Source organism: Scyliorhinus torazame, chromosome 3 (assembly GCF_047496885.1).
Source record: "Scyliorhinus torazame isolate Kashiwa2021f chromosome 3, sScyTor2.1, whole genome shotgun sequence".
Taxonomy (NCBI): domain Eukaryota; kingdom Metazoa; phylum Chordata; class Chondrichthyes; order Carcharhiniformes; family Scyliorhinidae; genus Scyliorhinus; species Scyliorhinus torazame.
Window position 1 is genome coordinate 348009100 of NC_092709.1, and position 1153433 is coordinate 349162532.

Sequence of the window (1153433 nt, forward strand, 5' to 3'; positions counted from 1 at the left end):
TTAGCCTTCAGTTTCTCTGCTTTAAATTACTCATATTCCCCTTTCTGTATTTTGTTTATGTCCTTATTTCCCCCTCCTCTGACTCCTTGCATCGGCTCCCGTTCCCCCTGCCATTTTAGTTTAAATCCTCCTCAACCGCTCTAGCAATGACTCCCCCTAGGATATCATCCCGGTCCTGCCCAGGTGTAACCCGTCCAGTTTATACTGGTCCCACCTCCCCCAGCACCGGTACCAATGCCCCAGGAATCTGAAACCCTCCCCCTGACACCATCTCTTCAGCCACATATTCATCTGATATATCCTGCTATTTCTACTCTGACTGGCACGTGGCACTAATAGTAATCCTGAAATCACTACCTTTGAAGTCCTCCTATTCAACTTTATTCCTCACTCCTTATATTTGGCTATTATCACCTCATCCTTGTTTTTACCGAAATCATTTGTACCAATGTTTCCACTGCTGCTGGCTGTTCACCCGCCCCCACTCCCCCCTCCCCTCGTCCCCCAACCCCCAGCCTCAGAAGGTCCTCTAGCTGCTCTGAGACATCCTTGACCCTGGCACCAGGGAGGCAACATACCATCCTGGAGGCTCGTTTGCGGCCACAAAAATGCCTATCCATTCTCCTTGCAATCAATTCCCCTATAACTATTGCATTCCTACATTTCTTATTGCTCCCATCTGCAGTCGAACCAACCCTGGTGCAACAAATTTGGCTGTTGCTACTTTCCCCTGAGAGGCCATTCCCCTCAACGATATCCAAAGCAGCATACCTGTTTTGCAGGGGAATGGCCACAGGACTGCCTGCCTCGTCCTCTTGCCCTGTCTGGTGGTCACCCATTCCCTTCCTGCCTGTGGAGTCTGAGCCTGCGGTGTGACCACCTCTCTATACGTGCTATCTACAATACACTCCGCCTCACCGATGCTCCACAGTGTCCCCAGCCGCTGCTGCAGCTCCGAAATGCGGGCTTCCAGGGGCCGCAGCTGGAGACGTTCCCAGCTTCCAACCAAGAAGTAAGCACAATACCGCTACATCACTGCCTCCACACTTCTAACCAAGAACCCAGCATTCTGGAAAAGCTCAGCAGGAATGCCAGCATCTATTAGGACGGAAACAGAGAGTGGTAGTACCAGGTATTGCGGTACCCAAGAGGTGGATGACCATTGGTTAGACCCAGGAGTCTACCATTGGCTGTTGTACATAGCTCCGCCCTGAGAGGCGGAGTATAACAACTGGTGCCGTCCCAGCAGCCTTCACTTTCTGTACCGAAGCTGCTGGGGAAGAGTTCTAGCAGATTAAAGCCTTCAGTTATGAATCACTTTGTCTTGCGAGTAATTGATTGCGCATCACAGAGTTAATGTTTCTTGCCTATAGACCCTTCTTCAGAACTGAAGAGAGGGAGAATGTAGAAACTGCAACAAAAGGTAGCAACTTTCAGAACAAAATGCAGACGGCCTGGTGTGAGAGGAGGAGGTGGGGTTTGCATTGAGACAATCCATGTATGGGGTGGGTCTCCTCTACGTAGGGAAGGCTAAACGCAGAGTGCGTGACTGCTTTGCGGAACATCTTCACTTTGTCCGCATGCACGGCCCAACCTCCCTGTTGCTCACCATTTGAACTCAGCATCTTGCTCTCATGCCCATATGTCTGTCCTTGGCCAGCTGCAATGCTCCAGTGAAATCTGTCGCAGGCTGGGGGTGCAAAATCTCATCTCCCCGTTGGACATGTTTGCAGCCCTTGGAACTCAATGTTTAGTACAGAAACTTTAGATTATGACCTTTCTCATCCAACTTGAACCCATCTTTTAAATCTCCCGCACACGTCCTGCCTCAATGAAACCCTTCCACCTCTCGCACCAGACCAGCTGTCTTTTGTTCTTAAAGTTGCTACATTCAGCTTCTACATTCTCCCTCCCTTTAATTCTGACGGACTTGAAAAGTTAACTCTGCTTCCCTCCTAGGCGATGATTATTTTTGAATTTAACCATCTTTCTTTAACATTCACTGGTATTGCCGCGGCTGAGTATCCCACTGTCAACATCCTGGGGATTACAAGGGACCAGAAACCAGAAATTGAATTGGACTAGCCACATAAACACTGTGGCTACAAAAGCAGGTCAGCAGCTGGACAGTCTGCGGTGAGTAACTCACTCCCTGAACCCCCCCCCCAAAGCCTGTCCCCCATCTACAAGGCACAAGTCAGGAGAGTGATGGAATACTCTCCACTTGCCTGGATGAGGGCAGCTCCAACAACACTCAAGAAGCTCAACACCATCCAGGACAAAGCAGCCCCGCTCTGCGGGCGGCCTCCGGGGTCCTCGGGGGGGACGGGGGGATCTGTCCCCGGGGGGGTGCCCCCATGGTGGCCTGGCCCACGATCGGGGCCCACCGATCCGCGGGCGGCCCGAAGCCGGAGTGGTTCACGCCACTCCTCGGTGCCGGGACCACCCGTCCCGTCGGGTAGGGGAGAATCCCGTTCAAAATCTGCCATCTCTACCTGGTCTGGTGTACATGTGACACCAGCTGAATGGGCAACAACTGCTGCCCTTGCGAGTGATGGTCAAGATCAAAGGAGAGGATGAAAAGGAAATAGAAATTCAGGGCAGAAAAGTAAAATTGAAGTCTAGGATCAGCCATGATCTCGTTAAATGGAAGAGCTGGTTCAATGCACCTGGGGGCGGCACAGTAGCACTGTTGTTTCAGAGCGCCAGGGACCCAGGTTCGATTCCCGGCTTGGGTCACTGTCTGTGCGGAGTCTGCACGTTCTCCCCGTGTGTGCGTGGGTTTCCTCCGGGTGCTCCGGTTTCCTCCCACAGTCCAAAGATGGGTGGGTTAGGTGGATTGGTCAAACTAAATTGCCCGTAGTGTCCAAAACACAGGTGGGGTTGCTGAGTTACGGAGATACGGTGGAGGTTTGGGCTCAGGTTGGATGCTCTTTTGGGGCCAAATGTAGACTCACTCGGCCAAATGGCCTTCTGCTGCCAGTAAATTCTATGATCAATGTTCTTTGAATTGAGAGGTTATATCCAGTAGGGAAGATTGAAAAGACTAGGGCTCTTCTCACTTTAATATTATGAAAAAGCTTCACAGGTTTAGGTGGAGTGAAAATCTTTCAACTTGTCGGGGGGACCAATACAGGGACCACAAATATAAGATCACAATTGAAAAATTCGATCAGGGGAAACATCTTTCACCAGAGAGTGCTGAAAATATGAAACTTACTACCACAGGGAGTAGTTGAGTATAGTGGCAAAGACATTTGAAAGGAGAAGCTCCCTAAACACATGAGGGATAAAGGAATTGAACGCTGTGTCGATGGGGTGACATGAGGAGGAGATGGGAGGAAACATGCCTGGAGGATCATCAAAGTATGTTTGAGAAGTACGGCTTTACTCTGTATTGAACACCGTGCTGTACTTGTCCTGGGAGTGTTTGATGGGGACAGTGTAGAGGGAGCTTTACTCTGTATCTAACCCCGTGCTGTACCTGTCCTGGGAGTGTTTGATGGGGACAGTGTAGAGGGAACTTTACTCTGTATCTAACCCCGTGCTGTACCTGTCCTGGGAGTGTTTGATGGGGACAGTGTAGAGGGAGCTTTACTCTGTATCTAACCCCGTGCTGCACCTGTCCTGGGAGTGTTTGATGGGGACAGTGTAGAGGGAGCTTTACTCTGTATCTAACCCCGTGCTGTACCTGTCCTGGGAGTGTTTGATGGGGACAGTGTAGAGGGAGCTTTACTCTGTATCTAACGCCGTGCTGCACCTGTCCTGGGAGTGTCTGATGGGGACAGTGTAGAGGGAGCTTTACTCTGTATCTAACCCCGTGCTGTGCCTGCCCTGGGAGTGTTTGATGGGACAGTGCGGAGAGCGAGTTACTCTGTATCTAACCCTGTGCTGTACCTGTCCTGGGAGTGTTTGATGGAGACAGTGTAGAGGGAGCTTTACTCTGTATCTAACCCCATGCTGTACCTGTCCTGGGAGTGTTTGGTGAGGACAGTGTAGAGGGAGATTTACTCTGTATCTAACCCCGTCCTGTACCTGTCCTGGGAGTGTTTGATGGGGACAGTGTAGAGGGAGCTTTACTCTGTATCTAACACTGAGCTGTGCCTGTCCTGGGAGTGTTTGATGGGGACAGTGTAGAGGGAGATTTACTCTGTATCTAACCCCGTGCTGTACCTGTCCTGGGAGTGTTTGATGGGGACAGTGTCGAGGGAGATTTACTCTGTATCTAACCCCGTGCTGTACCTGTCCTGGGAGTGTTTGATGGGGACAGTGTCGAGGGAGATTTACTCTGTATCTAACCCCATGCTGTACCTGTCCTGGGAGTGTTTGATGGAGCAGTGTAAAGGGAGCTTTACTCTGTGTCTAACCCCGTGCTGTACCTGTCCTGGGAGTGTTTGATGGGGGCAGTGTAGAGGGAGCTTTACTCTGTATCTAACCCTGTGCTGTACCTGTCCTGGGAGTGTTTAATGGGGACAGTGTAGAGGGAGATTTACTCTGTATCTAACCCCGTGCTGTATCTGTCCTGGGAGTGTTTGATGGGGACAGTGTAGAGAGAGCTTTACTCTGTATCTAACCCAGTGCTGTACCTGTCCTGGGAGTGTTTGATGCGGACAGTGTAGAGGGAGCTTTACTCTGTATCTAACCCGTGCTGTACCTGTCCTGGGAGTGTTTGATGGGGACAGTGTAGAGGGAGCTTTACTCTGTGTCTAACCCCGTGCTGTACCTGTTCTGGGAGTGTTTGATGGGGGCAGTGTAGAGGGAGCTTTACTCTGTATCTAACCCTGTGCTGTACCTGTCCTGGGAGTGTTTAATGGGGACAGTGTAGAGGGAGATTTACTCTGTATCTAACCCCGTGCTGTATCTGTCCTGGGAGTGTTTGATGGGGACAGTGTAGAGAGAGCTTTACTCTGTATCTAACCCAGTGCTGTACCTGTCCTGGGAGTGTTTGATGGGGACAGTGTAGAGGGAGCTTTACTCTGTAACTAACCTCGTGCTGTACCTGTCTGATGTGACCATCAATTCACTCGAAGACCCGTGGAGAAGTAAACCGTGGTTTTAATCAGCTTAGAACCGAGCCTGCCTGTGACCGGTACAACACTGAAGGCGGCCCCGCAGTTCAGCAGCTCTTATTCTTCCTGTAAAGGGGGTGGAGCCATGGGCGGAGCCCGTACATGCCCCAACATATCCCGTGGGTGAAGCCACATAATGGCTCATAGGTAGAGCCCACAGGGTTAATAACATAACACAGTGCACTGGTGAATTATCAGTAACTATACATTCACCACATTCACCCCCTGATTAAAAATGAAGTCCGGCGGGGGGTGACGGGCTCATAGATTCAGTCGGTCCGGTGCCCGGATCGTACGTTGCGACCGTCGAAGCGCTGGTGTTGCAGCCGCTTCGGGTGGCTGTGGAAGTGGGTCCGGAGCAGGCACAGGTGTGGACTCCGGGAGCGGCTCTTCCGGAGCTTCATTCCTGTGGACCAGTGCGGCGGGTGGGAGGGAGCGCGGGAACCATATAGGGGTGGGGGCACTGAACATGGGAGGTTGGACGGGACATAGTGTGGGGGATGCAGTAGTGGGAGTGGTGTTGGAGACTGCGGGCGGCAGGTCCCGGAGGGAGACGGTATCTTGCCGGCCATTGGGGTGTTCGACGTACGCATAGTGTGGGTTGGAGTGTAGGAGCTGGACCCTCTCTACCAGGGGGTCGGTCTTATGGCTCCGAACATGTTTTCGGAGGAGGACTGGTCCCGGTGTCATCAGCCAGGACGGAAGCGAGGCCCCTGAGGTAGCTCCCCTAGGGAAAACAAGTGGTCATGAGGGGTCTGGTTTGTGGCCGTGCAAAGGAGGGATCTAATAGAGTGGAGCGCATCGGGGAGGACCTCCTGCCAGTGAGAAACTGGGAGATTCCTGGACCGCAGGGTCAGTAGGACGGTCTTCCAGACCGTTGCGTTCTCCCTCTCCACCTGCCCGTTTCCCCTGGGGTTATAACTGGTCGTCCTGCTCGAGGCGATGCCCTTACTGAGCAGGTACTGATGCACTTCGTCACTCATGAACGACGAGCCCCTGTCGCTGTGGACATAACTGGGGAAACCAAACAGGGTGAAGACTCTATGCAGGGCTTTAATAACAGTGGGGGTGGTCATATCAGGGCAGGGGATGGCAAACGGGAAGCGGGAGAACTCATCTATGATGTTAAGGAAGTACGTGTTGCGGTTATTGGAGGGGAGGGGCCCTTTGAAATCGATACTGAGGCGCTCAAAGGGCCGGGATGCCTTTACCAGGTGGGCCTTATCCGGTCGATAGAAGTGCGGTTTACACTCCGCACAGATCGGGCAGTCCCTGGTCATGGCTCTGACCTCCTCAGTGGAGTAGGGCAGGTTGCGGGCCTTGATGTAATGGGAGAGCCGGGTGACCCCCGGCTGGCAGAGGTCATCGTGGATAGCCCGGAGTCAGTCATCATGCGCTCAGGCGCATGTGCCGCGGGACAGGGCATCTGGGGGCTCATTGAGCTTCCCAGATCGATAGACTATATCGTAGTTATAGGTGGAGAGTTCGATTCTCCACCTCAAGATCTTATCATTCTTGATGTTGCCCCGCAGCGTATTGTCAAACATGAAGGCAACCGATCATTGGTCGGTGACGAGGGTAAACCTCCTACCAGCGAGGTAGTGCCTCCAGTGCCGCACGGCTTCCACGATGGCTTGGGCTTCCTTTTCGACCGAGGCGTGTTGAATTTCGGAGGTGGTGAGGGTGCGTGAAAAAAACGCTATCGGTCTGCCTGTTTGGTTGAGGGTAGCAGCGAGAGTGACATCTGAGGCGTCGCTCTCCACCTGTAAGGGGATGGACTCGTCCACTGCGCACATCGCAGCTTTGGCGATGTCCGCCTTGATGCAGTTGAAGGCCTGGCGGGCCTCGGCTGCCAGTGGAAAGAGGGTGGCCTTAAATAGTGGGCGGGCTTTGTCCGCATACTGGGGGACCCACTGGGCGTAATAGGAGAAAAATCCAAGGCCCCTGTTCAGGGCCTTGGGGCAGTGGGGGAGAGGGAGTTGGAGGAGGGAGCACATACGGTCAGGATCGGGCCCTAGGACCCCGTTTTCCATGAAGTAGCCGAGGATGGCTAGCCTGGTTAGGTGGAAAACGCATTTCTCCTTGTTGTAGGTGAGGTTGAATTTTTGGGCGGTTTGGAGAAATCGGTGGAGGTTGGCGTCGTGGTCCTGCTGATCATGGCCGCAGATGGTGACATTGTCCAAGTCCGGAAACGTGGCCCGCAGCCCGTACTGGTTCACCATTCGGTCCATCGCTCGTTGGAACACCGAAACCCCGTTCGTGGCGCCAAAGGGGACCCGGAGGAAATGGAAAAGGCGGCTGTCTGCCTCAAACGGTGTGTAGTGGCGGTCCTCCGGGCGGATTGGGAGCTGGTGGTATGCAGACTTCAGATCCACCGTGCAGAACATGATCTGATTCACCATGTCTGCAATCCGGGGAAGGGGGTACGCATCAAGTTGCGTGTACCGGTTAATGATCTGGCTGTAATCAACCACCATCCGGAACTTTTCCTCGGTCTTGACGACCACCACCTGAGCTCTCCAGGGGCTATTGTTGGCCTCTATGACCCCCTCCCGCAAGAGACGCTGGACCTCAGACCTAATGAACGTCCTGTCCTGCATGCTATACCGCCTGCTTCTGATAGCTACTGGCTTGCAATCGACGGTGAGGTTTGCGAAGGGGGGGGGAGGCAATTTTTAGGGTTGCGAGGCTGCATATGGTGAGCGGGGGCAGGGGCCCCTCCGAATTTAAGAGTTAGGCTCCTGAGGTTGCACTGGAAATCGAGTCCCAGAAGGAGAGGAGCGCAGAGGTCTGGGAGCACATATAGTTGGAAACTAGCGTACTCAGCACCCTGTATCGCTAGGGTTGCAGACGTGCATCCTTGGATTTGCACCGAGTGCGACCCAGAGACGAGGGATACGGTTTGTTGCATCGGGAATATTGGGAGCGAGCAGCATCTTACCATGTCCGGGTGAATGAAGCTCTCTGTGCTCCCGGAGTCGAAAAGACAAGGTGTCTTGTACCCGTTAACCCGGACGGCCATCATGGAGCTCCAGAGGCGCCTAGGTCGTGACTGGTCCAGGGTGACCGCGCTGAGGTGTGGGTAGCCGGCGGCGTGATCGGAGGTGCTGGGGCGGCCCTGCGATGGCTATCCATGTAGGTCGTACGCGTCGAGCGGTGTATCAGATGGCGGCCAAGATGGCGGCCCCTGTTGGTCGAGCGTGGCGGGCAGTGAGGAAGATGACGTCCAAGATGGCGGCCCCCATGGATCGCATGTGGCCGGCCGCGTAGGGGAGGATGGCCAAGATGGCGGCCCCCATGAGCCGCACATGTTATGCGGAGGCGGAGGCGGCCACTTTGCGGGGTCTGCGGGCCTGTGAGTCTATGGATCGGGTCGTGAGTTCGAGTTCTTAGACCTGGCCAGGCATGAAGTGTTGGGTGCTCTGAGGTACAGACGAACCAACACGTTTGCGATTGGTACAACACAGTTTTATTCCATTTAACTATTTATACATCAGACTTGGTACTCAGCACGTTGTGACAGTGTGAGTGTCTTGCTATGAGGTCCTGGCCCTGTGCTGTCTCCAGATGGACTGCCCAGGAAGTGTCGTGTTTCTTGTCTTATACTGTGTCTGCTCTTGTCTGTGATTGGCTGTCGTGTTATGTGTGCTAATTGGTCCGTTGGTCTGTCCATCATTATGTATGTGTTATGATGTATGTTTGAATATCATGACATCCCTCCTTTTTTACAAGATTATGTGCCTACGTGGTTATAAATATAAATGTGTCCTGAGTGCAGCTAAAGGTGTGTGTGTGTGCGTAATATTTACATCATGTACATGGGGCTTAAGTATATACAAGGGGCGATGTCAGGTGTGACATGCTAACGAGGTTGTACCATAACAAAAGAAGAACAACGTGGAAATTTGGAACGATCAAACGAGGCCTGGAACGATAAAACAGAGACATGTTATAAAACAGTGGTTGCAAACGTTTGACGTGTGAACAGTCTCATAAGTCCAGTCTAGTAGGTGGGCGACGAATTCGGGTTGACCGCCTCAAGGGTGGGTCATAAGAACATAAGAATTAGGAACAGGTGTAGGCCATCTGGCCCCTCGAGCCTGCTCCGCCATTTAATGAGATCATGGCTGATCTTTGTGGACTCGGCTCCACTCTCCGGCCCGTACACCATATCCCCGAATCCCTTTATTCTTTAGAAAGGCATCTATCTTTTTCTTAAAAACGTTGAAAGAAGGAGCCTCAACTGCTTCACTGGGCAAGGAATTCCAGAGATTCACAACCCTTTGGGTGAAGAAGTTCCTCCTACACTCCGTCCTAAATCTACCTCCCCTTATTTTGAGGCTATGCCCCCTAGTTCTGCTTTCCCCGACCAGTGGAAACAACCTGCCCGCATCTATCCTATCTATTCCCTTCATAATTTTATATGTTTCAATAAGATCCCCCCGCATCCTTCTAAACTCCAATGAGTACAGTCCCAGTCTACTCAACCTCTCGTCATAATCTAATTCCCTCAACTCTGGGATTAACCTAGTGAATCTCCTCTGCACTCCCTCCAGTGCCAATATGTCCTTTCTCAGGTAAGGAGACCAAAACTGAACACAATACTCCAGATGCGGCCTCACCAACACCCTATACAATTGCAGCATAACCTCCCTAGTCTTGAACTCCATCCCTCTAGTAATGAAAGACAAAACTCGATTAGCCTTCTTAATCACCTGTTGCACCTGCACACCAACTTTTTGCGACTCGTGCACCAGCACACCCAGGTCCCTCTGCACAGCAGCATGTTTTAACATCTTACCGTTTAAATAATAATCCATTCTGCTGTTATTCCTCCCAAAATGGATAGTCTCACACTTGGCAACATTGAATTCCATCTGCCAGGTCCTAGCCCATTCACCTAACCTATCCAAATCCTTCTGCAGACTTCTGGTATCCTCTGCACTTTTTGCTTTACCACTCATCTTAGTGTCGTCTGCAAACTTTGACACATTGCACTTGGTCCCCAACTCCAAATCGTCTATGTAAATTGTGAACAACTGCGGGCCCAACACTGATCCTTGAGGGACCCCACTAGTTACAGGTTGCCAACCAGAGAAACACCCATTTATCCCCACTCTCTGCTTTCTGTTAGTTAACCAATCCTCTACCCATGCTACCACTTTACCCTCAATGCCATGCATCTTTAGTTTATGCAGCAACCTTTTGTGTGGCACCTTGTCAAAAGCTTTCTGGAAATCCAGATATATCCATTGGCTCCCCGTTATCTACTGCACTGGTAACGTCCTCAAAAAATTCTACCAAATTAGTCAGACACGACCTACCCTTTGTGAACCCATGCTGCGTCTGCCCAATGGGACAATTTCCCTCCAGGTGCCCCGCTATTTCCTCCTTAATGATAGATTCCAGCATTTTCCCTCCAACCGAAGTTAAGCTTACCGGCCTATAATTACCCGCTTTCTGCCGACCTCCTTTTTTAAACAGTGGTGTCACGTTTGCTACTTTCCAATCCTCTGGGACCACCCCAGAGTCTAGTGAATTTTGATAAATTATCACTAGTGCGTTTACAATTTCCCTAGCCATCTCTTTAACACTCTGGGATGCATCCCATCAGGGCCAGGAGACTTGTCTACCTTTAGCCCCATTACAAAGAACAAAGAACAAAGAAATGTACAGCACAGGAACAGGCCCTTCGGCCCTCCAAGCCCGTGCCGACCATACTGCCCGACTAAACTACAATCTTCTACACTTCCTGGGTCCGTATCCTTCTATTCCCATCCTATTCATATATTTGTCAAGATGCCCCTTAAATGTCCCTATCGTCCCTGCCTCCACTACCTCCTCCGGTAGTGAGTTCCAGGCACCCACTACCCTCTGCGTAAAAAACTTGCCTCGTACATCTACTCTAAACTTTGCCCCTCTCACCTTAAACCTATGCCCCCTAGTAATTGACCCCTCTACCCTGGGGAAAAGCCTCTGACTATCCACTCTGTCTATGCCCCTCATAATTTTGTATACCTCTATCAGGTCGCCCCTCAACCTCCTTCGTTCCAGTGAGAACAAACCGAGTTTATTCAATCGCTCCTCATAGCTTATGCCCTCCATACCAGGCAACATTCTGGTAAATCTCTTCTGCACCCTCTCTAAAGCCTCCACATCCTTCTGGTAGTGTGGCGACCAGAATTGAACACTATACTCCAAGTGTGGCCTAACTAAGGTTCTATACAGCTGCAACATGACTTGCCAATTCTTATACTCAATGCCCCGGCCAATGAAGGCAAGCATGCCGTATGCCTTCTTGACTACCTTCTCCACCTGTGTAGCCCCTTTCAGTGATCTGTGGACCTGTACTCCTAGATCTCTTTGACTAGCTTGCCCAATACTGCCTCCTTAGTGATTACAATCATCTCAAGGTCCTCACCTATCATATCTATTTCCATCAGTCACTGGCATGTTATTTGTGTCCTCCACTGTGAAGACTGACCCAAAAAACCCGTTCAGCTCCTCAGCCATTTCCCCGTCTCCTATTATTAAATCTCCCTTCTCATCTTCCAAAGGACCAATATTTACCTGAGCCACTCTTTTTTGTCTTATATATTTGTAGAAGCTTTTACTATCTGCTTTTATGTTCTGAGCCAGTTTACTTTCATAGTCTACCTTACTCTTCTTTATGGCTTTTTTAGTAGCTTTCTGTTGTCCCCTAAAGACTTCCCAGTCCTCTAGTCTCCCACTAATTTTTGCCACTTTGTATGTTTTTTCCTTCAATTTGATACCACCGGCTGAGGTGCGAGCCTGGCCACGGGCGGCGACAGAAGGGGCATGGTATATGGCTCCACAAAGTCGCTATCAGGAACCAGTGGAGGACACGGCGTCTGTGTAGGGTTCCGTTGCGAGCGTGGAAGTAAGTGAAGGGCTCGGCGATTACACCTACGCACGGATCCATCCGGCATGCGTACCAGGAACGAGCGGGGAGCCACGCGTCGGTGAACTTCGGCAGGTGCTGACCAGCCACCTTCTGGCAGGTGAATGCGGACATTGTCTCCAGGGGCCAGGGAGGGGAGATCAGTTGCCCGTGTGTCGTACGACCTCTCTTGGTGACCGCGCTGCAGTTGCATCCGATGCAGTACCGGAGCATGGTCTATTGTTGGTGCCAGGATGGAAGGCACAGTGGTTCTGAGGGTGCGACCCATCAGCAGCTGTGCTGGTGAGAGTCCAGTGGCTAGTGGGGCCGAGCGATAGGCCAGCAGGGCGAAGTAGAAGTCCGACCCGGCAGCAGCAGCCTTGCAGAGGAGCTGCTTGGCAATGTGAACGCCCTTCTCCGCCTTTCCATTGGACTGGGGATGCAGAGGGCTGGATGTCACGTGTGTGAAGCCATACGAAGCAGCAAAGGACGACCATTCCTGGCTGGCAAAACAGGGCCCATTGTCCGACATGACAGTAATCGGAATGCCGTGGCGAGCAAAGGTGTCTTTGCAGGCCCTGATGACAGCAGTCGAAACGTCAAATCGTGCAGGCGTATGACTTCTGGGTAGTTTGAGAAGTAGTCAACTATGATGACATAGTCCATGCCGAGCGCGTGAAATAGGTCGACACCCACCTTCGCCCAGGGGGACGTCACCAGCTCATGGGGCAGAAGCGTCTCAGGAGGTTGCGCCGGCTGAAACCTTTGGCAGGTTGTACAGTTGAGCACCATGTTGGCAATATCGTCACTGATGCCCGGCCAGTATACCGCCTCTCGAGCCCTCCGTCTGCACTTCTCGACCCCCAAGTGGCCTTCGTGTAGTTGGTCGAGAACCAGCTGGCGCATGCTGTGCGGAATCACAGTCCGGTCCAGCTTCAGAAGGACACCATCAATGATGGCTAGGTCGTCTCGTACATTGTAGAACTGTGGGCACTGCCCTTTGAGCCATCCTCCCGTCATGTGGCGCATCACTCGCTGTAAAAGGGGGTCGGCCGCTGTCTCTCGGCGGATGCGGGCCAGACTCGAGTCGTCAGCCGGCAGATTTGCCGCTGTAAAAGTCACCTGTGCCTCGACCTGACATACGAACCCCTCCACATCTGGCGGCGTGCTCACTGCTCTGGATAGGGCATCCGCCACGATGAGGTCCTTCCCTGGAGTGTAGACCAGTTGGAAGTCATACCTCCTGAGTTTAAGTAGGATGCGCTGGAGGCGAGGGGTCATCTCGTTCAGGTCCTTGTTTATTATGCTGACCAGGGGGCGGTGGTCAGTTTCGACCGTGAACCGTGGAAGACCATAGACGTAATCGTGGAACTTGTCTAAACCGGTTAGCAAGCCCAGGCATTCTTTTTCGATTTGCACGCAGCGTTGCTCTGTGGGGGTCATGGCCCGCGATGCATAGGCAACCGGGGCCCATGACGCCGTGTCATCCCTCTGCAGGAGCACTGCTCCAATGCCGGATTGGCTGGCATCAGTTGAGATTTTGGTGGGACGAGACGTGTCGAAGAACGCCAACACTGGTGCCGTAGTGAGTTTGCGTTTGAGCTCCTCCCATTCCAGCTGGTGCGTGTGTTGCCACTGGAACTCTGTGGATTTTCTGACGAGATGGCGCAGAGTCGTCGTGTGGGAGGCAAGGTTGGGAATGAACTTCCCCAGGAAGTTGACCATGCCAAGGAAGCGTAGGACAGCCTTCTTGTCGGCCGGTTGCGGCATGGCTGTGATGGCGCTCACCTTGTCTGCATCCGGACGGACCCCTGACCGGGAGATATGGTCCCCCAGGAACTTCAACTCGGTCTGGCCAAAGGAGCACTTGGCTCGGTTGAGGCGCAGGCCGTTTTCCCGTATGCGGGCAAAAACGCGTTGGAGACGATATATGGGCTCCTGTGGTGTGGTGGACCAGATGATGACGTCGTCCACATATATGCGCACCCCTTCGATGCCCTCCATCATCTGCTCCATGATTCTATGGAAGACCTCGGATGCCGAGATGATGCCAAATGGCATCCGGTTGTAGCAGAATCTGCCGAAAGGGGTGTTGAAGGTACATAGCTTTCGGCTGGACAGGTCCAGTTGGATCTGCCAAAATCCTTTAGAAGCATCCAGTTTCGTGAATATCTTCGCCTGGGCCATTTCACTGGTGATCTCCTCCCGTTTGAGTATGGGATAATGTTCCCTCATAATATTATTATTGAGGTCTTTGGGGTCAATACAGATGCGGAGCTCGCCAGAGGGCTTCTTGACACACACCATGGAGCTGACCCATGGCGTGGGCTCCATGACCCTGGATAGGATCCCTTGGTCCTGGAGATCCTGCAGCTGCTGCTTGAGGCGGTCTTTAAGTGGCGCAGGAAACCTGCGAGGTGCGTGAACGACCGGGATGGCGTCCGGTTTGAGGCGAATTTGGTAGGTGTATGGCAGTGTTCCCATGCCTTCGAATGCCTCCTGGTTGTGGGCGAGGAGCGATTGGAGCTGTGCGTTGAACTCTGCATCCGGGGAGTCAGACGTGCCGTCTGGAGAGAGAGAGAGGATTTGTTGCACAAGGTGGAGAGCCTTACATGCCTGTGTGCCCAGCAGGGAGTCCTTCGATGAGCCAACTATCTTGAACGAGAGTGTGGCCGTGTGTGTGTTGTGTGTCACCTGGAGCTGGCAGGATCCCATGGCCGGGATAACGTTCCCGTTGTAGTCGAACATTTTGCACCGGGACGGCCGGATTGGTGGTCTGACCTTCATGGCGTAGAAGGCTGACCATGCTATGAGGTTGGCGGAGGCGCCAATGTCCAGGCGGAAAGTGATCGCCGATCGGTTGACCGTTAGGGTGGCACTCAATTAATCGGCCGGATTGATGGTGTTGACCCGGTTCACGTCAATGACCGCAACCCGGAAGGCGTCTTGGTCATCTGTGTCGTCGGTTTGGATGTCGTGATGTGGAGGCTGAATGGTCCGCACGTTCCTGCGAGGTTGTCGGAGATGTGGAAGATCAACAGGTTGAGCCGCTCGACAGTAGGCAGCGTAGTGGCCCATCTTGCCGCAGCGTAGGCATTGTCGGGTTTTTGCAGGACATTGCCCTTTTAAATGTGCAGCTCCACAGTTGCCGCATGTCATGACGTCATGGCGTCCGTTACGCCACTGCGCATGCGCAGTTCGGTCTTGCGTCGGGTGCGCCTGCGCAGCACGTCCCTCAGTGTTGCCGTAGGTTTTGCCGCGCACCAACGCGGGAGGCCTTAAAAAGCGCGCGAAAGGGCCACCCTCGTCCGGGCCGCGGGCCGGGAGAAACTCGATTGCCTGGATGCGTTCGGCCTCGTGGTCGGCCTGGCTTGCCGATTCGATCGCGTGGGACCCCCTCCGTGCCGATTCGGTCGCCTGAAATTGGGCATAGCGGCTGGTCGCATTCTCATGCAGGACACAGGCTTCAACTGCAGATGCGAAGGTCAGGCCTTTAATTTTTAGAAGCTGCTGGCATAGGCCACTGGAGGCAACACCAAAAACGATCTGGTCCCGGATCATGGACACGATCGTAACCGCAGGACTGCGCGAGTATGCGGAGGTGCGTCAGGAAGGACTGAAAGAGCTCATCCTTACCTTGTAGGCGCTGCTGAAAGACATACCTCTCAAAGCTTTCGTTGACCTCAACGTTGAAGTGCTTGTCGAGCTTGAGGAGGACCGTGTCATACTTAGCTTTGTTCTCGCCTTCCGCGAACACCAAGGAGTTGTATACATCGATGGCGTGCTGACCTGCGGAAGTGAGGAGCATGACAATCTTTGTTTCGTCCGAGGCGCCCTGTTTTTCATTGGCTCGCATGAAGAGTTCGAAGCGCTGCTTGAAGAGCTTCCAATTTGTGCCCAGGTTCCCAGCGACTTGCAACGGCTGCGGTTTGTTGCGGGTGTCCATGGCTCAGGATGGCAGATTTGCCGGTAGGTATCGATTCACTCCTGGTATCATGAAGTGTTGGGTGCTCTGAGGTACAGACAAACCAACACGTTTGCGATTGGTACAACGCAGTTTTATTCCATTTAACTATTTATACATCAGACTTGGTACTCAGCACGTTGTGACGGTGTGAGTGTCTTGCTATGAGGTCCTGGCCCTGTGCTGTCTCCTGATGGACTGCCCAGGAAGTGTCGTGTTTCTTGTTTATGCTGTATCTGCTCTTGTCTGTGATTGGCTGTCGTGTTCTGTTTCCTAATTGGTCCGTTGATCTGTCTATTATTACGTATGTGTTATGTATGTTTGAATATCACGACAAGGCAGACTTGGCGAAGTGTCCTTTTCGCCCGCAGCTGCTGCAGTTCGCGTTGCGGGCCGGGCAGTGCAGTCGGGGGTGTTGGGACTGGCCGCAAAAGTAGCAGGGTAGCCCTCCATGATGGGCGGGTGGCCGCGCGGCACAGGCCTGGGGTAGTCTCGGGTCGGGGGCCCACGAGGGGGTCGCGTGATCGGCCAGGAACGCAGTAAGGCTCTGAAACGCGACCTCCAGAGAGGTAGCTAGTGTTACCGTGTCGTCCAGGTCCTGGGCCCCTTTTTCGAGCAGGCGCTGTCTCACATAGTTTGATCGGACCCCCGCCACGTAAACGTCTCGGACGGCGAGCTCCATGTGCTGAGTGGCCGTAATGGCCTGGTAGTTACAGTTGCGCGCGAGGGCTTTGAGGTCGCGTAGGTAGTCACCTAGTGACTCCCCGGGGCGCTGGCGGTGAGTGGTGAAGACGTGTCGCGCGTAGACCTCGTTCACAGGCCGCACGTAGAGGCGTTCGAGTAGTGCGAGGGCCTCTGTATAGGAAGCGGCTTCGTCGAGCTGGACAGAAATTCAATGGCACAGCCGTGTGTGGAGGAGGCTCAGCTTCTGTTTGTCCGTGACGGATGGCATAGACGGCGCGGCGAGATAGGCCTTGAAGCATCGAAGCCAATGTGAAAAAATGTATTTCGCGTCCGCGGCTTGTGGATCGAGTTCCAGTCTGTCAGGTTTGAGGGCTCATTCCATCGTAGTATTTGAAGTTGATTAAATTGATGCGACCATCAATTCACTCAACGACACGTGGAGAAGTAAACCTCGGCAGCTTAGAACCGAGCCTGCCTGTGACCGGTACAACACTGAAGGCGGCCCCGCAGGTCAGCAGCTCTTATACTTCCTGTAAAGGGGGTGGAGCCATGGGCGGAGCCCTTACATGCCCCAACATACTGTACCTGTCCTGGGAGTGTTTGATAGGACAGTGTAGAGGGAGCTTTACTCTGTATCTAACCCCGTGCTGTCCCTGTCCTGGGAGTGTTAGATGGGGACAGTGTAGAGGGAGTTTTACTCTGTATCTAATCCCGTGCTGTACCTGTCCTGGGAGTGTTTGATGGGACAGTGTAGAGGGAGCTTTACTCTGTATCAAACACCGTGCTGTACCTGTCCTGGGAGTGTTTGATGGGGACAGTGTAGAGGGAGTTTTACTCTGTATCTAACCCCATGCTGTACCTGTCCTGGGAGTGTTTGATGGGACAGTGTAGAGGGAGCTTTACTCTGTATCAAACACCGTGCTGTACCTGTCCTGGGAGTGTTTGATGGGGACAGTGTAGAGGGAGTTTTACTCTGTATCTAACCCCATGCTGTACCTGTCCTGGGAGTGTTTGATGGGGACAGTGAAGAAGGAGCTTTACTCTGTATCTAACCCCGTGCTGTACCTGTCCTGGGAGTGCTTGATGGGGACAGTGTAGAGGGAGCTTTACTCTGTATCTAACCCCGTGCTGTACCTGTCCTGGGAGTGTTTGATGGGGACAGTGTAGAGGGAGTTTTACTCTGTATCTAACCCCATGCTGTACCTGTCCTGGGAGTGTTTGATGGGGACAGTGTAGAGGGAGCTTTACTCTGTATCAAACACCGTGCTGTACCTGTCCTGGGAGTGTTTGATGGGGACAGTGTAGAGGGAGTTTTACTCTGTATCTAACCCCATGCTGTACCTGTCCTGGGAGTGTTTGATGGGGACAGTGAAGAAGGAGCTTTACTCTGTATCTAACCCCGTGCTGTACCTGTCCTGGGAGTGCTTGATGGGGACAGTGTAGAGGGAGTTTTACTCTGTATCTAACCCCATGCTGTACCTGTCCTGGGAGTGTTTGATGGGGACAGTGGAGAGGGAGCTTTACTCTGTATCTAACCCCATGCTGTACCTGTCCTGGGAGTGTTTGATGGGACAGTGCTGAGGGAGCTTTACTCTGTATCTAACCGCATGCTGTACCTGCCCTGGGAGTGTTTGATGGGGACAGTGTCGAGGGAGCTTTACTCTGTTTCTAACCCCGTGCTGTACCTGCCCTGGGGGTGTTTGATGGGGACAGTGTAGAGGTATTTTTACTCTGTATCTAACCCCGTGCTGTACCTGTCCTGGGAATGTTTGATGGTCACAGTGTAGAGGGAGCTTTACTCTGTATCTAACCGCATGCTGTACCTGCCCTGGGAGTGTTTGATGGGGACAGTGTAGAGGGAGCTTTACTCTGTATCTAACCCCGTGCTGTACCTGTCCTGGGAGTGTTTGATGGTCACAGTGTAGAGGGAGCTTTACTCTGTATCTAACCTCGTGCTGTACCTGACTTGGGAATGTTTGATGGGGACAGTGTAGGGGGAGATTTACTCTGTATCTAACCCCGTGCTGTACCTGTCCTGGGAATGTTTGATGGGGACAGTGTAGAGGGTGCTTTACTCTGTATCTAACCCCGTGCTGTACCTGTCCTGGGATTGTTTGATGGGGACAGCGTAGAGGGAGCTTTACTCTGTATCTAACCCTGTGCTGTACCTGTCCTGGGAAGGTTTGATGGGGACAGTGTAGAGGGAGTTTTACTCTGTATCTAACCATGTGCTGTACCTGTCCTGGGAATGTTTGATGGGGACAGTGTAGAGGGAGTTTTACTCTGAATCTCACCCCATGCTGTACCTGTCCTGGGAGTGTTTCAGAGGGACAGTGTAGAGGGAGCTTTACTCTGTATCTAACCCCGTGCTGTACCTGTCCTGGGAGTGTTGAATGGGACAGTGCAGAAGGACCTTTACTCTGTATCTAACCGCGTGCTGTACCTGCCCTGGGAGTGTTTGATGGGGACAGTGTCGAGGGAGCTTTATTCTGTATCTAACCCCGTGCTGTACCTGTCCTGGGAGTGCTTGATGGAGACAGTGTCGAGGGAGCTTTACTCTGTATCTAACCCCGTGCTGTACCTGCACTGGGAGTGTTTGATGGGGACAGTGTAGAGGGAGCTTTACTCTGTTTCTAACCCTGTGCTGTACCTGTCCTGGGAGTGTTTGATGGGGACAGTGTGAAGGGAGCTTTACTCTGTATCTAACACCGTGCTGTACCTGTCCTGGGGGTGTTTGATGGGACAGTGTAGAGGGAGCTTTACTCTGTATCTAACCCTGTGCTGTACCTGTCCTGGGAGTGATTGATGGGGACAGTGTGATGGGAGCTGTGAAGCAATTATGCTAACCACTGTGCTCCCGTGCTGCCCCAACTGGAGCTGTTCCTGGGAGGGTTCGATTCTGGAACAGTATTCCATTCCACAGCAGTGACATCCCTCAGTTCGATGAGAACATGTTAGCACTTCAGCTCCTTGAAATATATCCCACAAAAAGAGCAAAATGGATCATTGTGTGTGATAGTGGAATGCTCAATATCACATCTGGCCACTTGTACCCCTGTAACTCAAGCAGCACAGATTGAGTTACTAGCCTTTAGACACAAATGCACAATGATTGGTGTTTAGTAGCACACCACAGCCAATGACATCATTTAGCTGCCTCTTGCCTCCTCCTCACAGTGACATGTCTGTGAAAGACGAGCTTCGTTTCTGCCTGAGGCGCTTTTGTAATCATACACTAACTGACTTAATGATTAACTCACTGTTCCTCGGATTTGTTTTCACACAACTTACTTGAAACTGTTGTTCAGCAATTAGCGGAGGCTAAACAGACAATTGCAGCCAGAAATTGGCCTTCAGTGGTCCATTGAGGAGTTGAATTGCCAATTGGCATGTTTTATTGACACCAGCCTATGGACATCAGTGCTCTAAATCCAGGCCCTTTGTCAATCCAGCACGGTGGGCTATGATTCTGCCCACGCACACGGGTTGGGTTGGCTACCATCTTACCTGCCCGTGCTTGCAACTCTCAAAACTCTGTTCAAGTTGGCAAGATATTCCGGCCTCACTAATGGTACACCCCCGCCACGGATTTCCCGGTGGTGTGGGATGAATTCATTCGGAAATCTCATTGACAGCAGAAGGAACTGAAGGTCCTGCTGACAGCAAATGGCAGGCCGCTTCCTGCTGGCAATAAACACTCTGCTGAGAGGCTAGATAATCTTGTCCAACATTAGATGTGACTCTGTGATTGGGCTCCATTTACTAAATAATCCTCGGTGTTACGCTGAATTATGCTGTCAACCAATTTAAGATTGTCAGTCAGGCTCGCATTTGCATATATTAATACACAGGATCCTGTTCTTTGCAAACAGAAAGACCATGTACACACATTGCGCCTGTTTCAGCTGTACAAAATAAATGACAGCCATTTCCTGGTTCATTCCTCACAGCCTACCTTGACCAAACAGAGTCAAACTGCATGGCTCAAATTTCAAACAATGCTCGGCAGTTAACTGTCAGTCGCCATCAACTAATGCATCCTCCATGGCAATGCCTCTATGAATCACGACCCACTTGCCAACCAATCAGCACTCTCTTCTTGTGATTGTGCTCATGAATGCAAGATGAAAAGCTCTTAGCAATACTCTTATCCATATAGATATGAACATTCAGGCATATGTGGATAAACTGATTGAGATCATCTTCATCTTTGGTTGTTCCTCGATTCGAGGATAACATCCGATCAGGACCATGGGTTTCTGCCAAGGGTTTTCATGTGACTGAACAGGCAGATTTTCGACCCGCAGATCTTTGGTCAGGTGGAGCAGGATGCCTCATGAGGCAGTGGGATCCGGAGAGCAGGGTTTACATCCTTTTCTTTCATTCTCTGTGACCGCGCTGCCTCATCATGAAGACTCGGAGCTTTGATGCAGCGCAAGTGTCTCCATTTTGAACGATTGGTAGAAAGCTCCTCCCACTCATTAATGTCAATACTGTTGCATTTCAAAGACAGATTCAGAGTGTCTTTGAAGTGTTTTAGAACAAAGAACAAAGAAAAGTACAGCACAGCAACAGGCCCTTCGGCCCTCCAAGCCCGTGCCGACCATGCTGCCCGACTAAACTACAATCTTCTGCACTTCCTGGGTCCGTATCCCTCTATTCCCATCCTATTCATGTATTTGTCAAGATGCCCCTTAAACGTCACTATCGTCCCTGCTTCCGCCACCTCCTCCGGCAGCGAGTTCCAGGCACCCACTACCCTCTGCGTAAAAAACTTGCCTCGTACATCTCCTCTAAAGCTTGCCCCTCGCACTTTAAACCTATGCCCCCTAGTAATTGACCCCTCTACCCTGGGGAAAAGTCTCTGACTACCCACTCTGTCTATGCCCCTCATAATTTTGTAGACCTCTATCAGGTCTCCCCTCAACCTCTATTGTTCCAGTGAGAACAAACCGAGTTTATTCAATGTCTCCTCATAGCTAATGCCCTCCATACCGGGAAACATTCTGGTAAATCTCTTCTGCACCCTCTCTAAAGCCTCCACATCCTTCTGGTAGTGTGGCGACCAGAATTGAACACTATACTCCAAGTGTGGCCTAACGAATGCCGTACCAGCCTCCCCGAACAGGCGCCGGAATGTGGCGACTAGGGGCTTTTCACAGTAACTTCATTGAAGCCTACTTGTGACAATAAGCCATTTTCATATTCATTCATTCATTTCATTCATTCATTCATTCATTCAACGAATGTTCTATACTGCTGCAACCTGACTTAACAATTCTTATACTCAATACCCCGGCCAATGAAGGGTTTGTCTTCATCTGGACTTTTGGACAAATAAGAGTTGAGAGAAACGGGGCGCGATTTAGCAGCCTCGTCGCGTCGGACTTGTTGCTGGGACGAGACCAATGAATCTTGTGAGACGCCTCCCGCGAAATTTGCGACGCTCATAATGCCTCACAAGATTTAACAAAATATCACGAGAACTTGCGATCTGGATCACGCCCTCACTGGGCGAGACCCAGAGCTGCATATTCAAATTTGCCATTAGGCTAATTTAAATAGTCGTTTGCAGATTCTCCTGGCACCTGGTACTCAATGGCCGCAACAGTGACACCTCCCCAGGGCGCCGTTAATACTGGTCGACACAAACGTGGACCAGTCATGGCACCTCGGGAGTGGAGGGGTTCCCAGGCCATTAGAGACACCCGGGTGGTTGGGGACAGGGTGGCTGGCATTCTGAAACTTCCTTTGGCACCCAGGCAACTTGGCACTGCCCACCTGGCAATGCCAGCATGTCCAAGTGCCAGGTTGGCACTGCCAGTGATTGGGCCCGAGGGGGCTTTTCCAGGTAGAGCAAGGATGAGGGGGTGTTCCTGAGTGCATTGCGAGGTTGGGGGGGCGGAAGGGGGGGCAGAAACAATGGGGGGGTGAGAAGGGTGGCTGAGTGGGGCAGGCGGGCAGAAGATTGGGGCAGCCAGACAACGTGGTGCCCCGATCAGCGAGGAATCTTTCCTGCTGGGCCCGCCGGCAGGAAATGACTCAAAGTGTGGGCATGGCAAGGAGAATCTCCCCGAGGCAAAAAAAACGGCAAAGTGCCGGTGAATAGCGGTGATTTTTGTCCCTGAAGCTGCCATGATACACCCTCCTAAACATGCCCAAAACCAGAGGTAGGTTTGTTAATGTTGAATCCTGCCCAGAGACTTGGCGGGAGAGCTATTTTAACCATCCAGGCACAGGTCATTGATGAAATGAAATGAAATGCAAATCGCTTATTGTCACAAGTAGGCTTCAATGAAGTTACTGTGAAAAGCCCCTAGTCACTACATTCCGGCACCTGTTCGGGGAGTCTGGTAGGGGAATTGAACCGTGCTGCTGGCCTGCTTGGTCTGCTTTAAAAGCCGGCGATTTAGCCCAGTGTTTAGCCTGAAAGCTTCTTTAGCTGGCTTCAGGAAGGACACTGGCACTCAATCTTCAATAAACGGGCAGATCTCTGGCCCTGGGCCTCCAACTCATCCTGGGCCCTTCACTGGACTTTGTCGAAATTAGAAAAATTAACATTTCTAGCATAGTGGTGGAGCACGAGCTGTGGAGGAGCAAATAGATTCAGGCATTTAAATCCACAAGTAACTAAAAGCTGGTGTGCAGGTACAAACAGAAATTACAAGTCCATCACACGAACCTGCCTCCCATCCATTGACTCCATCTACACCTCCCGCTGCCTGGGGAAAGCGGGCAGCATAATCAAAGATCCCTCCCACCCGGCTTACTCACTCTTCCAACTTCTTCCATCGGGCAGGAGGTACAGAAGTCTGAGAACGCGGACAAACAGATTCAAAAACATTTTTTTCATGTATGGAATGATCTGTGTGGATTGTATGCAGAGCAATGCTTTTCACGGTACCTCAGTACACGTGACAATAAAACAAATCCAATCCAATCATATTGCAATGTTGGCCTTTATCACGAGGAAGGTGGAATATAAGGTCACATTGCAGTTGCATGAAGCACAGGTGAGGCCCCATCTGGAGAACCGTGAGTGGCTCTGGGCATGGCACTCCAGGACATAAACGCTGCCCTTGGAGAGTGTGCAGTGTAGGTTCACCAGAACTACACTGGGAACAAAAGGGTTAAATCATGAGGCCGCTATACATCAACTTGGATTGGATTGGATTGGATTTGTTTATTGTCACGTGTACCGAGGTACAGTGAAAAGTATTTTTCTGCGAGCAGCTCAACAGATCATTAAGTACATGAGAAGAAAAGGGAATAAAAGAAAATACATAATAGGGCAACACAACATATACAATGTAACTACATAAGCACCGGCATCGGATGAAGCATACAGGGTGTAGTGTTAATGAGGTCAGTCCATAAGAGGGTAATTTAGGAGTCTGGTGACAGTGGGGAAGAAGCTGTTTTTGAGTCTGTTCGTGCGTGTTCTCAGAATTCTGTATCTCCTGCCCGATGGAAGAAGTTGGAAGAGTGAGTAAGCTGGGTGGGAGGGGTCTTTGATTATGCTGCCCGCTTTCCCCAGGCAGCGGGAGGTGGAGATGGAGTCAAAGGATGGGAGGCAGGTTCGTGTGATGGACTGGGCGGTGTTCACGACTCTCTGAAGTTTCTTGCGGTCCTGGGTCGAGCAGTTGCCATACCAGGCTGTGATGCAGCCTGATAGGATGCTTTCTATGGTGCATCTGTAAAAGTTGGTAAGAGTCAATGTGGACATGCCGAATTTCCTTAGTTTCCTGAGGAAGTATAGGCGCTGTTGTGCTTTCTTGGTGGTAGCGTCGATGTGGGTGGACCAGGACAGATTTTTGGAGATGTGCACCCCTAGGAATTTGAAACTGCTAACCATCTCCACCTCGGCCCCGTTGATGCTGACAGGGGTGTGTACAGTACTTTGTTTCCTGAAGTCAAGGACCAGCTCTTTAGTTTTGCTGGCATTGAGGGAGAGATTGTTGTCCCTACACCACTCCACTAGGTTCTCTATCTCCCTCCTGTATTCGGACTCATCGTTATTCGTGATCCGGCCCACTATGGTCGTATCGTCAGCAAACTTGTAGATGGAGTTGTAACCAAGTTTTGCCACGCAGTTGTGTGTGTACAGGGAGTAGAGTAGGGGGCTAAGTACGCAGCCTTGCGGGGCCCTGGTGTTGAGGACTATTGTGGAGGAGGTGTTGTTGTTCATTCTTACTGATTGTAGTCTGTTGGTCAGAAAATCGAGGATCCAGTTGCAGAGTGGGGAGCCAAGTCCCAGGTTTTGGAGCTTTGATATGAGCTTGGCTGGAATTATGGTGTTGAAGGCGGAGCTGTAGTCAATAAATAGGAGTCTAATGTAGGAGTCCTTGTTTTCGAGATGCTCTAGGGATGAATGTAGGGCCAGGGAAATGGTGTCTGATGTGGACCGGTTGCAGCGGTATGCGAATTGCAGTGGATCGAGATGTTCTGGGAGTATGGAGGTGATGCGCTTCATGACCAACCTCTCAAAGCACTTCATTGCGACTTGGGGCGGAACTTTCCGGATTCCCCCGTGACATGGTTTCCGGCAGCGGAGATGGCTCGCCAATGGCTGGCGGCCGGATCTTCCCGCCGGAGTCTAAGGTGTATTGTGTGGCTCACCTGTCCAGCCGCTGATAAACACGCCGCGCGGGGGGGTGGGGGACACACACCTTCAGCCGGACTAGGAGATCTCACCGGCACGGCCACAATATCCCACCCACGGTTCGTGTTCCCTTGAGTTTGGTGATCGGACTGGGGTCCTTCGAATTCTAATGAAAGGGGATTAATTCCTGAGGTGGGGATAATCTTCAAATTTGAGCTGAGCCAATCTGGAGTGAACTCAGGAAACCCTTTCTGATGCGAAGGGAAATAAAACTTCGACTCCCTCTCCCGAAAGAGTGACATTGCTGGAATCAGTTGAAATTTGCGAAATATTTAGATCGTAAACAGATAATTATTCAGTAGAGTGTTGAATCACATTGTGTCAAAATGGAAACACAAATCAGCCAGAATCTAACAGGTGGAACAGGTGAGCTGAATAACTTATTCTCGCCCCAGTGTAACTAAAACTGCTACATTGTCCCAGTTTAATACATCTCTGTGGGACAGTGTGGAGGGAGATTTACTCTGTGTCTAACCCCGTGCTGTATCTGTCCTGGGAGTGTTTGATGGGGACAGTGTGGAGGGAGATTTACTCTGTGTCTAACCCCGTGCTGTATCTGTCCTGGGAGTGTTTGATGGGACAGTGTAGTGGGAGCTTTACTCTGTATCTAACCCCGCGCTGTACCTGTCCTGGGAGTGTTTGATGGGACAGTGTAGAGGGAGCTTTACTCTGTATCTAACCCCGCGCTGTACCTGTCCTGGGAGTGTTTGATGGGACAGTGTAGTGGGAGCTTTACTCTGTATCTAACCCCGTGCTGACCTGTCCTGGGAGTGTTTGATGGGGACAGTGTAGAGGGAGCTTTACTCTGTATCTAACTCCGTGCTGTACCTGTCCTGGGGGTGTTTGATGGGGACAGTGCAGAGGGAGCTTTACTCTGTATCTAACCACGTGCTTTACCTGTCCTGGGAGTGTTTGATGGGGACAGTGTAGAGGGAGCTTTACTCTGTATCTAACCCCATGCTGTACATGTCCTGGGAGTGTTTGATGGGGACAGTGTAGAGGGAGCTTTACCCTGTATCTAACCCCATGCTGTACATGTCCTGGGAGTGTTTGATGGGGACAGTGTAGAGGGAGCTTTACTCTGTATCTAACCCCATGCTGTACCTGTCCTGGGAGTGTTTGATGGGGACAGTGTAGAGGGAGCTTTACTCTGTATCTAACCCCGTGCTGTACCTGTCCTGGGAGTGTTTGATGGGGACAGTTTAGAGGGAGCTTTACTCTGTATCTAACGCCGTGCTGTACCTGTCCTGGGAGTGTTTGATGGGGACAGTGTTTAGGAAATATTACTCTTTATCTAACCTGTGGCATTCTCATTACTCGGAGTGTCAAAACAAGTGCATAGTGGTGGATTGTTTATGTCAAGCCCTTCAATTTGACGAGCCCAGAAATCAGTAAACAGGAAACAATGTTGAACTTTCTAATGAAGAGCGGCATAGAATGAGGAGGAGGGACAGGATTGAATGCACACAGCTCTGGGCCATGGGCCTGCTCCAGTTCTTGGGTCTTGCTCTGATTTTGTGTCTATTTGTTCTGCTCTCACTGTTTTGTAACACTTGGCTGGCATTGTTCACAGGCTTACTGCTCAATAAGCAAGTTGACACTCGATCTCCGCTGGCCAATTAAGCACTGACAAGTATCTCATTGACAGACAGCTCCTGAAAGTATAACCTTTCCCGAGCCCCTGTCATTGTGGGTGACTGTACATGAAGACATTGTGTGAAGTATGCCCCCCCCCCCACTTCGCCTCCCTTCCTATTGCCTGTGGGGTGAAGTGGGAGGTGGGGAGGGGGAGGGGGGGTTAAGGGCAGGGCGGGGGCAGAATCCAAATAATTGTTGCCTTTTTCATACCTGGTAATTCAAGCCAGATGAGAAAATTAAAACATAATGAATTCATTATATAGTTTTAGGAGATGCTTTAACAACCCGTGGTGAATAATAATGGGATTAGCAGCCTGTGTGAATCCATTCCAAGTTAGGCTGATGAAATCAGACAGTCTCAGAGGAAAAACATTTAATTCCTTTGACAAGTGTCAGTAAAGAGTTCCACGGGGACGCTAGGGTATGCAAGACCATTGTCCGCAGGGCTGTTAGGGGAACAAACGGTTAACAGCAACTTCATCCTCCGACCCAATTTAAGAGGAGACCAAGTTGCATTGCTGTAGCAGCTTTCACAATCTCAGGACATGCCGGGGCACTCTCTCCAGACAAGGGGTTGCTTTTCTGGAGCACAGCCACGGGTTTGATGTTGGAAATGCAGCAGCCAATTTGCACACAGCAAGATCCCACAAGCAGTCAAGTGATCATGGGCAGGGCATCACAGAGAAAACCGTTTCATTCTTTGAAGCAAGGGGATCCCTTGAGCGGGCATATGGGGCTTTGGTTTAGAGCCCCATCTGTTTGATGGTACTTCTGACAGTGTAGCATTCCCTCGGTACTGTTGAGAGAGTGGCAGCATTGATTATATGTGTCTAGAGTGCGAGTCATCCATGAACCATTCTCACCCAATAGTGAGCGCGCTTATCAATGAGCCAAGAATGAAGTCCCTTCAAGCAATCTAAACTCACCTGAAGAATAATGTCACTTTAAGGGGCGACTACCTAACGAGAGAGGGGCTGGCTGGAGAAATGTGCTGATCATAGGTCAGGTTAGCAAGCTTATGGGTGAGCACTGTGTGGGTTCATGATGCTCGATCAATTACACTCAAAGACGAGGTTGTATCATAACTGAAGGCTTTAATCGACTAGAACTCTTCCCCAGCAGCTTCGGTACAGAAAATGAGGGCTGCTGGGATGGCACCGGTTCTTATACCCCGCCTGTCAGGGCGGGTTTACGTACCAAACAGCCAATGGTAAACTCCTAGGTTTAACCAATGGTCTTCAGCCTCTCGGACTGTAATACCTGATAATACCACAGTTCACAATTCAGAGTTCCTGCCTTGGGAGTGCTGGAAAACAGGGTGAAGGGATATAGACACCAGGGAGTCTGAACTGGCATTCATAATTTGGAGAATGTTCAAATCCCAAACTAATCCCACTGTCCCATTCTCTCCCCCTAGCCCTGTACCAATCCCAAACTAATCCTACTGTCCCATTCTCTTCCCCCTAGCCCTGTACCAATCCCAAACTAATCCCACTGTCCCACTCTCTCCCCCTAGCCCTGTACCAATCCCAAACTAATCCCACTGTCCCATTCTCTCCCGCTAGCCCTGTACCAATCCCAAACCAATCCCACTGTCCCATTCTCTCCCCCTAGTCCTGTACCAATTCCAAACCAATCCCACTGTCCCATTCTCTCCCCCTAGCCCTGTATCAATCCCAAACTGATCCCATTCCCTTCTGCCACCCCCCCCCCCACCCAACCCCCATAGTCCTGCACACTGTCGGTCTGGAGTTTGCACTTTCTCCCCATGTCTGCGTGGGTTTTCTCCGGGTGCTCCGGTTTCCTCCCACAGTCAAAATATGTGCAGGTTAGGTGGGTTGGCTGTGATAAATTGCCCTTAGTGTCCACGGATAGGGTTACAAAGTTTCAGGGATTCGGGTGGGGACCTGGATTGGGTGCTCTTTCAGGAGGTCGGTCCAGATTCGATGGGCCGAATGGCCTCCTTCTGCATTGTAGGGATTCTATGATTTTCTATGATAATTCCATTGCCCCAATTTCTCCCTATAGCCCTGTATTAATCCCAAATTACTCCCACTGCCCAACTCTCACCCTATAGCCCTGTATCAATCCCAAACTATTTGATGCGACCATCAATTCACGCGAAACCAAGAGTAGAAGTAAACTGTGGCTTTAATCAACTAGAACAGTGCCTGCCTGCGACTGGTCTGCTGGTGAGAGCCGCCTACAGGGCGACTGCGCTTTATACCTCCCCTCAAGGGGTGGAGCCAGGGGCGGAGCCCACAAGGCACCAACATGATACATTACAGGTAATACCTTACAATGGTCCATAGGTGGAGCCCACATGGGCAACAGCGTGATACAGTTATATACATGGTGAATGGTTACTGCAAAACATTCACCACATTCACCCCCTGTTAAAAAAATGAAGTCCGGCGGGAGTGAAAGGTTCATAAGTTCAGCCTGTCCAGCGCACGGATCGTGCGCTGTGATCGCCGAAGCTCTGGTATCGCAGCTGGCCCGGGTGTCAAACTCAGCCGTGCTGGCATGGGTAGTGAAGTCGCCGGTGCGGGCACAGACGTGGACTCCGGGAGCGTGTCTTCTCGAGCTTCATTCCTGTGGGTCGGTGAAGGGAGAATGGAGGGCGGGAGGGGGTGCGGGTGCCATGTAGGGGCTGGGGCGCTGGTCAGCGTAGGTGGGTGGGGTAAGTTGGCGGTGGTAGTGGAACCTGCGGGTGCCAGGTCCCGGAGGCAGACCGTATCCTGTTGGCCGTCGGGGTGCTCGATGTATGCGTACTGGGTGTTGGAGTGTAGGAGCTGGATCCTCTCGACCAGAGGTTCGGACTTCTGGCTCCTGACGTGTTTGCGGAGCAGGACGAGCCCCGGTGTCTTCAGCCAGGACGGAAGCGAGGCCCCGTAGGTGGATTTCCTGGGGAAAACAAAGAGGCGGTCATGAGGGGTCTCATTTGTGGCAGTACAAAGGAGGGACCCTAATGGAGTGGAGCGCGTCGGGCAGGACCTCCTGCCAGTGGGGAACTGGGAGATTCCTAGACCGTAGGGCCAGGAGGCCGGTCTTCCAGACCATCGCGTTCTCCCTCTCCACCTGCCCGTTTCCCCGGGGGTTATAACTGGTAATCCTGCTCGAGGCGATGCCCTTACTGAGCAGGTACTGACGCTGTTTGTCGCTCATGAACGACGAGCCCCGGTCACTGTGGACGTACGTGGGGAAACCAAACAGGGTGAAGACACTATGTAGGGCTTTAATGATGGTGGATGTGGTCATGTCGGGGCAAGGAGTTGCAAAGGGGAAGCGGGAGAACCCGTTGATGATGTTGGGGAAATATGTGTTGCGGTTGGTGGAGGGGAGGGGTCCTTTGAAATCGATACTGAGGCGCTCAAAGGGCCGGGATGCCTTTACCAGGTGGGCCTTATCCGGTCGATAGAAGTGCGGCCTGCACTCCGCACAGATCGGGCAGTCCCTGGTCATGGCCCTGACCTCCTCAGTGGAGTAGGGCAGGTTGCGGGCCTTGATGTAGTGGGGGAGCCGGGTGACCCCCGGCTGGCAGAGGTCATCATGGATAGCCCGGAGTCGGTCATCTAGCGCGCTGGCACATGTGCCGCGGGACAGGTCATCTGGGGGCTCGTTGAGCTTCCCGGGACGATAGACTATATCGTAATTATAGGTGGAGAGTTCGATCCTCCACCTCAAGATCTTATCATTCTTGATCTTTCCCCGCTGCGTATTATCGAACATGAAGGCTACCGATTGTTGGTCGGTGACGAGGGTAAACCTCCTACCAGCGAGGTAGTGCCTCCAGTGCCGTACGGCTTCCACGATGGCTTGGGCTTCCTTTTCGACCGAGGAGTGTCGAATTTCGGGGAAGGTGAGGGTTCATGAAAAAAATGCTTCTGGCCTGCCTGCCTGATTGAGGGTAGCGGCAAGGGCGACCTCTGATGCATCGCTCTCCACCTGGAAGGGGACGGATCGCGGTTTTGGTGATATCTGCCTTGATGCAGCGGAAGGCCTGGCGGGTCTCAGCCGCCAGTGGGAAGATGGTGGCTTTGATCAGTGGGCGGGCTTTGTCCGCATTGTTGGGGACCCACTGGGCGTAATAGGAAAAGAACCCGAGGCATCTTTTCAGGGCCTTGGGGCAGTGGGGAAGGGGGAGTTGCAGGAGGGGGCGCATATGGTCAGGGTTGGGTCCTCGAACCCCGTTTTCCCCGACGTAGCCGAGGATGGCTAGTCTGGTCGTGCGGAAAACGCATTTCTCCTTGTTGTAAGTGTGGTTGAGGGTTCGGGCGGTTTGGAGAAATCGGTGGAGGTTGGCGTCGTGGTCCTGCTGATCATGGCCGCAGATGGTGACGTTGTCCAAGTACGGAAATGTGGCCCGCAGCCCATACTGGTCCACCATTCGGTCCATCGTTCTTTGGAAGACCGAGACCCCGTTTGTGACGCTGAAGGGGGACCCGGAGGAAGTGGAAGAGGCGGCCGTCTGCCTCAAAGGCCGTGTAGTGGGGGTCCCCTGGGCGGATTGGGAGCTGGTGGTCCGTAGACTTCAGATCCACCGTGGAGAACGCCCGGTAGTGCGCGATCTGATTAACCATGTCTGCGATCCGGGGAAGGGGGTACGCATCGAGGTGCGTGTACCGGTTTATAGTTTGGCTGTAATCTACAACCATCCAGTTCCTTTCCCCGGTCCTGACGACCACCACCTGAGCTCTCCAGGGGCTATTGCTGCCTCGATGACTCCGTCCCGCAAAAGTCACTGGACCTCGGACCTGATAAAAGTCCTGTCCTGGATGCTGTACCGCCTGCTTCTGGTGGCAACTGGCTTACAGTCGGCGGTGAGATTTGCGTAGAGCGGGGGAGGGTCGACCTTTAGGGTCGCGAGGCGGAATCCGGTGAGTGGGGGTTAGGGCCCGCCGAACTTCAGAGTTAGGCTCCTGAGATTACACTGGAATTCCAGTCCCAACAAGAGAGGAGCGCAGAGGTCGGGGGGTACATCTAACTTAAAATCGGCGTACTCGGCGCCCTGTATTGCGAGGGTTGCGGTAGTGCACCCCCGGATCTGCACCGAGTGCGACCCGGAGGCGAGGGAGATGGTTTGATGTGCCGGGAAGATTGGGAGCGAGCAGCGTATTACCATGTCTGGATGAATGAAGATCGCCGTGCTCCCGGAGTCGAACAGGCAGGGCGGTTCATGTCCATTTACCCGGACGGTCATCATGGAGCTCCGGAGGTGTTTGGGTCGCGACTGGTCAAGGGTGACTGTACTGGGTTGCGGGTAGCCGGCTTGGTCGGAGGTGCTGGGCTGGTCCCAAGATGGCTGCCCCCGTCAGTCACACGTGTCGGGCGGCATTGCAGATGGCGGCCAAGATGGCGGCCCCCGTCGATCGCATGTGTCGGGCGGTGAGGAAGATGCCGTCCAAGATGGCGGCCCCCATGAGTCGCACGTGGCGGGCCGCGTGGGCGAGAATGGCCAAGATGGCGACCCCCATGAGTTGCCTACGCTGTGCGGGCTGGAAGATGGCTGCCCCCCCACGGACAACACGAGGATGATGACGCGTCCGGGGGGGCGGGGGGGGGGGGGGCGGGGGGCGGCGAGCCGGCAGGCAAGCTGCCACACTGCGGGATCTGCGGGCCTTTGAATCTGAAGGTCGGGCCTGCAATTTTGAGGGTTTGGACCTGGCCAGGCAAACCTTAGCAAAATGTCGTTTTCTTCTGCAGTCGCTGCAGTTCGTGTTCCGGGCCGGGCAGCGCTGCCGGGGGTGTTGGGACTGGCCGCAGAAATAACGGGTAGCCCCCCATGGTGGGCGGGCAGCCCCCTGGGGTACTCTTTGGTCAGGGGTCCACGAGGGGGTCGCCTGATCAGATGGGAATGTGTTGAGGCTTTGGAACGCTACTTCTAGGGAGGAGGCTAATTTTACCGTCTCTTCCAGGTCTAGGGCACCTTTCTCGAGCAGGTGCTGTCTCACGTAGTTGGACCTGACTCCAGCCACGTAGGCGTCCCGGACGGTGAGGTCCATATGTTGAGAGGCCGTGACGGCCTGGTAGTTGCAACTTCGCGCAAGGACTTTGAGGTCGCGTAGGTACTCCTCCAGCGATTCCCCGGGACGTTGGCGGTGAGTGGTGAGGAGATGCCGCGCGTATACCTCGTTCACGGGCCTTACGTAGAGGCGCTCTAGCGTCATGAGGGCGTCTGCGTAGGTGGAGGCTTCCTCGAGTTGTACAGAGATTCGATGGCTCACCCGGGCGTGGAGGAGACTCAGCTTCTGATCGTCGGAGACGGAAGGCGATGAGGAGGTGGCGAGGTAGGCCTCGAAACAGCGGAGCCAGTGCGAAAAAATCCCTTTGGCCTCCGTGGCCTGCCGGTCGAGTTCCAGTCGGTCAGGTTTGAGGGCTGATTCCATTGTGGTGTTGTAGTCAATTAAATTGATGCGACCATCAATTCACGCGAGACAGAGAGTAGAAGTAAACTGTGGCTTTAATCAACTAGAACAGTGCCTGCCTGCGAATGGTCTGCTGGTGAGAGCCGCCTACAGGGCGACTGCTCTTTATACCTCCCCTCAAGGGGTGGAGCCAGGGGCGGAGCCCACACAGGCCCCAACATGATACATTACAGGTAATACCTTACAATGGTCCATAGGTGGAGACAACATGGGCAACAGCATGATACAGTTAAATACATGGTGAATGGTTACTGCAAAACGTTCACCAAACTACTCCCACTGCCCAATTCTCACCCCATAGCACTGATTCAACCCCAAACTAATCCCCAAGCTCCACACTTTTTTCACTAGCCCTGTATCAATCCCAAGCTAATCCCATTGCCCAACTCTCTTCCCATAGTCCTGTGTCAATCCCAAACTGATCCCAGTGTCCCGCTCTCACCCCATAGCTTGGACAAATCCCAAACTAATCCCACTGACCCACTCTCTCCCCACTGCCCTGTATCAATCCCAAACTAATCCCACTGCACCGCCCTCTCCCCTCAGCCCTGAGTCAATCCCAAACTAATCCCATTGACCCACTCACTCCCCATAGTCCTGTATCAATCCCAAACTAATTCCACTGCCCCACCTTCTCCCCATAGCCCTGTATCGATCCCAAACTAATCCCACTGCCCCACTCTCTCCCCATAGCCCTGTATCGATCCCAAACTAATCTCACTGCCCCATTCTCTCCCACAGCCCTGTATCAATCCCAAACTAACCCCACTGCCCCATTCTCTCCCCATTGCCCTGTGTCAATCCCAAACTAATCCCACTGCCCCACTCTCTCCCCATAGCCCTGTATCAATCCCAAACTAATCCCACTGTCCCACTCTCTCCCCATATCCCTGAATCAATCTCAAACTAATCCAACTGCCCCACTCTCTCCCCATAGCCCTGTATCAATCCCAAACTAATCCCACTGCCCCACTCTCTCCCCATAGCCCTGCAGCAATCCGAAACTAATTCCACTGTCCCACTCTCTCCACATAGCCCTGTATCAATCACAAACTAATTCCACTGCCCCACTCTCTCCCCATATCCCTGTATCAATCCCAAACTAATCCCACTGCCCCACTCTCACCCCACAGCCATGTAGCAATTACAAACTATTCCCACTGCCCCATTCTTTCCCCACAGCCCTGTAGCAATCACAATATAATCCCACTGCCCCACTCTCTCCCCATAGCCCTGTATCAATCCCAAACTAATCCCACTCACCCTCTCTCTCCCCATAGCCCTGTATCAATCCCAAACTAATCCCACTGACCCACTCTCTCCCCATAACCCTCTATGAATCCCAAACTAATCCCACTGCCCCACTCTCTCCCCATAGCCCTGGATCAATCCCAAACTAATCCCACTGCCCCACTCTCTCCCCATAGCCCTGTATCAATCCCAAACTAATCCCACTGCCCCGCTCTCTCCCCATATCCCTGTATCAATCCCAAACTAATCCCACTGCTCTGCTCTCTCCCCACAGCCCTGTAGCAATCTCAATATAATCCCACTGCCCCACTCTCTCCCCATAGTTTTATACCAATCACTAGGTATTTCCTCCCCGTTATATTATGGCCCTCCAGTTATATTGTCATGCCCCAGCAGTTTTTGTTCAAGGATTTATGGAAAATGGAAACTTTACTTTGAAAGGTGAAATGGAGAATTAGAAATCTGCTTTGAAACAAAATGGAACTGAGAGATCAGCTGGTCTCTTTTGATTTCTGCCAATATACAGAGAACTGTATATACAATATACAGGGGCAGCACGGTAGCATTGTGGATAGCACAATTGCTTCACAGCTCCAGGGTCCCAGGTTCGATTCTGGCTTGGGTCACTGTCTGTGCGGAGTCTGCACATCCTCCCCGTGTGTGCGTGGGTTTCCTCCGGGTGCTCCGGTTTCCTCCCAGTCCAAAGATGTACAGGTTAGGTGGATTGGCCACGATAAATTGCCCTTAGTGTCCAAAATCGCTCTTAGTGTTGGGTGGGGTTACTGGGTTATGGGATGCTTTTGTGGCAGGTATGTCTTCCCCCGACATCCGCCGAAGGCTCCTTAAATGGACACACTGGGACTCACTGAGGTACGGGCCCTGGCGGGGTCCATGGACGTTGCGTACAAAAACGCGCTGGCTTTTGCTCCCGGACGCGCGGCGCCCCCCTGGGCTGCGTGGCACCCCGTCGCGGCAGCCCCCCAGACTTTCCCGCTAACCCCGCAAGCCTGCGCGGCGAGAGGGCCCGCTATCGCCGCCGGCCAACGCTGTTTCTTCTGCGGGCAGGCAAATCATCCCCCCGCGCGCTGCCCGGCCCGCACCGCCACCTGTAAAGGGTGCGGCAAGAAAGGCCACTATGTCGGGGTCTGCCAGGCCCGCGCAGTGGCCGCGGTCTCCAGCGACTATCATCAGCCTTTGTTCCAGGTCCCGGCCGTCCAAGGCCCACCGCCGCCCTCCTATCCCCAGGCCGCGTGCGACCCACAGACGTGGCCATTTTGCCCCCCGGCCACCACGCTGGACGGGTGGGCGCCGCCATTTTGTCCCTCGCCGCCGCCATCTTCGGCATCCCCGGACTCCATGTGCGACCCGTGGCTGACGCCATCTTGGTTGGGGCCTCAGGCCCCCAGCACAGCCGACTACACACTGCCCGACCAGAACTCTCCTTTACTGCAGCTGGCCTCCGTTACCCTGGACCAGAGTCGGCCCCGGACGCTAGCGAAAGCCACTACAACGATCGCCATCAACGGCCACGTGACCTGATCGACTCTGGGAGCACGGAAAGCTTTGTCCACCCCGACACGGTAAGGCGCTGTTCTCTTGTCACCCATCCCGTAAACCAACGGATCTCCCTGGCCTCCGGGTCACACGCGGTGGAGATAAAGGGGTTCTGCCTAGCGAACCTCACTGTCCAAGGCAGGAAATTCCGCAATATCCGCCTGTACTTTCTGCCGCACCTCTGCGCAGCCACCCTTCTTGGGCTGGATTTCCAGTGCCACCTGCAAAGCCTGACCTTTAAATTTGGCGGCCCTACATCCCCCCTTACTGTCTGTGGCCTCGCGACCCTTAAGGTCGAACCGCCTACCCTGTTTGCGAACCTCACCCCGGATTGCAAACCCGTCGCCACCAGGAGCAGACGGTACAGTGCCCAGGACCGGACCTTCATCAGGTCAGAGGTCCAAAGGCTGCTGAGGGAAGGGGTCATCGAAGCGAGCAACAGCCCCTGGAGGGCTCAAGTAGTGGTGGTAAAGACCGGGGAGAAACATAGGATGGTCATTGACTACAGTCAGATCATCAACAGGTTTACGCAGCTGGACGCGTACCCTCTCCCCCGTATTGCCGACCTGGTAAACAGAATTGCGCAATACAAGGTTTTCTCCACAGGAGATCTCAAGTCTGCCTACCACCAGCTACCCCTCCGTAATGGTGATCGCAAATACACGGCTTTCGAAGCGGATGGGCGGCTCTATCACTTTTTAAGGGTTCCCTTCGGTGTCACAAACGGGGTCTCGGTCTTCCAACGAGAGATGGACCGAATGGTTGATCAGTATGGCTTACGCGCAACGTTCCCGTATCTTGATAACGTCACCATCTGCGGCCATGGCCAGCAGGATCACGACACCAACCTCCGAAAATTTCTCCAGACCGCGCACCTCCTTAATCTGACCTACAATAAGGAGAAATGCGTGTTTAGCACTGACCGTCTAGCCATCCTAGGCTACGTAGTGCGAAATGGAGTCGTAGGCCCCGACCCTGAATGCATGCGCCCCCTCATGGAGTTCCCCCTCCCTCACTGCCCCAAGGCCCTAAAGCGCTGCCTCGGGTTCTTTAGCTATTATGCACAATGGGTCCCTAATTACGCCGACATGGCTCGACCCCTGATCCAGTCCACTACCTTCCCCCTGTCGACGGAGGCCTGCCAGGCCTTCTGCCGCATCAAAGCGGACATCGCAAAAGCCACGATGCACACCATTGACAAGTCCCTCCCCTTCCAGGTCGAGAGCGACGCGTCCGACGTAGCTCTGGCGGCCACCCTCAACCAAGCAGGCAGGCCCATGGCTTTCTTCTCCCGCACTCTCCACGCTTCCGAAATTCGCCATTCCTCGGTCGAAAAGGAGGCCCAGGCCATAGTAGAAGCTGTGCGACACTGGAGGCATTACCTGGCCGGCAGGAGATTCACTCTCCTCACGGGTCAACGGTCGGTTGCCTTCATGTTCGATAACGCACAGCGGGGCAAGATTAAGAACGACAAGATCTTGCGGTGGAGGATTGAACTCTCCACCCACCTACAATTACGAGATCTTGTACCGTCCCGGGAAGCTGAACGAGACTCCTGATGCCCTGTCCCGCGGCACTTGTGCCACCGCCCAAGTGGACCGCCTCCGAGCCTCCATGAGAACCTCTGCCACCCGGGGGTCACTCGTTTCTTTCATTTCATCAAGACCCGCAACCTGCCCTACTCCATCGAGGAGGTCAGGACAGTCACCAGGAACTGCCAAATCTGGCGGAGTGCAAACCGCACTTCTACCGGCCAGAGAGGGCGCACCTGAGAAAGGCTTCCCATCCCTTTGAATGCCTCAGCATGGATTTCAAAGGCCCCCTCCCCTCCACCGACCGCAACACGTATTTCCTGAACGTGATTGACGAGTACTCCCGGTTCCCGTTCGCCATCCCCTGCCCGGACATGACCACGACCACCGTCATCAAGGCCCTCCAGGGTATCTTTACACTGTTCGGTTTCCCCGCATACATTCACAGTGATAGGGGGTCCTCCTTTATGAGCGACGAACTGCGTCAATTCCTGCTCAGCAAGGGCATCGCCTCGAGCAGGACGACAAGTTACAACCCCCGGGGAAACGGGCAGGTAGAAAGGGAGAACGGAACGGTCTGGAAGACCGTCCTACTGGCCCATGGTCCAGGAATCTCCCAGTCTCCCGCTAACAAGAAGTCCTCCCAGTGGCCCTTCACTCCATTCGGTCACTGCTCTGTACAACTACCAATCAGACACCTCATGAACGTCTCCTTGTCTTCCCCAGGAAGCTCTCCTCCGGGACCTTGCTCCCAACCTGGCTAGCGGCACCTGGACCCGTCCTGCTTCGGAGGCATGTGAGGGCGCACAAGTTGGACCCGTTGGTTGAGAGGGTCCACCTGCTGCACGCCAACCCCCAGTACGCCTACGTAGCGTTCCCTGATGGCCGCCAAGACACGTTCTCCCTTCGCGACCTGGCGCCCGCCGGAGCCCAACGCGCGCCCGCACCATTGCCCCCACCCCCACTCTCCCCGCATCACCTGACTGGAGGGTCAATACTGCCGCCGCCCCTACCCAGCGGCGAACCAGCACCGACACCCCCAACAGGCGCCCCTCCCCCCTGCCCAGTTTTCGCCCCAACAGCGCCGCCTAGGGGTGACGAAGCTGCCTGGGAGGAAGGCACCACGTTCCCAGAGTCGCAACCGCCGGGGCCCCCACCAGGATCATTGCCGAAGCTCAGACGCTCCAGAAGGACGACCAGGCCACCCAATCGACTGATTGCTGCACTATGAACATCGACATCACGGTACCTCCATAACCTGGTCCTATCGTGCGAAAGGCGACATTAACGCTGGCCATCACCCCGCCGGGTTCTTTTTAACAGGGGGTGAATGTGGTAATACCAGGTATTGCAGTACCTGGGAGGTGGATGACTATTGGCTAGACCTTGGAGTCTACCATTGGATAATGTACATAGCTCCGCCCTGAGAGGCGGGGTATAAGAACCAATGCCGTCCCAGCAGCCTTCACTTTCTGTATCGAAGCTGCTGGGTACAGTTCTAGCTGATTAAAGCCGATTAGTTATGACTCACCTTGTCTCGAGAGTAATTGATTGCGCATCACAAAATTCATCTGCTGAATTTATCACTGTCTCTTTGTAATTGTACACTGCCATTCAGCCTGCTAATTTTGCCACAAACCCAAGGGCGGCACACGGCACAGTGGTTAGCACTGCTGCCTCACGGCGCTGAGGGCCCGGCCTAAAAAAAAGTGATGTCAGAGAGTGGGTGGAGCTGAGGTCAGGTCAGCCATTTTGCAGTCTTTAGTCTTGCAGTTTGAAAAGAGCTTGGTGTATGTCTGTGTTTTGCAGTGAGCTGGATCTCTGCCATGAAAGACCATCTCTGGATCATTTGGGTGATTTAAACTCATAATAGTAAAGCCTTTAACCTGATGTGATTCTGTTTAAAGGTGTTAAGTCTCTTGGAAGTTTGAAGGAACATTTTGAGAAATTATTTACTGCTGCAATATTTTCTGAGTTATCTTTGAAGTAAGGGATGTTAAGAGATCCAATGTTTATTTAAGATGTTAAGTTGAGTTCATGGAATAAACAGTGTTTTGTGTTTAAAAACCCACGTGTCCATAATTGTAATCCCACACCTAGGGAACAAGCCGTGTGCTCGGAAAAGCAACAAATACATTAAAGGGAGAGGTTGGTTGAACTCCACGATACATTTTGGGGTTCTGAAAACGCCTCGCCCATCACACAATGAATGTCGAGTCCGCCCTGCCATTAAATACAATGATGGTAATCTTACACTTCAACTCCACTTTCCTGCCCACTCACCATATCCCCTGATTTCCTGAGATAAGCACAGGGCTGCACTGCAGCACAGTGGTTAGCACTGCTGCTTCACAGCTCCAGGGTCCCAGGTTCGATTCCCAGCTTGGGTTTGAGCGGAGTCTGCACGTTCCCCCCGTGTCTGCGTGGATTCTTTACAGGTGCTCCGGTTTCCTCCCACAAGTCTCGGAAGACGTGCTGATAGGTAATTTAGGCGTTTTGAATTCTCTCTCTGTGTACCCGAACAGGTGCCGGAATGTGGTGACTAGGGGCTTTTCACAGTAACTTCATTGCAGTGTTAATGTAAGCCTACGTGTGACACTAATAAAGATTATTATTACAAAGGCTGTCAATCCGAGCCTTAACTGTATGTTTCATCCACATCCCTCTCTCTCTCTATAAGGGACCATACCCTGAAATGGCATGAGCAAAATGGACATCTGTTTTTGCTCCATGCGGATGCTTGGCGAGGTATCCATAGAATCATAGAATCCCTACAGTGCAGAAGAAGACCATTCGGCCCATCGAGTCTGCACCAGCCCCCTGAAAGGGCACCAAACCGAGCCCCAAGCCACCACCCTATCCCCATAATCCCACTGAACCTTTTGGACGCTAAGGGGCAATTTTTCACGGCCGACCTACTGAACCTGCACATCGTTTGGACTGTGGGAGGAAACCGGAGCACCCGGAGGAAACCCATAAAGCCACGGAGAGAATGTACAAACTCCACACAGCCAGTCGCCCGAGGCTGGAATTGAACCCGGGTCCCTGCCGCTTTGAGGCAGCAGTGCTAACCACTGTGTCACTGTGCCACCGTGCCGTCATTTTCAATTGTCTTCTGCTTGGCTGACCAGGAAATTCTCCTGTGCTTCCCACCTGCTATAGGCACATTGGAAAGATTTGCGGGTTGATGTTCAAAACCAAGCAGCGTAAAGAGATATTTATGAACACGCTGGGAGTTACCATTAACCAGAAACTGAACTGGACTTGCCGTATTCATACTGTGGGCAGGTCAAAGGCTGGGAATCCTGCGGTGAGTAACTCACCTCCTGACTCCCCAAAGCCTGTCCTCCATCTCCAAGGCACAAGTCAGGAGTGTAATGGAATACTCTCCACTTGCCTGGATGAGTTCAGCTCCAACAACACTCAAGAAGCTCGACATCATCCAGGACAAAGCAGCCCCGCTCGATTGGCACCCCTCCCACAAACATTCAAACCCTTCAACATCGATCTTCAGTGGCAGCCGTGTGTACCATCTACAAGATGCACTGCAGGAACTCACCATGTGTCCTCAGACAGCACCTTCCAAACCCACAACCTCTACCAACTAGAAGGACAAGGGCAACAGATAGATGGGAACCCCATCACCTGGAAGTTCCCCTCAAAGCCATCCACCATCCTGACTTGGAAACATATCGCCGTTCCTTCACTGTCACTGTGTCAAAATCCTGGAGCTCCCTCTGTAACAGCACAGTGGGTGTACCTACACCACATGGGCCTCAGGGGTTCAAGAAGGCAGCTTACCATCACCTTGTCAAGGGCAATTAGGGATGGGTAATAAATGCTGGCATCCCATAAATGAATTTTTAAAATGTAACTTGGTCAAAGAGATTGGTCGTAAGGAGCACCTTAAGGGAAGGAATAAAGGTCGAGAGGCAGGGAAGTTTAAGGAGCACATTCCAGAGTTGAGTGCCCTCACAGCTGAAGACACAGTCGCCTGAACTGTCAGAACGCAGTGATCTTGGAGGGCTCCAGTTGCCGATGTTTGCAGGGAGAAAGGGGCGATGGCATGGAGAGATCTCAAAAAAATGGGTGAGAATTTAAAATGGAGGCTGCACTCGATCGGGAGGCGATGTACATCAGCGGGCACAGAGGGTGACGGCTGAAAGCGAGTTTGGAGCCGGGCAGCCGGAATTTGGACGCGCCCAAGTTTAAGAATGGCGTTAAAAAAAAACACGAGACGGCAATTCTCCTTTAAGGACTTTCCTTGAAGAGACTTGATCTGAAATACCATCAGTGCTACTTTATAATGAGGAACCTTATCCAGCAGCCACGTGGCCAATCTCCGAATGATTTCTCTATGTAAAATGCAAGCACTTAACACTTTGCCTATCTGTCAAAGGTGCCTCATTTTTACAATAACCTGGAGAAACAGAAAATGCAAGCCAACGGTTCAAATGTGAGGCGATTAAAATATAAATAGAGTCGTGCATAGATAAGGCCTTCTGCCTATTTAACATTCATTGAATCAAATAATCAGGCTTCATTATCTAACTGACAGAGGCTGCAACCGCGTATGTTAATCCCAGTTTGCTGGGAGCTGCCAGCAGAACTCGATTGACGATGGTATTATTTGTTTTCAATGTGGTGGCGTTGGCTAAAGGGCATTTAAGACCCATTGCATGCAGCGTCTCACTTGAAATGCCATTTAGCAAAACTAGTTTCTGATAATTGGCCTGTTTTGCGAGCGAAATAGTATTGCTTCCCGAACCATCTAAATTAAAGGCCTTATCAGTTTGGGGGAGTTTTTTTTTGTAAAGGGGGAAAAATAATGCACAATTTATCTGGAGCTGGTTCTCTATTTAGAAGAAAGAAATAACTGAGGGAATAATTTGTTACTCAGAGCTGGAAGGCAAGTCTTGTGTTTTCTGTGCAATTTCTCATTAATCGCTTTTGGCTTCAAGCTGCATCATGAAGTTTATTTTTGCTCATATTTTATATCGTGTATTGAAATGTTTTTGCTTATCCTTCCCTCCAAATAGGAATTAAAAGGGGCATCAGGGAAAATCAAGTCGGGACGGTGAGGGAAAATGGGAAAGCGGTGTTGCCAACTCTGGTCGGGCCTATTCCTGGAGGTTTCACCCGTGACCTTTCAACCGATTGACCTACCTTTTAAAAAAAATTATTTTCCAATAGTTTTACAGCTAATAAACAGAAACAATGACAGGTGCCTGTCGTGTTGGGTGTTCCGATACACAAACGAACCAACACGGTTGTAGATGGTACAACTCTGTTTTATTATTCTGTACAATAATAACTGTTAACTTCTGGCTGTGGTTCGTACTTCACCAGCTAACCTGTGGACCCAGCCCCTGCACTATCTTAGTGAGGCACTCAGCACATGGTCTCTGTCTGAGTGGCGCGCTGTGAGCTCTGTGCTCTGAGCTATCTCCTGGTAGAATGAGCGGGAACTGTGGTGTTCCCTGATTTATAGCGCGTGTGCTCTCACTGGTGATTGGCTGTGATGTTGTGTGTGTGTTGATTGGTCCATCTCTCTGTCCATCAGTGTGTGTGTGATTGCACCATGATTATGTTAATGTGGATATCATGACATCCCCCTCTTTTCACAAGGATATGTGCCTACATGGTAATAAATATTGGTGTGTACTGAGTGCAGCTGAGTATGTGTGTGCAATATTTACAACATGTACACGAGGCTAAACTATATACAGAGGAAGGTGTCAGGTGCAACATAGCAACGAGGTTGTACCATAAACAAAACAAGTGCAATCATCAAATATCGAAAGAGAACTCCTGGAACGACAAGAAAGAAACACGTTAACAGTATTGTAAAACAATTCAGTGAGTCCAATGTGCAAACAGGCTCATAAGTCCAGTCTATTAGGTGGGTGCCGAATTCGTGTTGACCGCCTCTAGGGTGGGTCAGGATCCACCGGCTGAGGAATGGGCCTGGCCACGGGCGATAGAGGAATAGGCAGAGTGGCGGGAAGCTCCACGAAGTCGACATCAGGGACAACAGGAGGGCGTGGCACCGGTGCATGATCATGTAGCGAGCGCGGAAGCAGCCGAAGGGCCCACCTATTACGCCGGCGAATGGAGCCATCAGGCATGCGAACCAGGAACGAGCGGGGAGCCACGCGTCGGAGAACTTCGGCAGTTGCCGACCAGCCACCCTCTGGTAGGTGTATGCAGACGTTGTCTCCAGGCGCCAGGGCAGGAAGATCAGTCGCCCGAGCGTCATGTGCCACCTTCTGCTGAGCACGCTGCTGCCGCATCCTTTGCAGTACTGGAGCATGGTCGCGTTTAGGAACATGACTGGACGGTACAGTGGTCCTGAGGGTGCGACCCATCAACAGCTGAGCTGCTGAGAGGCCAGTGGACAGTGGGGCCGAGCGATAGGCCAGCAGGGCTAAACAGAAGTCAGATCCGGCATCAGCAGCCTTGCAGAGGAGCCGCTTCACGATATGGACGCCCTTTTCCGCCTTGCCATTCGACTGGGGATGCAGAGGGCTGGACGTCACGTGTGTGAAGCCGTATGAAGCTGCAAAAGAGGACCATTCTTGGCTCACAAAACAGGGCCCGTTGTCCGACGGCAAGCGGAATGCCATGGCGAGCGAAGGTTTCCTTGCATGCTCTGATTACAGCTGATGATGTCAAGTCGTGCAGACGTATGACCTCCGGATAATTGGAAAAATAGTCAATTATAATGACGTAGTCCCTGCCGAGTGCATGAAAGAGGTCCACACCCACCTTCGCCCAGGGGGACGTTACTAACTCATGGGGCTGAAGCGTCTCAGGGGGTTGCGCCGGCTGAAACCTTTGGCAGGTGGGGCAGTTGAGCATCATGTTGGCAATGTCATCGCTGTTGCCCGGCCAGTATACCGCCTCTCGGGCCCTCCGCCTGCACTTTTCAACCCCGAGATGGCCTTCGTGCAGTTGTTCGAGGACAAGCCGGTGCATGCTGTGTGGGATCACAATCCGGTCCAACTTTAGGAGGACACCATCAATGACGGCCAAGTCGTCCCGGACATTGTAGAATTGTGGGCACTGCCCCTTGAGCCACCCTTCCGTCATGTGGCGCATCACACGTTGTAGAAGGGGGTCAGCCGCAGTCTCACGGTGAATGTGGGCCAGACGTGCATCAGTAGCCGGCAGATTGGCCGAGGTGAAGGCTACTTGTGCATCGACCTGACAAACGAACCCCTCCGAGTCGGGCGGTGTGTTGACCGCCCTGGACAGAGCATCTGCGATGATGAGGTCCTTTCCCGGGTGCAGACAAGTTGGAAGTCGTACCTCCGGAGCTTGAGCAGAATGCGCTGGAGGCGAGGGGTCATATCGCTGAGGTCCTTCTGAATGATGCCGACCAGGGGGCGATGGTCGGTCTCCACGGTGAACTGCGGAAGACCATACACATAATCGTGGAATCTATCTATGCCGGTTAACAAACCCAGGCACTCCTTTTCAATCTGCGCATAGCGCTGTTCTGTGGGGGTCATGGCCCGTGAGGCATAGGCGACCGGGGCCCATGATGCAGTGTCGTCCCGTTGCAGGAGCACCGCCCCAATACCGGACTGGCTGGCATCAGTCGAGATCTTCGTATCGCGAGAAGTGTCGAAGAACGCCAATACCGGGGCGGTGGTGAGCTTGATCTTGAGCTCCTCCCATTCCTTCTGGTGTGCGGGCAGCCACTGGAACTCCGTAGTCTTCTTGACCAGGTGGCGAAGAGCTGTTGTGTGCGAGGCAAGGTTGGGAATAAACTTCCCCAGGAAGTTGACCATCCCGAGGAAGCGTAACACTGCCTTCTTGTCTGCCGGCTGCGGCATGGCTGCAATAGCTGCCACTTTGTCGGCATCCGGACGCACCCCTGACCAGGATATGTGGTCCCCCAGAAACTTTAGCTCAGTTTGGCCAAAAGAACACTTGACTCAGTTGAGGCGCAGGCCCTGATCTCGTATCCATGCAAAGGCACGCTGGAGACGACTGATGTGCTCCTGTGGTGTGGTGGACCAGATGATGACGTCGTCAACATAGACGCGCACCCCTTCGATGCCCTCCATCATCTGTTCCATGATTCGATGGAACACCTCGGATGCCGAGATGATGCCAAACGGCATCCTATTGTAGCAGTACCTGCCAAAGGGAGTGTTGAAGGTGCACAGCTTCCTGCTGGACTGATCCAGCTGAATCTGCCAAAAACCCTTTGAGGCATCAAGCTTGGTAACATTTTTAGCCCGGGCCATTTCGCTCGTGATCTCTTCGCGTTTGGGTATGGGGTAGCGTTCCCTCATGATGTTATTGTTCAGGTCTTTCGGGTCGATGCAGATCCGGAGCACGCCGGAGGGCTTTTTTACGCACACCATGGAGCTGACCCATGGCGTTGGCTCCGTGACCCGGGAAAGCACTCCTTGGTCCTGCAGGTCCTGCAGCTGCTGCTTGAGGCGGTCCTTGAGTGGTGCTGGGACTCTACGAGGTGCGTGAATGACCGAGGTGGCGTCCGGTTTGAGCGGTATCCTGTAAGTGTAAGGCAGGGTGCCCATGCCCTCGAAAACCTCCTGGTTGTGGGCGAGGAGCGAGTGGAGCTGTGCCCTAAAGTCTGCATCCGGGAAATCGGACGTGCCTTCTGGAGACAAAGTGTGTACCCGCTGGACGAGGTGGAGAATCTTGCACGCCTGTGCGCCTAGCAGAGAGTCCTTCGAGGATCCAACTATCTCAAAAGACAGTGTGGCTGTGTATGAATTGTGTGCAACCTCGAGCTGGCAGGACCCCATGGCCGGGATAACATTACCGTTATAATCAACCAGCTGACAGTGGGATCGCCGAATCGGTGGTTTGACCTTCACGGTGTAGAAGGCTGACCATGCAATGAGATTGGCGGAGGCACCAGTGTCTAAATGGAATGTGATTGGTGATCGGTTGACCGTTAGGGTGGCACACCATTCATCGCCCGGATTAACGCTGTGCACTGGCATCGGCTGGTCGGTCCTACTTGAGGACATCCGATTTCAGTCTATTACCGCCACACGGAAGGGTTCCCGGTCGTCGGTATCACCGGTCTGTACGTCGTCAGGGTTTGACTCGGTGTATGGAGGCTGAATGGCCCGTACGTCCCTGCGAGGCTGGTGGAATTGGGGAGCGTTGGCAGGTTGAGTTGCTCGACAGCCGGCAGCGTAGTGGCCCATCCTGGACAGTGAAAGCCTTTTTCCTTGGATGGTGATGGCTAGCACGAGAGGACATAGCTTTAAATTGAGGGGAGATAGAGTATACCGCCTCTCGGGCCCTCCGCCTGCACTTTTCAACCCCGAGATGGCCTTCGTGCAGTTGTTCGAGGACAAGCCGGTGCATGCTGTGTGGGATCACAATCCGGTCCAACTTTAGGAGGACACCATCAATGACGGCCAAGTCGTCCCGGACATTGTAGAATTGTGGGCACTGCCCCTTGAGCCACCCTTCCGTCATGTGGCGCATCACACGTTGTAGAAGGGGGTCAGCCGCAGTCTCACGGTGAATGTGGGCCAGACGTGCATCAGTAGCCGGCAGATTGGCCGAGGTGAAGGCTACTTGTGCATCGACCTGACAAACGAACCCCTCCGAGTCGGGCGGTGACAGATGTCAGAGGTAGGTTCTTTACTCAGAGAGTAGTAAGGGTGTGGAATGCCCTGCCTGCAACAGTAGTGGACTCGCCAACATTAAGGGCATTTAAATGGTCATTGGATAGACATATGGACGATAAGGGAATAGTGTAGATGGGCTTTAGAGTGGTTTCACAGGTCGGCACAACACCGAGGGCCGAAGGGCCTGTACTGCGCTGGAATGTTCTATTGTCCATTGTCTCTCCAACCTCCCTTCCCTCTCCAAAGTTCTTGAAAGAGTTTGAGGCTCTCCAATTAAATTTGCTACCCTCTGACAGAACACTGAAATTTGGCATCACTGGCCCAGAGCAGGAAATTGGAAGAAGAAAAATAAAGACTTACATTCATATAGAGCAATCCTTCACTGCTTATTCATTGAGTAGAGGGGGAATCTGGGGCGCGTGAATCCCGCCCCTCCGTATCCCGAATTCTCCGCCACCGGAGATTCGGCGGGGGCGGGAATCGCGCCGCGCCGGTCGTCAGAAATCCCCCGGCGATTCTCCGGTCCGCGATGGGCCGAAGTCCCGCCGCTGTCAACCCACGCCAGCCGGCGTGGATTGAACCACCTTTCGAACGGCGGGACAAGGCGGCGCGGGTGGGCTCCGGGGTCCTGGGGGGTGCGTGGGGTGATCTGGCCCCGGGGGGTGTCCCCACGGTGGCCTGGCCCGTGATCGGGGCCCACCGATCCGTGGGCGGGCCTGTGCCGTGGGGGCACTCTTTTCCTTCCGCCTTCGCCATGGTCTCCACTATGGCGGAGGCGGAAGAGACCCCCTCCACTGCGCATGCGCGGGGATGCCGTGAGCGGCCGCTGACGCTCCCGCGCATGCGTCGCCCGGCAAAGTCATTTCTGCGTCAGCTGGCGGGGCACCAAAGGCCTTTCCCGCCAGCGGGCGGGGCGGAAATCAGTCCGGCGCCGGCCTAGCCCCTCAAGGTCAGGGCTCGGCTCCTCAAGATGTGGAGAATTCTGCACCTTTGGGGCGGCGCGATGCTGGACTGATTCGCGCCGTTTTTGGTGCCGGTCGACGGACATCGCGCCGATTGCGGAGAATCCCGCCCAGGAACCAGACTTTCCTTAACATTGGGCCCAGTTTATTGGCCTCATCAACTTGGTGACGAAACAAGGCCACTGAATCTTGCAAGGTGTCACGATCTGGATCACACTGGGCGAGATAAAGATTCACATATTCAAGTAAACCATTAGGATTTTCCCAGTGTCCGGGACCTAATGGCTATGCTGGGAGATTGGGCCAAAATTTGCAAGGTGGAGTTTAATGTGGGTAAGTGTGAGGTTATCCATTTTGGCCAAAAAAATAGTCGAGCAAATTATTATCTTAATGGAAAGCAGATTCAAAGTGCATCTGGGCAGAGGGATCTGGGTGTCTTTGTTCATGAATCACAGAAAATCGGTAAGCAGGTACAAAATGTAACAAGAAAGGCAAATGGAATGTTTATTGCAAAAGGGCTGGAGTATAAAAGTAGAGAAGAATTGTTGTACAGGGTGTTGGTGAGACTACATCTGGAGTATTGTGTCCAGTTTGGGTCTCCGTATTTGCGGAAGGATGTGGTGGCTTTGGAGGCAGTTCAGAGGGGGTTCACCAGATTGATCCCAGGGATGAAGGGGTTGACGTATGAGGAGAGATTAAACAGTTTGGGCTTATACTTGCTGGGGTTTAGAAGGATGAGAGGGGAGCTGATCGAGGTATATAAAATACGAAAAGGGATTGATAAATCCCTTGCCCCTTGTGGGGTAATCTTGAACAAGAGGTCACAGATATAGGTTGAGAGGCGGTAGATGTAGAACTGAGATGAGGAGGAACTACTTCTCGCAGAAGGTGGTGAATTTGTGGAACTCACTAGTGCGGTGGAATCCGAATCATTAAATGGTTTCAAGAGGGAGATGGATGTATTTCTGATAATAAAATATACATAGATACATAGAACATACAGTGCAGAAGGAGCCATTCGGCCCATCGAGTCTGCACCGACCCACTTTCACCCTATCCCCGTAACCCAATAACCCCTCCTAACCCTCATTCATTCATTTCATTATTCACCTTTTTTGGTCACTAAGGGCAATTTATCATGGCCAATCCACCTAACCTGCACGTCTTTGGACTGTGGGAGGAAACCGGAGCACCCGGAGGAAACCCACGCAGACACGGGGAGAACGTGCATACTCCGCACAGACAGTGACCCAAGCCGGGTATCGAACCTGGGACCCTGGCGCTGTGAAGCCACAGTTCTGATCACTTGTGCTACCGTGCTGCCTAATATGTTGAAGGAATATGGGGACCAGGTAGAGAGGTGGATTTGAGACCAGGAAGAGATCAGCCATGATCTGATTGAACGGTGGAACAGGCTCGAAGGGCTGAATTGCCAACTTCTGCTCCTAATTCCCATGTTCCGACGGCATTGCTGGGGTGCCTGGGTGGCAGTGCCAAGGTGCCAGGTTTCCCGTGCCAGGGTTCAGGTGCGGTAGGGTGAGGGGGGGGCAGTGGAAGGGTCCGTTGGCCACGGTGGGATGCTCATCAGTGTAGGAAATCATGTACATGAAGCTTCAATGGGCATCTCCCGCCAAGGCCAAACAAATGGCAATGCCATTGCGTAGCGACATCTTTCTCGGCGCTGCCTACTTAAATTAACATAAAAACTGCTGTTGCCCAGTCTTTGCCTCCTCCTGATTGGCTAAACACATCTGGCCTAGGAGAGGTTCTTGCTGAACATTTTTATTTTGAGCTCCATTTTATGTGTGCCTTACAGGCAAACTGTGAAGGAAGACTTATTTTCTTTCTCTCTCCCTCTCTCTCGCTCCCTGTATTGTCTTCTGTCCAAAGTGGAGTGTTTACCTTCAGCCAGGAACTTCGCATTTCAGCAGACACCTGCTGGCTCAGGCAGAGAAAGCACCACCTGTAAATTTTGAGAAAAGGAAGACCACATCATCTGTGTTTAAGCAACCTCAGATCGTTGATCTGGATTTGGATTTGTTTATTGTCACGTGTACTGAGGTACAGTGAAAAATATTTTCCTGCGAGTAGCTCAAACAGATCATTTAGTACATGAAAATAAAAGAAAAGAAAAAGAAAATACATAACAGGGCAACATAAGGTACACAATGTAAACACATAGACACCGGCATTGGGTGAAGCATACAGTGGTGTAGTGTTAATGAGGTCAGTCCACAAGAGGTACATTTAGGAGTCTGGTAACAGCGGGGAAGAAGCTGTTTTTGAGTCTGTTCGTGCGTGTTCTCAGGCCTTTGTATCTCCTGCCCGATGGAAGAAGTTGAAAGAGTGAGTAAGCCGGGTGAGAGGAGCCTTTGATTATGCTGCCCGCTTTCCCCAGGCAGCGGGAGGTGTTGATGGAGCCAATGGATGGGGGGCAGGTTCGTGTGATGGACTGGGCGGTGTTCACGACTCTCTGAAGTTTCTTGCAGTCTTGGGCCGAACAGTTGCCATACCAGGCTGTGATGCAGCCAGAAAGGATGCTTTCTATGGTGCAGCTGTAAAAGTTGGTAAAAGCTATTGTGGACATGCCGAATTTCATTAGTTTCCTGAGGAAGTATAGGCGCTGTTGTGCTTTTTTGGTGGTAGATCTGCAAGGATTTCATTCATATCAATGTGAAATTGATTTTGTTCGCCTGTTTTTGACAGCTTGCACATTCAGCCAGCTGTCTGGATTATTTAATTTCACTTCCCTTCACGCTTGAGTAGATTTCAAGTAGCCAGCTGTGAAACTAACCCTAATGATTATAAACATCTAGCTATGATTGATAGCTCCTGGACCACATCAATGGCAGTTAAGTGCTCTCTGCAGATAAAAAGTGGAAGTGAGAGCATGTAACTGTTTTGGGTGGTGCTTGTCTGGCTGAGCCAGCAGGTGTATTGCACAGGTGAGATTTAAAGCAGTGTTTTTTTTCACTGATTGGACTACTCTCTACCAAACAGGGATCTCGGTAATGGGGGATTTCCAGTCAGGGAGCCCTCTTATGGGGGGCTTTCATGCAGGGGTCTCTGTATTGGGGGCCTCCGGGCAGGTGGCTCTGTAATAGGGGGCCTCCAGGCAGGGGCTTCTCTAATGATGGGCTTCCAGACAAGGGCTCTCTTCTGGGGAGTCTATAGCGGAGTTACTATTGGGGTGGTTTCTTGTGGGGGTCTCTCTTATGGAGGTTTTCTGGTGGTGGGCAGCGGGGGGAGGTGCTGGTGGGGTTGGGGTGGGCAGGATTTGCATTGTCATGGTGAGGGTGGCCCTCCGGTGGACTTTGGGGTCAGCTCCCTAAAAGAGTTACCACGTGGCAAACCGTGCGGTCCACCACGCCAGGGGCAATCTGGGAGATACTTGCGCCAATTCTCACCAACGTGAATCCCGGCCCAGAGGACTGACGATTCACACAGGCTTGGAGAATCCGGTGCTCAACCCGTTAACAGTATGCAAATGGGCCAATTTGACCTATTTTCATCCTCCTCCAGCTGTTATTTTGGCTGATGCTGGATTCTCCATCGCATCAGGGTATCTGGTCCCAGCGGTGGGCGGCAGAGAATCCCGCCCATTGTCATTGTTACTCGTGTTGCTGGTGTTGATGTTGTTGTTATTATTGATACTCATGTTGCTGGTGTTATTGTTGATGTTGTTATTGTTACTCATGTTGCTGGTGTTATTGTTGATGTTGTTATTGTTACTCATGTTGCTGGTGTTATTGGCGATGTTGTTATTGCTACTCATGTTCCTGGTGTTATTGTTGATGTTGTTATTGTTACTCATGTTGCTGGTGTTATTGTTGATGTTGTTATTGTTACTCATGTTGCTGGTGTTATTGGCGATGTTGTTATTGTTACTCATGTTGCTGGTGTTATTGGCGATGTTGTTATTGTTACTCATGTTGCTGGTGTTATTGTTGATGTTGTTATTGTTACTCATGTTGCTGGTGTTATTGGCGATGTTGTTATTGCTACTCATGTTGCTGGTGTTATTGGCGATGTTGTTATTGTTACTCATGTTGCTGGTGTTATTGTTGATGTTGTTATTGTTACTCATGTTGCTGGTGTTATTGGCGAGGTTGTTATTGTTACTCATGTTGCTGGTGTTATTGTTGATGTTGTTATTGTTACTCATGTTGCTGGTGTTATTGGCGATGTTGTTATTGTTACTCATGTTGCTGGTGTTATTGGCGATGTTGTTATTGTTACTCATGTTGCTGGTGTTATTGTTGATGTTGTTATTGTTACTCATGATGCTGGTGTTATTGTTGGTGTTGTTATTGCTACTCATGTTCCTGGTGTTATTGTTGATGTTGTTATTGTTACTCATGTTGCTGGTGTTATTGTTGATGTTGTTATTGTTACTCATGTTGCTGGTGTTATTGGCGATGTTGTTATTGCTACTCATGTTGCTGGTGTTATTGGCGATGTTGTTATTGTTACTCATGTTGCTGGTGTTATTGTTGATGTTGTTATTGTTACTCATGTTGCTGGTGTTATTGGCGAGGTTGTTATTGTTACTCATGTTGCTGGTGTTATTGTTGATGTTGTTATTGTTACTCATGTTGCTGGTGTTATTGGCGATGTTGTTATTGTTACTCATGTTGCTGGTGTTATTGTTGATGTTGTTATTGTTACTCATGATGCTGGTGTTATTGTTGATGTTGTTATTGTTACTCATGTTGCTGGTGTTATTGTTGATGTTGTTATTGTTACTCATGTTGCCGATCTTATTGTTGGTGTTGTTATTGTTACTCATGTTGCTGGTGTTATTGTTGATGTTGTTATTGTTACTCATGTTGCTGGTGTTATTGGCAATGGTGTTATTGTTACTCATGTTGCTTGTGTTATTGTTGATGTTGTTATTGTTACTCATGTTGCTGGTGTTATTGTTGATGTTGTTATTGTTACTCATGTTGCTGGTGTTATTGTCGATGTTGTTATTGTTAGTCATGTTGCTGGTGTTATTGGCAATGTTGTTATTGTTACTCATGTTGCTGGTGTTATTGGCGATGTTGTTATTGTTACTCATGTTGCTGGTGTTATTGGCAATGTTGTTATTGTTACTCATGTTGCTGGTATTATTGTTGATGTTGTTATTGTTACTCATGTTGCTGGTGTTATTGTTGATGTTGTTATTGTTACTCATGTTGCTGGTGTTATTGTTGATGTTGTTATTGTTACTCATGTTGCCGATGTTATTGTTCATGTTGTTATTGTTACTCATGTTGCTGGTGTTATTGTTCATGTTGTTATTGTTACTCATGTTGCTGGAGTTATTGTCGATGTTGTTATTGTTACTCATGTTGCTGGTGTTATTGTTGATGTTGTTATTGTTACTCATGGTGCTGGTGTTATTGTTGATGTTGTTATTGTTACTCATGTTGCTGGTGGTATTGTTCATGTTGTTATTGTTACTCATGTTGCTGGAGTTATTGTCGATGTTGTTATTGTTACTCATGTTGCTGCTGTTATTGTTGATGTTGTTATTGTTACTCATGTTGCTGGTGTTATTGTTGATGATGTTATTGTTACTCATGTTGCTGGTGTTATTGTCGATGTTGTTATTGTTACTCCTGTTCCTGGTGTTATTGTTGATGATGTTATTGTTACTCATGTTACTGGTGTTATTGTTGATGTTGTTATTGTTGCTCATGTTGCTGGTGTTATTGTTGATGTTGTTATTGTTACTCATGTTGCTGGTGTTATTGGCAATGGTGTTATTGTTACTCATGTTGCTTGTGTTATTGTTGATGTTGTTATTGTTACTCATGTTGCTGGTGTTATTGTTGATGTTGTTATTGTTACTCATGTTGCTTGTGTTATTGTTGATGTTGTTATTGTTACTCATGTTGCTGGTGTTATTGTTGATGTTGTTATTGTTACTCATGTTGCTGGTGTTATTGTTGATGTTGTTATTGTTACTCATGTTGCTGGTGTTATTGTTGATGTTGTTATTGTTACTCATGTTGCTGTTGTTATTGTTGATGTTGTTATTGTTACTCATGTTGCTGTTGTTATTGGTCATGTTGTTATTGTTACTCATGTTGCTGTTGTTATTGGTCATGTTGTTATTGTTACTCCTGGTGCCATTATTCTTGCTGATGTTGTTATTGTTACTCATGTTGCCGATGTTATTGTTGATGTTGTTACTGTTACTCATGTTGCTGGTGTTATTGGCAATGGTGTTATTGTTACTCATGTTTCTGGTGTTATTGTTGATGTTGTTATTGTTACTCATGTTGCTGGTGTTATTGGCAATGGTGTTATTGTTACTCATGTTGCTGGTGTTATTGTTGATGTTGTTATTGTTACTCATGTTGCTGGTATTATTGTTGATGTTGTTACTGTTACTCATGTTGCTGGTGTTATTGTTGATGTTGTTATTGTTTCTCATGTTGCTGGTGTTATTGCTGATGTTGTTATTGTTACTTATGTTGCTGTTGTTATTGTTGATGTTGTTATTGTTACTCATGTTACTGGTGTTATTGTTGATGTTGTTATTGTTACTCATGTTACTGGTGTAATTGTTGATGTTGTTATTTTTACTCCTTTTGCTGGTGTTATTGTTGATGTTGTTATTGTTACTCATGTTGCCGATGTTATTGTTGGTGTTGTTATTGGTACTCATGGTGCTGGTGTTATTGTTGATGTTGTTATTGTTACTCATGTTGCCGATGGTATTGTTGATGTTGTTATTGTTACTCATGGTGCTGGTGTTATTGTTGATGTTTTTACTGTTACTCATGTTGATGGTGTTATTGCTGATGTTGTTATTGTTACTTATGTTGCTGTTGTTATTGTTGATGTTGTTATTGATACTCATGTTGCTGGTGTTATTGTTGATGTTGTTATTGTTACTCATGTTGCTGGTGTTATTGGCGATGTTGTTATTGTTACTCATGATGCTGGTGTTATTGTTGATGTTGTTATTGTTACTCATGTTGCCGATGTTATTGTTGGTGTTGTTATTGGTACTCATGTTGCTGGTGTTATTGTTGATGTTGTTATTGTTACTCATGTTGCCGATGTTATTGTTGATGTTGTTATTGTTACTCATGTTGCTGGTGTTATTGTTGATGTTGTTATTGTTACTCATGGTGCTGGTGTTATTGTTGATGTTGTTATTGTTACTCATGTTGCCGATGGTATTGTTGATGTTGTTATTGTTACTCATGGTGCTGGTGTTATTGTTGATGTTGTTAGTGTTACTCATGTTGCTGTTGTTATTGTTGATGTTGTTATTGTTACTCATGTTGCTGGTGTTATTGTTGATGTTGTTATTGTTACTCATGTTGCTGGTGTTATTGTTGATGTTGTTATTGTTACTCATGTTGCTGGTGTTATTGGCGATGTTGTTATTGTTACTCATGTTGCTGGTGTTATTGGCGATGTTGTTATTGTTACTCATGTTGCTGGTGTTATTGTTGATGTTTTTATTGTTACTCATGTTGCCGATGTTATTGTTGATGTTGTTATTGTTACTCATGTTACTGGTGTTATTGGCGATGTTGTTATTGTTACTCATGTTGCTGGTGTTATTGTTGATGTTGTTATTGTTACTCATGTTGCCGATCTTTTTGTTGATGTTGTTATTGTTACTCATGTTGCTGGTGTTATTGTTGATGTTGTTATTGTTACTCATGTTGCTGGTGTTATTGGCAATGGTGTTATTGTTACTCATGTTGCTTGTGTTATTGTTGATGTTGTTATTGTTACTCATGTTGCTGGTGTTATTGTTGATGTTGTTATTGTTAGTCATGTTGCTGGTCTTATTGGCGATGTTGTTCTTGTTACTCATGTTGCTGGTGTTATTGTTGATGTTGTTATTGTTACTCATGTTGCTGGTGTTATTGGCGATGTTGTTATTGTTACTCATGTTGCTGGTGTTATTGGCGATGTTGTTATTGTTACTCATGTTGCTGGTGTTATTGGCAATGTTGTTATTGTTACTCATGTTGCTGGTATTATTGTTGATGTTGTTATTGTTACTCATGTTGCTGGTGTTATTGTTGATGTTGTTATTGTTACTCCTGTTCCTGGTGTTATTGTTGATGTTGTTATTGTTACTCATGTTGCCGATGTTATTGTTGATGTTGTTATTGTTACTCATGTTGCTGGTGGTATTGTTCATGTTGTTATTGTTACTCATGTTGCTGGAGTTATTGTCGATGTTGTTATTGTTACTCATGTTGCTGCTGTTATTGTTGATGTTGTTATTGTTAGTCATGTTGCTGTTGTTGTTATTATTGTTGATGTTGTTATTGTTACTCATGTTGCTGGTGTTATTGTCGATGTTGTTATTGTTACTCCTGTTCCTGGTGTTATTGTTGATGATGTTATTGTTACTCATGTTACTGGTGTTATTGTTGGTGTTGTTATTGTTGCTCATGTTGCTGGTGTCATTGTCGATGTTGTTATTGTTACTCATGTTGCTGGTGTTATTGTCAATGTTGTTATTGTTACTCATGTTGCTGGTGTTTTTGTCGATGTTGTTATTGTTACTCATGTTGCTGCTGTCATTGTTGATTTTGTTATTGTTGCTCATGTTGCTGTTGTTATTGTTGATGTTGTTATTGTTACTCATGTTGCTGTTGTTATTGGTGATGTTGTTATTGTTACTCCTGGTGCCATTATTCTTGCTGATGTTGTTATTGTTACTCATGTTGCCGATGTTATTGTTGATGTTGTTATTGTTACTCATTTTACTGGTGTTATTGTTGATGTTCTTATTGTTACTCATGTTACTGGAGTAATTGTTGATGTTGTTATTTTTACTCCTGTTGCTGGTGTTATTGTTGATGTTGTTATTGTTACTCATGTTGCCGATGTTATTGTTGGTGTTGTTATTGTTACTCACGTTGCTGGTGTTATTGTTGACGTTGTTATTGTTACTCATGTTGCCGATGGTATTGTTGATGTTGTTATTCTTACTCATGTTGCTGGTGTTATTGGCGATGATGTTATTGTTACTCCTGTTGCTGGTGTTATTGTTGATGTTGTTATTGTTACTCATGTTGCCGATGTTATTGTTGGTGTTGTTATTGTTACTCATGTTGCTGGTGTTATTGTTGACGTTGTTATTGTTACTCATGTTGCCGATGGTATTGTTGATGTTGTTATTCTTACTCATGTTGCTGGTGTTATTGGTGATGTTGTTATTGTTACTCATGTTGCTGGTGTTATTGTTGATGTTGTTATTGTTACTCATGTTGCTGGTGTTATTGGCGATGTTGTTATTGTTACTCATGTTGCTGGTATTATTGTTGATGGTTGTTATTGTTACTCATGTTGCTGTTGTTATTGTTGCTGTTGTTATTGTTACTCCTGGTGCCATTATTCTTGCTGATGTTGTTATTGTTACTCATGTTGCCGATGTTATTGTTGATGTTGTTATTGTTACTCATTTTACTGGTGTTATTGTTGATGTTCTTATTGTTACTCATGTTACTGGAGTAATTGTTGATGTTGTTATTTTTACTCCTGTTGCTGGTGTTATTGTTGATGTTGTTATTGTTACTCATGTTGCCGATGTTATTGTTGGTGTTGTTATTGTTACTCACGTTGCTGGTGTTATTGGCGATGTTGTTATTGTTACTCATGTTGCTGGTGTTATTGTTGATGTTGTTATTGTTACTCATGTTGCTGGTGTTATTGGCGATGTTGTTATTGTTACTCATGTTGCTGGTGTTATTGGCGATGTTGTTATTGTTACTCATGTTGCTGGTGTTATTGTTGATGTTTTTATTGTTACTCATGTTGCCGATGTTATTGTTGATGTTGTTATTGTTACTCATGTTACTGGTGTTATTGGCGATGTTGTTATTGTTACTCATGTTGCTGGTGTTATTGTTGATGTTGTTATTGTTACTCATGTTGCCGATCTTTTTGTTGGTGTTGTTATTGTTACTCATGTTGCTGGTGTTATTGTTGATGTTGTTATTGTTACTCATGTTGCTGGTGTTATTGGCAATGGTGTTATTGTTACTCATGTTGCTTGTGTTATTGTTGATGTTGTTATTGTTACTCATGTTGCTGGTGTTATTGTTGATGTTGTTATTGTTAGTCATGTTGCTGGTGTTATTGGCGATGTTGTTATTGTTACTCATGTTGCTGGTGTTATTGGCGATGTTGTTATTGTTACTCATGTTGCTGGTGTTATTGGCAATGTTGTTATTGTTACTCATGTTGCTGGTATTATTGTTGATGTTGTTATTGTTACTCATGTTGCTGGTGTTATTGTTGATGTTGTTATTGTTACTCATGTTGCTGGTGTTATTGTTGATGTTGTTATTGTTACTCATGTTGCCGATGTTATTGTTGATGTTGTTATTGTTACTCATGTTGCTGGTGGTATTGTTCATGTTGTTATTGTTACTCATGTTGCTGGAGTTATTGTCGATGTTGTTATTGTTACTCATGTTGCTGCTGTTATTGTTGATGTTGTTATTGTTAGTCATGTTGCTGTTGTTGTTATTATTGTTGATGTTGTTATTGTTACTCATGTTGCTGGTGTTATTGTCGATGTTGTTATTGTTACTCCTGTTCCTGGTGTTATTGTTGATGATGTTATTGTTACTCATGTTACTGGTGTTATTGTTGATGTTGTTATTGTTGCTCATGTTGCTGGTGTCATTGTCGATGTTGTTATTGTTACTCATGTTGCTGGTGTTATTGTCAATGTTGTTATTGTTACTCATGTTGCTGGTGTTTTTGTCGATGTTGTTATTGTTACTTATGTTGCTGCTGTCATTGTTGATTTTGTTATTGTTGCTCATGTTGCTGTTGTTATTGTTGATGTTGTTATTGTTACTCATGTTGCTGTTGTTATTGGTGATGTTGTTATTGTTACTCCTGGTGCCATTATTCTTGCTGATGTTGTTATTGTTACTCATGTTGCCGATGTTATTGTTGATGTTGTTATTGTTACTCATTTTACTGGTGTTATTGTTGATGTTCTTATTGTTACTCATGTTACTGGAGTAATTGTTGATGTTGTTATTTTTACTCCTGTTGCTGGTGTTATTGTTGATGTTGTTATTGTTACTCATGTTGCCGATGTTATTGTTGGTGTTGTTATTGTTACTCACGTTGCTGGTGTTATTGTTGACGTTGTTATTGTTACTCATGTTGCCGATGGTATTGTTGATGTTGTTATTCTTACTCATGTTGCTGGTGTTATTGGCGATGATGTTATTGTTACTCCTGTTGCTGGTGTTATTGTTGATGTTGTTATTGTTACTCATGTTGCCGATGTTATTGTTGGTGTTGTTATTGTTACTCATGTTGCTGGTGTTATTGTTGACGTTGTTATTGTTACTCATGTTGCCGATGGTATTGTTGATGTTGTTATTCTTACTCATGTTGCTGGTGTTATTGTTGATGTTGTTATTGTTACTCATGTTGCTGGTGTTATTGGCAATGTTGTTATTGTTACTCATGTTGCTGGTATTATTGTTGATGTTGTTATTGTTACTCATGTTGCTGGTGTTATTGTTGATGTTGTTATTGTTACTCATGTTGCTGGTGTTATTGTTGATGTTGTTATTGTTACTCATGTTGCTGGTGTTATTGTTGATGTTGTTATTGTTACTCATGTTGCTGGTGTTATTGTTGATGTTGTTATTGTTACTCATGTTGCTGGTGTTATTGGCGATGTTGTTATTGTTACTCATGTTGCTGGTGTTATTGTTGATGGTTGTTATTGTTACTCATGTTGCTGTTGTTATTGTTGCTGTTGTTATTGTTACTCATGTTGCTGGTGTTATTGGCGATGTTGTTATTTTTACTCATGTTGCTCGTGTTATTGTCAATGTTGTTATTGTTACTCATGTTGCTGGTGTTATTGTTGATGTTGTTATTGTTACTCATGTTGCTGGTGTTATTGTTGATGTTGTTATTGTTTCTCATGTTGCTGGTGTTATTGTTGATGTTGTTATTGTTACTCATGTTGCTGGTGTTATTGTCGATGTTGTTATTGTTACTCATGTTGCTGCTGTTATTGTTGATGTTGTTATTGTTGCTCATGTTGCTGTTGTTATTGTTGATGTTGCTGTTGTTATTGTTGATGTTGTTATTGTTACTCATGTTGCTGTTGTTATTCGTGATGTTGTTATTGTTACTCCTGGTGCCATTATTCTTGCTGATGTTGTTATTGTTACTCATGTTGCTGTTGTTATTGGTGATGTTCTTATTGTTACTCATGTTACTGGAGTAATTTTTGATGTTGTTATTTTTACTCCTGTTGCTGGTGTTATTGTTGATGTTATTATTGTTACTCATGTTACTGGTGTTATTGTTGGTGTTGTTATTGTTACTCATGTTACTGGTGTAATTGTTGATGTTGTTATTTTTACTCCTGTTGCAGGTGTTATTGTTGATGTTCTTATTGTTACTCATGTTGCCGATGTTATTGTTGGTGTTGTTATTGTTACTCATGTTGCCGATGGTATTGTTGATGTTGTTATTGTTACTCATGTTGCTGGTGTTATTGGCGATGTTGTTATTGTTACTCATGTTGCTGGTGTTATTGTTGATGTTGTTATTGTTACTCATGTTGCTGGTATTATTGGCAATGTTGTTGTTGTTACTTATGTTGCTGGTGTTAGTGTTGATGTTGTTATTGTTACTCATGTTGCTGGTGTTATTGTTGATGTTGTTATTGTTACTCATGTTGCTGGTGTTATTGTTGATGTTGTTATTGTTACTCATGTTGCTGGTATTATTGGCAATGTTGTTATTGTTACTCATGTTGCTGGTGTTATTGTTGATGTTGTTATTGTTACTCATGTTGCTGGTGTTATTGTTGATGTTGTTATTGTTACTCATGTTGCTGGTGTTATTGGCGATGTTGTTATTGTTACTCATGTTGCTGGTGTTATTGTTGATGTTGTTATTGTTACTCATGTTGCTGGTGTTATTGTTGATGTTGTTATTGTTACTCATGTTGCTGGTGTTATTGGCGATGTTGTTATTGTTACTTATGTTGCTGGTGTTAGTGTTGATGTTGTTATTGTTACTCATGTTGCTGGTGTTATTGTTGATGTTGTTATTGTTACTCATGTTGCTGGTGTTATTGGCGATGTTGTTATTGTTACTCATGTTGCTGGTGTTATTGTTGATGTTGTTATTGTTACTCATGTTGCTGGTGTTATTGGCAATGTTGTTGTTGTTACTTATGTTGCTGGTGTTAGTGTTGATGTTGTTATTGTTACTCATGTTGCTGGTGTTATTGTTGATGTTGTTATTGTTACTCATGTTGCTGGTGTTATTGTTGATGTTGTTATTGTTACTCATGTTGCTGGTGTTATTGGCAATGTTGTTGTTGTTACTTATGTTGCTGGTGTTAGTGTTGATGTTGTTATTGTTACTCATGTTGCTGGTGTTATTGTTGATGTTGTTATTGTTTCTCATGTTGCTGGTGTTATTGTTGATGTTGTTATTGTTACTCATGTTGCTGGTGTTATTGTTGATGTTGTTATTGTTACTCATGTTACTGGTGTTATTGTTGATGTTGTTATTGTTACTCATGTTGCTGGTGTTATTGTTGATGTTGTTATTGTTACTCATGTTACTGGTGTTTTTGTTGATGTTGTTATTGTTACTCATGTTACTGGTGTTATTGTTGATGTTGTTATTGTTACTCATGTTTCTGGTGTTATTGTTGGTGTTGTTATTGTTACTCATGTTACTGGTGTTATTGTTGATGTTGTTATTGTTACTCATGTTGCTGGTGTTATTGTTGATGTTGTTATTGTTACTCATGTTGCTGGTGTTATTGTTGATGTTGTTATTGTTACTCATGTTGCTGGTGTTATTGTTGATGATGATATTGTTACTCATGTTACTGGTGTTATTGTTGGTGTTGTTATTGTTACTCATGTTACTGGTGTTATTGTTGATGTTGTTATTGTTACTCATGTTGCTGGTGTTATTGTTGATGTTGTTATTGTTACTCATGTTACTGGTGTTTTTGTTGATGTTGTTATTGTTACTCATGTTACTGGTGTTATTGTTGATGTTGTTATTGTTACTCATGTTTCTGGTGTTATTGTTGATGTTGTTATTGTTACTCCTGGTGCCATTGTTATTGTTGTTGATATTGTTACTCCTGGTGGCATTGGTATTGTTATTGTTATTCCTGTTGGTGTTGTTATTGTTGATGTTGTTATTATTACTCCTGATGCCACTGTTATTGTTGTTGCTGTTATTGTTACTCCTGGTGCTATTACTGCTGTTGATGCTGCTATTGTTTTACTCTTTGGTAATTAATTTACAGGATGTGTCACCTCACTGGATTGGCCAGCATTTATATCCCATCTGAAATTACTCTAAAGAATGTGATTGTCAGGTGCCTTCTTGGACCTCTATAGTCCTTGTGGTGTAGGAACAGCCACACTACTGTTAGGAAGTTAGATCAGGACTTTTAGCCAGCATCAGTGAAGGAATGGCAATATAATTCCAAGCCATGCTACCTAGTGGTTTGGCAAGGAACTTTGGTGTGGTGCTGTTCCCATGTGTCTGCTGCTGGTCCCTCTAGGTGGGCGAGCTTGTGGGGTTAGAAGACACTTGCGAAGGTGGTTTTGTGAATTCTTGCAGTGTATTACATCCATGGTACACACTGCTGCTACTGTGCATCGGGGATGGTTATGTTAATGTTTGTGGATGGAGGGCCGATCCAGTGGGTTGCTTTGTCCTCGATGGTGAATGTTGTGACTCTTATTGACACTGTGGTTACTGCTGATATTGCTGTTACTGTTACTGTTGCTGACACTGTTGTTACTGTTGCTGACATTGTTGTTAAAGTTGATGATATTGTTGTTACTGTTGATGATATTGTTGCTACTATTGCTGACACTGTTACCGTTGCTGCTACTGTTACTGACACTGTTGCTGACACTGTTGCTACTGTTACTGACAATGTTGCGACACTTTCAGACACCGTTGCTACTGTTACAGATACCGTTGCTACTCTTACTGACACTGTTGTTACTGTTGCTGATACAGTTACTGACAATGTTGTTGCAGTAACTGACACTGTTGTCACTGTTACTGACACTGTTGTTACTCTTACTGATACTTTTGTTGCTGTAACTGACATGTTGTTAGTGCTGCACTTACTCTTGTTCTTACTGTACCCACTGGTCCTGTTATTTTAGCTGCTATTGTTGCTGTTGGTCCTGATTCTCATGACCCTATCTCTGAGGCATACTCATAACGAGTCAGTGTTTATCCAGGCAATTGCTCCTTGACCCATAACTGCTTTGTGATTTGGAGGCTGGTAGTTCAGCAATACCCTCACTGCCTTATTACAGCAACAAGGTAATTGTTCCTTTTCTTACATTTGCACCGGATTGATCAAAGATTTAAATAAATGCCAAATCAAGATTCTTCACCCTCATTTCCTCAATTATGGGATAGAGGAACTGTACATTTGCTGCTAAGCTCCTGCTCACATGTTTTTAGCAGCTGAAGTTTAGCAAGTTGCCGCTTGTTGCATTCATGCTGGTTTATCTCGTTCCTGCCCTCAAAGATCCACCTTCCTGTTTCTCTGGAGGCAATGTCGAGTTTAATCTGTTAATTGGGAGATCAGCTGCTATTATCGGGCCAAGATCTTGCCGCCAAGTTTCAACAGAATTCTGCAATGGAAATCCATCAAAATTACCTTGAACATTTAGGACTAGATTTCCAACTCTCCCCAACAGCCCCCCCCCCCCCCCCCCCCCAGCTCCTGCCCACCAAACTCCAGACCTGTATCCCTGGGTCTGTGATCATTCACTATGCACAGACTGCCCTCGGTGGGATTTTCACCTATTACTGAAAACTCTGCAATCCCTATCTGAACTCTCACTAAATCCCTGTTCTCATTACGGGATCGACTCCAGGTGCGAAATTCTCCGGTATCGGCGCGATGTCCGCCGACCGGCGCCCAAAACGGTGCAAATCAGTCCGGCATCGCGCCGCCCCAAAGGTGCGGAATCCTCCGCATCTTGGTGGGCCGAGCCCTAACCTTGAGGGGTTAGGCCCGCGCCGGACTGATTTCCGCCCCACCAGCTGGCGGAAAGGTCCTTTGGTGCCCCGCCAGCTGTCGCGGAAATGACATTGCCGGGCGGCACATGCGCGAGAGTGTTAGCGACCGCTCACGGCATCCCCGCGCATGCGCTGTGGAGGGAGTCTCTTCCGCCTCCACCATGGTGGAGACCGTGGCGAAGGCGGAAGGAAAAGAGTGCCCCACGGCACAGGCCCGCCCGCGGATCGGTGGGCCCCGATCACGGGCCAGGTCACCGTGGGGGCACCCCCCGGGGTCAGATCGCCCCGCGCTCCCCCCCAGGACCCCGGAGCCCGCCCGCGCCGCCTTGTCCCGCCGGTAAGAGAGGTGGTTTAATCCACGCCGGCGGGACAGGCATTCTAGCAGCGGGACTTCGGCCCATCCGGGCCAGAGAATCGGGGGGGGGACCCGCCAACCGGCGCGGCGCGATTCCTGCCCCCGCCGAAACTCCGGTGCCGGAGAATTCGGCAACCGGCGGGGGCGGGATTCACGCCAGCCCCCGGCGATTCTCCGACCCGGCGGGGGGTCGGAGAATCCCGCCCCTGATCTGCATTTTGAAATTCCCAGTCTTGTTTTAAAATTCCTTCCTGAACTCACCCCCTCCCCCTATCTCTGTCACCTTCCCCAGCTCCACCACCCTCCAGGGTCTCAGCGTTGCTCCGGTTTGGGCCATGTGAGCATCCCCTGATTCCGCCATTCTGGCCCTGACTTCAGCTGCCATGGTCCCTGGAATGAAGGTCTTGTCGTACGAGGAACGGGTGAGGACTCTGGGTCTGTACTCGTTGGAGTTTAGAAGGATGAGGGGGGATCTTATTGAAACTTACAGGATACTGCGAGGCCTGGATAGAGTGACGAGAGTTTCCACGAGTAGGAGAAACTAGAACCTGAGGGCACAGCCTCAGACTGAAGGGATGATCCTTTACCACAGAGATGAGGAGGAATTTCTTCAGCCAGAGGGCGGTAAATCTGTGGAACTCTTTGCCGAAGAAGGCTGTGGAGGCCAAATCACTGAGTGTCTTTAAGATGGAGATAGGTTCTTGATTAATAAAGGGATCAGGGGTTATGGGGGGAAGGCAGGAGAATGGGGATGAGAAACAGATCAGCCATGAGCGAATGGCAGGGCAGACACGATGGGCCGAGTGGCCTAATTCTGCTCCTATGTCTTATGGCAATGAGGGATGGGCAATATTCCACTCCACACCTGGCTACAGGTAAATGCTGGCCTTGTTAGTGATGCCCACATCCCACAAATAAAATCAGGTGCCTTGTGACATTGCAACCACAGCTGGCATTTATAAAGTGCCCTTATGGCAATGAGGGATGGGCAATTCAATAGGGGCTGGTTTAGCTCACTGGGCTAAATCGCTGGCTTTGAAAGCAGACCAAGGCAGGCCAGCAGCACGGTTCGATTCCCATACCAGCCTCGCCGGAATGTGGCGACTAGGGGCTTTTCACAGTAACTTCATTGTAGCCTACTCGTGACAATAAGCCATTTTCATTTCATTTCATGAACACATGAGAACATCCCAGGACTTCATAAAGAACGAGATCAGACAAATGTTAACCAAGACATGTAACAATAAAAGAAGATGAACACCGCTGGAGGAAGTGGTGTTGTGGTATTGTCACTGGACTAATAATCCAGAGAGCTGGGTTAATGCTCTGTGTTCCCGGTTCAAATCCCATCAGGGCATATGGTGAAAATTTAATTCAGCATCTGGAATTAAAAGACAATGAAATGATTGATCCATCTGGTTCGCTCGCTAATGTCCTTTAGGGAAGGAAATCTGCCGTCCTTACCCAGTCTGGCCTACCTGTGTGACTCCAGACCCGCAGCAATGATTCTGAACCACTCCCTGAAGTGGCTGAGCTTACCATGCAGTTCAAGGGATTGCTCGCTACGTCCACATCTCATGAAATAAATTGTTTAGAGATGCTTGATCAAACAGATTAAGGAGCATCGGAACTCTCGGTGGAAAGGTTAAGGGAGGAAATTCCAGAGCTTGGCGTCTGGACACCGCCGGCGATGAAAATTGCAGATGTGCAGAGCTGGAATTGGAGGAGCGCAGAGATTTTAGAGAGTTGCAGGGCTGGAGGAGGTAAAAAAAAGATGTGGTACAAGCGTGAGTTTGCATTATCATCTTTCTATTTGTTTTAAAACTCATAGTGGATTCCAGATGCCCCATTGCCCCTGCCTCTAGCTTTCTGTCTCGCCAGCCCTCCCATTTACCTGTAGCCAGGTGTGGAGTGGAGAATTATTCATCAGCCAGTAGATGGCAGACATGCTCCATGTGTGTGGTCTGATGGCCCTGTTTACCTCTGTCGAGCATTTTCAAGATTTATTTTGTCCTAAAATTCATTCCCTGAAACAATAAGCCCAGGGAGGTCTTTCAGCCCATCCTGTCTCCTTGCTTCATCAACTCAGGACTAAAACCAAAGCTCCATGTTCTCGGCTGATCCCCAGCAATTCATAGAATGGTAGAATGATTCTGTGAAGTGCTGGGGCAAAGGATCATTCTATGATTCTGTGATCACAGTAGCTGACCACTTCACCCTGGAACGAAGCAGTGCTGTAACCCCAGATCCACAGCAATTCATGGAATTTCAAACTCTCCTCTGAAATCGCTGAGCAAGCCACTCAGTTTAAGGTCAATTTGGGATGGGTAACAAACGCCCCTCCCCCCACCCCCAAAGGCACCCACATCCCATGGAAATTTTTTTTAAAGTTTCACCCGTGATCAACTTGCTTCTGAAAGTCTCGGCCAAGCTCCACTCCGTGAGGAATGAGCTTGCAAAGGACACGGGCCCGCACCGGTCAGCCCACAACCCAACAAGAGCCGAAAGAGAGCGGAGATAGATGGTGGGGATGGGGAGAGAGTTGTCACAGTGTCCTCCTGTCTCACCTTACTCTGGAGACGGTGCAGAGGAGGGTCCGCAAGCTGATTCCCGGTGTCAAAGCGCGGTAGCACAAGTGGCTAGCACTGTGGCTTCACAGCGCCAGGGTCACTGACTGTGCGGGGTCTGCACATCCTCCCCGTGTCTGCGTGGGTTTCCTCCGGGTGCTCCGGTTTCCTCCCACAGTCCAAAGGTGTGCAGGTTAGGTGGATTGGCCATGCTAAATTGCCCATAGTAACCAAAAAGGGTAGGAGGGGTTACTGGGTTAAGGGATAGGGTGGAAGTGAGGGCTGAAGTGGGTCGGTGCAGACTTGATGGGCCGAATGGCCCCCTTCTGCTCTGTATGTTCTATGTTCTTTGTAAAGGCAGTGAGAAGTAAAGACTCGAGAGTCTTAATCTCTCTGCCTGAAAATTGATGGGATTGCGAAGTCCAGGTATTACTTAAAGATTAAAGAGTAAAGTGAGGACTGAGGAATTGAGAAATTACCAAAATTCACCCGGTGTTAAAGTCTGTTTGCTGAGGCGAGAAGAAATGTCTTCATCAAAGGGTTGTGAATCTTTGGGATTCCCTATCCCAGAGAGTTGTGGCTGCTCCATCATTGAGTATATTGTTAGGACACCCTGGGCGAGCGCACGGTAAATTCCAGCCCCATGTCCCCCAGAGACACAACACAAGTGGATTAACCAACAATTCTGATAGAAATTCCAGAAATGTTTGGCCCTTGGCTGCCCAGTAATCACAGTCACCAGGTTTGTGAATGTCAACAACATTACTGTTTATTTAGAACAAGAACTGGAATGAAATATGCAGTAAATCCAACTGGCTATTGTCGAGCTAATACGTAATACCCCCTTTAACTGTCCCACCCTCTCCTCACACATTCCAGACAGACAAACACAGAGGGGTGGAAAGAGGTTCAAATAATAAGGACGAAGGTCAAATAATAAGTCTTTGCTTCCGATGGTGGTTCTTTAGCACCCTTTCTCACAGCAAGCTCGCCGATTAAAGTCTCTGGTTGTCAGCTGGTAAAGGCCTTCTTTGCAGAGTCATTCATTCAGGGGCACCACAGATTAGGAAATACAGTCCTCACAGGTGGCAGGCTTTCTGGAGAGACGCCTCATTTCACATCAGACTGGGCCTTCAGCTCAAGGCTCACATTCAGGCCTCTATCTTTCCGGAGAGAGCCTTTATTTCCGATCTCTCTTTGCTTTCAGCTCGTGGTTTGTCCTCAGGCCTCTGCAATCTCAAGAGAACACCACCCTGAGACTTGCTGGAGAGAGAGAGAAAGAGTCAGCCCCCACAGTGGCCTTCTGGAGAGAATTAGCTGGATCTTTTTGGGAGGGAGTTTGTTGGATCTCTGCAGCGGAATGCCAGAATCAAAACTGAAACCAAAACGCAAGCCTTGGGACTCTGAAAAACTTATCAGTGGGATCACGTCTAATCACCACCTGTTACCGGGCAGAGCAAAGCCTTTTGGGCCAATTACAAAGAACAAAGAACAATACAGCAGAGGAGCAGGCCCTTCGGCCCTCCAGGCCTGTGCCAACCATGGTACCTGCCTAAACTAAAACCATATGCACTTACGGAGTCCGTATCCTTCCATTCCGACCATATTCATATATTTGTCTTAATGCCCCTTAAATGCCGCTATCGTACCTGCTCCCAATACCTCCCCAGGCAGCGCATTCCATATATTTACCACCCTCTGTGTAAAAAAACCTGCCTCGCACATCTGTTCTAAACTTTTCCCCGCCCACTTTAAACCTATGTCCCCGAGTACTTGACTCTCCTACCCGAGGAAAGAGCATCTGACTATCCACTCTGTCCATGCCACTCATAAACTTGTAGACCTCTATCTGGTCACCTCTCAACCTCCGTCATTCCAGTAAGAACAGACCGAGTTCATCTAACCTCTCCTCATAGCTAATGCCCTCTGTAGGAGCAGTTCCAAGGCCTGTGTATTGAGTCGGCTTCCACGTGGGCTTTTCTCCTGTGGCTCAACTCAGTACAAAGAGCAGCAGACACATCAACAATCTGAAGACGGTTTAATTTTCTACAAACTTGTTTTCATGTCCATGAGAGATAAGACCTGGAAAGCTGCCAAGGTCCTTCTACAGAGCAAAGACACAAACTCAGCACGTATACAACATTCAAAAATCAATAGCCCTCCCCAGTTGGATCGTATCCAATCCCTGAAGCTGCTATGTTTACACTCACCCAGTAGAATTGCAAGCAATGTTTAACCTTCACCCAATAGAATCACAAGCAATGTTCAAACTTCACCAAATAGAATCGTAAGCAATGTTTAACCTTCACCAATAGAATCACAAGCAACCCATGATTGATGCCAGGATCCTTATCCACACAGCTATGTACAATCTCAACATCCTGTGCTGTTTGTTTGTGAGAAACAGAACAACAGAACCAGCACCCTGGATTGTTTTACTATTACTTATTCCTGCTATGTCCTAGAAATACATGTTTAATGGTTAATAATGATTACTCGGTACTCTTCCTATAATTCATCTCAATCCTTAATAACGTAACTGATGTAAAACTACTCTAGAGGCATGCTAACTATTTAGTTTTAAGAGGTATCATCGCTGAACCCCCCCCTTCACCCTCCATACCAGGCAACATCCTAGTAAACAGCTTCTGTACCCTCTCCAAAGCATCCACTGGTAGTGTGGCGACCAGAATTGTACACAATATTCCAAATGAGGCCTAACTAAGATCCTGTACAGCTGCAACACGACTTGCCAATTTTTATACTCAATGCCCTGACCGATGAAGGCAAGCATGCCGTATGCCTTCTTGACTACCTTCTCCACCTGTGTTGCCAGTTTGTGATCGGTGGACATGGACGCCGAGCTCTCTCTGCCTGTCAATACTCTACCTGTGGCACTAGACAAGCAATCAAACTGAGGCCGGACAGTCTACAATCACTAGGCACAGCCTTCCGGATTCTTCTGTTTGAATTAAAGGTACAGACTATTTGTCTTAAAGTGGCAGGCCCATTAAACATCCAAGAATCAAAAATGCAACAGCAAAATAAAAGAAAGGGGAAATAAAGGAATAAACTGGAAGGAGGCTTACAATATTTAAGGATGGGATTGACATACTCCGGTCTCTCAGGGAATTAAGGGATATGGGGAGCAGGAAGTGAAGTGGAGTTGGAGGCGAAGATCATCTCCGATCGCACTAAATGGCGGAGCAGGCCCGATGAGCAGCTTGGTCGGCCGCTCCTCGGATTCCCTGGGCGCGATCCTCCCAGACCCACACCAGGCCGGGGAATCGCTGCAAACCGCACCACGCCGCCCCGACGTCGACGCCTGATTCTCCCAGGTGCGGAGAATCGGCGGCGGGCAGCCCCGGTCGCGGGCCGCTGGAACCGGCGAGCGGCCGATTCTCCGAGCGGCCGGGCGGAAAAAGCAGAGTACCGCCGGTGCCGTCCACGCCTGGTCACTGCGGGCGGGAAATCTTCGCGAAAGGTCGGGGGGGGGGGCGGCCTGTGGGGGAGGGGGTGGGGGGAGGGGGGCTCCGTCCCCGGGAGGGGCCCACGATGGGGTCTGGCCCGCGATCGGGGCCCACCGATCGGCGGGCCGGCCTCTCCCCCCCTCCCCCCCCCCCGGGCCTACTTTGTTGCGCGTCCGGCCCCAGAACCCCCGCACCATGTTGCGTCTGGAGCAGCGCGTTCCGTAAAGCCACCGCGCGGGTTGGCGCCGCCCGCAGTGCGCGGCAGGAAGTGAGGCTGGAGCGGCGTGAAGCACTCCAGCAATGTGCTGGCCCCCCATGGGGGCGCGGACACTCTGGTCCGGGATCGGAGAATCGCACCCCCTGTGTTCCAGTACAGCTTCTGATATAGCCACATGATGCAACGATAACAGAGTTACTGATTAATCAGTCCACGTAATCTATACATCAATGAGTCTGCAACAGTCTCAGGCAGGAAGTGAGGGAAAGCCGAGGGAGAGCTTAGGGAACCATAGGCCCAAAGTTACCTGGTCCTCCCAATCGGGGGACATTCACCTGGTCCTCCCAACCGGGGGACACTCACCTGGTCCTCCCAACCGGGGGACACTCACCTGGTCCTCCCAACCGGGGGACACTCACCTGGTTTTCCCAAACCGGGGGACACTCAACTGGTCCTCCCAATCGGTGGACACTCACCTGGTCCTCCCAATCGGGGGGCACTCACCTGGTCCGCCCAACCGGGGGACACTCACCTGGTCCTCCCAATCGGGGGACACTCACCTGGTACTCCCAATCGGGGGACACTCACCTGGTCCGCCCAACCGGGGGACACTCACCTGGTCCGCCCAACCAGGGGACACTCACCTGGTCCTCCCAATCAGGGGACACTCACCTGGTCCTCCCAATCGGGGGATACTCACCTGGTCCTCCCAATCGGGGGACACTCACCTGGTCCTCCCAACTGGGGGACACTCACCTGGTCCTCCCAATCGGTGGACACTCACCTGGTCCTCCCAACCAGGGGGACAGTCACCACACATCTTGTCCCAAATTGGTCAGACACTGTGCTGCAAAGTTTTATTTTCCAAATGAAAGCAATGAATGAAAGATCGATTTAACACACACAAGGCATGGCGAATGCATAGGATGAGCTCCTATGGCAGTAGCAAAAGCTCTGGAATGATTTAATTGCATCCTGTAATGGGAGGATTTCGGGATCACTCTCGATTAACTCCGATAGGCTGTGCAGCTCCACCAGAAGGTTGTGGGTTCAAGTCCCACTCCAGACACTTGAACACAAAATCCGACCTGACACAGCAGTGCAATGCTGTGGGAGGGCGCCACTGTCAGGGGAACCACCTTTCAGGTGGGATGTTAAACCACGGTCCTGTCCACCCTCTCTGGTAGATATAAAGATCCCAATGTTTGGGAGAAGATGAGGGGAGTTATCCCTGGTGTCCTGGTCAATAGTTATCCCTATCCTCTAAGCAACATCACTGAAAACAGATTATCTGCAGTGATTGTCACTTAAGGACGGACGGTAGCACAGTGGTTAGCACTGCTGCCTCGCAGAGCCAGGGTCCCAGGTTCGATTCCTGGCTTGGGTCACTGTCTGTGCGGAGTCTGCACTTTCCCCCGTGTCGGCATGGGTTTCCTCCGGGTGCTCCGGTTTCCTCCCACAGTCCAAAGACATGCGGGTTAGGTGGGTTGGCCGTGCTAAATTGCCCCTTAGTGTCCAAAGGGTTAGGTGGGGTTGCTGGGTTACGGGGATAAGGTGGGGGCCTGACCCTAGGTAGATTGTTCTTTCAGAGGGTCGATGTAGACTCGGCTGGCTGAATGGCCTCCTTCTACACTGTAGGGCTTCCATGCTGTTACTGGGATCTTGTTCTGCAAATATTGGCTGCCGCATGAGAATTCCTACAGGCCCACAGTCACTGCACTTCCAAAGTACTTTGTTGGTTGTAAAACTTGGTGGGATGTCCTGAAGATGTGTAAGGCGCTATAGAAATACAAGCCTCCTTTTCTTTGAAATGACTATTATAATCTTGCGAAAGGTCAGTCAGTCACTGTCCCTCTCCACCTGGGTCCTCCCTGCTTCACTTTATTCTTTCTTTCAATGGAGGGCGATTCAGCAACTCATGAACGAATTCGGTCTGCTCGTCTGCTCAGGCATCACAGTTACATGCAGCCATTAAAGAAACAAAACATCTCCATAAATGCTAATCAGGGGGTTTAATGAAATGGCTCTCATGTTCTGCATTGGCACTTGCTGTCTCTGCCTGAGGCAAGGTCAGACTTCAGAAAGTGGCTTAAAAGCTGTGTTTCCCAAGGTGAATGGGCTTTTCACCTCTCTTAAGCACAGAGAGCCGTGGACAAATTGAGGACTTAAACTTTTCTAATTATGCGCGACTTTCCTCATTCATTTCCCCTTTAAAAATGGCAAATTGGCTCCCATTAACGAGTCGATATGGGAGCCTGGAATGTTCCTCGGCATGTGTTGAGAGGGAGATGGGGGCCAAGATTAGGCCGCTCACCCCAGTGTGTAATGAGAGTGGATTGAGCGAACATGCCTTATCCACTTTATCAAAGCGAGAATCCCATTGCTTGTGAAAACACTGAGCTCTGGTAATTACCAGCTCACATTCCCCACTTCCTTTCTGATTGCTGCCATTTGTTCTGCCTGAGTGAGACGCGATAAATTGACAGATAATGAAAGAGTGACACAGCTGAGCGAGGTTGGTTGTTCAAAGTTACTGGGTGCAGGTGCCACAGTTTAGTTTGGTTACTGCACTCCATTCCTCAACAAGTAGCACAGGGGCTGGTTTAGCACACTGGGCTAAATCGCTGGCTTTTAAAGCAGACCAAGGCAGGCCAGCAGCACGGTTCAATTCCCGTACCAGCGTCCCCGAACAGGCGCCGGAATGTGGCAACTAGGGGCTTTTCACAGTAACTTCATTTGAACCCTACTTGTGACAATAAGCGATTTCATTTCACAAGTGGCTAGCACTGTGGCTTCACAGCTCCAGGGTCCCAGGTTCTATACTACGCTGCGTCACTGTCTGTGCAGAGTCTGCACGTTCTCCCCGTGTGTGTGTGGGTTTCCTCCGGGTGCTCCGGTTTCCTCCCACAGTTCAAAGACATGCAGGTTAGGTGGGTTGGCCGTGCTAAATTGCCCATAGTGACCAGAATTGGCAGGTATGGCAACTGCTCGGCCCAGGACCGCAAGAAACTTCAGAGAGTTGTGAACACCGCCCAGTCCATCACAGAAACCTGCCTCTCATCCATTGACTCCATCTACACCTCCCGCTGCCTGGGGAAAGCGGGCAGCATAATCAAAGATCCCTCCCACCCGGCTTACTCACTCTTCCAACTTCTTCCATCGGGCAGGAGATACAGAAGTCTGAGAACACGCACGAACAGACTCAAAAACAGCTTCTTCCCCACTGTTACCAGACTCCGGAATCACCCTCTTATGGACTGATTTCATTAACACTACACCCTGTATGCTTCATCCGATGCCAGTGCTTATGTAGTTACATTGTCTTTGTTGTGTTGCCCTATTATGTATTTTCTTTTATTCCCTTTTCTTCTCATGTACTTAATGATCTGTTGAGCTGCTCGCAGAAAAATACTTTTCACTGTACCTCGGTACACATGACAATAAACAAATCCAATCCAAAGGTTAAGAGGGGTTATTGGGTTACGGGGGTATGGTGGAAGTGAGGGCTGAAGTGGGTCAGTGCTGGCTCGATGGGCCGAATGGCCTCCTTCTGCACTGCATGTTCTGTCTGTATGTTCTAGGCCTCCTTTTGCTAACATAGGGCACACTGAATAAGGATGGCCCCCACCCTGTGCATTCTCACCTCTCCCAGTACACACTCTTCCCTGGTGTCCATCGACACTAAGATGAGAGGAAAAGCAAAAAGTGCAGAGGATACTGGAAGTCTGCAGAGGGATTTGGATAGGCTAAGTGAATGGGCTAGGGTCTGGCAGATGGAATACAATGTTGACAAATGTGAGGTTATCCATTTTGGTAGGAATAACAGCAAAAGGGATTATTATTTAAATGATAAAATATTAAAACATGCTGCTGTGCAGAGAGACCTGGGTGTGCTAGTGCATGAGTCGCAGAAAGTTGGTTCACAGGTGCAACAGGTGATTAAGAAGGCAAATGGAGTTTTGTTCTTCACTGCTAGAGGGATGGAGTTTAAGACTAGGGAGGTTATGCTGCAATTGTATAAGGTGTTAGTGAGGCCACACCTGGAGTATTGTGTTCAGTTTTGGTCTCCTTACTTGAGAAAGGACGTACTGGCACTGGAGGGTGTGCAGAGGAGATTCACTAGGTTAATCCCAGAGCTGAAGGGGTTGGATTACGAGGAGAGGTTGAGTAGACTGGGACTGTACTCGTTGGAATTTAGAAGGATGAGGGGGGATCTTATAGAAACATATAAAATTATGAAGGGAATAGATAGGATAGATGCGGGCAGGTTGTTTCCACTGACGTTGAAAGCAGAACTAGGGGGCATAGCCTCAAAATAAGGGGAAGTAGATTTAGGACTGAGTTTAGGAGGAACTTCTTCACCCAGAGGGTTGTGAATCTATGGAATTCTTTGCCCAGTGAAACAGTAGAGGCTCCTTCATTAAATGTTTTTAAGATAAAGATAGATAGTTTTTTGAAGAATAAAGGGATTAAGGGTTATGGTGTTCGGGCCGGAAAGTGGAGCTGAGTCCACAAAAGATCAGCCATGATCTCATTGAATGGCGGAGCAGGCTCGAGGGGCCAGATGGCCGACTCCTGCTCCTAGTTCTTATGTTCTTATGTTCCAAACTCCACTACCCCATCCCCTGGTATCTCCCAGAATCCTGTGCTAACCACACCTAGAATCCCCCAACACCCCAGCCTATCAGATACCTTCCAGTGCCTCCACCCAGCTAGCCCCCCTCCCAATACAGAACGGCTCGGGCGTTGTTGAGTGGACTCTCACAGAAACATTCAAGGGTAGACGGCACAACGTTCCAGTCCTTTTTTCACAGCGTTGTCCCAGGTGGGACACTGGCTTTCCCCACCAAATATTGAAAAGCTTGATAAAGAAAATGCTGGCAGTGGATCCCAGGTCCAGCAGCTCCTGTCAGCCTTCCAGAGATCCAGCCCTTTCAAATAAAATGACAAGTAAAGCCAAAGATCCCCCCCCCCCCACTGAAAAGGAGATCACATCAGCCCTCTCCCATACACACACAGCCCCCTCCCACACACACACACACACAGCCCCCTCCCACACACACAGGGAATCCCCTCCCACACACACAGGGAATCCCCTCCCACACACACACACAGAGCCCCCTCCCACACACACACACACAGCCCCCTCCCACACACACAGCGAGCCCCCTCCCACACACACACAGAGCCCCCTCTCACACACACAGGGAACCACCTCCAACACACACACAGAGCCCCCTCCCACACACACAGGGAACCACCTCCCACACACACAGGGAGCCCCCTCTCACACACACAGGGAACCCCCTCCCACACACACAGTGAGCCCCCTCCTACACACACAGGGAACCCCCTCTCACACACACAGGGAACCCCCTCCCACACACACAGCGAGCCCCCTCCCACACACACACAGAGCCCCCTCTCACACACACAGCGAGCCCCCTCCCACACACACAGCGAGCCCCCTCCCACACACACACAGAGCCCCCTCTCACACACACAGCGAGCCCCCTCCCACACAAACACAGAGCCCCCTCTCACACACACAGGGAACCACCTCCAACACACACACAGAGCCCCCTCCCACACACACAGGGAACCCTGTCCCACACACACAGGGAGCCCCCTCCCACGCACACAGGGAACCCTCTCCCACACACACAGGGAGCCCCCTCTCACACACACAGGGAACCCCCTCCCACACACACAGTGAGCCCCCTCCCACGCACACAGGGAACCCTCTACCACACACACAGGGGACCCCTCCCACACACACAGGGAACGCCTTCCCACACACACAGTGAGCCCCCTCCCACGCACACAGTGAGCCCCCTCCTACACACACAGCAAGCCCCCTCCCACACACAGAGCGAGCCCCCTCCCACGCACACAGTGAGCCCCATCCCACACACACAGCAAGCCCCCTCCCACACACACAGGGAACGCCCTCCCACACACACAGCGAGCCCCCTCCCACACACACAGCAAGCCCCCTTCCACACACACAGCGAGCCCCCTCCCACACACACACAGAGCCCCCTCACACACACACACACAGCGAGCCCCCTCCCACACACACAGCGAGCCCCCTCCCACACACACACAGAGCCCCCTCACACACACACAGGGAACGCCTTCCCACACACACAGCGAGCCCCCTCCCACACACACAGCGAGCCCCCTCCCACACACACAGCAAGCCCCCTTCCACACACACAGCGAGCCCCCTCCCACACACACAGGGAACCCCCTCCCACACACACAGCGAGCCCCCTCCCACACACAGTGAACCCCCTCCCACACACACGGAGCCTCCTCCCACACACACAGTGAGCCTCCTCCCACACACACAGTGAGCCTCCTCCCACACACAGCGAGCCCCCTGCTACACACATAGCGAGCCCCCTCCCACACACACAGGGAACTCCCTCCCACACACACAGCGAGCCCCCTCCCACACACACAGCAAGCCCCCTCCCACACACACAGCGAGCCCCCTCCCACACACACAGGGAACCCCCTCCCACACACACAGTGAGCCCACTCCCACACACACGGGGAACCTCGTCCCACACACAGAGTGAGCCCCCTCCCACACACACAGTGACCCCCTTCCCACACACAGGGAACTGCCTCCCACACACACAGTGAGCCCCCTCCCACACACACAGTGACCCCCTTCCCACACACAGGGAACTGCCTCCCACACACACAGTGAGCCCCCTCCCACACACACGGGGAACCCCGCCCCACACACAAAGTGAGCCCCCTCCCACACACACAGCGAGCCCCCTCCCACACACACAGTGAACCCCTTCCCACACACACAGGGAACTGCCTCCCACACACACAGCGAGCCCCCTCCCACACACACAGTGACCCCCTTCCCACACACACAGGGAACTGCCTCCCACACACACAGCGGGCCCCCTCCCACACACAGAGCGAGCCCCCTCCCACACACACAGTGACCCCCTTCCCACACACACAGGAAACTGCCTCCCACACACACAGCGAGCCCCCTCCCACACACACAGTGACCCCCTTCCCACACACACAGGGAACCCCTTCCCACACACACAGCGAGCCCCCTCCCACACACACAGCGAGCCCCCTCCCACACACACAGTGACCCCCTTCCCACACACACAGGGGACTGCCTCCCACACACAGCGAGCCCCTTCCCACACACACAGTGAGCCCCCTCCCACACACACAGCGAGCCCCATTCCACACACACAGTGAGCCCCCTCTCACACACACAGCGAGCCCCCTCCCACACACACAGCGAGCCCCCTCCCATACACACAGTGACCCCCTTCCCACACACACAGGGAACTGCCTCCCACACACACAGCGAACCCCCTCCCACACACACAGTGAGCCCCTTCCCACACACACAGTGAGCCCCCTCCCACACACACAGCGAGCCCCCTCCCACACACACAGCAAGCCCCCTCTCACACACACAGCGAGCCCCCTCCCATTCACACAGTGAGCCCCCTCTCACACACACAGCAAGCCCCCTCTCACACACACAGCGAGCCCACTCCCACACAAACAGTGACCCCCTTCCCACACACACAGGGAACTGCCTCGCACACACACAGCGAGCCCCCTCCCACACACAGTGAACCCCCTCCGACACACACAGTGAGCCCCCTTTCACACACACACAGGGAACCCCCTCCCACACACACAGCGAGCCCCCTCCCACACACACAGTGACCCCCTTCCCACATACACAGGGAACTGCCTCCCACACACACAGCGAGCCCCCTCCCACACACACAGTGAGCCCCCTCCCACACACACAGCGATCCCCCTCCCACACACACAGCGGGTCCCCTCTCACACACACAGCGAGCCCCCTCCCACACACACAGTGACCCCCTTCCCACACACACAGGGAACTGCCTCCCAAACACAGAGCAAGCCCCCTCTACACATACACACAGCGAGCCCCCTCCCACACACACAGGGAACTGCCTCCCACACACACACAGAGCCCCCCTCACACACACAGCGAACCCCCTCTCACACACACAGGGAACCTCATCCCACACACAGCGAGCCCCCTGCCACACACACAGCGAGCCCCCTCCCACACACACAGGGAACCCCCTCCCACACACACAGGGAACCCCCTCCCACACACACAGGGAACGCCCTCCCACACACACAGTGAGTCCCCTCCCACGCACACAGTGAGCCCCCTCCTACACACACAGCAAGCCCCCTCCCACACACAGAGCGAGCCACCTCCCACGCACACAGTGAGCCCCATCCCACACACACAGAGCCCCCTCCCACACACACAGCGAGCCCCCTCCCACACACACAGCAAGTCTCCTCCCACACACACAGCGAGCCCCCTCCCACACACACAGTGAACCCCCTCCCACACACACAGAGCCCCCTCCCACACACACAGTGAACCCCCTCCCACACACACAGGCAACCCCATCCCACACACACAGTGAGCCCCCTCCCACACACACAGCGAGACCCCTGATACACACATAGCGAGCCCCCTCCCAAACACACAGGGAACTCCCTCCCACACACACAGCGAGCCCCCTCCCACACACACAGCAAGCACCCTCCCACACACACAGCGAGCCCCCTCCCACACACACAGGGAACCCCCTCCCACACACACAGCGAGCCCACTCCCACACACACGGGGAACCCTGTCCCACACACAGAGTGAGCCCCCTCCCACACACACAGTGACCCCCTTCCCACACACAGGGAACGGCCTCCCACACACACAGTGAGCCCCCTCCCACACACACAGTGACCCCCTTCCCACACACAGGGAACTGCCTCCCACACACACAGTGAGCCCCCTCCCACACACACGGGGAACCCCGTCGCACACACAAAGTGAGCCCCCTCCCACACACACAGCGAGCCCACTCCCACACACACAGTGAACACTTTACCACACACACAGGGAACTGCCTCCCACACACACAGCGAGCCCCCTCCCACACACACAGCGAGCCCCCTCCCACACACACAGGGAACCCCCTCCCACACACACAGCGAGCCCACTCCCACACACACGGGGAACCCTGTCCCACACACAGAGTGAGCCCCCTCCCACACACACAGTGACCCCCTTCCCACACACAGGGAACTGCCTCCCACACACACAGTGAGCCCCCTCCCACACACACAGTGACCCCCTTCCCACACACAGGGAACTGCCTCCCACACACACAGCGAGCCCCCTCCCACACACACAGCAAGCCCCCTTCCACACACACAGCGAACCCCCTCCCACACACACAGGGAACTCCCTCCCACACACACAGTGAACCCCCTCCCACACACACAGTGAGCCCCCTCCCACACACACAGTGAGCCCCCTCCCACACACACAGCGAGTCCCCTCCCACACAGACAGCGATCCCCCTCCCACACACACAGTGACCCCCTTCCCACACACACAGGGAACTGCAGTGAACCCCCTCCCACACACACAGCGAGCCCCCTTCAACACACACAGTGACCCCCTTCCCACACACACAGGGAACTGCCTCCCACACACACAGTGAGCCCCCTCCCACACACACAGCAAGCCCCCTTCCACGCACACAGCGAACCCCCTCCCACACACACAGGGAACTCCCTCCCACACACACAGCGAGCCCCCTCCCACACACACAGTGAGCCCCCTCCCACACACACAGTGACCCCCTTCCCACACACAGGGAACTGCCTCCCACACACACAGCGAGCCCCCTCCCACACACACAGTGACCCCCTTCCCACACACACAGGGAACAGCCTCCCACACACACAGCGGGCCCCCTCCCACACACACAGCGAGCCCCCTCCCACACACACAGTGACCCCCTTCCCACACACACAGGGAACTGCCTCCCACACACACAGCGAGCCCCCTCCCACACACACAGGGAACTGCCTCCCACACACACAGCGAGCCCTCTCCCACACACACAGCGAGCCCCCTCCCACACACACAGTGAGCCCCCTCCCACACACACAGCGAGCCCCCATCCACACACACAGTGAGCCCCCTCTCACACACACAGCGAGCCCCCTCCCACACACACAGCGAGCCCCCTCCCATACACACAGTGACCCCCTTCCCACACACACAGGGAACTGCCTCCCACACACACAGTGAACCCCCTCCCACACACACAGTGAGCCCCCTCCCACACACACAGTGAGCCCCCTCCCACACACACAGCGAGTCCCCTCCCACACACACAGCAAGCCCCCTCTCACACACACAGTGAGCCCCCTCCCACACACACAGTGAGCCCCCTCTCACACACACAGCAAGCCCCCTCTCACACACACAGCGAGCCCCCTCCCACACACACAGTGACCCCCTTCCCACACACACAGGGAACTGCCTCCCACACACACCGCGAGCCCCCTCCCACACACACAGTGACCCCCTTCCCACACACACAGGGAACTGCCTCTCACACACACAGCGAGCCCCCTCCCACACAGACAGCGATCCCCCTCCCACACACACAGTGACCCCCTTCCCACACACACAGGGAACTGCAGTGAACCCCCTCCCACACACACAGTGAGCCCCCTCTCACACACACACAGGGAACCCCCTCCCACACACACAGCGAGCCCCCTCCCACACACACAGTGACCACCTTCCCACATACACAGGGAACTGCCTCCCACACACACAGCAAGCCCCCTCCCACACACGCAGCGAGCCCCCTCCCACACACACAGCGAGCCCCCTCCCACACACACAGCGGGTCGCCTCTCACACACAAAGCGAGCCCCCTCCCACACACACAGTGATCCCCTTCCCATACACACGGAACTGCCTCCCAAATAGAGAGCAAGCCCCCTCTACACATACACACAGCGAGCCCCCTCCCACACACACAGGGAACCGCCTCCCACACACACACAGAGCCCCCCCTCACACACACAGGGAACCCCCTCCCACACACACAGCGAGCCCCCTCCCACACACACAGTGACCCCCTTCCCACACACACAGGGAACTGCCTCCCACACACACAGTGACCCCCTTCCCACACACACAGCGAGCCACCTCCTACACACAAAGGGAACCCCCTCCCAAACACACAGGGAACACCCTCCCAAACACACAGGGAACCCCCTCCCACACACACACAGAGCCCCCTCTCACACACAGAGCCCCCTCCCACAAACAGGGAACCACCTCCAACACACACACACAGAGCCCCCTCCCACACATACAGGGTACCCCCTCCCACACACACACAGTGACCCCCTCCCACACACACACAGTGACCCCCTCTCACACACACAGGGAACCCCCTCCCACACACACAGCGAGCCCCCTCCCACACACACACAGAGCCCCCTCCCACACACACAGCGAGCCCCCTCCCACACACACACAGAGCCCCCTCCCACACACACAGGGAACCCCATCCCACACACAGGGAACCACCTCCCACACACACAGTGAGCCACCTCCCACACACACAGGGAACCCCCTCCCACAAACACAGTGAGCCCCCTCTCACACACACAGCGAGCCCCCTCCCACACACACAGCGAGCCCCCTTTCATACACACAGCGAGCCCCCTCTCACACACAGCGAGCCCACTCCCACATACACAGCGAGCCCCCTCCCACACACACAGGGAACCCCCTCCCACACACACAGGGAACCTCCACCCACACACACAGGGAATGCCCTCCCACACGCACAGCAAGCCCCCTCCCACACACACAGCAAGCTCCCTCCCTCACACACACGAGACCCCTCCCACACACACAGCAAGCCCCCTCCCACACACACAGGGAACTGCCTCCCACACACACAGCGAGCCCCCTCCCACACACACAGTGACCCCCTTCCCACACACACAGGGAACCCCTTCCCACACACACAGGGGACTGCCTCCCACACACAGCGAGCCCTCTCCCACACACACAGCGAGCCCCTTCCCACACACACAGTGAGCCCCCTCCCACACACACAGCGAGCCCCATTCCACACACACAGTGAGCCCCCTCTCACACACACAGCGAGCCCCCTCCCACACACACAGCGAGCCCCCTCCCATACACACAGTGACCCCCTTCCCACACACACAGGGAACTGCCTCCCACACACACAGCGAACCCCCTCCCACACACACAGTGAGCCCCCTCCCACACACACAGCGAGCCCCCTCCCACACACACAGCAAGCCCCCTCTCACACACACAGCGAGCCCCCTCCCATTCACACAGTGAGCCCCCTCTCACACACACAGCAAGCCCCCTCTCACACACACAGCGAGCCCACTCCCACACAAACAGTGACCCCCTTCCCACACACACAGGGAACTGCCTCGCACACACACAGCGAGCCCCCTCCCACACACAGTGAACCCCCTCCCACACACACTGCGAGCCCCTTCCCACACACACTGGGAACCCTCTCCCACAAACACAGCGAGGCCCCTCCCACACACACAGGGAACCCCCTCCCACACACACAGTGACCCCCTTTCCACACACACAGCGCGCCCCCTCACACACACACAGTGACCCCCTTCACACACACAGGGAACCCGTCCCACACACACAGCAAGCCCCCTCCCACACACACAGTGACCCCCTTCCCACACACACAGGGAACTGCCTCCCACACACACAGCGAGCCCCCTCCCACACACACAGCGAGCCCCCTCCCACACACACAGCGAACCCCCTCCCACACACACAGCGAGCCCCCTTCAACACACACAGTGACCCCCTTCCCACACACACAGGGAACTGCCTCCCACACACACAGTGAGCCCCCTCCCACACACACAGCAAGCCCCCTTCCACACACACAGCGAACCCCCTCCCACACACACAGGGAACTCCCTCCCACACACACAGCGAGCCCCCTCCCACACACACAGCGAGCCCCCTCCCACACACACTGGGGGCCTCCTCCCACACACACAGCGAGCCCCTTCCCACACACACAGGGAACCCCCTCCCACACACACAGTGACCCCCTTTCCACACACACAGCGCGCCCCCTCACACACACACAGTGACCCCCTTCACACACACAGGGAACCCGTCCCACACACACAGCGAGCCCCCTGCCACACACACAGCGAGCCCCCTCCCACACACACAGGGAACCCCCTCCCACACACACAGGGAACCCCCTCCCACACACACAGGGAACGCCCTCCCACACACACAGTGAGTCCCTTCCCACGCACACAGTGAGCCCCCTCCTACACACACAGCAAGCCCCCTCCCACACACAGAGCGAGCCACCTCCCACGCACACAGTGAGCCCCATCCCACACACACAGAGCCCCCTCCCACACACACAGCGAGCCCCCTCCCACACACACAGCAAGTCTCCTCCCACACACACAGCGAGCCCCCTCCCACACACACAGTGAACCCCCTCCCACACACACAGAGCCCCCTCCCACACACACAGTGAACCCCCTCCCACACACACAGGCAACCCCATCCCACACACACAGTGAGCCCCCTCCCACACACACAGCGAGACCCCTGATACACACATAGCGAGCCCCCTCCCAAACACACAGGGAACTCCCTCCCACACACACAGCGAGCCCCCTCCCACACACACAGCAAGCACCCTCCCACACACACAGCGAGCCCCCTCCCACACACACAGGGAACCCCCTCCCACACACACAGCGAGCCCACTCCCACACACACGGGGAACCCTGTCCCACATACAGAGTGAGCCCCCTCCCACACACACAGTGACCCCCTTCCCACACACAGGGAACGGCCTCCCACACACACAGTGAGCCCCCTCCCACACACACAGTGACCCCCTTCCCACACACAGGGAACTGCCTCCCACACACACAGTGAGCCCCCTCCCACACACACGGGGAACCCCGTCGCACACACAAAGTGAGCCCCCTCCCACACACACAGCGAGCCCACTCCCACACACACAGTGAACACTTTACCACACACACAGGGAACTGCCTCCCACACACACAGCGAGCCCCCTCCCACACACACAGCGAGCCCCCTCCCACACACACAGGGAACCCCCTCCCACACACACAGCGAGCCCACTCCCACACACACGGGGAACCCTGTCCCACACACAGAGTGAGCCCCCTCCCACACACACAGTGACCCCCTTCCCACACACAGGGAACTGCCTCCCACACACACAGTGAGCCCCCTCCCACACACACAGTGACCCCCTTCCCACACACAGGGAACTGCCTCCCACACACACAGCGAGCCCCCTCCCACACACACAGCAAGCCCCCTTCCACACACACAGCGAACCCCCTCCCACACACACAGGGAACTCCCTCCCACACACACAGTGAACCCCCTCCCACACACACAGTGAGCCCCCTCCCACACACACAGTGAGCCCCCTCCCACACACACAGCGAGTCCCCTCCCACACAGACAGCGATCCCCCTCCCACACACACAGTGACCCCCTTCCCACACACACAGGGAACTGCAGTGAACCCCCTCCCACACACACAGCGAGCCCCCTTCAACACACACAGTGACCCCCTTCCCACACACACAGGGAACTGCCTCCCACACACACAGTGAGCCCCCTCCCACACACACAGCAAGCCCCCTTCCACGCACACAGCGAACCCCCTCCCACACACACAGGGAACTCCCTCCCACACACACAGCGAGCCCCCTCCCACACACACAGTGAGCCCCCTCCCACACACACAGTGACCCCCTTCCCACACACAGGGAACTGCCTCCCACACACACAGCGAGCCCCCTCCCACACACACAGTGACCCCCTTCCCACACACACAGGGAACAGCCTCCCACACACACAGCGGGCCCCCTCCCACACACACAGCGAGCCCCCTCCCACACACACAGTGACCCCCTTCCCACACACACAGGGAACTGCCTCCCACACACACAGCGAGCCCCCTCCCACACACACAGGGAACTGCCTCCCACACACACAGCGAGCCCTCTCCCACACACACAGCGAGCCCCCTCCCACACACACAGTGAGCCCCCTCCCACACACACAGCGAGCCCCCATCCACACACACAGTGAGCCCCCTCTCACACACACAGCGAGCCCCCTCCCACACACACAGCGAGCCCCCTCCCATACACACAGTGACCCCCTTCCCACACACACAGGGAACTGCCTCCCACACACACAGTGAACCCCCTCCCACACACACAGTGAGCCCCCTCCCACACACACAGTGAGCCCCCTCCCACACACACAGCGAGTCCCCTCCCACACACACAGCAAGCCCCCTCTCACACACACAGTGAGCCCCCTCCCACACACACAGTGAGCCCCCTCTCACACACACAGCAAGCCCCCTCTCACACACACAGCGAGCCCCCTCCCACACACACAGTGACCCCCTTCCCACACACACAGGGAACTGCCTCCCACACACACCGCGAGCCCCCTCCCACACACACAGTGACCCCCTTCCCACACACACAGGGAACTGCCTCTCACACACACAGCGAGCCCCCTCCCACACAGACAGCGATCCCCCTCCCACACACACAGTGACCCCCTTCCCACACACACAGGGAACTGCAGTGAACCCCCTCCCACACACACAGTGAGCCCCCTCTCACACACACACAGGGAACCCCCTCCCACACACACAGCGAGCCCCCTCCCACACACACAGAGACCCCCTTCCCACATACACAGGGAACTGCCTCCCACACACACAGCGAGCCCCCTCCCACACACGCAGCGAGCCCCCTCCCACACACACAGCGAGCCCCCTCCCACACACACAGCGGGTCGCCTCTCACACACAAAGCGAGCCCCCTCCCACACACACAGTGATCCCCTTCCCATACACACGGAACTGCCTCCCAAATAGAGAGCAAGCCCCCTCTACACATACACACAGCGAGCCCCCTCCCACACACACAGGGAACCGCCTCCCACACACACACAGAGCCCCCCCTCACACACACAGGGAACCCCCTCCCACACACACAGCGAGCCCCCTCCCACACACACAGTGACCCCCTTCCCACACACACAGGGAACTGCCTCCCACACACACAGTGACCCCCTTCCCACACACACAGCGAGCCACCTCCTACACACAAAGGGAACCCCCTCCCAAACACACAGGGAACACCCTCCCAAACACACAGGGAACCCCCTCCCACACACACACAGAGCCCCCTCTCACACACACAGAGCCCCCTCCCACAAACAGGGAACCACCTCCAACACACACACACAGAGCCCCCTCCCACACATACAGGGTACCCCCTCCCACACACACACAGTGACCCCCTCCCACACACACACAGTGACCCCCTCTCACACACACAGGGAACCCCCTCCCACACACACAGAGAGCCCCCTCCCACACACACACAGAGCCCCCTCCCACACACACAGCGAGCCCCCTCCCACACACACACAGAGCCCCCTCCCACACACACAGGGAACCCCATCCCACACACAGGGAACCACCTCCCACACACACAGTGAGCCACCTCCCACACACACAGGGAACCCCCTCCCACAAACACAGTGAGCCCCCTCTCACACACACAGCGAGCCCCCTCCCACACACACAGCGAGCCCCCTTTCATACACACAGCGAGCCCCCTCTCACACACAGCGAGCCCACTCCCACATACACAGCGAGCCCCCTCCCACACACACAGGGAACCCCCTCCCACACACACAGGGAACCTCCACCCACACACACAGGGAATGCCCTCCCACACGCACAGCAAGCCCCCTCCCACACACACAGCAAGCTCCCTCCCTCACACACACGAGACCCCTCCCACACACACAGCAAGCCCCCTCCCACACACACAGGGAACTGCCTCCCACACACACAGCGAGCCCCCTCCCACACACACAGTGACCCCCTTCCCACACACACAGGGAACCCCTTCCCACACACACAGGGGACTGCCTCCCACACACAGCGAGCCCCCTCCCACACACACAGTGACCCCCTTCCCACACACACAGGGAACCCCTTCCCACACACACAGGGGACTGCCTCCCACACACAGCGAGCCCCTTCCCACACACACAGTGAGCCCCCTCCCACACACACAGCGAGCCCCATTCCACACACACAGTGAGCCCCCTCTCACACACACAGCGAGCCCCCTCCCACACACACAGCGAGCCCCCTCCCATACACACAGTGACCCCCTTCCCACACACACAGGGAACTGCCTCCCACACACACAGCGAACCCCCTCCCACACACACAGTGAGCCCCCTCCCACACACACAGCGAGCCCCCTCCCACACACACAGCAAGCCCCCTCTCACACACACAGCGAGCCCCCTCCCATTCACACAGTGAGCCCCCTCTCACACACACAGCAAGCCCCCTCTCACACACACAGCGAGCCCACTCCCACACAAACAGTGACCCCCTTCCCACACACACAGGGAACTGCCTCGCACACACACAGCGAGCCCCCTCCCACACACAGTGAACCCCCTCCCACACACACTGCGAGCCCCTTCCCACACACACTGGGAACCCTCTCCCACAAACACAGCGAGGCCCCTCCCACACACACAGGGAACCCCCTCCCACACACACAGGGACCCCCTTTCCACACACACAGCGCGCCCCCTCACACACACACAGTGACCCCCTTCACACACACAGGGAACCCGTCCCACACACACAGCAAGCCCCCTCCCACACACACAGTGACCCCCTTCCCACACACACAGGGAACTGCCTCCCACACACACAGCGAGCCCCCTCCCACACACACAGCGAGCCCCCTCCCACACACACAGCGAACCCCCTCCCACACACACAGCGAGCCCCCTTCAACACACACAGTGACCCCCTTCCCACACACACAGGGAACTGCCTCCCACACACACAGTGAGCCCCCTCCCACACACACAGCAAGCCCCCTTCCACACACACAGCGAACCCCCTCCCACACACACAGGGAACTCCCTCCCACACACACAGCGAGCCCCCTCCCACACACACAGCGAGCCCCCTCCCACACACACTGGGGGCCTCCTCCCACACACACAGCGAGCCCCTTCCCACACACACAGGGAACCCCCTCCCACACACAAAGCGAGCCCCCTCCCACACACACAGGGAACCCCCTACCACACACACAGCGAGCCCCCTCCCACACACACAGTGACCCCCTTCTCACACACAGGGAACTCCCTCCCACACACAGCGAGCCGCCTCCCACACACACAGTGACCCCATTCCCACACACACAGGGAACCCCCTCCCACACACACAGTGAACCCGCTCCCACACACACAGTGAGCTCCCTCTCATACACACACAGGGAACCCCCTCCCAAATACACAGTGAGCCCCCTCCCACACACAAAGTGACCCCCTTCCCACACACACAGGGAACCCCCTCCCACACACACAGCGTCCCCTCCCACACACACAGTGACCCCCTTCCCACACACACAGGGAACTGCCTCCCACACACACAGCGAGCCCCCACCCCACACACACAGTGAGCCCCCACCCACACACACAGCGGGTCCCCTCCCACACACACAGGGAACTGCCTCCCAAACACAGAGCATGCCCCCTCTACACGTACACACAGCGAGCCCCCTCCCACACACACAGCGAGCCCCCTCCCACACACACAGTGAGCCCCCTCCCACACACACAGCGATCCCCCTCCCGCACACACAGCGAGCCCCCTCCCACACACACAGCGAGCCCCCTCCCACACACACAGTGATCCCCCTCCCACACACACAGCAAGCCCCCTCACATACACACAGCGAGCCCCCTCCCACACACACAGCGAGCCCCCTCCCACACACACAGTGATCCCCCTCCCACACACACAGCAAGCCCCCTCACATACACACAGCTAGCCCCCTCCCACACATACAGGGAACCCCCTCCCACACACACAGCGAGCCCCCTCCCACACACACAGCGAGCCCCCTCCCACACACACTGGGAGCCCCCTCCCACACACACAGCGAGTCCCTTCCCACACACACAGGGAACCCCCTCCCACACACACAGTGTGCCCCCTCCCACACACACAGGGAACCCACTCCCACACACACAGCGAGCCCCCTCCCACACACACAGTGACCCCCTTCCCACACACAGGGAACCCCCTCCCACACAGGGAACTGCCTGCCACACACACAGCGAGCCCCCTCCCACACACACAGCGAGTCCCTTCTCACACACACAGTGACCCCCTTCCCTCACACACAGGGAACTGCCTCCCACACACACAGCGAGCCCCCTCCCACACACACAGCGAGCCCCCTCCCACACACACAGCGAGCCCCCTCCCACACACACACAGCGAGCCCCCTTCCACACACACAGTGAGCCCCCTCTCACACACACAGCGAGCCCCCTCCCACACACACAGCGAGCCCCCTCCCACACACACAGTGACCCCCTTCCCACACACACAGGGAACTGCCTCCCACACACACAGCAAGCCCCCTCCCACACACTCAGCGAGCCCCCTCCCACACACACAGTGAGCCCCCTCCCACACACACAGCGAGCCCCCTCCCACACACACAGTGACCCCCTTCCCACACACAGGGAACTGCCTCACACACACACAGTGTACCCCCTCCCACACACACAGTGACCCCCTTCCCACACACACAGGGAACCCCCTCCCACACACACAGCGAGGCCCCTCCCACACACACTGTGACCCCCTTCCCACACACACAGCGAACTGCCTCCCACACACACAGTGACCCCTTCCCACACACACAGGGAATTGCCTCCCACACACACAGCGAGCCCCCTCCCACACACACAGTGCGCTCCCTCCCACACACACAGCGGGTCCCCTCCCTCACACACAGCGAGCCCCCTCCCAAACACACAGAGACCCCCTTCCCACACACACAGGGTACTGCCTCCCACACACACAGCGAGCCCCCTCCCACACACACAGTGAGCCCCCTCCCTCACACACAGTGAGCCCCTTCTCACACAAACAGCGAGCCCCCTCCCATACACACAGCGAGCCCCCTCCCACACACACAGCGAGCCCCCTCCCACATACACAGTGAACCCCCTCCCACACACACAGTGACCCGCTTCCCACACACACAGGGAACCCCCTCCCACACGCACAGGGAACCCCCTCCCACACACACAGGGAACTGCCTCGCACACACACAGCGAGCCCCCTCCTACACACACAGGGAACTGCCTCCCACAAACACAGCGAGCCCCCTCCCACACACACAGTGATCCCCCTCCCACACACACAGTGAGCCCCCTCTCACACAAACAGCGAGCCCCCTCCCACACACACAGCGAGCCCCCTCCCACACACACAGCCAGCCCCCTCCCACATACACAGTGAACCCACTCCCACACATACAGTGACCCACTTCCCACACACACAGGGAACCCCCTCCCACACGCACAGGGAACCCCCTCCCACACACACAGCGAGCCCCCTCCCACACCCACAGCGAGCCCCCTCCCACACAAACAGTGAGCCCCCTCCCACACACACAGCGATCCCCCTCCCACACACACAGCGGGTCCCCTCCCACACACACAGCGAGCCCCCTCCTACACACACAGTAATCCCCTTCCCACACACACAGGGAACTGCCTCCCACACACACAGCGAGCCCCCTCCCACACACACAGTGAGCCCCCTCCCACACACACAGCGATCCCCCTCCCACACACACAGCGGGTCCCCTCCCACACACACAGCGAGCCCCCTCCCACACACACAGCGAGGCCCCTCCCACACACACAGTGACCCCCTTCCCACACACACAGCGAACTGCCTCCCACACACACAGCGAGCCCCCTCCCACACACACAGCGAGCCCCCTCCCACACACACAGTGAGCCCCCCCCACACACACAGCGAGCCCCTCCCACACACACAGCGAGCCCCATCCCACACACACAGCGAGCCCCCTCCCACACACACAGTGAGCCCCCTCTCACACACACACAGGGAACCCCCTCCCACACACACAGCGAGCCCCTTCCCACACACACAGTGAGCCCCCTCTCACACACACAGCGAGCCCCCTCCCACACACACAGTGACCCCCTTCCCACACACACAGTGAACTGCCTCCCACACACACAGTGAGCCCCCTCCCACACACACAGTGACCCCCTTCCCACACACACAGTGAACCCCCTCCCACACACACAGCGAGCCCCCTCCCACACACACAGTGACCCCCTTCCCACACACACAGGGAACTGCCTCCCACACACACAGGGAACCCCCTCCCACACACACAGTGAGCCCCCTCCCACACACACAGTGACCCCCTTCCCACACACACAGGGAACTGCCTCCCACACACACAGCGAGCCCCCTCCCACACACGCAGCCAGCCCCCTCCCACACACACCGTGAGCCGCCTCCCACACACACAGCGATTCCCCTCCCTCAGACACAGCGGGTCCCCTCCCACACACACAGCGAGCCCCCCCCCACACACACAGTGACCCCCTTCCCACACACACAGGGAACTGCCTCCCAAACACAGAGCAAGCCCCCTCTACACATACACACAGCGAGCCCCCTCCCACACACACAGCGAGCCCCCTCCCACACACACAGCGAGCCCCCTCTACACATACACACAGCGTGTCCCCTCCCACACACACAGCGAGCTCCCTCCCACACACGCTGGGAACCCCCTCCCACACACACAGAGTCCCCTCTCAAAGCCCTTCTCATGGGGCTGGTTTAGCACACTGGGCTAAAGCGCTGGCTTTTAAAGCAGACCTAGCAGGCCAGCAGCACGGTTCAATTCCCGTACCAGCCTCCCCGAACAGGCGCCGGAATGCGGCGACTAGGGGCTTTTCACAGTAACCTCATTGAAGCCTACTTGTGACAATAAGCGATTTTCGTTTTCATTTCATTGCACGGCGAGCCCCCTCCCACACACACAGCGAGCCCCCTCACCACACACACAGGGAATTCCCCCCCCCCACACACGGGGAACCCTTTCCCATTCACTCCACCTGTACAGAATCCCAATGAACCCAAACTCTTTCCCATTCAATCCTGTTGTACAAAATCCCAATGGACCCAAACCGCTTCCCAGTCACTCCAATGGTGCAGAATTTCAAACCTCTTGCCATTTATTGTTGTCATATATAAAATGTTATAAAATGTTCTCACGTTCATCATTACTTTAATGAAAACACAGACTTCTGCTCTTGGCTGAAGAGGAGGCTCCATTTAATCATCGCACAGCCCTACGCTGCACACAGTGTTCTTTCACATATCATTACTGATCAAACCTCCTGGAGAGCTGGGAGATTGCACACACATACACACACACAAACACACACACAGCGCCTGTCAGAGTACAGTGTGTTCCCATCGAGATTCCGCGCAGCTTTCCACCTGGTCCGCAAGCGGAACACCAGTCGTCTCCCATTCCATTTACCTGGCCTTGCATTGCTGACAACAGGAAGGATTTCTGAGTAATCCTCGGAATCATTCTTCGGATGTGTACTCCTCTCCTTTCCTCCAGTCGAGGCACCGACCCCTGCTGGGCACAAGCACGGATACCAGCTGTCTTCACGGCTCACTCACAATGGAGTGACTTCGCACATATTCCAGGCTGGAGTGCGTTACAATCGAGCGGATTGTCATCATTCCGGGAGGCTCGGGCTAAAAGGCAAAACAGGTTTATTCTCGAACACAAATAAAGCCGCACCTGTGAGGTACAAAACAAATGTCCCGGCGGGCCTGGGGTTGATGTTTAAGGTGAGTCCCGACTGGGTGGGCCTCAACCCACTCAACTCGGGAACTCATACCTCACGAAGACCATGGGATGATCAATCAGCAAAATCACCGTGGTCTTCGTGAGGGTTATAACACACATGATATTCATACTTTCTGTGGAGGTTTACCCTCAAGGTACTTCAACCGCACCCCCGTTTCCATATCTCCTCTGCATACCCCACCCAAAATACGCCTGACCTCAGTTCAGTACCTCCACCCTGTACCTCTACATCCATTGCACCATTCCAACTACAGTATCTCCTACCCATTACAATATCTCCAACCCTCACCATGCTAACCCTCATCTGCACCCCAGTAGTTCGTACCTAACTGCCATATATCCCCTCACCCTGTACCTTCCCCCACCCCATAAATCCCACCATAGCCCACTATCTTCCTTCCCCCTTATCTCGCCATCACAGCGTCTCACCCCACCGTTTATCTCTCCACACGCTGTATCTTCTCCTAGTAGTTTCCCCATCCCATATCTCCCCACCCCATATCTTCCCCATCCCATATCTCTCACACCCCATATCTTCCTCATATCTTCCCCAGCCCATATCTCCCCCACCCCATATCTTCCCCTTATCTTCCCCATCCCATATCTCCCCCACCCCATATCTTCCCCTTATCTTCCCCATCCCATATCTCTCCCACCCCATATCTTCCTCATATCTTCCCCATCCCATATCTCCCCACCCCATATCTTCCCCTTATCTTCCCCATCCCATACCTCCCCATCCCATATTTTCCTCATATATCCCCCACCCCATATCTTCCCCATCCCATATCTCCCCCACCCCTCATCTTCCTCATATCCCCAAGGCTGTTTAGCACAGGGCTAAATCGCTGGCTTTGAAAGCAGACCAAGGCAGGCCAGCAGCACGGTTCAATTCCCATAACAGCCTCCCCGAACAGACGCCAGAATGTGGTGACTAGGGGCTTTTCACAGTAACTTCATTTGAAGCCTACTTGTGACAATAAGCGATTTTCATTTTCATTTCATTTTTTCTCCCCCACCCCATATCTTCCCCTTATCTTCCCCATCCCATATCTCCCCCACCCCATATCTTCCCCTTATCTTCCCCATCCCATATCTCCCCCACCCCATATCTTCCTCATATCTCCCCACCCCATATCTTCCCCTTATCTTTCCCATCCCATATCTCCCCCACCCCATATCTTCCTCATATCTCCCCCACCCCATATTTTCCCCTTTTCTTTCCCATCCCATATCTCCCCCACCCCATATCTTCCCCTTATCTTTCCCATCCCATATCTTCCTCATATCTCCCCACCCCATATCTTCCCCTTATCTTTCCCATCCCACATCTCCCCCACCCCATACCTTCCTCATTTCTCCCCAACCCCATATCTTCCCCTTATCTTCCCCATCCCATATCTCCCCCACCCCATTTCTTCCCACTCCAGTATCTTTCCCCCACCCATTATCTTCCCCACCACAATATCTCTCCCCGCCTTGTGTCTTCCCTCAACCCAGTATCTTCCCCCCACCTGTATCTCCCCCCACTTTGAATCGTCCAACACCCTGTATCTCTCCACACTCTGTATCTTCTCCTTCTAGTAGTTTCCCCATCCCATATCTCCCCACCCCATATCTTCCTCATATCTTCCCCATCCCATATCTCTCCCACCCCATATCTTCCCAATCAGCCCAACCACATCTTGCCCAACTCCCACCCCCCACAACCATGGTGCCCCCCCCCCCCACTCCAGAATATCCAGTTGGCAATGTCAAGGTGCCAGGCTGGCTATGCTGCTGTGCCTGGGTAGCAGCAGGAGTGCCAGAGTGCCACCCTGCCAAGAGAACAACCACCCGGGGCCTCCGATGGTTGGGAGAACCCCCAGGTGTCATTATGCCTTCCATGTTTGTGTAGACCATTCCATATGGCACTATGGCGAGGTCTCCAAGGCGCAGTTATTTGTTACCGGTGTGCGGTTCGCGTTTCCATTGGGGGCGTTATTCAGTAAGCGAGTCAGGGCCAATGGGCCAGCACGCTGCCGGCACAAACTCCAAGCAATTCCCGGCCCAGCGGGCATTCTAACCCCTGGGGCCGGAGTTAGCGCTCAGGAGCCTGTCAGCTGGAGCTGTTTTTAAACTCTCCACTCACCATGTGGTAGTCTGCGTAGAGGTATTACGGTATCTAGTAATGCTGGAACACCATTGGTTGATATTGTACGTTTCCCATTGGTCAAGCTGGATGGTAGCTCCGCCCTGCAAGGTGGGGTATAAGAGCCCGTGCAGCCCCAGCAGCATTCTTTCTGTGCCTGAGCTGCTGGGGGAAACATCCAGCTTTTTAAAGCCTTCAGTTGGACTACAACCTCGCTTTAGTGGTCATTGATCGTGCATCAATTTAATAAGCTAGATTTAAAAGGATGGAGCTCCGAATCAAGCCGGAGTGTCTGCAACTCAGCCCCCACGCGGCAAACTCAGCGGCAATCTTCAAGCACTGGCTGGCGTGTTTTAAAGGATATCTCGGGACGGCCAAAAACACACCCACGGGAGAACAGAAATTGCAAGTCCTGCACTCGAGGGTGAGCCCAGAAATTTACACCCTCATCGAGGAAGCGGAAGACTTCGATGCAGCAATAGAGCTGCTAAAAGGACACTATATTCGCCCGGTAAACCAGGTCTACACCCGACATCTGCTAGCAACGAGGCGACAAATCCCTGGGGAATCGCTGGAAGAATTCTACCGTGCACTCCTGGTGTTGGGGAGAAACTGCAGCTGCCCGCAAGTTTCGGCGAGCGACCACACAGAACCTTTGAGCCGGTACACTTTCGTTGCAGGTATGCTGTCCTCCCAAATCCGCCAGCGATTGCTGGAGAAAAACACCCGAGGCGTCAAGGAGGCATGGGCTGTGGCCGGTTCCCTGGATGTGGCCTCCAGAAACGCCCACGCTTACGTACCCGACTGCGCGGCAGCCCCCTGGGCAGCGTGGAACCCCTCCGCAGCCGACCCCGAGATACCCCCCATCCCTCCACAAGCTTGTGCTGCAAGACGGCCTGGCAACCCCGGGGGGCCCCGCTGCTACTTTTTGCGGGCAGGCCAAGCAACCCCGGCAGCGCTGCCGGCCCGCGCATCCACCTGCAAGGGATGTGGTAAAAAGGGCCACTTTGTGGTGGTATGCCAGGCCTGGGCGGTCGCCGCGGTCTCCGGTGGCGAATGCGGACTGCCACGACAATCCTCTCCACGGTCCCCATGTGGCCAGCGGGTGCCGCCATCTTCCTCCTCCAGGGCCACGTGCGGCCTCCTATCTTGTCCCGCGGACGCCACATACGATGGATGGGTGCCGCCATTTTGAGCACCCCCAGCCATATGCGACCAATGGGCGCCGCCATCTTGGATGGACTCCCAGGACCCCAGCTCGGCTGACCGCACACCGCCCGAAGAGAACATTCAATTGCTGCCGCGATTAGCCTCGGTGACCCTGGACCAGTCCCGGCCTCGAACACTCTCAACTGCTACAACAACAGTACTAATCAAGGGGCATGAGACGTCCTGCTTAATCGACTCTGGGAGCACAGAGAGCTTTATACACCCCGACACGGTAAGGCGCTGTTCTTTCCCCGTCCACCCCGTTAATCAAAAAGTCTCCCTGGCCTCCGGTTCCCACTCAGTGGAGATAAAGGGGTTTTCGTGTAGCAAACCTCACGGTCCAGGGAACGGAGTTTAAAAATTACCGGCTCTACGTCCTTCCCCACCTCTGCGCGGCCACACTCCCAGGGTTAGACTTCCAGTGCAACCTCTAAAGTCTAACTTTCAAATTTGGCGGCCCTATAGACCCCCCTCACTGTCTGCAGCCTCGCGACCCTCAAGGTTGATCCACCTTCCCTGTTTGCGAACCTCACCCCGGATTGCAAACCCGTCGCCACCAGGAGCAGACGCTACAGTGCCCAGGATCAGATCTTTATTAGGTCAGAGGTCCAATGGCTACTACGGGAAGGAGTCATTGAAGCTAGCAACAGCCCCTGGAGAGCTCAAGTAGTGGTGGTAAAGACCAGGGAGAAGCATAGGATGGTCATTGACTACAGTCAGACCATCAACAGGTTTACGCAGCTGGATGCGTACCCTCTCCCCCGCATATCTGACCTGGTACACAGGATCGCGCATTATAAGGTCTTCTCCACGGTGGATCTCAAGTCCGCCTACCACCAGCTCCCCATCCGCACTAGTGACCGCAAATACACTGCCTTCGAGGCAGATGGGCGGCTCTACCACTTCTTAAGGGTTCCCTTCGGTGTCACTAACGGGGTCTCGGTCTTCCAGCGCGAGATGGACCGAATGGTTGACCGGTCCGGTTTACGGGCAACATTCCCGTATCTCGATAATGTCACCATCTGCGGCCACGACCAGCAGGACCACGACACCAACCTCCAAAAATTCCTCCAGACCGCAAAGATCCTTAACCTTACGTATAACAAGGATAAATGCGTGTTTAGCACCAATGCAAAATGGAGTTATAGGCCCCGACCCTGAACGCATGCGCCCCCTTATGGAGTTCCCCCTCCCTCACTGCTCCAAGGCCCTGAAACTTTGCCTCGGGTTTTTTAGCAACCACGCCCAGTGGGTCCCCAACTATGCGGACAAGGCCCGTCCCCCGACCCAATCCACAGCTTTTCCCCTGTCGGTAGAGGCCCGCCAGGCCTTCAGCCGCATCAAAGCAGACATTGCAAAGGCCACGATGCACGCCATCGACGAGTCCCCTTCCAGGTCGAGAGAAACGCGTCCGACGTAGCTCTGGCGGCCACCCTCAACCAAGCGAGCAGACCCGTGGCCTTCTTCTCCTGTACCCTCCATGCTTCCGAAATCCACCACTCCTCAGTCAAAATGGAGGCCCAGGCCATAGTAGAAGTTGTGCGACATTGGAGGCATTACCTGGCCGGCAGGAGATTCACTCTCCTCACTGACCAACGGTCGGTCGCCTTCATGTTCGATAATGCACAGCGGGGAAGATAAAAACGATAAGCTCTTACGGTGGAGGATCGAACTCTCCACCTATAACTACGAGATCTTGTATCGTCCCGGGAAGCTAAACGAGCCTCCTGATGCCCTGTCCCGCGGCACATGTGCCAACGCACAAGTGGACCGCCTCCAAGCCCTCCGCGAGGACCTCTGCCACCCGGGGGGTCACTCGCCTCTTCCACTTTATCAAGACCCGCAACCTGCCCTACTCCATTGAGGAGGTCAGGACCGCCACCAGGAATTGACAAATCTGCGCGGAGTGCAAACCGCACTTCTACCGACCAGAGAAAGCGCAACTGATAAAGGCTTCCTGTCCCTTTGAGCGCCTCAGTATGGACTTCAAAGGCCCCTGCCCCTCCACCGACCGCAACACGTACTTCCTGAACATGATTGACGAGTACTCCCGGTTCCCAGTCCCCATCCCCTGCCCCGACATGACCGCAACCACCGTCATCAAGGCCCTCCAGGGTATCTTTACACTGTTCGGTTTCCCTGCGTACATACATAGTTATAGGGGGTCCTCCTTTATGAGCGACGAACTGCGTCAATTCCTGCTCAGCAAGGGCACCGCCTCGAGCAGGATGACCAGTTACAACCCCCTGGGTAACGGACAGGTAGAGAGGGAGAACGGAACGGTCTGGAAGACCGTCCTAATGACCCTACGGTCCAGGAATCTCCCAGTCTCCCGCTGGCAGGAAGTCCTCCCGGATGCCCTCCACTCCATCCGGTCATTGCTTTGTACCTCGACCAACCAAACACCTCACGAACGTCTCCTTGTCTTCCCCAGGAAGTCCTCCTCTGGGACCTCGCTCCCGACCTGGCTGGCAGCTCCCGGACCCATCCTGCTCCGAAAACACGTGCGGGCGCACAAGTCTTACCCGTTGGTCGAGAGGGTCCACCTTCTCCATGCTAACCCCCAGTACGCCTACGTGGCGTACCCCGACGGCTGACAAGATACGGTCTCCCTACGGGACCTGGCGCCCGCCGGATCCTCACGCACACCCCAGCCACCAGTCCCACCCTCCCTCCCACCGGTGCACCTTACAGCCGCCCCCTTCCCAGGAGGATCGGTTCTTCTGCCGGTCCCGCCTCGACCCCCCCGCCCACCGACGCACCCCGCAGACTCTCCCTTCCCAGGTCAATCGGCTTCCCCACCAGCGCCGTCTAGGGGTGTTGAAGCTGCCACAGAGATCGAGGCCACGCTCCCGGAGTTACAGACGCCCGAGCCCCCACCGACGATCACAGAGGACGACCAGGGCCCCCGATCGACTGATTGCTTCATCTTAAAGTATATATAGTTGATTGTGAATCTGTAAATAGTTACGACAATAAGACAAAACGCTGTACGGAGGTATTACGGTACCTCCAGAACTATAACTTCTACCACGTTACCATGTTGTAATGCCAAGCCACCACTCCCGCCGGACTCTTTTTTAACATGGGGTGAATGTGGTAGTCTGTGTAGAGGTATTACGGTAACTAGTAATGCTGGAACACCATTGGTAGATATTGTATGTTTCCCATTGGTCAAGCTGTATGGTAGCTCCGCCCTGCAAGGCGGGGTATAAGAGCCTGTGCCGCCCCAGCAGCCTTCATTCTGTACCTGAGCTGCTGGGGGAAACATCTAGCTTATTAAAGCCTTCAGTTGGACTACAACCTCGCTTTAGTGGTCATTGATCGTGCATCACACCACACGCTCGCTGCAGCCACCAAGATGGCTCAGAGAAGACCTGCCCCCCAAGGCCGGGAGTCCGAGGCGGTCCCATAGCCCCGTGCCGGTGAGGAACGGAGGGACACCCTCTATCCTAGGGTGGGCCGCAGATTCAAGCCAAAGGTCTAACCTCCGAATCACATTTAAATAAATACAAATGCCGGTTTTACACCTCGTTATCAGCACCAGCGAAGGACCAGAGCACGGCGTCCGATTCGGCGCCGGACGCAGACTTTGATTTTGACCGGAGGCCTGATTCTCCACCCGATACCGGTTCACGTTCGCGGCGTCGCGAGGCAGAGAATTTTGCCCGTTGTGTCCCCATGTTTTAGATATCCCCAACCCCAGCGGAAACAGCCTGCCACGAATGATGGCCTTGAAGAAATTAAAATGAGCGGGGATCAGGGTTGGGCGATGAAATCTTCACTGTCAATTAGATTCACCAGGGTCAAACATGAACGGCCACTTGATCAGAACCAGTGGTGTTGTTCCCTTAGGATGGAGCAGTGTTGGGGGAGAAGTGAAAGAAACCCTTTGTGTAGAAGTTTCTAGATGAACATTGCCTCGATTGATCTGTCCAGAGGAACAAGCGCTTATTGAAAACGTACCAGAGCGATCTGGGCCTCAGCTGAGTAGCTGGTCTCTGACTATTGGATCGGTGAATGTGAACTAAAACCCACCACCTCGAAAAGGGATGGTGCGATTTGATTAAGTTCAATCCGATTCTAAGCTGTGACTGAAGAGGGCGTTGTTGATATACATTTCCCGAGACCTTCCAGTTCAGAAAGCAGCAGAGGAGGGATAAATATATTTTCTCTCCAACCATTCCCTCTCTCCTCGCCTGACGTTGTGTGTGTGTGTGTGTCTCTCTGTTTCATTGTCAGCGATTGCCTTAATTCCCTGTTCGGGGAGGCTGGAACGGGAATTGAACCCGCGCTGCTGGCTTTGTTCTGCATTACAAGCCAGCTGTTTAGCCCACTGTGCTAAACCAGCCCCTGCTAAGCCAGCCCCGAGAGCAGGATACTGCACTGAGCATGCTTACATAATCTGGTATTTCACTAGGTCTCACACACACACACACTGGCAGCACGGTAGCACAGTGGATAGCACTGTTGCTTCACAGCTCCAGGGTCCCCGGTTCGATTCCCGGCTGGGGGTCACTGTCTGTGCGGAGTCTGCGCGTTCTCCCCGTGTCTGCGCGGGTTTCCTCCGGGTGCTCCGGTTTCCTCCCACGGTCCAAAGAGGTGCAGGTTGGGTGGATTGGCCCTGCTAAATTGCCCCTTAGTGTCCAAGAAAAGGTGGGGTGGGGTTACAGGGATAGTGGGGAGGAGTGGGCTTGGGTAAGGTGCTCTTTCCAAGAGCCGGTGCAGACCCGATGGGCCGAATGGCCTCCTTCTGCACTGTAAAGTCTATGACTCTGGCACACTCTTACACATACATTACATTTGCACACTTGGACATGCACTCACATACACACACAGACTCAGATATATGTGCACACAACACAATACATTAGTACATTCGTGAAAACATACGTCCATATCCACACACACAGAACCAGAAACCTCCAGTCAGCCCAGTCTTCCTTAATTGCAGTTGGAATCAATGGCTTTGTTTGGTGTATTTAGTTGCAGATTTTATCTGATTCTTCACAGGTAACTTGCCAAAGGTAAGCCCTCCAAGCAAATTATCCACTTGAGCCTGAGATCTTTCTTTCCCTCCGACAGGTGGTGTGGTTTTGCTGGGAGCATTTGAACCATGGGGGCCTGACTCAAACAAGTGTCACTCATACTCTGCCAGGAATTAGGCTGAAGTTAAACACCATTCCCTAAATTAAGTTTCTTTCACTGTTGCTGAAGATGAAAGAGTTCAGAGGTCATTTTAAACACCCTTTGGTCAGGTAAAGACCACGCCCACTTCTGCTTTGCGGCAGCAGCATCAGCGAGGTGCAACCACAATTTCCCGAGGCCTCAGGCTCCGGCCTGCAATGGATCTGTCCACACTGGCCTTTGTAAGAAACTGCTTCAGGATTTACAAAGACCAAAGAACAAAGAAATGTACAGCACAAGAACAGGCCCTTCGGCCCTCCAAGCCCGTGCCGACCATGCTGCCCGACTAAACTACAATCTTCTACATTTCCTGGGTCCGTATCCCTCTATTCCCATCCTATTCATATATTTGTCAAGATGCCCCTTAAATGTCACTATCGTCCCTGCTTCCACCACCTCCTCCGGTAGCGAGTTCCAGGCACCCACTACCCTCTGTGTAAAGAAATTTGCCTCGTACATCTACTCTAAACTTTCCCCCTCTCACCTTAAACCTATGCCCCCTAGTAATTGACCCCTCTACCCTGGGGAAAAGCCTCTGACTATCCACTCTGTCTATGCCCCTCATAATTTTGTATACCTCTATCAGGTCGCCCCTCAACCTCCTTCGTTTCAGTGAGAACAAACCGAGTTTATTCAACCGCTCCTCATAGCTAATGCCCTCCATACCAGGCAACATTGTGGTAAATCTCTTCTGCACCCTCTCTAAAGCCTCCACATCCTTCTGGGAGTGTGGCGACTAGAATTGAACACTATACTCCAAGTGTGGCCTAACTAAGGTTCTATACAGCTGCAATATGACTTGCCAATTCTTATACTCAATGCCATGGCCAATGAAGGCAAGCATGTCGTATGCCTTCTTGACTACCTTCTCCACCTGTGTTGCCCCTTTCAGTGACCTGTGGACCTGTACACCTAGATCTCTCTGCTTTCAATACTCTTTAGAGGCGGGATTCTCCGACCCCCCCGCCGGGTGGGAGAATCGCCGGGGGTCGGGGTGAATCCCGCCCCCGCCTTCCTCCCAATTCCCCCACCACCCAAAAACCGGCGTGGCGTGAGTCTCGCCGTCCGCCACGGAGAATGGCGGGGTCCGGCGCGACTCAATGGGCCCCGGGACTGTCCGGATTCTCCGGCCGGCGATGGGCCGAAATCCTGCCCATTCAATGCCGGTCCAGCTGGTGTAAATTGGAGTTGGTCCCGACGGCGTGGGGCTGCCCCACAATGGGAAACCCCATTGACCAGCCGGCGTCGCGGAGAATCCCGCCGGCGCGCTGAGCCAGAAATGTGGCGCGGTGGGACGGAGAATCCAGCCCAAGGAATCTGCAAAGTCCCTCGCTGACTCTTTTAGTTGGTTAGCATTAGGCCAGGCGACCACATGGACGATGTGTATCTCACAGTATATTTCACCTGCCTTTAAAAAGCACACACACAAACAAATTCACAACTCTTCTCTTCACTCACACACACGCGCACAAAAACACACGCAAACACACCTCAAACTAATTCACACACCCTCAAACACACACACACACTCAAACCATTACACACACACTCAAACACACACACACACGCAAACCATTACACACACCCTCAAACACACACACACACTCAAACCATTACACACACACTCAAACACACACACACACTCAAACCATTACACACACCCTCAAACACACACTCACACTCAAACCATTACACACACACACTCAAACCATTACACACACACTCAAACACACACACACACTCAAACCATTACACACACACTCAAACACACACACACACTCAAACCATTACACACACACTCAAACACACACACACACTCAAACCATTACACACACCCTCAAACACACACACACACTCAAACCATTACACACACACTCAAACACACACACACACACTCAAACCATTACACACACACTCAAACACACACACACACTCAAACCATTACACACACACTCAAACACACACACACACTCAAACCATTACACACACCCTCAAACACACACACACACACTCAAACCATTACACACACACACTCAAACACACACTCACACTCAAACCATTACACACACACACTCAAACCATTACACACACACTCAAACCATTACACACACACTCAAACACACACACACACTCAAACCATTACACACACACTCAAACACCCACACACACTCAAATCATTACACACACACTCAAACCATTACACACACACACTCAAACCATTACACACACACACTCAAACACACACTCACACTCAAACCATTACACACACACACTCAAACCATTACACACACACTCAAACACACACACACACACTCAAACCATTACACACACACTCAAACACACACACACACTCAAACCATTACACACACCCTCAAACACACACACACACTCAAACCATTACACACACACTCAAACACACACACACACTCAAACACACACACTCACACTCAAACCATTACACACACACTCAAACCATAACACACATGCTCAAACACACACACACTCAAACCATTGCACACACACTCAAACACACACACACACTCAAACCATTACACACACTCAAACATACACACTCACACTCAAACCATTACACACACACACTCAAACCATAACACACATGCTCAAACACACACACACACTCAAACCATTGCACACACACTCAAACACACACACACACACTCAAACCATTACACACACACTCAAACACACACACTCAAACTCATACACACTCAAAAACTCACACAAACACTCAGAAACTCACACACACTTCAAAACTCACACTCAAAAGCTCACACACTCAAATTCATACACACACTCAAAACTCACACACACAAACTCACACATACACATTGAAAATTCATACACACACAAAATGCACAGCATACACTCGCACACTCAAACACACACACTCAAACTCATACACACTTAAAAACTCACACAAACACTCAGAAACTCACACACACTTCAAAACTCACATTCAAAAGCTCACACACTCAAACTCATACACACACTCAAACTCACGCACACACTCACATACACACTCAACCTCATACACACTCACTGAAAAACTCACACACACCCTCAAAACTCATACACACTCAAACTCACACACACACTCAAACTCATACACACACTCAGAAACTCACACACACTCAAACTCATACACACACTCAGAAACTCAGACACACTCAAAAACTCAGACACACTCAAAACTCATTCACACACACTCAAACTTATATGCACACATTCAAAACTCACACACACACTCAAAACGCATACACACACTCAAACCCATGCACATATACATTCAAAAACTCAACCACACTCAAAACACATTCAAGCACACTCAAACTTATATGCTCACACTCAAAACTCAGACACACACACTTCAAAATTCATACATGCACACACTCAAAACCCACACTCACAAAATTCACACACACTCTCAAAACTCACACAGACATGGAACATAGAACATTACAGCGCAATACAGGCCCTTCGGCCCTCGATGTTGCGCCGACCTGTGAAACCACTCAAAAGCCCATCTACACTATTCCCTTATCGTCCATATGTCTATCCAATGACCATTTAAATGTCCTTAGTGTTGGCGAGCCCACTACTGTTGCAGGCAGGGCATTCCACACCCTTACTACTCTCTGAGTAAAGAACCTACCTCTGACATCTGTCCTATATCTATCTCCCCTCAATTTAAAGCTATGTCCCCTGGTGCTAGACATCACCATCCGAGGAAGAAGGCTCTCACTGTCCACCCTATCCAATCCTCTGATCATCTTGTATGCCTCAATTAAGTCACCTCTTAACTTTCTTCCCTCTAACGAAAAGAGCCTCAAGTCCCTCAGCCTTCCCTCATAAGATCTTCCCACCATACCAGGCAACATTCTGGTAAATCTCCTCTGCACCCTTTCCAATGCTTCCACATCCTTCCTATAATGCGGCGACCAGAATTGCACGCAATACTCCAAATGCGGCCGCACCAGAGTTTTGTATAGCTGCAACATGACCTCATGGCTCCGAAACTCAATCCCTCTACCAATAAAAGCTAACACACCGTACGCCTTCTGAACAACCCTCTCAACCTGGGTGGCAACTTTCAGGGATCTATGTACATGGACACCGAGATCTCTCTGCTCATCCACAATACCAAGAATCTTACCATTAGCCCAGTACTCTGTCTTCCTGTTATTCCTTCCAAAATTAATCACCTCACACTTTTCTGCATTAAACTCCATTTGCCACCTCTCAGCCCAGCTCTGCAGCTTATCTATGTCCCTCTGTAACTTGTAACATCCTTCCACACTGTCCACAACTCCACCGACTTTAGTGTCATCTGCAAATTTACTCACCCATCCTTCTACGCCCTCCTCCAGGTCATTTATAAAAATGACAAACAGCAGTGGCCCCAAAACAGATCCTTGTGGTACATCACTAGTAACTGGACTCCAGGCTGAACATTTCCCACCCTTTGTCTTCTTCCAGCTAGCCAATTTCTGATCCAAACTGCTAACTCACCCTGAATCCGATGCCTCCGTATTTTCTGCAGTAGCCTACCATGGGGAACCTTATCAAATGCTTTGCTGAAATCCATACACACCACATCAACTGCTTTCCCCTCATCCACCTGTTTGGTCACCTTCTCAAAGAATTCAATAGGGTTTGTGAGGCACGACCTACCCTTCACAAAACCGTGTTGACTATCTCTAATCAAATTATTCCTTTCTCCTTCTTGAACAAGGGGACAACATTTGCTATCCTCCAGTCTTCTGGCACTATTCCTGTAGACAAAGGTGACTTAAAGATCAAAGCCAAAGGCTCAGCAATCTCCTCCCTAGCTTCCCAGAGAATCCTAGGATAAATCCCATCCAGCCCAGGGGACTTATCTATTTTCACACTTTCCAGAAATGCTAACACCTCTTCCTTATGAACCTCAAGCCCTTCTAGTCTAGTAGCCTGAATCTCAGTAATCTCCTCGACAACATTGTCTTTTTCCTGTGTGAATACTGACGAACAATATTCATTTAGCACCTCTCCTATCTCCTCAGACTCCACGCACAACTTCCCACTACTGTCCATGACTGGCCCTACTCTTACCCTAGTCATTCGTTTATTCCTGACATATCGATAGAAAGCTTTAGGGTTTTCCTTGATCCTACCTGCCAAAGACTTCTCATGTCCCCTCCTGGCTCTTCTTCGCTCTCACTTTAGGTCCTTCCTCGTTAACTTGTAACTCTCGAGCGCCCTAACTGAACCTTCATGCCTCATCTTTACATAAGCCTCCTTCTTCCTCTTGACAAATGTTTCGACTGATTTAGTAAACCACGGTTCCCTCGCTCGACCACTTCCTCCCTGCCTGACAGGTACATACTTATCAAGGACACGCAGTAGCTGTTCCTTGAACAAGCTCCACATTTCCATTGTGCCCATCCCCTGCAGTTTTCCTCTCCACCCGATGCATCCTAAGTCTTGCCTCATCGCATCATAATTGCCTTTCCCCCAGATATAACCCTTGCTCTGTGGTATATACCTATCCCTTTCCATCACTAAAGTAAACGTAATCGAATTGTGGTCACTATCACCAAAGTGCTCACCTACCTCCAAATCTAACACCTGTCCTGGTTCATTACCCAGTACCAAATCCAATATGGCCTCGCCTCTCGTTGGCCTATCTACATACTGTGTCAGGAAACCCTCCTGCACACATTGGACAAAAACGGACCCATCTAAAGTACTCAAACTATAGCGCTTCCAGTCAATATTTGGAAAGTTAAAGTCCCCCATAACAACTACCCTGTTGCTTTCGCTCCTACCCAGAATCATCTTTGCAATTCTTTCCTCTACATCTCTGGAACTTTTCGGAGGCCTATAGAAAACCCCTAACAGGGTGACCTCTCCTTTCCTGTTTCTAACCTCAGCCCATACTACCTCAGTAGACGAGTCCTCATCAAACATCCTTTCTGCCACCGTAATACTGTCCTTGACTAACAATGTCACCCCTCCCCCTCTTTTACCACCCTCCCTGAGCTCACTGAAATATCTAAACCCCGGCACCTGCAACAACCATTCCTGTCCCTGCTCTATCCATGTCTCCAAAATGGCCACAACATCGAAGTCCCAGGTACCAACCCATGCCGCAAGTTCACCCACCTTATTCCGAATGCTCCTGGCATTGAAGAAGACACACTTCAAACCACCTTCCTGCCTGCCGGTACACTCCTGCAACTTTGAAACCTTACTCATGACATTACTACTCTCAACCTCCTGTATACTGGAGCTACAATTCAGGTTCCCAATCCCCTGCTGACATAGTTTAAACCCTCCCGAAGAGCATTCGCAAATTTCCCCCCCAGGATATTGGTACCCCTCTGGTCCACGTGTAGACCATCCCGTTTGTAGAGGTCCCACCGACCACAGAATGAGCCCCAATTATCCAGGAATCTGAAACCCTCCCTCCTGCACCATCCCTGTAGCCACGTGTTCAACTCCTCTCTCTCCCTATTCCTCGTCTCGCTATCACGTGGCACGGGTAACAACCCAGAGATAATAACTCTGTTTGTCCTAGATCTAAGTTTCCACCCTAGCTCCCTGAATTCCTGCCTTACATCCCTATCCCTTTTCCTACCTATGTCGTTGGTACCTATGTGGACCACGGCTTGAGGCTGCTCCCCCTCCCCCTTAAGGATCCCGAAAACACGATCCGAGACACCACGCACCCTGGCACCTGGGAGGCAACACACCAACCGCGAGTCTCTCTCGTTCCCACAGAATCCCCTATCTATCCCCCTAACTATGGAATCTCCAATAACTATTGCTCTACTCCTCTCCCCCCTTCCCTTCTGAGCAACAGGGACAGACTCTGTGCCAGAGACCTGTACCCCATGGCTTACCCCTGGTAAGTCCCCCCCCCCCCCAACAGTATCCAAAGCAGTATACTTGTTACTAAGGGGAACGACCACAGGGGATCCCTGCACTGACTACTTCCTCCCAGCCCCTCTCACAGTCACCTATCTATCTTTATTCTTCGGAGTAACTACATCCCTGAAGCTTCTATCTATAACCACCTCGGCCTCCCGAATGATCCAAAGTTCATTCAGCTCCAGCTCCAGTTCCCTAACGTGGTTTCTGAGGAGTTGGAGATGGGTGCACTTCCCACAGATGAAATCAGCAGGGACACTAACGGCATCCCTCACCTCAAACATTCTGCAGGAGGAATATTGCACTGCCTTCCCTGCCATCCCCTCTGGATAAAAAAAGAAAAAGAAAGAAAGAGCTTACCTGTTATTCACTCTAAGTCACAACTCTCACACACACACACTCTGAAAACTCCCACATACTCACACTCTCAAAACTCTCTCTCAAACACATACGCACTCAGAAAGTTCACACATGCACACACTGAAAACACACACTCTCAAAACTCACACATACACATACTCAAAATTCACACACACACATCTCAAAACTCACACACACACACTCTCAAAATTCATATGTGCACACACTCAAAACCCACACACACATACCAAACACACACTCAAAAAATTTACACACACAAACACTCGCAAAATTCACAGATGCACAGACTCTCACACACAATCAAAAAACATGCACATTTGTAAACACAGTCATATTAAGATCATAAGACATAGGAGCAGAATTAGGCCACTCGGCCCATCGAGTCTGCTCCGTCATTCAATCATGGCTGATATTTTCTCATCCCCATTCTCCTGCCTTCTCCCCATAACCCCTGATCCCCTTATTGATCAAGAACCTATCTATCTCTGTCTTAAAGACACTCAGTGATTTGGCCTCCACAGCCTTCTGTGGCAAAGAGTTCCACAGATTCACCACCCTCTGGCTGAAGAAATTCCTCCTCATCTCTGTTTTAAAGGATCGTCCCTTTAGTCTGAGATTGTGTCCTCTGCTTCTAGTTTTTCCTATAAGTGGAAACATCCTCTCCACAGCCACTCTATCCAGGCCTCGCAGTATCCTGTAAGTTTCAATAAGATCCCCCCTCATCCTTCTAAACTCCAAAGAGTACAGACCCAGAGTCCTCAAACGTTCCTCACACGACAAGTTCTTCATTCCAGGGATCATTCTTGTGAACCTCCTCTGGACCCTTTCCAAGGCCGGCACATCCTTCCTTAGATACGGGGTCCAAAACTGCTCACAATACTCCAAATGGGGTCAGACCAGAGCCTTATCCAGCCTCAGAAGTACATCCCTGGTCTTGTATTCTAGCCCTCTCGACATGAATGCTAACATTGCATTTGCCTTCCTAACTGCCGACTGAACCTGCATATTAACCTTAAGAGAATTGGGAACAAGGACTCCCAAGTCTCTTTGTGCTCCTGATTTCTGAAGCATCTTCCCATTTAGAAAATAGTCTATGCCTCCATTTCTCCTTCCAAAGTGCAGAACTTCACACTTTTCCACATTGTGTTCCATCTGCCATTTCATTGCCCACTCTCCTAGCTTGTCCAAATCCTTCTGCAGCCCCCTTGCTTCCTCAATACTACCTGTCTCTACAGATCTTTGTATCATCTGCAAACTTAGCAACAGTGCCTTCAGTTCCTTCTTCCAGATCATTAATCATTATTCTCACAACCTCACACATGCACACGTATGTCTATACCCAAATGCATCCAACTCATTGTCATGCTACCCACATCAGCATATCATGGTGCAATCACACACACACCGATGGACAGGTAGTTGGACCAACCAGCACACACATAACATTGCAGCCAATCACCAGTGAGAGCACACGCACTATAAAACAGGGAACACCACAGTCCCCACTCATTCTACCAGGAGACAGCTCAGGGTACAGAGCTCACAACGTGCCACTCAGACATAGACCATGTGCTGAGTGCCTCACTAAGATAGTGATAGGGCTGGGTCCACAGGTTAGCTGGTGAAGCACGTACCCAAGCCAGTAGTTAGTAGTTGTCGTTGTTAAGACAATAAACCAGAGTTGTACCATCTACAGCCGTGTTGGATCATTTGTGCATCGGAACACCCAACACGACATGATACCAGTAGTGGTAGCTGACCAGCGACTGTGAGACCTACCTGCACCCTTTCAGAAATCCACCATCCTGCGCCATGGACACCATCAGCCCGCCGCAGCCGCTCCGAATCGCTGGAAATCTTGGCGTAAACTGGAAGCTGTTCAAACAGCGCTTCCAGCTCTTCCTCGAGGCCACAGACAGGGAGAATGCATCGGACACCAGGAAGATCGCCCTCCTCCTCTCCACGGCGCGGCAACACGCCATCCACATCTACAACTCCCTGGCATTCGCGGAAGGCGAGGACAAGACTAAATATAAGACGGTGCTTCTGAAGTTCGAGGAACACTTCAGTGTGGAAGTCAATGAGAGCTTCGAGAGGTACCTCTTCCAGCAGCGCCTGCAGGGTAAGGATGAGCCTTTCCAATCTTACTTGACACACCTCCGTATCCTCGCGCAGTCCTGCGGCTATGGGGCCACCTCCGACTCCATGATTCGGGATCAGATAGTTTTTGGGGTCATCTCAGACACCCTACGCCAGCAGCTCCTTAAAATAAATCGCCTCACCCTAGCGACTGCCATCGAGACCTGCGTCCTCCACGAAAACGCGACCAGCCGGTACTCCCAAATCCAGGCGGCTGAAACGGCACAGCAGGGCTCCTACGAGGCGGAGCGGGTCCAGTCGATCGAGTTCCTCCCGGTCCACGGCCCGGACGAGGGCGGCCATTTTGCGCGCTTTCCAAGGCCTCCTGCGCTTGTACGTGCCAAAAGAGGGGACGTTGACGCAGAGGGACATGATGCGCAGGCGCGCTCTACGCAGGACCACACTGCGCATGCGCGGTGGCGCAACGAACGCCATGACGTCACGATGTGCGGCAACAGTGGCTCCGCCCATATAAAGCGGCAATCTCCGGCCAAAGCGCGACAATGCCTCCGCTGTGGCAGGATGGGCCACTACGCTGCCTGCTGTCGAGCAGCTCAACCTGCCAACTCCCAACAATTCCGCCAGCCTCGCAGGGACGTGCGGGCGATTCAGCCCCCCTACACTGAGTCATATCCAGACAGTATGCAGACCAGCGATACCGAAGACAGGGAGCCCTTCCGCGTTCGGTAATCCACAAGAACCGGATGTCCCCAAGTCGGAACCACCAGCCACTGCCAGTGCACAGCATTAATTCGGGCGATGAGTGGTGTGCCACCCTAACTGTCAACCCAAATTCGTCGCCCACCTGAGAGACGTGACTTATGAGCCTGTTAGCACATTGGACTCACTGAATTGTTTTACAGTACTGTTAACGAGTTTCTTTTCTTGTCGTTCATTGTTCCAGAAGTTTTCTCTCGTCATTTGCTGATTGCATTTGTTTTGTTATTGGTACAACCTCGTTGCTCTGTTGCACCTGACACCTTCCTCTGAATATAGTTTAGCCTCACGTACATGTTGTAAATATTGCACACACATACTCAGATGCACTCAGTACATATTTCTATTTATTAGCTGGTGCTGGTTTAGCTCACTGGGCTAAATCGCTGGCTTTTAAAGCAGGCCAGCAGCACGGTTCAATTCCCGTACCAGCCTCCCCGAACAGGCGCCGGAATGTGGCGACTAGGGGCTTTTCACGGTAGCTTCATTGAAGCCGACTTGTGACAATAAGCGATTTTCATTTACATTTCATTTCAGCATGTAGGCACATATCCTTGTGAAAGGGGGGGATGTCATGATATCCAGATCAGCATATCATGGTGCAATCACACACACACTGATGGACAGGCAGTTGGACCAACCAACACACACGCAACATTGCAGTCAATCACCAGTGAGAGCACACGCACTATAAAACAGGGAACACCACAGTTCCCGCTCATTCTACCAGGAGGTAGCTCCGAGCACAGAGATCACAGCGTGCCACTCAGACATAGACCATGTGCTGAGTGCCTCACTAAGATAGTGATAGGGCTGGGTCCACAGGTTAGCTGGTGAAGCACGTACCCAAGCCAGTAGTTAGTAGTTGTCATTGTTAAGACAATAAAACAGAGTTGTACCATCTACAGCCGTGTTGGATCATTTGTGCATCGGAACACCCAACACGACACTCTTCTCGTTATTCATACACACACATTCAAAGTGCACATGCGCACACTCAAAATGCACACACGCACTCTCTAAGTGCAGATGCGTGCACACACACACTCAAAGCTCATATGCACACTGGGCACATGCATGGAAACGCATGCACATCAAACCGCATTCACTTGCGCGTACTCAAAGCACATGCTTGCACATTCAAACCACATACATGCATGCACACTCAAAATACATGCATACGCACACAAAGGTGTACAGATTCACATACGCAGACACACACACGCAGGCACACAATTCACTGACCAGAAATGCAAATACCCACAACCAGTTTCCCAATTAGCCAAGTATTGACCAAAATTGCTGTACATTAACGGGTAAAACCAGATATATGTGGACTGAGCAGGCCAGTGCAATGGAATGACACAGGCCAGGGGTGCATTAATTGTTATTATTCAGACATTCAATGCCATTGCTGCAGTGAGTCAGGGCGTCAGGTATGGGCAGTGTGGTGAGATTGAGAAAGAACTACTTCATGCCAGCTGCTCTGTGAACGCCCCCACAATGAGGACACACCTCCCTGCTCATTACCACCTTCCCGCTCGCCATGGGAGTGCCGTTAATGAGAGAGTCAGAAAACACAACGCAGATGTGATGTCAGGGACGGATTTCACAGGGACATCAAGCTGCTCACAGAATGTCGCTCAACATGGTGCTTCAGAACCAACAATTAGTCACGGTTCACAGACAATACTTTTCTTTTGTTATATCCGACCCTTCTTGCTCTCAGTTGGGACTGAGTGTCATTGGAATAGAGTCCACGCACCTAAAGGTCTGGGTGAACAGCAGAACTCTGTCCCAACCCCTCTTCCAAATCGCAGTCTCAATTAACAATGCAAACATCAAACCAGACTTTAATTCTGTTCCCAGCAACTCCACACACACCTACACATTTACCCACTCACACACACCGACACATTTACCCACTCCCTCACACACACCTACACATTTACCCACTCACACACACCGACACATTTACCCACTCCCTCACACACACCGACACATTTACCCACTCCCTCACACACACCTACACATTTACCCACTCCCTCACACACACCTACACATTTACCCACTCACACACACACCTACACATTTAACCACTCAAACACACACCTACACATTTACTCCCTCACACACACCTACACATTTACCCACTCACACACACACCTACACATTTACCCACTCACTCACACACACACCTACACATTTACCCACTCGCTCACACACACACACACACCTACACATTTACCCACTCACACACACACCTACACATTTACCCACTCACACACACACACCTACACATTTACTCACTCACACACACCTACACATTTACCCACTCACACACACACCTACACATTTACCCACTCACACACACTGACACATTTACCCACACACACACACACCTACACATTTACCCTCACACACACACCTACACATTTACCCACTCACACACACCAACACATTTACCCACACACACACACACACCTACACATTTACCCACTCACACACACACACCTACACATTTACCCACTCACACACACACACAACTACACATTTACCCACTCACACACACCTACACATTTACCCACTCACACACACACACACCTACACATTTACCCACTCACACACACACACCTACACATTTACCGACTCCCTCACACACACACACCTACACATTTACCCACTCCCTCACACACACACACACCTACACATTTACCCACTTACACACACACACCTACACATTTACCCACTCACACACACCTACACATTTACCCACTCCCTCACACACACACACCTACACATTTACCCACTCACACACACACACCTACACATTTACCCACTCACACACACACACCTACACATTTACTCACTCACACACACACACACCTACACATTAACCCACTCACACACACCTACACATTTACCCACTCCCTCACACACACCTCCACATTTACCCACTCACACACACACACCTACACATTTACTCACTCACACACACCTACATACACATTTACCCACTCACACACACATACCTACACATTTACCCACTCACACACACCTACACATTTACCCACTCACACACACACCTACACATTTACCCACTCACACACACACACCTACACATTTACCCACTCACACACACCTACACATTTACCCACTCACACACACACACCTACACATTTACCCACTCACACACACCTACACATTTACCCACTCACACACACACACCTACACATTTACCCACTCACACACACCTACACATTTACCCACTCACACACACACCTACACATTTACCCACTCACACACACACCTACACATTTACCCACTCCCTCACACACACCTACACATTTACCCACTCACACACACCTACACATTTACCCACTCACACACACACCTACACATTTACCCACTCCCTCACACACACCTACACATTTACCCACTCACACACACCTACACATTTACCCACTCACACACACACACCTACACATTTACCCACTCACACACACACCTACACATTTACCCACTCACACACACCTACACATTTACCCACTCACACACACACCTACACATTTACCCACTCACACACACACCTACACATTTACCCACTCCCTCACACACACCTACACATTTACCCACTCACACACACCTACACATTTACCCACTCACACACACACCTACACATTTACCCACTCACACACACACACCTACACATTTACACACTCACACACACACCTACACATTTACCCACTCACACACACTCCTACACATTTACCCACTCCCTCACACATACCTACACATTTACCCACTCACACACACCTACACAATTACCCACTCACACACACACACCTACACATTTACCCACTCCCTCACACATACCTACACATTTACCCACTCACACACACCTCCACAATTACCCACTCACACACACACACCTACACATTTACCCACTCACACACACACCTACACATTTACCCACTCCCTCACACACACCTACACATTTACCCACTCACACACACCTTCACATTTACCCACTCACACACACACCTACACATTTACCCACTCACACACACACACCTACACATTTACCCACTCACACACACACCTACACATTTACCCACTCCGTCACACATACCTACACATTTACCCACTCACACCTGCACATTTACCCACTCACACACACACACCTACACATTTACCCACTCACACACACACACCTACACATTTACCCACTCACACACACACCTACACATTTACCCACTCCCTCACACACACCTACACATTTACCCACTCACACACACACCTACACATTTACCCACTCACACACACACACCTACACATTTACCCACTCACACACACACCTACACATTTACCCACTCACACACACACACCTACACATTTACCCACTCACACACACACACCTACACATTTACCCACTCACACACACACACACCTACACATTTACCCACTCACTCACACACACCGACACATTTACCCACTCCCTCACACACACCTACACATTTACCCACTCACACACACCGACACATTTACCCACTCCCTCACACACACCGACACATTTACCCACTCCCTCACACACACCTACACATTTACCCACTCCCTCACACACACCTACACATTTACCCACTAACACACACACCTACACATTTAACCACTCAAACACACACCTACACATTTACTCCCTCACACACACCTACACATTTACCCACTCACACACACACCTACACATTTACCCACTCACTCACACACACACCTACACATTTACCCACTCGCTCACACACACACACACACCTACACATTTACCCACTCACACACACACCTACACATTTACCCACTCACACACACACACCTACACATTTACTCACTCACACACACCTACACATTTACCCACTCACACACACACCTACACATTTACCCACTCACACACACTGACACATTTACCCACACACACACACACACCTACACATTTACCCTCACACACACGCCTACACATTTACCCACTCACACACACCGACACATTTACCCACACACACACACACACCTACACATTTACCCACTCACACACACACACCTACACATTTACCCACTCACACACACACACCTACACATTTACCCACTCACACACACACCTACACATTTACCCACTCACACACACACACCTACACATTTACCCACTCACACACACACACCTACACATTTACCCACTCCCTCACACACACACACACACCTACACATTTACCCACTCCCTCACACACACACACACCTACACATTTACCCACTTACACACACACACCTACACATTTACCCAATCACACACACCTACACATTTACCCACTCCCTCACACACACACACACCTACACATTTACCCACTCACACACACACACCGACACATTTACCCACTCACACACACACACCTACACATTTACTCACTCACACACACACACACCTACACATTTACCCACTCACACACACACCTACACATTTACCCACTCCCTCACACACACCTCCACATTTACCCACTCACACACACACACCTACACATTTACTCACTCACACACACCTACACATTTACCCACTCACACACACATACCTACACATTTACCCACTCACACACACCTACACATTTACCCACTCACACACACACACCTACACATTTACCCACTCACACACACACACCTACACATTTACCCACTCACACACACCTACACATTTACCCACTCACACACACACACCTACACATTTACCCACTCACACACACCTACACATTTACCCACTCACACACACACACCTACACATTTACCCACTCACACACACCTACACATTTACCCACTCACACACACACCTACACATTTACCCACTCACACACACACCTACACATTTACCCACTCCCTCACACACACATACACATTTACCCACTCACACACACCTACACATTTACCCACTCACACACACACCTACACATTTACCCACTCCCTCACACACACCTACACATTTACCCACTCACACACACCTACACATTTACCCACTCACACACACACACCTACACATTTACCCACTCACACACACACCTACACATTTACCCACTCACACACACCTACACATTTACCCACTCACACACACACCTACACATTTACCCACTCACACACACACCTACACATTTACCCACTCCCTCACACACACCTACACATTTACCCACTCACACACACCTACACATTTACCCACTCACACACACCTACACATTTACCCTCTCACACACACACCTACACATTTACCCACTCACACACACACACCTACACATTTACACACTCACACACACACCTACACATTTACCCACTCACACACGCTCCTACACATTTACCCACTCCCTCACACATACCTACACATTTACCCACTCACACACACCTACACAATTACCCACTCACACACACACACCTACACATTTACCCACTCCCTCACACATACCTACACATTTACCCACTCACACACACCTACACAATTACCCACTCACACACACACACCTACACATTTACCCACTCACACACACACCTACACATTTACCCACTCCCTCACACACACCTACACATTTACCCACTCACACACACCTACACATTTACCCACTCACACACACACCTACACATTTACCCACTCACACACACACACCTACACATTTACCCACTCACACACACACCTACACATTTACCCACTCCGTCACACATACCTACACATTTACCCACTCACACCTACACATTTACCCACTCACACACACACACCTACACATTTACCCACTCACACACACACACCTACACATTTACCCACTCACACACACACCTACACATTTACCCACTCCCTCACACACACCTACACATTTACCCACTCACACACACCTACACTTTTACCCACTCACACACACACCTACACATTTACCCACTCACACACACACACCTACACATTTACCCACTCACACACACACCTACACATTTACCCACTCACACACACCTACACATTTACCCACTCACACACACACCTACACATTTACCCACTCACACACACACACCTACACATTTACACACTCACACACACACCTACACATTTACCCACTCACACACACTCCTACACATTTACCCACTCCCTCACACATACCTACACATTTACCCACTCACACACACCTACACAATTACCCACTCACACACACACACCTACACATTTACCCACTCCCTCACACATACCTACACATTTACCCACTCACACACACCTCCACAATTACCCACTCACACACACACACCTACACATTTACCCACTCACACACACACCTACACATTTACCCACTCCCTCACACACACCTACACATTTACCCACTCACACACACCTACACATTTACCCACTCACACACACACCTACACATTTACCCACTCACACACACACACCTACACATTTACCCACTCACACACACACCTACACATTTACCCACTCCGTCACACATACCTACACATTTACCCACTCACACCTGCACATTTACCCACTCACACACACACACCTACACATTTACCCACTCACACACACACACCTACACATTTACCCACTCACACACACACCTACGCATTTACCCACTCCCTCACACACACCTACACATTTACCCACTCACACACACACCTACACATTTACCCACTCACACACACACACCTACACATTTACCCACTCACACACACACCTACACATTTACCCACTCACACACACACACCTACACATTTACCCACTCACACACACACACCTACACATTTACCCACTCACACACACACCTACACATTTACCCACTCACACACACACACACCTACACATTTACCCACTCACTCACACACACCGACACATTTACCCACTCCCTCACACACACCTACACATTTACCCACTCACACACACCGACACATTTACCCACTCCCTCACACACACCGACACATTTACCCACTCCCTCACACACACCTACACATTTACCCACTCCCTCACACACACCTACACATTTACCCACTAACACACACACCTACACATTTAACCACTCAAACACACACCTACACATTTACTCCCTCACACACACCTACACATTTACCCACTCACACACACACCTACACATTTACCCACTCACTCACACACACACCTACACATTTACCCACTCGCTCACACACACACACACACCTACACATTTACCCACTCACACACACACCTACACATTTACCCACTCACACACACACACCTACACATTTACCCACTCACACACACACCTACACATTTACCCACTCCGTCACACATACCTACACATTTACCCACTCACACCTGCACATTTACCCACTCACACACACACACCTACACATTTACCCACTCACACACACACACCTACACATTTACCCACTCACACACACACCTACACATTTACCCACTCCCTCACACACACCTACACATTTACCCACTCACACACACACCTACACATTTACCCACTCACACACACACACCTACACATTTACCCACTCACACACACACCTACACATTTACCCACTCACACACACACACCTACACATTTACCCACTCACACACACACACCTACACATTTACCCACTCACACACACACCTACACATTTACCCACTCACACACACACACACCTACACATTTACCCACTCACTCACACACACCGACACATTTACCCACTCCCTCACACACACCTACACATTTACCCACTCACACACACCGACACATTTACCCACTCCCTCACACACACCGACACATTTACCCACTCCCTCACACACACCTACACATTTACCCACTCCCTCACACACACCTACACATTTACCCACTAACACACACACCTACACATTTAACCACTCAAACACACACCTACACATTTACTCCCTCACACACACCTACACATTTACCCACTCACACACACACCTACACATTTACCCACTCACTCACACACACACCTACACATTTACCCACTCGCTCACACACACACACACACCTACACATTTACCCACTCACACACACACCTACACATTTACCCACTCACACACACACACCTACACATTTACTCACTCACACACACCTACACATTTACCCACTCACACACACACCTACACATTTACCCACTCACACACACTGACACATTTACCCACACACACACACACACCTACACATTTACCCTCACACACACGCCTACACATTTACCCACTCACACACACCGACACATTTACCCACACACACACACACACCTACACATTTACCCACTCACACACACACACCTACACATTTACCCACTCACACACACACACCTACACATTTACCCACTCACACACACACCTACACATTTACCCACTCACACACACACACCTACACATTTACCCACTCACACACACACACCTACACATTTACCCACTCCCTCACACACACACACACACCTACACATTTACCCACTCCCTCACACACACACACACCTACACATTTACCCACTTACACACACACACCTACACATTTACCCAATCACACACACCTACACATTTACCCACTCCCTCACACACACACACACCTACACATTTACCCACTCACACACACACACCGACACATTTACCCACTCACACACACACACCTACACATTTACTCACTCACACACACACACACCTACACATTTACCCACTCACACACACACCTACACATTTACCCACTCCCTCACACACACCTCCACATTTACCCACTCACACACACACACCTACACATTTACTCACTCACACACACCTACACATTTACCCACTCACACACACATACCTACACATTTACCCACTCACACACACCTACACATTTACCCACTCACACACACACACCTACACATTTACCCACTCACACACACACACCTACACATTTACCCACTCACACACACCTACACATTTACCCACTCACACACACACACCTACACATTTACCCACTCACACACACCGACACATTTACCCACTCACACACACACACCTACACATTTACCCACTCACACACACCTACACATTTACCCACTCACACACACACCTACACATTTACCCACTCACACACACACCTACACATTTACCCACTCCCTCACACACACCTACACATTTACCCACTCACACACACCTACACATTTACCCACTCACACACACACCTACACATTTACCCACTCCCTCACACACACCTACACATTTACCCACTCACACACACCTACACATTTACCCACTCACACACACACACCTACACATTTACCCACTCACACACACACCTACACATTTACCCACTCACACACACCTACACATTTACCCACTCACACACACACCTACACATTTACCCACTCACACACACACCTACACATTTACCCACTCCCTCACACACACCTACACATTTACCCACTCACACACACCTACACATTTACCCACTCACACACACCTACACATTTACCCTCTCACACACACACCTACACATTTACCCACTCACACACACACACCTACACATTTACACACTCACACACACACCTACACATTTACCCACTCACACACGCTCCTACACATTTACCCACTCCCTCACACATACCTACACATTTACCCACTCACACACACCTACACAATTACCCACTCACACACACACACCTACACATTTACCCACTCCCTCACACATACCTACACATTTACCCACTCACACACACCTACACAATTACCCACTCACACACACACACCTACACATTTACCCACTCACACACACACCTACACATTTACCCACTCCCTCACACACACCTACACATTTACCCACTCACACACACCTACACATTTACCCACTCACACACACACCTACACATTTACCCACTCACACACACACACCTACACATTTACCCACTCACACACACACCTACACATTTACCCACTCCGTCACACATACCTACACATTTACCCACTCACACCTACACATTTACCCACTCACACACACACACCTACACATTTACCCACTCACACACACACACCTACACATTTACCCACTCACACACACACCTACACATTTACCCACTCCCTCACACACACCTACACATTTACCCACTCACACACACCTACACTTTTACCCACTCACACACACACCTACACATTTACCCACTCACACACACACACCTACACATTTACCCACTCACACACACACCTACACATTTACCCACTCACACACACCTACACATTTACCCACTCACACACACACCTACACATTTACCCACTCACACACACACACCTACACATTTACACACTCACACACACACCTACACATTTACCCACTCACACACACTCCTACACATTTACCCACTCCCTCACACATACCTACACATTTACCCACTCACACACACCTACACAATTACCCACTCACACACACACACCTACACATTTACCCACTCCCTCACACATACCTACACATTTACCCACTCACACACACCTCCACAATTACCCACTCACACACACACACCTACACATTTACCCACTCACACACACACCTACACATTTACCCACTCCCTCACACACACCTACACATTTACCCACTCACACACACCTACACATTTACCCACTCACACACACACCTACACATTTACCCACTCACACACACACACCTACACATTTACCCACTCACACACACACCTACACATTTACCCACTCCGTCACACATACCTACACATTTACCCACTCACACCTGCACATTTACCCACTCACACACACACACCTACACATTTACCCACTCACACACACACACCTACACATTTACCCACTCACACACACACCTACACATTTACCCACTCCCTCACACACACCTACACATTTACCCACTCACACACACACCTACACATTTACCCACTCACACACACACACCTACACATTTACCCACTCACACACACACCTACACATTTACCCACTCACACACACACACCTACACATTTACCCACTCACACACACACACCTACACATTTACCCACTCACACACACACCTACACATTTACCCACTCACACACACACACACCTACACATTTACCCACTCACTCACACACACCGACACATTTACCCACTCCCTCACACACACCTACACATTTACCCACTCACACACACCGACACATTTACCCACTCCCTCACACACACCGACACATTTACCCACTCCCTCACACACACCTACACATTTACCCACTCCCTCACACACACCTACACATTTACCCACTAACACACACACCTACACATTTAACCACTCAAACACACACCTACACATTTACTCCCTCACACACACCTACACATTTACCCACTCACACACACACCTACACATTTACCCACTCACTCACACACACACCTACACATTTACCCACTCGCTCACACACACACACACACCTACACATTTACCCACTCACACACACACCTACACATTTACCCACTCACACACACACACCTACACATTTACTCACTCACACACACCTACACATTTACCCACTCACACACACACCTACACATTTACCCACTCACACACACTGACACATTTACCCACACACACACACACACCTACACATTTACCCTCACACACACGCCTACACATTTACCCACTCACACACACCGACACATTTACCCACACACACACACACACCTACACATTTACCCACTCACACACACACACCTACACATTTACCCACTCACACACACACACCTACACATTTACCCACTCACACACACACCTACACATTTACCCACTCACACACACACACCTACACATTTACCCACTCACACACACACACCTACACATTTACCCACTCCCTCACACACACACACACACCTACACATTTACCCACTCCCTCACACACACACACACCTACACATTTACCCACTTACACACACACACCTACACATTTACCCAATCACACACACCTACACATTTACCCACTCCCTCACACACACACACACCTACACATTTACCCACTCACACACACACACCGACACATTTACCCACTCACACACACACACCTACACATTTACTCACTCACACACACACACACCTACACATTTACCCACTCACACACACACCTACACATTTACCCACTCCCTCACACACACCTCCACATTTACCCACTCACACACACACACCTACACATTTACTCACTCACACACACCTACACATTTACCCACTCACACACACATACCTACACATTTACCCACTCACACACACCTACACATTTACCCACTCACACACACACACCTACACATTTACCCACTCACACACACACACCTACACATTTACCCACTCACACACACCTACACATTTACCCACTCACACACACACACCTACACATTTACCCACTCACACACACCTACACATTTACCCACTCACACACACACACCTACACATTTACCCACTCACACACACCTACACATTTACCCACTCACACACACACCTACACATTTACCCACTCACACACACACCTACACATTTACCCACTCCCTCACACACACCTACACATTTACCCACTCACACACACCTACACATTTACCCACTCACACACACACCTACACATTTACCCACTCCCTCACACACACCTACACATTTACCCACTCACACACACCTACACATTTACCCACTCACACACACACACCTACACATTTACCCACTCACACACACACCTACACATTTACCCACTCACACACACCTACACATTTACCCACTCACACACACACCTACACATTTACCCACTCACACACACACCTACACATTTACCCACTCCCTCACACACACCTACACATTTACCCACTCACACACACCTACACATTTACCCACTCACACACACCTACACATTTACCCTCTCACACACACACCTACACATTTACCCACTCACACACACACACCTACACATTTACACACTCACACACACACCTACACATTTACCCACTCACACACACTCCTACACATTTACCCACTCCCTCACACATACCTACACATTTACCCACTCACACACACCTACACAATTACCCACTCACACACACACACCTACACATTTACCCACTCCCTCACACATACCTACACATTTACCCACTCACACACACCTACACAATTACCCACTCACACACACACACCTACACATTTACCCACTCACACACACACCTACACATTTACCCACTCCCTCACACACACCTACACATTTACCCACTCACACACACCTACACATTTACCCACTCACACACACACCTACACATTTACCCACTCACACACACACACCTACACATTTACCCACTCACACACACACCTACACATTTACCCACTCCGTCACACATACCTACACATTTACCCACTCACACCTACACATTTACCCACTCACACACACACACCTACACATTTACCCACTCACACACACACACCTACACATTTACCCACTCACACACACACCTACACATTTACCCACTCCCTCACACACACCTACACATTTACCCACTCACACACACCTACACTTTTACCCACTCACACACACACCTACACATTTACCCACTCACACACACACACCTACACATTTACCCACTCACACACACACCTACACATTTACCCACTCACACACACACACCTACACATTTACCCACTCACACACACACCTACACATTTACCCACTCCGTCACACATACGTACACATTTACCCACTCACACCTACACATTTACCCACTCACACACACACACCTACACATTTACCCACTCACACACACACACCTACACATTTACCCACTCACACACACACACCTACACATTTACCCACTCACACACACACCTACACATTTACCCACTCACACACACACACCTACACATTTACCCACTCATACACACACCTACACATTTACCCACTCACACACACACCTACACATTTACCCACTCACACACACACCTACACATTTACCCACTCACACACACACCTACACATTTACCCACTCACACACACACACCTACACATTTACCCACTCACACACACACACCTACACATTTACCCACTCACACACACCTACACATTTACCCACTCACACACCCACCCTACACATTTACCCACTCCCTCACACACACCTACACATTTACCCACTCCCTCACACACACACACACCTACACATTTACCCACTTACACACACACACCTACACATTTACCCACTCACACACACCTACACATTTACCCACTCCCTCACACACACACACACCTACACATTTACCCACTCACACACACACACCGACACATTTACCCACTCACACACACTCACCTACACATTTACTCACTCACACACACACACACCTACACATTTACCCACTCACACACACACCTACACATTTACCCACTCCCTCACACACACCTCCACATTTACCCACTCACACACACACACCTACACATTTACTCACTCACACACACCTACACATTTACCCACTCACACACACATACCTACACATTTACCCACTCACACACACCTACACATTTACCCACTCACACACACACACCTACACATTTACCCACTCACACACACACACCTACACATTTACCCACTCACACACACCTACACATTTACCCACTCACACACACACACCTACACATTTACCCACTCACACACACCTACACATTTACCCACTCACACACACACACCTACACATTTACCCACTCACACACACCTACACATTTACCCACTCACACACACACCTACACATTTACCCACTCACACACACACCTACACATTTACCCACTCCCTCACACACACCTACACATTTACCCACTCACACACACCTACACATTTACCCACTCACACACACACCTACACATTTACCCACTCCCTCACACACACCTACACATTTACCCACTCACACACACCTACACATTTACCCACTCACACACACACACCTACACATTTACCCACTCACACACACACCTACACATTTACCCACTCACACACACCTACACATTTACCCACTCACACACACACCTACACATTTACCCACTCACACACACACCTACACATTTACCCACTCCCTCACACACACCTACACATTTACCCACTCACACACACCTACACATTTACCCACTCACACACACCTACACATTTACCCTCTCACACACACACCTACACATTTACCCACTCACACACACACACCTACACATTTACACACTCACACACACACCTACACATTTACCCACTCACACACACTCCTACACATTTACCCACTCCCTCACACATACCTACACATTTACCCACTCACACACACCTACACAATTACCCACTCACACACACACACCTACACATTTACCCACTCCCTCACACATACCTACACATTTACCCACTCACACACACCTACACAATTACCCACTCACACACACACACCTACACATTTACCCACTCACACACACACCTACACATTTACCCACTCCCTCACACACACCTACACATTTACCCACTCACACACACCTACACATTTACCCACTCACACACACACCTACACATTTACCCACTCACACACACACACCTACACATTTACCCACTCACACACACACCTACACATTTACCCACTCCGTCACACATACCTACACATTTACCCACTCACACCTACACATTTACCCACTCACACACACACACCTACACATTTACCCACTCACACACACACACCTACACATTTACCCACTCACACACACACCTACACATTTACCCACTCCCTCACACACACCTACACATTTACCCACTCACACACACCTACACTTTTACCCACTCACACACACACCTACACATTTACCCACTCACACACACACACCTACACATTTACCCACTCACACACACACCTACACATTTACCCACTCACACACACACACCTACACATTTACCCACTCACACACACACCTACACATTTACCCACTCCGTCACACATACCTACACATTTACCCACTCACACCTACACATTTACCCACTCACACACACACACCTACACATTTACCCACTCACACACACACACCTACACATTTACCCACTCATACACACACCTACACATTTACCCACTCACACACACACCTACACATTTACCCACTCACACACACACCTACACATTTACCCACTCCCTCACACACACCTACACATTTACCCACTCACACACATAGAGCTACAAATTTATAAAAATAACAATCTTTATTAGTGTTGCACGTTGGCTTACATGAACACGGCAATGAAGTTACTGTGAAAAGCCCCTAGTCGTCACATTCCGGCGCCTGTTTGGGTACACCGAGGGAGAATTCAGAATGTCCAATCCACCTAACCTGCACGTCTTTGGACTGTGGGAGGAAACCCGAACATCCGGAGGAAACCCACGCAGACACAGGGAGAACGTGCAGACTCCGCACAGACAGTGACCCAAGCCGGGAATCGAACCCGGGACCCTGGCGCTGTGAAGCAACAGTGCTAACCACTGTGCTACTGTGCCGCCCATTCCCACACATATAGTTACACATTTCCCCGCTGTCACATATACATATTCCCAAACATACAGGCTCCCACACATACACTCTCGAACACATACAGACTCCGAGACATACATGCACCCACACATACACAAAGCTGTTTTAGCACACTGGGTTAAATCGCTGGCTTTGAAAGCAGACCAAGGCAGGCCAGCAGCACGGTTCAATTCCCGTACCAGCCTCCCTGAACAGGCGCCGGAATGTGGCGACTAGGGGCTTTTCACAGTAACTTCATTTGAAGCTTTGTGTGACAATAAGCGATTTTCATTTTTCCACATGCACAGACACACATGTACACCCACACATACGTGCACCTACACATACATGCACCTGCAATTTCATGCTCTCACGCACACATATGGCCAACCCTACTTCGAGAAAGGGACTGAGTGCTGCTTGTACTTTGAATGAGGGACTGAGGGTGGCTGTACTGTGATTGAGGACTGAGTGTTGCATGCACTGCCAGTGAGGGAGTGAGTGTTTCCTGTGCGGCGAGTGATTGATAGAGTGCTGCCTGTACTGTGACTGACTAACTGACTGTTGTCTGTGTTGCGAGTGATTGACAGAGTGCTGCCTGTACTGTAATTGAGGAACTGAGTGTTGCCTGTGTTGTGAGTGAGGGAGTCACCGTTATCTGTACTGTGAGTGATGGGCTGGAGATTTCCTGTACTATGACTCAGGAACTGAGTGTTGCCAGTATTGTGAGTAAATGACTGAGTGTTCCTTGTATTGTGAGTGAGGGTCAGAGTGCTGCTTGTATTACAACTGAGGGACTGTGTGTTGCCTATACTGTGAGTGGGAAGCTGAGTGTGATGAACATTTTGCAGTAACCATTCACCATGTATATAACTATCACGCTGTTGCCCATGTGGGGTCCACCTATGGGCCATTGTAAGGTATTACCTGTAATGTATCATGTTGGTGCCTTGTGGGCTCCGCCCCTGGCTCCACCCCTTGAGGGGAGGTATAAAGAGCAGTAGCCCTGTAGGCGGCTCTCGCCAGCAGACCAGTTGCAGGCAGGCACTGTTCTAGTTGATTAAAGCCACAGTTTACTTCTACTCTCTGTCTCACGTGAATTGATGGTCGCATCAATTTAATCGACTACAACACCACAATGGAATCGGCCCTCACACCTGACCGACTGGAACACGACCGGCAGGCCGCGGAAGCCAAAGGGATTTTTTCGCACTGGCTCCGCTGTTTCGAGGCCTACCTCGCCGTCTCTTCATCGCCTTCTGTCTCTGACGATCAGAAGCTGAGTCTCCTCCACTCCCGGGTGAGCCATCGAATCTCTGTACAACTCGAGGAAGCCTCCACTTAAACAGACGCCCTCGCGATGCTAGAGCGCCTCTACGTAAGGCCCGTGAACGAGGTATACACGCGGCATCTCCTCACCACTCGCCGCCAACGTCCCGGGGAATCACTGGAGGAGTACCTACGCGACCTCAAAGTCCTTGCGCGAAGTTGCAACTACCAGGCCGTCACGGCCTCTCAACATATGGACCTCACCGTCCGGGACGCCTACCTGGCTGGAGTCAGGTCCAACTACGTGAGACAGCGCCTACTCGAGAAAGGTGCCCTAGACCTGGAAGAGACGGTAAAACTAGCCAACTCCCTAGAAATAGCGTTCCAAAGCCTCAACGCGTTCCCGTCTGATCAGGCGACCCCCTTGTGGACCCCCGACCAAAGAGTACCCCAGCCCACCATGGGGGCTACCCTGCTATTTCTGCGGCCAGCATCAGCACCCCAGGCAGCGCTGTCCGGCCTGGAACGCGAACTGCAGCGACTGCGGGAGGAAAGGACATTTCGCTAAGGTTTGCCTGGCCAGGTCCAAACCCTCAAAATTGCAGGCCCGACCTTCAGACTCACAGGCCCGCAGATCCCACAGTGTAGCAGCTTGCCTTACGGCTCCGCCTCCCCCCCCCCCCCCCACCCCCGGACACATCATCGTCCTCGTGTTGTCCGTGGGGGCAGCCATCTTCCAGCCAGCACAGCGTGTGCGACTCACGGGGGCCGCCATCTTGGTCATCCTCGCCCACGCGGCCCGCCACGCGCGACTCATGGGGCCGCCATCTTGGACGCCATCTTCCTCACCGTTCACCACGTGCGACTGACGGGGACAGCCATCTTGGGACCATCCCAGCACCTCTGACCAAGCCGGCTACCCGCAACTCAGCGCGGTCACCCTTGACCAGTCGAAACCCAAACACCTCCGGAGCTCCATGATGACCGTCCGGGTAAACGGACACGAAACGCCCTGCCTGTTCGACTCCGGGAGCACGGAGAGCTTCATTCATCCAGACATGGTAATACGCTGCTCGCTCCCAATCTTCCCGGTGCATCAAACCATCTCCCTCGCCTCCGGGTCTCACTCGGTGCAGGTCCGGGGGTGCACTACCGCAACCCTCGCAATACAGGGCGCCGAGTACGCCAGTTTTAAGTTATATGTACTCCCCGATCTCTGCGCTCCTCTCTTGTTGGGACTGGACGTCCAGTGTAACCTCAGGAGCCTAACTCTGAAGTTCGGCGGGCCCCAACCCCCACTCACCGGATGCAGCCTCGCGACCCTAAAGGTCGACCCTCCCCCCCCCTCTTCGCAAACCTCACCGCTGACTGCAAACCAGTCGCCACCAGAAGCAGGCGGTACAGCATCCAGGACAGGACTTTTATCGGTCCGAGGTCCAGCGTCTCTTGTGGGAGGGAGTCATCGAGGCAGCAATAGCCCCTGGAGAGCCCAGGTGGTGGTCGTCAGGACCGGGGAAAGGAACCGGATGGTTGTAGACTACAGCCAAACCATAAACCGGTACACGCACCTCGATGCGCACCCCCTTCCCCGGATCGCAGACATGGTTAATCAGATCACGCACTACCGGGCGTTCTCCACGGTGGATCTGAAGTCTGCGTACCACCAGCTCCCAATCCGCCCGGGGGACCGCCACTACACGGCCTTTGAGGCAGACGGCCGCCTCTTCCACTTCCTCCAGGTCCCCTTCGGCGTCACAAATGGGGTCTTGGTCTTCCAAAGAACGATGGACTGAATGGTGGACCAGTACGGGCTGCGGGCTACATTTCCGTACTTGGACAACGTCACCATCTGCGGCCATGATCAGCAGGACCACGATGCCAACCTCCAGAGGTTTCTCCAAACCGCCTAAACCCTTAACCTCACTTACAACAAGGAGAAATGTGTTTTCCGCCCAACCCGACTGGCCATCCTCGGCTACGTCGTGGAGAACGGAGTTCTAGGACCTGACCCTGACCGTAAGTACCCCCTCCTGCACCTCCCCCTTCCCCACTGCCCCATGGCCCTGAAAAGATGCCTCGGGTTCTTTTCCTATTATACCCAGTGGGTCCCCAACAATGCGGACAAAGCCCGCCCACTGATCAAAGCCACCATCTTCCCACTGAAGGCTGAGGCCCGCCAGGCCTTCAGCTGCATCAAGGCGGACATCGCCAAACCCGCGATGCGCGCGGTGGTAAGTCCATCCCCTTCCAGGTGGAGAGCGACGCATCAGAGGTCGCCCTCGCCGCTACCCTCAATCAGGCGGGCAGGCCAGTAGCATTTTTTTCACGATCCCTCACCACCTCCGAAATTCGACACTCATCAGTCGAAAAAGAAATCCAAGCCATCATGGAAGCCGTGCGGCACTGGAAGCACTACCTCGCTGGTAGGAGGTTTATCCTCGTCACCGACCAATGGTCGGTAGCCTTCATGTTCAACAATACACAGCGGGGCCAGATCAAGAACGATAAGATCTTGAGATAGAGGATCGAACTCTCCACCTATAATTACGATATAGTCTATCGTCCTGGGAAGCTCAACGAGCCCCCAGATGTCCTGTCCCGGGGCACATGCCCCAGCGCACAAGATGACCGACTCCGGGCTATCCATGATGACCTCTGCCACCCGGGGGTCACCCGGCCTCTCCACTACATCAAGGCCCGCAACCTGACCTACTCCACCGAGGAGGCCAGAGCCATGACCAGGGACTGCCCGATCTGTGCGGAGTGCAGGCCGCACTTCTATCGACCGGATAAGGCCCACCTGGTAAAGGCATCCCGGCCCTTTGAGCGCCTCAGTATCGATTTCAAAGGGCCCCTCCCCTCTACCAACTGCAACACATATTTCCCCAACATCATCAACGGGTTCTCCCGCTTCCCCTTTGCAATCCCTTGCCCCGACATGACCGTGGCCACCGTCATCAAGGCCCTACATAGTGTCTTCACCCTGTTTGGTTTCCCCACGTACGTTCACAGTGACCGGGGCTCATTGTTCATGAGCGACGAACAGCGTCAGTACCTGCTCGGTAAGGGCATCGCCTCGAGCAGGACTACCAGTTATAACCCCCGGGGAAACGGGCAGGTGGAGAGGGAGGACGCGATGGTCTGGAAGACCGGCCTCCTGGCCCTGCGGTCTAGGAATCTCCCAGTTCCCCACTGGCAGGAGGTCCTGCCCGACGCGCTCCACTCCATTAGGGTCCCTCCTTTGCACGGCCACAAACGAGACCCCTCATGACCGACTCTTTGTTTTCCCCAGGAAATCGACCTCCGGGGTCTCGCTTCCGTCCTGGCTGAAGACATCGGGGTCCGTCCTATCCGCAAACACATCGGGAGCCATGAGCCCGACCCCCTGGTCGAGAGGGTCCAGCTCCTACACACCAACCCTAATATGTATAGAGCATAGAGCATTCCAGCGCAGTACAGGCCCTTCGGCCCTCGATGTTGCGCCGACCTGTGAAACCACTCTAAAGCCCATCCACACTATTCCCTTATCGCCCATATGTCTATCCAATGACCATTTGAATGTCCTTAGTGTTGGCGAGTCCACTACTGTTGCAGGCAGGGCATTCCACGCCCTGACTACCCTCTGAGTAAAGAACCTACCTCTGACATCTGTCTTATATCTATCTCCCCTCAATTTAAAGCTATGTCCCCTCGTGCTAGACATTACCATCCGAGGAAAAAGGCTCTCACTGTCCACCCTATCCAATCCTCTGATCATCTTGTATGCCTCAATTAAGTCACCTCTTAACCTTCTTCTCTCTAACGAAAACAGCCTCAAGTCCCTCAGCCTTTCCTCATAAGATCTTCCCTCCATACCAGGCAACATCCTGGTAAATCTCCTCTGCACCCTTTCCAATGCTTCCACATCCTTCCTATAATGCGGTTCTTTGAGTCTCCAATGACTAATGCTCTACTCCTCTCCCCCCTTCCCTTCTGAGCAACAGGGACAGACTGTGTCAGAGACCTGTACCCCATGGCTTACCCTTGGTGAGTCCCCCCCCCCCCAACAGTATCCAAAGCGGTATACTTGTTACGAAGGGGAACGACCTCAGGGGATCCCTGTACTGACTGCTTCCTCCCAGCCCCTCTCACCGTCACCCAGCTATCTTGATTCTTCGGAGTAACTACATCCCTGAAGCTTCAATCTATGACCACCTCTGCCTCCCGAATGATCCAAAGTTCATCCAGCTCCAGCTCCAGTTCCCCAACGCAGTTTCTGAGGAGCTGGAGGTGGCTGCACTTCCCACAGATGAAATCAGCAGGGACACTGACGGCGTCCCTCACCTCAAACATTCTGCAGGAGGAATATTGCACTGCCTTCCCTGCCATCCCCTCTAGATAAAAAAAGAAAAAGAAAGAAAGAGCTTACCTGTTATTCACTCCCCTCCTCAGCAAGCACTCACTCAGCAACCTCTGTGCCCCGCATGATAACACCTGAGGGAAATTTTTTTTTAAATTCTTACGAGTCACCAGCCAGTCCCTTGCCTTCCCTTCCCTTCCCTTGCCTTGCATACATCGAACACCCCGAAGGCCGACAGGATACGGTTTCCCTCCGGGACCTGGCACCCGCAGGTTCCACTACCACAGCCAACTTACCCCGCCCACCTACGCTGACAAGCGCCCCCACCCCTACATGGCACCCGCACCCCCTCCTGCTCTCCATTCCCCCTTCACCGACCCACAGGAATGAAGCTCGAGAAGACACTCTCCCGGAGTCCACGTCTGTGCCCCCACCGGCGACTTCACTACCCATGCCCGCACGGATGAGTTTGACACCCGGGCCAGCTGCGATACCAGAGCTTCGGCGATCACATCGCACGATCCATGCGCTGGACAGGCTGAACTTATGAACCCCCGCCGGACTTCATTTTTTTTAACAGGGGGTGAATGTGGTGAACGTTTTGCAGTAACCATTCACCATGTATATAACTGTATCATGCTGTTGCCCATGTGGGCTCCACCTATGGACCATTATAAGGTATTACCTGTAATGTATCATGTTGGTGCCTTGTGGGCTCCGCCCTGGCTCCACCCCTTGAGGGGAGGTATAAAGAGCAGTCGCCCTGTAGGCGGCTCTCACTAGCAGACCAGTCGCAGGCAGGCACTGTTCTAGTTGATTAAAGCCACAGTTTACTTCTACTCTTGGTTTTGTGTGAATTGATGATCGCATCAGTGAGTTTTGCCTGTACCACAAGTGAGGGACTGGGTGTCTCTTGTACCGCAAATGAGGGAATGTGTGTTGCCTGTGCTGCAAGTTGGGATTGAGTGTTGTCTGTGAGTGATGAAATGAATGTTGCCTGTATTGTGAGTGAGGGAGTGACAGTTGCCTGTACTGTTAGTGATGGGCTGCACCTTGCCTGTACTGTGCCTGAGGAACTGAGTGTTCCCTCTACTGTGAGTGATAGTCTGACTGCCGAGTTTTGCCTGTACTGCAAGTGAGGGACTGACCATCATCTGTCCTGTGAGTGGGAGCTGAGTGTTGTCTGTGCTGTGAGTGATGGACTGAGTGCTGCCTGTACTTCAAGTGCGGGATCATGTGTTGACTGTCCTGCAAACGATGGACTGATTGTTGCCTTTGCAGCTAGTGAAGGACTAGTGCTGACTACACTGTTAATGAGGGACTGCGTATGTACTGCACTGTGAGTGAAGGGCTGTATGATGCCTATACTGTGAATGTGGGGACAAGTGTTCATGGTACTATGAGTGAGGGCCTGGGTGTTGCCTGTACTCTGAGAAGGTGCAGAGTGTTGCCTGTACTCTGAGAAGGTGCAGAGTGTTGCCTGTACTCTGAGAAGGTTCAGAGTGTTGCCTGTACTCTGAGAAGGTGCAGAGTGTTGCCTGTACTCTGAGAAGGTGCAGAGTGTTGCCTGTGCTCTGAGAAGGAGCAGAGTGTTGCCTGTACTCTGAGAAGGTGCAGAGTATTGCCTGTACTCTGAGAAGGTGCAGAGTGTTGCCTGTGCTCTGAGAAGGCGCAGAGTGTTGCCTGTACTCTGAGAAGGTGCAGAGTGTTGCCTTTACTCTGAGAAGGTGCAGAGTGTTGCCTGTACTCTGAGAAGGTGCAGAGTATTGCCTGTACTCTGAGAAGGTGCAGAGTGTTGCCTGTGCTCTGAGAAGGCGCAGAGTGTTGCCTGTACTCTGAGAAGGTGCAGAGTGTTGCCTTTACTCTGAGAAGGTGCAGAGTGTTGCCTGTACTCTGAGAAGGTGCAGAGTGTTGCCTGTATTCTGAGAAGGCGCAGAGTGTTGCCTTTACTCTGAGACGGTGCAGAGTGTTGCCTGTACTCTGAGATGGTGCAGAGTGTTGCCTGTATTCTGAGAAGGTGCAGAGTATTGCCTGTACTCTGAGAAGGTGCAGAGTGTTGCCTGTACTCTGAGAAGGTGCAGAGTGTTGCCTGTATTCTGAGAAGGTGCAGAGTATTGCCTGTACTCTGAGAAGATGCAGAGTGTTGCCTGTACTCTGAGAAGGTACAGAGTGTCGCCTGTACTCTGAGAAGGTGCAGAGTATTGCCTGTACTCTGAGAAGGCGCAGAGTGTTGCCTGTACTCTGAGAAGGCGCAGAGTGTTGCCTGTATTCTGAGAAGGCGCAGAGTGTTGCCTTTACTCTGAGACGGTGCAGAGTGTTGCCTGTACTCTGAGAAGGTGCAGAGTGTTGCCTGTATTCTGAGAAGGTGCAGAGTATTGCCTGTACTCTGAGAAGGTGCAGAGTGTTGCCTGTATTCTGAGAAGGCGCAGAGTGTTGCCTTTACTCAGACGGTGCAGAGTGTTGCCTGTATTCTGAGAAGGTGCAGAGTATTGCCTGTACTCTGAGAAGGTGCAGAGTGTTGCCTGTACTCTGAGAAGGCGCAGAGTGTTGCCTTTACTCTGAGACGGTGCAGAGTGTTGCCTGTATTCTGAGAAGGCGCAGAGTGTTGCCTGTACTCTGAGAAGGTGCAGAGTGTTGCCTGTACTCTGAGAAGGTGCAGAGTGTTGCCTTTACTCTGAGACGGTGCAGAGTGTTGCCTGTATTCTGAGAAGGCGCAGAGTGTTGCCTTTACTCTGAGACGGTGCAGAGTGTTGCCTGTACTCTGAGAAGGCGCAGAGTGTTGCCTGTACTCTGAGAAGGCGCAGAGTGTTGCCTTTACTCTGAGACGGTGCAGAGTGTTGCCTGTATTCTGAGAAGGCGCAGAGTGTTGCCTGTACTCTGAGACGGTGCAGAGTGTTGCCTGTACTGCGAGTGAGGAATTAAGGGCCAGATTCACCGTTTTTGAGCCTAAGTACAGAGGATCTGTGGCGTTAACGTCAAAAGAATCAGGGCCGCCCCCCTCATTCATCCTGCGACCAGTGAGGGGCTAGCAGCCATGCCGCCTAAAACCCCCGGCTCCCACGGTAAAAACGGCTGGAGAATGGCTGGGTCCGTGGCCGTGCAGAGGCACGCTGGCAATCTGCAGCGGTCGTGCCCGGACTCCACCTGCCCCACAGGACAATCCCTCGCCGCCCCCCACCAGTACCCCCAGCCCTAGCGGAAACCTCCCCCCCCCCCCAGCCAGCAGCACGGCTCCCGCCCGACTGTAGCGGCGCTGGACAATGTCCGCAGCCGCCACGCCGGGTTCCCGACCACGGAGACCACACGTCACCCGCGCGGTCGAAAAACTCGGTCCATCGGGGGGGCGGAGCATCGCGGGAGGGCCTCGCGAAGGCCGTCCCAACGGCGTGCGGTGCGCGACGCGATGACACAGTTAGGGGGGTAGATAGGAGGGGGCGAGCAGACAAGATCTGTGTCAAAGACTCGCCGCCCCCCCCGATTTCTGCATCAGAAGGAATTTCCCGCCCAATCGCCGATTACAAAATTGGCGTTGGGGAACGGTGAATCCCGCCCAGAGTGTTTCCTGTACTCATATAGAATCATAGAATTTGCAGTGCAGAAGGAGGCCATTCGGTCCATTGAGTCTGCACCGGCCCTTCGAAAGGCCACCCTACTTAAGCCCACACCTCCCCCTATCCCCGTAACCCTGTAACCCCACCTAACCTTTTGAACACTAAGGGGCAATTTATCACGGCCAATCCACCTAACCCGCACATCTTTGGACTGTGGGGGGAAACCGGAGCACCCGGAGGAAACCCACGCACACACGGGGAGGATGTGCAGACTCCACACAGACACTCGAGGCCGGAATTGAACCCGGGTCACTGGAGCTGTGGGGCAGCAGTGCTAAGCACTGTGCTACCGTGCTGCCATGAGGGACTGAGGGCTGCCTGTACTGCAATTGAGAGACTGACTGTCTGCTGTACTTTCAATGATGAACTGAGTGTTGCCTGTACTGCAAGTGATAGACTGCTTGTGACAGTCATAAAGATTATTATTATTGTTGCCAGGACTGTGAGCGAGGGACTGAGTGCTGATGTTCTGTGAGTGAGGAAGTGTGTGTTGCCAGTACTGCGAGTGACGGGCTGACTGCAGCCTGTACAGGGGGGCACAGTAGCACAGTGGTTAGCACTGTGGCTTCACAGCTCCAGGGTCCCAGGTTCGATTCCCGGCTTTGGTCACTGTCTGTGCGGAGTCTGCACGTCCTCCCCGTGTCTGCGTGTGCCGCTGTGCGCCTGCGCGGCCACGGACCCGGCAATTGCCCGGGGCATATCGGCATCTGGAGCTGGGTGCTCTACGCTTCCCTCCTGCTAGCCTACAGCAAAACAGGGAATCGCTGGTCGCTCTGCGCCAGTTTTCCCACCGTTCCCACGCCGGCGGGGGGACATAGCCCCGGAATTGGAGAATCCAGCCCCATAACTTTGGACTGTGGGAGGAAACCGGAACACCCGGAGGGAACCCACGCAGACACGGGGAGAAGGTGCAGACTCCACACAGCCAGTCACCCAAAGCTGGAATTGAACCCAGGTCCCAGTGCGAACCACTGTGCCGCCCACATTCATAATGATCGACGTCAAGGCCACCGGATGGTAATCGTTGAGGCACGTTGCCTGGTTCTGCTTTGCTACCTGTCTTCTTTGCTGCCCCACTAGTGTCACCAATTGTTTGAATGGTTTTGTGTCCAGAGCTGCAGGATATGTGAAGCTTTTTATCACTCCATAGATATGAGCTCCACAGGCAGTCAGCAATATCACCGTCTGTTGATCAACATCTGTGATATTGTTCGCTCGGAAAAAGTAATGCATGGGTTCTCTGTACCGTGTCCAATCCTCTAAGCTTGCATCGAACGCGTCTAATCTTCCGAAAAAAGACAAATATGGAAGGAAAATTCTCCAACCTTAGTCCAGCAGTGAAAAGGAGGTGACAGTGTTGCAGCGTCGACAGTCACCCAGTTGCATCCTCGTCGCCAGCTTTGTAAGCTACAAACATGTCAGAACAGAGAAGGCCATAGAAAATTTTGTTTATTGTAAAGCAACTATATTTACAATATCCATCAGCTTCCAGCCGGGCCTGTGTGGTCAGTACCATGCTTGGCCAACTTTATGCAGAGCAGGGCAGCACGGTGGGGCAGTGGGTTAGCGCTGCTGCCTCACGGCGCCGAGGTCCTAGGTTCGATCCCGGCTCTGGGTCACTGTCCGTGTGGAGTTTGCACATTCTCCCCGTGTCTGCGTGGGTTTCGCCCCCACAACCCAAAGATGTGCAGGTTAGGTGGATTGACCACGCTAAATTGCCCCTTAATTGGAAAAAAATTAATTGGGAACACAAATTTTTTTTAAAAAACTTTATGCAGAACTCAATCAGTATTGTCCGTGGGCTCCCTGCCCCCTTAGCGGCGGAACTCATATTCGGCAAGACTCCGGGGAGACTGATTGTTCCAACCCCGTAGCTGAAATAGGATTCATAGAATTTCTCATAGAATTTACAGTGCAGAAGGAGGCCATTCAGCCCGTCGAGTCTGCCCCGGCCCTTGGAAAGAGCACCCCATTTAAGCCCTCACTTCCACCCCACCCCTGCAACCAAATAACCCCACTCAACCCTTTTGGTCACTAAGGGCAATTTATCATGGCCAATCTACCTAACCCGCACGTCTTTGGACTGTGGGAGGAAACCGGAGCACCCGGAGGAAACCAACGCACACACGGGGAGAACATGCAGACTCCACACAGAGAGTCCCCAAGCCAGGAATCGAACCTGGGACCCTGGCGCTGTGAAGCCGCAGTGCTAATCTCTGTGCTAACGTGCTGCCTGCTGTGCTACATGCTGCCCATTGCTGACTGTTTCTTTACTCCCTGTCCTGTGACTCGTGTTTGAAACTGTACTGAGTTCATCCAAGACTCCCCTCCAGTTTTTGAACCAGCGTTTACTAATTGGAAGTCCTTGTGCCCACTCTATTTATCCTTTCCTGGACTGTGAGTGAGGGACTGAGTGCTGCCTGTACTGTGAGTGAAGGACTGAATGCTGCCTGTACTGTGAGTGAGGGACTGAGTGCTGCCTGTACTGTGAGTGAATGACAGAGTGCTGCCTGTACTGTGAGTGATGGACTGAGTGCTGCCTGTACTGTGGGTGAAGGACTGAGTGCTGCCTGTACTGTGAGTGAAGGACTGAGTGATGCCTGTACTGTGAGTGAAGGACTGAGTGCTGCCTGTACTGTGAGTGAAGGACTGAGTGCTGCCTGTACTGTGAGTGAAGGACTGAGTGCTGCCTGTATTGTGAGTGAAGGACTGAGTGCTGCCTGTACTGTGAGTGAGGGACTGAGTGCTGCCTGTACTGTGAGTGAAGGACTGAGTGCTGCCTGTATTGTGAGTGAAGGACTGAGTGCTGCCTGTACTGTGAGTGAGGGACTGAGTGCTGCCTGTACTGTGAGTGATGGACTGAGTGCTGCCTGTACTGTGAGTGAGGGACTGAGTGCTGCCTGTACTGTGAGTGAATGACTGAGTGATGCCTGTACTGTGAGTGAAGGACTGAGTGCTGCCTGTACTCTGAGTGATGGACTGAGTGCTGCCTGTACTGTGGGTGAAGGACTGAGTGCTGCCTGTACTGTGAGTGAGGGACTGAGTGATGCCTGTACAGTGAGTGAGGGACTGAGTGATGCCTGTACAGTGAGTGAGGGACTGAGTGCTGCCTGTACTGTGAGTGAGGGACTGAGTGCTGCCTGTCCTGTGAGTGATGGACTGAGTGCTGCCTGTACTGTGAGTGATGGACTGAGTGCTGCCTGTACTGTGAGTGAATGACTGAGTGATGCCTGTACTGTGAGTGAAGGACTGAGTGCTGCCTGTACTGTGAGTGATGGACTGAGTGCTGCCTGTACTGTGAGTGAGGGACTGAGTGCTGCCTGTACTGTGAGTGAATGACTGAGTGATGCCTGTACTGTGAGTGAAGGACTGAGTGCTGCCTGTACTGTGAGTGATGGACTGAGTGCTGCCTGTACTGTGAGTGATGGACTGAGTGCTGCCTGTACTGTGGGTGAAGGACTGAGTGCTGCCTGTACTGTGAGTGAGGGACTGAGTGCTGCCTGTACTGTGAGTGATGGACTGAGTGCTGCCTGTACTGTGAGTGATGGACTGAGTGCTGCCTGTACTGTGAGTGAAGGACTGAGTGCTGCCTGTAATGTGAGTGATGGGCTTAGTGCTGCCTGTACTGTGAGTGAGGGACTGAGTGCTGCCTGTACTGTGAGTGAGGGACTGAGTGCTGCCTGTACTGTGAGTGAAGGACTGAATGCTGCCTGTACTGTGAGTGAGGGACTGCGTGCTGCCTGTACTGTGAGTGAGGGCTTGAGTGTTGCCTGTACTGTGAGTGAATGACTGAGTGATGCCTGTACTGTGAGTGAAGGACTGAGTGCTGCCTGTACTGTGAGTGAAGGACTGAGTGCTGCCTGTACTGTGAGTGAGGGATGGAGTGATGCCTGGTTACAGTGAGTGAGGGACTGAGTGCTGCCTGTACAGTGAGTGAGGGACTGAGTGCTGCTTGTACTGTGAGTGAGGGACTAGGTGCTGCCTGTACTGTGAGTGAGGGACTGAGTGCTGCCTGTACTGTGAGTGATGGACTGAGTGCTGCCTGTACTGTGAGTGATGGGCTGAGTGCTGCCTGTACTGTGAGTGAGGGACTGAGTGCTGCCTGTACTGTGAGTGATGGACTGAGTGCTGCCTGTACTGTGAGTGAAGGACTGAGTGCTGCCTGTACTGTGAGTGAGGGACTGGGTGCTGCCTGTACTGTGAGTGAAGGACTGAATGCTGCCTGTACTGTGAGTGAAGGACTGAGTGCTGCCTGTACTGTGAGTGATGGACTGAGTGCTGCCTGTACTGTGAGTGAGGGATGGAGTGATGCCTGGGTACAGTGAGTGAGGGACTGAGTGCTGCCTGTACAGTAGGTGAGGGACTGAGTGCTGCTTGTACTGTGAGTGAGGGACTGAGTGCTGCCTGTACTGTGAGTGATGGACTGAGTGCTGCCTGTACTGTGAGTGATGGACTGAGTGCTGCCTGTACTGTGAGTGAAGGACTGAGTGCTGCCTGTACTGTGAGTGAGGGATTGAGTGCTGCCTGTACTGTGAGTGAGGGACTGAGTGCTGCCTGTACTGTGAGTGAAGGACTGAGTGAAGCCTGTACTGTGAGTGAAGGACTGAGTGCTGCCTGTATTGTGAGTGAAGGACTGAGTGCTGCCTGTACTGTGAGTGAGGGACTGAGTGATGCCTGCACTGTGAGTGAGGGACTGAGTGCTGCCTGTACTGTGAGTGAATGACTGAGTTCTGCCTGTACTGTGAGTGAATCACTGAGTGCTGCCTGTACTGTGAGTGAAGGACTGAGTGCTGCCTGTACTGTGAGTGAAGGACTGAGTGCTGCCTGTACTGTGAGTGATGGACTGAGTGCTGCCTGTACTGTGAGTGAGGGACTGAGTGATGCCTGTACTGTGAGTGAAGGACTGAGTGCTGCCTGTACTGTGAGTGAAGGACTGAGTGCTGCCTGTACTGTGAGTGAAGGACTGAGTGCTGCCTGTACTGTGAGTGATACACTGAGTGATGCCTGTACTGTGAGTGAGGGACTGAGTGCTGCCTGTACTGTGAGTGATGGACTGAGTGCTGCCTGTACTGCGAGTGAAGGACTGAGTGCTGCCTGTACTGTGAGTGAGGGACTGAGTGATGCCTGTACTGTGAGTGAGGGACTGAGTGCTGCCTGTACTGTGAGTGAAGGACTGAGTGCTGCATGTACTGTGAGTGAAGGACTGAGTGCTGCCTGTACTGTGAGTGAAGGACTGAGTGCTGCCTGTACTGTGAGTGATGGACTGAGTGCTGCCTGTACTGTGAGTGAGGGACTGAGTGATGCCTGTACTGTGAGTGAGGGACTGAGTGCTGCCTGTACTGTGAGTGAATGACTGAGTGATGCCTGTACTGTGAGTGAAGGACTGAGTGCCGCCTGTACTGTGAGTGAAGAACTGAGTGCTGCCTGTACTGTGAGTGAGTGACTGAGTGCTGCCTGTACTGTGTGTGAGTGACTGAGTGCTGCCTGTACTGTGAGTGAGGAACTGAGTGCTGCCTGTACTGTGAGTGAGGGACTGAGTGTTGCCTGTACTGTGAGTGAAGGACTGAGTGCTGCCTGTACTGTGAGTGCGGGACTGAGTGCTGCCTGTACTGTGAGTGAGGGACTGAGTGTTGCCTGTACTGTGAGTGAGGAACTGAGTGCTGTCTGTACTGTGAGTGAGGGACTGAGTGTTGCCTGTACTGTGAGTGAGGGACTGAGTGCTGCCTGTACTGTGAGTGAGGGACTGAGTGCTGCCTGTACTGTGAGTGAGGGACTAAGTGCTGCCTGTACTGTGAGTGAAGGACTGAGTGCTGCCTGTACTGTGAGTGAGGGACTGAGTGCTGCCTGTACTGTGAGTGAAGGACTGAATGATGCCTGTACTGTGAGTGAAGGACTGAGTGATGCCTGTACTGTGAGTGACTGATTGAATGCTGCCTGTACTGCAAGTGAATGCTTCCTTTATGGTATGCGCGAGACTGAATTTTGCCTGTACTGTGAGTGCAAGACTGAGGTTTGCCTGTAGCGCGAGCAAGCGACCATGTCGTCTTTCAATAGCATCTCTGATTTGATACTCCACAGAATGAACTACATTAAAGGAGCAGTCACAGTTCTTACCTAAGCAAATGTCAGTTTGCGCAGAGCTAATTCACAGAAACATCAATAATGTGAATTCGGTTCATTGCTGGCCAGAACACAGGGGAGAACTCACGCTCCTCTCCAAAGATTGTCATTGGATCCTTTACATGTACGGTGCTGGCACGGTGTGTGTATGTGAGAAGGAAGTATTACAATGCTCTCTCGATATGACACTGTGCGAGAGTGAGGACTTGCACCAACAACCTATTGACTCAGAGAGAAGAATGATGACAACTGACCCACAATCAAATCAAATTGGAAAAGTTAAAAGCCACGAATAACAGCTTGGGCAAAACTTTTTTTCAACAGCTACTAAATCCTGAGGGAAAACTTATGGAACAGAATGGAAGTTTCAGGTGAAAAATGTGAGCTTTGTTTAATGGAATAATTAACCGCTTTTTGAAATGATAATGGGACTGTCCATTTAAAATGCCTGAGGCCCTGGCTTCAATCAGTACAAACTCACTCTGGGGAAATTATTCCAATTCAGCTCTCCTTTCACAATAAACCTGATAATTTCTTTTGAAATCTATAAATACTGTTCCTTCTTTTCTCATTCTGCCGCTAGCTGCAAGTCAGACAGTGGGTGACAGGTGAGCGACAGGTATTGGCGAGGGCTCTGAGGAATGTTAAACTCCCCCACAGCAGCCCAGGTGGAAAGAACTACTGTCTAAATAGCGCCTGTCACACCCTCCACACCTTCCATTAGCACCTCACGTCAAAGACGTGCTTTTGAAGCGAAGTCACTGCGGGAAATTCCAACGGTCAATTTGTGCAGAGCAGGATCCCACAAAGCCAGAGTGTGGATTGTCTCTGTTTTCCCTTATTGCATTTTCTCCTGGATTAGATTATGTGGAATGGTCGTATCGACGACGTTTGCATTCCCGGTGATCTAATAAAAGGTGTTCAGGATGATTAAAGGATTTAAGAAATTCGACAGCGAGAAATCACTTCCTCGGGCGGGGTGGAGGCGGGCGAGCGGGACGGCGGAATCAAGGAGAACAGGGGCAGAACCTTAAAAATGACAGCTCCGCCATTCGGGGAGTGAAATCAGGAGGCACTTTGGTCACACAAAGGTTAGGGAACATCTGGAACACTCTTCAGTGGATGCTGGGTTTGGGGGGGTGAGGGGGGGCATGAATCGAAATCTTGAACTGAGTAAACGCTGCACTTTACCAGCCGTGCTTACAAAACTAAACAAACTGCTGCGTGATGTGATTCTGTAATTGGGTAGCACTTGCTGAGAAACCCTGAGTGAGCTGAAAGCTACACCAACAATAAATTAAGATGATCAGTCAAGCTCGTAACTTGGTTCGTTGTGGCTAGAAGCGATAAACCTTCACACCCTGGGACCCGTTATCTGCAAATAAAAGGCATTTGTTCAAACCGTGCCCCTCTTTTAAATTACCCGGGAGCTTGGGGAAGCCTGCAGTACCCCACTGTTTGTCCATGGCAACACCTCAGCCAATCAGAGTCGACTTGCCAACCAATTGGCGCCTTTTTCTCCAAGAGGATAAATTGCTGCAATCATTTGAAATTTGGCATTCTTGTATTCAGCCCCCTGATAAGTACCAGCCGAAAAGCTTCAGCAACATGCCTCGCTGTTCAGCAATATTCAAGCAGCGGAATTCTCCGCCGGCGGAACCCTCTGCCCCGCCGGGAGTGCACTCACGTCCGCGCGTTTCCCGAGGGCGTGAGGTGGTCCACAGTGGGAAACCCCATTGGCCGGCCGTGGGAACGGAGAATCCTGCCCAAGATCTTTACTAACCAATCTTTAATTTAAATCTCTACTTGATCGGTTTTAGTTCGGTGCCGGTATCAGGGCATACAGAACGAAGGTCGATAAAAGAGGTTCAGCCACAATCCCATTGAATGGCAGGTCAGGCAGCTGAATGGCCACCTCCTGTGCCGATGTTCCTATTCCTATTTTCCCAGAAATGTTCTACTCCCCCTTCCTCAGGCTCTATGGATACCGACTACCCTCTGGCATCTAGGCAGATGGGAACACAGGAACGCAGCAGTACCACAGGAAGTGGGCCACTGTTTAAAAATAAGTGATCGCCCATTTAAGACAGAGATGAGACAGTGTGTTTCAATATGTTTTAGGCAAAAGTGCCAGGCAATGACCATCTCCAATGACAGAGAATCTAACCATCTTCCCTTGCCAATCAATGGCATCGCCATTACTGGATGCCCTACTATCAACATTCTGGGGGTTACCTTTGATCAGAAACTGAACTGGACTAGTCATATTAATACTGTGGCTACAAGTGGTGGCATGGTTGCACAATGGTTAGCACCGCTGCCTCACGGCACCAGTGGATTACCGGGATAGGGTGGGGGACTGGGCCTAGGTAGGATGGTCTTTCGGAGGGTTGGCTCAGACTCACTGGGCCATATGGGCTCCTTCTACATTGCAGGATTCTATGATTCTATGACTGTCTGTGTGACGTCTGCACATCCTCCCCGTGTCTGCCTGAGTTTCCTCCGGGTGCTCCGGTTTCCTTCCACAGTCCAAAGATATGCAGGTTAGGTGGATTGGCCACGTCAAATTGTCCGAAGATGAGGGGTTATGGGGATAAGGCGATGTGTTGGCCTAGTTAGGGTGCTCTTCCAGAGGATCGGTTTAGACCCGATGGGCCGAATTGCCTCCGACAGCACAGTATGGATTCTATGGTTCTTTGAGTTTAAGAGCAGGTCAGAGGCTGGGAATCCTGTGGCAAGCAATTCATCTCCTGACTCCCCAAAGCCTGGTCTGTCCACCTCCTACAAGGCACAAGTCAGGAGTGTGGTGGAATACCCTCCACGTGCCTCCATCAGTGTCGCACAGTGACAGCCGTGTGTACCATCTACAAGATGCAGTAACTCACCAAGGTTCCTCAGGCAGCACCTCCCAAACCCACGACCACTACCATCTAGAGCGACAAGGGCAGCAGATACCTGGGAACCCCACCGCCTGGAGGTTCCCCCTCCAAGTCACTCACCACCCTGACTTGGAAATATATCGCCGTTCCTGCACTGTCGCTGGGTCAAAATCCTGGAACTCCCTCCCTAACAGCACAGTGGGTGTACCTACACCACAGGGACTGCAACGGTTCAAGAAAGCAGCTCACCACTACCTTCTGAAGGGCAACTAGGGATTTGCAATAAATGCTGGGCCTAGCCAGCCACACCCACATCCCGTAAATTAAAAATTTAAGCAAGGGGAGAAAGGCTATCAGGATGGACAGGAACGTGAAGCTGAGGTAAAATGAGATGAGCCATGATGGGTCAGGTTCAAGGGGCCTCCACCTGCTCCGAATTTGAATTATCAAATAGGTTATTCAACCCTTCAAGTCTTCTCCACTATTTGATAAGATCATGGCTAATCTGTGCTCTCAATTCCACCTTCCTGCCTGCTCTCCCGATAACCCTGACTCCGTCATCGATCAAACGTCTGTCCTCCTCATCCTTGAATATAATCAATGACCCAGCCTCTGCGGAGCGGGCGGTGGGACCCTGGGCTGGGAGTGTTAGCCAGGTTATTCTCCGTGGTTTCCCCGTGGTTGCTTCACGAGCCGGGCTCTCCACCTCTGCCCCCGCCCCCCCCCCCCCCCCCCTCCCCCCTCCCCCTGCCCCCACCCAACATCAGCAGCTGCACAACCGGCACCTACTGACCATCCAATCCCACCGACCGCCGATGGGTAAGGTGGGCGAGGAGCCTCCAGGAGAGGCATACGGACCAGCGCCACAGGGGGAGAAAGAGGAGGGGTTGGCACTGGGGTGGGGAAAAGGCAGGAGGTTAATGGAAGTAGGCCTCTGGTCTGCGCACCGGCGGGTATTCACAGCATCCAAGATAGGTGGGAGGAAATTGGAGGAAGAAAGAGACATTCACACGGCAGTTAAAGCAAGGGAGTTGAACCACACGGAATGCTTGTATTCATTGGACGGAGCATCGAGTATAAAAACTGGCAAGTCATGCTGCAGTTGTATAGAACCTTGGTAAGGCCGCACTTGGAATATTGCGCACAATTCTGGTCGCCACACTACCGGAAGGATGTGGAGGCTTTGGAGAGGGTGCAGAGGAGGTTTACCAGGATGTTGCCTGGTCTGGAGGGTGTTGGCTATGCGGAGAGGCTGAATAGACTCGGACTGTTTACATTAGAAAGACGGAGGTTGAGGGGTGACCTGATAGAGGTCTGCAAGATTATGAGGGGCATGGATAGAGTGGATGGGCAGGCACTCTTTCCCAGGGTGGAGGGGTCAGTCACCAGGGGGCATAGGTTTAAGGTCCATGGGGCAATGTTCAGAGGAGATGTGCGAGGCAGGTTTTTGGCACAGAGGGTGGTGAGTGCCTGGAACGCGTTGCCAGGGGAGGCTGTGGAAGTAGATACATTAACGGCGTTCAAAAGGCATCCTGACAAATACATGGATAGGATGGGTATAGGGGGATACGGCACAAGGAAGTGCCGAGGGTTTTGGCCAAGGTTGATATCATGACCGGTACAGGCTTGGAGGGCCGAAGGGCCTGTTCCTGTGCTGTATTGTTCTTTGTTCTTTGAGGAAGTGGAGAAATAAACTAGTTGAATTTGTGGGGAATCAGCATTATTAAAACTGATGAAGGGTTTTGACAGAGTAAATAAGGATCTAATGTTTCCTCAGGAACCAAAGAAAAACACATTTAGGAAGCAGAGGGGAAGTTGAGAAGAATTTCTTCACGAATTGAGTTGTTGGGATTGGGAATGGATTGACCGATGGCAAAGCAGATGCAACAGTAACTTCTGATTGGATACAACCATGAAGGGGTAGGCTAACTGGGAGCTTTTTCAGAGAGCCGGGAGAAGCAGGAGGGGACGAATGGCCTCCTTTTGTGCATTCAGGTTCTTTGGCGGAGAATGTAGTCGTGTCAAGACACAATTCAGCACCTGGGTCTTTCATGGTAAGCGTCTGATCTGCATGTTATTTTTGTGGAAATGGAGGCAGATTTACAAGCAGAGAGCTTTAATCCTGTAATTGTACAGCAATAAAGTGATTAAGGAGTATAAACCTTCAAAATGCCCAGAGAAACATGTTCAAATTATACCATTAATACAGCAATTTACAGGTGGGAAAATAGAGAAAATGCTTCGAGCAAAGGATTATAGGTCATTTCTCTGCCGCCCATAATCCAAGGCAAAGAAATCTCTCAGCATGGAGAAAAACAAAACACCTTTGACTGTGTTTTATGTGACGTTTTCCCTGCAATCCTCTCTGTGCTGGTCCCGAGAGGTTGCTGACCTCTATCTGTGGTTCAACTCAACCAGTAGCACCTGCCCCCCCCCCCCCCCCCCCCGCTGGAGACCACTGCAGTGTGCAATAAAGTACTGCAGACTGGCCAATTACAACAGAGCTTTACAGAAACGTGCAAAATACAGAGGCAGCACGGTGGCACAAGTGGTTAGCACTATGGTTTCACAGCGCCAGGGTCTCAGGTTCGATTCCCCGCTGGGTCACTGTCTGTGCGGGGTCTGCACGTGGGTTTCCTCCGGGTTCTCCGGTTTCTTCCCACAATCCAAAGATGCGCAGGTTAGGTGGATTGGCCATGATAAATTGTCCTTAGTGACCAAAAAGGTTAGGAGGGGTTATTGGGTTACGGGGATAGGGTGGAGTGAGGGCTTAAAGTGGGTCGGTGCAGACTCGATGGGCTAAATGGCCTCCGTCTTCACTGTATGTTCTATGTTCTATGTTCACTCAGCCTGTCACATGTGTGCTATTTGTATATGTGTGCATTTGTGCATGTGCGCATGTGTATCTGTGTATGTGTGCATATGCATATGTATTTGCATGTGTTTGTAGGCATGCGTGTGTGTTTGCATGCATGTATGTGTCTGTGCATGTTTTCCTGTGCCTATGTGTGTGTGCTATCTCCCCCTCACCACTACCATCCGATATGGTAGGTTCATGTCTCAAAGAGACCTCGTGTAGATAGGTTTCTGACACGGACAAGCTCTTTCAAGGGCACAGCTATCCTCTCTGAGGTGAGTACATCCTCATCGCCAATAGATCAATCGGCTGATGACCTGGGGGAGAATTTGCTAAAGTGGTTGGGGAGGGTTTAAGCTGAAATGGCAATGGGATGGAAATCTATGCCAGGAGTCAGAAAGGGGGAACACAGACAAAGACAAAAGACAGAAAGGGGAATAAGAAAAGTGATGGACAGAGAACCCAAGGGCCAGATTCAAACAGGGCCAGAGTTATGGGATAATAATGGGAACAGGACAAGGAATGTTAAAAAGACAAGCCTTAAAGCTTTGTGCCTTGACACACGGAGCGTTCACAACAAAGTAGATGAATTAACCGCACAAATAAATGGGTATGATATACTTGGGATTACAGAGACATGGCTGCAGGGTGACCAGGGGTAGGAATTGAACATCCAGAGTATTCAGTATTCAGGAAGGATCTCGGTGGATTTAAGTAGGAGGTGGGGTCCTGAGTCACTCACTGCTGACCACGTCGCACCTGATGACCCTCAGCAGATAGAGGCAAGGACATCCCAGGGATGTGGTACTCAGAGGGATGCCAGAGTCCACGACACTGCTCAACCCCCGGCCTATGAAGTGTCGCTGGGTACGGTTGTACCTGAGCTGCTGGAACTGTGAAGGCAAAGTCGTGAGAACATAAGAACTAGGAGCAGGAGTAGGCCATCTGGCCCCTCGAGCCTGCTCCGCCATTCAATGAGATCATGGCTGATCTTTTGTGGACTCAGCTCCACTTTCCGGCCCGAACACCATAACCCTTAATCCCTTTATTCTTCAAAAAACTATCTATCTTTATCTTAAAAACATTTAATGAAGGAGCCTCAACTGCTTCACTGGGCAAGGAATTCCATAGATTCACAACCCTTTGGGTGAAGAAGTTCCTCCTAAACTCAGTCCTAAATCTACTTCCCCTTATTTTGAGGCTATGCCCCCTAGTTCTGCTTTCACCCGCCAGTGGAAACAACCTGCCCGCATCTATCCTATCTATTCCCTTCATAATCTTATATGTTTCTATAAGATCCTCCCGCATCCTTCTAAATTCCAACGAGTATAGTCCCAGTCTACTCAACCTCTCCTCGTAATCCAACCCCCACAGCTCTGGGATTAACCTAATCTGTAAGGCAGAGAAGCCATAGTCAAAAATCAAAAAGGGCGACAGTACAAGGTACAGTGACTGAGGGGAGCTCAGTGAATAGGCCCAGTAATACTAAAGGAATAAAACGGGAAGTAAAAACATTAATGGAAAGCGACGCCGCAGGTTGTTACATGAAGATATGGGTTCAATGACAAGGAAAATTAGGAGAAAAGTTGAGAGGAAATATAACTTAGGAGAGGTTACTGATCGAGGTGTTAAGATTCAGAACAGAGGTAAAAAAGCCAAGATAAGTGTACTTTACCTGAATGCTCGTAGTATTCGGAATAAGGTAAATGAGTTGATGGCGCAAATCATCGTGAATTACTATGATTTAGTGGCCATTACTGAAACATGGTTAAAGGATGGTCACGACTGGGAGTTAAATATCCAAGGGTATCAAACTATTCGGAAGGACAGAGTGGATGGTAAGGGAGGTGGTGTAGCTCTGTTATTTAAGGATGATATCTGGGCAATAGTAAGGGATGACATCAGTGCTATGGAGGATAAGGTTGAATCCATTTGGGTGGAAATCAGGAATAGTAAGGCAAAAAAGTCACTGATAGAGTAGTCCGTAGGCCACCAAATAGGAACATTATGGTGGGCAGGCAATAAACAAAGAAATAACGGATGCATGTAGAAATGGTACAGCAGTTATCATGGGGGATTTTAATCTACATGTCAATTGGTTTAACCAGATCGGTCAAGGCAGCCTTGAGGAGGAGTTTATAGAATGTATCCGCGATAGTTTCCTAGAACAGTATGTAATGGAACCTACAAGGGAACAAGCGGTCCTAGATCTGGTCCTGTGTAATGAGGCAGGATTGATTCATGATCTCATAGTTAGGGATCCTCTCAGAAGGAGCGATCACAATATGGTGGAATTGAAAATACAGATGGAGGGTGAGAAGGTAAAATCAAGCACTAGTGTTTTGTGCTTAAACAAAGGAGATTACAATGGGATGAGAGAAGAACTAGCTAAGGTAGACTGGGAGCAAAGACTTTATGGTGAAACAGTTGAGGAACAGTGGAGAATCTTCCAAGCGATTTTTCACAGTGCTCAGCAAAGGTTTATACCAACAAAAAGGACAGTAGAAAGAGGGAAAATCGACCGTGGATATCTAAGGAAATAAGGGAGAGTATCAAATTGAAGGAAAAACATACAAAGTGGCAAAGATTAGTAGGAGACTAGAGGACTGGGAAATCTTTAGGGGGCAACAGAAAGCTACTAAAAAAGCTATAAAGAAGAGTAAGATAGTTTATGAGAGTAAACGTGCTCAGAATATAAAAACAGATAGTAAAAGTAAAAATATAAAACAAAAAAGAGTGGCTAAGGTAAATATTGGTCCTTTAGAGGATGAGAAGGGAGATTTAATAATAGGAGATGAGGAAACGGCTGAGGAACTGAACAGGTTTTTTGGGTCGGTCTTCACAGTGGAAGGCACAAATAACATGCCAGTGACTGATGGAAATGAGGCTATGACAGGTGAGGACCTTGAGAGGATTGTTATCACTAAGGAGGTAGTGATGGGCAAGCTAATGGGGCTAAAGTGTAGCCATCTGGGATGGCCACGTCCCGATTACAAAATGGACACTTGCAAAGACTGCAGTGAAAATTGGACCATGCTAAGAAACAAGCAGGTGCAAGCTCTGTCTGTTGATTCGAACCTTAAACACTCAGACAGGACAGAAACTGCCAAGCAATCTACATACTAATGAGCCATCTCCGGGGACAAAAGGGAAACATTTAGATACACAATGTTAGGACAGACACCCCGGCGCCAGAAGAAGCGGAGACAAAGCTGACTGACAGTCACCAGGACACGCCTAGCGATCAGGGAACCACCCCTCTATTGGAGGAAGATCGATACGACTGATTGAGAAAGACCCAATTAGTTGAGGCCAAGTTCAAGGCCCGCCCAAAAGCGCGCGAAGCCCTTTTCAGTATAAAAGATATTCCCCAAGGGAGAATCTTCCTCCTTTGGCTTTGGCTCTAAACGAAGAGAGAGACCAGCCTAGCAGCTACAGCAGACCAAGTAAGTTCCAAGTCAACGCACGCTACGAGATAGACGCTCCTAGTTGCTACCCTGTAAACAGCTCAACCCAGCAGCCTCAGAACCGAGCAACGGCCATTGTTCCTCTGACTGAGTGGGCACCCGAAGCTAAGTATAGGCTTTAGTAATAGTGGTAGTTTAGTTTGTAGAGTTTATGCATGAGTAGATTTGACTGTGTGTCAATAAATGAGCATTGCTTTTGAACTTACTAACTGGTGTATCGAATCATTGATGAGTATTCGGTTCTGAACCTTGTGGCTGTGTCGAAAGATACCTGGCGACTCTTGAGCAAACGTAATTAAACAGAGCCAAATTAAGAACCAACCAAACATTAGCAACAAAAGGTAGACAAGTCTCCTGGCCCTGATGGAATGCATCCCAGAGTGCTCAAAGAGATGGCTTGGGAAATTGCAAATGCACTAGTGATAATTTACCAGAATTCACTAGACTCTGGGGTGGTCCCGGCGGATTGGAAATGAGCAAACGTGACACCACTGTTTAAAAAAGGAGGTAGGCAGAAAGCGGGTAATTATAGGCCAGTGAGCTTAACTTCGGTAGTAGGGAAGATGCTGGAATCTATCATCAAGGAAGAAATAGCGAGGCATCTGGATGGAAATTGTCCCAATGGGCAGACGCAGCATGGGTTCATAAAGGGCAGGTCATGCCTAACTAATTTAGTGGAATTTTTTGAGGACATTACCAGTGCGGTAGATAACGGGGAGCCAATGGATGTGGTATATCTGGATTTCCAGAAAGCCTTTGACAAGGTGCCACACAAAAGGTTGTTGCATAAGATAAAGATGCATGGCATTAAGGGGAAAGTAGTAGCATGGATAGAGGATTGGTTAATTAATAGAAAGCAAAGAGTGGGGATTAATGGGTGTCTCTCTGGTTGGCAATCAGTAGCTAGCGGTGTCCCTCAGGGATCAGTGTTGGGCCCACAATTGTTCACAATTTACATCGATGATTTGGAGTTGGGGACCAAGGGCAATGTGTCCAAGTTTGCAGACGACACTAAGATGAGTGGTAAAGCAAAAAGTGCAGAGGATACTGGAAGTCTGCAGAGGGATTTGGATAGGCTAAGTGAATGGGCTAGGGTCTGGCAGATGGAATACAATGTTGACATATGTGAGGTTATCCATTTTGGTAGGAATAACAGCAAAAGGGATTATTATTTAAATGATAAAATATTAAAACATGCTGCTGTGCAGAGAGACCTGGGTGTGCTAGTGCATGAGTCACAAAAAGTTGGTTTACAGGTGCAACAGGTAATTAAGAAGGCGAATGGAATTTTGTCCTTCATTGCTAGAGGGATGGAGTTTAAGACTAGGGAGGTTGTGCTGCATTTGTATAAGGTGTTAGTGAGGCTACACCTGGAGTATTGTGTTCAGTTTTGGTCTCCTTACTTGAGAAAGGACGTACTGGCGCTGGAGGGTGTGCAGAGATAAATGTTTTTAAGATAAAGATAGATAGTTTTTTGAAGAAAAAAGGGATTAAGGGCTATGGTGTTCGGGCCGGAAAGTGGAGCTGAGCCCACAAAAGATCAGCCATGATCTAATTGAATGGTGGAGCAGGCTCGAGGGGCCAGATGGCCTACTCCTGCTCCTAGTTCTTATGTTCTCATTATGTTCTTATGAATCTCCTCTGCACACCCTCCAGCGCCAGTGCGTCCTTTCTCAGGTAAGGAGACCAAAACTGAACACAATACTCCAGGTGTGGCCTCACTAACACCTTATACAATTGCAGCATAACCTCCCTCGTCTTAAACTCCATCCCTCTAGGAAAGAATGGCAAAACTCCATTTGCCTTCTTTGCATCAGGAAGGGATGATAACACCCCTCCTCAGACTACAAGGCCGACTGGAGGATTCCCATCGCCTTCTGTTCGTCATTCCACAACACATTGAGGCCAACACTGTGAGGATGGTGTCTGCAGTGGGGACCTTGGCGGAGGAGGTATCCTCCATGGCTGGTGATGTCCACCCCATGGTTCAGCACATGACCTCCATGGCTGAGGGGTTCAACTGCATGGTGCAGGCACTAATAGGAATCCACGAGTCAGTGCCAGAGGACGGTGGGCTTGATCTCACTCCAGCTGCCCCTCTATCCCATGGAATGGCCCAGGTGCCCTTGAACATCCAAATGGGAGATGATCGGCAGGAGCGCAGCAAAGGCCTTTCACACGGGAGAACCTGAGGGTGTCCAGCCCACCTCCCTGTGAGCAACACACCTCCAGTCCTGCACACCGAGGAGGGCAGCAGTGCAGCACCCGTGCTGCGCGAAAACAGGCCCGGAGCCTCAAAGTCCAGGCCCCTCAGGGGACGTCTGCCAAAGTCATCCCAGGCAACAGGACGTGGAAGTCACTTGGCCACCTCAGTATCAGCCGTGGAGCTACAACTAGACTTGGGGAGGGTGAGCAAGAGTAAGAACGGTACGGTAGCACAGTGGTTAGCACAGTCGTTTCACCAGCTCCAGGGTCCCAGGTTCGATTCCCGGCTTGGGTCACTGTCTGTGCGCAGTCTGCACGTTCTCCCCGTGTCCGCGTGGGTTTCCTCCGGGTGCTCCGGTTTCCGAGTCAGGCCGCGAATGATGGCTTTCACTGTACGTGCGGAGTGGAACACATTGACGCCGCTGTCGAGGCACCGGGGAATTGCGATTTGGCGTGAACCTGGCACCGGCCATGATTTTGGCGTCAAAACCGATTCGCCGCACAATCGCCTTTCCCAAGTGTCGGCCGATGGAGAATGCTGCCCTGTATGTTTTCAAGAAGCACTGAGGACAAAGGGGATCAAATTGATATTGGGGGAGAGGGAAACGGGAACAGGTATTGAGTTGGATGATCAGCCATGATCACAATGAAGGCTGCAAGGGGGGGTGGCTGAGCCATAGCAACACATGAATGTTACAATATGGATACTGGCCATTCGGCCCAAACAGTCCATGTTGGGATCCACCCTCCACATGACCTCGACTCATATTTACTCCATCTGTTCATGGCTAGCCCAGCATTTATTGACCATGTCTAACTGCCCCTGAGAAGGTGGTGGTGAGCTGCCTTCCTGAACCCGCTGCACCCCATGTGATGTAGGTACATCCACAGTGCTGTTAGGGAGGGGTCTCCAGGATTTTGCACCAGCGGCAGTGAAGGAACGGCGATGTGTTTCCCAGTCAGGATGGTGAATGACTTGGACGAAATTTCCAGGTGTTAATGTTCCCAGATATCTGCTGCCCTTGTCCTTCTAGGTGGTCGAGGTCGTGGGTTTGGAAGGTACAGCCTTAGGGAGTTCCTGCAGAGCATAGTGTAAATGTTGCACACAGCTGCTACTGTGCATTGGGGGTGGAGGGAGTGAATGTTTGTGGGAGGGGGCAAACAAGCGGGGCTGCTTTGTCCTGGATGGTGTCGAACTTCTTGAGTGTTGTTGGAGCTGCACTCATCCAGGCAAGTGGGGAGTACCCATCACGCTCCTGACTTGCGTCTTGAAGACGTTGGGGAATCAGAAAGTGAGTTCATCTTCTGATACTCTGCACCCTGTATTTTAGGATTTTTTAGAGGGTCATTATTACTTCTGGGGTTTTAAGTACTGTGTCACTTGTGAGAAAACCTCAAATCCTATTACATTTTCTTAAAGCCTTACCAACCTGAGGTAGTGTCTCGGCTGACTTGCAAATGAATGAGCTTGCAATTGTATACCACCAATCATGGCCTTGGAACATGTTCCCAAAGCACTTCACAGCCAATGAAGTACTTTTATTTGAAGTGTTGTCACTGTTATTGGCAGCTGCCACAAGCAGCAATCAGCCAATCAATTCCTTATTCTGCCATGGGACATGGGCAAGGGCAGCTTGCCTTGCCCGCCCTCAATTACCCCTCGGCTATTTCAAAAGGCAGTTAAAAGCTAACCACCTCACTGTGGATCCAGACCAGACAAGGACAGCAGACTTCCTTTCCCAGATGGATTTTTACAGCAATCAATGATAACTTCCTCATTTCATTAGGGCAGCACGGTGGCGCAGTGGTTAGCCCTGCTGCCTCACGGCGCCGAGGTCCCAGGTTCGATCCCGGCTCCAGGTCACTGTCCGTGTGGAGTTTGCACATTCTCCCCGTGTTTGTGTGGGTTTCCCCCCCACTACCCAAAGATGAGCAGTCTTGGTGGATTGGCCACGCTAAATTGTCCCTTAATCGGAAAAAAAAATGAATTGGGTACTCTAAATTAAAAAAAAATTGGGGTTTATTAATTGTAATTAAATTCCACCAGCTGCCGGGGTGAGAATTGAACCCATCTCCCAGACCATTAGCCTGGGCCGCTGGATTACGACTCCAGCAACATTGCCGCTACGCCACCCATCCCCACAAACCTGCCACATCACTGAGTCTACGTCCGTGCAAAATGTACTTGCTGCAGAGCGAGGCCAGCAGTGTGGGCTCAATTCGTGTACCGACTGAGGTTATTCTTAATCATGCCCCTCGCCTGAGGTGCGGTGACCCTCGGGTTAAATCACCACCAATCAGCTCTCCCCCCTCAAAGGAAAAAGCAGCCTGTGGTCATCTGGGACACGGAGACTTTACCTTTTCCGAATGACTGCTGTTAACTTTTCTTTACTCAACTGCATCATCTCAGACTTACAGATATTCAATTTAATTTCCACGTTTCGTCCAATCGCATTAATCATAGCCCACATCGAACGAGGAAGGAAGTGAGATATTCAGCAGGAACATGGGAACAAGAGCCTGCTCCACCACTAACCTTTACAGATGCACCATAGAGAGCATCCTATCGGGCTGCATCACTGCCTGGTATGGCAATTGCTCGGCCCAGGACCGCAAGAAACTTCAGAGAGTTGTGAGCACCGCCCAGTCCATCACACGAACCTGCCTCCCATCCATTGACTCCATCTACACCTCCCGCTGCCTGGGGAAAGCGGGCAGCATAATCAAAGACCTCTCCCACCCGGCTTACTCTCTCTTCCAACTTCTTCCATCGGGCAGGAGATACAGAAGTCTGAGAACACGCACGAACAGACTCAAAAACAGCTTCTTCCCCACAGTCACCAGACTCCTGGACCCTCTTATGGACTGACCTCATTAACACGACACCCTGTATGCTTCATCCGATGCCAGTGCTTATGTAGTTAAATTGTATATGTTGTGTTGCCCTATTATGTATTTTCTTTTCTTCCCTTTTCTTCTCATGTACTTAATGATCTGTTGAACTGCTCGCAGAAAAATACTTTTCACTGTACCTCGGTACACGTGACAATAAACAAATCCAAATCCAATCCAATATATTATGCCTCATCTGTGACCTGAGTGTGTTTGGTTAAGAAAAACCTATCAGAACTCACTGTCGAAATTAACTGTTGACATTTTCAGAAATGAGTTCCAACCTCTGACAGCCTTTATGTTAAAATGTTTCCCAATTCCACAGCTTCAAAGTCTGACCCCCCCTCCCCCCCCCCCCCCCCCCCCGCCCCCTGCAGTCCAATCCAGTGGGGAACGGAGACCAGCGTTACAAGAAGGAATTCTGTCTCCTCGACATGAGAAGAGGATGTCAATTGTTCTCTGCTGGTCATTGCCTGTGATTCCAGTTCACAAGGGTAGATGACAGAGGGCACTGTTGGTCTGTTCATGCTGTCACAGATGGAGCAATCAAATCATCTCTGATCTAGGCTTTGTTAAAGTTTCTTCAATACCTGATTGTCAATATTTCTACCCCATTTATCAGTACTGAGAGAGTGCTGCACTGTCAGGGTGTCAGTACTGAGGGAGTGCTGCACTGTCAGAGGGTCAATACTGAGGGAGTGCTGCACGGTCGGAGGGTCAATACTGAGGGAGTGCTGCACTGTCAGAGGGTCAGTACTGAGGGAGTGCTGCACTGTCAGAGGGTCAGTACTGAGGGAGTGCCGCTCTGTCAGAGGGTCAGTACTGAGGGAGTGCTGCGCTGTCAGAGGGTCAGTACTGAGGGAGTGCCGCACTGTCAGAGGGTCAGTACTGAGGGAGTGCCGCTCTGTCAGAGGATCAGTACTGAGGGAGTGCTGCACTGTCAGAGGGTCAGTACTGAGGGAGCGCTGCACTGTCAGAGGGTCAGTACTGAGGGAGTGCTGCACTGACAGAGTGTCAGTACTGAGGGAGTGCTGCACTGTCAGAGGGTCAGTACTGAGGGAGTGCTGCACTGTCAGAGGGTCAGTACTGAGGGAGTGCTGCATTGCCAGGGGGTCAGTACTGAGGGAGTGCTGCACTATCAGAGGGTCAGTACTGAGGGAGTGCTGCATTGCCAGAGGGTCAGTACTGAGGGAGTGCTGCATTGCCAGAGGGTCAGTACTGAGGGAGTGCTGCACTGTCAGAGAGTCAATCCTGAGGGAATGCTGCACTGTCAGGGTGTCAGTCCTGAGGGAGTGCCGCACTATTAGAGGGTCAGTACTGAGGGAGTGCCGCACTGTCAGAGGGTCAGTACTGAGGGAGTGCCGTACTGTCAGAGGGTCAGTACTGAGGGAGTGCTGCACTGTCAGAGGGTCAGTACTGAGGGAGTGCTGCACTGTCAGAGGGTCAGTACTGAGGGAGTGCTGCACTGTCAGAGGGTCAGTACTGAGGGAGTGCCGCACTGTCAGAGGCTCAGTACTGAGGGAGTGCTGCACTGTCGGAGAGTCAGTACTGAGGGAGTACTGCACTGTCAGAGGGTCAGTACTGTGGGAGTGCTGCACTGTCAGAGTCAGTACTGAGGGAGTGCTGCACTGTCAGAAAGTCAGTACTGAGGGAGTGCTGCACTGTCAGAGGGTCAGTACTGAGGGAGTGCTGCACTGTCAGAGGGTCAGTACTGAGGGAGTGCTGCACTGTCAGAGAGTCAATCCTGAGGGAGTGCTGCACTGTCAGAGGGTTAGTACTGAGGGAATGCTGCACTGTCAGAGGGTCAGTACTGAGGGACTGCTGCACTGTCAGAGGGTCAGTACTGAGGGAGTGCTGCACTGTCAGAGGGTCAGTACTGAGGGAATGCTGCCCTGTCAGAGAGTCAGTACTGAGGGAGTGCTGCACTGTCAGAGGGTCAGTACTGAGGGAATGCTGCCCTGTCAGAGGGTCAGTACTGAGGGAGTGCTGCACTGTCAGAGGGTCAGTACTGAGGGAATGCTGCACTGTCAGAGGGTCAGTACTGAGGGAGTGCTGCACTGTCAGAGGGTCAGTACTGAGGGAGTGCTGCACTGTCAGAGGGTCAGTACTGAGGGAGTGCTGCACTGTCAGAGGGTCAGTACTGAGGGAATGCTGCCCTGTCAGAGAGTCAGTACTGAGGGAGTGCTGCACTGTCAGAGGGTCAGTACTGAGGGAATGCTGCCCTGTCAGAGGGTCAGTACTGAGGGAGTGCTGCACTGTCAGAGGGTCAGTACTGAGGGAATGCTGCACTGTCAGAGGGTCAGTACTGAGGGAGTGCTGCACTGTCAGAGGGTCAGTACTGAGGGAGTGCTGCACTGTCAGAGGGTCAGTACTGAGGGAGTGCTGCACTGTCAGAGGGTCAGTACTGAGGGAATGCTGCCCTGTCAGAGAGTCAGTACTGAGGGAGTGCTGCGCTGTCAGAGGGTCAGTACTGAGGGAGTGCTGCACTGTCAGAGGGTCAGTACTGAGGGAGTGCCGCACTGTCAGAGGGTCAGTACTGAGGGAATGCTGCACTGTCAGAGGGTCAGTACTGAGGGAGTGCTGCCCTGTCAGAGGGTCAGTGCTGAGGGAGTGCTGCACTGTCAGAAGGTCAGTACTGAGGGAGTGCTGCCCTGTCAGAGGGTCAGTACTGAGGGAGTGCTGCCCTGTCAGAGGGTCAGTGCTGAGGGAGTGCTGCCCTGTCAGAGGGTCAGTGCTGAGGGAGTGCTGCACTGTCAGAGGGTCAGTACTGAGGGAGTGCTGCCCTGTCAGAGGGTCAGTACTGAGGGAGTGCTGCCCTGTCAGAGGGTCAGTGCTGAGGGATTTGAGGATGAATTCTACTTAGATCGCACATCGCCGTGGACCTTTAATTTTTAAATTAATTCATGTAATGTGGGCCTCGCTCATTTCCCCAGCATTTGTTGCCCATCCCTAATTGCCCTTGAGACGGCTGTGATGAGCTGCCTTCTTGAACCATGTGGTGTAGGTACATCCACTGTGCTATTAGCGAGTGTAGCCATGTAAAATGACTGCGTTCCGATTAATCGGGACAAAACCCAGTTTAAAACGGCTAACCCGAAAGACTGCTGGGAAAAGCAGCCAAGAAGACACAAGCAGGCAGCTGCAGAGAGTTTTGCATATTGGGCTCTGGGAAGGTAGCCCAGATCGATACTCAGGGCTATCAACAGCCCATCATCCCAGGTATCCGCAGTTTCATTCAGGACTGTTTGCAGCTAATCTACTCAGACATCCACAGTTTAATCGGCTATCCCCGGGAACAATTGCAACATATTAGCAATTGAATACCGGGCCAGACCTGTCGGCGCCTGCAGTGGCCGAAACAAAGACAGGTGAGCGACCACCCCCCGATCGAGGAATCGCCTCACCATTGGACACATCGACCCCAGAGATTGGGGACAGAATCCAATCACTTGGGACTCAGGGTCAAGGGCCGCCCCGGGAGGCGGGAAGCCCCTGGGCTCTATAAAAGTGAGGGTCCAAGTTCAGATCTCTCTCTCTCTCCTCTTCGCCTGCTCGATACCTTCGCAAGACCAGCCACCGTGTATAGTAAGTTTGAATCCAGCGATCGCTATCCGGTAGAGACACCTAGCCACCGACCTGTAGCAGCCTTTTGAATCCCGCGGGCCAGATCTGATTGGACAAGCCATTCGTTTCCCTGACCTGGTGGGCTCTTCCTAAGTTAAGTATTGGCCAGTAGTGATAGGTTTATTATATAAATAGCAGTATTAGGGTATTAATATTGCTTGTTGTATATAATAAATGACCGTTGTTTTAATCCTTACTAAGCGGTGTGCTGTGTTATTAATCATAACCTGAACTTGAACCACGTGGCGGTATCATAAAGATACCTGGCGACTCGTGAGCAAAGGTGACGTAAACAGAGCAAATAGACTAAAGCTAAAAAGAGCAACACGAGGAAGTTCCAGGATTTTGACACAGCGACATTGAAGGAACGGCGACACATTTCCAAGTCAGGTGGGTTGGATCTCAGGGGCGGGATTCTCCAATCCCGCGGCAGAGTGTCCACGCCATCGTATAAGTCGTCGCGTTTTACGTCGGCGTGAACGGGCTGCTCCCACGTCTAATTCTGGCCTCTACGGGGGGGCCGGCACGGTGCTGGAGCGGTTTGCGCTGCTCCAGCTGCAGATCCCGGCACGAACTGGGTGCTACGGGATCCGCGCATGCGCAGTTCCGCAGGCGTCAACGAGGACCTGCGCAGTGGCCACCTTCAACGCGCCGGCCCCGACGCAACCTGGCGCAGGGCTACAGGGGCCGGCGCGTAGGAAAGGAGGCCCCCAGCCAGAGAGGCCGGCCCGCCAATCGGTGCGCCCCGATCGCCGGCCAGGCCACATCGGAGGCGCCCCCCAGGGTCACCCCCCCCCCCCTTCCACCCCCACAGTCCGCCACCCGACCCTTACACGCCGAGGTCCCGCCGGCCCAGAGCAGGTTAGGACGGCGCCGACGGGACTCGGCTCCTTTCCTACGGCCGCTCGGCCCATCCGGGCCGGAGAATCGGCGTGCCGGCCTCGTAGAGCGGTTGGCAACCGGCGCCGCGCCGACCGCGCTGTTGCCGATGCCGCCGATTCTCCGGACTACGCAGAATCGCGTGCCGGTGTCGGGGCGGCGTGGCGCGGGTCGCGCGGCCTGCCGCCGATTCTCCGACCCGGCGCGGGGTCAGGGAGAATCCCGCTCCAGGTTTCTCCTGCTCTTGTCCCTCCAGATATGGCAGGTTTGGCTCAGTTAGCTGGGCGGCTGGTTCATGGTGCAGAGCAAGGCCAACAGCAGGCCTTTAATTCCCAGGCTGACTGAGGCTATTCATGGAGGCCCCGCCTTCTCCACCTTGCCTGAGGTGTGGTGACCCTCGGGTTAAATCACCACCAGTCAGCGCTCCCCCTCAAAGGGGAAAGCAGCAGAGAGCTTTCACATTGATTCCTGTTGACTCGGGATTTTAGAGTCATCGAGGCCGACAGCGCAGACAAGGCCCTTCGGTCCATTCTGTCTGTGCTGGTCAGGACAGCCGCCTAATTATCCTCACCCCATTGTCCATCTCTTCGCCCATAGCTTTGTGTGCGTTGCACGTGCACACATCTAAGTACTTCTTCAATGTTGTGCGGGTTCCCGCCTCCACCACCCTTTGAGGCAGCGAGTTCCAGACTCCCACCCCACCCTGGGTGAACATCCCCTCTGATCCTCCTGCCTCTTACCTTAAATCACTGCCCCCTTGTTTTAATTTGATTTGATTTGATTTGTTGTCACATGTTCCGGAGTACAGTGAAAAGTATTTTTCTGCAGCTGAGGAACATGCCCAGTACGTACATAGTAGACACAAGAATAATCAACAGGGAACATTGACAAATGGTACATCGACAAACAGTGATTGGTTACAGTGCGGAACACGAGGCCAAACAAAGCAAATACATGAGCAAGAGCAGCATAGGGCATCGTGAATAGTGTTCTTACAGGGAACAGATCAGTCCGAGGGGGAGTCGTTGAGGAGTCTTGTAGCTATGGGGAAAATGTTGTTCCTATGTCTGGATGTGCGAGACTTCTGTATCTTCTGCCTGATGGAAAGGTCTGGAAGAAGGCAATGCCTGGGTGGGAGGGGTTTCTGATAATGCTGTCTGCCTTCCTGAGGCAGCAGGAGGTGTAGACAGAATCAATGTGGGGGTGGCAAGCTTGTGTGATGCGTTGGGCTGAGTTCACCATACTCTGCAGTTTCTTGCGATCTTGGACCGAGCAGTTGCCAGACCAGGCTGTGATGCAGCCGGGTAGGATGCTTGTAATTGGTCCCTCCACCAAGGGGAAAGGTTTGTTCCTGTCTGCCCATAATTGTATATATCTCAATGATGTCTCCCATCTGTGTCCTCTGCTCCAAGGAAAACAACCCCAGTCTATCCAATCCCTCTTCACAGCAAAAACTTTCCAGCCTGAAAAGCTAGGCCAGATACAGAATTGGACAATTGTTGTACCCTCAATAACGATGCGAGAGTGTAGAATGGTAAATGAAGGCTTTAATAAGCAGAGAACGAGTCAGTGACCGAGACGTGTGCTTACTGAGTGCCACCTACAGGGCGTCACCTTATATACGGCTCCCTGGTGGGCGGAGCCAGAGGCGGAGTCCCCTGGGTTCCAAACCCGGTCTTAAAGAGGCATCACCTATATGGTGTTAAGGGTACAGTAACCATTCATCACATTCACCCCCTGTTTAAAAAAACGCAAAGTCCGTCGGGGGTGAAGTGGAATCACATGTCTAGTCTTTTCGGAGGCCGGATCGTCCTCGTCGACCTTCTCAGTTCGGGCGGTGGTGCGGCGGACACGGACTGTTTTGGTGAGGGTACATCCGGGAATATGGTGGTCAGAGCTTTGGTCCGGGTTGGGGTAGAGGGTTGGGGGGCAGGGGGAATAGCTGGGCGAATAGCTGGGGCTGGGGGTAGCTGTGCCGGCGCCGGCGGGGAGCGTGGGGGGGGGGGGGTGCTAGGGGGGCACGGTCAGTGTCTGTCAATGGGGCAGGGGTCCCGGGGGGGGCATCAGTGGGGGAACCAGCGGGTGCCAGGACCCGGGGGGAAACCGTGTCTGGCCTGCCGTCGGGGTACTCGATGTAGATGTAACTGGGGTTCACATGTAGCAGTCGGACCCTCGCGACTGTTTTATGACTGTTTTCTGACTTCTCGCGTGCCTCCGGAGAAGAACAGATCGCGGCGTCGTCAGCCAAGGTGGCAGCGAGACCCCGGAGGTGGACTTCCTGGGGAACACAAACAATCGGTTGTGAGGGGTCTCATTCGTGGCCGTGCAGAGGAGCGACCTAATGGAGTGTAGGGCATCGGGTAGGACCTCCTGGCAGCGCGTAGTTGGGAGACCTCTCGACCATAGGGCCAGAAGGACAGCCTTCCACACTGTCGCGTCCTCCCTCTCCACCTGCCCGTTTCCCCGCGGGTTATAACTGGTCGTTCTGCTCGAGGCGATGCCCTTGCTGAACATATACTGACGCAGCTCATCGCTCATGAACGATGTACCCCGGTCGCTGTGGATATAAGCGGGGAAACCAAACAGAGTGAAGATGCTGTGCAGTACCTTAATCACGATGGCCGAGGTCATGTCGGGGCAGGGAACGGCGAATGGGAAGCTGGAGAATTCATCGATGATGGTTAGGAAGTAGATATTGCCGTTGGTGGACGGGAGGGGGCCTTTGAAGTCCACGCTTAGTCGCTCAAAGGGCCCCGAGGCCTTTACAAGGTGAGCCTTGCCTGGCCGGTAGAAGTGCGGTTTGCACTCCGCACAGATCTGGCAGGCCCTGGTCATGGCCTTAACCTCCTTGGTTGAGTAAGGTAGGTTGCGAGACTTGATGAAATGGACGAGCCGGGTAACCCCCGGGTGGCAGAGGTCATTGTGGATGGCTTGCAGGCGGTCCTCCTGCGCGTTGGCGCATGTGCCGTGGGACAGGGCATCTGGGGGCTCGTTGAGCTCCCCTGGACGATACTTGATATCGTACGAGTAGGTGGAGAGTTCGATCCTCCACCTCAAGATTTTATCATTTAAAATTTTGCCCCGTTGTGCGTTATCAAACATATAGGCGACCGACCGTTAGTCGGTAATGAGGGTGAACCTCCTACCGGCTAGGTAGTGCCTCCAGTGCCGCACAGCCTCCACAATGGCTTGTGCCTCCTTTTTGACTACAGAGTGTTGAACCTCGGAGGTGGTGAGTGTCCGGGAGAAGAACGCTACTGGCCTGCCTGCCTGGTTGAGGGTAGCAGCCAGGGCGATGTCTGATGCATCGCTCTCCACCTGGAAAGCAATGGTTTGGTCCACCGCGTGCAGAGCGGCCTTGATGATGTCGGCCTTGATGCGACTGAAGGCCGACCAGGCCTCAGCCATCAGGGGAAATGTGGTGGTCATTATGAGTGGGTGGGCTTTGTCCGCATATCTGGAGACCAACTGGGCATAATAGGAGAAAAGTCCCAAGCACCGTTTGAGGGCCTTGAGGCTACGGGGGAGGGGGAGTTCCTTAAGGGGCGCATGCGGTCGGGGTCGGGACCTAGGACCCCGTTTCCATGACGTAGCCAAGGATGGCTAGCCGGGTGGTGTGGAAAACACATTTTTCCTCGTTGTAGGTCAGGTTGAGGGCCCGGGCGATCTGGAGGAACTTTTCGAGGTTAGCGTCATGGTCCTGCTGGTCATGGCCGCAGATAGTGACATTGTCCAAGTACGGGTATGTAGCCCGTAAGCCCGTACTGGTCCATCATTTGGTCCATCGCCCTCTAGAAGACGGAGACCCCATTTGTGACGCCGAAGGGGACCCTGAGGAAGTGGAAGAGCCGGCCGGCTGCTTCGAAAGCAGTATCGAGGCGGTCTTTCGGTCGGATAGGGAGCTGGTGGTAGGCGGATTTGAGGTCGACAGTGGAGAATACTCGGTATTGAGCGATCCGATTGACCATCTCTGCTATGCGGGGAAGGGGGTATGCATCGAGCTGCGTGAAGCGGTTTATGGTCTGGCTGTAGCCCACGACCATCTGTTTCTTTTCCCCGGACCGGACTACCACCACTTGTGCTCTCCAGGGGCTGTTGCTAGCCTCGATAACCACCTCTGCCAGTAAACGCTGGACCTCTGACTTGATAAAAGTCATATCTTAGGCACTGTAGCGCCGGCTCCTGGTGGCGACGGGTTTACAGTCGGGAGTGAGGTTAGCGAACAGTGAGTGGGTGCAACTTTCAGTGTTGCAAGGCTGCATACCGTGAGGGGGGGCAAGGGTCCGCCGAACTTCAGGGTCAGGCGTCGGTGGCTGCATTGGAAATCCAGACCGAGCAGCAGGGGGGCGCAGAGGTGAGGGAGGATATAGAGCTTGAAATGAGCGTATTCGGCGCCCTGGATCGCGAGATCCGCAATACAATACCCCTTGATTTGGATCGAGTGGGACCCGGAGGCGAGGGCTATGGTTTGGAAGGCAGGATAGGTGTGCAAGGAGTCGAACCCTTACCGTTTCTGGGTGGATAAAGCTCTCCGTGCTCCCGGAGTCGAAGAGGCAGGGGGTGTCGCGCCCATTGATCTGGACCTGCATCATGGAATTCTGCAGGTGCTTTGGCCGCGATTGGTCGAGGGTGATCGCTCCCAGTTGCGGGTAGGCCGGGTCCTCAGCCGAGTCAGATTCACAAAATGGCCGTCGGTCGCGCATGTCGGGTCTAGAAGATGGCCACCGCCAAGATGGCCTCCCCCATGACTCGCACGAGGCCGATGACGCCTCAGAAAGGGGCGTGTCCGGCCGGTGCACAGCCGCGTTGCGGGGCCTGTGAGCTTGATTTTCGGGCCTGGTGATCTTTTTGTTTCTGGGCCTTGGGCCTGGCCAGGCAGACCCTCGCGAAATGCCCCTTCCTCCCGCAGTCGCTGCAGATGACGGAGCGGGCTGGGCAGCGTGGACGTGGGTGCTGGCCCTGCCCACAGAAATAGCACGGTGTGCCCCCGGTCTGGGCGGGTCGCCGCGCTGCGCAGGCCCGTAGCGTGGTCGAGTCTGGGGAAGTCCAAGGGGGGGCTTGCAGAATCTGCGGGGTACATGCCTAGGTTGTGGGGGGTCACTTCCAGTGAGGTGGCCAGCGTTACCGTGTCCTGAAGGTCTTCTGCTCCATTTTCGAGGAGTCGCTGCCTGATATAGGTGGAACGGATGCCGGACACGAATGCGTCTCGGATGTGCAGGTTCATGTGGACTTCCGCCGTCACGTCCTGATGATTACGGTTCCTGGCGAGCGCGGTAAGCTTTTCCAGGTACTCGCCTAGATTTCCCCTGACGTAGAGAGCAGGTGCCGTGCATGTACCTGGTTTATGGGTTTGACGAAACGCTTTCGCAGGATCTCGATTGCCTCGACGTTAAGTGGTCGCTTTCTCGATCATGGCGGAGATTCTATGGCTCATCGGGCGTGGAGTAGGCGCAGCTTGCGAGGCCCTTCGACGGGAGCTGCCAAGGATCCTAGGTAGGCCTCGAAGCCGCGGAGCCAGTACTTAAAAATGTCTTTGGCCTCGGGTGTCCGTGTCCGTGCTTCCAGGTTGGGCTTTTCAGGCCTGAGACCGGCGTCCATCCTTATGTAATCTGCTTATTAAATTGTAGTACCCTCAATAACCACACGAGAGTGTAGAATGGCAAATGAAGGCTTTAATAAGCAGAGAACTAGTCAGTGACCGAGACGTGTGTCCTACAGGGCGTCACCTTATATACGGCTCCCTGGCCGGAAGCGGAGTCCCCCAGGGTTCCAAACCCGGTCTTAAAGGGGCATCACCTACATGGTGTTAAGGGTACAGTAACCATTCATCACAACAATCTAAATTAAAGAGCAGTTAACAACTTGAGCTGCCAGACCTGATGGAAATTCGGACAGGCCCAATAAAAACAGACCCTGGTCAGAGATGAGCAAAGGCAAGTCAGAGCTTGGCCTGCAAGGGGGGACCAGAGGTGCTCGTCCTTGATCAAATAAGGACTTTATTTTGTGTATTGACTCGTTTCAGCCAGCCGCGCAGGCATCTCAGTTTCAGTATCGGCCAGACTCAACGGTACGTCAACACCATATATGGAAAGGGCTACGTTTGCGTGAGAATGGGCCCCTAGGCGGCTTGTGGCGTCTCCACATGTAAAATCGGGAATCGCATGGGCTGCTGTGACCTCCCCCACCCCCCGGCCCCGTTAACCACATTGGTTGGAAGCCAGAGAACTATCCAGAAGGGCACGAAAGAGAGAAGGGAATGAAGGCTACACCCCGAGCGAAGACCCAGCCCGAGTGAAGACTACACCCCGAGCGAAGACCCACCCGAGTGAAGACTACACCCCGAGCGAAGACCCACCCGAGTGAAGACTACACCCCAAGTGAAGACTACACCCCAGTGACGGCTACACCCCGAGTGAGGACTCCACCCCGAGTGGAGACTACCCGACCGAAGACTACACCCCGAGTGAAGACTACACCCCAAGTGAAGTCTCCACACTGAGAGTGAAGACTCCACCCCGAGTGAAGACTACACCCCAAGTGAAGTCTCCACACCGAGAGTGAAGACTCCACCCCGAGTGAAGACTACACCCCGAGTGAAGACTTTACCCCAAGTGAGGACTACACCCCGAGCGAAGACCCACCCCGAGTGAAGACTCCACCCTGAGTGAAGACTGCACCCCGAGTGAAGACTCCACCCTGAGTGAAGACTACACCCCGAGTGAAGACTTTACCCCAAGTGAGGACTACACCCCGAGCGAAGACCCACCCCGAGTGAAGACTCCACCCCGAGTGAAGACTCCACCCCGAGTGAAGACTCCACCCTGAGTGAAGACTCCACCCCGAGTGAGGACTACACCCCGAGTGAAGACTACACCCCAAGTGAAGTCTCCACACTGAGAGTGAAGACTCCACCCCGAGTGAAGACTACACCCCAAGTGAAGTCTCCACACCGAGAGTGAAGACTCCACCCCGAGTGAAGACTACACCCCGAGTGAAGACTTTACCCCAAGTGAGGACTACACCCCGAGCGAAGACCCACCCCGAGTGAAGACTCCACCCTGAGTGAAGACTGCACCCCGAGTGAAGACTCCACCCTGAGTGAAGACTACACCCCGAGTGAAGACTTTACCCCAAGTGAGGACTACACCCCGAGCGAAGACCCACCCCGAGTGAAGACTCCACCCCGAGTGAAGACTCCACCCCGAGTGAAGACTCCACCCTGCGTGAAGACTCCACCCCGAGTGAGGACTACACCCCGAGTGAAGACTTTACCCCAAGTGAAGACTACACCCTGAGTGAAGTCTTCACGCCGAGTGAAAACTGCACCCCAAGCAAAGACTACAACCCGAGTGGAGTCTCCAACCCGAGAGTGAAGACTCTACCCCGAGGAAGGGCTACAGCCCGAGTGAAGACTACACCCCGAGTGAAGTCTCCATCCCGGGAGTGAAGACTCCACCCCGAGTGAAGACTACACCACGAGTGAAGACTCCACCCCGAGTGAAAATTACATCCGAGTGAAGACTCCACCCTGAGTGAGGACTCCACGCCGAGTGAAGACTACACCCCGAGTGAAGACTTTGCCCCAAGTGAAGACTACACCCCGAGTGAAGCCTCCAAGCCGACTGAAGACTACCCCGAGCGAGGACTACAACCCGAGTGAAGACATTACCCCAAGTGAGGACTACACCCCGAGCGAAGACCCACCCCGAGTGAAGACTCCACCCTGAGTGAAGACTACACCCCGAGTGAAGACTCCACCCTGAGTGAAGACTACACCCCGAGTGAAGACTCCACCCTGAGTGAAGACCCACCCTGAGTGAAGACTACACCCCGAGTGAAGACTCCACCCCGAGTGAGGACTACACCCCGAGTGAAGACTCCACCCTGAGTGAAGACTACACCCCGAGTGAAGACTCCACCCCGAGTGAAGACTCCACCCTGAGTGAAGACTACACCCCGAGTGAAGACTCCACCCCGAGTGAGGACTACACCCCGAGTGAAGACTTTACCCCAAGTGAAGACTACACCCTGAGTGAAGTCTTCACGCCGAGTGAAGACTACACCCCAAGCGAAGACTACAACCCGAGTGGAGTCTCCAACCCGAGAGTGAAGACTCTACCCCGAGGAAGGGCTACACCCCGAGTGAAGACTACACCCCGAGTGAAGTCTCCATCCCGGGAGTGAAGACTCCACCCCGAGTGAAGACTACACCACGAGTGAAGACTCCACCCCGAGTGAGGACTCCACCCCGAGTGAAAATTACATCCGAGTGAAGACTCCACCCTGAGTGAGGACTCTACGCCGAGTGAAGGCTACACCCCGAGTGAGGACTCCACCCCGAGTGAAAATTACATCTGAGTGAAGACTCCACCCTGAGTGAGGACTCCACGCCGAGTGAAGACTACACCCAGAGTGAAGACTCCACCCTGAGTGAAGACTCCACCCCGAGTGAGGACTACACCCCGAGTGAAGACTACACCCCAAGTGAAGTCTCCACACTGAGAGTGAAGACTCCACCCCGAGTGAAGACTACACCCCAAGTGAAGTCTCCACACCGAGAGTGAAGACTCCACCCCGAGTGAAGACTACACCCCGAGTGAAGACTTTACCCCAAGTGAGGACTACACCCCGAGCGAAGACCCACCCCGAGTGAAGACTCCACCCTGAGTGAAGACTGCACCCCGAGTGAAGACTCCACCCTGAGTGAAGACTACACCCCGAGTGAAGACTTTACCCCAAGTGAGGACTACACCCCGAGCGAAGACCCACCCCGAGTGAAGACTCCACCCCGAGTGAAGACTCCACCCCGAGTGAAGACTCCACCCTGCGTGAAGACTCCACCCCGAGTGAGGACTACACCCCGAGTGAAGACTTTACCCCAAGTGAAGACTACACCCTGAGTGAAGTCTTCACGCCGAGTGAAAACTGCACCCCAAGCAAAGACTACAACCCGAGTGGAGTCTCCAACCCGAGAGTGAAGACTCTACCCCGAGGAAGGGCTACAGCCCGAGTGAAGACTACACCCCGAGTGAAGTCTCCATCCCGGGAGTGAAGACTCCACCCCGAGTGAAGACTACACCACGAGTGAAGACTCCACCCCGAGTGAAAATTACATCCGAGTGAAGACTCCACCCTGAGTGAGGACTCCACGCCGAGTGAAGACTACACCCCGAGTGAAGACTTTGCCCCAAGTGAAGACTACACCCCGAGTGAAGCCTCCAAGCCGACTGAAGACTACCCCGAGCGAGGACTACAACCCGAGTGAAGACATTACCCCAAGTGAGGACTACACCCCGAGCGAAGACCCACCCCGAGTGAAGACTCCACCCTGAGTGAAGACTACACCCCGAGTGAAGACTCCACCCTGAGTGAAGACTACACCCCGAGTGAAGACTCCACCCTGAGTGAAGACCCACCCTGAGTGAAGACTACACCCCGAGTGAAGACTCCACCCTGAGTGAAGACCCACCCTGAGTGAAGACTACACCCCGAGTGAAGACTCCACCCCGAGTGAGGACTACACCCCGAGTGAAGACTCCACCCTGAGTGAAGACTACACCCCGAGTGAAGACTCCACCCCGAGTGAAGACTCCACCCTGAGTGAAGACTACACCCCGAGTGAAGACTCCACCCCGAGTGAGGACTACACCCCGAGTGAAGACTTTACCCCAAGTGAAGACTACACCCTGAGTGAAGTCTTCACGCCGAGTGAAGACTACACCCCAAGCGAAGACTACAACCCGAGTGGAGTCTCCAACCCGAGAGTGAAGACTCTACCCCGAGGAAGGGCTACACCCCGAGTGAAGACTACACCCCGAGTGAAGTCTCCATCCCGGGAGTGAAGACTCCACCCCGAGTGAAGACTACACCACGAGTGAAGACTCCACCCCGAGTGAGGACTCCACCCCGAGTGAAAATTACATCCGAGTGAAGACTCCACCCTGAGTGAGGACTCTACGCCGAGTGAAGGCTACACCCCGAGTGAGGACTCCACCCCGAGTGAAAATTACATCTGAGTGAAGACTCCACCCTGAGTGAGGACTCCACGCCGAGTGAAGACTACACCCAGAGTGAAGACTTTACCCCAAGTGAAGACTACACCCCGAGTGAAGCCTGCAAGCCGACTGAAGACTACCCCAAGCGAGGACTACAACCCGAGTGGAGTCGCCAACCCGAGAGTGAAGACTCTACCCCGAGTGAGGACTACACCCCGAGTGAAGACTACACCCCGAGTGAAGCCTGCAAGCCGACTGAAGACTACCCCGAGCGAGGACTACAACCCGAGAGTGAAGACTCTACCCCGAGTGAGGACTACACCCCGAGTGAAGACTACACCCCGAGTGAAGACTCCACCCCGAGTGAGGACTCCACCCCGAGTGAAGACTCCACCCTGAAGTCCCTTTGAAGCCAGAGAAGAGGAGAATTTAATCTCCTCTCAGCGGGCCATGACTCTGTGGAAATCTCTTCCACACACAGCAGTGGAGGCTGGGTCCTTGAATTTATTTAAGGCTGAGTTGGACAGATTTTTATTCGGCACGGGGGATGGGAGACAGACAGGAAGGTGGAGCTGAGACCATATATAAACCACGGTCGAGCAACCCCGCCCCCCCGCCCCACCCCACAGAAGGAGGTCTTCTGGCCCATCAAATCTACTCCACCGTGCTGCCGGTTTTCTTTTACCCAGTGTGTTGCGATCTGGAGTGCGCTCCTTAAAGGCCCTTAATTGGGCAGCTCTTTGAAAGAGCTGGCAAAACGCATGGTGGGTCGAATGGCCGCATGTGCTGCCAGGGGTCATTTAGAAGGACTCTGCGTGCCTGGTGGTCTGGTCAGTGGGGAGCGGAAATAACCGCAGTTCAATGAAGAAGAATGAAGATGCCAGAGGGTGGATTTGAGCAGATAGGTTTGATCTTGTTTGACAGAAGGTTGAAATGTGCGAGTGAGTGGTTGAGATTGGGGGGCAGATCGACAGTCCGGCAGGCGTAAAGGAAGTGACGGGAGGTGCTGGCGTCACTAAAGGAAGGCCATTCAGCCCATCTTAAATCATCCAAATGGCATATCTGTGCCCTCTTTGGGCCCATTATTACGCACCTCCTCTCTGGCGGGTTTGGCGGTGGGGAGCATGTTTAAGCAGGCAGGGGGGGTTTGGATCCCCAACACCTCCCCACCTCTACCCCGATTGAGCCAGTGGTCAGAAGGCCTTGGACAAGCCTTCCCACCCTGCCGCCAATTGAACCACGTAAGTAGGCGAAGCTGCTTGCGAGCTCCCAAGGGGGGGGGGGTCGCTCATTCAAAGGTACTCAGTCCCTGATTGAGGGTCCTGGCATTGGGAAGGTGAGAGCCGGAATGGGAGCCACCGCCATGTCCCTGCTGTTCACCCCCCTCCCAGCAACCCCTGCGATCCATAACCCTCTAATTGGTTGGCAGCTCTTGGTGGGGCAGACTCCCTCACATCTGAGTCCGAAGGTTGTGGGTTCAAGTCCCACTGCAGAAGTTTCCAACACATAGCTCCAAGTGCAGAAACGAGGGAATATTGCACTGCCAGAGTCACTTTCAGCTCAGACGCTAAGCCAAAGTGCCAACTGCCTCCTCAGGTTGAAGACAGCATGGCACTGGGGGGAGATGGTGGCAGGGTGGAAATGTTAGCGGGCTAATAATCCAGCGGCCCAGGGTTAAGGATCGGGGGGGCAAAGTTTTCAATCCCACCAAGGCAGACCTGCATGTGTCTCCAGACTGACAGGAACGTGATTGACTCTGAACTGCCCTCGAGCAATGACTGAGCAAACCATTGGGCAATTAGAAATGGGCAGCAAGACCTGGCCTTGCCCATGGCACCTACGAAAGTATGGAACAAATCCTCAGGGTATCAGCTCAACAGTGACCCTGGGACAATGGCCCGACATAAATGTGCATTATTGTCCAGCCTATCATTCCCTGTGCCTGCCTCCGCCTCTCTCACATGCCGAATGGGTGACCACCTGTGCTCAGAATGAACGTGCATTTCCGGCCATGAGCATTCACCTACACTGACCCTGAAACATTGAGTAGTTCATATGTTATTCTCTCAGTCTGAATAAAGATTGTAGTTTCCAGTTAACACAAATACTTTATTCAGTGGGTTTGTTCTGTTTCTAGAGCTTAACTAGATATAATACAGTCAAGAGGTATGACCAGTGAAGCTAAGGTAAGCTGCCTAGGCTGAGCTGTCTCTGTGTGCTGCTGCTCACTAGCCCTGTGCTTCTCAAAGAGGCGGATCCTCCCTTAGGCTGGACCCTTTATACCCGTCTCTGATGCTGCCCTCTAGTGGTGCTGTGACTGTTACATCTGTGCTGTAGTGCCTGGTGTATGTGCAGATGTATGTACAGATGTACAGATCACTACAGTTCAGTCCTCAAATCCCACTCCTTTACGCATCAAACACTGGCCTCGGACACTTATTGCCGTTCATGATGTTAGCGTCAGGGTTAGTGAGAAAAAACACCAGTGATGAAGAAACAGAAGTCACAGAGCCATTGAGGCCTACAGCACAGAAAGGGCCCTTCGGCCCGTCTCGTCTGTGCCAGAGGAAAGAGCAACAAAGAAGGAAGGAGAAACACAATGAGAAATTAAGAGGGGATTGGGTTGGATTGGATTGGTTTAGTGTCACATGTACCGAGGTACGGTGAAAAGTATTGTTCTGCGTGCAGCTCAGACAGATCATTCCGTACAGGAAAAGAAAATACATAATAGGGCAAACACAAAATACACAATGTAAATACACAGACATCGGGTGAAGCACACAGAGCTCCAAAATCGAGAGAGCCAGGAAGAAGAGAATGAGAAAGAGTGAGGAGAAAGACTTGCTCCAAAGGTGTGTAGATTAAGTGGGGTTGCAGGGATGGGGCTGGGAGTGGTCCGAGGTCGGGTGTTCCTTCGGAGAGTCGATGCAGACTCGATGGGCCGAATGGCCTCCTTCTGCACTGCAGGAATTCTATAAATTCTATGAGATGGAGATAGAGAAAAAGGGAGAGGAGGAAGACTGAGAAGAAAAAACAGAGGGAGAGAAATAGCAAAAGAGAATAACAAATGTACCAGGCACGAAATAGTGGGCATCTCTGCAGGAGTTCCTCAGGATAGTATCCTGGGTCCAACCATTTTCAGCTGCTTCATCGATTATCATCCCTGCAGGAATTCACCAAGGCACCTTTGACAACACCCTCCAAACCGACAACTTCCACTGTGAGGAGGATGTAGAGATGCTCAGCGGGATTTGGACAGGCTGAGTGAGTGGGCACATGCATGGCAGATGGAGTATAATGTGGATAAATGTGAGGTTATCCGCTTTGGTAACAAAAATAGGAAGGCAGATTATTATGTGAATGGGTGTAAATTGAGAGACGTGGATACTCAATGAGACCTTAGTGTCCTCGTGCATCAGTCGCTGAAAGTAAGCGCGCAGGTACAGCAGGCAGTAAAGAAGGCAAACGGCCTTCATAGCGAGAGGATTGGAGTATAGGAATAGAGATGTTTTACCGCAATTGTATCGGGCATTGGTGAGGCCACACCTGGAGTATTGTGTTCAGTTTTGGTGTTTATCAGAGGAAGGATGTTCTTGCTATGGAGGGTAGTGAAGCGAAGGTTCACCAGCCTGATTCCTGGGATGGCGGGACTGTCAGATGAGGAGAGACTAAGTCAGTTAGAGTTTAGAAGAGTGAGAGGGGATCTCGTGGAAACTCATAACATCCGAATAGGATTAGAAGGGTAACTTCAGAAAGAGTGTTCCCGATGGTCGGGGAGTCCAGAACCAGCGATCATAACTTGAGGATTTTGGGACTGAGGTGAGGAGAAATGTCTTCACCCAGGGAGCGGTGAATCTGTGGAATTCACTACCACAGAAAGTAGTTGAGGCTAAAACCTTGTGTAATTCCAAGAAGGAATTAGATATAGCTCTTGGGGCTAAAGGGATCAACAGATATGGGAGGAAGGCGGGATCAGGGTATTGAACTTGGTGATCAGCCATGATCATGATGAATGGCGGAGCAGGCTCGAAGGGCCGAATGGCCTCCTGCTTCTATCATCTGTGTATGTTTCTCTGTGTGTAGCTACAAGCATAAGGCCAGTAGTACATGGAAGCACAACCAACTGCAAGTTCTCCCCCAAGCTATTCACCGTCCTAGAAATATATCGCCGTTCCTTCACTGTCGCTGGGTCAAAATTGTGGACCTCCCTCCCTAACAGCACAGTGGGTGTACCTACACCACATGGACTGCAGCGGTTCAAAAAGGCAGCTCATCACCACCCTATCAAGGGCAATTAGGGCTGGGCAATAAATACTGGCCTAGCCAGCGATGCCGAGATACCGTGGACGAGCAACTCAAGAAAAAAACTTCCAAATTATCAGAATAAAATGTATAAATTATCTAAAAATCAGCACAGGTGGCTGATCAAGATGATAAATGCAGGACAGAAATAGGAACCTTTCAGAACAGTGGGCTGTATGTGATACAGCGAGCAGGTCACCTCTGATTACATAACTGATGTTCCAGCAGAATCGGATGAAGGATAATGTCCAACATGGTTTTGTATTTCTTGTAATGCTTGGTCCTAAATGTAGATCGCCTTCTTTAGTGTAACCTTTCACCCTAACCTCAACCTCTGTGACTCACTCCTGGTTATTCTATTTGTAAACCACCCACACACCCTCAGTTAGATTCTAGCCAATAAGTCACCTCCAGGTTGCTGTTATCCTATACATAAATTTCCTGAGCCCTGGATTAGATTCCAGCCTTTAACTCACTCCTGGCTACCTATTATTCTAGCCAGGGACGAAGTGGCGGTGGCATGAGCTCGGGGAGTGTGACCAGGAGGACTGGCCTCAAGTGTTGCAAGGAGGTGAACGATCTACACCGGGTGATAGCTCTGGTGAGTTGACACTAATGCCCCCCCCCCACTCCCAGATCCCCCCTCCCAAAATCTTTCCAACGCCACCTAAGCATCCACCCCCCCAACCCTCAATGCAGCCCCCAACTCTCCCTTCACCCCCCCCTCTCCCTCCAACCCCCACAACACGTCCTTAACACCCCCCTCCCACCCACCGCTGAGAGCCACGCGTGCGGCGAACGATGCCCACTCTGTGTCTCCCCGGGAGAAGCTCTCCCCCAATCTCCGGGAGAAGACCCAGACTGGCGCAGACATGCCGGGCATACTGATCGTCACTGCCTTTGAGGAGTGGTCCCTGGAGGTGACTGGGGTAGTCGAGGACAGAGCGGTCACCCATGCGGAGGCTGGCGGACGTCGCAGAGGTGCGGAACCACTGGGCCCCACTAGAGGACCTGTCAAGCGTGAGTAGTGATTGCCTTACTGACTGACCCATCCCTCCCACTGACCACATGTCCATTCTCCCGCAGGTCCTCCAGCCAACAGGGCCGTCCCATCCCGGGCGGCTGCCTTTCCTGAGTCCGAGGAGAACACTTCGGAGGAGAGCTCTGAGGAAGACATGTTCGCTGCGTCACGGTTCTCCTCACCACCCTCCACCAGCGCAGATACACGCACTTCGGTGGGAAATGTCAGTGGTCAGGCTTCTGGGGCACAATCTGGTGAGCACCACACAGCTGCTGATGCCCATCAGGGGGAGGCAGGAACCCCCCCCCCGGCGAGGCAGCAGTCGGAGGTCTGCTGGATCCCAGGACCCAGCTGGGTCCCAGCCTGATGCTGAGCCTCAGGTACAGGGTTACCCGGAGCTGCCGGGAGGTGTCACCGAAACTCCAGCAGGTCTCTAGCTGATTGGGGGAGGCCCAGAGGCTACGGGCACAGGAGGTGTTGCCGGCAACATGTGGCAACAAGGCCAACACTGCCAGGGTGTAGACCACAGTGGAGAGCCAGGTGCATGACATCAGCAGCATGAGTGTAGGTGTCCAAACGTCACACAGGCATAGAACATAGAACATAGAACATAGAACATAGAACATAACAGCGCAGTACAGGCCCTTCGGCCCTCGATGTTGCGCCGACCTGTGAAACCACTCAAAAGCCCATCTACACTATTCCCTTATCGTCCATATGTCTATCCAATGACCATTTGAATGTCCTTAGTGTTGGCGAGTCCACTACTGTTGCAGGCAGGGCATTCCACGCCCTGACTACTCTCTGAGTAAAGAACCTACCTCTGTCCTATATCTATCTCCCCTCAATTTAAAGCTATGCCCCTCGTGCTAGACATCACCGTCCGAGGAAAAAGGCTCTCACTGTCCACCCTATCCAATCCTATGATCATCTTGTATGCCTCAATTAAGTCACCTCTTAACCTTCTTCTCTCTAACGAAAACAGCCTCAAGTCCCTCAGCCTTTCCTCATAAGGTCTTCCCTCCATACCAGGCAACATTCTGGTAAATCTCCTCTGCACCCTTTCCAATGCTTCCACACCCTTCCTATAATGCGGCGACCAGAATTGCACGCAATACTCCAAATGAAATGAAAATGAAATGAAAATCGCTTATTGTCACAAGTAGGCTTCAAATGGAGTTACTGTGAAAAGCCCCTAGTCGCCACATTCCGGCGCCTGTTTGGGGAGGCCGGTACGGGAATTGAACCCCCGCTGCTGGCCTTGGTCTGCTTTCAAAGCCAACTGTTTAGCCCACTGTGCTAAACCAGCCCCTAAACCAGTCGGTGACGAACATGGCTGGGGCCCTTGGCAGAATGACTGATTCGCTGAGGGATGTGACCCAGTACCAGGTGCCTACCCGCCGAGGGTCCCCCACCCCCTGCCAAGCACTGGGGTGGCAGGCCCAGCAGCCCCGGGCTCTTTGCCTGTGAGCAACGCTGGCTTCTCTCCTGACTACCCTCATGGGGAGGCCGATGAATCATGGAAGGCTGTTCGATACGGGATCGCTCCCGTTAATTGTACGGAATTAGGGCTGAAGCGTTGATAATTGGTTTCTCGCCACGCTACAGCGAGATCCTGATTTCGCCAACAGGAGATGTCCGGTTGCATCGCAAACTGTTTGGTGCCTGGCGTGGTTCTCATTTTCGGCCACGCCCGCTATTCATTGGCCTGGTTTCGCTCGAGCTAGAGCGCAAAGAAGCCCGACAATCACGCCCCAAGCGTCTATTATTCTAAATATAAACCCTCCTGATCTCCGGAGTAAATTTCAGCCTGAAACTCATTCCCAAGTTTATTTTATTCGATGCTTAAAACCACAAGGTCTCCAGGGATTTGAGCTCCAGCCTGTAGCTCACCACAATGCCACCACCACTCTCACCACACTGCCAGCATTTATTGCCCAACTCTAATGACCCTTGGGAAAGTGGTGGGGAACTGTTGCAGTCCATATGGTGCGGAAACATCCACAGTGCTGTTAGGGATAGAGTTCCAGGATTTTGACCCTCCGCAATAGTTTCCCAAGTCAGGATGGTGTGTGGCTCTGAGGGGGTCTTGCACGTTGTCCTTCTCAATGGTAGAACTCAGGGGTTTGGAATGTCCAATCGAAGGATCTTGTAGATGGCACTGTTATGGGCCAGGGTTTAGAGAATCCCAAAGTTCACCTGACCCACAACGTTTAATAGGTTGTGGTATGGGGAGCACACGGCCCACTCTACAGGTGTGGTACAGCAGAAAATGGACCAGTGGAGAGGGGTCGAGAGGAGAGATGGTGAGAGAAAGAGGAGATGAGCTGTCAGGATGGATAGCTTCACTCGTGGACGGGGTGAGGGGGGGGGGGGGGGGGGGGAGGGGCCGTCAACCTAAGGTCTACTAGCTATCCACTAGGCCTAACTTTAGAGGCATGACAGGAATGAGCTCTCTGACTGAGCACTCTTAGCACTGCCTCTCCCTGATGGAGAAAACAATTGTGCCCTGGTGCATTCCTCAGACTCATGCTCGCGACACAAGTTGGCCCTCAAGAGTTAACCCTTAACAACATCAGCTCGCCACATTCTCAAACTCAGGGCTGGGAGTCACACTCGGGTGTCTGGGCTCTCAACTTGGTGGCCCGGGAATAAGAGGCAAAGGGTTCGCTGCTCTCCATGGTCCCCAAAGCCTGCCAGTCAGGATCCTTCAGCACCCCCGCCCCCGCCCCCCCCCCCCTCACTCCAAGGCGGGTCTTACTGTCCAGTTGTCCTCGGCCAGTCAAGAAGAGTGAACAGATTACCCCCGAAAGAACTCCATTGCGTGAGTTTGAAGGAGCAGTAACTGCACTATCAATTACCATAAAGACGAGAGTAGTGGAATAATCGAGGCTTTATTGAGCAAAGATGTTGTGCCTCCTGTAGCTGGAACCAGAATGGCTGCAGCTCGGTGAGCACACACACTTATACTCCACCTACTGGGCGGAGCCAGCAGGCAGGGATTTACCCATGTACCTCCAGTATATGTGTCTTACCGTAATACATGTAATACAGCTAGTGGTGACGACCACATTAACCCAGACTGATGCTGGATGTGAGTCGAGGTGGGAGAGGGAATATGTAAGGGCAGCCCTGTTCTGGACATCAGAAGGCTCCTGAGCTGTGAGTGTGGAGTCGCTATGGGCAATACTCTGGGACTGGTTGCTCCCAGCTCAGGACGGCCTATGGGTCAGGGGCGATAATGATGATCAGTAGCTGTGATACCAGCCTGACTCGCTGTCCCTCTCTGTCTCTCTCACCCCTCGCAGAATTCCAATAGAAATTGGGATGGAGCCAGTGGAACTGGCAGCCTCACTCGTCACAATGCTGGTGGCGCATGACCCCAGGAGCAACACGTGGCGGGCAGCTCTGAGGGGAGACCGTCAGGATCAAGACCAGCAGGCCGCAGGGCAGGGTCAGGGGCCAGAGGCTACACCAGCATTGAAGGGAGCACCAAGGAGCCAAAGACGCCCCAGTGTCTCCCAGAGTCATGTATCCTTCCTTGAGCCGTCTAACACCAGGTGTCGATGGAGACTCCGCCCTACAAGGGAGATGGTGCGGTACCTATGCCATGCTCTTGCCGACTTGGTACCACGTGGAGGTGGAGGACACCCACTCTCTATAGCTGCCAGGATCACGGAAGCCCTGAACCTCTGCACCACGGTGTCTTTCCAAGGCTCCAGTGAGGATCTCACAGTAGGCTGCAAGTGAAGTTACTGTGAAAAGCCCCTAGTCGCCACATTCCGGCGCCTGTTCGGGGAGGTGACGGTTGTACTGTATGCAAGGTCTGGTGATTACATCCACTTCAACCCGACAATTCCTTAGCCTTCCGTACCCTCCCACTGTGCCTAAGTGTGTCCCCAGGATGCACACCAGAGATGGAGGTGACCTGCTGACCTCCACATCCTGTAGCCCAGGAGAGGCTCTTGGCAGGTGTCCTCTGGGGGGTCAAGACCTAAACTGCCCTGGCCTATGTTCGGGTGGCACGGGTGGTGCTGTGCCACTCTGTCCTGCCCGCTGTGCCTGGGTTGCACCAGTCTCAGGGAGGAGAAGTCAGATTCGCTGGGCATTCCCAGGGTCTCCTGGGTGGAAGACCCCAGGCTGTGCTCAAGTGGGTCCTCCACCCTCGGGATGCTTGTGGACCCCTGGTTGATCTCCTGAGTGATGGCTGAATCGGCGATTGTGTCCCACTTTTGGTTGTTGCCGCTCTTGCTCGTTCCACATTCACTGCTCATAGAATCAGCGAATTTACAGTGCAGAAGGAGGCCATTCGGCCCATCGAAACCCACGCAGACACGGGGAGAACATGCAGACTCCGCGCAGCTGGGAATCGAACCTGGGACCCTGGAGCTGTGAAGCGGCTGTGCTAACCACTGTGCTGCCCCCTCCTGCGGATGCTTCTCTTACCGGTGGCTCGATTGGGTGGCCTGGGCCCTCCTCAAATGGTTTGGGTATTACGTACCAGCTCTTCTGCTGGACTCAACGCAAAAGGACATTGCACTCTCAATAGCACTCTTCAGTTTCTTCGCAAGACTGAACCCTCCTCGGTCAGAACCAGAAATGAGTGTGGATCCGCCTGTTGCAATATCTTTGCGAGCCGTGACCACCCATTTCCATTGTCATTCTCGGGCCTGGCGGTATCACCTGGACACAGAGGCTGGAGCTTCCTTGTGGATCTGCTGGAGAACCCTTTCTGCCTCCACTTTTGAAAAAGCAGTTTCCGCTCCAGTCCTTGATCCACAGGGTGAGGTGCAATGGAAGGCAGGGTCGGTCGCAGCTGTCTATTCATTAGCAGCTCATTGAGAAGTGGTAACGGACTACAGCTTAGAGAGCTTAGATAGATGTCTTCCTGGCTATCAATTGCCTTTCTTAGCAGCTTTTTTTTACAATGTACACACCCTTTTCTGCCTTCCCGTTTGACAGGTGTAAAAAAGGGCTTGAGGTGATGTGCCTAAAATCACAGTGACGGGCGAACTCAGTCCTCCTATCGTTTTTGAAGCAGGGACCATTGTCAGACATGACAAAGAACAAAGAACAAAGAAATGTACAGCACAGGAACAGGCCCTTCGGCCCTCCAAGCCCGTGCCGACCATACTGCCCGACTAAACTACAATCTTCTACACTTCCTGGGTCCGTATCCTTCTATTCCCATCCTATTCATATATTTGTCAAGATGCCCCTTAAATGTCCCTATCGTCCCTGCCTCCACTACCTCCTCCGGTAGTGAGTTCCAGGCACCCACTACCCTCTGCGTAAAAAACTTGCCTCGTACATCTACTCTAAACTTTGTCCCTCTCACCTTAAACCTATGCCCCCTAGTAATTGACCCCTCTACCCTGGGGAAAAGCCTCTGACAATGCTTGGTTTGCCATGCCGGGCACAAATTGCTTTGGCATTGCTTTGTATGACGCACCGAGCAGTCGAGTTCACCAACTGTGCAACTGTGCAACCTCCGGATAATTTGGGAAAGAGTCGATAACTAAAAGGTGGTCTTTCCAATTGAAGGGGAAAAGATCGATGCCCGCCTTCGGCCATGGATCTGCGATGCTTTCGCCCACGTGCATCGGCTCTTTGCTCTGCTTGCAGTGGACTTACTGACAGTGTCACAGTGGTCGACCGTGCCCGCAATCTCTTGGGTGATACCTGGCCAATACATTGAATCCCTGGCCCTGCTCTTGCCCTTCTCAATGACCAGACGCCCTTCATGCAGTTTCTGAGCATGAGTGGCCTCAAAGAATGCTATCACTTATTGAATCCTCTCTCCTGTCAGTTACTGAATCCTCTACCCTGTCAGTTACTGAATCCTCTGCCCTGTCAGTTACTGAATCCACTCCCCTGACAGTTACTGAATCCTCTCCCCTGTCAGTTACTGAATCCTCTCCCCAGTCAGTTACTGAATCCTCTACTCTGTCAGTTACTGAATCCTGTCCCCTGTCAGTTACTGAATCCGCGCTCCAGGCATTACTGAATCCTCTCCCCTGTCAGTTACTGAATCCGCGCTCCTGTCAGTTACTGAATCGTCTCTCCTGTCAGTTACTGAATCCTCCACCCAGTCAGTTACTGAATCCTCTCTCCTGTCAGTTACTGAATCCTCTGTCCTGTCAGTTACTGAAACCTCCACCCAGTCAGTTACTGAATCCTCTCCCCAGTCAGTTACTGAATCCTCTGCCCAGTCAGTTACTGAATCCTGTCCCCTGTCAGTTACTGAATCCTCTGTCCTGTCAGTTACTGAAACCTCCACCCAGTCAGTTACTGAATCCTCTGCCCTGTCAGTTACTGAATCCTCTGCCCAGGCAGTTACTGAATCCTCTCCCCAGTCAGTTACTGAATCCTCTCCCTGTCAGTTACTGAATCCACTACACTGTCAACTACTGAATCCTCTCCCTTATCAGTTACTGAATCCACTGTCCTGTCAGTTATTGAATCCTCTTTCCCAACAGTTACTGAATCCTCTCTCCTGTCAGTTACTGAATCCTCTGTCCTGTCAGTTGCTGAATCCGCTACACTGTCAGTTACTGAAACCGCTCCCCTGTCAGTTACTGAATCCTCTCTCCTGTCAGTTACTGAATCCTGTCCCCCAGTCAGTTACTGAATCCTGTCCCCTGTCAGTTACTGAATCCTCTCTCCTGTCAGTTACTGAATCCTCTCCCCTGTCAGTTACTGAATCCTCTGTCCTGTCAGTTACTGAATCCGCTCCCCTGTCAGTTACTGAATCCTCTACCCTGTCAGTTACTGAATCCTCTCCCCTGTCAGTTACTGAATCACATCCCCTGTCAGTTACTGAATCCTCTCTCCTGTCAGTTACTGAATCATATCCCCTGTCAGTTACTGAATCCTCTCTCCTGTCAGTTACTGAATCATATCCCCTGTCAGTTACTGAATCCGCTACACTGTCAGTTACTGAATCCTGTCCCCTGTCAGTTACTGAATCCTCTCTCCTGTCAGTTACTGAATCCGCTCCCCTGTCAGTTACTGAATCCTCTACCCTGTCAGTTACTGAATCCTCTCTCCTGCCAGTTACTGAATCCTCTACCCTGTCAGCTACTGAATCCTCTCACCTGTCAGTTACTGAATCCTCTCTCCTGTCAGTTACTGAATCCTCTACCCTGTCAGTTACTGAATCCTCTCACCTGTCAGTTACTGCATCCTCTCTCCTGTCAGTTACCGAATCCTCTCTCCTGTCAGTTACTGAATCCTCTCCCCTGTCAGTTACTGAATCCTCTCCCCTGTCAGTTACTGAATCCTCCTCCCTGTCAGTTACTGAATCCTCCCCCCTGTCAGTTACTGAATCCTCTGTCCTGTCAGTTACTGAATCCTCTGTCCTGTCAGTTACTGAATCCTCACCCCTGTCAGTTACTGAATCCTCTCCCCTGTCAGTTACTGAATCCTCTCCCCTGTCAGTTACTGAATCCTCTCCCCTGTCAGTTACTGAATCCTCTGCCCAGTCAGTTACTGAATCCTCTCCCCAGTCAGTTACTCAATCCTCTCCCCTGTCAGTTACTGAATCCTCTCCCCTGTCAGTTACTGAATCCGTTCCCCTGTCAGTTACTGAATCCTCTCCCCTGTCAGTTACTGAATCCTCTCCCCTGTCAGTTACTGAATCCTCTCCCCTGTCAGTTACTGAATCCTGTCCCCAGTCAGTTACTGAATCCTCTCCCCAGTCAGTTACTGAATCCTCTCCCCTGTCAGTTACTGAATCCCCTGCCCTGTCAGTTACTGAATCCTCTCCCCAGTCAGTTACTGAATCCTCTCCCCTGTCAGTTACTGAATCCTCTCCCCCGTCAGTTACTGAATCCTCTCCCCAGTCAGTTATTGAATCCTCTCCCCAGTCAGTTACCGAATCCTCTCCCCTGTCAGTTACTGAATCCTCTCCCCTGTCAGTTACTGAATCCTCTGTCCTGTCAGTTACTGAATCCTCTGTCCTGTCAGTTACTGAATCCTCACCCCTGTCAGTTACTGAATCCTCTCCCCCGTCAGTTACTGAATCCTCTCCCCTGTCAGTTACTGAATCCTCTGTCCTGTCAGTTACTGAATCCTCTCCCCAGTCTGTTACTGAATCCTCTCCCCTGTCAGTTACTGAATCCCCTCCCCCGTCAGTTACTGAATTCTCTCCCCTGTCAGTTACTGAATCATCTGTCCTGTCGGTTACTGAATCCTCTCCCCAGTCAGTTACTGAATCCTCTCCCCCGTCAGTTACTGAATCCTCTCTCCTGTCAGTTACTGAATCCTCTCCCCTGTCGGTTACTGAATCCTCTCCCCTGTCAGTTACCGAATCCTCTCCCCTGTCAGTTACCGAATCCTCTCCCCTGTCAGTTACTGAATCCTCTCCCCTGTCAGTTACTGAATCCTCTCCCCCGTCAGTTACTGAATCCTCTCCCCCGTCAGTTACTGAATCCTCTGCCCTGTCAGTTACTGAATCCTCTCCCCAGTCAGTTACTGAATCCTCTGTCCTGTCAGTTACTGAATCCTCTCCCCAGTCAGTAAACTGAATCCTCTCCCCCGTCAGTTACTGAATCCTCTCCCCTGTCAGATACTGAATCCTCTCCCCTGTCAGTTACTGAATCCTCTACCCTGTCAGTTACTGAATCCTCTCCCCTGTCAGTTACTGAATCCTCTCCCCTGTCAGTTACTGAATCCTCTCCCCTGTCAGTTACTGAATCCTCTGCCCTGTCAGTTACTGAATCCTCTCCCCTGTCAGTTACTGTATCCTCTCCCCTGTCAGTTACTGAATCCTCTCCCCTGTCAGTTACTGAATCCTCTCCCCCGTCAGTTACTGAATCCTCTCCCCAGTCAGTTACTGAATCCTCTGTCCTGTCAGTTACTGAATCCTCTCCCCTCTCAGTGACTGAATCCTCTCCCCTGTCAGTTACTGAATCCTCTCCCCCGTCAGTTACTGAATCCTCTCCCCTGTCAGTTACTGAATCCTCTTTCCTGTCAGTTACTGAATCCTCTCCCCAGTCTGTTACTGAATCCTCTCCCCTGTCAGTTACTGAATCCTCTCCCCCGTCAGTTACTGAATCCTCTCCCCTGTCAGTTACTGAATCCTCTGTCCTGTCGGTTACTGAATCCTCTCCCCTGTCACTTACTGAATCCTCTACCCTGTCGGTTACTGAATCCTCTCCCCTGTCAGTTACTGAATCCTCTCCCCTGTCAGTTACTGAATCCTCTCTCCTGTCAGTTACTGAATCCTCTCTCCTGTCAGTTACTGAATCCTCTCCCCTGTCAGTTACTGAATCCTCCCCCCTGTCAGTTACTGAATCCTCTCCCCCGTCATTTACTGAATCCTCTCCCCTGTCAGTTACTGAATCCTCTCCCCTGTCAGTTACTGAATCCTCTCCCCTGTCTGTTACTGAATCCTCTGCCCTGTCCGTTACTGAATCCTCTGCCCAGTCAGTTACTGAATCCTCTCCCCTGTCAGTTACTGAATCCGCTCCCCTGTCAGTTACTGAATCCTCTCTCCTGTCAGTTACTGAATCCTCTCCCCTGTCAGTTACTGAATCCTCTCCCCTGTAAGTTACTTAATCCTCTCTCCTGTCAGTTACTGAATCCTCTCCCCTGTCAGTTACTGAATCCTCTCCCCTGTCAGTTACCTAATCCTCTCCCCTGTCAGTTACCGAATCCTCTCCCCTGTCAGTTACTGAATCCTCTCTCCTGTCAGTTACTGAATCCTCTCCCCTGTCAGTTACTGAATCCTCACCCCTGTCAGTTACTGAATCCTCTCCCCTGTCAGTTACTGAATCCTCTCCCCTGTCAGTTACTGAATCCTTTCCCCTGTCAGTTACCGAATCCTCTCCCCTGTCAGTTACTGAATCCTCTCCCCTGTCAGTTACTGAATCCTCTCTCCTGTCAGTTACTGAATCCTCTGCCCAGTCAGTTACTGAATCCTCTGTCCTGTCAGTTACTGAATCCTCTACCCTGTCAGTTACTGAATCCTCTCCCCTGTCAGTTACTGAATCCTCTCCCCTGTCAGTTACTGAATCCTCTCCCCTGTCAGTTACTGAATCCTCTCCCCTGTCAGTTACTGAATCCTCTCCCCTGTCAGTTACTGAATCCTCTCCCCTGTCAGTTACTGAATCCTCTCCCCTGTCAGTTACTGAATCCTCTCCCCCGTCAGTTACTGAATCCTCTCCCCAGGCAGTTACTGAATCCACTGTCCTGTCAGTTACTGAATCCTCTCCCCAGTCAGTGACTGAATGCTCTCCCCTGTCAGTTACTGAATCCTCTCCCCCGTCAGTTACTGAATCCTCTCCCCTGTCAGTTACTGAATCCTCTGTCCTGTCAGTTACTGAATCCTCTCCCCAGTCTGTTACTGAATCCTCTCCCCTGTCAGTTACTGAATCCTCTCCCCCGTCAGTTACTGAATCCTCTCCCCTGTCAGTTACTGAATCCTCTGTCCTGTCGGTTACTGAATCCTCTCCCCAGTCAGTTACTGAATCTTCTCCCCTGTCAGTTACTGAATCCTCTCCCCTGTCAGTTACTGAATCCTCTCCCCTGTCAGTTACTGAATCCTCTCCCCTGTCAGTTACTGAATCCTCTCCCCTGTCAGTTACTGAATCCTCTCCCCTGTCAGTTACTGGATCCTCTCTCCCAACAGTTACTGAATCCTCTCCCCTGTCAGTTACTGAATCCTCTCCCCTGTCAGTTACTGAATCCGCTCCCCTGTCAGTTACTGAATCCTCTCCCCTGTCAGTTACTGAATCCTCTCTCCCAACAGTTACTGAATCCTCTCCCCCGTCAGTTACTGAATCCTCTCCCCTGTCAGTTACTCAATCCTCTCCCCTGTCAGTTACTGAATCCTCTCCCCTGTCAGTTACTGAATCCTCTCCCCTGTCAGTTACTGAATCCCCTCACCCGTCAGTTACTGAATTCTCTCCCCTGTCAGTTACTGAATCATCTGTCCTGTCGGTTACTGAATCCTCTCCCCAGTCAGTTACTGAATCCTCTCCCCCGTCAGTTACTGAATCCTCTCTCCTGTCAGTTACTGAATCCTCTCCCCTGTCGGTTACTGAATCCTCTCCCCTGTCAGTTACCGAATCCTCTCCCCTGTCAGTTACCGAATCCTCTCCCCTGTCAGTTACTGAATCCTCTCCCCTGTCAGTTACTGAATCCTCTCCCCCGTCAGTTACTGAATCCTCTCCCCCGTCAGTTACTGAATCCTCTGCCCTGTCAGTTACTGAATCCTCTCCCCAGTCAGTTACTGAATCCTCTGTCCTGTCAGTTACTGAATCCTCTCCCCAGTCAGTAAACTGAATCCTCTCCCCTGTCAGTTACTGAATCCTCTCCCCTGTCAGATACTGAATCCTCTCCCCTGTCAGTTACTGAATCCTCTACCCTGTCAGTTACTGAATCCTCTCCCCTGTCAGTTACTGAATCCTCTCCCCTGTCAGTTACTGAATCCTCTCCCCTGTCAGTTACTGAATCCTCTGCCCTGTCAGTTACTGAACCCTCTCCCCTGTCAGTTACTGTATCCTCTCCCCTGTCAGTTACTGAATCCTCTCCCCTGTCAGTTACTGAATCCTCTCCCCCGTCAGTTACTGAATCCTCTCCCCAGTCAGTTACTGAATCCTCTGTCCTGTCAGTTACTGAATCCTCTCCCCTCTCAGTGACTGAATCCTCTCCCCTGTCAGTTACTGAATCCTCTCCCCCGTCAGTTACTGAATCCTCTCCCCTGTCAGTTACTGAATCCTCTGTCCTGTCAGTTACTGAATCCTCTCCCCAGTCTGTTACTGAATCCTCTCCCCTGTCAGTTACTGAATCCTCTCCCCCGTCAGTTACTGAATCCTCTCCCCTGTCAGTTACTGAATCCTCTGTCCTGTCGGTTACTGAATCCTCTCCCCTGTCAGTTACTGAATCCTCTACCCTGTCGGTTATTGAATCCTCTCCCCTGTCAGTTACTGAATCCTCTCCCCTGTCAGTTACTGAATCCTCTCTCCTGTCAGTTACTGAATCCTCTCTCCTGTCAGTTACTGAATCCTCTCCCCTGTCAGTTACTGAATCCTCCCCCCTGTCAGTTACTGAATCCTCTCCCCCGTCATTTACTGAATCCTCTCCCCTGTCAGTTACTGAATCCTCTCCCCTGTCAGTTACTGAATCCTCTCCCCTGTCTGTTACTGAATCCTCTGCCCTGTCCGTTACTGAATCCTCTGCCCAGTCAGTTACTGAATCCTCTCCCCTGTCAGTTACTGAATCCGCACCCCTGTCAGTTACTGAATCCTCTCTCCTGTCAGTTACTGAATCCTCTCCCCTGTCAGTTACTGAATCCTCTCCCCTGTAAGTTACTTAATCCTCTCTCCTGTCAGTTACTGAATCCTCTCCCCTGTCAGTTACTGAATCCTCTCCCCTGTCAGTTACCTAATCCTCTCCCCTGTCAGTTACCGAATCCTCTCCCCTGTCAGTTACTGAATCCTCTCTCCTGTCAGTTACTGAATCCTCTCCCCTGTCAGTTACTGAATCCTCACCCCTGTCAGTTACTGAATCCTCTCCCCTGTCAGTTACTGAATCCTCTCCCCTGTCAGTTACTGAATCCTTTCCCCTGTCAGTTACCGAATCCTCTCCCCTGTCAGTTACTGAATCCTCTCCCGTGTCAGTTACTGAATCCTCTCTCCTGTCAGTTACTGAATCCTCTGCCCAGTCAGTTACTGAATCCTCTGTCCTGTCAGTTACTGAATCCTCTACCCTGTCAGTTACTGAATCCTCTCCCCTGTCAGTTACTGAATCCTCTCCCCTGTCAGTTACTGAATCCTCTCCCCTGTCAGTTACTGAATCCTCTCCCCTGTCAGTTACTGAATCCTCTCCCCAGTCAGTTACTGAATCCTCTCCCCTGTCAGTTACTGAATCCTCTCCCCTGTCAGTTACTGAATCCTCTCCCCCGTCAGTTACTGAATCCTCTCCCCAGTCAGTTACTGAATCCTCTGTCCTGTCAGTTACTGAATCCTCTCCCCAGTCAGTGACTGAATGCTCTCCCCTGTCAGTTACTGAATCCTCTCCCCCGTCAGTTACTGAATCCTCTCCCCTGTCAGTTACTGAATCCTCTGTCCTGTCAGTTACTGAATCCTCTCCCCAGTCTGTTACTGAATCCTCTCCCCTGTCAGTTACTGAATCCTCTCCCCCGTCAGTTACTGAATCCTCTCCCCTGTCAGTTACTGAATCCTCTGTCCTGTCGGTTACTGAATCCTCTCCCCAGTCAGTTACTGAATCTTCTCCCCTGTCAGTTACTGAATCCTCTCCCCTGTCAGTTACTGAATCCTCTCCCCTGTCAGTTACTGAATCCTCTCCCCTGTCAGTTACTGAATCCTCTCCCCTGTCAGTTACTGAATCCTCTCCCCTGTCAGTTACTGAATCCTCTCTCCCAACAGTTACTGAATCCTCTCCCCTGTCAGTTACTGAATCCTCTCCCCTGTCAGTTACTGAATCCGCTCCCCTGTCAGTTACTGAATCCTCTCCCCTGTCAGTTACTGAATCCTCTCTCCCAACAGTTACTGAATCCTCTCCCCCGTCAGTTACTGAATCCTCTCCCCTGTCAGTTACTGAATCCTCTCTCCCAACAGTTACTGAATCCTCTCCCCTGTCAGTTACTGAATCCTCTCTCCTGTCAGTTACTGAATCCTCTCCCCTGTCAGTTACTGAATCCTCCACCCAGTCAGTTACTGAATCCTCTGCCCTGTCAGTTACTGAATCCTCTCCCCTGTCAGTTATGAATCCTCTCTCCCAACAGTTACTGAATCCTCTCCCCTGTCAGTTACTGAATCCTCTCTCCTGTCAGTTACTGAATCCTCTCCCCTGTCAGTTACTGAATCCTCACCCCTGTCAGTTACTGAATCCTCTCCCCTGTCAGTTACTGAATCCTCTCTCCCAACAGTTACTGAATCCTCTCCCCTGTCAGTTACTGAATCCTCTCCCCAGTCAGTTACTGAATCCTCTGTCCTGTCAGTTACTGAATCCTCTCCCCAGTCAGTAAACTGAATCCTCTCCCCTGTCAGTTACTGAATCCTCTCCCCTGTCAGATACTGAATCCTCTCCCCTGTCAGTTACTGAATCCGCTACCCTGTCAGTTACTGAATCCTCTCCCCTGTCAGTTACTGAATCCTCTCCCCTGTCAGTTACTGAATCCTCTCCCCTGTCAGTTACTGAATCCTCTGCCCTGTCAGTTACTGAATCCTCTCCCCTGTCAGTTACTGTATCCTCTCCCCTGTCAGTTACTGAATCCTCTCCCCTGTCAGTTACTGAATCCTCTCCCCCGTCAGTTACTGAATCCTCTCCCCAGTCAGTTACTGAATCCTCTGTCCTGTCAGTTACTGAATCCTCTCCCCTCTCAGTGACTGAATCCTCTCCCCTGTCAGTTACTGAATCCTCTCCCCCGTCAGTTACTGAATCCTCTCCCCTGTCAGTTACTGAATCCTCTGTCCTGTCAGTTACTGAATCCTCTCCCCAGTCTGTTACTGAATCCTCTCCCCTGTCAGTTACTGAATCCTCTCCCCCGTCAGTTACTGAATCCTCTCCCCTGTCAGTTACTGAATCCTCTGTCCTGTCGGTTACTGAATCCTCTCCCCTGTCAGTTACTGAATCCTCTACCCTGTCGGTTACTGAATCCTCTCCCCTGTCAGTTACTGAATCCTCTCCCCTGTCAGTTACTGAATCCTCTCTCCTGTCAGTTACTGAATCCTCTCTCATGTCAGTTACTGAATCCTCTCCCCTGTCAGTTACTGAATCCTCCCCCTGTCAGTTACTGAATCCTCTCCCCCGTCAGTTACTGAATCCTCTCCCCTGTCAGTTACTGAATCCTCTCCCCTGTCAGTTACTGAATCCTCTCCCCTGTCTGTTACTGAATCCTCTGCCCTGTCCGTTACTGAATCCTCTGCCCAGTCAGTTACTGACTCCTCTCCCCTGTCAGTTACTGAATCCACTCCCCTGTCAGTTACTGAATCCTCGCTCCTGTCAGTTACTGAATCCACTCCCCTGTCAGTTACTGAATCCTCTCCCCTGTAAGTTACTTAATCCTCTCTCCTGTCAGTTACTGAATCCTCTCCCCTGTCAGTTACTGAATCCTCTACCCTGTCAGTTACCTAATCCTCTCCCCTGTCAGTTACCGAATCCTCTCCCCTGTCAGTTACTGAATCCTCTCTCCTGTCAGTTACTGAATCCTCTCCCCTGTCAGTTACTGAATCCTCACCCCTGTCAGTTACTGAATCCTCTCCCCTGTCAGTTACTGAATCCTCTCCCCTGTCAGTTACTGAATCCTTTCCCCTGTCAGTTACCGAATCCTCTCCCCTGTCAGTTACTGAATCCTCTCCCCTGTCAGTTACTGAATCCTCTCTCCTGTCAGTTACTAAATCCTCTGCCCAGTCAGTTACTGAATCCTCTGTCCTGTCAGTTACTGAATCCTCTACCCTGTCAGTTACTGAATCCTCTCCCCTGTCAGTTACTGAATCCTCTGCCCTGTCAGTTACTGAATCCTCTCCCCTGTCAGTTACTGAATCCTCTCCCCTGTCAGTTACTGAATCCTCTCCCCTGTCAGTTACTGAATCCTCTCCCCTGTCAGTTACTGAATCCTCTCCCCTGTCAGTTACTGAATCCTCTCCCCCGTCAGTTACTGAATCCTCTCCCCAGTCAGTTACTGAATCCTCTGTCCTGTCAGTTACTGAATCCTCTCCCCAGTCAGTGACTAAATGCTCTCCCCTGTCAGTTACTGAATCCTCTCCCCCGTCAGTTACTGAATCCTCTCCCCTGTCAGTTACTGAATCCTCTGTCCTGTCAGTTACTGAATCCTCTCCCCAGTCTGTTACTGAATCCTCTCCCCAATCAGTTACTGAATCCTCTCCCCCGTCAGTTACTGAATCCTCTCCCCTGTCAGTTACTGAATCCTCTGTCCTGTCGGTTACTGAATCCTCTCCCCAGTCAGTTACTGAATCTTCTCCCCTGTCAGTTACTGAATCCTCTCCCCTGTCAGTTACTGAATCCTCTCCCCTGTCAGTTACTGAATCCTCTCCCCTGTCAGTTACTGAATCCTCTCCCCTGTCAGTTACTGAATCCTCTCTCCTGTCAGTTACTGAATCCTCTCTCCCAACAGTTACTGAATCCTCTCCCCTGTCAGTTACTGAATCCTCTCCCCTGTCAGTTACTGAATCCGCTCCCCTGTCAGTTACTGAATCCTCTCCCCTGTCAGTTACTGAATCCTCTCTCCCAACAGTTACTGAATCCTCTCCCCCGTCAGTTACTGAATCCTCTCCCCTGTCAGTTACTGAATCCTCTCTCCCAACAGTTACTGAATCCTCTCCCCTGTCAGTTACTGAATCCTCTCTCCTGTCAGTTACTGAATCCTCCACCCAGTCAGTTACTGAATCCTCACCCCTGTCAGTTACTGAATCCTCTCCCCTGTCAGTTACTGAATCCTCTCTCCCAACAGTTACTGAATCCTCTCCCCTGTCAGTTACTGAATCCTCTCTCCTGTCAGTTACTGAATCCTCCACCCAGTCAGTTACTGAATCCTCTTCCCTGTCAGTTACTGAATCCTCTGCCCTGTAAGTTACTGAATCCTCTGCCCTGTCAGTTACTGAATCCTCTACCCTGTCAGTTACTGAATCCACTCCCCTGTCAGTTACTGAATCCTTTCCCCTGTCAGTTACTGAATCCTCTCTCCCAACAGTTACTGAATCCTCTCCCCCGTCAGTTACTGAATCCTCTCCCCTGTCAGTTACTGAATCCCCTCTCCCAACAGTTACTGAATCCTCTCCCCTGTCAGTTACTGAATCCTCTCTCCTGTCAGTTACTGAATCCTCCACCCAGTCAGTTACTGAATCCTCTGCCCTGTCAGTTACTGAATCCTCTCCCCTGTCAGTTATGAATCCTCTCTCCCAACAGTTACTGAATCCTCTCCCCTGTCAGTTACTGAATCCTCTCCCCTCTCAGTGACTGAATCCTCTCTCCCAACAGTTACTGAATCCTCTCCCCTGTCAGTTACTGAATCCTCTCTCCTGTCAGTTACTGAATCCTCCACCCTGTCAGTTACTGAATCCACTCCCCTGTCAGTTAATGAATCCACTCCCCTGTCAGTTACTGAATCCACTTACCTGTCAGTTACTGAATCCTCTCCCCTGTCAGTTACTGAATCCTCTCTCCTGTCAGTTACTGAATCCTCTCCCCTGTCAGTTACTGAATCCTCACCCCTGTCCGTTACTGAATCCTCTCCCCTGTCAGTTACTGAATCCTCTCCCCTGTCAGTTACTGAATCCTTTCCCCTGTCAGTTACCGAATCCTCTCCCCTGTCAGTTACTGAATCCTCTCCCCTGTCAGTTACTGAATCCTCTCTCCTGTCAGTTACTAAATCCTCTGCCCAGTCAGTTACTGAATCCTCTGTCCTGTCAGTTACTGAATCCTCTACCCTGTCAGTTACTGAATCCTCTCCCCTGTCAGTTACTGAATCCTCTCCCCTGTCAGTTACTGAATCCTCTCCCCTGTCAGTTACTGAATCCTCTCCCCTGTCAGTTACTGAATCCTCTCCCCTGTCAGTTACTGAATCCTCTCCCCTGTCAGTTACTGAATCCTCTCCCCTGTCAGTTACTGAATCCTCTCCCCCGTCAGTTACTGAATCCTCTCCCCAGTCAGTTACTGAATCCTCTGTCCTGTCAGTTACTGAATCCTCTCCCCAGTCAGTGACTGAATGCTCTCCCCTGTCAGTTACTGAATCCTCTCCCCCGTCAGTTACTGAATCCTCTCCCCTGTCAGTTACTGAATCCTCTGTCCTGTCAGTTACTGAATCCTCTCCCCAGTCTGTTACTGAATCCTCTCCCCTGTCAGTTACTGAATCCTCTCCCCCGTCAGTTACTGAATCCTCTCCCCTGTCAGTTACTGAATCCTCTGTCCTGTCGGTTACTGAATCCTCTCCCCAGTCAGTTACTGAATCTTCTCCCCTGTCAGTTACTGAATCCTCTCCCCTGTCAGTTACTGAATCCTCTCCCCTGTCAGTTACTGAATCCTCTCCCCTGTCAGTTACTGAATCCTCTCCCCTGTCAGTTACTGAATCCTCTCCCCTGTCAGTTACTGAATCCTCTCTCCCAACAGTTACTGAATCCTCTCCCCTGTCAGTTACTGAATCCTCTCCCCTGTCAGTTACTGAATCCGCTCCCCTGTCAGTTACTGAATCCTCTCCCCTGTCAGTTACTGAATCCTCTCTCCCAACAGTTACTGAATCCTCTCCCCCGTCAGTTACTGAATCCTCTCCCCTGTCAGTTACTGAAACCTCTCTCCCAACAGTTACTGAATCCTCTCCCCTGTCAGTTACTGAATCCTCTCTCCTGTCAGTTACTGAATCCTCCACCCAGTCAGTTACTGAATCCTCTGCCCTGTCAGTTACTGAATCCTCTCCCCTGTCAGTTATGAATCCTCTCTCCCAACAGTTACTGAATCCTCTCCCCTGTCAGTTACTGAATCCTCTCTCCTGTCAGTTACTGAATCCTCTCCCCTGTCAGTTACTGAATCCTCACCCCTGTCAGTTACTGAATCCTCTCCCCTGTCAGTTACTGAATCCTCTCTCCCAACAGTTACTGAATCCTCTCCCCTGTCAGTTACTGAATCCTCTCTCCTGTCAGTTACTGAATCCTCCACCCAGTCAGTTACTGAATCCTCTTCCCTGTCAGTTACTGAATCCTCTGCCCTGTAAGTTACTGAATCCTCTGCCCTGTCAGTTACTGAATCCTCTACCCTGTCAGTTACTGAATCCACTCCCCTGTCAGTTACTGAATCCTTTCCCCTGTCAGTTACTGAATCCTCTCTCCCAACAGTTACTGAATCCTCTCCCCCGTCAGTTACTGAATCCTCTCCCCTGTCAGTTACTGAATCCTCTCTCCCAACAGTTACTGAATCCTCTCCCGTGTCAGTTACTGAATCCTCTCTCCTGTCAGTTACTGAATCCTCCATCCAGTCAGTTACTGAATCCTCTGCCCTGTCAGTTACTGAATCCTCTCCCCTGTCAGTTATGAATCCTCTCTCCCATCAGTTACTGAATCCTCTCCCCTGTCAGTTACTGAATCCTCTCCCCTGTCAGTTACTGAATCCTCTCTCCCAACAGTTACTGAATCCTCTCCCCTGTCAGTTACTGAATCCTCTCTCCTGTCAGTTACTGAATCCTCCACCCAGTCAGTTACTGAATCCTCTTCCCTGTCAGTTACTGAATCCTCTGCCCTGTAAGTTACTGAATCCTCTGCCCTGTCAGTTACTGAATCCTCTACCCTGTCAGTTACTGAATCCACTCCCCTGTCAGTTAATGAATCCACTCCCCTGTCACTTACTGAATCCTCTCCCCAGTCAGTTATTGAATCCTCTACTCTGTCAGTTACTGAATCCTGTCCCCTGTCAGTTACTGAATCCGCGCTCCAGGCATTACTGAATCCTCTCCCCTGTCAGTTACTGAATCCTCTCTCCCAACAGTTACTGAATCCTCTCCCCTGTCAGTTACTAAATCCTCTCTCCTGTCAGTTACTGAATCCTCCACCCAGTCAGTTACTGAATCCTCTGCCCTGTCAGTTACTGAATCCTCTCCACTGTCAGTTACTTAATCCTCTCTCCTGTCAGTTACTGAATCATATCCCCTGTCAGTTACTGGATCCACTCTCCTGTCAGTTACTGAATCCGCGCTCCTGTCAGTTACTGAATCGTCTCTCCTGTCAGTTACTGAATCCTCCACCCAGTCAGTTACTGAATCCTCTCTCCTGTCAGTTACTGAGTCCTCTGTCCTGTCAGTTACTGAAACCTCCACCCAGTCAGTTACTGAATCCTCTCCCCAGTCAGTTACTGAATCCTCTGCCCAGTCAGTTACTGAATCCTGTCCCCTGTCAGTTACTGAATCCTCTGTCCTGTCAGTTACTGAAACCTCCACCCAGTCAGTTACTGAATCCTCTGCCCTGTCAGTTACTGAATCCTCTGCCCAGGCAGTTACTGAATCCTCTCCCCAGTCAGTTACTGAATCCTCTCCCTGTCAGTTACTGAATCCACTACACTGTCAACTACTGAATCCTCTCCCTTATCAGTTACTGAATCCACTGTCCTGTCAGTTACTGAATCCTCTTTCCCAACAGTTACTGAATCCTCTCTCCTGTCAGTTACTGAATCCTCTGTCCTGTCAGTTGCTGAATCCGCTACACTGTCAGTTACTGAAACCGCTCCCATGTCAGTTACTGAATCCTCTCTCCTGTCAGTTACTGAATCCTGTCCCCCAGTCAGTTACTGAATCCTGTCCCCTGTCAGTTACTGAATCCTCTCTCCTGTCAGTTACTGAATCCTCTCCCCTGTCAGTTACTGAATCCTCTGTCCTGTCAGTTACTGAATCCGCTCCCCTGTCAGTTACTGAATCCTCTACCCTGTCAGTTACTGAATCCTCTCCCCTGTCAGTTACTGAATCACATCCCCTGTCAGTTACTGAATCCTCTCTCCTGTCAGTTAATGAATCATATCCCCTGTCAGTTACTGAATCCTCTCTCCTGTCAGTTACTGAATCATATCCCCTGTCAGTTACTGAATCCGCTACACTGTCAGTTACTGAATCCTGTCCCCTGTCAGTTACTGAATCCTCTCTCCTGTCAGTTACTGAATCCGCTCCCCTGTCAGTTACTGAATCCTCTACCCTGTCAGTTACTGAATCCTCTCTCCTGCCAGTTACTGAATCCTCTACCCTGTCAGCTACTGAATCCTCTCACCTGTCAGTTACTGAATCCTCTCTCCTGTCAGTTACTGAATCCTCTACCCTGTCAGTTACTGAATCCTCTCACCTGTCAGTTACTGCATCCTCTCTCCTGTCAGTTACCGAATCCTCTCCCCTGTCAGTTACTGAATCCTCCTCCCTGTCAGTTACTGAATCCTCCCCCCTGTCAGTTACTGAATCCTCTGTCCTGTCAGTTACTGAATCCTCTGTCCTGTCAGTTACTGAATCCTCTCCCCTGTCAGTTACTGAATCCTCTGTCCTGTCAGTTACTGAATCCTCTCCCCTGTCAGTTACTGAATCCTCTCCCCTGTCAGTTACTGAATCCTCTGCCCAGTCAGTTACTGAATCCTCTCCCCAGTCAGTTACTCAATCCTCTCCCCTGTCAGTTACTGAATCCTCTCCCCTGTCAGTTACTGAATCCGTTCCCCTGTCAGTTACTGAATCCTCTCCCCTGTCAGTTACTGAATCCTCTCCCCTGTCAGTTACTGAATCCTCTCCCCTGTCAGTTACTGAATCCTGTCCCCAGTCAGTTACTGAATCCTCTCCCCAGTCAGTTACTGAATCCTCTCCCCTGTCAGTTACTGAATCCTCTACCCAGTCAGTTACTGAATCCTCTCCCCTGTCAGTTACTGAATCCTCTGCCCTGTCAGTTAATGAATCCTCTCCCCAGTCAGTTACTGAATCCTCTCCCCTGTCAGTTACTGAATCCTCTCGCCCGTCAGTTACTGAATCCTCTCCCCAGTCAGCTTTTGAATCCTCTCCCCAGTCAGTTACCGAATCCTCTCCCCTGTCAGTTACTGAATCCTCTCCCCTGTCAGTTACTGAATCCTCTCCCCTGTCAGTCACTGAATCCTCTCCCCTATCAGTTACTGAATCCTCTCCCCAGTCAGTTACTGAATCCTCTCCCCTGTCAGTTACTGAATCCTCTCCCCCGTCAGTTACTGAATCCTCTCCCCAGTCAGCTTTTGAATCCTCTCCCCAGTCAGTTACCGAATCCTCTCCCCTGTCAGTTACTGAATCCTCTCCCCTGTCAGTTACTGAATCCTCTCCCCTGTCAGTTACTGAATCCTCTCCCCTGTCAGTTACTGAATCCTCTCCCCCATCAGTTACTGAATCCTCTCCCCAGTCAGTTACTGAATCCTCTCTCCTGTCAGTTACTGAATCCTCTACCCTGTCAGTTACTGAATCCTGTCCCCTGTCAGTTACTGAATCCTCTCCACTGTCAGTTACTGAATCCTCTCTCCTGTCAGTTACTGAATCCTCTCCCCCGTCAGTTACTGAATCCTCTCCCGAGTCAGTTACTGAATTCTCTCCCCTGTCAGTTACTGAATCCTCTGTCCTGTCAGTTACTGAATCCTCTGTCCTGTCAGTTACCGAATCCTCTCCCCTGTCATTTACTGAATCCTCTCCCCTGTCAGTTACTGAATCCTCTCCTCTGTCAGTTACTGAATCCTCTCCCCTGTCAGTTACTGAATCCTCTCCCCTGTCAGTTACTTAATCCTCTCTCCTGTCAGTTACGGAATCCTCTCCCCTGTCAGTTACTGAATCCTCTCCCCTGTCAGTTACTTAATCCTCTCTCCTGTCAGTTACTGAATCCTCTCCCCTGTCAGTTACTGAATCCTCTGCCCAGTCAGTTACTGAATCCTCTCCCCTGTCAGTTACTGAATCCTCTCTCCTGTCAGTTACTGAATCCTCTCCCTAGTCAGTTACTGAATCCTCCCCCCTGTCCGTTACTGAATCCTCTCCCCTGTCAGTTACTGAATCCTCTGCCCTGTCAGTTACTGAATCCTCTCCCCTGTCAGTTACTGAATCCTCTGCCCAGTCAGTTACTGAATCCACTCCCCTGTCAGTTACTGAATCCTCTCCCCTGTCAGTTACTGAATCCTCTCCCCAGTCAGTTACTGAATCCTCTGCCCTGTCAGTTACTGAATCTTCTCCCCAGTCAGTTACTGAATCCTCTGTCCTGTCAGTTACTGAATCCTCTCCCCAGTCAGTTACTGAATCCTCTCCCCTGTCAGTTACTGAATCCTCTCCCCTGTCAGATACTGAATCCTCTCCCCTGTCAATTATTAAAATCTCTCCCCTGTCAGTTACTGAATCCTCTCCCCTGTCAGTTACTGAATCCTCTCCCCTGTCAGTTACTGAATCCTCTCCCCTGTCAGTTTCTGAATCCTCTCCCCTGTCAGTTACTGAATCCTCTCCCCTGTCATTTACTGAATCCTCTCCCCTGTCAGTTACTGAATCCTCTCCCCCGTCAGTAACTGAATCCTCTCCCCAGTCAGTTACTGAATCCTCTGTCCTGTCAGTTACTGAATCCTCTGTCCTGTCAGTTACTGAATCCTCTCCCCTGTCAGTTACTGAATCCTCTCCCCTGTCAGTTACTGAATCCTCTATCCTGTCAGTTACTGAATCCTCTCCCCAGTCTGTTACTGAATCCTCTCCCCTGTCAGTTACTGAATCCTCTCCCCCGTTAGTTACTGAATCCTCTCCCCTGTCAGTTACTGAATCCTCTGTCCAGTCAGTTACTGAATCCTCTCCCCAGTCAGTTACTGAATCCTCTCCCCAGTCAGTTACCGAATCCTCTCCCCTGTCAGTTACTGAATACTCTCCCCTGTCAGTTACTGAATTCTCTCCTCTGTCAGTTACTGAATCCTCTCCCCTGTCAGTTACTGAATCCTCCCCCCTGTTCGTTACTGAATCCTCTCCCCCGTCAGTTACTGAATCCTCTCCCCTGTCAGTTACTGAATCCTCCCCCCTGTCAGTTACTGAATCCTCTGTCCTGTCAGTTACTGAATCCTGTCCCCAGTCAGTTACTGAATCCTCTCCCCAGTCAGTTACTGAATCCTCTCCCCTGTCAGTTACTGAATCCTCTACCCAGTCAGTTACTGAATCCTCTCCCCTGTCAGTTACTGAATCCTCTGCCCTGTCAGTTAATGAATCCTCTCCCCAGTCAGTTACTGAATCCTCTCCCCTGTCAGTTACTGAATCCTCTCGCCCGTCAGTTACTGAATCCTCTCCCCAGTCAGCTTTTGAATCCTCTCCCCAGTCAGTTACCGAATCCTCTCCCCTGTCAGTTACTGAATCCTCTCCCCTGTCAGTTACTGAATCCTCTCCCCTGTAGTCACTGAATCCTCTCCCCTATCAGTTACTGAATCCTCTCCCCAGTCAGTTACTGAATCCTCTCCCCTGTCAGTTACTGAATCCTCTCCCCCGTCAGTTACTGAATCCTCTCCCCAGTCAGCTTTTGAATCCTCTCCCCAGTCAGTTACCAAATCCTCTCCCCTGTCAGTTACTGAATCCTCTCCCCTGTCAGTTACTGAATCCTCTCCCCTGTCAGTTACTGAATCCTCTCCCCTGTCAGTTACTGAATCCTCTCCCCCATCAGTTACTGAATCCTCTCCCCAGTCAGTTACTGAATCCTCTCTCCTGTCAGTTACTGAATCCTCTACCCTGTCAGTTACTGAATCCTGTCCCCTGTCAGTTACTGAATCCTCTCCACTGTCAGTTACTGAATCCTCTCTCCTGTCAGTTACTGAATCCTCTCCCCCGTCAGTTACTGAATCCTCTCCCGAGTCAGTTACTGAATTCTCTCCCCTGTCAGTTACTGAATCCTCTGTCCTGTCAGTTACTGAATCCTCTGTCCTGTCAGTTACCGAATCCTCTCCCCTGTCATTTACTGAATCCTCTCCCCTGTCAGTTACTGAATCCTCTCCTCTGTCAGTTACTGAATCCTCTCCCCTGTCAGTTACTGAATCCTCTCCCCTGTCAGTTACTTAATCCTCTCTCCTGTCAGTTACGGAATCCTCTCCCCTGTCAGTTACTGAATCCTCTCCCCTGTCAGTTACTTAATCCTCTCTCCTGTCAGTTACTGAATCCTCTCCCCTGTCAGTTACTGAATCCTCTGCCCAGTCAGTTACTGAATCCTCTCCCCTGTCAGTTACTGAATCCTCTCTCCTGTCAGTTACTGAATCCTCTCCCTAGTCAGTTACTGAATCCTCCCCCCTGTCCGTTACTGAATCCTCTCCCCTGTCAGTTACTGAATCCTCTGCCCTGTCAGTTACTGAATCCTCTCCCCTGTCAGTTACTGAATCCTCTGCCCAGTCAGTTACTGAATCCACTCCCCTGTCAGTTACTGAATCCTCTCCCCTGTCAGTTACTGAATCCTCTCCCCAGTCAGTTACTGAATCCTCTGCCCTGTCAGTTACTGAATCTTCTCCCCAGTCAGTTACTGAATCCTCTGTCCTGTCAGTTACTGAATCCTCTCCCCAGTCAGTTACTGAATCCTCTCCCCTGTCAGTTACTGAATCCTCTCCCCTGTCAGATACTGAATCCTCTCCCCTGTCAGTTACTGAATCCTCTCCCCTGTCAGTTACTGAATCCTCTCCCCTGTCAGTTACTGAATCCTCTCCCCTGTCAGTTACTGAATCCTCTCCCCTGTCAGTTTCTGAATCCTCTCCCCTGTCAGTTACTGAATCCTCTCCCCTGTCATTTACTGAATCCTCTCCCCTGTCAGTTACTGAATCCTCTCCCCCGTCAGTAACTGAATCCTCTCCCCAGTCAGTTACTGAATCCTCTGTCCTGTCAGTTACTGAATCCTCTGTCCTGTCAGTTACTGAATCCTCTCCCCTGTCAGTTACTGAATCCTCTCCCCTGTCAGTTACTGAATCCTCTATCCTGTCAGTTACTGAATCCTCTCCCCAGTCTGTTACTGAATCCTCTCCCCTGTCAGTTACTGAATCCTCTCCCCCGTTAGTTACTGAATCCTCTCCCCTGTCAGTTACTGAATCCTCTGTCCAGTCAGTTACTGAATCCTCTCCCCAGTCAGTTACTGAATCCTCTCCCCAGTCAGTTACCGAATCCTCTCCCCTGTCAGTTACTGAATACTCTCCCCTGTCAGTTACTGAATTCTCTCCTCTGTCAGTTACTGAATCCTCTCCCCTGTCAGTTACTGAATCCTCCCCCCTGTCAGTTACTGAATCCTCTGTCCTGTCAGTTACTGAATCCTCTGCCCTGTCAGTTACTGAATCCTCTGCCCAGTCAGTTACTGAATCCTCTCCCCAGTCAGTTACTGAATCCTCTCCCCTGTCAGTTACTGAATCCTCTCCCCTGTCAGATACTGAATCCTCTCCCCTGTCAGTTACTGAATGCTCTACCCTGTCAGTTACTGAATCCTCTCCCCTGTCAGTTACTGAATCCTCTCCCCTGTCAGTTACTGAATCCTCTCCCCTGTCAGTTACTGAATCCTCTCCCCTGTCAGTTACTGAATCCTCTCCCCTGTCAGTTACTGAATCCTCTCCCCTGTCAGTTACTGAATCCTCTCCCCCGTCAGTTACTGAATCCTCTCCCCAGTCAGTTACCGAATCCTCTGTCCTGTCAGTTACTGAAACCTCTCCCCAGTCAGTGACTGAATGCTCTCCCCTGTCAGTTACTGAATCCTCTCCCCCGTCAGTTACTGAATCCTCTCCCCTGTCAGTTACTGAATCCTCTGTCCTGTCAGTTACTGAATCCTCTCCCCAGTCTGTTACTGAATCCTCTCCCCTGTCAGTTACTGAATCCCCTCCCCCGTCAGTTACTGAATTCTCTCCCCTGTCAGTTACTGAATCCTCTGTCCTGTCGGTTACTGAATCCTCTCCCCAGTCAGTTACTGAATCCTCTCCCCTGTCAGTTACTGAATCCTCTCTCCTGTCAGTTACTGAATCCTCTCCCCTGTCGGTTACTGAATCCTCTCCCCTGTCAGTTACTGAATCCTCTCCCCTGTCAGTTACTGAAACCTCTCCCCTGTCATTTACTGAATCCTCTCCCCTGTCAGTTACTGAATCCTCTCCCCCGTCAGTTACTGAATCCTCTCCCCAGTCAGTTACTGAATCCTCTGTCCTGTCAGTTACTGAATCCTCTGTCCTGTCAGTTACTGAATCCTCTCCCCTGTCAGTTACTGAATCCTCTCCCCTGTCAGTTACTGAATCCTCTGTCCTGTCAGTTACTGAATCCTCTCCCCAGTCTGTTACTGAATCCTCTCCCCTGTCAGTTACTGAATCCTCTCCCCCGTTAGTTACTGAATCCTCTCCCCTGTCAGTTACTGAATCCTCTGTCCAGTCAGTTACTGAATCCTCTCCCCAGTCAGTTACTGAATCCTCTCCCCAGTCAGTTACCGAATCCTCTCCCCTGTCAGTTACTGAATCCTCTCCCCTGTCAGTTACTGAATTCTCTCCTCTGTCAGTTACTGAATCCTCTCCCCTGTCAGTTACTGAATCCTCCCCCCTGTTCGTTACTGAATCCTCTCCCCCGTCAGTTACTGAATCCTCTCCCCTGTCATTTACTGAATCCTCCCCCCTGTCAGTTACTGAATCCTCTGTCCTGTCAGTTACTGAATCCTCTGCCCTGTCAGTTACTGAATCCTCTGCCCAGTCAGTTACTGAATCCTCTCCCCTGTCAGTTACTGAATCCTCTGTCCTGTCAGTTACTGAATCCTCTCTCCTGTCAGTTACTGAATCCTATGTCCTGTCAGTTACTGAATCCTCTCTCCTGTCAGTTACTGAATCCTCTCCCCTGTCAGTTACCGAATCCTCTCCCCTGTCAGTTACCGAATCCTCTCCCCTGTCAGTTACTGAATCCTCTCCCCTGTCAGTTACTGAATCCTCTCCCCCGTCAGTTACTGAATCCTCTCCCCAGTCAGTTACTGAATCCTCTGCCCTGTCAGTTACTGAATCCTCTCCCCAGTCAGTTACTGAATCCTCTGTCCTGTCAGTTACTGAATCCTCTCCCCAGTCAGTGACTGAATCCTCTCCCCTGTCAGTTACTGAATCCTCTCCCCTGTCAGATACTGAATCCTCTCCCCTGTCAGTTACTAAATGCTCTACCCTGTCATTTACTGAATCCTCTCCCCTGTCAGTTACTGAATCCTCTCCCCTGTCAGTTACTGAATCCTCTCCCCTGTCAGTTACTGAATCCTCTCCCCTGTCAGTTACTGAATCCTCTCCCCTGTCAGTTACTGAATCCTCTCCCCCGTCAGTTACTGAATCCTCTCCCCAGTCAGTTACCGAATCCTCTGTCCTGTCAGTTACTGAATCCTCTCCCCAGTCAGTGACTGAATGCTCTCCCCTGTCAGTTACTGAATCCTCTCCCCCGTCAGTTACTGAATCCTCTCCCCTGTCAGTTACTGAATCCTCTGTCCTGTCAGTTACTGAATCCTCTCCCCAGTCTGTTACTGAATCCTCTCCCCTGTCAGTTACTGAATCCCCTCCCCCGTCAGTTACTGAATTCTCTCCCCTGTCAGTTACTGAATCCTCTGTCCTGTCGGTTACTGAATCCTCTCCCCAGTCAGTTACTGAATCCTCTCCCCTGTCAGTTACTGAATCCTCTCTCCTGTCAGTTACTGAATCCTCTCCCCTGTCGGTTACTGAATCCTCTCCTCTGTCAGTTACCGAATCCTCTCCCCTGTCAGTTACCGAATCCTCTCCCCTGTTAGTTACTGAATCCTCTCCCCTGTCAGTTACTGAATCCTCTCCCCCGTCAGTTACTGAATCCTCTCCCCAGTCAGTTACTGAATCCTCTGCCCTGTCAGTTACTGAATCCTCTCCCCAGTCAGTTACTGAATCCTCTGTCCTGTCAGTTACTGAATCCTCTCCCCAGTCAGTAAACTGAATCCTCTCCCCTGTCAGTTACTGAATCCTCTCCCCTGTCAGATACTGAATCCTCTCCCCTGTCAGTTACTGAATCCTCTACCCTGTCAGTTACTGAATCCTCTCCCCTGTCAGTTACTGAATCCTCTCCCCTGTCAGTTACTGAATCCTCTCCCCTGTCAGTTACTGAATCCTCTCCCCCGTCAGTTACTGAATCCTCTCCCCTGTCAGTTACTGAATCCTCTGTCCTGTCAGTTACTGAATCCTCTCCCCAGTCTGTTACTGAATCCTCTCCCCTGTCAGTTACTGAATCCCCTCCCCCGGCAGTTACTGAATTCTCTCCCCTGTCAGTTACTGAATCCTCTGTCCTGTCGGTTACTGAATCCTCTCCCCAGTCAGTTACTGAATCCTCTCCCCTGTCAGTTACTGAATCCTCTCTCCTGTCAGTTACTGAATCCTCTCCCCTGTCGGTTACTGAATCCTCTCCTCTGTCAGTTACCGAATCCTCTCCCCTGTCAGTTACCGAATCCTCTCCCCTGTTAGTTACTGAATCCTCTCCCCTGTCAGTTACTGAATCCTCTCCCCCGTCAGTTACTGAATCCTCTCCCCAGTCAGTTACTGAATCCTCTGCCCTGTCAGTTACTGAATCCTCTCCCCAGTCAGTTACTGAATCCTCTGTCCTGTCAGTTACTGAATCCTCTCCCCAGTCAGTAAACTGAATCCTCTCCCCTGTCAGTTACTGAATCCTCTCCCCTGTCAGATACTGAATCCTCTCCCCTGTCAGTTACTGAATCCTCTACCCTGTCAGTTACTGAATCCTCTCCCCTGTCAGTTACTGAATCCTCTCCCCTGTCAGTTACTGAATCCTCTGCCCTGTCAGTTACTGAATCCTCTCCCCTGTCAGTTACTGTATCCTCTCCCCTGTCAGTTACTGAATCCTCTCCCCTGTCAGTTACTGAATCCTCTCCCCCGTCAGTTACTGAATCCTCTCCCCAGTCAGTTACTGAATCCTCTGTCCTGTCAGTTACTGAATCCTCTCCCCTGTCAGTGACTGAATCCTCTCCCCTGTCAGTTACTGAATCCTCTCCCCCGTCAGTTACTGAATCCTCTCCCCTGTCAGTTACTGAATCCTCTGTCCTGTCAGTTACTGAATCCTCTCCCCAGTCTGTTACTGAATCCTCTCCCCTGTCAGTTACTGAATCCTCTCCCCCGTCAGTTACTGAATCCTCTCCCCTGTCAGTTACTGAATCCTCTGTCCTGTCGGTTACTGAATCCTCTCCCCTGTCAGTTACTGAATCCTCTATCCTGTCGGTTACTGAATCCTCTCCCCTGTCAGTTACTGAATCCTCTCCCCTGTCAGTTACTGAATCCTCTCTCCTGTCAGTTACTGAATCCTCTCTCCTGTCAGTTACTGAATCCTCTCCCCTGTCAGTTACTGAATCCTCCCCCCTGTCAGTTACTGAATCCTCTCCCCCGTCAGTTACTGAATCCTCTCCCCTGTCAGTTACTGAATCCTCTCCCCTGTCAGTTACTGAATCCTCTCCCCTGTCTGTTACTGAATCCTCTCCCCTGTCAGTTACTGAATCCTCTGCCCAGTCAGTTACTGAATCCTCTCTCCTGTCAGTTACTGAATCCTCTCCCCTGTCAGTTACTGAATCCTCTCCCCTGTAAGTTACTTAATCCTCTCTCCTGTCAGTTACTGAATCCTCTCCCCTGTCAGTTACTGAATCCTCTGCCCAGTCAGTTACTGAATCCTCTCCCCTGTCAGTTACCTAATCCTCTCCCCTGTCAGTTACCGAATCCTCTCCCCTGTCAGTTACTGAATCCTCTCTCCTGTCAGTTACTGAATCCTCTCCCCTGTCAGTTACTGAATCCTCACCCCTGTCAGTTACTGAATCCTCTCCCCTGTCAGTTACTGAATCCTCTCCCCTGTCAGTTACTGAATCCTTTCCCCTGTCAGTTACCGAATCCTCTCCCCTGTCAGTTACTGAATCCTCTGTCCTGTCAGTTACTGAATCCTCTCTCCTGTCAGTTACTGAATCCTCTGCCCAGTCAGTTACTGAATCCTCTGTCCTGTCAGTTACTGAATCCTCTACCCTGTCAGTTACTGAATCCTCTCCCCTGTCAGTTACTGAATCCTCTCCCCTGTCAGTTACTGAATCCTCTCCCCTGTCAGTTACTGAATCCTCTCCCCTGTCAGTTACTGAATCCTCTCCCCTGTCAGTTACTGAATCCTCTCCCCTGTCAGTTACTGAATCCTCTCCCCTGTCAGTTACTGAATCCTCTCTCCCAACAGTTACTGAATCCACTCCCCTGTCAGTTACTAAATCCTCTCTCCTGTCAGTTACTGAATCCTCCACCCAGTCAGTTACTGAATCCTCTGCCCTGTCAGTTACTGAATCCTCTCCACTGTCAGTTACTTAATCCTCTCTCCTGTCAGTTACTGAATCATATCCCCTCTCAGTTACTGGATCCACTCTCCTGTCAGTTATTGAATCCGCGCTCCTGTCAGTTACTGAATCGTCTCTCCTGTCAGTTACTGAATCCTCCACCCAGTCAGTTACTGAATCCTCTCTCCTGTCAGTTACTGAATCCTCTGTCCTGTCAGTTACTGAAACCTCCACCCAGTCAGTTACTGAATCCTCTCCCCAGTCAGTTACTGAATCCTCTGCCCAGTCAGTTACTGAATCCTGTCCCCTGTCAGTTACTGAATCCTCTGTCCTGTCAGTTACTGAAACCTCCACCCAGTCAGTTACTGAATCCTCTGCCCTGTCAGTTACTGAATCCTCTGCCCAGGCAGTTACTGAATCCTCTCCCCAGTCAGTTACTGAATCCTCTCCCTGTCAGTTACTGAATCCACTACACTGTCAACTACTGAATCCTCTCCCTTATCAGTTACTGAATCCACTGTCCTGTCAGTTACTGAATCCTCTTTCCCAACAGTTACTGAATCCTCTCTCCTGTCAGTTACTGAATCCTCTGTCCTGTCAGTTGCTGAATCCGCTGCACTGTCAGTTACTGAAACCGCTCCCATGTCAGTTACTGAATCCTCTCTCCTGTCAGTTACTGAATCCTGTCCCCCAGTCAGTTACTGAATCCTGTCCCCTGTCAGTTACTGAATCCTCTCTCCTGTCAGTTACTGAATCCTCTCCCCTGTCAGTTACTGAATCCTCTGTCCTGTCAGTTACTGAATCCGCTCCCCTGTCAGTTACTGAATCCTCTACCCTGTCAGTTACTGAATCCTCTCCCCTGTCAGTTACTGAATCACATCCCCTGTCAGTTACTGAATCCTCTCTCCTGTCAGTTAATGAATCATATCCCCTGTCAGTTACTGAATCCTCTCTCCTGTCAGTTACTGAATCATATCCCGTCAGTTACTGAATCCGCTACACTGTCAGTTACTGAATCCTGTCCCCTGTCAGTTACTGAATCCTCTCTCCTGTCAGTTACTGAATCCGCTCCCCTGTCAGTTACTGAATCCTCTACCCTGTCAGTTACTGAATCCTCTCTCCTGCCAGTTACTGAATCCTCTACCCTGTCAGCTACTGAATCCTCTCACCTGTCAGTTACTGAATCCTCTCTCCTGTCAGTTACTGAATCCTCTCTCCTGTCAGTTACTGAATCCTCTCACCTGTCAGTTACTGCATCCTCTCTCCTGTCAGTTACCGAATCCGCTCCCCTGTCAGTTACTGAATCCTCCTCCCTGTCAGTTACTGAATCCTCCCCCCTGTCAGTTACTGAATCCTCTGTCCTGTCAGTTACTGAATCCTCTGTCCTGTCAGTTACTGAATCCTCTCCCCTGTCAGTTACTGAATCCTCTGTCCTGTCAGTTACTGAATCCTCCCCCCTGTCAGTTACTGAATCCTCTCCCCTGTCAGTTACTGAATCCTCTGCCCAGTCAGTTACTGAATCCTCTCCCCAGTCAGTTACTCAATCCTCTCCCCTGTCAGTTACTGAATCCTCTCCCCTGTCAGTTACTGAATCCGTTCCCCTGTCAGTTACTGAATCCTCTCCCCTGTCAGTTACTGAATCCTCTCCCCTGTCAGTTACTGAATCCTCTCCCCTGTCAGTCACTGAATCCTGTCCCCAGTCAGTTACTGAATCCTTTCCCCAGTCAGTTACTGAATCCTCTCCCCTGTCAGTTACTGAATCCTCTACCCAGTCAGTTACTGAATCCTGTCCCCTGTCAGTTACTGAATCCTCTGCCCTGTCAGTTACTGAATCCTCTCCCCAGTCAGTTACTGAATCCTCTCCCCTGTCAGTTACTGAATCCTCTCCCCCGTCAGTTACTGAATCCTCTCCCCAGTCAGCTTTTGAATCCTCTCCCCAGTCAGTTACCGAATCCTCTCCCCTGTCAGTTACTGAATCCTCTCCCCTATCAGTTACTGAATCCTCTCCCCTGTCAGTTACTGAATCCTCTCCCCTGTCAGTTACTGAATCCTCTCCCCCATCAGTTACTGAATCCTCTCCCCAGTCAGTTACTGAATCCTCTCTCCTGTCAGTTACTGAATCCTCTACCCTGTCAGTTACTGAATCCTGTCCCCTGTCAGTTACTGAATCCTCTCCCCTGTCAGTTACTGAATCCTCTCTCCTGTCAGTTACTGAATCCTCTCCCCCGTCAGTTACTGAATCCTCTCCCGAGTCAGTTACTGAATTCTCTCCCCTGTCAGATACTGAATCCTCTGTCCTGTCAGTTACTGAATCCTCTGTCCTGTCAGTTACCGAAACCTCTCCCCTGTCATTTACTGAATCCTCTCCCCTGTCAGTTACTGAATCCTCTCCTCTGTCAGTTACTGAATCCTCTCCCCTGTCAGTTACTGAATCCTCTCCCCTGTCAGTTACTTAATCCTCTCTCCTGTCAGTTACGGAATCCTCTCCCCTGTCAGTTACTGAATCCTCTCCCCTGTCAGTTACTTAATCCTCTCTCCTGTCAGTTACTGAATCCTCTCCCCTGTCAGTTACTGAATCCTCTGCCCAGTCAGTTACTGAAACCTCTCCCCTGTCAGTTACCGAATCCTCTCCCCTGTCAGTTACTTAATCCTCTATCCTGTCAGTTACTGAATCCTCTCCCCTGTCAGTTACTGAATCCTCTGCCCAGTCAGTTACTGAATCCTCTCCCCTGTCAGTTACTGAATCCTCTCTCCTGTCAGTTACTGAATCCTCTCCCTAGTCAGTTACTGAATCCTCCCCCCTGTCAGTTACTGAATCCTCTCCCCTGTCAGTTACTGAATCCTCTGCCCTGTCAGTTACTGAATCCTCTCCCCTGTCAGTTACTGAATCCTCTGCCCAGTCAGTTACTGAATCCACTCCCCTGTCAGTTACTGAATACTCTCCCCTGTCAGTTACTGAATCCTCTCCCCAGTCAGTTACTGAATCCTCTGCCCTGTCAGTTACTGAATCTTCTCCCCAGTCAGTTACTGAATCCTCTGTCCTGTCAGTTACTGAATCCTCTCCCCAGTCAGTTACTGAATCCTCTCCCCTGTCAGTTACTGAATCCTCTCCCCTGTCAGATACTGAATCCTATCCCCTGTCAGTTACTGAATCCTCTCCCCTGTCAGTTACTGAATCCTCTCCCCTGTCAGTTACTGAATCCTCTCCCCTGTCAGTTACTGAATCCTCTCCCCTGTCAGTTACTGAATCCTCTCCCCTGTCATTTACTGAATCCTCTCCCCTGTCATTTACTGAATCCTCTCCCCTGTCAGTTACTGAATCCTCTCCCCCGTCAGTTACTGAATCCTCTCCCCAGTCAGTTACTGAATCCTCTGTCCTGTCAGTTACTGAATCCTCTGTCCTGTCAGTTACTGAATCCTCTCCCCTGTCAGTTACTGAATCCTCTCCCCTGTCAGTTACTGAATCCTCTGTCCTGTCAGTTACTGAATCCTCTCCCCAGTCTGTTACTGAATCCTCTCCCCTGTCAGTTACTGAATCCTCTCCCCCGTTAGTTACTGAATCCTCTCCCCTGTCAGTTACTGAATCCTCTGTCCAGTCAGTTACTGAATCCTCTCCCCAGTCAGTTACTGAATCCTCTCCCCAGTCAGTTACCGAATCCTCTCCCCTGTCAGTTACTGAATCCTCTCCCCTGTCAGTTACTGAATTCTCTCCTCTGTCAGTTACTGAATCCTCTCCCCTGTCAGTTACTGAATCCTCCCCCCTGTTCGTTACTGAATCCTCTCCCCCGTCAGTTACTGAATCCTCTCCCCTGTCAGTTACTGAATCCTCCCCCCTGTCAGTTACTGAATCCTCTGTCCTGTCAGTTACTGAATCCTCTGCCCTGTCAGTTACTGAATCCTCTGCCCAGTCAGTTACTGAATCCTCTCCCCTGTCAGTTACTGAATCCTCTGTCCTGTCAGTTACTGAATCCTCTCTCCTGTCAGTTACTGAATCCTATGTCCTGTCAGTTACTGAATCCTCTCTCCTGTCAGTTACTGAATCCTCTCCCCTGTCAGTTACCGAATCCTCTCCCCTGTCAGTTACCGAATCCTCTCCCCTGTCAGTTACTGAATCCTCTCCCCTGTCAGTTACTGAATCCTCTCCCCCGTCAGTTACTGAATCCTCTCCCCAGTCAGTTACTGAATCCTCTGCCCTGTCAGTTACTGAATCCTCTCCCCAGTCAGTTACTGAATCCTCTGTCCTGTCAGTTACTGAATCCTCTCCCCAGTCAGTGACTGAATCCTCTCCCCTGTCAGTTACTGAATCCTCTCCCCTGTCAGATACTGAATCCTCTCCCCTGTCAGTTACTGAATCCTCTACCCTGTCAGTTACTGAATCCTCTCCCCTGTCAGTTACTGAATCCTCTCCCCTGTCAGTTACTGAATCCTCTCCCCTGTCAGTTACTGAATCCTATCCCCTGTCAGTTACTGAATCCTCTCCCCTGTCAGTTACTGAATCCTCTCCCCTGTCAGTTACTGAATCCTCTCCCCCGTCAGTTACTGAATCCTCTCCCCAGTCAGTTACCGAATCCTCTGTCCTGTCAGTTACTGAATCCTCTCCCCAGTCAGTGACTGAATGCTCTCCCCTGTCAGTTACTGAATCCTCTCCCCCGTCAGTTACTGAATCCTCTCCCCTGTCAGTTACTGAATCCTCTGTCCTGTCAGTTACTGAATCCTCTCCCCAGTCTGTTACTGAATCCTCTCCCCTGTCAGTTACTGAATCCCCTCCCCCGTCAGTTACTGAATTCTCTCCCCTGTCAGTTACTGAATCCTCTGTCCTGTCGGTTACTGAATCCTCTCCCCAGTCAGTTACTGAATCCTCTCCCCTGTCAGTTACTGAATCCTCTCTCCTGTCAGTTACTGAATCCTCTCCCCTGTCGGTTACTGAATCCTCTCCTCTGTCAGTTACCGAATCCTCTCCCCTGTCAGTTACCGAATCCTCTCCCCTGTTAGTTACTGAATCCTCTCCCCTGTCAGTTACTGAATCCTCTCCCCCGTCAGTTACTGAATCCTCTCCCCAGTCAGTTACTGAATCCTCTGCCCTGTCAGTTACTGAATCCTCTCCCCAGTCAGTTACTGAATCCTCTGTCCTGTCAGTTACTGAATCCTCTCCCCAGTCAGTAAACTGAATCCTCTCCCCTGTCAGTTACTGAATCCTCTCCCCTGTCAGATACTGAATCCTCTCCCCTGTCAGTTACTGAATCCTCTACCCTGTCAGTTACTGAATCCTCTCCCCTGTCAGTTACTGAATCCTCTCCCCTGTCAGTTACTGAATCCTCTCCCCTGTCAGTTACTGAATCCTCTGCCCTGTCAGTTACTGAATCCTCTCCCCTGTCAGTTACTGAATCCTCTCCCCTGTCAGTTACTGAATCCTCTCCCCTGTCAGTTACTGAATCCTCTCCCCCGTCAGTTACTGAATCCTCTCCCCAGTCAGTTACTGAATCCTCTGTCCTGTCAGTTACTGAATCCTCTCCCCTGTCAGTGACTGAATCCTCTCCCCTGTCAGTTACTGAATCCTCTCCCCCGTCAGTTACTGAATCCTCTCCCCTGTCAGTTACTGAATCCTCTGTCCTTTCAGTTACTGAATCCTCTCCCCAGTCTGTTACTGAATCCTCTCCCCTGTCAGTTACTGAATCCTCTCCCCCGTCAGTTACTGAATCCTCTCCCCTGTCAGTTACTGAATCCTCTGTCCTGTCGGTTACTGAATCCTCTCCCCTGTCAGTTACTGAATCCTCTACCCTGTCGGTTACTGAATCCTCTGCCCTGTCAGTTACTGAATCCTCTGCCCAGTCAGTTACTGAATCCTCTCTCCTGTCAGTTACTGAATCCTCTCCCCTGTCAGTTACTGAATCCTCTCCCCTGTAAGTTACTTAATCCTCTCTCCTGTCAGTTACTGAATCCTCTCCCCTGTCAGTTACTGAATCCTCTGCCCAGTCAGTTACTGAATCCTCTCCCCTGTCAGTTACCTAATCCTCTCCCCTGTCAGTTACCGAATCCTCTCCCCTGTCAGTTACTGAATCCTCTCTCCTGTCAGTTACTGAATCCTCTCCCCTGTCAGTTACTGAATCCTCACCCCTGTCAGTTACTGAATCCTCTCCCCTGTCAGTTACTGAATCCTCTCCCCTGTCAGTTACTGAATCCTTTCCCCTGTCAGTTACCGAATCCTCTCCCCTGTCAGTTACTGAATCCTCTCCCCTGTCAGTTACTGATTCCTCTCTCCTGTCAGTTACTGAATCCTCTGCCCAGTCAGTTACTGAATCCTCTGTCCTGTCAGTTACTGAATCCTCTACCCTGTCAGTTACTGAATCCTCTCCCCTGTCAGTTACTGAATCCTCTCCCCTGTCAGTTACTGAATCCTCTCCCCTGTCAGTTACTGAATCCTCTCCCCTGTCAGTTACTGAATCCTCTCCCCTGTCAGTTATTGAATCCTCTCCCCTGTCAGTTACTGAATCCTCTCCCCTGTCAGTTACTGAATCCTCTCCCCCGTCAGTTACTGAATCCTCTCCCCAGTCAGTTACTGAATCCTCTGTCCTGTCAGTTACTGAATCCTCTCCCCAGTCAGTGACTGAATGCTCTCCCCTGTCAGTTACTGAATCCTCTCCCCCGTCAGTTACTGAATCCTCTCCCCTGTCAGTTACTGAATCCTCTGTCCTGTCAGTTACTGAATCCTCTCCCCAGTCTGTTACTGAATCCTCTCCCCTGTCAGTTACTGAATCCTCTCCCCCGTCAGTTACTGAATCCTCTCTCCTGTCAGTTACTGAATCCTCTGTCCTGTCGGTTACTGAATCCTCTCCCCAGTCAGTTACTGAATCTTCTCCCCCGTCAGTTACTGAATCCTCTCTCCTGTCAGTTACTGAATCCTCTCCCCTGTCAGTTACTGAATCCTCTACCCTGTCGGTTACTGAATCCTCTCCCCTGTCAGTTCCCGAATCCTCTCCCCTGTCAGTTACCGAATCCTCTCCCCTGTCAGTTACTGAATCCTCTCCCCTGTCAGTTACTGAATCCTCTCCCCCGTCAGTTACTGAATCCTCTCCCCCGTCAGTTACTGAATCCTCTGCCCTGTCAGTTACTGAATCCTCTCCCCAGTCAGTTACTGAATCCTCTGTCCTGTCAGTTACTGAATCCTCTCCCCAGTCAGTTACTGAATCCTCTCCCCTGTCAGTTACTGAATCCTCTCCCCTGTCAGATACTGAATCCTCTCCCCTGTCAGTTACTGAATCCTCTACCCTGTCAGTTACTGAATCCTCTCCCCTGTCAGTTACTGAATCCTCTCCCCTGTCAGTTACTGAATCCTCTCCCCTGTCAGTTACTGAATCCTCTCCCCTGTCAGTTACTGAATCCTCTCCCCTGTCAGTTACTGAATCCTCTCCCCTGTCAGTTACTGAATCCTCTCCCCTGTCAGTTACTGAATCCTCTCTCCCGTCAGTTACTGAATCCTCTCCCCAGTCAGTTACTGAATCCTCTGTCCTGTCAGTTACTGAATCCTCTCCCCAGTCAGTGACGGAATCCTCTCCCCTGTCAGTTACTGAATCCTCTCCCCCGTCAGTTACTGAATCCTCTCCCCTGTCAGTTACTGAATCCTCTGTCCTGTCAGTTACTGAATCCTCTCCCCAGTCTGTTACTGAATCCTCTCCCCTGTCAGTTACTGAATCCTCTTCCCAGTCAGTTACTGAATCCTCTGTCCTGTCAGTTACTGAATCCTCTCCCCAGTCAGTGACTGAATGCTCTCCCCTGTCAGTTACTGAATCCTCTCCCCCGTCAGTTACTGAATCCTCTCCCCTGTCAGTTACTGAATCCTCTGTCCTGTCAGTTACTGAATCCTCTCCCCAGTCTGTTACTGAATCCTCTCCCCTGTCAGTTACTGAATCCTCTCCCCCGTCAGTTACTGAATCCTCTCCCCTGTCAGTTACTGAATCCTCTGTCCTGTCGGTTACTGAATCCTCTCCCCAGTCAGTTACTGAATCCTCTACCCCGTCAGTTACTGAATCCTCTCTCCTGTCAGTTACTGAATCCTCTCTCCTGTCAGTTACTGAATCCTCTCCCCTGTCAGTTACTGAATCCTCTACCCTGTCGGTTACTGAATCCTCTCCCCTGTCAGTTACCGAATCCTCTCCCCTGTCAGTTACCGAATCCTCTCCCCTGTCAGTTCCCGAATCCTCTCCCCTGTCAGTTACTGAATCCTCTCCCCAGTCAGTTACTGAATCCTCTCCCCAGTCAGTTACTGAATCCTCTGCCCTGTCAGTTACTGAATCCTCTCCCCAGTCAGTTACTGAATCCTCTGTCCTGTCAGTTACTGTATCCTCTCCCCAGTCAGTTACTGAATCCTCTCCCCTGTCAGTTACTGAATCCTCTCCCCTGTCAGATACTGAATCCTCTCCCCTGTCAGTTACTGAATCCTCTACCCTGTCAGTTACTGAATCCTCTCCCCTGTCAGTTACTGAATCCTCTCCCCTGTCAGTTACTGAATCCTCTCCCCTGTCAGTTACTGAATCCTCTCCCCTGTCAGTTACAGAATCCTCTCCCCTGTCAGTTGCTGAATCCTCTCCCCTGTCAGTTACTGAATCCTCTCCCCTGTCAGTTACTGAATCCTCTCCCCCGTCAGTTACTGAATCCTCTCCCCAATCAGTTACTGAATCCTCTGTCCTGTCAGTTACTGAATCCTCTCCCCAGTCAGTGACTGAATCCTCTCCCCTGTCAGTTACTGAATCCTCTCCCCCGTCAGTTACTGAATCCTCTCCCCTGTCAGTTACTGAATCCTCTGCCCTGTCACTTACTGAATCCTCTCCCCAGTCTGTTACTGAATCCTCTCCCCTGTCAGTTACTGAATCCTCTCCCCCGTCAGTTACTGAATCCTCTCCCCTGTCAGTTACTGAATCCTCTGTCCTGTCGGTTACTGAATCCTCTCCCCAGTCAGTTACTGAATCCTCTCCCCCGTCAGTTACTGAATCCTCTCTCCTGTCAGTTACTGAATCCTCTCCCCTGTCAGTTACTGAATCCTCTACCCTGTCGGTTACTGAATCCTCTCCCCTGTCAGTTACTGAATCCTCTCCCCTGTCAGTTACTGAATCCTCTCTCCTGTCACTTACTGAATCCTCTCTCCTGTCAGTTACTGAATCCTCTCCCCTGTCAGTTACAAAATCCTCCCACCTGTCAGTTACTGAATCCTCTCCCCCGTCAGTTACTGAATCCTCTCCCCTGTCAGTTACTGAATCCTCTCCCCTGTCAGTTACTGAATCCTCTCTCCTGTCAGTTACTGAATCCTCTGCCCTGTCAGTTACTGAATCCTCTGCCCAGTCAGTTACTGAATCCTCTCCCCTGTCAGTTACTGAATCCTCTGTCCTGTCAGTTACTGAATCCTCTCCCCAGTCTGTTACTGAATCCTCTCCCCTGTCAGTTACTGAATCCTCTCCCCCGTTAGTTACTGAATCCTCTCCCCTGTCAGTTACTGAATCCTCTGTCCAGTCAGTTACTGAATCCTCTCCCCAGTCAGTTACTGAATCCTCTCCCCAGTCAGTTACCGAATCCTCTCCCCTGTCAGTTACTGAATCCTCTCCCCTGTCAGTTACTGAATTCTCTCCTCTGTCAGTTACTGAATCCTCTCCCCTGTCAGTTACTGAATCCTCCCCCCTGTTCGTTACTGAATCCTCTCCCCCGTCAGTTACTGAATCCTCTCCCCTGTCAGTTACTGAATCCTCCCCCCTGTCAGTTACTGAATCCTCTGTCCTGTCAGTTACTGAATCCTCTGCCCTGTCAGTTACTGAATCCTCTGCCCAGTCAGTTACTGAATCCTCTCCCCTGTCAGTTACTGAATCCTCTGTCCTGTCAGTTACTGAATCCTCTCTCCTGTCAGTTACTGAATCCTATGTCCTGTCAGTTACTGAATCCTCTCTCCTGTCAGTTACTGAATCCTCTCCCCTGTCAGTTACCGAATCCTCTCCCCTGTCAGTTACCGAATCCTCTCCCCTGTCAGTTACTGAATCCTCTCCCCTGTCAGTTACTGAATCCTCTCCCCCGTCAGTTACTGAATCCTCTCCCCAGTCAGTTACTGAATCCTCTGCCCTGTCAGTTACTGAATCCTCTCCCCAGTCAGTTACTGAATCCTCTGTCCTGTCAGTTACTGAATCCTCTCCCCAGTCAGTGACTGAATCCTCTCCCCTGTCAGTTACTGAATCCTCTCCCCTGTCAGATATTGAATCCTCTCCCCTGTCAGTTACTGAATCCTCTACCCTGTCAGTTACTGAATCCTCTCCCCTGTCAGTTACTGAATCCTCTCCCCTGTCAGTTACTGAATCCTCTCCCCTGTCAGTTACTGAATCCTCTCCCCTGTCAGTTACTGAATCCTCTCCCCTGTCAGTTACTGAATCCTCTCCCCTGTCAGTTACTGAATCCTCTCCCCCGTCAGTTACTGAATCCTCTCCCCAGTCAGTTACCGAATCCTCTGTCCTGTCAGTTACTGAATCCTCTCCCCAGTCAGTGACTGAATGCTCTCCCCTGTCAGTTACTGAATCCTCTCCCCCGTCAGTTACTGAATCCTCTCCCCTGTCAGTTACTGAATCCTCTGTCCTGTCAGTTACTGAATCCTCTCCCCAGTCTGTTACTGAATCCTCTCCCCTGTCAGTTACTGAATCCCCTCCCCCGTCAGTTACTGAATTCTCTCCCCTGTCAGTTACTGAATCCTCTGTCCTGTCGGTTACTGAATCCTCTCCCCAGTCAGTTACTGAATCCTCTCCCCTGTCAGTTACTGAATCCTCTCTCCTGTCAGTTACTGAATCCTCTCCCCTGTCGGTTACTGAATCCTCTCCTCTGTCAGTTACCGAATCCTCTCCCCTGTCAGTTACCGAATCCTCTCCCCTGTTAGTTACTGAATCCTCTCCCCTGTCAGTTACTGAATCCTCTCCCCCGTCAGTTACTGAATCCTCTCCCCAGTCAGTTACTGAATCCTCTGCCCTGTCAGTTCCTGAATCCTCTCCCCAGTCAGTTACTGAATCCTCTGTCCTGTCAGTTACTGAATCCTCTCCCCAGTCAGTAAACTGAATCCTCTCCCCTGTCAGTTACTGAATCCTCTCCCCTGTCAGATACTGAATCCTCTCCCCTGTCAGTTACTGAATCCTCTACCCTGTCAGTTACTGAATCCTCTCCCCTGTCAGTTACTGAATCCTCTCCCCTGTCAGTTACTGAATCCTCTCCCCTGTCAGTTACTGAATCCTCTGCCCTGTCAGTTACTGAATCCTCTCCCCTGTCAGTTACTGTATCCTCTCCCCTGTCAGTTACTGAATCCTCTCCCCTGTCAGTTACTGAATCCTCTCCCCCGTCAGTTACTGAATCCTCTCCCCAGTCAGTTACTGAATCCTCTGTCCTGTCAGTTACTGAATCCTCTCCCCTGTCAGTGACTGAATCCTCTCCCCTGTCAGTTACTGAATCCTCTCCCCCGTCAGTTACTGAATCCTCTCCCCTGTCAGTTACTGAATCCTCTGTCCTGTCAGTTACTGAATCCTCTCCCCAGTCTGTTACTGAATCCTCTCCCCTGTCAGTTACTGAATCCTCTCCCCCGTCAGTTACTGAATCCTCTCCCCTGTCAGTTACTGAATCCTCTGTCCTGTCGGTTACTGAATCCTCTCCCCTGTCAGTTACTGAATCCTCTACCCTGTCGGTTACTGAATCCTCTCCCCTGTCAGTTACTGAATCCTCTCCCCTGTCAGTTACTGAATCCTCTCTCCTGTCAGTTACTGAATCCTCTCTCCTGTCAGTTACTGAATCCTCTCCCCTGTCAGTTACTGAATCCTCCCCCCTGTCAGTTACTGAATCCTCTCCCCCGTCAGTTACTGAATCCTCTCCCCTGTCAGTTACTGAATCCTCTCCCCTGTCAGTTACTGAATCCTCTCCCCTGTCTGTTACGGAATCCTCTGCCCTGTCAGTTACTGAATCCTCTGCCCAGTCAGTTACTGAATCCTCTCTCCTGTCAGTTACTGAATCCTCTCCCCTGTCAGTTACTGAATCCTCTCCCCTGTAAGTTACTTAATCCTCTCTCCTGTCAGTTACTGAATCCTCTCCCCTGTCAGTTACTGAATCCTCTGCCCAGTCAGTTACTGAATCCTCTCTCCTGTCAGTTACTGAATCCTCTGCCCAGTCAGTTACTGAATCCTCTGTCCTGTCAGTTACTGAATCCTCTACCCTGTCAGTTACTGAATCCTCTCCCCTGTCAGTTACTGAATCCTCTCCCCTGTCAGTTACTGAATCCTCTCCCCTGTCAGTTACTGAATCCTCTCCCCTGTCAGTTACTGAATCCTCTCCCCTGTCAGTTACTGAATCCTCTCCCCTGTCAGTTACTGAATCCTCTCCCCTGTCAGTTACTGAATCCTCTCCCCCGTCAGTTACTGAATCCTCTCCCCAGTCAGTTACTGAATCCTCTGTCCTGTCAGTTACTGAATCCTCTCCCCAGTCAGTGACTGAATGCTCTCCCCTGTCAGTTACTGAATCCTCTCCCCCGTCAGTTACTGAATCCTCTCCCCTGTCAGTTACTGAATCCTCTGTCCTGTCAGTTACTGAATCCTCTCCCCAGTCTGTTACTGAATCCTCTCCCCTGTCAGTTACTGAATCCTCTCCCCCGTTAGTTACTGAATCCTCTCTCCTGTCAGTTACTGAATCCTCTGTCCTGTCGGTTACTGAATCCTCTCCCCAGTCAGTTACTGAATCTTCTCCCCCGTCAGTTACTGAATCCTCTCTCCTGTCAGTTACTGAATCCTCTCCCCTGTCAGTTACTGAATCCTCTACCCTGTCGGTTACTGAATCCTCTCCCCTGTCAGTTCCCGAATCCTCTCCCCTGTCAGTTACCGAATCCTCTCCCCTGTCAGTTACTGAATCCTCTCCCCTGTCAGTTACTGAATCCTCTCCCCCGTCAGTTACTGAATCCTCTCCCCAGTCAGTTACTGAATCCTCTGCCCTGTCAGTTACTGAATCCTCTCCCCAGTCAGTTACTGAATCCTCTGTCCTGTCAGTTACTGAATCCTCTCCCCAGTCAGTTACTGAATCCTCTCCCCTGTCAGTTACTGAATCCTCTCCCCTGTCAGATACTGAATCCTCTCCCCTGTCAGTTACTGAATCCTCTACCCTGTCAGTTACTGAATCCTCTCCCCTGTCAGTTACTGAATCCTCTCCCCTGTCAGTTACTGAATCCTCTCCCCTGTCAGTTACTGAATCCTCTCCCCTGTCAGTTACTGAATCCTCTCCCCTGTCAGTTACTGAATCCTCTCCCCTGTCAGTTACTGAATCCTCTCCCCTGTCAGTTACTGAATCCTCTCTCCCGTCAGTTACTGAATCCTCTCCCCAGTCAGTTACTGAATCCTCTGTCCTGTCAGTTACTGAATCCTCTCCCCAGTCAGTGACGGAATCCTCTCCCCTGTCAGTTACTGAATCCTCTCCCCCGTCAGTTACTGAATCCTCTCCCCTGTCAGTTACTGAATCCTCTGTCCTGTCAGTTACTGAATCCTCTCCCCAGTCTGTTACTGAATCCTCTCCCCTGTCAGTTACTGAATCCTCTCCCCAGTCAGTTACTGAATCCTCTGTCCTGTCAGTTACTGAATCCTCTCCCCAGTCAGTGACTGAATGCTCTCCCCTGTCAGTTACTGAATCCTCTCCCCCGTCAGTTACTGAATCCTCTCCCCTGTCAGTTACTGAATCCTCTGTCCTGTCAGTTACTGAATCCTCTCCCCAGTCTGTTACTGAATCCTCTCCCCTGTCAGTTACTGAATCCTCTCCCCCGTCAGTTACTGAATCCTCTCCCCTGTCAGTTACTGAATCCTCTGTCCTGTCGGTTACTGAATCCTCTCCCCAGTCAGTTACTGAATCCTCTACCCCGTCAGTTACTGAATCCTCTCTCCTGTCAGTTACTGAATCCTCTCTCCTGTCAGTTACTGAATCCTCTCCCCTGTCAGTTACTGAATCCTCTACCCTGTCGGTTACTGAATCCTCTCCCCTGTCAGTTACCGAATCCTCTCCCCTGTCAGTTACCGAATCCTCTCCCCTGTCAGTTCCCGAATCCTCTCCCCTGTCAGTTACTGAATCCTCTCCCCAGTCAGTTACTGAATCCTCTCCCCAGTCAGTTACTGAATCCTCTGCCCTGTCAGTTACTGAATCCTCTCCCCAGTCAGTTACTGAATCCTCTGTCCTGTCAGTTACTGAATCCTCTCCCCAGTCAGTTACTGAATCCTCTCCCCTGTCAGTTACTGAATCCTCTCCCCTGTCAGATACTGAATCCTCTCCCCTGTCAGTTACTGAATCCTCTACCCTGTCAGTTACTGAATCCTCTCCCCTGTCAGTTACTGAATCCTCTCCCCTGTCAGTTACTGAATCCTCTCCCCTGTCAGTTACTGAATCCTCTCCCATGTCAGTTACAGAATCCTCTCCCCTGTCAGTTGCTGAATCCTCTCCCCTGTCAGTTACTGAATCCTCTCCCCTGTCAGTTACTGAATCCTCTCCCCCGTCAGTTACTGAATCCTCTCCCCAGTCAGTTACTGAATCCTCTGTCCTGTCAGTTACTGAATCCTCTCCCCAGTCAGTGACTGAATCCTCTCCCCTGTCAGTTACTGAATCCTCTCCCCCGTCAGTTACTGAATCCTCTCCCCTGTCAGTTACTGAATCCTCTGCCCTGTCACTTACTGAATCCTCTCCGCAGTCTGTTACTGAATCCTCTCCCCTGTCAGTTACTGAATCCTCTCCCCCGTCAGTTACTGAATCCTCTCCCCTGTCAGTTACTGAATCCTCTGTGCTGTCGGTTACTGAATCCTCTCCCCAGTCAGTTACTGAATCCTCTCCCCCGTCAGTTACTGAATCCTCTCTCCTGTCAGTTACTGAATCCTCTCCCCTGTCAGTTACTGAATCCTCTACCCTGTCGGTTACTGAATCCTCTCCCCTGTCAGTTACTGAATCCTCTCCCCTGTCAGTTACTGAATCCTCTCTCCTGTCAGTTACTGAATCCTCTCTCCTGTCAGTTACTGAATCCTCTCCCCTGTCAGTTACAAAATCCTCCCACCTGTCAGTTACTGAATCCTCTCCCCCGTCAGTTACTGAATCCTCTCCCCTGTCAGTTACTGAATCCTCTCCCCTGTCAGTTACTGAATCCTCTCTCCTGTCAGTTACTGAATCCTCTGCCCTGTCAGTTACTGAATCCTCTGCCCAGTCAGTTACTGAATCCTCTCCCCTGTCAGTTAGTGAATCCGCTCCCCTGTCAGTTACTGAATCCTCTCCCCTGTCAGTTACTGAATCCTCTCCCCTGTCAGTTACTGAATCCTCTCCCCTGTCAGTTACTTAATCCTCTCTCCTGTCAGTTACTGAATCCTCTCCCCTGTCAGTTACTGAATCCTCTGCCCAGTCAGTTACTGAATCCTCTCCCCTGTCAGTTACCTAATCCTCTCCCCTGTCAGTTACCGTATCCTCTCCCCTGTCAGTTACTGAATCCTCTCTCCTGTCAGTTACTGAATCCTCTCCCCTGTCAGTTACTGAATCCTCACCCCTGTCAGTTACTGAATCATCTCCCCTGTCAGTTACTGAATCCTCTCCCCTGTCAATTACTGAATCCTTTCCCCTGTCAGTTACCGAATCCTCTCCCCTGTCAGTTACTGAATCCTCTCCCCTGTCAGTTACTGAATCCTCTCTCCTGTCAGTTACTGAATCCTCTGCCCAGTCAGTTACTGAATCCTCTGTCCTGTCAGTTACTGAATCCTCTCTCCTGTCAGTTACTGAATCCTCTCCCCTGTCAGTTACTGAATCCTCACCCCTGTCAGTTACTGAATCATCTCCCCTGTCAGTTACTGAATCCTCTCCCCTGTCAGTTACTGAATCCTCTGCCCAGTCAGTTACTGAATCCTCCCTCCTGTCAGTTACTGAATCCTCTCCCCTGTCAGTTACTGAATCCTCTCTCCTGTCAGTTACTGAATCCTCTCCCCTGTCAGTTACTGAATCCTCTGCCCTGTCAGTTACTGAATCCTCTGCCCAGTCAGTTACTGAATCCTCTCTCCTGTCAGTTACTGCATCCTCTCCCCTGTCAGTTACTGAATCCTCTCCCCTGTCAGTTACCAAATCCTCTCCCCTGTCAGTTACTTAATCCTCTCCCCTGTCAGTTACTGAATCCTCTCCCCTGTCAGTTACTGAATCCTCTCCCCTGTCAGTTACTGAATCCTCTCCCCTGTCAGTTACTGAATCCGCTACACTGTCAGTTACTGCATCCTCTCCCCTGTCAGTTACTGAATCCGCTCCCCTGTCAGTACTGAATCCTCTCCCCTGTCAGTTACTGAATCCTCTCCCCTGTCAGTTACTGAATCCGCTCCCCTGTCAGTACTGAATCCTCTCTCCTGTCGGTTACTGAATCCTCTCCCCTGTCAGTTACTGAATCCTGTCCCCTGTCAGTTACTGAATCCTCTCCCCTGTCAGTTACTGAATCCGCTCCCCTGTCAGTACTGAATTCTCTCTCCTGTCGGTTACTGAATCCTCTCCCCCGTCAGTTACTGAATCCTCTCCCCTGTCAGTTACTGAATCCTCTCCCCTGTCAGTTACTGTATCTTCTCCCCTGTCAGTTACTGAATCCTCTCCCCAGTCAGTTACTGAATCCTCTGTCCTGTCGGTTACTTAATCCTCTGTCCCATCGGTTACTGAATCCTCTCTCCTGTCAGTTACTGAATCCTCTCCCCTGTCAGTTACTGAATCCTCTCCCCTGTCGGTTACTGAATCCTCTCCCCTGTCAGTTACTGAATCCTCTCCCCTGTCAGTTACTGAATCCTCTCTCCTGTCAGTTACTGAATCCTCTCTCCTGTCAGTTACTGAATCCTCTCCCCTATCAGTTACTGAATCCTCCCCCCTGTCAGTTACTGAATCCTCTGCCCTGTCAGATACTGAATCCTCTCCCCTGTCAGTTACTGAATCCTCTGCCCAGTCAGTTACTGAATCCTCTCCCCTGTCAGTTACTGAATCCTCTCCCCCGTCAGTTACTGAATCCTCTCCCCTGTCAGTTACTGAATCCTCTCCCCTGTCAGTTACTGAATCCTCTCCCCTGTCAGTTACTGAATCCTCTGCCCTGTCAGTTACTGAATCCTCTGCCCAGTCAGTTACTGAATCCTCTCCCCTGTCAGTTACTGAATCCTCTCTCCTGTCAGTTACTGTATCCTCTGCCCTATCAGTTACTGAATCCTCTGTCCTGTCAGTTACTGAATCCTCTCTCCTGTCAGTTACTGAATCCTCTGTCCTGTCAGTTACTGAATCCTCTCTCCTGTCAGTTACTGAATCCTCTCCCCTGTCAGTTACCGAATCCTCTCCCCTCTTGAGTTACCGAATCCTCTCCCCTGTCAGTTACTGAATCCTCTCCCCTGTCAGTTACTGAATCCTCTGCCCTGTCAGTTACTGAATCCTCTGCCCTGTCAGTTTCTGAATCCTCTGCCCAGTCAGTTACTGAAACCTCTCCCCCGTCAGTTACTGAATCCTTTCCCTTGTCAGTTACTGAATCCTCTCCCCTGTCAGTTACTGAATCCTCTCCCCTGTCAGTTACTGAATCCTCTCCCATGTCAGTTACTGAATCCTCTGCCCTGTCAGTTACTGAATCCCCTGCCCAGTCAGTTACTGAATCCTCTCCCCTGTCAGTTACTGAATCCTCTCCCCTGTCAGTTACTGAATCCTCTCTCCTGTCAGTTACTGAATCCTCTCCCCTGTCAGTTACTGAATCCTCTCCCCTGTCAGTTACTGAATCCTCTCCCCTGTCAGTTACTGAATCCTCTCCCCTGTCAGTTACTGAATCCGCTCCCCAGTCAGTTACCGAATCCTCTCCCCTGTCAGTTAATGAATCCTCTGCCCTGTCAGTTACTGAATCCTCTGCCCAGTCAGTTTCTGAATCCTCTCCCCTGTCAGTTACTGAATCCTCTCTCCTGTCAGTTACTGAATCCTCTCCCCTGTCAGTTACTGAATCCTCTCCCCTGTCAGTTACTGTATCCTCTCTCCTGTCAGTTACTGAATCCTCTCCCCTGTCAGTTACTGAATCCTCTCTCCTGTCAGTTACTGAATCCTCTCCCCTGTCAGTTACTGAATCCTCTCTCCTGTCAGTTACTGAATCCTCTCCCCTGTCAGTTACTGAATCCTCTTCCCAGTCAGTTACTGAATCCTCTCCCCGTCAGTTACTGAATCCTCTTCCCAGTCAGTTACTGAATCCTCTGTCCTGTCAGTTACTGAATCCTCTTCCCAGTCAGTTACTGAATCCTCTCCCCTGTCAGTTACTGAATCCTCTTCCCAGTCAGTTACTGAATCCTCTACCCTGTCAGTTACTGAATCCTCTTCCCAGTCAGTTACTGAATCCTCTTCCCAGTCAGTTACTGAATCCTCTACCCTGTCAGTTACTGAATCCTCTCCCCAGTCAGTTACTGAATCCTCTACCCTGTCAGTTACTGAATCTTCTTCCCAGTCAGTTACTGAATCCTCTCTCCTGTCAGTTACTGAATCCTCTCCCCTGTCAGTTACTGAATCCTCTCTCCTGTCAGTTACTGAATCCTCTCCCCTGTCAGTTACTGAATCCTCTCTCCTGTCAGTTACTGAATCCTCTCCCCTGTCAGTTACTGAATCCTCTTCCCAGTCAGTTACTGAATCCTCTCCCCTGTCAGTTACTGAATCCTCTTCCCAGTCAGTTACTGAATCCTCTGTCCTGTCAGTTACTGAATCCTCTTCCCAGTCAGTTACTGAATCCTCTCCCCTGTCAGTTACTGAATCCTCTTCCCAGTCAGTTACTGAATCCTCTACCCTGTCAGTTACTGAATCCTCTTCCCAGTCAGTTACTGAATCCTCTTCCCAGTCAGTTACTGAATCCTCTACCCTGTCAGTTACTGAATCCTCTCCCCAGTCAGTTACTGAATCCTCTACCCTGTCAGTTACTGAATCCTCTTCCCAGTCAGTTACTGAATCCTCTTTCCTGTCAGTTACTGAATCCTCTCCCCTGTCAGTTACTGAATCCTCTCCCCAGTCAGTTACTGAATCCTCTACCCTGTCAGTTACTGAATCCTCTCCCCTGTCAGTTACTGAATCCTCTGTCCTGTCAGTTACTGAATCCTCTTCCCAGTCAGTTACTGAATCCTCTCTCCTGTCAGTTACTGAATCCTCTCTGCTGACTTTCACTAACAATCCTTGTACTATCTCCTCCCCCCCCCCCCTGTCCCAGTGGAGCCGGGGTCTCCTCCCCAGCCTGACGTCAGTGTCCCGGTGCAGCCGGGCGGGGTGGTGCAGTGGCGAGACGGAGTGTGAAAGAGAGTGAGAGAGAGAGAGAGAGAGGGCAATGGCCGGCAGTCTGGCCCTGCAGAGCCAGCACTGGTGCCCCAGCCACGTCCAGGTCACCGTGCTGCGGGCCAGGGGCTTGCGGGCCAAGGGCAAGCACAACAGCAGCGACGCCTTCGCCATCATCCAGCTGGGCAAGGAGAGATACTGCACCTCGGTGCTGGAGAAGAGCCGGGAGCCGGAGTGGAAGGAGGAATGCTCCTTCGAGGTGCTGCCCGACTGGCTGTCAGCGCCGCGGGAGGGTGCAGGGCAGGAGGCGGAGAAGGAGCTGCTCATCACCATCATGCACAGGTCCCTGCTGGGGCTGGACAAGTTCCTGGGACAGTTAAACCTGCCCCTGGCTGCAGCGTACCAGCAGAAAGGCAGCAGCAAAGCCGCGTGAGTTCCTCCCCCCCCCGCGCACTGAACAATGTTGCAGCTGCCAAAGTTTGCTAAACTTTCCTGGAGTATGTGTCAGCTCTCCCTCTGAGCAGCCCCCCCGCCCCCCACCCAATGTTTCTCTGCCGCCTTCTCCACCTTTGAGCTGTGCAGCTATTTTTTAAGAATATAAAGTTGGTATTGGGTGCAGCCCCTTCGGGGCTCGAACTCTCTCCCAGTGGATCACTGAGTCTCCGGGCTGACTCAGCACTGTGTCCGCAGGCTGGGACACTTTTTAGGTCTTCAGCCCCTCCCGGCATTGCCACTTTATTTGACTCCCCTGTTGCCAAAACCTTTTTTTTAAGTTAAGAGGGTATGTTTGTAAGGGGGGTGGGGGGGGGGTGATTTGTGCATGTTTTGTGCAGAGCCCCGCGCAGAATCGATGGGCTGAATGGCCTGTGACCATTCTCTGAATTCTCCCCAGGGCCTGGGCAAGAAAAAAACACCCGTTTCCCGTTAAAGGAGCCTTACAGTAGCACCTTTCACATCCCCCATTGGTCCCCAGAGCATCTAATAATAATGTCACGGGTCGGCTTCAATGGAGTTACTGTGAAGAGCCCCTAGTCGCCACATTCCGGCGCCTGTTCGGGGAGGCCGGTACGGGAATTGAACCCGCGCTGCTGGCCTTGTACAAGCCAGCTGTTTAGCCCACTGTGCTAAACCAGCCCCTGACAGTTAATTCGGTCACTGCTGCAACGTGGGGGAGGGGGGGAAATGTGGCAGCGCACAGCAAGATCCCACAACCAGCAATCCGACAGTGACCCAGTTGAGGGATTAAATATCAGCCAGGACGGTGAAACATGGAAAAGGCAGGCAGGGAGGTGGCGGGCCACAATTGGGCCCACCTCATCTTTCAAATAATGCCATTGTTTGTTTTCGCTACCCACCAGGGGTTTGAAATCTTGTCTTGTCAATGCCGTGCTGTTTTACTTAGTCATTCACAGGCGGCCCCCATCTCTAATTGCCCTCAAGAAGGTGCTGCTATCCTCAGTGCCGTCAACCTGGATCTTGTGACCAGTTATCCAGAGGCCCAGGGTATTGTTCAGGGTACCAGGGTTCAAATCCCCACCAGGGCATATGGCGAAAGTTGAATTTGATTAAAATCTGGAATTGAAAGTCTAATGATGACCATGAAACCATTGGCGATTGCTGTTAAAAACCCATCTGGTTCACTAATGCCCTGTAGGGAAGGAAATCTGCCGTCCTTACCCGGTCTGGCCTACACGTGACTCCAGAGCCACAGCCATGTGGTTGACTCCTGAATGCTCTCCGGGATGGGCAATGAGTGCATTGGCCCAGCCAGCGACTCCCACATCCCGTGAAAGGACTAAAGAAAATTCAGGAGGGGGATTTGAACCCGCAACTTTCTCACTGTGAAGCACTGGTGCTACCCACTGAGCCAGAGCTGACACCTTTCCGTACGTACCTTGAGGTTACTGTGACCTGTCAGAGAGGACTTTAAGAGTGCTTAAGGGCGAGTCCCGACCCGATCAAACGCGAGATCAATTGATGTAAGAAATCCAATGAGGAATTCAGGGGCACCCAATTCACCCAGCAAGTGTGGGATTGCGGAGGTAATGAGCACAGGGAGGTGAATATTGTGGATGTCTTGTGAGGGGGAAAGGGATGGAGCGATGAAAGGGTGTGATGGAGGTTGAGAGAGGAGGCCGTGTTTAACCCTGGCAAAGTTTAGTTAACCCAAGTTTCTGTGTAAACCTCGCTAGAAATGTGGGGTGGTTGTGGGTGAAATGGCTGTTCTGTGACATGGTGAGCCCATTCCCCAACAGCTGCATCTACCCTCTTATACACACTCGCTCCCCCCCCCCCCCCCCCCGGGGGAGGGGTTGGACAGAGAGTCTGCAAAGAGGTGCTGGATGAGTCGATGAGTGTTTGGGGGTGGGTGGGTGTTGGATGGGCAAGCTGAGGTCTGAGAGAGGGCTGGATGGGAGTTGGAGAGGTGGCAGATTTTTAAAACTCATTTATGGGCTGTGGGCGTGGCTGGCTAGTGTGGCATTTATTGCCCACCACTAAGTGCTCTTGAGGAGATGGTGGTGAGCTTCTTGAACCGCGGCAGTCCATGTTGTGCAGGTACAACCACTGTGCTGTTAGGGAGGGAGTTCCAGGATGTTGCCCCAGTGACAGTGAAGGAACGGCGATATATTTCCAAGTCAGGGTGGTGAGTGGCTTGGAGGGGAACCTCCAGTTGGTGGGGTTCCCAGGTATCTGCTGCTCTTGTCCTTCTAGATGGTAGTGGTCGTGAGTTTGGAAGGTGCTGTCTGAGGAACCTTGCTGAGTTACTGCAGTGCATCTTGTAGATGGTACACACGGCTGCCACTGTACGTCGGTGGTGGAGGTAGTGAATGTTTGTGGAAGGAGGAGCAATCAAGCGGGGCTGCTTTGTCCTGGGTAGTATCGAGCTTCTTGAGTGTTGTTGGAGCTGCACTCATCCAGGGAAGTGGAGAGTGTTCCATTACACTCCTGACCTGTGCCTTGTCGATGGTACACAGGCTTTGGGGGGGTCAGGAGGTGAGTTACTCGCCGTAGAATTCCTAACCTTTGACCTGCCTTTGTAGCCGTGGCACAGTGTTTAGCGCTGTTGCCTCACAGCGCCAGGGACCCGGGTTCAATTGTGACTTTGGGTGACTGTGTGGAGTTTGCACTTTCTCCCCGTGTCTGCGTGGGTTTCCTCCCAGAGCCCAAACATGTGCAGGTTAGGGGGATTGGCCACGCTAAATTGCTCCTTCGGGTTCACAGGTTAGTTGGGGATCTGAGAATTGGGTGGGGGATTGGGCCTAGGTTTTGTGCTCATTCAGAGGGTTGGTGCAGACTCGTTGGGTCGAATGGCCCCCTTCTGCACTGTAGGGATTCTATGAACATGGCTAGTCCAGTTCAGTTTCTGGTCAGTGGTAACCCCCAGGATTCAGTGATGGGAGTGTCATTGAATGTCAAGGGGGCATGATTAGATCCTCTCGTACAGGAGATGGCCATTGTCAGGCACTGATATGTTTTCCCTCTTGCTGGTTTCTGTTGCAGTGTTTGTCTAGGAGCTATATTCTTTCGGACCCGGCCAGCCTGATGTGTTCGGGTGCTGCTGAGCCCCTCTTGGTGATGGACAGTGAAGTCCTACCCAGCCTACATTCTGCACTCTTGCCACCCTCAGCGCTTCCTCCAAGGTGTTCAACATGGAGGAGAACTGATTCATCAGCTGATGGTGGACGATACTCAGAAGGAGGTTTCCTTGCCCATGTTTGACCTGCAGCCATTATTCTTCACGGGCTCCCAGGTCGATGTTGAGGAATCCCAGGGAAACTCCCTCCCGACTGTGTACCACTGTCCCGCCTCCTCTGCTGGTCAGCCAGCCCTGCCGGTGAGACAGGACATACCCAGGAATGGTGTCTGGGACATTATCTGCTCGGTACGATTGCATGAATGGGCAGCACGGTAGCACAGTGGTTAGCACTGTCACTTCACAGCTCCAGGGTCCCAGGTTCGATTCCCGGCTTGGGTCACTGTCTGTGCGGAGTCTGCACGTTCTCCCCGTGTCTGCGTGGGTTTCCTCCGGGTGCTCCGGTTTCCTCCCACAGTCCAAAGACGTGCAGGTTAGGTGGATTGGCTGTGATAAATTGTCCTTGGTGTGCAAAAAAAGGTTAGGTGGGGTTATGGGGGTCGGGTGGAAGCGTGGACTTGGGTGGGGTGCTCTTTCCAAGGGCCGGTGCAGACTCGATGGGCCGAATGGCCTCCTGCACTGTAAATTCTATGATTCTATGAATATGACTATGTCAGGCTGCTGGTTGACTATCCTGTGAGACAGCTCTCCCAATTTGATGGGGAGATTGGGGTTTGTCAGGTGGATTTGGGTGACACGAATGAAATGGAAATCGCCTATTGTCACAAATAGGCTTCAAACGAAGTTACTGTGAAAAGCCCCTAATCGCCCCTGGGGGTGACGGATTGGGGTCTGGGGGGTGACAGATTGAGGTCTGGGGGATGACGGATTGAGATCTGGGGGATGATGGATTGGGGTCTGGGGGGTGACGGATTGGGGTCTGGGGGGTGACGGATTGGGGTCTGGAGGGTGACGGATTGGGGTCTGGGGGGTGACGGATTGGGGTCTGGGGGTGATGGATTGGGGTCTGGGGGTTGATGGACTGGGTTCTGGGGGGTGACGGATTGGGGTCTGGGGGTGACAGATTGGGGTCTGGGGGGGTGATGGATGGACAGATTGGGGTCTGGGGGGTGACCGATTGGGATCTGGGGGGTGACAGATTGGGGTCTGGGGGGTTGATGGATGGACAGATTGGGGTCTTGGGGTTGACGGATTGGGGTCTTGGGGGTGACGGATTGGGGTCTGCGGGTGACAGATTGGGGTCTGGCGGGTGACGGACTGGGACCTGGGGGGTGATGGACTGGGACCTGGGGGGTGATGGACTGGGACCTGGGGGGTGATGGACTGGGACCTGGGGGGTGATGGACTGGGACCTGGGGGGTGATGGACTGGGACCTGGGGGGTGATGGACTGGGACCTGGGGGGTGATGGACTGGGACCTGGGGGGTGATGGACTGGGACCTGGGGGGTGATGGACTGGGACCTGGGGGGTGATGGACTGGGACCTGGGGGGTGATGGACTGGGACCTGGGGGGTGATGGACTGGGTTGTGGGGGGTGACGGACTGGGTTGTGGGGGGTGATGGACTGGGATCTGGGGGGTGATTGACTGGGATCTGGGGGGTGATGGACTGGGACCTGGGGGGTGATGGACTGAGACCTGGGGGGTGACGGACTGGGACCTGGGGGGTGACGGACTGGGACCTGGGGGGTGACGGACTGGGACCTGGGGGGTGACGGACTGGGACCTGGGGGGTGACGGACTGGGACCTGGGGGGTGACGGACTGGGACCTGGGGGGTGACGGACTGGGATCTGGGGGGTGACGGACTGGGATCTGGGGGGTGACGGACTGGGATCTGGGGGGTGACGGACTGGGATCTGGGGGGTGACGGACTGGGATCTGGGGGGTGACCGATTGGGGTGTGGAGGGATTGCGAATGGGGAAGTTGGGGTTGTGTGGGGGGAGGGTGTGCTGGGTGGGTGTTTGGATGGAGAGGGTCTTGGATAGTTCTGGGGGCTGGGATGTGTTGGATGGGCAGTCTTGGTTCCATTTTGCTCTGCTTTTTCCTGAAACTGCTCACCACGGCCCAAAATCACTGCAGCTTTCAGCTTCCTCTGGCCGTGAGCTGTGACAGTGAGTTCTGCTTTATCACAGAATTTTACAGTGCAGAAGGAGGCCATTCAGCCCATCGAGTCTGCACCGGCTCTTGGAAAGAGCACCCTACCCAAGGTCAACACCGCCACCCTATCCCCATAACCCAGTAACCCCACCCAACACTAAGGGCAATTTTGGACACTAAGGGCAAATTATCATGGCCAATCCACCTAGCCTGCACATCTTTGGACTGTGGGAGGAAACCGGAGCACCCGGAAGAAACCCACGCAGACACGGGGAGGATGTGCAGACTCCGCACAGACAGTGACCCAAGCCAGAATCGAACCTGGGACCCTGGAGCTGTGAAGCAATTGTGCTATCCACAAGGCTACCGTGCTGCCTTTAGTAACTGATGTGGAGCTGGGGAGACTGGCCGACTGACCGTCAGAGGCTCCACTTGACAACCCGTTGACCTAACCAGCATCGTTCGCTGGATAACGGTCAGGAGGTGGACCTCGTTACCCTTGCTCTCTCTGACCAGAGAACTCTCAATCATCGTGCAGCATTGCTCTGGGTGGCCAGACTGAGACCAGCTCACTGCTCACAGACGGTGCCGGGCTCTGGGCTGTGTGGCTCGGTTCCACCTGCGGAGCGATTGCAGTTGGACACTCTGCCGTTCACATCTCTGACTGGAGACGGCAGGGCTGCAATGCTGGAGCAGTCCAAGGAAAGGGTTCTCGCCTCGTCCCACCCATCCAGACTCATTTATTTTCTCCTTCCAAAGCTCCTTCAAACCGAGTTCGCAACTGAGTCTAAAATTGAAGATGGTCTTCGGTGCTGACTGGAATGTCTGAGTGAGTTTGTGGGTGTTGCAATCTCCGGGCAGTGTGCCCTACGTAGGAAATATTGCACACAGGCACTTTTGTAATCGTAATATTGTGTTTTAAAAATAGGCTGTGTGTGGTTGATACCGTTTTTAAAAAAAAATAAACTATGGGTGTGCATGGGATGTGCCTGCAACCAGTCAGTCTGATAGGAATTCCTCAGTAACCTCAGACTCCCAATGCCTCCCACCTGTGACACCACTCCCTTTTTTATTGATGTTCTTCGGTTCTCCCTGTGCACAGTCCTCTCTTTCTACACTCTCTTACACTCTCTCCCTGCTTCCTCAATTCAAGACCCATCGTAATCTCCCCTCCTGTGTCCCAGGACTCAAACTCCACCTCCTCCCTTCCTGTTAGTCTGCCTCCTTGATTACAAAAGTAGGAGGTTATCTTTCAGTTGTACGGGACATTTGTAAGGACAGATCTGTGGAATATTGTGTAAGGTATTGATCTCCTAATTTAAGGAGAGATATAAATGCATTAGAAGCAAAACAAAGAACAAAGAAATGTACAGCACAGGAACAGGCCCTTCGGCCCTCCAAGCCCGTGCCAACCATGCTGCCCGACTAAACTACCATCTTCTACACTTCCTGGGTCCGTATCCCTCTATTCCCATCCTATTCATGTATTTGTCAAGATGCCCCTTAAATGTCACTATCGTCCCTGCTTCCACCACCTCCTCCGGTAGTGAGTTCCAGGCACCCACTACCCTCTGTGTAAAAAAAACTTGCCTCGTACATCTCCTCTAAACCTTGCCCCTCTCACCTTAAACCTATGCCCCCTAGTAATTGACCCCTCTACCCTGGGGAAAAGCCTCTGACTACCCACTCTGTCTATGCCCCTCATAATTTTGTAGACCTCTATCAGGTCGCCCTTCAACCTCCGTCGTTCCAGTGAGAACAAACCGAGTTTATTCAACCGCTCCTCGTAGGTAATGCCCTCCATACCAGGCAACATTCTGGTAAATCTCTTCTGCACCCTCTCTAAAGCCTCCACATCCTTCTGGTAGTGTGGCGACCAGAATTGAACACTATACCCCAAATGTGGCCTAACTAAGGTTCTATACAGCTGCAACATGACTTGCCAATTCTTATACTCAATGCCCCGGCCAATGAAGGCAAGCATGCCGTATGCCTTCTTGACTACATTTTCCACCTGTGTTGCCCCTTTCAGTGACCTGTGGACCTGTACTCCTAGATCTCTCTGACTGTCAATACTCTTGAGGGTTCTACCATTCACTGTATATTCCCTACCTGCATTAGACCTTCCAAAATGCATTACCTCACATTTGCCGGATTAAACTCCATCTGCCATCTCTCCGCCCAAAGTCTCCAAACAATCTAAATCCTGCTGTATCCTCTGACAGTCCTCATCGCTATCCGCAATTCCACCAACCTTTGTGTCGTCTGCAAACTTACTAATCAGACCAGTTACATTTTCCTCCAAGCAGTTCAGAGAAGGTTGGAATGGGTGGGTTGCCTTTCGAGGAAAGGTTGGAGAGATTAGATTTGCAGCCACTGGAGTTTAGAAGAGTATAAAGTGACTTTATTGAAACCTTGAAGACTTTGAGGGTTATTGACAGGGTGGGTGTGGCGAGGATGTTTCCTCTTGTGGGAAAATCTAGAATGAGGGGCCACTGTTTAAAAATAATTTATGATAGAGATCAGGAGGAACATTTCTCTGAGGGTTGAATGTCGCTGGAACGCTCTTCCTCCGGTAGCATAGTGGTTAGCACTGTTGCTTCACAGCTCCAGTGTCCCAGGTTCGATCCCCGGCTTGGGTCACTGTCTGTGCGGAGTCTGCACGTTCTCCCCGTGTCTGCGTGGGTTTCCTCCGGGCGCTCCGGTTTCCTCCCACAAGTCCCGAAAGACGTGCTGTTAGGTGAATTGGACATTCTGAATTCTCCCTCTGCGTCGAACAGGCGCCGGGTTATGGCGACTAGGGGTTTTCCATAGTAACTTCATTGAAGTGTTCATGTAAGCCTACTTGTGACAATGAAGATTATTGAAAGGCAGTGGGAGCAGAGTCTTTGAATCTTTTTAAGGCAGAGTGAGATAGATTCTTGATTAACAAGGGGTGAAAGGTTATTGGGGGTCGGAGTGTGGGGTCGAGGTCACAATCAGATCAGCCGTGATCGTATTGGATGGCAGAGGAGACTCGAGGGGCCGAGTGGCCTCCCCCCGCTCCTAATCCATGTGTCGATACTAACTCAGCAGTTCAAGAGTTAATCACTGTGTAACTGGACAGAGTCGCTCATTTCACTGGTGTATTAATTGAAATTGCTTTGGGTATCTATGTAGGTGTCTCGCCTCTTGACGAATTCTCCAAAAGCCTTATTTGTTGTTTTCTGTTCAAGGAAGTCAGGAATGAGAATAAAAGTTGCGAAGCGACAGCCTTAAAGATAGACTAACGGTCTGGGTGTGTCCTTCAACAGCAACAAAGGTCCACACTAAACACACTAGTCAGTCACTTCTCTCTCCAGATGCTGACATTTATGTGCAGTGCAGTATGGGAGTGGGCACGGGAGCAATAGGTCAGAAGGTGAGAGCATTGAGGGAGAACTAGGGAATAGGGACAGTGTGGCTCTGAGGCAGAGCAGACGGGGAGAAGTTGCTGAACACAGCGGGTCTGGTGGCCTGAAGTGCATATGTTTTAATGCAAGGAGCATTACGGGTAAGGCAGATGAACTTAGAGCTTGGATTAGTACTTGGAACTATGATGTTGTTGCCATTACAGAGACCTGGTTGAGGGAAGGGCAGGATTGGCAGCTAAACATTCCAGGATTTAGATGTTTCAGGCGGGATAGAGGGGGATGTAAAAGGGGAGGCGGAGTTGCGCTACTTGTTCGGGAGAATATCACAGCTATACTGCGAGAGGACACCTCAGAGGGCAGTGAGGCTATATGGGTAGAGATCAGGAATAAGAAGGGTGCAGTCGCAATGTTGGGGGTATACTACAGGCCTCCCAACAGCCAGCGGGAGATAGAGGAGCAGATAGGTAGACAGATTTTGGAAAAGAGTAAAAACAACAGGGTTGTGGTGATGGGAGACTTCAACTTCCCCAATATTGACTGGGACTCACTTAGTGCCAGGGGCTTAGACGGGGCGGAGTTTGTAAGGAGCATCCAGGAGGGCTTCTTAAAACAATATGTAAACAGTCCAACTAGGGAAGGGGCGGTACTGGACCTGGTATTGGGGAATGAGCCGGGCCAGGTGGTAGATGTTTCAGTAGGGGAGCATTTCGGTAACAGTGACCACAATTCAGTAAGTTTTAAAGTACTGGTGGACAAGGATAAGAGTGGTCCGAGGATGAATGTGCTAAATTGGGGGAAGGCTAATTATAACAATATTAGGCGGGAACTGAAGAACATAGATTGGGGGCGGATGTTTGAGGGCAAATCAACATCTGACATGTGGGAGGCTTTCAAGTGTCAGTTGAAAGGAATACAGGACAGGCATGTTCCTGTGAGGAAGGAAGATAAATACGGCAATTTTCGGGAACCTTGGATGACGAGTGATATTGTAGGCCTCGTCATAAAGAAAAAGGAGGCATTTGTCAGGGCTAAAAGGCTGGGAACAGACAAAGCCTGTGTGGCATATAAGGAAAGTAGGAAGGAACTTAAGCAAGGAGTCAGGAGGGCTAGAAGGGTTCATGAAAAGTCATTGGCAAATAGGGTTAAGGAAAATCCCAAGGCTTTTTACACGTACATAAAAAGCAAGAGGGTAGCCAGGGAAAGGGTTGGCCCACTGAAGGATAGGCAAGGGAATCTATGTGTGGAGCCAGATGAAATGGGCGAGGTACTAAATGAATACTTTGCATCAGTATTCACCAAAGAGAAGGAATTGGTAGATGTTGAGTCTGGAGAAGGGGGTGTAGATAGCCTGGGTCACATTGTGATCCAAAAAGACGAGGTGTTGGGTGTCTTAAAAAATATTAAGGTAGATAAGTCCCCAGGGCCTGATGGGATCTACCCCAGAATACTGAAGGAGGCTGGAGAGGAAATTGCTGAGGCCTTGACACAAATATTTGGATCCTCGCTGTCTTCAGGGGATGTCCCGGAGGACTGGAGAATAGCCAATGTTGTTCCTCTGTTTAAGAAGGGTAGCAAGGATAATCCCGGGAACTACAGGCCAGTGAGCCTTACTTCAGTGGTAGGGAAATTACTGGATTGAATTCTTCGAGACAGGATCTACTCCCATTTGGAAGCAAATGGACGTATTAGTGAGAGGCAGCACGGTTTTGTGAAGGGGAGGTCATGTCTCACTAACTTGATAGAGTTTTTCGAGGAGGTCACTAAGATGATTGATGCAGGTAGGGCAGTAGATGTTGTCTATATGGACTTCAGTAAGGCCTTTGACAAGGTCCCTCATGGTAGACTAGTACAAAAGGTGAAGTCACACGGGATCAGGGGTGAACTGGCAAGGTGGATACAGAACTGGCTAGGCCATAGAAGGCAGAGGGTAGCAATGGAGGGATGCTTTTCTAATTGGAGGGCTGTGACCAGTGGTGTTCCACAGGGATCAGTGCTGGGACCTTTGCTCTTTGTAGTATATATAAATGATTTGGAGGAAAATGTAACTGGTCTGATTAGTAAGTTTGCAGACGACACAAAGGTTGGTGGAATTGCGGATAGCGATGAGGACTGTCTGAGGATACAGCAGGATTTAGATTGTCTGGAGACTTGGACGGAGAGATGGCAGATGGAGTTTAATCTGGACAAATGTGAGGTAATGCATTTTGGAAGGGCTAATGCAGGTAGGGAATATACAGTGAATGGTAGAACCCTCAAGAGTATTGAAAGTCAAAGAGATCTAGGAGTACAGGTCCACAGGTCATTGAAAGAGGCAACACAGGTGGAGAAGGTAGTCAAGAAGGCATACGGCATGCTTGCCTTCATTGGCCGGGGCATTGAGTATAAGAATTGGCAAGTCATGTTGCAGCTGTATAGAACCTTAGTTAGGCCACACTTGGAGTAGAGTGTTCAATTCTGGTCGCCACACTACCAGAAGGATGTGGAGGCTTTAGAGAGGGTGCAGAAGAGATTTACCAGAATGTTGCCTGGTATGGAGGGCATTAGCTATGAGGAGAGGTTGAATAAACTCGGTTTGTTCTCACTGGAACGAAGGAGGTTGAGGGGCGATCTGATAGAGGTATACAAAATTATGAGGGGCATAGACAGAGTGGATAGTCAGAGGCTTTTCCCCAGGGTAGAGGGGTCAATTACTCGGGGGCATAGGTTTAAGGTGAGAGGGGCAAGGTTTAGAGTAGATGTACGAGGCAAGTTTTTTACACAGAGGGTAGTGGGTGCCTGGAACTCACTACCGGAGGAGGTAGTGGAAGCAGGGACGATAGGGACATTTAAGGGGCATCTTGACAAATATATGAATAGGATGGGAATAGAAGGATACGGACCCAGGAAGCGTAGAAGATTGTAGTTTAGTCGGGCAGTATGGTCGGCGCGGGCTTGGAGGGCCGAAGGGCCTGTTCCTGTGCTGTACATTTCTTTGTTCTTTGTTCTTTGTCTTTGTTGGGCCAGCAGTGCCTGCCTGTAGCATTCCCTTAATAACCCTTAAAGGGGGCTGATATGATAGTGTCCTGCTTTGGAGTTCACAACTTTGAACATATTCTGGAAAGCTTCAGAACATTTTCTCCAACCGTCCTGCCTGATCCGATATTTAAATACAAAATCAAAAGAATTCAAAGAATTTTTTAAAAATCCAATTAGATTTTTCTGTTGGGAGCTGCTCACCTCTGCATCCTGGCCATTACACAGAGTTTGTTACACTAAGATCCAATGTGTGTTCTGAGATCGCTAGCCGGGGCAGTTACTTGGCTGAATTCTGTCTAAATCATCGAGTCCCTACAGTGCAGGAGACGGCCATATGGCCCATTGAGTCTGCACCGACCCTCCAAAGGAGCACCCGAACAAGGCCCACTCCCCGCCCATCCGGTAACCCCACCTAACTGTTTTGGACACCAAGGGCAATTTAGCACGGCCAATCCACCTAACCTGCCCGTCTTTGGACTGTGGGAGGAAACCGGAGCACCCGGAGGAAACCCACGCGCACACGGGGAGAAAGTGCAAACTCTACGCAGGCAGTCACCCGAGGCCGGAATTGAACCCGGGTCCTTGACGATGTGAGTCAGCAGCGCTAACCACCGTTCCGCCCAATTCCTGGCTGACTCAGCGCATGGAGACTGAACCTACGTCACTGAAAGTATCGATTTCAAATTCTCGTTTGAGGATCCCTCCATGTCCTTGCCCCTCCCTATCTTTCTAATCTTCTCTTGCACTTCAACTCTCCAAAGATATCTGTGCTCCGCAAATTCTGGCCTATTGAGCGTTGGCCTAAAACTCCTGTAATTCACAAAGGGTGGGGCAATGTAGGTCGAACAAGTCTGTTTCTGTTAGTTGAGGGACCAAGAACGAGGGGATGAGGCTCCAAAGGTAGATGATTAAATGCAAGACATTTAAAACAGAAGAAAACCCCTCCAAACAGAGAATTGTTCGATTATGCTATACACTGCTCGTGTTGTGATTGTGGCAGACGCTTTATTGGCCGGGAATTTCCCTCCCCCCCCCCCCCCCCCCCCCCCCCCCCCCTGCCCCAGGAAGATTTTCTTGCAACGGAGGGCGCTCCTCATTGGTCCCTGGTGGATCCTCCAGTCCTGCATTTGCGTTGCCAGCCCCGCCACTGGGGGAAACCGCCACTCAGGGTCACGTCCAGGGGGACTGGAGTATCCCTCCCTGTATGTCAACATTTCAGATTAGATTGGAGAATTGAACAAAGGGAAATGTAGCTGAAGTGGGGGGTTGTGAAGAGCCAGGTTCTGTAAATGTGATTGTGACGATAATCTTGTGTGTTCAGTAAATACCTAAAGGAGCTGGTTGGTCCGTTTCCACGCTGTAACTTGTGTGGAACAATTTCTTTTGCTAACTTTATACTGAAGACGGAATTATCAAACCGTATCTCGAACAGCATCGCTGGCCGTCCCACAGGGCTGCAGCCCATTGCTGCTTGGATGCTGACATAACAGGGACTTGCACGTATTTGGCATGTTTGATGTAGTAAAATATGTCCAGTTGTTCGACAGGAAAATCATCAGGCAACATTTGACAGGCAGCACAGTGGTTAGCACCGCTGCCTCACGGCCCTGAGGACCCGGGTTCGATCCTGGCCCCGGGTCACTGTCCGTGTGGAGTTTGTACATTCTCCCCGTGTCTGCGTGGGTCTCACCCCCACAATCCAAAAATGTGCAGGGTAGGTGGATTGGCCGCGCTAAATTGCCCCTTAATTGGAAAAAAAATAATTGGCCTCTCTAAATTAAAAAAAAAAAAGGCAATATTTGACATCAAATGGCAAAAGGAGATATTAGGACAGGTGACCATAGCTTGGTCAGCTTGGTATGTTTTCAGGGCTGTCAAAGGAAGAGAGAATGTTAGAGAGGCGGGGAGGCAATTCCGGAGATCCCTCCCCACCCAGGTGGGCAGCACCGTAGCACAGTGCCTAGCACAGTTGCTTCACAGCTCCAGGGTCCCAGGTTCGAGTCTGCACGTTCTCCCTGTGTCTGCGTGGGTTTCCTCCGGGTGCTCCGGTTTCCTTCCACAGTCCAAAGATGTGCAGGTTAGGTGGATTGGCCGTGATAAATTGCCCTTAGTGTCCAACAAGGTTAAGTGGGGTACGGAATAGGGTGGAGGTGTGGGCTTGGGTCGGGTGCTCTTTCCAAGGGCCGGTGCAGACCTGATGGGCTGAATGGCCTCCTTCAGCACTGTGAATTCTATGAATCTATGATCATTGCCTTTGTAAGTGAAGGCACAGCCATTGGGAGCAGGGCGAGGAAACTTGAGATGTATAAGAGGCCAGAGTTGGAGGGGTGCAGAGATCTGGGAGGGATGTCGGGCTAAAGGAGCTTGCAAGGATATGGAGGGGTGGAGAGATTGGAACACCAGGGATGAGAATTTTAAAATATGCTTGGTGCGGGATAGTGCTGCGCCCTGTCAATATTCCTTTGCCTTTCCTTGGTCACCAAGAGGAGCAGACAGCTGCCTGAAACATTAGCTCTGGCACCAGCTGTTATTCCAGGCCTTGGGCCTCAGTATTCCGCAGGTTCTTTCACATGGTAGATTCAGCAAGGTGATGCTCCGTGAACAGAGTCTTTCTCGACAGGAGTAGAGCAGAAATCGGACGGGGTGGGGGGGACAGGGGGGGACGGGGTGGGGGGACGGGACGGGGGGGACTGTGGAACCAGCGTGCGCTGTGGCGTTCAGGAGGGGAGCAGTAGGTGGAGGAAATAGTAACCACGTGCAGCAGCACTAGCTGTGACGTGACGGTTGTTGAAAGGCTATTTCGGGCCGTTGTTTCGCTAGGCTGTTAAGTGAAATGCTTTCCGCCTCTCACGACTGGTGCTCTTAATGGCCTGATTCATCGCTCACGTCTAGGCTCCGTCCCAGTGGGCACTTGGGGGTGGAACAGGTTGCCGACACGGCGAGTTTGTGCTGAGTGCTCTCTTTGAGCTGGATTCTGTCCAGCCTCTAGATGTTCGGGATGTTTAGCCCACCTGGGTCTTGTTTTCCTGAACTGCATGAGTGGGCCTTGCAGAGGCTGATTTGTTTGGGATTTTCAGGATGTTTAAAGTGGGAATGCTGCACGAATGATGATTTATCCAGTCTGTCCTCTACCGAGTTTCTCCTACCTTCTGGGCGGCGCGGTAGCACAGCGGTTAGCACTGTTGCCTCACAGCTCCAGGGTCCCGGGTTCGATTCCCGACTTGGGCCACTGTCTGTGCGGAGGCTGCACCTTCTCCCCGTGTCTGCGTGGGTTTCCTCCGGTTTCCTCCCACAAGTCCCGAAAGACGTGCTTGTTTGATAATTTGGACATTCTGAATTCTCCCTCTGTGTACACCGGAGTGTGGCGATTAGGGGCTTTTCACAGTAACTTCATTGCAGTGTTCATGTAAGCCTACTTGTGACAATAAGGGTCTTATTATCAAGTGTTTGCTTTTCAAGTATTGATCCAATTTCCTTTTGAAAGTCACTCCTTGATTGTGTTTCCACAGTCCTTTTAGGTAGCGCGTTCCACATCACTGCAACCGCTGTGAGTAAAATGAGTTCGACCCATTCCTGTTTCTTTTGCTAATTGCCTGCGACCTCTGGATACAAATCAGCCTGATCAGTTTCTCCTTCTTTATCAAAGTCCTTCATGATTTGAAAACCTCTCATCAGATTGATTGATTGATTGATATTTATTGTCACATGTATCGAATTACGGTGAAAAGTATTTTCCTGCGGCCAAGGGATCGTACACAGTCCGTACATAGTAGGCAAAAGAATAATCGACAGAGAACATTGACAAATGGTGCATTAACAAATAGTGATTGGTTGCAGTGCGAAGCAAGGGCCAAACAAGAGCAGCATAGGGTGTCGTGAATAGTGTTCTTACAGGGAACAGATCAGTCTGAGGGAGAGTCGTTGAGGAGTCTAATAGCTGTGGGGAAGAAGCTGTTCCCATGTCGGGATGTGTGGGTCTTCTGTTAATCTCCTTTTAACTGCCTCCGCACTAAGGAGAATAACTCAACAGCTCTGGTCAATCTCCTGTGCAAGGCCCTGACAGCCTTCCTGAATTGTGCTGTCTAGAAAGGTACACCATAGTTTAGTTGAGGCCTAACCAGTAATTTATAGAGCCTTGCTTTTGCACTCTTTTCCTCCATACAGCCCAGGGTTATACGGATGTTTCAACAGCCTTCTCACCTTCTCCTGCAACCTTCAAAAGGTTTTGTGCATACACACTCGGGGGATTCCAAACACCTTTCTATTCACTCCCACTTTGTAAAATCCCAATGGATCAAACCCCTCCCCATTCATTCCTACTGTGTAAAGTCCCAATGGATCAAACCCCTCCCCATTCATTCCTACTGTGTAAAGTCCCAATGGATCAAACCCCTCCCCATTCATTCCTACTGTGTAAAATCCCAATGGATCAAACCCCTCCCCATTCATTCCTACTGTGTAAAATCCCAATGGATCAAACCCCTCCCCATTCATTCCTTGTGTAAAATCCCAATGGATCAAACCCCTCCCCATTCATTCCTACTGTGTAAAATCCCAATGGATCAAACCCCTCCCCATTCATTCCTTGTGTAAAATCCCAATGGATCAAACCCCTCCCCATTCATTCCTATTGTATAAAATCCCAATGGATCAAACCCCTCCCCATTCATTCCCTGTGTAAAATCCCAATGTATCAAACAACTTTCCATTCATTCCTTGTGTAAAATCCCAATGTATCAAACCCCTCCCCATTCATTCCTACTGTGTAAAATCCCAATGGATCAAACAACTTTCCATTCATTCCTTGTGTAAAATCCCAATGTATCAAACAACTTTCCATTCTGAACCATTGCAGAACTCCAAGCACAAAATATTGCAGCGTCTTCTCCCTAACTCAGCACCTCAATATTCTGGATTGTCTCGCAGCCTCTGGTGAAATTGCCGACTCTGTAATGATAATTGATGAACTGTGCTACAAACATTACGGATTGGCTTTTTAACCCAGCCTGTCGAACTCCTAATGCAAGCACAACATATTTCTGGCCAGCAAGTGATTTATCCTGGTGAAACAGCCCTTCGTTTTGTGCTGTGTCATTGCTTCACAGTTACAATCACTGGGGCTTCTGCTGCATGCTCGACTTTACAAAGGTAACCTTAAAATCTTGCAGATAGTTGGCGGGGTGGCGGGGGTGCGAGTTGGTTGCGCTGTCTTTGAGAGTAGTAGGTCCAATATTTGAAGAAACCTTATATAGCACCTTCATGGAGAAGTGATTAGGAAATCAATGGTTTTCTAAAATTAAATATTGACTAAACATCGGATTATTCTCCTTGGAGGCAAACACCCCCAAGGACTTCAGCAAGGACAAGTGGTAGACACAAATAGGAATGTGACAGAATTAAATCATCCACCAGCATCAACATTCACTCCCTTTACAGTAGCAGCCGTGTGCATCATCTACAAGATGCACTGCATCAACTCCAGGGTCCTCCAACAGCACCTTCCAAACCATGAGCTCCACCACCAGAAGGACAAGTGCAGCAGATACATGGGGACCCCATCACCTGGAGGTTCCCCTCCAAGCCAGTCACCATCCTGACTTGGAAATGTATCACTGTTCCTTCCCTGTCAATGGGTCAACAACACTATCCAGTGACACTTACTCAGCAATAACCTGTTCACAGATGCTCAATTTGGGTTCCGCCAGCTCCTGACCTCAATTACAGCCTTGGTTCGAACATGGACAAAAGAGCTGAGTGCCCGAGGTGAGGTGGGAGTGACTGCCCTTTACATCAAGGTAACATTTGACCGAGTATGGCATCAAGGAGCCCTCGCTAAACTGGAGTCAATGGGAATCAGGGGGGGAAACTCTCCGCTGGTTGGAGTCATACCCGGCACAAAGGGAGATGGTTGTGACGGTTGGAGGTGAATCATCTCAGCTCCAGGACATCACTGCAGGAGTTCCTCAGGGTAGTGTCCTAGGACCATCTTCAGCTGCTTCATCAATGACCTTTGTTCCATCATAAGGTCAAAGTAGGGATGTTTGGCCATGACTGCACAATGTGTTCAGCACCATTCGCGACTCCTCAGATAATGAAGCAGTCCCTGTCCAAATGCAGCAAGACCTGGGCAATATCCAGGCTCGGGCTGACAAGTGATAAGTTACATTTCTGCCACACAAGTGCCAGGCAATGCCTGTCTCCGACAAGAGAGGATCCAAGCTTTGCCCCTTGACATTCAATGGCATTACCATCGATGAATCCCCCACAATCAACATCCTGGGGGTTACCATTGATCAGAAACTGAACTGGACTAGCCATATTAATACTGTGGCTACCAGGGCAGGTCAAAGGCTAGGAATCCTGGGGTGGCGAGTAACTTAGCGGCTGGTTTAGAACAGTGGGCTAAACAGTTGGCTTGTAATGCCAGCAGTGCGGGTTCAATTCCCGTACCGGCTTCCCCGAACAGGTGCCGGAATGTGGCGACTAGGGGCTTTTCACAGTAACTTCATTTGAAGCCTACTTGTGACAATAAGCGATTATTATTATCTCACTCCCTGAAACCCCCCAAACCCTCCAAAACCTGTCCACCATCTAAAAGGCACAATTCAGGAGTGTAATGGAACACTCTCCACTTGCCTGGGTGAGTGCAGCTCCAACAACGGTCAAGAAGCTCAACACCATCCAGGACAAAAGCTTGATTGGCACCCCATCCACAAACATTCACTCCAAAACCTACCACCAGTAGCAGCCGTGTGTACCATCTGCAAGATGCATTGGAGGAACTCGCCAAGGTTCCTTCGAGAACTAGAGACATTAACGTGCCTGGTTTCTGATGAAGACAGACCTTTCTGTCTTGATGTCTCTGGTGTGGACTGGGGTTGGGTGGGGTGGTGCTGGGGGAGCTAGTGGAGCAGTAGCAGGTGACAATACATTCTACCGCTGCCCATGGGTTTGTGCCTGTTGGGGAGATATTTCTGACAAAACGGTGGCTGCCCACACGTATTGCTTCAGTGTTAAGCTGCGAAAACTCTTCCTCCCCTTCAGAAAGTTGCTGTAATAATTATTAAAACTAAAGTGCCTGCTGAAGGCTCGTTTCCCATTGCCCAGGGGGAAGGGGAGGGGGGGGGGGGCAGTGGGGGGGTATCTAAACAGCTAAGTATCTTTTGTGTCTCACTCCAAAAGAACGTGGGGGAAATGAGCAGAGGAGAAGTCAAGCGACTCTTCCTTTTAGAAGTGACTTGTTTTTCTTTAGTAAGATACATCAGCGACTGCCTGCAGCTCGCTCCCTCTGTTCCTATGTTTGTTGATCCATTAGGCGGAGGACAACATTCTGGCTGTTTGCTGATTTTTTTTTAAGCGTTGGGGAAGTTTTTTGGATCTGAAAATCTGTGACTTTGTTCCACAACTAGCTGAGGAATACACTTCCGGCCCCTTTTCGTTCCTTTGTCACTGGCACTATCGTCAGAAACCCAATGCTTTGCCCATTCCCTCATCGCTCGAGCTAGCTACCGTCCTGTTGGCCCGGGAGGACCCCTGAGAGTGACGTTTTCACTCTCTTTCCTACCACCCTGCCCCATCCTCTGCCCTGCTAGAGGTCCAGTTTTCACTTTTGTTTATCCTTTACTCCGTCCTGGCATGCGGGTGTCACTGGCCGGGGCAGCTTGCATTGCCCATTCCGAATTGCCCTTGGACTCCGTGAGTTGCTCGGCCATTTCAGGCGGACAGTTCAGGGTCAACCACAGGGCTGTGGGTCTGAAGTCACATGTAGGCCAGACCAGGTAAGGACGGCAGATTTCCTCTCCTAAAGGGGCATTAGTGAACCGGATGGGTCTTTATAACAATCGATGATAGTCGTCATCATTACTGAGGCTAGCTTTACATTCCAGATTTATTAACAGAATTTACATTTCCCCAGCTGCTGTGCTGGGATTTGAACCCATGTCCACAGAGGCCAAAGCTGGGTCTCTGGATCCAGTGAAATTATAAATATGTCACTGCCACCTTATTGGGCCCTCGTTATATAGGTTCCAGTTCTCGGATCCCTTTTCTCTTTCCCCGCATGCATCCAGCCACTTGAAGATCAGATTGTCAGGTTGGGTTGTTTAAGAATATTCTTGCCTCTGAAATGCCCTCTTGTGGGGTCAAGCCCATGAGCCCATAATCAGTACTGAAACATCACTCAGTACCTTGCTCCTTACCTATCTCTGTATCCTCTACAGCAATCCAGGACACATGGCCTCCTGCTCATTACTCACTCCGGCATTCCATCATTGTCGCTCTGCCTCCAGATGTTAAGGCTCAGTGCTCTGCCGTTCTCTTCTTAAACCTCTTTGCCTCTCTCTCGCTCTGTCTCTCTCCTCCTTGCGACCTTTCTCAAATGCACCTATTTTATTCCGTCTTCCTGACATTGCTTCTACGAAACACCTTTGGGCATTTTTTTCCCCCCCCCTCATTTAAGGGGCAATTTAGTGCGGCCAATCCACCTACCCTGCTCATCTTTGGGTTGTAGGGGTGAGACACGGGGGGAGAATGTGCAAACTCCACCTGGACAGTGACCCGGGGCTGGGTCCTGAGCACTGTGAGGCAGCAGTGCTAACCATTGCGCCACCATGCTGCCCTACCTTTGGGTATTTTGACCAAGCTGTTGTAATATTTCTCGATGGGGCTCAAGGTCAAATTTCACCCAATCACAGCTGTTCTGACTGCATTGACTCTGATAAATCATTTTGCCGAGTGCCACTCCCTCGCCTTCTCACTGTAGCCTATATGACGATCCCACACCACACCCCAACAATGGCAAGTAACCCCAATCTTTTAGTTTATTTGTAAGACTGTGTGGAAAGAATGATTGGCTCCTGGAGTGATTTCATGGAGAAATAGGACTTGTTATGTTTAAAACAAAACTTTATTATGGGTACAATATTAACCTTATAACTGCACAGGGCAGCATGTGGCACAGTGGCTAGCACTGGGACTGCAGCACTGAGGACCCGGGTTTGAATCCTGGCCCTGGGTCACTGTTTGCACATTCTCCCTGTGTCTGTGTGGGTTTTGCCCCCACAACTCAAAGATGTGCAGGGCGGGTGGATTGTCTGCGCTAAATTGCCCCTAAAATTGGAAAAAGAATAATTGGGTACTCTAAATTTTAAAAAAAACTTTTTAACTTCACATCCCAAAAGAACACTTTACCTCTTAAACACTACTGTTCAATTCCCCATTAAACAATAAGAAAATAAACATCTAGCTGTCAATCTGTCTTGCTGTGGGAGAATTGTGGACTCAACGTCAGGCAGATCAGAATTCACTTCTCTCCAAAGCTTTCTCCGTTAACTGCCTCTCTCAAACTTTCAAAATGTCTCTCTGCATTCCTTGGCTCCACCCAGCAATGACCTCATCTGCCCAAGCTGAATCTGCAACCTGCAAAACATATCAACTCTCCAGCGACTTTCCCAGTCAAACCACAGTCTGTTAGTCCAGACTGAAAAACACATCCCTTTGTCAATTTCACCTTCTGGCTGCTAAAAGAACCCAGGCCCTGCAAAACAATTATTTGAAACAAAACATGACCACGGCAGTCAAACGCACTCTAACCCCGACTAAACCAGCTTGCACCACATTCCCAGGCAGCGCATTCCAGATCATAACCACATGCTGTGTGTTAAGTTGTTTCTTATGTCGCCAATGCTTCTTTTGCCAATTCCCCCAAGTTTGTGCCCCCTCATTCTCAATCCTTCTACCAATGTTTTCCCTCTCTACCCTGTCCAGAACCCTGGTGATTTTCTGTCAAATCTCATCTCTGAATCACAGAATATTTATCATGCGGAAGGGGGCCATTCGACCCATTGAGTCTGCTCTCTGAAAGCGCATACTACCTAGTATTACGATCCCGGACCAGCCCCCAACAGCTATTAGGATACAGGACAGAAACCCCAATATTTTATTTAATTTGTGAGACTATGACGAAAAGATACTTCGCTCCAGGAATGACTCCACACAAAAATGGGATATAGTATGTTAAAACAAACTTTATTACTAATACAGTATTACTAACATTAACATCATAAAGAAAATAGCTTGCAATTACCAGTGAAGCAATGTTTAACAATGACAATGAAACACTCATTCCTAACTGCTATATTTTAACTCCACCCAAGCAAAATCCATCTCCGGTCCAAATCCACTTTTAAATACAGTTAGCAGACCCAGGAATACTTGCTGTATAGAGATATCTTGGATAAACTGCTTGGAGAGAGATCCTTTAGGAAACCAGCTTGCAGATTCTTGCCTGTGTCAAACTACTGTTTAACCTGTTAGCCTTTTCAGAAACCTTTGTTCTGTTCACAGGTACAATCTTTTTAACTAAACTGCTTTGAGAGAAGAAGCTAGTCTGTCCGTAGACAGATCGCAACTCCACTTCAAAACTGAAAACTCAAAACCTGACATCATCAGCCCCTGTCTCCTCCCATTGACTACATCATCTTACTGAGCTGAACACAATGTCTCTAACTATCTACTCCCCAGGGAACCCTCTTTACACAAACAAAATTCCATTAGCCCAAACATTTACGATGCTTTAATTATCTCTTGTAGCCAAAGTGTCTGCCTTTTAAACCAGGACTTTAAAAAAAAACATGACTGCAGCAGTCATACACACACTAACCCAGGCTTTTAGCTCTTACTGCACCAAATATATATAATACAATAAACCTGAAATTCCTATATTTATCACACTAATCCCACTCTCCTGCCTTATTCCCATGACCTTGCACATTCTCTCCTTTCAGACATCAAACGAATTCCCTTTTGAATACCTCAATTGAACCAGCCTCCATTACGCTCTCGGAAGTTTGTTCCAGACTCCAACCACCCTCTGGGTAAAAACATTATTCCTCACATCACATCCATTCCTTTTTCCCATTATTTTCAATCAGTCCTCCAGTTCATGATGTATTCTTGAGAGGGAACAGTTTTGCACTATTTACCCCCTCAACCTTCTCTTCGTCAGGAAAAGATTCCCAACGTCTTCAGATCCTGGAATTCCCTCCCTAACAGCACTGTGGGTGTACCTACACCACATGAATTGCAGTGGTTCAAGGAGGTAGCTCACCATCTTCTCTCGGGAAATTAGGCCCAGCAAACTTCCCCTCCGCAAACACGTTCCTGACCCAAGTCTAACCTCACCTCCCTCCATCCCTATACATCCCAACCATTCCCCCCCCCCTCAGCGTAAGCCCATGATTCCCACACAGTGGAGTCATCACCAACAAGTAGATCATAGAACATGAAACATACAATGCAGAAGGAGGCCATTCGGCCCATCGAGTCTGCACCGATCCCCGTAACCCAATAACCCCTCCTAACCTTTTTGGTCACGAAGGGCAATTTATCATGGCCAATCCACCTAACCTGCACGTCTTTTGACTGTGGGAGGAAACCGGAGCACCCGGAGGAAACCCACGCAGACACGGGGAGAACTTGCAGACTCCCCACAGACAGTGACCCAGCGGGGAATTGAACCTGGGACCCTGGCGCTGTGAAGCAGCAGTGCTATCCATTTGTGCTACCGTGCTGCCCCAGTTTAAAGTGCCTCCTCAGCTGGTTCCAAATTTGTCCAACTCACTCCACCACCGGCCTCGTCATGTACTTCCTCAGTGCGAACAGCAGCAGGATTGTCACCAGTGCCCTCGGGCTCGTATCCTTTACAAGACCCCTCCTCTACCCTGACCCAATCTGCCCCATCCCCCTCCCACCATCGTTCACCTTCTCCACATTTCGCTGCCCAATAGAAATGCAACAGATTTGGGAGCGGCAGCTCCTCTTCCTGCCTCTGCCTTTGCAACAGAGCCCACTCCACCCTCGGCACCTTCCTTGCACACACCAAACTCCGAGATTAACGCATCTACCATCCGGGAAAAGGCCTGGGGCGGCGAGGGGGGGGGGGAAATCGGGAGGGAATGAAGCACAAACAGGAAACTTGGCAGTATGTTCCTCTGCACCCTCCTCGCCAATGTCAGGTCCTTTGTAACCCACCTTTTAAGGTCCTCCTTAACCTCCTCCCCCAACCTCATCGAATTTCACCTATACATAATAGCCCACTCATGTGCTACCTGTATCCCCCGTACTGGAATCGCATCCTTGCCACCTTAAATGGCAGAGCCCCCAGGTTTGCCCTCCACCCCCACCCCGCTGCATTCACCGGGCACACCTTGCTTTTCCCTATCATTCAATATATAGCCTGAAAATGTTATGTTTAATTTTTTTAAAATTTAGAGTACCCAATTGATTTTTTCCAATTAAGGGGCAATTTAGCGTGGCGAATTCACCTGACCTGCACATCTTTGGGCTGTGGAGAGAATGTGCAAACTCCACACGGACAGTAACCCAGAACCGGGATCGAACCTGGGACCTCGATGCCGTGAGGCAGCAGTGCTAACCACTGCGCCACCCTGCTGCCTATATAATTATGTTTAACTATCCCCTATTACTAGAGAGCTGCCTCCTCTTCACAAACCCGTTTGATCCTCTGAGATCACCTCCGGCACAAAACCCCTCCAACCTTCTCGCCAGTACCTTTGCCAGAACTTTCACATCCGTATTCAGCAGCGAGATGGGCCTGTGGGACCCGCACTCCGATGGATCCTTCTCCTTTTCCGGGATCAGCGAAATTGACACCTACTCCAGCATAGCCGGCAACTCGCCCTTCTCCACCATTTCATTAAACATGCCCGAACTTGGGAGGGGCCAACTCCACCGCAAACTGCTCGTATAACTCCGCCGGGAAGCCATCTGGCCCCGAAGACATACCCGACTGGATCATGCCAATGCACTCCTCCACCTTCTCTGTACACCCCTCATTAAACACCTTGAACATCTCACTTTGGATCCGACACCCCGTAAACCCTCCCTCCTCGTCCTTCTGGACCCGTCTGCAGGGTTGATCGCACCATCCTCCTCCAACACCTCACCCACTGTCGTCCAGCTGAGTGGGGCTGTTCTCACCGTCTGCCATTCTCATCTCTCTAATTACAGCCATTTGCAATGGCCTCTCTTCCTGCTCCCGCACCGTTTCCTCTGGTATCCCACAAGGATCTATCCTGGGTCCCCTCCTATTTATTATCTACAGCCTGCCCTTGGCCACATCATCCAGAAACACAATTTTGGCCTCCACATTTACCCTGACAGCAGCCAGCTCTCTCTACCCAGCACCTCTCTCAACTCTTCCACTTTTGTTAAAATTATCAGACTGTTTATCCAACATCCTGTTGGGCAGAAATTTCCTCCAGTTCAAAGACATTGAAAGCTCAAGCCATTATCTTTAATCTATGCTCCAAATTCCATTGCCGAGCTACCAACTCCATCACTGTCTCTGGCAACAGTCTGAGATCAAGCCTGTTGTCATGTAAGAGTATCTTTAAGAAATGGGTGTTTATAAATGGGTGTGTATATAAATATCTGTAGTGAGAGTACCTTTAAGAAATGGGTGTTTCCTACTGCAGTGATGTCAGAGAGTGGGTGGAACTGGGCTGTCTGTCAGGTTTTTACTTTCGTTTTAGGCTGTTTTCTGCAGGGTGTGTTTTAGTTTCATTTTCAGTGTTGGAGCTGAAGCCAGACAGAGCGGGTGTACTGTTGATCTCTTTGCCATGAAAAGACTATCTCTTGATCATTTGGTGAATTCAGAATTATAAATGTTCTCAGTCGTGAATGTAAACCTAATGTGCTTCTGTTAAAAGGTGTTTCTTCTGTCTTCTGGATGTTGTTTGGGAAGTTATTAAGAATTACTTAGTGTTGTATTCTTTGGGGGTTGTATTTGAATTGATGGTTGCTAAGATGTTCACTGTATGTTTTAAAAAGGTTAACTTCAGTTCATAGAATAAACATTGTTTTGCTTTTAAAAAATATTTTTCCATTTCTGCTGTACCACACCTGTAGAGTGGGCCGTGTGCTCCCCATACCACAATCTAGTAAAAGTTGTGGGTCTGGTGAACTCCATGATACACTTTGGGGTTCTCGAAACCCCTGGCCATAACACTGTCTCTTCACAAACTTGGTGTCACATTTGATCCCAAGATAAGTTTCCAACTTCATGTTCATACCATCACTAAAAACACTTATTTCTACCTCTGTAACATTGTCTAATTTGCCCCATCTCAGTTCATCTGCCGCTGAAACCCTCAGTCATCCCTTTGCGACCTCTAGATTTCCCTATTCTTTTGGCTGGTATCCCACATTCCACCCTCTAACCTTGAGGTCAGCAAAAACTCCTCTACCCATGTCTAACTCGTAGCAAGTCCCATTCCCCTTTTGGCCCACGCTTGCTTACTAACATTAGACCATAAGATAAAGGAGCAGAAGTAGGCCATTCGGCCCATCAGGTCTGCTCCGCCATTCAATGAGATCATGACTGATCTGATGTGATAATCCTCAACTCCGCTTTCCCGCCTTATCCCCTTAACCCGCGATTGCCTGACTGATTTTTAAAAAAAGTTGTCTATTTTTAGCGGCACAGTGGTTAGCACGGCTGCCTCACAGCGCCAGGGACCCGGGGTTTGATTCCCGGCTTACGTCACTGTCTGCACGTTCTCCCCTTGTCTGCGTGGGTTTCCTCCGGTTTCCCCCCACAGTCGAACAATATGCAGGTTAGGTAGATTGGCCATGCAAAATTGCCCCTTAGTGTCCAAAAAAGATTAGGTGGGGTAACTGGGTTACAGGGCTAGGGTGGAGGCGTGGGTTTAAGTGGGGTGCTCTTTCCAAGGGTCGGTGCAGACTCGATGGGCCGAATGGCCTCCTTCGGCACTCTAGAGATTCCATGATTGTGTGATTCTCAATCCCGATGTGTCGTTGGCTTCCCCTCCCTATCTCGGTAATCTCCTCCAGCCTTTGTGAGATATTTGCATTCGTCTGTTTCTGCTTTCGGGAGGTTTCCCGGTTTGAATCGCTCCGCCATTGGAGGCTGTGCCAGTCGCCTGGGTCCCAAGTTCTGGAACTTTAAAACCTGCCCCCTTGACCACGCTTTTGGTCACCTTCCCCAAGTCTCTTTATGTGACTCAGTTGTACTCTACCAGAAGCAGACAACAGTTAGGGTGCAGGGGGAGGCCATTCAGCCCACCTTGTTGGCGCTGCCCAAAAAGAGAAAAAAGAAACTAACCGCTCATTTGAATCCCATTTTCCGGCGCCTGGTCCTTCTCCTTGCAGGGTCCAGCACCTAGGGGCAGATCCAGGTACCTTTTTAAATGGGCTGAGCATTTCTGCCTCAACCACCAACTTCAGCAGTGAATCCCAGACACCCGCCACCCTCTCGGTGAAAAGGATTTTGCTCATGTTCCCTCTGATCCTTCTAGCAAACCCCTTCAATCTATGTCCTCTGAGAATTGGTCCCTCAGAGAGGAGAAACAAGTCTTTCCTGTCTGTCTTGCCCAGGACCCTCATAATTTTGCACACCTCAATTAGGTCACTCCTAAACCTCCTCTGTTCCAAGGGAACCAACCCTGGCCTATCCAATCTCCTTGTAGCTGCAATTTCCAAGCCGTGGCAACATTCTTGTAAATCTCTTCTGTACTCTCCCCAGATAAATTCTGTTCTTCCTGTGATGTGGTGACCAAAATTATACACGAAGCTCCGGCTGTGTCCTAACCAGGATTTTATACAGTCCCAGCATTGCATCCTTGCTTTTGGGTTCGATAACTCACCCAATAAAGGAAATAGTTCCATGAGCTGTCTTGAGTATCTTGTCCACCTTGAAGAACCTGTGGACATGCATTCTGAGGTCTCTCACTTCCTCAAACCCCCTCAATTATTGAGTGTTCCCTTGCTCTGTTTGCCCTCCCCAAATGCGTTTCATAGAATCATAGAATTTACAGTGCAGAAGGAGGCCATTCGGCCCATCGAGTCTGCACCGGCTCTTGGAAAGAGCACCCTACCCAAGGTCAACACCTCCACCCTATCCCCACAGCCCAGTAACCCCACCCAACACTAAGGGCAATTTTGGTCACTAAGGGCAATTTATCATGGCCAATCCACCTAACCCACACATCTTTGGACTGTGGGAGGAAACCGGAGCACCCGGAGGAAACCCACGCACACACGGGGAGGATGTGCATACTCCGCACAGACAGTGACCCAAGCCGGAATCGAACCTGGGACCCTGGCGCTGTGAAGCAATTGTGCTAACCACAATGCGACCGTGCTGCCCACACTTTTCCAGATTGAATTCCATTTGCCACTCTCTGCCCGCTCCGCCACACATGGACGTCTACTGGAGTCGACAGCTTTGCTCTTCACGGTCAACTGCACAACCAATTTTTGTGTCTTCTGCAAATCTCCCAATCGTGCCTCCCACATTTAAGTCTAAATCATTTTTATATATACAACAAACAGCAAGGGCCGCAACACTGCACCATGTGGAACACCACTGGAAACTGTTTTCCATTCGCAAAAACATCCGACGATCATTACATTCCTGTGAAGTGCTTTGTGGCATTTAGTGACATTAAATGTGTTATTGTTGAAACTTTATCGAGAGAGTGGTGACAATGTGGGACTTGTCACCACAGGGACGGGTTGAGGCAGATAGCAGAGATGCACTTAAGGGGAAACTAGAGAAAACCATGAAGGAGAGATGACTGAGAGCTCGGTAAGGATTGAGGACAGGCGCCTGGAATGAAGCCTGAGTATTTCATAGTGGCTGGTGGGCCGCAGAGATAGGGGCGTAGCTACTCTAGGAAGGTGAGATTGAATAGAGAGGTGCAGGTGTCATGGTAATGTTTTGACAAAGTGTCACCCAGACCCGAAACGTTTGCTCCTCTCTCTCGGCCTCCTTCTGCACTGTAAATTCAATGATAATCTATGATTAATCTAGGACAAAGGTTCGGCACAACATCGTGGGCCGAAGGGCCTGTTCTGTGCTGTATTTTCTATGTTCTATGTTCTCTCTCTCTCTCTCCACCGATGGTGTCAGCCCTGCTGAGATTGTCCAGTATTTTCTGTTTTTGTTTCGGGTTCCAGCATCCGCAGTAATTTGCTTTTATCTGTTATGGTAATGTGATTAGACAAATAATCCCGAGGCCCAGGCTAATGACCTGGGAACAGGAGTTCAAATCCCACCACAGCAATTTAAATTCAATTTTTAAAAAAATCATAATTCTGGAATATTAAAGCTAGTCTCGGCAATGGGGACCGTGAAGCGATTGTAGATTGTCGCAAAAACCCATCCGGTTCACTGATGTCGAGGGAAGGAAATCTGCCGCCCTTACTTGGCCTGGCCGACATGTGACTCCAGACCCCCGGCAATGTGGTTGACTCTTAACTTCCCTCTGAAATGGCCGAGCAAAGTCAGTTCAAGGGCAATTCGGGATGGGCAGCAAATGTAGGCCCAGCATCCCCATGAAAGAATAAAAGGGAAAAAATGGATTATAAGCCATTCTTGACTGGAACGAACCTTGCGATGTTCCGAGAATGATGTGATTGTGTGCCTTGAGGGAGAGTGTAACCCGACAAACTGGGGCGGGAATCTCCCAGTCGGCGGCAGAGTGCCCACGCCGTCGGAAAGGGCGTTGCGTTTCACGACGGCGCGAATGGGCCGCTGGGAGTACCGATTCTGGCCCCTACAGGGTGCCAGCCCGGCGCTGGAACGGTTCACGTCGCTCCAGCCTCCAATCCCAGCGTGAATTGTGCGCCGCGCTCCCTCAACACGCCAGCCTCCCTCAACACGCCAGCCTCCCTCAACACGCCAGCCTCCCTCAACACGCCGGCCCTGACGCAACATGGCGCGGGAGTTCAGGGGCCGGCGCGGAAGAAAATAGGCCCAGGGAGCGAGAGGCCAGCCCGCCAAGCAGTGGGGCCCCGATCGCGGGCCAGGCCTCATCGGACCCTGAGGTAGGAGCCCCCCTCTTTTTCCGCCCCCCCCCACAGGCCACACCCTGACCCTGTGCGCAGATTTCCCGCCGGCTGAGACCAGGTGTGGACGGCGCAGGTGGGTTTCTGCCTTTTTAGTGCGGCCTGGTGACGGAGAATCCCACCCCTGGTGTTCAGTTAAGCAGAATCTAATAATCTTTATTAGTGTCACAAGTAGGCTTACATTAACGCGGCAATGAGGTTACTGTGAAAATCCCCTCGTCGCCACATTCCGGCGCCTGTTCGCCTACACGGGGGGGAGAATTCAATGTCCAAAGTACCAAACACATCTTTCTGGACTTGTGGGAGGAAACCGGAGCACCCGGAGGAAACCCACGCAGACACTGGGAGAACGTTGGGGATAAAATTCGGGTTCCTGGCACTACGGAAGTAGTCAGCGGGAATTATATTACATTGCAGTGCACTGGCATTCTGAAATCTGGTTTGCGCGCACCATCAGTTTCTGCCAGTACTGCTCGCACTTACAGACTGGCAGAAACACCACTGCCAGACATCAGGTTGTGCTCCATGGAGGGTTATGTTTTTAATTTGTTCATGGGATTTGAAGTCACATGTAGGCCAGATTTCCTTCCCTCCAGGACATTCGTGAACAAGATGGGTTTGTATGGCAATGGTTTCATAGTCATCATTAGACTTCTGGGGCGTCATTCTCCGACCCCCCGCCGGGTCGGAGAATGGCCGTTAGCCGCCGTGAATCCCGCCCCCGCCCCCGCCGAAGTCTCCGCTCCCGGAGATTGGGCGGGGGCGGGAATCCGGCCGCGCCGGTTGGCGGGACCCCCCCGCTGGATTCTCCGGCCCGGATGGGCCGAAGTCCCGCCCAGGAATTGCCTGTCCCGCCGACGTAAATCAAACCTGGTATTTACCGGCGGGACCAGGCGGCGTGGGTGGGCTCCAGGGTCCTGGGGGGGGGGGGGCGCGGGGCGATCTGACCCCGGGGGGTGCCCCCACGGTGGCCTGGCCCGCGATCGGGGCCCACCGATCCGCGGGCGGGCCTGTGCCGTGGGGGCACTCTTTCCCTTCCGCCTCCGCCACGGCCTCCACCATGGCGGAGGCGGAAGAGACTCTCCCCACTGCGCATGCGTGGGAAACTGACAGCGGCCGCTGACGCTCCCGCGCATGCGCTGGGAAACTGACAGCGGCCGCTGATGCTCCCGCGCATGCGCTGGGAAACTGACAGCGGCCGCTGACGCTCCCGCGCATGCGCCGCATTTCCGCGCCAGCTGGCGGGGAAACAAACGCCATTTCCGCCAGCTGGCGGGGCGGAAATCCCTCCGGCGTCGGCCTAGCCCCTCAATGTTGGGGCTAGGCCGCCAAAGATGCGGAGCCTTCCGCACCTTTGGGCCGGCGCGATGCCCGTCTGATTGGCGCCGGCTTTGGCGCCAGTCGGCGGACATCCCGCCGTTGGGGGAGAATTTCGCCCCTTATTCCAGACTTTTTAAATTGAATTCAAATTCCACCATCTACCAGGGTGGGATTCGAACCCGCGTCCCCCGAGCATGACTCTGGGTCTCTGGATTACTAGACCAGTGACATTACCACTACCCCACAGCCTGTGAGTGGATTGCAATGTTATTCTCTCAGGAGCCACTTTGGGGTCACCTCTTTCTGCTCATTCCAGATCATGAACCCTCCCCGCCCGGCCAGGTTCCTCCCTTATGCCTTCCCACAGCAATTCAAAAGTGAAGTGGGCTTTTCACAGTAACTTCATTGCAGCCTACTTGTGAGAATAAGCGATTATTATTATTAGTAGTAGTAATTGGATAATTCTTGACTGTCGCAGGTTGAGGTGAATAATGTTAGGATAATAAAGGTCGTTTGAAGAGATTTATATCTGCATTGGTAAATATTGGAAATAATGTATAGTTTTAGTTGAGTTTAATGTTCCGTGCTTGGAAGGGACCTGTAGTTAGATTCATGCTGGACAAAGGTTTCTGTGTGTGGGGGTGGGGCGGGGGGGGGGGGGTGGAGAGCGCGCTGGGGGGTGGAGAGCGCGCTGGGGGGAGGTTTGGTTAAGTTCCAGCTGCGACAGAAGGAGCTACGGCGTGAATAGTAAATATAGCTGCTTGGCAACTAGAGGCCTTGTTTAAAAAATAACTTTCCTTTGTTCTTTTGTGTCAGGCAGAAGCTACAGCAGTTTGTAGATAGACAGCCAGAGCGGGATAGTCCCACAGCTCTGCTCGAAGCAGTGGCATTAGAAAGCTAAAGGGTAACATCTCTCTCAGCTTTCTATAAGAAAGACGTAGGGCGGGATTCACCGGTCCCCGACGCCGATTTCGGAATCGACGATGGGGCGGAGAATCCCTGTTGACGCTGAAATCGGGGGGCGCCGCCTGTTTGACACAAGCTTTGTAGGCTGCACCCCATCCGAAATGACGCCACCATGATGCGTGCCGCGTGCCATTGGGACGGCCTCAGCCCGTCACCTGAAGGCCCTCCTCCGATGGGCCGAGATCCCGACCGCGCGGTTGACGTGTGGCCTCCGCGGTCGGGAACCCGGCGTGGCGGCTGCGCACTGTGTCCAGAGCCGCCACAGTCGGGCAGGAGCCGTGCTGCAGGCCTGGGCGGGTGGGGGGGGGGGGCCTTGTGGGGGGTGGCCGGGGGGGGGGGGGGGGGCATTATCTAGCAGGTCAGGTCCGCACACCGCAGGTGATGTCCACGTCAGGTGGCTCAGAGGCCATGGAGCCCCTGGGTCGTAGCCAGCAGGGCAGGGCTAACCTCGAACCTGGGCTGTACCAACCTGAGCAGTGCCTACCTGGCACCACAGGAATACCAGGCTGCCGGTGGAAGCATCCGGGTGCCAAGCTGGCACTGCCAAGGTGTGGGGCCTGAGAGGGGGCCATGTCCATGAAAGGAGAATGAGGTGGGGTGGTGGAGGGGAGCCCTGAAAGGAGGGGGTGACTGAAAGGACAGAGCCCTAAAGGTGGAGGACCCTCCGTGACTCCATGGCGGGTAATACTTACTTAGCTTCAGATGTGCCGTGTCATCCGTGTTAATCATAAAATCTGTGCAGAATTGTTAAACTGAGGGTGGGGGGGGGGTGTTGTACAATAATCCATTTGTTCATGTTTAATAAATGTATTTTCTTGCTGTTCAACAGGCCTGTGACTCTGTCTCTCCACGTCTGATTTTAAAAAGTCAGTCTTTCGGGCCAGGGTATCCGGTCTGAGATCTTCCTGTCCTGCTTCAACATTGACTGGGGTTGTAACAATAATATAGATACATTTAAGGCGAGGCTAGCCTTTCTTCCCCAAATCTCGAACTCTAATAACAAATAGGCTGAAGTGTTCAAAGAAAACCCTCTTCCTGAAAAGGTGGAGGAAGCAGTCTTTGAATGCTTTGAAGGCAGAGGTGGATAGATTCTTGGTGAGCAAGCGGGTGGTAGGTTATCCTGGGGTAGGTGGGATGCAGATTTGAGATTACTGTCGGATCACCATGACCTTATTAAATGGCGGAGGAGGCTCGATGGGCTGAATGGCTCCTGCTCCTTGTATATTTGTTGTTTGTATGTAAAAGTACTCTGATTGAATGGTCCTCTGATTTTTCTCTCATTGTTTGCCCACTGGTGATTAAACTTCTGATTTCTGTGCCATCTTTGTGAGGGGGACGGGATGCGTTTAAGCCACCCTTGCCTTCGGCGACCAGTTTCCCTCAAAAGCTGTCTCTGCTGAGGCTAGTTTTAAACCAGAGTGAGGAAATCTCCGGCAGCATTCTTCAGCTGTTGTCACGGGAACCAGCGACTTAACAGCTTAGCCTTTAACCCCGCGGCTTGGCTTACAATTGCCATCTTGAGATGATTCCGTTCCTTTTCATCTGAGACCTTTTTTCTTTGATCTGTGCGTGAACTGGATCTTGAGGTGAGACCCTCCCAAACCTTTCCTCAGTAAGGGACGTGGAGATCCTGTAGAAAGGGGACAAAAAGATTACCACGGATCATACCAGAACGGAGAGCTTATTCGACTGGGTGTTTTTTTTTTCTGAAGGGATTGCAGGAAATTCCTCTTTGATAAGGTTGCCAACTGTGATTAAATACATTCTACAAGGGGCAGCATGGGGCGCAGCGGTTAGCACTGGGACTGCGGGGCTGAGGACCCGGGTTCGAATCCCGGCCCTGGGTCACTGTCCGTGTTGGAGTTTGCAAATTCTCCCCCTGTCTGCGTGGGTTTCGCCCCCACAACCCAAAGATGTGCTGGTTAGGTGGATTGGCCACGCTAAATTGCCCCTTAATTGGAAAAAGAAAAATAATTGGCTACTCTAAATTTAGATTAAAAAATACATATATTCTCCATGACCCCCAACCCCCCCACTCCAAAGTTCCAGCCATGGTAAGCAAAAGGACTTGTTGCCCAATTGGATGACCTTCCCCATTTTTCATATTTTTTATGTTTGGTAAAGAGATGTGATCAAAGAAAATTACAAAGCGAGTGACAATCTTTTTAATATTGCAAAGACCTTATCCCCAGGGCTGCACACAGCAGCGCTCTGGACATTGACCATCGACACCTGCAGACTACAGGCCCATTCTGGAGGGTTGGCAACCTGCTGCTTCGACCTTACCAGGGTTTTAAAACTGGTCTATGAGACCACTCCGGCCATGGTAACCCTGAGGTACACTCCTCACTTGAAGGATTATGTCAAGAATGTCCAGGCGTAGAAAACCAGGCGGGAAATAAATTTATGTCATAACAGGAAGTAAATTGATGTGGAGATGCCGGCGTTGGACTGGGGTGGGCACAGAAAGAAGTCTGACAACACCAGGTTAACGTCCAACAGGTTTGTTTCGAATCACTAGCTTTCGGAGCGCTGCTCCTTCCAGATTTCACCTGAGGAAGGAGCAGCGCTCCGAAAGCTAGTGATTCGAAACAACCTGTTCGACTTTAACCTGGTGTTGTAAGACTTCTCACCGAGGAAGTAAATTGACAGTCATGTTCACAAGTGCCAGGCAATGACCATCTCCTACAAGAGAGGATCTAACCACCGCCCCCTGACATTCAATGGCATTACCATAGCTGAATCGCCCACAATCAACATCCTGGGGGTTACCATTGGTCAGAAACTGAACTGGACTAGCCACGTTAATACTGTGGCTGCCAGAGCAGGTCAAAGGCTGGGATTCCTACGGTGAGTAACTAACCTCCTGACTCCCCCTCCTCCCCCCCTCCTCCTCCCAAGGCCTGTCCGCCATCTACACTGAGGAGTGTAATGGAATACTCTCCACTTCCCTGGATGAGTGCCGCTCCAGCAACGTTCAAGAAGCTCAACACCATCCAGGACAAAGCAGCCACTTGATTGCTCCCCTTTCCACAAACATTCAAACCCTCTGCCACAGATGAACAGTGGCAGCCGTGTGTACCATCTACAAGATGCACTGCAGTAAATTACCAATGTTTATTGGACAGCACCTTCCAAACCCACGCCCACTACCATCTAGAGCGACAAAGGCAGCAGATACCTGGGAACCCCACCACCTGGAGGTTCCACTCCAAGTCACTCACCACCCTGACTTGGAAATATATCGCCGTTCCTTCACTGTCGCTGGGGAAACATCCTGGAACTCAATCCCTAACAGCATAGTGGATGTACCTACACCTCAAGGACTGCAGCGGTTCAAGAAGGCAGCTCACCACCACCTTTTGAAGGGCAATTAGGGATGGGCAATAAATGCTGGTCTGACCAGCGACACCCACATCCCATAAATGAATTTTAAAAACAAACTTGAATTCAGGCGGGACAAAGTTCTACCTTTGCACAAACCTATTGGGAACCCACAAAATGTCCGTGCATCCCTGTCCCGTCCTGAGCTCCTTCAATAATTCCACAGTTTATGCAGCACCACTCTCTTGCATTCCTTAGAATGCTTGATGACCCTTGTCCATTAATTATCTTGATAATCCTTGATCCCAGTCAAATATTATTCTGTCTTTCATGGAATTCTGATTAAACCGTTGCTTGCTCTGTTTTCTGGGAGTTTGTTTCACGTGTTAATTAGTAGGGTAGGGTTGGAGTTTATATCTCATCTGGGTTCAACCCTGGTCATTTTGTGCTTCGGGCTCTGTGGTCACAGTGGGAATTAAGGTGTCCATTTCCATCTTTGTTTCAAACAAACCCTTTAGAAAAAGGTTAAGTGAGGGGCACGGGTCTATTGGTCCGACCAATCCATATTGTGGCCCTCCACCACATTTATCTGGGGCTGGTTTAGCACAGGGCTAAATTGCTGGCTTTCAAAGCAGGCCAGCAGCACGGTTCAATTCCCGTACCAGCCTCCCCGAACAGGCGCGGGAATGTGGCGACTAGGGGCTTTTCACGTAACTTCATTTGAAGCCTACTTGTGACAATAAGCGATTTTCATTTTCATTCATTTCATTTTTCATTTTCATTCATTCATTCATCTTCCCACCCTTCCAGTCCAATCTTCAATGTTGACGCAGTTTTGACTTCGATTGCAGACCACAAAGTGAATCCCACAGCTCGACAACACACTCTGTTTTGTCGCACTGTGGGTAAATGCCCCTGCCTGTGAGCCAGAAACCCTGGGTTCGAGTCCCGGCCCGGAATTGTGGCCGAGGGAGATTTGTCCGTAACATGGCCAAAAACAGATTGAGTATCAACCTGAAAATCCTCCAATGGCAGATGATGGGAGTGGGAGAGGTCAGCCATGTGACGGAGGGAAATTGGAGCCTCCATCATCACTGTCCAGAGCTCCAGACTACAGCATGCATGTTCTTGGTTCTAAAAATGTATGTTGCCACAGCAACTCGGCTCCCTGACTGAATTATAACACCCACAACACACAGTGGGTAAAGGCAGTGCGATACTCTACCCCCAGGGATGTTTTGCAGGGCAGAGCATGCACTGATCGGCAATAGGAGCTGGGAGAGGTTATTTGAATTCTAAAAGGGTTTGATGGGGTAGAGGTAGAGAAGGTTTCGTTCACTTTTTCCTTCATTTGTTCTTGAGTTTGAGAAGTGATCAAAAAGGTTGGGAGGGGTTACGGGGATAGGGTGGAAGTGAGGGTTTAAGTGGGTCGGTGCAGACTTGATGGGCTGAATGGCCTCCTGCACTGTATGTTCTATGTTCCTGGCGAGGTTGACATTTATTGCCCATCCCTAATTGCCCTTGAGAAGCTGGTGATGCAGCCCTGCCTTGAACCACTGCAGCCCATGTGGTGTCGGTAAACTTGCAGCCAAGGCCCAAAACTAGGAGGCATAAATATACGATAGACAGAAATTAAAATGCAGTAAGGAGAAACTGCTTTACTCGAGGAGTAGTTTGAATATGCAGCCAAAGAGAGTGGTTGAGTTGAATAAAATGTGTACAATTGAGAGGAAATTAGAAGATTCAAAAGGGGGAAATGAATAGCAGGGTGTGCTGACTGGGGAGGAGGAATCTCATATCGGCATAGAAGCTGGTGTGGACCTGTTTGACTGTGTGCTGTAAACTTTGTGATTTCTTGTCCTGCAAGAACTGAGATGAGGAGGAACTACTTCTCGCAGAAGGTTTGTGGAACTCGCTGCCCCACAGTGCAGTGGAGTCCGAGTCAGTAAATGATTTGAAGGTGAAAATAGATATATTTCTGATTTTAAAAAACGTGACACATGGATATGGGGAACCGGTGGGGAGGTGGATTTGAGACCAGGAAGAGATCAGCCATGATCTGATTGAACGGTGGAACAGGCTCGAGGGGCTGAATTGCCGACTTCTACTCCTCATTCCTATATTCCTAAGAATCACTGTTGACCGGGATCAGGAGCTGCCTGGAGCAGTCCCAGCTTCCCAATGAGAGTCCGTTAGCAAGCCAGACTGGCTGGTAGCAATGGGAGCGTTATGAGAGTTGACAGAACACAAAGGTTTGAAAAACCTGTCTTTATTTTCAATAAATTTAGAGTACCCATTTATTTATTTGCAATTTAGCATGGGGAGTCTGTTTTTGGGTTGTGGGGGTGAACCACGAGATCCCAGGAGAATGCGCAAACTCCGCGCAGACAGTGACCCAGGGCCAGGACGAACCCAGACTCTTGGCGATGCGAGGCAACAGTGCCAACTACTGTGCCACCGTGCTGCCCTGAGAAAATCTGTCTTGAATACAGGAACAGGTGTTGAGAATTCAGCCCCTTTAGCCTGTCCCGTTATTCAGTAAGACCATGTGTTTTCTTAACTGGTTTGAAATCCTGTAAATACACTTGCCGATTCAACTAACACTATAAGTACAGAAGATATAGTAGCAGAATTAGGCCATTCGGCCCATCGAGTCTGCTCCGCCATTCTATCATGGCCGATATGTTTCTCATGTGCTACCTACAATGCTACAGATCAAGAGCTGGGATTGCAAAATCAGCCAGAGCATCTCCTCCCTAGAACACATGATCTAGGAGCGGTAGTCGGCAATTTACCCTCCCGAGCCTAACCCCCTCAACGTGATCATGGCTGATCCCATCCTGGCCTCAACTCCACCGTCCTGCCCGTTCTCCATAACCCTTCAACCCATTACTCATTAAAAATCTGCCGAATTTCTCCTTAACTTTACTCACTGTCTCAGTATCCACCGCACTCTGGGGTAGCAAATTCCACAGATTCACAACCCTTCGGGAGAAGTAGACTCTCCTCAAATCTGTTTTAAACTTGCTACCTCTTATTCTAAGATTATGACCTCCCGTTTTAGACTGGCCCACAAGGGGAAGCATCTGCTCCACCTCGCCTTTATTCATACCTTTCAGCATCTTGTATACCTCGATTTGATCTCCCCTCATTCCTCTACAGAAGAGAGCCCTTTGGGGGCGTGATGCAGACTCAGTGAGCTGAATGACCTCCTTCTGCACTGTAGGGATTCTATTCTATGAAATATCACGGGCGGAATTCACCCCCCCCCCCCCCCCCCCACGCCGGGTGGGAGAATAGTCCGGGCACCGTGTGAGTCCCGCCGCACCGCCTCGACACCCGCGCGCGATTCTCCCCCCCCCCCCCCCCCAAACCAGCGGCGCGAGAATCACGCCTGGCCGTTTGCAAAAGGCGAGCGGCGATTCTCGGGCCCGGATGGGCCGAGCGGCCTGCCCAACACGACAGGTTCCCGCCGGCGCCGGCCACACCTGGTCGCTGCCGGCGGGAACTGCGCGGGAACGCTGGGGGGTTTCTGCACCGGAGGGGGCTTCCGATGGGGTCTGGCCCACCGATCGGCGGGCCGGCCTCTCTAAAGGAGGAGCTCCTTTCCCCCGCCGCCCCGCAAGATCCATCCGCCATCTTCTTGCGGGGCGGCCTCGGGGAGGACGGCAACCGCGCATGCGCGGGTGACGTCATTTTCGCGGCGCTGGCCGCTTTTTATGCGTCGGCGCTTTTTACGCAGCGCCAAGGCCCAGCGCGCGTAAATTACGCGGCGCCGCTCCTAGCCCCCCCGGGGGCGGGAGAATAGGGGGCTGGGAGCGGCCTCCGACGCCGGAGTGAAACACTCCGGTTTTCACTCCAGCGTCGGCACTTAGACTCCATTTCGGAGAATCGCGCCCCATAGCTTTGGCAGATCTTTGGGGGAAGAGTGTTCCTGATTTCCACCCCAAATAGCACAGCTCTAATTTTAAGGCTGTGCCTCCTTGTCTTGGACTCCCCCCAGCAGACGGAATTGTTTTCTCCAGCTACCCGATCAATTCCTGCACCCCCTTAAATACCTCAATCATTCCTTAATCCTCTTTACCCGAGGGAATACCAGTCTGTGCTACCTGTTCTCATACCTTAACCCTTTTAGCCCTGATATCGTGGTGCAAATTCATTCCACTTCCTCCAAGGCTAATGCTTAAATCACCACCGGTCAGTTCTCAAACGGGAGGGCAGCCTATGGTCTTGGGGACTGTGGTGACATTTAGTTCACTTTGTAGTAGTTGTCAGTCAAGTTTACAGATGACAAAAAAATAGGTGGGAAGGCAAGTGGTGAGGATGATACCAAGAGTCTACAGGGGGATACAGACCAGTTCGGTGAGTGGGGAAAAACTTGGCAGAAGGAAAATAATGTCGGAAAATGTGAAGTTATGCACTATGGTAGGAAGAATAAAGAAGCTGAATATTATTTAAATGGAGAAAGACTACAGAAAACTGCACAGAGAGATTGGGGGAGTCCTCGTGCAGAAATCACAAGAAGCTAGCATGTTAGCTCAGCAGATAATAGGACAGGCAGTGGAATGCTTCAAAGGGAACGGAGTATAGAAATAGGGAACCTGCTAAACTATACAAGGCATTAGTTAGATCGCACCTGGAACATTGCGAACAGTTTTGGTCCCCTTATCTGAGGAAAGATGTCCTAACATTTGAGGCAGTACAGACCATCCCTAGGTTAACCCAGGTGGAGGGATTTTCTTATGAGGACAGGTTGAGTAGGTTGGGCCTGTGCTCTTTGGAGTTCAGAAGAAAGAGAGGTGACTTTATTGAGACATTGAGGATTCTCAGGGGGTTTGACAGGGTCGGTGCTGAGAGATTGTTTCCCCTGGTGGAAGAGTCTGGGACCAGAGGGCAGAATCTCAGAGTAAGGGGGTCACCCATTTACGTCAGAGATGAGGAGGAATTTCGTCACTCAGAGGGCAGTGAATCTGTGGAATTGTTTACCGCAGAGAGCTGTAGAGTCCGGGTCGTTAAGTCTGTTCACGGCTGAGATAGACAGATGTTTAATCAGTGAGGGAATCGAGGGTTATGGGGATAAGCTGGGAAAATAGAGTTGAGGATTATCATATCAGAGCAGTGATGATCTCATTGATGGAGCAGACTCGATGGGTTGAATGGCCTACTTTAGCTCCCACGTCATCTCTTATGTCTTATCCATAGATTATGCATAGAATTTACAGTGCAGAAGGAGGCCATTCGGCCCATCGAGTCTGCACCGGCTCTTGGAAAGAGCACCCGACCCAAGGTCAACACCTCCACCCGATCCCCATAACCCAGTAACCCCACCCAACACTAAGGGCAATTTTGGACACTTAAGGGCAATTTAGCACGGCCAATCCACCTAACCTGTACATCTTTGGACTGTGGGAGGAAACCGGAGCACCCGGAGGAAACCCACGCAGACACTGGGAGGATGTGCAGACTCCGCACAGACAGTGACGCAAGCCGGAATCGAACCTGGGACCCTGGCTCTGTGAAGCAATTGTGCTAACCGCCATGCTACCGTGCTGCCCGAATGGTCTCATCGCAAGCCAGTACAGCACAGAATCCCCTCCCACCATCCCTTTCAGGCAGTGTTCAACAAACCATGGCATCAGTGTGATAATTTCATTGAAAGAAAATAATTTCCGCATGCCCACCTCTCCAACCCTGGTTAATGTGGAGAGTCTGGGAACACTGACTGTGAATGCTGGTTTCCAGCGGGTTTGGTTGATGCGATTGGCTGAAAGAGAAGCCAGCAGTATGTGCTGGTTAGCAGGCAGCTGACTTCAGTTGTTGTGGCGATCAATGGTCAGGATGTCCTTTGATGTGAGCACTGCGGCAGCTTTCTCATGAGTGGTCATGGGATGGATGTTAACCTCCTGACCCCAGACACGCTTCTCCGAATTAAACCTCTTGCTCCTTTTCGTTTGCACTGATCCTCCCTCCTGCTCAAGCTCTGGTTTCACTGTTGGCCGTTCCTTCGCCCGGCAGAGCACCTCCTGCACTCTCCTGCCGTCCTTGTTTCAATGGCAGTTACTGATCAGCTGCAGGAACCCTGGCTGTTTTCCAACTGGCCACCGCAAACACTCCAATCTTCTGGAATGTGAGATGTTGATCTTGAGTCAGCTCACGGACAAACACTACTGTGTGTCTTCAGGACTTCAGAGACTGTGTTGCTAGCTCAATAAATTGACCCGCAAGGTCATGTGACAATGGAATGTTCCAGAATAGAAATAGACACTCAGCCCATCAAGTCCGTGCTGTTGTTTTTCTCTCTCTTGAATTTGCTTGTCCAGTTACATTCTCCTCTTGGCTTTAAAAAAAAAAAAATTCATGAGACTTCCGGGTGCGGCGATGACCAGCTGAGTCGCACGTTTCGGCAGCTCCCGGTGGAACGGACTTTTGGGCTCTTAATAAGAGCCCCAACGGCAATTTTAACGGCTAAAAGTACTGTGCGGTGAACCAGAAGGGAATCCCCCCTGGATACGGATGAAAAAAGGAGAGGAAGGTGGCCGGATTGCGGTGGATCCTTTAGAGCAGCGGCAAGGAAGGCAAGCAAAAACCAAGATGGCGTCGGAAGGTGGCAGTTTAATATGGGGCCCTGAAAAACACGGGTTTTTGAAATGCTGCGTGGAAGAACTCAAAAAGGAAATGAAGAAGGAGCTGTTGGCCCCAATATTACAGGCGATCGAAGGGCTAAAGGAGGAGCAAAAGACCCAGGAGCGGGAGCTTCGGGTCGTGAAGGCAAAGGCTGCCGAGAATGAGGACGACATACAGGGCCTGGTGGTGAAGACGGAGATGCACGAGGCACACCATAAACGATGTGTGGAAAGGCTGGAGGCGCTGGAGAACAACGCAAGGAGGAACAACCTAAGGATTCTTGGTATTCCTGAAGGTGCGGAGGGAGCGGACGTTGGGGCATATGTGAGCGCGATGCTGCACTCGTTAATGGGAGCGGAGGCCCCGGCGGGTCCGTTGGAGGTGGAGGGAGCATACCGAGTGATGGCGCGAGGACCGAGAGCAGGAGAAATTCCCAGAGCCATAGTGGTGAGATTCCTCCGTTTTAAGGATAGAGAGATGGTCCTTAGATGGGCAAAGAAAACTCGGAGCAGTAAGTGGGAGAACGCGGTGATCCGCGTTGATCAAGACTGGAGTGCGGAGGTGGCGAGAAGGAGGGCGAGCTTTAATCGGGCCAAGGCGGTGCTTCATAAAAAGAAGATAAAATTCGGAATGCTGCAACCGGCAAGACTGTGGGTCACATATCAAGGGAGGCACCACTACTTTGAGACGGCGGATGAGGCGTGGACTTTTATCGTGGAAGAAAAATTGGAATGAGCGGGTTATTAAAAAAAGAACGTTTGAAACAAAGTGGTGGGGCGAGTATGGGGGCGAAGAGGGGGGTTAAAAAGGGGGGAAAGAGGAGTTTTATATTATTAATCCTGCGATGTGGTAACTTTTCTCTCTTCCACAGGTGGTGATGGGGGGAGGAGGGGAGGTGGAGGAGATGGGGCGTTGGCCATTGGGGGCGGGGCCAAGGGGGAAGCGTGGGCTCGGTTCCCGTGCTATGATAATCATGGCGGGAATAGGGAAGCAGGAAGGAGGGGGCGTCGCACGGTGCGAGCCGAGGTCACGGGGGGAAGCCGAGGTCGGCCAGAGTTTGCTGACTTCTGGGAGCAACATGGGGGGTGTAACTACGCTAGTGGGGGATCTAGCGGGGTGGGTGGGAGGGGGGAATTATTGGGCTGCTGCTGGGGAGAGGGGGGAGCTGGCATGGGGTGGGATGGGCGGGGAGGGCACCGCCTGGGGGGGACACAGCTGCGTGGGAACCGGGTGAGGAGCTGGAAAAAGGGGAAGGCTAATCGACAAGGGGGGGGGGTAAAAAGCCCCCCAACCCGGCTGATCACGTGGAACGAGAGAGGGCTGAACGGGCCGATAAAGAGGGCACGGGTACTCGCACACCTTAAGAAACTTAAGGCAGACGTGGTTATGTTACAGGAAACGCACTTGAAACTGATAGACCAGGTTAGGCTACGCAAAGGTTGGGTGGGGCAGGTGTTCCATTCGGGGCTAGATGCGAAAAACAGGGGGGTGGCTATATTAGTGGGGAAGCGGGTAATGTTTGAAGCAAAGACTATAGTGGCGGATAGCGGGGGCAGATACGTGATGGTGAGTGGCAAATTACAGGGGGAAACGGTGGTTTTGGTAAACGTATATGCCCCGAACTGGGATGATGCCAATTTTATGAGGCGTATGCTAGGACGCATCCCGGACCTAGAGGTGGGAAAGTTGGTAATAGGGGGAGATTTCAATACGGTGTTGGAACCAGGGCTGGACAGGTCGAGGTCCAGGACTGGAAGGAGGCCGGCAGCAGCCAAGGTGCTTAAAGATTTTATGGAGCAGATGGGAGGAGTAGACCCGTGGAGATTTAGCAGACCTAGGAGTAAGGAGTTTTCGTTTTTCTCCTATGTCCACAAAGTCTATTCGCGAATAGACTTTTTTGTTTTGGGAAGGGCGTTGATCCCAAAGGTGAGGGGAACGGAGTATACGGCTATAGCCATTTCGGATCACGCTCCACATTGGGTGGACCTGGAGATAGGGGAGGAAACAGAAGGGCGCCCACCCTGGAGAATGGACATGGGACTAATGGCGGATGAGGGGGTGTGTCTAAGGGTGAGGGGGTGCATTGAAAAGTACTTGGAACTCAATGATAATGGGGAGGTCCAGATGGGAGTGGTCTGGGAGGCGCTGAAGGCAGTGGTTAGAGGGGAGCTGATATCAATAAGGGCACATAAAGGAAAGCAGGAGAGTAGGGAACGGGAGCGGTTGCTGCAAGAACTTCTGAGGGTGGACAGGCAATATGCGGAGGCACCGGAGGAGGGACTGTACAGGGAGAGGCAAAGGCTACACGTAGAATTTGACTTGCTGACAACGGGTACTGCAGAGGCACAGTGGAGGAAGGCATAGGGTGTACAGTACGAATATAGGGAGAAGGCGAGCAGGTTGCTGGCCCACCAATTGAGGAAAAGGGGAGCAGCGAGGGAAATAGGGGGAGTGAGGGATGAGGAAGGAGAGATTGAGCGGGGAGCGGAGAGAGTGAATGGAGTGTTCAAGGCATTTTATAAAAAATTATACGAAGCTCAACCCCTGGATGGGAGGGAGAGAATGATGGGCTTTCTGGACCGGCTGGAATTTCCCAAGGTGGAGGAGCAGGAAAGGGTGGGACTGGGAGCGCAGATTGAAATAGAGGAAGTAGTGAAAGGAATTAGGAGCATGCAGGCGGGGAAGGCTCCGTGACCGGATGGATTCCCAGTTGAATTTTACAGGAAATATGTGGACTTGCTCGCCCCGCTACTGATGAGGACCTTTAATGAGGCAAAGGAAAGGGGACAGCTGCCCCCGACTATGTCTGAGGCAACGATATCGCTTCTCCTAAAGAAGGAAAAGGACCTGCTGCAATGCGGGTCCTATAGACCTATTTCCCTCCTAAATGTAGACGCTAAGATTCTGGCCAAGGTAATGGCAATGAGGATAGAGGATTGTGTCCCGAGGGTGGTCCATGAGGACCAAACTGGGTTTGTGAAGGGGAGACAGCTGAATAAGAATATACGGAGGCTGCTAGGGGTAATGATGATGCCCCCACCAGAGGGGGAAGCGGAGATAGTGGTGGTGATGGATGCCTAGAAAGCATTTGATAGAGTGGAGTGGGATTATCTGTGGGAGGTGCTGAGGAGATTTGGTTTTGGAGATGAGTATGTTGGATGGGTGCAACTGTTGTATAGGGCCCCAGTGGCGAGTGTGGTCACGAATGGATGGGGATCTGCATACTTTTGGCTCCATAGAGGGACAAGGCAGGGATGCCCTCTGTCCCCATTATTGTTTGCACTGGCGATTGAGCCCCTGGCAATAGCATTGAGGGGTTCCAAGAAGTGGAGGGGAGTACTTAGAGGAGGAGAAGAACACCGGGTATCTCTGTATGCGGACGATTTGCTGCTATATGTAGCGGACCCGGCGGAGGGGATGCCAGAGATAATGCGGACACTTGGGGAGTTTGGAGAATTCTCAGGATATAAACTGAACATGGGGAAAAGTGAGTTGTTTGTGGTGCATCCAGGGGAGCAGAGCAGAGAAATAGAGGACTTTCCGCTGAGGAAGGTAACAAAGGGCTTTCGTTACTTGGGGATCCAGATAGCCAAGAATTGGGGAACATTGCATCAGCTAAATTTAACGCGATTGGTGGAACAAATGGAGGAGGACTTCAAGAGATGGGACATGGTATCCCTGTCACTGGCAGGGAGGGTGCAGGCGGTTAAAATGGTAGTCCTCCCGAGATTCCTCTTTGTGTTTCAGTGCCTCCCGGTGGTGATCACGAAGGCTTTTTTCAAAAGGATCGAAAAGAGTATCATGGGTGTTATGTGGGCCGGGAAGACCCCGAGAGTGAGGAAGGGATTCTTACAGCGTAGTAGGGATAGGGGGGGCTGGCACTACCGAGCCTAAGTGAGTACTACTGGGCCGCCAATATCTCAATGGTGAGTAAGTGGATGGGAGAAGAGGAGGGAGCGGCGTGGAAGAGATTGGAGAGGGCGTCCTGTAGGGGGACTAGCCTACAAGCTATGGTGACGGCCCCATTGCCGTTCTCACCGAAGAAATACACCACAAGCCCGGTGGTGGTGGCGACTTTGAAAATTTGGGGACAGTGGAGACGGCATAGGGGAAAGACGGGAGCCTTGGTGGGGTCCCCGATAAGAAATAACCATAGGTTTGCCCCGGGGAGAATGGATGGGGGATTTGGAATATGGCAAAGAGCAGGAGTACCGCAACTGAAAGATCTGTTTGTGGATGGGAAGTTCGCAAGTCTGGGAGCGCTGACCGAGAAATATGGGTTGCCCCAAGGGAATGCATTCCGGTATATGCAACTGAGGGCTTTTGCGAGGCAACAGGTGAGGGAATTCCCGCAGCTCCCGACGCATGAGGTGCAGGACAGAGTGATCTCAAAGACATGGGTGGGGGACGGTAAGGTGTCAGATATATATAGGGAAATGAGGGACGAGGGGGAGATTATGGTAGATGAGCTGAAAGGGAAATGGGAAGAAGAGCTGGGGGAGGAGATCGAGGAGGGGCTGTGGGCGGATGCCCTAAGTAGGGTAAACTCATCGTCCTCGTGTGCCAGGCTAAGCCTGATTCAGTTTAAGGTATTACACAGGGCGCATATGACTGGAGCACGGCTCAGTAAATTTTTTGGGGTAGAGGATAGGTGTGCGAGATGCTCGAGAAGCCCAGCGAATCACACCCACATGTTCTGGTCATGTCCGGCACTACAGGGGTTCTGGGCTGGGGTGACAAAGGTGCTTTCAAAAGTAGTGGGGGTCCAGGTCGAACCAAGCTGGGGGTTGGCTATATTTGGGGTTGCACAAGAGCTGGGAGTGCAGGAGGCGAGCGAGGCCGATGTTTTGGCCTTTGCGTCCCTAGTAGCCCGGCGTAGGATATTGCTAATGTGGAAAGAAGCCAAGCCCCCGGGGGTGGAGACCTGGATAAATGACATGGCAGGGTTTATAAAGTTGGAACGGATTAAGTTCGTCCTAAGGGGATCGGCTCAAGGGTTCACCAGGCGGTGGCAACCGTTCGTCGAATACCTCACAGAAAGATAGAGGGAATGGAAAAGAAGAAGGCAGCAGCAGCAGCCCGGGGGGGGGGGAGGAACCAGAAGGACTCTCAGGGTTGTTAATATATATGTATAATATGTATAGGTCGTTGCTATAAATAATTGTACATTGGACTGTTAAATCATATTTTTGGAGAGTGTTTATCTGAGACAAGGCAGTTGCCATTTAGCTTTAGTTTTCGTTTTTGTTATATATTATTTATTCTTTGTTTATAAAACAGGTCATTGTTATTTATACTGTTATATTATTGTGTAAAGGATACACAAAGTACTGTGATGGTTGACCAAACATTTTCAATAAAATATTTTTTTAAAAATATTCATTTTGGGGATGTGGACGTTGCTGATCAGTCCAGCATCTATTGCCCACCCCTATTTGCTCTTAAGGTGGTGGTGAGTTGTCCTCTTGAACCGCTGCAGTGCTTGAGGTGTGTGGACACCCTCTGTGCTGTTAGGGAGGGAGTTCCAGGATGTTGCCCCAGTGACAGTGAAGGAACGGTGATATATTTCCCAGTCAGGGTGGTGAGTGACTTGGAGGAGAACCTCCAGGTGGTGGGGTTCCCAGGGCCGGCATTCTCCGAGCCTCCGCGGCGAAATCGCGCTCGGCGCGGGGGCAGCGAATGGGGCATCAGACCGGCGATCGAGTCTGACGGCAGTCAGCGGCAGTTTCGCGCGCTGGATTGGTCGGTCGGGGGCCCTTGAAAGGGGCTCCCGCGGCGAATCTCCACGGTCGAGTTCCCGCCGGTGTGGTTCATGTTTGGTTCCAACCGGCGGGAACTCGGCGTCGCGGCTGCGGTGGCCGTCCTGGTGGGGGGGATCATGCTCCAGGGAGGGCCTCCGCGATGGCCAGGCCCGCCATCGGGGGCCACTCATCGGCAGGCGCGCGCGATCAGGTGGGAGCCTACCTCCTTCCTCGCCAGTCCGCTGTGTGGGTCCGCCGTGTCGCGCGGGGCTGGTGTGGAAGCGGCCGCCACGCACATGCGCGGACCCGCGGCTGGAAGTGCAGAGCCGCGTATCGGCAGTCGGAGCTGCGCGGAGCACTCCGCCCCCTGTGGGCCACGCCATCGCTGGGCCAAGAGGCCCGTTGACGCCGGAGTGAAACACTTTGCAGCCGTTTCGAAGAATCCCGGCCCAGGTATCTGCTGCCCTTGTCCTTCTAGATGGTAGCGGTCGTGGGTTTGGAAGGTGCTGCCTCAGGAACCTTGGTGAGTTCCTGCAGTGCATCTTGAAGATGGTACACACGGCTGCCACTGTTCATCGGTGGTAGAGGGAGTGAATGTTTGTGGATGGGGAGCGAATCAAGCGGGGCTGCTTTGTCCTGGATGGTGTCGAGCTTCTTGAGTGTTGTTGGAGCTGCACTCATCCAGGCAAGTGGAGAGTATTCCATCACACTCCTGACTTGTGCTTGTAGATGGTGGACAGACTTTGAGTTACTCGCCGTAGGAGTCCTAGCCTTTGACCTACTCTGGTAGCCACAGTATTAATATGGTTAGTCCAGTTCAGTTACTGGTCAATGGTAACACCCAACATGTTGCTCCCTATACTTTCTAAAATCCTGCCAATCGATCCTCAATGTCCCTCTCAGTTTGCATCTCAGGAACAATCCAAGTGCATGATCTGACCTGTGGACGTGGGGCGACGCGGTGGCACACGTCTGGGCAAGCGGGGAGAGTAGTCCATTACAATCCTGCCTTGAAGATAGATGGTGGACAGGCTTGGGGAGTTAGGAGGTGAGTTACCCGCTGCAGGATTCCCAGCCTCTGACTGTTCTTTGAGCCGGAGTACTTATATGGCTAGTCCAGATTCAATAGTAACAGGGGAATTGAATAATTAATTGAGAAAAGTAGGTGAGAATGGAACTAACTGGCTTGCTCTTTCCCAGAGCCTGACAGCAAGGTGGTCGAATGGCCTCCTGTAATATTCCAATCCCCTTCCAAAGGTGGAGCTGTGGGTTTGGGTTAAAAGCAGTCTCACGTGGGCTCCAGGATCCCTGGTTCGATTCCCGGCTTGGGTCACTGTCTGTGCGGAGTCTGCACATCCTCCCCGTGTCTGCGTGGGTTTCCTCCGGGTGCTCCGGTTTCCACCCACAGTCCAAAGATGTACAGGTTAGGTGGATTGGCCATGATAAATTGCCCTTAGTGTCCAAAAAGGTTAAGCGGGATTACTGGGTTACGGGGATAGGGTGGAAGTATGGACTTGGGTAGGGTGCTCTTTCCAAGAGCCGGTGCAGACCTGATGGGCCGAATGGCCTCCTTCTGCACTGTAATGTCTATGATTCTGTGTAGTCATGGTTTTCAGGCAGTAATGTCTGCAACTTGCACTCGACGAGGTACGCGTGGACACGACTGGAAACCTGCAGGGTGGGGCTGCGCCCTTGGCGAGGAGGCTGCGGAGCGATGTGGATCTTCGCAATTGAGTCCACCAGAATTGTGTGACATGATTGATGTTTCACAGAGAGTTGAATACCATTGAGATATTTCCTGCTGATTAGTTACATTCCTGAACTCTGTCTGAGCATCTTGACCGACTTAGTTGTTTACAGGAGATAGAAAGCCTTTGATTTGCCTGCAACGGGTGTGGTTCCTAATTTAATACTGCATTTAACTTTGCAGAACCACTGTAAAGGGGAAGAAGGGGTTTTCCGTGTGATTGGTTTTTTTTGTTTAAGTGAGCACAATAATACTTCAAAAGGGAATTAGATACTGACTTGAAATGGATAAACTGTTCAGTACTACGGGGAAAGGGCAGTGGAGTGGGACGAATTAAATAATTATTTCAAAGAGCTGGCATGGTGATGATGGGCTGAATGGCATTCTGTGTCACATCATTCTAAAGCATTGGGAATACAAGATCCAGGGAGTTGGTGGCACGGTGGCCCTGTCTAATCTCTTGGGACATGTCCTGTGTCACTGATTCAAATCCCACCATGGTGGAATTTAAATTTAAGATTGGTTAATGGTCACTATTGCTGAAGCTATCACCGATTGTCTTTTCGGGAAGGAAATCTGCCGTCCTTACCCGGTCTGGCCTACATGCGACTCCAGATTCACAGCAATGTGGTTGACCCCTAAATGGTCTCTGAAATGGCCGAGCAAGTCGCTCGCCTGGTTCAAGGGCAACTAGGGGCGGAGAACAAATGCTCACCTGACTGGTGAGACCCACATCCCATCATAGAATAAATACACAGGAGGGTCTTAACATTTGTGTGTGTCATTGTTGATGCTGTGTAATCCCATCGCACACCACCAACAGCACGTGACCTGCAACAATAATGTACATTTACGTACTGCTTCTTATGTAATAAAAACATCCCAAAGTGCTTCCCCAGAGGGTAATAGTACAGCACAGAACAGGCCCTTCGGCCCTCGATGTTGTGCCGAGCATTGTCCGAAACCAAGATCAAGCAACCCGTGAAGGTTTGGCACCGTTACTACACCTTTTGCAGTGCTCAAGAAATCTCAAAGCACGTTACAAGGCCAATGAAGTACACGTCGTATAGTCTGGGGCCGGTTCAGCTCTGTTGACTAGACAGCTGGTTTGTGATGCAGATCAAGACCAGCAGCGCGGGTTCAATTCCCGTACCGACTGAGGTTATTGAGGAACGACCCACCTTCTCAATCTTGCCCCTCGCCCTGAGGTGTGGTGACCCTCAGGGTAAATCACCACCAGTCAGCTCTCCCCCCTCAAAAGGGGAAGGCAGCCGATGGTCACCTGGGACTAGGGCGACTTTACTTTCACCTGGTCAACATTGGAATGACAGGTGCCAGCCAATTAGAACAGATGACCAGAAGCTTGGTCAGAGGTAGGATTTAAGCATCTTAACGAAGGAAAGCGAGCCATAGAGATCAAGGGAGGGAGTTCTGCTGCTTAGGGCCTCGGCTGCATAAGGTATGGCTGCAGATGATGGTTCCTGTCTCAGTATGATAGTGTGAATCATTTTTGGATAAGTGAAGTCAGGATTCGATAGGTTGTAGGTTAAGGAGAGAGAAGTAACTGCAACATTGGTTTTCCCAGAGATCTTCAGCATGTAAGACGCGATTTAATGGTCTTGTCACTCCCGACTTGGTGACGCAGAGAATCCGTTTAATCACGCGAGATTCCCGACGCTCGGAACGCTTTGCGAGATCTAACGAGGTTTCGTGAGATGCGATCTCAATCTCAACCAGCGATATTTAACCACTCGTTCAAATGTGTCCATGCCAGATTCTCCCGAGGCCCGGGGTCTATTGGCCTTGCCTGGGAACCTCATCCCGGTGCATTTAGCGCTGGCCCACACAAACCGTGGACCGTGAGTAACAGCACCAAGGGGTGTCCCACATGGCCACTGGAGGCCCCGAGGTGGTTGGGCTCTGGGAAGGGTGGCACTGCCAACCAGGGTACTTCCAGAGTGCATTGCTAGGCTGGCAAGGGGCACTGAAAATATACCAACCTGGTAGTGCCAAGGTGCCAGAGATCAGGCACGGGGAGCTCCTCCCCATCAGAGGTGGGATGAGGGGGACCCCTATGAGGTAAGCCGGGGCAGGTGGGGGGTCCGCAGGCCACGGTGAAGATGCCAAGGGGGATCGAAAGATTGGGGCGGCATTTAAAAATGGCACCCGAATCGTCAGAGCAGGAAATGAGTTAAGTGCGGCCTCGGCAAGGCGTTCCCCACAGAGGCCAAAAAGAACGTCAGGCTCCCGAGAGATAGTGGGGTCATTCTCAGTGCTGCAGGTGCCAAGAAACACCCCGCTATATGTGCCCAAAATGGGACTTACTTTTGTTAAATCCCGCCCATAGTTATGACTGATGACTGCATTTGCTCACTGGCGACACCTAGTGGTGTTATTCCATGGTGCATGAGAGCCCCTTCAAAGTGCTAAAAATATCTTGAGGCACTTCATAGTGTTATCAAGCAAACACTGAATGGTGCAAGCAGATATCTGGAGGTAGTCAAAAGCTTACTCAAAGAGGCAGGTTTCATGGGGAATCTCAAAGGAGGACAAAGATGTAGAGAGGCAGTGGAATTTGGTGAGGGTACCCAGAGCGTGGGGCCTTGGCAGCTGAAGACGTGACCACCAACGAAGGAGCAATAAAATTCAGGGGATGCTCAAGAGGCCAAAATTAGAGGAGCGTAGATATATGAGGGTTGTGGGGCCGGAGGAGGTCACAGCGACGGGGGAAGGGTGAGGCCGTGGAGGAATTGGAAACGAGAATGATAATTTGAAAATAGAGGCCTGGATCTTGAGCCAGTCTGGATCAGTGGGATTTGATTTAATTTGATTTGATTTATTGTCACATGTATCGAATTACGGTGAAAAGTATTTTTCTGCGGCCGAGGAACGTACACCGTACGTACATAGTAGACACAAGAATAATCAACAGGGAACATTGACAAATGGTACATCGACAAACAGTAATTGGTTACAGTGCGGAACACGAGGCCAAACAAAGCAAATACATGAGCAAGAGCCGCATAGGGCGTCGTGAATAGTGTTCTTACAGGGAACAGATCCGTCCGAGGGGGAGTCGTTGAGGAGTCTTGTAGCTGTGGGGAAGAAGCTGTTCCTATGTCGGGATGTGCGGGTCTTCAGACTTCTGTACCTTCTGCCTGATGGAAGGGTCTGGAAGAAGGCAAAGCCTGGGTGGGAGGGGTCTCTGATAATGCTGCCTGCCTTCCTGAGGCAGCGGGAGGTGTACACAGAATCAATGGGCGGGTAATGGGTGGGGAAACAGTGGTGATGAATGGATGTGTCTGGGTGTGAGATAGGATATGGACATCAAGAGCTTTGGATGAACTAAGATTTAGAGACACTGCAAATTGGGAGGCCAGGGAAATGTTGGAATTAAAATTACAGGAGTCTTTCCTTCAGTGTATTGCTTTGGGCTGTCTTTTACAATCTGTCTAACCGGGACACTCGCCGAGAAAATGGAGGTGGCATTTGGAGAGTAGGTGGTTAATCACATTCCGGCTCAAACCAGAAGTCATGGGACACGGACCAGAGACTGAAGCTGGCATTCAGAACATTCCGGACTTCTCCACAGAAATGTACCTTATTGCAACTGGGAGACATGTGAGAGGCTCACCGAATCTCGGTTACAGTGTCATTTACAGGCACGCAGTCGCACAAGCAGCAACGCAGACTGGGGAAACAAAATCTTGCAGTCTCACCAGGAATTAAGTATATATTAAAATCTGGTGTTGCCTTCTTGCTAAATATGCGTTAAAGTGTCACTGAAATCATCTGCTCCTTTAAAGGGACTGGCAGTGTGTCTGCATGGAATAAAAACAGAAAGTGCTGGAAAAACTCAGCAGGTTTGGCAGCAGCTGTGGAGAAAGAAAAACAGTTAACGTTTCGAATCCGGTACGACATTTTTTTTCGGTTCTGAAGAAGGGATATTCGGACTCGCGTTCTCTCTCTCTCCACTGCCAGACCAGCTGAGGTTTTTTTTTAAATGTCACAGTTCCAGCACCCGCAATATCTTTCTTCTATTCTGCATGAGATAAGTTTTAGTTTAATTTTTCTCTGGGGTGTGCAGTTGCTCCTTGAACTTTTTCTGCCACTCTTGTTTCTGGGTGACCCGGTGACCTGTTGCAAAGTTCCTTGCTGCATGTGTGAGGGTGTGAAGGTTTGTAGGGTGCGTGGACGGTGACCGTATGTAGAATGACAGAGGACAGTCTGCTGCACAGAAGCAAAGTCATTGTCCACCAGGGCTCCGGTTTCCTCCCTCAGTCCAAAGATGCGCAGGTTAGGCGGATTGGCCGCGATAAATTGCCGCTAGTGACCAAAAAGGTTAGGAGGGTGTCGTGTTGGGTACACAAATGAACCAACACGGCTGTAGATGGTACAACTCTGTTTTATTGTCTTGTACAATTATAACTAATAGCTGCTGGCTGAGGTTCGTGCTTCACCAGCTAACCTGTGGACCCAGCCCTTTCGCTATCTTGGTGAGACACTCAGCACATGGCGTATGTCTGAGGGGCACGCTGTGAGCTCTGTGCTCTGAGCTATCTCCTGGTAGAATGAGCGGGAACTGTGGTGTTCCCTGTTTTATAGTGCGTGTGCTCTCACTGGTGATTGGCTGCGATGTTGTGTGTGTTGGTTGGTCCAACTGCCTGTCCATCAGTGTGTGTGTGATTGCACCATGATATGCTGATGTGGATATCATGACAGAGGGGTTACTGGGATACGGGGATAGAGTGGAAGAGAGGGCTTAAGTGGGTCGATGCAGACTCGATGGGTTGAATGACCTCCTTCACACGGGCTTCATAGAATCAACCCACACTTCCACCCTATCCCCGTAACCCAGTAACCCCACTTAACCTTTTTTGGACACTAAGGGCAATTTAGCATGGCCAATCCACCTAACCCGCACACCTTTGGACTGTGGCCTCCCACCTTCCTTCGTCTAACTCACAACATCCCTTTGCGCTTTGTGTATTTATTTAGCATCTCCCCCCCCCCCCCCCCGCCACCCCGTACACATTTTCTGCTGTTTGCATCCACGCCTCCCTGGAGCAAGTTCCACATTCCCACCACCCTGTGGATCAGCTGTTCAGTCAGGTGACCGATAAGAGGGCTCACCTGACTCTCGCGTGACTGGAGAGGGAGAGATGCAACATCTGGATGTGATAGCTTGCCGGAATGCCCTGCTCCAGCGGCTGGCCGAGGGGAGCGGCCATTGGGCAGGTTAAGAGGCTCCTGTTGCCAGGGGTGCGACAGACCCGCTGACTAATGTGGGCCCTGGTTTAGTGCTGCCTGTCGGTGATGCTGAGCCAACAGCTCTCCGGCAATCTTAAGAGGCTCTTAACTTGTCAAGCTTTCCTGGCAGGAGGCTTGCTCCACAGTTTGTCTCGAGATTGGCTCTCTGCCATTCTCTCTCTCTCTCTTTTCTTTTCCTGTTGCCTCTCCCACCACCTCCTCCGCACTCTTTTTCTGTGTTACTTCTTTTTTCCTCAGCTTCCCATCTTTCTCATTTCCTTTCACACTTCCCTCGAACATTTAGCTTGACGATGCGAAGCTATCTTTGCCCCGGTGGATCCTGTGAGTTGCGAGCTGTCTCTCGCCCTGCCACTCCTCTGATGTGTAGTCCTCACCCTGCCACGCTCCATGACGCTGCGCTATTTTGGCCTTGTCTTTTTTTTCACCACACACTGATACGAGAATGTCAAGCTGTGCAACGGTTTGCTATCTGTGCCTGAGCCAGGGTCACAAGGGAAGGAATAACCCTGGCTTCCTGCTGATAAAGTTACAGTCTGAGTCACACATACAAGCATGGCGCATGTTCTAGTGATTGGAGTTTAGCCTCGGGGGCAGTGAGTCGGGGGAGTTGATGCTGAGCTGATGTTCCTCGCAATGGCTCTCTGTATCGAGGCTGATTCCAGACTATTGATCTCCGCCATGTCAGCAGACGAGGTTGAGAAAGTGGACTGGGCTTGAATAGTGGGGCCCTCCATTGCAATCACTGCTCTTCGCTATGATTCCATCAGCAGCACTCTCACCCCTGGGTCAGAAAGCTATGGGGTGAAGTCTCACTTTAGAAACTTTGACTGCATTATCCAGGCTGACAATGTGGTACTGAGGCACTGCTGCACTATGAGACTGAGGCCCTCCCGGGTGCAGTCAACAGATCCCGGAACATCGCTGCTGTAGTGTAGTGGGATTGTCAGCGTTGACTGTGTACTCAAGTATTTGGATTTGGGACATGAACCCATGACCTTTGACTCACTTAGTGTGCTACCCTCTAGGGGCTGGTTTAGCACTGGGCTAAATAGCTGGCTTGCAATACTGAACAATGCCAGGAGCGCGGGTTCAATTCCCGTACTGGCCTCCCCGAACAGGTGCCGGAGTGTGGCGACTAGGGGCTTTTCACAGTAACTTCATTTGAAGCCTGCTTGTGACAATAAGCGATTTTCATTTCATTTCTCACTAAGTTGTGACGCAAAGCTTGATGTGAATTGTTTAGTGAGTGGACGGGTGAGAGTTGCTTTTGTAGTTCCTCCCCCACCCCCTGTATCATGTGTGTGTACATCTCTAACCAAAAGCTCATTTCCCCTTGGCGCTCCACCCGCCCTCTGTCAGTGGCCAATGGCTGCCACTCCGCTAGTGCAGTCAGCAGCAAAATAATCTCCCCTTGTTTGAGTAGAGCTGCTATCTCTCCGCTTTTCCTGTGGCAAAATAATTGGGTAATTGAGATAAATTGCAGCATTTTTAATCTTTTCCCGCTGGGCTTCCTGAGCCACACAACATCAGCTAATCCAGCACGGAGGAAGGCCATTCAGCCCCTTCGCCCACCGTGCTGCAAGCCCCAGGATCTTGTATAGACTGGCTTGACCTGGCTGCCTGCCCTTTGATCCAGCTTCTGAGGAAAGCAAGTGAGGAGAAACAGGCCATGTCCATTGATTTCTCCTGAAGGACTGAAATTGTGTGCCCTTTGTTTCCCCTCTTTCCCCTACCACCCCCAACGTTAATTGTCTTATTTGTCTTTTGATTTGGGAGATCCTTTGAGTTATTGATCACTGGGCTATGGCCCTGCTGAGGAGAAGCACGCTCAATGTGATGTCGTTCCCTGTGCACGTGAGCCAACTCTGCGGGCTTGGGATAAAACATTTCAAAATCCGAGGAATGGTGCCGTTACAGATTATGCCTGACACTTTTGTGGCTAATGGCGCACCTCCTGCCTCCCCAAAACTTCTCCAAGAGCTGCAAAGAGCAAAGAAAAGTACAGCACAGGAACAGGCCCTTCGGCCCTCCAAGCCTGTGCTGACCATGCTGCCCGTCTAAACTAAAATCTTCTACACTTCCGGGGTCCGTATCCCTCTATTCCCATCCTATTCATGTATTTGGCAAGATGCCCCTTAAACGTCACTATCGTCCCTGCTTCCACCACCTCCTCCGACAGCGAGTTCCAGACACCCACTACTCTCTGTGTAAAAAAACTTGCCTCGTACCTCCTCGCAACCTTAAATGTATGCCCCCTAGTAATTGACCCCTCTACCCTGGGGAAAAGCCTCTGACTATCCACTCTGTCTATGCCCCTCATAATTTTGTAGACCTCTATCAGGTCTCCCCTCAACCTCCTTCGTTCCAGTGAGAACAAACCGAGTTTATTCAACCGCTCCTCATAGCTAATGCCCTCCATACCAGGCAACATCCTGGTAAATCTCTTCTGCACCCTCTCTAAAGCCTCCACATCCTTCTGGTAGTGTGGCGACCAGAATTGAACACTATACTCCAAGTGTGGCCTAACTAAGGTTCTATACAGCTGCAACATGACTTGCCAATTCTTATACTCAATGCCCCGGCCAATGAAGGCAAGCATGCCGTATGCCTTCTTGACTACCTTCTCCACCTGTGTCGCCCAAGGCAGGATGGAATGAAGTGAATGTTGCGAATGTAGCAAAGCGATCTGCATGATAAGCAGGTCCATTCGCTCCCTCCACCACCAAAGCACAGTGGCAGCCGCGCGTACCATTTACAAGATTCACCCAAGGTTCTTCAGACAGCACCTTCCAAACCCACGATCACTACCATCTAGAAGGACAAGGGCAGCAGATACCTGGGAACCCCACCACCTGGAGGGTCCCCTCCGAGCCACTGACCACCCTGACTTGGAAATATATTGCCGTTCCTTCACTGTCGCTGGGGCAACATCCTGGAACTCCCTCCCTAACCTCACTGTGGGTGTACCTACGCCTCTGGGACTACAGCAGTTGAAGAAGGCAGCTCACCACCACCTTCTCAAGGGCAATTAGGGGTGGGCAATAAATGCTGGCCTAAGCAGCGACCTCCACATCCTGAGAAGGCATGAAAAATCTTCCTACATTGCAGGCATAGCTCAGTCAGCTTTGTTTTAATCTATGCTCGTGTCGATTGTGGCTCAAATCCAACAGAAATCTTTTTTTTGTTTAAAAAAAGGTCCAATACTTGAATGAGCTGCATCGTTTGAATAACCAAGGCAGCAACAGGGAGGCTGAATATTAGTTTGGACTCAGTCCTGTCAAACCTCCACTGTTGAAAGTGGATGTCACTGAATTTGGTTAATAAGCTTCACACCAATTACTCGCTGTGCTTCCGGGGCAGAGGGGGGAGACTAGCCTTTAATTGCAGTGTTAACCTTTGCCTGCTGGGTTCCCCGCACACATTTTTATCATTGAGAAGCCCAATTGGTCACGCCGGATGTAAGGCATGTAGGCCAGTGTGTAGGAGTGCATGGTGTTGTATGTGACTAGCTAACGAATAGTTACAGAGACTTAGATGTGTCGGACCAATATCTGCCGTGTTTACAGATATACAAAAGTACAGGTATTTGTTCCATCTCGGCCATGAGATTTCACCTTCTCCTGCCTGGTCACGATCTCACACAGTCTGTACACTACCATGCATTAACCCTTTCAGCTATGGACACCCTAATCTACACATGGAACCTGTTGAGACCAGCAGAAAGTACTAAGATACATAGTGCTTTCAATCAAATGGGGGGGTGCTTTTGTCCTGATATGCAGACAGGCAGCTAATGAACACAGAGAACAGGACATGACCAATGAGCAGGCAGGACACTCGGGGGTGGTATCTCACTATAAAAGGCACTCCGCCTCTTTCCACTGGTGAACATCTACAGAGTGAGTCAGGGTGAATGGACAGTGTCACACCTACAGCACGTGGCTAAGAGCTAGTCTGGTTCAGTCAGACAGAGTAACCACACTTAGGTTAGCAGAGAGTCGAACTCACAGAGATCTGTGCTAACTGTGCTGCTGGTTCAGTAAATCAGATTGAACTAACTTCAAGGTCTGGAGTATCTTTTGGTTAAAGCGGCATCCAGTTGCAGCCTGTGTTATCCCAGAGTACATAACACAACAGCTTTGAAGGAAGAGAGGGATCACTTATCGTTCAAGTGGCTGATTCTTGTACCCACTCCAGCCGTGGGAAAAGATGACGACAGTCTCCCCAGATATGGGTGCAGAATTCCATTCTGGATGGATTTGCCGTTTACAGATGGAGACTTTCCCCATGTCAGCTTGAATGAGTCAGTAGCCCTCTCTTTTTCTCTTTGTGCGTGGGTTCAAGCCCCACTCATTAAAAATAAATCAATAAATTTAATGCCTTTCAGGACCTCGGGACGTCCCAACAAAGTATTTCACAGCCCATGAGGTAGTTTTGAAGTTAGTTACTGTTGTTGGGTAGAAAGTGCAGCAGCCAATTTGTGCAGAGCAGAGTTCCACAAACTTTAATGTGACAATGAATAGCATTTTCTATTTAGTGAGGATGGATAAAGATCGAGGAAGACATTGGGGATAATTCATCTGCTTCCCTCTTTGTGTCTGCTGATCTTTTATGTACCTCTGAGAACACAGAGCCTTGGTTTAATGTTTGATCCAATAGATGCCACCTTCAACAGTGCTGCCTGCCCTCAGTCTGCTCATCCAGGCCAGTGGAGAACATTCCTCACCCAGGGCACTCTTTTGGGTGCCTGTCATTTGGGCCAAGGAGACTTTGGGGGGGGGGGAAGGGAAAGAGTGTGGGGGGTGGGGTGGGGTGGGAGGGGGAAGGTGGATATTGTATTTTCTGACATTGAATTGTTAGTGCTGGAATCACAAGGGATGTGGAAATCTAGATTGCATGAAAGTGTGAGATAGGGTGTAAATTAGTGTTGGATCGATCAGTAATAATGTTTAATAATAATCTATTGTCACGAGTATGAAGTTGCTGTGAAAAGCCCCTAGTCGACACATTCCGGCGCCTGTTTGGGTCCACAGAGGGAGAATTCCGAATTCGCAACCGGTACGGGAATTGAACCCCCGCTGCTGGCCTTGTTCTGCATCACAACCAGCTGTCTAGCCAAACTTGTAGTGAGATGCACAAATACCTGTAGGCTGCTGGGTATGGGATGCAGAAATACAATGGACGCTGGTCAGATGTCCATTGGTTTATGATTGGGTAATGGGCGGCACGGTAGCACAGTGGTTATCACTGTGGTTTCACAGCACAAGGGTCCCAGGTTCGATTCCCGGCTTGGGTCACTGTCTGCGCGGAGTCTGCACGTTCTCCCCGTGTCTGCGTGGGTTTCCTCCGGGAGCTCCGGTTTCCTCCCACTAGTCCCGAAAGACATGCTTGTTGGGTGAATTGGGCATTCTGAATTCTCCCTGAGTGTACCCGAACAGGCGCCGGAGTGTGGCGACTAGGGGCTTTTCACAATAACTTCACTGCAGTGTCAATGTAATCCTACTTGTGACAATATAGATTATTTTTTTAAAAATTGTAGGTAAATATCCTGAAAAACTCCATTTGGACTACATCTAATGGTGAAGGAGAATCACAAGAACAGGTGGGCTGAATGGGCTGTTTCTGTGCTGTACAATGGAGTTTGCTGCAATTTGAAATGCTCGTGAGGGGTGTGCAGTACAGTAACTGGCCAGGGGCTGTTTAGCACGGGACTAAATCGCTGGTTGTGAAAGCAGACCAAGGCAGGCCAGCAGCACGGTTCAATTCCCGTACCAGCCTCCCCGAACAGGCGCCGGAATGTGGCGACTAGGGGCTTTTCACAGTAACTCCCTTTGAAGCCTACTTGTGCCAATAACGATTTTCATTTCATTTTTCACTTCATAGCTGGAGGCTGCTGGGCAGGAACATTTCTCCAGAGGTTTGCAGAACGGACTGTGAGCGGGGATTGTATTCGGCCTCACTGCTGTCGGGCCAACATCTGTGTAGAGAGAGAGGGGCGTGAATGAGATCATGCCCCGATAACCCCAACACTGAATAGGATGTCTGGAATCTGCTTGGAATGCACTGTGGGGTCTTCAGTGATTCCAGCATTTTCTGTGTTTTCCCCTCGCCTCTTCCACGTGTATTTTCAAAGACTAAAGTCTGAAAACAACAGGACGTGAGTCGTGTTCAAACCTTTCTGCTCCCGGTTCCCCCTCCTGAAGTTGCTGACCATTGGCTAGGGTACATTTGCCTTGGCGGGCAGTGACCTGTGAGCACCTTGCATCAGTTGTCCCTCTTCATAAATGCAGGCAATTCGACCATGGAGTGCATCTCTGCAGATCATAGAATCAAGAATCATAGAATTTACAGTGCAGAAGGAGGCCATTCGGCCCATCGAGTCTGCACCGGCTCTTTGAAAGAGCACCCTACCCAAGCCCACACCTCCACCCTATCCCCATAACCCAGTAACCCCACCCAACACCAAGGGCAATTTTGGACACTAAGGGCAATTTATCATGGCCAATCCACCTAACCTGCACAACTTTGGACTGTGGGAGGAAACCGGAGCACCCGGAGGAAACCCACGCTCACCCAAGTGATCGTGCTCTCACCTGACCTTCCCGCTTCCTGCTAAGGAGCCTCTGGACAGTGATTGGGATCCGGGTGCAGTTTAATTAATTCTTCTTTCCTAATCCCAGGGACCCTGACCCCAAATGACACCAATGTGGCACAGTGGGCTGCACCTCTGCCCTCGAGTCCGAAGATTGTGGAAGTTCCACTTCAGTGACTTGTGTTATGGGTCAGGGTTTAGAGAATCCCAAAGTGTATCATGGAGTTCACCTGACCCACAACTTTTACTAGATTGTGGTACAGGGAGCACACGGCCCACTCTACAGGTGTGGTACAGCAGAAATGGACCAGTATTTTTTAAAACAGCAAAACAATGTTTATTCTATGAACTCTAGTTAACCTTTTTAAAACAAACAATGAATATCTTAGCAACCATTAATTCAAAGATAACCCCCAAAGAATACAGCACTAAGTAATCCTTCAAGCTGTCCTTTTAACATCCAAAATACTTAACAAACCTTTAAACAGGAGCACATTAGGTTTACATTCACTACTGATTACATTTATAATTCTGAATTCACCAAATGATCCAGAGATAGTCTTTGGATGGCAGAGAGAGACCAGCAGTACAGCTGCTTTGTCTGACTTCAGCTGCAAACACTGAAAAACGAAACCAGAAGACAGAGACACACCCAAGCTTTTCTCAAAGTGAAACTAAAAAGCAGAGCCAGAGCTCAGCTCCACCCACACTCTGACATCACTGCAGTAACATGAGCAGCCAACCATTTCTTAAAGCAACATTCTCATGACACTTGACTGGTGGCGTAGTGGCTATGTCACTGGACCAGTAATCCAGAGGCCCAGGTTAATCCACCCCAAATCTACCACAGCAGCTGGTGGAATTCAGACTCAATGTAATCTGGAATTGAAAGCTATCCTTAGTAATGGTGCCCATGGCAACTATCATCGATTATCGTAAAAACCCATCTGGTTCACTAATGTCTGTGAGGGGAGGGAAATCTGCCGTCCTTACCTGGTCTGGCCTACATGTGACTCCAGACCCACAGCAATGTGGTTGATTCCAAAACGGCCGAGCACATCTCTCAGTCCAAGGACAGCAAAAGCTGGCATTGCCAGCGACACCCACATCACATGAAAGAATAAATTAATCTCAACTGATACCTCAGTGCTGTACTGCAATGCTGCTATACTCGATGGGCCAAATGACCACCTCCTGCACTGTAGGGATTCTATGATGAGGATTCTATCATACTAAGGGGATTCTGTACTGTACTGTTTCTGTACTGTCAAAGGTGGATATGCAGAGGCGTTCCCCCTAGTGTCCTGGCAAACACCCAGGTTGATGATCTGATTGCTATTGTGGGAGCTTGCTATGCACAAATTAGCCACATTTCCCACCTTATAACAGTCACTGTACTGGGGCGGTGGTTAGCATCCCTACGGCTAGGCCAGAAGTTCCTGGTTCAAGCTCCACTCCAGAACTTGATGTCCAGGGGAGGCGTGTTCCTAACGTGGCCAAACTGGTTGATGATCCGCCTGCGAATCTTTCCACTGCACAGAATGGCGGCTGGGGGCGGGACAGGCTCCTGCTCAGCCGTACCGCAGAAGGCCACGGTAAACCACTGCGGTACTTTGCCGAGCATGACCATGGGCTGATCCAATGGCAGTCCGTGGTGACCCAAGCCCTCTTGGGGAAACGGTCTGTGAAGGAGCGGCAGGATGCTTCAAAAGTATTTAATTAGCTGCATATTGTTTTTGTGAACGGCGCCTTACAAATGCGATTTTCTTGTCTTGTTTTTTTTGGCAAAAAAAGCCAGAGGCAGCATCAAAAATAAATCTCCCAGTGGATAGTTGTGGCCTGGACTATGTTGCTGGACAGGGCAGTGGAAGCAGATTCAAGAGTAATTATTCAAAAGAGAATTGGATAAATGCTTGAAGGGGGGGAAAGTGCAGATCTGCGGTGGAAGGGGGTCTGTCTGATTGGACAGTACTGCCAAGGGGCTGGCAGAGAGCTAATGTCCAAATGGCCTCTTTCTGTGCTTTGTCACTCTGAGCTGGGTTTTCCTGGGCGCCTCACCCCCAACCTACCATATGCCACCATGCTGAACTGTAGCCATTAGTAGCTTTTGAAGCCCAGCCAAGCTTTCATAATGGCTACAGCAGTCAGAACAAGCTTCTGGAGCTAACCGAAGAGGCGGCATGCTGGTGCAGTGGTTAGCACTGCTGCCTCACAGCGCTTGGGACCCGGGTTCAATTCCGGCCTTCTAATCTCCTTATTGTGACTGTGTGGAGTTTGCACTTTTGCCCCCTGTTTGCGTGGGTTTCCTTTGGGTGCTCCGGTTTCCTCCCACAGTCCAAGGACAGGTTAGGTGAGTTTGGCAGAGTGGGCTGAGGTAGGGTGCTCTTTCACAGAGGCAGTGGCACAGTGGTATTGTCACTGGACTAGTAAGCCAGAGACCCAGAGTAATGCTCTGGGGACCCGGGTTCGAATCCTGTCACTGCAGATGGTGTAATAATAAAAATCTGGAATTTAAAGTCGAGTGAAACCATTGTCGATTGGCGTAAGAACCCACCTGGTTCCATAACCTCCTTCAGGGAAGGAAATCTGCCATCCTTACCTGGTCTGGCCTACATGTGACTCCAGACCCACAATGTGGTTGACTCTAATCTACCCCCTCGAGGGCAATTACGGGAGGGCAATAAATGCTGTGATGCCCATGCCCCATAAACAAATAAAAGAAGAGGGTGGGTGCAGACTCGATGGGCTGAATGGCCTCCTTCTGCACTGTAGAAATTCTACGCTTCTAAGAGAATGGTGTGCATTTCCATTCCAAAGCAAAATGTCCATCCATCAATGGGGGGAGCAGCTTTTTTATTTGAAACCGCGAGAGCTGTGAGTAGATTTAAATCGAAGAACATGACAGCCGGGGCTGTCAGCATATTTGTTTTTATATTTTTTAATGCATCATGGCATTTTCACCAATGGAAAAAGTGCTGCGTTTTTTGACAACACTTGGATAATAGTAGACAATGTAAGACTTTGCAGGACAGAACCCTATAATGAAACACTTCATTATAGACACATCAAGGGAGGCAGTGCGTAGTGGTGTTGTTAATGGAACAGTAATCCAGAGACCCGGCCAGGTTAATGCTCGGGGCCCAGCTCCGAATTCCACCAAGACAGATGGTGAAATTTAAATTGAATTTTAAAAATTACCATCGCTGAATCCCCGACTATCAACATCCTGGGGGTTACCATTCACCATAAACACAACTGGACCAGCCGTGTATATACTGGGCAGGATTCCCTCCGCCCGGGACCGGGCCAGAGAATCCCCACAACTGGCGTGAATCGCGCCACGCTGCCCCGACGGCGGAACGGGATTCTCCGCTGTCGGCGTGGTTGGCGCGGCTTCGGTCGGGGGCCGCTCTGGCGGCTGGTCCGCCGATTCGCGGCCCGGGGTGAGCGGCCGTCGTAAGGACGGCGAGTCCCTCCGGCGCCGTCCACGCCTGCTCTCAGCCGGAGGGAATCCGACGTGGAAGGGTCATGGGTCGGCCTGTGGGGGATGGGGGCGGGGGGGCGGGGCGGGGAGCGACCCCGGGGGGGGCCTCCGATCTGGCCAAGCCCGCGAATCGGGGCCCACCGTTGGGCGGGCCGGCCTCTGGGGCTGGGGGCCTCGTTTCTTCCGCGCCGGCCCTTGTAGCCCTGCGCCATGTTGCGTCGGGGCCGGCGCGGAGAAGGGGGCCACTGCACATGCACGGATCCCGCGGCGCTCAGTTCACGCCGGGATCGGCAGCTGGAGCGGCGTGAACCGCTCCAGTGCCGTGCTGGCCCTCTATAGGGGCCAGAATGACTGATCCTGAGGCCGTGGTGACGCCGTTGAGAAACGCGAAGGCGTTTCCGACGGTGTCAACGCTTAGCGTCAGGATCACAGAATCCCGCCCACTGTCTCTACAAGAGCAGGTCAGAGACTGGGAATTCTGTGGTGAGTAACTCGCCTCTTGACTCCCCAGAGCCTGTCCTCCATCTACAAGGCACAAGTGTGAGTGTGTGGAGTGCAATGGAATGCTCTCCACTTGCCTGGATGAGTGCAGCTCCGATAACACTCCAGAAGCTCGACACCATCCACGATAAAGCAGCCCATTCGATTGGCACCCTTTCCAGGACCTGCAACACCAACTCCCTTCAACACCGATGCACAGTGACAGCAGTGTGCACCCTGGACAAGGTGCACTGCAGCAACTCAGAAAATCACCTTCCAAACGTGTGACCTCTACCATCTAGAACAAAGAAATGTCCAGCACAGGAACAGGCCCTTCGGCCCTCCAAGCCTGCACCGACTAAACTAAAATCTTCTACACTTCCTGGGTCCGTATCCCTCTATTCCCATCCTATTCATGTATTTGTCAAGATGCCCCTTAAACGTCACTATCGTCCCTGCTTCCACCACCTCCTCCGGCAGCGAGTTCCAGGCACCCACTACCCTCTGCGTAAAAAAACTTGCCTCGTACATCTCCTCTAAACCTTGCCCCTCGCACCTTAAACCTATGACCCCTAGTAATTGACCCCTCTACCCTGGGGAAAAGCCTCTGACTATCCACTCTGTCTATGCCCCTCATCATTTTGTAGACCTCTATCAGGTCGCCCCTCAACCTCCGTCGTTCCAGTGAGAGCAAACCGGGTTTATTCAACCGCTCCTCCGGAGCAGATCCACCAGCTGGAGGTTCCCCTCCAAGTCACTCCCCATCCAGACTTGGAAATATATCGCTGTTCCTTCAGTCACCGAGTCAAAATCTTGGCACCCCTTCCTAACAGCACAGTGGGTGTACCTACAACAGCTGGACTGCAGGAGTTGAAGAAGACGGCTCACTACCCCTTCTCGAGGGCAATTAAGGATGGAAAGTAAAAACGCTGGCTTAGCCAGGACATCCCAAATTCCGTGAATGAATAATAAAAATCAACAGTTTTATGAAAACCCAACTTTGGTTTCACCTTTTTTCCCACCTTCAACCACAACTTCCTGACATCAGAACTGACAAAGCTGGTTTGTGGCAGCTTGGGTGAAGCTGGTGTGACTGAAACAAGGAAGTGAAAAAAGGCAAACAATTGCATTTCTGTAGTGCCTTTCATTCATGACATCACTGAACGGCAGCCAATGAAAAACTATTCACTGTTATGTCAGAAATGTGGCAGTCAGCTTTCACAGAGTAAGGCCCCACAAACTGCAATGTAATAAGTATTGACTGGGGAGAACATCCTTGCTGTTCTTCAAATAGTGCCATTTGAACTTTTACTTTGAACTGAGAGAGGAGATGAGTTGGTTCAGCATCTCCTGTGAAATATGGCCCGTCCAACAATGCAGCTCTCCCTCAGCAATTCACTGGGAGCGCCAGTCCAGATTGTGTGCTCCACTCTCTGGCATGAGAGGGGACCGTACTGAGCCATGACTGACACTGTCACAGTTGGATGACGTATTGTAACGTAGGTGTAGCTTTAATGCAGTGATTCATCATGGGGATCTGTCCTGCAAAGTTCTGCTCACTCTTACGCTGACCACCATTGTGTAAGGTGTAATGAATGTGGGGAGGGCAGCACGGTGGCGCAGTGGTTAGCCCTGCTGCCTCACGGCGCCGAGGTCCCAGGTTCGATCCCGGCTCTGGGTCACTGTCTGTGTGGAGTTTGCACATTCTCCACCTGTTTGCATGGGTTTCGCCCCCACAACCCAAAGACGTGCAGGGTATGTGGATTGGCCACGCTAAATTGCCCCTTAATTGGAAAAATGAATTGGGTACTCTAAATTTTTTTTTAAATGAATGTAGGAAGTTGTTATGTATTATATTTTACTGTAGTAATGTTATTAAAAACCCTGGGTTCAAATACATACAGGCAGTATATCTGCCAAAGCTGTTATTACAGTAATTGTGGCACGGTAGCACAGTGGTTAGCACTGTTGTTTCACAGTTCCAGGGTCCTAGGTTCGATTCCCGGCTTGGGTCACTGTCTGTGTGGAGTCTGCACGTTCTCCCCGTGTCTGCGTGAGTTCCTTCCGGGTGCTCCGGTTTCCTCTCACAAGTCCTGAAAGACGTGCTGTTAAGTGAATTGGACATTCTGAATTCTCCCTCTGTGTACCTGAACAGGCGCCGGAATGTGGCGACTAGGAGCTTTTCACAGTAACTTCATTGCAGTGTTAATATAAGCCTACTTGTGACAATAAAAATTATTATTATAAAGAGTCGTAAAGGTAAGGTAATAATTGATTTTAACTATTTACTTCTTTACATATAGATAGCCAATGGAATATAGTTTATAGCAAGGATATTCCCTGGAGTGTAGATAATTCATGAGGGATGGTGTTTAGTTCTAGCTAAGCCGGTCATTGGCCATCTTAGAGGGATACAATTGATGTAATTAATGGGAGGAGCCATGTCTGGTTGTGGTTTTGGCAATTTTGGGGGTCTCTCTAAAGGTCGCACAGAGAACAGCAAGTTAGCTAACTTTATTTATGAGTGGATTTTGAACTGTTTTGGGTTGGATAGTTGGAACATATCTAGTAACAGGTGTAAATAGTGAGTTAATGTTTTTTCTTTTAAGAACTGTTTAACTGTTAATTGTAAAGCTATCTGTTTTGATGTTAATGTGGTTGATTCTGTGTTTAAATTAAAGTTTGTTTTAACATAACATATATCCAGGTCATCTCATATATCCAGGTCATCTGCTGGGGTGATGTAGCCATTCCTCAGTTTTACAAATGGCGAATTGTTTGGGGTTTCTCAACTCTTATCCTAACAAAACTTGGGGTCTGGTCTGGGATCCTAAAAAAGGTTTATCATATATCACAGCACTTCTTTCACTGGAGAAAGTGTCATAATGCATTTTAAAAATGTAAAAAAAGAAAGGACTTTTCAGCTTCTCTGTCCTGTGATTTAAATTGATTGACTGTTTGGCCTGTTTTTAAAATAACCTTGGCTGGGATTCTCCAGCCTCCGTGCCGCAATCGTGCTCGGCGCGGGGGAGGAGAATGGGGCATCAGACCCGCGATCGGGTCCGACGCCTTCTCCAGGGACCGGAGAATCGCCGGCAATCGCGCGCACATGGTCGATGCGGCGCCGGTCGGGGGCCATTGAAAGAGGCCCTTGTGGCGATTCTCCGCCGACAACTGGCCGAGTTCCCGCTGGCGTGGTTCACTCATGGTTCTACCCGGCGGGAGCTCGGTGTGGCGGCTGCGGACTCGGTCTTCCTGGTGGGGGCGCGGGGGGGGGGGGGGGGGGGGCGGCTCCAGGACGGCCAGGCTCACGGTCGGGGGCCAGCGATCGACGGGCGCGCACGATCTTGGGGGAGGCTATATTGTCGGGGCCGACCCGCCGGTGTGGGTCCGCCATGTTGCGCGGACCCGTGGCCGGAAATGCAGGGCCCCGTATCGGCAGCCGGAGCTGCGAGGAGCACTCCGGGGACCGGCTGGCCCCTTGCATGATGGAGAATCACTCTGGACTTTCTCAAGGGTTGTCCAGAGTGATTTGCGCCCGTTTACTCTCGGGCGTGGGGACATAGCTCCATTATCAGAGAATTCCGCCCATAGCTTTTTAAAGTTGACACAATTCTCTGCAACTGGGTCATTCATTAATTAACAGACAATTTGCTTAACAAAGCTGATGCAGGGGGTTTGGTAAACACCACTGTGTCCTTCTCCCATCTGCTTATTGCTTCCTGCTTGTTTCTGTTGCTGGTGTTTCAATGCTTCCTCAGTTACGCCCTCATTCTCTTCCTCCTCAGGTGGTATAAGTTGTCGTCGAAGCCTGGGCAGAAGGAAAAGGACCGGGGAGAGATTCAGGTGATCATTCAATTCGTCCGAAACAACATAACCGCCAGCATGTTTGACCTGTCCTCAAAGGAGAAGTCTCGCTCGGCCCTGGGCAGGTTGAAGGATAAGGTGAAAGGCAAGAAGAAGCTCGACAAGCTGATGACCGAGTCTGCCTCCGCCATCGTGCCGAGCAGTATAGGGCAGATCATCAGCGACGAGGAGTTCAGTGAAAAGGAGACGCCGGAGAAGAGGGTCAAGAAGGGTTTCTTCTCAAAGCCCAAACTGTACAGGTCATCGTTGACCAAATCCAACAGCTCCCTCAGCTCACAGCACAGCACCAAGTCCCTGGAGAGTGTCAGCAGCAATACAGGAGCGGTGACGGTAACATCTCCCCAAAGTCCTGTGGCACCGAGTGGTATCCAGCCTCTGCTTAACCAGACAAGTAAGGGGGCTCTTCTCTACTGATTCCATATGCTGACAACATGAGGGGGAAATGAGGGACGGGCAGGGAATGTCGGCTGAACTCTGAGGAGCAGAGGGATCTGGGTGTCCTGGTACATGGGTCACCAAAAGGTCGTGAGCAGGTACAGCAAGTGATTGGGAAGGCAGATGGAATGTTGGTGTTTACTGCAAGGGGAATGAAATATATAAGTCTGGATGTTTTGCTGCAGTTGTGCAGGACCTGAGTGAGGCCATAGCTAGAGTATTCTGTACAGTCCTGGTTTCCTTATTGAAGAAAGGACATATTTGTATGAGACGCAGTTCAGAGAAGAGTTCAGGGCTGGGAGTCGGGGAAGGGGGAGGAGTGGGTGGATGGGGGGAGGGGGGAGCAGGTTATCCTATTAAGAAGGGTTGGAAAGGTTTGTGTCACTGTCTGTGCGGAGTCTGCACGTTCTCCCCGTGTCTGCGCGGGTTTCCTCCGGGTGCTCCGGTTTCCGCCCACAAGTTGAGGAGGTTGCGGGGCAACCTGATAGAGGCCTACAAAATGATGAGGGGCATAGACAGAGTGGATAGTCAGAGGCTTTTCCCCAGGGTAGAGGGGTCAATTACTAGGAGGCATAGGTTAAGGTGCGAGGGGCAAGGTTTAGAGGAGATGTACGAGGCAAGTTTTTTTACACAGAGTGTAGTGGGTGCCTGGAACTCGCTGCCGGAGGAGGTGGTGGAACAGGGACGATAGTGACATCTTGACAAATACGTGAATAGGATGGGAATAGAGGGATACGGACCCAGGAAGTGTAGAAGATTTTAGTTTAGTCGGGCAGCATGGTCGGCACAGGCTTGAAGGGCCGAAGGGCCTGTTCCTGTGCTGTACTTTCCTTTGTTCTTTGTTCTTTGTAAGTCCCGAAGGACTTGCTGTTAGGTGAATTGGACATTCTGAATTCTCCCTCTGTGTACCCGAACAGGGGGCGGAGTGTGGCGACTAGGGGCTTTTCACAGTAACTTCATTGCAGTGTTAATGTGAGCCTACTTGTATCATAAGATCATTATTATTATTGTGGAGTGAGTTCCATATTCTAACCACTCATAAGAGGAATCTCCTGAATTCCATATGAGATACATTAGTGACTATCGTGTATCGATGGCCCCTGAGTCTGGACTACGTTTACTCTGTGAGACTCTTTCATAATCTTAAAAACCTTTATCAAGGCATCCTCATCCTCTTTCCTTTGCAAATGGGGCAGGTTAGCTCAATGGGCTAAATCGCTGGTTGTGAAAGCAGACCAAGGCAGGCCAGCAGCACGGTTCAATTCCCGTACCAGCCTCCCCGAACAGGCGCCAGAATGTGGCGACTAGGGGCTTTTCACAGTAACTTCATTTGAAACCTACTTGTGACAATAAGCGATTTTCATTCATTTCATTTCAAATGAAAAGAGCCCCAGATTGCGCAATCTTTCCTGATGGGTATAACCTCTCATTTGTAGTTTTGTTCTTTATTCTTTCATGGGATGTGGCCCAATTGTCGCCCCTTCCTAAATGCCCGAAAACCGGGTGACTTTTTTGGCCATTTTAGAGGGCAGGTTCAGAGTCCACCACATTGCTGTGGCTCTGGAGTCACATGTAGGCATGTACCATTCAGCTCAACAGTTTCTTTGCAACTTCGTACAATCATAGAATTCCTAAAGTGCAGAAGGAGGCCATTCGGCCCACCGAGTCTGCGCCGACCCCCTGAAAGGGCATTCCACCCAGGTCAACTCTCCTGCCTTACCCCCCGTAATCCCACCTAACCTGCACATCTTTGGACTGTGGGAGGAAACCGGAGCACCCGGAGGAAACCCACGCACACACGGGGAGAACGTGCAGACTCCGCACAGACCGTCACCCGAGGCTGGAATTGAACCCGGGTCCCTGGAGCCGTGGGGGAGCAGTGCTTCTTTCTCTCTTTTAGAAGGTGAACACGAGAATTGTTGTCCCAAGAGAGATCGAAACAAAGCTCTATACACGTTCAACATAACTTCTGTGCTTTTCACAGTGATGAATCGTACAGGAGGAGGCCATTCAGCCCATCAATTCAGGCCCCCTTTGTTTAAAGAGGAATCTAGCTGGCCGCACTCCCCCCATTCTTTACCTCTGTGCAATGTTCACCGAGTACGTATTTGTTCTTGCAGGAGGGCCAGCATGAACACGGCAGGTCTAATGGCCGCCTCGTCTGCTGTGGTCCGTCTGATCCAATTCCCTTTTCAGTCAGGTTGCCCAAGCACGACCTTCCCCTTTTGCATTGGGAAGTGATGTATTTAAACCACACTGATCTCGGAGGTCCCAGTTTGAACCCTGCTCTCTGCTGAGTTGGTTCATTTTCAGCTGAAGGCTCTGATTGGCCAGCTTGTCGCTGCCCAGCAGCCCTTGCTAGAAAGTTGGTGAGGTGAGAATCGGGCTCCATTGTCGACTATGAGGTGGGACGCACTGCCAGACAGGGTTAGTGACGCAGATTCAACAGTAACTTTCAACAGGTAGTTACGGAAATACTGGAAGTGAAAAAACAAATTGCAGGGCCCGGGGGAAAGAGCAGGGAGTTGAAGGGCAGAGGAATTATCCCCAATGTCCTGGCCAATATTTATCCCTCAAGCAATATGACTAAAACAGATGATTTGATCATGATCACATTGCTGGTGGTGGGAGCTTTCGGTGTGCAGATTTCACGGCTGTGTTTCCGACAATACAACAGTGACAACATTTTAAAAAGTCTTTCATTATCTGTAAATCATATAGGGGAGTCCGGAAAGGCACTATGGAAATGCAGGTCCCCCTGTCCGTCCCCCCCCTCCCCTTCTCCCAACGATAATGCCAAGAGTAGAGGAAGGGAAATGGATGGGAATTGATAGAGGGATTGCGCTGCTGGGGAAAGGTACATTCCACTGCAGTCTGGGTCTCTGCTCAGACTCCCCTTGATGCTCAGGCACCTCCTGCTCATGTCTCCCCCTGAAGTGCTTCCAGAGTCGCGTGCGCCAATCCCTTTCCCCCCTTGACCTCCTGAATTGAATGAGGATTATGACATTCTCACTTGTGCCTCCTCTCTGAAACAATACACCAAAGACCAGAATGCTTAAAGGGGACTGAAGAGAAAGGTTGCGAATGAGAGATCGATGGGAGAAGTCGGACAACTAATCTTTGGCAGATTAAATTGCACTATTCCTCATGCTATCTTATCCCAAGGACACTAGCATACACACACACAGCATACACACACACACACAGCATACACACACACAGAGCATACACACACACAGCATACACACAAACAGAGCATACACACACACACAGCATACACACACACAGCATACACACACACAGCATACACACACACAGCATACACACACACAGCATACACACACACACACAGCATACGCATACACACACACAGCATACACACACACAGCATACACACACACAGCATACACACACACAGCATACACACACACACACAGCATACACACACACACACAGCATACACACACACAGAGCATACACACACACAGAGCAGACACACACACAGAGCAGACACACACACAGAGCAGACACACACACAGAGCATACACACACACAGAGCAGACACACACACAGAGCAGACACACACACAGAGCAGACACACACAATTCCCTGTATGCTGTGTGTGTGTATGCTGTGTGTGTGTGTGTATGCTCTGTGTGTGTGTATGCTCTGTGTGTGTGTATATGCTCTGTGTGTGTGTATGCTCTGTGTGTGTGTCTGCTCTGTGTGTGTGTCTGCTCTGTGTGTGTGTCTGCTCTCTGTGTGTGTATGCTCTGTGTGTGTGTATGTTCTGTGTGTGTGTGTATGCTCTGTGTGTGTGTATGCTCTGTGTGTGTGTATGTTCTGTGTGTGTGTATGTTCTGTGTGTGTGTATGCTCTGTGTGTGTGTCTGCTCTGTGTGTGTGTCTGCTCTGTGTGTGTGTATGCTCTGTGTGTGTGTATGCTCTGTGTGTGTATGCTCTGTGTGTGTATGCTCTGTGTGTGTGTATGCTGTGTGTGTGTGTATGCTGTGTGTGTGTGTATGCTGTGTGTGTGTATGCTGTGTGTGTGTATGCTGTGTGTGTGTGTATGCTGTGTGTGTGTGTATGCTCTGTGTGTGTGTATGCTCTGTGTGTGTGTATGCTCTGTGTGTGTGTCTGCTCTGTGTGTGTGTCTGCTCTGTGTGTGTGTATGCTCTGTGTGTGTGTATGCTCTGTGTGTGTGTATGCTCTGTGTGTGTATGCTCTGTGTGTGTGTATGCTCTGTGTGTGTGTATGCTCTGTGTGTGTGTATGCTCTGTGTGTGTGTATGCTCTGTGTGTGTGTATGCTCTGTGTGTGTGTATGCTCTGTGTGTATGCTCTGTGTGTGTGTATGCTCTGTGTGTGTGTATGCTCTGTGTGTGTGTATGTTCTGTGTGTGTGTATGCTCTGTGTGTGTGTCTGCTCTGTGTGTGTGTCTGCTCTGTGTGTGTGTCTGCTCTGTGTGTGTGTATGCTCTGTGTGTGTGTATGCTCTGTGTGTGTGTATGCTCTGTGTGTGTATGCTCTGTGTGTGTATGCTCTGTGTGTGTATGCTCTGTGTGTGTGTATGCTGTGTGTGTGTGTATGCTGTGTGTGTGTGTATGCTGTGTGTGTGTGTATGCTGTGTGTGTGTGTATGCTGTGTGTGTGTATGCTGTGTGTGTGTATGCTCTGTGTGTGTGTATGCTCTGTGTGTGTGGATGCTCTGTGTGTGTGTCTGCTCTGTGTGTGTATGCTGTGTGTGTGTATGCTGTGTGTGTATGCTGTGTGTGTGTGTGTATGCTGTGTGTGTGTATGCTGTGTGTGTATGCTGTGTGTGTATGCTGTGTGTGTGTATGCTGTGTGTGTGTATGCTGTGTGTGTGTATGCTGTGTGTGTGTATGCTGTGTGTGTGTGTATGCTGTGTGTGTGTATGCTCTGTGTGTGTGTATGCTGTGTGTGTGTGTATGCTGTGTGTGTGTATGCTCTGTGTGTGTATGCTCTGTGTGTGTGTGTATATGCTGTGTGTGTGTGTATGCTGTGTGTGTGTGTATGCTGTGTGTGTGTGTATGCTGTGTGTGTGTATGCTCTGTGTGTGTATGCTGTGTGTGTGTATGCTGTGTGTGTGTGTATGCTGTGTGTGTGTGTATGCTCTGTGTGTGTATGCTGTGTGTGTGTATGCTGTGTGTGTGTATGCTCTGTGTGTGTGAATGCTCTGTGTGTGTGAATGCTCTGTGTGCGTGTATGCTGTGTGCGTGTATGCTGTGTGTTTGCATGCTCTGTGAGTGTATATGCTGTGTGTGTGTATGCTGTGTGTGTGTGTGTGTATGCTGTGTGTGTGTGTATGCTGTGTGTGTATGCTCTGTGTGTGTGTATGCTGTGTGTGTGTGTATGCTGTGTGTGTGTGTGTATGCTGTGTGTATGTGTATGCTCTGTGTGTGTGTGTATATGCTGTGTGTGTGTATGCTGTGCGTGTGTATGCTCTATGTGTGTGTGTATGCTGTGTGTGTGTGTATGCTGTGTGTGTGTGTATATGCTGTGTGTGTATATGCTGTGTGTGTGTATGCTGTGCGTGTGTGTATGCTGTGTGTGTATGCTGTGTGTGTGTATGCTGTGTGTATGCTGTGTGTGTGTATATGCTGTGTGTGTGTATATGCTGTGTGTGTGTATATGCTGTGTGTGTATGCTGTGTGTATGTGTGTATGCTGTGTGTGTGTATGCTCTGTGTGTGTATGCTCTGTGTGTGTGTATTCTCTGTGTGTGTGTATGCTGTGTGTGTGTATGCTGTGTGTGTATGCTCTGTGTGTGTATGCTCTGTGTGTGTGTATGCTGTGTGTGTATGCTGTGTGTGTGTATGCTGTGTGTGTGTATGCTGTGTGTGTGTATGCTCTGTGTGTGTATGCTGTGTGTATGTGTATGCTCTGTGTGTGTGTGTGTATATGCTGTGTGTGTGTATGCTGTGCGTGTGTATGCTCTATGTGTGTGTGTATGCTGTGTGTGTGTGTGTGTGTATGCTCTGTGTGTGTGTGTGTATGCTGTGTGTGTGTATGCTTTGTGTGTGTATGCTGTGTGTGTGTATGCTGTGTGTGTGTATGCTGTGTGTGTGTATGCTGTGTGTGTGTATGCTGTGTGTGTGTATGCTGTGTGTGTGTATGCTGTGTGTGTGTATGCTGTGTGTGTGTATGCTGTGTGTGTGTATGCTGTGTGCGTGTATGCTCTGTGTGCGTGTATGCTGTGTGTGTGTATATGCTGTGTGTGTGTATATGCTCTGTGTGTGTGTATGCTCTGTGTGTGTGTGTATATGCTGTGTGTGTGTATGCTGTGTGTGTGTATGCTCTGTGTGTGTGTATGCCGTGTGTGTGTATGCTGTGTGTGTGTATGCTGTGTGTGTGTATGCTGTGTGTGTGTATGCTGTGTGTGTGTATGCTGTGTGTGTATGCTGTATGTGTGTATGCTGTGTGTGTGTATGCTGTGTGTGTGTATGCTGTGTGCGTGTATGCTCTGTGTGTGTGTATGCTGTGTGTGTGTATGCTGTGTGTGTGTATGCTGTGTGTGTGTATGCTGTGTGTGTATATGCTGTGTGTGTATATGCTGTGTGTGTATATGCTGTGTGTGTGTATGCTGTGTGCGTGTATGCTCTGTGTGTGTGTATGCTGTGTGTGTGTATGCTGTGTGTGTGTATGCTGTGTGTGTGTATGCTGTGTGTGTGTATGCTGTGTGTGTATATGCTGTGTGTGTATATGCTGTGTGTGTATATGCTGTGTGTGTGTCTGCTGTGTGTGTGTATGCTGTGTGTGTGTATGCTGTGTGTGTATGCTCTGTGTGTGTGTATATGCTGTGTGTATGCTGTGTGTGTGTATGCTGTGTGTGTGTGTATGGTGTGTGTGTGTATGCTGTGCGTGTTTATGCTGTGTGTGTGTATGCTGTGTGTGTATGCTCTATGTGTGTGTGTATGCTGTGTGTGTGTGTATGCTCTGTGTGTGTGTGTATATGCTGTGTGTGTGTATGCTCTATGTGTGTGTGTATGCTGTGTGTGTGTGTATGCTCTGTGTGTGTGTGTATATGCTGTGTGTGTGTGTGTATATGCTGTGTGTGTGTGTATGCTGTGTGTGTGTGTATGTTGTGTGGGTGTATGCTGTGTGTGTGTATGTTGTGTGGGTGTATGCTGTGTGTGTGTGTATACAGCATATACACACAGAGCATACACACACACAGCATACACACACACAGCATACACACACACACAACATACACACACACAGCATACACACACAGAGCATACACACACACAGAGCATACACACACACAGAGCATACACACACACAGAGCATTCACACACACAGAGCATTCACACACACAGAGCATACACACACACAGAGCATACACACACACAGAGCATACACACACACAGAGCATACACACACACAGAGCATACACACACACAGAGCATACACACACACAGAGCATACACACACACACAGCATACACACACACACACAGCATACACACACACAGCATACACACACACAGCATACACACACACAGCATACACACACACAGCATACACACACACACACAGCATACACACACACAGAGCATACACACACACAGAGCAGACACACACACAGAGCAGACACACACACAGAGCAGACACACACACAGAGCATACACACACACAGAGCAGACACACACACAGAGCAGACACACACACAGAGCAGACACACACACAGAACATACACACACAATTCCCTGTATGCTGTGTGTGTGTATGCTGTGTGTGTGTGTGTATGCTCTGTGTGTGTGTATGCTCTGTGTGTGTGTATATGCTCTGTGTGTGTGTATGCTCTGTGTGTGTGTCTGCTCTGTGTGTGTGTCTGCTCTGTGTGTGTGTCTGCTCTCTGTGTGTGTATGCTCTGTGTGTGTGTATGTTCTGTGTGTGTGTATGCTCTGTGTGTGTGTATGCTCTGTGTGTGTGTATGTTCTGTGTGTGTGTATGTTCTGTGTGTGTGTATGCTCTGTGTGTGTGTCTGCTCTGTGTGTGTGTCTGCTCTGTGTGTGTGTATGCTCTGTGTGTGTGTATGCTCTGTGTGTGTATGCTCTGTGTGTGTATGCTCTGTGTGTGTGTATGCTGTGTGTGTGTGTATGCTGTGTGTGTGTATGCTGTGTGTGTGTATGCTGTGTGTGTGTGTATGCTCTGTGTGTGTGTATGCTCTGTGTGTGTGTATGCTCTGTGTGTGTGTCTGCTCTGTGTGTGTGTCTGCTCTGTGTGTGTGTATGCTCTGTGTGTGTGTATGCTCTGTGTGTGTGTATGCTCTGTGTGTGTATGCTCTGTGTGTGTATGCTCTGTGTGTGTGTATGCTCTGTGTGTGTGTATGCTCTGTGTGTGTGTATGCTCTGTGTGTGTGTATGCTCTGTGTGTGTGTATGCTCTGTGTGTATGCTCTGTGTGTGTGTATGCTCTGTGTGTGTGTATGCTCTGTGTGTGTGTATGTTCTGTGTGTGTGTATGCTCTGTGTGTGTGTCTGCTCTGTGTGTGTGTCTGCTCTGTGTGTGTGTCTGCTCTGTGTGTGTGTATGCTCTGTGTGTGTGTATGCTCTGTGTGTGTATGCTCTGTGTGTGTATGCTCTGTGTGTGTGTATGCTGTGTGTGTGTGTATGCTGTGTGTGTGTGTATGCTGTGTGTGTGTGTATGCTGTGTGTGTGTGTATGCTGTGTGTGTGTATGCTGTGTGTGTGTATGCTCTGTGTGTGTGTATGCTCTGTGTGTGTGGATGCTCTGTGTGTGTGTCTGCTCTGTGTGTGTATGCTGTGTGTGTGTATGCTGTGTGTGTATGCTGTGTGTGTGTGTGTATGCTGTGTGTGTGTATGCTGTGTGTGTGTATGCTGTGTGTGTATGCTGTGTGTGTGTATGCTGTGTGTGTGTATGCTGTGTGTGTGTATGCTGTGTGTGTGTATGCTGTGTGTGTGTGTATGCTGTGTGTGTGTATGCTCTGTGTGTGTGTATGCTGTGTGTGTGTGTATGCTGTGTGTGTGTATGCTCTGTGTGTGTATGCTCTGTGTGTGTGTGTATATGCTGTGTGTGTGTGTATGCTGTGTGTGTGTGTATGCTGTGTGTGTGTGTATGCTGTGTGTGTGTATGCTCTGTGTGTGTATGCTGTGTGTGTGTATGCTGTGTGTGTGTGTATGCTGTGTGTGTGTGTATGCTCTGTGTGTGTATGCTGTGTGTGTGTATGCTGTGTGTGTGTATGCTCTGTGTGTGTGAATGCTCTGTGTGTGTGAATGCTCTGTGTGCGTGTATGCTGTGTGCGTGTATGCTGTGTGTTTGCATGCTCTGTGAGTGTATATGCTGTGTGTGTGTATGCTGTGTGTGTGTGTGTGTATGCTGTGTGTGTGTGTATGCTGTGTGTGTATGCTCTGTGTGTGTGTATGCTGTGTGTGTGTGTATGCTGTGTGTGTGTGTATGCTGTGTGTATGTGTATGCTCTGTGTGTGTGTGTATATGCTGTGTGTGTGTATGCTGTGCGTGTGTATGCTCTATGTGTGTGTGTATGCTGTGTGTGTGTGTATATGCTGTGTGTGTATATGCTGTGTGTGTGTATGCTGTGCGTGTGTGTATGCTGTGTGTGTATGCTGTGTGTGTGTATGCTGTGTGTATGCTGTGTGTGTGTATATGCTGTGTGTGTGTATATGCTGTGTGTGTGTATATGCTGTGTGTGTATGCTGTGTGTATGTGTGTATGCTGTGTGTGTGTATGCTCTGTGTGTGTATGCTCTGTGTGTGTGTATTCTCTGTGTGTGTGTATGCTGTGTGTGTGTATGCTGTGTGTGTATGCTCTGTGTGTGTATGCTCTGTGTGTGTGTATGCTGTGTGTGTATGCTGTGTGTGTGTATGCTGTGTGTGTGTATGCTGTGTGTGTGTATGCTCTGTGTGTGTATGCTGTGTGTATGTGTATGCTCTGTGTGTGTGTGTATATGCTGTGTGTGTGTATGCTGTGCGTGTGTATGCTCTATGTGTGTGTGTATGCTGTGTGTGTGTGTGTGTGTATGCTCTGTGTGTGTGTGTGTATGCTGTGTGTGTGTATGCTTTGTGTGTGTATGCTGTGTGTGTGTATGCTGTGTGTGTGTATGCTGTGTGTGTGTATGCTGTGTGTGTGTATGCTGTGTGTGTGTATGCTGTGTGTGTGTATGCTGTGTGTGTGTATGCTGTGTGTGTGTATGCTGTGTGTGTGTATGCTGTGTGTGTGTATGCTGTGTGCGTGTATGCTCTGTGTGCGTGTATGCTGTGTGTGTGTATATGCTGTGTGTGTGTATATGCTCTGTGTGTGTGTATGCTCTGTGTGTGTGTGTATATGCTGTGTGTGTGTATGCTGTGTGTGTGTATGCTCTGTGTGTGTGTATGCCGTGTGTGTGTATGCTGTGTGTGTGTATGCTGTGTGTGTGTATGCTGTGTGTGTGTATGCTGTGTGTGTGTATGCTGTGTGTGTATGCTGTATGTGTGTATGCTGTGTGTGTGTATGCTGTGTGTGTGTATGCTGTGTGCGTGTATGCTCTGTGTGTGTGTATGCTGTGTGTGTGTATGCTGTGTGTGTGTATGCTGTGTGTGTGTATGCTGTGTGTGTATATGCTGTGTGTGTATATGCTGTGTGTGTGTATGCTGTGTGCGTGTATGCTCTGTGTGTGTGTATGCTGTGTGTGTGTATGCTGTGTGTGTGTATGCTGTGTGTGTGTATGCTGTGTGTGTGTATGCTGTGTGTGTATATGCTGTGTGTGTATATGCTGTGTGTGTGTCTGCTGTGTGTGTGTATGCTGTGTGTGTGTATGCTGTGTGTGTGTATGCTCTGTGTGTGTATGCTCTGTGTGTGTATGCTGTGTGTGTGTGTATGCTCTGTGTGTGTGTATATGCTGTGTGTATGCTGTGTGTGTGTATGCTGTGTGTGTGTGTATGGTGTGTGTGTGTATGCTGTGCGTGTTTATGCTGTGTGTGTGTATGCTGTGTGTGTATGCTCTATGTGTGTGTGTATGCTGTGTGTGTGTGTATGCTCTGTGTGTGTGTGTATATGCTGTGTGTGTGTATGCTCTATGTGTGTGTGTATGCTGTGTGTGTGTGTATGCTCTGTGTGTGTGTGTATATGCTGTGTGTGTGTGTGTATATGCTGTGTGTGTGTGTATGCTGTGTGTGTGTGTATGTTGTGTGGGTGTATGCTGTGTGTGTGTATGTTGTGTGGGTGTATGCTGTGTGTGTGTGTATACAGCATATACACACAGAGCATACACACACACAGCATACACACACACAGCATACACACACACACAACATACACACACACAGCATACACACACAGAGCATACACACACACAGAGCATACACACACACAGAGCATACACACACACAGAGCATTCACACACACAGAGCATTCACACACACAGAGCATACACACACACAGAGCATACACACACACAGAGCATACACACACACAGAGCATACACACACACAGAGCATACACACACACAGAGCATACACACACACAGAGCATACACACACACAGAGCATACACACACACAGAGCATACACACACACAGAGCATACACGCACACAGCATACACACACACAGCATACACACACACAGCATACACACACACAGCATACACACACACAGAGCATACACACACAGCATATACACACACAGCATACACACACACAGCATACACACACACAGCATACACACACACAGCATACACACACACAGAGCATACACGCACACAGCATACACACACACAGCATACACACACACAGCATACACACATACAGCATACACACACAGCATACACACACACAGCATACACACACACAGCATACACACACACAGCATACACACACACAGCATACACACACACAGCATACACACACACAGAGCATACACACACACAGCATATACACACACACACAGAGCATACACACACACACAGCATATACACACACACAGCATATACACACACACAGCAAACACACACACAGAGCATACACGCACACAGCATACACACACACAGCATACACACACACAGCATACACACACACAGCATACACACACACAGCATACACACACACAGCATACACACACACAGCATACACACACACAGCATACACACACACACACAGAGCATACACACACACACACACACAGCATACACACACACATAGAGCATACACACGCACAGCATACACACACACAGCATATACACACACACACAGAGCATACACATACACACAGCATACACACACAGAGCATACACACACAGCATACACACACACAGCATACACACACAGCATACACACACACAGAGCATACACACACAGAGCATACACACACAGCATACACACACACAGCATACACACACACAGAGAATACACACACACAGAGCATACACACACAGAGCATACACACACACAGCATACACACATACACACAGCATACACACACACAACATACACACACAGCATATACACACACACAGCATATACACACACACAGCATACACACAGCATACACACACACAGCATACACACACAGCATACACACACGCACAGCATACACACACACAGCATATACACACACAGCATATACACACACACACAGCATACACACACACACAGCATACACACACACATAGAGCATACACACGCACAGCATACACACACACAGCATATACACACACACACAGAGCATACACATACACACAGCATACACACACACACAGCATACACACACACACAGCATACACACACACAGAGCATACACACACACAGCATACACACACACACAGCATACACACACACAGCATACACACACACAGCATACACACACACATAGAGCATACACACGCACAGCTTACACACACACAGCATACACACACGCACAGCACACACACACACAGCATATACACTCACAGAGCATGCAAACACACAGCATACACGCACACAGCATACACGCACACAGAGCATTCACACACACAGAGCATTCACACACACAGAGCATACACACACACAGCATACACACACACAGCATACACACACACAGCATACACACACACAGCATACACACACACACAGCATACACACACACACAGCATACACACACACACAGCATATACACACACACACAGAGCATACACACACAGAGCATACACACACACAGCATACACACACACACAGCATACACACACACAGAGCATACACACACACAGAGCATACACACACACAGCATACACACACACACAGCATACACACACACAGCATACACACACACAGCATACACACACACAGCATACACACACAGCATACACACACACAGCATACACACACACAGCATACACACACACAGCATACACACACACACACAGCATACACACACAGCATACACACACACAGCATACACACACACAGCATACACACACAGAGCAGACACACACACAGAGCAGACACACACACAGAGCATACACACACACAGAGCATACACACACACAGAGCATACACACACACAGCATACACACACACAGCATACACACACACACAGCATACACACACACACAGCATACACACACACACAGCATACACACACACAGAGCATACACACACAGAGCATACACACACAGAGCATACACACACACAGAGCATACACACACACAGAGCAGACACACACACAGAGCAGACACACACACAGAGCAGACACACACACAGAGCAGACACACACACAGAGCATACACACACACAGAACATACACACACACAGAGCATACACACACACAGAGCATACACACACACAGAGCATACACACACACAGAGCATACACACAGAGCATACACACACACAGAGCATACACACACACAGAGCATACACACACACAGAGCATACACACACACAGAGCATACACACACACAGAGCATACACACACAGAGCATACACACACACAGAGCATACACACACACAGAGCATACACACACACAGAGCAGACACACACACAGAGCAGACACACACACAGAGCATACACACACACAGAGCATACACACACACAGCATACACACACACACAGCATACACACACACAGCATACACACACACAGCATACACACACACACAGCATACACACACACAGAGCATACACACACAGAGCATACACACACAGAGCATACACACACAGAGCATACACACACAGAGCATACACACACACAGAGCATACACACACACAGAGCATACACACACACAGAGCAGACACACACACAGAGCATACACACACACAGAACATACACACACACAGAACATACACACACACAGAGCATACACACACACAGAACATACACACACACAGAGCATACACACACACAGAGCAGACACACACACAGAGCATACACACACACAGAGCATACACACACACAGAACATACACACACAGAGCATACACACACACAGAGCATACACACACACAGAGCATACACACACACAGAGCATACACACACACAGTGCAAACACACACACAGAGCATACACACACACAGAGCAGACACACACACAGAGCAGACACACACACAGAGCAGACACACACACAGAGCATACACACACACAGCATACACACACACAGCATACACACACACAGCATACACACACACAGCATACACACACACAGCATCTACACACACACAGCAAATACACACACAGCATACACAGAGCATACACACACAGCATACACACAGCATACACACACACAGCATACACACACACAGCATACACACACACAGCATACACATACGCAGAGCATACACACACACACAGCATATACACACACACACACAGCAAATACACACAGAGCATACACACACACAGCATACACACACACACAACATACACACACACAGCATACACACACACAGCATACACACACACAGCATATACACACACAGCATATACACACACAGCATATACACACACAGCATACACACACACAGAGCATACACACACACAGAACATACACACACACAGAACATACACACACACAGAGCATACACACACACAGAGCATACACACACACAGAGCATACACACACACAGAGCATACACACACAGAGCATACACACACACAGAGCATTCACACACACAGAGCATTCACACACACAGAGCATACACACACACAGAGCATACACACACACAGAGCATACACACACACAGAGCATACACACACACAGAACATACACACACACAGAGCATACACACACAGAGCATACACACACAGAGCATGCATACACACACAGAGCATACACACACACAGAGCATACACACACACAGAGCAGACACACACACAGAGCAGACACACACACAGAGCATACACACACACAGAGCATATACACACACACAGAGCATACACACACACAGAGCATACACACACACACACACAGCATACACACACATAGCATACACACACACAGCATACACACACACAGCATACACACACACAGCATACACACACACAGCATACACACACACAGCATACACACACACAGCATACACACACACAGCATACACACACACAGCATATACACACACACAGCAAATACACACACAGCATACACAGAGCATACAGACACAGCATACACACACACAGCATACACACACACAGCATACACACACACAGCATACACACACACAGCATACACACACACAGCATACACATACACAGAGCATACACACACACACAGCATATACACACACAGCATATACACACAGAGCATACACACACACAGCATACACACACACAGCATACACACACACACAACATACACACACACAGCATACACACACACAGAGCATACACACACACAGCATACACACACACAGAGCATACACACACACAGAGCATACACACACACAGCATACACACACACAGCATACACACACACAGAGCATACACACACACAGCATACACACAGAGCATACACACACACGCACAGCATATACACACACACAGCATATACACACAGCATATACACACACACAGCATATACACACACACAGCATACACACACACACAGCATACACACACACAGAGCATACACACACAGCATACACGCACACAGCATACACGCACACAGAGCATTCACACACACAGAGCATTCACACACACAGAGCATACACACACACAGCATACACACACACAGCATACACACACAGAGCATACACACACAGAGCATACACACACACACAGCATACACACACACACAGCATACACACACACACAGCATACACACACACACAGAGCATACACACACAGAGCATACACACACACAGCATATACACACACAGCATACACACACACACAGCAATCACACACACAGCATATACACACACAGAGCATACGCACACACAGAGCATACGCACACACAGAGCATATGCACACACAGAGCATACGCACACACAGAGCATACGCACACACAGAGCATACGCACACAGAGCATACGCACACAGAGCATACGCACACAGAGCATACACACATACACAGCATACACACACACACAGCATACACACACACACAGCATACACACACACACAGCATACACACACACACAGCATATACACACACACAGCATACACACACACAGCATACACACACACAGCATACACACACACAGAGCATACACACACACACAGAGCATACACACACACACAGCATACACACACACAGAGCATACACACACACAGCATACACACACACACACAGCATACACACACAGCATACACACACACACAGCATACACACACACACAGCATACACACACACAGAGCATACACACACACAGAGCATACACACACACAGAGCATACACACACACAGAGCATACGCACACACAGAGCATACGCACACACAGAGCATACACACACAGAGCAGACACACACACAGAGAATACACACACAGAGAGCATACACACACAGAGCATACACACACACAGAGCATACACACACAGAGCATGCATACACACACACACAGCATACACACACACACCATACACACACACACAGCATACACACACACACAGCATACACACACACACAGCATACACACACACACAGCATACACACACACAGAGCATACACACACACAGAGCATACACACACAGAGCATACACACACAGAGCATACACACACACAGCATACACACACACAGCATACACACACACAGCATACACACACACAGCATACACACACACAGAGCATACACACGCACACACAGAGCATACACACACACAGAGCATACACACACACAGAGCATACACACACGCAGAGCATACACACACACAGAGCATACACACACACAGAGCATACACACACAGAGCATACACACACACAGAGCATACACACACACAGAGCATACACACACACAGAGCATACACACACACAGAGCATACACACACACAGAGCATACACACACACACAGCATACACACACACAGCATACACACACAAAGCATACACACACACAGCATACACACACACACAGCATACACACACAGAGCAGACACACACACAGAGAATACACACACAGAGAGCATACACACACAGAGCATACACACACACAGAGCATACACACACAGAGCATACACACACACACAGCATACACACACACACAGCATACACACACACACAGCATACACACACACACACACACAGAGCATACACACACACAGAGCATACACACACACACAGAGCATACACACACACAGCACACACACACACACAGCATACACACACACACAGCATATACACACACACAGCATACACACAGACAGAGCATACACACACAGCATACACACACACACAGCATACACACACACACACAGCATACACACACACAGAGCATGCATTCGCACACAGAGCATACACACACACAGAGCATACACACACACACAGCATACACACACACACAGCATACACACACACACAGCATACACACACACACAGCATACACACACACACAGCATACACACACACACAGCATACACACACACACAGCATACACACAGCATACACACAGAGCATACACACACACAGAGCATACACACACACACAGCATACACACACACAGCATACACACACACACAGCATACACACACACAGAGCATACACACACACAGAGCATACACACACACAGAGAATACACACACAGAGAGCATACACACACAGAGCATACACACACACAGAGCATACACACACAGAGCATACACACACACAGAGCATACACACACACAGAGCATACACACACACACAGCATACACACACACACACAGCATACACACACACACAGCATACACACACACAGAGCATACACACACACAGAGCATATACACACACAGAGCATATACACAGACAGAGCATACACACACAGAGCATACACACGCACACACAGAGCATACACACGCACACACAGAACATACACACGCACACACAGAGCATACACACACACAGAGCATACACACACGCAGAGCATACACACACACAGAGCATACACACACAGAGCATACACACACACAGAGCATACACACACACAGAGCATACACACACACAGAGCATACACACACACAGAGCATACACACACACAGAGCATACACACACAGAGCATACACACACACAGAGCATACACACACACAGAGCATACACACACACAGAGCATACACACACACACAGCATACACACACACAGCATACACACACACAGAGCATACACACACACAGAGCATACACACACACAGAGCATACGCACACAGAGCATACGCACACAGAGCATACGCACACAGAGCATACACACACACAGAGCATACACACACACAGAGCATACACACACACACAGCATACACACACACAGAGCATACACACAAACAGAGCATACACACACAGCATACATACACAGAGCATACACACGCACACACAGAGCATACACGCACACACAGAGCATACACACACACACAGCATACACACACACAGAGCATACACACACACAGAGCATACACACACACACAGCATACACACACACACAGCATACACACACACACAGCATACACACACACACAGCATACACACACACACAGCATACACACACAGAGCATACACACACACAGCATACACACACACACAGCATACACACACACACAGCATACACACACACAGAGCATACACACACACAGAGCATACACACACACACAGCATACACACACACAGAGCATACACACACACAGAGCATACACACACACAGCATACACACACACACAGCATACACACACACAGAGCATACACACACACACAGCATACACACACACACAGCATACACACACACACAGCATACACACACACACAGCATACACACACACAGCATACACACACACAGAGCATACACACAGAGCATACACACACACAGAGCATACACACACACAGAGCATACACACACACACAGCATACACACACACAGCATACACACACACACAGCATACACACACACAGCATACACACACACACAGCATACACACACACACAGCATACACACACACAGAGCATACACACACACAGAGCATACACACACACAGAGCATACACACACACAGAGCATACACACACACAGAGCATACACACACACAGAGCATACACACACACAGCATACACACACACAGCATACACACACACACAGCATACACACACACAGAGCATACACACACACACAGCATACACACACACACAGCATACACACACACACATCATACACACACACAGCATACACACACACAGCATACACACACACAGCATACACACACACACAGCATACACACACACACAGCATACACACACACACAGCATACACACACACAGAGAATACACACAGAGCATACACACACACACAGCATACACACACACACAGCATACACACACACACAGCATACACACACACAGCATAGACACACACACAGCATACACACACACACAGCATACACACACACACAGCATACACACACACACAGCATACACACACACACAGCATACACACACACACAGAATACACACACACACAGCATACACACACACAGAGCATACACACACACAGAGCATACACACACACAGAGCATACACACACACAGAGCATACACACACACAGAGCATACACACACAAAGCATACACACACACAGCACACACACACACAGCATACACACACAGAGCAGACACACACACACAGAGAATACACACACAGAGCATACACACAAAGCATACACACACACACAGCATACACACACAGACAGCATACACACACACACAGAGCATACACACACACAGAGCATACACACACAGAGCATACACACACAGAGAATACACACACACAGAGCATACACACACAGCATACACACACACACACACAGCATACACACACACACAGCATACTCACACACACAGCATACACACACACACAGCATACACACACACACAGCATACACACACACAAACAGCATACACACACACACAGCATACACACACACACAGCATACACACACAGGCGAGCAGACCTTATCAATTATATGATTGCACCAATGTGGCTCTGAACCCCACTCTCTAACTTGAGAAAACTGAGCTTTCTGTTACTCATGATGATTGACACTGATTGTTAACCCACCACTCTCCTTCACTGATGGGATGACGGGAAGGATGTAGCTGTGCCCCCTGCACTATCGCCTCCACTCTCCATTCCTGTCTTCCACTGTGTAGCTTGTCAAAATTTGAAGTGAGCCTTTTGACTGGTGCCGATCTCTTTCAAAGCACAAAATGTGAAGGCTGTCTTGCTGTTGCTTCCTGTTCAGTGGGTGATGCTCGATCAATTACTATTAAAACGAGGTTGTAACATAACTGAAGGCTTTAATAGACTAGAACTGTTCCCCAGCAGCTTCGGTACAGAATGAGGGCTGCTGGGACGGCACCGGTTCTTATACCTCGCCTGTCTGGGCGGGGCTACGTACCTAACAGCCAATGGTAAACTCCTAGGTTTAACCAATGGTCTTCAGCCTCTCGGGTACTGCAATACCTGATAATACCACAGGGGGGTTGGTCTCCTGGGTAATTGACCTTCACCATGTCCACTGTAGCAGCACCAAGTGATGTGTTGCAAGAAGGAGCCCCCAGAGGCCGGCTAAACAGTGCTCCCACACTTCACCACACCCCTCCCAGACATACCCCTCCCAGACATACCCCTCCCAGACATACCCCTCCCAGACATACCCCTCCCAGACATACCCCTCCCAGACATACCCCTCCCAGACATACCCCTCCCAGACATACCCCTCCCAGACATATCCCTCCCAGACATACCCCTCCCAGACATACCCCTCCCAGACATACCCCTCCCAGACATACCCCTCCCAGACATACCCCTCCCAGACATACCCCTCCCAGACATACCCCTCCCAGGCATACCCCTCCCAGGCATACCCCTCCCAGACATACCCCTCCCAGACATACCCCTCCCAGACATACCCCTCCCAGGCATACCCCTCCCAGACATACCCCTCCCAGACATACCCCTCCCAGACATACCCCTCCCAGACATACCCCTCCCAGGCATACCCCTCCCAGGCATACCCCTCCCAGGCATACCCCTCCCAGGCATACCCCTCCCAGACATACCCCTCCCAGGCATACCCCTCCCAGGCATACCCCTCCCAGACATACCCCTCCCAGACATACCCCTCCCAGACATACCCCTCCCAGACATACCCCTCCCAGACATACCCCTCCCAGACATACCCCTCCCAGACATACCCCTCCCAGGCATACCCCTCCCAGGCATACCCCTCCCAGACATACCCCTCCCAGACATACCCCTCCCAGACATACCCCATCTTATTTTGGATTTTGGAAGACGCCATTTTACCGGAGTGTTGATGTGATGGTGCTCCACCTTTATTACAGGACGGAGTTCGACCCTCCCTCTCTCACTGGCCAGGTGCCTCCCGATTTACCTGGAAACTCGCGAGGTGCAGGTAGAGGTGGCACTTGGTATTCTCCAGCCACCCCCATCTGCAGGTCATGTGAGCTGTCACTTACCCCCACCATGCCAGCTTCACATAACCTCTCTGTATTACGTATTCCCTACCTACGGGCTGCAGATGCCTCCTGTGGCCATTACCGCACCCTGTGCAACCCAGTAGAGAGTCTGCCAGCCCAGGGACATTGACTGGAGAGCAGCCCCGCACTCCTAGCTGTGCATGTTTCCTGTGGAGCACGCAGCTCTTCCCCCTCCTTGCAGCTGGGGTACACCACGCTCCCAGTGATTGTTACTGCTGCATGCCCACTGCTCTTCGGCACTGTCACCTTTCTCTGACATCAGAGAGAGGTCCACATAGTTGCCTGTCCCCTGTGACTCCTTTCCATTATTCAGCAGGGATGTCTGCTCTCTGAACAAAAATGGGAGCCTTGACATAGGAGGACTGTGGACTCCTGTTTCCAAAGAGGACTACGGGACAACAGTGACATTCGCAAAGTACTGCAGCCCCGGCCTACTTCAGGTTCATGCCAAACATCCCTGATGTATCCCTAAGAACAAAGAACAAAGAAATGTACAGCACAGGAACAGGCCCTTTGGCCCTCCAAGCCCGTGCCGACCATGCTGCCCGATCTACAATCTTCTACACTTCCTGGGTCCATATCCCACTATTCCCAGCGAAGGGTCCCATCGATTAGTCGAAGGGTCAGCTACGAGGGGGCGGGCCAAGTGCTGGACAATGGGGTTAGGTGGGCAGGTCAGGCGTTTTTCACGTGTCAGTACAGACTCGATGGGCCGAAGGGCCTCTTCTGCACTGTCTTATTCTGTGAGTCTGTGATTAATATGCCACACTAACAGGCCCCCACTCCATAATCTGCAGGCATCCCCTTCCATTAATACATGTGCTATCTCTCAGGCTCCCTGGATTGTCTGTTATTCATGCAGCCTTGCGGGGTCCAACTTCTTCCCTCCCCTCCACCTCCTCGCCCTCTGCCTGACATCATGACCCTTCGCCATCTATCCCTCCACCTCCCCCCTCTCCCAGGTCACAGCCCTCCTTCCACATTGCCCCTCTTGTTTTCGTCAGTCCACCCCCCCCCCCCCCCCCCCCCCCCCCCGGCAGCCTCACCTCGCACTCCAGCGGGTGAACTTTGGACCTTTGCTGTGGGGCAGGTTCGGTGGATTGGGCCATGATCGATTGCCCCTTAGCGTCTAAAGGTTAAGTGGGGTTACGGGGATAGGGTGGGGGCGTGAGCTTAAGTAGGGTGCTCTTTCAAGGGCCGGTGCGGACTCGATGGGCCGAATGGCCTCCTTCTGCACTGTAGATTCTACGAATCTACGATGTTGCCATTTTATTTGGAAAACGTCCGTCCCTGAAGCCTGGACAATCTTGTAACTTGGCAGAGCAAGATCCCACATTCAGCAACGTGATACCGACCAGGTGACCGGCTCCTGGTGATGTTGCTTCAGGGATAAGTATTAGTCCAGAACTCTGGGGGAGGGGGAGAACTGCCCTGCTCTTCTTCACAAGAGTGCCATGGGATCTTGCCCTTTCACCTGAGTGGTCAGTCAGGGCCTTGGTTTAGCCTGTCATCAAAAGCCGGCACCTCCGACAGTGTAGCATTCCCTCACCCGAGCATATTGGCCTCAAATACCTCACGTGGGCCTTGAACCCACTACCCTCTAACTCTGAGAGCTGCCCACTGGGCCACAGCTGTGCAGGCGGATTCGACAGTCCCATGGACTTGGTAAGGGACTTGGAGCCACGGATCCGTGATGCTGCTGTGGGTGCAGCACTGGAGAATTCCCCTCTGTCTTATAGGTCTGGTAGTTTTAAATAGATTTACCTCCTGGGAGGGGCATTGGCACCTCCCGGATTCAGCTGTTACCTGTGCCCATGGAAATGGGCAACAGTCGGTGTATGAGGGGAGAGAATTCAAAGGTCGTGGTGGTGGTGGTGTGGCGGGGGTGCGGGGGGGGGGGGGTGAGTGGTGTGGTGGGGGTGGGGGAGGGGTGAGTGGTGTGGCGGGGGTGGGGAGGGGTGAGTGGTGTGGGGGGGGTGGCAGTGATGATGGGTGCGGGGGAGTGGTGATTTACATTTTGCCCTCGCCAAATTAAAATATTTTCACGATACAGTTTGAATGTGAATTGAAGTGTTGCATTTCTGTTTCTCTTCCCTGGCAGTCGATGACAACCCGTCCTTACCGAAGAAAATGATGCACAAGAGAGCTCTTAGCGATGAGATCGACCAGGCGATCAGACCCGAAATCAAAGGCCTCGCCCCAAAGAGCAGTCCCTTGTCCAGATCGTCACTCTGCATTAATGGGAGCCACATCTACAGCGAAGAGCCCGTTTCAACATCCCCCTCTGGTTTATTATCAGAGTCGTTATCCCTGTCGCACTCCCTCCAGGATATTGCGAACAAGACCGAGCCCTCTCCTCGGCCAGCTCCGACTGAGGAGCCTGAAGGGAGGCACTGGGTAGCCAGCAGCACAGGAAAGGTGGAGGCCAGGCTGACTGCCCCGCTCATCACAGTGGCTGATGAAGAGGGGGCTCCGGTTCCAGCCGTGGACGGCCCGAGGAAGGAGGAGGCGGGAAGCCCCCGGGGCCCCAGGCCCGTGCACGCCGCTGCCCCGATCATCTCCACCGTTGAGTCTGCAAAGAAGATCATTCCAGAGGAGACCAAGAAAAGCAGCATTTTCCTCTTTGGAAACGACAGCAAGGATTCTGAGGGCAGGAGATCCCGGACTCCATCTCCTGTGAGGAAATGCAGTTCCTTGGGTGAAAGGAGTAAAAACAGTGGATGGTTTGCGAAGGAAGCTCATCACAAACCCAGGTGAGCGAAGTTATTAAAATCCTGGATAAAATGGGGAGGGCTATGAGGGACTTTAGCTGTGTCTAAAATGGATGTCTCTGGTAAGGATGATCTTTATTTTTGACTATCCTTGTGAAGGGATGGTCAACGAAATTCCAATATTTACCAGATTTTATTTGCACTGAGGACAGATCTGCACCTTCTATTCAGTGACATTTCCTTCATCCCAACCCCGACTTTGGGTGACCTTTTGAAAAAACTACTAACATTCACTTAGAGTTCTGGCCTTACTTAAGGAGAGGCGTACTCGCATTGAAAGCAGTTCAGACAAGATTGACTGTGCTGATTCCTTGGATGACGGGGTTTGTCTTATGAAAGAAAGGTCGAGCTGATATTCACTGGAATTTAGAAGTATGAGAGGTGATCTGATTGGAAGACAGAAGATTCTGAGAGGGTTTGACAGGGTGGACAGTGAGAGAAAGTCTCCCCTTTGTGGGGGGTGGGGGGGGGGGGGGGGGGGGGGCGTCTACGAGGAGGGGGGTAAAGTTTCAAAACAAGATGGAGAAGAGGAGGAATTTTGTCTCTCTGAGGGCTGTTGGGTTTGTGGAATTCCCTTCCCCAGAGATCAGTGGAGGCTGGGACATTGAATTTATTCAGGGCCGAGTGAGATAGATTTTTGATCGACAATGGAGTCATTATGGGGAGCGGGCAACCAAGTGGAGTTAAGGCCGCTACCAGATCGGCCATGATCTGATTGAATGGCAGAGTGGGCTCGAAAGGCCGAACACCCAGCTGCAGTGCCTATTTCCGATGTTCTCATGACCTTCTAACAGGCGCTGCAGAAGGACAGAACCTCGGAAACAATAACTGGCTTATATGAAGTGTTGCACGAAGATTTTGGCTATTTCCAGTCTGCTTAACCAGTCTTTAGCGTAAGCCTAATTTGAAATAAATATTTATGTTTAAAAACACACCATCCAAAGACCCCTGAAACGTATTACTTTGTTTCTAACTGCCTTCGTGTTTCAGTGGCTAGCACTCTTGCCTCTTGAGTTGCAAGATGTTGGTCTTGAGACCCATCCAGAGGTTTGAGTACGAGATCAAAGCTAAACCTCCAGTGTGGTGCTGAGTGGGTGCTGCACTGTCTGAGGTGCCATCTTTAAGTTGAGATGTTAGGCAGATTGGTTCGGGTTGATGCGATGAATCCTATGATACCAATCCGATTGGGACGAACGTTTATCCTTCAACCATTGTTATTTTCTGGATGAATTGGCTGCCACACTGACCTACAACAATAACTACACTTAAAATAGTCGCTTGGCTGCCCAAAATGTGGGGCACCCTGGTGATGTTGAAGGCGCTCTATAAATGTAGGTTCTGGCCTTTCTTTGAATTATACCACTTGTTTCTTCAGATACCTAATTCTGTAAGCTGTTCCATGGGACCATTTTGTTCTGGTCTCGATCCAGAGTCCATTGGTCAGGGACACACAGCAATAAATGATCTCCAACCATCTTCAGCCACAAGTGCCGAGGGTCCCGGAGGTCGCCAGCTTCACAGATGCCAGTCTTTCAGCCAATTCGATTCACTCCATCTGATATCAAGAAATGGCTGAAAGCACTGGATACTGCGAAGGCTTCGGGCCCGAGGAATTGTGCTCCAGACATTGGCGTGCCCCTGGCCAAGCTGTTCCAGGATAGCTGCAGATCTGGCATCAAAGTGGAAAATGGCCCAAATCCAACCTGACCAATTGCCTCTCCTCCCATCAGTCTGCTTTTGATCGTCAGAAAAGTGATGGAAGGGGTCATCGGCAGTGTTGCTTAGTTTGGGTTCAGCCAGGGCCATTCAGCTCGTGTCGTCATTACAGACTTGGTCCAACCATGGACAAAAGAGTGTGACTGCCCCTGGCATCACGGCAGCATGTGATCAAGTGGGGTATCAAGGGGCCTTCGGACAACTGGGGTCAATAGGAACCAGGAGAATCTCTCTGCTGGTTGGAGAACCGATGAACAAAATGAGGAACCTGGTTGGTTGGAGCTAAACAAGGGGTAACGAACATTGGCAGGAGTTGTTTGTAGGCCAGTAACCAGTAGTTTTAGTGTGGGACGTGGCATTCATCAGGAGATTACCGAAGCAAGTAGTATGGGTATTATCTTGGGTGACTTCAATCTACATATAGGCCGTGATTCTCCCTTTCCCCGCCGCGAAGATCGGGAATCCCGATCGGGCAGAGAATCCTGCATTGGGCCAAAATGAATCGGTGCCCAGAGGCAAACCCATCCTCAGGCTCCGGTCCCGCCGGCCACAGAGAACTTCCCACCCTGCGCCAGCGGGAACATGGATTTAATGGGCTGGAAACCTGAATTCACCCCCCCCCCCCCCCACACACACACTCCCCCGCCGCCCCACTGTGCTCCGGCCCCCACAGTGGAAACACAAGCAGGCAAGCTTTGGATCTGTATTCCCGAGAGTTTTGAAGAATGAGAGGCGATCTCATTGAAACCTGCAAAATACTTGGAGGAATAGACAGGGTCAATACAGGTAAACTGTTTCCCTTGGTTGGGGGGGGGGGTCTAGAACCAGGGGGCACAATCTGAAAATAAATGGGAGGTCACTTAGAACTGAGTTGAAGTGAATTTGATTTTACTCGAGAGTATTGGTCATTTTTGGAATACTCTATCTCAGAGGGATGTGGAAGCTCAGTCATTGAGTGTGTTTAAAGCAGAGATTGACAGATTTCCAAATACCATTGACGTAAAGGAATACGGGGATAATGTGGGGGAAAAGGCATTGAAGCGGAAGATCAGCCATGATGGGATTGAGTGACAGAGTAAGGTCAGTGGACGGAATGGCCTACTGCAGCTCCTGTTCTATATCTAACCCCATGCTGTCCCTGGCCTGGGGGTGTTTGAAAGGACATTATACAAAAAGCCATATTTTTTACTTACCTGTGACGTCCCTGACCAGGGAATGTTTGATGAGATAGTGCTGAGATGGTGCTGCAAGATTCTGCCATCAGTTCATGGGTTAAAAGCACTGACAGTAGCAATGGATATGGGTCTATCAATGTCCACAGTGTTACTCCGAAGATTAGTGAGATGCAGACACAAATGATCACATAGGACTGCAATGTGGTTACATTAGTAGAGATATGACTCCAATGAGGCCCAGAATGGGATCTTAAATTTTTGGTTATGAAATATTCATGAATGATAGAAAAGGAAATGTGGAAGGGTTTTGTCAGTATTGATTCAGAGTGATGTGAAAGTTTTATAAAGCAAGGATATACTAGATAGTTCTAGGTCTGAATCGATTCAGCCTGAGTTGAAGGACAGAGGCAACTGTACCATTGCTGGGGATTTCAAACACTGAGAAGAGGCTAAATTAACACACTTGTCAGTAAGTTCCAAAGATTTGTAAAAAAGGAAACTGTTTTTAATTACATTAGAAGTAGAAGCAGGAGTAGGCCATTCAGCCCATCGAGGTCGTTCAGCCCATCGAGGCCATTCAGCCCTTCGAGGCCCCTCCGCCATTCAACGAGATCAGGGCTGATCTTATTATCCCAATATAGACTGGGGAAGCACAGTCCTGAGGGTAGGGAAGGCATGGGACTTCTGACATGTGCACAGAGCTACTTTCTAAATCAGTTATGTTTCCTGGAGGAAAGTATTCTGGGAAACCTTTGGAATATCGTACAGTCATCTTGTGAACAGTGACACAAACGTGACTCGAGAAAGAGAGCAGAACACACCAAGTAAAAATGATCAGGTGGGAGAAGCTAATTTCAGTGATTTAAGGAGAGACTGAGCACAAAGCTGATTCTGCGATACAGTATCAGAGCAATGGTGTGGCCTTCAGGAAAGGGGGCGGGATTCTCCGCTACCCGGTGGGGCGGGGGGTCCCGGCGGGATGGAGTGGCAGGAACCACTCCGGCGTCGGGCCGCCAAATCCGCACCTTTAGGGGCCAAGCCCTCACCTTGAGGGGCTAACCTCGCGTTGGAGTGGGTGGCGCACTGCCAGCCGGCGGGTAAGGCCTTTGGCGCCACGGCAGCCGGGGCAGAAGGGAGTGCACCGGCCGGCGGAAGTCCGCGCATGCGCGGGAGCGTCAGCGGCTGCTGACGTCATCCCCGCACATGCGCAGGGGGGGGTCTCCTCCAGGTCGGCCATGATGAAGATTGTGGCCGAGGCGGAGGGAAAAGAGTGCCCCCACGGCACAGGCCTGCCTACAGATCAGTGGGCCCCGGGGGGGGGGCGCCCCCCGGGGCCAGATCGCCCCCCGGACCCCGGAGCCTGCCCGCGCCACCTACTCACGCCGGGAAGAGATGTGTTTGATCCTCGCCGGCGGGACAGGCATTCCAGCAGCGGGACTTCGGCCCATCGCGGGCCGGAGAATCGCTGTGGGGGGGCTCGCCGACCGGCGTGGCACGATTCCCGCAACCGGCGGGGGCGGGATTCACGCCAGCCCCCGGCGATTATCCGACCCGGCGGGGGGTCGGAGAATCCCACCCAGCGAGTCAGGTGTGAACCCGTCATATTCCTTTTGGAAGAGAAGGTACAACAACCAATGCTACCGCGCAGGGCTAACAACGGAAACAGCACTTAACGTAAAACAGGAAATGGAGCTTTTGGATAAAAGGCAAGAGTCACTTAATCATCAGGAAGATTATGGAACTTGAAAATGTTAAAATAGGAATTAAAGGTGCCCGGATCGAACTCGGGTCAGTTTCCACCGGTCGGACAATCGCAAACACAAGGGCGCAGTCTCGGGTCGATCTTTGAGGACTTGAGGTGAGGAGAACTGAAAACGAATAGAGCAAACACATTTTAAGGTGAAGTTGGGCAAGGATTTGAGGGAGATATGAATAGAAAGGTTATGATGGTCGATGATAAAGATTGGAGGAGGCTGGAGTGGAGCAGAAACTCCGGCATGCCCTGTTTGACCGGAATGGATGTATGTCTCATGTAATCCACATGCATATCCCTGAGTTTCTAATCAGCACGGTAGCATGATAATCTATGAATTCTCCACCTTGTTCCCACTCTGACCTCTCTGTCCTTGGCCTGCTCCAGTTTTCCACAAGTTTGAGGAACAGCTGCTTTTTGTTCGACTGGGCACTTTAAAGCCTTCTCGACTCAACACTGAACCTTTAAATCATAATCTCGTTTCCATTTTCCTTTGGGTTTTTTTTGCTGGTTTAATTTTATCTCTTGTTCCATTCTTAATTCCTTTACTATATGTTTGGATCCCATTCACACCTCCTCTAGACATATCTTTTGCTTCTCTTCTTGTCCCTTTAACACTCCCTTTGGCCTTGAAGCCTTTTGACACTTAATCTGTATTGCCCTGCGTGGTGATCATAATCACAGAATCACAGAAAAATACAGCGCAGAAAAGGCCCTTCGGCCCATCGAGTCTGCACCGTCGCACGAAAGGGACCTGACCTGCCCACCTAATCCCATTGTCCAACACTTGGCCCACAGCCTGGAATGTTAAGACGTGCCAAGTGCTCATAAAGGTTTTAAAGGATGTGAGGCAACCCGCCCCTACCACCCTCCCAGGCCCTGCATTCCAGACCCTCACATTTTCTGGGTGAAAATGTTTTTCCTCAAATCCCCCCTGAAACTCCCACCCCTCACCTTGAAGGTAAACAACCCCTGACCTATCCAAACTTTACCACACTTATAATCTTCCAGCCCTGGGAACAATCTTATAAATCTCCTCTGCAACGCCCCCCCACCCAGATAAATTCTGTTCTTCCAGAACTGTGCACGAAGCTCCGGCTGTGTCCTAACCAGGATTTTATACAGTCCCACCAGTACATCCCTGCTTTCGTATTCAATACCTCACCCAATAAAGGAAATAATTCCATGAGCTGTCTTGACCACCTTGTCCACCTGTCCCTGCCATCTTCAGGAACCTGTGGACATGCATTCTGAGGTCTCTCCCTTCCTCAAACCCCCTCAATATCTTCCTGTTTATTGAACATAGAACATCGAAAAGTACAGCAGAGAACAGGCCCTTCGGCCCACGATGTTGTACTGAACTTTTGTCCTAGATTAAGAACAAATTAACCTACACCCCATCATTCTACCGTAATCCATGTACCTGTCCAATAGCTGCTTGAAGGTCCCTAATGTTTCCGACTCAACTACTTCCACAGGCAGTACATTCCATACCCCCACTACTCTCTGGGTAAAAAAAATGAGTATTCCTTTGCTCTGTCTGCCCTCCCCCAAATGCGTTTACCTCACACTTTTCCAGATTGAATTCCATTTGCCACTCTGCCTGCTCCACCAACCATTGATACCATCCTGGAGTCGACAGCTTTCCTCGTCACGATCAACTACACAACCAATTTTTGTGTCATCTGCAAATTTCCCAGTCATGCCTCCCACATTTAAGTCTAAATCATATTTTTATATATATATACCACAAGAGTCCCAATACTGAGCCCTGTGGGACACCACTGGAAACATTTCCCTCCGCAAAAACATCCATCAACCATTACCCTTTGTTTCCTGTCACTGACCCACTTTTGGATCCAACTTATCACATTCCCCATGACACCCGTGAAATCCCACTTTCATGACCAGTCTGGCATGTGAGATCTTGTGATAAGCCTGACTGAAATCCGTGTAAATGTGACTGTTGTCCGCACCGATGAACAGTGAGATGTCAAACTTGAAATTCTCAGCCGGTTGACAGCTCCTCACCAGCCTGGTGCAGGGCAGTGAGACCACTGCTGAAGCACAGGCCAGGACACTTGTCGATCGCATGCACCATGGTTTGCCCCTCACAGTTGTCGACCCACTGCACTACCTTCATCAATCCTCCTTGTTACCTCTTCAATATATTCCTAAAAAAAATAACTTTATGAAAATCCAAATGCAGTACCTCTACTGGTTCTCCCATATCTATTCTAGTTGCAGCCTCAAAAATACTCCAGTGGGTTTATCAACCATGATTTCCCTTTCATAAACCCATGTGGACTTGGTTTAATCCTGTTGATATTTTATAAGTGCCCTGTTATCGTGTCCTTTGTAATCGACTCAAAACATTTCCCCTCCTTCTGACGATAGGCTCACTACCCCCGGCAGTAATTGAGGCAAATAGCATTGATGTATATGAGGTGAGGCTGCAGCAATGGGGCCGAGGTTGTGAACCTCAATATGCTGCCTGTTACTTTACGATGATGGCCTGTCTTTATTTCCCACACCAGGCATCCCGTGTGCTTGTCAGTTCCCACTGAGTGTGATCAAAGATGTGACATTTTAAATGAAGCAGTGATTGTTGGATGTATTCTAGTCTCTGAACCGCTGCACTGCTGGGCCGTGCTGGGCCGTGCTGGGCCGTGCTGGGCCGTGCTGGGCCGCGCTGGGCCGCGCTGGGCCGCGCTGGGCCGCGCTGGGCCGCGCTGGGCCGCGCTGGGCCGCGCTGGGCCGCGCTGGGCCGCGCTGGGCCGCGCTGGGCCGCGCTGGGCCGCGCTGGGCCGCGCTGGGCCGCGCTGGGCCGCGCTGGGCCGCGCTGGGCCGCGCTGGGCCGCGCTGGGCCGCGCTGGGCCGCGCTGGGCCGCGCTGGGCCGCGCTGGGCCGCGCTGGGCCGTGCTGGGCAGTAAATGATTCGGTCAACTGTTTCCCACGCGGAGCGCCGGGATGTGTCGCCTCCCCCTTGCTGGTTCTGGCTGCCTCAATTCGAAGAGGGCAGAGGTAGAACTGTAAACTGCATTTTCACTAAAGTATAAGAGGCTGTACAGTCTCCATGTGTCCACTTGATTGATGACCACATCGCAAAATATTATTAAGTTCTGTTTTGCGCCTCCAAACATCTGATTGATCTGTGGGAACTCTATAACTGAGGAGCCCGGAGTTGGTGATACAACTCTGCCACTGGGTAAGACGGGCACGGCCCTGCCACTGGGTAAGACCGGGGCACGGCCCTGCCACTGGGTAAGACCGGGGCATGGCCCTGCCACTGGGTAAGACTGGGGCACGGCCCTGCCACTGGGTAAGACCGGGGCACAGCCCTGCCACTGGGTAAGACCGGGGCACGGCCCTGCCACTGGGTAAGACCGGGGCATGGCCCTGCCACTGGGTAAGACCGGGGCACGGCCCTGTCACTGGGTAAGACTGGGGCACGGCCCTGCCACTGGGTAAGACTGGGGCACGGCCCTGCCACTGGGTAAGACTGGGGCACGGCCCTGCCACTGGGTAAGACTGGGGCACGGCCCTGCCACTGGGTAAGACTGGGGCACGGCCCTGCCACTGGGTAAGACTGGGGAACAGCCCTGCCACTGGGTAAGACTGGGGCACAGCCCTGCCACTGGGTAAGACTGGGGCACAGCCCTGCCACTGGGTAAGACTGGGGCACGGCCCTGCCACTGGGTAAGACTGGGGCACGGCCCTGCCACTGGGTAAGACTGGGGCATGGCCCTGCCACTGGGTAAGACCGGGGCACGGCCCTGCCGCTGGGTAAGACTGGGGCACGGCCCTGCCACTGGGTAAGACTGGGGCACAGCCCTGCCACTGGGTAAGACAGGGACACAGCCCTGCCACTGGGTAAGACTGGGGCACAGCCCTGCCACTTGGTAAGACTGGGGCACAGCCCTGCCACTGGGTAAGACTGGGGCACGGCCCTGTCACTGGGTAAGACTGGGGCACGGCCCTGCCACTGGGTAAGACCGGGGCACAGCCCTGCCACTGGGTAAGACTGGGGCACGGCCCTGCCACTGGGTAAGACTGGGGCACAGCCCTGTCACTGGGTAAGACTGGGGCACGGCCCTGCCACTGGGTAAGACCGGGGCACAGCCCTGCCACTGTGTAAGACTGGGGCACAGCCCTGCCACTGGGTAAGACTGGGGCACGGCCCTGCCACTGGGTAAGACTGGGGCACGGCCCTGCCACTGGGTAAGATTGGGGCACGGCCCTGCCACTGGGTAAGACTGGGGCACGGCCCTGTCACTGGGTAAGACTGGGGCACGGCCCTGTCACTGGGTAAGACTGGGGCACGGCCCTGCCACTGGGTATGACTGGGGCACGGCCCTGCCACTGGGTAAGACTGGAGCACAGCCCTGCCGCTGGGTAAGACTGGGGCACGGCCCTGCCACTGGGTAAGACTGGGGCACGGCCCTGCCACTGGGTAAGACTGGGGCACAGCCCTGCCACTGGGTAAGACTGGGGCACGGCCCTGCCACTGGGTAAGACTGGGGCACAGCCCTGCCACTGGGTAAGACCAGGGCACAGCCCTGCCACTGGGTAAGACCGGGGCACAGCCCTGCCACTTGGTAAGACTGGGGCACAGCCCTGCCACTGGGTAAGACTGGGGCACGGCCCTGTCACTGGGTAAGACCGGGGCACGGCCCTGCCACTGGGTAAGACCGGGGCACAGCCCTGCCACTGGGTAAGACTGGGGCACGGCCCTGCCACTGGGTAAGACTGGGGCACAGCCCTGTCACTGGGTAAGACTGGGGCACGGCCCTGCCACTGGGTAAGACCGGGGCACAGCCCTGCCACTGTGTAAGACCGGGGCACAGCCCTGCCACTGGGTAAGACTGGGGCACGGCCCTGCCACTGGGTAAGACTGGGGCACGGCCCTGCCACTGGGTAAGACTGGGCCACGGCCCTGCCACTGGGTAAGACTGGGGCATGGCCCTGTCACTGGGTAAGACGGGCACAGCCCTGCCACTGGGTAAGACTGGGGCACGGCCCTGCCGCTGGGTAAGACAGGGGCACGGCCCTGCCACTGGGTAAGACCGGGGCACGGCCCTGCCACTGGGTAAGACTGGGGCACGGCCCTGCCACTGGGTAAGACTGGAGCATGGCCCTGCCACTGGGTAAGACTGGGGCACGGCCCTGCCACTGGGTAAGACTGGGGCACGGCCCTGCCACTGGGTAAGACTGGAGCATGGCCCTGCCACTGGGTAAGACTGGGGCACGGCCCTGCCACTGGGTAAGACTGGGGCACGGCCCTGCCACTGGGTAAGACTGGAGCATGGCCCTGCCACTGGGTAAGACTGGGGCACGGCCCTGCCACTGGGTAAGACTGGGGCACAGCCCTGCCACTGGGTAAGACTGGGGCACAGCCCTGCCACTGGGTAAGACTGGGGCACAGCCCTGCCACTGGGTAAGACTGGGGCACAGCCCTGCCACTGGGTAAGACCGGGGCACAGCCCCTGCCACTGGGTAAGACTGGGGCACAGCCCTGCCACTGGGTAAGACTGGGGCACAGCCCTGCCACTGGGTAAGACTGGGGCACGGCCCTGCCACTGGGTAAGACCGGGGCACGGCCCTGCCACTGGATAAGACTGAGGCACAGCCCTGCCACTGGGTAAGACTGGGGCACAGCCCTGCCACTTTGTAAGACTGGGGCACAGCCCTGCCACTGGGTAAGACAGGGGCACAGCCCTGCCACTGGGTAAGACTGGGGCACAGCCCTGCCACTGGGTAAGACTGGAGCATGGCCCTGCCACTGGGTAAGACCGGGGCACAGCCCTGCCACTGGGTAAGACTGGGGCACAGCCCTGCCACTGGGTAAGACTGGGGCACAGCCCTGCCACTGGGTAAGACTGGAGCATGGCCCTGCCACTGGGTAAGACTGGAGCACAGCCCTGCCACTGGGTAAGACCAGGGCACAGCCCTGCCACTGGGTAAGACCGGGGCACAGCCCTGCCACTGGGTAAGACTGGGGCACAGCCCTGCCACTGGGTAAGACTGGGGCACAGCCCTGCCACTGGGTAAGACTGGGGCACGGCCCTGCCACTGGGTAAGACTGGGGCACAGCCCTGCCACTGGGTAAGACTGGAGCATGGCCCTGCCACTGGGTAAGATGGGCACGGCCCTGCCACTGGGTAAGACCGGGGCACGGCCCTGCCACTGGGTAAGACTGGGGCACGGCCCTGCCACTGGGTAAGACTGGGGCACAGCCCTGCCGCTGGGTAAGACTGGGGCACAGCCCTGCCGCTGGGTAAGACTGGGGCACGGCCCTGCCACTGGGTAAGACCGGGGCACAGCCCTGCCGCTGGGTAAGACTGGGGCACAGCCCTGCCACTGGGTAAGACTGGGGCACAGCCCTGCCACTGGGTAAGACCGGGGCACAGCCCTGCCACTGGGTAAGACTGGAGCATGGCCCTGCCACTGGGTAAGACTGGGGCACAGCCCTGCCACTGGGTAAGACTGGAGCATGGCCCTGCCACTGGGTAAGACCGGGGCACAGCCCTGCCACTGGGTAAGACTGGGGCACAGCCCTGCCACTGGGTAAGACTGGGGCACAGCCCTGCCACTGGGTAAGACCGGGGCACAGCCCTGCCACTGGGTAAGACTGGGGCACAGCCCTGCCACTGGGTAAGACTGGGGCACAGCCCTGCCACTGGGTAAGACTGGAGCATGGCCCTGCCACTGGGTAAGACTGGAGCACAGCCCTGCCACTGGGTAAGACCAGGGCACAGCCCTGCCACTGGGTAAGACCGGGGCACAGCCCTGCCACTGGGTAAGACCGGGGCACAGCCCTGCCACTGGGTAAGACCGGGGCACAGCCCTGCCACTGGGTAAGACTGGGGCACAGCCCTGCCACTGGGTAAGACTGGAGCATGGCCCTGCCACTGGGTAAGATGGGCACGGCCCTGCCACTGGGTAAGACCGGGGCACGGCCCTGCCACTGGGTAAGACTGGGGCACGGCCCTGCCACTGGGTAAGACTGGGGCACGGCCCTGCCACTGGGTAAGACTGGGGCACGGCCCTGCCACTGGGTAAGACTGGGGCACGGCCCTGCCACTGGGTAAGACTGGAGCACGGCCCTGCCACTGGGTAAGACTGGGGCACAGCCCTGCCACTGGGTAAGACCGGGGCACAGCCCTGCCACTGGGTAAGACTGGAGCATGGCCCTGCCACTGGGTAAGACCGGGGCACGGCCCTGCCACTGGGTAAGACTGGAGCATGGCCCTGCCACTGGGTAAGACTGGGGCACGGCCCTGCCACTGGGTAAGACTGGGGCACGGCCCTGCCACTGGGTAAGACTGGAGCATGGCCCTGCCACTGGGTAAGAAACATAGATACAGAACATTGACGCAAAAGTAGGCCATTCGGCCCTTTTAGCCTGCACCACCATTCAATATGATCATGGCTGATCATGCAAATTCAGTATCCCACTCCCGCTTTCTCTGAATACCCCTTGATCCCTTCGGCCACAAGGGCCACACCAAGCTCCCTCTTGACTATATCCAACAAACCGGCCCCAGCAGCTTTCTGTGGTAGCGAATTCCACAAGTTCACAACTCGCCGAGAGAAGAGGTTCTTCGTCATCTCAGTCCTGAATGGCTGACCCCTCATTCTTAGGCTGTGACCCCTAGTTCTGGACATCCCCAACATCGGGAACATTCTTCCCGCATCTAGCCTGTCCAGTCCCATTAGGATTTTATAGGTTTCTATGCAATCCCCTCTCGTTCTCCTCAACTCCAGTGAGTACAAGCGCAGTCCATCCAGTCTTTCTTCATACATCAGACCTGCCATCCCGGGAATTAGTCTGGTGAACCTTCGCTGGACACCCTCAATAGCAAGAATGTCCTTCCTCAAACTAGGAGACCAAAACTGCTTCATCAAGGTCCTGTATAACTGCAGCAAGACATCCCTGCTCCTCGACTCCAATCCTCTCGCTATGAAGGTCAGCGTGCCATTAGCTTCCCTCACCGCCCGCTGTACCTGCACGCCAACCTTCACCACCTGCTGTACCTGCATGCCAACCTTCACCACCTGCTGTACCTGCATGCCAACCTTCATCGCCTGCTGTACCTGCATGCCCACCTTCACCGCCTGCTGCACCTGCACGCCCACCTTCAGTGACTGCTGTACCTGCACGCCCACCTTCACCGCCCGCTGTACCTGCACGCCAACCTTCACCGCCCGCTGTACCTGCACGCCAACCTTCACCGCCTGCTGTACCTGCACGCCCACCTTCACCGCCCGCTGTACCTGCACGCCAACCTTCACCGCCTGCTGTACCTGCATGCCAACCTTCAGTGACTGCTGTACCTGCACGCCCACCTTCACCGCCCGCTGTACCTGCACGCCAACCTTCACCGCCTGCTGTACCTGCATGCCAACCTTCAGTGACTGCTGTACCTGCACGCCAACCTTCAGTGACTGCTGTACCTGCACGCCCACCTTCACCGCCTGCTGTACCTGCACGCCCACCTTCACCACCTGCTGTACCTGCACGCCCACCTTCAGTGACTGCTGTACCTGCACGCCCACCTTCACCGCCTGCTGTACCTGCACGCCCACCTTCACCACCTGCTGCACCTGCACGCCAACCTTCACCGCCTGCTGTACCTGCACGCCCACCTTCACCGCCTGCTGTACCTGCACGCCCACCTTCACCACCTGCTGTACCTGCACGCCCACCTTCAGTGACTGCTGTACCTGCACGCCCACCTTCACCGCCTGCTGTACCTGCACGCCCACCTTCACCGCCCGCTGTACCTGCACGCCCACCTTCACCGCCTGCTGTACCTGCACGCCCACCTTCACCGCCTGCTGTACCTGCACGCCCACCTTCACCGCCCGCTGTACCTGCACGCCCACCTTCACCGCCTGCTGTACCTGCACGCCCACCTTCACCGCCTGCTGTACCTGCACGCCCACCTTCACCGCCTGCTGTACCTGCACGCCAACCTTCACCGCCTGCTGTACCTGCACGCCAACCTTCAGCGACTGTTCCACCTTCACACCCAGGTCTCGTTGCACTTCCCCTTTTCCTAAACTGCCACCATTCAGATAATCTGCCTCCCTGTTTTTGCCACCAAAGTGGATAACCTCAGATTTACCCGCTTTATATTATTGCCTTTGCCAAGTATTTACCCACTCAGCCAGCCTGTCCAAAGTCACCCTGGAGCCTCTTTGTATCCTCCTCACAGCACACACTACCACCCAGTTTAGTGTTGTCTGCAAATTTGGAGAGATTGCACGCAATTCCTTCGTCCAAATCCTGAATGTATATTGTGAACAGCTGGGGTCCCAGCACTGAACCCTCCGGTTCCCCACTCGTCACTGCCTGTCACTCTGAAAAGGACCCATTTATTCCCACTCTCTGCTTCCTGTCTGCCAACCAGTTCTCGATCCACATCAATACATTACCCCCAATACCATGAGCTTTAATTTTGCTCACTAATCTCTTGTGTCGGGCCTTGTCAAAAGCCTTTTGAAATTCCAGATATACAACATCCACTGGTTCACCCTTGTCCAATCTACTGGTCACATCCTCAAAATATTCCCGATGATTTCTCAAGCATGATTTCCTTTCCGTGAATCCTTGCTGACCTGGACCGTTCCAGTCCCCGCTTTCCGAATGCTCAGTTATTCCATCCTTAATAAGTGACTCCAGCATTTTTCCCACCACTGATGTCAGCCTAATTGGTCTATAATTCCCCGTTTTCTCTCTCCCTCCTTTTTTAAAAAGTGGGGTTACATTAGCTAGCCCCCAATCCATTGGAACTCTTCCGGAGTCTATAGAATGCTGGAAAATGATCACCAATGCGTCCATTATTTCCAGGGCCACTTCCTTAAGTTCTCTGGGATGCAGAGCATCAGGTCCTGGGGACCTATCGGGTTTTAATCCCATCAATTTCCCCGATGCAATTTCCTGACTAATAAGGATTTCCTTCAGTTCCTCCTTCACTCTGGACCCTTTGTCCCCAAGTATTTCCGGAAGGTTCTTTGTGTCCTCCTCAGTGAAGACAGATCCAAAGTATTTGTTCAGCTGGTCTGCCATCTCTTTGTTGCCCATTATAAATTCACCTGATTCTAAATGTAAGGGACCTACATTTGTCTTCACCAGTCTTTTTCTTTCACATATCTGTCGAAGATTTTGCAGTCTATTTTTATTTCCTGCAAGCTTACTCTCATATTCAATTTTCCCCTTCCGAATTAAACCCTTTCTCCTCCTGTTCTGAATTTTAATCTCTCCCAGTCCTAAGGCTTGCTGCTTTATCCGGCCAATCTATAGGTCTCCTCTTTGGCTTTACACTGCCCCTGATTTCCCTTGTTGCCATGGTTGAGCCACCTTCCCCGTCTTTCCCTTGTGCCAGATAGGGATTTAAATTGTTGAAGTTCATCCATGTGTTCTTTAAATGTCTGCCAGTGCCTATCCACTGTCAACCCCTTAAGTATCCTTTGCCAACCTATCCTAGCCAATGCACATCTCATACCTTCAAAGTTAGCTTTCTTTAAGTCAGGACCCTAGTCTCAGACTTAATTGTGTCACTCACCATTTTAATGACGAATTCTATCTTTTATGGTCACTCTTCCCTAAAGGATCTCGCATCACAAATTGCACAATACCCAGTAAAGGATGGCCTGCTCTCCTGCTCTCTAGTTGGTTCCTCGACATATTGGTTGAGAAAACCATCCCTTATCCATTCCAGGAAATCCTCCTCCATCGCATTGCTACCAGTATGATCAACACAATCATTACGCAGATTGAAGTCACCCATAATAACTGCTGTACCCTTACTGCACGCAGCTCTAGTTTTCATCCCCAACCTCAGAACTACTGTTTGGTGGTCTATACACAGCTTCCATCAATGTTTTTTGCGCTTTGGTGTTCCGCATCTCCTCCTATACAGATTCCACATCGTCCCGGCTAATGTCCTTCCTTACTATTGCGTTAATCTCCTCTTTAACCAGCAAGGCTGCCCCACCTCCCTTTCCTTTCCTTCTATCTGTCCTGAATGTTGAATACACCAGGATGTTGAGTTTCCATCTTTGGTCACCCTGGAGCCAGGTCTCCGTGATCCCAATTACATCATATCCGTTAATGATTGTCAGCGCAGTTAATTCAACAACCTTATTGCAAATGCTCCTCGCATTGGAGACACAGAGTCCTCGGGCTTGTTTTTTTTACATTTATTACCCTTTTTAATGAGGTCCCTCTTGGCAGGCTGGTGCAAAAGATTAAATCACATGGGGTCAGGGGTAAACGTGCTGGATGGATCCAGAACTGGCTGGGCCATCGAAGACAGAGGGTAGCAGTGGAAGGGTGCTTTTCCGATTGGAGGTCTGTAACTAGTGGTGTTCCGCAGGGATCTGTACTGGGACCTCTGCTCTTTGTAATATATATAAATGACTTGGAAGAAAACGTAGCGGGTCTGATTAGCAAGTTTGCGGATGATACTAAGATTGCAGGAGTTGCGGATAGTGATGAAGATTGTCAGCGAATACAGCAGGATATAAGATAGGCTGCAAAATTGGGCAGAGAAATGGCAGATGGAATTTAACCCGGACAAATTCGAGGTGATGCATTTTGGTAGATCCAATTCAGGCGGGAGCTATAATATAAATGGCAGAACCATCAGGAGCAGAGAGACACAAAGAGATCTGGGCTTGCAGGTCTACAGATCCTTAAAAGTGGCAGCACAGGTGGAAATGGTGGTAAAGAAAGCATATGGCATGCTTGCCTTCATTGGACGGGGTATCGAGTATAAAAGCTCACAAATTATGTTACAGTCATATAGAACGTTGGTTCGGCCACATTTGGAATACTGTGTCCAATTCTGGTCACCGCACTCCCAGAAGGACGTGGAGGCTTTGGAGAGAGCACAGAAAAGGTTTACCAGGATGTTGCCTGGTATGGAGGGTATTCGCTATGAGGAGAGATTGAATAAACTGGGATTGTTCTCCCTAGAGAGACGGAGGCTGAGGGGCGACCTGTTGGAAGTTTATAAAATTATTCGGGGTACAGATAGGGTGAACAGTTGGAGGCTTTTTCCCAGGGCGGAAATGACAATTACAAGGGGCACAGGTTCAAGGTGAGGGGGGATAGGTTCAGTGGAGATGTGCGGGGAAGTTTTTTACACAGAGGGTGCTGGTGGCCTGGAATGCACTGCCAAGTGAGGCGGTTGAGGCAGATACGTTAGCGACCTTTAAGACTTATCTGGATAGGCACATGAATAGACCGGGTATAGGAGGAGACAGGCGGTTGGTCTCGATAGGACACATGATTGGTGCAGGGTTGGAGGGCCGAAGGGCCTGTTCCTGTGCTGTATTATTCTTGGTTTTGTTCTTTGTTTTAGAATTATGATGTAATGTGGCTCTTTTTGATTTTTGCCTTTTGTTTCTGTCCCCATCTTACTTCCCTCTGACTTCCTGCATTGGTTCCCATCCCCCCTGCCATATTAGTTTAAACCTTCCTCAACAACACTAGCAAACACCCCTCCGAGGACATTGGTTCTGGTCCGGCCCAGGTGCAGACCTTCAGGTTTGTACTAGTCCTACCTCCCCCAGAACCAGTTCCAATGTCACAGAAAATTGAATCCCTCCGTCTCGCACCATCCCTCAAGCCACGTATTCATCTTGGCTATCCTGCCATTCCTACTCTGACTAACACGTGGCACTGGTAACAATCCTGAGATTACTACCTTTGAGGTCCTGCTTTTTAGTTTAACTCCCTGAATTCAGCATGTAGGACCTCATCCTGTTTTTTTACCTATATCGTTGGTGCCTATATGCACCACGACAGCTGGCTGTTCACCCTCTCCCTCCAGAATGTCCTTTAGCCGCCCTGAGACATCCTTGACCCTTGCACCAGGGAGGCAACATACCATCCTGGAGTCTCGATTGCGTCCGCAGAAACGCCCATCTATAATAATAATCATCTTTATTATTGTCACAAGTAGGCTTGAAACTGTGAAACTCTCTTAGTCGCCACATTTCAGTGTCTGTTAGGGTACACAGAGGGAGAATTCAGAATGTCCAATTCACCTAACAAGCACATGTTTCGGGACTTGTGGGAGGAAACCGGAGCGCCCGGAGGAAACCCACGCAGACACGTAGAGAACGTGCAGACTCCGCACAGACAGTGACCCAAGCCGGGAATCGAACCTGGGACCCTGGAGCTGTGAAGTAGCAGTGCTAACCGCTGTGCTACCGTGCTGCCCTGTCTATTCCCCTTACAATTTAATCCCCTATCACTATCTCTCTGCCACTCTTTTTCCTGCCCTCCTGCGCAGCAGAGCCAGCCACGGTGCCATGAACCTGGCTGCTGCTGCCTTCCCCTGGTGAGCCATCTCCCCCAACAGTATCCAAAGCGGTAAATCTGTTTTGGAGGGAGATGACCGCAGGGGACACCTGCACTGCCTTCCTACTCTTCCTCTGTCAGGTGGTCACCCCTTTCCTATCTCCCTCAGTAATTTTGATTTGCCGGGCGACCAACCCACTGAACGTTCTATCCACAACTTCCTCAGCATCGCGGATGCTCCAAAGTGAATCCATCCACAGCTCCAGAGCCGTCAGGCGGTCTAACAAGAGCTGCAGTTTGACACACATCCTACATGTGAAGGAATCAGGGACACCAGAAGGGGGTCGCTAAATTCCCACATCGCACAGGAGGAGCTTGACACTGGTCTGCGAACTCCTGCCATGACTTCTGAAAAATAAATTTGTAGTACCCAATGCTTTCTTTTGTAATTATGGGGCAATTTAGTGTGGCACATCCAGCTCCCTGCACATCTTTGGGTTGTAGAGTGAGACACAAACAAACACGGGGAAAATGTACAAACTTCACATAGACAGTGCCCCCAGTCTGGGATCGAACCCGGGTCCTCAGCACCGTAAGGCAGCAGTGCTAACTTCTGTGCTACCATGCTGCCCTCTCCTGCCATGACGTAACCCTTAAATTAACTGGGGCACAGCACTGCCACTGGAGAGAACTGGGACACTGGTCTGCCACTGGAGAGGACTGGGACACTGGTTTGCCACTGGAGAGGACTGGGACACTGGTCTGCCGCTGGATAGGGCTGGGACACTGGTCTGCCACTGGAGAGGACTGGGACACTGGTCTGCCGCTGGAGAGGACTGGGACACTGGTCTGCCACTGGAGAGGACTGGGACACTGGTCTGCCACTGGAGAGGACTGGGACACTGGTCTTCCACTGGAGAGGACAGAGACACTGGTCTGCCGCTGGATAGGGCTGGGACACTGGTCTTCCACTGGAGAGGACTGGGACACTGGTCTTCCACTGGAGAGGACTGGGACACTGGTCTTCCACTGGAGAGGACTGGGACACTGGTCTGCTACTGTAGAGGACTGGGACACTGGTCTGCCACTGGAGAGGACAGGGACACTGGTCTGCCACTGGAGAGGACAGAGACACTGGTCTGCCACTGGAGAGGACAGAGACACTGGTCTGCCACTGGAGAGGACTGGGACACTGGTCTGCCACTGGAGAGGACAGAGACACTGGTCTGCCACTGGAGAGGACTGGGACACTGGTCTTCCACTGGAGAGGACAGAGACACTGGTCTGCCGCTGGATAGGGTTTGGACACTGGTCTTCCAAGGGAGAGGACTGGGACACTGGTCTGCCACTGGAGAGGACTGGGACACTGGTCTTCCACTGGAGAGGACTGGGACACTGGTCTTCCACTGGAGAGGACTGGGACACTGGACTGCCACTGGAGAGGACTGGGACACTGGACTGCCTCTGGAGAGGACTGAGACACTGGTCTGCCACTGGATAGGGCTGGGACACTTGTCAGCCACTGGAGAGGACTGAGACACTGGTCAGCCACTGGAGAGGACAGGGACACTGGACTACCACTGAAGAGAGGACTGGGGCACTGGTCAGCCACTGTTGAGGACTGGGACACTGGACTGCCACTGGAGAGAGGACTGGGGCACTGGTTTGCCACTGGAGAGGACTGGGACACTGGTTTGCCACTGGAGAGGACTGGACACTGGTTTTCCACTGGAGAGGACTGGGACACTGGACTGCCACTGGAGAGGACTGAGACACTGGTCTGCCACTGGATAGGATTGGGACACTGGACTGCCACTGGAGAGGACTGGGACACTGGACTGCCTCTGGAGAGGACTGAGACACTGGTCTGCCACTGGATAGGGCTGGGACACTTGTCAGCCACTGGAGAGGACTGAGACACTGGTCAGCCACTGGAGAGGACAGGGACACTGGACTACCACTGAAGAGAGGACTGGGGCACTGGTCAGCCACTGTTGAGGACTGGGACACTGGACTGCCACTGGAGAGAGGACTGGGGCACTGGTTTGCCACTGGAGAGGACTGGGACACTGGTTTGCCACTGGAGAGGACTGGACACTGGTTTTCCACTGGAGAGGACTGGGACACTGGACTGCCACTGGAGAGGACTGAGACACTGGTCTTCCACTGGATAGGGCTGGGACACTGGTCTGCCACTGGAGAGGACTGAGACACTGGTCAGCCACTGGAGAGGACTGGGACACTGGACTGCCACTGGAGAGGACTGGGACACTGGACTGCCACTGGAGAGAGGACTGGGGCACTGGTTTGCCACTGGAGAGGACTGGGACACTGGTTTTCCACTGGAGAGGACTGGACACTGGTTTGCCACTGGAGAGGACTGGACACTGGTTTGCCACTGGAGAGGACTGGGACACTGGTCAGGCACTGGAGAGGACTGGACACTGGTTTACCACTGGAGAGGACTGGAACACTGGTTTTCCACTGGAGAGGACTGGGACACTGGTTTGCCACTGGATAGGACTGGAACACTGGTCTGCCACTGGAGAGGACTGGGACACTGGTTTGCCACTGGAGAGGACTTAGACACTGGTCTGCTGCTGGATAGGTCTGGGACACTGGTCTGCCACTGGAGAGGACTGGGACACTCGTTTGCCACTGGAGAGGACAGAGATACAGTTCTGTTGTGGTCCTTTAATGCAGTGAATTGTGTCTCTGCCTCTGAAACAGAAGATTTGCAGAAGGACAGGCCTGTCATGGAATAACACTGGGATGCAGGTCTATAACTGTATAACATTGTGGTACAAGTCTGTCACTTTGTAGCACTGGCATGCAGGTTTGTCACTACACCACTGGAGCACAGGTCTGTCACTGTGTAACACTGGAGCGCAGGTATGTCACTGTACACCACTGGAGCGCAGGTCTGTCACTATACACCACTGGAGCACAGGTCTGTCACTGTATACCACTGGGGTAAAGGTCTGTCACTGTATACCACTGGCATGCAGGTATGTCACTGTACACCACTGGAGCACAGGTCTGTCACTGTACACCACTGGAGCACAGGTCTGTCACTGTACACCACTGGAGCACAGGTATGTCACTGTACACCACTGGGCACAGGTATGTCACTGTACCCCACTGGAGCGCAGGTCTGTCACTGTGTGACACTGGGGTAAAGGTCTGTCACTGTACACCACTGGAGCGCAGGTATGTCACTGTACACCACTGGAGCACAGGTATGTCACTGTACACCACTGGAGCACAGGTCTGTCACTGTACACCACTGGAGCACAGGTATGTCACTGTACACCACTGGAGCACAGGTATGTCACTGTATACCACTGGAGCGCAGGTATGTCACTGTACACCACTGGATTGCAGGTCTGTCACTGTATACCACTGGAGCGCAGGTATGTCACTGTACACCACTGGAGCGCAGGTCTGTCACTGTATACCACTGGAGCGCAGGTATATCACTGTACACCACTGGAGCGTAGGTCTGTCACTGTACACCACTGGAGCGCAGGTATGTCACTACACGACTGGAATGCAGGTCTGTCACTGTACACCACTGGAGTGCAGGTATGTCACTGTACACCACTGGAGCGCAGGTCTGTCACTGTACACCACTGGAGTGCAGGTATGTCACTACACGACTGGAATGCAGGTCTGTCACTGTACACCACTGGAGTGCAGGTATGTCACTGTACACCACTGGAGCGCAGGTCTGTCACTGTACACCACTGGAGTGCAGGTCTGTCACTGTACACCACTGGAGAGCAGGTCTGTCACTGTACACCACTGGAGTGCAGGTCTGTCACTGTACACCACTGGAGCGCAGGTCTGTCTCTGTACACTACTGGAGCACAGGTCTGTCACTGTACACCACTGGAGCACACGTCTGTCACTGTACACCACTGGAGCGCAGGTCTGTCTCTGTACACTGCTGGAGCACAGGTCTGTCACTGTACACCACTGGAGCACACGTCTGTCACTGTACACCACTGGAGAGTAGGTCTGTCACTGTATACCACTGGAGCGCAGGTCTGTCACTGTACACCACTGGGGTAAAGGTCTGTCACTGTATACCACTGGAGTGCAGGTCTGTCACTGTACACCACTGGAGCGCAGGTCTGTCACTATACACCACTGGAGCACACGTCTGTCACTGTACACCACTGGAGCGCAGGTCTGTCACTGTACACCACTGGGGTAAAGGTCTGTCACTGTACACCACTGGAGCGCAGGTCTGTCACTATACACCACTGGAGCACACGTCTGTCACTGTACACCACTGGAGCACAGGTCTGTCACTGTACACCACAGGAGTGCAGGTCTGTCACTGTACACCACTGGAGCGCAGGTCTGTCACTGTACACCACTGGAGCGCAGGTCTGTCACTGTACACCACTGGGGTAAAGGTCTGTCACTGTACACCACTGGAGCGCAGGTCTGTCACTGTACACCACTGGAGCACACGTCTGTCACTGTACACCACTGGAGCACAGGTCTGTCACTGTACACCACAGGAGCACAGGTCTGTCACTGTACACCACTGGAGAACAGGTCTGTCACTGTACACCACTGGAGCTCAGGTCTGTCACTGTCCAGCACTGGAGCACCGATCCATCACTGTCCAACACTGGAGCGCAGGTCTGGCACTATCCAGCACTGGAGTGCCGGTCCGTCACTGTCTACACTGGAGTGCAGGTCCATCAATGACCAGCACTGGAGTGCAGGTCCGTCACTGTCTAACACTGGAGCGCCGGTCCGTCACTGTCTAACACTGGAGCGCAGGTCCGTCACTGTCTAACACTGGAGCGCCGGTCCGTCACTGTCTAACACTGGAGCGCCGGTCCGTCACTGTTTAACACTGGAGCGCCGGTCCATCACTGTCTAACACTGGAGCGCCGGTCCGTCACTGTCTAACACTGGAGCGCCGGTCCATCACTGTCTAACGCCGGTCCGTCACTGTCTAACACTGGAGCGCTGGTCCGTCACTGTCTAACACTGGAGCGCCGGTCCGTCACTGTCTAACACTGGAGCGCCGGTCCGTCACTGTCTAACACTGGAGCGCAGGTCCGTCACTGTCTAACACTGGAGCGCCGGTCTGTCACTGTCTAACACTGGAGCGCCGGTCCGTCACTGTCTAACACTGGAGTGCAGGTCCGTCACTGTCTAACACTGGAGCGCAGGTCCGTCACTGTCTAACACTTGAGTGCAGGTCCGTCACTGTCTAACACTGGAGCGCACATCCGTCACTGTCTAACACTGGAGGGCCGGTCCGTCACTGTCTAACACTGGAGCGCCGGTCCGTCACTGTCTAACACTGGAGCGCAGGTCCGTCACTGTCTAACACTGGAGTGCAGGTCCGTCACTGTCTAACACTGGAGTACAGGTCCGTCACTGTCTAACACTGGAGCGCCGGTCCGTCACTGTCTAACACTGGAGTGCAGGTCCGCCACTGTCTAACACTGGAGCGCAGGTCCGTCACTGTCTAACACTGGAGCGCAGGTCCGTCACTGCCTAACACTGGAGTGCAGGTCCGTCACTGTCTAACACTGGAGCGCCGGTCCGTCACTGTCTAACACTGGAGCGCCGGTCCGTCACTGTCTAACACTGGAGTGCAGGTCCGTCACTGTCTAACACTGGAGTGCAGGTCCGTCACTGTCTAACACTGGAGCGCCGGTCCGTCACTGTCTAACACTGGAGCGCCGGTCCGTCACTGTCTAACACTGGAGTGCAGGTCCGTCACTGTCTAACACTGGAGCGCCGGTCCGTCACTGTCTAACACTGGAGCGCCGGTCCGTCACTGTCTAACACTGGAGCGCCGGTCCGTCACTGTCTAACACTGGAGCGCAGGTCCGTCACTGTCTAACGCAGGTCCGTCACTGTCTAACACTGGAGCGCCGGTCCGTCACTGTCTAACACTGGAGCGCAGGTCCGTCACTGTCTAACGCAGGTCCGTCACTGTCTAACACTGGAGCGCCGGTCCGTCACTGTCTAACACTGGAGCGCAGGTCCGTCACTGTCTAACACTGGAGCGCCGGTCCGTCACTGTCTAACACTGGAGCGCCGGTCCGTCACTGTCTAACACTGGAGCGCCAGTCCGTCACTGTCTAACACTGGAGCGCAGGTCCGTCACTGTCTAACGCAGGTCCGTCACTGTCTAACACTGGAGCGCAGGTCCGTCACTGTCTAACACTGGAGCGCCGGTCCGTCACTGTCTAACACTGGAGCGCCGGTCCGTCACTGTCTAACACTGGAGCACATTTCGAATTCTCCCTCTCTGTACCCGAACAGGCGCCGGAATGTGGCGACGAGGGGCTTTTCACTACCAATGACCGAAGTCAGGCTAACCGGCCTATAATTTCCCGTCTTCTGCCTCCCTCCCTTCTTGAACAATGGTGTTACATTACCCACTTTCCAGTCCTCGGGGACCCATCCTGACTCCAGTGGTTTCTGAAAGATCCACCAATGCTTCCTGAATCTCCTCAGCTATCTCTTTTAGAACCCTGGGGTGCAGTCCATCCGATCCAGGAGATTTATCCACCCTCAGACCTTTCCCTTTGCCCAGAACCTTCTCCTTAGTAATGGTCACTTCACTCACTTCTGCCCCCTGATTCTCCTGGAGCTGTGGAATCCCATTAGTGTCTTCCACCGTGAAGAACTGTACAACATTAGAGCGCAGGTTCATAACTGTACAACACTGGAGCACAGGTCCATCAAAGTGCCACTGGAGCACAGATGGGGTGCAGGTCAGCCACTGTGCACCATTGCGGTACAGCTCCGTCATTGTATACCACTGGAGCACAGGTCTATCACTGTATGCCACTGGGGGACAGTCTTTCACTGTACAACACGGGAGCACAGGCCCCTCACTGTCTAACACTGTCACTATACTACTGGAGTACAGATCTGTCAATATCACACTGGGGTACAGGCCTATCACTGTGAAACACTGGGGTACAAGTCTGGTACAAGTATTCTGATTGGGTGATGCAGCTTCAGCTGATAGATCAGCTTTTAAAAATGTGTTCATGGAACATGGCGTTGCTGGCAGGGCCCGAATGTCTTGCCCGTCCTAAATTGTCCTTTGTGGGGACGTTTAAGAGTCAACCCCATTGCCGTGGGTCAGGAGTCACACGTCGGCCAGACCAGGTCAGGACGGCAGATTTCCTTCCCGAAAGGACATTAATGAACCAGATGGGTTTTTACGACAATCGACATTGGGCATCATTAGACTGTGAATTCCAAATTTTTATTGAAGTTGAATTTCACCATCTGCCGAGGTGGGATTTGAACCTTTGTCCCCAGAGCATTACCCTGGGTCTCTGGATTGTGACAATACCACTGCACCACTGCCTCCCCTCTCACAATAAGCATGTTGCAAGATCAATGGTCTTGATTTGTGTGCGCGTTTACCCGATAGTGTAGACCTGGCAACGCCATGTCTGGGTGAGTGTAGCTCCCCAGGAGTGCTCTGTACAGCCGCTGTGTAGTTGTGCCCCGAGTGTTGAGGTGATGTGACACTTGGCTACTGCTATTTAACTAGAGCGCAGAGTCCCCGCTGCCACTCGGTGTTGCTGAAGGTGGGTAGAATTGCTCAGGCCTCTGAGAAGATGGTCTTCGTTTCTGCAGGTTCATGGTGTCTACACTGAGCCCTTAAGGGGTTGACAACTAATTTTTTTAAATAGTTGTTTTGTGGGATGAGTCCCACTGGCAAGGCCAGCATTTATCGTTCACCCCAGGTTGTCCTCGAGAAATCACCTCATTTACTTGGTGAGTGAAATCGTGACAATGAGGGTTGACACTTGAATCTCTCTTGTATCATTCTGACAGAGCACTTCTCATTGTGACACTCTCTGATATATCTCCCCAACACTCCTCAGCGCAACATTCTGATTCGCCCTAATCCCCTCACTGTAACACATTCTATTGTACCCCCCAACCCTCAGTGCGGGCAGAAAAGTGGCAGAGAGAATTCTTCGTGTGATGTGAGAGGCAATGGATTTGGGGAAGGAAAAGATGCCCTAGGAATAGAGAAGGTAAGATACTGAGACGTGCAGCTCGCGGAGGGTGGGTAGGAAGGACCTGGTTCGCAAAGCAGAGGTCAGTAACCATGATGGAAAATAACTGGTGGGGGATTAGGGGGAGGTTGAGTAGGATTTTCATCCGGGGGGTGGTGCAGATCAGGAACTCATTGCCCAAAAGGGTGGTCGAGGCAGAAACCTTCATTTCATTGAAAGAATACATGACATACACTTGAGGTGCTGTACCTGACAGAGCTGTGGACCAAGAGCTGGAAAATGGGATTTGACTGGCTGGCTGTTTTCAGCAGGGATAGATACGATCAATGGGCTGAATGGCCTGCTGCTATGCCTTGGGTTTCCTGTATTTCCGTGTGACACTTCCTGTTGTATCCCCACACCTCTCGCTGTAAACGTCTGCTCCTGATTGTATACACCCCTCACTATGATGATGACTTCTATCTATATAACCCTTTTAATATAATAAAATCTCCCAAGGTAGGTCACAGGAGCATTATGAAACAGAATATAACAGGGCCACATGAGGAGACGTTAGGACAGGTGATCCAAAGCTTGGTCAAAGAGGTACGTTTTAAGGAGCGTCTTAAAGGAGGAAAATGAGTTTGAGAGTCCGAGAGATGAGTCAGGGCCAGATGTAATATATCCCAGGCTGCTGAGTGAGGTAAGGGAGGGAATAGCAGAGGCGCCATCAATAGTTTTCAATTCTTCTCTGGCCACAGGAGAGGTGCTGGAGAATAGCCAATGTGGTGCCATTATTCAAGAAGGGATAAACCAGGAAACTACAGGCCGGTCAATCTAACCTCAGTGGCGGGGAAACTATTGGAAGCAATTCTGAGAGACAGAACTAATCTACATTTGGAGAGGCAGGGATTAATTAACGACAGTCGGCATGGTTTTGTTAAGGGCAGGTCATGTCTGACCAACCTAATTGAATTTTTCAAAGAGGTGACCAGGTGTGTAGGTGAGGGAAATGCATTAGACGCCGTCTACTTGGACTTCAGCAAGGCTTTTGATAAGGTGCCACATGGGAGACTGACAGCGAAGGTAAGAGCCCATGGGATCCAAGGGAATTTGGCAAATTGGATCCAGAATTGGCTGAGTGGCAGGAAGCAGAGGGCGATGATGCAGAGGAGATTTACCAGGATGTTGCCTTGGCTGCAGAATTTTAGTTAATAATAATAACCGCTTATTGTCACAAGTAGACTTCAATGAAGTTACTGTGAAAAGCCCCTAGTCGCCACATTCCGGCGCCTGTTCGGGGAGGCCGGTACGGGAATTGAACCCGCGCTGCTGGCCTTGTTCTGCATCACAAGCCGGCTGTTTAGCCTACTGTGCTAAACCAGCCCCTAATGTAAGAAAAACATAAGAACTAGGAGCAGGAGGAGGCCATCTGGCCCCTCGAGCCTGCTCCGCCATTCAATGAGATCATGGCTGATCTTTTGTGGACTCGGCTCCACTTTCCGGCCCGAACACCATAACCCTTAATCCCTTTATTCTTCAAAAAAACGATCTATCTTTATCTTAAAAACATTCTATGAAGGAGCCTCAACTGCTTCACTGATGAAGAGAGATTGGATGGAGCAGGGGAGACTGAGGGGGGAACTTGATTGAAATGTATAAAATTCTGATACAGTAGACAGGAAGAAACCTTGCCCCTTTGGTGGAGGGATCAGTGACCAGGGGGCAGAGATTTAAGGTGAGGGGCAGGGGGTTTCGAGGGGATGTGAGGGAAAACTCTTCACCCAGAGGCTGGTGGGAGTCTGGAACTCTCTGCTTGACTGGGTGGTGGAGGCAAGAGACCCTCACAACATTTAAGAAGTATTTAGATGTGCATTTGCGATCCCAGGCTAGACAAGGCTACAAAATGGGATAAGATCATTTAGATAGTTGATTTTGACCGGAGCAGACACAATGTGCCGAAGGGCCTTCTCTCTGCCGAATGCCTCTATCAGATGTAAGAAAGGAATTCCAGAGCTGTTGAGGGTAAGATTGTTAATGATAAAGAGATTAAGACTTTGGAATGCCCAAGGGTGCAGAATATCTTGGGGGGTAGATATGGAAACATAGGATCTGGAGGAGGCCTTCGAGCCTGCTCCGCCATTCCCGACAGAACCTTGGAAAAGTTACAGAACAGAAGGAGGCCATTCAGCCCATTTTTCCCATGCCAGCCCGAGGACACACTGACACCCTTTCTAATCCCACCTTGCTGCATCTGGTCCACAGCCCTGTAGTTTACAGCAACGAAGGTGCAGATCCAAGTCCATTTGAAAAGAGTTCAGGGTCTCTGCCTCCACCACCAACTCGGGCAGCGAATTCCAGACTCCCGCTACCCTCTGTGTCAAAGGTTCTTCCTCGTGTCCCCTCTACACCTTCTGCCACTTGTCCTGAATCTACGTCCTCTGGTTCTAGAATTCTCCACCAAGGGAAACAATTTTATTCTGTCCACTCTATCTCTGCCCCTCATAATTTTGTCCACCTCAATTAAGTCACCCCTCAGCCTTCTCTGTTCCAAGGAAAATAACCCCAACCTCTCCAATCTCTCCTCCTAGCTGCACATTTCTAGCCCTGGCAACATTCTTGCAAACGTCTTCTGCACTCCCTCCGGGGCAATAACTATAACCATTGCTGATCATCCAACTCAGTAGTCTGATGCTGCATTTCTCCTCAATATCCTTTGATCACTTTAGCCCCACGTGCCATATCTAACTCCTCCTTGAAAACATACAGGGGGCGATTCTCCGATATGGAGCCCAAGTGCTCGCGCCACCGTGAACTCGAGGCCCACCCTGCGCATGCGCGGGGGACTTCTTTAGCGCGCCGACCCCGACTCAACATGGCGTCGGTGTTCAGGGGTTGGCCGCACCAGAAGGTAGGCCCGGGCGGGGCGGGGAGAGGCCGGCCCGCCGATCGGTGGGCCCCGATCGTGGGCCAGACCCCATCAGAGGCCCCCCCCCCCCCCCGGTGAACCCTATTTCGCCCCAACCCCCCACCCCCTCCCAACCAGGCCGCCCACCGACCGTTCCCGCAGAGTTCCCGCCGGCAGTGACCAAGGGTGAACGGCGCCGGCGCGACTCTGTCGTATCCGCGCGGCCGCTCGGCCCATACGGGCCGGAGAATCGGCGATTCCAGCAGCCGCCGCCACGCCAAACGCGCCGGCACAAATGGTGCTGCTGCTCCGCACCTCGGAGAATCGCGCGCCGGCGTCTGGGTGCGGTTGCACCGATTCTCCGGCCCAGCGCGGGGCTCGGAGAATCGCCCCCCCCCCCCAATGTTTTGGCCTCAACTGCTTTCTGTGGTAGCGAATTCCACAGCTTCACCACTCTCTGGGTGAAGAAATCTCTCCTCACTTCAGTCCCAAATGGTTCACCCAGTTGATTAGACTGTGACCCCTGGTCTGGGACACCCCTGCCAATCAGGAACATTGTTCCGTCATCGGCCCTGTCGAGTCCTGTTAGAATTTTATATGTTTCCACCAGATTCCCCCTCGTTCTTCCAAAGCCGAGTGAATACAATCCTAACCGACACAATCTTTCTTCAGACGTCAGTCTCACTCGTTATCCCAGGAATCAGCCTGGTAAACCTTTGCTGCACTCCCTCCATAGCAAGAACATCCTTCCTCAGATAAGAACATAAGAACTTGGAGCAGGAGTAGGCCATCTGGCCCCTCGAGCCTGCTCCGCCATTCAATGAGATCATGGCTGATCTTTGTGGACTCGGCTCCACTCTCCGGCCCGTACACCATAACCCTTAATCCCTTTATTCTTTAGAAAGGCATCTATCTTTTCCTTAAAAACGTTTAAAGAAGGAGCCTCAACTGCTTCACTGGGCAAGGAATTCCAGAGATTCACAACCCTTTGGGTGAAGAAGTTCCTCCTAACCTCAGTCCTAAATCTACTTCCCCTTATTTTGAGGCTATGCCCCCTAGTTCTGCTTTCCCCGACCAGTGGAAACAACCTGCCCGCATCTATCCTATCTATTCCCTTCATAATTTTATATGTCTCAATAAGATCCCCCTGCATCCTTCTAAATTCCAATGAGTACAGTCCCAGTCTACTCAACTTCTCGTCATAATCTAATCCCCTCAACTCTGGGATCAACCGAGTGAATCTCCTCTGCACTCCCTCCAGTGCCAATATGTCCTTTCTCAGGTAAGGAGACCAAAACTGAACACAATACTCCAGATGTGGCCTCACTAACACCCTATACAATTGCAGCTTAACCTCACTAGTCTTGAACTCCATCCCTCTAGCAATGAAAGACAAAACTCGATTAGCCTTCTTAATCACCTTTTGCACCTGCACACCAACTTTTTGCGACTCGTGCACCAGCACACCCAGGTCCCTCTGCACAGCAGCATGTTTTAACATCTTACCGTTTAAATAATAATCCATTCTGCTGTTATTCCTCCCAAAATGGATAGCCTCACATTTGGCAACATTGAATTCCATCTGCCAGACCCTAGCCCATTCACCTAACCTAGCCAAATCCTTCTGCAGACTTCCGGTATCCTCTGCACTTTTTGCTTTACCACTCATCTTAGTGTCGTCTGCAAACTTTGCCACATTGCACTTGGTCCCCAACTCCAAATCGTCGATGTAAATTGTGAACAACTGCGGGCCCAACACTGAACCCTGAGGGACACCACTAGTTACAGGACACCAAAACTGCGCACAATACTCAGGTGCAGCCTCACCAGGGCCCTGTATAGTTGCAGCAAGACATCCCTGCCCCTGTACTTGAATCCTCTCGTTATGGAGGCCAACATACCATTTGCCTTCTTTACCGCCTGCTGCACTTGCATGCTTATCTTCAGCGAATGGACAACGAGGACACCCAGGTCTTGCTGCACATTCCCCTCCCTCACTATAGCCATTCAAATAATAATCTACCTTCCTGATTTTGCTACCGAAGCGGATAACCTCACATTTATCCACATTATACTGCATCTGCCATGCATTTGCCCACTCACTCAGCCTGTCCAACTCCCGCTGAAGCATCTCTGCATCCTCCTCACAGCTCACCCTCCCACCCAACTTTGTGTTATCTATTTTGGAATCTAGGTCGGCACAATGGCGCAGTGGGTTAGCACCACTGCCTCGCGGCTCCGAGGATCCGGGTTCGATCCCGGCCCCGGGTGACTGTCCATGTGGAGTTTGCACATTCTCCCCGTGTCTGCGTGGGTCTCGCCCCCAAAACCCGAAGATGTGCAGGGTACGTGGATTGGCCACGCTAAATTGCCCCTTAATTGGGGGAAAAAAAGAATTGGGTACACTAAATCTATTTTTAAAAATTGATCTTGGAATATTGTGGGGTTAGAAGATGTTCCAGAAATAAGGAGGGGCGGGGCCATAGTGGGTTTTGACAACCAGGATGAGAAGTTTAAAATCAAGTCATTGCTTGACCAGGATATCGCGTGCAGGGGTCATAGGGAAACGGACTTGGTGCGAGTTAAGACAGAGACAGAGTTTTAGATGAGGTTACAAATGAGAGACCGGCCAGGAGTGAATTGTAATTGTCAAGTCCAAAGGAAATGAAGGATAGAATGAGGGTTTTCAGCAGCAGAAGAAATTGAGACAGAGTGAAGTAAGAAAATGTTATGGAGGTGGATATTGGTGGTCTTGGTAACACGAAGGTTGGCAACATAGAAGCATGGAATGACCGCAGTGCAGAACGAGGCCATTCGGCCCATCGAGTCTGACCCTCCGAAAGAGCACTCCAACCAGGCCCACTCCCCCGCCCTATCCACGTAACCCTACACATTGATCATGGCCAATCCACCTAACCTGCACATCTTCTGCGATGGGTTGGGATAGTTAGGCTGGTGCCCAGGAGAGGGGTAGAGTCGGTAGCTGGGCAATGGAGTTTGGATTGAGGGGAGGAAAACAATGGCTTCAGTCTTCCCAATAGTTTAACTGCAGGTCATTTCTCCCCATCCAGTACTGGATGTTGGATAAACAGTCTTGATAATTTAACAATGGCGGGGGAGTCGAGAGGTGCTGGGGTGGGGATAGAGCTGGAGGGGGGGGGCGGGCAGCAGTGTAGATGTGAGAACGAATACAATACTTCTGGATGCTTAGGGCAGCACGGTAGCACAGTGGTCAGCACAATTGCTTCACAGCTCCAGGGTCCCAGGTTCGATTCCAACTTGGGTCACTGTCTGTGCGGAGTCTGCACATCCTTCCCGTGTGTGCGTGGGTTTCCTCCGGGTGCTCTGGTTTCCTCCCACAGTCCAAAGATGTGCGGGTTAGGTGGATTGGCTATGATAAATTGCCCTTAGTGTCCAAACATTGCCCTGAGTGCTGGGTGGGGTTACTGGGTTGTGGGGATAGGGTGGAGGTGTGGGCTTGGGTAGGGTGCTCTTTCCAAGAGCCGGTGCAGACTCGATGGGCCGAATGGCCTCCTTCTGCATTGTAAATTCTATGATAATCTATGATGTCACCGTGGGGCAGTCTGCAGGTGAGGAATAGGAGTGAGTCGAGATGTCCGAGGTAATGGTGCAGGGGCAGGAAGAGAAGCCATTGCAAATGATTCTCTGGCTCTGGTTAGATGGATAAAAATGGACCGAGGAGAGCATGGACAGCACGGTAGCATTGTGGATAGCACAATTGCTTCACAGCGCCAGTGTCCCAGGTTCGATTCCCTGCTGGGTCACTGTCTGTGCGGAGTCTGCACGTTCTCCCCGTGTGTGTGGGTTTCGTCCGGGTGCTCCGGATTCCTCCCACAGTCCAAAGATGTGCAGGTTAGGTGGATCGGCCATGATAAATTGCCCTTAGTGTCCAAAAAGGTTAGGAGGGGTTACTGGGATAGGGTAGATCCGTGGGCTTGGCTTGGGTGGGGTGCTGTTTCCAAGAGCCGGTGCAGACTCGATGGGCCGAATGTCCTCCTTCTGCACTGCAAATTCTATGATCTATGAAAGCAGTGCCACTATGAAAGCAGGATCACAGTGGAGAGTCTGCACGTCCTCCCTGTGTCTGTGCTGTTTCCAAGAGCCGGTGCAGACTCGATGGGCCGAATGTCCTCCTTCTGCACTGCAAATTCTATGATCTATGAAAGCAGTGCCACTATGAAAGCAGGATCACAGTGGAGAGTCTGCACGTCCTCCCTGTGTCTGCGTGGGTTTCCTCCGGGTGCTCCGGTTTCCTCCCACAGTCCAAAGACGTGCAGGCTAGGTGGATTGGCCATGATAAATTGCCCTTAGTGTCCAAAAAGGTTAGGAGGGATTATTGGGTTACGGGGATAGGGTGTAAGGGAGGGCTTAAGTGACTCGATGGGCTGAATGGCCTCCTTCTGCACTGTATGTTCTGTGAGAGGCTGTTGTGACTAACTGTGTCAGAGGCTCCAGACAGGGCGAGCAGGGAATGCTTCTCTTTGCCACAGTTGCCATTGGATGGTGTTTGTGACTTTGATCCGAGTTCTTTTGGTACTATGACAGGGGCAGAAGCCTGTTTGGACAGATTGATCTTGCCTGGAGCAATATCTATGCCCCACAGCCCTTGCTGCAACATTCTGATGTTCTCACTGTATCATTGTGATATGCCCACCCCCTCCCCTCCACACTATAATATCTGATATACCTCACAGTAATCTTCCCTCACTAACATGTCCTTCAGTGTAATATCCTGATACCGGCAGAGACCCACAAATCCTTGGTGAGCAAATTAGTACCTTTGCTGCAACATTACATCTTTTTACTGAATACAGGATTTCTAGCAATTCCTTCACCAAAACCCCTCACTCTGGGGAGGAAGCTGCCCAAGTGTTTTTTTTAAAAAAGCAAGCCTAGCAATACAAAGATAAATTTTGATAAGAGTCTGGCCTTGTGACTTGTTTAGACTTTCATGGTCTTTGACTATAATTAGGAGCTGTTTCCTCCCGAGTTAATAATATTTGACGAATAAACACTATTTCCTTGAAATTTGCCTTGTTCTAATTTCAACACGGGTAATTTAAGAAAACCCAACCCCCAATCCAGTTCCATGATCAGGTCCTTGTTTAGGATTCAAGTTTTGACAAAACAAACAACTTACTCTTAATTTGTTGCGGTGGCATGTCCAGAGTTTGCTTGTGTAGGAAATGTGGAGGCTATTGACTGTTCACATTAACAAGCTGATGTATTTTTTAAATTCGCCAGACAGTTTTTCTGAAACTATTTCTTTTCCCTTCTTCACATCTTCATTTTTCGTACAAGGAACTGCTTTTCAATGATAAGTTGCCAGGTAATTGCCCCCCGGCATTTTGCCTCATTTAATTAGTTCCATCATCTTATTCACCCTTCCAAACCGTTCCTCCCATGCTGTTCCCATCCAATGTCCATCCTTCTTCCATCCCGCTAATGCCATTCCCATTCCTTCCAGTGTCATTCCCAGCACAGTTTCTGCACCATGCCATCCCAAGCAAACCTCTCCAGCCAGGGTAGCTTTGTTGGGCTCCTCTCACCTTTGTGTACCAGAACATAGCACATACAGTGCAGAGGGAGGCCATTTGGCCCATCGAGTCTGCACCGACCCACTTAAGCCCTCACTTCCACCCCATCCCCGTAACCCAATAACCCCTCCTAACCTTTTTTGGTCACTAAGGGCAATTTATCATGGCCAATCCACCTAACCTGCACGTCTTTGGACTGTGGGAGGAAACCGGAGCACCCGGAGGAAACCCACGCACACACGGGGAGAACGTGCAGACTTCGCACAGACAGTGACCCCGCGGGGAATCGAACCTGGGACCCTGGCGCTGTGAAGCCACAGTGCTAACCACTCTGCTGCCGTGCTGCCCAGAGTTGTTCTCTGCCAACACCCTGAGCTCCAGCCATTGGCGGCCTCGCATGCATCACCAAATAAACCCACCAGCGCACCCCTTAAACTGGCCAATCGAAAGCGTCCAGATGGACGGAAACTGAGAGTCATTGTTATCAATCCCACATACTGTTCACTGGAGTAATGTGGGGCAGCATGAAGAGGTTGTTCAGCCCGTCGACAACGTCCTGCCATTCAATACAATCTTGGGGCAGCACGGTAGCACAAGTGATTATCACTGTGGCTTCACAGCGCCAGGGTCCCAGGTTCGATTCCCCGCTGGGTCACTGTCTGTGCGGAGTTTGCACGTTCTCCCCGTGTCCGCGTGGGTTTCCTCCGGGTGCTCCGGTTTCCTCCCACAGTCCAAAGACGTGCAGGTTAGGTGGATTGGCCATGCTAAATTACCCGTAGTGTCCATAAAGGTTGGGAGGGGTTATTGGGTTGCGGGGATAAGGTGGAAGTGAGGGATTAATGTGGGTCGGTGCAGACTCGATGGGCCGAATGGCCTCCTTCTGCACTGTATGTTCTATGTAATCTATGTAATCTATGTCTGATCATCCACGGCAATGTCCTTTCCCCCACACTCATCATATCTCTTTATGTCATTGCTATTCAGAAATCTGTGCATCTCTAATGACCGAGCTTCCACCGTCCTCTGGGGTAGAAAACTGCAAAGCATCTCAATTCTGAGAAAAAAGATTCCTCCACATCTCGGTCCTAGATAACCTCCCATTTATTTAAAAATTGTGTCCCCTGGATCTCGACTCCACAACCAGGGGAAACATCTGACCTGAATCCACCCTGTCTATTCCTTCAAGTATTTTGTAGGTTTCAATGGGATCACCTCTCATTCTTTGAAACTCTGGGAATACAGGCGCAGTTTTCCCAACTCTCTTCATAGGACAGTCCCACCCGGGAACAAGTCTGGTGAATCTTCGTTGGCAACAATATCCCTCCTAAGGAGACCAAAACTGCAGACCGTATTCCCAGGTGCAATCTAACCAAGGTTGTGTACGATTGAAGCAAGCAAGTATACCCTAGACCATCTCTGGAACACTCTTGTATACTCCACGCCCCTCATTGTAACACTTAACCACGTCCCATAGACCTCTCTTAACTGGCTGACTCAGTGATCAACCTTAATAGAAGTTCATCTCCTTAATTATGCCATTTGCTGTTCCATTATGCAGAGCTCCCACTGAATTATCATTGTAAAACATAAAACACAGACTGAAAATCTGTCTCGAATAACGTGGGCAGTGTAATGAGGCAGATTTCCTGCAACATTAGTTCGCACAACAGAAACTATTTGAATATGATCATATTTGAAGATTATTATGTTTAGCCCTGACACAACACTAACCAGGAGGAACCTTCTGTCTTCCCTCCACAGCCTGGAAGTGTCTCCTCTGGTAGAAACCAGGTCAGATGCCCCCTTGTTCTCTCCTTGTTTACCATTGCATCCTCCTCCTCCAGTTCCTCCAGTTCCTCTTCTTCTTCCACCTTCTCTTCATTCTTCCATCAACCCTGGCTCACTGGGTAGCACGACTAACACTAACCTGTTCACAACTGCTGAGGAAGCCCTTGTGCCGTCCTCAAAGCCAAGCACCAATCCTTTCTTCAACGCTCTACAGAGTAACCCTTTCTTTGAGGACCTCTTAGCCGATCAGACATTAAAATCTCCTCCCTTAACGTCCTCCTCTTCTAGTTTAACCTTCGGGTCCGGAGGTGTATCCGGGAATGTGTCGCTTCCCTCCCAAAGCACCGCTGGCTCGAGTGGAAGAGACTTGTGTGCCTTGCCAAAACCTGTCGCCAAAGAAGAGATTCCTGCCAGGCCTCCTCCTCCTGCTCCAGCCCCTGCAATGAACAGAACAAACCGAAGCTCTATCCAAAGACCAGAACCATCAGCTCCGTCTGGGCCACTGGACTGCGCCGATTCAGCCATGTGGCCAGCTGTCTTCCCCCCTGGAGCTGATGCTGAGGTTAAAGGTCAAGTAATACATTCACCGTTAGTACCCTCAAACGCTGATTCACTGGGTGACTTGAATGTTGCCGCACCCTTTATTGGGCCAAGCCAAATGCAAATGGAGTCTCGGGTGGAAGGTAAGTGCCCTTCCATATTCACCCAAGAAGTTGACCACAAGACTGTGGAAATTCCAAATGCTGCCTCAATTCAGGCCAGTAACCAAGGGAGCAGCATTTTCTTTAACGTCGCAGGACTGAGGGTCAACTCAAAAGCCAAGAGTTACGAGCCCTCGGACATAATTCAGGAAGGAACCCTTCCAGAGAACGCAAGACCCTTGGATTTACACATCTGCCCTACTTTAGACGCAACCCTTTCATCGGCCATTGAGAGCCCGGCCCAGGTGGAATGTGATGGGTCACCACCAATGATTCGGAACGCTGTCTCCAGTAAACCAGGTCAGGATTTTGTACCAGAACTGAGACATGATCTTCTTGAACCGCAGACTAACTGTGGGTCTGTTGCCTTACACCAAGAGAAGGTTACAAAGGAACAAAAGGACCTCAGTAATATGGAGAAATCCTCAGCACTGAAGGAAAGTGGCCACGGTCGAAGAGCCATTGCCAACAAACCTGAAGGCTGGCGGCAGATTGGAAGTCCTCCCTTCTTGGTACCTGCGCCAGAGGACACTGCAGATAACCGTGATGGGACAACGCAGGCCAAAAATAGTCACGCCCGCATTGTGCCTTTCTTCCAAGGTGGTCAGGGTAATGCCCACGGTAATGTCCGCTTCCTTTCTTCACCCAGTTCCCAAGTTACCCTTGGCAAAGATGACAAACAGTTCGGTGAAGGTTGTCAAAGTGGTGTCACAGCGGGAAGCACATTCCAGGATGTAGGCGTGCCCTCGGACGCTGCAGGGTGGAGTCCGGAGACTGCAGCAGACAGTGAAAATATTATTTCTGAATCACCTGTCGTTGGCCCTCCACCTCCGAAGCCGCCGAGACTGCCTGCATGTGCTGACCTGGACCTGGAAGCAGAAGGCAACTTGGTGAAGGAGCAGCAAAGAGAAGAAGAGAGGCCATTTGACCCTCAAGCGACTGCTGTGCAGTTGGTGAACCGAAGGGAGGAACAGTCGGATCAAACGTTTGAACAAAAGGCCTCTCTTGTGGTCTCGAGCCCAGCTGTTGATGAGGTTAATCCTGAATGGACTGATTCCATCCCCGCACAGTCTGCCGCTAAGGAGTCTGTGGATAATATTAGACCATCAAATGATGTGGTAACTAAGGGGGAGGCCTCTTATGGGACCATCGAGTTGAATGTAAATGAGAGAACAGAGGTTGAGCACTACGAGACTTGTCTTTCGACACTCTCAGTGGAGGGAATAAACACGTCAATTGATGGAAATTCACACAAATTGGATGTTTTCCAACAAACCCGTACTTCAGGGCTAATTGAAGTCCGCCAGGCAATGCAGCCTGTCAACTTGCATCCCGCTCGGTTGAAAACAACTGCTGGCGTGAGCTCATTGGAGACCACCTCACCGGCCGAGGGGAGGCCGTTGACAGTCCTGGAGCGGCCAAATGTATTTTATAAGGAGGAAACCAGTCTGCTGTGGCCCGATCAGACTGACCAATCGGAGCAGCAGTTCAGATCGGCCGTTGAGGACCTGCCGCACATGTCCAGCCCTGTCCTTCCTGAGTCTTTGGGGAGTGTTGCAGAGTTCTACGGAGAGCTAAATGCCGAGGGAGGTGGACAGAGGAGGGGGACTTGCACGTTGAGGGATTCTGAGGAAACGCTAACCGGGAGTATTGAGATAGAAACTCGGAACAGCCAATCCGGCGAGGCTGCGTGTCGAAGCGCTGGGGTGAGGCCTACCCTACGCGCTGAACCAGTGACGGGTGGGACGGAAGCGGATCAGCAAGCCAGACCAGGGGACGCCATCTTGGCTGACCATCCTCGATCTGGTTTGTGCCAGCCCACAGCTGCCCAGGGACAGTTTCCGGAAAAGGCAGATGGTGCGACCAGGAACAGCCGGCCTTCTGCCCAGAGCGGTGTCCTTCAATCCCTCGGCGATGAGATGCCAGTGACTGACGATTGTTCTTTAGCCGCCTCCCATGGCCGTTCTGCAGCTCGTGATTCCTTCTTTGAGGAAGAGCTGAGCTTTAAAGAGCTTCATCTAAAGGCTGCGCCGCATGCCATTCAAGTCACTAACTTCGCTAGGGAGCAGTTGGCTCCACCTCCACCGAGCAATAAGCCTTTGGCCTTCTCTACCCCTTATCCTGTGGCTGTGACTAACTCTAGAGTAACCGATCTGCCCTCCCCCATCCTCTTCCCTTCGAGTGTGGTGTCCCTCTCCGAGACCACCGAGCCGGCAGTCACCCCCCGTCACTTGCTGCAGTCCAGCGGGTCGGTGCCAGCGCTTACTGTTTTGCCGCGGGAGACACAGCCGGCTGAGGTGCCCTTCCCTCAGCAGAGAATCAGGTGAGCATGGTATAAAAAGTAATTACAACTTTTGATGTTTTGTGTTCAAAATGTGCGTTTTCAATAGTTTCCGTAGACACGAGTGTTCCTGATTTTTTTTGGGGGGGGGGGGGGGGGGGGGAAATGCCTGATGTTGTCAATCATTTCTTCTCCCAATTTTCTCCCTTAACTCCAGATTAGTTGGACAGCTCTTTCAAAGAACTGGCACCGGCCAGATGGGCCGAATGGTCTCCTTTTGTGCTGTTTGATTGTAGCCAATCCGATGGCAGCCAGCAGGCCTGTGGCACTCAACCATTCCTCGTGTTTGAGCCTCGACAGTCACTTCCACCATTGTGGTGCCAATTGCAGTCCGAACCACACATGTACAATTGGCAGCCAGATTCATTGGTAGTGAGCAGGAGCAGGAACACGGAACCAGCTTTTCCCCATCTCCCTTCCCCTTCCTTAAACCGGAACACTGAAGTCCGCTGTCCTGCTGATGTCTTGGTTTGAGGTAGCTCTGAGGCAGGGCGGTTGCCCACTATAGGAGCTGAAGCCACCTGTTTCCTCTGGCACTTAGCAAAGCTGATGGGTTTTACGTGCAAACTGTTACTGAGGACTCGAGAAACGCCTCTCCGGATCGAAGCAGGCAGGGGGGTGGATGATTGGTAGCAAAGTGAGGAAAAGTTTCAGCATCCAGATCAAGAGAGTGGCACAAAGTTGGAAGCGGTCTTTTCAAAATGAAAATGGGGGTTATTGGACTGTAAAACAAACCAGAGTCTCAGAATGATTAGATCTCTTGCCCCCAATCTATGCTGGGAATGATATGACTCATACTCACTCCTGAAGAGGTCCTTGTGGGGTCTCAGGCTATCGTTTGGGGACCGCTTGTCAAAGTGAACAGTGCTCCCAGAGAGTCAGAGCTGCAGGATTCTGCCGGCTTCTTCAGACCCCAAAGGTTGGAGCTGCAATCGCCTGAAGGGCTGATGTGCCTACTTCTCCGAATTCCTATGTCCCTCAACTTTCAAACACGTGTTTGGAGTGTGCATTTGATACTCTCAGAATGGTCAAATTAGATACACTCTGGTGGCCGGTTGCTTCATTTCTGGACACTAGAATTTCAGTCATGCGGAGTCACGTGCACAAACTCCTGTCGCCCACTTAGATCATTGACTTGCAACTCCCTTTGACAATGCGCCTGAAGTGTAATTCCGCGATATTACCCACTGTCAGTGTGTGAAAGGTCAGTGCCCCACCCAATGCACAATGTCCCAGTGTGTGAAAGGACAGTGTCACACCCAGTGTGTGAAAGGACAGTGTCACACCCAGTGTGTGAAAGGACAGAGTCACACCCAGTGTGTGAAAGGACAGAGTCACACCCAGTGTGTGAAAGGACAGTGTCACACCCACTGTCAGTGTGTGAAAGGACAGTGTCACACCCAGTGTGTGAAAGGACAGAGTCACACCCAGTGTGTGAAAGGACAGTGTCAAACCCAGTGTGTGAAAGGACAGTGTCACACCCAGTGTGTGAAAGGACAGAGTCACACCCAGTGTGTGAAAGGACAGTGTCAAACCCAGTGTGTGAAAGGACAGTGTCACACCCACTGTCAGTGTGTGAAAGGACAGTGTCACACCCAGTGTGTGAAAGGACAGAGTCACACCCAGTGTGTGAAAGGACAGTGTCACACCCAGTGCGTGAAAGGACAGTGTCACACCCACTGTCAGTGTGTGAAAGGACAGTGTCACACCCAGTGTGTGAAAGGACAGTGTCACACCCAGTGTGTGAAAGGACAGTGTCACACCCAGTGTGTGAAAGGACAGTGTCACACCCAGTGTGTGAAAGGACAGTGTCACACCCAGTGTGTGAAAGGACAGTGCCCCACCCAGTGTGTGAAAGGACAGTGCCCCACCCAGTGTGTGAAAGGACAGTGTCACACCCAGTGTGTGACAGGATAGTGTCACACCCAGTGGGTGAAAGGACAGTGCACACCCAGTGTGTGAAAGGACAGTGCCCCACCCTGGTTGTGAAAGGACAGTGCCCCACCCAGTGTGTGAAAGGACAGTGCCCCACCCAGTGTGTGAAAAGACAGTGCCCCACCCAGTGTGTGAAAGGACAGTGTCACACCCAGTGTGTGAAAGGACAGTGTCACACCCAGTGTGTGAAAGGACAGCGTCACACCCAGTGTGTGAAAGGACAGTGTCACACCCAGTGTGTGTAAGGACAGTGCCCCACCCAGTGTGTGAAAGGACAGTGCCCCACCCAGTGTGTGAAAGGACAGTGTCACACCCAGTGGGTGAAAGGACAGTGTCACACCCAGTGGGTGAAAGGACAGTGCCCCACCCAGTGTGTGAAAGGACAGTGCCCCACCCAGTGTGTGAAAGGACAGTGTCACACCCAGTGTGTGACAGGACAGTGTCACACCCAGTGGGTGAAAGGACAGTGTCACACCCAGTGGGTGAAAGGACAGTGTTACACCCAGTGTGTGAAAGGACAGTGTTACACCCAGTGTGTGAAAGGACAGCGTCACACCCAGTGTGTGAAAGGACAGTGTCACACCCAGTGTGTGTAAGGACAGTGCCCCACCCAGTGTGTGAAAGGACAGTGTCACACCCAGTGGGTGAAAGGACAGTGTCACACCCAGTGTGTGAAAGGACAGTGCCCCACCCAGTGTGTGAAAGGACAGTGTCACACCCAGTGTGTGACAGGACAGTGTCACACCCAGTGTGTGAAAGGACAGTGTCACACCCAGTGTGTGAAAGGACAGTGTCACACCCAGTGTGTGAAAGGACAGTGCCCCACCCAGTGTGTGAAAGGACAGTGCCCCACCCAGTGTGTGAAAGGACAGTGTCACACCCAGTGTGTGACAGGACAGTGTCACACCCAGTGTGTGAAAGGACAGTGTCACACCCAGTGTGTGTAAGGACAGTGCCCCACCCAGTGTGTGAAAGGACAGTGCCCCACCCAGTGTGTGAAAGGACAGTGTCACACCCAGTGGGTGAAAGGACAGTGTCACACCCAGTGTGTGAAAGGACAGTGTCACACCCAGTGTGTGAAAGGACAGTGCCCCACCCAGTGTGTGAAAGGACAGTGTCACGCCCAGTGTGTGAAAGGACAGTGTCACACCCAGTGGGTGAAAGAACAGTGTCCCACCCGGTGTGTGAAAGGACAGTGCCCCACCCAGTGTGTGAAAGGACAGTGTCACACCCAGTGTGTGAAAGGACAGTGCCCCACCCAGAGTGTGAAAGGACAGTGCCCCACCCAGTGTGTGAAAGGACAGTGCTCCACCCAGTGTGTGAAAGGACAGTGTCACACCCAGTGTGTGAAAGGACAGTGCCCCAGCCAGTGTGTGAAAGGACAGTGTCACACCCAGTGTGTGAAAGGACAGCGTCACACCCAGTGTGTGAAAGGACAGTGCCCCACCCAGAGTGTGAAAGGACAGTGCCCCACCCAGTGTGTGAAAGGACAGTGCTCCACCCAGTGTGTGAAAGGACAGTGTCACACCCAGTGTGTGAAAGGACAGTGCCCCAGCCAGTGTGTGAAAGGACAGTGTCACACCCAGTGTGTGAAAGGACAGTGTCCTACCCAGTGTGTGAAAGGACAGTGCCCCACCCAGTGTGTGAAAGGACAGTGTCCTACCCAGTGTGTGAAAGGACAGTGCCCCACCCAGTGTGTGAAAGGACAGTGCCCCACCCAGTGTGTGAAAGGACAGCGTCGCACCCAGTGTGTGAAAGGACAGTGTCACACCCAGTGTGTGAAAGGACAGTGCCCCACCCAGTGTGTGAAAGGACAGTGCCCCACCCAGTGTGTGAAAGGACAGTGCCCCACCCAGTGTGTGAAAGGACAGTGTCACACCCAGTGTGTGAAAGGACAGTGTCACACCCAGTGTGTGAAAGGACAGTGTCACGCCCAGTGTGTGAAAGGACAGTGTCACACCCAGTGGGTGAAAGAACAGTGTCCCACCCGGTGTGTGAAAGGACAGCGTCACACCCAGTGTGTGAAAGGACAGTGTCACACCCAGTGTGTGAAAGGACAGTGTCACACCCAGTGTGTGAAAGGACAGTGCCCCACCCAGTGTGTGACAGGACAGTGCCCCACCCAGTGTGTGAAAGGACAGTGCCCCACCCAGTGTGTGAAAGGACAGTGTCACACCCAGTGTGTGAAAGGACAGTGTCACACCCAGTGTGTGAAAGGACAGTGTCACGCCCAGTGTGTGAAAGGACAGTGTCACACCCAGTGGGTGAAAGAACAGTGCCCCACCCGGTGTGTGAAAGGACAGTGTCACACCCAGTGTGTGAAAGGACAGTGTCACACCCAGTGTGTGAAAGGACAGTGTCCCACCCGGTGTGTGAAAGGACAGTGTCACACCCAGTGTGTGAAAGGACAGCGTCACACCCAGTGTGTGAAAGGACAGTGCCTCACCCAGTGTGTGAAAGGACAGTGTCACACCCAGTGTGTGAAAGGACAGTGCCCCACCCAGTGTGTGAAAGGACAGTGTCACACCCAGTGTGTGAAAGGACAGTGTCACACCCAGTGTGTGAAAGGACAGTGCCCCACCCAGTGTGTGAAAGGACAGTGTCACACCCGGTGTGTGAAAGGACAGTGCCCCACCCAGTGTGTGAAAGGACAGTGTCACACCCGGTGTGTGAAAGGACAGTGTCACACCCAGTGTGTGAAAGGACAGTGTGACGCCCAGTGTGTGAAAGGACAGTGTCACACCCAGTGTGTGAAAGGACAGCGTCACACCCAGTGTGTGAAAGGACAGCGTCACACCCAGTGTGTGAAAGGACAGTGTCCCACCCGGTGTGTGAAAGGACAGAGTCACACCCAGTGTGTGAAAGGACAGTGCCCCACCCAGTGTGTGAAAGGACAGTGTCACACCCAGTGTGTGAATGGACAGTGCCCTACCCAGTGTGTGAAAGGACAGTGTCACACCCAGTGTGTGAAAGGACAGTGCCCCACCCAGTGTGTGAAAGGACAGTGCCCCACCCAGTGTGTGAAAGAACAGTGTCACACCCAGTGGGTGAAAGAACAGTGCCCCACCCAGTGTGTGAAAGGACAGTGCCCCACCCAGTGTGTGAAAGGACAGTGCCCCACCCAGTGTGTGAAAGGACAGTGTCACACCCAGTGTGTGAAAGGACAGTGCCCCACCCAGTGTGTGAAAGGACACTGCCCCACCCAGTGTGTGAAAGGACAGTGCCCCACCCAGTGTGTGAAAGGACAGTGTCACACCCAGTGTGTGAAAGGACAGTGCCCTACCCAGTGTGTGAAAGGACAGTGCCCCACCCAGTGTGTGAAAGGACAGTGTCACACCCAGTGGGTGAAAGAACAGTGCCCCACCCAGTGTGTGAAAGGACAGTGTCACACCCAGTGTGTGAAAGGACAGTGCCCCACCCAGTGTGTGAAAGGACACTGCCCCACCCAGTGTGTGAAAGGACAGTGCCCCACCCAGTGTGTGAAAGGACAGTGTCACACCCAGTGTGTGAAAGGACAGTGCCCTACCCAGTGTGTGAAAGGACAGTGCCCCACCCAGTGTGTGAAAGAACAGTGTCACACCCAGTGTGTGAAAGGACAGTGTCACACCCAGTGTGTGAAAGGACAGTGTCACTCCCAGTGTGTGAAAGGACAGTGTCACTCCCAGTGTGTGAAAGGACAGTGTCACACCCAGTGTGTGAAAGGACAGTGTCACTCCCAGTGTGTGAAAGGACAGTGCCCCACCCAGTGTGTGAAAGGACAGTGCCCCACCCAGTGTGTGAAAGGACAGTGCCCCACCCAGTGTGTGAAAGGACAGTGTCACTCCCAGTGTGTGAAAGGACAGTGTCACTCCCAGTGTGTGAAAGGACAGTGTCACACCCAGTGTGTGAAAGGACAGTGTCACTCCCAGTGTGTGAAAGGACAGTGTCACACCCAGTGTGTGAAAGGACAGTGTCACTCCCAGTGTGTGAAAGGACAGTGCCCCACCCAGTGTGTGAAAGGACAGTGCCCCACCCAGTGTGTGAAAGGACAGTGCCCCACCCAGTGTGTGAAAGGACAGTGCTCCACCCAGTGTGTGAAAGGACAGTGCCCCACCCAGTGTGTGAAAGGACAGTGCCCCACCCAGTGTGTGAAAGGACAGTGCCCCACCCAGTGTGTGAAAGGACAGTGCCCCACCCAGTGTGTGAAAGAACAGTGCCCCACCCAGTGTGTGAAAGGACAGTGCCCCACCCAGTGTGTGAAAGGACAGTGTTGCACCCAGTGTGTGAAAGGACAGTGTCACACCCAGTGTGTGAAAGGACAGTGCCCCACCCAGTGTGTGAAAGGACAGTGCCCCACCCAGTGTGTGAAAGGACAGTGTCACTCCCAGTGTGTGAAAGGACAGTGTCACACCCAGTGTGTGAAAGGACAGTGTCACTCCCAGTGTGTGAAAGGACAGTGTCACACCCAGTGTGTGAAAGGACAGTGTCACTCCCAGTGTGTGAAAGGACAGTGCCCCACCCAGTGTGTGAAAGGACAGTGCCCCACCCAGTGTGTGAAAGGACAGTGCCCCACCCAGTGTGTGAAAGGACAGTGCTCCACCCAGTGTGTGAAAGGACAGTGCCCCACCCAGTGTGTGAAAGGACAGTGCCCCACCCAGTGTGTGAAAGGACAGTGCCCCACCCAGTGTGTGAAAGGACAGTGCCCCACCCAGTGTGTGAAAGAACAGTGCCCCACCCAGTGTGTGAAAGGACAGTGTCACACCCAGTGTGTGAAAGGACAGTGCCCCACCCAGTGTGTGAAAGGACAGTGTTGCACCCAGTGTGTGAAAGGACAGTGTCGGGCCCAGTGTGTGAAAGGACAGTGTCACACCCAGTGTGTGAAAGGACAGTGCCCCACCCAGTGTGTGAAAGGACAGTGCCCCACCCAGTGTGTGAAAGGACAGTGTCGGGCCCAGTGTGTGAAAGGACAGTGCCCCACCCAGTGTGTGAAAGGACAGTGCCCCACCCAGCGTCCCAGTGTGAAAGGACAGTGCCCCACCCAGTGTGTGAAAGGACAGTGCTCCACCCAGTGTGTGAAAGGACAGTGCCCCACCCAGTGTGTGAAAGGACAGCGCCCCACCCAGTGTGTGAAAGGACAGTGCCCCACCCAGTGTGTGAAAGGACAGTGCCCCACCCAGTGTGTGAAAGGACAGTGCCCCACCCAGTGTGTGAAAGGACAGTGCCCCACCCAGTGTGTGAAAGGACAGTGTCGGGCCCAGTGTGTGAAAGGACAGTGCCCCACCCAGTGTGTGAAAGGACAGTGCTCCACTCAGTGTGTGAAAGGACAGTGCCCCACCCAGTGTGTGAAAGGACAGTGTCACACCCAGTGTGTGAAAGGACAGTGCCCCACCCAGTGTGTGAAAGGACAGTGCTCCACCCAGTGTGTGAAAGGACAGTGCTCCACCCAGTGTGTGAAAGGACAGTGTCACACCCAGTGTGTGAAAGGACAGTGCCCCACCCAGTGTGTGAAAGGACAGCGCCCCACCCAGTGTGTGAAAGGACAGTGCCCCACCCAGTGTGTGAAAGGACAGTGCCCCACCCAGTGTGTGAAAGGACAGTGCCCCACCCAGTGTGTGAAAGGACAGTGCCCCACCCAGTGTGTGAAAGGACAGTGTCGGGCCCAGTGTGTGAAAGGACAGTGCCCCACCCAGTGTGTGAAAGGACAGTGCTCCACTCAGTGTGTGAAAGGACAGTGCCCCACCCAGTGTGTGAAAGGACAGTGTCACACCCAGTGTGTGAAAGGACAGTGTCACACCCAGTGTGTGAAAGGACAGTGTCGGGCCCAGTGTGTGAAAGGACAGTGCCCCACCCAGTGTGTGAAAGGACAGTGTCCCACCCAGTGTGTGAAAGGACAGTGCCCCACCCAGTGTGTGAAAGGACAGTGTCACACCCAGTGTGTGAAAGGACAGTGCCCCAGCCAGTGTGTGAAAGGACAGGGTCACACCCAGTGTGTGAAAGGACAGTGCCCCACCAAATGTGTGAAAGTACAGTGTCACACCCAGTGTGTGAAAGGACAGTGCCCCAGCCAGTGTGTGAAAGGACAGTGTCACACCCAGTGGGTGAAAGGACAGTGTCACACCCAGTGGGTGAAAGGACAGTGTCACACCCAGTGGGTGAAAGGACAGTGTCACACCCAGTGTGTGAAAGGACAGTATCACACCCAGTGGGTGAAAGGACAGTGTCACACCCAGTGTGTGAAAGGACAGTGCCCCACCCAGTGTGTGAAAGGACAGTGCCCCACCCAGTGTGTGAAAGGACAGTGCTCCACCCAGTGTGTGAAAGGACAGTGTCACACCCAGTGTGTGAAAGGACAGTGTCACACCCAGTGTGTGAAAGGACAGTGTCACACCTAGTGTGTGTAAGGACAGTGTCACACCCAGTGTGTGAAAGGACAGTGTCACACCCAGTGTGTGAAAGGACAGTGCTCCACCCAGTGTGTGAAAGGACAGCGTCACACCCAGTGTGTGAAAGGACAGTGTCACACCTAGTGTGTGAAAGGACAGTGCTCCACCCAGTGTGTGAAAGGACAGTGTCACACCCAGTGTGTGAAAGGACAGTGTCACACCTAGTGTGTGTAAGGACAGTGTCACACCCAGTGTGTGAAAGGACAGTGTCACACCCAGTGTGTGAAAGGACAGTGTCACACCTAGTGTGTGAAAGGACAGTGCTCCACCCAGTGTGTGAAAGGACAGCGTCACACCCAGTGTGTGAAAGGACAGTGTCACACCTAGTGTGTGAAAGGACAGTGCTCCACCCAGTGTGTGAAAGGACAGTGTCACACCCAGTGTGTGAAAGGACAGTGCCCCACCCAGTGTGTGAAAGGACAGTGTCCCACCCAGAGTGTGAAAGGACAGTGCCCCACCCAGTGTGTGAAAGGACAGTGCTCCACCCAGTGTGTGAAAGGACAGTGTCACACCCAGTGTGTGAAAGGACAGTGCCCCACCCAGTGTGTGAAAGGACAGTGCTCCACCCAGTGTGTGAAAGGACAGTGCCCCACCCAGTGTGTGAAAGGACAGCATCACACCCAGTGTGTGAAAGGACAGTGTCACACCCAGTGTGTGAAAGGACAGTGCTCCACCCAGTGTGTGAAAGGACAGTGTCACACCCAGTGTGTGAAAGGACAGTGTTCCACCCAGTGTGTGAAAGGACAGTGCCCCACCCAGTGTGTGAAAGGACAGTGTTCCACCCAGTGTGTGAAAGGACAGTGCCCCACCCAGTGTGTGAAAGGACAGTGTCACACCCAGTGTGTGAAAGGACAGTGCCCCACCCAGTGTGTGAAAGGACAGTGTTCCACCCAGTGTGTGAAAGGACAGTGTTCCACCCAGTGTGTGAAAGGACAGTGCCCCACCCAGTGTGTGAAAGGACAGTGTTCCACCCAGTGTGTGAAAGGACAGTGCCCCACCCAGTGTGTGAAAGGACAGTGTTCCACCCAGTGTGTGAAAGGACAGTGTTCCACCCAGTGTGTGAAAGGACAGTGTCACACCCAGTGTGTGAAAGGACAGTGTCACACCCAGTGTGTGAAAGGACAGTGCCCCACCCGGTGTGTGAAAGGACAGTGCCCCACCCAGTGTGTGAAAGGACAGTGCCCCACCCAGTGTGTGAAAGGACAGTGCCCCACCCAGTGTGTGAAAGGACAGTGCCCCACCCAGTGTGTGAAAGGACAGTGCCCCACCCGGTGTGTGAATGGACAGTGCCCCACCCAGTGTGTGAAAGGTCAATGCCCCAACCAGTGTGTGAAAGGGCAGTGCCCCACCCGGTGTGTGAAAGGACAGTGTCACACCCAGTGTGTGAAAGGACAGTGCCTCACCCAGTGTGTGAAAGGAAAGTGTCACACCCAGTGTGTGAAAGGACAGCGTCACACCCAGTGGGTGAAAGGACAGTGTTCCACCCAGTGTGTGAAAGGACAGTGTCACACCCAGTGTGTGAAAGGACAGCGTCACACCCAGTGGGTGAAAGGACAGTGCCCCACCCAGTGTGTGAAAGGACAGTGTTCCACCCAGTGTGTGAAAGGACAGTGCCCCACCCAGTGTGTGAAAGGACAGTGTCCCACCCAGTGTGTGAAGGGACAGTGCCCCACCCAGTGTGTGAAAGGACAGTGTTCCACCCAGTGTGTGAAAGGACAGTGCCCCACCCAGTGTGTGAAAGGACAGTGCCCCACCCAGTGTGTGAAAGGACAGTGCCCCACCCAGGGTGTGAAAGAACAGTGCCCTACCCAGTGTGTGAAAGGACAGTGTCACACCCAGTGTGTGAAAGGACAGTGTCACACCCAGTGTGTGAAAGGACAGTGTCACACCCAGTGTGTGAAAGGACAGTGCCCCACCCAGTGTGTGAAAGGGCAGTGCCTCACCCAGTGTGTGAAAGGACAGCGTCACACCCAGTGTGTGAAAGGACAGTGCCCCACCCAGTGTGTGAAAGGACAGTGTCACACCCAGTGTGTGAAAGAACAGCGTCACACCCAGTGTGTGAAAGGACAGTGTCACACCCAGTGTGTGAAAGGACAGTGTCACACCCAGTGTGTGAAAGGACGGTGTCACACCCAGTGTGTGAAAGGACAGTGTCACACCCAGAGTGTGAAAGGACAGTGTCACACCCAGTGTGTGAAAGGACAGTGTCACACCCAGTGTGTGAAAGGACAGTGTCCCACCCAGTGTGTGAAAGGACAGTGTCCCACCCAGTGTGTGAAAGGACAGTGTCACACCCAGTGTGTGAAAGGACAGTGTTCCACCCAGTGTGTGAAAGGACAGTGCCCCACCCAGTGTGTGACAGGACAGTGCCCCACCCAGTGTGTGAAAGGACAGTGTCACACCGAGAGTGTGAAAGGACAGTGTCACACCCAGAGTGTGAAAGGACAGTGCCCCACCCAGTGTGTGAAAGGACAGTGTCACACCCAGTGTGTGAAAGGACAGTGTTCCACCCAGTGTGTGAAAGGACAGTGCCCCACCCAGTGTGTGAAAGGACAGTGTCACACCCAGTGTGTGAAAGAACAGCGTCACACCCAGAGTGTGAAAGGACAGCGTCACACCCAGAGTGTGAAAGGACAGTGTCACACCCAGTGTGTGAAAGGACAGCGTCACACCCAGTGTGTGAAAGAACAGCGTCACACCCAGAGTGTGAAAGGACAGTGTCACACCCAGTGTGTGAAAGGACAGTGTCTCACCCGGTGTGTGAAAGGACAGTGTCACACCCAGTGTGTGAAAGGACAGTGTCACACCCAGTGTGTGAAAGGACAGTGCCCCACCCAGTGTGTGAAAGGACAGTGCCCCACCCAGTGTGTGAAAGGACAGTGTCACACCCAGTGTGTGAAAGGACAGTGTCCCACCCAGTGTGTGAAAGAACAGCGTCACACCCAGTGTGTGAAAGGACAGTGTCCCACCCAGTGTGTGAAAGAACAGCGTCACACCCAGTGTGTGAAAGGACAGTGTCCCACCCAGTGTGTGAAGGGACAGTGTCACACCCAGTGTGTGAAAGGACAGTGTCACACCCAGTGTGTGAAAGGACAGTGTCACACCCAGTGTGTGAAAGGACAGCGTCACACCCAGTGTGTGAAAGGACAGTGTCACACCCAGTGTGTGAAAGGACAGTGCCCCACCCAGTGTGTGAAAGGACAGTGTCACACCCAGTGTGTGAAAGGACAGTGCCCCACCCAGTGTGTGAAAGGACAGTGCCCCACCCAGTGTGTGAAAGGACAGTGTCACACCCAGTGTGTGAAAGGACAGTGCCCCACCCAGTGTGTGAAAGGACAGTGCCCCACCCGGTGTGTGAAAGGACAGTGTCACACCCAGTGTGTGAAAGGACAGTGTCCCACCCAGTGTGTGAAAGGACAGTGCCCCACCCAGTGTGTGAAAGGACAGCGTCACACCCAGTGTGTGAAAGGACAGTGTCCCACCCAGTGTGTGAAAGGACAGAGTCCCACCCGGAGTGTGAAAGGACAGTGTCACACCCAGTGTGTGAAAGGACAGTGCTCCACCCAGTGTGTGAAAGGACAGTGCCCCACCCAGTGTGTGAAAGGACAGTGCCTCACCCAGTGTGTGAAAGGACAGCATCACACCCAGTGTGTGAAAGGACAGAGTCACACCCAGTGTGTGAAAGGACAGCATCACACCCAGAGTGTGAAAGGACAGTGTCACACCCAGTGTGTGAAAGGACAGTGCCCCACCCAGTGTGTGAAAGGACAGTGCCCCACCCAGTGTGTGAAAGGACAGTGTCTCACCCGGTGTGTGAAAGGACAGTGCCCCACCCAGTGTGTGAAAGGACAGTGTCACACCCAGTGTGTGAAAGGACAGTGCCCCACCCAGTGTGTGAAAGGACAGTGCCCCACCCAGTGTGTGAAAGGACAGTGTCACACCCAGTGTGAGAAAGGACAGTGCCCCACCCAGTGTGTGAAAGGACAGTGCCCCACCCAGTGTGTGAAAGGACAGAGTCACACCCAGTGTGTGAAAGGACAGTGTCACACCCAGTGTGTGAAAGGACAGTGCCCCACCCAGTGTGTGAAAGGACAGCGTCGCACCCAGTGTGTGATAGGACAGTGTCACACCCAGTGTGTGAAAGGACAGTGCCCCACCCAGTGTGTGAAAGGACAGTGTCACACCCAGTGTGTGAAAGGACAGTGTCACACCCAGTGTGTGAAAGGACAGTGCCCCACCCAGTGTGTGAAAGGACAGTGCCTCACCCAGTGTGTGAAAGGACTGTGCCCCACCCAGTGTGTGAAAGGACAGTGTCACACCCAGTGTGTGAAAGGACAGTGTCACACCCAGTGTGTGAAAGGACAGTGTCACACCCAGTGTGTGAAAGGACAGTGTCACACCCAGTGTGTGAAAGGACAGTGCTCCACCCAGTGTGTGAAAGGACAGCGCCCCACCCAGTGTGTGAAAGGACAGCGCCCCACCCAGTGTGTGAAAGGACAGTGTCACACCCAGTGTGTGAAAGGACAGTGCCCCACCCAGTGTGTGAAAGGACAGTGCCCCACCCAGTGTGTGAAAGGACACTGTCACACCCAGTGTGTGAAAGGACAGTGCCCCACCCAGTGTGTGAAAGGACAGTGCCCCACCCGGTGTGTGAAAGGACAGTGCCCCACCCAGTGTGTGAAAGGACAGTGCCCCACCCAGTGTGTGTAAGGACAGTGTCCCACCCGGTGTGTGAAAGGACAGAGTCACACCCAGTGTGTGAAAGGACAGAGTCACACCCAGTGTGTGAAAGGACAGAGTCACACCCAGTGTGTGAAAGGACAGTGTCACACCCAGTGTGTGAAAGGACAGAGTCCCAGCCAGTGTGTGAAAGGACAGTGTCACACCCAGTGTGTGAAAGGACAGAGTCACACCCAGTGTGTGAAAGGACAGTGCCTCACCCAGTGTGTGAAAGGACAGCATCACACCCAGTGTGTGAAAGGACAGTGCCCCACCCAGTGTGTGAAAGGACAGTGCCCCACCCAGTGTGTGATAGGACAGTGTCCTACCCAGTGTGTGAAAGGACAGTGCCCAACCCAGTGTGTGAAAGGACAGTGCCCCACCCAGTGTGTGAAAGGACAGTGCCCCACCCAGTGTGTGAAAGGACAGTGTCACACCCAGTGTGAGAAAGGACAGTGCCCCACCCAGTGTGTGAAAGGACAGTGCCCCACCCAGTGTGTGAAAGGACAGAGTCACACCCAGTGTGTGAAAGGACAGTGTCACACCCAGTGTGTGAAAGGACAGTGCCCCACCCAGTGTGTGAAAGGACAGCGTCGCACCCAGTGTGTGATAGGACAGTGTCACACCCAGTGTGTGAAAGGACAGTGTCATACCCAGTGTGTGAAAGGACAGTGTCACACCCAGTGTGTGAAAGGACAGTGTCACACCCAGTGTGTGAAAGGACAGTGCCCCACCCAGTGTGTGAAAGGACAGTGTCACACCCAGTGTGTGAAAGGACAGTGTCACACCCAGTGTGTGAAAGGACAGTGTCACACCCAGTGTGTGAAAGGACAGTGTCACACCCAGTGTGTGAAAGGGCAGCGCCCCACCCAGTGTGTGAAAGGACTGTGCCCCACCCAGTGTGTGAAAGGACAGTGCCCCACCCAGTGTGTGAAAGGACAGTGTCTCACCCAGTGTGTGAAAGGACAGTGTCACACCCAGTGTGTGAAAGGACAGTGTCACACCCAGTGTGTGAAAGGACAGTGCCTCACCCAGTGTGTGAAAGGACTGTGCCCCACCCAGTGTGTGAAAGGACAGTGTCACACCCAGTGTGTGAAAGGACAGTGTCACACCCAGTGTGTGAAAGGACAGTGTCACACCCAGTGTGTGAAAGGACAGTGTCACACCCAGTGTGTGAAAGGACAGTGTCACACCCAGTGTGTGAAAGGACAGTGTCACACCCAGTGTGTGAAAGGACAGTGTCACACCCAGTGTGTGAAAGGACAGTGCCCCACCCAGTGTGTGAAAGGACAGTGCTCCACCCAGTGTGTGAAAGGACAGCGCCCCACCCAGTGTGTGAAAGGACAGTGCCCCACCCAGTGTGTGAAAGGACAGTGTCACACCCAGTGTGTGAAAGGACAGTGCCCCACCCAGTGTGTGAAAGGACAGTGCCCCACCCAGTGTGTGAAAGGACACTGTCACACCCAGTGTGTGAAAGGACAGTGCCCCACCCAGTGTGTGAAAGGACAGTGCCCCACCCGGTGTGTGAAAGGACAGTGTCACACCCAGTGTGTGAAAGGACAGAGTCACACCCAGTGTGTGTAAGGACAGTGTCCCACCCGGTGTGTGAAAGGACAGAGTCACACCCACTGTGTGAAAGGACAGAGTCACACCCAGTGTGTGAAAGGACAGAGTCACACCCAGTGTGTGAAAGGACAGTGTCACACCCAGTGTGTGAAAGGACAGAGTCCCAGCCAGTGTGTGAAAGGACAGTGTCACACCCAGTGTGTGAAAGGACAGAGTCACACCCAGTGTGTGAAAGGACAGAGTCACACCCAGTGTGTGAAAGGACAGTGCCTCACCCAGTGTGTGAAAGGACAGCATCACACCCAGTGTGTGAAAGGACAGTGTCACACCCAGTGTGTGAAAGGACAGTGTTACACCCAGTGTGTGATAGGACAGTGTCCTACCCAGTGTGTGAAAGGACAGTGTCACACCCAGTGTGTGAAAGGACAGTGCCCCACCCAGTGTGTGAAAGGACAGTGCCCCACCCAGTGTGTGAAAGGACAGTGTCACACCCAGTGTGTGAAAGGACAGTGCCCCACCCAGTGTGTGAAAGGACAGTGTCACACCCAGTGTGTGAAAGGACAGTGCCCCACCCAGTGTGTGAAAGGACAGTGTCACACCCAGTGTGTGAAAGGACAGTGTCCCACCCAGTGTGTGAAAGGACAGTGTCACACCCAGTGTGTGAAAGGACAGTGTCACACCCAGTGTGTGAAAGGACAGTGCCCCACCCAGTGTGTGAAAGGACAGTGTCACACCCAGTGTGTGAAAGGACAGTGTCACACCCAGTGTGTGAAAGGACAGTGCCCCAGCCAGTGTGTGAAAGGACAGTGCCCCACCAAGTGTGTGAAAGGACAGCGTCACACCCAGTGTGTGAAAGGACAGTGTCACACCCAGTGTGTGAAAGGACAGTGTCACACCCAGTGTGTGAAAGGACAGTGCCCCACCCAGTGTGTGAAAGGACAGTGCCCCACCCAGTGTGTGAAAGGACAGTGCCCCACCCAGTGTGTGAAAGGACAGTGCTCCACCCAGTGTGTGAAAGGACAGTGCCCCACCCAGTGTGTGAAAGGACAGTGTCACACCCAGTGTGTGAAAGGACAGTGTCACACCCAGTGTGTGAAAGGACAGTGCCCCACCCAGTGTGTGAAAGGACAGCGTCACACCCAGTGTGTGAAAGGACAGCGTCACACCCAGTGTGTGAAAGGACAGCGTCACACCCAGTGTGTGAAAGGACAGTGCCCCACCCAGTGTGTGAAAGGACAGTGCCCCACCCAGGGTGTGAAAGGACAGCATCACACCCAGTGTGTGAAAGGACAGTGCCCCACCCAGTGTGTGAAAGGACAGTGTCACACCCAGTGTGTGAAAGGACAGTGTCACACCCAGAGTGTGAAAGGACAGTGCCCCACCCAGTGTGTGAAAGGACAGTGTCACACCTAGTGTGTGAAAGGACAGCGTCACACCCAGTGTGTGAAAGGACAGTGTCACACCCAGTGTGTGAAAGGACAGTGCCCCACCCAGTGTGTGAAAGGACAGTGTCACACCCAGTGTGTGAAAGGACAGTGTCACACCCAGTGTGTGAAAGGACAGTGTCACACCCAGTGTGTGAAAGGACAGTGTCATACCCAGTGTGTGACAGGACAGCATCACACCCAGAGTGTGAAAGGACAGTGTCACACCCAGTGTGTGAAAGGACAGTGTCATACCCAGTGTGTGACAGGACAGCATCACACCCAGTGTGTGAAAGGACAGTGTCACACCCAGTGTGTGAAAGGACAGTGTTCCACCCAGTGTGTGAAAGGACAGTGTCACACCCAGTGTGTGAAAGGACAGTGCCCCACCCAGTGGGTGAAAGGACAGCATCACACCCAGTGGGTGAAAGGACAGTGTCACACCCAGTGTGTGAAAGGACAGTGTCATACCCAGTGTGTGACAGGACAGCATCACACCCAGTGTGTGAAAGGACAGTGTCACACCCAGTGTGTGAAAGGACAGTGTTCCACCCAGTGTGTGAAAGGACAGTGCCCCACCCAGTGGGTGAAAGGACAGCATCACACCCAGTGTGTGAAAGGACAGTGCCCCACCCAGTGGGTGAAAGGACAGCATCACACCCAGTGTGTGAAAGGACAGTGTCACACCCAGTGTGTGAAAGGACAGTGCCCCACCCAGTGGGTGAAAGGACAGCATCACACCCAGTGTGTGAAAGGACAGCGTCACACCCAGTGTGTGAAAGGACAGTGCCCCACCCAGTGTGTGAAAGGACAGCATCACACCCAGTGTGTGAAAGGACAGTGTCACACCCAGTGTGTGAAAGGACAGTGTCACACCCAGTGTGTGAAAGGACAGTGTCACACCCAGTGTGTGAAAGGACAGCGTCACACCCAGTGTGTGAAAGGACAGTGCCCCACCCAGTGGGTGAAAGGACAGCATCACACCCAGTGTGTGAAAGGACAGTGCCCCACCCAGTGTGTGAAAGGACAGCGTCACACCCAGTGTGTGAAAGGACAGTGCCCCACCCAGTGTGTGAAAGGACAGTGTCACACCCAGTGTGTGAAAGGACAGTGCCCCACCCAGTGTGTGAAAGGACAGCATCACACCCAGTGTGTGAAAGGACAGCATCACACCCAGTGTGTGAAAGGACAGTGTCACACCCAGTGTGTGAAAGGACAGTGCCCCAGCCAGTGTGTGAAAGGACAGTGCCCCACCCAGTGTGTGAAAGGACAGCGTCACACCCAGTGTGTGAAAGGACAGTGCCCCAGCCAGTGTGTGAAAGGACAGTGTCACACCCAGTGTGTGAAAGGACAGTGTCACACCCAGTGTGTGAAAGGACAGTGCCCCACCCAGTGTGTGAAAGGACAGTGTCACACCCAGTGTGTGAAAGGACAGTGTCACACCCAGTGTGTGAAAGGACAGTGTCACACCCAGTGTGTGAAAGGACAGTGTCACACCCAGTGTGTGAAAGAACAGTGCCCCACCCAGTGTGTGAAAGGACAGTGCCCCACCCAGTGTGTGAAAGGACAGTGTCACACCCAGTGTGTGAAAGGACAGTGTCACACCCAGTGTGTGAAAGGACAGTGCCCCACCCAGTGTGTGAAAGAACAGTGTCACACCTAGTGTGTGAAAGGACAGTGCCCCACCAAGTGTGTGAAAGGACAGCGTCACACCCAGTGTGTGAAAGGACAGTGTCACACCCAGTGTGTGAAAGGACAGTGCCCCACCCAGTGTGTGAAAGGACAGTGCCCCACCCAGTGTGTGAAAGGACAGTGCCCCACCCAGTGTGTGAAAGGACAGTGCTCCACCCAGTGTGTGAAAGGACAGTGCCCCACCCAGTGTGTGAAAGGACAGTGTCACACCCAGTGTGTGAAAGGACAGTGCCCCACCCAGTGTGTGAAAGGACAGCGTCACACCCAGTGTGTGAAAGGACAGCGTCACACCCAGTGTGTGAAAGGACAGTGTCACACCCAGTGTGTGAAAGGACAGTGCCCCACCCAGTGTGTGAAAGGACAGTGCCCCACCCAGTGTGTGAAAGGACAGTGTCACACCCAGTGTGTGAAAGGACAGTGCCCCACCCAGTGTGTGAAAGGACAGTGCCCCACCCAGTGTGTGAAAGGACAGTGCCCCACCCAGTGTGTGAAAGGACAGCGTCACACCCAGTGTGTGAAAGGACAGTGTCACACCCAGTGTGTGAAAGGACAGTGCCCCACCCAGTGTGTGAAAGGACAGCGTCACACCCAGTGTGTGAAAGGACAGCGTCACACCCAGTGTGTGAAAGGACAGTGCCCCACCCAGTGTGTGAAAGTACGGTGTCACACCCAGTGTGTGAAAGGACAGTGCCCCACCCAGTGTGTGAAAGGACAGTGCCCCACCCAGTGTGTGAAAGGACAGTGTCACACCCAGTGTGTGAAAGGACAGTGCCCCACCCAGTGTGTGAAAGGACAGTGTCACACCCAGTGTGTGAAAGGACAGTGCCCCACCCAGTGTGTGAAAGGACAGTGCCCCACCCAGTGTGTGAAAGGACAGTGTCACACCCAGAGTGTGAAAGGACAGTGCCCCACCCAGTGTGTGAAAGGACAGTGTCACACCTAGTGTGTGAAAGGACAGCGTCACACCCAGTGTGTGAAAGGACAGTGTCACACCCAGTGTGTGAAAGGACAGCGTCACACCCAGTGTGTGAAAGGACAGTGTCACACCCAGTGTGTGAAAGGACAGTGTCACACCCAGTGTGTGAAAGGACAGTGTCGCACCCAGTGTGTGACAGGACAGTGCCCCACCCAGTGGGTGAAAGGACAGCATCACACCCAGTGTGTGAAAGGACAGTGTCACACCCAGTGTGTGAAAGGACAGTGTCACACCCAGTGTGTGACAGGACAGCATCACACCCAGTGTGTGAAAGGACAGTGTCACACCCAGTGTGTGAAAGGACAGTGTCATACCCAGTGTGTGACAGGACAGCATCACACCCAGTGTGTGAAAGGACAGTGTCACACCCAGTGTGTGAAAGGACAGTGTTCCACCCAGTGTGTGAAAGGACAGTGTCACACCCAGTGTGTGAAAGGACAGCATCACACCCAGTGTGTGAAAGGACAGTGCCCCACCCAGTGGGTGAAAGGACAGCATCACACCCAGTGGGTGAAAGGACAGTGTCACACCCAGTGTGTGAAAGGACAGTGTCATACCCAGTGTGTGACAGGACAGCATCACACCCAGTGTGTGAAAGGACAGTGTCACACCCAGTGTGTGAAAGGACAGTGTTCCACCCAGTGTGTGAAAGGACAGTGTCACACCCAGTGTGTGACAGGACAGTGCCCCACCCAGTGGGTGAAAGGACAGCATCACACCCAGTGTGTGAAAGGACAGTGTCACACCCAGTGTGTGAAAGGACAGTGTCACACCCAGTGTGTGAAAGGACAGTGTCACACCCAGTGTGTGAAAGGACAATGCCCCACCCAGTGTGTGAAAGGACAATGCCCCACCCAGTGTGTGAAAGGACAGTTCCCCACCCAGTGTGTGAAAGAACAGTGTCACACCTAGTGTGTGAAAGGACAGTGTCACACCCAGTGTGTGAAAGGACAGTGCCCCACCCAGTGTGTGAAAGGACAGTGCCCCACCAAGTGTGTGAAAGGACAGCGTCCCACCCAGTGTGTGAAAGGACAGCATCACACCCAGTGTGTGAAAGGACAGCATCACACCCAGTGTGTGAAAGGACAGTGCCCCACCCAGTGTGTGAAAGGACAGTGCTCCACCCAGTGTGTGAAAGAACAGTGTCACACCCAGTGTGTGAAAGGACAGTGCCCCACCCAGTGTGTGAAAGAACAGTGTCACACCCAGTGTGTGAAAGGACAGTGCTCCACCCAGTGTGTGAAAGAACAGTGTCACACCCAGTGTGTGAAAGGACAGTGCCCCACCCAGTGTGTGAAAGGACAGTGCTCCACCCAGTGTGTGAAAGGACAGCGTCACACCCAGTGTGTGAAAGGACAGTGCCCCACCCAGAGTGTGAAAGAACAGTGTCACACCTAGTGTGTGAAAGGACAGTGTCACACCCAGTGTGTGAAAGGACAGTGCCCCACCCAGTGTGTGAAAGGACAGTGCCCCACCAAGTGTGTGAAAGGACAGCGTCCCACCCAGTGTGTGAAAGGACAGCATCACACCCAGTGTGTGAAAGGACAGCATCACACCCAGTGTGTGAAAGGACAGTGCCCCACCCAGTGTGTGAAAGGACAGTGCTCCACCCAGTGTGTGAAAGGACAGCGCCCCACCCAGTGTGTGAAAGGACAGTGCTCCACCCAGTGTGTGAAAGAACAGTGTCACACCCAGTGTGTGAAAGGACAGTGCCCCACCCAGTGTGTGAAAGGACAGTGCCCCACCAAGTGTGTGAAAGGACAGCGTCCCACCCAGTGTGTGAAAGGACAGCATCACACCCAGTGTGTGAAAGGACAGCATCACACCCAGTGTGTGAAAGGACAGTGCCCCACCCAGTGTGTGAAAGGACAGTGCTCCACCCAGTGTGTGAAAGGACAGCGCCCCACCCAGTGTGTGAAAGGACAGTGCCCCACCCAGTGTGTGAAAGGACAGTGCCCTACCCAGTGTGTGAAAGGACAGTGCCCCACCCAGTGTGTGAAAGGACAGTGCCCCACCCAGTGTGTGAAAGGACAGTGCCCCACCCAGTGTGTGAAAGAACAGTGTCACACCCAGTGTGTGAAAGGACAGTGCCCCACCCAGTGTGTGAAAGGACAGTGCCCCACCCAGTGTGTGAAAGGACAGTGCCCCACCCAGTGTGTGAAAGGACAGTGCCCCACCCAGTGTGTGAAAGGACAGTGTCACACCCAGTGTGTGAAAGGACAGTGCCCCACCCAGTGTGTGAAAGGACAGCGTCACACCCAGTGTGTGAAAGGACAGCGTCACACCCAGTGTGTGAAAGGACAGCGTCACACCCAGTGTGTGAAAGGACAGCGTCACACCCAGTGTGTGAAAGGACAGTGCCCCACCCAGTGTGTGAAAGGACAGCGTCACACCCAGTGTGTGAAAGGACAGTGCCACACCCAGTGTGTGAAAGGACAGTGTCACACCCAGTGTGTGAAAGGACAGTGCCCCACCCAGTGTGTGAAAGGACAATGCCCCACCCAGTGTGTGAAAGGACAGTGCCCCACCCAGTGTGTGAAAGAACAGTGTCACACCTAGTGTGTGAAAGGACAGTGTCACACCCAGTGGGTGAAAGGACAGCATCACACCCAGTGTGTGAAAGGACAGTGTCACACCCAGTGTGTGAAAGGACAGTGTCACACCCAGTGTGTGAAAGGACAGTGTCACACCCAGTGTGTGAAAGGACAATGCCCCACCCAGTGTGTGAAAGGACAATGCCCCACCCAGTGTGTGAAAGGACAGTGCCCCACCCAGTGTGTGAAAGAACAGTGTCACACCTAGTGTGTGAAAGGACAGTGTCACACCCAGTGTGTGAAAGGACAGTGCCCCACCCAGTGTGTGAAAGGACAGTGCCCCACCAAGTGTGTGAAAGGACAGCGTCCCACCCAGTGTGTGAAAGGACAGCATCACACCCAGTGTGTGAAAGGACAGCATCACACCCAGTGTGTGAAAGGACAGTGCCCCACCCAGTGTGTGAAAGGACAGTGCTCCACCCAGTGTGTGAAAGAACAGTGTCACACCCAGTGTGTGAAAGGACAGTGCCCCACCCAGTGTGTGAAAGAACAGTGTCACACCCAGTGTGTGAAAGGACAGTGCTCCACCCAGTGTGTGAAAGAACAGTGTCACACCCAGTGTGTGAAAGGACAGTGCCCCACCCAGTGTGTGAAAGGACAGTGCTCCACCCAGTGTGTGAAAGGACAGCGTCACACCCAGTGTGTGAAAGGACAGTGCCCCACCCAGAGTGTGAAAGAACAGTGTCACACCTAGTGTGTGAAAGGACAGTGTCACACCCAGTGTGTGAAAGGACAGTGCCCCACCCAGTGTGTGAAAGGACAGTGCCCCACCAAGTGTGTGAAAGGACAGCGTCCCACCCAGTGTGTGAAAGGACAGCATCACACCCAGTGTGTGAAAGGACAGCATCACACCCAGTGTGTGAAAGGACAGTGCTCCACCCAGTGTGTGAAAGAACAGCGCCCCACCCAGTGTGTGAAAGGACAGTGCCCCACCCAGTGTGTGAAAGGACAGTGCTCCACCCAGTGTGTGAAAGAACAGTGTCACACCCAGTGTGTGAAAGGACAGTGCCCCACCCAGTGTGTGAAAGGACAGTGCTCCACCCAGTGTGTGAAAGAACAGTGTCACACCCAGTGTGTGAAAGGACAGTGCCCCACCCAGTGTGTGAAAGGACAGTGCCCCACCCAGTGTGTGAAAGGACAGTGCCCCACCCAGTGTGTGAAAGAACAGTGTCACACCCAGTGTGTGAAAGGACAGTGCCCCACCCAGTGTGTGAAAGGACAGTGCCCCACCCAGTGTGTGAAAGGACAGTGCCCCACCCAGTGTGTGAAAGGACAGTGTCACACCCAGTGTGTGAAAGGACAGTGCCCCACCCAGTGTGTGAAAGGACAGCGTCACACCCAGTGTGTGAAAGGACAGTGCCCCACCCAGTGTGTGAAAGGACAGTGCCCCACCCAGTGTGTGAAAGGACAGTGCCCCACCCAGTGTGTGAAAGGACAGTGTCACACCCAGTGTGTGAAAGGACAGTGCCCCACCCAGTGTGTGAAAGGACAGCGTCACACCCAGTGTGTGAAAGGACAGCGTCACACCCAGTGTGTGAAAGGACAGCGTCACACCCAGTGTGTGAAAGGACAGCGTCACACCCAGTGTGTGAAAGGACAGTGCCCCACCCAGTGTGTGAAAGGACAGCGTCACACCCAGTGTGTGAAAGGACAGTGTCACACCCAGTGTGTGAAAGGACAGTGCCCCACCCAGTGTGTGAAAGGACAGTGTCACACCCAGTGTGTGAAAGGACAGTGCCCCACCCAGTGTGTGAAAGGACAGCGTCACACCCAGTGTGTGAAAGGACAGCGTCACACCCAGTGTGTGAAAGGACAGCGTCACACCCAGTGTGTGAAAGGACAGCGTCACACCCAGTGTGTGAAAGGACAGTGCCCCACCCAGTGTGTGAAAGGACAGCGTCACACCCAGTGTGTGAAAGGACAGCGTCACACCCAGTGTGTGAAAGGACAGTGCCCCACCCAGTGTGTGAAAGGACAGCGTCACACCCAGTGTGTGAAAGGACAGTGCCCCACCCAGTGTGTGAAAGGACAGTGCCCCACCCAGTGTGTGAAAGGACAGCGTCACACCCAGTGTGTGAAAGGACAGTGCCTCACCCAGTGTGTGAAAGGACAGTGCCCCACCCAGTGTGTGAAAGGACAGCGTCACACCCAGTGTGTGAAAGGACAGCGTCACACCCAGTGTGTGAAAGGACAGTGCCCCACCCAGTGTGTGAAAGGACAGCGTCACACCCAGTGTGTGAAAGGACAGTGTCACACCCAGTTTGTGAAAGGACAGCGTCACACCCAGTGTGTGAAAGGACAGTGCCCCACCCAGTGTGTGAAAGGACAGTGTCACACCCAGTGTGTGAAAGGACAGCGTCACACCCAGTGTGTGAAAGGACAGTGCCTCACCCAGTGTGTGAAAGGACAGTGTCACACCCAGTGTGTGAAAGGACAGCGTCACACCCAGTGTGTGAAAGGACAGTGCCCCACCCAGTGTGTGAAAGGACAGTGTCACACCCAGTGTGTGAAAGGACAGTGTCACACCCAGTGTGTGAAAGGACAGTGTCACACCCAGTGTGTGAAAGGACAGTGCCCCACCCAGTGTGTGAAAGGACAGCGTCACACCCAGTGTGTGAAAGGACAGTGCCTCACCCAGTGTGTGAAAGGACAGTGCCCCACCCAGTGTGTGAAAGGACAGTGCCCCACCCAGTGGGTGAAAGGACAGTGCCCCACCCAGTGTGTGAAAGGACAGCATCACACCCAGTGTGTGAAAGGACAGTGCCCCACCCAGTGGGTGAAAGGACAGTGCCCCACCCAGTGGGTGAAAGGACAGTGCCCCACCCAGTGTGTGAAAGGACAGTGCCCCACCCGGTGTGTGAAAGGACAGTGCCCCACCCAGTGTGTGAACGGACAGTGTCACACCCAGTGTGTGAAAGGACAGTGCCCCACCCGGTGTGTGAAAGGACAGTGTCACACCCAGTGTGTGAAAGGACAGTGTCACACCCAGTGTGTGAAAGGACAGTGTCACACCCAGTGTGTGAAAGGACAGTGTCACACCCAGTGTGTGAAAGGACAGTGTCACACCCAGTGTGTGAAAGGACAGTGCCCCACCCAGTGTGTGAAAGGACAGTGTCACACCCAGTGTGTGAAAGGACAGTGTCACACCCAGTGTGTGAAAGGACAGTGTCACACCCAGTGTGTGAAAGGACAGTGCCCCACCCAGTGTGTGAATGGACAGTGTCACACCCAGTGTGTGAAAAGACAGTGTCACACCCAGTGTGTGAAAGGACAGTGTCACACCCAGTGTGTGAAAGGACAGTGCCCCACCCAGTGTGTGAATGGACAGTGTCACACCCAGTGTGTGAAAGGACAGTGTCACACCCAGTGTGTGAAAGGACAGTGCCCCACCCAGTGTGTGAATGGACAGTTCCCACACCCGGTGTGTGAAAGGACAGTGTCACACCCAGTGTGTGAAAAGACAGTGTCACACCCAGTGTGTGAAAGGACAGTGCCCCACCAAGTGTGTGAAAGGACAGTGCCCCACTCAGTGTGTGAAAGGACAGTGTCACACCTAGTGTGTGAAAGGACAGCGTCACACCCAGTGTGTGAAAGGACAGCGTCACACCCAGTGTGTGAAAGGACAGTGCCCCACCCAGTGTGTGACAGAACAGTGCCCCACCCAGTGGGTGAAAGGACAGTGCCCCACCCAGTGTGTGACAGAACAGTGCCCCACCCAGTGGGTGAAAGGACAGTGCCCCACCCAGTGTGTGACAGAACAGTGCCCCACCCAGTGGGTGAAAGGACAGTGCCCCACCCAGTGTGTGAAAGGACAGTGCCCCACCCGGTGTGTGAAAGAACAGTGCCCCACCCAGTGTGTGAAAGGACAGTGCCCCACCCTGTGTGTGAAAGGACAGTGCCCCACCCAGTGTGTGACAGAACAGTGCCCCACCCAGTGGGTGAAAGGACAGTGCCCCACCCAGTGTGTGAAAGGACAGTGCCCCACCCGGTGTGTGAAAGGACAGTGTCACACCCAGTGTGTGAAAGGACAGTGCCCCACCCTGTGTGTGAAAGGACAGTGCCCCACCCAGTGTGTGACAGAACAGTGCCCCACCCAGTGGGTGAAAGGACAGTGCCCCACCCAGTGTGTGAAAGGACAGTGCCCCACCCGGTGTGTGAAAGAACAGTGCCCCACCCAGTGTGTGAAAGGACAGTGCCCCACCCTGTGTGTGAAAGGACAGTGCCCCACCCAGTGTGTGACAGAACAGTGCCCCACCCAGTGGGTGAAAGGACAGTGCCCCACCCAGTGTGTGAAAGGACAGTGCCCCACCCGGTGTGTGAAAGGACAGTGTCACACCCAGTGTGTGAAAGGACAGTGTCACACCCAGTGTGTGAAAGGACAGTGTCACACCCAGTGTGTGAAAGGACAGTGTCACACCCAGTGTGTGAAAGGACAGTGTCACACCCAGTGTGTGAAAGGACAGTGCCCCACCCTGTGTGTGAAAGGACAGTGCACCACCCAGTGTGTGAAAGGACAGTGCCCCACCCAGTGTGTGAAAGGACAGTTCCCACACCCGGTGTGTGAAAGGACAGTGTCACACCCAGTGTGTGAAAAGACAGTGTCACACCCAGTGTGTGAAAGGACTGTGCCCCACCCAGTGTGTGAAAGGACAGTGTCACACCCAGTGTGTGAAAGGACAGTGTCACACCCAGTGTGTGAAAGTACAGTGTCACACCCAGTGTGTGAAAGGACAGTGCCCCACCCAGTGTGTGAAAGGACAGTGTCACACCCAGTGTGTGAAAGTACAGTGTCACACCCAGTGTGTGAAAGGACAGTGCCCCACCCAGTGTGTGAAAGGACAGTGCCCCACCCAGTGGGTGAAAGGACAGTGTCACATCCAGTGTGTGAAAGTACAGTGTCACACCCAGTGTGTGAAAGGACAGTGCCCCACCCAGCGTCCCAGTGTGTGAAAGGACAGTGTCACACCCAGTGTGTGAAAGGACAGTGTCACACCCAGTGTGTGAAAGGACGGTGTCACACCCAGTGTGTGAAAGGACAGTGTCACACCCAGTGTGTGAAAGGACAGTGTCGCGCCCAGTGTGCGAAAGGACAGTGCCCCACCCAGTGTGTGAAAGGACAGTGCCCCACCCAGTGTGTGAAAGGACAGTGCCCCACCCAGTGTGTGAAAGGACAGTGCCCCACCCAGTGTGAGAAAGGACAGTGCCCCACCCAGTGTGTGAAAGGACAGTGCCCCACCCAGATTGCGAAAGGACACTGCCCCACCCAGCGTCCCAGTGTGTGAAAGGACAGTGTCACACCCAGTGTGTGAAAGGAAAGTGTCACACCCAGTGTGTGAAAGGACAGTGTCACACCCAGTGTCCCAGTGTGTGAAAGGACAGTGTCACACCCAGTGTGTGAAAGGACAGTGCCCCACCCAGTGTGTTAAAGGAGTGTCACACCAAGTGTGTGAAAGGACAGTGTCACACCCAGTGTGTGAAAGGACAGTGTCACACCCAGTGTGTGAAAGGACAGTGCCCAACCCAGTGTGTGAAAGGACAGTGTCACACCCAGTGTGTGAAAGGACAGTGCCCCACCCAGTGTGTGAAAGGACAGTGTCACACCCAGTGTGTGAAAGGACAGTGTCACACCCAGTGTGTGAAAGGACAGTGTCACACCCAGTGTGTGAAATGACAGTGCCCCACCCAGTGTGTGAAAGGACAGTGTCACACCCAGTGTGTGAAAGGACAGTGTCACACCCAGTGTGTGAAAGGACAGTGTCACACCCAGTGTGTGAAAGGACAGTGCTCCACCCAGTGTGTGAAAGGACAGTGTCACACCCAGTGTGTGAAAGGACAGTGCCCCACCCAGTGTGTGAAAGGACAGTGCCCCACCCAGTGTGTGAAAGGACAGTGCCCCACCCAGTGTGTGAAAGGACAGTGCTCCACTCAGTGTGTGAAAGGACTGTGCTCCACCCAGTGTGTGAAAGGACAGTGCCCCACCCAGTGTGTGAAAGGACAGTGCTCCACTCAGTGTGTGAAAGGACAGTGCCCTACCCAGTGTGTGAAAGGACAGTGTCCCACCCAGTGTGTGAAAGGACAGTGTCCCACCCAGTGTGTGAAAGGACTGTGTCACACCCAGTGTGTGAAATGACAGTGCCCCACCCAGTGTGTGAAAGGACAGTGTCACACCCAGTGTGTGAAAGGACAGTGTCACACCCAGTGTGTGAAAGGACAGTGCTCCACCCAGTGTGTGAAAGGACAGTGCCCCACCCAGTGTGTGAAAGGACAGTGCCCCACCCAGTGTGTGAAAGGACAGTGCCCCACCCAGTGTGTGAAAGGACAGTGCCCCACCCAGTGTGTGAAAGGACAGTGCTCCACTCAGTGTGTGAAAGGACTGTGCTCCACCCAGTGTGTGAAAGGACAGTGTCCCACCCAGTGTGTGAAAGGACAGTGCTCCACCCAGTGTGTGAAAGGACAGTACCCCACCCAGTGTGTGAAAGGACAGTGCCCCACCCAGTGTGTGAAAGGACAGTGCTCCACTCAGTGTGTGAAAGGACAGTGTCCCACCCAGTGTGTGAAAGGACTGTGTCACACCCAGTGTGTGAAATGACAGTGCCCCACCCAGTGTGTGAAAGGACAGTGTCACACCCAGTGTGTGAAAGGACAGTGTCACACCCATGTGTGAAAGGACAGTGCTCCACCCAGTGTGTGAAAGGACAGTGCCCCACCCAGTGTGTGAAAGGACAGTGCCCCACCCAGTGTGTGAAAGGACAGTGCCCCACCCAGTGTGTGAAAGGACAGTGCCCCACCCAGTGTGTGAAAGGACAGTGCTCCACTCAGTGTGTGAAAGGACTGTGCTCCACCCAGTGTGTGAAAGGACAGTGCCCCACCCAGTGTGTGAAAGGACAGTGCCCCACCCAGTGTGTGAAAGGACAGTGCCCCACCCAGTGTGTGAAAGGACAGCGCCCCACCCAGTGTGTGAAAGGACAGTGCCCCACCCAGTGTGTGAAAGGACAGTGTCACACCCAGTGTGTGTAAGGACAGTGTCACACCCAGTGTGTGAAAGGACAGTGCTCCACTCAGTGTGTGAAAGGACAGTGCTCCACCCAGTGTGTGAAAGGACAGTGCTCCACCCAGTGTGTGAAAGGACAGTGTCACACCCAGTGTGTGAAAGGACACCGCCCCACCCAGTGTGTGAAAGGACAGTGTCACACCCAGTGTGTGAAAGGACAGTGCCCCACCCAGTGTGTGAAAGGACAGTGTCCCAACCAGTGTGTGAAAGGGCAGTGCCCCACCCAGTGTGTGAAAGGACAGTGCCCCACCAAGTGTGTGAAAGGGCAGTGCCCCACCCAGTGTGTGAAAGGACAGTGCCCCACCCAGTGTGTGAAAGGACAGTGTCACACCCAGTGTGTGAAAGGACAGTGCCCCACCCAGTGTGTGAAAGGACAGTGTCCCACCCAGTGTGTGAAAGGACAGTGCCCCAGCCAGTGTGTGAAAGGACAGTGTCACACCCAGTGTGTGAAAGGGCAGCGTCACACCCAGTGTGTGAAAGGGCAGCGTCACACCCAGTGTGTGAAAGGACAGTGTCACACCCAGTGTGTGAAAGGACAGTGTTCCACCCAGTGTGTGAAAGGATGGCGCCCCACCCAGTGTGTGAAAGGACAGTGTCACACCCAGTGTGTGAAAGGACAGTGTTCCACCCAGTGTGTGAAAGGATGGCGCCCCACCCAGTGTGTGAAAGGACAGCGTCACACCCAGTGTGTGAAAGGACAGTGTCACACCCAGTGGGTGAAAGGACAGTGTCCCACCCAGAGTGTGAAAGGACAGTGCCCCACCCAGTGTGTGAACGGACAGTGCCCCACCCAGTGTGTGAACGGACAGTGCCCCACCCATTGTGTGAAAGGACAGTGCCCCACCCAGTGTGTGAACGGACAGTGCTCCATCCAGTGTGTGAAAGGACAGTACCCCACCCAGTGTGTGAAAGGACAGTGTCACACCCAGTGTGTGAAAGGACAGTGTCACACCCAGTGTGTGAAAGGACAGTGTCACACCCAGTGTGTGAAAGGACAGCGCCCCACCCAGTGTGTGAAAGGACAGTGTCACACCCAGTGTGTGAAAGGACAGTGTCACACCCAGTGGGTGAAAGGACAGTGTCACACCCAGAGTGTGAAAGGACAGTGCCCCACCCAGTGTGTGAAAGGACAGTGCCTCACCCAGTGTGTGAACGGACAGTGCCCCACCCATTGTGTGAAAGGACAGTGCCCCACCCAGTGTGTGAACGGACAGTGCTGCACCCAGTGTGTGAAAGGACAGTGCCCCACCCAGCGTCCCAGTGTGAAAGAACAGTGCCCCACCCAGTGTGTGAAAGGACAGTGTTCCACCCACTGTGTGAAAGGACAGTGTCACACCCAGTGTGTGAAAGGACAGTGCCCCACCCAGTGTCCCAGTGTGTGAAAGGACAGTGTTCCACCCAGTGTGTGAAAGGACAGCATCACACCCAGTGTGTGAAAGGACAGTGCCCCACCCAGTGTGTGAAAGGACAGTGTCACACCCAGAGTGTGAAAGGACAGTGTCACACCCAGTGTGTGAAAGGACAGTGTCACACCCAGAGTGTGAAAGGACAGTGCTCCACCCAGTTTGTGAAAGGACAGTGCCCCACCCAGCTTCCCAGTGTGAAAGGACAGTGCCTCACCCAGTGTGTTAAAGGACAGTGTTCCACCCTGTGTGTGAAAGGACAGTGCCCCACCCAGTGTGTGAAAGGACAGTGTCACACCCAGTGTGTGAAAGGACAGTGTCACACCCATGTGTGAAAGGGCAGTGCCCCACCCAGTGTGTGAAAGGACAGTGCCCCACCCAGTGTGTGAAAGGACAGTGCTCCACCCAGTGTGTGAAAGGACAGTGCCCCACCCAGTGTGTGAAAGGACAGTGTCCCACCCAGTGTGTGAAAGGACAGTGTCCCACCCAGTGTGTGAAAGGACAGTGCCCCACCCAGTGTGTGAAAGGACAGTGCCCCACCCAGTGTGTGAAAGGACAGTGTCACACCCAGTGTGTGAAAGGACAGTGCCCCACCCAGTGTGTGAAAGGACAGTGCTCCACTCAGTGTGTGAAAGGACTGTGCTCCACCCAGTGTGTGAAAGGACAGTGCCCCACCCAGTGTGTGAAAGGACAGTGCCCCACCCAGTGTGTGAAAGGACAGCGCCCCACCCAGTGTGTGAAAGGACAGTGCCCCACCCAGTGTGTGAAAGGACAGTGTCACACCCAGTGTGTGTAAGGACAGTGTCACACCCAGTGTGTGAAAGGACAGTGCTCCACTCAGTGTGTGAAAGGACTGTGCTCCACCCAGTGTGTGAAAGGACAGTGCTCCACCCAGTGTGTGAAAGGACAGTGCCCCACTCAGTGTGTGAAAGGACAGTGCCCCACTCAGTGTGTGAAAGGACAGTGCCCCACCCAGTGTGTGAAAGGACAGTGCCCCACCCAGTGTGTGAAAGGACAGTGTCACACCCAGTGTGTGAAAGGACAGCGCCCCACCCAGTGTGTGAAAGGACAGTGTCACACCCAGTGTGTGAAAGGACAGTGCCCCACCCAGTGTGTGAAAGGACAGTGTCCCAACCAGTGTGTGAAAGGGCAGTGCCCCACCCAGTGTGTGAAAGGACAGTGCCCCACCAAGTGTGTGAAAGGGCAGTGCCCCACCCAGTGTGTGAAAGGACAGTGCCCCACCCAGTGTGTGAAAGGACAGTGTCACACCCAGGGTGTGAAAGGACAGTGCCCCACCCAGTGTGTGAAAGGACAGTGTTCCACCCAGTGTGTGAAAGGATGGCGCCCCACCCAGTGTGTGAAAGGACAGTGTCACACCCAGTGTGTGAAAGGACAGTGTTCCACCCAGTGTGTGAAAGGATGGCGCCCCACCCAGTGTGTGAAAGGACAGCGTCACACCCAGTGTGTGAAAGGACAGTGTCACACCCAGTGGGTGAAAGGACAGTGTCCCACCCAGAGTGTGAAAGGACAGTGCCCCACCCAGTGTGTGAACGGACAGTGCCCCACCCAGTGTGTGAACGGACAGTGCCCCACCCATTGTGTGAAAGGACAGTGCCCCACCCAGTGTGTGAACGGACAGTGTTCCATCCAGTGTGTGAAAGGACAGTACCCCACCCAGTGTGTGAAAGGACAGTGTCACACCCAGTGTGTGAAAGGACAGTGTCACACCCAGTGTGTGAAAGGACAGTGTCACACCCAGTGTGTGAAAGGACAGCGCCCCACCCAGTGTGTGAAAGGACAGTGTCACACCCAGTGTGTGAAAGGACAGTGTCACACCCAGTGTGTGAAAGGACAGTGCCTCACCCAGTGTGTGAACGGACAGTGCCCCACCCATTGTGTGAAAGGACAGTGCCCCACCCAGTGTGTGAACGGACAGTGCTGCACCCAGTGTGTGAAAGGACAGTGCCCCACCCAGCGTCCCAGTGTGAAAGAACAGTGCCCCACCCAGTGTGTGAAAGGACAGTGTTCCACCCACTGTGTGAAAGGACAGTGTCACACCCAGAGTGTGAAAGGACAGTGCCCCACCCAGTGTCCCAGTGTGTGAAAGGACAGTGTTCCACCCAGTGTGTGAAAGGACAGCATCACACCCAGTGTGTGAAAGGACAGTGCCCCACCCAGTGTCCCAGTGTGTGAAAGGACAGTGTTCCACCCAGTGTGTGAAAGGACAGCATCACACCCAGTGTGTGAAAGGACAGTGCCCCACCCAGTGTGTGAAAGGACAGTGTCACACCCAGAGTGTGAAAGGACAGTGTCACACCCAGTGTGTGAAAGGACAGTGTCACACCCAGAGTGTGAAAGGACAGTGCTCCACCCAGTTTGTGAAAGGACAGTGCCCCACCCAGCTTCCCAGTGTGAAAGGACAGTGCCTCACCCAGTGTGTTAAAGGACAGTGTTCCACCCTGTGTGTGAAAGGACAGTGCCCCACCCAGTGTGTGAAAGGACAGTGCCCCACCCAGCGTCCCAGTGTGAAAGGACAGTGCCCCACCCAGTGTGTGAAAGGACAGTGCCCCACACAGTGTGTGAAAGGTCAGTGTCACACCCAGTGTGTGAAAGGACAGTGCCCCACCCAGTGTGTGAAAGGACAGTGTCACACCCAGTGTGTGAAAGGACAGCGTCACACCCAGTGTGTGAAAGGACAGTATCACACCCAGTGTGTGAAAGGACAGTGTCACACCCAGTGTGTGTCAGGACAGTGCCCCACCCAGTGTGTGAAAGGACAGTATCACACCCAGTGTGTGAAAGGACAGTGTCACACCCAGTGTGTGAAAGGACAGTGTCACACCGAGAGTGTGAAAGGACAGTGCTCCACCCAGTGTGTGAAAGGACAGTATCACACCCAGTGTGTGAAAGGTCAGTGCCCCACCCAGTGTGTGAAAGGACAGTATCACACCCAGTGTGTGAAAGGACAGTGCCCCACCCAGTGTGTGAAAGGACAGTGCCCCACCCAGTGTGTGTCAGGACAGTGCCCCACCCAGTGTGTGAAAGGACAGTATCACACCCAGTGTGTGAAAGGACAGTGTCCCACCCAGTGTGTGAAAGGACAGTGTCACACCGAGAGTGTGAAAGGACAGTGCTCCACCCAGTGTGTGAAAGGACAGTGCCCCACCCAGTGTGTGAAAGGACAGTGTCACACCCAGTGTGTGAAAGGACAGTGCTCCACTCAGTGTGTGAAAGGACAGTGTCACACCCAGTGTGTGAAAGGACAGTGCCCCACCCAGTGTGTGAAAGGACAGTATCACACCCAGTGTGTGAAAGGACAGTGTCACACCCAGTGTGTGAAAGGACAGTGTCACACCGAGAGTGTGAAAGGACAGTGCCCCACCCAGTGTGTGAAAGGACAGTGCCTCACCCAGTGTGTGAAAGGACAGTGTCCCACCCGGTGTGTGAAAGGACAGCGCCCCACCCAGTGTGTGAAAGGACAGTGTCACACCGAGAGTGTGAAAGGACAGTGTCGCACCCAGTGTGTGAAAGGACAGTGTCACACCGAGAGTGTGAAAGGACAGCGTCGCACCCAGTGTGTGAAAGGACAGTGTCACACCGAGAGTGTGAAAGGACAGTGTCACACCCAGTGTGTGAAAGGACAGTGTCACACCGAGAGTGTGAAAGGACAGTGCTCCACCCAGTGTGTGAAAGGACAGTGCCCCACCCAGTGTGTGAAAGGACAGTGTCACACCCAGTGTGTGAAAGGACAGTGCTCCACTCAGTGTGTGAAAGGACAGTGTCACACCCAGTGTGTGAAAGGACAGCGCCCCACCCAGTGTGTGAAAGGACAGTGTCACACCGAGAGTGTGAAAGGACAGTGTCACACCCAGTGTGTGAAAGGACAGTGTCACACCGAGAGTGTGAAAGGACAGTGCCCCACCCAGTGTGTGAAAGGACAGTGCCACACCCAGCGTGTGAAAGGACAGTGCCCCACCCAGTGTGTGAAAGGACAGTGGCCCACCCAGTGTGTGAAAGGACAGTGTCACACCGAGAGTGTGAAAGGACTGTGCCCCACCCAGTGTGTGAAAGGACAGTGCCCCACCCAGTGTGTGAAAGGACTGTGCCCCACCCAGTGTGTGAAAGGACAGTGTCACACCCAGTGTGTGAAAGGACAGTGTCACACCCAGTGTGTGAAAGGACAGTGTCACACCCGGTGTGTGAAAGGACAGTGTCACACCCAGTGTGTGAAAGGACAGTGCCCCACCCAGTGTGTGAAAGGACTGTGCCCCACCCAGTGTGTGAAAGGACAGTGTCACACCCAGTGTGTGAAAGGACAGTGTCACACCCAGTGTGTGAAAGGACAGTGTCACACCCAGTGTGTGAAAGGACAGTGCCCCACCCAGTGTGTGAAAGGACAGTGTCACACCCGGTGTGTGAAAGGACAGTGTCACACCCAGTGTGTGAAAGGACAGTGTCACACCCAGTGTGTGAAAGGACAGTGCCCCACCCAGTGTGTGAAAGGACAGTGTCACACCCAGTGTGTGAAAGGACAGTGCCCCACCCAGTGTGTGAAAGGACAGTGCCCCACCCAGTGTGTGAAAGGACAGTGCCCCACCCAGTGTGTGAAAGGACTGTGCCCCACCCAGTGTGTGAAAGGACAGTGCCCCACCCAGTGTGTGAAAGGACAGTGTCACACCCAGTGTGTGAAAGGACAGTGTCACACCCAGTGTGTGAAAGGACAGTGTCACACCCAGTGTGTGAAAGGACAGTGTCACACCCAGTGTGTGAAAGGACAGTGTCACACCCAGTGTGTGAAAGGACAGTGCCCCACCCAGTGTGTGAAAGGACAGTGTCACACCCAGTGTGTGAAAGGACAGTGTCACACCCAGTGTGTGAAAGGACAGTGTCACACCCAGTGTGTGAAAGGACAGTGTCACACCCAGTGTGTGAAAGGACAGTGTCACACCCAGTGTGTGAATGGACAGTGCCCCACCCAGTGTGTGAATGGACAGTGCCCCACCCAGTGTGTGAAAGGACAGTGCCCCACCCAGTGTGTGAAAGGACAGTGCCCCACCCAGTGTGTGAAAGGACAGTGTCACACCCAGTGTGTGAAAGGACAGTGCTCCACCCAGTGTGTGAATGGACAGTGCCCCACCCAGTGTGTGAAAGGACAGTGTCACACCCAGTGTGTGAAAGGACAGTGCCCCACCCAGTGTGTGAAAGGACAGTGTCACACCCAGTGTGTGAAAGGATTGCGTCACACCCAGTGTGTGAAAGGACAGTGTCACACCCAGTGTGTGAAAGGACAGCGTCACACCCAGTGTGTGAAAGGACAGTGCCCCACCCAGTGTGTGAAAGGACAGTGCCCCACCCGGTGTGTGAAAGGACAGCATCACACCCAGTGTGTGAAAGGACAGTGCCCCACCCAGTGTGTGAAAGGACAGTGCCCCACCCGGTGTGTGAAAGGACAGCGTCACACCCAGAGTGTGAAAGGACAGTGTCACACCCAGTGTGTGAAAAGACAGTGTCACACCCAGTGTGTGAAAGGACTGTGCCCCACCCAGTGTGTGAAAGGACAGTGCCCCACCCAGTGTGTGAAAGGACAGTGTCACACCCAGTGTGTGAAAGGACAGTGCCCCACCCAGTGTGTGAAAGGACAGTGCCCCACCCAGTGTGTGAAAGGACAGTGCCCCACCCAGTGTGTGAAAGGACAGTGCCCCACCCAGTGTGTGAAAGGACAGTGTCACACCCAGTGTGTGAAAGTACAGTTTCACACCCAGTGTGTGAAAGGACAGTGCCCCACCCAGTGTGTGAAAGGAGTGTCACACCAAGTGTGTGAAAGTACAGTGTCGCACCCAGTGTGTGATAGGACAGTGCCCCACCCAGTGTGTGAAAGGACAGTGTCCCACCCAGTGGGTGAAAGGACAGTGTCACATCCAGTGTGTGAAAGTACAGTGTCACACCCAGTGTGTGAAAGGACAGTGCCCACCCAGTGTGTGAAAGGACAGTGTGACACCCAGTGTGTGAAAGGACAGTGCCCCACCCAGTGGGTGAAAGGACAGTGTCACACCCAGTGGGTGAAAGGACAGTGTCACACCCAGTGTGTGAAAGGACAGTGTCACACCCAGTGTGTGAAAGGACAGTGCCCCACCCAGTGTGTGAAAGGACAGTGCCCCACCCAGTGTGTGAAAGGACAGTGCCCCACCCAGTGTGCGAAAAGACAGTGCCCCACCCAGTGTGTGAAAGGACAGTGCCCCACCCAGTGTGTGAAAGGACAGTGCCCCACCCAGTGTGTGAAAGCACAGTGCCCCACCCAGTGTGTGAAAGGACAGTGTCGCGCCCAGTGTGTGAAAGGGCAGTGCCCCACCCAGTGTGTGAAAGGACAGTGCCCCACCCAGTGTGTGAAAGGACAGTGTCGCGCCCAGTGTGTGAAAGGGCAGTGCCCCACCCAGTGTGTGAAAGGACAGTGTCGCGCCCAGTGTGTGAAAGGGCAGTGCCCCACCCAGTGTGTGAAAGGACAGTGCCCCACCCAGTGTGTGAAAGGACAGTGCCCCACCCAGTGGGTGAAAGGACAGTGTTACACCCAGTGTGTGAAAGGACAGTGTCACACCCAGTGTGTGAAAGTACAGTGCCCCACCCAGTGTGTGAAAGGACAGTGCCCCACCCAGTGTGTGAAAGGACAGTGTCACACCCAGTGTGTGAAAGGACAGTGTCACACCCAGTGTGTGAAAGGACAGTGCCTCACCCAGTGTGTGAAAGGACAGTGTCACACCCAGTGTGTGAAAGGACAGTGCCCCACCCAGTGTGTGAAAGGACAGCGTCACACCCAGTGTGTGAAAGGACAGTGCCTCACCCAGTGTGTGAAAGGACAGTGTCACACCCAGTGTGTGAAAGGACAGTGTTCCACCCAGTGTGTGAAAGGACAGTGTCACACCCAGTGTGTGAAAGGACAGTGCCTCACCCAGTGTGTGAAAGGACAGTGCCCCACCCAGTGTGTGAAAGGACAGTGCCCCACCCAGTGTGTGAAAGGACAGTGTCACACCCAGTGTGTGAAAGGACAGTGTCACACCCAGTGTGTGAAAGGACAGTGCCTCACCCAGTGTGTGAAAGGACAGTGTCACACCCAGTGTGTGAAAGGACAGTGCCCCACCCAGTGTGTGAAAGGACAGCGTCACACCCAGTGTGTGAAAGGACAGTGCCCCACCCAGTGTGTGAAAGGACAGTGCCCCACCCAGTGTGTGAAAGGACAGCGTCACACCCAGTGTGTGAAAGGACAGTGCCTCACCCAGTGTGTGAAAGGACAGTGTCACATCCAGTGTGTGAAAGGACAGTGTCACACCCAGTGTGTGAAAGGACAGTGTCACACCCAGTGTGTGAAAGTACAGTGTCACATCCAGTGTGTGAAAGGACAGTGTCACACCCAGTGTGTGAAAGTACAGTGCCCCACCCAGTGTGTGAAAGGACAGCGCCCCACCCAGTGTGTGAAAGGACAGTGTCACACCCAGTGTGTGAATGGACAGTGTCACACCCAGTGTGTGAAAGGACAGTGTCACACCCAGTGTGTGAATGGACAGTGTCACACCCAGTGTGTGAAAGGACAGTGTCACACCCAGTGTGTGAAAGGACAGTGCCCCACCCAGTGGGTGAAAGGACAGTGTCACACCCAGTGGGTGAAAGGACAGTGCCCCACCCAGTGTGTGAAAGGGCAGTGCCACACCCAGTGTGTGAAAGGACAGCGCCCCACCCAGTGTGTGAAAGGACAGTGCCCCACCCAGTGTGTGAAAGGACAGCGCCCCACCCAGTGTGTGAAAGGACAGTGCCCCACCCAGTGGGTGAAAGGACAGTGTCACACCCAGTGGGTGAAAGGACAGTGCCCCACCCAGTGTGTGAAAGGGCAGTGCCACACCCAGTGTGTGAAAGGACAGCGCCCCACCCAGTGTGTGAAAGGACAGTGTCACACCCAGTGGGTGAAAGGACAGTGTCACACCCAGTGGGTGAAAGGACAGTGCCCCACCCAGTGTGTGAAAGGGCAGTGCCACACCCAGTGTGTGAAAGGACAGCGCCCCACCCAGTGTGTGAAAGGGCAGTGCCACACCCAGTGTGTGAAAGGACAGTGTCACACCCAGTGTGTGAAAGGACAGCGCCCCACCCAGTGTGTGAAAGGACAGTGCCCCACCCAGTGTGTGTAAGGACAGTGCCCCACCCAGTGTGTGAAATGACAGTGCCCCACCCAGTGTGTGAAAGGACAGTGTCACACCCAGTGTGTGAAAGCACAGTGTCACATCCAGTGTGTGAAAGGACAGTGCTCCACCCAGTGTGTGAAAGGACAGTGCTCCACCCAGTGTGTGAAAGGACTGTGCCCCACCCAGTGTGTGAAAGGACAGTGCCCCACCCAGTGTGTGAAAGGACAGCGTCACATCCAGTGTGTGAAAGGACAGTGTCACACCCAGTGTGTGAAAGGACAGTGCCCCACCCAGTGTGTGAAAGGACAGTGCTCCACCCAGTGTGTGAAAGGACAGTGCTCCACCCAGTGTGTGAAAGGACAGTGTCACACCCAGTGTGTGAAAGGACAGTGTTACACCCAGTGTGTGAAAGGACAGTGCCCCACCCAGTGTGTGAAAGGACAGTGCCCCACCCAGTGTGTGAAAGGACAGTGCCCCACCCAGTGTGTGAAAGGACAGTGCCCCACCCAGTGTGTGAAAGGGCAGTGCCCCACCCAGTGTGTGAAAGGACAGTGCCCCACCCAGTGGTTGAAAGGACAGTGCCCCACCCAGTGTGTGAAAGGACAGTGTCACACCCAGTGTGTGAAAGGACAGTGTCACACCCAGTGTGTGAAAGGACAGTGCTCCACCCAGTGTGTGAAAGGACAGTGCCCCACCCAGTGTGAGAAAGGACAGTGCCCCACCCAGTGTGTGAAAGGACAGTGTCACACCCAGTGTCCCAGTGTGTGTAAGGACAGTGTCACACCCAGTGTGTGAAAGGACAGTGTCACACCCAGTGTGTGAAAGGACAGTGTCACACCCAGTGTCCCAGTGTGTGTAAGGACAGTGTCACACCCAGTGTGTGAAAGGACAGTGCCCCACCGAGTGTGTGAAAGGAAAGCGTCACACCCAGTGTGTGAAAAGACAGTGCCCCACCCAGTGTGTGAAAGGACAGTGTCACACCCAGTGTGTGAAAGGACAGCGTCACACCCAGTGTGTGAAAGGACAGTGTCACACCCAGTGTGTGAAAGGACAGTGCTCCATCCAGTGTGTGAAAGGACAGCGTCACACCCAGTGTGTGAAAGGACAGTGCCCCACCCAGTGTGTGAAAGGACAGTGCCCCACCCAGTGTGTGAAAGGACAGTGCCTCACCCAGTGTGTGAAAGGACAGTGCCCCACCCAGTGTGTGAAAGGACAGTGCTCCATCCAGTGTGTGAAAGGACAGTGCTCCATCCAGTGTGTGAAAGGACAGTGCCTCACCCAGTGTGTGAAAGGACAGTGCCCCACCCAGTGTGTGAAAGGACAGTGTCCCACCCAGTGTGTGAAAGGACAGTGCTCCATCCAGTGTGTGAAAGGACAGTGCTCCACCCAGTGTGTGAAAGGACAGTGTCACACCCAGTGTGTGAAAGGACAGTGCCCCACCCAGTGTGTGAAATGACAGTGCCCCACCCAGTGTGTGAAAGGACAGTGTCCCACCCAGTGTGTGAAAGGACAGTGCCCCACCCAGTGTGTGAAATGACAGTGCTCCACCCAGTGTGTGAAAGGACAGTGTCACACCCAGTGTGTGAAAGGACAGTGTCACACCCAGTGTGTGAAAGGACAGTGTCACACCCAGTGTGTGAAAGGACAGTGCCCCACCCAGTGTGTGAAAGGACAGTGTCACACCCAGTGTGTGAAAGGACAGTGCCCCACCCAGTGTGTGAAAGGACAGTGCTCCATCCAGTGTGTGAAAGGACAGCGTCACACCCAGTGTGTGAAAGGACAGTGCCCCACCCAGTGTGTGAAAGGACAGCGTCACACCCAGTGTGTGAAAGGACAGCGTCACACCCAGTGTGTGAAAGGACAGTGCCCCACCCAGTGTGTGAAAGGACAGCGTCACACCCAGTGTGTGAAAGGACAGTGCCCCACCCAGTGTGTGAAAGGACAGTGCTCCATCCAGTGTGTGAAAGGACAGTGTCACACCCAGTGTGTGAAAGGACAGTGCCCCACCCAGTGTGTGAAAGGACAGTGCTCCACCCAGTGTGTGAAAGGACAGCGTCACACCCAGTGTGTGAAAGGACAGTGCCCCACCCAGTGTGTGAAAGGACAGCGTCACACCCAGTGTGTGAAAGGACAGTGCCCCACCCAGTGTGTGAAAGGACAGTGCCACACCCAGTGTGTGAAAGGACAGTGTCCCACCCAGTGTGTGAAAGGACAGTGCTCCACCCAGTGTGTGAAAGGACAGTGCCCCACCCAGTGTGTGAAAGGACAGTGCCCCACCCAGTGTGTGAAAGGACAGCGTCACACCCAGTGTGTGAAAGGACAGTGCCCCACCCAGTGTGTGAAAGGACAGTGCCCCACCCAGAGTGTGAAAGGACAGTGCCCCACCCAGTGTGTGAAAGGACAGTGTCCCACCCAGTGTGTGAAAGGACAGTGCCCCAGCCAGTGTGTGAAAGGACAGTGCCCCACCCAGTGTGTGAAAGGACAGCGTCACACCCAGTGTGTGAAAGGACAGTGCCCCACCCAGTGTGTGAAAGGACAGTGTCCCACCCAGTGTGTGAAAGGACAGTGCCCCACCCAGTGTGTGAAAGGACAGTGTCACACCCAGTGTGTGAAAGGACAGTGCCCCACCCAGTGTGTGAAAGGACAGTGTCCCACCCAGTGTGTGAAAGGACAGTGCCCCACCCAGTGTGTGAAAGGACAGTGTCCCACCCAGTGTGTGAAAGGACAGTGCCCCACCCAGTGTGTGAAAGGACAGTGCCTCACCCTGTGTGTGAAAGGACAGCGTCGCACCCAGTGTGTGAAAGGACAGTGTCCCACCCAGTGTGTGAAAGGACAGTGCCCCACCCAGTGTGTGAAAGGACAGTGCCTCACCCTGTGTGTGAAAGGACAGCGTCGCACCCAGTGTGTGACAGGACAGTGTCACACCCAGTGTGTGAAAGGACAGTGCCCCACCCAGTGTGTGAAAGGACAGTGTCCCACCCAGTGTGTGAAAGGACAGTGCCCCACCCAGTGTGTGAAAGGACAGTGTCACACCCAGTGTGTGAAAGGACAGTGCCTCACCCTGTGTGTGAAAGGACAGCGTCGCACCCAGTGTGTGAAAGGACAGTGTCCCACCCAGTGTGTGAAAGGACAGTGCCCCACCCAGTGTGTGAAAGGACAGTGCCTCACCCTGTGTGTGAAAGGACAGCGTCGCACCCAGTGTGTGACAGGACAGTGCCTCACCCAGCGTGTGAAAGGACAGTGCCTCACCCTGTGTGTGAAAGGACAGTGTCACACCCAGTGTGTGAAAGGACAGTGTCCCACCCAGTGTGTGAAAGGACAGTGCCCCACCCAGTGTGTGAAAGGACAGTGCCCCAGCCAGTGTGTGAAAGGACAGTGTCACACCCAGTGTGTGAAAGGACAGTGTCACACCCAGTGTGTGAAAGGACAGTGCCCCACCCAGTGTGTGAAAGGACAGTGCCCCACCCAGTGTGTGAAAGGACAGCGTCACACCCAGTGTGTGAAAGGACAGTGTCACACCCAGTGTATGAAAGGGCAGTGTCACACCCAGTGTGTGAAAGGACAGTGCCCCACCCAGTCTGTGAAAGGACAGTGTCACACCCAGTGTGTGAAAGGACAGTGTCACACCCAGTGTGTGAAAGGACAGTGCCCCACCCAGTCTGTGAAAGGACAGTGCCCCACCCAGTGTGTGAAAGGACAGTGCCCCACCCAGTGTGTGAAAGGACAGCGTCACACCCAGTGTGTGAAAGGACAGTGTCACACCCAGTGTATGAAAGGGCAGTGTCACACCCAGTGTGTGAAAGGACAGTGCCCCACCCAGTCTGTGAAAGGACAGTGTCACACCCAGTGTGTGAAAGAACAGTGTCACACCCAGTGTGTGAAAGGACAGTGTCGCACCCAGTGTGTGAAAGGACAGTGTCACACCCAGTGAGTGAAAGGACAGTGTCACACCCAGTGTGTGAAAGGACAGTGTCACACCCAGTGTGTGAAAGGACAGTGTCACACCCAGTGAGTGAAAGGTCAGTGCCCCACCCAGAGTGTGAAAGGACAGTGCCCCATCCAGTGTGTGAAAGGACAGTGTCACACCCAGTGTGTGAAAGGACAGCGTCACACCCAGTGTGTGAAAGGACAGTGCCCCACCCAGTGTGTGAAAGGACAGTGCCCCATCCAGTGTGTGAAAGGACAGTGTCACACCCAGTGTGTGAAAGGACAGTGCCCCACCCAGTGTGTGAAAGGACAGTGCTCCACCCAGTGTGTGAAAGGACAGCGCTCCACCCAGTGTGTGAAAGGACAGTGTCACACCCAGTGTGTGAAAGGACAGTGCTCCACCCAGTGTGTGAAAGGACAGTGCCCCACCCAGTGTGTGAAAGGACAGCGCTCCACCCAGTGTGTGAAAGGACAGTGCCCCACCCAGTGTGTGAAAGGACAGCGCTCCACTCAGTGTGTGAAAGGACAGTGCCCCACCCAGTGTGTGAAAGGACAGTGTCCCACCCAGTGTGTGAAAGGACAGTGCCCCACCCAGTGTGTGAAAGGACAGTGTCACACCCAGTGTGTGAAAGGACAGTGCCCCATCCAGTGTGTGAAAGAACAGTGTCACACCCAGTGTGTGAAAGGACAGTGCCCCACCCAGTGTGTGAAAGGACAGTGCCCCACCCAGTGTGTGAAAGGACAGTGCCCCACCCAGTGTGTGAAAGGACAGTGCCCCACCCAGTGTGTGAAAGGACAGTGCCCCACCCAGTGTGTGAAAGGACAGTGCCCCACCCAGTGTGTGAAAGGACAGTGCCCCACCCAGTGTGTGAAAGGACAGTGTCACACCCAGTGTGTGAAAGGACAGTGTCCCACCCAGTGTGTGAAAGGACAGTGTCACACCCAGTGTGTGAAAGGACAGTGCCCTACCCAGTGTGTGAAAGGACAGTGTCACACCCAGTGTGTGAAAGGACAGTGTCACACCCAGTGTGTGAAAGGACAGTGCCCCACCCAGTGTGTGAAAGGACAGTGTCACACCCAGTGTGTGAAAGGACAGTGTCCCACCCAGTGTGTGAAAGGACAGTGTCACACCCAGTGTGTGAAAGGACAGTGCCCTACCCAGTGTGTGAAAGGACAGTGTCACACCCAGTGTGTGACAGGACAGTGCCCCACCCAGTGTGTGAAAGGACAGTGCCCTACCCAGTGTGTGAAAGGACAGTGTCACACCCAGTGTGTGACAGGACAGTGCTCCACCCAGTGTGTGAAAGGACAGTGCCCCACCCAGTGTGTGAAAGGACAGTGTCCCACCCAGTGTGTGAAAGGACAGTGTCACACCCAGTGTGTGAAAGGACAGTGCTCCACCCAGTGTGTGAAAGGACAGTGCCACACCCAGTGTGTGAAAGGACAGTGCCCCACCCAGTGTGTGAAAGGACAGTGCTCCACCCAGTGTGTGAAAGGACAGTGTCACACCCAGTGTGTGAAAGGACAGTGTCACACCCAGTGTGTGAAAGGACAGTGTCACACCCAGTGTGTGAAAGGACAGTGTCACACCCAGTGTGTGAAAGGACAGTGTCCCACCCAGTGTGTGAAAGGACAGTGTCACACCCAGTGTGTGAAAGGACAGTGTCCCACCCGGTGTGTGAAAGGACAGTGCCCCACCCAGTGTGTGAAAGGACAGTGTCACACCCAGTGTGTGAAAGGACAGTGTCCCACCCAGTGGGTGAAAGGACAGTGTCACACCCAGTGTGTGAAAGGACAGTGTCCCACCCGGTGTGTGAAAGGACAGTGTTCCACCCAGTGTGTGAAAGGACAGCGTCACACCCAGTGTGTGAAAGGACAGCGTCACACCCAGTGTGTGAAAGGACAGCGTCACACCCAGTGTGTGAAAGGACAGTGCCCCACCCAGTGTGTGAAAGGACAGTGTCACACCCAGTGTGTGAAAGGACAGTGCCCCACCCAGTGTGTGAAAGGACAGTGCCCCACCCTGTGTGTGAAAGGGCAGTGCCCCACCCAGTGTGTGAAAGGACAGTGTCACACCCAGTGTGTGAAAGGACAGTGTCACACCCAGTGTGTGAAAGGACAGTGCCCCACCCAGTGTGTGAAAGGACAGTGCCCCACCCAGTGTGTGAAAGGACAGCGTCACACCCAGTGTGTGAAAGGACAGCGTCACACCCAGTGTGTGAAAGGACAGTGTCACACCCAGTGTGTGAAAGGACAGTGTCACACCCAGAGTGTGAAAGGACAGTGTCACACCCAGTGTGTGAAAGGACAGTGCCCCACCCAGTGTGTGAAAGGACAGTGTTCCACCCAGTGTGTGAAAGGACAGTGTCACACCCAGTGTGTGAAAGGACAGTGTCACACCCAGTGTGTGAAAGGACAGTGCCCCACCCAGTGTGTGAAAGGACAGTGTCACACCCAGTGTGTGAAAGGACAGTGTCACACCCAGTGTGTGAAAGGACAGTGTCACACCCAGTGTGTGAAAGGACAGTGCCCCACCCAGTGTGTGAAAGGACAGTGTCACACCCAGTGTGTGAAAGGACAGTGTCACACCCAGTGTGTGAAAGGACAGTGCCCCACCCAGTGTGTGAAAGGACAGTGTCCCACCCAGTGTGTGAAAGGACAGTGTCACACCCAGTGTGTGAAAGGACAGTGCCCCGCCCAGTGTGTGAAAGGACAGTGCCCCACCCAGTGTGTAAAAGGACAGTGTCACACCCAGTGTGTGACAGGACAGTGTCACACCCAGTGTGTGAAAGGACAGTGTCACACCCAGTGTGTGAAAGGACAGTGTCACACCCAGTGTGTGAAAGGACAGTGCCCCACCCAGTGTGTGAAAGGACAGTGTCACACCCAGTGTGTGAAAGGACAGTGTCACACCCAGTGTGTGAAAGGACAGTGTCACACCCAGTGTGTGAAAGGACAGTGCCCCACCCAGTGTGTGAAAGGACAGTGTCACACCCAGTGTGTGAAAGGACAGTGTCACACCCAGTGTGTGAAAGGACAGTGCCCCACCCAGTGTGTGAAAGGACAGTGTCCCACCCAGTGTGTGAAAGGACAGTGTCACACCCAGTGTGTGAAAGGACAGTGCCCCACCCAGTGTGTGAAAGGACAGTGCCCCACCCAGTGTGTAAAAGGACAGTGTCACACCCAGTGTGTGACAGGACAGCGTCACACCCAGTGTGTGAAAGGACAGTGTCACACCCAGTGTGTGAAAGGACAGTGTCACACCCAGTGTGTGAAAGGACAGTGTCACACCCAGTGTGTGAAAGGACAGTGTCACACCCAGTGTGTGAAAGGACAGCGTCACACCCAGTGTGTGAAAGGACAGCGTCACACCCAGTGTGTGAAAGGACAGTGTCACACCCAGTGTGTGAAAGAACAGTGTCACACCCAGTGTGTGAAAGGACAGTGCCCCATCCAGTGTGTGAAAGAACAGTGTCACACCCAGTGTGTGACAGAACAATGCCCCACCCAGTGTGTGAAAGGACAGTGTCACACCCAGTGTGTGAAAGGACAGTGCCCCACCCGGTGTGTGAAAGGACAGTGCCCCACCCAGTGTGTGAAAGGACAGTGTCACACCCAGTGTGTGAAAGGACACTGCCCCACCAAGTGTGTGAAATGACAGTGTCACACCCAGTGTGTGAAAGGGCAGTGCCCCACCAAGTGTGTGAAAGGACAGTGCCCCACCCAGTGTGTGAAAGGACAGCGTCACACCCAGTGTGTGAAAGGACAGCGTCACACCCAGTATGTGAAAGGACAGTGTCACACCCAGTGTGTGAAAGGACAGTGCCCCACCCAGTGTGTGAATGGACAGTGTCACACCCAGTGTGTGAAAGGACAATGTCGCGCACAGTGTGTGAAAGGACAGTGTCACACCCAGTGTGTGAAAGGGCAGTGCCCCACCAAGTGTGTGAAAGGACAGTGCCCCACCCAGTGTGTGAAAGGACAGCGTCACACCCAGTGTGTGAAAGGACAGCGTCACACCCAGTATGTGAAAGGACAGTGTCACACCCAGTGTGTGAAAGGACAGTGCCCCACCCAGTGTGTGAATGGACAGTGTCACACCCAGTGTGTGAAAGGACAGTGCTCCACCCAGTGTGTGAAAGGACAGTGTCCCACCCAGTGTGTGAAAGGACAGTGTCACACCCAGTGTGTGAAAGGACAGTGCTCCACCCAGTGTGTGAAAGGACAGCATCACACCCAGTGTGTGAAAGGACAGTGTCACACCCAGTGTGTGAAAGGACAGTGTCACACCCAGTGTGTGAAAGGACAGTGCCCCACCCAGTGTGTGAAAGGACAATGTCGCGCACAGTGTGTGAAAGGACAGTGTCACACCCAGTGTGTGAAAGGACAGTGTCACACCCAGTGTGTGAAAGGACAGTGTCACACCCAGTGTGTGAAAGGACAGTGCCCCACCCAGTGTGTGAAAGGACAGTGTCACACCCAGTGTGTGAAAGGACAGTGCTCCACCCAGTGTGTGAAAGGACAGCATCACACCCAGTGTGTGAAAGGACAGTGTCACACCCAGTGTGTGAAAGGACAGTGTCACACCCAGTGTGTGAAAGGACAGTGCCCCACCCAGTGTGTGAAAGGACAGTGTCACACCCAGTGTGTGAAAGGACAGTGCCCCACCCAGTGTGTGAAAGGACAGTGCCCCACCCAGTGTGTGAAAGGACAGTGCCCCACCCAGTGTGTGAAAGGACAGTGCCCCACCCAGTGTGTGAAAGGACAGTGCTCCACCCAGTGTGTGAAAGGACAGTGCCCCACCCAGTGTGTGAAAGGACAGTGCCCCACCCAGTGTGTGAAAGGACAGTGCCCCACCCAGTGTGTGAAAGGACAGTGCCCCACCCAGTGTGTGAATGGACAGTGCCCCACCCGGTGTGTGAAAGGACAGTGTCACACCCAGTGTGTGAAAGGACAGTGTCACACCCGCTGTGTGAAAGGACAGTGCCCCACCCAGTGTGTGAAAGGACAGTGCCCCACCCAGTGTGTGAAAGGACAGCGTCGCACCCAGTGTGTGAAAGGACAGTGCCCCACCCAGTGTGTGAAAAGACAGTGCTCCACCCAGTGTGTGAAAGGACAGTGCCCCACCCAGTGTGTGAAAGGACAGTGCCCTACCCAGTGTGTGAAAGGACAGTGCCCCACCCAGTGTGTGAAAGGACAGTGCCCCACCCAGTGTGTGAAAGGACAGTGCCCCACCCAGTGTGTGAAAGGACAGTGCCCCACCCAGTGTGTGAAAGGACAGTGCCCCACCCAGTGTGTGAAAGGACAGTGCCCCACCCAGTGTGTGAAAGGACAGTGTCACACCCAGTGTGTGAAAGGACAGTGTCACACCCGCTGTGTGAAAGGACAGTGCCCCACCCAGTGTGTGAAAGGACAGTGCCCCACCCAGTGTGTGAAAGGGCAGCGTCACACCCAGTGTGTGAAAGGACAGTGTCCCACCCAGTGTGTGAAAGGACAGTGTCCCACCCAGTGTGTGAAAGGACAGTGCCCCAAACAGTGTGTGAAAGGGCAGTGCCCCACCCAGTGTGTGAAAGGGCAGCGTCACACCCAGTGTGTGAAAGGGCAGCGTCACACCCAGTGGGTGAAAGGACAGTGTCACACCCAGTGTGTGAATGGACAGTGCCCTACCCAGTGTGTGAAAGGACAGTGCCCCACGCAGTGTGTGAAAGGACAGTGTCCCACCCAGTGGGTGAAAGGACAGTGCCTCACCCTGTGTGTGAAAGGACAGTGCCCCACCCAGTGTGTGAAAGGACAGCGTCACACCCAGTGTGTGAAAGGACAGTGTCACACCCAGTCTGTGAAAGGACAGTGCCCCACCCAGTGGGTGAAAGGACAGTGCTCCACCCAGTGTGTGAAAGGACAGTGTCCCACCCAGTGGGTGAAAGGACAGTGCCTCACCCAGTGTGTGAAAGGACAGTGCCCCACCCAGTGTGTGAAAGGGCAGCGTCGCACCCAGTGTGTGAAAGGACAGTGCCCCACCCAGTGTGTGAAAGGACAGTGTCACACCCAGTGTGTGAAAGGACAGTGCCTCACCCAGTGTGTGAAAGGACAGTGCCTCACCCAGTGTGTGAAAGGGCAGTGTCACACCCAGTGTGTGAAAGGACAGTGCCTCACCCAGTGTGTGAAAGGACAGTGCCCTACCCAGTGTGTGAAAGGACAGTGCCTCACCCAGTGTGTGAAAGGGCAGCGTCGCACCCAGTGTGTGAAAGGACAGTGCCCCACCCAGTGTGTGAAAGGACAGTGTCACACCCAGTGTGTGAAAGGACAGTGCCCCACCCAGTGTGTGAAAGGACAGTGCCTCACCCAGTGTGTGTAAGGACAGTGTCCCACCCAGTGTGTGAAAGGACAGTGCCCCACCCAGTGTGTGAAAGGACAGTGCCCTACCCAGTGTGTGAAAGGACAGCGTCGCACCCAGTGTGTGAAAGGACAGTGCCCCACCCAGTGTGTGAAAGGACAGCGTCGCACCCAGTGTGTGAAAGGACAGTGTCACACCCAGTGTGTGAAAGGACAGTGCCTCACCCAGTGTGTGAAAGGACAGTGCCTCACCCAGTGTGTGAAAGGACAGTGCCCCACCCGGTGTGTGAAAGGACAGTGTCACACCCAGTGTGTGAAAGGACAGTGTCACACCCAGTGTGTGAAAGGACAGCGTCGCACCCAGTGTGTGAAAGGACAGTGTCACACCCAGTGTGTGAAAGGACAGTGCCCCACCCAGTGTGTGAAAGGACAGTGCCCCACCCAGTGTGTGAAAGAACAGTGCCTCACCCAGTGTGTGAAAGGACAGTGCCCCACCCAGTGTGTGAATGGACAGTGCCCCACCCGGTGTGTGAAAGGACAGTGCCCCACCCAGTGTGTGAAAGGACAGTGTCACACCCAGTGTGTGAAAGGACAGTGTCACACCCAGTGTGTGAAAGGACAGTGCCCCACCCAGTGTGTGAATGGACAGTGCCCCACCCGGTGTGTGAAAGGACAGTGCCCCACCCGGTGTGTGAAAGGACAGTGTCACACCCAGTGTGTGAAAGGACAGTGTCACACCCAGTGTGTGAAAGGACAGTGTCACACCCAGTGTGTGAAAGGACAGTGCCCCACCCAGTGTGTGAATGGACAGTGCCCCACCCAGTGGGCGAAAGGACAGTGCCCCACCCGGTGTGTGAATGGACAGTGCCCCACCCGGTGTGTGAAAGGACAGTGTCACACCCAGTGTGTGAAAGGACAGTGTCACACCCGCTGTGTGAAAGGACAGTGCCCCACCCAGAGTGTGAATGGACAGTGCCCCACCCGGTGTGTGAATGGACAGTGTCACACCCAGTGTGTGAAAGGACAGTGTCACACCCAGTGTGTGAAAGGACAGTGCCCCACCCAGTGTGTGAATGGACAGTGCCCCACCCGGTGTGTGAAAGGACAGTGTCACACCCAGTGTGTGAAAGGACAGTGTCACACCCGCTGTGTGAAAGGACAGTGCCCCACCCAGTGTGTGAAAGGACAGTGTCACACCCAGTGTGTGAAAGGACAGTGTCACACCCGCTGTGTGAAAGGACAGTGCCCCACCCAGTGTGTGAAAGGACAGTGCCCCACCCGGTGTGTGAAAGGACAGTGTCACACCCAGTGTGTGAAAGGACAGTGCCCCACCCAGTGTGTGAAAGGACAGTGCCCCACCCAGTGTGTGAATGGACAGTGTCACACCCAGTGTGTGAAAGGACAGTGTCACACCCGCTGTGTGAAAGGACAGTGTCACACCCAGTGTGTGAAAGGACAGTGTCACACCCGCTGTGTGAAAGGACAGTGCCCCACCCAGTGTGTGAAAGGACAGTGTCACACCCGCTGTGTGAAAGGACAGTGCCCCACCCGGTGTGTGAAAGGACAGTGTCACACCCAGTGTGTGAAAGGACAGTGTCACACCAAGTGTGTGAAAGTACAGTGTCACACCCAGTGTGTGAAAGGACAGTGCCCCACCCAGTGGTGAAAGGACAGTGTCACACCCAGTGGGTGAAAGAACAGTGTCACACCCAGTGGGTGAAAGGACAGTGTCACACCCAGTGTGCGAAAAGACAGTGCCACACCCAGCGTCCCAGTGTGTGAAAGGACCGTGTCACACCCAGTGTGTGAAAGGACAGTGTCACACCCAGTGTGTGAAAGGACAGTGCCCCACCCAGTGTGTGAAAGGACAGTGTCACACCCAGTGTGTGAAAGGACAGTGTCACACCCAGTGTGTGAAAGGACAGTGTCACACCCAGTGTGTGAAAGGACAGTGTCCCACCCAGTGTGTGAAAGGACAGTGTCACACCCAGTGTGTGAAAGGACAGTGCCCCACCCAGTGTGTGAAAGGACAGTGCCCCACCCAGTGTGAGAAAGGACAGTGCCCCACCCAGTGTGTGAAAGGACAGTGCCCCACCCAGTGTGCGAAAGGACACTGCCCCACCCAGCGTCCCAGTGTGTGTAAGGACAGTGTCACACCCAGTGCGTAAAAGGACAGTGTCACACCCAGTGTGTGAAAGGACAGTGCCCCACCCAGTGTGTGAAAGGACAGTGTCGCACCCAGTGTGTGAAAGGACAGCGTCACACCCAGTGTGTGAAAGGACAGTGTCACACCCAGTGTGTGAAAGGACAGTGCCCCACCCAGTGTGTTAAAGGACAGTGTCACACCCAGTGTGTGAAAGGACAGTGTCACACCCAGTGTGTGAAAGGACAGTGTCACACCCTGTGTGTGAAAGGACAGTGTCACACCCAGTGTGTGAATGGACAGTGTCACACCCAGTGTGTGAAAGGACAGTGCCCAACCCAGTGTGTGAAAGGACAGTGTCACACCCAGTGTGTGAAAGGACAGTGCCCCACACAGTGTGTGAAAGGACAGTGCCCCACCCAGTGTGTGAAATGACAGTGCCCCACCCAGTGTGTGAAAGGACAGCGTCACACCCAGTGTGTGAAAGGACAGTGTCACACCCAGTGTGTGAAAGGACAGTGCCCCACCCAGTGTGTTAAAGGACAGTGTCACACCCAGTGTGCGAAAGGACAGTGTCACACCCTGTGTGTGAAAGGACAGTGTCACACCCAGTGTGTGAATGGACAGCGTCACACCCAGTGTGTGAAAGGACAGTGCCCAACCCAGTGTGTGAAAGGACAGTGTCACACCCAGTGGGTGAAAGGACAGTGCCCCACCCAGTGTGTGAAATGACAGTGCCCCACCCAGTGTGTGAAAGGACAGTGTCACACCCAGTGTGTGAAAGGACAGTGCCCCACCCAGTGTGTGAAAGGACAGTGCCCCACCCAGTGTGTGAAAGGACAGTGTCACACCCAGTGGGTGAAAGGACAGTGCCCCACCCAGTGTGTGAAATGACAGTGCCCCACCCAGTGTGTGAAATGACAGTGCCCCACCCAGTGAGTGAAAGGACAGTGTCACACCCAGTGTGTGAAAGGACAGTGTCACATCCAGTGTGTGAAAGGACAGTGCTCCACCCAGTGTGTGAAAGGACAGTGCTCCACCCAGTGTGTGAAAGGACAGTGCCCCACCCAGCGTCCCAGTGTGAAAGGACAGTGTCACACCCAGTGTGTGAAAGCACAGTGTCACATCCAGTGTGTGAAAGGACAGTGCTCCACCCAGTGTGTGAAAGGACAGTGCTCCACCCATTGTGTGAAAGGACAGTGCCCCACCCAGTGTGTGAAAGGACAGTGCTCCACCCAGTGTGTGAAAGGACTGTGCCCCACCCAGTGTGTGAAAGGACAGTGCCCCACCCAGTGTGTGAAAGGACAGTGCCCCACCCAGTGGTTGAAAGGACAGTGGCCCACCCAGTGTGTGAAATGACAGTGTCACACCCAGTGTGTGAAAGGACAGCGCCCCACCCAGTGTGTGAAAGGACAGTGTCACACCCAGTGTGTGAAAGGACAGTCTCACACCCAGTGTGTGAAAGGACAGTGTCGCACCCAGTGTGTGAAAGGACAGTGTCACACCCAGTGTGTGAAAGGACAGTGCCCCACCCAGTGTGTGAAAGGACAGTGTCACACCCAGTGTGTGAAAGGACAGTGTCACACCCAGTGTGTGAAAGGACAGTGCCCAACCCAGTGTGTGAAAGGACAGTGTCACACCCAGTGTGTGAAAGGACAGTGCCCCACCCAGTGTGTGAAAGGACAGTGCTCCACCCAGTGTGTGAAAGGACAGTGCCCCACCCAGTGGTTGAAAGGACAGTGGCCCACCCAGTGTGTGAAATGACAGTGTCACACCCAGTGTGTGAAAGGACAGTGCTCCACCCAGTGTGTGAAAGGACAGTGCCCCACCCAGTGTGTGAACGGACAGTGTCACACCCAGTGTGTGAAAGGACAGTGCCCCACCCAGTGTGTGAAAGGACAGTGCCCCACCCAGTGTGTGAAAGGACAGTGCCCCACCCAGTGTGTGAAAGGACAGTGCCCCACCCAGTGTGTGAAAGGACAGTGTCCCACCCAGTGTGTGAAAGGACAGTGCCCCACCCAGTGTGTGAACGGACAGTGTCACACCCAGTGTGTGAAAGGACAGTGTCACACCCAGTGTGTGAAAGGACAGTGTCGCACCCAGTGTGTGAAAGGACAGTGTCACACCCAGTGTGTGAAAGGACAGTGTCACACCCAGTGTGTGAAAGGACAGTGTCGCACCCAGTGTGTGAAAGGACAGTGTCACACCCAGTGTGTGAAAGGACAGTGCCCCACCCAGTGTGTGAAAGGACAGTGCCCCACCCAGTGTGTGAAAGGACAGTGCCCCACCCAGTGTGTGAAAGGACAGTGCCCCACCCAGTGTGTGAAAGGACAGTGCCCCACCCAGTGTGTGAATGGACAGCGTCACACCCAGTGTGTGAAAGGACAGTGTCACACCGAGAGTGTGAAAGGACAGTGCCCCACCCAGTGTGTGAACGGACAGTGTCACACCCAGAGTGTGAAAGGACAGTGCCCCACCCATTGTGTGAAAGGACAGTGCCCCACCCAGTGTGTGAACGGACAGTGTCACACCCAGTGTGTGAAAGGACAGCGTCACACCCAGTGTGTGAAAGGACAGTGTCACACCCAGTGTGTGAAAGGACAGTGTCACACCCAGTGTGTGAAAGGACAGTGTCACACCCAGTGTGTGAAAGGACAGCTTCACACCCAGTGTGCGAAAGGACAGTGCCCCACCCAGTGTGTGAATGGACAGTGTCACACCCAGTGTGTGAAAGGACAGCTTCACACCCAGTGTGTGAAAGGACAGCTTCACACCCAGTGTGTGAAAGGACAGTGTCACACCCAGTGTGTGAAAGGACAGTGTCACACCCAGTGTGTGAAAGGACAGTGTCCCACCCAGTGTGTGAAAGGACAGTGTCACACCCAGTGTGTGAAAGGACAGTGCCCCACCCAGTGTGTGAAAGGACAGCGTCACACCCAGTGTGTGAAAGGACAGCATCACACCCAGTGTGTGAAAGGACAGCGTCACACCCAGTGTGTGAAAGGACAGTGCACACCCAGTGTGTGAAAGGACAGTGTCACACCCAGTGTGTGAAAGGACAGTGTCACACCCAGTGTGTGAAAGGACAGTGCCCCACCCAGTGTGTGAAAGGACAGAGTCACACCCAGTGTGTGAAAGGACAGTGCCCCACCCAGTGTGTGAAAGGACAGTGCCCCACCCAGTGTGTGAAAGGACAGTGCCCACCCAGTGTGTGAAAGGACAGTGTCGCGCCCAGTGTGTGAAAGGACAGTGCCCCACCCAGTGTGTGAAAGGACAGTGCCCCACCCAGTGTGTGAAAGGACAGTGCCCCACCCAGTGGGTGAAAGGACAGTGTTACACCCAGTGGGTGAAAGGACAGTGTCACACCCAGTGTGCGTAAAGACAGTGCCACACCCAGCGTCCCAGTGTGTGAAAGGACAGTGTCACACCCAGTGTGTGAAAGGACAGTGTCACACCCAGTGTGTGAAAGGACAGTGTCACACCCAGTGTGTGAAAGGACAGTGTCACACCCAGTGTGTGAAAGGACAGTGTCGCGCCCAGTGTGTGAAAGGACAGTGCCCCACCCAGTGTGTGAAAGGACAGTGCCCCACCCAGTGTGTGAAAGGACAGTGCCCCACCCAGTGTGAGAAAGGACAGTGCCCCACCCAGTGTGTGAAAGGACAGTGCCCCACCCAGTGTGCGAAAGGACACTGCCCCACCCAGCGTCCCAGTGTGTGAAAGGACAGCGTCACACCCAGTGTGCGAAAGGACAGTGTCACACCCAGTGTGTAAAAGGACAGTGCCCCACCCAGTGTGTTAAAGGACAGTGTCACACCCAGTGTGTGAAAGGACAGTGTCACACCCAGTGTGTGAAAGGACAGTGTCACACCCAGTGTGTGAAAGGACAGTGCCCAACCCAGTGTGTGAAAGGACAGTGTCACACCCAGTGTGTGAAAGGACAGTCACACCCAGTGTGTGAAAGGACAGTGTCACACCCAGTGTGTGAAAGGACAGTGTCACACCCAGTGTGTGAAAGGAGTGTCACACCCAGTGTGTGAAAGGACAGTGTCACACCCAGTGTGTGAAAGGACAGTGTCACACCCAGTGTGTGAAAGGACAGTGTCACACCCAGTGTGTGAAAGGACAGTGCCCAACCCAGTGTGTGAAAGGACAGTGTCACACCCAGTGTGTGAAAGGACAGTGTCACACCCAGTGTGTGAAAGGACAGTGCCCCACCCAGTGTGTGAAAGGACAGTGCCGCACCCAGTGTGTGAAAGGACAGTGCCCCACCCAGTGTGTGAAAGGACAGTGCTCCACCCAGTGTGTGAAAGTACAGTGCCCCACCCAGTGTGTGAAAGGGCAGTGCCCCACCCAGTGTGTGAAAGGACAGTGCCCCACCCAGTGTGTGAAAGGACAGTGCCCCACCCAGTGTGTGAAAGGGCAGTGCCCCACCCAGTGTGTGAAAGGACAGTGCCCCACCCAGTGTGTGAAAGGACAGTGCCCCACCCAGTGTGTGAAAGGACAGTGCCCCGCCCAGTGTGTGAAAGGACAGTGCCCCACCCAGTGTGTGAAAGGACAGTGTCGCACCCAGTGTGTGAAAGGACAGTGCCCCACCCAGTGTGTGAAAGGACAGTGTTCCACCCAGTGTGTGAAAGGACAGTGCCCCACCCAGTGTGTGAAAGGACAGTGTTCCACCCAGTGTGTGAAAGGACAGTGCCCCACCAAGTGTGTGAAAGGACAGTGCCCCTCCCAGTGTGTGAAAAGACAGTGCCCCACCCAGTGTGTGAAAGGACAGTGCCCCACCCAGTGTGTGAAAGGACAGTGCTCCACCCAGTGTGTGAAAGGACAGTGCCCAACACAGCGTCCCAGTGTGAAAGGACAGTGCCTCACCCAGTGTGTGAAAGGACAGTGTTCCACCCAGTGTGTGAAAGGATGGCGCCCCACCCAGTGTGTGAAAGGACAGCGTCACACCCAGTGTGTGAAAGGACAGTGTCACACCCAGAGTGTGAAAGGACAGTGTCACACCCAGTGTGTGAAAGGATAGCGCCCCACCCAGTGTGTGAAAGGACAGTGTCACACCCAGTGTGTGAAAGGACAGTGCCCCACCCAGAGTGTGAAAGGACAGTGCTCCACCCATTGTGTGAAAGGACAGTGCCCCACCCAGTGTGTGAACGGACAGTGCCCCACCCAGTGTGTGAAAGGACAGTGCCCCACCCATTGTGTGAAAGGACAGTGCCCCACCCAGTGTGTGAACGGACAGTGCTCCACCCAGTGTGTGAAAGGACAGTGCCCCACCCAGTGTGTGAACGGACAGTGCCCCACCCATTGTGTGAAAGGACAGTGCCCCACCCAGCGTCCCAGTGTGAAAGAACAGAGCCCCACCCAGTGTGTGAAAGGACAGTGTCACACCCAGTGTGTGAAAGGACAGTGCCCCACCCAGTGTGTGAAAGGACAGCGTCACACCCAGTGTGTGAAAGGACAGCGTCACACCCAGTGTGTGAAAGGACAGTGCCCCACCCAGCGTCCCAGTGTGAAAGGACAGTGCCTCACCCAGTGTGTGAAAGGACAGTGTTCCACCCAGTGTGTGAAAGGACAGCGTCACACCCAGTGTGTGAAAGGACAGCGTCACACCCAGTGTGTGAAAGGACAGCGTCACACGCAGTGTGTGAAAGGACAGTGCACACCCAGTGTGTGAAAGGACAGTGTCACACCCAGTGTGTGAAAGGACAGTGCCCCACCGCTGTGTGAAAGGACAGTGTCACACCCAGTGTGTGAAAGGACAGTGCCCCACCCAGTGTGTGAAAAGACAGTGTCACACCCAGTGTGTGAAAGGACAGTTCCCCAACCAGTGTGTGAAAGGACAGTGTCACACCCAGTGTGTGGAAGGACAGTGTCACACCCAGTGTGTGAAAGGACAGTGTCACACCCAGTGTGTGAAAGGACAGTGTCACACCCAGAGTGTGAAAGGACAGTGTCACACCGAGAGTGTGAAAGGACAGTGTCACACCCAGAGTGTGAAAGGACAGTGCCCCACCCAGTGTGTGAAAGGACAGTGTCACACCCAGTGTGTGAAAGGACAGTGTCACACCCAGTGTGTGAAAGGACAGTGTCACACCCAGTGTGTGAAAGGACAGTGTCACACCCAGTGTGTGAAAGGACAGTGTCACACCCAGTGTGTGAAAGGACAGTGTCACACCCAGTGTGTGAAAGGACAGTGTCACACCCAGTGTGTGAAAGGACAGTGTCACACCCAGTGTGTGAAAGGACAGTGTCACACCCAGTGTGTGAAAGGACAGTGCCCAACCCAGTGTGTGAAAGGACAGTGTCACACCGAGTGTGTGAAATGACAGTGTCACACCCAGTGTGTGAAAGGACAGTGCCCCACCCAGTGTGTGAACGGACAGTGCCCCACCCAGTGTGTGAAAGGACAGTGCCCCACCCAGTGTGTGAAAGGACAGTGCCCCACCCAGTGTGTGAACGGACAGTGCTCCACCCAGTGTGTGAAAGGACAGTGCCCCACCCATTGTGTGAAAGGACAGTGCCCCACCCAGTGTGTGAACGGACAGTGCCCCACCCAGTGTGTGAAAGGACAGTGTCCCACCCAGTGTGTGAAAGGACAGTGTCACACCCAGTGTGTGAAAGGACAGTGCCCCACCCAGTGTGTGAACGGACAGTGCTCCACCCAGTGTGTGAAAGGACAGTGCCCCACCCATTGTGTGAAAGGACAGTGCCCCACCCAGTGTGTGAACGGACAGTGCCCCACCCAGTGTGTGAACGGACAGTGCCCCACCCATTGTGTGAAAGGACAGTGCCCCACCCAGTGTGTGAAAGGACAGTGTCACACCCAGTGTGTGAAAGGACAGTGCCCCACCCATTGTGTGAAAGGACAGTGCCCCACCCAGTGTGTGAACGGACAGTGCTCCACCCAGTGTGTGAAAGGACAGTGCCCCACCCAGCGTCCCAGTGTGAAAGAACAGTGCCCCACCCAGTGTGTGAAAGGACAGTGTCACACCCAGTGTGTGAAAGGACAGTGCCCCACCCAGCGTCCCAGTGTGTGAAAGGACAGTGCCCCACCCAGCGTCCCAGTGTGTGAAAGGACAGTGTCACACCCAGTGTGTGAAAGGACAGTGCCTCACCCAGTGTGTGAAAGGACAGTGTTCCACCCAGTGTGTGAAAGGACAGCGTCACACCCAGTGTGTGAAAGGACAGCGTCTCATCCAGTGTGTGAAAGGACAGTGCACACCCAGTGTGTGAAAGGACAGTGTCACACCCAGTGTGTGAAAGGACAGTGCCCCACCCGCTGTGTGAAAGGACAGTGTCACACCCAGTGTGTGAAAGGACAGTGTCACACCCAGTGTGTGAAAGGACAGTTCCCCAACCAGTGTGTGAAAGGACAGTGTCACACCCAGTGTGTGGAAGGACAGTGTCACACCCAGTGTGTGAAAGGACAGTGTCACACCCAGTGTGTGAAAGGACAGTGTCACACCCAGAGTGTGAAAGGACAGTGTCACACCGAGAGTGTGAAAGGACAGTGTCACACCCAGAGTGTGAAAGGACAGTGCCCCACCCAGTGTGTGAAAGGACAGTGCCCCACCCAGTGTGTGAAAGGACAGTGCCCCACCCAGTGTGTGAAAGGACAGTGCCCCACCCAGTGTGTGAAAGGACAGTGCCCCACCCAGTGTGTGAAAGGACAGTGCCCCACCCAGTGTGTGAAAGGACAGTGCCCCACCCAGTGTGTGAAAGGACAATGTCACACCCAGTGTGTGAAAGGACAGCATCACACCCAGTGGGTGAAAGGACAGTGCCTCACCCAGTGTGTGAAAGGACAGCGCCCCACCCAGTGTGTGAAAGGACAGTGTCACACCCAGTGTGTGAAAGGACAGTGCCCCACCCAGTGTGTGAAAGGACAGTGTCACACCCAGTGTGTGAAAGGACAGTGTCACACCCAGTGTGTGAAAGGACAGTGCCCCACCCAGTGTGTGAAATGACAGTGTCCCACCCAGTGTGTGAAAGGACAGTGTCGCACCCAGTGTGTGAAAGGACAGCGTCACACCCAGTGTGTGAAAGGACAGTGTCACACCCAGTGTGTGAAAGGACAGTGTCACACCCAGTGTGTGAAAGGACAGTGCTCCACCCAGTGTGTGAAAGGACAGCGTCACACCCAGTGTGTGAAAGGACAGTGTCACACCCAGTGTGTGAAAGGACAGTGTCACACCCAGTGTGTGAAAGGACAGCGTCACACCCAGTGTGTGAAAGGACAGTGTCCCACCCAGTGGGTGAAAGGACAGCGTCACACCCAGTGTGTGAAAGGACAGTGTCCCACCCAGTGTGTGAAAGGACAATGTCACACCCAGTGTGTGAAAAGACAGTGCCCCACCCAGTGTGTGAAAGGACAGTGCCCCACCCAGTGTGTGAAAGGACAGTGCCCCACCCAGTGTGTGAAAGGACAGTGTCACACCCAGTGTGTGAAAGGACAGTGCCCCACTCAGTGTGTGAAAGAACAGTGTCACACCCAGTGTGTGAAAGGACAGTGTCGCACCCAGTGTGTGAAAGGACAGTGTCGCACCCAGTGTGTGAAAAGACAGTGCCCCACCCAGTGTGTGAAAGGACAGCGTCACACCCAGTGTGTGAAAGGACAGTGTCCCACCCAGTGTGTGAAAGGACATTGTCACACCCAGTGTGTGAAAGGACAGTGCCCCACCCAGTGTGTGAAAGGACAGCGTCACACCCAGTGTGTGAAAGGACAGTGTCCCACCCAGTGTGTGAAAGGACAATGTCACACCCAGTGTGTGAAAGGACAGTGCCCCACCCAGTGTGTGAAAGGACGGTGTCACACCCAGTGTGTGAAAGGACAGTGCCCCACTCAGTGTGTGAAAGAACAGTGTCACACCCAGTGTGTGAAAGGACAGTGTCACACCCAGTGTGTGAAAGGACAGTGTCGCACCCAGTGTGTGAAAGCACAGTGCCCCACCCAGTGTGCGAAAGGACAGTGTCACACCCAGTGTGTGAAAGGACAGTGCCCCACCCAGTGTGTGAAAGGACAGTGTCACACCCAGTGTGTGAAAGGACAGTGTCCCACCCAGTGTGTGAAAGGACAGTGTCCCACCCAGTGTGTGAAAGGACAGTGTCACACCCAGTGTGTGAAAGGACAGTGCCCCACCCAGTGTGTGAAAGGACAGTGCCCCACCCAGTGTGTGAAAGGACAGTGCCCCACCCAGTGTGCGAAAGGACAGTGTCACACCCAGTGTGTGAAAGGACAGTGCCCCACCCAGTGTGTGAAAGGACAGTGTCACACCCAGTGTGTGAAAGGACAGTGTCCCACCCAGTGTGTGAAAGGACAGTGTCCCACCCAGTGTGTGAAAGGACAGCGTCACACCCAGTGTGTGAAAGGACAGCGTCACACCCAGTGTGTGAAAGGACAGTGCCCCACCCAGTGTGTGAATGGACAGTGTCACACCCAGTGTGTGAAAGGACAGTGTCCCACCCAGTGTGTGAAAGGACAGCGTCACACCCAGTGTGTGAAAGGACAGTGTCCCACCCAGTGTGTGAAAGGACAGTGCCCCACCCAGTGTGTGAAAGGACAGTGCCCCACCCAGTGTGTGAAAGGACAGTGCCACACCCAGTGTGTGAAAGGACAGTGTCACACCCAGTGTGTGAAAGGACAGTGCCCCACCCAGTGTGTGAAAGGACAGTGCCTCACCCAGTCTGTGAAAGGACAGTGCCCCACCCAGTGTGTGAAAGGACAGTGCCCCACCCAGTGTGTGAAAGGACAGTGCCTCACCCAGTCTGTGAAAGGACAGTGCCCCACCCAGTGTGTGAAAGGACAGTGTCACACCCAGTGTGTGAAAGGACAGTGTCACACCCAGTGGGTGAAAGGACAGTGTCACACCCAGTGTGTGAAAGGACAGTGCTCCACCCAGTGTGTGAAAGGACAGCGTCACACCCAGTGTGTGAAAGGACAGTGCCCCACCCAGTGTGTGAAAGGACAGTGTCCCACCCAGTGTGTGAAAGGACAGCGTCGCACCCAGTGTGTGAAAGGACAGTGCCCCACCCAGTGTGTGAAAGGACAGTGTCCCACCCAGTGTGTGAAAGGACAGCGTCACACCCAGTGTGTGAAAGGACAGTGCCCCACCCAGTGTGTGAAAGGACAGTGTCCCACCCAGTGTGTGAAAGGACAGTGCCCCACCCAGTGGGTGAAAGGACAGTGCCCCACCCAGTGTGTGAAAGGACAGTGCCACACCCAGTGTGTGAAAGGACAGTGTCACACCCAGTGTGTGAAAGGACAGTGCCTCACCCAGTGTGTGAAAGGACAGCGTCACACCCAGTGTGTTAAAGGGCAGTGCCCCACCCAGTGTGTGAAAGGACAGTGCTCCACCCAGTGTGTGAAAGGACAGTGCCCCACCCAGTGTGTGAAAGGACAGTGCTCCACCCAGTGTGTGAAAGGACAGTGCCCCACCCAGTGTGTGAAAGGACAGTGCCCCACCCAGTGTGTGAAAGGACAGTGCCCCACCCAGTGTGTGAAAGGACAGCGTCACACCCAGTGTGTGAAAGGACAGTGTCACACTCAGTGTGTGAAAGGACAGTGTCACACCCAGTGTGTGAAAGGACAGTGTCACACTCAGTGTGTGAAAGGACAGTGTCACACCCAGTGTGTGAAAGGACAGCGTCACACCCAGTGTGTGAAAGGACAGTGCTCCACCCAGTGTGTGAAAGTACGGTGCCACACCCAGTGTGTGAAAGGACAGTGCCCCACCCAGTGTGTGAAAGGACAGTGTCCCACCCAGTGTGTGAAAAGACAGCGTCACACCCAGTGTGTGAAAGGACAGCGTCACACCCAGTGGGTGAAAGGACAGCGTCACACCCAGTGTGTGAAAGGACAGTGCCCCACCCAGTGTGTGAAAGGACAGTGCCCCACCCAGCGTCCCAGTGTGAAAGGACAGCGTCACACCCAGTGTGTGAAAGTACGGTGCCACACCCAGTGTGTGAAAGGACAGTGCCCCACCCAGTGTGTGAAAGGACAGTGTCCCACCCAGTGTGTGAAAAGACAGCGTCACACCCAGTGTGTGAAAGGACAGCGTCACACCCAGTGGGTGAAAGGACAGTGTCACACCCAGTGTGTGAAAGGGCAGTGCCCCACCCAGTGTGTGAAAGGACAGTGTCACACCCAGTGTGTGAAAGGACAGTGCCTCACCCAGTGTGTGAAAGGACAGTGTTCCACCCAGTGTGTGAATGGACAGTGTCACACCCAGTGTGTGAAAGGACAGTGTCACACCCAGTGTGTGAAAGGACAGTGTCACACCCAGAGTGTGAAAGGACAGTGTCCCACCCAGTGTGTGAAAGGACAGTGCCCCACCCAGTGTGTGAAAGGACAGTGCCCCACCCAGTGTGTGAAAGGACAGTGCCCCACCCAGTGTGTGAAAGGACAGTGCCCCACCCAGTGTGTGAAAGGACAGTGCCCCACCCAGTGGGTGAAAGGACAGTGTCACACCCAGAGTGTGAAAGGACAGTGTCCCACCCAGTGTGTGAAAGGACAGTGCCCCACCCAGTGGGTGAAAGGACAGTGCCCCACCCAGTGTGTGAAAGGACAGTGTCCCACCCAGTGTGTGAAAGGACAGTGTCACACCCAGAGTGTGAAAGGACAGTGTCCCACCCAGTGTGTGAAAGGACAGTGCCCCACCCAGTGTGTGAAAGGACAGTGTCCCACCCAGTGTGTGAAAGGACTGTGCCCCACCCAGTGTGTGAAAGGACAGTGTCCCACCCAGTGTGTGAAAGGACAGTGTCACACCCAGAGTGTGAAAGGACAGTGTCCCACCCAGTGTGTGAAAGGACAGTGTCACATCCAGTGTGTGAAAAGACAGTGTCACACCCAGTGTGTGAATGGACAGTGTCACACCCAGTGTGTGAAAGGACAGCATCACACCCAGTGTGTGAAAGGACAGTGCCCCACCCAGTGTGTGAAAGGACAGTGTCACACCCAGTGTGTGAAAGGACAGTGCCCCACCCAGTGTGTGAAAGGACAGTGTCACACCCAGTGTGTGAAAGGACAGTGCCCCACCCAGTGTGTAAAAGGACAGCACCCCACCCAGTGTGTGAAAGGACAGCGTCACACCCAGTGTGTGAAAGGACAGTGCCCCACCCAGTGTGTGAAAGGTCAGTGCCCCACCCAGTGTGTGAAAGGACAGTGCCACACCCAGTGTGTGAAAGGACAGTGTCACACCCAGTCTGTGAAAGGACAGTGCTCCACCCAGTGTGTGAAAGGACAGCGTCACACCCAGTGTGTGAAAGGACAGTGTCACACCCAGTGTGTGAAAGGACAGTGCCCCACCCAGTGTGTGAAAGGACAGTGTCACACCCAGTGTGTGAAAGGACAGTGCCCCACCCAGTGTGTGAAAGAACAGCGCCCCACCCAGTGTGTGAAAGGACAGTGCCCCACCCAGTGGGTGAAAGGACAGTGCCCCACCCAGTGTGTGAAAGGACAGTGCCACACCCAGTGTGTGAAAGGACAGTGTCACACCCAGTGTGTGAAAGGACAGTGCCTCACCCAGTCTGTGAAAGGACAGTGCTCCACCCAGTGTGTGAAAGGACAGTGTCACACCCGGTGTGTGAAAGTACAGTGCTCCACCCAGTGTGTGAAAGGACAGTGCCCCACCCAGTGTGTGAAAGGACAGTGCTCCACCCAATGTGTGAAAGGACAGTGTCCCACCCAGTGTGTGAAAGGACAGTGCTCCACCCAGTGTGTGAAAGGACAGTGCCCCACCCAGTGTGTGAAAGGACAGTGCTCCACCCAGTGTGTGAAAGGACAGTGCCCCACCCAGTGTGTGAAAGGACAGTGCTCCACCCAGTGTGTGAAAGGACAGTGCCCCACCCAGTGTGTGAAAGGACAGTGCTCCACCCAGTGTGTGAAAGGACAGTGCCCCACCCAGTGTGTGAAAGGACAGTGTCCCACCCAGTGTGTGAAAGGACAGCGTCGCACCCAGTGTGTGAAAGGACAGTGTCACACCCAGTGTGTGAAAGGACAGTGCCCCACCCAGTGTGTGAAAGGACAGTGCCTCACCCTGTGTGTGAAAGGACAGTGCTCCACCCAGTGTGTGAAAGGACAATGCCCCACCCAGTGTGTGAAAGGACAGTGCCCCACCCAGTGTGTGAAAGGACAGTGTCACACCCAGTGTGTGAAAGGACAGTGCCTCACCCGGTGTGTGAAAGAACAGTGCTCCACCCAGTGTGTGAAAGGACAGTGCCCCACCCAGTGTGTGAAAGGACAGTGCTCCACCCAGTGTGTGAAAGGACAGTGTCACACCCAGTGTGTGACAGGATAGTGTCACACCCAGTGTGTGAAAGGACAGTGCCTCACCCTGTGTGTGAAAGGACAGTGCTCCACCCAGTGTGTGAAAGAACAGTGCTCCACCCAGTGTGTGAAAGGACAGTGTCACACCCAGTGTGTGAAAGGACAGTGCTCCACCCAGTGTGTGAAAGAACAGTGCTCCACCCAGTGTGTGAAAGGACAGTGCCTCACCCTGTGTGTGAAAGGACAGTGCTCCACCCAGTGTGTGAAAGAACAGTGCCCCACCCAGTGTGTGAAAGGACAGTGTCACACCCAGTGTGTGAAAGGACTGTGCTCCACCCAGTGTGTGAAAGGACAGTGCCTCACCCTGTGTGTGAAAGGACAGTGCTCCACCCAGTGTGTGAAAGAACAGTGCTCCACCCAGTGTGTGAAAGGACAGTGTCACACCCAGTGTGTGAAAGGACAGTGCCCCACCCAGTGTGTGAAAGGACAGTGCCCCACCCAGTGTGTGAAAGGACAGTGCCCCACCCAGTGTGTGAAAGGACAGTGTCACACCCAGTGTGTGAAAGGACAGTGCCCCACCCAGTGTGTGAAAGGACAGTGCCCCACCCAGTGTGTGAAAGGACAGTGCTTCACCCAGTGTGTGAAAGGACAGTGTCCCACCCAGTGTGTGAAAGGACAGTGCTCCACCCAGTGTGTGAAAGGACAGTGCTCCACCCAGTGTGTGAAAGGACAGTGCCCCACCCAGTGTGTGAAAGGACAGTGCTCCACCCAGTGTGTGAAAGGACAGTGCTCCACCCAGTGTGTGAAAGGACAGTGCCCCACCCAGTGTGTGAAAGGACAGTGTCCCACCCAGTGTGTGAAAGGACAGCGTCGCACCCAGTGTGTGAAAGGACAGTGTCACACCCAGTGTGTGAAAGGACAGTGCCCCACCCAGTGTGTGAAAGGACAGTGCCTCACCCTGTGTGTGAAAGGACAGTGCTCCACCCAGTGTGTGAAAGGACAATGCCCCACCCAGTGTGTGAAAGGACAGTGCCCCACCCAGTGTGTGAAAGGACAGTGTCACACCCAGTGTGTGAAAGGACAGTGCCTCACCCAGTGTGTGAAAGGACAGTGCCCCACCCAGTGTGTGAAAGGACAGTGCCCCACCCAGTGTGTGAAAGGACAGTGCCTCACCCTGTGTGTGAAAGGACAGTGCTCCACCCAGTGTGTGAAAGAACAGTGCTCCACCCAGTGTGTGAAAGGAGAGTGTCACACCCAGTGTGTGAAAGGACAGTGCCTCACCCTGTGTGTGAAAGGGCAGTGCTCCACCCAGTGTGTGAAAGAACAGTGCTCCACCCAGTGTGTGAAAGGACAGTGCCCCACCCAGTGTGTGAAAGGACAGTGTCACACCCAGTGGGTGAAAGGACAGTGCCCCACCCAGTGTGTGAAAGGACAGTGCCCCACCCAGTGTGTGAAAGGACAGTGTCACACCCAGTGTGTGAAAGGACAGTGTCACACCCAGTGTGTGAAAGGACAGTGCCCCACCCAGTGTGTGAAAGGACAGTGTCCCACCCAGTGTGTGAAAGGACAGTGTCACACCCAGTGGGTGAAAGGACAGTGCCTCACCCAGTGTGTGAAAGGACAGCGTCACACCCAGTGTGTGAAAGGACAGTGTCACACCCAGTGTATGAAAGGACAGTACCCCACCCAGTGTGTGAAAGGACAGTGTCGCACCCAGTGTGTGAAAGGACAGCATCACACTCAGTGTGTGAAAGGACAGTGTCACACCCAGTGTGCGAAAGGACAGCGCCCCACCCAGTGTGCGAAAGGACAGCGTCACACCCAGTTTGTGAAAGGACAGTGCCCCACCCAGTGTGTGAAAGGACAGTGCCCCACCCAGTGTGTGAAAGGACAGCGTCACACCCAGTGTGTGAAAGTACGGTGCCACACCCAGTGTGTGAAAGGACAGTGCCCCACCCAGTGTGTGAAAGTACGGTGCCCCACCCAGTGTGTGAAAGGACAGTGTCCCACCCAGTGTGTGAAAAGACAGCGTCACACCCAGTGTGTGAAAGGACAGCGTCACACCCAGTGGGTGAAAGGACAGCGTCACACCCAGTGTGTGAAAGGACAGTGCCCCATCCAGTGTGTGAAAGGACAGTGCCCCACCCAGCGTCCCAGTGTGAAAGGACAGTGCCCCACCCAGTGTGTAAAAGGACAGTGTTCCACCCAGTGTGTGAAAGGACAGTGCCTCACCCAGTGTGTGAAAGGACAGTACCCCACCCAGTGTGTGAAAGGACAGTGTCACACCCAGTGTGTGAAAGGACAGTGCCTCACCCAGTGTGTGAAAGGACAGTGTTCCACCCAGTGTGTGAATGGACAGTGTCACACCCAGTGTGTGAAAGGACAGTGTCAAACCCAGAGTGTGAAAGGACAGTGCCACACCCAGTGTGTAAAAGGACAGCACCCCACCCAGTGTGTGAAAGGACAGCGTCACACCCAGTGTGTGAAAGAACAGCGCCCCACCCAGTGTGTGAAAGGACAGTGTCACACCCAGTGTGTGAAAGGACAGTGTCACACCCAGTGTGTGAAAGGACAGTGTCACACCCAGTGTGTGAAAGGACAGTGCCCCACCCAGTGTGTGAAAGGACAGTGCCCCACCCAGTGTGTGAAAGGACAGTGTCACACCCAGTGTGTGAAAGGACAGTGCCCCACCCAGTGTGTGAAAGGACAGTGCCCCACCCAGTGTGTGAAAGGACAGTGCCCCACCCAGTGTGTGAAATGACAGTGCCCCACCCAGTGTGTGAAAGGACAGTGTTCCACCCAGTGTGTGAAAGGACTCTGCCCCACCCAGTGTGTGAAAGGACAGTGCGTCACCCAGTGTGTGAAAGGACAGTGTCACGCCCAGTGTGTGAAAGGACAGTGTCACACCCAGTGTGTGAAAGGACAGTGTCACACCCAGTGTGTGAAAGGACAGTGCTCCACCCAGTGTGTGAAAGGACAGTTCCCCACCCAGTCTGTGAAAGGACAGCGCCCCACCCAGTGTGTGAAAGGACAGCGTCCCACCCAGTGTGTGAAAGGACAGTGCCCACCCAGTGTGTGAAAGGACAGTGTCACACCCAGTGTGTGAAAGGACAGTGTCACACCCAGTGTGTGAAAGGACAGTGTCACACCCAGAGTGTGAAAGGACAGTGTCACACCCAGTGTGTGAAAGGACAGTGCTCCACCCAGTGTGTGAAAGGACAGTGCCCCAAACAGTGTGTGAAAGGACAGTGCCCCACCCAGTGTGTGAAAGGACAGTGTCGCACCCAGTGTGTGAAAGGACAGTATCACACCCAGTGTGTGAAAGGACAGTGCCCCACCCGGTGTGTGAAAGGACAGTGTCACACCCAGTGTGTGAAAGGACAGTGCCCCACCCAGTGTGTGAAAGGACAGTGTCACACCCAGTGTGTGAAAGGACAGTCCCCCACTCAGTGTGTGACAGGACAGTGCCCCACCCAGTGTGTGAAAGGACAGTGCCCCACCCAGTGTGTGAAAGGACAGTGCTCCACCCAGTGTGTGAAAGGACAGTGCCCCACCCAGTGTGTGAAAGGACAGTGTCACACCCAGTGTGTGAAAGGACAGTGTCCCACCCAGTGTGTGACAGGACAGTGCCCCACCCAGTGTGTGAATGGACAGTGCCCCACCCAGTGTGTGAAAGGACAGTGTCACACCCAGTGTGTGAAAGGACAGTGCCCCACCCAGTGTGTGAATGGACAGTGCCCCACCCAGTGTGTGAAAGGACAGTGTCACACCCAGTGTGTGAAAGGACAGTGCCCCACCCAGTGTGTGAAAGGACACTGTCACACCCAGTGTGTGAAAGGACAGTGTCACACCCAGTGTGTGAAAGGACAGCGTCGCACCCAGTGTGTGAAAGGACAGTGTCACACCCAGTGTGTGAAAGGACAGTGCCCCACCCAGTGTGTGAAAGGACAGTGCCTCACCCTGTGTGTGAAAGGACAGTGCTCCACCCAGTGTGTGAAAGGACAGTGCCCCACCCAGTGTGTGAAAGGACAGTGCCCCACCCGGTGTGTGAAAGGACAGTGCCCCACCCAGTGTGTGAAAGGACAGTGTCACACCCAGTGTGTGAAAGGACAGTGCTCCACCCAGTGTGTGAAAGGACAGTGCCCCACCCAGTGTGTGAAAGGACAATGCCCCACCCAGTGTGTGAAAGGACAGTGCCCCACCCAGTGTGTGAAAGGACAGTGTCACACCCAGTGTGTGAAAGGACAGTGCCTCACCCAGTGTGTGAAAGGACAGTGCCCCACCCAGTGTGTGAAAGGACAGCGTCACACCCAGTGTGTGAAAGGACAGTGCCTCACCCAGTGTGTGAAAGGACAGAGTCACACCCAGTGTGTGAAAGGACAGTGCCTCACCCAGTGTGTGAAAGGACAGTGCCTCACCCAGTGTGTGAAAGGACAGTGCCCCACCCAGTGTGTGAAAGGACAGTGCCTCACCCTGTGTGTGAAAGGACAGTGCTCCACCCAGTGTGTGAAAGAACAGTGCTCCACCCAGTGTGTGAAAGGACAGTGTCACACCCAGTGTGTGAAAGGACAGTGCCTCACCCTGTGTGTGAAAGGGCAGTGCTCCACCCAGTGTGTGAAAGAACAGTGCTCCACCCAGTGTGTGAAAGGACAGTGCCCCACCCAGTGTGTGAAAGGACAGTGTCACACCCAGTGGGTGAAAGGACAGTGCCTCACCCAGTGTGTGAAAGGACAGTGTCACACCCAGTGTGTGAAAGGACAGTGCCCCACCCAGTGTGTGAAAGGACAGTGTCCCACCCAGTGTGTGAAAGGACAGTGTCACACCCAGTGGGTGAAAGGACAGTGCCTCACCCAGTGTGTGAAAGGACAGCGTCACACCCAGTGTGTGAAAGGACAGTGTCACACCCAGTGTATGAAAGGACAGTACCCCACCCAGTGTGTGAAAGGACAGTGTCGCACCCAGTGTGTGAAAGGACAGCATCACACTCAGTGTGTGAAAGGACAGTGTCACACCCAGTGTGCGAAAGGACAGCGCCCCACCCAGTGTGCGAAAGGACAGCGTCACACCCAGTGTGTGAAAGGACAGTGCCCCACCCAGTGTGTGAAAGGACAGTGCCCCACCCAGTGTGTGAAAGGACAGCGTCACACCCAGTGTGTGAAAGTACGGTGCCACACCCAGTGTGTGAAAGGACAGTGCCCCACCCAGTGTGTGAAAGTACGGTGCCCCACCCAGTGTGTGAAAGGACAGTGTACCACCCAGTGTGTCAAAAGACAGCGTCACACCCAGTGTGTGAAAGGACAGCGTCACACCCAGTGGGTGAAAGGACAGCGTCACACCCAGTGTGTGAAAGGACAGTGCCCCATCCAGTGTGTGAAAGGACAGTGCCCCACCCAGCGTCCCAGTGTGAAAGGACAGTGCCCCACCCAGTGTGTAAAAGGACAGTGTTCCACCCAGTGTGTGAAAGGACAGTGCCTCACCCAGTGTGTGAAAGGACAGTACCCCACCCAGTGTGTGAAAGGACAGTGTCACACCCAGTGTGTGAAAGGACAGTGCCTCACCCAGTGTGTGAAAGGACAGCGTCACACCCAGTGTGTGAAAGGACAGTGTTCCACCCAGTGTGTGAATGGACAGTGTCACACCCAGAGTGTGAAAGGACAGTGTCCCACCCAGTGTGTGAAAGGACAGTGTCCCACTCAGTGTGTGAAAGGACAGTGTCAAACCCAGAGTGTGAAAGGACAGTGCCACACCCAGTGTGTAAAAGGACAGCACCCCACCCAGTGTGTGAAAGGACAGCGTCACACCCAGTGTGTGAAAGAACAGCGCCCCACCCAGTGTGTGAAAGGACAGTGCCCCACCCAGTGTGTGAAATGACAGTGCCCCACCCAGTGTGTGAAAGGACAGTGTTCCACCCAGTGTGTGAAAGGACACTGCCCCACCCAGTGTGTGAAAGGACAGTGCGTCACCCAGTGTGTGAAAGGACAGTGTCACGCCCAGTGTGTGAAAGGACAGTGTCACACCCAGTGTGTGAAAGGACAGTGTCACACCCAGTGTGTGAAAGGACAGTGCTCCACCCAGTGTGTGAAAGGACAGTTCCCCACCCAGTCTGTGAAAGGACAGCGCCCCACCCAGTGTGTGAAAGGACAGCGTCCCACCCAGTGTGTGAAAGGACAGTGCCCACCCAGTGTGTGAAAGGACAGTGTCACACCCAGTGTGTGAAAGGACAGTGTCACACCCAGTGTGTGAAAGGACAGTGTCACACCCAGAGTGTGAAAGGACAGTGTCACACCCAGTGTGTGAAAGGACAGTGCTCCACCCAGTGTGTGAAAGGACAGTGCCCCAAACAGTGTGTGAAAGGACAGTGCCCCACCCAGTGTGTGAAAGGACAGTGTCACACCCAGTGTGTGAAAGGACAGTATCACACCCAGTGTGTGAAAGGACAGTGCCCCACCCGGTGTGTGAAAGGACAGTGTCACACCCAGTGTGTGAAAGGACAGTGCCCCACCCAGTGTGTGAAAGGACAGTGTCACACCCAGTGTGTGAAAGGACAGTCCCCCACTCAGTGTGTGACAGGACAGTGCCCCACCCAGTGTGTGAAAGGACAGTGCCCCACCCAGTGTGTGAAAGGACAGTGCTCCACCCAGTGTGTGAAAGGACAGTGCCCCACCCAGTGTGTGAAAGGACAGTGTCACACCCAGTGTGTGAAAGGACAGTGTCCCACCCAGTGTGTGACAGGACAGTGCCCCACCCAGTGTGTGAATGGACAGTGCCCCACTCAGTGTGTGAAAGGACAGTGTCACACCCAGTGTGTGAAAGGACAGTGCCCCACCCAGTGTGTGAATGGACAGTGCCCCTCCCAGTGTGTGAAAGGACAGTGCCCCACCCAGTGTGTGAAAGGACAGTGTCACACCCAGTGTGTGAAAGGACAGTGCCCCACCCAGTGTGTGAATGGACAGTGTCACACCCAGTGTGTGAAAGGACAGTGTCCCACCCAGTATGTGACAGGTCAGTGCTCCACCCAGTGTGTGAAAGGACAGTGCTCCACCCAGTGTGTGAAAGGACAGTGCCCTACCCAGTGTGTGAAAGGACAGTGCCCCACCCAGTGTGTGAAAGGACAGTGTCACACCCAGTGTGTGAAAGGACAGTGCCCCACCCAGTGTGTGAAAGGACAGTGTCCCACCCAGTGTGTGAAAGGACAGTGCCCCACCCAGTGTGTGAAAGGACAGTGTCCCACCCAGTGTGTGAAAGGACAGTGTCCCACCCAGTGTGTGAAAGGACAGTGTCACACCCAGTGTGTGAAAGGACAGTGCTCCACCCAGTGTGTGAAAGGACAGTGCCCTACCCAGTGTGTGAAAGGACAGTGCCCCACCCAGTGTGTGAAAGGACAGTGTCACACCCAGTGTGTGAAAGGACAGTGCCCCACCCAGTGTGTGAAAGGACAGTGTCCCACCCAGTGTGTGAAAGGACAGTGCCCCACCCAGTGTGTGAAAGGACAGTGTCCCACCCAGTGTGTGAAAGGACAGTGTCCCACCCAGTGTGTGAAAGGACAGTGTCACACCCAGTGTGTGAAAGGACAGTGCCCCACCCAGTGTGTGAAAGGACAGTGTCACACCCAGTGTGTGAAAGGACAGTGCCCCACCCAGTGTGTGAAAGGTCAGTGCCCTACCCAGTGTGTGAAAGGACAGTGCTCCACCCAGTGTGTGACAGGACAGTGTCACACCCAGTGTGTGAAAGGACAGTGTCACACCCAGTGTGTGAAAGGACAGTGCCCTACCCAGTGTGTGAAAGGACAGTGCCCCACCCAGTGTGTGAAAGGACAGTGTCACACCCAGTGTGTGAAAGGACAGTGCCCCACCCAGTGTGTGAAAGGTCAGTGCCCTACCCAGTGTGTGAAAGGACAGTGCCCCACCCAGTGTGTGAAAGGACAGTGCCCCACCCAGTGTGTGAAAGGTCAGTGCCCTACCCAGTGTGTGAAAGGACAGTGCCCCACCCAGTGTGTGAAAGGACAGTGCCCCACCCAGTGTGTGAAAGGACAGTGCCCTACCCAGTGTGTGAAAGGACAGTGCCCCACCCAGTGTGTGAAAGGACAGTGCCCTACCCAGTGTGTAAAAGGACAGTGCCCCACCCAGTGTGTGAAAGGACAGTGCCCCACCCAGTGTGTGAAAGGACAGTGCCCTACCCAGTGTGTGAAAGGACAGTGCCCCACCCAGTGTGTGAAAGGACAGTGCCCCACCCAGTGTGTAAAAGGACAGTGTCACACCCATGTGTGAAAGGACAGTGCCCCACCCAGTGTGTGAAAGGACAGTGCTCCACCCAGTGTGTGAAAGGACAATGTCACACCCAGTGTGTGAAAGGACAGTGCCCCACCCAGTGTGTGAAAGGACAGTGTCACACCCAGTGTGTGAAAGGACAGTGTCACACCCAGTGTGTGAAAGGACAGTGCCCCACCCAGTGTGTGAAAGGTCAGTGCCCCACCCAGTGTGTGAAAGGTCAGTGCTCCACCCAGTGTGTGAAAGGACAGCGTCACACCCAGTGTGTGAAAGGACAGTGTCACACCCAGTATGTGAAAGGACAGTGTCACACCCAGTGTGTGAAAGGACAGTGTCACACCCAGTGTGTGAAAGGACAGTGTCACACCCAGTGTGTGAAAGGACAGTGCCCCACCCAGTGTGTGAAAGGTCAGTGCCCCACCCAGTGTGTGAAAGGTCAGTGCTCCACCCAGTGTGTGAAAGGACAGCGTCACACCCAGTGTGTGAAAGGACAGTGTCACACCCAGTGTGTGAAAGGACAGTGTCACACCCAGTGTGTGAAAGGACAGTGTCACACCCAGTGTGTGAAAGGACAGTGTCACACCCAGTGTGTGAAAGGACAGTGCCCAACCCAGTGTGTGAAAGGACAGTGCCCCACCCAGTGTGTGAAAGGACAGTGCCCCACCCAGTGTGTGAAAGGTCAGTGTCACACCCAGTGTGTGAAAGGACAGTGCTCCACCCAGTGTGTGAAAGGACAGTGCCCCACCCAGTGTGTGAAAGGACAGTGCCCCACCCAGTGTGTGATAGGACAGTGTCACACCCAGTGTCCCAGTCACAGGGAGAACATGCAGACCTGGGACGCTGGAGCTGTGAAGCCACAGTGCTATTCACTTGGGCTACGTGCAGCCCAAAGGCTTGCCTTCATTGGCCTGGGCATTGAGTATAAGAATTGGCAGGTCATGTTGCAGCTGTATAGAACCTTAGTTGGGCCACACTTGGAGTATTGTGTTCAATTCTGGTCGCCACACTACCAGAAGGATGTGGAGGCTTTAGAGAGGGTGCTGAAGAGATTTACCAGAATGTTGCCTGTATGGAGGGCATTAGCTGTGATGAGAGGTTGGGTAAACTTGGTTTGTTCTCAGTGGAACTGGTTGAGGGGAGACCTGATAGTAAAAATTATGAGGGGCATGGACAGAGTGGATAGTCAAGAGGCTTTTCCCCAGGGTAGAGGGGTCAATTACTAGGGGGCATAGGTTTAAGGTGCGAGGGGCAAGGTTTAGAGATGTACGAGGCAGGTTTTTTTACACAGTGGGTAGTGAGTGTCTGGAACTCGCTGCCGGAGGAGGTGGTGGAAGCAGGGACGATAGTGACATTTAAGGAGCATCTTGACAAATACATGAATAGGATGGGAATAGAGGGATACGGACACCGGAAGTGTAGAAGATTTTAGTTTAGTCGGGCAGCATTGTCGGCACGGGCTTGGAAGGCCGAAGGGCCTGTTCCTGTGCTGTACTTTTCTTTGTTCTTTGTTCTTTGAAACCGAAGCACCCAGAGGAAAGCTGTGCAGTCACAGGGAGAATGTGCATACTCCTCCACACAGAGTCACCCAAGGCTGCAATCAAACCCAGGCCCCTGGCATTGTGAAGCAGTAGTGCTAACCACTGTGCCAACGTGTTGCATTTATTTGAGTTGGTGAAAATACTGAGCCCACTGCTGGAACTTAGAATAGACGAGTCTCTGTTCCCATGGCTTGGGGGGCATCGACTGCTTGGTAGTGTGTTGGAGATTTCAGTGTTGGGCTTGACAGTGAAATTAGATCTTGCAGCCAATAGATCCAGCAGCTGGTACTGCACTGCAGAAAAAAAGGGAAAACTAAAATCTGATCCGTAAAGTAGGAATTGAGCTGTTGCTCCCTGATACCTCTGACGCTGGGGCGACAAGGACAGTTCTGGTTCCGAATTGAAGTTAAGCCTCCTGCTGCAAAGAACATTTCTGTTGGCTCCCAAATGAGTCAGTCCTGATCTCTGGAAAGATGCAGTCAAGACGGTAGTTGGCAGTCACTGCCTCCATTCTGCCTCAGCAGTGCCACTTATTCTAATAACAGGAGACAGCTCACCACCATGCTGTGCCAGTCACCGTTTCCATGTCACACGCCAGTTCCACTTGTAGCCAGTCTGGGTGGAGTTTCTTTTTGATGGTGAATTTTACACACCTCCTTTTGTGATGTAACCTGGGATCCGATGCAAAGAAATGTTGAGAAATGGCCATGGAAAAATAACTCCCCTGTGCTCCCTGAGAAATACTGACTGATTCAAGAGCTCTATTTGGCTATGAAGCAACTAAAGGCTTCATTTTTGTAACATTGAAAGTGAATCAGTCGATGTCTTTCTCTCCCCCACACCCTTCTCCTGTCCAATCCCCGATGAGTATGTGTACAGTGATACTGAACAGTGTGGATCAGAACCCCCTGGCAAAGCTGCATTTAGCCTCCGTGTCTCTGAAGGAAGGAAGGTACAAGTCTATCTGCCCGTCCTCACTACCCAGTGATCTCTGCTGGAAAGAGTGTTTGGGAGCTGAGGCTTGGGTTGAGTTGTAATGCTCTCTCGTCAAATTGCTTGCTCATGCTCACTGTCTGGTGTGACACATTCATAGGTGGGGTATGTTATGTAGGTGGAACTGAATTAGCAACATTACAAGTAGGCTGTTTAGCCACTAGGATTTGTTCCATCATTGTTATATTCCTGATCTATACCTCATCTCCGTTTACCTTTTCTTGGCTGTACAAACCTTGATACCCTTAACCCAATAATGATTTATCAATAGCTGTCTTGAAAGTTCCAACTGACCTCTAGCATCGACAGTCCTTCAGGGGAGAGTTGCTGATTTCATTACCCGTTGTGTGAAGTGCTCCCGGACATCGCCCCTGAACAGCCGAGCTCCAGTTTGAGGTTATATCCCATTAGATCATTTCCATCACGAGAAGAAATGGGTTCTCCATATATGTCCTATCCAACATAGATTTGAGGCACAGTGAAAGGCCATTTGGCCCACCAATGCTGGCTATCAGGGAGCTGTCCAGCCTAATCCCACCTTCCAGCTCTTGATTTGCAGCTCTGTGGGTCACCACCAAGCAAATACAAATCCAAGTGCTTTTTTGTTAAATGAGATGAGGGTTTCTGCCTCGACCACCTTTCAGGCATTGAGTTCCAGACCCCCACCTCTGCGTGAAAGGATTTCTCCTCAACTCCCTTTTAGTCCTTCATCCAATTACTTTCGACCTGTGCCTCCTGGTTATTGACCTCTCTGGTAAGGGAAGTGGCTCTTTCTTATCGACTCTACCTAGACTCCTCAGAGCTTTAGAGATCTCAATTAAATCTCTCCTCAGCCTCACCTGTTCCAAAGAAACCAACCCCAGCCTAGCCAATCTTCCCGACGAGAATATGCTCAATTCCTGGCCGAATCCTTGTCAATCATTTGTCTACCATCCCTAATGTAATCATATAGGGGCTGTTTTAGCACAGGGCTAAATCGCTGGCTTTGAAAGCAGACCAAGGCAGGCCAGCAGCACGGTTCAATTCCCGTACCACCCTAAACAGGCGCCGGAATGTGGCGACTAGGGGCTTTGCACATTAACCTACTTGTGACAATAAGCAATTTTTATTTTCATATCATGTAATTGCAGTAATCACATTACGGTGTGCGCAGCAATCTGGCCATTGTCTGCAGACTCTCAGAATTTTTACAGCACAGAAGGCGGCCATTCAGTCCATTGTATCTGCAAGAACTCACCGAATGAGCAATTTGCCAAGTGCAATTCCCCTGCCTTCGCCTTGTAATCCTCTACATTCTTCCTTTGCATATAAAAGTCTAAATCCCTTTTGAATGCTCCAATTGACTCTGCCTCCACGTTCCAGATCTTAGCCACTCGCTCTGTCCTCATGCCGCCATTGCTTCTTTTGCCAATTACTTTGAAATCCGTGCCCTCTGGATTCTATTCATGAGCAGGAACAGCTTCTCCCTATCCGTTCTGCTCAGACCCTTCTATCAAATCTCTCAGCCTTCCTTTCTCTAAGGAAACAGTCCCAACCTCTCGTCCTTCATCCATGGAACCATTCACATGAATCTTTCTGCCCTCTCTCTAATGTCTCCATATCTTTCCTAAAGGGCAGCACCAAAACTGGACACCATACTCTAACTGAGGCCAAGTTCAACATAACCGCCTTGCTCTTGCACTCTTTGAGTGCAGCTCCAACAACAGTCAAGAAGCTCGATACTATCCTGGATAAAATAGTCCACTTAATTGGCACCACTTCCACAAACATCACTCCCTCCACCACTGACAAAATGGTAGGGGCAGCCGTATGTACTATCTACAAGATGCACTGCAGGAACTCACCAAGGTTCCTTAGACAGCACCTTCCAAACCCACAACCACTACCATCTAGAAGGACAAGAGCAGCAGATACCTGGGAACCCCACCACCTGGAGGTTCCCCTCCAAGTCACTCGCCCCTCTGACTTGGAATTATATCACCGTTCCTTCACTGTCGCTGGGGCAAAATCCTGGAACTCGCTCCCTCACAGCACAGTGGGTGTACCTACACCACATGGCAGCACGGTAGCATTGTGGATAGCACAATTGCTTCACAACTCCAGGGTCCCAGGTTCGATTCCCAGCTTGGGTCACTGTCTGTGCGGAGTCTACACATCCTCCCCGTGTGTGCGTGGGTTTCCTCCGGGTGCTCCGGTTTCCTCCCACAGTCCAAAGATGTGCAGGTTAGGTGGATTGGCCGTGATAAATTGCCCTTAGTGTCCAAAATTGCCCTTAGTGTTGGGTGGAGTTACTGGGTTATGGGGATAGGGTGGAGGTGTGGGCTTGGGTAGAGTGCTCTTTCCAAGAGCCAGTGCAGACTCGATGGGCCGAATGGCCTCCTTCTGCTCTGTAAATTCTATGATGATAAATTCTATGACATGAACTGCAGCGGTTCAAGAAGGCAACTCCCCAGCACCTGCCCAGGGGAAACAGGATGGGTAACAAATGCTGGTGTAAGCAGCGACTCTCAAGTCACAGAAATGAATTGAAAATGTACAGGCAGCTTATCCAATGCTTCCCTATCAATTTTAAAACCTTCTGATCTGGCTTTCGGTCCATTTCTTCCTTGCTAAAGATCGATGAAAGATATTGGGCGGGATTCTCTCAGCACGGGGCCAGGCCGGAGAATCCCCGTGACTGGCGCGAATCGCGCCACGCCGCCCTGACGCCGGGATGCGATTCTCCGAAGAGCGGAGAATTGGCGCCGGCGTGGTTGGCACGGCGTCGGTCGGGAGCCGGGATGGGCCGAGCGGCCGTCGTAAAAACCCGAAGTCCCGCCGGCGCCGTTCGCACCTGCTCTCAGCCGGCGGGACCTCGGCGTGGAAGAGTCCGGGGGTGGGGGAGAGGGGTGGTCCGACCCCGAGGGGGGGGTCCTGCGATGTGGCCTGGCCAGCGATCGGGGCCCACCGATCGGCGGGCCGGTCTTTCTGGCTGGCGGCCTCCTTTCTTCCGCGCCAGCCCCTGTAGCCCTGCGTCATGTTGCATCGGGCCGGCGCGGAGAAGGGAGCCACTGCCCATGCGCACGTTGGCTCCGGTGCCACTGCGCATGCGCGGATCCTGCGGCGCCCAGTTCACGCCGGGATCAGCAGCTGGACCGCCCTGGATAGTTCCAGTACCGTGCTGGCCCCCTGTAGGGGCCAGAATTGCTGATCCTGAGGCCCTGTTGACGCTGTCGAGAAACACAACGGCGTTTCCGACGGCGTCAACACTTAGCCTCAGGATCACAGAATCCCGCCCATTAATTTAATACTTCATCTATGCCTCCTGTCTTCATGTGGTCCCTAATCAAATCCACTCCAACTTTTACCACCCTTTTTTAATATTATAAACGGCTTTCAGATTCCCTTTTATGTTAGCTGACGGTCTCTTTTCACTCTCTCTTTGCTTCTCTCATTTCATCTTTTCCTTCCCCTCTGGACCTTCTGACGTTACCCATGGCTCGGCACAACATCGTGGGCCGAAGGGCCTGTTCTGTGCTGTATTTTCTATGTTCTATGTTCTATGTTCTCCTTGTCATCCAGGGAACTCTGGATTTATTTGCCCTATCGTTGTTTTGAGGGATATACCTTGACTGTATCTCGACTATCTCTTCTTAATCCATTGTTCATTTTTCCTGCCAACCTTCGGCTCGTTATCTATTTGACCCAGATCCGTTCTGGAGGTTGGTTTTATCCCAGTTAATTATTCTTACTCTGCATTGTTCTCTCCCATAGTCCCGCCTAAACCTTATTGCAGTGATCACTGTCCCCCAAATGTCCTTCTACTGATCCTTGATCATCGTGATCCACCTCATTCCCAAGAACGGGATCCTTTGGACTGGGGACATACTGCTGTAGAAAATGTTCCTGAACACACTGCAGGAACTCTTGCTCCTCTGCCCCCTTTACAATTCTCCCATCTCAGCCTACATTTGGATAATTAAAGTCCTCCATTATAACTATGCTAGAATTATTCAACCCCTCTGTTATTGTCTTGCTGCAAATTTAGCGAAGAGGAGAGGTTGGATAAACTTAGATTGTTTCCATTGGAACGACGGAGGTTGATGGGCGACCCGATAGAAGTTTCCAAAATTATGAGGCGCATGGACAGGGTGGATAGTCAGAATCTTTTTTCCAGGGTGGGAAAATCGATAACTTGGGGACATAGGTTTAAGGTGCGAGGGGCAAGGTTTAGAGGAGATGTAGGAGGCAAGATTTTTACCCAGAGGGTAGTGGGTGCCTGGAACTCGCTGCCGGAGGAGGTGGTGGAAGCAGGGACGATAGTGACGTTTAAGGGGCATCTTGACAAATACATGAATAGGATGGGAATAGAGGGATACGGACCCAGGAAGTGTAGAAGATTTTAGTTTAGACAGGCATCATGATCAGCCCATGTACTGTTCTTTGTTCCCCTATATCCTTTTCACTTGTTGATGGCTTGTAGACTATACTGAGCAATGTAACCAGGGGCTGGTTTAGCACACTGGGCTAAATCGCTGGCTTTCAAGGCAGGCTAGCAGCACGGTTCAATTCCCATACCAGCCTCCCCGAACAGGCGCTGGAATGTGGCGACTAGGGGCTTTTCACAGTAACTTCATTTGAAGCCTACTTGTGACAATAAGCGATTTTCATTTTCAGAATTGCACCTTTTGTGTTCCTTAGCTTTAGCCAAATGTATTCTGCCCTCGATCCCACTGGAACATCCTCTTTCTCCAGCGTGGCAATGCTCTACTTTTCTTCCTTGAACACCTTCTATCCAGGAAGCTTTAACAACCAGTCCGGCCCTTCTTTGAACAAGGTCTCTGTTATAACCACAACATCATATTCCCACCTGGCAATCTGTGTGCATTCATATACATGCTAACTTTGGACTCACTTTGGAGCATCCGCGATGCTGAGGAAGTTGTGGATAGCACATTCAGTGAGTTGGTCACACCGCAGATTAAAATTACTGAGGCAGATAGGGAATGCGTGACCAACAGACAGAGGAAGAGTAGGAAGGCAGTGCAGGGATCCCCTGCGGTCATCTCCCTCCAAAACAGATTTACCGTTTTGGAAACTGTTGGGGGAGATGGCTCACCAGGGGAAGGTGGCAGCAGCCAGGTTCATGGCACCGTGGCTGGCTCTGCTGCACAGAAGGGCGGGAAAAAGAGTGGCAGAGCTATAGTGATAGGGGATTCAATTGTAAGGGGAATAGACCGGCGTTTCTGTGGACGCAAACGAGAATCCAGGTTGGTATGTTGCCTCCCTGGTGCAAGGGTCAAGGATGTCTCGGAGCGGCTGCAGGGCATTCTGGAGGGGGAGGGTGAACAGCCAGCTGTCGTGGTGCATATAGGCACCAAAGATATAGGTAAAAAACGGGATGAGGTCCTACAAGCTGAATTTAGGGAGTTAGGAGTTAAACTAAAAAGTAGGACCTCAAAGGTAGTAATCTCAGGATTGCTACCAGTGCCACGTGATAGTCAGAGTAGGAATGACAGGATAGCTAGGATGAATACGTGTCTTGAGAGATGGTGCAAGAGGGAGGGTTTCAAATTCCTGGGACATTGGGACCGGTTCTGGGGGAGGTGGGACCTGTACAAATCGGACGGTCTGCATCTGGGTGGGACTGGAACCAATGTTCTCGGGGGTGTGTTTGCTAGTGCAGTTGGGGAGGGTTTAAACTAATGTGGCAGGGGGATGGGAACCGATGTAGGAAGTCAGTGGGGACAGAAACAAAAGGCAGGAAGGGAGAGTGTGTAAAGCATGACCTGAGAAAGCAGGGCAGAGAACAAGGAAGGTCTACATTAAACTGCATTTATTTCAATGCAATGGGCCTGACGGGCAAAGTGGATGAACTCAGGGCATGGACGGGCACATGGGACTGGGATATTATAGCTATGACTGAAACATGGCTAAGGGAGGGGCAGGACTGGCAGCTCAATGTTCCGGGGTACAGATGCTATAGAAAGGATAGAACAGGAGGTAAGAGAGGAGGGGGAGTGGCGTTTTTGATTAGGGAGAACATCATGGCAGTACTTAGAGGGGATATATCCGAGGGTTCGCCCACTGAGTCTATATGGGTGGAACTGAAAAATAAGAAGGGAGAGATCACCTTGGTAGGACTGTACTACAGGCCCCCAAATAGTCAGCGGGAAATTGAGGAGCAAATATGTAAGGAGATTACAGATAGCTGCAAGAATAATAGGGTGGTAGTAGTAGGGGACTTTAACTTTCCCAACATTGACTGGGACAGCCATAGCATTAGGGGCTTGGATGGAGGGAAATTTGTTGAGTGTATTCAGGAGGAATTTCTCATTCAGTATGTGGATGGACTGACTAGAGAGGGGGCAAAACTTGACCTCGTCTTGGGAAATAAGGAAGGGCAAGTGACAGAAGTGCTAGTGAGAGATCACTTTGGGACAAGTGACCATAACTCCATTAGTTTTAAGATAGCTATGGAGAATGATAGGTCTGGCCCAAGAGTTAAAATTCTTAATTGGGGCAAGGCCAATTTTGATGGTATCAGACAGGAACTTGCAGAGGTAGATTGGGGGAGACTGTTGGCAGGCAAAGGGACGGCTGGTAAATGGGAGGCTTTTAAAAATGTGTTAACCAGGGTGCAGGGTAAGCACATTCCCTTTAGAGTGAAGGGTAAGGCTGGTAGGAGTAGGGAACCCTGGATGACTCGAGATATTGAGACTCTGGTCAAAAAGAAGAAGGAGGCATATGACGTACATAAGAAACTGGGATCAAGTGGATCCCTTGAAGAATATAGAGATTGTTGAAATAGAGTTAAGAGGGAAATCAGGAGGGCAAAAAGGGGACATGAAATTGCTTTGGCAAATAATGCAAGGGAGAATCCAAAGAGATTCTAAAAATACATAAAGGGGAAAAGAGTAACTAGGGACAGAGTAGGGCCTCTTAAGGATCAACAAGGGCATCTATGTGCAGAGCCACAAGAGTTGGGTGAGATCCTGAATGAATATTTCTCATCGGTATTCACGGTGGAGAAAGGCATGGATGTTAGGGAAATAAATAGTGATGTCTTGAGAAGTGTGCATATTACAGATGAGGAGGTGCTGGAAGTCTTAAAGCGCATCAAGGTAGATAAATCCCCGGGACCTGATGAAATGTATCCCAGGGTGTTGTGGGAGGCTAGGGAGGAAATTGCAGGTCCTCTAACAGAGATATTTGAATCATCGGCAGCCACAGGTGAGGTGCCTGAAGATTGGAGAGTGGCGAATGTTGTACCCTTGTTTAAGAAGGGCAGCAGGGAAAAGCCTGGGAACTACAGACCGGTGAGCTTAACGTCTGTAGTAGGTAAGTTGCTAGAAGGTATTCTGAGAGACAGGATCTACAAGCATTTAGAGAGGCAAGGACTGATTCGGGGCAGTCAGCATGGCTTTGTGCGTGGAAAATCATGTCTCACAAATTTGATTGAGTTTTTTGAGGGGGTGACCAAGAAGGTAGATGAGGGCAGTGCAGTAGACGTTGTCTACATGGACTTTAGCAAAGCCTTTGACAAGGTACCGCATGGTAGGTTGTTGCAGAAGGTTAAAGCTCACGGGATCCAGGGTGAGGTTGCCAATTGGATTCAAAATTGGCTGGACGACAGAAGGCAGAGGGTGGTTGGAGAGGGTTGTTTTTCAAACTGGAGGCCTGTGACCAGTGGTGTGCCTCAGGGATCGGTGCTGGGTCCACTGTTATTTGTGATTTATATTAATGATTTGGATGAGAATTTAGGAGGCATGGTTAGTAAGTTTGCAGATGACACCAAGATTGGTGGCACAGTGGACAGTGAAGAAGATTATCTAGGATTGCAACGGGATCTTGATCAATTAGGCCAGTGGGCCGACGGATGGCAGATGGAGTTTAATTTAGATAAATGTGAGGTGACGCATTTTGGCAGATCGAATCAGGCCAGGACCTACTCAGTTAATGGTATGGCGTTGGGGAGAGTTATAGAACAAAGAGATCTAGGAGTACAGGTTCACAGCTCCTTGAAGGTGGAGTCGCAGGTGGACAGGGTGGTGAAGAAGGCATTCGGCATGCTTGGTTTCATTGGTCAGAACATTGAATACAGGAGTTGGGACGTCTTGTTGAAGTTGTACAAGACATTGGTACGGCCACACTTGGAATACTGTGTGCAGTTCTGGTCACCCTATTATAGGAAGGATATTATTAAACTGGAAAGAGTGGAAAAGATTTACTAGGATGTTGCCGGGACTTGATGGTTTGAGTTATAAGGAGAGACTGGATAGACTGGGACTTTTTTCCTTGGAGCGTAGGAGGCTTAGGGGTGATCTTATAGAGGTCTATAAAATAATGAGGGGCATAGATAAGGTAGATAGTCAACATCTTTTCCCAAAGGTAGGGGAGTCTAAAACTAGAGGGCATAGGTTTAAGGTGAGAGGGGAGAGATTCAGAACGGCCCAGAGGGGCAATTTCTTCACTCAGAGGGTAGTGAGTGTCTGGAATGGGCTGCCAGAGGTAGTAGTAGAGGCGGGTACAATTGTGTCTTTTAAAAAACATTTAGATAGTTACATGGGTAAGATGGGTATAGAGGGTTATGGGCCAAGTGCAGGCAACTGGGACTAGCTTAATGGTAAAAACTGGGCGGCATGGACTGGTTGGGCCGAAGGGCCTGTTTCCATGCTGTAAACGTCTATGATTCTTCTATGATTCTAACTCTGATTTAGATGTTTTTACTTAATTCCTTACTCTGACTCCATCTGATAACTTACTATTCAGTGGGCTAAACAGCTGGTTTGTGATGCAGAACAATGCCAGCAGCGCGGGTTCAATTCCCGGCCTCCCCGAACAGGCGCCGGAATGTGGTGACTAGGAGCTTTTCACAGTAACTTCATTGAAGCCTACTTGTGACAATAAGCGATTATTATTATTATTCCCTACTCGAGTGCTATTTATTTCGATCAGTATTCTTTTCACCTTTGTAACCGTTCTCTAGTATTGCCTCCTGGTTCCCACACCCCTGCCAATTTAGCTCATACCCTCCCCAATAGCACTAGCAAATCCCTTAACCATTTTAAATAAACAGTGTTCAGAAAAGGTTCATACCGACAAAAAAGAAAGACAGTAGAAAGGGGAAAAATCGACCGTGGATATCTAAGGAGGTGAGGGAGAGTAAGTGAGGGAGAGTATCAAATTGAAGGAAAAAACATAAAAAGTGGCAAAAATTAGTGGGAGACTAGAGGACTGGGAAGTCTTTAGGGGACAACAGAAAGCTACTAAAAAAGCTATAAAGAAGAGTAAGGTAGACTATGAAAGTAAACTGGCTCAGAACATAAAAGCAGATAGTAAAAGCTTCTACAAATATATAAGACAAAAAAGAGTGGTTCAGGTAAATATTGGTCCTTTGGAAGATGAGAAGGGAGATTTAATAATAGGAGACGGGGAAATGGCTGAGGAGCTGAACAGGTTTTTTGGGTCAGTCTTCACAGTGGAGGACACAAATAACATGCCAGTGACTGATGGAAATAAAGATATGATAGGTGAGGACCTTGAGATGATTGTAATCACTAAGGAGGCAGTATTGGGCAAGCTAATGGGGCTAAAGGTAGACAAGTCTCCTGGCCCTGATGGTATGCATCCCAGAGTGTTAAAAGAGATGGCTAGGGAAATTGTAAACGCACTAGTGATAATTTATCAAAATTCACTAGACTCTGCAGTGGTCCCAGAGGATTGGAAAATAGCAAACGTGACACCACTGTTTAAAAAAGGAGGTCGGCAGAAAGCGGGTAATTATAGGCCGGTAAGCTTAACTTCGGTTGTAGGGAAAATGCTGGAATCTATCATTAAGGAGGAAATAGCGGGGCACCTGGAGGGAAATTGTCCCATTGGGCAGACGCAGCATGGGTTCACAAAGGGTAGGTCGTGTCTGACTAATTTGGTAGAATTCTTTGAGGACGTTACCAGTGCAGTAGATAACGGGGAGCCAATGGATGTGGTATATCTGGATTTCCAGAAAGCTTTTGACAAGGTGCCACACAAAAGGTTGCTGCATAAACTAGAAATGCATGGCATTGAGGGTAAAGTGGTAGCATGGGTAGAGGATTGGTTAACTAACAGAAAGCAGAGAGTGGGGATAAATGGGTGTTTCTCTGGTTGGCAACCTGTAACTAGTGGGGTCCCTCAAGGATCAGTGTTGGGCCCGCAGTTGTTCACAATTTACATAGACGATTTGGAGTTGGGAACCAAGTGCGATGTGTCAAAGTTTGCAGACGACACTAAGATGAGTGGTAAAGCAAAAAGTGCAGAGGATACCGGAAGTCTGCAGAAGGATTTGGATAGGTTAGGTGAATGGGCTAGGGTCTGGCAGATGGAATTCAATGTTGCCAAGTGTGAGGCTATCCATTTTGGGAGGAATAACAGCAGAATGGATTATTATTTAAACGGTAAGATGTTAAAACCTGCTGCTGTGCAGAGGGACCTGGGTGTGCTGGTGCACGAGTCGCAAAAAGTTGGTGTGCAGGTGCAACAGGTGATTAAGAAGGCTAATCAAGTTTTGTCTTTCGTTGCTAGAGGGATGGAGTTCAAGACTAGTGAGGTTATGCTGCAATTGTATAGGGTGTTGGTGAGGCCGCATCTGGAGTATTGTGTTCAGTTTTGGTCTCCTTACCTGAGAAAGGACATATTGGCACTGGAGGGAGTGCAGAGGAGATTCACTAGGTTGATCCCAGAGTTGAGGGGATTAGATTATGACGAGAGGTTGAGTATACTGGGACTGTACTCATTGGAGTTTAGAAGGATGCGGGGGAATCTTATTGAAACATATAAAATTATGAAGGGAATAGATTTTTTGATTTTTATGTCATCATTGGCTACAGGAATAGTGCCAGAAGACTGGAGGATAGCAAATGTGGTCCCTTTGTTCAAATAGGGGAGCAGTGACAACCCCGGCAACTATAGACCGGTGAGCCTCACGTCTGTAGTGGGTAAAGTCTTGGAGGGGATTATAAGAGACAAGATTTATAATCATCTAGATAGGAATAATATGATCAGGGATAGTCAGCATGGCTTTGTGAAGGGTAGGTCATGCCTCACAAACCTTATCGAGTTCTTTGAGAAGGTGACTGAACAGGTAGACGAAGGTAGAGCAGTTGATGTGGTGTATATGGATTTCAGCAAAGCGTTTGATAAGGTTCCCCACGGTAGGCTATTGCAGAAAATACGGAGGCTGGGGATTGAGGGTGATTTAGAGATGTGGATCAGAAATTGGCTAGCTGAAAGAAGACAGAGGGTGGTGGTTGATGGGAAATGTTCAGAATGGAGTTCAGTCACAAGTGGAGTACCACAAGGATCTGTTCTGGGGCCGTTGCTGTTTGTCATTTTTATCAATGACCTAGAGGAAGGCGCAGAAGGGTGGGTGAGTAAATTTGCAGACGATACTAAAGTCAGTGGTGTTGTCGATAGTGTGGAAGGATGTAGCAAGATACAGAGGGATATAGATAAGCTGCAGAGCTGGGCTGAGAGGTGGCAAATGGAGTTTAATGTAGAGAAGTGTGAGGTGATTCACTTTGGAAGGAATAACAGGAATGCGGAATATTTGGCTAATGGTAAAGTTCTTGGAAGTGTGGATGAGCATAGGGATCTAGGTGTCCATGTACATAGATCCCTGAAAGTTGCCACCCAGGTTGATAGGGTTGTGAAGAAGGCCTATGGAGTGTTGGCCTTTATTGGTAGAGGGATTGAGTTCCGGAGTCAGGAGGTCATGTTGCAGCTGTACAGAACTCTGGTACGGCGGCATTTGGAGTATTGCGTACAGTTCTGGTCACCGCATTATAGGAAGGACGTGGAGTCTTTGGAGCGGGTGCAGAGGAGATTTACCAGGATGTTGCCTGGTATGGAGGGAAAATCTTATGAGGAAAGGCTGATGGACTTGAGGTTGTTTTCGTTGGCGAGAAGGTTAAGAGGAGACTTAATAGAGGCATACAAAATGATCAGGGGGTTAGATCTGGTGGACAGTGAGAGCCTTCTCCCGCGGATGGAAATAGCTGGCACGAGGGGACATAGCTTTAAACTGAGGGGTAATAGATATAGGACAGAGGTCAGAGGTAGGTTCTTTACGCAAAGAGTAGTGAGGCCGTGGAATGCCCTACCTGCTACAGTAGTGAACTCGCCAACACTGAGGGCATTTAAAAGTTTATTGGATAAACATATGGATGATATTGGCATAGTGTAGGTTAGATGGCTTTTATTTCGGTGCAACATCGTGGGCCGAAGGGCCTGTACTGCGCTGTATCGTTCTATGTTCTATAGGATAGATGCGGGCAGGTTGTTTCCACTGGTCGGGGAAAGCAGAACTAGGGGGCATAGCCTCAAAATAAGGGGAAGTAGATTTAGGACGGAGTGTAGGAGGAACTTCTTCACCCAAAGGGTTGTGAATCTCTGGAATTCCTTGCCCAGTGAAGCAGTTGAGGCTCCTTCTTTAAACGTTTTTAAGAAAAAGAATTTCTAAAGAATAAAGGGATTCGGGGATATGGTGTACGGGCCGGAGAGTGGAGCTGAGTCCACAAAGATCAGCCATGATCTCATTAAATGGCGGAGCAAGCTCGAGGGGCCAGATGGCCTACTCCTGTTCCTAGTTCTTATGTTCTAAATTAGGCTATTTCGGAAAGAGAGGAAAATCTAGAGTGATAGAAAAGTACACGAGGTGCCAAAATATCTCTGACCCTTCATATAAAATGAGGGAGATTAGATTGAGAGAGGTCTGCAAACTGTGTCAATGTCAGGTAATGGAAGTCTGCTGGTCTCGGTGGATCTGGGATCTGTCCCAAGGAGACCAAATTAGTTTTTCCCTTCTTTTAGAAGAGGGTTTCAAAGCTGTTATAAGACCATAAGACATAGGAGCGGAAGTAAGGCCATTTGGCCCATCGAGTCCACTCCACCATTCAATCATGGCTGATTTCAACTCCATTTACCCGCTCTCTCTCCATAGCCCTTAATTCCTCGAGAAATCAAGAATTTATCAACTTCTGTCTTAAAGACACTCAACGTCCCGGCCTCCACCGCCCTCTGTGGCAATGAATTCCACAGACCCACCACTCTCTGGCTGAAGAAATTTCTCCTCATCTCTGTTCTAAAGTGACTCCCTTTTATTCTAAGGCTGTGCCCCCGGGTCCTAGTCTCCCCTGCTAATGGAAACAACTTCTCTATGTCCACCCTATCTAAGCCATTCATTATCTTGTAAGTTTCTATTAGATCTCCCCTCAACCTCCTAAACTCCAATGAATATAATCCCAGGATCCTCAGACGTTCATCGTATGTTAGGCCTACCATTCCTGGGATCATCTGTGTGAATCTCCGCTGGACCCGCTCCAGTGCCAGTATGTCCTTCCTGAGGTGTGGGGCCCAAAATTGCTCACAGTATTCTAAATGGGGCCAACTAATGCTTTATAAAGCTTCAGAAGTACATCCCTGCTTTTATATTCCAAGCCGCTTGAGATAAATGACAACATTGCATTTGCTTTCTTAATTACGGACTCAACCTGCAAGTTTACCTTTAGAGAATCCTGGACTAGGACTCCCAAGTCCCTTTGCACTTCAGCATTGTGAATTTTGTTATGGTTGTAACAGGTCGTATGAGTGACGGTCTCTGTTGTCTCACCAGCCCTCATCCCGTGAAGCCCATCAGCAGCACTGTGCAGACTACGGAGAAGAAATCTGGTCTGTTGGGTATTGGCAGCACGCTAAGCAGTGGGCTCGAGAAACTGAAGAACGTGACGACAGGAAGTATCAGCCCCATCAGGTCACCAGCGCCCGGTCAGGAGGAGCAGGAAGCAGTAAAGGTAATTGGGTAACTCTCGTTAGAACATCTGCACATTTAATGCCCACCATATGCTGCGGGTCAAGTGAAGCACTTGTGCAACAGCTGCAGAACGCCCAGCGAACCACTGTACAGAGAAATTCACACTCTGCTGCATCTGTGTTGGTTGACGAAATTCAACATTTTCTTTTGGATTTTTGCTCGGAGAGAAGTGTGACCAGGCCCGAAGCGATTGAGATTACGGGATTCAGGGTGTGAGTGAGCCACGTACAATGTGGCCAAATCTCCTCCACCCTTTCCATCTGTCCTTTAAACCATCTGGATGAATCTCCACCCTCAAAACTGTCCCTGTCTTTGAGCTTCAGACACACAAAAGAACAATACAGCACAGGAACAAGGCCCTTCGGCCCTCCAAGCCTGTACCGGTAATTATACCAACCTTGGTCAAAACCCTCTGCACTTCCTTGTGCTGTATCCTTTTATACCCATCCTGTCCATGTATTTGTCAAGATGCCTTCTGAACGCTGTTGCTGTATCTGCTTCCACAACCTCCCCTGGCAACGCGTTCCAGGCACTCACCACCCTCTGTGTATAAAAAAAAAACCTATCTCGTACATCTCCTCTAAACTTTGCCCCACGGGCCTTAAACCTATGCCCCCTGGGGACTGACCCTCCACCCTGAGAAAGAGTGCCTGCCCATCCACTCTATCCACACCTCTCATTATCTTGTAGACCTCTATCAGGCCAGCACTCAACCTCCGTCACTTTGATGAAAACAGTTCAAGTCCATTCAGCCTCCAGACCAGGCAACATACTGGTAAATCTCCTCTGCACCCTCTCCAAAGCTTCCACGTCCTTCTTGTAGTGTGGCGACCAGAACTGTGAGCAATATTCCAAGTGCGGCCTTACTAAGGTTCTATACAACTGCAGCATGACTTGCCAGTTTTTATACTCGATGCCCCGTCCAATGAAGGCAAACATTCCGTATGCTTTCTTGTCCACTCGTGTTGCCACCTTCAAAGATCTGTGGACCTGCACGCCCAGATCTCTCTGACTTTCTATATTCCTAAGTGTTTTGCCATTTACGGTATATTTCCCTTCTATGTTAGACCTACCAAAATAATAATAATCTTTATTGTCACAAGTAGGTTTACATTAACATTACAATGAAGTTACTGGAAAAATCCCCTAGTCGCCACATTCCGGCGCCTGTTCGGGTACACTGAGGGAGAATTCAGAATGTCCAATTCACCTAACAATCACGTCTTTTGGGACTTGTGGGAGGAAACCGGATAACTCAGAGGAAACCCACGCAGACATGGGGAGAACGTGCAGACTCTGCAGACAGTGACCCAAGTGGGAATCAAACCTGCGACCTTGGCGCTGTGAAGCAACAGTGCTAACCACTGTGCTACCGTGCCGCCCTCAATGCATTACCTCATATTTGTCTGGATTAAACTCCATTTGCCATTTCTCTGCCCAAGTCTCCAACCTATCCATGTCCTGATGTATTCTCTGACATTCCTCAACACTATCTGCCACTCCATCTACCTTGGTGTCGTCCACAAACTTATTAATCAGACCGGCTACATTTTCCTGCAAATCGTTTAAGTCCACTACAAACAACAGAGATCCCAGCATAGATCCCTGTGGAACACCATTAGTCACAACCTTCTATTCAGGAAAAACATCTTCTACTGCTGCCCTTTACCTTCCGTGACCGAGCCAGTTCTGTATCCATCTTACCACCTCACCTCTGATCCCGTGTGACTTCGCCTTTTGTACCAGTCTGCCATGAGGCACCTTGTCAAAGGCTTTACTGAAGTCCATGTAAACACCATCCACCGCCCTCCCCTCATCAATCATCTTTATCACCTCCTCAAAAAACTAAATCAAGGCACCACCTCCCTTTCACAAATCCCTCCCGTATCCCTCAGCTGCTTGGATTGGGATGGTGGTGGGGGTGGGAGGTGGACTGTACTCCGTAACTATTCCCATCGGATTTTCAGGTACACCAAGAAGCAGCGGCTGTTCATGTGTTTACCGACAAATATTTCAGCGTTGTTGAATGGAAAACGATACACACACACACACACACACACTCTTTTGTTTTCTATTTCCTTTTGAAACGATTTGTCGGTCTAAGTATAAACCATGTTTAAAAATGGAAAAGTTATTCCGATTGTAGGTTGCAAAGCATCTGTGCTGGATGTGTTAAGTAAGTTTAAAATGTCACCCTCGGAGAAGAGCTATGGATTTAATGCTTTGCCTGGCTTCCAGTTGGTTTGGCTTATATTCTCCCATTTCCATGGGATTGAGAGGATATTTCAGGAAAGGCTAACTGGCTGCAAGATGTGGATCATTCGTGGGTCGAACTTTCAATTGAGTCCAATGAGAAAATCCAGCCAGCAATTTGTTTTTGTTTTTAGTGGCAACGCCCCTCCCTACTTTTTTATTGAATCCCCTTTATTTATTACGCTCCCAAGTTTAAAAAATATACACTCAAGACCAACAATGTGCTGAGGTAGTTTCCACTCGGGTTATGCTGACTGGTGCAGTAGTCATAGAGTGTCGAGTTCACTGCCACAGCCAGCAAGGTTCAACAAGGCACCCTTCTGCGTCTTTGCCCCACCCAAGATCGGTCAGGTCAGCTGCTGAGGACATTCCTGGTGGAAGTGCAGAGGCATGCGACCAGACTGATTCCATGGATCGTGAGTCCTAATCTTGGAGAACTATGGACAAATGTAGCCCCTGTGCCTTTTCCATTGTTTTGCCCCCATGCTGTCCTTCAGGCAGGGGGGGTGGGAATCAGGACAGTAAGCCAGCAAGTGTAGAGACTGGGGATGATCATGGTAACAGGGTCAGGATGGCTAAGAGGAAGGGTAGTCTGGGGGAGGTCGAGCTCAGTGGGCCTGGAGGTTCAATGCACGGAGTATGACAGATGAACTTGAAGTCTTGATTCAAGCAGGAATGTGGTTGCTGTAATGGAGACTTGGTTAAAAAAGGGACAGGACTGACAGCTAAATATTCCAGGATATAGGTGTTTTAGGCGAGACAGGGAGGAAGATGAAAGAGGTGGGGGACTGGCAGTACTGGTTAGAGAACATATTACAGCTGTACAGAGGGAGGATACCATGGAAGAATCAAGTAATGAGGCACTGTTGGTAGAACACAGAAACAGGAAAGGGGTAGTCACTATGATGTACTACAGGCCACCAAACAGCCCACGGGAAGTTGATGAACAAATATGTAAGCAGATTCTGGATAGATGTAGAAATAATAGGGTTGTTGTAATGGGAGACTTTAATTTTCCTCATATTGACTGGAAGTCCCTTAGGGCTAAGGGTCTGGATGGTGAGAAATGTGTTAAGTGTGTCCAAGAAGGTTTTTTGGAACAATATGTGGATAGTCTGACTAGAGAGGGGGCTATACTGGACCTAGTACTAGGGAACGAGCCTGGCCAGGTCATCAAAGACCACAATTCCGTAAGTTTTCAGATGCTCATGGAAAAGAACGAGTGTTGTCCTAGGATTGAATGAAATGAAATGAAATGAAAATCGCTTATTGTCACAAGTAGGCTTCATTAAGTTACTGTGAAAAGCCCCTAGTCGCCACATTCTGCCGCCTGTTCGAGGAGGCTGTTACGGGAATTGAAATGTGCTGCTGGCCTGCCTTGGTCTGCTTTCAAAGCCAGCGATTTAGCCCTGTGCTAAACAGCCCCTCAATTTAGATTTAGGTGCTAAATTGGGGGAAGGCTAACTACAACCAGATTAGGCAGGATTTGGAGGCTGTTTTTGGGAAGAGGCTGGTTGAGGGTAAATCCACATTTGGAAGATGGGAGTGCAGGACAGGCATGTGACAGCAAAAAGGAAGGACAGGAAAGGCAGGATTCAGGAACCATGAATGACAGGGAAATTGCGAGTCTTGTCAAAAAGAAAAAAGATACATATGTGAGGTACAGGGAACTAAAAACAGATGATGCACTTGAAGAATACAAGGAAAGTAGAAAAGAGCTCAAGCAGAGAGTTAGCAGGAAAACAATGGGTCACAAAATGTCCTTGGCAGACAGGGTTAAGGAGAATCCCAAGGCATTTTATACGTATATTAGGAAAAAGAGGGTAGCTAGAGAAAGAGTTGGTCCACTCAAGGACAAACGAGGGAAATTCTGTGTAGAACCAGAGGATGTAGGTGAGATCCTCAATGAGTATTTTGCATCGGTATTCACAAACAAGAGGGACACGTTGATTGGTGGTGTCTCAGAGGGATGTGTAAACACTTTAGAACAGGTCGTTGTTACGAGGGAGGAAGTGTTAGGTGTGTTAAAAAGCATTAAGGTCGACAAATCCCCAGGGCCAGATGGCATCTATCCCAGATTACTGAGGGAGACGAGAGATGAAATCGCTGGGCCTCTAACAGAAATTTTTGTGTCCTCACTGGCCACAGGGGAGATCCCAGAGGATTGGAGGATAGCCAATGTTGTACTGTTATTTAAGAATGGTTGCAAAGATAACCCAGGTAATTATATGTCAGTGAGCCTGCCATCAGTAATAGTGAAATTCTTAGAAAAGATTTTCAGAGATAGGGGGCTGGATTTCCCCCCCCCCGATGATGAAATGGTGTTCGGCGATGGGGTGGAGAATCCATTTTGGGGCCAAAATCGGGAGCGGCGTGGGCTTTTAAATTCTCCGCCCCCTGAAAATCGGCGCACTCGTGGAGTACGCCGTGTCAAGTATCCACCGCCTGAGGCCATTGCCTGAGGCCAGCCCCACGATGCTCCGTCCCCGACCGGCCGAATTCCCGACGGCGTGGACCTCTCATGGTCCCACCGTCCGGGATCCTCGCGTAGAGGCTGCGGACTCAGCCCGGGGCCGCCACAGTCAGGGGAGGGCCGATCGGCGGGCTGGGGGGGGCTTCATTCGGGGCTGGGGGGCAATGTGAGCGGGCGGTCCAGGTCCGCGGGCTGAGTCCGCCATGGAGCACGGCGCGGTTGCTGGAGGCTGCTGCTGTGCGCATGCGCGGCCTCTGACCCGGAAGTGTTGGGGGGGGGTGCATATAGGCTGCTAGAGCTGCGAGCTCTACAACGGCTCCCTGCTAGCCCCCAGCGGTGAATCTGTGGCTTTTTGACGCCAGTTTTTCTGGCGTAAAAGACCACAGTTTTCACGACGGCGTGGGTCCTAGTCCCAAAAACGGAGAATTCAGCCCAGGATCTATGCACATTTGGAAGTGGATGGTCTTATTCGCGACAGGCAGCATGGTTTTGTACAAGGTCATGTCTCACTAATTTAATTGAGTTTTTTGAGGAGGTGACAAAAATGATTGACAAGGGAAGGGCTGTGAATGTTGTCGACATGGACAGTAAAGCATTTGACAAGGTCCCTCATGGCAGGCTGGTGCAAAAGATTAAATCACATAGGTTATGGGTGACTGGAGCTGTTTAGCACAGGGCTAAATCGCTGGTGTTTAAAGCAGACCAAGGCAGGCCAGCAGCACGGTTCAATTCCCGTATCAGCCTCCCCAAACAGGCTCCGGAATGTGGCGACTAGGGGCTTTTCACAGTAACTTAATTGAAGCCTACTTGTGACAATAAGCAATTTTCATTTTCATTTCATTCAACTAGCTGGATGGAACCAGAACTGGCTGGGCCATAGAAGACAGAGGGTAGCAGTGGAAGGGTGCTTTTCCGATTGGAGGTCTGTAACTAGTGGTGTTCCGCAGGGATCTGTACTGGGACCTCTGCTCTTTGTAATATATATAAATGACTTGGAAGAAAACGTAGCGGGTCTGATTAGCAAGTTTGCGGATGATACTAAGATTGCAGGAGTTGCGGATAGTGATGAAGGTTGTCAGCGAATACAGCAGGATATAAGATAGGCTGCAAAATTGGGCAGAGAAATGGCAGATGGAATTTAACCCGGACAAATTCGAGTTGATGCATTTTGGTAGATCCAATTCAGGTGGGAGCTATAATATAAATGGCAGAACCATCAGGAGCATAGAGACACAAAGAGATCTGGTCGTGCAGGTCTACAGATCCTTAAAAGTGGCAGCACAGGTGGAAATGGTGGTAAAGAAAGCATATGGCATGCTTGCCTTCATAGGACGGGGTATCGAGTACAAAAGCTCGAAAATTATGTTACAGTTATATAAAACGTTGGTTCGGCCACATTTGGAATACTGTGTCCAATTCTGGTCACCGCACTCCCAGAAGGACGTGGAGGCTTTGGAGAGAGTACAGAAAAGGTTTACCAGGATGTTGCCTGGTATGGAGGGTATTAGCTGTGAGGAGAGATTGAATAAACTGGGATTGTTCTCCCTAGAGAGACGGAGGCTGAGGGGCGACCTGTTGGAAGTTTATAAAATTATTCGGGGTACAGATAGGGTGAACAGCTGGAGGCTTTTTCCCAGGACGGAAATGACAATTACAAGGGGGCACAGGTTCAAGGTGAGGTGGGAAAGGTTCAGTGGAGATGTGCGGGGAAGTTTTTTACACAGAGGGTGGTGGTGGCCTGGAATGCGCTGCCAAGTGAGGCGGTTGAGGCAGATACGTTAGCGGCCTTTAAGACTTATCTGGATAGGCACATGAACAGACCGGGTATAGGAGGAGACAGGCGGTTGGTCTCGATAGGACACGTGATCGGCGCAGGCCTGGCGGGCCGAAGGGCCCGTTCCTGTGCTGTATTGTTCTTTGTTCTGTTTCTCCCTTTCCCTGCTCATCCTGTTGGATCTACAAGAAGCTGCATTTTCCACCTAACCAGAGAGAATGTGGTTAGCCACAACTCAAAAAGCTCTTTGTTGCAATTGGATCTAAAGTAGCAGATGGTCTAACGGGACGAGACAGGGTCGATGCAGGGAAGATGTTACCAATGATGGGTATGTCCAGAACCAGGGGTCACAGCCTGAGGATTCAGGGTAAACCATTTCGGACAGAGATAAGGAGACATTTTTTCACACAAAGAGTGGTGAGCCTGTGGAATTCATTACCACAGGAAGTAGTTGATGCTAAAACATTGAATATATTCAAGAGGCGGCTGGATATAGCACTTGGGGAGAATGGGATCAAAGGCTATGGGGAGAAAGCAGGATTAGGCTATTGAGTTGGATGATCAGCCATGATCGTGATGAATGGTGGAGCGGGCTCGAAGGACCAAAAGACCTCTTCCTGCCCCTCTCTTCTCTGTATACACGGTACATTTCATGTGACTTCTGAAATAAAGCACAAAAGGGACAAAATGAGATCACACACAAACAGGAGAAACTTGAGGAAAAGACTGCTTGATCTCCATATCCTTGTATATGGGGAGTTGAAAAAAGTCTTGTTTTCAAGTGGGAAGTTAAGGGATCATTGGACCTTGACAAAAGATCTATTTTTTGTGTTTCTATTATAAATTCCAATTTTTGTCTTGGGTTGAGTAGTAGTAATGTCACTGGTTCCACTTAGCTGCCCGTCTCCTGCTCTTTGGGTCTCTTGCAGGGCAGCGATGACAATGTTGAAGTGCCTGAGTTCACGGCAACAAGGGCAGTTCTCCGTTCTGGTCGATTGTTTTGCTCGTTACCCGTGAGGGTTCGCACGTTCCAGGTTCCGAATTTCAGTTTCACTTTGATTTTCTGACCACAGAGCCTGCTGGATGCGGTTTCCTAGTCAGGTTGGGGATGGAACAGACATTTGTGGGGCACCTATTCTAGCACTTTTCCCATGCGGGATGAGCAGAGCGGATCCTGAAGAGGGCTGCTCAGTCATGAAGAAAGCTGCCAAAACTCTCTCCTGTTCGTATCCCGTGAGAGAGACAACTGAATCAAACTTCACCGCCTATGTGATGGTTCAAAGCTCGGGACTTCCACATCTGGTACTGTCCCTGGTACATCAGACACACGGTCCTTGACAAAGGGTAGGTCCAGTTCCGGTGGCAAGGGAACCTCTATGACTGGGGATCTCCCTCCTGCTGCAACCTTCTTCCACCATCGCAGCCGTTGATACCATACGAGTATCTTGCGTCTGATTTCCTGTCAAGGACTTATTTTGGATTGCACTTTGTCTGGTTCCTTCCCACCCACCTTTCCTTGGATTTGTGTAGTGGAGAGGCTTGAACGTTCCGTTGATTCGGAAAGAAACGCAATCGGGGGTCTTAAACTCCTCACAGGCTCACTTTGAGGTACTTCACTGCCTTAAAGGTATTACAAGAATATAAATTGTTGTCGATAAGTTGCCTGAACTTTTAATTTCTGGGAAGACGCTAGTGAAGGAAGCATTGGGATGGAAACACAGAACAAAACACCTTCAACTAGTCCTGACTTGGTGGGGGAAAAGAAGCACTGAAAAAATCCCTGGATTCCGAACAGCACTGTGATGCAGGGGCTGCAGCTCAACACCACCTTCTCAAGGGCAATTAGATCCCTTGACCTTTCCATCCTTGCAAAGTTTGTTTGCAAAGATCTGCCATTCAGGCACAGAGTGGCAAACCGCATTCTGCTGCGTGAAAATCTTTTCTGCATTCTGGGATGAGAGTGTCGTATTGTTCCACAGGTGTGAAACGGTCTGTAAGAGGCATTCCTCAGTGAGCTATGTTTGGTCTGGGTGGACTACTCCAGTTGACAGAGTCGAGCCTGAAGGCCCATATTGCTTAATTGCAGTTCAGGAAAGAAAAGAGCCTGCAGGGGACACAGCTGCTGAGGTCCTTGCCTTTTCATGTAAGAGGGTGATTGTGGTCTATTAGGTGTCTGCTGCCAGTAAATGATGGAAGGCTTTAGTTTGGTGATTTAAGATAAGAAGGGACTTGGAGACCTGTTGGCCATGTTCAGCTATTAATTTGTATTGTGGAGAGGACTGGGTGTGGTGGGACATGACAGGACCTCATTGCAATAATAACCATTAAGGAACACCCTTGGCTCCCAAGATAATGAGGTGGTGACTGGCAATTAAAAGTTCTTCTCTCCTGTGACTGCTTGTTTGTCAGTTAATCAGTTTAATTAGATATACCATTCCTTTTATTTACCCATCGTTCCAAAACAACAGACAACATTGGGTTACAGGTGAGAATATCGGTCCCTATTGGTTTTAGTTATATTTATCTTTTTTGCCTATTTTCTTTCACAGCATTGTTACGGTGCAGAACATAGACATAGAATTTACAGTGCAGAAGGAGGCCATTTGGTCCATCGAGTCTGCACCGGCTCTTGGAAAGAGCACCCTACCCAAGGTCCACACCTCCACCCTATCCCCATAACCCAGTAACCCCACCCAACACTAAGGGCAATTTCGGACACTACGGGCAATTTATCATGGCCAATCCACCTACCCTGCACATCTTTGGACTGTGGGAGGAAACCGGAGCACCCGGAGGAAACCCACGCACACACGGGGAGGATGTGCAGACTCCGCACAGACAGTGACCCAAGCCGGAATCGAACCTGGGACCCTGGAGCTGTGAAGCAATTGTGCTAACCACCATGCTACCGTGCTGCCATTCGGTCCATTGTGTTTTTTAAAAATTCATTTCCGGGATGTGGGCGGCGCTGGTTCGGTCAGCATTTATTCCCCATCCCTAGTTGCCCTTCAGAAGTTGGTGGTGAGCTGCCTTCTTGAACCGCTGCAGTCCCTGAGGTGTAGGTACACCCACAGTGCTGTTAGGGAGGGAGCTCTCCAAACAAGTATTACGACTTAGTGCCATTCTCCTGTCTTTTCCCCAGACCCCTTTACATTGTTCTATTCCAGTAGTCACCTAAAGCCCCCTTGAATTACGCCCCCTTGATTGTTACGCCCTTGTTCAAACAAGGTTGTAAGGATAATTCCAGCAATTACAGACCAGTCAGTTTAATTTCACTGGTGGGCAAGCTTCCACAAACAATTATTTAGGATAGAGTTAGTAGTCACATGGAAAAATGTTGGTTGATTAGGAATAGCCAGCATGGATTACTAAAGGGGAAAACGTGTTTCGCTAACTTGCTGGAGTTTTTTGAGAAGGTAATAGAGAGGGTTGACAAGGGTAATGCATTTGATGTGGTGTACATGGATTTTTAGAAGGCATTTGACACAGTGCCACACAACAAACATGTGAGAAAAGTTATAGCTCATGCAATAAAAGGGACAATAGTAATGTGGATACAACATTGGGTGGCATGGTAGCACAGTGGGTGAGCACTGTTGCTTCACAGCACCAGGGACCCCGGTTCGATTCCGGGCTTGGGTCACTGTCTGTGCGGAGTCTGCGCGTTCTCCCCGTGTCTGTGTGGGTTTCCTCCGGGTGCTCCGGTTTCCTCCCACAAGTCCTGAAAGACGTGCTTGTTAGGTGAATTGGACATTCTGAATTCCCCCTCTGTGACCCGAACAGGCGCCGGAATGTGGCGACAAGGGGATTTTCACAGTAACTTCATTGTAGTGTTAATGTATGCCTACTTGTGAAAATAAAGATTATTATTATTGGCCATGCTAAATTGCCCCTTAGTGTCCAAAGGTTAGATGGGGTTATGGGATAGCGCAGAAGAGGGCTGACGTAGGGTGCTCTTTCAAAGGGTCGGTGCAGACTCGATGGGCCAGATGGTCTCCTGCGCTGTAGGGATTCTGTGGTTCTATGGTGCACAAGATTGTATGTTTACTCATCGAGGCAGGAAGAGAGGTCCTGCTCAGTTGATAATTTTCCTACTTGCCGTATTTTTTAAAAACTGGGTTCCTTGCATTTCAGGAATCCAAGCCCGCAGACCCAGTCGCTCGATACTACCACCTCACACACGATGAGCTCATCAAGATAATCCTGCAGCAGGAATTGGAGCTGCAGAAGAAGGATATGCATGTGAAGGATCTGGAAGAATACATTGATGTGGTGCTAGTGCAAGTCATGGAGCAAAAGCCTGGCATTCTCCAAGCAGTGTGTGAAAGAATGAAGAACAAGACGGCTAACAAATAAAACTGCATTGCGCCTGACACAGTGTGACTATATGGGTTTCTTCTCTGTACCCTTACACTAGTAAATGCTGGAATCACACTCAATAGTGCAACAGATTTAAAGTAATCACTTTCTTGCTGTAAATGGCCTTTGTCTTTAAATGACTGTCCCAAGGGGGAAATTAATGATATGGTAGGGCGATGGGAAAAGGGGAACAAGCCTTTGTGACACTGCATTAGAACATGGTGTTTTCACAATTGGGATCAGCAGGTAAACACAGCTCTGATTCATTTGTTGCAAGAGTTCCCAGTTAAATATTTAGAGCAAACTGTTCTTCGCGGGCATGGTCCCAATTGACATCAAATTGGCAGTTTTGTTCAGAGGCCACAGAAGGCTTCTGTGTGAAACGAAAGTTCTGAAAGAAAAACTGTTCAGAGCTTGTGCGGTAAAGGAGTCTTCCCTAGCATTGAAGCAATGTTAAAAGTGCTTTTAAACTGCTAATAGCCTGGGCCACACCCATCTCCTGTGCCTTGGCCAGCATGAGGCAAGTTCCACAAATGTCTTCCATGTTTTTTTTTCCCATTCACATTCAGCTTTCAGCCAATCTGTCACACGTTGGTTTTTCCAGACAAAACCTGATGTCCTTTTTCCTTTATTCCCGTTTGTTTTGGCTGGGCAGTCTACGTAATTGTTTGATATCCAGGAATAAGAACTGTTCTCTATGCAATTTAACTGTCTGTGACATTTTTTATTTTATTTGACCCGATACTTTTCCAGTCCTCGTCTCTTCCATACACCAGTCAGTACTGAGATGAGCTGCATCCTGGTGACGGCAGTTTCCTATTTCCTGTTCGACTCAGGAGTTTTTATTCATAAAATTGTGGTAATCCGTCCATGGTATTTTGTGTCAGAGTGAGAGCCTGAACTGGTTGTTGCCTTACATCCACACTGGACCACTTTCAGGTAAGGTTCAAAGAATAGTGATTGGCAATGGGAAACTTGTCCCAATTTATTTGTCTCCCTGTCTGGTCCTAAGCACTAAAGGTAACTGTGGTATCCTTGATTGATACCAGCTAAGCTGCTCAGTACCACCGGTGATCCTGGAGGTCCTTTCATCTGTATGGCACAGGTAGAGAGCAGGGCGATCAGGGGAACAGCTATATGTTAAGTGTCCATTTTGAAAATAAATTTAGCGAGTGACGAAAGGACAATTTTTTTTTTTTTTGGTCCCTTCATTCCCAGACTGCAGTTGGGGTCTCTGGTGGTTTATCTCTTTCCATTTGCAACACGCTCACGCACATAACCACGAATGATTGCAACAAAAAAACCTCAAAACGAATAATCAGTGGCTGAAAAGAAATTTTGTATGCAGCAAAAACGTTTTGCATCTCCAAGCAAAATCCCAAAGGTTTTCATAAAAGAATGTCCCTTGTGAGCAAAAAATAACCCCCAGTAGTCGCTCAGGTAATCACCAAGCTATAAAGCATCAATTATTTTTATAAGGGTGGGTTGGCTTCCATCTCACAGTTGGCAGTCTATCTGCAAAGATTATTTAGAGCGCGGTACATCAAATATATTTGATTTGCCTTGCTAGCGTATTTTGTAGAATCCTGTCTTGGCTTCCAAAGACTGTTCAGAAACTGCACATCTTCTTGAAGCAAATCCATTAGGGCGAGTTGTTTTTAAAGTTTAAACCTAAAGCTGAGGAAAACTGAAGGTTGAGAGCTTCAGTGTCCTGATTGCACTTCTGGCTGCTGCCATGCAGTTGCTGCTCCGCATGCATTTTGCATGTTATGCGGTCATAAGGGATGCACAGACACTGCAATGATCAACTTGTGTCATCATCATCTGTGGAATATTCCATTTGACAAAGTGAATTAGGTATTTATTTTTGTGGACTTAATTGTGGAATTATAATGTTTTCACCAGTAATTTATGCGAGGAATTAACTTTGAAGTGGGAAAGTTTGGAATTGTGTTCTTTTTTGCTCCTAGATTCGCTGCGATGGTGGATAGAGGGCAATCCATGTATAGCATTTCAATTTACCCCTTCCTGCTCAGTCCCAATGTTATAGCATCTCAACATACATTAGTGAAAAGAGCCCTGTCTAAACTCTTCCTCAATTACCTTTGTTATGTATTTGGTGAAAAAGTCCTAATTCCAGAAAGTGGAGATGGAGCTTTGAAAATTGCTACTTGTTAATAAAGTTACATCATGAAATAATAAAGTTATGTGTGAGAGAGTTTTTGATATCGAGGTTTTTCTCGAGCAGATTGGGTGGTGCTCTTTGATACCGTTGCAATTTAAGTCCAAATCCAGCCTCGATCGTTGGATGTAAAAAACATGCAAGTGGAAGATAGAAGTTCTGAAGGACGTTTGGACAGTAGTTCCTGTTGACGTGGATACACAGCAAAAAAAACTGTCATTTTGGGACAAAATGGCATTATCGCTTTTCAACTTTTAAAAAAAATTCTCAGGATACCTCGGGTGTCGTTTAGTGTTCATTCGTGATTCTTCCGAGAAGGTGCCGGTAAGAGGCCCTTGAAGGCTCTTCCAGGATTTTGTCCCAATGATGCTGAACGATATACTCCCAAATCAGAATGTTGTGACTTGAAGGGATAGTGTTCCCTTGCGCCTACTCTCTGTCCTCCTAGGTCATGGAGGTTATAGTGGCGGACCTCCCCGCAATCAAGGATCCCAGGGTACAAAGGTCCCGCCTGCCGAGATATGCTGGTCATTCAAATGCTTGCACTCTTGTGCACTCACATTATAGGGGAGGCAGTGAATGCTGCTGGTACAACACTGACACCTCGCATTGAAGGACCCAGGTGTGGGTGAATGATAGGAAGGAAGTCATGGAGAAGGAGACTCAGCAGCAAAGGCGGGGCAGGGGGTGGGGGTTGGCTCTCTCAGCAGGCTACCCTGTCCCAATCTTGGGTCCCTCAATCAGGTACTGAGTGCATTTGAATAAGGGACTGCCACCCCATAACCCAAGAGAAATTGGAGGGGCATAAATATTCTGGCCGGGAGGTTTGCTGGTGTCAACATGGTAGGATATAAACTAGTTTGGTGGGGGGGTGGGAACCAAAGCAAAGGTGAATTAACTGAAGGGGAACTAGAGAGTAGGGCCAGTCAGTCTCGGAGGAAGAGCAGGCAGGGTGTGTTTGCTGATCAAAGAGGGTCTGGTGGACTGAAGGGCATTTGTTTCAATGTGAGAGGTGTAACAGGTAAGGCAGATGAACTTAGAGCTTAGATAGTACAAAGAACAATGAAAAGTACAGCACAGGAACAGGCCGTTCGGCCCTCTAAGCCTGTGCTGAACATGATGCCCTAACTAAAAAAAAAACCTTCTCTCCTTACTCGGTTATGTACCCATCCAGATGCCTCTTAAACATTGTCGCTAATGTGCCTGTTTCCACCACATCCTCTGGCAGCGCGTTCCAGGCACCCACCACTCTCTGCGTGAAAAGCTGACCCCGCACATCTCCCTTAAACTTTCCCCCTCTCACCTTGAACCTGTGCCTCCTTGTAATTCACACTTCCACCCTCGGAAAAAGCCCCTGACTATCCATCCTGTCTATGCCTCTCATACATTTACTTGGAACTATGATGTTGTTGCCATTACAGAGACTTGGTTAAGGGAAGGACCTGATTGTCAGCTTAACATTCCTGGGTATAGATGTTTCAGGCGGGATAGAGGGGATGTAAAAGGGGTAGGGGAGTTGCACTACTGGTTAGGGAGAATATCACAGTTGTACTGCGGGAGGACACCTCAGAGAGCTCATACAGTGAGGCAATATGGGTACAGCTCGAGAATAGGCAGGCTGCAGTAACAATGTTGGGGGTTTATTATAGGCCTCCCAACAGCCAGCGGGAGGTAGAGGGGCAGTTATGTAGACAGATTTTGGTGAGGTATAAAAGTAACAGGGTTGTTATGGGGGGTGATTTTAACTTCCCCTTTATTGACTGGAACCCACTCAGTGTAGGGACGTGGACGGGGCAGAGTTTGTAAGGAGCGTCCAGGAGGGCTTCTTGAAAAAATATGTAGATAATCCAACTAGGGAAGGGGCCATACTGAACCTGGTATTGGGGAATGAGCTGGGCCAGTAGGGGAGTAGTTCTGGAACAGTGACCACAATTCAGTCAGGTACTGATGGATAAAGATAAGTGTAGTCCTCAAATGAAGGTGCTAAATTGGGGGAAGGCCAATTACAACAATATTAGGCAGGAACTGAAGAATGTAGATTGGGGGCAGATGTGAGAGTGCAAATCAAATTCTGGCATGAGGGAGGCTTTAAAGTATAACTTGATAGGAATTCTGGACCGGCACGTTCCTGTAAGGATGAAGGGTGAGTATGGCAAGTTTCAGGAACCTTGGATAACGAGAGATATTGGCTGGTATTCACCGATATCGCGGCCAAGTGTTGACACCGGCGCGGACACCAGAGTCAACGGACCTCCAGGCCCAGTAATCCTCCTCTTCTACGGCGGCTAGAACGACGCCGGAGTGCTGTGCGCTGCTCCGGCGCCGAAAGCCGGCTCTACATGGCCAGCGCGGGTCCGCGCATGCACACCACGGCTGGCACCGGTCCGCGCCTGCGTGCCACCGCCGTCTCCCCGACGCATGCGCGTGGTTGGGCAACTTGGCAGAGCCATACAGGGGCCGGCGCAGAGGAAAATAGGCCCCCCCCCGGAATGAGCGAGCCCGCCAATCGGTTGCCCCCGATCGCCGGCCTGCCCACCGTTGAGGCCCCCCCCCCCCCCGCCCCCCTACCAGGATGGCCCCTGCAGCCAGAGGGGCGCGGTCCCGCCGGGTAGGACCATATGTAAATCACGTTGGCGGGCACTCGGCCTGTCGGCTGCGGAGAAGTGCCGCGGGGGGCGCTTTCAACGGTCACTGGAAAATCGGTGGCCTGGCGTCGGAGTGGCCCCCCCTCCCCCGGGCGATTCTCTGACCCGCCGTGGGCTCGGAGAATCCTGGCCTTTGCGAGCCTAGTCAAAACGAAAAAGGAAGCATTTGTCAAGGCTAGGAGGCTGGGAACACACAAAGCAAGTGTGAAATACAAGGAAAGTAGAAAGAAACTTAAGCAAGGAGTGTGTAGAGTTAAAAGGAATCATGAATAGTCACTGGCCAGCAGGATTAAGGAAAGTCCCAAGGCTTTTTCGCATATATAAAGAGCAAGTGGGTAGCCAGGGAGAGGGTTGGCCCACTCAAGGACAGGGGAGGGAATCTATGTGTGGAGCCAGAGGAAATGGGCGAGGTATTAAATGAGTACTTTGCATCAGTATTCACCAAAGAGAAGGACTTGCTAGATGACCTAGGGGCTGTTTAGCACAGGGCTAAATCGCTGGCTTTGAAAGCAGACCAAGGCAGGCCAGCAGCACGGTTCAATTCCTGTAACAGCCTCCCCAAACAGGTGCCGGAATGTGGCGACTAGGGGCTTTTCACAGTAACTTCATTGAAGCCTACTTGTGACAATAAGCGATTTTCATTTTTCATTTCATGATGAGTCTGGTTGTGTAGATAGTTTGGGTCATGTTGAGATCGAAAAGGAGGTATTGGGGGCCTTGAAAACCATAACGGTAGACAAGTCCCCAGGGCCTGATGGGATATATCCCAGAATACTGAGAGAGGCAAGGGAGAAAATTGCTGGGGCCTTGAGAGAAATCTTTGTTTCCTGACTGGCTACAGGGGTGGTCCCAGAAGATTGGAGAATAGCCAATGTAGTTCCTTTGTTTAAGCACGATAGCAAGGATAATCCTGGCAATTGCAGGCTGCTGAGCCTTACATCCGTGGTAGGGAAACTATTGGAGAGGATTCTTTGAGACAGGATTTACTCCCACTTGGAAATAAGTGGACGCATCAGCGAGAGGCAACATGGTTTTGTGAAGGGGTGGTCGTGTCTCACTAACATGATCGAGTTTTTCAAGTAAGTGACGAAGATAATTGATGAGGTAGGTCAGTGGATGTTGTCTACATGGACTTTAGTAAGGCCTTTGACAAGGTCCCTCATGGCAGAGTGGTACAGAAGTGAAGTCGCACGGGATCAGGGGTGAGCTGGCAAGGTGGATACAGAACTGGCTAGGTCATAGACGACTGAGAGTAACAGTGGAAGGGTGCGTTTCTGAATGGAGGGCTGTGACTAGTGGCGTTCCTCAGGGATCAGTGCTGGAACCTTTGTTGTTGACCAGATCGATTGGAGACTTGGGCAGAGAGATGGCAGATGGAGTTTAATCCGGACAAATGTGAGGAAATGCATTTTGGAAAGTCTAATACAATTGGGAAATATACAGTAAATGGCAGGACCCTTAAGAGCATTGATAGGCAGAGGGATCTGTGTGTACAGGTACACGGGTCACTGGAAGTGACAACGCAGGTGGAGGAGGTAGTCAAGAAGGCATACGGCATGCTTGCCTTCATTGGCCAGGGCACTTTATAGAATCTTAGTTAAACTGCACTGGAATATAGTATTCAATTCTGGTCGCCACACTACCAGAAGGGTGTGGAGGCTTTGGAGAGGGTACAGGAAAGATTTATCAGGATGCTGCCTGGTATGGAGGGCATTAGCTATGAGGACAGATTGGAGAAACTTGGTTTGTTCTCACTGGAACGACGGAGGTTGAAGTGCGACCTGATAGAAGGCTGCAAGGTATGAGAGGCATGGACAGAGTGGATAGACAGAAGCTTTTTCTCAGAGTGGAAGAGTGAATTACTAGGGGGCATAGGTTTAAGGTGCGAGAGGCAAGGTTTAAAGGAGATGTACGAGACAAGTACTTTACACAGAGGGTGGTGGGAGCCTGGAACTCGCTGCCGGGGAAGGTGGTGGAAGTAGATAAGGTAGTGACATTTTAAAGATAAATTTAGAGTACCCAATTATTTTTTTCCAATTAAGGGGCAATTTTAGCGTGGCTAATCCACCTACCCTGCACATCTTTTGGGGGCGAAACCCACGCAAACACGGAGAGAATGTGCAAACTCCAGACGGACAGTGACCCAGAGCCGGGATCGAACCTGGGACCTCGGCGCCGCGAGGCAGCAATGCTAACCACTGTGCTGCCCACGAAAGTGACTTTTAAGGGGCATCTTGACAAATACATGAATAGGATGGGAATAGAGGGATATATTTCCCGGAAGGGTAGGGGGGTTTAGTTGAGACAGGTAGCATGGTCGGTGCAGGCTTGGAGGGCCAAAGGGTCTGTTCCTCTGCTGTAATTTTCTTTGTTTAATGAGACCTGAAGCAAACATTCCAGGGACTGCTTGTCATGCTTCCTGCATGGTGAGTCGCCAGGCCCACTATTTGGTTGATACAAGTGGCTAGATGAGGTCCAGGAGGGAAGGCACAAGATTCTGCCTACAGATACAGCTTTGCTGTAAAAGCATAAAATAAGGACAGTAGCAAGAAAAGATCTTGGTTCAGAAGATTGTGAAGTAGAATGAATATGCATGGAGTAAGGAATAAGAAGGGTCAGGAAATGCTGTAGATTCACTAACAGTGCCATTGGACAGAGCATTACACAGAAATCATTGGAGCTTGCAACAAATGCAATATTCATGCGGTCTAATCTCCTTATCGGCTGGACAAATCAAGCCAGCAAGGGAAGTTTCAGATACAAAGTGGACAGATTGCAGAAGTGAGGGTTATTCTCCTCAGATCAGGGAAGTCTAAATGCAGTATTCAAAATTACAATTGGTTTCGATAGAGCAAGTTGGGAAAAATTGTTTCCATTGGCATGTGGTATCAATGCCTATAAGATTTAGAAGAATTGGCAAAAGAGTAGATGGAAATAGGGAAGAAATTATTTTGAACAAGAACTTTGAGCTGAATTGTAAAAGGGTGATGCAATCCGATTCCATTGGAGCATATTCAAAAGGCAACTCACACACACTTAGATCCCTAATGTGCAAGGCTGGGATGTGGAACTAAATTGGAACAATCAACATCCTGGGGATTAGCATTGATCAGAAACTGAACTGGACTAGCCACATTAATACTGTGGCTACCAGAGCAGTTCAAAGACTGGGAATCCTACAGCGAGTAACTCACCTCCTGACCCCCAAAGCCTGCCCCCAAGGCACAAGTCAGGAGTGTGATGGAATACTGTCCACTTGCCTGGATGAGTGCAGCTCCAACAACACTCAAGTAGCTCGGTACCATCCAGGACAAAGCAGCCTGCTTGATTGCTCCTCCTTCCATTCAATCCTTCCACCACCGACTAACAGTGTGCACCATCTCCAAGATGCACTGCAGGAACTCGCCACGGTTCCTTAGGCAGCACCTTCCAGACCCATGGCCACTACCATCTAGAAGGACAAGGGCAACAGATATCTGGGAACCCCACCACCTGGAGGTTCCCCTCCAAGTCACTCCCCACCCCGACGTGGAAATATATCGCCGTTCCTTCACTGTCGCTGGGTCAAAATCATGGAATTCCCTCCCTAACAGCACTGTGGGTGCACCTACACCACATGGACTGCAGCAGTTCAAGAAGGCAGCTCACCACCAACTTCTGAAGGACAAGTCAATGCTGGCCTAAATCAGCGACGCCCACATTCCTTAAATAATTTTTTAAAAATTGGACAACTCTAAGAGCTGGCAGAGGCATGACAAGTGACCCCCTACTGGCTGTAAGATTGTATTTATTATAAAACTCTAGATGGTCAGGAGGTGCAATGCACCAATGCTAGAAGCAAGCGCCGATGGCAACATTTAAATACAGGTTAGAAATAGATGAAGAGTAAAGCAATATGAGAACAGGATTGTCGTACAGAGGGTAAACACTGGTTGCGTAGGCTGCTTGTTTTCGTGTTATACTTTTTTTACATGATCTAGGAGTATTTGATACTAAAACGGTGTGAAATTGGTCAGAGTATCTTTATTCTCAACTAGAGCAGAAAGATGAATTTGACTGCCCTACACATCACTCCATCACATTGTTACTTCAGCAGCGAATTGTCCAATTCTCCCAGCAAGGACAACCCATCCGAGATTGGGAGCTTGCTGACTCATAGGCAGTGAATCCCAGAAACATTTGCCCAGTTTGTGAGATGAGCTTCTGAGTGGATGTCCTTCAGCAATGAGTCTGCCTCTGGTTTTTAAAGTAACAGCCTTTCATCCCCAAACTGTTCATTCTTTTCCTTTCGGTACAGGACTTGCGCAGCCTATACGCTGAGGCTGTGGATAACCAATGTGCTCTTCATGGACCGTGAACTTGTTTAAAGTGAATGTGCTGGATTCTCCGGTCGCCGACACTGAAATCCCGTTCAGCGACCAGCCGGAGAATCCAAATTTCTGATGAAATCGAAGGCGGCGCCGCTTTCGCGATGCTCTGCCCCCTCCAAAGCGGCGTACTCTGCCACGTATCGACAGCCTCAGGACATTGCCTGAGGACCTCCCCCCCCCCCACCAACGATGCTCCACCCCCAATAGCATGGGTCTCTCATGGTCTCATCGGTCGGGAACTCGGCGTAGCGGCTTTGGACTCAGTCCAGCGCTGCCAGTTGGGAGAGGGCCAATCCGCGGGCACAGGGGGACATTATTCTGGGCTGGGGGGGGGGGAGTTCGGGGCACACCAGCCAGCCGAAGGAGGAGACTTTTTCACGGGCCAGGTCCACGAGCGGCCGCCGCCATGAGCAGCCACGTACACGGCAATTCTCCAGGGTGTAACGGCAGCTAGAGCCGGGTGCTCTACGCTGCTGTCCTGCTAGTCCCCAGCAAAACGGGGAATCGGTGGCCATTTTGCATCAGTTTTTCTGGCGTAAAACGCCACTGTTCCCACGCCAGCGTGGGGGCATAGCCCCAGAATTGGAGAATCCAGCCCATCGTCTTCGAAGAACTTTCACCATCGGGATGAATGCAATCCTGGTCCTTTGTTGATCACACTTTAGAACATGGACTAGGATCATTTATCACGCCTACTTTTCATGGGCCCCACAAAGTCAATGGCCGGAATACTCCGGCCATTATGATTCACTCACTTTTCCCGCTGACAGCACACCCCCAACTGCGCTTTCCCAGCGGCATGTGGGACTTCAATGGGAAATCCCGTTAACAACTGTGGGGAGTAGAATCCTGCCACCAGCGAACAGCGTACCACTGAGAAACACGCGGCTGGGGAACCAGAGAACCCAGCCCAATGTCTTCATGGAAGGTTGTTCTCAGAATTGCCAGATCACGGAGTGGTAGGATGCAACTGTGCAATTCTCCTACTGAGCTAATAATTTGGGGTTTAAGAGGCATCTTGACAAATATATGAATAGGATGGGACTAGAAGGATACGGACTCCGGAAGTGTGGAAGGTTGTAGCTTAGACGGGCAGCATGGTCGGCGCAGGCTTAGAGGGTTGAAGGGCTTGTTCCTGTGCTGTACTTTTCTTTGTTCTAACCATTTGCCAAGTGGTAGCCAGGTACTACGGTTTCCCCTTTATTAGAGCCTTTTACTCACTGAATGGTGCCGGGATACCTCCGAACAGACCTTCTTTTATGTTACTAGCAAATGAAAAGGAGGGAGAACTGCTTTGGCGACCAGCTCAATCAACATCCTAAAGTCATTCAACTGTTGAATGGAGAACCAGGATGCATAGTCGGAAGTTTTTTTCAAGTGAGATGGAGGCTGTAAATAGTTGTAGACCACATGAAGAGGACTATTGATATAGAAAGTGTAGGACGACTCCAGGACCCAATGATCCTCTCCATTAGTCTACATGCAATCATTTAGTGCCATCATGCACCCGAACAGACCAGTGAGTCTGTCTAATAAATCTGATTGCACTCAGTGCTGTGTATATTCTTTTCAATTTTTTTCTGTAAAGATGTTGCTGAAGTGGATGTGAGATTTAGGTTCAAGAGTCACAAATTACACAAAAAGGAGTCAAACCCATAGGTGGTATGGAGTGATTTATTGAGTAGCAACAATTTAAATGTGATGCATAAGCTAAACAGACAGAAAAAGCATACGACCCCAGACAGGTGAGGACAGTTTAGCAATCCCAGAATGGAGGCAGCAGTCCTTTACATGTCTGTTTGCAGCAGCCGCCTTCTCTCTTTGTTCTTTCCAACTGGCTGAGGTGTGAGGAAGCTCTTTTCCAGTTGTCTTCTACTTAGTGAGGTATTAATATACTGGGGCTGGTTAGGTTGTCCAATGGCAATCACTTGTTTGAATAGTTCTCGCCAATGACAAAAGGCTGGTACCCAAGGTGTCACATCCCCTCTGTTACAGAGGTCATCAATTAGTCTGTCTCATGATGGCTGCCATTTGTTAACTCCTACCAGACACATGTACAGATAAGAGGGTACATAAGATGCCACAAAACTGCCCAGGTGCACCATTCTTCTTGGCTGTAGACTTTGGTTCATCTCAAGACCTATTAGCGACTATTCATGTGTTTTATCAGAGAAAAACACCCTTCTGCCAGATTGCCTCATACTTTGCCTGCTAATTCCATACTATTCCGAAAAGTACCAATTCTTAGAGACAATGGTTTCCCTCTTGTATCTCACCTAATTGGCACTTTCTTTGGAAGCAAGACTAGATGGTGAAAGCCAGCAAGCTTTGATTGTGGAGGAGTCAGTTGAAACAGATGGAGAATGGGAACACTAACTGATTGTATTTGTCTCCCTTTGCCAAGACACTTCTATTAATCAGCTACCTCTACATACAATGGGAATTGAACTGTCCCAATCTGTGGAGTTCAGTAGCATAATAGGTGGTGCATTTACCAATTTGAGCCATTTAACAGAGCTGGAGGTGCACGCGTGAGAAGTAAAATCGACAAGTAGTCATCTTCTGTTAAAATAACTTCAAATAATAATTAAAAGGGAGAGTCGAAGCTCTTTTTACAAAACCAATTTTTCCCATTTAAGTTAAGAACCAATTCTTCCAACTTTGCCATGGCAGGAACAGGAATGATGAAAAGTGTTAGTAATGTACCCACCTTCTTTAACCATGCAGGAATGTAATGTTACGCTCAGTTGCTTCTGTCAGCATGCACAATCTGCACTAGATGGCAGGCAATGCACTGGCACTGATAATACTGCTACTGAGTCACGGTAATTCCTTCATCTCAGGTCCTTCCTACTATTTAGTCTACACAGGATTGAAATTCCAGCTATGCTTATGACAGCAAATTACATTTGAATATTAACATTCTGTGACAGTGAACTGTAGTCAGACTTAATTTGAGTAATATGCCAACTGGGATTAAACTGCCCAAACGTTTATTTCCTTTTCAAACAGAAACAAAAAATACTGGACAATCTCAGCAGGTCTGGCAGCATCTGTGGAGAGAAAAGGGAGCTAACATTTCGAGTCTGGATGACCCTTTGTTATAGTCAGCTTTGACAAAGAGTCTCCAGACTCGAAACGTTAGCTCCCTTTTCTCTCCACAGATGCTGTCAGACCTGCTGAGATTGTCCAGCATTTTCTGTTTCTGTTTCAGATCCCAGCCTCCGCAGTCATTTGTTTTCATTTATTTCCTTTTCTCCCTCTCCCGAAAGTACTGTAAGTTGGTGGGATCCTGCTCCAGATACCAGCAGACCCTCAGTGACTCATCCAAATGGACATTCCTTATGTGATTCAGATAATAAATATTGAATAGTCTCTCTGAACAATCTTCAGCATCATCTGTCCTAAGTGGGCTATGAGGAGGCTGAGACCTTCCGCCTCAATTCCTTACTCCAGGTCACTGTGTCAAGTTAAAGTGCTGCCCATCACTGTTTCCTCGGAGATCAGCTAACACATTAACCAGATTTCTTGATGTGTACAACTTAGTTCATAATGAGTAACATTATTTTTGATCCTTTAAAAAAAAAGTATTTATATCCTTTGTTCGTGGCTCACAACTGAGAAAGGTGGGCAGAGAAGGTTGGATATTAACAATATTCTCCACCACAAGGGACACTGATAGCGGAGAATATTTTTAAAAAAATCTAATCTTCACTGTCCCCTGAAGAATATCCAAGGTTGCACTCACTTTTTCCATCTCTTTTTATTTCTTCTGATCTCTGCAGAATTTGACCCTGGTTCTGATAGGGTGCATCGTCTTGACCTGACTCTCTCATAGTAGGGCAGCACAGTGATTAGCACTGTTGCTTCACAGCTCCAGGGTCCCAGGTTCGATTCCCGGCTTGGGTCTGTGCGGAGTCTGCACGTTCTCCCCGTGTGTGCGTGGGTTTCCTCCGGGTGCTGCGGTTTCCTCCCACAATCCAAAGATGTGCAGATTAGGTGGATTGGCCACGCTAAATTGCCCTTAGTGTCCAAAAAAGGTTATGTGGGGTTATTGGGATAGGGTGTGCTTTCCAAGGGTCGGTGCAGACTTGATGGGCCGAATGGCCTCCTTCAGCACTGTAAATTCTGTGAAATTCTGGTTGTCTAAATGTAGCAAGCACTTCTGGCAGAAAAAAGATTTGCACCCTTCACGATCACAGGATATCCCAAGGCAGTTTACAGCCAATTACTGCAGTACTTTTGAAGTGTAATTACTGTTGTAATGTAGGAAACATAGCAGCCAGTTTGTGCACAGCAAATTCCCACCAGCTGCAAGGTGATAATGAGCAGATAATCAGTTTGTGTAATGCTGTTCAAGGGATAAATATTGGCCAGGCCACCGGGGATCAAAAACATGTCAGCACAGCCTCAGAGGGCTCTCCGCTTTTGAGAGAGAGCTGACTGGTGGTGATTTAACCTGAGGATCACCGCACCTCAGGCGAGGTTGAGAAGGCAGTGAGTAACCCCAGCCAGTACGGGGATTGAACCCACGCTGCCGCTCCGCATCGCAAGCCAGCCGTCCAGCCAACTGAGCTAACCAACCTCTCACTGGGGATAGCTATCCTTCAAATTAGTGCTTTGGGGTCTCTGGTGTTCACTTGAGGGGATAGACAAAGTGTCAGTTGAACACATCATCCAAGAGAGAGCACATCTGACAGTGCCATACTCCCTCAGTACGGCACAGCAGTGTCGGTCTTGGTATTTTTATGCTCAAGTCTTGTGAGTGGAAATTGAAATTGTGCATCAGTTTGTCTCATATCGTGGGGCAGCACGGTAGCATTGTGGATAGCACAATTGCTTCACAGCTCCAGGGTTCCAGGTTCGATTCCGGCTTGGGTCACTGTCTGTGCGGAGTCTGCACATCCTCCCCGTGTGTGCGTGGGTTTCCTCCGGGTGCTCCGGTTTCCTCCCACAGTCCAAAGATGTGCAGGTTAGGTGGATTGGCTGTGATAAATTGCCCTTCGTGTCCAAAATTGCCCTTAGTGTTGGGTGGAGGTACAGGGTTATGGGGATAGGGTGGAGGTGTTGACCTTGGGTCGGGTGCTCTTTCCACGAGCTGGTGCAGACTCGATGGGCCGAATGGCCTCCTTCTGCACTGTAAATTCTATGATATCCACGGCAACTCGCGACAATACATTATCTGTCGCTGGGTCAAAATCCTGGTGCTTGCTGCGTAACAGCACTGTGGGTGTACCTACACCACAGTGACTGCAGCGGTTCAAGGAGAAGTGCACCACCACCTTACCAAGTGCAGTTCGAGATGGGTAATAAATGGTGGCCTAGCCAGCGGCACCTACATCCCAAATTTAATTTTTTTTAAACTTGCAGGTTGAACCCATGTTTACAGGTATTAATGGTGCATTTCTGCATTGACGAGCAGTTTCACATAACACATTCGTCTTTAGTACAGAACTGGAGTATTGCTGAAAACAAAAAGACATGTTGTAGCTTTTTGTCTGCAGGACACTTCACAAGAATATCGATACAAGGGGAAAACAACAATTAATATTGTACGAGAAGAAAATGCTGATTAGTTGGCTGAGGCATTGCCATGGAGAATACACCAGATAACTGGGCAGCACGGTAGCATTGTGGATAGCACAATTGCTTCACAGCTCCAGGGTCCCAGGTTCGATTCCGGCTTGGGTCACTGTCTGTGCGGAGTCTACACATCCTCCCCGTGTGTGCGTGGGTCTCCTCCGGGTGCTCCGGTTTCCTCCCACAGTCCAAAGATGTGCAGGTTAGGTGGATTGGCCATGATAAATTGCTCTTAGTGTCCAAAATTGCCCTTAGTGTTGGGTGGGGTTACTGGGTTACTGGGGATAGGGTGGAGGTGTTGGGTAGGGTGCTCTTTCCAAGAGCCGGTACAGACTCGATGGGCCGAATGGCCTCCTTCTGCACTGTAAATTCTATGAAACTGACAGTTAACTGTCAAGTATTGTTTGACACTTAAACCATAAATGGTGCTGACTGCACCATAAACAGTAACCGTTGAAACACGTCCGTATGATAAAACTCACTTAAGCAGAAGTGGTTTGGCAACACAATTAATAATGCCACATAATCAGTAACAGATCTCTCTGACCTTGTATTATCTGAAAGCAAATAGCCTGTTCTTGCTCGTGGATTTAATTTTCATGTGCCTTCATCCCAAATCAAACGGGAAGAGGTAGTTGCTGAGTTCGAACTTCTGTGCTCCCAACAAACCAGGAGATGTACGAGGCAAGTTTTTACACAGAGGGTAGTGGGTGCCTGGAACTCGCTACCGGAGGAGGTGGTGGAAGCAGGGACGATAGTGACATTTAAGGGGGATCTTGACAAATACATGAATAGGATGGGAATAGAGGGATACGGACCCAGGAAGTGTAGATTTTAGTTCAGTCGGGCAGTATAGCCGGCATGGGCTTGGCGGGCCGAAGGGCCTTGTCCTGTGCTGTACTTTTCTTTGTTGTTCTTTTGTAGATGTTGGAGCATGAAAGCACGCCTAGCTGATCCAGGGCACGCATGTTGTGGGACTCAAAATGGCCTGCCTGACTTCCACAGGCAACGTGAATGTCTTACAGCATTGCGAGGCCTCAAGACCAACCTAGACATATAGTCATTCTTAACAAGCGCGACTGTATCAACAGCACACAAACCATTAATTACAGGTTCAAAATCATATCCATTGGACCTGCCACTCAGTGACCAGCCAAGCCTTGCTCAAAAATCAGCTTTAAAAGTTTGCTGGACTTGTGCAAGAACGATGAGCTGCTGAATGACATATATGACACGGTTCCACCTCACTGCATCCACCTATGTATTGGCTTCCCAAGACACACAAAAATGATGTCTGTTATGTCCTATTTTATTGAGAACCGGTTCTGCACAACATAAATAGGCCAAATGCCTGGGCAAATTGGTCCAGCCGGTTTTGAACACATTTTCTACAAACACGGTGAAGGAATTTTTAAAAATCACAGTCCTGGTGGGCTCTTTGCTCCTGCAATTGGGGAGGGTTTAAACTAACTTGGCGGACATAGAATCCAGGTGATAATATTAAAGATGAAACACAAGGTGCACAGATGGCACCAAGCTAAGTAATAGTAATGTATTAGGTGTGGTCAGAGTAAGAGAGAATACAAACAAGTGTAAATTAACAGTGCATGTAATTAAACACACTGAGGATGGTAAATAAGGTTGGTCTGCAGTCACAGATCGGTAAGTGGGGGTATTATGCTGTGGATATAAACTTACCGTCCAGGACTAGGGAGCACAGTTTTAAAATTAAGGGTCCCTCTTTAAGGACAGAGATGAGGGGCTTTTTTCTCTCTCAAGAGAGCGCTGTTACTTTGGAACTCTGCCGCAGAAGCTGGGGGCCATTGAATATTTTGAGGTAGATAGTCTTGTTAGGCAAGGGAATCAAACGTTATTGGGGGTAGATGGGAATGCGGAATTCAAAAGTCTTATTCAGCGGTGAAGCAGGTTCGAGGAGCCAAATGGCCTACTGCTTCTATTTCATATGGTCTTTATATATAAATCGCCATTTGCTCTCTAAATGGCCCCATTCCTCCGATTACCACCTTTTTACTAATTATGTGCCGATAGAACACTTTGGGATTTCTCTTTATGTTGGCTGCCAGTATTTTCTCATACTCCCTCTTTGCCTCTCTATGTAATTTTTCACCTCCCTTCCGAACCTTCTATTCATCTTAGTTCTAAATTGTATTTTCTACCTTTCATAAGCATATTTTTACTTCTTTATTGTAATTTCTATCTCCTTTTTCATTTGTCTTCCTTTTCCCTTTTGAGGGAATATACCTCGACCGTGCCCGAACCATTTCTTTTTTGAAGGTAGCTCATCGTTCTGCTGCAGTCTTCCCTGTCAACCTTTCGTTCCAGTCTATCCAGCCCAGCCCTGTTCTTGCCCCATTGAAGTTTGCTCTGCCCCAGTTAATTACTGTTATTCTGGATTGTCCATTGTCCTTTTCTACCCTATCCTAAACCTTATGATACATTGAAGGATACAGTGATCAAGGTTTGCAACATCATAAGAGGTCTGGTCAGCAAAGAAGACTAATGGTATGTTGGCCTTCATTGCGAGAGGTTTCGACTATGGAAGCAGGGATGTGTTGCTGCAATTGTACAGGGCCTTGGTGAGGGCACACCTGGAGTATTGTGTGCAGTTTTGGTCTCCTTCTCTGAGGAAGGATGTTCTTGCTCTCGAGGGAGTGCAGCGAAGGTTTATCAGACTGATTCCAGGGATGGCAGGACTGTCATATGAGGAGAGATTGACCAGGTTGGGATTGATCCCACTGGAATTCAGAAGAATGAGGGGGGATCTCATAGAGACTTATAAAATGTTAACGGGACTAGACAGGGTAGATGTTACCAATGATAGGTGTGTCCAGAACCAGGGGTCACAGACTGAGGATTCAGGGTAAACCATTTCAGACAGAGATAAGGAGACATTTCTTCACACAAAGAGTGGTGAGCCTGTGGAATTCACTACCACAGGAAGTAGTTGATGCTAAAACTTTGAATATATTCAAGAGGCGGCTGGATATAGCATTTGGGGAGAATGGGATCAAAGGCTATGGGGAGAAAGCAGGATTAGGCTATGGAGTTGGATGATCAGCCGTGATCGTGATGAATGGCGGAGCGGGCTCGAAGGGCCAAAACGTCTTCTCCTGCTCCTATCTTCCATGTGTCTATGTAGATATGGAGAAATATTTCCCGTTTGTGGAAAGGTTGAGAACTGATATTAGGTGAAAGACAAATGAACTAAAAGCGACATGAAGAAAATCTGTCTTTGCAGGAGGGTGGGAGTGCATGACTAGCTGGTTTACACCAAGAGACAGCTGGAATGGGTAGAATAGCCTCCACCTGGGGGATCATAAGGGAACTCCTTCCGTTCCCCCCCCCATTTAATTGGTTGAACTGTTATTTTTTTAATGTAGTGTGGAAAATATAAACTGAATGATTGCATTTTAGATACAGGTTGGATATTTAGGTTTAAAAGGATGTTTGGATCACTGGTTGGATTATTAAGACAGAATGAATTTTGTGCATTCTATTGCCATCAAGACTATGGACCAAGGTATTTGGATCAAATCTCTGAAGTGACCGGAGTATTTCAGCATAGTGCAGTTAATATGTGGAATATAGGGTGAAATCCATACTAACATGACCTTGCATTTACATAGAACATAGAAAAATACAGCACTGTTAATGTGTTCTCTTAAGAAAATATGTAAAAATGGGTGTTAGTTCCTGACCTACAATGTTTACATTATAACCGCTTGGCGGCCTTGAACCAAGGTTGCCCCAAATCCTCTTACTAATTATGACTACTTCTTCCTGCTCACTGCTTCCATTCATTCCTCACATCCTGTCTCTTCGAACCCTCCCACCCACCACTTCTCTCCCCAGCCCTCTGGAAACCTTTGGTCCTGGGACTGGGAGGGTTGGCTGATGGGAGTGGGCAAGCCGAAAGGCTGGGGCAAGTGGGTGGGTGGGAGGAGGTTGGAGCCAGAAGGACGCAGCAATCAGGAAGGTCGGTGAGAAAAGGGGAAGTTTGTTTTTAAAAAGCAGGCTCAGTAACCACACCTAAACCAAAAATGTGATCACAACATGCTTTAAATGTGTGATACTCCAAAGATAAGCGAAGCAAAGCACCACGGAGAGGGGGAGGTGGAGGTGTGAAAAACATTTCAATGGTCGGGATTCCACAATGCAAACACTGGAATTCTGAGGAAAGGAATTTCACACCCCTGCTTTTACTGGAAAAGCTTTATATACATCATTACTTTCTCTTGTGTAAAATTTAGCAAATGGAAAAAATGCTGGAAATGCACAGCTTATCAGTCTGAATCCATGAAGGGGACAAGTTTACAGGTTGTGCATCATTCACCTTCCCAGTGCTAATTATTTTTATGCCTCAAAAGATAAAGGCATCTTGACCTGTTGTCTTTTCTGTGTTTTGTTTGTGTACTAACTCAACCAACTCCTGCTCATCCACTGTCTCGAGCTTGCTGTTGTACATTAGCTCCCAGTCAAGGAATGCCTTGATTTTAACATTATCATCCTTGTTTTCAAGTCACCTCATGGTCTTATCCTTATGGGCTACCTTACCTGATCGCTTAGCCCAGCTGACTGGACGGCTAGCTCGTGATGCAGAGCAACGTCAACAGCATGGGCTCAATTCCAGTGCCAGTTGAAGTTGTCCATGGAGGCCTCACCTTCTCTACCTTGGCCCTGACCACCACTCAGCTCTCTCTGAAAAGGGGAGAGCAGCCTATAGTCCTCAGGGACTATGGCAACTTTCACCTATATCTGTAATCTTCCATGTGACAACCTTCCCAAATCTCTGCACTCCTCCAATTCAGATCTCTTATGCATTCCTCGTTTTAAGTCACTCCATCTTTGGTGGTCATCAGCTGTGTTGCACCCCCACCGCCACAGCCCCCAAAGTCTTCCTTCAAAATATCCTTTAAAGTGTGACTAGGCTCTTCCGGGGAATGGAGCGATTAGCAGGGCCAGAGGGGCTGACAAGGCCGTGGAGGGAAAATGGGTGGGTTTCATGTTCCTCCCCCATCGGGTCTGCCCTGGACCTCTTCCTCCAACCCCGGGTGTGTACTTGACCGGGCCCAGGGACCACCGCCAGCCCCAACCCATGCCCCCCACGAACCACCCACTTGCCGGAGCCGTAAAATTGCCAGAGGGCAGTGAGTGCCAGCCAGCCCTCCCTCATGGCTGACTGTGGGCTCAGACACAAAAGACAAAATAGGAGAACATTCAGCCCATCAAGCCTCCCAATACGATACAGTGTTGACTTACCTGCCTGCCGCCTATAACCCTTGACAGCCGTCCATCCCCATAAAATTCAATCCAACTCAACACTGAACAAATTCAATGACCCCAAACCCGGGACAAACAAGGGCCGGCAAGCCTAGGACCAGGAGGGATTCTGAATTGCAGGACAGACCCGATAAATCGGTGCAGCTGTGCACCCCAGGATGACCAACCATTCCTCATAATATAATAATCTTCATTAGTGTCACAAGTAGGCTGTCATTAACACGGCAATGAAGTTACTGTGAAAAGCCCCTAGTCGCCACATTCCGGCGCCTGTTCGGGTCACAGAGGGAGAATTCAGAATGTCCAATTCACCTAACAGCACGTCTTTCGGGACTTGTGGGAGGAAACCGGAGCACCCGGAGGAAACCCTCGCAGACATCATTACAGGGGATTGGGTTGGGTGCTCTTTCGGCGGGTCGGTGCAGGCTCGATGGGCTGAATGTCCTCCTTCCACACCGTCCATGGATTGTCTGTAATTGAACCCAGTGCCCTGCCTGCCAAGACATTGGGACCTTCCAGACTGCGCATGTGCGGTGACCCCGTTCTGCCCTCCCTCGACCCTGAGCACGACGGGAAACGTAGTCCCGCCGCCCTATTTGGACCTTCCACAGGCTGCGCATGTGCGGTGACCCCTGTTCTGACCTCCGTCGACTCGGAGCACGACGGGAAATGTAGTTCCGCCGCCCATTGCCCCCCCATTTCCGGTGTCCAGCCCGGCACCGCCCCCTCGATGCTGGGCCAAGGGGAAAACAGGGCCGGGCCGAGCCGCCTTCAAACTGGGAGGAGCCAGGGGGAAAACTATTTAAAGATTATTGACCTGCAGCGCGGGGTTGGTTACCTGTTGGAATGGCGGCAGGAGGGGACTCCCCTGCGTTTGCGTTGGGAAAGCCACGCTTCGATCAGGTAACGGTTGGGAATGCTGTTTAAATCTCTCTCTGCGCCGGCGGGGGGAGGGGGCGGCTGGGGTCGCGCGAGCGCCCTTCAAATCACAACCGCCGGGCCCCAGCCACGCCCTCTCCCGTCCTCCTCTCTCCCATTGGGCCAGGGGCCCTCTCCGACCCGCCCCGGCCGCTCCTGAGCGCGCCATTGGCTACGCCGCCTGTCAGTCATTAAAGTGACGGCTCCATCAGTGTGCTGCCGGCTGTTTTCTCCTCTTAAAGGGGCAGGGCAAAGTTGCTGAGCAGGCAAGATGGGTGGCCAGGCGATGCCCACCCCCAATGAGAGAGAGTCTCCCCATGGACTGGGTTTGGTGCAATTCTCTACTACTGGGCACAGTGGTTAGCACTGCTGCTTCACAGCTCCAGGGTCCCAGGTTCGATTCCGGCTTGGGTCACTGTCTGTGCGGAGTCTGCACATCCTCCCCGTGTCTGCGTGGGTTTCCTCCGGGTGCTCCGGTTTCCTCCCACAGTCCCCAAAGATGTGCAGGTTAGGTGGATTGGCCATGATAAATTGCCCATAGTGTGTGAAAAAGGTTAGGAGGGGTTACCGGCATAGAGTGGAGGTGCGGGCTGCTCTTCCCAAGGGCTGGTGCAGACTCGATGGGCTGAATGGCCTCCTTCTGCCCTGGAAATTATATGTATGCTCCATCCAATCCTCTTCCCATAAAGGGGAATGCAACATTCGCCTTCTCAATGTCTTGCTGCATGGGCGAGTTAGCTGTCAGGACAGGACAAAGCAGGCCGCTTGATTGCTTTCTCCCTTCCACAAACATTCATTCCCCCACGGTGACAGCCGTGTGCACCCTCTACAAGATGCACTGCAGTAACTCACCAAGGCTCCTGAGGCAGCACCTTCCAAACCCACGACCACTACCATCTAGAAGGGCAAGGGCAGCAGATACCTGGGAACCCCACCGCCTGGAGGTTCCCCTCCAAGTCACTCACCACCCTGACTTGGAAATATATCTCCCTTCCTTCATTGTCGCTGGGTCAAAATCCTGGAACTCCCTCCTTAATAGCACTGTGGGTGTGCCTACACCTCCTAATCTGCAGCGGTTCAAGAAGGCAAGTCCACCACTCTGAAGGGCAACTAGGGATGGACAATAAATGCTGGCCTAACCAGCGACCGCCCACATCCTGACATCCCGTGATAAAAGAGTTATCAAAAAGTGAAGTACGGGGCAGCCTGGAGTCTGCTCTGCTGTCCTATACAGCAATTGTAGAGCCACCCTTGGCCAGCTTTACGTGCTCAAGCTCCATCCTTGGTGTTTTGGCCAGTCAACATGCTGAAAAACATAAGAACTAGGAGCAGGCAGTGTGGCCCCTCAAGCCTGCTCCGCCATTCAATAAGATCACGGCAGATCTTTTTGTGGACTCAGCTCATGGGATCTCGCTGTTCCCAGAAAGGTTTATGGATTTCCTACGATTCATCAGCTGGCCGTGTTTCAAAATACTTCATTCGATGTAAAGTGCTTTTGGGACTTCCCAAGGTGGTGAATGTTGCTGCAGAAATTCCAAGTCCTCTTAATTCTTTTTTCTTTTACTGGGAAAAATCCGAACCAAGTCTCTTAACCACAGCTTCTGAATCCTGGCATCAAAATGTTGAATCTGGTATCTGTTTCACCAATGTAATGAAACATAGCAAGGCGTTTGGCAAAACGCACAGGGGTAACAGGCTGCAAGTTAAGGTACGGGCAGCAGGAGTTTGGACGATCTCACGTTTATGGGGGCGGAATGTGGAGGACCAGCCTGGATCTGGAAAAGTCGCATCCAGAGATACGAAGGCATGAGTGAGGTTTTCAGCATCAGGTGAATTTGGGCAATGTTGATGCTACTGGGGTGAAGGTAGGTGGTATGGTGATGTTGTGAATATGTGGTCGGTAGCTCCTCAGGGTAAACTTTTACACTTGGGTTGCGAACAGACTGAAAGTGTTGCCTGAGATTATGTTCCGCAGAGGGACTTTGACCGCAGAAGCTTCAGATGTCAATGTGAGAGTGCTGCCCACTGCACCAAGTCTGTCACTCTGAAGATGCTTCAGCTCACATTTTTAAAAATTCATTCAAGGGATGTGGGCTTTACTGGTTGGGCCATCATTTATTGCCCATTTACAATTACATGACCTCTCCTGGATTGCCCCACCATAGAAAGAATTCTCTCTACGTCTACTTTGTCAATACCTTTTATCATCTTATATACCTCAATTAGATCTCCTCTCATTCTTCTAAACGCGAGAGAGCATTGACCTAAACTGCTCAATCTCTCGTCATAAGACAAACCCCTGATTTCTGGAATCAATCGAGTAAACCTCCCCTGAACTGTCTCCAATTCAACTACATCCCTCCTCCAGTATGGGGACCAAAACTGTACACACTACATCAGGTCCAGTCTCACCAGTGCCTTGTACAATTGCACTTCCCCACTTTTATACTCTATTCCTTTAGCCACAAATTGCCCTTCAGAATGTGGCGGTGAGCTGCCTTCTTGCTCTGCGGAAGTCCATGTGGTGTAGGTACATCATTAATGCTGTTAGGGAGGGAGTTCCAGGATTTTGAGCCAGCGACAGTGAAGGAACGACGCTATATGTCCAAGTCAGGGTGGTGTGAGGCTTGGAGGGGAACTTTATTGTACAATGTCCAGTTTTCCTAATAGAAAAATAATATTTCTACTCTGCTTTAACTTTGCTAGTGGTGAATTATTGGAAAGAGTGCAGCCACAGCTGTGGTCACAAGTATTGAAGCAATAATTAATGAAGAGGCTAAAGAGCAAAACCTTGGAAACATGCCAGGGCATGAGCATAATGCAGATTGTTAAAACTGCATAGCGGTAAATGAATTGGGGGTTTGATTATATATAAACTACACTTTAGTAGTTCAATTGTTGTGGTTCCAGACTTGCAACTGAGTTCAAATTTCAACAAGGCAAGTTGCAAAGCTGAATTAACAAAATTTGGTCATTTGTGAGTTAGTACCATAACAAATGGAAAGAAGGACTTGCATTCCTACAGCCAGGTTACTATCTTGGAACATCCTAAAGTGCTTTACAGCTAATGGGGTACTTCGGAATGTAGTGATCATTGTCAAAAAGGGTTGCAACAATAAAACGGGGGCTGGTTTAGCTCACTGGGCTAAATCGCTGGCTTTTAAAGGGGATGTCCCGGAGGACTGGAGAATAGCCAATGTTGTTCCTCTGTTTAAGAAGGGTAGCAAGGATAATCCCGGGAACTACAGGCCGGTGAGCCTTACGTCAGTGGTAGGGAAATTACTGGAGAGAATTCTTAGAGACAGGATCTACTCCCATTTGGAAGCAAATGGACGTATTAGTGAGAGGCAGCACGGTTTTGTGAAGGGGAGGTCGTGTCTCACTAACTTGATAGAGTTTTTCGAGGAGGTCACTAAGATGATTGATGCAGGTAGGGCAGTGGATGTTGTCTATATGGACTTCAGTAAGGCCTTTGACAAGGTCCCTCATGGTAGACTAGTACAAAAGGTGAAGTCACACGGGATCAGGGGTGAGCTGGCAAGGTGGATACAGAACTGGCTAGGCCATAGAAGGCAGAGAGTAGCAATGGAAGGGTGCTTTTCTAATTGGAGGGCTGTGACCAGTGGTGTTCCACAGGGATCAGTGTTGGGACCTTTGCTCTTTGTAGTATATATAAATGATTTGGAGGAAAATGTAACTGGTCTGATTAGTAAGTTTGCAGACGACACAAAGGTTGGTGGAATTGCGGATAGCGATGAGGACTGTCTGAGGATACAGCAGGATTTAGATTGTCTGGAGACTTGGGCGGAGAGATGGCAGATGGAGTTTAATCCGGACAAATGTGAGGTAATGCATTTTGGAAGGTCTAATGCAGGTAGGGAATATACAGTGAATGGTAGAACCCTCAAGAGTATTGAAAGTCAAAGAGATCTAGGAGTACAGGTCCACAGGTCATTGAAAGGGGCAACACAGGTGGAGAAGGTAGTCAAGAAGGCATACGGCATGCTTGCCTTCATTGGCTGGGGCATTGAGTATAAGAATTGGCAAGTCATGTTGCAGCTGTATAGAACCTTAGTTAGGCCACACTTGGAGTATAGTGTTCAATTCTGGTCGCCACACTACCAGAAGGATGTGGAGGCTTTAGAGAGGGTGCAGAAGAGATTTACCAGAATGTTGCCTGGTATGGAGGGCATAAGCTATGAGGAGCGGTTGAATAAACTCGGTTTGTTCTCACTGGAACGAAGGAGGTTGAGGGGCGACCTGATAGAGGTATACAAAATTATGAGGGGCATAGACAGAGTGGATAGTCAGAGGCTTTTCCTCAGGGTAGAGGGGTCAATTACTAGGGGGCATAGGTTTAAGGTGAGAGGGGCAAGGTTTAGAGTAGATGTACGAGGCAAGTTTTTTACGCAGAGGGTAGTGGGTACCTGGAACTCGCTACCGGAGGAGGTAGTGGAAGCAGGGACGATAGGGACATTTAAGGGGCATCTTGACAAATATATGAATAGGATGGGAATAGAAGGATACGGACCCAGGAAGTGTAGAAGATTGTAGTTTAGTCGGGCAGTATGGTCGGCACGGGCTTGGAGGGCCGAAGGGCCTGTTCCTGTGCTGTACTTTTCTTTGTTCTTTGTTCAGACCAAGGCAGGCCAGCAGCACGGTTTAATTCCCGTACCAGCCTCCCCGAACAGGCGCCGGAATGTGGCGACTAGGGGCTTTTCACAGTAACTTAATTGAAGCCTACTCGTGACAATAAGCGATTTTCATTCAGATGACCATTGAAGTTCCGTACGGAAGGGGACTGGTCATCATTCTCTGGCCTGACTGCATGTGATCCAGTCCACAGATGTGGTAAACTCTAAATGCATCAGAAGTGGCCTCGCAAGCCAAGCCTCTCAGTGGGACAGTTACTTGTATCCAGGTACAAGCATTAAATGTGACCGTGCCAAATCCCAGGCACTTAGACTTAAAAATAATTAATGAGACAAAAGGATAACTTGAGGAATAAGTCACTTTGTGGTGTTAATGTTTTTGGAATTAATGCAACCTAGTCCAATATATCGAGCCAATCGCTGCTGAATGAGAACTCTGATAGAAAAGAGATGGTTGCAAAGTTTAAAGAATGTGTGCATTGTTTAAAAACTAATCTACCCGCCCCATGCAGGGAATGGATATTTGGTCACGCCAACCTGCCTGCCAATTTGGGTGAATGGTTTTTTGGGTTGCCTGGCCTAATATCTCCTGTAGCTCGGTGTCAAATCTTGTTTGATAATGTTTGCAAAATGCCTTTGAACGTTTTATTCCCTTAAGGTGCGCTCTAAAGTTAAACTGTTGCTCCACCATTGGCGGCTGTCCCTACAGCTCCCTAGGTCCGAAGCAAAACCCCTCTTTTTCCTCCTTTTTCTTAGATGTTTCTTTAAATCTACATCTTGACCAAGCTTTTGATCATTTGCCCTGTTATGTCCTTCGGTGTCAACTTTGTCTAATAATGTTCCTGTGAAGTTTCTTGGGGAACTTTAGGTGCTTTTAAATGCAAGTAATGGCATTTGTATATCTCAGGAGATAATGGATTGTGCCTCGGATATATATATCACTTCTGTGTTGAGTGACGTCTGTTGTAGCTGTTAAGGCTGATTCATGAGTGGCAGTCATAGAATCCCAATGTCAGAAGGAGGCCATTCGGCCCTCTGAAAGAGCTAGACCCGATCCGCCTTTCTATCCCTGTAACCCCATCGAGGGACAATTTAGCATATCCAATCCACCTAACTTGCACATCTTTGGACTGTGGAAAGACACCGGAGCACCCGGAGGAAACCCACGAGGACATGGGATGAGCGTGCAAACTCTACACAGACAGTCGCCCGAGGTCGGAATCGAACCTGGGTCCCTGGCGCCGTGAGACAGCAGTGCTAACCGCTGTGCCACCATACCGCCCCCACAACTGACAGATGCACGATGTTGGCCTGAGGTTGACTGTTGTGTGTTCCTTCCAATGGGCTCTCTTCCCTGCTATCGAGTCATTTCTTTTCTCCTTCAATTTTTCCAAAGCCTTCCTGGCTGTTTCACTCCAGGTACTCGGTCAGCAGCAAGGACATCCCATAGTCAACTCCGATCCTGGTCAACTCCAGTTCCCGCTTACAGACATCCTTGTATCACAGATGTGGATGACCACTTGGTCTCCTACCATTCACAAGCTTGCCACAGAGCATGTCTTTGGGTAGTGGTCTTCAACTATTTGGAGTTGCCACTAACTCCAGAGGGAAAACATATTGGAGGGTCCCTGCATAAATATTAATAATAATCTTTATTGTCACATAGGCTTACATTAACACTGCAATGAAGTTACTGTGAAAATCCCCTAGTCGCCACACTCCGGCGCCTGTTCGGGTACACAGCGGGAGAATTCAGAATATCCAATTTACCCAACAAGCACGTCTTTCGGGACTTGTGGGAGGAAACCGGAGCACCCGGAGGAAACCCACGCAGACACGGAGAGAACATGAGACTCCACACAGACTGACCCAAGCCGGGAATCGAACCTGGGACCCTGGCACTGTGAAGCAATAGTGCCATGAAAGCCCGCCTTCTCGACCTTGTCTCTCGCCTGAGGTGTGGTGACCCTCCGGTTAAATCACCAGCAGTCAGCTCTCCTGCTCAAAGGGGAAAGAAGCCCATGGTCATCTGGGACTATGACAACTTTACCTTACCTCTGTCTTGCCCGGTGATGCCCATTATTCATCTGAGGCAGCAGAGCTGTGTTGTGTTCTGCTGCTTCGGATAACACAGGCTGCTACTTGATGCAGTCTTAACTAAAGGATGCTCCAGACTCTGAAATGAGTTTAACGTGTTTATTGAACTATTAACAGTTCTCAAATGAGTTCGACTCTCTGCTAATCTAACTGCAGTAACTCAGTCTAACTGTACCAGCCTGCTCTAAGCCACGTGCTGGGGCGTGATGTTGCTGATCAACCCTGTCTATCTCTCTAGATGTCTGTCTGTGGAAAGAGGCAGGGTGTGAGTGCTTCATCCCTTTTATAGTGTTTATGTCATGCTCCCTTGTGGTGATGCCACCTCTGAGTGTCCTGACTGCCCATTGGTTGTGTCCTATTCTGAGTGTTCATTGGTTGCATGTTTGCATATCATGACATCTTCCCCTTTTTTTTAAAGATGTATATACATGGGAATGTGTCTGTCTAATGTGACTGACTGAGGGATACAGAAGAGAACAAACAAAACAAATGCTCCAGTCCAGTTTCTGAGGTTTGCGTCTGATCCTCGTCAACCGCCGAAGAGGTGGTGGAGGGGATGACGGTGTCTTGACAGGCGAGTGGGAGGCACGATTGGTGGCCTCGTGGTTCGAGGTGTCTGGAGGTGGCAATTCGACATGTGGAAATGGAGGGGAAAGTGGTTGTGGGCAAGCAACTTTTCGCAGTGCCCTTCGATTCCTTTGCACAATGGAGCCATCATTGGATGACATAGGATCTGGGCGCGGCCTGTCGAACAACGACAGCCGGAGCAGACCACCCACCATCCGGTATCTTGATCCTGACCGTGTCTGCCCGTGTCATCTTCTGCAGCACCGGGAGGTGATCAAGGTTGGGCAGGTGTATGGCTGGAAGCATCGTCCGCAGGTCCCTGTTCATCAGCAGTTGAGCTTGCGACATGCCAGTGGACAAGGGAGTCGCCCGGTACGCAAGTAGTGCAAGGTGTATGTCGGAGGTGGAGTCCGAGGCCTTGCGGATGAGCTGCTTAACGATGTGCACCCCTTTTTCAACTTTGCCATTGGACTGCGGATAGTGCGGACTGGAGGTGACAAGCCTGAAATTGTAGCCCTTGGCAAACGTGGACCATTCTCGACTGTGGAAGCCCGGGCCATTGTCGCTCGTGACGGTGTTCGGGATGCCATGCCGTGAGAATGTCTCTTTGCACGCTTTGATGCCGGTCCGTGAGGTGAGGTCTGGCAGCTTCAGCACCTCAGGATAGTTCGAAAAGTATTTGATGATTAAGATATAATCGCGACCATTCGCGTGGAATAGGTCAATGCCAACCTTGGACCACGGAGAGGTTTCCAGGTCGTGTTGTTGGAGCGTCTCCTTGCTCTGCGCTGGTTGGAACCTCTGACAGGTTTCGCAGTTCAGGACCATGTCCGTGATGTCCTGGTTGATGCCGGGCCAGTAGACAGCTTGTCGGGCCCTGCGTCTGCACTTTTCTACGCCCAGGTGTCCCTTATGCATCTGCCACAGCACCATGCGCTGGAGACGCAGCAGGATCACTATTCTGTCCAGCTTGAGCAGGATGCCGTTGATCAGCATCAGGTCGTCCTTGACGTTATAGAATTGAGGGCATTGCCCTTTCTGCCAGCCATTGCTGAGGCTGTGGATGACTCGCTGCAACAGGGGGTCTTTGGCCGTCTCTTCTCGGATGAGAACGATCTTCTCATCTGTTACCGGGAGAGTGCTTGCACACAGTTGTACCTGCAATTCAATGTGCTGGATGATCTCCACTGATTCACTGGGTGAGTTGACGGAGTGGGACAATGCATCGGCGATGATGAGCTCCTTGCCAGTGTGTGTACACCAAATTGAAATCATGCCTCCGGAGTTTGAGCAGAATTCTCTGCAAACGAGGCGTCATGTCGTTCAGGTCCTTTTGGATGATGTGGACCAGAGGCCTATGATCCGTCACAACAGGAAATGTCGGCAAGCCGTAGACTTAATCATGAAATTTGAGGATGCCGGTGAGAAGGCCTAAACACTCCTCCTCAATCTGCGCATATTTGGTCTCAGTGGGTGTCATTGCCCGTGACGCGTATGCCACTGGTACCCAGGATGACGTGTCGTCTCTTTGAAGCAACACCACCCCAATGCCATCCTGACTCGCATCTGTGGATATCTTAGTCTCTCGGTCTGGGTCAAAGAAAGCAAGGGTGCAGTGGTGAGCTTGGGTTTCAGCTCCAGCCACTCTGTTCAGTGCTCCGCCTTCCACTCAAAGGCGGTTGATTTTTTCACTAGGTTGCGTAGGGCCGTGGTGTGTGTGGCCAAATTCGGGATGAACTTGCCAAGGAAATTGACCATTCCCAGGAAGCGCAGTACTGCCTTCTTGTCCTCGGGGGCTTTCATTGCCTCGATGGCTTTAATTTTGTCTGTGTCCGGGCGCACACCGTGTCGTGAAATCTGATCGCCCAGGTACGTCAGCGTGGATATCCCAAAACAGCACTTGGACCTGTTTAGCTTGAGGCCATGTTCATGTATGCATCGGAATACTTTCTTGAGTCGCGATACATGTTCCTCTGGGGTTGTGGACCAGATTATGATATCGTCAAAGTAGACACGAACCCCTTCTATTCCCTCCATCATCTGTTCCATGACGCGATGGAAAATCTCTGATGCCGAGATGATGCCAAATGGCTTTCGGTTGTAGCAGAATCTGCCAAAAGGTGTGTTGAAGGTGCAGAGCCTTCTGCTGGATTCTTCAAGTTGGATTTGCCAAAATCCTTGGGATGCGTCCAAATTTGTGAAGAAGCGTACGTGTGCCATCTCACTCGTGATTTCTTCCCTCTTAGGGATGGGGTAATGTTCCCGCACAATATTTTTGTTTAGATCCTTGGGGTCAGTGCAGATGCGTAGGTCCCCGAAGGCTTCTTTACGCACACCATCGAGCTGACCCAGTCGGTTGGTTCAGTGACCTTGGAGATGATGACTTTTTGTTGTAGACTCGTGAGCTCTGCCTTCAGGCGCTCTCTCAGTGGAGCAGGGACTCGTCATGCTGCGTGGACCACTGGCTTGGCATTAGGCTGCAGTAGAATCTTGTACTCGTACGGCAGCGTGCCCATCCCGCTAAATGCATCTGGGTACTGGGTTAGGATGTCGTCGATGCTGGCCTGAAGATCTGAATGGGACGGCGTTGTGGTGTGGACCCGTTGAATGAGGTTCAGTTGCTTGCAGGCACCTAGCAGGGACGCCCTGTCTGGTTTAACAATCTCGAAGCGGAAGCTTGCTTGTGTGTGTCGGCTGGACACCTGCAGATGGCAGGACCCCAGTGCCTTGATTGCGTTTCCATTGTAGTCCAGGAGTTTGTAGGCAGCTGGAAGGATTGTGCGGGGCCTCTTGATTCTCTTGAAGTCCACCTGCGAAATCAGGCTGGCGGAGGCACCTGTGTCCAGTTTGAACTGGATGGGGCAGTGGTTGACCTTCATCACTGCATGCCATTCGTCCTCGGAATCCACGGCCAGGATTGATTGGACTCGCGATGTGTCCGGTGTGGTGTATTCGCACTTTGCAATAAAGCCCACTCGGTAAGTGTTGTCCAGGTATTCATCATCTGGATCCATCGCACTGCCTGGATCAGAGTCATGCATTCGGTGTTGCACACGTCTGATGCGCCGCTGTTGGAATTGGGAGCGCTGGCTCCTGACTGCTGGTGCAGATCTGCACCGGGCTGCATAGTGGTTTGGTTTCCCACAGTTTAAACAGCGTTTGCCTCTTGCAGGGCAGTTTTTTTTAAAATGGGCGGTGCCGCAGTTCGCACACGTCATGTCGTCGGCGTCAGAACGCTCAGTGCGTCGTTGCGTATGCGCGGGTGCGGTTCTCGGACGTCTGCACCTGCGCAGTGTGGTTTTCGGCCGTTTTGTGTTTCCGATCGCATTGCGCATGCGTCGGGCCCCGGGAAGAGCGCGCAAAATATCCGCTTTCGTCAATGTGGAGGTGCTACATCCGGGAGATGGCCTGAATACTCTCCACCTCGTGGGAGGCTTGTTTTTCACTTTCTGCCGTTTTGTACTGTGAATAGCGATTTTTAGTGCACATGCACAGTACACGTTTCAATCGCGACTGGCAGGGTCATGTGCTTGATTTTCAACAATTGCTCTCGCAGAGGATCAGAGTGGACTCCAAAAATGATTTGGACTCTGATCATGGAGTCAGTGATATCACCAAAGTTGCAGGATCGTGCTAGCAGTCTAAGGTTAGTTAGATAGGAGTTGAAGGATTCGTCTTTACCCTGCATCCTCTGCTTGAAGATGTAGCGCTCAAAGATTATGTTGGTGTCCACCTCGCAGTGGCTGTCAAATTTGTTCAGGATGCACCCCCCCCCAATCAGATCCGGCACCTCCAATCAGATCCGGCCCCCTTCCACCCCCCACCCCAGCAGACTTTCGCTGTTGACATCAAGACAGGGGCAGCACGGTAGCATAGTGGTTAGCAGAATTGCTTCACAGCTCCAGGGTCCCAGGTTCGATTCCCGGCTTGGGGCACTGTCTGTGCGGAGTCTGCACGTTCTCCCCGTGTGTGCGTGGGTTTCCTCCGGGCGCTCCGGTTTCCTCCCACAGTCCAAAGATGTGCAGGTTAGGTGGATTGGCCATGTTAAATTGCCCTTAGTGTGCAAAAATTGTCCTTAGTGTTGCGTGGAGTTACTGGGTTATGGGGATAGGGTAGGGGTGTGGGCTTGGGTGGGGTGCTCTTTCCAAGAGCCGGTGCAGACTTGATAGGCCGAATGGCCTCCTTCCGCACTGTAAATTCTATGAAGACAGCGTTTAACCAAGTATGACATCAAGGAGCCTAATCAAAACTGGAGTCAATGGGAATCTGGGAAAAACTCTCCCCTGAGAGTCTTATCGAGCACAAAGTCCGATGGTTGTGATTGTTGGATGTCAATCATCTCAGTTCCAGGTCATAGCTACGGGAATATCACAGGGTAATGTCCTCATCCCATAGTCAGCTGCTTTATCAATGATTGTCTCTTCAGCATAAGGTCAGAGGTTTGTTGTTGGTTGTACAATATTCACCATTCGCGACTTCTCAGAAACTGAAACAGCCCATGTCCATATGCAGCAAGATCAGGACAATATTCAGGCTTGGACTGACAAGCGGCGAGTGCAATACAAGTGCAACCATCTCTCCTTGACTGTCAATGGCATTACCACGGGCATTACCCCCACTATCAACATCTTGGGGGGGGGGGGTTACCATTGTCCAGCCATATAAATACTGTGCCACAAGAGCAGGTCAAAGGCTGAGAATTCTGTGGAAAGTAACTCACCACCTGACTCCCCAAAGCCTGCCCACTACAAAGCACAAGTCAGAAATGTGATGGAATACTCTCCACTTCCCTGGATCAGTGCAGCTCCAACAACACAACACTCTTGACACCATCCAGGACAAAGTAGGCCATCCAGCACCTTAAACATTCATTCCCTCCAGCCTGTACCATCTAAAAGGTGCACTGCAGTAACTTACCAAAGCTCCTTCGACAGCCCTTCCAAACCTGTGACCTCTATCATATAGAGACAGGGCAGCCGATACATGGGAGAACCACCACTTGCAAGTTCCTCTCCAAGCCACACACCATCCTAAGACCATAAGACATAGGAGCAGAATTAGGCCACTCGGCCCATCGAGTCTGCTCCGCCACTCAATCATGGCTGATATTTTCTCATCCCCATTCTCCTGCATTCTCCCCATAACCCCTGATCCCCTTATTGATCAAGAACCTATCTATCTCTGTCTTAAAGACGCTCAGTGATTTGGCCTCCACATCCTTCTGCGGCAAAGAGTTCCACAGATTCCCCACCCTCTGGCTGAAGAAATTCCTCCACATCTCAGTTTTAAAGGATCGTCACTTTAGTCTGAGATGGTGTCCTCTGCTTCTAGTTTTTCCTACAAGTGGAAACATCCTCTCCACGTAGTTCATCTGCCACTTCATTGCCCACTCTCCTAGCTTGTCCAAATCTTTCTACAGCCCTCTTGCTTCCTCAATACTACCTGCCCCTCTGCAGATCTTTGTATCATCTGCAAAACTAGCAACAGTATCTTCAGTTCCTTCTTCCAGATCATTAATGTATATTGTGAAAAGTTGTGGTCCCAGCACAAACCCCTGAGGTACACCACTAGTCACCGGCTGCCATCCTGAAAAATACCCCCTTATCCCCACTCTCTGCCTCCTGCCAGCCAGCTAATCCTCTATCCATGCCAGGATCTTACCCTTAACACCATGGGCTCTTAACCTATTTAACAGTCTCCTATGCGGCACCTTGTCAAAGGTCTTCTGGAAATCTAAATAAATCACATCCACTGGTTCTCCTTTGTCTAATTTCCTTGTTACCACCTCAAAGAACTCTAACAGATTTGTCAGACCTCCCTTTGACGAAGCCGTGCTGACTCAGTCCTATTTTACCATGCACTTCCAAGCACTCCGCAATCTCATCTTTAATAACGGACTCTAAAATCTTACTGAAGTCAGGCGAACCGGCCTATACTTTCCCATCTTCTGCCTCCCTCCCTTCTTAAACATTGGTGTTACATTAGCCACCTTCCAGTCCTCTGGGACCCTTCCTGCCTCCAGTGATTCCTGAAAGATCATCACCAATACCTCCACAATCTCCTCAGCTGTCTCTTTTAGGACCCTGGGCTGTAGTCCATCCGGTCCAGGTGATTTATCCACCTTCAGACCTTTCAGTTTCCCCAGAACCTTCTCCTTAGTAATGGTCACTGCACTCCCCTCTGCCCCCTGATTCTCCTGGAGCTCTGGCATCTCACTGGTGTCTTCCACCGTGAAGACTGATGCAAAGTAACTATTCAGTTTGTCTGTTATTTCTTTGTTTCCTATTATTACTTCTCCAGCCACGTTTACAGTGGTCCAATGTCTATTTTTGTCTCTCTCTTACCTTTTATTTATTGAAAGAAACTCTTCCTATCTTCTTTTATATTACTAGCTAGCTTGCACTCATATTTCATCTTCTCCCCCCTTATTGCATTTTTAGTTGTCCTCTGCTCACTTTTAAAGACTTCCCAATCCTCTGGCTTCTCACTAATGCTCGCCACTTTCTATGCTTTTTCTTTTGCTTTTATGCTGTCCTTGACTTCCCTCGTCAACCATGGATGCCTTGTCCTCCCCTTAGCATGTTTCCTCCTCCTTGGGATGAATTTCTGTTGCGCTACTGAATAACCCCCCAAAGCTCCTGCCATTGCTGTTCCACTGTCTTCCCTGCTGGGTTCCTTTTCCAATCAACTCTGGCCAGCTCCTCCCTCATGTCTTTGTAGTTACCCTTATTTAATTGTAATACTGTTACATCTGATTGCAGCTTCTCCCTCTCAAACTGCAGGGTAAATTCTATCATATTGTGGTCACTGCTCCCTAAGGGTTTCTTCACCTCAAGTTCCCTAATCAAGTCTGCCTCATTACACATCACCAAATCCAGAATTGCCTGTTCCCTAGTAGGCTCTGTCACAAGCTGCTCCAAAAAACCATCTCTGAGACATTCCACAAATTCCATTTCTTGGGATCCACTACCAACCTGATTTTCCCAGTCCACCTGCATATTGAAGTCTCCCATGATTATTGTAATATTGCCTTTTTTACATGCCTTTTCTATCGCCTGATTTATTTTCTGCCCCACACCCTGACTACTACCAGGGGGCCTGTACACAACTCCCATCAGGGTCTTTTTACCTTTGCGATTCCTCAACTCTACCCACAGAGATTCTATGCCTTCTGATCCTTGCTATCGATTTAACTTCATTCCTTACTAACAATGCAACCCCGCCCCCTTTGCCCATCTGCCTGTCCTTTCGATAGGACACATATCCTTGCATATTTAGATCCCAGCCCTAATCCCTTGCACCATGTCTCTGTGATGCCCAGATGACTTGTAACTACATTAGCCGTTCATCAACTACATTGATTGTTGCTGGGCCAAAACCTTAGAACTCCCTAACAGCATGGTGGATGTACCTACAACAAATGGACTGCCATGGTTCAAGAAGGCAGCTCACCACCCCTATCTCGAGGGCACTTAGGAATGAGCAATAAATGCTGGCTGGGCCAATGATGGCCACATTTCTTGAACAAATAAATATAAAAAATTAGTTAGTGCAAAGCATTGATAGAATTGCTGAATCTCAATTGCCACACTCTGCATGAGGATGGAAGTGGCTGATAATCTTATTGGAGTCTTAGTCCACTCCTTTTACCACTTGAAGCCTAGTGGGGAGCCTATTGTCCACCATATGCAGACTCCATTGTCTCCATCGTCTGCTGTGTCCCATTGTATAAGCCCCTGTTTGTAAACCTACCCCATCCATGCAATCGCCAATGCAAAGTCTCATTTTGAAATTCCACCCTGGCATTGCTGACTTTACCCCTGCAAATTCCTCCAGCTTGGAGTTCTTGTCCTCTGCCTTTAGCCTTGTATGGACCATGTGCCCCCGCCACTGCTACCGATTTCACCATGTGAAGGGGTAGCCTTCAGCTATCACAACACTCTTCTTTGGAACACTGCTGAGTTTCTCTGTGTCTCCTCTCCAAAAGACGCCTATCTTTCTCACCACGTTTTCAATCATCTCTTGAACTATTGCTTGCCATTACTTTAGCCCTGGGACATTTTCTGCATTCTACAAATGCAAATTGTTGTTTCTGAATACTGAATGTTTATGAAATGCAAACTGAATGACAGAGATTTAGCCCTTTCTGAGGTTTCAAAGCAACGCTGACAAACTTATTGTACATTTATTTCACATTTGTGGGTTAAACTGTTATCTCTTCAATTTTAAATGAATATTTCTGATTTGCACGTTTCTTTTTTTTCTTCAGTCTACTTTTCGTGGACGGTTCCGACATTTCCTGGATATCATCGATCCCCGGACTCTGTTTGTCACTGAGGTACAGTGTGTGTTTTATAAGCCCTCTTCAATACTTGCAGTGGAGGAAGCAATCCACCCAACACACTCCTCCCATTGCCCATGTCTCCTCTACCATATAGATACCATCAATCTCCTTCCACGGTCCATGTACAAACTACCAAATCATAGATTCCACCATTCATTCGCTTACAGAACTGTACCCTGTACATTATTGTTGACTCCACCCAACTATTTCACCTTCTGGAGGAAAGTTACCTTTAATTTGCCAAATATAATAGTACTAAACTGTGGAACACCCAAACCTCCTCACACGGAGGTAGCACGGTAGCATTGTGGATAGCACAATTGCTTCACAGCTCCAGGGTCCCAGGTTCAATTCCGGCTTGGGTCACTGTCTGTGCGGAGTCTGCACATCCTCCCCGTGTGTGCGTGGGTTTCCTCCGCGTGCTCCGGTTTCCTCCCACAGTCCAAAGATGTGCAGGTTAGGTGGATTGGCCATGATAAATTGCCCTTAGTGTCCAAAATTGCCTTTAGTGTTGGGTGGGGTTACTGGGTTATGGGGATAGTGTGGAGGTGTTGACCTTGGGTTGGGTGCTCTTTCCAAGAGCCGGTGCAGACTCGATGGGCTAAATGGCCTCCTTCTGCACTGTAAATTCTATGATAATCTGCTTTATGTTATACTGGGCTGCCATCTGCCATCAATCCCACTTGCAGGGAAACCATTCGAACCACTGTTTCACTAACACTTAGGTGGGTCCTGGGGCCGTATTGTTTACGCTGCTGCTACTGGCTGTCCTATTCTGGCAAAAGAATCAGCAATCCCGGTTTTCCTGGAAGCTTTGTCGCAGGGCTGGATAGGTGCCAAGGCTGCGTTTGTGCTCAAGGTGAGAAACAAGTCATTCTGACATCAATAGTGGGTAAGCTTCTGGAATTAGTGTGGATGGCATGGGTAATTAAAGACCAGTCAGCACTGATTTTTAAAAGACAAGTCATGTCTAACAAAGTTATCACAGACTTTACAGTGCCGAAGGAGGCCATTCGGCCCATTGAGTCTGCACCGGCCCTTAGAAAGAGCACCCTACTTAAGCCCATGCCTCCACCCCATCCCCTTAACCCGGTCGCCCCACCTACCCTTTTGGACACTTAAGGGCCAATCCACCTCACCTGAACATCTTTGGAATGTGTGAGGGAACCGGAGCACCCGGAGGAAACCTACGCAAACACGGAGAGAGTGTGCAAACTCCACATAGACGGTCACCCTAGGCCGGAATTGAACCATGAGCTCTGGAGTTGTGAGGCAGCAGTGCACCCACTGTGCTGCCCATTTTTTGAAGGAAATGCTGTGGATACTCCTAAACGACCCTCTCGTGGACTGACCTGATGAATACTACACTCCTGTATGCTTCACCCAATGCCGGTGTCTAGGTATTTACGTTGTGTACCTTGTGTTGCCGTCCATTATTAAATACATTTAGGGCCGGGTAGAGAGAGGGTTTTGGTCTCAGGAAATTGAAGGGGAGCAGGCAGGAAGTTGGAGTAGAACCCCGAGATCAGTGTTGAATTGCGGACCAGACTCAGTAGACCGTGTGATCTACTCCTGCTCTTATTTCTTATGCTCTTTTGTTCATTCTGATAAAGTGCTGCATGTGAAGCTTGTTAATAATATTCACTACTTCGGAGAATGGTGAACACTGCCCAGTCCATCACACGAACCTGCCGCCCATCCATTGACTCCATCTACACCTCCCGCTGCCTGGGGAAAGCGGGCAGCATAATCAAAGATCCCTCCCACCCGGCTTACTCACTCGTCCAACTTCTTCCATCGGGCAGGAGATACAGAAGTCTGAGAACACGCACGAACAGACTCAAAAACAGCTTCTTCCCCGCTGTTACAAGACTCTTAAATGACCCTCTTATGGACTGACCTCATTAACACTACACCCTGTATGCTTCATCCGATGCCAGTGCTTATGTAGTTACATTGTGGACCTTGTGTTGCCCGATTGTCTATTTTATTTTATTCCCTTTTCTTCTCATGTACTTAAAGATCTGTTGAGCTGCTCGCAGAAAAATACTTTTCACTGTACCTCGGTACACGTGACAATAAACAAATCCAAACACATCATAGCGATAGGCAGCGTAGACAGAACATTGGTTAAAGAAAAGCAAATCAAATCAGTACAAAAATAATGAGTTCATGGCTGATTTTAGGCAATATAATTGCAAAAAAGTGGAGTCCCCAGGTCCACTGCTCTTCCCAAATATATGAAAATTATCCAAACTTTGGCATAGGGGGCACAATATCAAAACATTGCAGTCAGGACTAGAATAGGACATCAAAACATGAAATTCATGTGCAGTAGCGAGGGACTGCTACACTGTTGGAAGTGTCACTTTGCGGGTGAGACAATGCTGGTTCACCTTGGGTCTGCATGAACGAAGAGCAGCAGAGTGTTCAATATTTTGACCGATATTGATTCCTCGCCCAGCATTACTGGAAAAATACAAATGGTCTGACCATTGACCACATTGCTGTTGGAGATTGCTATTGCAGAAACTGGCTGCTGAGCTTCCTACATTACAGCAGTGACTACACTTCAAACTTAATTCAGCAACTCTTTAGTGTTTTATAGGGATATCCTGTAGTCATGAAAGCTGCTGTGCAAATCCAAGTTCATTCCTTTTACAGCCAAGTAACTAGAGGCTGGATTTTTGCAGTCTCGGGCCGTCTCCTGAAACCTTTAGAAATGGCAGGCACGACCCAATTCCAGGATTCCCGACACTGGCAATATCCACCAGTGCAAGATAAGGGTGCGGGCAGCGAACCACCCTCTACGTTTCTGATCTGCCTTGTTCCATAATGGGGTTGGCATCTCATGACACCACATACCCACCCCCACCGAAACAGGCCCTTCGACCCTCCAAGCCTGTGCCGATCACGATGCCCTAACTAAAAATAATCTTCTGCCCTTACTCGGTCTGTATACCTCTATTTCCTCCCTATTCATGTACCCATCCAGATGCCTCCAAAATGTTGCTAATGTGCCTGCTTCCACCATATCCTCTGGCAGCGCGTTCCAGGCACCCACCACTCGCTGCGTGAAAAATTTACCCGCCCATCTCCCTTAAACCTTTCCCCCTCACCTGGAACCTGTGCCCCCTTGTAATTCACCCTTCCACCCTTGGAAAAAGCCTCTGACTATCCATCCTGTCTATGCCTCTCATTATTTTGTCGACCTCTATCAGATCTCCCCTCAGCCTCCGTCTTTCCAGTGAAAACAATCCTAATTTAATCAACCTCTCCACATAGCCCACACTCTCAAGACCAGGCAACATCCTGGTGAACCTTCTTTGCACTCTCTCCTTAGCTTCCACGTCCTTCTGATAATGTGGTGACCAGAACTGCGCGCAATGCTCCAAATGCGGCCTAACCAAGGTTTTTTATGGCTGCAACATGATTTCCCAACTCTCGTACTCAATGCCCCGGCTGATGAAGGCAAACATGCCATGTGCCTTTTTAATCACCTTGGCCACCTGTGTTGCCACCTTTAGGGAACTGTGGACCTGCACGCCCAGATCCCTCTGTTGTTAATGTTCGAAGGGTTCTGCCATTCACAGTATAATTCATACCTAGATTTGATCCTCCAAAATGCATCACCTCGTATTTGTCCGGATTAAACTCCATCTGCCATTTCTGTGCCCAAGTCTCCAATCTATCTATCTCCTGTTGTATCCTCGGCACTATCAGCAACTCCGCCAATCTCCGTGTCATCCACAAACTTACGAATCAGACCACCCACATTTTCCTCCAGATCATTTGTATATACTACAAACAGCAGAGGTCCCAGCACACTTAAACAAAACTCCCATTCAGAAGGCTGTTTTGAAAACAATTACTGACCTTGCAACCCAAAGAAGTGTCAATCAGACAGTGTCTTTATAGTGTCAGTAGCGATCCTGTTCAAGTAAACATACAGATATTAAAAGAAAGAGTTCAAAGAAAGAATATGCCCTCATCAAGATGTCAATTAATCAAAGCAAACACTGCACTCCCACCTTGAAAGCCGCTAATAATAATCTTTATTAGTGTCGCAAGTAGGCTTACATTAACACTACAATGAAGTTACTGTGAAAATCCCCTGGTCGCCACACTCCAGCACCTGTTCAGGTACACAGGGAGAATTCAGAATGTCCAATTCGCCTACCAGCACGTCTTTCGGGACTGGTGGTAGGAAACCGGAGCACCTGGACTTTTGGAGCTCAGCTCAGCATTCATAATAAGGCCTCCCAGAGAAACCGATGTCTGCCCACCTGTTTCTGTAGATAACAATTCCCAAATGGAAAGTGACCTCACAGATGGTGGTGTGGGGTGAGGAGGGCCCAGCAGCTTTTAAAACAACTCGGACAAATTCTCAGCATTCGCCCGTTTCTATGGCCACCTTTTGAAGTGCCTCCAGAGGTGACGGGCCTGACCTCTTCGTAACTCTGCCTCCCCACAGCGAACATATGGTGGGCAGAATGGTCTGCAGAGTTGAGAAATTTCTGACTTGAGCTCCCTGCTTTCAATGGTAAACGTCTGGTCCTGTGTGAGATTAAATTTGATGTGGAGAAACAAATTGTTCTTAATTTGGGAGGAAGAACAGAGATCTATCTACTAAACGATACACAGAGAGACTTGATGCAGATTCTTAAATCTTGAAAAGCTGGGGAGTTCACTAAATGTTCAAAACGATGAGAGTTTCATCAGGTTATCGGGGTACGTTTTTACTGGTGGCAAACTGATGACGAGAGAGCATAAATTTAAGATCCACATCTCAAACATGAATGAAGATAATGGGGATTTTTTTTCACACCGAGGGTTGTTGGGCTCTGGAATGCCTAAAAAAAGGGGCAGAAGCAAAACTAAAATTGGCTTTTAAGTTGGAAGTGGATGTGCATTTGAAAAATACATTTCAAAAGGTCATCGAATTTACGGTGCAGAAGGAGGACATTTGGCCTAGCGAATCTGCACTGGCCCTTGGAAAGAGCACCCTACTTAAGCCCACACCTCCACCCTATCCCCTTAATCCAGTAACCTCACCTAACCTTTTTGGACACTAAGGGCAATTGATCATGGCCAATCCACCTAACCTGCACATCTTTGGACTGTGGGAGGAAACAGGAGCACCCGGAGGAAACCCACGCACACACGGGGAGGATGTGCAGACTCCGCACAGACAGTGACCCAACCCGGGAATTGAACCTGGGACCCTGGAGCGGTGAAGCAACAGTGCTAACCGCTGTGTTACCACGCTGCCCAGGTGATGAGAAAAGAACAGGATCTTGAAGCTAATTGACTAGCTCCTTCAGTAAAGGGTGATAGACTGAAAGGCCTCCTCCTGTGCTGTAAAATTCTATTATCCTTAACCCCACATTTATGATGTTTTTTCCCCCAAAGTTTTCTGTAATAGTGGAAATGTTCTTTCCATAAATACATCAAATCTTACATCTGAAACCTGTGCTCTTGCAAATTCTGTGGGTTCAGTTAAATACTCAAGGTTAACAATTACCACGAAGGCTGGTATATAATCCACTTGAATGCCCAAAACCTCTTTTGAAATAGTGGACCAAAGTGTAGCTGCCTAAGTAATCATTTATTCACATGCTGACGAAAGCTGTAACGCACAGCACAATCCCGAGATTTCAGTCCAGAATGAGAACACATTTGTTAAAGTGGCCTTTCTCACAATACACTTTGTACACCGGGGTACAGAAAAGCCTTTCAAAGACCGACATCATTATCTAATTTTCTCCAGTTTTAGCAGTAGCAGTTCTAATTTTGATTACTTGGTTTTAAAAATACTGTGAGCTGAAGGTTGCTATTCCTCCTATTGCTTAATCTTCATCCGTTCTGGTGGCATTTCAGTTATCACAGTGCTGGAAGGACATTTCATGGTGCTTTGTGAATTAAAGGCGTGCTGAAACGGATGATCATTATGCAGCACCTCCAGGTGCCGGGGAAAGCAGCTTGGCACAGAATTGAAATGAGAGTGGAATTTAATGCTGCCCCCCCCCCCCCCCCCCCCATACCTTGGTGAGTTAGTGGTGGAGGGGGCATTTAATCAGGTGGAAGGATGACTGGTTGTGGCCCCACCACATTCCCGCCTCTGCCTTGATTATAACAGGACAGTTTCCCTATTAAGCCTCCCGCTGCTGCTGGTATTCAGTTCACCACGCGGCAGGCATCAAACTCGCCGAGAGGTTGGGGCGGGTACTCCATTTAGAGGTACCAAGTCAGGGCTTTTCAAACCAGAGTGTCGGGAAGGCCCCAGAGCGATCGGTCACGGCTCCCAATCGTGGGAGAAGCACCCAATGGCCGCGACTGACTTTTAAATTGAGAATGCTGGCCACGACTGGCTTTTAAATGCGAATGATGTAGTCTTCCCACCAGAAGTGGCGACAGAGAGCAGGTTATGGGCCCTGTACATCTGTGCTTTTGGTGCAAAATCACGGAGGAGAGATTCCTCCATTTTCTAGCTTCGAGCAAGCAAGGCAACAGGACTGTTAAGAACTGAAGATGAATTGGTTTGTTATAAGGTAGAGGTGGCCAGGGACACAAACAGGCCAGGATTTTGCATCTGAATCTGCTGGAGAGAGCTGCTAAGGAGAGTCCATGGCAAGACAAAACTGTGCTAGTGTGAGCTGTATACAGAGCTCCAGGGCCTCTGGTGAACAACCTACTAAGAAAAAACTAAAATCCAGAGCAAAGCAGTAGAAAGATAATTTATTGAGGTATGACTTTGTTAATTGCAAATTAGGATGCAAAGCCCATGTGTGCTATATGCATGGAAGTAGTGGCCCAATGGTAGTTTACAACCCTCAAAAAATTAAAAGCATTTGAAGACGCATGGCGGGTTTGAGGACAAACCTCTTCATTTTCTTTAAAAGGATGCAGCAAGAACTTAAATCAACAGCTGAAGCCCTGAGCAGAACTTTAACATTGAATGACTAAGTACAATTAGCCTCTTACATGGTAGTTTACCTTGTAGCTAAAGAGAAAATGCCCCACACTAGCAGAGAGATTAATTCCCCCTGCACCATTAGACATGGCTCGTCTGGTCCTACTGAGAATTTGGAAGCCCAGCTTATTTCTCATTTAAAATCAGCACAGGAGTTCTCAATACAACTGGATGAAATTACAGATGTTTCAGATTGTGTGACCTTGCTAGTTTTGCACAATAAATTTGTTGACAATTTGTTGTCTGACATTACCAACCAGCACAACTGGCGCAGAGAATTTTGAAGCATTGAATAGTTACATGGTTGTTAAGTACAGGCTCGACTGGGTCCATTGCAGAGGAATCGCAAGCAACGGGGCAGCTAACATTTCTGGGAAAAACAGCAGAGTTATAATAAAGATTAAGGAGGCAGCTGGTCAGGACACTGTTTGGAATTATTGTTTTATTCACCGTGAAGCATTGGCACCGAAAGGAATTCCATCTGCTCTTGAAGTGGTGTTGAAAGGAATTGTGAAAGTTGTGAATTTCAATAAATGCAGTGCACTCTGTTCAAAACTTTTTGAGACTCTTGTGTTCTGATATGGGGGCTGAGCACACATTTATCGTCCCACACAGGGGTACGTTGGTTGTCGGAGCTGAGTGTTTGTCAGAGTTTATAAACTGAGGTATGAAACCCATGCTTTTTTCCTTGAAAACTCGTCCCCTCTGGCTGATTCGTTTGGTGATGAAACTTGGATGCTAACCTTGCAGATACCTTTTCAATTCTAAACAAACTGAACTTCAAATTGCAAGGAATGGATGATGATTGCTTTCGGCACTGAAGAAATAAATGCTTTCCAAAAGTCATTGAAAGTTTGGCAAGTGTAAGTACAAAGTCAAAACTACTACATGTTTCCCACACTGCTGCGACACTTCATAGAAAACAGTGTTAGTAACTGTCAGTAGACTGTAAGCCTTATTCAGTCGCATCTGGCTGTGCTGATCAACAGTATTTGTCGCTACTTTCCAGAAGAGAATTTTGAGAGAGAAGCAGTGGGTGAAAAATCCTTTTTGAGTTTGAGACCCCAGAGTCAATTATTAACTTACAGCTGACTCCAAATGAAGAGACTGAACTTCTGCGCCTTCCCTATGACAACATATATAAAATACTCCACAGGTCCATGAGGCTGTCAACATTCTGGTGTAGCATCTCCCAGGAGTATCCAGTGCCGAGTAAAACAAGCATTTTGTTGCTATTGCCCTTCACAACGACCTACATGTGCAAGGTTGGATTTTCTGTCCTCACAAAAGATGAAGACAGCACAAAGGAACCAGTTAAACTCTGCACCTGATGTGTGCATTGCCCTCTCCTGTGAACTTGATTGGAGTGAGATCGTGAGGACCAAGCAGGCTCACCTGTTGCATTAAAGGCTAGCGAAAATGATGTGTTGCGAAGGTCGGCCAGCGTGGGTCCCAAAGGTTGGCCGGTTGGTAAAAGTGGATCCTGGGGTAAAAGTTTGAAAAACAATGTACTAAGTGACTGATTGATCAAGACCTGGAATCAGGAAGGGTGGCCTGCTGAGCACCACCACCCCCTGCCATTGCTGGTGACCCCACCCCCACACTTCCAGGCGTATGATTTTCAAAGCCATATGTTGTCAGTGACCCTTATCCGTTTTAGGAACAGAAGACGGGCCAGTCAATCTCTGAAGCCTAATCCTTCAAACCTTCTGATTGTGGTTACTTTGTATTTTAACCTCCATAGCCCTTAATATTCTGACCTAACAAATATTGATGAATGATGATTTTTAAGTTTTCAGTTTTTCTCCAACTCATCAGCTCTTTTGGATTTGGGAAAAGACAGGATGTGTAACTGAACTGGAAGAGTGGGTAGGACAGCATGTTTGGATAGAGTGTGCATCATAAATGGAATTTACTATATTTCTGAGGACAGAAGTCCAAAAGAGCTGATGAGTTTGGGTAGATAGTTAAGATATAGATTAGTCATAATCCGAAGATTTAGGTTTGAGAGAGTGACTGGCTCTTCTTCTGTTCTGTGCTCAAAGAAGAGATGTGGATCCCTGACAATGTGTGGCTTTGTAATGCAGAGGTCTGCACCCACTCTGTTACAAGGTAAAGACAGAAGGTTCTCTCTCGACACCTTAAGCAGAATTCACCCATGCCCCCACTGGCGGGATCAATGGTAGACAGGGGAGAGAGAATTGGGTGGGAAGCCCAAAGATCGGTTTCATGCCGGCGTGAATATACAGCAGGAGCTTCCGATGGTGCCGCTATAATGGATTGGGAATCCTGCTGGAGACCATTGTGAAACCGATTTGCATCTGCTATGAAGTGAAGTCGCCAAAGTCCAAGATGACCGTAGGCTGCTTTCTGACTGGTGGTGGTTTAACCTGAGGATCACCACACCTCCGGCGAGGAGCAAGGTTGAGAAGGCGGCGCCTGCATGAATAACCTCAGCCGGTATGGGAGTTGAACCCACGCTGTTGGCCTTGCTTTGCCTCACGAACTAGCTGTCCAGCCCACTGAGCTAAACCAGCCCCCTAATGGGATGCAAAGAAAGTCCTGACTGGAATCTTCCCACCCAGGTCCGATTCTCCGTGACACCAGTGAGAAAACAACGCCGACCCAGGACGCGTCTGGACCAATGTGGAGTGCAAAAGTCAGGACTTAAGGAGACCTGGACTTCCTTTGGAGTTGGAGATGGAGGCTGCCGGCGACCCTGGACCCTGGAACATCACGGCACTGGGTGGGGTGGGGGGGGGGGAGCATCTATCAGGTGGACCTTTCCTTGAGGTCCATCTTTTTCCTTCAACAGTGGACCAGTGATGTCGGGAGCCTTTTCAATATGGTACCCGGTTATGACAACAGGCTGTGAACCATCAAGCCCGAAACTTCGTGGAAGATGATGGAAAATCCACGGATGCATAATTAATTATGCCGGGGAGGGAAGATATCGGCCTCCGCAGTGGAAAACCATCCACGTCCCCACACCCGCCATGGGACTTCGACCCGAATGGGAGGATTGTGCCCCCTCTATTTTTCTGTTGCGGTTGTGATTTCTTTGAGTTAGATAGTCTTGGGCATGAGGATATTTAGATTTCCCAACTCCAGTTGGACAAATCCAAGTGGTGGCTTCCTCACATCAATGCTCCACGATCCCACATGCGTGTTGGTCTGCCTTTTGTACAAAACTCTGATGCGGCCGCATTTGGAGTACTGCGTGCAATTCTGGTCGCCGCATTATAGGAAGGATGTGGAAGCATTGGAAAGGGTGCAGAGGAGATTTACCAGAATGTTGTCTGGTATGGAGGGAAGATCTTATGAGGAAGGGCTGATGGACTTGACGCTGTTTTCGTCAGAGAGAAGAAGGTTAAGAGGTGACTTAATTGAGGCATACAAGATGATCAGAGGATTGGATAGGGTGGACAGTGAGAGCCTTTTTCCTCGGATGGTGATGTCCAGCACGAGGGGCAGAGCTTTAAATTGAGGGGAGATAGCTATGGGACAGATGTCAGAGGTAGGTTCTTTACTCAGAGTAGTGAGGGTGTGGAATGCCCTGCCTGCAACAGTAGTGGACTCGCCAACACTAAGGGCATTCAAATGGTCATTGGATAGACATATGGACGATAAGGGAATAGTATAGATGGGCTTTAGAGTGTTTTCACAGGTCGGTGCAACATCGAGGGCCGAAGGGCCTGTACTGCGCTGTAATGTACTGCGCTGTAATGTACTGCGCTGTAATGTACTGCGCTGTGATGTACTGCGCTGTGATGTACTGCGCTGTAATGTACTGCGCTGTAATGTACTGCGCTGTGATGCACTGCGCTGTAATGCACTGCGCTGTAATGTACTGCGCTGTGATGTACTGCGCTGTGATGTACTGCGCTGTGATGTACTGCGCTGTGATGTACTGCGCTGTGATGTACTGCGCTGTGATGTACTGCGCTGTAATGTACTGCGCTGTAATGCTCTATCAGTCAAACTGCACTTTTATACTCCTACAGATTCCACTTGGGTTGTTCAGAGCAGGGACCGGGAGATTAACCTTAATTTTCTCGAGTCTTTAGGGTAATGCAGGAGGATTGGTAAACCCAGCAGGTTCCTGAAGCATTACAACTGATTTTGGTATCCATGGGCTAGAGGGTAGAGTAAGGAATTGTCGTATTCCTGTCCGTAATCTCTCCCTGTGGTCTCACCTAAGTAGTAAGTGTGAACACGCTTTATGAGATTTTGGTTTGCCTGTGAAGCACCCCAAAGTTCACCAGCCCACCGTCACTTAGAGTCTTCCTTACAAAATTGACTGGAGAAGGCAAGCTAGTTCATCAAGCGCTCCCCATACTGCCAGACCATCTGACTAAACCATGCTTCCTTCATTCTTGGACTCCTAAGTAGCAAGTAACATTCATGCCAAAGAAGGGCCAGGCAAAGACCATCTCCAACAAGCGTGAATCGAACCACCACCCCTTGACATTACCATTGCTGAATTCTCTCTCCCAACAACATCCTGGGTCACCACTGTCTCTTGTGATGAACCTCTGCCAGTCCAGCTCCATCATACACACAAATATAGGCTGGCCGAGTGGACCAGGCGAAGGAAACTGCACTCCAATAAAACTTAAAACACTTTTGGGTAGAATTGAACTGATTTTGCACAAATGGATTCTTTACTGGCTATATTATGCCTCTCCGTATTGCTTTTTCTTCTTTCGCATTCAGTTTGGCACCAAATTCCTGCCTCTCTTAATGAAAAAGCCCCACGCTGTGTATTAACAGTCTGTCTGTCGAAATGTCATCTGGAATAAATTAGAGCAGTAAAAATACCTGGAGCAGCTGCTCAGCACTCCTGTTGGTGGTTAATTAACCCACATTAAAAACATAATTCCAGTAATTTCATCTTCTCACTTCTCGAAACCAACACATCCTTCATCAACCCCTATTAGAAAAAAAATCTGGGCGCTCTTTTGTAGCAGTATTGTCAGAAGATTGTGTCGGCAAACTCCAAGGGAGCTCGAAGGTCATCCTTACTGGCCTCTGTGGTGGTAATTTGCCACTGATCTGTAAATTGCTTGTTTGAAGCAGTCTGAAATCCTTTGCTTCTAAAATCACAGCCGTTCACAGCAGGATATTCAGGAGATTGGACAAGGACTGGAAGTGAGAGGATTCTGTCTGCAAGATTTATCTTAATGAGGGATATCAGAGAGGTCTTTAGATAATGTTCGTTTATGTTGGTTGATTCTGACATTCTGTTTTTGCGGATGCCTGGGCAAGCACAATGGAGAAAGAATATAGGAACTGGTAGGTGAAAAAAGACCACAGTCCATCAAGCTTGCCTTCTCCCATCCTGGTAACTGGCATGATACAACAATAATGAAGTTGTTGACGAATCCGTGCAGTCAATCTCTGTCAATTAGTTTACAACAGGCTGAGATGTGAGATGGAGAGAACCATCGCCACCCCCAGTGGTGGAGAGCTTTGGGAACAGCAATAAGTCCAAAGTCACCAGCACCACCCAAACCTGCTACACTTGCCACATGTCATGTCTCAATTTACTCACATAATTTAACGCATAATAGCTGATATATTGCAGCAGACATGCCAAGCTTCCGCCCGACAGGCTCATTTCTGCTCCATGTTGAGCACAGCACTGACTGTGTGCAATCCTGGATCGGACAGATTGGGCAGTTCTCAATACTTTGTATTCACACCGTGGGCAAAGGAGACCACAGCGATTTGGAGAGAAGGACATGTCCGTGGGTTATGACTAGAAGCCTGCGTGGTTTCAAAAGAAGTTCAGGTTTTTCTTTTATAAAGGAAATGGTCTGGGCCTGGCTCAGATAGTATTAGGTTTGTCAAGTCCTGGTTAGCACTGGGACTAAGGTGCTGAGGACCCGGGTTCGAATCCCGGCCCTGGGTCACTGTCCGTGTGGAGTTTGCACATTCTCCCCCGTGTCTGCGTGGGTTTCACCCCCACAACCCAAAGATGTGCTGGTTAGGTGGATTGGCCACGCTAAATTGCCCCCCCCCCAATTAGAAAAGAAAAAATAATTGGCTACTCTAAATTTATTTTAAAAAGGTTTGTCAAGTCCTGCTGCCATAGGTCATGCTGTCCAGTCCTGGGTAATGTGTTCCCAGAACCCCATGGGTCACATTCATAGCCAACCACCGCACGACCCAGTTGCCATCAGATTTGACTTCTGATTCGCGAAGAATATACTTTTGAATGGAACTGCTTCTCATTGTCTGACAGGTACACTTGGGAACTTGTTGGAGGGATTATCGGTGTTTCATGGCATCCACTTAACACAGAGTTTCCTAATATTTACTCCTGAAATGTGGCATTGCTATGATTCAGCCATTGTGTGTCACAGCTTTTCCCCAGTCTCTGCTAAACTCCAGTCCTCCAGTCTATGTGCACGCTGGACATAAGTTTTCAGTGAAAATTTAGTATTGAGGCCTAGAATCTTACAGCACAGAAGAGGACCATTTAGCCTGTGCTGATTCTTTGGGAGCTAAGCAGTTCTGTTCCATGCACCAGCTTTTCCCCCGAACCTTGAAAATTCGATCCTTTCAAGAACAAGTCCGATTTCCTTTTAAACACTCGTGTGGAGCCTGCTTACACTACCATTTCAGCTACTGTGATCCTTCTCTTAACAACACGTTGTGTGAAAACGTTTCCCATTTCCCCCACTAGTTTGTTTTCCCAGTTACGTGAAATCTATGGCCTTTGGCTACTGACCACCTCCCAGAGGGACCAGGGCAAACTTGCAAAGTTTCATTATTTTAATTCCTGTTGAGTCTTCCTTTTAACCACTCTTCTCTCAGGACAATAATCCCAGATTCCTCTAATTTCTTCAAAGCCTTGACATTTGGGTCTCCAAATATTGAGGGAGCAAGAGCGAGGAGTACACCTACAGGGAACTCACACACATGTGCAAGAGTGGTGATATTGGGAGACTTCAATGACCAAACTATTGGTTGAGGCAGTGTTAAGAGTAAAGGTTAAGCAGGGGGATATTTCTGAAATGTGTTCAGGAGAGCCTCCTTGACCAGGATGCTCTCGCTCCAATTCGGAAGGATGCATAGCTGGATCTAGTGTGGTGAGAACCAGGCCAAATACAATTTGTTGAGAAGGGAAGTGATCGGGAAAATAAGCCTGGCAAAGAGAAACTACGGGCGGAATTTACCGACTGTTCATCCCGGCGGGATATTCCGGGCTCGCCGGCATCGCACGTGTTTCCTGGCGACAAGGGGTGCAGTCAATGGGATATTCCATTGACAACGGTGGGACCGGAAAATCCCGCTGGTGGGCCACCTCCAAAAAACACACAGCGGGGTGGTCGGTAAATCCCACCCAGTGAGAATACGATGGCAGTTAACCTGAAAGGGAACCCAAAAATCATCGGAGTTGATAGTAAGAGGCAGACCTGATCCTATTCGGGGAAAAGTGGCACAGGGAAGGCTAGAATATGCAATGAGTACTTTGTATTGGTGTTTACTTGGGAAGGAGATGCTGACAGAACAGCAGTCGACAAGTGGACAAGTTAACGGATAGAGTGAAAATTGAGAGGGGGGATGTATTGAAAAGGCTATGTGGCATAGTGGTAATGTCACTGGAGTGGTCCAGTTTCCCAGGCTGCTGCCCTGGGGTCATGTGTTCAAATCCCACCTCGGCAGCTGGTGGAATTAAAATTCAATGCGTAAAAGCAAAGAAATCTGGAAATTGAAAGCTCATTTCAGTAATAGTGACCATTGAAATTATAATCAATTTTCATAAAAAGCCATTTAATTCTTGAGGGAAGGAAATCTGCTGTCCTTGTGTGGTCTGGTCTACATGTGACTCCAGACCCACAGCAATGTGGTTGACTTTTAAATGCCCTCTGGAAGCCACTCCGTTCAAGGCCAATTAAGGAAGGGCAACAGATGCTGCTGTTGCAAGTGATGTCCACCTCCTATGGAATAATACATTTTTAAAAAGCTGTCTCGTCTGAATTGCCCAGGTCAATGAAGGAAGTGGGAAATGGATGGATTTGAATTAATCTTCCCTCAAAATAGGGGAGGTGCCAGAGGATTGGAGAGTAGCGAATGTGACCGCCTTATTCAAGAAAGATTGTAAGGACGTCCCAATAACTGCAGGCTGGTCAGCTCATCGTCCGTGTTTAAAAAGGCGTTTGAAAGAGAATTGGATAATTATCTGAAGTGAAGAGATTTTGCAGGGTTATGGGGGAAACGTCAGGCGAGTGGGACTAGCTGCTCTTGCAGAGAGTGGCATGGATAAGATGGGGCTGAATGGTTTTCTGTGTTGTAACCATTCTAAGATTTATGATTCAAAGGTTCTAGAAACGACCATCAGGGAAAAAAGTCATTGGCTTGAGTTAAGGAGAACCAGTGCATATTTGTGAAAAGCAGATCCCCCCCCTGACTAATCTAATTGAATTCTTTGATGAATTAACATACCATGTTGGCAAAATAAATGAAACGATTATTCTCTATATGGAGTCTTCAGAAAACATTTGACAAAAGTGCCACATAAAGGGCCGATGACCAAAATTGAGGCTCGGAGAATAATAATAATCTTTATTGTCTCAAGTAGGTTTTCATTAACACTGCAATGAAATTACTGTGAAAAGCCACTAGTCACCACATTCCGGCAGCTGCTCAGGTACACCGAGGGAGAATTCAGAATGTCCAAATGACCTAATTACCTAACAAGCACGCCTTTCGGGACTTGGAAGCTCTGGCCTCACCCCTAGTCATATTCCATTTGTTCTGACAAAGCAGTGTCAGTCTTGCACACAATCCTTCTTTTGAAAAGTGACATCTTGTTTGTACCAATTTGAATTCAAGAGACCTTGATTTATGTTATTGACACATACAATCTACCCCTCTTCTTCTCCAGGTTCTGACTTTTGCAGCTTCCACTGTCACTCTGAACCCTCTTGTAACGGGCAGCATGGTAGCACAGTGGTTAGCAGAGTTGCTTCACCGCTCCAAGGTCCCAGGTTCGATTCCCGACTTGGGTGCCTGTCTGTGCGGAGTCTGCACGTTCTCCCCGTGGCTGCGTAGGTTTCCTCCGGGTGCTCCGGTTTCCTCCCACAGTCCAAAGATGTGCAGGTTAGGTCGATTGGCCATGCTAAATTACCCTTGGTGTTCAAAAAAAATTAGCTGGGGTTACTGGGTTATGGGGTAGGGTGGAGGTGTGGGCTTAAGTAGGGTGCTCTTTCCAAGAGCCGGTGCAGACTTGATGGGCCGAATGGCCTCCTTCTGCACTGTAAATTCTATAATTCTATGTAGATTATCACAGAATTTACAGTGCAGAAGGAGGCCATTCGGCCCATCAAGTCTGCACCGGTTCTTGGAAAGAGCACCCTACCCAAGGTCAACACCTCCACCCTATCCCCATAACCCAGTAACCCCACCCAATACTAAGGGCAATTTTGGACCCTAAGGGCAATTTATCACGGCCAATTCACCTAACCTGCACATCTCTGGACCACTGGAGCATCTGGATCACTGCCAATTGCCAGGATAGTGATTGCTTGTGGACTATGTGACTGCAGCACAATCTTCCCCTGACGGATGCTACTTCCATCAAATGGAGCAGGTCTTGAGGCTGGTTTACAGAATCATTCGCCCCCACACCCCAACCCCAAAATCAAACCGTCTCAGCCAACTATTGCACCAAGGCTAGCTAACTCGGGACCTGGCAAGGCTGAGCTGTGGAACTCATCTGGTATCTATACTGTTCCCCCACCAGGCCTTGTAATTTCCCACTCAGCTTAGACTCTTTTACTTTACGGCGGTGAAACCATTCTGCCAGAAGCAGGGTCTCTTCCCGATCCAGTGGCTATTGTGACTTTTCCCACACTGTTCTGGGAATGGATGAAGCATATAAATTCCTTTTTTATGTCCGAAGCAAATGACCTCTGAACTCCCGTTCCAAAGCACGGTCATTTATAACTCGTCAACTGAATGGTGTTGGACGTGCTGGAGCCCTCTCTCTTTCCAGCCCTGCAGGAAGCTGTTTCATTCACTAACATTAATCTGCAGCTCATAAAGTCACTGCTCTATTAGACGAGGTTCTAATTAAGAGAACTAATTTCGGAGCGCTTCCTAAGGATTCACACAGAAGTGAAAAGATTCTATCTCCCACCGAGTACTGATGAGGCCAGGGACGCTGAAGAGACAGCGAGGTGAAAATTTGGTGATATTTATAATTGAGGAACCAAAAAAGGTATATTTGGACTTGTGCTTCTGAGTTTCATCCGTACATTGTCTACCAGTTCACCTTACTTGGCAATAAAGCTTAAAATTGTGCCATCACCAAGACTGTCTAACTGTCGACTTCCACCTCCAAAACCTCGCTCCTGTCTCCACCCATTTGTTGAAAGACATGTTCAAGCCTTTGCACCTTGAGACTTGACTATCCCAACGGACACCCGATTGGCCTCCACTAACACCAAGCCCCATTCACCGACCACCTCTGTGCTCGCTGACCCACACAGGCTTCTGGGTCTGATTCTGCTTTGGTTTTTAATCCTGGCGTTCAAATCTCCAAGGCCTCAGCCCTCCCCATCTCTGTGACCTCCCCCAGCCCTCCAACCCTTCAAGATTTAAATGCTTCTCCAATTCTGGACACTTCCACGTTCCTTCTTTTTCTTCACTGCACCATTTGTGGCTGTGCCTCGAGTTGCCTAGGGATAGAGTGCCGGAATTCCTTTCTTCAACCTTTCCTCGTTCAGGGCTCTTCTTAAAGCCCATCTCCTTGACCAAGCTTTTGGTCATTACCTTAATATCTCCTTATGAGGCTTGATGTGTTGGGTGTTCTGGACATACAGGTCTCCAACACTTGCAGTAGTGCAACACTATTTTATTAAAAGGTTCACTATTTAAACATACTTGAACTGTGGGTAAATACGGCACCAGCTTTAACTAAAAACCCTTGCCTAGTCCTAACCAGGTGATGCACTCAGCACATGGTGAATGTTTGTGTTGCAGGCTGTGAGCTCTGTGGTCCTAGCTAGCTGCTACTTGAATGAGCGGGAACTCTGATGTCACCTGTCTTTATAGTGCGTGTGCTCTCACTGGTGATTGGCTGCGGTGTTGTGTATGTTGATGGTCCCACTGTGTGTCCATCAGTGTGTGTCTGCACCATGATATACTGGTGTCTTTTATGATAAGGCTCAGTGTTAATTTTGTCTTGACTTGTCCCTCTGTGAAACAGCATGGAACGTGTTAAAAATTAAAGGCACTATATGAATACAAGTTGTTGTTGATACAGTCGGATGTTTCATCACACTGTAGACTCAATTTGAATGCCCACCAGCCCAGTGGGAACAGGGCTTGCATGAATCTCACCTCATCCACGACTCACTCGATGGCTGCAACAGTGTAACAGGCATGCTTTTTCTATCTAAGATCCCAACTCTCATACCTTGGAGTAGTTTGCAAACTTGTGGATTGCATCTTGGATGTTATTCGAAGAAAAGCAGGGATAATTTCCCTAGTCTGCAAGAAAGCAAGTCCACGGCCAATGAGTCAGGCCTGTTGGTGCTTCATCCTGAGCTGTTTTCATGGCAGTTTTTGTCAGTGGCGATTTACCTTCCACCTCAGGCCGGAGAAGGCAGGTGCAAGTCTGTCTCAGCCGGAATGGGAATCGAACTTGTACTGTTGGTGTTATCCTTAACCATGGGCTAGCCATCACCCCACAGAGTCCTGGGGTGAATATTTATGCCTCAACCAACCTCACTAACGCAGGTTATTTGCTCATTTCTTCTTTGCTGTTTCTAAGATCTTGCTATGCGCAAACATTTGCTGCATTACAACAGTGTGCTATCAAAAAGCAGGTCATTGACTAGAGCACACCTTGAGACATCCTGAGGTTGCAAAAGGGGCTTTGAATGCAAGTTCTTTGTTTCTTTTTATAACAGATCTCCAGTTTCACATTTAGCTACTTGCCAGTAACTGAAGTTAATGGGCCTATTGTTTCCAGGTTTTGACTTGCTGTCCCTTTTAAATGTTATACACTCCATGGGAATTTCACTGAGCTGCTAAATATGAGCCTGTCGTTGTATTTCGTAGCGCCCTTTCTTCTAGCACCCAAGGCCAGTAATCCCAATCTGTTTGAAGAACCCTAATTCTAAAAGAAAAGACCGTTTTAATATCCACTACTTCATGTTTTTAATTTTAATCATCAATTCTGCACTTCTTCAGGTTCAACACCTAATGCAAAGCAGCAATTTGAAACCTCCGCTGTATTAACTATTTTTCTGTTGTTCTGTTCCGCCTACTCACCATCTTGTTAGGGGAATGTTCCTCATCTCTCATCTTCCTTTGTGGTTTATAATTTTTGAATTCCTGCACTGCGTGTTTCAGTTTCTATCTAGCTTTCACAATTCTGATGACTGAATCGACTGGAACAAGTAAATATGTGGCCTCCTGTTATGGAACTTGGTACAAGTGCACATTGCTCACTTCTATTTATGGGTCATGATGCAGTAAAGGAGTGAAGTGGAACCTAATCTTCACATACTTCTATGCATTTCCACATTTATGTGCATTTATTTGCAGAGACGTACCCCTATATACAAGAGCAGAAATGAAGTCCTCACTAATGCCCACTACCTGATTGCAATTAAGCACTTAATTAATACATAATTCACAGCTCATGGTGTATGTTGGAGATGTAGTAGACATTTTTATTAATAACTTGGGTAATGGAATGAAAGCCACACATCTAAGTTTGCTGCTGACACAAAGATAAGTGACATTTATAAGCAGTGTGGATGGGAGCATGAAGTTTCTCTGGCCAGGATCTTCAATTCTGGGTTGGGAATCCGGTAATGGTTCATTTCTGGATCCTGACCCCTCATGGAATGTTCCAGACACATCCACCCAGAATTTTCAAGGGACAGTTATTAGCCGGGATGGTGGGATGGGTTGCCAAGTTCCCCGGTACACGGTGATCAGGCAGTTCTATCAGCCAAGGTGGGAGCTGAGGATCTGACCATGAGGAGAGAGGGAGACAAAGAAGTGAAATTCGATTCATTTTTATTCTTGAAAATGTCACCCCTGCCTGACCGTGATCCAGCAGCCAGTATCGTTTTACTCCATCTAGTCCTCTTAATGCCTCGAGACCCTGCCACCCCTCTCCCCTCCATGATTAATGGCGCCCACTCCCACCCTGAGCCCACTGGAATGTCCCAGACACGGTCAAGGCCAAGGTGAGCTGCCCATATTGCCGACTGGCAATAACAAGTTTCATTGTTACCAATAATTATCGGGTGGCCCATCTCCCCACATTGAAATTGATGTGGGGATGCCGGCGTTGGACTGGGGCGAGCACAGTACGAAGTCTTACAACACCAGGTTAAAGTCCAACAGGTTTGTTTCGATGTCCTGAGTGAATCACCTGAGGAAGGAGCAGCGGTCCGAAAGATAGTGACATCGAAACAAACCTGTTGGGCTTTAACCTGGTGTTGTAAGACTTCGTACTGTGCACATTGAAAATGATTCGGGATCGTGGTAAGGTACCAGCATGGAGACCGCTGCTGTGAAATTGTGCACTCACCTGCCTCTGATCTCAGCTGGCCAGAGAGATATTTAATAGATTAAGTGAATGAGCAAAACTGCGGCAAATGGATTTCAATGTAGGCAAATGGAGATCCTCCATTTTGGATTTAAAAAGCGATGGAACATAACAATTTCTAAATGATGAAAATCTAGAAACAGTGGACGTCCAAAGTGACTTGGAGTCAAAGTACATAATATGTCATGAACAGGTACAGAAAAAAAGCAAAAAGGCTAATGAAATGCTGCCCTTTATATCTGAGGTCGAGGATACAAGGGTGTGGAAGTTATGCTTCAATTATACAATGTCATGGTTGTGTTATGCTTCTTCATGTAGCATAAGCTGCTTCCTTGATGTATACTCTGACAAAGGAAGTTTCAGACTTGGAGATAGGTTTAACACATTTATTGAACAGTTAACAATTCTCCTACTTTAGTTCGACTCTCCTGCTGATCTTGCGATAGTAACTCAGTCTAACTGACCAGTCTGCTCTAAGCCATGTGGTGGGTGTGATGCTTCCTGATCTGCCCCTGTCCTACTCTCTAAGTGTCACCTGTGGAAAAGAGAAAGAGCATGTATGCCCTGTCCTTTTATATGAGTTGCCCCCTTGTGGTAGTGTGTTACCTCTGGGTGTGTCTTGACTGCCCATTGGTCGTGTCCTATCTTACTGACCTATTGGTTGAATGTCTGTGTGCCATGATGTCTCTGGTGCTCCCTCTAGTGTTTATTTAGTCCCAGTGTATTTGCATTAACCCCTTGAGTATTTACAGTGATGCATATCACCACAATGGTTAGACCACACCTTGAGTACCTTAAACAGTTCTGGGCACCACATGTTAGGAAGGTGACACTGGCCTCGAAGGAGTTTTCTGGAATGGTGTATGGACTTCAAGGGTTAAATTATAAAGAGAGATTACAATCCATCATTGTATTTCCTTAACCTTGTAAATTTCAGGGGTGATTTGATTGAAGTTTTGCGGTATTAAGGGGAACAGATGGAGTAAATGGAGAGAAAGTGTGCTCACTGGGTGGAGAATCTGAGACTGGGGGAGAAAGTCTAAAAATTGGAGTCCGACCTTTCCAGGGAGAAATTAGGAAACACTCCGATGCAAAGAGTGGTGGAAGTTTGGAACATTCTGAACCTGAGACTTGTAGATTTTTGTTTGCCAGAGCTATGGGGTGAAGGCGGTGTTTGGAATTGGATATATCATGAAATGAATTGAAAATGGCTTATTGTCACAAGTAGGCTTCAAATGAAGTTACTGTGAAAAGCCCCTAGTCGCCACATTCCGGCGCCTGTTCGGGGAGGCTGTTACGGGAATCAAACCGTGCTGCTGGCCTGCCTTGGTCTGCTTTCAAAGCCAGCGATTTAGCCCTGTGCTAAACAGCCCCTAAATATCGAGTTGCAGAACACACTCAAAGGGCGAAAGGACCTCTTCTGTTCCTTTGTGGGATTAATGCATGCAAGTATAACACAGAACTTTAAAATGACTTGAGTTTCTGATGGGGAATGGAATTGAACAATCTAGGGATAGGCAGTGCTTCCGATGTTACAAAGAACAAACCAAGAACAAAGAAATGTACAGCACAGGAACAGGCCCTTCGGCCCTCCAAGCCCGTGCCGACCATGCTGCCCGACTAAACTACAATCTTCTACACTTCCTGGGTCCATATCCCTCTATTCCCATCCTATTCATGTATTTGTCAAGATGCCCCTTAAATGTCACTATCGTCCCTTCTTCCACCACCTCCGGTAGCGAGTTCCAGGCACCCACTACCCTCTGCGTAAAAAACTTGCCTCGTACATCTACTCTAAACCTTGCCCCTCTCACCTTAAACCTATGCCCCCTAGTAATTGACCCCTCTACCCTGGGGAAAAGCCTCTGACTATCCACTCTGTCTATGCCCCTCATAATTTTGTATACCTCTATCAGGTCGCCCCTCAACCTCCTTCGTTCCAGTGAGAACAAACCGAGTTTATTCAATCGCTCCTCATAGCTTATGCCCTCCATACCAGGCAACATTCTGGTAAATCTCTTCTGCACCCTCTCTAAAGCCTCCACATCCTTCTGGTAGTGTGGCGACCAGAATTGAACACTATACTCCAAGTGTGGCCTAACTAAGGTTCTATACAGCTGCAACATGACTTGCCAATTCTTATACTCAATGCACCGGCCAATGAAGGCAAGCATGCCGTATGCCTTCTTGACTACCTTCTCCACCTGTGTTGCCCCTTTCAATGACCTGTGGACCTGTACTCCTAGATCTCTTTGACTTTCAATACTCTTGAGGGTTCTACCATTCACTGTATATTCCCTACCTGCATTAGACCTTCCAAAATGCATTACCTCACATTTGTTGCTTGAGTTTGTCATGTTTCCAGAGGTAGTAAGCCAGGGTGGCACAGTGGAAATGGAAGTTTGGCTGACTATTAGTTTTCATTCACTAGTGGGCAAAGTTCAGAATGACAGATTTTTCATGGGCGATGGAAGGAGGTGCAATCTGCGTGGGTTTCCTCCGGGTGCTCCGGTTTCCTCCCACAAGTCCCGAAAGACGTGCTGTTGGGTAATTTGGCCATTCTGAATTCTCCCTCTGTGTACCCGAACAGGCGCCGGAGTGTGGCGACTAGGGGATTTTCACAGTAACTTCATTGCAGTGTTAATGTGAGCCTGCTTGTGACAATAAAGATTATTACTATTATGAGCTGAATGGTCTTTATGAATTTGATGCTTTTTGGTGACTGGAGTAGATGTCTCATCTCCAATTACTTGCTTTTGATCCACATCCTTTAATGCCCTTACTGAAAAAAAAATCTATAGACCTCAGTCTTGAAAGTTTCAATTAGAGAGACTTCCATCTTTTGTGTGAAAAGTTTTTTCTAACTTTGCTCCTAAATGGCCGTGACTATAAACCTCCAAATAGTGTATATATTTCACCCTCAATGAAAAAACAAATGTCACTGTACCTCGGTACACGTGACAAGAAATCAAATCCAATCACTATCTTTTATTCATCATTAAAACAGTGCAGCAGCTTCCCGCTCAGTTTTTAGTAACTTGCAGGTTTGTGGGTTGAATCGGCTCACCTTTCCCGGAATGAAAGAAAGCCTGGAGATCAGGAGCCACTGGATGTTTATGTATTGGCGTGTTGAAAGATTACCGTTCGACACGCAAAGTCACTTCCTCTTTCTCCCAGTCCCATGTACCTTCAGTTGCTTAGACTTTGCCTATCAAAATAAGCTTCAACAAGATCGCTAACGTTTAATATCCCTTCAAGAACCATTTTTTCTAATGCTGCCATTTCCTCGAGGAAGTGACACATGGGCTCTCCGTGGGTAGATGGGATTTCTCTTGCCTTGGAATTTGTTTTTACACAGTTCTGGGAAACGGTTGTGTCCATGTTTCTCATCCCGCAGGTGGAGGTGGACCTCATTCTTGATCCACTGTAGTCAGTTTGAGTTTGTTTTCTTTATGACACAGCTGAGTGGCTTGCTGGGCCACTTTGAGGACAGCTATGAGGCAACCACCTTTGGGCTAGGACTTTAAGGATGGTGAGTGATCGGCGCTCGCCATGCCGAGTGTCAGTGCCTAGCGTGCAGCCGCCGACTCGCAAACTCCCACTGCCCTTTAACGCTCACTTGAGCATTGATCGGCAGTGGGAGGGACTTCCATCTGTCTTAATTGGAACCATAGAATTCCTACAGTGCAGAAGGAGGTCCATCAAATCAGCACCGAAGCTCTGAAAGAGCACCTTCCTAGGCCCACTCCCTGCCCTATCCTTGTAGCCCCATCTCACCTACACATCCATGGACACTAAGGGGCAATTTAGCACAGCAAATCCACTTAACCTGCACATCTTTGGACTGTGGAGGAAACCGGAGCACCCGGAGGAAACCCACAAGACAGGAAGTGCAAACAGGAGATCTCGCCTGTGAGAGCTGTCGGCCAATCCGATTACTCGACAGCTCTTTAACCTGGCTGGGCATAGCGCCGCAGTATCCAGAAGCGGTACTAGTGTTCTTTCTGCCTGGGACTAAGTCCTGGGAACATTGAAAAGGTTAGTCCCGGGGGCCCAGGGGTGGGAAGGGCGGAAACACCTGGGGGCGGGGGCGATCGTGACATCGGGATGGAGGGGTGGCGGTAGACCAGTGGGGGAAGGGAGGAGTGTGTCCTGTAGCTCCAACGTCCTGCTGATGAGGGCGCCCCAACTTTGAGGGGGTTTTCGGAGTGAGGCACCTTCCCCACCCAGAATCAGCTCCCCAGCAGGAAATACCTCGAAGTGCGGCCTCGGCGGAGAGAAACCTCCCGAGGCCAGAACAGCAAACACCATTTAAATAGTGGCATGTATCTCGCCACTGGGGCTACTGGGATACACCCGCTGAATGCAGCTGACAGCGGACTTTAAGTTAATCCGCTGATTTATGCCCTAAAGGTTATGGGGCTGGATTCGCCGCAGCCCGACACCAGATTCGTGATCGTGATCGGCGTTCGAGCGGAGAATGGATTCCGACGCCGGAATCTGGGCAGGCGTTCGTTTGATGCCGGTCCACTCTGCCCCTCCAAACTGGCCGGTCCGCCCCGCCCCCTCCAAACTGGCCGGTCCGCTCCACCCCCTCCAAACTGGCCGGTCCGCCCTGCCCCCTCCAAACTGGCCGGTCCGCTCTGCCCCCTCCTAACTGGCCGGTCCGCTCTGCCCCCTCCAAACTGGCCGGTCCGCCCCGCCCCCTCCAAACTGGCCGGTCCGCCCTGCCCCCTCCAAACTGGCCGGTCCGCCCCGCCCCCTCCAAACTGGCCGATCCGCCCCGCCCCCTCTTAACTGGCCGGTCCGCTCTGCCCCCTCCAAACTGGCCGGTCCGCCCTGCCCCCTCCTAACTGGCCGGTCCGCTCTGCCCCCTCAAAACTGGCCGGTCCGCTCTGCCCCCTCCAAACTGGCCGGTCCGCCCCGCCCCCTCCAAACTGGCCGGTCCGCTCTGCCCCCTCCAAACTGGCCGCTCCGCCCCGCCCCCTCCAAACTGGCCGGTCCGCCCCGCCCCCTCCAAACTGGCCGGTCCGCCCTGCCCCCTCCAAACTGGCCGGTCCGCTCTGCCCCCTCCAAACTGGCCGGTCCGCTCTGCCCCCTCCAAACTGGCAGGTCCGCTCTGCCACCCTCCAAACTGGCCGGTCCACTTGCCCCCTCCAGACTGGCCGGTCCGCTCTGCCCCCCCCAAACTGGCCGGTCCGCTCTGCCCCCTCCAAACTGGCCGGTCCGCTCTGCCCCCTCCAAACTGGCCGCTCCGCTCTGCCCCCTCCAAACTGGCCGGTCCGCTCTGCCCCCTCCAAACTGGCCGGTCTGCTCTGCCCCCTCCAAACTGGCCGGTCCGCCCCGCCCCCTCCAGACTGGCCGGTCCGCCCCGCCCCCTCCAAACTGGCCGGTCCGCTCTGCCCCCTCCAAACTGGCCGGTCCGCTCTGCCCCCTCCAAACTGGCCGGTCCGCCCCGCCCCCCTCCAAACTGGCCGGTCCGCTCTGCCCCCTCCAAACTGGCCGGTTCGCTCTGCCCCCTCCAAACTGGCCGGTGCGCTCTGCCCCCTCCAAACTGGCCGGTCCGCCCTGCCCCCTCCAAACTGGCCCGTCCGCCCCGCCCCCTCCAAACTGGCCGGTCCGCTCTGCCCCCTCCAAACTGGCCGGTCCGCTCTGCCCCCTCCAAACTGGCCGGTCCGCGCTGCCCCCTCCAAACTGGCCGGTCCGCCCCGCCCCCTCCAAACTGGCCGGTCCGCCCTGCCCCCTCCAAACTGGCCGGTCCGCTCTGCCCCCTCCAAACTGGCCGGTCCGCCCTGCCCCCTCCAAACTGGCCGGTCCGTCCCGCCCCCTCCAAACTGGCCGGTCTGCTCTGCCCCCTCCAAACTGGCCGGTCCGTCCCGCCCCCTCCAAACTGGCCGGTCCGCCCCGCCCCCTCCAAACTGGCCGGTCCGCCCCGCCCCCTCCAAACTGGCCGGTCCGCCCCGCCCCCTCCAAACTGGCCCGTCCGCCCCGCCCCCTCCAAACTGGCCGGTCCGCCCTGCCCCCTCCAAACTGGTCGGTCCGCCCTGCCCCCTCCAAACTGGCCGGTCCGCTCTGCCCCCTCCAGACTGGCCGGTCCGCTCTGCCCCCTCCAGACTGGCCGGTCCGCTCTGCCCCCTCCAGACTGGCCGGTCCGCTCTGCCCCCTCCAGACTGGCCGGTCCGTTCTGCCCCCTCCAGACTCGCCTGTCCGCCCTGCCCCCTCCAAACTGGCCGGTCCGCTCTGCCCCCTCCAAACTGGCGAGTCCGCTCTGCCCCCTCCAAACTGGCCGGTCCGTCCTGCCCCCTCCAAACTGGCCGGTGCGCCCCGCCCCCTCCAAACTGGCCGGTCCGCTCTGCCCCCTCTAAACTGGCCGGTCCGCTCTGCCCCCTCCAAACTGGCCGGTCCGCTCTGCCCCCTCCAAACTGGCCGGTCCGTCCCGCCCCCTCCAAACTGGCCGGTCCGTCCCGCCCCCTCCAAACTGGCCGGTCCGTCCCGCCCCCTCCAAACTGGCCGGTCCGCTCTGCCCCCTCCAAACTGGCCGGTCCGCTCTGCCCCCTCCAAACTGGCCGGTCCGCTCTGCCCCCTCCAAACTGGCCGGTCCGCTCTGCCCCCTCCAAACTGGCCGGTCCGCTCTGCCCCCTCCAAACTGGCCGGTCCGCTCTGCCCCCTCCAAACTGGCCTGTCCGCTCTGCCCCCTCCAAACTGGCCTGTCCGCTCTGCCCCCTCCAAACTGGCCGGTCCGCTCTGCCCCCTCCAAACTGGCCGGTCTGCTCTGCCCCCTCCAAACTGGCCGGTCCGCTCTGCCCCCTCCAAACTGGCCGGTCCGCTCTGCCCCCTCCAAACTGGCCGGTCCGCTCTGCCCCCTCCAAACTGGCCGGTCCGCTCTGCCCCCTCCAAACTGGCCGGTCCGCTCTGCCCCCTCCAGACTGGCCGGTCCGCTCTGCCCCCTCCAGACTGGCCGGTCCGCTCTGCCCCCTCCAAACTGGCCGGTCCGCTCTGCCCCCTCCAAACTGGCCGGTCCGCTCTGCCGGCTCCAAACTGGCCGGTCCGCTCTGCCGGCTCCAAACTGGCCGGTCCGCTCTGCCCCCTCCAGACTGGCCGGTCCGCTCTGCCCCCTCCAGACTGGCCGGTCCGCTCTGCCCCCTCCAGACTGGCCGGTCCGCTCTGCCCCCTCCAGACTCGCCTGTCCGCCCTGCCCCCTCCAAACTGGCCGGTCCGCTCTACCCCCTCCAAACTGGCGGGTCCGCTCTGCCCCCTCCAAACTGGCCGGTCCGTCCTGCCCCCTTCAAACTGGCCGGTCCGCTTTGCACCCCCCAAACTGGCCGGTCCGCTCTGCCCCCTCCAGACTGGCCGGTCCGCCCTGCCCCCTCCAAACTGGCCGGTCCGCTCTGCCGGCTCCAAACTGGCCGGTCCGCTCTGCCCCCTCCAAACTGGCCGGTCCGCCCCGCCCCCTCCAAACTGGCCGGTCCGCCCCGCCCCCTCCAAACTGGCCGGTCCGCTCTGCCCCCTCCAAACTGGCCGGTCCGCCCCGCCCCCTCCAAACTGGCCGGTCCGCTCTGCCCCCTCCAAACTGGCCGGTCCGCTCTGCCCCCTCCAAACTGGCGGGTCCGCTCTGCCCCCTCCAAACTGGCCGGTCCGTCCTGCCCCCTTCAAACTGGCCGGTCCGCTTTGCACCCCCCAAACTGGCCGGTCCGCTCTGCCCCCTCCAGACTGGCCGGTCCGCCCTGCCCCCTCCAAACTGGCCGGTCCGCACTGCCGGCTCCAAACTGGCCGGTCCGCTCTGCCCCCTCCAGACTGGCCGGTCCGCTCTGCCCCCTCCAAACTGGCCGGTCCGCTCTGCCAGCTCCAAACTGGCCGGTCCGCTCTGCCAGCTCCAAACTGGCCGGTCCGCTCTGCCCCCTCCAGACTGGCCGGTCCGCTCTGCCCCCTCCAGACTGGCCGGTCCGCTCTGCCCCCTCCAGACTGGCCGGTCCGCTCTGCCCCCTCCAGACTGGCCGGTCCGCTCTGCCCCCTCCAGACTGGCCGGTCCGCTCTGCCCCCTCCAGACTCGCCTGTCCGCCCTGCCCCCTCCAAACTGGCCGGTCCGCTCTGCCCCCTCCAAACTGGCGGGTCCGCTCTGCCCCCTCCAAACTGGCCGGTCCGTCCTGCCCCCTTCAAACTGGCCGGTCCGCTCTGCCCCCTCCAGACTGGCCGGTCCGCCCTGCCCCCTCCAGACTGGCCGGTCCGCACTGCCCCCTCCAAACTGGCCCGTCCGCTCTGCCCCCTCCACACTGGCCGGTCCGCTCTGCCCCCTCCAAACTGGCAGGTGCGCTCTGCCCCCTCCAAACTGGCCGGTCCGCTCTGCCCCCTCCAAACTGGCCGGTCCGCTCTGCCCCCTCCAAACTGGCCGGTCCGCTCTGCCCCCTCCAAACTGGCCGGTCCGCTCTGCCCCCTCAAAACTGGCCGGTCCGCTCTGCCCCCTCCAGACTGGCCGGTCCGCTCTGCCCCCTCCAAACTGGCCGGTCCGCCCTGCCCCCTCCAAACTGGCCGGTCCGCCCTGCCCCCTCCAAACTGGCCGGTCCGCTCTGCGCCCTCCAAACTGGCCGCTCCGCTCTGCCCCCTCCAAACTGGCCGGTCCGCCCTGCCCCCTCCAAACTGGCCGGTCCGCTCTGCCCCCTCCAAACTGGCAGGTCCGCCCCGCCCCCTCCAAACTGGCCGGTCCGCTCCGCCCCCTCCAAACTGGCCGGTCCGCTCTGCCCCCTCCAAACTGGCCGGTCCGCCCTGCCCCCTCCAAACTGGCCGGTCCGCTCTGCCCCCTCCAAACTGGCCGGTCCGCTCTGCCCCCTCAAAACTGGCCGGTCCGCTCTGCCCCCTCCAGACTGGCCGGTCCGCTCTGCCCCCTCCAGACTGGCCGGTCCGCGGTTGGCGGGTCAGGGTTCTAGCATGGCCGGCACCATGTTTTACGACAAGACCGGTGCAGATTATCAGCCCTGTGCCTGCGCGGCCCAGGACCTGGCGATTCTCTGCCCGTTGTGAGGGGTTGGTGCCGATTGTCCTGTTGTGAAACTCCCGCGGATTCTCTCTTCTCGCGAACACTTAGCCTCTGGAATGGAGAATCCAGCCCATGATGTTGTGCTGATGGGGGCCATGGTAGCACGGTGGTTGGCACAGTTGCTTCACAGCGCCAGGGTCCCAGGTTCAATTCCCAGTTTGCATGTTCTCCCCGTGTCTGCTTGGGTTCCCTCCAGGTGCTCTGGTTTCCTCCCACAAGTCCTGAATGACGTGCTGTTAGGTGAATTGGACATTCTGAATTCTCCCTCAGTGTCCCTGAACAGGTGCCGGAATGTGGCGACTCGGGGCTTTTCGCAGTAACTTCATTGCAGTGTTAATGTAAGCCTGCTTGTGACAATAAAGATTATTATTGTTAATGTTGGGAGTGCTCAATGTGTGGCCCTCAAAATGGGGTTGGAATGGAAACGTGCCATGCCTGTGTTACAGGGGGTGGTGGAATAAATGGCACTTCTAGAACAGGACTATGGCATATTACCGCAAGTAGGAGATTCCTTATTTCTACCTCATTCACCCTACTCCCTCCTCCCCCACCACACCCCTGAACCTTCCCACCGTCAGGGGTTACATGGGCCTTATGGCATGGAAGGCTCAGGTGGCAGGGATAGTGTTTGTTAGCAGGGATTGTTTCCACAAAGTGTTACTAGCTGTGATTACAACTACCAACCGCGTCAGCGACGGCAGCTGGCATCCCTCCACAGAATGAGTTTTCTTTTTTTTAAAAAAAGAATGATTTGATTCATTATTTTAAACTACTTTTCCTTGTGTTTTGTTTTCAGAGTCATCTTAAAGCAGCTGTGCAGCTTCTAGAAGATTATAAACATGGTGCGTCATCCTCAGGGGTTTCTGACCAGCAGGTAACTGTCTAAATAGCTGACCCTTCTCTCTCTCTGTCGCTGCTCTCTATTTGGTGCTATGATGGCCCATTCTGAATGCTCTTCCTCCTCTTTTTAATGTGGATTACCATAGATCTCACCGCAACCCACAGCTCCTCAAAATTGCGGACTCCTATCCATTTTTGTTTTCAATTGTTCTCTGTGTGTTCCTGATGTTGGTAGAGCCACGTTTTACTGGCTGTCCCTGACTGCACATGGACAACAGCAACAACCTGCATTTATATAGCTTCTTTTAATGTACCGAAACTACCTAAGGGGCTTCGTGGGAGCAATACTAAGCAAAATATGACACTGGGGCCGCGCAAGGAAATATTAGGTCAGATGACCATAACATTGTCCAAGAGGTTGGTATTGAGAAGTGCATTAAAGAAGGAAAAGTGAGGTCGAAAAATTGAGGTTTAGGGAGGGAATTCGAGAGCTTGGCACGGACTCCATTTGAAAGCACTGCTGCCAGTGGTGGAATGATTAAAATCGAGGATGCTCAAGAGGCCAGAATTAGATGAGCGCAGACCATTATGGGACAGGGATCGGGAGGAGCGAGACCATGGAAGGTGAGAATTTTAAAATCAGGGTATTTCTTGACCAGTGTAGCGAACGCAGGGGTGATAGGTGAGCAGGACTTGGTGTGAGTTAAGACACTGGCAGCTGTTTAGGATGACCTCAGTTGTGGGAGACCAGCCAGGAATGCGTTGGCATGGTCAAGTCTAGAAGTAACAACGGCATGAATGAAACTTCAGCAGCAGATGTGCTGATACAGGGGCAACGTCAGACGATGTTACAGTCCATGTGACGTCACGAATACGTGACCGAAAATTAATCTTGTGATCAAATGTGACACCAAGGTTGTGACCAGTCTGGGTTAGTCTCACTATTTCCAAGAAGAGGGATGGCGTCGGTGGCTAGGAAATGGAGTTTGGTTAGGAAAACCCATCTTCAATCTTGGGCCTGCTGAGCTCAGTTGGCTGGGACAGCTGGTTCGTGATGCAGAGTGAGGACAACCGCGCGGGTTCAATTCCCGTACCGGCTGACGTTATTGACGAAGGCCCAGCTTCTCAATCTTGCCCCTCGCCTGAGGTGTGGCGACCCTCAGGTTAAATCACCGCCAGTCAGTTCTCCCCCTCAAAGGGGAAAGCAGCCTGGGACTATTGGTGAGTTTACTTTACTTTTTATTTCATTGGAGGATGTATTTGCTCATCATTGGAAGTCGGATAAGCAATTTGATCATTTAGCAACACTGGAGGAGGTAGAGTTGGGTGTCATTAATGTCCTGATATGCTGACATGCAGATAATGATATGCAGACAGGCAGCTAATGGACACGGAGAACAGGACATGACCAATGAGCAGGCAGGACACTCAGGGATGGTATCTCACTATAAAAGGCACGAGGCACTCACACTCTGCCTCTTTCCACTGGTGAACATCTACAGAGTGAGTCAGGGTGTATGTACAGTATCACACCTCCAGCACATGGCTAAGAGCTAGTCTGGTTCCGTCAGACAGAGTCACCACACTTAGGTTAGCAGGGAGTCGAACTCATAGAGAACTGTGCTAACTGTGCTGCTGGTTCAATAAATCAGATTGAACTAACTTCAAGGTCTGGAGTATCTTTTGGTTAAAGCTGCATCCAGTTGCAGCCTGTGTTATCCCAATGTACATAACATATCAATTAACATGCATGTGGAACTAATGCTGTGTTTTTGGATGATCAGGGGCAGGTTGTAGATAAGAATTAGGTGGTGGTTAAGGATCGATCTATGGAGAGGCACCAGGCGTAATGGTGCGTGAACAGGAAAAGAGTGATACTGTGCGGATGGTTTGATAGATGAGCATGGAACTAGCTGAGAGCAATCCTGCTCTCCTGGACAACAGTGGATTTGGAAGAGGATGGTTTGGTCAACCCTGTCAAAGGCAGCGACCAGGACAAGAAACGCAAGGAGGGAAAGTTTGCTTTTGTCCCAGTCACATGAGAAGTAATTTGTGACTTTAATAGAAGCTGTTTCTGTACTGTGGCAGGGCAGGAACCTGGTTAGAGGGATTCAAACATTGAATTGTGAACTGCTGTCACCACCGTGATAATGGTGTTGGGAAGGAAATTTGACCCAGTGGCGATGAAATGATTTTCCTCCTTCATCCTCTGACCATCTTTAGGCTTCAAACATCCACTCCCTGGCACTTCAGCTAAACATCCTGTTGTATTATTTTCAAACACGGTGATTTCCTGTACTAATGGGTGTTGAAAATGTAACTATATTGTTCCAAACCATAATAGCTAAGGACAGGGAAAATGATTTAGCACATAATGATTATATGCCAAAAAAATCTTTTAATACTCTGGGATGTGCTATTAGCTTTGTTTTCTGTGAATATTTCCAGTTGTACCATTATTCAAGAAGGGTGGTGGGGATAAATCAAGTAATTTCAGGCCAGTGAGTCTCGCTTCACTAATCGGAAAACTGATGGAAAAGATTCTGAGGGACAAAGATTAATCAAGGATAGTCCATGGGGCCTTGTCAGCGGGAGATCATGCCCTACAAAAACTTACATCGCCTCCAGTTTGGTCTATTGGTATTGGTCACTTGGAGAGACCAAACGCAGACTGGGTGATCGCTTTGCTGAGCATCTTCGGCCTGTGCGCATTCAGGACCCCGACCTTCCCGTTGCCTGCCATTTTAACACAAGACCCTGCTCCCACGCCCACATGTCTGTTCTTGGCCTGCTGCAATGTTCCAGTGAAGCACAACGCAAACTGGAGCAACAACATCTCATCTTCCGGTTAGACACGCTACAGCCTTCCGGTCTCAACATCGAATTTAACAACTTCAGATGATTAGCTCTATCCCACCTCAACCCATTTGTGTTCATCCCATTTCATTTTAACTGTCTCTTACCATTTCTTTCTTGTCTTTCATAATATAAATTAGCTTCCCCGCCCCCCCCCACCACCATCTTATCCACCTTTCCTTACCCTTTCTCCCTTTTGCTGCCCCCTTCCCCTCCCCCCACATCTACACCTGTCAGAGTTTACATTCTGATAGTTTCTCTGCTGCTTGGCCGGTCACATCTTTTGCCCTCTCTGGGGACTGCCATTAGCACTCTTTCCCCTTGGTTTCTGTGGCCATTAGCACCCGGTTTCCCTGGGTTTCTGTGACTTTGACTCATCTTTCATTCTCACTCCACAGTATAAATATTTCCCACTTTCTCTGTCTGTTAGCTTTGACAAAGAATCATCGGACTTGAAAAGTTAGCTCTTTTCTCTCCCTACAGATGCTGCCAGACCTGCTGAGATTTTCCAGCATTTTCTCTTTTGATCGTGCCTTACAAATTTAAAAAAAAAAACACTACCCACCTATTTATCCCTCCTACCCTACTCTAATCTACCCCGCCACTCGAATGCCTAGGTACCTAAAGCTTCCCCCTACTAATCTAAACGGCAGCTCCCCCAATCGCCTCTCCTGTCTCCTCGCCTGGACCGCAAACATCTCACTTTTCCCCATATTTAGCTTATGCCCCGAAAACCGGCCAATTTCCCCGAGAATCCTCATGATTTCTTCTATCCACTCTATTGGGCCCGATACATACAGAAGCAGGCCGTCTGCATAGAGCGAGACTCTGTGCTCCACCCCCTCCCGGACCAGCCCCTTGAGGCTCTTGGAGCAATTGCCAATGGTTCTATAGCTAGCGCGAACAACAGTGGGGAGAGGGGGCATCCCTGTCTCGTCACCCGGTGCAGTCTAAAATTGTCCGATGTTGTCCTATTCGTTCGTATACTTGTCACAGGAGCCTGATACAGCAACCTGACCCAGTCAATAAAGCCCCACCCAAATCCGAACCGTCCCAGTACCTCCCACAGATAATCCCATTCTACCCGATCAAAAGCTTTTTTTGCGTCCATTGCGATCACTACCTCCACCTCCCTCCCTTCCAGGGGCATCGTGATCATGTTTAACAACCTTATATTGGCCACCAACTGCCTGCCCTTAACAAACCCTGTCTGGTCCTCCCCAATAACGTCAGGAACACAATCCTCAATCCTGGAGGACAATGTTTGGCCAGCAGTTTGACATCCACATTCAACACGGATATCGGCCTGTTGGACCCACACAGCTCCGGGTTCTTGTCCCGCTTCAGAATCTGAAATCATTGCCTGTGACACTGTCGGGGGCAGCACCCCTCTTTCCCTTGCCTCATTGAACGTCCTCAACAACACCGGCCCCAATATCCCCAAGAATGTTTATAAAACTCCACTGGGTACCCGTCCGGCCCCGGGGCTTTACCCGACTGCATGGCCTTCAGACCCTCCACTATCTCTTCAAACCCGATCGGGGGCCCCAGCCCTTCTACCAGCTCCCTGTCCACCTTTGGGAAATTCAGCCCCCCCTAGAAGTGCCTCATCCCCTCCGGCCCCGTAGGGGGTTCCGACCTATACAGCCTACTGTAGAAATCCCTAAACGCCTTATTCACCCCTGCTGAATCTCCAACCAGGTTCCCATCTCCGTCATTTACTTTCCCTATCTCCCTGGCTGCCTCCCTCTTTCTAAGCTACCATGCCTTACAAATTTGATTGAATTTTTCGAGGAGGTGACTGGTTTGAAGATCAGGGTAGTGTGGTCCACATGGACTTTGGTAAGAATTAATTTGGCCTTCCCTAATTACTTGCTGTACCTGCAACTTTTTGTGATTCATGTAGAAAGACGCCCAGATCCCTCTGACCCACAGCAGCCTGCAGGCTTTCTCCATTTAAATAACACTCTACTCCTGCCAAAGTGGACAACCTCACATTCTCCCACATTACACACCCAACTGCTCACTTAACCTAACAATTTTTTGTATCCTTGCTTTGCTCCCCATCTTTATATCATCAGAACAAATTAGGCTGCAATACAATTTACAAGTTGAAATGAAATGAAAATCGCTTATTGTCACAAGTCGGCTTCGATGAAGTTACTGTAAAAAGCCCCTAGTTGCCACAATCCGGCGCCTGGTACGGGAATTGAACCGTGCTGCTGGCCTGCCTTGGTCTGCTTTAAAAGCCAGCGATTTAGCCCAGTGAGCTAAACCAGTTGAGGCCCGAGTCGTGATCCCTGTGACACTTCACTAGTTTCAGTTTTCACCCTGAAATGGACTTGTTTATCCCGACTCTCTGTTTCATGTTAGTCTTCCAATCCTCTATCTATGTTAATATGTCGCTCTGAATGCCAGGGTTCTTATCTTGTGCAGCAACCCTTTATGCGGCACCTTATCAAATACCTTATGGAAATTCAAACACATCTACAATCCACCGTCCTTGTTACATCGTCAAAGAATTCCAATCAAATTGTCAAAAATTATTTCCCTTTCACAAAAACATTTTCTAAAAGTTCCTGCTGCCACCTCCTCAATGATTTTTCCAGTGACCAACTCTGCTAATTGGCCTGTAGTTTCCTGCTTTTTGTCTGCCTCCTTTTTGAAATGAAAATTTTGAATATTGGAACATTAGAAGATTACAACCAATGCATCCACTATCTCTGTGGACACTTCTTATAAGACCCCAGGATGGGGATCTGTCGAGCATTAGTACCATTAGTTTTCTTAATACGTTTTCATCAGAGATTGTGATTGTATTAATTACCTCCCTCCATTTGGCCCCTGATTTTCTGCTATTTGTGAAATGAAAAAATGAAATGAAAATCGCTTATTGTCACGAGTAGGCTTCAAATTAAGTTACTGTGAAAAGCCCCTAGTCGCCACATTCCAGCGCCTGTTCGGGGAGGCTGGTACGGGAATTGAACCCGCGCTGCTGGCCTGCCTTGGTCTGCTTTCAAAGCCAGGTCTTTAGCCCTGTGCTAAACCAGCCCCATATCGTGCGATATTTTCTGTGTCTCCTACTGTGAAGATAGATACAAAGTCTCTGCCATTTCCTAGTTTCCCATGGTTTAGCACAGTGGACTAAACAGCTGGTTTGTGATGCAGAACAAGGCCAGCAGCGCGGGTTCAATTCCCGTACCGGCCTCCCTGAACAGGCGCCGGAATGTGGCGACTAGGGGCTTTTCACAGTAACTTCATTTGAAGCCTACTTGTGACAATAAACAATAATTATTATAATAATTATTATTATTAATTCCTCGGTTTTACCCTTGAAGTAGCCAACACTCCCTTTTGCTACTCTTTTCGGTTTTATATATTTATCGCAGGTTTACCTTTTCCACTCAGTGAAGGTGCCAGGATGCTGCCTGGACTGGAGGGCATGTCTAATGAAGGAAGGTTGAGGGAGCTCGGGCTTTTCTCACTGGAGCGAAGAAGGCAGAGAGGTGACGTGATAGAGGTGTACAAGGTGATGAGAGGCATGGATAGAGTGGATAGCCAGAGACTTTTTCCCAGGGCGGAATTGGCTGTCACGAGGGGACATAATTTTAAGGAGATTGGAGGAAGGTATAGGGGAGATGTCAGAGGCAGGTTCTTTACACAGAGAGTGGTGGGTGTGTGGAATGCATTGCCAGCAGAGGTGGTGGAGTCAGAGTCATTAGGGACATTTAAGCGACTCTTGGACAGACACATGGACAGCAGTAAATTGAAGGGGTGTAGGTTAGGTTGATCTTAATTAGGATAAATGGTCAGCACAACATTGTGGGCTGAAGGGCTTGTACTGTGCTGGACTGTTCTATGTTCTATGAAGGGATTAGGCTTCGCAGGCTAGGTCAGCATTTATTGCCCATCTCTAATTGTCCTTGAAAGGGTGGTGGTGAGCTTCTTGTACCGCTGCAGGTACATCTACAGTGCTGTTAGGGAGAGAGTTCTAAGATTTTGGCCCGGCGACAGTGAAGGAACGGCGATATATTTCCAAGACAGGATGATGAGTGACTTGGAGGGGAACCTCCAGGTGGTGGTGTTCCCGTGTTATTGCTGCCCTTGTCCTTCTAGATGGTAATCATCATGGATTTGGAAGGAGCTGTCTGTGTTTATATTTCTTGATAGTTTTCTCTCATACTCCAATTATCCCTCTTTTTTTAGGTGGTTATTTGTTGGTTTCTAAAATTTTCCCAATATTCCACCCTGCCACTAATCTTAGCAGCATCTGTTAGTTCAATTTGACACCATCCTTATATTCCTCAGTTAGACACAGATATTTCTGACCTTATATCTGACCTTGTATAGTCTTTCTTTCTCAATGTCATGTACCTTTCTTGAGAGTTGTGAAGTATCTTCTTAAATACCTGTCACTGCTACTTTACCATCTTGCCTTTTAGTCTATTTTACCCAGTCAATTTATCAAACTCTCTTCCTACTCTTGTAATTTCCTTTATTTAAGTTTCAGACCCCCAAGTATCACGCCCTCAAATTGAATCTGAGATTCTATCATGTTTTGATCTCTCTTACCTTTCATTCAAGATGGTCAGAGGATTAGATAGGGTGGACAGTGAGAGCCTTTTTCCTCGAATGGTGATGTCTAGCACGAGGGGACATAGCTTTAAATTGAGGGGAGATAGATATAGGACAGATGTCAGAGGTAGGTTCTTTACTCAGAGAGTAGTAAGGGCGTGGAATGCCCTGCCTGCAACAGTAGTGGACTCGCCAACACTAAGGGCATTCAAATGGTCATTGGATAGACAAAAGGACAATAAGGGAATAGTGTAGATGGGCTTTAGAGTGGTTTCACAGGTCGGCACAACATCGAAGGCCGAAGGGCCTGTACTGCGCTGTAATGTTCTACTGTTCTATTGTACCTTGAGGATCCTTTACTGTGAGGTCCTGAAGCAACCCTGTCTCATTGCACATTACCAGCTCTAATAGAGCCTGTCCCTGGTTGGTTTCAGAATGTATTGTTTTAAGAAACTGTCCCGAATACCCTCAATGAACTCATCCTCCAGGCTACCTCTGTTGATCGATTCGTCCAATCTATGTGAAGATTAAAATCTCCCACCATTATTGCAGTACCTTGCTTACAAGCGCTCATTATTTCTCTGTCCTACAGTGTAGCGACTGTCTGTAAAACACCCACCCACCAGTGACTTCTTTCCATTGCTGTTTTTTACATCTCCACTCAAACTGAGGATGGGATCTCCCTGTCCCGCCAGTGGCAGGAGGGAGGGGAGTGGTGGGGGAAGAAGACTTGTGGGAAGAAACCGGAGCACCCGGAGGAAACCCACGCAGACACGGGGAGAACGTGCAGACTCCACACAGACAGTGACACAAGCCAGGAATCGAACCTGGGACCCTGGCGCTGTGAAGCAACAGTGCTAACCACTGTGCTACCATGCTGCATAAAGTGCAGTTGAGGATGATATCAGATCAGTCATAATCTCATTGAATGTCTCAGCAGACCTGAAGGACTGAATGGCGTCCCTCTCCTCATATGTCTTATGGAAAGTCTGATAACAGATTCCAGGGCACCTGCCCCTTCCAATGGCATTGAGTCCAGTGCAGCGCGCTCTAATGATAGCATCCATGGCTCAATGGGTTACACTGTCAACCCTTAGTCAGAAGGTTGTGGATTCAATCCTCACTTTGGAGACTTGAACATGAAATCTAGTCTGACAGTTCAGTGCAGTCGTGGGGGAGTGCAGCAGTGGTAGATGTGGCATCATCCGGTTAAGGTACTCGACCAATGCTGTGTCTACCTTCGAGATATGAAAGGGCCCAAGCTAGAGTCCCTGGAGTCCTGGCCAATGGGCGCGATCCACTGACCGCATTGCACCCAAACGGTGGCACGGCCGATAGATGCCTGTGGATCCCTCGTCTGGGATCGGCTCGCCACGCCTCGTGAGATCTAAAGCGATCTTGCGAGATGTCGTGATCTGAATCCTGCCCATTGTGGGCGGGAGCAGCATTTGGCAAATCTGCATATAGAGCGAGTCAGCTAGTCTCACTCTAATATGCATTCGTCAAGGCCCTGGGATCTGACCCCTTTGCCTCAGAGACCTCAGGCGTGTGCCGTTCAATGCTGGTCTCCACAAGCGGGAACCAGACGGAACAGCACTTTGAGTGGGGGGGCTCTCCGAGGCCTTGAGGTGGTTTCCCTCTGGCAGGGCGGCATCCTGACACTGCTGGTGCTACCTGGGAACCTTGACAATGTCAGTCTGGCACCCTGACAGTGCCACCTGGGTGCTAGCCTGGCACTGCCAATGTGCCCAGATGGCATTGCCACAGTACCAGGCTGGCATTTTTCCTGCACCGGGGACCGGGCCCAGGAGTGCCCTGCCATGTGAGGTGGGTTGTGGGGGCGGGCCCTGAGGACCCCCTTACAGTTAATTTGGGGCTTTGGGGGGTTCGGGGGTCGCATCGGGCCAACAAGAGATCGGGATGCCCTTTAAAAATGGCATCCTGATCTCTTCCTGCACTGAGTTCCGCCAAGCAGACCACCTCAGTGCAGGAAAGCCACGGGCTTGGAGGGCCGAAGGGTCTGTTCCTGTGCTGTACATTTCTTTGTATTTCTTTGACACGGGACTAAGTGCGGCCTTGGCGAGGCGTTCCCCACTGAGGCCCTGAATTGCAACAAATAGATAAGTGGTGTTTCTCATGCTGCTGGCACCGGGAAACATCCAGCTACATGCGTTTGTCACAGTTGCAAGCGCTTGTTGCAATTTGGTTAGATTGAGCCCAGTGTTTATTGCTCAACCATACGATCTCATTGCTGTTTGTGGGAACATACTGTGCTCAAATTGGCTGCCATAATTGCTAAATTACAACCTCAAACAGCAGTTCATTGGGTGTAAGGCCCTATCGAATGGGTAGGCTATGTCTTGATTCTTTTTACTTGCTTCCCCGCTAACACCAGCCAGCTGGTGACAGATTGGTGAAGAAACCTGTTAAGTACCGGGTTCAGGTGGAAGGGGCTTGTTTATTTACAGTGTTAGCCCTTGGCGACTGGAAACATCATGACGTTGCTTATTTGATTCCACCTGTCGTATGATAGCGCCCTCTGACCTCCACTTTATCTCACAAGCTTCAAAGGAAAGCAGGTTGTTAGTATCCGTGTCAGCTGCATGCTGGGGCATCACTCTGCTCACAGGCATACCAACCTTTCCATCACGCAAAGACCACTGCTGGGAGAGGAGGGGAAGGCGATGTTAGGGTTGGTTCATTTCAGCTGCTCCTTAAAAATCCTACCTGATTATTCTTTCAATCAAAGTCTCTCTAAAGATGAACGTTTAATCTGAAAGGAGGGAGGAGAAAATTGGTCTTCAACAAGAGTGCAAATCTGGAAAGGAAAATGATTTGGTATCGTTTGGCTTGAATTATTGATTAAAGACCAATTTCACCCCCCCCCCCCCCCCCACCACACACACACACACACACACAAAACACAGCTTGTTTGGGGTGGATAGGAGAGTGAGAAGAAATGTACTTTATACAAATCTAAAATGTGTATGAGAAGCCTAGCATGTGCACTCGGGTTACGGCACGGTAGCACCGCGGTTAGCACTGTTGCTTCACAGCGCCAGGGTCCCGGGTTCGATTCCCAGCTTGGGTCACTGTCTGTGCGGAGCCTGCATGTTCTCCCCATGTCTGCTTGGGTTTCCTCCGGGTGCTCCGGTTTCCTCCCACAAGTCCCGAAAGATGTGCTGTTAGGTGAATTGGACATTCTGAATTCCCCCTCTGTGTACCCGAACAGGTGCCGGAATGTGGTGACTAGGGGCTTTTCACAGTAACTTCATTGCAGTGTTAATGTAAGCCTACTTGTGACACTAGTAAAGATTATTATTAAGGACGTCTCTATACAAGGTATAGGAGGGAAAGCTCAGCTGTGGTTTTGCACAATGCCTTTACAAATTATCAAACCGTTTGTTTTCACTAGAAGGAGAAGTTGCTGTTGAGTTGCATGTTTTGATCTTGATCTTTCGACAGTCATTTGCTGAATTGCCTTTTCCCATTCCTGTTGACAGAAATATTGGCTGCAAAACCCACCTCGAGCTGCCGAGCGACAGCTCTGCGGTTTTCTTTTAATGTGTCTGGGGTCACAGGATGTGAAGACTGGAGTTTGAAAACATGTCACGGCCTGTGTGCAAGGCTGACTAAACTGCGGGAGAAAAGGACTTGCGTGCGGGTAACTTGCATTTGGGCTGGTATTTTACGGTCTCTCGCTGGTGGGCTTGTAGGCTGGTGGGACCGGTAAAAGCATTTCCCAGTTGTCCTTCCCGCCACCATCCTGCCTGCCCCTGACCTGTCTGCATTTTTACTGGGATTGTTATGGTGGGGGTGGGGGTGGGCGGGTGGTGGGGGGGGGGGGGGGGGGGGGGGGCGGCTAGGGCGGCTCTCCTGCCCTCCCCTCAATTGAGACTCTAAAGTGGGCAATTAAGGACCACTTGTCGCCCACTCTCGACTTTGAGGCTGGCAGACGGAGTTCAGTGGTAGGTAAAAGCCCAACAAGAAGAGGGAGGGCCCCTTTCCACCCTTCCACCCTCTAGCTTTGCCCCACCCCCCCCTGCCCCCCACCCCCCCCCTCCCCACCCTTCTAGGTGCTTCTTCTCTCCCTGACTCCATCAAGGCTCCTACCCTTTCCCCATCCTTCACAGGCCTGGCTTGCTTTCTTCACAAGGAGCACCCCCACGCTTACCTGGTCCTGGACTTTTGGCATTTAAAATCTGGGGGCTTCTTGTCATCCCAGTCCTGGCCACTGCTGGTGGTGGCGCTGCTGGGACTGCAGAGCTGCTGACCAATCAGATTGCCCGGCAGCGCCCTCAGGCTGGTGTTCTGACTGAGCCAGCAGCAGGATTATCGTCTCTACCCAAGTAAATGGCCGTGGGGCTGCCATGATTGGCAGAGATACGTTTCCCGCCATTTTTTCGGGTGGTGGGGTCTGAAACCCAGACATCCGAAGAATCTTGCCCTTGGTCTTTTGTTCCTCCCAGTGACCATTTCTGGGAGCAGCTCTCCCGTTGGGGGTAAAGTGTTATGGTCCTGGTCCAGTGCCTTTGTGGGGAAACCCAAAACTCCAACCATTGATGGTTACATTGGTGAGTGCCAGGAACATCTGGCACTGAGCAACTGTTACAGCCAGTAATACGGGAACCATCCCCCCCATAACATTTCCAACATGTATAGTTTGTGTAAGAGCGAGATGCACAGAATAGAGCTGGAGTTATTGTACCAGAACAATGGGCATCGTTGGATAAACGTTTGTTCCTCCGAAAAATAAGCCATTTCTAGATCAGGCTAGGCTACGTTCAGTCACTAACCCAACAGGATGCTGAGTAAGGTGTTGGTGCTGAAGGGCAAGTAATGACAATGTGCCGAACGTTATGTTTGTGTCTCAAAATTTAGGTGCATTGGATCAGTGCAGGGCTGCTGAGAGCCTGAAGAGGCAGAGGACAGGTTCTGTAACATGATACATTGCAGCTGCAGAATTCTCTTTTTAGTTCACCTGGGCAGAACGGCAAGGATCATCATTCTTACAGAGCACCGCAGGCGGCTGCGTGAAGCAAGGGGACAGCAACCTTTCAGCCTCAATTCCCAGCCGTAAACACATTATGGCTCTTGTACGACTACTTAACCAAAACTAGGTGGGAATGTAAGTTGTGAGGAGATGCAAAGAGGCGTCCAGGAGATTTAGAAAGGCTGAGTGAGTGGGCAAGAACAGAACATGGACTATAATGTGGGAAAATGTGAAGTTATCCACTTTGGTAGGAAAAATAGAAAGTTAGATAGGGAGAGATTGGGGAGTGTTGATATCCAAAGGGACCTGGGTGTTCTTGTTCATAAGTTACTGAAAGCTAGAATGCAGTTGCAGCAAGAAAATAGCAAGGCAAATGGTACGTTGGCCGTTAGAACATAGAACATACAGTGCAGAAGGAGGCCATTCAGCCCATCGAGTCTGCACCGACCCACTAAACCCTCATTTCCACCCTATCCCCATAACCCAATAATCCCTCCTAACCTTTTTGGTCACTAAGGGCTATTTATCATGGCCAATCCACCTAACATGCACGTCTTTGGACTGTGGGAGGAAACCGGAGCACCCGGAGGAAACCCACGCAGACACGGGGGGAACGTGCAGACTCCGCACAGACAGTGACCCAGCGGGGAATCGAACCTGGGACCCTGAAGCTCTGAAGCCACAGTGCTACCGTGCTGCCCAAAATTTTTATTGCAAGAGGGTTTGCGTACAGTAGTAAAGAAGTCTTCCTGCGATTGTATAGAGCCTTGTTGAGACCATACCTGGAGTATGGTGTACAGTTTTGGTCCACTTACCTTCGGGAGGATATACTTGCCATAGAGGGGGTGCAACAAAGGTTCATCAGATGAATGGCAGGATTGTCCTATGAGGAGACTGGGCCTGTATTCTTTGGAGTTTAGAAGAAGGTGATCTCTCAATGAAGCATTCAAAACTCTTAAAGGGATCGATAGGGTAGATGCAGGAAGGATGTTTCCCTGGCAGTGGGAGGCCTAGAACCAAGGGGCACTATCTCAGAATAAGAGGTAGACCATTTAGGACTGTGATGAGGAGGCATCTCTTCACTCCAGAGGGCTGTGGATGCTCAATCATTGAGTACATGTGTAAGAAAAGTGTGCTTTATCAAATGGCTGCAGTGATGTCATTGTGTGGGTGGACTGGGCTCTGCTCTGCTTTTTACTTTCCTTTTGTGCTGAAAGCTGTTTTGGCTCTTGTGTTTAGTTTTGCTTTCAGTTGGAGAGGTGCATTCAAACCAAGCAGATCTGTATTGATCTCTCTCTCTGCAACCTAACTCCCACCCCCACCGTCTGCTCCCTAGAACCACCCTTCAAATCTTGGCCACCTTACCCTCCCAAATGAACGAGGAGATCAACTTGACAACCCCCCTGAAGAAGGATTTCGATAAAAAGACCGACAGGCACTGAAATCCAAACAAGAGTTGCGCAAACATTCATTTTAACTGCCTATATCCGCCCCGCCCAGTGCAAACAACAAAGGGGATATAGGGCACTCCTGACTCGTGCCACAGTGCAGTGCAAAGTACCCCGAGTTCATGCTGTTAGTGCGACCACTCGCCATCAGCTCCTTAAACAGTAGCCACACCCTCGCCATGAACCTAGGCTCAATACCGAATCTGTCCCAACACCGCCATCAAGTAACCCCACTCTACCCGATCAAATGCCTTCACTGCGTCCAGTACCACGACCACCTTCATCTCTTTTCCCTTCACAAACCCCGTCTGATCCTCGCTAATCACCTTCGGGAGAATTCCCTCCAACCTTAACGTCAGCACCCTTGCCAGTATCTTGGCTGTTTTGTTATGTTCTTGTCATAGCATAAGCTGGGTAGACTGTCAGAGTCTTCTGGTGGCTCAAATAATCTGGGTGGACTGTCACAGTCTGCTTGCTGTACACTTGAGCGTGGTATACTGTCATAGTCTTTCTGTTGTTCACTTGAGCGTGGCAGACTTGCATTGCCTGCTGCTGGTTGCTCAGAGGAGGTTGCTAGACCCTCATGGTCTTGTTCCTGCAAGGACTGCGCTTTGGAGTCTTGCATTGCTTCTATTGTGGAGGCTGTCCACGAGCTCACTGTGGAGGCTTGTGTCACTCCCTCTGTGGAGTCTTGCAGCGTTCCCTGTGTGGAATCGTGCATTGGTCTCTCTGGAAACTGTCATCACTTCTTGTTCATGCAAGGACTGCGCTCTGGAGTCTTGCGTTGCTTCTATCGTGGAGTCTGTCCACGAGCTCTCTGTGGAGGCTTGTCACTGGAGTCACTTCTTGGTGTGGAGACGTGCAGTTGTCTCGCTGTGGAGTCTTTCATCGCTTTCTGTGTGGAGATTGGGACCCTTTGTGGTGCGTGGGCCACTCTCTGTGTGGAGTGAGGGACCATTCGCGGTGCAAGGACCACTCTCTGTGTGGCAGCAGGCCGCTCTCTGTGGGCTTGTACCGCTCTCTGTCTCTTGGTGTCAGGCCGCAGCGTAATCCTGCACTCACGAGTCGGGATGTCGTATCTGCTGGGCTGAAGATCCTCAAATCCGAAGAACTCGTCGTCGGGGTCGTCAATTTGCAACACGTCTAGTTGTTGTTCGGATTTGGTACTGGGGTAGCCTCCCAAGGTGAAAGCTTTGTCTGAGTCGTTGTCTTCCAAGAACATATCATCACGTTTTGTGTCAGAGCTGGCATTGGGCTCGCGATGTCCAAAGAAGAATTCAAGGCCTGAGTCATAGTCTGCAAGGACTGTATCATCTCTTTGGGCAGTGCTTACTGCTTGTTCAGGGTTCTGCGGAGGTTACTTTCAGCTACTGGTCGAATTTCAGGCATTGTGCTGTCGTTCCAGGCGAACGAATCTGGTTTTGAGGCTTTATATATTTTTTTCTTTGTGTTTTGGGACATTTCCCCTTTAAGTGGGCGTGGTCCGGGGCCTCTGATGTCATGAAGCATGTGACGTAGTGCGTGGGAAGCAATTGCGCACCGCAGATCGCTGTTCCTTTACTTGGGGCCTTTTTCTCAATTGCGCACGTGCGGCTTCTCGCGCATGCGCAAATGGACCTTCCCGTTCTGTGCGCTCTTCGCGCAACTGCGCACGTGCAGCACCTTTCCCAAGATGGCTGCAATTCAAAACTGCCGTTCGTTGCTGCAAGCCTACCACACGGTGAGTTTTGGCGCCTCTTTTACCTTTTCTTCTTGTATGTTCCTTGCAGAATTCTTGGAATTTGTCCAGGACTGCCTGGAAACCGCTCTTGTTTTGCCCCTTTGAGTATTTGAAGGTGTGGAAGATTTCAGCTGCTTCTGGACCCGCGATGGTAAGTAGAAGCTTTATTTTCTCTGCATCCGCCACTCCATCTATGTCAGACGCTACCAGGTAGATCTCGAATCTCTGCCTGAACCAAAGCCAGTTTTCACTGAGATTTCCATGGCACCTAAGCGATTGTGGAACCGGAATCCCAAACATCATCTTGCCTGGCTTTTGTTGCCGTTGTCACTGTTCGCTGAGTTGCAACTATAAGGATTGAAACCGTTCACTCCTGGAACCATGATTTGTTATGCTCTTGACGTGGCATAAGCTGCTTCCTTCTTGATGTGCACTCTGAAAAAGGAAGGTTCAGACTTGGAGATAGCTTTAACACGTTTATTAAACTATTAACAATTCTCCTACTTGGATTCGACGCTACTGTTAACCCTGATATAGCTACTCAGACTGACTAACCAGTCTGCTACAATCCACGTGGTGGGAGTGATGCTCAATCAACCCTGTGTCTGTACTCACTGAGTGTCTCCACTGGAAAGAGACTGAGCATGTGTGATGTGTCCTTTTATATGGGTTGGTCTAATGCCCTCCTGTGGTAGTGTCACCTCTGTGCGTATCTTCTAGTGTCTAGCTAGGTGTAGTGTATGTACATTAACCCTTTGTGTACTTACAGTGATGTATATCACCACATTGGCATGTACATTCAGTAGAGATATGGACCTGTATGACCCACACTCCACTGGATCCTTACCCTTCTTTAGCAGCAATGAAATAGAAGCTTGCCCACTGGTGTGCGGTAAGACAGCCCTTGCCTATTGCATCCTCAAACATTCCACCATCAGCAGCGCCAACCCATCCTGAAATTTCTGAGAGAATTCAACTGGGAACCTGCCAGGTCCCGCCACCTTCCCTGCCTGCATCCTCCCAATCACCTCCTTCACCTCCTGCTCTCCCACCAGCTCCTCCAATCCTACTCTATCCTCCCCACTCAGCCTCGAATACTCCAACCCGACAAGGAACTCGCTCCTCCCCGGTGGCTCCGTCCTATATAGATCCTTAGAAAACTCCTCGAATATTTTATTGATCGGCTCCAGGGCCACGACGAACTCCCCCACCTTGTCCCGTACCCGAACTATCTCCCTTGCTGCTGCCTCCCTCCGGAACTGGCCGGCCTGCATATGACCTGCCTTCTCCCTGTGCCCGTAGACCGCCCCCTCACTCATCTCGACTGGAGCACCGCTTTCCCTGTGGACAACTGGTCAAACCTCACCCGCAGTTCCTTCCTCTTGGCCATGAGACCCGGGTCCGGGCCCCTGCGTACCTCCCATCCACTTCCAGAATCTCCTCTATCAGTTTTTGGCGCTCTTCTCCCTCCTCCTTGTCCATCTTAGGTTTGAACGAAATCACATCCTCTATCACCACTGCCTTCAGAGCTTCCCAAGCCACCAACTACGAAACCTCCCGCATACAATTATAACCCACATATTCCTCGACCACCTTCCCGATCTTATCAAAAAAGCACCGGTCCACTAACAGCCCCACGGCCATTCTTCACCCTGGCCCCTGGGCTATCCCCATCTGCAAAACCGCATCCATCCAATACAGAGCATGATCTAAAATTACAATCGCTGAGTACTCACGAAGGGCACAGTAGCACAGTGGTTAGCACAGTTGCTTCATTGCTTCACAGCTCCAGGGTCGCAGGTTCGATTCCCGGCTTGGGTCACTGTCTTACGGAGTCTGCACATCCTCCCCGTGTCTGCGAGGGTTTCCTCCGGGTGCTCCGGTTTCCTCCCACAGTCCAAAGATGTGCAGGTTAGGTGGATTGGCCATGATAAATTGCCCTTAGTGTCCGAAAAGGTTGGGTTACTGGGATAGGGTGGGTAGTGGGCTTAGGGAGGGTGCTCTTTCCAAGGACAGTTGCAGACTCGATGGGCCGAATAGCCTCCTTCTGCACTGTAAATTCTATGATACTCCGACCTCCTAACCCCAACCAATAGCGCATTCCCCACCATGAAAAAGTCTATCCTCAAGTACGCCTTGTGTACCAAAGGGAAAAACGAATACCCCTATTTGCTTGGGTGCAGGAACCTCCACTGGTCTACTCCTCCCATCTCCCTCGTCCAGCCAGTGCCTTCGCCCTCCCCACCCCCCGACTGGGCCAGCGGGCGTGGCTGAGACTGTCCACCTTTGGCTCCTGCACCATAACCCAAACCCCCTCCCCCACTATCAACTCTTGGGTATCCAAACCCAGGATGGCACCTAGCACCCTCTTCACAAACCTCACGTAATCCAAGTTGGGGCCATAGACGCTCACCAGTGCCAACAACCTACCGCTCCAGTCACTGTCACGTACCTGCCACCACCCTCTCCACCTGAAACCTCACCCTCTTGCCCACCAATATCGCTACCCCCCCGAGCCCTGCTGTTGAACCCTGAGTGGTAAACCTGACTCGCCCAACCCTTCCTGAGCCTCTCCTGATCATAGAACATAGAACATAGAAAATACAGCACAGAACAGGCCCTTCCCCCCACGATGTTGTGCCGAACCTTTGTCCTAGATTAATCATAGATTATCATTGAATTTACAGTGCAGAAGGAGGCCATTCGGCCCTTTGAGTCTGCACCGGCTCTTGGAAAGAGCACCCTACCCAAACTCAACACCTCCACCCAACACCAAGAGCAATTTTGGACACTAAGGGCAATTTATCATGGCCAATCCACCTAACCTGCACATCTTTGGACTGTGGGAGGAAACCGGAGCACCCGGAGGAAACCCACGCACACACGGGGAGGATGTGCAGACTCCGCACAGACAGTGACCCAAGCCAGAATCGAACCTGGGACCCTGGAGCTGTGAAGCAATTGTGCTATTCACAATGCTACCGTGCTGCCCTTAAGAAATGGTCTCCTGCAGCATCACTACGTCGGCCTTTAAACTCTTTAAAATTGATGTGGAGATGTCGTTGGACTGGGGTGAGCACAGTAAGACATCTTACAACACCAGGTTAAAGTCCAACAGGTTTGTTTCAAATCACTAGCTTTCAGAGCGCTGCCCCTTCCTCAGGTGAATGAAGAGGTCGGTTCCAGAAACACATACATAGACAAAGTCAAAGATGCAAGTCGATACTTTGAATGCGAGCATTTGCAGGTAATTAAGTCTTTACAGAGCCAGAGAGAGGGGTAATCCCAGGTTAAAGAGGTGTGAATTGTCTCAATCCAGGCCAGTTTGTGGGATTTTGCAAGCGCAGGCCAGATGGTGGGGGGGGGGGCGAATGTAATGCGACATGAATCCAAGGTCCCGGTTGAGGCCGCACTCATGTGTGCAGAACTTGGCTATAAGTTTCTGCTCGGTGATTCTGCGTTGTCGCGCGTCCTGAAGGCTGCCTTGGAGAACGCTTACCCGGAGATCAGAGGCTGAATGCCGTTGACTGCTGAAGGGAACATTCCTGCCTGGCGATTGTCGCACGATGTCCGTTCATCCGTTGTCACAGCGTCTGCATGGTCTCGCAATGTACCACGCTTCGGGACATTCTTTCCTGCAGCGTATGAGGTAGACAACGTTGGCCGAATCGCACAAGTATGTACCGCGTACCTGGTGGGTGGTGTTCTCACGTGTAATGATGGTACCCATGTTGATGATCTGGCACGTCTTGCAGAGATTGCCATGGCAGGGTTGTGTGGTGTCGTGGTCACTGTTCTGAAGACTGGGTAGTTTGCTGCAAACAATGGTTCGTTTGAGGTTGCGCGGTTGTTTGAAGGCAAGTAGTGGGGGTGTGGGGATGACCTTGGCAAGATGTTCATCTTCATCGATGACATGTTGAAGGCTGCGAAGAAGATGTTGTAGTTTCTCCGCTCCGGGGAAGTACTGGACGACGAAGGGTATTCTGTCAGTTGTGTCCCGTGTTCGTCTTCTGAGGAGGTTGGTGCGGTTTTTCGCTGTGGTGCGTTGGAACTGTCGATCGATGAGTCGAGCGCCGTATCCCGTTCGTACGAGGGAATCTTTCAACGTCTTTAGATGTCTTTAAGTGTGTCATGAGTGAAAACCCTCGATTTCTTCACCAGCCCCCCAACCCCCTCACGTTCCACGTCACTATTCTGACTGGGGGTCACCTCCAGCCCCTCCTATGCCCCATCCCCTTGTTAACGTCGAATCGCCCCCCAGAATCTCCCCTTCCTCTTGAAAACACCTCTCCCAGTATCGATGCCATCCCCCCACCTTTCACACCTCGCAGGCCCATCAAAACCTGATCTACCAGCTTCCAATAACCGTAGCCCCTCTCCCATCACACTCCCGTTCATTTGCGAACCTTCGCTTGCTGGTGTGGAGGCCCATGCCCTGGCCCCCCTCCTCCCAATCCCCTCCCCCATGACGAAGTCCCTGCAAACAAAGAAAACCAGAGCAAAAACCCCCATAACCTCAAAGCCCAATAGAATTGCAACCAACTGTAGACTATAAACCAAGGTAAACTACCCTCCTCTGTTCTAGCAACCCAAAATCCAAGGCTGTTCCCCCCCCCCTCCCACAACGAATACAGAACAAAAAACAACCCAAAAAGAGAGAGAGAAAATCTAAGCACAGTGCCCATCCCCTCAATCCAAGTCCCGATCTCCACCCCCACCGGCAGGCCCACAGTTCATACGTTCTGCATCCTCGACCTGTTCTCCAGCTCCTCCACCTTGATGAGCCCTTTATTAGCCTCTGCCATCGTCCGCAGCTCCTCACCCATCGAGGTGAACTGATCACTGTGTTGCCACCGCGCCTCCTCCACCTCCTTCCTCCCGCACCTCGACGATGCCTTCAACGCCGCCACCTTCGCCGCGGTAGGCCATCGCCTCCTCCAGCGGCACCAGAAGGGAAGGGGCAGAAAACACCGCTCTCTGTGTTTCTGATGTCACAACACAAGGAACAAGAAGACGATTAGCAGCAAGACCAGGCCATTTGGCCTTTCGACCTTGCTCCAAAATCCTGCAAAATCATGGTTAATATTTTCACTCCACCTTCCTATACTATTCTCAAACTCCTTAATTTGCACCCTCTAAGTAAAGGAATTTTAGCTCTGAATGACCAACCCTGAAGTGACCTCGAGTTTTAGACTCCCCAGCCAGGGGGGAAATCTTTCCAGTATCTACCTTGTCAGAACCTTTCAAGTTCTGTTGTAATGTCTCAATCTTCTAAATTCCCTGGGTGTGGGCCTCGTCTACCCAATCTCTCCTCATCGAATAATCATAGAACCCCTACTTTGCAGGAGGAGGCCATTCAGCCCATCCAGTCAGCACCGACCCAGGCCCACGTGGATTCACTGCAGTCGGGATTGGCACTCGAGAGCCTGACAAGGTGGAGCTGCATATACTCCGCACACATTCTCATTCCAGTCAAGAAGATGGCACCACGAAGAGCGGCCCTGAGGTTCACGGACCCCGAGCTCGAGATACTGTTGGATGCTGTGGAGGAAAGGTGGGAAGGAGGCTGCCACCCGCGGCGTCCAACTGGGCCTGGGTGCAGATGGCAGAGGCGGTCAGCGCCATGGTCCCCACCAAGGGGCGGGTAGCAGTGCTGGAAAAAGCTACATGATCTCCTTAGGGCGGCCCGGGTGAGTCACTGCCAGCGTGGGTTAGGTTGGGCAACCCCCCAGGCCTGATGTGGTGAGTCACCACCTCCGTCCGTGTTCCTGGCACCACCCCCGTCCCCACCCCTCCACAGGGCGACCACACTCCACCTACCGGCAGCTTCCTTGCTCCTCACCTTGCACCATACGCCAACACCTGTACCATGGCCGGGTGCCCCACACACGCAGACCACTTGTGCTGCCTGCGCCCGAGTGGCTCTCACACTGCATTATCTATCACCCCAGGAGAAGGCAGCCCACAACCGCCAGGAGAGCGAACAGACTTGAGGGGACCCGCCGGACCTGTGGCCCATCACCGTCACGAAGCAGAGGTCGTGGACCTGGTTGGCGGGATGGAAGAGCGGACAGCCGCAGAGGCGGCGGTCAGCATGGGATAACTAAGTGAGCCCCCAATGCGTTGCGATGTCCCAATGACATATGAGTCAACCCCCCATACCACGCCGACCCGTGGTCTCACCATGTGTCTTGATATTGCAGGGCCACCACCCGACGATACAAATCCGGCCTCCAGCAGTAATCCCGCGACTCACCTGGTGACGAGGCGGGACCATCCCAGATTCCGGCTCCCCCGGCTGCAGCCCCGCAACACCCGGGAGCACCAGTCTGGACTGACACCAACTTCTGTCACATCCACGACGCCATCGAGGTGCCAGAGCCTGCCGCTCCATTGGACACCTGGTGCCAGAGCCTGCCGCTCCATTGGACACCTGGTGCCAGAGCCTGCCGCTCCATTGGACACCTGGTGCCAGAGCCTGCCGCTCCATTGGACACCTGGTGCCAGAGCCTGCCGCTCCATTGGACACCTGGTGCCAGAGCCTGCCGCTCCATTGGACACCTGGTGCCAGAGCCTGCCGCTCCATTGGACACCTGGTGCCAGAGCCTGCCGCTCCATTGGACACCTGGTGCCAGAGCCTGCCGCTCCATTGGACACCTGGTGCCAGAGCCTGCCGCTCCATTGGACACCTGGTGCCAGAGCCTGCCGCTCCATTGGACACCTGGTGCCAGAGCCTGCCGCTCCATTGGACACCTGGTGCCAGAGCCTGCCGCTCCATTGGACACCTGGCGCTGACCTCCATTTTCGGCTAACGCCCTAAAGGGACCTCTAGTTTTCGACTCCCTAGCCCGGGGGGGAAATCCTTCCAGTATCTACCTTGTCAGAACCCTTAAATGTTTTGTGTTTTAATGTCTCAATCTTCTAAATTCTCGGGGTGTGGGCTCAGTCTACTCAATCTCTCCTCGTCGAAAGAGGCCATTCAACCCATCGAGTCAGCGGCGACCCTCCGAAAGAGCACCCAAACTAGGCCCACATTTTAAATTCATTTCCGGGATGTGGGCGTCGCTGGTTAGGCCAGCATTTATTGCCCATCGCTAGTTGCCCTTCAGAAGGTGGTGGTAAACTATTTCCTTGAACGCCTGCAGTCCCTGAGGTGTAGGTACACCCACAGTGCTGTTAGGGTGCAAGTTCCAGGATCTTGACCCAGTGACAGTGAAGGAACGGCGATATATTTCCAAGTCAGGGTGGTGAGTGACTTGGAGGGGAACCTCCAGGTGGTGGTCCACACTTCCCCTACCTATACCCACAATCCTGTAACTCCTTCTAACCTTTGGTCACCGAGGGGCAATTTAGCCTAGCTATTCCACCTAAACTGCACAACTTTGGACAAACTGGAGCACTCGGAGGAAACCCACGCAGAAACGGTGAAAGTGTAAACACCACACAGTCACCCAAGATTGGAATTATATCTGGGTCCCTGGCACTGTGAGGCAGCAGTGCTCAGTCTCACCCCTGGAATCAGTCAAGTGACCCTTTGTCGCGCTGCATCTAAATAATAACAGAGGGTACTATCGACCAGAAACTGAATTGGACCAGCAATATAAATACTGTGGTTACAAAAGCAGGTCAGTTGCTGGGAGAACTGTGGAGAGTAACTCACCTCCTGACCCCCCAAGGCACAAGTCAGGAGTGTGATGGAAAACAGCTGCAGCCACGCGACACGCCGGAACACCAGTCCGGCTCAGCACCAACATCTCGGCACTGCTGTCACACCCACGCCGCCATCCAGTTGCCAGAGCATGCCGTTCCTTTTGGCACCTTGGCGCTGACCTCAAATTTTCGGCTGACGCCCTATTCTCTGCCTGTTCCCGATTCGCAATACTGGCGTCACTGAACAGAGACAAAAGCTTGGTCAAAGAAGTAGGCTTCCAGGAGTGTCTGAAGAAAGCGAGGCGGAAAGGCGGAGAGGGGCAGGGAGGGAATTCCAGAGTTTGAGACCTGGGCCACTGAAGGAATATTCACCAATGATGGAGCAATTATAATTGGGAGGCCTGAAATTAGAGGTGCCGATATCAGAGGCTCGTGGGGCTGGGGGAGATTACGAAGCTGGGAAAGGGCAATGCCATGGAGGGAATTGAGATTTAAAATCAAGAGGTTCTTTGACTGGGAACTGATGTAGGTCAGTGCGCATTGGGCGAACGGGATGTGCTGAAGGTTAACACATGGACAGCCGAATTTTGGATGACCTCAAGTTTAGGAAAGGTACAATGTGGGAGACCAGCCAGGGATGCATTGGAATAGTCAAGTCTAAATGTGACACCTAGGTTGTGAACAGATTGGCTTAATGTCAGACTGTTGCCAGGGAGTCAGTATTGAGCACAATGTAATTGGGAGACCTTTTTATACAAACATGAAAAAGGAGCAGATGTACGACATTCTTTAAGGATCTCAGAACTCACAGGTCGAAGGCGGTGTGCTGAGTTCTCTATTAACTCCGGGAATAGCCACCGTTGTACAACAAAGGCATTACGCAGGAATAGGTCATTGCCTCAAGTTAATTCTGCCATTCAGCTAGACCATTGCCGGTCTTCACCTCAACTCCATTAATCTTCCTTTGCTCCATATCATTCATGCTCCTTTTGAACAACAGTGTATCCATATTGGTCTTAAAAACACTAATTTACCCCCAATACCTGCAGCCTTTTGTGACAGAGAGGGTTCCAGATTTCCACTTACTTTGCTGCGAAATTGCCTTGCTCCAATTTTAAGCTGGCGCTAACGACAACAATCTCTCCCTCAATGCCAGCAAAACTAAAGAGCTGGTAATTGACTTCAGGAAGCAAAGTACTGTACACACCCCTGTCAGCATCAACGGGGCCGAGGTGGAGATGGTTAGCAGTTTCAAATTCCTCGGGGTGCACTTCACCAAAAATCTGTCCTGGTCCACCCACGTTGACGCTACCACCAAGAAAGCACAACAGCGCCTATACTTCCTCAGGAAACTAAGGAAATTCGGCATGTCCACATTGACTCTGACCAACTTTTACAGATGCACCATAGAAAGCATCCTATCTGGCTGCATCACAGCCTGGTATGGCAACTGCTCGGCCCAGGACCGCAAGAAACTTCAGAGAGTCGTGAACACCGCCCAGTCCATCACACGAACCTGCCTCCCATCCATTGACTCCATCTACACTTCCCGCTGCCTGGGGAAAGCGGGCAGTATAATCAAAGACCCCTCCCACCCGGCTTACTCACTCTTCCAACTTCTTCCATCGGGCAGGAGATACAGAAGTCTGAGAACACGCACAAACAGACTCAAAAACAGCTTCTTCCCCTAAATGACTCTCTTACGGACTGACCTGATTAATACTACACCCCTGTATGATTCACCCGATGCCGGTGTCTATGTATTTACATTGTGTTGCCCTATTATGTATTTTCTTTTCTTTTAATGTACTGAATGATATGTTTGAGCTGCTCGCAAAAAAATACTTTTCACTGTGTCTCGGTACACGTGACAATAAACAAATCCAATCCAATCTTGTCCTTGATTTCTCCACCAAAGTAACTAGTTTCTCTCTATCATATCCTTTCATTATTTTAAAGGCCTCGGTAGTGAATCCTCCGCCTCCTAAAAAAGGAATACAAATCTAGTTTATGCAACTTATAATTTAGCCCTAATAGCAAATTGCTGAAGTAAAACCATCCTTTAGAGCTGCCAGCTTTGCCATCAGAAGGGAAAAGTGGATGAGTCAGGTGAAGTAGGGAGGGTGACGACATCATGCCTTCAATGCTGGTATATCCCTGAATTAAGGAAAACTTCATTGAAAACCGGAACTAATGTCTGCAGATCATCATCAAATGCAGGAACAATTAGAGAAATGGACTTTCAGCTTCCCAATCTGATCCTTGCCATCAGTTCACACATCTCCTAATTGCTCGGTCTAACCCTATTCTCACTATTGCAAGTGCCAGTGTTGGTGTGAGTACATGCTTCTCTTTCACAGCTGTTTTGAGCAGGCATCAACCGCTCCTGTTTACAAAGAAACTTCTGCCAAATGGGCACACATCACTCTTTTCAACATGAAGACAAAGTGCCAAGTGTTTGTTTACTTGGCCTACACTTTCCCCTCTGACAGCCCGCCCTTCACAAGCACACAGTCACAGCCTGGATGAGATCAAGACAACTCGGCCTCTCTGATGACACTCCAGTCAATTGCCCGTGCGTATGCTGTCAGGGGGGGAAAAAAACAAATTCTCAGGTCAATCTCTTTTCTGGGAAGACAGAATCTGTCTGGAATCAGTGAATCTATCCTTCTGCGTGAATAGCCGACTCCTCGAGCAGTTTTTTTTAACTTTAAAGGGTTGAATTATCCAACTTGAATAGACCAAGCAAAGTAAGAATTCAGTGTTTGAAAACAAGAAATTTAGAGTCATAAATTTCGGCCCATTGCGTCTGTGCCGATCAAAAACAGCCACTAACTGTTCTAATCCCATTTTCCAGCACTTGGCCCACACACAGCCTTGTGTGCCTTGGCATCGCAAGTGCACGTCTAAATACTTCTTAAATGTTATGAGGATTTCTGCCTCCACCGCCCTTTCAGGCAGAGAGTTCCACACACTGGATGAAAGGTTTTTCCTAACATTCCCCCAAAATTCTTGCCCCTTATTTTAAATCTATGCCTCCTGGCCATTGAAGCCTCCACCATGGGGAAAGGTTTCTTCTTCTCTACTCTATGCCCACTCATAATTTTAATCATGCCCCCACCCCCTCCACCCCACGTTTCCTCTGCACCAGGAAAACAACCCCAGTCTACCCAATTTATCTTCGTAACTGACACTCTCCAGCCCAGGCAACATATTGGTAAATCTCCTCTGCACCCTTTTTAGTGTTATCGCATCCCTCCTATAATACTCCTACAATGCACAATACTATAGCTGTGGCCTAGTCAATGTTTTATACAGTTCCAGCAAACCTCCCTGCTCTTAAACTCTATGCCTCGGCTATAAAGGCAAGTATACCATATGCCTTCTTAACCACTGTATTTACCTGCTCTGTTATCTTAAGGACCGGTGTACTTGCACACCAAGGTCCCGCTGATCCTTGGTGCTTCCCAGAATCCTGCCAATTATCATGTGATAATGGAGCTGTGAAGCAATTGTGCTATCCACAATGCTACCGTGCTGCCCTAATAACTGGGCGGTGGGTGAATTCACCCCTGACACACCCGTAGCCCATGATAAAGACAGGACGACAAATTCAAGAAAGGTCACGCCTGTTGCACACATCATGGCTCCCCCATTTAAAAAAAAAAAAATTTAGAGTACCTAATTCATTTTTTCCAGTTAAAGGGCAATTTAGCGTGGCCAATCCACCTACCCTGCACATCTTTGGGTTGTGGGGGCGAAACCCACGCAAACACGGGGAGAATGTGCAAACTCCACACAGACAGTGACCCAGGGCCGGGATCGAACCCGGGACTTTGGCGCCATGAGGCAGCAGTGCTAACCACTGCGCCACCGAGCTGCCCTGGCTCCCCCCGTTTGTGTATGAAGAAGCGCAGGTGCAGGGAATGGGAATATAATATGTTGTTTAATTGGAGGAGCAGTGAGCAAGTGTGGGAGACCAAATCTGTGAGGAGTGTGGTGATATGCATCACTGTATATACACAAGGGGTTAATGTAAATACACTACAACAAAGTCAACACTAGAGGGAGCACCGGAGATGTCATGACATGCAGACATACAGCTAATGAACGCATAGAATAGGACACGACCAATGGGCAGTCTAGACTCCCAGAGGTGACACTACCACAAGAGGGCAACTCATATAAAAGGACAGGGCACACATAGAACATAGAACATAGAACAATACAGCGCAGTACAGGCCCTTCGGCCCACGATGTTGCACCGAAACAAAAGCCATCTAACCTACACTATGCCATTATCATCCATATGTTTATCCAATAAACTTTTAAATGCCCTCAATGTTGGCGAGTTCACTACTGTAGCAGGTAGGGCATTCCACGGCCTCACTACTCTTTGCGTAAAGAACCTACCTCTGACCTCTGTCCTATATCTATTACCCCTCAGTTTAAAGTTATGTCCCCTCGTGCCAGCCATATCCATCCGCGGGAGAAGGCTCTCACTGTCCACCCTATCCAACCCCCTGATCATTTTGTATGCCTCTATTAAGTCTCCTCTTAACCTTCTTCTCTCCAACGAAAACAACCTCAAGTCCGTCAGCCTTTCCTCATAAGATTTTCCCTCCATACCAGGCAACATCCTGGTAAATCTCCTCTGCACCCGCTCCAAAGCCTCCACGTCCTTCCTATAATGCGGTGACCAGAACTGTACGCAATACTCCAAATGCGGCCGGACCAGAGTTCTGTACAGCTGCAACATGACCTCCCGACTCCGGAACTCAATCCCTCTACCAATAAAGGCCAACACTCCATAGGCCTTCTTCACAACCCTATCAACCTGGGTGGCAACTTTCAGGGATCTATGTACATGGACACCTAGATCCCTCTGCTCATCCACACTTTCAAGAACTTTACCATTAGCCAAATATTCCGCATTCCTGTTATTCCTTCCAAAGTGAATCACCTCACACTTATCTACATTAAACTCCATTTGCCACCTCTTAGCCCAGCTCTGCAGCTTATCTATATCCCTCTGTAACCTGCTACGTCCTTCCACACTATCGACAACACCACCGACTTTAGTATCGTCTGCAAATTTACTCACCCACCCTTCTGCGCCTTCCTCTAGGTCATTGATAAAAATGACAAACAGCAACGGCCCCAGAACAGATCCTTGTGGTACTCCACTTGTGACTATACTCCATTCTGAACATTTCCCATCAACCACCACCCTCTGTCTTCTTTCAGCTAGCCAATTTCTGATCCACATCTCTAAATCACCCTCAATCCCCAGCCTCCGTAATTTTTGCAATAGCCTACCGTGGGGAACCTTATCAAACGCTTTGCTGAAATCCATATACACCACATCAACTGCTCTACCCTCGTCTACCTGTTCAGTCACCTTCTCAAAGAACTCAATAAGGTTTGTGAGGCATGACCTACCCTTCACAAAGCCATGCTGACTATCCCTGATCATATTATTCCTATCTAGATGATTATAAATCTTGTCCCTTATAATCCCCTCCAAGACTTTACCCACTACAGACGTGAGGCTCACCGGTCTATAGTTGCCGGGGTTGTCTCTGCTCCCCTTTTTGAACAAAGGGACCACATTTGCTGTCCTCCAGTCCTCTGGCACTATTCCTGTAGCCAATGATGACATAAAAATCAAAGCCAAAGGTCCAGCAATCTCTTCCCTGGCCTCCCATAGAATCCTAGGATAAATCCCATCAGGTCCCGGGGACTTATCTATTTTCAGCCTGTCCAGAATTGCCAACACCTCTTCCCTACGTACCTCAATGCCATCTATTCTATTAGCCTGGGGCTCAGCATTCTCCTCCACAACATTATCTTTTTCCTGAGTGAACACTGACAAAAAATATTCATTTAGTATCTCGCCTATCTCTTCAGACTCCACACACAATTTCCCATCCCTGTCCTTGACTGGTCCTACTCTTTCCCTAGTCATTCGCTTATTCCTGACATACCTATAGAAAGCTTTTGGGTTTTCCTTGATCCTTCCTGCCAAATACTTCTCATGTCCCCTCCTTGCTCGTCTTAGCTCTCTCTTTAGATCCTTCCTCGCTACCTTGTAACTATCCATCGCCCCAACCGAAACTTCACACTTCATCTTCACATAGGCCTTCTTCTTCCTCTTAACAAGCGATTCCACTTCCTTGGTAAACCACGGTTCCCTCGCTCGACGCCTTCCTCCCTGTCTGACCGGTACATACTTATCAAGAACACGCAGTAGCTGATCCTTGAACAAGCCCCACTTATCCAGTGTGCCCAACACTTGCAGCCTACTTCTCCACCTTATCCCCCCCAAGTCACGTCTAATGGCATCATAATTGCCCTTCCCCCAGCTATAACTCTTGCCCTGCGGTGTATACTTATCCCTTTCCATCATTAACGTAAACGTCACCGAATTGTGGTCACTGTCCCCAAAGTGCTCTCCTACCTCCAAATCCAACACCTGGCCTGGTTCATTACCCAAAACCAAATCCAACGTGGCCTCGCCTCTTGTTGGCCTGTCAACATATTGTTTCAGGAAACCCTCCTGCACACACTGTACAAAAAACGACCCATCTATTGTACTCGAACTATATCTTTTCCAGTCAATATTTGGAAAGTTAAAGTCTCCCATAATAACTACCCTGTTACTTTCGCTCATATCCAGAATCATCTTCGCCATCCTTTCCTCTACATCCCTAGAACTATTAGGAGGCCTATAAAAAACTCCCAACAGGGTGACCTCTCCTTTCCTGTTTCTAACTTCAGCCAATACTACCTCGGAAGAAGAGTCCCCATCTAGCATCCTCTCCGCCACCGTAATACTGCTCTTGACTAGCAGCGCCACACCTCCCCCTCTTTTGCCTCCTTCTCTGAGCTTACTAAAACACCTAAACCCCGGAACCTGCAACATCCATTCCTGTCCCTGCTCTATCCATGTCTCCGAAATGGCTACAACATCGAAGTCCCAGGTACCAACCCACGCTGCCAGTTCCCATACCTTGTTTCGTATACTCCTGGCATTGAAGTAGACACACTTCAAACCACCTACCTGAACGCTGGCCCCCTCCTGCGACGTCAAATCTGTGCTCCTGACCTCTATACTCTCATTCCCCCTTACCCTAAAACTACAATCCAGGTTCCCATGCCCCTGCTGCATTAGTTTAAACCCCCCCAAAGAGCACTAACAAATCTCCCCCCCAGGATATTTGTGCCCCTCAGGTTCAGATGTAGACCATCCTGTCTGTAGAGGTCCCACCTTCCCCAGAAAGAGCCCCAGTTATCCAAAAATCTGAAACCCTCCCGCCTGCACCATCCCTGTAGCCACGTGTTTAAATGCTCTCTCTCCCTATTCCTCATCTCACTATCACGTGGCACGGGCAACAACCCAGAGATAACAACTCTGTTTGTTCTAGTTCTGAGCTTCCATCCTAGCTCCCTGAAAGCCTGCCTGACATCCTTGTCCCCTTTCCTACCTATGTCGTTGGTGCCAATGTGGACCACGACTTGGGGCTGCTCCCCCTCCCCCCTAAGGACCCGGAAAACACGATCCGAGACATCACGTACCCTTGCACCTGGGAGGCAACATACCAAACGTGAGTCTCTCACGCTCCCACAAAATCTCCTATCTGTGCCCCTGACTATAGAGTCCCCAATTACTAATGCTCTGCTCCTCTCCCCCCTTCCCTTCTGAGCAACAGGGACAGACTCCGTGCCAGAGGCCCGTACCCCATGGCTTACCCCTGGTAAGTCGTCCCCCCCACAAGTATCCAAAGCGGTATACTTGTTTCTCAGGGGAACGACCGCAGGGGATCCCTGCACTGACTGTTTTTTCCCAGTCCCTCTTACAGTTACCCACCTATCTCCAATCTTTGGTGTAACTAATTCCCTGAAGCTGCTATCTATGACCCCTTCTGCCTCCCGAATGATCCGAAGTTCTTCCAACTCCAGCTCCAGTTCCCTAACTCGGTCTTGGAGGAGCTGGAGATGGCAGCACTTCCTGCAGGTAAAATCAGCAGGGACACTAACTGCATCCCTCACCTCAAACATCCTGCAGGAGGAACATTGCACTCCCTTCCCTGCCATTCCTCTAACTTTCTACCAAGATCTGGCTAACAACTAAATTAAATTTTTATAAAAAATAATAATAATATAATAAAAATATGGTACTTACCTCAGACCAATGGGTTTTATTATTAGGTTAGAGGAGGAGGGCGGGTGGGAGACACTACACGTGTAGTGTCTCGGGTTTCCTCTCCACCAGAATTTATTGGGAGGGTCTTCCCAGAGGTCCGCGGGTCGACTTCCTGATCCCGCCTAAAAAACTAATTTAAAAAAAAAAGAAAAATTCTCAGCTCCTGCTGAAATTGACCAACCAGCCAGCTCCACTTCCGCCGAAATCGACTGGCCTGCCCCTGCAAAGAGAAGTGCTTTTAAAGGTTGACTTACCTCCCAGCAACCTCCTTCCGCAATGCTCCCGCTGAAACTGACTAACCAGCTGCTCTCTCGCCGCCGAAATCGACTGGCCTGCCCCTGCAAAGAGAAGTGCTTTTAAAGGTTGACTTACCTCCCAGCAACCTCCTTCCGCAATGCTCCCGCTGAAACTGACTAACCAGCTGCTCTCTCGCCGCCGAAATCGACTGTCTCTTTTCCACAGATGACACTTAGAGAGTAGGACAGGGGCAGATCAGAAGCATCACACCCACCACGTGGCTTAGAGCAGACTGGTTAGTTAGACTGAGTTACTATAGCAAGATTAGCAGGAGAGTCGAACTCATAAGAGAACTGTGCTAATGGTTCAATAAATCACATTGAACTTACTTCAAAGTCTGGAGTATCTTTTGGTCAAAGCTGCAATCGAGTTGCATAACACATAACACATCAAGGAGCTGCTTCTCCAATCACACATTCTCCATGCTGGATGCTCCTGCTCCTCCAGTGACAGACTCCCTCTCTCCCATGCTTGTTGCTCCTCCAGAGACAGAAGCTATGATTGGTGGAGCAGGGAGGTGGGAGGTAGGAAACCCACCATTCGAGGAGCTGGCGCAATTATCTTTGGTGATGGCCCATTCGACTTGATGGTTATGTATTTCCCGGAAATGCGACGACCAGTTCAGGTCAAACATTCAACAACCTCCTGGACCGGGCAAGGTCTAGGAAGAAAAACAGAGGGAGGTGACCAGAAACCCAAAGAGACCAGGGGGCAAGCCCTGTACCAAGAAGCAACCAGCGGAGAGAAGATCCATGACATTTAATTTTGAATGGTGGGTGGAGACTGGGGAGGCAATAGGAAACTAGAAGAGAACCATGCAGTTTTAATTTGGCCTTTTATTACGTACCTAAAGCTGTTTTAGCCTGTCTAATTTATGTTTTAATTGCATCAAATAGGTGGAATTTGAGGTGAATCTGCTCTTAGATAATTATTGTAAATTGGGAATTGTATTAGGTGATGAACAAAGAAATTTCAGGTGACAGGGCTCATGGGGTGGTGAAACCTTTGCTGAAGCATGATGTACATAATTTAGCAAGGTCATGTTCTGTTGTTAGTACTGTATGGACTTCATCCTGTATTACAGGCACGAACTGATTCAACATTGGGAATATGGAAATGCTGAGGTCAATTTGGTGATTTTATACAAATGCGTTGTCCATGGTCCAGACAGCAATAGGTCCATGGTCCAGACAGCAATAGGTCCATGGTCCAGACAGCAATAGGTCCATGGTCCAGACAGCAATAGGTCCATGCCCCAGACAGCAATAGGTCCATGGTCCAGACAGCAATAGGTCCATGGTCCAGACAGCAATAGGTCCATGCCCCAGACAGCAATAGGTCCATGGTCCAGACAGCAATAGGTCCATGGTCCAGACAGCAATAGGTCCATGCCCCAGACAGCAATAGGTCCATGGTCCAGACAGCAATAGGTCCATGCCCCAGACAGCAATAGGTCCATGGTCCAGACATTAATAGGTCCATGGTCCAGACAGCAATAGGTCCATGCCCCAGACAGCAATAGGTCCATGGTCCAGACAGCAATAGGTCCATGCCCCAGACAGCAATAGAAGGCAAAGAAAGGGTAAACTAATGCTGTCCTTGAGTATTTGTTACTAGTGCTGATAATGAAAACTGCTGCTACTCATTTTCCATCTGGTTTCTCTGTCCTGGTTTTGTTTGAGTCACTGTTGCACAAACCATATATTGCCAAATGAAGGTGTCACTTTGCAAAATAAGTTTATAATCTAGCATTCTGTTTTGATCTGATTAACCCTTGTCTTGAGATTGGATGAGCTGTGCATTATAAAGTCTTTCCATTCTGTTATCTTGCCTATTTAAAGAAAGAAACCCTGAAACAAAATTCAACACAAATGCAGGATGACTGCTACATCTAACAATGGAGTTAGTGAGAATAAAAAAGGGCCTGAATGTCAAAAAATAGTCCTCGGGAAAATCTCAACGCGAGCTCCCTTGAATAGAGTAAACAATGTTGGAAGTAGCTGAACTAAAATTGGGCTTTGCTCTCTAAAGTTGAAAAGAATGCGAGGTGTTCTCATTGAAATATATAAAACTGAAGAGGCTCGACAAGATGCTCAAAGACTGTTTTCCTCGGCCGGATAGTCTAGAACTAGGGATCATGGGCTCCGGATAAGAATTTTGAGCCCAGGTGACCATAGGCTGCTTTCCCCTTTGAGGGGGAGAGCTGACTGGTGGTGATTTAACCAGAGGGTCACCACACCTCAGGCGAGGGGCAAGATTGAGAAGGCGGGGCCTTCATGAATAACCTCAGCCGGTACACGGTTGAACCCGCACTGCTGACCTCGTTCTGCATCACAAACCAGCTGTCCAGCCAAGTGAGCTGTAATAAGGGAGGTGGAAAGAAGATGTCGGCTGGCTAGCTCAGTCGGTAGAGCATGAGACTCTTAATCTCAGGGTCATTGGTTCGAGTCCCACGCTGGGTGCGATTGCTTTATGGGCGACACAGTAGCACAATGGTTAACACTGTTGCTTCACAGCACCAGGCTTCCAGGTTCGATTCACTTGGGTCACTGTCTGTGCGGAGTCTGCACATTCTCCCCGTGTCTGCGTGGGGTTCTTCCGGGTGCTCCGGTTTCCTCCCACAAGTCCCGAAAGACGCGCTGTTAGGTGAATTGGACATTCTGAATTCTCCGTCGGTGTACCCGAACAGGGGCCGGAGTGTGGTGACTAGGAGCTTTTCACAGTAACTTCATTGCCGTGTTAATGTAAACCTACTTGTGACACTAATAAAGATTATTATCATTATTAAAGTGGCGTTGAGAGTAGGGGAAGGATTATGGGCCTGTTGGGGAGGTTTGGATGGTTCTCAGGGTACAAAATGAATGTAGGGAAAAGCGAGGTATTCCCGGTGAATGAGCTGGCACAGCGGGCTAATTTAGGGGGGATTTGGCCATTCAGGTGGCGAGGGAATTGATAGGGCTCCATAAGTGGAACTTAACAAAGCTGGTGGAGGAGGCCAGGTAGGATCTTAAGAGGTGGGATACACTGCGCTTAACGTTGGCGGGGTGGGTCCAAGTGGTGAAAATGAATATTCTGGCTAGGTTCTTGGTTATCTTTCTGGCTCTCCTGATCTTTATACCAAAGGCCTTTTTTCAGAACGTGGACACGATTATTTCGGACTTTTTATGGGCGGGGAGGATGCCGAGGGTGGGGAGGACCCTGCTACAGAGGCAGAGGCTGCAGGGGGGGTTGGTGTTGCCGAACTTGCTTCATTATTATTGGGCAGCGAATGTGGACAATGTGCGGCGGTGGTGGGAAGGAGAAGGGGTAGAATGAAGGAGGCATCTTGTAAAGGGTCTAGTTTGAGGGCTATGGTGACGGCAGCGTTGCCAATGGCTCCGAGTAGGTATTCAGGGAGCCCAGTGGTGCGGTCCACGGTGAAGTTATGGAATCAGCTGAGGAGGCATTTTAGGGTGGAAGGGATGTCGGTGCTAACGCCGCTCTGCGCGAATCATGGGTTTGAGCCGTGGGGGATATATAGTGTATACTATCCATGCTGGGGGCTTTTCACAATAACTTCATTGAAGCCTCCTTGTGACAATAAGCGATTATTCTTATACAGGAGGTGGGGCTGGTCAAGGTGAGGGATTTGTATTTGGAGGAAAGGTTCGCCAGCCTTGAGGAGCTAAGGGAGAAGGTAGAGCTGCTGAGGGGTAGTGAGTTCAGGTAGCTGCAGGTTAGGGACTTTGCACGAAAGGTCTGGAGGGGGTTCCCTAGGTTGCCGGGATACACCCTGCTGGAGCGACTGCTGCTTCCGGATGTGGAAGGGGAGGGAAGAATTGGGGATATATACAAGTGGCTGGGGGAGCAGGGAGGCGAGCGGGTGGTGAAGATCGAGGAGAAATGGGAAGCAGAGTTGGGAATGGAGATCAATTGGGGAGTATGGAGTGAGGCACTGCGAAGGGTAAACGGGACCTCCTCTTGTGCAAGGATGAGCCTGATACAGTTTAAGGTGGTGCACAGGGTGCATATGACTCGGGCGAGAATGAGTGAGTTCTTTCAGGGGGTAGCAGATGAGTGTGAGAGGTGTGGGCGGGGGCCAGCGAATCACACACACATGTTTTGGGGTTGCGAAAAATTGGGAAGATACTGGCAGGAATATTTCCGTGGTCTTAGCCAGGATAGTGGAGGAGGGAGTGGACCCGGACCCTTTGGTGGCGATATTTGGAGTTTCAGAGAAGCCGGAGCTCACGGAGAGGAGGAAGGCCGATGTCGTGGCCTTCGCCTCTCTGATTGGACGGCGGCGAATTTTGCTGGAGTGGCGGTCGGCATCGCCACCGGGGGGAGCAGCTTGGTTGGGTGACCTGTACGACTTCCTGTGGTTAGAGAAGATAAAGTATGAATTAAGGGGCTCAGCAGGGGGGGTTTGAGAATAGGTGGGGGGTATTTGTGACCGTGTTTGTCGCAGGGGGTGGGGGGTGATGGGTGGGCGGAAGGTGAAAAGGGGGAAAATCTGTACAGACTGTATAGTTGATTGCTGGGAAGTATGTTTCCCGGGGAGTTTATTTGCTGTAATCTGTTTTGATGCATGTTTGTAATAAAATACATTTAAAAAAAATTAAACTGGAGTTGATGTAGACCAAATCTTATGGAAAGGTAAAACAGGCTCTGGACTACTTCTGCTATTTCTTATGGAGCACAGAACACATGGGGCAATCAGTCTGCATTGGTACTTTTTAAAAAAAATCTTTTTATTGGCTTTTCTCATATTTAGAAACAGTTGTTACCTATATACATGACATTTTTCTTGCCCGCACCAATTTGCTTTATTTTACAGAGAGGTTTGTTTTGTCCTTCATTTGACTAACTGTACGGACATTTTGCTGCCCTCTGGATCGGTCTATGGTATCCCCCCTTCCTCCCTCCCCCCCGCCCCCATTGGTTTTAGCACCCTTCCTCTTCTCTTGTGGTTTCCCTATTTCCCCCCCCCCCCCCCCCCCCCCCCCCCCCCCGCCCCTCCTTTGGTTCTTCATCTTTTTTTTTTCCCTGGCTTACTCCTCGTTGTTGGCCTTGAACAGGTTTTGGAACAGGCCGACAAACTGCCCCCAAGTATCCAGGAAGCTTTCCTCTGGCCCTCGGGTGGCGTACTTAATCTTCTCCAGGGGGAGAAATTCCGAGAGGTCAGTGAGCCAGTCTGCAGCTGTGGGAGGTGCTGCCGATCACCAGCCGAGCAGGATTCTCCGGCGTGCGATTAAGGAAGCGAAAGCGAGGCCGTTGGCCCCCTTCCCCATGTGTAGCTCTGGCTGCTCCGATACCCCGGAGATTGCCACTATTGGGCATGGCTTCACCCTCACCCCCACAACCCTGGACATTGCCTTGGAGAAGGCTGTCCAGAACCCAGCAAGCTTGGGGCAAGCCCAAGACATGTGGGTGTGGTTGGCCGGGCCCCTCTGGTTACCGCTCACATTTGTCCTCCACTTCCGGGAAGAACCTGCTCATTCGGGTTCTGGTCAGGTGCGCTCTGTGCACCACTTTGAGCTGCATTAGGCTGAGCCTTGCGCAGGAGGAGCTGGAGTTCACCCTGCTCAGTGCTTCGCTCCAGAGCCCCCATCCCTCCTCTGTCCCAGTTCGTCCTCCCATTTTTGTCTGGTCCCGTCCAGTGGTGTTTGGGCTCTGTCCAGTAGCTGTCCGTATATTTTCCCACATAGCCCCTCCTTCTCGCTGCTTGTGCCTATCAGGTCCTCTAGCAGTGTGCTTCCTGGGGCCCCAGGGTACCCTACCGTCTCTTTGCAGAGGAAGTGCTTTATTTGGAGGTGTCTCAATTCCTGTCCTCTTGCTAGTTTCCACTTCCTCGTCAGTTCGTCCAGTGTCTCCAGTCTGCGCCCTACGTAGAAATCCCCGACCGTCAATGTGCCCCCGTCCCACCTCCATCTTTTGAAGGTGGTATCTAGCATGGCTGGGGGGGAATCTGTGATTGCCGCAGGTGGGGGCCATGGGGGCCATTTTGGTTATCCCGAAGTGCTGTCTCAACTGGATCCACGTTCTCAGCATGGCCGCGACACTGGGCCCGTTGTGTATCTTGTTCAGGGGGATGGGAGTGCTGCTGTGGCCAGGGCCCGGAGGGTCGTTCCTTGACAGGATGCCTCCTTCATTTGTACCCAATCTGTGTCGGGTTCTTGTCCCCCATCCCCTCACTCTTTCTGCCGTTGCTGCCCAGTGGTAGTATTGTAGGTTCGGTAAGGCCAAGCCCCCTTTGATTTTCCCTCTTTGCAGTGTCGGTTTGTGAATTCTCGGGTTCTTACCCCCCCCACACAAACGGCATGATTAGCCTGTCTATGTTTTGGAAAAAGGCCTTGGGGATGAAGATCGGAATGGATCTAAACAGGAAGAGGAACCTTGGCAGTACGTTCATCTTGATCGTCTGCACTCTCCCCGCCAGGGAGAGTGGGAGTGAGCCCCACCTTTGAAGGTCTTTTCTTACTTCCTCCACCAGGCTGGTCAGGTTCCATTTGTGGATCTGGGTCCAGTCTCTGGCTATCTGGATCCCCAGGTCGCGGAATCTGTTCTGGGCTGTTTTGAACGGGAGCCCCTCCAGCTCTCTCCCTCCCCCATTTGGGCTCACTGGGAATGCCTCGCTTTTGCCCAGGTTAAGTTTGTAGCCCGAGAAGGTTCCAAACTCTTTCAGTATTTGCAGTATTGCCTTCAGTCCCTCCTGTGGCTTCGAGACACAGAGGAGCAGGTCATCTGCACAGACTGAGACTCTGTGCTCTCTGTCTCCTCTCCGGATTTCCTTCCAGCTTTTCGCGTCCCGCAGGGTTATCGCCAGGGGTTCGATCGCTAGCGCGAACAAGAGTGGGACAGGGGGCAGCCCTGTCTTGTTCCTCTCTGCAGCTGGAAGTATTCAGAGCTGGTGGTGTTAGTTCGGACGCTCGCTTTGGGAGCGTTGTACAGGAGCCTCACCCAGGGGGTGAACCCCGCTCCCAGCCCAAACCGTCCCAGTACCTCGAGGAGGTATTTCCATTCGACTCTGTCGAAGGCCTTTTCTGCGTCCAGGGAGATGATCACCTCTGGTGTTGTCTCCGCAGGGGTGGGGGGAGGGGGGGGGTGGAGGGAGCCAGGGGTGGGGGGGGGTGGAGGGGTGGTCATTATCACATTCAGCAGCCGCCTGATGTTCGCTGTGAGCTGCCTACCCTTGACAAAGCCGGTTTGGTCCTCTGCGACCACCTCTGGTACGCAGCCCTGCAGCCATTTGGCCAGGACCGTTGCGAGTATTTTCGCATCCACGTTCAGCAGTGAAATGGGTCTGTATGATCCGCATTCCGTCAGGTCTTTATCTTTTTTGGGTATCAGTGAGATTGTGGCCTGCGCTAGCGTTGGAGGCAGGGTGCCCCTTGCCGGTGAGTCCACGAACATGACCCTTAGGTGTGGGGCCAGGACTGGTGCGAATTATTTGTAGAGGTCCGCTGGGAACCCGTCGGGTCCCGGTGCCTTCTCCGCATGCATGGAGCTGATGCTCTCCATGATTTCTTCCAGGTCTATTGGTGCTTCCAGCTCCCGCTGTCTGTCTTCACCCACCACTGGCAGTTTCAGTCTGTCTAGGAACAGTTTCATCCCCGCGTCCCCATTGGGGGGCTCGGAGGTGTACAGTCTCCGGTAGAAGGTCTCAAATGCCCGATTGACCTCCTTTGGTTCTGTTACCAGTCTGCCTCTGCTATCCTTTACCTGCGCTATTTCCCTTGTGGCTGCCTGCTTTCTCAGCTGGTGAGCCAATAGGCTCACTAGAATTGAGTCCACTAGTTGTTGCCTGGCCACCCTCTCTTCCCTATCTCTGCTTGCCTTGTAGGGAATGATCTCTCCTCTAATCCCGGCCTTCAGTGCCTCCCAGAACGTGGAGGGTGAGACCTCCTTGTTTTGGTTGTTACTCACGTAATCGCCTATGGCCCGTGATGTTTTCTGACAGAAGGCCTTGTCGGCCAGGAGGTCCGTGTCCAGCCTCCATGTGGGCGCTGGGTACGGCCTGTCTCCAACCTCACATCTATATAGTGTGGAGCGTGGTCAGAGATAACGATCGCGGAGTACTCCGTTCCCGTGATCCCTGGAAGCACCGATTTCCCCACTGCAAAGAAGTCGATCCGGGTGTATACCTTGTGTACTTGTGAGAAGTATGAAAATTCCTTCTCTCCCGGGTGCAGGAACCTCCATGGGTCCACCGCCCCATCTGTTCCATGAAGGCCACTAGCTCCCTAGCAGGGACTGTTTAGCACAGGGCTAAATCGCTGGCTTGAAAAGCAGACCAAGGCAGGCCAGCAGCACGGTTCAATTCCCGTACCGGCCTCCCCGAACAGGTGCCGGAATGTGGCGACTAGGGGCTTTTCACAGTAACTTCATTGAAGCCTACTCGTGACAATAAGCGATTTTCATTTCATTTCCCTAGCCATGCCAGTCTTTTTCCCCATTCTGGGGTTTGATCGGTCGGTCAGTGGGTCCTGTACACAGTTAAGGTCGCCCCCCCCATGATCAGTCAGTGTGTGTCAAGGTCGGGGATTTCTGCCATGGTCTTCTTTATGAATTCTGTGTCGTCCCAGTTGGGAGCGTACACATTTACCAGTATGACTGGTGCCCCTTCCAGGACACCGCTGACCATGACATACCGTCCCCCCTGGGCCAGTAACTCTTGGTTCCCGTTATCCTCAACCTTTTGCTAATTAATATTGCTACTCCCCTAGCCCTCGGCCCGTAGCATGAGTGGTATGTCTGTCCCACCCAGCCCTTCCTTACCAGCCGTCGGTCCTTCTCCCTCAGGTGCGGCTCTTGCAGGTAGATTATGTCGGCTTTTAGGCTGCTTAGGTGGGTGAACACTCTGGATCTTTTGACCGGGCCATTGAGTCCCCTTACATCCCAGGTAACAATCCTGGTGGGGGGTTTCTGACCCCCCGGTCCTGTGGGATCACCCATACTTACCTGGTGGACGCGCCCCTGCACTCCGGGGTTTCCCTTTGCTAGGGGGCCGTCCAAAATGGCCAGGATCACCGCTCTCACCATGGGGTCGGGCCCCAGCGCTCAGGGGTTTCCCTTTGCCCAGGGGGCACCCAATGTGACCACCAGCTATGTGTACGCCACACCGGTACGCCCCTGCGCTCCGGGATCTCCCTCCGTCCTGATGCCCTCTCGAGTGGCTGTTTGCGGTGCCCTCTTGGTTACTCGCCCTGCTCCTTGCCCGCCGAGGCCTATGTCTGTACTGCTTCACTATCTCACCCTTCTCTTTGCTTCTCTTTTGTTCTGCGTTCTCCCCAGACTACTCTCCCCCCACTAGCCCCTGTCCCTTTGACCACCCCCTGCGTTCTCCCCCTCCCTCCTGCCCCCTCGCCTCCTTGTGCCAGGCACTCCTCCTCCCCTGAGAGGATCGCCGCGGCCCTCCTTCCTTCCTGCCCTCCCGTGCTGGCCCTCCTCACTAGTACGGCGGCCCCCCTCCCTGTGTTCGCCCAGTTCTGGCCCTGTTTAACCTTTCTCCTACTGGCCCTTGTCTCGCCCTCCTGTTTGCTTTTCTCATCCTCATTTCCCTCCCCCATTGCATTGAGAGAGGAGACAAGCTCAGAGACAAGACAGCACAGTCCCGCGCAAGGCATAACACACATGCACAGTTCATGAGTCCATTGTCCTTGTTTGCGGTCTGTCCTCCGCTCTTTGGTCTGGTTTTCTCTTCCTTTTCCGTCCCCATGTCTTTCTTTGCGGTTGCGTGTGCTCCTCCCCCAGCTTGTTCGGTCTAACAAACTCCTCAGCCGCCGCTGGGGTGTTAAAATACAGCTCTTTCCCCTCGAATGTTACCCAGAGTTTGGCCGGGAATTACATCCCAAATTTTACCTTGCTTTTGTGCAGTGCTGATTTCGCCTTGTTGAATTCAGCCCTTTTTTTGGCCAGGTCCGCCCCAATGTCCTGGTCCACCCTTATGGTCTTCCCTTCCCACGTGCTCTGTTTCGTCTGCCGGGCCCACTTTAGGATTCTCTCCCGGTCTTGGAACCGGTGCAGCTTCGCAATAATTGCTCTGGGCTGCTCCCCGGCTTTGGGCTTGGGTCGGAGCGACCTGTGTCTATTTCCGGTGGGTTTGGGAATAACTCCTTTCCCACTAGCTTGCCCATCATTTGGGTGACGTAGCCTGTTGTGTCTCTGTGCTCCATCCCCTCTGGCAGACCCACTATTTTAACATTCTGCCGTCTGGACCTATTTTCCTGGTCCTCCAATTTCCCTCTTAGGCTCCCCTGGGCCATTACTAACCTTTTGCTGTATTGGTACTTAACCTCCATATAGTATGGTTCTAATTCTGCTACTTCACACAATGTACAGTGTTTCAAGTCCCACTCCAGAGACCTTTATACAAAAAGGCTGACATTCTAGTGCAGCATGAAGAGAGTGCTGTACTGTCAGAGGTGCCATCTTTCAGGTGTGAGGTTAAACTGAGGCCCTCCCAAGTAAAGGTAAAAGACTCCAAGGCACGAGATTGAAGAAGAACTAGGGAGTTCTCCCTGCTTTCCTGACCAATATTTATGCCTCACGCAACATCGCTAAAATAAATGACCTGGTGATTATCACAGTGCTGTTTGTGGGAGCTTGTTATGTGCAAATTGCCTGTCTGCTGCATTATGTACGTCTCGGAAGTGAATACATCTCAAAATGTACTTCATTGGCTGCAAAGTGCTTTGAGACCTCAAGAAAAGGTGTCATATATAAGCAACTGGTTTTCATTTATCAAATCATAGGCCAAAAAGTGACTCAAGTGCTGTTTGATAGCAGTGGGGAATTGAAACGCCCTGAAAATGAACTTGGAAATATTTCCGTTAAATTCGCCCTACATGTGTCCAGAATCAAAGGTCAGCTGCAATGTTCCTTCCGAGGGGAGGTTGACCGGTTGTAGAATGCTCCGTCTTCCCAAAGTGCGATTCCCACGACAGGAGAAGGCCGGGAGAATGAATTAGCCTGGGAGGCACGGGTTCCGAGGTTCCAGCAGTTGGCAGGTTTGATGAGGATTCAAATTCTTTTCGCTGCCCTTGCTTAATGAGAAATCAGTAACTGCCAGAATTCAGTTCCAACAGATAATATTACAGTGCAGCTTGGAGGAGCTTATATGACAATCCTCCTCCATATTGGTCACAGGATGACTGGAATCTTGAGGTTTAATTGGAATTGGGATCCCTTTTGGTTTTGGGGACACTGGTGTTGACTTCACAAATTGACGCTATCTTTCTCAAAACCATTGTGCTAGGACTGCTAATGCTTTGGCCAAGCTTAATGCCTGAGACCTGCAAAGGTTGTCCTTTGTTCTGAGTTAGCTGGAACACACTCGATGTCCCGGTGCTTCTTTGAAACTGCTGCAAGGCATCATGGGACCAGCCGGAGACATGTTGTTAAATCAACAATTCTCCAATTTTAACAACACAGAAAAAAAAAATCACTTTATAAAATAGTCTAATTGACGTGTATATATATATATATATATATTCCCATCACGTCTCAACCATGACAATTTGCACATTTAGCAACAGTGGCTCCAAGTAGAGTGCCCCAAAATGTGACAAGCAATAATAGAAACAAATTAATAGCCCACCGGAAGGAGGGATGAGTGAAATATTGGTCGGAACAAAGTTTCCAAGTGGGATTGATGGCTTCCTGTGGGAGGGTAAAGAGATGTCTTTCGCCTTTTGAGTGCACATGCCAGTCCTGGGTGTTCGGTTAGCTCAGTTGTCTGGTTTGTTCTGCGGGGAGCGCCGCCAAGGGCACGGGTTCAATTCCTCTACCGGCTGAGGTTATTGAACCTCGCCTGAGGTGTGGTGACTGCCCACTGTCTGACCCAGCTAAAACGAACCCACTCAGCAAAGACTGAGAATGAAAGTTTTCTTGACCACGCTGCGCTCTAGGCTCCAGTGTCACCGTACCACCTCCACTAACAATTCCTCTCTTTTACCTCTCTGTTTTAGCTTTGGGAGGCACAGAAGATTCGACAGGTAAATGTTTCTTCTTTCAATAATCGGGAAGTATTGTACCACTTTATCAATAATTCTGCATCTCCAGTTGAATTGTGTGAAATAGTTTATGTTTCATCATGTTTGTGAGTTCTGTTTCGGTCAGTGGGTGATCACTCTCTGACTTGCACTTTCTATGGGAAAGGGTTGTGGGCCAGAACTTGAACTCTTGTTTCCATGTTTGGTTCTTGTTGGATTATTGGATGAATAATCCAGAGAATATGAGCTCAGATGTCACCACGACAGATGGAAAATTTGAATTCAGTGTTTAAAAAAAAAAAAGATTTGGAAATAAAAGTGGCCGTGAAGCTGTTGGATTGTCGTAAAATATCCACCGGTTCACTTATATCCTTCAGGCAAGAAAACTAAACATCGTTACGCATTCTGGACTTTTCAGTGACTCCACTCACCGCTCAACATGGTTGATTTAACTGCCCTCTGAAGTGGTCTGCCAAGCCACTCATTTGGATTTGCCCCCCCGCCCCCCCACATCCCAAATCTAAATTTTAAAAATTGTGGAAAGACTTTTTGAATCCCTTGGATTAGTTATATCAGTTTTCTCAGGGTAGTTCCTCACGGTTGCGTCCTAGGCCCAAACATCTTCAGCTGCTTCATCAATGACTTTCCCTCCATGATAAGACGAGAAGTGGGAATGTTCGCTGATGATTATGCAGTGTTTAGCACCATTTGTGACATTTCGAATACTGAAGCAATCCGTGTCCATTTGCAGAAAGACCTGGACAATGCTTAGCCTTTGGCTGGGAAGTTGCAAGTAGCATTTGCACCACACAAATGCGAGGTAATGACCATCTCCAATGGGGAAGAATCTAGCCACCTCCCCCTTTGACATTCGATGGCATTACTGTCGCTGAATTCCCCACTATCAATATCCTGGGGGGGTTACCATTGACCAGAAACTGAACTGGAGCAGCCATGTGAACACTGTGGCCACAAGAGTAAGTCAGAGGTTGGGAATTCTGCGGCAAGTAACTCACCTTCTGACTGCCCAAACCCTGTCCACCATCTACACTGCACGAGTCAGGAGTGTGATGGAATACTCTCTACTTGCCTGGGTGAGTGCAGCTCCAACAACACGCAAGAAACTCAACACCATCCAGGACAAAGTAACCCGCTTGATTGGTGCCCCATCCACCACCTTCAATAGTCACTCTCTGTCACTGACGCACATGGCAGCCATGTGTACCATCTACAAGATGCACCTCAGGAACTCACAAAGGTTCCTTTGACAGTACCGACCAAATACACGGCCTCTAACAAGGGCAACAGATACATTGGAACACCACCACTTTGCGGTTCCCCTCCAAGTCACTCACCATGCTGACTTGGAAATATATCGCCGTTCCTTCACTGTCACTGGGGCAACATCCTGGAATTCCCTCCCTAACAGCACTGTAGGTGTAGCTACACCACATGGACTGCAGCAGGTCATTCTCCCCCTTTTTAAGGGCATTTCGGAAAGGGCAATAAATGCTGTCCATGGACGAATAAATACCCCCCACCCACCCACCCACCCACCACCACTAAGCCCATGATTCCAGGTCATGAACCTCTTGTGTCAGGGATGGCGCGGCAAGTATCCAATCCAAGGAAAATGCTTGGACATTAGACGTTGCAGAAGAAGGTCTCCGCTGTGAATAACTGTTGCAGAGGATATACAAGTTCTGCACTCTGTCCCTTCCTATAGCCACACAATGAAGATGATGAAGTCCGCGAACTGGGAGTGAAAGTTGTACCTGACCATCATGTTCCAGTTTGCTACCTGGAAAGCCTGGTTTCTACCTTTCACTCCTGTGAAGATTGGACTCCGACGATAAATATTCTTTGGGAATAATTAAGTGTTTTGTCAGCAGGCTGGTTGAACCACCGCCCGGACTTTCACTTTGACTTTTTATGTTGAACAGCAATTTTTTACCTGAAAATCCATGAAAGGTGACATCCCATCACTAGAGTGATCTAGATCAACTATCAGCATGGACCAAATCCGAAAACAACCTGGGAACACAAAGCAACATTTAAGTGTGCTGAGATGCAATCAGGTGGAAGTCCAGCCTACGACACCACACTGGTGTAGTATTAAATTGTCCTCCATTCTGTCATGGGATGTGGGCATTGCTGGCTCGGTCAGCATTGTTGCTCATCCCTAATAGCCATTGAACTGAGAGGCCTGCGAGGCCATCTCAGAGGGCAGTAGGGAAGTTAAGAGTCAACCCCATTGCTAGAGTCAATCAGTTTCACTATTACTGGCTTTCATTTCCAGATTTGTTCTTACTTGAAGTTAAATTTCACCAGCTGCCGTGGTGGGATTTGAACCCATGTCCCCAGAGTATTAGCCTGGGCCTCTGGGTTACTTGTCCAGTGACATTACCATTACGCTGTCATCTCCCTCATATTGAATGATGTCTAATAAAGCGTGCTCCTACAGTCTTTTGTTTTGATTTGTTTTCAGGCTGTTTTGCACCCAGACACCAACGAGAAGATTTTGATGCCTTTCAGGATGTCGGGTATCTTTTTTTAAAGATTTGCAACAACTATTTCCGTCCTTGCCACTCATTCAACAATTCCTTCCTTCTCTATCCTGCGCCCGAGGGCACAGCTCCTCTGTCAGCAATGTTCTGCCATTGGGTTCAAAACCTCTCCCAGCCCCCTTCCAAAGAGCAGTCAGTTCACCCCTCCAGCCTGTTCCCCCATCATGGCCAATCTGTCACCTAACTACATATACCTGCCACTGCCCTATATCCTATAATAAGTGGCACCTCTAAATAGAAATCTATTGATCTCCATTTTCAAATTAACGATTGATCTAGCATCAATTGTTTGTGGAAGAGAGTTCCAACTTTCTACCAAACTCTTGTGTGTCAGAAGTATTTTCTAAATACCCTCCTGAAAGGCTGAAACTTTTGGACTCTTGCCTCTTAATATTTCTCAATCTACCCGATCTGTTCCCCGAAATAGCTCAGAGACATTTCTTGCTTCCTCCTCTCCACCACCAACCCGCAAAATAGCGAGGATCAGAATCAGGCCGAGCACACACCTTGCACCACAATTTCTCCACACCTCACCTGAAGATGCTGATTTGTGCTGGGGTAGCCAATCTATACTCAGTAGTCGGGCTATTTCATTGTGAGGCTATCTCAACCAGGCCTGATCCAGTCCAGGTGCATCATTTTTCTCATGTCTTTATGAAGCACCTTGGGAAGTATGGAATTGATGCAGAGTTACAGTTAGGGAGTGTGGCAATGGGGTTCGTTTTGGAAATCTACCAAGATCCGGTATGGACACCATGGGCCAAATTGACTTTAATGCTGTAAATCTTTCCGGTTCAATTCATTTCATGGTGAAACAAACATAGTCCAAAAGAAAAGGATACTGAAGGAAAAAAACAAGTTAATGTTTGTTGAAGTTCCTTGTAATTGTTAGATGTTTAGCAGAGATGCTGAGGGCAGCAGTGTGTCTGATGGCAATGTTTAACATTTTGTTCAGTAATTAAGTAGGAGAACACTGTTTCAGATCTAAGACTCTAAGACTATGGTGGTCTCGGTGCCGATGGGGGTCTCAGTGTCGATGGGGGTCTCGGTGCCGATGGGGGTCTCAGTGCCGATGGGGGTCTCAGTGCCGATGGTGGTCTCGGTGCCGATGGGGGTCTCAGTGCCGATGGTGGTCTCAGTGCCGATGGGGGTCTCAGTGCCGATGGTGGTCTCGGTGCCGATGGGGGTCTCGGTGCCGATGGTGGTCTCAGTGCCGATGGGGGTCTCAGTGCCGATGGTGGTCTCAGTGCCGATGGGGGTCTCAGTGCTGATGGGGGTCTCGGTGCCGATGGGGGTCTCGGTGCCGATGGGGGTCTCAGTGCCGATGGGGGTCTCCGTGTCGATGGCGGTCTCCGTGTCGATGGGGGTCTCGGTGCCGATGGGGGTCTCAGTGCCGATGGGGGTCTCAGTGCCGATGGGGGTTTTGGTGTCGATGGGGGTCTCGGTGCCGATGGGGGTCTCGGTGCCGATGGGGGTCTCAGTGCCGATGGGGGTCTCGGTGCCGATTGGGGTCTCAGTGCCGATGGGACTCTCGGTGCCGATGGGGGTCTCGGTGCCGATGGGGGTCTCGGTGCCGATGGGGGTCTCGGTGTCGATGCGGGTCTCGGTGCCGATGGGGGTCTCAGTGCCGATGGGGGTCTCAGTGTGGATGGGGGTCTCAGTGTCGATGGGGGTCTTAGTGCCACTGGGGGTCCCGGTGCCGATGGGGGTCTCGGTGCCGATGGGGGTCGCGGTGCCGATGGGGGTCTCAGTGCCGATGGGGGTCTCAGTGTCGATGGGGGTCTCAGTGTCGATGGGGGTCTCAGTGTCGATGGGGGTCGCGGTGCCGATGGGGGTCTCAGTGCCGATGGGGGTCTCAGTGCCGATGGGGGTCTCAGTGCCGATGGGGGTCTCGGTGCCGATGGTGGTCTACTTTAACACACTGATCCCAAGAATTACTGTCCCCTACCCCTAGAGTTACTGTCCCCTTTAACACACTGACCCCTAGAGTTACTGTCCCCTTTAACACACTGACCCCTAGAGTTACTGTCCCCTTTAACACACTGACCCCTAGAGTTACTGTCCCCTTTAACAACTGACCCCTATAGTTACTGTCCCCTGAAACACACTGACCCCTATAGTTACTGTCCCCTTTAACAGACTGACCCCTATAGTTACTGTCCCCTTTAACACACTGACCCCGGGAGTTACTGTCCCCTTTAGCACACTGACCCCTAGAGTTACTGTCCCCTTTAACAGACTGACCCCGAGAGTTACTGTCCCCTTTAACACACTGACCCCTAGTTACTGTCTCCTTTAACACACTGACCCCTAGAGTTACTGTCCCCTTTAACACACTGACCCCTAGAGTTACTGTCCCCTTTAACACACTGACCACTAGAGTTACTGTCCCCTTTAACACACTGACCCCTAGAGTTACTGTCCCCTTTAACACACTGACGCCTAGAGTTACTGTCCCCTTTAACACACTGACCCCTAGAGTTACTGTCCCCTTTAACACACTGACCCCGAGAGTTACTGTCTCCTTTAACCCACTGACCCCTAGAGTTACTGTCTCCTTTAACACACTGACCCCTAGAGTTACTGTTCCCTTTAACACACTGACCCCTAGAGTTACTGTCTCCTTTAACCCACTGACCCCTAGAGTTACTGTTCCCTTTAACCCACTGACCCCTAGAGTTACTGTCTCCTTTAACCCACTGACCCCTAGAGTTACTGTTCCCTTTAACACACTGACCCCTAGAGTTACTGTCCCCTTTAACACACTGACACCTAGAGTTACTGCCCCCTTTAACACACTGACCCCGAGAGTTACTGTCCCCTTTAACACACTGAACCCTAGAGTTACTGTCCCTTCAACACACTGACTCCTAGAGTTACTGTCCCCTTTAACACACTGACCCCTAGAGTTACTGTCCACTTTAACACACTGACCCCGAGAGTTACTGTCCCCTTTAACACTCTGACCCCTAGAGTTACTCTCTCCTTTAACACACTGACCCCTAGAGTTACTGTCCCCTTTAACACTCTGACCCCTAGAGTTACTCTCTCCTTTAACACACTGACCCCTAGAGTTACTGTCCCCTTTAACACTCTGACACCGAGAGTTACTGTCCCTTTAACACACTGACCACTAGAGTTACTGTCCCCTTTAACCCACTGACCCCTAGAGTTACTGTCTCCTTTAACCCACTGACCCCTAGAGTTACTGTTCCCTTTAACACACTGACCCCTAGAGTTACTGTCCCCTTTAACACACTGACACCTAGAGTTACTGCCCCCTTTAACACACTGACCCCGAGAGTTACTGTCCCCTTTAACACACTGAACCCTAGAGTTACTGTCCCTTCAACACACTGACTCCTAGAGTTACTGTCCCCTTTAACACACTGACCCCTAGAGTTACTGTCCCCTTCAACACACTGAACCCTAGAGTTACTGTCTCCTTTAACACACTGACCCCTAGAGTTACTGTCCCCTTTAACACACTGAACCCTAGAGTTACTGTCCCTTCAACACACTGACTCCTAGAGTTACTGTCCACTTTAACACACTGACCCCTAGAGTTACTGTCTCCTTTAACACACTGACCCCTAGAGTTACTGTCCCCTTTAACACACTGACACCGAGAGTTACTGTCCCTTTAACACACTGACCCCTAGAGTTACTGCCCCCTTTAACACACTGACCCCGAGAGTTACTGTCCCCTTTAACACACTGACCCCGAGAGTTACTGTCCCCTTTAACACACTGACCCCGAGAGTTACTGTCCCCTTTAACACACTGACCCCGAGAGTTACTGTCCCCTTTAACACACTGACCCCGAGAGTTACTGTCCCCTTTAACACACTGAACCCTAGAGTTACTGTCCCCTTTAACACACTGACCCCGAGAGTTACTGTTCCCTTTAACACTCTGACACCGAGAGTTACTGTCTCCTTTAACACACTGATCCCTAGAGTTACTGTCTCCTTTAACACACTGACCCCAAGAGTTACTGTCCCCTTTAACACACTGACCCCTAGAGTTACTGTCCCCTTTAACACACTGACCCCGAGAGTTACTGTCCCCTTTAACACACTGACCCCTAGTTACTGTCTCCTTTAACACACTGACCCCTAGAGTTACTGTCCCCTTTAACACACTGACCCCTAGAGTTACTGTCCCCTTTAACACACTGACTCCTAGAGTTACTGTCCACTTTAACACACTGACCCCGAGAGTTACTGTCCCCTTTAACAGACTGACCCCGAGAGTTACTGTCCCCTTTCACACACTGACCCCTAGAGTTACTGTCCCCTTTAACAGACTGACCCCGAGAGTTACTGTCCCCTTTAACACACTGACCCCTAGTTACTGTCTCCTTTAACACACTGACCCCTAGAGTTACTGTCCCCTTTAACACACTGACCCCTAGAGTTACTGTCCCCTTTAACACACTGACCCCTAGAGTTACTGTCCCCTTTAACAGACTGACCCCGGGAGTTACTGTCCCCTTTAGCACACTGACCCCTAGAGTTACTGTCCCCTTTAACAGACTGACCCCGAGAGTTACTGTCCCCTTTAACACACTGACCCCTAGTTACTGTCCTCTTTAACACACTGACCCCTAGAGTTACTGTCCCCTTTAACACACTGACCCCTAGAGTTACTGTCCCCTTTAACACACTGATCCCTAGTGTTACTGTCTCCTTTAACACACTGACCCCTAGAGTTACTGTCCCCTTTAACACACTGACCCCTAGAGTTACTGTCTCCTTTAAAACACTGACCCCTTGAGTTGCTGTCCCCTTTAACACACTGAACCCTAGAGTTACTGTCCCTTTAACACACTGACCCCGAGAGTTACTGTCTCCTTTAACACACTGACCCCGAGAGTTACTGTCCCTTTAACACACTGACCCCGAGAGTTACTGTGTCCTTTAGCACACTGACACCTAGAGTTACTGTCTCCTTTAACACACTGACCCCGAGAGTTACTGTCCCCTTTAACACACTGACCCCTAGAGTTACTGTCTCCTTTAACACACTGACCCCTAGAGTTACTGTCCCCTTTAACACACTGACCCCGAGAGTTACTGTCTCCTTTAACACACTGACCCCGAGAGTTACTGTCTCCTTTAACACACTGACCCCGAGAGTTACTGTCTCCTTTAACACACTGACGCCTAGAGTTACTGTCTCCTTTAACACTCTGACCCCGAGAGTTACTGTCTCCTTTAACACACTGACCCCGAGAGTTACTGTCCCCTTTAACACACTGACCCCGAGAGTTACTGTCCCCTTTAACACACTGACCCCTAGAGTTACTGTCTCCTTTAACACACTGACCCCTAGAGTTACTGTCTCCTTTAACACACTGACACCTAGAGTTACTGTCTCCTTTAACACACTGACCCCTAGAGTTACTGTCCCCTTTAACACACTGACTCCTAGAGTTACTGTCTCCTTTAACACACTGACCCCTAGAGTTACTGTCTCCTTTAACACACTGAGCCCGAGAGTTACTGTCTCCTTTAACACACTGACCCCAAGAGTTACTGTCTCCTTTAACACACTGACCCCTAGAGTTACTGTCTCCTTTAACACACTGAACCCTAGAGTTACTGTCCCCTTTAACACACTGACCCCGAGAGTTACTGTCTCCTTTAACACACTGAACCCTAGAGTTACTGTCCCTTTAACACACTGACCCCGAGAGTTACTGTCCCCTTTATCACACTGACCCCTAGAGTTACTGTCTCCTTTAACACACTGAACCCTAGAGTTACTGTCCCTTTAACACACTGACCCCGAGAGTTACTGTCTCCTTTAACACACTGAACCCTAGAGTTACTGTCCCCTTTAACACACTGAACCCTAGAGTTACTGTCTCCTTTAACACACTGACCCCTAGAGTTACTGTCTCCTTTTTCACACTGACCCCGAGAGTTACTGTCCCCATTAACACACTGACCCCTAGAGTTACTGTCCCCTTTAACACACTGACCCCTAGAGTTACAGTCCCCATTAACACACTGACCCCTAGAGTTACTGTCCCCATTAACACACTGACCCCTAGAGTTACTGTCCCCTTTAACACACTGACCCCTAGAGTTACAGTCCCCATTAACACACTGACCCCGAGAGTTACTGTCCCCTTTAACACACTGACCCCTAGAGTTACTGTCCCCTTTAACACACTGACCCCTAGAGTTACTGTCTCCTTTAACACACTGACCCTGTGAGTTACTGTCCCCTTTAACACACTGACCCTGTGAGTTACTGTCCCCTTTAACACACTGACCCCGAGAGTTACTGTCTCCTTTAGCACACTGACCCCTAGAGTTACTGTCCCCTTTAACACACTGACCCCTAGAGTTACTGTCCCCTTTAACACACTGACCCCTAGAGTTACTGTCCCCTTTAACACACTGACCCCTAGAGTTACTGTCCCCTTTAACACACTGACCCCTAGAGTTACTGTCCCCTTGAACACACTGACCCCTAGAGTTACTGTCCCCTTTAACACACTGACCCCGAGAGTTACTGTCTCCTTTAACACACTGACCCCTAGAGTTACTGTCCCCTTGAACACACTGACCCCTAGAGTTACTGTCCCCTTTAACACACTGACCCCGAGAGTTACTGTCTCCTTTAACACACTGACCCCTAGAGTTACTGTCTCCTTTAACACACTGACCCCGAGAGTTACTGTCGCCTTTAACACACTGACCCCTAGAGTTACTGTCCCCTTTAACACACTGACCCCTAGAGTTACTGTCTCCTTTAACACACTGACCCCGAGAGTTACTGTCGCCTTTAACACACTGACCCCTAGAGTTACTGTCCCCTTTAACACACTGACCCCTAGAGTTACTGTCCCCTTTAACACACTGACCCCGAGAGTTACTGTCCCCTTTAACACACTGACCCCGAGAGTTACTATCCCCTTTAACACACTGACCCCTAGAGTTACTGTCTCCTTTAACACACTGACCCCGAGAGTTACTGTCGCCTTTAACACACTGACCCCTAGAGTTACTGTCCCCTTTAACACACTGACCCCTAGAGTTACTGTCTCCTTTAACACACTGACCCCGAGAGTTACTGTCGCCTTTAACACACTGACCCCTAGAGTTACTGTCCCCTTTAACACACTGACCCCTAGAGTTACTGTCTCCTTTAGCACACTGACCCCGAGTGTTACTGTCCACTTTAACACACTGACCCCTAGAGTTACTGTCGCCTTTAACACACTGACCCCTAGAGTTACTGTCCCCTTTAACACACTGACCCCGAGAGTTACTGTCGCCTTTAACACACTGACCCCTAGAGTTACTGTCGCCTTTAACACACTGACCCCTAGAGTTACTGTCGCCTTTAACACACTGACCCCTAGAGTTACTGTCTCCTTTAACACACTGACCCCTAGAGTTACTGTCTCCTTTAACACACTGACCCCTAGAGTTACTGTCCCCTTTAACACACTGACCCCTAGAGTTACTGTCGCCTTTAACACACTGACCCCTAGAGTTACTGTCGCCTTTAACACACTGACCCCTAGAGTTACTGTCTCCTTTAACACACTGACCCCTAGAGTTACTGTCTCCTTTAACACACTGACCCCTAGAGTTACTGTCCCCTTTAACACACTGACCCCGAGAGTTACTGTCCCCTTTAACACACTGACCCCGAGAGTTACTGTCCCCTTTAACACACTGACCCCTAGAGTTACTGTCTCCTTTAACACACTGAGCCCTAGAGTTACTGTCCCCTTTAACACACTGACCCCTAGAGTTACTGTCTCCTTTAACACACTGACCCCGAGAGTTACTGTCCCCTTTAACACACTGACACCTAGAGTTATTGTCCCCTTTAACACACTGACCCCTAGAGTTACTGTCTCCTTTAACACACTGTCCCCTAGAGTTACTGTCCCCTTTAACACACTGACCCCTAGAGTTACTGTCACCTTTAACACACTGACCCCGAGAGTTACTGTCCCTTTAACACACTGACCCCGAGAGTTACTGTCCCTTTAACACACTGACCCCGAGAGTTACTGTCCCTTTAACACACTGAGCCCTAGAGTTACTGTCCCCTTTAACACACTGAGCCCTAGAGTTACTGTCCCCTTTAACACACTGACCCCGAGAGTTACTGTCCCTTTAACACACTGAGCCCTAGAGTTACTGTCCCTTTAACACACTGAGCCCTAGAGTTACTGTCCCCTTTAACACACTGACCCGTAGAGTTACTGTCCACATTAACACACTGACCCCTAGAGTTACTGTCTCCTTTCACACACTGACCCCTAGAGTTACTGTCCCCTTTAACACACTGACCCCTAGAGTTACTGTCCCCTTTAACACACTGACCCCTAGAGTTACTGTCTCCTTTAACACACTGACCCCGAGAGTTACTGTCCCCTTTCACACACTGACCCCTAGAGTTACTGTCCACATTAACACACTGACCCCTAGAGTTACTGTCCCCTTTAACACACTGACCCCTAGAGTTACTGTCTCCTTTCACACACTGACCCCTAGAGTTACTGTCTCCTTTAACACACTGACCCCGAGAGTTACTGTCCCCTTTAACACACTGACCCCTAGAGTTACTGTCTCCTTTAACACACTGACCCCGAGAGTTACTGTCCCCTTTCACACACTGACCCCTAGAGTTACTGTCTCCTTTAACACACTGACCCCGAGAGTTACTGTCCCCTTTCACACACTGACCCCTAGAGTTACTGTCCCCTTTCACACACTGACCCCTAGAGTTACTGTCTCCTTTAACACACTGACCCCGAGAGTTACTGTCCCCTTTCACACACTGACCCCTAGAGTTACTGTCTCCTTTAACACACTGACCCCGAGAGTTACTGTCCCCTTTAACACACTGACCCCGAGAGTTACTGTCCCCTTTAACACACTGACCCCGAGAGTTACTGTCCCCTTTCACACACTGACCCCTAGAGTTACTGTCCCCTTTCACACACTGACCCCTAGAGTTACTGTCCCCTTTCACACACTGACCCCTAGAGTTACTGTCCCCTTTCACACACTGACCCCGAGAGTTACTGTCCCCTTTAACACACTGACCCCTAGAGTTACTGTCCCCTTTCACACACTGACCCCTAGAGTTACTGTCCCCTTTCACACACTGACCCCTAGAGTTACTGTCCCCTTTCACACACTGACCCCTAGAGTTACTGTCCCCTTTCACACACTGACCCCGAGAGTTACTGTCCCTTTAACACACTGACCCCTAGAGTTACTGTCTCCTTTAACACACTGACCCCTAGAGTTACTGTCCCTTTAACACACTGACCCCTAGAGTTACTGTCCCCTTTAACACACTGAACCCCTAGAGTTACTGTCCCCTTTAACACACTGACCACTAGAGTTACTGTCTCCTTTAACACACTGACCCCGAGAGTTACTGTCCCTTTAACACACTGACCCCTAGAGTTACTGTCCCCTTTAACACACTGAACCCCTAGAGTTACTGTCCCCTTTAACACACTGACCCCGAGAGTTACTGTCCCCTTTGACACAGTGACCCCTAGAGTTACTGTCTCCTTTAACACACTGACCCCTAGAGTTACTGTCTCCTTTGACACAGTGACCCCTAGAGTTACTGTCCCTTTAACACACTGACACCTAGAGTTACTGTCCCCTTTAACACACTGACCCCGAGAGTTACTGTCTCCTTTAACACACTGACACCTAGAGTTACTGTCCCCTTTAACACACTGACCCCTAGAGTTACTGTCTCCTTTAACGCACTGACCCCGAGAGTTACTGTCTCCTTTAAAACACTGACCCCTAGAGTTACTGTCCCCTTTAACACACTGACCCCTAGAGTTACTGTCTCCTTTAACGCACTGACCCCGAGAGTTACTGTCTCCTTTAACACACTGACACCTAGAGTTACTGTCCCCTTTAACACACTGACCCCTAGAGTTACTGTCTCCTTTAACGCACTGACCCCGAGAGTTACTGTCTCCTTTAACACACTGACACCTAGAGTTACTGTCCCCTTTAACACACTGACCCCTAGAGTTACTGTCTCCTTTAACGCACTGACCCCGAGAGTTACTGTCTCCTTTAACACACTGACACCTAGAGTTACTGTCCCCTTTAACACACTGACCCCTAGAGTTACTGTCTCCTTTAACGCACTGACCCCGAGAGTTACTGTCTCCTTTAACACACTGACCCCGAGAGTTACTGTCCCCTTTAACACACTGACCCCTAGAGTTACTGTCTCCTTTAACGCACTGACCCCGAGAGTTACTGTCTCCTTTAACACACTGACACCTAGAGTTACTGTCCCCTTTAACACACTGACCCCTAGAGTTACTGTCTCCTTTAACGCACTGACCCCGAGAGTTACTGTCTCCTTTAACACACTGACCCCGAGAGTTACTGTCCCCTTTAACACACTGACACCTAGAGTTACTGTCCCCTTTAACACACTGACCCCGAGAGTTACTGTCTCCTTTAACACACTGACCCCGAGAGTTACTGTCTCCTTTAACACACTGACACCTAGAGTTACTGTCCCCTTTAACACACTGACCCCGAGAGTTACTGTCTCCTTTAACACACTGACACCTAGAGTTACTGTCCCCTTTAACACACTGACCCCTAGAGTTACTGTCCACTTTAACACACTGACCCCTCGAGTTACTGTCTCCTTTAACACACTGATCCCCTAGAGTTACTGTCCCCTTTAACACACTGACACCTAGAGTTACTGTCCCCTTTAACACACTGACCCCGAGAGTTACTGTCTCCTTTAACACACTGACACCTAGAGTTACTGTCCCCTTTAACACACTGACCCCGAGAGTTACTGTCTCCTTTAACACACTGACACCTAGAGTTACTGTCCCCTTTAACACACTGACCTTGGGAGTTACTGTCTCCTTTAACACACTGACCCCTAGAGTTACTGTCTCCTTTAACACACTGACCCCTCGAGTTACTGTCTCCTTTAACACACTGACACCTAGAGTTACTGTCCCCTTTAACACACTGACCCCTAGAGTTACTGTCCCCTTTAACACACTGACCCCTCGAGTTACTGTCTCCTTTAACACACTGACCCCTCGAGTTACTGTCTCCTTTAACACACTGACCCCGAGAGTTACTGTCTCCTTTAACACACTGACCCCTAGAGTTACTGTCTCCTTTAACACACTGACACCTAGAGTTACTGCCTCCTTTAACACACTGACCCCGAGAGTTACTGTCCCCTTTAACACACTGACGCCTAGAGTTACTGTCCCCTTTAACACACTGACACCGAGAGTTACTGTCTCCTTTAACACACTGACGCCTAGAGTTACTGTCCCCTTTAACACACTGACACCTAGAGTTACTGTCTCCTTTAACACACTGACCCCTAGAGTTACTGTCCCCTTTAACACACTGACCCCTTGAGTTACTGTCCCCTTTAACACACTGACACCTAGAGTTACTGTCTCCTTTCACACACTGACCCCTAGAGTTACTGTCCCCTTTCACACACTGACACCTAGAGTTTCTGTCCCCTTTAACACACTGACACCTAGAGTTACTGTCTCCTTTAACACACTGACACCTAGAGTTACTGTCCCCTTTAACACACTGACCCCGAGAGTTACTGTCTCCTTTAACACTCTGACCCCGAGAGTTACTGCCTCCTTTAACACACTGACCCCTAGAGTTACTGTCCCCTGTAACACACTGACCCCTAGAGTTACTGTCCCCTTTAACACACTGACCCCGAGAGTTACTGTCCCCTTTAACACACTGACCCCTCGAGTTACTGTCCCCTTTAACACACTGACCCCGAGAGTTACTGCCCCCTTTAACACACTGACACCTAGAGTTACTGTCCCCTTTAACACACTGACCCCGAGAGTTACTGTCCCTTTAACACACTGACGCCTAGAGTTACTGTCCCCTTTAACACACTGACCCCGAGAGTTACTGCCTCCTTTAACACACTGACCCCGAGAGTTACTGCCTCCTTTAACACAGTGACCCCTAGAGTTACTGTCCCCTTTAACACACTGACCCCAAGAGTTACTGTCTCCATTAACACACTGACCACTAGAGTTACTGTCCCCTTTAACACACTGACCCCTAGAGTTACTGTCTCCTTTAACACACTGACCCCTAGAGTTACTGTCCCCTTTAACACACTGACCCCTAGAGTTACTGTCTCCTTTAACACACTGACCCCTAGAGTTACTGTCCCCTTTAACACACTGACACCTAGAGTTACTGTCTCCTTTAACACACTGACCCCTAGAGTTACTGTCCCCTTTAACACACTGACCCCGAGAGTTACTGTCTCCTTTAACACACTGACCCCGAGAGTTACTGTCTCCTTTAACACACTGACCACTAGAGTTACTGTCTCCTTTAACACACTGACCCCTAGAGTTACTGTCCCCTTTAACACACTGACCCCTAGAGTTACTGTCTCCTTTAACACACTGACCCCGAGAGTTACTGTCCCCTTTCACACACTGACCCCTAGAGTTACTGTCCCTTTAACACACTGAGCCCGAGAGTTACTGTCTCCTTTAACACACTGACCCCGAGAGTTACTGTCTCCTTTAACACACTGTCACTGAGAGTTACTGTCTCCTTTAACACACTGACCCCTAGAGTTACTGTCCCCTTTAACACACTGACCCCTAGAGTTACTGTCCCCTTTAACACACTGACCCCTAGAGTTACTGTCTCCTTTAACACACTGACCCCTAGAGTTACTGTTTCCTTTAACACACTGACCCCTAGAGTTACTGTCCCCTTTAACACACTGACTCCTAGAGTTACTGTCCCCTTTAACACACTGACCCCGAGAGTTACTGTCTCCTTTAACACACTGACCCCGAGAGTTACTGTCTCCTTTAACACACTGACCCCTAGAGTTACTGTCTCCTTTAACACACTGACCCCTGGAGTTACTGTCCCCTTTAACACACTGACCCCGAGAGTTACTGTCTACTTTAACACACTGACCCCGAGAGTTACTGTCTCCTTTAACACACTGACCCCTAGAGTTACTGTCCCCTTTAACACACTGACCCCTAGAGTTACTGTCCCCTTTAACACTCTGACCCCTAGAGTTACTGTCTCCTTTAACACACTGACCCCTAGAGTTACTGTCCCCTTTAACACACTGACCCCTAGAGTTACTGTCTCCTTTAACACACTGACCCCTAGAGTTACTGTCCCCTTTAACACTCTGACCCCTAGAGTTACTGTCTCCTTTAACACTCTGACCCCTAGAGTTACTGTCTCCTTTAACACACTGACCCCGAGAGTTACTGTCTCCTTTAACACACTGACCCCTAGAGTTACTGTCTCCTTTAACACACTGACCCCTAGAGTTACTGTCCCCTTTAACACACTGATCCCCAGAGTTACTGTTTCCTTTAACACACTGACCCCGAGAGTTACTGTCTCCTTTAACACACTGACCCCTAGAGTTACTGTCCCCTTTAACACTCTGACCCCTAGAGTTACTGTCTCCTTTAACACTCTGACCCCTAGAGTTACTGTCTCCTTTAACACACTGACCCCGAGAGTTACTGTCTCCTTTAACACACTGACCCCTAGAGTTACTGTCTCCTTTAACACACTGACCCCTAGAGTTACTGTCCCCTTTAACACACTGATCCCCAGAGTTACTGTTTCCTTTAACACACTGACCCCGAGAGTTACTGTCTCCTTTAACACACTGACCCCTAGAGTTACTGTCCCCTTTAACACACTGACCCCTAGAGTTACTGTCCCCTTTAACACACTGATCCCCAGAGTTACTGTTTCCTTTAACACACTGACCCCGAGAGTTACTGTCTCCTTTAACACACTGACCCCTAGAGTTACTGTCCCCTTTAACACACTGACACCGAGAGTTACTGTCCCCTTTAACACACTGACCCCGAGAGTTACTGTCCCCTTTAATACACTGACCCCTAGAGTTACTGTCTCCTTTAACACACTGACCCCTAGAGTTACTGTCTCCTTTAACACACTGACCCCTAGAGTTACTGTCCCCTTTAACACACTGACACCGAGAGTTACTGTCCCCTTTAACACACTGACCCCGAGAGTTACTGTCCCCTTTAATACACTGACCCCTAGAGTTACTGTCCCCTTTAATACACTGACCCCTAGAGTTACTGTCTCCTTTAACACACTGACCCCTAGAGTTACTGTCCCCTTTAACACACTGATCCCCAGAGTTACTGTTTCCTTTAACACACTGACCCCGAGAGTTACTGTCCCCTTTAACACACTGACCCCTAGAGTTACTGTCTCCTTTAACACACTGACCCCGAGAGTTACTGTCCCCTTTAACACACTGACCCCTAGAGTTACTGTCCCCTTTAACACACTGACCCCGAGAGTTACTGTCCCCTTCAACACACTGACCCCGAGAGTTATTGTCCCCTTTAACACACTGACCCCTAGAGTTACTGTCCCCTTTAACACACTGACCCCTAGAGTTACTGTCTCCTTTAACACACTGACCCCTAGAGTTACTGTCCCCTTTAACACACTGATCCCCAGAGTTACTGTTTCCTTTAACACACTGACCCCGAGAGTTACTGTCCCCTTTAACACACTGACACCTAGAGTTACTGTCCCCTTTCACACACTGACACCTAGAGTTACTGTCCCCTTTAACACACTGACCCCTAGAGTTACTGTCCCCTTTAACACTCTGACCCCTAGAGTTACTGTCTCCTTTAACACTCTGACCCCTAGAGTTACTGTCCCCTTTAACACACTGACCCCTAGAGTTACTGTCCCCTTTAACACTCTGACCCCTAGAGTTACTGTCTCCTTTAACACTCTGACCCCTAGAGTTACTGTCCCCTTTAACACACTGACCCCTAGAGTTACTGTCCCCTTTAACACTCTGACCCCTAGAGTTACTGTCCCCTTTAACACACTGACCCCTAGAGTTACTGTCTCCTTTAACACACTGACCCCTAGTTACTGTCTCCTTTAACACACTGATCCCGAGAGTTACTGTCTCCTTTAACACACTGACCCCTAGAGTTACTGTCTCCTTTAACACACTGACCCCGAGAGTTACTGTCCCCTTTAACACACTGACCCCTAGAGTTACTGTCTCCTTTAACACACTGACCCCTAGTTACTGTCCGCTTTAACACACTGTCCCCTAGAGTTACTGTCTCCTTTAACACACTGACCCCGAGAGTTACTGTCCCCTTTAACACACTGACCCCTAGAGTTACTGTCCCCTTTAACACACTGACCACTAGAGTTACTGTCCCCTTTCACACACTGATCCCCAGAGTTACTGTTTCCTTTAACACACTGACCCCTAGAGTTACTGTCCCCTTTAACACACTGACCCCTAGAGTTACTGTCCCCTTTAACACACTGATCCCCAGAGTTACTGTTTCCTTTAACACACTGACCCCGAGAGTTACTGTCCCCTTTGACACACTGACGCCTAGAGTTACTGTCCCCTTTAACACACTGACCCCGAGAGTTACTGTCTCCTTTAACACACTGACCCCGAGAGTTACTGTCCCCTTTGACACACTGACGCCTAGAGTTACTGTCCCCTTTAACACACTGACCCCGAGAGTTACTGTCTCCTTTAACACACTGACACCGAGAGTTACTGCCCCCTTTAACACACTGTCCCCTAAAGTTACTGTCCCCTTTAACACACTGACCCCTAGAGTTACTGTCCCCTTTAACACACTGACGCCTAGAGTTACTGTCCCCTTTAACACACTGACCCCTAGAGTTACTGTCTCCTTTAACACACTGACCCCTAGAGTTACTGTCCCCTTTAACACACTGTCCCCTAGAGTTACTGTCCCCTTTAACACACTGACCCCTAGAGTTACTGTCCCCTTTAACACACTGACCCCTAGAGTTACTGTCCCCTTTAACACACTGACGCCTAGAGTTACTGTCCCCTTTAACACACTGACCCCTAGAGTTACTGTCTCCTTTAACACACTGACCCCGAGAGTTACTGTCCACTTTAACACACTGACCCCTAGAGTTACTGTCCCCTTTTACAGACTGTCTCCTAGAGTTACTGTCCCCTTTAACACACTGACCCCTAGAGTTACTGTCCCCTTTAACACACTGACCCCGAGAGTTACTGTCCCCTTTAACACACTGACCCCTAGAGTTACTGTTTCCTTTAACACACTGACCCCTAGAGTTACTGTCCCCTTTAACACACTGACCCCGAGAGTTACTGTCTCCTTTAACACACTGACCCCGAGAGTTACTGTCCCCTTTAACACACTGACCCCGAGAGTTACTGTCCCCTTTAACACACTGAACCCTAGAGTTACTGTCCCCTTTAACACACTGACTCCTAGAGTTACTGTCCACTTTAACACACTGACCCCGAGAGTTACTGTCTCCTTTAACACACTGACCCCTAGAGTTACTGTTCCCTTTAACACTCTGACACCGAGAGTTACTGTCTCCTTTAACACACTGATCCCTAGAGTTACTGTCTCCTTTAACACACTGATCCCTAGAGTTACTGACTCCTTTAACACTCTGACACCGAGAGTTACTGTCCCTTTAACACACTGACCCCTAGAGTTACTGTCCCCTTTAACAGACTGACCCCGAGAGTTACTGTCCCCTTTAACACACTGACCCCTAGTTACTGTCTCCTTTAACACACTGACCCCTAGAGTTACTGTCCCCTTTAACACACTGACCCCTAGAGTTACTGTCCCCTTTAACACACTGACTCCTAGAGTTACTGTCCACTTTAACACACTGACCCCGAGAGTTACTGTCCCCTTGAACACACTGACCCCTAGAGTTACTGTCCCCTTTAACAGACTGACCCCGGGAGTTACTGTCCCCTTTAGCACACTGACCCCTAGAGTTACTGTCCCCTTTAACAGACTGACCCCGAGAGTTACTGTCCCCTTTAACACACTGACCCCTAGTTACTGTCCTCTTTAACACACTGACCCCTTGAGTTACTGTCCCCTTTAACACACTGACCCCTAGAGTTACTGTCCCCTTTAACACACTGATCCCTAGTGTTACTGTCTCCTTTAACACACTGACCCCTAGAGTTACTGTCCCCTTTAACACACTGACCCCTAGAGTTACTGTCTCCTTTAAAACACTGACCCCTTGAGTTGCTGTCCCCTTTAACACACTGAACCCTAGAGTTACTGTCCCTTTAACACACTGACCCCGAGAGTTACTGTCTCCTTTAACACACTGACCCCGAGAGTTACTGTCCCTTTAACACACTGACCCCGAGAGTTACTGTCTCCTTTAACACACTGACACCTAGAGTTACTGTCTCCTTTAACACACTGACCCCTAGAGTTACTGTCCCCTTTAACACACTGACTCCTAGAGTTACTGTCTCCTTTAACACACTGACCCCTAGAGTTACTGTCTCCTTTAACACACTGACCCCTAGAGTTACTGTCCCTTTAACACACTGACCCCTAGAGTTACTGTCTCCTTTAACACACTGACCCCTAGAGTTACTGTCCCCTTTAACACACTGACCCTGAGAGTTACTGTCTCCTTTAACACACTGAACCCTAGAGTTACTGTCCCTTTAACACACTGACCCCGAGAGTTACTGTCCCCTTTATCACACTGACCCCTAGAGTTACTGTCTCCTTTAACACACTGAACCCTAGAGTTACTGTCCCTTTAACACACTGACCCCGAGAGTTACTGTCCCCTTTAACACACTGACCCCGAGAGTTACTGTCTCCTTTAACACACTGAACCCTAGAGTTACTGTCCCCTTTAACACACTGAACCCTAGAGTTACTGTCTCCTTTAACACACTGACCCCTAGAGTTACTGTCTCCTTTTTCACACTGACCCCGAGAGTTACTGTCCCCATTAACACACTGACCCCTAGAGTTACTGTCCCCTTTAACACACTGACCCCTAGAGTTACAGTCCCCATTAACACACTGACCCCTAGAGTTACTGTCCCCATTAACACACTGACCCCTAGAGTTACTGTCCCCTTTAACACACTGACCCCTAGAGTTACAGTCCCCATTAACACACTGACCCCTAGAGTTACTGTCCCCTTTAACACACTGACCCCTAGAGTTACTGTCCCCTTTAACACACTGACCCCTAGAGTTACTGTCTCCTTTAACACACTGACCCTGTGAGTTACTGTCCCCTTTAACACACTGACCCTGTGAGTTACTGTCCCCTTTAACACACTGACCCCTAGAGTTACTGTCTCCTTTAGCACACTGACCCCTAGAGTTACTGTCCCCTTTAACACACTGACCCCTAGAGTTACTGTCCCCTTTAACACACTGACCCCTAGAGTTACTGTCCCCTTTAACACACTGACCCCTAGAGTTACTGTCCCCTTTAACACACTGACCCCTAGAGTTACTGTCCCCTTGAACACACTGACCCCTAGAGTTACTGTCCCCTTTAACACACTGACCCCGAGAGTTACTGTCTCCTTTAACACACTGACCCCTAGAGTTACTGTCCCCTTTAACACACTGACCCCTAGAGTTACTGTCCCCTTTAACACACTGACACCGAGAGTTACTGTCCCCTTTGACACACTTAACCCTGGAGTTACTGTCCCCTTTAACACACTGACCCCTAGAGTTACTGTCCCCTTTAACACACTGACTCCTAGAGTTACTGTCTCCTTTAACACACTGACCCCGAGAGTTACTGTCGCCTTTAACACACTGACCCCTAGAGTTACTGTCTCCTTTAGCACACTGACCCCTAGAGTTACTGTCCACTTTAACACACTGACCCCTAGAGTTACTGTCTCCTTTAACACACTGACCCCGAGAGTTACTGTCGCCTTTAACACACTGACCCCTAGAGTTACTGTCCCCTTTAACACACTGACCCCTAGAGTTACTGTCTCCTTTAACACACTGACCCCTAGAGTTACTGTCTCCTTTAACACACTGACCCCGAGAGTTACTGTCGCCTTTAACACACTGACCCCTAGAGTTACTGTCTCCTTTAACACACTGACCCCGAGAGTTACTGTCTCCTTTAACACACTGACCCCTAGAGTTACTGTCCCCTTTAACATACTGACCCCTAGAGTTACTGTCGCCTTTAACACACTGACCCCTAGAGTTACTGTCTCCTTTAGCACACTGACCCCTAGAGTTACTGTCCCCTTTAACACACTGACCCCTAGAGTTACTGTCCCCTTTAACACACTGACCCCTAGAGTTACTGTCCCCTTTAACACACTGACCCCTAGAGTTACTGTCTCATTTAACACACTGACCCCTAGAGTTACTGTCCCCTTTAACACACTGACCCCGAGAGTTACTGTCCCCTTTAACACACTGACCCCTAGAGTTACTGTCTCCTTTAACACACTGAGCCCTAGAGTTACTGTCCCCTTTAACACACTGACCCCTAGAGTTACTGTCTCCTTTAACACACTGACCCCGAGAGTTACTGTCCCCTTTAACACACTGACACCTAGAGTTATTGTCCCCTTTAACACACTGACCCCTAGAGTTACTGTCTCCTTTAACACACTGTCCCCTAGAGTTACTGTCCCCTTTAACACACTGACCCCGAGAGTTACTGTCCCTTTAACACACTGACCCCGAGAGTTACTGTCCCCTTTCACACACTGACCCCTAGAGTTACTGTCTCCTTTAACACACTGACCCCGAGAGTTACTGTCCCTTTAACACACTGAGCCCTAGAGTTACTGTCCCCTTTAACACACTGAGCCCTAGAGTTACTGTCCCCTTTAACACACTGACCCCGAGAGTTACTGTCCCTTTAACACACTGAGCCCTAGAGTTACTGTCCCTTTAACACACTGAGCCCTAGAGTTACTGTCCCCTTTAACACACTGACCCGTAGAGTTACTGTCCACATTAACACACTGACCCCTAGAGTTACTGTCTCCTTTCACACACTGACCCCTAGAGTTACTGTCCCCTTTAACACACTGACCCCTAGAGTTACTGTCCACATTAACACACTGACCCCTAGAGTTACTGTCTCCTTTCACACACTGACCCCTAGAGTTACTGTCTCCTTTCACACACTGACCCCTAGAGTTACTGTCTCCTTTAACACACTGACCCCGAGAGTTACTGTCCCCTTAAACACACTGACCCCTAGAGTTACTGTCTCCTTTAACACACTGACCCCGAGAGTTACTGTCTCCTTTAACACACCGACGCCTAGAGTTACTGTCCCCTTTAACACACTGACCCCGAGAGTTACTGTCTCCTTTAACACACTGAACCCTAGAGTTACTGTCCCCTTTCACACACTGACCCCTAGAGTTACTGTCTCCTTTAACACACTGACCCCGAGAGTTACTGTCCCCTTTCACACACTGACCCCTAGAGTTACTGTCTCCTTTAACACACTGACCCCTAGAGTTACTGTCCCCTTTCACACACTGACCCCTAGAGTTACTGTCTCCTTTAACACACTGACCCCGAGAGTTACTGTCCCCTTTCACACACTGACCCCTAGAGTTACTGTCCCCTTTAACACACTGACCCCGAGAGTTACTGTCTCCTTTAACACACTGACCCCTAGAGTTACTGTCCCCTTTAACACACTGACCCCGAGAGTTACTGTCTCCTTTAACACACTGACCCCTAGAGTTACTGTCTCCTTTAACACACTGACCCCGAGAGTTACTGTCCCCTTTCACACACTGACCCCTAGAGTTACTGTCCCCTTTCACACACTGACCCCTAGAGTTACTGTCCCCTTTCACACACTGACCCCTAGAGTTACTGTCCCCTTTAACACACTGACCCCGAGAGTTACTGTCCCCTTTCACACACTTACCCCGAGAGTTACTGTCTCCTTTAACACACTGACCCCGAGAGTTACTGTCTCCTTTAACACACTGACCCCGAGAGTTACTGTCCCCTTTCACACACTGACCCCGAGAGTTACTGTCTCCTTTAACACACTGACCCCGAGAGTTACTGTCTACTTTCACACACTGACCCCTAGAGTTACTGTCCCCTTTAACACACTGACCCCGAGAGTTACTGTCCCCTTTAACACACTGACCCCTAGAGTTACTGTCCCCTTTCACACACTGACCCCTAGAGTTACTGTCCCCTTTCACACACTGACCCCTAGAGTTACTGTCCCCTTTCACACACTGACCCCTAGAGTTACTGTCCCCTTTCACACACTGACCCCGAGAGTTACTGTCTACTTTAACACACTGACCCCTAGAGTTACTGTCTCCTTTAACACACTGACCCCTAGAGTTACTGTCTCCTTTAACACACTGACCCCGAGAGTTACTGTCCCTTTAACACACTGACCCCTAGAGTTACTGTCTCCTTTAACACACTGACCTCTAGAGTTACTGTCTCCTTTAACACACTGACCCCGAGAGTTACTGCCCCCTTTAACACACTGACCCCTCGAGTTACTGTCCCCTTTAACACACTGACCCCGAGAGTTACTGTCTCCTTTAACACACTGACCCCTAGAGTTACTGTCTCCTTTGACACAGTGACCCCTAGAGTTACTGTCCCTTTAACACACTGACACCTAGAGTTACTGTCCCCTTTAACACACTGACCCCGAGAGTTACTGTCTCCTTTAACACACTGACACCTAGAGTTACTGTCCCCTTTAACACACTGACCCCGAGAGTTACTGTCTCCTTTAACACACTGACCCCGAGAGTTACTGTCCCCTTTAACACACTGACACCTAGAGTTACTGTCCCCTTTAACACACTGACCCCGAGAGTTACTGTCTCCTTTAACACACTGACCCCGAGAGTTACTGTCTCCTTTAACACACTGACACCTAGAGTTACTGTCCCCTTTAACACACTGACCCCGAGAGTTACTGTCTCCTTTAACACACTGACACCTAGAGTTACTGTCCCCTTTAACACACTGACCCCTAGAGTTACTGTCCCCTTTAACACACTGACCCCGAGAGTTACTGTCTCCTTTAACACACTGACCCCGAGAGTTACTGTCTCCTTTAACACACTGACACCTAGAGTTACTGTCCCCTTTAACACACTGACCCCGAGAGTTACTGTCTCCTTTAACACACTGACACCTAGAGTTACGGTCTCCTTTAACACACTGACCCCTAGAGTTACTGTCTCCTTTAACACACTGACCCCTCGAGTTACTGTCTCCTTTAACACACTGACACCTAGAGTTACTGTCTCATTTAACACACTGACACCTAGAGTTACTGCCTCCTTTAACACACTGACCCCGAGAGTTACTGTCTCCTTTAACACACTGACACCTAGAGTTACTGTCCCCTTTAACACACTGACCCCGAGAGTTACTGTCTCCTTTAACACACTGACACCTAGAGTTACTGTCTCCTTTAACACACTGACACCTAGAGTTACTGCCTCCTTTAACACACTGACCCCGAGAGTTACTGTCCCCTTTAACACACTGACGCCTAGAGTTACTGTCCCCTTTAACACACTGACACCGAGAGTTACTGTCTCCTTTAACACACTGACGCCTAGAGTTACTGTCCCCTTTAACACACTGACACCTAGAGTTACTGTCTCCTTTCACACACTGACCCCTAGAGTTACTGTCCCCTTTCACACACTGACACCTAGAGTTTCTGTCCCCTTTAACACACTGACACCTAGAGTTACTGTCTCCTTTAACACACTGACACCTAGAGTTACTGTCCCCTTTAACACACTGACCCCGAGAGTTACTGTCTCCTTTAACACTCTGACCCCGAGAGTTACTGCCTCCTTTAACACACTGACCCCTAGAGTTACTGTCCCCTGTAACACACTGACCCCTAGAGTTACTGTCCCCTTTAACACACTGACCCCGAGAGTTACTGTCCCCTTTAACACACTGACCCCTCGAGTTACTGTCCCCTTTAACACACTGACCCCGAGAGTTACTGCCCCCTTTAACACACTGACACCTAGAGTTACTGTCCCCTTTAACACACTGACCCCGAGAGTTACTGTCCCTTTAACACACTGACGCCTAGAGTTACTGTCCCCTTTAACACACTGACCCCGAGAGTTACTGCCTCCTTTAACACACTGACCCCGAGAGTTACTGCCTCCTTTAACACAGTGACCCCTAGAGTTACTGTCCCCTTTAACACACTGACCCCGAGAGTTACTGTCTCCATTAACACACTGACCACTAGAGTTACTGTCCCCTTTAACACACTGACCCCGAGAGTTACTGTCTCCTTTAACACACTGACCACTAGAGTTACTGTCTCCTTTAACACACTGACCACTAGAGTTACTGTCTCCTTTAACACACTGACCACTAGAGTTACTGTCCCCTTTAACACACTGACCCCGAGAGTTACTGTCTCCTTTAACACACTGACCACTAGAGTTACTGTCTCCTTTAACACACTGACCCCTAGAGTTACTGCCTCCTTTAACACACTGACCACTAGAGTTACTGTCCCCTTTAACACACTGACCACTAGAGTTACTGTCTCCTTTAACACACTGACCACTAGAGTTACTGTCTCCTTTAACACACTGACCACTAGAGTTACTGTCCCCTTTAACACACTGATCCCCAGAGTTACTGTCCCCTTTAACACACTGACCCCGAGAGTTACTGTCTCCTTTAACACACTGACCACTAGAGTTACTGTCTCCTGTAACACACTGACCCCGAGAGTTACTGTCTCCTTTAACACACTGACCACTAGAGTTACTGTCCCCTTTAACACACTGATCCCCAGAGTTACTGTCCCCTTTAACACACTGACCCCGAGAGTTACTGTCTCCTTTAACACACTGATCCCCAGAGTTACTGTCCCCTTTAACACACTGACCACTAGAGTTACTGTCTCCTTTAACACACTGACCCCGAGAGTTACTGTCTCCTTTAACACACTGACCACTAGAGTTACTGTCCCCTTTAACACACTGATCCCCAGAGTTACTGTCCCCTTTAACACACTGACCCCGAGAGTTACTGTCTCCTTTAACACACTGACCACTAGAGTTACTGTCTCCTTTAACACACTGACCCCTAGAGTTACTGTCCCCTTTAACACACTGACCCCTAGAGTTACTGTCTCCTTTAACACACTGACCCCGAGAGTTACTGTCCCCTTTCACACACTGACCCCTAGAGTTACTGTCTCCTTTAACACACTGACCCCTAGAGTTACTGTCTCCTTTAACACACTGACCCCGAGAGTTACTGTCTCATTTAACACACTGACCCCTAGAGTTACTGTCCCCTTTAACACACTGACCCCTAGAGTTACTGTCCCCTTTAACACACTGACCCCTAGAGTTACTGTCTCCTTTAACACACTGACCCCTAGAGTTACTGTCCCCTTTAACACACTGACCCCTAGAGTTACTGTCTCCTTTAACGCACTGACCCCTAGAGTTACTGTTTCCTTTAACACACTGACCCCTAGAGTTACTGTCTCCTTTAACACACTGACCCCTGGAGTTACTGTCCCCTTTAACACACTGACCCCGAGAGTTACTGTCTACTTTAACACACTGACCCCGAGAGTTACTGTCTCCTTTAACACACTGACCCCTAGAGTTACTGTCTCCTTTAACACACTGACCCCTAGAGTTACTGTCCCCTTTAACACTCTGACCCCTAGAGTTACTGTCTCCTTTAACACACTGACCCCTAGAGTTACTGTCTCCTTTAACACACTGACCCCGAGAGTTACTGTCCCCTTTAACACACTGACCCCGAGAGTTACTGTCTCCTTTAACACACTGACCCCGAGAGTTACTGTCTCCTTTAACACACTGACCCCTAGAGTTACTGTCTCCTTTAACACACTGACCCCTGGAGTTACTGTCCCCTTTAACACACTGACCCCGAGAGTTACTGTCTACTTTAACACACTGACCCCGAGAGTTACTGTCCCATTTAACACACTGACCCCTAGAGTTACTGTCTCCTTTAACACACTGACCCCTAGAGTTACTGTCCCCTTTAACACTCTGACCCCTAGAGTTACTGTCTCCTTTAACACTCTGACCCCTAGAGTTACTGTCTCCTTTAACACACTGACCCCTAGAGTTACTGTCTCCTTTAACACACTGACCCCTAGAGTTACTGTCTCCTTTAACACACTGACCCCTAGAGTTACTGTCCCCTTTAACACACTGATCCCCAGAGTTACTGTTTCCTTTAACACACTGACCCCGAGAGTTACTGTCTCCTTTAACACACTGACCCCTAGAGTTACTGTCTCCTTTAACACACTGACCCCTAGAGTTACTGTCCCCTTTAACACACTGACACCGAGAGTTACTGTCCCCTTTAACACACTGACCCCGAGAGTTACTGTCCCCTTTAATACACTGACCCCTAGAGTTACTGTCCCCTTTAACACACTGACACCGAGAGTTACTGTCCCCTTTAACACACTGACCCCGAGAGTTACTGTCTCCTTTAACACACTGACCCCTAGAGTTACTGTCTCCTTTAACACTCTGACCCCTAGAGTTACTGTCTCCTTTAACACTCTGACCCCTAGAGTTACTGTCTCCTTTAACACACTGACCCCTAGAGTTACTGTCCCCTTTAACACACTGATCCCCAGAGTTACTGTTTCCTTTAACACACTGACCCCGAGAGTTACTGTCCCCTTTAACACACTGACCCCTAGAGTTACTGTCTCCTTTAACACACTGACCCCGAGAGTTACTGTCTCCTTTAACACACTGACCCCTAGAGTTACTGTCTCCTTTAACACACTGACCCCTAGAGTTACTGTCCCCTTTAACACACTGATCCCCAGAGTTACTGTTTCCTTTAACACACTGACCCCGAGAGTTACTGTCCCCTTTAACACACTGACCCCTAGAGTTACTGTCTCCTTTAACACACTGACCCCGAGAGTTACTGTCTCCTTTAACACACTGACCCCTAGAGTTACTGTCCCCTTTAACACACTGACCCCGAGAGTTACTGTCCCCTTCAACACACTGACCCCGAGAGTTATTGTCCCCTTTAACACACTGACCCCTAGAGTTACTGTCCCCTTTAACACACTGATCCCCAGAGTTACTGTTTCCTTTAACACACTGACCCCGAGAGTTACTGTCCCCTTTAACACACTGACACCTAGAGTTACTGTCCCCTTTCACACACTGACACCTAGAGTTACTGTCCCCTTTAACACACTGACCCCTAGAGTTACTGTCCCCTTTAACACTCTGACCCCTAGAGTTACTGTCTCCTTTAACACTCTGACCCCTAGAGTTACTGTCCCCTTTAACACACTGACCCCTAGAGTTACTGTCCCCTTTAACACTCTGACCCCTAGAGTTACTGTCTCCTTTAACACTCTGACCCCTAGAGTTACTGTCCCCTTTAACACACTGACCCCTAGAGTTACTGTCCCCTTTAACACTCTGACCCCTAGAGTTACTGTCCCCTTTAACACACTGACCCCTAGAGTTACTGTCTCCTTTAACACACTGACCCCTAGTTACTGTCTCCTTTAACACACTGATCCCGAGAGTTACTGTCTCCTTTAACACACTGACCCCGAGAGTTACTGTCCCCTTTAACACACTGACCCCTAGAGTTACTGTCTCCTTTAACACACTGACCCCTAGTTACTGTCCGCTTTAACACACTGTCCCCTAGAGTTACTGTCTCCTTTAACACACTGACCCCGAGAGTTACTGTCCCCTTTAACACACTGACCCCTAGAGTTACTGTCCCCTTTAACACACTGACCACTAGAGTTACTGTCCCCTTTCACACACTGACCCCTAGAGTTACTGTCCCCTTTAACACACTGATCCCCAGAGTTACTGTTTCCTTTAACACACTGACCCCTAGAGTTACTGTCCCCTTTAACACACTGATCCCCAGAGTTACTGTTTCCTTTAACACACTGACCCCTAGAGTTACTGTCCCCTTTCACACACTGACCACTAGAGTTACTGCCCCTTTAACACACTGATCCCCAGAGTTACTGTTTCCTTTAACACACTGACCCCTAGAGTTACTGTCCCCTTTGACACACTGACGCCTAGAGTTACTGTCCCCTTTAACACACTGACCCCGAGAGTTACTGTCTCCTTTAACACACTGACCCCGAGAGTTACTGTCTCCTTTAACACACTGTCCCCTAGAGTTACTGTCTCCTTTAACACACAGACCCCTAGAGTTACTGTCCCCTTTAACACACTGACCCCTAGAGTTACTGTCCCCTTTAACACACTGACGCCTAGAGTTACTGTCCCCTTTAACACACTGACCCCTAGAGTTACTGTCTCCTTTAACACACTGACCCCTAGAGTTACTGTCCCCTTTAACACACTGTCCCCTAGAGTTACTGTCCCCTTTAACACACTGACCCCTAGAGTTACTGTCCCCTTTAACACACTGACCCTAGAGTTACTGTCTCCTTTAACACACTGACCCCTAGAGTTACTGTCCCCTTTAACACACTGACCCCTAGAGTTACTGTCTCCTTTAACACACTGACCCCGAGAGTTACTGTCCACTTTAACACACTGACCCCTAGAGTTACTGTCCCCTTTAACACACTGACCCCGAGAGTTACTGTCACCTTTTACAGACTGTCTCCTAGAGTTACTGTCCCCTTTAACACACTGACCCCTAGAGTTACTGTCCCCTTTAACACACTGACCCCGAGAGTTACTGTCCCCTTTAACACACTGACCCCTAGAGTTACTGTTTCCTTTAACACACTGTCCCCTAGAGTTACTGTCCCCTTTAACACACTGACCCCTAGAGTTACTGTCCCCTTTAACACACTGACCCCTAGAGTTACTGTCCCCTTTAACACACTGTCCCCTAGAGTTACTGTCCCCTTTAACACACTGACCCCTAGAGTTACTGTCCCCTTTAACACACTGACCCCGAGAGTTACTGTCCCCTTTAACACACTGACCCCTAGAGTTACTGTCCCCTTTAACACACTGTCCCCTAGAGTTACTGTCCCCTTTAACACACTGACCCCTAGAGTTACTGTCCCCTTTAACACACTGACCCCGAGAGTTACTGTCCCCTTTAACACACTGACCCCTAGAGTTACTGTCCCCTTTCACACACTGACCACTAGAGTTACTGCCCCTTTAACACACTGATCCCCAGAGTTACTGTTTCCTTTAACACACTGACCCCTAGAGTTACTGTCCCCTTTAACACACTGACCCCTAGAGTTACTGTCCCCTTTGACACACTGACCCCGAGAGTTACTGTCTCCTTTAACACACTGATCCCCAGAGTTACTGTTTCCTTTAACACACTGACCCCGAGAGTTACTGTCCCCTTTAACACACTGACCCCTAGAGTTACTGTCCCCTTTGACACACTGACCCCTAGAGTTACTGTCTCCTTTAACACACTGATCCCCAGAGTTACTGTTTCCTTTAACACACTGACCCCTAGAGTTACTGTCTCCTTTAACACACTGACGCCTAGAGTTACTGTCTCCTTTAACACACTGACCCCGAGAGTTACTGTCTCCTTTAACACACTGACCCCGAGAGTTACTGTCTCCTTTAACACACTGATCCCCAGAGTTACTGTTTCCTTTAACACACTGACCCCTAGAGTTACTGTCCCCTTTAACACACTGACCCCTAGAGTTACTGTCTCCTTTAACACACTGACCCCTAGAGTTACTCTCTCCTTTAACACACTGATCCCCAGAGTTACTGTTTCCTTTAACACACTGACCCCGAGAGTTACTGTCCCCTTTAACACACTGACCCCTAGAGTTACTGTCCCCTTTGACACACTGACCCCTAGAGTTACTGTCTCCTTTAACACACTGATCCCCAGAGTTACTGTTTCCTTTAACACACTGACCCCTAGAGTTACTGTCCCCTTTAACACACTGACGCCTAGAGTTACTGTCTCCTTTAACACACTGACCCCGAGAGTTACTGTCTCCTTTAACACACTGACCCCGAGAGTTACTGTCTCCTTTAACACACTGATCCCCAGAGTTACTGTTTCCTTTAACACACTGACCCCTAGAGTTACTGTCTCCTTTAACACACTGACGCCTAGAGTTACTGTCTCCTTTAACACACTGACCCCTAGAGTTACTGTCTCCTTTAACACACTGACCCCGAGAGTTACTGTCCCCTTTAACACACTGACTCCTAGAGTTACTGTCTCCTTTAACACACTGACCCCGAGAGTTACTGTTTCCTTTAACACACTGACACCTAGAGTTACTGTCTCCTTTAACACACTGACCCCGAGAGTTACTGTCTCCTTTAACACACTGACACCTAGAGTTACTGTCCCCTTTAACACACTGACTCCTAGAGTTACTGTCCTCTTTAACACACTGACCCCTAGAGTTACTGTCTCCTTTAACACACTGACCCCTAGAGTTACTGTCTCCTTTAACACACTGACCCCGAGAGTTACTGTCCCCTTTAACACACTGACGCCTAGAGTTACTGTCTCCTTTAACACACTGACACCTAGAGTTACTGTCCCCTTTAACACACTGACTCCTAGAGTTACTGTCCTCTTTAACACACTGTCCCCTAGAGTTACTGTCTCCTTTAACACACTGACACCTAGAGTTACTGTCCCCTTTAACACACTGACTCCTAGAGTTACTGTCCTCTTTAACACACTGACCCCTAGAGTTACTGTCCCCTTTAACACTCTGACCCCTAGAGTTACTGTCTCCTTTAACACACTGACTCCTAGAGTTACTGTCCTCTTTAACACACTGACCCCTAGAGTTACTGTCCCCTTTAACACACTGACACCTAGAGTTACTGTCCCCTTTAACACACTGACTCCTAGAGTTACTGTCCTCTTTAACACACTGACCCCTAGAGTTACTGTCCCCTTTAACACTCTGACCCCTAGAGTTACTGTCCCCTTTAACACACTGACTCCTAGAGTTACTGTCCTCTTTAACACACTGACCCCTAGAGTTACTGTCCACTTTAACACACTGAGCCCGAGAGTTACTGTCCCCTTTAACACACTGACCCCTAGAGTTACTGTCTCCTTTAACACACTGACCCCTAGAGTTACTGTCTCCTTTAACACACTGACCCCTAGAGTTACTGTCTCCTTTAACACACTGACACCTAGAGTTACTGTCCTCTTTAACACACTGTCCCCGAGAGTTACTGTCCCCTTTAACACACTGACTCCTAGAGTTACTGTCCTCTTTAACACACTGACCCCTAGAGTTACTGTCTCCTTTAACACACTGACTCCTAGAGTTACTGTCCTCTTTAACACACTGACCCCTAGAGTTACTGTCTCCTTTAACACACTGAGCTCGAGAGTTACTGTCCCCTTTAACACACTGATCCCCAGAGTTACTGTTTCCTTTAACACACTGACCCCTAGAGTTACTGTCCCCTTTAACACACTGACACCGAGAGTTACTGTCCCCTTTAACACACTGACCCCGAGAGTTACTGTCTCCTTTAACACACTGACCCCGAGAGTTACTGCCCCCTTTAACACACTGACACCTAGAGTTACTGTCCCCTTTCACACACTGACACCTAGAGTTACTGTCCCCTTTAACACACTGACCCCTAGAGTTACTGTCCCCTTTAACACTCTGACCCCTAGAGTTACTGTCTCCTTTAACACTCTGACCCCTAGAGTTACTGTCTACTTTCACTCACTGACCCCTAGAGTTACTGTCCCCTTTAACACACTGACCCCTAGAGTTACTGTCCCCTTTAACACTCTGACCCCTAGAGTTACTGTCTCCTTTAACACTCTGACCCCTAGAGTTACTGTCTACTTTCACTCACTGACCCCTAGAGTTACTGTCTCCTTTAACACACTGACCCCGAGAGTTACTGTCCCCTTTAACACACTGACCCCGAGAGTTACTGTCTCCTTTAACACACTGACCCCTAGAGTTACTGTCCCCTTTAACACACTGACCCCTAGAGTTACTGTCCCCTTTAACACACTGACCCCTAGAGTTACTGTCCCCTTTAACACACTGACCCCGAGAGTTACTGTCTCCTTTAACACACTGACCCCTAGAGTTACTGTCCCCTTTAACACACTGACCCCTAGAGTTACTGTCCCCTTTAACACACTGACCCCGAGAGTTACTGTCCCCTTTAACACACTGACACCTAGAGTTACTGTCCCCTTTAACACACTGACCCCTAGAGTTACTGTCCCCTTTAACACACTGACCCCGAGAGTTACTGTCTCCTTTAACACACTGATCCCGAGAGTTACTGCCTCCTTTAACACACTGACCCCTAGAGTTACTGTCCCCTTTAACACACTGACCCCTAGAGTTACTGTCCCCTTTAACACACTGACCCCGAGAGTTACTGTCTCATTTAACACACTGTCCCCTCGAGTTACTGTCCCTTTAACACACTGACCCCTAGAGTTACTGTCCCCTTTAACACACTGACCCCGAGAGTTACTGTCTCCTTTAACACTCTGACCCCTAGAGTTACTGTCCCCTTTAACACACTGACCTCTCGACTTACTGTCTCCTTTAACACTCTGACCCCTAGAGTTACTGTCCCCTTTAACACACTGACCCCTAGAGTTACTGTCTCCTTTAACACACTGACCCCTAGAGTTACTGTCCCCTTTAACACACTGACCTCTCGACTTACTGTCTCCTTTAACACTCTGACCCCTAGAGTTACTGTCCCCTTTAACACACTGACCCCTAGAGTTACTGTCTCCTTTAACACACTGACCCCTAGAGTTACTGTCCCCTTTAACACACTGAACCCTAGAGTTACTGTCCCCTTTAACACACTGACCTCTCGACTTACTGTCTCCTTTAACACTCTGACCCCTAGAGTTACTGTCCCCTTTAACACACTGACTCCTAGAGTTACTGTCCCCTTTAACACACTGACCCCTAGAGTTACTGTCTCCTTTAACACACTGACCCCTAGAGTTACTGTCCCCTTTAACACTCTGACCCCTAGAGTTACTGTCTACTTTAACACTCTGACCCCTAGAGTTACTGTCCCCTTTAACACACTGACCCCGAGAGTTACTGTCCCCTTTAACACACTGAACCCTAGAGTTACTGTCCCCTTTAACACTCTGACCCCTAGAGTTACTGTCCCTTTTAACACACTGACCCCTAGAGTTACTGTCTACTTTAACACTCTGACCCCTAGAGTTACTGTCCCTTTTAACACACTGAACCCTAGAGTTACTGTCCCCTTTAACACACTGACCTCTCGACTTACTGTCTCCTTTAACACTCTGACCCCTAGAGTTACTGTCCCCTTTAACACACTGACCCCTAGAGTTACTGTCCCATTTAACACACTGACCTCTCGACTTACTGTCTCCTTTAACACTCTGACCCCTAGAGTTACTGTCCCCTTTAACACACTGACCTCGAGAGTTACTGTCTCCTTTAACACACTGACCTCGAGAGTTACTGTCCCCTTTAACACTCTGACCCCTAGAGTTACTGTCTACTTTAACACTCTGACCCCTAGAGTTACTGTCCCCTTTAACACACTGACCCCGAGAGTTACTGTCTCCTTTAACACACTGAACCCTAGAGTTACTGTCTCCTTTAACACTCTGACCCCTAGAGTTACTGTCCCTTTTAACACACTGACCCCTAGAGTTACTGTCTACTTTAACACACTGACTGCTAGAGTTACTGTCCCCTTTAACACTCTGACCCCGAGAGTTACTGTCCCCTTTAACACACTGACCCCTAGAGTTACTGCCTCCTTTAACACTCTGACCCCTAGAGTTACTGTCCCCTTTAACACACTGACCCCTAGAGTTACTGTCCCCTTTAACACACTGAACCCTAGAGTTACTGTCCCCTTTAACTCACTGACCCCGAGAGTTACTGTCTCCTTTAACACAATGACCCCTAGAGTTACTGTCCCCTTTAACACACTGACCCCTAGAGTTACTGTCCCTTTAACACACTGACCCCTAGAGTTACTGTCCCCTTTAACACACTGACCCCGAGAGTTACTGTCCCCTTTAACACACTGACACCTAGAGTTACTGTCTCCTTTAACACACTGACCCCTAGAGTTGCTGTTCCCTTTAACACACTGACCCCGAGAGTTACTGTCCCCTTTAACACTCTGACCCCTAGAGTTACTGTCTCCTTTAACACTCTGACCCCGAGAGTTACTGTCCCCTTTAACTCACTGACCCCTAGAGTTACTGTCCCCTTTAACACACTGACCCCTAGAGTTACTGTCTCCTTTAACACACTGACCCCTAGAGTTACTGTCCCCTTTAACACACTGACCCCGAGAGTTACTGTCCCCTTTAACTCACTGACCCCTAGAGTTACTGTCTCCTTTAACACACTGACACCTAGAGTAACTGTCTCCTTTAACACACTGACCCCTAGAGTTACTGTCTCCTGTAACACACTGACCCCTCGAGTTACTGTCTCCTTTAACACACTGACCCTGAGAGTTACTGTCCCCTTTAACACACTGACCCCTAGAGTTACTGTCCCCTTTAACACACTGACCCCTAGAGTTACTGTCTCCTTTAACACACTGACACCTAGAGTTACTGTCCCCTTTAACACACTGACCCCTAGAGTTTCTGTCCCCTTTAACACTCTGACCCCGAGAGTTACTGTCCCCTTTAACACACTGACCCCGAGAGTTACTGTCCCCTTTCACACACTGACACCGAGAGTTACTGTCCCGTTTAACACACTGACCCCTAGAGTTACTGTCCCCTTTAACACACTGACCCCTAGAGTTACTGTCCCCTTTAACACACTGACCCCTAGAGTTACTGTCCCCTTTAACACACTGACCCCTAGAGTTACTGTCTCCTGTAACACTCTGACCCCGAGAGTTACTGTCCCCTTTAACACACTGACCCCTAGAGTTACTGTCCCCTTTAACACACTGACCCCTAGAGTTACTGTCTCCTTTAACTCACTGACCCCGAGAGTTACTGTCCCGTTTAACACACTGACCCCTAGAGTTACTGTCCCCTTTAACAGTCTGAACCCTAGAGTTACTGTCCCGTTTAACACACTGACCCCTAGAGTTACTGTCCCCTTTAACACACTGACCCCTAGAGTTACTGTCTCCTTTAACACACTGACACCGAGAGTTACTGTCCCCTTTAACACACTGACACCTAGAGTTACTGTCCCCTTTAACACACTGACCCCTAGAGTTACTGTCCCCTTTAACACACTGACCCCGAGAGTTACTGTCCCCTTTAACACACTGACCCCTAGAGTTACTGTCCCCTTTAACACACTGACCCCTAGAGTTACTGTCTCCTTTAACACACTGACCCCTAGAGTTACTGTCTCCTGTAACACTCTGACCCCGAGAGTTACTGTCCCCTTTAACACACTGACCCCTAGAGTTACTGTCCCCTTTAACACACTGACCCCTAGAGTTACTGTCTCCTTTAACTCACTGACCCCGAGAGTTACTGTCCCGTTTAACACACTGACCCCTAGAGTTACTGTCCCCTTTAACAGTCTGAACCCTAGAGTTACTGTCCCGTTTAACACACTGACCCCTAGAGTTACTGTCCCCTTTAACACACTGACCCCTAGAGTTACTGTCTCCTTTAACACACTGACACCGAGAGTTACTGTCCCCTTTAACACACTGACACCTAGAGTTACTGTCCCCTTTAACACACTGACACCTAGAGTTACTGTCCCCTTTAACACACTGACACCTAGAGTTACTGTCCCCTTTAACACACTGACCCCTAGAGTTACTGTCTCCTTTAACACACTGATCCCGAGAGTTACTGTCTCCTTTAACACACTGACCCCTAGAGTTACTGTCTCCTTTAACACACTGACCCCTAGAGTTACTGTCCCCTTTAACACACTGACCCCTAGAGTTACTGTCTCCTTTAACACTCTGACCCCGAGAGTTACTGTCCCCTTTAACACACTGACCCCTAGAGTTACTGTCTCCTTTAACTCACTGACCCCGAGAGTTACTGTCCCGTTTAACACACTGACCCCTAGAGTTACTGTCCCCTTTAACAGTCTGAACCCTAGAGTTACTGTCCCGTTTAACACACTGACCCCTAGAGTTACTGTCCACTTTAACACACTGACCCCTAGAGTTACTGTCCTCTTTAACACACTGACCCCTAGAGTTACTGTCCCCTTTAACACACTGACCCCTAGAGTTACTGTCTCCTTTAACACACTGACCCCGAGAGTTACTGTCTCCTTTAACACACTGACCCCTAGAGTTACTGTCTCCTTTAACACACTGACCCCTAGAGTTACTGTCTCCTTTAACACACTGACCCCGAGAGTTACTGTCTCCTTTAACACACTGACCCCGAGAGTTACTGTCCCCTTTAACACACTGACCCCTAGAGTTACTGTCGCCTTTAACACACTGACCCCTAGAGTTACTGTCTCCTTTAACACACTGACCCCGAGAGTTACTGTCTCCTTTAACACACTGACCCCGAGAGTTACTGTCCCCTTTAACACACTGACCCCTAGAGTTACTGTCTCCTTTAACACACTGACCCCGAGAGTTACTGTCCCCTTTAACACACTGACCCCTAGAGTTACTGTCTCCTTTAACACTCTGACCCCTAGAGTTACTGTCCCGTTTAACACACTGACCCCTAGAGTTACTGTCCCCTTTAACACACTGACCCCTAGAGTTACTGTCTCCTTTAACTCACTGACCCCGAGAGTTACTGTCCCCTTTAACACAGTGACCCCGAGAGTTACTGTCCCCTTTAACACACTGACCCCTAGAGTTACTGTCCCTTTAGCACACTGACCCCTAGAGTTACTGTCCCCTTTAACACACTGACTCCTAGAGTTACTGTCCCTTTAGCACACTGACCCCTAGAGTTACTGTCCCCTTTAACACACTGACCCCTAGAGTTACTGTCTCCTTTAACACAGTGACCCCGAGAGTTACTGTCCCCTTTAACACACTGACCCCTAGAGTTACTGTCTCCTTTAACTCACTGACCCCGAGAGTTACTGTCCCGTTTAACACACTGACCCCTAGAGTTACTGTCCCCTTTAACACACAGACCCCTAGAGTTACTGTCCCCTTTAACACACTGACCCCTAGAGTTACTGTCTCCTTTAACACACTGACCCCTAGAGTTACTGTCTCCTTTAACACACTGACCCCGAGAGTTACTGTCCCCTTTAACACACTGACCCCTAGAGTTACTGTCTCCTTTAACACACCGACCCCTAGAGTTACTGTCCCTTTAACACACTGACCCCTAGAGTTACTGTCTCCTTTAACACACAGACCCCTAGAGTTACTGTCCCCTTTAACACACTGACCCCTAGAGTTACTGTCTCCTTTAACTCACTGACCCCGAGAGTTACTGTCCCCTTTAACACACTGACCCCTAGAGTTACTGTCTCCTTTAACACACCGACCCCTAGAGTTACTGTCCCTTTAACACACTGACCCCTAGAGTTACTGTCTCCTTTAACACACAGACCCCTAGAGTTACTGTCCCCTTTAACACACTGACCCCTAGAGTTACTGTCTCCTTTAACACACAGACCCCTAGAGTTACTGTCCCCTTTAACACACTGACCACTATAGTTACTGTCCCCTTTAACACACTGACCCCTAGAGTTACTGTCCCCTTTAACACACTGACCACTAGAGTTACTGTCTCCTTTAACACACTGACCCCTAGAGTTACTGTCTCCTTTAACACACAGACCCCTAGAGTTACTGTCCCCTTTAACACACTGACCACTAGAGTTACTGTCTCCTTTAACACACTGACCCCTAGAGTTCCTGTCTCCTTTAACACACTGACCCCTAGAGTTACTGTCTCATTTAACACACTGACCCCTAGAGTTACTGTCCCCTTGAACACACTGACCCCTAGAGTTACTGTCTCCTTTAACACACTGACCCCTAGAGTTACTGTCTCCTTTAACACACTGACCCCTAGAGTTACTGTCTCCTTTAACACACTGATCCCTAGAGTTACTGTCCCCTTTAACACACTGACCCCTAGAGTTACTGTCTCATTTAACACACTGACCCCTAGAGTTACTGTCCCCTTTAACACACTGACCCCTAGAGTTACTGTCTCCTTTAACTCACTGACCCCGAGAGTTACTGTCCCGTTTAACACACTGACCCCTAGAGTTACTGTCCCCTTTAACACACTGACCCCTAGAGTTACTGTCTCCTTTAACACACTGACCCCTAGAGTTACTGTCCCCTTTAACACACTGACCCCGAGAGTTACTGTCCCCTTTAACACACTGGCCCCAAGAGTTACTGTCCCCTTTAACACACTGACCCCGAGAGTTACTGTCTCCTTTAACACACTGACCCCTAGAGTTACTGTCCCCTTTAACAGACTGACACCGTGAGTTACTGTCCCCTTTAACACACTGGCCCCAAGAGTTACTGTCCCCTTTAACACACTGACCCCGTGAGTTACTGTCCCCTTTAACACACTGACCCCTAGAGTTACTGTCCCCTTTAACACACTGACCCCTAGAGTTACTGTCCCCTTTAACACACTGACGCCTAGAGTTACTGTCTCCTTTAACACACTGGCCCCAAGAGTTACTGTCCCCTTTAACACACTGACACCGAGAGTTACTGTCTCCTTTAACACACTGACCCCGAGAGTTACTGTCTCCTTTAACACACTGACCCCTAGAGTTACTGTCCACTTTAACACACTGACGCCTAGAGTTACTCTCTCCTTTAACACACTGACCCCTAGAGTTACTGTCCTCTTTAACACACAGACCCCTAGAGTTACTGTCCCCTTTAACACTCTGACCCCAAGAGTTACTGTCTCCTTTAACACACTGACCCCTAGAGTTACTGTCTCCTTTAACACACAGACCCCTAGAGTTACTGTCCCCTTTAACACACTGACCACTAGAGTTACTGTCTCCTTGAACACACTGACCCCTAGAGTTACTGTCCCCTTTAACACACTGACCCCGAGAGTTACTGTCCCCTTTAACACACTGGCCCCAAGAGTTACTGTCCCCTTTAACACACTGACCCCTAGAGTTACTGTCTACTTTAACACACTGACCCCTAGAGTTACTGTCCCCTTTAACACACTGGCCCCAAGAGTTACTGTCCCCTTTAACACACTGACCCCGAGAGTTACTGTCCCCTTTAACACACTGACCCCTAGAGTTACTGTCTCCTTTAACACACTGACCCCTAGAGTTACTGTCCCCTTTAACACACTGACCCCTAGAGTTACTGTCCCCTTTAACACACTGGCCCCAAGAGTTACTGTCCCCTTTAACACACTGACCCCGAGAGTTACTGTCCCCTTTAACACACTGACCCCTAGAGTTACTGTCTCCTTTAACACACTGACCCCTAGAGTTACTGTCCCCTTTAACACACTGACCCCGAGAGTTACTGTCCCCTTTAACACACTGACCCCGAGAGTTACTGTCCCCTTTAACACACTGACCCCTAGAGTTACTGTCCCCTTTAACACACTGACCCCTAGAGTTACTGTCCCCTTTAACACACTGAACCCGAGAGTTATTGTCCCCTTTAACACACTGACCCCTAGAGTTACTGTCCCCTTTAACACACTGAACCCGAGAGTTATTGTCCCCTTTAACACACTGACCCCAAGAGTTACTGTCTCCTTTAACACACTGAGCCCTAGAGTTACTGTCCCCTTTAACACACTGACCCCGAGAGTTACTGTCTCCTTTAACACACTGAGCCCTAGAGTTACTGTCCCCTTTAACACACTGACCCCGAGAGTTACTGTCCCCTTTAACACACTGACCCCTAGAGTTACTGTCCCCTTTAACACACTGATCCCGAGCGTTACTGTCCCCTTTAATACACTGACCCCTAGAGTTACTGGCCCCTTTAACACACTGACCCCGAGAGTTACTGCCTCCTTTAACACACTGACCCCTAGAGTTACTGTCCCCTTTAACACACTGACCCCTAGTTACTGTCTCCTTTAACACACTGACCCCTAGAGTTACTGTCCCCTTTAACACACTGACCCCTAGAGTTACTGTCCCCTTTAACAGACTGACCCTGAGAGTTACTGTCTCCTTTAACACACTGACCCCTAGAGTTACTGTCCCCTTTAACACACTGGGCCCTAGAGTTACTGTCCCCTTTAACACACTGACCCCGAGAGTTACTGTCCCCTTTAACACACTGACCCCTAGAGTTACTGTCCCCTTTAACACACTGACCCCTAGAGTTACTGTCTCCTTTAACACACTGACCCCTAGAGTTACTGTCTCCTTTAACACACTGACCCCTAGAGTTACTGTCCCCTTTAACACACTGACCCCTAGAGTTACTGTCCCCTTTAACAGACTGACCCTGAGAGTTACTGTCTCCTTTAACACACTGACCCCTAGAGTTACTGTCCCCTTTAACACACTGGGCCCTAGAGTTACTGTCCCCTTTAACACACTGACCCCGAGAGTTACTGTCCCCTTTAACACCCTGACCCCGAGAGTTACTGTCCCCTTTAACACACTGACCCCTAGAGTTACTGTTCCCTTTAACACACTGACCCCTAGAGTTACTGTCCCCTTTAACACACTGACCCCGAGAGTTACTGTCCCCTTTAACACACTGACCCCTAGAGTTACTGTTCCCTTTAACACACTGACCCCTAGAGTTACTGTCCCCTTTAACACACTGACCCCGAGAGTTACTGTCCCCTTTAACACACTGACCCCTAGAGTTACTGTTCCCTTTAACACACTGACCCCGAGAGTTACTGTCCCCTTTAACACACTGACCCCGAGAGTTACTGTCCCCTTTAACACACTGACACCGAGAGTTACTGTCCCCTTTAACACACTGACCCCTAGAGATACTGTCCCCTTTAACACACTGACCCCTAGAGTTACTGTCCCCTTTAACACACTGACCCCTAGAGTTACTGTCCCCTTTAACACACTGACCCCTAGAGTTACTGTCTCCTTTAACACACTGACCCCTAGTTACTGTCCCGTTTAACACACTCACCCCGAGAGTTACTGTTCCCTTTCACACACTGACCCCTAGTTACTGTCCGCTTTAACGCTCTGATTCCAGGAGTTTTTGCCCTGAACTGGATTTTGTGTCCAATCAAAAGTCCCACCTCCTGAGCGAAGGGAAGCGGCGACACCTTTTCATCCTGTGATTGGACCTGGGGAGGCATGTCCATAATGGTGCTCATTAATTGGCCCGGGCTCTCATCTGAATTAAGCTGCCTCCGCTTATGGCCTAATTTGGATGTTTGCAGCTTATCAATGCCCCCTCTCGTGTTGGCCATTACTGAGGCTGCAACTGCAACTAAAGGGGCCAGTGCCCTCGCTGTGGGTTGTGAGATCACATGGCCAGACAGCCCAGGGCCAGGCATCCCCGGGCCAGGCAGTCCCGGGCCAGACATCCCCGGGCCAGGCAGTCCCGGGCCAGACAGCCCAGGGCCAGGCATCCCCGGGCCAGGCTTCCCCGGGCCAGGCTTCCCCGGGCCAGGCTTCCCCGGGCCAGACAGCCCCGGGCCAGGCATCCCCGGGCCAGGCTTCCCCGGGCCAGACAGCCCAGGGCCAGGCATCCCCGGGCCAGGCTTCCCCGGGCCAGGCTTCCCCGGGCCAGACATCCCCGGGCCAGACATCCCCGGGCCAGGCATCCCAGGGCCAGGCTTCCCCGGGCCAGACATCCCCGGGCCAGACTTCCCCGGGCCAGACAGCCCCGGGCCAGACAGCCCCGGGCCAGACAGCCCCGGGCCAGACAGCCCCGGGCCAGACAGCCCCGGGCCAGACAGCCCCGGGCCAGACAGCCCCGGGCCAGACATCCCCGGACCAGACAGCCCCGGGCCAGACAGCCCCGGGCCAGGCTTCCCCGGGCCAGGCTTCCCCGGGCCAGGCTTCCCCGGGCCAGACAGCCCCGGGCCAGACAGCCCCGGGCCAGACAGCCCCGGGCCAGACAGCCCCGGGCCAGACAGCCCCGGGCCAGACAGCCCCGGGCCAGACAGCCCCGGGCCAGACAGCCCCGGGCCAGGCAGCCCCGGGCCAGGCATCCCCGGGCCAGGCATCCCCGGGCCAGGCAGCCCCGGGCCAGGCATCCCCGGGCCAGGCATCCCCGGGCCAGGCTTCCCCGGGCCAGGCATCCCCGGGCCAGGCATCCCCGGGCCAGACAGCCCAGGGCCAGGCATCCCCGGGCCAGGCTTCCCCGGGCCAGACAGCCCCGGGCCAGGCAGTCCCGGGCCAGGCATCCCCGGGCCAGGCTTCCCCGGGCCAGGCAGCCCCGGGCCAGACAGCCCCGGGCCAGGCATCCCCGGGCCAGGCAGCCCCGGGCCAGACAGCCCCGGGCCAGGCAGCCCCGGGCCAGACAGCCCCGGGCCAGACAGCCCCGGGCCAGGCATCCCCGGGCCAGACAGCCCCGGGCCAGGCAGCCCAGGGCCAGACAACCCTGGGCCAGACAGCCCCGGGCCAGGCATCCCCGGGCCAGACAGCCCAGGGCCAGGCATCCCCGGGCCAGGCTTCCCCGGGCCAGACAGCCCCGGGCCAGGCAGTCCCGGGCCAGGCATCCCCGGGCCAGGCTTCCCCGGGCCAGGCAGCCCCGGGCCAGACAGCCCCGGGCCAGGCATCCCCGGGCCAGGCAGCCCCGGGCCAGACAGCCCCGGGCCAGGCAGCCCCGGGCCAGACAGCCCCGGGCCAGACAGCCCCGGGCCAGGCATCCCCGGGCCAGACAGCCCCGGGCCAGGCAGCCCAGGGCCAGACAACCCTGGGCCAGACAGCCCCGGGCCAGGCATCCCCGGGCCAGACAGCCCCGGGCCAGACAGCCCCGGGCCAGACAGCCCCGGGCCAGACAACCCAGGGCCAGACATCCCCGGGCCAGGCATCCCCGGGCCAGGCATCCCCGGGCCAGACAGCCCCGGGCCAGACAACCCAGGGCCAGACAGCCCCGGGCCAGGCATCCCCGGGCCAGACAGCCCCGGGCCAGACAGCCCCGGGCCAGGCATCCCCGGGCCAGACAGCCCCGGGCCAGGCAGCCCCGGGCCAGGCTTCCCCGGGCCAGGCAGCCCCGGGCCAGACAGCCCCGGGCCAGGCATCCCCGGGCCAGACAGCCCCGGGCCAGACAGCCCCGGGCCAGGCATCCCCGGGCCAGACAGCCCCGGGCCAGGCAGCCCCGGGCCAGGCTTCCCCGGGCCAGGCAGCCCCGGGCCAGACAGCCCCGGGCCAGGCATCCCCGGGCCAGGCAGCCCCGGGCCAGGCATCCCCGGGCCAGACAGCCCCAGGCCAGGCAGCCCCGGGCCAGACAGCCCCGGGCCAGACAGCCCCGGGCCAGGCATCCCCGGGCCAGACAGCCCTGGGCCAGACAGCCCCGGGCCAGGCAGCCCAGGGCCAGACAACCCCGGGCCAGGCATCCCCGGGCCAGACAGCCCCGGGCCAGACAGCCCCGGGCCAGACAGCCCCGGGCCAGACAGCCCCGGGCCAGACAGCCCCGGGCCAGACAACCCAGGGCCAGGCATCCCCGGGCCAGGCATCCCCGGGCCAGGCATCGCCGGGCCAGACAGCCCCGGGCCAGACAACCCAGGGCCAGACATCCCCGGGCCAGGCATCCCCGGACCAGGCTTCCCCGGGCCAGGCAGCCCCGGGCCAGGCATCCCCGGGCCAGACATCCCCGGACCAGACAGCCCCGGGCCAGGCAACCCCGGGCCAGACAGCCCCGGGCCAGGCAGCCCCGGGCCAGGCATCCCCGGGCCAGGCATCCCCGAGCCAGGCAGCCCAGGGCCAGACAACCCCGGGCCTGGCAGCCCCGGGCCAGACATCCCCGGGCCAGGCAGCCCCGGGCCAGGCAGCCCCGGGCCAGGCAGCCCCGGGCCAGGCAGCCCAGGGCCAGGCAGCCCAGGGCCAGGCAGCCCCGGGCCAGGCAGCCCCGGGCCAGACAGCCCCGGGCCAGACAGCCCCGGGCCAGACAGCCCCGGGCCAGACAGCCCCGGGCCAGAAAGCCCAGGGCCAGACAGCCCCGGGCCAGACATCCCCGGGCCAGGCTTCCCCGGGCCAGGCTTCCCCGGGCCAGACAGCCCCGGGCCAGACATCCCCGGGCCAGGCATCCCCGGGCCAGGCAGCCCCGGGCCAGGCATCCCCGGGCCAGACAGCCCCGGGCCAGGCAGCCCAGGGCCAGACAACCCCGGGCCAGACAGCCCCGGGCCAGGCATCCCCGGGCCAGACAGCCCCGGGCCAGACAGCCCCGGGCCAGACAGCCCCGGGCCAGACAACCCAGGGCCAGACATCCCCGGGCCAGGCATCCCCGGGCCAGGCATCCCCGGGCCAGACAGCCCCGGGCCAGACAACCCAGGGCCAGACATCCCCGGACCAGGCAGCCCCGGGCCAGGCTTCCCCGGGCCAGGCAGCCCCGGGCCAGGCATCCCCGGGCCAGACATCCCCGGACCAGACAGCCCCGGGCCAGGCAACCCCGGGCCAGACAGCCCCGGGCCAGGCATCCCCGGGCCAGACATCCCCGGGCCAGGCATCCCCGGGCCAGACAGCCCCGAGCCAGGCATCCCCGGGCCAGGCATCCCCGGGCCAGGCATCCCCGGGCCAGACATCCCCGGGCCAGGCAGCCCAGGGCCAGACAACCCCGGGCCTGGCAGCCCCGGGCCAGGCATCCCCGGGCCAGACAGCCCCGGGCCAGACATCCCCGGACCAGGCAGCCCAGGGCCAGGCAGCCCAGGGCCAGGCAGCCCCGGGCCAGGCATCCCAGGGCCAGACATCCCCGGGCCAGGCAGCCCCGGGCCAGACAGCCCCGGGCCAGACAGCCCCGGGCCAGACAGCCCCGGGCCAGACAGCCCCGGGCCAGACAACCCCGGGCCAGGCATCCCCGGGCCAGGCATCCCCGGGCCAGGCATCCCCGGGCCAGACATCCCCGGGCCAGGCAGCCCCGGGCCAGGCAACCCCGGGCCAGACATCCCCGGACCAGGCAGCCCAGGGCCAGGCAGCCCAGGGCCAGGCAGCCCAGGGCCAGACATCCCCGGGCCAGGCAGCCCCGGGCCAGACAGCCCCGGGCCAGACAGCCCCGGGCCAGGCAGCCCAGGGCCAGACATCCCCGGGCCAGGCAGCCCCGGGCCAGACAGCCCCGGGCCAGGCATCCCCGGGCCAGGCAGCCCCGGGCCAGGCAACCCCGGGCCAGGCAGCCCAGGGCCAGGCACCCCGGGCCAGGCAGCCCCGGGCCAGACAGCCCCGGGCCAGACATCCCCGGGCCAGACATCCCCGGGCCAGACAGCCCCGGGCCAGACATCCCCGGACCAGGCAGCCCAGGGCCAGGCAGCCCAGGGCCAGGCAGCCCAGGGCCAGGCAGCCCAGGGCCAGACATCCCCGGGCCAGACAGCCCAGGGCCAGGCAGCCCCGGGCCAGGCATCCCCGGGCCAGGCAGCCCCGGGCCAGGCAGCCCAGGGCCAGGCAGCCCAGGGCCAGGCATCCCCGGGCCAGACATCCCCGGACCAGGCAGCCCCGGGCCAGACAGCCCCGGGCCAGGCAACCCCGGGCCAGACATCCCCGGGCCAGGCATCCCCGGGCCAGACAGCCCAGGGCCAGACAGCCCCGGGCCAGGCAGCCCAGGGCCAGACAGCCCCGGGCCAGACATCCCCGGGCCAGACAGCCCCGGGCCAGGCAGCCCCGGGCCAGGCAGCCCAGGGCCAGACAGCCCCGGGCCAGACATCCCCGGGCCAGGCAGCCCAGGGCCAGACATCCCCGGACCAGGCAGCCCCGGGCCAGGCAGCCGCGGGCCAGGCAGCCGCGGGCCAGACAGCCCCGGGCCAGGCATCCCAGGGCCAGACAGCCCCGGGCCAGACATCCCCGGACCAGGCAGCCCCGGGCCAGGCAACCCCGGGCCAGGCAGCCCCGGGCCAGGCAACCCCGGGCCAGGCAACCCCGGGCCAGGCAGCCCCGGGCCAGACAGCCCCGGGCCAGGCAGCCCCGGGCCAGGCAGCCCCGGGCCAGGCAACCCCGGGCCAGACAACCCAGGGCCAGACAGCCCCGGGCCAGACAGCCCCGGGCCAGGCATCCCCGGGCCAGACAACTCAGGGCCAGGCAACCCCGGGCCAGGCAGCCCCGGGCCAGACAACCCAGGGCCAGGCAGCCCAGGGCCACGCAGCCCAGGGCCACGCAATCCCCAGCTAAAAGGGGCACGGAGTCATGTTGTGAGCATGGGCAGTGCTTTGCGGACCCTCCTGAGCCATCGAATGCCCAATAATGAAGTGCCCACCCCTTCTCCCGTAGCTTGCTGGGAGGTCACCAGGTTTCAAAACATGGTCTCCCCATGAGCTGGCATGCCTCTCTGATGAAAAACTGATGAAAAATGTTTTAATGCCTGACTATCCTTTTCTTGCAGGTTATATTCCTTTTGGGACCCCAATTGTGAGTATTTAGGGTTGTATCTTGATTAAATTGGTCTAATTGACACATGATATTATTGATGATTCATTAGATGCTCAGCTGGTGAGAACCACAGGATTACTGCCTACCACTTAATTATCAGAACCAAATCCTCTTTAGACTTAGCACGGTAGCATTGTGGATAGCACAATTGTTTCACAGCTCCAGGGTCCCGGGTTCAATTCCGGCTTGGGTCACTGTCTGTGCGGAGTCTGCACGTTCTCCCCGTGTCTGCGTGGGTTTCCTCCGGGTGCTCCGGTTTCCTCCCACAAGTCCAAAGATGTGCAGGTTAGGTGGACTGGCCGTGCTAAATTGCCCTTAGTGTCCAAAATTGCCCTTAGTGTTGGGTGGGGTTACTGGATTATGGGGATAGGGTGGAGGTGTTGACCTTGGGTAGGGTGCTCTTTCCAAGAGCCGGTGCAGACTCGATGGGCCGAATGGCCTCCTTCTGCACTGTAAATTCTATGATTTCTATAGCTCTACCATAGAAAGCTTCCTATCTGGCTGCATCACAACCTGGTTGCCAACTGCTCGGCCCAAGACCGTAAGAAACTACAGAGAGTCGTGAACACAGCCCAGTCCATCACGCGAGCCCGCCTCCCACTCATTGACTCTGTCTACACTTCCCGCTGCCTGGGGAAAGGGGGCAGCATAAAGATGAAATGAAATGAAAATGAAAATCGCTTATTGTCACAAGTAGGCTTCAAATGAAGTTACTGTGAAAATCCCCTAGTCACCACATTCCGGCGCCTGTTCGGGGAGGCTGTTACGGGAATTGAACTGTGCTGCTGGCCTGCCGTGGTCTGCTTTCAAAGCCAGCGATTTAGCCCTGTGCTAAACCAGATCTCTCCCACCTGGGCTGTTCTCACTTCCAATCTCTTCCATTGGGCAGAAAATACAAAAGTTTGAGAACACGCACCAATAGATCCAAAAACAGCTTCTTCCCCACTGTTACCAAATTCCGGAATGGGCCTCTTAGGATCTGAACTGATCTTATGGACTGAAGTGATATTTCTACGCATCTTCTCTACAGTTGTAGCACTGTCTACTTCACCCGCTGTCTATGGTTATGTATTATCATTATGTATCCTCATGTATTTATCGAATGTTCTATGTTTTCATCTATGGAGCGATCTGTCTGGACTGTACGCAGAACAATGTACCTCGGTACACGTGATAATAAATCTAAATCTAAAATATGGAAATAGAACCCTTATTGCAGGAAAACGTCCATAGACCCTGGTTTATTTGCTCCACTGCAAATCATCTCAAAGTTCTCTCCACTGTATCCTCAACCCACACCTTCAACAAGGGATCGTCATCAATTCCTTTGTCACTGTGGTTGAGACCATCCGTTCAGTTATCTCTTCTCTTTCTCCTCCTTCTCCTTGCCTTCCAACCCTACGCCACACTCTTACCACATCTCTTTTCTATCTGCCTAGGACTCCTCTGAACTCATCTCATCCATGAACCACCTCCTTCCTGCTCCATTCACTCCTTCCCAAGTGAACTGGGTGGTCACCCAGCTTTGCTCCCTGACCCCCTACACTTAGCTAAAATTTAAATGCTTCTCTCTCCCAGAAGTGAGCCAAAGCCAGAAGAGTTCTAATCTCTTGAACCATATCTGAACGTTATTGTTTGAGCAAGCCAAAGTGTGGTTCATATTCTAATCAGTGCTTCTGCTCGCTGTAGGTGGTTGGCCTTCTCCTCCCTCAGCAGACATTGGCAACTACTGTTTTCTGGCAGGTAAGGGTTACTGGTTTGGCATTGTAATAGACCCTTGTATAAATCAATGTGTGCAGAGCTTGCTTTTCAGAGGGGCAGAGAACCAGCTTGTGATCAACCTTTCAACTCTGACCTTCCAAACACTCTGCCACAAAAAAAATCATCTTCTCTCCTTGTTTCCAATGCTACTGTTGTCAATATACTTCAAAACGTCAAAAAACGCGAGAACATGTTGAAGCAAATACCATAGTCGAGTAGTGGCCAAATTTGTGCAAAAGTCGACCCCGATCTTCGACCAGAAAATCCAAACACTTTTGTCCGGGATTCTCCAATCCTGCGGCCAAGTTCTGACGCCGGCGTGAAAAGCGGCGCGAGCCACTCCGGTGTCAACGGGCCTCACCTGGCAGCGATCCACCCCTTCCTCGGGGGCTAGTGCGACGCCGGAGTGGTGTCCGCAGCTCCGGCGCCCGAAAGCCGGCGCGCCACAGCCGGCGCGAGTTCGTGCATGCGCGTATGTTCCCGTCTCCGCGACAGCCCCCGGGGCAGTATGGCGGAGCCCTACAGGGGCCCGACACGGAGGAACATAGGCCCCCACGGAACTAGCCCGCCCGCCAATCGGTAGGCCCCAATCGCAGGCCAGGCCACCCTGGAGCCCCCTCCCCGGGGTCGGATCCCCCATCGCCCCTCCCCCGCCAGGACGGCCCCCGCAGACAGAACCCGAGGTCCTGCCGGGTGTGACCATACGTAACCCGAACTTGGCGGGCACTCGAGGCCGGAGAATTACCGGAGGGGCGGCTTTCAAAGGTCGCCGCGAGTCGGCGCCGGGGTGGCGTGGCGCGATTCTCGTGCCCCCCGGATATTCACCGACCCGGCACAGGGTCGGAGAATTCCGGCCTTTGTACTTACCACCCACGTGCCACTGAAGTCAAACTCGTCCCAGTGCAAACCTACTCATTGATTAGAATCATAGCACACCCCATTTAAAGCAGCTGTTCAGCTCCTTGTGTCTGCGCACATCGACATGTACTGTCAGGGTTACCACCTCACTGACGTCCGCTGTGTTCACTCCAATTTAACCTCTAATGTGGCATCAAGAAGGAACAGCAGATAAACAGCCCAGTTCAAACGTAAAACACCTTGCGGTTGCAGAGCAGACGGATAATTGAGCCGCAGCTAGAGAAGCGAAGATATCGGAGAAGAATGTTGGTGATTAGAAGAAGCTCTTTACGCAGCTGGGGTCGATGCCGAAGAATAAATGTTCAGAGAAAGGAGAATTGAAAAAGAGCTGCAGTTGGAAAATGAAGTTGCAAAATGAGTCCTTAAAAATTGCCAGAATGAAGTCTCAGTTTCCCGTGGGTCCGTCTGAATATTCGCCCTGAAACAAGCAAGAAAATTAGGCATTGCAGATTTCAAAGCCAGCCCTGGATGGTGCATCCAGATTATCAAGAGTAACACTTCTTTTGTACTTCAACAGAAGACCAAGATTTCCCAGTGTCTCCCCAGTAGATCTTGATGACAGAATTATTGCATTTCAACAGCTTATAGCCAAACATCAACAAAAGAATAGTTACAGATTGGCCAGCCTGCATTGGGAACTTGGATGAAACCCGGATGAATGTTGGCATGCCAGCCAGTTAGGTGGTGAACAAAGCTGGAGAGAAAGTAGCGTTATTGAAGCCAAATGACCATGAAGAAAACTGAATGAAAGGCATAAATGTACATGCATCGTTTGTTTCTGATGAATTCAAATTTCGTCTCCGTGGCCGAAATAGAAATTCAATTATAAAGCTATGTTTTGCGTTACTTTTTGGGGGCTGGGTTGGCCGAAACGGCAGCACCCCTGGCAATTCTGCAACAGCGAGACAATGAGAGAGGGTGGAAAATATTACTCCTGTGAAAGTCAGCCCTTACTTTTCAGCTGAAATTTTACTCTTAGAAATGTGACTTTTACACACATTTATATGGTAGCTTAAATACATCGGAAATAGAAGCAGGCGGAAGCAATTTGGCCATTCGGGCCTGCTCCGCCATTCATTAAGATCACCTCTGATCATCAATTCGCTATACCCTGATCCCGCCTCCCCCCTTCCATATCCCTTGATCCCTTTAGCCCCAAGAGCTATATATAATTGCTTCTTGAAATTACACAATGTTTTGGCCTCAACGACTTTCTGTATTAGTGAATTCCACAGATTCACCACTCTCTGGGTGAAGAAATTTCTCCTCACCTCAGTCCTAAAAGATTTACCCCTTATCCTCAACCAATAGCCCCTAGTTCTGGACTCCCCCACCATCAGGAATGTTCTTTCTGATTGTATCCTGTTTAATCCTGTTAGAATTTTATAAGTTTCTATGAGTTCCCCTCTCTCTCTCTTCTGAATTCCAATGAATATAATCCTAACCGACTTGGTCTCTGCTCAAATGACAGTCCCGCCATCCCAGGAATCAGCCTGGGAAACCTTCGCTGCACTCCCTCCGTAGCAAGAACATCCTTCCTCAGTTAAGGATAACAAAACTACAAGACACTACCTGTAATCCCGTGCACTTTAACTTTACATATTAATCTGCTATGTGAGACCTTGTTGAAAGCCTTCTGAAAGTCTAAATAAACCACATCCACCGGTTCTCCCTGGTCAACTCTACTGGTTACATCTTCAAAGAATTTTAGTAGATTTGTCAAGCATCATTTTCTTTTCGTAAATCCATTCTGACTTTGTCTGATTATACCACTGCTTTCCAAATGCTGTGCTGTGAAATCCTCGATAATGGATAGCAACTTCCCGACTACCAACGTCAGGCTCACTGATTTATAGTTCCCTGTTTTCTCTCTACCTCCCTTTTTGAATAGCGGGGTTACATTCTCTACCCTCCAACCTGTAGGAACCATCCCAGAATCCAACGAATTTTGGAAAATGACCACCAATAGATCTACTATTTCTAGGGCCCCTTCCTTAAGTGCTCTGGGATGAAGATTATCAGACCCTGAAGATTTGTCCGCCTTCAATCCCATTAGCTTACTTTCATATTATATTTTCCCCTTTCAAAAATTGTTATTTTCCAATGAAGGGGCAATACCTACCCTGCACATGTTGGGTTGAAGGGTTGAAATCCACGGAGACACTGGGAGAATGTGCAAACTCCACACGGACAATGACCCGGGGCCGGGATCGAGCCCGGGTCCTCGCCGCCATGAGGCATCAGTGCTAACTACTGTGCCACCCTCTATTTTCCCATTCTTAGTCAATCCCTTGGTCTGCCTTTGCTGAATTTTAAACTGTTCCCAATCCCCAGGTCTATTGCTTTTTCTAGCTAATTTATATGCCTCTTCTTTGAATCTAATACTATCTCCAATTTCCCTTGTAAGCCAAAGTTTGGCCACAGTTCCCTTTTTACTCTTGCGACAAATTGGAATAAACAGCTTTTGGAGTTCACCTATTTGCTTCCTGAATGCCTGCCATTGCCTGTCCACTGCCCTTTCAGTAATGTTTCCCAGTCCATCCGAGACTTTGAAAAGGTAACCAGACAAATACATAACTGAACAAAGGAACTGAAAGCTATTCGGAAAGACTAAGCTAAAGTAAGTGAAATAGGAGCAGACTTGTGTGGAACATAAGCACCAACGCAGACTAATTGGGCGGAGTGGACTCTTACTGTGCTGTATACTCTATGTAATTCCCAATCTCTACATACCCCATCCCAGGCACTCCTCCTCAGGAGTCCTGACCACCCTTCTGTGAATGGTGGAGGAGAATTAAACAACGTATCAGAGGAAGTTTCCATCTTCAGTGGTGGAGGGACCCAGAATGTTGTGCAGAACACAAGGTTGAAGCATTTACAGCTATCTTCAGAAGTGGATGATCCATGCCAGCCTCTTCCTGTGGTTACCTAGATACATAGAAGATAGGAGCAGGAGGAGGCCTTTTGGCCCTTCGAGCCTGCTCCGCCATTCATCACCATCTGATGATGATCATCCAACTCAATAGGCTCGGGGGTCGCGTAACTATTTAGTTCCCAGCATCACATTGGTCTTCAACCAATTTAATTCACTCCACGTAATATCAAATTACTCGATAGAGCACAGCCTCGCTCTGACAACAAATTGGCTGTAGCATTGAAAACCTGTGCTCCAGAATTAGCCATGGCCCCAGCCAAGCGACACGTTGGCATCTACTTAATAATGCAGAAAATTGGCTAGGTATGTTCTGTTCACAAAAAAAGAACAAATTGAATCTGGCCAGGGACCCGGGTTCGATTCCGGCCTTGGGTGACTGGAGTTTGTACTTTCCAAAATTGTGCAGGTTAGGTGGATTGCCCCTTAGTGTACAAAGATGTGCAGCTTAGGTAGGGTTACACGGATAGGGCGAGGGAATGGGCCTAGATAGGGTGCTTTTTCAGAGGGACTCGATGGGCTGATTAGCTCCCTTCTACACTGTAGGAATTCCATTGTTCAAATGACCATAAGACATAGTTGCAGAATTAGCTCACTCGGCCGCCTGCTTCGTCTACTTTCAGTCATTAGAAAAGTGCTGAAATGTTTTCTTGACAGTGCTACGAAGTGGCACTTACTTCAACAACCACAACTATCTTCCCTTTGTTCGGGCTATGACTCCAATCAGTTGAATGCTTTCCCCAATTCCCAGTAACTTCAATTTTGTTAGGGCTCCTTGATAGCACACTCAGGCAAATGCTGTCTTGATGTCAAGAGCAATCACGCTCACCTCACCCCTAGAATTTGCTCTTTTTGTGTTTGGACCAAGGCTATAATGAGAACCATAGAATCCCGACAGTGCAGAAGGAGGCCATTTGGCACATTGAGTCTGCACTGACCCTCTGAAAGAGGGTCCACTCCCCCAGCCTATCCCCGTAATCCCACCTAACCTACTGGTCAATTTTAGCATGGCCAATCTACCTAACCTGCACGTTTGGATTGTGGGAGGAAACCGGAGCACCCGGAGGAAACCCACGCAGACACTGGGAGAATATGCAAACTCCGCACAGACAGTCACCCAAGGCCAAAATTGAACCCAGGTCCCTGGCGCTGTGAGGCAGCAAAGCTAACCACTGTGCCACCGTGCCACCCCTGAAAGAGGGCTGGAGTTGAGTGCAAACTGATCTTCTCTGAAATGAAAATCGCTTATTGTCACAAGTAGGCTTGAAATGAAGTTACTGTGAAAAGCCCCTAGTCGCCACATCCCGGCGCCTGTTCGGGGAGGCTGGTACGGGAATCTCTGAACAGATTGTTGCAGACCAAAATCAGCAAGAGGGAGCGTGAGGAGAGGGAAGCAGTAAATGCGAAGCAGTGAACAGGTGGGTGAGAAGAGGCACGAGGGTTGCAGGAGGGAAGTGGTGAGTGGAAGGTTCAGGAGAAGGCAGAAAGCATGAGTGAAGTGGGAGTGATGGGAGGATAGGGGGTCCAGAGAGCAGCAAAGAAGCAATGGTTTGTTTTAAAAAGTACTAAGTATATACAGTAACTGTGCTAAAATGAAAATGGAGGCAACACTATTTGGGAACTTCCGTAATTTATAAACCTCGCTACATCCGGTCAAACAAACAGAGCAGGGATAGGCCATTCAGCCCCTCATAGCTGCTCCTGCATTTAATAAAAGATTGGCTGATCTGCGAGTAACCTCAAATCTGCATCCCCAGCCCCTGATAACCTATCAGCCCCTTGATTACCAGCAATCTATCCACCTCTTAGGGCAAGGGAAAACCTCAGAGCCGCTGAATATTCATGAGGCAAACTAAATGGAATGCATCCAAGAATAGCGAACAAAATGAGATACAGGGAAAGGCTGACCCACAGATGATTGTAAATACTTGAGATTCCAGTGGTCCAATTGAGCAGAGATCAAAACAATGATAGGAGTCTTACATCTGCAGTCGGAAAAACATTGAAGCCCATTAAAAAGGAAGCAATTAATGGCATTAAATCCAAACTAGCCTAGTTTATGAAATTCAGGTCACGCCTAATTAATTCACTGGAATCCTTTGAGGATGTAACCTAACTGGCAGATGCAATCCATATGTTTGTTGTTGTTACTTAGAAAGGTCATCCCCTCCCCTCCTGCTCCCCGGGAGGTGCTGACTCTTGATGGGATGCAGTTGCACGTGGTCGCATTCTCAGCACAGGAGGTCAGCCATTAGAGACGGAGTTGAGGAGAAATGTCTTCACTCGAGAGTGAATGCTGTACTCCAGAGATTCATGGATGCTCAGAGACTTGAGAATATTCAAGATGTGGTGACTGGGGTGGGCACAGTAAGAAGTCTCACAACACCAGGTTAAAGTCCGACAGGTTTGTTTGGAATCGCTACCTTTCGGAGCTTTCATCGCCTGATGAAGGAGCTATGCTCCGAAAGCTAGCGAGTATATTCAAGAGGGAGATTGACAGACTTACGTACAAAGGCAATTTGAGGTTAGTGCAGGAAGTGGCCATTCCTTTATAAACTTGGACATTTCGAATTGGCAAGCTTTCCCATCACAGTCGATTTTTTGATCTGTCGGGGTCATTGGATAAGAATCGGGAAAAGGAACACACACTGATTTTGTTGTTTTACTTTCTTTGAGACCAAACCTGCTGAGGTCAGTTGCCATCCGGACTAATATGAACTACCTCAGTCGGGATCGGGGAGTGAGCCTAAAATTTGCCTGTCTGCAGAGCTCTGTTTCAGTTCATTCGGGGGATCCAAAATTGCTTCTTTATTTGTAAAGGGTTGCCTTTGGATTGTAGTCCACCCGCTTGACTGAGAATTTGGATCGATATTGATGATTTGTCTTTCTTCCTTGTAGTGGCTGAATCAAAGTCACAACGCCTGTGTGAACTATGCAAACAGGAACGCAACAAAGGTGAGATGGCTTTGAATTGTAACCTGTTCCATTGTTTCCACACAAGTCCGTGTATGGGCAATATCTTGTGGCACTGAGAGAGTGCTGGAGAGGCAATTTTCCCTGGTTGGAGAGAACTGGGGGGGTCATAGTCTCAGGGTAAGACGGAATTCCATTGAAGACGGAAATTAGAAATTTCTTCACTCAGGAGGGTTGTGAACGTTTCAAATTCTCTACCCCAGAGAACTCAGTTGCTGAGTATATTTGACCATGAAATCAATTGATTTTTGGTTACGAAGGCAATCCGGGGGATAAGGGGATAGGGTGGGAAAGGGGAGTTCCTGTAAAAGATCAGCCATGATCTTATTGAATAATGGGGTAGCCTTGAGAGCTGTATGTTTCACTCCTGCTCTTAGTTTTATCTTCTTATGCACCACCTGGTTCTCAAAGATGAGCAGGATACTGATTCATGGTTGTTACTCTTTGCTGAGTGGAAGCAGGCGCACACTATGTACCTGAGATATAGCACAATGCACTGATGCACATTGAGGAATTAAACTCGCGCGGTCAAGGCCGACAGTGCTGGAGCAACACCAAGGCTGAACAGAGTAAGAGGTGAGACAACTAAAGAACTTATGATCAGGTGATGCCTTTAAAAACCTGAATATTAAATGGCAAGGGCAAACTTAAGAGAGGTAACGTTTGGAGGTCAATTTATGAGTTTAGAAGAAGAGTAAAGACAAAAGGGCCACAGTACAGAGAACAGAGACTGTGGAGAACTCAGTGAATGGGTCCAGCAAGGCTAAGAGAAATAAAACACAGGGAGAGTGTACAAAACATGACTAACTGATGGTCTGAGAAAACAGGGCAAAGAGCAAGGGAAGTCTAGATTAAACTGCATTTATTTCAATGCAAGAGGCCTGACGGGCAAGGCAGATGAACTCCGGACATGGATGGATACATGGGACTGGGATATTATAGCTATTACTAAAACATGGCTACGGGAAGGGCAGGACTGACAGCTCAATGTTTCGGGGTACAGATTACGGCAGTACTGAGAGGAGATATATCTGAGGGTTCGCCCACTTGAGTCTATATGGTTAAAACTGAAAAATAAGAGGGGAGAGATCACTTTGTTAGGACTGTACTGCCTGCCCCTAATTAGTCATCGGGAAATTGAGGAGCAAATATGTAAGGAGATTACAGATAGCCGCAAGAAACATAGGGTGGTAATGGTTGGGACTTTAACTTTCCCAACATTGACTGGGACAGCCATCAGGGGCTTAGATGGGGAGAAATTTGTTGAGTGTATTCAGGAAGAATTCCTCATTCAATATGTGAATGGCCCGACTAGAGAGGGGGCAAAACTTGACCTCCTCTTGGGGAATAAGGAAGGGCATGTGACGGAAGTGTTAGTGAGGGATCACTTTGGGCCCAGTGACCATAATTCCATTAGTTTTAAGATAGCTGTGGAGAATGATAGGTCTGGCCCAAGAGTTAAAATTCTAAATTGGGGCAAGGCCAATTTTGATGGTTTTCGACAGGAACTTTCAAACGTTGATTGGGGGAGTCTGTTCAAAGATTAACCAGGGTTCACGGTTCCTGTTCGAGTGAAGGTCAAGGCTGGTAGAAGTCGGGGACTCTGGATGACTGGGGATATTGAGGCCTTGGTCAAAAGGAAGAAGGATATGACATGCATCGGCGGTTGGGATCAAGTGACTCCTTTGAAGAGTATAGAGGTTGTCGGAGTAGAGTTAAGTGAGAAATCAGGAGGGCAAAAGGGGACACGAGATTGCTTTAGCAGATGAGGCAAAGGAGAATCAAAAGAGCTTCTCCAAATACATAAAGGGCAAAAGAGTAACGAGGGAGTGAGTAGGGCCTCTTGAGGATCTGCAAGGTCACCTATGTGTGGATCCACAAAAGGTGGGTGAGATCCTAAATTAATATTTTTCATCGGTAGTTACTGTTAAGAAAGGCATGGATGTTTGAGAACTTGGGGAAATAAATGGTGATGTCTTGAGGATTGTACATATCACAGAGAAGGAGGTGCTGGAAGTCTTAAAGCACATCAATGTAGATAAATCCCCGAGACCTGATGAAATATATCCCAAGACATTGCGGGAGGCTAGTGAGGAAATTGTGGTCCCTAGCAGAGATATTTGAATTGTTGACAGCCATGGGTGAGATGCCTAAAGATTGGAGGGTAGCAAACGCTGTGCCCTAGTTTAAGAAAAGCTGCAGGGAAAAGTCTGGGAACTACAGACCGGTGAGCCTAATGCCTGTGGTGTGTAAGTTGTTAGAAGGTATTCTGAGAGACAGGAACTACAGGCATTTAGAGAAGCAACGACTGATTAGGGACAGTCAGCAGGGCTTTGTGAGTGGAAAATCATGTCTCACCAATTTGATTGAGTTTTTGAATGGGTAACCAAGAAGATATATGAGGGCAGTACAGTCGACGTTGTCTACATGGACTTTAGCAAGGCCTTTGACAAGGTACCACATGGTAGGTTGTTGCGTAAGGTTAAATCTCACAGGATCCAGGGTGAGGTAGCCAATTGGATACAAAATTGGCTTGACAACAAAAGAGGGTTGTTTTTCAAACTGAAGGCCTGTGACCAGCGCTGTGCCTCAGGGATCTGTGCTGGGTCCACTGTTATTTGTTATTTATATTAATGATTTGGATGAGAATTTAGGAGGTATGCTTAGTAAGTTTGCAGATGACACCTAGATTGGTGGCATAGTGGACAGTGAAGAAGATTATCTAGAATTGCAACGGGATCTTGACCAATTGGGCCAGTGGGCCGATGAATGGCAGATGGAGTTTAATTTAGGTAAATGTGAGGTGACGCAATTTGGTAGATCGAATCGGGGTAGGACCTACTCAGTTAATGGTAGGGAGTTGGGGAGAGTTATAGAACAAAAATATCTAGGGGTACAGGTTCATAGCTCCTTGAAAGTGGAGTCACAGGTGGACAGGGTGGTGAAGAAGGCATTCAGCATGCTTAGTTTCATTGGTCAGAACATTGAATACAGGAGTTGGGACATCTTGTTGATGTTGTACAAGACATTAGTAAGGCCTCACTTGGAATACTGTGTACAGTTCTGGTCACCCTATTATAGAAAGGATATTGTTAAACTAGAAAGAGTGCAGAAGAGATTTACGAGGATGCTACCAGGACTTGATAGTTTGAGTATAAAGGAGAGGCTGGATAGACTGGGACTTTTTTCCCTGGAGCGTAGGAGGCTTTCGGGTGATCTTATAGACGTCTATAAAATAATGAGGGGCATAGATAACGTCAACATCTTTTCCTAAAGGTAAGGGAGTCTAAAACTAGAGGGCATAGGTTTAAGGTGAGTGGGAAGAGACACAAAAGAGACCAGAGGGGCAATTTTTTCACACAGAGGGTGGTGAGTGTCTGGAACGAGCTGCCAAAGGCAGTAGTAGAGGCAGGGTGGGTATAGAGGGAAATGGGCCGAATGCGGGCAATTAGGATTAGCTTGGTAGTATAAATTGGGCGGCATGGACAGGCTGGGCCAAGAATTAGGTTTCATTGACATATTGCAGCAATGGCGGTCTGACCACCCCGAGGGCGACACCCTGAGTGCACAGACTTGCCACCAAGTCGTTCCCTGCTACTCCTGCAGCCCGCCTCCCAGCAAGCCCAAAATGCTTTGCGAGTTATCTTACTTTCCTGTTCCCTCTCAACAGCCAAGGCGCCCAGGCCCCGCTCATAAATACTTGCACCCATTCACTCCCACCTGAAGGGTGGAGCATCTGGTGTCCAACCCATTAATCGTAGTCAAATTCATGCAAATGACGGATCTGCATGGCACCGCTGGCACGGGGCAACAACGTCGCTGCCTTGGCACCGCTGGCATGGGGCAACAATGTCGCTGCTGCCTTGGCATCGCTGGCACGGGGCAACAACATCGCTGCCGCCTGGCACCGCTGGCATGGGGCAACAATTTCGCTGCTGCCATGGCATCGCTGGCACGGGGCAACAACATCGCTGCCGCCTGGCACCGCTGGCATGGCAGAGCAACAATGTCGCTGCTGCCTGGCACCGCTGGCATGGCAGAGCAACAACCTCGCTGCCACCTGGCACCGCTGGCATGGAGCAACAACCTTGCTGCCGCCGCCAGCGGGGAACCGGAGCATCGTGTCCGATTCAGCGCCGGCACAAATCCCGATTTAAAAAAATAAAAATAAATTTTTACTCCACGACATTCTCCGCCCGATCACAATTCTCGCACCATGGATCGGGCAGCGGAGAATCCAGCCCATTAATACATTCTCCCTTTTCTCTCCAAAGTCCTGGAAAGTGTTGTTGCCTTCCAAATCTGTACCCATCTTTCCCACAACTCCGTGTTTGAATCCCTCTGGTTAGGCTTATGTGCCATCATAGTACTGAAAACACTTATAGCAAAGTCACAAATGACATCCTGTGTGACGGTGACAAAGGTAAACCATTCCTTCTCATCTTCTTCAACCTGTCTGTATCCTTTGACATGATTGACTACACCATCATCCTCCAACCCTCCCCACCATTATCCTGCTGGATGGGACTGCTCACACCTACTTCAATTCTTGTTTGTGCAATGGAGCCAGAGCGTCACTTACACTGTCTTCCATTCAATTCTCACTCCAGCACCATTACCTCTGGTGTCCTCCAATGATATATCTTTAGTCCCCTCCCATTTGCTTCTCAGCAGTGCCATCATCTGAAAGGGTGTTGTTTTTGCATCTGTACCTGCAACACCCAGCTCTACCGCGAAACCATCTCTCACAACTCCTCTACCATTGCTAAATGATCAGACTGCATTCAGTCGTGAATGAGCTGAAATTTCCTTCATTTAAATGTTAGGAAAACTGAAGCCATTGTTTTCGATCCCTGCTCCAAACTTCATTCCTTAGCAATGCCCTCCATATCTCTCCCTGGCTACAGTGTGAGACTATACCAGTCTGTTCGCAGTGTTACATTTGATCCTGACTTTGAGTTTCCAACCACACATTTGTGGCGTCACTAATACTGCGTATATCCACCTCTATTTAACATCGGCAACTTTGCTGAAGCCCTCATTTTTGTCTTGCCTCCAAATGACTATTGCTACCCATTCCTGGCTGGCCTCCCACATGCTACCCTCCGTAAACTTGAGATTAAACTTGAACTCCTCTGTCCGTGTCTTGCCTTGTCCACAGTCCAGTTCATTTATTGTCCCAGTGCTCACTGACTTATATTGGCTCCAGTCAAGCAACAGTCCTGATTTTAAAATTCCCATCCTTGATTTTCAAATCCTTCCATGGCCTTGCCCCTTTTTACCTCTGTAATCACCAGCTCCACAAACCTCCAATATATAAATAGTCATTTGGTAAAACAGGACTGGAGTATTGCTGAACAAAGGGATATGCTATGCAGTTTTTTGCCTTGTACTCATCAGAATAACTACACAAGATAAACCAACAGTAAAGGTGAACAACGATTTATACTGCTTGAGAAGAGTGTGCTGAATGGTAGGCAAGTGGACTCTGATTGGTGGAGATGTTCCCATGGAGAATGCAGCAGAGAACTGTTAACTACCAAGCTTCTATTCCAAATTCAAGCCAGGCAGCTCGGCTCTGGTCAAGGTACTGCCCTGGGGATCAAACCAGGGAATGGTAGCACCCAAGCTCTTGTTTAATTGAAAAAGGCGCAAGGCGTGGACATACTCCCCTTCAATCTGCAAAAGACACGATCTTGTGTGTGAATATATGTGGCTTCTAAAATGCGTAAGTAAGCCACGCTGCAATTGTTATTCCCTTTCCTGTTAGTTTATCTTGCGTAGCTGTCCTGATGAGTGCAAGATGAAAAGCTTTGATAGCATGTCTCTTTTTTCACCTCTTAAGATATCTGTGTTCTTCTAATTCTGGCACCTTGGACGTCTTGATATTAATCATTCCTTCAACTGCATAGGCCCGATGCCTGGGATTCCCTCCCCACATTCCTCTCTGCCTTCTTACCCTCCTTGAAGACACTGCTTTAAAACTATCTCTTTGACCAAACATTTGGTGTACTGGCCGAATACACCCTGATGTGGCTGGCTGTCGTATTTCATTTTATAATGCCCCTGGGCAGCGCTTTGCGACGTTTCATTATGTTAAAGGTGCTGGATAATATAAGTTGTTGCAGTTTAGAGTCAGATGCTGAATTTTCACTTTCTTTAAAATAATTGTTTTCTCTCTCTTCTTCCCATCCTCAACAGCCAACGCCAGTATCTAAGTTCATCTTGGGTTACATTGGAGCAGTCACCAGCGCAGTCTCAATAGCAGTGAGTACTCTTGCCATCTCTGTACATCCATGTGTGACCTGTTCAGGCTTTTGCAGACATGGGGCACGGCAGTTCCACACCAACCACTTTAATCTGGCTGCAGGTCACACAGTGTGACTGAAGCAAACACGGATGTTGAAACAAAACGGGGGGTGGCGGGGGGGGGGGGGGGGGGTGGGGGGGGGGTTGTTGGGATCGAACAAATAAGGATCAGGGTCAGTAACCACAGGAATTTATAACAAGTGGCTAAACAATTTTTCTTGATGCAGTGTGTTTTATGACCAAAACCAACACAGGCACAATCAGCTGAATGATTCCTTTCTGTACTGTGTGACGCTGTGACGAGGCTTTCCAACCAGGAAGGTTCGGTTTAGTACTATAATATTAATCCTGAACCGGGGATGCGTTTTCCCTCCTTTCACCAACTTTAGCAAAAACATAGATTTGAGTTAAAGTGTTGTTGCGTGCTGTTTACCCCACCTGCACAGGCCGAACGCTTCTCACTGAAGTGACTTTGCCTGCAGATAAAAACTCATCATACCATGGAACGCTCGATTCTCCCATCAGTCGGGTGATTTTGATCAGGTTCACACAGATTCACATAGTTAATGATCTTTAAAAGCGCATGGCTCAGCCAGGTGGCACACACTGCGGGAGAGTTTCTGTGAACTATGTTTATATAGCAAGGGTAGGAAAACTCTGTGGAATGGTGTATTTGCAGCACAGGCGGAATGATGGAGAAAACTTCAGGGGAACACTGACTAAAGTCAACTTGATAAAATCGAGGCACAAAACATTGGCGTTGAAGATGAACCAGATGTTGTTGGGAATGAGGGTTTACTTTTACTGACAATCTGACTGGAATTGTACAGCTGAGTTCAGAATCCAAGCATTCTCATAAAATCATAGAATTTACAGTGCAGAAGGAGGCCATTCAGCCCATCGAGTCTGTACCGGCCCTTGGAAAGAGCACCCTATCTAAGTCCACACCTTCACCGTAACCCAGTAATCCCATCCAACCTTTTTGGACACTAAAGGCAATTTAGCGTGGCCAATCCACCTAACCTGCACGTCTTTGGACTGTGGGAGGAAACCGGAGCACCCGGAGGAAACCCACGCACACACGGGGAGGATGTGCAGACTCCACACAGACAGTGACCCAAGCCGGGAATCGAACCTGGGACCCTGGAGCTGTGAAGCAACCACTGTGCTAATGTGCCCCCCATTCTGAGCATTGTCATTGGAGGCCACTGAGCTCCTCAACCTGCTCATCCATTCAGTTAGGTCACTGCTGATCTGTACCTCAACTCTACGCATTCTTTGATCCATGGACCTTCATAACTTTTATAAGGCCATGAAAGAGTCCACACCAAGTAGTTCAAAGAAACTTAATTTATTTAAAGTAACTATTATGAGCATCAAACGGTAGATCCCAACTGGGTCTGCCTTGCCGGTGCCTAACTGGCCGGCTTTATATACCCCACAACTATACATTGTTCCCACCCAATAGGGTACTTGTGGGTTATAACAATAACCTAAGATAATAAGAATCTATCAATCTAATTCTTGAAAATGTCAATTGACTGCCAGTATTCCCAGCATTCTCGGGTATTCCAATTCTCCACTATCCTTTGAGAATCCCAAGGCAGAAGAAGTTCAATTTGGAGAAGAGTGAGGTGATGCATTTGGTAGGAAGAACATGGGGAGACAATATAAAATAAGGGGTACAATTCTTCAAGGTGTGTAGGAGAAGAGGGACCTGGGCGTATAAGTGCATAGATCAATGAAGGTGGCATAACAGATGGAGAGAGCACTTGCCTGGATGCATGAACCATGACGCCATCCAGAACAACGAGGCCTGCTTGATCGGCATCCCATCAACCATCATAAGGATTCCCTTCCTCCACCATCAATGCACAGTGTGTATCATGTGTGACGGACACGTGGTCATCTCTCAACAGTGGCTGAGGAACAGGACCATAGCTGTAACTTTTTTAAGTTTTTATGGCGGTGCGGAAAGATCGATTTGTTCCAGGAGTAATAATCTAAGAAATAGGGCTTGGTTATTTTATAAACAAACTTTATTAAAAAAAAGAAAACAAAACAATATTTAAACGTTTAAAATTCAAACCCAGCAATAACAGATTACATGTAGTTTCCTAACCTTAACACACCAGTTCCCATTAAACAGCAGTTTAAATAAACATGCAGATCTCATTCCACTTACACAGAGAGGCAAAGGCAATATTTGCATTTATGAAGCAATTTTTTTTCTGTTAGGGAAATTTGTTCTGAACCCTTTTCCAAAGCTTGCCTCGGTGACAACTTTCGTGACCTCTCTCAATCAATTCCTTGTATCTGTTCAAAACAGGATCCTTTCTTTCTCTCTCTCTTTCTCTCTCTAAGGTTCGCCACCCCTCAAACGAAGGTTCCCTGCTGGGGTTTCCAGGCTTGAACCCATCATCATTATATTGGCTGTTTGATTGTCCACTCGTGTTTATACAAAAGAGCAGACTCCTGCTAGTCTTATGCAACTAACCTCCCATTGATGGAAAAGAAGCCCTCAGATTGTGTAATGGGCTAATAACTGGTCAGACAAGGAGTGTCTCAAAGAACGATGAATCGGGAGGCATCCTGTGTATTCCCACTAACGGGTTTAAGTCTAACTGGGATGTAGGCAGCATAGTGGTGCATTGGTTAGCACTGCTGCCTCACGGCGCTGAGGTCCCTGGTTCGATCCCGGCCCAGGGTCACTGTCCATGTGGAGTTTGCACATTCTCCCTGTGTCTGCGTGGGTCTCACCCTCATGACGCAAAAAATGTGCAGGGTAGGTGGATTTGGCCATACTAAATTGTCCCTTAATTGGAAAAATTGGATACTCTGAATTTAAAAAAATGTCTGACTGGGACAATGTAACTCGGCCAGGTTATGGATGTTCCCTCTGACTCCGTGCTATCAATAATTTTTTTCATCAGTTTGTTTAACCCCTAAATTGTCTGTGTTACGACACCCTTGGCAAGTGTGTGGTCAATTCCAGTCCCACAGATCCCGGAGTCCCAACACAAGTGAATTAACCAATAAGCAGCTTTAGCTGGTCCCATCATTTGTAATTCACCTGCCACCTCAGCAAGTTTGTCTTTGTAAGCCCCAATAGTTGAACCAGAGTTAAGTCATCCATCTGGAGAAAATGCTGGGCAGGTACCATGGCCATCCTGTTATATTACTACAAACCTGGGGCGAGATTCTCCGACCCCCCCACCGGGATCGGGATCGAAGGGAGAAAAGTCGGCGGGGCGTCAATCGCGGCGCACGCCTCGGAGAATGGCACGGGTGGGCGCGAGGCAATGGATTTCGGGGCTGCCGATATTCTCCCGGCCGGATGGGCCGAAGTCCCGCCGATGGGACCACGGGTCACGTCGGCGTAAATCAAAACACCTTTAAATCGGCGTCAACCAGTGCTCAAGGTTGACGCCGACCAGCGTGGAGGCGGGTGACGGCCTGGGGGGTTGGCCGCTGGAGAGGTGATGGCGTGGCCGCAGTCTGTATGTGTGGGGGAGAGGTGTGTGTAGGGTTGTGTGTGCGGCAGGGGGGGTTAGAGTGGGGTGGGCTCCGGGGGAGTGCCAGGAGGGGGATGAGTGCCGTGGATGGGAGGATGAGTGCCAGGGAGGGGGCCGGGGACGGGGGTCTGTGGGAGGGGGGGGGGTCCGTGCCGGGGAGGGGGACGGGGAGGTGCGTGCCGGGGAGGGGGACGGGGAGGTGCGTGCCGGGGAGGGGGGGGGTCCGTGCCGGGGAGGGGGGTTGCGAGGGCTAGTGAGTTGGTCCACATGGCCAGGTGCCAGCCTCCAACAGTCGGACCCATGTGGTCCATGCCACCTGGCTGGGGGGAGGAGGGGGTATGGGCAATGATGACATGTCGTCGTTCTCTCCTCCCCCCCCCCCCCCCCCACCCTCCCCCCCCACCCCTAGCCACAGGCCGTCATGTTTTCCGGCCAGCCAGCGATGTTGGCCGCCGTGACGGCAGCCGCTAATGTCCATGTTGCCCTGGATGAGGAGGAGGAGGAGGAGCGTGCCAGAGAGGCGGCGTAGACTGCCGCAGAGGGGCAGACGGCAGCCGCCCAGGCTGGAGGGACACCCGTCCGACAGGACGAGGAGGGGGAGGAGGACGCCGCGGCCCCACGGCAACGGAGGCACCCGAGGGCGCCCCGTGTGTACCGGCCCCGGCATTCATACCAGGACCTCACGGACCGGGAATGCAGGAGGAGACTCCGGATGAGCCGGGAAACCGTGGCACACATCTGCCACCTGCTGGCACACCTGTCACCGCGTGGCACTGGCAGGGGGACACCCTCTCCCCGTGTTCGTCAAGGTTACGGTGGCCCTGAATTTTTATGCAACGGGGTCATTCCAGGCACCGAGTGGGGACCTATCCAGCATATCGCAGACACCGGTGCATCCGGGCAGTGACAGACGCCCTATATGCCATTGCGCACCGCTACATCCGCTTCCCTGTGGACCGGGCCAGCCAAGATGCCCGGGCCGTGGGCATCTCTGCCGTGGCCGGCTTCCCCATGGTCCAAGGCGCGATTGATGGGATGCACGTCGCCGTGCGGCCACCTGCAGATAACAGGGCCGTGTTCACCAATAGGAAGGGGACCTATTCGATGAACATACAGGTGGTCTGCATACATGATGATCCTGCACGTCTGCGCCCGTCACCCAGGCAGTGTACACGACTCATACGTGTTGTCCCGGTCATACATCCCTGGCATGGACGAGGGACGCCATCCCCGGCTGAGGGGCTGGTTGCTGAGCGACAGGGGCTACCCATTGCGATCGTGGCTGATGACGCCTATATGGAGGCCACGCAATGAGGTGGAGAACCGCTACAATCATGCCCATGTAGCGACAAGGGGAGTGCTAGAGAGGTGCTTTGGCGTGCTGAAGATGCGTTTCAGGTGCCTGGACCTCTCTGGGGGCGCCCTCCAGTATCGGTCAGATAGGGTCGGCCGCATCATTGTGGTGTGCTGCGTCCTGCACAATATAGCCCAGCAGAGGGGCGATGTGCCGCAGGCAGAGGAGGGTGGAGTGGAGGAGCAGCAGGAAGAGGCGCAGTCCTCCCCAGATGAGGGGGATGGGGGCAATGGTCAGGGCAGATGGGCTAGACATGGGCGGGTGGCTGTCCACCGTTACCGGCTGGGCCAGCGGGCACTGGACAGGCTGATAGACGCCCGCTTCACTGACTAGATGGGCGTGGGAATCGGGTAGTATGGCCACAGACCGCACACCATGGCAACACCCGACCACCCACACCCCCCACCCATCCACCCACCCAGCACCCTCACCCCCCTCCCCAACCCCACCCACCCCACCCGCATGAACACCAGCCCCCCATTGCCGATCCACCTGCGGCACAACGGCCGGGCTCGCACAGTTGCCGGTGGACGCGTGTCTATTGCAGGCCCTGGAGGATGATGACAACCCGCCCTGCGATGAGCTCCTGGCTCCACATCGTTGGACGATGTCTGACCCATGGCCACAGTACCACCATCCACCCGGACCATCCCTGCATGCGGCTGTGATACTGCAGCGCACGGTCCCATCCTCTGCCCGGGGGATGTTGATGGCGGCCCAGGGGGAAGGGGGCAGACTCACCTGGGGCTGAGGTAAGACCACCCCTCACACACACACTTGCGCTCAACGTACATGACACCCCCGCACGCTTTGGACAGAGCACAAAGGCAGCTTCTGTAGGTGTAACATTGACTTTAATAACGAACGGAGTTCATGCACGTGCCCTTGCCCCTAAAACTCATCTGTGCCCTGCACCCGTGCCAACTTACTCAGTGTCTAATTGTTTGGCCTTACGGGCCCTTTGACGACGCCTAGGTGGTTCCCCAGACGGTACAGCAGAACTGGAGGTGGACTCCTGCGATTCCTGCCCTCTGACATGGGATCCCTTTGGCGGCCGTTTCCTGGGGCGTCCTGGCCTAGATGGGCCAGGCTGCGGCCCGGGCGATTGGGATGGCGAGCTGACAGCCTGTCCTGCCCGTTGCCCACCCGATGCACCTGGGACGGCAGGGGGGGAGCCCGAGGTGTTGAGGTGTTCCGGGACCTCCCCTACAATGGGACCCTGAACGGGCCCCAGCACCTCCTCCTCCCTCGGGGTTCCCGATGGCCCCCAGGCCTCTACATGGGTGGGGGATGCGAACGGAATGGCCATCCGACGCCCCCCCGACATGTGGCGCTGCCAGTCCTGGAGGCCCGTGCTGGTATCGACAGGGGTCTGAAGTTTTGCAGCCATGGAGCTCAGGGGGTTGTCGAACCCTGTCTGCGACAGTGCGACGCCGGCTCGCACATGGCCACTGGCGCCGATGCCCTCAGCGATGGCCTGCTGAGACTGGGCCATGGCCTGCAGAGATTGGGCCATGGCCTGCAGAGACTGGGCCATGGCCTGCAGAGACTGGGCTATGGACTGTTGAGACTGGGCCATGGCCTCCTGAGACTGGGCTATGGACTGCTGAGACTGGGCCATGGCCTTCAGAGACTGTGCCACGGAGTTGAGCCCCTCTGCCATCTGCCGCTGGCGCTGGCTCATGGCCTCCTGTGAGAGGGCAGCCATGCCCTGGGCCACAGACGCCGCCTACACGGAAAGCCCCAGGCCTCGCAAACCGTTCCCCATGTCTGACACCGTCGCACCCATTGCCTCCACCGCGGACGCCACCCGTGCGGTCGCGGTGCCGGCCTTGGTGGCATGCATGACCGGCACCACTGCCAGCTCCTGGACACGGGTGGACTCCTCCACCTGCGACTGCAGCCGCCGCAAGCTGGCCGTCACCCTCTTCGCTCGTCCCAGGTTCGGTGGTTGCATCGGACTTATGGGTGGGTGTGGTAACTCCAGGAACCCAGGATCCATCTGGGCGGCAGATGTTCGCTTGGGCTGGGCTGCCCTCCGACCGCCCGGCCCCTCTGCTGTTCCTACCTCCACCTGCTGTACCGGGACAGCTGTGTTGTGCATACCAGACGCCTCATCACTAAAGTGCCCAACCGAGGTGAGCGTCTCTGCGATGGTGGAGGGTGTTGGAGACAGCAGTGGCGTTGTGTCGTGCGCATCGTCCGACTCTGAGTCCATGGAACTTTGGGGTGGCAGTTCGTCTCCACCCATCCAATCTGTGTCACTGTCCTGTATTTCAGTTTCCTGGGTCGGGGTGTCCTGGGTAGGGGTGTCCTGGGTTGTGGTTTCGTGGCTCGGCTGTGACGGGGGCCTGTGGCTGCCCCTCTCGTCGCTCGGTGGCACACGCCTGCGTCGCCGCACCCGCATGAGACGGGGGCGCCATCTCCCTGTTGCTCCAGGTCTCTCCGTCTCCCGTGGTCTCTGAGCGGCATCGTGCGGGCGTCGCATGCCAGAGGGTCCGGGTCTCTCCGTCTCCCGTGGTCTCCGAGGGGCATCGTGCGGGCGTCGCATGCCAGCGGGTCCGGGTCTCTCCGTCTCCCGTGGTCTCCGAGGGGCATCATGAGGGCGGTCTGCATCTGCGGGGATGGGTGCCTCGACGTTTGGTCCTGCGATACACAATGAAGCATGCATGGTTAGACATCAGGCAGTGATCAGGTGATATGGGGGAGGGGGGATATGGGGGAGGGGGGATATGGGGACGGGCTGTTGGTGGCTCACTTGCTGGTGGGCCCACGACCTCTGCATCAGCAACCTCCCGGTCCTCAGGTCCGCCAGCCAGTTCCAGGGCCCTTTCCTCATGTTCGGTCAGTGGCCTCTCATCAGCTGGGCCTCCTCCAGTCCTCACATGCTCCCTGGTGTTGTGTGCGCGCTTCTCCTGTTGGGGGGGGGGGGGGGTGGCAGAGGTAAAAGGCAACAGTGTTAGGCAGGTATATGAATGCACGCCATCGGTTGCGCGTGTATTGCAGAGGTTAAGGTTAGGGCTGGATTCACTTGGGGATATGGGGGAGGGGGGATATGGGGGAGGGGGGATATGGGGGAGGGGGGATATGGGGGAGGGGGATATGGGGAAGGGGGGAATATGGGGAAGGGGGGAATATGGGGGAGGGGGGAATATGGGGGAGGGGGGAATATGGGGAAGGGGGGAATATGGGGAAGGGGGGAATATGGGGGAGGGGGGAATATGGGGGAGGGGGGAATATGGGGGAGGGGGGATATGGAGAGGGGGATATGGGGGGTATGGATATCGGGCGGGGGGGTGGGGCTCACCCTGGCTGCCCTGACGAGGTTGTTCACCTTGTGGCACTGGGTGCCTGTTGGTGGTGTCAGGGCCACAGCGCTGACGGCCTCTGCCACCTCCCTCCACAGATGCCGGCTGTGGCGTGGGGCGACTCTGCGGCCGTGTCTGGGATACAGGGCCTCCCTCCTCTGCTCCACTGCGTCCAGGAGCGCCTCAGTGTCGTGGGACTGGAACCTCGGGGCTGAGCGGCGGGCGGCCATCCGGTTGGGTCTTCTGGTCGGGTGGGGGGAGCAGCGCGTCTAATGAGCCGTCACTCCGCACGGCGTGAACCACGTGAGCCAGCGCGGATAGCGTCACGTCGCTGCTAGCTCATTCCGGGCCGGAGACTTAGCGATGTTTGGGGCGGGGCGATGCAGGTGGGATTTGCGCCGTTTTGGGCGCCAGTCGGCGGACATCGCATCTATATCGGAGAATCCTGCCCCTGGTGTCTCTTTGTAATTTACAGTTTACCCCAGATTCACCTTCCAATGTTTCTAATCCCAGACAAGCCCCCAATTTATGCTACGACACCCTGGGTGAGTGTGCAGTCAATTACAGCCCCACAGACCTCCAGAGTCCCAAAATAAGTGACCTAATCAATAATTTGTGTATTTTCTGGAGGTCCTTGACACTTGACTGCTCCAATAAGTTGCAGGCACCAGATTTGTAAGTAAAACATTAAAAAACGTTATTTATTACAAGGAAAAAGATGAAATATAATGGTAAGAAAGGAACAATGATCTGTTAATCTAACTAACCCGTTAGACACACACAAGACAAACACACAGTGGGCGTAGGGAAGGATGGAAAATAACAGGGATTAAAGGGCGTGAGATGGTTCTTTGCTGCTGAGGTAGCGGTCTTTGTAGCCAGGGGTCTTCCACGGACGTGACATGTTGCAATCATCAGTTGGTTTGGATCTTCTAATGTTTGGGTTCAATTAGAACCGGCTATAGAGGACTCTCTCTGAGGAGTCATTTCCACTTGACTAACCTCAGTCTCACACTGATGGTTCCCCTTGGTCTCTGCAATTCTAGCTTGCGTTCACCAGATGGACTATCAGCCTCACTGGGTTAAAACTACAGGCCTCAGCATGAGGGTTTTAACGTGGGCTTTTATACAGCCCCTCCTTATTCTGAACCCTCAGGAGGAATCCAGCAGAGGAGAGAGAATTCAGAGATCTGGTCTCCCAGTTGCTGAAGCAGAACAGAAAGGACTATTTGCCCACAGGAAGATGGAAGTATTTTTGTTACAAGTCCCCAGCTGAGAGAGATCTGCTTTAGCTTCCAGTGGAACTTCCCTCAGGCTGGCTAGAATCATTTTAAATCGCTAGCCAGAGAGGGGACAGCGAGAACTAAGACCTGTTGTGTGCTGCTTCCCAGGATTCCACAGAACTGAGTCAACATGGAGACTGCCTTCTGTTCCAGAATTTTCTGAAAAGCTCCACCAATGCCAATCAGGAACAGAATTTCAGAGACACCAATTGGCTGCTTTCCAAACCCATCAAAATGACATCACGGGCTATGCCACAGAGCATCAGGGAGGTCCTGGGCCAGTACATTAGACCAGGGATGGTCGGCCCAAGACCATAAGAAACTACAGAGAGTCGTGAACACAGCCCAGTCCATCACGTGAACCCGCCTACCATCCATTGACTCCATCTACACCTCCTGCTGCGTTGGGAAAGCGGGCAGCATAATCTTTTAAAAATATATATATTTATTAAAGTTTTTTAACACAATTTTTCTCCCTTACAAACAATAACACCCCCCCCCCCCCCCATAACAAAAAAAACGAGAAATCGCGCAGAGCAAGATATATACATGGCAAAATGATATATTTACACAGCTTTGTACACTGGCCCTCACCCGTACGTGCCAGTTTCCCCAACCCTTCATGTTATCTCTTGCTCATCCACCCTCCCAGGCAGTCCCCCCTTCCCCCCCCCCCCTCCCCCAAGGTTGCTGCTGCTGCTGACCGACCTTCCTCTAACGCTCCGCGAGATAGTCTAGGAACGGTTGCCACCGCCTGTAGAACCCCTGCACAGACCCTCTCAAGGCGAACTTAATCCTCTCCAACTTTATGAACCCAGCCATATCATTTATCCAGGCCTCCAGGCTGGGGGGCTTCGCCTCCTTCCACATTAGCAAGATCCTTCGCCGGGCTACTCGGGACGCAAAGGCCAGAATGCCGGCCTCTTTCGCCTCCTGCACTCCCGGTTCGTCCACTACTCCAAATATTGCTAGCCCCCAGCTTGGCTTGACCCGGACTTTCACCACCTGAGATATTGCTCCCGCCACTCCTCTCCAGAACCCCTCCAGTGCCGGGCATGACCAAAACATATGGACATGGTTCGCCGGGCTCCCTGAGCACCTTCCACATCTGTCCTCTACCCCAAAGAACCTACTCAACCTCGCCCCCGTCAAGTGCGCTCTGTGGACCACCTTAAATTGTATCAGGCTGAGCCTGGCACACGAGGAGGAGGAATTAACCCTACCTAGGGCATCAGCCCACAGACCTTCCTCGATCTCCTCCCCCAGCTCCTCCTCCCATTTACCCTTCAACTCTTCTACCAGCGCTTCCCCCTCTTTCAACTCCTGGTGTATTTCCGACACCTTGCCCTCCCCGACCCATGCACCCGAGATCACCCTATCTCGAACTTCTTGTGCCGGGAGCAACGGGAATTCCCTCACCTGTCGCCTCACAAAAGCCCTCACCTGCATATATCTAAAGGCATTTCCCAGGGGTAACTCAAACTTCTCCTCCAGTGCCCCTAGGCTTGCAAACGTCCCGTCGATGAACAGGTCCCCCATTCTTCCAATCCCCGCCCGATGCCAGCTCTGGAACCCCCCGTCCATCTTCCCCGGGACAAACCGGTGGTTACCCCTGATCGGGGACCACACCGATGCTCCCATTGCACCGGGCTCGTGGTATACTTTGTCGGCGAGAGCGGCAGCGGTGCCGTCACCAACGCCCCCAGGCTCGTTTCTTTACAGGACGCCATCTCCATCCTCTTCCATGCCGCCCCCTCTCCCTCCATAACCCACTTGCGGATCATCGCCACATTTGCTGCCCAGTAGTAGCTCCCCAGGTTTGGCAGCACCAACCCTCCTCGGTCCCTACTGCGTTCCAGGAACCCTCTCCTTACTCTCGGGGTCTTATTCGCTGGGCAGCATAACCAAAGACTCCTCCCACCCGGCTTACTCACTCTTCCAACTTCTTCCATCGGGCAGGAGATACAAAAGTCTGAGAACGCGGACAAACAGGTTCAAAATCAGCTTCTTCCCCGCTGTTACCAGACTCCTAAACGACCCTCTTATGGACTGAACTGATCTCTCCACACATCTTCTCTACTGAGTAGTACGATTCATCCGATGCCTGTGTCTGTGTATTTACATTGTGTATTTTATGTTTATCCTGTTATGCATTTTCTTCCCATGTACAGAATGATCTGTCTGACCTGCACGCAGAACAATACTTTTCACTGTACCTCGGTACATGTGACAATAAACAAATCCTATCCAATCCATCATGAACACCAAAAACCCTTCATTTAGAATTCACCCTGTAACTCCCTGGATTTTAAAGTTAGCCGCTGAAGAACTGGCTCCAATATTGACCAGTCTCAGATTTCAAGAGTCAATCAACTCTGGCTAGTGACCAGACTAGTGGAGACAAGCTAACATCTGTGGCATTTTCAAAAAAGGGGATTGAATCAGCCATACAGACAGATACAGACAGGTATCTCTCAACCACATCATTTGCAAATTGCTTGAATATAACTGTTCATTCTTATGTCATGGATTTCACAATATGAGCCTAGTTTTCAGGCTTTTACAGCTTTAACAGACTGTCGATGACCTAGCTTCAAGTCTTCAAAGAGGTTAATCTACTCGTATTTACATAATAATAACCTTTATTGTCACAAGTAGGCTTACATTAACATTGCAATGAAGTTACTGTGAAAAGCCCCTAGTCACCACACTCCGGCGCCTGTTCGGTTACGCAGAGGGAGAATTCAGAATGTCCAATTCACCTAACAGCACGTCTTTCAGGACTTGGGGGAGGAAACCGGAGCACCCGGAGGAAACCCACGCAGACACTGGGAGAACGTGCACACTCCGCACAGACAATGACCCAAGCCTGGAATGAAACCTGGGACCCTGGCGCTGTGAAGCAACAGTGCCAACCATTGTGCTACTGTGCTGCCCAATTGTCTATGTATTTACATGGTGTACCTTGTGTTGTCCTATTACGCATTTTCTTTTCATGGACTAAATGATCCATTTGAGCTGCAAGCAGAAAAATACTTTTCACTGTACCTCGGTACACGTGACAATAAACAAATCCAATCCAATGCTAGATTTCTCAAAAGCCTTGACAAGCTCTGTCCACTACTATGGAATCTGCGGGACTTTATTAAATTGGATCCGGAACTTACCTACCAAGAGATGATGAAGACTGGTGTGTGATGAGGAGTCATGCTAGAGAGGTCCTCCAGAGAGTGCCCAGGGAGCTGTATAAGAATCTTTATTCTTAACTACAGAAATTATCTTCCTGACAAGTTAAAAATCAAGGTATGACTATTTGCAGATGACTGTGTGGCTGACGCTTTGACAAAAACTCAACATCTTATCAATTCACTGCAAAATGGTCTTGTGGAATTGCAAAAATAGCAGGATCAACTGAAGATGGCATTCAGTGCCAAAAAATGCCATGGGCATCACTAATCAAAAGGACCTACCAACAGATAGTTTAAAGTTCTGTAATCAAATTCTCCAACAAGTATCTACACAATTGGGAATTCATCTGAAAAACAATCTTAAATGCAGATTCCGCAATCTGCAGATGACATCCAAAACAGACAGGTTTCTTGGATTTCTGATGAGGAGTCTTGGGTATTGCAACAAAATTATCCGGGTTATAGATTACCAAATACTTGTTCATCCAATCCTGTGGTGAGCAAGTTGTGCGTGGATCCTCATATGGCAAGAGACAGAAATACGCCTGAAGCAATCCAAATTCCCGAATGAGTATGGGAAGTTCGACCTCTGGCAAGTCCCCCCGCCCCCCCCAACCAATAAATTCTGGTGGAGAGGAAACCCGAGACACTACACGTGTAGTGTCTCCCACCCGCCCTCCTCCTCTAATCTAATAATAAGACCCATTGGTGTAAGGTAAGTGCCATATTATATTATTATTATATTATTAGCATTGTGCAGGTCAAGGTTCGGAGGTGGAGGAGCAGTCTCTGTCAGCGAGAGAACCTGAGAACATCTCAGACACTCAGAAGGTAAGAAGATAAGTAAGTGATTTTTACTTATTTTTACTTTTAGACCTTTTTTCAAATTGTGTGTGTCGGGGGGAAACTGAAGTGACATCACAGAAAAGCTGTGGCCAGAGTGGCTGGTTGGGATTCTAACCTAAATTTTAAAAAAAATTTGTGTATTTGGGAACTAATTAAACATCATAACTTAATTATAATTTAGAGGATATCTAAGCCAGAGATCGGAGAGTATTATAGTTAGCTATCGCATTTCTATTAGAAATCTAGTGCTAGGAAACAGATAGTTGACAGTAACTTTGCAATTTAAAAAAAAAAGTATTTATAAAAAAAAAAGGCAAATTTTAATTTTAATTAATTGACGCAATGTCAGTTAGAGGGGTGCTGTGCTCTGACTGTGAGATGTGGCAGGTCCGGGAGGCTTCCAGCGTCCCGGATGGCTTCATCTGCAGAAAGTGCACCCAACTGCAGCTCCTCACAGACCGCATGGTTCGGTTGGAGCAGCAATTGGATGCACTTAGGAGCATGCAGGTGGCGGAAAGCGTCATAGATCGCAGTTATGTAAATGTGGTCACACCCAAGGTGCAGGCAGAGAAATGGGTGACCACCAGAAAGGGCAGGCAGTCAGTGCAGGAATCCCCTGTGGTTGTCCCCCTCTCGAACAGATATACCCCTTTGGATACTGTCGGGGGGGATAGCCTATCAGGGGAAAACAGCAGCAGCCAGAGCAGTGGCACCACGGCTGGCTCTGATGTTCAGAAGGGAGGGTCAAAGCGCAGAAGAGTAATAGTAATAGGGGACTCTATAGTCAGGGGCACAGATAGGCGCTTCTGTGGACGTGAAAGAGACTCCAGGATGGTATGTTGCCTCCCTGGTGCCAGGGTCCAGGATGTCTCCGAACGGGTAGAGGGAATCCTGAAGGGGGAGGGCAAACAGGCAGAGGTCGTTGTACATATTGGTACTAACGACATAGGCAGGAAGGGGCATGAGGTCCTGCAGCAGGAGTTCAGGGAGCTAGGCAGAAAGTTAAAAGACAGGACCTCGAGGGTTGTAATCTCGGGATTACTCCCTGTGCCACGTGCCAGTGAGGCTAGAAATAGGAAGATAGAGCAGACAAACACGTGGCTAAACAGCTGGTGTAGGAGGGAGGGTTTCCGTTATCTGGACCACTGGGAGCTCTTCCGGGGCAGGTGTGACCTGTATAAGATGGACGGGTTGCATCTAAACCGGAGAGGCATAAATATCCTGGCCGTGAGGTTTGCTAGTGTCACACGGGAGGGTTTAAACTAGTATGGCAGGGGGGTGGGCACGGGAGCAATAGGTCAGAAGGCGAGAGCATTGAGGGAGAACTAGGGAATAGGGACAGTGTGGCTCTGAGGCAGAGCAGACGGGGAGAAGTTGCTGAACACAGCGGGTCTGGTGGCCTGAAGTGCATATGTTTTAATGCAAGGAGCATTACGGGTAAGGCAGATGAACTTAGAGCTTGGATTAGTACTTGGAACTATGATGTTGTTGCCATTACAGAGACCTGGTTGAGGGAAGGGCAGGATTGGCAGCTAAACGTTCCAGGATTTAGATGTTTCAGGCGGGATAGAGGGGGATGTAAAAGGGAGGCGGAGTTGCGCTACTTGTTCGGGAGAATATCACAGCTATACTGCGAGAGGACACCTCAGAGGGCAGTGAGGCTATATGGGTAGAGATCAGGAATAAGAAGGGTGCAGTCACAATGTTGGGGGTATACTACAGGCCTCCCAACAGCCAGCGGGAGATAGAGGAGCAGATAGGTAGACAGATTTTGGAAAAGAGTAAAAACAACAGGGTTGTGGTGATGGCAGACTTCAACTTCCCCAATATTGACTGGGACTCACTTAGTGCCAGGGGCTTAGACGGGGCGGAGTTTGTAAGGAGCATCCAGGAGGGCTTCTTAAAACAATATGTAAACAGTCCAACTAGGGAAGGGGCGGTACTGGACCTGGTATTGGGGAATGAGCCCGGCCAGGTGGTAGATGTTTCAGTAGGGGAGCATTTCGGTAACAGTGACCACAATTCAGTAAGTTTTAAAGTACTGGTGGACAAGGATAAGAGTCGTCCGAGGATGAATGTGCTAAATTGGGGGAAGGCTAATTATAACAATATTAGGCGGGAACTGAAGAACATAGATTGGGGGCGGATGTTTGAGGGCAAATCAACATCTGACATGTGGGAGGCTTTCAAGTGTCAGTTGAAAGGAATACAGGACAGGCATGTTCCTGTGAGGAAGAAAGATAAATACGGCAATTTTCGGGAACCTTGGATGACGAGTGATATTGTAGGCCTCGTCAAAAAGAAAAAGGAGGCATTTGTCAGGGCTAAAAGGCTGGGAACAGACGAAGCCTGTGTGGCATATAAGGAAAGTAGGAAGGAACTTAAGCAAGGAGTCAGGAGGGCTAGAAGGGGTCATGAAAAGTCATTGGCAAATAGGGTTAAGGAAAATCCCAAGGCTTTTTACACGTACATAAAAAGCAAGAGGGTAGCCAGGGAAAGGGTTGGCCCACTGAAGGATAGGCAAGGGAATCTATGTGTGGAGCCAGAGGAAATGGGCGAGGTACTAAATGAATACTTTGTATCAGTATTCACCAAAGAGAAGGAATTGGCAGATGTTGAGTCTGGAGAAGGGGGTGTAGATAGCCTGGGTCACATTGTGATCCAAAAAGACGAGGTGTTGGGTGTCTTAAAAAATATTAAGGTAGATAAGTCCCCAGGGCCTGATGGGATCTACCCCAGAATACTGAAGGAGGCTGGAGAGGAAATTGCTGAGGCCTTGACAGAAATCTTTGGATCCTCGCTGTCTTCAGGGGATGTCCCGGAGGACTGGAGAATAGCCAATGTTGTTCCTCTGTTTAAGAAGGGTAGCAAGGATAATCCCGGGAACTACAGGCCGGTGAGCCTTACTTCAGTGGTAGGGAAATTACTGGAGAGAATTCTTCGAGACAGGATCTACTCCCATTTGGAAGCAAATGGACGTATTAGTGAGAGGCAGCACGGTTTTGTGAAGGGGAGGTCGTGTCTCACTAACTTGATAGAGTTTTTCGAGGAGGTCACTAAGATGATTGATGCAGGTAGGGCAGTAGATGTTGTCTATATGGACTTCAGTAAGGCCTTTGACAAGGTCCCTCATGGTAGACTAGTACAAAAGGTGAAGTCACACGGGATCAGGGGTGAACTGGCAAGGTGGATACAGAACTGGCTAGGCTATAGAAGGCAGAGGGTAGCAATGGAGGGATGCTTTTCTAATTGGAGGGCTGTGACCAGTGGTGTTCCACAGGGATCAGTGTTGGGACCTTTGCTGTTTGTAGTATATATAAATGATTTGGAGGAAAATGTAACTGGTCTGATTAGTAAGTTTGCAGACGACACAAAGGTTGGTGGAATTGCGGATCGCGATGAGGACTGTCTGAGGATACAGCAGGATTTAGATTGTCTGGAGACTTGGGCGGAGAGATGGCAGATGGAGTTTAATCCGGACAAATGTGAGGTAATGCATTTTGGAAGGGCTAATGCAGGTAGGGAATATACAGTGAATGGTAGAACCCTCAAGAGTATTGAAAGTCAAAGAGATCTAGGAGTACAGGTCCACAGGTCATTGAAAGGGGCAACACAGGTGGAGAAGGTAGTCAAGAAGGCATACGGCATGCTTGCCTTCATTGGCCGGGGCATTGAGTATAAGAATTGGCAAGTCATGTTGCAGCTGTATAGAACCTTAGTTAGGCCACACTTGGAGTATAGTGTTCAATTCTGGTCGCCACACTACCAGAAGGATGTGGAGGCTTTAGAGAGGGTGCAGAAGAGATTTACCAGAATGTTGCCTGGTATGGAGGGCATAAGCTATGAGGAGCGATTGAATAAACTCGGTTTGTTCTCACTGGAACGAAGGAGGTTGAGGGGCGACCTGATAGAGGTATACAAAATTATGAGGGGCATAGACAGAGTGGACAGTCAGAGGCTTTTCCCCGGGGTAGAGGGGTCAATTACTAGGGGTCATAGGTTTAAGGTGAGAGGGGCAAGGTTTAGAGTAGATGTACGAGGCAAGTTTTTTACGCATCGGGTAGTGGGTGCCTGGAACTCACTACCGGAGGAGGTAGTGGAAGCAGGGACGATAGGGACATTTAAGGGGCATCTTGACAAATATATGAATAGGATGGGAATAGAAGGATACGGACCCAGGAAGTGTAGAAGATTGTAGTTTAGTCGGGCAGTATGGTCGGCACGGGCTTGGAGGGCCGAAGGGCCTGTTCCTGTGCTGTACATTTCTTTGTTCTTTGTTGAAATAGACAAGTGTCACGCCCTTGATTAAAGATTTGGAAGGGGAATCGCTGCAACACATGGAGGAAAATAGACTGACCGTGTTTTACGAACTCTGGAATGGACTGTGGTGGGAATTGACACAAACACGTACCTGGCATCCTCCAGCAATGACAAAACGAGATAGCCACCCACACAAACTACAAGACACTATTTTGCAAACAAATGGGTATCAACAATCTTTCTTCCCAAGGACAATCCCACAATGGAAGAAGCTGGCAAAAGAACTAATCACAGCCTCAGCAGTTCAAATCTTCAAGACCCATCTTTAGATTATTTCCATTTTAATTCTCAGGACTCTGCCTGGTTTAGCAAGCATTGCCCATGTGAATGCGGGTGGGATATGGATATTAGTCTGCGATACCGACACAACGAAAGCCGAAGCTGATCTCTCTCCCAGTTCCTATACAGAAAGCAGGCTGAATATACAGCACATATTTTTCTCCTTAACTTCAGACTGCCTTAGAGTTTGATTTGCCAGTTGTTTGAGCGGAGATCCCCGCCCCCCCGCCCAACTACCTCAGCCTTCAGAGCCTCACTGAGGGCCCAGTGGGTTGCTGCTGCCTGCCGTGTGAAAGATGCTGCTGCTTTGTGCCATTCAATTCACACAATGTCACTGGAGTACAGCCACACTGTTCTCAAACAATTATCAGAGGAAGAGGTGGGATAATCCGCAGCTACAGGGGCACCTTCACAAGGGACAAATAACTGATGAAAAAATAGCACAAGAAAATGAACTTGAAAGGAAAGACTTTTTACCTTCAATTTGAAGTTCCCTGAGTGGAGAACATTGTTTTTTATCAGGTAGGAATTACAATCATTCTTTTAATGCAGATTTTCATTCATTGGTGAAGACAAACCAATTATTTTAATGTTCTATCTCTCTCCCCTTCCCCCACACATTATGTTTTTGGTTCACCCAAAACCTGTCGTCTGGGATACTTGACAACGTACCCAAGTAACCCTTGAGGGTTCATAGAATCATAGAATTTACAGAGCAGAAGGAGGCCATTCGGCCCATCGAGTCTGCACCGGCTCTTGGAAAGAGCATCCTACCCAAGACCACACCTCTACCCTATCCCCTTAACCCAGTAACCCCACCCAACACTAAGGGCAATTTTGGACACTAAGGGCAATTTAGCATGGCCAATCCACCTACCCTGCACATCTTTGGACTGTGGGAGGAAACCGGAGCACCCGGAGGAAACCCACGCAGGCACGGGGAGAACGTGCAGACTCCGCACAGACAGTGACCCAAGTCAGGAATCAAACCTGGGACCCCGGAGCTGTGAAGCAATTGTGCTATCCACAATGCTACCGTGCTGGTTGCGAGAGGGATACAAACAGTTTTCAAAGAGATATTGATAGGTTAAGTAAGTGGGCAAAAAGTTGGCAAATGGAGTACAATGAGAGAAAAGCTGTTCATTTTGTCCAGAAATTTGCAACACAAAGGGACTTGGGGGACTTGTCACAGAATAGAATCCCGCCAGGAGTATAAGAGTTGTTTTTTTATTCGTTCATGGGACGTGGGCATCGCAGGCTGTGCCCGCATTTATTGCCCATCCCTAATCGGCAGTTAAGAGTCAACCCTGTTATTCTGAGACTCTGCCCTCTGGTCCTATGCAGGTCTGGAGTCACATGTAGGCGAGACCGGGTAAGGACGGCAGATTTCCTTCCCTAAAGGACATTAGTGAACGAGATGGGTTTTTAACCACATTAGACTTTTGATTTCAGATATTTTATTGAGTTTAAATTCCATCACCTGCCGTGGTGGGATTCGAACCTGGTTCCCCATATCTTCCTGGAATCTCTGATTCCAGCAACAATACCACTATGCCACCGCCTCCCCCTTGCTGCAACTGTACAAAGTACTGGTGAGACCACATCTGGAGCACTGTAAGCAGCTTTGGTCCCCTTTTTTAAGGAAAGATATTATTGCATTGGAGACAGTTCCGATAAGGTTCACTAGGATGATCCCCGGTATGGAGAGGTTGCGTTGTGAACAAAGGTTAAAACAGGTTGGACTCTACTCATTGGAATTTAGAAGAATGAGAGGTGACCTCATTGAACATATAGGAATTTTAAGGGACTTAACAGGGTAAATGCAAAGGAGATGTTTCCCCTCATAGCAGAGTCTAGGACCAGAGGGCAGAGTCTCAGAATAACAGGGTGTCAATTTCTTCTCTGAGGGTTGTGAGTCTTTGGAGGTCCTTGCCATGGAGAGTCATGGGAGCAGAGTCCTGTGTATATTTAAGGCTGAGATAGATAGATTCTTGATCAGTTAGGGAATCGAGGGTTATGGGGAAAGGGCAGGAAAGTGGATGTGAGGAATGTCAGATTAGCCATAATCCTATTGAAGGTGGAGGAGGATCAAGGGGCCGAATGGCCTACTCCTGTTTCTATTTTTTATAGTCTTTCTCTCATAAATATCTCTCACCCTCCAAATGCAACAAAAAGCTTGTATCATTCCTGCATTTTGGGGGCATGTCTAGGGCAATACACATGGCTAGAAATGGGTGTAGGGAGTGCATCAAAACCCCAATACCTGTTCTTTGCCGCAAAGGATTTTCTGCTGCATTCACCTATCACCCATTGTGCTCTCTGATTTAAATTGGTTCCCGGCCTATCAATGCCTTATAATTTAATATCTTGTGTTCAAACCCCTTCAGGGCCTACTCAAGTTTGCGTATCTCTGTAAACTCCTTCAGTGATCCTACCCTCCAAGATCTCTGTGAGCTAATTCTGACCTCTCTAAATTGCGCTGCCTTTTTTGCATCCTTGAATACGTTCCATAAAACATTATTCTTTAAGTCCTGTTTTCAGTGGACTCTCCTTCCAAGTGATTACAGGATTTGTGAAGATAGGTAGAGGGAATCTATTTCTTCTGGTGAAGAAATTCTGAAAAAGTGAGCATAACTTTAAATTTCGATCGAGGCTATTTACGAGTGAAATCTAGATTACACAAAGGGTAGCGAAGATCGGTCTTCCCAAAAAACTGCTGCTGTAGCTGGGATTCAGTTGGAGCTTACAAGAGGTTGATTGGTACTTAAGGGATAAACAAGTGCTATGGAATTGAAATTGCGGCTCACGACCTTTGGCAAGTTGAGAGAACTTCAATCTGAAAGCGCAACAGGGTATCCTTTACCCCAACTCGATACTCTGAAAGCCAGTGTTTGGTGAATGGCGTGCCACACGCAACAAGACGATTGTTTTGTCAGTTTTGGTTGCTATTGTATTGGGCTGTGGCAGTTCTTCAAATGGGCAGAGTTTATTTTGCAGCCTGTTTCTACACCAATTTAAAACTGTCAGAAAACAAGATTTAATCCTGTCTCACATATAAACTATTGCTCGTGTTATTTTACTCTTGTCTGTTCTTGCAGCACTGGCAAGTCCTGTTTCCCGTGACTCGATGCCAGATGCCCTGGCTGTGCCTCACTGTTCTGGCCTTGGGTCTGCATGTTAGCCATGCCTTGGTGTGAGAGCCATGCTTCAGTGTGCCTTTGCAGAGCCTCGCATTGTACACCTGATCGAAGCATATAAGAGCCTGGTTGCTGTTGACAGGTTGGATGTGGAGGGGATGTTTCAAGAGGAGAATCTGGGACTAGGGGGGTCACTATTTAAAATCAGGCGTCGCCTATTTAAAACGGAGACGAGGCAAAGCTTTTTCTCCCAGAGGGTTGTGAGTCTTTGGAACTCTCTTCCTGGAAAGGTGATGGAAGCAGTCAGAGTATTTTTAAGGCCCAAGTGGATAGATTCTTGGTAAGCAAGGGAGTGATAGGTTATCAGGGGTGGGGAGAGACTGGATGCAGATTTGAGGTTACTGTCAGAATAGCCATGATCTAATTAAATGGTGCAGCATGCTCAGGAGGGTGAATGGCCATATGTATTGTAAGGAACCTGTTTTAAACCCTTGTATGATCCATGTGTCCCTTTCAATACTGTCTTGCTGGCTGCTGCAGCATTGCAGATTTTGGGTTTAAACTGCAGACTTTGGCCTTGATCTGAAAGCGTCCCCTGGTTTAATATGCTCGTTGAACTGGCCCAAGGGGATTCCCCTCTGTGCGAGCAAGATAGCTGCCAAGAAGGGAAGGTTCCACGCCATGTAAATAGAAGTCAGTGTGAAATAGGGGTGGGGTGGGGGACTCATTCCGAATATAAAGGAAGATGTTTGGGGTAGTTGGAGGCCAATCATCTCAGGCCCGGACACCACAGTGCGAGTTCCTCAGGGCAGTATTCGAGGCCCAGCCACCTTCATCAAAGATCTTCACTCATTGTGCGGTCAGAAGTAGAGATGTCCGCTGATGATTCCGCAGTATTCAATTTCTTTTGGAACTCCTCAGTTAATGAAGCAGTCATACTTTGAAGGCAGGTGATGGTGTGTAGCGCACAAAGACTCCGAGAGACGAATAGGGTGAAGTCGATGAGTCTTTATTAAGCGTGACTGTTTCCCCCGCAGTTCGGTAGTAGACTGCCTGCGGGGGAGGACTCCAGGTACTTATACTCCGCCTTCAGGGCAGAGCTAGAGGTCAACGTCCAACCAGGACCCGGGATCTGTCAGCCAATGACATCATGGCTTCACAGTCCCACATGACCCCTAATGCATACTACCACATTCACCCCTTGTTAAAAATGAACCCGGCGGGGTGATGCTTCGCATGGTGGTAAGGGTTTACAAGGCTGGTCCTGGGAGGAAAACTTTCACATGTTATAACAGTATGTACAAGGTTTTTTTTTTTGTTTCAAACTATTTACAGTAATCGTCAGGAAAAGACAAAATGTTCTCGTTAAAAGTCCACAAAGTCCACATTGTACTGTTAGATCGACGCCACGAGTCGGTCGGGCGGTCTGGTCGTCCGTGTCGATCGCCTCGGCCCCGGTGGTGGTGGTGGTGCTTGTTTCGGTGTTGTCTTCTCCGGGAGCCTTACGGTTTCAGCTTGGGCTTCATTCCTGGTCGGGCCTGGGAGGAGGACTGATCCTCCTGGGAAGGGGGCGGTCGCGGGGTGCGGCGGTGGCAGGAAGGGGGGGGGTTGGGTGATTGGTGTCGGGGGGGTGTGTGTGTTGCCGGCGGGCGCCAGATCTCGCAGAGAGACCGTGTCCTGTCGGCTGTCGGGGTACTCCACGTAAGCGTACTGCGGGTTCGCGTGAAGGAGGTGAACCCTTTCGACCAACGGGTCCGACTTGTGCGCCCGCACATGCTTTCGGAGCAAGATGGGTCCTGGGGCCGCCAGCCAGGTCGGCAGCGACGTTCCAGAGGAGGACTTCCTGGGGAAGACAAGGAGGCGCTCATGAGGCGTTTGGTTAGTGCTAGTACACAGTAGTGACCGGATGGAGTGGAGGGCGTCCGGAAGGACCTCCTGCCACCGTGAAACTGGGAGGTCCCTGGACCGTCGGGCCAGTAGGACGGTCTTCCAGACCGTGCCGTTCTCCCTCTCTACTTGCCCGTTCCCCCGGGGGTTGTAGCTGGTCGTCCTGCTCGAGGCTATCCCGTTGCTGAGCAGGAACTGGCGCAGCTCGTCACTCATGAAGGAGGACCCCCTGTCGCTGTGGACATATGCGGGGCAACCGAACAGTATGAATATGGTGTTCAGGGCTTTAATGACTGTGGCCGCGGTCATGTCAGAACAGGGGATGGCGAATGGGAAGCGGGAGTACTCGTCCACCACATTAAGGAAGTATATGTTGCGGTCGGTGGAGGGGAGGGGTCCTTTGAAATCCAGACTAAGGCGTTCAAAGGGGCGGGAAGCCTTAATCAGGTGCGCACCATCCGGCCTGAAAAAATGCGGTTTGCACTCTGCGCAGATGTGGCAGTTCCTTGTGACTGTACGGACCTCCTCTAAGGAGTATGGGAGGTTGCGGGACTTGATAAAGTGGTAAAACCGAGTGACCCCCGGGTGGCAGAGGTCCTCGTGGAGGGTTTGGAGGCGGTTAATTTGTGCGTTGGCACATGTGCCGCGGGATAGGGCATCGGACGGCTCGTTCAGCTTTCCGGGCGATACAAGATCTCGTAGTTGAAGGTGGAGAGCTCGATCCTCCACCTTAAGATCTTGTCGTTTTTGATTTTGCCCCTCTGTGCATTATCGAACATGAAGGCTACCGACCGTTGGTCCGTGAGGAGAGTGAATCTCCTGCCGGCATTGTAATCCCTCCAATGTCGCACAGCTTCCACTATGGCTTGGGCTTCCTTTTCCACTGAGGAGTGGCGGATTTCTGAAGCGTGGAGGGTTCGGGAGAAAAAGGCCACGGGTCTGCCCGCTTGGTTAAGGGTGGCCGCTAGAGCTACGTCGGAGGCGTCGCTCTCGACCTGGAAGGGGAGGGACTCGTCGATGGCGCGCATCGTGGCCTTTGCGATATCCGCTTTGATGCGGCTGAAGGCCTGGCGAGCCTCTGTCGACAGAGGGAAGGTCGTGGTCTGTATTAGGGGGCGGGCCTTGTCTGCGTACTGGGGGACCCACTGGGCGTAGTATGAAAAAAACCCCAGGCAGCGTTTCAGGGCTTTTGAGCAGTGCGGGAGGGGAAATTCCATGAGGGCGCGCATACGTTCGGGGTCGGGGCCTATTATCCCATTGCGCACTACGTAGCCCAGGATGGCTAGCCGGTTGGTGCTAAAAACGCACTTGTCCTCGTTGTACGTGAGGTTCAAGGCTTTAGCGGTCTGGAGGAATTTTTGGAGGTTGGCGTCGTGGTCCTGCTGATCGTGGCCGCAGATGGTTACATTGTCGAGATACGGGAACGTGGCCCGCAACACGTGATGATCAACCATTCGGTCCATCTCTCGTTGGAAGACCGAGACCCCGTTTGTGACGCCAAATGGGACCCTTAGGAAATGGTATAATCGCCCGTCTGCCTCGAAGGTTGTGTACTTGCGGTCACTTGGGCGGATGGGGAGCTGATGGTAGGCGGACTTGAGGTCCACAGTGGAGAAGACTTTATACTGGGCAATCCGATTGACCATGTCGGATATGCGGGGAAGAGGGTACGTGTCTAGTTGTGTGTACCTGTTGATGGTCTGGCTATAATCTATGACCATCCTTTGCTTCTCCCCTGTCTTTCCTACTACCACCTGTGCTCTCCAGGGACTATTGCTGGCCTGGATTATGCCTTCCTTTAGTAGCCGCTGGACTTCGGACCGAATGAAGGTCCGGTCCTGGGCGCTGTACCGTCTGCTCCTAGTGGCGACGGGTTTGCAATCCGGGGTGAGGTTTGCAAACAAGGACGGGGGTTGCACCTTGAGGGTTGCGAGGCCGCAGATAGTGAGTGGGGGTATTGGGCCGCCGAATTTGAAGGTAAGGCTCTGTAGATTGCACTGGAAGTCTAATCCCAGTAATGTGGGGGCGCAGAGTTGGGGAAGGACGTAGAGCCTGTAGTTTTTGAACTCCCTCCCCTGCACCGTTAGGGTAACTATGCAGAAGCCTTTGATCTGTACGGAGTGGGATCCTGCAGCTAGGGAAATCTTTTGTGCGCTGGGATGGGTGGTCAAAGAACAGCGTCTTACCGTGTCGGGGTGGATAAAGCTCTCCGTGCTCCCGGAGTCGACTAGGCATGGTGTCTCGTGCCCGTTTATCAGCACCGTTGTCGTCGTCGTCTGGAGTGTCCGGGGCCGAGCTTGGTCCAGCGTTATTGAAGCGAGACGTGGTTGTAGTAGTTGAGCGTCTTCTTCGAACCCCGTGGAGCCATCGACACTGGGGTCCGTTGTTGCCGTCCAAGGTGGCGTCGGGGTTGAACAAAATGGCTGCCCCCATGCATCGCACATGGCTGGGGGGTCACAAGATGGCGGTGGGGGTGGACAAAATGGCCGCCCCCATGCGCCGTACAGGTCTGGGGTGGTCCAAGATGGCGGCGCCCTTCCTCCCCTCGTGGTGGCCGGGACCCAAAATGGCTGCGCCTGCGGGTCGCACATGGGGCGCTGGGGGGGTTGGGGAGCGTTAGGAACGCGCGGGGTTCCCTCATCTCTGGGGACAGCGGTGGTCGGGACCCAAATTGGTAGCGCCGGCGGGTCATACGTGGGGCGCGGGGGGGGGGGGTTGGGGAGCGTAAGCGGCGTGCAGGGCTCCCTGTTCTCCCGGGACCGGGGTGGTCGGGACCCAGAGTGGCTGCGCCTGCGGGTCGCACATGGGGCGCAGGGGGGGTTGGGGAGCGTAAGCGGCGTGCAGGGCTCCCTGTTCTCCCGGGACAGCGGCGACCTCGCGGGACCGGCACACAACCGCGAAATGGCCCTTTTTCCCGCAGCTCTTGCAGATCGCTGCGCGGGCCGGGCAGCGCTGCCGGGGGTGTTTCGCCTGGCCGCAGAAATAGCAGCGGGCGCCCCCGGTGCGACTTGGTGTTTGGACCGCGCAAGCCTGTGGGGTGGGGGGTGGGTTTGTTGCGACGGGTACGTACGGAGCCCAATGGGCTGCCGCGCGGTCGGGGCCGTAGGCGCGGGTATTTCGCGCGGCCACGTCTAGGGAGGCTGCTAGGGCCCGTGCCTCTGAGAGTCCTAGCGACTCTTTTTCTAGAAGTCTTTGGCGGATTTGGGAGGAGTTCATACCTGCCACAAAAGCATCGCGCATTAACATGTCCGTGTGTTCATTTGCGTTCACCGACGGGCAGCTGCAGGCTCGTCCCAAAATTAGTAGCGCGGCGTAGAATTCATCTATCGATTCTCCGGGACTTTGCCGTCTCGTTGCGAGTTGATAGCGAGCGTAGATCTGGTTTACTGGGCGGACATAGAGACTTTTTAGTGCTGCGAATGCCGTCTGGAAATCCTCTGCGTCTTCGATGAAAGAGAAAATCTCTGTGCTTAACCTCGAGTGCAGGACCTGTAGTTTTTGGTCTTCTGTGACCCGGCCGGTGGCCGTTCTGAGGTAGGCCTCAAAACAAGTCTGCCAGTGCTTGAAAGCTGCTGCCGCGTTCACTGCGTGGGGGCTGATCCTCAGGCATTCCGGGATGATCCTGAGCTCCATAGTCCTTTTTAGTCACGCTTAATAAATTGTAGCGCACAAAGACTCCGAGAGACGAATAGGGTGAAGTCGATGAGGCTTTATTAAGCGTGACTGTTTCCCCCGCAGTTCGGTAGTAGACTGCCTGCGGGGGAGGACTCCAGTACTTATACTCCGCCTTCAGGGCGGAGCTAGAGGTCAACGTCCAACCAGGACCCGGGATCTGTCAGCCAATGACATCATAGCTTCACAGTCCCACATGACCCCTAATGCATACTACCACATGGTGCAATACTAATGTCACTGGATTAGTAATCTAGAGGCCCAGGCTAATGCTCAGAGTACACAGCAGAGGAATTTTAAAAATTTGATTGATCAATCAGGATTGGAAAGAGAGTGTCAGAAATAGTGACCTTGAAACTGTCGCCAATTGTCATAAATAACGATCTGGTTTCCTCATGTCCATCAGGAGAGGAAATCTGCCGTCCTTACCCAGTATATGTGACTCTGGATTCATAGCAGTGTGATTTACTCTTAACTGCCCTCTGAAAGAGCCTAGTCACTCAGTTCAAGGGAGATTAGGGACGGACAATAAATGCTGTCCCTGACACAAATGCCCACATCCCATGACAATACCAAAAAAGAAAGACCTGGACAACAGGCCCAAGATCTCAAGGTAGTATTTGACCGGGAATGACATCAAGGACCTCGAGAAAGCTGCGAGTTGGTGGGAATCGGAGGGAAAATTCTCCATTGGTTGGAGTCAGACCTGGCACAGAGGAAAATGGTTGTGGTGGTTGGAGACAATCTAACCGTTGGCCCTTGACATTCAAAGGCTTTACCATCGCTGAATCCCCTACCATCAGCATCCTGGGGGTTACCATTGACCAGAAACTCAACTGGACTAGCCATCCATGCTTGTAATCCTGGAGCTTCAAATCTTGGAGCCTCATTTTTAGGTATTCCTGGTGCAGCTTCTAGCATGTTCCCTGCACTCTACAATGAGCTAGCAGTGGCCCCCTGGCTTGATGGCAATGTTATTTTGAGGGGTACGTCGGACCATGAGGTTACGAATTGTGGTTGAATACAATTCTGCTGATGCTTTTGGCCTCATGGGTACCCAGTTACAGGATCTGTTCTGAATCTACCCCTTTTATTATGGTGGTGGTTTCACAGATCCTGGTGGAGGGTTTCTCATGTATGAAGATGGGATTTTGTTTCGACAAGGACTATGATGTGGTCACCCCTACCACTAATCTCATCGATAGGTATATTTGTAGCAATAAGGATGAGGGTGAGTTTCCTCTTATTTTGGTTTCCTCACCATCTGCTGTTAGCCCAGTGTGGCAGCTATGTCCTTCAGTACCCCGACACCCTGATCAGTAGTGGCAATACCAAGTTATTCCTGAGGCTTGAAGTCCCCAGCCAGAGTGCACTCTGTGCTCTTGCTACCCTCCGTGATTCTTCCAAGTGATGGTCGACATGGAGGAGTACTAATTCATCAGCTGAGGGAGGGTGGTAGAGAAACAAGGTGTTTCTCTTGTCCATATCTTACCTGATGCCGCAAGATCTTTTGGAGTTTGGAGTCAATGTTGAGGACTCCCAGGGCCACTTCTTCCAGGATGTACTGAACGTTGGTGGTGATGCCGCCTCCGAGATTGGTTGAAAGGTGTGATTCAGTGAATATGACTATCTCAGGCTATTATTTGACTCGCCTGTGGAACAGCCATATCGCTTTTAGCACAAGTCTCCCAGTGTCATTGAGGAGGACGTCACAGTGTTTCCAGGGCTGCGTGAATGAAAATGAAATGAATCAAGTGAAACCCAAATATTTCAAGTCACAAGCAGGCTTCAAATGAAGTTACTGTGAAACGCCCCTAGTCGCCACATTCCGGCGCCTGTTCGGGGAGGCTGCTACGGGAATTGAACCGTGCTGCTGGCCTGCCTTGGTCTGCTTTCAAAGCCAGCTATTTAGCCCAGTGTGCTAAACCAGCCGCTGCCTAGTTCTGTGCTCAGTGGTTCATTTGCCTCTTCTATTATTCAATTTTTTTCACAGCAATGTTCCTGCAACCACGTGGCTTATTGGGCCATTTCGGAGAATGGTCAAGACACCAGCCAGTTTCTGTGGGTTTGGAGTCACATATAGGCCAGAATGGGTAAGCTTTTCAAAGGTGAAACATGCCAGCAGCTGACAAGTCTCCAGCTACTGAGGGACTATAAAAGAGCCTCCTGGGCAAATAGGGAAGCTCTCCATCACGGTCAAAACCCTCCGACTGAACTCCATTGCTATTAACATGAGACTTATCACAAAGCTGGCATGGGTGTTTTCCAGATTTAAATTCACTTGAAATATTTGGGTTTCACTTTATTCATTTGTGCATCATTGTTCTTTGTTCAGACTATCTCAGTATACTGGCATGCCTCGTAGTTGGCATGCATTGATGATCACCGGGGAGATAGGGACATTTCCTTTATTGTGGAAGAGACAATAGGCGGGAGTTTCCAGCCCTTCCCGTCGCCGGGAGCTTCCGATCTGCCAAAGGACACCCCCGCAGCCGGTTCCCTGACGGTGGGCTGGGCAAGCCACGCACAACGTGGGAGACATCGGTGTGACCACAAGACCCTGCCAGCGATCAATGGTGAGCCGCCCCCACTGCCGGAGAACAAGCCACGGCGGGGCCGCGGGAAGGGGCTGGATGGAAAATCCTGCCCAATGTTGAGTTTCTGCAATTCACTCTCCATTAAATGTACATGGGATTCTTGTGCGCCACTGACTTTATCATGAAGATCAGACATCATTACAAGAAGTTTTAATATGAGTATTCACTGCATGCAAATGTCTGACTAATTGGAACCTGCCAGAGGACGGTTTGGGACCCAACCCACTGGAAACACGCCAATGCGTTAATCTCTAATTTTGAACCTGCCATCCAGAAAGCAGAATTTCAGCTCCCGCCTAATTGGGACCATAAGATGTAGGAGCAGAAATCCGGCCCACTTTTTATTTTAATTGTCTTCTTATAAACGTTGTCTCCCACGTTTCCTGCTGTTGTAGGCCCCATAACATCAGCACCCCCTCCACCAGGTCTCTGAGTCTGTGGCTCTGGAATACGAGCATAAATACTTTGGGTATTATTTCCCCACCCTAGCATTCTAGTAAATTTCTATTGTCAACCTCTCCAAGACTTTGGCACCATTCCTAAAATATCTAGCCGAGGGGCAAGAGGGTGGAAGGACAAATTTTTAAAATTTAATCTTGGGCATCGGAAACCTGCCGAGGTCTGTGAAGCTTGAAGTGATTTAGTTCTTGACGAGATACAAATGGTGACTTTTGGACACGTTTAGTGTGGAATGGAGGACAGAAGAGGATATTGGAGAAATTGAGTCAGGATGCGATATGATAAAAGGTTTGATGAGGAAAGCTGACTTGCTTGGCTTAGATGAGAATGTGATGAAAGTGGTCTAGTCTGAAGTTGTTCTTTTACAGCTCAACAAATACAAGAGAACTCACCATCTGATTCACCTCAGATCAATCAATCTCACTCCTCTTCCTTTCTTCCTGTTTACATTTACCAATAGTATTGTTATGGTTAGTGTTCCTCCAAATACTGTGTCCTACTTGCTATTCCTTCCCACTTTGACCTGGCTGACAAAATAAAGCATTACCGCAAAAGCTCCTGCTCCAGTTCGGTTCCTAGGATTCAAACGTTTCCTCAAAATCTTACAAGGTTTTAATACCCAGTTTTGGGTTCCCCTAATCACCTCAGCGGTTTATCATATCTCTCTCATTGTTTGCAATCCAAAGGCATTCTTTAAGTATATTAAAGGAAAAAGAATATCTAGAGAGGGAGACCCCTCAAGGATCAAAGTGGACACATATGTGTGGACCCGCAGGAGATGGGCGAGGTTCTCAATGAATATTTCTCCTCTGCGTTAACCGTGGAGAAAGACAGGAAGACTTGGGAACCTGGGAAGGTTAATGGTGATATATTGGGGACAGTTCGCAATACAGTAGAGGAGGTGATGGACTTATTAAAATGTATGATGGTGGATAATCTGGTCCTGACCAGGTATATCCAAGAACACTGCGTGAGGCTGGATAAGAGATTGCGGGAGCCCTGGCTGAGATATTTGCATCATCGTTAGCCACGGGTGAGGTACCAGAAGACTGGAAGATAACAAATGTTGTGCCCTTATTGAAGAAGGGCTGCAAAGAAAAAGCTGGGAATTATAGACCGGTAAGCCTCACATCTGTGGTGGGTAAGTTACTGGAGAGGATTCTGAGGGATAAGACATACAGGCATTTAGAAAGACAGCAATACTCAGCACGGATTTGTGCGTGCCTTACAAATTTGTTAGAGTTCCTTGATGAAGCGACCAGGAAGGTTGATGAGGGCAGGGAGGTAGACGTAGTCTGTGTTGACTTCAGTAAGGCCTTTGATAAAGTTCCACATGATAGGCTGCTTTGGAAGGTTAGATCACATGGAATCCAGGGAGAGCTGGCAAATTGGTTATCCAATTAGCTGGGTGATCGGAAACAGAGGGTGATGGTGGAAGGATGCTTGTCGGACTGGAGGCCTGTGACTAGTGGCGTGTCTCGGTCTCAGTGCCGGACCGATTGCTGTTTGTTATCTCTATCAACGACTTGGATGAGGATGTACGAGGCATGATCAGCAAGTTTGCAAATTACACTAAAATAGATGGTATTGTAGACAGCGAGGAAGGTTATCATAAATCTGCAGCAGGATCTTGATCAGCTGGGGAAGTGGGCCGAGAAATGGCGAATGCAGTTCAATACAGAGAAATGTGAGGTGTTGCATTTTGGGAAAGTCAAATCAAGGTAGGACTTTCACGATGAATGGCAGGACCTTAGGGAGTATCGTGGAACAGAAGGACCTTGGAGTTCAGGTGCACGGTTCTCTAAGCGTGGAGTCATAGGTAGATCTGGCAGTGAAGAAGGTTTTGGCATGCTGGCCTTGATCAGTCAGCGCATTCAGTAATAATAATAATCTTTATTAGTGTCACAAGTAGGCTTATGTTTACACTGCAATGAAGTTACTGTGAAAAGCCCCTAGTCGCCACATTCCGGGCGCCTGTTCAGGTACACTGAGAGAGAATTCAGAATGTCCAATTCATAGAATCATAGAATTTACAGTGCAGAAGGAGGCCATTCGGCCCATCGAGTCTGCACCAGCTCTTGGAAAGAGCACCCAACCCAAGTCCACACCTCCACACGATCCCCATAACCCAGTAACCCCACCCAACACTCAGGGCAATTTTGGACACTCAGGGCAATTGATCATGGCCAGTCCACCTAACCTGCACATCTTTGGACTGTGGGAGGAAACCGGAGCACCCGGAGGAAACCCACGCAGACACGGGGAGGACGTGCAGACTCCGCACAGGGTCTATGATAATATACTGCTCCGAAGGTTTTGGACACTATCCTCTCTTTTTTGTGAAAGGAAGTGGATTTTGCAGCTTCCAGATTCTGGGGTTTTGATGAAGGATATTGTTTTAATTCAGGCCCTGTCTGATGTTTTCTTTCCTTTTGTTTGAAGGTAGGCCTGAATGTTTTCATCAAGAAGGCCAACAGGTTTAACCCTGCCACCCGTTCCCTGATCCAGAGGTTTGTACCATTCCCCGCTGTAGGTACGTGAGATTTGTACTGTCACCTTTTTCCTCATCGATACCTTTGGCACTTGTCCTGTGAATATCTGCTCATTGCTATTTCCACCATCCCTCTTTGCCCCTGCCACTCTTTCCACACGCATTTGCATTCCCTTTCCCAGCCTCTCACTGTTTTCTCATCTGCTCCTGCGTCACCACACTAGTTACTCTGTGCTTTGCTGTCTCTGGCTGCCTTCAATGTGAAAAATGGTCCAATTTTCCTGGAGCTGACCAGTGACCTCGCCTAGCCGGCGGCACACATACCCAGTAAAAGAATTTTAAAACTCAGTGGGGGCAGATTGTGTGCTGTGGGAGCTGGTTGGATTTCCGGATGGCTGAGTGAAACACTTTATTATTTTCTCATCTGCTTTGGAGAAGGAGTTAGCAATGACTTGGAGCTCAGTTTATGCGAGTGCACCCACAAGCGTCATCTACATACGGAAGCTGTGTCACTGAAGTTGGAGAGAGTTTAGTTTTGGATTGAAGTTGGTGTAGGCCAAACAGTTTCCTGTCAGTCCTTTGAATTATCTCTCCGTCTGTGGGTAACTTCCTGGAGGTCTGAGGTGCAGTATTGCAGCGAGGAAGAGGGAGAAGAGGGTTGGTGCAATGACATAGCCTTGTCCAACCCCGGATTTCACTGAGATAGAATAGAACATACAGTGCAGAAGGAGGCCATTCGGCCCATCGAGTCTGCACCGACCCACTTTAGCCCTCACTTTCACCCTATCCCTGTAACCCAATAACCCCTCCCAACCTTTTTGGACACTAGTGGCAATTTAACACGGCCAATCCACCTAACCCGCACGTCTTTGGACTGTGGGAGGAAACCCACGCAGACACGGGGAGAACGTGCAGACTCCACACAGACAGTGACCCAAGCCAGAAATCGAACCTGGGACCCTGGCGCTGTGAAGCCACAGTGCTAGCCACTTGTGCTACCGTGCCGCCCATTATAATCACTCAAAACCAGCTCCATGAGGCAAGATATTTCCTTTGTATGTCTGACACCAGACCCCTGAAGCAACCTCTCAACTCAGAACACAGTCGAGGCAGGGCACTCCCACTGCAGCAGCTGAAATGCTTTAAGGATGTCCCCACAGCATCCATGCTGAGGTCAACCGTCCCTGCCGATTAATGACTTGTGACCAACCAAAATGAAGAAGGCACTGTTCACATCTTAGTCATACAGTACAGAAGAGACCCTTCAGCCAATCGCGTCTGCACCAACAATTACACCAAATCTACACTAATCCCACCTTCCAGAACTTGTCCATTGCCTTGAATGTTATCACATTTCAAATGCTTATCCATATACTTTTTAAAGGTTGTGAGGTTTCCTGCCCTTATAAAGAATAATTTCCTCAAATCCCCACTAAACTTCACCTTAAAAATATGCCCTCTTGTTTCATAGAATTTGCAGTGCAGAAGGAGGCCAATTGGCCCATCGAGTCTGCATCGGCTCTTGGAAAGAGCACCCTACCCAAGGTCAACCCCTCCACCCTATCCCCATAACCCAGTAACCCCACCCAACACTAAGGGCAATTTTGGACACTAAGGGCAATTTATCATGGCCAATCCACCTAACCTGCACATCTTTGGACTGTGGGAGGAAACCGGAGCACCCGGAGGAAACCCACGCACACACAGGGAGGATGTGCAGACTCCGCACAGACAGTGACCCAAGCCGGAATCAAACCTGGGACCCTGGAGCTGTGAAGCAACAGTGCTAACCACTATGCTACCGTTCTGCCTCTGTCATTAACCCTTCAACTAAGGGGAATAGCTGCTTCCAATCCATCCTCTCCATACCCCTCATAATCTTTTCATTCCTTCCTATCTACCCTATATATGCCCATCATAATTTTATACACCTCAATCTGGTCCTCCCTCAGCCTTCTCTGTTCTTAACAAAACAACCCAAGCCTATCCAGCCTCTCTTCATATTTCAGATGCTCCATCCCAGGCAACATGCTGGTGAATCTCGTCTGCACCCCCTCCAGTGCAATCACTTCCTTACTATGTTACTGTGGCGTAACCAAAGTCTTGTACCGTTCTGACGTAACCTCCTTGCTTTTATAATCTGTGTCCCGACCGATGAAGGCAAGTGTCACGGATGCCTTCTTAGCTATCCTAATAACCTAACCTGCCGACTTCAGGTATCCGTGGACAAGCACCCTAAGATCGCTTCTAACCCCTGAGCTTCCGATTGCCCTGCCATTCATTGAGTGCTCCTTTGTCTTGTTACTCCTTCCAAAGTGCATCACTCATACTTTTCAGGGAACACACAGGTGAAATTGAGTGTCAGCGAGAGCACACAAACTGTTGCCTTCCTATTCCTGTGGCTCTGTTCTAACTATGGCTATCAGTGGGTTCGCCCTCCTTTCTTTTGATATCTATGTTCTCATGCTCAGAGTCGCCAGGTATCGAATGATACCACCACAAGGTTCAACCGGCTATCGATCAAAGAGCCAAACACTAGTTAGTTCAAGGTCAAGGGTACTTTATTTACACACAATTAACATGCAACATAAACACTACTAGTTAACTACACCTATCGACTAAGACAACCTGTACTTAACTTCAGGCATCCGGCTTAGGTCAGAGAAACAGTGGCCGTTGTTCGATTCTGGGTCTATCGGGTCTGGAGAAGTAACTGCTGTTCAGCTGGGCTCATCCGTCTGGGAGCGAGCGTTGAACTTGGACTTGCTTCTGGTGCTGCTGTGATTGGAGATGGTCGTGGCCGGGGCACCAGGTCCAAGAGAAGACGAACATATGGCGGACTCTCTTCTTATACTTGGGGGTTTTCACGCTCTTTTGGGCGGTCCTTCAGTTTGGACCCCACTAATTGTGTGATGCCTGATCACTCTGTTTGATTCCTAACCAATAAATGGGCGTGGGCCTGGATGGCTGGGCGTGTCCCAAGCGGTCACTGACCCTGTTGTTTACGCTTCAGCTGAACAGGGAGTGGCGCCAAAATGTCTGGGACTGTACCGGTTGCTCGAGTACCAGTCTTTTGTCTTGGTGGAGATGGGCCATCAAAATGCTAATTGGTCGGAGTTTCGATACCGTCTGGACTCCTTGCTTGCAAATATACATTTCAGGCTCTGAGCCGGCCTGGGTCTTGCTTTGTCCATTTTACCCGCTAGGCTTTGCGAGTTTCTCTGTCCCTGGTTGTAAGTGGCCATCCCAGGTGGCTACAAGACCTTCCAACAACTCACATTTCCCAACCCCCCAAGCACCACCTGCCCATGTGTGTCAGAGTCTTTATGTTGCTCATTGGGCTTACCAGCCATCTCAAACAGTTGCTTAGTGGTATTGTCACTGGACCAGCTATCCAGAAACCCAGGCTAATGGGTTCAAATCCCACTACGGCAGCTGCTGAAATTTGAATTCCGTTTCACAATCTGAGCCAAGCTTTCAATTCCAGATTTATTAACTATCACCGATGCTCAAAAGGAAAAGCCAGGATCTGTTTGTGCTGGAGTGACGAGAAATTGAAGCATAAATTCTAGGACACGACACCAAGAAATCCAGCAGAAAAACCATCGGGGATTCTTTAAAGATTTTTGTTGTTTGTTGGACAATATTGGAGATGAAAGAAAAAGAATGTTTGACTGACAAACCAAGAATAACCCAGTCTGTTCACTTTGCCGGTTGGTGTGGGACATGATGAAGATGGTATTGCCAATTGAGACAGGAAGTCAGGCGATGGATTGACTCGATTGGAATGTATCCACTAGTAGGGGAGAGTAGAACTCGAGGGCACAGCCTCAGACTGAAAGGACGAGCCTTTAAAACTAAGAGGAGTAGGAATTTCTTTAGCCAGAGGGTGGTGAATCTTTGCCGCAGAAGGCTGTGGAGGCCAAATCACTGAGTGTCTTTAAGACAGAGACAGATAGGTTCTTGATTAATAAGCGGATCAGGGGTTATGGGGAGAAGGCAGGAGAATGGGGATGAGAAAAATATCAGCCATGATCGAATGGCGGAGCAGACTCGATGGGCCGAGTGGCCTAATTCTGCTCCTTTATCTTATGATCTTGTGTATTTAGCCAACATTGATAACCCGAATTCAGCCTTGTGTGGATACTGTGGTGTCCGGCAGTATCACTGAGCCAAGTACAGAGACCAGCCGCAGCAGCCAAATGTTGAAAACAAAATTGCAAGAGCAGCAATATAAAGTTACTTTTCAACAGTGAACACCAGGCATGGTATATAACATGCGTGTTCAATGTTACATACCTAACATGTTCACTAAGCCATGTTACATACCTGAGCCATTCAACATTATATACCTGATGTATTATACAGTTCATACCTGAAGTACTGTATAATACATCATTGGCGCATTTAATACGATATGTCTGAAGCCTTACAGAGAACATACAGTGCAGAAAGAGGCCATTCGGCCCATCAAGTCTGCACCGACCCACTTAAGCCCTCACTTCTACCCTATCCCCACAACCCAATAACCCCTCCTGACCTTTGTTCACTAGGGGCAATTTATCATGGCCAGTCCACTTAACCTGCACGTCTTTGGACTGTGGGAGGAAACAGGAGCACCCGGAGGAAACCCACGCAGACACGGGGAGTACGTGCAGACTCCGCACAGACAGTGACCCAGCGGGGAATCGAATCTGGGACCCTGGGGCTGAGAAGCCACAGTGCTATCCACTTGTGCTACCCTGCTGCCCATTACATAATATATCGAGCTCTTGGGTTAGCTTCCTTTGTGGTGATCACTGCTGTCTCCAGATCAGATTAGGAGGATCAATCCTCCGCAATGTTTGTTTTGAAACGTATGCTGAACTACTGTTTGTCCCCAAATAGGACACCATCCCCCAACACCATCCTGCCTCCAGTCTGCAACCCCTGCAGCTGCAGCCAGCAGCTTTCCTCACGGCTGCCCTGTGCTTTTCATTTCGTTCAGCTGTGCAGCTGGACGGGGTTTTTTCATTTTGATTTGTGGGGAACTGTGTCAAGGATTGTGTACTCAGTCCTGCACCATCACCCTCCTGTACCCAGTCCTGCACCATCACCCTCCTGTACCCAGTCCTGTGCCATCACCCTCCTGTACTCAGTCCTGCACCATCACCCTCCTGTACCCAGTCCTGTGCCATCACCCTCCTGTACCCAGTCCTGCACCATCACCCTCCTGTACCCAGTCCTGCACCATCACCCTCCTGTACCCAGTCCTGCACCATCACCCTCCTGTACTCAGTCCTGCACCATCACCCTCCTGTACCCAGTCCTGTGCCATCACCCTCCTGTACCCAGTCCTGCACCATCACCCTCCTGTACCCAGTCCTGCACCATCACCCTCCTGTACCCAGTCCTGTGCCATCACCCTCCTGTACCCAGTCCTGCACCATCACCCTCCTGTACCCAGTCCTGCGCCATCACCCTCCTGTACCCAGCCCCGCACCATCACCCTCCTGTACCCAGTCCTGCACCATCACCCTCCTGTACCCAGTCCCGCACCATCACCCTCCTGTACTCAGTCCTGCACCATCACCCTCCTGTACCCAGTCCTGCACCATCACCCTCCTGTACCCAGTCCTGCACCATCACCCTCCTGTACTCAGTCCTGCACCATCACCCTCCTGTACCCAGTCCTGCACCATCACCCTCCTGTACCCAGTCCTGCACCATCACCCTCCTGTACCCAGTCCTGCACCATCACCCTCCTGTACCCAGTCCCGCGCCATCACCCTCCTGTACCCAGTCCTGCACCATCACCCTCCTGTACCCAGTCCTGCACCATCACCCTCCTGTACCCAGTCCTGCACCATCACCCTCCTGTACCCAGTCCTGTACCATCACCCTCCTGTACCCAGTCCCGCGCCATCACCCTCCTGTACCCAGTCCTGCACCATCACCCTCCTGTACCCAGTCCTGCACCATCACCCTCCTGTACCCAGTCCTGCGCCATCACCCTCCTGTACCCAGTCCTGCACCATCACCCTCCTGTACCCAGTCCTGCACCATCACCCTCCTGTACTCAGTCCTGCACCATCACCCTCCTGTACCCAGTCCTGCACCATCACCCTCCTGTACTCAGTCCTGCACCATCACCCTCCTGTACCCAGTCCTGCACCATCACCCTCCTGTACCCAGTCCTGCACCATCACCCTCCTGTACCCAGTCCTGCACCATCACCCTCCTGTACCCAGTCCTGCACCATCACCCTCCTGTACCCAGTCCTGCACCATCACCCTCCTGTACCCAGTCCTGCGCCATCACCCTCCTGTACCCAGTCCTGCACCATCACCCTCCTGTACCCAGTCCTGCACCATCACCCTCCTGTACCCAGTCCCGCGCCATCACCCTCCTGTACCCAGCCCTACACCATCACCCTCCTGTACCCAGTCCTGCGCCATCACCCTCCTGTACCCAGTCCCGCGCCATCACCCTCCTGTACCCAGCCTTGCACCATCACCCTCCTGTACCCAGTCCTGCACCATCACCCTCCTGTACCCAGTCCCGCGCCATCACCCCCCTGTACCCAGCCCTGCACCATCACCCTCCTGTACCCAGTCCTGCACCATCACCCTCCTGTACCCAGTCCTGCACCATCACCCTCCTGTACCCAGTCCCGCGCCATCACCCTCCTGTACCCAGCCCTGCACCATCACCCTCCTGTACCCAGTCCTGCACCATCACCCTCCTGTACCCAGCCCTGCACCATCACCCTCCTGTACCCAGTCCTGCACCATCACCCTCCTGTACCCAGTCCTGCACCATCACCCTCCTGTACCCAGCCCTGCACCATCACCCTCCTGTACTCAGTCCTGCACCATCACCCTCCTGTACCCAGTCCTGCACCATCACCCTCCTGTACCCAGTCCTGCGCCATCACCCTCCTGTACCCAGTCCTGCACCATCACCCTCCTGTACCCAGTCCTGCGCCATCACCCTCCTGTACCCAGTCCTGCACCATCACCCTCCTGTACCAAGTCCTGCGCCATCACCCACCTGTACCCAGTCCCGCGCCATCACCCTCCTGTACCCAGCCCTGCACCATCACCCTCCTGTACCCAGTCCTGCACCATCACCCTCCTGTACCCAGTCCTGCACCATCACCCTCCTGTACCCAGTCCTGCACCATCACCCTCCTGTACCCAGTCCCGCGCCATCACCCTCCTGTACCCAGCCCTGCACCATCACCCTCCTGTACCCAGTCCTGCACCATCACCCTCCTGTACCCAGTCCTGCACCATCACCCTCCTGTACCCAGCCCTGCACCATCACCCTCCTGTACCCAGTCCTGCACCATCACCCTCCTGTACCCAGTCCTGCACCATCACCCTCCTGTACCCAGCCCTGCACCATCACCCTCCTGTACCCAGTCCTGCACCATCACCCTCCTGTACCCAGTCCTGCACCATCACCCTCCTGTACCCAGCCCTGCACCATCACCCTCCTGTACCCAGTCCTGCACCATCACCCTCCTGTACTCAGTCCTGCACCATCACCCTCCTGTACTCAGTCCTGCACCATCACCCTCCTGTACCCAGTCCTGCACCATCACCCTCCTGTACCCAGCCCTGCACCATCACCCTCCTGTACCCAGTCCTGCACCATCACCCTCCTGTACCCAGTCCTGCACCATCACCCTCCTGTACCCAGTCCTGCACCATCACCCTCCTGTACCCAGTCCTGCACCATCACCCTCCTGTACCCAGTCCTGCACCATCACCCTCCTGTACTCAGTCCTGCACCATCACCCTCCTGTACTCAGTCCTGCACCATCACCCTCCTGTACTCAGTCCTGCACCATCACCCTCCTGTACCCAGTCCCGCGCCATCACCCTCCTGTACCCAGCCCTGCACCATCACCCTCCTGTACCCAGTCCCGCGCCATCACCCTCCTGTACCCATTCCTGCACCATCACCCTCCTGTACCCAGTCCTGCACCATCACCCTCCTGTACTCAGTCCTGCACCATCACCCTCCTGTACCCAGTCCTGTGCCATCACCATCCTGTACCCAGTCCCGCGCCATCACCCTCCTGTACCCAGCCCTGCACCATCACCCTCCTGCACCCAGTCCTGCGCCAGCACCCTCCTGTACCCAGTCCTGCACCATCACCCTCCTGTACCCAGTCCTGCACCATCACCCTCCAGTACCCAGTCCTGCACCATCACCCTCCTGTACCCAGCCCGCACCATCACCCCCCTGTACCCAGTCCCGCGCCATCACCCTCCTGTACCCAGCCCTTCACCATCACCCTCCTGTACCCAGCCCTGCAGCATCACCCTCCTGTACTCAGTCCTGCACCATCACCCTCCTGTACTCAGTCCTGCACCATCACCCTCCTGTACCCAGTTCTGCACCATCACCCTCCTGTACCCAGTTCTGCACCATCACCCTCCTGTACCCAGTCCTGCACAATCACCCTCCTGTACCCAGTCCTGCACCATCACCCTCCTGTACTCAGTCCTGCACCATCACCCTCCTGTACTCAGTCCTGCACCATCACCCTCCTGTACCCAGTCCTGCACCATCACCCTCCTGTACCCAGTCCTGCACCATCACCCTCCTGTACCCAGTCCCGCGCCATCACCCTCCTGTACCCAGTCCTGCACCATCACCCTCCTGTACCCAGTCCCGCGCCATCACCCTCCTGTACCCAGTCCTGCGCCATCACCCTCCTGTACCCAGTCCCGCGCCATCACCCTCCTGTACCCAGTCCTGCACCATCACCCTCCTGTACTCAGCCCTGCGCCATCACCCTCCTGTACCCAGTCCTGCGCCATCACTCTCCTGTACCCAGTCCTGCACCATCACCCTCCTGTACCCAGTCCTGCACCATCACCCTCCTGTACCCAGTCCTGCACCATCACCCTCCTGTACCCAGTCCTGCACCATCACCCTCCTGTACCCAGCCCTGCACCATCACCCTCCTGTACCCAGCCCTGCACCATCACCCTCCTGTACCCAGTCCTGCACCATCACCCTCCTGTACCCAGCCCTGCACCATCACCCTCCTGTACCCAGTCCTGCACCATCACCCTCCTGTACCCAGCCCTGCACCATCACCCTCCTGTACCCAGTCCTGCACCATCACCCTCCTGTACCCAGTCCCGCGCCATCACCCTCCTGTACCCAGTCCCGCGCCATCACCCCCCTGTACCCAGTCCTGCACCATCACCCTCCTGTACCCAGTCCCGCGCCATCACCCTCCTGTACCCAGTCCCGCACCATCACACTCCTGTACCCAGTCCCGTGCCATCACCCTCCTGTACCCTGGCCTGCACCATCACCCTCCTGTACCCAGTCCCGTGCCATCACCCTCCTGTACCCAGTCCTGCACCATCACCCTCCTGTACCCAGTCCCGCGCCATCACCCTCCTGTACCCAGTCCTGCATCATCACCCTCCTGTACCCAGTCCCGCGCCATCACCCTCCTGTACCCAGTCCTGCACCATCACCCTCCTGTACCCAGTCCTGCACCATCACCCCCCTGTACCCAGTCCCGCGCCATCACCCTCCTGTACCCAGTCCTGCGCCATCACCCTCCTGTACCCAGCCCTGCACCATCACCCTCCTGTACCCAGTCCCGCGCCATCACCCCCCTGTACCCAGTCCCGCGCCATCACCCCCCTGTACCCAGACCTGCACCATCACCCTCCTGTACCCAGTCCCGCGCCATCACCCTCCTGTACCCAGTCCTGCGCCATCACCCTCCTGTACCCAGTCCTGCACCATCACCCTCCTGTACCCAGCCCTGCACCATCACCCTCCTGTACCCAGCCCTGCGCCATCACCCTCCTGTACCAGTTCTGCACCATCACCCTCCTGTACCCAGTCCTGCGCCATCGCCCTCCTGTACCCAGTCCTGCGCCATCACCCTCCTGTACCCAGCCCTGCACCATCACCCTCCTGTACCCAGCCCTGCGCCATCACCCTCCTGTACCCAGTCCTGCACCATCACCCTCCTGTACCTAGTCCTGCGCCATCACACTCCTGTACCCAGCCCTGCGCCATCACCCTCCTTTACCCAGCCCTGCACCATCACCCCCCTGTACCCAGCCCTGCGCCATCACCCTCCTGTACCCAGTCCTGCACCATCACCCTCCTGTACTCAGTCCTGCACCATCACCCTCCTGTACCCAGTCCTGTGCCATCACCATCCTGTACCCAGTCCCGCGCCATCACCCTCCTGTACCCAGCCCTGCACCATCACCCTCCTGCACCCAGTCCTGCGCCATCACCCTCCTGTACCCAGTCCTGCACCATCACCCTCCTGTACCCAGTCCTGCACCATCACCCTCCAGTACCCAGTCCTGCACCATCACCCTCCTGTACCCAGCCCGCACCATCACCCCCCTGTACCCAGTCCCGCGCCATCACCCTCCTGTACCCAGCCCTGCAGCATCACCCTCCTGTACCCAGTCCTGCACCATCACCCTCCTGTACCCAGTCCTGCACCATCACCCTCCTGTACCCAGTCCTGCACCATCACCCTCCTGTACCCAGTCCTGCACCATCACCCTCCTGTACCCAGCCCTTCACCATCACCCTCCTGTACCCAGCCCTGCAGCATCACCCTCCTGTACTCAGTCCTGCACCATCACCCTCCTATACCCAGCCCTGCAGCATCACCCTCCTGTACCCAGTCCTGCACCATCACCCTCCTGTACCCAGTCCTGCACCATCACCCTCCTGTACCCAGTCCTGCACCATCACCCTCCTGTACCCAGTCCTGCACCATCACCCTCCTGTACCCAGTCCCGCGCCATCACCCTCCTGTACCCAGTCCTGCACCATCACCCTCCTGTACTCAGTCCTGCACCATCACCCTCCTGTACCCAGTTCTGCACCATCACCCTCCTGTACCCAGTCCTGCTCCATCACCCTTCTGTACCCAGTTCTGCACCATCACCCTCCTGTACCCAGTCCTGCACAATCACCCTCCTGTACCCAGTCCTGCACCATCACCCTCCTGTACTCAGTCCTGCACCATCACCCTCCTGTACTCAGTCCTGCACCATCACCCTCCTGTACCCAGTCCTGCACCATCACCCTCCTGTACCCAGTCCTGCACCATCACCCTCCTGTACCCAGTCCCGCGCCATCACCCTCCTGTACCCAGTCCTGCACCATCACCCTCCTGTACCCAGTCCCGCGCCATCACCCTCCTGTACCCAGTCCTGCGCCATCACCCTCCTGTACCCAGTCCCGCGCCATCACCCTCCTGTACCCAGTCCTGCACCATCACCCTCCTGTACTCAGCCCTGCGCCATCACCCTCCTGTACCCAGTCCTGCGCCATCACTCTCCTGTACCCAGTCCTGCACCATCACCCTCCTGTACCCAGTCCTGCACCATCACCCTCCTGTACCCAGTCCTGCACCATCACCCTCCTGTACCCAGTCCTGCACCATCACCCTCCTGTACCCAGCCCTGCACCATCACCCTCCTGTACCCAGCCCTGCACCATCACCCTCCTGTACCCAGTCCTGCACCATCACCCTCCTGTACCCAGTCCTGCACCATCACCCTCCTGTACCCAGTCCTGCACCATCACCCTCCTGTACCCAGCCCTGCACCATCACCCTCCTGTACCCAGTCCTGCACCATCACCCTCCTGTACCCAGTCCCGCGCCATCACCCTCCTGTACCCAGTCCCGCGCCATCACCCCCCTGTACCCAGTCCTGCACCATCACCCTCCTGTACCCAGTCCCGCGCCATCACCCTCCTGTACCCAGTCCCGCACCATCACACTCCTGTACCCAGTCCCGTGCCATCACCCTCCTGTACCCAGGCCTGCACCATCACCCTCCTGTACCCAGTCCCGTGCCATCACCCTCCTGTACCCAGTCCTGCACCATCACCCTCCTGTACCCAGTCCCGCGCCATCACCCTCCTGTACCCAGTCCTGCATCATCACCCTCCTGTACCCAGTCCCGCGCCATCACCCTCCTGTACCCAGTCCTGCACCATCACCCTCCTGTACCCAGTCCTGCACCATCACCCCCCTGTACCCAGTCCCGCGCCATCACCCTCCTGTACCCAGTCCTGCGCCATCACCCTCCTGTACCCAGCCCTGCACCATCACCCTCCTGTACCCAGTCCCGCGCCATCACCCCCCTGTACCCAGTCCCGCGCCATCACCCCCCTGTACCCAGACCTGCACCATCACCCTCCTGTACCCAGTCCCGCGCCATCACCCTCCTGTACCCAGTCCTGCGCCATCACCCTCCTGTACCCAGTCCTGCACCATCACCCTCCTGTACCCAGCCCTGCACCATCACCCTCCTGTACCCAGCCCTGCGCCATCACCCTCCTGTACCAGTTCTGCACCATCACCCTCCTGTACCCAGTCCTGCGCCATCGCCCTCCTGTACCCAGTCCTGCGCCATCACCCTCCTGTACCCAGCCCTGCACCATCACCCTCCTGTACCCAGCCCTGCGCCATCACCCTCCTGTACCCAGTCCTGCACCATCACCCTCCTGTACCCAGTCCTGCGCCATCACACTCCTGTACCCAGCCCTGCGCCATCACCCTCCTTTACCCAGCCCTGCGCCATCACCCTCCTGTACCCAGCCCTGCACCATCACCCTCCTGTACCCAGTCCTGCACCATCACCCTCCTGTACCCAGTCCTGCACCATCACCCTCCTGTACCCAGTCCTGCACCATCACCCTCCTGTACCCAGTCCTGCACCATCACCCTCCTGTACCCAGTCCTGCACCATCACCCCCCTGTACCCAGCCCTGCGCCATCACCCTCCTGTACCCAGTCCTGCACCATCACCCTCCTGTACCCAGTCCTGCAGCATCACCCTCCTGTACCCAGTCCTGCACCATCACCCTCCTGTACCCAGTCCTGCACCATCACCCTCCTGTACCCAGCCCCGCACCATCACCCTCCTGTACCCAGCCCTGCAGCATGACCCTCCTGTACCCAGTCCTGCACCATCACCCTCCTGTACCCAGTCCTGCACCATCACCCACCTGTACCCAGTCCTGCACCATCACCCACCTGTACCCAGTCCTGCACCATCACCCTCCTGTACCCAGTCCTGCACCATCACCCTCCTGTACCCAGTTCTGCACCATCACCCTCCTGTACCCAGTCCTGCGCCATCACCCTCCTGTACCCAGTCCTGCACCATCACCCTCCTGTACCCAGTCCTGCGCCATCACCCTCCTGTACCCAGTCCTGCACCATCACCCTCCTGTACCCAGTCCTGCACCATCACCCTCCTGTACCCAGCCCTGCACCATCACCCTCCTGTACCCAGTCCTGCACCATCACCCACATGTACCCAGTCCTGCACCATCACCCTCCTGTACCCAGCCCTGCAGCATCACCCTCCTGTACCCAGTCCTGCACCATCACCCTCCTGTACCCAGTCCTGCACCATCACCCACCTGTACCCAGTCCTGCACCATCACCCACCTGTACCCAGTCCTGCACCATCACCCTCCTGTACCCAGTCCTGCACCATCACCCTCCTGTACCCAGTTCTGCACCATCACCCTCCTGTACCCAGTCCTGCGCCATCACCCTCCTGTACCCAGTCCTGCACCATCACCCTCCTGTACCCAGTCCTGCGCCATCACCCTCCTGTACCCAGTCCTGCACCATCACCCTCCTGTACCCAGCCCTGCACCATCACCCTCCTGTACCCAGTCCTGCACCATCACCCTCCTGTACCGTAATCACCATCTGGTACCAAGATGCCGCTGTGAAGGGATTCGGTTTGTTTAAACATTGTGCTACTGGACTAATAATCCAGCAGCGTTCAAACCTCATTCACCGGATATGTTGAAATTGAGCTAATTTGATGCCAAAGAAAATGACTGAAAGTTGCTGGATTGTTACAAAAGCCCAACTGGCTGAGTAGTGTCCGCCATGGATGAAAACCGGAAACTCCTGCCTGCTTTGGACCTGCAGGTGACTCCAGTGCCCCCACTATGCCCTCACGACCGGGTTGCGATTGGCCGGTGGGTCGCTGTGGGGTGGCTGTCAGAAGGGACGCGGAGCCAAGGATCACGGTGTTCCCGAAAGATAGGATTGCTTCTAGCTGCGTCCATCAGCCGCTAACGCAGAGTTTCCCAATGGCTGTGTTCAGAAGCCTGCAGGGAAAATCCTGTCTAAAATGTCAGTTCAGTCCTCTAGAGGGAGCAATTATTTGACGGAAGAAGGGGTAGAGATTTGTGAATTATTATCTGACAGAAAAAGTAACAGAATGAGAAAGGTTTCTAAGCGCCTCCTTGTAGTCGCAGTGTTGGGAGAGCTTGAAGCTCCTGGAGTTGTTCTGAAACCGATGGCGGCTACCCTCTCAATATCGTGGCATCTGAGCAATCCCGCCAATGAAACTGCAATATCAATATGGGGTATTTAAAAATGTCGCTCCTGTAAACCTCGCAGTTGTCGTCGTCCCCCCCCCCCCAGCCGTGTCACCCCTTTCCCATGTCCTGCGGAACCTTTGGAGGATTCCTCACCCTCACCTTCACACTGGTCAAAGCTGTGGCCCAGACGTGGTTTATCTGCACGTCCATCCCCCTGGACAATGGACCCCATGTGCTCTGTCCCAATGTAGAGAAATGGTCCAGACATCAACGTGACTATACTCGAACTCCGGAAGACCACCCTGTCACAAAAACAGACCATCATGAATCAGACAGAGACCATCAGAGAACCCACCGCCAAGCTCAGCAGATGTGGGAGTCAGAGTATGTCCGAGCCCTCGGTGAATGAGCACAAACCGGGGCAGGGATTCCACAGTAAACAGTCAGGGAGCAGTAGGAATACTCTGGGAGATCTCTCCCTCACTCATGCAGACAGAAATCAATTTGGACAAACTTTACAATCCCTCAAAAACAAGCCTGGAGAATTTAGAGGTGAATATAAGCAGAAACAAAGCATCTAAATGTATTCAAACTAGATTCGAACAAAGAGAAACGCGGAGACAACTGAAGCGGGCACTGGTACAATGTGTTTGTTGTGTTCTCGGTGAGGAAACAGCAAAACAACCGAGACAATGTCTCCGTGCAGACAAATAGCTTGAACGATCTTCTGTAGATCTTGCTGCAGTGCGGTTGCTGCTGCTGGCGTGTCAGCAGGGTTTGTGTCCCCGACACCATGGAGGCAGCTTCAGTGAGAGGGAATTGGCTGCCATTGCAGTAAGAACTACATTATTGGAGATACGGTCTCCATGGAGTGACTGCAATGGCATGTCTTCTGATTGTGGAGACATGTGGCTGGATTCTCAGATTCTGAGGCAATGTCCCCCACGCCGGCATGGGAACGATGGCGTAAAACGCCCACCGATTCTCCATGTAGCTGGGGGCTAGCATTCCGGCAGCGTAGAGCACCCAGCTCTAGCTGCCGATACGGCCCGGAGAATTTCCGTGGCCGCGCATGCGCACCACAGCGGCTGCGCCGTGTACGTGGCGGAAGCAGCACGTGGACCCGGCCTGCAAAGTAGTGCCCCCCCCCCCCCTTTGGACGGCTCGCGTGCCCCGGACCACCTCCCCAGAGTGCCCCCAGCCACTGTGAAAGTCCCCCTGCCCGGGGATCGGCCCTCCATGACTGCGGCGGCGCTGGACTGAGTCCGCGGCTGCCACGCCGCGTTCCCGACGATTAAGAGCACACGTGACCGCCGCCGCCGGGAACTCGGCCGATCGGGGGGCGGAGCATCGGGGGGCGGGCCTCAGGCAATGTCCTGAGGCCGTTGATACGTCGCGCGACGTACTCTCCGAATATGCCGCTTTGGAGGAGGTGGGGTACGGCGAGAACGGCGCCGCCCCCGATTTGGTCGGGAACTTTGTTTCTCAGGCTGATCGCCGAATGCGATTTCGGCGTCGCCGACCTGAGAATCCAGCCCATGACCACATCACCATCTGAATATCTCAGAAAATAATTAATATCTGTGGAAATTTTGTTCAATGTCCAGTCTATCTGATTAATGACAACCAGAACAGTTAGTTCGTCAGTTGTCTTTGGGGCAGTTTTCATGTTGTCGACATTCATCAATATTGATTGGGGCGGCACAGTAGCACAGTGGTTGGCACTGTTGCTTCACAACTCCAGGGTCCTAGGTTCGATTCCGGCTTGGGCCACTGTCTGTGCGGAGTCTGCACGTTCTCTCCGTGTCGGCGTGGGTTCCCTCCGGGTGCTCCGGTTTCATCCCGCAAGTCCCGAAAGACGTGCTGTTAGGTGAATTGGGTATTCTGAATTCTCCCTCGGTGTACCCGAACAGGTGCCGGAATGTGGCGACTAGGGGCTTTTCATTACAGTGCTAATGTAAGCCTACTTGTGACAAAAATAAACATTCTTATTATTATGGGCATTTTATCATGACCAATCCACCTAAACGACACATCTTTGGACTGTGGAAGGAAACCGGAGCACCCGGAGGAAACCCACTCAGACACGGGGAGAACATGCAAACTCCGCACACAGTCACCCGAGGCCGGAATGGAACCTGGGTGGGTCCCTGGCGCTGGGGGTCAGCAGTGCTAGCCACTGCCCTTCAATTAGATTATAGCTGATCTGTATCTTAACTTCATTCACTTATCTGTTCTCCATATTCATACTTGCTATCAATCTCCGTGTTGGAAATTTCAATTGATCCCCAGTTACCCAAAGTCTTTGGGGGAAAAAGTTTCAAATTTCCAGTACCCTTTGTGTGAAAAAGTGTTTCTGATTTAATTTCTGAACAGTCTAGCTCTAATTTCCGTTGATTTTATTAAAGGACGAAGATGCCTTTCCTCAAATTACCAAAGTGTTTATGGACTGTGCAGCTTCAGTCCAGAGAGAAATCTAAAACCATCTTTAAATAGTGTCATTTGCTTCAGTGCCTGTGCCCTCAGACAAATTGATCGTAGAATTTACAGCACAGCTACATACCATTCAGGCGCATTGGTTTATGTTCCATTCGGACTCCTCCCACCCATCATATCCTCATCTAACCTCACATCAAATACATTTCTGTGAATCAGCTAATGCACAACTTCCCATGTGTGTTGCTGGGAATTACTGATGCTACCTATCACTATGTGTCAGTGTAGCTCAGTAGATCACACTCTCGCCTGAGTCAGAAGGTATTGAGCTCAGGTCTCGCGTCAGAGACTTGAGCAGAAAAATCTAAGCTGACACTGTGGTACTGAAGGATGCTGCACTGTGCGAGGTGCTGTCTATCTGAAGGACTGCTGCACTGTGCGAGGTGCTGTCTTTCTGAAGGACTGCTGCACTGTGAGAGGTGCTGTCTTTCTGAAGGACTGCTGCACTGTGAGAGGTGCTGTCTTTCTGAAGGACTGCTGCACTGTGAGAGGTGCTGTCTTTCTGAAGGACTGCTGCACTGTGAGAGGTGCTGTCTTTCTGAAGGAGTGCTGCACTGTGAGAGGTGCTGTCTTTCTGAAGGAGTGCTGCACTGTGAGAGGTGCTGTCTTTCTGAAGGAGTGCTGCACTGTGCGAGGTGCTGTCTTTCTGAAGGACTGCTGCACTGTGCGAGGTGCTGTCTTTCTGAAGGAGTGCTGCACTGTGAGAGGTGCTGTCTTTCTGAAGGAGTGCTGCACTGTGAGAGGTGCTGTCTTTCTGAAGGAGTGCTGCACTATGAGAGGTGCTGTCTTTCTGAAGGAGTGCTGCACTATGAGAGGTGCTGTCTTTCTGAAGGAGTGCTGCACTATGAGAGGTGCTGTCTTTCTGAAGGACTGCTGCACTGTGCGAGGTGCTGTCTTTCTGAAGGACTGCTGCACTGTGAGAGGTGCTGTCTTTCTGAAGGAGTGCTGCACTGTGAGAGGTGCTGTCTTTCTGAAGGACTGCTGCACTGTGAGAGGTGCTGTCTTTCTGAAGGAGTGCTGCACTGTGAGAGGTGCTGTCTTTCTGAAGGAGTGCACTGTGAGAGGTGCTGTCTTTCTGAAGGAGTGCTGCACTGTGAGAGGTGCTGTCTTTCTGAAGGACTGCTGCACTGTGAGAGGTGCTGTCTTTCTGAAGGACTGCTGCACTGTGCGAGGTGCTGTCTTTCTGAAGGACTGCTGCACTGTGAGAGGTGCTGTCTTTCTGAAGGACTGCTGCACTGTGAGAGGTGCTGTCTTTCTGAAGGACTGCTGCACTGTGCGAGGTGCTGTCTTTCTGAATGACTGCTGCACTGTGAGAGGTGCTGTCTTTCTGAATGACTGCTGCACTGTGAGAGGTGCTGTCTTTCTGAAGGACTGCTGCACTGTGAGAGGTGCTGTCTTTCTGAAGGACTGCTGCACTGTGCGAGGTGCTGTCTTTCTGAAGGACTGCTGCACTGAGAGAGGTGCTGTCTTTCTGAAGGACTGCTGCACTGTGAGAGGTGCTGTCTTTCTGAAGGACTGCTGCACTGTGCAAGGTGCTGTCTTTCTGAAGGATTGCTGCACTGTGCAATGTGCTGTCTTTCTGAAGGACTGCTGCACTGAGAGGTGCTGTCTTTCTGAAGGACTGCTGCACTGTGAGAGGTGCTGTCTTTCTGACGGACTGCTGCACTGTGTGAGGTGCTGTCTTTCTGAAGGACTGCTGCACTGTGAGAGGTGCTGTCTTTCTGAAGGACTGCTGCACTGTGAGAGGTGCTGTCTTTCTGAAGGACTGCTGCACTGTGAGAGGTGCTGTCTTTCTGAAGGACTGCTGCACTGTGAGAGGTGCTGTCTTTCTGAAGGAGTGCTGCACTGTGAGAGGTGCTGTCTTTCTGAAGGAGTGCTGCACAGTGAGAGGTGCTGTCTTTCTGAAGGAGTGCTGCACTGTGAGAGGTGCTGTCTTTCTGAAGGAGTGCTGCACAGTGAGAGGTGCTGTCTTTCTGAAGGAGTGCTGCACAGTGAAAGGTGCTGTCTTTCTGAAGGAGTGCTGCACTGTGAGAGGTGCTGTCTTTCTGAAGGAGTGCTGCACTGTGAGAGGTGCTGTCTTTCTGAAGGACTGCTGCACTGTGAGAGGTGCTGTCTTTCTGAAGGACTGCACTGTGAGAGGTGCTGTCTTTCTGAAGGAGTGCTGCACTGTGAGAGGTGCTGTCTTTCTGAAGGAGTGCTGCACTGTGAGAGGTGCTGCCTTTCTGAAGGAGTGCTGCACTGTGAGAGGTGCTGTCTTTCTGAAGGACTGCTGCACTGTGAGAGGTGCTGTCTTTCTGAAGGACTGCTGCACTGTGAGAGGTGCTGCCTTTCTGAAGGAGTGCTGCACTGTGAGAGGTGCTGTCTTTCTGAAGGACTGCTGCACTGTGAGATGTGCTGTCTTTCTGAAGGACTGCTGCACTGTGAGAGGTGCTGTCTTTCTGAAGGACTGCTGCACTGTGAGAGGTGCTGTCTTTCTGAAGGAGTGCTGCACTGTGAGAGGTGCTGTCTTTCTGAAGGACTGCTGCACTGTGAGAGGTGCTGTCTTTCTGAAGGACTGCTGCACTGTGCGAGGTGCTGTCTTTCTGAAGGAGTGCTGCACTGTGCGAGGTGCTGTCTTTCTGAAGGACTGCTGCACTGTGAGAGGTGCTGTCTTTCTGAAGGACTGCTGCACTGTGCGAGGTGCTGTCTTTCTGAAGGAGTGCTGCACTGTGCGAGGTGCTGTCTTTCTGAAGGAGTGCTGCACTGTGAGAGGTGCTGTCTTTCTGAAGGAGAGCTGCACTGTGAGAGGTGCTGTCTTTCTGAAGGAGTGCTGCACTGTGAGAGGTGCTGTCTTTCTGAAGGACTGCTGCACAGTGAGAGGTGCTGTCTTTCTGAAGGACTGCTGCACTGTGCGAGGTGCTGTCTTTCTGAAGGAGTGCTGCACTGTGAGAGGTGCTGTCTTTCTGAAGGAGTGCTGCACTGTGTGAGGTGCTGTCTTTCTGAAGGAGTGCTGCACTGTGCAAGGTGCTGTCTTTCTGAAGGACTGCTGCACTGTGAGAGGTGCTGTCTTTATGAAGGACTGCACTGTGAGAGGTGCTGTCTTTCTGAAGGACTGCTGCACTGTGAGTGGTGCTGTCTTTCTGAAGGAGTGCTGCACTGTGAGAGGTGCTGTCTTTCTGAAGGACTGCTGCACTGTGAGAGGTGCTGTCTTTCTGAAGGACTGCTGCACTGTGAGAGGTGCTGTCTTTCTGAAGGACTGCTGCACTGTGCAAGGTGCTGTCTTTCTGAAGGACTGCACTGTGAGAGGTGCTGTCTTTCTGAAGGAGTGCTGCACTGTGCGAGGTGCTGTCTTTCTGAAGGACTGCTGCACTGTGAGAGATGCTGTCTTTCTGAAGGATTGCTGCACTGTGCGAGGTGCTGTCTTTCTGAAGGACTGCTGCACTGTGAGAGGTGCTGCCTTTCTGAAGGAGTGCTGCACTGTGCGAGGTGCTGTCTTTCTGAAGGAGTGCTGCACTGTGAGAGGTGCTGTCTTTCTGAAGGACTGCTGCACTGTGAGAGGTGCTGTCTTTCTGAAGGAGTGCTGCACTGTGCGAGGTGCTGTCTTTCTGAAGGAGTGCTGCACTGTGAGAGGTGCTGTCTTTCTGAAGGACTGCTGCACAGTGAGAGGTGCTGTCTTTCTGAAGGACTGCTGCACTGTGCGAGGTGCTGTCTTTCTGAAGGATTGCTGCACTGTGCGAGGTGCTGTCTTTCTGAAGGAGTGCTGCACTGTGAGAGGTGCTGTCTTTCTGAAGGAGTGCTGCACTGTGCGAGGTGCTGTCTTTCTGAAGGATTGCTGCACTGTGCGAGGTGCTGTCTTTCTGAAGGAGTGCTGCACTGTGAGAGGTGCTGTCTTTCTGAAGGAGTGCTGCACTGTGCGAGGTGCTGTCTTTCTGAAGGAGTGCTGCACTGTGAGAGGTGCTGTCTTTCTGAAGGACTGCTGCACTGTGAGAGGTGCTGTCTTTCTGAAGGAGTGCTGCACTGTGCGAGGTGCTGTCTTTCTGAAGGAGTGCTGCACTGTGAGAGGTGCTGTCTTTCTGAAGGACTGCTGCACAGTGAGAGGTGCTGTCTTTCTGAAGGACTGCTGCACTGTGCGAGGTGCTGTCTTTCTGAAGGACTGCTGCACTGTGAGAGGTGCTGTCTTTCTGAAGGAGTGCTGCACTGTGAGAGGTGCTGTCTTTCTGAAGGACTGCTGCACTGTGAGAGGTGCTGTCTTTCTGAAGGAGTGCTGCACTGTGAGAGGTGCTGTCTTTCTGAAGGACTGCTGCACTGTGAGAGGTGCTGTCTTTCTGAAGGACTGCTGCACAGTGAGAGGTGCTGTCTTTCTGAAGGACTGCTGCACTGTGCGAGGTGCTGTCTTTCTGAAGGAGTGCTGCACTGTGCGAGGTGCTGTCTTTCTGAAGGAGTGCTGCACTGTGAGAGGTGCTGTCTTTCTGAAGGACTGCTGCACAGTGAGAGGTGCTGTCTTTCTGAAGGACTGCTGCACTGTGCGAGGTGCTGTCTTTCTGAAGGACTGCTGCACTGTGAGAGGTGCTGTCTTTCTGAAGGAGTGCTGCACTGTGAGAGGTGCTGTCTTTCTGAAGGAGTGCTGCACTGTGAGAGGTGCTGTCTTTCTGAAGGACTGCACTGTGAGAGGTGCTGTCTTTCTGAAGGACTGCTGCACTGTGAGAGGTGCTGTCTTTCTGAAGGACTGCTGCACTGTGAGAGGTGCTGTCTTTCTGAAGGACTGCACTGTGCGAGGTGCTGTCTCTCTGAAGGACTGCTGCACTGTGCGAGGTGCTGTCTTTCTGAAGGAGTGCTGCACTGTGAGAGGTGCTGTCTTTCTGAAGGACTGCTGCACTGTGAGAGGTGCTGTCTTTCTGAAGGACTGCTGCACTGTGAGAGGTGCTGTCTTTCTGAAGGAGTGCTGCACTGTGCGAGGTGCTGTCTTTCTGAAGGACTGCTGCACTGTGAGAGGTGCTGTCTTTCTGAAGGACTGCTGCACAGTGAGAGGTGCTGTCTTTCTGAAGGAGTGCTGCACTGTGAGAGGTGCTGTCTTTCTGAAGGAGTGCTGCACAGTGAGAGGTGCTGTCTTTCTGAAGGACTGCTGCACTGTGAGAGGTGCTGTCTTTCTGAAGGACTGCTGCACTGTGAGAGGTGCTGTCTTTCTGAAGGATTGCTGCACTGTGCGAGGTGCTGTCTTTCTGAAGGAGTGCACTGTGAGAGGTGCTGTCTTTCTGAAGGACTGCTGCACTGTGAGAGGTGCTGTCTTTCTGAAGGAGTGCTGCACTGTGTGAGGTGCTGTCTTTCTGAAGGATTGCTGCACTGTGCGAGGTGCTGTCTTTCTGAAGGACTGCTGCACTGTGAGAGGTGCTGTCTTTCTGAAGGAGTGCTGCACTGTGAGAGGTGCTGTCTTTCTGAAGGATTGCTGCACTGTGCGAGGTGCTGTCTTTCTGAAGGAGTGCACTGTGAGAGGTGCTGTCTTTCTGAAGGAGTGCTGCACTGTGAGAGGTGCTGTCTTTCTGAAGGAGTGCTGCACTGTGTGAGGTGCTGTCTTTCTGAAGGACTGCTGCACTGTGAGAGGTGCTGTCTTTCTGAAGGACTGCTGCACAGTGAGAGGTGCTGTCTTTCTGAAGGAGTGCTGCACTGTGAGAGGTGCTGTCTTTCTGATGGACTGCTGCACTGTGAGAGGTGCTGTCTTTCTGAAGGACTGCTGCACTGTGAGAGGTGCTGTCTTTCTGAAGGACTGCTGCACAGTGAGAGGTGCTGTCTTTCTGAAGGATTGCTGCACTGTGCGAGGTGCTGTCTTTCTGAAGGAGTGCACTGTGAGAGGTGCTGTCTTTCTGAAGGAGTGCTGCACTGTGCGAGGTGCTGTCTTTCTGAAGGACTGCTGCACTGTGAGAGGTGCTGTCTTTCTGAAGGAGTGCTGCAGTGTGAGAGGTGCTGTCTTTCTGAAGGAGTGCTGCACTGTGAGAGGTGCTGTCTTTCTGAAGGAGTGCTGCACTGTGAGAGGTGCTGTCTTTCTGAAGGACTGCTGCACTGTGAGAGGTGCTGTCTTTCTGAAGGACTGCTGCACTGTGAGAGGTGCTGTCTTTCTGAAGGAGTGCTGCACTGTGAGAGGTGCTGTCTTTCTGAAGGACTGCTGCACTGTGAGAGGTGCTGTCTTTCTGAAGGACTGCTGCACTGTGAGAGGTGCTGTCTTTCTGAAGGATTGCTGCAGTGTGAGAGGTGCTGTCTTTCTGAAGGACTGCTGCTCTGTGAGAGGTGCTGTCTTTCTGACGGACTGCTGCACTGTGAGAGGTGCTGTCTTTCTGAAGGAGTGCTGCACTGTGAGAGGTGCTGTCTTTCTGAAGGACTGCTGCACTGTGAGAGGTGCTGTCTTTCTGAAGGAGTGCTGCACTGTGAGAGGTGCTGTCTTTCTGAAGGACTGCTGCACTGTGCGAGGTGCTGTCTTTCTGAAGGACTGCTGCACTGTGTGAGGTGCTGTCTTTCTGACGGACTGCTGCACTGTGAGAGGTGCTGTCTTTCTGACGGACTGCTGCACTGCGGGAGTTGCTGTCTTTCTGACGGACTGCTGCACTGTGAGAGGTGCTGTCTTTCTGAAGGAGTGCTGCACTGTGCGAGGTGCTGTCTTTCTGAAGGACTGCTGCACTGTGTGAGGTGCTGCCTTTCTGAAGGACTGCTGCACTGTGAGAGGTGCTGTCTTTCTGAAGGATTGCTGCACTGTGCGAGGTGCTGTCTTTCTGAAGGAGTGCTGCACTGTGAGAGGTGCTGTCTTTCTGAAGGACTGCTGCACTGTGAGAGGTGCTGTCTTTCTGAAGGACTGCTGCACTGTGAGAGGTGCTGTCTTTCTGAAGGACTGCTGCACTGTGAGAGGTGCTGTCTTTCTGAAGGAGTGCTGCACTGTGCGAGGTGCTGTCTTTCTGAAGGACTGCTGCACTGTGAGAGGTGCTGTCTTTCTGACGGACTGCTGCACTGTGAGAGGTGCTGTCTTTCTGACGGACTGCTGCACTGCGGGAGTTGCTGTCTTTCTGAAGGAGTGCTGCACTGTGAGAGGTGCTGTCTTTCTGAAGGAGTGCACTGTGAGAGGTGCTGTCTTTCTGAAGGAGTGCTGCACTGTGAGAGGTGCTGTCTTTCTGAAGGAGTGCTGCACTGTGAGAGGTGCTGTCTTTCTGAAGGACTGCTGCACTGTGAGAGGTGCTGTCTTTCTGAAGGACTGCTGCACTGTGCGAGGTGCTGTCTTTCTGAAGGACTGCTGCACTGTGAGAGGTGCTGTCTTTCTGAAGGACTGCTGCACTGTGAGAGGTGCTGTCTTTCTGAAGGACTGCTGCACTGTGAGAGGTGCTGTCTTTCTGAAGGACTGCTGCACTGTGAGAGGTGCTGTCTTTCTGAAGGACTGCTGCACTGTGAGAGGTGCTGTCTTTCTGAAGGACTGCTGCACTGTGCAAGGTGCTGTCTTTCTGAAGGATTGCTGCACTGTGCAATGTGCTGTCTTTCTGAAGGACTGCTGCACTGTGAGAGGTGCTGTCTTTCTGACGGACTGCTGCACTGTGAGAGGTGCTGTCTTTCTGAAGGACTGCTGCACTGTGAGAGGTGCTGTCTTTCTGACGGACTGCTGCACTGTGCGAGGTGCTGTCTTTCTGAAGGACTGCTGCACTGTGAGAGGTGCTGTCTTTCTGAAGGACTGCTGCACTGTGCGAGGTGCTGTCTTTCTGAAGGAGTGCTGCACTGTGAGAGGTGCTGTCTTTCTGAAGGACTGCTGCACTGTGAGAGGTGCTGTCTTTCTGAAGGACTGCTGCACTGTGCGAGGTGCTGTCTTTCTGAAGGAGTGCTGCACTGTGCGAGGTGCTGTCTTTCTGAAGGAGTGCTGCACTGTGAGAGGTGCTGTCTTTCTGAAGGAGTGCTGCACTGTGCGAGGTGCTGTCTTTCTGAAGGACTGCTGCACTGTGAGAGGTGCTGTCTTTCTGAAGGACTGCTGCACTGTGCGAGGTGCTGTCTTTCTGAAGGAGTGCTGCACTGTGAGAGGTGCTGTCTTTCTGAAGGACTGCTGCACTGTGAGAGGTGCTGTCTTTCTGAAGGACTGCACTGTGAGAGGTGCTGTCTTTCTGAAGGAGTGCTGCACTGTGAGAGGTGCTGTCTTTCTGAAGGAGTGCTGCACTGTGAGAGGTGCTGCCTTTCTGAAGGAGTGCTGCACTGTGAGAGGTGCTGTCTTTCTGAAGGACTGCTGCACTGTGAGAGGTGCTGTCTTTCTGAAGGACTGCTGCACTGTGAGATGTGCTGTCTTTCTGAAGGAGTGCTGCACTGTGAGAGGTGCTGTCTTTCTGAAGGACTGCTGCACTGTGAGAGGTGCTGTCTTTCTGAAGGACTGCTGCACTGTGCGAGGTGCTGTCTTTCTGAAGGAGTGCTGCACTGTGCGAGGTGCTGTCTTTCTGAAGGACTGCTGCACTGTGAGAGGTGCTGTCTTTCTGAAGGACTGCTGCACTGTGCGAGGTGCTGTCTTTCTGAAGGAGTGCTGCACTGTGCGAGGTCCTGTCTTTCTGAAGGAGTGCTGCACTGTGAGAGGTGCTGTCTTTCTGAAGGAGAGCTGCACTGTGAGAGGTGCTGTCTTTCTGAAGGAGTGCTGCACTGTGAGAGGTGCTGTCTTTCTGAAGGACTGCTGCACTGTGCGAGGTGCTGTCTTTCTGAAGGAGTGCTGCACTGTGAGAGGTGCTGTCTTTCTAAAGGAGTGCTGCACTGTGAGAGGTGCTGTCTTTCTGAAGGAGAGCTGCACTGTGAGAGGTGCTGTCTTTCTGAAGGAGTGCTGCACTGTGAGAGGTGCTGTCTTTCTGAAGGACTGCTGCACTGTGAGAGGTGCTGTCTTTCTGAAGGAGTGCTGCACTGTGAGAGGTGCTGCCTTTCTGAAGGACTGCTGCACTGTGCGAGGTGCTGTCTTTCTGAAGGAGTGCTGCACTGTGAGAGGTGCTGTCTTTCTGAAGGACTGCTGCACTGTGAGAGGTGCTGTCTTTCTGAAGGAGTGCTGCACTGTGCGAGGTGCTGTCTTTCTGAAGGACTGCACTGTGAGAGGTGCTGTCTTTCTGAAGGACTGCTGCACTGTGCGAGGTGCTGTCTTTCTGAAGGAGTGCTGCACTGTGAGAGGTGCTGTCTTTCTGAAGGAGTGCTGCACTGTGTGAGGTGCTGTCTTTCTGAAGGAGTGCTGCACTGTGTGAGGTGCTGTCTTTCTGAAGGACTGCTGCACTGTGAGAGGTGCTGTCTTTCTGAAGGACTGCACTGTGAGAGGTGCTGTCTTTCTGAAGGACTGCTGCACTGTGAGTGGTGCTGTCTTTCTGAAGGAGTGCTGCACTGTGAGAGGTGCTGTCTTTCTGAAGGACTGCTGCACTGTGAGAGGTGCTGTCTTTCTGAAGGACTGCTGCACTGTGAGAGGTGCTGTCTTTCTGAAGGACTGCTGCACTGTGAGAGGTGCTGTCTTTCTGAAGGATTGCTGCACTGTGCAAGGTGCTGTCTTTCTGAAGGACTGCACTGTGAGAGGTGCTGTCTTTCTGAAGGAGTGCTGCACTGTGCGAGGTGCTGTCTTTCTGAAGGACTGCTGCACTGTGAGAGATGCTGTCTTTCTGAAGGATTGCTGCACTGTGCGAGGTGCTGTCTTTCTGAAGGACTGCTGCACTGTGAGAGGTGCTGCCTTTCTGAAGGAGTGCTGCACTGTGCGAGGTGCTGTCTTTCTGAAGGAGTGCTGCACTGTGAGAGGTGCTGTCTTTCTGAAGGAGTGCTGCACTGTGCGAGGTGCTGTCTTTCTGAAGGAGTGCTGCACTGTGAGAGGTGCTGTCTTTCTGAAGGACTGCTGCACTGTGAGAGGTGCTGTCTTTCTGAAGGAGTGCTGCACTGTGCGAGGTGCTGTCTTTCTGAAGGAGTGCTGCACTGTGAGAGGTGCTGTCTTTCTGAAGGACTGCTGCACAGTGAGAGGTGCTGTCTTTCTGAAGGACTGCTGCACTGTGCGAGGTGCTGTCTTTCTGAAGGACTGCTGCACTGTGAGAGGTGCTGTCTTTCTGAAGGAGTGCTGCACTGTGAGAGGTGCTGTCTTTCTGAAGGACTGCTGCACTGTGAGAGGTGCTGTCTTTCTGAAGGAGTGCTGCACTGTGAGAGGTGCTGTCTTTCTGAAGGACTGCTGCACTGTGAGAGGTGCTGTCTTTCTGAAGGACTGCTGCACAGTGAGAGGTGCTGTCTTTCTGAAGGACTGCTGCACTGTGCGAGGTGCTGTCTTTCTGAAGGAGTGCTGCACTGTGCGAGGTGCTGTCTTTCTGAAGGAGTGCTGCACTGTGAGAGGTGCTGTCTTTCTGAAGGAGTGCTGCACTGTGCGAGGTGCTGTCTTTCTGAAGGAGTGCTGCACTGTGAGAGGTGCTGTCTTTCTGAAGGACTGCTGCACAGTGAGAGGTGCTGTCTTTCTGAAGGACTGCTGCACTGTGCGAGGTGCTGTCTTTCTGAAGGACTGCTGCACTGTGAGAGGTGCTGTCTTTCTGAAGGAGTGCTGCACTGTGAGAGGTGCTGTCTTTCTGAAGGAGTGCTGCACTGTGAGAGGTGCTGTCTTTCTGAAGGACTGCACTGTGAGAGGTGCTGTCTTTCTGAAGGACTGCTGCACTGTGAGAGGTGCTGTCTTTCTGAAGGACTGCACTGTGCGAGGTGCTGTCTCTCTGAAGGACTGCTGCACTGTGCGAGGTGCTGTCTTTCTGAAGGAGTGCTGCACTGTGAGAGGTGCTGTCTTTCTGAAGGACTGCTGCACTGTGAGAGGTGCTGTCTTTCTGAAGGACTGCTGCACTGTGAGAGGTGTTGTCTTTCTGAAGGAGTGCTGCACTGTGCGAGGTGCGGTCTTTCTGAAGGACTGCTGCACTGTGAGAGGTGCTGTCTTTCTGAAGGACTGCTGCACAGTGAGAGGTGCTGTCTTTCTGAAGGAGTGCTGCACTGTGAGAGGTGCTGTCTTTCTGAAGGAGTGCTGCACAGTGAGAGGTGCTGTCTTTCTGAAGGACTGCTGCACTGTGAGAGGTGCTGTCTTTCTGAAGGACTGCTGCACTGTGAGAGGTGCTGTCTTTCTGAAGGATTGCTGCACTGTGCGAGGTGCTGTCTTTCTGAAGGACTGCTGCACTGTGCGAGGTGCTGTCTTTCTGAAGGACTGCTGCACTGTGAGAGGTGCTGTCTTTCTGAAGGATTGCTGCACTGTGAGAGGTGATGTCTTTCTGAAGGACTGCTGCACTGTGAGAGGTGCTGTCTTTCTGAAGGAGTGCTGCACTGTGTGAGGTGCTGTCTTTCTGAAGGATTGCTGCACTGTGCGAGGTGCTGTCTTTCTGAAGGACTGCTGCACTGTGAGAGGTGCTGTCTTTCTGAAGGAGTGCTGCACTGTGAGAGGTGCTGTCTTTCTGAAGGATTGCTGCACTGTGCGAGGTGCTGTCTTTCTGAAGGAGTGCACTGTGAGAGGTGCTGTCTTTCTGAAGGAGTGCTGCACTGTGAGAGGTGCTGTCTTTCTGAAGGAGTGCTGCACTGTGTGAGGTGCTGTCTTTCTGAAGGACTGCTGCACTGTGAGAGGTGCTGTCTTTCTGAAGGACTGCTGCACAGTGAGAGGTGCTGTCTTTCTGAAGGACTGCTGCACTGTGAGAGGTGCTGTCTTTCTGATGGACTGCTGCACTGTGAGAGGTGCTGTCTTTCTGAAGAACTGCTGCACTGTGAGAGGTGCTGTCTTTCTGAAGGACTGCTGCACAGTGAGAGGTGCTGTCTTTCTGAAGGATTGCTGCACTGTGCGAGGTGCTGTCTTTCTGAAGGAGTGCACTGTGAGAGGTGCTGTCTTTCTGAAGGAGTGCTGCACTGTGAGAGGTGCTGTCTTTCTGAAGGAGTGCTGCACTGTGAGAAGTGCTGTCTTTCTGAAGGAGTGCTGCACTGTGAGAGGTGCTGTCTTTCTGAAGGAGTGCTGCAGTGTGAGAGGTGCTGTCTTTCTGAAGGACTGCTGCACTGTGAGAGGTGCTGTCTTTCTGAAGGACTGCTGCACTGTGAGAGGTGCTGTCTTTCTGAAGGAGTGCTGCAGTGTGAGAGGTGCTGTCTTTCTGAAGGAGTGCTGCACTGTGAGAGGTGCTGTCTTTCTGAAGGAGTGCTGCACTGTGAGAGGTGCTGTCTTTCTGAAGGACTGCTGCACTGTGAGAGGTGCTGTCTTTCTGAAGGACTGCTGCACTGTGAGAGGTGCTGTCTTTCTGAAGGAGTGCTGCACTGTGAGAGGTGCTGTCTTTCTGAAGGACTGCTGCACTGTGAGAGGTGCTGTCTTTCTGAAGGACTGCTGCACTGTGAGAGGTGCTGTCTTTCTGAAGGATTGCTGCAGTGTGAGAGGTGCTGTCTTTCTGAAGGACTGCTGCTCTGTGAGAGGTGCTGTCTTTCTGAAGGAGTGCTGCAGTGTGAGAGGTGCTGTCTTTCTGAAGGACTGCTGCACTGTGAGAGGTGCTGTCTTTCTGAAGGACTGCTGCACTGTGAGAGGTGCTGTCTTTCTGAAGGACTGCTGCACTGTGAGAGGTGCTGTCTTTCTGAAGGAGTGCTGCACTGTGAGAGGTGCTGTCTTTCTGAAGGAGTGCTGCAGTGTGAGAGGTGCTGTCTTTCTGAAGGACTGCTGCACTGTGAGAGGTGCTGTCTTTCTGAAGGACTGCTGCACTGTGAGAGGTGCTGTCTTTCTGAAGGACTGCTGCACTGTGAGAGGTGCTGTCTTTCTGAAGGAGTGCTGCACTGTGAGAGGTGCTGTCTTTCTGAAGGACTGCTGCACTGTGAGAGGTGCTGTCTTTCTGAAGGACTGCTGCACTGTGAGAGGTGCTGTCTTTCTGAAGGATTGCTGCAGTGTGAGAGGTGCTGTCTTTCTGACTGACTGCTGCACTGTGAGAGGTGCTGTCTTTCTGAAGGAGTGCTGCACTGTGAGAGGTGCTGTCTTTCTGAAGGACTGCTGCACTGTGAGAGGTGCTGTCTTTCTGAAGGAGTGCTGCACTGTGAGAGGTGCTGTCTTTCTGAAGGACTGCTGCACTGTGCGAGGTGCTGTCTTTCTGAAGGACTGCTGCACTGTGTGAGGTGCTGTCTTTCTGACGGACTGCTGCACTGTGAGAGGTGCTGTCTTTCTGACGGACTGCTGCACTGCGGGAGTTGCTGTCTTTCTGACGGACTGCTGCACTGTGAGAGGTGCTGTCTTTCTGAAGGAGTGCTGCACTGTGCGAGGTGCTGTCTTTCTGAAGGACTGCTGCACTGTGTGAGGTGCTGCCTTTCTGAAGGACTGCTGCACTGTGAGAGGTGCTGTCTTTCTGAAGGATTGCTGCACTGTGCGAGGTGCTGTCTTTCTGAAGGAGTGCTGCACTGTGAGAGGTGCTGTCTTTCTGAAGGACTGCTGCACTGTGAGAGGTGCTGTCTTTCTGAAGGACTGCTGCACTGTGAGAGGTGCTGTCTTTCTGAAGGACTGCTGCACTGTGAGAGGTGCTGTCTTTCTGAAGGAGTGCTGCACTGTGCGAGGTGCTGTCTTTCTGAAGGACTGCTGCACTGTGAGAGGTGCTGTCTTTCTGACGGACTGCTGCACTGTGAGAGGTGCTGTCTTTCTGACGGACTGCTGCACTGCGGGAGTTGCTGTCTTTCTGGAGGAGTGCTGCACTGTGAGAGGTGCTGTCTTTCTGAAGGAGTGCTGCACTGTGCGAGGTGCTGTCTTTCTGAAGGAGTGCTGCACTGTGAGAGGTGCTGTCTTTCTGAAGGAGAGCTGCACTGTGAGAGGTGCTGTCTTTCTGAAGGAGTGCTGCACTGTGCGAGGTGCTGTCTTTCTGAAGGAGTGCTGCAGTGTGAGAGGTGCTGTCTTTCTGAAGGACTGCTGCACTGTGAGAGGTGCTGTCTTTCTGAAGGACTGCTGCACTGTGAGAGGTGCTGTCTTTCTGAAGGAGTGCTGCACTGTGAGAGGTGCTGTCTTTCTGAAGGACTGCTGCACTGTGAGAGGTGCTGTCTTTCTGAAGGACTGCTGCACTGTGCGAGGTGCTGTCTTTCTGAAGGACTGCTGCACTGTGAGAGGTGCTGACTTTCTGAAGGAGTGCTGAACTGTGAGAGCTGCTGTCTTTCTGAAGGACTGCTGCACTGTGCAAGGTGCTGTCTTTGTGAAGGAGTGCTGCACTGTGCAAGGTGCTGTCTTTCTGAAGGACTGCTGCACTGTGAGAGGTGCTGTCTTTCTGAAGGACTGCTGCACTGTGAGAGGTGCTGTCTTTCTGAAGGACTGCTGCACTGTGAGAGGTGCTGTCTTTCTGAAGGACTGCTGCACTGTGCGAGGTGCTGTCTTTCTGAAGGACTGCTGCACTGTGAGAGGTGCTGACTTTCTGAAGGAGTGCTGAACTGTGAGAGCTGCTGTCTTTCTGAAGGACTGCTGCACTGTGCAAGGTGCTGTCTTTCTGAAGGAGTGCTGCACTGTGCAAGGTGCTGTCTTTCTGAAGGACTGCTGCACTGTGAGAGGTGCTGTCTTTCTGAAGGATTGCTGCACTGTGAGAGGTGCTGTCTTTCTGAAGGACTGCTGCACTGTGAGAGGTGCTGTCTTTCTGAAGGAGTGCTGCACTGTGTGAGGTGCTGTCTTTCTGAAGGATTGCTGCACTGTGCGAGGTGCTGTCTTTCTGAAGGACTGCTGCACTGTGAGAGGTGCTGTCTTTCTGAAGGAGTGCTGCACTGTGAGAGGTGCTGTCTTTCTGAAGGATTGCTGCACTGTGCGAGGTGCTGTCTTTCTGAAGGAGTGCACTGTGAGAGGTGCTGTCTTTCTGAAGGAGTGCTGCACTGTGAGAGGTGCTGTCTTTCTGAAGGAGTGCTGCACTGTGTGAGGTGCTGTCTTTCTGAAGGACTGCTGCACTGTGAGAGGTGCTGTCTTTCTGAAGGACTGCTGCACAGTGAGAGGTGCTGTCTTTCTGAAGGACTGCTGCACTGTGAGAGGTGCTGTCTTTCTGATGGACTGCTGCACTGTGAGAGGTGCTGTCTTTCTGAAGGACTGCTGCACTGTGAGAGGTGCTGTCTTTCTGAAGGACTGCTGCACAGTGAGAGGTGCTGTCTTTCTGAAGGATTGCTGCACTGTGCGAGGTGCTGTCTTTCTGAAGGAGTGCACTGTGAGAGGTGCTGTCTTTCTGAAGGACTGCTGCACAGTGAGAGGTGCTGTCTTTCTGAAGGACTGCTGCACTGTGAGAGGTGCTGTCTTTCTGATGGACTGCTGCACTGTGAGAGGTGCTGTCTTTCTGAAGGACTGCTGCACTGTGAGAGGTGCTGTCTTTCTGAAGGACTGCTGCACAGTGAGAGGTGCTGTCTTTCTGAAGGATTGCTGCACTGTGCGAGGTGCTGTCTTTCTGAAGGAGTGCACTGTGAGAGGTGCTGTCTTTCTGAAGGAGTGCTGCACTGTGCGAGGTGCTGTCTTTCTGAAGGACTGCTGCACTGTGAGAGGTGCTGTCTTTCTGAAGGAGTGCTGCACTGTGAGAGGTGCTGTCTTTCTGAAGGAGTGCTGCACTGTGAGAGGTGCTGTCTTTCTGAAGGAGTGCTGCAGTGTGAGAGGTGCTGTCTTTCTGAAGGAGTGCTGCACTGTGAGAGGTGCTGTCTTTCTGAAGGACTGCTGCACTGTGAGAGGTGCTGTCTTTCTGAAGGACTGCTGCACTGTGAGAGGTGCTGTCTTTCTGAAGGAGTGCTGCAGTGTGAGAGGTGCTGTCTTTCTGAAGGAGTGCTGCACTGTGAGAGGTGCTGTCTTTCTGAAGGAGTGCTGCACTGTGAGAGGTGCTGTCTTTCTGAAGGACTGCTGCACTGTGAGAGGTGCTGTCTTTCTGAAGGACTGCTGCACTGTGAGAGGTGCTGTCTTTCTGAAGGAGTGCTGCACTGTGAGAGGTGCTGTCTTTCTGAAGGACTGCTGCACTGTGAGAGGTGCTGTCTTTCTGAAGGACTGCTGCACTGTGAGAGGTGCTGTCTTTCTGAAGGATTGCTGCAGTGTGAGAGGTGCTGTCTTTCTGAAGGACTGCTGCTCTGTGAGAGGTGCTGTCTTTCTGAAGGAGTGCTGCAGTGTGAGAGGTGCTGTCTTTCTGAAGGACTGCTGCACTGTGAGAGGTGCTGTCTTTCTGAAGGACTGCTGCACTGTGAGAGGTGCTGTCTTTCTGAAGGACTGCTGCACTGTGAGAGGTGCTGTCTTTCTGAAGGAGTGCTGCACTGTGAGAGGTGCTGTCTTTCTGAAGGACTGCTGCACTGTGAGAGGTGCTGTCTTTCTGAAGGACTGCTGCACTGTGAGAGGTGCTGTCTTTCTGAAGGATTGCTGCAATGTGAGAGGTGCTGTCTTTCTGACGGACTGCTGCACTGTGAGAGGTGCTGTCTTTCTGAAGGAGTGCTGCACTGTGAGAGGTGCTGTCTTTCTGAAGGACTGCTGCACTGTGAGAGGTGCTGTCTTTCTGAAGGAGTGCTGCACTGTGAGAGGTGCTGTCTTTCTGAAGGACTGCTGCACTGTGCGAGGTGCTGTCTTTCTGAAGGACTGCTGCACTGTGTGAGGTGCTGTCTTTCTGACGGACTGCTGCACTGTGAGAGGTGCTGTCTTTCTGACGGACTGCTGCACTGCGGGAGTTGCTGTCTTTCTGACGGACTGCTGCACTGTGAGAGGTGCTGTCTTTCTGAAGGAGTGCTGCACTGTGCGAGGTGCTGTCTTTCTGAAGGACTGCTGCACTGTGTGAGGTGCTGCCTTTCTGAAGGACTGCTGCACTGTGAGAGGTGCTGTCTTTCTGAAGGATTGCTGCACTGTGCGAGGTGCTGTCTTTCTGAAGGAGTGCTGCACTGTGAGAGGTGCTGTCTTTCTGAAGGACTGCTGCACTGTGAGAGGTGCTGTCTTTCTGAAGGACTGCTGCACTGTGAGAGGTGCTGTCTTTCTGAAGGACTGCTGCACCGTGAGAGGTGCTGTCTTTCTGAAGGAGTGCTGCACTGTGCGAGGTGCTGTCTTTCTGAAGGACTGCTGCACTGTGAGAGGTGCTGTCTTTCTGACGGACTGCTGCACTGTGAGAGGTGCTGTCTTTCTGACGGACTGCTGCACTGCGGGAGTTGCTGTCTTTCTGAAGGAGTGCTGCACTGTGAGAGGTGCTGTCTTTCTGAAGGAGTGCTGCACTGTGCGAGGTGCTGTCTTTCTGAAGGAGTGCTGCACTGTGAGAGGTGCTGTCTTTCTGAAGGAGAGCTGCACTGTGAGAGGTGCTGTCTTTCTGAAGGAGTGCTGCACTGTGCGAGGTGCTGTCTTTCTGAAGGAGTGCTGCAGTGTGAGAGGTGCAGTCTTTCTGAAGGACTGCTGCACTGTGAGAGGTGCTGTCTTTCTGAAGGACTGCTGCACTGTGAGAGGTGCTGTCTTTCTGAAGGAGTGCTGCACTGTGAGAGGTGCTGTCTTTCTGAAGGACTGCTGCACTGTGAGAGGTGCTGTCTTTCTGAAGGACTGCTGCACTGTGCGAGGTGCTGTCTTTCTGAAGGACTGCTGCACTGTGAGAGGTGCTGACTTTCTGAAGGAGTGCTGAACTGTGAGAGCTGCTGTCTTTCTGAAGGACTGCTGCACTGTGCAAGGTGCTGTCTTTGTGAAGGAGTGCTGCACTGTGCAAGGTGCTGTCTTTCTGAAGGACTGCTGCACTGTGAGAGGTGCTGTCTCTCTGAAGGACTGCTGCACTGTGAGAGGTGCTGTCTTTCTGAAGGACTGCTGCACTGTGAGAGGTGCTGTCTTTCTGAAGGACTGCTGCACTGTGCGAGGTGCTGTCTTTCTGAAGGACTGCTGCACTGTGAGAGGTGCTGACTTTCTGAAGGAGTGCTGAACTGTGAGAGCTGCTGTCTTTCTGAAGGACTGCTGCACTGTGCAAGGTGCTGTCTTTCTGAAGGAGTGCTGCACTGTGCAAGGTGCTGTCTTTCTGAAGGACTGCTGCACTGTGAGAGGTGCTGTCTTTCTGAAGGACTGCTGCACTGTGAGAGGTGCTGTCTTTCTGAAGGACTGCTGCACTGTGCGAGGTGCTGTCTTTCTGAAGGACTGCTGCACTGTGAGAGGTGCTGACTTTCTGAAGGAGTGCTGAACTGTGAGAGCTGCTGTCTTTCTGAAGGACTGCTGCACTGTGCAAGGTGCTGTCTTTCTGAAGGACTGCTGCACTGTGAGAGGTGCTGTCTTTCTGACGGACTGCTGCACTGTGAGAGGTGCTGTCTTTCTGACGGACTGCTGCACTGCGGGAGTTGCTGTCTTTCTGACGGACTGCTGCACTGTGAGAGGTGCTGTCTTTCTGAAGGACTGCTGCACTGTGTGAGGTGCTGTCTTTCTGACGGACTGCTGCACTGTGAGAGGTGCTGTCTTTCTGACGGACTGCTGCACTGCGGGAGTTGCTGTCTTTCTGACGGACTGCTGCACTGTGAGAGGTGCTGTCTTTCTGAAGGAGTGCTGCACTGTGTGAGGTGCTGTCTTTCTGATGGACTGCTGCACTGTGCGAGGTGCTGTCTTTCTGAAGGAGTGCTGCACTGTGAGAGGTGCTGTCTTTCTGACGGACTGCTGCACTGTGAGAGGTGCTGTCTTTCTGAAGGATTGCTGCACTGTGCAAGGTGCTGTCTTTCTGAAGGACTGCTGCACTGTGAGAGGTGCTGTCTTTCTGAAGGACTGCTGCACTGTGAGAGGTGCTGTCTTTCTGAAGGATTGCTGCACTGTGCAAGGTGCTGTCTTTCTGAAGGACTGCTGCACTGTGCGAGGTGCTGTCTTTCTGAAGGACTGCACTGTGAGAGGTGCTGTCTTTCTGAAGGAGTGCTGCACTGTGAGAGGTGCTGTCTTTCTGAAGGATTGCTGCACTGTGCAAGGTGCTGTCTTTCTGAAGGACTGCTGCACTGTGAGAGGTGCTGTCTTTCTGAAGGAGTGCTGCACTGTGAGAGGTGCTGTCTTTCTGAAGGAGTGCTGCACTGTGAGAGGTGCTGTCTTTCTGAAGGATTGCTGCACTGTGCAAGGTGCTGTCTTTCTGAAGGACTGCTGCACTGTGAGAGGTGCTGTCTTTCTGAAGGACTGCTGCACTGTGAGAGGTGCTGTCTTTCTGAAGGAGTGCTGCACTGTGAGAGGTGCTGTCTTTCTGAAGGAGTGCTGCAGTGTGAGAGGTGCTGTCTTTCTGAAGGAGTGCTGCACTGTGAGAGGTGCTGTCTTTCTGAAGGACTGCTGCACTGTGCGAGGTGCTGTCTTTCTGAAGGAGTGCTGCAGTGTGAGAGGTGCTGTCTTTCTGAAGGAGTGCTGCACTGTGAGAGGTGCTGTCTTTCTGAAGGAGTGCTGCACTGTGAGAGGTGCTGTCTTTCTGAAGGAGTGCTGCACTGTGAGAGCTGCTGTCTTTCTGAAGGAGTGCTGCACTGTGCGAGGTGCTGTCTTTCTGAAGGACTGCTGCACTGTGAGAGGTGCTGACTTTCTGAAGGAGTGCTGAACTGTGAGAGCTGCTGTCTTTCTGAAGGACTGCTGCACTGTGCAAGGTGCTGTCTTTCTGAAGGACTGCTGCACTGTGAGAGGTGCTGTCTATCTGAAGGAGTGCTGCACTGTGAGAGCTGCTGTCTTTCTGAAGGACTGCTGCACTGTGCAAGGTGCTGTCTTTCTGAAGGACTGCTGCACTGTGAGAGGTGCTGTCTATCTGAAGGAGTGCTGCACTGTGCAAGGTGCTGTCTTTCTGAAGGAGTGCTGCACTGTGAGAGGTGCTGTCTTTCTGAAGGACTGCTGCACTGTGAGAGGTGCTGTCTTTCTGAAGGAGTGCTGCACTGTGAGAGGTGCTGTCTTTCTGAAGGACTGCTGCACAGTGAGAGGTGCTGTCTTTCTGAAGGAGTGCTGCACTGTGAGAGGTGCTGTCTTTCTGAAGGAGTGCTGCACTGTGCGAGGTGCTGTCTTTCTGAAGGACTGCTGCACAGTGAGAGGTGCTGTCTTTCTGAAGGACTGCTGCACTGTGAGAGGTGCTGTCTTTCTGAAGGACTGCTGCACAGTGAGAGGTGCTGTCTTTCTGAAGGACTGCTGCACTGTGAGAGGTGCTGTCTTTCTGAAGGAGTGCTGCACTGTGCGAGGTGCTGTCTTTCTGAAGGAGTACTGCACTGTGAGAGGTGCTGTCTTTCTGAAGGAGTGCTGCACTGTGCGAGGTGCTGTCTTTCTGACGGACTGCTGCACTGTGAGAGGTGCTGTATTTCTGAAGGACTGCTGCACTGTGAGAGGTGCTGTCTTTCTGAAGGAGTGCTGCACTGTGCGAGGTGCTGTATTTCTGAAGGACTGCTGCACTGTGAGAGGTGCTGTCTTTCTGAAGGAGTGCTGCACTGTGCGAGGTGCTGTCTTTCTGAAGGAGTGCTGCACTGTGAGAGGTGCTGTCTTTCTGAAGGAGTGCTGCACTGTGAGAGGTGCTGTCTTTCTGAAGGAGTGCTGCACTGTGCGAGGTGCTGTCTTTCTGAAGGTCTGCACAGTGAGAGGTGCTGTCTTTCTGACGGACTGCTGCACTGTGAGAGGTGCTGTATTTCTGAAGGACTGCTGCACTGTGAGAGGTGCTGTCTTTCTGAAGGAGTGCTGCACTGTGCGAGGTGCTGTATTTCTGAAGGACTGCTGCACTGTGAGAGGTGCTGTCTTTTTGAAGGACTGCTGCACTGTGAGAGGTGCTGTCTTTCTGAAGGAGTGCTGCACTGTGTGAGGTGCTGTCTTTCTGAAGGAGTGCTGCACTGTGCGAGGTGCTGTATTTCTGAAGGACTGCTGCACTGTGAGAGGTGCTGTCTTTTTGAAGGACTGCTGCACTGTGAGAGGTGCTGTCTTTCTGAAGGAGTGCTGCACTGTGAGAGGTGCTGTCTTTCTGAAGGACTGCTGTACTGTGAGAGGTGCTGTCTTTCTGAAGGACTGCTGCACTGTGAGAGGTGCTGTCTTTCTGAAGGACTGCTGCACTGTGAGAGGTGCTGTCTTTCTGAAGGAGTGCTGCACTGTGCGAGGTGCTGTATTTCTGAAGGACTGCTGCACTGTGAGAGGTGCTGTCTTTCTGAAGGACTGCTGCACTGTGAGAGGTGCTGCCTTTCTGAAGGAGTGCTGCACAGTGAGAGCTGCTGTCTTTCTGAAGGAGTGCTGCACTGTGAGAGGTGCTGTCTTTCTGAAGGACTGCTGCACTGTGAGAGGTGCTGTCTTTCTGAAGGACTGCTGCACTGTGAGAGGTGCTGTCTTTCTGAAGGAGTGCTGCACTGTGAGAGGTGCTGTCTTTCTGAAGGACTGCTGCACAGTGAGAGGTGCTGTCTTTCTGAAGGACTGCTGCACTGTGAGAGGTGCTGTCTTTCTGAAGGAGTGCTGCACTGTGCGAGGTGCTGTATTTCTGAAGGACTGCTGCACTGTGAGAGGTGCTGTCTTTCTGAAGGACTGCTGCACTGTGAGAGGTGCTGCCTTTCTGAAGGAGTGCTGCACAGTGAGAGGTGCTGTCTTTCTGAAGGAGTGCTGCACTGTGAGAGGTGCTGTCTTTCTGAAGGAGTGCTGCACTGTGAGAGGTGCTGTCTTTCTGAAGGACTGCTGCACAGTGAGAGGTGCTGTCTTTCTGAAGGACTGCTGCACAGTGAGAGGTGCTGTCTTTCTGAAGGACTGCTGCACTGTGAGAGGTGCTGTCTTTCTGAAGGACTGCTGCACTGTGAGAGGTGCTGTCTTTCTGAAGGAGTGCTGCACTGTGAGAGGTGCTGTCTTTCTGAAGGAGTGCTGCAGTGTGAGAGGTGCTGTCTTTCTGAAGGAGTGCTGCACTGTGCGAGGTGCTGTCTTTCTGAAGGACTGCTGCACTGTGAGAGGTGCTGTCTTTCTGAAGGACTGCTGCACTGTGAGAGGTGCTGTCTTTCTGAAGGACTGCTGCACTGTGAGAGGTGCTGTCTTTCTGAAGGACTGCTGCACTGTGAGAGGTGCTGTCTTTTTGAAGGACTGCTGCACTGTGAGAGGTGCTGTCTTTCTGAAGGACTGCTGCACTGTGAGAGGTGCTGTCTTTCTGAAGGAGTGCTGCACTGTGAGAGGTGCTGTCTTTCTGAAGGACTGCTGCACTGTGAGAGGTGCTGTCTTTCTGAAGGAGTGCTGCACTGTGAGAGGTGCTGTCTATCTGAAGGACTGCTGCACTGTGAGAGGTGCTGACTTTCTGAAGGAGTGCTGCACTGTGAGAGGTGCTGTCTTTCTGAAGGAATGCTGCACTGTGAGAGGTGCTGTCTTTCTGAAGGATTGCTGCACTGTGAGAGGTGCTGTCTTTCTGAAGGACTGCTGCACTGTGAGAGGTGCTGTCTTTCTGAAGGATTGCTGCACTGTGCGAGGTGCTGTCTTTCTGAAGGACTGCTGCACTGTGAGAGGTGCTGTCTTTCTGAAGGACTGCTGCACTGTGAGAGGTGCTGTCTTTCTGAAGGAGTGCTGCACTGTGAGAGGTGCTGTCTTTCTGAAGGACTGCTGCACTGTGCGAGGTGCTGTCTTTCTGAAGGAGTGCTGCACTGTGAGAGGTGCTGTCTTTCTGAAGGAGTGCTGCACTGTGAGAGGTGCTGTCTTTCTGAAGGACTGCTGCACTGTGCGAGGTGCTGTCTTTCTGAAGGAGTGCTGCACTGTGAGAGGTGCTGTCTTTCTGAAGGACTGCTGCACTGTGAGAGGTGCTGTCTTTCTGAAGGAGTGCTGCACTGTGAGAGGTGCTGTCTTTCTGAAGGACTGCTGCACTGTGAGAGGTGCTGTCTTTCTGAAGGACTGCTGCACTGTGAGAGGTGCTGTCTTTCTGAAGGACTGCTGCACTGTGAGAGGTGCTGTCTTTCTGAAGGAGTGCTGCACTGTGAGAGGTGCTGTCTTTCTGAAGGACTGCTGCACTGTGAGAGGTGCTGTCTTTCTGAAGGACTGCTGCACTGTGAGAGGTGCTGTCTTTCTGAAGGAGAGCTGCACTGTGAGAGGTGCTGTCTTTCTGAAGGACTGCTGCACTGTGAGAGGTGCTGTCTTTCTGAAGGACTGCTGCACTGTGAGAGGTGCTGTCTTTCTGAAGGACTGCTGCACTGTGAGAGGTGCTGTCTTTCTGAAGGACTGCTGCACTGTGAGAGGTGCTGTCTTTCTGAAGGACTGCTGCACTGTGAGAGGTGCTGTCTTTCTGAAGGACTGCTGCACTGTGAGAGGTGCTGTCTTTCTGAAGGACTGCTGCACTGTGAGAGGTGCTGTCTTTCTGAAGGACTGCTGCACTGTGAGAGGTGCTGTCTTTCTGAAGGACTGCTGCACTGTGAGAGGTGCTGTCTTTCTGAAGGACTGCTGCACTGTGAGAGGTGCTGTCTTTCTGAAGGACTGCTGCACTGTGAGAGGTGCTGTCTTTCTGAAGGAGTGCTGCACTGTGAGAGGTGCTGTCTTTCTGAAGGAGTGCTGCACTGTGAGAGGTGCTGTCTTTCTGAAGGACTGCACTGTGAGAGGTGCTGTCTTTCTGAAGGACTGCTGCACTGTGAGAGGTGCTGTCTTTCTGAAGGACTGCTGCACTGTGAGAGGTGCTGTCTTTCTGAAGGACTGCTGCACTGTGAGAGGTGCTGTCTTTCTGAAGGACTGCTGCACTGTGAGAGGTGCTGTCTTTCTGAAGGATTGCTGCACTGTGCAAGGTGCTGTCTTTCTGAAGGACTGCTGCACTGTGAGAGGTGCTGTCTTTCTGAAGGACTGCTGCACTGTGAGAGGTGCTGTCTTTCTGAAGGACTGCTGCACTGTGAGAGGTGCTGTCTTTCTGAAGGATTGCTGCACTGTGAGAGGTGCTGTCTTTCTGAAGGACGGCTGCACTGTGAGGGGTGCTGTCTTTCTGAAGGAGTGCTGCACTGTGAGGGGTGCTGTCTTTCTGAAGGACTGCTGCACTGTAAGAGGTGCTGTCTTTCTGAAGGACTGCTGCACTGTGAGAGGTGCTGTCTTTCTGAAGGACTGCTGCACTGTGAGAGGTGCTGTCTTTCTGAAGGACTGCTGCACTGTGAGGGGTGCTGTCTTTCTGAAGGAGTGCTGCACTGTGAGGGGTGCTGTCTTTCTGAAGGACTGCTGCACTGTAAGAGGTGCTGTCTTTCTGAAGGACTGCTGCACTGTGAGAGGTGCTGTCTTTCTGAAGGACTGCAGCACTGTGAGATGTGCTGTCTATCTGAAGGACTGCTGCACAGTGAGAGGTGCTGTCTTTCTGAAGGAGTGCTGCACTGTGAGAGGTGCTGTCTTTCTGAAGGATTGCTGCACTGTGAGAGGTGCTGTCTTTCTGAAGGAGTGCTGCACTGTGAGAGGTGCTGTCTTTCTGAAGGACTGCTGCACTGTGAGAGGTGCTGTCTTTCTGAAGGAGAGCTGCACTGTGAGAGGTGCTGTCTTTCTGAAGGACTGCTGCAATGTGAGATGTGCTGTCTTTCTGAAGGAGAGCTGCACTGTGAGAGGTGCTGTCTTTCTGAAGGACTGCTGCAATGTGAGATGTGCTGTCTTTCTGAAGGAGTGCTGCACTGTGAGAGGTGCTGTCTTTCTGAAGGACTGCTGCACTGTGAGAGGTGCTGTCTTTCTGAAGGAGTGCTGCACTGTGAGAGGTGCTGTCTTTCTGAAGGACTGCACTATGAGAGGTGCTGTCTTTCTGAAGGAGTGCTGCACTGTGAGAGGTGCTGTCTTTCTGAAGGACTGCACTGTGAGAGGTGCTGTCTTTCTGAAGGACTGCTGCACTGTGAGAGGTGCTGTCTTTCTGAAGGATTGCTGCACTGTGAGAGGTGCTGTCTTTCTGAAGGACTGCTGCACTGTGAGAGGTGCTGTCTTTCTGAAGGAGTGCTGCACTGTGAGAGGTGCTGTCTTTCTGAAGGACTGCTGCAATGTGAGATGTGCTGTCTTTCTGAAGGACTGCTGCACTGTGAGAGGTGCTGTCTTTCTGAAGGAGTGCTGCACTGTGAGAGGTGCTGTCTTTCTGAAGGACTGCACTGTGAGAGGTGCTGTCTTTCTGAAGGACTGCTGCACTGTGAGAGGTGCTGTCTTTCTGAAGGATTGCTGCACCTTGAGAGGTGCTGTCTTTCTGAAGGACTGCTGCACTGTGAGAGGTGCTGTCTTTCTGAAGGAGTGCTGCACTGTGAGAGGTGCTGTCTTTCTGAAGGACTGCTGCACTGTGAGAGGTGCTGTCTTTCTGAAGGACTGCTGCACTGTGAGAGGTGCTGTCTTTCTGAAGGACTGCTGCACTGTGAGAGGTGCTGTCTTTCTGAAGGAGTGCTGCACTGTGAGAGGTGCTGTCTTTCTGAAGGACTGCTGCACTGTGAGAGGTGCTGTCTTTCTGAAGGAGTGCTGCACTGTGAGAGGTGCTGTCTTTCTGAAGGACTGCTGCACTGTGAGAGGTGCTGTCTTTCTGAAGGAGTGCTGCACTGTGAGAGGTGCTGTCTTTCTGAAGGACTGCTGCACTGTGAGAGGTGCTGTCTTTCTGAAGGAGTGCTGCACTGTGAGAGGTGCTGTCTTTCTGAAGGACTGCTGCACAGTGAGAGGTGCTGTCTTTCTGAAGGACTGCTGCACAGTGAGAGGTGCTGTCTTTCTGAAGGACTGCTGCACTGTGTGAGGTGCTGTCTTTCTGAAGGACTGCTGCACTGTGAGAGGTGCTGTCTTTCTGAAGGACTGCTGCACTGTGAGAGGTGCTGTCTTTCTGAAGGAGTGCTGCACTGTGAGAGGTGCTGTCTTTCTGAAGGACTGCACTGTGTGAGAGGTGCTGTCTTTCTGAAGGACTGCTGCACTGTGAGAGGTGCTGTCTTTCTGAAGGAGTGCTGCACTGTGAGAGGTGCGGTCTTTCTGAAGGAGTGCTGCACTGTGAGACGTGCTGTCTTTCTGAAGGACTGCTGCACTGTGAGAGGTGCTGTCTTTCTGAAGGAGTGCTGCACTGTGATAGGTGCTGTCTTTCTGAAGGAGTGCTGCACTGTGTGAGGTGCTGTCTTTCTGAAGGACTGCTGCACTGTGAGAGGTGCTGTCTTTCTGAAGGAGTGCTGCACTGTGAGACGTGCTGTCTTTCTGAAGGACTGCTGCACTGTGAGAGGTGCTGTCTTTCTGAAGGAGTGCTGCACTGTGAGAGGTGCTGTCTTTCTGAAGGAGTGCTGCACTGTGAGTGGTGCTGTCTTTCAGAAGGACTGCTGCACTGTGAGAGGTGCTGTCTTTCTGAAGGAGTGCTGCACTGTGAGTGGTGCTGTCTTTCTGAAGGACTGCTGCACTGTGAGAGGTGCTATCTTTCTGAAGGACTGCTGCACTGTGAGTGGTGCTGTCTTTCTGAAGGACTGCTGCACTGTGCGAGGTGCTGTCTTTCTGAAGGACTGCTGCACTGTGAGAGGTGCTGTCTTTCTGAAGGAGTGCTGCACTGTGAGAGGTGCTGTCTTTCTGAAGGACTGCTGCACTGTGAGAGGTGCTGTCTTTCTGAAGGACTGCTGCACTGTGAGAGGTGCTATCTTTCTGAAGGACTGCTGCACTGTGAGTGGTGCTGTCTTTCTGAAGGACTGCTGCACTGTGCGAGGTGCTGTCTTTCTGAAGGACTGCTGCACTGTGCGAGGTGCTGTCTTTCTGAAGGACTGCTGCACTGTGAGAGGTGCTGTCTTTCTGAAGGACTGCTGCACTGTGAGAGGTGCTGTCTTTCTGAAGGACTGCTGCACTGTGAGAGGTGCTGTCTTTCTGAAGGAGTGCTGCACTGTGAGATGTGCTGTCTTTCTGAAGGACTGCTGCACTGTGCGAGGTGCTGTCTTTCTGAAGGACTGCTGCACTGTGAGAGGTGCTGTCTTTCTGAAGGACTGCTGCACTGTGAGAGGTGCTGTCTTTCTGAAGGAGTGCTGCACTGAGAGAGGTGCTGTCTTTCTGAAGGAGTGCTGCACTGTGCGAGGTGCTGTCTTTCTGAAGGACTGCTGCACTGTGAGAGGTGCTGTCTTTCTGAAGGATGCTGCACTGTGAGAGGTGCTGTCTTTCTGAAGGAGTGCTGCACTGTGAGAGGTGCTGTCTTTCTGAAGGACTGCTGCACTGTGAGAGGTGCTGTCTTTCTGATGGACTGCTGCACTGTGAGAGGTGCTGTCTTTCTGAAGGAGTGCTGCACTGAGAGAGATGCTGTCTATCTGAAGGACTGCAGTGTGAGAGGTGCTGTCTTTCTGAAGGAGTGCTGCACTGTGTGAGGTGCTGTCTTTCTGCTGATGGACTGCTGCACTGTGAGAGGTGCTGTCTTTCTGATGGACTGCTGCACTGTGAGAGGTGCTGTCTTTCTGAAGGAGTGCTGCACTGTGCGAGGTGCTGTCTTTCTGAAGGAGTGCTGCACTGTGAGAGGTGCTGTCTTTCTGAAGGACTGCTGCACTGAGAGAGATGCTGTCTATCTGAAGGACTGCTGGACTGTGAGAGGTGCTGTCTTTCTGAAGGAGTGCTGCACTGTGAGAGGTGCTGTCTTTCTGAAGGAGTGCTGCACTGTGAGAGGTGCTGTCTTTCTGAAGGACTGCTGCACTGTGAGAGGTGCTGTCTTTCTGAAGGAGTGCTGCACTGTGAGAGGTGCTGTCTTTCTGAAGGACTGCTGCACAGTGAGAGGTGCTGTCTTTCTGAAGGAGTGCTGCACTGAGAGAGATGCTGTCTATCTGAAGGACTGCTGGACTGTGAGAGGTGCTGTCTTTCTGATGGACTGCTGCACTGTGAGAGGTGCTGTCTTTCTGCTGATGGACTGCTGCACTGTGAGAGGTGCTGTCTTTCTGCTGATGGACTGCTGCACTGTGAGAGGTGCTGTCTTTCTGATGGACTGCTGCACTGTGAGAGGTGCTGTCTTTCTGAAGGAGTGCTGCACTGAGAGAGATGCTGTCTATCTGAAGGACTGCTGCACTGTGAGAGGTGCTGTCTTTCTGATGGACTGCTGCACTGTGAGAGGTGCTGTCTTTCTGAAGGACTGCTGCACTGTGAGAGGTGCTGTCTTTCTGAAGGAGTGCTGCACTGTGAGAGGTGCTGTCTTTCTGAAGGAGTGCTGCACTGAGAGAGATGCTGTCTATCTGAAGGACTGCAGTGTGAGAGGTGCTGTCTTTCTGAAGGAGTGCTGCACTGTGTGAGGTGCTGTCTTTCTGAAGGACTGCTGCACTGTGAGAGGTGCTGTCTTTCTGCTGATGGACTGCTGCACTGTGAGAGGTGCTGTCTTTCTGATGGACTGCTGCACTGTGAGAGGTGCTGTCTTTCTGAAGGAGTGCTGCACTGAGAGAGATGCTGTCTATCTGAAGGACTGCAGTGTGAGAGGTGCTGTCTTTCTGAAGGACTGCACTGTGCGAGGTGCTGTCTTTCTGAAGGACTGCTGCACTGTGAGAGGTGCTGTCTTTGTGATGGACTGCTGCACTGTGAGAGGTGCTGTCTTTGTGATGGACTGCTGCACTGTGAGAGGTGCTGTCTTTCTGAAGGAGTGCTGCACTGTGAGTGGTGCTGTCTTTCTGAAGGACTGCTGCACTGTGAGAGGTGCTGTCTTTCTGAAGGAGTGCTGCACTGTGAGAGGTGCTGTCTTTCTGAAGGACTGCTGCACTGTGCGAGGTGCTGTCTTTCTGATGGACTGCTGCACTGTGAGAGGTGCTGTCTTTGTGATGGACTGCTGCACTGTGAGAGGTGCTGTCTTTCTGAAGGATTGCTGCACTGTGCGTGGTGCTGTCTTTCTGACGGACTGCTGCACTGTGAGAGGTGCTGTCTTTCTGAAGGAGTGCTGCACTGTGAGAGGTGCTGTCTTTCTGAAGGAGTGCTGCACTGTGAGAGGTGCTGTCTTTCTGAAGGACTGCTGCACTGTGAGAGGTGCTGTCTTTCTGAAGGACTGCTGCACTGTGCGAGGTGCTGTCTTTCTGAAGGAGTGCTGCACTGTGAGAGGTGCTGTCTTTCTGAAGGAGTGCTGCACTGTGAGAGGTGCTGTCTTTCTGAAGGAGTGCTGCACTGTGCAAGGTGCTGTCTTTCTAAAGGAGTGCTGCACTGTGAGAGGTGCTGTCTTTCTGAAGGACTGCTGCACTGTGAGAGGTGCTGTCTTTCTGAAGGACTGCTGCACTGTGAGAGGTGCTGTCTTTCTGAAGGACTGCTGCACTGTGAGAGGTGCTGTCTTTCTGAAGGACTGCTGCACTGTGAGAGGTGCTGTCTTTCTGAAGGACTGCTGCACTGTGAGAGGTGCTGTCTTTCTGAAGGACTGCTGCACTGTGAGAGGTGCTGTCTTTCTGAAGGACTGCTGCACTGTGAGAGGTGCTGTCTTTCTGAAGGACTGCTGCACTGTGAGAGGTGCTGTCTTTCTGAAGGAGTGCTGCACTGTGCGAGGTGCTGTCTTTCTGATGGACTGCTGCACTGTGCGAGGTGCTGTCTTTCTGAAGGAGTGCTGCACTGTGAGAGGTGCTGTCTTTCTGAAGGACTGCTGCACTGTGAGAGGTGCTGTCTTTCTGAAGGACTGCTGCACTGTGAGAGGTACTGTCTTTCTGAAGGACTGCTGCACTGTGAGAGGTGCTGTCTTTCTGAAGGACTGCTGCACTGTGAGAGGTGCTGTCTTTCTGAAGGAGTGCTGCACTGTGAGAGGTGCTGTCTTTCTGAAGGAGTGCTGCACTGTGCGAGGTGCTGTCTTTCTGAAGGACTGCTGCACTGTGAGAGGTGCTGTCTTTCTGAAGGACTGCTGCACTGTGAGAGGTGCTGTCTTTCTGAAGGAGTGCTGCACTGTGAGAGGTGCTGTCTTTCTGAAGGAGTGTTGCACTGTGAGAGGTGCTGTCTTTCTGAAGGACTGCTGCACTGTGAGAGGTGCTGTCTTTCTGAAGGACTGCTGCACTGTGAGAGGTGCTGTCTTTCTGAAGGACTGCTGCACAGTGAGAGGTGCTGTCTTTCTGAAGGACTGCTGCACTGTGAGAGGTGCTGTCTTTCTGAAGGAGTGCTGCACTGTGAGAGGTGCTGTCTTTCTGAAGGACTGCTGCACTGAGAGAGGTGCTGCCTTTCTGAAGGACTGCTGCACTGAGAGAGGTGCTGCCTTTCTGAAGGAGTGCTGCACTGTGCGAGGTGCTGTCTTTCTGAAGGAGTGCTGCACTGTGAGAGGTGCTGTCTTTCTGAAGGACTGCTGCACTGTGAGAGGTGCTGTCTTTCTGAAGGAGTGCTGCACTGTGAGAGGTGCTGTCTTTCTGAAGGACTGCTGCACTGAGAGAGGTGCTGCCTTTCTGAAGGACTGCTGCACTGAGAGAGGTGCTGCCTTTCTGAAGGAGTGCTGCACTGTGCGAGGTGCTGTCTTTCTGAAGGACTGCTGCACTGTGAGAGGTGCTGTCTTTCTGAAGGACTGCTGCACTGTGAGAGGTGCTGTCTTTCTGAAGGAGTGCTGCACTGTGAGAGGTGCTGTCTTTCTGAAGGACTGCTGCACTGAGAGAGGTGCTGCCTTTCTGAAGGACTGCTGCACTGTGAGAGGTGCTGTCTTTCTGAAGGAGTGCTGCACTGAGCGGTGCTGTCTTTCTGAAGGACTGCTGCACTGTGAGAGGTGCTGTCTTTCTGAAGGAGTGCTGCACTGAGCGGTGCTGTCTTTCTGAAGGACTGCTGAATCACTGGCTTTGAACGCAACCCAAGGCAGGCCAGCAGCACGGTTCAATTCCCGTACCGGCCTCCCCGAACCGGCGCCGGAATGTGGCGACTAGGGGCTCGTCACAGTAACTTCATTGAAGCCTACTCGTGACAATAAGCGATTTTCTTCTTCTTTCTTCTTCTTTCAGGGAAGGCATTAAACTGATGCCCAGTCTTCCTCCTCAGGCGTGTGTAAAATACGCTATTCATAACGAAAGCAGGGGAGTTCTCCCCAGAGTTCTGGGTAGTATTCACCCTCATTGCCACAGTTCTGTTTGTGGGAGCTTTCTGTGAACAAATAACTGACGATGTTTCCTACTGTTCGACTGTGGCTGCACTGAAAAAGCATTTAATTGAAAGAGATGCAGTCCATGTTGTGTAGGTACACCCACAGGGCTACATGGGGGGAATTCTGAGGATGTTCCTCACTGTGACTGAGTCAAAAACCTGCAACCCCCTCCCGAACAGCACTATGTGTGCAGAATCTTAGCATTTACAGTGCAGAAGGAGGCCATTCGGCCCATCGTCTGCACCAGCTCTTGGAAAGAGCACCCTACTTAAGCCCAAGCTTCCACCCTATCCCAGAAACCCCACCTAAACTTTTTGGAGACTAAGCGTAATTTATCATGGCCAATCCCACCTAACCTATACAGACTGAGTGGAAACGGGAGCACCCGGAGGAAACCCACGCAGAGACGGGGAGAAGGTGCAGACTCCGCACAGACAGTGACTGGGAAGCAAACCTGGGACCCTGGAACTGTGGAGTAACTGTGCTAACCACTGTGCTCCCATGCTACCTACACCTCAGGGACTGCAGCGGTTCAAGAAGGCAATCCATCACCGCCTTCTCGAGGGCAATTAGGGATGGGCAATAAATAAACGCAAATTACTGCGGATGCTGAATCTGAAACCAAAGAGAAAATGCTGGAAAATCTCGGCAGGTCTGGCAGCATCTGTCGGGAGAGAAAAGAGCGAACATTTCGAGTCCAGATTACCCTTTGCCAAATGGGCAATAAATGCTGGTCTGGACAGTTTCACGTCCTTTTAAATAATTTTTTTAATGTTTTAAAGTGCACTGGGACATGTTCAGAACATAAAAAGACGTGTGATATGGTACGAATAAAGTAATGGCATGATGGGAAAACTGGTCAATGGGAAGACTGGTCAAAATGTTTGATACAATGTAAGAAATGCTGCCCTAACCATTTCAGACCCCTGTAAGACTAATAAGGCCGACTCTGCATAACTTGAAGTACGAATAAGATCAGAGAATGTCAAGCCATTCCTAAATACCGAATCTCGGCAACTCCTGATAAGACTAACTCATCATAACCCAGGGCCGTAGGCATAAGACAAGATAAGGTCAGGAAGAAATAAGTCTCCTCCGACCTCTCAATGTTCCCTCCAAGGACAAGATAATGGTATGAGTGATGCGACAAAGAGCCCAATAAGGTCAGCAGGCATTGCTTCCGTCTCGACTTCCGATCGAATTCCTGACTAAGCTGTAGTCACGCAATCTTGATAATGATAATGTATAAATACGGAACTGATTTTCTGTAAAAGCGCGGACTTGAGAAGGAATCAGCAGTTTCCCTAATCGCTCTCTGACCTCAGGTTTCAGCCATTACTGCATGCAGTCTCTTCGTAAATAAAGCCGTGTTCTTTTGTCTCAACGAGCGTTGTTGAATCTTTCTACTACAGAAGCAGGAAAATATTGACTACAACAGACATGATATAAATGAAAGCCTTTTATGTCGAATTAAATCGAAGTTGCAGCAGAAAGAAGTCATTTGTGCTCCACATGAGCCTCCTTCTGCCTTACTGCACCTTACCCTCTTTGCATATCCTTCTATTGCTTTCTCTCTCATGTACTGAGAGAGTTCCCCTGAAATGTATTCATGTTAACCACTCCATTCATTAAGAGCTCCATAGTTTCACCACTGGCTGGGTAAATCTTGCCCAGAATTTCTTATTCAATTTGTGAGTAGTTAGCTTATGTTTATGGCCCCTAGTATAGAATATAGAACATAGAAAAATACAGCACAGAACAGGCCCTTCGGCCCACGATGTTGTGCCGAACTTTTGTCCTAGATTAAGAACAAATGAATCTACACTCCATCATTCTACCATAATCCATGTACCTCTCCAAAAGCCGCTTGAAGGTCCGACTCAACTACTTCCACAGGCAGTGCATTCCATGCCCCCACTACTCTCTGGGTAAAGAACCTACCTCTGATATCCCTCCTATATCTTCCACCTTTCACCTTAAATTTATGTCCCCTTGTAATGGTTTGTTCCACCCGGGGAAAGAGTCTCTGACTGTCTACTCTATCTATTCCCCTGATCATCTTACAAACCTCTATCAAGTCGCCCCTCATCCTTCTCCGTTCTAATGAGAAAAGGCCTAGCACCTGGGATCCAGGTACTAATCCTAGCATCCAGGATTTTCCCTCTAAAAATTGGTATGCCTGCTGCTAAGTTCTTGTTTGTCAGCACCTCGGACAGGAGGAAGCTCAACTCCGCAATCAACTTGCTTCCAGTCACTGGGACCACACATGAAGGATGGTTGAGCAAGACATTGGTCTATGAACCTACCCCTCAGCAAGCCAGCACCTACAGGAGAGGAGGGAAAAAAGAGGGATTAAAGTAAATATTCCCTCAGTTTAAGTAAATAAAGAGTGGTGCCCCCTCACAACACCCTCATCGCTGTCTATAATATTTGTTTTGTGGTCCGTTGACATTTCCATGTGCACTGACACTGCCTGACTTTTAAGTAGGTCTCACTTCAAACACCGTACTGTCATCTTGCCATTTAATAAAACATATGCAATGTCCCTGTTAACGGCTTCATTACACCTTTCAGAGTGTTCATTTTTATAAAGTCCAAACCAAACTGACCTCATTTGTACTTAGTAGTGCCTTATGCATTACTCATGATAAACATGTAGGATAAAAGCGCTGGAGAAGTTCAGCAGCGGTGCCTTCTCAAAGTGCTCCAAATCAGGAGCCGACAGCATCATCTTCTGCAAGCCAACACTCTCGACCAGCTCCACTGGGTGGGACACGATGGTCGTCTGCCTGGCAGCTACTCTACTCAGAACGTGGTTGCAGCAAGAGACTTTCAAGAGGACAAGGGATACACTTTAGGTTTCTCCTCAAAGCATCCCTCGAGAGACCAAACATCCCCGCCAACTTCGAAGAGTCCCTGGCTTATGACCGGCCAAAATGGAGAAGGTTTATTTAAGAAGACACTGAACCCATCAAGATCTTCTTTGGGAAGGTACAGAGGCAAAATCGAGATGTTGACGGGAGCGCACAAACCTCCCAATTACTCCTCTACCTGACCCTTCAAGCACCACCTGTCCACATGTGTCAGAGCCTGCTATTCACGCATTGGAGGTGTCAGCCATCTCCGAACTAATTGAACTGGAGTGGAAGCAAATCATCCTCGGTCCCAAGGGACTGCCTGAGAAGAAGTAGAGAGGACAAAAGGTAGCAGTCAACTTCTGGCTGGTACTGTGTGATTCATGTCTGTCAAAAGTTACTTCCAAATTGCACACACTATCTCTCAACAGATTCCATGCAACCAATGACACGAACACAGTAAACCAAAATAGAAACTACGAGAAAGGGGTGGTTGCTTTTTTCATTGTTTGTGAGGGTCAGTGCTTTCACACATTTGTGGGACAGATGTTTCAGGCTGGGTTTCTTCATTATCAGAGGAATTCTGAATAAAACCGAGACGATGAAGAGGAATTTTAATACAGCTAGTGAAAATTCCGAGAGCTTCTAATTGGGCAATAGGGGAAACTGTGCCCACTGGCAGTAAGGCCTGTAACCGGAAGACATAGAAAGTAGAAGCAGGAGGAGGCCATTCGGCCCTTCGAGTTACGCCATTCATTATGATCATGGCTGATCGTCAAGTTCAATACCCTGGTCCCGCCTTCTCCCCATATCCTTGATCCCTTTAGCCCCAAGAGCTATATCTAATTCTTTCTTGAAATTACACAACATTTTGACTTCAACTCCCTTCTGTGACAGCGAATTCCACAGATTCACCGCTCTCTGGGTGAAGAAATTTCTCCTCACCTCAGTCCTAAAAGGTTTACCCCTTATCCTCAAACTATGACCCCTAGTTCTGGACTCCCCCACCATCGGGAACATTCTTTCTGAATCTACCCTGTCTAATCCTGTTAGAATTTTATAAGTTTCTATGAGATCCCCTCTCACTCTTCCAACCTCCAATGAATATACCGGGGCAGCACGGTAGCATTGTGGATAGCATAATTGCTTCACAGCTCCAGGATCCCAGGTTCGATTCCGGCTTGGGTCACTGTCTGTGTGGAGTCTGCACGTTCTCCCCGTGTCTGCGTGGGTTTCCTCCAGGTGCTCCGGTTTCCTCCCACAGTCCAAAGATGTGCAGGTTAGGTGGATTGGCCATGCTAAATTGCCCTTAGTGTTGGGTGGGGTTACTGGGTTATGGGGATATGGTGGAGGTGTTGACCTTGGGTAGGGTGCTCTTTCCAAGAGCCGGTGCAGACTCGATGGGCCGAATGGCCTCCTTCTGCACTGTAAATTCTATGATGATCCTAACCGCCATCCCAGGAATCAGCCTGGTGAACCTTCGCTGCGCTCCCTCCATAGCAAGAACATCCTTCCCCAGATAAGGACACCGTGCACACGATATCCCCAGACATGGACCTAAAATAGTTGACCTAAGGACCAGGGCAGACGAGGAGCCTTTTTTTGTAGAGTGTTACTACATCTGAAATACATTGCCTGAAAGTGAGGTTGAAACTGAAATTTTTAAAAGGGAGTTCAATATATACCTGAAAAGGCAATGTTTGCAGGGTTATGGCTAAAGAACAGGGTAGTGAAACTCCTCCGGTATCTCAGTTGTAGGGTCCTTCCTCTTTGTTCCCTGTTTACTCCTTTATTTCCTTTTTTATTTTTGGCGTTACATTTTTGATCCATGGATGATTTATGGTCATGTGTCTTTAAGGCCGCCTGTGTTGCTAATTTAAACCGCTAATTGGGGGTATACTACAGGCCTCCCAACAGCCAGCGGGAGATAGAGGAGCAGATAGGTAGACAGATTTTGGAAAAAAGTAAAAACAACAGGGTTGTGGTGATGGGAGACTTCAACTTCCCCAATATTGACTGGGACTCACTTAGTGCCAGGGGCTTAGACGGGGCGGAGTTTGTAAGGAGCATCCAGGAGGGCTTCTTAAAACAATATGTAAACAGTCCAACTAGGGAAGGGGCGGTACTGGACCTGGTATTGGGGAATGAGCCCGGCCAGGTGGTAGATGTTTCAGTAGGGGAGCATTTCGGTAACAGTGACCACAATTCAGTAAGTTTTAAAGTACTGGTGGACAAGGATAAGAGTGGTCCGAGGATGAATGTGCTAAATTGGGGGAAGGCTAATTATAACAATATTAGGCGGGAACTGAAGAACATAGATTGGGGGCGGATGTTTGAGGGCAAATCAACATCTGACATGTGGGAGGCTTTCAAGTGTCAGTTGAAAGGAATACAGGACCGGCATGTTCCTGTGAGGAAGAAAGATAAATACGGCAATTTTCGGGAACCTTGGATGACGAGTGATATTGTAGGCCTCGTCAAAAAGAAAAAGGAGGCATTTGTCAGGGCTAAAAGGCTGGGAACAGACGAAGCCTGTGTGGCATATAAGGAAAGTAGGAAGGAACTTAAGCAAGGAGTCAGGAGGGCTAGAAGGGGTCACGAAAAGTCATTAGCAAATAGGGTTAAGGAAAATCCCAAGGCTTTTTACACGTACATAAAAAGCAAGAGGGTAGCCAGGGAAAGGGTTGGCCCACTGAAGGATGGGCAAGGGAATCTATGTGTGGAGCCAGAGGAAATGGGCGAGGTACTAAATGAATACTTTGCATCAGTATTCACCAAAGAGAAGGAATTGGTAGATGTTGAGTCTGGAGAAGGGGGTGTAGATAGCCTGGGTCACATTGTGATCCAAAAAGACGAGGTGTTGGATGTCTTAAAAAATATTAAGGTAGATAAGTCCCCAGGGCCTGATGGGATCTACCCCAGAATACTGAAGGAGGCTGGAGAGGAAATTGCTGAGGCCTTGACAGAAATCTTTGGATCCTCGCTGTCTTCAGGGGATGTCCCGGAGGACTGGAGAATAGCCAATGTTGTTCCTCTGTTTAAGAAGGGTAGCAAGGATAATCCCGGGAACTACAGGCTGGTGAGCCTTACTTCAGTGGTAGGGAAATTACTGCAGAGAATTCTTAGAGACAGGATCTACTCCCATTTGGAAGCAAATGGACGTATTAGTGAGAGGCAGCACGGTTTTGTGAAGGGGAGGTCGTGTCTCACTAACTTGATAGAGTTTTTCGAGGAGGTCACTAAGATGATTGATGCAGGTAGGGCAGTAGATGTTGTCTATATGGACTTCAGTAAGGCCTTTGACAAGGTCCCTCATGGTAGACTAGTACAAAAGGTGAAGTCACACGGGATCAGGGGTGAACTGGCAAGGTGGATACAGAACTGGCTAGGCCATAGAAGGCAGAGGGTAGCAATGGAGGGATGCTTTTCTAATTGGAGGGCTGTGACCAGTGGTGTTCCACAGGGATCAGTGCTGGGACCTTTGCTCTTTGTAGTATATATAAATGATTTGGAGGAAAATGTAACTGGTCTGATTAGTAAGTTTGCAGATGACACAAAGGTTGGTGGAATTGCGGATAGCGATGAGGACTGTCTGAGGATACAGCAGGATTTAGATTGTCTGGAGACTTGGGCGGAGAGATGGCAGATGGAGTTTAATCCGGACAAATGTGAGGTAATGCATTTTGGAAGGTCTAATGCAGGTAGGGAATATACAGTGAATGGTAGAACCCTCAAGAGTATTGAAAGTCAAAGAGATCTAGGAGTACAGGTCCACAGGTCATTGAAAGGGGCAACACAGGTGGAGAAGGTAGTCAAGAAGGCATACGGTATGCTTGCCTTCATTGGCCGGGGCATTGAGTATAAGAATTGGCAAGTCATGTTGCAGCTGTATAGAACCTTAGTTAGGCCACACTTGGAGTATAGTGTTCAATTCTGGTCGCCACACTACCAGAAGGATGTGGAGGCTTTAGAGAGGGTGCAGAAGAGATTTACCAGAATGTTGCCTGGTATGGAGGGCATAAGCTATGAGGAGCGATTGAATAAACTCGGTTTGTTCTCACTGGAACGAAGGAGGTTGAGGGGCGACCTGATAGAGGTATACAAAATTATGAGGGGCATAGAGAGAGTGGATAGTCAGAGGCTTTTCCCCAGGGTAGAGGGGTCAATTACTAGGGGGCATAGGTTTAAGGTGAGAGGGGCAAGGTTTAGAGTAGATGTACGAGGCAAGTTTTTTACGCAGAGGGTAGTGGGTACCTGGAACTCGCTACCGGAGGAGGTGGTGGAAGCAGGGACGATAGGGACATTTAAGGGGCATCTTGACAAATATATGAATAGGATGGGAATAGAAGGATACGGACCCAGGAAGTGTAGAAGATTGTAGTTTAGTCGGGCAGTATGGTCGGCACGGGCTTGGAGGGCCGAAGGGCCTGTTCCTGTGCTGTACATTTCTTTGTTCTTTGTTCTTTCTTTGTTCTTAAACAGACAAAAGCAGTGGCCTGTGCCTTTAATTCAAACAGAAACCTGTGCTGAATCGTACTGGAGTTGTAGACTGTCCCGCATCATTGACAGAGATTGGCTGGGACTCGGTTGGATTGATTTGAAAATGAAAATGAAATTAAATGAAAATCGCTTATTGTCACAAGTCGGCTTCAATGAAGTTACTGTGAAAAGCCCCTAGTCGCCACATTCCGGCGCCTGTTCGGGGAGGCTGGTACGGGAATCGAACCGTGCTGCTGGCCTGTCTTGGTCTGCTTTAAAAGCCAGCGAATTATCCCAGTGTGCTAACCAGCCCCATTTGACTGGTGGCCAATGAATTGGCCCAAAGCGCTGAGCTCTGCCGCGTAATAGGTGGTGATTGGAGCTTCTCCCAGTGGGATGGTTCAGAGATCCAAGCAACTATCAGTTTAGATTTTGACGACGCAGGTGAAAGATCCAGCTAAATCCTCTCCAGAAAACTGTTGCTTATCCTCTCCAAAAAGATCGAGCTGAACCCTCTCCTTTGAGGCCTGTGATTCTCTCAAGCAAGAACCAGATAACTCTCTCCCTCCTGAAATGCAAAAGGCGGAACCGGCCACCTCTCTCTGCAGAAAGATAGAGGCCTGACTGCGAAGCTGGAGGTGAAGGCCCAGTTTGATGAGAAATAAAGTGTTCGTCCAGATTGCCTGTGAGTACTGCATTGTTCTACACGACAGGGATCCTGAATGAATGAGTGATTCAACAAAGAGAACTATTACTGACCAAAATCAAGGACTAATCTGCAAACTTGCTGTGAAAAAAGTGAGCTAAAGAAACACCATCCAAAGCAAAGACTCTTATCTTTTGACTTTCATCTTTATTATTTTTCACCCCTTCCCCCTTTGTGTTTGTCTGTCTTATATGTGTGTATAGAGGGTGGGACATTTAAAGGGGGTCGTAGGTACCACGTTGTTACTATCCAGTTGTATTTACTGCATATGTCATGATAGTTCTTGGTATAAATAAACAGGAATTGTGTTTTAACTTACAAACCTGGTGACTGTGATTATTGAGTAGACAAGTGCCAAAGACTTTGGGAATGCTGGGAGGCCGCTGCATTCAACTTTAATCTCACTAATGAAGTTAAAATGAATGCAAATTAACCCGTGATCAATATCTCGCCCTTTTTGGGTGAGGTGCTGGTCATGCCAGCTGCAGCAGGCCAGGAGAATCGGAGACAGTTTTGCGCCTCATGCAAATCCTGTTTCCGGCCTCTCCCACAATTCTCCCGACATGGTGGGATTTACCCCAGGTGCAACATGACCAGAGAATGATGCCTATGGACTGCTAGCTCTGTTAAAACATTTTCCGGACTAAATGGGCAATCTCTCCATTTGAGGCCAAATGTGATCAATTTAAACTCAGTCAGTTTAGGTGCATTTTAAACAGAATGTGGATTTGGATTGGTTTATTGTCACGTGTACCAAAGTACAGCGAAAGTATTGTTCTGCGTACAGTCCAGACAGAATATTCCATACGTGACAAAAAGCATAGGACAAACATAAATACACAATGTAAATACATAGACACTGGCATCGGATGAAGCATACAGGGTGTAGTGTTAATGAGGTCAGTCCATAAGAGAGTCGTTCAGGAGTCTGGTGACAGTGAGGAAGAAGCTGTTTTTCAGTCTGTTCGTGCGTGTTCTCAGACTTCTGTATCTCCTGCCCGATGGAAGAAGTTGGAAGAGTGAATAAGCCGGGTGGGAGGGTCTTTGATTATGCTGCCCGCTTTCCCCAGGCAGCGGGAGGTGTAGATGGAGTCAATGGATGGGGGGCGGGTTCGTGTGATGGACTGGGCTGTGTTCACGATTCTCTGAAGTTTCTTGCGGTCCTGGGCCGAGCAGTTGCCATACCAGGCAGTGATGCAGCCCGATAGGATGCTTTCTATGGTGCATCTGTAAAAGGTGGTAAGGGTTAATGTGGACATGCCGAATTTCCTTAGTTTCCTGAGGAAGTATAGGCGCTGTTGTGCTTTCTTGGTGGTAGCGTCGACGTGGGTGGACCAGGACAGATTTTTGGAGATGTGCACCCCTAGGAATTTGAAGCTGTTAACCATCTCCACCTCGGCCCCGTTGATGCTGACAGGGGTGTGTACAGTACTTTGCTTCCTGAAGTCAATTACCAGCTCTTAGTTTTGCTGACATTGAGGGAGAGATTGTTGTCGCTACACCACTCCACTAGGTTCTCTATCTCCCTCCTGTATTCGGACTCATCGTTATTTGAGATCCGGCCCACTATGGTTGTATCGTCAGCAAACTTGTAGATGGAGTTGGAGCCAAGTTTTGCCACGCAGTTGTGTGTGTACAGGGAGTAGAATAGGGGGCTAAGTACGCAGCCTTGCGGGGCGCCGGTGTTGAGGACTATTGTGGAGGAGGTGTTGTTGTTCATTCTTACTGATTGTGGTCTGTTGGCCAGAAAGTCGGGGATCCAGTTGCAGAGTGGGGAGCCAAGTCTTAGGTTTTGGGGTTTTGATAGGAGCTTGGCTGGGATTATGATGTTGAAGGCGGAGCTGTAGTCAATGAATTGGAGTCTGACGCAGGAGTCCTTGTTATCGAGATGCTCCAGTGTGAGTGTAGAGCCAGGGAGATGGCGTCTGATGTGGACCGGTTGTGGCGTTATGCGAATTGCAGTGGATCAAGGCGTTCTGGGAGTATGGAGTTGATGTGTCTCATGACCAACCTCTCGAAGTACTTCATAATGATCGATGTCAAGGCCACCAGACGGTAGTCATTGAGGTACGTTGCCTGGTTCTTCTTTGACACCGGTATGATGGTGGTCTTCTTGAAGCAGTTGGGAAACTCGGAACAGAGTAGGCAGAGGTTGAAGATGTCCATCGGCCAGTTGGTCCGCACAGGAGCTGAGTGCACGACCAGGGACCCTGGTTTTACATCCGGACAGATGAATTAGAAGCAGGAGAAGGCCACTCGGCCCCTCAAGCCTGCTCCACCATTCAATAAAATCATGACTGGTCTGATTGTGACCTCAACCCCACATTCCTGCCGAAAACCCAATAATCTTCACCCCTCCCCCCTTGTTAATCAAGAGTCTATCTCGCTCTGCCTTAAGATTATTCAAAGATTTAGCTTCCACTGCCTTTTGAAGAAGAGATTTCCAGAGATTCTCAACCTTCTAAGAGCCAGTGAGAATGTGAAATGCCTGTAATTTTATTGCAGATTACCGTGTGTCGAATCAATGGACAGAAGCCTGAGATTGTTGTCTATTCCTGACAAAAATTACAGTAAGAAGCAATTGTCAACATCAAATCTTTCCTTCTGGTATAATCTTCCAGAATTGTCAATTTGGCATGGAGTCTCAGAAGATGAGAGAAAATCTGTCTTCAAGATAGCTAAAACCAATTTGATTCTGCGATGGAGCAACAAGGGGCCATTCGAGCCATCAGGTCTATGCTGGAATTTATGCCACAGAAGTGCCTCCGCCCACTCTGCGTCATTTCACTCTGTCAACATATTATTCTATTCCTCTTTGCCTCGTGTACATATCTAGCTTCCCCTGAAACGCTGCTACGCTTTTTTGCCTCAGCCACTCCATGTGGTCGCGAATTCCATATTCTCCCCACTCTGTATGTTCTTCCTGTGCTGTGGTAAATACCAGGAGCTCAAGCTGCTGTCCCTTGGAGCTTCGCTTGGTGTTGGTTTTCCTCCGCAGGCGATACCCCGGCCTTCGTTAGTATTTATCTCTTGTCAGCCGATATCTCCTCGGAGCTGCTCACAGCCTACTGATTTGAAAACTGTGCGAGTTCCAGAACGTTTTGTCATTGCAGGCATGGGAGAGAGCTGGCCTGGCTTCCATTCAGAGACATGTACCAGCAGCTGTTGTCAGAACTCTCAGAGGCGTCCTGTGTTGTGAAAGCCTTGGGAGGCCTGATTGTGAGCTCATGCGCTAATTAATTTGTTTGCTTATGTGATGGTTAACCCTCTCCTGTCTAATGATTTAGGTCTTTTTAATATCTGGGAGATCAATGTAGTAATTTACTCCCTAGGCTACATGTGCGCACGTGCAGACACACATACACACTCTTGCACACATACATAATGCACTTCAATACGCACACACACTTTCATGTATTTACAAGTCTGTGCATATCTCTCTCGCTGTGTATGTATGTACAAAAAACATAAAATATCCTGCATACCATCTACACAGTTACTGTAAAACAGTGTCTGTATGTGTATCTACATGGCCTTGTTAATCAGGGTATATATATTGTTTTAAAAAGCAATGGTGACTATTACAGGCAGACGGATCAGGTCAAGGCCTCTGACTTAGTGTTTGATTAAATTGAGTTCCATAAAAATAGTTTTCTGGGATTTTGCCTGGTACTTTGGACAGTCACCCAAGGTCAGAATCAAACTCTGGTCCCTGGTGCTGTGAGGCAGCAGTGCTAACCACTGTGCCGCCCCACATTCTACATGGTGTCTTGGCTCTGGCATACGTGGGTATTGAAGTCTCCAGTGGAAGAGTGACGGCTACCTTGGAAACCCAAGCCCAGCAGAACAGAGTTTTTGCCAGATTTGTGCTTGGATATAGATAGGTTCTTGATTAATAACGGGGTTAGGGGTTATGGTTTAGCACACTGGGCTAAATCGCTGGCTTTGAAAGCAGACCAAGGCAGGCCAGCAGCACGGTTCAATTCCCGTACCAGCCTCCCCGAACAGGCGCCGGAATGTGGCAACTAGGGGCTTTTCACAGTAACTTCATTGAAGCCTACTTGTGACAATAAGTGATTTTCATTTCATTTCATATGGGGAGAAGGCAGGAGAATGGGGATGAGAAAGTATCAGCCATGATTGAATTGTGGAGCAGACTCGATGGGCCGAGTGGCCTAATTCTGCTTCTATGCCTTATGGTCTTATCGACCTGCATTCCATCAATCTTGCCCTGGTTTCCAGCAGTGGCTCGACGAGAGGCAAGCAGGGCACCACGGCCTCCAATGGTGTTGTTTCTCCACAAGGAATAAGCCTCTGTGAAGATCGGATGTCAATTAAGGTCATGGGCACTGCAGTATCTAAACCTAATGGATTGTCACCTCGATCTGCACCATTATAAAAGGAGCCAAGCTCATTCATTGTGTGTGAGACCCTCAAGTCCAGCGCTCAGCTAAACCATGCTCTCCATGGATGAGCAATATAGTTACAGGGTTCCTCTTCAATCAGCCAAGATATCTATGCTGAACTCCTCCCACACGCTCTGGAGACCGTGCCCGATCGATTTGTTTTTCTCCAGCTTAATTTTTGAACTATATCATTGCACGGTAAACTCATAAATGATGCTGCGACTATTCATGTGAGGGACCAGCAATCTCTCCTATCATCCACCAAGACCCGACCATCTTCGTCACCTCCTAACCCCCCTTCCTCCTATCACTAACCAACCTCTCCCAGTTATCCTTGAACCCATCATTGTTCATGTTGATATTCCCATCCTCCCTCCTAAATCCTTTAATGGTGATGTTGCCATACCCTTTGTCACCCCCCCCCCCCCCCCCCTCGCTCAGGGCCACGGTTCAACCTGACTTTCCGGGAACCAGCCACCCCCACCCACCCCCAATGCTCTCCTCCCCCATGAGACCACCCCCCCATATCTTTTCAGCTCCCAACTTACAGGATGCAGGTGCCTCCCTGACCGTGACTGTGCTATCTGCCCAGTGACGCCTTCCAATGCCCAAGAGCAGGACTAAGATATATGTGTCATGCAGAGCCTTCTAACATGGCCCGCATAGCCGTAGCACAGTCTACTTAATATAGACAAAACAGGAGTAAGCCATTCGGCCCTTCAAGCCTGCTCCACCATTCATTACGATCATGGCTGATCATCCAACTCAATAGCCTAATCCCGCTTTCCCCCATAGCCTTTAATCCCTTCACCCTAAGTGCTGTATCTAACTGCTTCTTGAAACCATACAATGTTTTGGCCTCAACTACTTGTGGTAACGAACTCCACAGGGTAACCACTCTCTGGGTTCTCCTCATCTCTGCCCTACATGGTCTACCCGTATCCTCAGACTGTGACCCCTGGTTCTGGACACCCCCACCACCGGGAACATCCCTTCTGCATCTACCCTGTCCAGTCCTGTTAGAATTTTATCGGTTTCTATGAGATCCCCCCTCATTCTTCTGAACTTCAGCAAATACAATCCTAACTGACTCAATCTCTCCTCATAAGTCAGTCCTGCCATTTCAGGGATCAGTCTGGTAAACCTTCGCTGCACTCCCCCTACAGCTAGAACTACACCAAGGCCCAGTATAATTGCAGCAACACATCCCTGCTCCTGTATTCGAATCCTCTCGCAATGAAGGCCAGCATACAGCTTGCCTTCTTTACCGCCTGCTGCACCTGCATGCTTACCTTCAGTGACTGGTGTAGGAGGAAACCCAGGTCTCGCTGCACCATCCCCTCTCCTAATTTCTGGCCATTCAGATAATAGTCTGCCTTCCTGTTTTTGCTACCAAAGCGGACATACCCACATTTATCCACATTATACTGCATCTGCCATTCATTTCCCCACTCACTCAGCCTGTCCAAATCTCACTGAAGGATCTCTGCATCCTCCTCACAGCTCACCCTCCCACCCAACTTGGTGCCATCTGCAAATTTGGGGATATGACATTATGTTCCCTCATCTAAATCATTAATATATATTGTGAATAGCTGGGGTCCCAGCGCCGATCCCTGCGGTACCCCACTCGTCAGTGCCTGCCAATTTGAAAATGACTCATTAATTCCTACTCTTTGTTTCCTGTCTGCTAACCAGTTTTCTATTCATCTCAATACACTTCCCGCAATTCCATATGCTTTTATTTTACACGCTAATCTCTTATACGGGACTTTGTCAAAAGCCTTCTGAAAGTCCAAATAACCACATCCACTGGCTCCCTTTTATCAACTCTATTAGCAACATCCTCAAATAATTACAGTAGATTTGTCAAGCATGATTTCCCCTTCATAAATCCATGCTGACTCTGTAAATTATCAGGCCCTGGGGATTTATGAGCCTTCAATTCCATCAATTCTCTAATGATATTGATCACCTTCAGTTCCTCCCTATCACTAAACCCTGCATTCCCCAACATTTCTGGTATCTTATTTGTGTCCTCATTTGTGAAGACAGAGCCAAAGTATGTAATTAGTTGCTCAGCCATTTCTTTGTCCCCTGACTGTTTCTGACTAAGGGACCTACATTTGTCTTCACCAATCTTTTTCTCTTCACGTACTTATAGAAACTTTTACAGTCAGTTTTTATATTACCTGAAAGCTTACTCTCATACTCTATTTTCCCCTTCTTAATCAATTCCTTGGCCTACCTTTGCTGAATTCTAAACAGTTCCCAATCCTCAGACCTGTTATTTTTCTTGGCCAATTTGTATGCTACTTGCCTGGATCGAATACTATCCCTAATTTCCCTTGTAAGACATGATTGGCCACCTTTACTGTCTTACTTTGTGCCAGACAGGAATAAACAATTGCTGCAGTTCCTCCATGCACTCTTTGATTGTTTGCCATTGCCTATCCATTGTCATCCCTTTAAGTAACATTCACAAATCGATCATTGCCTACTCACGCCTCATTTTATCGTAGTTTCCTTTATTAAGATTCAGGACCCCAGTCTCAGAATCAACTACTTCACTCTCCAGCTTTAAAAAAAAAAAAAAATTTAGAGTATTGAATATTTTTTTCCCAAATAAGGGCCAATTTAGCGTGGCCAATCCACCTACCCGGCACATCTTTTGGGTTGTGGGGGTGAAACCCACGCAAAGACGGGGAGAATGTGCAAACTCCACACGGACAGTGACCCAGAGCCGAGATCGCACCTGGGACCTCGGCGCCGTGAGGCAGCAGTGCTAACCCACTGCGCCACCGTGCCACCCTTCACTCTTCATCTTGATGAAAAATTCTATCATATTATGGTCGCTCATCCCTAAGGGGTCTCGCACAACTAGATTGGCAGTGATTTGTTCTCATTGCACAGTACCCAGTCTAGGATGGCCTGTTCTCTCGATGAGCTTCTCAACATATTGATTTAGCAAACCATCCCAGATACGCTCCAGGAATTCCTCCTCCAGTAAACCAGGGCTGGTTTAGCTCAGTGGGCTAGACAGCTGGTTTGTGATGCAGAACAAGGCCAGTAGCACGGGTTCAATTCCCGTACCAGCTTACCCGAACAAGCGCTGGAATGTGGCGACTAGGGGCTTTTCGTGACAATAAAATGTTATTATTTATTATTGTGGCTAATTTGATTTTCCAATCTATATGCAGGTTAAAATCACCCATAATTACAGTTGTTCCTTTATCACATACATGTCTAATTTCCTATTTAATGCCATTCCCAACAATATCACTGCAGCTTTTGGTCTATATATGACGGCCACTAATGTTTTTTGACTCTTGCTGTTCCTCAGCTTTACCCATACAGATTCCGCATTGTCGGAGCTAATATCCTCCCTCACTATTGTATCCTCCTTGACCAGAATGTAACTCCACTGCCTTTTGCTTTTTGTCTGTCTTTCCTCAATACTGAATACCCCTGAACATTCCGTTCCCATCCCTGGTCACCCTGCAGCCATGTCTCCGTAATCCCGACTATGTCATACCCGTTCACATCTATTTGCGCGATTAGTTCATTCACATTATTGCGAATGCATTAAGTCGCAAAGCCTTCGAGCTTGTCTTTTTAACGTTACTAGTCCCGCTCCCAATATTTTTCACTGTGGCCCTGTTTGAAATTGCCTCTTGGTTTATCTGCCTATCACTTTTTTTATTCCCCTTTCTGTCTTTTGTTTTTGTCCTTATTTGCTCCTCCTCTGACTCCTTGCAGAGGTTCCCATTCCCCTGCCATATTCGTTTAAACTCTCCCCAACCACTCCAGCAAATACTCCCCATAGGACATCAGTCCCGGTCCTGCCCAGGTGTAACCTTTCCAGTTTGGACGGGTCCCAATGCCCCAGGAATCTGAAACCCTCCCCCTCACACCATCACTTCAGCCATGTATTTATCTGATATATCCTGCTATTTCTACTCTGACAAGCACCCGGCACTGGTAGTAATCCTGAGATCGCGACGTTAGAGATCCGGGGCGGGATTCTCCTTTCCGGGAACTAAGTCCCCATGCCGACGGGAAAACCGGCTCCAACCTCTCCAGCGTCAACAGCCCCTGAAAGTGCGGAATGGGGTAGGTGGACGTTGGAGAGGTTGTCGCCGCACCAGCCGGCGCCGAAGGGACTGTGTGAGTTCGCGCATGCGCGGAACCGCCGGCGTGGTTACGCACATGCGCAGACCGACCGGCGTATTCTGGCGCATGCGCGGGGGTTCTCTTCTCCACGCCGGCCATGGCGGAGCCCTACACGGGCCGGCGCGGAAGGAAGGAGTGCCCCCACACACAGGTCCGCCCGCAGATCGGTGGGCCCCGATTGCGGGCCCAGGACACCGTGGGGGCCCCCCCCAGGGTCGGATCCCCCCCCCCCCCCGAGGACCGCACCAGCCGACTTACTTGCCAGGTCCCGCCGTGTGGGACCATGGCCTAACCCACACCGGTGGGACTGGCCCAAAACGGACGGCCGCTCGGCCCATCGGGGCCCGGAGAATTGCCGGGGGGGGGGGGTTGGAGAATCCCGCTGCCGATTTCTCTTCTTTCTTCATCTATTGCGCCCAACATTGTAGGCTGAGCCCCAGAATAATCTCAGGCTCTTCCTTGGACAGTCTGACAACCCTTGACTCAGGACAGTCTTTCACCACTCCACTCTGTTCCTTGACAACCCCCCTAACTCCAACTCCAAGTCCTGCCTCTGTTTTTTTCCCTCCCTCCCGTATTCCACTGCCTCCTCCCGCCTTGCCTCGGCCATTCACCTCCCCACTGGTATAGCCACCTGTGCCCAGCCTTGGTACAATCTCTGATACAAGCATCTGGGGCGAAATTCTCCGGAAACGGTGCGATGTCCGCCGACTGGCGCTCAAAACGGCGCAAATCAGACGGGCATCGCGCCGCCCCAAAGGTGCGGAATGCTCCGCATCTTTGGGGGCCGAGCCCCAACCTTAAGGGGCTAGGTCGGCGCCGGACGAATTTCCGCCCCGCCAGCTGGCGGAAAAGGCCTTTGGTGCCCCGCCAGCTGGCGCGGAAATGACATCTCCGGGCGGCGCATGCGCGGGAGCGTCAGCAGCTGCTGACGGCATTCCCGCGCATGCGCAGTGGAGGGAGTCTCTTCCGCCTCCGCCATGGTGGAGAACGTGGCGGAGGCGGAAGAGAGAGAGTGCCCCCACGGCACAGGCCCGCCCGCGGATCGGTGGGCCCCGATCACGGGCCAGGCCACCATGGGGACACCCCCCCGGGGCCAGATCGCCCCGCGCCCCCCCCCAGGACCCCGGAGCCCGCCCGCGCCGCCTTCTCCCGCCGGTAAGGTAGGTGGTTTAATCTACGTCGGCGGGACAGGCATTTTAACGGCGGGACTTCGGCCCATCCAGGCCGGAGAATCGAGCGGGGGGGGGCCCGCCAACCGGCGCGGCGCGATTCCCGCCCCCGCCGAATCTCGGGTCCCAGAGAATTCGGCAACCGGCGCGGCGCAATTCCGGCCCCCGCCGAATATCCGGTGCCGGAGAATTCGGCAACCGGCGGGGACGGGATTCACGCCAGCCCCCGGCGATTCTCCGACCCGGCGGGGGTTCGGAGAATCTCGCCCCTGAAATCTCACAGCAATTCCCTTAAAGTTAGACAAAAGCAGCATCTGATAAACGTGATGTCATTGATGAAGCTTATCCAGTTGGGAAACAGACTGATCTAATTATCCGCATAATTCTAGAGAAAGTCTTTTACTGAGCTTTCATGAGGGGCAAGTGAATGAAATTGGGGCGGGATTCTCTCAGTCCGGAGCTGGGCCGGAAAATCCCCGCAACCAGTGCGAATAGCGCCACGCCGCCCCTACGCCGGCACACGATTCTCCGCAGAGCCACTGGCGCGGTGCCGGTCAGGGACCGCTCTACGCGGCCGGCCCGCGATTCTCGGCCCGGGATGGGCCGAGCGGCCGTCGTGGAAACGGCGAGTCCCGCCGGCGCCGTCCACACCTGCTCTCAACCGGCGTGGAAGGGTTGGGGAGGGCGGCCTGTAGGGGAGGAGGGGGGAGGGGGGGGTCCGACCCCGGGGTGGCCTCCGATGTGGCCAGGCCCGCGATCAGGGCCCACCGATCGACGGGCCGGCCTCTCTGGCTGGGGGCCTCCTTTCTTACGCGCCGGCCCCGACGCAACATGGCGCAGGGCTACAGGGGCCGGCGCGTAGGAAAGGAGGCCCCCAGCCACTGAAGGAAGCCACTGCGCACGTGCGGATCCCACGGCGCCCAGTTCACACCGGGAGCTGGAGCGGTTCGCTGTGCTGGCTCCCTGGAGGGGCCAGAATTAGTCATCGGGTCGGCCCGTTCACACCGTCGTAAAACGCGACGGCGTGGACACTGCCGCGGGATTAGAGAATCCCACCCATGGTTCCTGATCAAGATCAGTGGGAAACTCAACCCACCTTCAACCCGCTGTCGGGAGAATAAATTGCAAGCTAGTTTCCCGCTGACACCTTTTTCCATCATGCTAACGTTTCTGCCCCTGACCGCTACGATTCCTGCCCCTGACAGGAGTGGAAAACCTGTGTTTTCTTCTTTTTCGTTGAATACTTTCATAATACTTTTCATAATGCTGAGGAAAAGGATGGTGTAAAAATGGGTAATTAATGACTCCAAGTTGACCACTCCCATGTTTACCATCCTACGAAGGAGGGCAGGTTCTCAATGCTGTAATCAGAGGGGCTGCAACTCGGGAGCCTCTCTGGTGGAGGTTGTATTGCTGCGACTAGTCAGGAACCATAAAGACTCCTTGGGCGGGATTCTCCGATCCGCCACGTGTTCCTCAGCGGCGCGCCTTCGCCGGCAGCGGGATTCTCCGTCCCCGCAACCTGCCACTGGGATTCCCCATTGTGGCCACCCCATACCGCCGGGAAACCCGAGGGCGTGGGTGCGCTACTGGCGCAGCGGAGAATCCCGCCCCCAACATCGGAGGGTTGCATTGAAGACTCACAAAGCCAGAAGAGACCCCGGGATGAAGGGTAAACACCTCCACCGGCCTATTCACTAACAAGGCTGTAGCCTCACAGCCCCACAGCCCTGGGGCATGGAGCATCCGGAGTCGTGAACCACTAGCCTTCCACTGAGAGTCTGTAAAATACTGAGGCTGCCTCAAAATAGCTCCCAGGTGGGGCCTTAGTTAGTCTCATGAGCTGCCCGCTTCCTTGGAGCAGGCAGCTGACACAGAGCGGAATTCTCCCAAACTGCCCACAGCGGGTTCGGTGGCAGGCAGGTGCATTAAATCTGGCAGGACCATAAAAGTTGGGAAGCGTTGGTGTAAAATCCTGTTGTAATTCTCCCAATGGCTGGTTATTGGCAGGTCGCGCGAATGCAATTTACATTCATTCGCATCTCATGAATGCTCAAGTAAAAAACCCTACCCGCCGGCATTCATTCAGGTCTTTCGATCTTGCGTCACGCCAGCAGCAAATGATGTCGGCGTCAAACCCAATCGCTAAAGACCAGCGTGCACAAGGCCGTCCTCAGTTTGCCAGGGACTTTCAGGATGAGCGCAGCAACTTTCTTCCATAGTGCTGCACTGCTCCTGATGCAGTGTTAACCACACCGCCGGGGCCAGATTGGCTCCGACTTCCATCCCCATGCCAAACCGGTCTTCATAGACCCTCCTCTGTCGCCGTCTAATCAGGACTGTGCCTGGGGTTGGGGAGTACAGGGTTCTCCTTTCTCCCCCCCTCCCCTCCCCAGGTTGAATGAAAGAACAGACTTCCTCTTGAGGCTGATGACCTGCCAGGGGGGGTTGGTGGGGAACTCGCTTGTGCATAATTAATATTCTGGTACACAGGACGGGAGCAGCCCACCGCTGCGCTTAGTCACAAAATGGGAGAATTCCGACCCGAATCCCCGCACCAGAAAAGGCCCCGAATCTGGAGATGAAGTCCCAGCACGGGGTGGCTGGCAGCTCTGTAGGCCCAGCAGCACGAGATTTGAGCCGTGGCCACTGGGAGTATTCACGTTTGGAAGGTTCGCATTTTCCAACCAAAAACAAAACACTGGTGATACTTGGAGGCAAAATTTAACACATTTAGTTTCAAAGGTTTAAATTAGGGATGAGCTAGGGCAGCACGGTGGCACAGTGGTTAGCACTGCTGCCTCACGGCGCCGAGGTCCCAGGTTCAATACCGGCCTCTGTGTGGAGTTTGCACATACCCCCCGTGTCTGCTTGGGTCTCACCCCCACAACCCAAAGATGTGCAGAGTAGATCACTAAATTGCCCCTTAATTGGATAAAATTAATTGGGTACTCTAAATTTTTTTTTAAATTAGTATGAGCAGAAAACTCTGGCATATATATCTGTATTTCTTCCTCTACCTGTCTCATAATCTCTTTGTCCAGGCTCTCATTTTCTCATTGGTTAGATTGTTGATATTTTCTAACTATCAACAGAACACTTGTTGCTAATCGAGTAATTTTTCTCTTTGCTTTGAAAATTGCTTTGTTATTTTCCATGGAACAAGATTTGGTTAGATGCTTTGGACAAAGGTGCCTTGGAGAAAGTGTTGTTCGGGATATGATAGATTCACACCAAAATAGATTACATAGAATTTACAGTGCAGAAGGAGGCCATTCGGCCCATCGAGTCTGCACCGGCTCTTGGAAAGAGCACCCTACCCAAGTCCACACCTCCACCCCGTCCCCGTAACCCAGTAACCCCACCCAACACCAAGGGCAATTATGGACACTAAGGGCAATTTATCATGGCCAATCCACCTAACCTGCACATCTTTGGACTGTGGGAGGAAACCGGAGCACCCGGAGGAAACCCACGCACACACGGGGAGGATGTGCAGACTCCGCACAGACAGTGACCCAAGCCGGGAATCGAACCTGGGACCCTGGAGCTGTGAAGCAATTGTGCTAACCACCATGCTACCGTGCTGCCCTGTCAGAGTCTGCCAGAGACTCATGTTATGGGCCAGGTTTTAGAGAATCCCAAAGTGTATCATGGAGTTCACCTGCCCCACAACTTTTACTAGATTGTGGTATGGGGAGCACACGACCCACTCTACAGGTGTGGGACAGCAGAAATGGAAAAGTATTTTTTAAAGCAAAACAATGTTTATTCTATGAACTCAAGTTAACCTTTTTAAAACATACAGTGAACATCTTAGCAATCATTAATTCAAATACGACCCCCAAAGAATACAACACTAAGTAATCCTTTAAGCTTTCCTTTTAACATCCATAAGACTTAAAACACCTTTTACCAGAAGCACATCAAGTTAAAGTCACTACTGTTATTAGTTTTAAATCACCAGGATCAATTTACAGTCTTTAGATTACAGAGACTCTAATACACCTTCTGGCTGTGACTGCAGCTATTAAGCTCTGAAAACTAAACTAAAACACACCCTGCAGCAAACAGCCTAAATCGAAAGTAAAAAGTTGACAGACAGCCCAGCTCCACCCACTCTCTGACATCACTGCAGTAATAAACACCCATTTCTTAAAGGTACTCTCACTATAGATACTTATATACACACCCATTTGTAAACACCTATTTCTTAAAGGGACCCTCACATGACACTCAGCTGGAGCCAGGGCTGGGATTGTCTGCTCAGAAGTGCTCCTGCCAGCAGAGAATCTGGTCTGGTGTCCGCTGGCATTAGGAACATCCCCAAGGTGCCATCCCATGGAATACGGGGATGCATGCACTCTGCAGTGTAGAGGAGCGGGTCCTAATCTTTCGGACAGGTCCCCCTCCTCTGAGATCGGAGCAATGTTTTTAAAGGACGCAACGATCTCCATTAGCTGCTGCAGCAACCCCCTCCCCTGATCGCAGGCAGGGCACCCTAATCAGTGGCAAGGCCCCCCTCTCAGAACTCCCCTTCACGTCACCCAGTCTAGGCCACAATTCGACCCTCCCAGGCCCCTCATTCAGCTCCCCCCCCACCCCCGTTCTCAAGGGAAGAACTGCTGGTTAATTGCTGAATTGGAAGTACAGCCCCTTCACTTTCTATGCAGCACTCCAGAACAAAGAGACAGGGCGTGATTTTCCAAAATGGAGATGGAGTGTTCGCGCTGTCGTGAACGCCGTCGCGTTTCACGACGGCGCGAAACGGGCGCGGGCAGTAGCGATTCTGGCCCCCACAGGGGCGGAGTTCCCGCCGCCTGCGAGCAGGTGTGAACGGCGCCAGCGGGACTCTGCCATTTCCGCTCGGCCTATCTGGGCCGGGGAATCGGCGGGCCGGCCATGGACAGCGGCCCGCGACCGGCGCCGTGCCAAATGGCGCCGATTCTCCGCTCCTCATTTTCACTTTCTTATTCAGGATGTGTATTATGAGATAGAGCGAGTGTCCAAATGGCATAGGGGTACAGATGAGCACATTTTCACTTTATTATTGGAAAACTTTAACTTTTACACACTGAGTGAGTGTTTAATGGATTTTGACAGCTGCAGATGGGGAGGGCAGCCAAAGGAACCCCATCCCAGGGCAGACCCTCGACCTGAGCCCCTCCAGCCCAGCACAAGCCCCCCTCCCATGAAGGACCCCCTTCGGCACCATGACAGCAATTGTTGGGAGGGTATTTATCGCCTCGCCACCCCTCGGACTGCGCTCCTCAGCACCAATTCACAACAGCATAACATGGCAGAGCACCGAAATATTTACTTTCACAGAGAGGGCCTGCTTTGGATTTCTTAAAGAATTTCTGTCCCTTTGTGTGGAAGAGAGCCATACTCGACCATTACCCACAACTTTAGCCACAATCTTTCCAACCCAAACATTTTGATAAGGTTAATGACAGAGACCAGGTGTGACAAATTTCAGTTTAATATGCCTCCTTATTTATAGATTGTCTGTAATTTAAACAGCTAAAACTACAACAGGTGTGTAATTGATATAGCTAGTATGTTTTCTTTCACTTTTCCGCTTGCTCTTACACACATTTCTCTCTCTCTCCCCCTCTGTCCCTTTGTATATTATAGAAGTAGCAGGGCCCCATGAATATTACACTGAACAGCAGTCCCTGTTTATATTGTAGGAAAAAGCCTCCCCGGACATGTTAGTGGGGCATGGGAGACCTTGCATATACATTTAGGCAAATAGAAAACCTTGTACATATTCTGGAGAATTAGAACCCCCATATGCAATAGGGGGGCCTGCAGATAACGTGGAAGGTTGGCTGTCACTGGCGAAGGCATTATGGGTACAATAGCCTCTTCCTATGATGTAGGATTCTGTCCCAGAATATTTCTGAGTGCTCTTGTGTATTTTGATTTCCTGCAGCAACTGCTAATGTCTGCAACGTGGTGCTGATGAGGCATAGTGAGCTGGAGGAAGGGATCTCCGTGTTGGACGTGGACGGAAATGTCATTGGATCCTCCAGGGTTGCTGCCCAACACGTACGTGTTTGACTCTGTGCTTTGCTATTTGCCCCTTCCGCCCCTTTGCATATCACGATTTTCCTCGTCCCCACCATTAGCGGCTGTAACTTCAGCCGCTTCAGTCATTAACTCTCCTCAATCCTCTCCAAATTCCTTTGGGACATGTCTCAAAATCTACCAGTGAATTTTCAAACAATCTTTTGATCACTTGGCCTGACACTTCCTCAAATAAAAAGCAGAAGCTACGAGAAGTAGGTCAGTGTTATCAGTGGAAGGATAAACATTGGGGAGATTTTATGGAGGCATAGCGAGTTTTGCCAACTGGCTAGAGAGCTGGTGAGGAACCTGCATGTTTCCTCCAGAAAGGCCCACCAGTATTCAGTGCCTGTCAAGTCCCTACATTGTCCCATTTACAGTTTCTCCTCTAAATACCAAAACTTGAGTAGCTCTTTGAACCCTTTCTGTATACGTTCAGTCAGTAAGGAAGTGGCTTCTCATCCAATATGCAATCTGTGCCACCAACATCTCTATCTTATTTGTTTTAAAATTTGTTCCAATTAAGGGGTAATTTAACGTGGCCGACCCACCTACCCTGCACATCTTTGGGTTGTGGGGGTCGGACCCACATAGCCACGGATTTGGATTGGATTGGGTTTGTTTTATTGTCACGTGCACCGAGGTACAGTGAAAAGTCTTGTTCTGTGTACAGTCCAGACAGATCATTCCATACATGAAATAAAACATAGGGCATACATAAATGCACAATGTAAATCCATAGGCAAAGGCAACACGGGAGAATGTGCAAACTCCACATGGACAATGACCCGGGGCCAGAATCGAACCGGGGTCCTTGATGCCGTGAGGTAGCAGTGCTAACCATAGGTTGGGCAGCACGGTAGCATTGTGGATAGCACAATTGCTTCACAGCGCCAGGGTCCCAGGTTCGATTCCGGCTTGGGTCACTGTCTGTGCGGAGTCTGCACATCCTCCCCGTGTGTGCGTGGGTATCCTCCGGGTGCTCCGGTTTCCTCCCACAGTCCAAAGATGTGCGGGTTAGGTGGATTGGCCATGATAAATTGCCCTTAGTGTCCAAAATTGCCCTTAGTGTTGGGTGGGGTTACTGGGGATAGGGTGGAGGGGTTGACCTTGGGTAGGGTGCTCTTTCCAAGAGCTGGTGCAGACTCGATGGGCCGAATGGCCTCCTTCTGCACCGTAAATAAAATTCTATGATCTAATCACTGCGCTACCGTGCCCACCCAGCATCTCTATCTTTGTTGCATCAATTTGGTCTCAGTCATGTTCAGTGGGTAGCACTTCCCCGAGTCAGCACGTTATGTTCCACTGCAGAGATTTGAGTGCAGAATCACAGTTAGCAACAGGACAGTGCTGAGGGAGTGCTGCACTGTCGGAGGTGCCATCTTTCGGGTGAAACGTTATGCTGAGAGGGTGGGTGCCGACTCGATGGGCTGAATGGCCTCCTTCTGCACTGCAGGGAATCTATGAAGTGACCCTGTCTGCCCTCTCAGATAAATGTAAAAGAGGACAGAGTTCTCCCCAGTGTCCAGACTAATATTTGTCTCTCAATCAACGTTACGAAAACAGACAACACGTGGGAGCTGGCAACAGTTCAGATGTTACCTCATTGTCTGTAAAGCACTTTGAGACATCCTGAGGTCATGAAAGAAATACAAGTCTTTATTTTGTTTCTTGTTTATTGTCTATATTTTGTCGACACAGCCCCTGGTCACTGCCCATCCAATTCCAGCTAAACTTCAAACACCTCTGCATCCTTACTGTGCCCGTATTATTGGGATGTTTCTGTAATCTCAGTGGGGAGCAGCTATCCCAAGGACCATACCCTGGGATACCAGAAATGCACGATCCCTTCAAATTTACAGATGGGAAGCGGAGGCTACATGCCACAGTTTCTCAGGATCCACTCCCCATTGGGAGCACCACATTGCAAAACTCCCCCTGAGGTCTGATCATCCCGCTCCGACACGAATGGGACCTCAACATTATGAGGGGTCTCCCCTTTCTTGCTGTTTTGCAAGTGTATTGTGCAGTGACTCACGTTGGCAGCCCCTGAAGAACACATCCAGACACAAAACCAGCACTTTCTGGGGCAAAAAGATTTAAAGATAGTACGAGTTAAGAGGTCCGCAATTAATAAATGCTTTAAACACTCAGAAGATCGGGCGGCACGGTGGTTAGCACAGTTGCTTCACAGCTCCAGGTTCAATTCCCGGCTTGGGTCACTGTCTGTGCGGAGTCGGCACATTCTTCGTGTCTGCGTGGGTTTCATAGATCATAGAATCATAGAATTTACAGTGCAGAAGGAGGCCATTCGGCCCATCGAGTCTCCACCGGCTCTTGGAAATAGCACCCTACCCAAGGTCAACCCCTCCACCCTATCCCCATAACCCAGTAACCCCACCCAACACTCAGGGCAATTTTAATACGGATACAGTAAGGAGGCAAAGGTGTTTCCTCCGGTTTTCTCCCACAGTCCAAAGACGCCACGCTAAATTGCCCTTAGTGTCCAAAAAAGGTTAGGAGGGATTACTGGGTTACAGGGATAGGGTGGAAGTGAGGGCTTAAGTAGCGTGCTCTTTCCAAGGGCCGGTGCAGACCCGATGGGCCGAATGGCCTCCTTCTCCACTGTAAATTCTATGATAAGATCAGTAGTAATATGGAATTAACTATGGAGTTATGAGCCCCTGATATCTTAGTGTCGTTGGCTTTGACCAAAGATCATCGATGTATTCGACTCTCTTGCTGAGTGTTTCCAACATTTCCTGTTTCAATTTCAGATTCCCAGCATCTCCATTGTTTCGCTTTTCTGTTTCTCAACTTATAGTTTGAGCTGAGGAGAGAAGACAGCAGAGAGAGGACAGGAAGAAGGCAGAGCGAGGACAGGAAGAAGGCAGAGAGAGGACAGGAAGAAGGCAGAGAGAGGACAGGAAGAAGGCAGAGAGAGGACAGGAAGACAGCAGAGAGAGGACAGGAAGAAGGCAGAGAGAGGACAGGAAGAAGGCAGAGAGAGGACAGGAAGACAGCAGAGAGAGGACAGGAAGACAACAGAGCAGCAGCTGAAGCAGGGACTGTAGCAGAACAGGAAAGAGAGACCAGAGCAGCCAGTCATCCAACCCATAGCTAACGAACCAGCCCAGAGCCAGAAAGCCGTCCAACCAGCCTGCAGCTGACCAACCAGCCACAGCCATCCAGCTAGCCCACACCTAACTCACAGCTGATGGTGAGGACCATTAGTATCCAACCAGGGGCAAAGCCCAGAGAGCCATGGCCGGCACTGTAAACAGCCTGCCTCAAAACGCAGCAACTTTTGTTGCTGCCTCCACACATAAATAATGTTTCGATTTACTTCCTTAAGATTAGATATGCCAGCTGCAAATGCAAATAAACATATCATAATAGGATCTTGCTCTACTGAGGCGCTGAGCTTTAGTACATTAATCGAGATTGTGTAGAGGCAGCTTTAATCTGTATCTAACCCCGTGCTGTATCTGTCCTGGGAGTGTTTGATGGGGACAGTGTAGAGGGAGCTTTAATCTGTATCTAACCCCGTGCTGTACCTGTCCTGGGGAGTGTTTGATGGGGACAGTGTAGAGGGAGCTTTACTCTGTATCTAACCCTGTGCTGTACCTGTCCTGAGAGTGTTTGATAGGACAGTTTAGAGGGAGCTTTACTCTGTATCTAACCCCGTGCTGTATCTGTCCTGGGAGTGTTTGATGGGGACAGTGTAGAGGGAGCTTTAATCTGTATCTAACCCCGTGCCGTACCTGTCCTGGGAGTGTTTGATGGGGACAGTGGAGAGGGAGCTTTACTCTGTATCTAACCCCGTGCTGTACCTGTCCTGGGAGTGTTTGATGGGGACAGTGTAGAGGCAGCTTTAATCTGTATCTAACCCCGTGCTGCACCTGTCCTGAGAGTGTTTGATAGGACAGTTTAGAGGGAGCTTTACTCTGTATCTAACCCCGTGCTGTATCTGTCCTGGGAGTGTTTGATGGGGACAGTGTAGAGGGAGCTTTAATCTGTATCTAACCCCGTGCTGTACCTGTCCTGGGAGTGTTTGATGGGGACAGTGGAGAGGGAGCTTTACTCTGTATCTAACCCCGTGCTGTACCTGTCCTGGGAGTGTTTGATGGGGACAGTGTAGAGGCAGCTTTAATCTGTATCTAACACCGTGCTGTATCTGTCCTGGGAGTGTTTGATGGGGACAGTGTCGAGGGAGCTTTACTCTGTATCTAACCCCATGCTGTACCTGTCCTGGGAGTGTTTGATGGGGACAGTGCAGAGGGAGCTTTAATCTGTATCTAACCCCGTGCTGTACCTGTCCTGGGAGTGTTTGATGGGGACAGTGTAGAGGGAGCTTTAATCTGTATCTAACACCGTGCTGTATCTGTCCTGGGAGTGTTTGATGGGGACAGTGTAGAGGGAGCTTTACTCTGTATCTAACACCGGGCTGTATCTGTCCTGGGAATGTTTGATGGGGACAGTGTAGAGGGAGCTTTACTCTGTATCTAACCCCGTGCTGGACCTGTCCTGGGAGTGTTTGATGGGGACAGTGTAGAGGGAGCTTTACTCTGTATCTAACCCCATGCTGTACCTGTCCTGGGAGTGTTTGATGGGGACAGTGTAGAGGGAGCTTTAATCTGTATCTAACACCGTGCTGTATCTGTCCTGGGAGTGTTTGATGGGGACACTGTAGAGGGAGCTTTACTCTGTATCTAACACCGGGCTGTATCTGTCCTGGGAATGTTTGATGGGGACACTGTAGAGGGAGCTTTACTCTGTATCTAACCCCGTGCTGGACCTGTCCTGGGAGTGTTTGATGGGGACAGTGTAGAGGGAGCTTTACTCTGTATCTAACCCCATGCTGTACCTGTCCTGGGAGTGTTTGATGAGGACAGTGTAGAGGGAGCTTTACTCTGTATCTAACCCCGTTCTGTACCTGTCCCTGGGGGTGTTTGATGGGGGACAGTGTAGAGGGAGCTTTACTCTGTGTCTAACCCCGTGCTGTACCTGGCCTGGGAGTGTTTGATGGGGACAGTGTAGAGCGAGCTTTACTCTGTATCTAACCCCGTGCTGCACCTGTCCTGGGAGAGTTTGATGGGGACAATGTAGAGGGAGCTTTACTCTATATCTAACCCCGTGCTGTACCTGTCCTGGGAGTGTTTGATGGGGACAGTGTAGAGGGAGCTTTACTCTTTATCTAACCCCGTGCTGTTCCTGTCCTGGGAGTGTTTGACGGGGACAGTGTAGAGGCAGCTTCAATCTGTATCTAACACCGTGCTGTATCTGTCCTGGGAGTGTTTGATGGGGACAGTGTAGAGGGAGCTTTAATCTGTATCTAACCCCGTGCTGTACCTGGCCTGGGAGTGTTTGATGGGGACAGTGTAGAGCGAGCTTTACTCTGTATCTAACCCCCTGCTGTACCTGCCCTGGGAGAGTTTGATGGGACAGTGTAGAGGGAGCTTTAATCTGTATCTAACCCCGTGCTATACCTGTCCTGAGAGTGTTTGATAGAACAGTTTAGAGGGAGCTTTACTCTGTATCTAACCCCGTGCTGTATCTGTCCTGGGAGTGTTTGATGGGGACAGTGTAGAGGGAGCTTTAATCTGTATCTAACCCCGTGCTGTACCTGTCCTGGGAGTGTTTGATGGGGACAGTGGAGAGGGAGCTTTACTCTGTATCTAACCCCGTGCTGTACCTGTCCTGGGAGTGTTTGATGGGGACAGTGTAGAGGCAGCTTTAATCTGTATCTAACACCGTGCTGTATCTGTCCTGGGAGTGTTTGATGGGGACAGTGTCGAGGGAGCTTTACTCTGTATCTAACCCCATGCTTTACCTGTCCTGGGAGTGTTTGATGGGGACAGTGTAGAGGGAGCTTTAATCTGTATCTAACACCGTGCTGTATCTGTCCTGGGAGTGTTTGATGGGGACAGTGTAGAGGGAGCTTTACTCTGTATCTAACACCGGGCTGTATCTGTCCTGGGAATGTTTGATGGGGACAGTGTAGAGGGAGCTTTACTCTGTATCTAACCCCGTGCTGGACCTGTCCTGGGAGTGTTTGATGGGGACAGTGTAGAGGGAGCTTTACTCTTTATCTAACCCCGTGCTGTACCTGTCCTGGGAGTGTTTGATGGGGACAGTGTAGAGGGAGTTTACTCTTTATTTAACCCCGTGCTGTGGCTGTCCTGGGAGTATTTGATGGGGACAGTATAGAGGGAGCTTTACTCTGTATCTGACCCTGTGCTGTACCTGTCCTGGGAATGTTTGATGGGGACAATGTAGAGGGAGCTTTACTCTATATCTAACCCTGTGCTGTACCTGTCCTGGGAGTGTTTGATGGGGACAGTGTAGAGGGAGCTTTACTCTTTATCTAACCCCGTGCTGCACCTGTCCTGGGAGTGTTTGATGGGGCCAGTGTAGAGGGAGCTTTACTCTGTATCTAACCCCGTGCTGTACCTGTCCTGGGAGTGTTTGATGGGGACAGTGTCGAGGGAGCTTTACTCTGTATCTAACCCCGTGCTGCACCTGTCCTGGGAGTGTTTGATGGGACAGTGTAGAGGGAGTTTTACTCTGTATCTTACCCCGTGCTGTACCTGTCCTGGGAGTGTTTGATGGGGACAGTGTGGAGCGAGCTTTACTCTTTATCTAACCCCGTGCTGCATCTGTCCTGGGAGAGTTTGATGGGGACAATGTAGAGGGAGCTTTACTCTATATCTAACCCCGTGCTGTACCTGTCCTGGGAGTGTTTGATGGGGACAGTGTAGAGGGAGCTTTACTCTGTATTTAACCCCGTGCTGTGGCTGTCCTGGGAGTATTTGATGGGGACAGTATAGAGGGAGCTTTACTCTGTATCTAACCCCTTGCTGTACCTGTCCTGGGAATGTTTGATGGGGACAGTGTAGAGGGAGCTTTACTCTGTATCTAACCCCGTGCTGCACCTGTCCTGGGAGTGTTTGATGGGACAGTGTAGAGGGAGTTTTACTCTGTATCTAACCCGTGCTGTACCTGTCCTGGGAGTGTTTGATGGGGACAGTGTAGAGGGAGCTTTACTCTGTATCTAACCCCGTGCTGTACCTGTCCTGGGAGTGTTTGATGGGGACAGTGTGGAGCGAGCTTTACTCTGTATCTAACCCCGTGCTGCATCTGTCCTGGGAGAGTTTGATGGGGACAATGTAGAGGGAGCTTTACTCTATATCTAACCCCGTGCTGTACCTGTCCTGGGAGTGTTTGATGGGGACAGTGTAGAGGGAGCTTTACTCTGTATTTAACTCCTTGCTGTGGCTGTCCTGGGAGTGTTTGATGGGGACAGTGTAGAGGGAGCTTTACTCTGTATCTAACCCCGTGCTGTACCTGTCCTGGGAATGTTTGATGGGGACAGTGTAGAGGGAGCTTTACCCTGTATCTAACCCCGTGCTGTACCTGTCCTGGGAGTGTTTGATGGGGACAGTGTAGAGGGAGCTTTACTCTGTGTCTAGCCCGTGCTGTACCCGCCCTGGGAGTGTTTGATGGGGACAGTGTAGAGGAAGTTTTACTCTGTATCTAACCCCAAGCTGTACCTGTCCTGGGAGTGTTTGATGGGACAGTGTAGAGGGAGCTTTACTCTGTATCTAACGCCGTGCTGTACCTGTCCTGGGAGTGTTTGATGGGGACAGTGTAGAGGGAGCTTTACTCTGTATCTAACCCCAAGCTGTACCTGTCCTGGGAATGTTTGATGGGACAGTGTAGAGGGAGCTTTACTCTGTATCTAACCCCGTGCAGTACCTGTCCTGGGAGTGTTTGATGGGGACAGTGTAGAGGGAGCTTTACTCTGTATCTAACCCCGTGCTGTACCTGTCCTGGGAGTGTTTGATGGGGACAGTGTAGAGGGAGCTTTACTCTGTATCTGACCCCGTGCTGTACCTGTCCTGGGAGTGTTTGATAGGGACAGTGTAGAGGGATCTTTACTCTGTACCTAACCCCGTGCTGTACCTGTCCTGGGAGTGTTTGATGGGACACTGAATGTCTGAAATAGGCACATCTTTTGTTGCTCAGCACTAGTGTCCCTCATATAATTAGCCACAAGCTCGACATTGACGCGGAAAATCCAATCAGCAGGATGATTTTTATGTCAAAATTATCACAAAAACCCTGTATCTTTGGCACAGCAGCATGAGAGGTACCAATGTGCTCTGAGGGAATCTATGTATCGTGACTAAGTTGAAATATATTTATTAGAATTATGTTTGTATTTTCTTGCAGGCACTAATGGAGACTGCCATGACTAGAATAGTCCTCCCTATCCCTATCCTGGTGCTGCCCCCGGTTATTATGTCACTGCTGGAGAAGTAAGTGTTGTCGTTGGTCCCATTGTTACTTTGATAGTTTCCACACCTCATCTGCAGGCGCTGACTCCTGTGACTCTGACCCTTTGGCTGTCCTCCAGTACCCCAGACATTGGTCTAGATGACAGCCCAGAATTTTGCCAGACCTTCTTCTGTTCTATTGGACTCAGCAACTCTAGCTTTTGCAAATCTAGTAGTGTTGATTCGGAAAGTCAAGATCTTGGACAAGGTTACAGTGGCCATCCCAGGAAAGAATGTGGGAGGTTAGTCAGGAGTGCATTGTAATAATATTAATAATAATAATCTGTTTATTGACTAAAGTAGGGTGACATTAACACTGCAATGAAGTTACTGTGAAAGTCCCCTAGTCGCCACACTCAGGCGCCTGTTCGGGTACACAGAGGGAGAATTCAGAATGTCCAATTCACCAAACAAGCACGTATTTCGGGACTTGTGGAAACCGGAGCACCCGGAGGAAACCCTCGCAGACACGTGGAGAACGCGCAGACTCCGCACAGACAGTGACCCAAGCCGGAATCGAACCTGAGACCTTGGCGCTGTGAAGCAACAGTGCTAACCACCATATAGGAGACTAATTGGGACATCTAGAGTTTCAGCAGCAGATAAACTGAGACAGGAGTGGAATCGGGCAATGTAGCAGAGGTAGAAACAGGTGGTCTTACTGCGAGCGTGCAATTGGAAGCTGATCTCAGGAAATCTGACACCAAGGTTGTGAACAGACTGGATGAGTGCCGGCCTGTTGCCAGGGAGAGGGTTGCAGTTGGTGGCGGGGACCCAAAACAATGACTACTGTCATCTTAATATTTATTTGGATAAGTATTCTGCTCATCCAGTACTGGATGTCAAACATGTAGCATATCTGGAGACAGTGGAGGAGTCGAGGAAGGCACTGGTGAGATAGATCTGGGCGCCATCAACATCTCTCAGGTCTCTGAGAGGCAACATGTAGATGAGAAATAGAAGGGAGCCAAGGATACATCCTTGGGGGACACCAGAGATAACTATGCAGGGACAGCAAGTGAGCCATTGCAGGCGATTCTCTGGCTCTGATTGGATAGGTAAGAGTGGAACCAGGTGAGAGCTTTGCCACACACCTGGATAACAGTGCAGAAGTCTTGGAGGAAGGGTGATGTTCCCAACCTTTGCCAATGACTACACCAGGTCGAGGAGAACATTGTTTATCTTTTTCACAATTATAGAGGATGTCATTTGTACCTGATAAAGGATATTTCAGTCCTGTGGCTGGGCGAAAGGTTTGATTAGAAGAATTCAAACATGGAGCTCCGGGAAAGATTGGCAATGATTTGGGAGGTGGAAACATGTTCAAGGACTTTGTAGAGGAAAACAGGATTGCAGATGGCGCAGTCGTTTGCAAAGATGTTTGCAAAGTTGAGGGGAGGGCTGATAATGGCACGTTTAAAGCAAGGGTCAACACCTGAAGAGAGAGGACTGTTGACATAAGCGGTTAACATTGGAACCAGGAAGGGAAGTTGGGTGGTCAGCTGTAGGGTTGAGGAATTATGGGATTGGTCTCATGGACCAGCTGAGCTCAAGAGAACATGAGGAGATCGGAGAGAAACTTGAGAAGGATGCAAGGGCCATGAGGATTTTTAGAGGAAGTTTAGCTCAGTGAGCTTGGGGAAATGGAATTAACTGGCAGCTGATCAACAATCTCAACCGAGTGACAAAGGAATCCATGAGTTCTTCACATCTATAGTTAGAGTTGAAGGTGGAGTAGACGGGGGAAGAGGTCGGGGAAGATAGTTGCAGCAGAGAAACAAAACCAGAACGCGGTGTGAAAACCCTTCATGGCTTCACTCTCCCGTATCTTTGTCACGAGCTTTACAACCCCTGCCTCACTCTCCCAACATCAAGGTCTCTGTATCCCTCCAATTCTGACTTCTTATGATTCCTGACTTCCATCGTCTCATCTTTGAAGTATCTCGACCCTCAGCTCTGAAATTCCCTCCCTAAATCTCTCCACCACTAGTCTTTCCCATTTCAGACCTAACTCTTTGAGGTCACCTGTGACCCGCCTGAATCTCACGTTTTGTGGCTGGGAGTCAATGTCTGTTGGATTACAATCCTGTTAAGTGCCCTGGGTCATTGTATCGTGTTAAAGGTGCTATTTAAATGCAGTTTGATGTTGGGTGTCAGTGCCAGCTTGCCTGCTTCAGTGGGCAGTAGAACGTTAATAATGCCAGCATGGGTCTGGCACTGGCATCATCTATAGCCCCAGACCCGGCAGGAATGGGCAGGTCTCCCTAGCCCCAGACCAGGCAGGAATGGCAGGTCTCCCTCGCCCCAGACCAGGCAGGAATGGCAGGTCTCCCTCGCCCCAGACCAGGCAAGAATGGGCAGGTCTCCCTCGCCCCAGACCAGGCAGGAATGGCAGGTCTCCCTCGCCCCAGACCAGGCAGGAATGGGCAGGTCTCCCTCGCCCCAGACCAGGCAGGAATGGCTGGTCTCCCTAGCCCCAGACCAGCAGGAACAGCAGGTCTCCCTAGCCCCAGACCAGGCAGGAATGGCAGGGCTCCCTACACCAGGCCAGGCAGGAATGGGCAGGTCTCCCTAGCCCCAGACCAGGCAAGAATGGCAGGTCTCCCTAGCCCCAGACCAGGCAGGAATGGGCAGGTCTCCCTAGCCCCAGACCAGCAGGAATGGGCAGGTCTCCCTAGCCCCAGACCAGGCAAGAATGGCAGGTCTCCCTAGCCCCAGACCAGGCAGGAATGGGCAGGTCTCCCTAGCCCCAGACCAGGCAAGAATGGCAGGTCTCCCTAGCCCCAGACCAGGCAGGAATGGGCAGGTCTCCCTAGCCCCAGACCAGGCAAGAATGGCAGGGCTGCCTAGCCCCAGGCCAGCAGGAATGGGCAGGTCTCCCTAGCCCCAGGCCAGGCAGGAATAGGCAGGTCTCCCTAGCCCCGGACCAGCAGGAATGGCAGGGCTCCCTACACCAGGCCAGGCAGGAATGGGCAGGTCTCCAGAGCCCCAGCCCAGGCAGGAATGGCAGGTCTCCGGAGTCCTAGCCCAGGCAGGAATGGCAGGTCTCCCGAGCCCCAGACCAGGCAGGAATGGCAGGTCTCCCGAGCCCCAGACCAGCAGGAATGGCAGGTCTCCCTAGCCCCAGACCAGCAGGAACGGCAGGTCTCCTTAGCCCCAGACCAGGCAAGAATCGCAGGGCTCCCTAGCCCCAGACCAGGCAGGAATGGCAGGTCTCCCTAGCCCTAGACCAGGCAGGAATGGACAGGTCTCCAGAGTCCCAGACCAGGCAGGAATGGCAGGTCTCCCTAGCCCCAGACCAGGCAGGAATGGACAGGTCTCCAGAGTCCCAGACCAGGCAGGAATGGACAGGTCTCCAGAGTCCCAGACCAGGCAAGAATCGCAGGGCTCCCTAGCCCCAGACCAGGCAGGAATGGCAGGTCTCCCTAGCCCTAGACCAGGCAGGAATGGACAGGTCTCCAGAGTCCCAGACCAGGCAAGAATCGCAGGGCTCCCTAGCCCCAGACCAGGCAGGAATGGCAGGTCTCCCTAGCCCTAGACCAGGCAGGAATGGACAGGTCTCCAGAGTCCCAGACCAGGCAGGAATGGCAGGTCTCCCTAGCCCCAGACCAGGCAAGAATGGGCAGGTCTCCCTAGCCCTAGACCAGGCAAGAATGGCAGGGCTCCCTAGCCCCAGACCAGGCAGGAATGGGCATGTCTCCCTAGCCCTAGACCAGGCAAGAATGGGCAGGTCTCCCTAGCCCCAGACCAGCAGGAATGGGCAGGGCTCCCTAGCCCCAGACCAGCAGGAATGGGCAGGGCTCCCTAGTCCCAGACCAGCAGGAATGGGCAGGCCTCCCTAGCCCCAGACCAGCAGGAATGGGCAGGCCTCCCTAGCCCCAGACCAGGCAGGAATGGGCAGGGCTCCCTAGTCCCAGACCAGCAGGAATGGGCAGGCCTCCCTAGCCCCAGACCAGGCAGGAATGGGCATGGCTTCCTCCCTTAAAGGCATTCGTGAAGCAGTTGCGTTTTTGCGACAGCTTCGTGGCCACTTTAGTAAAAGAAAACCTCTTTCTGCAAAGTGAATTTCAATTCTGACATGGTGGGATTTGAAGTCAGAGGGTGGGGTTCTCTGTTCCCCCAGGGATTTCCCCTTGATGCCACCCCACGCTGCATGGAAACCAGCGGGAAAAGTGAATCCCGCCGACCGGAGAATCCCGGCCACATTCTTTGCCTTGTTAGTCCAGGTCTCCAGATGCAGTGACATAACCACAAAGCTACCATGCCCAGTTCGTTCTTTCACTTTGCCCCTTCAGAAATAAAAGATTTTCTGGCAGGAAAGCAGGGCAATTATTATATGGGTGGATTGAGGCCGAGGCGATTCATTTGTTATGCGGTCGTTGGCCAGCGCATTTTAACTTCTGTGAAATTATAACTAATTTAAAACATCTTCCTCAGGAAGTTCTAATTGAGTTCAGCCTCGATAATGAAGTTGCAGTGAATGGTTTGCACTGGCTGAATGAGCTTTCACCATTCATTATTTGTTGTTTTGTAACTTTCCCTTTCAATGTGAACTCACCGAGAGCTGCTATAATAGTGATAAATTTAGACGTCTCCAGCATGTTCTCTGCATCAGACAGCTTTCACTTGCTAATAAACACCTCAACCTGCCGCTCGGCTGTTTGTTTCGCACATGGAAGTGAATTAGAGGCATAAACGTAAACGTACCTCGCCCACGAAAATACCCTCAGCTAAATGTCATGTTGCACTGGCACACTTCACCCTTCGACACACCACTTGCCAATTTGCAGCACAGAGTCACACGTACAGGCTCGCAGCCCCAGTCAAGGGGATTGAGAAAAGTTCACACAGCCAAAGGTATTTACTATGGTGAAGGATTCACGTGCCAGCAAGCTTAAAAAGAGGAGGAGTGTCAGGGCAACGAAGGAGGAATGTTTCCACACAAGAAGGAAATCGAGTTGTGGATAAAGTTACCAGGAAAGGACATTGGAGCAGACGTTATAAACGGGGTCAAAAGGCAGTGATCCGGGATTTCCGCAGAAATTCTTCCCATTTTCATTTCGACCGTTTCTCCCACCGAGGTTAAGGCAGGAAATTCAGGACCAATTAGATGCATTTCTGGAGAGCACGGAGATGGAGGAATACAGTGTAAAGCAGGGTAGGTGAGGCTGTTCATAGCCTAATGACCATCTTCTGACCCCCCCCCAAAATAGCTCCTGTTTGAGTTTCCACCCAGATCGAACTTTTGTTTGGTCAATTTGCCTCTTTTAATATTTTTTATGCTGTGCCCCAGTGTCAAGCCCCAATTTCTGGTGCACGAAATTTAGTTGCCCATCCACAATGGCCTGTAGCCGTGCGAGGCCTCCCTTCTGAAAGAGGTTTTGTACCTCTGAGTGGGTATCAGGCCAAATTAGAGGTCAGTCAACAACCAATCACCTCGGTGTGGGACTGCAGTGATATCTCGGTTCAGGCAGCGTAAGGACAGCTGGTTTCCAACGTATTAGTCATTTGGGTTTTTACGACAATCTTACGGGTTCGTGGTCACTTTCACTGATTCCAGATTTTATTTCCAGCCGCAGAATTCAATTTCCCACACCCTCTCGGGATTACTGGTCCAGTAAAATAACCACAATGCCACCACATCACAACTAGCATTGTGCTGCCTGTCTGACTGCCTGGCACACACCATGCCTTGGGCAAGGCACAACTTTCTCCAGCTAAACATTGACAAGACACAAGCCATTCTCTTTTGGCTCCTATCAGACGCTTCACACGTCAGGTGCTGAATCCATTTCTCATCCCAGCTGCTCACTCAGACTGAACCCAAAGCAGCTCGATATCCTGCTCGTTCTAGAGTTAAGCCCCAAATGTTGTATTCTGTCATTGCCAAACTAGTTACTCTCACCTTGGGAATATCACCGGCCCTTGTCGTACCCCACCTCCTACAGCTACTAGACCTCTCAGTCACACCTTCAAAGGAGAAGGTCAGGACTCGTGTTTCTCTCGATAATTTCACAATCTCAGGATCTCCCAAAGCACTTCACAGACAATTAAATACTTTTGAGGTATTTACTTTCGCAGTATAGGGAACCCAGCAGCTACTTGTGTACAGCAACATCCCACAAACAACACTGAGATAAATAAGCAGGTGATCTGAATGGTGATGTTGCTTGAGGGATAAATATTGGGCAAATCAGCACCTGATTTCATCCAGTCTCCCTTTTTCCATCTTACCTTAAACAGTTTACGGCACACAGCTCCGACGTCTCTGGCGCTCGCGGGATCACCACCGCGCCAGTCGGCAGCTGGTGAAAGCGCGCCCCACCCCCCCGGCGATTCTCCGCACCTCGATGGGCCGAATGCCCGCTGAGTTCGGCCAAGTCCCGCCGGCATGGGTTACGTACGGTCCCACCCGGCGGGACCTCGGAGTTCTGGCTGCGGGGGCCGTCCTGGTGGGGGAGCGGGGGATCTGACTCCGGGGGGGGCCTCCACGGTGGGCAGGCCTGCGAGCGGGGCCTACCGATCGGCAGGCGGGCTAATTCTGAGGGGGGCCTATGTTCCTCCGTGCCGGGCCCCTGTAGGGCTCTGCCATATTGCCCTAGGGGGCCAGAGCGGAGACGGGAACCCACGCGCATGCGCAGACTCGCACCGGCCGTGGCGCGTATACGTGGACCCCTGCCCGTCATGGCGTGCCGGCTTTTGAGCGCCGGAGCAACAGACACCACTCCGGCGCCGTACTGGCCCCCTAGGAAGGGGTGAATACCTGGACCTGGAGGTCCGTTGTCGCCGGAGTGGCTCGCGCCGCTTTTGACACCGCCGTCAGAACTTGGCCGCGGGATCGGAGAATCCTGGCTCTAATCTACGTTTCTTCCTCTTTCCAGTCTAACACTGCTGGTCTAGCATCTCATCGCTATATCTCTCCTGCTGTCCCCAAGTCTCTGAAACTCACTCTCTAAACCCTCCCCCACCACTACTTTCAAAGGCCACAAAACCTACTTCTTTGACTGATTGTGAACAGTTTTTTAAGATTCATTTACGTGATGTTTCCACTGGCGGGTGAAAGCAGAACTCGGGGGCATAGCCTCAAAATAAGGGGAGGTAGATTTAGGACTGAGTTTAGGAGGAACTTCTTCACCCAAAGGATTGTGAATCTATGGAATTTCCTGCCCAGTGAAGCAGTTGAGGCTCCTTCATTAAATGTTTTTAAGATAAAGATAGATAGTTTTTTGAAGAATAAAGGGATTAAGGGTTATGGTGTTCGGGCCGGAAAGTGGAGCTGAGTCCACAAAAGATCAGCCATGATCTCATTGAATAGCGGAGCAGGCTCGAGGGGCCAGGTGGCCTACTCCTGCTCCTAGTTCTTATGTTCTTATGTGGGTGTCGCTGGTTAGGCCGGCATTTATTGCCCATCCTTAGTTGCCCTTCAGAAGGTGGTGGTGAGCTGCCTTCTTGAATCGCTACACTCCCTGAGGTGTAGGTACACCCACTGTGCTGTTAGGGAGGGAGTTCCAGGATGTTGCCCCAGCGACAGTGAAGGAACGGCGATATATTTCCCAGTCAGGGTGGTGAGTGACTTGGAGGGGAACCTCCAGGTGGTGTGGTTCCCAGGTATCTGCTGCTCTTGTCCTTCTAGATGGTAGTGATCGTGGGTTTGGAAGGTGCTGTCTGAAGAGCCTTGGTTGGTTACTGCAGAGCATCTTGTAGATGGTACACACGGCTGCCACTGTTCGTCGGTGGTGGAGGGTTTGAATGTTTGTGGAAAGGGGAGCAATCAAGCGGGCTGCTTTGTCCTGGATGGTGTTGAACTTCTTGAGTGTTGTTGGAGCTGCACTCACCCAGGCAAGTGGAGAGTATTCCACCACACTCCTGAATTGTGCCTTGGAGATGGTGGACAGGCTTTGGGGGTCAGGAGGTGAGTTACTCACCGTAGGAATCCCAGCCTTTGACCTGCCCTGGTAGCCACAGTATTAATGTGGCTGGGTCCAGTTCAGTTTCTGATCAATGGTAACCCCTAGGATGTTGATTCTGGGGGATTCAGCGAGGGTGATGCCATTGAATGTCAAGGGGCGATGGTTAGATCCTCTCTTGTCGGAGACAGTCATTGCCTGGCACTTGTGTGGCACAAATATAACTTGCCACTTGTATATTGTCCATGTCTTTCTGCATTTGGACACGGACTGCTTCATTATCTGAGGAGTCGCGAATGGTGCTGAACATTGTGCGTCATCCGCAAACATCCCTTCTGACCTTATGATGGAAGGGAGGTCATTGATGAAGCAGCTGAAGAAGGTTGGGTCGAGGACCCTCCCCTGAGGAACTCCTGCAGTGATGTCCTGGAGCTGAGATGATTGACCTCCAACCACCACAACCATCTTCCTTTGTGCCGGGTATGACTCCAACCAGCGGAGAGGTTCCCCCCCTGATTCCCATTGACTCCAATTCAACTAGATCTCCTTGGTACTCGGTCAAATGCTGCCTTGATGTCGAGGGCAGTCACTCTCACCTCACCTCTGGAGTTCAGCTCTTTTGTCCATGTTTGAACCAAGGCTGTAATGAAGTCAGGAACTGAGTGACCCTGGCGGAACCCAAACTGAGCGTCCATTGCTTAGTATTTGCTGCTTGATAGCATGGTTCACATAATCTCTACAATGCAGAAGGAGGCCATCTGGCCCATCAAATCTACCCCAGGTCCACTACCCTTCCCTCTCCCCACAGCTCCACCTAACCTACACATCCCTCGACACTAAAGACAATTTTATCGACACCAATCCACCTAATCTGTACATCTTTGCACTGTGACCCATGCAGATACGGGGAGAAAGTGCAAACTCCAGACAGGTAGTTACCCGAGGCTGGAATTGAACCCGGATCCCTGGTGCTGTGAGGCAGCAGTGCTAGCCACTGTGCCACCATGCCGCCAGTGTTGATGACTCCTTCCATCACATTGTTCATGATGGAGAGTCGACTGGGTAGTTGGGCTGGGTTGGATTTGTCCTGTTTCTTGTGCACAGGACACACCTGGGCAATTTCCACATTGCCGGGTAGGTGCCAGTGATGTAGCTGAACTGGAACAGCTTGGCTGGGGGCGCAGCAAGTTCTGGAGCACAAATCTTCAGTACTATTACCGGGATATTGTCAGGGCCCATTGCCTTTGCAGTACCCAGTGCCTTCAGCCATTTCCTGATATCACGTGGAGTGAATCGCCTTGGCTGAAGACTGACATCTGTGATGCTGGGGACCCCTGGAGGAGACCGAGATGGATCATCCACCTGAGTCCCTTATCTAATATGGGCAGCACGGTAACACAGTGGTTAGCACTGTTGCTTCACAGCGCCAGGGTCCCGGATACGATTCCCGGCTTGGGTCACTGTCTGTGCAGAGTCTGCACGTTCTCCCCGTGTCTGCGTGGGTTTCCTCCGGGTGCTCCGGTTTCCTCCCACAAGTCCCGAAAGACGTGCTGTTAGGTGAATTGGACATTCTGAATTTTCGCTCAATGTACCCGAACAGACGCCGGAGTGTGGCGACTAGGGGCTTTTCACAGTAACTTCATTGCAGTGTTAATGGAAGCCTACTCGTGACACTAATAAAGATTATTATTATAATTACTGGCATTGGAGGCTGTCCAGAGATTCCAGGTTTGGAAGGATTTTCTTATGAGGAAAGGTTGAGTAGGTTGGGTCTGTACTCATGAGTTTAGAAGAATGACCTTATTGGGTCATGTCGGATTCTCAGGGGGCTCGACAGGGTAGATGCTGAGAGATGTTTCCTCTTGTGGGAGAGTCTAGGACCAGAGGGCATAACCTCAGAGTAAGGGATCGCCCATTTAAGACAGAGATGAGGAGGAATTTCTTCTCTCAGAGGGTAGTGAATCTGTGGAATTCTTTCCACAGAGAGCTGTCGAGGCCGGGTCGTTAAAGGCTGCGATAGACAGATTTTTAATCAATGGGAGAATCAAGGGTTATGGGAAGAAGGTGGGAAAGCGGAATTGAGGATTATATCAGATCAGTCATGATCACATTGAATGGTGGAGCAGACACGATGGGCTGAATGGCCCACTTCTGCTCCTACACCTTATGGATTGTGGCTTTGGCCAGTTCTCCCAACTTCTCCTTTACTTTCTGCTCCATGTCCATTTATTCCTCTTGAAACCAGCCAGGACCATTATTTTTCAAAGATACCAACAAAAATTGAAGCCAGAGTTACCATCAGTCTTCTGCTCCTCATCCACCTCTCATCATCCTCCTAATTGCTTTTGGGAGGTTAATTCATGTTTCTTTTTCTCATCAGCCACCTTTCTCTTCAGTCAGCAAACTGCTTACGGAGATGGTGCAGTCCAAAGCCTGGTCCACAAGGCCCAGGGCTACATGAGGTTGTCCTGCATGGCTATCTGCCATATTTCCCAATGAAAGTCTGCAGCCATTCCCCAGCCATGCTGCAGTGACTTGGGTAGCAGAGTGTAGGAACACTAAGACAGACACTAAGAGAATACACAAGGGTGAATAGTTCAATGGTATTTTTGGGGGTGTTGTTGGGGAAAATTCTTGTGGGATGGTTTTAATTAGATGGCATTTATTTTGGGATTTTGGCCACAAGGATGTAGGGATGGTATGTAGCAGATGAATACGGTAGTACAGCGGTTAGCATTGTGGCTTCACAGCGACAGGGTCCCAGGTTCGATTCCCAGCTTGAGTCACTGTCTGTGCGGAGTCTGTACGTTCTCCCTGTGTCTGCCCGGGTTTCCTCCGGGTGTTCCGGTTTCTTCCCGCAAGTCCCGAAAGATGCTGTTAGGGAATTTGGACATTCTGAATTCACCCTCCCAAGTACTCGAACAGATGCCGGAATGTGGCGACTAGGGGCTTTGCACAGTAACTTCATTGCAGTGTTAATGTAAGCCTACTTGTGACAATAAATATTATTATTATTTTTAAACAGGAAGGACCCTTACTGCAGTGACAACAGGTTATCTGGCAATTCCACTGCACCAAGGAATGACCATCAGTGTTCTCCTGTACGCAACCCAATTGAAGTTCTAACCTGAGTCCTCTGCAACAGGACTCACCTGCAGCCTTACCTTCTGGGAGTTGGTGTACACACTATCCACCCACCCCTAGTCTGGCCACAGACCACTCATGCACAGTGTTCTGGGCCAGGGTTTAGAGAACCCCAAAGTGTATCATGGAGTTCACCTGACCCACAACTTTTACTAGATTGTGGTATGGGGAGCACACGGCCCACTCTACAGGTGTGGTACAGCAGAAATGGAAACGTATTTTTTAAGGCAAAACAATGTTTATTCCATGAACTCAAGTTAACTTTTTAAAAACGTACAGTGAACATCTTAGCAACCATCAATTCAAATACAACCCCCAAAGAATACAACACTAAGTAAACCTTTAAGCTTTCCTTTTAACATCCATACAAGTTAAAAACAAAACCTTTATCAGAAGCACATCAGGTTAAAGTCACGATTGAAAACATTTATATTTCTGAATTCACCAAATGATCAAGAGATAGTCTTTTGATGGCAGAGAGAACAGCAGTACACCTGCTTGGTCTGGCTTCAGCTCCAACACTTAAAATGAAACTACAACACACCCTGCAGCCTGCTCAAAAACGAAAGTAAAAAGCTGACAGACAGCCCAGCTCCACCCACTCTCTGACATCACTGCAGTAGTAAACACTAATTTCTTAAAGGTACTCTCACTGCAGATATTTATATACACACCCATTTATAACACCCATTTCTTAAAGGTACCCTCACATGACAACAGTAACTTACCGTGTACAGATCCTGATTCCCTCAGTCGAAGACACACACCCGTGCCAGTATCTGAGCCAGTATCTGTGAATGTCAGTTGAAGTGATGATGCTTCTTTATCAGAGGCCAGTAATATTCGTCAGCCTTCATCCTGAAGCTGCAGTGGTGAATTAATCTTGGGTATGTGAAAGCAGAAATGCAGGAGGGGAGGATTGGAGTGGGTAACATGGGTGGGATGGAAAGCAACAACAGCCTTGGTCAGAGCCGGCCCCAGGATGCAGAGCATCGTCTCATCCAGAGGTCCAGATGACACATGCACATCTGTCCCCCCCATGTGTTCTACATTGTGATGCAACACCCTACCCTGCAGTGTGACGTGCCTGCAATAGCTGGAAATAAGAGGAAATAGTGAGAGGTGAGTGTGAGGTTGGCAGCATTGGTAGGTGCGCAAGGGTGAGATAGAAGTCAGTGGTGCAGTTGGTAGGAGATCTCATGTGAAGATATGTTGTTGGGAATGGTAGCATTTTGCTTTTATTATTGCACTGGTAATCTAGAGGCCTGGACTAATGATCCGCAGATATGGGCGGGATCCTCCAACCCCCCGCCAGGTCAGAGAATCGCCGGGGGGTGGCGTGAATCCGGCCCCCGCCGGCTGCCGAATTCTCCGGCGCCGGAGATTTGACGGGGACGGGAATCGCACCGGTCGGTGGCCCGGCGATTCTCCAGCCCGCGATGGGCCGAGCGGCCACCAGTTTTTGCCGGTCCCGTCGGCGTAAATTAGAGTAGGTCCTTACTGGCGGTACCTGGCTCTGCGGGCGGCCTCCGGGATCCAATCCTCGGGGGGGCGCAGGGGGATCTGGCCCCGGGAGTTGCCCCCACGGTGGTCTGGCCCGCAATCGGGGCCCACCGACCTGCGGGCGGGCCTGTGCCATGGGGGCACTCTATTCCTTTGTGTTGGCTGGTGTGGTCCTCCGCCATGGCCGATGCAGAGATGATCCCCCCTGCACATGCGCTGGGATGACGCCAACACATGCTGGCACTCCCGCGCATGCGCCAACTCGCGCCAGCCGGCGGAGGCCCTCCGGCGCCGAGTGGCGTGGCACCAAGCCCCTTCCCGAGGAAGGATTCCACACCTTTGGGGCGGCCCGACGCCGGAGTGGTTCACGCCACTCCTTGCCGCCGGTACGGCCCGCCCCGCCGGGTAGGGGAAAATCCCGCCCATGAGTTCAAATCATGCCATGGCAGTGGGGAGTTTAAATTCAATCAAATAAATAAAATGCTAGTCTTATTAAGGATCACAGAATTGTTACGGTGCAGAAGGAGGCCATTTCACCCATCATGTCTGCACTAGTCCTCCAAACGAGCCGGTGCCATAGCCCTGCCTTTTACCCGTATCCCTGGAAACAAACACAATTGGGAAGGAGTGGACCTGGGAGTCCTCAATATTGACTACATTCACTCCGGGCATCAGCTCAAGATTTGGGCTCCTGCTGATTACCAGTGAAATGAAAATGAAATGAAAATCGCTTATTGTCACAAGTAGGGTTCAAATGAAGTTACTGTGAAAAGCCCCTAGTCGCCACATTCCGGCACCTGTTCGGGGAGGCTGGTACGGGAATTGAACCGTGCTGCTGGCCTGTCGTGGTCTGCTTTCAAAGCCAGCGATTTAGCCCAGTGAGCTAAACCAGCCCCTCAGTGAGCATCATGCTTCAACTGATGACTGATCTGATTGTGACCTGAACTCCACAGTCCCACCTACCCCCGAGAACCTTTCACTCCCTTGTTTATCAAGAATTAAAAATATGCAACGGTTCTGCTTCCACCGCCTTTTGAGGAAAGAGTTCCGGAGACAACCCTCTGAGAGAAAACCTTTCTCCTCATCCCCATTTTCAATGGCCGACCCCTTATTTTGAAACAGTGACTCTTGAGTTCTCGATTCTCCCACAAGAGGAAACATCCTCTTCATATGCACCCTGTCAATACCCTTCCCAATCTTATCTGTTTTGATCAAGTCGCCTCTTACTCTTCTGAATTCGTGGTTCCAGGCAACCCGCCCATTCCTGATATTAGTCAAGTAGACTTCCTCTGAACTGTTTCCAACCCATTTACATACTTCCTTAAATAAGGAGACCAACGCTGTACACAATACTCCACAGATGTGGTCTCACAAATGCCCTGTACAACTGAAGCGTAACCTCCCTATTTGTGTTGTACTTTGTGCCCCTAAATGGGATATATTCAGAAGAAATCTAGCAGCTCAAAACTGTGCATCCATGAGGCATTATGGACCATCAGCAGCGGGGGAATTATGTTTTGTTATTTTCAGCACAGAAGGAGGCCATTCGGTCCCATCGTGTCCAAACCGGCTCCCAGAAGAGCTACCCAGCTAGTCCCATTCCCCAGCCCGATCGCCGTAAATTAATCCCTTTCAAATATGTATCCAGCTTTTGAAACCTCCTATGGAATCCATGGTGTTCCTTGTGATTCTTGTTATCAGGACGGATGTCGTAGTGTTCATAAAGACCACAAAAGCTAAGTTCATTAACAAAGCTAACATTTATTTGCACTACTTATTAAAGCTTGACCCCTACTCCGAGAGGAAACAGTAATCTAGTAATCTACAATCTGCACTCAACTAATACTAATCTCTACACTCTATCTATAATTGTACTCTGATCTCTCTCACTACTCCAAGCTCTCCTCTCCAGCCGTATCCCAGAAGTCTGTGAGTCAATGCTTTATATAGTTCTGCATCTAGCTCCATCTAGTGGTTAATTATGATATGACATTAACCTTTTGTATTCTGAACATTTCCCATAATGTTACAGAATCCACTCTCCCAGGCAGGGCATTCCAAACCCCAACAACTCTCTGAGTAAAGAAGTTTCTCCTCATCTCACTCCCAGCTCTCTTGCTGACCATCTTGACATTCTGACCCCTGGTCACTGACATACCAACGACTGGAAACAGAATATCCTTCTTTACCCCTGTCAAAATTGTTCAGAATTTTGAACACCTCAATAAGGTCGCCTCTTAACCTTCTCAGCTCCAAGGAGAACAAGCCCAATTTTTCCAATCTATCCTTGCATCTAAAATTCCTCATTCCTGGTATCATTCTAGTAAATCATCTCCGCACTCTCTCCAGGGATTTAACATCCTTCCTTAAATAAGGTGCCCAGAACTGAACACAATACTCCAAATGTGGTCTGACCAATGATTTGTAGAGGTGTAGCATCACTTCCTTGCTTTTATATTCTATGCCTCTATTTATAAACCCAAGGATGCTATCAGCCTTCTTAACAACTGTTTCAACTTGCCTGGCCACCTTCAGAGAATGATGCACTTGAACCCCTCGGTTCCTCTGCTCCTGTACTCCCCTCCTGTACCATTGAGCCTCGATTGTCTCCCCGTGTTCCTTCTACCAAAACGCATGACCTCACATTTCTCTACATTGAAGTTCATCTGCCAGGTGTCTGCCCATTTTGCCAACTTGTCAATGTCCCTCTAATGTCGCTCAGCATCATCCTCACAATTCACTATTCTCCCAAGCTTAGTATCATCTGCAAATTTAGAGATTTTGCCCTCAACACCCACCTCTAAATCGTTTATATAAATCAGGAAAAGCAAGGATCACAACAGTGAACCCTGGGGAACACCACTTTCAACTCATCTCCAGTCTGAGAAATGCCCATTGATACCTACCCTCAGTTTCCTATCTCTCAACCAACTTCCAATCCTCGCTGCCAAGGACCCATCAGTCCCAAACATTTTGAATTTGCTAACCAACCTGCCATGTGGCACCGTATCAAATGCTTTCTGAAAATCCAAATATACAACATCCACGGCACTACCCTCATCCACAGCCTGTGTCACCTCGTCAAAGAACTCAATTAACTTTGTCAGACATGACCTGCCCTTGTCAAAGCTATGTTGATTATCTAATATTAACTTATTTTTTCTCTAAGTGTATATTTATCTCATCCCATATTAGGGCCTCCATCAGTTTTCCCACTATTGATGTCAAGCCAACAGGTCAATATAGAACATAGAACAGTCCAGCACAGTACAGGCCCTTCAGCCCACGATGTTGTGCTGACCATTTATCCTTATCTAAGATCCACCTAACCTACATTCCTTCAATCTACTGCCTGTCTAAGAGTCGCTTAAACGTCCCTAATGACTGACTCCATCACCTCCGCTGGCAGTGCATTCCACACACCCACCACTCTCTGTGTAAAGAAACTACCCCTGACATCTCCCCAATACCTTCCTCCAATCACCTTAAAATTATGTCCCCTCGTAACAGCCATTTCTGCCCTGGGGAAAAGTCTCTGGCTATCCACTCTATCCATGGCTCTCATCACCTTGTACACCTCTATCAAGTCACCTCTCAGCCTTCTTCGCTCCAGTGAGAAAAGCCCTCGCTCCCTCAACCTTTCTTCATAAGACATGCCCACCAGTCCAGGCAGCATCCTGGTAAATCTCCTCTGTACCCTCTCCAAAGCATCCACATCCTTCCCATAATGAGGCAACGAGAGCTGGACACAATATTCCAAGTGTGGTCTAACCAGGGTTATATAAAGCTGCATCAAAACCTTGCGGCACTTAAACTCAATCCCCCTGTTAATGAAAGCCAAATCACCATACGCCTTCTTAACAACCCTATCAACCTGGGTGGCAACTTTGAGGGATCTATGTACGTGGACCCCAAGATCCCTCTGTTCCTCCACACTTCCAAGAATCCTGCCTTTAACCCTGTATTCAGCATTCAAATTCGACCTTCCAAAATGAATCACTTCACATTTATCAAGGTTGAACTCCATCTGCCACTTCTCAGCCCAGCTCTACATCCTGTCAATGTCCTGTTGTAACCTGCAACAACCCTCAACACTATCTACAACTCCACCAACCTTTGTGTCATCGGCAAACTTACTAATCCACCGTTCCACTTCCTCATCCAAGTCATTTATAAAAAACACAAAGAGCAGAGGTCCCAGAACAGATTCTTGCGGGACACCACTGGTCATCGACCTCCAGGCAGAATACTTTCCATCCACTACCACTCGCTGTCTTCTTTCGGCCAGCCAATTCTGTATCCAGACAGCCAAATTTCCCTGTATCCCATGCCCCCTAACTTTCTGAATGAGCCTACCATGGGGAACCTTATCAAATGCCTTACTGAAATCCATATACACCACATCCACTGCCTGACCTTCATCAATGTGTCTCGTCACATCCTCAAAGAATTCAATGAGGTTTGTGAGGCATGACCTGCCTCTCACAAAGCCATGCTGACTATCTTTAATCAAACTATGTTTTTCTAAATAATCATAAATCCTATCTCTCAAAATCCTTTCCAATATTTTGCTCACCACAGACGTAAGACTGATGGGTCTGTAATTCCCAAGGATTTCCCTATTCCCTATCTTGAATAGGGGAACAACATTCGCCTCCCTCCAATCATCCGGTACTACTCCAGTGGAGAGTGAGGACGCAAAGATCATCGCCAATGGCGCAGCAATCTCCCCCCTCGCTTCCCGTAGTAACCTTGGGTATATCCCGTCAGGCCCAGGGGACTTACCTATCCTGATGCTTTTCAAAATCTCCAGCACATCCTCCTTCTTAATATAACCTGTTCGAGTCTATTAACCTGGTTCACACTGTTCTCATGGGCAACAAGGGTCCTCTCTCTAGTGAATACTGAAGCAAAATATTCATTTAGGGCCTCCCCCATCTCTTCAGACTCTAGGCACAAGTTCCCTCCACTATCCCTGATCGGCCCTACTCTCACTCTGATCATCCTCTTATTTCTCACATAAGTGTAGAAAGCCTTGGGGTTTTCCCTAATCCTTCCCACCAGGGCTTTTTCATGCCTCCTTCTAGCTCTCCTCAGTCCATTTGTGAATTCCTTCCTGGCTACCTTGTAACCCTCTAGAGCCGAGTCAGATCCTTGCTTCCTCAACCTTACGTAAGCTTCCTTCTTCCTCTTGACTAGAAGCTCCACTTCTCTTGTCATCCAAGGCTCCTTCACCTTACCATTCCTTCCTCGTCTCAGTGGGACAAAACAATTCAGCACTCGCAGCAAGTGCTCCTTAAACAACCCCCACATTACTGTTGTGCATTTCCCCAAGAACAGTATGTTCAGAGAGACCTGAAAAGTTTCTGTCAACAACTCCGCAAACGCTTCCTTCCATTTCTCAGCAATCTAGGTGCATCCCATCTGGACCTGGTGACTTCTCTACCTGGACTGCTGCCAGTCTTTTTAGCACCCTTTCTTGATCTCTCACTATACTGCTCAGTTGCTCAACACCCACATTTTCAACCATGCCATTGTCACCATCTTCGAATTTGGTAAAGACAGAAGTAAAGAGCTCATTTAGTACCACTGCCATACCCTGCGCTTCAGTGAGCCGTTTACCCTGCTTGTCCCTTATGGGCCCCACTCTGTCCTTAACTAATCTTTTACCATTGATATGATTGAAGAACATTTTACTGTATGTTTTAGCACAATCCTTTCCTCATGCCTCTTATCCTTTCTTATTCCAGCCTTAGCCTCTCTCTTGCATTTGACATATACTTCCTGATTTCTATTGTTATTATTATTCCAGCATGCATCATATGCCCCTTTTTTCTTCCTTATTTTATCATCAATATCCTTTGTACTCTAGCTTTGAATACCCCATATTTATTTATCATGGGTATGTATCAGGGGCTGGTTTAGCACAGTGGGCTAAACACTGGCTTGTAATGCAGAACAAGGCCAGCAGCGCGGGTTCAATTCCCGTACCGGCCTCCCTGAACAGGTGCCCTGAACAGCAACAACTATTATCTAGCTTGCACCCTATTCATCTCTCCAATTGAAAGTCTCCAATTTTTCATCCACTGCTTTATCCACCGAAATGTGTTTCCAATCAACCTGCTCCAGTTCAACTTTTAGATCCCTAAAATTTGCCCTTTTCTAGTCTCGGATCTGATTTTTATCCTTTTCCAACTTAATATTGAATCGTATTATATTATGATCGCTAGTTCCCAACTGCTCCCCCACTCTGACGTTCTCCAGCAGCCGTGCCTCATTTCCTAGGACCAGAACCAGCACAGCTTGCTCCCTGGTAGGACTGGAAATGTACTGCCCCAGAAAGTTTTCCTGCACACACTGCAGGAATTTCTCCCCTCCTGTGCTCCACACTCTACCCTTTTCCCACTCTACCCTGGGGTAATTGAAATCACCCACTATCACAGCCCTGCTTGCCCTGCAGGTTTCCATATTCTGCCTACAAATTCTCTCTTCCACTTCCTCCCCGCTATTTGGAGGTCAATAATAAATACTAAACAAGGTCGCTGCTCATTCCTGCTTCTCACCCCAACCATAGAGATTCTAATTCAGGAACTGCATCTCGTTCAAGGACTATGATACTAACTTTGACCAAGACTGCTGCACCTCCTCCCTTTTTACCCACCATGTTTCTACTAAAAAACCTAATAACCCAGGGTATTAAGTATCCACTCCTGTTCTGGCTTGAACCACGTTTCTATCAATGCTACTATGTCATAGGCCCGAGAGAAATTTCTGCTTCCAGTTCCCCAGTTTTGTTCACTACACTCCGTGCATTTACATACATACAATTTAACCCTTCCATTGTCTCTTTCTTGCCCTATGGGAGGTGACCATTTCTTTGTTCACTGTCAACACTCAAGCCTTCCCACACTTATTTCCCCTATTCTCCATCTTCTCTCTGTTGCCCTCACTGGAACTGCTAAATGGGCCCTAACAACATTCTGGTAATAATACAGAAGACTTGTGTGCCAGAACTAGCCACAATCCTAGCCAAGTGGTTCTAGTACAGCTACAACATTGGCATCTATTACCTGACTGTGAAATATTGTCCAGAGATGTCCTATCCACAAGATGCAGAATAAATCCAGTCCGATCAGTCCCATCAGTCTACTCTCAATCGGCAAAATGGTGGAAATTGTCACCAATAGTGCTATCGAGTAGCATTTACTCACCAATAGTGCTATCGAGTAGCATTTACTCACCAATAGTGCTATCGAGTAGCATTTACTCACCAATAGTGCTATCGAGTAGCATTTACTCACCAATAGGCTGCTCATCAAATCTCAGTTTGGGTTCCACCAGCGCCACTCAGGTCAAGACCTCATTGGAGTCTTGATCCAAACGTGACAGGAGAGCTGATTTCCAGAGGCGAGATATGAGTGACTGCCCTTGGCATCAAGACTGTTTGACCCAATGTGGCATCATGGAGCCCTGGAAACATTGAAATCATAGTAGTCAGGATTCTTCGGATGGTGGAGTTTCCCGACCCACCACACAAAGAGTCCATGGAGAGTGCCCGCTTGCCAATGCAAGGCTGCTCCACTGCCATTTAACACTACGCCAACTGGCTGGAGGTGAGACTTGCACATGGGAGGAAGTCCAGCTTCAGAGAGCTGCTGGCCTATCAGATTGGCTGGTAGCTCTCTGGTCCTCGCAGTGCCAGAAGCTGCAGTGGAAGGTCTGGGCCTACTATCAGTCACCTGAGTCTACGTTCCAGGACCAGATAATAGTAGGAGTCTCAGCGTAGGTATGGGAGGTGAGGCCTAGGAGGAGGATAGGTGGGGGAAGAGGGGAATGTTGTTGGAGAGCCCAAGGGGGAGAGGGGGAGAGAGCAGTGAGGGAAGACCTTGTGGAGTTTTGTTTTACATTTCCAAAGGAGGTGCCACCCCCTTCCCACCAGAGGCCTGAGGAGGGTCATTTTCCAGGCAACTCCCCCCCCCCCCCCACGATTCACTTAAACCACTCCCTGTGATAACGGGTCCCACCACATTAATACATTTTGGATGAAGCGGTTTCTTTTGAATCCTCGAGTGGATTTCTTCAGCCGCTTGATTAATGACCTTCTCTCCGTCATAAGGTCAGTAGTGGTGATCTTCGCTGATGATGACCCAATGTTCAGCTGCATTCACAAGTCCGCAGATGATGTAGCTGTCCATACCCACATTCAGAAACAAAAACAGAAAATGCTGGAAAAGCTCAGCAGGTCTGGCAGCCTCTGTGGAGAGAGAAACTGAGTGAACGTTTCAAGTCCAGTTTGGCCCTTCCTTTGGAAGGGCAGCACGGTAGCACAAGTGGATAGCACAGTGGCTTCACAGCGCCAGGGTCCCAGGTTCGATTCTCCGCTGGGACACTGTCTGTGCGGAGTCTGCACGTTCTCCCCGTGTTTGCGTGGGTTTCCTCCGGGTGCTCCAGTTTCCTCCCACAGTCCAAAGACGTGCAAGTTGGCCATGATAAATTGCCCTTAGTGGCCAAAAAGGTTAGATGGGGTTATTGGGTTACAGGGACAGGGGGGGAAGTGAGGGCTTAAGTGGGTCGGTGCAGACTCGATGGGCCGAATGGCCTCCTTCTACACTGTATGTTCTATGTTCTATATTCAAAGTCTTTGTATTTAGACTTTCCGTTCGAGTTTCCAGCCGGTGGATTCAAAAACATCTCATTTGATGAAAAATAAACATGCTTTCCTGAAAAAGTGTCTGGTCAGCAGCGAGTTCCGTGCTGAACTGCACCTGAAATCAATTTGATCCAGGAGGCAGCATGACACTAACGCAGCCGGGAGCAGAGTGATCGCACATCATGACACTGGCATCTCAAAATGGGCCTTGACATCATTTTTTCCCATGTTTCCTTGCCAGCCACTAACTTCGCTCACCAGGAGAAGCACAAAAATTCCAACGAAAGAAATTTATATATTTTAGGTAAAAAACTAAAGGGAAATTACAATCCAGGTGCCACAACAGAAGGTGTATTCACTAATCTGATAACTCATATAAGGTTGCACAGCCAAAACTGTGCCTGTTTTGGAAACATGAATCCTTTCAAGTGGAACAGATTAAAATATTGAGAGTTTTTCTTTTTATAGTAATGAACATGTTTATTGATGCAACTGTTTACAGTGATAACATACCCAAGCTGGCATGGTCACGCTAAAGACTCATTAACCAAGCTGGGTTTGAGGTAATGAGCTCCATAATGACTTGTTTAACAGCCATTTGTTTGGTTCAATTTGACCTCATTCAAATAATTTGAAAAAGGTGGTGTTCCACAAGGGCCAGGGCCAAGACCATGGTTGACATTTATATGAACACTTTGGACTCAGGAATTGAGAGTACAATTTTTAAATTGGGAACGACATTAAATTGGTGACGTGGAGTGTGACAAAATGCAGGAAAAGATGAATAAACTTGCAGAGTGGAATGCAGAATTGGAAATTTAGGTTTGATGCAATTACACGTGAGGTAGTTCATTTTAGCAAGAAAAATGTAGGTCGCATACTCCTTGGAAATTGTACCTAAATGAGGAAGCAAAGAGATTGAGGAGTGCAGCACATAAAATACTGAAAGTAACAATGCGGGTTCATAAGGCCATAAAAGAGCAAACAAAGAAATGGGATTCCTTTCTAAAGGAATAGAATTGAAGAGAAGTTATGCTAAATTTGTGTAGATTCTTGGTTCGACCACACTGGAAGACGTGTGAACAATTCTGGTCTCTGTGTTATATTCCCTTACCTTGTTTGTCCTCCGCAAATCTCAGTTCTCCAGGTTGAATTCCATGTTTCATATCATTTCCCCTGACCTATCCATTGATACCTTCCTTCAGTCTACAGCTTTCATCCACATTGTCAACCACACAGCCAATTGTAGTATCATCGGCAAAAAATAAAATATCAATATGTACCATCACCAGCAAAGGACCCTTACTGGAAGTAGCTTTCCAGTCACAAAAGCAACTGTCAACCGTAACCCTTTAGTCCTGCTGCTCATAGAATCTCTACAGTGCAAGAGGAGGCCATTCAGCCCATTGAGTCTGCACTGACCCTCTGAAAGAGCACTCCACTCAGGCCCAATGCCCTGCCCTACCCCGCAACCCCACCTAACCTTTCGACACAAAGAGGCAATTTATCATGGCCAATCCACCTAACCTGCACATCTTTGGACTGTGGGAGGAAACCGGAGCACCCGGAGGAGACCCACGAGAATGTGCAAACTCCACACAGTCACCTGAGGTTGGAATCTAATCCGGGTCCCTCGCGCTGTGAGGCAGCAGTGCTAACCACTGTGCCACCGTGCTGCTTGAGCTCACTTTGGATCTAACTTGCCACTCTCCCTTTGGATATAATGAGCTTTGAACTTTCTGATCCATCTTCCATGTGAGACCTAGCAAGCAGTCATGCGAAAATCTGTGTAGGCTACATTAACCACCCTACCTTCATTGACCCTCCTTCATGAAAAATCCAATCAAATTAGTCAGACACAGCCTTCCCTGGATAGAGTGGACGTGGAGAGGATGTTTCCACTTGTAGGAAAAACTAGAACCCGAGGACACCATCTCAGACTAAAGGGACGATCCTTTAAAACAGAGATGAGGAGGAATTTCTTCAGCCAAAGGGTGGGGAATCTGTGGAACTCTTTGCCGCAGAAGGCTGTGGAGGCCAAATCACTGAGTGTCTTTAAGACAGAGATAGATAAGTTCTTGATTAATAAGGGGATCAGGGGTTCTGGGGAGAACGCAGGAGAATGGGGATGAGAAAATATCAGCCATGATTGAACGGCGGAGCAGACTCGATGGGCCGAGTGGCCTAATTCTGCTCCTATGTCTCATGGTCCTTGCCAGTTTAATTTCTCCAATCTGTATGACGATTAAAGTTGCCCACAATAATTGCTGTACTACTCGGACCTACAGCATAACTACTGTTAGGGGATTTATAGACTAACGTCCACCAGGGACTTCTTCCCTTTGTTATTTCTTATCCATTCGACGTTTCGATCGTCCTCGCCAAGATCATTTCTCACTCATCCTTTCTGTAAACCCAGCTCCTCACCTCCTTTACCTTTCTTCCTACCTTTCCGAAATTTCAAGTACCTTTGAATATTCAGTTCCTGACCTTCGTCACCTTGCAATCATATCTCTGTAATGGTTATCAGAGCATACCCATTTCTTTCTATTTGTGCCATCAATTGACCTATTTTGTTGCGAATGTTGCATGCATTCAGGTAAAGAGCTTTTGTCTTTTTACTATTTTTCCTCTTCTCTGACTCTATTCATTCTTGTGTTGTAAGCTCTGTCCCTCCCTGTCACACTGCGATTATCATTACCTGTCCTGCCCCCTGCACTTTCTCTTTATTTCCCTAAATTCCCCCTCACTTCGAGCCTCACCCCAGCTAGTTAATTTGAAGCCCTTTCTACAGCCGTAATTATTTGACTCCCTGGAACACTAGTCCCAGGTGGTTCAAGTGAATCCAGTCCCAAATGATACGGCTCTCTCTTTCCTCAGTGCTGGGGCCAGTGTCCCTTGAGTTGAAACCCATTTCTCCCGCACCAACCTTTGAACCATGCATTCAACTCTCTTTTTCACCCTGTGCCAGTTTGTTCGTGGCTCAGTTAGTTATCCAAGATTACCCGTGTGATTCTGCATTTTAATTCAGCCTCCAGCTGTTCATAATCCCTCAGCGGAACCCTCCCTCAGTCTGAGGTCATTGATACCTCTGCAGACCTCTCTCATTCCAGATGCTTTTCTAGCAGCGAGGAGATGTCCTTAACCCTGATACTGGGTAGGCAATACAGCCTTCAGGCCGGCTACAGAGAACAGTATCTATCCCCTAACTGTACACTTTGCAAACTGCATTTCTTCTTACTCCCACAATTTAAATGGCCCTAGGTACCACAGTGCTCAAGTCAGTGTTCACCTCCCTGTAACCTCTGCTCTTGTCCATGCAAGAACTTCCCAGCTGTTAAGGCCTAAGACATAGGACAAAAGTAGGCCATACAGCCCATTGAGTCTGCTCCTTTATTCAATGAGAGCTGGATAGGTGCAACGGTTGAGGCTCCCCCAATACTACCTGCCTCACTCGTCGGGCACGATTTAACGGCCTCGTCATGCCCGACTTGGTGTCAGGACAGGGCCGTTGAATCTCCCAAGAGGCCTCTCGCAAGATTGGCGATGTTTGAAACGTCACCAAGATTCAACCGAACATCGCGCGACGTCGCAACCTGGATTTCGACCTCACTGGATCTCGGCTCATTGAAATAAGCATCTGCAGGATTCTCCGGTGCCCGGAACCGAACTGCCCCACCTGGGAGACTGCGCTAGTGCGTCATTTGGTACTGGAACACACAAACGTGGACCAGGTGTAACTGCACGTGGGGGGGGGGGTGTCTCCTAGCCAATTGGTGATCTCTGGATGGTTGGGGATGGGGCAGAATCGCCACCTGGCTCTCCCTCTGGCACGCAGCCACCTTGGTATTGCCAGCCTGGCACCTTGGCACTGCCGCCACGCAGTGCCAGGGTGCCCAGGCAGCACTGCCAAGGGTCGGGGACTGAGGGAGACCATGCCCACCAAATGAGGGGATGAGAGGAGTATGTAGGATTAGGGGATGAAGTGCGGATATGAAGGGGCCTCATAAGGGTTGGGGGGGTTCCTGAAAGGGGGGGACCTGAAAAGGGAGGAGGGCCTGAAAGGGGGGATGGGGAGCCACAAAAGGTGGGCCCCCAGCAACCCCAAAGCAAGCCCTCAATCTGGGGGAGGGGTAATGTCCATGTGTGCAGGGCGTGACATTGTCCAAGTGTGGAGTGTATGGGCGACCCTCAAACTCACGTAGTGATCAGGGCAGCCTTTCAAAATGGAGGCCTAATCTCTGAGGAGCCAGTCTCGCCCCCCCAGGTGGTCGGCCTCCGGGCAGGGTGGCACTCTGGCACTGGTGCCACCTGGGCCAGTCAGGTGCCTGCCAGACACTGCCAGTGTACCCAACTGGCATTGACAGGCTGGTAGAGACACTGGGTGGGGGGCTTGGTGGGGAGGTGGTGGCGTTCCCTGCCGAGGCCCGGAATCGCAACAGAGTGCCGTGAGATAGTGAGGTCATTCCCGGCTGCACCCGCCCAGAACGGATTCTGATTCTGCTTGGTTAGATCGTGCCCTAAGCGTGGGTGCATAGCGGTGTGAATTTCACCCAAAAAGCCCGGGTGGGTGGGGGGGGGGGGAAACACCCTCCAAACTTGCCGATAATGAGACTCAGAAATTCTTTGGTTGTATTCCACATCATCTCACCCTGACCTGAAAATGTGAAGAGTTTAATTTAAGGGGTGTGACTACCTCCTGGAACACAGGTCTCTTCCTTACTCTCCCAACCAATCCCCGCCACGGTGTGAAGCTCAGATACTACCTTATCACCTCCGAGTGGCAGACACTTACAGCAGATATGGTTGTTAATAATAATCGCTTATTGTCACAAGTAGGCTTCAATGAAGTTACTGTGAAAAGCCCCTAGTCGCCACATTCCGGCACCTATTCGGGGAGGCCGGTACAGGAATTCAACCCGCGCTGCTGGCATTGTTCTGCATTGCAAGCCAGCTGTTTAGCCCACTGTGCTGATGTCCAACACATCCCACATGCTACAGCTGCAACATACCACCTGCCCTGCCAACCCTGTTGTATTTTGTTTAACTAATTAGGTGCTTAAAATCTCTTAATTGCCCATTTATAGCTTATAATCTAGGTAATAACCTTGTTTAATTTATTAAATTTAGGTATATGCTTTACTGCCTCTACTGTAACTTGGTTCACAGACCTAATTTGAAACAATTTGTTTAAATTTATGTTTTACTTGTCAAACAGCACCAATTAGCCCCACCTTACCGAGCTCCCACACTTGCGAAATTCCCTTGCACTTGGTAAAATCGCCATTCAGGCGAAGCTGCTCTGTGCTAATACTTATTATTAATTCACTGACTGTTTTATGTACCCCAGATGAAATACTTGAATTCCCGGCTCTTAGTTTAAACTAATGCCCTTGTTCAGAGAGAAAATAGAAAGGGGGGAAAAAAGAGAGAAGTTAGGGTTAGGGTTAGGTTAACCCTAACCCTAACCAACTAATCTCTTACCTGCTTTCCTGTGGTGTCACACTTTGATTTCTTCTGAACCCATGATTCAAACTCGGCTGGCCTGCCCCCAAAGGAGCTCTATCTATATCCTGCTTCGATCCTGTTCAGCTCCCAAGCCTCATGGTCTGAGCCTCTTAGAACATAGAAAATACAGCACTGAACAGGCCCTTCGGCCCACGATGTTGTGCCGAACGTTTGTCCTAGATTAAGAACAAATCAGTCTACACCCCAGCATTCTACCATAATCCATGTACCTCTCCAATGTTTCCGACTCAACTACTTCCACAGGCAGTGCATTCCATGCCCCACTACTCTCTGGGTAAAGAACCTACTCTGATATCCCTCCTATATCTTCCACCTTTCACCTTAAATTGATGTCCCCTTGTAACGGTTTGTTCCACTTGGGGAAAAAGTCTCTGACTGTCTACACTATCTATTCCCCTGATCATCTTATAAACCTCTATCAAGTCGCCCCTCATCCTGCTCCGTTCTATAGAACATAGAAACTCTTCTTCCGCCATTCTTCATATCCTGCTCCCACTCAGCTCCCGCTCTTCCTGTTCTCAGGCCTTTATTGGAATTTGTTCAGTCAATGGCTTTGTGCCATGCGAATACAGCCTCTGATTGGCAGCTCTCTAGGGAAGGTCTTCCTGTTCCTGAGCGGTGGAACTGCTGCTCCCAGCCAACTAATCACCATAGCTGCAGGGCGGCCGGTTTCCCCCTCTGCATGCTCCCCCGCCTCACCGACCTTTTAACCAGGGTTTGGGGGGCGGTGGGGGGTATTTGGAAACCTGCACCTCATATAATTCAGCCCTTGGTATAGTCTGCATAAGCTGAACATCACAGATAATGCTCCTACAACTGACAAGGTCAATTGCTCTTCAGGCTTCTCGACAACAGCACAGGCTCAGAACATTGGTCTCTCCATCTGTCCTTAATCTTCATCCTCCTGCATGTGTTCAAGCTGACTCTTACCAATGTTGACGACTGTGAGACAAGGAAATGCCGTTTCGAATTTGATGTGAATCCATTTCTTCCCGGCATTCCAGGAAAACGCACTTCCAATTAGAATGGGAAGTTATATGCAATAATTAGTAGCTTAATTGTGGCAGAGCACCCTTAATTAGGACCGTCTGATGACTGATTTGTGACCTGTTCTGAGAGTAAAGCATGCAGGGAGTTCACACATCATTTTCCTATCAGTCATTGCAGCACTTCAAATTGCTTTTGGCAAGGCAGCAATTAAAAGGCTTCTTCTTCTGTCTCTCAGTAATTTAACAAGGTTTTTTTTGGTCTTTCCATTTCTAATTTTCTTCCCTCTTCCTGAAGGTCCTTGACTAGTGCTGGGGTTACCAGAAGCAGGCACGAGGACGCAGGCAGGCGACTGAATCGTAGCAACAGGCCATTCAGTCGCTTGTCCCCGTCATATAGGAAAAGGGAGAGGCCATTCAAGCCCTCAGATCTGTTATGTAGAAACAAGAGGAGGCCATTCAGCCCATCGAATCACAGCAGTTTTTCAATGCAGAAGGGGCCATTCAGCCCATCTTTTCAGTACCAGCTCTCAGAGTGAGTCATTTACATGGTGCCATTGTCCCGCCTTCTCCTTGCAATTGTTCCTTTTCTAATAACAGTCTAATTCTCTTTTGAATGCTTCAGTTGAACCTACTTCTACCACAATCTGTCAGTGCATTCCCGACTTTAACTACTTTCTGCTTCATTTTTTTTCATATTGTTTTTGCTTATTTTGCAAATTACTTTAAATCTGTGCTGGTATTGTTCTTCATCCTTTCAGAGTGAGGACACTGTCTCCCTATCTACACTGTCCTGATCTCTCATGATTTTGAATACCTCTATCAAATCTCCTCTCGACATTCTCTTCTGAAAGGAAAACAGTCCAAACTTCTCCAGCCTACAACGTAACTCTAATCCTTCATCCCTGAAACCATTCTCGTGAATCTTTTCTGCGCTCTCTTCACACCTTCACATTTTTTTCTGAAGAGTGGCACAAAGAACTGGGCATAGTATGCCACCTGAGGCCGAACTAGTGTCTTATACAAGTTCAAACACAGCGTCTTGGCCATTTGGCCCATTAGTCTGCACCAAGCCTCTGAAAGAGCACCCTCCCTAGGCCTGTTCCCCTGCCCTATCCCTGTGACCTGACCTAAACTAAGGGACACCAATGGGCAATTTAGCATGGCCAATCCAGCTAACCTGCACATCTTTGGACTGTGGGAGGAAACCGGAGCACCCGGAGGTGGAATTGAACCCAAGTCCCTGGCACTGTGAGGCGGCAGTGTCACCTTGCCGCCGCCAACACCTGCTCCTTGCTCTTGTACTTTCTGCCCCAATGAATAAAGCCAATGGCTCTATGTTTTTTAAATCACTCTCTCAACTTGCCTGCCACCTTCAATGATCTAAATGTCTGCCCTGTACAACAAGGCCTTGGCCATTAATGTATATCAGAAAACCTGATCCCTGGGGAATTCCTTTACAAACCTTTGTCCAGCCGGAGAAACATCCATGAACCATTACTCTCTGTTTCCTGCCATTCGGTAAATTTCTAATCAAGTTTTTATTTTATTATTTTATGGGATGGGGCAACACTGGAAAGGCCAGCATTTATTACCCATCCCTAACTGCCCTTGAAAAGGTGGTGGTGAACTGGCCTTCTTGAACATCTGAGGTCGCTTTGGTGCAGGTACAGCGACAGTGCTGTGAGGGAGGAAGTACCAGGATTTTGACCCAGCAACCATGAAGGAACGATGAAATATTTCATCTGAATGAAAGAATGTGCAAACTCCACACGGACAGTGACCCAGGGCCGGGATTCAAACCCGGGTCCTCAGCGCCGTAGGCAGCAGTGCTAACCCACTGCGCCACCCTGCTGCCCTCCCACTTTCCTTAATTAATGCACATTTGTTCATGCGATTATTAATTTTGTCTTAAATTATTGTTTCTGGATACAAGACATTCTTGTACCCACAACATCTTTGTCAATCTGTCCTTAGCTCCAACTTATCCCCAACCTTCTGTTCTGCCCCGCCTCCTCCACCCTTCTCCAACTATATAATTCACAACATTTCTATCTCTTTTCAGTTCTTCAGAAGAGTCATAGGGATGCAGAATGTTAAATGTGTTTCTCTCTCCTCAGATGCTGCCAGACCTGCTGAGTTTATCCAGCATTTTGTGTTTTTATTTCAGATTTCCAGCATCTACAGTATTTTGCTTTTATTTCCTCACCTATCTTGGTGTCATCAGCAAAGTTAGCGACCACTCACTCGCTCCCAGGCCAGGTATAAATCAATAAATTAACAACAATTAGAACAGTTTCTCCCGGTCTACACTGTCCAGACCCCTCATGGTTTTCAACACCTCGATCATATCTCTCAACCTCCTGTTCGTCGAGGAGAACCACGTCCTAACTTCTCCAATCTAGCAACGTAACTGAAGTTCGCCATCCCTGGAAGCACTTTCATGAATTATTCCGCACTCTGTCTAATGCCATCAAATCTTTCCTTATGTGGGACACCCAGAAATGGACACAATTCTCGAGTTAAGTCCAATCCAGTGTTTTAGACTGCTTTAACATTATTTCCTTGCTTTTGTACCCTCTGTCCTTATTGATAAACCCCTGGGGACTGTGTGCTTTGTTAATCACACTATCAACTTGTCCTGTCACCTTCAATGATTTATGCACATATACACTTAGATCCCTTTGCTCCTGCACCTCCTTCAGAGATGTATCTTTTATTTTGTAGTTTCTTTATAAATTTAGAGTACCCAATTCATTTTTTCCAATTTAGGGGCAATTTAGCGTGGCCAATCCACCTAACCTGCACATCTTTTTTTGGGTTGTGGGGGCTAAATCCACGCAGACACGGGGAGAATGTGCAAAGTCCACACGGACAGTGACCCAGAGCCGGGATCGAGCCTGGGACCTCGGTGCCGTGAGGCAGCAGTGCTAACCCACTGCGCTACCGTGCTTATTTTGCATTTTCTATGTGTTCTTCCTGCCGTGTCAATCGCTTCACACTTCTCTGCATTAAATTCCATCTGCCATTTGTCCATTAATTCCGCCAACCTGTCTACATCCTTTTGAGGTTCTACTCTATCCTCCTCACAGCTCACTTACAAGTTCCGTGTTGACGGCAGATTTTGAAATTGTGCCCCATACACCAAGCTCGCGGCCATTAATATATCAGGAAAAGCAGCGGTTCATCGATGAAGGAGCCAATGTAAGGTCGCTAAATTTGCTGATGGCATTTGGATGGGGACGAGAGTATGTTGTGAAGATGACATAAGGGACGGGATTTACCGGCTCTTCACTCCGGCGGGAAATTCCAAACCCACGCCGAACACAGGTTTCCCAGTGACAAGGGATGCTGTGACCGGAACATCCCGTTGACAACGGCGACCCCCTTCTGCGCCCAGAAAATGTGGCAGTGTTGTCGGTAAATCCCACCCCAAGGAGTCTGCAAAAAGAAAGACAGAGGTTAAGTGGCTGGAAAATTTGGCAGATAGAGGATAATGTGGGAAAATGTGAACTTATCCACTTTGGCAGGAAAAATAGAAAAGCAGAGGATGATTTAAATCGCGAGAGATTGCAGAATTCAGTGATACAGAGGGATCTGGCAGGGCCGGTGCTTGAATTCCAAAAGATTAGTATGCAGGAACAGCAAGTGATTAGGAAGGAGCAGGAACAGGCCATTCGGCCCCTCGGGCCTACTCGCCACAGAACTGGATCTTAGCCTATCTTCTACCTCAATGCCATTTTCCGGCTCTATCCCCAAATCCCTTGATTTGTTTTAAATAACTTGAACCTGTTCATCTCTGTCTTGAACATACGTAATGACTAGGTATTTGTATGGAACACATAAATAGGGAAATTATGCTGCAGGATGTTAGTCAGACCACATAGAATCTTAGAATTTACAGTGCAGAAGGAGACCACTCGGCCCATCGAGTCTGCACCGGCCCCTGGAAAGAACACCCTACCCAAGCCCACACCTCCACCCTATCCCCGTAACCCAGTAACCCCACCTAACCTTTTGGACACGAAGGAGCAATTTATCATGGCCAATCCACCAAACCCGCACATCTTTGGACTGTGGGAGGAAACCGGAGCACCCGGAGGAAACCCACGCAGACACGGGGAGAACGTGCAGACTCCACACACACAGTGACCCGATCCGGAATCGAACCTGGGACCCTGGAGATGTGAGGCGGCAGTGCTAACCACTGTGCCACCGTGCCACGGGGAGAATGTGCACACTCCACATGGACAGTGACCCAGAGCCGGGATCGGAACCGGGTCCTAGGCACCGTGAGGTAGCAATGCGCCAGCATGCCACTCTGGTCATTGGATGAGATGAATTTTTCGTCGATAAGGGAGACAAAGGTTATGGGGCAGATGGCACAATGGAGTTGAGAACACAATCAGTTCAGCCACGATCTTATTGATTGGTGGAGCAGGCTCGAAGGGCCAAATAGCCAACTCCTGCTCCTAAGTCCAATTTCCCATGTTTCCCGGTGAATTCTCTATTGAGGAACATTCACTTAGTTGAGCTTCTTTGGGTCCGATACTTCATTAGGAATTTGTGCTTACAGGAGAGAAGAGGACACAATTGGAGAAAATAGACAACATTCATACCTAAGCAGTTGAGGATGACAAGGACGGTACTTACCTATCTATCTTTCTGCACAGAACATGGATGCTGAAAGCACATCCGAGACTGGCTCTTCCTGTACATAGCCTCGTATGCCTTGCAGCATTTGCATTCGCACTGCCTGTCGCCATCAGCCTCTTCCCACAGATGTCTCAGGTCAGTGAATATAAACAATTTAGATAGAGAACGTTTTCTGAAATACCATTCAGGTAGCTACCGTTCTTAACCTCCTTGGGATATGAACATTGTTATGTGAATATGTGAATATTCTGTATCTGTACTATATCTATCCTGGAAATGATGGGGCAGTGTAGAGGGAGCTTTACTCTGTATCTAACCCCGTGCTGTACCTGTCCTGGGAGTGTTTGATGGGGACAGTGTAGAGGAACTTTACTCTGTATCTAACCCCGTGCTTTACCTGTCCTGGGAGTGTTTGATGGGGACAGTGTCGAGGGAGCTTTACTCTGTATCTAACCCCGTGCTGTACCTGTCCTGGGAGTGTTTGATGGGGACAGTGTAGAGGGAGCTTTACTCTGTATCTAACCCCGTGCTGTACCTGTCCTGGGAGTGTTTGATGGGGACAGTGTAGAGGGAGCTTTACTCTGTATCTAACCCCGTGCTGTACCTGTCCTGGGAGTGTTTGATGGGGACAGTGTAGAGGAACTTTACTCTGTATCTAACCCCGTGCTGTACCTGTCCTGGGAGTGTTTGATGGGGACAGTGTCGAGGGAGCTTTACTCTGTATCTAACCCCGTGCTGTACCTGTCCTGGGAGTGTTTGATGGGGACAGTGTAGAGGGAGCTTTACTCTGTATCTAACCCCGTGCTGTACCTGTCCTGGGAGTGTTTGATGGGGACAGTGTAGAGGGAGCTTTACTCTGTATCTAACCCCGTGCTGTACCTGTCCTGGGAGTGTTTGATGGGGACAGTGTAGAGGGAGCTTTACTCTGTATCTAACCCCGTGCTGTACCTGTCCTGGGAGTGTTTGATGAGGACAGTGTAGAGGGAGCTTTACTCTGTATCTAACCCCGTGCTGTATCTGTCCTGGGATGTTTGATGGGGACAGTGTAGAGGGAGCTTTACTCTGTATCTAACCCCGTGCTGTACCTGTCCTGGGAGTGTTTAATGGGGACAGTGTAGAGGGAGCTTTACTCTGTATCTAACCCCGCGCTGTACCTGTCCTGGGAGTGTTTGATGGGGACAGTGTAGAGGGAGCTTTACTCTGTATCTAACCCCGCGCTGTACCTGTCCTGGGAGTGTTTGATGGGGACAGTGTAGAGGGAGCTTTACTCTGTATCTAACCCCGTGCTGTACCTGTCCTGGGAGTGTTTAATGGGGACAGTGTAGAGGGAGCTTTACTCTGTATCTAACCCCGTGCTGTACCTGTCCTGGGAGTGTTTAATGGGGACAGTGTAGAGGGAGCTTTACTCTGTATCTAACCCCGCGCTGTACCTGTCCTGGGAGTGTTTGATGGGGACAGTGTAGAGGGAGCTTTACTCTGTATCTAACCCCGTGCTGTACCTGTCCTGAGAGTGTTTAATGGGGACAGTGTAGAGGGAGCTTTATTCTGTATCTAACCCGGTGCTGTACCTGTCCTGGGAGTGTTTGATGGGGACAGTAGAGAGGGAGCTTTACTCTGTATCTAACCCCGCGCTGTACCTGTCCTGGGAGTGTTTAATGGGGACAGTGTAGAGGGAGCTTTACTCTGTATCTAACGCCGTGCTGTACCTGTCCTGGGAGTGTTTGATGGGGACAGTGTAGAGGAACTTTACTCTGTATCTAGCCCGTGGTGTACCTGTCCTGGGAGTGTTTGATGGGACAGTGTAGAGGGAGGTTTACTCTGTATCTAACGCCGTGCTGTACCTGTCCTGGGAGTGTTTGATGGGGACAGTGTAGAGGGAGCTTTACTCTGTATCTAGCCCGTGCTGTACCTGTCCTGGGAGTGTTTGATGGGACAGTGTAGAGGGAGGTTTACTCTGTATCTAACGCCGTGCTGTACCTGTCCTGGGAGTGTTTGATGGGGACAGTTTAGAGGGAGCTTTACTCTGTATCTAACCCCGTGCTGTACCTGTCCTGGGAGTGTTTGATGGGGACAGTGTAGAGGGAGCTTTATTCTGTATCTAGCCCGTGCTGTACCTGTCCTGGGAGTGTTTAACGGACAGTGTAGAGGGAGCTTTACTCTGTATCTAACGCCGTGCTGTACCTGTCCTGGGAATGTTTGATGGGACAGTGTAGAGGGAGCTTTACTCTGTATCTAACCCCGTGCTGTACCTGTCCTGGGAGTGTTTGATGGGACAATGTAGAGGGAACTTTACTCTGTATCTAACCCCGTGCTGTACCTGTCCTGGGAGTGTTTGATGGGACAATGTAGAGGGAATTTTACTCTGTATCTAACCCCGTGCTGTACCTGTCCTGGGAGTGTTTGATGGGACAGTGTAGAGGTAGCTTTACTCTGTATCTAACCCCGTGCTGTACCTTGCCTGGGAGTGTTTGATGGGACAGTGTAGAGGGAGCTTTACTCTGTATCTAACCCCGTACTGTACCTGTCCTGGGAGTGTTTGATGGGACAGTGTAGAGGTAGCTTTACTCTGTATCTAACCCCGTGCTGTACCTGTCCTGGGAGTGTTTGATGGGGACAGTGTAGAGGGAGCTTTACTCTGTATCCAACCCCGTGCTGTGCCTGTCCTGGGAGTGTTTGATGGGATATTGGATGCTCAAAATGAAATTGTCACCTGTCCGCACTACTAATAGTCCTCACTTTGAAGAACTTAATATTCAGGCAAAGGAAATATTGAACTTAAGTTTCACACTGCTGCCATCTCAGAAATTTGTCTCGAGATCCTGCTGTATTTCTGTACTTTTTAAAAGTTCACACAAGATATGCAGTTTAAAAAAAACATCTCTTTGGTGGTTGAAGCTGTTTCTATCTGGAACAGCTGTTACAGAGAAAAAACAGCAACCAACAGCATTCACAGGCCCAAGGAGGGCTTCCTGATGAAGAGACACTTCAGAATACAGTTTATTCACCCTTTGGCCTTTCCTTCACACCCAGACACTACCCACAGGGGAAACCGAACGTTTGCCAAGTAAGATTTTGACAAGCAGGAAATCGCTTTCTCAAATAAAGGACCCGTAAAATAAAGGCGCAGCTCTTTAGCAACGCACCTTTTAAAGTATTCTTTGTCTTTGGTGGGGTGTTGCCAGCCCAGCCGGGGCGAGGGGGGGGGGGGGGGGGGTGAGCGGTGACAGAGGGAGAGGAGAAGAAAGAGGACTGGGAAGGTGGAGGTGGTATGGAGGCAGGGAGAACGATCATCATCACTGCTGAATTTGGGGCAGGCAGCGTGCCAAGCGTACACACGCCTCAAAGGTGCCTTATTTGAAAAGTATGAGAAAGGGAACTGGAGCAAAACAAACGAGAAATTCTGGTTTGCAGAATCCTCATGGTTTTTTTTTAATTCCATTTATTCCGGGACATGGGCTTTGCTGGCAAGGGCAAGCCCATCTCTAATTGATCAGCGCTGTGAGTAGCAGCATTCTAACCCAGCAAAAGTGATTGAACAGCGAAATTAGCCCAAGACAGGATGGTGTTTGTTACACGGAGGGGAACGGTCAGGCCTTGCTGCTCCCGCCTGGTCCTTCTAGGTCGTAGAGGCCGCCGGTTTTGGAGAATGTGACAGTTTAGTCCACTGCTCTGGACCGGTACAACCACCTGGGATGGTGTCAAACGGTCGCCAGAGGAACCCGCAACCCGATCATTATTTTTTTTCCACTGCGCATTTAATCCTCTCTTGAACTCTTGCAAGTCCTGCAGAGACCAGCCACCCTCCTGTACCTTGTCCAACTGGCTTCTTTTGCAACGCTGAGCAATGACATCTGTATTTATTGTGGAGTAATGATAGTGCTGTGCTTGTGTCACTGACCACAGAATGTGAGTTCAAAGCCCTTGATATCAGTCTGAGTCTTTGCATTCAATTTAGAAATCTGGAAATAAAAGAGCTTTGGCAGTAAAAGTCACCACCAAGCTGTAGGATTGTTGTAAAAACACAACAGGTTCACAATTTCCTTTTAGGAAAGGGAGTCTACCGTACCTGCTCTGCCCTGTGTGTAACTTCAGTTCCACACCAATATAGTTGACCCTGAAGTTATTCTGCTAAGTGGGATAGAATAAGGCATCCATGAGGTCCTGGTGCCCTCTGCAGCAGCTAAATTGTAACTAATGCCATTGACATACCCCGACTCCTCCATCACCTTCATGCCAAATCACCAGCTCTGGTTTAATGAGGAGTGGAAAAAAGCATGCCAGTAGCAGCAAAAGAAACCATTAAAATATGGTGGCAATCTTGGGAAGGCACCGGACAGGCTAGCAAAGAGCAGCATAAGTCAAGCAGGACTTTCACTGATCCTGTACCCAACAAAACATGTTTTTTCATAGAATCATAGAATTTACAGTGCAGAAGGGGGCCATTCGGCCCATCGAGTCTGCACCGGCTCTTCGAAAGAGCACCCTACCCAAGCTCCACACCTCCACCCTATTCCCACAACCCAGTAACCCCACCCACACTAAGGGCAATTTGGACACTAAGGGCAATTTATCATGGCCAGTCCACCTAACCTGCACATCTTTGGACTGTGGGAGGAAACCGGAGCACCCGGAGGAAACCCACGCAGACACGGGGAGGACGTGCAGACTCCGCACAGACAGTGACCCAAGCCGGGAATCGAACCTGGGACCCTGGAGCTGCAAAGCAATTAGTGCTAACCACCATGCTACCGTGCTGCCCACTAAAGTCTTGCCACACCCAGTTGTGACTGTGGATGAACAATTCAGCGGCATTCCGTGGCGAGGTTCCACAACCACTCCCATTCCCAGTGACGGCCTTGAATATCACTCGGAGGCTGAAGGGGATTTGGTTCCATTTGGCAGCTCTGCACCTCAGATGCAGGTCGAACAAAAAAATGTAAAGTGCCTTCCTGCAGGTGGTGGTTGGAATGAACATGACTGGCATCTTTTTATTACACCTCACCAGACCTCAAAAAGGTCAAAGGAAAGCTTGATCCCAGCCAGGAAGGGAAATATAGTTCGATCCCAAGACCAGGAACCAGCAGAAGACCCAGCACATGGATACATTGTGCAAGAAATTATCCGGCTACCAAAGGGTGCTTAGGCTGGCCAATTTTATTATGATTTATTTTTTACATTCGTTCTCAGGACTTCGCTGGCTAGACCCGCGTATATTCCCCATCCTTACTTGCCCCCGAGAAGGTGGCAGTGCGCTCCCCTTTTACATGGTGCAGTCTTTGCGGTGAAAGTGTTCCCACGGTGCTGTTAGGGTGGGAGTTGCAGGGCCCTGACCCAGAGATGATGAAGTAATATACGTTTAAGTCAGGAAGGGGTATGACCCGCAGGGAAATTTGGAGATGGTGGGGTCTACGCATCCATGTGCTGCTTTGGTACTTTTAGGTGATAGAGGTTGAGGGTTTGGAATATACTATTGAAGCTTTGGCTAGTTGCTGTCGTTCATCCTGTAGGTGGTACGTGCTGCAGCCTGACTTCGGGGGAGGAAACATTAGATGCGGACACCCGGCCAAGTGGGCCTGCTTGTCCCTGAGTGCTGTTGAGTTTTTTGAGTGTTACAAGTGCTGCACCGATCGAGCTGACTTATGGAATGGAAGTCTTTCTGCTGGTTTTAATTGCATATGATGTGCTCTTGGGGCAACTACAGGGGGAAACCTTTGTGAGATTGGTGATTGGGGCCCTAGATTTGGAATGTAGCTAAAGGATCAATGTTAAGGCAGCTATCTCATTCGCAGAATAAGGGGAGTTTTACTTTCCAGCATATATTGACCAACAGCATGCTCCCAATGAGAGAGGCTCCTTTGAAAGAGTCAGGGGGACCTGAGGAAAAGCATTTATTAGCGCTGGTTCAGCGATCCACTTTCCCTTAATTTCCAACCAGCGCCAACACAAGTTTCCCTTTCATACTGCCGACTTGCGCAGCCCCTTCATACCAGCACCAAAGAAGCTCACTCGCCAGAATGGTAAAGGTATATTCACAACACCGGATGCACAAGGTTTAAGCGCAGAGTTGTTCCGATGCTGTCAGTCTCCAAATGCATCACGCAGTATAAATGGTGCAATCCAAATGCAAGACACTGGGTTATACTGTCACTGGAAGCATGTGTACAGTATAAACAGGTTATTAGATCCATTCACCCACAATTATAACCTTGATCGACAATTACTGAGAATGAGTTATTCACTTAGCATAAATCAGTGGTGCTAATTTTTCCGGGGGAAATTTTCTTTTTTTGTGTCATTTTTCCCTGTAATCCAGGCTAGGTGATGAACAAATGGTGCTTTGGTCCCAGCTGGGGTTGGTGTAGGAAGCCAGCTAGGACCTGTGGAGCTGGAGGCATTGTCAAGCTTCGGAGCGAGAGACACCGCTGATAGGGAAGCAGATGCCTTGTTTGTCGCTGCTGATCACTTCTCTCCCCTCATCGGGAAAGGTGTGAAGAGGAATGTGCAGGGGTATTGCTGGAGTTGGCACAGAGCCAGTTCCCTAATGATGCCTTAGGGGCTGGACACAGCACAGCTGAACTGCAGAGACGGAGATTGAAGCATATCAAAAGAAAATCCTGCAGAAAGCTCAATGCTTGTTGTTTATTCAAATTCCCATTGTTAATTCTTTGCTCATTTTTCACGAAAGGGGAAAAGTATTTTGTGCTTCATTCAGGGAATATTCTGTATTCGTACTTGAGGTTTTGGACAGCTGGTGTGATTTTATTCTGCCCTTCTGGGTGCTTTGGTCTCACCAAGCGTCAGTTTGGCTCGATGGTAGCACTGGCCTGTGAGTTAGCGGGTCATCAGTTCAGGCTCCATTCCAGGGGCTGTCGTTCTAGTGTGGCACTGAGGGAGGGCTGCATTGCCAGTCGTGCCATCCTTTGCAGATAGTTCGGGTGGATGTTAAAGGCCACATGCCAATCCTCAAGGAAGGGCAGGGAGTTGTCCAGGTGGCCTGCCCAATGTTCCTTCCTCACCCTAAACCGCTGGAAAGCTATTTGCTGGCCATTCATCCTGGAGTTTTGCGGGATCTTACTGTGCACAAAGGGGCTGCTGTTTTTAATCAACATAACATCAATGGCTGTGCATAACATTTTGTGATGCTTTTGAAAGACACTCATGAGGAGCATTATAATAGAAGTTTTTTAAAAATAGTTTCAGTGCCTTGATGGAAAGATCATGTACATAATCCTCTGTAAATTACATAATCTTTATTATTGTCACAAGTAGGCTTGCATTAACACTGCAATGAAGTTACTGTGAAAAGCCCCTAGTCGCCATACTCCGGCGCCTGTTCGGGTACACCGAGGGAGAATTCAGAATGTCCAATTCGCCTAACAGCACGTCTTTCGGGACTTGTGGGAGGAAATCGGAGCACCCGGAGGAACCCCACGCAGACACGGGGAGAACGTGCAGACTCCGCACAGACAGTGACCCAGCAGGGAATCGAACCTGGGACCCCGGTGCTGTGAAGCAACAGTGCTAACCACTGTGCTACCCTGTCGCCCTTTTGCTCTGACTTATAAATATTTGAGCACAGGAAATTTCAGACATGCCAGCAGCCCTGTCTTGGGAACACTAACAAGCCATTCAGCCCTTCCAAACTGTTCTCATTGATCAGTTAAACTCAACTTCATTTCCCTGTCTTTGATCCCTCACCGAATCAAAATCTAGCAGTCTCAGAGTTGAAAGTTTCAATTGACCCCCAACAAGCATGGCCTTTTGAGGGAGGGAGTTCCAGATTTCCACCTCCCTTTACCTGAAAACGTAGGGGCTGTTTAGCACGGGGCTAAATCGCTGGCTTTGAAAGCAGACCAAGACAGGCCAGCAGCAAGGTTCAATTCCCGTACCAGCCTCCCCGAACAGGCGCCGGAATGTGGCGACTAGGGGCTTTTCACAGTCACTTCATTGAAGCCTACTTGTGACAATAAGCGATTTTCATTTCAAAAAGTGCTTCCTGGTTTCATCCTGAAAGCCTGCTGTAATCTTTCAAATGTGTCCCCTTATTCTGAATCCTCCCCCCCCCCCCACTTCCCCCGGCTGTGGAAATTGTTTCTCTGTGTTTACATGTCAAATCCTTTTATTATGTCAAAGGCCTCAACCTTCAAAACGGAAGGGAATGCAAAGCTAAGTTTATTCAATCCGTCCTCAGAATTTAACTCCTTAGGTCTTGGTACAATTCTGGTGAATCTGTGCTGTATTCCGTCCGAGGCCAATAAATCCTTCCTGAGATCGATAACGAAACTTCAGCACCCGAGAGAATCATTTGCCGGTTTTTTTCGGACTCTGATGACCCTACAGTCTGTTGTCAAGATTTCGGCTGGCAAGCGAAACGAGGCCAGCGAAAAGCGGGAGAGGCCAAAAACGAGATCCCTCCAGGCGCCAAACAGTTTGCGATGCAACCAGCCCGCTCCCCCTGGCAAAATTGGGATTGCACCGTAGCGAGGGAGAAACCAATTATCACCACTTAAGCCCCATTTCCGTACAATCAAGGAGAGCCACCTCATATCCAACAGCCTCTCGTCACTCATCGGCCTTCCCAGCAAGTGGTCACCCTGGCGCCGATTAGTGCTCCTTGTGAAAAACGTCAACCTGGCGGAAGGGCATCTGTGGGGAGGTGAGTAACCATCTTTGCTCACAGGCAGTGAGCCCGGGGGCACTGGGCTTGCTGCCTCTGTGCCCGGCGGAGGGGGGTGGGGTCTCTCGACTGGAGGTGGGTGATCCTCCGCAGCGGTGGATGGGGGGCAACCGGGAGGGGGCAAATGCACGTGGCACCACCATGCCAACCGCTGGAGAGACAACGTAGATCAGTGGAGACATGAAAATGAAAATCGCTTATTGTCACAAGTAGGCTTCAATGAAGTGACTGTGAAAAGCCCCTAGTCGCCACATTCCGGCGCCTGTTCGGGGAGGCTGGTACGGGAATTGAACCGTGCTGCTGGCCTGCCTTGGTCTGCTTTAAAAGCCAGTGATTTAGCCCAGTGTGCTAAACCAGCCCAGTGTGCTAAACCAGCCCCAGTGTGATGAACCAGCCCAGTGTGCTAAACCAGCCCCAGTGTGCTAAACCAGCACAGTGTGATAAACCAGCCCAGTGTGATAAACCAGCCCAGTGTGATAAACCAGCCCCAGTGTGCTAAACCAGCCCAGTGTGATAAACCAGCCCAGTGTGCTAAACCAGCCTAGTGTGCTAAACCAGCCCCAGTGTGCTAAACCAGCACAGTGTGATAAACCAGCTCAGTGTGATGAACCAGCCCAGTGTGATAAACCAGCTCAGTGTGATAAACCAGCCCAGTGTGCTAAACCAGCCCCAGTGTGCTAAACCAGCCCAGTGTGCTAAACCAGCCCAGTGTGATAAACCAGCCCCAGTGTGCTAAACCAGCCTAGTGTGCTAAACCAGCCCCAGTGTGCTAAACCAGCACAGTGTGATAAATCAGCTCAGTGTGATAAACCAGCCCAGTGTGATAAACCAGCTCAGTGTGATAAACCAGCCCAGTGTGCTAAACCAGCCCAGCGTGCTAAACCAGCCCCAGTGTGATAAACCAGCCCAGTGTGATAAACCAGCCCAGTGTGATAAACCAGCCCAGTGTGATAAACCAGCCCAGTGTGCTAAACCAGCCCAGTGTGCTAAACCAGCCCCAGTGTGATAAACCAGCCCAGTGTGATAAACCAACCCAGTGTGCTAAACCAGCCCAGTGTGATAAACCAGCTCAGTGTGATAAACCAGCCCCAGTGTGCTAAACTAGCCCAGTGTGCTAAACCAGCCCCAGTGTGCTAAACCAGCCCAGTGTGCTAAACCAGCCCAGTGTGCTAAACCAGCCCCAGTGTGCTAAACCAGCCCCAGTGTGATAAACCAGCCCAGTGTGATAAACCAGCCCAGTGTGATAAACCAGCCCAGTGTGCTAAACCAGCCCAGTGTGCTAAACCAGCCCAGTGTGCTAAACCAGCCCAGTGTGATAAACCAGCCCAGTGTGCTAAACCAGCCCAGTGTGCTAAACCAGCCCAGTGTGATAAACCAGCCCAGTGTGATAAACCAGCCCAGTGTGATAAACCAGCCCAGTGTGATAAACCAGCCCAGTGTGCTAAACCAGCCCCAGTGTGCTAAACCAGCCCAGTGTGCTAAACCAGCCCAGTGTGATAAACCAGCCCCAGTGTGATAAACCAGCCCAGTGTGATAAACCAGCCCAGTGTGATAAACCAGCCCAGTGTGATAAACCAGCCCAGTGTGCTAAACCAGCCCCAGTGTGCTAAACCAGCCCAGTGTGCTAAACCAGCCCAGTGTGCTAAACCAGCCCAGTGTGCTAAACCAGCCCAGTGTGATAAACCATCCCAGTGTGCTAAACCAGCACAGTGTGATAAACCAGCCCAGTGTGATAAACCAGCCCAGTGTGATAAACCAGCCCCAGTGTGATAAACCAGCCCAGTGTGATAAACCAGCCCCAGTGTGATAAACCAGCCCCAGTGCGCTAAACCAGCCCAGTGTGATGAACCAGCCCAGTGTGCTAAACCAGCCCCAGTGTGCTAAACCAGCCCCAGTGTGATAAACCAGCCCCAGTGTGATAAACCAGCCCAGTGTGATAAACCAGCCCCAGTGTGATAAACCAGCCCCAGTTTGATAAACCAGCCCCAGTGCGCTAAACCAGCCCAGTGTGATGAACCAGCCCAGTGTGCTAAACCAGCCCCAGTGTGATAAACCAGCCCAGTGTGATAAACCAGCTCAGTGTGATAAACCAGCACAGTGTGATAAACCAGCCCAGTGTGATAAACCAGCCCAGTGTGATAAACCAGCCCAGTGTGATAAACCAGCCCAGTATGATAAACCAGCCCAGTGTGATAAACCAGCCCAGTGTGATAAACCAGCCCAGTGTGATAAACCAGCCCAGAGTGATAAACCAGCCCAGTGTGATAAACCAGCCCAGTGTGCCAAACCAGCCCAGTGTGCTAAACCAGCCCAGTGTGATAAACCAGCTCAGTGTGATAAACCAGCACAGTGTGATAAACCAGCCCAGTGTGATAAACCAGCCCAGTGTGATAAACCAGCCCAGTGTGCTAAACCAGCCCGGTGTGATAAACCAGCCCGGTGTGCTAAACCAGCCCAGTGTGCTAAACCAGCCCAGTGTGATAAACCAGCCCAGTGTGCTAAACCAGCCCAGTGTGATAAACCAGCCCAGTGTGCTAAACCAGCCCAGTGTGATAAACCAGCCCAGTGTGATAAACCAGCCCAGTGTGATAAACCAGCCCAGTGTGCTAAACCAGCCCGGTGTGATAAACCAGCCCGGTGTGCTAAACCAGCCCAGTGTGCTAAACCAGCCCAGTGTGATAAACCAGCCCAGTGTGATAAACCAGCCCAGTGTGCTAAACCAGCCCAGTGTGATAAACCAGCCCAGTGTGCTAAACCAGCCCAGTGTGATAAACCAGCCCAGTGTGATAAACCAGCCCAGTGTGATAAACCAGCCCCAGTGTGATAAACCAGCCCCAGTGTGATAAACCAGCCCAGTGTGATAAACCAGCCCCAGTGTGATAAACCAGCCCAGTGTGATAAACCAGCCCCAGTGTGATAAACCAGCCCAGTGTGCTAAACCAGCCCAGTGTGCTAAACCAGCCCAGTGTGATAAACCAGCCCAGTGTGATAAACCAGCCCAGTGTGATAAACCAGCCCAGTGTGATAAACCAGCCCCAGTGTGATAAACCAGCCCAGTGTGATAAACCAGCCCCAGTGTGCTAAACCAGCCCAGTGTGATAAACCAGCCCCAGTGTGATAAACCAGCCCAGTGTGCTAAACCAGCCCAGTGTGCTAAACCAGCCCAGTGTGATAAACCAGCCGAGTGCGCTAAACCAGCCCAGTGTGATAAACCAGCCCCAGTGTGATAAACCAGCCCAGTGTGCTAAACCAGCCCAGTGCGCTAAACCAGCCCAGTGTGATAAACCAGCCCCAGTGTGATAAACCAGCCCCAGTGTGATAAACCAGCCCAGTGTGCTAAACCAGCCCAGTGTGCTAAACCAGCCCAGTGTGATAAACCAGCCCCAGTGTGCTAAACCAGCCCAGTGTGCTAAACCAGCCCAGAGTGATAAACCAGCCCAGTGTGATAAACCAGCCCAGTGTGATAAACCAGCCCAGTGTGATAAACCATCCCAGTGTGATAAACCAGCCCAGTGTGCTAAACCAGCCCAGTGTGATAAACCAGCCCAGTGTGATAAACCATCCCAGTGTGATAAACCAGCCCAGTGTGATAAACCAGCCCAGTGTGATAAACCAGCCCAGTGTGATAAACCATCCCAGTGTGATAAACCAGCCCAGTGTGCTAAACCAGCCCAGTGTGATAAACCAGCCCAGTGTGATAAACCAGCCCAGTGTGATAAACCAGCCCAGAGTGATAAACCAGCCCCAGTGTGATGAACCAGCCCAGAGTGATAAACCAGCCCCAGTGTGATAAACCAGCCCCAGTGTGATAAACCAGCCCAGTGTGCTAAACCAGCCCAGTGTGATAAACCAGCCCAGTGTGATAAACCAGCCCCAGTGTGATAAACCAGCCCAGTGTGCTAAACCAGCCCAGTGTGCTAAACCAGCCCAGTGTGCTAAACCAGCCGAGTGCGCTAAACCAGCCCAGTGTGATAAACCAGCCCCAGTGTGCTAAACCAACCCAGTGTGCTAAACCAGCCCAGTGTGCTAAACCAGCCCAGTGTGCTAAACCAGCCCAGTGTGATAAACCAGCCCCAGTGTGCTAAACCAGCCCAGTGTGATAAACCAGCCCAGTGTGATAAACCAGCCCAGTGTGATAAACCAGCCCCAGTGTGATAAACCAGCCCCAGTGTGCTAAACCAGCCCAGTGTGATAAACCAGCCCAGTGTGATAAACCAGCCCAGTGTGATAAACCAGCCCAGTGTGCTAAACCAGCTCAGTGTGCTAAACCAGCCCAGTGTGCTGAACCAGCCCAGTGTGCTAAACCAGCTCAGTGTGCTAAACCAGCCCAGTGTGCGAAACCAGCCCAGTGTGCTAAACCAGCCCAGTGTGCTAAACCAGCCCAGTGTGCTAAACCAGCCCAGTGTGCTAAACCAGCCCAGTGTGCTAAACCAGCCCAGTGTGATAAACCAGCCCCAGTGTGCTAAACCAGCCCAGTGTGATAAACCAGCCCAGTGTGATAAACCAGCACAGTGTGCTAAACCAGCCCAGTGTGATAAACCAGCCCAGTGTGCTAAACCAGCCCCAGTGTGCTAAACCAGCCCAGTGTGATAAACCAGCCCAGTGTGATAAACCAGCCCCAGTGTGATAAACCAGCCCCAGTGTGATAAACCAGCCCAGTGTGATAAACCAGCCCAGTGTGATAAACCAGCCCAGTGTGCTGAACCAGCCCAGTGTGATAAACCAGCCCAGTGTGATAAACCAGCCCCAGTGTGATAAACCAGCCCCAGTGTGATAAACCAGCCCAGTGTGATAAACCAGCCCCAGTGTGATAAACCAGCCCAGTGTGATAAACCAGCCCAGTGTGATAAACCAGCCCAGTGTGCTAAACCAGCCCCAGTGTGATAAACCAGCCCAGTGTGATAAACCAGCCCCAGTGTGATAAACCAGCCCAGTGTGATAAACCAGCCCAGTGTGATAAACCAGCCCAGTGTGCTGAACCAGCCCAGTGTGCTAAACCAGATCAGTGTGCTAAACCAGCCCAGTGTGCTAAACCAGCCCAGTGTGATAAACCAGCCCCAGTGTGATAAACCAGCCCAGTGTGCTAAACCAGCCCAGTGTGATAAACCAGCCCCAGTGTGCTAAACCAGCCCAGTGTGATAAACCAGCCCCAGTGCGCTAAACCAGCCCAGTGTGCTAAACCAGCCCAGTGTGCTAAACCAGCCCAGTGTGATAAACCAGCCCAGTGTGATAAACCAACCCAGTGTGCTAAACCAGCCCCAGTGTGCTAAACCAGCCCCAGTGTGATAAACCAGCCCAGTGTGCTAAACCAGCCCAGTGTGCTAACCAGCCCAGTGTGATAAACCAGCCCAGTGTGATAAACCAGCCCAGTGTGCTAAACCAGCCCAGTGTGCTAAACCAGCCCAGTGTGATAAACCAGCCCAGTGTGATAAACCAGCCCAGAGTGCTAAACCAGCCCAGTGTGCTAAACCAGCCCCAGTGTGATAAACCAGCCCAGTGTGCTAAACCAGCCCAGTGTGCTAAACCAGCCCAGTGTGATAAACCAGCCCAGTGTGATAAACCAGCCCAGTGTGCTAAACCAGCCCAGTGTGCTAAACCAGCCCAGTGTGATAAACCAGCCCAGTGTGATAAACCAGCCCAGTGTGCTAAACCAGCCCCAGTGTGCTAAACCAGCCCCAGTGTGATAAACCAGCCCAGTGTGCTAAACCAGCCCAGTGTGATAAACCAGCCCAGTGTGATAAACCAGCCCAGTGTGCTAAACCAGCCCAGTGTGATAAACCAGCCCAGTGTGATCAACCAGCCCAGTGTGCTAAACCAGCCCAGTGTGATAAACCAGCCCAGTGTGCTAAACCAGCCCAGTGTGCTAAACCAGCCCAGTGTGCTAAACCAGCCCAGTGTGCTAAACCAGCCCAGTGTGATAAACCAGCCCAGTGTGATAAACCAGCCCAGTGTGCTAAACCAGCCCAGTGTGATAAACCAGCCCAGTGTGATAAACCAGCCCAGTGTGATAAACCAGCCCAGTGTGATAAACCAGCCCCAGTGTGCTAAACCAGCCCCAGTGTGATAAACCAGCCCAGTGTGCTAAACCAGCCCAGTGTGATAAACCAGCCCAGTGTGATAAACCAGCCCAGTGCGCTAAACCAGCCCAGTGTGATAAACCAGCCCAGTGTGCTAAACCAGCCCAGTGCGCTAAACCAGCCCAGTGTGCTAAACCAGCCCCAGTGCGCTAAACCAGCCCAGTGTGCTAAACCAGCCCCAGTGTGATAAACCAGCCCAGTGTGCTAAACCAGCCCCAGTGTGCTAAACCAGCCCAGTGTGCTGAACCAGCCCCAGTGTGATAAACCAGCCCAGTGTGATAAACCAGCCCAGTGTGATAAACCAGCCCAGTGTGCTAAACCAGCCCAGTGTGCTGAACCAGCCCAGTGTGCTAAACCAGCCCAGTGTGATAAACCAGCCCAGTGTGCTAAACCAGCCCAGTGTGATAAACCAGCCCCAGTGTGATAAACCAGCTCAGTGTGCTAAACCAGCCCAGTGTGATAAACCAGCCTAGTGTGATAAACCAGCCTAGTGTGATAAACCAGCCCCAGTGTGCTAAACCAGCCCAGTGTGATAAACCAGCCCCAGTGTGATAAACCAGCTCAGTGTGCTAAACCAGCCCAGTGTGATAAACCAGCCCAGTGTGCTAAACCAGCTCAGTGTGCTAAACCAGCCCCAGTGTGATAAACCAGCCCAGTGTGATAAACCAGCCCAGTGTGCGAAACCAGCCCCAGTGTGCTAAACCAGCCCAGTGTGCTAAACCAGCCCCAGTGTGATAAACCAGCCCAGTGTGATAAACCAGCCCAGTGTGATAAACCAGCCCAGTGTGCTAAACCAGCCCAGTGTGATAAACCAGCCCAGTGTGATAAACCAGCCCTGTGTGATGAACCAGCACAGTGTGCTGAACCAGCCCAGTGTGCTAAACCAGCCCAGTGTGATAAACCAGCCCAGTGTGATAAACCAGCACAGTGTGCTGAACCAGCCCAGTGTGCTAAACCAGCCCAGTGTGCTAAACCAGCTCAGTGTGCTAAACCAGCCCAGTGTGCTAAACCAGCCCCAGTGTGATAAACCAGCCCAGTGTGATAAACCAGCCCAGTGCGCTAAACCAGCCCAGTGTGATAAACCAGCCCCAGTGTGATAAACCAGCCCAGTGTGCTAAACCAGCCCCAGTGTGATAAACCAGCCCAGTGTGCTAAACCAGCCCAGTGTGCTAAACCAGCCCCAGTGTGCTAAACCAGCCCAGTGTGCTAAACCAGCCCAGTGTGATAAACCAGCCCAGTGTGATAAACCAGCCCAGTGTGCTAAACCAGCCCAGTGTGATAAACCAGCCCAGTGTGCTAAACCAGCCCCAGTGTGATAAACCAGCCCAGTGTGCTAAACCAGCCCAGTGTGCTAAACCATCCCAGTGTGATAAACCAGCCCAGTGTGATAAACCAGCCCAGTGTGATAAACCAGCCCAGTGTGATAAACCATCCCAGTGTGATAAACCAGCCCAGTGTGCTAAACCAGCCCAGTGTGATAAACCAGCCCAGTGTGATAAACCAGCCCAGTGTGATAAACCAGCCCAGAGTGATAAACCAGCCCCAGTGTGATGAACCAGCCCAGAGTGATAAACCAGCCCCAGTGTGATAAACCAGCCCCAGTGTGATAAACCAGCCCAGTGTGCTAAACCAGCCCAGTGTGATAAACCAGCCCAGTGTGATAAACCAGCCCCAGTGTGATAAACCAGCCCAGTGTGCTAAACCAGCCCAGTGTGCTAAACCAGCCCAGTGTGCTAAACCAGCCGAGTGCGCTAAACCAGCCCAGTGTGATAAACCAGCCCCAGTGTGCTAAACCAACCCAGTGTGCTAAACCAGCCCAGTGTGCTAAACCAGCCCAGTGTGCTAAACCAGCCCAGTGTGATAAACCAGCCCCAGTGTGCTAAACCAGCCCAGTGTGATAAACCAGCCCAGTGTGATAAACCAGCCCAGTGTGATAAACCAGCCCCAGTGTGATAAACCAGCCCCAGTGTGCTAAACCAGCCCAGTGTGATAAACCAGCCCAGTGTGATAAACCAGCCCAGTGTGATAAACCAGCCCAGTGTGCTAAACCAGCTCAGTGTGCTAAACCAGCCCAGTGTGCTGAACCAGCCCAGTGTGCTAAACCAGCTCAGTGTGCTAAACCAGCCCAGTGTGCGAAACCAGCCCAGTGTGCTAAACCAGCCCAGTGTGCTAAACCAGCCCAGTGTGCTAAACCAGCCCAGTGTGCTAAACCAGCCCAGTGTGCTAAACCAGCCCAGTGTGATAAACCAGCCCCAGTGTGCTAAACCAGCCCAGTGTGATAAACCAGCCCAGTGTGATAAACCAGCACAGTGTGCTAAACCAGCCCAGTGTGATAAACCAGCCCAGTGTGCTAAACCAGCCCCAGTGTGCTAAACCAGCCCAGTGTGATAAACCAGCCCAGTGTGATAAACCAGCCCCAGTGTGATAAACCAGCCCCAGTGTGATAAACCAGCCCAGTGTGATAAACCAGCCCAGTGTGATAAACCAGCCCAGTGTGCTGAACCAGCCCAGTGTGATAAACCAGCCCAGTGTGATAAACCAGCCCCAGTGTGATAAACCAGCCCCAGTGTGATAAACCAGCCCAGTGTGATAAACCAGCCCCAGTGTGATAAACCAGCCCAGTGTGATAAACCAGCCCAGTGTGATAAACCAGCCCAGTGTGCTAAACCAGCCCCAGTGTGATAAACCAGCCCAGTGTGATAAACCAGCCCCAGTGTGATAAACCAGCCCAGTGTGATAAACCAGCCCAGTGTGATAAACCAGCCCAGTGTGCTGAACCAGCCCAGTGTGCTAAACCAGATCAGTGTGCTAAACCAGCCCAGTGTGCTAAACCAGCCCAGTGTGATAAACCAGCCCCAGTGTGATAAACCAGCCCAGTGTGCTAAACCAGCCCAGTGTGATAAACCAGCCCCAGTGTGCTAAACCAGCCCAGTGTGATAAACCAGCCCCAGTGCGCTAAACCAGCCCAGTGTGCTAAACCAGCCCAGTGTGCTAAACCAGCCCAGTGTGATAAACCAGCCCAGTGTGATAAACCAACCCAGTGTGCTAAACCAGCCCCAGTGTGCTAAACCAGCCCCAGTGTGATAAACCAGCCCAGTGTGCTAAACCAGCCCAGTGTGCTAACCAGCCCAGTGTGATAAACCAGCCCAGTGTGATAAACCAGCCCAGTGTGCTAAACCAGCCCAGTGTGCTAAACCAGCCCAGTGTGATAAACCAGCCCAGTGTGATAAACCAGCCCAGAGTGCTAAACCAGCCCAGTGTGCTAAACCAGCCCCAGTGTGATAAACCAGCCCAGTGTGCTAAACCAGCCCAGTGTGCTAAACCAGCCCAGTGTGATAAACCAGCCCAGTGTGATAAACCAGCCCAGTGTGCTAAACCAGCCCAGTGTGCTAAACCAGCCCAGTGTGATAAACCAGCCCAGTGTGATAAACCAGCCCAGTGTGCTAAACCAGCCCCAGTGTGCTAAACCAGCCCCAGTGTGATAAACCAGCCCAGTGTGCTAAACCAGCCCAGTGTGATAAACCAGCCCAGTGTGATAAACCAGCCCAGTGTGCTAAACCAGCCCAGTGTGATAAACCAGCCCAGTGTGATCAACCAGCCCAGTGTGCTAAACCAGCCCAGTGTGATAAACCAGCCCAGTGTGCTAAACCAGCCCAGTGTGCTAAACCAGCCCAGTGTGCTAAACCAGCCCAGTGTGCTAAACCAGCCCAGTGTGATAAACCAGCCCAGTGTGATAAACCAGCCCAGTGTGCTAAACCAGCCCAGTGTGATAAACCAGCCCAGTGTGATAAACCAGCCCAGTGTGATAAACCAGCCCAGTGTGATAAACCAGCCCCAGTGTGCTAAACCAGCCCCAGTGTGATAAACCAGCCCAGTGTGCTAAACCAGCCCAGTGTGATAAACCAGCCCAGTGTGATAAACCAGCCCAGTGCGCTAAACCAGCCCAGTGTGATAAACCAGCCCAGTGTGCTAAACCAGCCCAGTGCGCTAAACCAGCCCAGTGTGCTAAACCAGCCCCAGTGCGCTAAACCAGCCCAGTGTGCTAAACCAGCCCCAGTGTGATAAACCAGCCCAGTGTGCTAAACCAGCCCCAGTGTGCTAAACCAGCCCAGTGTGCTGAACCAGCCCCAGTGTGATAAACCAGCCCAGTGTGATAAACCAGCCCAGTGTGATAAACCAGCCCAGTGTGCTAAACCAGCCCAGTGTGCTGAACCAGCCCAGTGTGCTAAACCAGCCCAGTGTGATAAACCAGCCCAGTGTGCTAAACCAGCCCAGTGTGATAAACCAGCCCCAGTGTGATAAACCAGCTCAGTGTGCTAAACCAGCCCAGTGTGATAAACCAGCCTAGTGTGATAAACCAGCCTAGTGTGATAAACCAGCCCCAGTGTGCTAAACCAGCCCAGTGTGATAAACCAGCCCCAGTGTGATAAACCAGCTCAGTGTGCTAAACCAGCCCAGTGTGATAAACCAGCCCAGTGTGCTAAACCAGCTCAGTGTGCTAAACCAGCCCCAGTGTGATAAACCAGCCCAGTGTGATAAACCAGCCCAGTGTGCGAAACCAGCCCCAGTGTGCTAAACCAGCCCAGTGTGCTAAACCAGCCCCAGTGTGATAAACCAGCCCAGTGTGATAAACCAGCCCAGTGTGATAAACCAGCCCAGTGTGCTAAACCAGCCCAGTGTGATAAACCAGCCCAGTGTGATAAACCAGCCCTGTGTGATGAACCAGCACAGTGTGCTGAACCAGCCCAGTGTGCTAAACCAGCCCAGTGTGATAAACCAGCCCAGTGTGATAAACCAGCACAGTGTGCTGAACCAGCCCAGTGTGCTAAACCAGCCCAGTGTGCTAAACCAGCTCAGTGTGCTAAACCAGCCCAGTGTGCTAAACCAGCCCCAGTGTGATAAACCAGCCCAGTGTGATAAACCAGCCCAGTGCGCTAAACCAGCCCAGTGTGATAAACCAGCCCCAGTGTGATAAACCAGCCCAGTGTGCTAAACCAGCCCCAGTGTGATAAACCAGCCCAGTGTGCTAAACCAGCCCAGTGTGCTAAACCAGCCCCAGTGTGCTAAACCAGCCCAGTGTGCTAAACCAGCCCAGTGTGATAAACCAGCCCAGTGTGATAAACCAGCCCAGTGTGCTAAACCAGCCCAGTGTGATAAACCAGCCCAGTGTGCTAAACCAGCCCCAGTGTGATAAACCAGCCCAGTGTGCTAAACCAGCCCAGTGTGCTAAACCAGCCCCAGTGTGATAAACCAGCCCAGTGTGCTAAACCAGCCCAGTGTGCTAAACCAGCCCAGTGTGCTAAACCAGCCCAGTGTGCTAAACCAGCCCAGTGTGATAAACCAGCCCCAGTGTGATAAACCAGCCCCAGTGTGCTAAACCAGCCCAGTGTGCTAAACCAGCCCAGTGTGATAAACCAGCCCAGTGTGATAAACCAGCCCAGTGTGCTAAACCAGCCCAGTGTGATAAACCAGCCCAGTGTGATAAACCAGCCCAGTGTGCTAAACCAGCCCAGTGTGCTAAACCAGCCCAGTGTGCTAAACCAGCCCAGTGTGCTAAATCAGCCCAGTGTGATAAACCAGCCCCAGTGTGATAAACCAGCCCCAGTGTGCTAAACCAGCCCAGTGTGCTAAACCAGCCCAGTGTGCTAAACCAGCCCAGTGTGCTAAACCAGCCCAGTGTGCTAAACCAGCCCAGTGTGCTAAACCAGCCCAGTGTGCTAAACCAGCCCCAGTGTGATAAACCAGCCCAGTGTGATAAACCAGCCCAGTGTGATAAACCAGCCCAGTGTGATAAACCAGCCCCAGTGTGATAAACCAGCCCCAGTGTGATAAACCAGCCCAGTGTGATAAACCAGCCCAGTGTGATAAACCAGCCCAGTGTTATAAACCAGCCCCAGTGTGCTAAACCAACCCAGTGTGATAAACCAGCCCAGTGTGATAAACCAGCCCCAGTGTGCTAAACCAGCCCCAGTGTGATAAACCAGCCCAGTGTGATAAACCAGCCCCAGTGTGATAAACCAGCCCAGTGTGATAAACCAGCCCAGTGTGATAAACCAGCCCAATGTGATAAACCAGCCCAGTGTGATAAACCAGCCCCAGTGTGCTGAACCAGCCCCAGTGTGATAAACCAGCCCAGTGTGATAAACCAGCCCAGTGTGATAAACCAGCCCAGTGTGCTAAACCAGCCCAGTGTGCTAAACCAGACCCAGTGTGCTAAACCAGCCCCAGTGTGATAAACCAGCCCAGTGTGATAAACCAGCCCAGTGTGATAATGCAGCCCAGTGTGATAAACCAGCCCAGTGTGATAAACCAGCCCAGTGTGCTGAACCAGCCCCAGTGTGATAAACCAGCCCAGTGTGATAAACCAGCCCAGTGTGATAAACCAGCCCAGTGTGCTGAACCAGCCCCAGTGTGATAAACCAGCCCAGTGTGCTAAACCAGCCCCAGTGTGATAAACCAGCCCCAGTGTGATAAACCAGCCCAGTGTGATAAACCAGCCCAGTGTGATAAACCAGCCCAGTGTGCTAAACCAGCCCTGTGTGATAAACCAGCCCAGTGTGATAAACCAGCCCAGTGTGCTAAACCAGCCCAGTGTGATAAACCAGCCCCAGTGTGATAAACCAGCCCCAGTGTGCTAAACCAGCCCAGTGTGATAAACCAGCCCAGTGTGCTAAACCAGCCCAGTGTGCTAAACCAGACCCAGTGTGCTAAACCAACCCAGTGTGATATACCAGCCCAGTGTGATAACCCAGCCCAGTGTGCTAAACCAGCCCAGTGTGCTAAACCAGCCCAGTGTGATAAACCAGCCCCAGTGTGATAAACCAGCCCAGTGTGATAAACCAGCCCGTGTGATAAACCAGCCCAGTGTGATAAACCAGCCCCAGTGTGATAAACCAGCCCCAGTGTGATAAACCAGCCCAGTGTGATAAACCAGCCCAGTGTGCTAAACCAGCCCAGTGCGCTAAACCAGCCCAGTGTGCTAAACCAGCCCAGTGTGCTAAACCAGCCCAGTGTGCTAAACCAGCCCAGTGTGATAAACCAGCCCCAGTGTGATAAACCAGCCCAGTGTGATAAACCAGCCCAGTGTGATAAACCAGCCCAGTGCGCTAAACGAGCTCAGTGTGATAAACCAGCCCCAGTGTGCTAAACCAGCCCAGTGTGATAAACCAGCCCCAGTGTGATAAACCAGCCCAGTATGATAAACCAGCCCAGTGTGATAAACCAGCCCAGTGTGATAAACCAGCCCAGTGTGATCAACCAGCCCCAGTGTGATAAACCAGCCCCAGTGTGATAAACCAGCCCAGTGTGATAAACCAGCCCAGTGTGATAAACCAGCCCCAGTGTGATAAACCAGCCCCAGTGTGATAAACCAGCCCCAGTGTGATAAACCAGCCCAGTATGATAAACCAGCCCAGTGTGATAAACCAGCCCAGTGTGATAAACCAGCCCAGTGTGAAAAACCAGCCCAGTGTGCTAAACCAGCCCAGTGTGATAAACCAGCCCAGTGTGCTAAACCAGCCCAGTGTGCTAAACCAGCCCAGTGTGCTAAACCAGCCCAGTGTGATAAACCAGCCCCAGTGTGATAAACCAGCCCAGTGTGAAAAACCAGCCCAGTGTGATGAACCAGCCCAGTGTGATGAACCAGCCCAGTGTGCTAAACCAGCCCAGTGTGATAAACCAGCCCAGTGTGCTAAACCAGCCCAGTGTGATAAACCAGCCCAGTGTGCTAAACCAGCCCAGTGTGATAAACCAGCCCAGTGTGCTAAACCAGCCCAGTGTGATAAACCAGCCCAGTGTGATAAACCAGTCCAGTGTGATAAACCAGCCCAGTGTGATAAACCAGCCCAGTGTGCTAAACCAGCCCCAGTGTGATAAACCAGCCCAGTGTGCTAAACCAGCCCCAGTGTGATAAACCAGCCCAGTGTGATAAACCAGCCCAGTGTGCTAAACCAGCCCAGTGCGCTAAACCAGCACAGTGTGATAAACCAGCCCAGTGTGCTAAACCAGCCCAGTGTGATAAACCAGCACAGTGTGATAAACCAGCCCAGTGTGCTAAACCAGCCCAGTGTGCTAAACCAGCCCAGTGTGATAAACCAGCACAGTGTGATAAACCAGCCCAGTGTGCTAAACCAGCCCAGTGTGATAAACCAGCACAGTGTGCTAAACCAGCCCAGTGTGATAAACCAGCCCAGTGTGATAAACCAGCCCAGTGTGCTAAACCAGCCCAGTGTGCTAAACCAGCCCCAGTGTGATAAACCAGCCCAGTGTGCTAAACCAGCCCAGTGTGATAAACCAGCCCAGTGTGCTAAACCAGCCCCGGTGTGATAAACCAGCCCAGTAGTGTGCTACACCAGCCCAGTGTGCTAAACCAGCCCCAGTGTGATAAACCAGCCCAGTGTGCTAAACCAGCCCAGTGTGATAAACCAGCCCAGTGTGATAAACCAGCCCAGTGTGCTAAACCAGCCCAGTGTGATAAACCAGCCCAGTGCGCTAAACCAGCCCAGTGTGATAAACCAGCCCAGTGTGCTAAACCAGCCCAGTGTGATAAACCAGCCCAGTGTGCTAAACCAGCACAGTGTGATAAACCAGCACAGTGTGATAAACCAGCACAGTGTGCTAAACCAGCCCCAGTGTGCTAAACCAGCCCAGTGTGCTAAACCAGCCCAGTGTGATAAACCAGCCCCAGTGTGATAAACCAGCCCAGTAGTGTGCTACACCAGCCCAGTGTGCTAAACCAGCCCCAGTGTGATAAACCAGCCCAGTGTGATAAACCAGCACAGTGTGATAAACCAGCACAGTGTGCTAAACCAGCCCCGGTGTGATAAACCAGCCCAGTGTGCTAAACCAGCCCAGTGTGCTACACCAGCCCAGTGTGCTAAACCAGCCCCAGTGTGATAAACCAGGCCAGTGTGCTAAACCGGCCCAGTGTGCTACACCGGCCCAGTGTGCTAAACCAGCCCCGGTGTGATAAACCAGCCCCGGTGTGATAAACCAGCCCAGTGTGCTAAACCAGCCCAGTGTGCTACACCAGCCCAGTGTGACAAACCAGCCCAGTGTGCTAAACCAGCCCAGTGTGATAAACCAGCCCCAGTGTGATAAACCAGCCCCAGTGTGATAAACCAGCCCAGTGTGATAAACCAGCCCAGTGTGATAAACCAGCCCAGTGTGCTACACCAGCCCAGTGTGCTACACCAGCCCAGTGTGCTAAACCAGCCCAGTGTGCTAAACCAGCCCAGTGTGCTAAACCAGCCCCAGTGTGCTCAACCAGCCCAGTGTGCTCAAGCAGCCCAGTGTGCTAAACCAGCCCAGTGTGCTAAACCAGCCCAGTGTGCTAAACCAGCCCAGTGTGCTAAACCAGCCCAGTGTGATAAACCAGCCCAGTGTGATAAACCAGCCCAGTGTGATAAACCAGCCCAGTGTGATAAACCAGCCCTGTGTGATAAACCAGCCCAGTGTGCTAAACCAGCCCAGTGTGATAAACCAGCCCAGTGTGCTAAACCAGCCCAGTGTGATAAACCAGCCCAGTGTGATAAACCAGCCCAGTGTGCTAAACCAGCCCAGTGTGATAAACCAGCCCAGTGTGATAAACCAGCTCAGTGTGATAAACCAGCCCAGTGTGATAAACCAGCCCAGTGTGATAAACCAGCCCAGTGTGATAAACCAGTCCCAGTGTGATAAACCAGCCCAGTGTGATAAACCAGCCCAGTGTGATAAACCAGCCCAGTGTGATAAACCAGCCCAGTGTGCTAAACCAGCCCAGTGTGCTAAACCAGCCCAGTGTGATAAACCAGCCCAGTGTGCTAAACCAGCCCAGTGTGCTAAACCAGCCCAGTGTGATAAACCAGCCCAGTGTGATAAACCAGCCCAGTGTGATAAACCAGCTCAGTGTGATAAACCAGCCCAGTGTGCTAAACCAGCCCAGTGTGCTAAACCAGCCCAGTGTGATAAACCAGCCCAGTGTGATAAACCAGCCCAGTGCGCTAAACCAGCACAGTGTGCTAAACCAGCCCAGTGTGCTAAACCAGCCCAGTGTGCTAAACCAGCCCAGTGCGCTAAACCAGCCCAGTGTGATAAACCAGCCCCAGTGCGCTAAACCAGCACAGTGTGATAAACCAGCCCAGTGTGATAAACCAGCCCAGTGTGCTAAACCAGCCCAGTGTGATAAACCAGCCCAGTGTGATAAACCAGCCCAGTGTGCTAAACCAGCCCAGTGTGCTAAACCAGCCCAGTGTGATAAACCAGCCCCAGTGTGATAAACCAGCCCAGTGTGATAAACCAGCCCCAGTGTGATAAACCAGCCCAGTGTGATAAACCAGCCCAGTGTGCTAAACCAGCCCAGTGTGATAAACCAGTCCAGTGTGATAAACCAGCCCAGTGTGATAAACCAGCCCAGTGTGATAAACCATCCCCAGTGTGATAAACCAGCCCCAGTGTGATAAACCAGCCCAGTGTGCTAAACCAGCCCAGTGTGCTAAACCAGCCCAGTGTGATAAACCAGCCCAGTGTGCTAAACCAGCCCAGTGTGATAAACCAGCCCTTTGTGCTAAACCAGCCCAGTGTGCTAAACCAGCCCAGTGTGCTAAACCAGCCCAGTGTGATAAACCAGCCCAGTGTGCTAAACCAGCCCAGTGTGATAAACCAGCCCAGTGTGCTAAACCAGCTCAGTGTGATAAACCAGCCCAGTGTGATAAACCAGCCCAGTGTGATAAACCAGCACAGTGTGTTAAACCAGCCCAGTGTGATATACCAGCCCCAGTGTGCTAAACCAGCCCAGTGTGCTAAACCAGCCCAGTGTGCTAAACCAGCCCAGTGTGCTAAACCAGCCAGTGTGCTAAACCAGCCCAGTGTGATAAACCAGCCCAGTGTGCTAAACCAGCCCAGTGCGCTAAACCAGCCCAGTGTGATAAACCAGCCCAGTGTGCTAAACCAGCCCCAGTGTGATAAACCAGCCCAGTGTGATAAACCAGCTCAGTGTGATAAACCAGCCCAGTGTGATAAACCAGCCCAGTGTGATAAACCAGCCCAGTGTGCTAAACCAGCCCAGTGCGCTAAACCAGCCCAGTGTGCTAAACCAGCCCAGTGTGCTAAACCAGCCCAGTGTGCTAAACCAGCCAGTGTGCTAAACCAGCCCAGTGTGATAAACCAGCCCAGTGTGCTAAACCAGCCCAGTGCGCTAAACCAGCCCAGTGTGATAAACCAGCCCAGTGTGCTAAACCAGCCCCAGTGTGATAAACCAGCCCAGTGTGATAAACCAGCTCAGTGTGATAAACCAGCCCAGTGTGATAAACCAGCCCAGTGCGCTAAACCAGCCCAGTGTGATAAACCAGCCCAGTGTGCTAAACCAGCCCCAGTGTGATAAACCAGCCCAGTGTGATAAACCAGCCCAGTGTGATATACCAGCCCAGTGTGATAAACCAGCCCAGTGTGATAAACCAGCCCCAGTGTGATAAACCAGCCCAGTGTGATAAACCAGCCCAGTGTGATAAACCAGCCCAGTGTGATAAACCAGTCCCAGTGTGATAAAGCAGCCCAGTGTGATAAACCAGCCCAGTGTGATAAACCAGCCCAGTGTGATAAACCAGCCCAGTGTGCTAAACCAGCCCAGTGTGATAAAGCAGCCCAGTGTGATAAACCAGCCCAGTGTGCTAAACCAGCTCAGTGTGATAAACCAGCCCAGTGTGATAAACCAGCCCAGTGTGATAAACCAGCACAGTGTGTTAAACCAGCCCAGTGTGATATACCAGCCCCAGTGTGCTAAACCAGCCCAGTGTGCTAAACCAGCCCAGTGTGCTAAACCAGCCCAGTGTGCTAAACCAGCCAGTGTGCTAAACCAGCCCAGTGTGATAAACCAGCCCAGTGTGCTAAACCAGCCCAGTGCGCTAAACCAGCCCAGTGTGATAAACCAGCCCAGTGTGCTAAACCAGCCCCAGTGTGATAAACCAGCCCAGTGTGATAAACCAGCCCAGTGTGATAAACCAGCCCAGTGTGATAAACCAGCCCAGTGCGCTAAACCAGCCCAGTGCGCTAAACCAGCCCAGTGTGCTAAACCAGCCCAGTGTGCTAAACCAGCCCTGTGTGCTAAACCAGCCAGTGTGCTAAACCAGCCCAGTGTGATAAACCAGCCCAGTGTGCTAAACCAGCCCAGTGCGCTAAACCAGCCCAGTGTGATAAACCAGCCCAGTGTGCTAAACCAGCCCCAGTGTGATAAACCAGCCCAGTGTGATAAACCAGCTCAGTGTGATAAACCAGCCCAGTGTGATAAACCAGCCCAGTGCGCTAAACCAGCCCAGTGTGATAAACCAGCCCAGTGTGCTAAACCAGCCCCAGTGTGATAAACCAGCCCAGTGTGATAAACCAGCCCAGTGTGATATACCAGCCCAGTGTGATAAACCAGCCCAGTGTGATAAACCAGCCCCAGTGTGATAAACCAGCCCAGTGTGATAAACCAGCCCAGTGTGATAAACCAGCCCAGTGTGATAAACCAGTCCCAGTGTGATAAAGCAGCCCAGTGTGATAAACCAGCCCAGTGTGATAAACCAGCCCAGTGTGCTAAACCAGCCCAGTGTGATAAAGCAGCCCAGTGTGATAAACCAGCCCAGTGTGATAAACCAACCCAGTGTGCTAAACCAGCCCCAGTGTGATAAACCAGCCCAGTGTGCTAAACCAGCCCAGTGTGCTAAACCAGCCCAGTGTGATAAACCAGCCCAGTGTGATAAACCAGCCCAGTGTGCTTAACCAGCCCAGTGTGATAAACCAACCCAGTGTGCTAAACCAGCCCAGAGTGCTAAACCAGCCCCAGTGTGATAAACCAGCCCAGTGTGCTAAACCAGCCCAGTGTGCTAAACCAGCCCAGTGTAATAAACCAGCCCAGTGTGATAAACCAGCCCAGTGTGCTAAACCAGCCCAGTATGCTAAACCAGCCCAGTGTGATAAACCAGCCCAGTGTGCTAAACCAGCCCAGTGTGCTAAACCAGCCCAGTGTGATAAACCAGCCCAGTGTGCTAAACCAGCCCCAGTGTGCTAAACCAGCCCAGTGTGCTAAACCAGCCCCAGTGTGCTAAACCAGCCCCAGTGTGCTAAACCAGCCCCAGTGTGCTAAACCAGCCCCAGTGTGCTAAACCAGCCCCAGTGTGATAAACCAGCCCAGTATGATAAACCAGCCCAGTGTGCTAAACCAGCCCAGAGTGCTAAACCAGCCCCAGTGTGATAAACCAGCCCAGTGTGCTAAACCAGCCCAGTGTGATAAACCAGCCCAGTGCGGTAAACCAGCCGAGTGTGCCCAGTGTGCTAATCCAGCCCCAGTGTGATAAACCAGCCCAGTGCGCTAAACCCGCCGAGTGTGCCCAGTGTGCTAAACCAGCCCCAGTGTGATAAACCAGCCCAGTGCGCTAAACCCGCCGAGTGTGCCCAGTGTGCTAAACCAGCCCAGTGTGCTAAACCAGCCCAGTGTGCTAAACCAGCCCCGGTGTGCTAAACCAGCCCCAGTATGATAAACCAGCCCAGTGTGATAAACCAGTCCCAGTGTGATAAACCAGCCCAGTGTGCTAAACCAGCCCCAGTGTGCTAAACCAGCTCAGTGTGATAAACCAGCCCCAGTGTGATAAACCAGCCCCCGTGTGCTAAACCAGCTCAGTGTGATAAACCAGCCCCAGTGTGATAAACCAGCCCCAGTATGATAAACCAGCCCAGTGTGATAAACCAGTCCCAGTGTGATAAACCAGCCCAGTGTGCTAAACCAGCCCCAGTGTGCTAAACCAACCCCAGTGTGCTAAACCAGCTCAGTGTGATAAACCAGCCCAGTGTGATAAACCAGCCCAGTGTGCGAAACCAGCCCAGTGTGATAAACCAGCCCAGTGTGCTAAACCAGCCCAGTCTGATAAACCAGCCCAGTGTGCTAAACCAGCCCAGTGTGCTAAACCAGCCCAGTGTGCTAAACCAGCCCAGTGTGATAAACCAGCCCAGTGTGATAAACCAGCCCAGTGTGATAAACCAGCCCAGTGTGCTAAACCAGCCCCAGTGTGATAAACCAGCCCCAGTGTGATAAACCAGCCCAGTGTGCTAAACCAGCCCAGTGTGCTAAACCAGCCCAGTGTGATAAACCAGCCCCAGTGTGATAAACCAGCCCCAGTGTGATAAACCAGCCGCAGTGTGATAAACCAGCCCCAGTGTGATGAACCAGCCCAGTGTGATAAACCAGCCCAGTGTGATAAACCAGCCCAGTGTGCTAAACCAGCCCCAGTGTGATAAACCAGCCCAGTGTGATAAACCAGCCCCAGTGTGATAAACCAGCCCAGTGCGCTAAACCAGCCCAGTGTGATGAACCAGCCCAGTGTGCTAAACCAGCCCAGTGTGCTAAACCAGCTCAGTGTGATAAACCAGCCCAGTGTGATAAACCAGCCCAGTGTGATAAACCAGCCCAGTGTGCTAAACCAGCCCCAGTGTGATAAACCAGCCCCAGTGTGATAAACCAGCCGCAGTGTGATAAACCAGCCCAGTGTGATAAACCAGCCCAGTGTGATAAACCAGCCCAGTGTGCTAAACCAGCCCCAGTGTGATAAACCAGCCCCAGTGTGATAAACCAGCCGCAGTGTGATAAACCAGCCCCAGTGTGATGAACCAGCCCAGTGTGATGAACCAGCCCAGTGTGCTAAACCAGCCCAGTGTGATAAACCAGCCCAGTGTGATAAACCAGCCCAGTGTGCTAAACCAGCCCCAGTGTGATAAACCAGCCCAGTGTGATAAACCAGCCCAGTGTGATAAACCAGCCCCAGTGTGATAAACCAGCCCAGTGCGCTAAACCAGCCCAGTGTGATGAACCAGCCCAGTGTGCTAAACCAGCCCAGTGTGCTAAACCAGCCCAGTGTGATAAACCAGCCCAGTGTGATAAACCAGCCCAGTGTGCTAAACCAGCCCCAGTGTGATAAACCAGCCCCAGTGTGATAAACCAGCCCCAGTGTGATAAACCAGCCCAGTGTGATAAACCAGCCCAGTGTGATAAACCAGCCCAGTGTGCTAAACCAGCCAGTGTGCTAAACCAGCCCAGTGTGCTAAACCAGCCCAGTGTGATAAACCAGCCCAGTGTGCTAAACCAGCCCAGTGTGCTAAACCAGCCCAGTGTGCTAAACCAGCCCAGTGTGCTAAACCAGCCCAGTGTGCTAAACCAGCCCCAGTGCGCTAAACCAGCCCAGTGTGCTAAACCAGCCCAGTGTGCTAAACCAGCCCAGTGTGCTAAACCAGCCCCAGTGTGCTAAACCAGCCCCAGTGTGCTAAACCAGCCCAGTGTGATAAACCAGCCCAGTGTGCTAAACCAGCCCAGTGTGATAAACCAGCCCAGTGTGCTAAACCAGCCCAGTGTGCTAAACCAGCCCAGTGTGCTAAACCAGCCCAGTGTGCTAAACCAGCCCAGTGTGCTAAACCAGCCCCAGTGTGATAAACCAGTCCAGTGTGCTAAACCAGCCCAGTGTGCTAAACCAGCCCAGTGTGATAAACCAGCCCAGTGTGCTAAACCAGCCCAGTGTGCTAAACCAGCCCAGTGTGCTAAACCAGCCCCAGTGTGCTAAACCAGCCCAGTGTGCTAAACCAGCCCCAGTGTGATAAACCAGCCCAGTGTGCTAAACCAGCCCAGTGTGATAAACCAGCCCCAGTGTGATAAACCAGCCCAGTGTGATAAACCAGCCCAGTGTGCTAAACCAGCCCCAGTGTGATAAACCAGCCCAGTGTGCTAAACCAGCCCAGTGTGATAAACCAGCCCAGTGTGATAAACCAGCCCAGTGTGCTAAACCAGCCCAGTGTGCTAAACCAGCCCAGTGTGCTAAACCAGCCCAGTGTGCTAAACCAGCCCAGTGTGCTAAACCAGCCCCAGTGTGATAAACCAGCCCAGTATGCTAAACCAGCCCAGTGTGCTAAACCAGCCCAGTGTGATAAACCAGCCCAGTGTGCTAAACCAGCCCAGTGTGCTAAACCAGCCCCAGTGTGATAAACCAGCCCAGTGTGCTAAACCAGCCCAGTGTGCTAAACCAGTCCAGTGTGATAAACCAGCCCAGTGTGATAAACCAGCCCAGTGTGATAAACCAGCCCAGTGCGCTAAACCAGCTCAGTGTGCTAAACCAGCCCAGTGTGCTAAACCAGCCCAGAGTGATAAACCAGCCCAGTGTGATAAACCAGCCCAGTGTGATAAACCAGCCCAGTGTGCTAAACCAGCCCAGTGTGATAAACCAGCCCAGTGTGCTAAACCAGCCCAGTGTGCTAAACCAGCCTAGTGAGATAAACCAGCCCAGTGTGATAAACCAGCCCAGTGTGATAAACCAGCCCCAGTGTGCTAAACCAGCCCAGTGTGCTAAACCAGCCTAGTGTGCTAAACCAGCCCCAGTGTGATAAACCAGCCCCAGTGTGATAAACCAGCCCCAGTGTGCTAAACCAGCCCAGTGTGATAAACCAGCCCCAGTGTGATAAACCAGCCCAGTGTGCTAAACCAGCCCAGTGTGATAAACCAGCCCAGTGTGCTAAACCAGCCCAGTGTGCTAAACCAGCCCAGTGTGCTAAACCAGCCCCAGTGTGCTAAACCAGCCCAGTGTGCTAAACCAGCCCCAGTGTGCTAAACCAGCCCAGTGTGATAAACCAGCCCAGTGTGATAAACCAGCCTAGTGTGATAAACCAGCCCAGTGTGATAAACCAGCCCAGTGTGCTAAACCAGCCCCGGTGTGATAAACCAGCCCAGTGTGATAAACCAGCCCCAGTGTGCTAAACCAGCCCAGTGTGCTAAACCAGCCCAGTGTGATAAACCAGCCCAGTGTGCTAAACCAGCCCCAGTGTGCTAAACCAGCCTTGTGTGATAAACCAGCCCAGTGTGATAAACCAGCCCAGTGTGATAAACCAGCCCAGTGTGCTAAACCAGCCCAGAGTGATAAACCAGCCCAGTGTGATAAACCAGCCCAGTGTGCTAAACCAGCCCCAGTGTGATAAACCAGCCCAGTGTGATAAACCAGCCCAGTGTGCTAAACCAGCCCAGTGTGATAAACCAGCCCAGTGTGTTAAACCAGCCCAGTGTGCTAAACCAGCCCAGAGTGATAAACCAGCCCAGTGTGATAAACCAGCCCAGTGTGCTAAACCAGCCCCAGTGTGATAAACCAGCCCAGTGTGATAAACCAGCCCAGTGTGCTAAACCAGCCCAGTGTGATAAACCAGCCCCAGTGTGATAAAGCAGCCCAGTGTGATAAACCAGCCCAGTGTGATAAACCAGCCCAGTGTGCTAAACCAGCCCAGTGCTAAACCAGCCCAGTGTGATAAACCAGCCCAGTGTGCTAAACCAGCCCAGTGTGATAAACCAGCCCGGTGTGATAAACCAGCCCCAGTGCGCTAAACCAGCCCAGTGTGCTAAACCAGCCTAGTGTGATAAACCAGCCCAGTGTGATAAACCAGCCCAGTGTGCTAAACCAGCCCAGTGTGATAAACCAGCCCCAGTGTGATAAACCAGCCCAGTGTGCTAAACCAGCCCAGTGTGCTAAACCAGCCCAGTGTGATAAACCAGCCCAGTGTGATAAACCAGTCCCAGTGTGATAAACCAGCCCAGTGTGCTAAACCAGCCCAGTGTGATAAACCAGCCCAGTGTGATAAACCAGCCCAGTGTGATAACCCAGTCCCAGTGTGATAAACCAGCCCAGTGTGCTAAACCAGCCCCAGTGTGATAAACCAGCCCGGTGTGATAAACCAGCCCCAGTGTGATAAACCAGCCCAGTGTGCTAAACCAGCCCAGTGTGATAAACCAGCCCAGTGTGGTAAACCAGCCCAGTGTGCTATACCAGCCCAGTGTGATAAACCAGCCCCAGTGTGATAAACCAGCCCAGTGTGCTAAACCAGCCCAGTGTGATAAACCAGCCCCAGTGTGATAAACCAGCCCAGTGTGATAAACCAGCCCAGTGTGCTAAACCAGCCCAGTGTGCTAAACCAGCCCAGTGCGCTAAACCAGCCCAGTGTGATAAACCAGCCCCAGTGTGATAAACCAGCCCAGTGTGCTAAACCAGCCTAGTGTGATAAACCAGCCCAGTGTGCTAAACCAGCCCAGTGTGATAAACCAGCCCAGTGTGATAAACCAGCCCAGTGTGCTAAACCAGCCCAGTGTGATAAACCAGCCCAGTGTGACAAACCAGCCCAGTGTGATAAACCAGCCCAGTGTGATAAACCAGCCCCAGTGTGATAAACCAGCCCAGTGTGATAAACCAGCCCAGTGTGCTAAACCAGCCCAGTGTGATAAACCAGCCCCAGTGTGATAAACCAGCCCAGTGTGCTAAACCAGCCCAGTGTGCTAAACCAGCCCAGTGTGATAAACCAGCCCCAGTGTGATAAACCAGCCCAGTGTGCTAAACCAGCCCAGTGTGCTAAACCAGCCTAGTGTGATAAACCAACCCAGTGTGATAAACCAGCCCAGTGTGATAAACCAGCCCAGTGTGATAAACCAGCTCAGTGTGATAAACCAGCCCAGTGTGCTAAACCAGCCCAGTGTGCTAAACCAGCCCAGTGTGATAAACCAGCCCCAGTGTGCTAAACCAGCCCAGTGTGATAAACCAGCCCAGTGTGATAAACCAGCCCAGTGTGATAAGCCAGCTCAGTGTGATAAACCAGCCCAGTGTGATAAACCAGCCCAGTGTGATAAACCAGCCCCAGTGTGCTAAACCAGCCCAGTGTGATAAACCAGCCCACTGTGATAAACCAGCCCAGTGTGATAAACCAGCTCAGTGTGATAAACCAGCCCAATGTGCTAAACCAGCCCAGTGTGCTAAACCAGCCCAGTGTGATAAACCAGCCCAGTGTGCTAAACCAGCCCCAGTGTGCTAAACCAGCCCAGTGTGATAAACCAGCCCAGTGTGCTAAACCAGCCCAGTGTGCTAAACCAGCCCCAGTGTGCTAAACCAGCCTAGTGTGATAAACCAGCCCAGTGTGCTAAACCAGCCCCGTGTGCTAAACCAGCCCCGTGTGCTAAACCAGCCCCAGTGCGCTAAACCAGCCCAGTGTGCTAAACCAGCCTAGTGTGCTAAACCAGCCCAGTGTGATAAACCAGCCCAGTGTGATAAACCAGCCCAGTGTGCTAAACCAGCCCAGTGTGATAAACCAGCCCAGTGCGCTAAACCAGCCCAGTGTGATAAACCAGCCCAGTGCGCTAAACCAGCCCAGTGTGATAAACCAGCCCAGTGCGCTAAACCAGCCCAGTGTGCTAAACCAGCCCAGTGTGATAAACCAGCCCAGTGTGATAAACCAGCCCAGTGTGCTAAACCAGCCCAGTGTGATAAACCAGCCCAGTGTGCTAAACCAGCCCAGTGTGATAAACCAGCCCCAGTGTGATAAACCAGCCCAGTGTGATAAACCAGCCCAGTGTGATAAACCAGCCCAGTGTGCGAAACCAGCCCAGTGTGATAAACCAGCCCAGTGCGCTAAACCAGCCCAGTGTGATAAACCAGCCCAGTGCGCTAAACCAGTCCAGTGTGATAAACCAGCCCAGTGCGCTAAACCAGCCCAGTGTGATAAACCAGCCCAGTGCGCTAAACCAGCCCCAGTGTGCTAAACCAGCCCAGTGCGCTAAACCAGCCCAGTGTGCTAAACCAGCCCAGTGTGATAAACCAGCCCAGTGTGATAAACCAGCCCCAGTGTGATAAACCAGTCCAGTGTGATAAACCAGCCCAGTGTGCTAAACCAGCCCAGTGCGCTAAACCAGCCCCAGTGTGCTAAACCAGCCCAGTGTGATAAACCAGCCCAGTGTGCTAAACCAGCCCAGTGTGCTAAACCAGCCCAGTGTGCTAAACCAGCCCCAGTGTGCTAAACCAGCCCAGTGTGATAAACCAGCCCAGTGTGCTAAACCAGCCCAGTGTGCTAAACCAGCCCAGTGTGATAAACCAGCCCAGTGTGCTAAACCAGCCCAGTGTGATAAACCAGCCCAGTGTGATAAACCAGCCCAGTGTGATAAACCAGCCCAGTGTGCTAAACCAGCCCCAGTGTGCTAAACCAGCCCAGTGTGATAAACCAGCCCAGTGTGATAAACCAGCCCAGTGTGATAAACCAGCCCAGTGTGATAAACCAGCCCAGTGTGATAAACCAGCCCCAGTGTGCTAAACCAGCCCAGTGTGCTAAACCAGCCTAGTGTGCTAAACCAGCCCAGTGTGATAAACCAGCCCAGTGTGCTAAACCAGCCCAGTGTGATAAACCAGCCCAGTGTGATAAACCAGCCCAGTGTGATAAACCAGCCCAGTGTGATAAACCAGCCCAGTGTGATAAACCAGCCCCAGTGTGATAAACCAGCCCAGTGTGATAAACCAGCCCAGTGTGATAAACCAGCCCCAGTGTGATAAACCAGCCCAGTGTGCTAAACCAGCCCAGTGTGCTAAACCAGCCCAGTGTGCTAAACCAGCCTAGTGTGCTAAACCAGCCCAGTGTGATAAACCAGCCCAGTGTGATAAACCAGCCCAGTGTGATAAACCAGCCCAGTGTGATAAACCAGCCCAGTGTGATAAACCAGCCCAGTGTGCTAAACCAGCCCAGTGTGATAAACCAGCCCAGTGTGCTAAACCAGCCCAGTGTGATAAACCAGCCCAGTGTGCTAAACCAGCCCAGTGCGCTAAACCAGCCCAGTGTGATAAACCAGCCCAGTGTGCTAAACCAGCCCAGTGTGATAAACCAGCCCAGTGTGCTAAACCAGCTCAGTGTGATAAACCAGCCCAGTGTGCTAAACCAGCCCAGTGTGATAAACCAGCCCAGTGTGATAAACCAGCCCAGTGTGCTAAACCAGCCCAGTGTGATAAACCAGCCCAGTGTGATAAACCAGCCCAGTGTGATAAACCAGCCCAGTGTGATAAACCAGCCCCAGTGTGATAAACCAGCCCAGTGTGATAAACCAGCCCCAGTGTGATAAACCAGCCCAGTGTGCTAAACCAGCCCAGTGTGATAAACCAGCCCCAGTGTGATAAACCAGCCCAGTGTGCTAAACCAGCCCAGTGTGCTAAACCAGCCCAGTGTGATAAACCAGCCCAGTGTGATAAACCAGCCCCAGTGTGATAAACCAGCCCAGTGTGCTAAACCAGCCCAGTGTGCTAAACCAGCCCAGTGTGATAAACCAGCCCAGTGTGATAAACCAGCCCAGTGTGATAAACCAGCTCAGTGTGATAAACCAGCCCAGTGTGATAAACCAGCCCAGTGTGCTAAACCAGCCCAGTGTGCTAAACCAGCCTAGTGTGCTAAACCAGCCCAGTGTGCTAAACCAGCCCAGTGTGCTAAACCAGCCCCAGTGTGCTAAACCAGCCCAGTGTGCTAAACCAGCCCAGTGTGCTAAACCAGCCCAGTGTGCTAAACCAGCCCCAGTGTGCTAAACCAGCCTAGTGTGATAAACCAGCCCAGTGTGCTAAACCAGCCCAGTGTGCTAAACCAGCCCCAGTGTGCTAAACCAGCCCAGTGTGATAAACCAGCCCAGTGTGATAAACCAGCCCAGTGCGCTAAACCAGCCCAGTGTGCTAAACCAGCCCAGTGTGATAAACCAGCCCAGTGTGCTAAACCAGCCCCAGTGTGATAAACCAGCCCAGTGTGATAAACCAGCCCCAGTGTGCTAAACCAGCCCAGTGTGATAAACCAGCCCAGTGTGCTAAACCAGCCCAGTGTGATAAACCAGCCCCAGTGTGATAAACCAGCCCAGTGTGATAAACCAGCCCAGTGTGATAAACCAGCCCAGTGTGCTAAACCAGCCCAGTGTGATAAACCAGCCCCAGTGTGATAAACCAGCCCAGTGTGATAAACCAGCCCAGTGTGATAAACCAGCCCAGTGTGCTAAACCAGCCCAGTGTGATAAACCAGCCCAGTGTGCTAAACCAGCCCAGTGTGCTAAACCAGCCCAGTGTGATAAACCAGCCCCAGTGTGATAAACCAGCCCAGTGTGATAAACCAGCCCCAGTGTGATAAACCAGCCCAGTGTGCTAAACCAGCCCAGTGTGCTAAACCAGCCCAGTGTGCTAAACCAGCCCAGTGTGCTACACCAGCCCCAGTGTGCTAAACCAGCCCAGTGTGATAAACCAGCCCAGTGTGATAAACCAGCCCAGTGTGCTAAACCAGCCCCAGTGTGCTAAACCAGCCCAGTGTGATAAACCAGCCCAGTGTGCTAAACCAGCCCAGTGTGATAAACCAGCCCAGTGTGATAAACCAGCCCCGGTGTGCTAAACCAGCCCAGTGTGCTAAACCAGCCCCAGTTTGATAAACCAGCCCAGTGTGATAAACCAGCCCCGGTGTGCTAAACCAGCCCAGTGTGCTAAACCAGCCCAGTGTGCTAAACCAGCCCAGTGTGCTAAACCAGCCCAGTGTGCTAAACCAGCCCAGTGTGCTAAACCAGCCTAGTGTGATAAACCAGCCCAGTGTGCTAAACCAGCCCAGTGTGCTAAACCAGCCCAGTGTGCTAAACCAGCCCAGTGTGCTAAACCAGCCCGGTGTGCTAAACCAGCCCAGTGTGCTAAACCAGCCCAGTGTGCTAAACCAGCCCAGTGTGATAAACCAGCCCAGTGCGCTAAACCAGCCCAGTGTGCTAAACCAGCCCAGTGTGCTAAACCAGCCCAGTGTGCTAAACCAGCCCAGTGTGCTAAACCAGCCCAGTGTGCTAAACCAGCCCAGTGTGCTAAACCAGCCCAGTGTGCTAAACCAGCACAGTGTGCTAAACCAGCCCAGTGTGATAAACCAGCCCAGTGTGATAAACCAGCCCCAGTGTGCTAAACCAGCCCAGTGTGATAAACCAGCCTAGTGTGATAAACCAGCCCAGTGTGATAAACCAGCCCCAGTGTGCTAAACCAGCCCAGTGTCCTAAACCAGCCTAGTGTGATAAACCAGCCCAGTGTGCTAAACCAGCCCAGTGTGCTAAACCAGCCCAGTGTGCTAAACCAGCCCAGTGTGCTAAACCAGCCCCAGTGTGCTAAACCAGCCCAGTGTGCTAAACCAGCCCCAGTGTGCTAAACCAGCCCCAGTGTGCTAAACCAGCCCAGTGTGATAAACCAGCCCAGTGTGATAAACCAGCCCAGTGTGATAAACCAGCCCAGTGTGCTAAACCAGCCCCGGTGTGATAAACCAGCCCAGTGTGATAAACCAGCCCCAGTGTGCTAAACCAGCCCAGTGTGCTAAACCAGCCCAGTGTGATAAACCAGCCCAGTGTGCTAAACCAGCCCCAGTGTGCTAAACCAGCCTAGTGTGATAAACCAGCCCAGTGTGATAAACCAGCCCAATGTGATAAACCAGCCCAGTGTGATAAATCAGCCCAGTGTGATAAACCAGCCCAGTGGGATAAACCAGCCCAGTGTGATAAACCAGCCCCAGTGTGATAAACCAGCCCCAGTGTGATAAACCAGCCCAGTGTGATAAACCAGCCCAGTGTGATAAACCAGCCCAGTGTGATAAACCAGACCAGTGTGCTAAACCAGCCCAGTGTGATAAACCAGCCCAGTGTGATAAACCAGCCCAGTGTGATAAACCAGCCCAGTGTGCTAAACCAGCCCAGTGTGCTAAACCAGCCCAGTGTGATAAACCAGCCCAGTGTGATAAACCAGCCCAGTGTGATAAACCAGCCCCAGTGTGCTAAACCAGCCCAGTGTGATAAACCAGCCCAGTGTGCTAAACCAGCCCCAGTGTGATAAACCAGCCCAGTGTGATAAACCAGCCCAGTGTGATAAACCAGCCCAGTGTGCTAAACCAGCCCAGTGTGATAAACCAGCCCAGTGTGCTAAACCAGCCCAGTGTGCTAAACCAGCCCAGTGTTCTAAACCAGCCCCAGTGTGCTAAACCAGCCCAGTGTGCTAAACCAGCCCAGTGTGCTAAACCAGCCCAGTGTGATAAACCAGCCCCAGTGTGATAAACCAGCCCAGTGTGATAAACCAGCCCCAGTGTGCTAAACCAGCCCAGTGTGATAAACCAGCCCAGTGTGATAAACCAGCTCAGTGTGCTAAACCAGCCCAGTGTGCTAAACCAGCCCAGTGTGATAAACCAGCCCAGTGTGCTAAACCAGCCCCAGTGTGCTAAACCAGCTCCAGTGTGCTAAACCAGCCTAGTGTGCTAAACCAGCCCAGTGTGCTAAACCAGCCCAGTGTGCTAAACCAGCCTAGTGTGCTAAACCAGCCCAGTGTGGTAAACCAGCCCAGTGTGATAAACCAGCCCCAGTGTGATAAACCAGCCCAGTGTGCTAAACCAGCCCAGTGTGATAAACCAGCCCCAGTGTGGTAAACCAGCCCAGTGTGATAAACCAGCCTAGTGTGCTAAACCAGCCCAGTGTGCTAAACCAGCCCAGTGTGATAAACCAGCCCAGTGTGATAAACCAGCCCAGTGTGCTAAACCAGCCCAGTGTGATAAACCAGCCCAGTGTGATAAACCAGCCCCAGTGTGATAAACCAGCCCAGTGTGATAAACCAGCCCAGTGTGATAAACCAACCCCAGTGTGATAAACCAGCCCAGTGTGCTAAACCAGCCCAGTGTGCTAAACCAGCCCAGTGTGATAAACCAGCCCAGTGTGATAAACCAGCCCAGTGTGATAAACCAGCCCAGTGTGCTAAACCAGCCCAGTGTGATAAACCAGCCCAGTGTGCTAAACCAGCCCAGTGTGCTAAACCAGCCCAGTGCGCTAAACCAGCCCAGTGTGATAATCCAGCCCCAGTGTGCTAAACCAGCCCAGTGTGCTAAACCAGCCTAGTGTGATAAACCAGCCCAGTGTGCTAAACCAGCCCAGTGTGATAAACCAGCCCAGTGTGATAAACCAGCCCAGTGTGCTAAACCAGCCCAGTGTGATAAACCAGCCCAGTGTGACAAACCAGCCCAGTGTGATAAACCAGCCCAGTGTGATAAACCAGCCCCAGTGTGATAAACCAGCCCAGTGTGATAAACCAGCCCCAGTGTGATAAACCAGCCCAGTGTGCTAAACCAGCCCAGTGTGATAAACCAGCCCCAGTGTGATAAACCAGCCCAGTGTGCTAAACCAGCCCAGTGTGCTAAACCAGCCCAGTGTAATAAACCAGCCCAGTGTGATAAACCAGCCCCAGTGTGATAAACCAGCCCAGTGTGCTAAACCAGCCCAGTGTGATAAACCAGCCCAGTGTGATAAACCAGCCCAGTGTGATAAACCAGCCCAGTGTGATAAACCAGCTCAGTGTGATAAACCAGCCCAGTGTGCTAAACCAGCCCAGTGTGATAAACCAGCCCAGTGTGATAAACCAGCCCAGTGTGATAAACCAGCCCAGTGTGATAAACCAGCCCAGTGCGCTAAACCAGCCTAGTGTGATAAACCAGCCCAGTGTGATAAACCAGCCCAGTGTGCTAAACCAGCCCAGTGCGCTAAACCAGCCCAGTGTGCTAAACCAGCCCAGTGCGCTAAACCAGCCCAGTGTGCTAAACCAGCCCCAGTGTGATAAACCAGCCCAGTGTGATAAACCAGCCCAGTGTGCTAAACCAGCCCCGTGTGCTAAACCAGCCCCGTGTGCTAAACCAGCCCCAGTGCGCTAAACCAGCCCAGTGTGCTAAACCAGCCTAGTGTGCTAAACCAGCCCAGTGTGATAAACCAGCCCAGTGTGATAAACCAGCCTAGTGTGATAAACCAGCCCAGTGTGATAAACCAGCCCTGATAAACCAGCCCAGTGTGATAAACCAGCCCAGTGTGATAAACCAGCCCAGTGTGCTAAACCAGCCCAGTGTGATAAACCAGCCCAGTGTGATAAACCAGCCCAGTGTGATAAACCAGCCCAGTGTGATAAACCAGCCCAGTGTGATAAACCAGCCCAGTGTGCTAAACCAGCCCAGTGTGATAAACCAGCCCCAGTGTGCTAAACCAGCCCCAGTGTGATAAACCAGCCCAGTGTGCTAAACCAGCCCAGTGTGCTAAACCAGCCCAGTGTGATAAACCAGCCCAGTGTGATAAACCAGCCCCAGTGTGCTAAACCAGCCCAGTGTGCTAAACCAGCCCAGTGTGATAAACCAGCCCCAGTGTGATAAACCAGCCCAGTGTGCTAAACCAGCCCAGTGTGATAAATCAGCCCCAGTGTGCTAAACCAGCCCAGTGTGCTAAACCAGCCCAGTGTGCTAAACCAGCCCAGTGTGCTAAACCAGCCCAGTGTGATAAACCAGCCCCAGTGTGCTAAACCAGCCCAGTGCTAAACCAGCCCAGTGTGATAAACCAGCCCAGTGTGATAAACCAGCCCAGTGTGCTAAACCAGCCCAGTGTGATAAACCAGCCCAGTGTGATAAACCAGCCCCAGTGTGATAAACCAGCCGAGTGTGCTAAACCAGCCCAGTGTGATAAACCAGCCCCAGTGTGATAAACCAGCCCAGTGTGCTAAACCAGCCTAGTGTGATAAACCAGCCCAGTGTGATAAACCAGCCCAGTGTGCTAAACCAGCCCAGTGTGCTAAACCAGCCCCAGTGTGATAAACCAGCCCAGTGTGATAAACCAGCCCAGTGTGATAAACCAGCCCAGTGTGCTAAACCAGCCCCAGTGTGATAAACCAGCCCAGTGTGATAAACCAGCCCAGTGTGCTAAACCAGCCCAGTGTGATAAACCAGCCCAGTGTGCTAAACCAGCCCAGTGTGATAAACCAGCCCCAGTGTGCTAAACCAGCCCAGTGTGATAAACCAGCTCAGTGTGATAAACCAGCCCAGTGTGATAAACCAGCCCAGTGTGATAAACCAGCCCAGTGTGATAAACCAGCCCCAGTGTGCTAAACCAGCCCCAGTGTGATAAACCAGCCCAGTGTGATAAACCAGCCCAGTGTGCTAAACCAGCCCAGTGTGCTAAACCAGCCGAGTGTGCTAAACCAGCCCAGTGTGATAAACCAATCCCAGTGTGATAAACCAGCCCAGTGTGCTAAACCAGCCCAGTGTGCTAAACCAGCCCAGTGTGCTAAACCAGCCCAGTGTGATAAACCAGCCCAGTGTGATAAACCAGCCCAGTGTGATAAACCAGCTCAGTGTGCTAAACCAGCCCAGTGTGCTAAACCAGCCCAGTGTGATAAACCAGCCCAGTGTGCTAAACCAGCCCCAGTGTGCTAAACCAGCCCCAGTGTGCTAAACCAGCCTAGTGTGCTAAACCAGCCCAGTGTGCTAAACCAGCCCAGTGTGCTAAACCAGCCTAGTGTGCTAAACCAGCCCAGTGTGGTAAACCAGCCCAGTGTGATAAACCAGCCCAGTGTGCTAAACCAGCCCAGTGTGATAAACCAGCCCCAGTGTGGTAAACCAGCCCAGTGTGATAAACCAGCCTAGTGTGCTAAACCAGCCCAGTGTGCTAAACCAGCCCAGTGTGCTAAACCAGCCCAGTGTGATAAACCAGTCCAGTGTGATAAACCAGCCCAGTGTGCTAAACCAGCCCAGTGTGATAAACCAGCCCAGTGTGATAAACCAGCCCAGTGTGATAAACTAGCCCCAGTGTGATAAACCAGCCCAGTGTGATAAACCAGCCCAGTGTGCTAAACCAACCCCAGTGTGATAAACCAGCCCAGTGTGATAAACCAGCCCAGTGTGCTAAACCAGCCCAGTGTGATAAACCAGCCCAGTGTGATAAACCAGCCCAGTGTGATAAACCAGCCCAGTGTGATAAACCAGCCCAGTGTGATAAACCAGCCCAGTGTGCTAAACCAGCCCAGTGCGCTAAACCAGCCCAGTGTGATAAACCAGCCCCAGTGTGCTAAACCAGCCCAGTGTGCTAAACCAGCCTAGTGTGATAAACCAGCCTAGTGTGATAAACCAGCCCAGTGTGCTAAACCAGCCCAGTGTGATAAACCAGCCCAGTGTGATAAACCAGCCCAGTGTGCTAAACCAGCCCAGTGTGATAAACCAGCCCAGTGTGACAAACCAGCCCAGTGTGATAAACCAGCCCAGTGTGATAAACCAGCCCCAGTGTGATAAACCAGCCCAGTGTGATAAACCAGCCCCAGTGTGATAAACCAGCCCAGTGTGCTAAACCAGCCCAGTGTGATAAACCAGCCCCAGTGTGATAAACCAGCCCAGTGTGCTAAACCAGCCCAGTGCAATAAACCAGCCCAGTGTGATAAACCAGCCCCAGTGTGATAAACCAGCCCAGTGTGCTAAACCAGCCCAGTGTGCTAAACCAGCCCAGTGTGATAAACCAGCCCAGTGTGATAAACCAGCCCAGTGTGATAAACCAGCCCAGTGTGATAAACCAGCTCAGTGTGATAAACCAGCCCAGTGTGCTAAACCAGCCCAGTGTGATAAACCAGCCCAGTGTGATAAACCAGCCCAGTGTGATAAACCAGCCCAGTGTGATAAACCAGCCCAGTGTGATAAACCAGCCCAGTGCGCTAAACCAGCCTAGTGTGATAAACCAGCCCAGTGTGATAAACCAGCCCAGTGTGCTAAACCAGCCCAGTGCGCTAAACCAGCCCAGTGTGCTAAACCAGCCCCAGTGTGCTAAACCAGCCCAGTGTGATAAACCAGCCCAGTGTGCTAAACCAGCCCAGTGTGCTAAACCAGCCCCAGTGTGCTAAACCAGCCTAGTGTGATAAACCAGCCCAGTGTGCTAAACCAGCCCCGTGTGCTAAACCAGCCCCGTGTGCTAAACCAGCCCCAGTGCGCTAAACCAGCCCAGTGTGCTAAACCAGCCCAGTGTGCTAAACCAGCCCAGTGTGCTAAACCAGCCCCATTGCGCTAAACCAGCCCAGTGTGCTAAACCAGCCCAGTGTGATAAACCAGCCCAGTGTGATAAACCAGCCCAGTGTGATAAACCAGCCCAGTGTGCTAAACCGGCCTAGTGTGCTAAACCAGCCCAGTGTGATAACCCAGCCCAGTGTGATAAACCAGCCTAGTGTGATAAACCAGCCCAGTGTGATAAACCAGCCCTGATAAACCAGCCCAGTGTGATAAACCAGCCCAGTGTGCTAAACCAGCCCAGTGTGATAAACCAGCCCAGTGTGCTAAACCAGCCCAGTGTGATAAACCAGCCCAGTGTGATAAACCAGCCCAGTGTGATAAACCAGCCCAGTGTGATAAACCAGCCCAGTGTGCTAAACCAGCCCAGTGTGATAAACCAGCCCAGTGTGCTAAACCAGCCCAGTGTGATAAACCAGCCCCAGTGTGCTAAACCAGCCCCAGTGTGATAAACCAGCCCAGTGTGCTAAACCAGCCCAGTGTGCTAAACCAGCCCAGTGTGATAAACCAGCCCAGTGTGATAAACCAGCCCCAGTGTGCTAAACCAGCCCAGTGTGCTAAACCAGCCCAGTGTGATAAACCAGCCCCAGTGTGATAAACCAGCCCAGTGTGCTAAACCAGCCCAGTGTGATAAACCAGCCCCAGTGTGCTAAACCAGCCCAGTGTGCTAAACCAGCCCAGTGTGCTAAACCAGCCCAGTGTGCTAAACCAGCCCAGTGTGATAAACCAGCCCCAGTGTGCTAAACCAGCCCAGTGCTAAACCAGCCCAGTGTGATAAACCAGCCCAGTGTGATAAACCAGCCCAGTGTGCTAAACCAGCCCAGTGTGATAAACCAGCCCAGTGTGATAAACCAGCCCCAGTGTGATAAACCAGCCGAGTGTGCTAAACCAGCCCAGTGTGATAAACCAGCCCCAGTGTGATAAACCAGCCCAGTGTGCTAAACCAGCCTAGTGTGATAAACCAGCCCAGTGTGATAAACCAGCCCAGTGTGCTAAACCAGCCCAGTGTGCTAAACCAGCCCCAGTGTGATAAACCAGCCCAGTGTGATAAACCAGCCCAGTGTGATAAACCAGCCCAGTGTGCTAAACCAGCCCCAGTGTGATAAACCAGCCCAGTGTGATAAACCAGCCCAGTGTGCTAAACCAGCCCAGTGTGATAAACCAGCCCAGTGTGATAAACCAGCCCAGTGTGCTAAACCAGCCCAGTGTGATAAACCAGCCCAGTGTGATAAACCAGCCCAGTGTGCTAAACCAGCCCAGTGTGATAAACCAGCCCAGTGTGATAAACCAGCCCAGTGTGCTAAACCAGCCCAGTGTGATAAACCAGCCCAGTGTGCTAAACCAGCCCAGTGTGCTAAACCAGCCCAGTGTGCTAAACTAGCCCCAGTGTGATAAACCAGCCCAGTGTGATAAACCAGCCCAGTGTGATAAACCAGCCCAGTGTGCTAAACCAGCCCAGTGTGCTAAACCAGCCCAGTGTGATAAACCAGCCCAGTGTGCTAAACCAGCCCAGTGTGCTAAACCAGCCCAGTGTGATAAACCAGCCCAGTGTGATAAACCAGGCCAGTGTGCTAAACCAGCCCAGTGTGATAAACCAGCCCAGTGTGCTAAACCAGCACAGTGTGATCAACCAGCCCAGTGTGCTAAACCAGCCCAGTGTGATAAACCAGCCCAGTGTGCTAAACCAGCCCAGTGTGATAAACCAGCCCAGTGTGATAAACCAGCCCAGTGTGCTAAACCAGCCCAGTGTGCTAAACCAGCCTAGTGTGATAAACCAGCCCAGTGTGCTGAACCAGCTCAGTGTGCTAAACCAGCCCCAGTGTGATAAACCAGCCCAGTGTGATAAACCAGACCAGTGTGCTAAACCAGCCTAGTGTGATAAACCAGCCCAGTGTGCTGAACCAACTCAGTGTGATAAACCAGCCCATTGTGATAAACCAGCCCAGTGCGCTAAACCAGCCCAGTGTGATAAACCAGCCCAGTGTGATAAACCAGCCCAGTGCGCTAAACCAGCCCCAGTGTGCTAAACCAGCCCAGTGCGCTAAACCAGCCCAGTGTGATAAACCAGCCCAGTGTGATAAACCAGCCCAGTGTGCTAAACCAGCCTAGTGTGCTGAACCAGCTCAGTGTGATAAACCAGCCCAGTGTGATAAACCAGCCCAGTGTGCTAAACAAGCCCAGTGTGATAAACCAGCCCAGTGTGATAAACCAGCCCAGTGTGATAAACCAGCCCAGTGTGATAAACCAGCCCAGTGTGCTAAACCAGCCCAGTGTGATAAACCAGCCCAGTGTGCTAAACCAGCCCCAGTGTGATAAACCAGCCCAGTGTGATAAACCAGCCCAGTGTGATAAACCAGCCCCAGTGTGCTAAACCAGCCCCAGTGTGATAAACCAGCCCAGTGTGATAAACCAGCCCAGTGTGCTAAACCAGCCCAGTGTGATAAACCAGCCCAGTGTGATAAACCAGCCCAGTGTGATAAACCAGCCCAGTGTGCTAAACCAGCCCAGTGTGCTAAACCAGCCCAGTGTGATAAACCAGCCCAGTGTGCTAAACCAGCCCAGTGTGCTAAACCAGCCCAGTGTGATAAACCAGCCCAGTGTGATAAACCAGCCCAGTGTGATAAACCAGCCCAGTGTGCTAAACCAGCCCCAGTGTGATAAACCAGCCCAGTGCGCTAAACCATCCCAGTGTGATAAACCAGCCCAGTGTGATAAACCAGCCCAGTGTGATAAACCAGCCCAGTGTGCTAAACCAGCCCAGTGTGATAAACCAGCCCAGAGTGCTAAACCAGCCCAGTGTGATAAACCAGCCCAGTGTGATAAACCAGCCCAGTGTGCTAAACCAGCCCAGTGTGATAAACCAGTCCCAGTGTGATAAACCAGCCCAGTGTGATAAACCAGCCCAGTGTGATAACCCAGCCCAGTGCGCTAAACCAGCCCAGTGTGATAAACCAGCCCAGTGTGATAAACCAGCCCAGTGTGCTAAACCAGCCCAGTGTGATAAACCAGCCCAGAGTGCTAAACCAGCCCAGTGTGATAAACCAGCCCAGTGTGATAAACCAGCCCAGTGTGCTAAACCAGCCCAGTGTGATAAACCAGCCCAGTGTGATAATCCAGCCCCAGTGTGATAAACCAGCCCAGTGTGATAAACCAGCCCAGTGTGCTAAACCAGCCCAGTGTGATAAACTAGCCCAGTGTGATAAACCAGCCCAGTGCGCTAAACCAGCCCCAGTGTGATAAACCAGCCCAGTGTGCTAAACCAGCCCAGTGTGATAAACCAGCCCAGTGTGATAAACCAGCCCAGTGCGCTAAACCAGCCCCAGTGTGATAAACCAGCCCAGTGTGATAAACCAGCCCAGTGTGATAAACCAGCCCAGTGCGCTAAACCAGCCCCAGTGTGATAAACCAGCCCAGTGTGCTAAACCAGCCCAGTGTGATAAACCAGCCCAGTGTGATAAACCAGCCCAGTGCGCTAAACCAGCCCCAGTGTGATAAACCAGCCCAGTGTGATAAACCAGCCCAGTGTGATAAACCAGCCCAGTGTGATAAACCAGCCCAGTGTGATAAACCAGCCCAGTGTGCTAAACCAGCCCCAGTGTGCTAAACCAGCCCAGTGCGCTAAACCAGCCCCAGTGTGATAAACCAGCCCAGTGTGATAAACCAGCCCAGTGTGATAAACCAGCCCAGTGCGCTAAACCAGCCCAGTGTGATAAACCAGCCCAGTGTGATAAACCAGCCCAGTGTGCTAAACCAGCCCAGTGTGATAAACCAGCCCCAGTGTGCTAAACCAGCCCAGTGTGATAAACCAGCCCAGTGTGATAAACCAGCCCAGTGTGATAAACCAGCCCCAGTGTGATAAACCAGCCCAGTGTGCTAAACCAGCCCAGTGTGATAAACCAGCCCAGTGTGATAAACCAGCCCAGTGTGCTGAACCAGCCCCAGTGTGATAAACCAGCCCCAGTGTGATAAACCAGCCCAGTGTGCTAAACCAGCCCAGTGTGCTAAACCAGCCCAGTGTGATAAACCAGCCCAGTGTGCTAAACCAGCCCCAGTGTGCTAAACCAGCCCAGTGTGCTAAACCAGCCCAGTGTGCTAAACCAGTCCAGTGTGATAAACCAGCCCAGTGTGATAAACCAGCCCAGTGTGCTGAACCAGCCCCAGTGTGATAAACCAGCCCAGTGTGATAAACCAGCCCAGTGTGCTAAACCAGTCCAGTGTGATAAACCAGCCCAGTGTGATAAACCAGCCCAGTGTGCTGAACCAGCCCCAGTGTGATAAACCAGCCCAGTGTGATAAACCAGCCCAGTGTGATAAACCAGCCCAGTGTGATAAACCAGCCCAGTGCGCTAAACCAGCCCCAGTGTGATACAAAGAACAAAGAACAAAGAAATGTACAGCACAGGAACAGGCCCTTCGGCCCTCCAAGCCCGTGCCGACCATACTGCCCGAGTAAACTACAATCTTCTACACTTCCTGGGTCCGTATCCTTCTATTCCCATCCTATTCATATATTTGTCAAGATGCCCCTTAAATGTCCCTATCGTCCCTGCCTCCACTACCTCCTCCGGTAGTGAGTTCCAGGCACCCACTACCCTCTGCGTAAAAAACTTGCCTCGTACATCTACTCTAAACTTTGCCCCTCTCACCTTAAACCTATGCCCCCTAGTAATTGACCCCTCTACCCTGGGGAAAAGCCTCTGACTATCCACTCTGTCTATGCCCCTCATAATTTTGTATACCTCTATCAGGTCGCCCCTCAACCTCCTTCGTTCCAGTGAGAACAAACCGAGTTTATTCAATCGCTCCTCATAGCTTATGCCCTCCATACCAGGCAACATTCTGGTAAATCTCTTCTGCACCCTCTCTAAAGCCTCCACATCCTTCTGGTAGTGTGGCGACCAGAATTGAACACTATACTCCAAGTGTGGCCTAACTAAGGTTCTATACAGCTGCAACATGACTTGCCAATTCTTATACTCAATGCCCCGGCCAATGAAGGCAAGCATGCCGTATGCCTTCTTGACTACCTTCTCCACCTGTGTAGCCCCTTTCAGTGATCTGTGGACCTGTACTCCTAGATCTCTTTGACTTTCAATACTCTTGAGGGTTCTACCATTCACTGTATATTCCCTACCTGCATTAGCCCTTCCAAAATGCATTACCTCACATTTGTCCAGGTTAAACTCCATCTGCCATCTCTCCGCCCAAGTCTCCAGACAATCTAAATCCTGCTGTATCCTCAGACAGTCCTCATCGCTATCCGCAATTCCACCAACCTTTGTGTCGTCTGCAAACTTACTAATCAGACCAGTTACATTTTCCTCCAAATCATTTATATATACTACAAAGAGCAAAGGTCCCAGCACTGATCCCTGTGGAACACCACTGGTCACAGCCCTCCAATTAGAAAAGCATCCCTCCATTGCTACCCTCTGCCTTCTATGGCCTAGCCAGTTCTGTATCCACCTTGCCAGTTCACCCCTGATCCCGTGTGACTTCACCTTTTGTACTAGTCTACCATGAGGGACCTTGTCAAAGGCCTTACTGAAGTCCATATAGACAACATCTACTGCCCTACCTGCATCAATCATCTTAGTGACCTCCTCGAAAAACTCTATCAAGTTAGTGAGACACGACCTCCCCTTCACAAAACCGTGCTGCCTCTCACTAATACGTCCATTTGCTTCCAAATGGGAGTAGATCCTGTCTCGAAGAATTCTCTCCAGTAATTTCCCTACCACTGAAGTAAGGCTCACCGGCCTGTAGTTCCCGGGATTAGCCCTGCCACCCTTCTTAAACAGAGGAACAACATTGGCTATTCTCCAGTCCTCCGGGACATCCCCTGAAGACAGCGAGGATCCAAAGATTTCTGTCAAGGCCTCAGCAATTTCCTCTCCAGCCTCCTTCAGTATTCTGGGGTAGATCCCATCCGGCCCTGGGGACTTATCTACCTTAATATTTTTTAAGACACCCAACACCTCGTCTTTTTGGATCACAATGTGACCCAGGCTATCTACACCCCCTTCTCCAGACTCAACATCTACCAATTCCTTCTCTTTGGTGAATACTGATGCAAAGTATTCATTTAGTACCTCGCCCATTTCCTCTGGCTCCACACATAGATTCCCTTGCCTATCCTTCAGTGGGCCAACCCTTTCCCTGGCTACCCTCTTGCTTTTTATGTAAGTGTAAAAAGCCTTGGGATTTTCCTTAACCCTATTTGCCAATGACTTTTCATGACCCCTTCTAGCCCTCCTGACTCCCTGCTTAAGTTCCTTCCTACTTTCCTTATATGCCACACAGGCTTCGTCTGTTCCCAGCCTTTTAGCCCTGACAAATGCCTCCTTTTTCTTTTTGACGAGGCCTACAATATCATTCGTCATCCAAGGTTCCCGAAAATTGCCGTATTTGTCTTTCTTCCTCACAGGAACATGCCTGTCCTGTATTCCTATCAACTGACACTTGAAAGCCTCCCACATGTCAGATGTTGATTTGCCCTCAAACATCCGCCCCCAATCTATGCTCTTCAGTTCCCGCCTAATATTGTTATAATTAGCCTTCCCCCAATTTAGCACATTCATCCTCGGACCACTCTTATCCTTGTCCACCAGTACTTTAAAACTTACTGAATTGTGGTCACTGTTACCGAAATGCTCCCCTACTGAAACATCTACCACCTGGCCGGGCTCATTCCCCAATACCAGGTCCAGTACCGCCTCTTCCCTAGTTGGACTGTTTACATATTGTTTTAAGAAGCCCTCCTGGATGCTCCTTACAAACTCTGCCCCGTCTAAGCCTCTGGCACTAAGTGAGTCCCAGTCAATATTGGGGAAGTTGAAGTCTCCCATCACCACAACCCTGTTGTTTTTACTCTTTTCCAAAATCTGTCTACCTATCTGCTCCTCTATCTCCCGCTGGCTGTTGGGAGGCCTGTAGTATACCCCCAACATTGTGACTGCACCCTTCTTATTCCTGATCTCTACCCATATAGCCTCACTGCCCTCTGAGGTGTCCTCTCGCTGTATAGCTGTGATACTCTCCTGAATAAGTAGCGCAACTCCGCCTCCCCTTTTACATCCCCCTCTATCCCGCCTGAAACATCTAAATCCTGGAACGTTTAGCTGCCAATCCTGCCCTTCCCTCAACCAGGTCTCTGTAATGGCAACAACATCATAGTTCCAAGTAGTAATCCAAGCTCTAAGTTCATCTGCCTTACCCGTAATGCTCCTTGCATTAAAACATATGCACTTCAGGCCACCAGACCCGCTGTGTTCAGCAACTTCTCCCTGTCTGCTCTGCCTCAGAGCCACACTGTCCATATTCCCTAGTTCTCCCTCAACGCTCTCACCTTCTGACCTATTGCTCCCGTGCCCACCCCCCTGCCATACTAGTTTAAACCCTCCCGTGTGACACTAGCAAATCTCGCGGCCAGGATATTTATGCGTCTCCGGTTTAGATGCAACCCGTCCATCTTATACAGGTCACACCTGCCCCGGAAGAGCTCCCAGTGGTCCAGATAACCGAAACCCTCCCTCCTACACCAGCTGTTTAGCCACGTGTTTGTCTGCTCTATCTTCCTATTTCTAGCCTCACTGGCACGTGGCACAGGGAGTAATCCCGAGATTACAACCCTCGAGGTCCTGTCTTTTAACTTTCTGCCTAGCTCCCTGAACTCCTGCTGCAGGACCTCATGCCTCTTCCTGCCTATGTCGTTAGTACCAATATGTACAACGACCTCTACCTGTTTGCCCTCCCCCTTCAGGATTCCCTCTACCCGTTCGGAGACATCCTGGACCCTGGCACCAGGGAGGCAACATACCATCCTGGAGTCTCTTTCACGTCCACAGAAGCGCCTATCTGTTCCCCTGACTATAGAGTCCCCTATAACTATTACTCTTCTGCGCTTTGACCCTCCCTTCTGAACATCAGAGCCAGCCGTGGTGCCACTGCTCTGGCTGCTGCTGTTTTCCCCTGATAGGCTATCCCCCCCGACAGTATCCAAAGGGGTATATCTGTTCGAGAGGGGGACAACCACAGGGGATTCCTGCACTGACTGCCTGCCCTTTCTGGTGGTCACCCATTTCTCTGCCTGCACCTTGGGTGTGACCACACTTACATAACTGCGATCTATGACGCTTTCCGCCACCTGCATGCTCCTAAGTGCATCCAATTGCTGCTCCAACCGAACCATGCGGTCTGTGAGGAGCTGCAGTTGGGTGCACTTTCTGCAGATGAAGCCATCCAGGACGCTGGAAGCCTCCCGGACCTGCCACATCTCACAGTCAGAGCACAGTACCCCTCTAACTGACATTGCGTCAATTAATTAAAATTAAAATTTGTCTTTTTTTTTTATAAATACTTTTTTTTTTTTTAAATTACAAAGTTACTGTCAACTATCTGTTTCCTAGCACTAGATTTCTAATAGAAATGCGATAGCTAACTATAATATCCTCCGATCTCTGGCTTAGATATCCTCTAAATTATAATTAAGTTATTATGTTTAATTAGTTCCCAAATAGTCAAAAAAATTTAGGTTAGAATCCCAACCAGCCACTCAGGTCACAGCTTTTCTGTCCCCCCCGACACACACAATTTGAAAAAAGGTATAAAAGTAAAAATCACTTGCTTACCTTCTGAGATGTTCTCAGGTTCTCTCGCTGACAGAGACTGCTCCTCCACCTCCAATCCTTGGCCTGCACAATGCTAATAATATATAATATAATATGGCACTTACCTTACACCAATGGGTCTTATTATTAGGTTAGAGGAGGAGGGTGGGTGGGAGACACTACACGTGTAGTGTCTCGGGTTTCCTCTCCACCAGAATTTATTGGGGGGGGGGGGGGGGGGGGGACTTGCCAGAGGTCGAACTTCCGGTTCCCGCCGAAATCCAATGGGCTGCTCCTGTAAAGGTAAGAGCTTTTAAACTAACTACTCACCTCCCAGAAGGCCCCTGCGCACCGCTGCCGCCGAAATCCAAAGGGCTGCTCCTGTAAAGGTGAGGTTTTTAAACTCACTACTCACCTCCAAGAAGGCCCCTGCGCACCGCTGCCGCCGAAATCCAATGGGCTGCTCCTGTAAAGGTAAGAGCTTTTAAACTAACTACTCACCTCCCAGAAGGCCCCTGCGCACCGCTGCCGCCGAAATCCAATGGGCTGCTCCTGTAAAGGTAAGAGCTTTTAAACTAACTACTCACCTCCCAGAAGGCCCCTGCGCACCGCTGCCGCCGAAATCCAAAGGGCTGCTCCTGTAAAGGTAAGGTTTTTAAACTCACTACTCACCTCCAAGAAGGCCCCTGCGCACCGCTGCCGCCGAAATCCAATGGGCTGCTCCTGTAAAGGTAAGAGCTTTTAAACTAACTACTCACCTCCCAGAAGGCCCCTGCGCACCGCTGCCGCCGAAATCCAATGGGCTGCTCCTGTAAAGGTAAGAGCTTTTAAACTAACTACTCACCTCCCAGAAGGCCCCTGCGCACCGCTGCCGCCGAAATCCAATGGGCTGCTCCTGTAAAGGTAAGAGCTTTTAAACTAATTACTCACCTCCCAGAAGGCCCCTGCGCACCGCTGCCGCCGAAATCCAAAGGGCTGCTCCTGTAAAGGTAAGAGCTTTTAAACTAACTACTCACCTCCCAGAAGGCCCCTGCGCACCGCTGCCGCCGAAATCCAAACCAGATAAACCAGCCCAGTGTGATAAACCAGCCCAGTGTGATAAACCAGCCCAGTGTGATAAACCAGCCCAGTGTGATAAACCAGCCCAGTGTGATAAACCAGCCCCAGTGTGATAAACCAGCCCAGTGTGCTAAACCAGCCCCAGTGTGATAAACCAGCCCAGTGTGATAAACCAGCCCAGTGTGCTAAACCAGCCCAGTGTGATAAACCAGCCCAGTGTGATAAACCAGCCCAGTGTGCTAAACCAGCCCAGTGTGATTAACCAGCCCAGTGTGATAAACCAGCCCAGTGCGCTAAACCAGCCCTGTGTGATAAACCAGCCCAGTGTGATAAACCAGCCCAGTGTGATAAACCAGCCCAGTGTGATAAACCAGCCGAGTGTGCTAAACCAGCCCAGTGTGATAAACCAGCCCAGTGTGATAAACCAGCCCAGTGCGATAAACCAGCCCAGTGTGATAAACCGCCCAGTGTGATAAACCAACCCCAGTGTGATAAACCAGCCCAGTGTGATAAACCAGCCCCAGTGTGATAAACCAGCCCAGTGTGCTAAACCAGCCCAGTGTGATAAACCAGCCCAGTGTGATAAACCAGCCCAGTGTGATAAACCAGCCCAGTGTGATAAACCACCCCAGTGTGCTAAACCAGCCCAGTGTGCTAAACCAGCCCAGGGATGGTGGGTGACCGAGGTTGTTGTGCAAAATAAGAAAAAGGCAAGATAGGATAAAGACTGAAGAGTTTTCGATGACCTCATGTTTATGGAGAGCACAAGGTGGGTGTCAGGCCTGGCGGGCACAGGAAGAGTTGGATCTTGAGGGAATAAAGGTTTGGATAAGAGTTTCAACAGCAGGTGAGCTGACCAAAGGGTGATGTTACGGAAAAGTATGCAGGGGTTAATCACCCACACCATTATACTGAGATCCCAGCTTCTGATAGCTATCCAGTGACCCCCTACTGTGGTGTGAGGATGACAGGACCATCTCCCCAAGCTGTCTAAGAACTAAGCAATTCAGTGCGAAGAGTTGGGTATCAACTGTAGTTCAATGGGAGCACGCTGCATCAGACCTCAGCTCAGAATCCGTGCTGACACTCCAGCAGCGCAAAGGGGATGCTGCACTGGCAGAGGTACCATCTTTAGATGAAACTAAAGCCACATCTCCCTTCTCAGATGAATGTTAAATCCTATGGCACTATTTGGCAGAAGTGCAGGTGAGTTGTCTGTGCCAAAACCAACTCTCAGTAAACTGGTCACTTTGGGGGACTTTGCTGCGTGTAAATGGGCTGCAGTGTGCCCCTGCATTACAGCAGGGGCTACACTTCAAAAGTACTTCAATAACATCGAATTTACAGCACAGAATCAGGCCATTTGGCCCAGCTCCATAGGGGCCTCTTCCCACCCATCTTCATGTCACCCGATCAGCAGAGCCTCATTCCTTTCTCTGTTGTGTACTTACCCCAGCCCTCCTTCAAACAAACCCCTGAGGTTGTGAAAGGCACTATACAAATGCAAGTGTTTTTTTTTCACGAGTGAGGAATGGGTTGTTGGGTGAGGCAGCTGAGAATACTTGGCATCGGTGGAGCTGTACCCCAGCAAGGAGCCAACGCCTTCTGGAGAGAAGGAAAGAAGATCTGTAAAAAAAAAACCCAAATCCGTCACCAAGCCAGATCCAGGCGCAAAGCAGTCGGTTTTGTTTCTTTTATTCAGTTTGTTTGCAGCACTGTGCAAGCCGTCAGCCCAGCAGTGAGCAGACAGCGCATTAAAGGTTAATCAAGTCAGTACCTAATGACTCACAAAACAACGAGAGCCGTTTCAGCACTACAACAGCTATTGCTCCGCAGGTGTCTGTCCTCACGACAGCTAGTGAGAGCATCTTCGTGCAAGTTAATATCAATGTGCCCAGAAAGCAAGACGGAGCCTTTCTCCAAATTCCCCTGCTGTTGCACAAGGCTGCCTCTCGGTGCAATGCTACTCGCATACAATGCAAACAAAATATTCACTGATCTGGGGGAAAGTAAGGACTGCGCCCCTGTCCACCGCTGAACGTGGCCAACATTTTGGCAGGGTGAAGAGGATTATCAACTACTTTCCCTCCAGCGTGCTTTCCTCACCTCTTCAAAATTGGCTATAGTGCAAAAAAGGTGGAATTGAGGTAGAAAATCAGCCACGACCTTACTGAATTAAAGGGCCCCCTGCCCTTATTTCTTATCGTCTCATACGACACAGAAACTGGAGTACCAGGAATTCCAAGTTCAGAACAGGAATGACCCGGCGAAACCCTCTGCGCACTCTGATCAGAGCCCATCTCTCGCTAATACCCTCAGCCTTCCACCTCAACCCATCCCTCTAACACTCTACGACACAAGCAAAATACTGTGGATGGTGGAAATCTGAAATAAGAACAGAAAATGCTGGGGACGCTCAGCAGGTCAGGCAACGTCTGTGGAGGGAGCAACAGAGTTGTCTCCCTGATGCTGGGGTCAAGGAAGTCTCTGAGTGGCTGCAGAACGGCAGAAAGGGAGGGGGGGGACGGTAAGCAGAGAACAGTCATAGTCTACATTGATATAAATGACATAGGCAGGATGAAAGATGTGATCCTGCAGTCAGAATTTGGGGAGCCAGGAAGGAAATGAGAAAGCAAAACCCCTAAGTAGTAATCTCTGGATTACTATCTGTGCCACATACACGGGTAAAGCAGATGAATGGGTGGCCCGGGAAGGAGGATTTTACATTCTTATGACATTGGTTCTGGCTCTGGGGGAGTTGGGACCTGGACTGGCTGCACCTAAATTGAGCCAGGACTGGGTTTCTTGCAGGACGCTTTGATCGTGCTATTGGGGATCGTTTAACCTAACTTGGGACGTGTGTGGGAGCCGGGAGGTAATATCAGGTGATGGAGGAGCACAGCACGTATGTGCAAAAGACAAGGCTGAGGCATTCGCAACAATCTTCAGCCAGAAGTGCCGAGTGGATGTCTGCTCTACGTCGCGAACCACGTTTACATTTCACGAATGGCAACTGAGCAGAATTACCTTCCCCCTCCAAATAACGCGCCCGGCCAGCGAGGATTTAGAACAATCTGTATCCTGACTGTATACAGCTGGTGTACATCTCGCAAGCTTCACTTAATCAACGGCTTTGATGTCCGCAGGTGTTATTTTCTCCTTCTTGACGCCCTCGCATAACTTCACACGAGTGCCGTCAGAGAACGCTGCACCAAGGCTAGCCAAGGGAGGCAGATAAAGATTGGGGGAGAGAGTGGAGTGAAGCTGGATAGGGGAGGTAAGCTTATGGGGGAAGGTAGGGAATAGTGTCCAAGGAAGAGAAGGAGAATTACCTTTAAGGGCGGGGTTGGTTTTGACAGTGGGTTCCTGTGGGGAGAACTCCGGATCCTGGTGATAGGAATGTAGAGTCACAGTCATAGGGGTAGTCAGATGAGGTAGGGTGGCATGTCGAGAGCAAGAGTCTGGCAGGTAAAGGTTTCATTGGGTGGGTCATGGAGGAGGAGAAGATGGCTCGGATAATGGGAGGGAACAGGGGCAGGGTGGGATTGGAGACAGTAATGGGTGTCAGCTCTGAGGGGAGGAAAGATGTGTGTAGGTGCATCATGATGGCATCCAGGGTCATCGGGGAAGGTTCAAGGGTGACAGGAGAGGAATGATGATATTGGGTGGGTCGATGATGATGGGGGAGATGTTGTAGGCTGACAGTGGGAGGGTAGGAGGTGGCCAATCCTGTTTGAAAGGTGGTGTGCATATTTTTCCAAACCTTCCTTGATCATGCAGTTAGTCAGTCAGTGAAACCCCTTGAGGTGGGAGGGGAGGCTTTTCAGATGGGTCGTGTTCAAGGCCAACTAAAGGGACACCCTAATAATTATGAGGCAATTGGATGTCAAAGATACTCAATTGTGTCCTCCGATCTGTGGTGAAGCCCACATTGCAGCAAATATGTTCTAAACTCGATTTCATAACATCAAGATCCTCGCAAGATGCAGAGCTGCCATTCATTCTGTACTATGTCCCATCAGCAGCAGGCAGTGTCAGGGATGGAGGGAAGGAGGCAGTGGGAATACCTCCAAGAGCTGGCGGAAGGCAGCCAACTTTTTCTGGCTAATGGTCATGGCTGACAAGGGATCATGTGATTCGCCTTTCTATGCTGCCAAGGCAATGCTTTCTCCATAGGGTCTCGAGGGCGGTGGAGATAGCAGAAAACTGTCCGCGTGAAGCTTATTGCAAATGGCTCTCATCACCCTGGTCAAAGAGCAATGTCTCCACATGTATTCATGTATGAACAGAAGGAACCCCCATCTCCAGACCTCCAGAATGTCCTTTACCTGAAGGGTAAATTGCCTGTTAGCGTTGAAATGGAGGGAAACCTGTATAGGATATGCTCATTAAATATATTACATCAATTTGTTCTCACATCCACTGAGACGTTGATAATGCAGGCTGCAGGCAATCCTGCCATGGTAACAGTTCTCATCCAGATAAGGAGGAGGGCCTGTCACTGTTTGGCACAGTGTCTGAGCAGCAAGAGGCAGTGGGGCCTGTCTAAGGTCAAGAAGCTGGTGAACATGGAACACTGAAAGAGCGAGCATTGGCCCGGTCATGGGTATATCACAGGCGGTGCATCTGTCTAAAGATGAGCGAAAGACAAATGTCCGAGATGTCCTCGTATGTCTGTGATCTTTCCCAGTACCAGCTGCAGCCCCCAGGACACTGGAGGACCACTGGCCTTCAATGAGTTAATGTGTTTCCATGTGCCCTTCAAATGTGGTGCCAGGACCTTCGACCCCATGAGGTAATGAAGAGACGGGCAACTTCCTGTCCGCCCCACCATGAGATTCACTGAGCTCCACGCGGAGTTGACAAGCAGCCGATCATGTGTGTTCAGCGCAGGAATCATGTTCGTACGTGTTCAGTTGCAGGAATCACGATCATACGTGTTCAGTTGCAGGAATCACGATCATACGTGTTCAGTTGCAGGAATCATGCTGACTTTCCCGGCCACCGCCGGACTTCGACTCCAGAATGGAAACTTCCACCAAGGGTGAATATGCATGTACATGAATTCACGGAGCGTGGTGACTAAGATTGGTGAGTTTCAGTTGCCATGTGGAAGTATGATGATGTGCCTGTAACAAAGACCTGGTTCAAAGAAGGATGGGACCAGGTGTTAAATATTCATGGATACACAGTGTCTTGCAAAAGGAAGAAAAAGGAGTGGGCTGGCATTCTTGATCACTGATTGCAGTTCTGGAGAAAGAGGATGTCCCCGAGGGGTCAAGGACAGAATCTATTTGGCTGGAGCTAAGGAGGAAAGAAGGTGAATTACATTGCTCAGTGTCGTCTCAGTGTGGGTACCAACTAGTGGGAAGGATGTCGAGGATGTCACAACCACTTGGGCAAGAGCACAGTCAATTCCAGCCCCACTGGACCTGGAGTCACAACACAAGTGAAATGAGTGATTCTCTTTCAGGAATCACTGGAGGCAGGAAGGATCCCAGAGGACTGGAAGGTGGCGAATGTAACACCAATGTTTAAGAAGGGAGGGAGGCAGAAGATGGGAAATTATAGGCCGGTTAGCCTGACTTCGGTCATGGGTAAGATTTTAGAGTCTGTTATTAAAGATGGGATTGCGAAGTACTTGGAAGTGCATGATAAAATAGGACTGAGTCAGCACGGCTTCGTCAAAGCGAGGTCATGTCTGACAAATCTGTTAGAGTTCTTTGAGGAGTTAACAAGGAAGTTAGACAAAGGAGAACCAGTGGACGTGATTTATTTAGATTTTCAGAAGGCCTTTGACATGGAGCCTCATAGGAGACTGTTAAATAAGTTAAGAGCCCATGGTGTTAAGGGTAAGATCCTGGCACGGATAGAGGATTGGCTGACTGGCAGAAGGCAGAGAATGGGGATAAGGGGTCTTTTTCAGGATGGCAGCCGGTGACTAGTGGTGTGCCTCAGGGGTCTGTGCTGGGACCACAACTTTTCACAATATACATTAATGATCTGGAAGAAGGAACTGAAGATACTGTTGCTCAGTTTGCAGATGATACCAAGATCTGTCGAGGGACAGGTAGTATTGAGGAAGCAAGGGAGCTGCAGAAGGATTTGGACAAGCTAGGAGAGTGGGCAATGAAGTGGCAGATGAAATACAATGTGGAAAAGTGTGAGGTTATGTACTTTGGAAGGAGGAATCTAGGCATAGACTATTTTCTAAATGGGGAAATGCTTTGGAAAGCAGAAGCACAAAGGGACTTGGGAGTCCTTGTTCATGATTCTCTTAAGGTTAATGTGCAGGTTCAGTCGGCAGTTAGGAAGGCAAATGCAATGTTATCATTCATGTTAAGAGGGCGAGAATTTCAAGACCAGGGATGTGCTTCTGAGGCTGTATAAGGCTCTGGTCAGACCCCATTTGGAGTATTGTGAGCAGTTTTGGGCCCCGTATCTAAGGAAGGATGTGCTGGCCTTGGAAAGGGTCCAGAGGTGGTTCACAAGAATGATCCCTGGAATGAAGAACTTGTCGTATGAGGAACGTTTGAGGACTGGGTCTGTACTCGTTGGAGTTTAGAAGGATGAGGGGGGATCTATTTGAAACTTACAGGATACTGCGAGGCCTGGATAGAGTGGCTGTGGAGAGGATGTTTCCACTTGTAGGAAAAACTAGAAGCAGAGGGCACCATCTCAGACTAAAGGGACGATCCTTTAAAACTGAGATGAGGAGGAATTTCTTCAGCCAGAGGGCGGTGAATCTGTGGAACTCTTTGCTGCAGAAGGCTGTGGAGGCCAAATCACTGAGTGTCTTTAAGACAGAGATAGATAGGTTGTTGATTAATAAGGGGATCAGGGGTTATGGGGAGAAGGCAGGAGAATGGGGATGAGAAAATATCAGCCATGATTGAATGGCGGATCAGACTCGATGGGCCAAGTGGCCTCATTCTGCTCCTATGTCTTATGGTCTTAGAGACGTTATTTTAAAGTACCTGCGGACCTTGACTGAGCCTAATAAACTACAGTCACCAGGTTTGTACGTTTAACACAAATAACCTTTTAGTTAACAGTAATATAATTAAACTGACAAAATGTAACTGACTACCTAATACCCTTACCCAAACCTACTCCTTTCCTGCTCGCCCCATTCTACATAGATATATGTATAAATATATACACACATACACAGACAACATAGAGGAAAAGGGTGGTGAAGAGGGAAGAAAAATTATGATAAAATAAAAAGAATAAAAGATATCCAATGCACTATGATGGTTCTTATTAAAGTCTTTCAGGAGTTTAAGCTTTACGTTTCAATGCTTCTTCCTTTGAAGCTCGAGAGGGTTTTCTCTGGCAAGGCTATTTAATCTCTTTATAGATACAAGATTATTTCATCTATACAGTAAAGATGTGCCAGGAAGTCACTGGTCTTAGTCCTTGCAGAGAGAGAGAGAGAGATCCATCTTCTTTCCAGGTCTAATCACTTCTGCCCCGTTCTCTCAGAAACATCCAGCAGGAACCAATCACTGACTGTTGTCAGGCAGAACACTGTCCCTGGCCAATCCACAGGTTGCCAGCCAATCGAACCGACTTCCTCCAAAGCTGGTTCTTAAGATTCCTTCGTCGCTGACAAGTTTGCATTCTCCTCTTCAAAAGAACAAATCCTGCAACACACTGTCCTGACCTCACAGGCTGCCTCAGATTAAGTCCACTGTTTAAAGGCGCATTCTGATTCAGAGTCCACAGACCAAAAATAATAAAAGCAAACAAAAGAAATTGGAACAAAGGGAAATCAAAAGGAAGGCCTGTAAAAGAAACAAACTTGAAATTAAATTATGGAGAGGTGCAAAAATTAGTTTAGTTATAATGGGGGACTTTGCCCTTTAATGATCCAAATGCAGACTATGATATTCGTGGTATAGAGAGGGGCAAGAGTTCCTGGAGTGTGTTCAGGAAAATGTTCTCCAGCAGTTTTCAGGCCCACGGGAGGGGAGGCACTGCTAGAACTGGCTCCTTGGAGTGAGGTGGATCAAGTGTCAGAAAGAGAACATTTTGGGGACAGTGATCATCATATTCTGAGATTCAGGCTGACTGGAGAAAGGACAAAGGCCAATCCAGATAAGAATAATTAACTGGGGGAAAACCAACTTGACTGGGGTAAGAACGGACCTGGGCGGAATTAATTGGAATCAAAGGCTGACTGGAAAATCGGGACCAGGGCACTGGGATGCCTTCAAAAAAGAAAGTGGTCAGGCACAGCCAAGGTTTATTCCCTCAAAAGGGAAAGGTGGGGGAAATGCATCCAGAGCTCCCTGCGTGACCAAAGAGGTAAAAATTCAGATAAAGAAGCAAAAATAATAATGATAATCTTTATTGTCACAAGTAGGCTAACATTAACATTGCAATGAAGTTACTGTGGAAATCTCCTAGGCGCCACATTCCGCCGCCTGTTCGGGTACACAGAGGGAGAATTCAGAATGTCCAATTCACCTAACAGCACGTCTTTCGGGACTTGTGGGAGGAAACCGGAGCACCCGGAGCAAACCCACGCAGACACGGGGAGAAATTGCGGACTCCACACAGACAGTGACCCAAGCCAGGAATCAAACCTGGGTCCCTGCCACTGTGAAGCAACAGTGCCAACCACTGTGCTACCGTGCTGACCAGAACATAGAACAGTCCAGCACAGTACAGGCCCTTCTGCCCACGATGTTGTGCCGACCATTTATCCAAATGTAAGATCCACCTAACCTTCAATTTACTGCTGTCCATGTGCCTCTCTAAGAGTCGCTTAAATGTCTCTAATGACTCTGACTCCACCACCTCTGCTGGCAGTGCATTCCACACACCCACCACTCTCTGTGTAAAGAACCTGCCCCAATACCTTCCTCCAATCACCTTAACATTATGTCCCCCTCGTAACAGCCAATTCCGCCCTGGGAAAAAGTATCCGGCTATCCACTCTATCCACGCCTCTTATCACCTTGTACACCCCTATCAAGTCACCTCTCTTCCTTCATTTATAGAAAACCACAAAGAGCAGAGGTCCCAGCACAGATCCCTGCGGGACACCACTGGTCACCGACCTCCAGGCGAATACTTTCCATCCACTACCACTCGCTGTCTTCTTTCGGCCAGCCAATTCTGTATCCAGACTGCCAAATTTCCCTGTATCCCATGCCCCCTAACTTTCTGAATGAGCCTACCGTGGGGAACCTTATCAAATGCCTTACTGAGTATGCTTATGTCGATGTCAGTCAGAAAGTGCAATTGCGAACCAGACTAAATGTGGCAGGTTCAGAGGGAAAGTGAAAAAGCAACAAAGAGAAGCAAAGAGGGAGGATGAAGAGATTGGCTGTGAGTAGAAAAGAGAATCCCCAAGTCTTCGATAAGCATATAAGTAGCAAATGGGTGGTAAAAGGAAAAGTAGAACAATTCTAAAGGGGAGCAGAAGCAGAGGGACCTGACACTATATATGCATGAGTCATTGAATGTGGCAGGACAGGTTGAGAGCAAGGTTAAGAAAACATGCAGCATATTAATCGGGGAATAGAGTACAAAAGCAGGGTAGTTATGTAGTAAGACAATAGTCTGGCCTCAGCTGGAGTATTGTGTTCTGGGCACTGCAATTTAGGAAGCATGTAGGCGTTGGAGAGAATGCAGAAAAGATTCACGAGGATCGTTCCAGGGATGAGGGACTTCAGTTACAAAGATCGATTGGAGAGGTTGCAATTGTTTTCCTTGGCCAAAAGAAAGCTGAGAGGTAGTTTCATGAAGATATTCAGAATCACGAGGGCTCAGGATAGAGTCGATAGGGAGAAGCTGTCCCCATACAAGAAACAAGAGCACAGATTTGAAGTAATTGGCAAGAAGAAGCAAAGGCGACATGAGAAAAACCTTCTTCACACAGCAATTGGTTGAGGCCTGAGCACAAATCACAAAAGGCTAGTATGCAGGTACAGCAAGTAATCAGAAAACCTAATAGAATCTTATTGTTTATTGTGAAGGGAATTGATTACAAAAGTAGGGAGGTGATGGCTCAGTTGTTCACGGCATTGGTGAGACTGTATCTATATTCAGTATTGGCCTACTCGTTTAACAAAAGATTTCAATGCATTGGAAGCAGTTCAGAGAAGGTTTACATGACTAATGCCAGGAATGGGTGGGTTGTCTATTGAAGAAAGGTTGTCGATTAGATTTGTATCCACTGGAGTTTATAAAACTAAGAAGCGATTGAAACCTTTACGATCCTGATGGGTTATTGACAGGGCGGATGTGGAGAGGACGTGTCCTCTTGTGGGAGAATCGAGAATGAGGGGTCACTGTTTAAAAATAAGGGGTTGCTCATTTCAGACAGAAATGAGTAGAGTTTCTCCCCTCAGAAAGTTGTGAGTCTTTGGAATTCTCTTTCTCAAAACGCAGTGGCTTTTTTTGAGGCAGAGCAAGATAGAATCTTTATTAGCAAGGGGGGTGAAAGGTTATCAGGGTGGCAAGAATATGGGGTTGAGGTTACATTCAGATCAGCCATGGTCTTATTGAACGGCGGAGCAGGCTCGAGGGGCCGAATGGCCTTCTCCTGCTCCTAATTGCTATGTAAAAGATGTGTCCTGAGAAGGTGGGAATGGCAGACTGATGAACGGCTGCCTGAAAATAAAAATGAGAAAAACAAGATTTAGAGCGACACATGCAAAAACAAGGAAACAAAATGTAGGGGGCCGAGATTAAGGTCTGAAATTGTTGAACACAATATTAAATCCCAAAGGCTATGAAGTGTCTAATCAAAAGATAAGGGGCGGAATCCTCCGCGCCCCGACGTCAAAATCGCGTCCGGCGCCAGGGCGGAGAATCCCTTTGCGCGCACGGAATTGGGACCGGCGCCGGTTCCCGGAAAACTGGCGTACTCAAGGAGTACTCATCACCGCATATCCCCTACCTGTGGCCATTGCCAGAGGCCCTCCCCGCTATTCTCCGCCCTCGACCGGCCAAAGTCCCGACAGTGTTTTTCTAATGTGGTCCTGCCGTTCAGGATACTCGCGAGTCCGCGGTCGCCATGATCGGGAGCGGGCCGATCAGAGGGCAGAGGGGGCCTCGTACAGGACTGGGCTATTTAGGAGGTCCAGCTCCGCGGTCTGAGTCCGCCATGGAGCATGGCACAGCCACTGGAGGCCGCTGCCGTGCACATACACGGCCTCTGACCCGGAAATGCGGGGGCCCGTATCTGCCGCTAAAGCTGCTGGATTCACGACAGGTCCCTGCAAGCACCCTGCAGGGCTGTGAATATGGGGCCTTTTGACGCCAATTTTTCTGGCGTGAAAGGCCAGGGTTTTTACGACGGCGTGGGGGACATAGTCCCAAAAACGGAGAATCCAGCCCTTGGTGATCTTCCTCAGGCTAGCATTGAGCCTCAAATACCCTTCGTCTTCCGTTGAACCCAGGATGTATTACTGGAGCAATTTGGTTTATTGTTATGGGGTGTGAGCATCTCTTGCAAGGCCTCTGCATAAAATATATTGTCCAGACCTTTGTCCTCCTTCGCTTTAAATTGACAAGCTACGACGCTGCGGGGAAGATGCCCGGCCCGTCTCTGAAACGTAGCTCCCAGTGCTGGATTGAAGCACCAGACTGGACTTTGTGCTCCAATTTCTAACATCGGCCTCCATCTACAAGCCTCTCGCTCGGAGTGCTACCAGCTGAACCAATCCAACAGCTGTTGCCAATCGGCACCACAGTCACCAATGATGTTGCTCTTTTTAATGAGTGGAATACTATCCCACCAATCGGCATCAATAATGTTGCCAAATTAACTAGATATGGCAGTTATTAATGATAATATTGCTTTCCAGAGTCACCAGGTATCAAATGATACCACCACAAGGCTTTACCGGATAGAGAGCAAAGACCAAACAACCAGTTAGTCAGTTCAAAGATAGTTTATTCATACACAAGGATTAATTCGACATGCAACATAAAACACTACAAGTTAAAGTACATCTAACAACTACAATAACCTATACTTAACTTCAGGGCAACCGGCTCTTTGCAGATGAACAAGGCCTTTGTCCGGGTCTTGCGTGGCTGGGTAGAAGAAATGGCTTCGTTTCTGCTGGGCTCATCCGTCTGGTAGCGATCTTTGGGGCGGTCCTTAGCTTTGGACCCAATAATTCGACAGGCTTCGATCACTGCCTTCGATTTTGGCCAATAGAGGGGCGGGTGCCTTGATGGCTGGGCATGTCCCAAGCGATCATTGACCTTGGCTGTTTGGGCTTCCTGAGTAAAGGGAGTGGCGCCGGTTAGTCTGTATCTGTATCGGTTACCTGAATACAGTCCTTTTGTTCTGGGGAAATGGGCAATTAGAATGCAAACGAGCGGGGGTTTCGATCGCGTCTAGCAATCTGGGTCGCAAATACACACACAAGCTCTGAGTGTGTCTGAGTCCTGGGTTGGCCATAATTCCCATGGTCCTTTGCAGGTGGCCATCTGAGATGGCTGCACAGCCATTACAATTAACTATAGTGACAGAATCCTACTTAATTCACTTCCCTCCTCACATCACCGCAAGGAGTTGTGCAGAGATTAGTTGAGCAATTATAGCACTATTTAACAATTGCCCCTTCTCCACTCCTATCCTCACACAACAGCTGCAGCAATATGACACTTCGCTATTGGCCCAAGAGATGTGTGAGGGAGAATTCAACGTTCGATGGCAACCATCTATTTGAATAAAATGTATCACACTTTGCTAAACGCAAAAGAAGTAAACAGAATCTCTGTTTCAAAACCAAGCTGTGTTGGTACCTATTGCACAGGGTTAGAGCGAGGCCATTCACATCCACAAAACTGTTGCACAGGGGTAGAAGGAGGCCATTCGGCTTCACAGGAATGTTAAATAGAAACAGGAGGACGCCTTTCCACTAATGTTCCCACTATGCTGGGCATGAACAGAGCCACATCGCAGTCTAGAGGGCACTGCAAGGGCCCATTTAAATACTGCGCATGTGTGTCCAGGTCAAAAGTTTGAAGGGATAAGTGCCGGGAAATACGCGGCTAACCGGAGAGTGCGGCTAACGTGCTATGGGACTTTCACCCCATTTAGTTGAATCAAGCCCGTTGTTTCAATTCCAGTAATCAATGTCGAGGGAGAGAGTTCCAGATTTCTTCTGCCTCTTGTGTGTTGAAATAGTGCTTCCTGACATCATCCCTGACAACATGGCTCCAAGTTTCAGGTCATGCATTCTTATTCCATACTCCCCCCATCAGAGGAAAATGTTTTTCTCTGTCAACTTCTTCAGAATCTCATTTACACTGTTCTTGTGCCTCTCTGTATGTAGCCAAAAATGGGAGAATTTGGTCAGCCACTTAGCTAAGTGAAGAGGTTGGAAACAATAGAGAGATAAGACCAGGCTAATCATGAAGTCGCAATGAGTACAGCTCAGCTTGACTGTTAATTGCCTGTATACTGCCAGAGGAAGGTGAGGAGATACATGTTAGAGAACTCGGGGCAGAATAGGCCCAAATTCCTTTCACTAGTGCTCTGAGAGGAATAGGGCTGATTTCAAACAGGTCAGGGGAATCAGACACAAAGAGCAATTTGCTTGTCAAAGTTCAGCTAGTCAGGGTTTCCTGACCCATGCCAGAGGAGGGTCCCGAAGAGGTTCACAAGAATGATCCCTGGAATGAAGAACTTGTCGTATGAGGAACGGTTGAGAACTCTGGGTCTGTACTCAATGGAGTTTAGAAGGATGAGGGGGAACCTTATTGAAACTTACAGGATACTGCGAGGCCTGGATAGAGTGGGTGTGGAGAGGATGTTTCCACTTGTAGGAAAAACTAGAAGCAGAGGGCACAATCTCAGACTAAAGGGACGATCCTTTAAAACAGAGATGAGGAGGAATTTCTTCAGCCAGAGGGTGGTGAATCTGTGGAACTCTTTGCCGCAGAAGGCTGTGGAGGCCAATTCACTGAGTGTCTTTAAGACAGAGATAGATAGGTTCTTGATTAATAAGGGGATCAGGGGTTATGGGGAGAAGGCAGGAGAATGGGGGTGAGAAAATATCAGCCATGATTGAACGGCGGAGCAGACTCGATGGGCCGAGTGGCCTAATTCTGCTCCTATGCCTTCTGGTCTTATGGCCATGTTTTACCTGGAACACTCCAGATTCAGGTGGATAAGACCTTCCTTAAAATCCAGGGACGGGTTCTCCGACGCCGGAATCGGGAAACGTGATAGGGCAGAGAATCGATTTTGACGCCGAATTTGTGGCTGGCGCCTGGTTCACGCCAAATCGCAAGTCTCCAGTGCTTCGACAGCGTCACTGCGTTCCGAAACACGTCTGTGTTATATATCATTCGCGGGCCTGACCCCGTGTTCTCTGGGGCCTCGGCGATTCTCCACCTCCATTGGGGCAAATTCCCGACAGTTCACTTGTGCTTTTACAAATTAAGAAACAGGCACTGTGGCTGCTGAGGCACAGCGAGGAGGGAGGACACGGACCCTGGGCTGCCGGGCTGGACCCTGGGCTGGCTGAGGGTGGGGTGGGGCACTTCAAGGGCTGCGGGGGAGAGACCAGGGGACAGGCCGAGGCCCCCGGGACTGGGGCGGTGTCCAGGCACGAACCACCATTGCCGCGCCCTGCAAGCAGCCATCTTGCTGTGCACCCCACTGACCATCCACCATGGCACTGGTTCCGCAGAGTGACACGGGCCGTATGGGTGCTCCCACCCCAGCCCTCATGCCACCCCCCCCCCAACCAGCTGCACCCTTCAGGCCCCATCACCTCCTCCCTCGAGGTGCCTGATGGCCCCCGGGCTACCCCATGCGAGCAGAGCTATCCCCTGAGGCTGCCCCGCCACCTCGCGCTGTCAGTCCTGGAGGCCCGTTGCCATTTCAGCCAGAGTCTGCATGCTCGCAGCCATGGAGCACAGGGAGTGGACCACCTCCATCTGAGACTGTGCCACATCACACTGCGACTGTGCCACCACCTTCTGGGTCTGTGCCACATCAGCCAGTGACTGCGCCATCTCCCTCTGAGACTGGGCCACCTCTCTCAGCGTCAGTGCCACATTGACCAGCACCTGGGCAATGCCTGAAACCCGTCTGGACGGCAGCTAGACCCTGGGGTTGACCTATCCTCCGACCGTCCGTCCCCTCGGGAGTTCTCCACCTGCTGCATAGGAGCATCTGAACTGAATGTCCCAGGGTTTTCAGTATTTAGGAAGGACAGGCATAAAATAAAAGGTGATGGTGTGGTACTGCTGGTTAAAGAGGAAATTAACAAAGGGATGACAGTGGATAGACAATGGCAAACATTCAAGGAACGCATGGGGGAACTACAGCAACTGTGCATTCCTGTCTGGCACAAAAGCAAAGGGGGAAAGAGGGCCAATCTATGGCTTACAAAGGAAATTAGAAATAGCATCTGATACAAGGAAGAAGCATAAAGATTGGCCAAGAAAAAAAATAGATCTGAGGATTGGGAGCAGTTTAGAATTCAGCAAAGAAGGACGAAGGGATTAAGAAGGGGAAAGTACAGTACGAAAGGAGGCTTGCAGGGAGCATAAAGACTGGCACTAAGAGTTTGTGCAGATATGTGAAGAGAAAGAGATTGGTAAAGAAAAATGTAGGCCCCCTACAGATAGAAACAGGGGAATGCATAATAAGGGACAAAGAAATGGCTGAGCAATTGAATACATACTTTGGTTCTGTCTTTACAAAAAAGAACACAATTCAGGTACCAGAAATGTTGGAGAATGGAAGGTTCAGTGATAGGGAAGAACTGAGGGAAATCAATAGTAGTTGAGAAATGGTGCTGGGAAAATTGATGGGATTGAAGGCGGATAAATCCCCAGGGCCTGAGAACCTGCATCCCAGAGTGCTTAAGGAGGCGGCTCTGGAGATAGTGGATGCATTGGTGGTCATCTTCCGGGATTCGATAGACTCTGGAACTGTCCCTGCAGATTGGAGGGTAGCTCACATCACTCCGATATTCAAAAAGGGAGGTGCAGAGAAAACAGGGAATTATAGACCAGTAAACCTAACATCGGGAGTGGGGAAAATCCATTATCAAGGACTTTATAGTGGAACATTTAGAAAGCTGTGGCAGGATCAGTCAGAGTCAGCATGGATTTATGAAGGGAAAATCATGCTTAACAAATCTGTTGGAATTCTTTGAAGATGTAACCAGTACAGTCGACAAGGGGGAGCCAGTCGATGTGGTATATTTGGACTTTCAGAAGGTGTTTGACAAAGTCCCGCATAAGAAATTATTGTGCAAAATTAAAGTGCATGGGATTGGGGGAAATGTATTGAGGTGGATAGAAAACTGGTTGGCAGAGAGGAAACAAAGAGTAGGGATTAATGGGTCCTTTTCAAATTGGCAGGCAGTAACCAGTGGGGTACCACAGGGATCGGTGCTGGGACCCCAGCTATTCACAATATATATTAATGATTTGGATGAGGGAACAAAATGTAACATCTCAAAGTTTGCAGATGATACCAAGTTAGGTGGGAGGGTGAATTGTGACGAGGATGCAGAGATCCTACAGCATGATCTGGACACGTTGGGCGAGTGGGCAAACCAATGGCAGATGCAATATAATTTGGATAAGTGTGAGGTTATTCACTTTGGAAGCAAAAACAGGAAGGCAGATTACTACCTGAATGGTTGTAAATTGGGAGAGGGGAGTGTGCAGCGGGACCTGGGTGTCCTTGTGCACCAGTCGCTGAAGGTAAGCATGTAGGTGCAGCAGGCGGTAAAGAAGGCTAATAGTATGTTGGTCTTCATTGCGAGAGGTTTCGAGTATAAAAGCAGGGATGTGTTGCTGCAATTATACAGGGCCTTGGTGAGGCCACACCTGGAGTATTGTGTGCAGTTTTGGTCTCCTTCTCTGAGGAAGGATGTTCTTGCTCTCGAGGGAGAGCAGCGAAGGTTTACCAGACTGATTCCAGGGATGGCGGGACTGACGTACGAGGAGAGATTGACATGGTTGGGATTGTTCTCGCTGGAGTTCAGAAGAATGAGGGGGGTTCTCATAGAGACTTATAAAATTCTAACAGGACTGGACAGGGTAGATGCAGGGTAGATGTTACCAATGATGGGTGTGTCGAGAACCATAGGGTCACAGACTGAGGATTCAGGGTAAACCATTTCGGACAGAGATAAGGAGACATTTGTTCACACAAAGAGTGGTGAGCCTGTGGAATTCATTACCACAGGAAGTAGTTGATGCTAAAACATTGAATATATTCAAGAGGCGGCTGGATATAGCACTTTGGGAGAATGGGATCAAAGGCTATGGGGAGAAAGCAGGATTAGGCTATTGAGTTGGATGATAGCGATGTTCGTGATGAATGGCGGAGTGGGCTCGAAGGGCCCTCCTCCTGTTCCTATCTTCTATGTATCTATGTATGTATCTATGTATGTGTCTCTGTATGTGTCTCTGTATGTGTCTCTGTATGTATCTATGTATGTATCTCTGTATGTATCTATGTATGTATCTCTGTATGTATCTCTGTATGTGTCTCTGTATGTGTCTCTGTATGTATCTCTGTATGTATCTATGTATGTATCTCTATATGTATCTATGTATGTATCTCTGTATGTATCTATGAGTGGTGTGCACCATATAGTGCTGCAGGAGCCTCTTCACTAACTTGCCCAACCGAGGTGAGTGTCTGTGGGACGGTGGAGGGTTTTGGAGACAGCTGTGGTGGGAAATCAGTGCCATCATCGGACTCCAGCTCTGGGGTGTCCTGGGTTTCGGGATGATGGCTCGCGTCCGTGTCAGTGCCCTTGTCGCTGGGCGGCACCTGGGATTCTGGCTGTGGCTGGGGGCGGGGGACGCCAGAAGGAGCCGCCCCATCACCTGCAGCTCCTGCAAGACACAAGACAAGACGCGAGTGTGGTATTGGGCGGGTGTGGACCGGTGGTAAGGGGGTGGTTTGGGAGTGAGGGTTTGTCGGGGTGAGGGTGGGGTTGGGGATGAGGGTGGAGTGGGGGTGAGGGTGGTGTGGGGGGGGGGGGGGGGGGGGCGTTGTTTACATTTTTATCACAGGGAACCGCAACGCGGAGGGGTCTCAGTTCCTCGCCCGACACCAATCTCTGCCCTAGCGACTACCCTTTTCTCGGACCCGCCAATGACGTCCAGGGCCCCCTGCTCTGCTGCGGTGAGGGGCCACAGGTCCAGCGGTCCCCCTCCAGTCTGTTCCCGCTCCCGGCGGTTATGGGCGATCTATCCTGGGAAGTGGGGGTGTGTGGAAACAGAAAACACACAGTGTTTGACTGTCCGACCCATGCAGCCAAGGGGGTGGGTAGCTGGTGGCTTCAGTGGCCAGGGCACCTGGCCATGGCGGCCAATATGGATACCGGCATGTGGTGCAGAGTGGGAGTTCTGCGGGTTGTGGGGAGGGCGTTCTCCGGACTGTGGGGGGGTATAGTTATGGGTGTGTGGGACGTGGGTTGGTGCCAGAGGCACAGTACAGCCTGGCCGCCGCGAGGAGGTTGTGCAGCTTGTTTTCCTGTTTTGCAGGCCTGTCTGGACAGTGCTGTTGATGGCGCCGTCTTCTGGGCCGGGGTACTGGGTAGCCTACCTCTCCTCCATGGCGTCCAGCAGGGTCTCAAGCTTGAAGTCCATAAAACCGGGTGCTACTAATCTTGCTGCCATCCTGCTGGCTGGGATGGTGTGTGTGGGGAGTGCAATGTGTATCTGCTTGTCAGCCTCCTGAGTGTCAATGGCGGACCCGGTGAATCCTGCACCCCTTCTCATTGGAATCGATTGTATTCCACGTGGCTTCGGTGCTCGCCCCTGAACAGTCGCTGAATCGGTCCAAGTGCGGCACCAGTTTTGCTGTCGTAGATGCCACAAATCCTGCCCCGGCATCAATATGTAGGGCTGGATTTCTCAGCCACGCCCACCGCAAGATCGCCATGGGCGAGACGCGGATAATGGAAAAGTCCATTGACCTCAGTCAGGATTCTCTGGTCGCCGGGCGGGCACGGCTAGAGAATCCCGCCCTTCAAGGATGGAGAATTCCGCCGCAGCTTTTTCACAAAATGTTTGGCCACTTATACATAATGGTCTAGATTTTCGCTTTGTCCAGATGACTTGGGAGCCATTTAAAAATGGTCGGGGACGGGAGGGTCTCATTTCTGGGGTTTCTGATTTTCACCAGGACCTTTTAAGGGTCCTGGTTCAGACCACACGCACACCCTTGCAATCCCGACCTGTCCAGCTCCATTGTGGCGATAGGCATGTTCTGCAGGTTCGATTCCGGCTTGGGTTACTGTCTGTGCGGAGTCTGCACATCCTCCCCGTGTCTGCGTGGGTTTCCTCCGGGTGCTCCGGTTTCCTCCCACAGTCCAAAGATGTGCATGCTAGGTAGATTGGCCTTGATAAATTGCCCTTAGTGACCAAAATTGCCCTTACTATTGGGTGGGGTTACTGGGTTATGGGGATAGGATGGAAGTGTTGACCTTGGGTAGGGTGCTCTTTCCAAGAGCCGGTGCAGACTCGATGGGCCGAATGACCTCCTTCTGCACTGTAAATTCTATGATAATCTACACCGCCGCAATTTTCATGGGGTCAGGCCCATTGTCCGCGTCTCGCCCACAGTGATCCTGCGGTTAATATCGATGCCGGGGCAGGATTTGTGGACTTCAGCGACAGCAAAACTGCCGCCGTACCTGGACCGATTCAATGACTGTTGAAGGGCTGGCACCATGGAGCCAGGCCATCTCAAAGAGTCATGGGTGAAAAATAGTCTGCATGAGGGAAGCTTTTGAAAGCTAGGACCAGAAGGTCCTCCTTCATCCCCCTATGCCAAGCCCCAATGGCTCTTAATGCCCCCGTGACAAACTCTGACTCTCCTCCGAACCACATGGCACCTCATGCCTCATGCCAAACTGCGGCATTTCCAATGTATAGCACCAATAAACCCCATAGTGACTGGAGGATGTGTTTTTAAAGAAAAGCTTTAAACATAGTCATTTATTCATAACTTTCCACAAAGCCCTTTTACTGCACAGCAATAAAAGTGTCAATCATCTAGCTCTTTGTAGTGTCATTGGAAGAAACTTTAGGCACTTGAAATATCTTAACCGTGTATATGTTTATGCATAATTATAAACATTATGCAATTGACAGCAGAGATCAGAGAGCCAGAGATGTCAATCAAGCAGTTTTTTTCTCTGGGGCTAAGGTGTTTCAACGGTATCCCTGGGCTCGCAACCAAGCCTCATATGTATTCTTGGCTGAAAACCCAGACATCCATTAGAGTACTGAAACACCTGAGGGCAGAGAAAACATTGCTTGTTTGACAGCTCTAGCATTTTGATCTCGTTGTGCAAATAAACTTTGTAAAATTGACAGTTAAAGAGCTTTCAAGTGCCTGCCGTTTCAGCAATTTAAGCTTGAAAATGTTAAGATGATTGACACTTCCATTGGACTGGGGTAAAACGTTGTTTTATGAAAATGGAAAATTATCAATGAATGACCGTTTACTTTTAAAGCTTTTTTTACATGGCCTACTATCACTATAGTGTCCATCACTTCTATATCGTGTACAGTGGGTGAATGGAGGTGCTATAGCTTCGAATAGGGTCATGAGACGCCATATGGGTAGTTTAGGAGGCATTCTTTGGCATGAGGCAGGAGGGGCCATTTGGGAACATAGCATGGTATGGGGTGCCACAGGGGACATTTGGGGAGGCATACCTTGGCATGGGGACATGAGGGGCCTCAGAGGTTATTGGGGAGGCACATGTTGGCAAGGGAGCATGAGGGGCTATTGGGAACAGGCAGGGCAATACTCTTGTTACGAGGCTTGGACTTGCACTGATGGAAGGCTATTCTGGCCTTTGCAACGATAAAACGGAGAGATCATCAGGAAAATCAACCCTAATTAAGTTCAAATTGGATACAGTGCAACTTGAACACAGTGAGGACAGAGGGAGGAGAGGGTCTATGCAGCTCTGAACCTGCATTCTGACCTGTGTTCAGATTCTGAGGGAAGAGTGATGCAATGTTTTCAATAAACCTTAGAACCATCATTCAACAATTTTGTTCAACTCCCCGAGATGCATTTTGGAAGGTCTAATGCAGGTAGGGAATATACAGTGAATGGTAGAACCCTCAAGAGTATTGACAGTCAGAGAGATCTCGGTGTACAGGTCCACAGGTCACTGAAAGGGGCAACACAGGTGGAGAAGGTAGTCAAGAAGGCATACGGCATGCTTGCCTTCATTGGCCGGGGCATTGAGTATAAGAATTGGCAAGTCATGTTGCAGCTGTATAGAACCTTAGTTAGGCCACACTTGGAGTATAGTGTTCAATTGTGGTCGCCACACTCCCAGAAGGATGTGGAGGCTTTAGAGAGGGTGCAGAAGAGATTTACCAGAATGTTGCCTGGTATGGAGGGCATTAGCTATGAGGAGCGGTTGAATAAACTCGGTTTGTTCTCACTGGAACGACGGAGGTTGAGGGGCGACCTGTTAGAGGTCTACAAAAGTCTGAGGGGCATAGACAGAGTGGATAGTCAGAGGCTTTTTCCCAGGGTAGAGGGGTCAATTACTATGGGGCATAGGTTGAAGGTGCGAGGGGCAAGGTTTAGATGAGATGTACGAGGCAGGTTTTTTACACGGATAGAGTGTTGGTTAATTAATAGAAAGCAAAGAGTGGGGATTAATGGGTGTTTCTCTGGTTGGCAATCAGTAGCTAGTGGTGTCCCTCAGGGTTCAGTGCTGGGCCCACAATTGTTCACAATTTACATAGATGATTTGGAGCTGGGGACCAAGTGCAATGTGTCCAAGTTTGCAGACAACACTAAGATGAGTGGTAAAGCAAAAAGTGCAGAAGATACCGGAAGTCTGCAGAGGGATTTGGATAGGTTAGGTGAATGGGCTAGGGTCTGGCAGATGGAATACAATGTTGACAAATGTGAGGTTATCCATTTTGGTCGGAATAATAGCAAAAGGGATTATTATTTAAATGATAAAATATTAAAATATGCTGCTGTGCAGAGACCTGGGTGTGCTAGTGCATGAGTCGCAAAATTTTGGTTTACAGGTGCAACAGGTGATTAAGAAGGCAAATGGAATGTTGTCCTTCATTGCTAGAGGGATGGAGTTTAAGACTAGGGAGGTCATGCTACAATTGTATAAGGTGTTAGTGAGGCCACACCTGGAGTATTGTGTTCAGTTTTGGTCTCCTTACCTGAGAAAGGACGTACTGGCGCTGGAGGGTGTGCAGAGGAGATTCACTAGGTTAATCCCAGAGCTGAAGGGGTTGGATTACGAGGAGAGGTTGGGTAGACTGGGACTGTACTCGTTGGAATTTAGAAGGAAGTGGGGGGGAATCTTATAGAAACATATAAGATTATGAAGGGAACAGATAGGATAGATGCGGGCAGGTTGTTTCCACTGGCGGGTGAAAGCAGAACTAGGGGGCTTGGCTCAAAATAAGGGGAAGTAGATTTAGGACTGAGTTTAGGAGGAACTTCTTCACCTAAAGTGTTGTGAATCTATGGAATTCCTTGCCCAGTGAAGCAGTCGAGGCTCCTTCATTAAATGTTTTTAAGATAAAGATAGATAGTTTTTTGAAGAATAAAGGGATTAAGGGTTATGGTGTTCGGGCCGGAAAGTGGAGCTGAGTCCACAAAAGATCAGCCATGATCTCATTGAATGGCGGAGCAGGCTCGAGGGGCCAGATGGCCTACTCCTGCTCCTAGTTCTTATGTATTTATGTATACACAGAGGGTAGTGGGTGCCTGGAACTCGCTGCCGGAGGAGGTGGTGGAAGCAGGGACGATAGTGACATTTAAGGGGCATCTTGACAAATACATGAATAGGATGGGAATAGAGGGATACGGACCCAGGAAGTGTAGAAGATTTTAGTTTAGTCGGTCAGCACGGGCTTGGAGGGCCGAAGGGCCTGTTCCTGTGCTGTACTTTTCTTTGTTCTTTTGTTCTTTGAGATCTCTTGCATACCCCTGTGGGGGTACAGGTACCACTGTTTGGTAACCCGAAAAAGAAGAGGCAGCTGAATCTTGGGAACATCATCACCTGCAACCTCCCCCAGCCTCCTTCAACAGCACGTGCCAAATCCACAACCATTGCCACCTAAAAGGGCAAGGGCAGCTGAAGCTTGGGAACATCACCACCTGCAAGTTCCTAGCCCAAGCCACACACCATCCTGAACTATATGATTATTCCTTCACTGCTACTGGGACACAATTCAGGAACTTCCAAACAGCACTCTGGGTGCGGCACCCCTCACATCCTCTTGACAAAGAAAGATGCCAGAACAACTCCTATGGCCCCTCAAGCCCCCCTGTCCTACACCACATGGACTGCAGTAGTACAAGGGGGCTTCCCACCACCTTTGCATGATCAATTAGGGATGGACAATAAATGCTGTCCTTTGCAAGGAACTCCACATCTGCATATGGATAAATGAAATAAAGTTATTTTTTTGTACTGATGTTTGCAGCAGCGCCTCAAATGTAGAATTTGCATCCCCATGGTCACATCTTTCCACAGCTTTGCCCCCGCTTATCACTGGAACACATACAAATCCCTCGCTCTCTGCGTTCCTCACATTCTGGCCCCTGGTGTGTCCTGAATTTCCTTTGATCCACCCTTGGGTGCCAAGCCCTCGCCTGTCTAGTCCTTAAACTCTGGAATTCCCTCCCTAAATCCCTCCACCTATCTTAAAATCCAGCTTTGTAATCAGAATTTTTAGCCATCTGTCCTAATATCCCTTCAACAAAAGCAAAATATGCAAATGCTGAAAATCTGAAATAAGAAGAGAAAATGCTGGAAAAACTCAGCAGATCTTGCAGCATCTGCGGAGAGAGAAAATAGAATTAACATTTCAGGTTGATTTCCTGGCCTTCATCAGAACCAGACGATGTTAGTGATGTAACAGTTTTGCTTTATACATTAGCTTTCGGGAACAGAAGCATAGTGATTATAGTACATAAGACCTAGGAGCAGGAGTAGGCCATCTGGCCCCTCGAGCCTGCTCCACCATTCAATGAGATCATGGCTGATCTTTTGTGGACTCAGCTCCACTTTCCAGCCCGAACACCATAACCCTTAATCCCTTTATTCTTCAAAAAACTATCTATCTTTATCTTTAAAATATTTAATGAAGGAGCCTCAACTGCTTCACTGGGCAAGGAATTCCATAGATTCACAACCCTTTGGGTGAAGAAGTTCCTCCTAAACCCAGTCCTAAATCTACTTCCCCTTATTTTGAGGCTATGCCCTCTAGTTCTGCTTTCACCCGCCAGTGGAAACAACCTGCCCGCATCTATCCTATCTATTTCCTTCATAATCTTATGTTTCTATAAGATCCCCCCTCATCCTTCTAAATTCCAACGAGTACAGTCCCAGTCTACTCAACCTCTCCTCGTAATCCAACCCCTTCAGCTCTGGGATTAACCTAGTGAATCTCCTCTGCACACCCTCCAGTGCTAGTACGTCCTTTCTCAAGTAAGGAGACCAAAACTGAACACAATACTCCAGGTGTGGCCTCACTAACACCTTATACAATTGCAGCAGAACCTCCCTAGTCTTAAACTCCATCCCTCTAGCAATGAAGGACAAAATTGCATTTGCCTTCTTAATCACCTGTTGCACCTGTCAACCAACCTTTTGTGACTCATGCACTAGCACATCCAGGTCTCTCTGCACAGCAGCATGTTTTAATATTTTATCATTTAAATAATAATCCCTTTTGCTGTTATTCCTACCAAAATGGATAACCTCACATTTGTCAACATTAGGGGCTGGTTTAGCTCACTGGGCTAAATCGCTGGCTTTTAAAGCAGACCAAGGCAGGCCAGCAGCACGGTTCAATTCCCGTACCAGCCTCCCCGAACAGGTGCCGGAATGTGGCGACTAGGGGCTTTTCACAGTAACTTCATTGAAGCCTACTCGTGACAATAAGCGATTTTCATTCATTTCATTGTATTCCATCTGCCAGACCCTAGCCCATTCACTTAGCCTATCCAAATCCCTCTGTAGACTTCCGGTACTGGAATTGAATCCAGAAACCTGGACTTGTGGGGCGTCATTCTCCGACCCCCCGCTGGGTCGGAGAATGGCCGTAGGCCGCCGTGAATCCCGCCCCCGCCGAAGTCTCCGGTACCGGAGATTGGGCGGGGGCGGGAATCGGGCCGCGCCGGTTGGCGGGACCCCCCCGCTGGATTCTCTGGCCCGGATGGGCCGAAGTCCCGCCCAGAAATTGCCTGTCCCGCCGGCGTAAATCAAACCTGGTATTTACCGGCGGGACCAGGCGGCGTGGGCGGGCTCCAGGGTCCTGGGGGGGGCGCGGGGCGATCTGACCCCGGGGGGTGCCCCCACGGTGGCCTGGCCCGTGATCGGGGCCCACCGATCCGCGGGCGGGCCTGTGCCGTGTGGGCACTCTTTCCCTTCCGCCTCCGCTACGGCCTCCACCATGGCGGAGGCGGAAGAGACTCTCCCCACTGCGCATGCGCGGGAAACTGACAGCGGCCGCTGACAGTTTCCTGGCGCATGCGCGGGAACGGCGCCAGTCGACGGACATCGCGCCGTTGGGGGAGAATTTCGCCGGTGATCTGTAGACATGAGTTTGAACCCCACCAGTACCTGGGGTATTTAACTTCAGTTAATAAATACCAGGGGGGAAAACTAGTCTCAGTAATGGTGACCTTGTAACGACCGCATTGTCATCAAAGCCTACCTGGTACATTGATGTACTTTTGAGAAGGAAATTCATCATCGCTGTCTGGTCTGGCCTATGTGTGATGCCAGTTCAACACCAATGTTATTAACTGCTGCCAGTTGTTAAGAAGATGGTCCACAATCTCACAACTGGAAGTGGAGAATCAAAGCTGGACTGTCCAAAGATGCCCACATACTGTTTTAAGTAATTCCAGAGCCAGTGAAAATGGTGAAAGCAAGGGCCTGTGACGACATGGAGGGCAGGAGTGATTTAATGGCAAAGGGGATGATGATGCAAGGACAAATGGATACAACTGATGGGTCCAGAAGAGGTGTAGGTGAGAGTAGCATTGGAGGAGTGGGGGGAGCAAAATAACAAGAGGAAACTGGGGGACATTTGGGGCGTGCCGACCACTGTTCCTGCAGTGAACCACTAGAGGATCTCCACCCAACCACTGGCCCGTTCCTCCCCAACTCTCAGGAGCTCCAATGCAGCCGTCCTCCGTTAGCAGCACGGGATGTCCCTCTCTCAGGAGCTCTAGTGCAGCCGTCCTCCGTTACCCTATGATGTCCCTCTGAAGGTGGGAGCACTGACTCAGAAGGGCCAGGGAGTGGAGAATACATTGGCTGCCCGAACTGAAATGTGTCCCATTCCCAGTAATAATCCTTCATCCTTGAAGCAAATAAAATTGACAAAAATGTCATTTAATGAACCTCCAAAATCCCAGCACAGTCTCTTTGTATATTTCATCTCTGACTGTGTTTATACTTTTTTTCTGTCATTAGTGCTATCTAGACGGTGATTAGATCTCTAAAACATTTTACAGAGGTTAAATGCTGATTAAGAATTATTTATTACTGTAAATAGCTTAGAATGCCATATGGTGCTGGAATGAAACATATGTGCAGTTTGAACAAATGAGGTGTTGCTTCCCATAATGCATGTCAGGCTTCGCCTCAGTAAGACATCAACTTCTTCGTCTTACACTTCAACTTCAGGCTTTACTTCACACAAGGTGAAAGTAAGCAAAGGAGTGAGTGTTACGGGTTTTTATGTGTTGCTTCACACCCCCGGGTTAAAAATAAATGGAGCGGGGACAATGTAGCATGCCATAGTGTAAGCAAATAAACATTGCACCAGTTGCAAGAAATGATTGGATCCCCTTCCTTGAACTTTCTCTCTGGCAACTAAGTACACAGATTTGGAAGCACTGGGTTCAGAATTTCTGCAGCATCTTTCATGACCATAGAGGATCCCAAAACGCTTGGTATTCACTGAAGTAATTTTGAAGTGCAGTCACTTTTGTACTGCAGGATCACTGTGAAAGAGTTAGTATATTCTCTCAACCACCGACTGCCAAAACGAGTGGGGCAGTGTGTTAGGAATTGTCCTTTCACTTTATGGAACAGTGACAGTGGGTCACACACTGTCCTTTCACACTCTGGGACAGTGGGTCACACACTGTCCTTTCACACTCTGGGACAGTGGGTCACACACTGTCCTTTCACACTCTGGGACAGTGGGTCACACACTGTCCTTTCACACTCTGGGACAGTGGGTCACACACTGTCCTTTCACACTCTGGGACAGTGGGTCACACACTGTCCTTTCACACTCTGGGACACTGGGTCACACACTGTCCTTTCACACTCTGGGACAGTGGGTCAAACACTGTCCTTTCACACTCTGGGACAGTGGGTCACACACTGTCCTTTCACACTCTGGGACAGTGGGTCACACACTGTCGTTTCACACTCTGGGACAGTGGGTCACACACTGTCCTTTCACACGCTGGGACAGTGGGTCACACACTGTCCTTTCACACTCTGGGACACTGGGTCACACACTGTCCTTTCACACTCTGGGACACTGGGTCAAACACTGTCCTTTCACACTCTGGGACAGTGGGTCACCCACTGTCCTTTCACACTCTGGGACAGTGCGTCACACACTGTCCTTTCACACTCTGGGACAGTGGGTCACACACTGTCCTTTCACACTCTGGGACACTCGGTCACACACTGTCCTCTCACACTCTGGGACAGTGGGTCACACACTGTCCTTTCACACTCTGGGACAGTGTGTCACACACTGTCCTTTCACACTCTGGGACAGTGGGTCAAACACTGTCCTTTCGGACTCTTGGGCAGTGGGTCACACACTGTCCTATCAAACTCTGGGACAGTGGGTCAAACACTGTCCTTTCGGACTCTTGGGCAGTGGGTCAAACACTGTCCTTTCGCACTCTGGGACAGTGGGTCACACACTGTCCTTTCACACTCTGGGACAGTGTGTCACACACTGTCCTTTCACACTCTGGGATCCAAGTCTCACACTGTCCTTTCACACTCTGGGACAGTGGGTCACATACTGTCCTTTCACACTCTGGGACAGTGGGTCAAGCACTGTCCTTTCGGACTCTTGGGCAGTGGGTCAAACACTGTCCTTTCGCACTCTGGGACAGTGGGTCACACACTGTCCTTTCACACTATGGGACAGTGGGTCACACACTGTCCTTTCACACTCTGGGACAGTGGGTCAAACACTGTCCTTTCAGACTCTTGGGCAGTGGGTCAAACACTGTCCTTTCGCACTCTGGGACAGTGGGTCACACACTGTCCTTTCACACTCTGGGACAGTGGGTCACATACTGTCCTTTCACACTATGGGACAGTGGGTCACACACTGTCCTTTCACACTCTGGGACAGTGGGTCACACACTCTCCTTTCACACTCTGGGACAGTGGGTCACAGACTGTCCTTTCACACTCTGGGACAGTGGGTCAAGCACTGTCCTTTCGGACTCTTGGGCAGTGGGTCAAACACTGTCCTTTCGCACTCTGGGACAGTGGGTCACACACAGTCCTTTCACACTCTGGGACAGTGGGTCACACACTGTCCTTTAACACTCTGGGACAGTGGGTCACACACTGTCCTTTCACACTCTGGGACAGTGGGTCACACACTGACCTTTCACACACTGTCCTTTCACACTCTGGGACAGTGGGTCACACACTGTCCTTTCACACTCTGGGCCAGTGGGACACACACTGTCCTTTCACACTCTGGGACTGTGGGTCAAACACTGTCCTTTCACACTCTGGGAAAGTGGGTCACACACTGTCCTTTCACACCCTGGGACAGTGGGTCACACACTGTCCGTTCACACTCTGGGACAGTGGGTCACACACTGTCCTTTCACACTCTGGGACAGTGGGTCACACACTGTCCTTTCACACTCTGGGACAGTGGGTCACTCACTGTCCTTTCCCACTCTGGGACAGTGGGTCACACACTGTCCTTTCACACTCTGGGACAGTGGGTCACACACTGTCCTTTCACACTGTCCTTTCACACTCTGGGACAGTGGGTCACACACTGTCCTTTCACTCTCTGGGACAGTGGGTCACACACTGTCCTTTCACTCTCTGGGACAGTGGGTCACACACTGTCCTTTCACACTCTGGGACAGTGGGTCACACACTGTCCTTTCACACTCTGGGACAGTGGGTCACACACTGACCTTTCACACACTGTCCTTTCACACTCTGGGACCGTGTGTCACACACTGTCCTTTCACTCTCTGAGACAGTGGGTCACACACTGTCCTTTCACTCTCTGGGACAGTGGGTCACACACTGTCCTTTCACTCTCTGGGACAGTGGGTCACACACTGTCCTTTCACTCTCTGGGACAGTGGGTCACACACTGTCCTTTCACTCTCTGGGACAGTGGGTCACACAATGTCCTTTCACACTCTGGGACAGTGGGTCACACACTGTCCTTTCACTCTCTGGGACAGTGGGTCACACACTGTCATTTCACTCTCTGGGACAGTGGGTCACACACTGTCCTTTCACACTCTGGGACAGTGGGTCACACAATGTCCTTTCTCACTCAGGGACAGTGGGTTACACGCTATTTGCTTCACACTCTGGAACAATGGGGCCCATTTTTTTACACACTCTGGAACAATGGGTCACTCACTATTTTTGTCACACTCTCACACAATGGGTTATACTGTCCTTTCATGCTCTAGGATTTTCCAAACTTCCTGACACTCGGGAATGGTCCCATTAGAACATAGAAAATCCAGTGCAGAAGGAGGCCATACGGCCCATCGAGTCTGCACCGACCCACTTAAGCCCTCACTTCCACCCTATCCCCGTAATGCAATAACCCCTTCTAACTTTTTTTGGTCACTAAGGGCAATTTATCATGGCCAGTCCACCTAACCTGCACATCTTTGGACTGTGGGAGGAAACCCACGCAGACACGGGGAGGACGTGCAGACTCCGCACAGACAGTGACCCAGCGGGGAATCGAACCTGGGACCCTGGCGCTGTGAAGCCACAGTGCTAACCACTTGTGCTACCGTGCTGCCCAAATTAGATTAAAAGTTGCCAAACGTGACACATTTTCCAAGAAAGGAGGGAGAGAGAAAACAGTGAACTGGCCTGAATATCAGCTTTGGGAAAATGCTGGAATCTATTGTTGAACAAATCTTAGCAATGCATTTGTAAAATGCGTCATGTTCTGAGCTTTCGCCACCACAGATCCCGTTACAACCCTTTCACGAGAGTTAATGGCCATGATGGGATTTGCATCTGCGACGAACATGCCGGGAAAATCCTCTCCAGTGTGATTAGAACAAGTCAGCATGGTTTTGCAAATGGGAAACCCTGTTTGACAAATTGATTAGACGTTTTGAGGTTGTAATTAGCAGTGTAGATGAAGGAGAAGCAACAGATCTAGTACCCCGGGATTTCCAAACGGCAGTCATTAAGATGCCATAAAAAAGGTTAGGTGGAATGATATGGGCTGATTAAGTTACGGATAATATATAAACATGGACAGATAATTGGAGATGGGATAGAAAACAGAGTGGACATAAACTAGGTGCTTTCCGTTGGCAGTCTGTAATAATGGAGTTTCACAAGGATCAATGTTGGGGCTCTGCTATTTACAATCTGTGTTAGTTTTTTAAAAATTCATTTTCTGGGATGTTGGTGAGGCCAGCATTTATTTCCCATCCTTAATTGGCCTTCAGGTGGTGGTGAGCTGCCTTCTTGAACCGCTGCAGTCCCTGTGGTGTAGGTACACCCACAGTGCTGTTAGGGAGGGAGTTCCAGGATTTTGACCCAGTGACAGTGAAGGAACGGCGATATATTTCCAAATCAGGCTGGTGAGTGACTTGGAGGGGAACCTCCAGGTGGTGGGGTTCCCAGGTATCTGCTGCCCTTGTCCTTCTAGATGGTAGTGATCGTGGGTTTGGAAGGTGCTGTCTAAGGAACCTTGGTGAGTTACTGCAGCGCATCTTGTAGATGGTCCACACGGCTGTCACTGTCTGTCGGTGGTGGAGGGTTTGAATGTTTGTGGAAAGGGGAGCAATCAAGCGGCTGCTTTGTCCTGGATGGTGTTAAGCTTCTTGAGTGTTGTTGGAGCTGTACTCATCCAGGCCAGTGGAGAGTGTTCCATAACACTCCTGACTTGTGCCTTGTAGATGGTGGACAGGTTTTGGGGGGGGTCAGGAGGTGAGTTACTTGTCAGAGAATTTCTAGCCTTTCACTTGCTCTGGTAGCCACAGGGCTGGATTCTCCGATTGCCGACGTCGAAATCGCGTTCGGCGATTGGCCGGAGAATCCGTTTTTACACCAAAATTGTGGGCGGTGCCATTGTGCAGATACTCCCCCACCCCCCACCCCGCCCCTCCTCCTCAAAAACAGCCTCAAGAATCACCTGAGGTCCTCCCCCTGATGCTTCGCACCCATTGGGCCGACTTCTCGATGGCGTGGGGCGCGTGTGCTCACAGTTTGCTGGGACCTCGCGTGGCGGCTGCGGACTCTGTCCAGCACCACCACAGCCCGGGGGGGGGGGGGTGGGGGGGGGGCTGTTCCACTAGCCGGGAGTGCTTCGGCGGGGGCTGGGGGGACTGGTGGGAGATGGTCAGGGGTGGCGAGGGGGTGACAAGGGGGCATTATCTGGCAGGCCAAATCCGCGCGCGGCTGGCGCCATGTTGCATGGCACGGCCGCCGGAGGTCGCCGCCGCGCGCCTGTGTGGCCACAGACCCAGCAATTCTCCGTCCATACCTGCAGGTAAAGCAAGGGGCATTACGTGGCATGGCTGCGAGCCCCCCCTCCGGTGGAGTGTCGGTGCGGGGCGGCACTGACATTTTGGTCGTAAGACTAGACACATACTCCGGACATAGCCCCAAAATCGGAGAATCCAGCCCACAGTATTTGTATGGCTAGCCCAGACAGAGCAATGACAGAGAGTTATATATCTACGTTTGCTGATGCTACAAAGCTGAGTGGGAAGGTAAGCTGTGGGCTGGACACAGAGAGTCTGCGTAGACATACAGACAGGTAAGGTGAGTGGGCAACAAGATGGCAGAGGGAGTATAATGTGGCCAAGTGTGAAATTATTCACTTTGGTCGTAAGAATAAAAATGCAGAATTTTTAAAAAAGGTGTGAAGCTTGTCAATGTTGATGTACAAAGCGACTTCAATGTGTTCCTATGAGGGATGCAGCAAGTTAGCATGCAGGTGCAGCAAGCAATTAGGAAGGCAAATGGCATGTTGGCCTTTATTGCAAGGAGATCGCACAACAGGAATGAAGTACAGGGCAGCACGGTGGCACAGTGGTTAGCACTGCTGCCCCACAGCGCCGGGGCCAGGGTTCAATTCCAGCCTCGGCTGACTGTGTGGAGTTTGCACTTTCCTCCCCGTGTGTGTGTGGGTTTCCTCCGGGTGCTCCGGTTTCCTCCCACAGTCCAAAGATGTGCAGGTTAGGTGGATTGGCCATGATAAATTGCCCTTCGTGTCCAAAATTTCCCTTAGTGTTGGGTGGGGTTACTGGGTTATGGGGATAGGGTGGAGGTGTTGACCTTGGGTAGGGTGCTCTTTCCAAGAGCCGGTGCACACTTGATGGGCCGAATGGCCTCCTTCTGCACTGTAAATTCTATGATAATCCAAATTGACCTTAGTGTGAAAAATGTTGGGGGGGGGTTACTAGGTGACAGGGGTAGGGTGGAGGTGTGGGCTTATGGAGGGTGCTTTTTCTAAGGGCTGGACAGACGCGATGGGCCGAATGGCCTCCGTCTGCACTGTACATTCTGTGATTCTATCCTTCACCTGAGGAAGTAGATGCTCTCCGAAAGATAGGGGACGCGATTCTCCGCTCCCGCGCCGGTTGGGAGAATCGCCTGGGTCGCCAAATGTTCCCGCGACGCCGGTCCGGCGTCCTCCCGCGATTCTCCCAAGGGGCGAGAACGGCCCCGTCGAGTTCCGCGCGGCGCAGGCCGGAGAATCGCCCTAGGCACCCAAAATGTCGATTCTCCGGCACCCCTGCTATTATCAGGCCTGGATGGGCCGAGCGGTCAGCCCAAAACGACAGGTTCCCCCCGGCGTCGTCCACACCTTGTCGCTGCCGGCGGGAACAGCGCGGCAACGCTGGGGGGGGGGGATCCTGCACCGGGGGGGGTGCCTCAAATAGGGTGTGGCCCGCGATCGGTGCCCATCGATCGTCGGGCAGTCCTCTCTGAAGGAGGACCTCCTTTCTTCCACAGCCCTGCAAGATCCGTCTGACATCTTCTTGCGGGGCGGACTCGGAGAGGACGGCAACCACGCATGCGCGGGTGACACCAGTTATGCAGCGCCGGCCGCATCATGAATGCGGCGCCGCCTTTACGCGGCTCCAAGGCCTGGCGCGTGTAAATGACGCGGCGCCGCTCCTAGCCCATTATCGGGCCCTGAATCAGTCGGGATAGGGGCCGACCTCGACAGCGCGAACCTCGACAGCGCGAACACTCTGCCTCCATTTCGGAGAATCCCGCCCAGGGATTCGAAACAAACCTGTTGCACTTTAACCTCATGTTGTAAAACTTCTTAGTTTGATTCTACACAGTTGTACAGGGTTTTGATGAGACAGCGGGTGCGATTTAACGTGCAAAAAACAGAGCCTACAGCGCCGAGAACATCTCGCTACCAAACGGGACGCCTTTTATCTGGTCTTGGTGGAGAATGCCCCGCCTAGGCCGCACTGGCCTCATTTCCTGCACTGATACCTCAGCTCTTTAAATGCCGCTCCGATCTCCTGGCCCCTCAGACAGCACACCGCAGCCTCTGGACACGCCCACTGCCCCAACTTACCTCATGCCCACCTCTTAAGCGCAGGACATCCCGGGCCCGATCCCTGGCACATGCAACCTGGGCATCTGGGCACCTTGGCACGGCCAGCCTGGCAGTGCCAAGGTGACAGTGCCAGGGTGCCCAGGTGACAGGGTACTACCCTGCCCAGAGCCCAACCACCCGGGCGGGAGCCTCCGATGGCCTGGGAGACAATCCCTCCAAGTGCCATTGCACCTGGTGCACATTTGTGTGGACCAGGGCTAAACGGCGTCATGGCAAGGTCTCCCAGGCGCAGGCTATCGCTCCCGGGCCTCGGGGAAACCGGGCACCGACATGTTTAAATGAGCCTAATTATTCCATGAGATCTTGCGAGGCATCGCAACTCCCACGAGAGGCCTCTCACGAGATTAAACGGCCTTGTCGCATCGCCGAGTCAGGCGCAACGAGGATGTTCGATGGCGCCCCACAGCCAGAATACCGTGTGGGGTGGAGATCTCGTTGCTGTCAAGAGGGAATGGGGGCGGCAGGGTTGCAGCTGTTTAAGAAAGGATATACTTGCATTTGAGATGCTCCAGGGAGGATTCACTGAATTGCTCCCTGGGATGAGAGGGGTTATCCTCTGATGCGAGGCTGAGTTAATTGTTTCTATATCCTCTGGAATTTAGGAAAATGGGAGGCAATCTAATTGAAAGCCACAAAATACTGAAGGGTAAGACAACATGGAGACTGAGAGATTCTTTCGAATGCTCAGGGAATCGGAATCAGTCGCCAGGATAAAGGGCCAATTATTTAGACGATAAGACACAGCAGCAGAGGTAGGCCATTCGGCCCATCAGGTCTGCTCCGCCATTCAATGAGATCATAATTGATCTGATGTGATCATCAGATCCGCTTTCCCGCCTTATCCCCATAATTTTAGATTCCTTAGATCAAAAATCTATCTATCTCAGCCTTGAACATATTTTACTGGGTCTGGGTCATTAAGAATGTCACAGATTCACTGCCCTCTGAAAGAAGAAATTCCTCCTCATCTCTGTCTGAAATGGGCGAACCCTGACTCTGGATTTGGATTTGTTTATTGTCACGTGTACCGAGGTACAGTGAAAAGTATTTTTCTGCGAGCAGCTCAACAGATCATTAAGTACATGAGAAGAAAAGGGAATAAAAGAAAATACATAATAGGGCAACACAACATATACAATGTAACTACATAAACACCGGCAATGGATGAAGCATACAGGGTGTAGTGTTAATGAGGTCAGTCCATAAGAGGGTCATTTAGGAGTCTGGTGACAGTGGGGAAGAAGCTGTTTTTGAGTCTGTTCGTGCGTGTTCTCAGACTTCTGTATCTCCCGCCCCGATGGAAGAAGTTGGAAGAGTGAGTAAGCCGGGTGGGAGGGATCTTTGATTATGCTGCCCGCTTTCCTCAGGCAGCGGGAGGTGTTGATGGAGCCAATGGATGGGGGGCAGGTTCGTGTGATGGTCTGGGCTGTGTTCACGACTCTCTGAAGTTTCTTGCGGTCCTGGGCCGAGCAGTTGCCATACCAGGCTGTGATGCAGCCCGGTAGGATGCTTTCTATGGTGCATCTGTAAAAGTTGGTAAGAGCCAATGTGGACATGCCGAATTTCCTTAGTCTCCTGAGGAAGTATAGGCGCTGTTGTGCTTTCTTGGTGGTAGCGTCGACGTGGGTGGACCAGGACAGATTTTTGGCGATGTGCACCCCCAGGAATTTGAAACTGCTAACCATCTCCACCTCGGCCTCGTTGATGCTGACAGGGGTGTGTACAGTACTTTGCTTCCTGAAGTCAAGGACCAGCTCTTTAGTTTTGCTGGCATTGAGGGAGAGATTGTTGTCGCTACACCACTCCACTTGGTTCTCTATCTCCCTCCTGTATTCGGACTCATCGTTATTCGAGATCACTATGGTCGTATTGTCACCAAACTTGTAGATGGAGTTGGAACCAGGTTTTGCCACGCAGTCGTGTGTGTACAGGGAGTAGAGTAGGGGGCTAAGTACGCAGCCATGCGGGGCCCCGGTATTGAAGACTATGGAGGAGGTGTTGTTGTTCATTCTTACTGATTGTAGTCTGTGAGTCAGAAAGTCGAGGATCCAGTTGCAGAGTGGGGAGCCAAGTCCTAGGTTTTGGAGCTTTGATATGAGCTTGGCTGGGATTATTCCCTCTGGTTCTAGACTCCCCCACAAGGGAAACAACCTTTCAGCATCTACACTGTCAGACCCCCTGAGATTTCTATTTGTCTCAATAGATCACATCTCATTCTTCTGAACTCCAATAACCTACTCAACTTTCCCTCAGGACAATCCGTCCATATCTGGATCAACCGAGTGAACTTTCTCTGTACTGCCTCCAATACCAGTAAGGGGACCAAAACGGTTCACAGGATTCCAACTGTGGTCTAATTTATATATTTTTAGCAAGACTTCCCTATTTTTATACATTCCTTTTGAAATAAAGGTGATTACCTGCTGAACATGCATGCCAGCGGTTTTTGATTTATGCATGAGGACCCCCACATCCCTCTGTGCTGCAGCTTTCTGCAATCTCTCTCCATTTAAATAATATTCAGCTTCTTTATTCTGCCATCCAAAGTTCATAACTCCACATTTTCCAACGTTACAGTCCATCTGCCAAGTTTTGCCCACGCACTTAGCCTATCTATATTCCTCTGCAGGACGGGATTTTCCGGCCTTGCCCGTCCGGTGACCGGAAATTCGCCCGAGGTCAATAGACCTTTACATGGGTCACACACTGTCCATTCACACACTGGGACAGTGGGTCACACACTGTCCATTCACACTCTGGGACAGTTGGTCACACACTGTCCTTTCATACTCTGGGACAGTGCGTCACACACTGCCCTTTCACACTCTGGGACAGTGGGTCACACACTGTCCTTTCACACTCTGGGACAGTGGGTCACACACTGTCCATTCACACACTGGGACAGTGGGTCACACACTGTCCATTCACACACTGGGACAGTGGGTCACACACTGTCCATTCACACTCTGGGACAGTGGGGCACACACTGTCCATTCACACACTGGGTCACACACTGTCATTTCACACTCTGGGACAGTGGGTCACACACTCATTTCACACTCTGGGACAGTGGGTCACACACTGTCCTTTCACACTCTGGGGCAGTGGGTCACACACTGTCCATTCACACACTGGGACAGTGGGTCACACACTGTCCATTCACACTCTGGGACAGTGGGTCACACACTGTCCTTTCATACTCTGGAACACTGGGTCACACACTGTCCTTTCACACTCTGGGACAGTGGGCCAGACACTGTCCTTTCTCACTCTGGGACAGTGGGTCACACGCTGTCCTTTCACACTCTGGGACAGTGGATCACACACTGTCCGTTCACACTCTGGGACAGTGGGTCACACACTGTCCTTTCACACTCTGGGACAGTGGGGGGGACACTGTCCTTTCACACTCTGGGACAGTGGGTCACACACTGTCCTTTCACACTCTGGGACAGTGGGTCACACACTGTCCTTTCACACTCTGGGACAGTGGGTCACACACTGTCCTTTCACACTCTGGGACAGTGGGTCACACACTGTCCTTTCACACTCTGGGACAGTGGGTCACACACTCATTTCACACTCTGGGACAGTGGGTCACACACTGTCCTTTCACACTCTGGGACAGTGGGTCACACACTGACCTTTCACACTCTGGGACAGTGGGTCACACACTGTCCTTTCACACTCTGGGACAGTGGGTCACACACTGTCCTTTCACACTCTGGGACAGTGGGTCACACACTCATTTCACACTCTGGGACAGTGGGTCACACACTGTCCTTTCACACTCTGGGACAGTGGGTCACACATTGACCTTTCACACTCTGGGACAGTGGGTCACACACTGTCCTTTCACACTCTGGGACAGTGGGTCACACACTGTCCTTTCACACTCTGGGACAGTGGGTCACACACTCATTTCACACTCTGGGACAGTGGGTCACACACTGTCCTTTCACACTCTGGGGCAGTGGGCCACACACTGTCCTTTCACACTCTGGGACAGTGGGCCACACACTGTCCTTTCTCACTCTGGGACATTGGGTCACACACTGTCCTTTCACACTCTGGGACAGTGGATCACACACTGTCCGTTCACACTCTGGGACAGTGGGTCACACACTGTCCTTTCACACTCTGGGACAGTGGGGGACACACTGTCCTTTCACACTCTGGGACAGTGGGTCACACACTGTCCTTTCACCTTCTGGGACAGTGGGACACATACTGTCCTTTCACACTCTGGGACAGTGGGTCACACACTGTCCTTTCACACTCTGGGACAGTGGGTCACACACTGTCCTTTCACACTCTGGGACAGTGGGTCACACACTCATTTCACACTCTGGGACAGTGGGTCAAACACCGTCCTTTCACACTCTGGGACAGTGGGTCACACACTGACCTTTCACACTCTGGGACAGTGGGTCACACACTGTCCTTTCACACTCTGGGTCAGTGGGCCACACACTGTCCTTTCACACTCTGGGACAGTGGGCCACACACTGTCCTTTCACACTCTGGGACAGTGGGTCACACACTGTCCTTTCACACTCTGGGGCAGTGGGTCACACACTGTCCTTTCTCACTCTGGGACAGTGGGTCACACACTCATTTCACACTCTGGGACAGTGGGTCACACACTGTCCTTTCACACTCTGGGGCAGTGGGTCACACACTGACCTTTCACACTCTGGGACAGTGGGTCACACACTGACCTTTCACACTCTGGGACAGTGGGCCACACACTGTCCTTTCACACTCTGGGACAGTGGGTCACACACTGTCCTTTCACACTCTGGGGCACTGGGTCACACACTGTCCTTTCACACTCTGGGACAGTGGGTCACACACTGTCCTTTCACACACTGGGACAGTGGGTCACACACTGTCCTTTCACACTCTGTGACAGTGGGCCACACACTGTCCTTTCACACTCTGGGACAGTGGGTCACACACTGCCCTTTCACACTCTGGGACAGTGGGTCACACACTGTCCTTTCACACTCTGGGACAGTGGGTCACACACTGTCCTTTCACACTCTGGGAGAGTGGGTCACACACTGTCCTTTCACACTCTGGGACAGTGGGTCACACACTGCCCTTTCACACTCTGGGACAGTGGGTCACACACTGTCCTTTCACACTCTGGGACAGTGGGTCACACACTGTCCTTTCACACTCTGGGAGAGTGGGTCACACACTGTCCTTTCACAATCTGGGACAGTGGGTCACACACTGTCCTTTCACACTCTGGGACACTGGGTCACACACTGTCCTTTCACACTCTGGGACACTGGATCACGCACTGTCCTTTCACACTCTGGGACAGTGGGTCACATGCTGTCCTTTCACACTCTGGGACACTGGATCACGCACTGTCCTTTCACACTCTGGGACAGTGGGTCACATGCTGTCCTTTCACACTCTGGACAGTGGGTCACTCACTTTCATTTCACACTCTGGGACAGTGGGTCACACACTGTCCTTTCACACTCTGGGACAGTGGGTCACACACTGTCCTTTCACACTCTGGAACAGTGGGTCACACACTGTCCTTTCACACTCTGGGACACTGGGTCACACACTGTCCTTTCACACTCTGGGATAGTGGACCACACACTGTCCTTTCACACTGGGACAGTGGGTCACACACTGTCCTTTCACACTCTGGGACAGTGGGTCACACACTGTCCTTTCACACTCTGGGACAGTCGGTCACACACTGTCCTTTCACACTCTGGGACAGTGGGTCACACACTGTCCTTTCACACTCTGGGACAGTGGGTCACACACTGTCCTTTCACACTCTGGGACAGTGTGTCACACACTGTCCTTTCTCACTCTGGGACAGTGGGTCACACACTGTCCTTTCACACTCAGGGACACTGGGTCACACTCTGTCCTTTCACACTCTGGGACAGTGGGTCACACACTGTCCTTTCACACTCTGGGACAGTGGGTCACACACTCCTTTCTCACTCTGGGACAGTGGGTCACACACTGTCCTTTCACACTCTGGGGCAGTGGGCCACACACTGTCCTTTCACACTCTGGGACAGTGGGTCACACACTGTCATTTCACACTCTGGGACAGTGGGTCACACACTGTCCTTTCACACTCTGGGACAGTGGGTCACACACTGTCCTTTCACACTCTGGGAGAGTGGGTCACACACTGTCCTTTCCCGCTCTGGGACAGTGGGTCACACACTGTCCTTTCACACTCTGTGACAGTGGGTCACACACTGTCCTTTCGCACTGTGGGACAGTGGGTCAAACACTGTCCTTTCACACTCTGGGACAGTGGGTCACACACTGTCCTTTCACACTCTGGGGCAGTGGGTCACACACTGTCCTTTCACACTCTGGGACAGTGGGTCACACACTGTCCTTTCACACTCTGGGAGAGTGGGTCACACACTGTCCTTTCACACTCTGGGACAGTGGGTCACACACTGTCCTTTCACACTCTGGGACAGTGGGTCACACACTGTCCTTTCACACTCTGGGACAGTGGGTCACACACTGCCCATTCACACACTGGGACAGTGGGTCACACACTGTCAATTCACACACTGGGACAATGGGTCACACGCTGTCCATTCACACTCTGGGACAGTGGGTCACACACTGTCCATTCACACACTGGGACAGTGGGTCACACACTGTCCATTTACACTCTGGGACAGTGGGTCACACACTGTCCTTTCACACTCTGGGACAGTGGGTCACACACTGTCCTTTCACACTCTGGGACAGTGGGTCACACACTGTCCTTTCACACTCTGGGACAGTGGGTCACACACTGTCCTTTCACACTCTGGGACAGTGGGTCACACACTGTCCTTTCACACTCTTGGACAGTGGGTCACACACTGTCCTTTCTCACTCTCGGACAGTGGGTCACACACTGTCCTTTCACACTCTGGGACACTGCGTCACACACTCCTTTCTCACTCTGGGACCGTGGGTCACACACTGTCCTTTCACACTCTGGGGCAGTGGGTCACACACTGTCCTTTCACACTCTGGGACAGTGGGTCACACACTGTCCTTTCACACTCTGGGACAGTGGGTCACACACTGTCCTTTAACACTCTGGGACAGTGGGTCACACACTGTCCTTTCACACTCTGGGACAGTGGGTCACACACTGTCCTTTCACACTCTGGGACAGTGGGTCACACACTGTCCTTTCACACTCTGGGACAGTGGGTCACACACTGTCCTTTCACACTCTGGGAGAGTGGGTCACACAATGTCCTTTTACGCTCTGGGACAGTGTGTCACACACTGTCCTTTCACACTCTGGGACAGTGGGTCACAAACTGTCCTTTCACACTCTGGGACAGTGGGTCAAACACTGTCCTTTCACACTCTGGGACAGTGGGTCACACACTGTCCTTTCACACTCTGGGACAGTGGGTCACACACTGTCCTTTCACACTCTGGGACAGTGGGTCACACACTGTCCTTTCACACTCTGGGACAGTGGGTCACACACTGTCCTTTCACACTCTGGGACAGTGGGTCACACTCTGTCCTTTCACACTCTGGGACAGTGGGTCACACACTGTCCTTTCACACTCTGGGACACTGGGTCACACACTGTCCTTTCACACTCTGGGACAGTGGGTCACACACTGTCCTTTCACACTCTGGGACAGTGGGTCACACGCTGTCCTTTCACACTCTGGGACAGTGGGTCACACACTGCCCTTTCACACTTCTGGACAGTGGGTCACACACTGTCCTTTCTCACTCTGGGACAGTGGGTCACACACTGTCCTTTCACACTCTGGGACAGTGGGTCACACGCTGTCCTTTCACACTCTGGGACAGTGGGTCACACACTGTCCTTTCACACTCTGGGACAGTGGGTCACACGCTGTCCTTTCACACTCTGGGACAGTGGGTCACACACTGCCCTTTCACACTTCTGGACAGTGGGTCACACACTGTCCTTTCTCACTCTGGGACAGTGGGTCACACTCTGTCCTTTCACACTCTGGGACACTGGGTCACACTCTGTCCTTTCACACTCTGGGACAGTGGGTCACACACTGTCCTTTCACACTCTGGGACAGTGGGTCACACACTCTTTTCTCACTCTGGGACAGTGGGTCACACACTGCCCTTTCACACTCTGGGGCAGTGGGTCACACACTGTCCTTTCACACTCTGGGAGAGTGGGTCACACACTGTCCTTTCACACTCTGGGACAGTGGGTCACACACTGTCCTTTCACACTCTGGGACAGTGGGTCACACACTGTCCTTTCACACTCTGGGACAGTGGGTCACACACTGTCCTTTCACACTCTGGGGCAGTTGGCCACACACTGTCCTTTCACACTCTGTGACAGTGGGTCACACACTGTCCTTTCACACTCTGGGACAGTGGGTCACACACTGTCCTTTCACACTCTGTGACAGTGGGTCACACACTGTCCTTTAACACTCTGGGAGGCTTTTTAAAAAATATCCTTTCAGAATTTGTAACACAGGCTGAATAGCGTCTGACTCAGTGTTCCAATGAGTCTCAAATCCAAAAAACACAGCAGCATTTGCAGACAGAAAGGTATGGACATTACCCCAGACTCCTTTTCAGCACTTGTCCTTCATCTAACATCTTCTTGCTTTGCGCAAATTGCCTAAAACGGTCCCGTGGGACTACAGGGTGGAAAGAGTTCTGAGATATTACCAACTCATTTCGGATTTGTATCACAGAAAGTGTGTCTTCTGTTTCGCTGACTGAAATGGTGTTTCCGTTCCACATCAGCTTCATTCACTTCACTCCATCTCACCCTCTCAGCATGTTTTTCTGTCCCGTTATCTCTCCTATACTCACCTAGATTCCCATTAAATGCATCTGTGCTATCCCCCTCAATACCCCTGAGAGCAGGTTAAACATTCAAACCACTCGCAATGTTCCTCCTGAATTCCCTGCTGGATTCATTAATTATGACAACCCCCCCCCCCCCATCCCCTCCTCCCAATTTCCGGTCCCCTCCACAAGGGGTAAATCTCCGTGCTGTCTCCTCTATCCACACCCTTCAGGGGTTCTGTCAGATCACCCCTGTTTCAACGGAAAAAGCCCCAACCTCGTCAATCTTTGCTAATAGTTCGAACCTCCCAGTTCTGGTATCATCCCAAATTAACCCAGAGCTAGTTTCCTTTTGACTGAGTGCCTGATGATAAGATGTGATTCACAATACAAATATAAACAACGTATTAGGTACAGTGTCTGACAGGCTTTCATCTTGAAAATGCCACAATTTACCCAGATTGTGCACTCGCCCTGCCCCAGCTGAGGCTGATTAACAACCTTTGCAAATGCGCGCGTATGTTTAATTATTTGTTCTGAGGGCGTTGCTGATGCAGACAAGGCTTGGATTTATTACCTACCATGGTTGGTTTGGGGCCAAATTCTGGCAATTATACTTTTACAACTGTGATTTCAGAAGGGTTCATCACATAGCTGGGATTAGAGTCATGTTTAGGCCGGACCAGATAAAGACAGCAGTTTCCCCGTCATTGAAGGATTTTAATGAACCAGCAATCCAACAGCTTTCATCTTGGAAGTGTCAGCCTGAGCTCAGTGGGTAGTGCTCTCACCTCTGAATCGAAAGGTTGTGTGCTCAAGTCCAGCTCAGAAGATGCGAGCATTAAATCCAGGCTGAACCTCCCAATGGGGTACTGAGAGAGGGTTGCACTGTCGGACGTGCTATCTTTTGGATGAGCTACTACACTGAGGCCATGTCTGCCCTCTCAAAGTGAGCATAAAAGATGCCCTGTTACTACTTAATGAAGAGCACTGGCGTTTTCCTCAGTATCGTGGCCAATATCTATCCCTCAACCAACATCCATTGAGCAGAAGGGGCTGGTTTAGCACAGGACTAAATAGCTGGCTTTTAAAGCAGACCAAGGCAGGCCAGTAGCGGGGGTTCAATTCCCGTACCAGCCTCCCCGAACAGGCGCCGGAATGTGGCGACTAGGGGCTTTTCACAGTAACTTCATTTGAAGCCTACTTGTGACAATAAGCGATTTTCATTTCATTTCATTCAGATTACCTGATCATTTATTTCACCGCTGTTTGTGGAACATTGATGTGCATTAGATATACTACTGCCTTGCTCGGTATTACGGCAGTGACAACATTTCGGTCGTAAACTAACTGTACAATGCTTTGGGATCTCCTGAGGTCATGGAATTTACATAAGGTCCCAACAATGGCAATGAGGTCATGTCCAGGCGATCTGCTTTAGCAATGTGGTTGAAGAATAAATTTTGGCCAGGTCACCATTATTTCAGAGATGGGCAGAAGAATTCTCATCCCTGAAATAATGCCGTTCACCATAAGACCATAAGGCATAGGAGCAGAATTAGGCCACTCGGCCCATCGAGTCTGCTCCGCCATTCAATCATGGCTGATATTTTCTCATCCCCATTCTCCTGCCTTCTCCCCATAACCCCTGATCCCCTTATTAATCAAGAACCTATCTATCTCTGTCTTAAAGACACTATCCACCCGAGAGAGCATTAATTTAAAATCTTATCTGAAAGTCAGCGGGCGCAATTTACCGGCCGTGTCCGGCAGAATCGGGATGGGATGCAGCCGGTAGATTCCGGGAATTCTCCCGAAATTCCCGATGGTCACATCATAATAATAATCTTTATCATTGTCACAAGTAGGCTTACATTAACACGGCAATGAAGTTACTGTGAAAATCCCCTGGTTGCCACATTCCGGCACCTGTTCGGGTACACAGAGGGAGAATTCAGAATGTCCAATTCACCTAACAGCACTTCTTTCGGGACTTGTGGGAGGAAACCGGAGCACCCGGAGGAAACCCACGCAGACACGGGGAGAACGTGCAGACAGTGACCCAAGTCAGGAATCAAACCCGGGACCCTGGTGCTGTGAAGCAGCAGTGCTAACCACTGTGCCGCCCCTTGGTGGCACCATTGGTATTGTTTTTAATCCCTTTGTTTTGTTGCATGTGGGAGGGGGAAGGGTGAGCGTTGTCCCTCATTCTGATCATTGAGCAAGTTCTTGAACATTTTTGGCAGAATTGTCAGGAGGAAGTGTGGCAGGTTTAAAATGACGTAATGTTAACGGAGGTGGTTTAGGATATGTTATGTAGGTTTTCAATGTTAATCTGTTAAAACACGGTGACTAAAATGCCGCATGTGACAATGAGTGTGTGTATATAACAGTGCGAGGGAGAGAGAGAGAGAGAGAGAGCAAGAAGACAAAAGCTTAAACAGCAGCGACTCACACCTCACTGTTAGTGCTCAGCGGGGGAATTGTCATACCCGAACCATTACATCCTCAGCCAGAAAGGAAAGTGGCAGCAATTGCTTTTCAGTGAAGAATCAGCAGTAAAACAGATGGACCCCACCAGATAGCACGGTAATAACAAAGTCAAGTGTGTCACGACCAGTCACATCCACTCGCTGTTTAAATTCCGGATATTACACTAACTCATCCATCACTCCTGTCCTCACTGACCCATATTGGTACCCCCAGTGCAGCAGTGCAGGTTTTAATTTGTGTCCAAATCCCTCCGCGGCCACACCCCCAGCCTCTTCACAATCTCTAGCCCGACAACCCTCTGAGATATCTGCCCCTCTCCAATTCTGACCTCTTACACAGCATGGCTTTAATCATTCCACCCAAAGCGGTCATGCCTTCAGCTGCCAGGGGACTGAGCTCTGCAATTCCCTCCATAAATCTTTCTCTCTTTTTCCCTTTCTACCACAAAGAGAATTCTTAAACGTTACCTATTTTCCAAGCTTTTGGTCAGATGTCACAATATCTTTTTATGTAATGTAAAGGTCCATCCTGTTAAAACCTTTGTTCCCATTTATTTTATTTTGCTATTTATTGTTCCGTGGACCCATAATCAGGATGTGGCTTTAAGCAGAAGTATTTACACCTCAGAAGTGAAAGGAACACTCTCCCCCTCTCCCTCTCTCTCTCTCTCTGTCTCTCTCTTTGTCTCTCTCTCTCTCTCTCTGTCTCTCTCTCTCTGTCTCTCCCTCTCTCACTCTCTCTCCCACATGCTGAAGTGAAAGAACTGCTCTATTGTCCTGAAAGCAGTGAGTGCCTGGTACACCCTTGGCTGTGAACCTGAAATGATGCTGAGTCTGCAGAGAAATTAGACAACCTTGCCAGAGAAAACTATCTCAAGCCCAGAAGGAAGAAGTACCAAAACAAAAGCCTGAACTTGAGAAAGACATTGACTGGACGTTATCCCAGTGCATCAGAGATCCGTCTGGTTTTATTTTTACTTCTATTCTCTTTCCCTTTCCACAGCCTTTTCACTCTGTGTTGTTTGTCTGTGTGTGTGTAGAGAGTGGAGCCAGTGTAGAGAGCGGGGCGGGGGGAGTTGGTAAAGGGGTCGTAGATATGCGTTACATTTTCTATCTGTTTATTTAAAGATACTGTTCATGATAAAAGATTACTTGTGATTTAAAGTTACAAACCTGGGCCGGGATTCTCCCCTACCCGGCGGGGCGGCGGGTCGCGGCGGGATGGAGTGGGGTGAACCACTCCAGCGTCGGGCCACCCCAAGGGTGCAGATTTCTCCGCACCTTTAGGCGGAGGGAAAAGAGTTCCCCCACAGAACAGGCCCGCCCGCGGATCGGTGGGCCCCGATCGCGGGCCAGGCCACCGTGGGGGCACCCCCCGGGGCCAGATCGCCCCGCGCTGCCCCCCAGGACCCCGGTGCCCGCCCGCGCCGCCTAGCCCCGCCGATAAGAGAGGTGGTTTGATTCTCGCCGGCGGGACAGGCATTCCAGCAGCGGGACTTCGGCCCATCGCGGGCCGGAGAATCGCCGAGGGGGGGGGGCCCGCCAACCGGCCTGGCGCGATTCCCGCCCCCGCCGAATATCTAGTGCCGGAGAATTCGGCAACCAGCGGGGGCGGGATTCCCGCCAGCCCCCGGCGATTCTCAGACCCAGCACAGGGGGTCAGAGAATCCCGCCCCAAGGGCGAAGTTCTCCCGAAACGGCGCGATGTCCGCCGACTGGCGCCCAAAACGGCGCCAATCAGACGGGCATCGCGCCGCCCCAAAGGTGCAGAATGCTCCGCATCTTTGGGGGCCGATCCCCAACATTGAGGGGCTAGGCCGACGCCGGAGGGATTTCCGCCCCGCCAGCTGGCGGAAACGGCCTTTGTTGCCCCGCCAGCCGGCGCGGAAGTGACATCCCCGGGCGGCGCATGCGCGGGAGCGTCAGCGGCCGCTGACAGTTTCCCGCGCATGCGCAGAGGAGGGCGTCTCTTCCGCCTCCACCATCGCGGGCCAGGCCACCGTGGGGGCACCCCCCGGGGCCAGATCGCCCCGCGTCCCCCCCAGGACCCCGGAGCCTGCCCGCTCCGCCTTGTCCCGCCGGTAAATAAGTGCATTAATTTACGCCGGCGGGACAGGCAATTTATCGGCGGGACCTCGGCCCATCCGGGCCGGAGAATCGAGCGGGGGGGGCCTGCCAACCGGCGCGCCGCGATTCCCGCCCCCGCCGAATCTCTGGTGCCGGAGACTTCGGCAACCAGCGGGGGCGGGATTCACGCCAGCCCCCGGCGATTCTCTGACCCGGCGGGGGGGTCAGAGAATCCCGCCCCAGGTAACTGAAATTTCTTGGGCTCAGCCAAGGACCTCGGGTAATTTACATAATATCTTACTTCACTTATGTTGCAACTCCAGATCAAGTGGGGCTGGAATTAACCTCGCACTACCCCAGGGTGTTGCGACAGTAGCTTGTTAAAGGTGTGATGGAAATGAAAGGGAGCGCTGATGAAGCTTTTTGCTTGATCTGGGAGCTGCAAATCAAAAATAAGAGAAATTTTAATAAAATCTCAAATTTACTGTTTTTAATAATAATGCATGAATGCTTAACGCGATCAAATGATCTTCCTTTCCCCAACAATTTACTGGAGGAGTGTCTCATTTCTCACGTACAATTCAAGGCTTAAGTGCTGTGTTACAATAGCGGGCATAGGAGCTCCGCATTTGCTCACAAATGTCATCACAGCAATTTCTAGGCCGAAAGGGGAGAAATCAGGAAGCAAAATAGAAAGGGAAAGTAAAAGGAAACTCAACTCGATTGTGTGAGAGGGAGAAGCAACTGGCAAAGGAAGAGAACAGAAACAGCGAGGGCAGATAGCGAAGACTTCAAACAAGGATTAAGAGTGAAAGGAATCTGATGAAAGCCAGATACGTCTGAAGACAAATGAAGCAGATGATGGGGTCAGACCAAGATCAGGATCAAGGGCAACGTCAACAGTCAGGGAACAAATAGTTATAAAACAGAAATATAAAAATGAAATGACCAAATCTTTAAAATAAATGAAACAACCTTTTCAACAACACAGCAACTAAAACAAAAGAGGGCTGGCAGCAACAGCCCGAGTGAGGAAACAAATGTCGCAGGAACAACTGAAGCAAGGCTGCATAACGAAAGGAGATGTGTGTGCGAGCTATATTAATTAGACTGATGCTGTGACCAGAGGATAAAGGGATATAATTAACAGAAGGATAGAAACAATATCCATTAGGGCAGAGGTTTAACCCCCCCCCCCCCCCCAGCAGATATGAAGGCGGGCAGGGGGTTTGGGGCGATGGATCGTGTAGCGATCATATTTCTCGGATTATTGCCCATTTAAAGGATGTTTGCCAGCCTCAATATGGGAGGAGGTCAGACTCATTAGGGAGGACCAAAAAGAAACTCTGTTCAGGCCTCAGAGGGGAAGGGGCAGGGCGAGTTTCTTTCAGCTACTTCCCTTTAACATCGGCACCCCCCATCCCGCCCCACCAGAACAACCATCCTCTACAGTCCATCCTCCTTCTTGCCCCTCTCCCCACCTACACCCACACTCCTGTCTGCCCACCCCCCCTGGGGTGCCACTCCCCACCCCTGTCCTGGGAGACGCAAAATTTATCTTATCCTGGGATCCTTGGATGTAGGCTCTGGGTAGGTCCCTGTCATTTCCACTGCAGCCTCCAATGCAGATTGCAGTCCCTGTCCTTTCCAATGTGGTCCTTGTCCTTTCCAGTGCAGTCCCTGTCCTTTCCACTGCCGTCCCTGTCCTTTCCAGTGCAGTCCCTGTCCTTTCCACTGCAGCCTCCAATGCAGATTGCAGTCCCTGTCCTTTCCAATGTGGTCCTTGTCCATTCCAGGGCAGTCCCTGTCCTTTCCAATGCAGTCCCTGTCCTTTCCAGTGCAGTCCCTGTCCTTTCCAGTGCAGTCCCCGTCCTTTCCACTGCAGTCCCTGTCCTTTCCAATGTGGTCCTTGTCCTTTCCAGTGCAGTCCCTGTCCTTTCCAGTGCAGTTCCTGTCCTTTCCAGTGCAGTCCCCGTCCTTTCCAATGCCGTCCCTGTCCTTTCCAGTGCCGTCCCTGTCCTTTCCAGTGCCGCCCCTGTCCTTTCCAATGCAGTCCCTGTCCTTTCCAATGCCGTCCCTGTCCTTTCCAATGCAGTCCCTGTCCTTTCCAGTGCCGTCCCTGTCCTTTCCAGTGCAGTCCCTCTCCTTTCCAATACCGTCCCTGTCCTTTCCAGTGCAGTCCCCGTCCTTTCCAGTGCCGTCCCTGTCCTTTCCAATGCAGTCCCTGTCCTTTCCAATGCAGTCCCTGTCCTTTCCAGTGCCGTCCCTGTCCTTTCCAGTGCAGTCCCTCTCCTTTCCAATGCCGTCCCTGTCCTTTCCAGTGCCGTCCCTGTCCTTTCCAGTGCCGTCCCTGTCCTTTCCAGTGCCGTCCCTGTCCTTTCCAATGCAGTCCCTGTCCTTTCCAATGCCGTCCCTGTCCTTTCCAGTGCCGTCCCTGTCCTTTCCAGTGCCGTCCCTGTCCTTTCCAATGCAGTCCCTGTCCTTTCCAATGCCGTCCCTGTCCTTTCCAGTGCAGTCCCTCTCCTTTCCAATGCCGTCCCTGTCCTTTCCAGTGCAGTCTCTGTCCTTTCCAGTGCAGTCCCTGTCCTTTCCAGTGCAGTCCCCGTCCTTTCAACTGCAGTCCCTGTCCTTTCCAATGTGGTCCTTGTCCTTTCCAGTGCAGTCCCTGTCCTTTCCAGTGCCGCCCCTGTCCTTTCCAATGCCGTCCCTGTCCTTTCCAGTGCAGTCCCTGTCCTTTCCACTGCAGCCTCCAATGCAGATTGCAGTCCCTGTCCTTTCCAATGTGGTCCTTGTCCTTTCCAGTGCAGTCCCTGTCCTTTCCAATGCCGTCCCTGTCCTTTCCAGTGCAGTCCCTGTCCTTTCCACTGCAGCCTCCAATGCAGATTGCAGTCCCTGTCCTTTCCAATGTGGTCCTTGTCCTTTCCAGTGCAGTCCCTGCCCTTTCCAGTGCAGTCCATGTCCTTTCCAGTGCAGTCCCTGTCCTTTCCAATGCGGTCCTTGACCTTTCCAGTGCAGTCCCTGTCCTTTCCACTGCAGCCTCCAATGCAGACTGCAGTCCCTGTCCTTTCCAATGTGGTCCTTGTCCATTCCAGGGCAGTCGCTGTCCTTTCCAATGCCGTCCCTGTCCTTTCCAATGCAGTCCCTGTCCTTTCCAGTGCAGTCCCTGTCCTTTCCAGTGCAGTCCCCGTCCGTTCCACTGCAGTCCCTGTTCTTTCCAATGTGGTCCTTGTCCTTTCCAGTGCAGTCCCTGTCCTTTCCAGTGCAGTTCCTGTCCTTTCCAGTGCAGTCCCTGTCCTTTCCAGTGCAGTCCCCGTCCTTTCCAGTGCAGTTCCTGTCCTTTCCAGTGCAGTCCCCGTCCTTTCCAGTGCAGTCCCTGTCCTTTCCAGTGCAGTTCCTGTCCTTTCCAGTGCAGTCCCTGTCCTTTCCAGTGCAGTCCCCGTCCTTTCCAGTGCAGTTCCTGTCCTTTCCAGTGCAGTCCCTGTCCGTTCCACTGCAGTCCCTGTTCTTTCCAGTGCAGTTCCTGTCCTTTCCAGTGCAGTCCCCGTCCTTTCCACTGCAGTCCCTGTCCTTTCCACTGCAGTCCCTGTCCTTTCCAGTGCAGTCCCTGTCCTTTCCAGTGCAGTCCCCGTCCTTTCCACTGCAGTCCCTGTCCTTTCCAATGTGGTCCTTGTCCTTTCCAGTGCAGTCCCTGTCCTTTCCAGTGCAGTCCCTGTCCTTTCCAATGCAGTCCCTGTCCTTTCCAGTGCAGTCCCTGTCCTTTCCAATGCAGTCCCTGTCCTTTCCAGTGCCGTCCCTTTCCTTTCCAATGCCATCCCTGTCCTTTCCAATGCCGTCCCTGTCCTTTCCAATGCCATCCCTGTCCTTTCCAGTGCCGCCCCTGTCCTTTCCAATGCAGTCCCTGTCCTTTCCAGGGCAGTCCCTGTCCTTTCCAGTGCAGTCCCTGTCCTTTCCACTGCAGCCTCCAATGCAGATTGCAGTCCCTGTCCTTTCCAGTGCCGTCCCTGTCCTTTCCAATGCCATCCCTGTCCTTTCCAATGCAGTCCCTGTCCTTTCCAGTGCAGTCCCTGTCCTTTCCAGTGCAGTCCCTGTCCTTTCCACTGCAGCCTCCAATGCAGATTGCAGTCCCTGTCCTTTCCAATGCAGTCCCTGTCCTTTCCAGTGCAGTCCCTGTCCTTTCCACTGCAGCCTCCAATGCAGCTTGCAGTCCCTGTCCTTTCGAATGCAGTCCCTGTCCTTTCCAGTGCAGCCTCCAATGCAGCTTGCAGTCCCTGTCCTTTCCAATGCAGTCCCTGTCCTTTCCAGTGCAGTCCCTGTCCTTTCCAGTGCAGTCCCTGTCCTTTCCACTGCAGCCTCCAATGCAGATTGCAGTCCATGTCCTTTCCAATGCAGTCCCTGTCCTTTCCAGTTCAGCCTCCAATGCAACTTGCAGTCCCTGTCCTTTCCAGTGCAGTCCCTGTCCTTTCCAATGCAGTCCCTGTCCTTTCCAGTGCCGCCCATGTCCTTTCCAGTGCAGTCCCTGTGCTTTCCAATGCAGTCCCTGTCCTTTCCAAAGCAGTCCCTGTCCCTTCCAGTCCAGTCCCTGTCCTTTCCAATGCAGTCCCTGTCCTTTCCAATGCAGTCCCTGTCCTTTCCAATGCAGTCCCTGTCCTTTCCAGTGCCGTCCCTGTCCTTTCCAGTGCCACCCCTGTCCTTTCCAGTGCCGTCCCTGTGCTTTCCAGTGCCGCCCCTGTCCTTTCCAGTGCCGCCCCTGTCCTTTCCAATGCCGCCCCTGTCCTTTCCAGTGCAGTCCCTGTCCTTTCCACTGCAGTCCCTGTCCTTTCCAATGCCGTCCCTGTGCTTTCCAGTGCCGCCCCTGTCCTTTCCAATGCCGCCCCTGTCCTTTCCAGTGCAGTCCCTGTCCTTTCCACTGCAGTCCCTGTCCTTTCCAATGCCGTCCCTGTCCTTTCCAGTGCAGTCCCTGTCCTTTCCAATGCATTCCCTGTCCTTTCCAATGCAGTCCCTGTCCTTTCCAGTGCCGTCGCTGTCCTTTCCAGTGCCGTCCCTGTCCTTTCCAGTGCCGTCCCTGTCCTTTCCAGTGCCGCCCCTGCCCTTTCCAGTGCCGTCCCTGTCCTTTCCAGTGCAGTCCTTGCCCTTTCCAGTGCCGTCCCTGTCCTTTCCAATGCAGTCCCTGTCCTTTCCAGTGCAGTCCCTGTCCTTTCCAGTGCAGTCCCCGTCCTTTCCACTGCAGTCCCTGTCCTTTCCAGTGCAGTCCCTGTCCTTTCCAAAGTGGTCCTTGTCCTTTCCAGTGCAGTCCCTGTCCTTTCCAGTGCAGTTCCTGTCCTTTCCAGTGCAGTCCCCGTCCTTTCCACTGCAGTCCCTGTCCTTTCCAGTGCAGTCCCTGTCCTTTCCAGTGCAGTCCCTGTCCTTTCCAGTGCAGTCCCCGTCCTTTCCACTGCAGTCCCTGTCCTTTCCAATGTGGCCCTTGTCCTTTCCAGTGCAGTCCCTGTCCTTTCCAGTGCAGTCCCTGTCCTTTCCAATGCAGTCCCTGTCCTTTCCAATGCAGTCCCTGTCCTTTCCAGTGCCGTCCCTTTCCTTTCCAGTGCCGTCCCTTTCCTTTCCAATGCCGTCCCTGTCCTTTCCAATGCCATCCCTGTCCTTTCCAGTGCCGCCCCTGTCCTTTCCAATGCAGTCCCTGTCCTTTCCAGGGCAGTCCCTGTCCTTTCCAGTGCAGTCCCTGTCCTTTCCACTGCAGCCTCCAATGCAGATTGCAGTCCCTGTCCTTTCCAGTGCCGTCCCTGTCCTTTCCAATGCCATCCCTGTCCTTTCCAATGCAGTCCCTGTCCTTTCCAGTGCAGTCCCTGTCCTTTCCAGTGCAGTCCCTGTCCTTTCCACTGCAGCCTCCAATGCAGATTGCAGTCCCTGTCCTTTCCAATGCAGTCCCTGTCCTTTCCAGTGCAGTCCCTGTCCTTTCCACTGCAGCCTCCAATGCAGCTTGCAGTCCCTGTCCTTTCGAATGCAGTCCCTGTCCTTTCCAGTGCAGCCTCCAATGCAGCTTGCAGTCCCTGTCCTTTCCAATGCAGTCCCTGTCCTTTCCAGTGCAGTCCCTGTCCTTTCCAGTGCAGTCCCTGTCCTTTCCACTGCAGCCTCCAATGCAGATTGCAGTCCATGTCCTTTCCAATGCAGTCCCTGTCCTTTCCAGTTCAACCTCCAATGCAACTGGCAGTCCCTGTCCTTTCCAGTGCAGTCCCTGTCCTTTCCAATGCAGTCCCTGTCCTTTCCAGTGCCGCCCATGTCCTTTCCAGTGCAGTCCCCGTGCTTTCCAATGCAGTCCCTGTCCTTTCCAAAGCAGTCCCTGTCCCTTCCAGTCCAGTCCCTGTCCTTTCCAATGCAGTCCCTGTCCTTTCCAATGCAGTCCCTGTCCTTTCCAGTGCCGTCCCTGTCCTTTCCAGTGCCACCCCTGTCCTTTCCAGTGCCGTCCCTGTGCTTTCCAGTGCCGCCCCTGTCCTTTCCAGTGCCGCCCCTGTCCTTTCCAATGCCGCCCCTGTCCTTTCCAGTGCAGTCCCTGTCCTTTCCACTGCAGTCCCTGTCCTTTCCAATGCCGTCCCTGTGCTTTCCAGTGCCGCCCCTGTCCTTTCCAATGCCGCCCCTGTCCTTTCCAGTGCAGTCCCTGTCCTTTCCACTGCAGTCCCTGTCCTTTCCAATGCCGTCCCTGTCCTTTCCAGTGCAGTCCCTGTCCTTTCCAATGCCGTCCCTGTCCTTTCCAATGCAGTCCCTGTCCTTTCCAGTGCCGTCCCTGTCCTTTCCAGTGCCGTCCCTGTCCTTTCCAGTGCCGCCCCTGCCCTTTCCAGTGCCGTCCCTGTCCTTTCCAGTGCAGTCCTTGCCCTTTCCAGTGCCGTCCCTGTCCTTTCCAATGCCGTCCCTGTCCTTTCCAGTGCCGTCCCTGTCCTTTCCAGTGCCGCCCCTATCCTTGCCAGTGCAGTCCCTGTCCTTTCCAGTGCAGTCCCTGTCCTTTCCAATGCAGTCCCTGTCCTTTCCAGTGCCACCCCTGTCCTTTCCAGTGCCGTCCCTGTGCTTTCCAGTGCCGACCCTGTCCTTTCCAATGCAGTCCCTGTCCTTTCCAATGCAGTCCCTGTCCTTTCCAGTGCCACCCCTGTGCTTTCCAGTGCAGTCCCTGTTCTTTCCAGTGCAGTCCATGTCCTTTCCAGTGCAGTCCTTGTCCTTTCCAGTGCAGTCCATGTCCTTTCCAGTGCAGTCCCTGTCCTTTCAGTGCAGTCCCTGTCCTTTCCAGTGCAGTCCCTGTCCTTTCCAATGCAGTCCCTGTCCTTTCCAATGCAGTCCCTGTCCTTTCCAGTGCCACCCCTGTCCTTTCCAGTGCCGTCCCTGTGCTTTCCAGTGCCGCCCCTGTCCTTTTCAATGCCGTCCCTGTCCTTTCCAATGCCGCCCCTGTCCTTCCCAATGCAGTCCCTGTCCTTTCCAATGCAGTCCCTGTATTTTCCAGTGCCACCCCTGTCCTTTCCAGTGACGTCCCTGTGCTTTCCAGTGCCGCCCCTGTCCTTTCCAATGCCGCCCCTGTCCTTTCCAGTGCAGTCCCTGTCCTTTCCAATGCAGTCCCTGTCCTTTCCAATGCCGTCCCTGTCCTTTCCAGTGCAGTCCCTGTCCTTTCCAATGCAGTCCCTGTCCTTTCCAATGCAGTCCCTGTCCTTTCCAATGCAGTCCCTGTCCTTTCCAATGCCGTCCCTGTCCTTCAATGCAGTCCCTGTCCTTTCCAGTGCCGCCCCTGTCCTTTCCAGTGCCGTCCCTGTCCTTTCCAGTGCCGCCCCTGCCCTTTCCAGTGCCGTCCCTGTCCTTTCCAGTGCAGTCCCTGGCTTTTACAGTGCCGTCCCTGTCCTTTCCAGTGCCGCCCCTGCCCTTTCCAGTGCCGTCCCTGTCCTTTCCAGTGCAGTCCCTGGCCTTTCCAGTGCCGTCCCTGTCCTTTCCAATGCCGTCCCTGTCCTTTCCAGTGCAGTCCCTGTCCTTTCCAGTGCAGTCCCTGGCCTTTCCAGTGCCGTCCCTGTCCTTTCCAATGCCGTCCCTGGCCTTTCCAATGCCGTCCCTGTCCTTTCCAGTGCCGTCCCTGTCCTTTTCAGTGCCGTCCCTGTCCTTTCCAATGCAGTCCCTGTCCTTTCCAATGCCGTCCCTATCCTTTCCAGTGCCGCCCCTGTCCTTTCCAGTGCAGTCCCTGTCATTTCCACTGCCGTCCCTGTCCTTTCCAGTGCAGTCCCTGCCCTTTCCAGTGCAGTCCCTGCCCTTTCCACTGCAGACCCTGCCCTTTCCAGTGCAGTCCCTGTCCTTTCCAGTGCAGTCCCTGTCCTTTCCAGTGCAGTCCCTGTCCTTTCCAGTGCAGTCCCTGCCCTTTCCAGTGCAGTCCCTGTCCTTTCCAGTGCCGTCCCTGTCCTTTACAGTGCCATCCCTGTCCTTTCCAGTGCCGTCCCTGTCCTTTCCAATGCAGTCCCTGTCCTTTCCAATGCCGTCCCTGTCCTTTCCAGTGCAGTACCTGTCCTTTCCTGTGCCGCCCCTATCCTTTCCAGTGCAGTCCCTGCCCTTTCCAGTGCTGTCCCTGTCCTTTCCAGTGCAGTCCCTGTCCTTGTCCTTTCCAATGCAGTCCATGTCCTTTCCAATGCCGTCCCTGTCCTTTCCAATGCAGTCCCTCTCCTTTCCAATGCCACCCCTGTCCTATCCAATGCAGTCCGTCCTTTCCAGTGCCGTCCCTGTCCTTTCCAATGCAGTCCCTGTCCTTTCCAATGCCGTCCCTGTCCTTCCAATGTAGTCCCTGTCCTTTCCAATGCAGTCCCTGTCCTTTCCAGTGCCACCCCTGTCCTTTCTAGTGCCGTCCCTGTCCTTTCCAGTGCCGCCCCTGTCCTTTGCAATGCCGCCCATGTCCTTTCCAGTGCAGTCCCTGTCCTTTCCAGTGCAGTCCCTGTCCTTTCCAATGCAGTCCCTGTCCTTTCCAATGCGTCCCTGTCCTTTCCAGTGCAGTCCCTGTCCTTTCCAATGCAGTCCCTGTCCTTTCCAGTGCCGTCCCTGTCCTTTCCAGTGCGGCCCCTGCCCTTTCCAGTGCCGTCCCTGTCCTTTCCAGTGCAGTCCCTGCCCTTTCCAGTGCCGTCCCTGTCCTTTCCAATGCAGTCCCTGTCCTTTCCAATGCCGTCCCTGTCCTTTCCAGTGCAGTCCCTGTCCTTTCCAATGCAGTCCCTGTCCTTTCCAATGCCGTCCCTGTCCTTTCCAGTGCAGTCCCTGTCCTTTCCAATGCAGTCCCTGTCCTTCCAATGTAGTCCCTGTCCTTTCCAATGCCGTCCCTGTCCTTTCCAGTGCAGTCCCTGTCCTTTCCAATGCAGTCCCTGTCCTTTCCAATGCAGTCACTGTCCTTTCCAATGCAGTCCCTGTCCTTTCCAGTGCCGTCCCTGTCCTTTCCAATGCAGTCCCTGTCCTTTCCAGTGCCGTCCCTGTCCTTTCCAGTGCCGTCCCTGTCCTTTCCAATGCAGTCCCTGTCCTTTCCAGTGCCGCCCCTGTCCTTTCCAGTGCAGTCCCTGCCCTTTCCAGTGCCGTCCCTGTCCTTTCCAGTGCAGTCCCTGCCCTTTCCAGTGCAGTCCCTGCCCTTTCCAGTGCAGTCCCTGTCCTTTCCAGTGCCGTCCCTGTCCTTTCCAATGCAGTCCCTGTCCTTTCCAATGCCGTCCCTGTCCTTTCCAGTGCCATCCCTGTCCTTTCCAATGCCGTCCCTGTCCTTTCCAATGCAGTCCCTGTCCTTTCCAGTGCCATCCCTGTCCTTTCCAATGCCGTCCCTGTCCTTTCCAATGCAGTCCCTGTCCTTTCCAATGCAGTCCCTGTCCTTTCCAATGCGGCCCCTGTCCTTTCCAGTACAGTCCCTGCCCTTTCCACTGCCGTTCCTGTCCTTTCCAGTGCAGTCCCTGTCCTTTCCAGTGCAGTCCCTGTCCTTTCCAATGCCGTTCCTGTCCTTTCCAATGCAGTCCCTCTCCTTTCCAATGCCACCCCTGTCCTATCCAATGCAGTCCCTGTCCTTTCCAGTGCCGTCCCTGTCCTTTCCAATGCCGTCCCTGTCCTTTCCAATGTAGTCCCTGTCCTTTCCAATGCAGTCCCTGTCCTTTCCAATGCTGTCCCTGTCCTTCCAATGTAGTCCCTGGCCTTTCCAGTGCCGTCCCTGTCCTTTCCAGTGCCGCCCCTGCCCTTTCCAGTGCCGTCCCTGTCCTTTCCAGTGCAGTCCCTGGCCTTTCCAGTGCCGTCCCTGTCCTTTCCAATGCCGTCCCTGTCCTTTCCAGTGCAGTCCCTGTCCTTTCCAATGCCGTCCATGTCCTTTCCAGTGCAGTCCCTGTCCTTTCCAATGCAGTCCCTGTCCTTTCCAGTGCCGTCCCTGTCCTTTTCAGTGCCGTCCCTGTCCTTTCCAATGCAGTCCCTGTCCTTTCCAATGCCGTCCCTGTCCTTTCCAGTGCCGCCCCTGTCCTTTCCAGTGCAGTCCCTGTCATTTCCACTGCCGTCCCTGTCCTTTCCAGTGCAGTCCCTGCCCTTTCCAGTGCAGTCCCTGCCCTTTCCACTGCAGACCCTGCCCTTTCCAGTGCAGTCCCTGTCCTTTCCAGTGCAGTCCCTGTCCTTTCCAGTGCAGTCCCTGTCCTTTCCAGTGCAGTCCCTGCCCTTTCCAGTGCAGTCCCTGTCCTTTCCAGTGCCGTCCCTGTCCTTTACAGTGCCGTCCCTGTCCTTTCCAGTGAAGTCCCTGTCCTTTCCAATGCAGTCCCTGTCCTTTCCAGTGCAGTCCCTGTCCTTTCCAGTGCCGTCCCTGTCCTTTACAGTGCAGTTCCTGTCCTTTCCAGTGCAGTCCCTGTCCTTTCCAATGCCGTCCCTGTCCTTTCCAGTGCAGTACCTGTCCTTTCCTGTGCCGCCCCTATCCTTTCCAGTGCAGTCCCTGCCCTTTCCAGTGCTGTCCCTGTCCTTTCCAGTGCAGTCCCTGTCCTTGTCCTTTCCAATGCAGTCCATGTCCTTTCCAATGCCGTCCCTGTCCTTTCCAATGCAGTCCCTCTCCTTTCCAATGCCACCCCTGTCCTATCCAATGCAGTCCGTCCTTTCCAGTGCCGTCCCTGTCCTTTCCAATGCAGTCCCTGTCCTTTCCAATGCCGTCCCTGTCCTTTCCAATGTAGTCCCTGTCCTTTCCAATGCAGTCCCTGTCCTTTCCAGTGCCACCCATGTCCTTTCCAGTGCAGTCCCTGTCCTTTCCAGTGCAGTCCCTGTCCTTTCCAATGCAGTCCCTGTCCTTTCCAATGCGTCCCTGTCCTTTCCAGTGCAGTCCCTGTCCTTTCCAATGCAGTCCCTGTCCTTTCCAGTGCCGTCCCTGTCCTTTCCAGTGCGGCCCCTGCCCTTTCCAGTGCCGTCCCTGTCCTTTCCAGTGCAGTCCCTGCCCTTTCCAGTGCCGTCCCTGTCCTTTCCAATGCAGTCCCTGTCCTTTCCAATGCCGTCCCTGTCCTTTCCAGTGCAGTCCCTGTCCTTTCCAATGCCGTCCCTGTCCTTTCCAGTGCAGTCCCTGTCCTTTCCAATGCAGTCCCTGTCCTTTCCAATGCAGTCACTGTCCTTTCCAATGCAGTCCCTGTCCTTTCCAGTGCCGTCCCTGTCCTTTCCAATGCAGTCCCTGTCCTTTCCAGTGCCGTCCCTGTCCTTTCCAGTGCCGTCCCTGTCCTTTCCAATGCAGTCCCTGTCCTTTCCAGTGCCGCCCCTGTCCTTTCCAGTGCAGTCCCTGCCCTTTCCAGTGCCGTCCCTGTCCTTTCCAGTGCAGTCCCTGCCCTTTCCAGTGCAGTCCCTGCCCTTTCCAGTGCAGTCCCTGTCCTTTCCAGTGCCGTCCCTGTCCTTTCCAATGCCGTCCCTGTCCTTTCCAATGCAGTCCCTGTCCTTTCCAATGCCGTCCCTGTCCTTTCCAGTGCCATCCCTGTCCTTTCCAATGCCGTCCCTGTCCTTTCCAATGCAGTCCCTGTCCTTTCCAATGCAGTCCCTGTCCTTTCCAGTGCAGTCCCTGTCCTTTCCAATGCAGTCCAGGTCCTTTCCAATGCCGTCCCTGTCCTTCCAATGCAGTCCCTGTCCTTTCCGCTGCAGGCTCCAATGCAGCTTGCAGTCCCTGTCCTTTCCGCTGCAGGCTCCAATGCAGCTTGCAGTCCCTGCCCTTTCCGCTGCAGGCTCCAATGCAGCTTGCAGTCCCTGCCCTTTCCGCTGCAGGCTCCAATGCAGCTTGCAGTCCCTGTCCTTTCCGCTGCAGGCTCCAATGCAGCTTGCAGTCCCTGTCCTTTCCGCTGCAGGCTCCAATGCAGCTTGCAGTCCCTGTCCTTTCCGCTGCAGGCTCCAATGCAGCTTGCAGTCCCTGTCCTTTCCGCTGCAGGCTCCAATGCAGCTTGCAGTCCCTGTCCTTTCCGCTGCAGGCTCCAATGCAGCTTGCAGTCCCTGTCCTTTCCGCTGCAGGCTCCAATGCAGCTTGCAGTCCCTGTCCTTTCCGCTGCAGGCTCCAATGCAGCTTGCAGTCCCTGTCCTTTCCGCTGCAGGCTCCAATGCAGCTTGCAGTCCCTGTCCTTTCCGCTGCAGGCTCCAATGCAGCTTGCAGTCCCTGTCCTTTCCGCTGCAGGCTCCAATGCAGCTTGCAGTCCCTGTCCTTTCCGCTGCAGGCTCCAATGCAGCTTGCAGTCCCTGCCCTTTCCGCTGCAGGCTCCAATGCAGCTTGCAGTCCCTGCCCTTTCCGCTGCAGGCTCCAATGCAGCTTGCAGTCCCTGCCCTTTCCGCTGCAGGCTCCAATGCAGCTTGCAGTCCCTGCCCTTTCCGCTGCAGGCTCCAATGCAGCTTGCAGTCCCTGCCCTTTCCGCTGCAGGCTCCAATGCAGCTTGCAGTCCCTGCCCTTTCCAATGCAGGCTCCAATGCAGCTTGCAGTCCCTGCCCTTTCCGCTGCAGGCTCCAATGCAGCTTGCAGTCCCTGCCCTTTCCGCTGCAGGCTCCAATGCAGCTTGCAGTCCCTGCCCTTTCCAATGCAGGCTCCAATGCAGCTTGCAGTCCCTGTCCTTTCCGCTGCAGGCTCCAATGCAGCTTGCAGTCCCTGCCCTTTCCGCTGCAGGCTCCAATGCAGCTTGCAGTCCCTGCCCTTTCCGCTGCAGGCTCCAATGCAGCTTGCAGTCCCTGCCCTTTCCGCTGCAGGCTCCAATGCAGCTTGCAGTCCCTGCCCTTTCCGCTGCAGGCTCCAATGCAGCTTGCAGTCCCTGCCCTTTCCGCTGCAGGCTCCAATGCAGCTTGCAGTCCCTGCCCTTTCCGCTGCAGGCTCCAATGCAGCTTGCAGTCCCTGCCCTTTCCGCTGCAGGCTCCAATGCAGCTTGCAGTCCCTGCCCTTTCCGCTGCAGGCTCCAATGCAGCTTGCAGTCCCTGCCCTTTCCGCTGCAGGCTCCAATGCAGCTTGCAGTCCCTGCCCTTTCCGCTGCAGGCTCCAATGCAGCTTGCAGTCCCTGCCCTTTCCGCTGCAGGCTCCAATGCAGCTTGCAGTCCCTGCCCTTTCCGCTGCAGGCTCCAATGCAGCTTGCAGTCCCTGCCCTTTCCGCTGCAGGCTCCAATGCAGCTTGCAGTCCCTGTCCTTTCCGCTGCAGGCTCCAATGCAGCTTGCAGTCCCTGTCCTTTCCGCTGCAGGCTCCAATGCAGCTTGCAGTCCCTGTCCTTTCCGCTGCAGGCTCCAATGCAGCTTGCAGTCCCTGTCCTTTCCGCTGCAGGCTCCAATGCAGCTTGCAGTCCCTGTCCTTTCCGCTGCAGGCTCCAATGCAGCTTGCAGTCCCTGTCCTTTCCGCTGCAGGCTCCAATGCAGCTTGCAGTCCCTGTCCTTTCCGCTGCAGGCTCCAATGCAGCTTGCAGTCCCTGTCCTTTCCGCTGCAGGCTCCAATGCAGCTTGCAGTCCCTGTCCTTTCCGCTGCAGGCTCCAATGCAGCTTGCAGTCCCTGTCCTTTCCGCTGCAGGCTCCAATGCAGCTTGCAGTCCCTGTCCTTTCCGCTGCAGGCTCCAATGCAGCTTGCAGTCCCTGTCCTTTCCGCTGCAGGCTCCAATGCAGCTTGCAGTCCCTGTCCTTTCCGCTGCAGGCTCCAATGCAGCTTGCAGTCCCTGTCCTTTCCGCTGCAGGCTCCAATGCAGCTTGCAGTCCCTGCCCTTTCCGCTGCAGGCTCCAATGCAGCTTGCAGTCCCTGCCCTTTCCGCTGCAGGCTCCAATGCAGCTTGCAGTCCCTGCCCTTTCCGCTGCAGGCTCCAATGCAGCTTGCAGTCCCTGCCCTTTCCGCTGCAGGCTCCAATGCAGCTTGCAGTCCCTGCCCTTTCCGCTGCAGGCTCCAATGCAGCTTGCAGTCCCTGCCCTTTCCGCTGCAGGCTCCAATGCAGCTTGCAGTCCCTGCCCTTTCCGCTGCAGGCTCCAATGCAGCTTGCAGTCCCTGCCCTTTCCGCTGCAGGCTCCAATGCAGCTTGCAGTCCCTGCCCTTTCCGCTGCAGGCTCCAATGCAGCTTGCAGTCCCTGCCCTTTCCGCTGCAGGCTCCAATGCAGCTTGCAGTCCCTGCCCTTTCCGCTGCAGGCTCCAATGCAGCTTGCAGTCCCTGCCCTTTCCGCTGCAGGCTCCAATGCAGCTTGCAGTCCCTGCCCTTTCCGCTGCAGGCTCCAATGCAGCTTGCAGTCCCTGCCCTTTCCGCTGCAGGCTCCAATGCAGCTTGCAGTCCCTGTCCTTTCCGCTGCAGGCTCCAATGCAGCTTGCAGTCCCTGCCCTTTCCGCTGCAGGCTCCAATGCAGCTTGCAGTCCCTGCCCTTTCCGCTGCAGGCTCCAATGCAGCTTGCAGTCCCTGCCCTTTCCGCTGCAGGCTCCAATGCAGCTTGCAGTCCCTGCCCTTTCCGCTGCAGGCTCCAATGCAGCTTGCAGTCCCTGTCCTTTCCGCTGCAGGCTCCAATGCAGCTTGCAGTCCCTGTCCTTTCCGCTGCAGGCTCCAATGCAGCTTGCAGTCCCTGCCCTTTCCGCTGCAGGCTCCAATGCAGCTTGCAGTCCCTGTCCTTTCCAATGCAGTCCCTGCCCTTTCCGCTGCAGGCTCCAATGCAGCTTGCAGTCCCTGTCCTTTCCGCTGCAGGCTCCAATGCAGCTTGCAGTCCCTGTCCTTTCCGCTGCAGGCTCCAATGCAGCTTGCAGTCCCTGCCCTTTCCGCTGCAGGCTCCAATGCAGCTTGCAGTCCCTGTCCTTTCCAATGCAGTCCCTGCCCTTTCCGCTGCAGGCTCCAATGCAGCTTGCAGTCCCTGTCCTTTCCGCTGCAGGCTCCAATGCAGCTTGCAGTCCCTGTCCTTTCCAATGCAGCCTCAGTTCCTTTTATTGAATTCAAATTTTATCATCTGCCAGGGTGGGATTTGAACCCAGTACCCAGAGCACGACTCTGGGTCTCTGGATTACTAGTCAAGCGACATTACCACTGCCTCCCCTCGTTAGCAAAGCAGATGGGATATTGAATTCTTAAATAGAGGCATTGAATACAAAAGCAGGGAAGTTATGCTGAACATTTATAAAGATCTGGTTGGGCCACAACTAGAGAATTTGCATCAAGTTCTGGTCACTTTAGGAAGGATGTGAAGGCCCCTAAGAGGGTTGAATGGAGATCTACCAGAATGGTTCCAGTGATGAGAGATTTTATCTTAATAATAATTAATAATACGCTTAGGTTGGAGACGCTGGGCTTTTTGATAGAAATGTACACAATTCGATAGTATTCGGTAAGGTAGGCAAAGAAAGGCTGTTCCCATTGGCTGATTGTACCAGTATTAGGGGACACAGATTTAACGTTCTGGACAAGTGGCGCAGGGAGGAATGTGCGAAAGAGCTTTTTTATATACCAAGTGGTAGTCATTGTGATATCACTTTAAGGGACTGTGCAATTGAGCAGGATGTAAAGCAGCATGTGACCAGCAGCTGACAGTGTGTGGAGGAGTTGTACCTTTGCTGTGTTTGTGAGTAATGGTCACTGAATCCCGAATCTGGGAATGCTTTGTACCCTTAGTCTGAACCTTGCTTAAAAGAGATGCCCCCAGTGGGTTTCAAAATGAGAGGAATTGAATCCCGAATGCTCAGGAGCAAAGTTGTTCTCCAAGTTGGATGTCAAACGAGGATATGGGCATGTTCATTTAGCAGAGGGATCTCAAGAACTCGCTACTTTCAGGATGCCATTCAGAAGATTACCTTTTGCTTTGTCCATTAGTCAGGGTCTGTCCCAGCAGCATATGGACAGAATTGCAGGAAATATTCCTGTATGCGTTGGCAATGATATTGCAGTGATGGATAGAACCAAAGAAGGGCGTGACCGAAATCCACACTCACTCATGAACTTGTCATGAAGGACTCATCAGGCAGCGCGGTGGCGCAGTGGGTTAGCACTGCAGACTCGCGGCGCTGAGGTCCCAGGTTCGATCCCGGCTCTGGGTCACTGTCCGTGTGGAGTTTGCACATTCTCCCCGTGTCTGCGTGGGTTTCGCCCCCACAACCCAAAAGATGTGCAGGGTAGGTGGATTGAACACTTAATTAGAGAGAAAATGAATTGGGTACTCTAAATGAAGGACTCGTCTTCAACAAGAAATTCCAGGTGAATGTAAATCAGATTATCTATCTCAGCTCAGCTTATTCAAGTTTCCGAATCCGTCCTGACTCAGGCAAACTCGAGGTTGTACGACACAAGCCGATTGCCCAGAACCAGGAGAACTTGCAGAGATACCTCGAATTTTTCAGCTTCTTAGTGCCATGCCTAACTTTGGTAAGGAGCCCTCGGAAAACTGGAGTCAGTGGGAATCAAGGGGGAAAAATTCGGTAAGGTATTCACAAGTCATAACATTCACAAGTGCCAATTATAAAATCCAACCATTTCCCCTTGACATTCAATGGCATTACCATCACTGAATCCCCCTCTATCAAATCCTGCTGGTTACCAGCGACCAGAAACTGAAATGTACTGAGATACATGCGATCCCAAGGCATACAATGCTATGAGCCAAGTGCTGGGAAACGGGATTAGAATAGTTAGGTGGTTGTTTTTGACCGGTGTAGACTCGGCGGACGGAAGGGCCTTTTCTGTGCTGTATGACTCTGTGACCAATACTACAACAGCAAGTCGGAGGCTGGGATTTCTGCGGAGAGTAACTCACCTCCTGACTCCCAATAACTGTCCATTTACAAGGTGTGTGATGGAATACTCTCCTCTTGTCTGGATGAGTGCAGCTCCAACAACATCAAGGATGCCATCCGGGACAAAACATCTACCTTTTTGTATCCCATCAACCACCTTAAACATCTACAGTGGCAGCAGCATGTCCTGTCTGCAAGATGCACTGCAGTGACTCACCAAGGCTTGACAGCACCTTCCAATCCAACGACCTCTGCCACCGAGAAGGGCAGCAGATACATGGGAACCCCAACAGCTTTTTAAAATTAATTTCATGGGATGCGGGCATCTCTGGTTAGGCCAGCATTTGTTGCCCATCCCTAATTGCCCTTGAATTGAGTGGCTTGTTCGGCCATTTGTTATGGGCCAGGGTTTAGAGAACCCCAAAGTGTATCATGGAGTTTACCTGACCCACAACATTTAATAGATTGTGGTATGGGGAGCACATGGCCCACTCTACAGGTGTGGTACAGCAGAAATGGAAAAGTATTTTTTAAAGCAAAACAATGTTTATTCTATGACCTCAAGTTAACCTTTTTAAACATACAGTGAACATCTTAGCAACCATTAATTCAAATACAACTCCCAAAGAATACAACACTAAGTAATCCTTTAAGCTTTCCTTTTGACATCCATAAGACTTAAATCACCTTTTACCAGAAGCACATCAGGTTAAAGTCACTACTGTTATTAGTTTTAAATCACCAGGATCGATTTACAGTCTTTAGATCACAGAGAGAGATTCATACACCTTCTGGCTGTGACCAGCTATCCAGCTCCGAAAACTAAACTAAAACACACCCTGCAGCAAACAGCCTAAAACAAAAGTAAAAAGCTGACAGACAACCCAGCTCCACCCCCTCTCTGACATCACTGCAGTAATAAACACCCATTTCTTAAAGGTACTCTCACTACAGATACTTATATACACACCCATTTATAAACACCCATTTCTTAAAGGTACTCTCACTACAGATATTTATATACACACCCATTTATAAACACCCATTTCTTAAAGGTACATTTCTTAAACACCCATTTCTTAAAGGTACTCTCACATGACACATTTCAGAGTCCACCACATTGCTGTAGGTCTGGAGTCACATGCAGGCCAGACCAGGTAAGGCTGGCAGATTTCCTTCCCTGAAGGATATTAGTGAACCAGATGAGTTTTCAAGACAACCGACAATGGTTTGGTGGCCATCATTAGACTTTTAATCGAATTCAGATTTCACCATCTGCTGTGGTGGATTTCTTACCCAGTTCCCCAGGGCTTAAACCTGGCTCGCTAGGTTACTAGTCCACTACCTGTGACAATGCCACAAAGCCACCACCTCCCCTGCAAGTTCTCCCCCAAGCCACCTATCATCCTGACTTGCAACTATGTCACCATTCTTTCACTGTCACTGGGTCAAAACCCTGGAACGTCCTTCCCACACCACTGAGTGAAGTTGCACCACATGGGCTGCAGCAATCCAAGAAGGCAGCTCCGGGATGCACAATGCATTCTGGTTCTGAGTGACATTCTGTGTCTCAGAGATTTCTCTTCCTTTCTACCTTAATGTTGTATCCATCTGACCGTTGATTTTTAGCTTGATTGCCCCTGGACCTTGAAGTTGGATTGATGAAGGTTGCAGAGTAATCTTTTGCAGCCACTTAACTCCATGAGACAGAACTGAGACACCAGCTCCTGTACCCAATTTAAATTCTGCCTGTTGTTAAGCAGTAAACCTTGTATAAGTTTGAACCTAATCTGTAAAGTTTGCCAAGTAAACAACCAAGATCGATGCAAACTGCGGTTCAAGCGTCAAAACCTTCATACTACCTTTTGGACGTTATTGTTTTAATCTTGTGTGTACAGCTTCTTTCTGTTTGCAAACAACAGGGTCCTGTGTATTAATATATGTAGCGTCCAGTACGCATGCGCCACACTGTGAGCCCAACTGATAATCTTAAAACTGGTTGTCAGCGTAATTCTTAACATACTGAGGATTATTTAGCAAATTGTCAAATTGGTGACCATCAATTCAGTCGAGACAGTTTGCACCAAAGAACAGTGGCTTTAATCGACTAAATGTGTGCCAACCTGTAGCTTCTCCCGCACTGAGAGCCTGTCTCAGATCGGCCGGTTATATACCTCCTCAGAGGGGCGGAGCCACAGGCGGAGCCAACAGCAGCATCAACACAACAATTCAACTGCAACAGTAACAGCAACAACAGTAGGTATATACAATAGTGGATGTCGATGACAATAGTAATAATAGAACAACAATGAGTATATACAATAGCCATACGTGGCTCACCACATTCACCCCCTGTTAAGGAAAAAAAAGGTCTGGCGGGGGTGAAGCGGGTTCATAGGTTAAGTTTCGCAGGAGCCCATATCGTCCGCTGCGAACGCCACACCCCCGGCTGGGGTGTGGGCACAGGTGTCGAGACCTTCGGCTCCGGGAGATGTCGTCCTCACAACAGGGTCCCGGACAGGGCGACGGCGCAGGGGCGGAGCTAATGGACCCAGGGAGCGATGTTGGTGTAGATGGGGAGGTAGACGGAGGGGGCGCAGTGATGGTGGGCGCAGGGGTACCCGCGGGAGCCAGGTCCCGGAGGGAGACTGTGTCCTGCTGTCCTTCGCAGTGTGCCACGTAGGCATACTGAGGGTTTGCGTGGTGATGCTGGACCCTCTCGACCAGGAGGTCGGCCTTATGGCTCCTCACGTGTTTCCGGAGGAGGACAGGCCCAGGTGTTGCTAGCCAAGACGGAAGCGAGACCCCGGAGATCGACGTCCTGGGAAAGACAAATAGCCGGTCGTGAGGGGTCTCATTAGTTGCAGTAGACAAGAACGACCGGGTGGAGTGGAACGCATCGGGGACGAACTCCTGCCAGTGGCAGACTGGGAGGCTACGAGACTGTAGGGCCAGAAGGACGGCCTTCCAGACTCCACCAGCTTGTTTCCCCGGGGGTTGTAGCTGGTAGTCCTGTTTGAGGCGATGCCCTTACTGAGCAGGTACTGACGCAGCTCATCACTCTATGTAGGGAGGGAAACCGAACAGGGTGAAGATGCTGCAGAGGGCCATTATGACAGTGGCAGAGGTCATGTCTGAGCTGGGATGGCAAAGGGAAAACGTGAGTACTCATCAACAACTTTGAGAAAGTACACGTTACGGTCAGTGGAGGGGAGGGGCCCTTTGAAATCCATGCTGAGGCGTTCGAAGGGGAGGGAGGCCTCCACCAGGTGGGCCTTGTCTGGCCTATAGAAGTGCGGTTTGCACTCTGCCCAGATTTGGCAGTCCCTGGTCATGGCCCTGACCTACTCAGTGGAGTAGGGCAGGTTGCGGGCCTTGACGAAGTGGAGAAGCCGGGTGACCCCCGGATGACAGAGGTCATTGTGGATAGCCTGTAACCGGTCTGCTTGCGCGTTGGCGCAGATACCCGTTGCTCTCTTTGGTTGGCTCTGAATATGGCGGTCAAGGTTCAAAACCGAATACTGATCAAAGACTCGGTACACCAATTAGTTAGTTCAAAGTCAATGCTTATTTATTTACAGTACGAAGTCTTACAACACCAGGTTAAAGTCCAACAGGTTTGTTTCGATGTCACTAGCTTTCGGAGCGCTGCTCCTTCCTCAGGTGAATGAAGCGGTCTGTTCCAGAAACACATATAGACAAATTCAAAGATGCCAAACAATGCTAGGAATGCAAGCATTAGCAGGTGATTAAATCTTTACAGATCCAGAGATGGGGTAACCCCAGGTTAAAGAGGTGTGAATTGTATCAAGCCAGGACAGTTGGTAGGATTTCGCAGGCCAGATGGTGGGGGATGAATGTAATGCGACATGAATCCCAGGTCCCGGTTGAGGCCGCACTCATGTGTGCGGAACTTGGCTATAAGTTTCTGCTCGGCGATTCTGCGTTGTCGCGGGTCCTGAAGGCCGCCTTGGAGAACGCTTACCCGGAGATCAGAGGCTGAATGCCCTTGACTGCTGAAGTGTTCCCCGACTGGAAGGGAACATTCCTGCCTGGTGATTGTTGCGCGATGTCCGTTCATTCGTTGTCGCAGCGTCTGCATGGTCTCGCCAATGTACCACGCTTCGGGACATCCTTTCCTGCACCGTCTAATAATATCTGTGTTGGGGTGTGTTCAGTGAGAATGGTGATGGGGTTGAGTCCTGTAATGTAGGCGAAGTACTGTACTGCCCGAAAAACTGCGAGCAGGTGCCTTTCGCAGGCAGAAAATCCTTGCTCGACAGGATCTAACACGCGTGAGGCGTATGCCACGGGGCCTAATCGGTCATGGCGTTCCTGGAGGAGCACGGCCGAAAGGGTTCGGTCGGTGCTTGCTCCTTCGATTGCGTACGGGGAAAGTGGATCTGGGACCTGTAGTGCGGGGGTTGTGCTGAGGGCTCTTTTTAAAGCATCCACGGCATCTGTATGCTGTGGAAGCCATTCCCAAGGTGCCTGTTTCTTGAGAAGTTCGGAAAGCGGCGCTGCTTTTGTGGTGAAACTGTCAATCTGGTTTCTGCAGTAGCCAACCAGTCCTAGAAATGACCGGAGGGCTGAGACATTATGGGGAAGAGGCAATTTGACGATCGAGTCAAGTGTCTTTTGCTCGATCTCGCGTTTACTATGAGTGATTACTGTACCCAAGTAAATCACTTTTTCCTGCAAAATCTGGGCCTTCTTGGGGTTGACTTTACATCCAATCTGTTTTAGGAGTCCTAGGAGTTCGGTGAGAAGCTAATGTGCTCTCCCTTTGTGTCTGTCTGTAGTAGCAAGTCATCTACATATTGGACCAGACATTCGGGTCGGTAAAACTTTGCTAGTCCATTTGCCAGCTGTCGGTGGAAAATGGAAGGGGAGTTGTGGAAGCCTTGTGGAAGGCACGTCCACGTATACTGTTGTCCCTGGAATGTGAATGCGAATTTGTACTGGCACGCTTTGTCCAATGGAATGGACCAAAAGCCGTTGCTAATGTCCAAAACCGAAAATCTTTTTGACTGGAGTCCCTGTTTGAGCATGGTCTCGGGACTCGTGGCTACGGTGGGGTCTGCTACTGGGGTTACTTTGTTCAGTTCCCGGTAATCAATGGTCAGTCGCCATGATCCATCGGGTTTCCTGATGGGCCCACTTGGTGCGTTATTTGTGGAGGCTACTGATCGGAGTATGCTTGATCAAGCAGACTCTCTATTACTTTGGAGATCTCTCCCTCTGCTTCCTGGGGAAAACTGTACCTCTTTTGGGGTCTGGGATCGGGACCTGTAATGTTCACCAAGCCAGCTATCTTGCCACAGTCGTGCTTGTGTTGTGCAAATGCTGCTTTGTGTTGCTGCAGGACTTCCTTAACCTGTTTGTCCTGACTAATGGCTCGAGGGTCGAACCAGAAGTCTCCTACTGCGCTGATTCTGTTTGCATACTCTCCAACTGTGAGCGTGGCGGGGGCTCGTGCTGCCTTTGCCATTCTCCACACACATTAATTTACCGGATCAAATGAGCTCATAAAGTCAATTCCTAGGATGTGTTCAGCTCTCTGGAGTAGATCGACCAAAACTACGGGGTGTTTAGTCGTAATGTTCCCTATTTGTATCACTACAGGGGCTGTGATGTGTCCTTGTTGTAAATTACCTGTAAAGCCTCTGAGTGTGATGGTGTCTGTTGTGGGCCACGTGTCTCGCTGAAACATCGTGGAGGAATTGAGTGTGGTGTGGGACCCAGCTGTGTCCCAAAGAAATTCTACGGGGTGTCCCCGGACTTTGCCTGCTACTACCGGTCTACCGGACCTGTCCCAAAGGGTGTCGCAGACCCAAGTTGGGGAGCCCGAACACCGATAGTCGGTGCCGTTCATATCTGCGTTCTCTGAACGGGCATTAACACTATGGATTGGCTTTGCCCTATTCTTGTTTAGGGTGCCTGTCTGTTGGTTTCTCTGCTGCTTTTGGGGCACGTTGCACTCTCCACAATTGTAGCATTCCTGGGATTTAGGCTGCGGTGGGCTGTTCCTGCCCTCATTTACCCATGCGGGGTTCTGAATCCTAACTGGATTCATGTCTGCCTGCTCTTCCTCTGGTTTTGCAAATGCGGGTTTGCCTTGGACGGATTGTTCCCAAGTGCGGGACAATCTTTTCAAAACCCATTTCTCGTCTGAGGGGTCGTAATTTGCGCAAGCTCTCTGTCCTGCCTCTGTCGCATGAGAGACTAGGATTCGAGGCCATTTGGCCATATTGTCCGCGGACAAATGGGCACGGGCTAACTCTCCGAAAACTGCTGTGAAATGTATCTACAAACGTCCAGCAAACGCTGTGGGGTACTCTGTTTTCTTTTGACTACACTTGTTTAGGCCTTCTACGGGGTCTCCTCTGTTATAGCCGATCGCATCTAGGATCACTGTGTGCATTTCTTGGAGTGTGCCTCCTCCTACATTCTGTGAGTCGGGAAGGGCTGCCACGACTGAAGGGTCGAGGCTTAAAACTGTGAGCTTCACTTGCTCCTTTTCGTCCAGGCCGTACATGGTAGCCTGCTGTTTAAATCTAGCAAAAAACTGGTGGGGGTCTGATGTGGGAAGGTACGGTGTAATTTTACCACACGCGTCCCGTAATTGGGTCACGGTTAACGGGGTTGTATATAGGAAATCTGCGTTTCCTTCTGCTGCGGCCCTGCGGTGTGTGGTTATAGGGTTCATGGGGGTGTGTTCTACCTGTTCGGTGGGGTTGGGGTGCTTTCCTTATCTGGGGTTTTTCTTGCGTACATGTCCCATGTACGTATCTGTGGGCAGTTTCATTTATCTCCTGCCAATCGGGGACGTTTCCCTGGTCTAACTGAGGTCCAAACGTACGTTCTGGACAGAAAGCAGAGTTTGTAATTCTGCAATTTGCTTCCTGCACTTTGCGTGATCTACGGAGCTCTGCCTTTGTTCCGTCGTGGAAGTGTGGAGCGCTCTTAGGGCTGCTTTTAAATCATTGCACTGTTTCTGCAATTGCTCGACCTGTTGTTCGGTTTCTTGTCTTACCAAGACCGTGTGTTGCGTGTCCTGGTAGGCCTTATCGTACTGGGTCTGAAAACTACTCAAATGGGCGAGACAAGACTGGTGTGCCGTCTTGGCATCATCCACCTCTCTGTCCCTCGCTGCTAACTGTTCTCTTAACTCCTTATTCTCCTTCTCAAATTCGCTCACATCTCCCTCACTATTTCTGTCTCTCTCCTTAATCTCTCTACGGAGCGTCCGAACGACCTCCTCTGTGCCTCGCAATTGTGCCAAGCAGGACACGATTGCCATTGGCTTGCGAGCTTTCCCCAAGCTCTTCTTATGAATCTCTGACAGGTTCTCCCACCAAGTATGTCCTATACTCCCGGGACCTGTTTCCTCATTGGCGCAGAATTCACTTCAAAGGGGCCATCCTTTCCTTTGATCTCTTCTTCCCATACTGTCCTACTCTACTGGTCGCTGCGACCTCAAATTCTTGGGGGTTCATAAGGCGTTCCATTGCCTTCATTGCCATTTTCTCTCTATCTCTGGGTTCTCTACTGAATTTGGAACAGGGGGTGATAAAGTGGTGATGTAAACACGGGTACGGCTTATGCTATTTTCCGGCCTACAAAAGTCCCGATAATTTTACGCAACAAAATCTCTCAGGTTTATCTTATATCCCTGTTAGTACGCATGCATTAACACACATCCGAATCTCGGAGGTTTGATCAGTATCATTCTCACACTTGTGGTTTTTTGTTTCCAATTGGATTCCAATTCAAATTTGGGTTTTCTCGGAGTGACTAGGCCACTTCTAGGTCGAGTCCCACCAGAGTCGCCAGTAAATGTTGCTCTCTTTGGTTGGCTCTGAATATGACGGTCAATATGGTTGCCTTCCTTAATTCTATTACGTTTGCTCTAGAGTCGCCAGGTATCCTTCGATGCCGCCACAAGGTTCAAAACCGAATACTGATCAAAGACTCGGTACACCAGTTAGTTAGTTCAAAGTCAATGCTTATTTATTTATACACACAGTTAAATATACTCATGCACGAACTCTACAGACTAAACTATCACTACTGCTAAAGCCTATACTTAGCTTCGGGCGCCCCCTCAGTCAGAGGAACAATGGCCGTTGTTCGGTTCTGTGGCTGCTGGGGTCAAACTGGTACAGGGGAACAGCTAAAGTCGTCTGTCTGGTAGCGAGCGTTGACCTTGGACTTACTTGGTGCAGCTGGTGGACGGGTCTCTCCGCTTTGAGAGCCGAGTCCAAGAGAACGATTCTCTCTTGGGTGCTCCTTCTACCCAAAGGGGCTTCGCGCTCTTTTGGGCGGGCCTTGAACTTGGCCCCAATCAATTGGGCCATTTCTTGATCATTCATATTGATCTCATCCAATAAAGGTGTGGGTGCCCTGATGGCTGGGCGTGTCCTAGATGGCCGTTGGCCTGCTTTGTTTCGGTCTCCTCTGGCGCTGGGGTGTCTGCCTTAGTATCGGTTACTCAAATGTTACTCTTTTGTTCCCGGAGATGGTATGCTAATGGGCCTACAGTTGTGGTCTTGTCTGGGAGCTGCGGCTCCAATAAACAGACAAGCTCTGAACCTGCTTGTTTTCTCAGCATTGTCCCTTTTCCCTGCAATCTTTGCAAATTGTCCATTTTGTAATCAGGAAGTGGCCATCCCAGATGGCTACATATCACGGGACAGGGCATCTGTGGGCTCATTGAGCTTCCCAGGACGATACAAGATCTCGTAGTTATAGGCGGAGAGCTCGATCCTCCACCGCAAAATCTTGTCGTTCTTAATTTTGCCCTGCTGTGTGCTGTTAAACATGAAGGCAACCAACCGTTGGTCTGTGAGGCGAGTGAATCTCCTGCCAGCCAGGTAATGCCTCCAGTGTCACACAGCTTCCACAATGGCTTGCGCCTCCTTTTCGACAGAGGAGTGTCGAATCTCAGAGGCATGGAGGGTATGGGAAAAAAAGGCCACGAGCCTTCCTGCCTGGTTGAGGGTAGCGGCCAGAGCAAAGTCAGACGCATCGTTCTCCACCTGGAATGGAAGGGATTCATCCACAGTGTGCATCGTGGCCTTGGCAATGTCGGCTCTGATGCGGTTGAAAGCCAAGCAGGTCTCAGCGTCAGGGGAAGAATGGTGGACTTAATGAGAGGGCGGGCCTTGTCTGCGTAATTGGGGACCCACTGGGCATAGTAAGAAAAGAACCTCAACATCTCTTCAGGGCCTTGGGGCAGTGGGGAAGGGGGAGCTGCAGGAGGGGGCACATGCGGTCAGGGTCAGGCCCTAGGACTCCGTTTTCCACGACATAGCCGAGGATGGCTAGCCGGGTTGTGCGGAAAATGCATTTCTCCTTATTGTACGTCAGGTTAAGGAGTTGGGCGGTGCGGAGGAATTTTCTAAGATTGGTGTCGTGGTCCTGCAGGTCATGGCCGCAGATGGTGACATTATCCAAGTACGGGAATGTGGCCCGCAGCCCGTACTTGTCAACCATTCGGTCCATCGTTCGTTGGAAGACCGAAACCCCATAGGTGACGCCGAAGGGAACCCCGAGGAAATGGAAGAGGCGGCCGTCTGCCTCAAAGGCAGTGTATTGGCAGTCCTCCGGGCGGGTAGGGAGCTGGTGGGTACGCAGACTTCAAGTCTACCGTGGAAAAGACTCTGTAGTGCGCAATCTGATTGACCATGTCAGATATGCGGGGGAGAGGGTACGCATCGAGCTGCGTGTACCGGTTGATAGTCTGACTGTAGTCGATGACCATCCGGTTCTTCTCCCCGGTCCTGACGACCACCACTTGCGCTCTCCAGGGGCTGTTGCTGGCCTCAATGATCCCTTCCTTCAGGAGCCGCTGGACCTCTGACCTGATGAAGGCCTTGTCTTGAGCATTGTACCGTCTGCTCCGGGTGGCGACGGGCGTCTGGGGTGAGGTTCGCGAAGAGCGAGGGTGGGACGACCTTCAAGGTTGTGAGGCTGCAGACGGTGAGAGGGGGCAGGGGTCCCCCGAATTTTAAGGTCAGGCTTCGGAGGTTGCATTGAAAGTCTGAACCTAGTAGCGGGGCGCAGAGATGGGGGAGGACGTAAAGCTTGAAATCGGTGTACTCGACGCCCTGTATCACAAGGTTAGCAATTCAATTACCGACAATCTGCACGGAGTGTGATCCGGAAGCAAGGGAGATGGTTTGTGAGACGGGGAGGACCCGGAGGGAGCAGCGCCTTACCAAATCCGGGTGGACGAAGCTATCTGTGCTCCCGGAGTCGAAGAGGCAGGACGTCTCCTGCCCATTGAGTCAGGCGGTCATCATGGAGTTTTGAAGGTGTTAAGGCTGGGACTGGTCGAGCTGAATCGAGCCGAGTTGCGGGCGACCGGTAGCGGCAGTGGCGGGATGGTCCCAACATGGTGACCCCGATGAGACGCACGTAGCGGGCGGCGTCGAGGATGTCGGCCAAAATGGCGGCCCCCACCGGTCGCACGTGCCGGGCGGCGTCGAAGATGTCGACCAAGATGGCTGCCCCCACAGGTCGCATGAGGCGGACGATGCGTCAGAAGAGGGTGGGCCCGGCAGGCACGATGCCACGCTGCGGGGTCTGTGAGCCTCAGGCTGGGCCTGGCAGGCTTTTGATTTTTGGACTTTAGGTCAGGCCAGGTATACCTTAGCAAAGTGCCCTTTCATGCCACACTCGTTGCAGGTCGCGTTCCGAGCTGGGCAGGTGCTGGCCCTCCGCAGCTGGCAGGCTGCCGCGCGGCGCAGGTATAGGGCACGCCCAGCTTGAGGCTCACAGACTCCGCAGCGTGGCATCATGCCTGTCGGGTGATGGCTGCGCCTCCGACGCCCCCGAGGATGCCGTGCAGTCGGATGGAAAGGCCTCCATGCTCTGGAAGGCCACTTCCAGCGAGGCCCTCAGTTCGCGCAGATATTCCGCCAGCGACTCACCCTGGCGCTGACGCCGCGTGGTCAGGAGGTGTCGAGCGAGTACCTCGTTAACCGGCCTCACAAACTGTCCTTTGAGCAGCTCCATTGCCTCCGTGTATGAGGCCGCCTCCCTGATTAGCCGAAAAATCCTGCGGCTCACCCGGGCATTGAGGAGACGCTGTTTGAGTGCCGGGGAGACCAAGGCGGCTGAGGAGTCGAGGTAGGCCTCAAAGCAACTGAGCCGATGCTCGAAGATAGCCATAGCTTCAGCTGCCTGCGGGTCGAGTTCAAGACGACCAGGTTTCAGAGCGGCGTCCTTTGTGAAAAAAAAACTACTTGATTAAATTGATGACCATCAATTCAACTAGATGTGTGCCAACCTGTAGCTTCTCCCACACTGAGAGCCTGTCTCAGAGGGGCGGAGCCACAGGCGGAGCCAACAGCAGCATCAACGCATCAATTCAACAGCAACAGTAACAGCAACAACTGTAGGTATATACAATAGTGGATGTCGATGACAATAGTAATAATAGAACAACAATGAGTAGATACAATAGCCATACGTGGCTCACCACACAAATCACGGAATCACATCTAATGTTGGATACTGTATTTTGAGTATTGCAAGATACAGACTGTACCCTGCCTGTTGCAAATAACAGAAGGGATAATGCTGTTTTTGGTATGACAGGCGTACAAACCCAGCATCACACTGGCATTGAAATTCATATACAGCATTACTCATTTAGTGATCGGCAGAATGTTTTTTTGCCTTGATGGCAACATCCTGTTAGTGGTGAATGCCACTCGTGTTGCGACTGTATAGTAACAATGTGAAACAGCTAGTTGGGAGGCTGGGGAGGTTTAAACTAATATGGGAGAGGGATGGGAACCTATGTAAGGCTTCATAAGACCATAAGACATAGGAGCAGAATTAGGCCACTCGGCCCATCGAGTCTGCTCCGCCATTCAATCATGGCTGATATTTTCTCACCCCCATTCTCCTGCCTTCTCCCCATAACCCCTGATCCCCTTATTAATCAAGAACCTATCTATCTCTGTCTTAAAGACACTCAGTGATTTGCCCTCCACAGCCTTCTGCGGCAAAGAGTTCCACAGATTCACCACCCTCTGGCGGAAGAAATTCCTCCTCATCTCTGTTTTAAAGGATCTTTAGTCTGAGATTGTGTCCTCTGGTTCTAGTTTTTCCTACAAGTGGAAACATCCTCTCCACGTCCACTCTATCCAGGCCTCGCAGTATCCTGTAAGTTCAATAAGGTTCCCCCTCATCCTTCTAAACTCCATTGAGTACAGACCCAGAATCCTCAACCACTCTTCATACGACAAGCTCTTCATTCCAGGGATCATTCTTATGAACCTCCTCTGGACCCTTTCCAAGGCCAGCACATCCTTCCTTAGATACGGCCTCGATAGTGCCTCCCTGCTCTTGTATTCTAGACCTCTCGTCATGAATGCTAACATTGGGTGGGATTCTGCGACCCCCCTGCCGGGTCGGAGAATCCCCGGGGGGCGGCGGGAATCTCGCCCCGACGCCGGCTGCCGTATTGTCCGGCGCTGGTTTTCGGGCGGGGGCGGCTTCACGCCAAGCCGGTCGGGGGCTGTTGCCAGCGCCCCCAACCCCAGCAATTCTCCGGGCCCCGATGGGCCGAGCGGCCGTCCGTTTTGGGCCAGTCCCACCGGCGTGGGTTAGGCCATGGTCCCACACGGCGGGACCTGGCAAGTAAGTCGGCTGGGGCGGTCCTCGGGGGGGGGGGGGGGGGGGGGGGGCAATGGGATTCGACCCCGGGGGTGGCCCCCCAAGGTGGCTTGGCCCGCGATCAGGGCCCACCGATCTGCGGGCGGGCCTGTGCCGTGGGGGCACTCATTCCTTCCGCGCCGGCCCCTGTAGGGGGCCGCCATGGCCGGCACGGAGAAGACACCCCCCTGCGCATGCGGCAAAATACGCCGGCCGGTCTGCGCCTGCGCGAGATCATGGAGGCCGTTCGGCGCCTGCGCGAACTCGCGCAGCCCCTTCGGCACCAGCTGGAGCGGCGCCAACCCCTCCGCCATCCACCTAGCCCCCGGATGTGCGGAGAATTACGTACTTTCGGGGGCTGTTGACGCCGGAGTGGTTGGCGCCGGTTCTCCTGCCGGAGTGGGGTCTCGGTCCCCGGAAGGGAAAATCCCTCTTACTGTATTTGCCTCACTGCCAAATTCAGAGGCGGGAGAATCAAGAACAAGAGGAAAACACAGCACGGGGAATAAGAAAAGTGATAGACCGAGAAACCAAGGGCCTGCATCGGAAACTGTCAGAAATAGTAAGGAGCGGCCAAGGAATGTTAGACGGATTAGGCTGAAGGTTTTGTACCTGAATGCTCAAAGCATTTGAAATAATACATAAAATTATAGAATTTACAGCGCAGAAGGAGGCCATTCAGCCCATTGAGTCTGCACTGGCCCTTGGAAAGGGCCTACTTAAGCCCCATGCCTCCATCCTATCCCCTTTATCCCCGTAACCAAGTAACCCCACCAAACCTTTTTGGACACTAAGGGCAATTTATCACGGCCAATCCACCTAACCTGCACATCTTTGGACTGTGGGAGGAAACCGGAGCACCCGGAGGAAACCCACGCACACACGGGGAGAACGTGCAAACTCCGCACAGACAGTGACCCAAGCTGGGAATCGAACCTGGGACCCTGCAGCTGTGTAGCAACTGTGCTAACCACTCTGCTACCGTGCTGCTCATAAAATGCATGAATTAGTTGTGCACTTAGATGTAAATGGGTATGACATAGTTGGGATTACGGTGACATGGCTTCAAGGTGACCAAGGATGGGAACTAAACAATGAGGGCTATTCAGTTTTTAGGAAGGACAAACAGAAAGGTTGAGGCCATACTCATGCGTGTGTAACATAGCAGGAATGTTCCCTTCCAGTCGGGGAACACTTCAGCAGTCAAGGGCATTCAGCCTCTGATCTCCGGGTAAGCGTTCTCCAAGGCGGCCTTCAGGACGCGCGACAACGCAGAATCGCCGAGCAGAAACTGCTAGCCAAGTTCCGCACACATGAGTACGGCCTCAACCGGGACCTTGGGTTCATGTCTCATTACATTCACCCCCCCACCATCTGGCCTGCGAAATCCTACCAACTGTCCTGGCTTGACACAATTCACACCTCTTTAACCTGGGATTACCACTCTCTCCAGTCGCACCGTTGGGACCTGTAAAGACTTAATTACCTGCAAAGACTCACATTCAAAAATCATCTTGCATCTTTGTCCAGAACTAGGGGTCGGAGTTTGAGGAGAAGGGGTAAACCTTTTAGGACTGAGGTGAGGAGAAATTTCTTCACCCAGAGAGTGGTGAATCTGTGGAATTTGCGACCACAGAAAGTAGTTGAGGCCAAAACATTGTGTTCATTTCAAGAAGGAAATAGATGTAGATATGAGGGGAAGGCGGGATCAGGGTATTGAACTTGATGGTCAGCCATGATCATAATGAATGGCAGAGCAGGCTCGAAGGGCCGAATGGCCTCATCCTGCTTTTAGTTTCCATATATATTTCTATGTAGAACACAAAACTATCACCTCTGGTGGGCCGTGTATGGCAAAGATTTGGTGCAACTGGTCAGTAGTGGCTGCCACAGTTGTCAGACACATGGGCTGGACATCCAACCATTCTGAGTGGGTGTTTACAACGATTAAAAATATCATTCCCATAAAAGGACCCGCAAAATGGATGTGGAGCCTCATCGACAGTTGCCACCGCCACTCCCAATCTAGCTGCAGATGGAAGTGTCTGCTGAGTCTGACAATGCTCACAACGGTTGACCATACATTCTATCCCCTTGCTGATCCCTGGCCACCAAACGTGGCCGTTGAGGGCGGTTTGATGGCACAGTGGTTAGCATTGCTGCCTCATAGCACCAGGGGCCCGGGGTCAATTCCAACCTGGGGTGGCAGTCTATGTGGAGTTTGCACATTGAACAACAACACCTCCTCCACAATAGTCCTCAACACCGGCGCCCCGCAAGGCTGCGTACTTAGCCCCCTACTCTACACCCTGTACACACACGACTGCGTGGCAAAACTTGGTTCCAACTCCATCTACAAGTTTGCTGACGATATGACCATAGTGGGCCGGATCTCGAATAACGATGAGTCCAAATACAGGAGGGAGATAGAGAACCTAGTGGAGTGGTGTAACAACAACAATCTCTCCCTCAATGCCAGCAAAACTAAAGAGCTGGTAATTGACTTCAGGAAGCAAAGTACTGTGCACACCCCTGTCAGCATCAATGGGGCCGAGGTTAGCAGTTTCAAATTCCTAGGGGTGCACATCTCTCAAAAATCTGTCCTGGTCCACCCACGTCGACGCTACCACCAAGAAAGCACAACAGCGCCTATACTTCCTCAGGAAACTAAGGAAATTCGGCATGTCCACATCGACTCTTACCAACTTTTACAGATGCACCATAGAAAGCATCCTATCAGGCTGCATCACAGCCTGGTATGGCAACTGCTCGGCCCAGGACCGCAAGAAACTTCAGAGAGTCGTGAACACCCCCCAGTCCATCACACAAACCTGCCTCCCATCCATTGACTCCATCTACACCTCCCGCTGCCTGGGGAAAGCGGGCAGCATAATCAAAGATCCCTCCCACCCGGCTTACTCACTCTTCCAACTTCTTCCATCGGGCAGGAGATGCAGAAGTTTGAGAACACGCACGAACAGACTCAAAAACAGCTTCTTCCCCACAGTCACCAGACTCCTAAATGACCCTCTTATGGACTGATCTCATTAACACTACACCCTGTATGCTTCATCCGATGCCAGTGCTTATGTAGTTACATTGGATATGTTGTGTTGCCCTATTATGTATTTTCTTTTATTCCCTTTTCTTCTCATGTACTTAATGATCTGTTGAGCTGCTCGCAGAAAAATACTTTTCACTGTACCTCGGTACACGTGACAATAAACAAATCCAATCCAATCCAATGCTTGGCAGTTAACTGTAAGTCACCATCAACTCATTCATTCTCCATGGCAATGCCTCGACCAGTTCAGGTGCACTGCCCAACCAATTAACCCTCTCTGCTCATTGAGTATAAATTTGTTGTTTTCCCGTACATTTTACTCTTGAAAATGTTCCTGACGAGTGCAAGATGGAAAGCTTTGACAATATAGCTCTTTTCTCAACAATACTCAAGTCCTGTACTACCAAACAACTATGTCTAGATTTTTTAATATTACATTTTTGAGTAAAGGTTACAGTATCTTTCCTACCACCAGTTTCAAACTAATTGGCCGATAGTTTTCTGGGCTAGCTCTGTTGCCCTTTTGAAATATAATAATTACATTTTCATTCCGCCTGTCCTCTAGCACTATTCCACTTTCTAATAGTGCTTCTGCTATTTCATTCCTGAACTATTTTTAATATGTGAAGGTGCAATTCATCCACACCAGGGGTTTAATCCTCCCTATTTCTGATTAATTTATCAGTTATCTTCCCCTTTCTATCTTGAATATTTTTATATTCGTTTTGATCCCTTCTACTCATGCTACATTCACCATGTTTGTTTTCCTGGTAAATATAAAGGCATTGCCTTCATCAACCTTCTCTGTCACTTCACCAAAACATTCAGTTCGATTAGTCAGAATAATTTACCAGTTAGAAATCCAATGCTGGCTCTCCTTAATTAACTCAAACCCCTCCAAGTGCCCGACAATTTTGTTTCGGAAATCTTACCCACTGCTGATCTTAAACTGACTGACCCTTCTGTGCTAGGAATGTTCTTTAGCCCTTTCTTTGTAATACTATGCAAGTTGTGACAGAGTCGCAGCAGGCATAACAGCACCACGAGGAGCCATAGAGTCCCTTCAGCGCAGTAGGAGATCATTTAGCCCATTGAGTCTGTGCCAACCCTCTGAAAGAGCACCCTAAATGGGCCCACCCTATCCCCGTAACCCCATCGAACCTGCAACTAAGGGGCAATTTATCACGGCCAATCCACCTAACCTGCACATCTTTGGACTGTGGGAGGAAACCGGAGCACCCGGAGGAAACCCACGCAGACATGGGGAGAGCGTGCAGACTCCGCACAGACAGTGACCCAAGGCCAGAATTGACCCCGGGTCCTTGGCGCTGTAAGTAAGCAAGTAAGTAAAATCGCCATAGTCCCTGGTGACCATAGGCTGCTTTCCCCTTTGAGGGGGAGAACTGACTGGTGGTGATTTAACCTGAGGGTCCCAGGCAAACGGCAGGAGGTGGGGCCTTCACGAATAACCTCGGCCAGTATGGGTATTGAACCCACGCTGTGTGCCTTGTTCTGCATCATGTCCTGCAACCAGCTGTCCAGCCAACTGAGCGAAACCGGCCTGGAGCCACTGTACCCCCGTGTCAGCAAGGAAAGGAGGGAATCACAACGGGAGCAGAGAGAGACAGAATATCAGCAATAAATGGGAAAGAGCATATCAGCAAGCTGAAGGTCAGTCAAGACACGCCAGTTGGATTTGCTGCGGATTATGGGGTTTAGGGTAGGGGGCCTGTCAAGAGAATGTTGAAATAGTCGAATCTGGTGGTGAAAAAGATACAAATGAGAGCTTCAACAGCAGATGGGATGGACGAGGGATAGACACAGGTTATGTTATGTGGGTGAATATAGATGTTTTTTTCAGGGGCAGCACAGTGGCACAGTGGTCGGCACCGTTGGCTCACAGCGCCAGGGACCCGAGTTCAATTCTGGCTTTGAGTGACTGTGTGGCTTTTGCACGTTCTCCTCGTGGCTACGTGGGTTTCCTCCCACAGTCCATAGATGTGCAGAGTAGGTGGGTTGACCATGATCAATGAGCAGGGCTACGGGAATAGAGCAGGGCAGTGAGCCGAGGTAAAGGGCTCTTTTGGAGGATAGGTGCAGGCTCAATGGGCCGAATGGCCTCCTTTTGTGCAATAGGGATTCTATGGATGACAGAAAGGATATGGGATCAGATCTCAGCTTGGTAGGATAGGACATAGAGTTTGCAAAGTCAGAACTTTAGTTCTTTGCCTGAGTGAAATTAATGATTCTCAACCAAAATGGGGTTGGAGGGATTGATTCTGATGTTCGGCTTCAGTATCCAAGGGTTAGGGGGGGGACAAATTATTCTGTTCTTGCTCTGCCCTTATGTGGACAATGGGTGCTGGCTGGATTAGGTGATTTAACTGCAATGAGGAACCCAATAACAGGATCTGTACCCAAAGAATGTGTCATAGAATTTACAGTGCAGAAGGAGGCCATTCGGCCCATCGAGTCTGCATCGGCTCTTGGAAAGAGCACCCTACCCAAGGTCAACACCTCCACCCTGTCCCCATAACCCAGTAACCCCACCCAACACTTAGGGCAATTTTGGACACTAAGGGCAATTTATCCTGGCCAATCCACCTAACCCGCACATCTTTGGACTGTGGGGGGAAACCGGAGCACCCGGAGGAAACCCACGCACACACGGGGAGGATGTGCAGACTCCGCACAGACAGTGACCCAGCCGGGATTCGAACCTGGGACCCTGGAGCTGTGAAGCAATTGTGCTATCCATAATGCTACCGTGTCATTATCAGGAGAGGCAGGGATTGGGGAGTAAGGACAAGAAAGAGAAAGGTTCTTGTGAAACTAAGATTATCTCAAGAGAGCGAGAGAGTCTGGACACCCTGAAGTCTCAGGCGATCAGGCTCCAGGTCAAATATGGGCAAGGAGACCTCCTGCTGGTTACTATATACCGACCCCCTCACCTCTCAGAGGATGAATCAGTACTCTTCTTTGCTGAAACACCAATATGAAGAAGCGCTGAGGGTGGCAATGCCAGAGTGACCTCTGGATAGGGCACTTCGATGTCTTATCACCAAGAGTGGCTCAGTAGCACCACTACTGATCAAGCTGAGTCTTAAAGAACATAGCTACTAAACTGGGTCTGGGCAGGTGGTGAGGGAACAAACAAGCGAGACAAATACTTGGCCACATCCTCACCAGTCTACATGTCGCAGATCCATCTGTCCACAATAGTATTGGTAGAAGTAAACACCACACGATCCTTGTTTGAGACAAAGCATCGCTTTCACATTGAAGGTGCTCTCCATCATGTTGTGTGGCACTGCCACCATGCTAAATAGGATGGAAACAAGCTACTGTGCAGAGGGACCTGGGTGTCCTAGTGCATGTGTCACAGAAAGTTGGTTTATAGGTGCAACAGGTGATTAAGAAGGCAAATGGAGTTTTGTCCTTCATTGCTGGAGGGATGGAGTTTAAGACTAGGGAGGTCATGCTGCAATTGTATAAGGTGTTAGTGAGGCCACACCTGGAGTATTGTGTTCAGTTTTGGTCTCCTTACCTGAGAAAGGACGTACTGGCACTGGAGGGTGTGCAGAGGAGATTCACTAGGTTAATCCCAGAGCTGAAGGGGTTGGATTACGAGGAGAGGTTGAGTAGACTGGGACTGTACTTGTTGGAATGTAGAAGGATGCGGGTGGATCTTATAGAAACATATAAAATTATGAAGGGAATAGATAGGATAGATGCGGGCAGGTTGTTTCCAGTGGCGGGTGAAAGCAGAACTAGGGGGCATAGTCTCAAAATAAGGGGGAGTAGATTTAGGACTGAGTTTAGGAGGAACTTCTTCACCCAAAGGGTTGTGAATCTATGGAATTCCTTGCCCAGTGAAGCAGTTGAGGCTCCTTCATTAAATGTTTTTAAGATAAAGATAGATAGTTTTTGAAGAATAAAGGAATAAAGGGTTATGGTGTTCGGGCCGGAAAGTGGAGCCGAGTCCACAAAAGATCAGCCATGATCTCATTGAATGGCGGAGCAGGCTCGAGGGGCCAGATGGCCTACTCCTGCTCCTAGTTCTTATGTTCTTATTAGTTTGGGATTGATACAGGAATATGGGGAGAGAGTGGGGCAGTAGGATTAGTTTGGGATTGATAAAGGGCTATGGGGAGAGAGTGGGGCAGTGGGATTAGTTTGGGGATTGATACAAGGCTATGGGGAGAGAGTGGGGCAGTGGGATTAGTTTGGGATTGATACAAGGCTATGGGGAGAGAGTGGGGCAGTGGGATTAGTTTGGGATTGATGCGGGGCTATGGGGAGAGTGTGGGGCAGTGGGATTAGTTTGGGATTGATGCTGGGCTATGGGGAGAGAGTGGGGCAGTGGGATTAGTTTGGGATTGATACAGGGCTATGGGGAGAGAGTGGGGCAGTGAGATTAGTTTGGGATTGATACAGGTCTATGGGCAGAGAGTGGGCAGTGAGATTAGTTTGGGATTGATCCAGGGCTATGGAGAGTGTGGGGCAGTGAGATAAGTTTGGGATTGATACAGGGCTATGGGGAGAGAGGGGCAGTGAGATTAGTTTGGGATTGATATTGGGCTATGGTGTGAGTGGGGCAGTGAGATTAGTTTGGGATTGATACAGGGCTATGGTGTGAGTGGGGCAAGTGAGATTAGTTTGGGATTGATACAGGGCTATGGGGAGAGAGTGGGGCAGTGGGATTAGTTTGGGATTGATACAGAGCTATGGTGTTAGTGGGGCAGTGAGATTAATTTGGGATTGATACAGGACGATGGGGGTAGAGTGGGGCAGTGAGATTAGTTTGGAATTGATACAGGGCTATGGTGTGAGTGGGGCAGTGAGATTAGTTTGGGGTTGATACAGGGCTATGGAGAGAGTGGGGCAAGTGAGATTAGTTTGGGATTGATACAGGGCTATGGGGAGAGAGTGGGGCAGTGAGATTAGTTTGGGATTGATACAGGGCTATGGTGTTAGTGGGGCAGTGAGATTAGTTTGGGATTGATACAGGACTATGGGGGGAGAGTGGGGCAGTGAGATTAGTTTGGAATTGATACAGGGCTATGGTGTGAGTGGGGCAGTGTGATTAGTTTGGGGTTGATACAGGGCTATGGAGAGAGTGGGGCAAGTGGGATTAGTTTGGGATTGATAGTGGGCTATGGGGAGAGAGTGGGGCAGTGAGATTAGTTTCAGATTTATACAGGGCTATGGTGTTAGTGGGGCAGTGAGATTAGTTTGGGATTGATAGTGGGCTATGGGGAGAGAGTGGGGCAGTGAGATTAGTTTTGGATTGATACAGGGCTATGGTGTGAGTGGGGCAGTGAGATTAGTTTGGGATTGATACAGGGCTATGGGGAGAGAGTGGGTCAGTGAGATTAGTTAGGGATTGAATGTGGGCTATGGGGAGAGAGTGGGGCAGTGAGATTAGTTTGGGATTGATACAGGGCTATGGGGAGAGTGGGGCAGTGGTATTAGTTTGGGATTGATGCAGGGCCAAGGGGAGAGAGTGGGGTAGTGGGATTAGTTTGGGATTGATAGTGGGCTATGGGGAGAGAGTGGGGCAGTGAGATTAGTTTGGGATTGATACATGGCTATGAGAGAGAGTGGGGCAGTGGGATTAGTTTGGGATTGATACAGGGCTATGGAGAGAGAGTGGGGCAGTGGGATTAGTTTGGGATTGATACAGGGCTATGGTGTGAGTGGGGCAGTGGGATTAGTTTGGGATTGATAGTGGGCTATGTGGAGAGAGTGGGGCAGTGAGATTAGTTTGGTATTGATACAGGGCTATGGTGTGAGTGGGGCAGTGGGATTAGTTTGGGATCGATACAGGGCTATGGGGAGAGAGTGGGACAGTGGGACTATCTTGGGATTGATGCAGGGCTATGGGGAGAGAGTGGGGCAGTGGGATTAGTTTGGGATTGATAGTGGGCTATGTGGAGAGAGTGGGGCAGTGGGATTAGTTTGGTATTGATACAGGGTTATGGAGAGAGTGGGGCAGTGAGATTAGTTTGGGATTGATACAGGGCTATGGTGTTAGTGGGACAGTGGGATTAGTTTGGGATTGATACAGGGCTATAGGGAGAGAGTGGGGCAGTGGGATTAGTTTGGGATTGATAGTGGGCTATGGTGTTAGTGGGGCAGTGAGATTAGTTTGGGATTGATACAGGACTATGGGGGGAGAGTGGGGCAGTGAGATTAGTTTGGAATTGATACAGGGCTATGGTGTGAGTGGGGCAGTGAGATTAGTTTGGGGTTGATACAGGGCTATGGAGAGAGTGGGGCAAGTGGGATTAGTTTGGGATTGATACAGGGCTATGGGGAGAGAGTGGGGTAGTGGGATTAGTTTGGGATTGATACAGGGCTATGGTGTGAGTGGGGCAGTGGGATTAGTTTGGGATTGATAGTGGGCTATGGGGAGAGAGTGGGGCAGTGAGATTAGTTTCAGATTTATACAGGGCTATGGTGTTAGTGGGGCAGTGAGATTAGTTTGGGATTGATAGTGGGCTATGGGGAGAGAGTGGGGCAGTGAGATTAGTTTTGGATTGATACAGGGCTATGGTGTGAGTGGGGCAGTGAGATTAGTTTGGGATTGATACAGGGCTATGGGGAGAGAGTGGGTCCGTGAGATTAGTTAGGGATTGAATGTGGGCTATGGGGAGAGAGTGGGGCAGTGAGATTAGTTTGGGATTGATACAGGGCTATGGGGAGAGTGGGGCAGTGGTATTAGTTTGGGATTGATGCAGGGCCAAGGGGAGAGAGTGGGGTAGTGGGATTAGTTTGGGATTGATAGTGGGCTATGGGGAGAGAGTGGGGCAGTGAGATTAGTTTGGGATTGATACATGGCTATGAGAGAGAGTGGGGCAGTGGGATTAGTTTGGGATTGATACAGGGCTATTGAGAGAGAGTGGGGCAGTGGGATTAGTTTGGGATTGATACAGGGCTATGGTGTGAGTGGGGCAGTGGGATTAGTTTGGGATTGATAGTGGGCTATGTGGAGAGAGTGGGGCAGTGAGATTAGTTTGGTATTGATACAGGGCTATGGTGTGAGTGGGGCAGTGGGATTAGTTTGGGATCGATACAGGGCTATGGGGAGAGAGTGGGACAGTGGGACTATCTTGGGATTGATGCAGGGCTATGGGGAGAGAGTGGGGCAGTGGGATTAGTTTGGGATTGATAGTGGGCTATGTGGAGAGAGTGGGGCAGTGGGATTAGTTTGGTATTGATACAGGGTTATGGAGAGAGTGGGGCAGTGAGATTAGTTTGGGATTGATACAGGGCTATGGTGTTAGTGGGACAGTGGGATTAGTTTGGGATTGATACAGGGCTATAGGGAGAGAGTGGGGCAGTGGGATTAGTTTGGGATTGATAGTGGGCTATAGGGAGAGAGTGGGGCAGTGGGATTAGTTTGGGATTGATACAGGGATATGGGGAGAGAGTGGGGCAGTGGGATTAGTTTGGGATTGATAGTGGGCTATGGGGAGAGAGTGGGGCAGTGGGATTAGTTTGGGATTGATAGTGGGCTATGGGGAGAGAGTGGAGCAGTGGGATTAGTTTGGGATTCATAGTGGGCTATGGGGAGAGAGTGGGACAGTGGGGTTAGTTTGGGATTGATAGTGGACTATGGGGAGAGAGTGGGGCAGTGGGATTTGTTTGGGATTGATCCAGGGCTATGGGGAGAGAGTGGTGCAATGGGATTAGTTTTGGATTCATAGTGGGCTATGGGGAGAGAGTGGGACAGTGGGATTAGTTTGGGATTGATAGTGGACTATGGGGAGAGAGTGGGGCAGTGGGATTTGTTTGGGATTGATCCAGGGCTATGGGGAGAGAGTGGGGCAGTGGGATTAGTTTGTGATTGATAGTGGGCTGTGGGGAGAGAGTGGGGCAGTGAGATTAGTTTGGGATTGATACAGGGCTATGGTGTTAGTGGGGCAGTGAGATTAGTTTGGGATTGATACAGGGCTATGGGGAGAGAGTGGGGCAGTGGGATTAGTTTGGGATTGATACAGGGCTATGGTGTGAGTGGGGCAGTGGGATTAGTTTGGGATTGATAGTGGGCTATGGGGAGAGAGTGGGGCAGTGAGATTAGTTTGGGATTGATAGTGGGCTATGGGGAGAGAGTGGGGCAGTGAGATTAGTTTTGGATTGATACAGGGCTATGGTGTGAGTGGGGCAGTGAGATTAGTTTGGGATTGATACAGGGCTATGGGGAGAGAGTGGGTCAGTGAGATTAGTTTGGGATTGAATGTGGGCTATGGGGAGAGAGTGGGGCAGTGAGATTAGTTTGGGATTGATACAGGGCTATGGGGAGAGTGGGGCAGTGGTATTAGTTTGGGATTGATGCAGGGCCAAGGGGAGAGAGTGGGGTAGTGGGATTAGTTTGGGATTGATAGTGGGCTATGGGGAGAGAGTGGGGCAGTGAGATGAGTTTGGGATTGATACAGGGCTATGAGAGAGAGTGGGGCAGTTGGATTAGTTTGGGATTGATACAGGGCTATGGGGAGAGAGTGGGGCAGTGGGATTACTTTGGGATTCATACAGGGCTATGGTGTGAGTGGGGCAGTGGGATTAGTTTGGGATTGATAGTGGGCTATGTGGAGAGAGTGGGGCAGTGAGATTAGTTTGGTATTGATACAGGGCTATGGAGAGAGTGGGGCAGTGAGATTAGTTTGGGATTGATACAGGGCTATGGTGTTAGTGGGGCAGTGGGATTAGTTTGGGATTGATAGTGGGCTATGTGGAGAGAGTGGGGCAGTGAGATTAGTTTGGTATTGATACAGGGCTATGGAGAGAGTGGGGCAGTGAGATTAGTTTGGGATTGATACAGGGCTATGGTGTTAGTGGGACAGTGGGATTAGTTTGGGATTGATACAGGGCTATAGGGAGAGAGTGGGGCAGTGGGATTAGTTTGGGATTGATAGTGGGCTATGGGGAGAGAGTGGGGCAGTGGGATTAGTTTGGGATTGATACAGGGATATGGGGAGAGAGTGGGGCAGTGGGATTAGTTTGGGATTGATAGTGGGCTATGGGGAGAGAGTGGGGCAGTGGGATTAGTTTGGGATTGATAGTGGGCTATGGGGAGAGAGTGGGGCAGTGGGATTAGTTTGGGATTCATAGTGGGCTATGGGGAGAGAGTGGGACAGTGGGATTAGTTTGGGATTGATAGTGGACTATGGGGAGAGAGTGGGGCAGTGGGATTTGTTTGGGATTGATCCAGGGCGATGGGGAGAGAGTGGTGCAATGGGATTATTTTTGGATTCATAGTGGGCTATGGGGAGAGAGTGGGACTGTGGGATTAGTTTGGGATTGATAGTGGACTATGGGGAGAGAGTGGTGCAATGGGATTAGTTTTGGATTCATAGTGGGCTATGGGGAGAGAGTGGGGCAGTGGGATTTGTTTGGGATTGATCCAGAGCTATGGGGAGAGAGTGGTGCAATGGGATTAGTTTGGGATTCATAGTGGGCTATGGGGAGAGAGTGGGACAGTGGGATTTGTTTGGGATTGATAGTGGACTATGGGGAGAGAGTGGGGCAGTGGGATTTGTTTGGGATTGATCCAGGGCTATGGGGAGAGAGTGGTGCAATGGGATTAGTTTGGGATTCATAGTGGGCTATGGGGAGAGAGTGGGACAGTGGGATTAGTTTGGGATTGATAGTGGACTATGGGGAGAGAGTGGGGCAGTGGGATTTGTTTGGGATTAATCCAGGGCTATGGGGAGAGAGTGGTGCAATGGGATTAGTTTAGGATTCATAGTGGGCTATGGGGAGAGAGTGGGACAGTGGGATTAGTTTGGGATTGATAGTGGACTATGGGGAGAGAGTGGGGCAGTGGGATTTGTTTGGGACTGATCCAGGGCTATGGGGAGAGAGTGGGGCAGTGGGATTAGTTTGGGATTCATAGTGGGCTATGGGGAGAGAGTGGGGCAGTGGGATTAGTTTGGGATTCATAGTGGGCTATGGGGAGAGAGTGGGGCAGTGGGATTAGTTTGGGATTGATACAGGGCTATGGGGAGAGAGTGGGGCAGTGGGATTAGTTTGGGATTCATAGTGGGCTATGGGGAGAGAGTGGGGCAGTGGGATTAGTTTGGGATTGATACAGGGCTATGGGAGAGAGTGGGGCAGTGGGATTAGTTTGGGATTGATACAGGGCTATGGGGAGAGAGTGGGGCAGTGGGATTAGTTTGGGATTGATACAGGGCTATGGGGAGAGAGTGGGGCAGTGGGATTAGTTTGGGATTGATACAAGGCTATGGGGGGAGAGTGGGGCAGTGGGATTAGTTTGGGATTGATCCAGGGCTATGGGGAGAGAGTGGTGCAATGGGATTAGTTTGGGATTCATAGTGGGCTATGGGGAGAGAGTGGGACAGTGGGATTAGTTTGGGATTGATAGTGGACTATGGGGAGAGAGTGGGGCAGTGGGATTTGTTTGGGATTGATCCAGGGCTATGGGGAGAGAGTGGTGCAATGGGATTAGTTTTGGATTCATAGTGGGCTATGGGGAGAGAGTGGGACAGTGGGATTAGTTTGGGATTGATAGTGGACTATGGGGAGAGAGTGGGGCAGTGGGATTTGTTTGGGATTGATCCAGGGCTATGGGGAGAGAGTGGTGCAATGGGATTAGTTTGGGATTCATAGTGGGCTATGGGGAGAGAGTGGGACAGTGGGATTTGTTTGGGATTGATAGTGGACTATGGGGAGAGAGTGGGGCAGTGGGATTTGTTTGGGATTGATCCAGGGCTATGGGGAGAGAGTGGGGCAGTGGGATTAGTTTGGGATTCATAGTGTGCTATGGGGAGAGAGTGGGGCAGTGGGATTAGTTTGGGATTCATAGTGGGCTATGGGGAGAAAGCGGGGCAGTGGGATTAGTTTGGGATTGATACAGGGCTATGGGGAGAGAGTGGGGCAGTGGGATTAGTTTGGGATTGATACAAGGCTATGGGGGGAGAGTGGGGCAGTGGGATTAGTTTGGGATTGATACAAGGCTATTGGGAGAGAGTGGGGCAGTGGGATTAGTTTGGGATTGATACAAGGCTATGGGGAGAGAGTGGGGCAGTAGGGTTAGTTTGGGATTGATACAGGGCTATGGTGTGAGTGGGGCAGTGAGATTAGTTTGGGATCGATACAGGGCTATGGGGAGAGAGTGGGGCAGTGGGACTAGTTTGGGATTGATACAGGGCTAAGGGGAGAGAGTGGGGCAGTGGGACTAGTTTGGAATTGATACAGGGCTGTGGGGAGAGAGTGGGGCAGTGGGACTAGTTTGGAATTGATACAGGGCTGTGGGGAGAGAGTGGGGCAGTGGGATTAGTTTGGGATTGATACAGGGCTATGGGGAGAGAGTGGGGCAGTGGGATCAGTTTGGGATTGATACAGGGCTATGGGGAGAGAGTGGGGCAGTGGGATTAGTTTGGGATTGATACAGGGCTGTGGGGAGAGAGTGGGGCAGTGTGATTTGTTTTCAGTGCCCCTTTTGGTGTCAGCACTGTCACATTGAGGCCCTAATATTGTTTTTCTACAAACCTAAATTTCTCTTTGGAGACCAAAGTTTGGTTGCTAGTATTAGGTCAATCCCCCAGGTAGAAAGCAGCCATTGAGTGTTCTCTGACCCACGTTAGGCCTAAGATGTTTACTGCATAGAACACAGGCGGCATGGCTTCCCCAGCCGAATAGACTGCTGAACCTTGGCTTTGAAGAAAGCTTGCTTGGTAGTAGAGGGCGTGTGGAACCTGGTTGAGTCAGTACATTCGGGAGAGGCAAGAAGAAATTAACATACAACACAAAAGTGGCATCCTGAGTGCTTCTACATGTATCAGCACCATCACTAATGTCACCAATTTCTGCTTCCAATAACATTGCCCCAGTTCCCCTGCCTCAGCTTGTACGCTGTTGAAACATTTATCCATGCCTTTTGATCTTGGAACTTGAATAGTCCAGCATTGTCCTGGCAGGTCAAACAAATCTAGATTAGAGAATTCTCATCCTCGTTTTCTAATCCCTCCATGGCTTCATTCCCCGCTCCACCCCTGCCTAACTCTTTACCCCCCCCCCCACACATCGCATCTCTGTAATATCTACCCCCACAACCCACCTTCTTCTGGCCTCTGAAGCACCCCAGCTTTTTAATCACTCCTCCATCGGTGCCATTGGCGGATAAAGGCCTAAACTCTGGAATCCCCCCTAAATCGCTCAGCCTCTGTCTCCTCAATTTAGACGCTTCTTAAAACCTGCCTCTTTGAATGAGCTTCTGGCCACTTGATTCAATATCTCGTTATGTGACTGGATGCCTTATTCTTGTTTTATAATGTCCCTGTGCAATTCCTTGAGGCCTTTTGTTACGTTAAGATCACTGGAGAAACGCAAGTTTTTGTTGCTGATCTTTCATTTTTATCTTGCAGATTGAAACTTCCAAACTGGAGCCCGAGATTAAGATAGCGACTTCTGACAAGAGTGTCTTTTATAATAAGGGGCTGTGACGGTCTGTGTTGCTCCAAGCAACAGCAGCTACTCCAGAAGTAAAGAGGAAATCTGATTAATCATGATCAATGATTGGTGATAATTAGGAAATATTCACAGAACGAGATGGTTCTTATCTTATTTTTATAAATTACTGGTGTCTGAAAATCAAGCAGAAACATTGAACTACATTACCAGAAGATTACTGATGGAGTCTCATACCAGCATCCAATTTAGAAATGAATATGTACTTCTGTTGACTAATGTTATGAATGTGCCATCCAGCGTGGTGCTAAGCCACACCCCAAAGCCCATTGCTCCTGGTGCTGATTGCAAATGGTTCAATGCAGCGCGTTAGAACATAAATAGAAGTTGTAGTAGACGTTTCGAGCCTGCTCTACCATTCAACAAGATCATGATTGTTCATCAACTTCAACTCCGCTTCCCACAAGATCCCCAAATCCCTTAATTCCATTAGTGGAAGTTCATCCCTCATCACACTCGTGAAGAGTTGTCCATTTTCTCATGTTTCTCTTTCTCCAAACCATGACGAGAGCGGGTGATTGGGTACTGGTGTTAATCCAGCTTCCTCACACTGTCACGCGACGCCCCCTCCAAGGAGAACCCATAAAAGCTTCACATTGATAGGACTAACCGACTTTTCGACTGACACAGTGCAAACCCGTCTACAACTTCTCTCTGGCCTCCAGGTAAAGAATGTGAAGATACAAAAGCAGCAGCAATTTAGGCCGAGAAAGGAAGTGGCTGGAATTGTTGAGCGGCAGCACTGGGTGCAATGGCTTCTTAACTTTGAAGAACTGAAGACAGCCTCCTCAGCCATAAAGCTATCTGTGAGCCCCTTGATTTAGGGCCCAGTCACAGCAGTTGATACAGTCGCACTCAATGACTTATTCTAAAATCAAACTGAATACAGATTGACATTGCTAACGAATGTTAATGACGAGAATGCCTTAAAGGGTAACACGTGTAATTGTCTTCCATAATTTCTAAGCACAGCCAATGCCATTATTTCACATACGCTTACCTCTGCGGCAGCTTTTATGTTGGGATTAGTGTGGAGTTCAGACATTGCGGCACAGAGTCGTAACCAGCAGACAGTCAGCTAAGATAAAGGACAAATTGGCTAAGGTCAGTGGTCAAACACTTTGCACACATACACAGTGACAATCCAGAGCATGATACCACAGCTACCACAGTATAATAATGTGAAAATCAGCGACTAAACAGAATTGACTCAGTGTCTAACTTTAAATGAGAGTGTTTAAATAATAAAATAATCACTGAAGTAAATCAATCTTTGTATTTCTCTTTCTTTTCTCTGTTAATGGCATCTGGAGTCATATCTGGCATAGAGAAAGACACTTGTGGTTGTTGGAGGTCTGTCATCCCAGTACCGGCATGGATACAGGATTGGCTGATGGGAGAAGGCACGGTGGGGATAAAGGGGTCTTTTTCAGGATGGCAGCCGGTGACTAGTGGTGTGCCTCAGGGGTCTGTGTGAAGACCCTAACTATTCACCATATGCATTAACGATCTGGAAGAAGGAGCTGAGGACATTGTTGCTGAGTTTGCAGATGATACAAAGATCTGTCGATGGACGGGTTGTGTTGAGAAAGCAGAGAGGCTGTAGAAGGACCTGGACAGGCGAGGAGAGTGGGCAAAGAAGTGGCAGATTGAATACAATGAGGAAACGTGTGACGCTGTGCACTTGGGTAGAAAGAATAGCAGCTTAGACCACTTTCTAAATGGGAAACTCTTCAGAAATGAGAAGCACAAATGGACTTAGGAGTCCTAGTTCAGCATTCTCTCCAGGTTAACACACAGGTTCAGTCGGCGGTTAGGAAGCAATGTTAGCATTCATTTCCCGTTGCCTCATTACAGAATGGATGTGAATGCACTGGAGGGGAGTTTGCACCAACACATGGAAAACACCTGACCCAACTACCTAATCCTATTGGCCAGCCCTTGGCTCGAATGTTCTTTTTAAAGGATGTGAGGCAACCCACCTCTACCACCCTCCCAGGCAGGGCGTTCCAGACCCTCACCACCCTCTTGATTAAAAAAGGTTTTTTTCAAATCCCCCCAAACCTCCTGCCCCTCACCTTGAACTTGTGTCCCTTCGTAATCGACCCTTCAATTAAGGGATACAGCTGCTCCCTATCCACCCTGTCCATGACCCTCATAATCTTGGACACCTCGATCAGGTCGCCCCTCAGTCTTCTCTGCTCCAGAGAAAACAATCCAAGCCTATCCAACCGCAGACGACACAAAGGTTGGTGGAATTGCGGATAGCGATGAGGACTGTCGGAGGATACAGCAGGATTTAGATTGTTTGGAGACTTGGGCGGAGAGATGGCAGATGGAGTTTAATCCGGACAAATGTGAGGTAATGCATTTTGGAAGGTCTAACGCAAGTAGGGAATATACGGTGAATGGTAGAACCCTCAAGAGTATTGAAAGTCAAAGAGATCTAGGAGTACAGGTCCACAGGTCACTGAAAGGGGCAACACAGTTGGAGAAGGTAGTCAAGAAGGCATATGGCATGCTTGCCTTCATTGGCCGGGGCATTGAGTATAAGAATTGGCAAGTCATGTTGCAGCTGTATCGAACCTTAGTTAGGCCACACTTGGAGTATAGTGTTCAATTCTGGTCGCCACACTACCAGAAGGATGTGGAGGCTTTAGAGAGGGTGCAGAAGAGATTTACCAGGATGTTGCCTGGTATGGAGGGCATTAGCTATGAGGAGCGGTTGAATAAACTCGGTTTGTTCTCACTGGAACGAAGGAGGTTGAGGGGAGACCTGATAGAGGTATACAGAATTATGAGGGGCATAGACAGAGTGGATAGTCAGAGGCTTTTCCCCAGGGTAGAGGGGTCAATTACTAGGGGGCATAGGTTTAAGGTGAGAGGGGCAAGGTTTAGAGTAGATGTACGAGGCAAGTTTTTTACGCAGAAGGTAGTGGGTGCCTGGAACTCGCTACCGGAGGAGGTGGTGGAAGCAGGGACGATAGTGACATTTAAGGGGCATCTTGACAAATACATGAATAGGATGGGAATAGAGGGATACGGACCCAGGAAGTGTAGAAGATTGTAGTTTAGTCGGGCAGCATGGTCGGCACGGGCTTGGAGGGCCGAAGGGCCTGTTCCTGTGCTGGACATTTCTTTGTTCTTTGTTTGATGGAGAAGCAGAGGCTGGTGGACTCCATCCTCGAGGTTGACCATCAGTACTCACTTGCCCCCATCCCTGAGTTGCTGCCGTGTAGGAAAAAGCTACAGATGGAATTTGAATTACTGTCAAGAGGTAAGGCAGTGGGCCAGCTGCGACGCTCAAGGGGGGAGTTTTATGAACATGGGGAGAAGGCCAGTCCCCATTTAGCCCATCAGCTGAGGCGGCAGGCTGCTTCCTGGGAGATTGAATAGATAAGGCACTCGGGTAGCACAGTCCACAGGGACCTCTATAGATCGGAGCCCCCGTAGGAGGATTCATAGAATCATAGAATTTACAGTGCAGAAGGAGGCCATTCGGCTCATTGAGTCTGCACCGGCCCTTGGAAAGAGCTCCCTACCCAAGCCCACACCTCCACCCTATCCCCTTAACCCAGTAACCCCACCCCACCCAAGGGAAATTTATCATGGCCAATCCACCCACCCATCTTTGGACTGTGGGAGGAAACCGGAGCACCCGGAGGAAACCCACGCACACACGGGGAGGACGTGCAGACTCCGCACAGACAGTGACCCAGTGGGGAATCGAACCTGGGACCCTGGCGCTGTGAAGCCACAGTGCTAACCACTGTGCTACCATGCTGGCCATGGCGGAGTTTTGGGATGTGTTATCCTTCCCATTGGGAGGAGTTGGAATACTCACTGGGCCCTGAAGAAATTCTGAGGCTGGATCCCCCGCTCACCGACGCCCAAATTACGTTCGGCGACTGCCCGGGGAATCTGGGTTCCCGCCCAAACTGGGGGCGGCGCCGCTTTCACTATGCTCCGTCCCCACCACAGTGGCGTACTCTAGGATAATGCCAGATGGCATATCGACGGCCTCAGGACCTTGCCTGAGGCCCGCACCCCGATGCTCCGCCCCCAGATCGGCCGGGTTCCCGACGGCGTGGGACACGTGTGGTCTCACTCAGTCCAGCGTCGCCGCAGTCGGTGGGGGGGGGGGACGTTATTCGGGGCCGGGGGCACTGTGAGGGGTGGTCCGAAGGGGGGGGGGGGGGGACTATTTTGCGGGCCGGGTCCGCGTGCAGCCGGCGGCCGCCATGCACATCCGCGGCCACGGACCCGCCAATTGTCCGGGGCGTATCGGCAGCGCGAGCCGGGTGCTCTCCGCTGCCGTCCCGCTGGCCCCCAGCAAAATGGTGAATCAGTGGCCGTTTTGCGCCAATTTTTCTGACGTAAAACGCCCCCATTCCCACGCCAGTGTGGGACATTGACACAGAATCAGAGAATACAGCCCTTGAAATGTGTTGGGTTAATGCAGAGGGGAGGCTTCCGGCCCTGATGGATTTCCCCATTGAATTTTCCAAGAGGCTTGCAGGCCAGTTGATCACGTTAATATTGGATATATTCAATGACTCCTTCCCCCTGACCTCACTGCCCGTTACGCTTGTGCATGCCTCCCTTTCCCTGATCCGGAAGATGGACAAGGACCCTACGGAATGTGGGTCGTTTTGACCCATTTTGCTTTTGAACGCAGACGCTAAATTGCTCACAAGGTGCTGACACTGCGGTTTGAGCCCTACCTCTAAGAGGTCATTGAGGAGGACCAGACAAGCTTCGTTAAAGGTCATCAATTGTCCGCCAATATACATCGACTGTTAAATATTGTCCTTTCCCCCTCTCTTATGCCTGGGCCAGAGGTGATTGAGTCCATGGAAGCTAGAGAGGAGATTGCTGAGCCTTTGGCTTTGATCTTTGTGTCATCTTTGTCGACAGGAATAGTGCCAGAAGACTGGAGGATAGCAAATGTTGTCCCCTTGTTCAAGAAGGGAAGTAGAGACAACCCCGGTAACTATAGACCAGTGAGCCTTACTTCTGTTGTGGGCAAAGTCTTGGAAAGGTTTATAAGCGATAGGATGTATAATCATCTGGAAAGGAATAATTTGATTAGAGATAGTCAACACGGTTTTGTGAAGGGTAGGTCGTGCCTCACAAACCTTATTGAGTTCTTTGAGAAGGTGACCAAACAGGTGGACGAGGGTAAAGCAGTTGATGTGGTGTATATGGATTTCCGTAAAACATTTGATAAGGTTCCCCACGGTAGGCTACTACAGAAAATACAGGGGCATGGGATTCAGGGTGATTTAGCAGTTTGGATCAGAAATTGGCTAGCTGGAAGAAGATAAAGGGTGGTGGTTGATGGGAAGTGTTCAGACTGGAGTCCAGTTACTAGTGGTGTACCACAAGGATCTGTTTTGGGGCCACTGCTGTTTGTCATTTTTATAAATGACCTGGAGGAGGGCGTAGAAGGATGGGTGAGTAAATTTGCAGATGACACTAAAGTCGGTTGGAGTTGTGGTCAGTGCGGAAGGATGTTACAAGTTACAGAGGGACATAGATAAGCTGCAGCGCTGGGCTGAGAGATGGCAAATAGAGTTTAATGCAGAAAAGTGTGAGGTGATTCATTTTGGAAGGAATAACAGGAAGACCGAGTACTGGGCTAATGGTAAGATTCTTGGCAGTGTGGATGAGCAGAGAGATCTCGGTGTCCATGTACATCGATCCCTGAAAGTTGCCACTCAGGTTGAGAGGGTTGTTAAGAAGGCGTACGGTGTGTTAGCTTTTATTGGTAGAGGGATTGAGTTTCGGAGCCATGAGGTCATGTTACAGCTGTACAAAACTCTGGTGCAGCCGCATTTGGAGTATTGCGTGCAATTCTGGTCGCCGCATTATAGGAAGGATGTGGAAGCATTGGAAAGGGTGCAGAGGAGATTTACCAGAATGTTGCCTGGTATGGAGGGAAGATCTTATGAGGAAAGGCTGAGGGACTTGAGGCTGTTTTTGTTAGAGAGAAGAAGGTTAAGAGGTGACTTAATTGAGGCATAAAAGATGATCAGAGGATTGGATAGGGTGGACAGTGAGGGCTTTTTCCTCGGATGGTGATGTCTAGCACGAGGGGACATAGCTTTAAGTTGAGGGGAGATAGATATAGGACAGATGTCAGAGGTAGGTTCTTTACTCAGAGAGTAGTAAGGGCGTAGAATGCCCTGCCTGCAACAGTAGTGGACTCGCCAACACTAAGGGCATTCAAATGGTCATTGGATAGACATATGGACGATAAGGGAATAGTGTAGATGGGCTTTAGAGTGGTTTCACAGGTCGGCGCAACATCGAGGGCCGAAGGGCCTGTACTGCGCTGTAATGTTCTACGTTCTATGTTCTATGGATGCTGAGAAAGCGTTTGATCGGGTGGAGTGGGGTATCTGAGGTCCTTGGGAGGTTTGGATTTGGGGAAAAGTTCTTGAATTTGTTTGCTGTATAGGGCCCCCGCAGCTAGTTCCACGCTAATGCATAGAGCTTGGGGTATTTTCTGCTGAATTGGGGTAATAATAATAATCTTTATTACTGACACAAGTAGGCTTACATTAACACTGCAATGGAGCTGCATCATTGAGCTGCCAATATTGAGAAGGTGCTGGGGTGGCTTAATGATCTGAGTCTCACGTGGGCCAAATGGAGGCGAGTTCTTGTAGGGGCATGAGTTTAGGTGTTTTAGTACCTGCCTCGCTTCCATTCTCTCCTGCGAAGCTTTCTTCAAATCCAGTGGTGGTGTCCACCCTGAGGATCTGGAGGCAAGTTCAGACAACATTTCAAATTTAGCCCCTTGTCGTTGCTGGGCCTTACCCTTTGCAATCATCTTTTTGTGCCGGCGGGATTAGACTTGACGTTGAGGTCCTGGGAGGGGAAGGGTCTGGAGCGGTTTGGGGACTTGTTTGTGGAGGGAAGGTTTGCCAATTGTGAGGAACCATCGGGAAAATATCAACTCCCTGGGACCAACTTGTTTAGATATTTCCAGGTAGACACTTTTTGAGGAAGACTTCATTTCCCGTGGCATCACCATCGTCCCTGTTGGAAGAGAATTTTATCTTTTGCCGGGTCTGTGGGGGGAGTATTCCGGGGGGTTTGAATAGCCAGATCCTATCAGCGGACTCGGCCCCGTTGGACGAGGTGAAGATAAAATGGGAGGGAGAATTGGGTCCTATTCCGGATGAGGAGGTGTGGAGCAAGGCTCTTCACAGAGTCAACTCCATGTCCTCCTCTGCCCGACTTAGTTTGATCCAGTTCAGTGGGGTGCACATAGCTCATCCGACCAAGGCAAGGATGAGTGTTTTTCCTCGGGAGCGGACAACAAGTGTGAGCAGGATTCTCGGGGGCCGGCCAATCACACTCATATGTTTAGGTCTTGTCCCAAGTGGTTAAGTTTTTGGGTCTCCCCCTTTAACATCATGTCAGATGTTAATGTCGAACTGGAGCCTTGTCCGCTGGTGATCATTTTCGGGGCAGTGGACTTGCCGATGCTGCAGACGGCGGTGGAAGCGGATATCCTCGCCTTTGCCCCGTTAATAGCCCGGAGGCGGGTTCTGCTGGGGTGGGGAGCTCTCCTCCCCCGCCCAGTGCCTCGGCCTGCTTGGGTGACCACATTGAGTTTCTACATTTGGAGACGGGGTCACCGTCAGAGGGTCGGTGAAAGGGTTCTACCTAAGATCGCAGCCATTTATTTCCTTTTTAAAGAGAAAGTCACTGTCAGCTGTTCTGGGTTTAATTTAGTTTAATGTGGGGAGGGTTAAGATTGGATGTGTCCTTGATTGTGTTCTTTTCACATTGTAAATTGAAGCATCTGTTTTATATTATATTGTTGTGCTGCTTTGTTCAAATGACAAGTTTTCAATAGGGCGCGATACTCCCACCAGGCGGCCAAGTATCAAAGCCGGCGTAAAAATGGGAGTGTTTTACTCCGCGTCGGCGCCCGTTCTGGCACCCCATTCTCCGGCCCACAGGGGGCTAGCACGGCGATGGGGGCGGCCCACGCCCCTCCAGCTGCCGATACCCGGCATGAACCCGGTGCCGCGGGTTCCGCGCAGGCGCAGTGGCCTTCTTCCCCGCGCCGGCCCCAACGCCAAATGGCGCAAGGCGACAGGAGCCGGCGCGGAGGAAAGGAGGCCCCCAGACAGAGAGGGCGGCCTGCCGATCGGTGGACCAGCGATTCGCGCGGCGCAGCGCCGATTCTCCGACCCGGCGGGGGGCGGAGAATTCTGCCCATACTTTTTTAAATCCTTTGTAAGTTGTAAAATTTCCTTGTCACTCCTAAACTTCCCTTTGGAATTTAGCGGCTAAAAAGCCAAGTCCCAATCTCACCATAACCTCTCATCACAAGTGCAAGAAGCTCACACCTTTACCCCTTTACCCCTCGGTCCACATCAACAAACTGTTTGCAGTAACCTTCTCCAGATTGTCACAATGCCCTGAGCTGGGGCCCGGGCAATTCCAGCCCCACTAGGCCCAGAGTCGCTGCACAGGCAAATCTAGATTCATATTTAAAATACCTGAGGTCCTTGGCTGAGCCCAATAGGCTGCAGTCACCAGGTTTGTTACTTTAAAACACAAGTAACCTTTTATTATGTCCAGTATTATAATTAAACAGGTACAAAATGTAACAGTCCATCTAGTACCCCTTTCCCGACACCCCCTTCCTAACTCGCCCCACCCTCTACACACACACACACACATAGGCAAACAACACAGAGGGGAAAGGCTGTGGAAAGGGAAAGAAAATACTGATCAAAAAAAAAAGAACAGTACGAAGTCTTACAACACCAGGTTAAAGTCCAACAGGTATGTTTCGATGTCACTAGCTTTCGGAGCGCTGCTCCTTCCTCAGGTGAATGAAGAGGTCTGTTCCAGGAACATATATATAGACAGATTCAAAGATGCCAGACAATGCTTGGAATGCGAGCATTAGCAGGTGATTAAATCTTTACAGATCCAGAGATGGGGTAACCCCAGGTTAAAGAGGTGTGAATTGTCTCAAGCCAGGACAGTTGGTAGGATTTCGCAGGCCAGATGGTGGGGGATGAATGTAATGCGACATGAATCCCAGGTCCCTGTTGAGGCCGCACTCATGTGTGCGGAACTTGGCTATAAGTTTCTGCTCGGCGATTCTGCGTTGTCGCGCGTCCTGAAGGCCGCCTTGGAGAACACTTACCCGGAGATCAGAGGCTGAATGCCCTTGACTGCTGAAGTGTTCCCCGACTGGAAGGGAACATTCCTGCCTGGTGATTGTCGCGCGATGTCCGTTCATTCGTTGTCGCAGCGTCTGCATGGTCTCGCAATGTACTACGCTTCGGGACATCCTTTCCTGCAGCGTATGAGGTAGACAACGTTGGCCGAGTCGCACGAGTATGTACCGCGTACCTGGTGGGTGGTGTTCTCACGTGTAATGGTGGTATCCTTGTCGATGATCTGGCACGTCTTGCAGAGATTGCCATGGCAGGGTTGTGTGGTGTCGTGGTCACTGTTCTGAAGGCTGTGTAGTTTGCTGCAAACAATGGTTCGTTTGAGGTTGCGCGGTTGTTTGAAGCGAAAAAAAGGATACGGATCTTTTGATGCACTGGGATGACTTCCAGTCAATGACTTTCTGAAGTTCAGTGTCTGATTGTGTGCGTCTGTGACTGGGTGTGTCTGATTGTGTGCGTCTGTGACTGAGTGTGTCTGACTGTGTGTGTCTGTGACTCTGGATGTGTCTGACTGTGTGCGTCTGTGACTCTGGCTGTGTCTGACTGTGTGTGTGTGGAACTGTGGGTGAGTGTGACTGGGTATGTCAGTGTCTGTGAGTGTTTCTAACTGGATGTGAGTGTGTCTGACTGGGCGTGTGTGATTGTGGGAGTGTGTCTGACTATGTGCGGCTGTGAATCTGGCTGTGTCTGACTGTGTGTGTCTGTGACTGGGGGTGTCAGACTGGGCATGTGTGATTGTGGGAGTGTGTCTGACTGTGTGTGTCTGGCTCTGGCTGTGTCTGACTGTGTGCATCTGTGATTGGGTGTGTCAGACTCTGTGTGTCTGTGACTGGGTGTATCTGACCGTGTGTGTCTCTGACTGGGTGTGTCTGACTGTGTGTGTCTGTGACTGGGTGTGTCAGACTGTGTGTGTCTGTGACTGGGTGTGTCAGACTGTGTGTGTCTGTGACTGGGTGTGTCTGACTGAGTGCGTCTGTGACTGAGTGTGCCTGTCTGTGTGTGCCTGTGACTCTGGTTGTGTCTAACTGTGTGCGTCTGTGACTGAGTGTGTCAGACTGTGTGTGTCTGTGACTGGGTGTGTCAGACTGTGACTGGGTGTGTCTGACTGTGTGTGTCTGTGACTGGGTGTGTTTGACTGTGACTGGGTGTGTCTGACTGTGTGTGTCTGTGACTGGGTGTGTCTGACTGTGACTGGGTGTGTCTGACTGTGTGTGTCTGTGACTGGGTGTGTCTGACTGTTTGTGTCTCTGACTGGGTGTGTCTGACTGTGTGTGTGTCTCTGACTGGGTGTGCCTGACTGTGTGTGTGTGTGACTGGGTGTGCCTGACTGTGTGTGTGTGTGACTGGGTGTGCCTGACTGTGTGTGTCTGTGACTGGGTGTGTCTGACTGTGTGTGTGTGTGAGACTGGGTGTGTCTGACTGTATGTCTGTGACTGGGTGTGTCTGATTGTGTGGGTCTGTGACTGGGTGTGTCTGACTGTGTGTCTGTGACTGGGTGTGTCAGACTGTGTGTGTCTGTGACTGGGTGTGTCTGACTGTGTATGTCTGTGACTGGGTGTGTCTGACTGTGTATGTCTGTGACTGGGTGTGTCTGATTTTGTGTGTCTGTGACTGGGTGTTCCTGACTGCGTGCGTCTGTGACTGGGTGTGTCTGACCGTCTGCGTCTGTGACTGGGTGTGTCTGACTGTGTGTGTCTGTGACTGGGTTTGTCTGACTGTGTGTGTCTGTGACTGGGTTTGTCTGACTGTGTGTGTCTGTGACTGGGTGTGTCTGACTGTGTGTGTCTGTGACTCTGGTTGTGTCTGACTGTGTGTATGTGTGGAACTGTGGGTGAGTGTGACTGGGAATGTCAGTGTCTGTGAGTGTTTCTAACTGGATGTGGGTGTGTCTGACTGTCTGTATCTGTGACTGGGTGTGCCTGACTGTGTGTGCCTGACTGGGTGTGTCTGACTGTGTGCGTCTGTGACTCTGGGTGTGCCTGACTGTGTGCGGCTGTGTCTGACTGTGCGTCTGGGACTATGTGTGTCTGTGACTCTGGGTGTGTCTGACTGTGTGTGTGTGTGGAACTGTGGGTGAGTGTGACTGGGAATGTCAGTGTCTGAGAGTGTTTCTAACTGGATGTGGGTGTGTCTGACTGGGTGTGTGTGATTGTGGGAGTGTGTCTGACTGTGTGCATCTGTGACTGGGGGAGCTTGTGACTGACTGGGTGTGTGTTAGTGTCTGGGTATGTTTCTGATCGTGGATATGTTTTTGTCTGGGGGTGTGGCTGTGATTCTGGATGTGTAGGTGACTGTGGGTGTGACTGTGTGTCTGTTTATTTGTGGGTGTGCATGTGTCTGTGACTATATCTGATGGTGTGTCTGAGACTGGTATCTTTGTGACAGTGGGTGTCCACGTGCATATATTTGTGACTGCGTGTGCTAATGTCTGTGGGTGTATGGTGACTGGGTTTGTTTGTTACCGTGGTTACCTTGACTATTTGTGGGGCAGCACGGTTACACAAGCGGATAGCACTGTGGCTTCACGACTCCAGGGTCCCAGGTTCGATTCCGGCTTGGGTCACTGTCTGTGCGGAGTCTGCACGTCCTCCCCGTGTGTGCGTGGGTTTCCTCCGGGTGCTCCGGTTTCCTCCCACAGTCCAAAGATGTGCAGGTTAGGTGGATTGGCCGTGCTAAATTGCCCTTAGTGTCCAAAATTGCCCTTAGCGTTGGGTGGGGTTACTGGGTTATGGGGATAGGGTGGAGGTGTTGACCTTGGGTAGGGTGCTCTTTCCAAGAGCCGGTGCAGACTCGATGGGCCGAATGGCCTCCTTCTACACTGTAAATTCTATGACCAGCATTTATTCCCATCTTCACCCACTGTGCTGTTAGGGAGGGAGTTCCGGGATGTTGCCCCAGCGACAGTGAAGGAACGGCGATATATTTCCAGGTCAGGGTGGTGCGTGACTCGGAGGGGACCCTCCAGGTGGTGGGGTTCCCAGGTATCTGCTGCTCTTGTCCTTCTAGATGGGAGTGGTCGTGGTTTTGGAAGGTGCTGTCTAAGGAACCTGGACGAGTTCCCTCAGTTTCCCTAAGTAGTGATTTAATTTGGCTTAATGACTTGCTGATTTACTTTACAGTTAGAGCAAGCCTATTGGTATAGGAATGGAGTTTCCATCACAACAATTCTAAAGCTCTCTGGTCACCTTTACAGGTATTATTTTCAGATTGCTGACTCAATTCAAATTCTCCGGGAGCCACGTTGCGATTTGTGATCCCCCTTTTCTGGAAGATTGGTCTTGATCTTTGGTTTTCTCGATACATTTTCCCCCAAAGGAATATCATTCCCAGCCTGGGTTAATAATGCCGGGAGGCGTCTGTTTATCTTTCCGCAGCGGGATTCCTTCAAAGGCCGAGGGGGCTGTTGGTGGGCCCCATATCCAGCGCTTTGTGCGGCTGGGACTGGTATGTGGAACAGGTTAATGGGTATTGAACCTTTCACACCTGGGTTAGGTACTGAATGACTCAGGGGTCAGGTTGCAAAAACAGCTCTTTGTCAGCCAAAGATCACTCAACGAAGGATGGGAATAGTCCTGTTACCAACCAGTTTCACTTCGCGGAGAACATTCCTCTCCCGACAACTCTGTGTCACCCAATTGATTTTCATTCGTCCGGGGCGGGATTCCCCGTTGGCTGACGGCAAAATCGGGAAACGCGATTGGGCGGAGAATATGTTCCGCTACTAAAATCACGGCGGGCGCCTATTTGACGCCAAATCGCAATGCTCCGTCACCTCGACTGCAGCGTCCATGCGGTCCGGAACGCACCTACAGTAAACACCGGTTGTAATAATATAAATCTTTATTGTCACAAGTGTTTACTGTTGCATATCATTAGCGGGCCTGACCTGGTATTCTCCCGGGTCTCCGCGACGCTCCTCCTCCGACGGGCCGGGTTTCCGACTGAGCGGTTCACTTGTGCTTTTATAAATGGTGAGACTGGCGTGGTGGCCGGTGAAGGAGAGAGAGAGGGTCCGGAAAATGTCCAACATCGCCATAGTTTGCTGACGGTTGTGCCGCTGGCCGGGGGGGGGGGGGCTTCTGCCAGGGCCGGGGGGAGTAGCGGAGGGTGGCCAGGAGGTGAGCTGTGGGTGGACGGGCACGGAACACCATTGCCGCAGCCGGCAAGGCAGCCATGCAGCTGCGCACACGGCTAACAGTCCACTGTGAACTTAGTGCCACGGGTCGTATGGGTATCCCCCCTCCTGGGTGCCCTCTGGACCCAGCCGACCCATCAGCTGTGCGGGCGCGCTCCAGCACAAACAGTGCCATCTGGTTGGCTGGGATGTGTGTGTGCGGCTGCAGCTCGTCAGCCCCCCCGACCGTCAATCACGGACCCGGCCAATCCCGCACCGTTTCCCATTGGAATCGATTGTGTTCCACGTGGCCCCGGTGCTAGTCCCTCAACGGCCGCTGAATCGATCCAGGTTCGGCGCCAGCTTTGCTGTCGTGACAGTCCACGAATTCTGCCCCGGCGGCAACACTTAGTCTCAGGAACGGAGAATGCCGCCACCAATGTTCTTCTTTCAGTTAATGAAGACGAAGAGGAATTAAGCACATGTTTTACGAATTGGTAATTGCAAAAATGATTTTGTAAATGGTGCCAAGTCCATAATTGGCTCTAACTCAGATGCCCAGGACTCTCTCTCCACGGTAGCAGACTGGTGATGTTACCGAACTAGGGATCCAAAGGCTCAGACCAAAGCACCAGAGAAATGAGTTCAAATCCCAACAGGGGAGCCGATGGGAATTTAAATTCAATTACATCATAAATCTGGAATTTACAGGATCTAGCATCAAAGAACAAAGAAAATGACAGCATAGGAACAGGCCCTTTGGCCCTCCAAGCCTGCACCATTTGAACTAAAAAAAACTATACTTCCGGGGACCATGTCCCTCTATTCCCATCTTATTCATAGTACGAACTCTTACACCACCAGGTTAAAGTCCAACAGGTTTGTTTCGATGTCACTAGCTTTCGGAGCGCTGCTCCTTCCTCAGGTGAATGAAGAGGTCTGTTCCAGAAACATATATATAAACAAATTCAAAAATGCCAGACAATGCTAGGAATGCGAGCATTAGCAGGTGATTAAATCTTTACAGATCCAGAGATGGGGTAACCCCAGGTTAAAGAGGTGTGAATTGTCTCAAGCCAGGACAGTCGGTAAGATTCCTCAGGGTTTCCTGACACAGTATGTAGATAGGCCAACGAGAGGCGAGGCCATATTGGATTTGGTACTGGGTAATGAACCAGGACAGGTGTTAGATTTGGAGTGTAGCCACGTAAAATGGCTGCGTTGCGATTAATCTGGCCAAAACCCAGTTTGAAATGGCTAACCCGAAAGACTGCTGGGAAAAGCAGGTAACAAGACACAAGCAGGCAGCTGCAGACAGTTTTGCATATTGGGCTCTGGGAATGTAGCCCAGATCGATACTCAGGGCTATCAACAGCCCATCAACCCAGGTATCCGCAGTTGCATTCAGGACTGTTTACACCTAATCTATTCAGACATCCACAGTTAAATCGGCTATCTCCGGGAACAATTGCAACATATTAGCAATTGAATACCGGGCCAGACCTGTCGGCGCCTGCAGTGGCCGAAACAAAGACAGGTGAGTGACCACCCCCCGATCGAGGAATCGCCCCGTTATTGGACATATCGGACCCAGTGATTGGGAACAAATCCAATCACTTGGGACTCAGTGTCAAGGGCCGCCCCGGGAGGCGGGAAGCCCCTGGGCCCTATAAAAGTGAAGGTCCAAGTTCAGATCTCTCTCTCTCCTCTTCGCCTGCTCGAGACCTTCGCAAGACCAGCCACCGGCAGCAGTAAGTTTGAATCCAGCGATCGATATCCGGTAGAGACACCTAGCCACCGACCTGTAGCAGCCTTTTGAATCCCGCGGGCCAGATCTGATTGGACAAGCCATTCGTTTCCCTAACCTGGTGGGCTCTTCCTAAGTTAAGTATTGGCCAGTAGTGATAGGTTTATTGTATAGAAAGTAGTATTAGGGTATTAATATTGCTTGTTGTATATAATAAATGACCGTTGTTTTAATCCTTACTAAGCGGTGCGCTGTGTTATTAATCATAACCTGAACTTGAACCACGTGGCGGTATCATAAAGATACCTGGTGACTCATGAGCAAAGGTGACGTAATCAGAGCCAATGGACTAAGGCTAAAAAGAGCAACAGGAGGTAGGTGAGCACTTTGGTGATAGTGTCCACAATTTGTGATGGAAAGGGATAAGTGTATACCGCAGGGCAAGAGTTATATAGAACAAAGAACAAAGAAACAGGGATGGTGCAGGCGGGAGGGATTCAGATTTCTGGCTAACTGGGGCTCTTTCTGGGGAAGGTGGGACCTCTACAGACAGGATGGTCTACATCTGAACCTGCGGGGCACAAATATCCTGGGGGGGAGATTTGTTAGTGCTCTTTGGGGGGGTTTAAACTAATGCAGCAGGGGCATGGGAACCTGGATTGTAGTTTTAGGGTAAGGGAGAATGAGAGTATAGAGGTCAGGAGCACAGATTTGACGTCGCAGGAGGGGGCCAGTGTTCAGGTAGGTGGTTTGAAGTGTGTCTACTTCAATGCCAGGAGTATACGAAACAAGGTAGGGGAACTGGCAGCATGGGTTGGTACCTGGGACTTTGATGTTGTGGCCATTTCGGAGACATGGATAGAGCAGGGACAGGAATGGATGTTGCAGGTTCCGGGGTTTAGGTGTTTTAGTAAGCTCAGAGAAGGAGGCAAAAGAGGGGGAGGTGTGGCGCTGCTAGTGAAGAGCAGTATTACGGTGGCGGAGAGGATGCTAGATGGGGACTCATCTTCCGAGGTAGTATAGGCTGAGGTTAGAAACATGAAAGGAGAGGTCACACTGTTGGGAGTCTTCTATAGGCCTCCAAATAGTCCTAGGGATGTAGAGGAAAGGATGGCGAAGATGATCCTGGATAAGAGCGAAAGTAACAGGGTAGTTATTATGGGAGACTTTAACTTTCCAAATATTGACTGGAAAAGATATAGTTCGAGTGCATTAGATGGGTCGTTTTTTGTACAGTGTGTGCAGGAGGGTTTCCTGACACAGTTTGTTGACAGGCCAACAAGAGGCGAGGCCACATTGGATTTGGTTTTGGGTAATGAACCAGGCCAGGTGTTGGATTTGGAGGTAGGAGAGCACTTTGGGGACAGTGACCACAATTCGGTGACGTTTACGTTAAGGATGGAAAGGGATAAGTATACACCGCAGGGCAAGAGTTATAGCTGGGGGAAGGGAAATTATGATGCCATTAGACGTGACTTGGGGGGGATAAGGTGGAGAAGTAGGCTGCAAGTGTTGGACACACTGGATAAGTGGAGCTTGTTCAAGGATCAGCTACTGCGTGTTCTTGATAAGTATGTACCGGTCAGGCAGGGAGGAAGGTGCCGAGCGAGGGAACCGTGGTTTACCAAAGAAGTGGAATCTCTTGTTAAGAGGAAGAAGGAGGCCTATGTGAAGATGAGGTGTGAAGTTTCAGTTGGGGCGATGGATAGTTACAAGGTAGCGAGGAAGGATCTAAAGAGAGAGCTAAGACGAGCAAGGAGGGGACATGAGAAGTATTTGGCAGGAAGGATCAAGGAAAACCCAAAAGCTTTCTATAGGTATGTCAGGAATAAGTGAATGACTAGGGAAAGAGTAGGACCAGTCAAGGACAGGGATGGGAAGTTGTGTGTAGAGTCTGAAGAGATAGGCGAGATACTAAATGAATATTTTTCGTCAGTATTCACTCAGGAAAAAGATAATGTTGTGGAGGAGAATGCTGAGCTCCAGGTAAATAGATTAGATGGCATTGAGGTACGTAGGGAAGAGGTGTTGGCAATTCTGGACAGGCTGAAAATAGATAAGTCCCCGGGACCTGATGGGATTTATCCTAGGATTCTCTGGGAGGCCAGGGAAGAGATTGCTGGACCATTGGCTTTGATTTTTATGTCATCATTGGATACAAGAATAGTGCCAGAGGACTGGAGGATAGCAAATGTGGTCCCTTTGTTCAAAAAGGGGAGCAGAGACAACCCCGGCAACTATAGACCGGTGAGCCTCACGTCTGTAGTGGGTAAAGTCTTGGAGGGGATTATAAGAGACAAGATTTATAATCATCTAGATAGGAATAATATGATCAGGGATAGTCAGCATGGCTTTGTGAAGGGTAGGTCATGCCTCACAAACCTTATCGAGTTCTTTGAGAAGGTGACTGAACAGGTAGACGAGGGTAGAGCAGTTGATGTGGTGTATATGGATTTCAGCAAAGCGTTTGATAAGGTTCCCCACGGTAGGCTATTGCAGAAAATACGGAGGCTGGGGATTGAGGGTGATTTAGAGATGTGGATCAGAAATTGGCTAGCTGAAAGAAGACAGAGGGTGGTGGTTGATGGGAAATGTTCAGAATGGAGTTCTGTCACAAGTGGAGTACCACAAGGATCTGTTCTGGGGCCGTTGCTGTTTGTCATTTTTATCAATGACCTAGAGGAAGGCGCAGAAGGGTGGGTGAGTAAATTTGCAGACGATACTAAAGTCGGTGGTGTTGTCGATAGTGTGGAAGGAAGTAGCAGGTTACAGAGGGATATAGATAAGCTGCAGTGCTGGGCTGAGAGGTGGCAAATGGAGTTCAATGTAGAGAAGTGTGAGGTGATTCACTTTGGAAGGAAAAACAGGAATGTGGAATATTTGGCTAATGGAAAAGTTCTTGAAAGTGTGGATGAGCAGAGGGATCTAGGTGTCCATGTACATAGATCCCTGAAAGTTGCCACCCAGGTTGATAGGGTGGTGAAGAAGGCCTATGGAGTGTTGGCCTTTATTGGTAGAGGGATTGAGTTCCGGAGTCAGGAGGTCATGTTGCAGCTGTACAGAACTCTGGTACGGCCGCATTTGGAGTATTGCGTACAGTTCTGGTCACCGCATTATAGGAAGGACGTGGAGGCTTTGGAACGGGTGCAGAGGAGATTTACCAGGATGTTGCCTGGTATGGAGGGAAAATCTTATGAGGAAAGGCTGATGGACTTGAGGTTGTTTTCGTTAGAGAGAAGAAGGTTAAGAGGAGACTTAATAGAGGCATACAAAATGATCAGTGGGTTAGATAGGGTGGACAGTGAGAGCCTTCTCCCGCGGATGGAAATGGCTAGCACGAGGGGACATAGCCTTAAACTGAAGGGTAGTAGATATAGGACAGAGGTCAGGGGTAGGTTCTTTACGCAAAGAGTAGTGAGGCCGTGGAATGCCCTACCTGCTACAGTAGTGAACTCGCCAACATTGAGGGCATTTAAAAGTTTATTGGATAAACATATGGATGATAATGGTATAGTGTAGGTTAGATGGCTTTTGTTTCGGTGCAACATCGTGGGCCGAAGGGCCTGTACCGCGCTGTATTGTTCTATGTTCTATGTTCTAAATGTACAGCACAGGAACAGGCCCTTCGGCCCTCCAAGCCCGTGCCACCCATGCTGCCCGACTAAACTACAATCTTCTACACTTCCTGGGTCCGTATCCCTCTATTCCCATCCTATTCATATATTTGTCAAGATGCCCCTTAAATGTCACTATCGTCCCTGCTTCCACCACCTTCTCCGGTAGCAAGTTCCAGGCACCCACTACCCTCTGCGTAAACAACTTGCCTCGTACATCTACTCTAAACCTTGCCCCTCTCACCTTAAACCTATGCCCCCTAGTAATTGACCCCTCTACCCCGGGGAAAAGCCTCTGACTATCCACTCTGTCTATGCCCCTCATAATTTTGTAGACCTCTATCAGGTCGCCCCTCAACCTCCTTCGTTCCAGTGAGAACAAACCGAGTTTATTCAACCGCTCCTCATAGCTAATGCCCTCCATACCAGGCACCATTCTGGTAAATCTCTTCTGCACCCTCTCTAAAGCCTCCACATCCTTCTGGTAGCGTGGCGAACAGAATTGAACACTATACTCTAAGTGTGGCCTAACTAAGGTTCTATACAGCTGCAACATGACTTGCCAATTCTTATACTCAATGCCCTGGCCAATGAAGGCAAACATGCCGTATGCCTTCTTGACTACCTTCTCCACCTGTGTTGCCACTTTCAGTGACCTGTGGACCTGTACTCCTAGATCTCTTTGACTTTCAATACTCTTGAGGGTTCTACCATTCACTGAATATACCCTACCTGCATTAGACCTTCCAAAATGCATTACCTCACATTTGTCCGGATTAAACTCCATCTGCCATCTCTCCGCCCAAGTCTCCAAACAATCTAAATCCTGCTGTATCCTCAGACAGTCCTCATCGCTATCCGCAATTCCACCAACCTTTGTGTTGTCTGCAAACTTACTAATCAGACCAGTTACATTTTCCTCCAAATCATTTATATATATTACAAACAGCAAAGGTCCCAGCACTGATCCCTGTGGAACACCACTGGTCACAGCCCTCCAATTAGAAAAGCATCCTTCCATTGCTACTCTCTGCCTTCTATGACCTAGCCAGTTCTGTATCCACCTTGCCAGATCACCCCTGATCCCGTGTGACTTCACCTTTTGTACTAGTCTACCATGAGGGACCTTGTCAAACTTCAATGCCAGGAGTATACGAAACAAGGTAGGGGAACTGGCAGCATGGGTTGGTACCTGGGACTTTGATGTTGTGGCCATTTCGGATACATGGATAGAGCAGGGACAGGAATGGATGTTGCAGGTTCCGGGGTTTAGGTGTTTTAGTAAGCTCAGAGAAGGAGGCAAAAGAGGGGGAGGTGTGGCGCTGCTAGTGAAGAGCAGTATTACGGTGGCGGAGAGGATGCTAGATGGGGACTCATCTTCCGAGGTAGTATAGGCTGAGGTTAGAAACATGAAAGGAGAGGTCACACTGTTGGGAGTCTTCTATAGGCCTCCAAATAGTCCTAGGGATGTAGAGGAAAGGATGGCGAAGATGATCCTGGATAAGAGCGAAAGTAACAGGGTAGTTATTATGGGAGACTTTAACTTTCCAAATATTGACTGGAAAAGATATAGTTCGAGTGCATTAGATGGGTCGTTTTTTGTACAGTGTGTGCAGGAGGGTTTCCTGACACAGTTTGTTGACAGGCCAACAAGAGGCGAGGCCACATTGGATTTGGTTTTGGGTAATGAACCAGGCCAGGTGTTGGATTTGGAGGTAGGAGAGCACTTTGGGGACAGTGACCACAATTCGGTGACGTTTACGTTAAGGATGGAAAGGGATAAGTATACACCGCAGGGCAAGAGTTATAGCTGGGGGAAGGGAAATTATGATGCCATTAGACGTGACTTGGGGGGGATAAGGTGGAGAAGTAGGCTGCAAGTGTTGGACACACTGGATAAGTGGAGCTTGTTCAAGGATCAGCTACTGCGTGTTCTTGATAAGTATGTACCGGTCAGGCAGGGAGGAAGGTGCCGAGCGAGGGAACCGTGGTTTACCAAAGAAGTGGAATCTCTTGTTAAGAGGAAGAAGGAGGCCTATGTGAAGATGAGGTGTGAAGTTTCAGTTGGGGCGATGGATAGTTACAAGGTAGCGAGGAAGGATCTAAAGAGAGAGCTAAGACGAGCAAGGAGGGGACATGAGAAGTATTTGGCAGGAAGGATCAAGGAAAACCCAAAAGCTTTCTATAGGTATGTCAGGAATAAGTGAATGACTAGGGAAAGAGTAGGACCAGTCAAGGACAGGGATGGGAAGTTGTGTGTAGAGTCTGAAGAGATAGGCGAGATACTAAATGAATATTTTTCGTCAGTATTCACTCAGGAAAAAGATAATGTTGTGGAGGAGAATGCTGAGCTCCAGGTAAATAGATTAGATGGCATTGAGGTACGTAGGGAAGAGGTGTTGGCAATTCTGGACAGGCTGAAAATAGATAAGTCCCCGGGACCTGATGGGATTTATCCTAGGATTCTCTGGGAGGCCAGGGAAGAGATTGCTGGACCATTGGCTTTGATTTTTATGTCATCATTGGATACAAGAATAGTGCCAGAGGACTGGAGGATAGCAAATGTGGTCCCTTTGTTCAAAAAGGGGAGCAGAGACAACCCCGGCAACTATAGACCGGTGAGCCTCACGTCTGTAGTGGGTAAAGTCTTGGAGGGGATTATAAGAGACAAGATTTATAATCATCTAGATAGGAATAATATGATCAGGGATAGTCAGCATGGCTTTGTGAAGGGTAGGTCATGCCTCACAAACCTTATCGAGTTCTTTGAGAAGGTGACTGAACAGGTAGACGAGGGTAGAGCAGTTGATGTGGTGTATATGGATTTCAGCAAAGCGTTTGATAAGGTTCCCCACGGTAGGCTATTGCAGAAAATACGGAGGCTGGGGATTGAGGGTGATTTAGAGATGTGGATCAGAAATTGGCTAGCTGAAAGAAGACAGAGGGTGGTGGTTGATGGGAAATGTTCAGAATGGAGTTCTGTCACAAGTGGAGTACCACAAGGATCTGTTCTGGGGCCGTTGCTGTTTGTCATTTTTATCAATGACCTAGAGGAAGGCGCAGAAGGGTGGGTGAGTAAATTTGCAGACGATACTAAAGTCGGTGGTGTTGTCGATAGTGTGGAAGGAAGTAGCAGGTTACAGAGGGATATAGATAAGCTGCAGTGCTGGGCTGAGAGGTGGCAAATGGAGTTCAATGTAGAGAAGTGTGAGGTGATTCACTTTGGAAGGAAAAACAGGAATGTGGAATATTTGGCTAATGGAAAAGTTCTTGAAAGTGTGGATGAGCAGAGGGATCTAGGTGTCCATGTACATAGATCCCTGAAAGTTGCCACCCAGGTTGATAGGGTGGTGAAGAAGGCCTATGGAGTGTTGGCCTTTATTGGTAGAGGGATTGAGTTCCGGAGTCAGGAGGTCATGTTGCAGCTGTACAGAACTCTGGTACGGCCGCATTTGGAGTATTGCGTACAGTTCTGGTCACCGCATTATAGGAAGGACGTGGAGGCTTTGGAACGGGTGCAGAGGAGATTTACCAGGATGTTGCCTGGTATGGAGGGAAAATCTTATGAGGAAAGGCTGATGGACTTGAGGTTGTTTTCGTTAGAGAGAAGAAGGTTAAGAGGAGACTTAATAGAGGCATACAAAATGATCAGTGGGTTAGATAGGGTGGACAGTGAGAGCCTTCTCCCGCGGATGGAAATGGCTAGCACGAGGGGACATAGCCTTAAACTGAAGGGTAGTAGATATAGGACAGAGGTCAGGGGTAGGTTCTTTACGCAAAGAGTAGTGAGGCCGTGGAATGCCCTACCTGCTACAGTAGTGAACTCGCCAACATTGAGGGCATTTAAAAGTTTATTGGATAAACATATGGATGATAATGGTATAGTGTAGGTTAGATGGCTTTTGTTTCGGTGCAACATCGTGGGCCGAAGGGCCTGTACCGCGCTGTATTGTTCTATGTTCTATGTTCTAAATGTACAGCACAGGAACAGGCCCTTCGGCCCTCCAAGCCCGTGCCACCCATGCTGCCCGACTAAACTACAATCTTCTACACTTCCTGGGTCCGTATCCCTCTATTCCCATCCTATTCATATATTTGTCAAGATGCCCCTTAAATGTCACTATCGTCCCTGCTTCCACCACCTTCTCCGGTAGCAAGTTCCAGGCACCCACTACCCTCTGCGTAAACAACTTGCCTCGTACATCTACTCTAAACCTTGCCCCTCTCACCTTAAACCTATGCCCCCTAGTAATTGACCCCTCTACCCCGGGGAAAAGCCTCTGACTATCCACTCTGTCTATGCCCCTCATAATTTTGTAGACCTCTATCAGGTCGCCCCTCAACCTCCTTCGTTCCAGTGAGAACAAACCGAGTTTATTCAACCGCTCCTCATAGCTAATGCCCTCCATACCAGGCACCATTCTGGTAAATCTCTTCTGCACCCTCTCTAAAGCCTCCACATCCTTCTGGTAGCGTGGCGAACAGAATTGAACACTATACTCTAAGTGTGGCCTAACTAAGGTTCTATACAGCTGCAACATGACTTGCCAATTCTTATTCTCAATGCCCTGGCCAATGAAGGCAAACATGCCGTATGCCTTCTTGACTACCTTCTCCACCTGTGTTGCCACTTTCAGTGACCTGTGGACCTGTACTCCTAGATCTCTTTGACTTTCAATACTCTTGAGGGTTCTACCATTCACTGAATATACCCTACCTGCATTAGACCTTCCAAAATGCATTACCTCACATTTGTCCGGATTAAACTCCATCTGCCATCTCTCCGCCCAAGTCTCCAAACAATCTAAATCCTGCTGTATCCTCAGACAGTCCTCATCGCTATCCGCAATTCCACCAACCTTTGTGTTGTCTGCAAACTTACTAATCAGACCAGTTACATTTTCCTCCAAATCATTTATATATATTACAAACAGCAAAGGTCCCAGCACTGATCCCTGTGGAACACCACTGGTCACAGCCCTCCAATTAGAAAAGCATCCTTCCATTGCTACTCTCTGCCTTCTATGACCTAGCCAGTTCTGTATCCACCTTGCCAGATCACCCCTGATCCCGTGTGACTTCACCTTTTGTACTAGTCTACCATGAGGGACCTTGTCAAACTTCAATGCCAGGAGTATACGAAACAAGGTAGGGGAACTGGCAGCATGGGTTGGTACCTGGGACTTTGATGTTGTGGCCATTTCGGATACATGGATAGAGCAGGGACAGGAATGGATGTTGCAGGTTCCGGGGTTTAGGTGTTTTAGTAAGCTCAGAGAAGGAGGCAAAAGAGGGGGAGGTGTGGCGCTGCTAGTGAAGAGCAGTATTACGGTGGCGGAGAGGATGCTAGATGGGGACTCATCTTCCGAGGTAGTATAGGCTGAGGTTAGAAACATGAAAGGAGAGGTCACACTGTTGGGAGTCTTCTATAGGCCTCCAAATAGTCCTAGGGATGTAGAGGAAAGGATGGCGAAGATGATCCTGGATAAGAGCGAAAGTAACAGGGTAGTTATTATGGGAGACTTTAACTTTCCAAATATTGACTGGAAAAGATATAGTTCGAGTGCATTAGATGGGTCGTTTTTTGTACAGTGTGTGCAGGAGGGTTTCCTGACACAGTTTGTTGACAGGCCAACAAGAGGCGAGGCCACATTGGATTTGGTTTTGGGTAATGAACCAGGCCAGGTGTTGGATTTGGAGGTAGGAGAGCACTTTGGGGACAGTGACCACAATTCGGTGACGTTTACGTTAAGGATGGAAAGGGATAAGTATACACCGCAGGGCAAGAGTTATAGCTGGGGGAAGGGAAATTATGATGCCATTAGACGTGACTTGGGGGGGATAAGGTGGAGAAGTAGGCTGCAAGTGTTGGACACACTGGATAAGTGGAGCTTGTTCAAGGATCAGCTACTGCGTGTTCTTGATAAGTATGTACCGGTCAGGCAGGGAGGAAGGTGCCGAGCGAGGGAACCGTGGTTTACCAAAGAAGTGGAATCTCTTGTTAAGAGGAAGAAGGAGGCCTATGTGAAGATGAGGTGTGAAGTTTCAGTTGGGGCGATGGATAGTTACAAGGTAGCGAGGAAGGATCTAAAGAGAGAGCTAAGACGAGCAAGGAGGGGACATGAGAAGTATTTGGCAGGAAGGATCAAGGAAAACCCAAAAGCTTTCTATAGGTATGTCAGGAATAAGTGAATGACTAGGGAAAGAGTAGGACCAGTCAAGGACAGGGATGGGAAGTTGTGTGTAGAGTCTGAAGAGATAGGCGAGATACTAAATGAATATTTTTCGTCAGTATTCACTCAGGAAAAAGATAATGTTGTGGAGGAGAATGCTGAGCTCCAGGTAAATAGATTAGATGGCATTGAGGTACGTAGGGAAGAGGTGTTGGCAATTCTGGACAGGCTGAAAATAGATAAGTCCCCGGGACCTGATGGGATTTATCCTAGGATTCTCTGGGAGGCCAGGGAAGAGATTGCTGGACCATTGGCTTTGATTTTTATGTCATCATTGGATACAAGAATAGTGCCAGAGGACTGGAGGATAGCAAATGTGGTCCCTTTGTTCAAAAAGGGGAGCAGAGACAACCCCGGCAACTATAGACCGGTGAGCCTCACGTCTGTAGTGGGTAAAGTCTTGGAGGGGATTATAAGAGACAAGATTTATAATCATCTAGATAGGAATAATATGATCAGGGATAGTCAGCATGGCTTTGTGAAGGGTAGGTCATGCCTCACAAACCTTATCGAGTTCTTTGAGAAGGTGACTGAACAGGTAGACGAGGGTAGAGCAGTTGATGTGGTGTATATGGATTTCAGCAAAGCGTTTGATAAGGTTCCCCACGGTAGGCTATTGCAGAAAATACGGAGGCTGGGGATTGAGGGTGATTTAGAGATGTGGATCAGAAATTGGCTAGCTGAAAGAAGACAGAGGGTGGTGGTTGATGGGAAATGTTCAGAATGGAGTTCTGTCACAAGTGGAGTACCACAAGGATCTGTTCTGGGGCCGTTGCTGTTTGTCATTTTTATCAATGACCTAGAGGAAGGCGCAGAAGGGTGGGTGAGTAAATTTGCAGACGATACTAAAGTCGGTGGTGTTGTCGATAGTGTGGAAGGAAGTAGCAGGTTACAGAGGGATATAGATAAGCTGCAGTGCTGGGCTGAGAGGTGGCAAATGGAGTTCAATGTAGAGAAGTGTGAGGTGATTCACTTTGGAAGGAAAAACAGGAATGTGGAATATTTGGCTAATGGAAAAGTTCTTGAAAGTGTGGATGAGCAGAGGGATCTAGGTGTCCATGTACATAGATCCCTGAAAGTTGCCACCCAGGTTGATAGGGTGGTGAAGAAGGCCTATGGAGTGTTGGCCTTTATTGGTAGAGGGATTGAGTTCCGGAGTCAGGAGGTCATGTTGCAGCTGTACAGAACTCTGGTACGGCCGCATTTGGAGTATTGCGTACAGTTCTGGTCACCGCATTATAGGAAGGACGTGGAGGCTTTGGAACGGGTGCAGAGGAGATTTACCAGGATGTTGCCTGGTATGGAGGGAAAATCTTATGAGGAAAGGCTGATGGACTTGAGGTTGTTTTCGTTAGAGAGAAGAAGGTTAAGAGGAGACTTAATAGAGGCATACAAAATGATCAGTGGGTTAGATAGGGTGGACAGTGAGAGCCTTCTCCCGCGGATGGAAATGGCTAGCACGAGGGGACATAGCCTTAAACTGAAGGGTAGTAGATATAGGACAGAGGTCAGGGGTAGGTTCTTTACGCAAAGAGTAGTGAGGCCGTGGAATGCCCTACCTGCTACAGTAGTGAACTCGCCAACATTGAGGGCATTTAAAAGTTTATTGGATAAACATATGGATGATAATGGTATAGTGTAGGTTAGATGGCTTTTGTTTCGGTGCAACATCGTGGGCCGAAGGGCCTGTACTGCGCTGTATTGTTCTATGTTCTATGTTCTAAATGTACAGCACAGGAACAGGCCCTTCGGCCCTCCAAGCCCGTGCCACCCATGCTGCCCGACTAAACTACAATCTTCTACACTTCCTGGGTCCGTATCCCTCTATTCCCATCCTATTCATATATTTGTCAAGATGCCCCTTAAATGTCACTATCGTCCCTGCTTCCACCACCTTCTCCGGTAGCAAGTTCCAGGCACCCACTACCCTCTGCGTAAACAACTTGCCTCGTACATCTACTCTAAACCTTGCCCCTCTCACCTTAAACCTATGCCCCCTAGTAATTGACCCCTCTACCCCGGGGAAAAGCCTCTGACTATCCACTCTGTCTATGCCCCTCATAATTTTGTAGACCTCTATCAGGTCGCCCCTCAACCTCCTTCGTTCCAGTGAGAACAAACCGAGTTTATTCAACCGCTCCTCATAGCTAATGCCCTCCATACCAGGCACCATTCTGGTAAATCTCTTCTGCACCCTCTCTAAAGCCTCCACATCCTTCTGGTAGCGTGGCGAACAGAATTGAACACTATACTCTAAGTGTGGCCTAACTAAGGTTCTATACAGCTGCAACATGACTTGCCAATTCTTATACTCAATGCCCTGGCCAATGAAGGCAAACATGCCGTATGCCTTCTTGACTACCTTCTCCACCTGTGTTGCCACTTTCAGTGACCTGTGGACCTGTACTCCTAGATCTCTTTGACTTTCAATACTCTTGAGGGTTCTACCATTCACTGAATATACCCTACCTGCATTAGACCTTCCAAAATGCATTACCTCACATTTGTCCGGATTAAACTCCATCTGCCATCTCTCCGCCCAAGTCTCCAAACAATCTAAATCCTGCTGTATCCTCAGACAGTCCTCATCGCTATCCGCAATTCCACCAACCTTTGTGTTGTCTGCAGACTTACTAATCAGACCAGTTACATTTTCCTCCAAATCATTTATATATATTACAAACAGCAAAGGTCCCAGCACTGATCCCTGTGGAACACCACTGGTCACAGCCCTCCAATTAGAAAAGCATCCTTCCATTGCTACTCTCTGCCTTCTATGACCTAGCCAGTTCTGTATCCACCTTGCCAGTTCACCCCTGATCCCGTGTGACTTCACCTTTTGTACTAGTCTACCATGAGGGACCTTGTCAAAGGCCTTACTGCAGTCCATATAGACAACATCCACTGCCCTACCTGCATCAATCATCTTAGTGACCTCCTCGAAAAACTCTATCAAGTTAGTGAGACACGACCTCCCCTTCACAAAACCATGCTGCCTCTCACTAATACGTCCATTTGCTTCCAAATGGGAGTAGATCCTGTCTCGAAGAATTTTCTCCAGTAATTTCCCTACCACTGAAGTAAGGCTCACCGGCCTGTAGTTCCCTGGATTATCCTTGCTACCCTTCTTAAACAGAGGAACAACATTGGCTATTCTCCAGTCCTCCGGGACATCAGCTGAAGACAGTGAGGATCCAAAGATTTCTGTCAAGGCCTCAGCAATTTCCTCTCCAGCCTCCTTCAGTATTCTGGGGTAGATCCCATCAGGCCCTGGGGACTTATCTACCTTAATATTTTTTAAGACACCCAACACCTCGTCTTTTTGGATCTCAATGAGACCCAGGCTATCTACACACCCTTCTCCAGACTCAACATCTACCAATTTCTTCTCTTTGGTGAATACTGATGCAAAGTATTCATTTAGTACCTCGCCCATTTCCTCTGGCCCCACACATAGATTCCCTTGCCTATCCTTCAGTGGGCCAACCCTTTCCCTGGCTACCCTCTTGCTTTTTATGCACGTGTAAAAAGTCTTGGGATTCTCCTTAACCCTATTTGCCAATGACTTTTTGTGACCCCTTCTAGCCCTCCTGACTCCTTGCTTAAGTTCCTTCCTACTTTCCTTATATTCCACACAGGCTTCGTCTGTTCCCAGCCTTTTAGCCCTGACAAATGCCTCCTTTTTCTTTTTGACGAGGCCTACAATATCTCTCGTTATCCAAGGTTCCCGAAAATTGCCGTATTTATCCTTCATCCTCACAGGAACATGCCGGTCCTGAATTCCTTTCAACTGACACTTGAAAGCCTCCCACATGTCAGATGTTGATTTGCCCTCAAACATCCGCCCCCAATCTATGTTCTTCAGTTCCCGCCTAATATTGTTATAATTAGCCTTCCCCCAATTTAGCACATTCATCCTAGGACCACTCTTATCCTTGTACACCAGCACTTTAAAACTTACTGAATTGTGGTCACTGTTCCCGAAATGCTCCCCTACTGAAACATCTACCACCTGGCCGGGTTCATTCCCCAATACCAGGTCCAGTACCGCCCCTTCCCTAGTTGGACTGTCTACATATTGTTTTAAGAAGCCCTCCTGGATGCTCCTTACAAACTCCGCCCCGTCTAAGCCCCTGGCACTAAGTGAGTCCCAGTCAATATTGGGGAAGTTGAAGTCTCCCATCACCACAACCCTGTTGTTTTTACTCTTTTCCAAAATCTGTCTACCTATCTGCTCCTCTATCTCCCGCTGGCTGTTGGGAGGCCTGTAGTAAACCCCCAACATTGTGACTGCACCCTTCTTATTCCTGATCTCTACCCATATAGCCTCACTGCCCTCTGAGGTGTCCTCCCGCAGTACAGCTGTGATATTCTCCCGAACAAGTAGCGCAACTCCGCCACCCCTTTTACATCCCCCTCTATCCCACCTGAAACATCTAAATCCTGGAACGTTTAGCTGCCAATCCTGCCCTTCCCTCAACCAGGTCTCTGTAATGGCAACAATATCATAATTCCAAGTACTAATCCAAGCTCTAAGTTCATCTGCCTTACCCGTACTGCTCCTTGCATTAAAACATATGCACTTCAGGCCACCAGACCCGCTGTGTTCAGCAACTTCTCCCCGTCTGCTCTGCCTCAGAGCCCCACTGTCCCTATTCCCTAGTTCTCCCTCAATGCTCTCCCCTTCTGACCTATTGCTCCCGTGCCCACCCCCCTGCCATACTAGTTTAAACCCTCCCGTGTGACACTAGCAAACCTCGCGGCCAGGATATTTATGCCTCTCCAGTTTAGATGCAACCCGTCCTTCTTATATAGGTCACACCTGCCCCGGAAGAGCTCCCAGTGGTCCAGATAACGGAAACCCTCCCTCCTACACCAGCTGTTTAGCCACGTGTTTAGCTGCTCTATCTTCCTATTTCTAGCCTCACTGGCACGTGGCACAGGGAGTAATCCCGAGATTACAACCCTCAAGGTCCTGTCTTTTAACTTTCTGCCTAGCTCCCTGAACTCCTGCTGCAGGACCTCATGCCCCTTCCTGCCTATGTCGTCAGTACCAATATGTACAACGACCGCTGCCTGTTTGCCCTTCCCCTTCAGGATGCCCTCTACCCGTTCGGAGACATCCTGGACCCTGGCACCAGGGAGGCAACATATCTGGGGGAAAGGCAATTATGATACGATGAGGCAAGACTTAGGATGCATCGGATGGAGAGGAAAACTGCAGGGGATGGGCACAATGGAAATGTGGAGCTTGTTCAAGGAACAGCTACTGCGTGTCCTTGATGAGTATGTACCTGTCAGGCAGGGAGGAAGTGGTCGAGCAAGGGAAACGTGATTTACTAAAGCAGTCAAAACACTTGTCAAGAGGAAGAAGGAGGCTTATGTAAAGATGAGACATGAAGGTTCAGTTAGGGCACTTGAGAGTTACAAGTTAGCTAGGAAGGAGCTAAAGAGAGAGCTAAGAAGAGCCAGGAGGGGACATGAGAGGTCTTTGGCAGACAGGATCAAGGAAAACCCAAAAGCTTTCTATAGATATGTCAGGAATAAACGAATGACAAGGGTAAGAATAGGGCCAGTCAAGGACAGTAGTGGGAAGTTGTGCTTGGAGTCCGAGGAGATAGCAGAGGTGTTAAATGAATATTTTTCGTCAGTATTCACACAAGAAAAAGACAATGTTGTCGAGGAGAATACTGAGATTCAGGCTACTAGACTAGAAGGGCTTGAGGTTCATAAGGAGGAGGTGTTAGCAATTCTGGAAAGTGTGAAAATAGATAAGTCCCCTGGGCCGTATGGGATTTATCCTAGTATTCTCTGGGAAGCTAGGGAGGAGATTGCTGAGCCTTTGGCTTTGATCTTTAAGTCATCTTTGTCTACAGGAATAGTGCCAGAAGACTGGAGGATAGCAAATGTTGTGCCCTTGTTCAAGAAGGGGAGTAGAGACAACCCCGGTAACTATAGACCAGTGAGCCTTACTTCTGTTGTGGGCAAAATCTTGGAAAGGTTTATAAGAGATAGGATGTATAATCACCTGGAAAGGAATAATTTTATTAGAGATAGTCAACACGGTTTTGTGAAGGGTAGGTCGTTCCTCACAAACCTTATTGAGTTCTTTGAGAAGGTGACCAAACAGGTGGATGAGGGTAAAGCAGTTGATGTGGTGTATATGGATTTCAGTAAAGTGTTTGATAAGGTTCCCCATGGTAGGCTACTGCAGAAAATACAGAGGCTGGGGACTCAGGGTGATTTAGCAGTTTGGATCACAAATTGGCTAGCTGGAAGAAGACAAAGGGTGGTGGTTGATGGGAAATGTTCAGACTGGAGTCCAGTTACTAGTGGTGTACTACAAGGATCTGTTTTGGGGCTACTGCTGTTTGTCATTTTTATAAATGACCTTGAGGATGGGTGAGTAAATTTGCAGATGACACTAAAGTCGGTGGAGTTGTGGTCAATGCGGAAGGATGTTACAAGTTACAGAGGGACATAGATAAGCTGCAGCACTGGGCTGAGAGGTGGCAAATGGAGTTTAATGCAGAAAAGTGTAAGGTGATTCATTTTGGGAGGAACAACAGGAAGACAGAGTACTGGGCTAATGGTAAGATTCTTGGCAGTGTGGATGAGCAGAGAGATCTCGGTGTCCATGTACATAGATCCCTGAAAGTTGCCACCCAGGTTGAGAGGGTTGTTAAGAAGGCGTACGATGTGTTAGCTTTTATTAGTAGAGGGATTGAGTTTCGGAGCCATGAGGTCATGTTGCAGCTGAACAAAACTCTGGTGCGGCCGTATTTGCAATATTGCGTGCAATTCTGGTCGCCGCATTATAGGAAGGATGTGGAAGCATTGGAAAGGGTGCAGAGGAGATTTACCAGAATGCTGCCTGGTATGGAGGGAAGATCTTATGAGGAAAGGCTGAGGGACTTGAGGCTGTTTTCATTAGAGAGAAGAAGGTTAAGAGGTGACTTAATTGAGGCATACAAGATGATCAGAGGATTGGATAGGGTGGACAGTGAGAGCCTTTTTCCTCGGATGGTGATGTCTAGCACGAGGGGACATGGCTTTAAATTGAGGGGAGATAGATATAGGACAGATGTCAGAGGTAGGTTCTTTACTCAGAGAGTAGTCAGGGCGTGGAATGCCCTGCCTGGAACAGTAGTGGACTCGCCAACATTAAGGGCATTTAAATGGTCATTGGATAGACATATGGACAATAAGGGAATAGTGTAGATGGGCTTTAGGGTGGTTTCACAGGTCGGCGCAACATCGAGGGCCGAAGGGCCTGTACTGCGCTGGAATGCTCTATGTTCCATGTTCTAAGTGTGGCCTAACTAAGGCTCTATAAAGCTGATGATTGAATGGCGGAGCAGACTCGATGGACCGAGTGGCCTAATTCTGCCCCTGTGTATTACGGTCTACGTTCTCTAATGCTTTCAAATCTTTTGGAAGCCTGTCTCCCAGAACTGGAGACAATACTCGAGGTGAAGCTGAACCAGTGTCTGATACAATTTTAACATAACCTGCATGCTCTGGGACCAGTGCCCAAATTCGGGGGAGTTATTGCAGAGGCTGGTCGAAGAACAAAAAGGCATGGCTCTTATTCACCGAATCGCAACAATATCCCGGACTCCGCCATCACGGTCCGCCATTGGTCAATGATGGGATTTTCCAGTCCCGCCACTCACAACGGAGATTGCCGTTGTTTCCATCCACTGCCGCTGTGGAAGTTGTGGCGGAGGATCGCCGTCAGAGGGTCCGGATAATCCTGCCCGCGGGAACAGCCGGAATATCCGGCAAATGGGTTTTTATCAATCTGCCTGTCCAGGTGCCGAATTTCAGCATACACCCCCCCCCCCCACCCCCCCAACCACACACACGCCCCCACCTTACCCCGCTGTCAACAGAAACGGAAAAAAACACTAAATAGCCATCAATAACCACCGTCCGCCATGCCACCCGATTTTGCCCGTCTCCCAGCCTGCTCCTGGGATGGAGGTGGCGGAGTGCAAAATACGGAGATGGGAACGGCTCTGGCTCTCTATGTGATCCACATTCACAGTCCTGCTTGATGCTTAACTGACCATCTGGCGAGCTATTGCTGAGTTTTTATTCAACACCTTTTTCATTTTGACCTTTGCAGTCCTGCCCCGCCCTGCCCCCTGACCCAGTCTGACCCCCGACCCATCAGGAGCATAGAGACACCGAGAGATCTGGGCTTGCAGGTTCACAGATTCTTAAAAGTGGCAGCACAGGTGGAAATGATGGTAAAGAAAGCATATGGCATGCTTGCCTTCATCGGACGGGGTATCGAGTACAAAAGCTCAAAAATTATGTTACAGTTTTATAGAACGTTGGTTCGCCCACATTTGGAATACTGGGCGGAATTCTCCGCAATCAGCGCGATGTCCGCCGACCGGCGCCAAAAACGGCGCGAATCAGTCCGGCATCGCGCCGCCCCAAAGGTGCGGAATCCTCCGCATCTTGAGGGGCCGAGCCCTAACCTTGAGGGGCTAGGCCCCCGCCGGACTGATTTCCGCCCCGCCAGCTGGCGGGAAAGGCCTTTGGTGCCCTGCCAGCTGGCGTGAAACTGACTTTGCCGTGCGGCGCATGCGCGGGAGCGTCAGCGGCCGCTCACGGCATCCCCGCGCATGCGCAGTGGAGGAGGTCTCTTCCGCCTCCGCCATAGTGGAGACCATGGTGAAGGTGGAAGGGAAATAGTGCCCCCACGGCACAGGCCCGCCCACGGATCGGTGGGTCCCGATCGCCGGCCAGGCCACCGTGGGGAACCCCCCACCGGGGCCAAATCGCCACGCGCCCCCCCCAGGACCCCGGAGCCCGCCCGCGCCGCCTTGTTCCGCCGGTAAGGTAGGTGGTTTGAATCTCGCCGGCGGGACAGGCATTCCAGCAGTGGGACTTTGGCCCATCCGGGCCGGAGAATCGCCGGGGGGGGGGGGGGGGGGGCGCCAACTGGTGCGGCGCGATTCCCACCCAAGCCGAATATCCGGTGCCAGAGAATTTGGCAACCGGCGGGGGCGGTATTCACGCCAGCCCCCGGCGATTCTCCGATCCGGCGGGGGGTTGAGAATCCCGCCCACTGTGTCCAATTCTGGTCACCGCTTACCAGAAGGATGTGGAGGCTTTGGAGAGAGTACAGAAAAGGTTTACCAGGATGCTCCCTGCTATGGAGGGTATAATAATAATCGCTTATTGTCACAAGTAGGCTTCAATAAAGTTACTGTGAAAAGCCCCAAGTCACCACATTCAGGCGCCTGTTCGGTGAGGCCGGTACAGGAATTGAACCCGCGCTGCTGGCATTGTTCTGCATTACAAGCCAGCTGTTTAGCCCACTGTGCTAAACCAACTAGTATTCGCTGTGACGAGAGGTTGAATAAACTGGGATTGTTCTCCCTAGAGAGACGGAGGCTGAGGGGCGACCTGATAGAAGTTTATAAAATTATTCGGGGTACAGATAGGGTGAACAGTTGGAGGCTTTTTCCCAGGCCGGAAATGACAATTACAATGGGGCACAGGTTCAAGGTGAAGGGGGAAAGGTTCAGTGGAGATGTGCGGGGGAAGTTTTTTACACAGAGGGTGGTGGTGGCCTGGAATGCGCTGCCAAGTGAAGCGGTTGAGGCAGATATGTTAGCGACCTTTAAGACTTATCTGGATAGGCACATGAACAGACGGGGTATAGGAGGAGACAGGCGGTTGGTCTCGATAGGACACGCGATTGGCACAGTATTTGAGGGCCGAAGGGCCCTCCGCTGTATATTTCTTTGTTCTTTGTTCTGTCCAGTCTGACCCCCTATCCGGCCCCTGTGTCCAGTCTGACCCCCTATCCGGCCCCTGTGTCCAGTCTGACCCCCTATCCTGCCCCCTGTCCAGTCTGACCCCCTATCCTGCCCCCTGTCCAGTCTGACCCCCTATCCTGCCCCCTGTCCAGTCTGACCCCCGATCCTGCCCCCTGTGTCCAGTCTGACCCCCTATCCGGCCCCCTGTCCAGTCTGACCCCCTATCCTGCCCCCTGTCCAGTCTGACCCCCTATCCTGCCCCCTGTGTCCAGTCTGACCCCCTATCCTGCCCCCTGTGTCCAGTCTGACCCCCTATCCTGCCCCCTGTCCAGTCTGACCCCCTATCCGGCCCCCTGTCCAGTCTGACCCCCTATCCGGCCCCCTGTGTCCAGTCTGACCCCCTATCCTGCCCCCTGTCCAGTCTGACCCCCTATCCTGCCCCCTGTCCAGTCTGACCCCCTATCCGGCCCCCTGTGTCCAGTCTGACCCCCTATCCTGCCCCCTGTCCAGTCTGACCCCCTATCCGGCCCCTGTGTCCAGTCTGACCCCCTATCCTGCCCCCTGTCCAGTCTGACCCCCTATCCTGCCCCCTGTCCAGTCTGACCCCCTATCCTGCCCCCTGTGTCCAGTCTGACCCCCTATCCTGCCCCCTGTGTCCAGTCTGACTCCCTATCCGGCCCCTGTGTCCAGTCTGACCCCCTATCCTGCCCCCTGTGTCCAGTCTGACCCCCTATCCTGCCCCCTGTGTCCAGTCTGACCCCCTATCCTGCCCCATGTCCAGTCTGACCCCCTATCCTGCCCCCTGTCCTGTCTGACCCCCTATCCTGCCCCATGTCCAGTCTGACCCTCTATCCGGCCCCTGTGTCCAGTCTGACCCCCTATCCTGCCCCCTGTCCAGTCTGACCCCCTATCCTGCCCCCTGTGTCCAGTCTGACCCCCTATCCTGCCCCCTGTGTCCAGTCTGACCCCCTATCCTGCCCCATGTCCAGTCTGACCCTCTATCCGGCCCCTGTGTCCAGTCTGACCCCCTATCCTGCCCCCTGTCCAGTCTGACCCCCTATCCTGCTCCCTGTGTCCAGTCTGACCCCCTATCCTGCCCCCTGTGTCCAGTCTGACCCCCTATCCTGCTCCCTGTGTCCAGTCTGACCCCCTATCCTGCCCCCTGTCCAGTCTGACCCCCTATCCTGCCCCCTGTCCAGTCTGACCCCCTATCCTGCCCCCTGTGTCCAGTCTGACCCCCTATCCGGCCCCTGTGTCCAGTCTGACCCCCTATCCGGCCCCTGTGTCCAGTCTGACCCCCTATCCTGCCCCCTGTGTCCAGTCTGACCCCCTATCCTGCCCCCTGTGTCCAGTCTGACCCCCTATCCTGCCCCCTGTGTCCAGTCTGACCCCCTATCCTGCCCCATGTCCAGTCTGACCCCCTATCCTGCCCCCTGTGTCCAGTCTGACCCCCTATCCGGCCCCCTGTCCAGTCTGACCCCCTGTCCTGCCCCCTGTGTCCACCCTGGGACAATGGGTCACACACTGTACTTTCACACTCTGGGACAGTGGAGCACACACTGTCCTTTCACACTCTGGGACACTGGGTCCCACACTGTCCTTTCACACTCTGGGACAGTGGAGCACACACTGTCCTTTCAGTCTCTGGGACACTGGGTCCCACACTGTCCTTTCACACTCTGGGACATTGGAGCACACACTGTCCTTTCACACTCTGGGACAGTGGGTCACACACTGTCCTTTCACACTCTGGGACAGTGGAGCACACACTGTCCTTTCACACTCTGGGACAGTGGGTCACACACTGTCCTTTCACACTCTGGGACACTGGGTCCCACACTGTCCTTTCACACTCTGGGACAGTGGAGCACACACTGTCCTTTCACACTCTGGGACAGTGGGTCACACACTGTCCTTTCACACTCTGGGACAGTGGAGCACACACTGTCCTTTCACACTCTGGGACAGTTGGTCACACACTGTCCTTTCACACTCTGGGACACTGGGTCCCACACTGTCCTTTCACACTCTGGGACAGTGGAGCACACACTGTCCTTTCACACTCTGGGACACTGGGTCACACACTGTCCTTTCACACTCTGGGAGAGTGGGTTACACAATTTTCATTCACACTCTCGGTCACTGGGTCACATACTGTCCTTTCACACTCTGGGACAGTGGGTCACACACTGTCCTTTCACACTCTGGGACAGTGGGTCACACACTGTCCTTTCACACTCTGGGACAGTGGGTCTCACATTGTCCTTTCACACTGTGGGACAGTGGGTCACACACTGTCCTTTCACACTGTGGGACAGTGGGTCACACACTGTCCTTTCACACTCTCGGACAGGGGTCACACACTGTCCTTTCTCACTCTGGGACAGTGGGTCACACACTGTCCTTTCGCACTCTGGGACACTTGTTCACACACTGTCCTCTCACACTCTGGGACAGTGGGTCACACACTGTCCTTTCACACTCTGGGACAGTGGGGCACACACTGTCCTTTCACACTCTGGGACAGTGGGTCACACACAGTCCTTTCACACTCTGGGACACTCGGTCACACACTGTCGTGTCACACTCTGGGACACTGGGTCACACACTGTCCTTTCGCACTCTGGGACAGTGGGTCACACACTGTCCTTTCACACTGTGGGACAGTGGGTCACACACTGTCCTTTCACACTCTGGGACAGGGGTCACACACTGTCCTTTCTCACTCTGGGACAGTGGGTCACACACTGTCCTTTCGCTCTCTGGGACAGTGGGTCACACACTGTCCTCTCACACTCTGGGACAGTGGGTCACACACTGTTCCTTCACACTCTGGGACACTGGGTCACACACTGTCCTTTCACACTCTGGGACGGTGGGTTCACCGACTGTCCTTTCACACTCTGGGACACTGGGTCACACACTGTCCTTTCACACTCTGGGACAGTGGGTCACACACTCCTTTCACACTCTGGGACAGTGGGTCACACACTGTCCTTTCACACTCTGGGACAGTGGGTCACACACTGTCCTTTCCCACGCTGGGACACTGGGTCACACACTCTCCATTCACAATCTGGGACACTGGCTCACACACTCCTTTCACACTCTGGGACAATGGGTCACACACTGTCCATTCAGTCTCTGGGACAGTGGGTCACACACTGTCCTTTCACACTCTGGGACAGTGGGTCACACACTGTCCTTTGACACTCTGGGTCAGTGGGTCACACACTCCTTTCACACGCTGGGACAGTGGGTCACACACTGTCCTTTCACACTCTGGGACAGTGGGTCAAACACTGTCCTTTCATACTCTAGGAGAGTTGGTCACACACTGTCCTTTCACATCTGGGACAGTGGGTCACACACTGTCCCTTCACACTCTGGGACAGTGCATCACACACTGTCCTTTTTCACTCTGGGACAGTGGGTCACACACTGTCCTTTCTTACTCTGGGACAGTGGGTCACACACTGTCCTTTCACACTCTGGTACAGTGGGTCACACACTGTCCTTTCACACTCTGGGACAGTGGGTCACAAACTATATTTTCACACTCTGGGACAGTGGGTCACACACTGTCCTTTCAATCTCTGGGACAGTGGGTCACACACTGTCCTTTCACACTCTGGGACAGTGGGACACACACTGTCCTTTCGCACTCTGGCACAGTGGGTCACACACTGTCCTTTCACACTCTGGGACAGTGGGTCACACACTGTCCTTTCACACTCTGGGACACTGGGTCACACACTGTCCTTTCACACTCTGGGACACTGGGCCACACACTGTCCTATCACACTCTGGGACTGTGGGTCACACACTGTCCTTTCACACTCTGGCACAGTGGGTCACACACTGTCCTTTCAAACTCTGGGACAGTGGGTCACACACTGTCCTATCACACTCTGGGACATTGGGTCACACACTGTCCTTTCACACTCTGGGACGGTGTGTCACACATTGTTCTTTCTCACTCTGGACCAGTGGGTCACACACTGTCCTTTCACACTCTGGAACAGTGGGTCACACACTGTCCTTTCACACTCTGGGACAGTGGGTCACACACTGACCTTTCACACTCTGGCACAGTGGGTCACACACTGTCCTTTCACACTCTGGGACAGTGGGTCACACACTGTCCTTTCACACTCTGGGACAGTGGGTCACACACTGTACTTTCAAACTCTGGGACAGTGGGTCACACACTGTCCTTTCACAATGTGGGACAGTGTGTCACACACTGTCCTTTCACACTCTGGGACAGGGGTCACACACTGTCCTTTCTCACTCTGGGACAGTGGGTCACACACTGTCCTCTCACACTCTGGGACACTGGGTCACACACTGTCCTTTCACACTCTGGGACGGTGGGTTCACCGACTGTCCTTTCACACTCTGGGACACTGGGTCACACACTGTCCTTTCACACTCTGGGACAGTGGGTCACACACTCCTTTCACACTCTGGGACAGTGGGTCACACACTGTCTTTTCACACTCTGGGACAGTGGGTCACACACTGTCCTTTCACACTCTGGGACAGTGGGTCACACACTCTCCTTTCCCACGCTGGGACACTGGGTCACACACTCTCCATTCACAATCTGGGACACTGGCTCACACACTCCTTTCACACTCTGGGACAATGGGTCACACACTGTCCATTCACACTCTGGGACAGTGGGTCACACACTGTCCTTTCATACTCTGGGACAGTGGGTCACACACTGTCCTTTCAGTCTCTGGGACAGTGGGTCACACACTGTCCTTTCACACTCAGGGACAGTGAGTCACACACTGTCCTTTCACACTCTGGGTCAGTGGGTCACACACTCCTTTCACACGCTGGGACAGTGGGTCACACACTGTCCTTTAACACTCTGGGACAGTGGGTCAAACACTGTCCTTTCATACTCTAGGAGAGTTGGTCACACACTGTCCTTTCACACCTGGGACAGTGGGTCACACACTGTCCCTTCACACTCTGTGACAGTGCATCACACACTGTCCTTTTTCACTCTGGGACAGTGGGTCACACACTGTCCTTTCTTACTCTGGGACAGTGGGTCACACACTGTCCTTTCACACTCTGGGACAGTGGGTCACAAACTATATTTTCACACTCTGGTACAGTGGGTCACACACTGTCCTTTCACACTCTGAGACAGTGGGTCACACACTGTCCTTTCACACTCTGGGACAGTGGGTCACAAACTATATTTTCACACTCTGGGACAGTGGGTCACACACTGTCCTTTCAATCTCTGGGACAGTGGGTCACACACTGTCCTTTCACACTCTCGGAAAGTGGGACACACACTGTCCTTTCGCACTCTGGCACAGTGGGTCACACACTGTCTTTTCACACTCTGGGACAGTGGGTCACACACTGTCCATTCACACTCTGGGACAGTGGGTCACACGCTGTCCTTTCGGACTCTGGGACAGTGGGCCACACACTGTCCTTTCTCACTCTGGGACAGTGGGTCACACACTGTCCTTTCTCACTCTGGGACAGTGGGTCACACACTGTCCTTTCACACTCTGGTACAGTGGGTCACACACTGTCCTTTAACACTCTGGGACAGTGGGTCACACACTGTCCTTTCACACTCTGGGACAGTGGGTCACAAACTATATTTTCACACTCTGGGACAGTGGGCCACACACTCTCCTTTCACACTCTGGGACAGTGGGTCACACACTGTCCTTTCACACTCTGGGACAGTGGTCACAAACTATATTTTCACACTCTGGGACAATGGGTCACACACTGTCCTTTCAAACTCTGGGACAGTGGGTCACACACTGTCCTTTCACACTCTGGGACACTGGATCACACACTGTCCTTTCACACTCTGGGACACTGGGCCACACACTGTCCTATCACACTCTGGGACTGTGGGACACACACTGTCCTTTCACACTCTGGCACAGTGGGTCACACACTGTCCTTTCACACTCTGGGACAGTGGGTCACACACTGTCCTATCACACTCTGGGACATTGGGTCACACACTGTCCTTTCACACTCTGGGACGGTGTGTCACACATTGTTCTTTCTCACTCTGGACCAGTGGGTCACACACTGTCCTTTCACACTCTGGGACAGTGGGTCACACACTGTACTTTCACACTCTGGGACAGTGGGTCACACACTGTCCTTTCACACTGTGGGACAGTGTGTCACACACTGTCCTTTCACACTCTGGGACAGGGGTCACACACTGTCCTTTCTCACTCTGGGACAGTGGGTCACACACTGTCCTTTCGCTCTCTGGGACAGTGGGTCACACACTGTCCTCTCACACTCTGGGACAGTGGGTCACACACTGTCCTTTCACAGTCTGGGACAGTGGGTCACACACTGTCCCTTCACACTCTGGGACACTGGGTCACACACTGTCCTTTCACACTCTGGGACGGTGGGTTCACCGACTGTCCTTTCACACTCTGGGACACTGGGTCACACACTGTTCTTTCACACTCTGGGACAGTGGGTCACACACTCCTTTCACACTCTGGGACAGTGGGTCACACACTGTCTTTTCACACTCTGGGACAGTGGGTCACACACTGTCCTTTCACACTCTGGGACAGTGGGTCACACACTGTCCTTTCCCACGCTGGGACACTGGGTCACACACTCTCCATTCACAATCTGGGACACTGGCTCACACACTCCTTTCACACTCTGGGACAATGGGTCACACACTGTCCATTCACACTCTGGGACAGTGGGTCACACACTGTCCTTTCATACTCTGGGACAGTGGGTCACACACTGTCCTTTCAGTCTCTGGGACAGTGGGTCACACACTGTCCTTTCACACTCTGGGACAGTGGGTCACACACTGTCCTTTCACACTCTGGGACAGTGGGTCACACACTGTCCTTTATCACTCTGGGACAGTGGGTCACACACTGTCCTTTCACACTCTGGGACAGAGGGTCACAAACTATATTTTCACACTCTGGGACAGTGGGCCACACACTCTCCTTTCACACTCTGGGACAGTGGGTCACACACTGTCCTTTCACACTCTGGGACAGTGGTCACAAACTATATTTTCACACTCTGGGACAATGGGTCACACACTGTCCTTTCAAACTCTGGGACAGTGGGTCACACACTGTCCTTTCACACTCTGGGACACTGGATCACACACTGTCCTTTCACACTCTGGGACACTGGGCCACACACTGTCCTATCACACTCTGGGACTGTGGGACACACACTGTCCTTTCACACTCTGGCACAGTGGGTCACACACTGTCCTTTCACACTCTGGGACAGTGGGTCACACACTGTCCTATCACACTCTGGGACATTGGGTCACACACTGTCCTTTCACACTCTGGGACGGTGTGTCACACATTGTTCTTTCTCACTCTGGACCAGTGGGTCACACACTGTCCTTTCACACTCTGGGACAGTGGGTCACACACTGTACTTTCACACTCTGGGACAGTGGGTCACACACTGTCCTTTCACACTGTGGGACAGTGTGTCACACACTGTCCTTTCACACTCTGGGACAGGGGTCACACACTGTCCTTTCTCACTCTGGGACAGTGGGTCACACACTGTCCTTTCGCTCTCTGGGACAGTGGGTCACACACTGTCCTCTCCCACTCTGGGACAGTGGGTCACACACTGTCCTTTCACAGTCTGGGACAGTGGGTCACACACTGTCCCTTCACACTCTGGGACACTGGGTCACACACTGTCCTTTCACACTCTGGGACGGTGGGTTCACCGACTGTCCTTTCACACTCTGGGACACTGGGTCACACACTGTCCTTTCACACTCTGGGACAGTGGGTCACACACTCCTTTCACACTCTGGGACAGTGGGTCACACACTGTCTTTTCACACTCTGGGACAGTGGGTCACACACTGTCCTTTCACACTCTGGGACAGTGGGTCACACACTGTCCTTTCCCACGCTGGGACACTGGGTCACACACTCTCCATTCACAATCTGGGACACTGGCTCACACACTCCTTTCACACTCTGGGACAATGGGTCACACACTGTCCATTCACACTCTGGGACAGTGGGTCACACACTGTCCTTTCATACTCTGGGACAGTGGGTCACACACTGTCCTTTCAGTCTCTGGGACAGTGGGTCACACACTGTCCTTTCACACTCTGGGACAGTGGGTCACACACTGTCCTTTCACACTCTGGGACAGTGGGTCACACACTGTCCTTTATCACTCTGGGACAGTGGGTCACACACTGTCCTTTCACACTCTGGGACAGAGGGTCACAAACTATATTTTCACACTCTGGGACAGTGGGCCACACACTCTCCTTTCACACTCTGGGACAGTGGGTCACACACTGTCCTTTCACACTCTGGGACAGTGGTCACAAACTATATTTTCACACTCTGGGACAATGGGTCACACACTGTCCTTTCAAACTCTGGGACAGTGGGTCACACACTGTCCTTTCACACTCTGGGACACTGGGCCACACACTGTCCTATCACACTCTGGGACTGTGGGTCACACACTGTCCTTTCACACTCTGGCACAGTGGGTCACACACTGTCCTTTCACACTCTGGGACAGTGGGTCACACACTGTCCTATCACACTCTGGGACATTGGGTCACACACTGTCCTTTCACACTCTGGGACGGTGTGTCACACATTGTTCTTTCTCACTCTGGACCAGTGGGTCACACACTGTCCTTTCACACTCTGGAACAGTGGGTTACACACTGTCCTTTCACACTCTGGGACAGTGGGTCACACGCTGTCCTTTCACACTCTGGCACAGTGGGTCACACACTGTCCTTTCACACTCTGGGACAGTGGGTCACACACTGTCCTTTCACACTTTGGGACAGTGGGTCACACACTGTACTTTCAAACTCTGGGACAGTGGGTCACACACTGTCCTTTCACACTGTGGGACAGTGTGTCGCACACTGTCCTTTCAGACTCTGGGACAGGGGTCACAAACTGTCCTTTCTCACTCTGGGACAGTGGGTCACACACTGTCCTTTCGCTCTCTGGGACAGTGGGTCACACACTGTCCTCTCACACTCTGGGACAGTGGGTCACACACTGTCCTTTCACAGTCTGGGACAGTGGGTCACACACTGTCCCTTCACACTCTGGGACACTGGGTCACACACTGTCCTTTCACACTCTGGGACGGTGGGTTCACCGACTGTCCTTTCACACTCTGGGACACTGGGTCACACACTGTCTTTTCACAATCTGTGACAGTGGGTCACACACTCCTTTCACACTCTGGGACAGTGGGTCACACACTGTCCTTTCACACTCTGGGACAGTGGGTCACACACTGTCCTTTCCCACGCTGGGACACTGGGTCACACACTCTCCATTCACAATCTGGGACACTGGCTCACACACTCCTTTCACACTCTGGGACAATGGGTCACACACTGTCCATTCACACTCTGGGACAGTGGGTCACACACTGTCCTTTCATACTATGGGACAGTGGGTCACACACTGTCCTTTCAGTCTCTGGGACAGTGGGTCACACACTGTCCTTTCACACTCTGGGACAGTGAGTCACACACTGTCCTTTCACACTCTGGGTCAGTGGGTCACACACTCCTTTCACACGCTGGGACAGTGGGTCACACACTGTCCTTTCACACTCTGGGACAGTGGGTCAAACACTGTACTTTAACACTCTGGGACAGTGGGTCACACACTGTCCTTTCACATCTGGGACAGTGGGTCACACACTGTCCCTTCACACTCTGGGACAGTGCATCACACACTGTCCTTTTTCACTCTGGGACAGTGGGTCACACACTGTCCTTTCTTACTCTGGGACAGTGGGTCACACACTGTCCTTTCTCACTCTGGTACAGTGGGTCACACACTGTCCTTTCACACTCTGGGACAGTGGGTCACACACTGTCCTTTCACACTCTGGGACAGTGGGTCACAAACTATATTTTCACACTCTGGGACAGTGGGTCACACACTGTCCTTTCAATCTCTGGGACAGTGGGTCACACACTGTCCTTTCACACTCTGGGACAGTGGGACACACACTGTCCTTTCGCACTCTGGCACAGTGGGTCACACACTGTCCTTTCACACTCTGGGACAGTGGGTCACACACTGTCCTTTCACACTCTGGGACACTGGGTCACACACTGTCCTTTCACACTCTGGGACACTGGGCCACACACTGTCCTATCACACTCTGGGACTGTGGGTCACACACCTCCTTTCACACTCTGGCACAGTGGGTCACACACTGTCCTTTCACACTCTGGGACAGTGGGTCACACACTGTCCTATCACACTCTGGGACATTGGGTCACACACTGTCCTTTCACACTCTGGGACGGTGTGTCACACATTGTTCTTTCTCACTCTGGACCAGTGGGTCACACACTGTCCTTTCACACTCTGGAACAGTGGGTCACACACTGTCCTTTCACACTCTGGGACAGTGGGTCACACACTGTCCTTTCACACTCTGGCACAGTGGGTCACACACTGTCCTTTCACACTCTGGGACAGTGGGTCACACACTGTCCTTTCACACTCTGGGACAGTGGGTCACACACTGTACTTTCAAACTCTGGGACAGTGGGTCACACACTGTCCTTTCACACTGTGGGACAGTGTGTCACACACTGTCCTTTCACACTCTGGTACAGGGGTCACACACTGTCCTTTCTCACTCTCGGACAGTGGGTCACACACTGTCCTTTCGCTCTCTGGGACAGTGGGTCACACACTGTCCTCTCACACTCTGGGACAGTGGGTCACACACTGTCCTTTCACAGTCTGGGACAGTGGGTCACACACTGTCCCTTCACACTCTGGGACACTGGGTCACACACTGTCCTTTCACACTCTGGGACGGTGGGTTCACCGACTGTCCTTTCACACTCTGGGACACTGGGTCACACACTGTCCTTTCACACTCTGGGACAGTGGGTCACACACTCCTTTCACACTCTGGGACACTGGGTCACACACTCTCCATTCACAATCTGGGACACTGGCTCACACACTCCTTTCACACTCTGGGACAGTGGGTCACACACTGTCCTTTCACACTCTGGGACAGTGGGTCACACACTCTCCTTTCCCACGCTGGGACACTGGGTCACACACTCTCCATTCACAATCTGGGACACTGGCTCACACACTCCTTTCACACTCTGGGACAATGGGTCACACACTGTCCATTCACACTCTGGGACAGTGGGTCACACACTGTCCTTTCATACTCTGGGACAGTGGGTCACACACTGTCCTTTCAGTCTCTGGGACAATGGGTCACACACTGTCCTTTCACACTCTGGGACAGTGGGTCACACACTGTCCTTTCACACTCTGGGTCAGTGGCTCACACACTCCTTTCACACGCTGGGACAGTGGGTCACACACTGTCCTTTCACACTCTGGGACAGTGGGTCAAACACTGTCCTTTCATACTCTAGGAGAGTTGGTCACACACTGTCCTTTCACATCTGGGACAGTGGGTCACACACTGTCCCTTCACACTCTGTGACACTGGGTCACACACTGTCCTTTTTCACTCTGGGACAGTGGGTCACACACTGTCCTTTCTTACTCTGGGACAGTGGATCACACACTGTCCTTTCACACTCTGGGACAGTGGGTCACAAACTATATTTTCACACTCTGGTACAGTGGGTCACACACTGTCCTTTCACACTCTGGGACAGTGGGTCACAAACTATATTTTCACACTCTGGGACAGTGGGTCACACACTGTCCTTTCAATCTCTGGGACAGTGGGTCACACACTGTCCTTTCACACTCTCGGAAAGTGGGACACACACTGTCCTTTCGCACTCTGGCACAGTGGGTCACACACTGTCCTTTCACACTCTGGGACAGTGGGTCACACACTGTCCATTCACACTCTGGGACAGTGGGTCACACGCTGTCCTTTCGGACTCTGGGACAGTGGGCCACACACTGTCCTTTCTCACTCTGGGACAGTGGGTCACACACTTTCCTTTCTCACTCTGGGACAGTGGGTCACACACTGTCCTTTCACACTCTGGGACAGTGGGTCACACACTGTCCTTTAACACTCTGGGACAGTGGGTCACACACTGTCCTTTCACACTCTGGGACAGTGGGTCACAAACTATATTTTAACACTCTGGGACAGTGGGCCACACACTCTCCTTTCACACTCTGGGACAGTGGGTCACACACTGTCCTTTCACACTCTGGGACAGTGGTCACAAACTATATTTTCACACTCTGGGACAATGGGTCACACACTGTCCTTTCAAACTCTGGGACAGTGGGTCACACACTGTCCTTTCACACTCTGGGACACTGGGTCACACACTGTCCTTTCACACTCTGGGACACTGGGCCACACACTGTCCTATCACACTCTGGGACTGTGGGTCACACACTGTCCTTTCACACTCTGGCACAGTGGGTCACACACTGTCCTTTCACACTCTGGGACAGTGGGTCACACACTGTCCTATCACACTCTGGGACATTGGGTCACACACTGTCCTTTCACACTCTGGGACGGTGTGTCACACATTGTTCTTTCTCACTCTGGACCAGTGGGTCACACACTGTCCTTTCACACTCTGGAACAGTGGGTCACACACTGTCCTTTCACACTCTGGGACAGTGGGTCACACACTGTCCTTTCACACTCTGGCACAGTGGGTCACACACTGTCCTTTCACACTCTGGGACAGTGGGTCACACACTGTCCTTTCACACTCTGGGACAGTGGGTCACACACTGTACTTTCAAACTCTGGGACAGTGGGTCACACACTGTCCTTTCACACTGTGGGACAGTGTGTCACACACTGTCCTTTCACAGTCTGGGACAGGGGTCACACACTGTCCTTTCTCACTCTGGGACAGTGGGTCACACACTGTCCTTTCGCTCTCTGGGACAGTGGGTCACACACTGTCCTTTCACAGTCTGAGACAGTGGGTCACACACTGTCCCTTCACACTCTGGGACACTGGGTCACACACTGTCCTTTCACACTCTGGGACGGTGGGTTCACCGACTGTCCTTTCACACTCTGGGACACTGGGTCACACACTGTCCTTTCACACTCTGGGACAGTGGGTCACACACTCCTTTCACACTCTGGGACAGTGGGTCACACACTGTCTTTTCACACTCTGGGACAGTGGGTCACACACTGTCCTTTCACACTCTGGGACAGTGGGTCACACACTGTCCTTTCCCACGCTGGGACACTGGGTCACACACTCTCCATTCACAATCTGGGACACTGGCTCACACACTCCTTTCACACTCTGGGACAATGGGTCACACACTGTCCATTCACACTCTGGGACAGTGGGTCACACACTGTCCTTTCATACTCTGGGACAGTGGGTCACACACTGTCCTTTCAGTCTCTGGGACAGTGGGTCACACACTGTCCTTTCACACTCTGGGACAGTGGGTCACACACTGTCCTTTCACACTCTGGGTCAGTGGGTCACACACTCCTTTCACACGCTGGGACAGTGGGTCACACACTGTCCTTTCACACTCTGGGACAGTGGGTCACACATGGTCTTTTCTCAACTCTGGTCCAGTGGGTCACACACTGTCCTTTCACACTCTGGGACAGTGGGGAAAAACACTGTCCTTTCACAAACTGGGACAGTGGGTCACACACTGTCCTTTCTCACTCAGGGATCCTGGGTCACACACTGACCTTACATACTCTGGGACACTGGGTCACACACTGTCCTTTCACACTCTGGGACAGTGGGTCAAACACTGTCCTTTCATACTCTAGGAGAGTTGGTCAGACACTGTCCTTTCACATCTGGGACAGTGGGTCACACACTGTCCCTTCACACTCTGGGACAGTGGGTCACACACTGTCCTTTCGCACTCTGGGACAGTGGGTCACACGCTGTCCTTTTTCACTCTGGGACAGTGGGTCACACACTGTCCTTTCTTACTCTGGGACAGTGGGTCACACACTGTCCTTTCACACTCTGGGACAGTGGGTCACAAACTATATTTTCACACTCTGGTACAGTGGGCCACACACTCTCCTTTCACACTCTGGGACAGTGGGTCACACACTGTCCTTTCGCACTCTGGGACAGTGGGTCACACGCTGTCCTTTTTCACTCTGGGACAGTGGGTCACACACTGTCCTTTCTTACTCTGGGACAGTGGGTCACACACTGTCCTTTCACACTCTGGGACAGTGGGTCACAAACTATATTTTCACACTCTGGTACAGTGGGCCACACACTCTCCTTTCACACTCTGGGACAGTGGGTCACACACTGTCCTTTCACACTCTGGGACAGTGGTCACAAACTATATTTTCACACTCTGGGACAATGGGTCACACACTGTCCTTTCAAACTATGGGACAGTGGGTCACACACTGTCCTTTCACACTCTGGGACACTGGGTCACACACTGTCCTTTCACACTCTGGGACACTGAGCCACACACTGTCCTATCACACTCTGGGACTGTGGGTCACACACTGTCCTTTCACACTCTGGCACAGTGGGTCACACACTGTCCTTTCACACTCTGGGACAGTGGGTCACACACTGTCCTATCACACTCTGGGACATTGGGTCACACACTGTCCTTTCACACTCTGGGACGGTGTGTCACATATTGTTCTTTCTCACTCTGGACCAGTGGGTCACACACTGTCCTTTCACACTCTGGGACAGTGGGTCACACGCTGTCCTTTCACACTCTGGCACAGTGGGTCACACACTGTCCTTTCACACTCTGGGACAGTGGGTCACACACTGTCCTTTCACACTCTGGGACAGTGGGTCACACACTGTACTTTCAAACTCTGGGACAGTGGGTCACACACTGTCCTTTCACACTGTGGGACAGTGTGTCACACACTGTCCTTTCACACTCTGGGACAGGGGTCACACACTGTCCTTTCTCACTCTGGGACAGTGGGTCACACACTGTCCTTTCGCTCTCTGGGACAGTGGGTCACACACTGTCCTCTCACACTCTGGGACAGTGGGTCACACACTGTCCTTTCACAGTCTGGGACAGTGGGTCACACACTGTCCCTTCACACTCTGGGACACTGGGTCACACACTGTCCTTTCACACTCTGGGACGGTGGGTTCACCGACTGTCCTTTCACACTCTGGGACACTGGGTCACACACTGTCCTTTCACACTCTGGGACAGTGGGTCACACACTCCTTTCACACTCTGGGACAGTGGGTCACAGACTGTCTTTTCACACTCTGGGACAGTGGGTCACACACTGTCCTTTCACACTCTGGGACAGTGGGTCACACACTGTCCTTTCCCACGCTGGGACACTGGGTCACACACTCTCCATTCACAATCTGGGACACTGGCTCACACACTCCTTTCACACTCTGGGACAATGGGTCACACACTGTCCATTCACACTCTGGGACAGTGGGTCACACACTGTCCTTTCATACTCTGGGACAGTGGGTCACACACTGTCCTTTCAGTCTCTGGGACTGTGGGTCACACACTGTCCTTTCACACTCTGGGACAGTGGGTCACACACTGTCCTTTCACACTCTGGGTATGTGGGTCACACACTGTCCTTTCACACGCTGGGACAGTGGGTCACACACTGTCCTTTCACACTCTGTGACAGTGGGTCAAACACTGTCCTTTCATACTCTAGGAGAGTTGGTCACACACTGTCCTTTCACATCTGGGACAGTGGGTCACACACTGTCCCTTCACACTCTGGGACAGTGCATCACACACTGTCCTTTTTCACTCTGGGACAGTGGGTCACACACTGTCCTTTCTTTCACTGGGACAGTGGGTCACACACTGTCCTTTCACACTCTGGTACAGTGGGTCACACACTGTCCTTTCACACTCTGGGACAGTGGGTCACACACTGTCCTTTCACACTCTGGGACAGTGGGTCACAAACTATATTTTCACACTCTGGGACAGTGGGTCACACACTGTCCTTTCAATCTCTGGGACAGTGGGTCACACACTGTCCTTTCACACTCTGGGACAGTGGGACACACACTGTCCTTTCGCACTCTGGCACAGTAGGTCACACACTGTCCTTTCACACTCTGGGACAGTGGGTCACACACTGTCCTTTCACACTCTGGGACACTGGGTCACACACTTTCCTTTCACACTCTGGGACACTGGGCCACACACTGTCCTATCACACTCTGGGACTGTGGGTCACACACTGTCCTTTCACACTCTGGCACAGTGGGTCACACACTGTCCTTTCACACTCTGGGACAGTGGGTCACACACTGTCCTATCACACTCTGGGACATTGGGTCACACACTGTCCTTTCACACTCTGGGACGGTGTGTCACACATTGTTCTTTCTCACTCTGGACCAGTGGGTCACACACTGTCCTTTCACACTCTGGAACAGTGGGTCACACACTGTCCTTTCACACTCTGGGACAGTGGGTCACACACTGTCCTTTCACACTCTGGCACAGTGGGTCACACACTGTCCTTTCACACTCTGGGACAGTGGGTCACACACTGTCCTTTCACACTCTGGGACAGTGGGTCACACACTGTACTTTCAAACTCTGGGACAGTGGGTCACACACTGTCCTTTCACACTGTGGGACAGTGTGTCACACACTGTCCTTTCACACTCTGGGACAGGGGTCACACACTGTCCTTTCTCACTCTGGGACAGTGGGTCACACACTGTCCTTTCGCTCTCTGGGACAGTGGGTCACACACTGTCTTCTCACACTCTGGGACAGTGGGTCACACACTGTCCTTTCACAGTCTGGGACAGTGGGGCACACACTGTCCCTTCACACTCTGGGACACTGGGTCACACACTGTCCTTTCACACTCTGGGACGGTGGGTTCACCGACTGTCCTTTCACACTCTGGGACACTGGGTCACACACTGTCCTTTCACACTCTGGGACAGTGGGTCACACACTCCTTTCACACTCTGGGACAGTGGGTCACACACTGTCTTTTCACACTCTGGGACAGTGGGTCACACACTGTCCTTTCACACTCTGGGACAGTGGGTCACACACTCTCCTTTCCCACGCTGGGACACTGGGTCACACACTCTCCATTCACAATCTGGGACACTGGCTCACACACTCCTTTCACACTCTGGGACAATGGGTCACACACTGTCCATTCACACTCTGGGACAGTGGGTCACACACTGTCCTTTCATACTCTGGGACAGTGGGTCACACACTGTCCTTTCAGTCTCTGGGACAGTGGGTCACACACTGTCCTTTCACACTCTGGGACAGTGGGTCACACACTGTCCTTTCACACTCTGGGTCAGTGGGTCACACACTCCTTTCACACGCTGGGACAGTGGGTCACACACTGTCCTTTCACACTCTGGGACAGTGGGTCAAACAGTGTCCTTTCATACTCTAGGAGAGTTGGTCACACACTGTCCTTTCACATCTGGGACAGTGGGTCACACACTGTCCCTTCACACTCTGTGACAGTGCATCACACACTGTCCTTTTTCACTCTGGGACAGTGGGTCACACACTGTCCTTTCTTACTCTGGGACAGCGGGTCACACACTGTCCTTTCACACTCTGGGACAGTGGGTCACAAACTATATTTTCACCCTCTGGTACAGTGGGTCACACACTGTCCTTTCACACTCTGAGACAGTGGGTCACACACTGTCCTTTCACACTCTGGGACAGTGGGTCACAAACTATATTTTCACACTCTGGGACAGTGGGTCACACACTGTCCTTTCAATCTCTGGGACAGTGGGTCACACACTGTCCTTTCACACTCTCGGAAAGTGGGACACACACTGTCCTTTCGCACTCTGGCACAGTGGGTCACACACTGTCCTTTCACACTCTGGGACAGTGGGTCACACACTGTCCATTCACACTCTGGGACAGTGGGTCACACGCTGTCCTTTCGGACTCTGGGACAGTGGGCCACACACTGTCCTTTCTCACTCTGGGACAGTGGGTCACACACTGTCCTTTCTCACTCTGGGACAGTGGGTCACACACTGTCCTTTCACACTGTGGGACAGTGTGTCACACACTGTCCTTTCACACTCTGGGACAGGGGTCACACACTGTCCTTTCTCACTCTGGGACAGTGGGTCACACACTGTCCTTTCGCTCTCTGTGACAGTGGGTCACACACTGTCCTCTCACACTCTGGGACAGTGGGTCACACACTGTCCTTTCACAGTCTGGGACAGTGGGTCACACACTGTCCCTTCACACTCTGGGACACTGGGTCACACACTGTCCTTTCACAATCTGGGACGGTGGGTTCACCGACTGTCCTTTCACACTCTGGGACACTGGGTCACACACTGTCCTTTCACACTCTGGGACAGTGGGTCACACACTCCTTTCACACTCTGGGACAGTGGGTCACACACTGTCTTTTCACACTCTGGGACAGTGGGTCACACACTGTCCTTTCACACTCTGGGACAGTGGGTCACACACTCTCCTTTCCCACGCTGGGACACTGGGTCACACACTCTCCATTCACAATCTGGGACACTGGCTCACACACTCCTTTCACACTCTGGGACAATGGGTCACACACTGTCCATTCACACTCTGGGACAGTGGGTCACACACTGTCCTTTCATACTCTGGGACAGTGGGTCACACACTGTCCTTTCAGTCTCTGGGACAGTGGGTCACACACTGTCCTTTTACACTCTGGGACAGTGGGTCACACACTGTCCTTTCACACTCTGGGTCAGTGGGTCACACACTCCTTTCACACGCTGGGACAGTGGGTCACACACTGTCCTTTCACACTCTGGGACAGTGGGTCAAACACTGTCCTTTCATACTCTAGGAGAGTTGGTCACACACTGTCCTTTCACATCTGGGACAGTGGGTCACACACTGTCCCTTCACACTCTGTGACAGTGCATCACACACTGTCCTTTTTCACTCTCGGACAGTGGGTCACACACTGTCCTTTCTTACTCTGGGACAGTGGGTCACACACTGTCCTTTCACACTCTGGGACAGTGGGTCACAAACTATATTTTCACACTCTGGTACAGTGGGTCACACACTGTCCTTTCACACTCTGAGACAGTGGGTCACACACTGTCCTTTCACACTCTGGGACAGTGGGTCACAAACTATATTTTCACACTCTGGGACAGTGGGTCACACACTGTCCTTTCAATCTCTGGGACAGTGGGTCACACACTGTCCTTTCACACTCTCGGAAAGTGGGACACACACTGTCCTTTCGCACTCTGGCACAGTGGGACACACACTGTCCTTTCACACTCTGGGACAGTGGGTCACACACTGTCCATTCACACTCTGGGACAGTGGGTCACACGCTGACCTTTCAGACTCTGGGACAGTGGGCCACACACTGTCCTTTCTCACTCTGGGACAGTGGGTCACACACTGTCCTTTCTCACTCTGGGACAGTGGGTCACACACTGTCCTTTCACACTCTGGGACAGTGGGTCACACACTGTCCTTTAACACTCTGGGTCAGTGGGTCACACACTGTCCTTTCACACTCTGGGTCAGTGGGTCACAAACTATATTTTCGCACTCTGGGACAGTGGGCCACACACTCTCCTTTCACACTCTGGGACAGTGGGTCACACACTGTCCTTTCACACTCTGGGACAGTGGTCACAAACTATATTTTCACACTCTGGGACAATGGGTCACACACTGTCCTTTCAAACTCTGGGACAGTGGGTCACACACTGTCCTTTCACACTCTGGGACACTGGGTCACACACTGTCTTTTCACACTCTGGGACACTGGGCCACACACTGTCCTATCACACTCTGGGACTGTGGGTCACACACTGTCCTTTCACACTCTGGCACAGTGGGTCACACACTGTCCTTTCACACTCTGGGACAGTGGGTCACACACTGTCCTATCACACTCTGGGACATTGGGTCACACACTGTCCTTTCACACTCTGGGACGGTGTGTCACACATTGTTCTTTCTCACTCTGGACCAGTGGGTCACACACTGTCCTTTCACACTCTGGAACAGTGGGTCACACACTGTCCTTTCACACTCTGGGACAGTGGGTCACACACTGTCCTTTCACACTCTGGCACAGTGGGTCACACACTGTCCTTTCACACTCTGGGACAGTGGGTCACACACTGTCCTTTCAGACTCTGGGACAGTGGGTCACACACTGTACTTTCAAACTCTGGGACAGTGGGTCACACACTGTCCTTTCACACTGTGGGACAGTGTGTCACACACTGTCCTTTCACACTCTGGGACAGGGGTCACACACTGTCCTTTCTCACTCTGGGACAGTGGGTCACACACTGTCCTTTCGCTCTCTGGGACAGTGGGTCACACACTGTCCTCTCACACTCTGGGACAGTGGGTCACACACTGTCCTTTCACAGTCTGGGACAGTGGGTCACACACTGTCCCTTCACACTCTGGGACACTGGGTCACACACTGTCCTTTCACACTCTGGGACGGTGGGTTCACCGACTGTCCTTTCACACTCTGGGACACTGGGTCACACACTGTCCTTTCACACTCTGGGACAGTGGGTCACACACTCCTTTCACACTCTGGGACAGTGGGTCACACACTGTCTTTTCACACTCAGGGACAGTGGGTCACACACTGTCCTTTCACACTCTGGGACAGTGGGTCACACACTGTCCTTTCCCACGCTGGGACACTGGGTCACACACTCTCCATTCACAATCTGGGACACTGGCTCACACACTCCTTTCACACTCTGGGACAATGGGTCACACACTGTCCATTCACACTCTGGGACAGTGGGTCACACACTGTCCTTTCATACTCTGGGACAGTGGGTCACACACTGTCCTTTCAGTCTCTGGGACAGTGGGTCACACACTGTCCTTTCACACTCTGGGACAGTGGGTCACACACTGTCCTTTCACACTCTGGGACAGTGGGTCACACACTGTCCTTTATCACTCTGGGACAGTGGGTCACACACTGTCCTTTCACACTCTGGGACAGAGGGTCACAAACTATATTTTCACACTCTGGGACAGTGGGCCACACACTCTGCTTTCACACTCTGGGACAGTGGGTCACACACTGTCCTTTCACACTCTGGGACAGTGGTCACAAACTATATTTTCACACTCTGGGACAATGGGTCACACACTGTCCTTTCAAACTCTGGGACAGTGGGTCACACACTGTCCTTTCACACTCTGGGACACTGGGTCACACACTGTCCTTTCACACTCTGGGACACTGGGCCACACACTGTCCTATCACACTCTGGGACTGTGGGTCACACACTGTCCTTTCACACTCTGGCACAGTGGGTCACACACTGTCCTTTCACACTCTGGGACAGTGGGTCACACACTGTCCTATCACACTCTGGGACATTGGGTCACACACTGTCCTTTCACACTCTGGGATGGTGTGTCACACATTGTTCTTTCTCACTCTGGACCAGTGGGTCACACACTGTCCTTTCACACTCTGGAACAGAGGGTCACACACTGTCCTTTCACACTCTGGGACAGTGGGTCACACGCTGTCCTTTCACACTCTGGCACAGTGGGTCACACACTGTCCTTTCACACTCTGGGACTGTGGGTCACACACTGTCCTTTCACACTTTGGGACATTGGGTCACACACTGTACTTTCAAACTCTGGGACAGTGGGTCACACACTGTCCTTTCACACTGTGGGACAGTGTGTCACACACTGTCCTTTCACACTCTGGGACAGGGGTCACACACTGTCCTTTCTCACTCTGGGACAGTGGGTCACACACTGTCCTTTCGCTCTCTGGGACAGTGGGTCACACACTGTCCTCTCACACTCTGGGACAGTGGGTCACACACTGTCCTTTCACAGTCTGGGACAGTGGGTCACACACTGTCCCTTCACACTCTGGGACACTGGGTCACACACTGTCCTTTCACACTCTGGGACGGTGGGTTCACCGACTGTCCTTTCACACTCTGGGACACTGGGTCACACACTGTCCTTTCACACTCTGGGACAGTGGGTCACACACTCCTTTCACACTCTGGGACAGTGGGTCACACACTGTCTTTTCACACTCTGGGACAGTGGGTCACACACTCCTTTCACACTCTGGGACAGTGGGCCACACACTGTCTTTTCACACTCTGGGACAGTGGGTCACACACTGTCCTTTCACACTCTGGGACAGTGGGTCACACACTGTCCTTTCACACTCTGGGACAGTGGGTCACACACTGTCCTTTCACACTTTGGGACAGTGGGTCACACACTGTACTTTCAAACTCTGGGACAGTGGGTCACACACTGTCCTTTCACACTGTGGGACAGTGTGTCACACACTGTCCTTTCACACTCTGGGACAGGGGTCACACACTGTCCTTTCTCACTCTGGGACAGTGGGTCACACACTGTCCTTTCGCTCTCTGGGACAGTGGGTCACACACTGTCCTCTCACACTCTGGGACAGTGGGTCACACACTGTCCTTTCACAGTCTGGGACAGTGGGTCACACACTGTCCCTTCACACTCTGGGACACTGGGTCACACACTGTCCTTTCACACTCTGGGACGGTGGGTTCACCGACTGTCCTTTCACACTCTGGGACAGTGGGTCACACACTGTCCTTTCAATCTCTGGGACAGTGGGTCACACACTGTCCTTTCACACTCTCGGAAAGTGGGACACACACTGTCCTTTCGCACTCTGGCACAGTGGGACACACACTGTCCTTTCACACTCTGGGACAGTGGGTCACACACTGTCCATTCACACTCTGGGACAGTGGGTCACACGCTGACCTTTCAGACTCTGGGACAGTGGGCCACACACTGTCCTTTCTCACTCTGGGACAGTGGGTCACACACTGTCCTTTCTCACTCTGGGACAGTGGGTCACACACTGTCCTTTCACACTCTGGGACAGTGGGTCACACACTGTCCTTTAACACTCTGGGTCAGTGGGTCACACACTGTCCTTTCACACTCTGGGTCAGTGGGTCACAAACTATATTTTCGCACTCTGGGACAGTGGGCCACACACTCTCCTTTCACACTCTGGGACAGTGGGTCACACACTGTCCTTTCACACTCTGGGACAGTGGTCACAAACTATATTTTCACACTCTGGGACAATGGGTCACACACTGTCCTTTCAAACTCTGGGACAGTGGGTCACACACTGTCCTTTCACACTCTGGGACACTGGGTCACACACTGTCTTTTCACACTCTGGGACACTGGGCCACACACTGTCCTATCACACTCTGGGACTGTGGGTCACACACTGTCCTTTCACACTCTGGCACAGTGGGTCACACACTGTCCTTTCACACTCTGGGACAGTGGGTCACACACTGTCCTATCACACTCTGGGACATTGGGTCACACACTGTCCTTTCACACTCTGGGACGGTGTGTCACACATTGTTCTTTCTCACTCTGGACCAGTGGGTCACACACTGTCCTTTCACACTCTGGAACAGTGGGTCACACACTGTCCTTTCACACTCTGGGACAGTGGGTCACACACTGTCCTTTCACACTCTGGCACAGTGGGTCACACACTGTCCTTTCACACTCTGGGACAGTGGGTCACACACTGTCCTTTCACACTCTGGGACAGTGGGTCACACACTGTACTTTCAAACTCTGGGACAGTGGGTCACACACTGTCCTTTCACACTGTGGGACAGTGTGTCACACACTGTCCTTTCACACTCTGGGACAGGGGTCACACACTGTCCTTTCTCACTCTGGGACAGTGGGTCACACACTGTCCTTTCGCTCTCTGGGACAGTGGGTCACACACTGTCCTCTCACACTCTGGGACAGTGGGTCACACACTGTCCTTTCACAGTCTGGGACAGTGGGTCACACACTGTCCCTTCACACTCTGGGACACTGGGTCACACACTGTCCTTTCACACTCTGGGACGGTGGGTTCACCGACTGTCCTTTCACACTCTGGGACACTGGGTCACACACTGTCCTTTCACACTCTGGGACAGTGGGTCACACACTCCTTTCACACTCTGGGACAGTGGGTCACACACTGTCTTTTCACACTCTGGGACAGTGGGTCACACACTGTCCTTTCACACTCTGGGACAGTGGGTCACACACTGTCCTTTCCCACGCTGGGACACTGGGTCACACACTCTCCATTCACAATCTGGGACACTGGCTCACACACTCCTTTCACACTCTGGGACAATGGGTCACACACTGTCCATTCACACTCTGGGACAGTGGGTCACACACTGTCCTTTCATACTCTGGGACAGTGGGTCACACACTGTCCTTTCAGTCTCTGGGACAGTGGGTCACACACTGTCCTTTCACACTCTGGGACAGTGGGTCACACACTGTCCTTTCACACTCTGGGACAGTGGGTCACACACTGTCCTTTATCACTCTGGGACAGTGGGTCACACACTGTCCTTTCACACTCTGGGACAGAGGGTCACAAACTATATTTTCACACTCTGGGACAGTGGGCCACACACTCTCCTTTCACACTCTGGGACAGTGGGTCACACACTGTCCTTTCACACTCTGGGACAGTGGTCACAAACTATATTTTCACACTCTGGGACAATGGGTCACACACTGTCCTTTCAAACTCTGGGACAGTGGGTCACACACTGTCCTTTCACACTCTGGGACACTGGGTCACACACTGTCCTTTCACACTCTGGGACACTGGGCCACACACTGTCCTATCACACTCTGGGACTGTGGGTCACACACTGTCCTTTCACACTCTGGCACAGTGGGTCACACACTGTCCTTTCACACTCTGGGACAGTGGGTCACACACTGTCCTATCACACTCTGGGACATTGGGTCACACACTGTCCTTTCACACTCTGGGATGGTGTGTCACACATTGTTCTTTCTCACTCTGGACCAGTGGGTCACACACTGTCCTTTCACACTCTGGAACAGAGGGTCACACACTGTCCTTTCACACTCTGGGACAGTGGGTCACACGCTGTCCTTTCACACTCTGGCACAGTGGGTCACACACTGTCCTTTCACACTCTGGGACAGTGGGTCACACACTGTCCTTTCACACTTTGGGACAGTGGGTCACACACTGTACTTTCAAACTCTGGGACAGTGGGTCACACACTGTCCTTTCACACTGTGGGACAGTGTGTCACACACTGTCCTTTCACACTCTGGGACAGGGGTCACACACTGTCCTTTCTCACTCTGGGACAGTGGGTCACACACTGTCCTTTCGCTCTCTGGGACAGTGGGTCACACACTGTCCTCTCACACTCTGGGACAGTGGGTCACACACTGTCCTTTCACAGTCTGGGACAGTGGGTCACACACTGTCCCTTCACACTCTGGGACACTGGGTCACACACTGTCCTTTCACACTCTGGGACGGTGGGTTCACCGACTGTCCTTTCACACTCTGGGACACTGGGTCACACACTGTCCTTTCACACTCTGGGACAGTGGGTCACACACTCCTTTCACACTCTGGGACAGTGGGTCACACACTGTCTTTTCACACTCTGGGACAGTGGGTCACACACTCCTTTCACACTCTGGGACAGTGGGTCACACACTGTCTTTTCACACTCTGGGACAGTGGGTCACACACTGTCCTTTCACACTCTGGGACAGTGGGTCACACACTGTCCTTTCACACTCTGGGACAGTGGGTCACACACTGTCCTTTCACACTTTGGGACAGTGGGTCACACACTGTACTTTCAAACTCTGGGACAGTGGGTCACACACTGTCCTTTCACACTGTGGGACAGTGTGTCACACACTGTCCTTTCACACTCTGGGACAGGGGTCACACACTGTCCTTTCTCACTCTGGGACAGTGGGTCACACACTGTCCTTTCGCTCTCTGGGACAGTGGGTCACACACTGTCCTCTCACACTCTGGGACAGTGGGTCACACACTGTCCTTTCACAGTCTGGGACAGTGGGTCACACACTGTCCCTTCACACTCTGGGACACTGGGTCACACACTGTCCTTTCACACTCTGGGACGGTGGGTTCACCGACTGTCCTTTCACACTCTGGGACACTGGGTCACACACTGTCCTTTCACACTCTGGGACAGTGGGTCACACACTCCTTTCACACTCTGGGACAGTGGGTCACACACTGTCTTTTCACACTCTGGGACAGTGGGTCACACACTGTCCTTTCACACTCTGGGACAGTGGGTCACACACTGTCCTTTCCCACGCTGGGACACTGGGTCACACACTCTCCATTCTCAATCTGGGACACTGGCTCACACACTCCTTTCACACTCTGGGACAATGGGTCACACACTGTCCATTCACACTCTGGGACAGTGGGTCACACACTGTCCTTTCATACTCTGGGACAGTGGGTCACACACTGTCCTTTCAGTCTCTGGGACAGTGGGTCACACACTGTCCTTTCACACTCTGGGACAGTGGGTCACACACTGTCCTTTCACACTCTGGGTCAGTGGGTCACACACTCCTTTCACACGCTGGGACAGTGGGTCACACACTGTCCTTTCACACTCTGGGACAGTGGGTCAAACACTGTCCTTTAACACTCTGGGACAGTGGGTCACACACTGTCCTTTCACATCTGGGACAGTGGGTCACACACTGTCCCTTCACACTCTGGGACAGTGCATCACACACTGTCCTTTTTCACTCTGGGACAGTGGGTCACACACTGTCCATTCACAATCTGGGACACTGGCTCACACACTCCTTTCACACTCTGGGACAATGGGTCACACACTGTCCATTCACACTCTGGGACAGTGGGTCACACACTGTCCTTTCATACTCTGGGACAGTGGGTCACACACTGTCCTTTCAGTCTCTGGGACAGTGGGTCACACACTGTCCTTTCTCACTCTGGGACAGTGGGTCACACACTGTCCTTTCGCTCTCTGGGACAGTGGGTCACACACTGTCCTCTCACACTCTGGGACAGTGGGTCACACACTGTCCTTTCACAGTCTGGGACAGTGGGTCACACACTGTCCCTTCACACTCTGGGACACTGGGTCACACACTGTCCTTTCACAGTCTGGGACAGTGGGTCACACACTGTCCCTTCACACTCTGGGACACTGGGTCACACACTGTCCTTTCACACTCTGGGACGGTGGGTTCACCGACTGTCCTTTCACACTCTGGGACACTGGGTCACACACTGTCCTTTCACACTCTGGGACAGTGGGTCACACACTCCTTTCACACTCTGGGACAGTGAGTCACACACTGTCTTTTCACACTCTGGGACAGTGGGTCACACACTGTCCTTTCACACTCTGGGACAGTGGGTCACACACTCTCCTTTCCCACGCTGGGACACTGGGTCACACACTCTCCATTCACAATCTGGGACACTGGCTCACACACTCCTTTCACACTCTGGGACAATGGGTCACACACTGTCCATTCACACTCTGGGACAGTGGGTCACACACTGTCCTTTCATACTCTGGGACAGTGGGTCACACACTGTCCTTTCAGTCTCTGGGACAGTGGGTCACACACTGTCCTTTCACACTCTGGGACAGTGGGTCACACACTGTCCTTTCACACTCTGGGTCAGTGGGTCACACACTCCTTTCACACGCTGGGACAGTGGGTCACACACTGTCCTTTCACACTCTGGGACAGTGGGTCAAACACTGTCCTTTCATACTCTAGGAGAGTTGGTCACACACTGTCCTTTCACATCTGGGACAGTGGGTCACACACTGTCCCTTCACACTCTGTGACAGTGCATCACACACTGTCCTTTTTCACTCTGGGACAGTGGGTCACACACTGTCCTTTCTTACTCTGGGACAGTGGGTCACACACTGTCCTTTCACACTCTGGGACAGTGGGTCACAAACTATATTTTCACACTCTGGTACAGTGGGTCACACACTGTCCTTTCACACTCTGAGACAGTGGGTCACACACTGTCCTTTCACACTCTGGGACAGTGGGTCACAAACTATATTTTCACACTCTGGGACAGTGGGTCACACACTGTCCTTTCAATCTCTGGGACAGTGGGTCACACACTGTCCTTTCACACTCTCGGAAAGTGGGACACACACTGTCCTTTCGCACTCTGGCACAGTGGGTCACACACTGTCCTTTCACACTCTGGGACAGTGGGTCACACACTGTCCATTCACACTCTGGGACAGTGGGTCACACACTGTCCTTTCACACTCTGGGACAGTGGGTCACACACTGTCCTTTCACACTCTGGCACAGTGGGTCACACACTGTCCTTTCACACTCTGGGACAGTGGGTCACACACTGTCCTTTCACACTCTGGGACAGTGGGTCACACACTGTTCTTTCTCACTCTGGACCAGTGGGTCACACACTGTCCTTTCACACTCTGGAACAGAGGGTCACACACTGTCCTTTCACAGTCTGGGACAGTGGGTCACACACTGTCCCTTCACACTCTGGGACACTGGGTCACACACTGTCCTTTCACACTCTGGGACGGTGGGTTCACCGACTGTCCTTTCACACTCTGGGACACTGGGTCACTCACTGTCCTTTCACACTCTGGGACAGTGGGTCACACACTCCTTTCACACTCTGGGACAGTGGGTCACACACTGTCTTTTCACACTCTGGGACAGTGGGTCACACACTGTCCTTTCACACTCTGGGACAGTGGGTCACACACTGTCCTTTCCCACGCTGGGACACTGGGTCACACACTCTCCATTCACAATCTGGGACACTGGCTCACACACTCCTTTCACACTCTGGGACAATGGGTCACACACTGTCCATTCACACTCTGGGACAGTGGGTCACACACTGTCCTTTCATACTCTGGGTCAGTGGGTCACACACTGTCCTTTCAGTCTCTGGGACAGTGGGTCACACACTGTCCTTTCACACTCTGGGACAGTGGGTCACACACTGTCCTTTCACACTCTGGGACAGTGGGTCACACACTGTCCTTTATCACTCTGGGACAGTGGGTCACACACTGTCCTTTCACACTCTGGGACAGAGGGTCACAAACTATATTTTCACACTCTGGGACAGTGGGCCACACACTCTCCTTTCACACTCTGGGACAGTGGGTCACACACTGTCCTTTCACACTCTGGGACAGTGGTCACAAACTATATTTTCACACTCTGGGACAATGGGTCACACACTGTCCTTTCAAACTCTGGGACAGTGGGTCACACACTGTCCTTTCACACTCTGGGACACTGGGTCACACACTGTCCTTTCACACTCTGGGACACTGGGCCACACACTGTCCTATCACACTCTGGGACTGTGGGTCACACACTGTCCTTTCACACTCTGGCACAGTGGGTCACACACTGTCCTTTCACACTCTGGGACAGTGGGTCACACACTGTCCTATCACACTCTGGGACATTGGGTCACACACTGTCCTTTCACACTCTGGGATGGTGTGTCACACATTGTTCTTTCTCACTCTGGACCAGTGGGTCACACACTGTCCTTTCACACTCTGGAACAGAGGGTCACACACTGTCCTTTCACACTCTGGGACAGTGGGTCACACGCTGTCCTTTCACACTCTGGCACAGTGGGTCACACACTGTCCTTTCACACTCTGGGACAGTGGGTCACACACTGTCCTTTCACACTTTGGGACAGTGGGTCACACACTGTACTTTCAAACTCTGGGTCAGTGGGTCACACACTGTCCTTTCACACTGTGGGACAGTGTGTCACACACTGTCCTTTCACACTCTGGGACAGGGGTCACACACTGTCCTTTCTCACTCTGGGACAGTGGGTCACACACTGTCCTTTCGCTCTCTGGGACAGTGGGTCACACACTGTCCTCTCACACTCTGGGACAGTGGGTCACACACTGTCCTTTCACAGTCTGGGACAGTGGGTCACACACTGTCCCTTCACACTCTGGGACACTGGGTCACACACTGTCCTTTCACACTCTGGGACGGTGGGTTCACCGACTGTCCTTTCACACTCTGGGACACTGGGTCACACACTGTCCTTTCACACTCTGGGACAGTGGGTCACACACTCCTTTCACACTCTGGGACAGTGGGTCACACACTGTCTTTTCACACTCTGGGACAGTGGGTCACACACTCCTTTCACACTCTGGGACAGTGGGTCACACACTGTCTTTTCACACTCTGGGACAGTGGGTCACACACTGTCCTTTCACACTCTGGGACAGTGGGTCACACACTGTCCTTTCACACTCTGGGACAGTGGGTCACACACTGTCCTTTCACACTTTGGGACAGTGGGTCACACACTGTACTTTCAAACTCTGGGACAGTGGGTCACACACTGTCCTTTCACACTGTGGGACAGTGTGTCACACACTGTCCTTTCACACTCTGGGACAGGGGTCACACACTGTCCTTTCTCACTCTGGGACAGTGGGTCACACACTGTCCTTTCGCTCTCTGGGACAGTGGGTCACACACTGTCCTCTCACACTCTGGGACAGTGGGTCACACACTGTCCTTTCACAGTCTGGGACAGTGGGTCACACACTGTCCCTTCACACTCTGGGACACTGGGTCACACACTGTCCTTTCACACTCTGGGACGGTGGGTTCACCGACTGTCCTTTCACACTCTGGGACACTGGGTCACACACTGTCCTTTCACACTCTGGGACAGTGGGTCACACACTCCTTTCACACTCTGGGACAGTGGGTCACACACTGTCTTTTCACACTCTGGGACAGTGGGTCACACACTGTCCTTTCACACTCTGGGACAGTGGGTCACACACTGTCCTTTCCCACGCTGGGACACTGGGTCACACACTCTCCATTCACAATCTGGGACACTGGCTCACACACTCCTTTCACACTCTGGGACAATGGGTCACACACTGTCCATTCACACTCTGGGACAGTGGGTCACACACTGTCCTTTCATACTCTGGGACAGTGGGTCACACACTGTCCTTTCAGTCTCTGGGACAGTGGGTCACACACTGTCCTTTCACACTCTGGGACAGTGGGTCACACACTGTCCTTTCACACTCTGGGTCAGTGGGTCACACACTCCTTTCACACGCTGGGACAGTGGGTCACACACTGTCCTTTCACACTCTGGGACAGTGGGTCAAACACTGTCCTTTAACACTCTGGGACAGTGGGTCACACACTGTCCTTTCACATCTGGGACAGTGGGTCACACACTGTCCCTTCACACTCTGGGACAGTGCATCACACACTGTCCTTTTTCACTCTGGGACAGTGGGTCACACACTGTCCATTCACAATCTGGGACACTGGCTCACACACTCCTTTCACACTCTGGGACAATGGGTCACACACTGTCCATTCACACTCTGGGACAGTGGGTCACACACTGTCCTTTCATACTCTGGGACAGTGGGTCACACACTGTCCTTTCAGTCTCTGGGACAGTGGGTCACACACTGTCCTTTCTCACTCTGGGACAGTGGGTCACACACTGTCCTTTCGCTCTCTGGGACAGTGGGTCACACACTGTCCTCTCACACTCTGGGACAGTGGGTCACACACTGTCCTTTCACAGTCAGGGACAGTGGGTCACACACTGTCCCTTCACACTCTGGGACACTGGGTCACACACTGTCCTTTCACAGTCTGGGACAGTGGGTCACACACTGTCCCTTCACACTCTGGGACACTGGGTCACACACTGTCCTTTCACACTCTGGGACGGTGGGTTCACCGACTGTCCTTTCACACTCTGGGACACTGGGTCACACACTGTCCTTTCACACTCTGGGACAGTGGGTCACACACTCCTTTCACACTCTGGGACAGTGGGTCACACACTGTCTTTTCACACTCTGGGACAGTGGGTCACACACTGTCCTTTCACACTCTGGGACAGTGGGTCACACACTCTCCTTTCCCACGCTGGGACACTGGGTCACACACTCTCCATTCACAATCTGGGACACTGGCTCACACACTCCTTTCACACTCTGGGACAATGGGTCACACACTGTCCATTCACACTCTGGGACAGTGGGTCACACACTGTCCTTTCATACTCTGGGACAGTGGGTCACACACTGTCCTTTCAGTCTCTGGGACAGTGGGTCACACACTGTCCTTTCACACTCTGGGACAGTGGGTCACACACTGTCCTTTCACACTCTGGGTCAGTGGGTCACACACTCCTTTCACACGCTGGGACAGTGGGTCACACACTGTCCTTTCACACTCTGGGACAGTGGGTCAAACACTGTCCTTTCATACTCTAGGAGAGTTGGTCACACACTGTCCTTTCACATCTGGGACAGTGGGTCACACACTGTCCCTTCACACTCTGTGACAGTGCATCACACACTGTCCTTTTTCACTCTGGGACAGTGGGTCACACACTGTCCTTTCTTACTCTGGGACAGTGGGTCACACACTGTCCTTTCACACTCTGGGACAGTGGGTCACAAACTATATTTTCACACTCTGGTACAGTGGGTCACACACTGTCCTTTCACACTCTGAGACAGTGGGTCACACACTGTCCTTTCACACTCTGGGACAGTGGGTCACAAACTATATTTTCACACTCTGGGACAGTGGGTCACACACTGTCCTTTCAATCTCTGGGACAGTGGGTCACACACTGTCCTTTCACACTCTCGGAAAGTGGGACACACACTGTCCTTTCGCACTCTGGCACAGTGGGTCACACACTGTCCTTTCACACTCTGGGACAGTGGGTCACACACTGTCCATTCACACTCTGGGACAGTGGGTCACACGCTGTCCTTTCGGACTCTGGGACAGTGGGCCACACACTGTCCTTTCTCACTCTGGGACAGTGGGTCACACACTGTCCTTTCTCACTCTGGGACAGTGGGTCACACACTGTCCTTTCACACTGTGGGACAGTGTGTCACACACTGTCCTTTCACACTCTGGGACAGGGGTCACACACTGTCCTTTCTCACTCTGGGACAGTGGGTCACACACTGTCCTTTCGCTCTCTGGGACAGTGGGTCACACACTGTCCTCTCACACTCTGGGACAGTGGGTCACACACTGTCCTTTCACAGTCTGGGACAGTGGGTCACACACTGTCCCTTCACACTCTGGGACACTGGGTCACACACTGTCCTTTCACACTCTGGGACGGTGGGTTCACCGACTGTCCTTTCACACTCTGGGACACTGGGTCACACACTGTCCTTTCACACTCTGGGACAGTGGGTCACACACTCCTTTCACACTCTGGGACAGTGGGTCACACACTCTCCTTTCCCACGCTGGGACACTGGGTCACACACTCTCCATTCACAATCTGGGACACTGGCTCACACACTCCTTTCACACTCTGGGACAATGGGTCACACACTGTCCATTCACACTCTGGGACAGTGGGTCACACACTGTCCTTTCATACTCTGGGACAGTGGGTCACACACTGTCCTTTCAGTCTCTGGGACAGTGGGTCACACACTGTCCTTTCACACTCTGGGACAGTGGGTCACACACTGTCCTTTCACACTCTGGGTCAGTGGGTCACACACTCCTTTCACACGCTGGGACAGTGGGTCACACACTGTCCTTTCACACTCTGGGACAGTGGGTCAAACACTGTCCTTTCATACTCTAGGAGAGTTGGTCACACACTGTCCTTTCACATCTGGGACAGTGGGTCACACACTGTCCCTTCACACTCTGTGACAGTGCATCACACACTGTCCTTTTTCACTCTCGGACAGTGGGTCACACACTGTCCTTTCTTACTCTGGGACAGTGGGTCACACACTGTCCTTTCACACTCTGGGACAGTGGGTCACAAACTATATTTTCACACTCTGGTACAGTGGGTCACACACTGTCCTTTCACACTCTGAGACAGTGGGTCACACACTGTCCTTTCACACTCTGGGACAGTGGGTCACAAACTATATTTTCACACTCTGGGACAGTGGGTCACACACTGTCCTTTCAATCTCTGGGACAGTGGGTCACACACTGTCCTTTCACACTCTCGGAAAGTGGGACACACACTGTCCTTTCGCACTCTGGCACAGTGGGACACACACTGTCCTTTCACACTCTGGGACAGTGGGTCACACACTGTCCATTCACACTCTGGGACAGTGGGTCACACGCTGACCTTTCGGACTCTGGGACAGTGGGCCACACACTGTCCTTTCTCACTCTGGGACAGTGGGTCACACACTGTCCTTTCTCACTCTGGGACAGTGGGTCACACACTGTCCTTTCACACTCTGGGACAGTGGGTCACACACTGTCCTTTAACACTCTGGGTCAGTGGGTCACACACTGTCCTTTCACACTCTGGGTCAGTGGGTCACAAACTATATTTTCGCACTCTGGGACAGTGGGCCACACACTCTCCTTTCACACTCTGGGACAGTGGGTCACACACTGTCCTTTCACACTCTGGGACAGTGGTCACAAACTATATTTTCACACTCTGGGACAATGGGCCACACACTGTCCTATCACACTCTGGGACTGTGGGTCACACACTGTCCTTTCACACTCTGGCACAGTGGGTCACACACTGTCCTTTCACACTCTGGGACAGTGGGTCACACACTGTCCTATCACACTCTGGGACATTGGGTCACACACTGTCCTTTCACACTCTGGGACGGTGTGTCACACATTGTTCTTTCTCACTCTGGACCAGTGGGTCACACACTGTCCTTTCACACTCTGGAACAGTGGGTCACACACTGTCCTTTCACACTCTGGGACAGTGGGTCACACACTGTCCTTTCACACTCTGGCACAGTGGGTCACACACTGTCCTTTCACACTCTGGGACAGTGGGTCACACACTGTCCTTTCACACTCTGGGACAGTGGGTCACACACTGTACTTTCAAACTCTGGGACAGTGGGTCACACACTGTCCTTTCACACTGTGGGACAGTGTGTCACACACTGTCCTTTCACACTCTGGGACAGGGGTCACACACTGTCCTTTCTCACTCTGGGACAGTGGGTCACACACTGTCCTTTCGCTCTCTGGGACAGTGGGTCACACACTGTCCTCTCACACTCTGGGACAGTGGGTCACACACTGTCCTTTCACAGTCTGGGACAGTGGGTCACACACTGTCCCTTCACACTCTGGGACACTGGGTCACACACTGTCCTTTCACACTCTGGGACGGTGGGTTCACCGACTGTCCTTTCACACTCTGGGACACTGGGTCACACACTGTCCTTTCACACTCTGGGACAGTGGGTCACACACTCCTTTCACACTCTGGGACAGTGGGTCACACACTGTCTTTTCACACTCTGGGACAGTGGGTCACACACTGTCCTTTCACACTCTGGGACAGTGGGTCACACACTGTCCTTTCCCACGCTGGGACACTGGGTCACACACTCTCCATTCACAATCTGGGACACTGGCTCACACACTCCTTTCACACTCTGTGACAATGGGTCACACACTGTCCATTCACACTCTGGGACAGTGGGTCACACACTGTCCTTTCATACTCTGGGACAGTGGGTCACACACTGTCCTTTCAGTCTCTGGGACAGTGGGTCACACACTGTCCTTTCACACTCTGGGACAGTGGGTCACACACTGTCCTTTCACACTCTGGGACAGTGGGTCACACACTGTCCTTTATCACTCTGGGACAGTGGGTCACACACTGTCCTTTCACACTCTGGGACAGAGGGTCGCAAACTATATTTTCACACTCTGGGACAGTGGGCCACACACTCTCCTTTCACACTCTGGGACAGTGGGTCACACACTGTCCTTTCACACTCTGGGACAGTGGTCACAAACTATATTTTCACACTCTGGGACAATGGGTCACACACTGTCCTTTCAAACTCTGGGACAGTGGGTCACACACTGTCCTTTCACACTCTGGGACACTGGGTCACACACTGTCCTTTCACACTCTGGGACACTGGGCCACACACTGTCCTATCACACTCTGGGACTGTGGGTCACACACTGTCCTTTCACACTCTGGCACAGTGGGTCACACACTGTCCTTTCACACTCTGGGACAGTGGGTCACACACTGTCCTATCACACTCTGGGACATTGGGTCACACACTGTCCTTTCACACTCTGGGATGGTGTGTCACACATTGTTCTTTCTCACTCTGGACCAGTGGGTCACACACTGTCCTTTCACACTCTGGAACAGTGGGTCACACACTGTCCTTTCACACTCTGGGACAGTGGGTCACACGCTGTCCTTTCACACTCTGGCACAGTGGGTCACACACTGTCCTTTCACACTCTGGGACAGTGGGTCACACACTGTCCTTTCACACTTTGGGACAGTGGGTCACACACTGTACTTTCAAACTCTGGGACAGTGGGTCACACACTGTCCTTTCACACTCTGGGACAGTGGGTCACACACTGTCCTTTCATACTCTGGGACAGTGGGTCACACACTGTCCTTTCAGTCTCTGGGACAGTGGGTCACACACTGTCCTTTCACACTCTGGGACAGTGGGTCACACACTGTCCTTTCACACTCTGGGTCAGTGGGTCACACACTCCTTTCACACGCTGGGACAGTGGGTCACACACTGTCCTTTCACACTCTGGGACAGTGGGTCAAACACTGTCCTTTCATACTCTAGGAGAGTTGGTCACACACTGTCCTTTCACATCTGGGACAGTGGGTCACACACTGTCCCTTCACACTCTGTGACAGTGCATCACACACTGTCCTTTTTCACTCTGGGACAGTGGGTCACACACTGTCCTTTCTTACTCTGGGACAGTGGGTCACACACTGTCCTTTCACACTCTGGGACAGTGGGTCACAAACTATATTTTCACACTCTGGTACAGTGGGTCACACACTGTCCTTTCACACTCTGAGACAGTGGGTCACACACTGTCCTTTCACACTCTGGGACAGTGGGTCACAAACTATATTTTCACACTCTGGGACAGTGGGTCACACACTGTCCTTTCAATCTCTGGGACAGTGGGTCACACACTGTCCTTTCACACTCTCGGAAAGTGGGACACACACTGTCCTTTCGCACTCTGGCACAGTGGGTCACACACTGTCCTTTCACACTCTGGGACAGTGGGTCACACACTGTCCATTCACACTCTGGGACAGTGGGTCACACACTGTCCTTTCACACTCTGGGACAGTGGGTCACACACTGTCCTTTCACACTCTGGCACAGTGGGTCACACACTGTCCTTTCACACTCTGGGACAGTGGGTCACACACTGTCCTTTCACACTCTGGGACAGTGGGTCACACACTGTACTTTCAAACTCTGGGACAGTGGGTCACACACTGTCCTTTTACACTGTGGGACAGTGTGTCACACACTGTCCTTTCACACTCTGGGACAGGGGTCACACACTGTCCTTTCTCACTCTGGGACAGTGGGTCACACACTGTCCTTTCGCTCTCTGGGACAGTGGGTCACACACTGTCCTCTCACACTCTGGGACAGTGGGTCACACACTGTCCTTTCACAGTCTGGGACAGTGGGTCACACACTGTCCCTTCACACTCTGGGACACTGGGTCACACACTGTCCTTTCACACTCTGGGACGGTGGGTTCACCGACTGTCCTTTCACACTCTGGGACACTGGGTCACACACTGTCCTTTCACACTCTGGGACAGTGGGTCACACACTCCTTTCACACTCTGGGACAGTGGGTCACACACTGTCTTTTCACACTCTGGGACAGTGGGTCACACACTGTCCTTTCACACTCTGGGACAGTGGGTCACACACTGTCCTTTCCCACGCTGGGACACTGGGTCACACACTCTCCATTCACAATCTGGGACACTGGCTCACACACTCCTTTCACACTCTGGGACAATGGGTCACACACTGTCCATTCACACTCTGGGACAGTGGGTCACACACTGTCCTTTCATACTCTGGGTCAGTGGGTCACACACTGTCCTTTCAGTCTCTGGGACAGTGGGTCACACACTGTCCTTTCACACTCTGGGACAGTGGGTCACACACTGTCCTTTCACACTCTGGGACAGTGGGTCACACACTGTCCTTTATCACTCTGGGACAGTGGGTCACACACTGTCCTTTCACACTCTGGGACAGAGGGTCACAAACTATATTTTCACACTCTGGGACAGTGGGCCACACACTCTCCTTTCACACTCTGGGACAGTGGGTCACACACTGTCCTTTCACACTCTGGGACAGTGGTCACAAACTATATTTTCACACTCTGGGACAATGGGTCACACACTGTCCTTTCAAACTCTGGGACAGTGGGTCACACACTGTCCTTTCACACTCTGGGACACTGGGTCACACACTGTCCTTTCACACTCTGGGACACTGGGCCACACACTGTCCTATCACACTCTGGGACTGTGGGTCACACACTGTCCTTTCACACTCTGGCACAGTGGGTCACACACTGTCCTTTCACACTCTGGGACAGTGGGTCACACACTGTCCTATCACACTCTGGGACATTGGGTCACACACTGTCCTTTCACACTCTGGGATGGTGTGTCACACATTGTTCTTTCTCACTCTGGACCAGTGGGTCACACACTGTCCTTTCACACTCTGGAACAGAGGGTCACACACTGTCCTTTCACACTCTGGGACAGTGGGTCACACGCTGTCCTTTCACACTCTGGCACAGTGGGTCACACACTGTCCTTTCACACTCTGGGACAGTGGGTCACACACTGTCCTTTCACACTTTGGGACAGTGGGTCACACACTGTACTTTCAAACTCTGGGTCAGTGGGTCACACACTGTCCTTTCACACTGTGGGACAGTGTGTCACACACTGTCCTTTCACACTCTGGGACAGGGGTCACACACTGTCCTTTCTCACTCTGGGACAGTGGGTCACACACTGTCCTTTCGCTCTCTGGGACAGTGGGTCACACACTGTCCTCTCACACTCTGGGACAGTGGGTCACACACTGTCCTTTCACAGTCTGGGACAGTGGGTCACACACTGTCCCTTCACACTCTGGGACACTGGGTCACACACTGTCCTTTCACACTCTGGGACGGTGGGTTCACCGACTGTCCTTTCACACTCTGGGACACTGGGTCACACACTGTCCTTTCACACTCTGGGACAGTGGGTCACACACTCCTTTCACACTCTGGGACAGTGGGTCACACACTGTCTTTTCACACTCTGGGACAGTGGGTCACACACTCCTTTCACACTCTGGGACAGTGGGTCACACACTGTCTTTTCACACTCTGGGACAGTGGGTCACACACTGTCCTTTCACACTCTGGGACAGTGGGTCACACACTGTCCTTTCACACTCTGGGACAGTGGGTCACACACTGTCCTTTCACACTTTGGGACAGTGGGTCACACACTGTACTTTCAAACTCTGGGACAGTGGGTCACACACTGTCCTTTCACACTGTGGGACAGTGTGTCACACACTGTCCTTTCACACTCTGGGACAGGGGTCACACACTGTCCTTTCTCACTCTGGGACAGTGGGTCACACACTGTCCTTTCGCTCTCTGGGACAGTGGGTCACACACTGTCCTCTCACACTCTGGGACAGTGGGTCACACACTGTCCTTTCACAGTCTGGGACAGTGGGTCACACACTGTCCCTTCACACTCTGGGACACTGGGTCACACACTGTCCTTTCACACTCTGGGACGGTGGGTTCACCGACTGTCCTTTCACACTCTGGGACACTGGGTCACACACTGTCCTTTCACACTCTGGGACAGTGGGTCACACACTCCTTTCACACTCTGGGACAGTGGGTCACACACTGTCTTTTCACACTCTGGGACAGTGGGTCACACACTGTCCTTTCACACTCTGGGACAGTGGGTCACACACTGTCCTTTCCCACGCTGGGACACTGGGTCACACACTCTCCATTCACAATCTGGGACACTGGCTCACACACTCCTTTCACACTCTGGGACAATGGGTCACACACTGTCCATTCACACTCTGGGACAGTGGGTCACACACTGTCCTTTCATACTCTGGGACAGTGGGTCACACACTGTCCTTTCAGTCTCTGGGACAGTGGGTCACACACTGTCCTTTCACACTCTGGGACAGTGGGTCACACACTGTCCTTTCACACTCTGGGTCAGTGGGTCACACACTCCTTTCACACGCTGGGACAGTGGGTCACACACTGTCCTTTCACACTCTGGGACAGTGGGTCAAACACTGTCCTTTAACACTCTGGGACAGTGGGTCACACACTGTCCTTTCACATCTGGGACAGTGGGTCACACACTGTCCCTTCACACTCTGGGACAGTGCATCACACACTGTCCTTTTTCACTCTGGGACAGTGGGTCACACACTGTCCATTCACAATCTGGGACACTGGCTCACACACTCCTTTCACACTCTGGGACAATGGGTCACACACTGTCCATTCACACTCTGGGACAGTGGGTCACACACTGTCCTTTCATACTCTGGGACAGTGGGTCACACACTGTCCTTTCAGTCTCTGGGACAGTGGGTCACACACTGTCCTTTCTCACTCTGGGACAGTGGGTCACACACTGTCCTTTCGCTCTCTGGGACAGTGGGTCACACACTGTCCTCTCACACTCTGGGACAGTGGGTCACACACTGTCCTTTCACAGTCAGGGACAGTGGGTCACACACTGTCCCTTCACACTCTGGGACACTGGGTCACACACTGTCCTTTCACAGTCTGGGACAGTGGGTCACACACTGTCCCTTCACACTCTGGGACACTGGGTCACACACTGTCCTTTCACACTCTGGGACGGTGGGTTCACCGACTGTCCTTTCACACTCTGGGACACTGGGTCACACACTGTCCTTTCACACTCTGGGACAGTGGGTCACACACTCCTTTCACACTCTGGGACAGTGGGTCACACACTGTCTTTTCACACTCTGGGACAGTGGGTCACACACTGTCCTTTCACACTCTGGGACAGTGGGTCACACACTCTCCTTTCCCACGCTGGGACACTGGGTCACACACTCTCCATTCACACTCTGGGACACTGGCTCACACACTCCTTTCACACTCTGGGACAATGGGTCACACACTGTCCATTCACACTCTGGGACAGTGGGTCACACACTGTCCTTTCATACTCTGGGACAGTGGGTCACACACTGTCCTTTCAGTCTCTGGGACAGTGGGTCACACACTGTCCTTTCACACTCTGGGACAGTGGGTCACACACTGTCCTTTCACACTCTGGGTCAGTGGGTCACACACTCCTTTCACACGCTGGGACAGTGGGTCACACACTGTCCTTTCACACTCTGGGACAGTGGGTCAAACACTGTCCTTTCATACTCTAGGAGAGTTGGTCACACACTGTCCTTTCACATCTGGGACAGTGGGTCACACACTGTCCCTTCACACTCTGTGACAGTGCATCACACACTGTCCTTTTTCACTCTGGGACAGTGGGTCACACACTGTCCTTTCTTACTCTGGGACAGTGGGTCACACACTGTCCTTTCACACTCTGGGACAGTGGGTCACAAACTATATTTTCACACTCTGGTACAGTGGGTCACACACTGTCCTTTCACACTCTGAGACAGTGGGTCACACACTGTCCTTTCACACTCTGGGACAGTGGGTCACAAACTATATTTTCACACTCTGGGACAGTGGGTCACACACTGTCCTTTCAATCTCTGGGACAGTGGGTCACACACTGTCCTTTCACACTCTCGGAAAGTGGGACACACACTGTCCTTTCGCACTCTGGCACAGTGGGTCACACACTGTCCTTTCACACTCTGGGACAGTGGGTCACACACTGTCCATTCACACTCTGGGACAGTGGGTCACACGCTGTCCTTTCGGACTCTGGGACAGTGGGCCACACACTGTCCTTTCTCACTCTGGGACAGTGGGTCACACACTGTCCTTTCTCACTCTGGGACAGTGGGTCACACACTGTCCTTTCACACTGTGGGACAGTGTGTCACACACTGTCCTTTCACACTCTGGGACAGGGGTCACACACTGTCCTTTCTCACTCTGGGACAGTGGGTCACACACTGTCCTTTCGCTCTCTGGGACAGTGGGTCACACACTGTCCTCTCACACTCTGGGACAGTGGGTCACACACTGTCCTTTCACAGTCTGGGACAGTGGGTCACACACTGTCCCTTCACACTCTGGGACACTGGGTCACACACTGTCCTTTCACACTCTGGGACGGTGGGTTCACCGACTGTCCTTTCACACTCTGGGACACTGGGTCACACACTGTCCTTTCACACTCTGGGACAGTGGGTCACACACTCCTTTCACACTCTGGGACAGTGGGTCACACACTCTCCTTTCCCACGCTGGGACACTGGGTCACACACTCTCCATTCACAATCTGGGACACTGGCTCACACACTCCTTTCACACTCTGGGACAATGGGTCACACACTGTCCATTCACACTCTGGGACAGTGGGTCACACACTGTCCTTTCATACTCTGGGACAGTGGGTCACACACTGTCCTTTCAGTCTCTGGGACAGTGGGTCACACACTGTCCTTTCACACTCTGGGACAGTGGGTCACACACTGTCCTTTCACACTCTGGGTCAGTGGGTCACACACTCCTTTCACACGCTGGGACAGTGGGTCACACACTGTCCTTTCACACTCTGGGACAGTGGGTCAAACACTGTCCTTTCATACTCTAGGAGAGTTGGTCACACACTGTCCTTTCACATCTGGGACAGTGGGTCACACACTGTCCCTTCACACTCTGTGACAGTGCATCACACACTGTCCTTTTTCACTCTCGGACAGTGGGTCACACACTGTCCTTTCTTACTCTGGGACAGTGGGTCACACACTGTCCTTTCACACTCTGGGACAGTGGGTCACAAACTATATTTTCACACTCTGGTACAGTGGGTCACACACTGTCCTTTCACACTCTGAGACAGTGGGTCACACACTGTCCTTTCACACTCTGGGACAGTGGGTCACAAACTATATTTTCACACTCTGGGACAGTGGGTCACACACTGTCCTTTCAATCTCTGGGACAGTGGGTCACACACTGTCCTTTCACACTCTCGGAAAGTGGGACACACACTGTCCTTTCGCACTCTGGCACAGTGGGACACACACTGTCCTTTCACACTCTGGGACAGTGGGTCACACACTGTCCATTCACACTCTGGGACAGTGGGTCACACGCTGACCTTTCGGACTCTGGGACAGTGGGCCACACACTGTCCTTTCTCACTCTGGGACAGTGGGTCACACACTGTCCTTTCTCACTCTGGGACAGTGGGTCACACACTGTCCTTTCACACTCTGGGACAGTGGGTCACACACTGTCCTTTAACACTCTGGGTCAGTGGGTCACACACTGTCCTTTCACACTCTGGGTCAGTGGGTCACAAACTATATTTTCGCACTCTGGGACAGTGGGCCACACACTCTCCTTTCACACTCTGGGACAGTGGGTCACACACTGTCCTTTCACACTCTGGGACAGTGGTCACAAACTATATTTTCACACTCTGGGACAATGGGTCACACACTGTCCTTTCAAACTCTGGGACAGTGGGTCACACACTGTCCTTTCACACTCTGGGACACTGGGTCACACACTGTCTTTTCACACTCTTGGACACTGGGCCACACACTGTCCTATCACACTCTGGGACTGTGGGTCACACACTGTCCTTTCACACTCTGGCACAGTGGGTCACACACTGTCCTTTCACACTCTGGGACAGTGGGTCACACACTGTCCTATCACACTCTGGGACATTGGGTCACACACTGTCCTTTCACACTCTGGGACGGTGTGTCACACATTGTTCTTTCTCACTCTGGACCAGTGGGTCACACACTGTCCTTTCACACTCTGGAACAGTGGGTCACACACTGTCCTTTCACACTCTGGGACAGTGGGTCACACACTGTCCTTTCACACTCTGGCACAGTGGGTCACACACTGTCCTTTCACACTCTGGGACAGTGGGTCACACACTGTCCTTTCACACTCTGGGACAGTGGGTCACACACTGTACTTTCAAACTCTGGGACAGTGGGTCACACACTGTCCTTTCACACTGTGGGACAGTGTGTCACACACTGTCCTTTCACACTCTGGGACAGTGGGTCACACACTGTCCTTTCGCTCTCTGGGACAGTGGGTCACACACTGTCCTCTCACACTCTGGGACAGTGGGTCACACACTGTCCTTTCACAGTCTGGGACAGTGGGTCACACACTGTCCCTTCACACTCTGGGACACTGGGTCACACACTGTCCTTTCACACTCTGGGACGGTGGGTTCACCGACTGTCCTTTCACACTCTGGGACACTGGGTCACACACTGTCCTTTCACACTCTGGGACAGTGGGTCACACACTCCTTTCACACTCTGGGACAGTGGGTCACACACTGTCTTTTCACACTCTGGGACAGTGGGTCACACACTGTCCTTTCACACTCTGGGACAGTGGGTCACACACTGTCCTTTCCCACGCTGGGACAGTGGGTCACACACTCCTTTCACACTCTGGGACAGTGGGTCACACACTGTCTTTTCACACTCTGGGACAGTGGGTCACACACTGTCCTTACACACTCTGGGACAGTGGGTCACACACTGTCCTTTCCCACGCTGGGACACTGGGTCACACACTCTCCATTCACAATCTGGGACACTGGCTCACACACTCCTTTCACACTCTGTGACAATGGGTCACACACTGTCCATTCACACTCTGGGACAGTGGGTCACACACTGTCCTTTCATACTCTGGGACAGTGGGTCACACACTGTCCTTTCAGTCTCTGGGACAGTGGGTCACACACTGTCCTTTCACACTCTGGGACAGTGGGTCACACACTGTCCTTTCACACTCTGGGACAGTGGGTCACACACTGTCCTTTATCACTCTGGGACAGTGGGTCACACACTGTCCTTTCACACTCTGGGACAGAGGGTCGCAAACTATATTTTCACACTCTGGGACAGTGGGCCACACACTCTCCTTTCACACTCTGGGACAGTGGGTCACACACTGTCCTTTCACACTCTGGGACAGTGGTCACAAACTATATTTTCACACTCTGGGACAATGGGTCACACACTGTCCTTTCAAACTCTGGGACAGTGGGTCACACACTGTCCTTTCACACTCTGGGACACTGGGTCACACACTGTCCTTTCACACTCTGGGACACTGGGCCACACACTGTCCTATCACACTCTGGGACTGTGGGTCACACACTGTCCTTTCACACTCTGGCACAGTGGGTCACACACTGTCCTTTCACACTCTGGGACAGTGGGTCACACACTGTCCTATCACACTCTGGGACATTGGGTCACACACTGTCCTTTCACACTCTGGGATGGTGTGTCACACATTGTTCTTTCTCACTCTGGACCAGTGGGTCACACACTGTCCTTTCACACTCTGGAACAGTGGGTCACACACTGTCCTTTCACACTCTGGGACAGTGGGTCACACGCTGTCCTTTCACACTCTGGCACAGTGGGTCACACACTGTCCTTTCACACTCTGGGACAGTGGGTCACACACTGTCCTTTCACACTTTGGGACAGTGGGTCACACACTGTACTTTCAAACTCTGGGACAGTGGGTCACACACTGTCCTTTCACACTGTGGGACAGTGTGTCACACACTGTCCTTTCACACTCTGGGACAGGGGTCACACACTGTCCTTTCTCACTCTGGGACAGTGGGTCACACACTGTCCTTTCGCTCTCTGGGACAGTGGGTCACACACTGTCCTCTCACACTCTGGGACAGTGGGTCACACACTGTCCTTTCACAGTCTGGGACAGTGGGTCACACACTGTCCCTTCACACTCTGGGACACTGGGTCACACACTGTCCTTTCACACTCTGGGACGGTGGGTTCACCGACTGTCCTTTCACACTCTGGGACACTGGGTCACACACTGTCCTTTCACACTCTGGGACAGTGGGTCACACACTCCTTTCACACTCTGGGACAGTGGGTCACACACTGTCTTTTCACACTCTGGGACAGTGGGTCACACACTGTCCTTTCACACTCTGGGACAGTGGGTCACACACTGTCCTTTCCCACGCTGGGACACTGGGTCACACACTCTCCATTCACAATCTGGGACACTGGCTCACACACTCCTTTCACACTCTGGGACAATGGGTCACACACTGTCCATTCACACTCTGGGACAGTGGGTCACACACTGTCCTTTCATACTCTGGGACAGTGGGTCACACACTGTCCTTTCAGTCTCTGGGACAGTGGGTCACACACTGTCCTTTCACACTCTGGGACAGTGGGTCACACACTGTCCTTTCACACTCTGGGTCAGTGGGTCACACACTCCTTTCACACGCTGGGACAGTGGGTCACACACTGTCCTTTCACACTCTGGGACAGTGGGTCAAACACTGTCCTTTAACACTCTGGGACAGTGGGTCACACACTGTCCTTTCACATCTGGGACAGTGGGTCACACACTGTCCCTTCACACTCTGGGACAGTGCATCACACACTGTCCTTTTTCACTCTGGGACAGTGGGTCACACACTGTCCATTCACAATCTGGGACACTGGCTCACACACTCCTTTCACACTCTGGGACAATGGGTCACACACTGTCCATTCACACTCTGGGACAGTGGGTCACACACTGTCCTTTCATACTCTGGGACAGTGGGTCACACACTGTCCTTTCAGTCTCTGGGACAGTGGGTCACACACTGTCCTTTCACACTCTGGGACAGTGGGTCACACACTGTCCTTTCACACTCTGGGACAGTGGGTCACACACTATCCTTTATCACTCTGGGACAGTGGGTCACACACTGTCCTTTCACACTCTGGGACAGAGGGTCACAAACTATATTTTCACACTCTGGGACAGTGGGCCACACACTCTCCTTTCACACTCTGGGACAGTGGGTCACACACTGTCCTTTCACACTCTGGGACAGTGGTCACAAACTATATTTTCACACTCTGGGACAATGGGTCACACACTGTCCTTTCAAACTCTGGGACAGTGGGTCACACACTGTCCTTTCACACTCTGGGACACTGGGTCACACACTGTCCTTCCACACTCTGGGACACTGGGCCACACACTGTCCTATCACACTCTGGGACTGTGGGTCACACACTGTCCTTTCACACTCTGGCACAGTGGGTCACACACTGTCCTTTCACACTCTGGGACAGTGGGTCACACACTGTCCTATCACACTCTGGGACATTGGGTCACACACTGTCCTTTCACACTCTGGGACGGTGTGTCACACATTGTTCTTTCTCACTCTGGACCAGTGGGTCACACACTGTCCTTTCACACTCTGGAACAGTGGGTCACACACTGTCCTTTCACACTCTGGGACAGTGGGTCACACGCTGTCCTTTCACACTCTGGCACAGTGGGTCACACACTGTCCTTTCACACTCTGGGACAGTGGGTCACACACTGTCCTTTCACACTTTGGGACAGTGGGTCACACACTGTACTTTCAAACTCTGGGACAGTGGGTCACACACTGTCCTTTCACACTGTGGGACAGTGTGTCACACACTGTCCTTTCACACTCTGGGACAGGGGTCACACACTGTCCTTTCTCACTCTGGGACAGTGGGTCACACACTGTCCTTTCGCTCTCTGGGACAGTGGGTCACACACTGTCCTCTCACACTCTGGGACAGTGTGTCACACACTGTCCTTTCACAGTCTGGGACAGTGGGTCACACACTGTCCCTTCACACTCTGGGACACTGGGTCACACACTGTCCTTTCACACTCTGGGACGGTGGGTTCACCGACTGTCCTTTCACACTCTGGGACACTGGGTCACACACTGTCCTTTCACACTCTGGGACAGTGGGTCACACACTCCTTTCACACTCTGGGACAGTGGGTCACACACTGTCTTTTCACACTCTGGGACAGTGGGTCACACACTGTCCTTTCCCACGCTGGGACACTGGGTCACACACTCCCCATTCACAATCTGGGACACTGGCTCACACACTCCTTTCACACTCTGGGACAGTGGGTCACACACTGTCCTTTCATACTCTGGGACAGTGGGTCACACACTGTCCTTTCAATCTCTGGGACAGTGGGTCACACACTGTCCTTTCACACTCTGGGACAGTGGGTCACACACTGTCCTTTCACACTCTGGGTCAGTGGGTCACACACTCCTTTCACACGCTGGGACAGTGGGTCACACACTGTCCTTTCACACTCTGGGACAGTGGGTCAAACACTGTCCTTTAACACTCTGGGACAGTGGGTCACACACTGTCCTTTCACATCTGGGACAGTGGGTCACACACTGTCCCTTCACACTCTGGGACAGTGCATCACACACTGTCCTTTTTCACTCTGGGACAGTGGGTCACACACTGTCCTTTCTTACTCTGGGACAGTGGGTCACACACTGTCCTTTCACACTCTGGTACAGTGGGTCACACACTGTCCTTTCACACTCTGGGACAGTGGGTCACACACTGTCCTTTCACACTCTGGGACAGTGGGTCACAAACTATATTTTCACACTCTGGGACAGTGGGTCACACACTGTCCTTTCAATCTCTGGGACAGTGGGTCACACACTGTCCTTTCACACTCTGGGACAGTGGGACACACACTGTCCTTTCGCACTCTGGCACAGTGGGTCACACACTGTCCTTTCACACTCTGGGACAGTGGGTCACACACTGCCCATTCACACTCTGGGACAGTGGGTCACACGCTGTTCTTTCGGACTCTGGGACAGTGGGCCACACACTGTCCTTTCTCACTCTGGGACAGTGGGTCACACACTGTTCTTTCTCACTCTGGGACAGTGGGTCACACACTGTCCTTTTACACTCTGGGACAGTGGGTCACACACTGTCCTTTAACACTCTGGGACAGTGGGTCACACACTGTCCTTTCACACTCTGGGACAGTGGGTCACAAACTATATTTTCACACTCTGGGACAGAGGGTCACACACTGTCCTTTCAAACTCTGGGACAGTGGGTCACACACTGTCCTTTCACACTCTGGGACTCTGGGTCACACACTGTCCTTTCACACTCTGGGACAGTGGGTCACACACTGTCCATTCACACTCTGGGACACTGGGTCACACACTGTCCTTTCACACACTGGGACAGTGAGTCACACACTGTCCTTTCACATTCTGGGACACTGGGTCACACACTGTCCTTTCACACTCTGGGACAGTGGGCCAGACACTGTCCTTTCACACTCTGGGACACTGGGTCACACACTGTCCTCTCACACTCTGGGACAGTGGGTCACACACTGCACTTTCACACGCTGGGACAGTGGGTCACACACTGTCCCTTCACACTCTGGGACACTGGGTCACACACTGTCCTTTCACACTCTGGGACAGTGGGTTCACCGACCGTCCTTTCACACTCTGGGACAGTGGGTCACACTCTGTCCTTTCACACTCTGGGACACTGGGTCACATACTGTACTTTCACACTCTGGGAGAGCGGGTCACACACTGTCCTTTCACACTCTGGGACACTGGATCACACACTGGCCTTTCACACTTTGGGACAGTGGGTCACACACTGTCCTTTCACACTCTGGGACAGTGGGTCACACACTGTCCTTTCACACTCTGGGTCAGTGGGTCACACACTCCGTTCACACGCTGGGACAGTGGGTCACACACTGTCCTTTCACACTCTGGGACAGTGGGTCACACATGGTCTTTTCTCAACTCTGGTCCAGTGGGTCACACACTGTCCTTTCACACTCTGGGACAGTGGGGAAAAACACTGTCCTTTCACACACTGGGAAAGTGGGTCAAACTCTGTCCTTTCTCACTCAGGGATCCTGGGTCACACACTGACCTTACATACTCTGGGACACTGGGTCACACTCTGTCCTTTCACACTCTGGGACAGTGGGTCAAACACTGTCCTTTCATACTCTAGGAGAGTTGGTCAGACACTGTCCTTTCATATCTGGGACAGTGGGTCACACACTGTCCCTTCACACTCTGGGACAGTGGGTCACACACTGTCCTTTCGCACTCTGGGACAGTGGGTCACACACTGTCCTTTTTCACTCTGGGACAGTGGGTCACACACTGTCCTTTCTTACTCTGGGACAGTGGGTCACACACTGTCCTTTCACACTCTGGGACAGTGGGTCACAAACTATATTTTCACACTCTGGTACAGTGGGTCACACACTGTCCTTTCACACTCTGGGACAGTGGGTCACACACTGTCCTTTCACACTCTGGGACAGTGGGTCACAAACTATATTTTCACACTCTGGGACAGTGGGTCACATACTGTCCTTTCAAACTCTGGGACAGTGGGTCACACACTGTCCTTTCACACTCTGGGACAGTGGGACACACACTGTTCTTTCACACTCTGGCACAGTGGGTCACACACTGTCCTTTCACACTCTGGGACAGTGGGTCACACACTGCCCATTCACACTCTGGGACAGTGGGTCACACGCTGTCCTTTCGGACTCTGGGACAGTGGGCCACACACTGTCCTTTCTTACTCTGGGACAGTGGGTCACACACTGTTCTTTCTCACTCTGGGACAGTGGGTCACACACTGTCCTTTCACACTCTGGGACAGTGGTTCACACACTGTCCTTTAACACTCTGGGACAGTGGGTCACACACTGTCCTTTCACACTCTGGGACAGTGGGTCACAAACTATATTTTCACACTCTGGGACAGAGGGTCACACACTGTCCTTTCAAACTCTGGGACAGTGGGTCACAAACTATATTTTCACACTCTGGTACAGTGGGTCACACACTGTCCTTTCACACTCTGGGACAGTGGGTCACACACTGTCCTTTCACACTCTGGGACAGTGGGTCACAAACTATATTTTCACACTCTGGGACAGTGGGTCACACACTGTCCTTTCAAACTCTGGGACAGTGGGTCACACACTGTCCTTTCACACTCTGGGACAGTGGGACACACACTGTTCTTTCACACTCTGGCACAGTGGGTCACACACTGTCCTTTCACACTCTGGGACAGTGGGTCACACACTGCCCATTCACACTCTGGGACAGTGGGTCACACGCTGTCCTTTCGGACTCTGGGACAGTGGGCCACACACTGTCCTTTCTCACTCTGGGACAGTGGGTCACACACTGTTCTTTCTCACTCTGGGACAGTGGGTCACACACTGTCCTTTCACACTCTGGGACAGTGGGTCACACACTGTCCTTTAACACTCTGGGACAGTGGGTCACACACTGTCCTTTCACACTCTGGGACAGTGGGTCACAAACTATATTTTCACACTCTGGGACAGAGGGTCACACACTGTCCTTTCAAACTCTGGGACAGTGGGTCACACACTGTCCTTTCACACTCTGGGACTATGGGTCACACACTGTCCTTTCACACTCTGGGACAGTGGGTCACACACTGTCCATTCACACTCTGGGACACTGGGTCACACACTGTCCTTTCACACACTGGGACAGTGGGTCACACACTGTCCTTTCACATTCTTGGACACTGGGTCACACACTGTCCTTTCACACTCTGGGACAGTGGGCCAGACACAGTCCTTTCACACTCTGGGACACTGGGTCACACACTGTCCTCTCACACTCTGTGACAGTGGGTCACACACTGCACTTTCACACTCTGGGACAGTGGGTCACACACTGTCCCTTCACACTCTGGGACACTGGGTCACACACTGTCCTTTCACACTCTGGGACAGTGGGTTCACCGACTGTCCTTTCACACTCTGGGACAGTGGGTCACACTCTGTCCTTTCACACTCTGGGACACTGGGTCACATACTGTACTTTCACACTCTGGGAGAGCGGGTCACACACTGTCCTTTCACAATCTGGGACACTGGATCACACACTGTCCTTTCACACTCTGGGACAGTGGGTCACACACTGTCCTTTCACACTCTGGGACAGTGGGTCACACACTGTCCTTTCACACTCTGGGACAGTGTCACACACTGTCCTTTCACACTCTGGGACAGTTTCACACACTGTCGTTTCACACTCTGGAAGAATGGGTCACACACTGTCCTTTCACACTCTGGGACAGTGGGTCACACACTGTCCTTTCTCACTCTGGGACAGTGGGCCACACACTGTCCTTTCACACTCTGGGACAGTGGGTCACACACTGTCCATTCACACTCGGGGACATTGGGTAACACACTGTCCTTTCACACTCTGGGACACTGGGTCACATACTGTCCTTTCACACTCTGGGGTAGTGGGCCCCACACTGTCCTTTCACACTCTGGGACAGTGGGCCCCACACTGTCCTTTCACACTCTGGGACAGTGGGATCACACTGTCCTTTCACACTCTCGGACAGTGGGCCCCACACTGTCCTTTCGCACTCTGGGACACTGGGTCACACACTGTCCTTTCACACTCAGGAACAGTGGGCCCCACGCTGTCCTTTCACACTCTGGAACAGTGGATCACACGCTGTCCTTTCACAATCTGGGACAGTGGGTCACACACTGTCCTTTCACACTCTGGCACAGTGGGTCACACACTGTCCTTTCACACTCTGGGACAGTGGGTCACACACTGTCCTATCACACTCTGGGACATTGGGTCACACACTGTCCTTTCACACTCTGGGACGGTGTGTCACACATTGTTCTTTCTCACTCTGGACCAGTGGGTCACACACTGTCCTTTCACACTCTGGAACAGTGGATCACACACTGTCCTTTCACACTCTGGGACAGTGGGTCACACACTGTCCTTTCACACTCTGGGACAGTGGGTCACACACTGTCCTATCACACTCTGGGACAGTGGGTCACACACTGTACTTTCAAACTCTGGGACAGTGGGTCACACACTGTCCTTTCACACTGTGGGACAGTGTGTCACACACTGTCCTTTCACACTCTGGGACAGGGGTCACACACTGTCCTTTCTCACTCTGGGAAAGTGGGTCACACACTGTCCTTTCGCTCTCTGGGACAGTGGGTCACACACTGTCCTCTCACACTCTGGGACAGTGGGTCACACACTGTCCTTTCACAGTCTGGGACAGTGGGTCACACACTGTCCCTTCACACTCTGGGACACTGGGTCACACACTGTCCTTTCACACTCTGGGACAATGGGTCACACACTGTCCATTCACACTCTGGGACAGTGGGTCACACACTGTCCTTTCAGTCTCTGGGACAATGGGTCACACACTGTCCTTTCACACTCTGGGACAGTGGGTCACACACTGTCTATTCACACTCTGGGTCAGTGGGTCACACACTCCTTTCACACGCTGGGACAGTGGGTCACACACTGTCCTTTCACACTCTGGGACAGTGGGTCACACATGGTCTTTTCTCAACTCTGGTCCAGTGGGTCACACACTGTCCTTTCACACTCTGGGACAGTGGGGAAAAACACTGTCCTTTCACACACTGGGAAAGTGGGTCAAACTCTGTCCTTTCTCACTCAAGGATCCTGGGTCACACACTGACCTTACATACTCTGGGCCACTGGGTCACACACTGTCCTTTCACACTCTGGGACAGTGGGTCAAACACTGTCCTTTCATACTCTAGGAGAGTTGGTCAGACACTGTCCTTTCACATCTGGGACAGTGGGTCACACACTGTCCCTTCACACTCTGGGACAGTGGGTCACACACTGTCCTTTCGCACTCTGGGACAGTGGGTCACACACTGACCTTTTTCACTCTGGGACAGTGGGTCACACACTGTCCTTTCTTACTCAGGGACAGTGGGTCACACACTGTCCTTTCACACTCTGGGACAGTGGGTCACAAACTATATTTTCACACTCTGGGACAGTGGGTCACACACTGTCCTTTCAAACTCTGGGACAGTGGGTCACACACTGTCCTTTCACACTCTGGGACAGTGGGACACACACTGTTCTTTCACACTCTGGCACAGTGGGTCACACACTGTCCTTTCACACTCTGGGACAGTGGGTCACACACTGCCCATTCACACTCTGGGACAGTGGGTCACACGCTGTTCTTTCGGACTCTGGGACAGTGGGCCACACACTGTCCTTTCTCACTCTGGGACAGTGGGTCACACACTGTTCTTTCTCACTCTGGGACAGTGGGTCACACACTGTCCTTTCACACTCTGGGACAGTGGGTCACACACTGTCCTTTAACACTCTGGGACAGTGGGTCACACACTGTCCTTTCACACTCTGGGACAGTGGGTCACAAACTATATTTTCACACTCTGGGACAGTGGGTCAAACACTGTCCTTTCATACTCTAGGAGAGTTGGTCAGACACTGTCCTTTCACATCTGGGACAGTGGGTCACACACTGTCCCTTCACACTCTGGGACAGTGGGTCACACACTGTCCTTTCGCACTCTGGGACAGTGGGTCACACACTGTCCTTTTTAACTCTGGGACAGTGGGTCACACACTGTCCTTTCTTACTCAGGGACAGTGGGTCACACACTGTCCTTTCACACTCTGGGACAGTGGGTCACAAACTATATTTTCACACTCTGGGACAGTGGGTCACACACTGTCCTTTCAAACTCTGGGACAGTGGGTCACACACTGTCCTTTCTCACTCTGGGACACTGGGTCACACACTGTCCTTTCACACTCTGGGACAGTGGGCCAGACACTGTCCTTTCACACTCTGGGACACAGGGTCACACACTGTCCTCTCACACTCTGGGACAGTGGGTCACGCACTGCACTTTCACACTCTGGGACAGTGGGTCACACACTGTCCCTTCACACTCTGGGACACTGGGTCACACACTGTCCTTTCACACTCTGGGACAGTGGGTTCACCGACTGTCCTTTCACACTCTGGGACAGTGGGTCACACCCTGTCCTTTCACACTCTGGGACACTGGGTCACATACTGTACTTTCACACTCTGGGAGAGCGGGTCACACACTGTCCTTTCACACTCTGGGACACTGGATCACACACTGGCCTTTCACACTCTGGGACAGTGGGTCACACACTGTCCTTTCACACTCTGGGACAGTGGGTCACACACTGTCCTTTCACACTCTGGGACAGTGTCACACACTGTCCTTTCACACTCTGGGACAGTTTCACACACTGTCGTTTCACACTCTGGAAGAATGGGTCACACACTGTCCTTTCACACTCTGGGACAGTGGGTCACACACTGTCCTTTCTCACTCTGGGACAGTGGGCCACACACTGTCCTTTCACACTCTGGGACAGTGGATCACACACTGTCCATTCACACTCGGGGACATTGGGTAACACACTGTCCTTTCGCACTATGGGACACTGGGTCACAGACTGTCCTTTCACACTCTGGGGTAGTGGGCCCCACACTGTCCTTTCACACTCTGGGACAGTGGGCCCCACACTGTCCTTTCACACTCTGGGACAGTGGGATCACACTGTCCTTTCACACACTCGGACAGTGGGCCCCACACTGTCCTTTCGCACTCTGGGACACTGGGTCACACACTGTCCTTTTACACTCAGGAACAGTGGGCCCCACGCTGTCCTTTCACACTCTGGAACAGTGGGTCACACGCTGTCCTTTCACAGTCTGGGACAGTGGGTCACACACTGTCCTTTCACACTCTGGCACAGTGGGTCACACACTGTCCTTTCACACTCTGGGACAGTGGGTCACACACTGTCCTATCACACTCTGGGACATTGGGTCACACACTGTCCTTTCACACTCTGGGACGGTGTGTCACACATTGTTCTTTCTCACTCTGGACCAGTGGGTCACACACTGTCCTTTCACACTCTGGAACAGTGGATCACACACTGTCCTTTCACACTCTGGGACAGTGGGTCACACACTGTCCTTTCACAATCTGGCACAGTGGGTCACACACTGTCCTTTCACACTCTGGGACAGTGGGTCACACACTGTCCTATCACACTCTGGGACAGTGGGTCACACACTGTACTTTCAAACTCTGGGACATTGGGTCACACACTGTCCTTTCACACTGTGGGACAGTGTGTCACACACTGTCCTTTCACACTCTGGGACAGGGGTCACACACTGTCCTTTCTCACTCTGGGACAGTGGGTCACACACTGTCCTTTCGCTCTCTGGGACAGTGGGTCACACACTGTCCTCTCACACTCTGGGACAGTGGGTCACGCCCTGTCCATTCACATTCTGGGACAGTGGGTCACACGCTGTCCTTTCACACTCTGGCACAGTGGGTCACACACTGTCCTTTCACACTCTGGGACAGTGGGTCACACACTGTCCTATCACACTCTGGGACATTGGGTCACACACTGTCCTTTCACACTCTGGGACGGTGTGTCACACATTGTTCTTTCTCACTCTGGACCAGTGGGTCACACACTGTCCTTTCACACTCTGGAACAGTGGATCACACACTGTCCTTTCACACTCTGGGACAGTGGGTCACACACTGTCCTATCACACTCTGGGACATTGGGTCACACACTGTCCTTTCACACTCTGGGACGGTGTGTCACACATTGTTCTTTCTCACTCTGGACCAGTGGGTCACACACTGTCCTTTCACACTCTGGAACAGTGGATCACACACTGTCCTTTCACACTCTGGGACAGTGGGTCACACACTGTCCTTTCACACTCTGGGACAGTGGGTCACACACTGTCCTATCACACTCTGGGACAGTGGGTCACACACTGTACTTTCAAACTCTGGGACAGTGGGTCACACACTGTCCTTTCACACTGTGGGACAGTGTGTCACACACTGTCCTTTCACACTCTGGGACAGGGGTCACACACTGTCCTTTCTCACTCTGGGACAGTGGGTCACACACTGTCCTTTCGCTCTCTGGGACAGTGGGTCACACACTGTCCTCTCACACTCTGGGACAGTGGGTCACACACTGTCCTTTCACAGTCTGGGACAGTGGGTCACACACTGTCCCTTCACACTCTGGGACACTGGGTCACACACTGTCCTTTCACACTCTGGGACAATGGGTCACACACTGTCCATTCACACTCTGGGACAGTGGGTCACACACTGTCCTTTCATACTCTGGGACAGTGGGTCACACACTGTCCTTTCAGTCTCTGGGACAGTGGGTCACACACTGTCCTTTCACACTCTGGGACAGTGGGTCACACACTGTCTATTCACACTCTGGGTCAGTGGGTCACACACTCCTTTCACACGCTGGGACAGTGGGTCACACACTGTCCTTTCACACTCTGGGACAGTGGGTCACACATGGTCTTTTCTCAACTCTGGTCCAGTGGGTCACACACTGTCCTTTCACACTCTGGGACAGTGGGGAAAAACACTGTCCTTTCACACACTGGGAAAGTGGGTCAAACTCTGTCCTTTCTCACTCAGGGATCCTGGGTCACACACTGACCTTACATACTCTGGGCCACTGGGTCACACACTGTCCTTTCACACTCTGGGACAGTGGGTCAAACACTGTCCTTTCATACTCTAGGAGAGTTGGTCAGACACTGTCCTTTCACATCTGGGACAGTGGGTCACACACTGTCCCTTCACACTCTGGGACAGTGGGTCACACACTGTCCTTTCGCACTCTGGGACAGTGGGTCACACACTGTCCTTTTTCACTCTGGGACAGTGGGTCACACACTGTCCTTTCTTACTCAGGGACAGTGGGTCACACACTGTCCTTTCACACTCTGGGACAGTGGGTCACAAACTATATTTTCACACTCTGGGACAGTGGGTCACACACTGTCCTTTCAAACTCTGGGACAGTGGGTCACACACTGTCCTTTCACACTCTGGGACAGTGGGACACACACTGTTCTTTCACACTCTGGCACAGTGGGTCACACACTGTCCTTTCACACTCTGGGACAGTGGGTCACACACTGCCCATTCACACTCTGGGACAGTGGGTCACACGCTGTTCTTTCGGACTCTGGGACAGTGGGCCACACACTGTCCTTTCTCACTCTGGGACAGTGGGTCACACACTGTTCTTTCTCACTCTGGGACAGTGGGTCACACACTGTCCTTTCACACTCTGGGACAGTGGGTCACACACTGTCCTTTAACACTCTGGGACAGTGGGTCACACACTGTCCTTTCACACTCTGGGACAGTGGGTCACAAACTATATTTTCACACTCTGGGACAGTGGGTCAAACACTGTCCTTTTTAACTCTGGGACAGTGGGTCACACACTGTCCTTTCACACTCTGGGACAGTGGGACACACACTGTTCTTTCACACTCTGGCACAGTGGGTCACACACTGTCCTTTCACACTCTGGGACAGTGGGTCACACACTGCCCATTCACACTCTGGGACAGTGGGTCACACGCTGTTCTTTCGGACTCTGGGACAGTGGGCCACACACTGTCCTTTCTCACTCTGGGACAGTGGGTCACACACTGTTCTTTCTCACTCTGGGACAGTGGGTCACACACTGTCCTTTCACACTCTGGGACAGTGGGTCACACACTGTCCTTTAACACTCTGGGACAGTGGGTCACACACTGTCCTTTCACACTCTGGGACACTGGGTCACACACTGTCCTCTCACACTCTGGGACAGTGGGTCACACACTGCACTTTCACACTCTGGGACAGTGGGTCACACACTGTCCCTTCACACTCTGGGACACTGGGTCACACACTGTCCTTTCACACTCTGGGACAGTGGGTTCACCGACTGTCCTTTCACACTCTGGGACAGTGGGTCACACTCTGTCCTTTCACACTCTGGGACACTGGGTCACATACTGTACTTTCACACTCTGGGAGAGCGGGTCACACACTGTCCTTTCACACTCTGGGACACTGGATCACACACTGGCCTTTCACACTCTGGGACAGTGGGTCACACACTGTCCTTTCACACTCTGGGACAGTGGGTCACACACTGTCCTTTCACACTCTGGGACAGTGTCACACACTGTCCTTTCACACTCTGGGACAGTTTCACACACTGTCGTTTCACACTCTGGAAGAATGGGTCACACACTGTCCTTTCACACTCTGGGACAGTGGGTCACACACTGTCCTTTCTCACTCTGGGACAGTGGGCCACACACTGTCCTTTCACACTCTGGGACAGTGGGTCACACACTGTCCATTCACACTCGGGGACATTGGGTAACACACTGTCCTTTCGCACTCTGGGACACTGGGTCACATACTGTCCTTTCACACTCTGGGGTAGTGGGCCCCACACTGTCCTTTCACACTCTGGGACAGTGGGCCCCACACTGTCCTTTCACACTCTGGGACAGTGGGATCACACTGTCCTTTCACACTCTCGGACAGTGGGCCCCACACTGTCCTTTCGCACTCTGGGACACTGGGTCACACACTGTCCTTTTACACTCAGGAACAGTGGGCCCCACGCTGTCCTTTCACACTCTGGAACAGTGGGTCACACGCTGTCCTTTCACAGTCTGGGACAGTGGGTCACACACTGTCCTTTCACACTCTGGCACAGTGGGTCACACACTGTCCTTTCACACTCTGGGACAGTGGGTCACACACTGTCCTATCACACTCTGGGACATTGGGTCACACACTGTCCTTTCACACTCTGGGACGGTGTGTCACACATTGTTCTTTCTCACTCTGGACCAGTGGGTCACACACTGTCCTTTCACACTCTGGAACAGTGGATCACACACTGTCCTTTCACACTCTGGGACAGTGGGTCACACACTGTCCTTTCACAATCTGGCACAGTGGGTCACACACTGTCCTTTCACACTCTGGGACAGTGGGTCACACACTGTCCTATCACACTCTGGGACAGTGGGTCACACACTGTACTTTCAAACTCTGGGACATTGGGTCACACACTGTCCTTTCACACTGTGGGACAGTGTGTCACACACTGTCCTTTCACACTCTGGGACAGGGGTCACACACTGTCCTTTCTCACTCTGGGACAGTGGGTCACACACTGTCCTTTCGCTCTCTGGGACAGTGGGTCACACACTGTCCTCTCACACTCTGGGACAGTGGGTCACGCACTGTCCATTCACATTCTGGGACAGTGGGTCACACGCTGTCCTTTCGGACTCTGGGACAGTGGGCCACACACTGTCCTTTCTCACTCTGGGACAGTGGGTCACACACTGTTCTTTCTCACTCTGGGACAGTGGGTCACACACTGTCCTTTCACACTCTGGGACAGTGGGTCACACACTGTCCTTTAACACTCTGGGACAGTGGGTCACACACTGTCCTTTCACACTCTGGGACAGTGGGTCACAAACTATATTTTCACACTCTGGGACAGAGGGTCACACGCTGTCCTTTTAAACTCTGGGACAGTGGGTCACACACTGTCTTTTCACACTCTGGGACTCTGGGTCACACACTGTCCTTTCACACTCTGGGACAGTGGGTCACACACTGTCCATTCACACTCTGGGACACTGGGTCACACACTGTTCTTTAACACACTGGGACAGTGGGTCACACACTGTCCTTTCACACTCTGGGACACTGGGTCACGCACTGTCCTTTCAAACTCTGGGACAGTGGGTCACACACTGTCCTTTCACAGTCTGGGACTGTGGGTCACACACTGTCCTTTCACACTCTGGGACACTGGGTCACGCACTGTCCTTTCACACTCTAGGACATTGTCACACGCTATCCTCTCACACTGTGGGACAGTGGGCCACACACTGTCCTTTCATATTCTGTGACAGTGGGTCGCACACTATCCTTTCACACCCTGGGTCAGTGTCACACACTGCCCTTTCACACTGTGGAACAGCGGGTCACACACTGTTCACACTCTGGGACAGTGGGTCGCACACTATCCTTTCACACCCTGGGTCAGTGTCACACACTGTCCTTTCACACTCTGGTACAGTGGGTCACACACCATCCTTTCACACTCTGGGACAGTGTCACACACTGCCCTTTCACACTCTGGGACAGTGGGTCACACACTGTTCACACTCTGGGACACTGGGTCACACACTGTCCTTTCACACTCTGGGACACTGGATCACACACTGTCCTTTCACACTCTGGGACAGTGGGTCACACACTGTCCTTTCACACTCTGGGACAGTGGGTCACACACTGTCCTTTCACACTCTGAGACAGTGGGTCACACACTGTTCTTTCACACTCTGGGACAGTGCATCACACACTGTCCTTTCACACTCTGGGACATTGGGTCACACACTGTCCTTTCACACTCTGGGACAGTGGGTCACACACTGTCCTTTTCCACTCTGGGACAGTGGGTCACACACTGTCCTTTCACACTCTGGGACAGTGGGTCACACACTGTCTTTTCACATTCTGGGACAGTGGGTCACACACTGTCCTTTCCCACTCTGGGACAGAGGGTCACACACTGTCCACACTCTGGGACAGTGGGTCACACACTATCCTTTCACACTCTGGGACAGTGTCACACATTGTCCTTTCACACTCTGTGACAGTCGGTCACACACTGTCTACACTCTGGGACAGTGGGTCGCACACTATCCTTTCACACCCTGGGTCAGTATCACACACTGTCCTTTCACACTCTGGTACAGTGGGTCACACACCATCCTTTCACACTCTGGGACAGTGTCACACACTGCCCTTTCACACTCTGGGACAGTGGGTCACACACTGTTCACACTCTGGGACAGTGGGTCACACACTGTCCTTTCACACTCTGGGACACTGGATCACACACTGTCCTTTCATACTCTGGGACAGTGGGTCACACACTGTCCTTTCACACTCTGGGACATTGGGTCACACACTGTCCTTTCACACTCTGGGACAGTGGGTCACACACTGTCCTTTTCCACTCTGGGACAGTGGGTCACACACTGTCCTTTCACACTCTGGGACAGTGGGTCACACACTGTCTTTTCACATTCTGGGACAGTGGGTCACACACTGTCCTTTCCCACTCTGGGACAGAGGGTCACACACTGTCCACACTCTGGGACAGTGGGTCACACACTATCCTTTCACACTCTGGGACAGTGTCACACACTGTCCTTTCACTCTCTGTGACAGTTTCACACACTGTCCTTTCAGACTCTGGGACAGTGGGTCACACTTAAGGGATTGAATTTAAGAGCCGTGAGGTGATGATGCAGCTGTACAAAACTTTGGTGAGGCCCCATTCGCAGTACTGTGTACAGTTCTGGTCACCTCATTTTAGGAAGAATGTGGAAGCTTTGGAAAAGGTGCAAAGGAGATTTACCAGGATGTTGCCTGGAATGGAGAGTAGGTCTTACGAGGAAATGTTGAGGGTGCTAGGCCTTTTCTCATGAGAACGGAGAAGGATGAGTGGCGACTTGATATAGGTTTATAAGATGATCAGGGGAATAGATAGAGTCGACAGTCAGAGACTTTTTCCCTGGGTGGAACAAACCATTACAAGGGGTCTTCAATTTAAGGTGAAAGGTGGAAGATATAGGAGGGATATCAGAGGTAGGTTCTTTACCCAGAGAGTAGTGGGGGCATGGAATGCAATGACTGTGGAAGTAGTTGAGTCGGAAAGATTAGGGACCTTCGAGCAGCTATTGGATAGGTACATGGAATACAGTAAAATGATGTAGTGTAGATTTATTTGTTCTTAAGGGCAGCACGGTAGCATTGTGGATAGCACAATTGCTTCACAGCTTCAGGGTCCCAGGTTCGATTCCGGCTTGGGTCACTGTCTGTGCGGAGTCTGCGCGTTCTCCCCGTGTCTGCGTGGGTTTCCTCCGGGTGCTCCGGTTTCCTCCCACAGTCCAAAGATGTGCAGGTTAGGTGGATTGGCCATGATAAATTGCCCGTAGTGTCCAAAATTGCCCTTGGTGTTGGGTGGAGGTGTTGACCTTGGGTAGGGTGCTCTTTCCAAGAGCCGGTGCAGACTCAAAGGGCCGAATGGCCTCCTTCAGCACTGCAAATTCAATGATAATCTATGATTAATCTAGGACAAAGGTTCGGCACAACATCGTGGGCCGAAGGGCCTGTTCTGTGCTGTATTTTCTATGTTCTACGTTCACACTCTTGGACAGTGGGTCACACACTGTCCTTTCACACTCTGGGACAGTGGGTCACACACTGTCCTTTCACACTCTGGGACACTGGGTCACTGTCCTTTCACAATCTGGGACAGTGGGTTGCACACTGTCCTTTCACACTCTGAGACAGTGGGTCACACACTGTTCTTTCACACTCTGGTACAGTGCATCACACACTGTCCTTTCACACTCTGGGACATTGGGTCACACACTGTCCTTTCACACTCTGGGACAGTGGGTCACACACTGTCCTTTTCCACTCTGGGACAGTGGGTCACAAACTGTCCTTTCACATTCTGGGACAGTGAGTCACACACTGTCCTTTCACACTCTGGGACAGTGGGTCACACACTGTCCTTACACACTCTGGGACAGTGGGTCACACACTGTCCTTTCACACTCTGGGACATTGGGTCACACACTGTCCTTTCACACTTTGGGACAGTGGGTCACACACTGTCCTTTCACACTCTGGGACAGTGGGTCACAAACTGTCCTTTCACACTCTGGGACAGTGGGTCACACACTGTCCTTTCACACTCTGGGACACTGGGTCACGCACTGTCCTTTCAAACTCTGGGACAGTGGGTCACACACTGTCCTTTCACACTCTGGGACAGTGGTTCACACACTGTCCTTTCACACTCTGGGACACTGGGTCACGCACTGTCCTTTCACACTCTAGGACATTGTCACACGCTATCCTCTCACACTGTGGGACAGTGCGCCACACACTGTCCTTTCATACTCTGTGACAGTGGGTCACACACTGTCCACACTCTGGGACAGTGGGTCGCACACTATCCTTTCACACCCTGGGTCAGTGTCACACACTGTCCTTTCACACTCTGGTACAGTGGGTCACACACCATCCTTTCACACTCTGGGACAGTGTCACACACTGCCCTTTCACACTCTGGGACAGTGGGTCACACACTGGTCACACTCTGGGACAGTGCATCACACACTGTCCTTTCACACTCTGGGACATTGGGTCACACACTGTCCTTTTCCACTCTGGGACAGTTGGTCACACACTGTCCTTTCACACTCTGGGACAGTGGGTCACACACTGTCTTTTCACATTCTGGGACAGTGGGTCACACACTATCCTTTCACACTCTGGGACAGTGGGTCACACACTGTCCTTTTCCACTCGGGGACAGTGGGTCACACACTGTCCTTTCACACTCTGGGACAGTGGGTCACACACTGTCTTTTCACATTCTGGGACAGTGGGTCACACACTATCCTTTCACACTCTGGGACAGTGTCACACACACTATCCTTTCACACTCTGGGACAGTGTCACACGCACTGTCCTTTCACACTCTGGGACAGTGGGTCACACACTGTCCTTTTCCACTCTGGGACAGTGGGTCACACACTGTCCTTTCATACTCTGTGACAGTGGGTCACACACTGTCCACACTCTGGGACAATGGGTCGCACACTATCCTTTCACACCCTGGGTCAGTGTCACACACTGTCCTTTCACACTCTGGTACAGTGGGTCACACACCATTCTTTCGCACTCTGGGACAGTGTCACACACTGCCCTTTCACACTCTGGGACAGTGGGTCACACACTGTTCACACTCTGGGACAGTGGGTCACACACTGTTCTTTCACACTCTGTGACAGTGCATCACACACTGTCCTTTCACACTCTGGGACATTAGGTCACACACTGTCCTTTCATACTCTGGGACAGTGGGTCACACACTGTCCTTTTCCACTCTGGGACAGTGGGTCACACACTGTCCTTTCACACTCTGGGACAGTGGGTCACACACTGTCTTTTCACATTCTGGGACAGTGGGTCACACACTGTCCTTTCCCACTCTGGGACGGAGGGTCACACACTGTCCACACTCTGGGACAGTGGGTCACACACTATCCTTTCACACTCTGGGACAGTGTCACACACTGGCCTTTCACACTCTGTGACAGTTTCACACACTGTCCTTTCAGACTCTGGGACAGTGGGTCACACTTAAGGGATTGAATTTAAGAGCCGTGAGGTGATGATGCAGCTGTACAAAACTTTGGTGAGGCCACATTTGCAGTACTGTGTACAGTTCTGGTCACCTCATTTTAGGAAGAATGTGGAAGCTTTGGAAAAGGTGCAAAGGAGATTTACCAGGATGTTGCCTGGAATGGAGAGTAGGTCTTACGAGGAAATGTTGAGGGTGCTAGGCCTTTTCTCATTAGAACGGAGAAGGATGAGTGGCGACTTGATAGAGGTTTATAAGATGATCAGGGGAATAGATAGAGTCGACAGTCAGAGACTTTTTCCCTGGGTGGAACAAACCATTACAAGGGGTCATCAATTTAAGGTGAAAGGTGGAAGATATAGGAGGGATATCAGAGGTAGGTTCTTTACCCAGAGAGTAGTGGGGGCATGGAATGCAATGACTGTGGAAGTAGTTGAGTCGGAAAGATTAGGGACCTTCGAGCAGCTATTGGATAGGTACATGGATTACAGTAAAATGATGTAGTGTAGATTTATTTGTTCTTAAGGGCAGCACGGTAGCATTGTGGATAGCACAATTGCTTCACAGCTTCAGGGTCCCAGGTTCGATTCCGGCTTGGGTCACTGTCTGTACGGAGTCTGCACGTTCTCCCCGTGTCTGCGTGGGTTTCCTCCGGGTGCTCCGGTTTCCTCCCACAGTCCAAAGATGTGCAGGTTAGGTGGATTGGCCATGATAAATTGCCCGTAGTGTCCAAAATTGCCCTTGGTGTTGGGTGGAGGTGTTGACCTTGGGTAGGGTGCTCTTTCCAAGAGCCGGTGCAGACTCAAAGGGCCGAATGGCCTCCTTCAGCACTGTAAATTCAATGATAATCTATGATTAATCTAGGACAAAGGTTCGGCACAACATCGTGGGCCGAAGGGCCTGTTCTGTGCTGTATTTTCTATGTTCTACGTTCACACTCTGGGACAGTGGGTCACACACTGTCCTTTCACACTCTGGGACAGTGGGTCACGCACTGTCCTTTCACACTCTGGGACACTGGGTCACTGTCCTTTCACAATCTGGGACAGTGGGTCGCACACTGTCCTTTCACACTCTGAGACAGTGGGTCACACACTGTTCTTTCACACTCTGGGACAGTGCATCACACACTGTCCTTTCACACTCTGGGACATTGGGTCACACACTGTCCTTTCACACTCTGGGACAGTGGGTCACACACTGTCCTTTTCCACTCTGGGACAGTGGGTCACAAACTGTCCTTTCACATTCTGGGACAGTGGGTCACACACTGTCCTTTCACACTCTGGGACATTGGGTCACACACTGTCCTTTCACACTCTGGGACAGTGGGTCACACACTGTCCTTTCACACTCTGGGACAGTGGGTCACAAACTGTCCTTTCACACTCTGGGACAGTGGGTCACACACTGTCCTTTCACACTCTGGGACACTGGGTCATGCACTGTCCTTTCACACTCTGGGACAGTGGCTCCACACTGTCCATTCACACTCTGGGACAGTGGTTCACACACTGTCCTTTCACACTCTGGGACAGTGGGTCACACACTGTCCTTTCACACTCTGGGACACTGGGTCACGCACTGTCCTTTCACACTCTAGGACATTGTCACACGCTATCCTCTCACACTGTGGGATAGTGGGCCACACACTGTCCTTTCATACTCTGTGACAGTGGGTCACACACTGTCCACACTCTGGGACAGTGGGTCGCACACTATCCTTTCACACCCTGGGTCAGTGTCACACACTGTCCTTTCACACTCTGGTACAGTGGGTCACACACCATCCTTTCACCCTCTGGGACAGTGTCACACACTGCCCTTTCACACTCTGGGACAGTGGGTCACACACTGTTCACACTCTGGGACAGTGGGTCACACACTGTCCTTTCACACTCTGGGAAACTGGATCACACACTGTCCTTTCACACTCTGGGACAGTGGGTCACACACTGTCCTTTCACACTCTGGGACAGTGGGTCACACACTGTCCTTTCACACTCTGAGACAGTGGGTCACACACTGTTCTTTCACACTCTGGGACAGTGCATCACACACTGTCCTTTTCCACTCTGGGACATTGGGTCACACACTGTCCTTTCACACTCTGGGACAGTGGGTCACACACTGTCCTATTCCACTCTGGGACAGTGGGTCACACACTGTTCTTTCACACTCTGGGACAGTGCATCACACACTGTCCTTTCACACTCTGGGACAGTGGGACACACACTGTCCTTTCACACTCTGGGACATTGGGTCACACACTGTCCTTTCACACACTGGGACAGTGGATCACACACTGTCCTTTCACACTCTGGGACAGTGGGTCACACACTGTCTTTTCACATTCTGGGACAGTGGGTCACACACTATCCTTTCACACTCTGGGACAGTGTCACACACCGTCCTTTCACACACTGTGACAGTGGGTCACACACTGTCCACACTCTGGGACAGTGGGTCGCACACTATCCTTTCACACCCTGGGTCAGTGTCACACACTGTCCTTTCACACTCTAGTACAGTGGGTCACACACCATCCTTTCACACTCTGGGACAGTGGGTCACACACTGTCCTTTCACACTCTGGGACAGTGGGTCACACACTGTCCTTTCACACTCTGGGACAGTGGGTCACACACTGTCCTTTCACACTCTGAGACAGTGGGTCACACACTGTACTTTCACACTCTGGGACAGTGCATCACACACTGTCCTTTCACACTCTGGGACAGTGTGTCACACACTGTCCTTTCACACTCTGGGACAGGGGTCACACACTCTCCTTTCTCACTCTGGGACAGTGGGTCACACACTGTCCTTTCGCTCTCTGGGACAGTGGGTCACACACTGTCCTCTCACACTCTGGGACAGTGGGTCACGCACTGTCCATTCACATTCTGGGACAGTGGGTCACACGCTGTCCTTTCGGACTCTGGGACAGTGGGCCACACACTGTCCTTTCTCACTCTGGGACAGTGGGTCACACACTGTTCTTTCTCACTCTGGGACAGTGGGTCACACACTGTCCTTTCACACTCTGGGACAGTGGGTCACACACTGTCCTTTAACACTCTGGGACAGTGGGTCACACACTGTCCTTTCACACTCTGGGACAGTGGGTCACAAACTATATTTTCACACTCTGGGACAGAGGGTCACACGCTGTCCTTTTAAACTCTGGGACAGTGGGTCACACACTGTCTTTTCACACTCTGGGACTCTGGGTCACACACTGTCCTTTCACACTCTGGGACAGTGGGTCACACACTGTCCATTCACACTCTGGGACACTGGGTCACACACTGTTCTTTAACACACTGGGACAGTGGGTCACACACTGTCCTTTCACACTCTGGGACACTGGGTCACGCACTGTCCTTTCAAACTCTGGGACAGTGGGTCACACACTGTCCTTTCACAGTCTGGGACTGTGGGTCACACACTGTCCTTTCACACTCTGGGACACTGGGTCACGCACTGTCCTTTCACACTCTAGGACATTGTCACACGCTATCCTCTCACACTGTGGGACAGTGGGCCACACACTGTCCTTTCATATTCTGTGACAGTGGGTCGCACACTATCCTTTCACACCCTGGGTCAGTGTCACACACTGCCCTTTCACACTGTGGAACAGCGGGTCACACACTGTTCACACTCTGGGACAGTGGGTCGCACACTATCCTTTCACACCCTGGGTCAGTGTCACACACTGTCCTTTCACACTCTGGTACAGTGGGTCACACACCATCCTTTCACACTCTGGGACAGTGTCACACACTGCCCTTTCACACTCTGGGACAGTGGGTCACACACTGTTCACACTCTGGGACACTGGGTCACACACTGTCCTTTCACACTCTGGGACACTGGATCACACACTGTCCTTTCACACTCTGGGACAGTGGGTCACACACTGTCCTTTCACACTCTGGGACAGTGGGTCACACACTGTCCTTTCACACTCTGAGACAGTGGGTCACACACTGTTCTTTCACACTCTGGGACAGTGCATCACACACTGTCCTTTCACACTCTGGGACATTGGGTCACACACTGTCCTTTCACACTCTGGGACAGTGGGTCACACACTGTCCTTTTCCACTCTGGGACAGTGGGTCACACACTGTCCTTTCACACTCTGGGACAGTGGGTCACACACTGTCTTTTCACATTCTGGGACAGTGGGTCACACACTGTCCTTTCCCACTCTGGGACAGAGGGTCACACACTGTCCACACTCTGGGACAGTGGGTCACACACTATCCTTTCACACTCTGGGACAGTGTCACACATTGTCCTTTCACACTCTGTGACAGTCGGTCACACACTGTCTACACTCTGGGACAGTGGGTCGCACACTATCCTTTCACACCCTGGGTCAGTATCACACACTGTCCTTTCACACTCTGGTACAGTGGGTCACACACCATCCTTTCACACTCTGGGACAGTGTCACACACTGCCCTTTCACACTCTGGGACAGTGGGTCACACACTGTTCACACTCTGGGACAGTGGGTCACACACTGTCCTTTCACACTCTGGGACACTGGATCACACACTGTCCTTTCATACTCTGGGACAGTGGGTCACACACTGTCCTTTCACACTCTGGGACATTGGGTCACACACTGTCCTTTCACACTCTGGGACAGTGGGTCACACACTGTCCTTTTCCACTCTGGGACAGTGGGTCACACACTGTCCTTTCACACTCTGGGACAGTGGGTCACACACTGTCTTTTCACATTCTGGGACAGTGGGTCACACACTGTCCTTTCCCACTCTGGGACAGAGGGTCACACACTGTCCACACTCTGGGACAGTGGGTCACACACTATCCTTTCACACTCTGGGACAGTGTCACACACTGTCCTTTCACTCTCTGTGACAGTTTCACACACTGTCCTTTCAGACTCTGGGACAGTGGGTCACACTTAAGGGATTGAATTTAAGAGCCGTGAGGTGATGATGCAGCTGTACAAAACTTTGGTGAGGCCCCATTCGCAGTACTGTGTACAGTTCTGGTCACCTCATTTTAGGAAGAATGTGGAAGCTTTGGAAAAGGTGCAAAGGAGATTTACCAGGATGTTGCCTGGAATGGAGAGTAGGTCTTACGAGGAAATGTTGAGGGTGCTAGGCCTTTTCTCATGAGAACGGAGAAGGATGAGTGGCGACTTGATATAGGTTTATAAGATGATCAGGGGAATAGATAGAGTCGACAGTCAGAGACTTTTTCCCTGGGTGGAACAAACCATTACAAGGGGTCTTCAATTTAAGGTGAAAGGTGGAAGATATAGGAGGGATATCAGAGGTAGGTTCTTTACCCAGAGAGTAGTGGGGGCATGGAATGCAATGACTGTGGAAGTAGTTGAGTCGGAAAGATTAGGGACCTTCGAGCAGCTATTGGATAGGTACATGGAATACAGTAAAATGATGTAGTGTAGATTTATTTGTTCTTAAGGGCAGCACGGTAGCATTGTGGATAGCACAATTGCTTCACAGCTTCAGGGTCCCAGGTTCGATTCCGGCTTGGGTCACTGTCTGTGCGGAGTCTGCGCGTTCTCCCCGTGTCTGCGTGGGTTTCCTCCGGGTGCTCCGGTTTCCTCCCACAGTCCAAAGATGTGCAGGTTAGGTGGATTGGCCATGATAAATTGCCCGTAGTGTCCAAAATTGCCCTTGGTGTTGGGTGGAGGTGTTGACCTTGGGTAGGGTGCTCTTTCCAAGAGCCGGTGCAGACTCAAAGGGCCGAATGGCCTCCTTCAGCACTGCAAATTCAATGATAATCTATGATTAATCTAGGACAAAGGTTCGGCACAACATCGTGGGCCGAAGGGCCTGTTCTGTGCTGTATTTTCTATGTTCTACGTTCACACTCTTGGACAGTGGGTCACACACTGTCCTTTCACACTCTGGGACAGTGGGTCACACACTGTCCTTTCACACTCTGGGACACTGGGTCACTGTCCTTTCACAATCTGGGACAGTGGGTTGCACACTGTCCTTTCACACTCTGAGACAGTGGGTCACACACTGTTCTTTCACACTCTGGTACAGTGCATCACACACTGTCCTTTCACACTCTGGGACATTGGGTCACACACTGTCCTTTCACACTCTGGGACAGTGGGTCACACACTGTCCTTTTCCACTCTGGGACAGTGGGTCACAAACTGTCCTTTCACATTCTGGGACAGTGAGTCACACACTGTCCTTTCACACTCTGGGACAGTGGGTCACACACTGTCCTTACACACTCTGGGACAGTGGGTCACACACTGTCCTTTCACACTCTGGGACATTGGGTCACACACTGTCCTTTCACACTTTGGGACAGTGGGTCACACACTGTCCTTTCACACTCTGGGACAGTGGGTCACAAACTGTCCTTTCACACTCTGGGACAGTGGGTCACACACTGTCCTTTCACACTCTGGGACACTGGGTCACGCACTGTCCTTTCAAACTCTGGGACAGTGGGTCACACACTGTCCTTTCACACTCTGGGACAGTGGTTCACACACTGTCCTTTCACACTCTGGGACACTGGGTCACGCACTGTCCTTTCACACTCTAGGACATTGTCACACGCTATCCTCTCACACTGTGGGACAGTGCGCCACACACTGTCCTTTCATACTCTGTGACAGTGGGTCACACACTGTCCACACTCTGGGACAGTGGGTCGCACACTATCCTTTCACACCCTGGGTCAGTGTCACACACTGTCCTTTCACACTCTGGTACAGTGGGTCACACACCATCCTTTCACACTCTGGGACAGTGTCACACACTGCCCTTTCACACTCTGGGACAGTGGGTCACACACTGGTCACACTCTGGGACAGTGCATCACACACTGTCCTTTCACACTCTGGGACATTGGGTCACACACTGTCCTTTTCCACTCTGGGACAGTTGGTCACACACTGTCCTTTCACACTCTGGGACAGTGGGTCACACACTGTCTTTTCACATTCTGGGACAGTGGGTCACACACTATCCTTTCACACTCTGGGACAGTGGGTCACACACTGTCCTTTTCCACTCGGGGACAGTGGGTCACACACTGTCCTTTCACACTCTGGGACAGTGGGTCACACACTGTCTTTTCACATTCTGGGACAGTGGGTCACACACTATCCTTTCACACTCTGGGACAGTGTCACACACACTATCCTTTCACACTCTGGGACAGTGTCACACGCACTGTCCTTTCACACTCTGGGACAGTGGGTCACACACTGTCCTTTTCCACTCTGGGACAGTGGGTCACACACTGTCCTTTCATACTCTGTGACAGTGGGTCACACACTGTCCACACTCTGGGACAATGGGTCGCACACTATCCTTTCACACCCTGGGTCAGTGTCACACACTGTCCTTTCACACTCTGGTACAGTGGGTCACACACCATTCTTTCGCACTCTGGGACAGTGTCACACACTGCCCTTTCACACTCTGGGACAGTGGGTCACACACTGTTCACACTCTGGGACAGTGGGTCACACACTGTTCTTTCACACTCTGTGACAGTGCATCACACACTGTCCTTTCACACTCTGGGACATTAGGTCACACACTGTCCTTTCATACTCTGGGACAGTGGGTCACACACTGTCCTTTTCCACTCTGGGACAGTGGGTCACACACTGTCCTTTCACACTCTGGGACAGTGGGTCACACACTGTCTTTTCACATTCTGGGACAGTGGGTCACACACTGTCCTTTCCCACTCTGGGACGGAGGGTCACACACTGTCCACACTCTGGGACAGTGGGTCACACACTATCCTTTCACACTCTGGGACAGTGTCACACACTGGCCTTTCACACTCTGTGACAGTTTCACACACTGTCCTTTCAGACTCTGGGACAGTGGGTCACACTTAAGGGATTGAATTTAAGAGCCGTGAGGTGATGATGCAGCTGTACAAAACTTTGGTGAGGCCACATTTGCAGTACTGTGTACAGTTCTGGTCACCTCATTTTAGGAAGAATGTGGAAGCTTTGGAAAAGGTGCAAAGGAGATTTACCAGGATGTTGCCTGGAATGGAGAGTAGGTCTTACGAGGAAATGTTGAGGGTGCTAGGCCTTTTCTCATTAGAACGGAGAAGGATGAGTGGCGACTTGATAGAGGTTTATAAGATGATCAGGGGAATAGATAGAGTCGACAGTCAGAGACTTTTTCCCTGGGTGGAACAAACCATTACAAGGGGTCATCAATTTAAGGTGAAAGGTGGAAGATATAGGAGGGATATCAGAGGTAGGTTCTTTACCCAGAGAGTAGTGGGGGCATGGAATGCAATGACTGTGGAAGTAGTTGAGTCGGAAAGATTAGGGACCTTCGAGCAGCTATTGGATAGGTACATGGATTACAGTAAAATGATGTAGTGTAGATTTATTTGTTCTTAAGGGCAGCACGGTAGCATTGTGGATAGCACAATTGCTTCACAGCTTCAGGGTCCCAGGTTCGATTCCGGCTTGGGTCACTGTCTGTACGGAGTCTGCACGTTCTCCCCGTGTCTGCGTGGGTTTCCTCCGGGTGCTCCGGTTTCCTCCCACAGTCCAAAGATGTGCAGGTTAGGTGGATTGGCCATGATAAATTGCCCGTAGTGTCCAAAATTGCCCTTGGTGTTGGGTGGAGGTGTTGACCTTGGGTAGGGTGCTCTTTCCAAGAGCCGGTGCAGACTCAAAGGGCCGAATGGCCTCCTTCAGCACTGTAAATTCAATGATAATCTATGATTAATCTAGGACAAAGGTTCGGCACAACATCGTGGGCCGAAGGGCCTGTTCTGTGCTGTATTTTCTATGTTCTACGTTCACACTCTGGGACAGTGGGTCACACACTGTCCTTTCACACTCTGGGACAGTGGGTCACGCACTGTCCTTTCACACTCTGGGACACTGGGTCACTGTCCTTTCACAATCTGGGACAGTGGGTCGCACACTGTCCTTTCACACTCTGAGACAGTGGGTCACACACTGTTCTTTCACACTCTGGGACAGTGCATCACACACTGTCCTTTCACACTCTGGGACATTGGGTCACACACTGTCCTTTCACACTCTGGGACAGTGGGTCACACACTGTCCTTTTCCACTCTGGGACAGTGGGTCACAAACTGTCCTTTCACATTCTGGGACAGTGGGTCACACACTGTCCTTTCACACTCTGGGACATTGGGTCACACACTGTCCTTTCACACTCTGGGACAGTGGGTCACACACTGTCCTTTCACACTCTGGGACAGTGGGTCACAAACTGTCCTTTCACACTCTGGGACAGTGGGTCACACACTGTCCTTTCACACTCTGGGACACTGGGTCATGCACTGTCCTTTCACACTCTGGGACAGTGGCTCCACACTGTCCATTCACACTCTGGGACAGTGGTTCACACACTGTCCTTTCACACTCTGGGACAGTGGGTCACACACTGTCCTTTCACACTCTGGGACACTGGGTCACGCACTGTCCTTTCACACTCTAGGACATTGTCACACGCTATCCTCTCACACTGTGGGATAGTGGGCCACACACTGTCCTTTCATACTCTGTGACAGTGGGTCACACACTGTCCACACTCTGGGACAGTGGGTCGCACACTATCCTTTCACACCCTGGGTCAGTGTCACACACTGTCCTTTCACACTCTGGTACAGTGGGTCACACACCATCCTTTCACCCTCTGGGACAGTGTCACACACTGCCCTTTCACACTCTGGGACAGTGGGTCACACACTGTTCACACTCTGGGACAGTGGGTCACACACTGTCCTTTCACACTCTGGGAAACTGGATCACACACTGTCCTTTCACACTCTGGGACAGTGGGTCACACACTGTCCTTTCACACTCTGGGACAGTGGGTCACACACTGTCCTTTCACACTCTGAGACAGTGGGTCACACACTGTTCTTTCACACTCTGGGACAGTGCATCACACACTGTCCTTTTCCACTCTGGGACATTGGGTCACACACTGTCCTTTCACACTCTGGGACAGTGGGTCACACACTGTCCTATTCCACTCTGGGACAGTGGGTCACACACTGTTCTTTCACACTCTGGGACAGTGCATCACACACTGTCCTTTCACACTCTGGGACAGTGGGACACACACTGTCCTTTCACACTCTGGGACATTGGGTCACACACTGTCCTTTCACACACTGGGACAGTGGATCACACACTGTCCTTTCACACTCTGGGACAGTGGGTCACACACTGTCTTTTCACATTCTGGGACAGTGGGTCACACACTATCCTTTCACACTCTGGGACAGTGTCACACACCGTCCTTTCACACACTGTGACAGTGGGTCACACACTGTCCACACTCTGGGACAGTGGGTCGCACACTATCCTTTCACACCCTGGGTCAGTGTCACACACTGTCCTTTCACACTCTAGTACAGTGGGTCACACACCATCCTTTCACACTCTGGGACAGTGGGTCACACACTGTCCTTTCACACTCTGGGACAGTGGGTCACACACTGTCCTTTCACACTCTGGGACAGTGGGTCACACACTGTCCTTTCACACTCTGAGACAGTGGGTCACACACTGTACTTTCACACTCTGGGACAGTGCATCACACACTGTCCTTTCACACTCTGGGACAGTGGGTCACACACTGTCCTTTCACACTCTGGGACAGTGGGTCACACACTGTCCTTTTCCACTCTGGGACAGTGGGTCACACACCGTCCTTTCACACTCTGGGACAGTGGGTCACACACTGTCTTTTCACATTCTGGGATAGTGGGTCACACACTGTCCTTTCCCACTCTGGGACAGAGGGTCACACACTGTCCACACTCTGGGACAGTGGGTCACACACTATCCTTTCACACTCTGGGACAGTGTCACACACTGTCCTTTCACACTCTGTGACAGTTTCACACACTGTCCTTTCAGACTCTGGGACAGTGGGTCACACTTAAGGGATTGAATTTAAGAGCCGTGAGGTGATGATGCAGCTGTACAAAACTTTGGTGAGGCCACATTCGCAGTACTGTGTACAGTTCTGATCGCCTCATTTTAGGAAGAATGTGGAAGCTTTGGAAAAGGTGCAAAGGAGATTTACCAGGATGTTGCCTGGAATGGAGAGTAGGTCTTACGAGGAAATGTTGAGGGTGCTAGGCCTTTTCTCATTAGAACGGAGAAGGATGAGGGGCGACTTGATAGACATTTATAAGATGATCAGGGGAATAGATAGAGTCGACAGTCAGAGACTTTTTCCCTGGGTGGAACAAACCATTACAAGGGGTCATCAATTTAAGGTGAAAGGTGGAAGATATAGGAGGGGTATCAGAGGTAGGTTCTTTACCCAGAGAGTAGTGGGGGCATGGAATGCAATGACTGTGGAAGTAGTTGAGTCGGAAAGATTAGGGACCTTCGAGCAGCTATTGGATAGGTACATGGATTACAGTAAAATGATGTAGTGTAGATTTATTTGTTCTTAAGGGCAGCACGGTAGCATTGTGGATAGCACAATTGCTTCACAGCTTCAGGGTCCCAGGTTCGATTCCGGCTTGGGTCACTGTCTGTGCGGAGTCTGCACGTTCTCCCCGTGTCTGCGTGGGTTTCCTCCGGGTGCTCCGGTTTCCTCCCACAGTCCAAAGATGTGCAGGTTAGGTGGATTGGCCATGATAAATTGCCCGTAGTGTCCAAAATTGCCCTTGGTGTTGGGTGGAGGTGTTGACCTTGGGTAGGGTTTTCTTTCCAAGAGCCGGTGCAGACTCAAAGGGCCGAATGGCCTCCTTCAGCACTGTAAATTCAATGATAATCTATGATTAATCTAGGACAAATGTTCGGCACAACATCGTGGGCCGAAGGGCCTGTTCTGTGCTGTATTTTCTATTTTCTATGTTCACACTCTGGGACAGTGGGTCACACACTGTCCTTTCACACTCTGGGACAGTGGGTCACACACTGTCCTTTCACACTCTGGGACACTGGGTCACTGTCCTTTCACAATCTGGGACAGTGGGTCGCATACTGTCCTTTCACACTCTGGGACAGTGGGTCACACACTGTCCTTTCACACTCTGGGACAGTGGGTCACACACTGTCCTTTCACACTCTGGGACACTGGGTCACTGTCCTTTCACACTCTGGAACAGTGGGTCACACACTGTCCTTTCACACTCTGGGACAGTGGGTCACACACTGTCCTTTCACACTCTGGGACACTGGGTCACTGTCCTTTCACACTCTGGGACAGTGGTTCACACACTGTCCTTTCACACTCTGGGACAGTGGGTCACACACTGTCCTTTCACACTCTGGGACAGTGGGTCACACACTGTCCTTTCACACTCTGGGACAGTGGGTCACACACTGTCCTTTAACACTCTGGGACACTGGGTCACTGTCCTTTCACACTCTGGGACAGTGGGTCACACACTGTCCTTTTACACTCTGGGACAGTGCGCCACACACTGTCCTTTCACACTCTGGGACAGTGGGTCACACACTGTCCTTTCACACTGTGGGACAGGAGGCCACACACTATCCTTTCACACTCTGGGACAGGAGGTCACACACTGTCCTTTCACACTGTGGGACAGGAGGCCACGCACTATCCTTTCACACTCTGGGACAGGAGGTCACACAGTGTCCTTTCACACTCTGGGACAGGAGGTCACACACTGTCCTTTCACACTCTGGGCCATTGGGCCACACACTGTCCTTTCACACTCTGGGACAGTGGGTCACACACTGTCCTTTCACATTCTGGGACAGTGGGTCACACACTGTCCTTTCACATTCTGGGACAGTGGGTCACAGACTGTCCTTTCACACTCTGGGACAGTGGGTCACACACTGACCTTTCACACTCTGGGACAGTGGGTCACACACTGTCCTTTCACACTCTGGGACAGTGGGTCACACACTGTCCTTTCTCATTCTGGGACAGTGGGTCACAAACTGACCTTTCACACTCTGGGACAGTGGGTCACACACTGTCCTTTCACACTCTGGGACAGTGGGTCACACACTGTCCTTTCACACTCTGGGGCAGTGGGTCACACACTGTCCTTTTAGACTCTGGGACAGTGGGTCACACACTGACCTTTCAGACTCTGGGACAGTGGGTCACACACTGTCCTTTCACACTCTGGGACAGGAGGTCACACACTGTCCTGTCACACTCTGGGACAGTGGGTCACACACTGTCCTTTCATACTCTGAGACAGTGTGTCACACACTGTCCTTTCACACTCTGGGACAGTGGGTCACACACTATCCTTTCACACTCTGGGACACTGGGTCACGCACTGTCCTTTCACACTCTGGGACAGTGGGTCACACACTGTCCTTTCACACTCTGGGACAGTGTCACACGCTGTCCTCTCACACTGTGGGACAGTGGGTCACACACTGTCCTTTCACACTCTGGGACAGTGGGTCACACACTGCCCTTTCACACTCTGGGACAGTGGTCACACACTGTCCTTTCACACTCTGGGACAGTGGGTCACACACTGTCCTTTCACACTCTGGGACAGTGGGTCACACACTGTCCTTTCACACTCTGGGACAGTAACTCACACACTGTCCTTTCACACTCTGGGACAGTGGGTCACACACTGTCCTTTCACACTCTGAGACAGTGTCACACGCTGTCCTCTCACACTGTCGGACAGTGGTTCACACACTGTCCTTTCACACTCTGGGACAGTGGGTCACACACTGTCCTTTCACACTCTGGGACACTGGGTCACGCACTGTCCTTTCACACTCTAGGACATTGTCACACGCTATCCTCTCACACTGTGGGATAGTGGGCCACACACTGTCCTTTCATACTCTGTGACAGTGGGTCACACACTGTCCACACTCTGGGACAGTGGGTCGCACACTATCCTTTCACACCCTGGGTCAGTGTCACACACTGTCCTTTCACACTCTGGTACAGTGGGTCACACACCATCCTTTCACCCTCTGGGACAGTGTCACACACTGCCCTTTCACACTCTGGGACAGTGGGTCACACACTGTTCACACTCTGGGACAGTGGGTCACACACTCCTTTCACACTCTGGGAAACTGGATCACACACTGTCCTTTCACACTCTGGGACAGTGGGTCACACACTGTCCTTTCACACTCTGGGACAGTGGGTCACACACTGTCCTTTCACACTCTGAGACAGTGGGTCACACACTGTTCTTTCACACTCTGGGACAGTGCATCACACACTGTCCTTTTCCACTCTGGGACATTGGGTCACACACTGTCCTTTCACACTCTGGGACAGTGGGTCACACACTGTCCTATTCCACTCTGGGACAGTGGGTCACACACTGTTCTTTCACACTCTGGGACAGTGCATCACACACTGTCCTTTCACACTCTGGGACAGTGGGACACACACTGTCCTTTCACACTCTGGGACATTGGGTCACACACTGTCCTTTCACACACTGGGACAGTGGATCACACACTGTCCTTTCACACTCTGGGACAGTGGGTCACACACTGTCTTTTCACATTCTGGGACAGTGGGTCACACACTATCCTTTCACACTCTGGGACAGTGTCACACACCGTCCTTTCACACACTGTGACAGTGGGTCACACACTGTCCACACTCTGGGACAGTGGGTCGCACACTATCCTTTCACACCCTGGGTCAGTGTCACACACTGTCCTTTCACACTCTAGTACAGTGGGTCACACACCATCCTTTCACACTCTGGGACAGTGGGTCACACACTGTCCTTTCACACTCTGGGACAGTGGGTCACACACTGTCCTTTCACACTCTGGGACAGTGGGTCACACACTGTCCTTTCACACTCTGAGACAGTGGGTCACACACTGTACTTTCACACTCTGGGACAGTGCATCACACACTGTCCTTTCACACTCTGGGACAGTGGGTCACACACTGTCCTTTCACACTCTGGGACAGTGGGTCACACACTGTCCTTTTCCACTCTGGGACAGTGGGTCACACACCGTCCTTTCACACTCTGGGACAGTGGGTCACACACTGTCTTTTCACATTCTGGGATAGTGGGTCACACACTGTCCTTTCCCACTCTGGGACAGAGGGTCACACACTGTCCACACTCTGGGACAGTGGGTCACACACTATCCTTTCACACTCTGGGACAGTGTCACACACTGTCCTTTCACACTCTGTGACAGTTTCACACACTGTCCTTTCAGACTCTGGGACAGTGGGTCACACTTAAGGGATTGAATTTAAGAGCCGTGAGGTGATGATGCAGCTGTACAAAACTTTGGTGAGGCCACATTCGCAGTACTGTGTACAGTTCTGATCGCCTCATTTTAGGAAGAATGTGGAAGCTTTGGAAAAGGTGCAAAGGAGATTTACCAGGATGTTGCCTGGAATGGAGAGTAGGTCTTACGAGGAAATGTTGAGGGTGCTAGGCCTTTTCTCATTAGAACGGAGAAGGATGAGGGGCGACTTGATAGACATTTATAAGATGATCAGGGGAATAGATAGAGTCGACAGTCAGAGACTTTTTCCCTGGGTGGAACAAACCATTACAAGGGGTCATCAATTTAAGGTGAAAGGTGGAAGATATAGGAGGGGTATCAGAGGTAGGTTCTTTACCCAGAGAGTAGTGGGGGCATGGAATGCAATGACTGTGGAAGTAGTTGAGTCGGAAAGATTAGGGACCTTCGAGCAGCTATTGGATAGGTACATGGATTACAGTAAAATGATGTAGTGTAGATTTATTTGTTCTTAAGGGCAGCACGGTAGCATTGTGGATAGCACAATTGCTTCACAGCTTCAGGGTCCCAGGTTCGATTCCGGCTTGGGTCACTGTCTGTGCGGAGTCTGCACGTTCTCCCCGTGTCTGCGTGGGTTTCCTCCGGGTGCTCCGGTTTCCTCCCACAGTCCAAAGATGTGCAGGTTAGGTGGATTGGCCATGATAAATTGCCCGTAGTGTCCAAAATTGCCCTTGGTGTTGGGTGGAGGTGTTGACCTTGGGTAGGGTTTTCTTTCCAAGAGCCGGTGCAGACTCAAAGGGCCGAATGGCCTCCTTCAGCACTGTAAATTCAATGATAATCTATGATTAATCTAGGACAAATGTTCGGCACAACATCGTGGGCCGAAGGGCCTGTTCTGTGCTGTATTTTCTATTTTCTATGTTCACACTCTGGGACAGTGGGTCACACACTGTCCTTTCACACTCTGGGACAGTGGGTCACACACTGTCCTTTCACACTCTGGGACACTGGGTCACTGTCCTTTCACAATCTGGGACAGTGGGTCGCATACTGTCCTTTCACACTCTGGGACAGTGGGTCACACACTGTCCTTTCACACTCTGGGACAGTGGGTCACACACTGTCCTTTCACACTCTGGGACACTGGGTCACTGTCCTTTCACACTCTGGAACAGTGGGTCACACACTGTCCTTTCACACTCTGGGACAGTGGGTCACACACTGTCCTTTCACACTCTGGGACACTGGGTCACTGTCCTTTCACACTCTGGGACAGTGGTTCACACACTGTCCTTTCACACTCTGGGACAGTGGGTCACACACTGTCCTTTCACACTCTGGGACAGTGGGTCACACACTGTCCTTTCACACTCTGGGACAGTGGGTCACACACTGTCCTTTAACACTCTGGGACACTGGGTCACTGTCCTTTCACACTCTGGGACAGTGGGTCACACACTGTCCTTTTACACTCTGGGACAGTGCGCCACACACTGTCCTTTCACACTCTGGGACAGTGGGTCACACACTGTCCTTTCACACTGTGGGACAGGAGGCCACACACTATCCTTTCACACTCTGGGACAGGAGGTCACACACTGTCCTTTCACACTGTGGGACAGGAGGCCACGCACTATCCTTTCACACTCTGGGACAGGAGGTCACACAGTGTCCTTTCACACTCTGGGACAGGAGGTCACACACTGTCCTTTCACACTCTGGGCCATTGGGCCACACACTGTCCTTTCACACTCTGGGACAGTGGGTCACACACTGTCCTTTCACATTCTGGGACAGTGGGTCACACACTGTCCTTTCACATTCTGGGACAGTGGGTCACAGACTGTCCTTTCACACTCTGGGACAGTGGGTCACACACTGACCTTTCACACTCTGGGACAGTGGGTCACACACTGTCCTTTCACACTCTGGGACAGTGGGTCACACACTGTCCTTTCTCATTCTGGGACAGTGGGTCACAAACTGACCTTTCACACTCTGGGACAGTGGGTCACACACTGTCCTTTCACACTCTGGGACAGTGGGTCACACACTGTCCTTTCACACTCTGGGGCAGTGGGTCACACACTGTCCTTTTAGACTCTGGGACAGTGGGTCACACACTGACCTTTCAGACTCTGGGACAGTGGGTCACACACTGTCCTTTCACACTCTGGGACAGGAGGTCACACACTGTCCTGTCACACTCTGGGACAGTGGGTCACACACTGTCCTTTCATACTCTGAGACAGTGTGTCACACACTGTCCTTTCACACTCTGGGACAGTGGGTCACACACTATCCTTTCACACTCTGGGACACTGGGTCACGCACTGTCCTTTCACACTCTGGGACAGTGGGTCACACACTGTCCTTTCACACTCTGGGACAGTGTCACACGCTGTCCTCTCACACTGTGGGACAGTGGGTCACACACTGTCCTTTCACACTCTGGGACAGTGGGTCACACACTGCCCTTTCACACTCTGGGACAGTGGTCACACACTGTCCTTTCACACTCTGGGACAGTGGGTCACACACTGTCCTTTCACACTCTGGGACAGTGGGTCACACACTGTCCTTTCACACTCTGGGACAGTAACTCACACACTGTCCTTTCACACTCTGGGACAGTGGGTCACACACTGTCCTTTCACACTCTGAGACAGTGTCACACGCTGTCCTCTCACACTGTCGGACAGTGGGTCACACACTGTCCTTTCACACTCTGGGACAGTGGGTCACACACTGTCCTTTCACACTCTGGGACACTGGGTCACGCACTGTCCTCTCACACTGTGGGACAGTGGGTCACACACTGTCCTTTCACACTCTGGGACAGTGGGCCACACACTGTCCTTTCACACTCTGGGACAGTGGGTCACACACTGTCCATTTACAATCTGGGACAGTGGTTCACACACTGTCCTTTCATACTCTGTGACAGTGGGTCACACACTGTCCGCACTCTGGGACAGTGGGTCACACACTATCCTTTCACACTCTGGGACAGTGTCACACACTGTCCTTTCACACTCTGGGACAGTGGGTCACACACTGTCCACACTCTGGGACAGTGGGTCAGACACTGTCCTTTCACACTCTGGGAAATGGATCACAAACTGTCCTTTCACATTCTGGGACAGTGGGTCACACACTGTCGTTTCACACTCTGTGACAGTGGGTCACACACTGTCCTTACACACTCTGCGACAGTGGGTCACACACTGTCCTTTCACACTCTGGGACAGTGCATCACACACTGTCCTTTCACACTCTGGGACAGTGTGTCACACACTGTCCTTTCACACTCTGGGACAGTGGGTCACACACTGTCCTTTCACACTCTGGGACAGTGGGTCACACACTGTCCTTTCACACTCTGGGACAGTGGGTCACACAGTGTCCTTTCCCACTCTGGGACAGTGGGTCACACACTGTCCTTTCACACTCTGGGACAGTGGGTCACACACTGTCCTTTCACACTCTGGGACACTGGGTCACTGTCCTTTCAGACTCTGGGACAGTGGGTCACACACTGTCCTTTCACACTCTGGGACAGTGCGCCACACACTGTCCTTTCACACTCTGGGACAGTGGGTCACACACTGTCCTTTCACACTGTGGGACACAAGGCAACACACTATCCTTTCACACTCTGGGACAGGAGGTCACACACTGTCCTTTCACACTCTGGGACAGGAGGTCACACACTATCCTTTCACACTCTGGGACAGGAGGCCACACACTATCCTTTCACACTCTGGGACAGTGGGTCACACACTGTCCTTTCACACTCTGGGACAGTGGGTCACACACTGTCCTTTCACACTCTGGGACAGTGGGTCACACACTGTCCTTTCAATCTCTGGGACAGTGGGTCACACACTGTCCTTTCACACTCTGGGACAGGGGGTCACACACTGTCCTTTCACACTCTGGGACAGGAGGTCACACACTGTCCTTTCACACTCTGGGACAGTGGGTCACACACTGTCCTTTCACACTCTGGGACAGGAGGTCACACACTATCCTTTCACACTCTGGGACAGTGGGTCACACACTATCCTTTCACACTCTGGGACAGGAGGTCACACACTATCCTTTCACACTCTGGGACAGTGGGTCACACACTATCCTTTCACACTCTGGGACAGGAGGTCACACACTATCCTTTCACACTCTGGGACAGTGGGTCACACACTGTCCTTTCACACTCTGGGACAGGAGGTCACACACTGTCCTTTCACACTCTGGGACAGGAGGTCACACACTGTCCTTTCACACTCTGGGACATTGGGCCACACACATTCCTTTCACACTCTGGGACAGTGGGTCACACACTGTCCGTTCACACTCTGGGACAGTGGATCACACACTGTCCTTTCACACTCTGGGACAGTGGGTCACACACTGTCCTTTCGCACTCTGGGACAGTGGGTCGCACACTGACCTTTCACATTCTGGGACAGTGGGTCACACACTGACCTTTCACACTCTGTGTCAGTGGGTCACACACTGATATTTCACACTCTGGGACAGTGGGTCACACACTGTCCTTTCACACGCTGGGACAGTGGGTCACACACTGTCCTTTCACACTCTGGGACAGTGGGTCACATACTGACCTTTCACACTCTGGGACAGTGGGTCACATACTGTCCTTTCACACTCTGGGACAGTGGGTCACACACTGTCCTTTCACATTCTGGGACAGTGGGTCACACACTGTCCTTTCACACTCTGGGACAGTGGGTCACACACTGTCCTTTCGCACTCTGGTACAGTGGGTCACATACTCTCCTTTCACACTCTGGGACAGTGGGTCACACACTGTCCTTTCGCACTCTGGGACAGTGGGTCACACACTCCTTTCACACTCTGGGACACTGGGTCACACACTGTCCTTTCACACTCTGGGATAGTGGGTCACACACTGTCCTTTCACATTCTGGGACAGTGGGTCACATACTGTCCTTTCACACTCTGGGACAGTGGGTCACACACTGTCCTTTCTCACTCTGGGACAGTGGGTCACACGCTGTCCTTTCACACTCTGGGACAGTGGGTCACACACTGTCCTTTCACACTCTGGGACAGTGGGTCACACACTGTCCTTTCACACTCTGGGACAGTGGTTCACACACTGTCCTTTCATACTCTGAGACAGTATGTCACACACTGTCCTTTCACACTCTGAGACAGTGGATCACACACTGTCCTTTCACACTCTGGGACAGTGTCACACGCTGTCCTCTCACACTGTGGGACAGTGGGTCACACACTGTCCTCTCACACTCTGGGACAGTGGGTCACACACTGTCCTTTCACACTCTGGGACAGTGGGTCACACACTGACCTTTCACACTCTGGGACAGTGGGTCACACACTGTCCTTTCACACTCTGGGACAGTGGGTCACACACTGTCCTTTCTCATTCTGGGACAGTTGGTCACAAACTGACCTTTCACACTCTGGGACAGTGGGTCACACACTGTCCTTTCACACTCTGGGACAGTGAGTCACACACTGTCCTTTCACACTCTGGGACAGTGGGTCACACACTGTCCTTTTAGACTCTTGGACAGTGGGTCACACACTGACCTTTCAGACTCTGGGACAGTGGGTCACACACTGTCCTTTCACACTCTGGGACAGGAGGTCACACACTGTCCTGACACACTCTGGGACAGTGGGTCACACACTGTCCTTTCATACTCTGAGACAGTGTGTCACACACTGTCCTTTCACACTCTGGGACAGTGGGTCACACACTATCCTTTCACACTCTGGGACACTGGGTCACGCACTGTCCTTTCACACTCTGGGACAGTGGGTCACATACTGTCCTTTCACACCCGGGGCAGTGTCACACGCTGTCCTTTCACACCCTGAGACAGTGTCACACGCTGTCCTCTCACACTGTCGGACAGTGGGTCACACACTGTCCTTTCACACTCTGGGACAGTGGGTCACACACTGTCCTTTCACACTCTGGGACACTACGTCACGCACTGTCCTCTCACACGGTGGGACAGTGGGTCACACACTGTCCTTTCACACTCTGGGACAGTGGGCCACACACTGTCCTTTCACACTCTGGGACACTACGTCACGCACTGTCCTCTCACACTGTGGGACAGTGGGTCACACACTGTCCTTTCACACTCTGGGACAGTGGGCCACACACTGTCCTTTCACACTCTGGGACAGTGGGTCACATACTGTCCGTTTACACTCTGGGACAGTGGTTCACACACTGTCCTTTCATACTCTGTGACAGTGGGTCAAACACTGTCCACACTCTGAGACAGTGGGTCACACACTATCCTTTCACACCCTGGGACAGTGTCACACACTGTCCTTTCACTCTCTGGGCCCATGGGTCACACACTGTCCACACTCTGGGACAGTGGTTCACACACTATCCTTTCACACTCTGGGACAGTGTCACACACTGTCCTTTCACACTCTGGGACAGTGGGTCACACACTGTCCACATTGTGGTACAGTGGGTCAGACACTGTCCTTTCACACTCTGGGAAATGGATCACAAACTGTCCTTTCACATTCTGGGACAGTGGGTCACACACTGTCCTTTCACACTCTGGGACAGTGGGTCACACACTGTCCTTACACATTCTGGGACAGTGGGTCACACACTGTCCTTTCACACTCTGGGACAGTGCATCACACACTGTCCTTTCACACTCTGGGACAGTGTGTCACACACTGTCCGTTCACACTCTGGGACAGTGGATCACACACTGTCCTTTCACACTCTGGGACAGTGGGTCACACACTGTCCTTTCGCACTCTGGGACAGTGGGTCGCACACTGGCCTTTCACATTCTGGGACAGTGGGTCACACACTGACCTTTCACACTCTGGGTCAGTGGGTCACACACTGACATTTCACACTCTGGGACAGTGGGTCACACACTGTCCTTTCACACGCTGGGACAGTGGGTCACACACTGTCCTTTCACACTCTGGGACAGTGGGTCACATACTGACCTTTCACACTCTGGGACAGTGGGTCACACACTGTCCTTTCACACTCTCGGACAGTGGGTCACACACTGTCCTTTCACACTTTGGTTCAGTGGGTCACACACTGTCCTTTTACACTCTGGGGCAGTGAGTCACACACTGTCCTTTCACACTCTGGGACAGTGGGTCACACACTGTCCTTTCACACTCTGGGACAGTGGGTCACACACTGTCCTTTCACATTCTGGGACAGTGGGTCACACACTGTCCTTTCACACTCTGGGACAGTGGGTCACACACTGTCCTTTCGCACTCTGGTACAGTGGGTCACATACTGTCCTTTCACACTCTGGGACAGTGGGTCACACACTGTCCTTTCACACTCTGGGACAGTGGGTCACACACTCCTTTCACACTCTGGGACACTGGGTCACACACTGTCCTTTCACACTCTGGGACAGTGGGTCACACACTGTCCTTTCACATTCTGGGACAGTGGGTCACATACTGTCCTTTCACACTCTGGGACAGTGGGTCACACACTGTCCTTTCTCACTCTGGGACAGTGGGTCACACGCTGTCCTTTCACACTCTGGGACAGTGGGTCACACACTGTCCTTTCACACTCTGGGACAGTGGGTCACACACTGTCCTTTCACACTCTGGGACAGTGGGTCACACACTGTCCTTTCATACTCTGAGACAGTGGGTCACACACTGTCCTTTCACACTCTGGGACAGTGTCACACGCTGTCCTCTCACACTGTGGGACAGTGGGTCACACACTGTCCTCTCACACTCTGGGACAGTGGGTCACACACTGTCCTTTCACACTCTGGGACAGTGGGTCACACACTGACCTTTCACACTCGGGGACAGTGGGTCACACACTGTCCTTTCACACTCTGGGACAGTGGGTCACACGCTGTCCTTTCTCATTCTGGGACAGTTGGTCACAAACTGACCTTTCACACTCTGGGACAGTGGGTCACACACTGTCCTTTCACACTCTGGGACAGTGGGTCACACACTGTCCTTTCACACTCTGGGACAGTGGGTCACACACTGTCCTTTTAGACTCTGGGACAGTGGGTCACACACTGACCTTTCAGACTCTGGGACAGTGGGTCACACACTGTCCTTTCACACTCTGGGACAGGAGGTCACACACTGTCCTGACACACTCTGGGACAGTGGGTCACACACTGTCCTTTCATACTCTGAGACAGTGTGTCACACACTGTCCTTTCACACTCTGGGACAGTGGGTCACACACTATCCTTTCACACTCTGGGACACTGGGTCACGCACTGTCCTTTCACACTCTGGGACAGTGGGTCACACACTGTCCTTTCACACTCTGGGACATTGTCACACGCTGTCCTTTCACACCCTGAGACAGTGTCACACGCTGTCCTCTCACACTGTCGGACAGTGGGTCACACACTGTCCTTTCACACTCTGGGACAGTGGGTCACACACTGTCCTTTCACACTCTGGGACACTACGTCACGCACTGTCCTCTCACACTGTGGGACAGTGGGTCACACACTGTCCTATCACACTCTGGGACAGTGGGCCACACACTGTCCTTTCACACTCTGGGACACTACGTCACGCACTGTCCTCTCACACTGTGGGACAGTGGGTCACACACTGTCCTTTCACACTCTGGGACAGTGGGCCACACACTGTCCTTTCATACTCTGTGACAGTGGGTCACACACTGTCCACACTCTGAGACAGTGGGTCACACACTATCCTTTCACACCCTGGGACAGTGTCACACACTGTCCTTTCACTCTCTGGGCCAATGGGTCACACACTGTCCACACTCTGGGACAGTGGTTCACACACTATCCTTTCACACTCTGGGACAGTGTCACACACTGTCCTTTCACACTCTGGGACAGTGGGTCACACACTGTCCACATTCTGGTACAGTGGGTCAGACACTGTCCTTTCACACTCTGGGAAATGGATCACAAACTGTCCTTTCACATTCTGGGACAGTGGGTCACACACTGTCCTTTCACACTCTGGGACAGTGGGTCACACACTGTCCTTACACACTCTGGGACAGTGGGTCACACACTGTCCTTTCACACTCTGGGACAGTGCATCACACACTGTCCTTTCACACTCTGGGACAGTGGGTCACACACTATCCTTTCACACTCTGGGACACTGGGTCACGCACTGTCCTTTCACACTCTGGGACAGTGGGTCACACACTGTCCTTTCACACTCTGGGACAGTGTCACACGCTGTCCTTTCACACCCAGAGACAGTGTCACACGCTGTCCTCTCACACTGTCGGACAGTGGGTCACACACTGTCCTTTCACACTCTGGGACAGTGGGTCACACACTGTCCTTTCACACTCTGGGACACTACGTCACGCACTGTCCTCTCACACTGTGGGACAGTGGGTCACACACTGTCCTTTCACACTCTGGGACAGTGGGCCACACACTGTCCTTTCACACTCTGGGACACTACGTCACGCACTGTCCTCTCACGCTGTGGGACAGTGGGTCACACACTGTCCTTTTACACTCTGGGACAGTGGGCCACACACTGTCCTTTCACACTCTGGGACAGTGGGTCACATACTGTCCGTTTACACTCTGGGACAGTGGTTCACACACTGTCCTTTCATACTCTGTGACAGTGGGTCACACACTGTCCACACTCTGAGACAGTGGGTCACACACTATCCTTTCACACCCTGGGACAGTGTCACACACTGTCCTTTCACTCTCTGGGCCAATAGGTCACACACTGTCCACACTCTGGGACAGTGGTTCACACACTATCCTTTCACACTCTGGGACAGTGTCACACACTGTCCTTTCACACTCTGGGACAGTGGGTTACACACTGTCCACATTCTGGTACAGTGGGTCAGACACTGTCCTTTCACACTCTGGGACAGGAGGTCACACACTGTCCTTTCACACTCTGGGACAGGAGGTCACACACTGTCCTTTCACACTCTGGGACATTGGGCCACACATATTCCTTTCACACTCTGGGACAGTGGGTCACACACTGTCCGTTCACACTCTGGGACAGTGGATCACACACTGTCCTTTCACACTCTGGGACAGTGGGTCACACACTGTCCTTTCGCACTCTGGGACAGTGGGTCGCACACTGACCTTTCACATTCTGGGACAGTGGGTCACACACTGACCTTTCACACTCTGGGTCAGTGGGTCACACACTGACATTTCACACTCTGGGACAGTGGGTCACACACTGTCCTTTCATACGCTGGGACAGTGGGTCACACACTGTCCTTTCACACTCTGGGACAGTGGGTCACATACTGACCTTTCACACTCTGGGACAGTGGGTCACACACAGTCCTTTCACACTCTCGGACAGTGGGTCACACACTGTCCTTTCACACTTTGGTTCAGTGGGTCACACACTGTCCTTTCACACTCTGGGACAATGAGTCACACACTGTCCTTTCACACTCTGGGACAGTGGGTCACACACTGTCCTTTCACACTCTGGGACAGTGGGTCACACACTGTCCTTTCACATTCTGGGACAGTGGGTCACACACTGTCCTTTCACACTCTGGGACAGTGGGTCACACACTGTCCTTTCGCACTCTGGTACAGTGGGTCACATACTGTCCTTTCACACTCTGGGACAGTGGGTCACACACTGTCCTTTCACACTCTGGGACAGTGGGTCACACACTCCTTTCACACTCTGGGACACTGGGTCACACACTGTCCTTTCACACTCTGGGACAGTGGGTCACACACTGTCCTTTCACATTCTGGGACAGTGGGTCACATACTGTCCTTTCACACTCTGGGACAGTGGGTCACACACTGTCCTTTCTCACTCTGGGACAGTGGGTCACACGCTGTCCTTTCACACTCTGGGACAGTGGGTCACCCACTGTCCTTTCACACTCTGGGACAGTGGGTCACACACTGTCCTTTCACACTCTGGGACAGTGGGTCACACACTGTCCTTTCATACTCTGAGACAGTGTGTCACACACTGTCCTTTCATACTCTGAGACAGTGGATCACACACTGTCCTTTCACACTCTGGGACAGTGTCACACGCTGTCCTCTCACACTGTGGGACAGTGGGTCACACACTGTCCTCTCATACTCTGGGACAGTGGGTCACACACTGTCCTTTCACACTCTGGGACAGTGGGTCACACACTGACCTTTCACACTCTGGGACAGTGGGTCACACACTGTCCTTTCACACTCTGGGACAGTGGGTCACACACTGTCCTTTCACACTCTGGGACAGTGGGTCACACACTGTCCTTTTAGACTCTGGGACAGTGGGTCACACACTGACCTTTCAGACTCTGGGACAGTGGGTCACACACTGTCCTTTCACACTCTGGGACAGGAGGTCACACACTGTCCTGACACACTCTGGGACAGTGGGTCACACACTGTCCTTTCATACTCTGAGACAGTGTGTCACACACTGTCCTTTCACACTCTGGGACAGTGGGTCACACACTATCCTTTCACACTCTGGGACACTGGGTCACGCACTGTCCTTTCACACTCTGGGACAGTGGGTCACACACTGTCCTTTCACACTCTGGGACAGTGTCACACGCTGTCCTTTCACACCCTGAGACAGTGTCACACGCTGTCCTCTCACACTGTCGGACAGTGGGTCACACACTGTCCTTTCACACTCTGGGACAGTGGGTCACATACTGTCCTTTTACACTCTGGGACACTACGTCACGCACTGTCCTCTCACACTGTGGGACAGTGGGCCACACACTGTCCTTTCACACTCTGGGACAGTGGGCCACACACTGTCCTTTCACACTCTGGGACAGGAGGTCACACACTATCCTTTCACACTCTGGGACAGTGGGTCACACACTGTCCTTTCACACTCTGGGACAGGAGGTCACACACTGTCCTTTCACACTCTGGGACAGGAGGTCACACACTGTCCTTTCACACTCTGGGACATTGGGCCACACACATTCCTTTCACACTCTGGGACAGTGGGTCACACACTGTCCGTTCACACTCTGGGACAGTGGATCACACACTGTCCTTTCACACTCTGGGACAGTGGGTCACACACTGTCCTTTCGCACTCTGGGACAGTGGGTCGCACACTGACCTTTCACATTCTGGGACAGTGGGTCACACACTGACCTTTCACACTCTGTGTCAGTGGGTCACACACTGATATTTCACACTCTGGGACAGTGGGTCACACACTGTCCTTTCACACGCTGGGACTGTGGGTCACACACTGTCCTTTCACACTCTGGGACAGTGGGTCACATACTGACCTTTCACACTCTGGGACAGTGGGTCACATACTGTCCTTTCACACTCTGGGACAGTGGGTCACACACTGTCCTTTCACATTCTGGGACAGTGGGTCACACACTGTCCTTTCACACTCTGGGACAGTGGGTCACACACTGTCCTTTCGCACTCTGGTACAGTGGGTCACATACTGTCCTTTCACACTCTGGGACAGTGGGTCACACACTGTCCTTTCGCACTCTGGGACAGTGGGTCACACACTCCTTTCACACTCTGGGACACTGGGTCACACACTGTCCTTTCACACTCTGGGATAGTGGGTCACACACTGTCCTTTCACATTCTGGGACAGTGGGTCACATACTGTCCTTTCACACTCTGGGACAGTGGGTCACACACTGTCCTTTCTCACTCTGGGACAGTGGGTCACACGCTGTCCTTTCACACTCTGGGACAGTGGGTCACACACTGTCCTTTCACACTCTGGGACAGTGGGTCACACACTGTCCTTTCACACTCTGGGACAGTGGGTCACACACTGTCCTTTCATACTCTGAGACAGTGTGTCACACACTGTCCTTTCACACTCTGAGACAGTGGATCACACACTGTCCTTTCACACTCTGGGACAGTGTCACACGCTGTCCTCTCACACTGTGGGACAGTGGGTCACACACTGTCCTCTCACACTCTGGGACAGTGGGTCACACACTGTCCTTTCACACTCTGGGACAGTGGGTCACACACTGACCTTTCACACTCTGGGACAGTGGGTCACACACTGTCCTTTCACACTCTGGGACAGTGGGTCACACACTGTCCTTTCTCATTCTGGGACAGTTGGTCACAAACTGACCTTTCACACTCTGGGACAGTGGGTCACACACTGTCCTTTCACACTCTGGGACAGTGAGTCACACACTGTCCTTTCACACTCTGGGACAGTGGGTCACACACTGTCCTTTTAGACTCTTGGACAGTGGGTCACACACTGACCTTTCAGACTCTGGGACAGTGGGTCACACACTGTCCTTTCACACTCTGGGACAGGAGGTCACACACTGTCCTGACACACTCTGGGACAGTGGGTCACACACTGTCCTTTCATACTCTGAGACAGTGTGTCACACACTGTCCTTTCACACTCTGGGACAGTGGGTCACACACTATCCTTTCACACTCTGGGACACTGGGTCACGCACTGTCCTTTCACACTCTGGGACAGTGGGTCACATACTGTCCTTTCACACCCGGGGCAGTGTCACACGCTGTCCTTTCACACCCTGAGACAGTGTCACACGCTGTCCTCTCACACTGTCGGACAGTGGGTCACACACTGTCCTTTCACACTCTGGGACAGTGGGTCACACACTGTCCTTTCACACTCTGGGACACTACGTCACGCACTGTCCTCTCACACTGTGGGACAGTGGGTCACACACTGTCCTTTCACACTCTGGGACAGTGGGCCACACACTGTCCTTTCACACTCTGGGACACTACGTCACGCACTGTCCTCTCACACTGTGGGACAGTGGGTCACACACTGTCCTTTCACACTCTGGGACAGTGGGCCACACACTGTCCTTTCACACTCTGGGACAGTGGGTCACATACTGTCCGTTTACACTCTGGGACAGTGGTTCACACACTGTCCTTTCATACTCTGTGACAGTGGGTCAAACACTGTCCACACTCTGAGACAGTGGGTCACACACTATCCTTTCACACCCTGGGACAGTGTCACACACTGTCCTTTCACTCTCTGGGCCAATGGGTCACACACTGTCCACACTCTGGGACAGTGGTTCACACACTATCCTTTCACACTCTGGGACAGTGTCACACACTGTCCTTTCACACTCTGGGACAGTGGGTCACACACTGTCCACATTGTGGTACAGTGGGTCAGACACTGTCCTTTCACACTCTGGGAAATGGATCACAAACTGTCCTTTCACATTCTGGGACAGTGGGTCACACACTGTCCTTTCACACTCTGGGACAGTGGGTCACACACTGTCCTTACACATTCTGGGACAGTGGGTCACACACTGTCCTTTCACACTCTGGGACAGTGCATCACACACTGTCCTTTCACACTCTGGGACAGTGTGTCACACACTGTCCATTCACACTCTGGGACAGTGGATCACACACTGTCCTTTCACACTCTGGGACAGTGGGTCACACACTGTCCTTTCGCACTCTGGGACAGTGGGTCGCACACTGGCCTTTCACATTCTGGGACAGTGGGTCACACACTGACCTTTCACACTCTGGGTCAGTGGGTCACACACTGACATTTCACACTCTGGGACAGTGGGTCACACACTGTCCTTTCACACGCTGGGACAGTGGGTCACACACTGTCCTTTCACACTCTGGGACAGTGGGTCACATACTGACCTTTCACACTCTGGGACAGTGGGTCACACACTGTCCTTTCACACTCTCGGACAGTGGGTCACACACTGTCCTTTCACACTTTGGTTCAGTGGGTCACACACTGTCCTTTTACACTCTGGGGCAGTGAGTCACACACTGTCCTTTCACACTCTGGGACAGTGGGTCACACACTGTCCTTTCACACTCTGGGACAGTGGGTCACACACTGTCCTTTCACATTCTGGGACAGTGGGTCACACACTGTCCTTTCACACTCTGGGACAGTGGGTCACACACTGTCCTTTCGCACTCTGGTACAGTGGGTCACATACTGTCCTTTCACACTCTGGGACAGTGGGTCACACACTGTCCTTTCACACTCTGGGACAGTGGGTCACACACTCCTTTCACACTCTGGGACACTGGGTCACACACTGTCCTTTCACACTCTGGGACAGTGGGTCACACACTGTCCTTTCACATTCTGGGACAGTGGGTCACATACTGTCCTTTCACACTCTGGGACAGTGGGTCACACACTGTCCTTTCTCACTCTGGGACAGTGGGTCACACGCTGTCCTTTCACACTCTGGGACAGTGGGTCACACACTGTCCTTTCACACTCTGGGACAGTGGGTCACACACTGTCCTTTCACACTCTGGGACAGTGGGTCACACACTGTCCTTTCATACACTGAGACAGTGTGTCACACACTGTCCTTTCACACTCTGAGACAGTGGATCACACACTGTCCTTTCACACTCTGGGACAGTGTCACACGCTGTCCTCTCACACTGTGGGACAGTGGGTCACACACTGTCCTCTCACACTCTGGGACAGTGGGTCACACACTGTCCTTTCACACTCTGGGACAGTGGGTCACACACTGACCTTTCACACTCTGGGACAGTGGGTCACACACTGTCCTTTCACACTCTGGGACAGTGGGTCACACACTGTCCTTTCTCATTCTGGGACAGTTGGTCACAAACTGACCTTTCACACTCTGGGACAGTGGGTCACACACTGTCCTTTCACACTCTGGGACAGTGGGTCACACACTGTCCTTTCACACTCTGGGACAGTGGGTCACACACTGTCCTTTTAGACTCTGGGACAGTGGGTCACACACTGACCTTTCAGACTCTGGGACAGTGGGTCACACACTGTCCTTTCACACTCTGGGACAGGAGGTCACACACTGTCCTGACACACTCTGGGACAGTGGGTCACACACTGTCCTTTCATACTCTGAGACAGTGTGTCACACACTGTCCTTTCACACTCTGGGACAGTGGGTCACACACTATCCTTTCACACTCTGGGACACTGGGTCACGCACTGTCCTTTCACACTCTGGGACAGTGGGTCACACACTGTCCTTTCACACTCTGGGACAGTGTCACACGCTGTCCTTTCACACCCTGAGACAGTGTCACACGCTGTCCTCTCACACTGTCGGACAGTGGGTCACACACTGTCCTTTCACACTCTGGGACAGTGGGTCACACACTGTCCTTTCACACTCTGGGACACTACGTCACGCACTGTCCTCTCACACTGTGGGACAGTGGGTCACACACTGTCCTATCACACTCTGGGACAGTGGGCCACACACTGTCCATCACACTCTGGGACACTACGTCACGCACTGTCCTCTCACACTGTGGGACAGTGGGTCACACACTGTCCTTTCACACTCTGGGACAGTGGGCCACACACTGTCCTTTCATACTCTGTGACAGTGGGTCACACACTGTCCACACTCTGAGACAGTGGGTCACACACTATCCTTTCACACCCTGGGACAGTGTCACACACTGTCCTTTCACTCTCTGGGCCAATGGGTCACACACTGTCCACACTCTGGGACAGTGGTTCACACACTATCCTTTCACACTCTGGGACAGTGTCACACACTGTCCTTTCACACTCTGGGACAGTGGGTCACACACTGTCCACATTCTGGTACAGTGGGTCAGACACTGTCCTTTCACACTCTGGGAAATGGATCACAAACTGTCCTTTCACATTCTGGGACAGTGGGTCACACACTGTCCTTTCACACTCTGGGACAGTGGGTCACACACTGTCCTTACACACTCTGGGACAGTGGGTCACACACTGTCCTTTCACACTCTGGGACAGTGCATCACACACTGTCCTTTCACACTCTGGGACAGTGGGTCACACACTATCCTTTCACACTCTGGGACACTGGGTCACGCACTGTCCTTTCACACTCTGGGACAGTGGGTCACACACTGTCCTTTCTCATTCTGGGACAGTTGGTCACAAACTGACCTTTCACACTCTGGGACAGTGGGTCACACACTGTCCTTTCACACTCTGGGACAGTGGGTCACACACTGTCCTTTCACACTCTGGGACAGTGGGTCACACACTGTCCTTTTAGACTCTGGGACAGTGGGTCACACACTGACCTTTCAGACTCTGGGACAGTGGGTCACACACTGTCCTTTCACACTCTGGGACAGGAGGTCACACACTGTCCTGACACACTCTGGGACAGTGGGTCACACACTGTCCTTTCATACTCTGAGACAGTGTGTCACACACTGTCCTTTCACACTCTGGGACAGTGGGTCACACACTATCCTTTCACACTCTGGGACACTGGGTCACGCACTGTCCTTTCACACTCTGGGACAGTGGGTCACACACTGTCCTTTCACACTCTGGGACAGTGTCACACGCTGTCCTTTCACACCCTGAGACAGTGTCACACGCTGTCCTCTCACACTGTCGGACAGTGGGTCACACACTGTCCTTTCACACTCTGGGACAGTGGGTCACACACTGTCCTTTCACACTCTGGGACACTACGTCACGCACTGTCCTCTCACACTGTGGGACAGTGGGTCACACACTGTCCTATCACACTCTGGGACAGTGGGCCACACACTGTCCATCACACTCTGGGACACTACGTCACGCACTGTCCTCTCACACTGTGGGACAGTGGGTCACACACTGTCCTTTCACACTCTGGGACAGTGGGCCACACACTGTCCTTTCATACTCTGTGACAGTGGGTCACACACTGTCCACACTCTGAGACAGTGGGTCACACACTATCCTTTCACACCCTGGGACAGTGTCACACACTGTCCTTTCACTCTCTGGGCCAATGGGTCACACACTGTCCACACTCTGGGACAGTGGTTCACACACTATCCTTTCACACTCTGGGACAGTGTCACACACTGTCCTTTCACACTCTGGGACAGTGGGTCACACACTGTCCACATTCTGGTACAGTGGGTCAGACACTGTCCTTTCACACTCTGGGAAATGGATCACAAACTGTCCTTTCACATTCTGGGACAGTGGGTCACACACTGTCCTTTCACACTCTGGGACAGTGGGTCACACACTGTCCTTACACACTCTGGGACAGTGGGTCACACACTGTCCTTTCACACTCTGGGACAGTGCATCACACACTGTCCTTTCACACTCTGGGACAGTGGGTCACACACTATCCTTTCACACTCTGGGACACTGGGTCACGCACTGTCCTTTCACACTCTGGGACAGTGGGTCACACACTGTCCTTTCACACTCTGGGACAGTGTCACACGCTGTCCTTTCACACCCAGAGACAGTGTCACACGCTGTCCTCTCACACTGTCGGACATTGGGTCACACACTGTCCTTTCACACTCTGGGACAGTGGGTCACACACTGTCCTTTCACACTCTGGGACACTACGTCACGCACTGTCCTCTCACACTGTGGGACAGTGGGTCACACACTGTCCTTTCACACTCTGGGACAGTGGGCCACACACTGTCCTTTCACACTCTGGGACACTACGTCACGCACTGTCCTCTCACGCTGTGGGACAGTGGGTCACACACTGTCCTTTTACACTCTGGGACAGTGGGCCACACACTGTCCTTTCACACTCTGGGACAGTGGGTCACATACTGTCCGTTTACACTCTGGGACAGTGGTTCACACACTGTCCTTTCATACTCTGTGACAGTGGGTCACACACTGTCCACACTCTGAGACAGTGGGTCACACACTATCCTTTCACACCCTGGGACAGTGTCACACACTGTCCTTTCACTCTCTGGGCCAATAGGTCACACACTGTCCACACTCTGGGACAGTGGTTCACACACTATCCTTTCACACTCTGGGACAGTGTCACACACTGTCCTTTCACACTCTGGGACAGTGGGTTACACACTGTCCACATTCTGGTACAGTGGGTCAGACACTGTTTTTTCACACTCTGGGACAGGAGGTCACACACTGTCCTTTCACACTCTGGGACAGGAGGTCACACACTGTCCTTTCACACTCTGGGACATTGGGCCACACACATTCCTTTCACACTCTGGGACAGTGGGTCACACACTGTCCGTTCACACTCTGGGACAGTGGATCACACACTGTCCTTTCACACTCTGGGACAGTGGGTCACACACTGTCCTTTCGCACTCTGGGACAGTGGGTCGCACACTGACCTTTCACATTCTGGGACAGTGGGTCACACACTGACCTTTCACACTCTGGGTCAGTGGGTCACACACTGACATTTCACACTCTGGGACAGTGGGTCACACACTGTCCTTTCATACGCTGGGACAGTGGGTCACACACTGTCCTTTCACACTCTGGGACAGTGGGTCACATACTGACCTTTCACACTCTGGGACAGTGGGTCACACACAGTCCTTTCACACTCTCGGACAGTGGGTCACACACTGTCCTTTCACACTTTGGTTCAGTGGGTCACACACTGTCCTTTCACACTCTGGGACAATGAGTCACACACTGTCCTTTCACACTCTGGGACAGTGGGTCACACACTGTCCTTTCACACTCTGGGACAGTGGGTCACACACTGTCCTTTCACATTCTGGGACAGTGGGTCACACACTGTCCTTTCACACTCTGGGACAGTGGGTCACACACTGTCCTTTCGCACTCTGGTACAGTGGGTCACATACTGTCCTTTCACACTCTGGGACAGTGGGTCACACACTGTCCTTTCACACTCTGGGACAGTGGGTCACACACTCCTTTCACACTCTGGGACACTGGGTCACACACTGTCCTTTCACACTCTGGGACAGTGGGTCACACACTGTCCTTTCACATTCTGGGACAGTGGGTCACATACTGTCCTTTCACACTCTGGGACAGTGGGTCACACACTGTCCTTTCTCACTCTGGGACAGTGGGTCACACGCTGTCCTTTCACACTCTGGGACAGTGGGTCACCCACTGTCCTTTCACACTCTGGGACAGTGGGTCACACACTGTCCTTTCACACTCTGGGACAGTGGGTCACACACTGTCCTTTCATACTCTGAGACAGTGTGTCACACACTGTCCTTTCATACTCTGAGACAGTGGATCACACACTGTCCTTTCACACTCTGGGACAGTGTCACACGCTGTCCTCTCACACTGTGGGACAGTGGGTCACACACTGTCCTCTCACACTCTGGGACAGTGGGTCACACACTGTCCTTTCACACTCTGGGACAGTGGGTCACACACTGACCTTTCACACTCTGGGACAGTGGGTCACACACTGTCCTTTCACACTCTGGGACAGTGGGTCACACACTGTCCTTTCACACTCTGGGACAGTGGGTCACACACTGTCCTTTTAGACTCTGGGACAGTGGGTCACACACTGACCTTTCAGACTCTGGGACAGTGGGTCACACACTGTCCTTTCACACTCTGGGACAGGAGGTCACACACTGTCCTGACACACTCTGGGACAGTGGGTCACACACTGTCCTTTCATACTCTGAGACAGTGTGTCACACACTGTCCTTTCACACTCTGGGACAGTGGGTCACACACTATCCTTTCACACTCTGGGACACTGGGTCACGCACTGTCCTTTCACACTCTGGGACAGTGGGTCACACACTGTCCTTTCACACTCTGGGACAGTGTCACACGCTGTCCTTTCACACCCTGAGACAGTGTCACACGCTGTCCTCTCACACTGTCGGACAGTGGGTCACACACTGTCCTTTCACACTCTGGGACAGTGGGTCACATACTGTCCTTTCACACTCTGGGACACTACGTCACGCACTGTCCTCTCACACTGTGGGACAGTGGGCCACACACTGTCCTTTCACACTCTGGGACAGTGGGCCACACACTGTCCTTTCACACTCTGGGACACTACGTCACGCACTGTCCTCTCACACTGTGGGACAGTGGGTCACACACTGTCCTTTCACACTCTGGGACAGTGGGCCACACACTGTCCTTTCACACTCTGGGACAGTGGGTCACATACTGTCCGTTTACACTCTTTGACAGTGGTTCACACACTGTCCTTTCATACTCTGCGACAGTGGGTCACACACTGTCCACACTCTGAGACAGTGGGTCACACACTATCCTTTCACACCCTGGGACAGTGTCACACACTGTCCTTTCACTCTCTGGGCCAATGGGTCACACACTGTCCACACTCTGGGACAGTGGTTCACACACTATCCTTTCACACTCTGGGACAGTGTCACACACTGTCCTTTCACACTCTGGGACAGTGGGTCACACACTGTCCACATTCTGGTACAGTGGGTCAGACACTGTCCTTTCACACTCTGGGACAGGAGGTCACACACTGTCCTTTCACACTCTGGGACAGGAGGTCACACACTGTCCTTTCACACTCTGGGACATTGGGCCACACACATTCCTTTCACACTCTGGGACAGTGGGTCACACACTGTCCGTTCACACTCTGGGACAGTGGATCACACACTGTCCTTTCACACTCTGGGACAGTGGGTCACACACTGTCCTTTCGCACTCTGGGACAGTGGGTCGCACACTGACCTTTCACATTCTGGGACAGTGGGTCACACACTGACCTTTCACACTCTGGGTCAGTGGGTCACACACTGACATTTCACACTCTGGGACAGTGGGTCACACACTGTCCTTTCACACGCTGGGACAGTGGGTCACACACTGTCCTTTCACACTCTGGGACAGTGGGTCACATACTGACCTTTCACACTCTGGGACAGTGGGTCACACACAGTCCTTTCACACTCTCGGACAGTGGGTCACACACTGTCCTTTCACACTTTGGTTCAGTGGGTCACACACTGTCCTTTCACACTCTGGGACAATGAGTCACACACTGTCCTTTCACACTCTGGGACAGTGGGTCACACACTGTCCTTTCACACTCTGGGACAGTGGGTCACACACTGTCCTTTCACATTCTGGGACAGTGGGTCACACACTGTCCTTTCACACTCTGGGACAGTGGGTCACACACTGTCCTTTCGCACTCTGGTACAGTGGGTCACATACTGTCCTTTCACACTCTGGGACAGTGGGTCACACACTGTCCTTTCACACTCTGGGACAGTGGGTCACACACTCCTTTCACACTCTGGGACACTGGGTCACACACTGTCCTTTCACACTCTGGGACAGTGGGTCACACACTGTCCTTTCATATTCTGGGACAGTGGGTCACATACTGTCCTTTCACACTCTGGGACAGTGGGTCACACACTGTCCTTTCTCACTCTGGGACAGTGGGTCACACGCTGTCCTTTCACACTCTGGGACAGTGGGTCACCCACTGTCCTTTCACACTCTGGGACAGTGGGTCACACACTGTCCTTTCACACTCTGGGACAGTGGGTCACACACTGTCCTTTCATACTCTGAGACAGTGTGTCACACACTGTCCTTTCATACTCTGAGACAGTGGATCACACACTGTCCTTTCACACTCTGGGACAGTGTCACATGCTGTCCTCTCACACTGTGGGACAGTGGGTCACACACTGTCCTCTCACACTCTGGGACAGTGGGTCACACACTGTCCTTTCACACTCTGGGACAGTGGGTCACACACTGACCTTTCACACTCTGGGACAGTGGGTCACACACTGTCCTTTCACACTCTGGGACAGTGGGTCACACACTGTCCTTTCTCATTCTGGGACAGTTGGTCACAAACTGACCTTTCACACTCTGGGACAGTGGGTCACACACTGTCCTTTCACACTCTGGGACAGTGGGTCACACACTGTCCTTTCACACTCTGGGACAGTGGGTCACACACTGTCCTTTTAGATTTTGGGACAGTGGGTCACACACTGACCTTTCAGACTCTGGGACAGTGGGTCACACACTGTCCTTTCACACTCTGGGACAGGAGGTCACACACTGTCCTGACACACTCTGGGACAGTGGGTCACACACTGTCCTTTCATACTCTGAGACAGTGTGTCACACACTGTCCTTTCACACTCTGGGACAGTGGGTCACACACTATCCTTTCACACTCTGGGACACTGGGTCACGCACTGTCCTTTCACACTCTGGGACAGTGGGTCACACACTGTCCTTTCACACTCTGGGACAGTGTCACACGCTGTCCTTTCACACCCTGAGACAGTGTCACACGCTGTCCTCTCACACTGTCGGACAGTGGGTCACACACTGTCCTTTCACACTCTGGGACAGTGGGTCACATACTGTCCTTTCACACTCTGGGACACTACGTCACGCACTGTCCTCTCACACTGTGGGACAGTGGGTCACACACTGTCCTTTCACACTCTGGGACAGTGGGCCACACACTGTCCTTTCACACTCTGGGACACTACGTCACGCACTGTCCGCTCACACTGTGGGACAGTGGGTCACACACTGTCCTTTCACACTCTGGGACAGTGGGCCACACACTGTCCTTTCACACTCTGGGACAGTGGGTCACATACTGTCCGTTTACACTCTTTGACAGTGGTTCACACACTGTCCTTTCATACTCTGCGACAGTGGGTCACACACTGTCCACACTCTGAGACAGTGGGTCACACACTATCCTTTCACACCCTGGGACAGTGTCACACACTGTCCTTTCACTCTCTGGGCCAATGGGTCACACACTGTCCACACTCTGGGACAGTGGTTCACACACTATCCTTTCACACTCTGGGACAGTGTCACACACTGTCCTTTCACACTCTGGGACAGTGGGTCAGACACTGTCCACATTCTGGTACAGTGGGTCAGACACTGTCCTTTCACACTCTGGGAAATGGATCACAAACTGTCCTTTCACATTCTGGGACAGTGGGTCACACACTGTCCTTTCACACTCTGGGACAGTGGGTCACACACTGTCCTTACACACTCTGGGACAGTGGGTCACACACTGTCCTTTCACACTCTGGGACAGTGCATCACACACTGTCCTTTCACACTCTGGGACAGTGTGTCACACACTGTCGGTTCACACTCTGGGACAGTGGATCACACACTGTCCTTTCACACTCTGGGACAGTGGGTCACACACTGTCCTTTCGCACTCTGGGACAGTGGGTCGCACACTGACCTTTCACATTCTGGGACAGTGGGTCACACACTGACCTTTCACACTCTGGGTCAGTGGGTCACACACTGACATTTCACACTCTGGGACAGTGGGTCACACACTGTCCTTTCACACGCTGGGACAGTGGATCACACACTGTCCTTTCACACTCTGGGACAGTGGGTCACACACTGTCCTTTCGCACTCTGGGACAGTGGGTCGCACACTGACCTTTCACATTCTGGGACAGTGGGTCACACACTGACCTTTCACACTCTGGGTCAGTGGGTCACACACTGACATTTCACACTCTGGGACAGTGGGTCACACACTGTCCTTTCACACGCTGGGACAGTGGGACACACACTGTCCTTTCACACGCTGGGACAGTGGGTCACACACTGTCCTTTCACACTCTGGGACAATGGGTCACATACTGACCTTTCACACTCTGGGACAGTGGGTCACACACTGTCCTTTCACACTCTCCGACAGTGGGTCACACACTGTCCTTTCACACTTTGGTTCAGTGGGTCACACACTGTCCTTTCACACTCTGGGACAGTGAGTCACACACTGTCCTTTCACACTCTGGGACAGTGGGTCACACACTGTCCTTTCACACTCTGGGACAGTGGGTCACACACTGTCCTTTCACATTCTGGGACAGTGGGTCACACACTGTCCTTTCACACTCTGGGACAGTGGGTCACACACTGTCCTTTCGCACTCTGGTACAGTGGGTCACATACTGTCCTTTCACACTCTGGGACAGTGGGTCACACACTGTCCTTTCACACTCTGGGACAGTGGGTCACACACTCCTTTCACACTCTGGGACACTGGGTCACACACTGTCCTTTCACACTCTGGGACAGTGGGTCACACACTGTCCTTTCACATTCTGGGACAGTGGGTCACATACTGTCCTTTCACACTCTGGGACAGTGGGTCACACACTGTCCTTTCTCACTCTGGGACAGTGGGTCACACGCTGTCCTTTCACACTCTGGGACAGTGGGTCACACACTGTCCTTTCACACTCTGGGACAGTGGGTCACACACTGCCCTTTCACACTCTGGGACAGTGGGACACACTCTGTCCTTTCATACTCTGAGACAGTGTGTCACACACTGTCCTTTCACACTCTGAGACAGTGGATCACACACTGTCCTTTCACACTCTGGGACAGTGTCACACGCTGTCCTCTCACACTGTGGGACAGTGGGTCACACACTGTCCTCTCACACTCTGGGACAGTGGGTCACACACTGTCCTTTCACACTCTGGGACAGTGGGTCACACACTGAACTTTCACACTCTGGGACAGTGGGTCACACACTGTCCTTTCACACTCTGGGACAGTGGGTCACACATTGTCCTTTCTCATTCTGGGACAGTTGGTCACAAACTGACCTTTTACACTCTGGGACAGTGGGTCACACACTGTCCTTTCACACTCTGGGACAGTGGGTCACACACTGTCCTTTCACACTCTGGGACAGTGGGTCACACACTGTCCTTTTAGACTCTGGGACAGTGGGTCACACACTGACCTTTCAGACTCTGGGACAGTGGGTCACACACTGTCCTTTCACACTCTGGGACAGGAGGTCACACACTGTCCTGACACACTCTGGGACAGTGGGTCACACATTGTCCTTTTATACTCTGAGACAGTGTGTCACACACTGTCCTTTCACACTCTGGGACAGTGGGTCACACACTATCCTTTCACACTCTGGGACACTGGGTCACGCACTGTCCTTTCACACTCTGGGACAGTGGGTCACACACTGTCCTTTCACACTCTAGGACAGTGTCACACGCTGTCCTTTCACACCCTGAGACAGTGTCACACGCTGTCCTCTCACACTGTCGGACAGTGGGTCACACACTGTCCTTTCACACTCTGGGACAGTGGGTCACACACTGTCCTTTCACACTCTGGGGCACTACGTCACGCACTGTCCTCTCACACTGTGGGACAGTGGGTCACACACTGTCCTTTCACACTCTGGGACAGTGGGCCACACACTGTCCTTTCACACTCTGGGACTCTACGTCACGCACTGTCCTCTCACACTGTGGGACAGTGGGTCACACACTGTCCTTTCACACTCTGGGACAGTGGGCCACACACTGTCCTTTCACACTCTGGGACAGTGGGTCACATACTGTCCGTTTACACTCTGGGACAGTGGTTCACACACTGTCCTTTCATACTCTGTGACAGTGGGTCACACACTGTCCACACTCTGAGACAGTGGGTCACACACTATCCTTTCACACCCTGGGACAGTGTCACACACTGTCCTTTCACTCTCTGGGCCAATGGGTCACACACTGTCCACACTCTGGGACAGTGGTTCACACACTATCCTTTCACACTCTGGGACAGTGTCACACACTGTCCTTTCACACTCTGGGACAGTGGGTCACACACTGTCCACATTCTGGTACAGTGGGTCAGACACTGTCCTTTCACACTCTGGGAAATGGATCACAAACTGTCCTTTCACATTCTGGGACAGTGGGTCACACACTGTCCTTTCACACTCTGGGACAGTGGGTCACACACTGTCCTTACACACTCTGGGACAGTGGGTCACACACTGTCCTTTCACACTCTGGGACAGTGCATCACACACTGTCCTTTCACACTCTGGGACAGTGTGTCACACACTGTCCGTTCACACTCTGGGACAGTGGATCACACACTGTCCTTTCACACTCTGGGACAGTGGATCACACACTGTCCTTTCACACTCTGGGACAGTGGGTCACACACTGTCCTTTCGCACTCTGGGACAGTGGGTCGCACACTGACCTTTCACATTCTGTGACAGTGGGTCACACACTGACCTTTCACACTCTGGGACAGTAGTTCACACACTGTCCTTTCACACTCTGGGACCGTGGGTCACACACTGTCCTTTCACACTCTGGGACAGTGGGTCACACACTGTCCTTTCACACTCTGGGACAGTGCATCACACACTGTCCTTTCACACTCTGGGACAGTGTGTCACACACTGTCCGTTCACACTCTGGGACAGTGGATCACACACTGTCCTTTCACACTCTGGGACAGTGGGTCGCACACTGAACTTTCACATTCTGGGACAGTGGGTCACACACTGTCCTTTCACACTCTGGGACAGTAGTTCACACACTGTCCTTTCACACTCTGGGACACTGGGTCACTGTCCTTTCACACTCTGGGACAGTGGGTCACACACTGTCCTTTCACACTCTGGGACAGTGCGCCACACACTGTCCTTTCACACTCTGGGACAGTGGGTCACACACTGTCCTTTCACACTCTGGGACAGTGGGTCACACACTGTCCTTTCACACTGTGGGGCAGGAGGCCACACACTATCCTTTCACACTCTGGGACAGGAGGTCACACACTGTCCTTTCACACTCTGGGACAGGAGGCCACACACTATCCTTTCACACTCTGGGACAGGAGGTCACACACTGTCCTTTCACACTCTGGGACATTGGGCCACACACATTCCTTTCACACTCTGGGACAGTGGGTCACACACTGTCCGTTCACACTCTGGGACAGTGGATCACACACTGTCCTTTCACACTCTGGGAAAGTGGGTCACACACTGTCCTTTCGCACTCTGGGACAGTGGGTCGCACACTGACCTTTCACATTCTGGGACAGTGGGTCACACACTGACCTTTCACACTCTGGGTCAGTGGGTCACACACTGACATTTCACACTCTGGTACAGTGGGTCAGACACTGTCCTTTCACACTCTGGGAAATGGATCACAAACTGTCCTTTCACATTCTGGGACAGTGGGTCACACACTGTCCTTTCACACTCTGGGACAGTGGGTCACACACTGTCCTTACACACTCTGGGACAGTGGGTCACACACTGTCCTTTCACACTCTGGGACAGTGCATCACACACTGTCCTTTCACACTCTGGGACAGTGGGTCACACACTATCCTTTCACACTCTGGGACACTGGGTCACGCACTGTCCTTTCACACTCTGGGACAGTGGGTCACACACTGTCCTTTCACACTCTGGGACAGTGTCACACGCTGTCCTTTCACACCCTGAGACAGTGTCACACGCTGTCCTCTCACACTGTCGGATAGTGGGTCACACACTGTCCTTTCACACTCTGGGACAGTGGGTCACACACTGTCCTTTCACACTCTGGGACACTACGTCACGCACTGTCCTCTCACACTGTGGGACAGTGGGTCACACACTGTCCTTTCACACTCTGGGACAGTGGGCCACACACTGTCCTTTCACACTCTGGGACACTACGTCACGCACTGTCCTCTCACACTGTGGGACAGTGGGTCACACACTGTCCTTTCACACTCTGGGACAGTGGGCCACACACTGTCCTTTCACACTCTGGGACAGTGGGTCACATACTGTCCGTTTACACTCTGGGACAGTGGTTCACACACTGTCCTTTCATACTCTGTGACAGTGGGTCACACACTGTCCACACTCTGAGACAGTGGGTCACACACTATTCTTTCACACCCTGGGACAGTGTCACACACTGTCCTTTCACTCTCTGGGCCAATAGGTCACACACTGTCCACACTCTGGGACAGTGGTTCACACACTATCCTTTCACACTCTGGGACAGTGTCACACACTGTCCTTTCACACTCTGGGACAGTGGGTCACACACTGTCCACATTCTGGTACAGTGGGTCAGACACTGTCCTTTCACACTCTGGGACAGGAGGTCACACACTGTCCTTTCACACTCTGGGACAGGAGGTCACACACTGTCCTTTCACACTCTGGGACATTGGGCCACACACATTCCTTTCACACTCTGGGACAGTGGGTCACACACTGTCCGTTCACACTCTGGGACAGTGGATCACACACTGTCCTTTCACACTCTGGGACAGTGGGTCACACACTGTCCTTTCGCACTCTGGGACAGTGGGTCGCACACTGACCTTTCACATTCTGGGACAGTGGGTCACACACTGACCTTTCACACTCTGGGTCAGTGGGTCACACACTGACATTTCACACTCTGGGACAGTGGGTCACACACTGTCCTTTCACACGCTGGGACAGTGGGTCACACACTGTCCTTTCACACTCTGGGACAGTGGGTCACATACTGACCTTTCACACTCTGGGACAGTGGGTCACACACAGTCCTTTCACACTCTCGGACAGTGGGTCACACACTGTCCTTTCACACTTTGGTTCAGTGGGTCACACACTGTCCTTTCACACTCTGGGACAGTGAGTCACACACTGTCCTTTCACACTCTGGGACAGTGGGTCACACACTGTCCTTTCACACTCTGGGACAGTGGGTCACACACTGTCCTTTCACATTCTGGGACAGTGGGTCACACACTGTCCTTTCACACTCTGGGACAGTGGGTCACACACTGTCCTTTCGCACTCTGGTACAGTGGGTCACATACTGTCCTTTCACACTCTGGGACAGTGGGTCACACACTGTCCTTTCACACTCTGGGACAGTGGGTCACACACTCCTTTCACACTCTGGGACACTGGGTCACACACTGTCCTTTCACACTCTGGGACAGTGGGTCACACACTGTCCTTTCACATTCTGGGACAGTGGGTCACATACTGTCCTTTCACACTCTGGGACAGTGGGTCACACACTGTCCTTTCTCACTCTGGGACAGTGGGTCACACGCTGTCCTTTCACACTCTGGGACAGTGGGTCACCCACTGTCCTTTCACACTCTGGGACAGTGGGTCACACACTGTCCTTTCACACTCTGGGACAGTGGGTCACACACTGTCCTTTCATACTCTGAGACAGTGTGTCACACACTGTCCTTTCACACTCTGAGACAGTGGATCACACACTGTCCTTTCACACTCTGGGACAGTGTCACACGCTGTCCTCTCACACTGTGGGACAGTGGGTCACACACTGTCCTCTCACACTCTGGGACAGTGGGTCACACACTGTCCTTTCACACTCTGGGACAGTGGGTCACACACTGACCTTTCACACTCTGGGACAGTGGGTCACACACTGTCCTTTCACACTCTGGGACAGTGGGTCACACACTGTCCTTTCTCATTCTGGGACACTTGGTCACAAACTGACCTTTCACACTCTGGGACAGTGGGTCACACACTGTCCTTTCACACTCTGGGACAGTGGGTCACACACTGTCCTTTCACACTCTGGGACAGTGGGTCACACACTGTCCTTTTAGACTCTGGGACAGTGGGTCACACACTGACCTTTCAGACTCTGGGACAGTGGGTCACACACTGTCCTTTCACACTCTGGGACAGGAGGTCACACACTGTCCTGACACACTCTGGGACAGTGGGTCACACACTGTCCTTTCATACTCTGAGACAGTGTGTCACACACTGTCCTTTCACACTCTGGGACAGTGGGTCACACACTATCCTTTCACACTCTGGGACACTGGGTCACGCACTGTCCTTTCACACTCTGGGACAGTGGGTCACACACTGTCCTTTCACACTCTGGGACAGTGTCACACGCTGTCCTTTCACACCCTGAGACAGTGTCACACGCTGTCCTCTCACACTGTCGGACAGTGGGTCACACACTGTCCTTTCACACTCTGGGACAGTGGGTCACATACTGTCCTTTCACACTCTGGGACACTACGTCACGCACTGTCCTCTCACACTGTGGGACAGTGGGTCACACACTGTCCTTTCACACTCTGGGACAGTGTGTCACACACTGTCGGTTCACACTCTGGGACAGTGGATCACACACTGTCCTTTCACACTCTGGGACAGTGGGTCACACACTGTCCTTTCGCACTCTGGGACAGTGGGTCGCACACTGACCTTTCACATTCTGGGACAGTGGGTCACACACTGACCTTTCACACTCTGGGTCAGTGGGTCACACACTGACATTTCACACTCTGGGACAGTGGGTCACACACTGTCCTTTCACACGCTGGGACAGTGGGTCACACACTGTCCTTTCACACTCTGGGACAGTGGGTCACATACTGACCTTTCACACTCTGGGACAGTGGGTCACACACTGTCCTTTCACACTCTCCGACAGTGGGTCACACACTGTCCTTTCACACTTTGGTTCAGTGGGTCACACACTGTCCTTTCACACTCTGGGACAGTGAGTCACACACTGTCCTTTCACACTCTGGGACAGTGGGTCACACACTGTCCTTTCACACTCTGGGACAGTGGGTCACACACTGTCCTTTCACATTCTGGGACAGTGGGTCACACACTGTCCTTTCACACTCTGGGACAGTGGGTCACACACTGTCCTTTCGCACTCTGGTACAGTGGGTCACATACTGTCCTTTCACACTCTGGGACAGTGGGTCACACACTGTCCTTTCACACTCTGGGACAGTGGGTCACACACTCCTTTCACACTCTGGGACACTGGGTCACACACTGTCCTTTCACACTCTGGGACAGTGGGTCACACACTGTCCTTTCACATTCTGGGACAGTGGGTCACATACTGTCCTTTCACACTCTGGGACAGTGGGTCACACACTGTCCTTTCTCACTCTGGGTCAGTGGGTCACACGCTGTCCTTTCACACTCTGGGACAGTGGGTCACACACTGTCCTTTCACACTCTGGGACAGTGGGTCACACACTGCCCTTTCACACTCTGGGACAGTGGGACACACTCTGTCCTTTCATACTATGAGACAGTGTGTCACACACTGTCCTTTCACACTCTGAGACAGTGGATCACACACTGTCCTTTCACACTCTGGGACAGTGTCACACGCTGTCCTCTCACACTGTGGGACAGTGGGTCACACACTGTCCTCTCACACTCTGGGACAGTGGGTCACACACTGTCCTTTCACACTCTGGGACAGTGGGTCACACACTGACCTTTCACACTCTGTGACAGTGGGTCACACACTGTCCTTTCACACTCTGGGACAGTGGGTCACACATTGTCCTTTCTCATTCTGGGACAGTTGGTCACAAACTGACCTTTTACACTCTGGGACAGTGGGTCACACACTGTCCTTTCACACTCTGGGACAGTGGCTCACACACTGTCCTTTCACACTCTGGGACAGTGGGTCACACACTGTCCTTTTAGACTCTGGGACAGTGGGTCACACACTGACCTTTCAGACTCTGGGACAGTGGGTCACACACTGTCCTTTCACACTCTGGGACAGGAGGTCACACACTGTCCTGACACACTCTGGGACAGTGGGTCACACACTGTCCTTTTATACTCTGAGACAGTGTGTCACACACTGTCCTTTCACACTCTGGGACAGTGGGTCACACACTATCCTTTCACACTCTGGGACACTGGGTCACGCACTGTCCTTTCACACTCTGGGACAGTGGGTCACACACTGTCCTTTCACACTCTGGGACAGTGTCACACGCTGTCCTTTCACACCCTGAGACAGTGTCACACGCTGTCCTCTCACACTGTCGGACAGTGGGTCACACACTGTCCTTTCACACTCTGGGACAGTGGGTCACACACTGTCCTTTCACACTCTGGGACACTACGTCACGCACTGTCCTCTCACACTGTGGGACAGTGGGTCACACACTGTCCTTTCACACTCTGGGACAGTGGGCCACACACTGTCCTTTCACACTCTGGGACTCTACGTCACGCACTGTCCTCTCACACTGTGGGACAGTGGGTCACACACTGTCCTTTCACACTCTGGGACAGTGGGCCACACACTGTCCTTTCACACTCTGGGACAGTGGGTCACATACTGTCCGTTTACACTCTGGGACAGTGGTTCACACACTGTCCTTTCATACTCTGTGACAGTGGGTCACACACTGTCCACACTCTGAGACAGTGGGTCACACACTATCCTTTCACACCCTGGGACAGTGTCACACACTGTCCTTTCACTCTCTGGGCCAATGGGTCACACACTGTCCACACTCTGGGACAGTGGTTCACACACTATCCTTTCACACTCTGGGACAGTGTCACACACCATCCTTTCACACTCTGGGACAGTGGGTCACACACTGTCCTTTCACACTCTGGGACAGTGGGTCACACACTGTCCTTTCACACTCTGGGACAGTGGGTCACACACTGTCCTTTCACACTCTGAGACAGTGGGTCACACACTGTACTTTCACACTCTGGGACAGTGCATCACACACTGTCCTTTCACACTCTGGGACAGTGGGTCACACACTGTCCTTTCACACTCTGGGACAGTGGGTCACACACTGTCCTTTTCCACTCTGGGACAGTGGGTCACACACCGTCCTTTCACACTCTGGGACAGTGGGTCACACACTGTCTTTTCACATTCTGGGATAGTGGGTCACACACTGTCCTTTCCCACTCTGGGACAGAGGGTCACACACTGTCCACACTCTGGGACAGTGGGTCACACACTATCCTTTCACACTCTGGGACAGTGTCACACACTGTCCTTTCACACTCTGTGACAGTTTCACACACTGTCCTTTCAGACTCTGGGACAGTGGGTCACACTTAAGGGATTGAATTTAAGAGCCGTGAGGTGATGATGCAGCTGTACAAAACTTTGGTGAGGCCACATTCGCAGTACTGTGTACAGTTCTGATCGCCTCATTTTAGGAATAATGTGGAAGCTTTGGAAAAGGTGCAAAGGAGATTTACCAGGATGTTGCCTGGAATGGAGAGTAGGTCTTACGAGGAAATGTTGAGGGTGCTAGGCCTTTTCTCATTAGAACGGAGAAGGATGAGGGGCGACTTGATAGACATTTATAAGATGATCAGGGGAATAGATAGAGTCGACAGTCAGAGACTTTTTCCCTGGGTGGAACAAACCATTACAAGGGGTCATCAATTTAAGGTGAAAGGGGGAAGATATAGGAGGGGTATCAGAGGTAGGTTCTTTACCCAGAGAGTAGTGGGGGCATGGAATGCAATGACTGTGGAAGTAGTTGAGTCGGAAAGATTAGGGACCTTCGAGCAGCTATTGGATAGGTACATGGATTACAGTAAAATGATGTAGTGTAGATTTATTTGTTCTTAAGGGCAGCACGGTAGCATTGTGGATAGCACAATTGCTTCACAGCTTCAGGGTCCCAGGTTCGATTCCGGCTTGGGTCACTGTCTGTGCGGAGTCTGCACGTTCTCCCCGTGTCTGCGTGGGTTTCCTCCGGGTGCTCCGGTTTCCTCCCACAGTCCAAAGATGTGCAGGTTAGGTGGATTGGCCATGATAAATTGCCCGTAGTGTCCAAAATTGCCCTTGGTGTTGGGTGGAGGTGTTGACCTTGGGTAGGGTTTTCTTTCCAAGAGCCGGTGCAGACTCAAAGGGCCGAATGGCCTCCTTCAGCACTGTAAATTCAATGATAATCTATGATTAATCTAGGACAAATGTTCGGCACAACATCGTGGGCCGAAGGGCCTGTTCTGTGCTGTATTTTCTATTTTCTATGTTCACACTCTGGGACAGTGGGTCACACACTGTCCTTTCACACTCTGGGACAGTGGGTCACACACTGTCCTTTCACACTCTGGGACACTGGGTCACTGTCCTTTCACAATCTGGGACAGTGGGTCGCATACTGTCCTTTCACACTCTGGGACAGTGGGTCACACACTGTCCTTTCACACTCTGGGACAGTGGGTCACACACTGTCCTTTCACACTCTGGGACACTGGGTCACTGTCCTTTCACACTCTGGAACAGTGGGTCACACACTGTCCTTTCACACTCTGGGACAGTGGGTCACACACTGTCCTTTCACACTCTGGGACACTGGGTCACTGTCCTTTCACACTCTGGGACAGTGGTTCACACACTGTCCTTTCACACTCTGGGACAGTGGGTCACACACTGTCCTTTCACACTCTGGGACAGTGGGTCACACACTGTCCTTTCACACTCTGGGACAGTGGGTCACACACTGTCCTTTAACACTCTGGGACACTGGGTCACTGTCCTTTCACACTCTGGGACAGTGGGTCACACACTGTCCTTTTACACTCTGGGACAGTGCGCCACACACTGTCCTTTCACACTCTGGGACAGTGGGTCACACACTGTCCTTTCACACTGTGGGACAGGAGGCCACACACTATCCTTTCACACTCTGGGACAGGAGGTCACACACTGTCCTTTCACACTGTGGGACAGGAGGCCACGCACTATCCTTTCACACTCTGGGACAGGAGGTCACACAGTGTCCTTTCACACTCTGGGACAGGAGGTCACACACTGTCCTTTCACACTCTGGGCCATTGGGCCACACACTGTCCTTTCACACTCTGGGACAGTGGGTCACACACTGTCCTTTCACATTCTGGGACAGTGGGTCACACACTGTCCTTTCACATTCTGGGACAGTGGGTCACAGACTGTCCTTTCACACTCTGGGACAGTGGGTCACACACTGACCTTTCACACTCTGGGACAGTGGGTCACACACTGTCCTTTCACACTCTGGGACAGTGGGTCACACACTGTCCTTTCTCATTCTGGGACAGTGGGTCACAAACTGACCTTTCACACTCTGGGACAGTGGGTCACACACTGTCCTTTCACACTCTGGGACAGTGGGTCACACACTGTCCTTTCACACTCTGGGGCAGTGGGTCACACACTGTCCTTTTAGACTCTGGGACAGTGGGTCACACACTGACCTTTCAGACTCTGGGACAGTGGGTCACACACTGTCCTTTCACACTCTGGGACAGGAGGTCACACACTGTCCTGTCACACTCTGGGACAGTGGGTCACACACTGTCCTTTCATACTCTGAGACAGTGTGTCACACACTGTCCTTTCACACTCTGGGACAGTGGGTCACACACTATCCTTTCACACTCTGGGACACTGGGTCACGCACTGTCCTTTCACACTCTGGGACAGTGGGTCACACACTGTCCTTTCACACTCTGTGACAGTGTCACACGCTGTCCTCTCACACTGTGGGACAGTGGGTCACACACTGTCCTTTCACACTCTGGGACAGTGGGTCACACACTGCCCTTTCACACTCTGGGACAGTGGTCACACACTGTCCTTTCACACTCTGGGACAGTGGGTCACACACTTTTCTTTCACACTCTGGGACAGTGGGTCACACACTGTCCTTTCACACTCTGGGACAGTAACTCACACACTGTCCTTTCACACTCTGGGACAGTGGGTCACACACTGTCCTTTCACACTCTGAGACAGTGTCACACGCTGTCCTCTCACACTGTCGGACAGTGGGTCACACACTGTCCTTTCACACTCTGGGACAGTGGGTCACACACTGTCCTTTCACACTCTGGGACACTGGGTCACGCACTGTCCTCTCACACTGTGGGACAGTGGGTCACACACTGTCCTTTCACACTCTGGGACAGTGGGCCACACACTGTCCTTTCACACTCTGGGACAGTGGGTCACACACTGTCCATTTACAATCTGGGACAGTGGTTCACACACTGTCCTTTCATACTCTGTGACAGTGGGTCACACACTGTCCGCACTCTGGGACAGTGGGTCACACACTATCCTTTCACACTCTGGGACAGTGTCACACACTGTCCTTTCACACTCTGGGACAGTGGGTCACACACTGTCCACACTCTGGGACAGTGGGTCAGACACTGTCCTTTCACACTCTGGGAAATGGATCACAAACTGTCCTTTCACATTCTGGGACAGTGGGTCACACACTGTCGTTTCACACTCTGGGACAGTGGGTCACACACTGTCCTTACACACTCTGGGACAGTGGGTCACACACTGTCCTTTCACACTCTGGGACAGTGCATCACACACTGTCCTTTCACACTCTGGGACAGTGTGTCACACACTGTCCTTTCACACTCTGGGACAGTGGGTCACACACTGTCCTTTCACACTCTGGGACAGTGGGTCACACACTGTCCTTTCACACTCTGGGGCAGTGGGTCACACAGTGTCCTTTCCCACTCTGGGACAGTGGGTCACACACTGTCCTTTCACACTCTGGGACAGTGGGTCACACACTGTCCTTTCACACTCTGGGACACTGGGTCACTGTCCTTTCAGACTCTGGGACAGTGGGTCACACACTGTCCTTTCACACTCTGGGACAGTGCGCCACACACTGTCCTTTCACACTCTGGGACAGTGGGTCACACACTGTCCTTTCACACTGTGGGACAGGAGGCAACACACTATCCTTTCACACTCTGGGACAGGAGGTCACACACTGTCCTTTCACACTCTGGGACAGGAGGTCACACACTATCCTTTCACACTCTGGGACAGGAGGCCACACACTATCCTTTCACACTCTGGGACAGTGGGTCACACACTGTCCTTTCACACTCTGGGACAGTGGGTCACACACTGTCCTTTCACACTCTGGGACAGTGGGTCACACACTGTCCTTTCAATCTCTGGGACAGTGGGTCACACACTGTCCTTTCACACTCTGGGACAGGGGGTCACACACTGTCCTTTCACACTCTGGGACAGGAGGTCACACACTGTCCTTTCACACTCTGGGACAGTGGGTCACACACTGTCCTTTCACACTCTGGGACAGGAGGTCACACACTATCCTTTCACACTCTGGGACAGTGGGTCACACACTATCCTTTCACACTCTGGGACAGGAGGTCACACACTATCCTTTCACACTCTGGGACAGTGGGTCACACACTATCCTTTCACACTCTGGGACAGGAGGTCACACACTATCCTTTCACACTCTGGGACAGTGGGTCACACACTGTCCTTTCACACTCTGGGACAGGAGGTCACACACTGTCCTTTCACACTCTGGGACAGGAGGTCACACACTGTCCTTTCACACTCTGGGACATTGGGCCACACACATTCCTTTCACACTCTGGGACAGTGGGTCACACACTGTCCGTTCACACTCTGGGACAGTGGATCACACACTGTCCTTTCACACTCTGGGACAGTGGGTCACACACTGTCCTTTCGCACTCTGGGACAGTGGGTCGCACACTGACCTTTCACATTCTGGGACAGTGGGTCACACACTGACCTTTCACACTCTGTGTCAGTGGGTCACACACTGATATTTCACACTCTGGGACAGTGGGTCACACACTGTCCTTTCACACGCTGGGACAGTGGGTCACACACTGTCCTTTCACACTCTGGGACAGTGGGTCACATACTGACCTTTCACACTCTGGGACAGTGGGTCACATACTGTCCTTTCACACTCTGGGACAGTGGGTCACACACTGTCCTTTCACATTCTGGGACAGTGGGTCACACACTGTCCTTTCACACTCTGGGACAGTGGGTCACACACTGTCCTTTCGCACTCTGGTACAGTGGGTCACATACTGTCCTTTCACACTCTGGGACAGTGGGTCACACACTGTCCTTTCGCACTCTGGGACAGTGGGTCACACACTCCTTTCACACTCTGGGACACTGGGTCACACACTGTCCTTTCACACTCTGGGATAGTGGGTCACACACTGTCCTTTCACATTCTGGGACAGTGGGTCACATACTGTCCTTTCACACTCTGGGACAGTGGGTCACACACTGTCCTTTCTCACTCTGGGACAGTGGGTCACACGCTGTCCTTTCACACTCTGGGACAGTGGGTCACACACTGTCCTTTCACACTCTGGGACAGTGGGTCACACACTGTCCTTTCACACTCTGGGACAGTGGGTCACACACTGTCCTTTCATACTCTGAGACAGTGTGTCACACACTGTCCTTTCACACTCTGAGACAGTGGATCACACACTGTCCTTTCACACTCTGGGACAGTGTCACACGCTGTCCTCTCACACTGTGGGACAGTGGGTCACACACTGTCCTCTCACACTCTGGGACAGTGGGTCACACACTGTCCTTTCACACGCTGGGACAGTGGGTCACACACTGACCTTTCACACTCTGGGACAGTGGGTCACATACTGTCCTTTCACACTGTGGGACAGTGGGTCACACACTGTCCTTTCTCATTCTGGGACAGTTGGTCACAAACTGACCTTTCACACTCTGGGACAGTGGGTCACACACTGTCCTTTCACACTCTGGGACAGTGAGTCACACACTGTCCTTTCACACTCTGGGACAGTGGGTCACACACTGTCCTTTTAGACTCTTGGACAGTGGGTCACACACTGACCTTTCAGACTCTGGGACAGTGGGTCACACACTGTCCTTTCACACTCTGGGACAGGAGGTCACACACTGTCCTGACACACTCTGGGACAGTGGGTCACACACTGTCCTTTCATACTCTGAGACAGTGTGTCACACACTGTCCTTTCACACTCTGGGACAGTGGGTCACACACTATCCTTTCACACTCTGGGACACTGGGTCACGCACTGTCCTTTCACACTCTGGGACAGTGGGTCACATACTGTCCTTTCACACCCGGGGCAGTGTCACACGCTGTCCTTTCACACCCTGAGACAGTGTCACACGCTGTCCTCTCACACTGTCGGACAGTGGGTCACACACTGTCCTTTCACACTCTGGGACAGTGGGTCACACACTGTCCTTTCACACTCTGGGACACTACGTCACGCACTGTCCTCTCACACTGTGGGACAGTGGGTCACACACTGTCCTTTCACACTCTGGGACAGTGGGCCACACACTGTCCTTTCACACTCTGGGACACTACGTCACGCACTGTCCTCTCACACTGTGGGACAGTGGGTCACACACTGTCCTTTCACACTCTGGGACAGTGGGCCACACACTGTCCTTTCACACTCTGGGACAGTGGGTCACATACTGTCCGTTTACACTCTGGGACAGTGGTTCACACACTGTCCTTTCATACTCTGTGACAGTGGGTCAAACACTGTCCACACTCTGAGACAGTGGGTCACACACTATCCTTTCACACCCTGGGACAGTGTCATACACTGTCCTTTCACTCTCTGGGCCAATGGGTCACACACTGTCCACACTCTGGGACAGTGGTTCACACACTATCCTTTCACACTCTGGGACAGTGTCACACACTGTCCTTTCACACTCTGGGACAGTGGGTCACACACTGTCCACATTGTGGTACAGTGGGTCAGACACTGTCCTTTCACACTCTGGGAAATGGATCACAAACTGTCCTTTCACATTCTGGGACAGTGGGTCACACACTGTCCTTTCACACTCTGGGACAGTGGGTCACACACTGTCCTTACACATTCTGGGACAGTGGGTCACACACTGTCCTTTCACACTCTGGGACAGTGCATCACACACTGTCCTTTCACACTCTGGGACAGTGTGTCACACACTGTCCGTTCACACTCTGGGACAGTGGATCACACACTGTCCTTTCACACTCTGGGACAGTGGGTCACACACTGTCCTTTCGCACTCTGGGACAGTGGGTCGCACACTGGCCTTTCACATTCTGGGACAGTGGGTCACACACTGACCTTTCACACTCTGGGTCAGTGGGTCACACACTGACATTTCACACTCTGGGACAGTGGGTCACACACTGTCCTTTCACACGCTGGGACAGTGGGTCACACACTGTCCTTTCACACTCTGGGACAGTGGGTCACATACTGACCTTTCACACTCTGGGACAGTGGGTCACACACTGTCCTTTCACACTCTCGGACAGTGGGTCACACACTGTCCTTTCACACTTTGGTTCAGTGGGTCACACACTGTCCTTTTACACTCTGGGGCAGTGAGTCACACACTGTCCTTTCACACTCTGGGACAGTGGGTCACACACTGTCCTTTCACACTCTGGGACAGTGGGTCACACACTGTCCTTTCACATTCTGGGACAGTGGGTCACACACTGTCCTTTCACACTCTGGGACAGTGGGTCACACACTGTCCTTTCGCACTCTGGTACAGTGGGTCACATACTGTCCTTTCACACTCTGGGACAGTGGGTCACACACTGTCCTTTCACACTCTGGGACAGTGGGTCACACACTCCTTTCACACTCTGGGACACTGGGTCACACACTGTCCTTTCACACTCTGGGACAGTGGGTCACACACTGTCCTTTCACATTCTGGGACAGTGGGTCACATACTGTCCTTTCACTCTCTGGGACAGTGGGTCACACACTGTCCTTTCTCACTCTGGGACAGTGGGTCACACGCTGTCCTTTCACACTCTGGGACAGTGGGTCACACACTGTCCTTTCACACTCTGGGACAGTGGGTCACACACTGTCCTTTCACACTCTGGGACAGTGGGTCACACACTGTCCTTTCATACTCTGAGACAGTGTGTCACACACTGTCCTTTCACACTCTGAGACAGTGGATCACACACTGTCCTTTCACACTCTGGGACAGTGTCACACGCTGTCCTCTCACACTGTGGGACAGTGGGTCACACACTGTCCTCTCACACTCTGGGACAGTGGGTCACACACTGTCCTTTCACACTCTGGGACAGTGGGTCACACACTGACCTTTCACACTCTGGGACAGTGGGTCACACACTGTCCTTTCACACTCTGGGACAGTGGGTCACACACTGTCCTTTCTCATTCTGGGACAGTTGGTCACAAACTGACCTTTCACACTCTGGGACAGTGGGTCACACACTGTCCTTTCACACTCTGGGACAGTGGGTCACACACTTTCCTTTCACACTCTGGGACAGTGGGTCACACACTGTCCTTTTAGACTCTGGGACAGTGGGTCACACACTGACCTTTCAGACTCTGGGACAGTGGGTCACACACTGTCCTTTCACACTCTGGGACAGGAGGTCACACACTGTCCTGACACACTCTGGGACAGTGGGTCACACACTGTCCTTTCATACTCTGAGACAGTGTGTCACACACTGTCCTTTCACACTCTGGCACAGTGGGTCACACACTATCCTTTCACACTCTGGGACACTGGGTCACGCACTGTCCTTTCACACTCTGGGACAGTGGGTCACACACTGTCCTTTCACCCTCTGGGACAGTGTCACACGCTGTCCTTTCACACCCTGAGACAGTGTCACACGCTGTCCTCTCACACTGTCGGACAGTGGGTCACACACTGTCCTTTCACACTCTGGGACAGTGGGTCACACACTGTCCTTTCACACTCTGGGACACTACGTCACGCACTGTCCTCTCACACTGTGGGACAGTGGGTCACACACTGTCCTATCACACTCTGGGACAGTGGGCCACACACTGTCCTTTCACACTCTGGGACACTACGTCACGCACTGTCCTCTCACACTGTGGGACAGTGGGTCACACACTGTCCTTTCACACTCTGGGACAGTGGGCCACACACTGTCCTTTCATACTCTGTGACAGTGGGTCACACACTGTCCACACTCTGAGACAGTGGGTCACACACTATCCTTTCACACCCTGGGACAGTGTCACACACTGTCCTTTCACTCTCTGGGCCAATGGGTCACACACTGTCCACACTCTGGGACAGTGGTTCACACACTATCCTTTCACACTCTGGGACAGTGTCACACACTGTCCTTTCACACTCTGGGACAGTGGGTCACACACTGTCCACATTCTGGTACAGTGGGTCAGACACTGTCCTTTCACACTCTGGGAAATGGATCACAAACTGTCCTTTCACATTCTGGGACAGTGGGTCACACACTGTCCTTTCACACTCTGGGACAGTGGGTCACACACTGTCCTTACACACTCTGGGACAGTGGGTCACACACTGTCCTTTCACACTCTGGGACAGTGCATCACACACTGTCCTTTCACACTCTGGGACAGTGGGTCACACACTATCCTTTCACACTCTGGGACACTGGGTCACGCACTGTCCTTTCACACTCTGGGACAGTGGGTCACACACTGTCCTTTCACACTCTGGGACAGTGTCACACGCTGTCCTTTCACACCCAGAGACAGTGTCACACGCTGTCCTCTCACACTGTCGGACAGTGGGTCACACACTGTCCTTTCACACTCTGGGACAGTGGGTCACACACTCATTTCACACTCTGGGACAGTGGGTCACACACTGTCCTTTCACACTCTGGGACAGTGGGCCACACACTGTCCTTTCACACTCTGGGACACTACGTCACGCACTGTCCTCTCACGCTGTGGGACAGTGGGTCACACACTGTCCTTTTACACTCTGGGACAGTGGGCCACACACTGTCCTTTCACACTCTGGGACAGTGGGTCACATACTGTCCGTTTACACTCTGGGACAGTGGTTCACACACTGTCCTTTCATACTCTGTGACAGTGGGTCACACACTGTCCACACTCTGAGACAGTGGGTCACACACTATCCTTTCACACCCTGGGACAGTGTCACACACTGTCCTTTCACTCTCTGGGCCAATAGGTCACACACTGTCCACACTCTGGGACAGTGGTTCACACACTATCCTTTCACACTCTGGGACAGTGTCACACACTGTCCTTTCACACTCTGGGACAGTGGGTTACACACTGTCCACATTCTGGTACAGTGGGTCAGACACTGTCCTTTCACACTCTGGGACAGGAGGTCACACACTGTCCTTTCACACTCTGGGACAGGAGGTCACACACTGTCCTTTCACACTCTGGGACATTGGGCCACACACTGTCCTTTCACACTCTGGGACAGTGGGTCACATACTGACCTTTCACACTCTGGGACAGTGGGTCACACACAGTCCTTTCACACTCTCGGACAGTGGGTCACACACTGTCCTTTCACACTTTGGTTCAGTGGGTCACACACTGTCCTTTCACACTCTGGGACAATGAGTCACACACTGTCCTTTCACACTCTGGGACAGTGGGTCACACACTGTCCTTTCACACTCTGGGACAGTGGGTCACACACTGTCCTTTCACATTCTGGGACAGTGGGTCACACACTGTCCTTTCACACTCTGGGACAGTGGGTCACACACTGTCCTTTCGCACTCTGGTACAGTGGGTCACATACTGTCCTTTCACACTCTGGGACAGTGGGTCACACACTGTCCTTTCACACTCTGGGACAGTGGGTCACACACTCCTTTCACACTCTGGGACACTGGGTCACACACTGTCCTTTCACACTCTGGGACAGTGGGTCACACACTGTCCTTTCACATTCTGGGACAGTGGGTCACATACTGTCCTTTCACACTCTGGGACAGTGGGTCACACACTGTCCTTTCTCACTCTGGGACAGTGGGTCACACGCTGTCCTTTCACACTCTGGGACAGTGGGTCACCCACTGTCCTTTCACACTCTGGGACAGTGGGTCACACACTGTCCTTTCACACTCTGGGACAGTGGGTCACACACTGTCCTTTCATACTCTGAGACAGTGTGTCACACACTGTCCTTTCATACTCTGAGACAGTGGATCACACACTGTCCTTTCACACTCTGGGACAGTGTCACACGCTGTCCTCTCACACTGTGGGACAGTGGGTCACACACTGTCCTCTCACACTCTGGGACAGTGGGTCACACACTGTCCTTTCACACTCTGGGACAGTGGGTCACACACTGACCTTTCACACTCTGGGACAGTGGGTCACACACTGTCCTTTCACACTCTGGGACAGTGGGTCACACACTGTCCTTTCACACTCTGGGACAGTGGGTCACACACTGTCCTTTTAGACTCTGGGACAGTGGGTCACACACTGACCTTTCAGACTCTGGGACAGTGGGTCACACACTGTCCTTTCACACTCTGGGACAGGAGGTCACACACTGTCCTGACACACTCTGGGACAGTGGGTCACACACTGTCCTTTCATACTCTGAGACAGTGTGTCACACACTGTCCTTTCACACTCTGGGACAGTGGGTCACACACTATCCTTTCACACTCTGGGACACTGGGTCACGCACTGTCCTTTCACACTCTGGGACAGTGGGTCACACACTGTCCTTTCACACTCTGGGACAGTGTCACACGCTGTCCTTTCACACCCTGAGACAGTGTCACACGCTGTCCTCTCACACTGTCGGACAGTGGGTCACACACTGTCCTTTCACACTCTGGGACAGTGGGTCACATACTGTCCTTTCACACTCTGGGACACTACGTCACGCACTGTCCTCTCACACTGTGGGACAGTGGGTCACACACTGTCCTTTCACACTCTGGGACAGTGGGCCACACACTGTCCTTTCACACTCTGGGACACTACGTCACGCACTGTCCTCTCACACTGTGGGACAGTGGGTCACACACTGTCCTTTCACACTCTGGGACAGTGGGCCACACACTGTCCTTTCACACTCTGGGACAGTGGGTCACATACTGTCCATTTACACTCTTTGACAGTGGTTCACACACTGTCCTTTCATACTCTGCGACAGTGGGTCACACACTGTCCACACTCTGAGACAGTGGGTCACACACTATCCTTTCACACCCTGGGACAGTGTCACACACTGTCCTTTCACTCTCTGGGCCAATGGGTCACACACTGTCCACACTCTGGGACAGTGGTTCACACACTATCCTTTCACACTCTGGGACAGTGTCACACACTGTCCTTTCACACTCTGGGACAGTGGGTCACACACTGTCCACATTCTGGTACAGTGGGTCAGACACTGTCCTTTCACACTCTGGGACAGGAGGTCACACACTGTCCTTTCACACTCTGGGACAGGAGGTCACACACTGTCCTTTCACACTCTGGGACATTGGGCCACACACATTCCTTTCACACTCTGGGACAGTGGGTCACACACTGTCCGTTCACACTCTGGGACAGTGGATCACACACTGTCCTTTCACACTCTGGGACAGTGGGTCACACACTGTCCTTTCGCACTCTGGGACAGTGGGTCGCACACTGACCTTTCACATTCTGGGACAGTGGGTCACACACTGACCTTTCACACTCTGGGTCAGTGGGTCACACACTGACATTTCACACTCTGGGACAGTGGGTCACACACTGTCCTTTCACACGCTGGGACAGTGGGTCACACACTGTCCTTTCACACTCTGGGACAGTGGGTCACATACTGACCTTTCACACTCTGGGACAGTGGGTCACACACAGTCCTTTCACACTCTCGGACAGTGGGTCACACACTGTCCTTTCACACTTTGGTTCAGTGGGTCACACACTGTCCTTTCACACTCTGGGACAATGAGTCACACACTGTCCTTTCACACTCTGGGACAGTGGGTCACACACTGTCCTTTCACACTCTGGGACAGTGGGTCACACACTGTCCTTTGACATTCTGGGACAGTGGGTCACACACTGTCCTTTCACACTCTGGGACAGTGGGTCACACACTGTCCTTTCGCACTCTGGTACAGTGGGTCACATACTGTCCTTTCACACTCTGGGACAGTGGGTCACACACTGTCCTTTCACAGTCTGGGACAGTGGGTCACACACTCCTTTCACACTCTGGGACACTGGGTCACACACTGTCCTTTCACACTCTGGGACAGTGGGTCACACACTGTCCTTTCATATTCTGGGACAGTGGGTCACATACTGTCCTTTCACACTCTGGGACAGTGGGTCACACACTGTCCTTTCTCACTCTGGGACAGTGGGTCACACGCTGTCCTTTCACACTCTGGGACAGTGGGTCACCCACTGTCCTTTCACACTCTGGGACAGTGGGTCACACACTGTCCTTTCACACTCTGGGACAGTGGGTCACACACTGTCCTTTCATACTCTGAGACAGTGTGTCACACACTATCCTTTCACACCCTGGGACAGTGTCACACACTGTCCTTTCACTCTCTGGGCCAATAGGTCACACACTGTCCACACTCTGGGACAGTGGTTCACACACTATCCTTTCACACTCTGGGACAGTGTCACACACTGTCCTTTCACACTCTGGGACAGTGGGTTACACACTGTCCACATTCTGGTACAGTGGGTCAGACACTGTCCTTTCACACTCTGGGACAGGAGGTCACACACTGTCCTTTCACACTCTGGGACAGGAGGTCACACACTGTCCTTTCACACTCTGGGACATTGGGCCACACACATTCCTTTCACACTCTGGGACAGTGGGTCACACACTGTCCGTTCACACTCTGGGACAGTGGATCACACACTGTCCTTTCACACTCTGGGACAGTGGGTCACACACTGTCCTTTCGCACTCTGGGACAGTGGGTCGCACACTGACCTTTCACATTCTGGGACAGTGGGTCACACACTGACCTTTCACACTCTGGGTCAGTGGGTCACACACTGACATTTCACACTCTGGGACAGTGGGTCACACACTGTCCTTTCATACGCTGGGACAGTGGGTCACACACTGTCCTTTCACACTCTGGGACAGTGGGTCACATACTGACCTTTCACACTCTGGGACAGTGGGTCACACACAGTCCTTTCACACTCTCGGACAGTGGGTCACACACTGTCCTTTCACACTTTGGTTCAGTGGGTCACACACTGTCCTTTCACACTCTGGGACAATGAGTCACACACTGTCCTTTCACACTCTGGGACAGTGGGTCACACACTGTCCTTTCACACTCTGGGACAGTGGGTCACACACTGTCCTTTCACATTCTGGGACAGTGGGTCACACACTGTCCTTTCACACTCTGGGACAGTGGGTCACACACTGTCCTTTCGCACTCTGGTACAGTGGGTCACATACTGTCCTTTCACACTCTGGGACAGTGGGTCACACACTGTCCTTTCACATTCTGGGACAGTGGGTCACACACTGACCTTTCACACTCTGGGTCAGTGGGTCACACACTGACATTTCACACTCTGGGACAGTGGGTCACACACTGTCCTTTCATACGCTGGGACAGTGGGTCACACACTGTCCTTTCACACTCTGGGACAGTGGGTCACATACTGACCTTTCACACTCTGGGACAGTGGGTCACACACAGTCCTTTCACACTCTCGGACAGTGGGTCACACACTGTCCTTTCACACTTTGGTTCAGTGGGTCAGACACTGTCCTTTCACACTCTGGGACAATGAGTCACACACTGTCCTTTCACACTCTGGGACAGTGGGTCACACACTGTCCTTTCACACTCTGGGACAGTGGGTCACACACTGTCCTTTCACATTCTGGGACAGTGGGTCACACACTGTCCTTTCACACTCTGGGACAGTGGGTCACACACTGTCCTTTCGCACTCTGGTACAGTGGGTCACATACTGTCCTTTCACACTCTGGGACAGTGGGTCACACACTGTCCTTTCACACTCTGGGACAGTGGGTCACACACTCCTTTCACACTCTGGGACACTGGGTCACACACTGTCCTTTCACACTCTGGGACAGTGGGTCACACACTGTCCTTTCACATTCTGGGACAGTGGGTCACATACTGTCCTTTCACACTCTGGGACAGTGGGTCACACACTGTCCTTTCTCACTCTGGGACAGTGGGTCACACGCTGTCCTTTCACACTCTGGGACAGTGGGTCACCCACTGTCCTTTCACACTCTGGGACAGTGGGTCACACACTGTCCTTTCACACTCTGGGACAGTGGGTCACACACTGTCCTTTCATACTCTGAGACAGTGTGTCACACACTGTCCTTTCATACTCTGAGACAGTGGATCACACACTGTCCTTTCACACTCTGGGACAGTGTCACACGCTGTCCTCTCACACTGTGGGACAGTGGGTCACACACTGTCCTCTCACACTCTGGGACAGTGGGTCACACACTGTCCTTTCACACTCTGGGACAGTGGGTCACACACTGACCTTTCACACTCTGGGACAGTGGGTCACACACTGTCCTTTCACACTCTGGGACAGTGGGTCACACACTGTCCTTTCACACTCTGGGACAGTGGGTCACACACTGTCCTTTTAGACTCTGGGACAGTGGGTCACACACTGACCTTTCAGACTCTGGGACAGTGGGTCACACACTGTCCTTTCACACTCTGGGACAGGAGGTCACACACTGTCCTGACACACTCTGGGACAGTGGGTCACACACTGTCCTTTCATACTCTGAGACAGTGTGTCACACACTGTCCTTTCACACTCTGGGACAGTGGGTCACACACTATCCTTTCACACTCTGGGACACTGGGTCACGCACTGTCCTTTCACACTCTGGGACAGTGGGTCACACACTGTCCTTTCACACTCTGGGACAGTGTCACACGCTGTCCTTTCACACCCTGAGACAGTGTCACACGCTGTCCTCTCACACTGTCGGACAGTGGGTCACACACTGTCCTTTCACACTCTGGGACAGTGGGTCACATACTGTCCTTTCACACTCTGGGACACAACGTCACGCACTGTCCTCTCACACTGTGGGACAGTGGGTCACACACTGTCCTTTCACACTCTGGGACAGTGGGCCACACACTGTCCTTTCACACTCTGGGACACTACGTCACGCACTGTCCTCTCACACTGTGGGACAGTGGGTCACACACTGTCCTTTCACACTCTGGGACAGTGGGCCACACACTGTCCTTTCACACTCTGGGACAGTGGGTCACATACTGTCCGTTTACACTCTTTGACAGTGGTTCACACACTGTCCTTTCATACTCTGCGACAGTGGGTCACACACTGTCCACACTCTGAGACAGTGGGTCACACACTATCCTTTCACACCCTGGGACAGTGTCACACACTGTCCTTTCACTCTCTGGGCCAATGGGTCACACACTGTCCACACTCTGGGACAGTGGTTCACACACTATCCTTTCACACTCTGGGACAGTGTCACACACTGTCCTTTCACACTCTGGGACAGTGGGTCACACACTGTCCACATTCTGGTACAGTGGGTCAGACACTGTCCTTTCACACTCTGGGACAGGAGGTCACACACTGTCCTTTCACACTCTGGGACAGGAGGTCACACACTGTCCTTTCACACTCTGGGACATTGGGCCACACACATTCCTTTCACACTCTGGGACAGTGGGTCACACACTGTCCGTTCACACTCTGGGACAGTGGATCACACACTGTCCTTTCACACTCTGGGACAGTGGGTCACACACTGTCCTTTCGCACTCTGGGACAGTGGGTCGCACACTGACCTTTCACATTCTGGGACAGTGGGTCACACACTGACCTTTCACACTCTGGGTCAGTGGGTCACACACTGACATTTCACACTCTGGGACAGTGGGTCACACACTTTCCTTTCACACGCTGGGACAGTGGGTCACACACTGTCCTTTCACACTCTGGGACAGTGGGTCACATACTGACCTTTCACACTCTGGGACAGTGGGTCACACACAGTCCTTTCACACTCTCGGACAGTGGGTCACACACTGTCCTTTCACACTTTGGTTCAGTGGGTCACACACTGTCCTTTCACACTCTGGGACAATGAGTCACACACTGTCCTTTCACACTCTGGGACAGTGGATCACACACTGTCCTTTCACACTCTGGGACAGTGGGTCACACACTGTCCTTTCACATTCTGGGACAGTGGGTCACACACTGTCCTTTCACACTCTGGGACAGTGGGTCACACACTGTCCTTTCGCACTCTGGTACAGTGGGTCACATACTGTCCTTTCACACTCTGGGACAGTGGGTCACACACTGTCCTTTCACACTCTGGGACAGTGGGTCACACACTCCTTTCACACTCTGGGACACTGGGTCTCACACTGTCCTTTCACACTCTGGGACAGTGGGTCACACACTGTCCTTTCATATTCTGGGACAGTGGGTCACATACTGTCCTTTCACACTCTGGGACAGTGGGTCACACACTGTCCTTTCTCACTCTGGGACAGTGGGTCACACGCTGTCCTTTCACACTCTGGGACAGTGGGTCACCCACTGTCCTTTCACACTCTGGGACAGTGGCTCACACACTGTCCTTTCACACTCTGGGACAGTGGGTCACACACTGTCCTTTCATACTCTGAGACAGTGTGTCACACACTGTCCTTTCATACTCTGAGACAGTGGATCACACACTGTCCTTTCACACTCTGGGACAGTGTCACATGCTGTCCTCTCACACTGTGGGACAGTGGGTCACACACTGTCCTCTCACACTCTGGGACAGTGGGTCACACACTGTCCTTTCACACTCTGGGACAGTGGGTCACACACTGACCTTTCACACTCTGGGACAGTGGGTCACACACTGTCCACATTCTGGTACAGTGGGTCAGACACTGTCCTTTCACACTCTGGGACAGGAGGTCACACACTGTCCTTTCACACTCTGGGACAGGAGGTCACACACTGTCCTTTCACACTCTGGGACATTGGGCCACACACATTCCTTTCACACTCTGGGACAGTGGGTCACACACTGTCCGTTCACACTCTGGGACAGTGGATCACACACTGTCCTTTCACACTCTGGGACAGTGGGTCACACACTGTCCTTTCGCACTCTGGGACAGTGGGTCGCACACTGACCTTTCACATTCTGGGACAGTGGGTCACACACTGACCTTTCACACTCTGGGTCAGTGGGTCACACACTGACATTTCACACTCTGGGACAGTGGGTCACACACTGTCCTTTCACACGCTGGGACAGTGGGTCACACACTGTCCTTTCACACTCTGGGACAGTGGGTCACATACTGACCTTTCACACTCTGGGACAGTGGGTCACACACAGTCCTTTCACACTCTCGGACAGTGGGTCACACACTGTCCTTTCACACTTTGGTTCAGTGGGTCACACACTGTCCTTTCACACTCTGGGACAATGAGTCACACACTGTCCTTTCACACTCTGGGACAGTGGGTCACACACTGTCCTTTCACACTCTGGGACAGTGGGTCACACACTGTCCTTTCACATTCTGGGACAGTGGGTCACACACTGTCCTTTCACACTCTGGGACAGTGGGTCACACACTGTCCTTTCGCACTCTGGTACAGTGGGTCACATACTGTCCTTTCACACTCTGGGACAGTGGGTCACACACTGTCCTTTCACACTCTGGGACAGTGGGTCACACACTCCTTTCACACTCTGGGACACTGGGTCACACACTGTCCTTTCACACTCTGGGACAGTGGGTCACACACTGTCCTTTCATATTCTGGGACAGTGGGTCACATACTGTCCTTTCACACTCTGGGACAGTGGGTCACACACTGTCCTTTCTCACTCTGGGACAGTGGGTCACACGCTGTCCTTTCACACTCTGGGACAGTGGGTCACCCACTGTCCTTTCACACTCTGGGACAGTGGGTCACACACTGTCCTTTCACACTCTGGGACAGTGGGTCACACACTGTCCTTTCATACTCTGAGACAGTGTGTCACACACTATCCTTTCACACCCTGGGACAGTGTCACACACTGTCCTTTCACTCTCTGGGCCAATAGGTCACACACTGTCCACACTCTGGGACAGTGGTTCACACACTATCCTTTCACACTCTGGGACAGTGTCACACACTGTCCTTTCACACTCTGGGACAGTGGGTTACACACTGTCCACATTCTGGTACAGTGGGTCAGACACTGTCCTTTCACACTCTGGGACAGGAGGTCACACACTGTCCTTTCACACTCTGGGACAGGAGGTCACACACTGTCCTTTCACACTCTGGGACATTGGGCCACACACATTCCTTTCACACTCTGGGACAGTGGGTCACACACTGTCCGTTCACACTCTGGGACAGTGGATCACACACTGTCCTTTCACACTCTGGGACAGTGGGTCACACACTGTCCTTTCGCACTCTGGGACAGTGGGTCGCACACTGACCTTTCACATTCTGGGACAGTGGGTCACACACTGACCTTTCACACTCTGGGTCAGTGGGTCACACACTGACATTTCACACTCTGGGACAGTGGGTCACACACTGTCCTTTCATACGCTGGGACAGTGGGTCACACACTGTCCTTTCACACTCTGGGACAGTGGGTCACATACTGACCTTTCACACTCTGGGACAGTGGGTCACACACAGTCCTTTCACACTCTCGGACAGTGGGTCACACACTGTCCTTTCACACTTTGGTTCAGTGGGTCACACACTGTCCTTTCACACTCTGGGACAATGAGTCACACACTGTCCTTTCACACTCTGGGACAGTGGGTCACACACTGTCCTTTCACACTCTGGGACAGTGGGTCACACACTGTCCTTTCACATTCTGGGACAGTGGGTCACACACTGTCCTTTCACACTCTGGGACAGTGGGTCACACACTGTCCTTTCGCACTCTGGTACAGTGGGTCACATACTGTCCTTTCACACTCTGGGACAGTGGGTCACACACTGTCCTTTCACACTCTGGGACAGTGGGTCACACACTCCTTTCACACTCTGGGACACTGGGTCACACACTGTCCTTTCACACTCTGGGACAGTGGGTCACACACTGTCCTTTCACATTCTGGGACAGTGGGTCACATACTGTCCTTTCACACTCTGGGACAGTGGGTCACACACTGTCCTTTCTCACTCTGGGACAGTGGGTCACACGCTGTCCTTTCACACTCTGGGACAGTGGGTCACCCACTGTCCTTTCACACTCTGGGACAGTGGGTCACACACTGTCCTTTCACACTCTGGGACAGTGGGTCACACACTGTCCTTTCATACTCTGAGACAGTGTGTCACACACTGTCCTTTCATACTCTGAGACAGTGGATCACACACTGTCCTTTCACACTCTGGGACAGTGTCACACGCTGTCCTCTCACACTGTGGGACAGTGGGTCACACACTGTCCTCTCACACTCTGGGACAGTGGGTCACACACTGTCCTTTCACACTCTGGGACAGTGGGTCACACACTGACCTTTCACACTCTGGGACAGTGGGTCACACACTGTCCTTTCACACTCTGGGACAGTGGGTCACACACTGTCCTTTCACACTCTGGGACAGTGGGTCACACACTGTCCTTTTAGACTCTGGGACAGTGGGTCACACACTGACCTTTCAGACTCTGGGACAGTGGGTCACACACTGTCCTTTCACACTCTGGGACAGGAGGTCACACACTGTCCTGACACACTCTGGGACAGTGGGTCACACACTGTCCTTTCATACTCTGAGACAGTGTGTCACACACTGTCCTTTCACACTCTGGGACAGTGGGTCACACACTATCCTTTCACACTCTGGGACACTGGGTCACGCACTGTCCTTTCACACTCTGGGACAGTGGGTCACACACTGTCCTTTCACACTCTGGGACAGTGTCACACGCTGTCCTTTCACACCCTGAGACAGTGTCACACGCTGTCCTCTCACACTGTCGGACAGTGGGTCACACACTGTCCTTTCACACTCTGGGACAGTGGGTCACATACTGTCCTTTCACTCTCTGGGACACTACGTCACGCACTGTCCTCTCACACTGTGGGACAGTGGGTCACACACTGTCCTTTCACACTCTGGGACAGTGGGCCACACACTGTCCTTTCACACTCTGGGACACTACGTCACGCACTGTCCTCTCACACTGTGGGACAGTGGGTCACACACTGTCCTTTCACACTCTGGGACAGTGGGCCACACACTGTCCTTTCACACTCTGGGACAGTGGGTCACATACTGTCCGTTTACACTCTTTGACAGTGGTTCACACACTGTCCTTTCATACTCTGCGACAGTGGGTCACACACTGTCCACACTCTGAGACAGTGGGTCACACACTATCCTTTCACACCCTGGGACAGTGTCACACACTGTCCTTTCACTCTCTGGGCCAATGGGTCACACACTGTCCACACTCTGGGACAGTGGTTCACACACTATCCTTTCACACTCTGGGACAGTGTCACACACTGTCCTTTCACACTCTGGGACAGTGGGTCACACACTGTCCACATTCTGGTACAGTGGGTCAGACACTGTCCTTTCACACTCTGGGACAGGAGGTCACACACTGTCCTTTCACACTCTGGGACAGGAGGTCACACACTGTCCTTTCACACTCTGGGACATTGGGCCACACACATTCCTTTCACACTCTGGGACAGTGGGTCACACACTGTCCGTTCACACTCTGGGACAGTGGATCACACACTGTCCTTTCACACTCTGGGACAGTGGGTCACACACTGTCCTTTCGCACTCTGGGACAGTGGGTCGCACACTGACCTTTCACATTCTGGGACAGTGGGTCACACACTGACCTTTCACACTCTGGGTCAGTGGGTCACACACTGACATTTCACACTCTGGGACAGTGGGTCACACACTGTCCTTTCACACGCTGGGACAGTGGGTCACACACTGTCCTTTCACACTCTGGGACAGTGGGTCACATACTGACCTTTCACACTCTGGGACAGTGGGTCACACACAGTCCTTTCACACTCTCGGACAGTGGGTCACACACTGTCCTTTCACACTTTGGTTCAGTGGGTCACACACTGTCCTTTCACACTCTGGGACAATGAGTCACACACTGTCCTTTCACACTCTGGGACAGTGGGTCACACACTGTCCTTTCACACTCTGGGACAGTGGGTCACACACTGTCCTTTCACATTCTGGGACAGTGGGTCACACACTGTCCTTTCACACTCTGGGACAGTGGGTCACACACTGTCCTTTCGCACTCTGGTACAGTGGGTCACATACTGTCCTTTCACACTCTGGGACAGTGGGTCACACACTGTCCTTTCACACTCTGGGACAGTGGGTCACACACTCCTTTCACACTCTGGGACACTGGGTCACACACTGTCCTTTCACACTCTGGGACAGTGGGTCACACACTGTCCTTTCATATTCTGGGACAGTGGGTCACATACTGTCCTTTCACACTCTGGGACAGTGGGTCACACACTGTCCTTTCTCACTCTGGGACAGTGGGTCACACGCTGTCCTTTCACACTCTGGGACAGTGGGTCACCCACTGTCCTTTCACACTCTGGGACAGTGGGTCACACACTGTCCTTTCACACTCTGGGACAGTGGGTCACACACTGTCCTTTCATACTCTGAGACAGTGTGTCACACACTGTCCTTTCATACTCTGAGACAGTGGATCACACACTGTCCTTTCACACTCTGGGACAGTGTCACATGCTGTCCTCTCACACTGTGGGACAGTGGGTCACACACTGTCCTCTCACACTCTGGGACAGTGGGTCACACACTGTCCTTTCACACTCTGGGACAGTGGGTCACACACTGACCTTTCACACTCTGGGACAGTGGGTCACACACTGTCCTTTCACACTCTGGGACAGTGGGTCACACACTGTCCTTTCTCATTCTGGGACAGTTGGTCACAAACTGACCTTTCACACTCTGGGACAGTGGGTCACACACTGTCCTTTCACACTCTGGGACAGTGGGTCACACACTGTCCTTTCACACTCTGGGACAGTGGGTCACACACTGTCCTTTTAGATTCTGGGACAGTGGGTCACACACTGACCTTTCAGACTCTGGGACAGTGGGTCACACACTGTCCTTTCACACTCTGGGACAGGAGGTCACACACTGTCCTGACACACTCTGGGACAGTGGGTCACACACTGTCCTTTCATACTCTGAGACAGTGTGTCACACACTGTCCTTTCACACTCTGGGACAGTGGGTCACACACTATCCTTTCACACTCTGGGACACTGGGTCACGCACTGTCCTTTCACACTCTGGGACAGTGGGTCACACACTGTCCTTTCACACTCTGGGACAGTGTCACACGCTGTCCTTTCACACCCTGAGACAGTGTCACACGCTGTCCTCTCACACTGTCGGACAGTGGGTCACACACTGTCCTTTCACACTCTGGGACAGTGGGTCACATACTGTCCTTTCACACTCTGGGACACTACGTCACGCACTGTCCTCTCACACTGTGGGACAGTGGGTCACACACTGTCCTTTCACACTCTGGGACAGTGGGCCACACACTGTCCTTTCACACTCTGGGACACTACGTCACGCACTGTCCGCTCACACTGTGGGACAGTGGGTCACACACTGTCCTTTCACACTCTGGGACAGTGGGCCACACACTGTCCTTTCACACTCTGGGACAGTGGGTCACATACTGTCCGTTTACACTCTTTGACAGTGGTTCACACACTGTCCTTTCATACTCTGCGACAGTGGGTCACACACTGTCCACACTCTGAGACAGTGGGTCACACACTATCCTTTCACACCCTGGGACAGTGTCACACACTGTCCTTTCACTCTCTGGGCCAATGGGTCACACACTGTCCACACTCTGGGACAGTGGTTCACACACTATCCTTTCACACTCTGGGACAGTGTCACACACTGTCCTTTCACACTCTGGGACAGTGGGTCAGACACTGTCCACATTCTGGTACAGTGGGTCAGACACTGTCCTTTCACACTCTGGGAAATGGATCACAAACTGTCCTTTCACATTCTGGGACAGTGGGTCACACACTGTCCTTTCACACTCTGGGACAGTGGGTCACACACTGTCCGTACACACTCTGGGACAGTGGGTCACACACTGTCCTTTCACACTCTGGGACAGTGCATCACACACTGTCCTTTCACACTCTGGGACAGTGTGTCACACACTGTCGGTTCACACTCTGGGACAGTGGATCACACACTGTCCTTTCACACTCTGGGACAGTGGGTCACACACTGTCCTTTCGCACTCTGGGACAGTGGGTCGCACACTGACCTTTCACATTCTGGGACAGTGGGTCACACACTGACCTTTCACACTCTGGGTCAGTGGGTCACACACTGACATTTCACACTCTGGGACAGTGGGTCACACACTGTCCTTTCACACGCTGGGACAGTGGGTCACACACTGTCCTTTCACACTCTGGGACAATGGGTCACATACTGACCTTTCACACTCTGGGACAGTGGGTCACACACTGTCCTTTCACACTCTCCGACAGTGGGTCACACACTGTCCTTTCACACTTTGGTTCAGTGGGTCACACACTGTCCTTTCACACTCTGGGACAGTGAGTCACACACTGTCCTTTCACACTCTGGGACAGTGGGTCACACACTGTCCTTTCACACTCTGGGACAGTGGGTCACACACTGTCCTTTCACATTCTGGGACAGTGGGTCACACACTGTCCTTTCACACTCTGGGACAGTGGGTCACACACTGTCCTTTCGCACTCTGGTACAGTGGGTCACATACTGTCCTTTCACACTCTGGGACAGTGGGTCACACACTGTCCTTTCACACTCTGGGACAGTGGGTCACACACTCCTTTCACACTCTGGGACACTGGGTCACACACTGTCCTTTCACACTCTGGGACAGTGGGTCACACACTGTCCTTTCACATTCTGGGACAGTGGGTCACATACTGTCCTTTCACACTCTGGGACAGTGGGTCACACACTGTCCTTTCTCACTCTGGGACAGTGGGTCACACGCTGTCCTTTCACACTCTGGGACAGTGGGTCACACACTGTCCTTTCACACTCTGGGACAGTGGGTCACACACTGCCCTTTCACACTCTCGGACAGTGGGACACACTCTGTCCTTTCATACTCTGAGACAGTGTGTCACACACTGTCCTTTCACACTCTGAGACAGTGGATCACACACTGTCCTTTCACACTCTGGGACAGTGTCACACGCTGTCCTCACACACTGTGGGACAGTGGGTCACACACTGTCCTCTCACACTCTGGGACAGTGGGTCACACACTGTCCTTTCACACTCTGGGACAGTGGGTCACACACTGACCTTTCACACTCTGGGACAGTGGGTCACACACTGTCCTTTCACACTCTGGGACAGTGGGTCACACATTGTCCTTTCTCATTCTGGGACAGTTGGTCACAAACTGACCTTTTACACTCTGGGACAGTGGGTCACACACTGTCCTTTCACACTCTGGGACAGTGGGTCACACACTGTCCTTTCACACTCTGGGACAGTGGGTCACACACTGTCCTTTTAGACTCTGGGACAGTGGGTCACACACTGACCTTTCAGACTCTGGGACAGTGGGTCACACACTGTCCTTTCACACTCTGGGACAGGAGGTCACACACTGTCCTGACACACTCTGGGACAGTGGGTCACACATTGTCCTTTTATACTCTGAGACAGTGTGTCACACACTGTCCTTTCACACTCTGGGACAGTGGGTCACACACTATCCTTTCACACTCTGGGACACTGGGTCACGCACTGTCCTTTCACACTCTGGGACAGTGGGTCACACACTGTCCTTTCACACTCTAGGACAGTGTCACACGCTGTCCTTTCACAGCCTGAGACAGTGTCACACGCTGTCCTCTCACACTGTGGACAGTGGGTCACACACTGTCCTTTCACACTCTGGGACAGTGGGTCACACACTGTCCTTTCACACTCTGGGGCACTACGTCACGCACTGTCCTCTCACACTGTGGGACAGTGGGTCACACACTGTCCTTTCACACTCTGGGACAGTGGGCCACACACTGTCCTTTCACACTCTGGGACTCTACGTCACGCACTGTCCTCTCACACTGTGGGACAGTGGGTCACACACTGTCCTTTCACACTCTGGGACAGTGGGCCACACACTGTCCTTTCACACTCTGGGACAGTGGGTCACATACTGTCCGTTTACACTCTGGGACAGTGGTTCACACACTGTCCTTTCATACTCTGTGACAGTGGGTCACACACTGTCCACACTCTGAGACAGTGGGTCACACACTATCCTTTCACACCCTGGGACAGTGTCACACACTGTCCTTTCACTCTCTGGGCCAATGGGTCACACACTGTCCACACTCTGGGACAGTGGTTCACACACTATCCTTTCACACTCTGGGACAGTGTCACACACTGTCCTTTCACACTCTGGGACAGTGGGTCACACACTGTCCACATTCTGGTACAGTGGGTCAGACACTGTCCTTTCACACTCTGGGAAATGGATCACAAACTGTCCTTTCACATTCTGGGACAGTGGGTCACACACTGTCCTTTCACACTCTGGGACAGTGGGTCACACACTGTCCTTACACACTCTGGGACAGTGGGTCACACACTGTCCTTTCACACTCTGGGACAGTGCATCACACACTGTCCTTTCACACTCTGGGACAGTGTGTCACACAACGTCCGTTCACACTCTGGGACAGTGGATCACACACTGTCCTTTCACACTCTGGGACAGTGGATCACACACTGTCCTTTCACACTCTGGGACAGTGGGTCACACACTGTCCTTTCGCACTCTGGGACAGTGGGTCGCACACTGACCTTTCACATTCTGGGACAGTGGGTCACACACTGACCTTTCACACTCTGGGACAGTAGTTCACACACTGTCCTTTCACACTCTGGGACCGTGGGTCACACACTGTCCTTTCACACTCTGGGACAGTGGGTCACACACTGTCCTTTCACACTCTGGGACAGTGCATCACACACTGTCCTTTCACACTCTGGGACAGTGTGTCACACACTGTCCGTTCACACTCTGGGACAGTGGATCACACACTGTCCTTTCACACTCTGGGACAGTGGGTCGCACACTGAACTTTCACATTCTGGGACAGTGGGTCACACACTGTCCTTTCACACTCTGGGACAGTAGTTCACACACTGTCCTTTCACACTCTGGGACACTGGGTCACTGTCCTTTCACACTCTGGGACAGTGGGTCACACACTGTCCTTTCACACTCTGGGACAGTGCGCCACACACTGTCCTTTCACACTCTGGGACAGTGGGTCACACACTGTCCTTTCACACTCTGGGACAGTGGGTCACACACTGTCCTTTCACACTGTGGGGCAGGAGGCCACACACTATCCTTTCACACTCTGGGACAGGAGGTCACACACTGTCCTTTCACACTCTGGGACAGGAGGCCACACACTATCCTTTCACAATCTGGGACAGGAGGTCACACACTGTCCTTTCACACTCTGGGACATTGGGCCACACACATTCCTTTCACACTCTGGGACAGTGGGTCACACACTGTCCGTTCACACTCTGGGACAGTGGATCACACACTGGCCTTTCACACTCTGGGAAAGTGGGTCACACACTGTCCTTTCGCACTCTGGGACAGTGGGTCGCACGCTGACCTTTCACATTCTGGGACAGTGGGTCACACACTGACCTTTCACACTCTGGGTCAGTGGGTCACACACTGACATTTCACACTCTGGTACAGTGGGTCAGACACTGTCCTTTCACACTCTGGGAAATGGATCACAAACTGTCCTTTCACATTCTGGGACAGTGGGTCACACACTGTCCTTTCACACTCTGGGACAGTGGGTCACACACTGTCCTTACACACTCTGGGACAGTGGGTCACACACTGTCCTTTCACACTCTGGGACAGTGCATCACACACTGTCCTTTCACACTCTGGGACAGTGGGTCACACACTATCCTTTCACACTCTGGGACACTGGGTCACGCACTGTCCTTTCACACTCTGGGACAGTGGGTCACACACTGTCCTTTCACACTCTGGGACAGTGTCACACGCTGTCCTTTCACACCCTGAGACAGTGTCACACGCTGTCCTCTCACACTGTCGGATAGTGGGTCACACACTGTCCTTTCACACTCTGGGACAGTGGGTCACACACTGTCCTTTCACACTCTGGGATACTACGTCACGCACTGTCCTCTCACACTGTGGGACAGTGGGTCACACACTGTCCTTTCACACTGTGGGACAGTGGGTCACACACTGTCCTTTCACACTCTGGGACAGTGGGTCACACACTGTCCTTTCACACTCTGGGACACTACGTCACGCACTGTCCTCTCACACTGTGGGACAGTGGGTCACACACTGTCCTTTCACACTCTGGGACAGTGGGCCACACACTGTCCTTTCACACTCTGGGACAGTGGGTCACATACTGTCCGTTTAAACTCTGGGACAGTGGTTCACACACTGTCCTTTCATACTCTGTGACAGTGGGTCACACACTGTCCACACTCTGAGACAGTGGGTCACACACTATCCTTTCACACCCTGGGACAGTGTCACACACTGTCCTTTCACTCTCTGGGCCAATAGGTCACACACTGTCCACACTCTGGGACAGTGGTTCACACACTATCCTTTCACACTCTGGGACAGTGTCACACACTGTCCTTTCACACTCTGGGACAGTGGGTCACACACTGTCCACATTCTGGTACAGTGGGTCAGACACTGTCCTTTCACACTCTGGGACAGGAGGTCACACACTGTCCTTTCACACTCTGGGACAGGAGGTCACACACTGTCCTTTCACACTCTGGGACATTGGGCCACACACATTCCTTTCACACTCTGGGACAGTGGGTCACACACTGTCCGTTCACACTCTGGGACAGTGGATCACACACTGTCCTTTCACACTCTGGGACAGTGGGTCACACACTGTCCTTTCGCACTCTGGGACAGTGGGTCGCACACTGACCTTTCACATTCTGGGACAGTGGGTCACACACTGACCTTTCACACTCTGGGTCAGTGGGTCACACACTGACATTTCACACTCTGGGACAGTGGGTCACACACTGTCCTTTCACACGCTGGGACAGTGGGTCACACACTGTCCTTTCACACTCTGGGACAGTGGGTCACATACTGACCTTTCACACTCTGGGACAGTGGGTCACACACAGTCCTTTCACACTCTCGGACAGTGGGTCACACACTGTCCTTTCACACTTTGGTTCAGTGGGTCACACACTGTCCTTTCACACTCTGGGACAGTGAGTCACACACTGTCCTTTCACGCTCTGGGACAGTGGGTCACACACTGTCCTTTCACACTCTGGGACAGTGGGTCACACACTGTCCTTTCACATTCTGGGACAGTGGGTCACACACTGTCCTTTCACACTCTGGGACAGTGGGTCACACACTGTCCTTTCGCACTCTGGTACAGTGGGTCACATACTGTCCTTTCACACTCTGGGACAGTGGGTCACACACTGTCCTTTCACACTCTGGGACAGTGGGTCACACACTGCTTTCACACTCTGGGACACTGGGTCACACACTGTCCTTTCACACTCTGGGACAGTGGGTCACACACTGTCCTTTCACATTCTGGGACAGTGGGTCACATACTGTCCTTTCACACTCTGGGACAGTGGGTCACACACTGTCCTTTCTCACTCTGGGACAGTGGGTCACACGCTGTCCTTTCACACTCTGGGACAGTGGGTCACCCACTGTCCTTTCACACTCTGGGACAGTGGGTCATACACTGTCCTTTCACACTCTGGGACAGTGGGTCACACACTGTCCTTTCATACTCTGAGACAGTGTGTTACACACTGTCCTTTCACACTCTGAGACAGTGGATCACACACTGTCCTTTCACACTCTGGGACAGTGTCACACGCTGTCCTCTCACACTGTGGGACAGTGGGTCACACACTGTCCTCTCACACTCTGGGACAGTGGGTCACACACTGTCCTTTCACACTCTGGGACAGTGGGTCACACACTGACCTTTCACACTCTGGGACAGTGGGCCACACACTGTCCTTTCACACTCTGGGACAGTGGGTCACACACTGTCCTTTCTCATTCTGGGACAGTTGGTCACAAACTGACCTTTCACACTCTGGGACAGTGGGTCACACACTGTCCTTTCACACTCTGGGACAGTGGGTCACACACTGTCCTTTCACACTCTGGGACAGTGGGTCACACACTGTCCTTTTAGACTCTGGGACAGTGGGTCACACACTGACCTTTCAGACTCTGGGACAGTGGGTCACACACTGTCCTATCACACTCTGGGACAGGAGGTCACACACTGTCCTGACACACTCTGGGACAGTGGGTCACACACTGTCCTTTCATACTCTGAGACAGTGTGTCACACACTGTCCTTTCACACTCTGGGACAGTGGGTCACACACTATCCTTTCACACTCTGGGACACTGGGTCACGCACTGTCCTTTCACACTCTGGGACAGTGGGTCACACACTGTCCTTTCACACTCTGGGACAGTGTCACACGCTGTCCTCTCACACTGTCGGACAGTGGGTCACACACTGTCCTTTCACACTCTGGGACAGTGGGTCACATACTGTCCTTTCACACTCTGGGACACTACGTCACGCACTGTCCTCTCACACTGTGGGACAGTGGGTCACACACTGTCCTTTCACACTCTGGGACAGTGTGTCACACACTGTCGGTTCACACTCTGGGACAGTGGATCACACACTGTCCTTTCACACTCTGGGACAGTGGGTCACACACCGTCCTTTCGCACTCTGGGACAGTGGGTCGCACACTGACCTTTCACATTCTGGGACAGTGGGTCACACACTGACCTTTCACACTCTGGGTCAGTGGGTCACACACTGACATTTCACACTCTGGGACAGTGGGTCACACACTGTCCTTTCACACGCTGGGACAGTGGGTCACACACTGTCCTTTCACACTCTGGGACAGTGGGTCACATACTGACCTTTCACACTCTGGGACAGTGGGTCACACACTGTCCTTTCACACTCTCCGACAGTGGGTCACACACTGTCCTTTCACACTTTGGTTCAGTGGGTCACACACTGTCCTTTCACACTCTGGGACAGTGAGTCACACACTGTCCTTTCACACTCTGGGACAGTGGGTCACACACTGTCCTTTCACACTCTGGGACAGTGGGTCACACACTGTCCTTTCACATTCTGGGACAGTGGGTCACACACTGTCCTTTCACACTCTGGGACAGTGGGTCACACACTGTCCTTTCGCACTCTGGTACAGTGGGTCACATACTGTCCTTTCACACTCTGGGACAGTGGGTCACACACTGTCCTTTCACACTCTGGGACAGTGGGTCACACACTCCTTTCACACTCTGGGACACTGGGTCACACACTGTCCTTTCACACTCTGGGACAGTGGGTCACACACTGTCCTTTCACATTCTGGGACAGTGGGTCACATACTGTCCTTTCACACTCTGGGACAGTGGGTCACACACTGTCCTTTCTCACTCTGGGACAGTGGGTCACACGCTGTCCTTTCACACTCTGGGACAGTGGGTCACACACTGTCCTTTCACACTCTGGGACAGTGGGTCACACACTGCCCTTTCACACTCTGGGACAGTGGGACACACTCTGTCCTTTCATACTATGAGACAGTGTGTCACACACTGTCCTTTCACACTCTGGGACACTGGGTCACGCACTGTCCTTTCACACTCTGGGACAGTGGGTCACACACTGTCCTTTCACACTCTGGGACAGTGTCACACGCTGTCCTTTCACACCCTGAGACAGTGTCACACGCTGTCCTCTCACACTGTCGGATAGTGGGTCACACACTGTCCTTTCACACTCTGGGACAGTGGGTCACACACTGTCCTTTCACACTCTGGGACACTACGTCACGCACTGTCCTCTCACACTGTGGGACAGTGGGTCACACACTGTCCTTTCACACTCTGGGACAGTGGGCCACACACTGTCCTTTCACACTCTGGGACAGTGGGTCACATACTGTCCGTTTACACTCTGGGACAGTGGTTCACACACTGTCCTTTCATACTCTGTGACAGTGGGTCACACACTGTCCACACTCTGAGACAGTGGGTCACACACTATCCTTTCACACCCTGGGACAGTGTCACACACTGTCCTTTCACTCTCTGGGCCAATAGGTCACACACTGTCCACACTCTGGGACAGTGGTTCACACACTATCCTTTCACACTCTGGGACAGTGTCACACACTGTCCTTTCACACTCTGGGACAGTGGGTCACACACTGTCCACATTCTGGTACAGTGGGTCAGACACTGTCCTTTCACACTCTGGGACAGGAGGTCACACACTGTCCTTTCACACTCTGGGACAGGAGGTCACACACTGTCCTTTCACACTCTGGGACATTGGGCCACACACATTCCTTTCACACTCTGGGACAGTGGGTCACACACTGTCCGTTCACACTCTGGGACAGTGGATCACACACTGTCCTTTCACACTCTGGGACAGTGGGTCACACACTGTCCTTTCGCACTCTGGGACAGTGGGTCGCACACTGACCTTTCACATTCTGGGACAGTGGGTCACACACTGACCTTTCACACTCTGGGTCAGTGGGTCACACACTGACATTTCACACTCTGGGACAGTGGGTCACACACTGTCCTTTCACACGCTGGGACAGTGGGTCACACACTGTCCTTTCACACTCTGGGACAGTGGGTCACATACTGACCTTTCACACTCTGGGACAGTGGGTCACACACAGTCCTTTCACACTCTCGGACAGTGGGTCACACACTGTCCTTTCACACTTTGGTTCAGTGGGTCACACACTGTCCTTTCACACTCTGGGACAGTGAGTCACACACTGTCCTTTCACGCTCTGGGACAGTGGGTCACACACTGTCCTTTCACACTCTGGGACAGTGGGTCACACACTGTCCTTTCACATTCTGGGACAGTGGGTCACACACTGTCCTTTCACACTCTGGGACAGTGGGTCACACACTGTCCTTTCGCACTCTGGTACAGTGGGTCACATACTGTCCTTTCACACTCTGGGACAGTGGGTCACACACTGTCCTTTCACACTCTGGGACAGTGGGTCACACACTCCTTTCACACTCTGGGACACTGGGTCACACACTGTCCTTTCACACTCTGGGACAGTGGGTCACACACTGTCCTTTCACATTCTGGGACAGTGGGTCACATACTGTCCTTTCACACTCTGGGACAGTGGGTCACACACTGTCCTTTCTCACTCTGGGACAGTGGGTCACACGCTGTCCTTTCACACTCTGGGACAGTGGGTCACCCACTGTCCTTTCACACTCTGGGACAGTGGGTCATACACTGTCCTTTCACACTCTGGGACAGTGGGTCACACACTGTCCTTTCATACTCTGAGACAGTGTGTCACACACTGTCCTTTCACACTCTGAGACAGTGGATCACACACTGTCCTTTCACACTCTGGGACAGTGTCACACGCTGTCCTCTCACACTGTGGGACAGTGGGTCACACACTGTCCTCTCACACTCTGGGACAGTGGGTCACACACTGTCCTTTCACACTCTGGGACAGTGGGTCACACACTGACCTTTCACACTCTGGGACAGTGGGCCACACACTGTCCTTTCACACTCTGGGACAGTGGGTCACACACTGTCCTTTCTCATTCTGGGACAGTTGGTCACAAACTGACCTTTCACACTCTGGGACAGTGGGTCACACACTGTCCTTTCACACTCTGGGACAGTGGGTCACACACTGTCCTTTCACACTCTGGGACAGTGGGTCACACACTGTCCTTTTAGACTCTGGGACAGTGGGTCACACACTGACCTTTCAGACTCTGGGACAGTGGGTCACACACTGTCCTTTCACACTCTGGGACAGGAGGTCACACACTGTCCTGACACACTCTGGGACAGTGGGTCACACACTGTCCTTTCATACTCTGAGACAGTGTGTCACACACTGTCCTTTCACACTCTGGGACAGTGGGTCACACACTATCCTTTCACACTCTGGGACACTGGGTCACGCACTGTCCTTTCACACTCTGGGACAGTGGGTCACACACTGTCCTTTCACACTCTGGGACAGTGTCACACGCTGTCCTTTCACACCCTGAGACAGTGTCACACGCTGTCCTCTCACACTGTCGGACATTGGGTCACACACTGTCCTTTCACACTCTGGGACAGTGGGTCACATACTGTCCTTTCACACTCTGGGACACTACGTCACGCACTGTCCTCTCACACTGTGGGACAGTGGGTCACACACTGTCCTTTCACACTCTGGGACAGTGTGTCACACACTGTCGGTTCACACTCTGGGACAGTGGATCACACACTGTCCTTTCACACTCTGGGACAGTGGGTCACACACTGTCCTTTCGCACTCTGGGACAGTGGGTCGCACACTGACCTTTCACATTCTGGGACAGTGGGTCACACACTGACCTTTCACACTCTGGGTCAGTGGGTCACACACTGACATTTCACACTCTGGGACAGTGGGTCACACACTGTCCTTTCACACGCTGGGACAGTGGGTCACACACTGTCCTTTCACACTCTGGGACAGTGGGTCACATACTGACCTTTCACACTCTGGGACAGTGGGTCACACACTGTCCTTTCACACTCTCCGACAGTGGGTCACACACTGTCCTTTCACACTTTGGTTCAGTGGGTCACACACTGTCCTTTCACACTCTGGGACAGTGAGTCACACACTGTCCTTTCACACTCTGGGACAGTGGGTCACACACTGTCCTTTCACACTCTGGGACAGTGGGTCACACACTGTCCTTTCACATTCTGGGACAGTGGGTCACACACTGTCCTTTCACACTCTGGGACAGTGGGTCACACACTGTCCTTTCGCACTCTGGTACAGTGGGTCACATACTGTCCTTTCACACTCTGGGACAGTGGGTCACACACTGTCCTTTCACACTCTGGGACAGTGGGTCACACACTCCTTTCACACTCTGGGACACTGGGTCACACACTGTCCTTTCACACTCTGGGACAGTGGGTCACACACTGTCCTTTCACACTCTGGGACAGTGGGTCACACACCGTCCTTTCGCACTCTGGGACAGTGGGTCGCACACTGACCTTTCACATTCTGGGACAGTGGGTCACACACTGACCTTTCACACTCTGGGTCAGTGGGTCACACACTGACATTTCACACTCTGGGACAGTGGGTCACACACTGTCCTTTCACACGCTGGGACAGTGGGTCACACACTGTCCTTTCACACTCTGGGACAGTGGGTCACATACTGACCTTTCACACTCTGGGACAGTGGGTCACACACTGTCCTTTCACACTCTCCGACAGTGGGTCACACACTGTCCTTTCACACTTTGGTTCAGTGGGTCACACACTGTCCTTTCACACTCTGGGACAGTGAGTCACACACTGTCCTTTCACACTCTGGGACAGTGGGTCACACACTGTCCTTTCACACTCTGGGACAGTGGGTCACACACTGTCCTTTCACATTCTGGGACAGTGGGTCACACACTGTCCTTTCACACTCTGGGACAGTGGGTCACACACTGTCCTTTCGCACTCTGGTACAGTGGGTCACATACTGTCCTTTCACACTCTGGGACAGTGGGTCACACACTGTCCTTTCACACTCTGGGACAGTGGGTCACACACTCCTTTCACACTCTGGGACACTGGGTCACACACTGTCCTTTCACACTCTGGGACAGTGGGTCACACACTGTCCTTTCACATTCTGGGACAGTGGGTCACATACTGTCCTTTCACACTCTGGGACAGTGGGTCACACACTGTCCTTTCTCACTCTGGGACAGTGGGTCACACGCTGTCCTTTCACACTCTGGGACAGTGGGTCACACACTGTCCTTTCACACTCTGGGACAGTGGGTCACACACTGCCCTTTCACACTCTGGGACAGTGGGACACACTCTGTCCTTTCATACTATGAGACAGTGTGTCACACACTGTCCTTTCACACTCTGGGACACTGGGTCACGCACTGTCCTTTCACACTCTGGGACAGTGGGTCACACACTGTCCTTTCACACTCTGGGACAGTGTCACACGCTGTCCTTTCACACCCTGAGACAGTGTCACACGCTGTCCTCTCACACTGTCGGATAGTGGGTCACACACTGTCCTTTCACACTCTGGGACAGTGGGTCACACACTGTCCTTTCACACTCTGGGACACTACGTCACGCACTGTCCTCTCACACTGTGGGACAGTGGGTCACACACTGTCCTTTCACACTCTGGGACAGTGGGCCACACACTGTCCTTTCACACTCTGGGACAGTGGGTCACATACTGTCCGTTTACACTCTGGGACAGTGGTTCACACACTGTCCTTTCATACTCTGTGACAGTGGGTCACACACTGTCCACACTCTGAGACAGTGGGTCACACACTATCCTTTCACACCCTGGGACAGTGTCACACACTGTCCTTTCACTCTCTGGGCCAATAGGTCACACACTGTCCACACTCTGGGACAGTGGTTCACACACTATCCTTTCACACTCTGGGACAGTGTCACACACTGTCCTTTCACACTCTGGGACAGTGGGTCACACACTGTCCACATTCTGGTACAGTGGGTCAGACACTGTCCTTTCACACTCTGGGACAGGAGGTCACACACTGTCCTTTCACACTCTGGGACAGGAGGTCACACACTGTCCTTTCACACTCTGGGACATTGGGCCACACACATTCCTTTCACACTCTGGGACAGTGGGTCACACACTGTCCGTTCACACTCTGGGACAGTGGATCACACACTGTCCTTTCACACTCTGGGACAGTGGGTCACACACTGTCCTTTCGCACTCTGGGACAGTGGGTCGCACACTGACCTTTCACATTCTGGGACAGTGGGTCACACACTGACCTTTCACACTCTGGGTCAGTGGGTCACACACTGACATTTCACACTCTGGGACAGTGGGTCACACACTGTCCTTTCACACGCTGGGACAGTGGGTCACACACTGTCCTTTCACACTCTGGGACAGTGGGTCACATACTGACCTTTCACACTCTGGGACAGTGGGTCACACACAGTCCTTTCACACTCTCGGACAGTGGGTCACACACTGTCCTTTCACACTTTGGTTCAGTGGGTCACACACTGTCCTTTCACACTCTGGGACAGTGAGTCACACACTGTCCTTTCACGCTCTGGGACAGTGGGTCACACACTGTCCTTTCACACTCTGGGACAGTGGGTCACACACTGTCCTTTCACATTCTGGGACAGTGGGTCACACACTGTCCTTTCACACTCTGGGACAGTGGGTCACACACTGTCCTTTCGCACTCTGGTACAGTGGGTCACATACTGTCCTTTCACACTCTGGGACAGTGGGTCACACACTGTCCTTTCACACTCTGGGACAGTGGGTCACACACTCCTTTCACACTCTGGGACACTGGGTCACACACTGTCCTTTCACACTCTGGGACAGTGGGTCACACACTGTCCTTTCACATTCTGGGACAGTGGGTCACATACTGTCCTTTCACACTCTGGGACAGTGGGTCACACACTGTCCTTTCTCACTCTGGGACAGTGGGTCACACGCTGTCCTTTCACACTCTGGGACAGTGGGTCACCCACTGTCCTTTCACACTCTGGGACAGTGGGTCATACACTGTCCTTTCACACTCTGGGACAGTGGGTCACACACTGTCCTTTCATACTCTGAGACAGTGTGTCACACACTGTCCTTTCACACTCTGAGACAGTGGATCACACACTGTCCTTTCACACTCTGGGACAGTGTCACACGCTGTCCTCTCACACTGTGGGACAGTGGGTCACACACTGTCCTCTCACACTCTGGGACAGTGGGTCACACACTGTCCTTTCACACTCTGGGACAGTGGGTCACACACTGACCTTTCACACTCTGGGACAGTGGGCCACACACTGTCCTTTCACACTCTGGGACAGTGGGTCACACACTGTCCTTTCTCATTCTGGGACAGTTGGTCACAAACTGACCTTTCACACTCTGGGACAGTGGGTCACACACTGTCCTTTCACACTCTGGGACAGTGGGTCACACACTGTCCTTTCACACTCTGGGACAGTGGGTCACACACTGTCCTTTTAGACTCTGGGACAGTGGGTCACACACTGACCTTTCAGACTCTGGGACAGTGGGTCACACACTGTCCTTTCACACTCTGGGACAGGAGGTCACACACTGTCCTGACACACTCTGGGACAGTGGGTCACACACTGTCCTTTCATACTCTGAGACAGTGTGTCACACACTGTCCTTTCACACTCTGGGACAGTGGGTCACACACTATCCTTTCACACTCTGGGACACTGGGTCACGCACTGTCCTTTCACACTCTGGGACAGTGGGTCACACACTGTCCTTTCACACTCTGGGACAGTGTCACACGCTGTCCTTTCACACCCTGAGACAGTGTCACACGCTGTCCTCTCACACTGTCGGACATTGGGTCACACACTGTCCTTTCACACTCTGGGACAGTGGGTCACATACTGTCCTTTCACACTCTGGGACACTACGTCACGCACTGTCCTCTCACACTGTGGGACAGTGGGTCACACACTGTCCTTTCACACTCTGGGACAGTGTGTCACACACTGTCGGTTCACACTCTGGGACAGTGGATCACACACTGTCCTTTCACACTCTGGGACAGTGGGTCACACACTGTCCTTTCGCACTCTGGGACAGTGGGTCGCACACTGACCTTTCACATTCTGGGACAGTGGGTCACACACTGACCTTTCACACTCTGGGTCAGTGGGTCACACACTGACATTTCACACTCTGGGACAGTGGGTCACACACTGTCCTTTCACACGCTGGGACAGTGGGTCACACACTGTCCTTTCACACTCTGGGACAGTGGGTCACATACTGACCTTTCACACTCTGGGACAGTGGGTCACACACTGTCCTTTCACACTCTCCGACAGTGGGTCACACACTGTCCTTTCACACTTTGGTTCAGTGGGTCACACACTGTCCTTTCACACTCTGGGACAGTGAGTCACACACTGTCCTTTCACACTCTGGGACAGTGGGTCACACACTGTCCTTTCACACTCTGGGACAGTGGGTCACACACTGTCCTTTCACATTCTGGGACAGTGGGTCACACACTGTCCTTTCACACTCTGGGACAGTGGGTCACACACTGTCCTTTCGCACTCTGGTACAGTGGGTCACATACTGTCCTTTCACACTCTGGGACAGTGGGTCACACACTGTCCTTTCACACTCTGGGACAGTGGGTCACACACTCCTTTCACACTCTGGGACACTGGGTCACACACTGTCCTTTCACACTCTGGGACAGTGGGTCACACACTGTCCTTTCACATTCTGGGACAGTGGGTCACATACTGTCCTTTCACACTCTGGGACAGTGGGTCACACACTGTCCTTTCTCACTCTGGGACAGTGGGTCACACGCTGTCCTTTCACACTCTGGGACAGTGGGTCACACACTGTCCTTTCACACTCTGGGACAGTGGGTCACACACTGCCCTTTCACACTCTGGGACAGTGGGACACACTCTGTCCTTTCACACTCTGGGACAGTGGGTCACACACTGTCCTTTCACACTCTGGGACAGTGGGTCACACACTGTCCTTTCACATTCTGGGACAGTGGGTCACACACTGTCCTTTCACACTCTGGGACAGTGGGTCACACACTGTCCTTTCGCACTCTGGTACAGTGGGTCACATACTGTCCTTTCACACTCTGGGACAGTGGGTCACACACTGTCCTTTCACACTCTGGGACAGTGGGTCACACACTCCTTTCACACTCTGGGACACTGGGTCACACACTGTCCTTTCACACTCTGGGACAGTGGGTCACACACTGTCCTTTCACATTCTGGGACAGTGGGTCACATACTGTCCTTTCACACTCTGGGACAGTGGGTCACACACTGTCCTTTCTCACTCTGGGACAGTGGGTCACACGCTGTCCTTTCACACTCTGGGACAGTGGGTCACACACTGTCCTTTCACACTCTGGGACAGTGGGTCACACACTGCCCTTTCACACTCTGGGACAGTGGGACACACTCTGTCCTTTCATACTATGAGACAGTGTGTCACACACTGTCCTTTCACACTCTGGGACACTGGGTCACGCACTGTCCTTTCACACTCTGGGACAGTGGGTCACACACTGTCCTTTCACACTCTGGGACAGTGTCACACGCTGTCCTTTCACACCCTGAGACAGTGTCACACGCTGTCCTCTCACACTGTCGGATAGTGGGTCACACACTGTCCTTTCACACTCTGGGACAGTGGGTCACACACTGTCCTTTCACACTCTGGGACACTACGTCACGCACTGTCCTCTCACACTGTGGGACAGTGGGTCACACACTGTCCTTTCACACTCTGGGACAGTGGGCCACACACTGTCCTTTCACACTCTGGGACAGTGGGTCACATACTGTCCGTTTACACTCTGGGACAGTGGTTCACACACTGTCCTTTCATACTCTGTGACAGTGGGTCACACACTGTCCACACTCTGAGACAGTGGGTCACACACTATCCTTTCACACCCTGGGACAGTGTCACACACTGTCCTTTCACTCTCTGGGCCAATAGGTCACACACTGTCCACACTCTGGGACAGTGGTTCACACACTATCCTTTCACACTCTGGGACAGTGTCACACACTGTCCTTTCACACTCTGGGACAGTGGGTCACACACTGTCCACATTCTGGTACAGTGGGTCAGACACTGTCCTTTCACACTCTGGGACAGGAGGTCACACACTGTCCTTTCACACTCTGGGACAGGAGGTCACACACTGTCCTTTCACACTCTGGGACATTGGGCCACACACATTCCTTTCACACTCTGGGACAGTGGGTCACACACTGTCCGTTCACACTCTGGGACAGTGGATCACACACTGTCCTTTCACACTCTGGGACAGTGGGTCACACACTGTCCTTTCGCACTCTGGGACAGTGGGTCGCACACTGACCTTTCACATTCTGGGACAGTGGGTCACACACTGACCTTTCACACTCTGGGTCAGTGGGTCACACACTGACATTTCACACTCTGGGACAGTGGGTCACACACTGTCCTTTCACACGCTGGGACAGTGGGTCACACACTGTCCTTTCACACTCTGGGACAGTGGGTCACATACTGACCTTTCACACTCTGGGACAGTGGGTCACACACAGTCCTTTCACACTCTCGGACAGTGGGTCACACACTGTCCTTTCACACTTTGGTTCAGTGGGTCACACACTGTCCTTTCACACTCTGGGACAGTGAGTCACACACTGTCCTTTCACGCTCTGGGACAGTGGGTCACACACTGTCCTTTCACACTCTGGGACAGTGGGTCACACACTGTCCTTTCACATTCTGGGACAGTGGGTCACACACTGTCCTTTCACACTCTGGGACAGTGGGTCACACACTGTCCTTTCGCACTCTGGTACAGTGGGTCACATACTGTCCTTTCACACTCTGGGACAGTGGGTCACACACTGTCCTTTCACACTCTGGGACAGTGGGTCACACACTCCTTTCACACTCTGGGACACTGGGTCACACACTGTCCTTTCACACTCTGGGACAGTGGGTCACACACTGTCCTTTCACATTCTGGGACAGTGGGTCACATACTGTCCTTTCACACTCTGGGACAGTGGGTCACACACTGTCCTTTCTCACTCTGGGACAGTGGGTCACACGCTGTCCTTTCACACTCTGGGACAGTGGGTCACCCACTGTCCTTTCACACTCTGGGACAGTGGGTCATACACTGTCCTTTCACACTCTGGGACAGTGGGTCACACACTGTCCTTTCATACTCTGAGACAGTGTGTCACACACTGTCCTTTCACACTCTGAGACAGTGGATCACACACTGTCCTTTCACACTCTGGGACAGTGTCACACGCTGTCCTCTCACACTGTGGGACAGTGGGTCACACACTGTCCTCTCACACTCTGGGACAGTGGGTCACACACTGTCCTTTCACACTCTGGGACAGTGGGTCACACACTGACCTTTCACACTCTGGGACAGTGGGCCACACACTGTCCTTTCACACTCTGGGACAGTGGGTCACACACTGTCCTTTCTCATTCTGGGACAGTTGGTCACAAACTGACCTTTCACACTCTGGGACAGTGGGTCACACACTGTCCTTTCACACTCTGGGACAGTGGGTCACACACTGTCCTTTCACACTCTGGGACAGTGGGTCACACACTGTCCTTTTAGACTCTGGGACAGTGGGTCACACACTGACCTTTCAGACTCTGGGACAGTGGGTCACACACTGTCCTTTCACACTCTGGGACAGGAGGTCACACACTGTCCTGACACACTCTGGGACAGTGGGTCACACACTGTCCTTTCATACTCTGAGACAGTGTGTCACACACTGTCCTTTCACACTCTGGGACAGTGGGTCACACACTATCCTTTCACACTCTGGGACACTGGGTCACGCACTGTCCTTTCACACTCTGGGACAGTGGGTCACACACTGTCCTTTCACACTCTGGGACAGTGTCACACGCTGTCCTTTCACACCCTGAGACAGTGTCACACGCTGTCCTCTCACACTGTCGGACATTGGGTCACACACTGTCCTTTCACACTCTGGGACAGTGGGTCACATACTGTCCTTTCACACTCTGGGACACTACGTCACGCACTGTCCTCTCACACTGTGGGACAGTGGGTCACACACTGTCCTTTCACACTCTGGGACAGTGTGTCACACACTGTCGGTTCACACTCTGGGACAGTGGATCACACACTGTCCTTTCACACTCTGGGACAGTGGGTCACACACTGTCCTTTCGCACTCTGGGACAGTGGGTCGCACACTGACCTTTCACATTCTGGGACAGTGGGTCACACACTGACCTTTCACACTCTGGGTCAGTGGGTCACACACTGACATTTCACACTCTGGGACAGTGGGTCACACACTGTCCTTTCACACGCTGGGACAGTGGGTCACACACTGTCCTTTCACACTCTGGGACAGTGGGTCACATACTGACCTTTCACACTCTGGGACAGTGGGTCACACACTGTCCTTTCACACTCTCCGACAGTGGGTCACACACTGTCCTTTCACACTTTGGTTCAGTGGGTCACACACTGTCCTTTCACACTCTGGGACAGTGAGTCACACACTGTCCTTTCACACTCTGGGACAGTGGGTCACACACTGTCCTTTCACACTCTGGGACAGTGGGTCACACACTGTCCTTTCACATTCTGGGACAGTGGGTCACACACTGTCCTTTCACACTCTGGGACAGTGGGTCACACACTGTCCTTTCGCACTCTGGTACAGTGGGTCACATACTGTCCTTTCACACTCTGGGACAGTGGGTCACACACTGTCCTTTCACACTCTGGGACAGTGGGTCACACACTCCTTTCACACTCTGGGACACTGGGTCACACACTGTCCTTTCACACTCTGGGACAGTGGGTCACACACTGTCCTTTCACATTCTGGGACAGTGGGTCACATACTGTCCTTTCACACTCTGGGACAGTGGGTCACACACTGTCCTTTCTCACTCTGGGACAGTGGGTCACACGCTGTCCTTTCACACTCTGGGACAGTGGGTCACACACTGTCCTTTCACACTCTGGGACAGTGGGTCACACACTGCCCTTTCACACTCTGGGACAGTGGGACACACTCTGTCCTTTCATACTATGAGACAGTGTGTCACACACTGTCCTTTCACACTCTGAGACAGTGGATCACACACTGTCCTTTCACACTCTGGGACAGTGTCACACGCTGTCCTCTCACACTGTGGGACAGTGGGTCACACACTGTCCTCTCACACTCTGGGACAGTGGGTCACACACTGTCCTTTCACACTCTGGGACAGTGGGTCACACACTGACCTTTCACACTCTGTGACAGTGGGTCACACACTGTCCTTTCACACTCTGGGACAGTGGGTCACACATTGTCCTTTCTCATTCTGGGACAGTTGGTCACAAACTGACCTTTTACACTCTGGGACAGTGGGTCACACACTGTCCTTTCACACTCTGGGACAGTGGGTCACACACTGTCCTTTCACACTCTGGGACAGTGGGTCACACACTGTCCTTTTAGACTCTGGGACAGTGGGTCACACACTGACCTTTCAGACTCTGGGACAGTGGGTCACACACTGTCCTTTCACACTCTGGGACAGGAGGTCACACACTGTCCTGACACACTCTGGGACAGTGGGTCACACACTGTCCTTTTATACTCTGAGACAGTGTGTCACACACTGTCCTATCACACTCTGGGACAGTGGGTCACACACTATCCTTTCACACTCTGGGACACTGGGTCACGCACTGTCCTTTCACACTCTGGGACAGTGGGTCACACACTGTCCTTTCACACTCTGGGAAAGTGTCACACGCTGTCCTTTCACACCCTGAGACAGTGTCACACGCTGTCCTCTCACACTGTCGGACAGTGGGTCACACACTGTCCTTTCACACTCTGGGACAGTGGGTCACACACTGTCCTTTCACACTCTGGGACACTACGTCACGCACTGTCCTCTCACACTGTGGGACAGTGGGTCACACACTGTCCTTTCACACTCTGGGACAGTGGGCCACACACTGTCCTTTCACACTCTGGGACTCTACGTCACGCACTGTCCTCTCACACTGTGGGACAGTGGGTCACACACTGTCCTTTCACACTCTGGGACAGTGGGCCACACACTGTCCTTTCACACTCTGGGACAGTGGGTCACATACTGTCCGTTTACACTCTGGGACAGTGGTTCACACACTGTCCTTTCATACTCTGTGACAGTGGGTCACACACTGTCCACACTCTGAGACAGTGGGTCACACACTATCCTTTCACACCCTGGGACAGTGTCACACACTGTCCTTTCACTCTCTGGGCCAATGGGTCACACACTGTCCACACTCTGGGACAGTGGTTCACACACTATCCTTTCACACTCTGGGACAGTGTCACACACTGTCCTTTCACACTCTTGGACTGTGGGTCACACACTGTCCACATTCTGGTACAGTGGGTCAGACACTGTCCTTTCACACTCTGGGAAATGGATCACAAACTGTCCTTTCACATTCTGGGACAGTGGGTCACACACTGTCCTTTCACACTCTGGGACAGTGGGTCACACACTGTCCTTACACACTCTGGGACAGTGGGTCACACACTGTCCTTTCACACTCTGGGACAGTGCATCACACACTGTCCTTTCACACTCTGGGACAGTGTGTCACACACTGTCCGTTCACACTCTGGGACAGTGGATCACACACTGTCCTTTCACACTCTGGGACAGTGGATCACACACTGTCCTTTCACACTCTGGGACAGTGGGTCACACACTGTCCTTTCGCACTCTGGGACAGTGGGTCGCACACTGACCTTTCACATTCTGGGACAGTGGGTCACACACTGACCTTTCACACTCTGGGACAGTAGTTCACACACTGTCCTTTCACACTCTGGGACCGTGGGTCACACACTGTCCTTTCACACTCTGGGACAGTGGGTCACACACTGTCCTTTCACACTCTGGGACAGTGCATCACACACTGTCCTTTCACACTCTGGGACAGTGTGTCACACACTGTCCGTTCACACTCTGGGACAGTGGATCACACACTGTCCTTTCACACTCTGGGACAGTGGGTCGCACACTGAACTTTCACATTCTGGGACAGTGGGTCACACACTGTCCTTTCACACTCTGGGACAGTAGTTCACACACTGTCCTTTCACACTCTGGGACACTGGGTCACTGTCCTTTCACACTCTGGGACAGTGGGTCACACACTGTCCTTTCACACTCTGGGACAGTGCGCCACACACTGTCCTTTCACACTCTGGGACAGTGGGTCACACACTGTCCTTTCACACTCTGGGACAGTGGATCACACACTGTCCTTTCACACTGTGGGGCAGGAGGCCACACACTATCCTTTCACACTCTGGGACAGGAGGTCACACACTGTCCTTTCACACTCTGGGACAGGAGGCCACACACTATCCTTTCACACTCTGGGACAGGAGGTCACACACTGTCCTTTCACACTCTGGGACATTGGGCCACACACATTCCTTTCACACTCTGGGACAGTGGGTCACACACTGTCCGTTCACACTCTGGGACAGTGGATCACACACTGTCCTTTCACACTCTGGGACAGTGGGTCACACACTGTCCTTTCGCACTCTGGGACAGTGGGTCGCACACTGACCTTTCACATTCTGGGACAGTGGGTCACACACTGACCTTTCACACTCTGGGTCAGTGGGTCACACACTGACATTTCACACTCTGGTACAGTGGGTCAGACACTGTCCTTTCACACTCTGGGAAATGGATCACAAACTGTCCTTTCACATTCTGGGACAGTGGGTCACACACTGTCCTTTCACACTCTGGGACAGTGGGTCACACACTGTCCTTACACACTCTGGGACAGTGGGTCACACACTGTCCTTTCACACTCTGGGACAGTGCATCACACACTGTCCTTTCACACTCTGGGACAGTGGGTCACACACTATCCTTTCACACTCTGGGACACTGGGTCACGCACTGTCCTTTCACACTCTGGGACAGTGGATCACACACTGTCCTTTCACACTCTGGGACAGTGTCACACGCTGTCCTTTCACACCCTGAGACAGTGTCACACGCTGTCCTCTCACACTGTCGGACAGTGGGTCACACACTGTCCTTTCACACTCTGGGACAGTGGGTCACACACTGTCCTTTCACACTCTGGGACACTACGTCACGCACTGTCCTCTCACACTGTGGGACAGTGGGTCACACACTGTCCTTTCACACTCTGGGACAGTGGGCCACACACTGTCCTTTCACACTCTGGGACACTACGTCACGCACTGTCCTCTCACACTGTGGGACAGTGGGTCACACACTGTCCTTTCACACTCTGGGACAGTGGGCCACACACTGTCCTTTCACACTCTGGGACAGTGGGTCACATACTGTCCGTTTACACTCTGGGACAGTGGTTCACACACTGTCCTTTCATACTCTGTGACAGTGGGTCACACACTGTCCACACTCTGAGACAGTGGGTCACACACTATCCTTTCACACCCTGGGACAGTGTCACACACTGTCCTTTCACTCTCTGGGCCAATAGGTCACAAACTGTCCACACTCTGGGACAGTGGTTCACACACTATCCTTTCACACTCTGGGACAGTGTCACACACTGTCCTTTCACACTCTGGGACAGTGGGTCACACACTGTCCACATTCTGGTACAGTGGGTCAGACACTGTCCTTTCACACTCTGGGACAGGAGGTCACACACTGTCCTTTCACACTCTGGGACAGGAGGTCACACACTGTCCTTTCACACTCTGGGACATTGGGCCACACACATTCCTTTCACACTCTGGGACAGTGGGTCACACACTGTCCGTTCACACTCTGGGACAGTGGATCACACACTGTCCTTTCACACTCTGGGACAGTGGGTCACACACTGTCCTTTCGCACTCTGGGACAGTGGGTCGCACACTGACCTTTCACATTCTGGGACAGTGGGTCACACACTGACCTTTCACACTCTGGGTCAGTGGGTCACACACTGACATTTCACACTCTGGGACAGTGGGTCACACACTGTCCTTTCACACGCTGGGACAGTGGGTCACACACTGTCCTTTCACACTCTGGGACAGTGGGTCACATACTGACCTTTCACACTCTGGGACAGTGGGTCACACACAGTCCTTTCACACTCTCGGACAGTGGGTCACACACTGTCCTTTCACACTTTGGTTCAGTGGGTCACACACTGTCCTTTCACACTCTGGGACAGTGAGTCACACACTGTCCTTTCACACTCTGGGACAGTGGGTCACACACTGTCCTTTCACACTCTGGGACAGTGGGTCACACACTGTCCTTTCACATTCTGGGACAGTGGGTCACACACTGTCCTTTCACACTCTGGGACAGTGGGTCACACACTGTCCTTTCGCACTCTGGTACAGTGGGTCACATACTGTCCTTTCACACTCTGGGACAGTGGGTCACACACTGTCCTTTCACACTCTGGGACAGTGGGTCACACACTCCTTTCACACTCTGGGACACTGGGTCACACACTGTCCTTTCACACTCTGGGACAGTGGGTCACACACTGTCCTTTCACATTCTGGGACAGTGGGTCACATACTGTCCTTTCACACTCTGGGACAGTGGGTCACACACTGTCCTTTCTCACTCTGGGACAGTGGGTCACACGCTGTCCTTTCACACTCTGGGACAGTGGGTCACCCACTGTCCTTTCACACTCTGGGACAGTGGGTCACACACTGTCCTTTCACACTCTGGGACAGTGGGTCACACACTGTCCTTTCATACTCTGAGACAGTGTGTCACACACTGTCCTTTCACACTCTGAGACAGTGGATCACACACTGTCCTTTCACACTCTGGGACAGTGTCACACGCTGTCCTCTCACACTGTGGGACAGTGGGTCACACACTGTCCTCTCACACTCTGGGACAGTGGGTCACACACTGTCCTTTCACACTCTGGGACAGTGGGTCACACACTGACCTTTCACACTCTGGGACAGTGGGTCACACACTGTCCTTTCACACTCTGGGACAGTGGGTCACACACTGTCCTTTCTCATTCTGGGACAGTTGGTCACAAACTGACCGTTCACACTCTGGGACAGTGGGTCACACACTGTCCTTTCACACTCTGGGACAGTGGGTCACACACTGTCCTTTCACACTCTGGGACAGTGGGTCACACACTGTCCTTTCACACTCTGGGACACTACGTCACGCACTGTCCTCTCACACTGTGGGACAGTGGGTCACACACTGTCCTTTCACACTCTGGGACAGTGGGCCACACACTGTCCTTTCACACTCTGGGACAGTGGGTCACATACTGTCCGTTTACACTCTGGGACAGTGGTTCACACACTGTCCTTTCATACTCTGTGACAGTGGGTCACACACTGTCCACACTCTGAGACAGTGGGTCACACACTATCCTTTCACACCCTGGGACAGTGTCACACACTGTCCTTTCACTCTCTGGGCCAATAGGTCACACACTGTCCACACTCTGGGACAGTGGTTCACACACTATCCTTTCACACTCTGGGACAGTGTCACACACTGTCCTTTCACACTCTGGGACAGTGGGTCACACACTGTCCACATTCTGGTACAGTGGGTCAGACACTGTCCTTTCACACTCTGGGACAGGAAGTCACACACTGTCCTTTCACACTCTGGGACAGGAGGTCACACACTGTCCTTTCACACTCTGGGACATTGGGCCACACACATTCCTTTCACACTCTGGGACAGTGGGTCACACACTGTCCGTTCACACTCTGGGACAGTGGATCACACACTGTCCTTTCACACTCTGGGACAGTGGGTCACACACTGTCCTTTCGCACTCTGGGACAGTGGGTCGCACACTGACCTTTCACATTCTGGGACAGTGGGTCACACACTGACCTTTCATACTCTGGGTCAGTGGGTCACACACTGACATTTCACACTCTGGGACAGTGGGTGACACACTGTCCTTTCACACGCTGGGACAGTGGGTCACACACTGTCCTTTCACACTCTGGGACAGTGGGTCACATACTGACCTTTCACACTCTGGGACAGTGGGTCACACACAGTCCTTTCACACTCTCGGACAGTGGGTCACACACTGTCCTTTCACACTTTGGTTCAGTGGGTCACACACTGTCCTTTCACACTCTGGGACAGTGAGTCACACACTGTCCTTTCACACTCTGGGACAGTGGGTCACACACTGTCCTTTCACACTCTGGGACAGTGGGTCACACACTGTCCTTTCACATTCTGGGACAGTGGGTCACACACTGTCCTTTCACACTCTGGGACAGTGGGTCACACACTGTCCTTTCGCACTCTGGTACAGTGGGTCACATACTGTCCTTTCACACTCTGGGACAGTGGGTCACACACTGTCCTTTCACACTCTGGGACAGTGGGTCACACACTCCTTTCACACTCTGGGACACTGGGTCACACACTGTCCTTTCACACTCTGGGACAGTGGGTCACACACTGTCCTTTCACATTCTGGGACAGTGGGTCACATACTGTCCTTTCACACTCTGGGACAGTGGGTCACACACTGTCCTTTCTCACTCTGGGACAGTGGGTCACACGCTGTCCTTTCACACTCTGGGACAGTGGGTCACCCACTGTCCTTTCACACTCTGGGACAGTGGGTCACACACTGTCCTTTCACACTCTGGGACAGTGGGTCACACACTGTCCTTTCATACTCTGAGACAGTGTGTCACACACTGTCCTTTCACACTCTGAGACAGTGGATCACACACTGTCCTTTCACACTCTGGGACAGTGTCACACGCTGTCCTCTCACACTGTGGGACAGTGGGTCACACACTGTCCTCTCACACTCTGGGACAGTGGGTCACACACTGTCCTTTCACACTCTGGGACAGTGGGTCACACACTGACCTTTCACACTCTGGGACAGTGGGTCACACACTGTCCTTTCACACTCTGGGACAGTGGGTCACACACTGTCCTTTCTCATTCTGGGACAGTTGGTCACAAACTGACCTTTCACACTCTGGGACAGTGGGTCACACACTGTCCTTTCACACTCTGGGACGGTGGGTCACACACTGTCCTTTCACACTCTGGGACAGTGGGTCACACACTGTCCTTTTAGACTCTGGGACAGTGGGTCACACACTGACCTTTCAGACTCTGGGACAGTGGGTCACACACTGTCCTTTCACACTCTGGGACAGGAGGTCACACACTGTCCTGACACACTCTGGGACAGTGGGTCACACACTGTCCTTTCATACTCTGAGACAGTGTGTCACACACTGTCCTTTCACACTCTGGGACAGTGGGTCACACACTATCCTTTCACACTCTGGGACACTGGGTCACGCACTGTCCTTTCACACTCTGGGACAGTGGGTCACACACTGTCCTTTCACACTCTGGGACAGTGTCACACGCTGTCCTTTCACACCCTGAGACAGTGTCACACGCTGTCCTCTCACACTGTCGGACAGTGGGTCACACACTGTCCTTTCACACTCTGGGACAGTGGGTCACATACTGTCCTTTCACACTCTGGGACACTACGTCACGCACTGTCCTCTCACACTGTGGGACAGTGGGTCACACACTGTCCTTTCACACTCTGGGACAGTGGGCCACACACTGTCCTTTCACACTCTGGGACAGTGGGTCACATACTGTCCGTTTACACTCTGGGACAGTGGTTCACACACTGTCCTTTCATACTCTGCGACAGTGGGTCACACACTGTCCACACTCTGAGACAGTGGGTCACACACTATCCTTTCACACCCTGGGACAGTGTCACACACTGTCCTTTCACTCTCTGGGCCAATGGGTCACACACTGTCCACACTCTGGGACAGTGGTTCACACACTATCCTTTCACACTCTGGGACAGTGTCACACACTGTCCTTTCACACTCTGGGACAGTGGGTCAGACACTGTCCACATTCTGGTACAGTGGGTCAGACACTGTCCTTTCACACTCTGGGAAATGGATCACAAACTGTCCTTTCACATTCTGGGACAGTGGGTCACACACTGTCCTTTCACACTCTGGGACAGTGGGTCACACACTGTCCTTACACACTCTGGGACAGTGGGTCACACACTGTCCTTTCACACTCTGGGACAGTGCATCACACACTGTCCTTTCACACTCTGGGACAGTGTGTCACACACTGTCGGTTCACACTCTGGGACAGTGGATCACACACTGTCCTTTCACACTCTGGGACAGTGGGTCACACACTGTCCTTTCGCACTCTGGGACAGTGGGTCGCACACTGACCTTTCACATTCTGGGACAGTGGGTCACACACTGACCTTTCACACTCTGGGTCAGTGGGTCACACACTGACATTTCACACTCTGGGACAGTAGGTCACACACTGTCCTTTCACACGCTGGGACAGTGGGTCACACACTGTCCTTTCACACTCTGGGACAGTGGGTCACATACTGACCTTTCACACTCTGGGACAGTGGGTCACACACTGTCCTTTCACACTCGCCGACAGTGGGTCACACACTGTCCTTTCACACTTTGGTTCAGTGGGTCACACACTGTCCTTTCACACTCTGGGACAGTGAGTCACACACTGTCCTTTCACACTCTGGGACAGTGGGTCACACACTGTCCTTTCACACTCTGGGACAGTGGGTCACACACTGTCCTTTCACATTCTGGGACAGTGGGTCACACACTGTCCTTTCACACTCTGGGACAGTGGGTCACACACTGTCCTTTCGCACTCTGGTACAGTGGGTCACATACTGTCCTTTCACACTCTGGGACAGTGGGTCACACACTCTCCTTTCACACTCTGGGATAGTGGGTCACACACTCCTTTCACACTCTGGGACACTGGGTCACACACTGTCCTTTCACACTCTGGGACAGTGGGTCACACACTGTCCTTTCACATTCTGGGACAGTGGGTCACATACTGTCCTTTCACACTCTGGGACAGTGGGTCACACACTGTCCTTTCTCACTCTGGGACAGTGGGTCACACGCTGTCCTTTCACACTCTGGGACAGTGGGTCACACACTGTCCTTTCACACTCTGGGACAGTGGGTCACACACTGTCCTTTCACACTCTGGGACACTACGTCACGCACTGTCCTCTCACACTCTGGGACAGAGGGTCACACACTGTCCTCTCACACTGTGGGACAGTGGGTCACACACTGCCCTTTCACACTCTGGGACAGTGGGTCACACACTGTCCTTTCACACTCTGGGACACTGGGTCACGCACTGTCCTCTCACACTGTGGGACAGTGGGTCACACACTGTCCTTTCACTCTATTGGACAGTGAGCCACACACTGTACTTTCACACTCTGGGACAGTGGGTCACACACTGTCCTTTCACACTCTGGGACAGTGGGTCACAAACTGTCCTTTCACACTCTGGGACAGTGGGTCACACACTGTCCTTTCACACTCTGGGACAGTGGGTCACACACTGTCCGTTCACACTCTGGGACAGTGGGTCACACACTGTCCTTTCACACTCTGGGACACTGGGTCACGCACTGTCCTTTCACACTCTGGGACAATGGGTCACACACTGTCCTGACACTCTAGGACAGTGTCACACGCTGTCCTCTCACACTGTGGGACAGTGGGTCACACACTGTCCTTTCATACTCTGTGACAGTGGGTCCCACACTGTCCACACTCTCGGACAGTGGGTCGCACACAATCCTTTCATACCCTGGGACAGTGTCACACGCTGTCCTTTATCACTCTGTGACAGTGGGTCACACACTGTTCACACTCTGGGACAGTGGGTCACACACTGTCCTTTCACACTCTGTGACAGTGGGTCACACACTGTCCTTACACACTCTGGGACACTGGGTCACTGTCCTTTCACCCTCTGGGACAGTGGGTCACACACTGTCCTTTCACACTCTGGGACAGTGGGCCACACACTGTCCTTTCATACTCTGGGACAGTGGGTCACACACTGTCCTTTCACACTCTGGGACAGTGGGATCACACTGTCCTTTCACACACTGGGACAGTGGGTCACACACTGTCCTTTCACACTCTTGGACAGTGGGTCGCACACTGTCCTTTCACACTCTGGGACAGTGGGTCACACGCTGTCCTTTCACACTCTGGGACAGTGGGTCACACACTGTCCTTTCACACCCTGAGACAGTGTCACACGCTGTCCTCTCACACTGTCGGACAGTGGGTCACACACTGTCCTTTCACACTCTGGGACAGTGGGTCACACACTGTCCTTTCACACTCTGGGACAGTGGGTCACACACTGTCCTTTCACACTCTGGGACACTGGGTCACACACTGTCCTTTCACACTCTGGGACAGTGGGCCACACACTGTCCTTTCACACTCTGGGACAGTGAGTCACATACTGTCCGTTTACACTCTGGGACAGTGGTTCACACACTGTCCTTTCATACTCTGTGACACTGGGTCACACACTGTCCACACTCTGAGACAGTGGGTCACACACTATCCTTTCACACCCTGGGACAGTGTGACACACTGTCCTTTCACTCTCTGGGCCAATGGGTCACACACTGTCCACACTCTGGGACAGTGGTTCACACACTATCCTTTCACACTCTGGGACAGTGTCACACACTGTCCTTTCACACTCTGGGACAGTGGGTCACACACTGTCCACATTCTGGGACAGTGGGTCAGACACTGTCCTTTCACACTCTGGGAAATGAATCACAAACTGTCCTTTCAAATTCTGGGACAGTGGGTCACACACTGTCCTTTCACACTCTGGGACAGTGGGTCACACACTGTCCTTACACACTCTGGGACAGTGGGTCACACACTGTCCTTTCACACTCTGGGACAGTGCATCACACACTGTCCTTTCACACTCTGGGACAGTGTGTCACACACTGTCCTTTCACACTCTGGGACACTGGGTCACACACTGTCCTTTCACACTCTGGGACAGTGGGTCACACACTGTCCTTTCACACTCTGGGACAGTGGGTCACACACTGTCCTTTCCCACTCTGGGACAGTGGTTCACACACTGTCCTTTCACACTCTGGGACAGTAGTTCACACACTGTCCTTTCACACTCTTGGACACTGGGTCACTGTCCTTTCACACTCTGGGACAGTGGGTCACACACTGTCCTTTCACACTCTGGGACAGTGCGCCACACACTGTCCTTTCACACTCTGGGACAGTGGGTCACACACTGTCCTTTCACACTCTGGGACAGTGGGTCACACACTGTCCTTTCACACTGTGGGGCAGGAGGCCACACACTATCCTTTCACACTCTGGGACAGGAGGTCACACACTGTCCTTTCACACTCTGGGACAGGAGGCCACACACTATCCTTTCACACTCTGGGACAGGAGGTCACACACTGTCCTTTCACACTCTGGGACATTGGGCCACACACATTCCTTTCACACTCTGGGACAGTGGGTCACACACTGTCCGTTCACACTCTGGGACAGTGGATCACACACTGTCCTTGCACACTCTGCGACAGTGGGTCACACACTGTCCTTTCACACTCTGGGACAGTGGGTCGCACACTGACCGTTCACATTCTGGGACAGTGGGTCACACACTGACCTTTCACACTCTGCGTCAGTGGGTCACACACTGACATTTCACACTCTGGGACAGTGGGTCACACACTGTCCTTTCACACGCTGGGACAGTGGGTCACACACTGTCCTTTCACATTCTGGGACAGTGGGTCACATACTGACCTTTCACACTCTGGGACAGTGGGTCACACACTGTCCTTTCACACTCTCGGACAGTGGGTCACACACTGTCCTTTCACACTTTGGTTCAGTGGGTCACACACTGTCCTTTCACACTCTGGGACAGTGGGTCACACACTCCTTTCACACTCTGGGACACTGGGTCACACACTGTCCTTTCACACTCTGGGACAGTGGGTCACACACTGTCCTTTCACACTCTGGGACAGTGGGTCACACACTGTCCTTTCACACTCTGGGACAGTGGGTCACACACTGTCCATTCACACTCTGGGACACTGGGTCACGCACTGACCTTTCACACTCTGGGACAGTGGGTCACACACTGTCCTTTCACACTCTGGGACAGTGGGTCACACACTGTCCTTTCACACTCTGGGACACTGGGTCACGCACTGTCCTCTCACCCTCTGGGTAAGTGGGTCACACACTGTCCGTTTACACTCTGGGACAGTGGTTCACACACTGTCCTTTCATACTCTGTGACAGTGGGTCACACACTGTCCACACTCTGGGACAGTGGGTCACACACTGTCCTTTCGCACTCTGGGACAGTGGGTCACATACTGTCCTTTCACACTCTGGGGCAGTGGGTCACACAGTGTCCTTTCACTCTCTTGGACAGTGGGTCACACACACCTTTCACACTCTGGGTCACTGGTCACACACTGTCCTTTCACACTCTGGCACAGTGGGTCACACACTGTCCTTTCACACTCTGGGACACTGGGTCACACACTGTCCTTTCACACTCTGGGACAGTGGGCCACACATTGTCCTTTCACACTCTGGGACAGTGGGTCACATACTGTCCGTTTACACTCTGGGACAGTGGTTCACACACTGTCCTTTCATACTCTGTGACACTGGGTCACACACTGTCCACACTCTGAGACAGTGGGTCACACACTATCCTTTCACACCCTGGGACAGTGTGACACACTGTCCTTTCACTCTCTGGGCCAATGGGTCACACACTGTCCACACTCTGGGACAGTGGTTCACACACTATCCTTTCACACTCTGGGACAGTGTCACACACTGTCCTTTCACACTCTGGGACAGTGGGTCACACACTGTCCACATTCTGGGACAGTGGGTCAGACACTGTCCTTTCACACTCTGGGAAATGAATCACAAACTGTCCTTTCACATTCTGGGACAGTGGGTCACACACTGTCCTTTCACACTCTGGGACAGTGGGTCACACACTGTCCTTACACACTCTGGGACAGTGGGTCACACACTGTCCTTTCACACTCTGGGACAGTGCATCACACACTGTCCTTTCACACTCTGGGACAGTGTGTCACACACTGTCCTTTCACACTCTGGGACAGTGGGTCACACACTGTCCTTTCACACTCTGGGACAGTGGGTCACACACTGTCCTTTCACACTCTGGGACAGTGGGTCACACACTGTCCTTTCCCACTCTGGGACAGTGGTTCACACACTGTCCTTTCACACTCTGGGACAGTAGTTCACACACTGTCCTTTCACACTCTGGGACACTGGGTCACTGTCCTTTCACACTCTGGGACAGGAGGCCACACACTATCCTTTCACACTCTGGGACAGGAGGTCACACACTGTCCTTTCACACTCTGGGACATTGGGCCACACACATTCCTTTCACACTCTGGGACAGTGGGTCACACACTGTCCGTTCACACTCTGGGACAGTGGATCACACACTGTCCTTGCACACTCTGCGACAGTGGGTCACACACTGTCCTTTCGCACTCTGGGACAGTGGGTCGCACACTGACCTTTCACATTCTGGGACAGTGGGTCACACACTGACCTTTCACACTCTGCGTCAGTGGGTCACACACTGACATTTCACACTCTGGAACAGTGGGTCACACACTGTCCTTTCACACGCTGGGACAGTGGGTCACACACTGTCCTTTCACATTCTGGGACAGTGGGTCACACACTGACCTTTCACACTCTCGGACAGTGGGTCACACACTGTCCTTTCACACTTTGGTTCAGTGGGTCACACACTGTCCTTTCACACTCTGGGACAGTGGGTCACACACTCCTTTCACACTCTGGGACACTGGGTCACACACTGTCCTTTCACACTCTGGGACAGTGGGTCACACACTGTCCTTTCACACTCTGGGACAGTGGGTCACACACTGTCCTTTCACACTCTGGGACAGTGGGTCACACACTGTCCATTCACACTCTGGGACACTGGGTCACGCACTGACCTTTCACACTCTGGGACAGTGGGTCACACACTGTCCTTTCACACTCTGGGACAGTGGGTCACACACTGTCCTTTCACACTCTGGGACACTGGGTCACGCACTGTCCTCTCACACTCTGGGACAGTGGGTCACACACTGTCCGTTTACACTCTGGGACAGTGGTTCACACACTGTCCTTTCATACTCTGTGACAGTGGGTCACACACTGTCCACACTCTGGGACAGTGGGTCACACACTGTCCTTTCGCACTCTGGGACAGTGGGTCACATACTGTCCTTTCACACTCTGGGGCAGTGGGTCACACAGTGTCCTTTCACACTCTGGGACAGTGGGTCACACACTGTCCTTTCACACTCTGGGACAGTGGGTCACACACTGTCCTTTCACACTCTGGGATAGTGGGTCACACACTGTCCATTCATTCTCTGGGACACTGGGTCACGCACTGACCTTTCACACTCTGGGACAGTGGGTCACACACTGTCCTTTCACACTCTGGGACAGTGTCACACGCTGTCCTCTCACACTGTGGGACAGTGGGTCAAACACTGTCCTTTCACACTCTGGGACAGTGGGTCACACACTGTCCTTTCACACTCTGGGACACTGGGTCACGCACTGTCCTCTCACACTATTGGACAGTGAGCCACACACTGTACTTTCACACTCTGGGACAGTGGGTCACACACTGTCCGTTTACACTCTGGGACAGTGGTTCACACACTGTCCTTTCATACTCTGTGACAGTGGGTCACACACTGTCCACACTCTGGGACAGTGGGTCACACACTGTCCTTTCGCACTCTGGTACAGTGGGTCACATACTGTCCTTTCACACTCTGGGGCAGTGGGTCACACAGTGTCCTTTCACACGCTTGGACAGTGGGTCACACACACCTTTCACACTCTGGGTCACTGGTCACACACTGTCCTTTCACACTCTGGGACAGTGGGTCACACACTGTCCTTTCACATTCTGGGACAGTGGGCCACATATTGTCCTTTCACACTCTGGGACAGTGGGTCACACATTGTCCTTTCTCACTCTGGGACAGTGGGTCACACACTGTCCTTTCACACTCTGGGATAGTGGGTCACACACTGTCCATTCATTCTCTGGGACACTGGGTCACGCACTGACCTTTCACACTCTGGGACAGTGGGTCACACACTGTCCTTTCACACTCTGGGACAGTGTCACACGCTGTCCTTTCACACTCTGGGACAGAGGGTCACACACTGTCCTCTCACACTGTGGGACAGTGGGTCACACACTGTCCTTTCACACTCTGGGACAGTGGGTCACACACTGTCCTTTCACATTCTGGGACACTGGGTCACGCACTGTCCTCTCACACTGTGGGACAGTGGGTCACACACTGTCCTTTCACTCTATTGGACAGTGAGCCACACACTGTACTTTCACACTCTGGGACAGTGGGTCACACACTGTCCTTTCACACTCTGGGACAGTGGGTCACAAACTGTCCTTTCACACTCTGGGACAGTGGGTCACACACTGTCCTTTCACACTCTGGGACAGTGGGTCACACACTGTCCTTTCACACTCTGGGACACTGGGTCACGCACTGTCCTTTCACACTCTGGGACAATGGGTCACACACTGTCCTTTGACACTCTAGGACAGTGTCACACGCTGTCCTCTCACACTGTGGGACAGTGGGTCACACACTGTCCTTTCATACTCTGTGACAGTGGGTCCCACACTGTCCACACTCTCGGACAGTGGGTCGCACACAATCCTTTCATACCCTGGGACAGTGTCACACGCTGTCCTTTATCACTCTGTGACAGTGGGTCACACACTGTTCACACTCTGGGACAGTGGGTCACACACTGTCCTTTCACACTCTGTGACAGTGGGTCACACACTGTCCTTACACACTCTGGGACACTGGGTCACTGTCCTTTCACCCTCTGGGACAGTGGGTCACACACTGTTCTTTCACACTCTGGGACAGTGGGCCACACACTGTCCTTTCACACTCTGGAACAGGAGGTCACACACTGTCCTTTCACACTCTGGGACATTGGGCCACACACATTCCTTTCACACTCTGGGACAGTGGGTCACACACTGTCCGTTCACACTCTGGGACAGTGGATCACACACTGTCCTTGCACACTCTGCGACAGTGGGTCACACACTGTCCTTTCGCACTCTGGGACAGTGGGTCGCACACTGACCTTTCACATTCTGGGACAGTGGGTCACACACTGACCTTTCACACTCTGCGTCAGTGGGTCACACACTGACATTTCACACTCTGGGACAGTGGGTCACACACTGTCCTTTCACACGCTGGGACAGTGGGTCACACACTGTCCTTTCACATTCTGGGACAGTGGGTCACATACTGACCTTTCACACTCTGGGACAGTGGGTCACACACTGTCCTTTCACACTCTCGGACAGTGGGTCACACACTGTCCTTTCACACTTTGGTTCAGTGGGTCACACACTGTCCTTTCACACTCTGGGACAGTGGGTCACACACTCCTTTCACACTCTGGGACACTGGGTCACACACTGTCCTTTCACACTCTGGGACAGTGGGTCACACACTGTCCTTTCACACTCAGGGACAGTGGGTCACACACTGTCCTTTCACACTCTGGGACAGTGGGTCACACACTGTCCATTCACACTCTGGGACACTGGGTCACGCACTGACCTTTCACACTCTGGGACAGTGGGTCACACACTGTCCTTTCACACTCTGGGACAGTGGGTCACACACTGTCCTCTCACACTCTGGGACAGTGGGTCACACACTGTCCGTTTACACTCTGGGACAGTGGTTCACACACTGTCCTTTCATACTCTGTGACAGTGGGTCACACACTGTCCACACTCTGGGACAGTGGGTCACACACTGTCCTTTCGCACTCTGGGACAGTGGGTCACATACTGTCCTTTCACACTCTGGGGCAGTGGGTCACACAGTGTCCTTTCACACTCTTGGACAGTGGGTCACACACACCTTTCACACTCTGGGTCACTGGTCACACACTGTCCTTTCACACTCTGGGACAGTGGGTCACACACTGTCCTTTCACACTCTGGGACACTGGGTCACACACTGTCCTTTCACACTCTGGGACAGTGGGCCACACACTGTCCTTTCACACTCTGGGACAGTGGGTCACATACTGTCCGTTTACACTCTGGGACAGTGGTTCACACACTGTCCTTTCATACTCTGTGACACTGGGTCACACACTGTCCACACTCTGAGACAGTGGGTCACACACTATCCTTTCACACCCTGGGACAGTGTGACACACTGTCCTTTCACTCTCTGGGCCAATGGGTCACACACTGTCCACACTCTGGGACAGTGGTTCACACACTATCCTTTCACACTCTGGGACAGTGTCACACACTGTCCTTTCACACTCTGGGACAGTGGGTCACACACTGTCCACATTCTGGGACAGTGGGTCAGACACTGTCCTTTCACACTCTGGGAAATGAATCACAAACTGTCCTTTCACATTCTGGGACAGTGGGTCACACACTGTCCTTTCACACTCTGGGACAGTGGGTCACACACTGTCCTTACACACTCTGGGACAGTGGGTCACACACTGTCCTTTCACACTCTGGGACAGTGCATCACACACTGTCCTTTCACACTCTGGGACAGTGTTTCACACACTGTCCTTTCACACTCTGGGACAGTGGGTCACACACTGTCCTTTCACACTCTGGGACAGTGGGTCACACACTGTCCTTTCACACTCTGGGACAGTGGGTCACACACTGTCCTTTCCCACTCTGGGACAGTGGTTCACACACTGTCCTTTCACACTCTGGGACAGTAGTTCACACACTGTCCTTTCACACTCTGGGACACTGGGTCACTGTCCTTTCACACTCTGGGACAGTGGGTCACACACTGTCCTTTCACACTCTGGGACAGTGCGCCACACACTGTCCTTTCACACTCTGGGACAGTGGGTCACACACTGTCCTTTCACACTCTGGGACAGTGGGTCACACACTGTCCTTTCACACTGTGGGGCAGGAGGCCACACACTATCCTTTCACACTCTGGGACAGGAGGCCACACACTATCCTTTCACACTCTGGGACAGGTGGTCACACACTGTCCTTTCACACTCTGGGACATTGGGCCACACACATTCCTTTCACACTCTGGGACAGTGGGTCACACACTGTCCGTTCACACTCTGGGACAGTGGATCACACACTGTCCTTGCACACTCTGCGACAGTGGGTCACACACTGTCCTTTCCCACTCTGGGACAGTGGTTCACACACTGTCCTTTCACACTCTGGGACAGTAGTTCACACACTGTCCTTTCACACTCTGGGACACTGGGTCACTGTCCTTTCACACTCTGGGACAGTGGGTCACACACTGTCCTTTCACACTCTGGGACAGTGCGCCACACACTGTCCTTTCACACTCTGGGACAGTGGGTCACACACTGTCCTTTCACACTCTGGGACAGTGGGTCACACACTGTCCTTTCACACTGTGGGGCAGGAGGCCACACACTATCCTTTCACACTCTGGGACAGGAGGTCACAGACTGTCCTTTCACACTCTGGGACAGGAGGCCACACACTATCCTTTCACACTCTGGGACAGGAGGTCACACACTGTCCTTTCACACTCTGGGACATTGGGCCACACACATTCCTTTCACACTCTGGGACAGTGGGTCACACACTGTCCGTTCACACTCTGGGACAGTGGATCACACACTGTCCTTGCACACTCTGCGACAGTGGGTCACACACTGTCCTTTCGCACTCTGGGACAGTGGGTCGCACACTGACCTTTCACATTCTGGGACAGTGGGTCACACACTGACCTTTCACACTCTGCGTCAGTGGGTCACACACTGACATTTCACACTCTGGGACAGTGGGTCACACACTGTCCTTTCACACGCTGGGACAGTGGGTCACACACTGTCCTTTCACATTCTGGGACAGTGGGTCACATACTGACCTTTCACACTCTGGGACAGTGGGTCACACACTGTCCTTTCACACTCTCGGACAGTGGGTCACACACTGTCCTTTCACACTTTGGTTCAGTGGGTCACACACTGTCCTTTCACACTCTGGGACAGTGGGTCACACACTCCTTTCACACTCTGGGACACTGGGTCACACACTGTCCTTTCACACTCTGGGACACTGGGTCACACAGTGTCCTTTCACACTCTTGGACAGTGGGTCACACACACCTTTCACACTCTGGGTCACTGGTCACACACTGTCCTTTCACACTCTGGGACAGTGGGTCACACACTGTCCTTTCACACTCTGGGACACTGGGTCACACACTGTCCTTTCACACTCTGGGACAGTGGGCCACACACTGTCCTTTCACACTCTGGGACATTGGGCCACACACATTCCTTTCACACTCTGGGACAGTGGGTCACACACTGTCCGTTCACACTCTGGGACAGTGGATCACACACTGTCCTTGCACACTCTGCGACAGTGGGTCACACACTGTCCTTTCGCACTCTGGGACAGTGGGTCGCACACTGACCTTTCACATTCTGGGACAGTGGGTCACACACTGACCTTTCACACTCTGCGTCAGTGGGTCACACACTGACATTTCACACTCTGGGACAGTGGGTCACACACTGTCCTTTCACACGCTGGGACAGTGGGTCACACACTGTCCTTTCACATTCTGGGACAGTGGGTCACATACTGACCTTTCACACTCTGGGACAGTGGGTCACACACTGTCCTTTCACACTCTCGGACAGTGGGTCACACACTGTCCTTTCACACTTTGGTTCAGTGGGTCACACACTGTCCTTTCACACTCTGGGACAGTGGGTCACACACTCCTTTCACACTCTGGGACAGTGGGTCACACACTGTCCTTTCACACTCAGGGACAGTGGGTCACACACTGTCCTTTCACACTCTGGGACAGTGGGTCACACACTGTCCATTCACACTCTGGGACACTGGGTCACGCACTGACCTTTCACACTCTGGGACAGTGTGTCACACACTGTCCTTTCACACTCTGGGACAGTGGGTCACACACTGTCCTTTCACACTCTGGGACACTGGGTCACGCACTGTCCTCTCACACTCTGGGACAGTGGGTCACACACTGTCCGTTTACACTCTGGGACAGTGGTTCACACACTGTCCTTTCATACTCTGTGACAGTGGGTCACACACTGTCCACACTCTGGGACAGTGGGTCACACACTGTCCTTTCGCACTCTGGGACAGTGGGTCACATACTGTCCTTTCACACTCTGGGGCAGTGGTTCACACAGTGTCCTTTCACACTCCTTGACAGTGGGTCACACACTGTCCTTTCACACTTTGGGACAGTGGGTCACACACTGTCCTTTCACACTCTGGGACACTGGGTCACACACTGTCCTTTCACACTCTGGGACAGTGGGCCACACACTGTCCTTTCACACTCTGGGACAGTGGGTCACATACTGTCCGTTTACACTCTGGGACAGTGGTTCACACACTGTCCTTTCATACTCTGTGAGACTGGGTCACACACTGTCCACACTCTGAGACAGTGGGTCACACACTATCCTTTCACACCCTGGGACAGTGTGACACACTGTCCTTTCACTCTCTGGGCCAATGGGTCACACACTGTCCACACTCTGGGACAGTGGTTCACACACTATCCTTTCACACTCTGGGACAGTGTCACACACTGTCCTTTCACACTCTGGGACAGTGGGTCACACACTGTCCACATTCTGGGACAGTGGGTCAGACACTGTCCTTTCACATTCTGGGACAGTGGGTCACACACTGTCCTTTCACACTCTGGGACAGTGGGTCACACACTGTCCTTACACACTCTGGGACAGTGGGTCACACACTGTCCTTTCACACTCTGGGACAGTGCATCACACACTGTCCTTTCACACTCTGGGACAGTGTGTCACACACTGTCCTTTCACACTCTGGGACAGTGGGTCACACACTGTCCTTTCACACTCTGGGACAGTGGGTCACACACTGTCCTTTCACACTCTGGGACAGTGGGTCACACACTGTCCTTTCCCACTCTGGGATAGTGGTTCACACACTGTCCTTTCACACTCTGGGACAGTAGTTCACACACTGTCCTTTCACACTCTGGGACACTGGGTCACTGTCCTTTCACACTCTGGGACAGTGGGTCACACACTGTCCTTTCACACTCTGGGACAGTGCGCCACACACTGTCCTTTCACACTCTGGGACAGTGGGTCACACACTGTCCTTTCACACTCTGGGACAGTGGGTCACACACTGTCCTTTCACACTGTGGGGCAGGAGGCCACACACTATCCTTTCACACTCTGGGACAGGAGGCCACACACTATCCTTTCACACTCTGGGACAGGAGGTCACACACTGTCCTTTCACACTCTGGGACATTGGGCCACACACATTCCTTTCACACTCTGGGACAGTGGGTCACACACTGTCCGTTCACACTCTGGGACAGTGGATCACACACTGTCCTTGCACACTCTGCGACAGTGGGTCACACACTGTCCTTTCCCACTCTGGGACAGTGGTTCACACACTGTCCTTTCACACTCTGGGACAGTAGTTCACACACTGTCCTTTCACACTCTGGGACACTGGGTCACTGTCCTTTCACACTCTGGGACAGTGGGTCACACACTGTCCTTTCACACTCTGGGACAGTGCGCCACACACTGTCCTTTCACACTCTGGGACAGAGGGTCACACACTGTCCTTTCACACTCTGGGACAGTGGGTCACACACTGTCCTTTCACACTGTGGGGCAGGAGGCCACACACTATCCTTTCACACTCTGGGACAGGAGGTCACACACTGTCCTTTCACACTCTGGGACAGGAGGCCACACACTATCCTTTCACACTCTGGGACAGGAGGTCACACACTGTCCTTTCACACTCTGGGACATTGGGCCACACACATTCCTTTCACACTCTGGGACAGTGGGTCACACACTGTCCGTTCACACTCAGGGACAGTGGATCACACACTGTCCTTGCACACTCTGCGACAGTGGGTCACACACTGTCCTTTCGCACTCTGGGACAGTGGGTCGCACACTGACCTTTCACATTCTGGGACAGTGGGTCACACACTGACCTTTCACACTCTGCGTCAGTGGGTCACACACTGACATTTCACACTCTGGGACAGTGGGTCACACACTGTCCTTTCACACGCTGGTACAGTGGGTCACACACTGTCCTTTCACATTCTGGGACAGTGGGTCCCATACTGACCTTTCACACTCTGGGACAGTGGGTCACACACTGTCCTTTCACACTCTCGGACAGTGGGTCACACACTGTCCTTTCACACTTTGGTTCAGTGGGTCACACACTGTCCTTTCACACTCTGGGACAGTGGGTCACACACTCCTTTCACACTCTGGGACACTGGGTCACACACTGTCCTTTCACACTCTGGGACAGTGGGTCACACACTGTCCTTTCACACTCTGGGACAGTGGGTCACACACTGTCCTTTCACACTCTGGGACAGTGGGTCACACACTGTCCATTCACACTCTGGGACACTGGGTCACGCACTGACCTTTCACACTCTGGGACAGTGGGTCACACACTGTCCTTTCACACTCTGGGACAGTGGGTCACACACTGTCCTTTCACACTCTGGGACACTGGGTCACGCACTGTCCTCTCACACTCTGGGACAGTGGGTCACACACTGTCCGTTTACACTCTGGGACAGTGGTTCACACACTGTCCTTTCATACTCTGTGACAGTGGGTCACACACTGTCCACACTCTGGGACAGTGGGTCACACACTGTCCTTTCGCACTCTGGGACAGTGGGTCACATACTGTCCTTTCACACTCTGGGGCAGTGGGTCACACAGTGTCCTTTCACACTCTGGGACAGTGGGTCACACACTGTCCTTTCACACTCTGGGACAGTGGGTCACACACTGTCCTTTCACACTCTGGGACAGTGGGTCACACACTGTCCATTCATTCTCTGGGACACTGGGTCACGCACTGACCTTTCACACTCTGGGACAGTGGGTCACACACTGTCCTTTCACACTCTGGGACAGTGTCACACGCTGTCCTCTCACACTGTGGGACAGTGGGTCAAACACTGTCCTTTCACACTCTGGGACAGTGGGTCACACACTGTCCTTTCACACTCTGGGACACTGGGTCACGCACTGTCCTCTCACACTGTGGGACAGTGGGTCACACACTGTCCTTTCACTCTATTGGACAGTGAGCCACACACTGTACTTTCACACTCAGGGACAGTGGGTCACACACTGTCCGTTTACACTCTGGGACAGTGGTTCACACACTGTCCTTTCATACTCTGTGACAGTGGGTCACACACTGTCCACACTCTGGGACAGTGGGTCACACACTGTCCTTTCGCACTCTGGGACAGTGGGTCACATACTGTCCTTTCACACTCTGGGGCAGTGGGTCACACAGTGTCCTTTCACACTCTTGGACAGTGGGTCACACACACCTTTCACACTCTGGGTCACTGGTCACACACTGTCCTTTCACACTCTGGGACAGTGGGTCACACACTGTCCTTTCACATTCTGGGACAGTGGGCCACATATTGTCCTTTCACACTCTGGGACAGTGGGTCACACATTGTCCTTTCTCACTCTGGGACAGTGGGTCACACGCTGTCCTTTCACACTCTGGACAGTGGGTCACACACTGTCCTTTCACACTCTGGGACAGTGGGTCACACACTGTCCTTTCACACTCTGGGACAGTGGGTCACACACTGTCCTTTCATCCTCTGAGACAGTGTGTCACACACTGTCCTTTCACACTCTGGGACAGAGGGTCACACACTGTCCTCTCACACTGTGGGACAGTGGGTCACACACTGTCCTTTCACACTCTGGGACAGTGGGTCACACACTGTCCTTTCACACTCTGGGACACTGGGTCACGCACTGTCCTCTCACACTGTGGGACAGTGGGTCACACACTGTCCTTTCACTCTATTGGACAGTGAGCCACACACTGTACTTTCACACTCTGGGACAGTGGGTCACACACTGTCCTTTCACACTCTGGGACAGTGGGTCACAAACTGTCCTTTCACACTCTGGGACAGTGGGTCACACACTGTCCTTTCACACTCTGGGACAGTGGGTCACACACTGTCCGTTCACACTCTGGGACAGTGGGTCACACACTGTCCTTTCACACTCTGGGACACTGGGTCACGCACTGTCCTTTCACACTCTGGGACAATGGGTCACACACTGTCCTTTGACACTCTAGGACAGTGTCACACGCTGTCCTCTCACACTGTGGGACAGTGGGTCACACACTGTCCTTTCATACTCTGTGACAGTGGGTCCCACACTGTCCACACTCTCGGACAGTGGGTCGCACACAATCCTTTCATACCCTGGGACAGTGTCACACGCTGTCCTTTATCACTCTGTGACAGTGGGTCACACACTGTTCACACTCTGGGACAGTGGGTCACACACTGTCCTTTCACACTCTGTGACAGTGGGTCAAACACTGTCCTTACACACTCTGGGACACTGGGTCACTGTCCTTTCACCCTCTGGGACAGTGGGTCACACACTGTCCTTTCACACTCTGGGACAGTGGGCCACACACTGTCCTTTCATACTCTGGGACAGTGGGTCACACACTGTCCTTTCACACTCTGGGACATTGGGATCACACTGTCCTTTCACACACTGGGACAGTGGGTCACACACTGTCCTTTCACACTCTTGGACAGTGGGTCGCACACTGTCCTTTCACACTCTGGGACAGTGGGTCACACGCTGTCCTTTCACACTCTGGGACAGTGGGTCACACACTGTCCTTTCACACCCTGAGACAGTGTCACACGCTGTCCTCTCACACTGTCGGACAGTGGGTCACGCACTGTCCTTTCACACTCTGGGACAGTGGGTCACACACTGTCCTTTCACACTCTGGGACAGTGGGTCACACACTGTCCTTTCACACTCTGGGACACTGGGTCACACACTGTCCTTTCACACTCTGGGACAGTGGGCCACACACTGTCCTTTCACACTCTGGGACAGTGGGTCACATACTGTCCGTTTACACTCTGGGACAGTGGTTCACACACTGTCCTTTCATACTCTGTGACACTGGGTCACACACTGTCCACACTCTGAGACAGTGGGTCACACACTATCCTTTCACACCCTGGGACAGTGTGACACACTGTCCTTTCACTCTCTGGGCCAATGGGTCACACACTGTCCACACTCTGGGACAGTGGTTCACACACTATCCTTTCACACTCTGGGACAGTGTCACACACTGTCCTTTCACACTCTGGGACAGTGGGTCACACACTGTCCACATTCTGGGACAGTGGGTCAGACACTGTCCTTTCACACTCTGGGAAATGAATCACAAACTGTCCTTTCACATTCTGGGACAGTGGGTCACACACTGTCCTTTCACACTCTGGGACAGTGGGTCACACACTGTCCTTACACACTCTGGGACAGTGGGTCACACACTGTCCTTTCACACTCTGGGACAGTGCATCACACACTGTCCTTTTACACTCTGGGACAGTGTGTCACACACTGTCCTTTCACACTCTGGGACAGTGGGTCACACACTGTCCTTTCACACTCTGGGACAGTGGGTCACACACTGTCCTTTCACACTCTGGGACAGTGGGTCACACACTGTCCTTTCCCACTCTGGGACAGTGGTTCACACACTGTCCTTTCACACTCTGGGACAGTAGTTCACACACTGTCCTTTCACACTCTGGGACACTGGGTCACTGTCCTTTCACACTCTGGGACAGTGGGTCACACACTGTCCTTTCACACTCTGGGACAGTGCGCCACACACTGTCCTTTCACACTCTGGGACAGTGGGTCACACACTGTCCTTTCACACTCTGGGACAGTGGGTCACACACTGTCCTTTCACACTGTGGGGCAGGAGGCCACACACTATCCTTTCACACTCTGGGACAGGAGGTCACACACTGTCCTTTCACACTCTGGGACAGGAGGCCACACACTATCCTTTCACACTCTGGGACAGGAGGTCACACACTGTCCTTTCACACTCTGGGACATTGGGCCACACACATTCCTTTCACACTCTGGGACAGTGGGTCACACACTGTCCGTTCACACTCTGGGACAGTGGATCACACACTGTCCTTGCACACTCTGCGACAGTGGGTCACACACTGTCCTTTCGCACTCTGGGACAGTGGGTCGCACACTGACCTTTCACATTCTGGGACAGTGGGTCACACACTGACCTTTCACACTCTGCGTCAGTGGGTCACACACTGACATTTCACACTCTGGGACAGGAGGTCACACACTGTCCTTTCACACTCTGGGACAGGAGGCCACACACTATCCTTTCACACTCTGGGACAGGAGGTCACACACTGTCCTTTCACACTCTGGGACATTGGGCCACACACATTCCTTTCACACTCTGGGACAGTGGATCACACACTGTCCTTGCACACTCTGCGACAGTGGGTCACACACTGTCCTTTCGCACTCTGGGACAGTGGGTCGCACACTGACCTTTCACATTCTGGGACAGTGGGTCACACACTGACCTTTCACACTCTGCGTCAGTGGGTCGCACACTGTCCTTTCACACTCTGGGACAGTGGGTCACACGCTGTCCTTTCACACTCTGGGACAGTGGGTCACACACTGTCCTTTCACACCCTGAGACAGTGTCACACGCTGTCCTCTCACACTGTCGGACAGTGGGTCACGCACTGTCCTTTCACACTCTGGGACAGTGGGTCACACACTGTCCTTTCACACTCTGGGACAGTGGGTCACACACTGTCCTTTCACACTCTGGGACACTGGGTCACACACTGTCCTTTCACACTCTGGGACAGTGGGCCACACACTGTCCTTTCACACTCTGGGACAGTGGGTCACATACTGTCCGTTTACACTCTGGGACAGTGGTTCACACACTGTCCTTTCATACTCTGTGACACTGGGTCACACACTGTCCACACTCTGAGACAGTGGGTCACACACTATCCTTTCACACCCTGGGACAGTGTGACACACTGTCCTTTCACTCTCTGGGCCAATGGGTCACACACTGTCCACACTCTGGGACAGTGGTTCACACACTATCCTTTCACACTCTGGGACAGTGTCACACACTGTCCTTTCACACTCTGGGACAGTGGGTCACACACTGTCCACATTCTGGGACAGTGGGTCAGACACTGTCCTTTCACACTCTGGGAAATGAATCACAAACTGTCCTTTCACATTCTGGGACAGTGGGTCACACACTGTCCTTTCACACTCTGGGACAGTGGGTCACACACTGTCCTTACACACTCTGGGACAGTGGGTCACACACTGTCCTTTCACACTCTGGGACAGTGCATCACACACTGTCCTTTTACACTCTGGGACAGTGTGTCACACACTGTCCTTTCACACTCTGGGACAGTGGGTCACACACTGTCCTTTCACACTCTGGGACAGTGGGTCACACACTGTCCTTTCACACTCTGGGACAGTGGGTCACACACTGTCCTTTCCCACTCTGGGACAGTGGTTCACACACTGTCCTTTCACACTCTGGGACAGTAGTTCACACACTGTCCTTTCACACTCTGGGACACTGGGTCACTGTCCTTTCACACTCTGGGACAGTGGGTCACACACTGTCCTTTCACACTCTGGGACAGTGCGCCACACACTGTCCTTTCACACTCTGGGACAGTGGGTCACACACTGTCCTTTCACACTCTGGGACAGTGGGTCACACACTGTCCTTTCACACTGTGGGGCAGGAGGCCACACACTATCCTTTCACACTCTGGGACAGGAGGTCACACACTGTCCTTTCACACTCTGGGACAGGAGGCCACACACTATCCTTTCACACTCTGGGACAGGAGGTCACACACTGTCCTTTCACACTCTGGGACATTGGGCCACACACATTCCTTTCACACTCTGGGACAGTGGGTCACACACTGTCCGTTCACACTCTGGGACAGTGGATCACACACTGTCCTTGCACACTCTGCGACAGTGGGTCACACACTGTCCTTTCGCACTCTGGGACAGTGGGTCGCACACTGACCTTTCACATTCTGGGACAGTGGGTCACACACTGACCTTTCACACTCTGCGTCAGTGGGTCACACACTGACATTTCACACTCTGGGACAGTGGGTCACACACTGTCCTTTCACACGCTGGGACAGTGGGTCACACACTGTCCTTTCACATTCTGGGACAGTGGGTCACATACTGACCTTTCACACTCTGGGACAGTGGGTCACACACTGTCCTTTCACACTCTCGGACAGTGGGTCACACACTGTCCTTTCACACTTTGGTTCAGTGGGTCACACACTGTCCTTTCACACTCTGGGACAGTGGGTCACACACTGTCCTTTCACACTCTGGGACACTGGGTCACGCACTGTCCTCTCACACTCTGGGACAGTGGGTCACACACTGTCCGTTTACACTCTGGGACAGTGGTTCACACACTGTCCTTTCATACTCTGTGACAGTGGGTCACACACTGTCCACACTCTGGGACAGTGGGTCACACACTGTCCTTTCGCACTCTGGGACAGTGGGTCACATACTGTCCTTTCACAATCTGGGGCAGTGGGTCACACAGTGTCCTTTCACACTCTTGGACAGTGGGTCACACACACCTTTCACACTCTGGGTCACTGGTCACACACTGTCCTTTCACACTCTGGGACAGTGGGTCGCACACTGTCCTTTCACACTCTGGGACAGTGGGTCACACACTGTCCTTTCACACTCTGGGACAGTGGGTCACACACTGTCCATTCACACTCTGGGACACTGGGTCACGCACTGACCTTTCACACTCTGGGACAGTGGGTCACACACTGTCCTTTCACACTCTGGGACAGTGGGTCACACACTGTCCTTTCACACTCTGGGACACTGGGTCACGCACTGTCCTCTCACACTCTGGGACAGTGGGTCACACACTCTCCGTTTACACTCTGGGACAGTGGTTCACACACTGTCCTTTCATACTCTGTGACAGTGGGTCACACACTGTCCACACTCTGGGACAGTGGGTCACACACTGTCCTTTCGCACTCTGGGACAGTGGGTCACATACTGTCCTTTCACACTCTGGGGCAGTGGGTCACACAGTGTCCTTTCACACTCTTGGACAGTGGGTCACACACACCTTTCACACTCTGGGTCACTGGTCACACACTGTCCTTTCACACTCTGGGACAGTGGGTCACACACTGTCCTTTCACACTCTGGGACACTGGGTCACACACTGTCCTTTCACACTCTGGGACAGTGGGCCACACACTGTCCTTTCACACTCTGGGATAGTGGGTCACATACTGTCCGTTTACACTCTGGGACAGTGGTTCACACACTGTCCTTTCATACTCTGTGACACTGGGTCACACACTGTCCACACTCTGAGACAGTGGGTCACACACTATCCTTTCACACCCTGGGACAGTGTGACACACTGTCCTTTCACTCTCTGGGCCAATGGGTCACACACTGTCCACACTCTGGGACAGTGGTTCACACACTATCCTTTCACACTCTGGGACAGTGTCACACACTGTCCTTTCACACTCTGGGACAGTGGGTCACACACTGTCCACATTCTGGGACAGTGGGTCAGACACTGTCCTTTCACACTCTGGGAAATGAATCACAAACTGTCCTTTCACATTCTGGGACAGTGGGTCACACACTGTCCTTTCACACTCTGGGACAGTGGGTCACACACTGTCCTTACACACTCTGGGACAGTGGGTCACACACTGTCCTTTCACACTCTGGGACAGTGCATCACACACTGTCCTTTCACACTCTGGGACAGTGTGTCACACACTGTCCTTTCACACTCTGGGACAGTGGGTCACACACTGTCCTTTCACACTCTGGGACAGTGGGTCACACACTGTCCTTTCACACTCTGGGACAGTGGGTCACACACTGTCCTTTCCCACTCTGGGACAGTGGTTCACACACTGTCCTTTCACACTCTGGGACAGTAGTTCACACACTGTCCTTTCACACTCTGGGACACTGGGTCACTGTCCTTTCACACTCTGGGACAGTGGGTCACACACTGTCCTTTCACACTCTGGGACAGTGCGCCACACACTGTCCTTTCACACTCTGGGACAGTGGGTCACACACTGTCCTTTCACACTCTGGGACAGTGGGTCACACACTGTCCTTTCACACTGTGGGGCAGGAGGCCACACACTATCCTTTCACACTCTGGGACAGGAGGCCACACACTATCCTTTCACACTCTGGGACAGGAGGTCACACACTGTCCTTTCACACTCTGGGACATTGGGCCACACACATTCCTTTCACACTCTGGGACAGTGGGTCACACACTGTCCGTTCACACTCTGGGACAGTGGATCACACACTGTCCTTGCACACTCTGCGACAGTGGGTCACACACTGTCCTTTCACACTCTGGGACAGTGGGTCACACACTGTCCTTTCACACTCTGGGACAGTGGGTCACACACTGTCCTTTCCCACTCTGGGACAGTGGTTCACACACTGTCCTTTCACACTCTGGGACAGTAGTTCACACACTGTCCTTTCACACTCTGGGACACTGGGTCACTGTCCTTTCACACTCTGGGACAGTGGGTCACACACTGTCCTTTCACACTCTGGGACAGTGCGCCACACACTGTCCTTTCACACTCTGGGACAGTGGGTCACACACTGTCCTTTCACACTCTGGGACAGTGGGTCACACACTGTCCTTTCACACTGTGGGGCAGGAGGCCACACACTATCCTTTCACACTCTGGGACAGGAGGCCACACACTATCCTTTCACACTCTGGGACAGGAGGTCACAAACTGTCCTTTCACACTCTGGGACATTGGGCCACACACATTCCTTTCACACTCTGGGACAGTGGGTCACACACTGTCCGTTCACACTCTGGGACAGTGGATCACACACTGTCCTTGCACACTCTGCGACAGTGGGTCACACACTGTCCTTTCGCACTCTGGGACAGTGGGTCGCACACTGACCTTTCACATTCTGGGACAGTGGGTCACACACTGACCTTTCACACTCTGCGTCAGTGGGTCACACACTGACATTTCACACTCTGGGACAGTGGGTCACACACTGTCCTTTCACACGCTGGGACAGTGGGTCACACACTGTCCTTTCACATTCTGGGACAGTGGGTCACATACTGACCTTTCACACTCTGGGACAGTGGGTCACACACTGTCCTTTCACACTCTCGGACAGTGGGTCACACACTGTCCTTTCACACTTTGGTTCAGTGGGTCACACACTGTCCTTTCACACTCTGGGACAGTGGGTCACACACTCCTTTCACACTCTGGGACACTGGGTCACACACTGTCCTTTCACACTCTGGGACAGTGGGTCACACACTGTCCTTTCACACTCTGGGACAGTGGGTCACACACTGTCCTTTCACAATCTGGGACAGTGGGTCACACACTGTCCATTCACACTCTGGGACACTGGGTCACGCACTGACCTTTCACACTCTGGGACAGTGGGTCACAGACTGTCCTTTCACACTCTGGGACACTGGGTCACGCACTGTCCTCTCACACTCTGGGACAGTGGGTCACACACTGTCCGTTTACACTCTGGGACAGTGGTTCACACACTGTCCTTTCATACTCTGTGACAGTGGGTCACACACTGTCCACACTCTGGGACAGTGGGTCACACACTGTCCTTTCGCACTCTGGGACAGTGGGTCACATACTGTCCTTTCACACTCTGGGGCAGTGGGTCACACAGTGTCCTTTCACACTCTTGGACAGTGGGTCACCCACACCTTTCACACTCTGGGTCACTGTTCACACACTGTCCTTTCACACTCTGGGACAGTGGGTCACACACTGTCCTTTCACATTCTGGGACAGTGGGCCACATATTGTCCTTTCACACTCTGGGACAGTGGGTCACACATTGTTCTTTCTCACTCTGGGACAGTGGGTCACACGCTGTCCTTTCACACTCTGGGACAGTGGGTCACACACTGTCCTTTCACACTCTGGGACAGTGGGTCACACACTGTCCTTTCATCCTCTGAGACAGTGTGTCACACACTGTCCTTTCACACTCTGGGACAGAGGGTCACACACTGTCCTCTCACACTGTGGGACAGTGGGTCACACACTGTCCTTTCACACTCTGGGACAGTGGGTCACAAACTGTCCTTTCACACTCTGGGACAGTGGGTCACACACTGTCCTTTCACACTCTGGGACAGTGGGTCACACACTGTCCGTTCACACTCTGGGACAGTGGGTCACACACTGTCCTTTCACACTCTGGGACACTGGGCCACGCACTGTCCTTTCACACTCTGGGACAGTGGGTCACACACTGTCCTTTCACATTCTGGGACAGTGGGTCACATACTGACCTTTCACACTCTGGGACAGTGGGTCACACACTGTCCTTTCACACTCTCGGACAGTGGGTCACACACTGTCCTTTCACACTTTGGTTCAGTGGGTCACACACTGTCCTTTCACACTCTGGGACAGTGGGTCACACACTCCTTTCACACTCTGGGACACTGGGTCACACACTGTCCTTTCACACTCTGGGACAGTGGGTCACACACTGTCCTTTCACATTCTGGGACAGTGGGTCACATACTGTCCTTTCACACTCTGGGACAGTGGGTCACACACTGTCCTTTCTCACTCTGGGACAGTGGGTCACACGCTGTCCTTTCACACTCTGGGACAGTGGGTCACACACTGTCCTTTCACACTCTGGGACAGTGGGTCACACACTGGCCTTTCACACTCTGGGACAGTGGGTCACACACTGTCCTTTCATACTCTGAGACAGTGTGTCACACACTGTCCTTTCACACTCTGAGACAGTGGATCACACAATGTCCTTTCACACTCTGGGACAGTGTCACACGCTGTCCTCTCAAACTGTGGGACAGTGGGTCACACACTGTCCTCTCACACTCTGGGACAGTGGGTCACACACTGTCCTTTCACACTCTGGGACAGTGGGTCACACACTGTCCTTTCACACCCTGGGACAGTGGGTCACACACTCTCCATTCACACTCTGGGACACTGGGTCACGCACTGACCTTTCACACTCTGGGACAGTGGGTCACACACTGTCCTTTCACACTCTGGGACAGTGTCACACGCTGTCCTCTCACACTGTGGGACAGTGGGTCACACACTGTCCTTTCACACTCTGGGACAGTGGGTCACACACTGTCCGTTCACACTCTGGGACACTGGGTCACGCACTGTCCTCTCACACTGTGGGACAGTGGGTCACACACTGTCCTTTCACTCTATTGGACAGTGAGCCACACACTGTACTTTCACACTCTGGGACAGTGGGTCACACACTGTCCGTTTACACTCTGGGACAGTGGTTCACACACTGTCCTTTCATACTCTGTGACAGTGGGTCACACACTGTCCACACTCTGGGACAGTGGGTCACACACTGTCCTTTCGCACTCTGGGACAGTGGGTCACATACTGTCCTTTCACACTCTGGGGCAGTGGGTCACACAGTGTCCTTTCACACTCTTGGACAGTGGGTCACACACACCTTTCACACTCTGGGTCACTGGTCACACACTGTCCTTTCACACTCTGGGACAGTGGGTCACACACTGTCCTTTCACATTCTGGGACATTGGGTCACATATTGTCCTTTCACACTCTGGGACAGTGTGTCACACATTGTTCTTTCTCACTCTGGGACAGTGGGTCACACGCTGTCCTTTCACACTCTGGGACAGGGGGTCACACACTGTCCTTTCACACTCTGGGACAGTGGGTCACACACTGTCCTTTCACACTCTGGGACAGTGGGTCACACACTGTCCTTTCATCCTCTGAGACAGTGTGTCACACACTGTCCTTTCACACTCTGGGACAGAGGGTCACACACTGTCCTCTCACACTGTGGGACAGTGGGTCACACACTGTCCTTTCACACTCTGGGACAGTGGGTCACAAACTGTCCTTTCACACTCTGGGACAGTGGGTCACACACTGTCCTTTCACACTCTGGGACAGTGGGTCACACACTGTCCGTTCACACTCTGGGACAGTGGGTCACAAACTGTCCTTTCACACTCTGTGACACTGGGTCACGCACTGTCCTTTCACACTCTGGGACAATGGGTCACACACTGTCCTTTGACACTCTAGGACAGTGTCACACGCTGTCCTCTCACACTGTGGGACAGTGGGTCACACACTGTCCTTTCATACTCTGTGACAGTGGGTCCCACACTGTCCACACTCTCGGACAGTGGGTCGCACACAATCCTTTCACACCCTGGGACAGTGTCACACGCTGTCCTTTATCACTCTGTGACAGTGGGTCACACACTGTTCACACTCTGGGACAGTGGGTCACACACTGTCCTTTCACACTCTGGGACAGTGGGTCACACACTGTCCTTACACACTCTGGGACAGTGGGTCACACACTGTCCTTTCACACTCTGGGGCAGTGGGTCACACACTGTCCACACTCTGGGACAGTGAGTCACACACTGTCTTTTCACACTCTGGGACACTGGGTCACTGTCCTTTCACATTCTGGGACACTGGGTCACTGTCCTTTCACACTCTGGGACAGTGGGTCACACACTCTCCTTTCACACTCTGGGACAGTGGGATCACCCTGTCCTTTCACACACTGGGACATTGGCTCACACACTGTCCATTCACACTCTGGGACAGTGGGTCACACACTGTCCTTTCACACACTGGGACAGTGGTCACACACTGTCCTTTCACACTCTGGGACACTGGGTCA

General features: G+C 51.4%; 2 protein-coding genes and 1 non-coding gene across 4 annotated transcripts; all 3 read left to right on the plus strand.

The window, feature by feature from the left end:
- Positions 1-229401: 229401 nt before the first annotated feature.
- Positions 229402-464709, plus strand: LOC140409330 (uncharacterized). The gene is made up of 6 exons (XM_072497744.1): positions 229402-229851; positions 298754-299223; positions 323468-324119; positions 360654-363389; positions 451450-451627; positions 462282-464709. Exons 1-6 carry the CDS (start codon positions 229475-229477, stop codon positions 462501-462503), a joined length of 4635 nt encoding a protein of 1544 aa, XP_072353845.1. The 5' UTR covers positions 229402-229474; the 3' UTR covers positions 462504-464709.
- Positions 464710-483312: 18603 nt separating this feature from the next.
- On the plus strand, positions 483313-927683 carry sfxn5b (sideroflexin 5b). 2 transcript variants are annotated; one of them, XM_072497745.1, is made up of 14 exons: positions 483313-483487; positions 499088-499156; positions 529548-529625; positions 573285-573311; positions 575797-575851; positions 621227-621252; positions 622963-623016; positions 629783-629839; positions 636059-636124; positions 668454-668544; positions 739853-739968; positions 748222-748307; positions 780718-780835; positions 926315-927683. In XM_072497745.1, exons 1-14 carry the CDS (start codon positions 483431-483433, stop codon positions 926390-926392), a joined length of 978 nt encoding a protein of 325 aa, XP_072353846.1. In that variant the 5' UTR covers positions 483313-483430; the 3' UTR covers positions 926393-927683. The 2 variants fall into 2 exon arrangements, with proteins under 2 accessions (XP_072353846.1, XP_072353847.1); XM_072497746.1 differs by lacking the exon at positions 483313-483487 and adding an exon at positions 487307-487348.
- Positions 563726-563798, plus strand: trnak-cuu (transfer RNA lysine (anticodon CUU)). Its single transcript has one exon. It is a non-coding gene; the product is annotated as a tRNA-Lys (tRNA).
- Positions 927684-1153433: the final 225750 nt, after the last annotated feature.

What these genes read in the sequence shown, in the direction of transcription:
- LOC140409330 (XM_072497744.1), top strand. Translation starts at nt 229,475, where the DNA reads ATGGCCGGCAGTCTGGCCCTGCAGAGCCAGCACTGGTGCCCCAGCCAC. An exon ending in GCCTCTGCTTAACCAGACAA is followed by an intron (nt 299,224 to 323,467) that starts GTAAGGGGGCTC and finishes CTTCCCTGGCAG; the next exon opens with TCGATGACAACCCGTCCTTA. An exon ending in TTCCCTCAGCAGAGAATCAG is followed by an intron (nt 363,390 to 451,449) that starts GTGAGCATGGTA and finishes TTGTCTCACCAG; the next exon opens with CCCTCATCCCGTGAAGCCCA.
- sfxn5b (XM_072497745.1), top strand. Translation starts at nt 483,431, where the DNA reads ATGGCGGCAGGAGGGGACTCCCCTGCGTTTGCGTTGGGAAAGCCACGC. An exon ending in TTCCTTTTGGGACCCCAATT is followed by an intron (nt 621,253 to 622,962) that starts GTGAGTATTTAG and finishes TGCTCGCTGTAG; the next exon opens with GTGGTTGGCCTTCTCCTCCC. An exon ending in TCTTCCCACAGATGTCTCAG is followed by an intron (nt 780,836 to 926,314) that starts GTCAGTGAATAT and finishes TTTATCTTGCAG; the next exon opens with ATTGAAACTTCCAAACTGGA.